The following is a 1,153,433-nucleotide window of genomic DNA, read 5'->3' as shown; positions in this document are numbered from 1 at the left end:
ACCAATTTATTAATTGGTGTCCATATGAGAAAAGTAGGTCAACACTGTAGTTGGCTTTCTCAGTTCAAATTCTAGCCCTTGGTGGAACAATAGGGAGCTTGAGGGAAAAAAAGATTTCTGGTTCCTAAGTTATGACAGAAAAAAAGTAAAAAAAAGGAAGGTGTCCAATCAAGCTAATGTGTTGGTTAACCACTAATATTCTAGAGAGTTATTGCAAAACATGTAATAAAACTTGGAAATCAAGTTTTATATACAAAGATTATTGCATTATTTATACTATATTTTATTCAGCAAAATGTATTGGGAAATCAATACCAGATTTTTAAAAAAGGTAATAGGATGTGAATAACAAACTATTAATTGAATTGTTATTTAGAACACATTTGAGTTGAAAACAAAGAGGGATTTATGCCATCTGATTGCTTGCAACCCTGCACTTGATACTGATGAGGTGTAACTATTATTTTCCTCTAAATTATGAATAATTCTTGAGGTTTGAGTTTCCCAACATATCATAGCTCTCATGACCTGAGGTGAATAGTGTAGGTTCACTTCTAATGTAATTGCATGTGTCTGATCATTTGAACTCCCATAAACTTCAGCCCGTTGGGCTCCTATCTCCAGTTTTAATATGTGAGGGCACCAATATTGGCTTTTCTGACCAAAGGAAGGTGTAATAAAACAACCTTCATTTCAAGAAGTAGTTAATGAGTATCTACTATGTGCAAGTCATTGTGTAAGACACTGGAGAAACAAAGATGAAAAACAAAGCTGTTCTTGTCCTCCAGCAGCTTTCAGTATAATGACAAAATAGAGAGACAAGTAAGTATGAGTAAGGTAGAGTGTAAAGAAAAAGAACAAAGAGGAAAAACTAAAGTTTTACAGGAAAATTTGAGGAGGAAATAAAGATTTTAAACTGGGGAATAAGGACATAGTAGCAAATGAGTAGGGCTTCAAAAAAAATAATAGTAGCAGGCAGAGATGAGTACACTCAACCATAAGGAATGAGGGCAAAGGGACAGAGAATGGATGGCCTGCAAAAATTTGCAATTAGGAGAGCCAGAGAAGACAGCAAAACAGACACCCAAACAGTTTGACTGAAACATATATGAAAGGGAGCAATTGGAAATTAAGTCAGAAATATAGTATGGAGTCAGAATATGACGGGCCCTAATACAAGGATAATGAATTGCATTTCATCTTCCAGGTGATGGTGAGTCATAGATTATTTTAAAATAGGGCAACAACTTGACTGGATGTGTATTAAGAACACTATTGTCAGTTGTGTGAATGGTGGATTCAATGGGAGAAAATAGGGTAAGAGAGGACAGTTTGGAAGTTCTTAAAATGGTCTCTGCAATTAGTAACCAAGAGTTGAATTGCAGTTGACTGGTGGCAGTGTGAATAGAAAGGGAAGACCTGATGTAACTTATTAAGAAACATAATGAATAAGAATAATCAAATATTTGCAAGTGAGTTGATGGTAAGGCATGTGAAAGATGACTCTATAGTTTTGAACCTAGATGACGTGGTACCAATAACAAAAATAAAAGCAGTCAAAGGAGGAACAAATTTTAAATGGAAATTCATAATTATTTCAACCTCAGACATGCTGAGTTTGAAGTAGCAGTGGGAAATTCAGTTGAGTTTCAGTAGTCTGCCAGGTTATACCAAATGGGTCTCTGAACTAGAACTCATGTGGATATATAGAATGAATAATAGATTTGTAGTCGGGAGAACTGAGTTTGAATTCCAGCACTGCAATTTAATATGCATTTGATCCTGGACTTTTTATTCTCATTTTTAAAGGAGAGTGATGTCAAAGTCGAATATAAAAGAATCTCTACAGTCACAAATTGACTGAAAAACACAAATTAACATTATTTATATTGTGTTTTTAAATTTTTACTTTATTAAATGTTTCCTAATTAACTTTTATTCTGGTTCTGGAAGCACTCTCAAGTGTTTTGGGTCAGATGCAGGCAGCACGCAGGATAACTGTAGACTAGACTATCTCTAGGATCTATTGTACTCCCAAGAAAGAAAAATACCTAGGAATTTGGGAGCTATATGATAATTGAAGTTAATGAAGCAGTGAGTATTGAAACCAATGTGAATGAATGACATCACCAAGAGGCAAAATGTACAGAGAAAATCAATGAACTAAGGACAAAGTCTTCAAGGATACCAATGATTGGAGAATAAAGGGGGGAAATGATCCAGAGAAGAATGAGACGGGCAGAAGGAAGACTAGGAGAAAATAATATTACACAGGAATGTAATTAGAATAATGGCTAAAACACTGAATTTGAAGACACAATGAAATGTGTTCAAATTCTGCCTCCAGCATTTAATAACTGTGGAACTCTGGATATTGCTTAGTCTCCCTTGGGTCACTTCCTTTGTCTGTAAAATGACTGATTCATCCTCAATTATTCCCAATATTCTTTCCAGCTGTAATATATGATGTTATCCTAAGTCCTAAGTAGAAGAGGGATATCAAGAACTAAAGATTGTTCAAATGGTCTCAAATACTACAGAGAGATCAATAAGAATTCAGGCTGATGAAATATCATTCGATGAGAAGTTGAGAGTATACAGTGGGACTCAGGTTCATTTAAGGGTTAGTAATAAAACCAAGTCTCAAGGAATTAAAGAGTGAGTGATAAGGAAATGGAAGCCATAAGTGTATGCTGCTCTTTCTAGTACTTCCACTGAAAGAGAACGAGAGAGAAAAAGGATAATAGCTTGAGAGGTAGTAGAGACAGAGCAATATATTTTAGAAGCAGTCATAGATGACTGTGTTTATAGGCAAGGTAGTAGAGGCTGCTGGTGTGTGCGTGTGTGCGTGTGTGTGTGTGTGTGTGTGTGTGTGTGTGTGTGTGAATTGGGGTTGTGAGTGGAGAATACCAGTGAAACAAGTTTTTTTTTTTTTTTTTACAGAAGATAGGAGGAAGTTGAACCAAGGTTCCAAATGGCAAAATTAACCTTATCCCAAAGGAATACCACCTTTTTGTTGGAGACCAGATGGAGGGTGAAGAGAAATAACTAAAAATAGATTTCTCTTGAGTTATAGAGAGGGCAAAGTTCTTGAGGGATGGAGGGACAAGCTCATGGAATTTTCTGAGAAAGGTAAACGTGTGGCCCCAGTTCAGGACTTGAGGAGAGAAGAAAAGATTTGTAATAAGTCTCCATGAGAAGTGTGAAAGAGTCAGAAATAAAAGGAACATCTCACTCCAACTCCTAAAGCCTCCTAGGCAGGTCTAACTATATGGGGTAATTACTCAGGTGTGTAACCACAGTCACGCTTCTGCCTATACATTAGTCCAGAGAAGGACTGAGAGGCGTTGTTACACTATGCTCTGCTGCAAACATGTAGCTAGGTTACAGTAAGGTATATTGCTGCACTTAGGAGTTTTGAAAGAATTAATGCACCTCATTCTGTGGTCTGTGGCTTCAGTCCCTGGGAGAATCTGCTTTCATCTAATTAGCATTTCTCTTTTAAAATGACCATGGGATAAAATTAACAACAAAGAGAACCACATCATGGAAATGAATAGAAATATATGTTTAAGAATAAGCAACCTCATTTTTAATAATATTTTTAAAAGAGAAAGTCCTGAGGGAAAGAGGAACAGTTAGGAAGGAAGGAAATAAACATTTATTAAATACCTACTATGTGTCAGCCACAGGGCAAAATGCTTTGCAAGTATAATTTCATTTGATCCTCATAACAGCCTCAGAAGGGAGGTGATATTATGATTCCTAATCTGAGGCAATCCAGACCTTAGAGAAGTTCAGTGATTTTTCCAGGGTGACACAGTTAGCTATTAAGAGTCTTGGGTTAGATTTAAACTTTGATCTTTTTAACTCTAGGTCCAACCTTCTCTCCACTGCCCTACTTACTCATCCCTCCCTTCAGTGCTCCAATCTAGCTTAAGACTGTGGGCAAGAATAGGAGTGGTGGTGGTTCATTTTGCCAAACCAGGGGAAAGCATGAATGTAAAATGGATAACAGTGAAGTAGGATGTCTCAGTCTTGGACTTTTCTGAGGTACCTTAAAATGATTTGCATACTATAGTTATACCCAGTAGTTAGATGATTTAACAATGTAAGAGTGTAAGACTTCATCTACTCCTTGAAACACAAACTTGACTTGCATAGTATGCCTTTTTTAGCTTTTTTTAATTTGTTTTAGACTAAATATGTCTCAGTAATGACTTAAGGGAAGTGTGATGCAAAAGAAATTAGATAATGTATAAGAAGGTGCTTTGTGAATATAAAATCTAAAGCACTAAGTATTGGCAAAGCTCATATGACATTGTCCTTTTTTTGTAATCACATGAGAAAATCCCATCATTATATCACTGACTACTGGTATAAGGCCTGTCATTCAGTGATGCCCTGACATGCAAATTGAGCCATCAGTCACAATGCAAATAAATACTTGAGTCCTAGAAGCATAAACTTCTGGGATTCATTCTGTCCACTGCAGCTGCATTTCTTACTTCATATGTGCAACCATTTTCTCTATGGAACTGCCTTCTAAAATGATATTCCATCTAACATCATTATTACCCAGAGTATATATGAGGTAGATATACTGCTGTTCATAGGTAATTGATAACATATATATGTATTTCCAATACTGAGGGAAAAAATTCATTTTCACTCTTCAAAATAATCTTTCTTGGTGGCCCAGATATGAGATATGGAGAGGAGAGGGGAAATACATTTCAAAGTCAAATCTATTTCACTGGTACATCTCACAAGCCTGCAAAGGCCCTACAAAACCCATGGGACCTCAGAAAGGGGAACCGTGTGGCCTCAGAAATGATATCACATCCTTTCTAGGGAACTACAGATATCAGGCAATATACAGAGCCTTAGAACTGGCAGTAGATGAAGGCAGTACTAGAGAGGACAGGCTTCCTTGAAGTGAGCCAGAAATTGTAAGGATCAAAGTTGGAAGTAGTGAAGCATTAGTGATCTGGGGACAAAAGTATTCCTAGGCCAGGCCTTCTAAAACTTAAAAAAAAGCAACTTGCTTAAAAATGATGAGTTCCTCAACCAAACTTTTGGACAATATTAGGTTTGAGACAAGAGGTGGGGAACCTACATCCTTGAGGTCACATGTAGCCCTCCAAGTCCTCAAGTGCATCCCTTTGATTGAATCTAAACTTCACAGAACAAATTCCCTTAGTAAAAGGATTTGTTCCATAAAATTTCGGCTCTGTCAAAAGGCTGTACCCAAGAAACTAGAAGGCCACATGTAGCCTCCAGGCTGCAGATACTCCACCCCTGTTTTAGACCAAAAAGAAGAAACCTAAAACCAAACAGTAGAGAAATAAATACCTCTTCCTTTCTTCAAAGACTAGGTATAGATCAAATTCTATTATTTCTAGGAGAAAAAGTATTCTGAGTTGGGCCAATAAATGACAAAAAGGCCATTTTTTTCTTGAGATATCATGATTGAACATGATCCACATAAACCCAGAGGTATGCTACTGGACAATGGGTTAATTTTATGCCCTATAATTATAGACTACACACACATACACACACACACACACATACATGCACATATGGATTCATATATTTCAAAGGCTTATTGATCTCATCATTGAGGATCATCTTTTCACTAATAACCACTGCTATTCTCCAACATATCAATGCCTCTCTATTCTCTGTGACTTTTCCATGTCAATCAGTCAATGAATAAATATTAATTAACTACCAGTCCCATTCTAAGCAATTAAAACATCACCCCTATCTCTAAAAAAAAAAAAAAAAAAAGGATAGTCCCAGCTCTCAAGGAGTTTGGAGAAGGAAAGTGTTTGGGAGAAAGATTACGAATTAAGTTTTTGAATTTTTGAGTTAAGAATGTCTCCTTCTAGTTTGAGATGCCTAATAGGCAGTTGGAGGAGTGAGTCTGGAGGTTAATTGGAGAAGTAGATTTTGAGAATCATTAGTAACAAAATGGTAAAAAAAAAAAACTATAGGGACTGATGAGATCAACAATTGAAATAGTATAGTGAGATGAGAAGATAACCCAAATCACCCACCTTTAACCCACATGACTTTAACAAAAATCTAATATTAGAGACTGAGAGCGGTCAGACAGATGGGAGGAGAAGCAGGAGTTATGTCACAGAAACCTAGAAGAAAGAGAGTATCAAAGAGAAAAGACTGATGAGCAATTTCAGAGGCTAAGAATGAAGACTTGGAAAAGAAAGTCATTAGTTTGGCAATTACGTGATCACTGATATCTTTGGAGAGAGTTATTTTGGTTGAATCATGAGGTTATAAACCAGACTGCAGCAAGTTAAAATGAGAGTGGGGAGGGGGGAGAGTGGAGGTAGCTCTATAAATAGCCTTCTCAAGGAGTTCTGCCACAAAAGGGAGAACAGATGTTGGTTAATAGCTAAAGGAAATGCATGAATCAAGTTGTAGGTTTCTTTGTGTTTATTTAGTTTTTTTGCGTGAAGAAGACATGGGCATGTTCATAGGCAGTGGGGAAGCAGCCAGTAGATAGGGAAAGAATGAAGATAAGTGAGAGAGTGGGAATGATAGATGGGACAATCTCACTGGAGAAGACAGGATGGAATGAAATGACTTGTACACATCCTATAAATCCAGCATAGAGTAATCACATAACATATTTAGGCCCTTCCTCCAAGTCTTTTTACATGGTATAGAGAACAATGGAGCATACCGGCTGTCCATAGTTTTATTCTGTAATTTTGCTACATGATTAACCCATTTTTCTTTGTATCACAAGACCATATGGATCACACTAAGTATATGCAAGAGAGATCTATATTAGAACTGACAGAATTTTGAGGAATTTGCAGGTTCTATTTTCACACTATCTGGGGGAAAAAGATGAACACTGAGCACAAAAATCCAAGGAAAAACATTCAATCTTTTCATTAAGAAAAAAGGCAAAGAAAAAAATACCTACCTATATGCCTCCTTCCCCTTCTTTATGAGATTAATCTATATATTACTTCAGAGAAAAATTGATGAAGCTGTGTAATGAGAATCCTTATGGCCTTCACAGATGATCTTTTCTAGAAAGAGTCAGAAAACTACCAGACCTGATTTTATGTGGATTATGATCTAAAAATTATTTTTTTTTACTTTAAAATAAAGTTCAGTTATATTTAAAAATATATAAAATATGCATAGGTTAAGGATACAAAAGCAAGGTCAGACAAGATTTGGCCCCAAAGCCTTATTTTGGGGATGCTTCTCTTTTTTTTTAAATTTATTTATTTTAAGTTTTCAACATTCATTACCACAAAATTTTGCGTTCAAATTACCTGTTCACTCTTAACTCTTTCCAATTCCTTTAGCAGCTGTTCCTTCTCAGTAAACTCCATCAGTAGTTAAGTATTCATGACTGAGAGAAATAATTATTGCTAACCAGTGGTTTGAGGAAGATCCAGAGTTCCCCCTTTTCCTACAGTCATCATTCCAAAGATCAGTCTCTTTTTTAAATAATTAATTAATTTATTTATTTTGAGTTTTTAACATTTATTTCCACGAAATTTTGAGTTCCAAATTTTCTCCCTTTCTCTCCCCTCCCCCACCCCAAAATGTCTTGCATTCTGATTGCCCTTTCCACCAATGTGCCCTCACTACTAACACCCCTCCCACCCCTAATCCCCATCTTCTCTCTTATCCTGTAGGGCAAGAAAAATTTCTCTACCCCATTACCTGTATTTCTTATTTCCCAGTTGTAAACAAAAACAATTCTCAGCATTTGTTTCTAAACCTTTGAGTTCCAACTTCTCTTCCCCACCCATCCCCACTACAAAGGGACGCAATTCAATATAGGCTATATGTGTGTAGTTTCGCAAATGATTTTCACAATAGTCATGTTGCATAAGACTATATTTCCCTCCATCCTATCTTGCCCCCCATTTCTTCTATTCTCTCTTTTGACCTTGTCCCTCCTCAGGAGTGTTTACTTCAAATTCCTTGCTCCTCCCATTTCCCTCCCTTCCATCATTTCCCCAGCCATGCTAATCCCCTTCTCCCCTACTTTCCTGTAACATAAGATGAGAGAGAGAGAGAGAGAGAGAGAGAGAGATACAGAGAATGTGTGTGTGTGTGTGTGTGTGTGTGTGTGTGTGTGTAATCCTACCAATTACCCAGATACTGAGAAAAATTTCAAGAGTTACAAATATTATATTTCCGTGTAGGAATGTAAAGAATTCACCTTTAGTAAACCCCTTATGATTTCTCTTTCCTGTTTACCTTTTCATGCCTTTCTTGTTTCTTGTGTTTGAAAGTCAAATTTTCTATTCAGCTCGGATCTTTTCATCAAGAATTCTTGAAAGTTCTCTATTTCATTGAAAGACCATTTTTCCTCTGAAGCATTATACTCAGTTTTGTTGAGTAGGTGATTCTTGGTTTTGATCCTAGTTCCTTTGACTTCTGGAATATCATATGCCATGCCCTTCGATTCCCTTAATGTATAAGCTGCTAGATCTTTTGTTATCCTGATTTTATTTCTACAATACTCAAATTATTTCTTTCTAGTGGCTTGCAATATTTTTTCTTTGACCTGGGAGTTCTGGAATTTGGCTACAATGTTCCTAGGAGTTTCTATTTTTGGATCTCTTTCAGGAGGTGATTGGTGGATTCTTTCAATATTTATTTTTCCCTCTGGTTTTAGAATATCAAGGCAGTTTTCCTTGATAATTTCATGAAAGATGATGTCTAGGCTCTTTTTTTGATCATGGCTTTCAGGTAGTCCCATAATTTTTAAATTGTCTCTCCTGGATCTATTTTCCAGGTCAATTGTTTTTCCAATGAGATATTTTACATTATCTTCCATTTTGTCATTCTTTTGGTTTTGTTTTGTAATTTCTTAGTTTCTCATAAAGCCATTAGCTTTCATCTATTCCATTCCAATTTTTAAAGAATTGTTTTCTTTAGTGAAGTTTTGAACCACCTTTTCCATTTGGTTAATTCTGTTTGTAAAGCATTCTTCTCCTCATTGGCTTTTTGGACCTCTTTTACCAATTGAGTTATCCTATTTTTAAAGGTGTTATTTTCTTCAGCATATTTTTGAATCTCCTTTAGCAAGCACTTTTCATGATTTTCTTGCATTGCTCTCATTTTTCTTCCGAATTTTTCCTCCACTTCTCCTACTTGATTTTCAAAATCCTTTTTGATCTCTTCCATGGCCTGAAACCATTGCATATTTATTTTGGATGTTTGGAATAAAGAAGCCTTGACTTTTATGTTTTCCCCTGGTGGTAAGCATTGTTCTTCCTCATCTGAAATGATAGGAGAAAATACCTGTTCACCAAGAAATTAATCTTCTATAGTCTTATTTTTTTTCCCCCATTTTTGGGCATTTTCCCAACTAGTTACTTGACGTTTTGGTCCTTTGTCAAGAGTAGGGTATACTCTGGGGATGTGTAAGATCTCAGTTCCTCCAAGGTGGCACAATTAAGGGAGAGGAGTTTACTCCCTGGCCCAGCTGGCAGCTGATATTCAGATCAGCTGCTCAGTTCCCCCAGGGCCTTTAGGGGGAGGACTAGGCTGCCACTCAGGGCTAAGATTCAGATCAGTAGCTCAATTCCCCCATGGGCTTTAAGCTGAGGCCTCCACCAATGGATGCTGGCTGCTACCTGCAGTAGCTTTCATAGCTGCTGCCTGCTGCCACCACTACTGCTGCCTCTGCTGCTGCCTGGGGTTGGGCCTAGGGGGTGACCCTGCTTTTTTCTTGCTCAGTGGAAAAAGCCCTTTCACTGACCTTTGAAGCTGCCTTTGGTGCCTGTGGGTTGAGGGGTCTGGGAAACTCTGCTCCTGCTGGGGATTCTGCCCCAGGACCTGCTCAGGTCCTGCTCCTGTGGGTGCTGTGTGGCCAAGGCTTGGCTGCGCTCCACTCAGTGTCCAGTGAGACAGACCTTTCCCATTGTTCTTCCAGGTTACCCTGGACTGGAAATCTCCTTCACTCCATTGTTCTGTGGCTTCTGCTGCTCTAGAATTTGTTGAAAATCATTGTTTACAGATATTTTATGGGCTGTGGAGGAAGAGCTAGGGTATGTCTTTCTACTTTCTAGAGTGTATCTTTCTATTCCACCATCTTGGCTCCATCTGGGGACCCATTTTCTATAGAAAAATGTATTTCTATAAAGTCACAATGAACAAAAAGTATCTACTAAGTGTTTAATAAATGTTTATTGAATAGACTCTAATCAAATATTGAATGCCATAAAAGAAATTTCTGGTGCTTTAGCATTTGTTTACCAGAATTGAGAAATACCCTTCATAGCCCTGAAGAGTGAATTTTCACTTTCTGTCAAGAATAGGTTTCAAGATGAACATGGCACATTAGGTCCTCTTGTAAATTATTTCCCATAAATATTAGCAAGATTCAGTCAAACTCTGAAAAACAACATGTGATTACCATCTTGCAAAGGGACTTTGTGGCCGCTAGGGGCCTGTGCCTGTAGTCAATCAGTAACCAAATGTTTACTGGGTGCCTGTGACCCTCTGTTGTCTGTACTGAATGTTTTAGGAGATAAAAGTATAGTCCTACACTTAAAAAATTTATAATACAATTTTTCATACAAGAGTCAAATATTAGAAAGGATCCCCATGTGATAAACAATACAGCATTAGGCACTACTTATTGTGTTACCATGCTACACTTGGTACCTTGCAAAAGCTCATTACCTGCATGACTAAGATGGTACCTTAGTTGATCTTTCTATTGTGTTTTCTTACTTTTAATACATCCTTCACAGATATGTCAAAGACCTCTTCCTATAATTATATTACTTCTCCTCTGCCTATTCATCAGATTCTTATCTATAGTTGTTCTTTTCCCCTTGCCAGAGGGGTCAGCATTGTTTCAGAAATGTAATGTCCAGGTATTAGAGGCACGCTAACTAGCTGCAAGGGTTAGTCATTCAGATAATTAGAGATCCATGGGAGTTAATGAGTTCCTAAATGAAAAATGGAAAAGAAGAATAGGAGAAGCAGAAGATGAAATAATATCCCTTGGTGAGTTGAATCTATCAATCATTAAAGCTTGAAGGTCAATCAATAAATTAATCCCCTTCACCTTTCTTTCCATCCCCCCTACCTGGAAGAACTTAGACAGAATGAAGGAATTAAAGATTTGAATAGGAGGGAAGTAGCTAGGGCATCATTTATTACTTGGGAAAGGGTGGCACTTTAAGAAACAGCAAATAATATGGAGTAGAAGGTTGTGAGTAGCAAAAGGGCAGCATGAAGATACTAAATTCATGGAAGTCAAGTTTTTAAAAAGGGAGGGGGGAATAAAAACAGGAATGAGAGGACTCACTAAGACAAATTTTCCCTAATCTGAAATTTTACTCCAGGCCCTAATGGCAGCAAATGGCAGTGTGCTACTTAAAACCAACTTTGTTGATCATTTTTAGTATAATATAGGATGATATCATCATATATGAGAAAAAGTATTGGAATGAGAGTTTGGATGGCTGATTTCTATTCTCCGTTTTGCTACTGTCTCATTGGCAAATTGATTAACCTCTTTGAATCCCTCCTATTTAAAATGAGATAAGAAAACTAGATAATTTCTAATATTTCTCCCAGCTCCAATTGTATGTAATATATTTGAAGTTCTTACATAAATTTTACTATGGAAGGGAAGCTTAGGCAGGAGACAATATGATTACAAGAAAATAAGGATAGAACAAGATAAATCCCTATTTACATTGATTCAATTAATCAGTCACCAAATATCTATAGATCACGAATCACTGTGGATACAAAATAAGTGTTAAGTTCTTTCTCCCTTTAAAAATTTATGTTGTATTATTCTATACAGATTTGGCATTTATTTACTTTTATACACATTATATCATGTCCCTAAAAAGTTTAAGCTCTTTGGTGGCAGAGAATGTTAGTTTTAGTCAAGAGATTTGTGCTTCATAGGTAGTCAATGAGAATTTATCCAATTGACTTGAGATGAATCAAGAATAGGTCTTGTTCTCAAGTTTACGGTATAGATTAGGAGACAAGGGTTCTTGTGAGAAGTAATTCGGGACCAAATTATCACAAAACTATTTTATGTTAACAATAAAGACAATAGGAATTCAGAGAAAAGAAACAACTGTGATTTGGAGGTATCATGGAAGATTTTTCAAAGATTTTGTCTGGACCTTGAAAGATGAGTATGACATAGGCAGTAAAGAGAGAGGGAAACCTTTCCTGGCAGTGGGAGCAGTGAGAATGTGTATAGGGGGAATTGTCATAGAAATTTAGACTTAAAGGGATAGAAGATCTAATCTTAAAGGAATAGAAAAATCTAATATGGTCAGCACAGAAGACTATCGACAATTATCCTCTAATGGCTTATCCATCTAGTGATACAATAAAAAGGCCACCTTGAGGTTAGTGATAATCACATTCTTTAGGTTACTTTCTACTCCTACTGGTACTATTACTACTACTACCTCTACTACTACTTCTACTTCTACTACTACTACTACTACTACTACTACTACTACTACTACTACTACTACTACTACTACTACTACTACACAATTTACCTCCCTAGTCTGCCTCTGACCCCCACTGGTTGTGTGACCTTAAGAAATAATCTTTCAATTCCCAAGGGAGGTCTCTTAAGACTACATGTTGAAAAGAAGCTGCCAACATGGTTTGGTAAGAGGAAGTTATGGTCTCCCTCCATTTTTGAAATCATGACTCTTTTAACTAGATAGATAGATAGAGATATATTTACTATATATATACAGACATGTATACATATATATATATATAGACAGACACACATATGTATGTATACATATGGGTGTATAATTGGAATACAGAAGTTAACTGCAGAAGAGGATACGCATACACATAAAAGGATATAACATCTTGCAATTGCTAGAAATAGGATAAGAAAGAAAGATCAAAGATGCCATCAGTTATTCCATAGAGATTCATTGATCACCATTTGATTAGGCATGGGCAGCAATAAATTGATTCTTGACTACCCCACCCCCCCAATTCCACAGATTTTCTTTTCAGACTTTAAGAGCTTATATAGACCACTATACTGGTTATATAGTGCAATGGTAAGGGAATTTGAAGACCTTCCCTGCCCCTTAATAAGCCCATGTGACCTGCTTAGAGCTGTGGCCCAGCCAACAGCCTGAGTCACAAGGAACTGATGATTGGAGGAGCTTGCCAAACAGGCAGAGCAGGAAGGGTGGAGCAGGAAGAGAGAATGAGGCAGAGCTGAGGAGAAGCAGCTAGCCTGAGTGAGAGAGAGTGGAATTTTGTCTAGGGGAGCTTGTTTGTGGGGAGAATGGAGGGAAGGCTTGGGGATGGTAGTGCTCCCTTTATTAGTAATGTGTATAAACTTTGTTGTTACCATGGTGAAATTGACTTTCTGGTATCTGAATAAATATTTTGGTTTCCTTTTTGAAGAGGAGAGTTTAAATATTGTGAATTTACCCTGGAAATACATATGCATATTCATAGTGACTGCTGTGGGTATCACATTGGTGTTACATATAGGTAGAATCAAATCAATTCAGCATATATTTTTTCATCATTTAACTTTTAAAATGACAGACAAATTTTCCCTTCCAGGCTTTTGGTCATTCCATAAGGGAAGGTTAATATATAAATGCATGTTTGTATCATGATCATAGAGAAGAATCAAAGTTGTGTTAAAAGTTTACTAATAGTGTGCCTTTTGTATCTGCTACCATCCACTGGAAACTAAAACTTATTCATTATGGTAGGGCTAGTCTGATCAAGAGCCTGCAATAAAACTGGAATTTATTGGTGAAGACAATCACTTTTATATTGGTATGTCTTGAAAAAAAGCACTAAGAAACATGAATATTTTTAAGAAGCACAGACTGCTGTAAAAGGAAAGCTCTCTGTGTATTCTGGTTACATTGACTGTACCAGTTGAATGCAATGGTCTTCATCTCCTCTATAGCATTTTAATCATGCACTGTTATTTATGAAAGAGTATAGCAATAGTGTTCTGTCAGGCAGTCATATTTTCCATTACTCCAGCTCCTCTTGGCCATTTTATGATCATCTGTGAAATCAACTGTGTCTGAGAGAAAGTTGTCGGCAGTAGTAAATTTATTTATTGAAAAGTGGAAGCAAGCCTTTCTTTATGAGAAGAAGGATGAGAACATAAAAGGGATCAATTCAGAGGGAAAAAATACGCTAGCCAGTAGGAATTTTTTCACCCAACAAAAATCAACCCTCTCTTTCCTTCAATTTTGTAGACTTATAAAAATAAAATCTACAGTTATTCACTCAGCAATAGTGATGCGTTTGACAGAGTAACTAGTCTGCACCCTCTCTCTGTCTTATGTCTTCTAGTAAGAAGAAAAAGCAGAGTGTACATAAATAAAACCCATAAGATTCAGGATTGTTAAAGAAATCCTGAATTAGTGGAATGGTGCCTAGCTTTTTCCATCTCTGTTCTCAGATTTATATCCAGTCCTGTAACAATACATATTTTTAAATGAGTAAAGACAAAGATCAGAATTTAGCTTTAGCTTCTGGATAATATCATAAAGTAACAGCTGGCAGAGACCCTAGAAGTCACACAATCCTACTCCAACATTTTACAGACCAAGAAATGGAGGCGCAGAGAGGTGAGCCTACTGGTACAAGGTCATATAGATAACAAATGACAGCACACGGTATCCAATTCAAGTCTTCTAAATGCAAATATCATACTCTTAGATTCAATCATTTAGGTATCATAACTACTTTTAAGTTGTCTAATTTGTGCTTTTTTTTAAGTCTTCAAGTTTTCATTAGTATTCATTTATGGAAATTAGCCATAAGGTTACATATTCAATTCTGTTTTAATGCTATATTAACTCAGTCCTAAATTGAATTCATATATAATCAATCCTTAGATATTTATCTGCTGATGTATGTGAAATAGTTTACATAATAATGAAAGTTGATATTTATAAGTGCTTTCTTGTTCAGAAAGCACATTACATATATTATCTCACTTGATCTTTCAAACAATCTCTAAGGGAGGTAGTACAAATAGCATTATTCCTGTTTTATTTGACTTTATTGATGGGGAAAATTGAGTCGAAGATTTTGTGACTCCCTCAAGATAACAGAGCACCAGGATGGGGATACAAATCTAAACTCTTTAACTCCAAATCCAGTGGTTTTTCCAGCATGCTGCCTTTTGCACATATCCACTGACCTATGTCCACTAAAAATTGATTAGCTAGTCAGTAGTGCCTTTGTCTTCATTTTATTGCTCCACTAAAAATTGTGGTTATGAAGACTAACGAGACAATGAATGCTGGCAGTATAGCCTACTGAATAGGTCTTTCTGGCTTTGAAGCTAACTCCCTGGGTTGAGGTTCTTCCTCTTACATATTGGCTATGGAACAAGGGCCAAGTCACTTAACCTCTCACTTCTCTAGGCAACTGTCAAAAATATTAGTTGGAAAGAAGTTGCTGACCTACATTGGTTTTTCAACATCCGGGAATTCTTTATATCAATGGAAAGAGAAGTCTAGTCCTCATCCTTTTCCCTAAGAACATTTTTTATCTCTTGTTCAAAAGGCTAAATGATTTTGTAAAATCATTCAGCCATGGCGTACACAATAGGTTTTAAAGTAATCAAGATTTATCAAAGGAATCTTAATTTTTGTTGTTGCATTTAAGAACATAGTGATTTAGCTTGAAGTTTTCTATGTGTGTTTTCTTTTCCCTCCAGGAGTCCTAATATAAAACTCTATTGAGATACAGATGACTCTGGGTCCTCAAAGATATTATCAGTAGGGCATATAAACCTTGGGAACCATGAATTTTCAGCAGACTTTGCATATGCAAAGGTTACTGGCAGTGTGTCTGAAATCAAAGGATAACCTTGGATTGATATGTAAAGTCTCACCACCAGCAGATTAGTATCTGTAACCAAAGCAAATCATGATAGCAATAAAAATATACAATGGCCCTTGAACCCACAGATCCCCTGTTCTTTTGGCAGTCATGATGGTAGTGAAAGAAACATGGGACCCAGATTTCCAAGAATCACATGATCCTAAGACTACTTATAATATTAAGTATTGGTTCAATAAAGAAAAAAGTACCCTTTGGGAAAACTGGCATTCTTGCCAGTGATGCAAAAAGATAAAATGAATTTGGAAGATATGGTTTTATCATGTTTTTTAATACGACAGGAAACATCATGGAATACTTGGTTTGCATCACAGAATGCACAATGACCACACACGGAGTCAATTATATTAAATACCTATGTAGATTGTTATATAATATAATGCGCACATACATATACATATATATTTTTTACAGAAGAAAAGTAAATATGATGTATAAGAAAAGCACTAGGCTTGGTCAGAAGATCTGAGTTCAGATCTTGTCTATTACTTGTGTAACCTGAGATGAGTCACTTCAGTTTCTTGATCTCAGTTTCATCATCTATAAAATAAACTGGTTGCACTAGGTGATCTCTGATGTTGCTTCTACCTCTAAACCCCATGGTTCTATAATTTAGATGTTATATCTAAATAGCTTCTCAATACCTTGTAATTTATATTAATCTAAACTTTCAACAGGGCAGGTGGGTAGAATAGTGGATAGAGAGCAGGGCCTGGAGTTAGGAAGACTCATTTTCCTGAGCTCAAATCTAGCCTCAAACACTTACTAGCTGTCTTACTCCGGACAAGTCTCTTAACCCTATTTGCTTCATTTTCCTCATTTCTTAATTGAACTAGAGAAAGAACTGGCAAACCACTCCAGTATCTTTGCCATGAAAAATCCCAAATGGGATCACAAAAAACTGAAAACAACTGAACAACAATAACCATCAACACTCCGTGACTTCAAGAAGAAAGCAAGCGCAAGGGACTATTCTGAAAATTATGTTTTGAAATCTTATTTGGGATCAAGAAATGAAAAGAGCCAAAGGCTTACAGACTACACAGACTCAAGAGTTGATGTTTTCTCACAAGAATGCAGAAAGAAGGTGTTAAATATTGTGAACATCAAACAGAAACTTAAAACAAATGCACTTTTTTTGAACAGGACTGACTGATTACAGACATAGGAGGCATTTCAGAATTAGCTATCTGTGTACAGTCAGACTGATTAGAACAAAGACTTGGCTCTCAAAAATCAGGGGGATAAAAAGACATTGCCTGAGATTAGAGTAGAGAAAAATAAACCCTTAAAGGTTTTCTATCAGCAAGAAGTCTCATGCATATATTAAAAGAGTACAAGATTCTTTGATAAATGCAACCACAGAGAAAATTCTGCTCAATGACCCTTTGATCAAGAAAGGCATAAAACAATTCATTTAAATTCAACAAACATTTATTTTTGAAAAAATGAGTATGTGCCAGTACTGTGCTAGGTGCCAGGGATACCAAGATAAAAATGAAAAATATAATTGATCACAAAAAAATTATATTCTATTGGGATGATGTACATGGGTAATTAAATACAAAACATACAAAGGAAACAAAAACAATTTATAAAGTAGGGGGAATACTAACAATTGGGGAAAGAGGTGAAAGCACAGGTAAAGGAGGTGGGCCTTGTCCTTACTGTTGAATGCTGTGTAAGGGTTTTTAAGAGGGAGACATTAGGTGGAAAGGAACATAGGAAGTAACGTAGATGATAGCTAATCAAGTAATCAAGTGAATCAATTTTGCTAAAACAGAGTTTAGTTTTTTTGGAGGGGGTGATGATATATCTTGAATCATAAATTGAAATCAAAGAGTGAAAGTATATAAATACAAAAATGGGGGGCAGATTTTATTTTATGCTAGAGGCAATAGGGAGTAAGTAAAACCTTTTGACCAGTGGAGTGACATAATGGAACTTATACTTTCAGAAATATCAATTTAGCAATTATGTGGATGAAAAGTTAAGGAAGGAGAGTCTAGAGAAGGGAATTCAAGGATTAAAGGATGGTGAGGAGCTGAATAGGAAAATTGCCTAATCAGTTTCACGAATCTATTTATTTTAACAGAAGGGGAAGGAAAGAAAATGAGCATGTATGCAGCACCTACTAGCCTTTTTTAGAAATATCTCTGAGCCTAATAACAATCTTGTGCCATAGATATTATTATCCTCATTTTATAGATGAGGAAACGGAGACTTAGAGACATTAAGGTACTTGCCCAAGAGTGACTTACTCACTATTAAGAATCTGAGGCAAGATTTTAATTCATATCTTGCAGACTCTAAGCCAAACATTCTATATGCGATGCCTCCAACAGAATAAACAGAAAATGACTATCTCCATTGATAGCTTTTTCAGAGCATAAAAATACTCTGATTGAAATTTGGTGCTTAGTGGCTGTCCCAGGATGAATCGGTTGATTTTAACACTCTTGGAGACCTCCTAAATGGTGGGTTCCAGTTACTGGGACTGTCCCCAAGATGATTTGGTTGACTGGTACTCCAAACAGCTAGAAATACATTCAAGTATATTTGAGTGTCTATCTAAATGAATCGGATAATACTTAAAGATTATACCTAAGAAGGTGTTCCTCATGTTGCACTTAGTAAACGAAAAAACTATGTAATAGTGGAGCTGAGCAAAATACGTTTTTCCTTATATTTTGTAAACAATCACATTTTACAATGACCAACTTGCTATTATCCGATACTTGACAAAGTCTACACTAAATCCCTCCACTTCTTTTGTCATTTGCATCTAAACCCTCCACAATCTTGTTTCTGACCTCATTAAATTGAAACTGTCCTCTCCAAAATTGCCAATTATCTCTTCATTGTCAAATCTATGGCCCTTTTCTCAATCCCCAACCTTTTTAACCACTTCTTGATCCTTTGACACTATTCATCACCATCTCCTTCTACGTACTGTTCCCTCTCTAGGTATTTGAGACACTTTTGATTCTCCACAACCTGTCTGTCCATCGCTTCTTAGTCTCCTTTGATGGATGATCATTTAAGTCATTCCCATTAACCATTGATAGTCCTGCAAGACTCTGTCCTGGATCCTCCTTTCTCCTTTATTTGGCTTTGAAAGTCCTTAATTATATTTTCCTTTCCTGCTTTTCTAGTCTTATATATTTTTCCTCTCTATAACTTGACTCTTTTCCAAGGGAGACTTTAATTCTTGCTGAGGGGAAGCAGGAAACCAGGGTCATAAGTTTGGCCACTGTACTCAGAAAGAATAAGAAACCAGACTAGAATTACATCTTATATGTTCCCTTTTTGCAGAAGTGGACTGCTATGAGTGTATGATATTACAGACATAGCTTACATGTTTATTATATTTGATGAACTGCTTTTTCTCCCTCAATTTTTGTTGTTACTTGTTGCAAAGAATATTTCACTAGGTAGGGGAAGCAGGGAAATCAGAAACAAAAGCAGTGTAAGCACACACTATACCTTTTTATGTATGTATGTGTATGCATATATACCTATATATACACATAATCTGTATCTATAGATAGGTAGATAGATACAGATTAGGTATGTATATTTGTACATACGTATTGTGTTTTTTCTAACATTAATTTTCATGCATTTATTTTTTTTCTTACCCTATTTCCTGCTTTCTTTCCCTCCACGCCATTTAGAAGCTGCATAGAGCAAAAGAAAGCAGGAAATAGAGTAAGAAAATAATGAAATTTATCCCTGGTCTCTACCATTTCTCAGCCAGATGTCCTTAAGCAATTAAGTTGACTAACTCTTGAACTCTTTCCCTAATTCTAAAATGGAGTTAACATTGATTGCATTATCTATTTTGCTGTGTCATTCTAAAGAAAGCACTTCGCAATGTGAAGTACTTTAAAATATGACCCGGTATTTCCTGATGTTAATAGCTATTTAGTGATTTGTGGGTGCCCTCTTCTAGACAGTGTGGAGATACTTAGAAAGTAGAAAATTGAAGCTCCAACAATAAAGATTTAAAATAGTAGAAGTAGAGGAAGTAATAACATTATTCATCTGTATCTGATTTCAAACTCACAAAAACTTTGTGAAGAAGGTAGGCCAGGTATTCAATTCAGGGGAGGGAGGCATTGTGGTAGATCAGAAAGATTGCAGACCCTGAAATCAAGCAACAAGGGTCAGATCCCACCTCTGATGCTTACTGCCTGTGTGACTTTGGACAGGTCATTTAACCTCCCTTGGCCTCAATTTCTTCATCTGTAAAATGATGGAGTGGACTAGATGGCCTTTGATGTGCCTTCAAACTGTAGATCTCTGATCTTTTATTCATTATTTCAATATTTATTAAGCACTTTAAGTGTGCAGAACACTGTGTTGAAAAAGGAGAAAGAATCTGCAACTCAATAGAACTTACAGGTTGTATAGTATTATTTATAAATGTATAAAATCAGACCCACATGGATTATTGGAATTTTACCAGGTCACAGGCTGAACAAATATTTGAATCCTAGACCACTATTTCCCCCCTACAACATGTTGCATCAATTATCAATACATTAAAGTGACAACAAATTAAAATGTATGTGTATACATACATACATATTTGTGTATATATACATGCATATATGCTTTTACATATGTGAATTTACATTGTACTAGACCTGTAATTTCATCAGTCTATAAAACTCCTAGTAAAGAAATGTCCTCTATTAATAAACATTTGTCTATACTTTTCAATTTACAATCTTAGAGAGTTTTCTGAAGCCATTAAGATGTTAAATGACTTGCCCAAGGTCATATAGCTGGTATAAGTCAAGAAGCAGGACTTGGAACCAGAATCTCCTAACTTGGAGAGCAACTTTCTATCCAATACACCAGTTATGTGTAACATATCTATCTATATCTATATTTTATATGCATAATGAATATGACCATGTGCATGAAAGAAAGGGACAGGAAAACCTGTGCAGAAATATAGTTTTAAGTATAAAGCAGAACGAGGGCTATAAAATGAAACAGATAATTTGAAACATGGAAAAGCTTGAATAATGAGAAAAAATTATAGAAAGACCAGAGGAAGAAAATTCTCTGCATAATATCTCAGATATTACTTAAATTAGTATTTCTATTTCATAAATATAATTTTAAACATGGGTGTGAATGAATTAATTTTCTAGTGAGAAAATATGTCATGTGTATTTAAGTATACTGTGGTATTCAGCTCAAAGATGTTTGGGGTGCTTCATTTCACTGGTCCACAGGGTTTACCAACTATAAAAATATTAATAAGAATATAAACTCTTCCTGAAAATAAGGGCACAGCTAGGAAGTGCTATTTCCTGCTGGGCAGCTGTCAACCGCATAAATGTGCAAAATTGATAGTCATAAAGTAGAAGTGATTTTTCTTATTCTTTTTTATCATTATATAAGTAATAGATCCTTAAGTATTTATCTTCAACAATAATAATTCAATCTGAGGGTGGCACTATCCAAGAAAAAACTGTTTTGTTGTATACTTGTAGACTGTTATACCAGATATTTTCAATTGAAAGCATTCAACCATTATCTGTGAATTGGTTGGTTTACCTCCAGGATGATACTGTCAGGTGATTTTTCTAATAGCAAAACTCCAACAAAGTCTTACTGTATAGGGTAGTAGACCTGGATTATGTAAAACCTGAGTTCAAATCCTACCTCAGATACTTAGTGGCTGTATGACCCAGGGTAAGTTTCTAAACATGTCTGTGCCTTACTTAACTCACAAAATGAGGCAGTTGGACTCAAAAACTGACCAGAGTCTCTTCTAGCTCTAAGTCTGTGATCTGGGCAGCTAGGTGGTGCAGTGGATAGAGCACCAGTGAAGGAGTCAGGAGGACTGAGTTCAAATCTCACCTAAGACACATGACACTCTCTAGCTGTGTGACATTGGGCAAGTCACTTAACCCCAACTGCCTCATCCTGGGTCATCTCCAGTCATTCTGATGAATATCTGGTCACCGGATTCAGATGGCTCTGGAGGAGAAGTGAGGCTGGTGACCTGAACAGCCCTTCCTCACTCAGAACAAAGTCAAGTGCAAGTCATGTCATCATTTCTCTGATGGCACGGTCTTCATCGGCAACAAAGGATGAACACACTCCCAAGTCTGTGATTCTGTTACCAGAGTGAACTGAATAGATCATAGAATAACAAAGTCCTAGTGTTGAGGTCTTTTAGTTCAACCTTTATTTGATGTGAGTCTCTTCTCTGCTGCCTTCTTATAAAGAGCACTATGGCTTTTGCTCTAATACCCCCAGTGATAGAATACTTGGTACTAATTCCATTTTGGTTAGCTTCTCATTTTTAGGTTATAGTTTATTATTTTGGCCTTAACCTGCCTCTTTACCGTGCTCATCCAGTGGATTTGGTTCTGCCCTTTAGATAGGCACAAAATAAATCTGAAGCATCTTTAGTAAAACAGATCTTTAGATATATGATAACAGGTATTATTGTCCCTCTGTCTTCTCCTTATGAACAAACAATTCTGTTAGTCAAGTCAGTAAGCATTATTGAGCAGTTACTATGCACTAGCTATTGTACTAAGTCCTGGAGATACAGATGTAAGCAAAAAAGAAGGGGATAGTCCCTGTACTCAAGGAGTTTTCAGCTTTCATAAAAGAAAGCCGAGAAGTGGAGTAGATGCAAGAAGATACTCTTGTAGGGGACATGATGGGGTAAATGCAGAGAGTCAGGAATAGAACATGTAATGACATGAAGATATGCCTGCCTTGGGCACCTTCCTTAAAATGAAAGTTCTAGGCAGAACAGAGCAATTTGAGGAAGGAGAAGGGGCACACAGGAGCAGAGAGACCTTTCAGGTGGGAAGGCTACTGCTGTTTAGGGTTGAATGTCCTAAAAGTCAGGTGTGAAGACTCAACAGGAATGAAAGCCACAAAATAGTCTTGTCATTTCCATTGCCCTTCCTCTGGATACGCTGAAATCTCCTAAAATGTGCTTAGAAATACAAATAAATGCCAGATGTGATCTGATTAGTCTAGAATAGGATTATCTCCTCCTTTGTTCTAGATCTTATATCAAGAGAGGTTAAGATCACCTAGAGCTTTAGACATTCCACAGTGTTAATTTATTTTTTGCCACAGACCATTTAGCGATCAGGTCTCCAAATCTTATCTAGCAGCACAGGTACCAAAGTTCCTGTTATCCCTCAATAGTTTCTCTCAGCTTGATTTCTTGACACATGCTTCATCAAAGGGGTAGTTTACAATTTTTTTGTCTGTTCTCTTGCCCCATGAAAACCTCACACTACCCTCTATGCAGATGTTTTTAAAGGTTTTACAACAAAACAAAACATGTAAATTATGGGGAATAGCAACAGCATGAATAAGGCAGCAAGATTTAACTAATACAGAGTTCAGAAAATTAGGATTCAAGTCTCTCTGCCTTCAAAATGTACTGGCTGCTATGTCTCTGGGCAAGTTGTTCAACCTTTTAGCGTCCCAAGCAAGTCCCCAAGAATAACTATGATGAAGAGTAAATGTCAATATATAATGATAGAGGAAGTTTCTAAACTGGGAGCCATCTATACCAATGGATGTCCCATCAATAAAAGCAAAGAAACAGACAAATAGACATTCAAATGAATTCAATATACATTTATTAAGCATCTACTAAGTGTCAGGCACTGTGCTAAACACACAAAAGGCACAAAAAGAGAAGCTGGAAAGAAGGGGTGAGAGAATGAAACTTTATAAGTTTTTAGATTTGTGTTGTTAATCTGTTGCTACCCAGAAAATATGTGAAGAAATACCCATTAACATGACTTCACTATTCATTGTTGTCCTAATTCATTGTTTTCAGATTCATTCAATTCATTTCTATTTGACCTCTGTGTCTTAAAAAGCTCTAGGTTTCTAGCCATCATATTTAGTTTGATAAGTTTACCTCAATGCTTATAGAATGTGTTCTCACAGAGATACTGTTCGATTTGGAAACAACAAAATTATCACAGATATCCATTCTCTTTAAAATCTTACTTCAGCCTCCACCATTAGGTTCTTTCCTTGGTATTCAGGTCTTTTCGGAGCTTACAATTCCTTTCCCAAATCTAAAGAAACTATAGCTATCTATTTTTTCCCCTAACTTTCTAGACCAGAAAGGCCTACAAATTTATTTTCTTCAGTTTCATGTCTGTTGGGGAAACATAATGTCTTAAACATTCTCCTCCAATCTAATTTATCTTCACTTTCTTTTTTGATTACCCAAAACAAATGTATAAAGTGGATCTAATAGCTGGGCTCTGATTTCTTGGCAAAAATTTGTTGCTTGATCTATTATTCTAGACTGAAATTTAAACTATTATCTCTGGATCTAATGAAAACTTGGACCAGGGTTGTGTTGGAAAATATTTAACAACTGAGAGGGGAATATGTATACTCACACTTTTAAATGAAGTCTATGTAATTAACATTTTCTCAATCACTTTAAGTCCTGGAAATCAACAAAATGATAAGTCCTGATTTGTAGGATTTGCCAATTTCCCAATGTGTAAGCACTCACATTGAAAATTTAACAGTTGTCTCAAGAGCTAGTATGAAATGTCTTTAGTGTGTTCCTGGCCAGAATCATTCAAATTATACTTCCACTATCTTCTTTTCTGACTTTAAATTAATGTGCTTCCTGTGATTCAATTTATTTCTACCCTGAGAAATTCTTGTAACTTGTGTTTCAGTAGATCTTCCACAGCATATATGTACTGGGCGGCTTTGTCTAGCTAGGTCTTTTATATGGTACCAGCACCATGCTCAAATTATCCCTCCTTCTCACTATAACACAGCCCACTTCCTCTTCCAAGTATCCACTTCTGTGATCCTATTCCACTTCCTATTTCATGGGTCCCTATGTCATGAGTCATCCTTGGAAACAGACTACAACCTACTTCTACACACCGTACATCTTGCATTTCTCTTTCAAGCAGCCCACAGTACTGATTCGTCAGAAATTATGACCCATATGATCTACATGATCCACAATATCAAACTTTGAAGTATTTCCCATTGTTCTACAAGTTCTATATCTAATCTAATTTTAATGGGTCAGTGTGATGTAAGGGATAGAATGTTGGATTTTTAAATAGGGTAAATGTGGCTACAAATTTGCCTGTGTCACTTCCTAGCTTTATGACCATGGATAAATCATTTAGCCTCTTTGATATTCAGTTTCCTCTTCTATAAAATGAAGACAAATGAGAAAGAAAGGATTCTTTATTATATGTTTGCCACAGTTATTGTGAGGATCCAATGAGGTGGTTAATATACATGGAATATTTTGCAAATTTATACCCAGAGCTGATTTCTTTACCTCAGTTAAACTTTGAAAGAAAATAGAAAGAGTCCATGTTGATGCGGCTTTCCTTGTCCCATTTTTTAAAATATTAATTGCTTGAATAGGTCAAACTGAAGATATAATCAAAAACAATTTTCCCCTTCATCTTTAGTGTTTCTTTTACATTTGGTGATATTTTCAATGCTTGCTCCAGTGGGAGAAGGAGGATTTTGGAAAGTGACTGTGACCAGAAGGAGAGTATCCATAGCATTTATTCTCCTTCCTATAGAGATAATACCCCTACAGATTGTTGGCAGTTTTTTTTTTTCTGGTAGTTTCATTCATTCTCAGTTGAATCACCAGAATTGATTACTAATTAATATTTTGGGGGGAAGGGAAGGGTAAGGAGCAGGTAGGGAGGGACACTGGGACCTCCCTATTTCACCAAGGGCTGGAAGTATAGGCACTGCTTATGGTTCCAGTTCTGATACTGATTGGCAAGGAAGCTTTAATCTGCTCCATGTTTCCAACATGAATCAGTTCACCCCTTCTAGCATAGCTTGATGCCCCTAGGTTAATGGGTTGACCATTGTGCCAGAATTAGTATGGACACCCTATCAGCTTTAGTTGTACTTCAACACAACTGAAACACAAGTGATTCACCAGCCTCAGCCTCAACAGCTTTAAGAACAACAGGCATGCACCACTAAGCCAGACTTAGTGAACATCCATTCTTCACCATGCCTTCAATATATACTCTAAGGAATCTAGCACACCACCTGTTTGCTGGCATCACATCAAGGTGAAGCTACCTCTTTACTGACCAGGAGGGAATAAAGAACTCCTATAATGCATCACTTCATTCTGAGGATGATAACTTCTTTACACATGCATATACACATATACACTCTAGGAGGAGAAAATGAGGCTGGTGACCTTGTCACAGCCCTCCCTCACTCAAAACAAAGTCAAGTGCAAGTCATGTCATCATTTCTCTGATGTCATGGTCTTCGAAAATGAAGGATGAACACAACCTGTGAGTAGACCGAGCTGCCTGAGTGGTGACCCAGCTAGTTGGGTAACTTTCTGTCTCCCTCTCCTCTTCCTTTGGGGTTTCTTGACTAGGTGTCTTTCCTTCCTTCCTTCCTTCCTTCCTTCCTTCCTTCCTTCCTTCCTTCCTTCCTTCCTTCCTTCCTTCCTTCCTTCCTTCCTTCCATCCTTGTCTTTCCCAGAACCTTAAACCCAGTGCATTCTGAAGTCCACATGTTTGACAATAGTAGGTCCCTGTCCAAGCTCCACTTAATGGCTGGCTTAGAGTGATTATCAGTAGTAACAGTTTCTGTTTCCCTCCGAGTTTGATTTACTTATTTTTTTTCTCTTTTTCTCATTAAAAGGAGCATTCCCTGACCACTTCTTTATAGGCCTATCCACTCACTGGGCATTACCTCCCCCTAAGTGAGTAAGAGAAAAGGCCTAAAGGTCTCCCATTGCATTCTGGACCATCTCCAGTCATCCTGATGAATATCTGGTCACTGGATTCAGATGGCTCTGAAGGAGAAGTGAGGCTGGTGACCTTGCACAGCCCTCCCTCACTCAAAACAAAGTCAAGTGCAAGTCATGTCATTATTTCTCTGATGGCAAGGTCTTCTTCGAAAACGAAGGATGAACACAACAACGACACACACTCACAAACACACCCTGATACTTATGCATCTTTTTATGATTCAGTGGAATGTCAGATACTCCCTCAGAAGATCAAGATTTCCTCTCTATCCTTCATATGTCAGTCAACAAATACTTATTGCATAAGTACTACATGGCAAGCATAGTATGTCCACTGTGTACAGTAACTCAGTTTCCTTTCCTTACCTTCTTCCACATCATAGTTTTTTTTTTTCATTCTTTAGCCTGTTATCATACTCTTTATACATCTTTGCCTTCAAATTTTTTGAAATTCTTTTTGAGTTGATTTCTTATGGTCTGGTAAAGCTTTTGTCATCTTCCCTGATAAGGTAGGGCATCGATAGGTATGTTTTGCACCATTTTAACTACTTTTTAACCAGAAAATCCATTCTCCTTGTCACAAAGATTTCCTCTGACTGAAACATAAAGGTCAGAGAGGTAGCTCATTTTTTTTTATGCCTCCTTTTAAGAAGTGGGTTTATGGTTAATATGCTAAACCGCTTCTCTCAGAAACTCTAGCTCCTAACCGTCATTGAATATTTCTGGTTCTCCTGGTTGTTGGGCTCTGGAGGATGCCACTTTTCTAAAGACCAAAAATCTTTTCATTCACTTTCTTCTCCAAGTATCTCATCCTATCACAGGCTAAGTGGCCCAGGTGTGGGCAATGAAATGCCAAACAGAAACAAATAGGAGCTTGGGCAATTTGGAGGAAAAGAAAAAAAAAAGCCTGATTCAGATACTCAAAAGTCATTTACCTCTTTGCTCTTGGACCTACCTGCAGTCATTGTAGGGCTTCAAAGAAAAAATTAAGGGCTTAGGCTGAAAGGCTGTCATATCTAGAATATGTACTACCAGGAGCTATAAATATAGATTTGTATGTGTATAGGTGTGAGAGGTCAAGTCTGGTGGAATGGAGCAAGGTTGTGCCTGATCTTCATAATCCAACTAGAAATGAATGAATGCATATAAGCATATAGAATAGTTTAATCCGTGTGGCTACAATAGTTTACCCTGAAAAAGAAGTTTTCCATTTTATTTTTTTTGCAAAATATTCTGCACAATTATTTAATGTAATAGATATGTTTGATTTCTTTTTTATTTTATCGTCTTAAGGCCTGTGTTATACAGGACGGAGAGTCTAACTTGAAGTTACGAAGAACTGGTTTGGGTTATGGATTACAATACCTCCTGGCTAAGTGACTTTAGGCATATCACGCAACTTTTGGTGTGTCACAGATAACTCTCAAGACGATATTATTGATAGGTGATTAGCCCTAATGATTAGCCATACTTTATGATGCCTATTTAAATGAAATCACAGGTCCAAATAAAAACTTAAAAATGAAAATCTATGCATAAGTCAAACTGTCACCTGGTTAATCTACCATCTGGATTAGTGAAGAGGGGGTTTTCAACCTGGGATTTCATCCATGTAGGGAACTCTCAGTGAGGAAATTCCCTTTACCAATGTAGATCAACAATCTTCTATAACATGTGATGTTCAACAATTCTAATGCATCGTGCAGAAATAGAAAGTTAATATAAATGAAAATACTGAGCAGACAGTGCTCCACATTACCTGGGTAGCTACTTGTCGACAGGACCCTAGAGAAGTATCATGGCAGGAAAAAATGCTTATCTTGGAATATACTGCTGTGATTAGTGACTTCAGATGGATCTCTGGGCTATACTTTCCTTGTCCTGAGACAGTTTAGTAATCTGCCATGCAGGAGATTTTCAAATTAATGTGACCCAAAGAGAAGTCTGAGAGGTATGGGTTATTTTGGAAACATGTCCAGAAATCCCAATAGTCTTATTAACCTCATTTGGAAACAGTCAGTCTCTTAAATTATAGAAATCTCACACCATTATAAAATATAGGCCAAAGAGTTTGTATGCATATTCCATCACCACTTCTTTGGGCCCTAGGATAAGTTAGAATTTTCTCTAGCTTCTACACAATCATTCGCATATAAAGAGATTACTTTAATTTTTGACAGGATAAAGTAACCAAATATTTCAATTAACAAAGACTATCAAACTCTGTCTACATGGGGCAAACTCTAGGTACCATATCACAGAACAACTATTTGGCAGAAGGAAATGTGAATGTTGAAGCACAGGGCATTAAGAAACTTAAGAGGGCAAATTCAACAGCCCTTCTTCTGTCAACTAAATCATAATTCCATAATACTTCACATTTCTATAACCTTTTAAGGTCTGGAAAATGTTTTCCTCACAATGACACAGTGAGTTAAGGAGGACAAGTATTATCCCTGTTTTACAGATGATCATTCAAATTCAAGTATTTTTACTTCAAATCCAGCCTACTCACTACTACCCCAGGGTATCCTGGAATGGTATTTGGAGATCATTTAGTTTGACTAGATGGTATAGTGCATAAAGCGCTGGGCTTGGGATCAGGGACACCTGAGCTCAAAGCCAACCTCAAACACTTGCTACCTGTATAACCCTTGGTAAATGACTTAACTTCTGTTTCCTCACCTGTAAAATTGGGATCATAATAACTCTTGCTTCCCAGGGTTATTGTATATATCAAATGAGATAATATTTGTTAATTGGCTACCACAGTGCCCGATATATAGTACATACTTAACAAATACTTGTTTCATGCCTTCCTTCTTTCCCTGTATCTCTGCCCCCTTTTTTTTTCTGATCAGAAAGTAAGTCAAGTAACTTCCCCCAATTCACATAGCTTATAAGTAGCAGAACTGAAATCTCAAATCTAGATAGTTGGACTGCTAATACCCTGAGAGCAACCCGATAGGGACTAAGCGAATGAACGGGTAGGTGGGGCTTACGCTGACTTTGGGGCTTTAATATTTAGAATGTTGAATCATATTAGTTGTCTGTGTAACCCAATCTGCCTGAGCTCTTATTGATCCACCATCAATCAATGGAGCTTAATCTATTTGCATTAATAACTGGGTCAGATATGAAATGGGAAGGTAAAATCCTTACTTTGAGTCCCTCCTGCTTCTCAATGTTTGATCACTTTCACCTTGTGTGATTGAGCATATTTTAGAATGTGGTTTGAGAAAGGAGATTGAAGTGGAAAGGCCCCCAGGCTCTGAACCTCTGCTCTCAACTGAAAACTTCTCATAAGGAAGTTTGTCAAGTTTAGTTTTGGCAAGTTTCTAGCAGGTCAAACTTCTCCCCTGAAGAAAAGATATGAGCATTTTGCCAGCTACATTTGAAGGCTTTGGGTAATTTTCTGTGGTAGCAATGAAACTTTAGGTTGGGGCTAGCTCTCTGTATGGGTTAGACACTTGGTCATCTAAATGGTAGGATTTGAAGGGTTTTCAGATACCTACCTCACAGATTATCATATCCCCTACATTCCAGCTATCCCAGTGATTTTTCTGGTTAAGTCATTTTCTTTAGGAGAACAGAGAATGTCACACTAACCTATTAAAATTTAGTTAATAAATGACTTTGTTGCTGGAGTTGCAATTGCATTAGTTCCATGAATAGTAGAGAGTTGTCTGGGGCACTCATACCTTGTTATTTGTCCAGGATGACAGGCCTGAATAAGTCACAGGGAGAATTTAAACCTAGATTTTCTTAATTTCTGTCTTCTTGGCTTTCTACCCACTACCCCATCCTTCATTTGGCATGTATACAGTGCTTTTAACTTTGTGAAACTCTTGGGCTATATTATCTCATTTGAATTTCAAAACAACTCTCTTATTACATTCATTTAATGGGTTATTAAACAGACTCATAAAGGTTAAATGACTCGACCATGATCACACTACTAGGAAATGTCAAAAACAGCATTTGGAACCAGATCTTCCTAATTAGAACTCCAGGTTTCTGTCCCTTATGCTTCTCTACCATTCTTATTAATTACGTCTGTATGGAACAGTTCATCAGATTGTCATGCAATATATACACATTTTCATAGAAGCTGGAAAACCATCAAAGCAAAGAGAATGCCTAGCAGGAAGCAGGCTCTGATAGGATACTTCAGTAAGGGATGTTGGGCAGCCAGGGAAAGAAATACAAGTGTTGATATCACAGGATAAAAGGTAAACTGGACAGAGAACACTGAACTCATATAGACAAAGAGGTTCTCAAGCATTTTTCGTTTCTGAACCTCTTAACTGTCTTAAAAATTGAAGAATGCAGTCACCTTTTGTTTATATGGTTTCTATCTATCAATATTTACTATATCAAAAATGGAAATTTCTCAGCATTTTAATGAAAATAGTTTTGACCTTATGGAAACACTGAAAAGATGTTGCAGCCCTCTGGGGTGCCAGATCATACTCCTAGGTCCTCTGATTCAGGCCAAGACTTTCACTTTAAAAAGAAGAAAATTGAAGCCATGAAAGGTTAAGTGGCTTATTAGGGTCTTTTAGTTAGTAAGCTTCAGAGTTGGGATTCTTACATTATTTTCTTTTTCCTATCAGATTGCCTAAAGGAGAGAGGAAGTGGGATAATATAGCACCAAAAGTAAATGCTTATTGTGCACCCTTTAGATTAGCTAATAGAATGTCCCACATTAGGAAATATAATGAAATGTGCAGCACAATTGAGGGGGCAGGACAAAGTCTGAAGATGTGGGTTCAAATGTTGACTGTGTTCCTTATTTTCACTTGGGAATTTGTCACCTATAAAATGAAGAATGTTAATGGCTAGATGATTTCTAAGGTCCTGGTCCTATGAAAAGATCAATGTAAGAAAGTAATTTGATTGGGGACCTAGTGTGATAGAAGCAATGAAAGGTATGGTGGATGCATTTTTGTTGAACTCTTGTAACGGACAGAGTAAGATTCTTATATTTTAAGCATTTTTATGAGTATGCTAAAGGTACAGCAGGGATAACTTAGGCAACATATGCTGTGGTAATTATTTCTTCTGTTTGCTAATCCGAGATTGGCTCTTTTATTGGTGGACTTTTACATGGTCATTTTAGTAATTTTTTAATTATCAAGAAATAATTTTCTCTGTTCCCCATTCCTCCCACCCCAATAAAAAACTGAAAAGAAAAAAAAACCCTCATATTAAATATGCATTGTCCAACACAACAAATTCCCACAGTAGCATGTCCAAAAATGTGTGTCTCATTCTGCATGTTGTCTGTTACATCTGGTGGGAAGTGGGTTACTTATCTTTAACTGGCTTGTCTTTAGTTCTCTGGAAGGGTGGTTTGTCATTTCCCAGATCAAAGTCTTGAAGTTATTCTAAGATATTTCTTTTTAAGCATAGTGGATCAGTGGAATAGATTAGGTACAAAAGACAGTAGTAAATGAATTATAGTAATCTACTATTTGATCAACTCCTAGACTCCAACTTCTGGAATAAGAACTCACTATTTGATAAAAGAAGAAAAAGCTGCTGAGGTCAAAATGGATACATAGTTTAGACATAAAGGCTCATATACCATAAGCAAATTTAGAGAGCAAGAAACAGTTTATCTCTCAGATATATGGAGAAGGGAAGGATTTATGACTAGAGGAGATAGAGAACATTATGAAATGCAAAATAGATAATTTTGATTACATAAAATTAAAAAGTTTTTGTACAAATAACACCAATGTAACCAAGATTAGAAGGAAAACAGAAAGAGGGAATTAATTTTTAAAGTAAGTATTTCTGATAAGGCATCATTTCTTAAATATATACAGAACTAAGTCAAATTTATAAAAATACAAGTCATTCCTCAGTTTTCAGTTAAGGAAATTATGACTGTTTGTAGTCATATGAAAAAAGTGCTCTAAATCACTATTGATAAGAGAAATGCAAATGAAAACAGCTCCAAGGTACTACCTTATATCTATCACACTGACTAATATTACAAAAAACGGAAAATGAGAAATGAGAAGATATGGGAAAATTGGAACACTAATGTGTGTTGGTGAGGTTGTGAACTGATTCAGCAATGATCCAAGACAATTCCAAAAGACCCATGATGGAAAATGCTATCGACATCCAGAGAAAGAACTAAGGAGTCTGAATACAGATTGAAACATACTGTTTTCACTTTTTTTTTGTTTTTTGTGGTTTTTCCCTTTTCTTTTGTTTCTTTTTTCACAACATGACAAATGTGGAAGTATGTTTCCACCTTTGCACATGTATAATCTATATGAGATTGCCATCTTTGAGGAGGGGGAATTGAAAGGAAGGAGGGAGAAGAATTTTAAACTCAATATATTATTAAAAAAAGAATGTTAAACTATATTTATGCTTACATGGAAAAAATACTATTTATCAAAAACGTTTGTATTTTTAATATTATAATAACTGTTTAAATTCTTCTCCTGATTTTTAATGCTTCACTGTTCATGTATTCCTAGAGTTCTTCCCACTTTCTTCAGCCACTATTTTTATTCTCATTTTTATGGCTTATTAATATTCCATTGCATTCATATGTCATGATTTGTTTAGCCATTTTCCAGTTTTACAATAAGCACATTCCTTTGTTTCCGGGTTGTTGCTGGTTTTAGATTTTGTTTTTGTTTGTTTGTGACCAGGAAAAGAAGTTTTATAAATATTTCTGTACATATGGTTTCTTTTCCTATTTCCTTGATCTCTTTTGGGCATCTTTCTAATAGTGACATCAATGGGTCAAAGAGTTTGAACTGTGGGATGTTATTTTTTTTTAATTTTTAACATAACATCAAATTGCTTTCCAGAGTGGCAACACCAATTTAAAGTTCTGCCTACAGTGCAATAGTGTGCCTCTTTTCCTGTAAACCTTCCTACTCTAAAATATATAATTTCAAGTATCTAGTCTCTTGTCTTCCATCAGCAAGACAAAATTTAACTGAGAAAGTCCCTGTGAATTGAATTACTAAATTATTGTCTGAGTATTATTCTCTTTAGTATGACCTAAACCATAAAAATTTAGTTTGATTCTGATTGATACAGCCTGTTTTACCTTTCGTATATCTCTCATCCTCTTTGTAGCTTAGTTTTAGATTAGAATGAGTGAATTGCACTATATTATATTTAACATCCCCTCATGTCATAATTTATATGATGATACCAGGTTCTCTGTTAGGGCAGCTATGTGCCCTAGTGGATAATAAGCTGGACCTAGAGTCAGAAAGGCTCATCTTTGTGAGTTCAAATCTGTCCTCAGACATTTACTAGCTGTGTGACCCTGGGTAAGTCACTTAACACTCTCTTCCTCAGTTACTCCTCTATAAAATAAGCTGGAGAAGGAAATGGCAAATCATTCTAGTATCTTTCCCAGGAAAACTCCAAATGAGGTCATGTAGAGTCAGATACACCACCACCATCACCACTATCAGCAACAATCTCTCCATTGCCTTCTGAATTGTCCATACTCTTCAGCCAAGAATTCACACACTGTAGTTCAAAACCAGGCAGGAGTGGTAGAAAACACAAAGGATTTAGAGCTGATTCTAAATTAATGATTTAGAATCAATTCTATGTGCTACAATCCTACTTTTCTCATGTTATTGTGGACTATTTCCCTACATGTATAGAGTATTTCAGTCAAACTTGTCTACTTTTCTTTCTTTCAAGCAAATTTATAGAGTTCATCATTTTGCCTTTACTCACAGTTTCAGTATGACTCCCCTGTGCAGACTTCCCTGCTCCTTTCAGCCAGAAGCAACCTTTAATTTCCAGGAAATGTCATGTCATGTTGTAGGCACCTTAGCTATACATTTATTATGTCCTTTCTTGCGAGATTATGACCTCCTTAAGGAGAGTGATTTCCCATAGGAGTAGCAACTATTACCTGTGGCTCCAAGAAACTATGCCATGCTCAGTGGCTACACACTGGGAAAACCTTTGCAGACAGGGTAACCCAGTTTAAGGGTAACCACCAGGCCTTAAACTTATTGGTGAGTTAGAGTATGTCTACCCCAAGCATATGAAGGCTTCCCTTACAGAACAGGCAGATGAGCACAATTTGTTCCAAGGGCTATGGTTGTGGCTGAAGCAGTCAATGTGGAGTACTTAGAGCTTGGTCAGGCAGTGAAGACACCAATGTCATCACTGCCTCCCAGACTATTGCCTGTCATCTTGACTTTTGTCTCATCAGCTTTGGTGATTCCAGAAGAGAAAATGGCTCTCTGACAACTTTGTGCAACTCTGTCTCACTTAAATCCAATTTACGCAAGAATCAAGACATCATCCTAAGATGTCACTGGTCCTTTTTGAAAATGAAAAAACACAAAAAGTGTGGTGCTTTGGTACACTCCCTACTTCAATATCTATGATTTCATCAGTGTATGAAATGTAGCAATGTATACACCCTTCATTGCCATCAAACACCGATAATCTAAACTTTCTATACCTAAGCAGTTTCAGTCTGTGTTCCCTTGCTGCAGGTACTCTTTTTTAAAAAAAAAAAAATTTTTCCCCAGATACATATAAAAACAATTTTAACATTCATTTTTAAAAATTTTTGAGTTCCTCATTTTCTTTCTCTCTCCCTCTCCTCCACCTCTATGAGACAGTATGCTATTTGATATAGATTATACATGTTCAATCATGCGAAACATATTACCATTTTTGCGTTCATCCTTCATTGCCAAAGAAGACCGTGCCATCAGAGAAATGATGACATGACTTGCACTTGACTTTGTTTTGAGAGAGGGAGAGTTGTGCAGGTCACCAGCCTCACTTCTCCTTCAGAGTTATCTGAATCCAATGACCAGATATTCATTAGGATGACTGGAGATGACCCAGCATGCACTAGGAGACCTTGGGCCCTTTAGGCCAAGGTCTTTGCAGGTACTCAGGGTGAGGTAACACCCATTAATTGAATAGGCTTGTTTAAGAAGTAGCCTGGTCATGGCCTCTTTAATGAGTCCAAGAAAAAAGGAAGACATCAGATTGGGAGGGAAGCAGCAACAGTTACCGTTGATAATCACTTTGAAGCCAGGAGGGTTGAGAAGAGCCCTTAGTCAGGCGCACATTGGTGTCCCAGCTTCAGAGTGCTGTAAATTTAAGGTTTTCGGAAAGTAGTTACATTGGGAAAGAAGACACAGACCCAAAGAGGAAAAACATGAAAAAAAAAAATACAGAAGGTGAAAAATAGTATGCATTGATCTGCACTCAGACTCTATCGGTTCTTTCTCTGTAGGTGAATAGCATTTTTCATTAGGAGTCCTTTGGATCATTGCATTGCGGAGAATAGCCAAGTCATTCCCAGCTGATCATTTTGCAGCATTGCTGTTACTTTGCACAATGTTGTCCTGGTTCTGTTCACTTTACTTTTGCATCAGTTCATATAAACCTTTCCCGATTTTTCTGAAATCCTCCTGCTCATTTCTTATAACATGATAGTATTCCATCACAATCATCTACCACAACTTGTTCAGTAATTCCCAATTGTTGGGCATCCCCTCAATTTCCAGAACTTTGCAGTGTGAGTTCTCTCATTAATGATTCATATCACAACACAACACACCTTCACAAATCTTGCTCATGTTCTTCCATTAATCTTAAACAGGTAGGCCCACTCACTATGCTGAAGTCCAACTTACATTGTTTTGATATTTCTTGGAATGTGTGAGCCTTCCTTCAGTTATACCTTGCTCTTGCTACACAACAGACTTCTTTTCTGACGACTTGTTTCTCCAATCATTTCCTAGGCACTGCTCTTTCTTTCCAATACTTCATTTATATGTTGTAGCCCATTCATCCACACTACAAACATTTCTATATCTCTTTGTGTAATATTCAACTTGAATTATTCAGAGATGGCAATATACCTTGGCTCATAGTCATGAAATTTTGAAAAAAATATATTGTAAAGATGTTGAAAGTTTTGTGTAAGGGAGAAGTTTGAGGATTTCAAAGACATTGTAGTATTTCATTCAAAGAACCGTGGGATTTCTCCTAAATTATCTAAGCCACTCTCCTCTTCTTCAATTTGGGACTTGGTTTATTGTTCATTTGTAACATCTGTTAAGATATATGTATGATGTTAGAATTCTAGGTGGTATTTGTTCAACTGCATATCACAACCCAAGCAATAAATATCCTCTCTGTTCACACATATGTTTTTGTATGTATAAAAATGTATATAGTTAGACCAAAAATTTTGAATAATTATGGATTTCAGTAATGAACTTTTTAATATCATAGGGTTTGATACAGTCGGCATACTATTACTCTGAAAAGTAAGACAAGACACCCTGCTGGCATTGGTGATATAAAGGGAGAAATAATATGGATCCTACCCTCAAGGAATCTGCATGCTAGTAAGGGGGTAGGCCATTTCTATTGCCACTTGGGTCACCCCAAATTTTGATTCTTCAGAAGTGATGGTGTTCCATGTGTCACTATCTGTAGGTAATTTGTTTTTCGCTTGACCTCTGTGGCATCCTGTAACACATCAATAAATAACTTCCTGTTGGATGACTCTTTGGATATGATTACTTGAAGCTTGCTGAGCTAGGTTCTCTTTGTTGTTATTTTTCTAAAGAAAGATATATGATTTTGATAAATGCTTAAGAAATATTTTGTTAAAAGAGAGCCTCCTTTTTATCCATACTCTACCACAATTCTCCATAAATCATCTGTTAAAAGCATTGGAGGCCTTCTACTACGTCTTCCAGGTTTTCAGTGAAACTTTCTGGCTCATGGTATTTTGCTAGCTTACTCTTTTCCAGTAATATATTTCCACAAAAAACTCTCTCTTAATATTCATGTTAAATATAATGTCTAGCTTACCCAGATTTTGGTTCCATCTTGCTTCTGTGACTTACAATTTCTATTTCATACTCAGTTTCTACTTCCTTTTCCTATCTCTGTTGCCATCTTGATGCGATTGAGTCTTTTCTCCAGTACAACTTTCTCCAGTACAACTCATGGACTTTAAAATGTTATCCCTTCACATGGGAAATACTGTTCCTTCTCAGACTGGCCAGAAATTGCTTTAATAGTAGCATTAGTAGTCCATTTAGAAAATTGAAGTTTATCCTTAGCCAACCTCTCTTACACAGGAAAAATTATTGAATAAATAAAGTTACAGCTTTTTCATGTCATTTGAGTTACAGATAAAATTGAAATAGATAATGTTTATAGCAATACAAATTAACCTACTAATTTGCATTATGATTAAAATACTAAAGCATGCAATTGTTTTATATTCGAAATTTTGAGTGGCACTGTGTCCAGGTAGATACAGAGCCAGACTTGGAGCCAAGAAAACATAGGATCAAGTAGGACCTTTGACATATGCTAGCTCTTTGCCCCTGGAAAAGTCATTTAATCTCTCAATTCCATAAGCTACTATCAAAAATTATAATTTGCAGAGAAGTAAGTGACATGCATTGATGGAGGGAAATTCCTTTCAAAGGGGATAATTATACCAATGAAATCATAGTCTGAATTTGATTAATTGATTTTAGAATATATAACTCTAATAGATCCATTCTTATCAAGAAGCATACTATCTGGATAGAACAACAACATAAAAACTTAAGTTTTCTTTTTTTAGAAGTTATATTTCCCCCTTCTTAGGAAAATAAATCTTTCATTCCCAAAAAGGAAGCAATAAAATATAAGTAATTATAATGAGTATAATTTCTCTAGAAGTATGATACTTATAGGAAGTTAATGTGAACAACAGTAATCATATTTGATGTAGGAATAAATGAAAAATTTTTAAGTGTAAAGATATTTATTTGGGGAAGTAAAAACAAATCTTCATAAACTGATATTGCTTTAAGAGGAAATTAATTCAAAATTGAGTGGTTAGTCATTATTATATGGGGTAAAATTATAATGCTGCTTTAGAGTTTATAAAAATTTTGCATTTTCTGCATGTAAGCAACTTAAAATTGTTGATGGAGCATGATTTATAAACAGTTGTATAAAAAATACTAAACAGAAATCGAAAGAGAAATTATATAAACTTTTAAAAAGTAAATAAAAGATGAACAAATAATTTTTATCCATGTGCATTTATCTACTATGGGGCAGTAAGTTTTATTACCTTACTTTCAGGAATTACCTCTGAATCACTTTACTCATAAGGCTAATGGAATAAGGAGGAAATAGACAACCAGTAAAATGTCATGGCAAGTTAAATTCCAGGCAGAACCACAAGGTGCTTCTAATTTCTTTTGAATCTCCATTTGTATCCAGCTAGTGTACTTCTCAGAGATATAATGGAGGAGATGGAGGTGGAGGAATGGTGTTTATTCCTTCAAATCAGTAAGAGGATCATGAATGACAAATGAGATGCAGATTGCAAGGACCTGTCTGATTCAACCTAGTTTGAGAGCCATGTATTTTCCATACATAGAACTCAAATTAAAGATGTAGCTAAAAATATTTTCACCATAGGCTAAAAGCAGTAAAGAGGCAAGGGGAAGCAGCAACAGGGGGCATGTGCCTTCAGAGAGAGGAAGGAGGATAGTTCACAGTCTAGTCTGACCAAGAATACAGTCATGTTCTAAAGTGTGATAGTGAACCAAATATTAAATGCCTATTGGATGTAATATGCTGGAGACTCAAAGACAAAAATGAAGTAGCCTTCTAACTTCAAGGAGATTACATTCAATTAATAGAGACAGAATCTGAATATCTAAGTATATTCAGAATGTACATGTTAACTTTGGGAGAGAAGGCATACAATGCTAGAGTGTGATCACGAAAGCCTTTATATGAAGGTACTACTTGAGCTGAGGACTGGAAATCAGAAATTCAGAGATGAGAAGGGAGTGTATCATACTCACAGGGAGGAGGGAATGTTTAGCGCCTATTTCTATGCAAAGTCACAGAGAGAGCATTAGATAGAATGTTCTAGATGTGATGACCAACAAGGACTCTAGTTTGCTTTTCATACAGAGTGTAGGTAAGAGAATAATATATAATAAGACTACAAAGATTGTTTGGAGCCAGGTTGTAAGGACTTTAAATGCCAAACAGAAGAATTTATATTTAACAGTTAGTTGACCTGACACTACTTTCCTCCCATCTTCCACGTATTTGGGGGAGAAAACTGTAGTGAGAGTAATTTTCAAAGTTAGGCTCTGTGAGTGACAGCCCTTTACAGGCACCTATTTCCTCTCATACAAGTGTTGCAGCAAGGGTAGACAAGATGTTCTTCAAATCAAACTAAATTTATAGGCCACCCAGGGCCTTTTGGAATAGCTGAAAGAAAAGAACGTCATGGGTGCAAAGAATGGGCCCCGTCCTCTCAAGGATTTTAATAGCTTAGAACTAAGAGCTTTTCATTCCTTGTTAGAAATAACTCTGATTCAGACATATTGTCAATGACTATACTTCTAGAAGCATTTATTCATTGTTTTTGCCAAAAGCCTTCTGTTGCATTTATATGTATCATAATAGCAAAAAGTATTTTCAAGAAAGCCAGACACCTCTTCCAAATGAAATGTTAGTCATTGGTCTTGTGCCTGTGTCTGTCAGCCTGCAGTGTTTAAAATTCATTGATTATGGGTGTTTAAGCAAAGTTAAGTGTTGTATTTACATAGCCAAATATTTACAAAGTCCAGCTGGGTGGAATTGGCCAGGCTTATCCAGCACTTTTAGCCACTAAACAATTACAGGGTACAGAACCTAGGTCAAAAAGAGGAACAGAAAGAGAAACTACTCAAATGGATTGGAATATCTGAAAGTGTAGTTTGGTAGCTATTTCCAAAGCCAGAATGATCTGGGTTCTGCATCTCTCATACTACCTATGTGACCCAGGGAGTAACTGCAACTTTAGGTAATTCCCTAAGACATGAAGTTGCAAACAGAGCAGTTTGTAGATGTCACCTACAAGGTAGGCAGCTAGATGGCACTGAGCCTGGAGTAAGGAAGATCTGAGTTTAAAATCAGTTTCACTGGCTTACTTGCTGTGTGACCCTGGGCAAGTCAGTTTCCTCATCTGTAAAATGGGGATAATAATAGCACTTAACTCTCAGGGTTATTTTGAGAATCAAATGAATAATAGATTAAAGGACTTAATACAATGCATAGCACATTGTAAGTGCTAGAAAATGTTATCGATTATCTTAAGTTGGAGTTTCTTCTACCAATGAAATCACATTGGTCTGGTCTCTATCTTTAATGCAAAAAAATTAGTTTGGGGGCAGCTTAACAAATACCATAACAAATACCTGACTCTACCACATCTTTCATTTCCAAAAAAAACTTCAGAACTGACATAAGGACAGCATTATTATAATGAAGGAGGACACCACACTCTGATCATGTCTCTTTCAGAAGATTCTATTTTCTATCCACCTTGTAAAAATACTGCTTCTTATTTACATAGGCACTTTGATCATCCCTATTTTACAGGATGCCAAAATTGAGGATGACTCACAACCATTGAAGGCCTCACTCAAGGTCACATGGCTAATCAGTGACTGCTGTGCCAAGCCCAGTCTCCTGACTCCAAATCCACTGTTCTTTCTCAGAGGTCCCACAACTTTGTAGGCTTTTTGAAATATAAAACAAAATTGACTGTAGCTGAGAAAGAATAGCTCACATCTGGGCAACTAGTCTGCCCAAGAAAATGAAAAAAAGAAAACCATCTCAATCTGAAAATCTCTCTCAAGGAGCAAGTATCTAATTAATTTAATAATTATATACCATGGGATTCTTATGATTTTGTGGGGGAATGGGAGTAGATCTTCAATTCTGATTTTCTGATAAGAAAATTTCATCCCTCTCATGTGTATAGGTTCTGTACTTTATTTTCTTAGAAAGCTGCCTAGGGCATCAGTATTTTGCTGTTACAGTCAATAAGGGTTAAGTCAGTATTTCAACCCACCCCTATTATGCCTCCAACAATAATATTTTATATTACTGTTGTGGTTGTTCTTATTATTCTAAAAACATTTAATATAGTCTCCTGCTTATGCTTTGGAGGACAACAACATATTGTTTCTGTTTTCTCCGTAAAGTCACTTTTATCATAAAACACTTATAGGTCACTCACAGGAAGCTTATACTTTTGGAACTGTTAGACTTCATGTGTTCCAAATGATTGAATATTCACCTTGATCTGCCTTTCCATGATAAGGTCAAATTTAATGGATGTGATAAGGACATACTATTTTGTAGCCTATTATATTTCATTAACTTTGAATCTGTCTTATTGGTGAATTCCAACTCATCAGGAACTTTCCTGTTCAGGGACTACAACTACATATCATATGCAACACTATTCTGAAACAAATCAAGTCCAGAGTTTAATATGGTCCAAGATATAGGTTAAGAAAAAACAGCCTAAAGTGCACAAAAGTAATAATCAACAAAAACCAGGGCAAGATAGGAGAATCAACATTTTGATCCACTTTTACCATAGATTTAGAGCTCCAAGAAATCTTAAGATCACCTAATCAATTACCTCATTTTACAGATGAGGTCAAAAAGATTAAATAACTTATGAAGGTCAGCTAATATCAAAAAGGCCAACCTCAAAGAGCTTTCTATTCACCACCCTGCTTCCTCTACAGATAATTTTTAATCATTCCCACATGCATCATTGATGATTTTAGGGACAGATTTAAAAACATATTTCACGAAAAACATATGAATGTGAAATTTAGTGATAAAACTCCCTCCATCAATTCTTAGAAATAGAATATATTTTTAATTCTAAGAAATATTTATGCTTGAAAATAAAGTGAGGTTTTATTCAGCAGTGTTGTATTAAACTGGTTTTCAATATGACAATACATTTTTGATTTAAAAAACTTTTCTGACCTTTATAACTATAAATCCCAAATCAGAGTAGAAACTTTCTGATCATGCCTTACACATAAACCCACCCTCACCACATCTGCATATGTATAGTTCTTTATGTTTCAGAAGGCTCCTCAGATATTTTCTTTCATTTACTAATAAATCATAAAGATGATATATCTAAAAATGGAGAAGGCTTCAAGAGCCATCTAGCCCAACCCACTCATTTTGCAGGTAAGAAAACTGAGGCTTGAGAACATTAGGTGACTTGTGTAAGGCTACACAGGTTACAAGTGTCAGATTGAAGATTTGAATCCAACTTCCCTGTCTCCCGAGCTGGTGCACTTTCCACTCACAATAACCCTGAGAAGCAGGTCATATACAAATCATTATTTTTATATTTTAGATAAGAAACTGTTACTTAGAATAGCATTGCCTTGTCCATGGTTGCACAGCTAGTAACAATTATTGAAAGGCCACCACAAGCTTCTCTCAGTCCAGCATTCAATAGCCTGAAACTTGTGACTTCTACCTCGCTTAATCCTCAGAGAGATCTTGGTAACTGTCATGAACTTATATCCTATTTGTGAAATGGTCCCCATGTAAGAAGGAAAGTTCCGTGAGTGTGTATGTGGAGGAAATCTTACCTATTGTGCATCAAATGTGATAATATATGCAAAGCACCTTAAAGCTGATAAATGCTAGCTATTATGTTCCCCAATATTCTTGACACATAAAGAGTATTTGATAGTTTTAAAAAATAAAATCAAAGTAGATTATATTTGCAAGATGGTATAGATGTTTGTCGAGTTTATATGAAATCTCTTTACAGTTTTCTTGATTGTTTTCAGCAACAAAAATGATCATTTGCATGGACTTGGAGATATTAAATATTCAGTTTGAAAATTGTAAAGATTTAACTTTGTATCACAAATGTCAGATTCTTTCTAGTAACATATCAGCAGAAGGATATTTACATTGACTAAGGAACAGTAAATAGGAATCTATTTCATCAGTGTCCTTTCTGCTATTTTTGTTGACAGTTGAAGGTATTTATGTGTTTTCAGCATTGTGACTCAATATGTGATGCATTGTGAAAGAAATTGTATTCCTGTGTTGCTATGGCAGTAACTGAATTGTCACAAATCAAACCATCTGACTTCTCGGAAAGAGCAAGTATGAGGAGCAGATGGTTGTGAGGGAGCAAATCTCTGATAATTAGTAAGAGACCTTTTATATAAGTCTTTCTAATTAGAGGACTTATCTCTAAATAACTGTATAAAGGACCACTTGAATTTATAGAAATCTCTTATTCGGAGACAGAAAAGATGTTTGCAAACCTTTCCTGCCCAACATGACTCATCTTAGGGTACAGTGAAGGGGAAGCAGGGCAGGGGGGGAATGAAGTTACTAGCTCAGGCTTGAAAGGTTACCATAATGTCAATTATAAAGATATGTATAAGCACTCTTCGAAAGAACTGCAAACTATTAATAACAATATGAAACCTTGCTCAAGATCACTAATAAGAGAAGTGTAAGTTAAAACATTTCTGAGATTTCACCTCAGACTTAGCAAATTGACAAAGATGACATGTGATGGAAGTGCTTTAAAGGCCAAGCTGGGAAATCTGTATTTTATCCTAGACATTCCACGGAACAACTGATGTTTCTTTGAACCCAGAGGGAAATTACATAGTCAGACTTTTGCATTAGGAAGATTATTTTGGCAGTTGTGAAGAGGATGGATTGGAGAGAGGCGAGGCCGGAAGTCTTAAATTCAAGTCCCTGACTATTGAAATGGTTTAATCAAGAGGATTTGAAGTCATGAATTAGAGTGGGTGAAAAAAAGTGGAAGGACTGGAGAGATATGGAGGACAAGACTAAAATTGATTGAATATCGTGTGAAGGGTAGAAAGAATAGTTGAGGCTGCCCTCCTGAGTTAATGAAACTGCATAACTTCAAGGATAATAATGGTATCCTTAATAAAATAGGGAAAGTCTGGAGACAAAAAAATGAATTAATAAGGAAAAATAATGAGTCCTGATTCGTCTCTGAGAAAAAGTGAATAAGTCCACAAGAGTAGTAGAATTGTTGTAGTAGTCTGTACTATTATAAACCAGTAGATAAAAGAGGGTCCTTTTGTTCAAGAAAGCAGTTGCCTCTGTCTCAGGCAATTACCAAGAGATCTCTCTAGTTTTTCAACAAGGGACCAATGCTCCAAGGAGAGGTGTCTCCCAGATGCCTCTAACACACACCTCTAAAGTCATCAAGGTGACTAGGGAACTCATTAATTTGAAGAAGGATTCTCTGATGACAGATCCCCTGCTTTTTACTCTATAGGGGGGGGGGGGGGGAACAGTGTTCAGCTTCTAGGTTCAAATTTTAGTCCTGCCGTTTCCTGTATACAACGTTATCTAGGCAACTTGACCTCTTTGGGCCTCAGTTTTCTTACCTGAAAAAGGAGGATTTTGAACTAGATATTCGGTAGATATTTGAACTAGATAAGTTTCCTGCCAACTCTGACACTAATATTCTAATAATTTTGAGATATTTCAATATTTCCACATATCTCATCCATATAGGCACTTTTTCCAATGATAGTTTGTAACTAATCTAGACCTTCTTATCTTAGACTTTTTCCTATATTCTTTCGTTAAGTCCTCCATAGATTTTATACCAAACAGGAGGAGAGCCTTCTGCTGGAGTTCCTAACACTATGCGGATACCAATGCAGAAAACAGGCTGTGTTTCTCTTATGTATTGATCTGGTACATGACCAACCTGCTTTCTTGTTAAGTCATATATCTCCTCTAAGATTTAGAGATGGGAAAGCCTGACTTCAAAGCCTGCTTCTGAACCTACATATAGGATGCTGGAAAAATCACTTAACTTCTTTGTCTCAGACTCTCTTCTTATCTGTAAGAGTGACTTAGATTACATAGTCTCTAAGGACTCTTCATCTCCATATGTATGATCCTGTGATCATTTCCATCACAGTATATAAGGAAAAACCCTATGGACAAGATAGAATTTTACATAGATCTTGAGAATAGTTAGGATTAGGTTTCAATGGAAATGGGAAAGAAGGCATTCCAGATATGCAAAATGAGCTAAGTAAATGCACAGAGGAGAAGGCATCAGACACGTATAGTAGGATAGATAATATTGGAAATGTAGGTTAGTAACAAATGATGGTGCTAAGTTTAGTCTTTATGAACTAGTAACTAAGGGGACATTGAAGGATTTAGGATAGAAATTTGATATAATGAGATCTGGGCACAGGGAATATAAGTCTGATAGTGTCATGGGAAGTTAAATAATATAGATGGTGTTGAGACTAAGTGCGTTAGGTCAATGTATTTTACTTTGAATGGAATCTTTTTTTTTTAATGCAAGAGAAAAGTTACTAACATATTTTAAAGTATTTCTTTCAATTACATGTAAAAACAAAACAATTTTAATATTCTTTTTTTTTTAATTTTGAGTTCCAAACTCTCTCCCTTATTCCCTCATTGAGAAGGTGAGCAATTTTATATAGGTTATACATATACACTCCTGCAAAACAGATTTCCATTTAGTAATGTTTTAAAACAGAAAAAGTAAAAATTATATGCTTCAATCTGTATTCAGACTCCATTAGTTCTTTCTCTGGAAGTGTATAGCATTTTTCATCGTAAATCTTTTGGATCTTTGTATTCGATTTTTGTCTTAGATCGTTGTATTCCTAAGAATAGTTAAGTCATCCACAGTTGATTGTCATACAGTATTGTTGGTACTATGTACATTGTTTTCTTGGTTCTTTTCAATTCACTTTGCATCAATTCATGCAAATCTTTCCTGCTTTTTCTGAAAGCAACCTGTTCTTCATTTCTTATAGCACGTTAGTATCCCATAACAAACATATACCACAACTTGTTGAGCCATTCCCTAATTGATGGGCATCCCCTCAACTTCCAATTCTTTGCCATCACAAAAAGAGCTGCTATAAATATCGTTGTATTTAGAGGTTCTTTTCCTTTTGTGTGTGTGTGTGTGTGTGTGTGTGTGTATGTTTTATCTTTTGGGGATATAGACCTAGTACTAGTATTGCTGGGTTAAAGGGTATATACACAGTTTTATAGTCCTTTGAGCATGGTTGCATATTGCTCTCCAGAATTCTGTGTCCCAATTTTTCCCACATTCCCTCCAGCATTTGTTATTTGCCTTTTATATTATATTAACTAAAGCAATTGGTATGAGGTAGTACCTCAGAGTTTTAATTTGCATTGTGATTTAGAACAATTTTTCATCTGAAAACTGCCTATTCATATTCTTTGACCATTTATCAATTGATGTTGGTTTGTCTTTCTATAAATTTGATATAGTTCTCTACATATTTGAGAAATGAGTTTTTTTTCAGAGAAACTTGCTATGACATTTTGTTCACAGTTATGATTATTAACTGTGCTTTTTCCTCCATTTTATTTCCCCTGTTTATCTCTCTGTTTTCCTCTCAGTTTGCCTCTTTCTCTTTCCCCCTCCCTCTTTTAAGTCTTCCTTTACTCAAAAGTGGTTACCTGTGACCACCTCTTCCAATCTTCCCTCCCTTCTATCAGTTTCACATCCCTGTTTTATCCCCTTCCTCTCTGACTTCCCTGTAGTGTAAGCTAGATCTCTATACTGAACTGAGTATGCATGTTATTCCTTCTTGGGGCAAATTCTGATTATAGAATGATTCAAATGTTGACTTCCACCCATCCCATCTTCCTGCTCACTGTAAAAGCCCTTTCATATGAAACAATTTACCCCATTCTACCTTTCCCTTACCTTTTCTTCCAGTGTATCCCTCTTTTTCACCCCTTTAATTTAATTTAATTTTTGATATCATCCCATCATAGTCAACTCAAAGCCCTGGTTTCTTTCTATGTGTACTCCTTCTAACTGCCCTAATAATGATAATGGTCTTGGGAGTTACAAGTATAATCTGCCAATGTAGGAATGTAAACAGTTTAACTTTATTGAGTCTCTTATGGTTTTTCTTTTTTTGTTTACTTTGCTATACTCTTCTTGAGTCTCGTATTTGAAAGTCAGATTTTCTGTTCAGTTCTGATCTTTTCATCGGGAATGCTTAAAAGTCTACTATTAAATATTCACTATTTTCCCCTGAAGAATTATGCTCAGCTTTGTTGGATAGGCAATTTTAAGTTTTATTACTAGTTCCTTTGCCCTCCTGCATATCACATTCCACGATCTCTGATCAGCTAATGTAGAAACGGCTAAGTCTTGTGTGATATTGACTGTGGCTTCAGGATATTTGAATTGTTTCTTTTGGGCCACTTGCAGTTTTTCTCCTTGAACTGGGAGGTTTGAAATTTGGCTAGAATGTTTCTGAGAGTTTTCATTGGGGGATCTCTTTCAGGAGGTGATCAGTGGGTTCTTTCAATTTCTATTTTCCCTCTGGTTCTTGGCTATCAGGGCAGTACTACTTGATAATTTCTTGAAAGATGATGTGGGTTTTTTTTGCTCATGACTTTCAGGTAATTTAGTAATTCTTAAATTATCTCCTCTGGATCTATTTTCCAGGTAGTTATTTTTCTAATGAGACATTTCACTTTTTCTTCTATTTTTTCATTCTTTTAATTTTGTTTTATTGTTCTTTATGTCTCATGAAATCATTAGCTTCTACTTGTCCTTAAGACTAGCTGATGTCCCATGGCCTGCACTGGACTGTACTCCACTCTCACCCCAGTAAGACAGACCTTTTCTGACAACCTTCTAAGTTATCTTGGACTAGAAAACAGTTCATTCAATCCAATCCAGAATGCGTGTTGATCCATTATTTTAAAGTTGCTTGCTGAGGAATTTGGGAGAGCTCAGGTTAGTCTCAGTCCCTGAGTCTACTAAGTACCAGTATTTTATTTTAACTTGACCTCAAATTCTTGTTGGAAGGCAGAATTATTTCTAGTATTGCCTTTTTCAATACATCTTACTGATTTTTATACTCATGTAATAGCAATTGAGTGATTGCTGAGCTGGTAAACTGGCATACCTGTCAGTCCCTTTATTGTACTACCTCCAAAATGTGTGTCTGTGTGTGTGTGGGGCGGGGGGAGGTTTCTCCAGGATATTCACTTCCTGTTTGGACTTGTTGCCTCTCTGCATCTTCTTTTCTCGGGAGTAGCTTCCTTTCAAACCAGAGTTAGAGGCAAAAGGGTTTATTAGCAGTTCATGAGGCACCCCAGCTAGAGAACACAACTTTGCAGACTTGCTTTGATCCCAGGAGAACCCAAAAGATAGTATTCCTTATGCTCTGGCAAGTTGTTAAAAATCGTCAATAATATTCACTGTCTTTGCATATAATCCCTCAGCTAGTGAATTCTGGTAACAAAGCAATTTAGCTTCCTTTCTTTCCAGGTTTCCCAATTGCCTTCCTTAAAGCTATATCCTACTCTTGCTCCACACAATTGAACAATTAATCATGGTTTTAAAGTATTGGAATTAAGGCTAACAGACATAAAACTTCCAAGAGTCTGTAGCTTAGTCCTTCATTAAGCAAGAAACGACAAGGTTGCTTTCTCTCCCCTTTCCCCTCTCCCTCTCCCTCTCCCTCCCCCTCTCTCTCTCCCTCCCTTTCATGTACAGAAAGTGAAATGGTAACAGCTTTGTATTGTGGGCAGGAATTAAGCCCCTCAGTTTACTGACAGACACACATAGCCTCTGCTTGATAATTATCTAGCTTCAGCATCTTGGCTGTGATCTGGCTGCCGGGTTCCTGGCCCTTGTCTTTATTTGGTCCTCTATAATCTCTGCAAGTATATACTCTTACAACTGACATTCTATTTAGCAAGTCTACACTCCAAGTTAAGGTTCCTCCTTCACTGGGAAACTCAGTCACCTTCTCTCAAATCACTTAGTGAGCCCAAAGCAAGTGCAGATTTGCTTGTATCTTCTCCATCTTGCATTTGTCCCACTCTCAGTAGTCTCTGGGAAAGGGGGTACATTGGTAAAAGTCAAACCAACAGGTGCCAGCTATACAGTATGTTCCATGACAACACATAGAATCAGTAAGTATACATCAGAATGCCATGTGACAATTCTCTCACAGAGATTAAGTAAAAAGACTGCATGTTTATTCAATCTGTCTAAAGCATTTTAAGTAATCCGTTAAAGTAAATTTATGACCTTATTCTGGTGGTTCCAAGAGGGTTGGAATACCAGAGAAAATTTAAAGGATCAGATATCAATAATTTCAATTTGGTCTAGTTATCTCAAAATCACCTTCAAGCAAGTAGAAATCCTGTTGTTTCTCAACCTCAAATCTAAAACAGTCAGCCAAATCCATCAAGTTCTGTCTATGGACTAGGACATTACTCTGTTCCAGGAATTATTGAACTTCATTTTTGTTATGAACCCCTATGTTTGTCTGGTTAAGTCGATGCCTTCTCATAATAACGTTTTTAAATGAATAAAGTAAAATGCATGAAAGAAATATACAAAAGAAATCAGTTAGGAAAAAAATGCAATTATTTGTTTTTACCATCCAAGCCCATGGACCCACTTAAATTCTCCTCTGTCTCCTGGTTAAGAACTCTTGCACAAATTCTTTTTTCTTGGAGACATCATAAAAGAGATCTCTTACTGACACAACAATAAAAATTAGTATTTGTATCCTGCTTTAATATGCTTTATGCACATTAGGTCATTTGAGTCTCACAACAACATTGTGAGGTAAACCTTCCAGGTATCATCATCCCCATTTTACAAAGGAGAAAACTGAGGTTTAAAAAAGCTAAGTGATTTGTTCATGGCTATACAGCTCTTAGTGGAAGACTCTGGATTCAAACTCTTTTGGAATCCAATTCAGAACTTTCTCCACTTCATCATGCATCAGCAAACCGAAATGAGGAGTGAGGGAAGTTTTCCCATGACCAGCATGAATCTAATGGTACCTACTCTAATAGGGAGTGTGGATTAATTCTATTGTCATTTTCCATACTGAAAAAGACACCACCACCTTTTATTTCAGCAACATTTTAAATCTACTGTTATCAGCATTACTCAGTATCTTAAATGCTTCTGTATTTCCTAAATCCAAAACACTCCTAAATCCAGAAGGTTTTCTAACGTGAAAATGCTGTTTTACACCTCAACTATTTATTTTTTTTCAACAATGTTGTATGGTGTTATTACCACATATGCAGGCAGTAATGCATGATTTCAAACAATGTAATAAATCTATATAATGCTATGAGATTAATGAAGGAGAACTGTGAGTCTATCCATGAAGCAATGAGGAGGAAGGGTTCTTTTCTAAAGCAACATATTTAACCAAAGCAAAAGCCTGCAGAAGGAGCTGCAGCTAATATCAGATCAAGTAAGTTGTGACTATAGCCTACAAGATAATTTTCTTTTACTTAGGTTGAGAAAGAAAATTTTGGTTAAATATTATTCCGACTGCATGTACATATCTTGATGACATCAACTGCACTGTCTTTGAGCACAAAACCATCACTATCATTAACAGAACTGGAAGTAGATCTGTTTTATTAGGTACAATATTGCTCCAGTATCTTCAAGTGGGAACATCTGTAAGCATACCCAAGTGCTGGAGGTACATGGAGTTGTTGTGCATTGCCTGGGGCATGAGGAGAATTTTCAGATAGGTTTGTTAGCTTGCCTGTTTTCACTAATGGTGAATTTTTTAATGTATACTGTAGGTTCTATTCTACAGAATCTGAGCATAACATGTGGAATTACAAGTTAAGACTTCTAAATGTCATCAGTGCCCAACTGGTCTAAATCATAATGGAAAAAGAATCCCCACCTGATCAGTAGTCATCTAGCCTGCTTGAAGACATCTAAGGAGATTATAAAATAATATGATATAATGTTAGATTAGAGTTAATGTAATTAGAATTAATTAGAATTAAAATCTTCCTTGCCCATTAATAGACCTCAGATATCTTTTGCTCATTTCTATAATCCCCCTTACTTCACAGACAAGGAAACTGAGACTCAGAATGGTTAAGTGCCTTGCCCAGTATTGTACAACTGGTGTCTGAGGCAGGATCTGAATCCAAGTCCTCTTGACTCCAAGTCTAGAACTTTACCAACTACATGCATGAAGACTCTCACCAAAAGTACTAGTGGCCAACATGTGAAAACTTTTCCAACCCCTTTTAATTCAAATGCCTTTTTCCCATTAATTTCCTATTTATTATATAGCTTGTTTTGTATATATTGTTTGCATATTTTCTCTTCTATTAGATTGTTAGCTCCTTTAGCCCAGTAAGTGTTTTTTGCTTCTTTTTGTATACTCAACACTTAGCACAGTACCCAGCATGTAGGAGGAGGTTAATGAATGTGCATTGAGTGATTGGGGTATTATCAATTATAAGTACTTTAAGATTTGCAAAGTACTTTGCATTGGTTTTATCATTTGATTTCATTCTCATGACAAACATGTAAGGAAGTGCTATCATCTCCATTTCACAGACGAGGAAACTGAGAAAAGTAAAGTGATTTGTTCAGAATCATAAATGTATTTTTCTGAGATTGAATTTCATGCCCTATAAATTGAGCCAGCCAAGTGGAATTCAGTATCTTTTGAAATCACCTGTTCCACTCAATGGTAGGTTTAATTGGTAGGAAGTTTTTTCCTCATAGTAAGCATTAAAATCCTTTGAAATTTCTGCCCTTTATTCCTGATTATGCACAGTGGTGCCAAGGAGAAGTTTAAACCTTATTCCATGTCTTAGCATTTTGCACACTTGAAGACAATTGTCACGACACTGTTGAGTTTTCTCCTCTTCAACTTACGCATATGATGATCAAAGTCTGTGTCTACATGGGATGAATAGGAGAGAGAATCAAAAGGATTTTTTTTAAAGCCCTGGATTTGATGTTAAAGGTATTTGGTTCAAATCCCAGCCTTGGTACTTCCTACTTTTATAACTTTGGGGGGAAATCATTTAAACTCCCTGGGACTTTGTATCTTTGTCTGTAAAATGAGAGGATTAGCCTATATAGCCTCTAAGGTCTTTTCTTACAGACCTAAATTTGTGGTCCTATGATCCCTTCTGTATCTGGGAAGGCGTGTTAATACATCATACCAAATGTAAAGCAGGAAATTAATGCCACTGTGTAAAAGGTTGGAGTAGATGACTTGTAAAGTTCCTTTCAGCTCCAACTTCCATGATTCTCTAAGAAGTGAATAACAAAATCTTTTCACAATTAGGTAAAAGACGGGCCAAAAAAATAGATATCTATAAGGCTGGCAGTGATCCAGGAAGAGAAGAGGTTAAACATTTACCAATACCTTTAGAAAACAAATTGTATATAGAATATTTTCTTATACTTAAATAATGTAATAGCTAGTGCTAATAGCAGTCAAGTTTTTTTTGTTTGTTTGTTTTTTTATTTATTTAACTTTTAACATTTATTTTCACAAAATTTTGGGTTACAAATTTTCTCCCCTTTTATCCCCTCCCCCCCCAAACCCAAGCATTCTAATTGCCCCTGTGACCAATCTGCTCTCTCTTCTATCCTCCCTCTCTGCCCTTGTCTCCGTCTTCTCTTTTGTCCTGTAGGGCCAGATAGCTTTCTTTACCCCTTTACCTGTATTTCTTATTTCCTAGTGGTAAGAACATTACAGTTGATCTTAACACTTTGAGTTCCAACTTCTTTACCTCCCTCCCTTTGGAAGACAAGCAATGCAATATAGGCCAAATCTGTGTAGTTTTGCAAATGATTTCCATACTAGTTGTGTTGTATAGGACTAACTATATTTCCCTCCATCCTATCCTGTCCCCCATTACTTCTATTCTCTTTTGATCCTATCCCTCCCCATGAGTGTCGACCTCAAATTGCATTCTCCTCCCCATGCCCTCCCCTCTACCCTCCCCCCGACCCTGCTTGTGCCCTTGTCCCCCACTCTCCTGTATTATGAGATAGTTTTTCCTATCAAAATGAGTGTGCATTTTGTTCTTTCTTTTAGTGGAATGTGATGAGAGTAGACCTCATGTTTTTCTCTTGCCTCCCCTCTTTATCCCTCCACTAATAAGTCTTTTGCTTGCCTCTTTTATGAGAGATAATTTGCCCCATTCAATTTTTCCCTTTCTCCTCCCAATATTTCTCTCTCACTGCTTGATTTCATTTTTTTTTTAAGATATGATCCCATCCTCTTCAATTCACTCTGTGCACTCTGTCTCTATGTATGTGTACATGTGTGCATGTGTGTGTGTGTGTACTCCCACCCAGTACCCAGATACTGAAATGTTTCAAGAGTTACAAATATTGTCTTTCCATGTAGGAATGTAAACAGTTCAACTTTAGTAAGTCCCTTATGACTTCTCTTTGCTGTTCACCTTTTCATGGTTCTCTTCATTCTTGTGTTTGAAAGTCAAATTTTCTTTTCAGCTCTGGTCTTTTCATCAAGAAAATTTGAAAATCCTCTATTTCATTGAAAGACCATTTTTTCTCCTGAAGTATTATACTCAGTTTTGCTGGGTAGGTGATTCTTGGTTTTAGTCCTATTTCCTTTGACTTCTGGAATATCCTATTCCATTCCCTTTGATCCCTTAATGTAGAGGGTGCTAGATCTTGTGTTATCCTGATTGTATTTCCACAATATTTGAATTGTTTCTTTCTAGCTGCTTGCAATATTTTCTCTTTCACCTGGGAATTCTGGAATTTGGCCACAATGTTCCTAGGAGTTTCTCTTTTTGGATCTCTTTCAGGCAGTGTTCTGTGGATTCCTTGAATATTTATTTTGCCCTCTGGTTCTAGAATCTCAAGGCAGTTTTCCTTGATAATTTCATGGAAGATGATGTCTAGGCTCTTCTTTTGATCGTGGTTTTCAGGTAGTCCCAGAATTTTTACATTGTCTCTCCTGAATCTATTTTCCAGGTCAGTTGTTTTTCCAATAAGATATTTCACATTATCTTCCATTTTTCCAATCTTCTCGCTGTGTTCTGTGATATCTGTCTTTCTCACAAAGTCCTTAGCGTCCATCTGTGCCATTCTAGTTTTGAAAGAACTATTTTCTTCAGTGAGCTTTTGAATCTCCTTTTCCATTTGACTAATTCTGCTTTTGAAAGCATTCTTCTCCTCATTGGCTTTCTGAACCTCTTTTGCCAATTGAGTTAGGCTAGTTTTCAAGGTGTTAATTTCTTCAACATTTTTTTGGTTCTCCTTTAGCAGGACGCTGATCTGCTTTTCATGCTTCTCTTTCATCCTTCTTATTTCTCTTCCCAGTTTTTCCTCCACCTCTCTAACTTGATTTTCAAAATTCTTTTTGAGCTCTTCCATGGCCTGAGCCTATTGAGTGGGCTGGGACACAGAATCCATGATTTCTGTGTCTTTGCCTGATGGTAAGCATTGTTCTTCCTCATCAGAAAGGAAGGGAGGAAATGTGTGTTCTCCAAGAAAGTAGCCTTCAATAGTTTTATTTCTTTTCCTTTTTCTGGGCATTCTCCCCAGCCAGTGACTTGACCTCTGAATATTCTCCTCAAACCCACCTCGCCTCCTGGTCCTCCCAGCCAGGTTTGGGGACTGAGATTCAAATGCTGCTTCCCGCCTTAGGGCTTTTGGCAGGGGGGGGGGGGCGGGGGGGGGGGGGTGCTGGGCTGCTATTCAGTGTGAGAATTAAGTTCAGGTGGTCAGGGCAGGGCCGACTCTCTGGCTCAGTTCCCTCAGGGGGTTTATGTACAGACCTTCCACAATGGATCCAGTCTCCCGCCCGCTTGGGGAGCCCCTGTCTGCAGCTGCCTCTCAGCTTCTATCTCCCGGGGGGTCCCGAGCCATGGGGGCACCCCACTCCCCTCTCGACCCGCCAAAGAGACTCTCTCACCGACCCCCGTCACTTGTGGGTGGAGGGGCTTGTGCGGCCGCTGGAGATCCCGTCCCTGAAGCCTGCTCGGGTCTGTTTCTCTTGGTGCTGTGGCCGCAGCAGGTCTGGGCTGGGCTGGGCTCCGCGTCTGCAGAACGACGAACCTTTTGCGAGAGGTTTGCAGGTCCCTCTGTGGGTGGAGGGACCAGCGTGGCCGCTGGAGATCCCGTCCCCATAGCCCGCTCGGATCTTTTCCTCACAGTGTCACGGCCGCTGCAGGGCTGCCCTCTGCTCCCAGTCCCGGCGCCCAGTCTGCAGCGCGAAGGACCCCCCGCGAGAGGTTTGCAGGTCTCTCGGGAACAGAAATCTCCCTCGCTCCAATATTCCGTGGCCTCTGGGTGCAGAATTCACCATGAGTTGGTCCCCTCTAGCCGTTCTGTGGGTTGTGGGTTCGGAGCTATGTGTATGTGCGTCTTTCTACTCCACCATCTTGGCTCCACCCAGTCAAGTTTTAATGTTCCTTACTTTGGAAACAGCATTTTCCACGGAAAACATAGGCCAAAGGAGTATTCTGTTGGTTCTTCTAGAAAATAAGACTCAGCTAAATACAAGAGTCTACTAGGTAGACCACAATGATAATACGATTCACTCGGTGGCCTAGGATTCATCACTTTACTCGGAGGATACAAATATAGGTCTGATGATCATAGAATCACAGATTTAAAAGCTATAAGGGACCACAGAAATAATCTAGTCTAACTCTGTATAATGTTAATGTAAAGTTAAAGCTCTTTGCTGCACATTAATAGACCTCAGGTGGAGCCCATTAAGAGGACCTTGATTAGGGAAGAATTGTTTTGTAGGAAGGTTCACACCTTTTTTAATTTCTAATGAGGCACTGGTTCTCAAGGGTCTTGATTCCCTCTGGCTCTGAAAACTGTATATATACTCTGAGGTGAGGTTTGGCTTTGGGGCTTGCTCATTGGAAGTGTTTCTTTAGCCAGATAAGACTCTGGGGAGCCACTAAGGAAACCCTACTGCCCCAGCTTTGAAAACCCAGATGTTGCTGCTTTGTTCTCTGCTAATGATGTACATATGTAATGGTCAGACAAGTTGGATCTGTCTGTTGATCTGTGATGTATGTATTGCTTATGGTCAGACAGTGGGAAGTCCTATCTGTTGGTTTTTCTGTTTATAATTTCTGTTTGTATTTTTTCTGAACTTCAGGGTGCTGACTTTTTCCACTGAACTAAGTGAATGATATATGTGCTTGATTAAAGTTTTAGAAAAGCAGATCTAAGAACCTGTAAAGCAAACCCTCCTGTTACAACCTATTGTGCTATAAATGAGTAAACTTAGTCCCAGGAAAAATAATTGATTTCCCTACAGAATAGCTATCACCTACATAGTATCAAAGGGGGAATTTGAACCCACATCTTTTTAATCTAGACCTGGTGCTTTTTCCACTAAAATATACTGTGCTCCCATGTTTATATATATATATATATATATATATATATATATATATATATATATAGCCCCATTGTTAGAAGAGTAAATGTGAACCACAGCCAGGAGGAGAATAGAGTTTTTTGAGAAAATCAATATGGAAAAGTTGTTTGCTCATTTAGGAAAGAAAGAAAAATGAAGCTAATAAAAGACTAGTGAACTCCAGAAGGATTTTTGCATATGCAAATTACCCATCTTTATTACTTTTGTATAGAGGATTGGAAACATCACCTTAAATAAAAAATTAAAACAAAAAAAAAAGCCCTCTGACATCTTAAAATCATTAGCCTATCACTTTTGAACCTGAAATCATTTTACAAAGGGCAGTGGAAGAGAGAGAAGGAAGTGGCACATTGCCTTAGGGACGGTATCCAACATTTTTCTTGTTTTAGACAAATAAACATCATAGTAGCACAATGAAAAGACCTCACTGTTCTTGCCCAATGGACCTTATACTTTAGTGGCATTTTCTCTGAAATTTTCTAAATAAAGGAACTAAACGAAGCAAACAAGTAGTAATTAAAGGAATACTCATTAGTGTGATTATGAGTAACATTCTTATTATTTTTGACTCATCCTTCTTTTTTCTGTATCCCTTCCCCCACCTCCTATTTAGTATCTCCACCCTCCTCTTGCCTACACACAATCTGTGATTTATCCTTCAAACATGACTAGTTGAGAAATGCTTGCTTCAGGGGAGGTTTGTGTGTACAATGCATTTTCCATCTTTTTGAATTATATTGACTTCTTTGAACTTATAAGGGATGGTTTTCTATAAAGACAAAATCCCATATTTGTTGATGCATGATAAAGCAAAAGGAAGTTTCTATCTTGTTAAATTGAGGTTAAAGACTTATTTCTAAGATTTAAAAGGGTTGAGATTTTAAAGAAATTTCTCTTTTGATAATACAACTAGCATAGTTTTAAAACTGTAATGTGTTAAGAAAGTTTTGATGTGAGATTTTTAACATGATACCTTCCAGGCACATAAGTGGATTCATGTTTCCTATCTTCTCAAAGGTAATCTATGAGCTTCCATAGACTTCAAAGGAATTTTTCCATTTTCAAAGCTCTACAAAACTAAAGGAAGGGAGGTGGGGAGGATGGGGGTGGAAGGTATTTGAAATGTCCTATTTCTCATAAACATGTTTTACTATTTGTTTGAGAATAGCTTGTTAGATCAAGCTTGTAAAAATGATATATAGCACGAAATCTGCTAATATTGACAGGAGCATCACTGAGTATGCATTGAACACTTATTGGGTACAAGAGATTTTATAAATAAACCCCATGTTTATTTGATCAATCATCAAATATTTATTAAATATCTACCATGTGTCAGGTACTATGTTATTTACTAGAATATAAATAGAAAGAATTAAACTATCACTACTCACAATGGCCTCACATTCTAATGGAAGAAAAATCATTTGTATGAAATATATATATATATACATATATATATATATGTATGTATACACACATATATATAGTATAGCATAAATACAAAGTGAATAAATACAAATATGTAGAAAATTGTTAAATACAAATTAGTTTTGGAAGAAAGGCTTTTGGAAGAAAACTTTGAAGGAACAGGGATGGCTTCCCATAGTTGGTATCTGAGCTACATTCTGAAGGGTCTCTGGTTTTGTTGAAGTCCCAAATAATGCCCTGCCTTTTTCAAGAAGCCTTTCCCAATCTTCTTTAATTCTAGGGTCTTTATAAATTATTTCCTATTTATCCTGTTTATAGGATATTTGCATATGCTTTTTTATGTGTCATCTCCCCTATTAAATTTTGAAATCCTTGAGAGTAGAGATGATCTTTTTCCTCTCTTTGTGTCCCCAGCCCTGGAACACAGTAAGCATTTAATAAATATTAACTGATTGACTGAGAGAGGAGAATTTAGGAAGGCAGATTGTTCAGAAGTATTAAACACAGCAGATAGTAAAGAAGGAAGAGAAGCAAGAAAAGATGGTCAGACTAGGCAATTAAAATGTTTTTGGTGATTGTAGAGATAGAAGTTTCATCTGTATGATTAACAGAAGCTAGACGGCAAAGGAATGAAGAAAAGGAGAAGTGGAAGCCATCAGTATAGACAGATTTTCAAAGAGTTAGGGTAATAAATGGAGGCAAGATTTTAACACAATAATATAAAACAAGATTTTTTTTAAACATGGGGAAATTAAGCAATAGAAAAAGAACCAGTTGAACAGAAAAAAAGTTGAAGATTGAAAAGAAAGAGGAGATTATTACAGATGCAATATGATGGAGATGTGAGACAATGATTTCAGGGGCCCACTTGGATAGGTCTTGGCAAGGAGAGGGGCCGTATCTTCAAGAGAGATTGAGGAAAAGGAGGAAAGAGTAAGAGAATGGCAAGTTTGGATAATGGAACCTAGAAGAAGGGGAGGGGAGCTCATATTGTGGTCTCAGTTGGAACAGTAAGTAAAATGCAAGGTCTGTAGATGAGAGAAATCAGGGAGTGAGAACTGCTGGGAGATTCAGAAGACAAGAACAGGTTTGTAAAAGCTTTTCTGGTAAGTGATATAGTGTGAATTGATCAGGGAGGAATAAGAGGATTGATTTCCTATAACAAAGGCCCAGTTGAAGTAGGATAACAACATTCTAACGTACCCAGTCAGCCTGGTTCTGAGGCTTCCTCCAGCTGCGTTTAGTGGGTCTTGGGTAGGAACAGAAAAGGTAGATGATGCAAAGGGTACAAAGGTGCAGTGTGGCAAGAGAAAAACAGTAATATGATATAAATATGGGGTAACTTGGTTTAAGAATAGAGGGAAGAACATAGGTGAAATGACAACTATTGGTTTTGAGGTTGGAGAGGATGGAGAGTAAAATCAGAGAAGGGGTAAAAGTCTGAGCAAGTACTGAGGAGTAGAAAGATCTAAGGTATTGTTGAGAGCAATAAATTGTCTTGGGCATGGTAAATATCAGGGAAAGATGCAAGTCTGTGACCAGATAGGGAAATGTCAGTTCTAATCAGGTAAATTGAACATTTATGAATAATAATGTGTTATAATGTATGACAATTCCTATGTGTACCTAAAAGTGGAGTGAAAAAAGCAGACTGAGATTTAGCAAAGCTAAGAAATTAGAAATTTAAAGAGTTTAAGGGAGCATTTGATTGAATGTAAAAGTCTCCTAATATAAAAACTGAAGTTGGGGAACAGAAGGCAGTGAGCTAGGTAATTGAGAAAGGACTGACAATGGCTTGTGGTTCATTATAATGTAGGTGCCATAAATCAGACTGGGTGGACTATTTTGGGTGGTCTTAAAAAGAGGAAAGCATATTAAATGAAGGAGGCTCAGGGACAATCTGAAAATTACAGTGGAGAGAAAGTGTGTTGGGGGGAAGGGGTAGGAGAAAAGATACACTCAATAATAAAGAGGAAATCAAGGGTGAAGTGTCAGAAGGGAGCTAGGTCTAATGGTAGGAAAATTGCTACAAGGGTCCAGGATCCAGAAGAAAAGATAATTTTATTCATTATGGAACAGGAATTCCAGAGGGCAAAATCGAAGGGATGAGCAGAATTGGAGTGGAAAATTGAAAGCACTGAGTAGGATTTAGAAGATTCAAATAGTGTTGAAAGGGATAGAAACTGTTGGTAGCCTTCAGTTTCCTATTTCTCCTCAATGGCCAGTAATCCTAAGCATAGCAATAGTGAGGGGGGAAAAAACAAAATAAAACATGAGAAGCTGTAGGGGAAGTCATCAGTGGCAGATGAGTAGAAAAGTTCAGAGTTTCCAGGGAGTGTCACAGAGGGAGTTGGGCTAAGCTTTGGTCTCTTTTCACCTAGGTTTTCTGGTAGTGAGTGGGGCAGAAGAAGCTTCAGAATAGTGGTCTGTGGTTAGGACTACCTTCGTGTGACCTAAATTTGTGGCTAGGTTTGTGTTTCTCTTGAGACAGCTGGGCGTGAATGATCCTACAGCTCTTTGGAAATGACTGATGGAGAAGGAGAACAGTGAAAGTGAAGAATATTTAATTTCTTTGAAATATAAAATTAATGCAGTACCATGATTAGTGTTAACTGTGAGCTAAATGAGTTTTACAGTATGTTTGAATAATAGTAATAACACGAAAATATTTTACCCCATTTTTTCCCCTGATTTCTCATCATCTTAAAGTCCAGGACTGTCAAAAATGAATGTATTTTTTAAAATCTACAAAATAATTTATTATACAATCATTAAAAACCAGCAATTCAGATTTTTAAAAACTCAATACAGTAATATCCTACTGACTGCCAGTTGTCTACATTTGCAATTATTATATAACATGCAGGGGTCAACAAATTAATTAATTAGGCTCTTCTTGCTTATTTCATTAACAAACATAAAAAAACTAGGTTAAAAATAATGCCAACATTCATTATTCTTGTTTTTTCAAGTGCAACTTATGTAAATGCTAGCAGATTATTTTGAGAATCATATAAAATCAGTTCATTGAGAACAGGTGTCTTCTGCTCAGGGCTGAAAGATGCCATTTTGAGTAAAAGCAGCTTACATGGATGTTTCTGTCCTAGTTTAGACTGAGGAAATAGCTTTATGCAATGATTATACTTGCCTAATGAATCTTAACCTTCATGGTCTCTGAATTCTCTCATTAGTAATAATATAGCCTGGGTAGATCCATTGCAGTTGAGATCCTATGGATATCACTTATTAGTTATTTCCTATTAATATTTCTGAGACATAAAATTGACATCAATACAAAATATTTCAGTCAGATTTATTGCACGCTGCTTAAAATATTGATATTGTTTCAGTTTCACTCTTCATAACCCTGTTTCAGGTTTTCTTGACAAAGACACTGGAACGCTTTACCATTTCCTTCTCCAGCTCATTTTACAGATAAGGAAACTGAGGTAAGCAAGGTTAACTGTGTTGCCCAGGGTCACACAGCTAATAAGTGTCTGAGGCCAGTTTTGAACTCAGGAAGATGAGTCGTCCTGATTCAGTGCTCTATCTACTATGCCACCTAGGGGCCGTACTTAAAATATACTTTTCATGAAATGGCAATATTTAGCTAATTTTTATTTATTTATTATGTTAGAAGAAAATTTTCACTAAAATTCAAATCCAATGTCTCATTGTAGTATGGAAGTGACCTTGGAATACTGAAGGATAGTGCTGTTGAACATTAGATCTGTCAGGCTTTGTCAAAACAGAACTAATCAAGAAGCATCGTTTATTAAACACTTCCTATGTTCTAGACACCATGTACAGCATAAATGATACAAAGAAAGGCAAAAATAGTTCCTGCATTTAAATAGTTTTTATTCTAATAGGAAAGATAACATTCAAATAAAGTACATAAAAGACACATATGTGAAAAGTAAGAGATTGAAAAGCTCTAGCACCTTTCTGATAAGGAAATGATTTCACAGAGGGGGCTAAACAGTTTGTTGACTAGGACCCAGTCTAATGAGGTATTAATTAACTTATATACAGCCTATTAAGATTTATGAAATATTGTATTTCCTTACAATGATCCAGCAAAATAGGTGGTAGAGTAAGCATTGTTATCTTCATTTTATAGGTGAGAACTTGAGATTCAGAGATGTTCAATAGTTTCTGTCAAGGTAACGAAACTAGAAAGTGGTAGAGTTGAACGCAGACCATAAAAGTAGTGCTTCTGTTCTACATGATAATTGGCGAATAAGCGATACTTTGGGGATTAGAAGTGGACCCAAAATTTGAAGACAATCTACTAAGGCAAAAAAAGTAATTTCAATCTAAACTGGTCATAGCAAAGAAATAAAACTTTTAAATCTGGAATTACATTTCTTAAAAGGCTGACATTTTTAAGTGGTAACGTTTGAGGTCTTGAAGGAATTGGTTAGGAGCTATACAAAGGAAGTAAGTCAGTTAAGACACAACAAGCTTATTATGTGCCAGGGTCTGTACTAAGCTCTAGTTCAAGCAGAAGAAGAAAAATCAAGACTGTATCTGCCTTCAAGAAATTTACATTCTAATTGGAGATAATACCACATATAACATGTAGCTGAAACACAGTAGGAGACAGATGTGGTAGGTGAAGGGGTAGGCTAGATAGAGGCCTTCACCAAAATGGATTGTCTGGAAAGAACTTGTCAATAGGAGAAGCCACCCACAGGGATGGTATCAGAGAGTAGTTGAGGTATGGTTCATTCCATTTGGGGGAAGGGTCCCAAAGCAACCATCTTTCATTCTCTAGACTTAGCCAACATGTCTCACTTACCTCCTGACCCTATATTTATTCTATCTTTGTGCTTCTAATCATTAGTGACTGAAAGAAATTCATTAGAGTCTCTTTTCAGATATAAAATATAATATAAAATACTAATTTAGCTACATCATGAAATGTATGAATTTCAGGAATTGATGAAAATGGATCAATTAAGTGGGGAATCATACAAGAAGTTATCCTAGAAAAATAAATCTAAAAATAAGGACTGTCTTTCCAAAAGATACACTACTACCCTACTGAAGATTAACTAGAATCCAAAATTAATTATTTCACAGAAGTTCATAAAACACATCACTGAAGAAAGATGCATGAAATAGACTCCTGTGGTGTTATATATGACTTCTGTTTCTAAAGGAAATATTGAGAGTCAGCTAGTCAATAAGCCTTTGTTAAGCTCCTACTATGTGCCAGGCACTGTTTTAAAATACAAGGAAAATCAAAAGACAGTTCCTGCACCCAACGTGTAAGCAGAAACATTTATAAACACATCACCAGCGTCAACATGTAAACTGATATAAACAAATAAACTATATCCAAGATAAATAGGAGATAATCAACAAAGGGAAAGAAGTAGAATTGAAAGAGATTAGGAAAGAATTCCTTCAAAACAATGCTGTCAAACTCAGACAAAAGCAGGCACCGCTACACTGTACAGTCATCCTTTGCACTTTGCTGTTTTCCCCATCATGATTCTCCCCATTACCAATTCAATATATAATGGGTCAGCATAAGAAATTAAATGGGAGTTTTGGGGGAGTTTTGCTGAAACTTCAGATGGCATGCAAAGGTCAGTAGATGACACAGAAAAGCTTTAGAATCTCAGAAATGCATAAAACATATGTTTAGTCTTGTGTAATACAGCCCACGACCAAATACATAACCTCAAATTTACAATAAGGTACTGTAAACACCCCATAAAAGAAAAAGAAAAAAATTCAGACAACTTCTCTAGTACAAAGGGAGGGCCAAAACTTTTTACAAGGATTTTCCCAGACCATGAGTGTGCTGCAACCCTAACCCCAATGATGTGGAAGGGATATCTTTATAGGAAAATCCCTGCAGAGCACATATTTACCTTTGTTGTTCTTCAGTTGTGTTTGAATCTTTGTGACACCATGGATCATTGTATACCAATACGGTCCACTGAGTTTTCTTGGCAACAATAATGGAGTGATTTGCCATTTTCTTCTTCAGTGGATTAAGGCAAACAAAGGTTAAGTAACTTGTTCAGGGTCACGAAGCTAGAAAATATCTAGAGCTGAATTTGAACTTAGATCTTCTTTAGTACAGGTCCAATGTTGTGTTAACTGAGCCGTCTGGCTGCCTCTATATTGACTTAGAAAACCATATTTTAACATTATCCTCTGTTCTAATGTATTTTTGCACATTTAATAAATAGTTTCCAATTACATTTTAATCCAGTGCAGTCCCATTCAGGAATGGATTGAAGAGTATCTGAAGGGGGAAAGGGGTTATAAGCTGACTGCAAAAGGGGCAAGATGTAAGTTATAAGGGCTTTAAATGTCAAACAGAGGATTTTACATTTGATCTTTGAGGTAATGGGAGTCACTGGAATTGACTGAGTATGGAGCTAATATGGTTGAACCAGAATTTTACAAAAATCACTTTTTGTGGTTGAATCAGAAGGAGCTGGAATGGGGAGAGATGTGTCATGCAAACTACTGGCAAAAAAAGTTGCATAGCAAAGAAAGATTGAAGAAAAACTTAATTCTGGTCCTGGCTCTAGACAAGTCTTAAACATCACCTAGACCAAAATTCTCAATTTATTTCTTAGGAAATTGAGACCCAAAGATGCTGGACAATTTTTCTGAGGTTACATAGCTAGTTGGATGCAAATCTAAAACAAAGATCTCTTCAGTTCTTTCCTAGCGCTGTTTCCTTTACATACAATGTTATCCTTCCATATTTTGAAAATTCAGAGGTTGGGCATTGTGGCAGACATTATTAGGAAGTAATTGCAAAATAACTGTGAAAAGTAAAGATGGATGACTAGAGGAAGTAGCTGAATACACAGAAAAAGTAATCAGAGCCAAGTAGAAAGAGGAACAATTTTTGACAGATGAACAGTAGACGACAAAATGAGACTTAGCTTGGTTGAAGCAAACTAAAGGATGATGTGTGTATTCAGCACAATGTTGTCTTTTCTTTCTCACTTGAAAGGGCTGTAAAATGCGACTCTCACAATCAAATCATCTTTTGCTCAGAATCTTACAAGGAAAATAGTTTAGGTAGCTTATAGTTTTAGATTTTATGGGTTTGATATTGAATATCTTGTAATTTTCATTTAACGTAGGCATGGGAGGTTTCAGGAGAGGATGGCAAGCATTGTAAATTCTCTGGAGCAAGTCACAGATGGAATGGTGAAACGATGTAACAGCAGAGTAGATGTCAAGGTGGGATAGGTTAGGTCAAATGAGAGATATTAACTCACAATAAGTACCACTGAGGGAGATGCTGAACTGAGGGTCCTATGATACTGGACTTGACCTACAATGACACTTGATTCCCACAGTGCCTAAAACAATAGAAGTACCTTGACGGTCATGCCAAAGAATATCACTTGATGTTATTTAACTTAGAGATGCTCTGGAAAGTCCAATCCAAAAAACCCTGAGAAAGAGAATAGTTTGCAAAAAATCTTTCCCCATCTTCTTTCCCACCCCCTTCTAAGGGCCTTCCTTCTGAGATTTAAATTCCATGTGTTCGTACGTATATGTACACATACATATATGTATATACATATGTGTATGTACGTATATGTATGCATGGGGAAAGAGAGAGAGTTTGTGTTCTGTCTCCTCCATTAGAATGTTAGCATCTCAAGCACAGCAGTCATGTTTTTGTTTTTCTTTGTATCCCCAAGGCTTAGCACAGAGTCTGGAACATGGTAAGTGTTTAATACATTACTATTGACTGACTGGTGTTAACTTCCTAGGTGTGTCTACCCTTACAGGACTACCCCAAAATTGATACAAGTCTCTCAAAAGCTATTTCAGAAGAGTCAACCTGCTGAAAAAAGTCCTGGAACATGAGAGACAGTGGGATGTTTAGTATTGATCCTCTTTCCTAAGATTTCTGTACCTGTAAAGATAGATACTTACTAGCTATGTGGTCCTAGGTAAGTAACTTCACCTTGTTTGACTCAATTTCCTCATATGCAAAATCAGGTGGAAAAGAAAATGGCAAAGTATTCCAGTAACTCTGCCAAGAAAATCCCAAATAGGGCCACAGAATCAGACATGACTGAAATTACTGAACAGCAATGAAGATAGATAATGGCCTGGAGACATCTTCTGCTGGGGCTAATAATAAAATATTTATTCTAAATTTCTATATCTGCCCTATGGAAGTTCCAGAAATCATACTTTGCCCCCCATCCAACAAATGATATTATGTCTCATCTCACAATTCAATGATTAATTAACATTGAAAATGGGGAATGTGACCATTGCTGCCTATGGTATGAGGAAATTTGGGATAGTGTCCATAAGGAAAGAGTCCATTAGCAAATTCATTAAATAAGGTCATGTTTACATGTCTATCATGAATTATAATCACCTGTTGGTTTAAGTGGAGGTCTCTTTAGTTTATTACAGTCATTACTGCCTGTCACTAAGAGATAATGGCCTAAATTTCACAAGCTCATGTGAACTTATAGTTAGGGTTCCAATTTCAATGAATATGTTTAATAGAATTACAATTCTCAGGAAGACATAGGACATTACTTAAACTAATAAAGTATTATGGTACACCATAGAACTTTAAAAGGGATTGTATAATTAATAGATTTGTTAGTAATTGTTCTCTGTTTACCCCCACTAGCCAATTCATACACACTACATATACATCATTTTCTGAGTATGTTTCAAGCCAAAATCAAGAGATATATAAGAAACAAAATAATGAAATGAAAAAGCTACCTTCAGAGAATTGATTCTACTTCACTAAAAATCTCTTTTGGTTATCAGATCAATAGTTAATACTCTACCTTGAACCTAAGGCAATCACTAAAAATTACATTATAACATTTTCCAAGTGACTTAAGAACAGAGACTGAAAAAGGAAATCTTATGTAAATTCACTAGATGACTTCTTCAATATTTCATCGATGATCTTATTAGTGTCCTGGATAATAGATTAGTTAGAATCATATACTTGGAATCAGAAGATCCGGGTTCAAATCATGCCTCTGATGCTTTCACACTTGAACTTTAAAATCTCGTTTTCTTCATCTGTAAAAGGGGAGTTAGATGCCATGATCTCCAAGATGTATTACAACCCTATATCTATGATCTTATGATCTTATGCATTCATGGTTTCTAATTCCTTATAACTGCTACTTATATTCTCATATCATTTTGGGGGCCCTTCCCAACATGTTAGCATCCTAGGTCTCATAACATAATGTGGGTGCCAGTATGACAGTATAGCTCTCAATATGCTTATTCCATGAAACACAATTCATCATTATGTGCTGCACATTATTTGTACTCAACACACACATTTATGTTGCTCCTCATATGATCATGATTTTTATTCTTTGTAAATTAAAATATTCCATTGCTATGAAACAGAATATTGTATATGTAAGTGTATGTGTATACATATATGTGTATTTATGTTATTCATTCTCCCCAGTGCAAATCACTGTACTCTCATCTTCATATTTACTTATGAGCCTTGCTGTATCCTTATACAGTATTTTTTCCCAAAATGTTATTGACCAAAGAGTACAATGTGCCACCTATTTAACAACATGCCATGGTATAGGCAATAGGAATCATTTTTGTTTGAATTTTTATTTGATTGTTTAAAAAGTGCAAAATTCTTATGAATGAACAAGAGATAATATTGCATAAAACTGGCAATGTGTGATAGGGGAAGAGAAAGCTTAAAGAGGAAAATATAGGCAATCAAAAAAAAATGTTTATCAAGAAAAGTAGTTTTTTAAATATGTAAGGTGAGATGACCAAGTAACCTATGTCCTCATATTTCTTTTTTTTTCCTTTGGGCACGTGATATGATCTAACTCTAATAACTCTTTTAGTTATCTCTTTAAGAAGAACCTGAGAAGCAACTTTGCATTTGCCTGACATTAAAAAAAATTTTTTTCAGCTTTTTTGTAATCAGTACAGATATGATTCAGTTGCTATAGTGGGTTGTAAATAAGCTGATCAATCAACAAATTTTCATATTTAAAAATACTAGTTAAATTAAGTTGAACTAGTTAAATTAATATGGATAGACAAACTAAAAACTGATTGTTAGCACTGTTTCTCTTTTCTGACATGATCACTGAAGTAAAGTTAAATATAACCATACAACCAAACTTTAAAATGTATTCTATGACCACAGTATAAAAATACAAATTATATAATCTAAAATGTTTAAATTTTTTCAAATACCTTGCTTTTAGGAGTGGGAGGAGTTTATTCAAAAATCCTATTCTTTAATATCTAGAAATTAAACAGATGATCTGAAGTTTTTAATATAATTGTGAAAATCCATATTGATTAGCCCTTCAATCTCATCGTCTTTATAGCCATCATGGAGTTTTGTTCATATTACTTAGCCAACAGTATCTTCACTGTTCATCAAATTTCAAGCAATGTATTGTATGGCAAATACACATTCCACAGAGTAATGAAAAATGGCATTTGACTCCCTTGTTCTACAACAGTGGCATAACATCAAAGACCACCTCGTAAAAATCTTCAGTAGAAAAGTAACTTAAAGATAATAAGATTTTATGAACTTACTCATAAATCTATAGTGCCATAAAAATAAGATAAATTCCTTCATCATAGATTTCTATTCAATTTAAAATATTTCCACATGAATTTCTGTCAGAGAAAGAACAATCTGTTCTAGTATTTCAATTTGTATGGGCACTTAGTTTTTCAAAATATAAACACAATATATGAAAGATGTGTGTATACATATGTATGTTTGTGTGTGTAATATATCTCATATATTACACATAAATGAAATTTTGCAAATTTAAAATAAATATACTTCAAGAGTTTTATCTCTGATATCTGGAAATATTAATAAGCATTGGAAAAGGTATTGAGTAAGTGACATATTACTGGGTAGTTAAGAAAAATGTCTATTAGGTAAGAAGGAAAAGTAAACTACTTTTATCAGGTAGTACATGACTGTAAAATCTTGTTAAGGTTCCTGTTTAAATATTTTCAACTTTATTTTGCATTGGGTAGATTGATGACTGTTCAACAACTTAACTTTCATTCAAAATAATGGCAATTCTTTTCATAGGAATTGCATTGAGTGCAGTTGGATCAGCTGATCCTTCACAAAGAAATTATTTCCTAGATTAGGTGTTCCATGCTCGAATTCCACCGAACTAATTCCCTGTAGCATAAACATGATTGGGACTGTCCAATTTCACAATTGTCTTAATTGCCTGAATTTTAGAAATATTTTGAAAATCTCTTAGCTTTTTATGTATTAATATATTCAAAAATAATCAGTGGCAAGTTATATTCATTCTTTTTTCTTCCCCTTAACAATTACTGATATCTTTTTCATATATCCAGAACATTCATCCCTATGACTTGAACAACGTTCATTAATCTAGAATGAGCACAGCTTAGTAAACCCTGTTACATTTTTTAAAAAAGTAGTCACTACTATGTGTTTGATTACAGGGAAAAATCACTGGGAGGCAACTAGCGGTCACTTTACTTGACTACTCTTAAAAGAAGTAGTTGGGAATGATATATGAGAAAGGTAACCACATTTCAGAGACTGAATCATTCTAGGTCTGGATAATGAGAGATACCTAAAAATTAATGCTCTCACAAACAAAATGATTTGTTCAATATTTCACCTCACTTCTTGAAAGCTTTCTTTTCTTAGATTCAAAAGTATACATTTTAGAGTTGGAAGAAATATCTTGGACGTAGAGCCACAACCGATAATGTGTGTTCCATATTTCTGGGGCAACTAGGTGACACAGTGAATAAAGTGCTGTGCCTGGAGTCAGGAAGATTCACCTTTGTAAATTCAAGTCTGGCCTCAGACACTTACTACAGAGTAAGTCACTTAACCCTGTTTGCTTTAGTTTCCTCATCTGTAAAATAATCTGGAAAAGAAAATGGCAAACCACTCCAGTATCTTCGCCAAGAAAAGTCCACATGGGGTTGTGAAGAGTCAAACGTGATTGAAACAACTGAACAGTAATAGCCATGTTTCTAGAATTGTGTTTGTTCACTGAAAGCACTCCACATCATCAGTTATAAAAAGCAAGTTCAACATAGATTATCAAATGGAGGTAGCCAGTTCTATAATCTATCAGCAGACAAGAATTTGGAACATAATAGAAGCATAATCCATCTGGATTCCCGGTGGTAGTGGTGGTGATGGTGGTAGTAGTAGTACTGACTTCCTCTAAGTCTCAACTAAAATCTTACTTTCTAAAGGAAGTCTTCCCCTAATTTCAGTGTCTTCCCTCCGTTAAACGAATATGTATGTGCGTATGTAGATGTATATATATACATATATATACATATATATGTATATATACACATACATGTATGCATACATATATATGTATACATATGCATGTATATGTATATATGTGTATATACATATATGCATACAAACATATGTGTGTATATGTGTATATATAAATATATATACATAAATCCATACGTATGTGTTTATATACACATACATTTCTTTATATGTATTGGTTTGTATGTCGTCTCTCCCACTAGATCATAAGCTCCTTGAGGTAACAGACTGTTTTTGCCTCTTTTTGTATCTCTAGAACTTACCACAAAACCTGGCCCATAAAAGGCACTTGATAAATGTTTATTGATTGATTGATAGAAGTAATTGTAGTAGTCATCATCATTGTTGTTAATGTAGTAGTAGTAGTAGTGGTGGTGGTGGTGGTGGTGGTGGTGGTGGTGGTGGTGGTGGTGGTAGTAGTAGTAGTAGTAATAGAAGTAGTGGTAGTAGTAAGTTTAACCCCCAAACCATAGATATTGACTGCTTTGATTTTGGGTTCCTTTAATTCTCACCATCTAACCTAAGCATGGTACCAATTAGTGATAAAATAAATAATAGACAAACAAATAAATAAAGTCACCTATGGGAAAAAGTACCAAAAAAAAGGGGAAATGTCTGAATCGTTCTAGTTCTGAATAATGATAAGTTACTCGAAAATTAATGCTCCTAAAAGCAATTTTTTTTTAATATTTCACCTCACTGCTTGAGAGCTACTTTATTTTCTTAGATTCAGTAATTGACATTTTAGAGTTGTAAAGCTCACCTTGGGGGAAGCCCTAACTAGTAATTTTTGTTCCTGGGCCCAGCACAAAGTGCATTCAGAGGAAGCCACATAAACCTGCTCTCAAGTCAACTTTTTAGGACAAATTTGGTTGAGTTTAACTTAGAAGGATCCCAGGGAATGAGAACCTATGGTCAGAGAAATCCCATCAAGGATATTGTCCTGTTTGGAGGAGAATAAGACAGGGATGTGAAGATTTTGTTGTTGGAGAAGGGAAGGAGTTGAGTCAGGAGGAGCTGGGCCAGGAATATGACAACCAATAGAGGCAGGAAGAATCAGGGCAGGGACTCTCCTTTGGTATATTCCAGTCTTTCAGTTCTCTTCTTTAATATGCTACCTACAGTTGAACAGAGTAAGAGTAGAAGGGATATCTGGCCATATGATCATTTTGTATTTTAATTTTTGTTGTTGATTTAATTCAATTATTTCTCCAATGCTAGTGGACTTCAAGTCCTGTCAGTGTCTTCTGACTACACTCTGGGACAAAGCTCCAGTGACATTGCCTTTTACTTAAACCTCTAATCTGAAGTTTAGCTAGCAACAAATGAAAAATAGAAGTTGGGCTAGATAAATCTCTTCAATCATGGTCATATTCAATTATTGAAAGCTTCAACATTATAGGTAGGAGAGGGTGGTGGATTTCATTACATAGTATTATATATTGTGTATATTATAAATGTTTATATATATACACACATACATATATACACACAGATATCTATATTCACTTACATAAACATGCAATGTGTTTTATATTATCTGTTCATGTGTGTATATATATATACATATATACACACAGATATATAATAAGCATAGGTAATATTTTTTATTATATGTGGTATATACCATTTTGAAAAATAATTTTAAAAGAAAAACAGTGAAATTATTCCTCAGTCAGTGCATATTCAAAGGCATACTACAGTTTAGATTATCCAAAGCAAAGCTTAAGTATTATGTGACTTGTTTAGGTATGTGCTATAATAAAAAAAAAAAACTCATTTTAATATAAGCTTAGTTGAAAATAAAGTCCCATTTGCTGCACTTACTTTCTTTACCCTATCTACTTGGCCACATGAAACTTAGGTGCCTGTATAGACAGGATAATAGCTAATCCTCTTTAATGTTTAGCATTAGTTAATCCTTTCTGGTACTTATCCTATTAACATTTTTTTTCTCCTGTATTTAAATGTCAGTGCAAAGCACTCAAATTACTTGCATTTATTTCTATCCTTTTGAGAAGTACCTCCAGAAATTTCTGATTACATATATGCATTTACCCAAGTCAGTAATCATTTTCAAATGCTTAGGCTACATTAATGATGTAACTCAGGAGACTTTTATATTAGTCATTTATATTTACCACTTGGTACCTGAAATATGCAACTTGCATATAATGCATTTTTCCTAACTGGATTTTTTAAATCCTTGTGTGATGTATTTAAGTTGATCAAAAATTTTGCCCAAGTTTTCCCTAAAACCCAAGGCTCTGATAATTTATTTAGCAATGCTAAAAATTCTCATAATTTTTAACACATATTACTTATGTTAAAAGATCAAGATGACAGAAAGTTTCCAAGTGTCCGTTGACACATCATTACCTCCTAGATGCTTGGGATCAAGAGTTTAATAGTACTGTAATAGCCATTCCCTCCACAACACTACCCAAATTCAGCTAGAATAAAGGTCTAGATAAAGAAAAGCAGTGAGGCAGATGTAATCAGCAGCTGGCTAGCATAAGTTACTTTGAGGGCAAGATTGGTTGATTGGCTTTCCCCTTAAGAGAGGGCATACCCAGTAATAAGTAAATACATAACATTCTCAAAGAATCTGGATATGCCATTGAAATGCATTATGAAATGAATGAGTCTAGTTTATGAAATATAATAGCAATTAATGTGAATTCCTGCCTTTGTATGCCATAATTTATCCATACTAGTAGAAGGTAGGAGTAGGAAAATTCTTGGGAGTTTTAATAGATTGCCAGGTCAATATGAGTAGTAATGTGACATGGAAGACTTTCTGAAAAAAGCTAATGCAGGTAAACAGATGTGAAAGGCATACTTTCCAGAATAAGAAAGGTACAGATTCTCTCAATTCTTCCCTGGTCATGCTCTATCTAGAATGTTGCCTAGTTTCAGAACTCACATTAAGGAAGAGCATTGACTAATTGCAGTGTATTCAAAGAGTTATCAAAATATTGTGGTGAGATTATGTGAAGGGCTGATTAGACTAGCTTACTTGATGTCCAATGTGTGGATTGACTCACCATTTATCAATAACATTGTAGTGTGAATTCCTGCTCAGGTGTAAATCTGACTTGATTGTCTTTAAGGTACCTTGCAACATTGATATTCCATGGTCCTGTACCAAAATATCACCTAATATCAATAATGAAAGCTAAATTCAAAACAAAAAAAAAAACCAATCTGTCTAATATCTAAACAACAAAGTAAGGAAAGACTAATCATCTAATTCTAATTTTTGTAGAATCAACATATCAATATTTTTCCTGGGAAGATAATTTTTGTTGCCCTAAAACTCTCCCCCTCCCACTCTCACCACTATCCATAATAGAAATTGGTTAAGGATCCCTGGACTAAGTCATAGCACTAATGCGATATTCACAGTGCCTATGGTGACCATGAGTATCCCAGCACAATTTTGAATCATGAAATACAACAAACTCCTCACATGGAAGACAGAAACAAAACATTTATTCAGATACCAGAAAAGCAAATCCCAACACCAGAAAGTCAAATTGAATATAGTAACAAAAATCTAAACCTAATAACAATGCAGAGGATAACACTATCCCCAAGCTTTCCCACAAACCAGCTCATTTAAACAAAATCACAAACAAGCTTTCTCACTTATATTAGCCAACTGCCTGCTTGCCTGCATCCCTTCTAGTTCTAACTGTTCACTAACTTTTCCTCAGCTCTGCTCTAGCTCTGCTTCCTATTCCACCTTTCCTGCTCCCTCCATTCAGCAAGCTCCCCCCACCATATGCTCCATGTGACTCTAACTTCCACATGACCCAGGCAGGTCACATATGCCTGTTAATGAATGAGAAAGATCTTCCCATTGATATATGGTCAATTTTATTTTTATTTTTTGCCACAAATACTCAGAGACTAGATTTGCTATTTTATTCTCTCATCAATTTTGCTGGTATGTATTATTTCTGATGATTTTTAGGAAGAGCTTATTTGTAAAGTCTCAGATTTTTGTTTTTATATCATATTTAGAAATAAAATAATCCTTGTTAAATCAACAAACATTTATTAAATGTATTCCATGTGTCAGGCACTATGCTAGGCACTTAAGATACAATGAAAGGTAGAAAATATTCACTATTCTGAAGGAGCTCATCATCTTTTGGGAGAAACAACATGCAAACAACTATATACGATCTAGAGATAGGGTAAATTATCCAGAGAGGTATGGCACTAGAATTGAGGGGGATTGGGAAAGGGGGGTTGGAGAAGTTGGTGGGCTTTTCTGAGAGAAATAGGGTGATAGGGAGTTGATATGGTCATATCTGTGTTTGAATAAGATCAATTTGATACCAAATAGTAAATGGATGAGAATTGAGTGGGGGTGGAGGGAAGAGGGAAGACCATTTTGAGGCAAGAAACCAACCAGAAGTCTATTTCACTAGTCATGGAATTAGGTGGTGATGGCACACACTAGGTTTGTGGCAGTGTCAGGGAAGAGAAGAGGGAATAAATCAGAAATATTACAAAAGTAAAAACAATAGAATTTGGCAACAGATTTAATATATGAGGGTGGAGTCAGTGTGAAAGAGGAGTGTAGTATGACAACTAGGTTGTAAGCCTGAATGGCTGGAAGAATGTTGGTTCCCTCAATAACAGCAGGAAAATTAGAAAGAAAGGAAAGCAAGATAGTGAATTCTGTTTGGGATACAAATTTAAGATATCTCTGAGACATCTTGTTAGAGGTAACTAAAAGATAGTTGGAAACTTAATTCTGCAAGTCAAGACAAGTATTAAGACTGGACAAATATATCTTAGAATCATCTAAATAGAGATAATTGGCTATATGGGAGTTGATGAGATCACCGAGTGAAATAATATAGAAGGAAAAGAAGAAAAATAAGGAAGAGGCATCTAAGATAACTCACAAAATGACAGAGTGAAACATATTTCCATCTCAAGACAACCTGGAAGACCAACAAGAAGGATCTATTACATTGAACTCAGAGCAGAGTATAGCCCAGCCTGGGCTGCACCAGCACAGACCAGACTGGAGCAAGCCTTAGGGCACTGGCAGCTATTGTGGTTTCCAGATTTCTAAACCCCAAAACACCAAAGACAGCTTCACAGGTCAATGAGAAAGCGCACTCACCTGGGTGAGAGGGGAGTGTGGTCTGGCCCCACCCCAGCCCTAGGGTGACAGCACCTACTGTCACAGCAGCAGCAGCTTCCAGAGCTCTCAACATACAGATGGTAGGGGAATCAAATAGCATATCTGGGTCTCAGTCCTGAGTGGTGGTCCTGGAGTGAGGAGGAGCGCTGGTGTGGTAGAGCTGGTGATGACTGTGGAGAGGGAATCCTAATCGTAGTTCCAAGGCAGATAAGAGCATTTGTGGTTGCTCACAGACCAGAGAGCAGGCCTTTCCCTTGACCACATCACTTTGGAGAAACTGAGAACGTATAGGTCCCTAGAGATATCTCTGAAAACAACTGCAGAAACCACTGAGACCTGGGGTAGTATACCCTCCACTTGACAAAGAGTTCAAAAGTCAAGTAATTGGCTGGGAAAATGTCCAAAAAGGGGGAAAAGTAAGACTATAGAAGGTTATTTTTTGGGTGAAAAGGTATTTTCTTTCTTTTTTTCAAATGAGGAAGAGAGCAAGAGAGCATGGTCAGGGCTTCCACATCCAAAGCCTCCCGAAAAAAATGTGAAATGGTCTCAGGCCATGGAAGAGCCCAAAAGGGTTTTTGGAAATCAAATAAGAGAATTAGAGGAAGAATTGGGAAGAGAAAGGAGAGTGATGCAAGAAAAATCATGAAAAAAATAAGTCAACAGCTTGCTAAAGGAGATTCAAAAAATGCTGAAGAAAATGACACCTTTAAAAATAGATTAACCAAATTTGCAAAAGAGGGTCAAAAAGTCAATGAGGAGAAGACTGACTTAAAAATCAGAATTGGCCAAATGGAAGCTAATGATGAGAAATCAAGAAATTATAAAACAAAACCAAAAGAATGAAAAAATAGAAAACAATGTGAAATATCCCATTGGAAAACCAATTGACCTGGAAAAAAATAGATTCAGGAGAGATAATTTTAAAATTATTGGTCTACATGAAAACCATGATCAAAAAAGAACCTAGAAATCATCTTTCAAGAAATTATCAAGGGAAACTGCCCTGACATTCTAGAAGCAGAGGGAAAATAGAAATGGAAGGAATTCACTGATCACCTCCTGAAAGAGACCCCAAAAGGAAAACTCTGAGGAATATTGTAGCCAATTTCAGAGTTCCCAGGTCAAGGAGAACATATTACAAGCAGCCAGCAAGAAACAATTTAACTATTGTGGAAATACAATCAGGTTAATGTAGGATTTAGCAGCTTCTACACTAAGGAATCGAAAGAACTTGGGATATGATATTCCAGAGGTCAAAGTAGGTAGGATTAAAGCCATGAATCACCTACCCATCAAACTGAGTATAATACCTCAGGGAAAAAATGGAATTTCAATGAAACAGAGAACTTGCAAGCATTCTTGTTGAAAAGACCAGAGCTGAATAGAAAATTTGATTTTCAAATATAAGAATCAAGAGAAATAAGACAAGGCGAACAGTAAAGAGAAGTCATAAGAGACTCATTAAAATTCAGCTGTTTATATTCCTAAATGGAAAGATGTTATATAAATAACTCATGAGACCTTTCTCAGTAGTAGAGTAGTTTGAGAGAATGTGTGTTTGCATACATATATATGTATACACACATATATACATATATACATGTAGGTATGTATGTGTATGTGTGCTTATATATGTGTGTGTGTATATGTCTATGTATATATATATATATATATATATACATATATATATATATATATATATATATATATATATATATATATATATACACATATATATGTGTGTGTGTTTATCTCTATGGACAGAGGGCAGAAGGTGAGCTGAATATGAAGGGAGAATTACTAAAAAATCAAATTTACTGTTGAGAGGAATGTAGTTGGAGAAAGAAAGTGAGGAGTTACAAAGTAGCATATAATCTCACATAAAAGAGGCAAGAAAGAGCTTATATTATGGAGGGGAAGAGGGGGTGACATGAAAGCGAATAAGTGAGACTTACTCTCATGGGATTTGGCTTAAGGAGGGAATGACACACACTTAATTTGATATGGAAATCTATTTTACACTGCAGGAAGGCAGGGAAGTATGGGAAAGAGAATAGGAGAGGGAAGATAATAGAAGGGATGGCAAATTGGGGAAAGGGATAATCAGAAGGAAGCACTACTCGGGGGGGCAGGTCAAGGGAGAGAACGGAATAAATGGAGGGCAGGGCAGGATAGAGGGAAATGTGGTTAGTCTTTCACAACATGACTGTTATGGAAGTATTTTGCATGGCTACACATGTATGACCTATATTGAATTGCTTGCTTTCTCAATGAAGGCAGATGTGGAGGTTCAAAGGGAGAGAATATAGAACTTAAAACTTTAAAAATGAATGTAAAAAAATGTTTTTGCTTTCAACCTGGAAATAAGATGTACAGGCAACAGGATATAAAAATGTATTTTGCCCTGTAGAAAAATAGAGGGGAGATAGATGGGAGAAGGAGAGGAGGATTATAGAAGGGAGGACAGACTGGAGGAAGGAGTGGATGGGTTATATGCTGTCCTGGGGTGGGAGTGGGTAGAGATGGGAAGAAAATTTGGAATTCATATTCTTGTGGAAATGAATGCTGAATATTGAAAAATAAATAAATTATATTTTATTAAAAGTATGAGACCAACATCTATAACCGTTCCAGCTTGGGAGAATGAGCCATTTGAGTTTCAGTTATTTATGCCTAAAACCAATCACAAGTCAGGTCAGAGGTGTAGTGAGAGGGAAAGATAAAACCTTTTCTTCTGTCTGGTTTTCTCCCCACTAGAGTTTCTTTTTATTGTGCACAGGAAAGAATTTCCATATATTTATCTAACAGATTCAAAAAAGAAAGAGAAAGCTTTTTTTCATACCCTTGCTTCTCCCCCCAAAAAAACTCTTTGAAAAGTGTGTAATAAAATTAATGCCTCATTAATTCCAATTTAGAAAGGATTATATGACATGAGTTTGGCAATTAAGATGTCCCACAAGTGTTTATAGATTGAACACAATTGAAATAATGAAATTATATCACATATTAAGTATTTTGAAACCTTAAAGTGCTATTATTAAGGTTGTATTTCACAAGGCTATAATTGCCACTTTTAAAAAACAAAGAAACTTTCCTTAAAAATCATAAATTCTTTTCTATTCCAAATGGCTTTCTATCTTGGTCAACTACTTTATCTGGCTTCACAGATTACAAATGGTATGTGTCTAAAATTCCACAGATGAGTGAACTGAACCTGCTTCATCTGGTACATTAACCACTGCCATACCTAGCAACTGTTGCTATGTAGGATAAAGTTTTCTAAAGCTATGTTCTAGAGGGTGGTAGGACTGTATGCATATCTTAGCTATGGAACTTGAATTGAGGAGAATAATAAAAATATAGATTTAAAGCTAGAAGGGACTTTAAAGATCATCCAGTCCAACAGCTATCCATCTTCTCCCCCTCCTCAGAAATTTATTTCCATGGAAGTATAGTGACTAGGCTAAGGTCACAAACACATATTCATAAATTCCTCTGTAAACTTGTTAGTACCTAGTTAGAGTTTGAGGAGGAGTAGGTCTGATCAGGTCTAGATATATTGATATGTCCTAAATGTGGTATTGTTAATAATTTTGGAAAGTGATTTTCATACAGCCTCTGAAATATGTATCCATCCTCTCTCAAGTTCATTAGTTTAAAAAATTCCAAGATTTCTTCTCTACTTACAGAAAGGATAGAGACCACAAACCTCATAGTTCTCCAATAGCCTATGTGGAGGGTTTCAGTACAGAATATATCCTCCTCAATTGGAGCTTGGAGGAGGAAAGCAGTAACAAAAGTTAAAGGTTCTCCTAAAGATTTTTCCAAGCACTTTTTTCTAATCTATTTTACAATCCTTAAACTTATGAAAATCATTACTCTACTGTGATTGGTTTTTCATGAAAATATTTTTGATAGGTAATTCTAATAAAGTGACATTTGAAAGTTATTAAACTATAGATTGTCTAAGTAAATGCCCAGAGGCTTATGAATACTTAAAAATGTCGTTAATGGTGAGGATCTAGAATCTAGGACTGTATGATTACACAATTAAAAAAAATCCTTGAAGCAAATACAATTTGATTTTGCTTCTTTTATCTGTTTTAGTAACAGAATATAAACTCCATGAGGGCAGAAGCTTCTTTAATTGGTATTTTCTCCCCTTTTGTATCCCTTGCAATCATCACTGTACCTGGCACATAGTTAGGTGTTTAATAAACATTTATTTAATTGAATAAATCTAAGATGCAGCAGATAGCTGGGCAGTCAACTCTTACTATTTGTAGGAATCATTCCTTTGAAATGTGTTTTTCACATAATGCCACTGACATAATTTTGTTTTTCACATTAATATGCCTTCTGAAATATTAAAAAGTCTTCAATGAATTTTTTTCACTTATATAAAATTCTAGGGAAAAATTATTTGGAGATACAAGAGAATCTTTTGCTTTTCAATTATTTTTAGCTTTCTGTTGAAATGGTCCTCAACAATATTATCCTTTCATTATCAATTGATAGTTAGTCCATTGGACTTGTCTGTTTAACAGTTGTCATGTTTGATTTCTCTTGAAAAAATCAAGTAGCAAACTTTCTTTATATCTGAAGTTTCATAATTAGATAATATTGTTCTCCCATGGAATGATTGGTCCAGAAAGACATTGTAATTTATAATTTTAAAATTGTTACAGTATCTAAATTTAAATTTAAGTTTCTCTTATCCTTACTTTGATGACTCATGTTCAACAGTTCTTATCAGAAATTAAACTTTAGATATAACATTATGGCTGTCAAGAGAACCAGCCTTAACAAAGAACATGATTGTTTTTCTGATTCTATGCCAATATTGAATTAGAAGTGACATCCTGGAAAGACAGTATGAAATTTCCATCAAGCTGAAATCATACAAAAATTTACATGATCAAATTATTCATGATATAATAATACTTTTTTCAAATATATTGCTATTAGTATTGCTATCATTCCATAGTATAATATTGCAGTATATCTATCTATCTATCTATCTATCTATCTATCTATCTATCTATCTATCTATCTATCTATCTAGATAGATAGATATAGTGTTCCGATCATAATCTGTTAAGAGTCAATTGAGTGTAATAAACTCAGTCTTTTCTGGAGTGTGATCTTCTTGACATACATCTCACAGATGACATTTTTTATCCTTATCCTATGTGATTCTTCATTTATGTGGCAGCCTACTTACACATCAACTGATCTCAATTTTATTTCTTTAGTTCTATAACTTTCACTCTATAATTCCATAAGTCATGCAGCATTATCTGAAAACATTTGCAAAACAGAGTTTTGTTTTAAGGAGAAACATGGAATCATGAGGACTACACAAGTTCCCCAAGGTAATCCAATCCCTTTTTCCTCCTCTTCAACTCTAATTCCAGCTCATCATTCATTTATAGTCTAAGACATATGTATTGATGCATCAGCTCTTTAGTTTATTGACGTAATTGCATATTATACTATGGGCAATTGACATTCTTTTACTTTGTTTTTAATCTGTGGGTAATTAGACTAAACTCAGTTGAGTGATTATGAATTCAATTTAAGACGCTCCATAATATTACAGGGCTTGATGTATACCCAGTGGATTAGGAGTTGAACATTTATGGAATTCCTCTTCCATTTTACTCTATATTCTACATTCGAGGGGGCAGAAACCTTTGACAATAAGAGGGATAGAAACTGAATAGTGACCAGAGCTGTGATTCCATTGATAAGGAGAACTAGGTGATAAAATTCCCTCTATTAATGCAGATCGGCACCTTCTCTGCATCTTGTAATCCTAAAGAAGCATCTAGAACACTCAAAAGATTGTGACTCACCAAGATTCGCACAGCCAGCGTTGGGAATTGAACTCAGGTCTTGGTGGCTTTGAGGCAAAATTTCATCCTATAGACTCTAGTGGAACAGTTCCTCTTCTCACACAGCAAGCATTCTTATGTAGGTAAACAAAGATGAGTAGTGGCTAAGGAGGGACACTTGCCTCTGGAAAGTTTCATGGACGGTGAGTGATGTTACTGGAGTAGACTGGCATCTTCTATTGAATAGTGGTAGTGTTATTTTTATTTTTGGTTTATGGCTACAGAACAAGGGGTGAAGACAGAAAGGAAAACATAGACTTGGTTTAAGGAAGTTAATGGGGAGGTGGAGGAGATGTGAAGGAGGTAATTGAAGAGGAGAGAGTGAATTGTCTCTTGAAATAACATTCTGGATCATGGTTTATACTATTCAAAGGAATGCCAATATTAATGAGAACACAGATCCTTTGAAATATGAAAATAACTTCATGTATCCTTAGGAATATGGTAGACTAAAGATGTTGGAAATTTTTCGTTGTTGACATTGTTTTATTGGTGGTGGTAGCATTCCCTTTATTTGTTCTTCATTTAAAAATGTAAATAATGAACAGATGCCATCTTAAGCCTGCACAAATTTAAAATAAACAAAAGTTTTAATATTCAAAATTGTAGAATTTAACTGGAAAGATAGCAGTAATAAATTTCAAATTATTTTGGCTATCAAATGAAATATTGTATATAATGAAACCTTATATATTTGAACTAACTGGGGGAAAAACAATTGGAATTATTGAGAGTGGTAGTTTTTTTTTTTTAAATGGTAGTTTTTTAATGCGCCAGTTTTTTTTTAAAGAAATCCATTGATTTATTGACTTCAAGAGTCAACATTCTTATGATATCTTAAGCTTCTGATTCTAAATGTAATATTATTTCCATTCTACCCCATTATGTCCTTTGACTTTCAAAGTTATTAAATACCTTTAAGATTCAAGCAAATTGTTTTCTCCAACTTCAAATCCTTTGGCTTTAGCTACACTTATTTTCATGCAAATTCATTTACTTAAATCTTGTCTTTTAAGTAGACTAAACATGTCCTTTTCTCATTATTTATTTGTCCAGCAAACCCCTTTCTGCTGATTAGTTCAAAGCAAACTCAAGCTTAGATCAGGTAGAATGATCATGAAAACATAACTAGTAGAATTCTCATTGAAAATGTTTTGGAGCATTAAAGAAAGTATCCCATAGATTCCCAAATTGTCTTTGTTTTGATGAAATGAAATATTTTACCAAAACTATTTAAATTTAAAGAGGGTTGTGGGATGGAAGAGTCTTGAACAAAACATAATATTAAGGAGCAATCCGGTGCTCCCCTTCCTATAGAAGCTGCAATGTATTTGTTCCTCCAGTTCACCAGTGTGAGACTTTATTACCTCAAGTGTGTTTGTCAGCAATTGCTAATAAAAGAGAGAGCAAAGCACTTGACAAATTAAGGACTACCAAGCGGTACGTAACAGAGACATTTCTGATAGCAGTTATTGACTGTTCTGGGGAATGACTACCTGAAGACAAGTCAATAGGTCATCTCATAATTTGCCACCTTATTTTAAGTATTTGCTATAGCAGGGGAGAAATTCATTCTCTCATATTCTCTCATATTCTCTCTCTCTCTCTCTCTCTCTCTGTCTCTCTCACACACACGCACACACACATGGCCCTCTTGCCTATCCTTACAATTTTAACATTTTTTTTCCCTGAACTGTCATTCATACTTTCTCTGCCAGTAGATTTTTGCATAAACTTGGTAGGAAGTTTTCTAGAAAAAGAAATGGAGCACTATGATAAGATTTTTTAAAAAATAACTTGTGATAAGATTTTTTTTAATCCTATGATATGATAAATCAATGAAGTGGGCTTTTTGTTCAAATTAGTACTAAAATTTACCATCTCCTATATAAATTTCTGTGATATCACAAATTTGGATGTGCCTCAAACAATATCCAAAAGAATTGTTTAAAAATGATTGGAATAGACACTCATAATCTACCAATTATAGTATAATACTTATCTAAAATTGAGCTAGGTCAAAGGGCAGAGATCAAGAAATGACTGGGGATACCAACCAAAGTATAGGTGTGAAGTTTCTTTGATCCTCTGGGATTCAGTCAAGCTCTTCTAAAGCCTGTGATCATATTTTAATGAAGCCTGAATACAAGATAGAGACAAGTGGGTTCTGAAGACTTGGGATAAGAGTACAGGAGAAAATACCTCTTGGTCATTTGTCAACTACTCTCCAAGGAGAAAATTTTGTAGCTAAATTTCTGTTCTCCCTTTCCATCTTTCTACCTTAATCATGAATCTTTCTTGCTTCCCTGAATCATTAAACTACATAGAGAACAATTTAGTATCCAAATTGGAAAGGACCAAAAGAAACATTGAATTTTATTCTTCATCTTGTAGATGAAGAATTTGTGATGTTATGATGCAGTATCATATAATATCCTTAGGAACACATAAGATTTTTATTGGGCCTGAGGAGAACAAACCAGATATGTGTTTGTAGCTGGCAGAGAAAAGAAACCATTATGTTTTTTCTTACTTAGAAAATCTTTAAGTAGCTGCTAGCTACAACAGAAAGCAAATCTTTACCAGGACAAAAAAAGCATTTGGAAACAATACCCATGTTGGAAATGATCCACCTTGAAAGAACATCAGATGTCATTGTCACACATCTAGCCTTGACTTCAAATCAAGAAAGGATGGGAAAAGAATGTCAATAATTTGCATTAATATAAGTCTATATATTTATTTATTTATTCAGCTGTTAAGGGGAGATGAGAAAATTATTTTATTCTACTATAGATCAAGCCACTTCTGGGGAGAGGAGGAATCTTTAGAAGATGCTCAGCTGATAGAATCTTTAAAAATAAAGTCTAATGAACCAACTTGCATATGAGATGTGGCCCCTATGAATCTTATCTCCATTTTACCCATGAGGAAAATTTTTTCCTGATTTCTCTTTGTAGAGTCCAAGTCTCTCTTCTATTAGGGGAACCTATTACCTTAATATCAAGTTTTCACACACCTGATTGGCTTAACTCACAGTTCCTCAGAATTCCCAAGCACAAGGGATCTTCCAACTTCAGCTGCCATAGTAGCAGGAATTATAGGCATACATGTGCCACTCTGCTTGGCCAACAAACCCATTTCTTTAGGCAGCCACTTCCACTGCTTGAGAAATAAAAATGAAATGATCAACCAACACTTTCCATACCAGCTGAATGCTGGACATTGCTTTAGCCATCACAGAGCCAAAGAGCAAAAATGGACATAATTCCTGTTCTCAAGAAGCTCATGTTCTTTTTTTTTTTTAATTTTTATTTTATGGAATAAAACAAGCATCTCCCTAACATAGTACAATAAAAAAGATGATCACATATGCATAATTTGCCATTTTATTCAAATATACAACAAATTATTATGGAAATTTCTTTTTTTACTTCCTTCCCCTCCCTGTCTTAGAGAAGGTTACCATTAGTACCATCAGACACAAATAAGTGTGTGTGTGTAGGTTTAAATTATTTATACATACTTCTATTTGTCAGTTCTTTGTCTGGATGCAGATAAAAATCTTTATTCACATGTCCTTTATAATTCATTTGGGTATGTATAATAGTCAAATTAACTTATCCTCTCAAAGTTGTTTTAAAACAGTATTGCTGTTACTGTATACAATGTTCTCTTGCTTCTGCTCATTTCACTCATTGTTACTTCATGCAGGTCTTTCCATGCTTTTCCTAAAATCATTGAGCTCATCATTTCTTATAGCACAGTAGTATTCCATCATAAGAGTTCATGTTCATTTAGAGGACATTGTGTATCAGAAGAAAGAAGTCTTAAAATCAGAAAAATTGTACTTGAGTACAACATCTGGCACATACACTTAATAGCTCTATGACTATGGGCAAGCCATTTTACCTCAGTCTCATAATTTGCAAAATGGGGATAATAATGCTTCTATTACCTACCTCACTGGGTTGTTTTAGGAAAGTATTTAAAGTTATGTTTGATTATTTAGTATGGAATAAAACCTATACTCTACCCAATATGAATTTATTGCCTTGAAAGTTTGTATGGGAGCTATATGCCCCTTTTATTCACATTTGTGGAAACACTTGATACAATGCTTACCTATATTTGGAGATTTTCCCAGAGCAATCTCTGGATGGGGGCATTGAACCAAAGACAAATTACATTCCTGGGTCAGGCCCAAGATTGGACAGAGTCTATGTAGGCTGAGAGTTTTGTTGCACTGTTGGTCCCTCCCTGAAAATATTTTGTATTTATTTATCTGTGTGCATCTGTTTCCTTCAGATAGAATATAAATTTTTTTTCAGGTCAGGCACTATTGTAGGTGTTTAATGGGGAACAACAGGAAGACTAGCTTTTTTTAAAGGCAGTCCCCAAGATTAAGCAAGTAGAAATAGTAAAAGGAAGATTGTTTTTAACAAAAAGGCAACAATTATCTTTGAAAAGGAGATTCTTAGCGGAATAAGACTTTGAATGTGGACAGATATAAAGCTCCTCAAACCATCTTTTCAATTAAGTGACTAGTGGGGTACAATAGCTGTCAGTCATGAGTAAAATACCCAGTTGAAATGGAAAAATAATTTACCAAAAGCAAAAAAATAAAAACACAATATTAACTTCAAGGCTGGGATAAGTAACTCCAGGATAGAACATTATTTAAATATAATTATTGAGATATTAACATGTCCAACCCAAAAGGACCACTTAATAGGAGAAAGGGAATATATGTGATATTGTTTTCCATTTACATAAAAATTTGGTTGAGAACTCAGAGAATTAGGGACATTCTAAAAATTAGTAGTGAAGCAGAAGAGGGAAAGATGTAAGGAATATGAGGAAAAAGAAATGAGTTATTTCAGAGAAGTCTTGTTGAATGGATCACAGATTCTTGGCAGGAATGGGCCAGAGAAAGACCCTAAGGAGATGGCATGTTAAATGAAATGGGTTGATGAGGGTACTTTGGCAGCTGAAGTACTCAGATGATTTGGAAATAGAGCAGTTGTTGGAAAGTGGGAGTCCAATTGGAAGGTCATGCCAATACTATGTGAAAGATGTAATCCTGCATTTGAGGAAAAAGGGCTATGATGATGTGAAGAAAATAGGAGAGTGCTGAAGTAATAAATCAGTGCAAGTGAATCCTTTCTTGTCTTAGTTTTTAAAGGCAGCTAATCAAAATTAGACAAACACAAGGAGTTAAAAGAAGAATTGATGGCTGATGCCTAAATAAGAATGATCTTTTTAACAAAAGGGAAATGATTCTTAAAAAAAGAAGATTCTTAGCAGGGTCAGGCTTTCAATATGGATAGATAGAGCTGGTAATCTTCCAAATATATCTCTAATTGTTTTTAATTTAGTATCTAGTTGAGTAGATACTGTCAGTCATGATTAGAATGTATAGTTGGAATGAAAGAATCACAATTTATCAAAAATGCAAAAACCTAATATTAACTTCAAGGCTATAATAAGTGGAAGCAAGGAAAAGATAAGAATGGCAGAACAGTGGATAGAAAATGTTATCCAACAAATATTACAAATAAAATCTTTATATTCCTACTTGTTATTCAGTTGGGTTCTCTAGATTAGTGGTCCTCAAAGTGGGAGTAGTGCCCTTATAATGGATAAAAGATGTTTCTCTTGGAGTCATTCAGCAACCAGAAGATGAATCACTTCTCTCTCTTCTTGTAGTTAAAAAGATTTCACCAAAACTGTAGCAGCCCTTTTCCTATTATTGTGCAATAGTTCCCACTCCACTCACACCTAGAAGAAGCTTTGAGTGGCTATGCAAATATCTCCCTTTTTCTGAGCATCAGCTCCTCAGGCACCTGTAGTTATGGTGCAAGTGTATTTGGGGAATACCCTACACTAGGGTTGGGGAGCCTGCAGCCTCAAAGCCACATGTGGCCCTCTAGGTCCTCAAGTGTAGCCCTTTGACTGAATCTAGGCTTCACAGAACAAATCCTCTTAATAAAAGGATTTGTTATATAAAACTCGGACTCAGTCAAAAGACTCAAGGACTCAGGTTCTCCACTCCTGCCCTACACTCTGTGGACTTATAGCCTAAGATCACCAGGTAGAAAAGCATGTAAAAGCCCTATCTTACTCCCACTCCATTTCTTTTTAATTTTGGTAGGATAAAGTGAGCTGTACAAGAACTGTCGATAATGAGTTGAGATCTGCATTCCAGATCTCATTCATTATTTTTCATTCCAAACATCTTCTTCTTCTAATCTTCCTGATTTCTATCAAGGTCACCACCACATTCTACTTTTCCATCTTTTCAAATTCCTCATCATTCTTGATATAAGGACTCAACTAAAACTGTTCTTTTCAAAGTTACCAGTAATGTGAAATATTTTCACTCCTCATCCTTCTTGAACTCTTTGCAGCTCTTAACACTTCTAACCACCCTCTCCTTCTCCTGGATAGTTTTTCTCTTTTCTCTAGTTTGCTGAAAGCTATGTAAATGTGTAACTTATAAAAAATATTTTTATCTGTTTACGTAAGACTTTTCTCATACTTAAATTTTAAATCTGATTAAAGACAACTGTGTACTTAAAGGTCTTTCAAACAGAATTTTCTGCTCATTTAAAATCTGAATGAAATATGTCATTGAATTTTGAATCTATTTGTTAAAGTATAAAAATGTAACATCTCCCAATTAGTTCTCAATAGCATTTTATTGATATCAAGGAAGATAGAAATTTACTAGCAGAATTTCTGCAAAACGTTTTGCATGATCATGGATGAGTATCATGATTTACTAGGTGCAGACAATGATGAATTTCTTCCTTGTGCATATCAGTATCTTGGTGGGCTCTCTCTTTTCAATTATCACAGTCATGAAGACTAAGTATTAAATTAAAGTGAACTTAAATCCAGGTATTCTGATTGTCCAAATACCAGAAATTTCCTTATTGGGTTGACTTGGGATATATTCAATATCTTCCCAACTTCCTCAACAATGCTCCACCCAAAGCCTTCTTTGATAAATGGTAGATTTTGCAGCTCACTCCACTTCACATCTACACTCTGCTTGGTCTCAACTCCATGGAATAAGATAGCCCTGGTTCTGGGTTCCCTCTGGTTCCCTCACCTTCTTTCCTGCTTCCTCCTGTGTTGTATTCCTCCATTAGATTGTAAACTCCCTGAGGGCAAAGCCTGTTGCATCACCAGTGCTTAGCACTGTGCCTGACACTTTGTAGGTGCTTAATAAATGGTTATTGAATTGAATTGTAAATCTAGCTAGCCTCTAGGATCTTATCTCTTAAAGAAATTTGCTTCTTGAGAGCAGACTCTTTCATTTTCTTGTCATTGACTGCTGAATTAAATTAAACTTTTATTTGCAGTTATTTTTATAAAACAACATGAAAGCAATGAATTAAGATTCAACAACATATGAACACAGTCAGTCAGTTTGCATTTATTAAGTGCCTACTATGTGCCAGGAACAGTGCTAAGTACTGGGAATAAAGAGAAAGGCAAAAGATATTTCTTGTTCTCATTATACCTCACAGTGTCATGGGAGACAGAAAATGCAGCTAACTACAAGTAAGCTATACATGGTATAAATGGAAAATTATTAAAAGAGGGAAGACACTAGAATTAAGGGGATCAGGAAAGGATTTAGTTGAGATTTAAAGGACCCTAGGAAGCAGAGATGAGTAGGGAAAGCTTTACAAATTGTTCCATGATCATTTCTATGATGGAAAGCTTTATAATGGAGAAGTCCAAATAGATTCTTTGCTTGTGTCCTGGGAAGAATGCAGACTTAATTTTTCACCAAGAAAAATCATGCAGCAATCAGAAAATTCTAAGGGGTCTCTGAACAAGTATAAAATTGGTTACATTTTTTGTGCCTTATTACTAGGTCATTTTCCTCAAAGTGGAGAGAATTACTATCAGGTGCTAGATATTATACAATGCAAGTAAAGAAATCCTTAAGATTTTGCTCCTGGAATACTTTCAAAAAAAGAAACAAGATTTCTCTTTAGAAGGATCTTCTCTGTCAGCTCATACATGTGGATGGATGGTTTTTATGAGCAACAATCACAAAGCAGAGAAGAGCTGATCAAGCAATTCCTAGAGTTTCCAATATCCTGAAGCTGAATATATGACTTATTGATTGTTATGAAGAGTGGTTTATTTCCTCTGGAGACCTTTGGGCCAGGGCCATAAATACAAAACAAAAAATTATTCAATCCAAACTTTAATTTCCCACACAATGGAGGAAAAATATATGAAGTAACAAGATCAGAGACTAATTTTTCAAGAGATTGTTCAAATCAGGAAGAAGATGGAAGCTATTTAATTTGTAGCATCTTACTCCTGTTTCTTGACATGTAAAGACTTGGAAACTATAAAGGGATGATCTATTCCCTTGTCCTACTCTCACTGCCTAGATTGAGGTGGTGCAGAAACATACTAGAAAATAAAGATTTCTCCTTGAATAACAGCTAAACATTGAATGTCTTTCAGGTCATTTCCCGGAAAGTCAAGAGTGTTATGGACATTAAGAATTCTTCTCCTGAACTGAATTTAATTTTATACATTGATTCTTTGACAAAACTCAAAATTAGATCCAGATGTTAGGACACTTTATAAAGAACTTTTCCAGTGACTCCATTTGAAAACTCTTCTGCCAGAATCTCTGCTCCAGATGCATTTTTTGAGAGGCTATCAAATTAGTTGAGGTAGATTTGTTTTTCAAATTATATTCATCTTACAAAGAACCTGACAACTATATCATCCTTATTATTTAAGCTACTAAACTTGAAACTAGTTCTAAATTTAAAACAGACAAACTCATTTTTTTCTTTAAGAGGCGAATAAAACTTCCAGGATATATGAATAAAAGCAGACTTTGCAAGAAGGTTATAAATATGTAAGTTGGTCAACCAGCAGGGTTACAGAGACAGTATTGGGGTCATTCTGAAAACAGATGGTATCCAGAGGGATTCTAGATTTGAAACGGAAATAACCCTTGAAGGGGGTTAGATGGCCTTATTTTGATCCTGAATATCTCATTACTTGTTGAGATTATTTTTCTTAAGTAAAAGAAAACGTTTAAATTTTTTAGTCTGTCCTACTGTAACATTTAGTCATATAGTTAGTCATAGTCTAACAATGCAAATCATTCTTCCATTTGATACATTTGTCAAGGAGTTAAACTTTTGTCTAAGTGTGCATCATAAATTCATTTAGTTAGAGTTGAAATGTAAAAATGTGAAACGTCTATTTATAACACTTTAGAGCATTCTTTTTGTCCTGTTGCAGAAGTAAAATATTACTTTGACCAGTAAGAAAAGGCTGTGAAAAAATGTACTTTTTTAAGGTTGGTTATTTTTTCTTCCCTTAGAAATTTAAAAAATATGTGAAATACATAAAATCACAAAGTTTGGCTTCTGGTTTAAACTTGTCATTTATGATTAGCCATCAAATTCAGTTAATATTTTTTTTATTGCCACTAATTACGTATTTCCCCTTATTTCTAAGAGTTTTGTCTTATGAAGGTTCACAACATTGTATTCACATCCCAGTAATCAGTAATCCACTGATATTTTGCAATATCCCATTTATATTACCAAGTAGGAAAAAAAATTAACTTGAAAAATCATGACCTCTCCACTCATACAATCACCACTCATACAATCTGTATTTCAGATCTTTATCACTTCTCTCCTAGATCATTGTAATCACTTTCTAATTGTACTCCTTACCTTAAGTTTCTTTATCAATATAACCCACCTTTCACATAATGAAAAAAGTAATTTTTCCTAACGCATAATTCTGACCATCTTACCCCTTGCTGTGTAACCCACTCTCAGTAGACCACAATGGCTCCCTATTACTCCCAGAATCATGCATAAAGTCCTCTGATAGTTGAAACTCTTCCTAACCTGGCCCTTTTGTATGGTCTCCTATTTGTTTTTCACATTCAGTATTCCATCTACAATCTATACTTGTACTGGCTACCCCCATGCCTAGAATAATGTTCTCCCTTCTAGCCTAGTCTTTTTTTTTTTTTGTCAGCAGTGTCTTGTGTACATGTTAAGAACATGCACAATCTTTTAGAAAATAATCTCTTAGCAAATATAATACTGTTTAGTAAACTTCTGATTATTAATTTCAAGGGAGGGATATAATAGGGACATATAAAAAACACCTTGCACAAAGGCCATAAAAATATTTATTGTTGGATATGTTCTTTCCAAAGATGTTTTAAATTATTATAAAAAAAAATCTTGTGTTACTCCAAATGGATGGGTCTCACATAGATAGTTAGGTTCAGATTCATATTTACAGGTAATTTTGTGCTAATTATATAAAATCTGAGAATATGGCAAAACATCCTTAATCAAAGTTTTAATTAATCAAGAGTTTAGCCTAGCAGTCTACATAGGGAAAAACTCAATGGACAGAAATGCTTATTGTCCAAATTATGACATACAATTCGATGTCCATTGAGTTAGTGTATCAGTACATACAAGGCAGCTGGGTAATGCAGTAGAGAGAGAGCCAGACCTGGATTCAGGAAGACTCACCTTCCTGAGTTCAAGTCTAGCCTAAAACACTTACTAGCTATGTTACTCTAAACAAGTCATTTAATTCTGTTTACCTCAGTTTCCTCATCTGTAAAATGGGCTTAAGAATAAAATGGCAAATCACTCTAGTATCCTTGCCAAGAAAACCAAAATGAGCTCATGAAGAATCAAATAGAGTTGAACAACCTATAGGTTATCCTGTATGTGAGTTTTAAAGTAACTACCCCCAAGACTTTTAGAAAAACCTCTTTATTTTATTAGTAGACCCTGCAGACAGATAATGAGTTGGACTGAGATTTTAAAAGGGAAGAGAATAGGTTAGATTCTGTTTGAGAAACTGTACAATGTTTTTGTTTTGTTTTAAAACAACCTGAAGCTACTATTCAGTATGTAGACAAGTCGTGTTTTCTTAGACATGCTCTATGGTTGTAAATCTTGAAAAAACAGAAACTCTGAGAATTAAATCTGTGAGTAACCCAAAGGGCAATGGAAAGATGTTTAATGGCTACAAGTAAGCTGTAGAATATTTCATGGAAGATGGCCCATGCTCAAGAAGGCACAACACTGTGAGGCTTATGTATGTCAGAAAAGGTTAGGGGTCTGGGGGCCAGGTCTAAAGGGTGGTGCTGCAAAGACAAAAATGAAACAGCTGAACTCCCTTGATGAGATTATACTTTACTGGGAGGGAATAGTGTATACGCATAAATTAATTAGGGAGGAGGAAGAAATAGCAGGTGTGGGGGAATCAGAAAAGGCCTCATCTAGGAAGTGGTAGTTGAACCGAACTTTGAAGGAACCTAAGTGATTCGAAGAGTCAGAAGTAAGCAGGAGGTCCCTTCTATTGGGGTCAGGTTGCGCAAAGAAACATATATGGGAGATGGCATGCCCAGCATAAGGAATAAATGGCATGTTGGCCAGTTTGACTGAAATGTATCATTCATGAGGAAGATTAATGTGCAGTAAGCCTGGAAAAGTATGCTAGAAATAAATGGTTAAGGGATTCAAAAGTATGTCGGAGGGAAAATGGTGTGGGCATATATTCAATTCTAGAACCTTTAGGAAACATACGAGATTTTTGTTTGTTTTCTAAATAGAGGAGAGTGATGTGATTCAGCTTGTGCTTTACGTGTATCACTTTTACTACTATGTGGAGCATGGATGGAAAGAGGGAAAATTTGGAGACTAATGTGATACTCCAGATAAGAGTGATGGGAATATGACTTAGAGTGGTGGCTTTGTGAAAAGAGATGAGAAGAAAGTTGTGGGAGATGAGGTAAAGATAGATTTCACAAGACCTGGCTACTTATTAGCTATGACTGGTGAAGGACAGTGAAGAGATCAGGATGACCCTGAGGCTGAAAGCTAGGGTGATCAGGAAGATAATGATGAAGATGAAAGAGAAAATGTTCTCCTTGTTTGACAATGTTGAATTTGAAATTTCTGTGGTGCATCCACTCTGAAATATCTACTAGTTAGTTGGTGATGCAGAACAGGAGTTTAATAGACATTCTAAGGATAGCCATATAAAACTGCAAGTCATTTGCCTTGAGATGATAATGAGATTTTGGGGAGCTACAAAGGGCAGAGACTATAGGCTTGCATGGTCATGTGTCCTCAGTTTTAGGGAGGGACATGGTTCTGGCAAAGGAGACCGAGAAACAATAGACAGAAAGGGGGTTCAACACAAGGACATGGACCTCTAAATCATCCAGGATGGGAAGACATAAATGGGTAGTGACCTGTGTCATGGGAGGAAGTTCAGATGTTTTGATAAATGAATTTAGGATGTAAGTATAACAAACATAATACGTTTGAAGATAGATTAAGCAAGAAATCATATTACTCTTTTAGGTAAATTTATTCAGGATTTTTATATCAAATGAGAATCATGGGTTAACGATTTGATCTGATTTTAGTTTGACCCTGTCTGTATGAGTTTGTTCTGGTGTGACTCTAAATTCTTAGTAGCCTATGAAAACTTGGAGAGACTACATGAGAGAGTGGAAAGAGACAGACCTGATCTTGAAGGAAGACCTGGGTTCAATTTCTACCTTTAATGTATACTATCTTTTACATGAATAAATGAACTACCCTCTCAATATAGTAAGAAATAGCTAACATTTATAATGTACTTTTTACTAAGCACTTTGCTAAGCACATTCCAATTACTATGTTATTTGATCCCCACAACTTTGAGAGATAGGTGCTGTTATTATCCCCTTTTCTCAGATGGGAATACTAAGGCAAACAAGTGAAACAAGCAGTAAGTGATTTGCTAAGGGTCATGCAGGTAATAACTATTTGAGGTTGGATTTGATCTCTGTCCTTTCTGACTCCAGATCCCATGCTCTATCCATTACATGCCCCAGCTGCCTCTATTTCAGAAAAGTCTCCAAAACTGTAAGAGTCAGTCATAGTTCCGTTTCAGTGGCAAGAGATGTGATCCAGCTAACCCAACCTCTTCTTTGTTTCTTACATATAGTGCTCTGTCTCTAATTTCTGTGCCTTTATAGAGGCCTGCTCCTTAACCCATCTGGAATACATTCCCCCTCATGTTCACCTCATAGGATCTGCATTCTTTCAAAATACAGTTCCAGTGTCATCTTTTACATGAAGCCTTTCTCACTTACGCCAACTGCGAGTGTCATCCCTTCCTGACCATCTTGTATTTATTCTCTTTATATGTATTCTACATCTGCTTATACATACACTTGCTGTCTACTCCAATGGGATCATAAACTCTAGGCGAGCTATTGTTTCATTCTTGACATTTCTATCCCCAGTGTATGAAACATAGGTATTTAATAGATATACATTGATTGATTCTATAGATATACCCAGGGAGATGTCTGCTTTTTGAGTAAAAATGAATGGGGTTGGGGGGGATATTCAGATATTCAGAAAATTTCCCTTCATGCCCTGGAAGTCTGAGTCACTTTCATTTTCTCATACTTCAGTAGATACAATAGATAAAAGAGCAAAATGTATTTTAAAGTTGATATGATCTTATTGATGAAACTCCTGGAATGACCCCCCTGCATACTCAAACACATTAAAAGAATAAAAAAAAATCAAGACTGACATATACCTCTTTAAACCATACACTGCAGCTTGTGCATCATGGGTCAGTGAAAGTTCTAATTCATGTTGGTTCATCCCATATGCAGCAAATAGAGCAACACAGCTTCCTCATTCAAGGTGGGTAATAATTTATGCTATGAAAGTTGAAAGGAATGTTGCCTTCAGTTATTTACTGCTGTAAGTGAGGGCCAGTTCATAAACAGTTTGTGGGGGCTGGTAAATTGGTTATGCATTCTTATAAGGTTGATTTATACAACTAAAAAAATAGCCAAATGAATGGGGTTGGGTAATACATTTTAAATCGCGAGCTGAATATAAGCTTTAAAGGACTAGGGGAGAAAAAGACTAAAGTTATAGAATTTTAGAGCTGGAGGAGACAGAGGATTTTTCATTGACACCTCATTAAGTTCCCTGAGGCATAACATGATTAGATGGGTGAAGCTGATTCTCTATCTTGATTATCAGGGAGAGCCAACTGTCATAAGGAAACATGTTTCCCCTCCACTAGGCTGCCCTTAAGTGGCCTGGAGCACCTAGAGGCTGCTCCATCTGCCATGAGCAGTGATTCTCCCAGTCAACTCTACAGCCATGCTCAGCCCACAGGCAGAAACAAGACATGGTTGGCTGTGAGACAGGATATAGCCCTGCTGTTCCTCTTCCTAACCTGCTCAGTGGCTTCAGGCCTTCTCCTCAGAGCTAAAATATTTCACAGTTGCAACAGCCGGCATGTGCATGAAAGAATTCTACTCAAAGCATACTCAGGGTCAGAAGCACATCTCCTGAAAATGAGAATAAAGCAGGTAAGAAACATCAGTAAATTCGATGCATTCAAGAGATGAGGAAAGTAAGACCCCGAGAGGTAAATTTTGTGCAGGTAGAAGGTTTTAGAGTTCAAAGCAAGGTCTTCTGAGTATAAAATCCAGTATTCTAGGGCCTCCCCTCATATCCATATAAAACAGCAAAAGGTAATGTGTGTGTGTGGGGCGGGGGACATCCTTCTCAGCATACTTAATCCTGGGTAAAAAAGAAAAAATAAAAAGCTGAGTTAGAGGGGACACATACCTTAGAATCATAAATTCTGAACTGCAAGGGACCTTAGAAATGATCCAGTAAACTCCTTCATTTAATAACTGATTAACCTAAGGCATATGTCTATGTGTTTGTCCTTCCTTGCCGAAGAAGACCATGCCATCAGAGAAATAATGACTTGCATTTGACTTTGTTTTGAGTGAGGGAGGGCTGTGCAGGTCACCAGCCTCACTTCTCCTCCAGAGCCATCTGAATCCAATGACCAGATATTCATCAGGATGACTGGAGATGACCCAGGATGAGGCAATTGGGGTTAAGTGACTTACCTAAGGTTATATAAGTGATAAGTAGCAAAGGTAGAATTGAACCCAGGTCCTCTGGGAAGAACTTTGCATCCCTTGCTTCCCACTGCCACTGTTTTCCTCTTGTCTTTTAATTCAGATGTCTTGAGGGATCATCTTCAGCCTCTGTCCCCATCTTTTTCAGCTTCATTCAGGAAAACAGCAATAGTACTATAAAGTTACCATTTTTTTTAGTAGGTGAGAAAGGAGAGAAAAGAAATGTTTATTACTTTTAAAAATAATATTAATTTGAAGAAAATAGCATTTTCATAGACTTTTTTTTTGGCAAAACACTAAGTGTGATATCTTATTTGATCCTCACAACAACCCTTTGAGAGAGGAGCTATCATTATCCCTATTTTACAATAGAAAAACTGAGGCTTCGAGAGGTTAAGTGACTTGCCCATGGTCATAAAGCTATAACTGAGGATATTTGAGCTCAGATTTCATTGACTCTAGGCACAATACTTTATCCACTCTGCCCCCTAGTCTACAGTAGCAAAACCAACAGCAGTGATAGAGGAGAGAGGGACTCATCTCATTGACAGAATCCCATTAATTTTCTATCTCACAACTGTCCTCCTTTCACCTGCCTGTGCCATGGACACACACAGACGCATGAAATCACTTTGCCTGCGTGGTAGGAAAGAAGGGCGATAGAAGCTTTCAAGATCTCTACCGATTCTCAAGTTCTGTTCTCACGTTATTTATTCTATGCTGTCTCTGTGCCATTCTATGGTAAACCACAAACCTGAGTGTGAGCCCCCTTACCCTGTAGTCAGAATAAAACAATGCAGGTAACTAAGCATAAGACAGACCACAAAGAGTCAGCAAGTCCGGGACGATATTTTACTTAGGATCAAAAGTGTATGAAAAGAGACTGTGCTCAGCAAGATTGTACAAGGTCAATCTGTACTTGACAGGCTAGGATCTGACAGAGAGCGCTGCAGGTGGCCTATGCATCCCTCCATGCTGAGGTTTAGTCCTTGAATAGTTGATCAGTTCTGTAGTTGGAGGAAGGGACACAGAGTGAAGAGCCTGCACCTCATCAAGCAGCCAGTTCCAAGAGAATTATGAATAAGGAGCCTCAAAGTTGACACAGAGTTGTGGAAATGTTTGTGAGTCCAGATGTCTGGGAAATAGCAGAAATCTTTCGATGCAAAGAGAAGTTAACACATCCTTGCCAAAGGCAAACTGAGATAGTAATAGTGTGTCTATGTTAAGTTTTTGAGGAAATTAGTAAACAAGAAGTGGGGAAAATCAAAGAGTTTCCAGAAGGACCTAGATTTCATTGAAAGACTCTCTGAGAGGAGATCTTGGAGGCAGCTCTGAGAATTTTTCTCTCCTTACAGTCTCCTTGTCATTGTCCCTAAACTAGTTTCTTCCTTCTCCAACCAGTCCCTCTCACAGTTACCAAAATAATCTTTCTGAGGAAAAAGTTTAGTGATGTTATCAGTTGCTCAACAATTAGTAACTCCTAATTGCTTCTAGAACATGGGAAAAGTTTCTTGGCCCACTATTTCAGACCCTTCCTAAACAGCCTCCAATTTTGCTTTCCAACTTCCCTTCAGGCTGCTTCCATTAATGAAAACTCCAATTCAGCCAAAGTGGATATTCTGTCAGTCTCCCATCTCTATTATACACATAATGTATTTGTTCTTCATTCCTGTCTTTCACAATTATCTTCCCTCAAAGTTTAACTCATAGGGAATGTTTTATGTCATATTTTCCCCCATCCCCCAAGCCAAATTTGTCCTTTACATCCTCAAATTTGTCTAAAGCATTTTGGGAAGGAGGGAGGGAATGCCTCCCCTCTGACCCTATAAATTCATGTTGTCTATTTTTATTCATTATGTTTCATCATTTTCCCACTGAAGAGACAATATGTTTCTTCAAACAGGGACTATGTCACTTGGTATTTTCTATGTGCCATTATAGGCAGCGAGGTGTCATTATGGATAGAGTGCTGGAGCTGGAGAAAGGAGACCCAAGTTGATATTTTAAACTCAGACACTAACCGTGTGATCTTGAGCAAATCACTTAACTTCTGTTTGCCTCAGTCTTCTCAGATGTAAAATGGAGATGAAACAGCACCTCTGTCTCAGAGTTGTGAGGATCACATGAGGTAACATTTGTAACAGGCATGGTACAATGTCTATTATTCTTTGCTTTCAACCCTTAGCAGAAAACCTTATACATGGTAGAAGCCTTCTCCTCCTTCTGCCTCTGTTACTGTGTGCCTCTGTATGTCTGTCTCTCTGTCTCTCTCCCCTTTACTCTCTCCTCTCCTCCTGATAAGTTTAAGTCTTCAAAGCATGGCTGTTACTTCCTCTCAGGGTACTGCAGGTTAACGCTAAGGGATAGAGGGTTTATTTTTTAAAACCCATAGCTTAAGAGTTATTACCTTTATACTTCCCATCATGATTATAGGTAGATTATCAATTACTCATCTAGACTTAATTAGCTTTCAGAAGAAAATATTTACTAAGGCAGTACATTAGGAACAGTTGATACAAAAAGGCTTCTCAATTTCTGTAACTTGTACTTGTACAAGTGCATATGGAGGCAAGGGAAAAGTTGGGTCAAACAGGGATTCTCGTTGCTAGAAGAGATTTTTTTCTCCCTCTCCAGGGTGTTCAACTAGTTCACTCTTAGTAAGTTGGAGCTTCTTCCTGGGTTAACCATATTGCCACAAATCTTTGTCCAGTCTGTTCTAGGCTCTTAATGCAAGCACTACCACCAGCCTTTGCTGTCCCAAGGGACAATGCTGGTACTCCAGTGCTTTGAATTTTTGCAAGGATCCCTTCCAGCCAGTGAAGGGAAACAGGGAAAGAAAGAAGGAAAGCAGGGTGGAAACCAAAGTACCCTTTCACTTCCCAAGCAGCGCTGATGTGGCCTTAGCTGGAAGACTTTGTCTTAATTTGCTATGTACTAAACTGTCATTTCATGCCAGATGTTTGTAGAACTGATCTTCTATTTTTGTAGATGCTTCAGAGGGTATGGCTAAGATTTCTCAGCCAATACAAGTACTCTTCCTTTCAGTATCACTACATTGAAAGACTATCATTTAAGGACATTTTGTATTTAATATAAAGTTTTTGATTGATTGAGACTTGTTCAAATAGTAGGGCATCTTATAACATACTTTAAGTGGGATGGAATGTTATGATTAATCTGTTACCTCAGGCTCAAGCCTGGTATTTGTGCGCTGTGCCCAAGGTTGAAAAGGGAGAAATCATTGTTTTCTAACTTTTAGCTTCAAGAGAAGACATATGTGGCTCATCTAGACTTTTTTTTAGAGGTCCCAGAAGGAAAGGAAAGAGTCTAGGAAGGAGGATTAGCTAAGTGGTACAGTGGATAGAGCATTGGCCCTAGAAATCAGGAGGATATAGTTCACATGTGGCCTCAGACACTTGATGATAGCTGTGGCACCCCAGGACAAGTCACTTAATCCCAACTACCTCACAAAAAGAGTCTGGAGAGGAGCTGACATGTAGAGTAGCGGCTTAACTATTTTAGTTAATTTTCCTCTGAAAGCCATCATACTGAGGTTGATGATGCTATATCAGTGTCGTCCTAGCAGAAAGATATGGATCTGCATCTTAAGCAGCCTTCCAAATACAGTGCTTCTATTTAAAATAATACAGATAAAAGTCTCAGGTTTCCAATATGTAGTAATATTCTACTTCTTATGATCCAATGTGGAAACTAGCAGTTTTCTCAATGACTTAGGAAATAATCATTAAAGTTTTCTACACTTTTTGACGTTAACACCATACTGAGTCAGGCAGTGCCTTCCTGTCCCTGGAAATTTTGTTTAGAGGTCTGGAATACGTCATCCACCTGATCTAGAACCAAAAGGTCAGTTTGGAGGAAGAATATGGCAACCTGTGTGAATATTTAATTAATTAACTAAAAACTTTTTCTCCTACGCTGGTGCATCCATTACATTTCACTATTCCAAATGACAGGAGTTTTTGTTGTTCTGTTTAATCTCTGTCATTCTTTCATGACAGATTTGGGCATAAAATTAAACAGAAGTATCCAACAACAGCAGACACTTTTAATGCCTAAGGACCTTCAAGGCTGGCAGAAGGAAGGCTAGTTTGTGTTTCTCCTTTCCAGAATTGATTTGTCTTTTCTGAACTAGGACTCAGAGCATGGGAACCTGAGCTATTTATCTCCCTCCTGTATTCTTCTTCCATTTGAGAGTCTGAACCCATTTGAATCAGCAGGATTAATAGGACAATCTTAACTCACTCCACTATTCTTTAGAGCCTCCCCACTATCCTATAGGGAGATGATGAGGAATGGCAACCATGAAAGTGCTGTTTATTTCTGACTCAGGATATACCTCTAGGAATTTTCTAGGCAAAGGAAAAATATCTTCATCTCAGTGGTGGTGGAGTCAGAAATAGGGGAGAGCAGTAGAGGGGGGGGAGAAAGAAAGGAATTATGCAAATGTTGGCACTTAGGTTGCCTCAGGAAGCTTTAATAAGCAATAAAGTAAAAGTGTAAGTGTTCCCTCAGCATTTTCTGAACAATTTTTTGCTTATTTGTCCAGGATCCAAATTTCTAATTGTATGTGTTTATAAGTTTATAGATGTTAATCCAGAAAGAATTTCAGATGCCATCTAGTTCAACCCCTTCTTTTATTAGGGCATATAGAGACTTGATTTGTTTAGTAACTTGTGACAAAATAAAGTTGCAAAGCTGGGATTTGAACTCAGGTCTCCTGGCACTAAATGGAGCATTCTTTCCACGGAGCTGCGCTCTCATTGCAACAGTTGTGCAAAGACCACTCTTTGATGTTAGACAATTTCGCAGTAACTCCTAGAGAAATGTTGTTTCATCTGGAAATATTGCATAACCTGGAGCAGTGTTTTACAAATCATTCGAATGAGTTTCAAAGAAGTATTCTCCCCCAAATACTGATTTTCCAAAGAATGGGATCTAGTCTAATGTATTTTAAGTTGTACTTTGAACTTAAAACAAATCCAGTACTTCCATAAAATTATAACCTTGCTCCACATTTTTCTTCTTTCTCTATGTGCCTTTAAAAGCACTCTAAAAGTATACCAGCTGAGTTAGTAATAGAATGCTGTTTTCTTCTGTTTGAAAATACAATCCAGGGATATTAAATGAGCAAGGGAGTTCTGTTTAACATTACAGATGGGAGAAGCTCAATTCATTTTGAGTTCAGAAACTGCAGACAATTTGGGCTTCCATTTTACCTGAGGCATTTCAGGGGAGGGAAGGAAAGCTAGGGAGAAATTTTCTGATGCAAATGGAGTTTTAAAAAAAGCAAATAGTTTGTGACCACATTCAGTACTAAAACCTGAACAATTCAAATGCTGACAAGATATCCCAGAGAGGTACACCCTGCCTATGATTTTGACCTATTTTCTTAGTTTGAAAGTTTGAAACCCAGTCTGGTTATTTGTAATTTTTGAATATTTGTGATGGGCATTGCCTACATTTGCATATTCTCATTTGCATGTTTTTATGTGCACAGTAGAATTTGGTTCTTTTTAAAAAAAACTGTTATGCCTATTTTCCTGCCTTCCAGAATTTTCTAAATGTCAAAAGTCATAAACTTATGCTGCAAAAAAAAAAAAAAAATTAAAATCAAAACTGTGCAATCCTAGGGCAAGAATATTGAAGTGCTCTGGGATAAGATTTGTCTTAATTACCTCTGAGCCTTTCCTATTTTCAACCTACAGCTCTAGTCTTCTGGAGATAGGCAGCTATTTGCTGCTTTTTCTTCTCTGTTTCTAATCTTTCCATCTATTTCCTGTAATTTTTCTCTGTTAAAGCTATAGAAATGGAGTTTCTCCTTTGAACTAGTACCTCCTAAATCATATTTAGAAAAATAAAGAAAAGTAGCTAATAAAATGGAAGATACTTTCTTCTTGCATTATTTTTAATGCTGCTCTTTCTATGGCCTTACTGTAATATAGATTTGTACTATATTATGCAACTAAGCAACTTTGCCTATGAGAGAGAAGTCTAAATGAAGTGAAGAATTAGGGCAGATGGTGTAGTTAAGTAATTTAGAGAACTTATCCAAACCCTTAAGATAAAGCAAAGTGGGTTGCTTGGCTTGAATTATCCAATTCGGTCTTCTACAGCTGTCAGATTCATGGCATAATTGTTCAGCTCTCCAAGATTTGTTGCCTTTGTAGACACAGTGCTGAGACTGCATCTTTACCTTCAAATCTGCATTTTTGTTAGGTTATAGTTAGTCAAACATTGTTTCTTGTTTCATTGGGCGTGATTCTTTCCTCCCTCTAATATCAGCTCATTTTTCAACAGTTGTGTAATATTGGAAAGCTTGAATAATTAAATTAACCTTAGATAAGTCTTCCTGTCTTTCCCCCCTTTCTTCTGTCTTCCCTAGGGGCAGCTAGGTGGTGCAGTGGATAGAGCACCAGTGCAGGAGTCAGGAGGACTTGAGTTCAAATCTCACCTCAGACACTTGACACTCACTAGCTGGGTGACCTTGAGAAAGTCACTTAGTCCCAATTGCCTCATCCTGGGTCATCTCCAGTCATCCTGATGAATATCTGGTCACTGGATTTGGATGACTCTGGAGGAGAAGTGAGACTGGTGACCTACACAGCCCTCCCTCACTCAAAACATAGTGCAAGTCATGTCATCATTTCTCTGGTGGCATGGTCTTCTTCAGCACGAAGGACAAACACACAATCTTCTGTAAAGGGGTGGAAATTGGAAGTTGAGCTTCAAATGACAAAATCCACAAGCAGTTCTTTTCACCAAGATGCCAGTGTTTTGTGCTACACCTTCCAGAAGTTTTCCCCTTTCAGAAGCTCCACAGAGACGAATGGCAGACACCCAGGATACAGCTCTATTAGCCACCCAGGTGAGGATAAATATGTCACACTATATTCCTTCACAGTGTTCATTTTTCAGTCACACACTCAGCTGGCAGAGTACGGGTATTTGAATTATAATGTTTCAGTTTAGGCTAGTGTCCACAATTTAGGGCCCTAGAATAGAATTGTTTTTCACTCCTTGTTCAAAGCCTCTATTCGGCAGTGTAGACAAGCCTTCAGAACCAAAATTGCAAAAGTGTCTGGGCAATCTTATTCAATTCCTTTCCCCATTGGTACTCACATGTTGCCTGACCTAGTTTACTGATATTGTGAAAAAGGGAAAAAATATGTTGAGAATACTTTCACATCTTGAAAGGGACAGTTCCAAACAGATATTGTACACATACAAACAAACCAAAAAAAAGGGGGGGGGGGGAAGAAGATAAAATAAATGAGGAGCTTAGGCCAAGTGTGGAAAATAATACATTCTTTAGTTTTCTGAGGCTGCAGCACAAAAATAAATAACGGCACTCTTAAAAATATCAAGGGCTCCTAAGCTATAAAGATAATATACAGTGTATGGGGGGCACTGAGGCGATTCAGTGGCTGTCAGAGCAGCATTCCATTCTGACTCCTGAATGAATCAGCTAATGCCCTAAAAGCTAAAATTGAATCATCCTTTCCTTAGCATATATACAAATGTAATTACTTGCAATGTTGACCTCAACGCTTTCTTGGAGTCATGGATGCTCCATGTTAACTCAATGTTATATAAAAATGCACCTTCTCTTTACATTACCTTGTCAATTATGAAATATGTTGTGCTCTATTGTTCCCTTAGTAATTAATTAGATTAAATCTTTCAGGTCACCAAATTTAAGTCCTGCCCACCTAATTTTCTTATCTTGATCTTTAATATTCTGTGCAACACTTTTTTTCCATATAAAAATGTATGTTGTGCTCTTGTAGATTTGCAATCTATAATAATGAGAAATGTACTAAAATTATGTTAGTCTTTAACAAAATTACATTCTTTGACTGTATTAAGCAATAAAAGACCACTGTTTCTATAAGGTCATCCCAAATTGACTAATACCCATTTTAAAAAGAAAATGAACAATTACTAATAATCACATGGGTCTAATTGCAAATAGGCAAATTAAGAGTCTATCATATGATATAATTAAAGAGGGGATGTTAAGAGCCCACCTGGGTAACTATTATTGCAATTATGAGTTGACACCTTTATACCTTCTAATTATGTGGAATGGAGGGCACAATTACTTCACCCCCCCCCTCCCAAAATAATCTTAGTGCCAGCCAGAACAGTAAGTCTGTGTGAAAATGGGTAACAATGAATTCTGTGAATGGATTGAGAAGGTAATATTTTTGATTTTACTATAATCAGATCTCTTTGACTTTTTGAAATTTTGGTGAGGTGAATCTTCACTGGTCTTCAGAAATGTTATTAAACTCAAAATTCAGAATATATAATATTGCCTCCAACCTTTAGGTGGTTCCAATGTCAAGATATAGTGGTAGTAGTTAGAAAGAATATATTAACATTTAACTTGGCTATAGGAAAGTAACTATCTAGTCTCAAAAGTTGCTCCTGATTATTGAATATTCTTTCTTCAATCTTTTCTAGCAAAGCACTTTCCTTAGAGGGTTGCTGTGAGGATCAAATAAGATAATGTGGTTTGCAAATAAGGCTTTACAAACTTTAAAGAGCTATTTAAATTCTAGATACCTTTATCATCTTTAAGACCTTTATGGTTGCTCCAGCGAAATTTTCCCTCTATGTTTCTCCTTCTCCTTTCTCTTTTCATCTATCCTTCTTTCCTTTTGCTCTTCCCCTTTCCATAAAGAGAGTCCCCTTTAATTCTTCCTAGACATTAAGATTTCAAATCCTTTAAAAGCAAATAGCATGTATTAATTTCTGTTCTCCACTAAGTATTCCATACCTTCCATCCTATCTTATAAGATATGTTTGAGTGTCTTTTTTCATCATAAGTGTTCTCTAACTTGTCAATATTTTTTCTTAAAATGAGCTCCATAAATGTCCTTACCAATAGAGAGTACCACTAATCATCACTTTGTATGATCTGGATTTTATGCAGTTTAGAATTACACTATTTTTTTTTTTTTTTGCTGACAGAATCATATTCCTGATTGTCGTTAAACCTGATTTCAAGTAAAATCTCCTAAGACTTGTGCACATGAATCTAGCCATATTTCCTAATCCTGTTTAGGAAATTGATTTTTTAAAAATCTAAATGCAGTACTTAGCATTTTAACATTGTTATAATTAATTACTTCAGACTTAGATCAGAAGATGACTAGTTCAATATTTTTAAAATCTATTTTTTCATCCAACTAAAATTCTTACATTTATGCATTCTATGCCTTCATCCAAAGAACTGAAATAAATATTTCATAAAAAAGGGATACTGTATGTTATGTAGAGTATGATGTGTCAGTGGATAAAAGACAAAGGTTTGGGATGCTGGATTTCAACAAAGGAACTGGCTTTTAAACCTGACCCAGGCACTTGGAACGTATGTGACACAAGACTAATAATTCATCTACTGTATACCCCAGTTTTCTCATCTTTAAAATTAAAAGGTTGTTTGAAGAAATAGATAAAGGAGGAGTCCTACTAAATTCCTTTTGTTACACAAATATGATTGGAATATCTAAGCCAGGAAGAGTAACAAAGAGAAAGAAAGAAAGATCAATTTCTTCAATGAATATGAATATAAAAGTTTTAAGTAAAATAGTAGCAAGATTACAGCCACGTGGACAAAATAATATCAAAATTCATTTGGAAAAACAAAAGGTCCAGAATATCAAAGGGACTAATGAAAAGAAATGCTTGGGAAGGTGGCCTAGCGCTACCAGACCTCAAACTGTACTATAAAGCAGCAATTATCAAAACCACTTGGTATTGGCTAAGAAACAGAGAGGTAGACAAGTGGAATAGACTTGGCACTCAAGATGCAGTAGGCAAGGAATATAGCAACCTTCTGTTTGATAAACCCAAGGACCCCAGCTTCTGGGATAAGAACTCATTGTTTGACAAAAATTGCTGGGAAAACTGGATAACAGTGTGGCGGAACTTAGGCATAGACCCATACCTGACACCGTACACAAGAATAAAGTCCAAATGGGTACATGATTTAGGTATAAAGATTGATACCATGAATAAACTGGAGAAGCAAGGAATAGTGTATTTATCAGATCTATGGAGAAGGGAAGAATTCTTTACTAAAGGAGAGATAGAATGCATTATGAAATGCAAAATGGATAACTTTGATTACATTAAACTGAGAAGTTTTTGCACAACCAAACCCAATGCAACCAAAATCCGGAGGGATGTAGTAAATTGGGAAAGAATTTTTACAGCTAAGCTCAGGGATAAAGGCCTCATTTCTAGAATATATAGAGAACTGATCCAAATGTATAATCATACAAGTCATTCCCCAATTGATAAATGGTCAAAGGATATGAACAGGCAATTTTCAGAGGAAGAAATTAAAGCTATCTATAATCATATGAAAAAATGCTCTAAATCACTATTGGTTAGAGAGATGCAAATCAAAACAACTCTGAGGTACCACATCACACCTATAAGATTGGCAAACATGACAGAACAAGAAAATGATAAATGCTGGAGAGGATGTGGGAAAGTTGGAACATTGTTGGATTCATTGTTGCTGGAGCTGCGAGCGCATCCAACCATTCTGGAGAGCAATTTGGAACTATGCCCAAAGGGCTACAAAAATGTGCATACCCTTTGACCCAGCAATATCGCTACTAGGACTATATCCCCAGGAGATCATAGAAATGGGAAGGGGTCCCACATGTACAAAAATATTTATAGCAGCACTCTATGTAGTTGCCAAAAACTGGAAGTCAAGGGGATGTCCATCAATTGGGGAATGGCTGAATAAATTATGGTATATGAATGTAATGGAGTACTATTGTGCCATAAGAAATGATGAACAAGAAGACTTCGGAGAGGCCTGCAAGGACTTATATGACCTGATGCTGAGTGAAAGGAGCAGAACCAGGAGAACTTTATGCACAGCAACAACCACAGTGTGTGAGTTTTTTCTGGTAGACTTAGATTTTTGTAATAACACAAGAACTTCTTACCAAAAAAAAAAAAAAAATCCCAATGGAGGATCTCAAGGCAAAATGCCTGCCACACTCAGAGAGAGAAATATGGAAGTCACTCACATATCGTAGCAGATCATGTTTGTGTATGTGTATGTGTTTGTGTATCATGTTCTGATTTGTTATACGATTTCTTTCATTTATCTTAGTCTGACTACATAGCATAACTATAGTGAAAATATACTCAATAGGAAAGTATATGTAGAATCTATACAGAATTGTATGCAGTCGTGGGGAGGGAGGGGGGTAGTGCGGAGTAGGTGGGGAGGGATAAAATCGCAATTGTATGGCAGTGATTGTTAAACATTACAAAATAAAAAAAAAAAAAAGATTACAGCCACGTATCACCAAGACCAAACACTTTGATCAGGTAAGGTTTATACTAGGAATGCAGGGTTGTTAAATTTTAGGAGAGCTATCAGCATGATGGACCATATTAATAAAAAAAAAAACATGTCAATATTTCATGTCAATAAATGGAGAAAAAGTTTTCCTCAAAATATAATACCCATTCTTCTTTTAAAAAAAGCTAGAAATCATATAAATCAATGTAGTCTTTCTTATAATAAGTTGTTGTTCAGCCATGTCCAACTCTCTTCTTGAAACTGTATGGGGTTTTCTTGCCAAAGATGGACTCCAGCCTCATTGAATAGAGCACTGGACATGGAGTCAGGATAGACCTGAGTTCAATTCTGACTTCAGACACTAACTAGCTGTATGACCTTAAGCAAATCACTAAACCTAAGTTTTCCTCAATGCACTGGTGAAGGAAATGGCAAACCATTCCACCATCTTTGCCAAGAAAACCTCATACAGTATTAAGAAATTATTATTTAACAAAATTCATCTAGAAGAACAAAAGCCAAGGATATCAAGGGAATTGATTTTAAAATGTGTAAAAAATATCCTAGCTATTCCAGATCTCAAACCATTTTACAAAGAGGTAATTATCAAATCAATTGGTACTGGCTCAGAAATAGAGTAGTTGATCAGTGGAATAGATGTGGTACATAATACACAGTAATGAATGACCATAGCAACCTGGTTTTTGATATGGTCATTCAAACTTTTGGAATAAGAAGTTATCAATTGACAAAAATTTCTGGGAAAATTGAAAAATGGTTTGGCAGAAAGCAGGGATAGATCACCATTTCATACCATGTACCAAGAGAAAATCATAATGGACAAATGATTTAGATATAAAGAGTGATTTCATAAGTAAATTAAGGAAACATGGAAAAAAATACCTGCTTGATTTATGAATAAGGGAAGAGTTTATGACCAAAAGAGAATTATGGGAATTAAAATAGATAATTTAATTCCATGAAATTATAAAACTTTTGTATAAACAAAACTAATGCAACCACAATTAGAAGAAAAACTGGAAAATTAGAAAGAATTTACAGAAAGTTTCTCTGGTAAATATTTCATTTTTCAAATATACAAGGAACAGAGCTAAAGTTATAGAAAAAAACCCAGTTATTTCCCAGTTTATAAATGGACAAATGATATGAACAAGCAGTTTTTAAAAAAAAAATCAAAAGTATTAATAGTCACATGAAAAAATATTCTAAATCACTATAGATTAGAGAAATGCAAAAAACTCTTTGATACCACCTCACATACATCAGATTAGTTAACATGAAAGAAAAGGAAAATGACAAATACTGGAGGGATATGGAAAAATTGGGACATTAATGCATTTTTGGTAGAGTTGTGAACTAGTCCAACCACTCTGGAGAATAGTTTGAAACTATGCCCAAAGGGCTTTAAAACTTTAACTCAGCAATACTATTATGAGGTCTGTATTTCAAAAATATTTTTAAAAAAGAAAAGGACTTATATCTACAACAAAAAATATTTGTAGTATGTCTTTTTCTGGTGGCAAAGATTGGAAATTGAGGTAACACCAATCCATTGGGGAATGGCTGAACAAGTTGTGGCATTTTATTGTGAAGGAATATTACTGTACTTGGAAATGGTGAACAGAAGGATTTCAGAAAAAAATGTAATACTCATATGAATTCATGGAAAGTAAAGTAAGCAGAACTAGGAGAACATTGTGCACATCAACAGTAATACTATAGGGATGAGCAGGTGTTAAAATCATGGCTACTCTAATCCAGAAAATGATCCAAGATGACTGGGGAAAAAAATAAGGAAAAATGCTACCCACATCCAGAAAGAGAACTGATGAACTCTGAAAATTGAAGCATACTTTTTTAAACTTTCTTTTTATTGTTTATTTTACTTGTATTTTCTCTTGCAAAATGGTTAATAGTGAAATATGTTTTACATGACTTCACATGTATAATTGGCATCAAATTGCCTACCTCTTCAAGGAAGGGAGAAGTAGGGAGAGTGTTTGGAAATAAAAAAAAAAATTAATGGTTGTTTAAATTCTTTTTCATGGAAATAAAAAATAAAACAAATCAAATATTTTTAAATTAAAAAATTTGGACTAAATTACTACTGAAGTTCCTTAGATGTGTAAAAGATCCTAAATTTATGGATAAAATATGTGCTGGAGCCAGCTCATAGTGCTCAGAAGTCAATTGTTAAATTTTTAGAGTGAGCATTTATTGTGTGGAAAATTGCCAAATATTATAAACCAATGGTTTATTTAGTTTTGTTAATTGTCTAGATCAGAGGTAGGGAACCTGTAGATTTGTTCTGTGAAGTTTGGATTCAGTCAAAGGTCCACATTTGAGGACCTAGAGGGCCACCTGTGGTCTTGAAGCCATAGGTTGCCCATCCCTGGTAGACTTGAGAAAGTGATGTAGAATGTTAATAATGCAGATTAAAATTAGAAGTATGGAGGAAAGAGTGCTGGTCCAACTAGCTTTCCTTGTGAGGACCGGAGGCAAGATATCTGGATTATCAAGCACTACAGGGGGTCAAGAGTGCATGTACAGTCTTTTCTGTAAAGGGAGGAGCCAATATGGTGAAGTAGTATCAGGGATATGCTTGAGCTCTCCCAAAATGACAGAGTAAAAGAGATTTCTGGCCCAAGACCATCTGGAAGGCCAATAGAAAGGAGCTATTGCACTGGGCTCAGAGTAGAGTGCAAACCAATGTGGGCTATGCCGAACCCAAACAGGATTGGAGTAGGTCACAGGGTACTGAATCACTGGCATTTTGCTGACTTCTCAACCCACAAATGCCAAAGACAGCTTCAAAGATCAGTGGGAAAGCTATCTCACCTGGGTGAGAGAGGAACGTGCTTCAGTCCCATGGTAGTGGCAAATTCTGCTGCAGCAGCAAGTGCTTCTGGAGCTCCAGGCCTACAGATGGCAGGGAAATCTAGCAGGTGATCTGGGTCTCAGTCCTGGAGTGAGGAGGAGCACTGGCATGGCAGAGCTGGAGGTGGCTGTGGAGAGAGAATTGTGCTCGCAGTTCCAGAGCAGAAAAGAATCCTTGTGGCTGCTCACAGACTAGAGTGCAGGTGAGGAGAGGAGTAAAAACCTCTTCTTTGATCACACAACTTTGAAAGAACAGAGAATTTAAAGGTCCCTAGAAATATCTTTGAAAATAGTTGCACAAAACTCATGAAACTTGAGGCAGGACACCTTTCACTTGCCAAAAACCTCAAAAGTCAAGTAACTAACTGGGAAAATGACCAAAAGGGGAAAAATAAGACTACAGAAGTTTACTTTCTTGGTGAAAAGTTATTTTCTTGTATCATTGGGGATGAGAAAGATCAAAGCATACAACAGGAGAAACATAGCAAAGTCAAGACTCCTGTATCCAAAGCCTCCAAGAAAAATATGAAATGGTTTCAGGTCATTGAAGAGTTCAAAAAGGATTTTGAAAATCAAGTAAGAGAATTAGAGGAAAAATTGGGAAGAAGACATGAGAGTGACACAAGAAAATCTCTAAAAACAAGCCAATAGCTTGCTAAAGGAGACACAAAAAATACTGAAGAAAATAACAACTATAAAAATAGACTAACTTAAATGGCAAAAGAGATCCAAAAAGCCAATGAGAAGAATGCCTTAAGAAGCAGAAATGGACAAATGGAAAAGGAGGTCCAAAAGATCACTGAAGAAAATAATTCCTTAACATTTTTCTTTAAAAATTCATCTACCTGAAAACCGTAATTAAAAAAAAGAGACTAGATATCTTTCAAGAAATTATCAAGGAAATTCTAGAATCAGAGGGTAAAATGGAAATGGAAAGAATTCATCAGTCACCTCCTGAAAGAGCTTTCAAAAGGTACACTCCTAGGAATATTTTAGCAAATTCCAGAGTTCCCAGGTCAAGGAAAAAATGTTTCAAACAACCAGAAAGAGACAATTCAAGTACTCTGGAAACACAATCAGGATAACACAAGATTTAGCAACTCCTACACTGAGGGATCAGAGGATTTGGAATATGATGTTCCAGAGGTCAAAGGTGGTAGGATTAAAACCAAGAATTACCTACTCAGAAAAACTGAGTAAAATATTTCAGGAAAAATGGAATTTCAATTAAATAGAGGACTTCCAAGCAGTCTTGTTGAAAAGACCAGAGCTGAATAGAAAATTTGACTTTCAAATACAAGAATCAAGAGAAGCATGAAAAGGTAAATGGGAAAAAGAAGCTATAAAGAAACTCATTAAAGTTCAACAGCATACATTCCTGTAAGGAAAGATGATATCTGTATTAGGGTAGTTAGAGGGAATATATATAAACACACACACACATACACATATATATATACACATACATATATGTGTATATGTGTATATATGTGTGTGTATTTATATGTGTATATATGTATGTGCATATTACATACATGAATATACATATGTGTATATTTGTATATGTATATATGCATATATACATGTACATGTGTGTGTCTGTGTGTGTTTGTGTATGTAGACAGAGGTCACAGGTTGAGCTCAATATTAACAGAGGATATTTAAAGAGTAAAATTAAGTGTTGAAAGCAATGTACAGGGAAAAAGAAAAGGGAAATGTAGAATGTTGTAAATCATCTCATATAAAAGAGGCAAGAAAGAGCTTTTACAATGGAGTGAAAGAAGGGGAAGGTGAGAGGAAATAAGAAAGTCTTGAGTCTTACACTCATCCAGTTTGGGTTAAGGAGGGAGCAGCACACATTCAATTGGGTATGGAAATCTGTCTTACCCTGCAGAAAGGTAGAGGGGAAAGGGAAGGGAGAGAGGGAGGATCATAGAAGGGACAGCAGAATGGGGGAAGGTGTAATCAGAAGAAAATACTATTGTGGGGGAACAGGTCAAGGGAGAGAATGGAATAAATGGTGGGCAGGACAGGAGAGAGGGTAATGTGCTCAGTCTTTCACAATATGACTGTTATGAAAGTGTTTTGCATGGCTACATATGTATGAACTATATCGAATTGCTTGCTTTTTCAATGAGGGTGGGTATGGAGGGAGGAAGGGAGAAAATGTGCAACTCATAGTTTTAAAAATAAATGTTAAAAATAGTTTTTGCATGCAATTGGAGAATAAGATGTACAGTCATCTTGCCCTACAGGAAAATAGAGGGAAGAGACATGGGAGAATGGGGAGATGATAAAAGAGAAGATAGATTGGAGGAAAGGGTGATGGAGATGCACGTTGTCCTGGGGTGTGGTAAGAGGAGAGATGTGCAGAAAATTTGGAATTCAAAATCTTATGGAAGTGAATATTGAAAACTGAAAAAAAATTATAGAATCAAAAATAAAAGTATACAGTGAATACTGTTTTGGATGGGGTTAGCGAAATCATTAGATATTTTCCTGTATCATGCTGGATGAAAGAGACCTTTTAAGTCATTTAGTCCATCTTTCATCATTTTATAGAAGATGAAACTGAAGCTTAGAGTGGCTTGGTAAACTACCATTGGTAAATAATAAAACTATGGTTCAAATCCTGGTGTCCTTTGAATCCAGATCCTGTAGTAGGGCACTAGAAATAACCTCCTTTAGTTTGATGTCCATCCATTACTCTAAATACCTTCGAATCTTCCACTATTTCTGAAACTATCTAATTCTAGTGTCATCCAGCCCATATTTTACAATTTCATTTAAGAAGCTGTGGTCAAAGACTTTGTAAAAGGTGAGGGAGTCTGATATATTTTAATGTACAATTATAATACTTTTTCTCCAAGGTTTCCAGTTTTTTTCCATTGCATTCAGTCCCCAGAGATGATAATCCTGTGTAGTAGAAAAAGACATTAACTTGGATGGAGTTAAAAGGTTTGTGTTCACATCCTCAATTTGCTTCTTAATACCTTTTTTTCTTTAGACATTCAATTTTTCTCATGTTCCTTTTCGTCCATTCGGAAATTGGCAATAATAGATGGTGATACTTTTTCTGTGTACTGTTGAGAACTATTGGAAGGATCAAATAAAATAATGTAAACTTTTGCTAAAAAGGTCACAGATATTTCAGCTACAAACCAAACTGGATTAACCAGATTCTAGCTCCTCTCATCCTAAAATTAGGAGAAAAGCATAGTCGTAGTAGTTGTAGTTGTAATGTCGTTAGCACATTTTAAGGTCTGCAAATGATTCACAAATATGATCTCATTTGATCTTCATAACTACACTAGGATATGGGTGTCATTTTTATTCCCATTTTGCTTATAAGAAAATTGAGGCATACACAGGTTAAGTCATCTGCCCAGAGTCCAAAGCTGCCAAGTATCTGAAGCTCAGGTCTTCCTGATACCAAGCCCAGCTCTCTCTGTAACCACAATGCTACTTACCCATGAGGACACTGATAGCCTGGAGAGATTCTTGCATCTCCTAAGTGTAATAGGGAAACATGGAAGTATGCCGCCCTAATAGTTAGATTCATAGCAGTTATTAATGGGAAAAGACAAAATCCCTGAGATACAGAGACATGAATTATTTTTGCAATTACATCTAGGACCACATATATCAGGACTGAGATTCCTTCTGCTCCCCTGCTGGAAAGAAGACTGTGATCACCTCCAGGCTTGAATTGTGTGTATAGAGTTATGCCTGATTTTACATGATCATTGTGGGCATGGCAATATGGGAGAAAAAACCCTGAGAGTTATGTTCAGGCCATTACTCTCCAAATACCATAATTGTAAATATTTTTTTAAAACAAAATTTGAATTGGATGCGAAAAAAGTTGAAGGAAACTTTATAAATATGAAACTGAAATTTGGTCCATGTCACTCTCTTCACATAGAAAAGAAAAATAAACTGCAATTTTTTCTTTCTTTTACTCACAAGAGCAAATAGGGATGAATTTTAATAGTTCCTTTGAAGATAGTAACTATAATTTTCTATAAAATTTTTGCCATGGATGTTACTTACACTTCAAATAGATTGGACAGATGAGAAATACTAGTTTCTTTCTAGAATATAGAAGAATTCATAACAGACCCGAAATTAAAAGTCAAACCTTTCATTTCTTCACAAGGAAGTTTCTTATGGAATGAGATAAGCATGCAGGTAATATATAAGAAAATAATGGACCATCCACTTTCAGACAGTGAGTTAACGTTTAGAGAAATGATTATGGTCTTCCATAGCATTAAAGCTCACTCAGACTCAGATAAGGCTGGTAGAATAAGATGTCAGCTCATTGACTGTTAATGCTTCCCATGTAGATAAGAGCAAATATTTTAAATGCCAAAAGGAAAGTAGCTGGACACAGATTCTTTCACAGATGTTTCTATAATTACACCTCTTGAATTACATGTAAGAAGAAGTGATATAGAAACAAATGCTTCACCAAATTGCACAATTATTTTACTTGGTTTTATAAATTAAGAAAATCAAATTCATTGGGTTGAGGCAGAAGACAAATTCTCTACCAAATGAAAATATGAATATTCTTGTAAATGTTTACAAATTTGAAAATGAAAATTCTTGTAAGTTAGGAGCACATCAGATAGAGAACTGGACCTGGAGTCAGGAAGACCTGAGTTCATACCCAATGTAGCCTCAAACATTTACTAACAATGTGGTACTAAGTTAATGTCTGCCTCACTTTTCTCATCCTTAAAATGGGAACAATAAAAACACCTACCTTCCAGAGTTGTTGCAAAGGGGAGAAAGGAAGGGAATAAACATTTGTAAATGCCTATTATATTCAAAGCACCATGTAGCACTTTTTACACTTGATTATCATCTCACTTTGATTCTTACAACAACTTTGGGAGGTAGGTGCTCCCATTTTATAATTGAGGAGCTAAGACATGCATTAAGTGACTTGCAAAGGATCACTCTGCTAATAAGTGTCTGAGGGTAGATTTGAATCCAGGTTTTCCTGACTATAGACCCAAGCCAATGATTGAATCCAAGATAATATTTGTAAATCACCTTATAAACCTAAATGCTAACTAACATTATGACTATTATCAATGAAATTACAGGTATAATTTTCATGTCTTTATTTTAGAAAGGACATTAATATTCAAGCAATTGAGACATAGATGTCAACCAGGTTGGTGAAGAGGTATCAGGCTCCCACCACAGATCAGTTGAAAGAACTCAGGATGTCTGGTCTATAGAAGAGAAAGAATATGGTCAGGGAAGAGTGATGGTAACTCTCTTCAAGTCATACGAAAAAGGGAAGGGAATTCTACTTGTATGCCTCAGGAACACAGAATTAAGATCAATGTGCAGAAGTTGCAGAGAGATTGATTTAGGCTACAAAGGGGGGAATGGATAACTTCTTAATATATAATGTTCTTAAGAAATGAAGTGGGTTATATTGGAAATTGAAGGATTCATACTCATTCGGAATTTTTAAGCAAAGCATATGTTGAAATGTTATAGAAGAAATTCTTGATCAAACATGAATTGGAAAAGATAGCTTATACGATTCCTTCTAATTCTGAGATTCTATGATTTTGTGGTAATGAAAATATGGGTTAATTAATTAAAGAAAAATAATCAAACTGTTACTTTTGATTTCCTGAATATGTTTTTTGTTTCATTGTCTTGGGGAGGCAAGGGGAATATTTTCATTTGTTTTCCATTATGTGGTAACAGCATTAAAACATTTTTAGTCCAAATTATCAGAAAAAGAAAAGATCTTAGCAGACAACTTCATAAAGAAAAGTTCCCATCAATGCACTACTTAGCAGAGCAGTAGCTAGTGGGCCAATCAAGGCTCTGTCCTAAGCGACCAACCTCCAACCTTGGGTGGACCAACTCATGCCTTAAGACACAGAGGCACTAATATTCTCATTTAAACCTGTGACATTATCCTTTGTATCTTGCTACCACAGTAGTTAGTTCCTATGATTTACATTCTCTCTCCTATTCTCCTCCAATAATTCCTTCTAGGGTACTACGGTGTTGGAAGGACTCCATTTTCTGAAAGATAGACTATTTCCTCTTCTGAGGCCAGCGTACCTAAGTTACACAGTCTCATGAGTCTCCCTCAACCTACAGCTTGATTTACCTCAGGCAAAAGGATTCCTTGCTATTATTTTGCTTATGAGACCATCAAATATGAAGACCAGAGGTTAGAACAGACTGACCACTATAAATCTTTAGAGAGAGATATTCGGCATGTCTCCACGATGTTAGTGTGAAAGATGAGTTATCTGCTGTCAACGCAGAAGAGAGAGATGACTTTCAGTCTGTCCTTACTCTTATGTGGCTTCAGTCTTACTGCTCCAAAAAAGGGACTTGATAAGACATTTTTTGAGGGACAGTTATAAATTATGTAAGAGTGGTGATTTGAGGGTTTCCATAACAGGGCGTGGGAGGAATAGAGTTCTGAATTTTTATAGCCTTCCAGACAGTGTTTGCTGTTTTGGGGATCATATAGCATGACCAAAAGATTTTTCTTTGCTCAAAATTTTGTTAATAACTTCTCAGCATGTAATTAATTGTCCTTACCAGCTACCAAGAAATAGAGCTAGCTATATGAGCACTAAGGTGCTAAGATTTGACATGGTTAGGTATTTATATTTCTCTCTTGTAACTTTTAAATGATATCAAGGTAGGGTTTTTATGTGTTTTTAAAAATGAAATCTTGCATTATTTTGTTCATAATGCATTTTAATTCCAGTTTTAGTATTTTAAATAAAAATGTAAATGGAGAAGATATTAAGGTTCACAGGTGGCTCCACAGCATGAGCGCTAACTGCTTTTTGTAATAATGTTTACTAGACATTAAGTATTATGGCCCAACATTTTGCAGAGGCATGGCTAATAAGCATACCCACACAACATAAAATGCTCATACAGAAACTGCTCCAAAGATATCTTGGAACCCTAAAGAAGCAAAACGTACAAAATGAAACTAAACGTTGATGAACAATCACATGGAACATGCTTCTTTTCATCACTTCCTCCATCTTTTAGAATAGAATCTGCACTTTTTATTTGTGTAACTATTTATTTATTCCCAAACCTGACTTCATCAGCGAAGGGATGCTGAATGATCCTGATGCTGAAACATCCTCCATTGAAACAGATTGGAAACTTATCTGTAACTTAGAGTACTACTTAGATAATTGCCCGAGTATTGAAAGAAGAAGCATATTGGCCATCATCACACTATTTTATGTGTCAGAGGCAGAACTCACTCCCTGATGAATGTGCTTTCTACTTAAGTCATTCTACTTCTTTAAGTCAATCCTAAATAGTGCTAATTATTAAAACACAAGAAGAGACTAGTAAATCTCTCCTTTTTTCTCCCATGGTATTATTAAAAAAAATTATCAGAGAAGCAACATAGGGTCTCAAATTTGGAAGTGATGCTAGATATCACCTATTGCAACTCCCTTGCAATAAAGTGATCACACAACTTTTACATGAAAGTATCCAGTAATAGAGAACTTGCTATATCAGTCTTTTTCTTTTTTTTCACACTATTCACTATCCATTGTAGAAGACATTTAGTGCGTTGTACAGAAATCTGGGAAGGTTACCTGCATAGGTATTTTTCTAGGGCAGAGTTTCTATAACATAAGAAATACTAAGAGGGCTAAGTATTTGGGGGTATTTCTTGTGGTCTTACATTGTCTCTGGACAAGTCATGAGCTGTTACTGGGTACAAAGCAAAAAAAGCATGGCAATCAATCTGCTGGAAGGATTCACAGTCTCCCCCCTCAATGAGATTATATGAACTTGGAGGGATACAAGAAATGAATAAGGTTCTGATGATAAGAATTTCATTTGATCATTAATATTACATCAGAGACATCATGTTATCCTTAAACCTTATGGGGTTGAAAATAAAATGCCGTTAAAACCCTGACCCTTTTTCACAGTCATTTATTAAAACTGGCCCAGCAAGTTGAAAGAACTCTTTGATCTCTTATCTCCTCTGGCAATACTATTCCCTCCCCTACATACTCCATACTATAAACAAGGAGAAAAAAGGGTGCTAAGTTAAGGCACTGCAAGAACTGCATTGATAACAAGATATTTCTTTGAAAAACTATATGGATGGATGAATGGGTGAATAGATAGATGGATAGACAGAAAATGGAAAATGACAGAGAGAGGAAGGAAGATGACAGATAGATAGATAGATAGATAGATAGATAGATAGATAGATAGATAGATAGATAGTCGATAGATTGACTGATTCCTAGAAATGAGGTAAAGTTCAGTCCAGTTCTCTGGCCTATAAATTTCTCTTTTGATGAAGTTTTAGGTAAAAAAGAAATCTGCTATATCACAATGACCTTGCTAAAACTATGATGGATTCCTTCCACTTGAAATATAGTCTTCATGGTAAATGTTTCTCTAGTCTTGTGGGATATTGGACTAGGAATCAAAAGGTAAAAGCGTGCAACTAAACAGCTCTGAGACTTTGGGGAAGTTATTTACTTTTCACCTCCATGAACCTTAGTTATTACTTCAGTTCTAAAACAGAAAATGAAATTTCATGATTTTTAAGGTCACTTTCAGTACATATATTCTATGATTTCAATTGTTTTTCAATTTAAATGACCTATAGGCAAGGATAGTGACTTCTTGTACATTGTACTCAAGAGGATAGGAGAAACAAAGAGAAGTGGAAATCAGTAGCAAATAAGCAAAACATTGATTGATTCTATATGTAGTCCTCTGGTTCTCTTCCTGTACCTGACTTGTCAAACAATCCATGCGACCTTATTCCAATCCTTTAGATACTTAGACATAAAGAGGTATTGAATTATCTTTAGTTTTGACAAAATCAACATAGTGATATGTGTATAACATGTAATGATTATATATATGTCATATTCACATGCATTTGTAAGTGTATATATATAAGCATTTATTTAACACAAAAATTAGATTATATTGTATTATATATATATATATATACATATATATATTCCAGAATAAAATTAAAGCTTATCCTTTTAATTCTACATTTCCCAAGTTGATTCAATTAAATTTGTAAACTCAATGCTGCATTAACTTTTACTTTAACTAATTCTTACCTCTTCTTCCCATTTGTATTTAAGAACCTTTTGGTGTTCAGATTCTAACCCTATTAAGCAAATCACTTTCATTAAAACTACTTCCTTGAATTGGATTATTTAAAATATGGTAGTTTCTCTTTTCCTACTAAATATTTGATAAACATTATCTTGAGCCAATTAACACATTGATCATTTCAATGTTTATTAAAACCCTCTTAATGACTTTTAAAGAAGAAGCATAGTTGTGTTTACAAACATTATGTAGTGCATTAATCTAGGACATCATGCAGAGAGAAAAAAACATTGAAGGCATAATTCATTGGTTGTGGGCAACAAAGTTTCATTTGCAGCATAGTGAAATAACCCAAGAATGTTGTTATAAATATAATAACAATTTTCTGGTAGAGAAGGCAAGACAGCTTAGGGAATTGGTAAGGAGTTATGGGTGAAATTCTCAAAGGGTGGTACAGAGGACCATATCAAAGGGCCTGAGGCACTGGACTGAGGTAAGCAGCTATAACTGATTTAGCAAGTAATAATGCAGAACACTAGAGGGGAAAGAAAAGACGAAGGGAAATCACATTTTTCCCAACTTGAAAGTCGTATTACATTTTGAGTGAAGAGCCAGGTATATCATTCTGGCTAATGTGCAGTTGTTGCGTGTCTTTTTCACTTTAAAAGCTATTATTTGAGCTATTAATATAGTGGTGTCAGTTGGAATATTGTCACTCAAAGGGTTAATCTACACAAATTAGATAGAAATCCAATGCTTTGTAAGAACAAAGCAAAATCCCTTGCTTTGTTTTTGAAGTAGTTTTTTTTTTTCTCCTGTTTATTCCCTTATCACTAAGTAGCACATTTTCTCTAAATGGCTGATTATGTAGTAAATCTATCAGTACATCAGAGAAATGAAATGAAGTCCATTCCCAAAATATTTCCATCCTAGAAAAGTTTATCGAGGGATATTTGAGGTAACAAAAATATCAGGCTATGAGTGATGAAGCTGAGAACATGACTGCTCATTCTCTCAAAATACTGATTGCAATATGATTGAGAGAAAAATTCAGGGTCTGTTTCTCCCATTCTCTGGCTTATATCATGAAGAGTTTCTTACCTTCAGATTAAAATATCAAATTCTCTATTTTTATAGTGGCTAGTAGAAGAGAATGCTAACCAGGATCTCAACAATGAAAGGGAAAAGAAAGATAGCATGGTGCTAACAGTTTTCAAAATAGTGTAGTACTACTTCAGCATCAGATATGTTAAGTTGAATCCATCTTACCATTAGAGCAGAAATTCTCCTTCCCCAGTAAAATATCTCTGTAGAAAATAACAGATCCTAGAATTTGATCTCATGATTGTAATGGTGGGTAAAGGTGATGGTCACACAGAGAGCTCCATATTTTCTGGAACTTTCTGGATGGATGTTTTAAAGTATGATGACTTCTTTTAATTACCTTGGAATCTCTTTTCTGTCTATGGTAGGGGCTGTAATTAGGGGATGAATGCTGTTCTCCTTTCAGGATATGGGTGAGTATACTTGCATAGGCACCCAGAGTGGTATCCACTATGTGTGTGCGTGTGTGTGTGTGTGTGTGTTCATATTTTCTTGCATTAAGTGGAGATTGAGCAGAGAAGACCATTCCTCTGGTCCCAATATCCTTTGCTTTGTCTTTGAAGTAGTTATTTTTTCTCCTGTTTATTCCTTTATCACCAAGTAGCACATTTTCTCTAAATGACTGATTATGTAATAAATCTATCAGCACATCAGAGAAATGAAATTAGGTCCATTCACAAAATATTTGTAACCTAGAAAAGTTTATCAAGAGATACTTCAGGTAACAAAAATATCAGGCTATGAGTGATGAAGCTGAGACCATGGTTTCTTATTCTCTCAGTATTTGTCTCTGTGAAAGAAGGAAAAAATAAATACTTCTTGAGTTGATTTGAGTTTAAATTAATTGCATTGAACTAAACTGAGAGTTGTTCCTATCTGACTTCTGGAGTTCTGAAGTTTTATGAAAGCTGTTAAGTCACGTCTCATAAAGATCAGTTTCTGAGCCTGGTTCATAGGATGACAATAGCAAAATACTTTCCCAATTTTGGGCTTATATGACGAAAGAATCCCATTGCTGACATAAACTGCTGCTACTCCATTAGATTTCCTGATTATTGATATAGGATTGAATTTCCTTTAGCATTTTAATTGGTTGGAAGAAAGATATTATCTATTTCCTGCATTTCCAAATCTTCTTTCGGGGATCTTCTAATGCCACAATTGATTGTGGTATAGTTGTGGGGGGGGGGAGGGGGAAGAAATAAAGGCTGTCTGGCTCATCTCATGGACTCAGTCTGTAAAATATTCTTATCCGTTCACTCCCCCTGACGAAAGGAAGCATCTCCATTAAAGTAGTCATTAGTGTAGCTAACAACAAGAGGAAAGGAAAAGATGCCATTAATTTGTTACATGGCATGAATTTATGCGTATTTGACAAACTTTAATATATAGGCAAAATAAAAAGGTTAATAGTCATAATTGTCTTGAGGATTAGGATATCCATAAAATCCAAGGGAATTTTAAACAACTTTAGTACAACATATATTGAGGTGTTGCATTTATAAGATGGATAAGAAGGAAAAGACAGAGGTCCTATTAACTGCTTATATTGTGCGGTCACAGTTGCCATACAAATTTGTAAACAAATATAAATACAGTCACAGAATTGCATTTAGGACAGATGCCCAAGTGGACTCTACCTATACTATGGTAGGTTCTTTAGGAGTTCCGATTCCTCAAATCCTGAATTTGATGATTGTTACAAAGACCACTAGATCCAATTTTATGACTCTTCATTTTAGCCTACTATATCCTTATTTCAAGTTAGGAATCAGGGAAGGTACAAAACAAAAACTCTTCTTTCTGTAGTTTTAGAGGAAATGTATTCTTATATTTCCATGGCAGAGAGGAAAGAGAGGAAAAATTTACAGCAACTAATTTTGAATAAATTATAAATATTATATAAATTATGCATAATTATATTACTTATTAAAATTAATCTCAGAAATTCCTCAGGCAGCTTCCAAGTAGGGTCTACCCCAATCATGTAAAAGGAGGCCAGCATCAAATGAAGTATATTTGGGGGCAAATAAGAAGCAAATTTTAATAAGGCAGTAACAACATACCCTGAGCCTATCTATCCTCAGGTTCACTGCCATATTTTCACTGTCATTGTAATTTTGAAAGATGCTACAAAGAATTAGTAGAATTTTGCCTAGCCAGGCAAACATAGTTTAGGGCAACCAGATTTTCTGAACATATGGACAAATCTGCTCCAAACTACTATTTCCATACTTTGCAAACCTAATGAAATAATCCCTTGATTATACTGATATGAGCTTTCATGACATGAAAATAGGATACAAAATCTTGCTCTTGAGATTAGAATTCTTCAGCTCCAGACATTTTTTTTTAAGTTTTAGGATTCAAAACTTTTTATATCATCTTAGCTTGTATAATATAGTACTGGACTTGGTGTCAAAATAATGTTTGACTCTTATTTCAGACTATGACATGGGGCAAGTGCCTTGACCTCAGCTTCCTATTCTGTAAAATGGAGATAATAATAGGAATTCACAGGGTTGTAAAGATTTAAAAGGGGGTAAAATATTGGAAGCATTTTGGAAAATTTAAAGGACTATATAAATATTAGCTTTTAATATTAAACTTTATTTTTTGAAATTTATTTTATTGCTGCAATACAATATCAATTTTGAGACATTTTAAGAAATAGTTAATAAACAATTTCACCTACCTGATCTCAGTGATGAGTATTCAGTACTATTGGGATTGCCTATAAGTAAAGAATATGTATTTTGACAACTTCAATTCATTTCAATTTCCAATTCATTCCAGTTTCATTCCAGTACATCCCTTACTTCTATAACTAAACAATGCATGTGTCAAATGGAAGAAATTCTACTCTTCAGTCAAATGAATATACTAAATGTCTACATGTTAAGGTACTGACAATCGTCACCATGATCATTATACTAATGAAGTATAAGTGCAATCCTAACTACCGCCTGAAAACCAAATCAAACATGCTATTGGGTGGGTAAAGGGCGAAGAGGGAACTGTAAACTAAGAATATGACTACAGAAAGATTTACAAGAGAATTTTCTCTGTCCAGTGATGTCTAGAGTAGCTGTCAAAGGCTGGCATAGGCCTTGAAACAATGTCCACTTCTGCTCTGCCATCCTGGCCAGTGTGATGTTAGTATTCTTATGAATATAAAAATTGATGAGGTGGCCGAGAACAATAAGCCAGCCCAACTCATAATCATCGTGATGATCTGCTTTGCACAGACGATCTAGTAGAGTAAGTGGTGCTCCTTTGTGTTCTGCTATCACAGGAAGATGAGATCATCGTAAGAAATTTTAAAAAAAAAGCATTCCACCTCCTGGAAATGCTTCAGTGCAGATGGGGATAGTCATTAAAGCAAGCGAACCACAAGTGCACATGCAGACTAAATATATGAATGATTATATTTTGTGCCAGTTCAATAACATGACAAAATTAGAAACATCTTACCAACTACAGGCAAGGTATTTATATTGCTTTTTGTCCATGAGGCAGACAGTGGCACAGTGAGTAGAGCAGCAGGCCTGGAGCCAGGAAGACCTGACTTCAAATTCAGCCCCAGAGACTTACCGGTTATGATACGCTGGGCAAGTCACTTAACTGTTGTCTATCCTAATTTTCTCACGAGTGAAATAAGGATAAAAACACCTACTTCACAAGGTTATTTTGAGAATCAGATGAGATCATATTTATAAAGCACTTAGAATAATGCTTCTCAAGTAATAGATGCTATATTAGTCTTTTGGCTGCCTCACACACCTTCCACGATAGCCATAGGTATCATTTAAATTATATATATATATATGTGTATATATATATATGTATGTATATATATATGTATATATATATACATACATATACATATTATATATATAAAATTTGATTGACATCATACTGTCCTAAAATTCAGGGTATTCAGAAGGATAATGTAATTTCTCAGCTCATATTTGATGAAATAAATACAGGAATGGAGGAGGAGTTATGGTCATCTGGAGAGGAAAAAGCTGAAGAACCTGAATATGTTGAACGTTTACTTGACAAAACTCCCAAAGTGCTAAGAAATTATAAAATGTATGGTAAGAATAATGATGTATCTTGAAAGAAATGGAAAAGGAGATGGCCATGCTTAGTCTGTAATTTAAGAATATCCTTTTTGAGTTCAACAGCAAAAAACACAACTAATAGCTTTCTATACCAAAACAAAGTAATTTTAAAAATCTAATTATATGTTTCAACCATCACTAACATATTCTTCTGTGAATTCTTAAAGAGAGTGTAAAAACAATTTAGGACCTAAATATAAAAATATGTGCTGCAGTAATTATCACAGTAAAGGTCAACATAGGCAAGGTAGAATTATCTAGGAATATTCTTAAGGTTATGAGGTAGTATTTATGAAGAGCTTAGCAGAGTGACTGTAACATGGTAGGCTTTATATAAATGTTAGTCATCTTGTTATTATTAATAGAGTTATATATGAAATAACAATATGGCAGCTGTTGCTTGTGAAAACCATTGAGGACCTCAGGAAAAACACTGGTAAACCCATCGGTATCTAATTAATGTGAACAGTAGAATATTCAAACACTATATAAGCTAATCAACACAAAAACAACAAAAAGGATAAAATTTAAAACATGAATGTGTGTGCATCTGTGTGTATGTATATATGTATGGATAGATATGTGTATATAAATGTGTGTGTGTGTGTAATTTTTGATATCATTATTTCACAAAAGAAATGAAAATCCAAAAAGTAAAGTGAGAGGAGTCAGGGTAGCATAAAGAACAAAATACATCATTTGAATTCCATCCAAAACCAATTGGTAGAATCTCAAGAATAAAACAAATAATAATAAAGGAGCTTGAGAATCTCTTCAAAGGGAGAAAGATGTTAGAAAGTTGCGGTCATATATATGGCAGAAAAAGCTCAACACAACAAAACTCCAAGTGGGCTCAAACATAAAACAGAAAACATACTTGTCATGAGCATAACGAATGACAAAAGAATTACATCAAGGGAGGTAACTGAAAGGCTGTAAAACTGGATGGTGACAAGTAGGAATTAGATCCATAATGGTTGGCTCAATACTTTAGCATAGTGTATAAATTGCTAGAAGTATAAATTACCAGCCTTTTTATGTAAGCCTGATTCTTTCTTACCTAAAGAAAGGTATATTTATTATCAAAAGATAAGGTCCTCATTTTCCTAAATGTAGATCAATTATGTTTATATACTTCAACATATATATATGGTATACATTTATACATATATATTGTATATATTTTGTATATATGCAAAAAAACTTGTTTTATTGCCCCAAAATTCTATAAACACAAGAAAAGCTGTTATTGGCTTAATATGAAGAAGTATGTGCCCAAAATTCCCAGAGATATAAAGAATAACTTATTATTATTTCAGTTATATTCAAACAAGCCACCTGAATACCACTGTTATTGATTATCAGTAAGCCTTTGACTCATTACTTTTCTCAGGGCTTAGTATCATAGTGCAAAGACATAAAATAGAGAAACATGGTGGCAATACTAGAGGATTTGATGTGCACATGGACTACTGTTCTCTATATAAAGTATGTCACCAACACATTAATGTCAAGAATATTTTATATTGAATGTTGCATTTCCATGAGTGAGACTTTAAACCACTATGGTTTTTATTAACTTTAAATATGTCATCATCTCTTCTAATAGAACTAAGCTGTATCTTTCAGTTCAAAGAGGGGGACATATCAAAACACTGTGTTAATCCCTAGATGTACATGAATAAAATAAAGTTATATTTTTTTCTACTGAAAAGCACATTTAAACATCTGCTTCATCTTCTGGAGAGAATCATTAATAAAGGTAAAAGTAGATTTAATGGATGAAAGCAATACTTATATAAATATTTAACAGAAGTCCATCACAAATTGAGTAGAGGCTGTATATGTTTTGGAATCCAGAAGTCAAGGCTGCACTTAGTGAAAAACATATTTTAAAAAAATTAACACTGATAAATTCTAGTACTAAGCTATCTTTTAGGCATAGTAAAATTAATTACATGAATCTCAATGATATTTTTAAAAAAATTAAATGTTAGTGAAATATGGACATTATCCTTCCTCTAAAGCAGTATTAGAAATATTAAAACTTCCTCTGCAAAAAGGAGGAAGAATATTGAAATTAGAACATATGATAGATTAAAAACTCATACATGTAGCACATAATTTGGAGAATTCTGAGCTACTATCCCAAGTCCCACTCAAACTAATATATTGAACACCTAGAAATAAGCTACACTTTTCCTTCAAAGCTTTTAAGGTGCCCCTAAGAAATTGAGTATTGTTTTTCTAGTAAAATATAGTTGACAACAACCACCAAAGTGTTTTTTTTTTCTACCATGATTTTCAGTTGAAATATACTTATTTGGAGTGAAAGTAGCTTTTGAGAAGTCATACTTGTAAAAGTGGTACAAATAGGGACAGTGGGTTCAAGCTCACAGAGCTCACAAAGGAGTAACTGACATAAAAGTAACAGCTCCTAGCAGCTAGAAGTCTGCTTCTTCCCTGTGTGAAGTATAGAAGTTTCTTCTAAAGATATTATAGGTTCTTTGTGGATCTGTGAGGAGAGCTCCACATCTGCATACAGTCTGTCTATTAAGAGGGCATCCTGACTAATGAACAGAGGCACCAATTTAGTGAAAGTCATTAACTATTTAACTTATCCTTAAGTATTTCTAAAAATTGCCACCCCATGATTTACTTACACTAATGAGTAACCATTACTAACGTGAAAATCATATGTGCTTTGAGTATAACACATATATATTCATGTATGTACACAATATGTATATATTCATATAAATACTGTATATTTTATGTTTTGCATGTTTTATTTGTTACAACATAATGCTATATTCTTAATCTATTACTTTAATATCCCTTAAACTACTATATTTGATTGTTAGGAATTCCTGATCTCATGACTATATAATAGAATATAATTTACTTGAAATGATGACTTGTGTTATCTTTTTACCTTCAGTGTTGATTACAGATCTCATCACATTAGTAGGCAATTAATAAATTCTTATTAAGTTCTTAACATTAATTTGGATTGGCAGTTTAGATTATAACATTTTGTGTTAAACTCTGCTAAAGGGAATACCTAAAAGAATCCAAGTCAACTTCCATAATATTTACAAGTGGGGAAAATTACTTGAGTTCAGAAAGAGGAACCACCTCTTCAAAACTGAGACATGCCTGTAGTCTTAGTTTATTTCTATAGGCCTCTTCTGTCCTATGTAAACTCTTTAAAATGGATTAACTGGACAAATTAACCAGGAATCTAATCAAATTATGTATGCAAATTTAGATAGGAAAAATACAAGAAAAAAAATAAGGTCATAGAAAAACAATGTAATGAAATAAGAAACAATCTTTAAAAAATTAATGTGTAAGTAATGAACAAAGTATTGAAAAAATAGGACTTGGAATTAGCAAATTTTAACAAGTTATATTTTATTCTCTTAGTATAGAACAAAAACCAGCAATATAAAACAAAAAAGAAAAGAAACACAGATACCAAAAAAACCTTGTTTCAAAAGGCAAGTCATAAGCAATATGTCTTCCTACTAAGAAAGAATCAGATGACATTAGATTTTGTTTTGTGTTTTTTTATGTTATTTCATATTAAATTTTGAGCTGCTACATGCATTCATAATCACAATGAAGAATGAGATGAGGATATGAACATCAGATGTATCGAAAGCAAAAACGCCAGTGAGTTTTGTCTAAGGTTCTGCTGTGATAGGTATCCGAAATGTAACTGAAAGAGAGTGCCTGAAGTTTTGCCCAAGGATAAAGAAATATTGAGGATTATGCATTCATATTTGTATTCATTCATTTGTCCTGCTTCAAGAGGTAGAAACAAATGAGCTTACCCCCTGTTGAACAAGCACAAATGAATAGGAAGCTATCATATGGAAGTTTCCTTCCTGTGCTTACCCCATCTAAACAATTTCACCCTAGTTGAGCTCTTTCCTGGGCTTGCCTTATTCCTCTCTCGTCTTTGTAGGTATCCTCCTTTTATCAGGTGTGTGTGTGCGTGTGTGTGTGTGTGTGTATAGAAACACACACACACATATATATACATATATACACAGACACACGTATATACATATATGTATGTGATATCTGATGTTCTCACTTCTATTGTCCTCCCTCTCTACTTTGTATTTAACTATCTTATGTCAATTTTGTATCTGTTCTGTATATAGTTACTTTGTATACACATGCTCACACACATCTCCCCAAAGAGAATTCAAGTTCCTTGAGAACCACTCCTATTTCATACTTTTTTCTTTTTATTCCCGTTGTCTAGCACAATGGTTTGCACGTAGTAAATGTTTAATATTTGTTGATTGATTAACCTTTAGTACAATATTTTTCAGGGCCTGAGTTTTTTCTTCTATAAAATGAGAAATCGGAATTAGGTGATCTCTAAAATCTCTTGCAGCTCTAAATCTCTTCATAGCACAGTGCTTGGCGCATAGAAGGAACTAAATAAATATTTGTTGGATTGGTACTCTCCACTTAAAAGGATATTTTAAATATAAAAATGTGTGCATATATGTTTTTAGGTGTGCATATGTAATCTCCTCCTCCTCCCAAAAAGCACACATGGACATGGCTGTCCCTATGCACAATTGTGAAGTAGAAAACATTTGTTTTTTGTCACTCTCAGGCTTTCTATTGTGTCAAGCTGTTATCTCTCCCTGGAGGACCAGTTGTACTGGCAGAGACTTCTTGTTAAGTGCTTCTTTTTCACAGTAATTTCAGGGCATTCTGGGCAGGCCCAACTTTCAGTGAGAAAGTATTATCCATTTTCTAAGCATAGGGATCCTCTGAATGTAATGAAATCAGGAATATGCCCTTGATACATAGGACTCAGAGTAGGGTGTTGATGGGATATATCAGTGCCATGAAGGGAGAAATCTCATTTTCTTAGGAACAGCTCTTTCAGATGTACTGTCTATGTCCTGATTTAATGTATACCATCAAGGAGAGAAAATATATAAGATCACCATGAAAATAGGCAGCACCTTTTAGGAAATCCCCCTGCCCTTCTATTTTCTCTCATCTCAATATAATCACTGAAGAAAAAACTTCTAGCACAATACTTTCTTTCCAAATCTTAATACTTATGTAAACATTTTTTTCTGAATCAACCTTTTTATATCATTTAAAATTCTAAGTTGGTTATAAATAATTTTAGATTGTCACAGTGTAAAGTTAACAAATGTTGGAATATGATTTTACTTAACCATTCTATAAGTTAAAGAAAAAACAGTTTTTATGTGTATCCTACAGTAAAAGAATTACAAACCTCCTCTTAATTTGAGTAACACAGAGGAAGAAGTGAGAATCACACAATGGAGGATGAATTGTAAAAAAGCAAATCAACAGAAATTATTTACAGTAAATTTCAGATTCTTCACAATGTCTATAGAAAGGGGTATTTTTGCTAATGGTTTATTCCGGTTATTTATCACAACAATATGTGCTACATATGCATTACCAACTTTCAAAGAATTGTAATACAGTAATATCCAGTTTTAATTATTTAAAAGATTTATTATTCTAGATAAGCAGTCATTGAAGCTATTTCAATATAGAAAAGATTGCTCCATTCATCAGGAAAATAAAGCATCACTACTCAGTCTGTCATTTAAGACTCTCCACAGTCTAGTTCTAGTCTATCTTTCAAGTACAATTAGAAATACTAAATGATTAGCTTTTTCCAGTCTCAATCTATACTGTCTTTTCTAGTGTATTTATATATGCTTCCATTACTTTCCCTTTAAATCTCTGCCTATCAAAATCCTTTCCTTCCTTCAGGTCTAGGTCACTTATCACTTCTTCTCTAAAGCCCTCCATGGTCCTCTTAGCTAAAAAAAAATTTTTCCATTCCCCAATTTTTTATAAAACTTTGTCTGTGACTCTTATTTGCCCTTGTGACAGTCTTCTTAGAATCTTATATCCTTGCTACACATTTCTTTTTCAGAGGCTATATTATTGAAAATCTTTGTATCTTGAAAAGAGGTGGTTAATCTATGTCCACTGAGTTAAAATGTTAGATTGGATTAAATTGGATTGGATAAACTCTGATAACCTTTTTTTAATCTAAGCCTGTGATAATGAGGCTATATCCATCCTATATTGTGACTGTATAATGGAAAAGTTTCCCACTAAAATACACGAATTTATCTTATAGTTACTTTAAAAATATTAATGATTTGGGCCCATGCCCCCAAACTGTGCTAGCATGAGAGGCCCCCAGAATGAGTCATGGGATTTGAACTGAGTACTGTCAACTTATTTGATTCCACCAGTGTCTTTGCCCACCTTCCCAACAAATCTCCAGGATTTTCAGACTGCAGACTATATCTGACTTTGTACTTCACTCCCAAGAATGTTTAAGCCACTACATTCCTAGGTATCTCTTTTTTTAACTCAGCATGGGAGAGCTTTTTTTATTTCTACCATCACAGAAATTGCATAAATGTAAAGAGCTCACAGATGTGTGTGAAGACTTTCAGGAAATATAAAATACTCAAAGAACTCATCACACTCACAACACTTCCCTCTCCCCTAGAAATGAAGACCCTTTGTGGTACTACAAAACAAATATTTTTTGATCATCTGGGCCTCGTGCTATCTTAGGCAACTGAAAGCAGTTATCATGGACAGTCTATCAAATATCTTTCTGATATTCATATTCAAGCTGTCATTTAAAATGAGCTCAATGCATTTCCATTGTAATGAGAATTGCTACTTATTCAGTTCTCTTTTAGGACCTGGTTACATCTGTGAATATAAGTAGCTACCCACAAATGAACAAAAATAAAAACAATAGCTTTGAAGTCAAAATAACTTGCTTCAGATTCTAGCTCTGCTACTTGTTATTTTATCAGTGACCTTGGCCAAGTTATTTGGGCTCTGTGAGACTCAGTTTCTATTTCTATAAAAGACAAGTGTTGAATGGATATTTTCTAAATTTCCTAACAATTTTAAATCTATCATCCTATGGGGAAAACTGGTATTACAATTTATGTCCTTATTAATAGGATCACACGATATATATTCTCTCTTTGAAGAGCTATAAATACTGCTACAATTGGAGCCAACCGTGGCGGAAGATATGTAGCATGTGTTCACTTAAAGTCAGGTTGCAATACACAGCCTATTTAACTATTGAAGATAGCTGACAACCTGGCATGATGACAGTACTGAATTTGGAATCAGGAGAGTCCTTCCACAGACACATATCATTAATACAATCACAGGCAGATGATCTAATCTACCATAGCTTCCATTCCTTCATTTGTAAATGTTGAACAATGCTTGCCAAATCCACCTTATTGGATTGTTTTAAGAAAAAGTTGCATAAAAGTGAATTGTTATTATCATAAATATCTTAAAACTTCTTTGTTACTATTATTAAAGTGGAAGACACATGGTAATGTAAAATATATTACATTTCTAGAGGCAAGTTTAGTAAGTATTTGTAAAGGAAAAAGGAGACCAGAGTCAGGATGGCAGAGTAGAGGATTCATCTAACCTCTTCCAACATCTCTATCTCAACCACTTTAAAATAAGACCTCAGATCGAATTCTGGAGTGGCAGAGCCAATGAAAGGTCAGGATTAAACAGTTTTTTCCAGTGTTCAACAACTTAGATGGTTAGAAGGAAAGGTCTGTGTCAGTAGGAGCTGGCAAGGAACATACTTAGCAATAACTGTAAGCAATGGAGGCATCAGGAGATGGCAGCCACAGGTTTGGGAGATCTCAGTTTAGGGAAAGTAAAGAAATCTGGCAACTGTTAAGAAAGAGACGACAGGATATCCCTGTGCTATCACTGGGCACAGGATATGACACTGTTGGGCAACTCCATTATCTGCACCCATCTCTAGGTTGCAACTCCCAGGTTGAGAAATGTGCTTGCAGTCACAAGGAACAGAGGTCCTGAGAAATAGTATTATTTTTTTTTAATCACTAGGAGTCAGGAAACCTGAGGAACAATAAGTCTTGCTGACCCAAGGGAGAAAGGTCCTTAGGAGTAATATCCATTGTTACTACAAGGGGTAAAAGGCCCTTCCTGGATAACAACAAGAGTGCAGACTACGAGAGCAATGACCACACCTCTCCATAGATCAAGGGACCAAAACCTTGGAAGAACCCAAAACTTACAAACTTCTACAATATAGAGAAAAAACCTGAAGCATGGGAGAGTATCCACCACAGGAAGAGAGTCTAACTATAACACAAAGTTCAAAGTCAAGGAAAAAATAGAAAATGAAATAACAACAAAAAAAGAACTTGGTCATAAAAAGCTACTGTGGTGATATAGAAGATTAATACACAAACTCAGAAGACAGTGATGTCCAAGTACCTACAAATAAAGAGTTAAAGTAAATTTGGATTGGACACAAGTCCAACAAGAACTCTTGGAAGAGCTAAAAATTATTTTTAAAAGCAAATAAAAGTGGTAGAGAAAAAAACTGGGAAAAAATAAATGAGAATGATATGAGAAAATTATGAAAAGGCAATTAACAGCTTGAAAAAATAGGCACAAAAATTAGTGAAGAATTTGAACATTACTGTAGAACCTTACAAAGTGAGAGAATTAGCCAAATGATGGAAAAGGTATAAAAAAAATTGATGGAAATAACTTTTTAAAAAGCAAAATTGGGGGGGGGGCAGATTCCAAAGTCTCTCAGTATGGGGCTAGAGTCCAGAGGAACTGAGTGAGAGAGCAGTGCAGGGCTCATAGCAAGAGCTGCAGGCATTCCTGGGGTGACCAGCCCACAGACTGAATGTTTGAAAGTCACCTACTTGAACTTCTGGGAGCCAAGATGGTAAACTGTAAGTACTCTCACCCTCCCCTTGTTGACCTCAGAAAATCCCAGAGAATACTGCCCCAGGAAAAATTCTGGAATAGCGGAGCCAACATTCTTTCTGCTTGGGAGGCTAGAGAGACTGATAGGAAGGATTCCTCTTGCTGTGGCCAAAGGGGACCAGTGCAGGACCAGAGATGTCCCAGCTAGCACCACTTCAGTTGACCAGTAGAAAAGCTTGAGTCTAAAGGGTGTGAAGATGGTAAGCCCCAATACTAGACCCCCAGGTGTGCTTTAGCAAAGCCAAGGGAATTGGGCAGACATCAGCATGAATGGGCTTCACCAGTCCTTGAACCTGCCTGTGCTCTGGCACAGACCTAGGGAATGTGGAGACTTCCTCTGGCCAGACCACCGTTCCCCTTCACATCACACCAGGATCTTCAGTGCAACTATGGGGAAACTCAGAAAGATTTCTCCTGGTCTCAGCCTTGGCACACAAACCAGCTCAACTCTAGGTAAGCTGCAGCATTATATAGCACCCAGCTGAAAGAATCAGTGTCTACAACACACAGAACCAGAAACCAGACCTCAAACTCCCAGCATAAAAAACATGGAACAGAGCTATCTGTGCCCCAGAAGCAGAGATCCACTTTAAAGGAAAAAGCAAGAAACAAATCAGAAAGGGAAAAGGGAAGATCAAAGTAAGAATTAAGAAGAGGACAGGACTGACAATATACCCAAATCTGAAACCTCAAAAGGGAATACAAAGGGGTCTCAAGCCCAAAAATCATTTTTGGAAGAGCTAAAGAAGAATTTTAAAAGTTAAATTAGAGAGGTAAAAGAACAGTTGTCCAATGATTTAAAAAAATATGGTGACAAAGTGGAAAAAAGAATTTATTGCATAGAACAGCTCCTTAAAAAGAAGGAAAATTGGCCAAATTGATAAGGAGGTACAAAACTTGAGTGGGAAAAGTAGACAAATGGAAAAGGAAGTACAAATGCTAACTAAAGAAAGCAATTCTTTAAAAATTAGAATGGACCAAGTATAATATAATGAATCTACACGGCATCAAGAATTAGTCAAGCAAAATCTAAAAAGTGAGAAAAATAGAAGAAAATTTATAACACCTCATTGGAAAAACAACTGACCTGGAAAACAGATCCAGGAGAGAAAATCTAAAAATTATTGGTCTACCAGAAAGCCATGAAAAAAAAAAAGACTGGAGAATATCTTCCAAGAAATCATCAACGAAAACTGCTCTGAGGTCCTACATCAAGAGGGTAAAATAATCATTAAAAGAATCAACTGATCACCTCCTGAAAGAGTCCTAATTTGAAAATTTCAGGGAATATTGTTGCCAGATTCTAGAACTATCAGGTCAAGGAGAAAATACTGCAAGAAGCCAAAAAGAAACAATTCAAACATCAAGGAAGTGCAGTCAGGATCACACAAGACCTTGCAACTTCTACATAAAAATTGAAATTAAGAAAAATATTAAACTAATAAATAAAACTAAGAACTAGTTTTATGAAAATAACAAAATTGCAACACGAGTTAAAAAGAAAGAAGAAAATCAAATTACCAGTATCAAAAATAAAAATGGTGAATTCACCACAAAAGAAGAGGAAATTAGAACAATAGCTAGAAATTACTTTGCCCAACTGTATGCCCATAAATTTGACAATCTTAGTGTATTGGATGAATATTTACAAAAATATATAATGCCCAGATTAACAGAAGAGGAAGTAAAATTCTTAAATTACCCCTGCCCAGAAAAAAAAAAATTGAATAAGTCATCAATGAATTCCCCAGAAAAAAATCTCCAGGACCAGATGGATTTACAAGTGAATTTTATCAAACATTTCAAGAACAGTTCATTCCAGTACCATACAGACTATTTGGGAAAATTGGCAAGGGAGTCTTACCAAATTCTTTTAATTAAACAAATATGGTGCTGATACCTAAACCAGAAAATCCAAAAGAGAGAAAGAAAATTATCAACCAACTTGCCTAAGGAATGTAAATGCAAATGCTTTGAATAAGATATTAGCAAAAAGATTACAGCAATTTATGATGAGAATAAGACCCTTTGATAAGGTAGAATTTATAGCAGGAATATAGGGCTGGTTCAATATTAGGAAAACTTATCAGCATAATTGATCACATCAACAAAGAAACTAACATAAATCATATGATGATCTCAATAGATGCAGAAAAAGATTTTTAAAAAATATAATGTTCATTCCTATTGAAAACATTGGAGAGAATAGGAATAAATGGTTTCTTCCTCAAGATAATAAGTAGTAGCTACCTAAAACTATCAGCAAGCATTATATGTAATGGGGGGTAAGCTAGATGCATTTCCAGTAAGGTAAGGGGTGAAATAAGGATGTCAATTATAACCAATGTTATTTAATATGGTACTAGAAATGTTAGCTTTAGCAATAAGAGAAGAAAAAGAAATTGAAGGAATTAGAATAGACCAAGAAGAAACTAACTTATCACAATGTGCAGACATTGCAATGATATACTTAGAGAATCCTAGAGAGAATCAAATAAATCTACTTAAAATAACACAAATTTGGCAAAGCTGCAGGATACAAAATAAAACTCACGTATATCATCTGCATTTCTATATATTACTAACAAAGCCCAACAACAAGAGACAGAAAGAGCAATCCCATTTAAAGTTACTGAAGATACTATAAAATATTTGGGAATCTATCTGCCAAAAGAAACTCAGGGATTATATGAATACAATTATAAAATGTTTTTCACACTAATAAAGTCAGATTTTTAATAATTAGAAAAACATCAGTTGCTCTTGGATAGGTTGAGCTAATATAATAAAAATAACAATTCTATGTCAATTAATTTACTTATTTAGTGCCATACCAATTAAACTACCAAAAAAATATTTTCTAGAGCTAGAAAATATAATATCAAAATTCAGCTGAAAGAACATAAGGTCCAGAAAATCAAGGGAATCAATGAAGGAAAACCCTGCAGAAGGTGGCCTAGCCATACCAGATCTGGAATTGTATTATAAAGCAGCAATCATCAAAGCCACTTGGTACTGGCTAAGAAATATAGGGGTAGATGAATGGAATAGACTTGGTACACAAGACACAGTAGTCAATGATTATAGCAGTCTACTGTTTGACAGATCCAAGGACCACAGCATCTGGGATAAGAACTCACTGTTTGCAAAAATTGCTGGGAAATCTGGAAAATATTGTGACAGAAACTGGGCATAGGCCAATGCCTAACACCATACACAAGAATAAATTACAAATGGGTACATGATCTAAGTGTAAAGACTGATATTATAAACAAAAGAGACGCAAGGAATAGTTTATTTGTCAGATTTATGAAGAATGGAGGCATTTACGACCAAGCGAGAGATAGAGAGCATTATGAAATAAAAAATGGATAATTTTGATTACATTAAATTGAAAAGTTTTTTTCACAAACAAAGTCATTGCAACCAAGATTAGGAGGGGGGCATAAAACTGGGTAAGAACCTTTACAACTAGTGTCTGTGATAAAGCCCTCATTTCTAAAATATGTTGAGAACTGAGTCAAATTTATAGGAATATACATCATTCCCCAATTGATAGTCAAAGGATATGACCAGGCAGTTTTCAGAGGAAGACATTAAAGCTATCTATAGTCACATGAAAAACATGCTCTAAATCAGTATGGATTAGAGAGAGGCAAATCAAAACCACTCTGAGGTAGTATACCACATCTATATTTCAGAAGGAAAAGGAGCTAGCGTTATAATCAAAAATAACCTACGAGCAAAATGGAGTGTAATCCTTCAAGGCAGGGAGGGGATGGATGTTTGATGAAACAGAGAATATTCAAGCATTCTTGATGAAAATACCAGGAATAAAAAAATGACTTTCAAATATAAGACTCAAGCATAATAAGATAAACATGAAAGAGAAATAACAAAAGATGCTAAGGTTAAACTTTTTATATTCTTTTGTTGGAGGGTGAGACATGTAACTCCTAAGAACACTATTTTGTCAGTTATTAGGACTCTACATAGACAGAAGGCAATAATAAAAATACAAAATATGATTTTATCAATAAATGCAGAAATACTTTTTCAGGAGGCACAACACCCATTCCCATTAAAACACTAGAAAGCATGGAAATCAATGGAACCTTTCTTAAAATAATAAGTAATATCTACCTGAAATCAAGAGCAAACATTATCTATAATGATAAAAAGTCAGAGCTCTTCCTAGTAAGATCAGGGGTGAAGCAAGCATGTCCATTTTCATTACTATTATTCAATATTATATTACAAGTATCCAAACAATAAGACAAGAAAAATAAATTGAAACAATAAAAATATAAAATGAAGATAATGGTGTACTTACAGAATCCTAGAGAATCAACCAAAAAATCTAGGTGAAACAATTAACAACTTTTGCTAAATTCCAGGACATAAAATAAGTCCGCTTATATCAGCAGTACTTCTATATGTTAACAACAAAATTCAACAGAGATAGTAGGAGAAATTCCATTTGAAATAAACGCAGATATCATAAAATATTTGGGAGTCTATCTACCATGCCAAACCAAGGGACTATATGAATATAATTATATAAGACAAATAAAGACGAATTTAAACAGAGAAATGGTCATTACTCATGACTTGGCTGAGCCAATATAATATAAATGAGAATTCTACTTAATTTAACTTACCTATTCAGTGCCATACAAAGCAAACTACCAAAAACTTATTGCATAGAACTAGAAAAAAAATAATAAGATTCACCTGGAGAGGAATAAAAAGGTACAGTATATCAAGGGAATCAATAAATAATATGAAGGAAGGTAGCCTAGCTGTCAGATTTCAAACTATATTACAAAGCAGGAGTCATTAAAACAATCTGGAACTGGCTAAAAATGGAGTGACAGATCATTTAAATTGATCAGGTACGTAATATACAGTAAGAAGTGATTATATAGTAATCTGCCATTTACACATCTGAAAGGTGCAAACTTTTGTGTAGGAATTCAACATTTGAGAAAGATTGCTAGGAAAACTGGGAAGCAGGTTGACAGAAACATATACTAAAATAATTTCAAAATGGGTAAATGATTTAGACATAAGTGATAATATCATAAGTTAATTATGACAGCACAGAAAAATGTTCCTCTCAGATTTATGGACAAAGGAAGAGTTTTTGACTGAAGAGATGGAGATGGTCATGGGAAGAAAAATAAATAAGATCCCATAAAATTTAAAAAGCTTTTGAAGAAACAAAATCAACTTTCCCAAAATTATAAAGGAAAAACTGGAAAAAATTACACTAAATTTCCCTTATAAAGGACTCATTTCTAAAATATATAGGAAACTAAGATAATTTATATAAGAGCCATTCCCCAGTTAGTACCTGGTCAATGCATATGAATAGACATTTTTCAGAAGAAGTCAAAGCTATTCGAAGGCATATGAAAATATTCTCTAAATCACTATTGATTAGAGAAATGAAAATTTAAAAGTACTTTGAAATACCCACTCACACATATCAGATTGGGTAATATGGAAGAAAGGGAAAATGATAAATGCTATAGGCTATATGGAAAAATAGGCTATATGGAAAAATTCACTTTTGGTGGAGTTGTGAACTGATCTAACCCTGGAGAACAACTTGGAACTCTGCTCAATGGACTATTCAAATGTGCTTACCCTTTGACCCAACACTACTACTACTTGGTCTGTATCTAAAATAAACTGGAAAGGGTGTGTGTGTGTGTGTATATACATATATATGTGTGTATGTATATATACACATATATGTAAACACACATGTAGACATAGGCATATGCATAGCTGTAGATGTATGTGTGCATGTACAGTTAGACAAATGTCTGTATATGCACATATGTAGTATGTTTCTGTGTGTATTTGTGGGGGAGGTATTTGTTAGTTCTTTTTGTGGTGGAAATGAATTGGAAAGTTAGGGTCTGCTCATTAGTTGGGGAATAAATTATGGTATATGATTATAATGGAATGCTGTCATGCTATGAGAAATTATTGTTTCAGAAAAATGTGGGAAACCTTATATGAACTGATGCAAAGTTAATGGAACAGAAGCAGGAGAACATAGTATACAATAACAGCAGTATTCTACGGATGGTCAGCTATGAGAAACTTAGCAACTTTGATCATTATAATGACCTAAGACATTTTCCAAAAAAACATGATGAAAAATGCCACCCATCTCCAGATGGAACAATGATGGACTCTGAATGAAGATTGAAGCATTTTTTTTATTGCTTTAAGTTTCTTGGTTTTGTTCTTTGGACTTTGGTTGGGACATGGCTAATATGGAAATATATTTGCATGATTTCAAACATACAATTATTTTCATATTGCTTGAACTCTTGAAGAATGGAAGAGGAAGGAGAGAGGGAAACAATTTGGAACTATTTTTAAATGACTGCTAAAAATGAATAAAAATTTTAAAATATGAGTATTTGTAAAAAGAGAAAAAGAGAGAAAATGATTTCACCAAACTTATCTTTACATAGAATACAAGATTCAAATTATTTATAGCCTTACAAAGTATTGGGAAAGGGAGAGAATCAAAGTATATTATGAGCAGGTATTATGCTAAACACTTTACAAGCATATTTCATTCGATCCTCAAAATAACCCTGTCAAATTAGTGTTATGTGATTGGGCCATATAATGAAGGAGGAAGTATCAACTCTTCTACAAAAGAATCCTTACAGTCAAGAAAGCTTTCCCCCACTCCCATTTCTATGACAACCTTACTACATAGCATTTATAGATGTATTGGGATTGTTTTCACTTGAGAGAGTAAACCTTTATAACTTGTTTGTGACTTGGACTTAGGCTAAATTACAAGGTTTTCCCATTACTTGTGGAATAGTTTTATATTCTACCAGTGCTTGGTCACTTCAAGTCCATTCTGCACTGGACCTGCTCAAAAATAACTTCATTAGTCCTGACCCTATACTAAATAGTGAAGAGGAACATGCCTTTGCATTAAAGAATTAAAGATTAAAACCTGTCAGTACAAACTAACTTTAAAAAACAGAACCAAGCCAATCCAGGTCATGCAAAGGTACCAAATGCAAGTGTTGATACAAGATGACCTTTCACTAGATTTCTTGAAAAGAAATTCTCTGGACCGACTGCAAATGTAAAGGAATGCTGTCTTTTCATCATAACATGTAATTATTAAGACAAAATACACCATGAACATTTTAAACCCTGACATTATCTTTGACTTTGAAAGCCTAGAGATTTGATTTTAATCTTATTCTAACCTCAGTGTTATTTTAAAGATATCTTTCAAATGTTCTCTTCCTTTACTCTTTAATTCTGTTCCCCTCAAAAAGCATATGTTTCCTTGCAAAGTTGCTAAAAGGACCCTTGCCCAACCCAGATAATAAATCAAACTATGTTATGGTTTTTGTGGGTTTCGGACAAATGATGATAAAAGTATGCTTTGTGTCTTAAAATATTTATGAAATTGTAAGTTTTAAAAATAGCTCCTAATAGTTGGACCATTTGACCTTATGCACCTGTCCTCCCCATCTCAGAATAAAAAATTTTGGTAATGTCTCAAAAGCTTAGTAGTTTAGGACAATTGGAGATTTTCTTGATTAACCTTAATTATTATAACCACGCTCCTATTCCCAACTATTTTTACTCTCAGTTATCAGTTTGTTTTGCTTTGTTTTTTAATTGGTTCTCATCAGTTCTCTATTTGAATCTGTATTTACCCACATATACTCATATTCACTCGTTGCAGAATTCAAACCATATTTTCTCCCTTTTTTCTGTTATACTACATAAAATCCAAGTCAACATAGCTTATTGAATGGAAGTCTAGCTTCTGAGTCAGGAATACTTGAGTTCTCTGATACAAGCTGTGACTTTGGGAACCTTATTTAATCTCTCTGTTCCCAAGGTAACTCCTTAAAATATAATTTACAGATTGTTTGTACAGAAGGAGTTGTACTTGCTCTTGGCAGAAGGAGTTTCCTCACAGGGAACTCTCTCAACCTGTGAAATGACAAAACTGAACTTCTCCAAACCCTAAAAAGTCAAGTAAGTCAGTTTTCTTTTCTTTCATCAAAAGATACTACCTAAGATTCTTTTTTTTTGACATCTGAAGAGCAATTTTTAAAATAAAATTTTGCTTGTATCATTATCTAACTTCCTCTTCTTTTCTTTATTCTACCTCCTCTCAGAAAGCCATCACCTAAAAGTTATTTCTTAAAGAAAAAAGAGCAGGGATTTGAGCCAAGATGGTGCTATAAAAGTGGGGACTTGCTTTTAAAATGACTGTAAACAAATTCTAGAGCTATGGAACCCCCACAAAATGATGGAGTCAAACAGATAACCAGCCCAAGACAGCCTGGAAGGTCAATAGGAAGGGTCTATCACAATAGGCTAGGAGCAGAGTGCAGTCCAATGTGGGCTATGCTGGCACAGATGGAGCCAGGGCAGGGCTCAGAGGCTGAATCACTGGCAGCTGTGGTGGTTTCCATACTTTTTGACTCACAAATGCCAAAGACAGAATAGAAGGTCAGTGGGAAAACTCTGTCTGACCTGGGTGAGAGAAGAGTGTAGTCTGACCCCAACCCCAGGGTGGCAAAGGTGGTAGCAGCAGCAGTAGCAATGATGATAGCTCTTTCTGGTGCTTCTGGCCCACAGACAGTACAGGAATCGAGTGACTGATCAGAAGGCAATTGCAGGGATCTCTTTGCTGGCACTGAGGCAGGATTCTCTTGCTTTGCCTATGCTTGGATCTGGGTCACAGTACTGGGTGGTGGTCCTGGGACAAGGAGGAGCACTGATGTAGCATAGCTTGTGGCTGCAGTGGAGAGGGAATCCTTCTCACAATTCCAAGAGAAAAAAGAGTGCTTGTGGTCACTCACAGATGAGAGCACAGGCCAGAAAAGGAGGAAACACCTCTCCTTAGATCATACCACATTGGAGGGGCAGCTAGATGGTGCAGTGGATACAGCACTGGTGCAGGAGTCAAAAGGACCTAAGTTCAAATCTCACCTCAGACACTTGACACCCACTAGCTGTGTGACCTTGGCAAGTCAATTAACCCCAATTGCCTCATCCTGGGTCATCTCCAGTCATTCTGATTAATATTGGATTACTGCATTCAGATGACTGTGGAGGAGAAGTAAGGCTAGTAACCTGCACAGGTTAAAAGTCCTTCACTCAAAACAAAGTCAAGTGCAAGTCATGTCATCATTTCTCTGATGGAGTGGTCTCCTTTGGCAACGAAGGATGAGCACACACCACCTTGGAAGAACTGAAAAATTATAGGCCCCTAGAAGTATCTCTGAAAATAGATGCACAAAACCCCTGAAATTTGGGACAGGAAACCCTACACACTAGAAGCATCTTAATTTGGTGATAAAAAAGACCAAAACATATAACCAGAAGAAGATAGCAAAGTCAAAGCTCCATCCAAAGCCTCCAAGAAAAATATCAATTGGTCTCAGGCCATGGAAGAGCTCAAAAAGGATTTTGAAAATCAAGTAAGAGAAGTAGAAGATAAATTGGGAAGAGAAATGAGAGCCATGCAAGAAAATCATGAAAAACATGTCAACAGATTGCTAAAGGAGACCCCATTCTGAGGAGAATAACACCCTAAAAGTAGACTAACCCACATGGCAAAAGAGGTCCAAAAATACAATGATGAGAAGAATGCCTTTTAAGGTCAAATGGAAAAGGAAGTGCAAAATCTCACTGAAGAAAATGATTCCTTCAAAATTAAAATGGAGGAAGTGGAAGCTAATGAATTTATGAGAAATCAAGAGTTTATGAAACAGAAACAAAAGAATGAAAAAATAGAAGACAGCATGAAATATCTAAATGGAAAAATCACTTCCCTGGAAAATATATCCAAGAGAGGCAACCTAAAAATTATTGGACTACCTGAAAGCCATGATCAAAAAAAGCCTAGACATCATCTTTAAAGAAAATATCAAGGAAAACTGCCCTGATATTCTAGAACCAGAGGGGAAAGTAGAAATCGAAAGAGATCCCAAAAGGAAAACTCTTAGGAGTATTGTTTCCAGGTCAACAATATTCAAAAGTTTCCAGGTCAAGAAGGTATTGCAAGCAGCCAGAAAAAAACAATTCAAGAATTATGGATATACCATCAGGATAACACAAGATCTAGCAACTTCTGCATTACAGAATCAAAGACCTTGGAATATGACATTCCAGAATCAAAGGAGCTAGGATTAAAATCAAGAATCATCTACACAGCAAAACTGAGTTCAGGGGAAAAACTGGAATTTCAAAGAAATGGAGGACTTTCAAGCATTTTTGCTGAAAAGACCAAAGCTGAATAGAAAATTTGTCTTTCAAATTTAAGACTCAAGAAAAGAATGAAAAGGTAAATAGGAAAGAGAAATGATATAGGGGAATTATTAAAGTTGAACTCTTTACATTCCTACATGGAAAGGTGATGTTTGTAACTCATGAGATCGTTCTCAGTATCAGGGTTATTGGAGGAAATATGCACATGTAAACATACACATACATATACATACACATATATATATATATATACATACATATTGTACTACTTTCTAGTTTTCCCAGAAGTTTTTATTAAATAGGTAGTAAATTTCTAGTTAATATATATTCTGAGGGATTTAAATGCTGTAATGAGTTCTCTTTTTCTGATTCTTCCTTTTCTAATCTTTTCCATTTTTCTATACTATTTTTAACTAGTACCAAATGGTACTGAGAGCTACTGCTTCATAATATAATTTGAGGTGTGGAAGTTATATTCCTCCTTCATTGCAGCCTTTTTTTTTTCACTAGTTTCTTGAGCATTCTCATCTTAGATCTCTCTAAATGAATTTTGTTACTATTTACCACAAAGTCACTTAAAGAATTGATTTTATACTCCTTTGCTCTCAGTGGAATTCGATGGGTGAAGACTGTGCTTTGCCTTTGGGGCAACTAGGTGGTGCAGTGCATAGAGCACCAGTGCAGGAGTCAGGAGGACCTGAGTTCAAATCTCACTTCAGACACTTGACACTCACTAGCTGTGTGACCTTGGGCAAGTCACTTAATCCCGACTGCCTCATCCTGGGTCATCTCCAGTCATCCTGATGAATATCTGGTCACTGGATTCAGATGGCTCTGGAGGTGAAGTGAGGCTGGTGACCTGCACAGCCCTCCCTCACTCAAAATAAAGTCAAGTGCAAGTCATATCATCATTTCTCTGATGGCAACTAAGGATGAACACACACTTTGTCTTTGAATGAACTTGAGCAGTGACTTTCCAACTTTACTAGCTCCAATATGACAAAGTCCTAAGGTGTTAATTTTTTCACTGATACTTTTCAGTAGCTTCTGTCACTAAACCATTCAGAAAGGACTTAATGGAAACACATTATCAATATGAATTCAACTTCATTAGAAGTTTTAAAAAGCAAGTAATGGCATTTCCATCATTTAAAAAATATGTTTATTTAATGAAACAAAATAACATGAAAACAAACTTTTCAGTGTTTTGTTATGCATTATATCTATTTCTACCATGTTATCAGGTAAGTCCATTTCTGATGAAATTCATTTTATTCTCAGATTCTTGATGCAGTTTGGCTTCTATAATGATTCCAAATTGTTTATTTGGCGGATGGGGGGGAGAACACATACCATATGTGTGTGTGTGTATATATATATATATATATATACATTCATGTATTATATGTTGTATTTCAGATATGTGCATGCGTATGTGGATAGGCAGATTCTTCATATTTGGCAGTTTTCCCACACCTATGACTGTTTAAAGCATAGATTTTTAATATTAGAGTTCAAATTGTCACAGTTGTATCCCCAGCTGAAATACAGCATATCATCTTTTTAAGATTATTTATTTTAATTTTAATTAATTTTATTTTTTTCCAATGTGGAAATATATTAGAACTCAAATACAGCAATGCATTCCCTGTCCTTCTTTCCTTCCCTCATACTAGATTAGAGACTTCTTGAGGGCCCAAATTAATCTTTCTATGCCCCTTAGTGCCTAACTAGCATAGATTCTTATAACAAATGATTGTAATTAAATTTTATCTTACTCCTGTTTTCTAAATAGATGCCTTTTCAACCTTTCTCTGTGAATTTGTCTATATACTTCCATTGAAAGAAATGGAGATTATGTCTATTTTTCTCAGATCTCACTGCTGCCAAAGAGAGTGACTTATCTTTTGATCTAATTTAACTTCATCATCATCCTGAAAACAATTTCCACAATGACTACAATGTCACTTTTCTTACTATACTAGTTACTTAAAATTAGACAAATATTACTCTAAATATATAAACCAGGTTCTAATAAAACAAAAGGAAAACATTCCAATGTAAATAAGTACAGGGATAAAAATTACAAAATTAAAATCATCTTTCTCATATCCCTGTATGACTTACTAACCATTTCCCTTTCAAAGTCTAAGCTAACAAATGTTTAAAAACATCAGCTTTCAAGAGAGTATATTTTGTTCGTTTTGATTATTTCCCTTAATGAAGTGAAAGTAACTCATATCCACGATGAGTCTGATATGTGTTTAGTACTTATACAATGATATTTTTTTTTGGAAATTTTCTGTTGAGTGTGTCTCATCCTGAAGTAGGTAATGGAACCTCTTTCCTTGGATATGTCACTTCATAAATATAATAGCAGCCTTAGGCTTTAGCTGTAGCTACAGGACATCAAATCATATAGTTGGAAAATAAAGATTTCATTCACTCAGTAGACTTTTTTTTAACATCATAGCAAGTAAATAGTTTCACTAATATTTTCAAAGCACTGAACAATTGCGTTTCTATTGTATAAATGTAAAGCTGATGTCTAGAGGCAGACTTTTTATATTTTTCACTTGCCTTAACATTTTTTATAGTAGCATAATAGGATGAATGGGCATGAATGCTCTTCCTGCTGCTTGTTTTGTGAAAGGAATTTGCCCTGAAGTACTTCATAGAAAGCCTTCTCTTTTATTTTCCTAACAATGCTCCTGAATTATAATTGTTATTGTTGAATGACCTAGATTTAATTTAGGATGGATACACTGGACTTTATGTGTGGTTTGTTTTAAATTTATTTATTGCCCTTTAGAAACATACAGTTTCAAATATTTTGAATCTAAAGCACTCCATTTCTGAGTGTGTTTAATAAATACAAATTGTAAATCAAAAGTTGTTATCAAAGGAATGCTAAGAAGAGAAGGAAATATTACCAGTTACTAAAAACAATATTTGATTTATCAAAGATTCACCATAACTAGTTTTTCATAAATAATATCCAGAAAATCTAATGCATCCAGCTCTGCCTGGAAAGATCAATAAGTAAATATTTGGCACTATGATTGCATTTTACTCTGATTTTCCTTGCCAAATATAGCCTCATCTGTATCTAGGATAGGTTTACTTTATTTATAATAAGAAGCATTCTCTTGCTCCCTTATGTCACTCAGTTTCTGTTTCATTCTCTTATTTTTTCTTTACCAAATGTCACCTTAAGACTGTCACATGATATCAGAATAATTGGTTGAAAGCTGTAATGGGAAGTCATATGACTTTATTTACAAAGGCATGACAATTTGCTCACGTAAAAAGAAAAATGGCTCTTCTCTAATTGCTTTTCCCATACATGAATGAATTAGTTTCTAATTTGGGCATCAAAGACACATCAGTTTACAAATATCCTAAAGTTAAGTTCAAATAAACAAAATTAACAGTATTGTGCATTTCTTGACTTTTTACCCAATTGATGCACACACACACACATACACACACACACACACACACACATGCACACACACACACACACACACACTATATACCAAAAATGTAGGGAAAATTATCAAAATAAGTTTACCAAATTATCCTACCTTAAAGTTTTCCAAAATATTCTATTCTAACACCTTGTTTCTTTCCACTATTTATGCCCCATTAAAGAAAAAAATGCTAAACTTTTAATTGTTTTTTCAAACCATTTTAAGAAAATAAATTTTATGGGTCATTAGAAACTAGTTTGCATTGAAATGGGTAGGTGCAATCCACTTGTAAATAAATAATGATGCCCAAGTGCCTAGATGAGGTTTTATAACAACCTAGAAAACCTATTTTGCTTACTCCCAATGGTTATGTTTCTGAAAATGAGTCTTAGATTACATATATCAGCTTTGACTAGAAGCCTTAGACTTCTGTCTAATTTTTTTTCCAAAGTAGCCAGTGCATCAGTTTATATAATGAATACCTTGCAATTTTCATAAAGGAAAAAAATAACTCCTGTCATGCCACAAAATAAATTTTTACTGCTAGTAAGTCCACTTTAGAGTTTTTCTGAAGGCATGGAAGTCATTTGTATGGTGACCAATCTATCCATATGGAAATTGACATGGCTCTTCACAAACCTGCAATTTATTTCTTCCTCAGGGAAGATACACAAAGCTAGTCCAAGCAGGCTAAATTGTGATCTTTTAGCATAATTATCATTACTTTTTTATGAGAAAACAAGCAGAACTAGGTAATTAGTTTTAAATCTTTCACCAACACAAATATCGTTATAAGTCTGGCACAAAACAGACCTCATTCACTTAAGATTATAGTGTAGTTGGATCATTATTTTTGACATTCAGCAGTCAACATCCAGCTTCACCACTGAAGATGCTTTTCTCAGGAGCTAAATACTTGAAAATAACAATTGTGCTATCAGAGACTTCATGAATAACACATGAAGTGCGAATTTACATTTTTCATTAGTAAAGCTGACTGTTTTCTTCTAAATCATGTTGTTTATTTGGGTAAATAATACAAAGACCTGGTTTCTTCTCAGTTTCTGTAAAATTGGAAAGGTCCCAAGATTAACTCATTATTTGCCAAAAGATCCAGGATTTTAAAGATTCAGTTTTCTTTTCCAAAGTAAAGTTTCTAAAGTCAATAAATTTATTTCAGTATATGATTATGCTTGTTGGAGCTGACTACACAAATGTCCCATTGATGAATGACCTCTGCCTCTAATGTAACACTTGTGGGCTTGGCCAATTAGTAGCCACTACAAAGTATTTTTTTTAATGCTGCCTTCAAGCTGTGCATATAGTTGGAGACAGGCATGAATATTTATGAGGACAAGATGAACAAATAGAAAAGAATATCACAATACTTCAATATTAATATACAACTTTAAGATTGCTTTTCAGGTCATTAGATGGCTCACATTTCTGCCCTCAGAAATTATCACAAATGACTTTGTATAGCTTGCCAGAACAAAACACTCTACTGTGGCTATTTTTTTTTTAGTTTTGTCATTCTGTTTATATGTGTATATATACACACATATATATGTATATGTATTTATACATATATATACACATATATAAGATATATATGCATGTATGTATATATACACACGTATACATGTATATTGTACATATACACCCATATATTTATATATATGTATATATGTATACACAAATATGGAAGTACTTCCCTTCTCATATTGAAAAACAATGCAAAAGCATAGCAATCAAATGTGTGGGTTTTTTTTTGTTTTTTTGTTTTTGGTGCTGCTCTATAGCTAAAAGACTAGAAGAATTTTCTAGTTTCTCTATCCCTTACAAAACTTGGTTTTCTTTCTTTTAGACTTTCCCCACTTTTTTAAAATCTCACCTGAGGTTTGGGTATCAGAGTAGATTCTTGATTGAAAGATTCTCTTCTTACATGAGGAAGATAGAGTTTTTATTGTTCAAAATATTCCAAGATCATTCTCTATCACTGTCAAGAAGAATCTTAATCCAGCTACTCCAACTTATTCATTTTCCATATGTAGAAATGAAGTCCTAGAGAATTGATTTGTTCAATAATTTCATTGAAATCTTTTGTTCAAATGATTTGTTTGTATCTCACAGATAGTAAGTAGAAGGCTCAGATTTTGAACCCAGATAGGCTAAAACTATGGCCCTTTCCCACTACCCTATGCTACTTCCTTGTGACAAATGCTTTTTTTCTTGCTACAACAATATATTTAAAGTATTTCTGTAGGAAGACATTTCAATAAAATTATTTCTTCCTTCCTTCCTTTTCCCTTCTTTTATTCCTTTCTTTCATCCTTTCTACCTTCTTTACTTGCCTTCTTCCCTCACTCCCATCTTTCTGTCTTGTTTTATCCTTCTACCTCCTCCTTTCTTCCTTTCTTTATTCCTTCCTCTTTTTTTCCCTTTCTTTCTTTTTATCATATCTCATCTCAGATTATAAATAAAAGCCAGTATTCATTTTACTGTAATTATAAGTTAGGCGTCACCCCCACAAATATATATTACCCAGTGTTTTCACTCTGTGCAACTCCTCTCCCATTGTGCTGCTCTCTCAACCTGCCTTTCAAGATGTTCCTTTGTTATCCTATCTTAAAAGCTAATGATTATTGCTCATATTTCTATTACACTAAGGTTAATAAAACTAGTGATATAGGCAATAAAACTATTACTGCATCTCATTTTTCAAAAGATGAAAAGTGAGATTTAGAGATGTGGAGTGACTTGTCCAGCATCAAACAGCTTATAAATTTCAGAACCTGGAAACATTCACTTCTTTCTCAGCCCCAAGCTCAGATTTCCATCAACCGTAATGCACTGCCTCACTGCTATCTGAGGTCCAAATATATGATGTTTAGCTTGGAAAAGACAAGACTTTGGGGAAAAATGGAAGACAGTTTCTTTCATGGAGAAGAGATAAAATTATTAAATTTGCTTTACTTAGCCCTGGAGGCAGGAGCTGAAGGGTAGGGTAGGGACCTGAACCTTGAAAGAAGTATAGAGTGCATGGAGGAGAACAAGGGAGGATAAAGCTAAAAAGGCATTTTGTGGCCATACTATGAAGATACTTCAGTACAAAGCTAATGGGTTCAGACACTATTCTTAATCAGAAAGGCAAATAGTCAAATGTATTAAAGGTGGGGAATATGACATGTCCAGGGCTCTGCATTAGGAAGATTCTTGTAACTATAGTGTGATGAATTTCTTGGAGAAGGAAGCAACTGAAAGAAGAGGAACCAATTAAGAGGCTGTTAACAATATTCACAGGATAATGGACTCATAAATTTAGAGATTAATGAGACATTATTATCCATTATCCAAAGATGAAGTCCGTAGAGGTAGGGTGATTTTCCTAAGGTGTCACACAGGTAGTAAGTAGCACAGCCAGAATTTGAGTATAGCTCTGTCTACTGCATGATGCTGGTCAAGCAAGAGGAGAGGAGAGCCTGAATAAGAATGATGACCATGAGAATTTGCTTTAGCGTAGTCAGTCACTCTTGAGAAAGAAAGAACAGGCATGAGAGATTGTTAAGTTTTCAGTTAGTTAGCCAGGATTGTGATTTCAACTTCGACAAACCTGTACACATCATGTACACACGCCTAAGTGCTAGGGCTACAAAGACAAAAATGAAATTTCTGCCATCAAGGATCCAAGTAAGTCTACTGCAAGGATGACTCAACACTTATGCAGATAAGGAAAGGCAAATTATGAACAAATAGTTTAGAAGAGACAGAAGTGATTTGCACTGAGGTAAGGGCACTAAAAATTAAGGTCATTGGCAAAGGTATCATAGAGGAGATCATACCTGAACTAAGCCTTGAATGGTGCTACAATGTGTGTGCGTTCATCCTTTGTTGCTGTAGAAGACCATGCCATCAGAAAAATAATGACATGACTTGCATGTGACTTTGTTTTGAGTGAGGGAGGGCTGTGCAGGTCACCAGCCTCACTTTCTCCTCCTGAGCCATCTGGATCCAGTGACCAGATATTCATCAGGATGACTGGAGATGACCCAGGATGAGGCAATTGGGGTTAAGTGGCTTGCCCAAGGTCACACAGCTAGTGAGTGTCAAGTGTCTCAGGTGAGATTTGAACTCAGGTCCTCCTGACTCCTTCACTGGTGCTCTATCCACTGTACCACCTAGTTGCTACAGATGCCAAGAGGAAGGAGTGAAGGAGTGGAGTACAAGGCCAGTTTGTGAAGGGGTTTGGGAGTAGGGAGGAGAATTTGGAGGAGAGTCTTTACAAAGGCACAGCAATAGGAAATGTAATATGTACCAAGAATGTCAACTAGATAAGGTAGGCTGAAATGTAGAGTATGAAAGGGAGAAATGGGAAATGTCCAGAAAGGCAGGCAGACTTTCTATAAAGGAATTTAAATACCAGACTGGTATCAGAGTAAAATGCTAATTTTTGAGTGTGGGTTATTGTTTAATTGATGTCTTACTTTAAAAAAAATACAGAAACTACATTTTTAAAGATTTGTTTATTTAATAGACATGAGACTATTCAAAATATAATTAGGTCAGATAATAGCAGATTTTTATTTTAACAAAATGAATTAACTCACACTTTTCCTGGAGGTATAAGATCAATAGTTCATATCTTGTACTCACTCCATCACTAACTTCAATGGCTGGTGCATTAAACTCCAAGTGAACTGTTTGTGGACTTTCTTAATAAAATGTCATGTAAGTTTTCAATTGTCTTTGATCTTCAATAGTTGTTCAGGTTTTTCAAAGCTAAACTAGACTCTAAATGGGCTTCAGATTGTATATTAGGAAAAAATAGTGTCTTGATACATCTCTTACTGCTTTATGGACAAAATATAACTTCATATATTTAAGCACAAGGAAGCTCTTGTGGACACTTAGTTATATGGAATACAGAATATTAATCCAAACTTCATTTATCACTTTCTCTATCAAGTTTTATATTTTACTTAACATTTTATTTAAAATATTTACATTCTATAATTATTATAGTCCCCTTTATCAAAATTTGAAAATAACCCAATTTTCTTTGTTGATGCTTTAATGCTAATGATAGCCAGAATAAATAAAAAACACGATGATCATTGCATGTGTGCTTTTCTATAGATTTTTTCTTTTTAATTAAACATTACACAACTTGATTCATATAGAAAAATAAACAGATAAAATAATTGACTTTTTCATAGATCGCGTTAACGGTTTAATTTACATGTTGATGATGAAGCTGGGAAAATTCTTCGAAGTTAAATTTGATTAAGGCAGAAGGTGCCTTAGAATAAGCAGATATCTGAAACTGGAGAATTTACTCTTTTTGTTAATTGTGTTAATGAACTACACTGATGAGTTTTGTTTAGTACAAAAAACCCCATGACCTTTGGATTTAATTTAAAGTAGACCACTTATTATAACCACATCCTTTTGCTCCATTTCTTAAAATTCAAGAAAATCAAGCACAACACTTAAGCCCATTAAAAGGATAATGAAATGATTAAAAGACATAGGCACTTGTTAAAGTGACAATGATGAATAACATTTGTAGTGTTTCAGAGGGAATTGGAAATGTAAAAGCTCTGTGACTTTAGTTCAAGTCAAGTTGATCATTATTGATCATCTGGTAATTGCCCAGGATTATGTTAGTCATTATGAATGATGCTCAGGAAGTATAAACCAGGATACCTGTCTTCAGCAGACTTGCAATCTCATTAGGCATAAATTCACACACATAGCATATACATGAGATTTATATAATCAACAGCAGTACAAATTATTATACTGAAAGATTCCAAAAAAGATCTTGATGACACTGTCAGGAAAATTCTGCCAATCCATTTTGGAGGCAGAGGTTTCATTTGTAGCTGATTTGATGTGTAGATAATGAAAAGGTGAGTTTTTATCAAGTATCTAGGATGATCCTCAAAATATATTAGACAGCTGGGGGTCACAGTGCCCAGAGTCCTGGGTCTGGAATCAGAAAAATCTAAGTATAGATGTAACCTCAGGCATTCTTTATATGACCCAGGACAAGTCACTTAACCCCTGCCTCAATATCCTCATCTGTAAAATAAGGATAATAATAGCTCCTCCCTAACGGAATCAAATAAGGTGATAATTTTAAAGTGATCAGCATAGAACAAAGTAGGCAATTTACAAATGTTAGCTTTCCATCTTTTTTCTTCTCCTTTATTATGATAATTAGTTGTTGGTAGATCAATACATTATCTATTCCATTTTCAAGTCCATCTTTTGTCATTTTTCCAGATTCATCTTGAAATAATCTTGGAATTATGTCATTTACTTAGGATTTACAACCAAACTTTCTTAATAAATGGCCAACCTTTTTGTGCATTGCTTTCCAAAGTTTATGAAGAAGGTTTTGAATGATCTATTTTGCTATGATGTTTTATGAATGAATTTGTGTCTTTCTAATTTGACATTTCCCTTGGTTTCCATATCTTTGCACTTGGCAAAGAGATCAAGGATATGGCAGTATCCAGACTAATCAATATCTTTAGTTATTTGCCATTTGTTTCAGACTCAATAGAAGAAAATAGCATTTAAATTGGTCAGATTGGAGCAAATTTAGTAATATCAATCCTTTTTGTATTTTTTTATTTTTTTTGTAATTTAGTATTCATTTTCACCTTTACTCAACCAATTTGCAATTTGGTTACACATGAACTGCTTATTTGAAATCATTCCTTTTTTTCCAGTAGAACAGTCTTAGCCAATTTCTTTTTTATGGTGTTTATGTTTCTTGTTTTTCAATTCTCTTTTAGAAAAAATGTATTCATGACATTCAAACATGGATTTTGAATATTCTACAAATTCTTAGCTTCTTTCATCTCATAATTTTGCACCAGATTTTTTAATATAATTTTACTCTCTTCCCTTGCACCCACCTTTGCACTGTAATCAGGTTATGTTTTGGCTTACTTTCTTTATTTTTTCATCATCTGCAATAGATTTCAGCATGTAATGGGCCATTCATTATCTCCATTATGGTCCTTGTTTCTTTACTTCTACCCCTCATGAGTATTTCAAGATTAAGTAGCACTATATCAAATGATATGATGATTCTTACTGTCATTGAGTACAAAATAAAACTTTCTGACAAATCCTTTATTTGGCTCTTCAAGAACAACTTATAGACTACTCTTCTCTTTAACTGCCAGTTGTTTTTTTTTTTTAATTTCTCCTGGAATACTTTATCAGGAGAATGTTGGTTTGTGTGAAATTAAACCTTTCATTCTTCATTTTGTTTCTCCCATAGTTAAATTTTGACAATTGTCTAAAAACTTTGATTCTTACCATCTTTTCTCCTCTTTTCTGCTATATGACCATAAATTGGGGAATGGCTGAACAACTTGCAGTTTATGAATATAATAGAATACTCATACTGTAAGAAATGAGGAGTCAAATGGCTTCAGAAAAAAATAGGAAGACATAGGAATTTATGCAAAGTGAAGTCAGAAGAACCAGGAGAACATTATATACAGTAAAAACAATGTTGTATAAATGACTTGGCTACTGTACAATGATCTCAGACAATTCCAAAGGACTCATGATGAAAAAATGCTATCCACCTCCAGAGACAGAACTGGTGAATTGAGTGCAAAGTGAAGTATAACTTTCTTGCTTTCTTTATTTTGTGTGTGTGTGATATGGTTAATATGGAAATGTTTTGCATGGTTTCACATGTAAAATCGGTATCATTTTGTTTTTCTTCTTAGTAGGTGGGTAAAAGGTAGGGCGGAGGGAAAGAATTTGGAACTCCAAATTTAAAAAAGAAAAGAACATTAAAATAAATACATGCTATTTTAAAAGGATACCATCAATAATAAAGTTCTATACAGATGTAATGTTCTATAATTATAGTACATGAGAGGAAACTAATTAGCACATTTTTGGAACAAACATCCCCCCAAAACAATCTATATCAAGGGTAACTCCCTAAAGCGTAGGGTCCCTTAAGTGCTATCTGTAGCCATTCAAAAATCAGGTTAGCAATCCTTACAGATGGAAAAGGCCTGCAGTCCAGACTATGACATGACATAAAGTTAAATAGGAAACGATTGAATTTTTCCATTACACCTCTTGAACAGGCACTGCAGATGGATAGACTCAGGTTCAAAAAGAGAATAAGAAAGGGGTCTGAATTGCATTTGGGAAATTTCACAATTTAAATAATGCAACCTATTTCCTGACACAAATATCCCCCAAAATGATGACAATAAACAATAATAACAGTAACATCGTAGAACTTCAAGCATTTGCAAAGCATTTCACATATGTTATCCATTTGTCCTCAATGAAAATCCTGAGAGTATGTGCAATCTTTATCCCTGTTTTACAGATGAAAAAACTGAGATAGACAGTGAGGAAGGTAGTTGCCTAGGCCTTTACTCCTTTTTCTAGTATCTGAGGTAGGTTCAAATTTAGCTGTTCCCTCCTCCATGCGTTGAATCACTCTGCTGCCTAGTGATATATTCTTTTAATAATGATATGTGACTGCAAATAGCGGAACATTGTGATCTCAGTATAATCAAAACTGCTGCTAGCCTAAATAACCTTGGAAAGATACAAGGTCGATATGAGTAGGCTGTAGCATATTGCCAACAATGTGTAAAAAGTGGTATCCAAGTAATTATCAAGGAAACGTATGATTAGAAAATCAGGCTGGTTATCATGTAATGACACTGAAAGAAAATAACAGATGTGTATCTCTGTTTTCAAATCCCTAGTTTCCTCCAAAACTCGGTTCAAATGTCACCTCCTACAGGAGGCCTTTCCTAATACCCCAAGGCAGTAGTGCCACTTCCAAGTTAATATGTTTATTTATCTATTTGTGGCTATGTAGTCTTTCTAGACAAAATGAAAGTTTATGAGAAAGAGATTATTTTATGTTTGTCTTCAAATCATCTTTGCCTTACACATAGTAGGTAATAATAAAGGCTTCTTGACTGATGGAAGAACAGCCCAATTATACTGAAAGTGAAAAAAAAATCAATAACTAGAGGTGCTTTGCCTGGGTCCTTCTATAGAAGATTTATGAAAGGATATAGCTAAGAATATTAATGATTGAGAAGGTGTGAATGATGATTGGGATCTGTGCCAGGGGAAGGAGTGCCCATGTTGATGAGATCACATGATCAGTCAAGGTATTGATATAAGAAGAATATAGTTATCTTAGGGAATTTTTCACGGATGTGGTTAAGGCAAATCATATATGAAGATAATACCATCACTTTTAACAACAGAAAAAACAGATTTGAGTGAGCTGTTTTCTACACAATTGCAGATAAACCATGATGACAGACTACACTTTCCAAATGTATTGGTTTTAATCATTGAAATGGCTCCAAAAATTGTTTTAGCATGTTTCCTTGTGATAAATTATGTGAACACAGTCATTGCTATTTCTTCCAGCTACTTTTACTTAATAACTTCTTGTAATTAAAATCTTCAAGGAAACAGGAAATCCAACATAAAATTCATAGAAAAGGGAGTACAAAAGAAAGCTAGACTAGTGGAAAATTAGAAAATTGAGTCATTGTTTTAATTTACTCTTTTATTGTTTTATGAAAATATTAGAACAAAAATGAAAAAAATGACCTACATGACTGGAAAGGTAGGATTTTTTTTGAAGTTTCTGAATTTGATAATCACAAGAAATACTAATACTATGAATTTTATGAACTATAAACTTGAAAGAGACCTTAAAAATTCCTAAGGTTCTATTGATCAACACCCAAACTAATTCCGATGGATAATAATCTAACATGTTTATAAATATTGGAGATAGCCTCACTCTCAAGAGAGAAATGTATAAGGTAGAGTACATTGACAACATCTGATTGAAGAAAAATGATTAAAAATAAAATTACCTTTTGCTTTTAAAGAAAGTAAAACCACACCATATAAAATAAATAAACTTTTCATTTGGAACTTTGACTCTGAATCACATAGTGTAAAAATACAGAATGAATTTTTCATTTGTCTCATGATACTCATTTTCATTGTTCATAGCTAATTCATGTGCCTAAATTTCAATAGCTATATGTACTCAGTAAAGAAGAAAATATACATGAAAGGGCATCCAAAACCATTTGAAATGTCAACCCATGGTAAAGACAGTTGTTGGCAATGCAAGTGGTAAATTACTTATGAGAGTCAATAAATCAATGACACAAATTAGAAAGTATTTGGAATTCATCTTGACTTTGAGAACTTGGTTCTGATAAGCTACAACTTCCCCAAAAATCAAAGAATGATAACAAAATAAATTCCCACTTCAGCAAAATTGTTTTTATTATGTTGATCTCCCTTATTTGCGCATATCTCCTCACCACTACCATATTTCTAGTTCTATGAGAACAAAGATCCCAATTTTATTATAGTCTTTGTTTTACAAAAGGCATAAAATTCAGAATAGGTATAAATATAAGTTGAACAAATCTGAACCAGAATGAATTATAACAGCATGATGTGGCAGAAGGAGTATTTGTTAGATTTGATAACCGTAACTGTCCCATACTAGGTGCTAGATGTTGAACAAGACATTTCAATGTCTTTTGGCATCATTTTCCTCAACCACAAAAATCCAAGTTGTTTATGTCTAATGGTCCTCATTTTAACAATTTATGAATCTATAATTCTGATTATTCTGAATGACCTTGCAGCATGTGTTCCAGAGACTCAAGTTCTCTTTTTTTCTAGTATAATTTAGGTACAGATAAGAAAAAATAATGCGCACTACTTCCTTTTGTGCATCATCACCTCCCTTTCCAAAGCAAATATTTGTACTGCTTAGCTCTCGCACAAACTTCACCTCATCAAGATTTAGATCAAATATGTCATGTTGAGATATCCTCATGGATTAAAGCTTCCACAACTTCTATATATGCACTCAAAGTAACACTGCTTCTGATTGAGGACAAAGTATTTCATTGCACAGAAGAGTGCAAAAAAAAATTTAAAAATAGTAACCCATAAACAACTGCCTTCTCTCTCTGATGAGACTTGCTTTTCCTCAAAGAAAAATACCTCTGAATCATGTGTGGTTTGCAATCACTTCAGAAAGGTATCAATCTGAAACTGTTAGATAATCCCTTCACATTCAAGCCAGTCCCAATGTTTCCTTAGGGATAGCTAGAGGATATAATTTTATGGTATTACCCAAAGGAATTGGGCTCCCCCAAAAGATAACTGAACCGGGGTGGCTAGAAAAGTAATGACCCTCGCCTCAAATTTGTACTGACCAAGCAACTGATAATGGTCGTAGAGGACAATGTACAATCCTCCTACTCGCTTATAGTATACATTGGAAGATAGTTGATTTTCCCGCTCTGGGGGCTATTTGAACCAGTCAAGAGACTGGCACTCCATAAAGACCCTCCCTACTCTCACTAGAAGGCTAGGTCCCTAAATGATTTAAGAATTCAATAATTTTTAGGAAACTTTCCCTCTCCTATCTATCTGGCTAGCTAGCTAGCTATCACCTTGAGACCACATGTGGCCCTCTACATCCTCAAGTGCAGCCCTTTGAATCCAAACTTCACAGAACAAATTCTTTTGACTAGGGATTGGTCCAGGTCTAGCAACTACCCTTTCTGGATGTAACAGTGGGAATTACCATCAACTCTCTGAAAGGAGGTTGTGTGTATGTAGAGACCTTGCCTCTAAGAACTCAGGATTTAGATCCAATCTTAAATTTGTACTTTATTCTTTCCAGTCAACAGGTGGTGACTCTGCAATTAACCTCCGCTGCCAGCCTTTTGTAAATTCAATACAAGAAGATGCTATAACCCACAGTGTGTATGGTAATAGTGTGGTAATCAGCTGTTCTCAATTTATCCATACTAGCTTAAGGAAATGTTCATATCTTCATTGAATTATTACAAGATATATCCTAGAGTCTCCCGTGCCTCTAAAGTTGTATGGGCATGTGTTTTTATATGAGACAGTCACAGAGACATAGATGGGGAGGGGAATCATTGCAAATTACTTAGATATGGTCATGGAGGTCTGAGATCTCATCAAAACCATCTAAAACTTGGCCATGTCCTCCCATGAGTCTCCCACAAGAATTCCACTATATATACTAAAGATCTTGCTTTGGGTCTTTTGATACTGTTTTAGGTAGCATTCAGTGTATCATAGACTTTTTTCCCCATTGGTTATGTTGTGAATTTGTTAAGTGACTAGCCTTCTTTTATTTTGGTTCTAGATTCTCTAATTACATCACAAATTCTACCCTTTAGTGAAAGTGGAAATGGGGAAAATAGTTTTAATACTCATGGTCTATGCTCCCAATACAGTTGAACATATGTGCACACAAATTTTCCCTGCTATTCAGTTTTACTTAAACTTGTTTGAGGCTGTACTGTGTTAACAGAAGATGACAGCTGATCATTTACAGAAAAGTTAATCTGTAGCTGACCACATCTACAGAAATGGAGTTAATTTCCTCTTCAGGGTATTTGATGAATTCTGTAACTCAACAAGCTAAATTGATAGCGACTATTTTTGTTAGGTAACTTCACACACATATACACACACACACACACACACACACACACACACACGTCCCATCTCCACCCTCCCCACCAACATCTCATCTCATCCCCATTAGGAGAAACTTAAGAAATTCCCTTTTAGTTTGTCAAAGTAAGAGTTTTATTTTTGTTGAATCATTTTAGAAAGCATCTTCATTTTCTTGGTTGGGTTTTTTAAGAGCTGAGCCATCTGTTACTCATTAATTCTAATAATTTATGCTGAGTTATGCATATGTGTTTCAGAAGCCTGTAGCAAAATTGTAGCCCTGAACAAGGTAGGCTTGGCCAACACTTAACACCACTTAATGAGTAACCTCTGGTTTCCCAGGGGAATAAGCCTTTCTCATTGTCCAAATTGTCATACTCTCAACACTTCTCTGTTGTCAGCCTCATCCCATTGATGAAATTGACCATTGCTCTAATACCTTGTCATCTGATTTCTTAAATCTTAACAGAAAATGAATCATGAGGATAATTCCATGAGAAATAAAAAAAACAATAAAATTTTGTATATCATTAAAGGTAACATTTATAAATTCATAAAATTTCAACACTGAGGACAGGCAGTATACTTTAGACATTTATTAGAATGAGAGAAATGATGTGGGGGGGGAAGTGAGAAATGTAACAAAAAATAATAGATGGCTAAAGAAAAATTTCATAATTATTTTTTGAGGAAGAAAAACAGAATATGTTTTTTTAAACTCCCACATTTTACAAATAGAAAATTTTGACTAAGGCAAGATGTTTTTGCTCATCTAATTGAAAAGTCTTTTTTAACATAAAACTTTGTAGTTGTCTGTTATAAACAAACATCAAAGGTTTGAGATCAAGTCTATGTTAATGCAATCAGTAAATACTTAATAATTTTAATATCAGGACCATAGATTTAAAGATGGAAGTTAGAGGCTATGTAATACAAATTCACTAATTTTATGTTTGAGAATACTGAGGTTCAGGGGAGTTAAATGACTTATTTAAAGTTAGGTAAAGGTTGAGTCAATGGTCTTATGATTTCATAGGCATAGAGAATGACCAATGAGGAAACATGCTTGGTTTAGGAACGATACCCTAGTCTCTCCCTCCATGTACATTAAGCTAACTTTTCCTTAAAAGGTATTGAGGCATTTCTTGAGCTTAGACTATTGACATTGCTTCCTCATCACCTACATATAAAGCAGCCATAAGGAACCATATCTGATATTTGGTTGCTGAATTGGCATGGGAACTCAATGCAGATGAGTCTTCAACTCAAGGGGCTCTAAATATCTAACCTTGCTGAATATTCTCCTTCTATGGCTAAGTAAATCTCCTTTTTGCTAACTGTTGAATAACCTACAGCTGTTTTATTTTGTTCCAGTATTGAATATGAACCAACAGGCCACTAGCCTGAGTCAGACCCAGGCCAGAACAATCCTCTACCAGTGCAGTTTTGCAACATCTGTGACTTTAGAGAGTTGCCTGGAACATTGAGAGGTTAAATGATTTACTCAGGGTTACATAATCAGTATATTGGTGTAGTTCAAGATAAAATATTGACTGGAAAGGCTTGAAAATTTGGTTTGGATGATGTATGATCCAGTTAGATGGATCATTGCCAGGTGAATTTACTGTTTATTTCATACCGACACATAGTACTCGGGTCAACTTTCCCTGGCACAATTTCCTCATTGGTTCTATTATTTTCCTTTCTTCATGTGATAGATCACATCATTTAGTTTCTTATTAATTTCTTATTAGTTTTTAATGTCCATTTGAGGCTCCATTGATTCTTGCTACATTTCCACCATCCAAATAATTCTTTGCTTAGCTCCAAAATGAAAGCCACTCTTTGTTGAGAAGATATATACTGATTGTACTGAGCTGGGGCTAGCAACCTTCTGATCCACAGATTTCTCTAGAATTACACTTCAATGCATGTATTTATTCACTAATGTGGGTACACATACAGTAGTAGCACATATCATAATTGGTCACTGTTTCCCATTCTGTTTGATTTTTGTCTTTTTCCTTCTATATATTCCCTTGAGAGTTCAAATTACTGGAGAGTATCTTCTAGGTCTCAGGTTATTGTCTTGGTACCAGCATAGCATGTAATCTGTTTACCTATTGTCCTTTACTGTAGCTTCGTAACCAGCCCACCTCCTTTTCCACTCATACAGCTCCTCAATGCTAGATTTTATGTCGCTTTTTATATATAATTGATCATTACTGATGAATTTGTTTATGTCCACCATCAACCTCTTCTCTGCCTCTAGGATTACTCAAAATTTTGAATTGACACAGACTGTTGTATTCCATGGTTCATTGCTACAAAGAATAATATTGTTCCATGACCTATAAGGCTTTGTTTCAGTTAGAAGCTCAGTCATTCAAAGTACTATATAATTTTCCTCATGCAGTTCAGCAGAATTATTTTCCTCCTGTTCTTTGGTTATTTTTACATAATCAATATTGGGAATGGGAACAGCACATTTGCCAAGAAACTTAATTTGGACAAAATAGGTTTTATGGAATTCACCAGCAAGGAATTCTTACCTGAAAAGGCAAAGACTTCCCACATGAACCATACAGAAGGCTTATATGTTTCAAGGAGTGAGGAACAGAGTATGGGATGGGGCAAATGTTGACTGGTTATGGTCTCTCTTGCTGGGACTTGAGGCTGATCTGGTGCATTAACCTTTCTATGCAGTTTTTGGGAGTTTCTGCACAACAGGATACTTTAGGGCTTAAGCTATTTCTCAGAACATAGGGATATCATATCATGTCTTTATTTGGACTACTTGTACTGCAAGCACTAATAGAATACAGACATATATGTGAGCAAAATGGAGTGATTCTCAATATGGAGTAGCCCTGAATCCACAACCTCACAAACCCATTCTGTCATCAGATCTTATCATATTTATCTTAAAGCATTATCTTTCATATACATTCCCATCCCATTCAGCCACCACCTTCATAGAGTCCTGCGTCAATTCTAACCAGCACTATCATAATTGAATTCTCATTAGTTTCTCTGCATCAAGTATTTTCCCACTCTAATCTATCCTCCACTAGGCAAAGTGATTTTCTCAAAGATCAAGCATGACCATGTCATTTCCCAACTCCAAAAATTCCACTGGTTCCTTGTTACTTCCAAGATAAAATATAAAAAGATATGTTTGCTATACAAAACCCTTCATATACTGACATTTTTTTTATTTTTCCAGTATTCTTACCTATTATTTTCTGACATGCATGCTAAAATCCACCTTTACTGGAATACTTGTCCTTCCTCATATATGACACTCCATCTCCCAGCTTTGTACTTTTGCACTGGTTTTCTCCATAGCCTGAATGCTGCCCCTCACCATCTCAGACTTTTGATTGCCTTGGCTTACTTCAAGACTGTTCTAAAATGCCCCTTTCAAGAGGACTTTACCCGATACCACAACATTTCTCTAATGCTCAGAGATTACCTTCGGTCCACCACGAATATTTACAGGCTTGTCTTTGCAGTAAAATGTGAGTTCCTTAGGGTAAGTACAAGTTTTTATTTTTTGTTTCTACTTTCTTTATATTCCCAGCATTTTTCACAGTGTCTTACATGTAATAATTTTTAGTGCTTTCTAACTGATTAGCTATTCAATTTTGGGCTCAATTATCATTATAGAAAGTGCAAAATTATAACTAGTATAGGCCATAAAAACTTTGGTCCAGGTTACCAACATCTGAGGAAGCAATTTAATCCCCCCAGGTAATTACCATGATTAAGAATGTCACTTCTCCATAGATGTCAGAGATGGTATGACTGCCAGTATATAAGTAAAAATTACCGACAACAAATATGGAGAGTAAGTCTGCCACTACACTCCATACCCTCCCCGAGCCAATGCCTGTGAAGAGGAAAAAGAACAGACCTTCCCTAGGTCAATCCTAGCCCAGGCTAGTATTGTCACATTATTTTTTCTTGATCTGCTGTGGTTGCTAATTCAAATGAATCCCACTGAGATGATAGCCAAGCTTCATTAGTTATGAGGATCCCCAACATGTGAAATCTACAGAAATAGTGGCAGGATTATCAGGGATAGTAACAAGCATCTAACATGGAGTTGCTGATAATCTGTCTCCCTCTCCTCTCTCCCTCAAATGTATTTTCCCAATTGCTATATTCCCAGTTAAACTGCTGTGTGTGTATACACACACACATACACATATATATATGTATATATATGTATGTGTATGTATATTTGTGTATGTATATATATGTATATATATATATATATATACATATACTGACAAAAAAGCTTAGTAAACTAGACATCTAATAAAAATCACATTCTGGACAATATATCTTCTTTATCTACTTAGATCTTCCTATATAACTTGCTAAGTCAAATCATTTTTGAGGAATTGGAATTACATTTGGAAATCCAATACTAATGCTTGTGATATCTTTTTAACTTTTGAATTTGTCAAATAAAAGTATTGGCATATCCAACACATACACGTAGGGTCCTCTCCTCATTTTTAAGCATCTATTTACTACATACATTCAAATAACAACTTAACTGAATGTTGGACTGTCTGCTAGTACATTGTATCTTAACCTGATTGATAAAAGCAAATGTGAATAAAATGATGAGGAAAAGTATGTCTTCTATGTCTCAGTTCAAATACACATTTTCCTTCTCTTGACCTCATTATAAAATTGCCCCCTTTTAAAGCCCCCTTTTATTAGTAAATAGTCAGTTGGAGCACTATAATATGATGATGTATTGTGGTAACTTATAGACCAGAGCACAGGCAAGGAGGGTATGAAACATACCTCTCCTTAGAACATACTACCTTGGAAGAACTGAAAACTTTTATAGGTCCCTAGAAATACCTGAAAACTGCACAAAATATATGAAACTTGAGAAAGTACTCCATCCACCCTGGAAGCAGAGCCCCAATTTAGCAAAGAGTTAAAAGTTAAGAAATAGGCTAGAAAAAGTAGCAAACAACAGAAAAAATCTGACTATAGAAAGTTACTTTGGTGACAAGTAAGACCAAAATACACACTCAGAAGAAAACAAAGTCAAAGGTTCTAGAAAACCTGAGAAGAAAAATATGAATTGGCCTCTGGAAAAGGAAGAATTTTAAAAAGTTATTTTAAGTATCAAGAAGAGGAGTAGAGGAAAAATTGGGAAGACAAATGAGAGCCTTGCAAGAGAATCATGGAAAAGAGTCAGCATTTTAGTAAAGGAGGCACAAAAAAATTGAAGAAAAACCTTAAAAAAACAGATTAAACCAAACGTTAAAAGATGAACAAAAAACCAATGAGGAAAAGAATGCCTTGAAAAGCAAAATTGGTCAAATGGAAAATGATAAACAAAAATTAACTCAACTATGTAGTTATTCAAAACAGATTTCCATTTTAATAATGTTTTAAAAGAAAACATAGATCAATTGTTTTTAAAATTGAAAAATAAAGTAAAAAAAACATGAATGCTATGATCTGTATTCAGATTTCAACAGTTCCTTCTCCTGAGTTGGACAGCATTTTTCATCACAAGTCCTTCAGACTTGTCTTAGATCATTGTATTACTGAGAGTAGCTAAGTCAGCCACAGTTAGTTGATTATCTTAAAGCATTGCTGTCACTGCTAACAATTTTCTCCTAGTTCCGCTCATTATACTTTGCATAAGTTCATGTAAGGCTTTCCAGCTTTTTCTTATAACACAATAGTATCCCATTGCAATCATATACAAGTTGTTCAGCCATTCCCCAATTGATGAATGTCTCCACAATTTCCAGTCTCTAGCCACCAGAAAAGAACTGTGATGAATATTGTTTTGCATAACTACACATGTCACCTACATCAAATAGCTTGCGTTCTCAATGATGAGGGTGCAGAAGAGGGAGAGAGTTTGGAGCTCAATTTTAAAATGTTGAAAATTGTTTTTACATATAATTGAGGGAAAACAAAACAGTAAATAAGGGGAAATGTGGGGATAGTGCTAGATAACCTCTCTGTGCCCTTTTAATTCTGAATAAATGAGCTTATGTTCAATTTTATTTTATTAATAAATTTAATCACTTTTACATGATTAGATTTTCTTCTGAATACCTTCCTTTTCTCTTCTCAGAGTACCATAACTTATAGCAAAGAATTTTAAAAATAAGGGCAAAAATAGTTCAACAGAATCAATCATCAAAAAAATTGTGAAATTATATTGAGTAATCATACTCTGAAATCTTAACCTCTGCAAAGGATCAAGGAGAGGTGTCTTCTCATATTTCCTTTTTGAAGGCAGTCTTGAAAATTTGCAACTGTCAGTTGTGATTGTGGTTGTTACTGTACATTGCTGTGGTAATGCATGTTAATATATCTCTCCTAATTGGAATGGCATAATTTTAAATGTTCAGGTCATGCATTCATTTTTATTTTATTATTGAATAATATGTTATATATTTAATTTCTTTAAGACTGCTTTCCACTTTTATCAACAGTTCTAATCAAGTAGAGATTTACTTGTCTAAATAATTTAAGTTTTCAAGGCTTTTTTTTCAGGTCACTGAGTTTGATTATTTGATTATGCTTACCTTATCTGTTCTATTAATATGTTTTTCTCTTTAAAAAAACTAATTGCAAATACATTTGATGATTGCTACTCCACAATATAGTTTAAGATCAAGAAGTAGTATTCTCCCTTCATTCGTACCTATTTTCATTATTTCCCTTGTTCTAGATCTTTTGTACTACCAAATGCATTTTGTCCATATTGTACTCAACTCTATAATATTGGTTTTATTTTTCAGTAAAGGTGTCAATTAGCTTTGATAGTATGGCCATTTTTTACTATACTTACATGGTCCAGCTATGAGCTTTGACTTTTCCTCTAACTATTTAAGTTGGTCTTTATTGTTTAAGAAACATTTTGTAACTTAATCTTTACAAGTTCTCCATGTACTTCACTACTTTGTCTTCCAAGGATTTTATACATTTTGTGGTTATTTTTTATGGTACCTCTTTTCTCATTGCCTCCTGGAATTTTTATTATCACAACATTCTTCTGATGTTTGTGGATTTATTATGTAGCTCTCAACTTTGATTTCTCAAAATTTTCTATGTAAACCACCATGTCATCACTAAATAGTATTAGTTTTCTTTGTCCATATTTATTTCTCTAATTTAATTTTCTTGTGAGGAAAAGGAGGATTCTTTATTTTATCTTTATACTTATTGGGAAAGCTTCTGGTTTATCCCCATTCTATATGTCTTGTTTTCGATTTTAGATAGATACTTTGTATTTAAAATACTTACATTTATACTTTATGGAATTTTACTCAAAAGCATTTCTTGAATCTATTTGGAAAAAGCATGTGATTTCCCGGAGGAGGTTTATTTATTTTTAGTGTGATTCATTATGTTAATTGTTTTCCTAATGTTGAATTCTTTTTTCCACCTTGATAAAATCCAATCTACAATAATGAATGATTTTTGGAAAAAAATAGTTTTCACATTTTGCCAGGATTTAATTTCAAATGTTTGAATAGATGTTCCTTAATGATATTGAGCTATAATTCATTTTTTTCTTTTTTTTTACTGATTTAAAAATTCTTTCTACATATTAGTACTATATTTGTTTCAGTAAAAGTATTTAATAGACCTCTTTCTTAATATTAATCTGTTCTTTAGAGTATTAATTTTACACATTTAATATAATTCTTCTGCAAATCAATTTGGACTCCCATCTTCTGTCCTCCATTTTTTTGTATTTCTTTTACAATGTGTTCTGTTTCCTTTTACGCAGCTTTTTATGATTTATATTTTTTTCTCCTTAGATCTAATGTTTGTTTGTTTTTTTACCTATAACTGTGCTCCTTGGTTTTCCAGCTCTGATAAGTGAACTTTCACTTCATCTGGCCTGACAGTATTCCTTCATTTGACATTTCTGCTATGTCAAATTACCATAATACCTACACTTTAATCAACATAATTATCTCTTTCATAAACTTAGAGTCTACTTCTGGGTCAGCATGCTTTGAAAGAAAAGATTTAGATTTCTTTTGCTGGGAAACAGGCCTCCATACTACTTCATATTGTTTCCCTGCCATTCTCTCATGCACATATCTCTACCCCTTTTTCCACACTTTCTAGAATTCCTTAATGCGCTATATTCTACCAGTAAAATGTAAGCTTCTATAAGGTATGTACTGCCTTGCTTGCATTTTTGGTCCCTACTAATTTCCATAGTGCCTAAATGTTATCATAATGAACGTTTTACATATCTTTTTAATCAAATAGTATAAATTTTGACCATCTTTCTTAATTTTTTCAAAGAACCAGATTTCACTATTATCTGTTTTTTTAAAAAAATTTGTCCACAATTTGTACATTTTCCTCGTATTTTCAAGTTTTTTTCATTGTGAACAATGCAGATTTATTCCCTAACTTTCTAATATTTTCAACATACATTCAGCTCATTAATCATCTTTTTTTTTTTTATTTTGGTAATATGCTTTTAGAGATAGAATTTTTTCTCCATTAGTTGCTTTAGCTGTATACAAGAAATTTGGTATGTCATTCCATTATTATCATAGTCTTTTACATAATTATTTGTCAGTTCTATAATTCATGCTTTGACCATTTCATGATTCAAGAATCCCTCATTAGACTTATAGTCATGTCATTTTCTTTTGTTTTTGCTTCCTAAATTGATTGATATTTGTATTGATCTGTATGGAATATGGTCAGTATTTCTGCCTCTCTATATGATATTTGTTAGCAATTTCTATGTGCTCTAATATGTGATCAATTTTTCAAATGTGTCTTGATATTCTAGGTGGTGGAATTCAGAAGTCTTCATTAATCTTCAGTTTTAAATTCTCTAAAAGAGTTATTCAAGTCTTTATGTCTCCTTTTATTTTTCTTACATTTAGATTTGTCTAAATCTGAAAGAAGAAGATTAACGTTTCCTGCTTTTATTGTGTTACTATATTTCTTTTTATAAATCAGTAATTTTTTTCTGTAATGAATTTAGATTTCATGATACTTTGGGAATTCAAGTTTGGTATTGATTCTATTTTTTTCTGTTTTACCTAACATAATATAACTTATTTTTGATTATTTATATGGTGATATTTTGTCTTTGTTTTAATAATGTTTGCATCTTTCTTTTCTTTTGAGTTTGTGTCTTAAGTTTCTGTCCCTGGCATCATCAGAGCTATTTATGGTGGGAGTCTTTTTTTCCCCTCATGCTTGCTGCCTACTTCCTAACTTCATACTTTGTTAGGACCATGCTATATTCACTTCTTCAAAAAAAAGTCTAGGTTGAGCTTTTGTCCTTTCGTATCCTTCAGTGGCTTTTTTAAAGTATTGATCATTATATTATTCCAGGATCCCAAGGAGAATTAAAACTGGGGACCTACAAGTTTCTAGTGATATTATCTAAATGGGATTTTGGGTTGTCCAGTGCCCTCCTTCTAAAATAATATGACCTGAATTTCAAGTCTTAGCAATATATCTGCAAGCTTTCACCTGTCTGGAGTTTCAGTAGACTGCTAGAAGATTCAAACGCTATTGGCTAACTGGAAAGGTTTAGAGTGATAGTCTAGAATTCGTAGTCTAGTCTCCAGTCTAGAATTCCTGCCCTATTTATTTTTCTCCTGGATTCTGACTAGGCTTAAAACTGGAACTGAGACTCTGCCCAGTCTCTGGGATCAGAGACACACGGATACTACTTGCATCTGAACTTGTTCATTATTTAGTACAAATTACTTCCTTTACCTGCCCTGAATCTGTGAAGTGAAACTGGATGCTGAACAACAAAACTGTCAATTGCAACATATTTCTGCGTGCTTCACAAGGTTATGACCCCCTGGTATTGATCTGTAACCTCTTCCTTTCCTAATGGAATATACTTGGTCCTCTGGAATACTCTATATGGTATGCTATTGGCTAAATCCAATCTCTAGTATCCAAAGAATTCTCTTTTTGTCTCCCTTTTCTGATATGGATTGGTCAATGCTGTATTTTTTCCCCTGGGTTTCCCAATCACTACTCTGGTTCATTTTATAGATTTTTGTGGAGGAGTTGCACTGAGGAGCTTGGTGGTGTTCTTTCCTGCTATCTTGGCCCTGCCTCATTCATCCATTTTTATTTTTAAAGAAGACTATCTTCCCTGAGAGCCTGGGGAATAGAGAGGCAGTCTTTGAGGCAGAATAGAGGGACAGAAGGGGATCAACTGGTCCTTTACACACAAACTCCATATATGCTAAAAAGTGATATTGTCAGTCCTTTGCCATTTTTACCAATAAGGACTAGCTCGAATTTTCTGAGAAAAATTAAGAGCACTTTAAAAATGCATCTTAGGTATAATGATTATAATACTCAATTGTAATGATTCTAATTTATATGTTACTAATATTTTTTCAAAGTTGACTAAAACACATTGTCAACAACTTACATGGAAAATAAATGACAAAAATCATAATTGAGTACTTGCATAGTCTGAATTTGGCGTATAACAAACAGGCAGGTAGTTCAGTGATACTAAAAACCTAAAAGTCTTAATGAGAAAGCAGGGACAAGAATGAAATGAAAGTTTCATCAAAATACAGAAGCATATTAATTAAATAATTAAACTCCTTGCATTGATGGACAGAGTAGTAGACCGGGAGTCAGAAACACCTGAGTCCAAATAAAGCCTCTGACATATACTAGTTGGGCGACCTTGGGCAAGTCACTTGCCCTTTGCCTCAGTTTCCTCAGCTATAAAGTGGGGATAATTATAGCACCCAACTAAGAAGGTTGCTGTGAGGATCAAATGAGATAATATTGGTAAAATGCTTAGCACAGTACCTGACACATAGTAGGTGCTATATAAATTATGATGGTGATGCTCAGCAGTATACATTGATTCCCAGAACAAGACTTTGTTTCCAAAATAATACAAAAACAATGAAACAAAAATTCAAGGTTTTGAAAAATGAGAAAAATCAGTTACCCCAGTTACTTTTTATGTGGAAAGGGAAAAATGCTAATTGAAATATTTACTTTGCAATATGTTGAGCTAGAATTACATTAGTATAACCTTCTTGACTTTCATTGATGCTGAGAGCAGAAGAGATGTTCCAGTTGTAGTGTCTTATAAACTCTACCACAGCATACCACCACACTCAAGTCACATTAAAAGTGACACTTGACTTCAGGTTAAAGATACAGATATGGTTTTCCATTCATTAATGCCCTAGAAATAGCTGCAGTTCCATAGACAGTCAGACCCAGAGTCTCTGAGAGTAATGAGGTGTTTTGCACACAGATTCATGCTAGAATGACAAAGAAAAGTCAGGTTATAGAGTGGAACATCAAAACCACTCCCCATCAGTGTCAAGCTTAGAAGATTGTTCTAAAATACTGATTATGACTGCATATTTAGTGGAAATACAACTGAAAGAACCGGTCTGACTCATCTATCCATCTTCTATTTCATGTTCCTGCAGTAAATGTCATCCTGTCATGGGATAATCTTTGCCATCACTTTATGAGTTCTTTCACATTATATGAGTGCACATTCATGATTTTGGGGAGAGGATAGCTCAGTTAATATAATTTTTCTGGTTATTTTGGACACCATGGGACCAAGTTTGCAGAGTATAAGTTCACTCTAATTGTGTTTAGGCAATCAGTCTTATATACTCTATATTTTCCATTGCTCCAGAAATTTATTCTTTAACAATTGTCTTGATTTCATTGAATTCAATACAATCATCCTAATAATTTTTGGTTATATTTTTCCACTTCCCAAGTCTTATTTGAAGTGATTTGAATATGAATCTGTCCGGTTAAACTCATTCACTCTCTCTGTCTCTTTCTGTCTCTACGTCTCTCCACATTTCTATCTCTCTCTCTTTGCCTCTGTGTGTCTCTGTGTCTGTCACACACGTACACACACACACACACACACACACACACACACACACACACAAAACCCATGTAGCTAATTCCCTAAAATTCTTTCAGATTAATGTTCTGAAAACTGAGGGTTTGAAGATTCAAGCGAAATCATTTGTCAATTTGGATTTCACAAATTACCTAAAGGCTGTTGTATTAGAGTTTATCTTGCTTTTTGCTTGTCCTATACCTGCATGTTTACTTGGGCTAGTCATTTTCATAAGAGCCAACTTAAATCCAACAATGTCCAATTTAAACCTATTCTCTTTGGTCTTCTCAATGAGAAACAGGAAATAGCTATTTACTCTCCATGTAATCACTGCTTCAGAGAACTGGATGAATTTATTCTTATACCCTTAATTTTCTCTCTTCTGGGCTAAATAAACCCAGCTCTATTTCCCAAATCATTAAGTATTTCAGTTGAGTATTCAGCATCTTTTTTTTCCCCAGTTACAATATCTGAGATTAAGAAAAGTATTATGATAATGCCATGAAGTGGGAGGATCTCCTCTAAGTCTCTTTATGGCAAATTCCATGTAACTGCACCAAGCCCTATTTAGATTATATTGTCGTTGGTATCACTTTTAGACGATGTTTGAACTACATCGTTCTTAAACTACAAAAACTAAACTACTTAATTTTTTAGATTGACTTACATTTTACTAACAGTTCACTGTAATGCAATGATTTTTTGTTATTATTCTCTTAAGCAAATCATTCTCATCTAGCTTAGATATGATGTATTCTTCTTCTGTAAGTTTGTAGATCATCCTAGTCTGATGTGGCGTCATGAAAGGTGATAACACTGACTTTTCAAAATTTACTCTAGCCAAACACAGACACTGGGATGTTCTACCAGATGGAAAAGACAGTGATATGGGAGAGTTATCAAACTGTGTCTCAGGTTTTTACAACATTCAGTCAGTCAGTCAGAAAAGTAATTATTGAACAGAATACACAAACATGTACTCTGGGATACTTACCTTTTTTTGCATGTCATAAACCATTTTTGTTGTCTATGGACCCATTCCTAGAATAAAGTTTTAAAGGTATAAAACAAAGTGAAGATGATTACAAAGTAAAAGAATTATACTGAAATGCAATTATCAAAAAAAATTGTAGAAATTCTTGGCCCCTAGTTTAAAAATCCTCAACTTGTTAATTTATCTTGCTTTTGTCATTGAAAAGCTGTGAAACACATAACATTTTAAGAATCAAACTTTATTTTCTAGAAGCTTATAATCTTAAACATCTATGGGGATGACTTCAAATTGATTTTGCTTTTTTACTGTTGTTCAGTCATGTCCAACCCTTCAAGGCTCCATGGACCATATTGTTCATGCCTTTTCTTGGCAAAGATATTGGAGTGGTTTGCCATTTCCTTCTCCAATGGATTAAGTCAAAAAGAAGTTAAGTGACTTGCCCAGTGTCACACAGCTAGTAAGTGTCTGATGCCAGATTTGAACTCAAGTTTTCCTGACTCCTTGCCTCTATCCTGACTTTATCCCCTGAGTCATCTAGCAGCCACTTTTTTTCTGAAGCTTAACACCCATATGAACATGAAATTGGTTCTTCAAATCAGTAATCAGTGATTAGAATTGTGGTACATATGGAAGTTGCACCATAGGTAAAGAGCCAAGCAGATAAACTCTTTGTGATTAGGAATTATTTCTTTCTATTTAATTCTTAGCATGTGTTAAAGTTCCTAGTTCATAGCTATGTTTTGTTGTCATTTTTTCAGTCATGTGTGACTCTCCATGACCCAATTTGGGGTTTTCTTGGCAAAGATGCTGGAATGGTTTGCCATTTCCTTCTCCAGCTCATTTTTACAGAGACCAGGAGGGTTAAGTATCTTACCCAGGGTCACACAACTTTACATAGATGACTTTTCTGACTCCAGGACCAGTACTCTATCCACTGTGCCATCTAGTTGCCCACTGGTAAATAGCAAGCACTTGATAAATGATTGTTTATAAGTGAGTCTTCTCCAAAAACATTATCATTTGACCTGTCTATGAATATGATCTGAAAGTAGGTTTCAGGCCAGAATTATTTAAATTGTATGTCTACGTCTGGTCATATAATTCTTCTTCTCAAAAATCTTTAGTGACTTTCCAATGAGACACACACACACACACACACACACACACACACACACACACACAGATACAGATACACTCTGATGCTGAACTACTCTCAATCCTCCAAACATAATCTTGTTCTTTCAGGCCTTTGTTTTACTCAGGCTTTTGCTTACATTATACCCCATTACTTCTATGCTATCCTTCTTTGCCTATTAAATTAGTTATCAGTCTATTAAAGGGTAACTCAAATCCTACCTTTTCCATGAAGCCTTCCCTGATTTCTCCTGTCGTCAATGACCTTGGACATCACGTAAAACTTTGGTCTGCATTTTTTAATGAATTTGTCACATAATATGTAAATATATATTTGTAGCTGCATCTTTTCTTCATAAAGCTTTAATTCTAGGGGTTCAGGGAATATACCTTAGCAAAATTATATATCTCTCCTGTGGCCTTAATATATTTTTTGAATAAAAGTGTAGAACAACTATTCCCTCAACTTTCTCCTTTGCTTCTCATCTTTATATAAGCATAGACATGAACCATTAATATACCAGACTTAGGAAGTAACCCAATAGGATTTATCTCATTAGGATAGCTAGGTGGCACAATGAACAAAGGACTTTACCTAGAGTCCGAAAAACCTAAATTCAAATTAGCCCCTGATTCTTTTTTTTTTTTTAAGAAGAGGAGATCCAGTTACATTATTTTTGGATTATTGTATTATACTTTTGATGACAACAAATTGTTCACCACCAAAGAAGCCCATTTGTCTAGGCACTGATAGTTCCCTTTTATATTTTTAGATAATTATACATATATACATTTTATGTTACAGGGCTGTGAATCATGGTGATGGAGGATACTAGTTGGATTACCAGAACATGAGTCAGTTCAAAAGAACAAAACCCCATAGTGACTTAATTGTTAGCTATATCATGGTCATGTACTCACGTCTGAAGTTTTCTTTTTCCAGTAAGGTTTCTTATTTTTTTCTAGAAACCAGCTTTTCCTACTTTCTTTTATGTCATTTTTACTAATGATGATCAAGCTAAGAGTATATATCTTGTGATATTGATAACGCCCTCAGTCAAGTTCATAGACTCAGACATAGATATAGACATAGATATAGATACAGATACAAATATGCCTATGACATATATGTATGTGTGTGCATATGTGAATGTACACACATGTATATTTGTATGTATGTATGTATACATATAAACAAAAACATATACTTGTGTAAGTATACATTTATATAATAAGCATGTATAATATATTTATTAATATATCATATATTCCCATATATGTGTTTATATATTTAAAAATATATATATGTATATATACCTTAAATATATACTATATATATACGTACATATACCTTAAATATATACTATATATATACGTACATACACTGTCTTTTCTGTGTTTGTTTATACGGTATTTGGTTTTTTGAACTGATTCCTATACTGGTGATTCAACCACTGTCCTCCTCATGCATGTTATGCATGCATGTGTATGTATGTTTATATATTTACATGTATATGCACACAGACATATGTGTGTATTCCGTAATGATTCTATGTAATCCTTTTAGAATGCCCTCCAAATACTCAGGCTTCATTGTGGTACATTCTGCTTATTCCCTAGGGTTATTAAAAATAAACAAACAGATCCAAATGCTGTCCACAAGGAGATGGGTTGCATAGCTGAGGTAGCAGTCTTTATGACCACAACGCATTCCATATGGTTAACAGAACTTACCATGAATCCCACCCAGCAAAGGTCTAAGTCCCACGATGTGGCTACATGCCTGAGGAAGCTAGTATACAGGGCCCCCAACATTTATAACAACTAGTGAGGAGACTACTGATTGTCATCTGTTTGTGTATTTTAAAAAACTTTGTCGAATAAACAACATTTTTACATTATTGACTCAGCTTCCAAGCACGACCACAGATAACTGAACTAATTGAATTTGATATTTTTATAGTTCTTTGACTTCTTTGATATAGGCATTCTATTGAGTGATGCAGAACACAGCCACCTCAAACTTCACATTTTGCCTCATTCTGGTCCATATTCTCCCTTCCTTCCCCATAAATTCTGTAAAGATAACTTAGCCAATGGGCTGAACACCTATTTCTTTTAGTATCTCAGTCATCTCTATACCACGTTGCCTGTCTGTCTACTCTCTGTCATTCTCCTTATAAAAACACCTTCCCCACTTTTTTTCATTAGTAAGTTTATTTTTAATTTTTATGCCATTTTTACATTCAATTCTTCCTTAATAACATAGTGCCACTTGAACATACTCACTACTCATCCTTTTAAATCCTTGTGATGATTTCATTTGACTTTCTTTTGAAAGAAAGATACCCCATTGTATTAGACTACTACATTGATCAATTAATTATTGGGTTCTAATAAGAGGTACAAAAAGTGGATGATAGTAGTGATAATTATAATAAAAATTAAAGTTGTGTTTTTTAAATGTATCACAGTACCATTTCCCTCAAGTGTACCCTTCTGGATATCATAGAGAGATCATGGGATTTAAAACTGAATGGAATCTTAGGAAATCTAATCTCAGTATTTCTTTGGATAGGCCCAGAAAGAGGATATGATTCTTGTAAGTAGTAAGATCTAGAGCTGGATTTGAATCAAAGGCTTTTTACCATGTAATTTTGGAAAATCATTAGAATTTCATCCATTCTGATGGAAATAACCTACTCGTAGAAAATTATGTTTGTCCAATTCATTTTTCATGTAATGGCCTTGACAAAGTCATTTTGACTTTCTCATGTGTCAAACTAACCTGAATTTCAAATCTACTAAAAATGGAATGTGCCTAGCTATGCTCCTTGTGAAACAACATTTTTTTAAAAAGGTTCATTCCACATTTAGACCAGAACAGAAACAGTAGCAATATCAAAATGGCCCTTTTCACCCAATGTACTGCTCTCAACTCTTGGGATGGCATACTGTTAGTTTCTCATCCTCATTTTACTAACCTGACTTTATACAATCTGCATACTTACTAACCTTATTTTGTACATTAATAGGCCTTTTTTTATCCTTAAGGTATTTTACTATTTTCCTTTTTCTACTAAAAATGCCAGTCATTTTCTATGATTCCACTTCTTATTTCCAGACTATTATTTCTTCCTTTAATAGTCATTTGAGATAAACTGCCAAGTATCTTTGAAGGTACAAACAGCATCATCTGGTTTACTTTTACAAATACATAATGTTAGCTTCCAAAAAAGTGTTCTGTCACATTGCATTTGCGGTGTGTGTGTGTGTGTGTGTGTGTGTGTGTGTGTGTGTGTGTGTGTGTGTGTGTGTGTGTGTGTGTGTGCTCTAAATTCTGATAGGACTTTTCATTTTTGTTTGTTTTCTTGCTTATACAGGAGTGTTTCCTTCTTAATAATGGCCACACTTACTTATATAAAACATGCATATATAGCTTTTGTTTTTTTTTTTAATTTAAGGAAAGATTACATAACAAAATGATAGGTCATCACTACAATTCATGATTATGAAGAAATAAAAAAGTATTTCTTAAGTGCTTATTATATCCTAAGAATTATATAAATTGAGAAAGAGAAAGTCCCTACTCTTAAGAAACTCACATTTTATTTGAAAGAGACCAAACATAAAAGAAAATTCAGCTTTAAGGTAAATTGAAGGGCCTACAGGCTAATTAAGGGGACAGATGGCAACATACCAGTAGGTCAGATGATAGCACCTAGCTAGCTTCTGGATGGCCCAGAGACAGTGTAGATGGTAAAGCCTAGACAAAGTTACAGTGTGGTGGAAGCACAAATGGTATCTAACCAGAAAGAGTCGGAGTGTGATTGTGATTTTGTTCAAGCCATGTGATCAGTCCAACAGTCCAGATGGATTAACATTTCTGCACGTATGCCATTTTTGTTTCATAATGATCATTTTCTTTCTTCAGTCTCATCAAACTTTCTTCTAGAAATGTATTCTTTGTGTCCTTCTATGCTGGATGGGATATTGTCATGACTATGTTTCTTCTTTTCTTTCCCCCCTAGAAATAGAAATAGGGAAACAAGCAATTGCTATCTCTCTTTTTATATTCATTTCTGTTCATTCTTCCACCTACCCTTCCTACCCAACCATTCTGCTTGGAGGTATGAAGCCTGTTAAGCCTTGTTTTAAATAAGCCCAGCAGAAGTCATCTAATCTATTCCTGTTTACAGGATTGCTTGTGTATTTTATAAAAGTATTTTAAGATCCTTACTTTCAATTTGTGGAAATCATTTTTTATTAGTTTGAGTGTTTGTACTTAGCTAGAAACTTTCCCCTAAACTCATGTTCTTGCAATGCTTAGTGTTCTCTCTCTCTCTCTCTCTCTCTCTCTCTCTCTCTCTCTCTCTCTCTCTCTCTCTCTCTCTCTCTCTCTCTCTCTCTCATAAATGATTACTAGTTACTTGTTAGTTATTTGTACCTTCAAATTCTTTCTTAGGGCAGTATTTTTTTTTTAATCTGGAGAACAAGAGCATGACTTCTAAAGGGTATTCATTATAAAGAGAATTTTTGTATCTTACATCTGTGATAGAGTGAGTCCATGGAACCACCTTCTATCTCCACAGAGTCATTCTCATATCCTGTTTTTTTGCTGATTGGCATGAGCAATCAAAAGATCCTGGTTGGTCCCTGAATCCCCAGGTTCAGTCCTTATTACACAAAGATTTTCAGTTTCCTTTTTGCTCACATAGATCTATATTTAGAGGGATATTTTAGTTCATTGTATTATTACTTTTAAAACTTTTCTTTTTTCTTTATTGTATTTTGTTTGTAAATACCTTTTAAATTTGGTCAGAAATGGTTAAATTTGATATCATCAATATGTAGCTAATTAAGATCACAAGAACTTACATAAAAGCCAAGGTGACTGTTACAGTATTTACATTTCCTCTCTATTTGGCATTTAGCTTCAACCTAGATTTGTGGACATATTATCACAGATTTAACACTCTTTTCTCTCTCATCTTTTGGTGCTTTTAAATTTTACATACATGTCCATAGAGATTATTGGTTTGAAAATGGGTTATTATTTTTTTAAAATGAAAGCAAAACTAAATGCAAAAATAGGCATAGCTTATTTTATATAAATTTTTCTGATACAGACCAAAACCCAACAAACTTTCAGTCCTATATTACAGTTATATATTAGGAGGTACAATCAATGATTGATTCTAAATTCTTGAGAAGTCAATTTTTGGCATTTGATTTTTTTCAACCTATTACATGTGATTTTCTCTCTCAAATTAATGTATACTTTGATGTATATCATAATATTTAACAGACTGGACAGGTTTACTTAATCTGTTTTTAAACATTACCCTTTTTTTTCAACCTACCAAAATTCCTTGGCATAATTTTTCTGGTTTCCATAGAATGCAGATTGGGAAATTCTGAAATAGTCTTTTGCTTCCCTCCTTTAATGTTGATTTAATGTTACATAATGATATAATGTTCATGATAATAATGTTCACTGGCTTTTCTTTAGAACAATAAAAGTGAAACATAAATGGCAAAAAAGTTAATTGCTTACTTTGCATACTAATTTACAAGTTGGGTGGTTCCAGATGCTACATGAAAATAAAAAAAACCCAAGATTATGGTAACCATATTTTTCAGAATCAAAAATCATAGCAAAATATATGTATTTTACAAAACTTTGAAAGTCCATGTATTACTCTTAAATTTGGAATTGTTCTAGAAAATCTATGACCTAAAGTTACTCTCTGAGTGTTCTGTTCCGGTCTCCTCAGAGGAGTAAAAATGCATTTAAGAACAGAAAGTGAGACCTGAGGTAAGGCTATAAGTCCGTAGTGCATAGAGACACCTAAAACAGAAATGTAAAATAGGCTGACTAACAGAAGTAGGAACACAGGGTCTAAAGAACTCATGAAACCTAAGCACCTCCTGGCAATTATCAGGAGAAACAGATAGTCTCAATAAAAAAAGCACAGAGAAGGGAGAAGAAAAGGGGTATCTCCTCTGCACTTTATACTTTTGGTTCAGGTGTTGTAAAATAAGTAATGAAAAGTAAGCTAAGCGTAAAGGAATAAGAAATGGTGGCCTGAAAGTTCAAGATCCAAGACCAACAAGACATCATGAGGAGAAAATAAGAATGTAAGGACATAAGAGAAAAAGACTATTTTCTGTCTTTTATATTAACTTCATATTCTTTGAACTCTATTCTGAATAAAAGTAAATGGGGATCCAAGTTACTTTAAGGGTATTTGGGTGTAGTTACAGGTATTTGACTATAATAAACTATTCCATATCATAATTTGACACTTTTCAATTAAACAAAATTCTTTTAAAAATATTAACTAAGTACAAGAGAATATGCTCTGTATTAAGGATTCAAACATAAGTAAAAGAGATATTACTCTTCCCTGGGGATTTTAAAAGTTGGCGTTGTACCTGCCTTCATGTAGTTTTTTATCTTGTAGGTGGAATGAGACATATACACAAAAAACTATAACATAATTTGGAATGTGATTGGAAGAAAGTAAAAGAGAATGTCCAGAGAAACTCCAAAATAGAAGGATCACTTCTAGCTGAGATCATTAGAGAAGTCTTTATAGAAGAACATGGCACCAGAAATGGACTCAGGGAAAGGAGGTTTTTCAGTCAAGGGAAAAAGTTAGACGAATCCATTCCCAGTTTTGCGACCATATTTTCTGAATCAAAGATCACAATAGTAATGTCTCATTAAAAGGTACACTTTTCTTTCTATCCTAGATGTCCAGACTGTCCCAGAAAATTCAGACTGTATTATCATTTTAGAGGTGGAGGAGGCTATGTAAAATTGAGCTAAATGAGAAAGGCACAGAAAGTTTGTCTCAGTATAGCTTCAGGGCAAAATGAATCTAGAAAAGTAGCTGGAAAACATATTGTTGGGGGGGGGGGGGGCTTTAACCTTGCCCTGTGGTTAATAAGTACCCAATGAATCAATCAGGTGTTTATTAAGTGCCAAGCATATGCCAGGCACTATGCAAGGAGGATAAAAAGACAAAAGTGATACAATGTCCTCAAGGAGTGTACATTCTAACAAGAATGACAACATGCACATAATGGTTACTATATCTTCTTTTAATATCCCTTTTGTTTGTATGGCTAAACATACTTCTTTAATTTGGTTATGTGTTTTTGTACACATTATGTATTATATATGTAAATACATGACATAGGTTTATAGGGCCATGTATAACATATTATATATCTGTGTGTGTGTGTGTACATATATTGTTGGCTGCTTGTGTGCATTCTTCATTTTCTAAGAGGATCATGACATCAGAGAAATGATAACATGACTTACACTTGACTTTGTTTTGAGTAAGGGAGGGCTGTGTGGGTCACCAGCCTCACTTCTTCTCCTGAGCCATCTGGATCCAATGACCAGATATTCATCAGGATGACTGGAGACAGCCCAGGATGCGATGAGAGATATTGGCCTTTAGGCTAAGGCCTTTTCAGGTACTTACTTAAAGTGAGCTAAAAATGCCCATTCAGTGAATAGGCCTTTTTAAAAAGTAGTCAGGGGGATGACCTCTTTAATAGAAAAAAAAAAAAAAAACAATAAATAGGTATATCACGCTGGGAGGGGCAGGAGTTGTTTTTAGAAGAGAAGCTGTTACTATTGAAGATAAAAGATAACCTTGGAAACTCCTGGGGTGCCTGTGTAGAAAAGGCCCCATGAAGAAGAAAACATTTGAGGCAAGTCAAAGGAAATAGCAGACACAATGAAGATGCAGCTCTGCAGGAAAGTGAATTCCAGACATGAGAAACTTTCAGTACCAAGACCTAGAGATAGGATTTGGAGTGTCATGTATGAAGAACAATAAGTGAGCCATTATGTCTGCATGGTACAAAGGTACAATTGAACCAAGTTGCAAAGAGCTTCAAATGCTGAACTATGTTTTATATTTGATCCTGGAAGGTGTAGTGCCAACACAATATTCACAGCTCCGGTAGCATCCATGAATATGTTGGCATAGTTCTGAATCAGAAAATACAAGAGACTCTCCACATGGAAGACAGAACCAAAACATTTATTCAGACACCAGCAAACCAAAGCAACATAGTAACAAAACATCTATACAATAACGGTGCACAGGACACTACCATCCCTCAGCCTTCCTTCTGTTAAACTTCACACAAATCTGGTCCATTAAACAAAATCAAAAACAAACTCTTTCACTCACCCGAGTTGCCTGCTTTCTGTCCTTCTCAGCTCTGACTAGTCTGACAAATTTCTTGTCAGCTCTATTCCGGCTCCACCCCTTCCTGTTCCACCTATTCAGCAGCTTCCTCCTACCACATGTGACTTAGGCTTCCATGTGATTAAAGCAGGTCACAAGAGCCTATTAATGGTTGGAAAAGATCTTCAACTTAAGCAAAAAAAATAGATTTATAATAGAGAAGGTAACAGAAAAGCAATGGAATTTATTGAGTGGCTGAAAGACATAATCAAACCCATGCTTTAGGAATATCAATTTGATGGTAGTTTGGAGGATGGATTGGAATGGAAGGAACTGAGGCAGAGAGACAAATGAGGAAGTTATTGAAAAAGTATGGGTGAAAAATGTTGAGGGTCTGAAGGATGAGGGCTACATGAACAAAGAAAAGGGAGTCCAGATGAGGAATTATGTAGGGAGAGAAACAGCAAAATTTGTTGACTGTTTGAATATATGAAATGAATAAGACTGAAGAGTTAATGATGACAAAGGGATTATAAATCTTTTTGAACAAAGGAATGACAGCGAGACCTACTCATTAGCAAGACTACTTTTGCAGCAGACTCTATAATGAATTAGAGGAAATGAAAATTGAGTTACTTAGAAGGGTCATATCTCTGGCATTTGGCACTACCTTAGACTACCAAGGTTAGCATCCTAGACTATTTTAATAATATATTATAACTACACTTTTATAATAGACTCATAACTAGTCTCAGTTGCAAACACTCCCTTATCCAATTCATGCCTCACTAAACAAATTTTCTTAAATGAATAAGTGAATCTCACAGAAGTCAATTGTCCAAATTGGTTTGAATAAAAAGTATGCATAAGAATAGTTCAAGGACTTTTACTTGAGCACATTCAGTAATTTTTTCTTCTTTGAAATAATACTGGTCACGTTTTAATTGTCTTTCTATTGAACAATTAATATTTGAACCTCCAGTTATTTTTGAGATGATACCTGATTCTTCTCAATACTCAGCAACTCCCTAATTAGTAAGCCAATGTATATTTTTCAGGGGAAAATGATCTTTGAGATAATACAAAAAAATAATTCAGAAGACCTGTTGTTCATTATGGTTACTTGGCTTTTAGACAGAACTGCTACAGTAATATCAATGGAAATCATTATAAAGTATCATCATCAATAAGGAATCAAAAATTTAATAAGGAAATAGTTTATTTAGCATAGTAAGGTTTATAAGTACTTTCCTAGAAGCTTCCCAAGAAGTGGATAGTGTCAATATTATTATCCTTATTTTCTAGATGAGAAAACTGAATTGCAGAGAAATGAAATAACTTGTCTTTAGTTGACTAGATGGAAGGTTCATGAATCACTTGCATTTGATCTCCAAATCTGTAGAGGCTAGTATAAGATACTTGCAGTGCCCAGGAAGACAATCAAACTGCATTTAGTCTATACTTATGTCTATAATCAGAATCATTCATAGGGTGTAATTGCAGTTTATGTCAAATAGGCAGTAGATGATTGGATCAAAACCCCATGTAGACCACTGTTGGAGTAAATATGCTATTAGTGGTGGTATTGTTGATAACGATAAATATAATTTGGAATTTAAAAAAAAAGTCTTCTCCGCTGTTCAAAGCATCCTAAAAATATTTCATTATGCCATGCTATACTGCTGTGTGGAATGAGTTGAATATGCAGCAAGTGTTATAATAAATAGCTATTGAGGGGGCTATTCAGATAATAGAAGAACACAGTACATGTAGTTAAATGGGAATGAGGAAATAAATAGTTTTGCCTGATTTTACAGGCTTTGAAAAATGTTATACTAGCTCTACTAAACCTGAAGCCATATGAAAAAGCTGTGAGTCCTTAAAACAGCAGATCGTTAAAATTGCTGCTACCAGCGAGAATATCCATACTGAATCTTGGCTCTCACCCATGCATTTGAGTCATGGGAAGACTCCTCAAGTTTTATCTATCTTTATTGTCACTAGTCAGATTTCTAAGGAGGTTAGGGAAAACTTACCTCTGCTCAACAGTGCAATCTTCTCAGAAAAGAAACAAACAACCTTTCTCAGAGAGTTGGGAAATGATTGCATCCTTCACTTAATTTTCTCCCAAATGATTTTGCAATCATTGTAAACTATTGCAACGCTGAAATAACCTTATTATCTAATTATTTCACCAATATTTTTCTGGATATTGCTTAAAGCAAGACAACTAGGTTTTGTAATGGATAGAGTAAGGGACTTGGAGTCAGGAAGGCCCAAATTCAAAAGCATTCTTAAATACTTTTTTTTACTGTGTTACCTTGTCACCTTTTAACCTCTGTCTACCTCAGTTTCCTCATCTGTAAACTGGGGTAGTAATAGCAACTACCTCTCAGGTTTGTTGGGGGGATAAAATGAGATCATATTTTTATGTCACTTTTCAAACCTTGAAGTACTACATACATGCCAATTTACATTATAAATTTTCTCTTGTACTATTCTGAATACTGTAACTTTTTTAAAATGTCCTCAGCACGTAGCTATTACAGATCTTATAAAGTTGAAATCATCCTTATCTATTTTCTTATCTAGGAAAAATAATCACAGTGCCTTTAGCCTGTCTTTGTTTCATTTATTGTGTTGTCCCTTAGTTCCTTAAGATATATGACCTTCCATTTAGATGCTCAGAAAAAATGGGTAAAAAAAATGTAAAAAAAGATAAATACAGGCTTGAACTAAAGAAAACCTTCCTTAGCAGTTGGAGATCTGCTTAAGCACAATGGGCTGATCTGGGAGAAGTGAATTTCTCCTTGATGGAAATCTTTAAGTAAAAGTTAGATGTTAAGTTGTTGGTACTTTATTAGGGGATTGGTGTTTAGTTACAGGATGGACTAGATTATCTCTGAGGTCCATGCCAAATATGAGAACCTATGTTCCAAATGGATGTCATTCAGATGAATCATTCAACAAACAGATTATAAAACAGGCTGCCAAAGCCTCGATAAGAAATTTCTATTCCTACTCCTGAAAAGCAATGGATGATGACGTTGTTTTCCTTTTCTTCCACCAAATGATTTAGAGGTCAGATTGTTGTTTCTAATATGTAGTATATTAACTTGTAAATTACAAAGACTGTAAGCTATTTAATGGCTTTAGTGGAGTACAACCTCAACTATGCAAAAGATACCAAGTAAGTTAGTGAACTCACTGTTAAGAAATAAGGAAGTAATATTCTCACTGTTCTCTGATTGGGTCAGACCATATTTGGAGTAGCATATTCATTGCAGGGCAGCATAGCTTAAGAAGTACATTGAAAAGATTGAATTTATCAAGGGGAGAACAAACAGGATGGTGAAAGAACTACAGTTAATTCTGAATGAGGATCACTTGAGATAACTGAGGAAATCTTGTCTAAATAAGAGAATTGAAGGGAGGGGGAGGTATTAGATGTATTCAAGTATTTGAAAAGTTGTAATGTGAAAGGAGAATTAGACTTGTCCTGCTTAGTTCCAAACACAACTAGGAGCAATGGGGAAAAGTTACAAAATGCCAATTTGGTCTTTAAGACAAGAAAAAAAAAATCAACTGTTATAGCTGTCCAAAAGTAGGATGGTCTGCCTCTGGAGTTAGTTGGTTTCTCCTTTTTGTAAATCTCAAGAGAAGAATAGATGAACCCTGGCTGACCAAGTTTATAAGGAGAATGCTTGTAATTGGGCCGACCCACTTGAGGGCCTGTTTGGGGCACAAGGAGCAGGCAATGAGAATTCAGATATTCTGACTGGTGCTTATCTACCACAGAGTCCAGTCTATGCCCCAATGGAAGTTTAGAGGGGAAATTATGAGCTAGGAAAGGAGGACCACCAGTGCTTCCCTAGGGCTAGCAAACCAGGATGGACCGCAGAGGATTATTCTTCCTTGAAAATTCAATATTCCAACCAAACTGTTTACTGCTAGTTATTCTGTAAACTAGATGTTTCATCACCATACACACACACACACACACACACACACACACACACAATTTGTGTTCATGTGTTTTCCTATAATAGAATTTAAAGTTCTTAAGGGCAGAAAAATTTTTATTTTTGTCCTTGTAGACATGGTGCTTAGCATAGAACCTTGGCAATGTGGGTGTTTAACAAATGTTGAATTGAATTGAGATAAAATATGGGAAATGATGGGTAGCAGATGTATATCATTTCTGAATCACTGATTGTTTCTTCAGATAACTAACAGGGTATAGAAAATATGCAGCTTGGCTTGTGCTTTATAGGCACTACATCACCTCCCACTTCCACTGATAAATAAGGTCATCAAAATGTAGCTACTGCATCCTCTCAACTCTGTAACTTTAGCTCTGAGATGCTGGGGAGTTGCTCTTTAAATGCTGGATCTTATGGAAAAATATTGACATTCAAACTGTAATATATTGGGTGAAGAGGATTGCAAAATGGTACAAACATTCTTAAGAACTAAATTCTTTGAATCATGAAACTGATCATTTCTTTGAACTCGGTGATTCCATTACTAGGACTCAAAAACATAAAAAGGACACAATTATGCAAAAATATCCATCACTGCTCTTTTTGCAATAGCAAAACATATATAAATAAATAACTTATATGTACCACAATTGGAGAATGGCCTCATGAATTATTGTCTAATAATGTAATGGAATATTATGATGCCATAAAAACAATAAATACAAGAAAATGTTGAAAGAATTATATGAGATGAAGCATTGTGAAATCAGCATGAACAGACTGCCTGGTGACTAGAAAGAAAGGAAAGAAAGTGGAAGGGAAAGGGAAAAGACAATAGAAAGTTTAAGAGAATGGAAATGGGGAATTGACAACAGAGAAGAAAGAGGAAGAAAAGGAAGAGATTTTTCAAAATTATTGTATTTTTTTAAAGAGTCAAAGGAATCAGAAATTTGGATAGTCTAGATGGAGAAAACAGGATAAAAAATATTTTCTTTACATGTCTTGTTTGTTAATTCCTTTGGTTCTGTTTTAATAAGGCCAAGATTTAAGAGTAAAATTTTGTCTCCAATTTAAATATTTATTAGTTTGCTTTTGTTGAAGATATTAATTTGATGTTAACGTTATTTTTAGGATGTGTTTTTATTTCAGGGCTATGCTTGGGTCATTAAAAGTATCCTATAATTTTCTTCATTCTACCCACTGTATTCTCTTCTTCCCATTAAATTTTGATTCCTGTTCTTCACCTCTGCAATGTCTGTCCAAGCTGATGGACCACTTCGATAGATTATCTGTCTTGTTGAATATCATAACCTGGAAAAATAAATAGGATAATCATCCAGTTGGTTTCTCCTGGGTAGATAATCAGCAAGAAATAGAGTGGCTGTAGCCTTCACTTAAGAGGTTCTTCAACATTCCAAAACCTTATGTGGTCATTAATAGGAATGTATGTAGAACGTAAGCATTTATTTGAAACCCCTCTTCCATTTGGACCCTTCATGGCACCTCTTCTACGATACCAGTAAATATCTTGAGCAAACAATTTTGTTTCTTAATTCACTTCACATAAACAGTCAAAGGACACTTGAATAAAATTCTCTCTATTGCAACTTTTTATGAAATCATATGATTTTCATATATACTTGGTAGACATTTTGTTGGAAGAGAGATTTCATGGCAGCATTTTTCAATGGAAAATAAAATACTTTAAGAAATAAACAATAACCATAGTGGGATCTCACTTTGAATAATTCCAATTTGCTTCCCGAAAAAGACTGGTCAGAGTGAACAAGAGTATATGTTTCATCCTCTGTTCCTACCCCAAACTCTTTACACACACACACACACACACACACACACACACACACATACAAGCACACACGCACACGCACACACACAGAGACAGAGACAGAGAGAAAATATCTCACAGCTATTTCCTCAGTTCAAAGGTGAAAGATCATCACCTTCTAGAAGGGTGGTAAGAGGTTTCAAGGAAGAGATGACATTTGAAATGGGTCTTAAAGGACAGATTAAATTTCAACAGGTGAGGTTGAAGGCAATCTATATATAGTGAATGATATCATCACAAGTGTGAGAGACAAGAAAGTACAGATGGGTAATTGTGAGTAGAATAGTTTGGATAGTAAAGAATATAGTGTGACACTAGGCTAGAAAGGTAAGGTGCCAGGGAATGCCAAGCTAAGGAGTTGGATGAAGATGATGATTACAATAGGACTGATTGCAAAGTATTATAAAATAATGATTTTATGGTTTTTATATACTCCAATTTATACCTTCCAGTACCTTTCTCATTCCAAATATTCACCTTCACTCTTCCACCGTAGAGAATTATTGAGATCACTTTTTTGTTAGGCAGAGGATTTGTATCAGATGGTTTAATATTCAAAGTCTTTTTTTACTTTTTTTGAATGCTTAAATTTTCATTATTTTTCTTGTACTACATAAAAGAAAAATTCAGCGATTTAAGGAAAAAAGCATTAATAATTACATAAAGTTGGCATCAAAAAGAATAAAGAAAAAGTGGTATGACTAAAATTAAATTTAAAAATCCATTGTGAAAGGGAAGGTTTCCAATTGCGTAAAATATGCAAACATATTGTTTAAAAATCACAAAATGGAGATCAAAAACAATGGCAATTCATCAAAAATGACATGTTAAATTAGATAAAGGCAAAAAAGAATTTGGTTAAATATAACTTTTCTTCCATTCATTTTGCTGAAAATCCAGCTAAATTCATTTAAAATGTTCTACTTTCTGTCCCATAGATTCATCTGTCCTCTAACATCATTTCCATTTTTAATTCGTGCTTCCATAAATTCCATTAATTTACTCGTGGATTTTATGTAAAAGATCATTTACCCGCACCTTTAAATAAATCTGCATCTTTTCCTCCTAACCTTGCCACTTCCATTCACTCTCTTCTCTCTCACTAACTCAAAACTTGCTTTATGGTTTCTTTAGAAAATTTCATTTCTAACTAATATTAGCTGGACAAAAGTCCTACTCCAATTTTGCTTCATGGTGTATATTGCTGTAGAAGCATATATCCTAAACCCTCCCACCATGCAGTGTAGGCTACTTTTTTCCTTAAAAGGTTTTGAAACATTTTTCAAAACCTGCATGGATGAAGGCTAAGATTGTTGATGCCAGTTTATTATCACCTGGTTACAAAGGAGCCATGAGGAGGTAAAGAATCACTGAGATGATTAGATGATGGATGACCATAAGAGACTGACTTAGCTGAATACACTAATGAATCAACTCAGCACCTATCCTTTCTAGCTATCTTTTTCTGCTATGCCAGAATAATTGTGCTTTTGTTAAATGTTGAAGGACTGAGAAATGTCTCATTTTGTTGCAATATTGAATCTAGCTACCAAAAAGCTGGTCAAACAGGTCCAACCCAAAAGAGGATGAAAGTCACCCTATATTTGTGTAGGTTGTACTAGTAGATTTCAAGAGTACTTTTACTTATAGTACGTAGTATAGGAATTTACAAGCTTAAAAAGTGTTGAATAGGGATACAGTGATGAACTGAGTACCCTCAGCGCTAAAGATAGAAAAGCTTATCATCAGAAAGCTGCGCAGCAGGTAATGACTTTTTCCCAGTCATAAATAAAAATATAGATTATCTAAAAAAATAGAAAGTACAAAATCCATAACAATTATAATCATAGCCACACTGCTGAAATCTTTGATCTTGATCCTATTAAAATAAATAAATTAGTAAAAATGATCATGGGAAAGAATACATTTTCAACAGTGACCATCAATATGCATTCTATATATTTCTAGGGTTTTGTGTGAAATCTACATTTCTTTAGAATCTTTCCTCATCACCACTATAAGTGGAAGTCAAATTGCTTCTGTTTTAATGAATATAAAATAGTCAGTCATCATTTTGAGTCATTTCTACATGAGTTGCGTCTGTGACATTCAGACTGTCACCTTGTTTAAACACAGATAACAAATGATGTTAAAACAGAGTTATGAGAAGACAGGAGATATTTGATGCAATAAAGTAAACTCTAACATTTCTGATTCAAATAAACTTTTACTGCTGAAGAAATAAGATAGGGATAAATGAACATATATTAACAGATTGTCACCATTTCTTAAGGAAGTTTAGCTGATTTCAATTGATCACCACAACAAGGAGATCAATATTGGAATAAAAAAAGAAAAAAAAACACCTCGGGCAGGAAGGGCAATACCACTTTACAATATGAACCCATTTGTAAATTTCTATGAAGGAAGATTGTGGAAGATTATACAAAGCATGACTTCACAAAGTAAGCAGGAGTGGAGGAGACCAGGGAAGGTTTACATAAAATTGTTGAGAAAGCTGTCTGACAATATCAGAAAGACGGTCTTGACTCACAGAGTCTTGCCTAGTTCTCAATGACATTTTCTAGGGAAAATAGTACAACTCAGTCAAAATCACTTCCTTATTGTGGTAACTAAGTCAAACAATAGAATTTTATTTTAAAAAAAATAAGATTCCTTCACTCCTTTCTTAGCTCTACTCCTGACTCTCTACAATCCTCCTCCACTTACTAGCTGCCTTCTTACTCTGGAAAATTGTCAGCCCTTGTAGTCCCCTCTCCTAACTGGTGAGTTCTTCCCAGAGTCTCCATTTTGAAGAAATTCACAGACAACTAAGTTCACTCCTTCATTCCTATCCTGACTGCGCTTGCATAAGTATGCCTAAGTTTATGCACACCTTTCCTCTTCATAATATAAACTTCTTGAGGTGAAGGTCTCTCTTTTTGCCTTAGATGTGTTATCCCAGTACTCAGCACAGTGCCTGGCAAGAAGTAAGTGTTAAATAAGTTAACTTGATTTAACTTTGTTGACTTCTACTCAATTTTCCATCTCTGATATCTCAGGACAAAATGTGTAGAGACAGCCTGCAATAAATGACCCTTGATGATTCTCAAAGACTCTCAATAAGCTTCATTTTTCATTTTAAAACATCTTTATATATTTCTCTTTTATACACTGTTGAAATTGATCTTTCCATACTTTTGATTTTTATAATAATAGCTAACTTTTATATAATGATTACTATGTGCCAGTCACTGTGCCAAGCATTTCAAAATTACTACATTATTTGATTCTGACAATCAGCCTGGCATGTAGGTGTTTTTATTATCCCCATTTTACAATTGAGGAACCTGTGACAGAGGTTAAGTGAGGCAAACAGAGAGTAAGCGCCTTGCTCGGAATCATACTGCTAGCAAATATCTGAGGTCAGATTTCAGCTCAGGTTTTCCTGACTCCAGTTCCAGCATTCTTATCCTCTGCAGCACCTGTTCACCTCACAATTATAAAAATTGTCTAGATATGGTGTGTACAGGTATATTAGTGCTTTGTGGCATATTCACCTAATAGTCTTCTACTCACAGTATTTACTAGATCTCTTAATTTTCTAGTAGTTATTTTCCCCAAGGATTTAATATACTGCTATCTTTAATATGCATAGGCATAAATCCTACTCATTAATTCTATTTAATTTTTAGTTTCATTTTTTGTTACTGAGTATTTCATCAGCCAAATTGTTAATCTCATTGCTTCAATACCACTAACCATAAACACCTTTGACATATGAACTTTCCTCACATTTTTGCCTTTCTACAATTATTATATTAATCATTATCCTATAGTGGTTGTAATATTTTATTTACATGGTCCCTTACCAGAAATCACTTGACTTCATTTTAAACCTCTAGCCTAAGAGTTTTCAGCAGTGATATATACATGTGTGTATATGCATGTGACTTTTTAGATTCTGTTTTAATTTTCATACTTCATGTACTGATATATATATATATATATATATATATATAGAGAGAGAGAGAGAGAGAGAGAGAGAGAGAGAGAGAGAGAGATGTTAATTTTATTGAAAAGTCCAATTAGCTATAGTAACCTAACCTTGTCTAATTGGTATACTAGAAATTTGGTAAATAACATTTCTTTATGTTAAAACTTTTAACCTATGTCCAAGTCAACCAAAAAACGTTTAGTCAAATTTAAACACAGGAGATTACAACTTCATGTACAGAGAGAATATCTATTCCAAAACCAGCCTCTTACTATAATAGTTTGTTCAAGTTCCCCTGAATTGTATGAAAGCTCTTGGGCTTTGTTGGTTAAAACATTTGCCTTATAATTTCACATGGAACTAATATGAATTATTTTCTTCTATGTCAATATTATATCTTGATTATTCTTTTTTAATATTTTTAATTGTCAACTACCTTGCAGGAAGGTTGTGGGAAGAGAGAAGAAAAGCAAAATCCTTTCAAGAAATTAGCACAGCCTTTAAGCTAGACATATTATAATTTTTGACAAACATTCATACCTTTCAATTAAATTGTTTGACATATTGTTGGACAAAATATCTTATAATAGTTTCCTTTATTTCTTCTCCATTTAAAATTTTTTAATCCTTGAAATTTGTTTTTTTGTCTTTCTTCATTTTAATCAAACTGTTTACTTGTCTATTTTATTACTTTGTTTTTTAAAAGTCTTTTCTCTGAGCTTCAAGTTCAATTTGCTTATAATTAATTCTTTCTTGAATTTATCCTCATTCTTATTCCTACTTTTATGCTTTCCTTGTTCCCTTATCTTTCCCTGTTGAGTTGAAGGTGTTGGTATATTAACTTTGATTGTGTGTATGCATGTATGTGTGCATGTATGTGTGTGTATGTATGCATGTGTGTGACTGTGAAAGTTGCATGCACTATTCTTCATTATTGTAGCAGGGAAATAATGCATTCTCAGTATTTTTTTTTTATTTTTTTCCCAAAAGAAAGACTGGGAAAAATCATAAGCAACATTATTATTTATCACCTATGTGAATTAGCTGAGATATTTCTTTAGTCACATTGATTTTCATTATATTTTATATTCATGGTCTTGATGCAAAAGACTGGATTTATTGATCAAAAATACTTTCAGAGTAATCATTTTGTTGTTATTAATACAATTCTCCATCATACTTCCTAGTTGTGTAGCAATAAGAAAATTAGGTAACATCTTCAGATTTAGTTTTCTGATTTGTAAAATGGAATAATTCCTGTAATACTTAATTTACAGCGTTATTGAGAAATTCAAATGTGATTATACATAGAAATTCCTTTGAAAACTTCAAAATGCTGCATATCAGTTATTATCATCAGTATTTGTATTATTGTTATTATTTCTACTTACTTCAATATTTTTAGCTTCTATACTTTCACTAATGGTAGGTTATCCTTCAGTATAGACTGATGCCCTTGCACATATAACATATAGCCTAAAGCTTCACCTCCCTCTAGTCAGCCTCTCTAAATTTGGCTAGACCGATCTTATTGTTCACTGTCATTTTCCCCTCAACCTGTAATCTCCATGTGTGTCAGGACGATTTTTTATTTAAGCATTTTACTTCATCCATTATCTCTAGCATAGCCCTCTACACAGAAAAGTGCTGCATACAGAAGAGACTTAAGGTTAAGTAGAACAGACTTGACCATGGACAGAGGGTGACTTTTATTATATCAAATCAGATTTGTGGAATTAGTATTTCATGATATTTCTTATCTTATTTTGAGTTCTTACTTCAACATATTAGTGATCTATGACTTCATCAGATACTTTCTTGATCAATATAGATGTCAAATACTCCATAAATTAAAAGATGGTTAAATGCATCATTGTACCCTAACAATCACAGCAGAGCCATGACAATCTGATGGATGGTCTTTTGATTCAGATAAGTACAATTTGATTGTCTTTTGATTCAGATAAGTCGTTCTTAACTGCTGTGAATAAATTCATCCTCACATTCTGTTGGTTCTTTCCCACAAGACAAATAGCTAAGAACTGAACAATTAATTTCTGGTTGAACCATTTTCTCATTGAAAACTGAAATAATTCCTTATTACATAATCTGATCTCAGTCCAACTCTAACTGAAATGGCCGGATCAGGTACTCTAATGATCTTAATGATTTAGTTGAATCAGTCTGTGATATGATTCTATCAACTCAGTGACAGAAATGCTACATATCCATCCTTGTGATGAGTCAGTTTCCTTTCAAAGATTGAGTAATTGGCATTGGGCCATGTAGGATATAATATACACTCTTTGTGAAGTGCTGTATTCCCTTAAAAAGCTAAACCATGACATTTTACTTTGTGGGTGCCTATATCTATGCTGCACATAAGAAAGTTCCTGCTGCTCAACACAGCTTATTCACATTCAACTCTATAAAATGGTGTTTTGATTCTGAGGTTCACCATGAACCAAAACAAATGCATCAGATCACTTGACTCTGTCACTGTAGTAGGATTGAAAACCACCACTTGTGAAATATAATCATGAATCCCATTGTAATCATTAAAACAACACAATCTCCACAAATAGTTCTCTTTCATGCTCATATTTATTTTTTTTCAGAATAGCATTTTATTGATGCAAAACATGACAGTCAAGCTTAGAAAGAATGTAACTTAATTGCTTAAAATGTAAAAAGGAAATTGAGAAGAAATCAAAGTGTTGTGTGGAAGGACATATCAAGTAGGGATGCAAATAGAACCAGTGAATGAATTACATTAAGCCAAGTATCTAGTTGAAAAATTGATTTGATTAATACTGTATTCATGTATATTTTGTAATCTGACAGGCATCAAAATACAGTGTGAAAAGCTATTGAAATTCTCAATTACATAATATCTAGTGTGAATAAACAACTAAGACTAAGCATGCCAAGCAGGAACTATGACATGATAAATAATTAAAATTAATAATTAGCTTTGTCTTGTGCTATTTGTGGCTTTCCATTGCTGATTAATTTAAAAAGTTTTTACTTATACAAATTCCATTTATGAACAACAGGATGCAGAGAAATTGATAATGTGCCCTATTCGTAGAATGCAGTCACAATTAAACTTTTCCATGTCCTTTTCTTATATCATTAGGCATTGGCTACAAATAGAGCAGCAGAAGTCTTGATCATAATATTCTGTCAAAACAATCAACTATCATTTCATTCAGACAGGAAGAAATAGATACACTCTGCAGTGGGAATAATTCTTGCTTAGAAACAACGAAGAATGTCCTTTACAGTGGTAATTCAGTAGGTTAACCTTCCCCAATAGATTGTCCTAAATTGCTTAGTTCAAGTTGGTCAATAAGTTATCTGGCTAACTGCCATCATCACATCCAATGTCCTCTTCAGATTGTAGGCATTATCACAGGAGGGAGGTGTAGCTGGAAAGGAACACAACCTGCACTAGAAGGCTGTCTCCCTCCTACTTCCTCCTTGCTCACTTAGCTTCATTATCAGGACCCTTGCATGCCCAGCTCCAGCTTTTATTTCCTCCACCCCATAACTGTAAGATATCTGGAAGAGAAAAAGATGATCAGTTTCTTTTATTTTACAAATAAAATGGGAATCCCTGAGAAAAGTAAACCATAATGATCCTCCCATAGCAAAGATCATCCAGCCTTTACTAGCCCAGAAGGGAGCTCATGTTGTACATTATAATTCTGCCTGCTTTCTATCCACCTCATCTTCTCTCTTCTCTTCTGAGTCTTCCCCAAACCTTAACCCACCTCCCTCCCAATATTATTGTTTTTTTTCCTTAATTTCAGTATGACCAGATGTAAAGCATAAAGAAAACTAAGAAATCTTCCCATTAATTTCAATTCAGTATAAATTAGATTTTCCTCCTACTTTGTAAGTAAAATTGATGAAATCATATTGGAGACATTAAACTTACTCAATATAACAATATAGGCTAAGTCCTACATAGACAGCATGCTTACCTTCTCCTCTAGGTGTAAATCTCACCTAAGTTTTGTATAATGTAGACACTAGAGAAAATACAGTGACTTGTTTTCAACCTCATTCTCTCAATTGGAATGTCTATGGGAAATAAAGAGTTATATGCTATATCAGGAAGGAATGCATTTACATTCTTTCATTTCTCAAATGGGTTTCTCTTTTTGAAATGGAGTTTCCTAACTTAAAGTAGGTAATTACACACTCCATTAAACAAGTAATTAACAGATTACAATTTGGAGGGAAAAAAACTTAAAATGAGCAGTTCGGATGCTGAACATGAAGCATACTGTTATAATTAGCATAATAACTTTCAAATAGATTCACAAGTCCACAATAAAAATTTAAAAAAACTTTTTATTCCATAGAGATCATCTGATCATCTACAACAAATAGCATTCTACAAATCAAATCCCAATATCATTTTAAGAAATGAGTGTGAAATTATTCTAAAACAAAATAATAGATGAGACCAATGAAAACAATGGCTAATATCATAAGGAACTTTTGACTCCCATGAGTCATTTTTTTTTTTTAAATGAGGGAAATGTCTTTCAGAACTAATTCCCTAAAGCAAATGTCCAGTGTTGGCAAACTCAGTAAATGTATTTAAATTGATAAACTCCAATTATAAAAATGCATCCTAGGGACTTTTAGTTTCTTCATATGATCAAAATGTGTGTCCCCAATGTAAAATTAATTCAAAGAAAACCTGGACAGGCAATCTATTTCTCTGTTCTTCCCTCATCCAGGAATCTATGATTTTAATTTCATAATCACCTTTCTGGGCTATATCCAACACTAATCCATCAACAATTTCAAATTCTAGGCAAACATGACAATCCATGAATTCCTTGTCTTCATTGTTACCCCTCACACTTTTGAGCCTTTGCACATGACAATCTCTTTGCTTCACTTAGTGAAGTATTCTCTGTCCTTCAATTCCTAGTTCAGCAGTTACCTCCTCACTGAAACCTTTCCAGATTCTTCTCTCTGGAACTGAATTTTTTGAATCTCATTTTTTGTTTGCTAGATCATAAAGTCCTTATGATCAGTGACTTTGTCTTCATTGTTTTTTGTTGTTTTGGTTTTATACTCAGCATCTATAGTCAGTAATTGAATGGAATTCATTTTGTCTAATTACATTAACACCGATGAAACTGGCGACTGTACAATTAAGAATACTTCTTACTTCAAGGATCTTGTGATTTCATTAGTGAAGATTCTCCCTCCACCAATGAAGTTTTCAAAACACACATGACCAAGCAATTTTCATGCTTTCTTTAGGACTAAAATAAACAAACAAAACTTCAGCAATCTACCAACCTTCTGATGATAAGCCTCTCTAAACTAACTTAGTCTGGAGCTCAGAGACAGACACAAAACCCATCAATGACCTGTATACAAAACTTTTCCATTGTTGTATGTAAGACCTGCTGGAATTTGCCTCCTCCTCAAAAAGTAGTCTAGCAGTGTATATTTTTAAACATCTGCTACATGGCAGACACTGTACTGAGGACCGAAGATACAAATGAAGGCAAAAGACAGTCTCTTCTTTCAAGGACCTCACAGTCTAATAATGCAGAAGAATCAGTGGTGTTATCTCTGCCTTACACCCTACATGTGAATGCACCCTAGGGCTCTTTTTGTCCTAGGGCCCTTTCTTTTCTCGTTCTACACTATCTTCACATATATTCCATGATCAGGCATCAGAATCTCTACTAGAGAATACTTAGGACAAAATCTCGCACTGAAATAATACTGTTATCTGGAAATTTTTACCCCCAATACCCTTGGAACAATAATTGGTGCCCTCAGTCATGAAAAGTGTAGAGCGTAATGATTATCAGTATCTTAAATCTTAGCGATAAATAAACAAATCTATATTGAATTCCTGTTATAGTCCCAATAGAATGCAAGTTTTCTAGAGGGAGGCCTTTCTCACTTTTGTACTTGTAGTCATAATATCTACCATGATGGTTGCCTTTTAGTAGATACATTAAACTAAATAAATTCATGATTAATTGATAAAATATGATACAGTAGAAGATATGCCCAAATAAGAATCAGTAATCTTCTATTTATCACTTTTTTCTCTGAATACAGATAATGTCTTCCATCTTTTTAGGTCCCTTGCAGTTAATTTGGGTATTTATAATAGTCAAAATGATTTAGTTGCTCAAATTTGTTTTAGTTGAGTGATAAGATTACCAAGTCAAGAGTTTGGAAAGTAAAAGATTTTGAGAAGTGAGAGAGGAAATGGAGACAAGTAATGTTTTTTCTAGGCATTTGGTCATGAAATAAAAGGAAATAATAGTATATGTAAAAGGGGAGGAATAAGGTTTCTTTTGCTCCTGCTAAAAATTTCTTGACTAAACAGAAACAGAATATCAAATTTATTTTTAAAACAATTTTGCTTTTACTGTATACAGTGTTCTCTTGGGAAAGGAATAGCAAGTTGTACATAATAGATTTACAGTTTCATGTGCAACCATCTTTTTAAAATGATCCTGTGTTGTAGAAACACTTGTTTTGTTTCATCAATTTAAAATAAAATAAATTAAATTAAAAAAAATTTAGAAGTCTTGAAGTTTAGCTTATCAGAGTTTTTGTTTTGTTTTGTTTTGTTTTGTTTTGTTTTGTTTTGCCAGCTCTGAGACTTTGGATAAGTCAATTAACTTCTCTTAGTCTCAGTTTCCTTATGTGTAAAATTGACATAAGACCTATTATTATCTATCTTACAAAATAATTATGAGGCTCAAATGAACTAATTTATGTTATTTTGCAAACCTTAAAGCACCCTTTGTATTAGCCATCCTTTGTATGATTAAGAATTACTTTCTTTTTTCTTTCTTCTTTTCTTTCTTCTTCCTTCCTTCCTCCTTCCTTTCTTTCTTTTTTTCTTTCTTTCTTCTTTCACAATACCTTAAACCCAGTTCACTCTGAAGCTCATAAATTGGACCACAATGGATCCCTGCCCAAGCTTCACTGAATGTCTGTATTTTGAAGCCCTCCTGGCTTAGAGTGAATGTCAGTGGTAACTGTTTCTCTTTGGAACAGCAACTCTGAGGGTCATCCCTTCCCAACTTGAGTTTTTTTTTCTTTTTTCCAATTAAAGGGGTTATCCTTTGATTCACTTCTAAAAGGGGCCTATTCACAGAATGGGTGTTACTTCACTCTAAGTGAGAACCTGAAAAGTCCTTAGTCTCAAAGGGTCAGGGTCTCCCATTTCATCCTGGGCCATCTCCAGTCATCCTGATGAATATCTGGCCACTGGACCCAGATGGCTCTGGAGGAGAATGTGAAGCTGGTGACCTTGCACAGCCCTTCCTCACTCAAATTAGTCAACTGAAAGTCATGGCATCATTTCCCTGATGTCATGGTCCTCTTTGAAAATGAAGGACAAACACAACAATTCATATGACATAGTGAATGGATAGAAAGTCAGACACAAAACCAGGAAAACCAGAGTTCAAATCCCACCTCAGACACATTGGCTGAATGATCCTGGCAAAATCTTCAGTGTTCTAGTGTTCTTGGAAATTATAAGGTACAGAGAAGGTGCTGGTACACATTGAAAACAAGGCTTTCTCACCAGAGAGTTAGCTATGTCACTGAAAGTAAAGGCCTAGTTTCCATGCCAATTCAACCTTCACCAAGTAAGTGACTCCTGGAAGGAAAATTACGAAAGTTTAATCATGTATTTTGAAAATCTCTAGATGGTTTCATTTCATCGTTAGTTTCTTATTCCATTATTAGACTATAGGATACTGGAGCATTTTCCCACATAAACACTGTCTGACTCAGCACATAAAATCGTGTACTGCACATGCTTGTCATTTAATAAATATTTGTTGTGTTATGCTATATTTGTTGTCTAAAACCAGAAACCAAGAGCTGCTTTCAGAGAATGAGGAAATTTTATCACTCCGGGAAGGGCAAGAGACAAAGATATGAACCAAGCTTGCTGTCACATTTGCCCTAGTAATAGAAGTAAGTACCTGCATAGGTGTCTGCTGCTCTACGTAAATGGAAAGGGGTTATTACATCCTATATAGTTTGATACCTACCCTCCAAATGTCCCACAGTCTCATCCATTTGCTAAATACTATCACAAATTATGTACAGAAGATAAATCAAGTAAATTTACAACTTACCGAAGTTAGTCTTGGTGCTTTTATTTTGGTTTGGAAATGTGTAATAAATTAGGCAAAACCTCACTGCTTTCAAGCCTCAGGGCACATGAACCAGTATTAGCAGCTCTCCAGCAATTTCATGGATAGATGCTTGCCTGTACCATAAAACTGGATGTACTCAACTACAGCCATTCCATCGTAGCCTTAAGGGGCACCCTGTTTAGGAATTTGCAAAATCCTTCATTACTAAAAGTATACTACAAGAACTCTAACAGAACAGTTTTCTCAAAAATCCAGGGTTATTTCAAATTTTATGATCATGAGTCTTTGCAAATGTCACCCCAGAAAAGAATTCTTTTTGAAAATCTAAGCGTACCTTTGCTGAAGATATTGATATAAAATACATACTGATTACTCTGGGGGAGTCCTGGTTCAAAAAATAAAAATTCTATAACTGAAAAAATTTCTTTGCATAAGAGATTTCAGCTCTGATAAGAATCACAACCTTCAATCATACAAGCACACTTTCCTTGTTTTAGTCCTTTTCAGTTGTGTCTGACTCTACCATAGCCTCATTTGGAGTGTTTTTGCTAAATATACTGTAGTGGTTTCCCTTTTCCTTCTCCAGCTCATTTTACAGATGAGTAAAGGCAAGGCAAATATGACTTGCCCAGAGTCACACAACTAATGAGTGTGTGAGGCCAGATTTGAATTCACTAGGACAAGTCTTCCCATTTCCAGACCCGGTACTCTACCCACTGCACTACCTACTTGCCCACAAACATAGGTACAGGAGAGAAAAAGACCAACATGAGATCAGAATACTCTACCACAGGTTCACACCTCAGATGACTATAGCGTTAACTACTTAGAATGCAGGTACTGGTCTGATCAGACATAGTAGGATACACTGAAATTTCACTTTATCATGATGATGCCATTTTGGTCCTCTTTGAAGAAGAAGGACAATAACCAACTTAGAATGCAAATGGAAAAACCATTGGGTAAAGTGGTTTTGGGTGGAAAGGCCTAGTGGACCTTAGGGTAATCCCTACAAAAAAGAAAGGAGCACCACCTATGTTATCTCCATACACATTTCAGTCTTCTAATCAAATGTCTCTACCCATTTACTAACTTCTCATCTTCCACATTAGTAATATCTCAGTTAGAAGGCTATGCAATTAAGAAACTTTTAACAATCAGCAAAATATCATTTGCATATGGGAGCATCTGAAGGACTTCACCTTTTATAAGAAATCCCTTTTTCGCTGTGCTATCTTTCTTTCAGAATAGTGAAAAATACTTTATTAAACACATGCCTTCTTGTTTTATGTTTCATTTGATAATATTAATCAAAGTATCATTAACTTTATCTCTACAGTTACATCTTTGAAGGCACGTTATATAATTTTGTCTTAATGTTTGGGAGATACTGTTGGGGAAAAAAAAGCATCAAGAGCGATATTTTGCTCTACCAAACCTAATGCTTTTATATAGTGAAGAAATAGGAAGCAAAGCAGAATCTGGTATTCTCTACATTGAGTCAATTGTGTGACTGCATGCTCTGTTATAGAATAATATTTCTGAAAATTGATTTAGTCCTTTCTCAAACTTTCATCAAATTGCCAAGTCTTACTAGATTATTGTCAAAAAATGATCACATATGAGAAAGTAGGCATATAATTTGGTAATTATTGATATTCTGCTTTTTTTAGTTAATATATTTTTAACACGAGAAAAAAAAACATTCCTCCCCCTTTTCATATACTATTATTCCTTTTTATTTCATGAACACATGCCTAGAAAAATATTACTCATCTCCATTTCCTCTCTCACTTCTCAACATCTTTCATTTTTCCAAACTCTTGGGTTGGTGACCTCATCACTCAACTAAAACGTCTCTCTCCAATATTAACAATTATATTTAAATTACTAAATCTGATGGCTTTTTCTCAGTTGTGATCCATCTTGGCCTCTCTGCAGCAGCTGACACTATTGAGCATCCCCTCCTCTTGGGCACATTCTGTTTCTCAGGTTTTCAAAGCACTCCTTACTCATGGCTCCCACCCTACCTTTCAGTTATTTCTTCTCAACATCTTTTGCTTTGTCTTTATGCAAGGAACTGAGAGCTCTACTCTGGGTGCTCTTTTCTTCTTCATTTTTACTCTTTCTCCTCATGACTACTAAATGATAATTGTTTCTCTTTTACCCAGGAAACCTGAGGGTCTTCCCCTCCTGATTTATTTTTTTTTTCTTTTCTTGATTAAAGGGGCCATCCCTTCAGCCTATTCGTTGAATGGGTGTATCTCACTCAAAGTGAGAATGTGATAGGACCTTAGGCAAAAAGGGTCAGAACCTCCCATTGCATCCTGGGCCATCTCCAGTCATCCTGATGAATATCAGGTCATTGGACACAGATGGCTCAGAAGAAGAAGTAAAGTTGGTGATCTTGCACAGCCCTCCCTCACTCAAATCAAAGTCAGCTGAAAGTCATGTCATCATCTTTATGTCATGGTCTTTTTCAAGAACAAAAGACAAACACAACAACCTGACTTCATCATTTTTCATAGGTAACATCATTTCTATGATTCTTAGATCTTTATATCTAATTCCAGAACCTCAGTTTTAAAAGTAGGCCCAGGTCAGTCATGTCTTCATTTGTCTCCAGACTGCACTTCTGATTCTCCCAGATTTTCTCTATATGCCCCACATTCAAGGAATTTTTATATCTCTCATTTTCTGCTTTCATTTGTATTCCCAGCACTTAAAAAGGACTTGGCATGTGTCAAGGCTTAATAAATTCTTGTTGACTTGCTGACTTCTGGTCTTTCTGATGAGTAACAAGCTAAATTGTTAAATGTGAACTAATATGACTAGGACAGAATTCATTGTCTTTCATTTAAAATGCGTCACTATTCCTAGCTTTTTTTTTTCATTTAAGGGCACCAATATTCTTCACGTTACCCAGATTTTATAACTTACAGTGATTCTTAAATATCCTCTTTCCTTCTCTCATATCCTATACATTTTCAAACCTAGATCATTCTACCTCTTCATTTCTCAATCTATCCCCTTCTATCTGGTAATGTTAGGATCTTGATTCAGTGAATCATTGCCCTTTCCCTAATTGATTACAGTGGCCTCCTAATTGATCTTTCCACCACTAGTCTCAACCCTTTCTAATCTATTCTTCAAACAGCTGACAAGATGATATTCCTAAAGTGTAAGTCTTACTGTGTTACCATCCTACTCAAAACCTTCCAGTGACTCCATATTACTTCTAGGATAAAATACAAGCTACTTTACTTAGCCTTTAAAGCCCTTGACAGTTTGGCCCTTACCTACCTTTCTAGACTTATTGCATGCTAGTCTCCTTTGTATACCCAGTTCTATCTAGTCAAACTGGCTTACTTGCTTTTATTTACCGAAAACATTCTATATCCCATTTCAGTGCCTTTGTAAAAGTTCCGCTCAATTCCTGGAATTTAATATTCCCCCTTTCCTTCCACTTCATAGAATCCATAGTTCCTTTTGGCCTCAAGTCAAAGGCCACCCCCTACAAAGGAGCTCATTGTAACCCACTAAAATGCTGGTTTACACACATACACACACACACACACACACACACACACACACACACACACACACACCATCCCATTACCTTTAAGGAATCATTTTACACTTATTTTGCATATATTTGCATTTGAATACCTGCATATATTTATTTCTACCATTTATATATGTTCTTCCCCTTACAGAGTTCCCTCTACACCCAATAATAGAATGCACATTCCTTTAAGACTGTTTTATTTTTGTCTTTGTATCTTCAGTGTGTGGATAGTGCCTGGCACATAGTACAATAGGTGTGGAAGGAGAGTTCATTCACAAGTCTATTTTCAAGTAAAATGATTCAACATCTTTACACAACTTTTTAGAGATCTATCAGGTAACAAGTAGCAGGATATTTCCATCCTCTGTGTAATGCTTAGTAAGAGGTGCTAACAAACTGAATGTGGGGATAGAAAGGAGCAGCTATCTAATTTTAGTGGTCAAAGCTATTTAATCTATTTTAGGTAAATTTATTTTTATACATTTTAATGGTCCTTGAATTTCTTGTTGAGTTCCAGTCCTGAGCTTGGGTCACTGAACTGGTCTGAGAAAGGCATAACCCAGAACATGAGGCATTCCGTAAACAAATGAATGAACTTTCCTTTGCTTCCAGTCTGTAGTCCACAGGTATTCCATTAAACAATTGGAAAAAACAAATAAGTAATTAGCTAGTAAACTTTAACATATGCTCATTGTGGCTCAAATCAACCTTGCTAGTCTAACGTCACCCTTCTGCTTTATGTTTCTACTAAAATGGACTATTATTAGTTCTTTTAACTTAATATTCCATCTCTCCCTTCTGTATATTTATACAAACTCCTGTCCAGCTCCATACCTGGAATATACTCCTTTCTTATATGTGCTTTTGATCATTATCTTTTCTCAAGGCTCTACTTCAGCACTACCTATCTATAGTGTTCCCTGGTTCCCCCCATTTGAATAGGTGTATTCTTCCTCCTCAGCTTATTTTGTATTACACTTATCGATGTATATGCTATCTTGTCACAATAGAAGGAAAGCTCCATGGGGGAAGAAGCTATCTTGGTTTTGACATTCTTTTTATCTCCAATAGAATATTGTCTCACATATAGGGACTCAACTTGTCACTGTGAGTAGAAATTGCAAGAGTAGCCTCTGAACATGTTTCAGTAGATTATAAAATTGTGGGTTTGGCATTGGGAGGTACCTGACAAGCCATATAGTGCAATCCTCTCATTGTTGAGAGGAGGAAATTGAGACTCCGAGAGTGTTAGTGACTTGCCTGCTGTTACATAACCAGAGTCTAGAAATCTGTCCACTATGCCATGCCTCCTCCAAATCAGAACAAATGAGAAAGTGATTCTGAGGAGCAAACAAATGCAAGGTTGATAGAAACCAAGAGGAAATAAAGAAACAAGAGAAAAATGGGAAAAAACATGGAAACGGTTTTTGCATTCAGAGTAATAACGTGAAAGCATGACAGGTTTGAGGCATATTAGATTAATGCAGATATTTAGGAGTAAGCATTTTTGACTGTTTGCATAGATCCCATAGCTTCCTAATGGATTGCTATCCTGCTGGCTCTGGGGTCAGACACCTAATCACTTGTCCTTTTTTATATCCTTTACTATTTGATCCAGAAGATGAGCTGTGATCCTAAATTTTTGTCAGACATATGAATGAAAACTGAAGACTCAGTTATCTAATTGATGCCAGACACAGACATTTAGAAATTTCCATATAATTGCTTGCATTTTTCATGATGGACATAACCGTAGATTCAAATAGATTTGAACTCAGTGAGAACTAACTCTTCCCTTTTCACTTGTGTCTTTATATAAAGTAGTTCAAGCATTTTAAGATCATTGGGCTCATTATTTCTTATAACACAGTAGTATTCTATGACAATCACACACCACAACTTGTTCAATCATTCTTTGATTAATAGGCTTCCCTGCAATTTCAAGTTCTTTGCCACACAAAAAGAACTGCTATAAATATTTTAGAACATATAGGTTCCTTTGATTTTTCCCTAATCATCTTTGGAAATAGACCTAGTAATGGTATTGTTGGGAAATAAAAATAGATATTGAATACAAATGTTTCCAGTACTTTAGTTACTAACTTTCAATTTAGTGGGTGTATTTTGAATTCAATTTCTGTGTGTTACCAGGCACCCTAAATTTGACAGTTCTGTTTGTCTGGTTTTGTTTTGTTTTGTTCATTTTGCTGAGACCTGTAAAGTCACCAGCATAAGGAGTTCCCAGCAAGGAAGTTCTCTTACCAAGATTGACTGACATATGACAATAAACCTAGACCTGAAAGAAATCAAGGGGCTCTCTATCTCAATCCTAATCCATGCCAGAGGCCCTCTATTCCACATATCTCATTTTACAGATGAAAATTAAATAACTAAGTATAAGATTAAGTAAATAAAAGTAACAGAGAGGTTAAGTAATTTTCCCAGGGTAACAGTTAATAAATGTTAGAGGCAGGACTTGAATTCAGTTCTTCCTGACTCGAAGTCCAACATGCTTTCCACTATGCTCACTCTCTATGTCTTTCTTCAGGAAATTAAAACAATAAGAACAAAAACACCTTGTTACTTTCTTGACCCAAGATCTCATTTTAGAAAAGAAAAAGTAGAAACCACAAAAGAGGCAGCTTTCCTGGCACAAATCCGGAAAGGAAAGAAATTTAAAATAGCATGCATGTGAACATCCCAACAGATACAAAAATAATGCAGTTGTGGCTGATGAAGAAACCAGTTACCTCCAGATCCAAGGATTTGGGGAGACTTACAATGAATGTGGATTTTATTGTCCTGTTCTAACTCTTTTAAATGGCATGGAAGGTTGCATGTTCTGGGCACCATTCCCAGAAGTAGAGCATTCTTCTCCAAAAATTCACAGATGTACTTCTGGGAATGAGGTGGCAGCCCTGGCAATGCTAATGAGCTGCCGATGTGATATCGTTCCTGGAAGCCCTGCTTTCAGGATAAGTTACTTCCAAGAAAAAATGCCAAATTGCTGCTGTGCAGAATACACTAGATATTTTTAAAACTCAGATGAATGCAGTGTGGGTGGGAAAAATAAGTGTGTGGATGCTTGGAGCATTCACCATCAAACACAATAAAATAGGTGTCAGGGTAGCTTTAGTGACTGAGAGACTAAAGACTCTGAGGCATCACACATGTAAAAATTAAGAAGCTACTTAATCGTTTCTATCAGATGAATTATTTTTCTTTTCTTTGCAAGATAATACAACACTGTAAAAGTTACCTTTTTTTTCAAAAACCCTGTTACAAATAACACTGACATTCTTATGTTCTTTGGCATATCTTGCTTTTAATCTAGACTCACAGAGTATTTCTCTTGAAATCCCCTAGCCTAATCCCATAATCTTAGTATCAATGGAACTGAGACCCAGAAAAATTAAAAGAATTCCTCAATGTAACATAACTAATTAGTGGCAGATTAAGCAGCAGAATCTATGATTCTGAATTTCCAAGTCCATTGTGTTTCCCTCTCAGAGCACTAAGAAGAAACAAGTGGGGTTTTTCCTCAGGCCACCAAAACTTAGAGGATTTTTTAAAATCATGCAATGGTTTTAAAATCTGGGAAATTTTAAAATGTGTTTTAATTACATTTGAGAAACACTTTCATTTGTTCAGTAGCATAGAAACAAATCAGAAAGAAAAAAACTACTAAGTGCAGCAATCATATGGTCTTTCCCAGAACGCTTTCCTATGTTCTAGCAATATAACCAGGTGATTTCCATGCCCCACCTTCTGTATGTTCCTTCCTGGGTGGAACCTTCTCTAGCAACAACCTAAGATCCCAAGGTCTCTTAACTGGGAAGAATTTATTGGCATGTCTTACTCATGTTGGTCAGGGTCAGGGTCTCTCCTCCTGAGATTGATTTTAGGATATATTCTGTGCTCTTACTTCAGTCACTTACATTTCTGATTACGTGTCTCTTTCTAGTACAGATTTTGCACATTTATAATCTCATTTCAGACTTACAATTCAGAGGAGCAGGGCGGGAGAAGGTATTATGATCTCTATGTTACAGATGATGAAACTCAACCCCTGGAGGACTAAACCCCTAATCTAAAATCACTTAGGCAATTATGATACATTGAGACTCACGCGCCTAACCAACACCACATATTTATAGTTCTAAACAGTAACATATATATATATATGCATGTGTATATATATACATATATATGCATGTGGGTACACATATTATATTATATATAATAAACATATATGTTCATGTATATGTGTATATACATATATGTGTCCAAACAGTATGACAATCCAATATTTAACCTTTTTTATAGATCAATTTTATTTTTTCTTGTACCTAACTTAGATTCTGTGTTCTCAGATCCTGAGGTGTTTTTACCACCACCCCTACCTCCAAATTATTTTTTCAACTTAGTTATTAATACTATACTAATTTAATGAGTTGAATGAGAAAACAAGAAGGATATGTTGTATTGTGAAATGATTTTTCCTGACCCAAAGTTTATGAATTTGGAATACAAAATTGATTGTATTTTCCATCAATGGAACCATCTACGAGGGAAACAATTCTTATTCATATCCTACTTATTGTGCCACAATCCACCTCGTAGTTCTTTCTGTGGTGACAACTAGAATCCCTCAATGTCTCTATGAAAAATCTGTATGTGATCTCTCTCTTTTTTTAAGAAATTTTCACATAGTTCTTGCCAAAATGAGACTTTACTCAAGAGGCAAAGAAATGGACATGAACAAAGGTCAGTTTCTGCTGCCTTGACCCAAGCAGTTATTTAGATACTGGTCTCTTTTTCTCTAGCTTTGCAATCTTTAAAAATTTATTCCACAAAATTTGTTGAGTAATAAGCCTACTCAGTGTAAAACTTCAGTGATGATTGTTTCCGTGGTGATATAGTACAGGAGAAGTATTACTGGCTCTGCTTTCAGAATCCCTGAGAGCAAATTCCCCATTTGATGCTATACTGCCTGTGTGACCTTGGGTAAGTCATTTAACCTCACTAAATGTCAGTTTCCTCATTTGTAAAATGAGAAGGTAGAACTAGATGAGCTCTGAGATCTTTTCAAGCTCTACCTCTTGATTTAAAGAAATGTATTTTTTCTACTCTACCGTATCTAAAAGCCATAAACATACACGGATGCATGTGGAGGCAATAAAATCTTTTAGGAGAACACTTCATCCATACGGGCACTCAAGGTCTAGAGGGAGTAAATAGTGGAAACGGAACATGTTTTTCTTCTACTTCTGATTCAATAGAGTTCTGACCCACCTCTATTATCAACTTCTTAAAAAGATGGTGGAGTCCCCAAGATTTCATCCATTGATCTTCTAACTTTTCCTGGAATCTTTTTTAATGATCTTAAAAGACTTTGCCTTTAATGTTGATTCACTAGTGTAGTAGAACGCCTAATGAAATAGTGTAGGAAGCACTTTAGAAATCATTTCTCAGGCTTAGCTTACTATACCCGAGAAAGAAATTTCTTTGAGTGCCACTTTGGCTGGCAGAGTATGTTAGAGCTTGACAGAGTGTTTATTTTACCCACTGATCTGTCATGTTACTGAAATGTATCAGGGTCATGCCCGCCCAGGAAGATCGCATTCCTTTACATGATTTTATTTGGCAGGCTTATTGTTCCCTGCATTTGTAGGTTGCAGTCATCCAAATATAATGATTTAAGAAAGAAAAAAGATTTCAAATATTGATTTCTACACTAGAATCTCACTTCTGTCCCAGAATAGCAAAAGGCTTATTTAGATATTTTGACTGCATTATTCTTTTTGCCACTGAAAAACAGGGTTTTTTGTTTATTTGTTTTGTTTTTTACCTCTCTAAAGCAGGCCAACAATATTCTCATTATGAGAATTGTCAGAAATGACAGATTATTTTTCCCCTTTTTAGAAACGGAAAGTTTTGAAACTACAGGTCATTTTGCAGATAAATGTCAAAAATTCTCATTCATTGTATGATCATGGATTTATAGTTTCACATAGAAGGTGTTTATAAATTAACTTATTTATTTTTAGGTTTCAACATTCACTTCTATAGTTTTAAATTTTCTCTGCCTCTCTCTCCTTGCCCCTCTTCAAGATGGCACTCAATCTGATATAAGCTCTACAAATACATTCTTGTTAAACATATTTTCACATTAGTCATGTTGCATAGAAGAATTAGAATGAATAGGAGGAACCATGAGAAAGAAAAAACAAAACTAAACAAGAGAGAAAGAAAGCAAATAGTATGCTTTGATATGCAATCAGACTCCATGTTTCTTTCTGTGGATTTGGATGGCATTTTCTATCATGAGTCTTTTGGAGTTATTTAGGGTCATTGCATTGCTGAGAAGAGCTGTCTATCTCTTTTCAGCTTCTGCACATAAGTTCTTTCTATCAAAGTCAATCACTGCACAAGGTGGCTGTTACTGTGTAATGTTCTCCTGGTTCTGCTGATGTCACTCAGCAGCAGTTCATTTAAGTCATTCTAGGTTTTTCTTTAGGCCACTTGCTCGTCATTTCTTATAGTACAATAGTATTCAGTCACATTCATATACCACAACTTGTTCATTCCCCAGTTGGTGGGCATCCCCTCAATTTCCAGTTCTTGACCACCACAAAAAGAGCTCATATAAACATTTTTGTACATGTGGGTCCTTTTTTCTATTTTTGTGATCTTTTGCAGATATAGCCCTAGAAGTGGTATTGTTGGGTCAAAGAATATGCGTATTTTTGTAGTCCTTTGTGCATAGTTCCAAATTGTTCTCCAAAATGATTTTATCAGTTCACAACTCCACCAACAATGAATTAGTGTTTCCATTTTCCTATATCTTCTCCAGCATTTATAGTTTTCCTGTTTTGTCATGTTATCCAATCTGATGGGTATGATGTGGTACCTAAGAAGTTTTTTTTTTTAATTTGCATTTCTGTAATCAATAGTGATCGAGAGCATTTTTTTCATATGACTATGGATAGCTTTAATCCTTTCTTCTGAAGACTCTGTTCCTGTCTGAGGAATGATTCATATTCTTATAAATTTGACTCAGTTTTGTATGTTTTTAGAAATGAGGCCTTTATCAGAGCTACTGCTTCCCTTCTAATCTTTGTTGCTACATTAGCTTTGCTTATGCAAAAATTTTTCAATTTAATGTAATCAAAATTATCGATTTTGCATTTCATAATCTTCTCTATTTCTTGTTTGAACATAAAAATTTCAGAAGGTGGTTAATAAATATTTGTTGATTCAGGGATTGTGAAAACCATCCCCTCCAACTTTTCTATGGACTAGAAAATAAGTGACTTACGAAAAGGCACAAAAGTTGATAGACTTTGAACTTCAAATTTTGAACTTCAAATCCAACATTTTTTTCTGTTCCATCAATTTACTTTCTTAAAAGTCTAACCCTAAAAAACTGGAATACAACAAAATAAGACCAGAAAAAGTGATTAAGGATGAATTCAGACTACTTCTGACAAGTCAGTTAAATGAAAGATTCCAAAGTCTCATATCTTTGTCTTCATATGACAAAACAACCATTTGTAGGATTTATCTTTGAATTGACCACTTTGCCTGAATCATTGACCCGGTATTATGGAATCTTATAGATATGCTTCAATGAATCAGTCAATGAAAGACAAAGTATTTATTAAACAGTACAATACTGGGCTCTGTGCAAAGTGCTGCATATAAAATATAAGTCTAGGAAATAGTGTCTTTGAAATTACAACAAAGATGAGTGGAATGATAAGGGAGTTTGCTCATATGTTCTTTATAGAGGCAATAATAGTACTGATTCTCTTACAGGTAAGGAGCAGGATATATAAAATGGTCAAGGTGAAGAAGTTTGACCCTGGAGTCTTCAAAGCTAAGAGGCTTAGTTTCTCCTAGTCCTATTCTCTGGAGAAAGGTAGAGCAGTAATGGGGAGAAGATGGAGGGGAGGTAGGAAGGATAGCTAGTATTTTAAAGTGGTTTAAGTGGTTTAAAAGAACTTTATAAATATTATCTCACTTTATCCTCAAGACAACTTTGAGAGGTAGGTATTATTATTATCCACATTTGATAGTTGAGGAATTTGATGAGAGATTAAATAACTTGTCCAGTGTTACATAGCTAGTGAATGAATAAGACTTGATTTGAACTGATGTCTTCCTGATTCCAGGTGTAGCACCCTACACTCTTCACCACCTAGCTATGAATTATTAATAAAGGTCAAAATAATTTATACAAAATTACATTACAGAACTATAAGATTTTGGATTTAAAAAAAAAAAAAGGAATTTCAGAGATCATCACGCCCAAACCATATCAAAACAATAATTCCTTCTGTAGAGTAGCTAACAAATGGTCATATGGCTTCTTTTTAAAAAACCTCCAGAGAAGGGGCCTGTGCTACATTCCAATGTAGCCCATCATGTATTTGTACCTCATTAGTTGTCAGATGACTAAGTGGTGCACGGAATAGTGCACAGAGATGGTAACCAGGAAGGCTCAGTTTCCTGAATTCAAATCTGACCTCAGGCAGTCACTAGCTGTGTGACTCTGAGTAAGTTACTTAACCCTGTTTGCCTCCATTTTCTCATCCAGAGAAGGAAACAGCAAACCACTCAAATATCTTTGCCAATAAAACTCCAGATGGGGACATGGGGAGTCATACATAACTGAAACAACTCGACAACAAATTGTCAGGAGTTGACTCCTTATGTCAAGCCTAATTATATCTCTTTTCAGCTTCTACACATAACTCCTTTCTCTGGGACCAGGCAGAACACATTCAATCCTGCCCTTCACATATTTGAAGACTGAAATCATGTCCCCAGTAACTGAGATTTGTTCCCCTTTACACTTGCCCAATTTAGTAACCTCTATTCCAGATTAAACTTTGCCAGTTGCCTCAAAAATTTCTTGAAGAAATTGATCATTAATTATCCTGTTCATCAGTCTCTGAACAAATGTCAAGTACTCCTACAAATGAGGACCCTATTTGGATATAGTATTCAATACCTAGTCTTAACAAGATGCACAGCAAAACTATCACCTTTCTCATTCAGTAGACTTTTCTCTTTCAATGTCATTAGTGATTTTTACTTTCATGCTAACCATTTTTTTTTAGTATTCTTGTCCTATAACTATGAGGATCACATGAAAGTCATAATGTAAGAGAATTGACATTTTACTAGAGTTTTCTATCTTCAATAAGGTAAGGCTCAATAAAAGGCAAAAATATTTGAAGAAAAACACCACATATGTTTTAGTGAGAAACATTTAAGCTTGTTTCCAATCATTTTTTCACTAAAAATAAAAAAAAAAATCAGTTTAGACTAAATTTTAAATAATAACCAAACCAAATACCTATGCTTTCTAAAATATAGAACCATACTAAAGATCTTCAGAATGGTAGTCAAATCTCATTATGTCTCTAAGACTAGAATTTGTCACAACTATTACATGTGAACTCAAGCTATTTCACCCAAATTATTACAATATTAGATCAGAAGGTAGGATCGACACTAACACTGAATCAGAAGACAGGAATGAACTGTAACAGTTATTTATAGAAACATACATACATACATACACAAAATATCTGATTCAACATTAAAGAATAAATTATACTTAGAATCAGAATTGGGATATGAATTCAGTTCTTTAAAAAAGCTCAGTTTTTTTAACAAAAATAATGGTAAATAGTTTGATATTGCAATCCCTTTGTTGCTTTCCCCTAGATGCAATTGTTCTGAACACACTACACACATCCAGCTACTAATTTTCCAACCCAAGAAATACATTTACAATTTAAATACTGACTTGTGATACCAAAAACTGAATCAACCATTCCATCCTTAATAGCTTTTAGAAAGATAACATACATTTTAACTGTCCCAAACTCACAGAAAGTGAATGAACTTTAAATATTTTATCAAAGCATAGAGGGGCTATTGGTTGGACAAAGTATGGAAATTCACATCTTAGGCTAATGTCCCAAAAGATCTTTATAAAATATCCTGAATACAATTCCCTGAGACATTTTTTAAACCAGGAAATTAGCATATTTTTTTTTAAAATTAGAAATACTTATTGACAATATTCTGAATTATTCTGACATACTTCATAACAATTTCTTGTTCTTTTATTTAAATATATGTATACATATATATATATATATATATATATATATATATATATATATATATTTCCCTCTGAAGAAATGCATTCAGCTATATTATAATTAACTTGCTGCCAAAATGCATTATATATCATCAGATGCTTACCAGGCCCAAGGTACTCAAAGAATGACAGTACTATTGTTAAGTGTTCGATCAGGTCAAAGCTCTGGCAACTTTAATTAGAGTTATTGTCAGGACACTGCTTAACGTTCATAACAATAGACTTTGTCATATGTCAGCTCTTATGCCTTTCCTTTTGGCCTTACGGGAGGGGTGAGAGATGACTCAAAACATCCTTAGTCTACATTTCAGAACTGGTAAAGCATAACACTAGGAAAATCAGAAGTGTGACTGGACTTTAAAAAAGAAATTAACTATCTCTGGGCAATCTGACCTATGAGCTCTGAAAATATTAAAATTCACTAAGTCATTTTTAACTATTAAACCAGTAATTATAGATATTAGGATCTTAAACCATGAAAACTTAGAGATAAATATTTTTCAAACCCTTTTTCTACTTCATGGTAAAAGGAATTTGGGAAATAAATACAAGTTACTGTAAAGATGATGAGTTTCTTTTTAGAAACACGCTCATAGTAAACATGTCATTTTAAATGGCTTCATAAATAAACTATTTTCTGATTCAAATACCATCCCATCTTCAAGTAAATAAGTTTCAAAGCTGTAGGACTAGACTGAGTCTAGCTTTTCTTTGGATAATAAACTTATTTTAACTGGAAAAATCACAGGAATTTCTCTATTGTTTCCAGACACTTTCAGCTGCTAACTGTTGAATATGTGTGCAATTACTGTCATTGTATTGTGGAGATTTTTTCTCTTTTTTTTTCTTTCTTTATTTTATTATTCCTTTTACTGTTTTAAGAAAAAAGATAAAATCTGTACAGGAAAATTTCCCTCACATAAGCAAATATGATCACTTAATTCTCTCCTACTGAATGTTATTTAGATGTGAAGAATATTCATTAGCAACCTAAGTACTAATTTATTGATTTTTATTTTGTTTTGTTTCCTTAGAAATATATTCCTCTTCCTTTAAGGGACCATTCTGGGTTATCTATTCAATTTCAGAGCAAAGGCACATGGAGCTTAAGATAATAAAATTGGTAATTACTATTCTTTTCTATCACACTGATCCAAGAATATTCTGCTGTTGTGCCTGTATTTAGTAAACTAGATCTAGCTTCTAGGGTATATGGTACTTTCACAGTATTGTATAAATTAGGGAAAGATTATCCAGGTGTAGGGAAACAAACCCTGACCACCCAGGGCTGGGAGTATGGAACAACACAGGTCCAATGCAAAGTTAGAAAGCATATAATTTCCCTCTGATGCCCTCTTGTGGAGGCACCTGGGTATTGTTGACAGTGTTAAATCCCTAGAGATACTTCCTAGTTTCTATTGCCCACCCCCACTATTTTTTCCCTTCCCCTTAGCTTCGTGTTTTGACCTACTTGTACCTTCCCTGGTCCATTTCTACCACTCACCATTTTACATTGGCTCTGAGTATCAGATTAAATAATATAGGAAGCTCTTGGAAAAAAATTTTTTTTATTTTTTTTTTCATTTTAAATGTATTTAACTTTTAACATTCATTTTCACAAAATTTTGGGTACTCTTGGAAAATTTTAAAGCAATAGTTACAGTGAATTCATGTGATTGTATATTCAGCATGAAGGAATTTTCAAGAAAAGATTAGAGAGTGGAGTTTATGGGAAACACCTTGGTTCCTGCCATTCATCATCCTGGAAATCTTAAAAAGGAGCGAGCGTCTCTTACACATGGCAGAGACGGAACTTTTTAAGGGAAGGGAAAGGAAGGGGAGGGAAGCTGCCACATCACTCATTACCACCCCACTCCAGATAAAGATATGGAGAATTGCAGTACCACCCTTTCCAATCTCCAGTTCACTAAACAGAATATTCTTTAATAAAACTTATTTAGGGGCAAAAAAAAAATGTGTCTATGTTTTTTTTTTCCTTTTCTCTATTCATAGGACAAATATTGGATTTCCATATCATTACTAATTTGGAGAGGTATTTGTCACCAAATATAGAAATAGAAATGGATAGGAGAAAATGATTGATTCTTCAGTAATCATCTCAAAATCACTAAGGGAACCTTCATTCAAATTACTGCAGTGAGTGACATTAATTTAGGTTTGTCTACTTCAATATGAAGTAAAAGCATGAGTTCAATTGCTACCTGCCTGACCTTGGATATGCCATTGTACTTCTCTGACTTTCACCTACCTCATTTGTTAAATCAGGAATCTACAATCCATTCCAATTTTAATCCTATGATCCTATAAGGAAATACACAACTTTTTTAAGTGGATCATTAAGATTTTTAAACATTAGTAATAAGGAAAATGGACAAGGTACAAAAACAAAAGCCAGAATAATAAAAAATTCTTTAAAAACCTAAATGTAAAAGTAAACCTTCATTTTTATATAACTGTAGATGGTTCTGGTGGAATTTACCTCAACACTTCTCTTGTTCCTACATTTATTGATCTCTTATTTCTTGGGAAGCAGTGCCTCAAATCTTTTGTCACTCTTTGATTTGAAAGGACTAGGGTTCTTGAGTTTGTGCCATGGTGACCTAATAGCTACAGGTCTGTACGTAGAGTCAGTAAGAAAGACCTCAGGTTGAACCCTACTAATCATGAGATTTTGGGCAAAGCATTTAACCTCTGCATCTCAGTTTCCTTGTATAGAAAATGAGGGATTTGGACTTTGGGGCCTCTAATGTTCTATCTAAATCTATGGTCCTATAATATCAGTACTGTGGTTCAGTAGGTGATGATCAGGTAGGACTTGGGAAGACAAAGGTTCAGAGACTAGAGGACATCAAGAAAAACATGAGGGTTACAGAGGGAATTCTTGATAAGTTATGGATGGGTTGAAATGACGTCTGAGGTCCTTTTCACCTCTAAGATTTAATAATACTGTGGGTCTGTCCACCCAAATAGGGCCAGGTACCTGGGATATCCAAAAATTGGATGCTCAGAGGATTGGGACAATTTACTGGATTGTCAGTCGGGTATAACAGCAGCAGTAGAAGGTGTAAGCGGTAAAATCCAACACTAGGCTTCCTTCCCTGCTGCTATAGGTTCTTGAGTTCTCATGATGTTCTCTATTGAAACTTGAACCCAAGAAGAATTTTTGTTCCCTTCCATTAAAGTGGTATTGGAGGTGGTTCTAACCCCAGCACTGTCTTAGTATATGTTGATGTTGGGGTGAAAAGGGGTACTCAATGGTAATTGAAAAGTTAACAAAACAAGTTTTTTTTTTTCCCTCCTAATAAAGCAGATGTGTGCTACAAAGCTAAGAGATTTAACTTCTCTGAACATATCTCCCCTCTCCCCACCCTACCCTAATGTTGCCTTCATATGAAAACGTCTGGTCATTAGAACAGGATATGGTGAAAGACACACTGACTCGTGTGGTCTTCAAGATCCTATCAAGTTTGAGGGGCCTATTAGGAATTTTTATGCCCTTAGGTGAACATGAATCACCTGGGAATTGTAGGTAAGCCAGGGCAAGTAAGGTATGGGGAACAGTTTAATATCCTTTTAGGAGATAAAGAGGAGGGACCTGGACTTAGCCCTCTGTTGGGACCAGGGAGAAAGAAGATGCAGCAAGAGAAGCTTAAAGCAATCTCATTCTAGATTACAGACTACTTTGTCTTCTTTTAGGGAAAACTAATCCTGTTGGAGAAATGAAAGATGTGGGGGCTGAGCCTACTCCATGTTGGAATCATCAGATCATAGCATCTGGAGCTGGAGGATCCCTTAGAGTGCATCAGGCCAATGCTCTCATTTTATAGATGAGGGAACCTATGTCCAAATAGGTGTGGCTTGTCCAAGATCAAACAAGTAAAGAAAAAAAATCAAACGAGTTTGGAATTTGTGTCCTTTGAACTCTTCCCAGTGCCACACTTTGGCATGGAGCTGATGTACATATTTCCTCTGTTCTCTGAGCATATCTCAAAGGCTTTGACAATAGAGCATGTATTCTTTTTTTTCCCCTACATTTTATTAGTGGTGGAACATGGAATGATTTTTTCACTTCAGCTCCTTCACAGCCAAACCAGGAGGCAGGGACTGTTTAATTTTCTCTGCCTTCTCTTTGTCTGTGATGACCAGTGTGTACAGGTACCTGCTAGAACGAACCTTAAACTTCACATTGTCCTTGTTTTGCTTGATCTTGACAGATTTGACATCTTTTCTCCTGGCTGTGGGCAGGAAGTCTTTTATTTCCTTGACTTTTGGGGGCATGGCAGTGGCAGCTGGACAAGGGGCAGCGTGTGACCATAGAGGTCATGCAACTGCCAAGGGGCCAAGGAAGACAGAAAAGCTAGAGCACATATTCTTGCACACATTATCAGGAGAAAAAGTTTTGAACATACCTTTGATGATGGATTGTGTGTTTGCCATCTGAGGACTAGTCTAGTTAGACAAGAAGAACTTCCTACTCTATTAGCCACAGGCTGAGGAATTCTTTAGTTAGAACAACTGTCCAAAATCATTCACTCTGTTAGAGAGGAGTTGTGATCTATGCTGGGCAAGGGGAGAACTTACACTAATGAAATCACAAATCCTTGAAATTTTGAAGCATGAGTAAATGATTTGAAAGGTTGCCTCTCCCAGGGGAGATGTGTGTTTTGCTACAAAGCCTGAAAACATGGAATTTTAAGGGAATTACATCTAGTCCAGATTCCCAATCAAAGTTTTTAGCTAAAGGAGTGAAGCTGCCATCTTTGGGTAGGTAAAGGAAATTTTTAAGAGGCAGAGAGCCTGCCTATTGTGCCAAAATTCACACCAGAAAAGCCACTAACTAGTCATATAATCTTAGTCGAGTCACAAATCAGCAAAAGTCCAAAACACTATAACATAAATATCCCATGAAAGATGCATCAGTTAGAAAATCTTGACCCATTATTGGTGATACCTAGTCAGCCAATTCTGGTTCACCTAATACATTATTTCTATTGAGCCCATTGGGAGGGGGGGAAGTAGGGGAGTACATTTTCTTTAATAAATAAAGATGAATTTCAGCATTTCAGAACCTAATGTCATTAGGGAGTTTTCAAGTGAGCAGTGAAACATTCTCAAAGAATAGGGAAAATATAAAGCTTGAAAATGCAAATTAAACTAAATTTCTCCACTATCATAAGGAACTCCTATAATTGCAATGGAATGGATCTATTTGGAAGGTCCTACCTTCTCTTATTCTTTTAAGGATGTTAGTGACAACAGTTCTTAGCCATGGAAACAATGAAAAAAAGAATCAAAAAAGAGTCTTTTTCTCAGTGAAGCACACCAGAGCAGACATTCACTCCCCTTCTGAGGCATGTTAAATTGAGTGCTTTGGTTCCCAGCATGATGTCCAAAAGCTTTCATAGTTTTCTGTGGGCACATTTATGTTAGCAGCAAAAGACGACAGCCTCTCCAGCAGCTCATCTTTTCAAAGTAATTTACTTTCTATTCTCTACTGTCTACACTTGCTATGCATCTTTCTATGGGGCAATTCAGACATTTATTGATATTTCCCTTTTCCCCTTAGTCCCATTCCTAATACTATTCCCATTTTCTCAAATTCCTAAAGTTGGTAAGGAAGGGGGAAGTCACAGGGGTTGGGGGAATAAATATGCTTTCTCCACTAAAATCATGACATGGGAAAAGTTTACCATGCTCCATCTCCTGATTATATAAATTGGGATACACTCTCGGTCCCAACTGCCCAACCCCACAAACTAAAATCGCAGATAACAGAATCCTGACAATTTTCCAGCCATCAGCAGGTTCAGTTTTCATTCTGTTCCCCGAGGGAAAAAAAAAAAAAGTTACAACTATATTAGCATAATGTAACTTAGCAAATGATTAACTCAATGGGTTAATTTACAATATCTCCCTAACTTTGTGTCTTAGAATGCTAGTTTTTGGTAAATATTATACTATTATAGACAAGCTTCACACTTAGGTGTTTCTTTGTTTCAGTTTGTGATATATTAAGAAAGTAGACATAGCTTAAGACACTGAAATTTTCCAATAAAAACATAAAAGCATACAAGGACAAAGAACCTATTTCAATTATTTCCAGTTATTTACTGTTTGTTCTCATTCAGAAAAGAAGGTATTCAGATATATACTTCTACCCTGTGTTTTCAGTTTTAAAAACCAGGTAGTTAGAGTTACATAGATACGTTATCATTTTTCTACAGAGGGACAAAATTGGAGTTGATTGACAAATAAAACAAAAAGTGAGCTCAACATTATCTGCTGTGTTTTTTCCCTACTGCATATAGGACATACAAATTGACATATTAGATTTATACATTTATGGTTAGAAGGGATCTTAAGGACCATTTCAGTCCAAGCCCATGCCCAATATAGGAATTTTCTCCATAAGATTTCTAACAAATTGTGTTCCAAACCCTACTTAACTTTCAAGTAGGGTCTGCTTTTTAATTTATGGAACTGATTTTTACCAGCCTCCCTATTGCAATCTTATAGTGGTCCACCATAAATAATTCAAATGATTTTTGTCACTATGGGTACTCTGCCCATGGAGACAGATCACATGTCCTCCATGATTTAGTTACATCTGATGAATTGCTATTGGCCCTTTCTCCATAACACAGAAATCATCACCTGGTAACCAACTTTCTTTTGATGAACCTTTCCAAATTTATCTGTCCTGGTACTCAGATGACAGAAATACTGACTACCACTCAATCCATATTTACTCTCAGTTTTATAAAAACTGCCATTACTTTATAAGAACTCAGGTCTACTTACTTCCATGTGATGAAGAGGCATTGGAATATAAGAGTCTAATAATAAAACTGAAGTTGTTTTGATATTGATGCATTGACTCAAAAAGGAACTTTGTGGCTCCTTATGGCCTCCAGGATCAAATATAAAACCCTCTGTTTAGCCTTCTATAACATGGCCCTGTTTACCTTCCCATTCTCTTTAGGCATTATACACACTTTACCCCACATACTCTATCACCCAGTGACACTGGCATCCCTGCTGTTCCACAGACTAGAGGACTTTCTCCCAACTGTGGGCATTTCCACTTGACATATTCTCTACCCTGCTTGGAACTCTGATTTTCCTCGTCTCCACCACTTAACTTCCTTGGCTTCCTTCAATACTCAGCTAAAATCCCACTTTCTTTAAGAAATCCTTAGAGCACTGGTCTTGGAGTCAGGTGGATCTGAATTCAAATCCAGCCTCAGACACTTGACACTTATTAGCTGTGTGACCTTGGGCAAGGCAATTAACTCAGATTGCCTCACCTCCTCCCTACAAAGAAAAAAAAAGTCTTTCCCAAACTCTTGAGACACTTACCCAGCATTTAAAAGTGAAAACCAAAAGGTTAAGACAAATAAATAGGACAGGTTTAAAAGTGGTATTTAAATATTAATATATAAGGGTGGAGCTATAGTGATTCCCTCAACTTGCTTAAAAGTAATCACCTTCCTTAGGTAAAGAAATTTTGATTAAATCATTCAGGATTGCTATGAGCCAGGTATCTTCTAGGAATAATTAATAGCAAAGTAGGATAAGAACAACTAATCCCTTGGGCAAAGAATTGATTTCAAAGAGTAAAGACATCACATAAAAAAAAGGAAGAAAAAGTAGAGGAAAAAGAAAACTAAGTGATAGTAATTTAAATACAAGTTGATGTAGTAATCCATTAAAATGAAAACAAAAAACACTTTTGGATAGAAACGTATCTAATCATTTACTTGTGTTTCCTGCTTAATGTCTCTCTCAAAGATCCTTTTTGGCTCAAACCACCACCACCCTGGTTCAAGCCTTCCCTACTTCTTGGTTTGAATATCGTGATACCCTCCAAATTGGTCTTTCCTCTAACCACTCATATTTTGTATATAGCCACCAAAATTACTTTCCTAAAGCACAACTTTGACTAAGTCACTCCCTGTCCGCATTCTGTAACTCCTGATACTTCCAGGATAAAATATATCCTTTCCTGTTTCATATTTAAAGCTCTCCAGAATCTGATCCTTGCCTCCCTTTACAGCCTTATTTCATTTTACTTTCCTCCATTCATTCTTCAGTCTAGCAAGCTGGGCTCATTGCTTTATACATATAGCCCTCCATCTCCAGTCTCCTTGTCTCTACCCTAAATATCCTCTAATCCTAATCTTCTAATCTAAACCTAACAAGGTTGCCTTGTAGTTTTTTATATATCTGTGTGCATGTGTTCATTCTCATATATTTACATATATGTACATCCCTGGAAAATACAAGGCTGTGTGCTTGCTCCTATACTTTTTAGCATGACATTTTCAACCATGTCGTCAAATGCTTTCAATAAGGATGACCACGGCATCAAAGTCAGGTACAGCACTGATGGTAAAGTCTTCAATTTGAAAAGGCCAAGACCAAAGTAGAGGGAGTGTTGGTGCATGATTTTCTGTTTGCAGATGATTGTGCACTCAGTGCAGCCTCTGAAATCAAGATATAACAAAGTATGGATCGATTCCCTACTATTGGTGCTAATTTTGCCTAACAATTAACACCAAGAAAACACAGGTGCTCCATCAACCACCACCGCACCATTCATATGTGGAACCATGGGTTACACAGCAAATGGAGAAGTTTGAATGCTGTGGACATATGTATACACATATATAAGCAACATACATGTCATAAAGGTATGTATAATATATGTATTGTATGTAGAATCACCCATTAGATTATAAGTACCTCAAAGGTATAGAATGTGTCCATTCTCTTTTGCACCCAGTCCACTGAGAAGCACACAAGGGGCATTTAATGAGTGATAGCTGCTGATGATGATGGCAATAATAACTCTACTGGTAGCAGGTATTTATATAGCATTTTAAAATTTGGAAAATACATATATTATTCTCACAATAACCTAATAAACTCATTACCATAGATACTATTATCTGTATCTTATAAATGAGAAAACTAAGGCTGAGAAAAGTTAACCACTTGTCTATTATCAGAAAACTAATAAGTATGTGTTTCGTTTGATCATTTTTCAGTCATGTCTGATTCTTCATGACTTATTTAGAGTTTTTTTGGCAAAGATTTTGGAGTGGTTTGCCATTTCCTTCTCCAGATAATTTTACAGATGAGGAAAGTGAGGAAAAGAGGGTTAAAGTATCTTGCCCAAAGTCATACATCTAGCATCTGAAGCCAGATTTGAACTCAAGAAGAAGAATCTGCCCAGTTTAGAGCCCAGTGCTCTATCTACTGCTCCACCTAGCTGTATAGGAGGCAAGAGGTATTTCTAGGTCTTTCTGCTTCCCACTCTAAAATTCTGTATCAGTGAGCTGTCCCTAAGAATATTGTTTGGGGTTGAATTTAGGAATAAATCAAAACATTTTGATAACTGTCACATCTGTCTGTCCTTGTGTTGCAATATGGATGTAGAAGATTTTGCTGCATTTTTCTTTTCTAATCCTTCCCAGTGTCAAGATTTATCATTCTTAATGAACTAAGAAAACATAAAGCAATTATGATTATGGATTATTATATATCATAATCACTATATTATGATGATGCATAATAATTAATATTAATACCAACCCACATTTATTTAGCACTTTCATGCTTACAAAGTGTTTTACAAATATTATGTAACTTAGCCTCACAACAATAATGGGGGGGTAGATTCTATCATTATTTCCATTTTAGAGATGTGGAAAATGAGAGTGAGAGAAGTTGAGGGTCTTGCTCAGGCTCAATCAAATAACAGGAGGCAGGTGTGAACCCAGGTGTCCCTGACTCAAGATCCAACCTCCTTTCAATAAACCAACTAACTACACTAGGAATAGAAGTCTAAAGGGATGATTAAATTCATAAATTTTAAGTAGTGATGTCACTAAAAAAAACTTCACCTAAATCTACCCAAGTAGTATCCCCAATAATACAAAAACATCACTCTAAACAGTGAATTGTTCAGGAATAAATCTACAATTAATTATTTTCATTACTCTTAAAGGTCACCTTATGATTAAGCTAGTTCTTAATGAACTAAACACTTTCCCACAATCTGTTACAGTATTAGCATGTTCCACTCTAAGAGATGCTATTATTGGTATTCTGTTGAAGAAGCTACGGATCAAGTAATTTAGCCATAGCTAAATTTGAACTAGCATGAGTACTCCTGGCTCCCTGGTAATGACCCTGAAGCAGTTGGGCTGCCCTTTAGAATTATCTGCATGAAATCAACAGGGAGTCACAATGACCCCACCACTGAAGAAAGCCCCTGCAGATTTTAAAATAGAAATCTCAGTTTCATCAGGGTAGGCTCAGCCATCAATGAGTTCAGAGAACTGACAGTTATCAGTTTCCTTACTTCCTATACAATATTTCACATTTTAATTTAAGGATAATTTTGTAGATGTTTCTTTCCCTGCTAATTAGATGGTGCCAGTGCTATTTTAGGATAAGTAGCAGTCAGAAGTATAGGAGCTTTGTTAATGTTTTTAGTAAAGAGACAGTTTTCAGCACCATAAAATAAGAGAGAAAAGAAATCTGTCATGGCATGTTTTTAGCTCTCTTGATTAGAAGTCAGATTGCTTTCCTTCTTTACTGCATTGGTAGTACCACTCATTGGACCTGGCAGTGATGTCCTTATCACAAACTGATTCTTGGAGTAGGAGCAATAAGCCAGATGATGGGCCAATTTTTGAACAATAAGTTGGGTTTTCTGGCATTTCTTGAACAGATTTGAATCTACTGCCACTTTTTCTGCTGTTGCTCTTGGGCATCATACACAGAATACAAAGTTGTGCCATCTGAGGTTCTATGGATACAACATTACTTTGGAATGAAATAGCCTGCTTGAAACAAATTCATCATGGGCGTGAGTAATGGTTATTATGGAATAAATAGTATTGAGCTATGTTTAAGAAGAGATGAGAAAATGGGACACTGTGAGACATTGGGACCTCATTCGAGAAGCAGTTCACATTGAGAGACACTTGGCAACCCATGCCTAAAAAATCAAGTCTGTGAATGAGATGGACTTCATTTTTCAGTTGCTATTATGTGCCAACAAAACAAAATTAAAAAAACACAAACAAAACACTCAACCAAACCAAGTATGTGTAATCTGGGTAGGTGGGTGATCATTTTAGTCAAGAATTATTATATTAAAACAAAGATTTGAAAGGACCCTATAATGCAGAGAGAAATTGTTCTTCTTCCTACACAATTATTTTCATGTAGTCAATCTAGTATCTATAATATGTGATGCTATTTCTGTAATCATCCTTCAGGTAAAAATCAAATGTGCTTCATGAACCCCATGTAATCTTAATATTCCATTTCATGTTTCTTCAGTTGTTTTCATGCAGCAAAATCAGAATTTAGAAGAAATTGGGATAGGTTTCCAATGGACAGAAAATACATTCAATCAGCTAGAAGCATTTCGCACTTTCAGGGACAGAAATTTTATTGATGTTTGTTTCTCAGACTATAAAGCTCATTTGTTAGGGTTGTTTTTGTTTTCATTAATAGAATTTCAGTTATAATTCTGAGTATACCACATTATGTTAGAATAATGATTCATTTAGGCAGAAGGCCATAATTCTGTTGCACTCTGAACAAGTTTACATAGTTGATCAGATACCAAAGGCAGGCTTGGATCAATGAAATATTTATATTTGTCTGAACAAAAGCACATTGTTATTCAAAACCCCCTGTGATGCCCCCCATCTTCCCCAAATCACTTGAAAATATGTTACTATGTAACTGATGAAAGAAATGAATATTATTATTTGCTCAGATGCCAGTTAATGGTTTGTAATATTTAGTTATAATTGATGGGAGAAAGAGGAAAGCAAGCCCTGCCTTCCTTTATCCACATTCTTTTTCATTATTCCCCCCATTCCTTTCCCCTTCTACCTCCCCTGCTGGCTAAGATGGATCTCTATCACTAACTAACGTGTGTGTGTGTTTGTGTGTGTGTGTGTGTGTGTGTGTATTTCCTCTTTGAATCAATTTAGATATGAGTGAGGTTCAAAAATTGCCCACCCCACTCTTCACCACCATTTCTCCTTCCATTGTAGAAGATCTTTCTTGCCTATTTCTTTTTTTTTTCCCATTTGTCATTTCCGTTCCCCCTCTTTCCAGGGTATCACTCTTTCTCACCTCCATTTTTTTTACATCATCCCAACATAATAACTTCAGTCCCATGCCATCATTCTGTGGATTATGCTAACTTTCCTTAGATTATAAAGTTTTTAGAAGTTACAATGATCATCTTTCCCTAGAGAAATGTAAACTGTTTAACTTTATTGAGTCCCTCATGACTTGTCTTTCCTATTTATCTTTTTATACTTCTTCTGAGTCTTTTATTTGAAAATCAAATTTTTTTTATTCAGCTCTGGTCTTTTCATGAGTACTTGAAAGTCTTCTATTTCATTAATGTATATTTTTACCATTGAAGGATTATACTCGGTTTTGCTGGGAAGTTTATTCTTGTTTGAAATTCCAGTTTCTTTGCCTTCCAGATCATATTCCAAGACTTACACTACTTTAATATGGTAGCAATTAAATCTCATGTGATCCTGATTGTGGTATTTAAATGGTTTCTTTCTAGCTGTTTGAAATAATTTTTTTCTCATTTGGGAGGTCTGGAATGTAGCTATAATATCCCTAGGAATTGTCATTTGGGGATATCTTTTAGGTAGTAATAGGTGAATTCTTTCTATTTCTATTTAACCCTCTGATTCTAGGAAAATGTCTTGATAATTTCTTGAAATATGATGTCTAGGCTCTTTCTTTGATCATGGCTTTCAGGAAGTTTAATAATTCTTAAAATTTCCCTTCTCAGTCTATTTTGTTAGTCATTGTTTTTCTAATGAGGTCTTTCACATTTTCTTCTATTTTTTTTTTAATTCTTTTGATTTTATTTTGTTTCCAGATGTCTCGTGGAGTCAGTAGCTTTTACTCAACCAATTCTAATTTTTAAGGAATTATTTCTTGTACCTCATTTTCCATTTGGCTCATTCTGCTTGATATAGATGGTTTGTTTTTTTTTTCATCAGTGAATTTTCATAACTCTTTGCTTATGTGGCCAATTCTGTTTTTTACAGTGTTACTTTCTTCAGTAATTTTTGTCCCTTTTTAAAAAACAAGCTGTTAGGTGTCCTTTCATAATTTTCTTCCTTGCTATCATTTAACTAACTTTTCCTCTATCACTCTTATTTGATTTTGAAAAGTATTTTGTTAGATCATAAGAGTTTTTGTTGAACTCATCTCCAATTCACATTTTTTCTTTGATACTTTGCTCATAGCAGTTTTGATATCATTGTCTTCTTCTGAGTTTGTGTCTTGATTTTCCTTGTCATCTTAGTAGCTTTTTGTGGTCAGGTTCTATTTTTTGTTTGTTTGTTTTATTTTTCCATGCTGTTTCTTGATTTTGAACTTTCTGTTAAAGTTGGACTCTGTTCCCAGCATTGGGAAGAGGAGAAGCACTTTCTTAAGGTTCAGGCTTTTTTTCCTTACTGCTGTTTTCAGAACTGGTTCTCAGGGTATGGAAGTTTTTGGTACTTCTGAAGTGGTATAATCTGGGGAGAGTTATGGTCACTACTCTCCTGGTCTGCACTCTGGTTTTTATTTGGAAGGACATCTTCTCCTTTGGGATTGGAAATGATATTTTTCCTTAGGGTCCCTGATCCTTTGTGAACAAGTGACACAGGGCTCCCACTCCCTCTTGACCAAAAGTGCTTTTCTCCACCTTTGATCTATGTCCTCAAAGTGGGTGTAGATAATAGAGATGCCAAACAGTCTCTGATCCTGTGTCCAGTGCTAACACAGGAGTCTTCTGAAATTCTTTCCTGAATAGTTTCCAGTTTCCCTTCCCATCACTGCCTTGAGAACTCCCAAAGTTGTTGTTGCTTCTAAGAATATCACCTATTCCCATCTCTTGTGGTTCATCCACATGGGCTTAGAGCCACTCTCTACCTCTGAGTCACTCACACATCTCTCTTTCTGACCTCCTAATTTTTTTAGATTGTAGGAAGATTTTATTCCGACCTTTTGCTGTCTCTTCCACTCCAGAATTCTATTTGAGTATTATTTTAAAGTTGTTTGGAAGAGAATTTGGGAAGCAGTCAGCTAAGTATTTTTTTACTCTGCTATCTTGGCTCAATCTCCAGAAGTCCTCAATTCATATGATTTTAATCAATGTCTAGCCATCTTCTCCCCAAGAAGAGAAAGAAATACCTAGCAGAAGTTTCCCAAGACTTGTGATCTTGATGACTACCTGCACAGGAGACAAACTTTTCAGCTCCCCACATAACTACTTCAACAAAAAATATGAACTTAACATCGGGAAAAATAAGGATCAGAAAATCTAATGACAGATAAGAATAAATGATTGCTTCTAAGCAGAGGTCAACCAAAGGTTGACTTATGGAGAATAGGAAATTAGAAGCCCCTGGCAGCATAACCAGCAACAACCTAGCATAGTCTCCAAATATGACCATGGTTAGCCAAGGAAGGCTTGGTATCCTGAGGAAGCAAATGGAGGGTTCTCCTGAGAAAGGCTGAAGACAATCATAAAATCCTAGGGTGGGGACTTGGTAGCAACCATACCCTTGTAGGTCAGGAGCAGGACAGCCCAGGATCAGGGGCTTTTGCTCCTTCACATTATGTTTTGAGATGACAGAGATGGCCCTGAAAATCCAACATTCTGAAACTCAAAAATTCTGAGGGACCTAACCCCAGGAGTTGGAAGTAAGTGCAAGAATCCAGGCAACTAATAGTGAGATCCTTCAAGGTACAATGCCTAAACCATAGCAGGAAACAAAGTCTGCCATGGCATAATAGTCTGTCTCAAAACTAAAGTTAGAGAGATGAGTAAATGAAAGAAAACCCCGATCAGTATTTTCTTTAACAATCTCGAAATATCCCAAAAGAAGAGCTACTTCTGTAACAACTGGAAATAATGAGTCAAAGAGGAAAAGCAATGCATTTTTCAAAAACAAAGTATATGAACACCTAGACAAAAGTGAAGGTTTTGCTCTTCTGTTTTGTTTTTTGTTTGTTTGTTTGTTTGTTTTTTAATAAAAGCTCTTGAGGAAAGAATTGGAAGAAAAAGAAATATCTGAGAGGACTCTGTTCCATACTGTCTTTTCCAGAAGATTTCACCATCCATCTACTCTTTGAATTACTTTCAATCTCTTCCCATCCATTAGTTTCTTCTCTAATGCCTGCAAAAGCTTTCATTTATTTCTCATTTTCAAAAATCCTCATTTGATCTATTCATTTCACTAGCCATCATCCAATATCTCTCCTCCCTTTCCTGGTTGAACTCCTAGAGAAGGTCATCTATAATTGATACCTCTGCTACCTTTCTTCTCACTCTCTTCTGCTACTCATCAGTTCATACTTGGACTATTACAAGAGTGTACTCATTATTCTCCCTGCCTGAAATTCTAGTCCATTCCAGTCCAACCTCTATTAAAATGTCAAACTGAACTTCCAAAAATTTAGATCTTTGCCACCATCTTGCTCAATCCACTCCATTGGCTCCTTTTTACCTCCAGAATCAATTGTAAACTCCTCTGTTTGACTTTTAAAGACCTTCATAACCTGAACCCTCCTTGCCTTTCCATTCTCCTTATACCTTACACCTTATTCCCCTTCTTATACTGTATAATCTAGTAACATTGGGTTTTCTTGCTCCTACTCTCATAAGACATTGACTGCAAAAATTTTTGCTACCTGTTATCTACTGTTCCTTGGTCAAGGAATTGTTAAGGAAATTATGACATGAGGATATAATGAAATATCATTGTAATATAAATGGGAGGAAAGAATAGGAAGAATCAGAGAAGCTTGGGAAGATGCATGTGAACGGATGCAAAATGAATAAAAACATTAAACATGACTAAAATAAATAGAAAGAACAACAACAACAAAAATGAATGCTGTGAAATTTTCAAGACCAAACTTGGCATCAGGGAAGAAATGAGAAAAAGGGACATTTCTCCTTTTTTTGCAGAGTTACAGAACAACATGTATATAATATTGTTCACATTGCTCATACTGCTAGGCTCAATTGATGTGTTGATTAGCTTTGCTTAATTGCTTTATATCCCCCTCTTTTTTTCCCTTATTACAAAGGGAGAATAATATGATAATGAAGGCTAAAAAGAGAAAATATATCAAGAATTTTTTGAAAATATATTCATTCCAAAGTACCTATAACAAAATGTATCTCCCCTCTCTCAGAGGAAAGGTAGGGGATTCTTTTTAAGAGGCCTGTCATTTCTTCATTGTGTCAGTCTTCTGAAGGACTTTCTATGCCAATACAAAGCTTCACCTCTTCTGCAAATTATAGTCATGTAAAGTAACTTGGGGTACTGAGAGATTAAGCAACTTACCTAGAGTGACATAATTAACTATGTAGAAAATAGGGACTTGAAGCCAATCCTGCTGACTCCAAGGCCAGCTCGGAATCCACTACTATAGGGTATCTCTCAAAGACATAGTGTATGCATTCTTACATAAGATCAGTTTATTTATTTATATTTCTATTTTACTTAATTGTTTTTGTTTGTTTTAAGGGATAATTCAATGTGAAGAGCAGGGGGCAATAGGGCTGTATTTCTAGAAATTAATCATCATATAAATCAATATATTGATAACTAATTTTCCAATAAAAATGATCATCACATTTCCCTGTGATTATGATTTTCACTTTTTTTAATAATAGCTACTATTTATAACACTTTAATATTTACAGGCTACTTTATATATACTATCTCATTTGATCCTGCTAATAGGACCTTTGCATTAGGTTCTATTATTATGCACATTTTGAAGATGAAGAAACTCAAGCTGAGAGAATTCAAATGACTTGCCCAACATTATCCAGGTAGGAAGTGTCTGAAAGAGAATTTAAAATCAACTCTTTCTGACTCCCAGTTGAGTGGTCTATCATACTATACCCCCTATCTGTGACATCAGGACACATATGTTAATTTATGTAGTTGTAATGTTAATGTAAGGTTAATGGAGGGGTGAGGGAGGAAGAGTTAAAGACCTTCCCTGCCCATTGATAGGCCTCAATATCTTTTATTCACTTCTCATGAGGCATTGGTTCAGTGGGTCATGCCCTCCAGCTCTAAAAAAGTGTACATATATTCTGAGGTGAGGTTTTACTTTGGGACTAACTCATTGGAAGCATCTGTTTGACTAGATGAGACTCTGGGTAGCTGCTAAGGAGCACCCCCACTTTGAAAAAACAGATGCTAGTACTTCTGTCTGGTAACTATGTATATATGTATTCCTCTGTTGATCTGTGATAATATCTATTGCTTATGGACAGACAATTGGAAACCTGTCTGTTGGCCTTTATTTCTCTGCTTTTATTTTCTCTCTTGGTATATTATTGAATAAAGTGATTGTTGACCCCTCAAAAGTTGCTTTCCTTTTAGAAAAGCATATCTAAGAACCTGTACAGCAGACCCTCCTATGTATGCCAGGGTCCTTGCTGTTACAGTAGGGCTATGAGCAACAGATATGAAATGAGAAGATATTTGGTTCCAATCACAGTCTTGCCTAGGATGTGTGGCCTGAGCAAGTCACTCATTTAACTTTTATGCCTCTGTTTTCCCATGTGCCAAAATGAAGTGAAAGTATTAAACACAACTGATGCCATCAAGAAGTGTACAATCTAGTTGTGTACACTTAGTGTCAAAAATAGAAATTAAAAATAGAAATGATAAAAATCAAACTATAGAAAACATTTTATGTAGAAAAAAAAAGGATTTGAAATAATGTTTAGCATATCACCTTTGGTATTATGACTCCTTTGAAAAATATGTAGTGAACTGATTAAATGACCCAGGTCTTTCTTTAAAAATCAATCTAAATATCAGTTCTGCCTAGTGACATATTCTCCTTCACTAATTTGTCTGTCTTATGACATTATGGTTATAAATGATATGAGAAAATCATAGGCTAACAAAGACATATATTTACCTTGGAGTCATACCCTTATGTCAAAATTTCAGTCAACAAGGTTGTGACCTCAATTCTCAACCTCATGTTAGTGGCCCAAGAGTACTCATAATTAGTCCAGTTCTGCCTATGGAGTTACTGTTATTAAACCTATATACAAATAAAGCTCTCATAGCCATAATAAATGGTAAATCAACTATTAAAGAGGAAGGAGAGGTAAATCATATAGTAAATGTGAAGTTTGTAATGACAAAGCACTCCAGTATCTTTGCAAAGAAAATCACAAAATAGGGTTGCAAAGAGCCAGACACAACTGAAACCCCTGAACTACAATGACATCAGACATCCAACAGAAGAAATGATTATATCCAAGTGCATTTTAGCCTATAGGACTTCTAAATCATTCTAAATCCTAAGATTTTTTTGGAGGAGGGGTAGGCAGGTAGATAGAGCCCTGGGCTTGGAGTCAAGAAGACTCATCTTTTGGTGCTCCAGTTTGGCCTCAGACACTATCAGTGTTACCCTGGGCAACTCACTTAATCCTGTTAACCTCAGTTTACTTATCTGTAAAATGAGTTAGGGAAAGAAACAGCAAACCACTGCAGTATCTTTGCCAAGAAAACCCAAAAATGGGGTCACACAGATACGTGAGTGAACAGCAAGAACAAAGCATAAAAAGTGTAAAACCCAAAATACCTTATAAAAATAATACTTTGTCCAACTTTTGTGAACATAGAGAATTTAATTATCTGCTTATACCCTCATAGCCAAATGGTAGGTGAATTTCTTATTTAACACCAGGAGTAGACTTTAAGAATACCTCAAAAGACCAAATAAATTTTTGTATCAGAAACAAAAATGTTTTAGGGTTTCTGGGTCAGGTGAGGTCAACAAAGCTCTTATTAATAGTGTGAGAGGCACTATTGCTAAAATGCTAAGAACTCAAAGAAATGTAAATAAATAATTAAATCGTTTCTGCTCTTAAGGAACTCACATTTTAATAAAGAGATGAATGCAAATAACTATATAGAAAAATGTATTAGAGACTGGAGATAATCTCAGAGGGAAAGCTAACAGAGAATTAACAAAGCCAGATTTTTTTTTTAACTTGAATGACCTGAATTCTCTTTTCTCCTTATGTCAGCCTATCACAAAATGAAGGGAAAAATCAGCAGTTATTTGATTAATAGGAGTTGCAAGAACGATCAGTATAAATATTTATCATCCTAAAGTGACTTTCTCTTCTTGACCAGAATTAAATGAATTGACTTTCTACATAGTGTAAATTGATCTAGTTATGACATCTCCTCTTAAATCCCTACAACAGAGTCATATTCTAAGCCAAACCATGTAGTCCTAGGCCTAATATTAAGTGATTTTAGCAATTTCTTTCTTTTTTTTTTTTAAAGGCAATTGAAATTGTGACTTGCCCAGAGTCACGAAGCTATTAAGTATCTGGGGCCAGATTTTAATTCAGGTCCGCCTGAATCTAGAGCTACTGCACCCACCTAACTGCCCCAATTTTAAAAACATCTAAAGAATTTATGTTTCTAGAATCTGCAGAAAACTATTTTAAAGTCCTACTTGTCTGCAAGGTTCAGTGAAAATTTCTTTGTTCCATAATGATGAGATAAGATTATCCATCTTAAATCTGAAGAACCAGAGATACAATGAAGTTTAGAAATCATACATTAAGATAGTGACGTAGAGAGGCGTTTGTAATTTTGACAACTTTGTCGTATCCTGTATCACTCTTCTAGGTGAACCTTCATTGTCTGCACTACAGAGAAGACCAGGATATAGTCTCTTCTTCACTAACTTGCTGTATGTATTTGAATCATTTCACTATTCATATATTTTACTGATATTTACTTGCAGTTCATTGTGAGCTTTTATAGGTAGGAATTTATGATTTACAGTATGTACTATGGTACCATAATGGTTTTATTATTCAGGGACAGTTATAGTAATAAAACTCCAATAAGACCTCACCTTGAGAGTCACACACTATTTTGGGGAGTTTTTTATCACATTTCCTGTGATTTCGGCCACAGACACAATTCCCCTGCAGAACAGAGTTCTGAGGGTTTTCAGGTCCCATTGGATGACGTGATACAATTCCCCTTCTCCCGCTGCTGGATGTAATGGTTTCGGGAACCAGATCTGAACATCAGAGGTTATTTTTGTTGAATGTCAGAGACTAGCCCATGTGTCCAGTCACAGTGAGAAATCCCTTTACAGTGAAGATATGCCTTATCCCAATGACATTTCAGGAAATGAAATTCAAATTTTCTGGCAGCCAGCTGTACTTTTTTGGGAGACGGCTTCTTCCAAATATTCTTGCATCACATAAGAAAGGTCAACTGTGGATGAAAGGGGAGAGGCATCATTTATCATACTTCTCTCTCTGATAATCCACTAATGGTTAACATAATCAAGAGGGTTTCACTCTGACTCATTGTCCTCTGCTTGGTTTTCAATGTTTCAATGCTAAGTTACCCTTAATAATCACAAAGATAAATCTCTGTGAAATAGACCATATTGATCTTCTTTCTTTTTAGTATTCTTTTTCATATGCTGTGTAAATACATTTCATACAAATACAAAGAAATTGAGAAGAGACCCTTTCTTCATGGAAGCTAGGAACATTTCTAAGCCAATCTGTCTAATATTTACCTCTTGAAAGCTAAAGGTATATAAGCGTTAAATAATAAGCATGGCTCCTACATGAAAAAAAACCCAGAGGAAAAACATGTATCTTTGATATTGCACAACATTTTGCATAAACTAGGCAGCATTGAAGTCATCATACGACTTGGATCTGTTTTTTGTAACTATAAGCTATATAACAAAACATTTTTTCCTTTAACCACTTTTAGCAAAATTCCACTTCATGATACACAATATGGCATATGCCTGCTATTTGCCAGGTGCTGGACTAAGTTCTAGGTATAGGAAAAACACACTAAGTCCCTGACCTCAAGAGTCTTACATTTTGCATTTACCCTACACATGATAAGTATAAACCTAGTAACTAGAAGAGGAGAGAGAGAGATAGTGCACTGACATCTAGGGGAATTAGGAAAGGTATCCCAAAGTAGATGACATCCAGGTTAGCCTAAAAGGAAGCTAAGAATTCAAAGAAGCACAGGAAATGAGGGGGTACATTTCAGGCTTTGTGATAAACTCTTACAAAATTATAAGAAAAGGAATATGGAATATTAACTTGGGAAACAGCAAACAGTTTGGAGGAAATGTATAGCACATGAATAGAAAAAAATGTGAAATATGAAGGGCTATAGGTGTGACATTAAAATCTTTATATTTTAAGCTAGAGGCAGCAATTGACCTACATTCAAAGAGGAGGTAGTCAAGGGGAGTTCTTATATAAACTTATATATCATATACTTCATCAGAATAACTCATATTAGAGCAGGAATTCAATTACATCCCAATAGTATTGAGATGAAATTGGAAAAGGAAAACAAATAGGATGAAAAAAGGGGAAGAGGGAATGTGACTTTTTCTACAACAAAATATTTTCTACATCAGTGACTAGGAAGGCATCATAATTATTCTCTAACATCATAGTCCCTAATAAGTCAAATGAAGAAATGAAAGTACCACTAAAACTAGAGAAAGATGACTTTATCCACATATACATGGGGAATATCTGGTAGACTGCATGGCTGGCATTTGGGTGAGGCTTGAGGACTGATGCAAAGAAGACCTTAATTTGTAATGATATGTTGGTCCTAGTCAATGTGACCAAAGTGACCTTGGTCTTGGAAGGAACAGGTACAATCAACCGAAGGCTCTCCCCTTTGTGGTTAGAACAAATGCTGGGATTTTGATGCCTTCCTCTGCATAGAACTATTTGGAAGAATATCCACACCCATCTATGTTATAATATGTTTTCTACTGAACAAAACAACCAGATTGGATACACTTCACAAACAGAAGATATTGGAGAGTAGTCCATTGCCAATCTGGACATTGGGCTAGGATGCCATATAGGGGGCAATTTTTCTGCAAAGTTCTATAAAATGTCCAAGATTTGACATCATTCTTCTTATGAGGGTCCCAGGGAAGGACAGGTTTTAACAGATAAACTAAGGAGTACTGAATGAGTGGCAGTATGGAGAGAGCATCAGTATCTACTCAGATCACAGAATAAGTCATGCTCATGATGTCTATGTCCTTTTAGATATTTTGTTGTAAATAGACTTTTGCCACGATGAAGAATTAGTGACTGAGCTGAAAGTATTGTCAGATGTTCTATGGCTCTCATCTTCTTGTTACTGGTCCTGCTTATTATACTGCCCTATATCAAGAGAACTGCTGTGAAGTATAAAGATTTGACATCACCTATCATGTAGAGTTATTGTCCAATCATTGAGGTCTTTCAGTCTTTCTGGTATCATTATATTCCATATGCTTGATCATTCTTTCAAGGGGTTGTTAAATGTTTTGATTGTGTTTTGTTCTTGCAGTCTTTTGGTTTAGTGTTTTCCGACCCCTCCCCTCCTATATATATTATACATTGCTTAACAAAAGTTATAAATTCATATAAATAGTATAAGATGTATGGTTCAGCTAATTATTTCCCTAAAAGGCAAAGAAGCTGTCCCCAAGATATGACTGGCTCATAGAGCTAAGGTCTATGCTTTTCCTATATTTGTGTAGCTTTCTGTTGGTCTCTGGCCATATAGACTGCAAAGATTTGGCATCACCAAATGCATTAAAAGGTCACCTAAAGGTCAAAAAGGCCCACCCAAATGGTTACCTAAATGCCTAAAAAGGCCCACCCATATGGAGTAAGAAGCTTTAAGACTTGGCACATGTCTAGAGGCTGGGAAAGACATTATACCCTGCCCTGCTGAACAGAGAATATAAGATTTTGTTGTGATTAATGTTTGTTAATTTTAATAAAGCATTTCACTTGGCAGAGCAAAATGCAGCCTCAGTGCCTTTCTTCCAACACTGTCTCCCATGCATATGTTAAACTTATATTAGATTCCTTGATAAATAAATGTAAGAATAGATCCATAAATGTTGCAGTAGATAAATTGTTTAATGATCCTCTGCATAGTGCTATCAAGAAAAGCAGAAAGAAACAAGACATATGCTTTCCATATATCTTGGCCACTGTCATAGAGGATTTCTTATGTATAGTCCAAATGGAAGAGTAATTGCCTGTAGATGATGAGGTCTTCAAGATGTTCCTGTTTAGGGATACTATTTTACTAATTACATCAAGCCTCAAAACATTGCAGATCCTCCTAAATTATAACCATGACCTTTCAAAAGAGTTTAGCTCAATAGTCCACACAAATGGATTAAGAATTCCTGCTGTCCATACTAAGATCTGACATTGGATGGACAGTCTTCAGTATATTAGTACTTTCATCTTACACAGATGCTAAAATAATCAACTGATTCAAGAATTGAAAAGATGTGATGAAGAGAAGCATGCTGAACTGCATTTAGAAAATGTATGGCAGTGCCAGTAGCCTCAAACTTATACTTAAAGCATAAACATCTTTTGAATTCTAATATTTTTCTGGCAATGCATGTTGGCTCTGGATCATGGAATACCACAATCTCTAAAGAATTCGAATTGAAAGTCTCCAAAAGGCAATGAAAAGATATACTAAGACTACAGCAGCTTACCAAGAACAAAGCTCATGGAAATGGTGTAAAAATTATTATAAAGAAGATGAACAACTAGAAAAAGAAATCAGTCATATAGTGAGAGCAGAGAATAACAGCCACACAGGCCATGTGCTCTACTGGCTCACATTTGATGTAAAAAGACCTAGAGCTAAGCCTCCAGCATGTTTGGTGGAAACTCTGTGGAGTATTTCTGGAAGGACATCAATAAGAATCACAAGGGATAAGAAGCTGTGGATGAGTTGTGATCTGCATCACGTGGATCAGAAGGGTATTTACATCAAGACTTCACAGATTCACTGAAGTGTTTAAGAAATATTCATTCCGAAGGGTGCTCTCACTGTATATGTTTCTGTCTCTGTCCCTCTCTTTATCTCTCTGTCTTTGTCTGTCTGTCTGTCTGTATGTCTGTCTGTCTGTCTGTCTGTCTCTCTCTCTCTCTCTCTCTCTCTCTCTCTCTCTCTCTCTCTCTCTCCCCCCCACAACATACAATGAATATTTAAAATCACTGAAAGTTTGATTAAAAAGACTCGTTCAAAGAAATGAGGCGATAAGAGGAGATTAGGTAGAATTTGCATAAGAAAACAAAACTGAGATATTTTCTTCAGGGTCATTAAAATAATCTCAATACAGTTTTGATAAGTGAAAAATATGGCAGAGTAGATAAAACTATAGAATATGAAAAATCTCGAGGTACAAGACAAATGCACTGAACAAAAAGAGTTAAGATAGTAAGTATTTTATAAGCCAGCAAGAAGAGCTTCGGTGGGACATGGAGTCCGGAAACCTGCCTTCAAATACTAGCTCTGTCAGGTAGCTCATGTAAGTAACCAGGAGATCAAGATCAAGTCACTTCAGCTCCCTTGGGCCCCAGTGTCTTCATCTGAAAAATGAAATCATTGGACTAGATATTCTCAAGGGTCACTCCTAGCCAGGGATATTCTGATAAATGTTAACAACTAGCTGTCCAAAAGGGAGAGGCAAGGAAGAGTATGCAGGACACACTCTAAAACTGAATCTGCATTATTAGCATTTTTCCCTTCACTTTCTTGAACCTAGACAACAGGAAACAACAAAGCAAATAAATAAATCTATCTCTACCTTATAGTACTTAGCAAATTCTGAGGTGTAAAAGATCATACTAAAAATTTAACAGTTGGCTCTTGTGACCAATTTGTGAGCATTTGGAGTTGCCTTCAGCAAACCCCTGCATGTAGCCCTGAAATGATCATATGATCTTCCTAAGAATTTCAGAAGGTGTAGCTCCTTGGTTCTCAGACTTTTGCCCCCTCCTAGCATAGTACTTTTTGCTTCAGGAACCATGGCACACTGAACATTAAAGTTGAGCTAGAAAAACATACCATGACTCTCATATATTGTTTTCATTCAGTGAGGGCAGCCATTTTTGGTGAGTTCTTTAGGAGATAAATCTGTAACATATTAGTACATATTCCAATAGGAAAGCTTTGTTTATTTTGCAAAAAAACAACTATATTCACCATCTTACTTGAGTTAAATTGGCAAAGTCCAGGGTGGGGAAACACCCTATACCATGTAGGTCTTTGTGAGTGGCCCAGAACATCACTGAGAGGTGAAGAGACTTATTTAGGATAAAATAGTGACAATTCAACAGATGCAGCACTTGAACTCAGATCACTCTGGTTGCAGGATCAGCTCCCTACTCCCTATACCATGATTTTTTTTTTTGTAATTTTGTAATGTAGTCTCAGGTGCCACTGCTATGTGGACTCTTTTCTTTTCCTCTCTGATAGCTAGTGGTAGATTTGAAAAACTCTAGAGAGTACTCTTCCAACCTACTACTTTAACTAGGACTGAGCATTCTCCTCTATTCCCCCTCCTTTTTCATTCTCCTTTTATTTTCCCTTTTTCTCTTTCTCTAGAGACAAGTAGAAGAAACAATTATCCTCCTTTTCTCCCAGAGTGCCACTGGTGATTACAACTGTAGCATATATTCTCTTCTCTGGCTCCCTGTCCCAGAGAGGGAAGGCACTAGCAATAGAGAGATCAGAAAAAACTTTGTGTATAATGTGGTATTTGAATTCCATTTGAAGGGAGAGGAGTTCTATAAAGAGGGTACTGAGGAGAAAGTGCTGCATTCCAGGTATAGGGGAGGGTCAGTTCAAAAGCATAGAGATAGAAGGAATGCTTTGTGTGAGTAAAAGGAGGAAAAAAGCAACAACACAATTTGGTTGGATTTTAGAATTCAGGGAGAGGAGTAATGTGTAATGAATTTGGAAAATTTCTTTGAAGCCAGGATGTGAAGGAACAAACATTTATTAGGCACCTATTATTTGCCAGGCATTATCCTAGGTGCTTTCTAAGACCTTTAAAAGCCAAAAAAAGAGGTTTACCTACGATCATAGAGGTCACAGCAAATGCCTGGGGTTCATTTTGTAGAATAATATCATGATCAAGTTTACATATCAAGGAGATCACTTTGGCAGTGGTGCGGAGAACTGATTGGACTGGAGTCAGTCAGGAAGACTATTTAGAACATCATTATAATAATCTAGATGAGAGGATGAAGGTCTTACCTAAGGTGGTGGCTGAGAGAGTAGTGAAAAAGGATTTGAAGTGAGAGATGTAGTGGAGATAGAAAGTGAGAATAAACAACTGACCTGATACGTTATGTTTGTCCTTCATTCTCGAAGAGGACCATGACATCAAAATGATGACATGACTTGCAGTTGACTTTGATTTGAGGGAGGGAGAGCTGTGCAACATCACCAACCTCACTTTCTTCGTGGAGTCAGTGAGAATGAGGAGTCAAGAATAACACCTACTTGATTAAACTGGATTAGTAGAGGAATGATGATGCCTTCAGCAGAACTTAGGGACATTTGGAAGAGGACTGGATGAGAGAAGGAAGACAATGAGTTCTGTTGTATACATATTGAATTTGAGATGTCTCCAGGATATCCATTTGAAAAAATCCAGTTGGCAATTGATAATGCAAGACTGAAGTACAGGTAACAGTTCTGGGCTAGATAGATAGATAGATAGATAGATAGATAGATAGATAGATAGATAGATAGATAGATAGATAGATATCTAGCCCAGAACTGGTGTGTGTGTGTGTGTGTGTGTGTGTGTGTGTATGTGTGTATAATATTTATATATAATTGGGAATCACTCTTTGAGATCACCAAGAGAGAACAAGTCAAGAGAAAGAAATTGGTACAGAACAGAGCTTTGGGGAGCACTCACAGTTAGGAGTAGAGAATGGTACTTTTATGTCTCCAGAGAATCCATATTCCCTCAAATTCAGACAATATAAAAGGAACTGGCTATGAAATTATGGGAAAATTGCTAATAGAAAGTAGATGGTGTTTCCTCTGAACATGTAGGCATAGCTGTATAGATGGAAGAAACAGATATGTTTGTGATATAAAATAATTTATGTAATAATTATTATATCAAAAAGAATTCATGTACTCCCTAAAATGCTTAACTTTTTGTGGGAAACAATATAAGCATCAAGAGATAATCTAATGTAAAAGGAATGGTATGTGATTTTTGTGTCAAATGTATTTTGTGCCAAATAAGATATTTGTAAATATATTTTGTGAAATATATTCATAGAAATAGAATTGAAGACTGAAAGGGACCTTGCAGAATATCTACTCCAATTCCATCGTTTTGAACCAGCTAATTTAAAGTACTATTATAATTATGGGTCTTCATAGAATAGCTCTTGTTTATTTTATATGACTGATAATAAAATGTATCGGGCAAAATGATGTGCCACTCTGAGGAAAAAAGACCGTATCCAAGGAACACTATATATGATGAAAGTAAATTCATCATACACCCTCCAGGAAACTGGAGGGTGTATAATCCTTCAACCTTTGGATGAATCATAATCTTCTAACTTTAAAATGAATTTGAGATATTTTCCTAAAGTAAGAATTTCTAATCAATTCATGAAAATTTTGATGATATTTTATTTAACATTTAAGCTCTAATTAGGTAGAGGGGAAAAACAAAGCCATTCTTGTGAAGTTGATTATTAAAAATAATAATTTTGATTTATTAAGGACAAAAAACATGGTTTCTTTTCAATGTCTTTAGCCACCATTTTTGTTTAAACTTAAGAATGGCATATTCCTCATAACCATTTGAAAAAGATAAGTACAGTAATATAGAAACAATGACTATGAATGTATTGCACAATTTTATTACAATTTGGTCTTTGTGACCAATAGTGCTCATTAATTTCCTCTTGAGTTTTTCAAAAATAGAGACTGCAAGCTGCAAAGTGCAGTAAACAGTGTGCCAGGATCCCATTGTCTGGGTGCTTGAGACATCAAAAAAAAAAACCAAAGAAATTTATGTAGAATGAAATGAACAAATCAGAGGTGAAGTTCCTTCGTTCAAAAAAGAGAGAGTGAAAGAGAGAGAGAGCACTTTGAGGCAATTGTCTGAATAATTAAGGTTTTCCATTTTTAAAGACTTTGGGTTACAGAAACATTGGCATGTTATGTTAAATAGACAGTCATTTGAGAGGAGTACAATCATTTCGCTTGACTTTCTGTAATCAGAACGAAGATTTTTCAGATATGTGCCTTTTGGAGGCTGCTAGGAACAAGTTAAGACCAAAGCAGACAAAATCACATTATTGTCATTTGGTATGCATACATCCTATGGGAACCCATAGGCTGGGAACCCATTAACACAGTTTATAACTGTACATCCCAATGGTACTTCAATTAAGTGAGTAGGAATAAAGCTGGGTGACATGACACACATCTAAAATGTGTTACTGGAAATTGGTTTTCAGCCAGATTTGATGTTTCAATGGATAAGCCACTTATGTTCATTTCAAATAGTGGTTTATGTTATGTTATTTTATGTCCAAGTATAGAGAGATTAAGAGTAGAATTACAAAAGTCTAGAACAGATCCTCCATAGACTTTTTCAAGTTATGTAAATTTTATCAGAAACATATTTTTCATATATGTCTTGTAATAATGTATCTACATGCACTTCTATTTCTTAAGTAGAAACCTATGAAAATTGGGTTTTTTAGTCTATATCGTAGATAAAATGAGATATTCTTTGTGATGTGCTTTGACATATTAAGAGCCCTAGCTATTATCATGATTACTATATAGACATTAATTTTATTGGAATTGGGCTCAGTCATTTGCTTCAGCATTGTAATATAGCTTACATATCTCAAAAATATTTAAAATTTGACTAAATAAGTCAGTTGCTTACTTTTTAAATTCTTTGTGGCAAGTTATAAATTGAAGAAAAAAATTCCTTTTACCCAGTTTGTTTATAATTATAAATATATAGGAGTCTCAAAATTTGAAGGGAACTTGGATTAAAGCTCTTCCAACCTCTCAAGTATATGAATCTCCTTTCCACTAACTCCTAGAAGTGGCCATGTAGCTCTTGCTTAAAAAGCTCCTTAATAAGGACTTCTGTGATTAGGTTCAGTATTACAGCTTTGCAAAATTTGGGTTGTTAATTCTTTTTTATATTAAACAAAAATGTATTTTCCTTCAATCTCTAGCCATTTGTGGATTCTACCTTAAGGGGATATGTAGAATAAGCCCTTTGAAATGTTCAAAATTGCTCTTATGTCTTCTTTAGGTCTTCTATGTCACAGCTATTTTTTTACACAGTTGAAAATTATCATTTTCCTCTCAAAGTTATTATGACTTCAAATATTGTGACTCTTGAGTCTGACCAAAAACATAATTTGAATGCTCAAGGACATATGGTTAAAAGAAGACAGAAATGAAGTTAGGACTTTTTCCAATTTTGTGAATAACTTTCTGATGACTAAGGAAATTTCTATCATTCTGCTCCTACTCTCTTCTGGGAGATATTTCTATCCTAAGTACATACCAACATACTAGAAAGGGACTGAATTTGACTCCCTTCTGAAGAATAAGAGAAATAGCCATTATCAATTTTTTTTTCTATTCAGTAACATGTATTGGAAGACAAATAAAACAAAATAAAATAAATCTTGGCAATGCCATTAAAACCAAACCTTACAAGGAACTCAGAAGAAGCCACTTACATGTTTATCCATTTCCAGAAAAAGTAAGTTTTATTGATGTTTGCTTTTTTGCACCAATACTGTTTCATATCCCTTCATCCTATAGTGCTCCCTTATGATGAAATAAATCTCCCAAAAAGAAATCTAATTCAGTGACTGTATCAGACAATGTATACAAAATTCTGTCATACTAGTCCCCTTTCAGTAGTGGAAGAGGAAGTGTCCATGATCTGCTTTCTAAAATCAAGATTTTTTTTCTCTCCATTACTTAAAGTTCCTTGTACTGATGAAGCAACTTGTTACATGTAAATCATTTCACAAACAACTTAACCTCTTTAACAAATTTGTTTATGATTGATCTCAATGGAATGCTTTAAACTGAGCTACTGGAACCAGCAGTAAATTGGGAACATCACTATGAATGGTATGATCGTTGTCAGAAGTACAGAGATTTATCAGTGACCAGAGTTGTTATTTCAGTTGGCTTCTTATTTCTCTTTTATCTCCCAAAAAGCTCATCAATGATGGTCTTTCAATAAATCAAATGTTCAACAAATAGAATTTGTTGAAAACAATTAAAAGTATTACTGCCAATAACATCAGTATTCACTTACTCTATATGTAGACTTGCTCATCAATAAATGACACTGTTCATTAAAAAATATTATATTAAATGTTGATATAGTAGAGAAGAAATTTGAGGAATGATAGAGATGTTCTAATTCAATTGTCACATTTTACAAATGAAGAAATTAAAGCCCCGAAATGTTAGGTACAAAGTTAATTAGTAGCTGAGCCTGGCCTTGAGACTGGGTCTCCTGACTTTGAATAAAATTCTTTTTCTTCTACATGCCTTCATTTTACAGAAACAAACACTGCCCGAAGTTCCAAGGGAGATCAGAATCTTACTTCTTCCAGTAGAAGTCTTTACAAAGACAACACTAGATAGCCCAGAGCTAAGATAAACCCTTCCAAATGGATACCAATATAAATAAACTACATCACATTCCATTAACTCACAAAGACAAGTTGATTAAGTTAGAAAGTGACTGACTCAACTTATAAACATTTAAAATCATTTGAAAACAGATGTTTTATTTATTTTGTTCCATTGAAGTTATTTGTGAGATTAGATTTTACTTCAAGTTAAACCTGGCAAACGGCAGTGCTTGTAATAGCCTCACATCCTGGTATTTTGCAGTGAATCCTTTCTGTTGCTATCAATCATACCAGAGTTTTATGTCTCTAGGCTGGTGGGCATGAAAGCTGGACCAAGGTTATACCAAGCATCATCTATATTGTTTTACATCTAGAAATGGAGATAATAATTGGATAAAATCTCCCCTGGCAAAGACACATCACTGTTTTAATCACTGTCTACTATTCTCCTCTTTCTTATTTCTACCACTAGTCAAATATCCTCTTTAGAAAAAGCATTAACTTCAGCAGATTGTCATTTCTTCTTTCAAGCTTTCTGATCTTTAGAAGTGTAGTCAAAATTGCTTCTGCATCATTAGATATGCCATTCAATTCAGTAACCATTTATTAAGTACCTACTATGTGCCACGAACTACGTAGGAGAGGTGCTAGGTGTACAAAGTTAAATAAATGGATACACACACATATATACACATACAATACACACACTATCCTCTAGAGATAGATACGAAATAGAAATATATATGTGTATAAATCTCCTCCACTCTCACCTACTGATCCTATACAACCACCTACTCCCACAATGCAGGACTGAGTTACAGGAGAACACTAACCACTAAGGGGAGTCAGGAAAAGCTTCAAATAGGAAGTAGTACCTGAGATGAGTACTGAAAGAAGTAATGGATTCCAAAAGGTGAGCAGAGTGAACATTTCAGCTATAATGAAATCTTTTCCAAAGGCAAAATTGGGAGAGGAACTGTTGAAGGCATCTATTGGGATGGCCAAAAGACACTAAAGGAAAGGGTTAAAATGAAGGATTATACAGTTTTTAGCATCCCACATTTCATAGCATGATACATATATATATATATTTATATATAAAACTGACTACAACATATCCCATAGAAATGATTACATCGTGAATTAATAAAAATGATTTGTTAGTCTGTTCTTTTTTGCAGAGACAGCTGTGGAATTAAGATTAAAATCCTAAAGACTGAGGTTCAAATTCTAACTTTGACATATATCAGCTATGTAAACAGCAGGAAATTCCTGAATTTTTGTGCACTTCTAACAACTTAATATAAATCATCTATTCGCGAAGGGAGTGGCTATAGCAATTGAAGAAAGATAAAAAATCATGAAGAAAATAGAAATGAATTCAAAAATCAAATAAGAGAGAATGAGGAAAAATTAGAACAAAAAATCAAAGCAATCCAAGAAAATTATGAAAACAGTTAATTTATTGGAGATACAAAACCTTAAGGAAGAAAATACCTCTGAAAATTAGAATTAGTTAAGTAGAATTGAATGATGTTACAAGACGCCAAGACATTATAAATTTAGAAAAAAATAGAAGAGAATAGGAAACATCTCATTAGAAAAGCAACTGATCTGGAGAGCAGATCAAAGAGAAACAACACAAGAATTGCTGGACTACCTTAATGTTACTATGTAAAAAAAATCTGAATATATTATGCTAATGCTACTGCATATCCATCCAGTATTTCAAATATTTTGCTTAAAAGAGGAAAACTGAACACTAGCATATCTTGAATTATAATGATCTTCTATATGATTTTTAACTTTGCAGATTTATTTATTTCCTAAGAATGATCCAGACCAGTTTCGACACATGCACACACACCACACTCACACACACACACACACACACAAATTAAAAACATCCAGTAAGAATCTGGTTTCTATTAATTAATAGATAAGTAAAAAACACGGAGAATTCATTGCAGATCAGAGGGGTATGAGGTGGATAAATTATCCCCAGCACTTTACTATATTTTTCAGTAAAACTCATGGCACATTTATATTATTTATGTTATCCCACACTTAGACTCACTCAATTAAAATATAAAGTTATGGAAAGTAAAGAATATCGCTTAATTTCCTCTCAAAGTTCCATTGATGATCAACTGATAATTAAGTAGCTAATAAACATATTTTAGGAGTGTCCAAAAACAAGGACATCTCATCTTTATATAGCACTTTAGAGTTTTTTAAGTACCTTCCTCAAAAATACCTCCATAAAGTAGGTAAGTATAACTACCCTTTTATTGTGCAGATGAGAAAACGAAGTTTCAGAAGGGTCACAAAGCTGTCAAATCATTGAGCCAGGATTCTAAATCATGTCTTTTAACTCCACTGTTCTTTTTGCCACAACCCCTAGCTCTGATGAATATTTACAAGCACATGATAGTCCTGGGCAGTGCTGGGGGGAAAAAGAAAGAAAAAGTTGCTATATATTCCAAAGCAGAAATTTTTCTTTTCAAGTATTTATGCAAAATGCTCTAGTTTTTCCTAAATATCTATGGATTGCTTTAAACTTTAAGCAACAGATGCCTTGGCTACATTACTTATTGGTAAGCATTTAAAAAGGAAAAAACCATGTTGAATTTTGAATTTGTTTTAAGGAGTTTCCATACAGAACTCTAAAGATAAATCCTAGCAACTAGGGCCAGAAAGGACTTTTGACCTCAGTCCAAACCCCTTTATTTTATGGTAAGGAAACTAAGGACCAGAGAACTTATGTGACTCTTCATGTCTTGTGTCAGGTGAACAGACCAGGACTTTGTCATCTTTCTTTAAGATCCCTTTAAAATTCCTGTAAAATTGACACAACACACAGACCCAGAGGAAAAAAGGAACACATGTACATGTACACACACACACACACACACACACACACACACACACACACCTTTTGTTTTTAATTTTTTTGACTTAAGCTCTGACTTAATTATTCCTTAGCAAAACTCCTTGACTCTGTTACAGAAAGTACCTCTGGGCCTTCCTTAAGTATTATGAAAGGGATTAATTTGAAAGCTAGGCTCAGAACTCCTTTTCACAGAAGCTATTATCTACCTTCAAGAATATTTGTTTTAAGAGAACCGGTGACATTATATGGCTCCCAATCATTGTAAGAATCCAGTCTCCAAAGAGATTGCTTTTTTGTTAATCAAAAACCAATGAGAGGCTCAAGAAGAGAATAAGCAGGCTAAAACATATTACGAAGAAGAATTTGTGAAGCGAATTAAAGTGTATTATATGTGAAAATGAAGACAGGTTGACATATGGTGGGAGTCAAGGAACAGACAACCATGTGCTCCACTGGTTTCCTCATATTGTCAAGAGAAATCAAGGAGTGCCCCACTTAATTTGGGTGATCCTTCTGTAGTAAATTCACTGAAGACATGGACACAGAATCTGAGTCTTGGCTGAGCTGTTCTTTGGGTCTTATAAGCAATACACACCTGGAGATCACCACCCCTTGGGAACACTGGAATGTTGAGCATTCCTAGGCAGATAATGAAATGTTCTGAGACAATTCTGTTTCCTTCTTTTATTATAAAATATTCAGGGGATCTCACAAACCCTCCCTTTTGATTATTAAATTTGGGAAAATGTTATATTGACTTTACTCCCATGCAAAAACCTTGTCATGTGAAATTTCCTTGAATTGAATAGATATTATAAGCTAGCTCACAATATAAGCAAACTGTTTTGTGTGTGTGTGTGTGTGTGCATGTATGTGTATGTGTTTCACAAAGACATGAAATCTGTGGGGATAAAAAAAGTAAAAGAATACATACATAAAATTAAAAGAACAACATTCAAAATGATAGCTCTTGGGTATTTAGGGTGGATATTTATTAACTTTTCAAATGACAAGTAAAGAGTTGTTGTGTCTTGTTTTGTTTTTTCCCATATCCTCAATCTTTTGACATATAATGGCAAAATAAATGGAAAACACCACTAATATTCAGAAAGAAGACTGTCCTGGAATATTCTTCCTTCCTGCCTCTCTGTCAGGATTTTAATATCAGTCTCCCAAGGTTCAGGAGGGTCCCGTTTTAATAAAAGTAAGGACATGTAAAGGTTTTATAAATAAAACCAAGCCATTCTGCCTTCAGTCAGCCTTGCCGCTGTTCTGCTACACCTTCCCTTCTCCTTCCTCTACTAATCATGTTATTCCCTTTTATTTTCCTGAACCACAACATCACAACACACTAATGGATCAGGCTTATTTCCTTCCATGTTATGCCTAATACTGCATAAGTGTTTGTTTACAAAGGCAGTTGCCTTAAAATAGAACAGAGGAAGGAGAAAGAGCAAAAGACCAATTCTATTATCTAGAATCATTAGGGGTTAGATTTATTGGCACAGAAAGTAGGATATTGCTGACAACAGCTTTGGTGAAGCCAGATCTGTTTAGCCTAGTGCTTGAGGGGGTCTGGTATGCGTGTGACAAGGAATGAGAAGATGCTATTTGATTTGCAGCTATTACCTGACTTAAAAGACAATGTGTAGACCCATAAATAAAGACAAATCATTATTACAGTGAAGCAATAGGACAGAACTGTTAAAAAGGGAAGGCTCAGATTTCAGCTGGCTCTAAGATTAAGGAACATATAACAAACAGTGTTTTGAATAAATTATTTTTACTGGCAGGCCTTCTGTTCCATAAACATAATGGCTTTAAATGACTTTTAGCTTAAGGTGAAGTTGTTTTATGTCACTTTTCATATATTTATTGTTAAAAAGCTAAGTCAAATTGATGACTACTTTTTCCAAGAAAAAAGGACTTCTAGATTTAATGTTTCCTTTTAGACAGATCATTGAAAAAAATTACATAGAAATCAGCAGTGAAGAATGTGTATAGCTAGATGAGACAAAGGTAGAAAGATAGTATCCATGATTATATACACATATATATGTATGTATATACATATGTGTGTACCTAAATACATGCATGTGCATATGTACAGATTAAGATGGGACACCAAGCATATATTATTCTTAACTAAAGTCAACTTCTCATTTTTTAAATACATTGTAATATAAAGGATGGTTTATTTAAAAGATCTGAAAATCACAGAAGCAATGAAAAAAGTTTTAGGAAGATAATATAGCTCACGGTGAGATACAAGTTCAGAACTGAGTTCCAAATAAGAGAATTGCAGAACTAGAAGGCAGCATGAAAATTATCTGTTTCAACTTCCTCTTTTTAAAAATGTGTAAAATGAAGCCCTGAGAAATGATAAATACATAGATATAGCAGGCCTTTATTAAGTACCTATTATGTGCCAGACACTGGGATAAAAACACTAGGGATACAAATACAAATACATTAGAACCTAAGGGGAAATAAAAAGAGGCACATACATGGAGGCAAGAAAAGATTGCATTCTACTTATCAAGGATGCCTAAAGAGGTGGAGTCCTAGGATAATTAATGGAGATAACGGAAGCTGTATTTTTATGGAGAGACAGGCCTAATAATGATATCGAGACTCAAAAAGTACGTACAGCTCATCAGCTTTGGGGGCACAGTTTCAAACTACTTTCCAGAATGCCTGTACCCATTAGCATTGTGATCTATCAATCTTATCTTCTGAACTCTTTGAAATCAGTCTCCCAAATTCTTGATATACTAGTGAATACTAACTCAATGCACTGCCTATCTAATTCCATGCTATATTTTAGGCAATGGGCATTCTCCATCCATTTCATTAGTCCTGTATATTCAATGCAATATAGACATGCTAAGTGCCTTTTATGGGCAAGGCACTCTCCTAGGTGTAATAGATGTGAATAATCACACACAAGCAGTGTCCTTTCCCTCAAAAAAGCTTACATTCACCCAGGGGATGCAACATATAATCAAATTAATAAATGCAAAACAGTTTGAGACTGGAGAAAATAGTAACATTTAGGGAGAACAGGGAAGACTTTCCATCATAAAGGATAATACTCTAACTGTACTAATTATCAGAAGTGAAAAGGGAATGGACTTCAGGAATATACAAAGACAAAGAGTTGTGAGGTTATTATATTGTAATGGTCATTAATTTTTATTGCTAATGTCCTAAAATAATCTGCAAATTAAATAATCAGAATAACATCACCCACATAAAAGAAATCCTTCTTCATTTTCTGTAAGAAATTCCTTTATTACTGGAACTTCCTCCTGGGCATTTTCCCTAACAGAGGCAAGCACCTATGATAAGCTGTGTTCATCTTTTATAACCCACTTCATATTTCTAGAATATTGTCAAATACTTCACCATTTTTGCAGACTCATTTTTCCTTCCATGACTCTTTGTTCTTCCTGCTACTTATTCCCAAATTCATTTATATTCTGAATCAGTGTTGCCTTTTTCTACCACTTCTTTTCGAAGTGATCCAAAGCTTGCTGGCTGGAGTTTCTGGGCTCTTTTTGCCTTTTCCTTGTGGCAATTACTTTATATCAGTTCAACTTCTTTATGAAATGTTGATAATCAAAGTCAGTGTCATCTGTCTTTCTCTGGCTTTATTAGCTTCTTGTTTGAATAGGTCAAGTTGGAGTTCATAGTGTTTCCTCATCTTGATCTTTTTCTTTTAGTTCGAAATTGACCTTTTTTCTAATTAAGTTGATGGACTAGGTCTACTTAGCTGATTCAGAAACAGCTCTCACAACAGTAACCAGTCTTCAAGAAGAATAGGGATGCCATCCTTTCTTTAACTATAAAGTTCTTATTTCTTCTTATTTAACTAATAACAAAAACATAAATGTTGATATGTTTCAGATTCTATAGTAGCTTGTCAACAGCTTTGTTATAGTAAATAAGTTATCCATTGTAAAGATCAAGAGTTGAAATTGAGGTTGCAGGATGGTATTAGAATTTTTTGATTTTTAGTACTGTCCTCATTTTCATCATTCTCCATCATCAAAGAAAGAAAAGGGAACAATTGCATTTTGTTTCATGGTTGAAGTACTTCAGCCATTTTAAAAATATTCTATGGCATCTTAATGGATTTATAGGTAGCCCTCTTTTTAACAGTAAGGCAGCATGGTAAAAAGACCTTGACCTGAAGTCATGGCACCAGAGTTCAAATCCTGAAAGGGGTGATGGTTGATTTTCCTTTAGCTTAATAACTCTGTAGCTTTGAGTTAGTCACTAAACTTCTTGAAGACTTCATTCTTTTATCTTTAAAATGAGAAAGATGATAATATCTACACTTCCTATATCTCATGGAATAGATTGTGAAAGAGCCTAGTTAAATTCAAAGCATTACGTAAACGTGGTTAATACTATTTGACAGTCCTGAATAGTTCAAAAGGCACTAGCTTTTTTGTTATATTTTGTTTTCCCATTTGTCATCTTTGGAGATTTATTCGCTTACATGATTACGGCAGATTCCAGCACTTTCAGAAAATTAAGTCATTTCTAAAGTCACAACAAATACTAAGATAGTATAACAGGCAGACTGCATTTAAATTTTGTTCTTTTACTGTACAAAACCCTTTATATCTTATTATACTCCTGTTGGCTTTGACTAAGAATTTTAATTTTAATTTAAATCTATAACCATTTATATATTATTTTATTTAAAAATGCTTGTGTCTACATGCATACATAAATTTTATGAAGATATATTTTAAAGGGATTCTTCTATGATGAACATGAACATCAATAACTAGATTTGGTAGTAAATGGCACTAAATTGAGAATACTGTTGTGCTTTGTTTCTTTGTACTCATGGACTCAGTGATTATTATCACTAGATGATTTATAGAAGGTGTCTTCCTTATCGTTTTCCTCTGTATTTTTTTCCTATTCAAGGTGATTCCTAAATGCTATAATGCACAACCAAAGAGAACAACTTTGCTGTAATTTTGCTATAGAAAATCAAATTTTCTTATTTCTATGTCTCTTAGAAGACCTATTTCTAAAATTTCCCTAGTAAATAGATAGATAGAACTGAGAAGGGGCTTTAAAAATACTTTAATCCAAGCTCCTAACTTTAAAAAGTAACATTTCATTTTGATAACATAGTGATATCCTGACAATCACCTGAACAATCCCGCTTCCAAGGTACTTTCCTCAAAAACATCTAGCTAAGCATATTGTAACATTTCCTTTGCCTTTGACACTATGGTGCTAAACTAACTATTGTTTTCACCAGTTGTGCTGTCTCTCCATGTTTACTTTATTATCACTGTTTTTGATAGCGATCATAAGATGAAATGATGTTATACCAAAGTAATTTTTTCCCACAATATCAATACATCAAATAGATAAAGAAAAACAATTTGAATACTATGACTAACACTTTCCGGAGAATCGTTCAATCAACATTAATACATGCTTACTTTATGCCAGGCACCGTACTAGGCACTAGTGATTCAAAAAGGAAACAGGACTTGCCCTCAAGGAACTTACATTCCATTGTGGAAGGCAATATATACCCATAAAAATATATATAGCATAAAGTAAAGGTGAGTTTTGAGGGGGACACCTACATCAATATTATCCCTGAGAAAGCCAGGAAAATGCGTGCTCAGCCATACTCTTCTAAGGATCTAGGTAAATTGTCAGGTTTTTTTTTTTTTTTTTTTTGCTTTTTGTTTTTAATCTATTCCTCTGGCCCAATCTCCAGAAGGTGATGTTTACAAAAAGGTGGCCAGTTCCTAGTTTTGTAGAATATCTTCACTGCCTCATGAGAGTCTGGGGGATAAGCAATTACTGGCTGCAACTGCGAGTTTGCCTCAATTCAAACACACAATCATTTTCACTCAGATTCACAGTTTTCAAGATGGAAATATAGAATGAATTTGAAACATGTATATTCTTTGTGACTTCCCTTCTGAGATCTATACCTGCATCTCCAGTGGTCTCCACAACATCTCTCGCTTGTCCCAAAGGCACCCCAAACTTGACCTACCCAAAACCTAAGCTTGTTCTTGACTTCCTGGGTTCTCCTTCTGGCAACTCCATTCATCTAGTCCCCCATGTTCATAGAGTAGAAATTAGCACTTACTTTCCCCTTTCCTCAGCTCTCAAGTTGAATCACTTACCAGATCCTGATGGTATATTATGTTATATCATATTGAATCACTTAGCAATCCCTGATTCATCACTTCAATACCATTTACAATAGAATCCTCCTTTATATTCACATCACCCCTGAACAGCATAAATTCTTATTCATATTCCCCTTCAAAATTTTCATTTTACACATGAGGAAAATTAGCACCAGAATAGTAAAATTATTCTCCAAAGACTACAAAAGTAACTGGAAGCCAAATATTGGAGACTGGAACCAAAGTCTCAGTCCTTATTCTTATCTTTATGAAATAACACATCTGATCTTTTTTCTTTGATTCCTGTATAAAACCTTCACTACAGTTTAATAAATGCACATAACCATTATTAAAATAAGAGGGAAATTCAGAGGCTCAGTAGCAAAAAAAAAAATATCTTTAAGAACAGATCTGTTAACATATCTAAAAGATTATTTAGCCAGAAGACTACATATAAGAGACTGGAAAGTCAAACGCTGTCTATAGTAGAATATGTTGAAGTTCAAAGCAAGAACTTAAAGAAAAAAAATTCCCAGATTTCAATATATTAGAGATATTTCTGTTACCTCACAGTTTTCACAATGAATTGCCCTCCAAAGATTTGCCTATCAGTTATAGCTTGAGTTTGGGGGATTTTAAAACAAACTGTAATGATGTGATGGAAAGAATATTAAATGCTTGAGCTCCTTTAGAGAGCAACTGATACAATTGTTTGTTTTTGTTTTGTTGTTTTTGCCTTCCTTTGTATTCCCACCCAGCACTTACAGTGGCTGGCATGGAGAAGAAGATTAATAAATGTTAAATGCTTGCTGACTTGTAATCAGAGAACCTAGATTTGAAGAGAAAATAACTAGCTCTGTGTCTTTAAGCAAGTTGCTTCACTTCTATGTCCTCAGTTTCCTCACCTATAAAACAGAGGGGCTAAAGCAGATGACCTCTATGGTCCCTTCCAGCTCTGAATCGAAAATTCTATAGGAAAGTATATAAGTTAATTTCACAACATACATGGTAACTGCAGACCTTTCAAGATTAAGAAATAATAGATTTTAATTTCACTGTTTTGGAAAAACTCAGCCCCCATATCCAAGGCCATGTTTACCTCTTGTTATATACTTTAAGAAATAAGTTGCAGGGGGGGGGGGGGGAAGAAAATTCATCACCCTATCTACTGTCTCTCAAATAATAAGGGAAATAAAACCAAATCCTCTGATCCTTCCACCAGCCACATTTATTAAATGGTGTTGAATTACAAGGAGTATGAATTGAAAACATATTTCTGAAAGATTAAGTTTGAATTGCCCTTTCCAAACACAAATAACTAATATGCTAGAGTCAGATGCCAGTGTAACAGTAAAAGCTGCAGCATTGTGGGGTCTGAAGAAAAAAGATTTGACTCCTGGAGGGCTTCTCCATGATGGTGGTGTTAAACTAATATTGACATTTAACAGAGACTACTAGGAAGCTGAAAAGGACCATTCTCTGAAGCTGTCCTAATAGATGAAGGTTAAGTTTCTGAATTCTTTGATGCTGGAATACATATTGAATAATGATTATGAAAAGATCACTTGATGATAAAAATGATCTGATCCAAAATGCTACCCAGGTTTAATAAAAGACAGCATTCTAATTTCCTTTATTTGATCTCTTCTTCAAGCATGCTGAATTCATTTTGTAAGGTCTAGGACCTCTAACTGGTGTGGGCAATCATTTTTCTATAAAGTACCCACTGGTACAGAAGAGGAACTAAAAAAATCAATTTAATTTACTTTCTTTGATTTCCTTCTTAGAGAGAGAATATATATATATATACATATATATATATATACATATATATATATATGTATATATATATATATGTGTGTGTGTATATGTATTGATTTCCATATGAACCACAAACCATACAAGAAAAGATGGATTTAAAAACATGCTTGTGTATTTATTTGTTAGAATTGAAAGATATTTATTTTATATTCCTATGCTTATAGAGATTTATATAAAGTAGGAAAGAAAGAAAATTAATATCTAACATAAACCAAAACAAATTCTCACTTCCTCTTTAATTAATCATTACAAAAGACCACGGTCTCCCATTGCATCCTGGGCCATCTCCAGTCACCTTGATGAATACCTGTCCACTGGACCCAGATGGCTCTGGAGGAGAAAGTGAGTCTGGTGACCTTGCACAGCCCTCCCTCAGTCAAATCCAAGTCAAGTGCAAGTCATGTCCTCATCTTGATGTCATGGTCCTCTTTGAGAATGAAGAACAAACATGACAACAATAACAAAAGTATTGTAGTGGAATAGAAAAATTATAAGTCTCAGTATCAGTAGACATGGATTCAGGTCCTGCCACCTACCATCTAGTTAGCTGTGAGACTCTAAGCACTGCTAGTATTAGATTTCTTCTGGTGAAAAATAAAAGGGTTTACTGCTAATATATCTTCTAACCTTAATATTTTATAGAACCTACAAATCAGCTAGAGAAGTATCATAAATAAATGAAAATCTATAATTTACTTCAGCATTAAGACCAGTAGGGCAACATCATGTAGTGAATGAAGTGCTAAACCTGGAGTGAAAAAGACATGAAACTTCTTAAAAGATAATCTGTGTGAATTTGACAAATCAGTTAAACCTTGTATGCCTAGTCAGTTTCCTAGGACTTATCTCTTGGACCATAAAAGTGTTCTGATCTATTGGCTGAGTACATTTCCACAATGGGATTTTTCTCAATGCTAATTAAATCATTAACAGTTTGAGTATTAACATAGAACAAGTTTAAAGGCAGGGGGACACATTCCACTGAAGGACTACAGGTTTCTGTGCCTATCCCTCATGTTTCACAAAATCAATGGGCATTCCATAATAATTTTTAATTTGACATGTCTCCAACAGAGCTCATTTTGTTTTCCTCTAAACCCTCCTCTCCTAACTTCCTTATTTCTATTTTGGGCAATACAATCTTTTAATCATCCATGTTGAAACAGTGACCAAAGAGGAAACTAATGTAGTAGTTCAGAAGAAAGTGATCAGTGCTTCTACTGCTGTTGTGGCTGTAGGAGTAAATGGAAGGGCATAGAAGTGAGAGATATTTTAGAAACAGAAATAATGAGATTTGACCACTGAGCAGACTGCGTTTGAATGTGAAGTAAGAGAAATATGAAGGCAACAAGATGACAAAAACTTACATATAGAACTCTAAGGTCTGCAAAGGGCTCTACATGTATTGTCTCATTTGATATTCACAACAGTACCATGCAATAGATGACACTGTTTGTGCACTTAGGATATTAGAAACCTGGAAGTGACCTCAATAGTAATAGGGGAGTTTAGAAGAGAGTTGATTTTTTTGTTTGTTTTTTGAGATGGGGGTAAAGAATGAAATGAGATCAGTGAGAAAGATCCCATCCATGCTTTCTCTTTCTGTAGGACTCACTCTGTAGCTCATAAAAGAAAAAGAAGGGAAGTCTAGTTACTCACCAGTAGCTCTTGTGGGGCATGGAGCCTACTATTTATAAAGCACCTAATTTATAAGGCACCTACTATTTATAAAGCCCTGAAATGTTATAGGAACAGGGAATATACATGCACTGCATAGCCACTACTATGGCCACCCTCATTCAAAAGAAAGAAAGCTTGGATCATGCACATGTAGGGAAGAGTGTAAGAATGTTGGGGAATAAGGGTAGATGTCTTAGAGACAAGGCTCATGATCAGTTGGTCATTGGTTTCTTGTGGTAAGTCATATCCTCCTAGAGGTCTATGGCTTCCACTTTAGAAAGCACTAGACTAGCTTATTATAATATCCTCCTAATTTGTCTCTAAAGATGCAATTCCTCAGCTCTCTAATCCATCTTCCAAAGTATTATCAAATTTGTATTCCTAAAGCGCTACTTTGACCATGCCACTTCCCTATTCAATAAGCTTCTGCCATGTTCTTGTTGCCTCAAGGATAAAATACTAATTTCTGTTTGGTCTGTAAAGTTCTTCACAATTTGGCTCCAATCTATTGTTCCCACTAATTACACTCCCCTGACACATTGTACATTATGACCAAACTGGTGTGCTTGCTTATGCCCATAGGGAACTTTCCATCTCCAGTTTCTGTACCTTTGTGCAGACCTGCTTTCCTCATTAAATATATTTCTTGGAAACCCCTTATACCTTTAAAGCTTAGATAAATTGACATCATATCCAAAAGGCCTTTCCTTATTCCCCCTGTTGTTTAAGTGAATATTCTTTTCAACCCTGGAAACTGCATTGTATGAATTTGTTTCTATTTTATATTTACTGATCTATATACATTTGGGCCCCACCGCCATGCAAGCTCGTTGAGGGAAGGGACTATTTTGTTTTGATCTCTGCATTCCCATTTTCCAGAAACTCCTTGACTATGACTTAAATTATCGTCACCAGATTTTTTTTTTTGTTAGTCAACAAGTCAATGAAGGTTTATTAAGTACTTACTACGTGCCAGACAGAATGTTAAATACTAGGGATACAAAGAAAACCAAAAATACATTCCTAGCCATCAAAGAGCTCATTTTCTAATGGTTGGAACAATCTATAAGTTAGATACAGGATAAATTGGAGGGAATTTCAAATGGAAGACATCAGTGGTAGAAAGGGCCAGGGATGAGAGCAGTTCATGTATGAGGACAACTAATGAAAAATCATAGAATTACAAAATAGAATATTGCACATGATGAACAGCAAGAAGGTCAGCGATGTTCAAGTCCAATAGGTAAATTTATCCAAAGAATAGATTATTTTTTTCCCTACTGAATTTCTGTTGGAAATGAGAATATCTAAGAGAATGAATTTGCATCTGTCACTTGAATCAGGGTGTTCTTAAAGATGATTACTACTGAAACTACAATATTCATTAATTAGTTTGCTATTCTCTGTAAGACATAGATATAAAATCTATAGGGATATTTAAAGGAAAAATAGCCTATAATGGTGTCTTACAAATTTCAAACTTTAATCTTCTTGTTTGCAAATCTTTATGAACAATTTTGAGTTTTAAACATAGAAGTTTTTCCTGAGATGCATTCTTTCAGACAATGTTTACTGAGTGCTTCAGTTTGATAACAGAACTACTAACGTGCAAACTCAGTATTCACTATGTAACTTTCCAGTTTTGGCCTCAAATCTGTATATAATAACTTTCATTGAATTTACTAGGATACAGTGTCATTTTTGCTTCATTCTGATTGTGAAGACTGCTTCACTGGCATCTGTTTCCCTAGGTAAACAGAAGAGCTCAGCCTATTGAAATAGCCTTCTGATTAGTTTCCCTTTCTCAAGTCTCTCCCCACTCTAGTCCATCTTCTACTCACTCAGATGACTAAATAATTTTCCTAAAAAACAGATCTTCCTATATCAACTCCTATTTAGTAAACTCCATTGACTCCCCATTTCCTAAAATAAAATAGAAAAATTCCTCTGTTTGATTTTTAATGATCTTTATAACCTGGTGAGTTAGGGGTATGTCCCCTGGCATGTGAAGACTTCCTCCAATGGCCATGAAGGCAGCTAAAGCAGGCACTGTGGAGCACTTAGAGTTTGGTTCAATATCAGAGACACCAAGGTCATTCACTGCATCCTCTGAAACTCCCTCTCATTTACACTTTATATAGCTTGTATATGCATAGGTGATTGCATGTTATCTCTCTAATTAGCAAGTGAGCTACTAAAGTGCAGGGACCATACTGTTGCTTTTCTTTGTATCCACAGATCTTTGTACAATGGCTAACAAACAGTAGGAATTTAACAAATGCTTATTGATTGTTGACAAGCAAAATACAAAAATAACAAAAAGGAAAGAAAAGTGATTCCTGAAAAGTAAATCTTAGAAAAACAAAACCTAACAAAAACAGAAATAGAAGTTAAAAGAAAAAAGCAATCAAAAAAGAAAAGCCAATATAATCTGATCATAATTTATGGCAAGAAATAGCAATGAAATTTTTTTTAAAAGGATTAATAGGAATACTAAAACTAATATCTAAGAAATAAATATAGTACATCTAGAAGAGCTTTCATGATAGTTTAGAAACTCAATAAGATTAATAAAGACATAGGGTTGTGGATCACGGAGATCATAAAGGATAAAAGACACTTATAACTAAATAAAATTTAAAATATTTTGCATGATTGACATGAATGTGGAGAGAAAAAAATCTATAAAATATAAAGATATTTGCAGCATGTCTTATATTTAACAAAAGTTAGAAATCCAAAAATATGAAGAATTGACAAGTTTATAACGAGCAAATACCCTTCAATCAATAAAAGATCAAAAAATAAGAGAAGTTTTTGAAAGAAAGTGATTGTATATTCATTGAAAAATAGTTGAAAACTATTGTTAGATTAATTCAATGTAATATTATTGTAAGGCAAGAAACAAGAATATTAAGATTCAGAGAAGCCAGGAAAGACAACATGAAATGAAAAGCAGAACCAAGAAAATGACATGAATACAGCCATGTAAAAAGAGCATCATTAAAAGACATTTAAAGTCAGATTGATGAATAATTGTAGTCTCTGAGAGTAGATAATAAAATAGATATCATTCTTCTCACTATAGAAGTAGAGGACTATGGATATGAAATGTAGCAGATAGCCTTAGAATGGTTCCTTTGTCAGTTGAATTTACTTAACTATTTTTCTTTGTAACAAGGGAGTAGATCAGTGATGGTAGGAAAATAAATCAGCAAAAGAACATTAATGTAAAAACTCATCAAGGTCACTTAAAATGCAGAGAAAAGACTAACTACTACCTTGTCTACTACTTTTTACTTTTTCTTTAGACTTCTTCAATTTAAGATTGTAACTTTTTTCCAGTCCATTTAATGTTCCTTTTAAACTATTCATTAACCTCCTGCTAATGCACTGTCCTTGTCTTGATGCAGTTCCTACGTTTATATTAGTTATTACTGTTATAAAATGTGATATTCTCAAAAAGGCACTTTTTTCAGGAATAGCTAACTTTATCCTACTTTAGTTCTAAAGTCCCTGTGGTTAGATTTCAAGGATTGACTTGGGTTGCTCTAGACAAACATAAACACCAAAATTTAGCCATTTGAATGGACTTTGTCCAAAATCATTACTATGCATTTTTCTCTTAATGATTTGAAAAATTTACAAATTATTAGCAGAAAGACAGGAAACTGAGTTGAGAATGATAAAGATGTTTTTCTCTAAATGATCAATTTCTAGTGGCCCAAATAATTCATAATTGGCCAAAACATGTTTCTTAACAAATTGTAAGATTGAGTTTCAATGTTGTATGAGTTTCAAAATTGAACACTTGTTGTAAGCTACCTATTTAGAGAACTACATATCTTAGAGGTTGCCTACTACCATTGTATGAAAAGATTTAAAATTCAAATTTAACATTTACAGTTAAATTTGACAACATGTTATCAGATGAGGTAACACATGAAAAGTGCTCTGAAAACTTTAAGAGGTACATATGTTAATTATTATTGTTATTATCATCATTATTATGTCATGAACATCCTTTCCCATTTCTAAACTACTTATTTGGCATTTAACTTTTTTATATTTAGCCTATTTTCCCTATTAGACTGTATGCCCCTTAGGTACAGAGAGTAATATATTTTACCTCTTTACATTCTTAACACTTTTCAAATGACCTACACACATTAGGCATACAACAAAGAGGAAGGTAGTAGTCCTGGATTCACAAATTCTTACTGGCAAGTCTCTTAATCTCTCTGAACCTCAGTTTCTTTATCCATAAAACAGGGATGACAAAACTTGTTAGGCCCATCTCACTCAGTTGTTGTGAAAAAAGCCTTTGTAGATGCTAAGTTTATATAGAAATGTGAGGGATGTTGATGATAAGAATGAAGATGCTAATGCGATGTTTGACTCAGAGCTTTTGAGTCTAAATTAAGTCTTCCTTATTCAATTCTCTTCTAACTGATAAGCTTATTGCCCTCCTTTTTTTGGATATGACAGAAGAAAAAAATGTCAAAAATACAGTAGCTTTTGTCAAGGACTTCAGAAAAAGGAAAGAGATCTCTCCAATAGTATCTCTGAAAACTTCACTGCTTAAGCAGTCAAAGAACAACTGCCCTTTACCCAAAGGACCTTTTTTGTCTTATTTTTCCCCAGGAGGTAAATATTTAGTTCACAGGAAACTATTTATCTTGAGACCGCTTAGAGAGGAAAAAGCATTACCTCACAGCATGCAGATCAAGCACACCACCTTCATGGTCTTTAATAACGTTGGGCCAAGTTTGTTCCAGATAGCATTGAGTCGTCTCTAGCACAAGATATATTTCAGAAAAACAATGGAAAGAAAATCTTGTTTAGGAGGAAAGCATTAAGGGAGTTTCTCCAAAGACCTAATAGCTTAAAGAGATTTATCAATTAGTCAGGGCTACTTTCAGTAGGTCAGTAAGTGAAAGACAATAATTCACCTTTTATTGAAGTGCTATCTCCTGACTCAAGTGTGTCAGCAGGTAGGAATTAAAGAGACACAGGTGGTCAAATCTAAGGAAGTTTCATTTTGAGTTGTGAAGTGATTAAAGACATTAAAGTCAGCTATCCACGGTAGATTCACTTTAGCATTGCCTTAGGCACATTGATATGAGGAAATCAGAAAATATTTAAGATTTGGTTTCTTATTTGTTTGGTTGGATTTTTCCCATGGAATGTTTTAACACTTGAGGTACTGAATCATTGAAAAAAAATCTGGAAAACTGGAAGAAGTGCCTCTGTAGTAATCAGTCCTGGAAGATGAGGCATGAGGAGGAAAGACAATTTCACGATAGTGCATCTCTTAATAGAATCAAATGGGGGAATGAAAGAAATGATTATTAATAGCCAATTGATATTGTCTTTGTGAAGGATAGGACTGATGATGAGATTGTGTTAATATGCTCCTCAATTTTGGGCAGGATCTTACCTGTGCTTTCCCACTCACCAAAGAAGTGAAACAAGGCTGTACATTTGTTCCCATGCTTTTTAGAATGATGCTTTCAATCATGTTGTCAAATGCCTTCAATGAGTACAGACATGGCATCAAAGTCACCTACTACACTGAGGATAAATTTTTCAACTTGAAAAGGCTACAAGCCAAGACCAAAATGGAGGGAATGTTGGTGCATGATTTTCTGTTTGCAGATGGTTGTGCGCTCAATGTAGTCTCTGAAGCTAAAATGCATGGATCAGTTCTCCACTGCTTGTGCTAATTTTGAGCTAACAACACCAAGAAAACACAGGTGCTCCATCAGCCACCACCATACCATCTATATGTGGAACCATCAGTTACAGCAAATGGAGAAGGTTTAAGTGTTGTGGATACGTTTGCTTACCTTGGTAGAATACCTTCCAGGGATATACACATTGATAATGAACTTGACACATGCATTGCCAGAGCTAGCTCAGTGCTTGGGTATTAGACTGACTACCAAGCTGAAGATCTACAGAGTCGTTGCACTGGTCTCATTGCTGTAAGCCTGTGAAACCTGTACAGTCTATCAGTGCCATGCCAGGAAACTGTCTTAGGAAGATTCTGAAGATCACCTGGCAGGATAAGGTGCCAGACACTGAGGTCCTTTCTCAGACTAAACTACCAAGCATTCAAACTCTACTGCAGAGAATGCAACTCTAATGGGCTGGCCACACTGTTCAAATGCCAAATATATACTTGCCTAAAAAACTATTTTACAGAGAATACACACATGGCCAGCATTCACATGGTGGTCAGAAGAAGAGATGCAAGGGCACTCTCCAGGTTTTACCATAGAACTTTGAAACTGATTGTGGGAAACACTGGAACAGGACTGCTCAGCATGGTGCGCTCACCTCAGAGAAGCTGCCATGCACCATGAGCAAAGTGCAACTGAAGTAGCTCAAAAGACAGTTGAGATGAGCAAATTTGGAGTATCCACCCCAAATGTGCACATGGACTATTTTTGCCTCACCTGTGGTAGAACATTCCACACTTGTATTGGTCTGATCAGCCACAGTCGGACGCACTGTAGCTTGACTCTAGCATAGTGAGGTCATTTTGATCCACTTCCAGAAGGAAGGACAACAACCAACCAGTTCTGATTAAAGGGTAGAGAGAATCTAGTGTAGGTAAATTCCAGTCTATTACTACGTAAGTGGTCTGTTTGGGGGTAGATCTCTTTGTCTGGATTGCTCCAAAGGCAGAGTGGTCTAGGCAGAGATGAATCTCTGTCCAAGACATAGGTTCCCAAAGTGGGTGATACCACCCCTTTGAGGGGCACTGGGGCATCAGGAGTTGGGGGTGGCAGTAGCCTCAGGTGTAATGGCAGGCATTGAATAAAAATAAGGGAGTAGTAGAAACATAAGTAAAGAAAAGAAAAAAATTTTGAAAGACCAGTTTATACATGTTTCATCTGTTGTGTAACAGAGTTAAAGTTGTAGTGATTACATTATTTTTCAAATAAATACACAATGTAAGTTATAACTGATCAGCATATCCAAAAGGTCTTAACAAGCAAGTGTTGGCAGATGAGCATGTAATGATTTATTTATAATATAATACCATATAATTAAATGATGCAATATTTCACTATCATTCAATGCTCCCAACTCCCAAGCAGGAAAAAACCCACAAATTTACAATAAATTATTAAATTTAAGATGCATTCTTTTAAATAGATTTATAAATGTTATATTTTTTTGAAATGATGCAATTTTTTTTTTTTATAAAACATTAAGGTGTTAAAGAAAGGAGATTTTAAGGGAGGCACTGAGTAATTTTTTTTTAAAAGGAGTGGTAGACCAAATAAGTTTGTGAACCTGTCTCCAAGAGTGAGATGATCAGAGTCAAGTCCTTCAGTTCCTAATTAGAATAAACTTACTTCTCATTATAATATTCATTCTCTCATTAATGGATGACCAATCAGAATTGATTTCCACTTGTCAGGAATACCTACTTTTCCAAAGGTATTTAAACTCTCAGAGGTTCCTAAGGTTTCATTTTGGGTTATGAGGGGGGTACTGACCTCTTTTTATTGATTATTTGCTAGCTATGATTAATAAATTGATTATTGACTGCCCAGAAATTATTTTTTTAGACATTTCATTCATCACAATAAAATTCATCACAATAAAATTTTAGCATTCCTTTTGGAGGAGGAAAAAACTTTCTGGGAAGCCAATGTGTCTCTCATTCTTGTAGTTAGCATATCCATAAGTCACAGCCACTTTTCAAATATACTTTTATCAATTTGATGTAAATCTATCTCCTGCTAGGAATTTTCACTGACTGAATTTCATGCCTATAATACTTGCCTTCCTTAACTTCAATTACTGGCTTCTCTGGCTTCCTTCATGTCCCAGGTGAAATCCTATCTAATAGGAGAAGCTTTTCTGATTTCTCCTGATCCTAGAGCTTTCCCTATTGATTATTTCCAATTTATCCTTTATGTTGCTTGTTTATACATATTTACATATTGTCTCCCACATTAGATTAATAGATTTTCAAAAGCAGGGACTTTCTTTTTGCCTTTCTTTGTATCCCCACTACTTAACCCAGTGCACTTCAATAAATAGTAAATATCAGGCACTTAAGCGCCACTAAACAGTAAGCACTTGATAAATGTCTACTGCCTTTCTAAAGTACAATGGTATCATTGGTACCTGGCAAAAAGAGTTAGACCCAGAAACTCTTGTAATAGTTATCTGAGTCTGTGTCATATCTTTTTTCATTTTATGCATTCTTATTAATTGGAAAAAAACTAACTCTCTGTCTCTCTCTGCCTCTCCTTCTGTGTGCATACCTATCTCTGTCTTTCTCATGTACACACAAATGCATACACACACACGCATACACATGTACACACAAATAAATACCAAAAATGATGATCTGGTCCATTTTTGGTTGGGAGGTTTTTCATTTGTTTTAATCTTCAATATTTTGTTGATCCTTAGTCATTTTTAATCCCAGCGGTCTTCAGAAATGCCTTCTCAGTGGTCCTCTGGAAATGCTAACCTATTCTTCTTTACCTTTCAAAGGTTAGGTAGATCCAATTAAAACCACACCCAACCCCCATCCCCTTATCTGTTCAAAACAAAACAAAACAAAAATTAAGAGGGCTAATAATTAGCACAGCCAGGATTTGAAACCAGCTCTTCTGAATCCAAATTGAACATTTTTTCCATTGCACCACATCCTCACAGATGAATGACTTAGATGAACATATTTAAAGATTTTCAGTCAAGAAATGAATGGAAGGACAAAGAAACTGGCCAGACAATTGCATGACAGATCCCAACTAAGGTAGTCTTTGTGTCTCATAAAATAATGTGCAATATCTCTGGTACCCAAATGAAGCTTCCTTGTTGCATGGCAAGTGAGGTTGCGTGTCCTGTTTTAGCACTAGAACTGATATAGAGCCATTGCAACTGTAACGTGTAGTGAAACCAATAAACTCTAGTCTGCCACCCCAGCAGTGTAATTGTAATGATACAAAAGGCCTGATCACAGCACCCTGCACTATAGACGGCTAAACTGCCAGAAGAGAGGAAGCATAACGCTTCTAAACTTTTTTCCCCTATAATACCTTGTACAATACATTATGCAATGTAGACTATAAAGAATAGTTTGCTGAATGAATGAATAAATGAATGAACAATTGAGTGAATTAATGAAAGAATGAACTTTTATGAGAATGATTCTGCTACTGATTGAACAGATAAAGATTGGTTTCTAGGCTTTTCTAAGTTAATATTTAGTTCCAGTATAGTAAATTAAAAGATTTTAGCGCATATTTGAAGCAGAAGGGAAACTGCTGGGGATGGAAGCTCAATTCCAGGTGGACAGTCTCGGGCGGGTAAAGGTGGGAACTTCTAAATCTTAGAGTTCTCACGAGGCCCCCCCAGGAAACGACTGGGAACCGAGGTGAACCGAGCTATCTCGTGTATTTCCGCCTCTTCCCGTGAGAAACGTGATGGGAGAGAGCTCTCCCCGCCTTCGAGATTGTCCCGGATCTGGGCACACTATTGTTATCTAACAGCACGGTATTCAGATGCAAACTATGCTGCTGGAGAGTTTAAGTAGGATCAGAAAAGCCTGAAAGTTCTCTTGGGCGGAGGGGCGCGGAGCGGTGAGGACAACAAGGCTCCGCTTTTCCTCTCTCTTCTCTCCCCTCCCCCTCTCTCCCCACTTATACTTCTACTTCCAATCTCTTATTGTAAGGTCTTTGCCTCCTTGGGAGATTCTTCGCTCCCTCCTAAGGAAGAATTCCCCTGCACTTGTAACTAGACCCTGAAATAAAGCTCAACCCTTGTTCGACTCTGGAACGTCCTTTCTCTCATACGAGCATCCGGTTTGGCCAACCGAAGACCTCGGGATAGAGGTAAGGGAAGACTCGGGTAGCCCTCAGGCCTCTAGGCCTGGCAGGAAACAGCTTTTTAAGAAAAGCATCCCTAAATTAAGCACCAGACAAAGATCCACAACCTTAGAAAAGTGGAGATGTGTCACTTCCTTTCCAGTCTCCCTTTGGAGCTCATAAAGTCAAAAACTATCTTATTCCCAAACAGGTTATAAAATATAGCTTTATATGGAAATGAAATTAATTTAGCAGATAGTACACTACCATTTAAAGACTATTAAGAAAAGTAAGCCAATTATTGATCTCTGGAAATCAGAAGCAGAAATTAAATGCTCAGATAGCAAGAAGAGTGCTCTGTGATTAATATCAATATTTATAATAACATATTCATATGAATCACTGTTTTGTTTCACAAAAAAATTCATGCTATTCCTGCTGATGAACAATTAAAAGAGCTCTGGCATACTTAGGTGAAGGTGTAAAAAAACATATTTAAAGGGCTTGAAATTCACACTAGAGATTTATACATCCCTTGGCAATAGCAACATTGTGTACTCTGATATTCAAGTTATAGTGACAACTATGATTTGCTCTAACAGGAAGAAAGCACATTAGATGTGTGGAGATGCAGAAATTGACTTGAAATCAATTTACCTTTTTTCCTCTCCTAATGAATAATTTTCTCCTTCCTTTCCCCCACTTCTTCAGTATATAATTGAACATATAGTACCATTAATATGGTCCTTGCTGTTCTGGTTAAATATGAGTAAACATATGGGATAAGCTTCAAACTCATGTTTTCCTTGGTTTTGAAGAAAGAATCCTTCTGTCTCTGTGCCTTCAACAGTGACTATCCTCTGTGCCTGGAATGGTATTTCTCTTTTCTCATTCTCCTCTCTTCCACCCCTTAGAGTTCTTGGTTTCCTTTGATACTTGGTTTCCTATGAAAAAAAGAAAAAAAGAAAACATTTGGTTAACCAACCTGTATTCCTAAGATTCTTATCATTGTTGGAAACTGATCACTCTGTGCAAGAGAGCAGATTGACAAGATCTTAGGAAAAGAAAGATCTGGCTTCCAATGTATGAAGAAAAGACACCTGTTTCCTCTCTTAATATCTCCAAAAGGTGAGAGACTCAGAGGAAGCCAATAGGTAGAGAAGCCAGGACTTCACTCATGTTCCCTTTGTCCATCTTCCAATATTGGAGACTCCAGGAAATTTTCCCTTTGGATAAGATCTGGTACTTGCTCTTTCAATTGAACCTAGAGAGTTTGCTCTCAATAGGAGAACTCATTCACTCTGTGTATTATCTGGCATATTTTCACCTGTATCTCTTCTCTGATTTCTGTTTACTGTCAGCTTGGAAAAAATGATAAATTTGCTATTTGATACATGTATTTGTTGTGGAACTGGCATTTGGGAAAGGAGTAAAGTCTTGAATATATCAATTGGAGTATTTCTTCTTCATTTAAGATACAAAGTTCAAAAGCTCAACTTGGGCTTGAAAATTATCTCCCCTAGACTAACAATATTTTGAGAGGAAATAAATCCTAGCCTGGTAATCTTTCTCTGAGAATAAAATTGCCAACATCTGTTCCCAGGTTCTTGCTTCTCCTCCTGGCAACAATCAAAGATACTCTTGAAGAAAAGATGAAAATCCAGAGATAGTAAATTTTGTTGCATATCACAGAAAGACAGATCCATGTTGACAAGCATAACCTACATGGGTAAAGAATATTGCACTCACACATGCATTTGTGAAGTGCTTTGCAAACCTTAAACTGTTATACAAATGTGAGCTATCGTTGCTATTGTTTTATTTTTTAATTGTTGTCATTATGAATCAGTTCATATAAAATTTCCTCTGTAACAGTATGAGCTATTTAAGGATGGGGACAATTTGTTTTTTCTCTTTGTATTAAAAGTTCTTAACCCAGGGCCTGGCTGAAAATAGAGGTTTAATAAATACTAGTTGGTTGAATGGATAAATATTTGAAAATTTTAACATATAATTATACTCAAATAAAAATGGGGAAATTAGCATTCAAAGGCGTTTTAAAAAGTTATGCAAGTCTACCCAGCTAACAAATAAGTAAGCTGGGATTTGAACTTGGGTCTTCTTACTCTTTGCACTATGCCATCTGACCTCTTTGATAACATCCTATTTGATACAGTCTGACTAGCTAAATGTCTAATGGTTGTTCTGTCCCCAGCCACTCAAATTAATTAGCCATGTTATACTACAGAACAGCTGGGGGAGAGGGGGACAGGGGAGGAGAAGGAGGCGTAGATGTGTACTGGTCATCCCAGTTAATTAGTCAGAGAAACAGAGAATTGCTTGTTAATAATAATAAAAGAAAGAGGCAACAGAGCATACAGATAGCTAGTTCGCTTTGGAGCCAGGAAAACCTGAGTTGAAGTTCCACTTTTGACATATGGTGGCTTTGTAAGCCTTGGCAAGTTATTTAACCCCATCTGTGTTCTGGGCAATGAAGAATATAAGTTATAGAGAAAGTGGCAACCTACACTGATAAAAGAAGTTTCCACATATAGGCATTCCCAATACAAATAAATCACAGATTCAACCCCTGTTCTAGTAATCAAATAAACTGAGTGAAGTTTTAAAATCATATAGCATGGGTTTCCAGGCCATATCTATTGTCAATCTACCTTTTTAGCCTTGTTTCCTCCTCATACTCTACACTCTAGCCAAATCAGAGTATTCTATCCCTAGAACATTTTGTCCTCTTTGCCTACTTAACTCTTTTGACCCTTTGAAGCCTTTTTACTATGTCATGTTCTCCATGAGGTATTTTCTAATCACCCTGTCAGTTATAGTTTTTTCCTCCAGGACCTTACATATTACTTTGTGTAACAACTTTGGTAATGGGGTTGGCTGGCCACAAAAACCCAGGGATTTGTAGTTATTACCAATTTGGGAAGAAAAGAAAGTAACTGGAGATCAAACCTTGGCTGGGAAAGGCTTTCAGCTGCAGGATAAATAAAGAGTTTTAAGGGACTGTCAAGGAAAATGAAAAGAGATGATGGTAGAGGCATAATCATCCCATGGCGGCAACATAAGCATAGCATCCACCAGTGTCTGCCACACATACAGTTCCATTCTTCATGACCATGCAAAATAAACTGTCTCTAATGAGCAAAGCTTGAACATTGCTGACTATGTGTCTTTATCATGGGTACTGTCTCCAGTAGAAGGAGTGCTGAAATCAAACTAGTCAGAGGAATGGGCACCCTTTCTTACTTCTACTTAATTGTATTTTTTAGATTCTAATAATAATAGCTAGCAATTTATATAATGCCTACCATGTGCCAAGCACTATGCTAGACACTTTACAAATATCATTTTATTTGATCCGCACACCTCTGGAAGGCAGATGTTATTACTTTTTCCATCTTGCTTCTCACTGTCCATTTTACAGTTTAGGAACCGAGACAAACAGAAATTTGCCTGGCATCACATTGCTATTCAGTGTCTGATGCCATTTCTGAACTCAGGTCTTCCTGATTCCAGGTCTAATGATCTATTGACTGTGCCAATCAATTAATCAATAAACATTTATTTTATTAAGTTCCAGGCACTCTGCTTAGTACCAGAGATAATGTCAAAAAATGGAGACAAAAACAGTCTTTAAGGACCTTACAATCTAATTAGGGGAGAAAGATAGATAGATGATAGGTGGATAGATAGAGAGATAGATGGAGAGGTAGATAAATAATATATATATATATATAGAGAGAGAGAGAGAGGTGTGTATATCTGTATAAAAGCCAGTTATATACAGAATAAATGGGAAATGATTAACATGGACAGGGTGGTTTCTATTTGTCCTTCATTCTCAAAGAGGACCATGACATGCAAGTGAATGGGATTTAAGTGAGGGAGGGTTGGGCAGTCACCAGCCTTACTTTCACCTCCAGAGCCATTTGATTCTTGTGGCCAGATATCGATCAGTACACCTGGAGATGGGACAGTATGTGTGTGTGTGTGTGTGTGTGTGTGTGTGTGTGTGTGTGTGTGTGTGTGTGTGTGTGTGTTAATCCTGTTGCCAAAGAAGACCATACCATCAGAGAAATAATGACATGACTTGCACTTGACTTTGTTTTGAGTGAGGGAGGGCTGTGCAGGTCACTAGCTTCACTCCAGAGTCATTTGAATCCAGTGACCAGATATTCATCAGGATGACTGGAGATGACCCAAGATGAGGCATTTGGGGTTAAGTGACTTTCCCAAGGACACACAGCTAGTGATTGTCAAGTGTCTGAGGTGAGATTTGAACTCAGGTCCTCCTGACTCCTTCACGGGTGCTCTATCCACTGCACCACCTAGCTTCCCCTACTGGGACAGTATGTAGTGTAGTAGTGATCCTACTATAATTGGTCTACTATGCTTAACTCTGATGAACTTTAGTCTACTTTTTTCAACATGAATAGGACAATTGCTTTCAAAATAGAATAAACAGATCTACATTGTCTTATACAGTGAAGTATGAGCTAAAAAAATTGACAAGTCTATCCCCTCTGCATGTCTGGGATATCATTTAATTTTCCACACAATGTATTTCTTTCTTCTTCTTTGAATGCAACCCTTTCTATATTTTCTATCAAGTTTCCTGAAATCATAACAGTGAGAGAGCCAAGTATTGTTTTCTTCCCTCCTCACTCTCATTGAATTTAGTCCTTGAATTTCCTGAGTTGTACTAATCAAAGAAATTACTCCTTCAGTTTGAGCAACAGATCAATCTCAGTGAATGATTCAGTTTGTTCTAAGTCACCACATGAAACATACTGATGGGAAATGATTTTCTAATCATCAGCAGCAAAAGAGGGGTTTCTCTGACTCATCCTCAGTTCACAAGGTGGAGTTTTCCATTTACTCATTCTTTTATATGTGACTATATTGGAAACTCATTTTCCCGTAATGTGATATAAACTTGACTTACTAGGAAGTGAATATTTTCACTCCAACAACACTGCAATCTCATTTGTCTGCCTAGCCTCACTAATCTCATTGTAATCATGTTACTTATCTTTTAATTTCTTTGGAGGCAGATGTACATCAGAAGTAGCATTCATTTGGGAATTTCATAGGTAAAATTGATTTTTATCATATTTAAATGTTTCAGTGCTGGACTTGGGTTATCAAGCATGCAATTCTAAACCACCCTAGGGGTGAGACTTCTAGGAAAAAAAACATGGATGGGAAGAAATTTAATGGGGAGATACTACTAGTGTCTCATTATTCTAAAATATTTCATCATTTATAATGAAGGTCTACTAATTTCATTCTCTACTGCTTCTATCACCGCAAATATGGGCAAATATCAAAAATATTTTGTTTCACTGTTGGAGAATTGTACAAGTACTTATGCTTATAATAGAAAATAACCTTTTTATTAATTAGGCTTGTTTATACTTTTATTGGGAAGGGTGACATTTATTTAAGGAAAACTCTCTACTGTGAAATTATTCTGTAAACATATTGATAAGATTCATAGGACTGTATGAACTGTAAGAGATCTCAGAAGCCATCTCATGCTGCTCCTTCATTTTACAGATGAAGAAACTGAGTCCCAATAAAGTTACATTAACTTGTCAAGATCACACAAGTAAGAACAACAATAATAATATTTACATTTGTTCCTCACAAAAATATTGTACGCTATGTACTGTTTTAGAGATTTTTCTAACATAAGTGTTATTTTTATCTCCATTTTACAAATTAAGAAACTGAGTCTAAGCTATTCAATAATGTTTCTAAGACCGCACAGGTAGTTCAAAGCAGAAATGGAATTTTAATCCAGATCTTCTGACTTCAAAGCTAGTGTTCTTTCTAGTTTGCTACATTGTTTCCTGAAGACCTGCCTTAGGAAATAGAAAGGGTATATATAAAGTCATAGATTTACATCCAAAGAAAGAACTGATAAATAAAAGTATGTGTAGCATAATCTTGCATATGCACATATAATAAACACATACACACACACAAACACACACACACACACACTCCTATTTGTGTCTAATAGTACCCATCCCTAAGTCAAGGGAGAAAGAAAAAAGAGGTAAAAAAAGAAATTTACATAACTTTATTACAAATTTAAAAGGAATAGTAAGTTGTAAATAACAGATTTGCAGTTTCATGTGTGATCATCTTTTTAATTATATTATGGAAATGCTTGCTTTATTCCATAAATTTAAAATAAAATAATTGTGAAACCTAATTAAATTAATTAATACATTTAAAGCTAGAAGGGCCTCCAGAGACCAACTAGTCTTAAGTATTTGATTTTTCTGATGGGGAAAGTAAGAACAATAGCATTTAAATGACTTATTTAACATCTCTTGGTAGCAAATGGCAAAAGCAGAATTAGAACCCAGACCCCCTGACATTGTTTTGACCCAAAAGTCGCTGTTTCCTTTTCTGTTTTCCATTGCCTCCTTAGTATCTTGCTAGGAAGTACAAATGGTGTAAAGTATTATGAACTGAATTCAAGTATACCCTCTCTAATTTCAGTGATTATAGAAATTAGTATATTGATTATATTATTAGTGATAATAAAACACTGAGACCGCAGTTAAAAATGAACTAATACTTCTAGTTGATAACAAAAATATAAAGATAATATTAATGATTTTATTATATTAATGGTTCCCTATTTAGAAACTTCAGCCTAAATTCATAAATAATAACAGTACTTGACTTTGACTTTACTTTTTTTTTCCTATATCATTCCAGGAATAAGTAAAATGCTGTCATGTTATGAAGGTTATCAGAGGAGGACAGGATTGGGGGGCAGAAATTATTGTCTTTTTCTTTTTTTTCCTGGATGTTTTTTTTTTTTAACTTGAAGTCAGAAAGACCTGAGTTCAAAATTGGCCTGTTACATGCACTGTTTGACCCTGAGCAAATTATTTAACCTTTCTATGTCTCAGCTTTTGCATCTATAAAATGAGAATAATAGCACCCACTCCCTAAGGTTGACATGAGAACAAAATATGCTATTTTTATTGCCTATATGAAATAAGTACAAGGTTTTTGGTTTTACTTTGTGTTACTCTATTGGGGAGCAGAAGACGCAAGCAATTTGGTAGAGCAGGATAAGTCTGGGGAAGAAGATGGCACTTGAGTTGGCCTTTGAAGAAAGCTAGGATTCTAACTAGGGATTATTGTCCAGGATCACTGACAGAAAGTTTCATTTCTGTGTCAAAATTAGGACAAATGTCCTAAAAATGAAAGTGCTGACAACATGGAATGTGCTGTCTTTAAGAGACAGTCTTGCCAACAATTGGATATCTTCAAACTAAGCCTCACTGATCCTATGTTGTTTGGCCTAGATAACTTGAGATTTCTTCCAATCGCTCTACTCTGCTCTGTCCTTACGGAACTTGTATATTTTTTTTCAAATATATTTTCTCTTCTATGTCATTTCTGGAATCATATGACAGAATGAGAGCCTCTAGAAACAGAGAAATAAATTTCTTATTTTACTGTCCTAGTAGGGAAGGTAAATTCTAAGAGAAAGTAACATAATTCCTGGAAATGCTTTCCTAAGGATCACAGAATTGAGTGTATATACACTAACAATTTTTTTATGATGTCAAAAGGATGTTCTCTAAATCTTCATATAATCGCTCAGAAAACAAAGGGTATTTTTGGAGCCCGCCATGTCCCTACAAAGAATCAGCTAAGCATGGGTTGGGATCTGGAGCAGAATCTTAAAGGGTGTATAGATGAATGCTGTGTACTAGTGGGCTGTCCTTATAGTCAGGAAGACTTAGATTCAAATATCATCTCTGATGTATATTGTTACATGATCCTGGGCAAGTCCTGTAACTCTCCTATTGACCTGGGCAACTTTCAGAACTATAATTTGATCACAAATTTTAGCCTGCATTGGCAATAGGAATTCCATCAAGCAGGATTTCCAAACACTAATGAAACAGGAGGCTAGATGGCTAAGTGAATAAAGCACTCAGCCATGAGTCTGGAAGACCTTAGTTTAAATCCTGCTTCAGACACTTATTAGCTGAACCCAAATCATTGGAGATGGAATCAGGAAAGCACTCCCGTATCTTTGCCAAGAAAACCCCATGGACAGTATGGTCCACTGGGTAACAGAGAGTTGGATCCAACTAAATGACTGAAAAACGACAACAGTGAAATGTCATTGGTCTATTCCCTAAGCCTATCCCTTATAAGAACCATTTAGTAAGGATCTATCTCCCTTCTCCAGAACCACCCCCTCCAAGACTCCAACAGAGACTCAATCCTAGATAAACTGTCACACTCTAATTTCATTCTCCTGATTGGTAACTGACTTTGCTAGGTTCATTATTTCAGGAAAGCCCCAACTGTGCCTCATTCCTTCCACTCTAGTCAATTCTCCTGGACATTTGCCTGCCTGTCATAGGGATATCATGTCTTCCCTCTTCCCAGCCCCCATATCCAGATCTGGAAGCATGAACAAAGATCAAATGTACTCTTCCGCTTCCTTCAGGGCACCCCAAGCACCATTCTTAAAAATGTCCATTTCTAAAATGCACCTCCCTGGCCACCATTCCTCATGTGTACTGTCTCCCTCACTGGAAAAAGAGAAGGGGTGATCTTTACTTTTGCATTTATATTCCCCAGTCCTCAGTACAATACTTGGTACTTGGTAAGTGTTCAATAAATGCTTGTGGCTTTGTCTTTTTCTTTTTTTTCATTTTGTGCAAAGCAGAGAAATTATGATAGAGATACAAAATTTGGATAAAATATGGCCTCCTTCAGGGATTCTTAACCTGAGGTCCATAGATTTTTTTTTAATATTTCAATTTGATTGATTTCTTTCATAACCTTATATATTTTGTTTTATGTATATAAACGCATTATTATGAGAGAAGTCCATAGGCTTTAGCAGACTGCCAGAGGGGACCATAAAAGAAAAGTTTAAGAACTCTGGTCTAGTTTATTTTATTTCTAAGTCTTAGTAGTGGTAAGTATTGGGTAATTTTAAAATCCACAAAATTCACCGGACAGTAAAACTCCCAAATGAATTAGAAAAAAAAAAGTGAACATTCATTTAAAAATGGAATATTTTAAACCCAGATAGAGAAATGACAAAAACACCCCTGGAACAAATACTTTTTCTGTATTTACTTCATGACCCAACTGGATGCACAAATATGTTAAGGTTATTGTATGCTTCTTACTTCTACCATGCCTGCCAGCTACATCCAATTTATTTACTGTGGGAGAAAGGAATCAAAAATCGTGGTAACTGAAAATCTGAAACTAAGGAATAGTTTATTTAGACACGGATTTACTGTAGAACCTTAGGTGTCACAGGTAACACCATTCTCATATACAGCCTTTTCCTGCACCACTTGGTCCCTATGTTATTGGACAATTTCTGAATTCATCTAACCAAAGTTGAGATATTATCTAATCTCTATCAACACTGGTTTGGGGTGATATTTCAGGTCTGGGAGTATTGAAACCTTTGCCTCAAGTCCCCTTTCAATGTACTTTTAACTACTAACTCAGTCACTTAATAAATACTTAATATTAGGAGCCCACCACATACCAGGCACTGTGACAAATTCTAGGTATACAAAGAAATGCAAGAAAGTCTTGGCCCTCAAGTGCTCCCAGTGTAATGCAGGAGACAACATGCAAACAATGCTGTATAAGCTAGTCATATACAAGATTAATAAGAAATAATCAACAGAGGAAAGATACTAGACTTAAAGGGAACTGGGGGAGGTCTTCTCATAGAAGGTGGGATTTTGCCCAGGACTTGAAGGATGCCAGGGAAGCCAGGAGGTAGATATTGGAAGGGAAAGCATTTCAGACATGAGGGAGAATAATTAAACCAGTTGGACAAATAGAATCTTCAGAAAAAGTCATCTAATGCAAACAGGTAGAAGGTGATGTTAACTTGAATAGCCACATTCCCCTTCAGCCAGGAGTCTCCCAGGAAGGACCACTTTGAGTGTCCCTCTGTCTCTACATCACAGTGTAGACTGCAGCATTCATTGCAAGGTCTTTATACAGGAGTGTTGTAGCTTCCCCTCTACTTGGAAATGGGACATCATTGTTTGCCATTGTCTTGCCTCCTTCCCCCTCCATCACACAGTGTGTGCCTCTGTGTGTCTGAATGTATAGCTCCGTTGTTGTAGATAACTCTAGTAAGTTACAGACTCCATTTGGCAACTGATTGGCAAAGCATAGAGTTAGACAGCTGCTTGGGACACTGATAGTCTAAATAGCTTACTCAGGATCTGTAAAGCTAGTCATGGCAACACACCTGAGGACTGCTGCTGTGAATTATTTTAAGTGTCTAATCACATAGTAGAATGAGCTCTCTATTCAACAGGAAACTAACCACTGTCCAATAAAGTAAAGCATAACGTTGACAGCAACATCCTTAAGCAAAATATATCATCTAATACATATATGTATCACTTAACACTCGGTATGTCATATGACTCGTAGCATATGTCATTGAATTCCCAAAGGCAGGGGATCCCAGGCCAGGGTATTCCCTAATGAAGCATACTTTAAGAGGTAGCAGAAATTACACCATTCATCCCTAGGTTGCTGTAAGAACAATCTCCTGAACAGTACATAGTGTCCAAGTAAAGTTCTCTATCATTTTGATTCAAGGCTGACTTCCAAACCCCATGGCTCCTCTTCCATGGGATGACCACTCCCAGCTCTTGCCTGGGTTCACATGGAGGCCGCTCTCTGCTCCTGCTCCTTATCTCAGCTCGTGGGGACTGTTCCCCTCCAAACTCTTCCTGATAGCAGACTCCAGGGGCTCCTGCCCATAGCTTCTGTTTCTAAGAAAACAAACCTTAATGTGACTAGAACTATATTTATACACATTACCATGCCATCATCTCAATTTACTCATAAAGACCAACAGACGGGACTTTTTCTGTCCGAGGAATTAACACAGATCAACAGACAGGGCTCCCGACATTACAAACATTCTTTCTCTTAGGCCTCCCCACAAGCCTGCTCATGCTTGCTTCTCTCTCTCAGTTCTACTTCTGACTGTTTTACTCTCTCTCCAAGCAATTCAATATACATACTGTTTACAATAAAAGATTCATGACTGATTCAATCAAAGGCATTTGATTGGCTAAAACTCAATCCAGAAAGGCAGCAAAAAAATCCTACTTCACTTGCTGTTACAGCATCACACATCTAGTTTATGTCAAAGGTCTTTCTGTTACTATCCAGGCTCTCTCATATACACCAAACTGTCATTCAGTTGTGTGCATGTGTTTGTGCATTGCATCTTAAGTATTTGCATGTGTTTGTGTGTATGAGTATAAATATACCCATACCTATGTGTATAGGAGGCAGTGGATAGATTGTTGGACTTAGAGTAAATTCCAATGTAGCCTCAGACAGTTACTAGCCATGTGACTCTAGGTAAATCATTTAACTTCTCCTGACCTCAGTTTCCTCAACTATAAAGTGGGAACAATAATAGATAGCATCTACCTAGCATAGTTGTTATGAGGATTAAGTGAAATAATATTTATAAAAGGCTTAGAACAGTTGTCATTCATTCTTTGTACTCATAGAGGAACAATGACACCACAATGTTGGAGTCAAGGTACAATGTTTTTGACTGTGGCTGATCAGTCCAATACAAGATCAGAAGTCTCTACCACTGGTTGGGCACAAATAGAAGGTTTGAATATTTGGGAAGGAGATGTCTCTAAGACTGGTGTATCTCAGGTTTCCTTTGTGGTTCTGAGATGCTGCTTTGCTCATGGAACACAGCAACTTCTCTAACGTTGGGTGGGCATGTGCCAGTATCTCCCTCGTCTCAAGAGTAATAATAAAGTTCTTTAGAGAGACCTTGAAAATGTCCTTATGTTGTTTCCTCTGACTTCCCTGTGAATGCTTGCCTTGTGTGAGTGTCTTTTAGGTAAAGGTAAGTTAGACATTTGAATAACATGACCAGCTCTCAGAGTTGAACTCTGAAGTAGAGTTTGAAAGCTTGGCAGCTCAGCTGGAAAAAGGACCTCAGTGTCCAGTAATTTATTTTGCCAAGTGATCTTCAGAATCTTCCTAAGACAATACAAATGGAAGAGACCCAGTTTCCTGGCATGGGGCTGGTACTGTCTAGCTAAACATTTGCATTCAACAAACTGGTGCACCCAAGGCAAGACAACTCTCAGTAGACTGGGAGTCAACAGATTAGAGCACTTTTCCCTGTGTAAACAGTTTATTGCTTAACACAGTATCTGAAACATGGTAAGTGCTATGTAAATACTACCTATTATTATTATCATATAGTTTATAATATATGGATATATACCTATCTCAATATTATATAAATGATATGTAGCATGTATCTGCATATGTAATATACATATGTATATTTTTCATTCATATATATATATATATATATATATACAATTTTTTAAAAATTTTAGAAATCCCCCTATTTCCAAGTTTTTTTTTGTGAAAAGATAATAATTGGAAGAAAGCCTAAAGTTTTTCTAGGGCAGATTTTATCTTCTGGGCAGAGCTGACATATAGCACCCAAAGTACAGGAATACCACTTTGGCTTTCTGTTTACATTCATGACTGTTGCCAGGAGGATCAATCAGTTGAAACAAAAGTTTCTCACATTTAAGGTCATTGAATATTGTTATCTCTAAACATGCTTTAAAAAAAAAGCCTCCAAATAGGAACAAAAATATTCTTTGCTGGGAGCATGAAGGCTGCCTGAGAAAACAAACTCCCATTACCCTCCTCTGTGGTATTCTTGCTAAAGGGTTTTTCATAATGGGCCATCTTCAGTAGTATTCTTTTCTAGTAGCAGAAGGATTTTTTCTTTGTAAGAATGGTTTATCAACTGTCCCCCTTACCAGTCACTGGCAGTGAGGAGAAGGCAAAAACAAAACATTTTATTCTTATTTTTCCTCTTTAAAAAGTTAATTCTTTTGATATTTGTTCAGCATTTTTTCCCCAGTATTCTCTGCCTAGCACACTATGTGTGGCAGGGAATAAGGAGAGAAGGTGAACAATGTCAGGGAAAAGGGGAGACGAAGAGATACAGTCTCTGCCCTTAAAGGGCTATAAGTTGCTTGGTGTTCTTGACTCCCAAGGTGTCAAAGTCAGTTTCCTCCATCAGTTTCTTCTTCTTTCATCTTGATTTGCTATGAAATGTGACAAACTTACAGCTCCAAGGAATCTTTTGCCTTTTGCCAGCAGTACATATTTCTGCTTATCACACCAATGGAACAGAAATGATGGAGAATATTTTTTTTTATTTCTTCAGCCTATCATATTCTATGTTCCTTCTTCAAAAAGTTCACAGATTGTAGCACTATATGTAGATATGCATGTGTGTCCAATAAAGCTGACAATTTCCTGACATGCTTCTGGAGCTCCTTTTATCTTATTCCACAAGGCTCTCCCCTAGACCCTTTTCTCTTCTCCTTCTATATTATTTCACTTGGTGACTTCATCAACTCCCGTGGATTAAATTATCATTTCTCTGCTAATGATTCTCATATCTTACTTATCTGACTAAGCCTTAACTTCTCTGCTGACTTCCAGTCTTGCAACTCCAACTTCCTTTTGGTCATCTTAATATAGAAATCCTGTAGGTATCTTGAACTCAACATATCAAAAACTGAACTTATTTTCCCCTTAGACTCTTCCCCTTCTAAACTTCCCTATTACTTTTAGGGCATCATTAGCTTCCCTGTACCTCAAGTTCATAACCTAGGCATCATCCTCAACTCCTATCTTTCACTACTTCCCCTTGCCCCTACTTATCCAATGTGTTGCAGAGAGCTATCAGTTTCACCTTTGCAATATCTCTCACATAGGATCCTTCCTCTCTTCTGATACTGCCACCACCTTCAGGCCTTTATCTTCTCGCTTCTGGACAATTGCAAATTAATTGCATTAGGAAACCCCAGATGAAATCTTCAGAGTTCAGAATTAAGGAAAAGCGTTGCTTTGAATCTCAGAAAACATGAAATGGGAATGAATTATACTAATATTATTTTAGTCACTAATGAGCAAATATTTGAACAACTTTATTTGCAGCCTGGATGAGCGCCAACAGAAAGCACTGTGGATAAAAAGAGATGAAATCCCTCAGCTTATTCAAAACTATGATTTCCCTAACTTCTGGGTCTTGCAAGTTACTTCTGAAAGATTATTGAATAAGCCAAAAAACGACATTCTGAAGCCAGAAACCTATGGCATTTTATGCCAAAACATGAACATCTGAGAAGAATTCGATTTGGATGTAGATTTATTGGAGTCTATTTTTAACTAGAGAAAGAAATATGGCATCAGAAAAGGAATTTACACTGTATAAGTGTCTTCAGAAATAAAATCTTTCGTTCAAGATTTTTCTGAAAAAACACACAGGTGCTGTGACTGAGGAGTAAGACCTTCTCCCCACAATGCACAGGTTTTTCTTTGTTCCTATTTTCTTGGAGATCAGCTTATAACAAAACCATGAACCAAAAAAATTTTTTTTAGTCAACAAAATTAATTTTCCTTTCTCCCGAATAAGATATTTAAGAAAATGCTTAAAAGTTAATTCAATCCAATTCAACAAACACTGGCTAAACAAACACTACTAAAAAACCAAAATGAAATATTCTCTGCCCTGAGGGAGGTTCTACTCCAGGGGCTGAGTGAGTGAAACTATATGTTTAGTTATTTGTTTAAATTTCTATTTCTATACACATAGATAAGGAAAAAAACAATACAGAAAGTAAGAAAATGCCAAGCTTTTTAAGGGAAAGTAAGGGCACTAATCACTCACTTATTTCTACACAAGAGGAAAACAAAGGAAACTAACATCAGGAATCCAAAGTTTAAAGCAACAAGAACAACAACATAGGTCATGTTTGTTTGTTTCATTATACTGGAGAAACAAAATGGAGCAAATACAGCGGTTACAACAAAGGCAGGCTAAATCAACCTTTTCCTCTTAACATCAACTAAATTTTATTTCTCTGCTGTTTCAACAGCAAACTTCAGACTTTTAGATCCTGTAAGCTTTCCTAAAAGACTTGCTGATGTGTAGTAAAAATATTTTAGTGTGAAAAGACTACTCCCCAGTGTACTTGTTTGCAAACTGCTGAATTTCAAGAAAACTCTAACTATGTTCTAAGGACTATTTTTGATAGTGTAGATCTGGTGCTGAAATGTTTCTCTAAAGAATCAACACTTTTTTTTTTTCCTTTTTTTCTTTTCTTCTTCTTTTCCTTTTTTTCTCACACACCAAACCAGACACAGAAGAGGCTTGGGTGGCATTTTATTTTTGGTACAGTGATTTGTTAATTTTGAAACCAGACCTTTCTTTTTCATGGTTATAAAACAATAAAAAGCAGTCAAGTGAAATGCAAATTAATATCATATTCAGATAGTCTCTTTAACAATTAACTCAGTTGCCAAAAATATAGAGCAAAGCTTTAACACTGTTATTAATTATATTTTCCGTGCCAGAAACAGGGTTTCCATTACCTCAAAATTATAAAGAATTGTTTTATTTCATCCAGAAATTTCTGTATAATTTAATTACTGTTTGTTTCTGATTTCTCCTCACCCATTTTATTTCAAATAAAACATGAGGCAACTAAGCGAATACTATTCTTAATGGTTCTGTTGAGATCAACTACATAATGGAGTCAATATAATTATTGTTTGAGTCTACGTAAAATAAGGCTAAAATTAATTTACCGAAGACTTTAATTTATTTTTCTTAGATGAAATTTTTATGTACTTGGATTAATTAGGAAATACATTATATAGCTCAGTCCATCAAAGTCCTCCAGCATGGAGTGGAGGTAACCCAGAGTTCTTAAAGGTTAGGCATGAAGCATAACCAGAAAGGGACCTGGGTGATAAAATAGATAGAACCTCAGCTTGAGGAAGAAAGACAAATTAAAATGCTGCTCCAGATATACCGTACTATGTGACTTTGGACAGCTCATGGAAACTACTCACTAAAGCAAGCAACATTGCAGTGTACATAGAGGAAATTAGTATACTCCCTCTCCCTCCAGTCTCCAAACAGATAAATTGATTTGCCCATAGACATTTAGAGCCCAATACCTCACCACAGAATAATTTCCTTTGTAATTAATTTCATATTGTATATAATTCAGATAACGTTTTTTTTCCTTTAATGGAACAAAGCAAGACATGATAAGGTTGCGAATTTGGACAGCTGGGTAGCAGAGTGGATAGAGTAGTGGGTTTGGAATCTTCATGAGTTCCAATTCATCCTAAAACACTAGCTTTGTGACCCTGGCCAGGTCACTTAACCCTATTTGCCTTAGTTTCCTCCTCTATAAAAATGAGCTGGACAAACTACTCCAATATATTTACCAATAAAATCTATTGTACCAAGGAAAGTCATGGAAAAAGTGCTTCATTAACTATATAGATAATGTCAGAGTTAGGCATTTGGTTTGTCTCCCATGTATTCTGAGTACATAAACTGGGATGAACTAAACCTTTGAAAAATCTGAAGGGTTTTTTTTTCAGATTGTCCAATCTGAAGGCTTATGGAAACATGAAAACATTCTAAGAGCATTTTACTTGGCCAAGTACTGTCCTGAATCCATGATCCATCCTTCCTGGAATTCCATCTGGGTAACGAATGTGAGGACATGGTAACCTAGATGTTTCCTCAAAACGTTAGGATCCCTCAATATCTCTTTATGCAACAGAAGTGAATAAGGAAATAGTGCCATAAGGCATCTGAATGATGTGAAATGTGGAACAGAAGATGGAGCTCTCTGAATGACTGCAGATTTGCTTTTATTTTCACTGAAATTTGAGGCAAGAGAGGTAAGGTGAAAGAGAGTTGTAAGATGATTGAGGAATGATGAAAACATTTCAAAAACTACTGTGGTGAATGGGACAATGAATCAATTACGGAAGTGTGAAAGAATTGCTTTGCCATAGTGAGTGTCCAGTTGAATTTATGTAACATAAATTTATAGTGGACATAGCATTGTTTCATGATTTTCTTCAGCATCTTTGAGAAGCATATGAGTAGGAGCAAAGGAAAGGGATGCTGGGAGTGATCAAAGGCTGGAATTTGGAAGGGCTTAATCTTCTATAGGATAAAGGGGCAAAGGGAAATAAGAGGATGGTATAGGATTGAATTTTTTGTCCAGGAGGTCAGAAAAGGGGAGAGGGGCAAAAGTGTAGACAATGCAAAAATAATGGCCTGGAAAAAGTCAAGAGACTGGAGGTAATGTTGAGGAAAAACATATAGGTTTTGGAATTGTAAAGCAGAGGGAGATGGGGGAAGAGTCTCCTCTTTGTGATCACATAATGAAATTTCAGAGTTCACTTGTGAGTAAATGATGGCAAAAACAAAAGTATGTCCATCTTTGTGTGTAGCTAGGGTAGTTGAAGGAGTGAGTAGGTCATGGGAAATGAATATGTTGAGGAACTGAGAGTTTAATGTATTTGAGGGAGTATCAATATATATGTTGAAACATCTTAATATGATAGCATGAGTTGAGAAGGAAAGAAAAACTAGGAACCAGGCACTGAATTCAATGAGGAAGAGAGAGAGTTCCCTAGATATCTGTAGATAATAGCTATCAGATTCTCTGGGTGATCAATATTCATTGAATATACTTCAAAGGAGGAGAGGTTACTGATTGATGATAGTGGAATGAGCTTCTGAAAGTGGAAAAGGGGAGGAAAGAATAATCCAACTTCTCTACCATGACTCATTGATAAATGAGGGAAAGTGCATCTATTGCCAGAAAGCGTGGCCAGGGAAACTGTGTTATGAAGAGGGAATCAGGTCTCACTGAGTATAATAAGATAGAAGGAACAAGAAGGAAAAATATTTAAAATGAAATCTAGTTTGTTGTCTATAGAGCAAGCTATGCAGAGAGCACAATGGAAAGATTGGGTAGCTTCAGAATGGTAAGTTGGGGGTAGACTGTCTCAGTTGAGGAGGATAGTAATAAGGAAGGTCAGTGGAGAATGGAGAATGGGATTTGAATCATGGCAATTTGGCAATTCAGTATCACTGGGATGGGCTAGTGTGACTGGGAAGAATTATGGTAATCATTGAATAATGAATCCAGGGAGATTATCATTGTCCATTGAAGTTCATCCTAAGGTGGAGTTGTCCCAGAGCATCAGGCAGTTGTGTAGTGTAAGTAGGCTTAAGGGGAACTGCATAGAGAGTGCTGGAATGGAAGAAAGGCAGATACTGGTGACTACAGATGGTGCCTGCCTGGAACTTGGCAGAAGAACAAGGCAAGTCTGTAGAATTATGATTGTTTGGAGTTCAATAGGAAGCCCCAGGTGAGGTATGGAACTTTAATGTATGAGTATCATTTCTATCACTGGACCATTGTTGTGAGAAAAGAGAAAGAGAACTCTTGATCATGGAAAGAATCTAGGTGTACTGGCCAAATGGTAGCAGGTTCATAGAGGATGGCTAAAGAAGAAAAGGTTTTATAATTATTTATATTTAATTACAATTACACATATTATATGTATATATAATTATATGCAATACATATATAATTATCTATAATATAATAATTATATTATATATTTATTTATTATAATTAATTACATTAATTGATTAATGGAAATCTCTCTTCTGACACTATTATTAACCTTAATGGTAGAGTTGGCATGTGGAAAGAGAATAATAATAATGAAACTTCTTCCCAATGAGCCTGTTCTAAGGTGGAATGGGCTGCCTCATGAAACATTGGCATCCCCATCATCATAGGAGAGCATTCAGTGGAAACTGGAGAATTCTTTTCAGAAATTTATAGAGCTAATTCGGGTATTGGTTGGACTGACTGTCCTTTAAGGTAACTTCCAATTCTAAAATTCAGCTTAATATTGAAACTTAAGATCACACCATCACAGATTAAAAGATGGAGGAGACCTCATGGCCATGTATTCCAAGTGCTTAGTTTTATAGAGGGAAGAACTAGAGCCCAGGATGGCTGGCAAGTGAACATAAGGTCTACAGTGGTAGTGCTCTGAAGTTACTCTCCAAGCCCCTAATCATACTTTCACACTAGTTCTCCAGAACACAGCTATTATGTCCACCCTTGGGGATTTTAGGGGACTTGTAAGGGTCAGAGGTTGTTTTCTAATTCTATCACTGACTCTCATTCTCCCCACCTCAGTGTGTTTCTTCCCATGATTATCAGTTGGTATCACTCAGCTATGCTTAATTAACTTTTAGAAAATAGAATTTGCAAAGATGGTAAGTAAGAACTATGAGTACAAAATATCTCTTAAAAGTGAAATGGATGGACCGAGACAAGCACAGGAAAGAGTCAATTGAGAATTTGGGAGTGTCTTTATTAGCTGGCGGCTGTCCTCAGAGGAGGCAGCCCTGAACAAAGGTGTGTCTGCCTTTTAAGCATCTCAGCACTTCCTGGTGCAGCCTTGAGGTTCCAATAGCACACATTTTTCACAGAACATTTTTGACAGGGGTTCCTAGGTGCTGCTAGGCAAGGAGGCACAACAGAGAGGGGAGCCCAAGCAGCTGCCAGGCAAAGGGGTACAACAAAGAAGGGAGCCCAAGCAGCTGCCAGGCAAAGGGGTACAACAGAGAGTGACTGCTACAACAGAGAGTGGGGCTCCTAGGCACTGCTAGGCAAGGGGGCACAACACAGAGTGACTGGGCCTAACCCTGCTTGGAAACTCAACAGACATTTCTCAACCCAGGGGCTCTGGGGGTGGGGGGGCATAATGTCCACTTCAAAAAGATTGAAAGACAACATTCTCTTGTTAGTACATAGAATCTAGGGAAAAGTGGGCTGAACCTTCAGGATAACATGTGGCAAAGGAATAACTGAATCATCGCTCCTGGTTTTCTTCTCTTTGTGGGATGCTCATGAAATTCCTCTCAGTCATCGTATAATTTCTCTGTTGATCTTGTAGAGACTTGAAACTCCTCCTTGTGTGCAGTCCTCATGCAAACAAAAGACATCAGGCTGGGAAGGAAACAGCAACAGTTACTGTTGATAATTGCTACAAAGTCAAGTGCAAGTCATGTCATCATTTCTCTGATGACAAGGTCTTCTCCAGCAACAAAGGATGAGCACAACCCTGTGAGAGACTCAGCTGGCTGAATGGGGACCCAGCTAGCTGGGTAACTCAGCTTCTCCTCTCCTGTCTGTTTCCAAAGGAAGGTAAATTTGAATGGTCAAAGATGCCCTGCTGACTTGGACGGGCTAGTCTCCCTCTCCTCTTCTCCCCTCCATTCTCCTCTCCTTCCCTCCCCTTCCCTTTCCTCTCCTCTCCTCCTCTCCCCTTACCTTCTCTTCCCTTCCCTGAACCTTGAGCCTGTTGAACTCTAAAGCTCAGACACCATGGGACCCCTGCACCTTGCCTAAATCCTCCTGGCTTCAGAGTGGTTATCAACTGTTGCTATTCCCTCCCATCCGGATCTCTTTCTTTTCTTTGCCTCATTAAAGGGGCCATGCCCTAACTATTTCTTAAACAGGTCTGTTCAAGGTGTGAGTGTTACCTCATCCTAAATGAGTACCTGCATAGACTTTGGCCTAAAGGGGCCAAGGTCTCCCAGTGCATCCTGGGTCATCTCCAGTTATCCTGAGGAATATCAGGTCTCTGGATTCAGATGGTTCTGGAGGGGAAGTGAGGCTGGTGACCTGCACAGCCCTCCCTCACTCAAAAGAAAGTCACAGGCAAGTCATGTCATCATTTCTCTGATGGCATGGTCTCCTTTGGCAACGAAGGATGAACACAACAACGCTCATGCAGACACTAAGTTCGCTGCATCTGGGAGGACTAGGATGCCAATGGGAATTACAAAAACCTTCTCACCCTCTCAGAGTCAACTTTAGTCTGGAAAAAGTTGGGAATGAGTTGAGGCATCTCCTTCCCCTCTCTCCCAACAAAATGATTCTTTCTCAGGGGTTTTACTGGAGAGTTTTGACCCCCTCAATTTCCAGATAGTCAAATTTCTGATTCTAAATTAGATCCTTGCCTTTGTACAAGGTCCTTAAGGCATGGCCAAGTCCTTAATCTAAACAAACTTCTTGGCTCAAAAATACCTGTGATTGATCAGTTGCTTCAACAGAGATTACCAGGTCTTCTTCACACCTTTGACTGATTCAGTCAAGAAAATTCTTACTTAAGAATACAAGGGTTAAGTGGGGTGGGGTGTTTAATTGATTGAATCAATTAAGCTCCATCCTCACACTTAGATAAATGAATCCCCAAAGAGTTCTTTGAGATCACTTTAGTCCAACCCTGTCAATTTCTCATTCTGATGAGGAAACTGAAAACTAAAGAAGTGAAATGACTTTTCGATCATGACACATGACTACTGACAAAAGTCTTGAGCTCTCTTGACCAACTTCTGATATCACTTTTTGCCTGAGTATATTTTCAGATATATTCTTTGTACAGCTAGACCTACATTATGCTTTAGATTTTTAGAATGCCATCTCTATGGTCTTCTCAGGTAGACCTGCCAGATGGCAGATACCTCCAAAATAGTCTAACTCAGTTCCTTTACTGCTTCTGGTCACATAGGGTGACATATGACAGTGGCTGGAAATTTATTCCAGATAGTCCCTAAAGGAACACATTAAGTATTCATAGGATCCAATATTCACACATTATTAACAAAGGAAAAAAACAGAAAAGGGGTGAAGGGATTAGAGCAAGGTTATCATCAACATAAATCTTCAGCAAACTTCTGACATATACAGCACAGTAACTATATCAATACCTCACCACCTTCTTTCTACTTTAAACTGCTCTCTTTGGGAGTATTTTGTTAATGAAGTGTTTGCAAGTGTAATTTAAGGAACTATGAGAATATGTTCAGTGAGAAAAAATTAACTAAGCCTTAAGTTAAAATAAGTTCCAAAATTGAATTCTGAGACAACATGGTATATAGTGGAAAGAATGTGAGATTTAGAGTGACCAACGACAAGTAATCTAACTTCCTTCAGCCTCAGTTTCATCTTCTGTAATATTATTAAAATAATGTACAGGTAGTTGAATGGAGAGAATGGAGGGCATAGAATGAAGGAGTTCTTCAAATCCCACTGCAAACAATAAATGTGTTATCTTGAGTCTAGTGTGACCTTCAATTCCCTTCCAACTCTAAAGCAACAGTCTCTAAATCAATGATTCAGTGATGCTGTTTGCTCTACCTTCCAATACATTTATGAAGAGCAAATGAGATTATGTCTACAAAAGTCCCATATAAATGTCTGAATAATGCTTAAATGCTTACTATTATTAATTTTTTCAAGTGTTCCTCCAGAGTGACTAAAATGGAATTTAAGTAAATTCTCCCACCCCCACCAAATTCAATATTTGTGGCAGTAGAAATATTTATTTTTGTCTTCTGTCTGGGCTCTCTCTTTCTGTTTATGTCATAGGTACCAACAATGGAATCAGCAGGTCTCTAGCACCCACCCCACCTCCACTGAAAATCTTTTGAGAAGTAATGAGAAGTTCTGGTTAGGTTTCATAAGCCATCCCAGCTGTTCTGGAGAAAGTCAGAAGGTGGAGAAAGAAAGACAGATCCATGCAGTGCCTCTTGGAATTCCAGGACTTAGGCTGGTACTAATATAAGCAAGAGGAACACTACCTAGGCAGTTAAGTAGGGAGAGGGCACACAGGACTAATCTGCCCTAAACTGACCGAGAGGAGTAAACAGAGATTACTTTGAGAGGTTCGACTTCCCCTAGGAGCTGAAAAAGACCATTTGTGTGAAGGGTAGAACTGTGGAACTGGGAATAAAAGCAAATAAACATTCAAACAAAAAAGTTTCTAAAAGTCAAGTAGCTTTCTCTTCTAGAGGTATGAAAGAGCTATAACCCTGTTAGCTATGGTGTCAGAAAAAAATCCTCCAGAAGCCAGGTGCTCCATCACTGGTCTTCTGGAAAGGAGATAACAAGTACTATCTTTTGGAAAAGAGCTGAATTGCCAGGAGTATGACAGGATAGATAAATGATATCATCAGAGAGAGGACCAGCAGGAGTTAGAGAGGGCAGCTATTACACTGAGGGCAAGAGGATACAGAACTTCTGAAGGAAGTGGAGGAAACCTACATAACGGCAACATGTGGTAAAATGGTGGGGAGGAGAGACAGAAGAAATACTGGCCAAATAGAAATGGATCACAAAGAACCTTAGAGCAGATGCCCTAATGTGTACAAGTGAATCCCAGCTTTTGCCTTGCTGTGACACTAAATCTAAGACATACCATGAGTCAGGGAGATAGTAGAGGTCTCCATATGAGCATGGCCTACTAGGGTTTCTTGACTTACATATGAGACATTGAAAAGTCCTTTTATTTATAAATAATAATGCTACATTTTTAATTTTAGGATCCAAAATAAGATATAGATGTAGATATAGATATTTCTGAATCCCATGTAAGTTGGATATTCTCAAAGAACACGTGGTCTTTTTGTATGAGATAAGAGAGCTTCTCATGGAAAGGTTACATGGTCTGCCCTCTCCTGTGACAATAAATTTTTTCTTAGAATGAGTTCCCTACTTAATTAAATGAGCATTTATAAGTACTAACTTCTAGCCAAAAATTCTCCTGACTTTAGACAAGGTATTTAAACATAAGCCAAGCTTTCAGGTCAAGAAAGCAATTCATATGGGAATTTTTGAAAGTGACTGACAAATTGTTCTTTAATACCTTGATGCCCTCCTAGCAGTCTCTAAATGTATAAGGAACTCTGTCCAGTGGGCCAGGTGCTGTGTGAATTTATCTGTCTTTTTTGATCATGACTTATGCAAGTAAAATATTTGTAAAATGCCTAATTTCCCCCAATCTTCCATACCCATTTCTCCTCTTCAGAATCCATTCTTTTCCTTTTTTTCCCTTTGCCTTCTTCCTTGCTACCTTGCTCCCCAGTTTGAATCCCTTTTTGAGAAAGGCCATTGTGGCTCCCACAGTGTACTATGTGATTGTTTTTAGGAAGTCTTTGGATGGGGATTTGAGAAGTAGAGTCTGGACTATGGCTTTACTGTACTATTGGTCTGACTGATAATAAATTCTGGTCCTTCTTATTTCCTGTTTTCCTTTACTCTTGGAATAGCTCTGGCTGGTAGCCAGACTCTACATTCCTTAACTTTCATGGCTCCAGTCAGGCCCCAGGACAGCTGGCTGACTGGCATAACCCCCTCAGGAACAAGGGCATTCCTCCTCTTTGAAGGGTTTAACTGTCATTACCCAAGCATACCACACTTCCTGAGAGCTCTTCATGCCTCTCATGGTTTTTCTATGCCTCTGAGCCTGAGTCATACTTTAGCCATCAGGGCTATTGTTCTTAACCACTTGGTAAGCCAATAGTGCCACATGACTTTAGCAAAGTATTTTTTATGCAGTAAACGCTGTTGAAGAAACACATTGTAGATACATTAAGATGAATCAGAGATCATTTTTATTGCAACATCTAAATCTAATAATGTACTTCCTGGCATTTACTAACTTCTTTCTAATATAATTTCCAGGGCCTGCCTATTATAAAGTACCTCTTCATTAGTATTTGTTTTCACTGGCTATTGCTTAGTTATATCAACACATCAAGTGGCACATTTTCCTTCCTTAACTTTTATTTCAAAACAAAGAAAAAGTCCTAAAGGTATCTCATTTTTGTTACTATGATCTGTTTTCAGAACACTGCTGTTTCGCTAATTAAGCACAAACTCCTGGCATTTGTGTGTGGAATATACCATAAGAGTACTAACGGTTTCTATTGAGTTGATCTCTGTCATATATTTAGAGCATATAAATGGAAATTGATTTTATTAGAGATGCATGCTTGGTTGTGTCAGCACTTTCCTTAGAAGTTCCTCCTTTCAAAGGTTTGTAACTTGGTTATATAAAATGGCTCTACAGCAAAAATTTAGCAAAGCTAGAACAAAGGCAATTTAGAAATCAAATTTAAAAGATAAATATGTTCAGTCACTTGTAAAATCAGAGAGGTTCATTCCTTTGGAAAGGAGAAGAAATAAAGCCACTGACTAATAAAACTGTACCTGGGCACAAAAAAAAGAGGAGATATTTGTCTAAACTATCTCTCTGCTTTCCTTCTCCTCCATCTAATCTATCCAGGAGACTGCTGCCGAAATAATCTTCCTTTTCATGAATAGATCTGGTCGTTTCATTTTGCTACTCACCCCTCTGCCTACCATTCAAAGTTAAAGTCTCTTGTCTGATATTCAGGACACTCTATAATCTGATGACTTCTGCCCTACTGTATCTCGTATAATTTTCTCTGCTACAAGCATTCATTCTCTAGCAAAATTGGATTTTTCTTTGTTACCTGAATATACTTGTTACTTCCTGCCTCCATGATACTACATTCAGTATTCATTAGGACTTAAATACCATCCTTTGCCTCTTCATTTCATAAATCCCTACCCAACCTTTAAAACCTAATTTAAATGTACCTTTTCTCCCAGACATTTTAAGCCATGCTATTTCCACTCAAACCATCACCTTCACTCCCTCCACATAAGAAAATTTGATTCTGCCCCTTGGAACCTCCTTGAGTTTTTTTAAGGTAGTTTTGGCATTATCTAGCTTGGTTCCAGGCCTCCATAGCACTTCTAGTCATGTCACCTGCTGGTATGTATTCCTACCCATTCCCACTCCTTTCCAGCTAACTTTTATATATTGTCTTGTCTTTTCCTATTTGAATATAAGCTCTGATACATAATAAGTGCTTAATAAGTGTGCTCTCTCTCTCTCTCTCTCTCTCTCTCTCTCTCTCTCTCTCTCTCTCTCTCTCTTTCTCTCTCTCTCTCTCTCATCCAAGAAGCCCTGTCTCATTTTAATTCTCAGTAATGATATAATCTTTTGTTTTGTGCCTCTCTGATACATTTATCATATATTATTTATGTGTGTAATGAGAGACATAGGGGATAGAGAGCCAACGTCCAAGTCAGGAAGATTTGAGTTACATTCTCCTTCTGACATCTTCTGGCTTTGTGACTCTGGACAGATATGTCTTAGTGCTCCTAGGCAACTCTCCAAGAAGACAAATGGCCAAGTAGTTGCTGGTAGGCAATGGGAGGTGTTCCCTATATTAAAGAAATCACAAGTCCAGTCAATTCCCCCCATCTGATTAGATAGAGATTGAGAGAAGAGGGAATAATGTATATACCTTACTCCCTTACTAGATACTAAGCTTTCTGAAGGATGGTAATATGTCCAGTATCATTCCTATTGTCTAGCGCTAGACTCTAGACATGCTTAGTTACATCTCCAATTTCATACATGTGTAAATTGAAACCCATATGTGTATTAGCATTCTTTGTTTCTTGTCCATATTATCCCACAAATTGTCCACATAAACTCTATTCAACATGATATTGGCCTTCTAAATCTCTTGACTTTGATTGGATACCATGGAATACGAACACATGGGTTGTCCACCAATTTTCTCTCCCTTTCACTATGTGACCCTACATTTTTAATCACATATTTTCCTAATAGTGTGCTTTATACTATGTGTCTTACACAGTTCTTCACTGGTAATATAAGAAAGCTGCCTCAAGCATACAATGTATTTTTCTGATGATTCTTCAGAGATAGTATAATTCCATAGTCTGCAGATAGCTAGATAGCAAACAGAAGAATGTCGACAGGAAAAAGATGGAACTTTGTCTCTGTAGTAGGTGTGGGGTTCAAAGATGCTGTACAGACCTTCCCAAAGGCTATGGAATCCAATTTTTTCCTATTAGGTTTTATGAGACCAGTTCATTTTCCATCTGCATTACCTGAGGAAGACATATAGATTAATAAACTAGCTCTAGAATTTGTCCCATCAATTATATATATATATATATAGATATAAAATACTTCCTTCAACATCCTTTTCTGATCATAAGCTTGCTGACTTTTTTACATCTGTTCTCAATAATAAAACGTTGTTAGAAACATAATACAGGCTACTTACATCTACATTTAACTTGCCTTTATTTTGCTTGCAATTTTGATTCTTCTGAGATTATGATTATCTATCTGTCATTTCCATATAGCATATCTGAGAGAATATTCTCAATTATATTCAATTTAATAAATAACACATTAAAAGCTTATTGTGCTCAAATCACCATACTAGAGATTGCCAATACAATGACACAAAATAAAATGTAAGGATCTTACATTTTACTGGGGAGAAAGCATGTGTATACAAATGAATGATTGTTAATTGTATTAAGAAAAATGTAAACTCTGTTGAGACTTTAATGAGTATCTAATATCTAGCTTGTATGGAAAAATTAATCTAATTACATGTGAAATTCTAGGTGAATTATAAACTTTAAACAGTGATGTGAAAGTTTTTCCATCACTAATAATATCCAAAAGCAAATTAAAACAATTCTAAAGTTTCATCTTACATGCAGCAAATAACAAAGATAACAAAAATAACAAGGGATAGAAATAGTCAGTGTTAATGGAGCTGTGAAAATATAGGCATATTCACACATTGATGGTGGAGCTCTGAATTGGCCCAACCATTCTCTTTAGCAATTGGGAGTTATGATTAAAAATTGACTCAAATGTCTCTACTTAAATATTCTTATTACTAGGCATAGATCAACAGGCCATCAAAAAAAGAATGAAAATTCCTATATATACAAAGATATTTGTAACAATGCAATTAAGAGATATACCCACTGATTGGGTCATGCCTGGAAAACTTGTGAATTAATTTAAGGGAATAAAATTTCTGTACTTGTAAAAATGTTAACCACAAATAATGCATATAAGCATAGGCAAACTTAATTCTGAAAGAATCAAGAAGAACAAGGGAAACAAAATATACATCTATAATATTAATTGAGAATAGCAATATGGAATGTTACATGATTGTACCAACCAAGCTTAGCCTCAGAGAGCAGTTGAGGGAATGTTTCCCTTGCTTCAACAGGTAAGAAAAGGACTACGATTGTAGGATATTCCATACACTGGCAGACATGTTTGTTGTGTTGGCTAATCTTGCTGATTTCCTTTTTGTTTCTCTTTACTTTAAAATTTTTGAGAAATTAGATAACTTGATAGGTAGGTGAAGGAAGAGAGATATTCACAAACAATTGAAAGTAAAAACAAAATATGGCAAAAGCCATTTGGTATATAGATATATCTAAGTAGTGGAGTAATATAAAGAAATTGCAAGGACAGCAAAAATGCTAATAGATGACAGGAACAGAATAGGTTTTATTATTTAGAAATTCTTGCATGAGCTGATTTTTGAAGGAAAGTAAGTACTTACTCTAAGAGGGAGAGATGAGTGCTTTCCAAGTAAGGGAGACCAGTTGTACAAAGGCATAGAAACGGAAAGTGAAATACCATGTACAGGGAAGATTTAGCAGGCTGCTTTGATTGGAACAGAAAGTGTATCAAGGGGATTAATAGACATCATATGTAGACTGTTCCAAAGATTAAAGGAGCAGAATTTACAAATTGTATCATATATTAATCCAAAATTATATCCCGGCAATATGTGCTAAATCAGAGGGAGTCATGTAGGCTTCGCTGTCAGGGTCTATGATGGGTAAACCTCAAATAAGTTCCAGACAACCTCAGTAAGACTAGCAGAACACCAAATGTTACTGATAACTTTGAGATGCCCTGGATATGTTAACTTTAAAGTTTTCCTGGCAACTTAAAGTTGAGTAAGATATGTTAATGAACTAATCCAATGGTGGCATTGGTAAAAGTTGTTCTGTTCCCCCAAAAAAGACCCTATAAAAAGGAGACCTTAAATTCTTGCCCTACTGAAAACTCTCCTAGCTTAATCTGAGTCCATGTTGCTCAGGGCTCCCAAGTCTAATCCTTGGTTAGAGTGTTTTGCTGTGCCATTCTCCCTCCCCATCCTCTTCCCAAAACAGCCTGCCTTCCTTTACCTGTCCCCATTCCATCTGTTTCTGTTCCTCTTTCAATACTTGTCTCTGTAATTTGTGTGCTTGTTCATCCCTGCACGCACTGAGCCTTATTAAAGTGTAATTTCATACTCACTCCCTATTGACATCATGGTCTTCACCTGCAAGAACTGGGAATGCTTGGTCCATTTCATAATTTCATAAATCAATTATCAATTCACTGAGGATTTGGTATTTTATCCTAGAGCAATAAGGAGACATTCAAGATTTTTGAATATGGGATTGATACAGTCAGATGTGTATTTTAAATGATTTCAGTCTGATAGACATAAGGAAGGTGGAATGGAGAGGGAAGAAGACTTGCTGGAATGGTACTAGAATCACCCGGACATGAGGTGATGAGGTTCTAAAGAAGGTTAAAAACTGTGTTAAGCAAGGGATGAATACTACAGATGCTACTGGGGTAGGAGCCACAAAACTTGTCAATTGATTCAATAGTGAGACTTAGGGGAAGGAAATAACTACATGTTTGGGGGCAAGGCATGGAGCTGCTTTGGCTCACTTTATTCAATTTTAAACATAGTTGGTTGTCTATCCTCATATCATAGCCAAGATATATGTAAAGATTTACTAACTCAATGGGCTGCCCATCCAACTGCATGTTATAATCTAGGAAAATGTCATTTTTCTTCCATTTATATTGGTGTCTTTATTTTATTTTCTGTGAGAATTACGAAGCTAAACGTTTGTGAGGGTTCTTGAATCTGATTGCGGAGGAGAGGTAGTTTGGGAGAATTTGATGCAATTAGCATAATTTCATCACTAAAAAGGTACACTTAGAGGAACACATCATCTATACAAAATCCATCATTATTTTGGAATTTGCCCAAGGCATTTTTTTCCAAGACAGTGATGAGAACCTGCATTGCGATTTTATTTCTCTGCTTTGTGCTTACCTTAAGGCTAATTATCAGAGGATCGTTGAACAAAGTGTTTTCTCCCTTAAAAAATCTTACATTCTTTTACATATAATTGAGTATTCTTTTTTAATGATGCATTTTATTGGTATATTTTATTTTACATAGCATACATTTCTCCTGTGTGAGCTTTAATATTTAGATTCTATGCCTATTTTGAATTTATTGTGGAATATTGACCTAATTTTGGTCAAGTTTTCACAGTACTTATTAAATGGTAATTCTTTCATAGATAATTTATGTTTTCAGATAAGTTGAACACTGGATTATGGAATTTAATTATTTCTGATTCTTATCTAGTCTGTTTCATTGATCTAGTTTCTATTTTTAAGTAGTATAACAAAAATTTGAAGAATATTAAAACTGGTAGGTTGGAATAATAATAAAAAAAAATGCTATGAACCAGGTGCTTTGGGCAATTCTGAGCAACACTGTTAAGTTAAGAGAACGTCATGAATTTGGTTGATGGGTGGCAGCAACCTGCATGAGAAAAGGTGAAACAAGATGATTGTGTAGTCCTCAAAAGGAAACAAAATTGTATAGAAATGAGAGGATAATAATGGTCTGGAAATGGCATTGGAAAGCAAGGAGTTTGACTGCCTTTTCCATTGGCATGATGATTCAGGCAGTATGAGAATAAAACTCCAATGGGATAAGTTTGCAGGTGATATGATGTTCTTAGAAACTTAGCCAGATATTGTGTTAATATGAGAAAACTATCTTTTTTATGAAAAGGTAGAAATAAAGGGGGGTTAGAACTCAAAGAGAAACAAAGTTGCCAGTGGACATGAGATAGTTTATGCAAATAAGTTTAGGAATAATTCTTTGAGATAAAAATTGCCTCCCAATTATGTAACATGGTAATAATGTTATTCAGGAAAATCATAAACATTGAAGCCTAAATTTTCAACAAGCTTACATTAGTCTTTCTTTCCTGTGTGAGCCACTAATTGCTCCTGTAATCAAAAAATTGCACTTTTAAGAGGCTAATGAGTTGCACCTGTCATTGTACACCTGCAATTTTTGTGCTCTCCCAAAATGAAGAGGCATCATTTGGGCCACATTACCTAACCTTTAGGGTTAGTGAATTGCATTTATTTTCTTTAAAACTTGTGAAAATATCTATGAGATTTCTCCTGGATAAAATATGCTGTAAGGAATTTTTATTAAAGACAGTGACCCCTTCTATGAAGGTCAAAAAGATTTCAAGAAGTAAAAGGAGTCTTAGCAGTACCCAATGGACCACCAAGAAAGGAATGCTGTGTTGGAGCATGGGCTGAGCATAGCAAACTGTCGTTTTGCTATATCCCTCAGCTCCTATCTTTATCTTTCTTTCCTGAATCTTCTGCCCCTCTATTATCCTAGTCATACATCTCAATATTGTTTCTGTCTGAATTCTCCTGTGTACTGACCCTATCAATCACATTCTTAACCATACAACGTGTAATAATTCCCTATTTTGTGCTAAGCATCATGCAAAGCAAGATTGAAAATAAAAGACAAAGAAATGAAAGATGGCAGAAATCCAGGACTTCAACCTCTACTACATCACTAACTCTCCTCATCTCCATTTTCTACTATAGCCTCTTAACTTGGCTATATTTTCACTTATCTTTACTCTTCAATCTAGTAACGTTGCTTCCTTGATACTCCTCCAACATGACAGTCCATCTATGACATCAGGCATTTTCACAGGCTGTACCCTGTGTCTGGAACTATCTTCCCACATCATTTCTGCCTCCTGCATTTCTTGCTTCTTTCAAAGCACAGCTGATTTCCCACCTTCTATAAGACACTTTATCCTTCCTCCTTAATCAGTGTCATTGCTTTGAGATTATCTCCAATTTATCCTATGTAGAAATTGTTTCTCCCCAATTTCTTCATGTTATCTCTCCCATTAGACTATGAATTCCTAGAGACTAAACCCTTCTCTCCGTTGCTTTCTTTGTATGCACAGTGCTTAGTGTAGTACTGACACATAGTAGGTCTTTAATAAATGCTCATTGATGACTTTTTAAGGTTTAGCTCCTGTCCTTGGAAATTAGTAAATTGAGTATTTCTAGCTTTTGGACATGACTCTTGCCCTCCACCCATCCTCTCTTCCTTGTCTAGCCAAAACTGGGACACGACAGTATGTCTTTAATGAGTCTGTAACAAATAGGTGAAGTTAATTGTCCCAAAGAAAGTTTACGAATCATATCAGAGCAATAAATAAATCTGGGAATTTAGACACAAGAAGATTAAGATAAAAAGTTTTTCCATACTTTATAAAATAGTATCACCTCGATTATTCATATTTTGTTACAAGTTCTACTTTTGATGTTCTATAGAAAGTTCATGTTTTTGAGACCAATTAACATGTTTTAAGTACAAAGAAAATGGTCAAAATAACTTTAGAGACTAATGCTTAGACAGTCCTTGGGCAGTTATGTTTTTCCCCTTTGCCTGGAAATGCTAAAGATCAGCCCCTGGTAATTTGAAATGAAGTCAAAGTGATGAACCATTTAACCTAAGATGAAAATTAATGGTTGGAAATGAATTACCTCCCTAAATATTTAATTACATAAAGATATAAAAGTCAGTGGCCAGGATCAAAAGCAATCCTTTAACATTATTTCACCTATCCTTTTTCTTTCTGATTCACTCATAACATTTTTAAGAAATATTTTGAAGTTGCTAACAAAAAAATAAAAGCATATGCAGTTTCCGCTCAAGTTAATACCTGACATGTCATCAGCACCGAACAGAGTAGATCACGAGTTTGTCTGAAAACGCAATTTGTTTAGAGACAATGGAATGAAGGTCTCTTTTGTTATCTCTTGGTAAAGAACAAGGTTGACCAACCATGTTGTCAAAGGGAGAGTTGAAGAAAAACAACAAATATAACAACAGCATAGTTTTTTCCCCTAAAATGTGTGTGTATATATATATATATGTATGTATATGTATATTATATATATATTTAAAATTTTCTCATAGAAAAGCAACATATTCTTAGCATATCAAACCATTAAGAAAATATAACTTAGTTTATAAAGTGGGAGATAGGCTTTCCTGATCACCCAGGTATGATTCAAAATTTGGGATAAGAATTAAAAATTCCTGTCATTTCCACTGTATCAAAATGATTAGGCACAGATGGCCTAAGGGCTACTCCTTTAGTCTCAGTATGAAAGGGAATTAGTTCCTCAGTGGGGAAAGACTGTGATTTAGGAATAGATTATCATCCTCATTTACTCAGTTGCCAGTGTTCCTGAAAGCTGACAGGAACATGGGGGAAGCCAACAAAGAAAACAGATTTCCTGTTCACTGAATTTCTCCTCAGGTTCTGAGGAATGCTTCAGAGGGTGGCAGGAGTCGGGGCCACATGAGCTGGGGCTTAGGAGTAAGAAGAGATATGAAATCCAATATAAACTTTCCTGACTAGTGTTCATTAAACATGTGGGAAGCATGGTTCTCCCACAGACACAGCTGCTGTACTTTTGAGGGTAACTCAGATTTCTCAGGTCATAGGACTCTAGTAAATTTTCAACAAACAGGTCCATTAAATAGGCATAGGGGGTCAGGGGCAGGGGGCATGGGTCAATTGTTTTTTTCCCCATCTTGTAACAATGAAATATATTTTCAAATCTTGAAATCAATTATGAATTTTCTCCTGGAAATCAGCTGGTTTCTTCCTCATGAATTTAATGGAGAATTTTCACAGTCTTCAGACTCTGCCTATCCTCTGCTTCTAAGAGTAGTTTCTTTACAAATATGTATTGGTGGAAAATGCAAAGGAAGCAATTTGGCAATTATCATATTCTAATTATCTAACTGAAATCCCTGTGAATCAATTATAATTTTGTCTTGGTAACAGAACAGTATTTTTAGGAGGTGGGGGAAAGAAAGCATATAGAACTATTCAGAATTTGACTCTAGAAATTAAGATAAAGGGGAATGTAAAATTAGGAACAGCAGGTTGATTTTAAAATTTTCAAAATAAAATTAATCATTACATGAGGAATAATTTAATATACAATAAATATATGTGACCTAGAAGAATTAAGTGAAATAATAACAATAACTAACACATAGCATTAAGGAATCGAAAGGGTTTTAAATATTACTGCATTCACTCCTCACTATAAATCTATAAAACTGGTGCCATTACTCCCATTTCAGAGCTGAGAAAATAGGTTGAGAAAGGTTAAGGGCCTTGCCAAATAATTCATCCATTAAGTGTCCAAGGCAAGATCTGAACTCATGTCTTCCTGATTCCAAGTCCAGCTGTCTCTCCACCATGCCATCAAGGCCATGAATGGTGTGACATTCACAAATAAATTAGAGAAAAAAATAGAAGTAGATCTATAAATAAAACAACAACATTGAAATACTGTTTTTGTTTGAATTTCTAGAAATGACACACCCTTATGTGCATCCCCATGCTTTAATTGCCACTCCTTGGCTGATCTGCAGTAGAATGTTATAATTTTGGTATTCTTGTTATACAGCTTTTACCATTGTAAATATCAGTAGAACTGTTTTCACCTACCATTTTTATTTCTACTCCACAATTAATGCTAATCACTGTTATTATGCTAATCTATGGCATATACAGTATACAAGAAATAACAAGTCCCATTCTAGAGTAAACAGCCAAAACGAGACACAGTAGACACAAATACTTGAATAGCAAACAATATGAATTAGGTCACATGCTGAATAAATAGCAAACTGATTTAATTTCTTATGAATAGTCAGAACGACACTGAACCCTGAATTTTCTTTGTAACAGATCATGCTACAGAATTAAATCTCTTGCAGTTGTGTTTTCACATCAATCTGTCCTCTACTGTGAACCACTGACAAAGGATCCTATGGATCTGGAGGATGAGTCATTGTGCTCTGAGAAAGAGCTGTAACGCTGTACAGCCTCACTTGGGTGAATCAGAAATGTTTTTTTCTACAGCTCCCCAGTCCCAACCTGGTGATGCATCTCATGGGTTATTCTCTGAAAATCAAGCTGGTCAGTAAGGAGCCCTTTTCTTGTGTATCTCTTAGAGCTGGAAATGCATCAAAGATGGCAGCTTCTTAAGTTCCCAGCATAAGAATATTTATCCTTAACCAAGTGTAATCAAAGGACACTGGATGGTACATAAAGGAGAAAGGCCTATTTCTTTTCTCTTCTTTGGGAACATCCTGTAAAAACAAACAAACAAACAAAAAGAGAAACAACAAAAAAACAAACTTGAAGGGTGCTTCTTATTCCCTTTTACTCTCAGTAATTAATAGGAAATTTTCCCTAGTTTTCATTTTCTTCATCCTCTTTGAAGCACTAGATGCTGTTGACCATCCTCTCCTACTGTGTACAATCTATTCTGTTGGCATCTCTTAGCTATAGAATCATCATAGTCTCCCGATTCTCCTATTTATACAAAAATCACTTTCCCTGGTTCCTCATTCTCTTTCGTGTTATTGCTTCCCACAACTGCGTCATTGCTTCTCTTAGAACTTAGGCCAACAGTAAGAAATTGTATTTGACATTGAAAAGAATTTTACATTTATCTTGTTGGACTTTCACATATTCATTTTTTTATTAGACAGTCACATCCTTATACAATGGATTATTATCTTCATTTTAAACATTATGTAAAACAGGGTATAGCAGTGAGCACCCTGGCATACACAGGAGGGCCTGCTGTACTGGTTCTTAGATCTGCGTTTCTAAAATGAAGGCAACTTTTGTGGCATCAACAATCTACTTTAATCAAGGACACATATCATTCACTTAGTTCAGAGGAAAAAGTCAGTACCCTGAACTTCAGAGAAAATAAAGTACAAACAGAAAGACCAACAGACAGGGCTTCCAACTGTCTGACCACAGAGAGAAAACACCAACATATGGGCTTTCAAAACCAGGGGGCTCCTTAGCAGCCACCCACAGTCTCATCTGACACACCAATCTTCTTCCAAAAAATAAGCCCCAAAGTAAAACCTCACCTCAGAGAGAGAGAGAGAGAGAGAGAGAGAGAGAGAGAGAGAGAGAGAGTGTGTGTGTGTGTGTGTGTGTGTGTGTGTGTGTGTGTGTGTGTGTGTATTTTTTTTCAGAGCTGGAGGGCAAGACCCTCATAACCCAGTGCCTCATTAGAAATTAACAAAAGGTATCTGAGGCCTGTTAATGGGCAGGGAAGATCTTTAACTCTTCCCCGGCCAACCATTAACCTTACATTAACATTACACAGGATCAAAAGAGTTGAGACTTGTCCTTGGAAGCACAGTTAGTATATATTTGTTCATCTGACTCCAAGTTCAGAGTTCTTTCCACTACCATAATGCTAAAGAAGGAGAGGTATGGAAATAATATAATGGGTGGGGCTTGTTTATTTTTTTTAAAGGGGTTAATGAATATTGAGAAAGGCAGGAATAAAGTTACCTCTGTGTCTATGGCTAGAAAACAAATCTAGAGGCTATTCCCTCAGTCTCACCCTCAGATAAAAATTGCAGTTTCCATAGTCTGAAAGCAGGAGAAGAAAATGACATAGATTCTTGGCAAATGACAGGTCAGTACCTCAAAACTTCTGGCACTTGGGATCTCACCCTTCTTGGCCTCTTTCCCAAGCTGCCCATTGTTATTACCTTTGTCACATTTTCTGGTTAAGAGATATGAAAGCAGCTTCACATTTGCATTTGCATTATGCAAAAATAATATATTTCATTGTTCAGGTGTAGTACTTATTAAATCAAGTGCCTAGTTAACTGGCATATCTACATTTCATTCTGTCTATAGCAAGAACCTTTTCTGTATATATATGCAGATGTGCATATGTAAATATACACATATATATTACTGCCTTCAAGTGATACAGAAATTCTTAGATAAGATATAAAAATAAGTGTAAGTCTTGACTAAAATGATCTGTGCATCAATCATATTTTAAACATTTGGATTGATGAACTCCATGAAAAATTTCAACACTGAATTTTTCAGTTCCATGTGGACATACAACATTACATGGAATTTGGGGCTTGTTTTGGTGCCTAAATCCAAAAATCATATCTCCTTATGTTCTGACTGCTGTTATCTCTTACAAAATTAGCTGAAGTTTGGTGATAAAACTGTGTGCATGTTTCAGATGTGCATATGTACACCCATAAATACATGCACATCAAAGATAGTGAGACTCTGAGATAATTTCAAAACGGAATTGAAAAATAATTCTTTCGAAAAATATCTTCCAGCCAGTTTACATAGCAACAGGATCTGGAAGCCTCTGCCAGGTCATCTCAGTGTACTTAGCAAATATTGGTTGATGGGACTTCTTCCAGTCCAAGCTGAAAACCGATCCAAGCCAATTCAGGACTGCTATATGTGGCCATGAGGCTGCTTGTTAACAATAAACATCAAAGGTAGGCTAAACTCATGTTATCCATAGCTTAATTCCTTTAGTTCTATGAGAGAGGGCAGTCTAGGGAAGAGGGAAGAGGACATAGAAGATACCGTACGTAGACAGAAAATGATGCATATTTTTAAGATAATGGTCCAAATCTCTGATTTTGCTGCCTGTCAGAATGCATTGAGAGCTGAGTTTGCAGTTATTTAAACCTGTGATAATCAGTTATTATCATAATTAGTCAGTTATGCTAAGCACTTGTGTTGTTACGGTTGCGTTTGTCCTTTGTTTTCACTCTAGGAAAACAAAGAAAGACAAAAACATGGTCCCTACCCTCAAGAAGTTCACCTTTTAATAGGGGAGCCAGTATACAAACAGGTATGTGCATAAACAGAAGAAAGGTAATCTTAGAAGGGCAGCTAGGTGGTAGTATGGATACAGTGCTGGACCTGGAATCAGGAAGACTCATCTTCATGAGTTCAAATCTGGCCTGAGACACTTATTAGCTGTGTGACCTTTGGCAAATCACTTAACCTTGTTTGCCTTAGTTTTCTCATCTGTAAAAATGAGCTAGAGAAGAAAATGGAAAACCAAGAACACCCCAACTAAGGACACAAAGAGGTGGATACCACTGAAAAATGACTGAACAAAATCTTAGAAAGAGAGCACTGGCAGTGGGCTTAGGAGTGGGGTAGCTGTTGAATGCAAGGTCTCCTGTAAAAGGTGGAATTTTAGCTGGGTCTTGAAAGAACTCATAGAAGCTAATAAGTGGGAAGGTGAAAAAACATTCTAGGCATGGGGACCAGCCAGTGAAAAGCAGTCACAGTGTCCTGTGAGAAGTCTCATAGGAGTGAAAAGAAATATAATATGAAAGGAATTTAGTAAAAAGAAGGCCTGTGTCACTGGTACATGGAGAAGAGTTGTTAGCAAGATAACAGGGAGCCTTGTTGTGAGATCTTTAAAAAGTGAGAAGATTTTGTATTTGACGCTGGAAGAAAATAGTGAGTCTCTGAGGTTTACTTAGTAGGACTCTCAATTAAATAATGAGATCTGTTTGAGGAGAATGCTGGATGTTTTCCTCCTTTACTTTCAGAAAATACTTATTCAATTTGATTCTGCAAGAATTTATAAAGTGCTTGCTTTATATAGACCTCTCCAGATATTGACCATGATGTCAAATTGAGAATACCTAAAGTCTCTGCCCTCATGGGATGGGATATTATACAGATACAAATGTCTAAAATTGAAAATAATACATCATATATATATATGAGGTTATCAATTAAATACTATCTGATTTATGAATATGGAGGTTATTTGCAATAAGAAGGTACAGGGAAGACCATAGAGAAGAGATAAGCTTTGAACTGAGTCTGTGAAATTATCTAAGAAACATGGAATTATTTAATACATTAAGTTAATACATTTTTAAAGGACAGACCTGTGATTTCATTGATGTAAGGAACTCCCAAGTGAAGAAATTCCCCCTGATAATACAGTTTCTCCTGATGTACACTTTATGGTCTTAGAGAATTGACTCAAGTACTAAAATGTTAAGTGACTTCCCAGCACCACACAGCTAATGTGTTAGAGGCAATCGTGATCTCCCTGACTTTGGGTCCAGCTCTAACCATAGTACCACACCACATCTCCATGCATGTTTAATACAAAATGAGAAGGAATTAAAGAATATAAGTCATGGATGCATTTGAGTATCTTGGCAGACTGAGACTAAGCTTTCTGAGGTCAGAGTCTTTCATTTTAAAACAGTTACCAGAATGATTTTCCTTCCACTTTTTTTCATGCTTGATTGTATATTACAAATAGAGTTGAGAGGTATCAGGTTTTATTCCTCAGATGTCAGAGAAACATGTTCTTATCAACTAACATATCTAGCCCCCATTATTGGAATTATATAATCAGTGGCTATATTTTTTTTTTCTTTGCAACTGATAAGATGGCAACTTCCTAAGATTCCAAAACAACCAAAAAAAAAAAAGATAACAGGAAATAAATTCATATAGCATATAAAATACCTGTTGTCAAATCTCTTTCCTAGAGGATTGCAGTTAAGCTTAGTGGTAGTGTAAAAGTTATGTGACTCCTAGGCCAGTTCTGCATGTTTAGAACCTGTCCTGGTTTCAGAGGATCACAGGGCCTGAATGTGGATCAGAAAACAAAGCCCAGGTTAACAAAAAATGCATGGAACAGACTTTTGACTCCCTTTCCTAGAGGTTCAGTAGTCAAGGCCACATACACACACACACACACGCACACACGATACAAAATTCCTTGAAAGATGTAATTACCAATATAATTTTCCTCAACTCTCTGATTAGTAAATAACAAATAATATATTTTATTCAAAGTAGTTTTTCTAAAGTTTTTGCCAATATTGGTATCCAATACTAATTCTAAATTTAAAAGGGTACCATGGTGAGATTCTCTTGATGGTCCTATATAGGGTTAATATTGTGTTTATTGCATTAAGCCATAGAACTCTATTTCTATCTTTCTCTCTCCACACTTTTTTTTCCTTTTAAGACAAGATAATGTAGAATAGCAGTGGTAAGAGCCAAAGTGGATCCTAGGGAAGGACATATTTTTCCCCAATTTCCTGCTAATACAGGACTGCTTGGCTGCGCAGGTATACAAGAGCTAGTTCTAATCCTTATAACCCAAGAAGAAAGTTACCAAATCCTGAGCCCACTATCCTGACACTATAGAGAGACCCTTTCAGTATGAGATATAGGACCTGTAGAGAAGGGATCCTCAACCTCAGCTTCTGGAGGAAGTTTCTGAACCATTGCCTTCTGCATAGAATAATCATTGATCCTGAAATCCAGCATTCTACAAACATGAGGGGAATTACTGGGTTTCACCAACTTCTTAGAGAGAGAAAAGAATCATATAGAGGGACCCACCCCTGGAGGAATACCAATGGAGCTTAAACCATTATTTAATGGACTTTGGCTGGGCTAGTACTATGAATTATTTGATCAGTGCAAATTCAATAGAAAGGGGCTTGCCTATTTAGCAACGCCAGGGATTTTGCCTTTAAGATAGGGATAAAGGAGACCAGTACAAGCCCTTAGGGCAATACAGTTATAGGCCAGTATGGTAGACAGAGCACTGGGCCTTGAGGCAGGGAAATGCAACCTTTTGAAATCATCATGTCCCCACTTCAAAATAAGGGTCTTGATTTTTACCTGTAGTATCCATCCCTCAGGGTTGCTGTTAGACTTAAATAAGATAAAATATATAATTTAATTTGCACCATTGGAGCATAATACAAATAAGAGCTATTGTTATATATAAGCACACCTAATGTCATGCCACTTAAGACTAATGACTTGAGAGACTGTGTGATACTGAGGAGACCCATTTAGTCTGGTCCTGATCATAATGCCCATATCTTCTATATTAGACCAAATAGAGACTCTATTTATTCACAAAAAATTGGTTTATACAAAATTTGTTTGACCTATGAATTGTAGGAGGCAGGTAGGTGCTGTAGTAGACAGAGTACTGGACCTCTTACAGTCAGGGTAGATCTGACTGAGTTCAAATATGATCTTTGACTCTTACTAGCCATATGACACTGGGCAATTCTCTTAAACTCTGCCTCAGTTTATTCAGCTATAAAATGAGGATCACAATAGTGCCTACTTCACAGAATTGAATGTGAGTTTCAAAAGAGGTAATGATTGTGAAACACTTAGCACAGCATCTAGCACACCACAGGTGTTTAATAGGTGCTTATTTTCTTCTATTCCCTATAATCAGGATGTAGTTCTTGAAGCAAAGAAATGAGGATTGCAAGAATGTTATGTTTTCTGTTTCCTTCCAACTGGAGTCAGTCATCAGGATAGACCCATATTGCAGGATATATCTATGGCAAGTCTATGGTATGAAAATCAGGCAGTTGATTAGAATTTATTAAGTGGCTACTTTCTGCCAGGTCCTATGCCAAGTCCTAAGGATACAAAGAAAGACAAAAAAAAAAAGTCATAAGAATGTAGCAGAGTTTCACTGTTTGCAGAGCCAGATTTATCGTCAGAGTCCAAATCATTAGGGGATAAGTAGGAGTCTGGAGAATTAAGGAGCCTAGAGAAACCTGAGACTTACCACCAGAGTGGAGAAATAATTATGATAGTTTCTGGGATACTATGACTGTGTATTTTCTGTGGGGAGAAATAAAGATTTCACTATGAGAGAGAGAGAGAAAGAGAGAGAGAGACAGAGAGAGAGAGAGAGAGAGAGAGAGAGAGAGAGAGAGAGAGAGAGAGACAGAGAGACAGAGAGACAGAGAGACAGAGAGACAAAGAGAGAGAGAGAGAGAGGAAGAGGGAGGGAGGGAGGAAGGAAGGAAGGAAGGAGGGAAGGAAGGAAGGAGGGAAGGAAGGAAGGAAGGAAGGAAGGAAGGAAGGAAGGAAGGAAGGAAGGAAGGAAGGAAGGAAGGAAGGAAGGAAGGAAGGGAAGAAAGCTTGAGTGCTTATAAGGGATCTAGAGTCCTGTTTATCCAAATCAGAAGGTACCTAGATGTGGCCTCTATTCTGACATTGTCAAGGGATGTTTTAAAATGGAAGCAATATAAACCAAAGATAAGATTTTAGATGGTAGCTTCTAACACTGGACTCAGTTCATATAGGTACAGAGCTGAGCGCCGGGCTATGGGTTATACATATATTTCTTGTTTACTTCTTTGCATAAATATTTCCCCCAGGAGAATATAAACTCCTTGAGGACAGAGAATGTTTCATTTTTGCTTCAGTATTTTCAGTGACTCATTAAGTACATTGCAATAGTGGGTACTTAATATATGATTACTGGATTGAATGAAATTAAATTCATAAATAAAATCCCTGATCCATCTCTAAAAAGACTTTGACCTAACTATCCACACCAGAAAAATGAAATGAATGAATACTGTCCAGATTATGATACTGAATTTCAAAACATAGTACTAGTGCATTAGTGTATGTATCTTGAACAGATATGGTAGACAGACTGTGAATTGGGTCTAAAGTTGAAAAAGCTAAATTAAGAAGGTTATTTATTTAGAAAATTATTCAGTATTTTTGGAAAAAAATACACATTTTCCTTAAAACTAAGGTCCATAGACTTGACATAAATATTCTTCTGAAGTTACCATAATAGTTAGGAATGATAGCACATATCATTGACCCTAAAGAATTAACACTTGGGGGTCACCCAAAGGACAACAGAGTGGCATATGATGGGCATGAGTAAGCTGCAGTATAACCATCAAAGGACTAAAAGGGAAAAGTGGTACCAAAAATAGCGTTAGATAAGTGAATGACCAGAGAAGGAAATGGGTCTGTCATGTAGTGAGAGAAAGGGATAACTAATACTCCATCGGTAAAATCATTGGCAAGACATAGAAAAGAAAGTCCTAGGGACGTTTTGAGGAGCCCCTGGAGAAGGCTTATTGTAAGGTAGGGACAAAAATATTACCCAGGATGAAATCTGACTGGGCTACAGTCACCATCATGGTAGAGAGTATCCACTCAAATTAGATCATCAAGCCATGGGATTATCCAATTTAGAAATTAATTGGAATAGCCTTTTAATATGTGTAAGGAGCCTCTCTAGAGTCCCCATAGGTGATTGCAGTAGACTCTTCAGGATAGAGAGATTTTTTTTTCCAAAAAGACTGTTGGAATTCTCTTTAGAAAGCAGCAGAAAAGTCTTAAATGAAGCTAGACAAATAGAAAGATAAGACAGAGAAGCACAGACTTAACCAAAGAGTGAGAAAAATGGCCACAGAGCTAGGGGCTTCTTTTTGGCATTAAGTCTTGGCTTCCTGTCCTTTATGTGGTACTGGAGAGAAAGGCCTTATTTCCTCTCCACCTGTGGAGGACCAGGTGGAATGGCTCAATTCACTCCTAGTAAGGTTTTATAACCCTTCCTGCCTTCTGCTCTCAGACTGAATTCAACATGCCTTCTCTTTACATAGTCTGGGTACTCAAGGAAATATAGCAGTATGGGTGAGGCTAGGAATCAGCAGAGGACTGGCAAAAGAGAGGACCTTATTTGGAGAAAGGGCAGAATTAGGGGTGAGTTAGTGATACTAATACTTTAAAAAGGAAGTAAGGAGAAAAAAAATACTGGTGAATCATTAAAAATAAAGTGTATATAAAGAAATAGTGTTGAGATTAATATATTTAACGTAAACTATTTTTAAAAGACTGTAGTAGAAAAAAGTTATTATTAAAAAAAAAATAGATGCTAATTCACTGCCAAAATGGTGATAGGTATCTCTAAATTTAGCTAGGCCATTCCTTAGAAGGCAGGTATATTATTTTTCAAAGGACCACAAGAGGAAATTCCACCTGTGAAGTCATAATGAAACAGTAACTTGTTCATATACATAGTACCTCTAATGATCTTTCTTGATAGTGAAGGTGGGTTTCCTGCTTCTAAGAAGGTCATGATAATCTGGAATGAAAGTGCCTTAGAGAGACTAAGGAGCATAACATTCTGTAGCTGGTTCCAGTTGGCTAACCACATGGGAAAGAATAGGTTCTTTGATATGCCGGTGAGGCTTTAAAAGGACCTGTCAGCCTTGGCCTATGTACTTTTGATCATTTTTCCAGCTGTGCCCTTTGAGGATGTTAATGGCTTCTTTGCTCACATCTTTTGAGAAGAGAAAATACTATAAGAGGAGAGGCCTTGGGAACTTTTCCCCTCTAGGGCCATGAGAAATGAGCTACAGTCCTAGGCCACTGAAGGAAAGTGGAGTCTCCAACCTTGTAGATTTCAAAAAGTGTTAATATGCTCTGGTGTCTTGAAGTTCCAGAGTCTAGTGAGAAAGGAGTGACATTTTGGAGTAACTTCTATCACTCCAGACCAGTGGTAGTTAACATGAGAACTCATCCAATAGCAATGTCAGCTTTGGGTGTAGACTTGGTAAATCCAGTTCTGTGTAGGGAATGAGCTTATTTGAACCTCCTTTACCTCTGGTCCAAGACTAAGGTGGAAGGGGAGAGCAGTTCCCCAACACATTGGGGCAATTTTTAAAAAATCATCTATACATTGGAAGTCAGTATACCTTTGTAAATACTAATTGATTTTAAGTAGTCAAATAGAACTGGGGCCCAGGTTTATAGGTTCAATATTATGTTGTAATTATTCTAACTTTTCTTTCTGTGAAATAAGTGTTTTTAATGAGTTAATGAACTTGGTTGGCTGATGTGTTGAATGGAACTAACATGGATGAAGGATCAACAGCTATAGTGCACAGTAGTAGGAGAGTAGCCACACACTTGGCTCACTTCTAGACCCTGATTGAGTTAATTGCAGTAATCACAATCTTAGAAGCCATTGAATGCCACTGTGGGTCAAAAAAAGATTAAGAAACCAGAAGAGAGATAAAGAGCCTAGAGTTAGAGAGGGGCATGAGGCATATATTATTTTTTTAAAAAGCTAGAAGGGACCTTACATATCATCCTATTTCAACTCTTCAATTTACAGATGAGAAAACTGATGTGATAAGTAAGAGTATAGTATAGGAAAACATAACCCATGAGAATGAAAACAGAAAGATAAATAACAGTAAAGAAGACAGCTAGAAATACAATTCCAAATGAATGATCTCTAGGGGAGAAGCCAGGCTTTGAATGGCTTGATTGATAGGAGCCAGAGTGCTGTGAGGGAGCGAGCCAGAAATATTTCATTGGGTGGAAGGAAGGTACAGGGAAAAAAAGAAAAGAAAAGGAAACAAACAACAACAACAACAACAAACCAAGTAGGATTCCTAGGGCAAGAGAAGCAAAGGATCAGGATATTTGAGGATGACAAAGATATCAAACATAATCCAGGACCATAAGATAAATTCATAGTTGCCAAGTTGTAAGTTAGCTAAGAGGTCATCTAGTCTTAATTGCCTGAGGAGATAATTATTTATCTAAGTAATTGTTAGATGTGGAATTTGAAGAGTACATGCCCTTTCTATCACACACAATAGTGCCTTCACTTTAAATCCAAAGACATGGACTTGGGGGATGGGAAACAGGGCAAGAAAGAACTTGACTCCTCAAGCTGAGAAGAAGATATCAAAGGAAATATCTGATATAGGCCTGAAAGGTCGAAGTATAATAGCTATCCAGAAGAAACCTGAGACTATCTCCATAAACTGTGAAGTAAAGTACAGTGAAAAGAGAATGGTCTTGAAAGGGCTTTTTTGATATTTTACTTTGGGCTTCTGTCTACAGAGAATGCAGAGCTCTCTAATTATTAAATACCTTGAAATGTTTCTGAATAAAAAAATAATGAGTCTTCTGACATATTTTAGCTGTGTATTAGTCTTTATTCCAAGATTTCCTCACATTTCAAATCTAGTACACTAGAAAAACTTAGTTGTGCATTTAGACTCTATGTGTATGTTGGACTTCAGGGAACGCAGTGAAGAAATAAAAAATTATGGCTATAGGATCTAGAAAAAGTGGTAGCTGAGCTATTCGGTGAGTCACTCTGTAAGCATTTATTAAGCACTGCTATGTTCCCGATACACTGATAGCTAGATGGTTCATAAAGATTTATTAAAAAAAAAAGACTTCCTGCCTTCCTAGGGTTTATATTCTATTGAAGTTGAACAGCATACTTAAAACGTGTGTAATATAAATGCAGAGTAGTTTCAGAGAGGCACTAACAGCTGTGGGGATCAAGAATAGCCTTGTGTAGGGGGTGGAACTTGATCTGAGCTTTGAAGGAAGTTATGGATTAAAAGAGGCAGAGGTGATAAGTGAGTACATTCCAGGCCTGGGGGACAACCTATGCAAAGACATGGAGACAGGAGATGGAATGTTGTGTACAGGGAACTGAAAATGGATCTACATGGCTATAAAGAAGAACATATCAAAAGGCATCAAGGCCAGACAGTTAGACTGGAACAAGAATATGAAAAACTTTAAATAGCAAACAGAAGAGGCGGTTTGGAGCCTCTGGAACTTCTTAAGAGAAGGAGTGACTTGGTCATACCAGTTATTTAAGACTATCTATTTGGGAGGTTTGCAGAGGATGGGTTAGAGAAGAAACACTAGAGCTAAGGAGATCAATTAGGAGACTACTGTAATCCTAAAGGAGACAGGGAATAAGGACCTAAAGTAGGGCAGTGGGTATTTAATTGGAAAGACAGAAGAGATAGAAGAAATATAGAGAGAAATATGGATGTCAGGGTAAATATTTAACAGAATGTACAGCAGTCCCTATTTCTAAGTTTAATCTGCATCATGGACATTTTCTCCATCACTTTCGTAAGTCTTGATAGTCAACAAAACAATAAACCAAGTCCTGATTTGTGATTGCTTATTTCTGGAATGTAAAGACCCAGATTGGAAATTTAACAATGGGCTCTTGTCAGTCAATTGACCTGGTTTCAGCCTACTGATGGATAGAACTGACAACACTTGGCAAATATCTCGATGTTTGAGGAGAGAGAAAAGCTTTCTCTGTGATGGAAAAAATGACTTACACTTTTCTCTTGGGTGCTAGAAGTAGAAAGAAAGCTCATCATTTAGGAAAGCTAAATTGGGCTGCTGTGTTCCATTACGATTTACACATAAGTGCGTACTATGTGTAGTGTAATATGAGAAATATTCGGCAGTGAGAGACTTCTCTAGCTGGGTGAAAATAATGGAATCACAACAGGGTATGGTAGGAAAACTCAGAATTAATACAGAAATTCTTTTCCTTTGTCATATTAGTACACAGAATCAAACTTTGCAAATTCCATGGTTTGACTTCGTTAGTTTCATATACTTCATTGGATTTGAGAAGTTTAGGTGGGAATACTCTGGGCATATATTATAGCTATGTGTAAAATTATCCTAATCTCTTCAAATTTATTTTTATAAGATTTTTCCCATTCCTGTATTTAATGAAGAGGGAATAAAACCATTTCCCCTTCCCCCTTCTTGGGGGAAAAAATTCTCGAGCAACATAGTTGGAATAGCTAATTAAAATGCTTATGCATCTTGCCTAATTAAAAATAGTTATTCAAAAGAACAAGACAGCAAATATATCTATATATAGATAACTCCAGACAAAGAGCCTGGAAACTAGGAGTGGTAGAGCAGCTCAGCTCTCTGGGTTCAAGTCCTTCTACCCACTGCATTTTCACAGCAAACAGATTGTTTCAAACCATCCCAATCAGGCTTTAATAATTTCTCCAATGGTGACACAGCTAGAAGGCAAAGAATCTACATCAAGCTGCTTGAAAGTTTTCATCACTGAGTATTATGCCCACAGCCCAGAATGTGTTAGTCATTAAGGGACTGGAAGAAGTCTGTTTTTCTTGAGTAGATTTGAAGCATCTCTTGAATGGGAAATGGGCCCAAAGAGAAATCTGGGACATTCTGTAGTATCTCAAATGTCTGAGATGACAGGAGCTACCACTGAAAAAAAGTAGGAGCCATTTGTACAAAAATCCAAAATGCATCATGACATAAGGATCCAAGATATGATACAACAGTCCTTGACAGTTGAATGAAGAAAGTGGGAGGACAGAATTTTGAGTAGAAATGCCAAAAGACCAGGGCTTTGTTTTGAGGACACTGGAAAGCCTTCACTTAGTTGCCTTTCTTGAAACATAGATTTTCCTCATGCTTTAATGGAAAATAGAGAAAAAACTATTAGCATTCAGAATGGTATGTTCACTGTCTTTACAGGACCCTCAATAATCTGAGGGACTAAGGAGACTGATTACAGTTCTTAAACTTGTTGACTTTGGGTGACAAGTTCTACTCTTTTAGAACAAACAAAAAAATTAGAAATCTGCATTTAACAATGGTAATGCTCAGGGGAAAAAAGCTAGGCTGATGAAATAGATATATAAATGCTTTATTGCTCCAATAGTTCAAAATTGCTCAGAAAGTTCACATGCACAATTTAGGGGTTTCTACTATGAAAGAAGTAAAATGAAAGGATATGCAATGATATTGTAAAAAGAAATAAAAACAAATAGAGAATTATGTTCCCAATAAATATTTCAGCAAAGATGGGATACTTATAACCCAGGCATCTCTAACTAGACCATCTTGAAAGTGAACCTGGTTAATCCAAGAGGTAGGTAGTTTAGGTCATCCCTTTCTCCTTAGCACAGTAGGCATTTCAGATCTGAAGATTTACTTTGAGTAGCTAAGATAGGAAATGTGATATATTGGATTGGGTCTAATCTTTACAGTCAAGAAGACCTGTCTTTAAGTTCTGCCTCTGATACATACTAGTTTTGAATCATGGGTGTCCCTTAACATTGTATGCCTCTGAGATGTCATAAAAATGAAACTGACTAAATCTTAATAGACAGAATTATTTTCTGTCCTAGTTACAGGCACAGCAATCATTTTACAATCACATATCTGAATTTACTTAGATTGCTGACAGGTTAGAAGAAAAGTCAAATACTAAATCAGGGGTAGGGATAAGTATAAAAAGACAATACATATGATTGCAATAACTAAAATCCCATTTAATTGAACAGCCAATCAACTTGGAAAATAGAGAATGGATAAAAGTGAAGATACTGCTTCTACATGTATACATGAAACAAAAGGATTCTGCGTAGTCTTGGATATAGGATCCTTTGGCAATTAGAGTTACTGGAGTAGAGAGAAGGGCAATCTCACCTGAGGAGTGAGAAAGTAAAATCTAACTCATGACTTGAGCAAGCTTAACCAAAAATATGGTCCAAATTGATTTTTAAGCTTTGTTCAAACCCTGAAGTTGGGCAGTTCAAGTTGATTTCAAGATTTGGTTGTTTTTTGTTCTGTTTTATTTTTTGCAGATCCTGCAGATAGCAATAACTAAAAATTCTGTTACACAAGACAAATACTACAATCTCTGCTTAGGGGCAAGCAGCTAAAAAGAATCTTCAATTTTTGAAGATTCACTTAAATGAGGAGTGTGAGAGAACTGTTGGCTATATCAGAAAATCATAATAATAGGGAACATAGCACTTAAATTTTGCAAAGAGCTTTAGATAAATAATCTAATGTTATCTATACAATGACTCTATGATACTGATGTCATTTTTATCCCCATTTTAAAGATTTGGAAGCTGGGGTTGAGAAGTTATATAACTTGTCCAGTAACATACATGTAGCTAGTTAACTAAGGCAACATTCAAAGTCAGGTTTTCCTAACTCCAAGTCTAGCACCATGTTCTCCACAATATCAAGCCCCATAAGGCCAAAAACCAAACAAATACAAACCTCTTCTGCAGGATGCTGTGAAGGAAGAAGGTTCATGTTTTAATTATTCTTGCTAAATGACAAGCTCTGTTGTTTCTACCTGCAGAAAGATTACAAGGGTATCTTGTACCCTCTAAATATCAGTACCCTGAAGAAAGACTCCAGTCATCCCATCCTAGTTATGACTCTGATATGAAATAAGTTAAAAAAAATGCAGGAAATAAGTTCTGGAAATCTGTAGATCAGGTGTAGAATAAAGATCTAAGTCTTTGAGAGAAGTTAGTTGTTGATTGTATATTATTTGCATGATGAAATCCATTTTTCATAAAGGATTACTTTTTGTGCCAACCCCAACCTGTCTTGAATGGCGTCATTGTTCTGAGTCAGATCTGCTATGCCATGTCTCAGATGCTGCATACTGCTTCAGGAAATATCATCATCTTGCAAGAGATGACAATCAAAAGTTGTATAAGGGAGACATCAGCTGAGGGTACAGGGTCATTTTCAAGCCATGATTCATGAGATTTATAGGAGATTGAGAAAGCAAAACTAAATATCATTTGATGAGAAAATAAACCAAAAAGGAATTTGCTGAAGTCAATCATTCCAGGAGAATACATACATGAAACAAGAAAGAGTTCAATAACAAGTGATGAAATGGAACGTCAGTTGGTATTTCTTTCATTATCTGTTCTCATCCTGGTTGGGAATATCACTGACACATTTGAGTTTCATCACCTAAATACCCTAGGCAACGGCTCTTTAGAGAACGAAGTAAGGAAGACTGACCAAAGACATAAAGAAGAAATCTGTACTGGAGGCAATACCATTTTTAAGGACTGCAGGAATTGATAAGTCAATGAATCTCAAGGAATGAAAGATTCCAAAAGAATAGAAAATATTGTAGTCTCGTCTTTATATCTCTCTGCTCTTTCTAAAGGAAGACAGCAGCAATTACTGACATATATATATCTGATTTTTCACTTCTATAAAACCCTTTTTGAGAATGATCTATCCATTTATTAAGTGTATCAATGAAAACATGAGGAGGGAAAAAGTAGGCTTTCATGGATGATTTTCAATACCAGGCCATATTTTTATGTTCATTCAGATGAATTACTAGAAAATATAAGACCCTTCAGTGTTTATTGCTTATTGATTTAAAAAAAAAAAACAATTGGTCTCAGAAAAATAAATTTGTCTTTGAAGGCTCTCCAGCAACATTTCTGCCAGGCATATGCTAAAATTATATAATATAGAATGACAGATGGACCTCTGGAGATAACTTTGTTCAATTATCTGCTGTGTAATGAGATCAAGTGAGGTGTACAACAAGGAGATTTAAACTCACCTTAGGTGCTTGGCATTGTCATGGAAAAAGTCTGGCAGAGATTCCAGACAAAAGAAGAATTCCCTTTCAATGGCACAATTCTCCAAATATTCTAATTTTCAGACTCACTAAAGTAATTGTATTGATCTCTAGAGCACTTCAAGTGCTCAATGAAATTTACTAGAGCACTAAATAGATGGGTCTAGCTATCCATACAAGAAATAAATAAAATGAATGAAGATGCCTATTGCCCATTTTAGCAATGTTGACGTCTTTAGTATAAATAGGATTTTTCCAGATAGGTTGGAAACATATACAGAATAAAACCAATAGAGAGCTGGATAGTCATACTGGTCCTGAAGATTTATTAAAAGAATTAGAGGAAGACCTCCAATTTATTTCATGGAGGTTATAGAAATACATAGACAAAAATCACATAGTCAAGAAAAGGCTGCTATGTGCATTGGGGGAAGTGATGGAAATTTTGATCCAAGAATGGAAAATGAGGAGCTAGTAAGGGCTGCACTGCCAAACTTCTTCCATGTGTGATACTTTGAAGAATGCTGGATCTGTTAAAAAAAACAAACAAAAAAAAGGACCTAAGCTGGAATTCTGATTCTGCCTTTTACTATCTGGATGACCTTGGTCATAATACTTAACTTTGCTGGGCCCCCATTTTCCTTTCTGTAAAATGAGGAGATTGGATGAAATAATCATTAAAGTCCCTTCTAGTTTCAGACCTATGATCCTAACTGCAGTTTCAGGCTCAACTTTCCCATGCCCAAAATTTGTTATTGCTTCCCACTGTCATGTGATCTTAAGATTTTTCTGGAAAGGATAAAAAAAAAATAAAACATCCAAAAAAATTGAGCCCACAGTTCACTTTGACCCTTGAAACTTCACCTAGACTAAAGGATTAAAAAAAAAAAATCCACAAGCCATTTATATTATTGTATATTATTCTCAACTTTGAATTTAGTGCTATAGTAACATCTGTAAACAAGTGGAAAGTTTTAGCAAAAGCTAAAATCCACAAAAGTCAGAATGTCTTAAGCCAAAGAAATATTCTGCCTATACTTCAACCAGAATTATTTGCAGACCCTGTCAACTTTTATATTTCAGGTATTTGTGTACCCCAAATCACCTGGGCCATGCTTTATAAATGGATCTTTACTAAACTGCCACTTGAATTATTAAGAATACTAAATTTCTGAAATATTGCTACTGAAAGTGATGGCAATCAAATTAGGATCTTTTGCTTTTTGTTTTACTGAAAGTGCCTCTGATTTAATAATGTGATTAAAGAAGATCTTTCCCACCCATTGATGGGCCTGCCCATTATGAGAAGCTTGATTAGAGGAACTGTTTTGTAGGAGGGTGCCAAGTACCTTTTGTTTTTTGTACTGAGGCACTGGGTCAGAGGGTTATGCCCTCTGGCTCTAAAAAGTGTATAAATACTCTGAGAATGAGGTTTTACTTTGGGGCTTAGTTTTTGTAAGAAGGTTTGAGTTGAAAACAGAGATGTCAGAGATGCTTTTCACTCTGGTAGCTATGGTCAGACAGTTGGACTGTCGAATTCTGGTAGAGGAAGCCATGTCTGTTGATCTGTTGAATTCTCTGTATTTTCTTTGATGTTCAAGGTGCTGACTCCACTGAACTAACTAAATGATATATGTACTAGGTTAAAGGAATGATACGTGTGATTGAATAAAGTGATTATTAATTCCTCAAAAGTTGCCTTTCCTTTTATGAATACAGATCTAAGAACCTGTGATAGCAGGTCCCCCTCTGTATGTTTGGGATGCTTACTGATACACTGAATTTCCAGAGATTTTAAAGTGGTATTCAACCAGATTTTTAGGGCCTACCTTCCACATATATAAAGGGAGGAAACAATCATTAACACACTGCCTCCTGCACTACTACACTACACTAGGCACTATGCTAAGCACTTTACACAGTATTGTCATTTGATTCTCACAACTACCCTATGAGTGTTGAGGTCAGGGAACCACAATGTTGAGGTTTGGGCTGCTCAGGACCTCAGGACACCAACAAGCCAAATCCTCAAATGAATTTGACTCAAGCCTTCATTCAGCAAAACTGAAACAAACTTTATTAAAGATTTGCCATATTGGGCTCACTCTTAAGAAGCCTAACCATTTGTGACACTTGTATTGACAAGTGGTCCAGATAGAATCTCAGCTATACAGAATCAGAGCTGGACTGAATGAGCACCTTCATGGAGGTGAGATGGAACTTATATACAGAAAACTGTGGGAAGGATCTGGGATGGTCTAGTAGCCTAGGAGAAGGTGTCTAATGAGGATCTTGATGGGACTAGGGTAACTAATGGACCTAATCAAGGGTGGGAAACAGCTGGAGGCAATTGGGAGTTATCAGACCAAGGAGGGCCAGGTTGGGTTAAGGGTAACAGGTTTGAGTATGAAAAGCGAGATTAAATGGGAGGATTCAAGGAGAGTTCAATGAGATTCCCTGAGAATGTACCCCATCATGAATAGCTGGATGTGAATTCTTACTAACAACTAAGAAGAATTTCTAAGAATCAGGGCAGAATGGAGCCTTGGAGATTAAAAATGTTAACATTTGTATGTTCAAATTTTCTAGAAGGTACATAAGCTTCAGGGAATGCTGCTTCAGGTAACTTATGGCAGCATTCCATTTTAATTCAGAGAACAAAATAGAAACAGTTGTCAAGGAAATGTTCATCTAATCCTGCAACAATGAAATCCATGTGGATGTATGCTTAATGTACCTATTTTATTTAGATACAGTAAATGGCAATGTAAGATCTTTGGATATATATTAGTAAACATAATGAATAAACAATATTTATTATTTCACAAATATTTACTGAGCGTTTACTGTGTATAAGGCTAGTACCTTCTTTCTGAGATGATTTTGCATTTACACTATATCTCTTCTATGTATATATATTTAAAAACTTAATGTCTCACCCATTAAGCGTAAGCAGGGCAGGGACTATTTTTTTGCCTTAATCCGGTGTTTCACCCAGTGACACCTGGTATGTAGTAAGGCTTGATATATGCTTATTGACTGACTGATTGACTAAGCACTTCAGGGCACTTGAATGGTTTTTGGATACCTCACTTTGATAAGATAAATTGTACAGTTTCCTTTTCCTGATACGCAAAATAGTTGTGATAGCAAACTGAGAGCAGGGACTGCTTCTTTCTTTTCTTTTCTTTTTTTTGTATCCCTAGTACTTACCACAGAGTTTACCATACAGTAGATGCTTAATAAATTGATTAATTGATTCCTATAATCAAACTTTTCTTGTAAATTCCCTTACCTGTAGGTGCTCTGCCCAAAGTAATTTAAATTTTGATCCTGAATCCTCGCAAGATATTTTTGGGTTCATGGGATAAATGTTTTTCTTAAGGACCTTGCCTTAAACCCAAATTATTCTTGTTCTCATTGATTGGTCAACAAGGTCCCAGATCATGCCCCATTTAGTCACTGTTAGGGCATTGATTAGCTCAGAGTGAATGTAAATAGCAATTGTTTCTGTTTTGGCCAGAAGCCCTGAGGGTCTTCCAATCCCATATTTGTTTATTTATTTTTTTGACTAAGTGAAAGAAGGCATTCTTTGCCTCTTTCCTTCCCTAACCTTAATTGGGGCAGCTAGGTGGTGCAGTGGATAGAACACCAGCGCAGAAGTCAGGAGGACCTGAGTTCAAATCTTACCTCAGACACTTGACACTCACTAGCTATGTGACTTTGGGCATGTCGCTTAACCCCAGTTGCCTCATCCTGGGTCATCTCCAGTCATCCTGATGAATATCTGGTCACTGGATTCAGATGGCTCTGGAGGAGAAGTGAGGCTGGTGACCTGCACAGCCCTCCCTCACTCAAAACAAAGTCAAGTGCAAGTCATGTCATCATTTCTCTGATGGCATGATCTTGTTAGGCAAGGAAGGACTAACACACACCTAACCTTAATTACTGAATGGGGGTTGCCTCAGTCAAAAGAGACCTGTTTAACACCTTAGTTTATAAAGGTCAAGGTCTCCTACTGCATCCAGGGCTATCTCCAGTCCTCCAGATCTCTATCTGGGCACTGAACCCAGATGACTCCAGAGGAGAAAGTGAAGCTAATAAATTTGCAAAGGCCTCCCTCACTTAAATCCCATTCATTAAGTACAAGCAACAACTACAGGGACTGAACAACTGCAACAAATGCATGAATCTCTTCCTTGGTATAGAAAGGAGAAGGCCTGTACATTTTGGTGGGTGAAAACAGTCATCCTCAGTTCTGAGAGCTGGTCCAGCTGTGACTCACCTAGACAGCCCTCAGTACATAACACAGAAAGGAGAAAACGTGTACAGCATTCTCTTAGATCATTTTTGGAAATACCCTCATTGGTCTAAGTCAATAAGCAACTCTTCGAAACTGAACTTCATAACTCTGCTATTAGAATAAATTAAGAGATTCATGGAGAGGAGAAAAGATGCACACAGAGATTGAGAAACAGAGACAGATGCTTAGAGACAATGTCAGGAAGATGCTTTTTTAAGGAATTTGGCTCTGACAGCCATATTTCTAAAAGAAGAGAAACTGTTTCATGTAGATATTCTATTGATGAGAAAGGTAGGCCAGTTTTAGTTGAGTAATTAACATTGTAATATGACTATAATGGTGTATCCCACACAGAAATCATACGTTCTTATTGGAAATTAGAGGACATGGCATTACTGGAACACTCTCAGAAATTCCCTAGTAGGCAACCTCATTTTCTCATATCACTCAGCTTGATGTCTCTTATTATGACTCCTATGCATAGTCAAACTTATATTTTGGTTATTTTTGTAAATGTATCCTTTCTCTACTGAATTATAAGTTCCCTTAGGAATGGACTGTAGTTTCTTCACATTCATATACTTGATTTTATCATTATTTTCATAGGCTAGAATAATGCTTTGTACCACAGCATGGGATTTCATAAATGTTTGTTATATTGAATTCAATATTATTGCCAAAGTATTCAGGTGATTAACAGGCATTTATTGAGGACCTACAAGGTTTCAGACACTCTGCTGGTTGTTGGGGATATAGATAAAAAAGTCAGATAGTGCTGCCTTTGAGAAGCTAACCTGTTTCATTGATAGGCAAATAACCACAACCACATCAAAACCGTATTTTCCCTTTACTCAGCATGGAATTATATATGTAGTAGGAACAAAATACTTCTTTTTCATAATGTTTTCACTTTAATATTGGCTGGAGTTTTATTTTTTTCAAATGCCTTTTGATTCACCTTGATAAAGATCTCATATCTTCTGTGATCACTAGAAAAATGTTCGTATCCTCCTGAACTTTAACAAATGGAAAAATAAAAAGGAAAACATTTTCCTTTCATTGTGGTCTTGGAGTTTCCATTGACTCAAAGGATTTCTTTATGAAAAAGAGATAATAGCTTTATGAATTAAGTGGTAAATAGCTCTGAATGTCCTTGGATCACAGTGCTCAATAAGTAGCATTTAGTTTGCTAGACCCAGTCATATCAACTGGTTTTTATTTTGTAAAAAGAGAAAAATCAGAGGGAAAAAATTACTTAGGCAAAATTAAGATCTCCGCACTTGAATTTTGACATTAAAGATGACTCATTTCATTGAAATTGTCATCTCAATTGCAATATGCAAATACCTAGTAAAGTCAATGAGGTTTCAACTGGTATGTGTAGGAAATTGATATGAAATTGACTCCAGGATAGCATTTTATGCAAAGCTACAACCTTTTTTAATCTTTGTGTGCTTGCAAGTATGTGAAGTGATTAGTCCGTTTAAGAGACTCGTTGCCTGGGAAAAAAAATCATTGCTGAAAAGTGCCTAGACTTCTTTTCTTTCGTCACCTTAAAATATGAAACCCCTGGTCTTTAAAGAGATTCCTTCACAACATAAACCTTACTCATAAAACTAATTGACCCCAGTTCAGTACTTAAATAAGATGGACAGTCTCACTATCCCAGAAAGAGATGAAAAAATATATCCTTTGTCTGTACAAGAAATGCATATCAGGGCATGCATTGTTAGATTATAATCTCCTCTGTTAGACTGGAAGTGTTAAAGAGGTAAAAATTTAGTACAATGATTTGCACATGCAATCAACAGAAATTCATTAAATAAATACTTACTGACTGTGATAGTGGTGAAGTCACTTAATAATAAATTCATCATTGGCCATTCATCTCTGTAATTCTAAGCAATCACAAACTACTATCTCTTTTTTCTTCTTACTCTTCACCAAGTCACATTGTTTCTATTTTCAAAATGTTTTATCTTCACCTTCTATCCAGTCATTTATCCAGGGAGTCTTATTATATGACTGCTGTCAGACTCCTATTCCATCCATTCATTCACTCATTCATACTTCCATGAAAAACATGATCTCTTTATAACTACTAAGAAGAGAATATGTTTTAATTTTTTTTTTGTATATCCACTATGAAGTGTCTCCCTGTGTATGCCTTGTTTAAGGAAAAAATTGTACACATATAATTAGTTGCCTGCTGATTAAGGAAAACTGTGGATGCAGATGCACAGTATCAATTATTAACACCCACATATTTCTCTAAAGTTTGCAAAGTACATAATATATTGAGTATATAACCTTTGAAACTTCTAACAACCTCATAAGATTGGTACTAGAGATATAATTATTTCCATAACAGAGATAAGAAAACTGAGGAGGTTGAGTCATTTGTCCAAGGCCAAAGGAGGGGGATTCAAATATAGGTATTTCTAACTCTAAGTCCAACATACTATGGCTCATTAAACATTGATGGAAAAGTATGTAAAACAAAATAAAGTGCTAAAAAAAGTACTAGAATATTTGGGAAAAAAGCTGGGAGGTGGCAGAGTAGTGGAAAAGGAACGGTGGGGACAGTTATGGTATAAAAGTGAGAAGAGAGAACAATGAATTCAGTTTTAGATAAAAGCAAGATATTTGTACAGTAATGTTGAGCAGTAGATGGAGAGAGGAGATTGGAAGTTGGAAGATACTAATCCTAGAAATATAGATTTCCATCATTTGTGTAGAGATAATTGCTGAATATGTGAAAGTATGAAGAATTTTGAGGAAGGCAGCTGTACAGGGAAAAAAATGGAAGTCCTGGGGTGAATATTAGAGAAGCCCCACATTTAAGAGAAGGAAAGAGGCAAAATTTTTATAACAGAATCATAGAATGTCAAAGTTAAAGATACCTAATTAATAAACCTTCCCTAAAGTTGAGACTTAGAGAGATGGAGTGACTTTCCAAGGGTCACATCCAGGAAGCTGAAGAACCAAGATATTCACCCTTGTCTTTTGAATTCAAGTGAGTGCACTTTTCAACTAACCAAGTTTTCCCACTCCTCCCACAGTCTAGATGCCAATTTTAAAATAGATTCAATAATGAAAACTGTAATTGCTGTCAGCATGATCTGAAGATAAAGCTAATAGCGAAGTAAGCAAATAGACTTCTCATTTGCCATTTGCTACTTTGCCCCTTTTCTAACTCAAGGTACTTGGTCTATGTTAATGACATTCTCCTAATGCCTGAGGGTCTACTCTCCTTAAACCATCACAGACACAGTCTGGTACAGTGCAGAGAATTCTGGATTTAGAAACAGAAAAATGTGAATTTAAACTCTGGCTCTGCTAGTTATTTCCTGTATGAATGCAAATGTCACTTAACCCTTTTTGGCCCAAGTTTCTTCATCTGTAAAAAGAGAGGGGATGCATTAGATGATTACTAAAGTCTCCTTCTTACTGTATTTCTATGTTTCTATCATCTCAAAATTACCCACTAAGTCTAAATCCTGTGAACTGATGTTTCATATTGGCATGTATTGCCTCCTTCTTCTGCGGTAGTTCAGTCGTTCCAGTTGTGTCTGACTCTTCTTGACCCCATTTGGGGTTTTTTTGGTTCATTTTACAAATGAGGAAATTTAGGCAAACAGGATTAAGTGATTTCCCAGGGTCACACAGTTAGGACATGTCTCAGGTCAGATCTGAACTCTGGAAAATGTCTTCCTGACCTTAGGCATGGCACTACTACCTGTGCCATTGTCTAAGGGCATTTAAGTAGAGGACAAAAACTTTTAAGGCAATGAAAGATTTCCTCATTTTGGAATTTCAGGCATTCTTAGGCACATTAATAGTCTTCCCTGAATCTTTGATGTATAATAAGTTGTGTACTCTCTCTCCATGAATACAAACATATATACATATATATACAAACCTACACACATATGTGTATATACATGTCTGTATGTGTTTACATACATGCATACATGTATATATGTATATGACTATCTCTGCCTAGCCACTTTAGGGAAATTCTATTTCTTATTATAACCTATATTGTCATGAAGTGAGTGAGGAAAGTAAGGGTTCAGAAACAGATCCTAGTATATCTCTTGTGCAGACATCTGATTAATTTTCAGATTTGATCTGATGGAGGCCTTAGAGATTTACAAGTTAGGGAAAACATTTGAAAAACTAGGCTGACACTGAACATCTTAAAGAGGCCATATCCAATAGGCCTTTACCTAGCACACTTGAAGAAAGTTGAGAAGCTAAGAAAAAGTGACCCCACATCTCTAAAGAGGTGTCTTTTTTTGAGATGGACTCTCTTCTGATTTTCACCCTAGCTTGAAAACACAAGAACACAGCATTGAATAGATCAAAGGTGAGCTTGAAACCGACAGGAGATTTTCCTTTTGTGTACACAGACAACCTTAAAAAGAAGTGGCCTAGTAGGGGTGGGAAAAGTGAACTTTTCCCACCTGATTTCTCTAGACAGACACTTTTAAATTGTGTAGGAAGAATGTTTCTACTGAGATCCCTTTGGAACAGAACCTGTGGGAGAATTGGCTCCAACTGAGTGGGAGGTGAAGTGACCGTGGTCTTGAAATTTGTTAGTTCAGCCAAAACTCTGTAATGGGAAGTCTATTTCAGAATTCATCTATGGTGTATGGCTCAAGTTCAGTCTTACAAATAATGTTTTATATCTATTAGTGAAACTATAAAAGAATGACAACTCTTCTGTTGTCCACTACATTCCTTACGTCCTTCTATTTTTCATTTTCTCTCTCTTCTCATTCCTGTTCTCTTTACCTTCCTTTTCATTTGTTTCTTCCTCTTTTCCCTTTTCCTTTTCATCTTTTTTCTTCTTTTCTTAATTCCTTTTATTCTTTTTTCCCTCCTACTTTTGCCTTTTCTTTTTCTTCTTCCTTCTCATCCTTCTCTTCTGATCTTTACTGTCCCTGTTCTCAGTGAATTGCTAACCTTAGAGGTATATTCCCACATGTCAACCAAAGCAGCCCCTGCCTCTTGGTCGAAGCTGTAGCGGATTAGGGTAGAGAGAAGATCATTTCTCTACCTGTGCCAATGCCAGTATAACAGTCTGTCTTACACTGATAGTCAAGTGAGAGGATTTCTCCAAAGATTACTGCCTTTAAACCTGTGGATAACAACATACTGGCTGTGCAACCCAAACAAATCCAAAATGGAGAGGTAAATCAAATCACCTAATGTTCTTCTATTTGTTTTCTTCCCATAAAAGACATGGAGAAAATGAAAGTGGCATCCATAGGACTCCATGCAATTTTTTGAAGTCACCAGGCAATATCTTTCATATTCTTATTTATATCCTGATAATTGATATAACTGAAGCATATCTAAAGTTTTACCAAAAGATGAATGACTGGAGGCTGTCAGTTTTGACAAAGACTATATTGCTTATTCCACACCTCCTTTCTTTCCCAATAATACCCACTGCCTTGAAGCAGGTTTCATGATAACAGAAGGATTCTAAATTGCCTTTCTTCCCTTTAAAACATTCCTGGACTGACGGAAGCTTCTGCTGGAAGCTTTTCCTCCTCCAATTATTCTCCTATAGAGTTTGCTCAGTGAGAGCACTGATAATTCCTTGGACTAGTCAAAGATTTTTGAAATAACTGCTTTGATAAATTTAACTTTTAGAGTTTCTTTAATTCAGAGTAGCTCTATATAGGACAAAGTAAAGAGGCAGGCTGACTCCTATCAGATAATTTATGTTGTTGACGGTAGAGACAGTCATACTGGATTATGCAGCCTTCTTTTTCCCCTCCCAACCACATCCCTCAAATCCATCTCAAAACAGGATTTTGGAGATTTTATATTTTGCGTAAATCGATGAAATTAAATAATCCCCCTCTCCTATGTCATGTGCGGTCATGGCCCAAATTTCTTTCCTGAAAACATTGACATTGCTTCTTATCCTATGGTATCAGGTGTTAGCAGTGCTATTGTTAGCTGACCAGTACTATTATTTATCATTTATACTATACTTTTATGTCATTTGTATTAACAGCATTATCTAAGAAGACTTAGCAAAACCATGCTGTTTTTATAGCCATGTGTACTGTAGTGCTTAGTGGTCGAATAGTTTCAATGGACATGTTTTCAAGCGGAATATTATTATAGCACCTTGTGCCAGGCACTGTGCTAAACTAACTCGGAGATGACACTCAGACTTCCTTAAGATGTTATTGCCGTAAAAATGCACCATAAAGTAAAATTATATTTAAAGCCTTTCATATGCCTCTTTAAAACAGTTATTCATTTTGCTACCTGTGTGATAGGACTTTATCTGTACATTTTTTGAGTGAGTTTGTGCTCTAAATTAACTTAAGACTCAGTGAGGATGATGGTAGTCTTGACGCCATGTGGGAGTGAGTTACAGGGACCCAGACAGGAGTATTTGATAAATATCCCCTTCTCTAGTTTCCTCTTCACTTAGACTGTCTTACCAAGAAAAGCACAGTCTATATGGCATCTAACCTTGTAGTTCCTGCAAGATGGTGAAGCTAAGTAGTTTATGTGCATATGGAGCACTGGAAATTGCCCCCAAAGCAGAACTCACTGGCACTCAGCTCACTTTGCTGGTATAAATTAGTTGATTTTTTCCTTTCATTTTATATTGTTTTAGTGTCCTGTTTCATGCTCAAATGGGTCTTAGCATTAGAAAGTGACTATTCATCTATTTTAAATAACTCCTGGAGAAAGAAGTAACTGAGAGTTGCCTATGTCTTTGCTCATTGCCTTTAAGTTTAAAATTAAACTAATCCAGTTACTCATTGTCTTCCAATTTCTATAATATAAATCTATTTCAACTGACAGTTATATTTTTTTTATAATCTCCTCATAAAGCTCCAATAAAAAAATTTACTCAAGCTACTGTCTAAAGATATAAAATGTTCCTGTTTCCCTGCATAGGAAGAATATTCGCATCAAGTCACTAATAATTTTAACAGATCTAGGTTGCCACAGAGACATCAAACTGGTTTATGTAAAGAAGAGGGATAGATTTTTATTTTAACCATTCTCTTGACTTCAATATTTGTTTTGACATTCTAAAGGATATTTTGTTGAAAAAATAATAAAAAAGAATAGTAATAATGCCCTTATAGCTCAGGTCCTGGTAAAGTTCTTTGACATTGCTTTGGTGCACTTAGGACACTTTTCTCCACTTGCACTTTGTAAACATGCCCATCTGTTTAAACATATTTTAAAGAGGTATATATGCTCCCAGCTAATGTGAGCTCACTGAGGGAAAGGTAGTTTTTTTAAATTGCATGCCTAGAACCTAACCCAGGGACTGACACATAGTAGGTACCTAATAAGTTCTTAAGGGATTGAATTTGTATCATGGCAAATTTTATCAGAAAATTATAAAACTGAAGATGCCAAATACACTGTTACTTTTTGTGTTACTTCTTCCAATAGCATTATGGGCAGTTTACACATTTATGAGCTATTAAGCATTTTCTACGTATTCCCACAGGAGGCTCAATAAAGACACAAAATTACTTCTGTATGGGCCACACATATTAAATTTAGTCACTGAATAAAAATTTACATTTTACTACAAAGCAACAGATAAAAATGCAGTCAAGGTTAAGGGACAGCATAAATTGTTGTTCTCTTTTTTTTAAGTATATGTTCACATCTCTCACCACTTGCTACAGCTAAAAAAAACATTTTATTTTGTCTTAATTACCTTCTTGGGTGCCTTTTATAAACAAGTATTAAAGATAAGGATAAAAGGGAAAAAAAACACATAAGGTCAGTCCTGATTTATTACATTTCCTATAAGCATGAAAGTGAGATTGCAAGTGTTTATTAAAATAAAGTTAACTGAGTTGTATAGCTTGTGGTGGTTGGATAGCTCACCGAAAGGTCTACTAGGAAAAGTCAGTATAGGTTGGAAATAACAGAGCGAAGTACTTTTTCCCCCTTAATGGCAAAGGTGGCAAACTGCTTTAGGATACAGAGATGAAAAGTTATAATTAGAGAGGGAGGGGGAACACAATTAACTATTTGCACTCAGTTGATTTCTTCATGGAAAGCAAATAGGTGAAAATAAGCTCATTGTGAAAACTAAGCAAAGTTGGTGATTGAATAAATATTTCATCTATTTGGGAAATTTTGATGGACAGTTCTGATAATGCATTCCAACCAGTTGGTGTTTTATATTGGCTGAATTGGCTAATTATACTCATAGCTTATCAAATCTTTTATTTTTGCGGGATGATATTGGCTAGAGTTCAGCAAGAAGCAAGCTGAACTGTAATGCTTCTTAAGTTTTCAATTAGATATCAGAAATGCTGCAACAGTTGGATATCTACTGTATTACCATCAGGGAGAATCAGTACAAAGTCAAGTGCGATAATTAGCTGATGAACTTGAGCAGCAGAGATAGCCAATCTGCATAATTCAACCACCTCAAAAATTACTCTCGGGGCAGATCATGTTAGTTAGTCTCTCTTTGCCCCTGAAAAATTAGCTAAAATACTTTGACGGGTATACTTAACAAGGTGAAATTTTAAAAGTTGGTGGAAATGAAAATGTACATGTTATTTGTAGATTTAATTAAATCTAGGATTTTTCCCTTAAAATCATGTCCTTACCATGGTGAGGCAGATCTAAATCATATCTGCATAATAAATTGGGTAGTGATAAGCCAGCATTACTAAGAGTTAACGAAATTCTCTCAGTGATAACAAATAAGAGAATGACCAAAATTGATTTTCCATTATTTTAGGGAGATCATGACTTTCTTCTCTAATCTTCAAATTACAATTTCCAAGCTCATTGCTCACCGCTCTACATGCATATTGTATGTCTATGCTTTGAATATTGATCTCTTATGTTTTCCTGTTTGTCTTTATAAAAATTTGTAGCTAGTAGAGGGAGTCCACTCTTCAAATTTTGCATAGGATGACAATTAAGATTTTGAGGAATGAAATAAATCTCTTAAATAGTCAGTTTCTCACCTTTAAGAATTTTTTTTAATTGACTGAGTCATATTAAAAGTCATTTTACCATGTAGGAAAATTTGAAGAATGTGCTATCAACTTCCTCATAACATCTTACTATGTTTTATTATCTTTACTACTACTACCACCACCACCACCTTTGAGGATACATAATCTTTCTTTCAATGCCATTATAGCTTGAGTGCTATTTCTCTAGAATATTTGATATTTAGTCCATCTGTGATCCTTTGAAGTCCCACCTAAAATGGAGAGACAATGGCAAGTGAAACCCTTAGCTACAGAAACATGGGTTTTTTTTAATGTTTCTTTAGCACTGATGTGTGAGTTCTAACATTATTCTCTGCTTCTTAAATGTGAAAAAAAAATTCTACCAGTCTACTAATATTTTTTTTTGGATAGCATTTCTATTCCTTGAACATAATGGAAAAAAATAGACAAATCAGTATAAATAAAAGTAGGAAATTAAGAGGAGGAAGCGAGTGAGACACAGGGAAGACAAGAACATATTAACGCCTACCAATAACTCAGTGAAATAGGATAACCATGAGTGTTGAGTATGAGAACTGGTAAAAATAAGTAAAACTAAACCATAAAGAGAAAAATAAGACTAGTATACAGCAGAAGAAAATAATTTTTCAAAAAGACCGGCTTCCAAAGCAGTAGGAAAGTTGATTAGAGAAAGGGAGGCAAGGTATTTAAGTAAAGATAAATGTCTATTTGATACAGTTTACCTAGTATTTCTTTACCTGATTCTGACTTTTTTTTTAAGGCACCATTGACTTTTTTCCTCCTCTGCCATTATTTTGGAGTATGAGTAAATTAGTTTAACAGAATCAAATATCTGCTTACAATTTTTTGTCTCAAATTTAAAAATACTTTAAAGTATTCAGAACAAAAATAATATGGCTAATAGTATTTTGATTACCAGCACTTTAATTTGAGATTTAGAGCAGGTCAGGAAACTATTCTAGAATATTTGATGAAAATAATCCAAATTTCATTCCCTAATAAAGCAAAGCAATGTAATGGTTATATGCAGTGCTACTGAAATGAACGATTACTGGGGCAGCATCTTTTTTTTAAACTATATTTGAATTAAGCCCAGATCAAACCATTCTGCATCAAACTGTCATTCTAATTCATTCACTTCTTTTCCAATCCAAACTGAATTACCTGTCAAATAGAGAAGTAGACTTACAATAGGAAAACCATTTGAACATGTTATATTTTAATTTGCAGAGACAAAAATGACAAGCAATTTATTTACATAAAACTGTACAAAAGCAAATTAAATTATGTAAAATATTTCATAAATAGAGTTGGACTAGCGTTTAATACATTTTGCATGTTTAGCATAGTTGCGTGCATAGTGACTCATAATAAACGATGATAAATTGTTCTCCGCTTCACTATCAACATCCAAGTTGCAGAACAATAGTCAATGATTATTAATATTACAAACAGAGCGTACCACACTGAATGCAAGTGCTTTAAAATTTAGGAAAAGTTGTCTGAAAGTGTACCCCAGGGAGGGGGAAAATGATGCATTCTTCCAGATGTTTTATACCTTTGCCAGGGACATAACTGAAATGCTTCACTACTTTCAAGTCCATTTTCTCTTCTCCTTTTCTTAAGGACACACTGTATATTTATCATTGATACTATGTAAGTAGAACTATTTTATTCAGATTTCCCATGATTGTTTTAAGATAGCTGCCCATTTTAAGGCAGTTTCTTGGGGTGTCTGTGCAGATGTGTGTGTGCATGTTTTCCTATAGAACATCTTCCTAGGGTAACCTTTCAGCCAGACATCTTCAGTTCCATTTTAGTTCCTTTCCACATAAAAATAATGCCTCCCCTGTTTTTAGAAACTCAGGCAGCAGGCCAGTCAGAAACTATACTGAATAAATATATTGTTACTGGAGATCCAGAATGAATATCAGATTTTTGATTGAAGTTACAGACGTTAATACATATATAAAGTTATATAATTATGCATCAATCTATAAACGTGTCCTAATGTAAAATGCATGCAAAGTTCATTTGGGTTTCCTGTGCACAGAAAATAACTGATTTATATACTGTACAACCAAAATGGAATGATAGTTGAAAACAACATTAACAAAAAGCTGAAATCATTTACTTTGTAAAACGGACTGAACACACATGGCAAATGCCAACTTGGGTAACTATTGCAATATATGCTATAGCTCCCGTTTGTATCTCTTGCACAGCCCATACCTATGCCACAAGCTTGTTTTAATAATGAAAGATATTTAAGACTGGGCCATTATCTGAGTTTGGCAGAAGGCAGATTCTTTTTAATATATCATTTATCATTTCTCAGAAAATAAACATGGATAAATATACTGGTTCAAAAAAGTTGGGAATAGCCCATTACCCCTCAGTGTCCAAACCCAACCACCACGTTAACTGTAACGACAGGTAGAAAAGGCACAATTGCATATTTTGCATTCACTCTTTTAATTTATTTTTTTGTTTATTTTTGTTTTTTTAAAAAGCACTCTATATGTGGAGTGGCACCAGATTTAGCCTATTTAAAATTAAAAAAAAAATACAAACACAAAATATATTTCTGTGTCATGCCAGTTCATAATAGTAATAAACATGTTATGATGGCTAGTTCTACTTGAATTGCTGTGAATACTTACAGTACACTTAATTTTATTCTTTCACACCCATTTTAGTTCTAAGGAGAATCTCACAAGTTAGATGACTTAATGACATGACCAATTTTGATATGGTGCAAACATCAGTGAGTGACTGCTGATCCAATTAATCTGAAGGTCCAGTGTGACCCATATATTAGCTTTGTAGACAAAAGGGTTTAAAGACATATCGAAACAAGCTATCTAGTGGTTTCCAAGTGTCTCTTCCAAGAAAGAAAAATCCTATTGAAGCAAAAAAAAAAAAAAAAGTTTTGAACATCTGTGTTATGCAATTGAGTATTCTGTTGAAACGTGCAAGAAAAATATGTATACATTATTACATAAGTATCTTTAGAAGCATTTTTCTTAATAGGTACTTACAGATTATACAAGGCAGTACTGCTTTAATGCAGTTTCCTATCAAAGTACTAGAACTTCATCTTTCCATAAGGTAAATAATAATCAAACATAAAAATGTTCAATTATTAATATTTTAGTCTTATTTTTCCCTCCAGTCCAAGTCCCCATTCATCATAACTACTATACACAAACTAACACTGAAACAAAAACCTTAATGCTGGAAAGAGCAAAATGGAATGGCCCTAAGTACCCTCCCTCTCCCCTTCCCTCCCCACCCCTTCCGCACGACCCAAAAGAGGAGAAGTAGTTTTCAGAGAGAAACATTGTGATGACTTGTACTGAACTATCAACTGTTATTCCAGGCTGCTTAACTTTATAGTCTAAGTAGTTCCACAAAGCAAGAAACTAGCCAAAACTACATTGTGACTACAATTTATTATAGAGCCAAGTAGCCTAGGCATTCCTTTACACCAGGCTCTAACCATTCAGAGATTTGAATGTTTGCTCCTGTCTCATGTTATTTCCCATTTTGCTGATTGTCAATTTCATTTGAATGTCCCAGCTCCATTTTAAACTGTTCAAAATTTTCATCTACAGAGCAGCTGTCTCAAATTCCGCACTGTTACTTTTTATTGCATACAAAAACCTGTATCTGTTCTAACTTTCTTTCAGATGTGCATCCTGTGGGAAATGTCACAGCCCAGAGCTTATTTCTTTCATGTTCAGTTTGGAATGCTTTGTGACTTATTCTTGAGTTGCTGTGTAAGTATCGTATCACTGCTAAAGTCAATCAGACTACTTGTCACCTTCTTCAAATGCTATGAGTCTTGACATTCTATACCGCGCAGGACTCAGGTTTAATGCACTTTTGTTTCAAGGATATTGGCACTGGATCATTGACCAAAGCAATTGATAATCTGTAATGTGAGTGGTAAGTCCAGTAAGCATACCCTGGATTCTGGGGGGAGGGGGAGGAGGGGTAGAGAGATGACATTGGACTTAACTTGCAAGATGCTTATGCCAATGTATCATCTTTCTTTACTTCCATCCTCCCCTGACCCATTATCCATAATTTCTATGACTTTGAAAAATGTAATCTTCCCTGATAATATTACCCAGAACTGGCACAGGACCTGCATTGCCTCTTATCAGTGTATCAGCAAATACACTGACAAATTCCTTTTGAGGGTGTCAACTAAAATTCATTTAAAAAATTGTTTTCTGGACTAAGTGACTTGCCTGTTATGCAAAATGAAATATGTTTGTATGTATGCATATAGCTTTTTGTGGGTGTGATGGAGTTCTAAGTCAAGACCAAAAATATTTTGTAATTCCCCTGATCTGTGTATGATCTTTGGCCTTTTAATGACTGAAATTGTCCCAGATAGGTGCTAATGTTGGTCTTGTCCGAAGAAAATGTAAGTTCAACAGGTAATCGTTAGTATGATGCATGTGATGTTAATCTGTTTATGCAAACTGTAATTAATTATGCATATAGAGAGAACATCCTGTCTATGAATGGAATTGACCTCAGAGTTAATTATTTTATAGGGAAATATGCCATGTTTTGGACTGTAGTCTCAGGCTGAAAGTTATTTTTCTGTTACCAGCCTCGGATGAGAATTTTAAAGCTGTGGTCTTCAGAAAGTGCTTAGTAATGGTTAGATTTTTCTAATAACTGTATCTAGAATTTGGAGAATTTTTAGGTAGATTGTTCTAATGGGGATCAGCCATGTTCTGATGGTATTATTTGAAGTATGCTTTTTTCTGACCTGTTGTCATTCTCAACAGATCAGATGGCAGTCAAATCAAATCAAAATGGTTAAAGTCATGCTTCAGCATTTGGGATAAAGACAGTATGCTGTGTTCTGCTAATAGGGCTTATTACCATGAAATAAACTCGCAACCATCAATTTAGGGGGGAAAAATCAGCGAGGGGATTAGACATGCAAGTAACAACAATGGTTTCTACATTGTACATCATCATCAGGCAGATAGTTTTAATTAAGTGCCTGATTTGGAGGCAGAAGTGGCAGGCCAAGCTTTGTCTCTTTGGTAGCCCCCTCTTTCATTTATTTTTTTGAGTTAAATTGTTTTTTTTTTTTTTTTTTTAAGGTTTGCCTCTTTTTCTTTCTCATACATGAAAGAACCTTGTTGTTGCTTCAGATAGCCTACAGGTAAACTTCTCTTCTAGTTAGAGTATTGACAGGAGATGGCTTGTATTCCCCTGTCTTCGTCAGGGGAATATCCTCTGGATTGGCTTCCTCGTTTTTGCTGAAACTAGCTGCACTGAAGGTCTCATAGGATGAGGTCAACTTTTTGTTAAGGAGGTTTCTGTTGCGGTCACCCATGAGAGAGGCTTCTCCATTGGCCAGCTTTTCCTGGCTGCCTCGTTCATCAACGGGCATGAATGTGGAGAGTTTTGGCTGGCTTTTCTGCTTCCTTTCAGGTGAAGTGCGGACCGGCATCCAGCAGGAGTCTGAGTGACCATATTCATCACACTCTCGGGTGCACTTCCCTGTCAGGGCTACATCTGGCAGAGGCCTTGAATCTGAAATCAGAGGAGAAAGTCTTTAAGAATGGATATCACCTTTCATACCTTCTTCTACTGTCTCAAAAAATAAATCATAAATTTCCTCCTACCAATCCCTTTTCTTGCCCCCCCCCCCCACCAAAGCATCTTTTTTCCCATTGCCCTAAACAAAGATTTTTTTTTTTTGCTGGGGATTCTAATATATCATTCTCTCTACATAGTGACATATAGAATCCCCAGCTGAAAATATATTTATATTCTACATATGATATACAAATATAGGTTTTGCATTAACATTGCATGTTTTACTAAGGAATAATGAGGCAAAGTGTTCATTTCAAAATCATATGGCAACAGGTAATATAGTAATAGAGCAGTGTGGATGTACCCACATATTGGATAATGATAGCTATCCAATATATTTCTGCATTTCCTTTTACATAGAAAAACAACCACAAAATCTAAACAGAATAGAAATACGCTGTGATTTGTATCATTTATCCCAGAGAGAGAAAAAGAACACTTTTAGCCAATCTGATCTCTTAATCCATAATGCCTAATAGATGGAATTTGTGAAAATGCAAAGCCTTATATTTAAAAACTTTTCAGTGCATCAGGGTAATTCGTAAGTGGCATTTAAATGGATACCACTTCATGTAACCAGAATTATAAATGAAAAAATGCAAGTAAAGAATGGACAAAAGCATGAAAAGCTTTTTTTTTTTCCATTTTCAGATGATCTAATATGTATGTGATGTAGGAAAAATCTCCCTGTGTGTTCACCTCAAAAAAAAAAATGATTGCCAAAGTGTTTGCTAAATGGACAACTTACATGAATGTGGTGTGTTGTACCAATGCAGTCATGTTTCTGACCCTTTTGGTGTTGTAGCATGCAAGTGTAATTAATTGAATAAGCTTGCTATTTGCACCATGATGGAATGAGAAATGAATGCTAATTCTATATATGGAAGTGAACCCTTCCTAATCAGCACAAATACATGTGATATAAATTTATTGAGAAAAATGACTTCAAGTTTTCTCAGTGTTAATATTTACATCTATTTTGTGCTGCTGCTTTTTTATGAACTTACTATGCTGCAAAAGAGGGGGGAACACCTCTGAGTAGCATTTAATATATTTTATAGTTTAGTTTATATCTAAACAAAAGAACATAATGTGTCTGAGCTCCATTTTATATCATACTATATCATTTTATTATATGGCTTGGGGATTACATAATCTAGACTCTCAGCCAAATTTTGATTCAAAGAATATGTTCACAAGGGTTGAAATCAATAATGTTTGCATATACACAACTGTTAGCAGCATTGGATTGTTTTGTGAATTCTTCATGATAAATCTAGATTATACGCCATGCTGTTTTCTCTATAATCTATTATTATATGACTGTTTTGCTTTTTATGTGCATTAAATTTATTCTGTTTTATCTACTGAAATTTCCTAAATTTAGTCACACCAATCACCCCTATCATTTTTTTCCTTCCTTTGTGATCTATTAGACAATGAAAACATTGACATTTGTCAGCCCATCAAGTCCTGAACCACTGTAGCCTGGGAATGTGGAGAATTAGTTGACAAAGTTCCCCTGTTCATCACAGGAAACATTGTAATGATTGTTCTCTCATTCTCAAAGGTAAGATGGAAAAAAACAATCATTTAGTACTGTCATACATGCTACTATTTGATATTTAAATATGTAAATACTCTTAATTTTGCCCAAATTGACAAATCATTTTCTAATTCCTAATTTATAAAAAAATTATCTGATTTAATTCCATTTTTGCATTTTTTTAATCACAAGACTAACAGTCATTTTAATCAATAAACTTAACTAATCTAACTTTCATAACATATATAAGGTACATGTATAATCTCTATGTTCTTTTAAAATATATCTAAGAACATTGAAATTCTTTTAAAAGGTCTCTTTAGATTCAAAATTTTTACTCAGATAATTTATCTCCTCTGTAATTTTCCTTTTACCTTCACCCCATTAATAACATTTTTTCTGACAGTGCACTAATATTCTAGAAAGTCTATGATCCTATATTTCCAAATTGATTCTTTTTGTCAAATTATCTGTTTTAATACATTGCATAAGTGAACCATAACTGTTGTACAGTCATTCCTTTAAGTTTATTTAAACTTATGCATTTAGTGTTAAACTCAAGTTTATCATAGATTCAATTAGCTGTACAGGAGACTGGTTTTCAGATTGGAATTTTCAGTTTGGAATACCTTACACTATGTTTTCCTTTGTTATGCTATACAATTAGGCATGGTTAGCAGAATTATATTAATACACTGAAAACTCATCTTACATTTTGTTTAACTTATGCACCTAAACTACTTACTGCTCACAAGTAATTAAATCTATTTTCATTGATTCAAGTTACAAATTGAAACACTACTGAGATGCACTGACCTTCTTTCCCTTGGTCTTTTCATAACACAACCTGGCTAGCTTCCAGTTGGGATTGATTTCTACTTTGCCCATTTAACTAAAAGGGACTTTTCCTCAGAGCTACCACCTATAGTGTACTACATCTCTATCCAAGATGCATGATTTTTCATGAAGAATGTCTGTCATTTCCAAAATCAAATACTTTAGTAGTGTAACAAACAAGAAGCTGACAAGCCTAATTGTCTAAGATATACTGCATTTTTTGTCATCAAATTCAGTAAAAAAAAAAAATATCAAGAAAGTCTGCAAAAGATTTATTACAAGTAATCGCCTCTTCCAGATTTGGATGACTGTTCAGATAATAGGGTAAAGAAATTATGAAAATGTAGGCAACATGGTATGAAACCTTGCCAAAATTCATGCCTATGTTTATTATCTCTCACTCTGGAGAAATTTGTTCTGATATTAAACCTCAATCCTTCTTACAAATATTGTCTATTATTTGCTCCTCATTTGAAATTGAAAACAGCTGATCACCTCCTTCCAAAATACTTTGACCAGAACACTAAAAACAGAGTAATAGTCAATTTCAAAAAAACAATAGGAGTCCATATTGACTTATTTCATAAGAAAAAGTGATGGATTTCTTCCTCAATCATAACACTTTTGAATGAAGACCACAGAGGACCTATAAAGTATTTGGTTATGGCATTATGTTTCCTCAAGACTAATGTCATGTGATATGAGCTGATACTTTGGTCGCCTTCACAGATTAACTGTTATTAACTGAGTTGCCAATGGCATTAACATTTTAGAAACATCTTTAAGATTGAGATAAGGAAGAGGGTCAAAGAATCATGAAAATGATAAGTTCTATGGCCTCACAGAGATTGCTATGAGTATTCAGAAAGCAAATGATTGCATTGTATAACTATCTAATGGAGTTAGGAAAATCTATTTTGTGTTGCTAATTGAAAAACTTCACATCCCCAAGTCTCTCAGCTGTTCAACTTTGTCTGGAATGCACTGATAGCATGACAGAGAACATCCCCTTTTTATACATGATTAAACTGGCATTTACTGTTCTTTTTAAACTGGCCTTTGATTTCATTGGTTTGGAGAGCTATTGTTTACTCATTTCTTTTCTTAATGCATATAAGTACTTTATCTGTCACTGATTAGTCTTTGAGAGTTGCCTAGGGGTACTGGGGTTTTAAGTCTTTTTTTTTCCCAGGGTCACAAAGCCAATATGTGTCAGAGATGAGAAGTAAATCATCTCTGCTATGGAAAACTCCTTCAGTTACTGAAAATTACTCTAAAATGATAACTGAGGGATAAAGCACATTTTAATACCATGTGATATTTCTTACATGAATCTGAAATATTATATATTTCACATATTATTTAAATACTTCAAGATCCTATGATTTCATCAGTGTTATATATTCCCTTCAATAATAAATATTGCAATGCATCTATATATTAGGAGGTTGTCTCTTACTATGCCTAAAAATATTAATGACCTAGAGGCCAGGCTCCTGATAATGAGCTTTTCCAAACTTAGCATGGCTATTCTCAGGTGATAGAAATATTGTCTTTCACAGGTTCTATACTTGAAATCCTTTAAGCATATTAGACCTTTTGGAGCTTGTTTACCACTGGTATAACCTTAAAGAAACCATAATGATCCAAATAGCCTTTGGAAGATTCACCCACCTCCAAAACAAAATATTCTATCAATTATATACAAATATTTCAAGGTCATGGTTCATTATCTCAGATCCTGGGATTACAGAGTTGTAAGGATATTCAGATTTCAGTTGATCTAATCCAACTTGGATGTATTATGAGATTTTTTCCACAGCCTCTCTGATAAATGGTCATCCGACCTTCACTTAAAGAACTCTAATGAGAGGGAGATACTATGTTCCAAGATTACCTTCATCATTTTGGGACAGTTCTGAAGCTTAGAAAGTTCTTTCTTGGACTTTGATCTGCCTTTGCTTCTCTGCTGCTTATTCCCCAAATTTTTAGACCTGTCCTCTGGGTCAAACAAGATATATCTAATCATTCTTATGTAGCATAGCTCTTCCAATATTTAAAGACAGTTTCAAGCTCTGATAATCCAGAACCCCCACCCCTAGCCCTCATTTATTTAACTAATTCTTAGACGGATTGTAAAGTTTTCCTTCATCCTTACTCCAACCAGATGCCACGTCCGATTAATTATAGCTCTCTCACGCTTCTTGCCTCTGATATTTTTTCTCAATATATAGTTACCATTACAGTTTAGGTACTCTTCACCAACCACAAGGACTATTGCTATTGTCCCCTTAATAATGTTCCCTGTTTTTAGTCGTTTCCTTCCTAAATTTATCCTTCAGACAGCTGCCAAAATTTACTTTCTAATATACAGGTCTGATTGTCTTTCTAAGAGTTGCTGCCTCAGTCGTATTTGATCAGCTTACCAGTGTTTTATGATAAAAGAAAGCTCCCTACTTCTTCTAGAACAAGACACATGTTGAATAATCTGTCATCTAGGGATTTCTACAAGATCTCCAATTTATTTTCCCCACCTTATTTCTGTTTGATTATCATTGGGGCCATCAGTATTTCATACACCCACATCTGGCTTTTTTCAGTTCTATGATCTCATCCTCCACTCCTCTATCACTATATTCAGGCAACTTCTGTGATTGAAATTCACTCTTTCTTTCATTTCTTCTTGGAGGAAACCCTTCAAGGCTCAAGTCAGGAACTCAGCTATTCTCTCCTCCGCAAAGTTCTTCCCTCACCTTCAAATTTTCTTAGCTCATATGGTCTTGACCTTTGCTGTGCCTTTGTCCCATTCACATTTGTGTACATGGCAAACTGACACTATAGAAGCTTCTGGAGGACAGAGACTATGATTTTTCTTTTCCTTTCCTTTCCTTTCTTTTTATTCCTAGTGTCTAAAAATATTTTCTATATTCTCGATGGTTAACATTAAAAAAAAAAATGAATCCTGAATACTACACTGAACACTCCTAGCCCGGGTATTAAATACTACATATTCATCTTTTCCTCATCCTGAGACTTTAGTTTCTTCTAAACATGGCTATTAATGCTAACCTTACCAAGGAGATTAAAGTAAGTTTTTTAAAAATATAAATCACTAAATAATAAACATAAAAATTAACTTGTGAAGAAAAGAGTTTTAAAAGCTAAATCATCATAATCCAGCCAAAAACCAAAGAAAGAGCGCTTTCAAAAAGAAACTTCTGAGATGTATAGAGGCTTTATTAAGGGATTTTTCGGAAATTCAAGATGATGGCTACTCTAGAAACACTTCGGAAATTTCCATCCTGTCCTTGCAGTATTTCACCAAGTTACACCCTGTAGTGCTTGAGTTCAGCCTGACATGCCAAGACGCTATTAAAATGCTTAAACATGTTTGAAAGCATCAGCAACTTCTTTCCTTGTACCTTAGGCAAAACACAGTTCAACAGCAATTGAATGTATCTCATGAAGCATTTACTGCCCTGAGGCTGGGGCCACTGTCATTCTGAATGTGGCATTATCTTATACTGTAGAGACAGGGCATGCCATGTCTCAAGGAGTCTTCCTGAATAAAGTCAAACATAGATCTACTTTTTGGCACATGAAAACTGCATGATAGTACAAAAATATATATGTACTGCTTTGGAAGAAGCATTTTATAAATATAACTCAGGTGACTTCCTCTTCTTGTCTCCATTTCCTCCTCCCTCCTGAAAATTTAGGCACCAGGTAGATGAAGTACTGCATAGTCCATGCTGGGCTGCAGGAAACTGGAGGAGAGGGTGGCAATATGAGAGAAGGGACATGACAGACTGTTTAAATATTATTTTGGAATGGCTACAAAATCCGGAATTTGATTTTAGTAGTTACATCACTGATATATGTCATTACTAATAGAACACATCTCCAGGTTTCACAGTCATTCCCAGGAATGAACCCAATGTCATGAATGACTCAAGATGTATCTCAAGGTCTTGCCTAGAGTTTCAGTCTCTCCTCCTTCTAACACCTTCTCAAGTAGTAAGAAAATGAAGGATACAGGTTGGGTAAGTACCATAGTGTGTTAAGGACCCAATTGCTTTATCTGCAATGATAAGCGAGTGGAAAGGGATGATCTCTAATTTTTTTTTCCATATCTAAGAAGTCTATGAATATTTCAAGTTACTGTTAAGTTACACATACTATTCTTTTTATTATTGGTATTTAAGTGTTCTTTATTAAAATGTCCTAGATGTATTCTAAAATTGTGATAATGTAGTCATACTTGTTCCATTCAGCATAGTTACAATGAATTCTGAGAATTTTTTAAAAAATCAACATTTTGATGAAATTGATATCATTAATATTTTGTCTCATACGATGTTATAATTCCTAACTCATCTATGGTTTCACTCCTAACACAGAGAGCCACCCTTTTGTGATTAAGATGGTTTTATGAGCGTTTCTGTGTTTAGACAAAAAAACAAACTCATCATTGTGAAGTTCACCTGATAACAAGCCTCTTCCAACTTAGCTGATTATCAGTGGTCCTTCCTTGGGTCCATATTTTGTGCAGGGGAATGACATGCTCATATCTGTGTTTTAGGGATATCAATTTGACAGCTGCATGAATGATGGATTGGAGAAGGGACAAACTAGATACCAGGAAACCCATTAGGATTCTTTTTCAGTAGTCCAAGTGAGAGTGGGTGCCTAAATTTCCAGTAGTTGTGGTAAGAGTAGAAATAAGAGGAAGAATGTGAGAGGTTTATTTTTGGACTTCCTGTCAATAAGACTTGGTAACTGATTGTAAGGATGGCAGAGTAGAGTGAAAGAATTGACTCCTGGTTTGCAAATGTGATTGAGTATAAATATATTGTGATTGAGTATCAAAATAAGTAAGTATTAGGGATGTGTTTCTTGGAAAGTATAAGGTATAATTAAAGTTTATAATTAATAATAACAAAAGTATAGAATAATTAGGTTTACATATAAATCACTTTTAGAAAAGGTGATTGCAAGCAAGAAGAAAAAAGAGTTCTATAATTCATATTGTACTAACTATCCATCAATATTAAATTAGCATTGGATAATGCATTTATTCAACATGTATAGAGTGTAAGGAGTATATTAAAAAATGTTTCTATTCATGGCAATAGAATTGCCTTCATTCTACTAGAATGTCTTTCAAGATAGCATTTTAAGTTTAAATTTTATATGTGCTTTTTAAACATTATCTGAGCCTTATATTAGCTCTCTAATGCAGGATGTGTGATTTTATCTCTTTATGAAATTCTTCTAAGCAGTTTATCAACTTTTTGTGACTTAAATTCTCAGAAATCGGCTAGGATATTAATAGGTTAAATGATTTACCTTAAATTTCACACAATGCCAGAAGGGCGACTTTAACTCAAGTCTTGCCACCTCTAAATGCTAGTTCTACTGTGGCAACTAGGTGGCAAAGTGGATAGAGCATTGGACTTCGAATCAGGAAGACTCATCTTCATGAGTTCCAATTTGTTTTCAGACACAATTTGATGTATGACTCTGGACATGTTACTGAACCCTGTTTGCCTTAGTTTCCCATCTGTAAAATAAGCTGGAGAAAGAAATGGTGAACTACTTCAGTATCTCTACCAAGAAAATTCTAAATGTCATGAAGAGTCAGACACAAAACTGAACAACATTAACAACAGTCACTATACCAAATTGTCCATGTTGTAAGGATGGATGCTAGGGACATTTCTACCAAAACTGATAGAATATGGAAAACACCTGAATATGAAAACACTCCTCGTCTCTCCTATTCTAACTTCATAAATATGCTTCAACCAAACTGAAGACTGGTGAAAATAATTCCATATTATTGGAACGTCTATTCAAACTTGAGAACTAAACAAGATCAAAATGACCAACTGATAAATATTTACCTCTGAGGCAATTATCTGAAGAAAAAAACATACTGAGATGACATGAAAAGAAGATGTGAATGCTGGGCCAACTCATATCTTTAGCATAGGAAAAGATGTGCTTTAAGATTCAGAACTGGAAGGTGCCTGACATGCCAAAGAGTTAAAGAGTTGAATAGGATCTTTGGGATTATCTATGTTAATCCCTCATTCTATAGGTAATAGAATAAGAACCAGGAAGGTTCAGTGATGTGACTAAGGTTATGCAGGTAATATATGGCAGAGTTTGGAATTGAACTCATGTCTTCTGACCCCAAATCCATTGTTCTATCTACTATAATAGTCTAAGTCATCTTCTTCGGCTATGATGCCACCCTCTTCTAAACATCTGCTATTTTCTCTTCATAAATCAGAAGAATGAACTCTCGGTTATTTCTACATATTAAGTTGCTAAGATTCTAGTGGCCAAGATTTGCCTGATTGGATCCCTGGAACTCCTGAGAAGTATTTCTTTAGCAGGCATCTGAGTCTTTCGAAGTGTTCATAAGCTTGTGGTGTTCTCTCAAACCCAGACCAGCCAAACCTACTCTTCCACTATGTCACCTTACATATCTTATTCCTACTATACTTAACAGAATGTCCATTACATAGGGGATGCTCAAAACATCTGGTATAAATGATTTTAATTATTCAATTAATATAAAAATAATACCTGCCTTACATATTCAAAGGCTTATTGGGAGGGAAAATGGAGACTATACATATGAAAATTCATTCAAAAATACAAAGTTTTAATATAAAATATTGAAAAATTATTCCCAATGTCTGTCACAGGCAATGGGGAGAATAGTGTTCTACACATTTATAGAGTTATGCTATATTATACTAATATCAGGACAAAATTACAAAATTTTCCTATGCTGTGCTTTTATTGTTTATGGATACTATAGTTGAGGGGATATTATTTGAACTGTAGCACAACTGAAAATATATATGAGATATAACTATAATGTAATATGACCAATATATTATGATAATAACAATAGCTATCACTTATTTAGTGCTTTTGATGTGCCAGGCACTATACTAATTGTTTTACAATTATTTTCTCATTTGACACTCCCAATTACCCTGGTATGTGAGTGCTATTATTATCCCCATTTTACAGATGAAAAAAGTGAGGCAAAGAAAAATTAAGCGATGTGCCTAGGGTCATAGAGTTAGTAAGTATCTGAGGCTGAATCTGAACTGCTATCTCCCTGACTCCAGACCTGGCCCTCTACCTATTGAGCCACCTAACTGCCATTAATTAAATAATTGATTGATTAATTAACATTTTAAATATTCCCTGATTTTATATCCAGATACTTGATCATATTTCAAAATATTCTTTTTAAGACACTCTAATAATAACTTGCATTTGTATAGCACTCTGATTTCCAAAGCACTTTTCTTACAATAGTTCCCTGAAGGAACTGAGGCCTAGAGAGGAACAAGGACTTGCCCAGAGGTCTTACAGTAAGGGTCACAGACAGGCCAGAAACCCAGATCTCCCTGCTCCAAATCCAGGGCTCCTTCCATTATGTTACATTGCATGTGATCCAATAACGTCAGCAATTTTCAAGAAATTCTGCTACTCTGCTTCTGGACCAAATTACAGATTTATTTTGCAACAAAACTTCAAAAAAAGTCAAGAAAATTGGCCTATCTCCTCCTCATAAGCTATATTTTAATGAGAGTTTACAAAAGCTCCATTTATTTGTGGAAGAATGAATGCAAGAAGTGAGGTTTGAATTTGCATTTAAGGGAACAGCTGAAAGTTGGAAAGATTTTATAAGACTTGAAACATTGAAACGAATGCTTTGTGCCTGTCAGAATGCTGCCTCCCTCCTGCCAGGAAGTAGTTCACTGAATGCTGAAGGTAAGCACATGTTTATTTACTGGCAATTGCCGTTACCACAGAGAGAGTCATCATTAACCTTGTCCCTCTTCTTCCTCTCTTGTGCTTGCTCCAGGTGACAGACTTCATATTAGTGTGATATATACTACCCCCACCACCTCTTATCCATTGATCAGATGAAGTATGGTAAAAACTACTGAATTAGATCCTCCTAAACTTATCCATTCAATTTAAGTCTCTAAAGTCACCATTCCATCCTCCACATGGCTGCCAAAGTAATTTCCCAAACATGCATGGCTCCCCTTCTTAAAAATCTCATGGTCCCCTATTACTTCTACGATGAAATGTAACCTCTTCAGCCTGGCATTTAATACTTCTGCTGGAATATAGTTCACTTACACATTCTATGGCCCAACCCTGCTGGCCTTCTAATTCTTCTTCTCTTTTAGGACATTTCATTTCCTGTCTCCATCCCTAGTTCCCTTTGAGATTCAATACCTTTTACAGGAGCTCTTTCCAGATACACCATCCGCTAAAGTCTTCCCCATCAAATCACCTTGTATGTATTTTCAATAAACCTACATGTGTATGTGCTATGCCCCCTGATGCACTTTTATTTTTACATCTAGTCTAGTGTTAGGAACATAATAGATACTTAGTAAATGCTGATTATTGATTGATTTATCCAAGAATATTAAAAGTGGAAGAGAATTTAGATATTATCTAGCCCAGTTCACTCATTTTGCAGACGAGGAAATTAAGGTTTGATAATAGTGAATTACATGGTTCATAAAGTTAGAGTAGGGGTCATATCTTCCCAGAGGACAAATTCTATGGCTCTTGAATATGTAAAGCACTATTAACCTTACACGTTAACCCTTCCATCTGTGTCATCTTCCCTATTAGAATGTGAGCTGCTTAACTGTCTTATTTTGGGTTTTTTTTTTTTGCATGTAGTAAGTACTTAATAAACACTTCATGATTTCATTCATTTGAAGAAATACATGCCTTTATTTTTGTAACTTTACCCTGATTTTGGGGAAGTAGTAAGATAGGATTTCCGTGGTCATAGATAACACAGCTCTGACAAAACTGTACAGTAGATGAAGAAAGTATTTGAAATTCCTTACACTACCCTATCTCTGTCCACTTTCTTCTCCCTTTCTGCCTGTCCAGTAAACTATCTATCCAAGTACTGATTTCAAAAGTGATTATATGATGCAAAAATAAATATTTCGGGCTGGAAGGGAAATTTAGGATCATCCAAACCAGTCCCCTCATTTAGCAGATGAAGAAACTTAGGTTTACCAAAGTTGACTGACTTGCCCTAATTCATACACAGTGTAGGTGGGTGGATTTATGGTCATCTTACTCGAATCCCTCTAGCACTCACTCTACATGGAGCCATGCAGATTTTTAAAGAGTGTCAGTAGGATAACAGACACTCCTCACTCAGGTTAGTATGTGAATTTTAATAACAAGTTTTCAATAGAGAATGCTTCATTACAAAAAAGTGGGAATTTAAAGGTACTGCCTCTAAAACATATATTTTGATGGACAGAATCCAATGTCACTCACGTCAAAACACTTAGATGGCTGCTTGCTTACATATGAAACTGTATTTTTCATATTGCATACAAAAGACACATGATTCTTTATTTCTATTAATATCATCTGTTACTTCATCAAGGCATCCATTGAGATGATCTTGGGTTCTTGAAAGTTGGGCCAACAGAGTACAAGCTCTGGCAGATCCTATTTAATTGGAAAGGATTCAAGCATATGCTCACTGATGGATGTCTATTGTCTCAGAAATAGCCTAATTAAGTTTGGAAAGGTTCAGAACCAGGTTGGCCCCATGGTGACAAATTTTTTGGCTGCAGTTATTCTCAAAGACCATCTACTAAATTATTAAGGAAAGCCAATCTGCACTGGTAAAGGGATTTTTTGCAGTGACAAGATTACTGATCTTTAAAATATGATTTTTAAAATGTATACAACACTTAAGGGTATCAACTATATTCATCTGTCAAATGAAAATAGTTCCTTTCACTTTAAATCATTTGCATTGTCTGTAGTAATCTAGATGCTAACCTTTTGTTCTTGTTAAAATGAATTTCAGATAACTAAAATGGTCTAAAAGTGACAGGCATATTATAATTACTAATGCCAGGAGGCCCACTATAAAAACGGTTTCCTAGCTTGAGACATTTAAATCCCTAGATTTCAGTTTTGTAGAATTAGGTGTAATTGTTATGAGCCTCTTTGTAATCTAGTTAAATCCTTTGATAGTTTTTGATTTATTTCTATCAGGAAAATGGTGACAGACCTTTGGAAAATGAAGGACTTCATGTGACTTCTTTAAGTCATAGACATTAACATGGAGGACATAGTTAAACTGTCTAATTGCACTGCTGGTCTAGTGCTCGAATATTAATCTGTCACAATGTCAAATTATATAGGTTTAGATTTTTTAGTAAAACGTGTTCATGCTTAACAAACTCTAGGCTTAAACAATTCATGGTGCAATTAGACTGTCATCATTCCTAGGGATGACTTAAGAAACGAATGAATCAGAGCTTAACAGTCAACATAATTTCATAGATAATCGTGGCAAAATTATGGGACTTCAGCAGCTTGAGCAGAGTGCGGTGAGCCTAGCAGACAGTGACTATCAACTATTCATCCCAGCCATCTGCCATGCATACTCTTTATTTAAGTCTTTCATGCCAGCACTTTCAGTATTGACTTTGCCAGCCGTCGGTATTGCCTAGGAAAACAAGTTTCTTGGTATAAACAGATTTTTCCCATGTGTTCAATGAATTACCCTTACCATCTATTCTGGAATACTTCAGCAACTAATACTCTTTGGAGTTAACTACAGTGATTTCTTGTGGAGATATGAGAATTTTATATTTTAATGAACCTTCAATCTCATTTGGTGTGAGTATTCTCTCCAACAAGGCAGACTGCACTCCCAGGAATCATGGCTATTTTTATGCACTTAGAAAATACAATGGCCTTAGTATCAACACTGTGGTCATGGGCAGTAACAGCTTGTACATCAACCATTACAGGCATTATATATTCTAGGATATACACCTATCATCTTCCTTCTCAAAGTACTACATCGTGGCCAATGAGGATACTCCATGTCCCAGTATCCTGCCTTGTCATTCACTGTCCCCCATATCTGGGCAATGCTCTCTTTCCTCGCCTCTACCTTCTGGCTTCCTTCAAGACTCAGCACTACTCTAGCCTTCTGTGATAGGCTTTTCCAAGTCCTCTCTCCCCAACACCCTTTTAGTTTTCCTCTGAGATTATTTTCCATTAACATTGTATATATTTTATATTTATAATAAGGTTTGTGTGTTATCACTCTCCTTAGAATATTCAAGTGCATAGAACCACGTTTCTGTCTTTCTTTGGATCCTCAGCACTTAACAAATATATGTTGTTCATTGGCCTCAAATATCTTAGCAGCCTCCCTGACCCCCTTTTCTGTAAATCTGTGATAATGCCATAAGATCTGAAGCAGACCACAAAGGACTGAGGTCATCCATTTTGTAATCTTTTAAAATCTGTTTTATGGATCACTATGGCCTTAAAAGGTGTCATACAGTGGTCAACATTCCAGTAATAAACCTCCTGGCATTTCAGATGCTTCTCAGAAAGCAAAAACAAGTCTTTTCATTGGACCTGTTCTTAAAGGCTTTCTAATTTGATAGAACAAACAGGTACTTATGATCCCTGGGGACAGTCCTTAATTACCCAGAACTACCTTTATTTCATGAGGTATTAGAGTAGAATCTCTCTGTCTCAGTTTCTTAAATTGTAAAATGAGGATACTGATGATCTTTAAGATTTCAGTTCTAATCCAATGATCCTGTAGTTAGTTTAACAATGAAAATCATCATGTATTTCTGTGTTTCAATAGCTTATAGTCCTATGATACACTGGTAAAAAAACAAAAAAAACAAAAAACTAGTTAGGGAGTTTGATAAATAAAAGATATAAAAACAATAAAACTTCCCTAAAGAGATAATCCATATTTCCCATTTTGGACATGTCTTCAGGAGCTAATAGTTCTCCTGGAATTGTTTAATTATATGTAGTAGAGACACAGTTAGAAATTGTATTCTGGGAGGCTCAACAGTTTGAAGGCATGAATGGACCAACACTTTCGGATTAATGTCACTTTCACAACAACAGGACGGGTACAAGTAGTAGTGCTAAACTTACCTGCCCTCAAATGCTCTCAGATATTACTTCTCATTTTTTAGGCTGCTGAAACATTGATCCTATAGTTCAACTTAAGAACACCATAGCTAGTGCCTCTGTCACTTGAGCTGTCACTCTGGGCTAAGGACTTCCTTCTCACTAATCTAAAATAAAGACACAGTACCAATTACTATGTGGGTGTAAAACCTCAAACTTCTGCTATGACTAAAGCCATATTCCGTACCTAAAAAAAGTTTCATCTTCATTACATAACTATTTTTAATTCTGCATGGCAGGAAGGAGCCTCAATTAGAAGGATTTGGAAGACAATCTATCCTCAAAGAAACCATAGTATCCTGTGTGGGTCATCTGAACAGAATGAAAGACCACAAGATACCACTTGCTGAACCGAACGAGAGCACTGGTTACATATATTCAAAGAATATATTAACAGAATATCCATGTACACTCAATCCTTGTGAACTAACCAACTACCACCAGACATAATTGTAGCACAAAACAGTATAAATCGAACTGACTAAGGGAGAATGGAAAAAAAAAATCAGCTCTCCAAAATGTAAAAGATCAATTGCCTTATTAAAAAAACACTCTAAATCACTAATAAAAAAGAAAACTAATGTAAACATCTTTCGCTTTTCACCTATTCTTCAAACTACCAATTATGATAAAAATAATTAATACTAGAAAAATTGTGGAAAGAAAGGAAAACTAAATAATATAGTCTGTCAAGCTTTGAATTGATCCAATCATTCTGAAAAAAAAATGGAGGAATTTTGTAAAGATCCCAATGATCTGACCACAACACAAATAATGTCTATGAAAGTATCATAGATAACAAAATATATATTCATAGTAACTCTTTTTGTTCAAGCAAAAAAACAAAAACAAAAACAAAAAGCAAATCCCCAATCCATGCCATGAGGAAAGACTCAACAAATGCATTTAATATTTAATATTACAGTACAGAAAGGAAATTCAAATGTGCGAATCTCAGAGAAGCATGTGGTATGATGTAGATGAGTTGTCTGTGATGTAAAGTGAAAAAAAGAACCAAGGAACCTGTATAAAAATTCCTACTATCATGTAAATGCAAACGTATCTAAAAAGAGACAAATTCAGATTAGCTACAATGGAAAATTGGTGTCTCAAAGAACAAAGGATATAGCACATATCTATCCTCCCAGCAGAGAGATGGGAGACTATAGAGAGGAAATGCAGCACAGAATGTCAAGCTTACTTGGTCTGTTATACATATTTTTTTTTCTTTGTTACAATAGAAGGTTTGGCATGTGTGTGTTTGGATATGAATGGGGGAATGATCTAATGTTTTTATAGATTTTAAAGGGAAGGTGAAAGATTTTGAGTCACAATACCTGACTTCTAGTCTCAGATCCAGTATTTCCTAGCTTTGTGAATATGACCAAGTCACTAAATCTCAGTTTTGTAATATGTATTAATGGAGATAAGAATTCTGCCTTTCATAGCAGGTATGAACTATACAAAAATATTGCCAAAATGTAAGTTTTTATCATTGATGATTTATTGTGAGGGTATTTAACTAAAGACTGTAACAAACATAAGGAGCAGGAGGGAAGTACTCTTTAGAATCTGGAAGAATTTGAATATACATAGGTCTAAAAAGAATTTAGAGTTAGAATTATCTAATGTAGCTGTCCACACTAATGAATTCGCTGGGCAGTAGCCAAATGTGTAAGACATCTTGAACTATACAGAGGCAACCCATCAAGTTAAATATAATTTCTAATAGATAATACGGCCTCTAGTGGCACAGTAGATAGAGCACTGAGGCTGAAGTCAAGAAGACTCATCTTCTTGCATTCAAATCTGGCCTCAAACCCTTCCTCAGTATGTGACTCCGGGCAGGTCACATAACCATTCTGCCTCAGTTTCTGATCTATAAGGGAGCTGGAGAAGGAAATGGCAAGTCACTCCAGTATCTCTCCCAAGAAAATCCCAAATGGGGTAACAAAGAGTCAGACTCGAATGAAAATGAGCGAATGACAACCACAAAAAAACCATAATGTATACATAGAGGAAGCTGTAGGTTTTATACAAAGGATGATATTCAAAGAAGATTCATATGGTGGGACAGTGTTATGTCTAGTACTAAGTTAACATAAAATATGTGTTTAATAAAGCTATTATCTCTACTTGTACAAGTTTGATTATAATAAATCATAAATGCCAGAAAAAGGATATTTTATGGAAACCATATAGAAAACAAAGAATTATAACAATCTAACATATGGTAGATTTTATGAATAATTTCTAGAAAACAAAATTAAATTGTAACATTGTAGGGAATATTATTGTACTTAGGATATAAATTGTACAATATAATCTAATACGTAATATACATGTGTACACATGTGTATATGCATATGTGTAAATGTATGCATGTATATACACACATATTTTCAGGGTACTAGATTTTTGGGAGAAAAACAAACAAATGCCATCTATATTGGTGGAGAAAATTTTTTCATTAGTAGTTGATTAGATATGAAACCACAGACCTGGTGATACTTAACACATCCATATACAGAATCTATATATTCTAAAATTCACAGGTATATTATGTATATATGCACATAAATAAGTATAATGTGCAAAGAAGTTACTAATCTACCCTGGTTTCCTATGCTGATTTTATTCGTGTGGGGAACCAATACAGATTGGCAACTCATCTGAAACTTACAGTCTTAGAGATTTATGAGAAACCCTGAAAGTTTATGGGAATTGCTCATAACTCCATAAGTAATAAGCATCATTTGGAAGACTTGAACTCAGATTATCATGACTCCAAGAAAAGGCTCTATCCACTACATCATACTACCTGTCCCTGAAATATATAACCATAAAAATGTGTTTAACTGAGGAAAAATGTAAGAGCTATCATATCATAGCTAACAGGAAGAAGGTAAAGTCATTCATTCCATATGGCATGTCTATATAAAATAATGTTTTTGTAAGATTACGCTGTCTTAAAAATTTTAGCTCATCAAAGTTAAATACAATATAAAATCATTTTAATTTATAGGTATATGACAATAAAGAAAATGGCATAAACAATAATTAATACTCTGTCATCTTTGTAATTAAATATAATTTTATTACCCCCAAAGGAACATATTTTATGTAATTACTGTTTTTCATGGTTGAAAAAAATCCATCTTTAAAGTGACTCCTGCTTAAAAACCAAATCATTCTTTTCTTTGGGGATATGAAAATAGGATGAAATTAGTATGGACTGATTAGCATCAGTCTCTTCACAACAAGAGAATTTCTGGCCTCTTTCTGTGGTGGACTTTGCAAGTATGCCAGCACTCTTGTTGTTTTAACTTACAGGACTTAGTCAAGTCTAAGTGATCTAGAACAAAAAATGTGGAATCACAGTTATTGTGTATTAAATTACCTTCAAATGGATATGGGGGGGAGTTAAGGAACGTAGCCATTCTAAGCATGCTAACTATTCTCCAAATAATATAGGACTCAAGTGCAGAAGTAAGAGAATTTGAAGGGGAAAACAAATACCTTGAGATGATTTGTCTTTTAAAGTAACCGTCAAGGAGAATTTGCCTGTCTGAACAAAAGCTGCCAATGACTTAAGGGATTCATTTACCCTTTAGGATGCAGTAAGATGTGTCATTTTACTATTAAAAATGTTGTCCAGTTAAAATTAGGTCTAATTATCTATCCATGATATACTTATGTGTCTCTCAAGAATGACTGAGGGAATCAGTGTGATTAGATATATTTAGGATTGGAGTCAGGTCTGGGACTTAGAAATAAGATGAACTGAAAAGTCTGACTAGTTATACATTATTCATGAACTTAGTAAAACCCAGTAAAGAATTCAATTATAAGCACCCCAACTGTTCAATTTCAGAAATAATTCTGCTTCTGTAAGTCAAACCTCCACTCAAAATAATGATTTACATATAATAATGATCCTATACGAAGATTTCCAATCACAATTAATGATTCAAACCGCAAAGCTCCTAATTGGCAAAAAAGAAGAATTATGATTTTTCACTTATACAACAATAGCTACAATTTTATAAATAACTAAAAATTCTCTACATATTTTTTATTATAAAATGGGAACTATTGACAGTAGCTAGTATTGTCAAATGGACTTAGATTTGTTTTCATACAAGTTAAACTAGTTTCATGTTGGAGAAAATAGTCTATAGCCTGTGTGTTATTATCTAACAAAACATACATAGTTTCTTCCTGAAAGACATCATGAAATGTTCTGGTTGGTTACCATAATTTGTTATTTACAAAAAAAAAAAAAAATAGAAAGGACCATTGTTGAATAAAATCTCCACTAGTATTCATTTGATTATTCTACAGGAAAAACTCAGGACACAGATACATACAAACATACATGTGTATAGGTATACATACATACATATATACATACATACAATTAAAAGGTGGGAGTTGGTGCTGAAATGTGGCAAATGACCACATTTGTAAAGTCTTTCATTTATAACTGAATAAATCTCTTTAATAAAGTCATTCTGAACTAACTTCAGCAAATATTTCTTCCAGTAATTATAAAGCAGGTGCATCAGTCCTTGGCCATTCCTCCTTTAACCAGTCAAACAAATCTTTTCTTAGTTAACCATTTTTTCTGGTCTTTCTCTTGCCTTATTCTTTAAAGACCCAGAAATGGGGAGAATTCTGTCATTTTGCATAGACCTCCTGACTTCCTCCTACTAAGGTTTACTTTTTAAAAAATCCATTCATTTTTATTGGAATTACCTGAGTGTGAGTATACATTCCTTCTTTAGGCTTACAATCCAAACAAAACAAAACTAAAAAACCTCAGGTCCACTTTATTGTCTAAGAATTAAATTTGTTAATATTTTGGCTCTGTTAATATGGCGCAACACTGGTTGCCACAAACAACCTATTATAACAAATCATATGATGATATGAAAAGAGGTAGAAAGCATTTATTGCGTCCATTTCCCAGAAAGGTAAAAATAGAAACAGAGCGACTAAGTCATTTGTGAAAGACACGGAGTGAGAAAGTGCATGAAGCAGCATGAGCTGGTCCTTCTGACCTTCTGTTAACTATTCATTCTCTCATGCTTGATTACCTTACAATAAACAGGTGGAAATTGCCTCACATGCGTTTAAAAAAAAAGAAAGAAAAGTCAAATAGTAAAAGATAATGAGTCTTTCACGTTGATTTATGCCCTGTGGAAGAATTTATTTTTGTCATTAACTTTTTTATTGATTTTCAGCTGTGTCATAAGGATTATAGTGTGTGGATTAATTACAAACATCAGCTTTCAATGGTTACAGACTTATGACAGATTAATCTGGGTTAGATCCATTAGAAACTGAATGTTACATATAACATTCTTCCTTTTCAACGTGTATGGGCAGGCTTGAGTATAAAGGCTAATCCATAAAAAATGACTCTAAAGGATATTAGCACACAGTGAATGAAAAATAACGGAGAATGACCAAATCTATCAATCATTTCCTATCATGAATAAAGAAAAGATATAAAAAAGCCAAGAAGATGAATCTGCAAATGGAATATGGTAGAAAAGGTACTAAACAAATGGAGGCAAAGCAAGAAATAGAAAACTGAATTGAGGAAAAATGCGGATTAATGAGTAGAACCTATGCATGATGCATTATTATTATTGGCATCTATTTTAAATAAAGAAGTTCATGATTTGATTTGAAAATTTTCAAAAGCAGATAGAAATGAACATTATATACTATAAATTATGTCTCAATTAAATGGTAAATAAGAATATTTTGATTTCTGAATTATACTATTTCAGCATATGTCCCTCTCTCTCATCCCCACTGTTTTACTTTGATTCAGTCTCTTGTCTGCTGCCTGATTTTATACTGCCTACAAATAAGTTCATGCTTCCTGTTCTTAAAAAAAAAAAACACCAAAAAGAAACCTCACTTCATCCTTTCAGCCCCAATAACTATCATCATTATATGTCTTATACCTTTTCTCACTAAACGTTTTGAAAAGACCGTCTACAATAGGTGCCTCCAAATCCCCTTCTCTTCCTTTATTCTTAATTCTCTACAATCTGGCTTCTTACCTCATCATTTGACCAGAAGAAGTCTCTCCAAAGTTACCAATGATCACTTGCCAAATCCAATAGCCTTTTCTCAATCTTCTTCCTCCTTGACCTCTTTACAGCCTTTGGCACTGTCCGTTATCTTCTTGATAATTAGGTTTTTGAGGCACTTCTTTCTTTTGGTTCTCCTCTGGCCTATCTGACCACTCCTATCTCCTTTACTGAATCTTCATGCTAGTTACACCTACTAACCAGGAGAGTTCCTTAGAATTTTATCCTGGACCCTCTTCTCTTCTAAACTACATCACTTGGTGATCTCATCAGCTGCAATGGATTTAATTATCTTTTCTATGCCAGTTATTCTCAAATATATTGTATTTATCTTACCCTAACCTCTCGGCTATCTTCATTCTCACATCTCCAACTGGATTTCTTGTAGATATCTTAAACTCCACATATCCAAAACTTAATTCCTTATCGTTTCTTCCAAACCCTTCCCCTTTGCAAACTTCCCTATTATTGTCAAAAGTACCACTATCCTCTTGGTCTGCCCTCCCTCAATTTATCATCTTCAACTTCTTATTCTTTCTCAATTCTCTTTCTCATCTGTTGCCAAGTAAGTTAGCTGGGAATAGTTTTATCTTTAAATTCTACATTTAAAAACAAAACAAAATTTAAAAAACAACCACTATTCCATATTCACATAACTGTGAAATTACAAAAACCAGAATGATTCATGACCTACAATAGATATTTAGAGCATATTAAATGTAGTGCCAAATTGAAAATGTTTTCCAAATTGAATCTAACTTTTATAAAGAGAACAGAAATATCATTATCATATATAATATCTCAATTTGAGTTGCCATACTAAATAGCCAGGGGAGAAGATTTTTTTTTTGGTCTAGAAACTTTGATTTGGAATCATCTATAAAACAGGAAATGAAGCATCAAGACATTAATCAGCTCAGTTGAACACATACACAAAGAAACAACACTTGGACCTTAGTGGGCTATGGGAGATGTACAACCACTTATTTACTTGAGTTGTCTGCAATTAATTGTCTCAGTTCCCATAATTTCTTTGAGTTTAAGCCTACACAAAATAAAGTAATCTGGCTATGTGTCATAAGGCATGGTCTCATCTGTGTTAGAATATCTTTGTTTTGTTGAATAGTAACAATTTATTGAACAATAAATATCCAATAGAAAGATGAACTTTGTTTGAAGATAACAATCCTGCCCTGATCAAACACTGTTTAACCTCTCTCATGCTCTTTTTAACTTTTACCTATATTTGTTTATGTTTAACTCTTATTAATATATAGACTTTTTAAAAGTAGGATCTATGTAATTTTTCACCTTTGCATTCCTTTTCCCCAATACCATGCCTCATGTTTATATATTATATGTTATATTATATATGCTTAAGAAGTATTTAATGATTGTTGAATGAATAAATGTATGAGTGCAGTAAAACTTTCAACCCTCTGTAATACATTCTTCTCATTGTCCTGACTATTGTCTCAGATGTGGCTTTGGGGTACTGACTTTATTTACTCTCCTTAATATTTGTTCAAGCACCATATATTTCCAGTGTCTTTAAAGGAACCAGATGAAATAGAGTTTTGAGCATTGCTTCCACTCTTGGTTTGATTTAGGCCTTATGGGAGCACCTGGAACTTAGCCCAGGTAATTAGGTTTACTGATGGTTTACTCAAGAGGGCCTCTACACTACCCTCCATCTATCTATTCTCTATGGAATTACGTGATCAAATACAATATAATATCGGACTTCTATATTACACAGTTCACTTAAAATTGTGCTCTGAATATTCAATTATTCAAGATTCTAAAATTGGTTTCTTCTTTTTTTTCACATCCAATCCTGTGTAACTTTTTTTCATGTCTTCCTTCAGTTCACCATAGGCTGAACATCCAACAAAAATATTCATCCAACATACTTTGAACTTTCCTCAATTTTTCCTAACATTATTAAGGATACCAGAAGCATACACGGGCTGATCATTTGCTATCTATTTCTCTTGCCAAATGACCAACCTGTCCTTTTTGATCATATATTTCTTTGATGACATCAATTTCTCCAGCTCTTCATAGTTCCTTATTTAAAGGAAACATAAAGAAGCATTCATGAAAACTAGCTTTGGGAAAAGAAGTATAGCCGGTATTCATATCGATAAGGTAGTTTTTGTGAATGCTTCTCTATGTTTCCTTTTAAATCTAGTATTCAAGAGGAAGTCTTTGGGATTCATTATTGTCCTTTGCCTCTTTATTTCATCCCATACTGACCAAAAATAAAACCTAAGGTCAAGGTTTCTGTCAGGCAGTTATAAATGATCAAGAACTGCATGTCTTTTTAGACACCCTATGCACCACCAATCACTTCTGAAGAAATCTGGTTCTAGACCTAATTCTCCTAAAATGTGTACAGCTGTTAGTCAAGATGCTTAAACTTTTTGCCTCACATCTGTTACCTATAAATGGATATAATAAGATGCAACTCAATTCAAGGAAATTGGATGTTAGGAACAGAGTTGTAACCAGTACAAGGTAACCACAGCTTTGTCCCAGGGTACTGACATGGTGAGTGAAACTTTTTAATACTGGATGCATTTTTGCTGCTTTCATGCTGCATCTAATCAAGGACTGGTGAGATGAACCACTCTTAAGGTAAGCTGGGTTTTTTGTCCTACACTGCCTCTATCCTAAGCACCACTACTTCCTCAGATCATGGTGGCCTTCCCACATATTTCTTGACACATAGTAAACCCAGGATCATAATGATGCTAGTATATGCCAGTTTCAAGGTTTAACAGGGTCTCTGATCTTCACTTCTCTCTTTGCTCTAGATTCTAGAATTATGAAGTTACAGCCATAGTTGGGAGAATAACATTAAACACTTTTAGAAACCAGTATAAAAATGAGGGATACACTATAGGGCAAAACTCTAGCAATGGGAAATTCTCCAAGAGGCATAAATTACATTGATCTATGTATTAATAAATACATGTCAGTCAAAAGACTGTCTCAGGCAAAAGACGTGTGCAAGTTAAAGTAAATGCCTTATCTAATTTACACCCATGAAATAGAATGCGGCACTACGAACTCTAGGGAGACACAGGATTGGACAATCACAGTTCTGGTCGTGACAGAGTGGTACAATTAAAAGAACTCTGACCTTGGAGTCACAGGACTTGACTTTGAACCCCATTCATATAATTCATTCTATGATCTTGGCAAGCTGTTTCATTTCACTGGTCCTGAATTTCTTATTTTTAAAATGAGAAAATTTTACAGTCTCTAGCAGATCTCATGTTCTATGACTCTTAGTTTATAAAGCCTTCAAGATTTTTCTTTGCTCCTAGGTCAGACCCAGAATCCCATGAGTTCCACATCTCTTACTAACTAGCTCTGTGATTTGTCAGGTCACTTTAATTCAGTTTCTTCAACTTAAAAATGATGTTAGACAAAATGCCTCTAAGTTTCCTTCTCTTTCTCAATTTCTATGATTCTGATTTTATGACCAGTTCTTCAAGAATTATTCTGGTCGTATATCATACCTAGAATCACATACAATTCATATAAAAACTGGTTCGTCTAATCTGGGGAACTTTCTGTCCTCGAGTCTCACATCTCCAAATGCAAACTGAACACATCCAACTGGATATCCCATATACATCATCATCTTTGAGCCTAACACCTCCTCTCTTCCTAACTTCCTTATTACTCTTGATGGTAAAAACCATCCTCTCAGTCACTCAGCCTTACAACCCAAGTGTTATCTCTGAATCCTTACTCTCTCTTACTTCATATCCAATTTTTGGCACATCTTATCAATTTTACTTTTGCAGTCCTCTTTGTATACATGCCCTTCTCTTCTCTGACATTGCCCCTACCCTGATGTAGTCCCTTTTCATCTCACACCTTGACTCTGAAATGATTGGCCTCATTGTCTCAAGTTTCTCCCTATTCCACTTAGCTGCTGAAGTGATCATCTTAAATCTAACCATGTCACCTTTCCCTACCCCCCCAAACACCCAACTAATGCCAGTGGCTCTCTATCTATTGAATCTGTTCATAATTTGGTCCCTTAACTACCTTCCTAGTCTTTTTACAAATATCCCATCAACTCTGGCCTCTTTGACTCAACTGTATGTATGAGTCCCTCCAGTCCCTCCAGTCTGTAATACTTTCCCTCTTCCTTCTCCACCTCATGGCTTCATTCAAGCCTCAGGCAAAATTCCACTTTCTTCAAGAAGTATTTTCCAGTCCTCAATGTTAATGTCTTTCTTCTGAGAATATCCGTCATTAATCTTGTTTTTGGCCTGTTGTATACAGTTGTTTGGATATTGTATCTACCATTAGATAGTGAGTTAATTGAGGACAGAGACTATTTCTACATATATTTGCATCCCTAATAGCACAGTTCTTAGCACATAGTAGGTACTTCATAAATGCTTGTTGACTTGAGGATGGCAGAAATATGGAAAGATGCATCTTCTAGTACGATGCTTTCCTGCAAGTTTGAATAAATTGAAACCTATAAGAGGGCTCTAAAACTATCCTTTTCTTAAACGTAAGAATGAGAAGTTCAGATTCTCTAATGCTCATATTTTTTGGAGAGGGAAAAAGCTCTTGCATTTACTATGGCAGTCACTAGATAGTAAAGACATATAGAAAGACATTAAAAACTAAGAAAATTAATATTGATCCTCTATCATTTTCTTATTGATCCTATTTATAAGAAATTGATTTTGTCTTGTAACTGCTTAAGTCATGGTTCTTTTGTCTCTGAACTTAGTTTAGAGTTCAAGTGGCCTGTCATGGCTTAAATTTTAAAAATCCATCTGTTCTTGCCTCAAGGAATTTTGCTAACCTTGGGAAATGTGTGTAAACAAAAAGGGAGTGTGACCTGATTTCTTTATACCATCAAGTTACCCTTGGTCTGCTTTCCAAAGGTCTGAGCCACTATCTTACACCTGGACTCAAAGAACACTTCCTACTTTCATGAGAAAACAAAGGGGTGGAGGTGGAGGGAAGTTGTGGCTAGGCCCCATTACCAAACTTCCAAACAATCATGTTGTCCCCTGAACCTCAGTAATCAATTGTGTTGTTTTTCATCCAATGGTATCATCAACTCTATTCTATCCTTTGTTCTATATTCCCCAAAACCTATATGAGGTGAACTGTCCTTTTGCTTAGGACCTTTGGCATTAATGGAGGTTGCTTGGAAATCTGCCTCAGCCTACCCTTTTGTTAAAACTCAATTATGATAAATGCCATCTGGACAAAAGTGGTATGATACTCTAGGTTTTCCCATTTATTTACCATGAAACTGAAAAATAAAAAATTTAATAGTGATTGTAATAGCAGACGATACAATATGGCAGCATGTATATTTTATGCTAATCCATTGTATTAGGACCAATGATTTTTGCTAACATACTTTAAAACCTGTTTCATCCTCTTAACTACAAAGAACAGGAAGGGAAATCATTGTTAGATGAAGTGTACTTTTCAGAGAAAACAAATTCACTATTTATTAGTATATATAGCTTTAGATAATTATTATTTTGTGATCTTCCTCATAGGAACATTTAGGAAGGGAAAAAAAAATTGAGTTTTTTTTTTTAGGATTATTGAAAGGATTCATATACCACACATTAGAGAAACTTGTAAAAATCATCTAGGGAGCCAAAGCAAATATTTTAAGAAGAAGGTGCTGCATGAAAACAACACTGACCACTCATACTATGGGATTCTTAAATTGTTATTTCATTATTAATATGCAATTAATTGTGTTCCATCTCCTGATGTGTAACTCAGAGGAAACAAATTATCTAGTGGAAAACCAGAAGATTTCTAATGGCCTTATCTCAAGTCATTAGGTGTATTCAAAAGTGGCTGTGGGCTCTAAGTTCAATACCTGCAATTTCCTTGAAAATGTAAACTACATGCAATGACTTCCTCTGCCTTATGTGGCGTTAATCTGGGGCTATATTTGAGTGTGGCTAGATTCTTTTTTAACTGTGTGTATATTTCTAGCTGGTGAAAATGGGGGAGGGAAAGAAAGAGGTCAGAATTGACAGCAACACTGAATCAGCGCATCTCATGCCAATGAAGTAATGAAAACCAGCACTGTTCTTACAAGGCAATAATGAATATAAATGGACAAAAGACATTGAATAGCTAGCTACTGGGAAGAAAAGAATGAGGCATCCAGTTCAAGAAAGAACCTTTTTCTGCTATCACAGATAGCTTTGTGAACTGGCTAAATTAGGAAGGCCTGTAACAATTTCATGCTTTAAGGGAAAATTTTGAAAGACAGCTCTGACATTTTTAGGGACTCAGGTTTAATAAAAGGAGAGTTGCTTGTTCTTGTAGTTTAATGGGAGATTTACAGGGAGGTATTTTAATTATATATGTGTTATCTCTGGATTATTTGATCGTATACCTCTGATGTAGTAAGGGTTTTGTTTTTGGTATATGAGTTTAACTAAGGACCTCAAAACTCAAGGTGATCTTGTTTGGGGAAGCAAAAATAAAGGATATTTGGATATGGCATGTTAAAACATTTATAGTTTAAAAATACTTTTAGGAAAATTTACTTTAGTATGAGGGTGATTTAACAGAAGTGATCTTATGGGGTAAGGTTCTTTGAATTAAGTGTTTGGTTAATTTCTCTGATGTTACATTATGCATATATATATATATTTATACTTATGTATAATACGTGCATCTACACATATATGAAATTTGATTAGGTGCACTGAGTTAGAGGCATGTCATTATTAGCAATTTGATAAATTTAGCTATATCTACTTCTGCACAATGGAAATCATGGCTAAAGAAAGGGATAAATAAAAGAAAGCTTTTTTTTTGCTTTTGACAATCATGTGCTAAGAACACTTACATTTAAAAGTAATTGGTGGAAATTCTGTACCAGTTATGTGACAGCAGATTAAAAGGATTTCTGCCTGTCACTAAGAGCTATTCCATGGATTGGTATACTGTACATTGCCATCTGTTCAAAACTCAATAGACAAAATCCTGTTCTATTTCTGAAAATGTTTTGACTATAATAGTATATCTTGCTAAAATAAAAAAGTCTTTGGAATCTTCAGAAGTCATTACCAAAATTTAAATAAACTCTAACTTTTAATATGAAGTATATAGTTACTTGTGCTTTGGTTTCCACGTTAATCTATATAAAACCAATACTTTTATTTTCTTTATATTCCAAAAATATAAATATGACATCACTTAAACTTTAACATCAGCATCATAAACTCCTACTTAACTAAAATAATCAGAAAAGGGATAATCCAATATTCTCCTTAACTTTTGTTATACATATAATACATGCAATCGCTACATGAAAATAATTAGAATAATGTAAAATATATTTAACTTTTTAAATAGATTACAAGCATGTTTTAATCTATACCATGAATGAGTCTATTGATAGCATGCAAAAGTTTAGAATTTCTTTATTTTTTCATTGTACTTGGCATTTGTAGGTCTGCTTTAGTAAAGGAATATAGTAGACTTCACTAGTTCCTTCATAATGATCTTAATTAAAAAACAATTTTAAAGAGTTTTATATAACTAGGTTGTTTTAAAAAAAAAGCTGTTTTTTTTCTCAAAAGAATAATGATAAATGAAAGCCATCCAGCATAATCCGTCTCTTGATCTAACCTTTTAGTCCAATTCCAGGATCCTCAGTTATATTAGACATACACACACACACACACACACACACACACACACACGCATGCACACACATGCATGTAATTAAGTACAAAACAAAAGGTCAGTTATATTAGTAAATAGCAACCTTGCTTATAAAGTTAGGTCTGATTAATTTTAAAATAGCAATAATAATAACAGGAGGGAAAATTAAGGAAAACTTTAACAGGAAATCAGATTTAATCTAAACAGGATCTAGGCAATTATAATGAAATTCATGTAGTGTTTTTAATAGCAATCCTAGACAGTAAACCTATTATCTCAAATAGTATAATTACCTCCTTTATACTAAAATATTCTCTACTGTTTTCAAAAGGAACTGCAGAGAAGCCAATTCTCTGTACTTATGTGAAGCCTGGTATCTGTAATAACCATAGGTCAGTTTATTTCAAGACAATATTCCAAGTGCCTACGTTGTCAAAATACCTGCATTACAATTCTCTCCTAGTTTCTGTTTTTATTAGGAGGCTCTCCTCAACAGGAAAAAAATTCCAGAGGGAATTGGGAAAGTTTATTTTTACGATTATAAACAACAAAAGGTCCTTGCTTCCTGTATATGATATTTCAATTTTATTCTAAAATCTTATGCATTAAAAAAAATGTATTGCTAATTACTGGCACTGAAAACTGTTACGCATTATGAAACTGCATTGACACGAAAACTTCTTAAATGTCTACCAGACCTGCTAAGTGTAATTTTGACTGTTTAACAGTTTCTAAGAAAAATATAAATCATTTATTGGAAATAGGTAACATATCTACTTTAGGAAAAACTTTGAGTTGCATAGAAAAGATTTATATGATAGGCTTTACCTTCACAATCAGAATCCATCATTCTGAGGAGAAAAATGGCTTCTGAGATTTTCAGCCAAACATTCAGTGGGCCCTGCCATTGGCACCACCTCTCTTACCACATACAAGCCATCAATTTCTATCTTTCCTCCCTTTCACAACCAAACTCTGAGAAAATGCAGTTATACTAGTAGCCTCAAGTGCTTCACCTCCCACTCCTTGATTCTGTGGCATATGTATTGCAATCCCACCTCTTCACTGAAGCTGCTTTTTCTAACATTACCAAGGCTTTCTCAATTGTTAAATCTGACTTCTCCACCCCCTCACCTCCAGTTTTCATACCCTTGATCTTTCTGTTCCCTTTGATAATGAGGACCATTCCCCTTCTGGATATACTCTCTTGTAGCTCAGCTTTCAGGACATTGCTATCTCCCTGTTCTCTTCCTACATGTCTGAATGCTCCTCAGTTTCCTTTGCTGGATCATCATCCATGTACTGCCTCCTATGCATGAGTATAAGCCAAGGCTTTGAACTGGGCCTCTTCTCTCATGATTTCTCTCATGAAAGGCAGCTGCTACAATTAATGGAAAACTCATCAACTCTCAATGTGTCAAAAATCATCTCCAAGCAATGACTTCCAAATCAATAAGCAAGCTTTAATCTCTCTCCAGAACCACTATCATGAATTAATTGTCTACTTTATATTTCCATCTGGATGTCATATAGGCATCTAAGTAATAACATGGCCAATCAAAGCAGTCTTCCCAATATCCCTATTTCTTTTGAGAGAACCATCTTTTATTTCAGTCATTCAGTGTCAAAACTGAAAATGTCACTCACCCTACAGCTTATACTATTCAATCAGTTATCATATCTTGCAAATTCTGAATCTATAGTAGATTAACTGTAGGTCTATTTTAGTTTATAATATTACATGAGGTTTAAACATACAAACTAACATCATGGCTCCTGAAAAAGGTAGGCAAGATAGAAAGGGGGATTAAGGAATATTAATGTGAGGACCATCTTATCTATCAAGACACAGAAAAAAAAAAACACACTCATACACAGTTTGGGCAATTAATTCTTTTTGAGCAGAGCTTGTAAATTGTTATAATAAACATCAATTAACTGATTCTGCCAAACATTAGAGCTTACCTTCATGCCCAAAATTTACTATGCATCTCTTTTTTCATATACATTGAACTAACTTTTCATTGAACATGTTCAGTCCCCCAGCAGAATGACCTACTGAATACAGAAGCCTATTTGGTTTTTGGCTTTGTATCACTGACAGTCAGCATAATTCAAGACATAGACTAAGCATTTAATGAAGATTTATTAATTAATCAGACTGTATGAAGTGATGTAAAGCGAAATCATAGAACTATAAATATAGTCTACATTCTAGAGTTGAAAGTAGAAGGGAGGAAGGGAAATAGGGAGAAAGGAAAAGAGGGAGGGTGGGAAAGAGGAAGGAAGGAGGGAGGGAGGGAAGGAAGGAAGGAAGGAAGGAGGGAGGGAAGGAAGGAAGGAGGGAGGGAAGGAGGAAGAGAGGGAGGGGAGGAAGGAAGGGAGGAAGAGAGGGAGGGGAGGAAGGAAGGAAGGAAGGAAGGAGGGAAGAAAGGAAGGAAGGAAGGGAGGGAGGGAAGACGCCAAAACTAGAGGTCAGAGAATTTCAGGGATAGAACAGCAACCTCATTTTTGCTTATTTCTTTTCATGAATTCATGTGGTACCACATTGTCAAATACCATCAGGATTTTTAAAAACTTAACTCTTGCTTTTTTTTTTTTTTTTTTGATGCTTTTTTGATTTCTTTTTTGTTGGTGGTTACCAAGTCTACCATAAAAACTAACATATATGCTTTTTCGATTACTTTTTGTTGGTGGTTACTAAGTTTATGATAAAAAATAACATTTATAGTTTGATACAGTGTGACCCAGCTCATTTCACAAATGAGAAAATTGAAGCTAAGAGCTGAGGAATAATTTGCATAATTTTTTAGAGATTATAAATAAAACTGATATTCAAACACTGAACCTCCACAAATATAATGCTATTTCTAATTAAATTCCAAATCCTCAAAAGTGAATTTTAGATATTCAACAGGAATGGCATCTAAACTTATTTACTAAAATTGAATAATTTACACACATCCATATAATTTGAGGCAAAACATTCAAAAAAAAATATTCAGTGTATTACTGAAAATAATTAATTCCTTAAATCTTAGTTTATGCTCCAAATAACAATATATGCTTGTCTATAATGTGAGGTCAACTTAGAATCTTAAATTTACAGAGTTAAATATAGTTTTTCCTATAATAAAAGAAAACTATAGATATCACTATTACTCAATCTGATAAAGAAAACAGCAAATTCAACATACTATACAGACCTGTAATCACATAAAATCTAATGAAGACTCCATTCAGAACGTGGTCTTGGGAGAAAGCAAAATCTAAAATCTGCCTATAATTTTTTAACTTCAAAATAAAGTTATAGAGTTGACTCTTAGAAACTGCCAATCAACTTTTGACTCTTTGTACCTTAAGATGTGTTCTATGAACTCCATAAACTCCTATTTCAAAATAATCATTCTCCTTTAATAAAGTCTAATATGGTAAATAAGAGCTGACAACTGTTTTCAAGTCTGCCAACTTGATCAGTAAGGCTCATCATTTTATTCCTCGGTGCACTTCAAGTTTGCTGGCTTCCGTAACTGTACAAATGAAACCTTTGCACATTTCCTATTTTTAAAGGTGATGAGTGAGCAAATATAGACTGCTAGTCATCCAAATGTCTCAAGTTGTACATCAGTCAACTGATTGACTTCATGGAGGAAATGACAATGAGTTGGGTTTTAAAGACTAGATGAGAATTCAGTAGAAAGACAAAGATGATATATAATAAAGAACAGTATAAGGAAAGACACAAAGATGGAAATAATTTTTGTTCAATATTTTGATTTCATATGGTTAATTTTTGATCCTAATATTATTTTTAAAAGAATAGTAAAATAACAAAAGATTCTCTAAGAATCAAAGTTGCTGGGAAGTTACTATAGCAGGTAGATAGAATTTCTTACAAGGTCCTAGTCTCCTAAAAATAAAAAAAAATTAAAAAAACCATTCTATTGCTTCTCTTTCCATGATATTTTAATGTATGAAGATATTTAAAAATCCATGTATAGGTGTCTCATAACCATTTTTCTTGGTAAATTTTCTTTCAGATATATTTTTTTGAAATCTATGCATACAAAATGGAATAAGGAAATCTACTAGACTTGCATTATTTTTAAAAATCAAGCTAGTAGACTATTGTGCTCTGAATGACGATAAAATTATTGAAAATAATATTTAATTGAAATGAAGTTTAAAAAAGTACATTCCCACTTTTAGAATATAATAGAATGTCTCTCATCAGTGTGTGACATTCATTGACATTAGCACAAAAAGTAAATAAAATTATATTAAATCAACAAAAACTGAAGAACCTCAGAGATCTTAATTTCCAATATTTTTCTAAAACAAACCACTAGCACAGTAAGCTGCTATGATTGTACTTAAGAACTGATGTAAAATTTCATTCAGAAACAGTCAAAAAGAAGTTATCACTGTTCTGAGAAGCAATATGGTACAGTGGAGTAGAGAGGGTTATAGACTTATGTCTGTAATAGAGAAGAGAAAGGAATAAGCATTTTACAGTGTCTACTGTAAGCCAGGCATTTTGCCAAGTGCTTTTAAAAATATTTCATTTGATCCTCGTAACAACTCTGAATAGAGGATACTATTATTATCCTCACTTAACAGCTGAGGAACTGAGACCAAAAAAGAGATTAAATGACTTGTCCCCTCTGAGGCTGGATTGGAACTCAGGATTCCTTGACTCCGGGTCAAGCATTCTATCCATAGAGCCACCAGGTATATCAGTAATAGGAAAATTGTGTTCCTGAAATACAGCTAGTTCTTTGATCATGGTCAAGTTGTTTGCTTCTTTGACCATCTGTATCTTAAGGTGTAAAAGCAATAAAATACCTCCCTCATGGGGTTGTTGTGAGACTCCAGTAAGATAATACATATAACATGCTCCACAAAGCTTGAAGAGCTCTAAAATGTCAAAGGGGCAATTGTAAAAATTAGGGTTATAATTAGAGTGGGGCAACCTGGGCTTTGGCAACAGGGTGCCAAATTTAGAGGGCACTGGCAAAACTTGCAGGCTTTCATCAGTACAGAAATAATATAGTGTAGTACCCTGTTAGCAAAATTAATTTGTTGAATTGGGAAGATATCTGTTTACAAGTTGAGGTCAGTTCTTTACCTGTGTCATGTGTACCTTTTCCACATTTCATTTTTGTTTTACCATCAGTATCTCAAGTTCTTTATCTGCTTCTATAAGTCAGCCTTCACTACCCTTCTCATATCCATTGAAGGTGCCCTTATCCCTTTGGTCTCTGGGATGAATTATGGTCATGGCCCCAGTTACAAAAATAAATAAATATTCATCACATTAAAAAGATGGATACTCTCACAGGAACGGTAGAAACCACTGAAGCCAAGCATATAAACCCTAAAAGAAAAGTCCATGGGGAGCAGCCATTCAAATAGTGGTATTTTTCTCACCAAGCATTCTGAGAGCCACGCCTTTGAACCTGAATTGAATTCTTCAGTTAGTAGCTTATTTGTTGTTTAGGTGTTCAGTTTTGTCTCACTCTCCATGACCTTATGGACCACAGCATGCCAATACTATCCATGAGGTTTTCTTGGCAAAGATACTGTAGTGGTTTGCCATTTCCTTTTGCAGTGGATTAAGGCAAACAGAAGTTAAGTGACTCTCCCAGGGTCACACGACTAGTAAGTGTCTGAGGGCAGCTCCAAACTCAAGCCTTCCTAACTCCAGGCCCAGTGCTTTATCCAGTGTGCCACCTACTTGTGTCATTACTAAAGATAAAAGGTATTTTGCCCCCATCACACATAAAGGAGATTACATATTGTTTCCTCTATCTCTTAAGCAATAGAGAGTGTAATATTTCTTGTATAATGCTATCTATAGACTGTCAGTATACAGTTACTTGTATTTAGTTAAATTAGTCTTTTAGAAGCCTTTATGACCACAATATATATACTAAGAATTAGCTCAGTCGTGTAGTACAACCATTTTAGTTGTTCGTGAAGTTAATGTGCATAGTGGATAGGGCATTGGACCTGGAGAATTGGGAAAACGTGAGTTCAAATACAGCCTCTGAAACTTACTGCCTGGGGGACTCCGGGCAAGCCAATTAACCTCTCTCTACCTCAGTTTCATCATTTGTAAAATAAGAATAATATTATCTTCCTTCCACGGTTATTGTTGGGATAAAATACGATAATATTTGTAAACAGCTTTAATAACCTTAAAATATTATATAACATTTTAATTATATATTTGTTTCCCTAAAAAATGTTAAAACACAAGTTATCTACCATTAGATTATAAGCTCTTGGAGGGTCGAGGCTGATTTTGCCTTTCTTTGTGTCTTCAGCACTTAGCGCAATGCCTAGTGCTTAATAATGCTGCTTATAATTACTTGACAACTAAAATCGGCTGAAGCTGTACCACCAAATAAAGAATATTTTTGTTTTTCAACAGGTACAATTTCCCAAAAGTCAATTAAATGCTTTAAATAATACTGGATCAAAGGTAATAGTTGGGAGGGAAATACTATTTTTCCCTAATTCCACAGTTCCTGACCCAGAAGAACATTCTATTGACAAATCTCATCACTTGAATGGATGAATGTTTTTATGTTTCAAAACCAAAAAAGTATTGCTATTATCATGTGTACTAGATAAGCAAATAAGAGGGCCTATTTTTGTCAACCAGCATAATTTAGTGAGGGAAAAGTATACTAATTTAGAATACTTTTCGTTCTAGTCCTAAGACTGCCACTAACTAGTTCTGTGACCTTGGTCCAATCATTTCACATTCCTGGATCTCGATTTTCTCATCTATATAGAATGAATGGGTTGGAATAGATACTTTTGAGGTCTCTTCTGTCAATAAAGTTCTATGATTCTAAGGGTAAACATTGTATCTCTACATTCCTTCCATATCTTTGGTCTCTAAGTTACATTGCTCTAAAGATTTTATATACTTGCTATTTAATGGACCTTTAACTATTCACCACTCTTTCCTCCTACGGTAGGTCCTCTCCTCCCAGAAAAAAAGATGAAAAGAAAATATGAAATGTACTTCATCATCATCTAACGAGCAAATCATATTATACATTTCATATGGCCTACTCATTACTTGGATTTTTCAGATGCCTACCTTCAAAAGGCATGTGGAACAAAGAGATTTAACAGATATGCACACTCATTGCTTCAAGGATAACAAATCAAAAAAGATATAGATAGAGTGACATTCTATGGATTCAAAAAGCAGCCCTACAGAAGAATTAGAGGATGATATCTTAGACTTGAAAAAAGTAAATTAATCAATAAAAGGCAGGAGGATTTTATATGCAAAATGCACAGAACTCTGCCTAAAAAGTTAATATTTTCTTGTTGTCATTTCAGGTTTATCTGATCCTTTGTAACTCCATTTTTATTGTGACAAAGATACTGGAGTAGTTTGCTATTTCCTTCTCCAGCTCAATTTACAAATAAGGAAACTGAGGCAAATAAAGTTAAGTGACTTGCCCAGGATCACAAAGCTAGTGTCAGAGGTCAGATTTGAACTCAAAGGTATGAGTCTTCCTGACCAATATCACTGGCACTATATCTTCCTGTGTCATCTATATATAGTTTCTTCACCTGTAAAATGAGCAAGACATGGAAATTGCAAACCCTGCTAGTATCTTTGCTAAGAAAAACCCTCAAATGGGATGAGGATGAGTTAGATACAATTGAAAACCAGTGAACAACAATATCTGATTGGAGAGATGGAGAGTGGAGCACTAAATTCCCCCCAAAGACTTCTTTTTTTTCTGTTTTTTGTTTATTTTTGGACCTTTTGTTTACTTTTTGGGGTTTTTTTGGGGGGGGAAGGGCAGTCAGGTGGCTTAGTGGATAGAGTGCTGGATTCAGAAGGACCTGAGTTCAAAAAGCTAATATACCCTAAAAATAAAATAGAGTCAAGAAGACTAGATAATTCACAGATGAGAGACCCATAATATACAGCGGGAAAGTAGACTATTTGGGGATACATTCATATTCCATTGCAGGACATGACTGAGGTGAACTATGTGGTGAAGTATTTCCCTTGATGTCACCGTAAAAAACACAATGAGTTATGCTGGATGAGCAATGGATTGGACAAAATATGTTGATTCTTCTGTTTTTAGCACGTTATTGAAGCATGTTCCTTTGAAGTTATGTACACTATCCTGCTACCAGGATAAAACACACTTTTATTGCCATACTTTTTCTGCACTTCCAATTTTGAATGTTAGGTTTTCTTATGAAAACAAAAAAGTACCGATATACCAAATAATATAAAAAATATATCCTTTGTTTCAATTTCTAATTAGAACTAAATATCCTTCTTCTTAAACTGATATGGATGTTTAGGCAACATTGGTCTTTTTCCACATTATTTCCCTGACATCTATACGAGAGAAATGTACACTTGCCTTTGGTTAATTTTTGAATCATACATAGAAAAATATATAAAATATATATTCTCTATTAGGATGGCTGGACCAGCTAGGTGGTGCAGTGCCGATGGTCAGGAAGATTCCTCTTCCTGAGTTCAAATCTGGCCACTTAAGCTGTATGACCCTGGGCAAGTCACTTAACCCTATTTGCTTCAGTTTCTTCTTTTGTAAAATGAAATGGAGAAGGAAATGGCAAACCACTCCAGTATCTTTGCCAAGAAAACCCCAAATGGGGTCACGAAGAGTCATACATGTCTGAAAAACTAAACAGCAAACTAAACTGACTGTTCTTATGAGTTGAAAAGATAATAACATCTTCCAAGATGCACATTCTAATAATTAAACAATGCTCTTTTCTAGCTTGACATAAAATTTCCAGTTTTATGTCCCTACAAAGATGATGAAAGGAATAATGCCAGTTTCTGAATAATTTAAGACAAAATATTTAAACCAATTACCCTGATGTCTAGATATTTCACAAGAAAACATATGCATATGTGTTTTGCCCCTTTGGTTTAATTTTGTTTTGCTTCATTTAAAATATCCCAATATTTGTTTTAATTCTCTACTTTTTCTATACAGACATTGTCATTTTATTGCTAAATAAAAGTCTACCATCAGGATCATTAAGTCTAAGTGTAACATTACAATTCGAATGGCACATCTTCAAGCTAAACACATTTCCTTTTATTTCTTAAATAAGACCAACTCATATCATGATATAAAATGGCTTTGCTCCCCACCTAGCCCAGCTTTCCTACTACATTTTTTGCATTCATGTCAAACTTCCCTTTAGGTTGGCATACTCTGTATTTGAGCTGGCACTAATCGATCAGTACGCTCCTACGTCAGCTGTTCAAGCAGCAGCTAACCAGGCAGCCACAACAAACACAAATCTGGCAGCTCCTAACGTGTGCCCCTGCCTGTTATTCCATGGCTGTTTGCAAGGACTTTATATGTAGACCACGTAGCTCTTAGAAAGCTCAGTGCTCAGATTTTAAACAGAAAGCTTATTAGGCACAGAAGTCCTACAAATTAAATCATAATAAGGAGCTGCTCAAAATAGTTTAGGAAGACAGTGCATGGAAATGCATTTTTATACACAAAATCTAATGTTTTCTTAGAAGGGAACATTGGTGTGGCAAATGATAACAGTCTGGAGAGAAGCCCTGAGCATTACATCAATTCAGTGCTGTATCAATTACTTACAGTAGTAGTACTAAGCTTGTCTCCTCTTAATTTAATTCTTAGATATTTTCCCTTGAGTTTTCTAAAAGACAGTGGGACACAATTTCCTTTTTCATCCTCAATAAGCACACTTAATAAAAATGCAATGAAGTTCACTCAGGTTTATTTGAATGCATCTGCCTAAAATCTCTTATTAAATCAAAAATTATATTTGTTCAAATGGGGGAAGGGAAAAAAAATCAATCCTCACTGGATCTAGTATTTATGTCATCACAGATACAGAATCTGACTTGAAGTTAGGAAAGTCTTTGTTCAGTCTGTCTTTGACAAATACTGAATGTGTCATGTAGCTTCTTGATGTCCTGGCCACCCCAGTACTACAAATCTGGCTCTAGGCAGGAAGATTCTGTAGAAGGAGGTTCCTACACTGATGAAACTACAACCTGGAACAAATATATGTATGTGTGTATGTGTGTATATACGTATGTATCATATGCAAACATGTAGCCATGTAAATATGCATTTACATATATACACCAAAACTTCAGTACTACTATCCCTTTCATTAAAGTTTTATATTTCCACTCTTACTGTGCAATAAAGACTTTTTATCTTACAAATTGTCAATGAAAAGATGACTGATTAATGGAGAGTAAATTCATCAAGCAAAATGGAAATTTGGCATTGACTTCTGAGTTGGAAAAACCCAATTATGCTTTTGAATAAGGCAATAAAATGTATGTACTGTGTTTATACATATATATATAATATATTCTTTGTGTTGGTGTGTATGTGTAAATGTGTGTGTGTACATGTGTATGATACACATAGAAGGAATGTTTATTTCCTACACCGATGAAATCACAGGTTTAAAACAAATAAAAAGATAGTCAATAAATTTATTTTAATTACCAACTATGTGCCAGACATTGTATTAAGTTCTGGGGATACAAAAACTGTTCCTGTTCTAAAGGGGGAGACAATGCACAAATAGCTAGGTCAAACAAGCTGAATGCAAGATAAATTGTAGCTAATCAACAAAGGGAAGGAAAAAAGAATTAAGAGAGTTTGGGAAAGGCTTCCTGTAGAAGGTAGAATTTAGCTGGGACTTGAAGGAAACCAGGAGGTGGAGATGAGGAGGGAGACATGGGAGATGCAGAGAGAAAGTGTCTAGATTTTGGGGGAGGGGAGAAATGTCTTTCTCAAGGAATACCCAGGAGGACAATATCACCCCATCACAGAGGACTTGACCAAAGGGTGGGGTGTAAGGTACAAAAAGACCACACTGGTTAGGGGAGGTCAGGTTATAAAGTGCTTTGAATAGCAAAAAAGAGGATTTTCTAATTTTATAATTAGTCCTAGAGGTGATAGCAAGTCACTGAAATTTAAGAAGTATTTTATTCAATCTGACATGGTCAGATCCAAGCTTTAAGATGATTACTTCCACAGTTGAGTGGAACATGGACTGGGGTGCAGAGAGACCTGTTGTAAGAAGAACAACAAACAATTTTTTTCAATAGTCTAGGCATAAGGTGATGAGGGCCTACACCAGGATGGTGGGCAGTATAAGAGGAGAGAAGGCAGTCCATGTGACAAATATCAAAAGGTAAACTTAACAAGTCTTGGCAATAAATTCAAGACAGGGCATGAGTAGTTAAACATGACACGTAGGTTGCAAGCCTAGATAAGTAGGATGATGATGGTACCTTCAAGAGTAATGGAGGAATTTAGAAAAGGGAAGGGTTTGGGGAAAAGTTAAGATAATGAGTTTATTTTCAGACAATACACATTTAAGATGTATACAGAAAACACAATTCAAGATGTCCTTGAGGACATCTGGAGGTGAGGGATTAGATGTCAACAGAAAGGATATGGCTAGGTATGAGAATTATGAGTCTAGAGATGATTACTGAGTCCACGGGAGCTGATGAGATCACCAAGTGAAGTCATATAAAGGGAAAAGAGAGCTCAGGACCGAGCCCTGTGGGACCATCCACACTTCAAACTCATGACTTGGATGAGATCCAGCAAAGGAGACTGGGAAGGAATGATGGTTGAATGCCAAACTTCAGTTTGACTCAAGGCATTTATTGTTCATTAACCAGTCACTTTATACAGAGAAATTTTGTAAACTGGTCAGGAACACTGAGAATAGAATTATAAAATTATAAATAAAGGGTTAGTAGCTAATGTCTAAGTGTGGAGACTTAGGTCATGAATATTTAGGCTCATGCTTAATGTTGAAGTAGTCAATTAATTCTTTTGAGTCTCAATATTTTCATGTATATAATGAACACAGTATCTTATGGGGATATGACATTAAAATCAAATGAAATTATTTTTATGAAAATATTTTAAATTATTCAGAAGCAGCACTGATATTCATGAGTAATTTTTTTTAATATTCCTGTATACTTTTCTTTTGCACTGAATAGAATTCTATTCTGTATCCCTAAGAATTTCTATAATATTTACTAATAATAGAAGTCTCAACTGTTCTCAAATTTTAAGGAAAATAAATGTTTATGGATATAACTCATTGCACTTGAATTCAAGTGAACAATTGGATAAACATTTGTTTAGTATTAACTAGATGCCAGGTGCCAAACTGGGTTATATGTAACCAAATAAATATCAAGACAATTCTGGCCTGACTTTTAAGGAGCTTTCATTTTACTGGCAATTAAGCAATTTTCACAAAAAGTACAAAATAAGCTAAGGTAATTTCAAGAGAAAGGATATACTAATTACCGGGACCATCAGCAAATACTCCAGTGGGGTAGTATATGAGTTGTACACTGAAGGAGGTTGGAGAACCTACAAGGTAGGGGTGAAGTAGCAGCTCATCCCAGACATAGTTGACCACTCAAGTAAAGGCCTTAAGGTGGAATAGGGACAGCTGTGTATAGGAAATCAGCATCAGACCATTTTGACTAAAATGGAGATTATGAAGTGGAATAACGTGAAATAAATTTGCAAAGGTCAATGAGAGCCAAATTATGAAGATCTTTAATTGCCAGACTAGGAAATTAGTATTTTATCCTTTAAGTAACATATATATTTACTAAAGTTTTTTTTTTTTTAAGTAGGGAGAGAAGACATAACCTGATGTGTGTTTCAAAAATATCAATTTGGAAACTGTTAGGAGTGAATTTTCAGTTACAAACTTTTATCAACAGTTTTATCAATTTGATCAATGATCAGTTAAGAGATTCTTACTCTACCAAGTCAAGATGACTCTCTGTCATTTCTGTGTGTGTGTGTGTGTGTGTGTGTGTGTGTTGTTTTCACAGGTCTGTTTTACTACTTAATTCCTAAAATGAATCTGCCTTATTATATAAATAATGGTGCTCTCATTAAAGTCGCCCCTTCCAGTTCAGTTTCCAGCATGGCCACAGAAAAGTTGGCCTAAACAAGCATTCCATTTCTTTACTTGGCTTATACTTCTACCAGATGACATTATCACTGTGGTCCCATAATGCTGCTTTAGAATGGGGATGTTACTACTAGATACAGTTATCATTTCAAAGTCAGTTGTACTTGGAGTTGGCCAGATATAGTAATTCCCTCTTAACATAAGTGAACTTGTTATTGCTGGATTCTTGGTTTCCTATTCAATTGTGAATAATTCCCTGTTACTGATAGATAAGAAACTTTAAAAAGGCTTGATGAATGCTTCACATGAGTGCTATTTAAGTCACTGGAGTAAAAGAGATATTACATCTTTCATACAAAAATGTATTAATTTGTAAAAAAAAAAATGACCCTATCTCTTCATTTTAAAAAATTGACTATTTGACTGCAGTAGAGTAAGGATGCAAGCTACACTTTGGACCAGAGCAAAGGGCAAGGCCTTGTAACTGATTCTGTTAAACAAATATTTAAATACCTGCTTTTTTCAAGTCACTGGAGACACAAAAATAATCACAGTAGACACTTAATATTTTCATATAGCAGGCAGTCAATAAACTTTGTTGGATTAATGATGCAGTTACATAATATCCTCTAGTTCTGAATCATGTTACCTATTTGGGGGGAAAAAAAGATTTTTCCAGAGATCAATGAGCAAGTCACTTAAGCTTTTGGACCCTAGGTCTCCTCACATAAAAAATGAAGTATTGGCACTCTATAATCTCTAAGTATTTGGTAGAGTAATCTCTCTGGTCCTACAACATTTTGCATACAGGGTGATTTTTACACTTAAAATTACAAACCAAGAGATGCTTAAACTTTATTGAAAAATGAACGTACTGTATCTGTTTGATATTCCCAATTCCTGATTGTTATTATTGTCAGTCCTGTATGACTCTTCTTGACCCCATTTGGAATTTTCTTGGCAACAACACTGGAGTGGTTTGCCATTTCCTTCTCCAGCTCATTTTACAGATGAGAAAGCAGAGGAAAATGGGGTTAAGTGCCTTGCTCAAGGTCACTTAGCTAGTAAGTGTCTGAGGCCAGATTGAACTCATCTTCCTTACTCTAGACCCAGTACTTTATTCATTGTACCACCTAGCTGCCTAATTTCTGATTAGAATTCCCTAATGATAAACTCTGGGAAGGTAACTAATTATAAAAGATGTAGAAAATAGTGAGGAGTATGAAACACACTAGACCTTTCTCCTCTGTAGGGCTAAACAATGCCTAAGTATAACAAGTTTTTGAAGAAAAAATATTTTAAATGCTACTTTAGATATATCAGTTCAAAACCTCGCACAAAATTAAATACATATGATGAATTTTACGGAGTGTTTAATGCATGTAAAATTTCCTTTGACAATTCAAACTTAAACTCACTTTAATTCTCATAAATCTTTCAGGAGTATAATTGACTTCACATTTTTTCTATGCAGCTAATACATTACTTTCATTTCTATCTGAATTTTCATACAAATGAGAATTAGAAATGAAAAAGTAAATTAATGCTACCTGATAGTCAACAGTGAAGGAGCTTGGGAAAACCCAATGTATTCTTTCTTGTGGAGTCTTTTGTCTAGGTTTTTGGTGATTTAGAATATGATTCATTACAACAAACATAGCAAATGGGGTAAAATTAATTTCACTGTTGCAAATATTCTGATAGAAATCAGCACAGAGGAAGCAACTAGGTAGAAATTAACAGTTTTTCTCCAGAGATTATGAAACCAATTTTCTACTTGCCAGAAAACATAACTAAATGCATGTGCAGTAACCATCTAGATAAAAGAAGGTAAGGATGATTTTCTGCATTCTCAAACACAGTCTGTAGCCTTGTATTTCCTAAATTCTATGTTCTACGTGTATTTTTCCCATTGATTTTCTTCTTTCGCTGAAACCCTGAAAATTAGGAAAGAGAACCTCCTGTCTAAGGCTGGTATTGAGACTGATAGGACTATATTCCTTGCAATCTAACTGTAGAGATGTTAAATAAGCAGGGGGTATATATACATATACCACAAATATATAATATTTATAAAATATATACATATAGAATTTGCCACACCTTAGGAGATTTGCATTACTTACATGGCAATAATATTGTGATTTCTATATATAAGCATATATAGAAGGATAGACTGATAAATTTAAACTTTAAAAAGTTACTTTTCTTGTAATCAACCCTGAGCTTAATAGTACAAACAGTATTATTCCCATTTTACAGATAAAGAAGTTCAAGCTTATATAAGTAGAAATAAGCATTTATAAAGCATCTATGTGCTAAGCACATCACAAATTTCTCATTTGGTACCCACAATAAGCCTGAGAGGTAAGTGCTATTGTTACCCCCATTTTGCAGTTGAGGAAACTGAGGTAGATAGATCTTACTGAAGTAACATTTGAACTCAGGTCTTCCTGACTCCAAGTCTAGCACACTAACCACTGAGCCACTTTGCTGCCTCCTTTGGTGATTTGACCAAAATCACTCATCCAATAAGGTGGAGAGTGAGGATTTGGATCCAAGTCTTCTGATGCTAGAGTTTTGTTTTTTTTCTTCTAATGCATAAATGGGAGGAAATAAACAATGACACAGAGGTCAGAAACTGCAAGATGTATTCTGAGTATTATATATACATATATGCAATATATGCAGTTGTGTGCATGCAGCTTATACTCTAAATATGATACATAAATACATACAAATATGTGTATGTTCTGTGAGCTCTTTGATGGAAGAGAGCTGTTTCTTAAACTACTTTGAATACTCCGAGTCCATGGCAAAATGCCTTGCGCATAGTAATTGCTTAACAAATGTTTGCTTATTGATTTCCTGATTGATGATGGAGGATATGGTTTGTCAGCTGGATTCTCCATTTCTGCTGCCCAAGCAATCGACTGTAAAAGGCTGAATCAGGTGGACAAAAGCCAGGAGTTAGTCCTTCCTTATCCCACTTTCAGAACATGAGACAGAGAGAACCCAAAGGCAAAGCACTCCAGTGTAGCAGTGCCACTCAGCATCCATGTTCAGGAAAACCATCTCTTTCTCTACATATCCGAGTGTGTAAATTAAACCCTATTATCTCCATCTGCCTTGAATTACTCGAAGCATGTAGGTGCTATTTGAGCTACTTCTTCTTTAAACACAGAAACAACAGAGTGGCTGATAATGTATTGGGTTTGGGAGGAGCTGGGTCCGAATTCCAGCTGCTCTTTTTCTTTGTGTATGCTTGGGCAAGTCATTTACCTTCTTTTTGCCTCCATTTACTCATTTTAAAAACAAATAGTTTGATCCAGATATCCTCCATTCTGGCCTGAAATCTATGGTGTTCCATTATCCCTTGCTAAGACAACGAAAACCTCTTGCTACTTTCTTTTTTAGCTATCAGATGCAAATCATATCAAGGATCCGTATAAGGATGGTGTTGCATTTATAGAAAAGAGTACCTTATTGCAGTGTCAATGGCTTGTGGTAGTTTTTTAAAATGGTTTGATCAACATGTGCCAGAAATAAGTTTCCTGAACACATTCTGGTTGAATCTATCCTATTCTAGACAATCTTGGATTAAATCATAACATTCATGAAAATTCCCTAAAGGCTGACAAAGCTGTACTAAATGTGGAAGAAAACTGGCCCACCTCTGTCTATTACTCACCTGGGGAATGCACAACTAACACTGGACATTTTGGTGGGAGTCGCTGTGTAGTGGCTGGCCTACACTGAACCATGTAGGGACAAATGTTATGTTCCCCTTACAGGAATCTGCAACAGCTGAAGCTTCATTATAAGTAAAGGGACTGTTCACCTTTCCACAGAAAGGTCTAAGGGTTTGTAAATACTGCAAAGCTTACCTAGACTAAGTATCCTTCCACCAGATACTCCAGAGCCTCAACTTCTGTCATTAAAAATTTATTTAAAATAGCTATCTCTGCTTTTAAAATCCAAATGTTCCCAGAAGGATGTCATATTAATTTACTAACACATTCACATGAATTAGTTTCTTAGATCACTCTCTCCCCAAACTGGAAGGGTCAGGGAAGAGCCTTGGTGGCCATGTTTGCAGGTGAGGGAGAAAAAAATTGAAGAAAGACACATTTCACCATGTAGCCTAAGGCTGGTTCCTAATTCAGATCACTAAATTATATAATTTGTTTTAAAAATAGCCTCAGAGAAGGGAATCTGGTATATCTCTTGCAGTTGCAGAGACAAATACCATAGAAACTGTGGCTTTACAAGATAAAGGTTAATGTACATTAAATATTTTGGAATTAGAAGTTAGGTTTTTAAATATTGAAGGGTTTTCTGTCTCTCCTTTTACTTTCAAACTTTTCCTTTCTTTTTTCCTCCTCCTCCTCCTCCTCCTCCTCCTCCTCCTCCTCCTCCTCCTCCTCCTCCTCCTTCTTTGCTTAAAACACATTTTAAAACTCTATGTGTTCATATCTACACTGACCAAGGAGACAACCCAAGATGTGGTCCATGCTCTGATACGTACTGGCTTTGTTATTGGGTCAGCTTGTAAATCAATCAGTCCACAAGCATTTATTTAGTGTTTCATATGTGCAAGGCAATGTACTAAGCCCCCAAAACTATGAACCTCAGCCTCCTCATGTGAAAAATGAGTGGACCATGTTATCACTAGTGACCTTTCCTAGTTAGCTACTATTATATACTCCATAGGAAGATAATTCGTTTTTTTCTATTAGAAACAAATTTTGCTTGATACTGGTATAATCCACTTATCTAAAAATATGGAAACATTAAAAGAGTATTTCAAACCTCTTGACAAGAAACTATTGGAAGAAATTATAAACTTAGTATAGAACTTAAGGCTGAACTGTTTACTGAAAGTGTACGATGAGGGCTTATTTGTGGGGGGGGGCTTGTTTGTTTTCTGTCTTATTTTTCTCAGAGATTTCATTACTTGTTTTGTTTTTTTAACATCTCAAAAGGGAATAAGGAGCATATAATTTGAACACCTAGATCAATCTCCTCTTCTCATTGACAAATGACTGATATTTCAGAACGAAATATATCTGCCCATCTGCAACCTAATTAGTAATTATGTTTTGCTTAGGGGAAACATCTCTTTTTTTTTGGCTCATATATCAGCTTCTGCCCTGAAGCATGAATTTTATGATGCCCAAACACTTAAACTTTTGTGGCTATGAAATTATCTGTTTCTTTTTAAGGTGTTGCCATTGTCTTTGCCTCAGAATCCCAAGGGAGTAAATTCCACAGGTTGATTACATGGTATACAAAGCAATCCTCTAGATGCTAACCTGCAATTTGAGGATGTCTGTTTATCCCACTATTTTGGGACAAGGTGAAAAAGATACTACTTTTCTATGTCCTTTTATTTACTTTAATTACATCCTAATTTTTCTCTCTCCCATTTTTTGCTAGTGTATCTGTACATAGAAGAGCTAGTGGAAATAATGTCAAAAGTACAGAGAGGCTACTTTTAAGGAGTTTTCGAGCAAATGTGGCAATTGTTATTTTTATTCTTCCCCAAATATTCAGGATTGGAATTCCACTTTATTTGCACATGATATTATTCAGAATATCTTTAGTTTACTAAGGTATCATAAGTCATAGAATTTAAGTATATGGATTTTTATGCCATCCAAAGATGGATATGACAAATAAATGTTATCTTCCTTTATTTAGCACTCTACCATCATGATTTTGTTCCCTAAGAGTCTTAAATTTGAGGCAAATCCTAGGTTTCTTCTAGGACAATTGTTCTTTTCAGTTTAGGTATTTCCAATTACCTTACATCTTTGTTGCCTAGATGATAGTAGGTCAGGGATAGAGTTGAGGCTGCCTCAGGCATGTATCATAGTATCTTTAATTTGGAAAGAAACTGAGAAATCAACTAGTCCAGCTCATTCATTTACAGAAAAACAAACTGGGATTGTGCAAGGTAATACAAGTCAGGATTAGTGGGAGCATGAAAATTTTGGCCTATATCTCTTTTCCCTGTAGCATACTGACAATAAAAAAGAAATTACAATGAAAGATATTACAATAAATTGTGGTAAACCATTTTCGCAAGGATTGTAGAATCAAAGGATGGTGGATATTGAGTTGGAAAGGACCTTAGAGACACTGAGTCCAGCCTTCTTAATTTATGGTCAAGAGAGGTGAGACTCACAGAACTTAAATTACCTGCCCAGAAAAACATAACTATTATATGTCTAAGATGGGATTTGAACCCAGATTCAAATCTGACTCCAAATCCAGAGCTCTAAACAAGCAAGAAAGTAGTTAAATACCATTAGGAACTTTAAATCAGATCAAAGTGAACAGGAACCCTTCTCAATAGTAAATGGTATATTGGACATTTAATTCAATCTTCTCTTGTTTCTTCACAGGAAGTGTCAGGTTTATCTTCAATCCTATCTTGGCAGGAATCTATCCACAGCTTTTTCTTGACTTAGCTCTTTCCTAGCCTAATCTTGACTGCACTCTTCATGAGATTAGTTTTTGTCACTAACACCCTTTATTTAACTTAGATAAAGTTCCCCTCTCTGCCCTTTCTATCATATGGTCACAAGGACTGAAAATTGTCATTCTTGTGACATTTAAAGTACGTCATTTGTTTCCTACAAAGTGGAGAAGCCTTCAGAATAAAAAAAGGTGTGTAAGTATCACACACACACACACACACACACACACACACACACACACACACACACACACACAGAGTAGTTACATAATAGTTACTGCTACCCATAGGAGCCACCCATTATAGATGCTTAATAAATGCTTGTTGAATGTAAATAAAGCGTACTCTTAATTTGCTGGAGAACCTTCACACAAAACACAGAAAAGTTTCCTAAAACATATATTTCGTAATCCTGTTTTTCATTTTACAGATATTCTTTTGCTATAATGATCCCTAGTCTTTCTACAATCCCCCACATCCTGGGGCCTTGCCTTTTCAAATGGCTATAAAAGGATAACTGATGTTGGCTCTAATTTAGATGAAAATTAGGCAACAAAAAAGACATACTGTAATTTGCTGTTGTGGATCCCATTCTATCACAAACCTTCACATGTTTCAACATTTAACCCATGGTCCAGATGGAAATTTAGTTTTATTTTATAAAAGGAGCCTTCAGCTATTGATCTTATTTTTTCTTTTTTCTTTATTCTACAAACTAGAGAAAAGGCAGGATATTTATATTTAATGTTCTCTCTAGTTCAGCTTTCTGCTGTTAGGTTCTGTGATCTATGGTTGGATGATGCTTACGGATTTGCTGCTGAGTGTCAGGAATACTGTTTCCTGTTATCTCCCTAGAGAAAGATTATATTCTTAAGAATAAAAGGGGAAAAAAGTGTTTTTCCCTCATGGAAAAATAAATGTATTCATCATTCCTACTTTTCAGGTATCTCATTGTTAAAAAAAAAAAAGATATAGGAAAAAGAAAGAAAGTAAAGAAAGACAAACAATTGAGTCACTGATTTGTCCTTGTTCATTTTGTCCGAAGGGATTCCTTTGATTAGTTCGTGACTCACCCTTTAACACTGAGTTTTTGAAGACAATTTTATACAACCACATTTTTCATGTGAATAAAATGTCACTAGTCTGAGTATTCCAGATGTAGAGAGCTTAACTCCTTCCTGACCAAAAGAAGAGGACTGTGAGAGAAATCAATGGACTTCAAAGTATCTGTGATCTCTGTGGTATAGATATCCCACCAATGATGTATATCTTAATGTGTTCCTATCCATTTGTTGTCCATTTTCTGCCATTGCATTGTCACAGAACCTACCCAATGTCAAGTCTCTTCTCATTTTCTTAACTTTGATAGAAACCAATTAAGTACAAGGCCCATCATTACTTTATATGACTGGACCATCATATTTTTCTGACATTATATCTTTGAGAGAGGCAACATACCACGGTGGCCTTTGAGTCAAAAAGACCTGTCTTCATGTCTTGCCTCCAATGCTCATGCTATCTGTACAATATTGGCAAGTTTACTACTTCACCATAGAGAGTGCAACAGGAAATTCCTTCAAATAGAGAAACTACAGTTAGAGATGAGTTGCCACTGCAGTGATGAAAAGAATTTGCATATTGGGGTACCTCACACTGATGACAACATTTGTTTGATGGCAGATTTGGAGACAAAGTCTTTAGGGGCATCCTTTAAAGTACACCACTTCTGCTGTACAATTTCTCATTTGTAATTTGTTATAGCCATAATCCTTCATGAAATCCTATCAAATGTTCCTTGATGTTATAGTTATCCTGGGTTCTTGGGGGACTATCATTCTGAGAAGATTCTAAGCATGGCTCTCGTAACCTAAATTGTTGGCTTTCTGTGAAAAAACCTGACTAAAGCATAGCGAAGCTCATCACCAGTAGGCTGACTACATGGTAATAATTTACAGAAAAATGTCAAATTAACCAGTATTTATTAAATGCTTACTATATGCCAGATACTGTGCAAGGCATTAGGGATGCAAACGAAGCAGTTCCTGAGTGGGGGCTCAAGTCTAATGATGTAGACAAAAAAGGTGATGGAGAGTGGTAGAAAGGGGATGAAATACATAAAGAATTTAAGAGTTCTTAGATTATATAAACTTGAACTTGACTATTAGCACTTTAAATGTTTGATCCTTGTCCAAATGCTGAACATGTTACTGAGGCAACCAGGTGTTAAGTTGGATAGAGCGCTGGGCTTGGAGTCTTGAAGGCCTACGTTCAAATCCAGTCTTAATTACTAGTTGTTTGATACTGGGCAAGTCCTTTAATCTGTCTGCCTCATTTTCCTCCTGTAAAATGAGGATAATAATAGTCCCTATTTTCCCAGGATTACAGTAAAGATCAAATGAAGTAATATTTGTCAATCACTTTGTAAACCTTACAATGTTATATAAAAGATAGCCATATTATTCATTTTTATTATCATCAGACCTTATCATGACATAAGAATCTCATGAGAATCTCACTATAAACCAAACCACAGGAAACAAGAAAGTCTGCAGCTAAATTGAAGGATGGTTCTCTTTGGAAAGACAAATAAAGCAATTGACAGTTTATTTTGTACCAAAAGGTAATAAGAATAACAGTTTATGGAACATTTGATATATCTTACTGTATGCTCATGATAACTATTTGCAAAAAGGTCATTATGAAAATAATCATAACATAAATCAACATCAGCAGCAAAGGAGGAAGAAGAGGCAGAGAAATTCTTCAGTGAACTTGACAAGACTTTCCACATTAAATCAAATTGTTCTTGGATATTCTGTGACTTCCATGCAAAGGTGAAAATGGTGAAAAAGATACTAGAAAACATAGATCAGGAAAAAAGAAATCAGAGAAGCCAAAGACTTACAGACCTCACAGGGACCTCACATATGATAAATTTCTTCAAGAATCAAATTAAAGTGTTGTTAGATATCGTGATTTCCAAGTAACAAGGTATGCAAAATAATGAAACTGGTGCTATTTTAACAGATAGGAAATGAGCTATTACTGATGTAATTGTAATTCCTGGATAAATTGTCTGTGTGCAATCAGATACTGAGTTGATAGAATGAAGTTATCTAAGTTACTATAAAGTAGAAGAAATAAAAAATTAAGAAAAACACATGAAATTTAAATTTTACATGGGGATGAAAATGAAAAAAAAAGCTCTCCATCCTAACCAATTAAAAGGGAATATTTATAATGAAAAATGGGTAATGTATAGATGAAAGAACAAAGACTATAATAATTTTATGCATAAGTTTAACTGATATAAGCTAATTACCATAATAAGGTGTTTATAGGAATCACAAAAGTGTCATGGTCAGCAAAAACTGACTTACTTGCCAAGGAAACAGAAGTGATAACCAAGGCAATGCTGTTTTATTATATATTTTATTGGAGCAGCTAGGTGGCACAGTGGATAGAGTACGGAACTGGAATCAGGAAAATTCCTCTTTCTGAGTTGAAATCTGGCTTCTGACACTTCCTAGCTGTGTGAACCTGGCAAAGTTATTTAACCCTGTTTGCCCTGGTTTCCTCATTTGTAAAATGAGCTGGAGAAGGAAACGGCATGCCACATCAGTGTCTTTGCCAAGAAAACCTCAGATGGGGTCACAAAAAGTCAAACATGACTGAAAATGACTGAACAACAACAATAGCCACAAAAATACATTTTATTGCATTTACATACTTGTAAAATGTTACGGAAAAAGATCACGGGAAATTGAGGATAATATCATCTCACAATTCACTAGCAGTAGAGGGAAATAACAGCTTAAAGAAAGCTTGGCAAGTGACTCAACTAAGCAAATTCATCCAAGAGTATTTATAGATGAAAATAGAACTGAAAATAAAAGAAATATGGAACAGACTGAAAAGGTTATTTTGATAATTTTTTTCACCATCAAGTATAATAGAGATGACACAACTGAACTCTAACATTGCAGATCCAAATGTGCTTTTAGATGAGGTCCAACAAAAAACAACTGTAGCTGGATTAGAAAAAATGTGCAAAAAGAAGAGCCACGCTGGAGGCAACGCAATCACAAAACGCACTAAGAGAGATTCATTAGGAAAGCTTTGCTAGGGATCTGAAGAAGATACCTAAGGAATGGAAAATATATGGGGGTATAATTATAACTCAAAGTAAGAAACTAACAACCAATGCCTACTTTCCCATCTATATACATTTATGAGCATCATCTATACTCATATTGAAGGCATCCTTGCTGAGGTATTAGCAGGAAGAGGTTTACTCTTGCTGTGCTTACTGTTGATTAGAAGTGTAGCAGGGGACTGAATTGGTGAATTTCTTACGGACTTAGTCATGTATGCTTTAACTACCTGGGGCAAGGGTGAGGGGATCCATGTGCTCTGATCCCTTGTTAAAGGGCATAAATGACCAGAGGCTCCTGGCTGGTTGTTGGGTTCTTTGGATCAAATTGTAGCAAGATTATGCCAAAGAGAGTAGTGACTGGGCCAAGAAGAACCACATACACTATAGGCTCTGTTGCTGTTTATTCTTTATTCTCTAAGAGAATCGATAGCATTATAGGCATGAGGTATTGACTTGTGCATGAGTTCCATTTGAACTGGATTTGAGTGAGGCAGAGCTGCACAGAGTCATCAACCTCACTCTTTCCTTCAAAGTCATTGGAGTCCAGTGGCATAGCAAAGCTCAAGATGACTGGTGATGGCCCATAAACCATGAGGAATGAGGAGAGATAGCTTCTCTTTCAAGGAAGCCTCTGATGGGACAGAGAAGAAGGCCAGCTTTCTCTTGGACTTCTAGGCAGGTAGATAAAGGTATTTTTTCAACTCCTCTTCCTCAGCAGCAGATAGAGTAGCTACATGTAAATGATCACAATAACATGTACCTCCCCAGAAGACGCTGAGACTAGATCTCAAGTCCTTCAAAGACTCTTTTGTTTTGTGTTTGGCACAGCTTGAGCACAAGCCAAGAAATGCCTAAGTGAAAGATATTTCCAGCCATGGCAACCATGTCAAGACTCTGGAGTCACTGAACTGAGTTATGTCTCCCCAATGGGCGGTGCTTTCTGAAACTATACTTCTGTGGGAGGTAAACATGATCACACCAGAAGATTTAGCTATGTGTGCCTAGTTAGCCAAAAGATTTAGATTTGTAGTCAGTGAAATCTAAAAGGAAAGTCAAATACATTCAGCATTCTCTCAAGTTTCTTGGGAGTTTTACCTAACTTCCAAAGTTGGTGGTTTATAGGTTATATTTTAAGGATATATGTATTGTGTGTGTTTGTGCATGTGCATGTGTGTGTATAAATATGAATAGATAGGGTAGTGTCTTCTGCCCTTTAAGCAATTTATTTTCTATGGCAGGAATGGATAGCTATCTCATATCTGATTACAACTAGTAAGTTCCTTGGGTAACTTTTCTTGAAAGTACCCTTTTATTCTTTTTTCTTGGACATCTTGGACACGAGCCACACCTTTAAGAGATCTGATATTATATCACAATGATTCTGAGAGTGTGAGGAAAAGAAACAAAAAAGCATGTGTCCCTCCTCTTATAGAGTTCAGTCTCCATGTGACCTTAATGTAACTGTAGAGATGTGCCCCTTTTCTGGGAAGAGGCCCCAGTGTGGGCTGAGGGTGCCACTTAAAAACAACTAAACCCAGTATATAAAGAGCCGGCTTAAGAGTCAGGAAGACATGGGTTCAAGTTTTGCTGACTTTCAAGAGTGGCTGTGTGACCTTGGGGACAAATTATATAACATTTCAGTGGTCGAGGTCAGAAGTGTCAAGAACACATTGTCACCCATAATATTCCAGAGAGAAGCCAGATTAAAATGTAACTGGTAAATAGAATAAAACATACATAATATTAATATGTGGTTTTCCAAGTCAGTATGTGGCCCACAGAGATCCTTATGTCCACTTTAGTGGCCTCTATATCTATTTAAGTTTGACCCTACTTCTCTAGGCCACTCACTAAGACTATAAGTTGCAGAGAAAGTACCAACCAGCATTAGTAGAGGCAGGGAGTTTCCTACTGGTAAAATTCCAGGTCCAGAAAAATAAAATTTGATTCAGGGTAGCAAAATGTTGCCTTAAATAATCCCTTCTACAAAATTTTTCCCTGAAAGTATGTAACACAGATTTCCTTGTTCAACAATCTTCTGATCATAGACATCAGGCAAGGCATAAAACAGGGAGATAGCTGCTTAGCATAGAAGTTTGCCTCAGAGCTGAAGGAAAGTCAGTTTAATTTCAAGTAGAAGAGGGATTCCACATGGATGGTAAGGTCCTCTCAATGGCCCTCTTTGTTGATTACGACATAATGTTTCTACCAATCCCTGGAACATTGTTGAGTTTTGGGAAAGAGATCCTTAACAATTCAAAAGAGTTTAAACTGTCTCCTTAAAAGTAAGTGGATGACGATGGCATGATGGATGTTATCAAGTTTGTCCACCAGTGTATGTGTGTATACATAAGACCTTTGCCTTGTCACTGGACTCCAATGACTCTGGAAGGGAGAGTGAGGCTGATGACTGGGCAGCTCTGCCTCACTCATATGACATAAGCACGTATGTATGTATATTTGGGAAAAGTGGTATGCATTAACAAGTGTGGCTCATAATTAAACAGAAAGAGAAGAATGGGTGAGACAGCTTTCAGGAAATTATAAAGCTCTTTCTTTTATAATTAGCCGTACCTACTCTCTGAAACAAATGTCCATCTTTTTAATATCAATATTCTACCTGTGTGCTGATTAGCCAAGATGCATGAGATACTACAGTCTCTGCAGAATTTATCCAACATATCCCTCAGAGAGCGATGAAGGTGAAGAGATTTGATAAATGTAGAATGAGTGGAACATATAATAAAACTGGGATAAAGATTATCTACAGGAAACTGTGTATATTCGTCCTTTGTTGCCTAAGAAGACTATGCCATCAGAGAAATGATGACATGACTTGCACTTGACTTTGTTTTGAGTGAGGGAGGGCTGTGAAGGTCACCAGCCTCACTTCTCCTCCAGCGCCATATGAATCCAATGACTAGATATTCATCAGGATGACTGGAGATGACCCGGGATGAGGCAATTGGGGTTAAGTGACTTGCCCAAGGTCACACAGTTAGTGAGTCAAGTGTCTAAGGTGAGATTTGAACACAGGTCCTCCTAACTCTTGCACTGGTGCTCTATCCACTGCACCACTTAGCTTTACAGGAAACTATTTGAACAGGAAAGGAAAACAGACTGGTCCCATGTAAAATGAGGCAAAAATAAGTGAACAGAGAAGCAATTGAGAAAACCTCCCCGTATAATAAGAAATAACGCATAGACCCCACTCTCCAGCAGTGAACTTTTGAGAGGTCATAGCCAAGAGTTGCAGAGGATGGGCGGATATGGATGGGTTCTGATTGCATCTTTGGAGGGAACACCCAAAATGATGAGATCATACATTCATCTGAGATAAATTCATCAACCATTTGTAATGGACCAGGAAGTGTGAACTGGGGTACAAATATAAGTAGGCAACTCCCTAATTTGAAGGAGTTTGTATTCTAATGGGTAAAATACAACACACAAAGAGCTTGTGGAACATGGGGAAGGAAGAGGGAATAAGAAGTTATTAAACACCCACTATATGCCAGGTGCCACACCAAGCTCTTCACAAATATTACCTTATTCAGTTCTCACAAGAACCCTAAGAGAAAAGGGATAGTATTATCCCTATTTTGCAGTCAAGGAAACTGAGGCAGAGAGACTTGTCCATAAGACCGTTAAGTATCATAGGTTAGATTTGAACTCAGCTTTTCCTGATTCCAGGTCCAGCATTCTATCTATTGTACCACCTAGCTGCCTTGCTGGAGGAAGGAGAGTATGGTGAGGAGAATGCTCAGAAGTGGGCTTGGGTTCTAGCATGGATAAGGTAAAAGCCCACCTACTAGATTCAGGGTAAGAAGGAGAAGGGGCCAAAAAACCCTGCAGGAAGAAGATGAGCATGAACAAGATGGCCAGAGAGCAGACTGTTTGGTTAGGTAGGAAGTGAAGAGACGGCCAATAAATGAACAGAAATAGAAAAAAAAGTTGATCAATCATAGAAATTAATTTGGAGATTTAGAAATGTCATGAAGCAATGGATAGTCTCAAAGCCAAGAAGATTTGAATTCAGGGCCTCTGACATGTTTTGATTTTGAATCTAGGTACTCTGAGTACCCCAGGAAATACTCTAAGACCATAAATGGCTGAGAAGGTGCTAATCTGTATTGGCAGAGGGTGCTTCTTCATTTGCAATTACCTCTACCATTGAAATTATGAATCAGATTTTTTAAAAAGTCAAAGCTTGAGGATTATTGCAATAATCTAGCCATACAGTGCTGAACGCATGTAATTTTATAATAGAAGTGGTAATAAAGAAAGGGAAAGAAACCAAAGATATTACAAAGAGATGTTCCACAGGCCTTAATGACTGAATGCATTATGTGGAGGGGGAGAAGGGAAGAAGGAATCATTAACTATTTGTAATATCAACAGTGCTTAAGTAGTGCTGATACCAAGAGAAGTTTAGGTTTGGGGGAAATCTTCAAAACAAGTTATTTAAATTCCCCAGTGTCTAGAGATGTGTTTCACACCACCTATAACTATTTCCACAACCTCCAGTCAGCTGACAGGTCTGTGGGGAGCAGTCACAGTTCTCTTGCTACACAGAGGAAACCTAGGTTCACACAGCATCACACTTCCCAACCCCATCCTGAGACTTGCTCAGAGATGTATGTTTTTAAGAATTAAATAGAATTAGAAACCAGTTCTATAACTTGTCTTCTTCCTGAGTTTATACATTTAAAAAAAGACAGTAAGATAAGGATAGCAATGCCTTTTTTGACTATCAATCAGGTCAAGAGGTTAGCCAACATGCTCAAAGTTTTAAGTGTGGTCCCTGCCACCTGCCTGGAAGTGAGCATATCTTTCCAGGCTACTTGAACTCACTTACAGGTCTCTCCCTGCCCTCCCCCCCACCCCATCATTAGAGCTAGAGGATGTGTGAGATATTTTTAGCTTTCATAAAGCTCTTGTGTTCTTGGGTTATAAAGCAATTCCTTATAATTTTAAATAAGAGAGCATCCTTTCTGATATTCAAGTATCATTACCAAGTATTACTATCCCTGGGAATTCAGGATGCAGCCCTGGCAGCTTATCACTGGAAAATGGACTCTGTAAATATTTTATTTTGGGACATCAGTGGATGAGGCAAACCCTCTATGGAGTTTTGAGACAGCCCAGCTCAGACAACATTCCTGCTTTAGTAGCTAAAGAAAGATATATACATCCTTATTTTTTTTCCTATAGAAATCACTTAGTGACATCTTTTCTAGCCCCAGTTTAAAAAAAAAAACAACAGGAAAAGGAAAAGAAAAATGGTGGATTCTCTTACACATTTTTACTTCATGGCTGCTGAATATAACGAAATGTCAGCTTCAGAGAAATATAGAACTGTGTACATGCTTCCATCAGTATCTTGGGAATAGGAAAAAGGCCACACCTGGCAGCTTATATTCTGGGCTAAAGATACCTTCCCTGTGTTTGTTAGTCTCTGTAACATCCTAGAAGCACTGGGTACATCACAGATGCTAAGAAAGGAAAGCCTATGCTTCTGTTAAACCTGACACCACACATGAAAGCTTGCTTTTAAAACACTACTATCAGGTGATTATAATGGGACTTTCATTCTGGTAAATTTATATGCCAGCTGTTCACTAGAACATAATACAGTATTCCTTTGGGGAAGCACCAAATTAGATTGATTTGCCTTTATAATTTAATTCTTAGGTGAGTAGGTAGAAAAGGAAGATTATGACACTTTCCACAACTAATTCTACACATTCAGATAATAAAAGTAAATGCATTTTTTCCTTTCTTGAGATATGTATATATGTATACATAAATATGGTTGTATGGACATATACATGTATATATGTGCTAAACGTATAGACTATCTAAATATGTGCATGTACACATATGCATGCATGTGTGTATAAACACGCATATTAGGCAAATATATATATATGTTGTGAGTGCCTAGGTAGGTACACATACATACACATATATGTTTGTTTTCCAATGCAAATAGAAAAAGAAATTTCACTAGGGCATGAGAGAGGAACTTTAGGATTTGATTTGTAATTTCATCAAAGTAGGAGTTCTGTCAACTAATACAGATCACAGTCCTTCTACATGGCTTTTATCATTTGTTGTACCTCCCCCTACACCCCCAAAAAATCAGCCTGTTGGCCAATGGTTGAAGGATGGATCCTTCCAAACGTAGCCATACGTTTCTCATAAAATAGACATCTGGTCACTCTTTTACCAGGCTGTTTTTGATGCCTTGTCAACTTGGCATATCCTGCCAGATCTCATAATTCCTAAGCACAACTTCTGAGTACTTGGAAACCCCTTCAAATTAGAAAGGGGGCACTGTGGTTGAAACCTAGGGGGAGAAATTTTATCTTTATTAATAAGTGTTCAGCACACATTATTCAAGACACTTTTCAGAATGTAGAATTAGAGTTTGAATGAATTCATATATGAAGCTGGAGAAGGTTGGGGGAAGATTACGGAAACAACCAGAATAGAAAGTGTAGTACTTCAGATTGCATCTAATTATAATTTCACAATTCCACTATTAGAAGTACTCCTAATTTTTCATTTCCTTTAATCATGAAAGCATTTAGCAACACACTTTACATACTTTAATTGCATACATCAATATTCTCTTTCACTTCCATATATTTCTAAGTTTTGTAACTTCTTTTCAGTTAGGTGGTAACTCCATTTATCAGTGCTATATAAGGAGTAAGAACTGGATATGGGACCAGAGTGGGGGATGTGGAATTACTCATATTTGTACTTTGGATGTCAGTAAATTCTCCTAGGGCAGCTAGATGGTTCAGTGGATAGAGCACCAGTGCAGGAATTAGGAGAACCTATATTCAAATCTCACCTCAGACACTTCATACTCACTAGCTATATAAACTTGGACAAGTCACTTAACTCCAATTGCCTCATCCTGGGTCATCTCCAGTCATCCTGATGAATATCTAGTCACTGGATTCAGATGGTTCTGGAGGAGAAGTGAGGCTGGTGACCTTCACAGTCCTCCTTCACTCAAAACAAAGTCAAGTGCAAGTCATGTCATTATTTCTCTGATGGCACAGTCTTCTTCAGCAACGAAGGACGAACACAAACAAATTCTCCTTGAAGCACTTGTCCTAAGATTAATTAAATGGATATCATATCTGTACTTTGGATATCAGAAAGTTCTCTTTATCGTCCTTGTCCTAATATTAATTAAATGGATATAACCACACATGAAATGTATGTGTGCATATCTACACATACACACAATGTGCTGCATATTAATAAAACAATTTTCTTGATTAAACTGTACATAAAATCTAATTTGGTCCTTGTGTAGTAGTATGCTTTTCCTTACCTTAGATTACAATATTTAGTATCAGAATTATCACTTTTTGCATATGATTCTTATATCAATATATCTGATCCTAATCTCCATCCTGAGTTATATACAACAAATAATCAAGAACTTTAATCAATAGCTGTCTTTTGTACTTTTTGAACTGAATGTCCTATTATAATTTTTCTCCCAAATCTTCTTTCTTCTTAACTCTCTTATTATTGTTGCGGACATAGCTAATGTTCCAACCATCCAAGCCTGAAACCTTGGTGTCATCCTTAACTCCTCACTTCGTTTTGTCCCACATATCTAAATCCATTGCCGTATCCTGAAATTCCTAACCTCATAACATCTTTTAGATAGATCCCCTTTGCTCCAGTCACACCCCCACCACTCTCATCATGTCTCTTCCGGACTATTGCAATAATCTTCTAATTGTTTTCTCTTTCTTATAGCATCACACACATCAATCTCTCTCCATTCAGTGATCTTTCTAAAGCAGAGGCATGACCATGAGCTCTAGTTGCTCCCCTTTCAGCTCTAGGACCAAATAAAAACTCTTCTCTTTGTCATTGATACCTTTTCACAATGTGGCCCCTTCCTAAACTTCCAGTCTTCTTAGACTTTTCTCCTTCCCATTCACTCTATGATCCAGTTATTCTGGCCTATTTGATATTCCTCCTCCCCATCTCTCTTTTCTGTACCTTTTCATTGGTTGTCACCCATTCCTGGAATCTTCTCCCTCAACTTGATATCTTAGTTTGTGGGACTTCCTTCAAGAATCAGTTCAAATTTTACTTTTTACAAAAGGCCTGCTCCTCTCTTGCCTCCCAATTCCCTCAATAATTGTTATCAGATTAATTTCCAACCACTCTGTCTAGTAAATTCTATATATCTAATTTCCATGTTGCTTTCCCACAGTGTAAGCTGCTCCAAGGCAGGGCATATTTTTTCCCTTACTTTTTTCCCCTTAGTGCTCAGCACTACTGCCTGGTCCATCATAAATGTTTAATAAATGCTTTTTGACTGACTTAGGGTGGTGTAGGTTGGATCTTGATTTGAGAATACTGGGAACAAGTAAAAATAATTCATTAATATATGCAGTAGCAATGGCAGCCATTTATACAGTGTTTTAAGATTTGTAAAGCACCTTCTTTGCAATGACATTTGCCCTTATTTAACCATTTTACTGATAAGGAAATAGTGGCATTGAGAGGATTGTGACTTCCTTCTGATTTTGCAAGTAGTTCTTTGGGGTAGAATTCAAACCTACCAGTTATTGACGGTTTCCTGTGGTCTGTGATAAAGGTATGACACATTCTGCCCATGAGCTGAGCATATGGCCAGAAACTCCTAAGTACAGTTCAAATTACATTTGAATATAATTGGGAATTATTTAACTAAATAAATGGAAATAAAATAAAACACAGATAACATTACATTTTAAAACTAAGTCAATTTACAGCCTGCAGGGATCCTCCAGTATAGATTAGTGACCTCTGTTTCCATTTAGTTTGATGTCACTACTCTAAGACAAGAATTAATTTTTAAAAGGAAAAAAAAAGTAGTGATGTTTATCAAGGATGTATACTTCAGAGAAGACTGCAACTTCCATTATCCCATAAAGTACATACTCTTCTTTAGAGATATCTTCATGATATTCTTTATAAGGATCCAAAATAACGAAAGGGTAAATTTGCTTTTTAGTTGTGGAAACATCCTAATTATATATTAATACATAATGGAAAGAATACTAGCTCTGGAGTCAAATGACCTGGGTTCGAATTTGACCAAACACTTACTACCTATGTAACTCTGGGTAAGTCATCTGACCTTCTAGGGCCTCAACTTTCCTCATCTATAATAGAAGCTGCTTGGATTGGCTTACCTCTGAGGCCTCTTCTAGTTCTAAATCTAAGATCTCATGATGCAATTTAGATATATGGAAGTTACTAGACAGAGTGGTTGGAAATTAATCTGATAACAATTATTGATGGAATTGGGAGGAAAGAGAGGAATAGGCCTTTTGCAAAAAGTAAGATTTGAACTGATGTTGCAATACTACTATATGTAGCAATAGAATAATTGGAAAATTACTGGATTAGTTTTTGCATTCTCATTTTTGTTGCTCATCAGGTATTCTCTCAGTCCTGTTATCTCTATTGGGCATGATAGATTTGATTAAAAACTAACTTGTCTATGAATATTAAATCCATGTTTGCATGCCAATACAATGGTCTGCTGCCCTGGCATTTAGCCACTAAAAAAGGAGAAGCTGGGAATGTGAGGGTTGTGTGTATACATAAGAACTAAGTCAGGTGTTCCTTAATCACATCTTTGGGGGTAATTATTAGGTCTAATTACATTTGATAAGCAGTTCTCAAATCTAACTAAGGTATCTCCCTCCCTTCAAAATAAAATTAGCTCAATCAACTCCACACCATTGTGTAGAAGCTAAAATGCTGAGTTCATTAAGACAGAAGAGTTTTAAATATCTTACTTCACTATGAAACTCTAAGAGTGGATGACTCTTTGGATATGATGTCAGTTTTCCATCAGTTGCAATTACTTTGCAAAGAAAGAAGGTAGAAATGTCATTAAGAAGAATTATACAGAAAAGGGAAATGAGAGGTTTCAGAGAACTTTTCTGTAAAGCACCTTCAAATAGTAATTTTTAAAAATACCTAAATCTGTCATTTGTCTACATTTGACCTTAACATTTCCATATTATGTTCATAAGTAGAATGATGTAGAGCACACAGTATTGTGGGGGAAAATAAAACTGTATGTTTCACATCTTTCTGCATATTACATATAGTCTAAAACAACATCTATTAGTATACAGAATTCAAGTTATAATATCATGTAAAATTGCGCATACACAATACCAAAATAAGTACAAGAACCATTTCATAGCATTTTGTATTTTGGTAAAAATTGGACAAACACATTAATTACTTTTTCTAAAATATTGAGGTGGTCTTTAAAATACAGGTTTATTCTTCTGTGTTCATTTAGTACAAGTTCCTCTAGCTGAAATGGATTTAATTATGTTCTGTGCAAACCAGAATGGGATTTTTATGTTTTTGTATTATGAAAAACCAGTGATAGAAATATTCTAATTAATCATGGTGAGTTATCTATATCCTCATCAATAAAATAAAATGGATATCAGTGTGTTGTGAGCATTTTCAGGGTGAGAGTGATGAATGATCTGGAACTCATTTATCTAAAGCAAACAAGTGGAGTTCTTGGATGCTTTCGGAATGAGTCAGTGCTATGAGATAACAAGGCTAAAACAGTTCAAACTGTAATGTGAGTGTACCTTATTAGGAAGCAAAGAAAGCATACCTACTTGGTAAGATAACTAATTTTCTGGGTTATCACATACTTTATATCATGTAAGGCATGAAAACCATCATGGCATTAAAAGGCTAAAGGTTTTATTGAAAAAGACTTGAAATGCTTTTAAAAATAGTTTCTTAATCCTTGGGAAACATTAACTGGATAAATAGGCTCAAAGAATCATAGTTCTATAGCTTTATAGCTAAAAGAACTTAGAAGTCTTGTAATTCAAGGTCTCATCTTAGAGATGATGAAACTGGGATCCATAGAAATGTGACTTGTCCAAAATAAACCTATGTGGCAAGGATCAGGAGTGAAATTTGAACCTAGGACCATGAACTTCAGAGCCATTGATTTTTCTACTATAACAAGATTGAAAAGGAAATTGTTGTTGTATATGTGTATATGTCATTTTTTTGTTTTGTTGTTTTTAACAAATAAACCACAGAAAATCAGTGAAAGGCATAGGTAAAGAGGAGAATTATCTGGCTGTCCCTATTTTGCTCCTACTTCAAATTGATTCTATCCCTAAGACATTCTCTTATTAATAGCAGACATTGAATTCTGGGGGCCATTATATTATAAAATTTTTTGGATCTGAATGCCTTTAAAATGTTAACAGTTCTAAATCTGCATTGTGATGGGACTATTATAATGAAAGGAAAGAAATAGACATTTATGATATTTGCTATATGCCAACCATTGTGCTAAGCTAAGTTAAGTAATACTATGATCCTCATTTTATAGTTGAGAAATATAAGACTGACCAAAGTCAAATGAAGTCATTTGTACTTGCTCAAGGTTACACAAATTGTAAATGTCTGAGGTTGGATTTGCATTCAGGTCTTCTGGATTTCAGACACAGCAAGTAAGGCACTTTGATCCAACCTAGCTACCCCAAGGCATTTAGAAGTAATTTTATACAGTGGTTAGAGATCTGAATCTTAAGAACAGGAAGACTGAGTTCAAGAAGTATAAGCAACCAGATGGCACAGTGGATAGGGCACTGGATCTGAAATAAGAAAGACTCGATTTCAAATTCTACCTCAGAAATGGCTTAATTTTCTATTCTTGGTCAAGTTAAAGCTGTCACAGCTTTTCCATCTATAAAATGGGACTCATTTATAATAACACCTAGAAAGCTGTTTAGAGGTTCGAATGAGATAATATGGAACATACTTTGAAGACCTTCAGGTACTAAATAAATACTGTAATAAGTATTATAATAAATCCTGCCTTTGATATTTTATGTGAATAGTAAACTTCTCAGTGATCTATACAATTTTTCAAGATTAGAGTGGTGTATTGAGAGCTCTGGGCCTACAGTCAGGAATGCCTGACTTCAAATCCGACCTCAGACACTTATTAGCTGAGGCAAGTCATCTAGTCTCTATTTGCCCCAGTTTCCTCTGTAAAATGGGGATAATAATTATACCTGTCTCCCAGAGTTTTTATGAGGATCAAATGACATAATAGTTATAAAGTGCTAAGCATACTTCCTGGAACATAGTAGATGCTATGTAAATTGGTAGTCATCAATATCATCATTATTAAAATTATTTATGAATTACCAATCTGTATGATAAAACACTTTCTCTACCGAGAAAGTGTTCTTATGAAGAGCTCCCCACGCATGAAATCACACAGCTCCAGACTCTTTCTCCTTTTCTAACCCTCTCTCCCCTACCAGTAGAAAAAAAATGACTCTTATTTATAAAATAAAAGAGATAGCAACTGTGTAAGAATTCATTATCATCTGCTTATTCCAATAATCTTATCAAGTCAGCAAAAACCATATTTTCATCGTACATATGATACAGAAATGACTGTTCAAATCAGGACAGAACATTTGGTAAATGTATAAATTATGAATGAATGCATGAAAATATATACATACATAAACATAAATATATGCATATATGCATATGCCTCTGTGTGTTTGTGTGTGTGTGTGTGTGTGTGTGTGTCTCTTCTCAAAAGGTAAGGCCTATTTTAGAAAGTAACTTAGTTTTGCATTGGCTTATTTCATCTGATGGCTTAGAGATGGCTATGATGAAATTAGTTAATACATAACTGCATGAATTTCCTCTTCTTAAAACCGTAATTATGTATGCAGATGCAGGAGGGAGGAAGGGGGTGAGAGAGGGAGGGGGAAAAAGAGAGAGAGAGAGAGAGAGAAAGAGAGAGAGAGAGAGAAACAGAGAGAGAGAGACAGAGACAGAGACAGAGACAGAGAGACAGAGAGAGAGAAACAGAGAGAGACAGAGAAAGACAGATTTCACTTTTGTAGTAACTATACAAAGTGAAACTTCAAAACTTTGTTCATCAGATACATGAACCAGCTTTCAATTTTCTCTTCCTACGCAGAAATGATCAAGCATTCTTGATATCACACAGTTATTGCAGCAGAACACCAATGCTGTTCATCCTCAGAATGGACCAAAGCAAACCACTCCTGATAACAAGTTTCTAGCAAGTTCCTGATAGGACAACTGGATAGCCACTCCAAATTAATATTCTAAGGAGTCAAAGCTAATTTCTTTCTAGTTATGCGGCTGTGGGCAGTGAAAGTGTGGGCAGGAGAAGCCTTAATTGGCACTACAACTGTTGTGCTTTATTTTCTGAGGTTAAAAGATATATTCACTCAACAAATACTTATTAAAATGTGACTATGCCCAAGGAAGAGTACCTTGATGAGTATGATTTCTATGCTCTGGAAAATGTATCATCTATGGGAATACTGTGACACTTTCACTAAAAAAAAATATCCCTATAAATATACAATATTTTTCCATAGACATTAAGTATGTCTTATTAAAATAGGTTGTCCCTCCAATATTAGATTCTCATGTCCTCTTCTGATATTTGTGATTAAATAAAATTGATCCCCTCAGTTTTACATTCTTTTTCTCCACTATTATAGTTGTTCCCAATCTATTTATCTCAATATTTCTTTGATCAACTATAAAACTAACTATGGGTTCTGGGTAGCACATCAGTATCTGTATCCCTGGACACCAAAAATAGGGAGTGACCACTAAGTAAGATGAAAACTAATTCAGTAGATACAATATTTTTCCATGAAGAAAAATAATGCTGATGGTAATAAACAAACCATATTCATAATTTTCCTGGGGACAAGAATGGCCTGTGCTTAACCAAACCCTAATGAAAAATCACCTCATAGAATACCACATGGTCACAATTCCTATGACCTTTATAAGTCATTGAGTTGCTATGAGGCACAATGTACTTTTGGAGAGTGAAAATAGGGAGACTGAAAATAGATGTCATATGCCTCAACATATTTTGGTCCTTTCACAACTAGTTGTTGACATTGATTTGGAAATTTTTTGTACAGGGTGAATATATGCCTTCAGTTTATTTACTACTACTGATACACAGCATGCCATGTAATTAATCATGCTCCAGACTACCAATCAACTGGTCTGTTTCCCACAAGGCAGTGAACAGTTATTTGCCTCTCTCGCTTGGTGTTTTAGCAACCCTATTGTGATTCTGTTTCCAGAAAGACTTCTGTCCCTGCTGTTTGGGGAAATGTATCTAGAATGTCTTGATCCAAGCATTTCATATTCAACAGATGGTATTTTTGGCTGTATAGTTACTCTGGTTTCTCTAAGCATAACTCAATGTTTCATATTGCTTGCTTTCTGCCAATCATTTCTTAGCCTACAAGTGAAATTTGATCAAATGTATATTATAGTTTTTGCTTTTTCTCTGATCTCTCTGGATTATTGAGAGTATAGCACATAATCTGAAGGTAACAAACATACAATTGTATATTTCCTACCAAAATTAAGGCAGTTTATTAAGGAGTCTATGTGTGTGTGTATATATACCTATACATACATATACATACCCACATGTTTATCCATACTGGTAGATCCATCACTCTCTCTTTTTCTCTTTCTCTGTCCACATACATGCATACACACACACACACACACATTTGGTCTATTTTTTATCTCTATATCCGTCTGTCTGTCTGTCTATCTATCTATCTTCCTAGCTAGTTAGTTAGGCGAGATTTGTGATTTCATCAGTGTAACAAATACCTAGTATGGGAAACTCTCTCCACCAAAGCAGATCAACAATCTATCTGTAGCCTATAATCTTAGAGAACTGCCTGTGACACTGAAATTTTAAGTAACTTGGCTGAGATTACATAGCTAATATGAGTCAGAGACACAATAATACATTTTGAAATGCTGCCTCTCATGCATGCATGTGTGTTTATGATTATATGAATATAGATAGATAGATAGATAGATAGATAGATAGATAGATAGATAGATAGATAGATAGATAGATAGATAGATATTGGGATTCATGTATTCCATAGTTGTTAATTTTCTATAGATATATCTTTTCTTTAAGTATTATACTGTATGTTTACATATGTATGCATTCATTCATATCATATCCATACACACTTTTAGACCAAGAATGATGCTTATTAAACATGAAAGTTGTATTTAGTATAATACCTTATTGCCCTTTTTTCTCAGTCCATAAATAGCAATTGTAAAGAGAAAAGGGATCTCTTTTTATTGAAAATTAAAACCTGTGAATACCAACATAAAAGAAAAAAATCTGAGACCCTTTGAAATAGGGTAGGTCAAGGATTAAGCTTCTTCAGTAATTCTAATCTCATTATCCTAAAATCAATAACAGTTCTATTCTTATGCTTTCTTCACAGGTGTGGACATTAAAAAGACAAATGGAAACAAGGAAGTAATATGGTTATTGTGAGTGGAAACTCAAATCTCATTCATTTTTCTGGCATAATAAACAATTCTGTACTTCACTACTGAACTATAAAACCATATACTGTACACACACTAACATATAAATATATATTCATAAAATGTATATTGTGTATATGTGTGCATGTATAGATACTACACTGGATTAAATGATGGGGATTTCTAAATGGTAGAACTTTCTACTTTTCCTTCAATTTGAACACTGCACTTCCCAACATTCTTTATAAGACTACCTTCCTTTAAACCACCAAATGTCCCCTCATCCTATATGACATGATTATCTGTAGATACAAATTTATTAGGTAAAGAGGAATGATGAGAAAGAAAATATCTCTATATATGTCCAAGAGAGCATTTACACTTGAGTTTAGTAGCTGCCATGCTGTGATGCCAAGCGATCTTTGACATCTGCCTCTTGTTGAGTTACAGCTCCTAATAGAAATGGGCTTACTCTTGTTTAGATGGGGTTGTGAAATTTTATTTAATTACAATTCTTACTCCACTGGACAATAAAATACAACAGCTACAATCATATGTAATTTCATGTCTCAACCTAGAAGAGCAAACCAATTATAGTAGCCATGGTACGTGTTTGTCCTCCTTAAGTCTTCCATTGCAATCTGTCTATTGTCATCATTAGAGAATAATTTCAAACTCCTTTAAAATGTCTTTCCCTGAAGACAATATATGTGTGTGCAACTGCTAAAACACAGTTACATCAGAAATAGGATTATTGTCTTTATATTTTATATCAGAACTGATTCCTGGAAAACCATGAAAGCAAAGTCATTTTAGGATAAATATCATAGCTAAAATTAATCCACATACAATAACAAAATGTATTAGACTGAGTCATATTCACACATATAGAGTATCCAGATGATATCAGGTTTAAATTTATGATCTTAGTTTTTCCCATGTATTTCAAATCAATTTCAGGATATAACTTTTAAAATATACATTTATGTTCACCACTACATGGAAAAAATATTGGTTCAAGTCTAGTCTCTGGAATATATATGGTAACCCACAGTAAATCACTTAAATTCTTAGTGTCTAATTAACTGTCAAACTTTTAAGTTAAAGATGAATTGCTGATCCACAATTTTTTCTGACTTTGTTCTTTGTTTTCAAAGAAGACCAAGACATCAGAGAAATGATGACATGACTTGCACTTGACTTTGTTTTGAGTAAGGGAGGACTGTGAAAGGTCATCAGCCTCATTTTCTCCTCCTGAGCCATCTGGATCCAGTGACCAGATACTCATCAGGATGACTGGAGATGGCCTAGGATGCAATGGAAGACCTTGGCCTTTTTTGGCTAAGCCCTATTCAGGTACTCAGAGTGAGGTGATGGCCATTCAGTGAATAGGCCTCTTTAAGAAGTAATCAGGGAATGGCCCTTTTAAGAAGCAAAAGAAAAAAATATAAGTAAATGAGGAAGGGAGGGAAAGAGCAATAGTTACTATTGATAATCACTCTTAAACCAGGAGGGTCCAGAAAATAGATCAACAATGGTGTAGTGAGGGAACCTCCACCAGGGAGTTCCTTAAACTAATGAATCACAGGTCTGAATGAATACACACAAATCCACACACACACATAAACCCACATGGATATATGAAAGAATGCATGCAAGGACATGTATACTTGTGCACATACCTGAATACACACACACCTACAATATGTATGTGATATTTTATAATGAATTTGATACAGTCAAAATCTTATCAAACCTTTCTCTTTGACAAAGCTTTGAGCTCATGTTCAAAGATTCTTTTTTTCTGCTATTCAGAACTGGAGATGGAACATATTGAAGACAGGTTAGACTGCTGTTAGAGACTCTACAGTCTCTTTCCTTAATCCTGCTGGAACTTTTACAGCATCATGGGATGTCTCCTTTGATGTCAAGATTAAGAATGTAATCTTCTAAAATTTGGCCCATGCACAATAAAAGCTGAAGTTATGTGGGTTTTTTATTTTTAAATGTATGTTAACATGATGTACCTACATCACTTTTGGTTCCAAAGTAAAATAATTGCTTCAGGGTCAAAAGCAATAGTTACTTATCCATTCCTAAATGTTAAGAAGTAATTTTTCCTTTCTATTCTACATTGAAAAAAATGTAGAAATACTCTTAAGGGGGATCCTAATTACATACTATGAAAACTATAGAATTATTTATAAAATAATAATTTTACATTAAATACATACTTTTAATTGTTAATATATACTCATGAAAATTTTTGAACTAAATAGTCATTGAGGTCTCCTGTAGAAATTAAAGTGTGTTATTCACTAATGCAAATCTAAAGTTATCCACATCATAATTATTTTTTTTTCTTTTCATTGCCTTTGCATAGACTTCCCAACACTTTTCTTCAACCCCATTCTCTATCTCTATGGGTTCCTAGTATCGGTACCCACTGGTGAAGCTTAAAAAAATTTTAGTGACAATATAGGAGGAAAACAGAGGCTCCCACCACTGACTCAAACCTTATTGACTCAGGTAACTTTTGAGATTTCTACTCAAATACATCCTACAGATAATATACCTGTAAACATTCTGAAAGATAAAACAAGGTTGTATTGTTAATAGCCAGTTATTCTGATGGAAATTATACTTATATAAACCTGCATTTCTATCTAATCAAATATGAAAATGAACAAATTACTTCCAGTAAAGAAAGGTTTTTGAACTGTGTACCCAAAGTGAGCATTTGTCTGGACAATCCAGCTTTTCTCATACAATTACACTTAGAATTTTTATTAGAAGAGCTAATCTGTTAGGAACTCAGAAAATGTAAAAGAATGATATAATTGTTTTAATGAATGACAAAGTCTATACACTGTGTGTTCTTATATTGTGTGTAATTCTGAACAGTAGACACAGCTCTTACTTGGTAAATGAGCATCATATGAGGACCTTGAGAAGCATGACATTTTATTACTTATGACTAATTTCTGATTCTTCTGAGACTGATGAGACAGTTCAGTATCCTACTAAGAGATTTTGAACAGTGCTATATAACACTAAATTAATTTATGAAGACAGATGGAAGGACCTTGCATAAGTAGTATATAAATTATTCTAGTTTAGGACTCTAGCCTGAATCATTTTTAGAAAGAAAAAAAATCTTTTGTTTCTTTTCATAGACTTAAAAGCAAGTCAATCTTTATCTGACAGGCACAGATGTTGAATTCATTGAACTGACTCACAGAAGTTTGTCAAAATGAGTTCCAAGTCCTTTATAATTGAGATGAAATATATATTTATACCTACATATGTGTGAGTATTTATGTATACACCCATATAGGTATAATTATATTACATATATATTATATCTGTGTCCATCATCATCTGTATCGATAATGCATATTTGCTTATTGTTAATAAAATTTTGCTTCTTAATGGGAAGATCTTCCCCACCCATTAATGGGAGCTTGATTAGGGAAGATTTGTAGGAAGGCCCACACCTTTTGCTAATTTTCTAATAAAGCACCATTTCTCAAGAGTTATGATACCCTCAGGCTCTGAAAAATGTGTAAGTACTCTGAGGTGAGGTTTTACTTTGGGACTTACTGATTGGAAGTGTTTTGTTAGACCAGATGAGACTCTGGACAGCTGCTAAGGAGCCCCCTGGCTTTGAAAACCCAGCTGTTGTTGTTTCTCTCTCTGGTAACTATATATGTATGTACTGCTTATGTCAGGCAGCTGGAAGCACTGCCTGTTGATTTGTATTTCTCTGTATTTTCTCTGAAGTTCAAGGTGTTTGATTTTTTCCCCTGAACTAAGTGAATGATATACGTGCTTGATTAAAGTGATTGTTGACCCCTCAAAAATTGCTTTCCATTTAGAAAAGCAGGTCTAAGAACCTGTACAGCAGGCTTTCCTGTGTATGTCAGGTGGCTTCCTGTTACATCCTGGCATGTGTATATATGGAACTACCCAAAAATATATTTAAATGCAAAAACCAGAAAGGTATAGTATATGAATCTGGTTTAATATATCCCTATCACTGCTTTTACTCAGCTTCTCACTAATAATATGCCTCCTTCATGACTCATATTTCTATCTTTCCCAATAGTATAATATTGCTTTAGGTTTTCTTATTTTTTTTAAAAAGCCATGCAAAGGATATTACTTTCTATTTCCAAGAAATAAGACCAAAAAAAAAAAGAAAGCCTGTTAATAAACTTAATAAAAATAAATTTAATTCTCTTGGACAAAAAACCTATAAAAATTACATTATAAATAAAAAATAATGGTTAATATAATAAAATAATGAATATGTAATTGTGAATAAATAATAATGAATAATAATGAAGGAAAAATCAGAAATATACAGTTGCAACAACATAAATATTAGCAAAACTGTTAGCAAAAGGTTTAAGCAAGAGAACTATTAGCAGACACTATAATAAGCTATTTGCCTCAGTTTCTTCATTTGTAAAATAGTAACATCTCTCAGAATTGTTTTGAGAATCAAACGACATAATTGTAAAACACTTAGCACACTACCTGACAGAAAATAAAGACTATATAAATGTTAGCTGCTAGCTGCCATATACTATCTATTTAGTTATTAATTAAATCTCAAGAAACAGAGTTAGATGTTTATTGGGTGATAATTCGAAATTAGCTGTATAAGAAATACTAAGAGGTGAAGATGGCTGGTTGAACAGTTTGGTGGAATCAAGGTTAATTGTCTATATCTCAAGAATTGTGATCAATAAACTGATGTTAAGTTGAAGAGAGGTCTATGGTGAAGTCCATCAAACTTCTTTCAATGTATCAATGAAGTTGAAACTGACAACATAAAATGTTGGCTGACAGATTCAGGAATCCAAAAGTGTGAGGCAGTCAAGTACAAGACTAAATTTTGTGAGATGACAATAAATTTGATTAAATCTAAGGGCCTGTATTTGGGTTAAAAAAATAAACAAACAATTGCTCATCTATGGGATGGAAAGAGTCATAATCAGCCAATTTTTCATGTGAAATCATTTTGGATTTTTAGTGTACTAGCAACTCAGTAGAGATCAATGTTGTGATGCAGAAAACAATGAAGTTAGTATAACGTACAGAATGAAGGAATGGATAGTTTTTTTCCTACTTTGGTCTGGTCAAAACTCTCATGGAGTAAGGTGTTCAAGTTATAAGCATTCAACATGATAAAGGGCAATGAAGAGTTAGGTTGTCACCAGAGAATGTTAAATAAAATAGTGAAGAATTATGGAAACCATGCTATGTAGGGACATATAGAGGGAAGGGGACCTTCAGTCTGAGAAGACATAGGAGGCAAGGAGAATTCTCTTCAACTATTTTGAGTACTAAATTTATGTTCCAGGTACCCACTGGACTAGACAATGTCAGAGATCACTTCAACCCTTGATGCTGTGGAATTGCATAGATAATTATAATTCCTTATTATCTATTGATTATAACATAAGGCAATATTTTATAAAGAAATGTAATTTTAAGAAATAAAGACTGAAGTGTCTTCAATCACTGGTTAATTTAATTTTATGCAGAATGAAGAATCTGAGAGGGTATGTTTAGGGTGTAGCTAAAATATGCTACAAACTTTAATATTTTTAATTTTAAAGCAGGCATTTACTCTGTAATTCTCTAGTTTGAGGGCAATTTTTTAATAATAGAGATTCCTTGTCGACTTTGTCTCTACACTTTTATTTCCCAAAGTAATTTCTATTACTCATTTAATGCAAAATGCCATCTGTATACATTTGTTCAAATTTGTCATAAGGTTGCTCTTTCTCTGTATTACTTCATGGCTCCAGTCCCTAAATGGCATCTGCTAAATCTTAACTATTAAGAAATATATGAACCAGTATGGAGAGCAATTTGGAACTATGCCAAAAGGCTATAAAATGCATACCCTTTGACCGAGAAATATGACTTCTAGGTCTGCATCCCAAAGAGATCATAAAAATGGAAAAAGGACCCACATGTACAAAAATATTTATAGCAGTTCTTTATGTGGTGGTCAAGAAATGCCAATTGAGGGACCACCCATCAATTGGGGAATAGCTGAGGAAGTTGTGGTATATGAATGTAATGGAATACTATTGTGCTGTAAGAAATGATGAGCAGGCGGACTTCAGAAAAACCTGGAAAGATCAATATGAACTGATGCTGAATGAAGTGAGCAGAACCAGGAGAACACTATACACAATCAGAGCAACACTGTGATATGACTAACTTTGATAGACTTGGTTCTCTCAGCAATGCAAGGATCTAAGACAACTCCAAAAGATTCATCATGGAAAATGCTGTCCACATCCAGAGAAAGAACTTTGGATTAAAGCATACTTTGCTCTTTTTGTTCTTGTTTTATTTAGTTTCTTCTTTCTCGTGATCCTCCTGTTGGTTCTAATTCTAATTTACAACCTGACTATTGTGAAGATGTGTTTAATATGAATGGATATGTAGAACCTATATCAGATTGCATGCTGTTTTGGGGAGGGGGAGAAAATTTAAAACTCAAAACTTATGGAAGTGAATGTTGAAAATTTAAAAATAAATAAATAAGAAATGTGTGAATGATGGGGTACAAGCTCTGGGAACCCCCTTGAACACTCCTCAAATCTTCCCATATTACCTGGCATTTTTCTTGAGGCCATAAGCCTTTCTTTACCTCTTCATCCAATTGCCTTTGGTTGCTTCCCACCCTTGATCCCATCAAAACCCCATTCTCTGGGTTCTGATTACTAGTCATCCCAGTCCTATCAAGATCCTCCTTAGACTTTTCCTCAAGACCCTCCTTAAACCCCTCCTCCAGTCACCCTGGAACTACTCACATTCTTTCTGTACGTAAGGTCTTCCTTGTCTCCAAGAAGGTGCTCAGATTCAATCTGGCTCATTGTCAATACAAGCATCACAAATGCTTATGATGGGATACAAACTCTGGCAACCTCCTTGAACTCTCCTTCAATCTTCCCACTTAATCTGGCTTTTCAGACCCAAATCTCCTCCATGGTCCATTATCTCCAATTGCCTCCAGCAGTTTCCCACCCTGGATCACATCAGAATCAATCTGGCTCAAATTCCATCCAGGTCAGATTCTGGTTAGGCTTCTTAAGAGTCAACCCAGTATGGCAAATCTTTAATAAACTTTGTTTTTCTTTGACTATAAGAAGGCTTGGGTCAAATTTATTCAGGCAGTGTCAGTATTTTGGGGTCCCAAGCACCCCAAACCTCAACATTATGGTTCCCTGACCTTAACACAGGCTCCAGAAAAGTCTACCCAATATGGCAAATCTTTAATAAACTTTGTTTTTCTTTGACTATAAGAAGGCTTGGGTCAAATTTATTCAGGCAGTGTCAGTAATTTGGGGTCCCAAGCACCCCAAACCTCAACATTATGGTTCCCTGACCTTAACACTTAGGTTCCAGAAGAGTCTACCCAATATGGTGAATCTTGAATAAACTTTGTTTTTCTTTAGCTGAAAGAAGGCTTGAGTAGAATATATTTGGGCAGGACTAGGCATGTTAGTATTTTGGGGTTCTGAGTATCCCTAAATCTCAACATGAGGGCTTTATATAAAGCCTTTCTGGCTTTCCTTCTTTTTTCCTTTTACCTCTATAATTATTTTCTTGTCAACATCCTCTTTTTAAAGTACTAGACTACTCAACAAGTTCTAAGAAAGAAATTCAGAGTACATTGTTAAGTTTGCTAATAACCTATCACATGGATTTCCATTGCCTCCCCCCACATACAACTTATTTGGGCATTTCAGTCTTAATAGTTGAGTTGGTGAGGAAGTTTCACATGTATTTACTTTTTCCACCATAACAATTAATCTATCAGTTTAAAGAAATCTACTTACTAAGGCAGCATAAGGTAAGGATTTGTCAATTTAAGAATCATGATTAAAGGAAATATTTGCAAAGCATTTAGCACAGTACTTGACACATAGTAGCTGCTTAATAAATGAGTCTTTCCTCGCTTCCTCCTTACTAAAGACAATTAAATAAAGAAAAACAAGGAAGCCAAATTCAGTTCAGAACTTCAGAACTAAAGTCTGGTGGACAAAAAGAGTCTTTTTTCAGTATCTTTTGAAGATGTACTGTATTTTGAAGATGCCTTGGAGGGAGAAAGGGAGGAAAAGAGAGAGGGAGGGAAGGGGAGGAGGAGGGAAAAAGGGAGAAGGAAAGGGGGGTGGAGAGAAAGAGAAAGAGAGAGAGAGAGAGACAGAGAGAGAGAGAGAGAGAGAGAGAGAGAGAGATTATGGATATTATGGTCTAAGATTATCAAACTTCAAGTAACCCAAAGGACAATAACAGTTACTAGTAGGATATTCAAAGACTGCAGGATTTATGTAAAACCTGATTAAGAAATGGTAAAAAATAAAATAAAATAAAATATAAAAGAACCAGACTATTTCCAGAATAGATGTAAACAGTTAGACAATACAAGGGTAGACAACCCAAGGGCTACATTGGCACCATTAAAATACTAAAAGAATCAAAAGAAAACATACAATATGTTTAGTGGGTGTTGGTTGCATAATTTAAAGATAGCCATGGACTAGAAGCACAAGATAAAAGAAGGGTTGGAATTTGTGTAGATGAAGAGAAAAATTATTCTGACAAAAATAAAAGAGCCATCTATATGTAAGTTTAAGAATAAGAAGGTAGTAAAGAATTCAAGGAAAACATTTTGAAATCATTCACACACCACTTAGGAGCACACAGCTTCAGTAAGTTAATTCCCCCCAGTGTAAAACAAGGGAGCTGGACTAGATGGCCCCTAAGTCTTTTCTTAGATTCCACACTTTGAACAGTGAAGGTAGGTCTTAGATTAAACCTCTATTCGATGATCCCATTTGGTGATACCACTAAATTTAGATAATTTAGTGATACAGAGGAGATTCATATAATACCACTTAAATACGCTTTAGGAAATAATGAGAGTCAAGTAGGCAGGTCAACGAAATACTGAAATGAATACGGGATTTGGGGAGGGGCTCCCTGCCCCTCTGCCCTGGACTGTACAATGGAATAATGATGTGCCTAGATATGGTTGAATTAACCTATCCCCACCCTTTTGCTTTTCTGTCCCTGGTGACCTTATCTCCCTGCCCAGGGAAAACTTTCCTCTGTAAGAATCCCTAGCTTTCCCTGGCTGGGGGCATCTCCCTCTACTTTGTGGGGCTGCCTTGCTTAAGGGGTGAGGGAGCCTGCTTGGTGTGTTGTGTGTGTTATCCAGAATAACTGGCTTTACTGGATTTAGAGACAGCCTGAGTGGATTCTTTCTAGATGATCCCACCACACATACACCTTGCCCTCTAACATTTTGGGCTGCCCCTCAACCTCAACAATATCACTAAATTTGCTTAAAGTAGAAAAAGGATAGCCAGCACACAGCAGAGAGAGCAGCAGCCTGCCTTTGAGGGTAGGTTAAGCAATGCTTCTCATAAACACTCAATGTGTGACTCTAGGCAAATCACTTAACCTCGGGCACAACTATCTCAAACATTTATTCACAAACTATTTCTTCACTATGAGTTGTCTACATCAATTGGAGGGGAAAAAAGGGGGAGATGGTAACAAAAAAAATGAAGTGGATCAACGGTGATAAGTTTTATGAGAAAACTTAAGGTAAAGAATATTTGCTGAATTACTTACTATTCTATTTGTATAGACAGCACAAATTAATACTTTTTTTCTTTCCATATACATTTATCTGAATATCATCTTGTTATTTTTCTCAACTCTCCTCTGATAAGAGAAAATGGTATCAAATTGTGAAACAATATAAAATAGCAAACAACTCTCTATGAATCTTAGATGGCCATAGGTAAGCTCTGGTTTCCTCTAATAATAAATTCTTCTATTAACAGCCTAGTCCTAAAGACTCCCTCTAGGAAAATGTGTAGGGATTTCAATTTACTGAGGATTGCCTCTGCCTTTATGACCTTAAAGGTAAAAGGTGAAATGATGTTCAGTGAATATCTCTGAAATATAATTAGTTAAATAATTAAATTAAGTCATGGTGTGACAATTAAATCAAGTCTTAGTGGTGATGTAGGAAAAATAATAACTGAGAAATAAACACATTAAAACTCAATTTATAGTTATCCTATCCTTGCATTCATATGTTTATCATAGGCATTCATAGATGTAACAGTGAACATAAATCCTTATTTTCCACAGTATGACCATGTTCACTAAAGAGCAGGAGTTTGAATGTGTAGTAATATTTACCTCATCTGAAATTTGTGAGAATAACAAAGTAGCATAAATATGAAAGCGAAATTATTGAATTAAGCCATAAGAATTTAATAAATACTTACTGTGTTTCAAGTACTGTGTGTATATGCATACACACAAACATGTATCTGTACATCTAAAATATTATAGGTAAATATATTAATATAAATAGCTCTATAGATATTGATTATCTAACTATATAGATTACTGTGCAGCATGCATTAAAACAATTTAATATCTTAATGTCATACTTATTCATATATAATATATGATAATATAAATGTCACAATATAAATGTATGGCCATTCATATACATTGTAAATACGCATTCATATATGCTATGTGATGGCACTCAAAATAGAATCTTTTGCTGTTTTTGTTTTAGTATAACCAAGTGCCTCTGACTGAATCTTGCCTTTGTCAATCAAGAGTCTTTACAAGGAGTAAAGTAGAGAAACAAGAGCTTCTTTAACTAGAAACAGTATATGTATTTGTATTGTTAACTATTTTAATGTGATTAAAGATCTTCCCCACCCATTAATGGGCCTGCCCATTAAAGGGAGTTTGATTAGGGAAGATTTGTGGGAAGGGCCAAGCCTTTTGTTAATGAGGCACTGGTTCTCAAGGGTTATGATTCCCTCTGATTCTAAAAAAGGTATTTTTCACTTTAGGGGCTTAGTTTTTGGTAAGAGGGTTTGAGTGCCAGATGAGGACTCTGGAAAGCTGCTAAGGCTTTGGGAACCCAGATTCTGTGCTTCCCTCTCTGGTAATGATGGTCAGACAGCTGTATCTGTCTGTTGAATTATGGTCAGGCAGAGGAAGTCTTGGCTGTTGATTATTTTGGAGCTTACCGACTGGAAGTGTTTGTTTGGCCAGATGAAGACTCTGGGAAGTCATTAAGGAGCCCCCGGGTTTGAGAACCCAGATGTTACTGCTTCCCTCTCTGGTGATGATATCAGGCAGTTGGGGTCCAATTGTCTGTTGAATTCATTCAGAGGAAGTCATGTCTGTTGATCTTTTGAATTCTCTGTATTTTCTTTGAAGTTCAATGTGCTGACTCCCTGAACTAACTGAATGATATATATACTTGGTTAAAGGAATGATACATGTGCTTGATTAAAGTGATGGTTAACCCCTGGAAAGTTGCCTTTCCTTTTATGAATGCAGATCTAAGAATCTGTGATAACAGGTCCCTCCCTTGTATGTTGAGGTGCCTACTAATACAGTATACATGTTAATGTACATATGTTTGTGTGTTAAATAGTACATGCAAGCCAGTGTTTGGCATTAGAATAATTATTCTTCATATGACCCTATGCAAATTATTATCAGTGCCCTAAACAGTTCTCTCGGATAAAGGCAAAAAGAGTTGCTTTTCTGGTAGCATAGAGAGCTGCCTCACTTTTCAGAGCTCACATTATATGCATATGCACGTAGAAAGATCCATACTATGTAATTATATAATTATTTCACTTTCATTCCTCCTTAACACCAAGGTTGAGAAAATTAAAGCAAAATGTACTTAGTTTGTCTTTCCATAGTCCTGAAATTTTCACTACCATCTGATTAAAAATCCTTCCATGGTAAATGAGCCTAAAGATACACACACTGACTTAGATGAGAAAACATCAACATAAGACTAAATGGTTAAAATAGTAGTTGCATATTATCTCAATTTCTTATTTAAATTTCAGAAGGAAGGCAGAAAAAAAGAAAAGTTGCTATCTTTACAGTTCTCTTCAAAACATTTCTGACTGAAAGATCCTTTTTAACAGCATGATAAATACTTTTCTGCTCTTTTCACATACTAATAAGCAATAAAAGCCAATTGAGGAATCTATGAAAAATAATCCTTTTGAGGAATACTGTTCCCACAAGAGGTTAATACCTGAGAACTGGATACAGGATTAATTAACATAATTTAACACATATCTAGAGAATAACAAAACAAATATATAAACAATTATTTCATGAATTGTCTTAACATGAAAGTCAAAATTCACAGCCCCTTAATGACTATTCCATCAGAACCATATATACAATTTATAATTTTACCCCAGCCATGTTTCACTGCATTTTATACCAAATGCTGAAATAATAATGGCTCATCACAATTTATCACAAAGAAGTCAGAACTTCATTTCAATTAAGCCTAAAAAAAAGCAATTTTTTTTCTCTAATGGGAATAAAAACATGTAAACTGAATAATACTGGCATGTCATAATCCATCTGGCCTTAAATTATATTCCTTAAGAAATGCAAATGTTCCCATAGGGTTAAAAACATTGATTTGAATATGCATATCCACATTCACACCTACACTTGCTAAAATGAGATTTAAAAGAATCTGTTACATCCTGTCTAATTTAAAGTCCTCCTTGACTTCTGTTTTGTTATTGATAGGGAATATAGAAGCTAATAACAGATCAAATTATTACTAAAAGAAAGAGATGGTAAAAATGATTGGGAAATGTAAAAAAAAAGGATGATACTGCATTTAATGTAACAGAAAACATGAAATGCCTTTGCATTATATAATTTGAAAGAAGAGAATGCAGATATAGACATAACAGGATATGCACAAATCTATCCATGTTCTGATGAATAGTTATGTGGGTGACCAGCAAGTCCTAGACTTCTCTTTTGTGAACAGGCTTAGAGGAATAAGGAGATGAAGAAATTTCAGTGTGTAATCTACAATTATATACCACATCTTCAGGTGCAAGAGCCATGTGGTTTACTAAAAATTCTTTTGTTCAATATTCATTTAACAGAAGTTCTCATCTATGCAGTTTAAGCTCAGAAAATATATAATCTATTAAAATGGTGAATTCACTCACTTAGCAAAATTATTTATTAAAGTAACTTGAACTGGTCCCTCATTTAAACATTTCCTGTTTGTGATTTAAAAGTATGTAGCTATTTTGGGGTTTTTAAACTCTCAATCCTACCCCCACATTACAATGCTCTACCAAAATGCATGTATGTAGTAAGATGTCTTAGAAAGAGGAAACCTTAGTACTCATCATATCTCTGGCATTTAATAGCTATATGACTTTGTGCAGGGCAGCTAGGCAGCATAATGGATGGAGAGTGCCAGTTCTGGAATCAGGAAGACTCATCTTTCTGAGTTCAAATCTGGTTTCAGATACTTACTAGTTGTGTGACTCTGGGCAAGTCACTTAGCCCTATTTGCTTCAGTTTCCTCATCTGTAAAATGAACTGGAGAAGGAAATGGCAAACCACTCCAGTATCTCTGCCAAGAAACCTCAAATGGGGTCACAAAGAGTCAGACACAATTGAAAAATGACTGAAGATTTTGGGCAAATCACTTCAGTACTTTGGGTTTCATCATCTATGAAATGAGAGCATTGGATAAGATATAGTTTTTTAGACTTTATCAAAGGGGTTTCCAATTTTTTTTATAATTTCCTCACAGTTTTTAATATACTTAAATGAGTGGAAGGGTATTTTCACTGTACTCACTGAGGACCTAGGGATGGGCCTAAGGGCTACACGTAAGTTGCAAAGAGGAGGATTATATTGTTAATATAATGGGAAGATTTTTCCCATACATTAATAGGCATATGTGGCCTGCTTAAGTCATATGGTAGCCTGAGTCATATGAGTCTAAGTCACATGGAGCATGAAGAGGTAGCGCAGGAGGGAGTGGAGTAGGAAGTATGGAGCAGAGCTGAGAGGAAGTGACAGAGAAGAGAAGAGGCAGAGCTGGGAAAGAGAGAGGAAACAAGCAGCTAGCTGTGAGTGAGAGAGAGCAATTTTGCTTGAGGAAGCTGGTTTGTGGGAAGGCCTGATAATGTGTATAGACTTCTTGATTACTATGATGGATTTGGCATTTTGGTGTTTGAATGTTCTGGTTCTGTCTTCAATGAAGAGAGTCTGTTATATCTTGAGATTCAAACCTGGAAATGTGCTGTCATATTCATAGCTGCTGCTGTGGGTATCACCATGGTGACATAAGGATGTAGCAGACTTCTGGGGATCTCCTTGATGGAAACACTAACAAGCTGACTAGTTCTAAACCAGTTGATTTCCAAATCACTTCCAGCTCTAAAATTCTAGAATTTCTTGTAATTTCCTGAGAGTAATGAACATTCTAGCTGGGCTAGAGTGACTTGTCTATTTATACATCATATGTCTTCCCAACTGGTTTTCCCTAAATCTTCTCATATCATGTTTTTAATCTTCTTCAAACACCTGTTTGTGGCTTACCTTCTTAGGAATCTGTACTTGTTTAAATATACTTGACTCTGGACATACCTCTACTCTGTGGCCTTTGAGTAAGCTCATTTTTTTCAGCAATTATTTATACATCCCTCTTCTGTCTCTGTGTGTATGTGTCATTCTCTCATATTTAATATCTCCTCAATAAGCTCTTTTCATTGCAGTCTATACATGTAATCCAAGGTATGGATCGATTCTCTGTTGCCTGTGCTAATTTTGGCATGACAATTAACACCAAGGAAACACAAGCGCTCCATCAGCTACCACCACACCATCTGTAGGTTGGTGGAAGCATAGCTTACAGCAAATGGAGAAGTTTGGAATGCTGTGGATAAGTTCACTTGCCTTGGTAGTATACTTTCTGGGGATGTACACATTGATAATATGGTTGACACATTCATTGTCAGAGCTAGCTCAGTGTTTAGGAGGCTCCAAAGGAAAGTATGAGAGAGAAGGAATATTAGACCAACTACCAAACTGAAGATCTACAGAGCCATTGTGTTGACCTCATTGTTGCATGCCTGTGAAACATGGGCAGTCTGCCAGCGCCATGCCAGGAAACTGAATTCCTTTCATTTGAACTGTCTTAAGAATATTCTGGGGGGGCGGAGCCAAGATGGCGGAGTGAAAGCAACGACTCACCTAAGCTCCTGGAAAAACTCCTCTGGATATATCTGGGGGGAGAGTCTGACCAGACTTTGGAGGTGTAAAATCCAGTGGGTGACGGACTTTGACGGATTCGGAGCCCAGGCTGGACCGGAGGGTCCACGGGAGGGATCTGTTCCGCGGGGGTAAGACCCCGGCGCACAGCGCAGCGTGGTCAGTGCGGCAGGGCTGAGGGGACCAGAGGACCCCGAGAGTGGCGGGCGAGACCAGTGGAGCAGGAGATAAGCCAGGCCGAGCCGGTGAGAGCCGCTGAGTGCCAGACATCAGCGCAGCAGTCCTTGAAATCTTCAGCCTGAAGACGGACTTCGGTGGGTCACTACTTGAACTTCCAGGAACTGGGATGGCAGAGTGATCAGTAAGTGCTCTCTCCTCCCCCCTGATGACCCTGAGGGAACCATAAAATTCTTCCCCAGATTAATCCTGGATCAGCGGGAACAGCAGAAGGGGGCGGGTGGTCTCATAACACCAGAGGCTGGAAAAGTGGCAAAGGGGGATTCTTCCTACTGTGGTGGAGGCGATCTGGAGGGACAGACGACCCAGGGCAGAGAAAATTCATACTGAGACCCAGGCAAGCCTCAGAGCTGGGAGACGAGCCCCAGGAGGGGCGGGAACACGCATTAGCCTCTAGGCGTGCCCCAGCCCTCCAGGGGAAAAGGGAAGACAATAGGGAAGCTGGGATTACCATCCCCTGACCTTGCCTTTGCCTCAAGTCAGCTGAGGAGATAGCCTGAGACCAGACCACACCTCCCACACACCTAACAAGCTAACCCCAGGGTTGATCGGGGAAACAAAAAACAAAAGCCTGCTTTTAGCCTAGACACACATCAGCTCAACTTAAAGATCTGTACCTTCTGACTGAAAGAACCAAAAGCTACAACACTCAGCCAACATCATGAATCGGAAAAAGCAGACGAAAAGTAAAAAAACCATAGAATCTTTCTATGGGGATAAGGACCAAAACACAAACACCAAAGAGGTTAGAGCTGAGACTGTACTTCCATCTGAAACCTCAGATGGGACTATGAATTTCTCGCAAGCACAACTAGATTACCTGGAACGTCTGAAGAAGGATATAAAAGAAAAACTGGCCAATGATTTTAAAACTATAAAAAAAGAATTCACTGATGAGAACATCACCCTGAAAAAGAAAATTGAAGAAATGGAAAAGGAAGTTCAAAAATTAACTGGAGAGAATAATTCCCTAAAAGGAAGAGCTAATCAAATGGAAAAGGAAACCCAAAACCTAACTGGGAAAATTGGTCGAATGGAAAAAGAAGTACAAAAATTAAATGGAGAAAATAGCTCCTTAAAGGGAAAAATTGGTCAGATGGAAAAGGAGATGGAAAAGCTAACTGAAGAAAACACTACGATGAAGATTAGAATTGGGCAAGTAGAAACTAATGACTCAATGAGGCAACAAGAATCAGTCAAACAAAATCTAAAGAATGAAAAGATAGAAGAAAATGTAAAATATTTAATTGGAAAAACAACTGACCTGGAAAACAGATCCAGGAGAGAAAATCTAAGAATTATTGGCCTGCCAGAAACCCATGATGAAGAAAAGAGTCTGGACAATATCTTCCAGGAAATCATCAAGGAAAACTGTCCAGAAGTACTAGACTCAGAGGGCAAAATAGTCATCGAAAGAATCCACCGTTCCCCTCCCGAAATGGATCCCAAACTCAAAACCCCAAGAAATATAGTTGCCAAATTCCAGAGCTATCAAGTGAAGGAGAAAATACTACAAGCAGCCAGAAAGAAACAATTCAAATATCAAGGACACACAGTCAGGATCACACAGGACCTTGCAGCTTCTACATTAAAAGATCGAAAGAATTGGAACCCAATATTCCGTAAGGCAAAGGAGTTGGGACTTCAACCAAGGATCAACTACCCAGCAAAGTTCAGCATAACATTTCAGGCAAGGAGAAAGTCATTCAACGAAATAAGGGATTTCCAGAGCTTCCTGACCAAAACACCAGAACTCAATAGACAATTTGATCTTCAAATGCAGGTCTCCAGAGAATCATAAAAAGGTAAACAGAGGGGAAAAAACAAAAACAAAAACTTGCTACTCAATTAGGGCAAACTGTTTACCTCCCTATAAGGGAAGATGATACCTGTTAATCTTGAGAACTGTGCAGCTATTATGATAAAAGGGATATATGTAGAGGGAACGGGCATAAAGTAAATGATGTCATGTCAAAAATATGATTTAAGTACGAGAAGGGAATGTAATAGGAGGTGTGGAAAGGGGGAAGCAGAAAATGGCAAATTATATCACAGGAAGAAGTACAAAACTATAGTAGAGGGAAGGAGGGGAGGGAGATGAGCATTGTTTGAGAGGTACTCTCATCTGATTTGTTCAAAGGAGGGAACAATAATCTTAAGTAGATAAGCCTAACTAGCTCTATAGGTAGTAGGAGGGGAAGGGGGAAGAAAGGGGAGGGTGGCTAAAAGGGAGGAAAGAAGCAATAAGAGTAAAGGGGACTAAAAGGGAGGGGGGCTAAAAGAAGGAGGGGAAGGCTGCAGGAGGAGGGGGAGAAAAGTGAATACTATTGAGGAGGGGAAGGGAGACGGGAGAGCTAAAAGCACAAATGGTGGGAAAGAGGTTGGAGGGAAATACACAGATTGTAATCATCACTGTGAATGTGAATGGAATGAACTCTCCCATAAAATGGAGACGGATAGCAGAATGGATTAAAAGCCATAATCCAACAATATGCTGCTTACAAGAAACACATTTGAAACGGGGGGATACACATAGGATAAAGGTCAAAGGATGGACCAGAATATATTGTGCTTCAGCTCATGTAAGAAAGGCAGCAGTAGCAATCCTAATCTCAGACAAAGCAAAAGCAGAAATAGATCTAATCAAAAGGGATAAGGATGGAAACTATATCCTGCTAAAAGGCACCATAGACAATGAAGCAATATCATTACTAAACATATATGCTCCAAGTGGTATAGCATCCAGATTCTTAGAGGAGAGGTTGGGGGAGTTGAAGGAAGAAATTGATAGCAAAACTATACTAGTGGGGGACCTCAACCTCCCCCTCTCTGAACTCGATAAATCCAACCTCAAAATAAACAAGAAAGAGGTTAAGGAGGTAAATAAAACTCTGGATAAGGTAGATATGATAGATCTTTGGAGAAAATTAAATGGGAATAGAAAGGAATATACCTTTTTCTCAGCGGTACATGGAACATTTACAAAAATTGACCATGTACTAGGACATAAAAATCTCACAATCCAGTGCAGAAAGGTAGAGATAATCAATGCATCCTTTTCAGATCATAATGCATTAAAAATTACATGTAATAAAAGGCCATGGAAAGAGAAACCAAAAATCAATTGGAAACTAAATAATCTAATTCTAAAGAAGGGCTGGGTTAAAGAAGAAATCATAGAAACAATCAACAATTTCATTCGAGAGAATGACAATAGTGAGACAACATACCAAAACTTATGGGATACGGCAAAAGCAGTTATTAGGGGAAGTTTTATATCTCTGAATGCTTACATAAATAAAATAGAGAAAGAGGAGATCAATGACTTAGGCTTGCAGTTGAAAAAGCTAGAAAAAGAACAAATTGAAAATCCCCAAGTAAATACCAAATTAGAAATACTGAAAACCAAAGGAGAGATTAATAAAATTGAAATTAAGAAAACTATTGAATTAATAAATAAAACCAATAGTTGGTTTTATGAAAAAACTAATAAAATTGATAAACCTTTGGTCAATCTGATTAAAAAAAAGAAAGAAGAAAACCAAATTACTAATATTAAAAATGAAAGGGGTGAACTCACCTCCAATGAGGAGGAAATTAAAACAATAATTAGAAACTACTTTGCCCAACTTTATGCCCACAAATTCGATAATCTAAATGAGATGGATGAATATTTTAAAAAATACAAATTGCCCAGATTAACAGAAGAGGAAGTTGATTACTTAAACAACCCCATCTCAGAAAAAGAAATTGAACAAGCCATCAATGAACTCCCTAGGAAAAAATCTCCAGGGCCAGATGGATTCACAAGTGAATTCTATCAAACATTTAAAGAACAGTTAATTCCAATACTACATACACTATTCTTGAAAATTGGGGAAGAAGGAGTCCTCCCAAATTCTTTCTATGATACAAATATGGTTTTGATACCCAAACCAGGAAGAGACAAAACAGAGAAAGAAAATTATAGACCAATTTCCCTAATGAATATAGATGCAAAAATTTTAAATAAGATTCTAGCAAAACAAATACAGCATCTTATCACGAGATTAATACATTATGATCAGGTAGGATTCATACCAGGACTACAGGGCTGGTTCAATATTAGGAAAACTATTAGCATTATCGATCACATCAACAACAAAGCTAACAAAAATCACATGATTATATCAATAGATGCAGAAAAAGCTTTTGACAAAATACAACATCCATTCCTACTAAAAACATTGGAGAATGTAGGAATAAAGGGAACTTTCCATAAAATAATAAGCAGTATCTATCTAAAACCTTCAGCAAGCATTATATGCAATGGGGATAAGCTAGATGCATTCCCAATAAGATCAGGGGTGAAACAAGGTTGTCCATTATCACCACTATTATTTAATATGGTACTAGAAATGTTAGCTGTAGCAATTAGACAAGATAAAGATATCCAAGGAATTAAAATAGCCAAAGAAGAAACTAAGTTATCACTCTTTGCAGATGATATGATGATTTACCTAGAGAATCCCAGAGATTCAAGTAAAAAATTACTAGAATTAATAAACAACTTTGGCAAAGTTGCAGGGTACAAAATAAACCCACACAAATCTTCTGCATTCCTATATATTAGCAACAAAGTCCAACAGCAAGAGATAGAAAGAGAAATCCCATTTAAAGTTAGGGTAGACAGTATAAAATACTTAGGAGTCTACCTGCCAAAACAAACCCAGGGATTATATGAACGCAATTACAAGACACTTTTTGCACAAATAAAGTCAGACTTAAGTAAGTGGAAAAACATTAGTTGCTCATGGGTAGGCCGGGCTAATATAATAAAAATGACAATTCTACCCAAATTAATATACTTATTTAGTGCCATACCAATTAAACTATCAGACAATTACTTTCTAGAGCTGGACAAAATAATATCAAAATTCATTTGGAAAAACAAAAGGTCCAGAATATCAAAGGGACTAATGAAAAGAAATGCTTGGGAAGGTGGCCTAGCGCTACCAGACCTCAGACTGTACTATAAAGCAGCAATTATCAAAACCACTTGGTATTGGCTAAGAAACAGAGAGGTAGACAAGTGGAATAGACTTGGCACTCAAGATGCAGTAGGCAAGGAATATAGCAACCTTCTGTTTGATAAACCCAAGGACCCCAGCTTCTGGGATAAGAACTCATTGTTTGACAAAAATTGCTGGGAAAACTGGATAACAGTGTGGCGGAAATTAGGCATAGACCCATACCTGACACCGTACACAAGAATAAAGTCCAAATGGGTACATGATTTAGGTATAAAGATTGATACCATGAATAAACTGGAGAAGCAAGGAATAGTGTATTTATCAGATCTATGGAGAAGGGAAGAATTCTTTACTAAAGGAGAGATAGAATGCATTATGAAATGCAAAATGGATAACTTTGATTACATTAAACTGAGAAGTTTTTGCACAACCAAACCCAATGCAACCAAAATCCGGAGGGATGTAGTAAATTGGGAAAGAATTTTTACAGCTAAGCTCGGGGATAAAGGCCTCATTTCTAGAATATATAGAGAACTGATCCAAATGTACAATCATACAAGTCATTCCCCAATTGATAAATGGTCAAAGGATATGAACAGGCAATTTTCAGAGGAAGAAATTAAAGCTATCTATAATCATATGAAAAAATGCTCTAAATCACTATTGGTTAGAGAGATGCAAATCAAAACAACTCTGAGGTACCATATCATACCTATAAGATTGGCAAACATGACAGAACAAGAAAATGATAAATGCTGGAGAGGATGTGGGAAAGTTGGAACACTAATTCATTGTTGGTGGAGCTGCGAGCGCATCCAACCATTCTGGAGAGCAATTTGGAACTATGCCCAAAGGGCTACAAAAATGTGCATACCCTTTGACCCAGCAATATCGCTACTAGGACTATATCCCCAAGAGATCATAAAAATGGGAAAGGGTCCCACATGTACAAAAATATTTATAGCAGCACTCTATGTAGTTGCCAAAAACTGGAAGTCAAGGGGATGTCCATCAATTGGGGAATGGCTGAATAAATTATGGTATATGAATGTAATGGAGTACTATTGTGCCATAAGAAATGATGAACAAGAAGACTTCAGAGAGGCCTGGAAAGACTCATATGACCTGATGCTGAGTGAAAGGAGCAGAACCAGGAGAAGTTTATGCACAGCAACAACCACAGTGTGTGAGAGTTTTTTCTGGTAGACTTAGATTTTTGTAATAACACAAGAACTTCTTACCAAAAAAAAAAAAAATCCCAATGGAGGATCTCAAGGCAAAATGCCTGCCACACTCAGAGAGAGAAATATGGAAGTCACTCACATATTGTAGCAGATCATGTTTGTGTATGTGTATGTGTTTGTGTATCATGTTCTGATTTGTTATACGATTTCTTTCATTTATCTTAGTCTGACTACATAGCATGACTATAGTGAAAATATACTCAATAGGAAAGTATATGTAGAATCTATACAGAATTGTATGCAGTCGTGGGGAGGGAGGGGGGGAGTGGGGGGTAGGTGGGGTGGATAAAATCACAATTGTATGGCAGTGACTGTTAAACATTACAAAATAAAAAAAAAAAAAAAAAAGAATATTCTGAGCATCACCCAGCAGGATAAGGTATCAGACTCTGAGAGCCCTACTTAAACTCAACTGCCAAGCATTCAAACTATGCTTCAGAGACTTCAACTCTGATGGGCTGGCCATGCTGTTCAAATGCAAAATGTACACTTGCCAAAAAGACTATTTCATGGAGAATTTGCATGGGGCAAGTGATCATATGGTGGTCAGAAAAAGTGATGCAAGGACACTCTCAAGGTTTCTCTCAAGAACATTGAAACTGATTGTGTGAAATGGGATACACTGGCACAGGACTGCTCAGCATGGCACACCCACATCAGAGAAGATGCTGTGTTCTCTGAGCAAAGCAGAATTGAGACAGCACAAAGTAAATGCAGGATGTGCAAATTTAGAGTATCCACCCCAAATGTTCACACAGATTATCTGTACCCAATCTATGGTGGAGCATTCCAAGCTCATATTTGTCTGATCAGCCAGTCTGACACACTGAAACTTGACTTTATCATAATGATGCCATTTTGGTCTTCTTCGAGAATGAAGGACAACAACCATACATGTAATATAGATGTGGCCTATCTTACAAAATAAAAACAAAATTTCCCCATATACCGTTAACCAAATAACAAATTTCACATTCCCTCTGGTATTATCCATCTGTTGGTCTTTTACTCCTCTCTGGGCTGAAATAATTTGTATTAGCACCAAGAGAGAGCTAGACCAATGGAATGATTGAGTGAGGACTTAATAACTGATCGCTATTATTTTATTGTTGGCTTAAAAGGAACAATCTCTCATCTTTTGTAGTTTGTAGAAGATAGAAAGTGATCAGGTCATATCATAATTATAAGAGTTAGAAATGATCAGATTGGATAGATATGGTTGAGTTATTCTATAACAGCTGACAGTAGTTATAACCATACTTCTGCATAAGGATTTTTGCATAGAATCAGTTAGTAACAGGCCAAAGGAAAAATGCTTTCTGTTGTACACCAACTTGAACTCCAGCCTACGTAAAATTCAAGACAAATTATCTTAAAGCTTTTCTGGCATTCTTATAGCATCATCAGCCAGCATCATGCCCAAACTGTCCAAAGTAACAACTTCTAATTTTATCCAGAACAACCAGTATTGTTTAAAATTGGATGCTGAATCAGTAATTAGAACTTATTTTAAGACTGTACTTTTGCCCTATGACAAAAACAGTAATGTCCTTCACAAAACAACACTCATTTCATTTATCACCATTCATTCAACAAACAATCCTTTGATAAGATATAGTCCCTATCTTCATGGACACAATCACAAATAACTGTAGCATGCAGTATTATACACAGCTTGTGCTTTTGAGACTTGAAAAAAATTAAAAGTGCTACATTAGATGTGAGAGGAAAATTTATTATTGATCAGGGAGATTCAGAGAAGGCTCCCTAAGCATAGTGGTATGAATCTTATTTCACTTAATTTTTTTTATTTTATGCAAAATATTAAAATGTGAATTTTTAGCACCTGTTTGTTAAAATTGTAGATAGATTCTTTAAATGACTCCAATGAAGCTAGAAAGATGAGGCACATTCACTGATAAAGTACACTTGCTAATTAGTCCTTTGAGGTACTCTTAAATTCTGCTCCTTCTAGTAGGAAAAGAAAATTAACTTTATTCCAAAATAACAAACAAAGCAAATGGGATAGTAAAATGAGTCATAGCTTAATAGCTTTGGTAAAAGAAGTTATTTATGCTCTCATCTGAAAGAAATTACAAATAAGAAAAGATATTGTATTTAGTAGCTCCTTCAAAAATACATGAGTGAAAATGCCCTAAAGATTGAACTCTCTTACTAACTAAGGGAAGGTGATGTGGTGTAGTAGATAAAGGGCTGGACTTACAGTCAGAAAGACCTGGGTTCCAGGTCTGCCTTTGACGTAAATTAATCGTATGACCATGGCCAACTCACTTAATCTCATAATATTCTAGGCAACTCCTTAAGACTGCAAGTTATAAGCAAGTAGTAGATATTCGTCTGTAGAAGCACTTATCACACTGGGAGTTGCCACCCTGATAAAATTGGAATTTAAGGACAAAAAAGAAATTAAGTAAGAAATGATGTTTGACCAGCTGTAACAAGTCTTCTTTAAATTAGAGATTCTTGTGCCATTGAACTATCACAAAGAAAGAATAGTTTCTCTTTAAATTACAGAGATAAGATCTGAAAGACATGGCATTATAATGGTAAATGGTGGGTTGGGAGGGAATAAGCATTTATTAAGTACCTACCATGATCTAGGCACTGTGCTAAGCACTTTTCAAATATCTCATTTGATCCTCACCATAACCTTGGGAGTTAGGTACTATTATGATCCCCAATTTACAGGGAGAAAAATGAGGCAGACAGAGGTTAAGTGACTTTCCCAGAGTGACATGATCAGTAAATACATGAGGTCAGATATGAGCTCAGGTCTTCTTGACTCCCTGTCCAGCACTTTGTCCACCGAACCATCTAGCTGTCTCTAGAAAAAAATATACATGTCAAAAGGGGATCAACTCTGCCAGCTGGGAAACCTATGTTGTCCGTGACAAACCCAATAAAGTAAGCTATCTCTAAAGAATTCTCACATTCTTTCCTCACTAATTATCAACCAATGGCAATTGAGTCCATAGAACCATGATTTCCTTGAATCTCTAAATTCCTGCCTATATTTTCTATGGCATTAATGCTGTCATCCCAGAGGGATCCTTTACTCAAGGATGTCCTTCATGAGTCTTTTAACTGGTAAGTGGCCACCAATAAATGACCCAAATATTTGGCATCATAGAATCGGTCTTCTCTTAGTGATAATAATTGATTTCCCTTTATGTGTACACACATTTCATCAGCTTGTTAGAAATGGCCCAGATATACTTGTAGAAATTCAGCCTGATAATATACCACTGAAATACTCTTTCAGAAAGATGGTAGAGCTTCCATTCTTGGCTGAATAACTTCCCCATGGTGAATTAACATGGTATACTTGGTAATTTTGTGTTCCTCCACCAAGGAAGTATTTCTTTTTCCTTAAAGAATCTATTAAAGACTGCTCTACCTGTGAATAGGCCCTGAATTACCTTTGCTTCTGTCAAAGCCCATTTATCAACTTGACAGTTCAAGTCTCTAAAAGCAAATAAGGGCATGAAAGGCCCCTGAACTCTTGCCTTGACAGAATTAAGCTCCTTTTTCACAAAAAAAAAGCAGCTTAGAGACAGTTGTAGTATTTCATAGAAACTCAGATAAACATTACATAACTTCCTTTATTTGGTTGTGCTTTTAAATTTAAGTTTAGAATATTTCTCCAATGCCACATTAACCAATACTTACATGCCTTTTTCACTGTGGATTCCAGGCATTTGGTTTTAAAGGCTCCCTTAAACTATCCATGTTTTCTCAAGCAGAAGTTTTAAATGTACAGTCATTTTTTTTCTTAGCATATTAGTGATTTTCCTCCTGATAACTCTTTTTACAGTACCTTATATGCCCAACAGTGTTTCCTTTAGTGCAGTTATGAAATGTTTTGAACACTGTCTACAATCAGATTAGTTTTAAATAGAACTAAAGTGTAAAATATTAGTCAGTCTACTAATGTAACCCACATATTTATAGAACTGTTTGCTTGAGCAAATGTATACATTTAAACATTCAACATCTTGACACAAATGTCTGTTTTATAAACCAGTGTCTTTGAATCACATCTGTAACTTAAACAATTCCCTATTACTAATGGAGCAGAACATTCTACTGTGTCTTTCACATTTAAACAGAAAGGCAGTCTGGGCATTGGATTTTGCAGGACCAAGGGGTGCTACAAATAATTCCACGAACAATCTGAAAAACCTTCCAACATCCTATTTTCACCTAGATACTTAAAGGCATTTTGTTTAAAAGCGACTGCTATCTTAACATTACTCAGCGATTGGAATAGGTAGGTGGCCAATCCATGAATAACCCTAATAGCCAAATGAACACAAAAGGAAACATTGTTTTTTGTTCAGTTTGGAGTGGTTTGACATTTACTTCTCCAGCTCATTTTACAGATGAAGAAACTGAGGCAAACAGGTTTATGTGACTTGCCAGGGTCATACTTCTAGTAAATGTCTGAGGCTGGATTTGAACTCACAAAGATGAGTCTTCCTGATTCCAGACCCAGCACTCTATCCACTGATCTTGACTAAACCTAAGCAACCTCAGCCTTAAACAAATACATACATACTGTATTTTTTTTTTTTATGGGGGGATAAGCGAAATATTCACTTTGGTCTTTTGGTCCTTTTAATTTAAGATGACTTTATAAAGCATATTGAAGAAGATATTTTTATACCAATCATCAAGTAATGGAATAGATAGCTGCATGATTAATCTCATTTTATCCTTAATGCAACCAAAATACTTGGACCACTAATGATCTGTCTTGTTATTTCCATCTCCCACGCTACATAATGAAAAACTGCAGAGATGCCATGTGTCTTATTTCTAAGCTGCTCTGATGGCTGACAAGAGAAAACGCTAGAACGGGGTTACAACTGAGATTGCCAATCAATTTAATTATAGTTTTCTTAGGAAACTTATGAAAATAAAGCATAATACGTTCTAGATGAAAGTCTACAGTGAAGTTGGTGGGTCACCAAAGAAGCATATGAAGACTTGTGGTCTATGTAAAGTACTTTTGGGGGAAAATAATGAAAAATAATAAAGCCACATATCTTCTCAGGATTTCATTGTGAGAAACCTTTTCTCACCTTTTTACTTCACTTCCTCACATTTCCATACTTGAAAGTCTTGTTATGAAATGAAAGATTTTCATTATTGTTCCTTCTATGCTATTTATCTAGGGGCTGGAGAAAGAAGGAATCAGTCATTAGACATCCACTTTTAATGAAAGATGTGCAGTTTTTATTTATTTTCATATTTTAATTCAGTATTTCTTGTGGTCAATAAAATATATCAATTCCTTCTTTCTAATATTTTTATTGAATAGAATTTCTGGGCTATAAAACTCATGAGTAACCAAGTTCTCTATCATTGAATGCACTTCAAGTTCTCTGACAGGACAAAGTAGTGTGTTAAGAGAGGCTAAGTTTTAAGGTGATATGGAACCTAATCACAACTTCAGTAGGCTCATTGTAGCATAGGAATGAATCAAGAAGGGTTCTTAGACCAGAATGAAGCTCTACCTTGGGCTCCTACTGATATGAAACTAAAACAATAAGTATTGTTACTTCTGCTGCCAAAAATTGTACTGGAGCTCATTTCTGGGTCAGTACTTGTCCAAAGAGCTCTGTGCCACATAAAATGTCATCACTCTCTATATTTTATAAAATAAACAGAAATGCCCTTATGTGCTTGGGTGTGCATGTAGGTTGAAAATAATCTAAAAGTCTTATCTTGATTTTAGCAATCATTTATTTAATGTATCCTATTATTATTCAAAACTCCCCAGATTTGAAAAAATGTCCTAGTATTATTTAATTTTTTAAGCTGTTGTTAATTAAGAGCATTTAAATGCGTTTTGACTAATGAGGTCACTTTTCCTGGTACCTCAAAACTTTTAAGTCCAAGTCAGAGAAGTTGAATAAGCCATATTTAAAAACAAAGTTCATTCTCAGAATTATATGTCTTAAGTCTGTGCTACAAATAGTAACATGGCTAGTACAATTATGGTTTATGAGTCACAAAGCCTGCTCTAGACCCTGATCATCCTATTTATACTCTTTGCCCTCGATTCACTTTTCGGCTGTTTCTTCCCTGTAACTCAACAGTAACCTCTGGGTTGCCAGAAGACAGGTTTTGGGGAGAGAGTCTTCGTGTCATACTGAAGTTCTCACTAGTGTTCAGTGATCACATACAGGTAGGTGACAGCTAAGTGTGAGGCTAAGTCAGCCTAGATAATTGGATCATAGAGCAAAATATAACCACAGCCATTTATGCAACAACAGAAGAATACACTTCACAAGAAAAGTATCATGTGAGTACTCTAAGTGTTGAAATGTCCCTGGTGCTAGAGGACAGTGGCCCTAGTCAACCCTGAAGGTCATGTGCTGTCCCCACCCACTGAGCTTCCCATCACTCTTAGGCCATACTTTTTGCTGTATATGAATTTTAGCGAACAGCTAGCTGAATGCCAAATAATCTCTCTGTATTTTCTCCAGTTGTTGCCTGAGCTAATAGGATCAAAGAGAAGAGAAGAAGCCAGGAATAATGGAGTGTTTTACCAATGAAAGCCAGCAACATCAAAATAATGGCTGTGTATGTAAAAAAAAAGTCAGCAGTACCAAGCATCTGGCTTTTAGGAATTTATCTGAAGGTCAGTGAGGGCAAAGACCCTTAGAGAGAGACAGAGAGACAGAGAGACAGATAGACAGACAGAGACAGAGAGACAAAGACACAGAGACAGAGAGAGACAGAGAGAATTTCCTAGTATTACCAGGAATGGAGAGCCTGGCACAAAGTAATTGCTTAAGAAATGCCTCTAAGTTGAAAGTCAACATCTGTTTTCTTGAATTACGAACTTAAAAGTTTATGCTCACATCTTGTTTTAGAACAGATTCTCTTAAAGGTAAAAAACTTCTCTTATATGAAATGTCCCATGGTCACCTAGCACAAAGTCATGTATATTTGTTGTATGTTTTGGAGTAACAGAAAATAGAATATTGAGTTCCAAAATTATTTCCCTTAGGTTAATATCTTTAATGTCTTTTCTTTGCTAGAAGATAGATCTATATGTGTTTAGATAACCTATATACTGTAAAATAATTTAGATCAGAAACAACTTCTATTACACTAGTGGGATCAAACTCAGATAGAAACAGGGGCCACTAAACTATATATTCAGATCCTTGTAGGCCGCATATATATTAACATTATCTATGTTTTACTGTATTTTTATTTGTTTTGTCATATATTTCTCAAATACATTTTAGTCTGGTTTGGACAAGAGTGTTGTGGGTCATTGGCCACTTGTTTGGTACATCACTATTAAATATACATTGTTGTGTTGTTGCTATGTTTGTCCTTTGTTGGTGAAGAAGACTATGCTATCAGAGAAATGATGACATGACTTGCACTTGACTTTGTTTTGATTGAGGAAGGGCTGTGCAGGTCACCAGCCTCACTTCTCCTCCAGAGCCATCTGAATCCAGTGACCAGATATTCATCAGGATGACTGGAGATGACCCAGGATGCACCGGGAGACCCTGACCCCTTTAGGCCAAGGTCCATCATTTCTCTGATGGCATGGTCTTCTTTGGCAACAAAGGACGAACACAACAACTGTGAGTAGACACAGCTACCTGAATGGGGACCCAGGTAGCTAAGTAACTCAGCTCCTCCTTTCCTGCCTGTCTGCCCCTCCAATTCCTTCTCCTCTCCAAAGGAAGGCAAATTTGGATGGCCAAAAGATGCCCAGTTAATATGGGTTTTACTGGCTCTATCCCAAGTCAGAAACCTTTGAATTCAACTGCTACTCTAGACAGTAGCTATGTGACCATGGGCAAGTCATTTCAGTTCTCTAGACTTCACTTTTCTGTAAAATGAGCATAACAGTAGAACCTACCCAACAGAGTCGTTATAAGGATCAAATGAGATTATAGATAGAGACAGATACACACACACACAAACATACACAATAATTTTATAAACCTTAAAGTGTTAATAAACAAACGGCAACTATCACCATCATCGCTACCATCATTCTCTTGGACTCATGGCCATCTGTAAAATAAGGGGATTAGAATAAGCGATTTTTCATGTCTCTCCTTATGACTTAAAATGATTTCATCCATGAAATGAAAATGTCCATGGAGGTGAGGAGAAGACCACTTCTATGTGCCAGGCACTGTGCTAAGAGGCTTGGGCAAATATTACCTCATTGGATTCTCACAGCAATCCAAGAGGCAGTGCTACTATTATCCCCATTTTATGGATAAGAAAACTGAGGTAAATAGAGATTAAGTAACTTGTCCAGGGTTGTACAGCTTGTAATTGTCTGAGGTCACATTCCTGATTCCAGGTCCAACACTTTATCCTTTGGAGCAATTTGTGTTCAAATGCCCCTTTCAATATTTCCTCCTACATCCCACTTCTCAATCCCAGTCTTCTTTCAATGCTTACCTTAGGTACTATTTCCTCTATGAAAATTTCCCTACTAAAATTCTGTGCTTCCTCAAATGATCTTGTATTTTCCTATTTGTGTACTTAATTATATATGTTCAGCAGGAGCAACCATTATTTCATTTTTGTTTTTATGCCATTCAGATGCAGTCAATAAATTTTTTTTTAATTCAGTTGAGTGGTTGAAATGCTGTTTGATCATGAGCTTTTCCTTTTTTACTAGGAAAATTAAGGACGTAATTGAACTTCTATAAAATATTCAATCTACTTTGCTCTGCATGCTCCATATGGACAATCCAGATAGACCTGTATCTCTTTGATGAACTACCTTGCTTACATTCATGAGGGGAAGATGTCAATCAGACACAATTTTAATTTAAACACGTTAAAATCAGACTACTAGTGATGAAAATATGAAATTTCATGCCTTTACGATGAGCACAATGAGTAAAACAAGTGATCAATTCTAACAGTGCTTGGCTTGAAGTACTTGGGCTAGAATAAAGTTGTTTTCTTTTTTTTTTTTGGTTTTGCTTTTATTTTTTTAATGAGAAATCTCAAAAATAATTTCTTTTTGGTAAGTGATCATTAGTAATCTTAAGTCAGAGCCAATATTTCTGAGGATTTTGAATGGCTTTTAATGCTTTTCTACATTTGGACAATATACACAGACCATTTTGTGTGCCCTTTTCATTGACAGACTAGGTCATGCACATTTATTTTGCTTCACAGTTTGAACTGAAATTTTGAAACTGCTTCCTACAATAATTTTCCCCCTCTAATTCAAGAAACATGTGAAGACATATGCCCAAGTGCCTTTAGTTCTTCAAAGTCCTGAACTGGAAAATTTGTATCATTTAGAATAAGGTGAGTTGCCTACAAATACCTATAATGGTATAATATAATATATAGTAATACATTATATAAAATATACATATCATATAATATAACATATTTTAATAATATTATACATATATATAACGGCAGAGAGAGACCAATATAATCACTGTTCTCTCCTTCCTTCCTTTCCTCCCTCTCTCCTTTTCTCCTTCTTTTCATCACCAAAGGTCTTCTGCATGACCACTGCACAGTACTATTTTTTACCCTATTCCAGGAGCAGAGGACCTCTCTGATTAATGTTCCATCTTAATATAAATCTACAATTCATTGAGGAATTATTATTATTAGTAATAATAATAAATTATTTAGCACTTTAAAAATTGCAAAGTGTACATATATCTCATTTTATTCTCACAACAACTTTGAGAGGTAGGTACTATTATTAGCTTTATTTTCTAGATGAAGAAACTGAAATAGATTGGTTAAGTGACTCACCCAGGATTACACAGTTAGTAAATGTGCAAGCAAGTGTAATAATTCCTCAATTCAAAAAAAAATCACATTTTTACTTATTTGGAATTGGTCTAGCCTTGCATTGACTTGGATTGACTTGAATTTTAGACCCTTAGCAATATGTAAGGGAAGGGATGCTGGGAACAGAAGGAAAATGGCCTGGATCTCAGATGCATTTAATTCAAATTCTCTTTTCTGATGTACATACAGGCTTAGCACTAAGCACTATGATTAAGGCACAATTCATTTCACTGCACAGGATTGTTCTTCTAAATGCTATATGACTAGCAGCTAAGCAGACTAGACTGGAGCTGACACACAGAGCTTACATTATCGCAAATACTCAAGAGAAAAGGTGAGTAGTCAAGGGTCTAGTTTATTTATGTTCCCAGCTTAAAATAATACACAGTGTTTACTTGGTGTCTTTTACGATGGTCCTCTTACTGCTACCTTACCTATTTCCCTAAGCTAAGTAAGATGGGAAAATTATCATTCAAATTTTACAAATGACAATCTAAAGTAGAGGGATTTAAATGACTTTCTCAATCTCAACGTAGCTCAGTTTCAGAGCTATTAAGAAAAAAGACTCAATTATAATAGATTTCAGTTGGATAAGATCCTCTTTGAATCCTTCTAGTTCATAAAATGTTTAATATTTTCATCTAAAGTAAAATTCAGGCCTGACCAATGAATGTTATTTTCATCCATATCATTTCAATCCTAAATATGTATGTTTTTATAAGGAATAGCCAAAAATATTCATTCATTCATGGGCATTGATTACATCCCTACTCTGTGTCAGGAAGCTATGTGGCACTGTAACTGGAATCACAAAAACTTCAGTTCAAACATAGCCTCAGACACTTACTAATTGTGTAATCCTGGGCAAGTCACTTAACCAATCTACTTCAGTTTCTTCATCTAGAAAATAAAGCTAATAATAGTACCTACCTCCCAAAGTAGTTGTGAGAATAAAATGAGATATTTGTACACTTTGCAATTTTTAAAGTGCTAAATAATTTATTATTATTACTACTAATAATAATAATTTGCCAGGCTCTGAACTAAGCTGGTTGTTGTGCTTTTTGAAGAGGGCCAAAATGACATCACTATGTTAGAGTCAAGTTCCAGTATGTGTGACTGTGGCTGATCGGACCAAGATGAGCCTGGAATACTCTATCACAGGCTGTGCACAAATAGTCTATGTGAACATCAGGGGTGGATTCTCTAAATTTGTACGTCTTGTGCTTGTTTTGAGCTACTTCAATTTTACTTTGCTTTTCCAAAATAGCACCTTCTTTGACAAGGGCATGTCTTGCTGGGAAGTCCTGTGCCAGTGTCTCCCATGTCACACAATCAAATACAAAATTCTTTGGTGAGTCCTTGAGAATGTCTTTGTATCATGTCTTCTGAACAGCATGTGAATGCTTGCCTTGTACGAATTTTCCATAAAGTAGTCTTTGAGACAACTGTATATTTGGCATGAGAAAAATGTGGCCAGTCCATTGGAGTTGCCCTCTCTGAAGTACAGCCTGAATGCTTGGCAATTTAGTGTGAGAAAGGACCTGACTGTTCAGTACCTTGGCCTTTCAGGAGATATTCAGAATCCTCCTAAGCCAATTCAAATGGAAGAGATTCAGTTTTTGGCATGGCACTGGGATACTGTCCAGGTTTCACAGACATACAACAAAAAGGTCAGCACAATGGCTCTGTAGACCTTCAGTCTGGTAGTCAGTCTAATACTTCTTCTCTCCCACACTTTTCTTCAGAGCCTCCCAAACACTAAGCTAGCTCTGGCAATGTGTGTATCAGTCTTACTATTGGTGCATACATCCCTGAAAATTACACTGCCAAGGTAAGTGAACTTCTCCACAATATTCAAAATTTCTCCATTTGCTGTAACTGATGGTCCCAAGTATGGAAAGTGTGGTGGTGGCTGGTACAGCAGCTGTGCTTTCTCAGTGTTAATTGTTCAGCCAAAATTGGTACAAGCAGCAAAGAACTGATCCATACTTGGTTGCATCTCAGCTTCAGAGGTTTCACTGAGTGCACAATCATCTGCAAACAAAAAATCATATACCAACTCTCCCTGCAGCTCTACTCCTCATAGTCTTTCCAAGTTGAATACTTTACTATCAATATGGTAGCTGACCTTGATGCCATGTTCATCCCCCTTGAAGGTACTAAGCAATAGAGGTACAAATACAACAAGAAATTAGTCCCTTTCCTCCAGTAGTTCACAGTAGATTCTACCAGGGGGAGTGAGTACAATCAAATACTAATAATTTCAAGGGGGTGGAGATTCAAGAGACGCCTCCTGTAGGAGGGGGACCTTAAGTTAATCCTTGAGAAATGCTAGGGATTCTCAGAGGCAAAATTGAAAAAGGATTGTATGGCCAGCATGGTAAGCACTCTATGAAAAAGCATTGAATGACCAAGGGAGAAACATCTAATATACCATACTAAATGAAAAAGAAATATGGAAATGTTGTTACTTGAATTTTTTTTAAGAAAGATCCAGTATTTCTCCTCATGTTAGGTAATTCCAATGTGGGCAGATTACTTAGGTATTTGTTTATATATATAAATATATCATGTGTATTGCATATTCATATATATATATATTTAATTAGCATTCCTACATCATCCACATATGTAGCTTTTACATGTGATTTATGGTGTAATTAATTATAGATCCATGTTATCTGCTCTAATGGATTCTAAATTTCTCAAGGGCATCATCCACATAACAGTTACACTTCTTTAATTCCCCTTTACCCATCACCCAACAAACTCCTGAGCACAGACGAGGTGCTCAAAATTATTGTCTTGTATGAATAAATAGATTTTAATCATTTTTCCATGGGCCCTTAATCCCCTATTTTGCAGTGGTTCTGAACAAGTGAGCATATGATAAGTTGTATTCTGAAATGCATTCTAGCTTCACTTTAGTCATTTCATTTAAAAAGTCTTGCAATCCCTGTTAACGCTCCGGAACTCTGAATATTGTTCTCTTTGACAGCTTAGTAACCTTGGATCTTATGATAAAAAAAATCACTTGTCTTCTTCATTTCCTTTAAGCAAATTTGAAACACTTTTTTTCTTCTTATCAGAAGTCACAAAGTGGTGCTTCATATTCATCTAAACTACAAAATAAGACATTAGGCTTCATGAGACATACACGCACAAACACAAAATTACGTTTTGTATGGCCCTGCAGCGTTCTGACAAAATGGCCCCTGAAAATAATATGAAGAAAAGAGGGTGAGGAGAGGATCATGAATGTAGAAGGAAATTGTTTTTATTGATTTTCATTGGCAGGTTAGCTCATAACATGAGGACTAAATTTATAAAAAGCAGCTGTTGATTCCTTGCAGAGACAGGTTGCCTTCAGAGCTCATACAATGTTTGCCTCTCACATCCTTTTGATGATTAAGTTTTATGTTGTAATACATTTGGTCCAAATGATAGAGAATTTTTTTTTAATTAAGAAAACTGATATTTTAAATAAGCAAGAAAATTAATATTAGAAATATCTTTACACTATGATCTCAGAATCTACATTGATACCCTTATATATAATTTTATTTCTTTGCCTTTTGGATTCTCTGTTGTTAGAACAGTAATAATTTGATGTGAAAACACAGTGATTGCAAACAATATTCTCCATGCAATGAGTACTACTAAACTGTACTGCAATAGTTTTGTTGGATTTACTCCAATTTCGAAAAGAGCTGTTGGAAATTATGCATTTATAAAAGATGACTATCATTCTGTCAGTGGTTACTGTTTTTCAGATAATTTAACTCTACAGAAACCAAATTCTTAGGCACAATCTTTAGGATAATAAATGAATTTAACAGCAAGAGCCACATGAGAAATTGAAACAATTTATAATAGAAAATAAGAATCATTTATTTGAAAGTTAAACAGTACACAATTTTACTGTACCTCTCCCTTGTGCAAATATCTGTTTGCTTACTGACACATTATATAAATGTAATCATAATCTTTATTCTTTTTCAAAGAAAGAAAATGAGAAGAGAAGGGAAACTGTTACTCTGGAAAATCCCAGATTCAATAGACATAGACATTATCTACATATACAATCATTTTTAACTTTTTAGGCTGTAATGACTAATCAATTCTGATTAAAATATGGTCAGTTCATTCAAAGGATCTGTCACTTCAATAAAATGATCAGTTAAATGACAGTTGAGCTGAATGCTTCACTCTTTATCTACATCCCTTTTGTATTCAGGTAACTAGATATAGTCAAATTACTTGAGCTAAAAGAGGTAAAAGTAAATGAATTCTGGACATATTAAACCAGATTAACCCAAGGACTATGCAACCTCTGAGCTGCATTAACTCCTCTTTGTTATCAGTTACAGCACTAGCATACATACCTAAAGGGCTAAAAAACAAATAGTACCCAAAGGTGAAGTACTTAAAGAATCATATTTGCTTTGCTTAAACCATAGTAAACACCTGTGGGGTTTTTTTTTGGTGGGGGGGGGGGGGGGAAGAATATCTAAAGGTGTATGAGCACAGTTCTAGGCACATTGTTGACACTTAACAAATGATTATTTACTAATTTACTAATAATCTCAAGAAAAATAAATTAGGTTGAGGTTATCCCTTTGATTTACAATATGTTACTCTTTATGGAAATAACATATGGTCAATTCTCTAGAAAGAAAAGAAATAAATTTTTTGATATTGCATCATCACATGAAAATACAAATAATAATATGAGATAAGTCTGATGCAATATTGACACAGACCATCTAGGCTACATTAACACAAGCCATTTTTTAAAATTAAAATGAGTAGTAAGATTTTGGAAGTGATAACATGAATATTTAAATTGAGGGGATATAAAAAATTCCTTCATATTAGGTGATCAATAATCTAGATAAGTTTATGGTTGTTTGTCAAAAGAATATTATGGAAATGTATTAAGTGTAGAAGGACAAAAACACAAGTTTCCTGTGCATAGATTATATGCCTACATTTTATATTCACACAGACATGTACAAATATGCACATATACACAGAGAGAATAAAGTACTTTTCTTTCTAGATTATATACGTACAATAAATCAGCATTTTTATATGATTATTGCTAAACTAAGAAAATGATCATAAGGAACTTAGTTCAATAATTAAACACAGAAGCCACCCAGTGCAACCATCTCATTTTACATAGGAGAAAATGAATGCCCTCCCAAGTGAAGTGATTATTACTAAGATCATTTAGGTAGGAAGTATGAAAAAGCAGGTTCATATAAGAAATCTGAAACTACTTTTCAGGTAACATGAGCTTGTCTGTTTCTCAGAGAGATGAGATCAAAGAATGATTGTACTGTGATATAACTTGATTCCAAAAGAATATATACATATATACATATATATGTGTATATATGTATATGTATATGCATATACATGGATTCAAAAATGCAGCAAAAATAAATTACAAAAGGCTATGAGGAAAACAAAAAGACTTTGGCCTAAGTGCAACAATAAATCAGGTAAACTAGTCTACCAAGAGACTTTACTGAAATGTTTGCTCACAATGGGCCTTCTAAACCACATGGAAATACTCAAGACAAAAGCATGTAGTAGCGCCAAGTAGGAACTGGAAAGGTTTAAGTTTATAAGGCAAATCTGTTTTTTGAAAAGTAAATTAATAAAAAAAACTCAAAAAAACCAAATAAAACAAAATCAACATCATTGTTTCGTCATGTCTGACATTTGTGACCCCATTTAGGGTTTTCTTGGCAAAAATACTGGAGTGGCTTGTCTTTTCCTTCTTCAGCTCATTTTACACTTGAAAAGACCGAAGCAAACAGGATGAAGTGACTTGTCCAGGGTTTACACAGCTAGCAAATGTCTGAGTAAGTTCATAAACAGGCCTTTCTGTTTCCAGCCCCAGTGCTCTATTCACTTTGCCACCTAGTTGCTCCCCCAAATCTACAGTCCTAAGAGACTCTTAAAGAGAGAGTTACCAACTATTTGGAAATATTTGGGAAATAATTCATTCCAATAGAAAAAAATGAAAAGTAACTTTTCCTCAATCTCTAAAAGACACAGAAGGACAAAAAGTATCTGTTACACCCTTTCCTAATTTTACATATTAACAAGGGGAAAATGCAGTTATTTCCGCAAAGTGTAATACATTGCAAATCTAAGTGATAATCTTAACTGTACGTTTTACCCAAGAGTTAGTTAACAAAAATAAATAAATAAATAAACAAAAAAAACAATCACTGTCTTTAGGGTAAAGGGAAAACTAAGGCACATAACAAAATGATTGATTATCTTCACTATGAAAGAAATGATCTCCAGGGAACCTTTTGGCTGATCTAAAACCAAGGATGTCCAGTTATGATCTTAGAGCATGCAGAAATGTACAAAGGCTGCATACATATAATGCAATTAACATTTTAAAAAAATAAAGCACACCAAAATCAACTAGTTTCTGGATGTGAAAAACTTTTGAAAGAACTAATAGAAGATTGTTTAAGTGGATAATGAAAATTAATGGTAACAAAAAAAAACAACCTGAGATAAAGTGATTTTGCAACTGCCAATCCTAAGATCACTTAAGGAAATGGGAAAATATTTTAAAATATATTATCTCAGTGTTGGAATCTGTTATAATTTGAGATGCTTCAAAACAGAAGATACCATTAACAATTCAAGAGTGTGCTGGTAAACGTTTAACAATGGACTTTCTGATAAAAGCATGATATATTTTTAAGTTTAATTTGCATTATGAACATCTTCTCCATTACTTTCTTAAATCTAGACAATCAACAAAACAAAATAATAAATCAAGCCCTGCTTTCTAGCACTTGCTGATTTCTGACTTGTCAATGCTCACGTTGAATGTTTGCCAAATTACCTGCTCTTGTGAGTTGGTTAGAGATGACTGACTCCAGCACATCCCTGAATTTTAACCCCCAAAACAAAAGTTCCAGAAACAAGTTTAACGGTTAAGGGAAAGCACAGAAAGTCAGGCTAAAGACCATCCTGTATGAAAGGAAAATTTCAACCTATGAGAAAACTGAAATATATCCCAATATACAATAGTTCTCTCTCTAGATAGGAAAAAAATCTTTTGATTTTGTATCTTATTAAAAAACTTACAGGTAGAACAAGATTTTGCCCCCAATATAATTGGCAATAGTTTTCAGATCTGTGAGATCTGTGGTCACTCAAATAATCGTGTTAACCCACAGGATCATATTTCAGCCTGTTGCTGGTCTTTGAATTTCTCTACTTGGCATTGCTTAGTCAATTATCTCCTCTTTCAGATGACTGTATATGAGGAGGTTCTTCCTCAATGACTACCATTATCTGAAACACATTTTTCCATGTGGTGAAGTATTTGATTCACACTAGCTGAAATGAAAGACTTTCCCATAATTAATTTTCTCATTCAGTAGGCAAAAAAAATTTCAGCCCCCCCCCCCCCCCCCAATTAAAGATGTTTTAGCTCTTTAAGTCTGCCAATATAAATTTACTGTTACTAGGAAGGGTTTGGGTTTTTTTTGTTTGTTTGTTTTAAAGGAAGTAGATGAGATCAGAATAACACATTGAATGTGGTGTGGGGCTTGTATTTTGTTTATATCGCTGACCTTTGATCTATACATATTATATACGAGAAAATTCCTACTTTGAGTAGAGTCAAAAAAATCACAATGCTCAACATTTCCTTTGTGGGAAATAACCTCACTCACATTATTGAGTAACTCCATGTGACTATTAGGACAAAAAAGAAGAACCTCTGTGGATGACACAGTAGATATAAATAAGCTGAGTTACTGAATTGCTTTAGTCAAGAGGACCACAAACTTGATGGTCAAAGAACCTGAGTTCAAATACCAGTTCTGCTACTTGCTGTATGTCTGACCTAAGCAAGCTTACTTGGCTGCTCTGTCCCACGTTTACTTCATTTGTAGAAAGGGAGATTTTCCTGAAAATGATCTCTAAGGATGCTTTGGGTACTGAATCATTGATTTTATGATCATGAATATTACCATTTATCTAAGACTGAAAAAAAGTGAAGTACGAGGTGCTGAGATTTCTTATTCTAGAGCAGTGACGTCAAGCTCAAATAGAAATGGGGACCACTAAACCCTAGATAAAGATCATTGGGGCCACCTATTGACTTAGAAAACTATATATTAACATTAGCTATGTTCTGTTATATTTTTTTTTATTTTGTTAAATATTCCTAAATTACATTTTACTTTGGTTCCCCGGGGGAACTGCTGCAGGCCGTTTGATACTCTGTACTAGAGGTCTGCACTCAGAGGCTGGAGAACTACTTGTTGATTGTATTGCTTTTTTTTAGATATATGTTGGTCTAGATGGCTTCACAGACCACTTTCAATTTTGAGAAACTATGATTCTTATAAAAGGGTAGTGCAATAACACAAGTTGTTAACTTGGAGGCTGAAATTTAAATAAGATAAGCCAATAATCCTGTTATTACAACAAAGTAGATGTGACCATTGCATCATATGTTAGGGGGATCAATGGATTCATGCTTGTACCATGTTGAGGAGTGTTGGAAGTGAATGAGTGAACAAAGGAATGGATGTATAGCCCTCTATAATATTCAATATATTATTTTAAACTTTTTTAATGTTCCCTTTTATCACCCTTTTCCAGTTTCTTTCTTGATTTAGTTTTCTTGTCAATGACTGTCATTGTTTTGCTTTGATAGCTAAATTCAATGACAGCTATTAGATTTCTGTGGTGCTAACTGGCATGTGACCTTTTCCTTTAGCCTTATCAGCTGAGCACATTGCAGTGCTGACTGTGCAAAGCAGATTATATTCCCTCATAGTCATCAATGTACAAAAACTTCTGTATGTCTCTCTTAAAGATGATAAAATTAACTCCTGCAGCTCTAGAGTGTTTCCAATGGAATTCTCCTTTTGAAACGAGGTTATGTTGTGCATCAAGTGTATGTCCAGCCTTCTAAGATGGGAGACCTTCATGTTGTTATTGTTTTGTTTGCATCTTTAGTTTGTCTTGGAGATGAAAAGCACAAGAAGTTGCACTTTTGAAATATTTTAAGAGCACAGTTAAGATTGGTGATAAAAAGGAGACTGAGAGTTTCATTAGAAAAAAACCCACATATTTAATGTTCCCCAAATGAGTTATGGGTGAAAACATAACAAGAAAAATCACTCATAGTAAGGGAATAAAAAGTCTTCTCCATAATAGATTATTATCCATATGGATAATTAAGCCCTAATGGATAGTGAGTTTGACTTTAAGTCAGTTAGACCTGAGTTCAAATCGTGCCTCAGACACTTATTAGCTATGGAGTTTCAGGCAAATCTCATCTTCTTCCAACCTCAATTTCCTCATCTGTAAAATGGAGATAATAATAGCCCCTATCTCTAGAGGATAGTTGTAAGGATCAAATGAATAATAATACATAAAGCATTTTGTAAACCTTAGAATACTATTTAAATAATAGATGTTATGACTTTTTTATTACAATTATCTTGAGATTAATAAAATGCCTTCTTCACATCAAATCTTATGAACAGGCAGAAAAAGCCTTATGTTCCACTTATAAAAGTGAAGATGATGAAGTTCATGGAGGTATAAAACAGGGAACTGAGTCTAGGTTTCCTCACTTCAAGTCTGGTGCTCTTTGTGCTATAACACGCTGTGTTATCTTGGAATATCTCAGCAAGTTGTTATAACAGAAGATCTTACTCTTTATGAAATATTTACCAAGTAAAGGGAAGATGTGGCATTGTTTCCCCCTCTTATGGGACAGCTACATTGTACAGTGGGCAGAGTGCTGGGTCTAGAGTCAGGGAGACTTATCTTCATGAGTTCAAATCTGGCCTTAGATACTTACTAGGTTTGTGATCCTGAGCAAGTCACTTAACCCTGATTACCTCAGTTTTCTCATCTGTAAAATGAACTGCAGAAAGAAAGGGCAAACTGCTCTTGTATCTTTGCCAAGAAAAATAAAAATGGGGTCACTAAGAGTCAGACAGGACTGAAAAACAACAACTCTCTTACAGACTCCTATAACCTGACAATCTACAAGGCAATAGAATTGGTGGTCATTGATTGCTAACCCATTAGCTATAGACTGTTTTATCCATTTGTAATGTATGCTTCTAAGACTTTTCACTGAGTCTCAATTTAAAGAAACATCACTCAGCATTTCAAAGGTTTTGCCAGGCTCACAAAGATAAGAACTGTGTTACTAGTTCCAGTGACTGCCCTTTCTATTGGCAGATTATATGACTGACTTCATGACATTAGCTACCAAATAATTAAGGAAGTACCTCCAGAAATTTTTTTAAATTTAATCCGTAATACTATGAAAATACCATTGATGATTTAATTAAAAATACTCTGCAGCATTTAATCGCTCTTCAAAGATGATAATTATTTACTTCAAAATAAGCACAATACTAGACTCTAATATGCTGCACAACTGTAATTATTGTATTTTGAAAGAATTAAATATTCAAAAGCAAAAGTAAAGAAGACAAGATAACATGTTACAACTAAGGATCTCTTATACTACCAAAAACTGCATTATTTTTATAATAAAATAAAAATGAAATAAACTAATGGGTGAAATGAGATAAAATGAATTGAGATTCAATTTTACTAGAAATCACTGATCCTATAAAGTAAAGGATGCCAACAATGGAAAATGTTTTTCAAGGTTAAAAATGCTGAATGTCAAAATAGCAAATATAAGTCTGTTACTTCTGAAAAGAGAGAGTGCTTCCTTGTTTGATCATTGAGACATCTAAGAGAGAAATAAAAGCACAGACAATAGACATGGCCTACTAAAAAAATGTCATTTGAGAGGAAATAATTTAACAAGAAAATATTTTATGAAACAAGATACAATAACTAAAATTATGGCAACCAAGTTAAAACGATAGGATAAAAATTCTGAAATAGAAAAAGTAATTCAGATTGAAGAAGAAATACAGAGAGTCAAAACTGCAATGGACAATGTAATTTAAATCAAGTAGAAAAGATGGGAAAAAAATTAAAAGGTTCATCTATAAAACTATGGAAACTGAGGCTGAACCGCAAAAAAAAATAATCTTGGTACCTAAATCATCTGTGGGTTGTCTATAACTTCATAGTAAGGAAATAAAGATAGTTTTCTCAATATTCCTTTGTTATTTTTGCTTTGTTTCTTTTTTTAGAATAACATTTTATTGATTTATTTTATATCCCTTACATTCTCCAGTAATATGATTCTCCCCTTAAGTCACCTAAATATCCCAGTTTAACCATTCTCACCCCTATTGATTTGGAATCATGACAATTTCCATGAAATAAGATCAATAAAAGTACTTGGTTCCAATCAGATGATTTTACCTAGGGTGAAAATCATAAAAATAAGTCTCAAAAGTTGTGCCAAACTGGGCAAGTCAAACAAAGATTTAAAAACAAAAATGTTAGAGCTTCACATGTTTTGCTTGATTTGAATTACAAGTCTTTGGTCCATATGCCTGGCTAAACAAATAAGCCTATATTTATAATTAGTATAACAAAGAACAAATAAAATGAAATCAGGAGTTAGAATATTCTCCATACTAACCGCTTCATCAGGAAATTTTTCTGTCACATTTCTGCCACTACTATCTGAGAGACACTAAGCCTTAGTTTCCTCCTCTGTAAAATGGAGATTATAACATGTGCATTATTTGAGAAAGTTGTCATGAAGATTAAAGAAAGTTATACAATATATCTTGTGGAGCGGTATGGCCTTGGACACAGGAAACCATATTTTCAAATCCCCTTTCTGGCAGATTCTGGCTTATATGATCCCAGGCAAGTCTCTCAACTTCTCAGGTCCCCATGAAACTTCTAAAACTAAGTTCCAGAAAAAGGAGCAATCCTCCTGAGCAGCTATACACACCTATTATATTACATGGATCTAGTACATCATGGCCATTATAGACGAGGAAATTGAGGCTGGAATATTTATTTTATTTGACCAGAATCAAATGTATGAGTGGGGAGAAAAAGAAAGCAAAGTCTGGTCTCCAGAGCCTAAATCTAGAGCTAAATCTTTTCTTTCCATGTACTACACAGCCTTTTTATCTCATATTTGTAAATGTAAAAATACTTCCAAAATTTTGATTGATGTACTTACATTTGGTTACATCATGGGAACTTCACTAAATAATGTCAACCTATACTATTTTTATAATAAAATTTGGCTCTCTGGCACACCAAGATAGTGATTCTAGACAGCAGAATTTTCCATATCACAGAATAAACCATTTTTAGGTGCTCAGAGATTTATACCATTCCCTTGTCCTCAATGTTTATTTCATGATTCAACTAAAAGATCCTTTTTCTAAACTGTTTTTTTTTTCAGTCTGAAATTCACTATTTTCTAACAAAATGGCTGGGTTAACCCCGGGTAAACCTGATGTTTCAAAGTGATCCTCCACTGAAGGGATGAGGGGGAAAGTTAAAAGCAGCTCAAAAGAAAAAAAAAATCTATTAATACATTCATTAGTTTCTATTCTAAGGATCAAGTGATAATATGACAAGTTTGAAATGCCTAGGAAAATGACCTTTTCCAAGGACCAACGATTTTATTTTACCTTAGCTGTATAAACAAATAAAATTCCTCAGTGTGATTGTTAAAGCCTGCCACAAACTTTTCCCAACCTACCTCACGTCACTCACTCCACTTGCCAGGTGTTTTATTGTAGCCAAAGTGAACTGTTTGTCAGCCCATCTCTCATCCAACCACTAGGCATTCACACAAGCAGTTCCCATACCTCAAATGTACTCTGTCTTCACCTAAGCCTTTCAGAATTTTTATCTTCCTTCAACACTTAGCTCAGGTGCTTCTTTCTCCCTGATACCTTGACCTATCAGTGCTCTTTTCTCAAAAGTCCTTAAGTTTTTTTGTCTCATTTTCCCTTCACTGAATCAAAATAAAATACTTTGATCTGCAGTATAAACGTTCAGTGCATACAACATGCAGAGAAACGAACTGTCCAATATTCTAGATATCTTCACATCCCCCTCATAGTTCTCATCTTTCTTCAAGATTCATTTCAAGGACCATTTTCCACTTGAATCCTTTCTTGATCCATGCTATTGCTATTTCCTCCATCCAACTCCTTTTTTTAAAATTCTTTTTATATCAGCATGATCATGAGGGAAAGTACTGGCTCTAGAGTTGGAGGATCTGGGTTCAAATTCTGCTTCTGATACATGTCCTTGGGAAAATCAATTAACTTTCATGTGACTAGTTTCCTCATCTCAATAAAGTGAGGATTCGACTAGATGACCCCTGATGTCTCTCAGTTCCAGAGGTAGACTCTCTGCACTGATTGCCTAAAATATAAACTACTTGAGGGTAGAGATGATTCCATCCTTTGTATCTTGATGTGTACTGCCCAGCATGGTTTGTCACCTAAGTAGGATTTAATGAATGCTTCTTCATTGATAATCCCCATACATTATTCAAGTGATATGCCATTGCTGCTAACATCTTTAATATTTGACTGGTGATTTCAATGGTCATTTTTCTCCTTCCACCTTCCTTTATTTTTGAAAGTCATCTTTATTGTATCTACAAGTGTCCAAGCAAATACATTCTTCTCAGACCTATGATATCCTTGGTTAAGAGCCCAATATTCCTATATTTTAAGTTCTGATCCATAAATCTAGATTATGTTCGTTAGCACTCTCTTCTCAGCCAAGCGCTGTGTTCCCAAATCTACTTTTCTGAAGCCCCTGAATTTAATAGCAATAATGAAAAAATAATAGCAAACTGCTGCAGGCCCAGGACTCTATCCAGGGTCTCACTTAGCTGTCTCCAGGCTGCAGCTTTCTTAATTATTACTAATAATTTTTTTCACCAAATATGTGGCTTTGGAAGAGAGTTGCAAAGCACAGTTTAATAGAATCTTTCTTAGGTAAGTTCCTGTCCTCGAGCATGGTACTCAATATGTTGTTTAAATTGAAAACAAGTTTTTGAGGTAAAAAAAAGAAATCTATTGACAACCCTATGTGGGAATCATACTACTATCCACTCCCTACTTTGGACCCTGTGGTGACTGTTGCAAATATTTCTTCTCTTCATAATCTCCCAACCTTACTCCCAATCCCCACATCCTGATAATTCCCTGAAAATATTGAAGTCATCTGGCAGAACTTACCTTAACTTTTCTTTCTAGCCCTCAGAATTTCTTATTATTATCAACTATTCACTAATCCTTCCCAGACTAGTGCCTATAATAGAAGAACAATCCTTTCACCTTTCTAAAGCCAAGTAAGTCTCCAAGATGTGTTTCAGGCATTGTGACTCCAAACTAGCTTTTAGCCTCATTATTCCTTTTCATACTGTATCTCTTGACATCTTCAGTTTAATTCGCAGAACAACACAGATATGGCTTAGCCTTGACATTTATCCTTCAGCCATCACTATGACTGGGCATTACTCTTCAGGTCTGTAGGAACTGCTATGTACCAGGTACATTCCTCAGGAAGAAACCCATTGTCCTGGTTGTTCATGTTAGAGTGACAAGATTGTCTTGATATTCTGCAGTGGGGAATTCCTAACCACTATAATATGTTTCTTCTTCTCATGACCAATCCTGGATAAGTTCCCTCCAGGAAGAATGAATGAATTCTCATAATCATTCTGTGGAGCAAATAAAATTGTATTCTTCTCAAAAGATCATCAGATTATGATTCTATCTCCTATTGGACAAGCCTAGTGCCTGTGGTCCTTCCCTTCCTTCTCAGTGTCATGACATCTGCCTCTTTTGGAGTTGTTTTTTTTTCCTTTTTAACTCAAAATATTTCTACCATCCTTTCAAAAAACAGCTTATGTTCTCTGATAACCCAGAGACCTATATCCTGTACATAAGTAGTGGTTATTTGAAAACATACAAATACAGGACAATCAATGTAGTTTATGTGTGTTGGGGTCTTGCTCACCATCTTCCTGATCTCGAGTTTATGCCCAAATCTTGGAATCTGCTTGTCTGCCCCTCATCTCAGGTACTCTCTCCTCCTCTGCGGAGATGACTACAGCCTCAGATTTTTATCATTCATATAGGGAAGCTTTGGGTTTTGCTACTGTTTCTTGAATATTCAAATGACTACATGAGAAGTCACTAATTCCTGGTGAACATAATCCTAGGGTCCTGAAAGCACAAGCAGTGACAGCCCCTAGCCTTACTACCCACTGTCCTCATGCATTTACAAATGCAGGCAACAGACTTTGTGTCCAGTCATTCTTCTTAACACACTCTTTCTGACATATAACACACGGATTCACTATCACATTTTGGGATGAAATGCATTTAACAATGTCTGGGAAGAGCACCTTTCCCTGTAGGATCTAATGAAGGATGTTTTAAATTGAAAATGAATGGATAGAGAGGAAAGAAAATATCCCATAAGAGCCACCAGATTAGATATTATGGAGGCTAGCAGGCTTGAGACAGGAAAAATAAAGAGCAGCCATTGTAGAACGGTGGAAAGTCACAGGATATAATAACTAAAAAGAGAGCTAATGACTCTCACCCTCTGATACCAACCTCTAATCAATATATAAACTCAACCACTTAGATGACAATGCTCCATTTTCTGTACAGGTGAACTTCCCTATACTCTAGATACACTCAATTCATCACAAATACCTAAGGGCCAGATTTCCCTCTCCTGAGTCAAATATGCTCCTTTGCTGGTGTCAATCAATAAAGCACATTGACCTTCTTTAAATAGCTGTGGAATTTGCCTCCTCAAATTATCTTGCACAGCTGTCTTCTTTTCAATTCATACTTCCTCAGAGCCTAATGTCTTGAACTTCTCCCTGCTTTATAATCGCTAAAACTTAAATGCTTAGCTCTCTGTTTTTCTTGCTTCTAACCACTGGCTACCTTTGTCTACAAATTTAGCAATGCCACTGCACTCCAAGGGAGCCTGCATGCAACACATGCACGCATGCGTGTGTGTGCACATATATGTATATATGCACAAAGATACAGATGCATTGCTTAGGCAAGGTCATACAGCTAGTAAATAGCAGGGATTTGGATTCAAATGCTAAAATCATTTTATTTTTGCCAAGGTCTTTAGTATATGCTTGTAGAGAAAGTGATTTACTTATAATAAGACCACAGTAATAGGCTTCCAAGCACTGAATGCTAGAATAGTTGCGAGTATGAAGACAGTCTTGTGGGCTTGCATGGTAAAGGAAAGCTTAGAAAGGTTGGCTGCACTTGAGCTGGGCTTTGAGACTTTAAAGAGTGGGTGAAATTCAGACAGTTCCAAGAAACTGGGGTGGGGCTTTCCAGGTTAGTCTAACACAGATATAGAAATTGGATTGTAAGAAGGAGACTTTTTTTCCTTTTAAAGAGGGAAAAACATGCTCAAAGTATCATTTTAGGAAGATTACTCTGATGTGTAGGAGGAATTGGACAGGGAAGAGACTAGAGACAAGGAAATCCATTAAGAACCTTGGAATTATCCTAAAATTAGAATGGGCAAAGAAACCACGAGTGTGTTTTCAGCTTTCATAAACATATTATCCCATTTTGACATTATATGTAACCCTGGGCAGCTCGGTGACACAATGCATGGAGTGCCAGCCCTGGAGTCAAAAAGACTCATCTTCCTGAGTTTAAACTTGACCTCACACGCTTACTAACTGTGTGACTCTGGGCAAGTCGCTTAACCCCGTTTGCCTCAGTTAAGGAAATGGCAAACCAGTCCAGTATCTTTGCCAAGAAAACTTCAAATGAGGTCATGCAGAGTCAGACTGAAACAACTAAACAACAAGAACACAGAAACCTCCACTGAATATTTCTTATTACTTCCCTTCCGGGACTTGACTTTATGGGGATGGGAGGATATCTGGCTTGACCATAAAAGGAATACAATTGCTATTTGATTTCTTAAAAGACAAAAAAAAGGTGAAGTACTGCCAAATAAAATACGTATTTCTCTTTCCAAAGGAAAAAAAAATTGGTAACAGCATAGTATTGAGATATATTGAAAACAACAGAGAAAAAAAGACAACACACATTATGTGCAAACAGCAAAAAATTGAATATAATATTTCAGAAAAATCCTTATTCTGATGAAAAAGGTATAAATATTTTAACTTCATGTGTTCCTCTCCTCAATATATTTCAAAATAGATTCTATGACTCCAGAGATCCTTGAGAGATGTGAAAAGCATTCAAAGTGGCATCTTACACAAGTGACTCCTGTACCACACATAATCCATACAGTCAGAGCTGCTGGCATCACCACAAGCCAGCCATCTTCAACAGAGTTTTCAGTGTGTCCCAAACAGACATCCATTCTTTCATAATCAAATATACACATCTTTCAGACTCCCTCATGTTTGTTATGATTTGTTACTACTGTTCACTCGCATTTTTATTCTTTAAGATGCCATTTTTTTCCTTAAATAAGCAGGGTGAATTGAAGCCATCCAGGTGGCTACCATAGATGACTAACACCCATAGACTGTAGAAGAAGCAAGCCACCTTTTCATCATTTTCTAGATAAAATAACCTTTGACTTGGTTTTTACTAAAACTAGAAAATACAAAACAACATTTATCAGCTGCATTATGAATTTCAAGTCAGAGTTCATGAACTCCTGATGTTCTGCAAAACAATTGGAAAGGAGCTATGCTCCAGAGATGATGATGATGATGATGATGATGATGATAAAGATGATGTTCAAACTTTTCTTAGGTCACAAACATGACAAGATCAGGGTTGTCAAATGTCTCATTTGAACATCCTTTGAAAATCAAATTCTAATATTTTCAGTACAGTACTTGAATAATTGTTTTCTATATCCAGAATTTCTGAATGCCTTTGTAGGTATTGTAATTAGCTTCTAAAGCCCTACTTAGGACAGAAACTAAATGGTCAGTCACCACCCTAAGGCAAACAATGAAATACATGATATGTATAAAAAGGATACAGCATATGGCCAACAACAAGTTACATACATGAATGTACTATCAAAGGGATTTTATAAATGGAGTGGATTCACCATGTAGTATGATTTCCTTTTGGGGGGGATGGCCTCCATTACATTAGGTGGAATCCCTAGTATAGACAGACATGATTAAATGAAAAAAAGTTGCCCAGGTTGAAAATATATCTGTGCCGTGGAGAGATCGCTTATTTCTATGGGAATCACAGATTTACTAAAGTATTGAAAAAGTATTTAATGCTTTCTAAAATTATTTATCAAAAGTACAATTTAGGACAAAGTATATCATTTTAAAAATCTAACCTGAAAAAAGTAGAACTATTTATTTGAAAAATAAATACAGTATAATTTCACTAATATTCCAGGAGAGCAAGGGTTATTTTTTAAGACACAGGATATTTCCAAAAAAGAGACTGGTCACAGGGCTTTTGATTGGTCCATTGTATTATACATTTTAATCAAATGTTTGTTCTTTGTTTCAAAGCCATTTGAAAAGTATCTTTTTAAAAAATGTCTGTTTTAATTCCTTTATTTTACAGATGATGAAAATGAGAACCAGTGAGATACAGCAATTTACTGGAGTCACAGAGCTAGTCATCAACAAAGCAGAAGTTAGAAATGGATCTCCTGACTCCTAATCTATTATGCTTTCTACTCGTTCTACATTGCCTCTCTTGACTGATTTTAATCACATAATATTACTATACCTGAAACATGAAATTATGAGAAAAGAATAAAAGATCTGTGAGATACATCCATTTACTCATTCATTCATCAGGCATTATTACACAAACATACACAGTTGCAATTCACAAACCACAACACAATAGTACAAGCATTTGCACACAATATGCCTTATTTTCAGGCTAATAGAAAGAAAAGGTCAAGGGTAAAGGCTTTCCCCAGTGCTCCTATGTAGTACCTTCTTTTGCACTGGCAAAGAAGACAGAGTTTGTGTTGTTTTTAAATTATCATAAATGTTTTCTCACTAAGATTTAGTAAACATATTAGCAGTCTACACTGAAGTTCTCTTGCTTGCTGTGCTTACTAATAATGCCCAGGAACTTAATTAGTAAACTAGGGCATGAATGTTAAAGCATGGGTCCTTGCTTAGGAACTGCGGTAAGACAAAATATCCACTGGGATATTGCTGTTTCTTGCACTTCTATTAAACACTAAAGTACATTTCACCCTTCCTCTCCCCAAATAAAACTGTCAATGCTGAATTCTGATTCTGGGGGAAAAGAAATCCTAGTAATTTACACGATTTTTTTCTAGCACTGCCTCTATGTGCACATATAAACAATACAAGACAGAACATTATTCTTTTTTCCTGCTAAAATACTATTGTTCTCAACTCAGAACCCCCAAAAGAATCTAAATATTTAAAGGGGTCACATTGAGTGTAGCTGTTTAATGAACCAGATATTTTTCTGGTACTGGATAATAGCTTGTCTGCAGGGTGTCTTCCTGGTTTCTACCTCCTGGAGTTTAACCTTGAGGCCACTGCAGACCAAGAGGCCTTCTAGAAGGAATATGATGTGAGGAGTTATGCCACCTTGTGCTGCTCAGATTCCTTCTGAGAAGGAGATAACTAATCATTCTATGCTTTGGACCCTCCTTCCGTTCCTGTGCCTGCCTCATTGCTCTTGGCTTGACCAAAAGAGTTGTTCCTGATATCTGCAGTTTGCCTTACCACATCTCCCAGGCAAGCTTCCCCCTAGCCACTGCTTTATGTCTGCTTCTGTAATGTGCAGTTCTGAATTTCTAAGTTACATGCTGACAAGATGTGAAAAGGGGGCTTTTGAGCCAACAGTCTTGGCTGATCAATATTTGAATGACTTGAAATCTTTCAAATGACCTTGCCCTAAAAGCTACCTCCATCAGCATTTCAGCTTGAGTGCACTGAATCATAATTATTTCTGAGTTGAGGAAGAAAGAAAATTCACTTTTAAATGTGTTCATGGTTTGCTTCTTCTATATCCTTTCAATTTTACTTGAATCAGAATTATTGTTGCTTCTGAGTCTATCCTCTCTTAAACCCTACTCTGTTGTTTTTTTCCTTAAGGTATTGAGAGAATATTTTGTTAGGTTAACATTCTGTTTGAATGTTCTTGCTATGTTATTGGGAAGAACAACTTCCTTTACATTTGGCCTATGTATATTTCCCGTATTTTGTTGATCAATAACTACACCACAACTGGAGGAGTTAAATTATCTGCTTCTTCCTCCCCTCCCCCTTGTTTTCTGTTATATGCTGCCTAGTTGGGATACTTTCCTCTGAATGAGGGATTGTCTGGCATATGGAACCATTGTAAAGTGCTTGAAGTGAAAGCTTAATGCTTCTGACCACTTTTCGTTGAATTCAACTTTCACTCCATATAAAGTCAACCAGATGGAATTAAGACGTCTGTCTTTGCATAACTGAATAAGAAGTCGGCAAAGTAATTCCTGCTAATCACAGCAAATTAGTCTTGGAACCTACTGACATGGAAAGATTCACACTGGCACCAAGCCTAAGGACTAGTAGTGAATCTTGTATTGTGTTTCAGAAAGTGCTTTTATTTATATCCATGAGTAATCTGGGATCTTAAAGAAGGAGTGGTTGCAATCTTTCCTGATGATGGGGCTGAGACAGAAAATGCTAGCATATAATTGGGATCTCTAAAATAATTGGGTGCTTTTCTTCTTAGACACTGGAGTGAGAAAGATAGGGGGAGCCAAGGTGGGAAAAAAGACAATACTTTTAACTACAAATGGACAAATGGCCCACACTAATCTCAACAGACTTGAAGTTTCTTAATCACGTCTTTATATCATACCATTTAGTACATAATTATTTATTACCTTGCATCGGTGCCTTGTAATTTTTTTTGTCTATATTCTACACTATCCAGACAATTGTGGGGCACTGTTACTGTTTAATATATATTTGATTTGACATGAGCCTTGTAAAAAGCATATAACTCTGCCCCATCACAAAAAAAATAGATTTGTACACCTAATAAAATTTATCTAATGATGCAGAGTAGACTGATCTTCTAATTTGCCCTTCTAAAAATAAAACATAAGCTGCGTATCTGAATTTAAAGATGTCTTAAAATTGCAAAATATACAAAAACAAATAAATCTCAAGGCAATAAACATTGGAATGCAAAGGAATAGCTGAAGTATTTGGCTTCATAATACTAAAAAAATCCTCTACCTTGATGGTATTCTTGTGAAACTACAGAAGTAGAATCAGACCCTCAAATGTAGAAATTAGGAACTTCTAAAGAAGTTCATTTGATTATGTCATTATATATTCACCAAAATTACATGACAGCAAAAGAGAAGAAAAATAACAGCAATCCCTGTGAATGATTCCATTTCCAAACCATTTCACCAGCTGTAATTCTCATCTTAAATTTTGGATTGTGCCCCCTTTCAATGATCCTGGGCTCTGAGAGGTGAGTTTTCTTAGTTCCAAGGGTGGAGAACCTGCAACATCGAGGCCACGTGTCCTTCTAGGTCCTTAGGTGCAGCCTTTTAACTGACTCTGAATTCTACAGAACAAATTCTTTTATTAAGAGGTTTTGTTCTGTGAAGGGCCACAAAATGCCACACTTGAGGACCTAGAGAACCACATGTGGACCTCAAGGGTATAGGTTCTCTACCCCTGGGCTTTCATTTCACTTCCTACTCTCTCCCCCATTTTCAGTTACCTTTTATGAGTTGACTTCCATCTACGAGAATATAAGTACCTTCCAAGCAAGACTGTAATGCCTGCTTGTATTTGTGTCCCAAGTGCGTATAGTAAATGCTTAATACTCTCTGTATATTATCCATCTCTCTATCTTTTGGCAGTTGGTTGACTCAGATACAATTACACATGGTCAATTGTCTTTAAACATAACATTTATTTAAAAAGTAGACCAAAGCTAATATTTTGTGTATATATTGTATATACTTCAAAGATTGTACCTAAAAATGGCCTCTATTCCTGTGTACACATTTTAAAATTCAAGAGCAAATTGTTGTTATTTCAAAATTTGCCCTCACTTGAAGATGGGTTTTCAAATGAGCAAATCACAAAGGACAAAAAAAAGGCAGTGAAGTGGCAAGCGCATTCCTTGAGGACCTCACTAATTCATCTTAACACATATTGCTACCAGTTGGACATCTGTTCTAGAAAAACTAGAGAGCAGAAGAGAGTTTTAACCTTTTTAACATTAGGCTTATCTTTCAAAAAATGCAGCACATTTCAACATTTTATGTGTAATCTTGAATGAAACTGAATCTAAAGCATTGTTGGCATCATCATCAAAACTTATTAACATCACTGTGTGCGAAGAGTTCTACTATACATATTTTTGTTATTATCTCATTGCATCAGTTGTTAAATAAATACCTCATTTTAGCTTAGAAGTATTTGATACTGTAGCATGACCCCCTTACTTCTGGGTATTCTTTCTTCTCTTGATTTCAGAGATATCATGTATTCCTGTAACTCATTTCTTTAACTACTCTTTTTCCATCGCCTCTTTCTATTTTATATTCTATATATTCTATATTCTCTCTATATATGTAGAATATATATTTATATATTATTTTATGTATATACATATATACATGTATACGATAAATACATACATAACATATTTTATGTATATATATATACAATTTACATATATATTCTATATATTTTATATTTATATTCTTAAGCCAGCACTAGGGGATGGGACAGAGGTAATATACAAGGTTCTGTCCTTATCTCTCTCTCCCTTTCTCTAGATACATTTTTTTTTAAATTCACATAGTTTTATCTATCATTATCTACACAGACATCTTCTAAAACTGTATCTAGTCTTGGTTTATTGAGCTCTTGATGCATAGCCCCCACAGCCTACGGAACATTTCTGTATAGGTAATGCATTAGGATTTGAAAATCAGCATGTCCAAAGCCATTTCAATATCTTCCCTATCAATCCTGACTGCGTCCTTTTGGCTTCACCATTACCATCAATGCCAACATCATCCCCTTATTCTCTCAGTTTTGAAACTTTAAAGTTGTAATTGATTCTTCCACACTCCCTCATCTCTCATAATTCCAGTACAATTACCCTAGCACTTTCCCTTAATTACCACCTACCTGGGCTTTCTAATACCTTCCAATCTTCAATCTGTTCTCTCACTAATCCATACTTAACAATGCTGCCAAGCTAGTCATATTTTGCACTTAACTGGTCATGCCACTCTTGTGCTCAAAAATCTTCAGTAACTCCTTATTGCCTACCAAAGTAAGGTTACAGCTCTTCAGCTCAGCATTCAAGGCTATACAATGTGGTGCCACATTACCTTCTAGTCTGAGATCACAGGACTCTTTCCACTTCACTTCATGTTCCGGTCAAGCTACATTGTTTCATTCACACCATACTTAGTCTTCCGGGCACTAACGCTTTTGTTTCCTTCATTCTCTGAGGCTAGTGAGCTCACATACTGCTGTTATCTCTACCTATTCAATTTCTACCCATCTTTTATGTCCCAATGAATCTATCTTTTTTACAAAATCTTTCTTTACAGATATCCCCCATCGTCAATGACCACATTTGAAAACATATACACGTAGCTCCCAAAAGTAATCCATTTTCATTTTCATGTACACAGTAAGACATTGTGGTATAATACAGTACTGGACTTGAAGTCAGGGAGACCTGTGTTCAAATATTTCCCATGACCTTAAGCTACTCATCTAGCCTTCATGCTTCTCAATCTACTTCTACTTCCAAAGACTTCCCCATTAAGTCATAGACATGTGGTAGGATTTCTCTTTATGTGTACATATACATTATTTTAAAAATAATTTTGTATCACATCCCATACTAGGCTTTAGGTGCATATGAGGTAGGGGCTGCAGCTTTTCTATATTTTGTATTATTACCCACCCTCCGTCTAACTCAGTTATCTTCCTCAACAGTATATATTTAATAAATGATTACTGAATGGTGGTATCTTAAAATTTTATGTCTATTTACAAACCAAACTGAAATTCTCTTCATATTGTATAAGTCTGGGTGGTGCTGTGGATAGAGTACCTGCCCTGAAGTCAGAAATCTGACCTCAGACACTTGACACTAGCTGTGTGACCCTGGGCAAGCCACTTAACACTGACTGCCTTGCCCTGCCCCCCAAAAAAGTATTGTATAATTCTATATATACCAACCATCCTTCACCCAATCAGCATTTTTGCAGCAGGGGCAAAAAAATGAATATAGTATTTTAGAAAATGTTCATGCAAACTAAAGTTTAATACAAAATGTCTTTACACATTCAAAAGACTTTTTACGATTTTTATAAAAAAAGTAAACATCGTTAATATCACAATTACACTAATAAAACATTTTGGATGTAGATCTGCATTTATATAATTCTATCACATATGTTACAACTAAGTCACAAAAGGTAGCTTAGTATAGGAGTCTTAAGTAGAAAGTATTAGGCTTTTCTTTTTCTAGGCTAAACTCTACCACTCACTGGCAGTTAAACATCTGACAAGTTGCTAAATATCTCTGAGTCTGTTTCCTCATCTGTAAAACATGGGAGGTTGGATTAGATCAATGAAATCTAAGATTCTTCTAACTCTATAGTTCTATGAGTCTATTGCCCCATATCTTTATTACTAAAATAGTCACTGTCCATCTTTGCTTTTTTTGGAGCCACTTTGGTGGCTCATAAATCACAATCCTGCACACTAGCAATACAGTAAGCCTGAAAGGTAACTCCTTCTCTCCAGCAGAATTCAGTTTCAGTTTTATGGACACAGACAACAGGAGAAGCATTATTTTAAGTAAGCTGATGGCATCGGCAGTTTACTTCATTTCCTAAAGGAAATAGAAAGTCAGCGTCAAGGAAAGAATGCAGCCAAAGAGCCTATTGCAGTGTAGAAATTTTAGTCAGCACATGGAATTGCCTTCATCACGCAAAAAATTAGATTAAATTAAATTGACCTATATTTGAACTTTGTACTAGGGACAGTGGAGCCAAAACTGGAGCATCTAATTATTCTTCTTTTGTATGTACCTACTAACATCTTGCTGATGAGATGATCTTCAAAAGTACAAAGACATCCATTACCTTACTGATTCTTGTGGCTTCTACTCATCTATATCACCCTGCATCATGGCTGGTTTATGTTTTTCACTAGATTTTTTTCACAACCACCACTTCCCCTTACTTTCTTGACTTCCCCACCATCCGAGATTTCTTTGCTTATGTTGGAGGGAGAGCAAAGATGAAAGAATGTAGAGGAGACCAGCATCACTCCTTTTCTCAACAGCTATATGATCTGGTACACCTGAAATTTCGCTTTCATTTGCCTTTTAGTTGGTCCATCTGAGAAAAATAATAATAGTGGCATCTTCCTCCCTGGCTTGGATCTTGATTCCAATGCCGTATCTCTTATTCCTTCTTAGTCTTTCTATGGCATTCTGTCCTAGGATATAATTCCTGTCCAGTTTATGCCTATTCCCCTTTCTGGTTTGGCCCTAGCTACTGCTAGCATGGCTGCACACTGAATGCCCTGCCTTTACTTTAGCTCCTACTTCTCATCTTTTTTGTATTTCAGCATGCTGAATCAATGCATACACCTTGTCTATTTAGGATGAGTCTTGAGAATATATGTTTTTCTTTTCCTTAATTAGAATCTCTAAAAGTACATGACATAAAGCATTATTTATCACTTGTCTACCCCTCCTACCATTAGTGATTAGCTAAGGTCATTTTGTTATTAAAGTAAAAAATTCCTACCTTTGACCCCTCTAAGGAAAAATGAACTAGCAATCCTTGCCAAATAGCTCTAGCATGAATTAGTTCCAGTAATTCGGGTAGGTAAATACTTGCCCAATAGCAGAAATTTCTCTGCTACAAGTAATGGGACGCATGCATTTTGAAAGGGTGGCTGTCTTAGCTACTGGCATCAAAGAGGAGTGTACTGAGTAATTCCGAAAGGCAGCTGCTACTGCATTCTAAAGTAGCATGACAGCATGGAGGTTGTATATAATGAAGGCTTCATGGTGTACTTGGAAATCAATTTTTAGTAAAAATAAAATTGAAAGGGCATCAACAGAATAAGAAAAACAATTAGTAGTTGAGAGTGCCCTCTTGAGGAAGTCCTGGAAACCTGAAACCAGGTACGTACCTTTAAGTTTTTCAAGTACATAAAACCAAAATAAGACATTTACATTTCCAGTATAATCATGCAAATGTTAGTTTCCCTAATTTTTACAAAGGTTTGAACTATCAGAGTGGGTGGAGGAGAGGTAAATGCAAAAATTGTTCAGTCTGTTCAATTAAACTCTTCTTCCCTAGAAAACTGTTTTTCTCCACATCAGAGTGGTTGTATATATAGCGGAAACAAATGTTGGGCTTTCATTCCCATTGTTCTGAAGAAGAGATTCTATGAATATGATATAAAAGGAGATGATGCTGGATACTACCGACAATGTAATTTACTAACATGCTTGCCATAGATTAATATCCATGAATTAATATCCATATTCCAGGACTATAACAAAAAGTGGAAGTATAATGAAAAATGAGCTAAAAGATTTAGAATACTGAACATCCATGGTTTAGTCAACCACTTTTTGCATGACCCAGATGCAATTCTTATTTCCCTTCTACCTTTTTCTTCTTCTCCTTTTTTTCAGAATGTAATGATCAGGCTATGTATCTAGTTCATGTGAAATTCCTGATTTCTGCCTGGAATCTCTATGTTCCTTGATGAAATAAGACGCAGCCCCCACAAAGCACAAGTGAGCTTTGAACACATCCATCCAAATCTCCATCACTTTTAATGCATTGAAATACAAACATATATCAAAGACTTTGAGAGTAGACTGGGCAGAGTAGAAAGAGGTCAAAGGGAGGTCAAGTTCTTTCCTGAAGTTAGAAATTCCTTTTAGGAAAAAAAGGACTCAAAATTAAAGAAACAACAGAAAAACAAATTAAAACTATAACCCTCAAATATATTTTGTTTCTTGAAGTCATTTTAAATCCCATATGTCTCGTCCAATTCTCATTTTTTTTTTTTACAGATGAGGTAACTAAGACCCAGAGTCCCCACACATGCCAATAGCAGCATTAAGTGAAACATTAGACGTAGACAAACTATGATTAGAAGAATCTATTGAATAATCTTTGGTCCCATCTACAGGGTGAAGACTTTTGACGTTTTGTTTTTTTCTTCTATTTAACCAGAGGTCACCACAGCACTTTGTACATTGTTGACAATTAATTGTTGTTGAATTGAATAGAATGAATTATAATAATGATTGTAGAACTATTGGGGGAATCATAGAGACCCTCTGTCCTGGACAAAGCCTTGTGCTTCATGGGTAACAAGAGGGCTCTCCCTGAGAGGCAACTTTGTATGGTTAATGTAAATAAAATATTAGTCTCAGAGTCAGGAAGACCTGACTCCAAATTTGTGTCTAGGGCATCAATAAACAAACATTTACCAAGTGCCTGCTATGTAAGGCTGGGAATACAAAAACAGGTAAAAGACGGACCCTGCCCTCAAGGAGCTCACAATCTGATAGAGAGACAACAAGCAAACATTACGTACAAACAAGCTATATAAATCGAATATCTGTCCACCTACCTACCTATCTATCTATCTGATAAACTGGAAAAAATTATCAGAGAGAAGGTACTAGACTTCAGAGGAATTCAGAAAGGCTTTCAGAAAATGATGTGATTTTAGCTGAGACTTACAGGAAGCCAAGAAAGGAAGTAGGTAGAGATGAGGAGGAAAAGCATGGAGAAAGCCAGAGAAAATTCCAGGAGCTGGGAGATGGAGTATCTCGTTTAGGGAACAGAAAGAGGCCAAAGTCACTGATCAAAGAGTAAGTGACATGGAGTAAGTTGGAAGAAAACTGGAAAAGTAGGAGGGGGATAGGTTATGAAGGGCTTTGAACACAGAGGATTTCATATTTGATCCTGGAGGCAACAGGCATCCACTGGAGTTTAGTGATTATTGAGGTGGTATGTTTGGACCTGTATTTTGGAAAAATCATTTTAATGACTGAATGGAAAATGGATTAGAGTGGGGAGAGATGTGAGGCAAGCAGATTTGCTAGCAGGCTATTCTAATAGCCTAGCTGTGAGGTGATGAGGGCTTGTACTATAGTGGTAGCAGTGTTAGAGGAGAGAAGGGGGTATAAGAACACTCAAGAAATGCTGCAGATGTGAAATCACCTGGCCTTGGCAAAAGATTAGATGTGGAGAGGTGAGAGATAGTGAGGAAATGAGGGTGGCTTCTAGACTGTGAGCCTGAGACACAGAGAATGGTGATTCCCTCACAATAATAGGAACGGAAGGGGTGAGACTTTAGGGCAGAAGATAATGAGTTCTGTTTTGGACATACTAAGTTTAAGATGTCTACTGAACAAGTTTGAGATGTCTGAAAGTTAGTTGGAGATGTGAGACTGGAAATCAGCAGAGAGTCTGGGGCAGGTTAGGTCGATTTGAGAATCATCACCATAGAGATAAAATTAAATCCATCGGATCTGATGTGTAGAAAGTGAAATAGTGTAGAAAGAGAAGAAAAGAGGGCCCCTTGTAGGACACTTAATGTTACAGGGTGTGATTTATATGAGATTGATAAACAACGATCAGAAAGGGAGAGAACCACTAGAAAGTGGTGTCCCAAAAAGCTAAAGAGAAGACAGTATGAAGGGGAAAAAGATGATTGATTAACAGTGCCAAGGCTACAGAGTGGTCAAGGAGAATGAGGACTGAGAAAAGGCCACTGGAGCTGGCTAACTAAGAGACTGAAAGCAATTTCAATGGAATGATAAAGTTGGGAAGTGGAAGCTGAATAGCTCTGTGACCAAGGGCAAGGCATGTCACTTCTCTGAGCCTTTGCGGGTTCATCTATAAAATAGGAATAGTAATGCCTTGAGTATTTACTAAAAAAGGAACATGTTTATATTTAAATGGGATAACATGCAAATTACCTGAAAAATTTAAAGTGCTATATAAACATTAATTATCATGCTTAAGACTTTCTTCCTAACATGAAGAGAACTGTTTCCAACGCAGAGTTAGACCATCCCACTTTCTTCTGGACAAGGTGACTGGGTGGTCCTTTCTATTCTTTTCACTATATACTGGTGCCAGAATTCCCTGCTATCACCCTTCTCCAATTTTATGCTTTTGTTTCCTCTAACCCATAAAAATCCTAGGCCAGATGCCCAAGGGAGACAAAAGAAGTATCAGTAACAGAAAAACTTTGTGAATGGAAACTGCAGCTTTGCAGTCATACCTACAAAGAAATAGACTTTGGGCAGATGGCAACTACATAATACCTAGAAATGAAGGTTCCCTAGAGCAAGGTGCTTTTGAAGAAGAATGTTCAGAGTTGTTCTCCACTGCAAACCCTGGCTTCCATGGTCCCTTGATGCATAAAGGTAGCCTTTTTCAACTTCTGAGATTCTGTAACACAGCTCTGTAAGGAGCAATCAGAAGACTCAGATCACAGTTGGCAATCATACAGCACAATGGAAGATCCCGAAAAGAAATAATTGCAAATAAACTAAAGGACGATAGAAAGGTGCATGTTGGGTATAAGTATTCTACAGTTTGTTTCTTATGATAATCTGCATGTAAAAAGTGGTATAACTCACACTTTCAGCTATATAATTGGAAAAGTAGGTGTGTAGGTCATATAGCAAAAAAGTGGAGAAAAGAGACAGACAGATATTCTGAACAATACATGATTTCTCCAAGGTATTAAAAGAATTGATGGAAGGCATCTAGTATGTATGTGTGTGTATGTATGTAAATATACAGCATATATATGTTTTATATATACACAATATACCTATATGTATATATATATTTACATATATATGCATATTTCTATATGCACACATGCTTATACATATTCACGCATATAGTAGGGAGGGTATGCCATCCATGGGTGACTTATGCAAGGACATTGACAAGAAATCCAAAAGATAAACTGATATTCTTAGGATCTTAGTTTTGCAGACAAAAGGAACCTTGGAGTCAGTTTAGATCAACTCTTTCATTTTACAAGTGAGGAAGGTGAGGCCTCACAATGTTAAGGGGCAGAGGCAGAACTGAGGAGTTGTGATCTACACCAAGAAATCACAGAACAACTTGAAGAAGGTGGCATCAGAGATGTGCTTTAGAACCAGGGTTTTTACACTACAACACTAAGAAAAGGATACATTCCAGATAAAATCTTGGAGACACCAAAATGGATGATACAATGGGTTTTCAGAAAACAGCTAAAAGGGCATACAAACTAGAATGGAGAAGGTATAAAAGGGGAGAAATGCGAACTAAGACTAGAAAGTTACATATCACAGAGGAAAGGCAAGGCAAGGCAGCACTTGTTATGTGCTTACTCTGTGCCAGGCTAAGGGAGACTGAACAGCAGTAATGGTGATTATTATTAATCTCAGAGAGTTTTATAGAAGTAAATGCCAATGGCTATTTTTCCTTAGTATTTTGTCTTTTTTTTTACCACATACCGGTTTCTTTGCTACCAGCCCTCCTTCAAGTCTATGCTTTTGTTTCCTCCAACCCATAAAAAATCCTAGCCCAGATACCCAAAGGAGGGAGGAGAAGGAACTGAAATATACAGATAAGCCAAGAGGAATGATGATTAAATCTTCCCACCCTAAGTCTAAAATAGTCACGACAGAGAGCAGAGCACAGGAATGACAAAAATAGGTCATGGCATTACTAATGCTAGATACAGATACCCTAACCTAAACACCAAGGAGGATTAGCTGTACATGGCCACACACGTCAAATTTATGAGTTGTTAACAGAAAAATAGGATTCAATTTACAGATTTTTTGCTTCACAGACAATCTTTAGGGGACAAATCACTGGCATAAATCAAAGGATCCCTGTACATGAACTGGTAATGGCTTGATACAGGATTGCAGCACTATTAATCAAAACTTCCAGAGCCTCTATGCCCAATAATATGCCTGTAAGATCCATTAATTCAACATGCACACATCAAAGGGAGATTAGATACTTTTGTTTGGAACCAGGATGTGGTCAGCCTTCATAACAAGAATAACTGACCCTCTCCTGTTATTCTAATTAATCATTTTGTGATTAGCAAGGGAAAATTCTGTCAGGTGGTGTCATCCTCCTGTCTCACCTAATCATCTGGAGGAGAAAAAAAAGATGAAAAAAAAAAAGACAAATAGCCTTGCTGTCCTGAGAGTATAAGTGATCATGGTTGGTTTTAAATGAAAGTCAAGTGCAGTATGACTGTTCACACCTGATTGGCACATTGGTTCCCTATAATAAGTGTTACTCTGATGATCATGAAAACTGGGATTTGGTCTCATCATATTCCGGATGTACTTAATTTTTAATTCATTTTCTTACTACCATTGTTACTGTTCACTCCCATTTGCAAACTATTCTCTTGTAGGTTCAAATTCCATGATTGGGCAGCCAATTTCTTTTCTATTTATCTATTATTTATTCATTTATTCATTACTCAGAATTATGTTTCGGTTAAACACAGTAAAACATGTAACATTTTCATTTTTAAAACAACTAAAAATCTCAACTTGGCATTTCTACATGTTCTGAAACATGACTGAGCATACTGATTAGGCGCAGAATTGCCTAAATAAACAAGTAACTTTAAGAGAGGGAAAATGACCTGCCTGCCCACAAGACAATAAAAACCGAACAGATGATTCATTTAAGGACTGTGACATTTCTTGAGAGACCATTAGGATGGTTTCTTCACTTGTACTCTGTTTTAAATCTTTGGATTCTACACTGCACAGGCTTGTATGGGTTACAACACTCCAGAGACTACGGTTTGATTTTCACTTGTCAAGTTAGAAAGTGTTACCACGATAATTAGCGGTAAAGGGATTTTGACATACTAAACAGGGAGTATGCTCTTTAAATTGTTCCAAAATGATAATGGAGTGAAGAAAAATAAATACCATGCTAAGATTAAGTTACTGTTGAGCAAAGAAACTGTTCACTCACTCATGAATCTAACAAACATTATTATTAAGCATTCATAAATTGCTTGCTATGTTCACACTCATATTCTAAGCACTGTGGATCCAAAGACAAAAATATGGCACAGGAAGCTTACATTCTAAATTCCTCCCTATTGTGGGCTAAACTGTGGATGATCTACAAAGAATAAAAAGACATTTTCTCTACCCTAGCTTGTAGTATCATAGAAGTTAGAGCTGAAAAGAATCTTAGAGATAATGTAGTCCAACCTCTTCGTTTTATAGGGCAGGTAACTGAAGCTAAGAAATGATACTTGTCCAAGGTGACAAAGTTTTAGGGAAATAATTCAAACCCAGAATTTGCTCTTTATAAGTTTAACATGTTTTCTTTTATATGTTGACTGTCTGCCACTACTAGAGGAGTTAAGATTTATAAGCAATATGTAATCATTTACATTTCAAAATAGATTCTAAACATATGAGATGCAAACAAGATGCGGATAGAATCTCTTGGAGGGATCTATTACTCCTGGCTGGGAGGCTTGGAGAAAAATATATGGAAAGAGTAATCTAGGTCTAATGAATGTATGGCTGTGGAGATAAGTAAACCTCAACTATATTTTGAGGAGAAAAGCAGCAAAAAAAATCAAATAAACAAATCTAAACATAATTAGATAGCATAAATGATTTAGTAAATGTCTTTCCATGGAGAGCGAGAAAATGGAAAATGAAATAAAATTCCTAACTTCTACTTAAAACCACATGGAGCAGAACTTCATATTAAGAATTGAATGAAAGTATAAAAGTCATTAGAGCTTTTGTATTTTGAATGGTTTAATATGTAGAAAAAACATGTAATTACCACTATATTTAACATGAGAAGTGTTTTTAAATATACATGAAAAGACAAAAAGATGGCCCATTTTAGAAAGAACCATATTCCAAATTTAAAACATTACAATATCCATAGTATAAGTAATAAAAACTTTGACAGTGTTTGTGCATATCTCTTTCCTTTTGAGAAACTCCTTTTATCACCTTCTATCTTACAAATAAACATTCTAGTCCTAAGTAAGAATATTTATATTTACTTGTCTCTTCCATCTTTTTCATATCTACAGAAATGTAGAACATTGATCATGTATTTTGCTAATTTGGCCACAAAACGCAGAACGAAATTTTAGAACAATTGTTTCACATAGACTATTAGATAGTTCTAATTCTGGAGAATGACTGAAAAAGTGATTAATAGCAAGCTATTAAATAAATTATTGAATGAACAAATCTTGACTTCATTCTAGCTAGGTAGACCCAGTCTAAAGTACAAGAATCATTTTTTTGATTTATGATAGATGTGCTTGGCATAGCCATGTGAAACCAATTATCATTTATTAAAACATACTTTAAAGGAGGGTAGAATTAAATCACTGAACACTGTCAAGGTTTTAAAGTGGTCAGTTTTAGACTGAAAGTCAAGTAAAGCTCATTTGGATTTCTTCTCTTCTTTGGCTTCAAGCTAAACAATAAAGTATGCTCCTGAAAGCTGATGGTAGACGCATGAAATTATGAAAAGTGAAGCGAGAAGAATCAAGAGGATGTCCTATATGGTAATAGCAACGTTATCTGAAGAATAATCGTGAGCAACCAAGGGATTCTGAATACTACAAATACTCAAATGAACTACAAAGCACCTAGCAAGGAAGATGATATCCACCTCCAGAAAAAAAAATGCATACAAGTACACATAGTATGGTTTAATATATAGTTATAAATCTGTGTCAAATGGTGGCCTGCTATAATGCAGGTTAGGGAGGAAGGGAGACAGGAACTTAAAATATAACAAAAAAGAACTAAATAAAAATTTTTAAAAGGATATGACTGTGACCAAAAACAAAACAATCAGATTTTTTTTTTTAAAGCTAAAGGTCTTTGCTATGTAGAATCAACACTAATTTCTTCCATCACGTACTGACTTAGGGAAAAAGTGTACTGTTCATAAAGAAGCACTCTTTGCATTAGAATGAGAGACACAGTAAAGTTTTCACTGCTATTTAATTAGACTGACACAGATTTTTTCTCATTTATTTTGAATAACTGCGAGAACTTCTTAGCACGGTATAAGCACCAACAGCAAAAATGACAGCAGAATTTGGATTCAAGATGCAGCCCCAGATGATGAGAGCATGGGGAAAACCACCTTCCATCAATGCTAACCTTATAGCAGCACAAATGGCACCAGAGAAACTGGTGGGAAAGACGAATGACCTTGGATACAGAGAATACATCTTCTATCCACTTCTATCTATATGGAATCATGTACACTCAATGTAAAATGAGTATAAAACTGTCTTCTGAAGATATGTGAGTCACAGAGGCAATGGAGAAAGCATGCTGGATTTCAAGTTATTCAAGAGACTTTGACTCAAAGCTTTTTTCACATTTCATTAGACTTTCACTGATTTCCATTTAAAAATTCACCAAAGATTTAATAAGCAACGACTGTGTACAAAATATTATGTTGGTTTGTAGGGGAAATATGGAGTTGGATGTAATCTTGGATCAAACATTCTAATAGAGAAATATAATGTATTGGCAAGTAATTCTTATAAAATTAATAAATAAGAACATGAGTTTCAGTATGGTGTAGTGGATGAAGAGCTAGTTTCAATGCCAGGAATAACTGGGCTCAGGCCCCGCCTCTGATGCATACAAGCTGTGTGGCCTTGGGCAAGTTGCTTAACTTCTCAGAGTCCCAGGAAATTCTGTACAACTTCAGCTGCAGAGAAGGTGCTCATGTGCACTAGCTTTCCTCCTTAGAAATTCCCTGACCAGTGTAAGGGAAATGCAAACAAAACACCATGCTGTATACCATGTCTCAAGAAGAGAGAGAGCCTTACCTTCCTTGTGTGTAAAATGGACATCATAAGAATGATTCATAGGATTATTATGAATATCAAATGAGGTGAAGTCGTGGAGGTATTTCACAATCAAAAAGCAATAGATAACCATTATATACACCTATTTGGTGTTTGTATAGAAACGTGTATACATAAATATATTACTTTTGTATCTAAGTACTGATCACCTAAACTCTTAGAAAGATGTAAAGGCCCAAGTCTAAAGTTGGAAAACACAAAGGGCAACACTAATTTAATAATACTAAGTAGGCTGTCTTGATAAACCATTTTCTCTTTCTATGACCCACTTTCCCCATAAATAAAAAGAATGAGGCAGAAGGAACATCATGGTATGTAAAGTAAGCTATCTATGGAATCAAGAAGACCAGGGAAGATGGGAAGATGAAAAGAAAGAAAAAAGGAGGAAGGAAAGAGGGAAGGAAGAAAGAGGAAAAAAGATTTTTTTAAAATAATTTAAATATTATGTCAGTTATCTTCTCTGAAAAAGTTAAATTCTCATTGATATTTTGTTATGTTATTGAAGATAAAATCTACTATAATCTCTCAAGTTTAAAAATGATAATTTCTTAATTTTCATGTTAATGAATATATATATAGAATAAAAAATGTCAGTACCAAGAAAGCTATTGCAGTAACTCATAAAGCAATAAAAATACTAATAAAGCATACTGACAAATACAAAAATATTCATAATACTTTTTAGAATTTCCATCTTGGTATGTTTTAATGCATATAATAAAGCATATAACCAGATTTTAAATAAAAGGAAATGCATATTATTCCAGATAACATGTTCCTTGCTTGAGAAAAATCACAAGCCCATAGTCCACTTGCAACACTTACAAACATTTCATGAAACCTGCCAAAAACCACTTATCACTATCATGAACATGCTACAACTCTGCCAAAAATAATTATACATCAACATTTTACAATTATTTAAACGCCGTCTGAAGCCTTCAACACTCTCCAAGAACTTGGGGTGGGGAGAAGACACAACCCTTTGAAATGATAAACTAATGAACTGTCTAATATTTTCCTCTATTAAATGATTATCTGATGTCAGATATTTGTTATTAAATTGTACCTTAATGATACAGAAGCATAATGACTTCAGGAATCATATTGCAATATAAGATTTTCATAAAAACACATCGCCTGATCTTAAATATAGTACATGATATCAACTATGGTGGAAAGAAGTGATAGGGAGAGGTAGGTGGAAGAGTAGCTAGAACACTGGGCGTGCAATCAGAAAGAATTATCGTGAGTTCAAATCCGGCCTCACATACTCACTATGTGACCCTCAGCAAGTCATTTAACCCTGTTGCCCTCCAGTTTCCTCATCTGTAAAAATGAGCTGGAAAAGGAAATGGCAAACCACTCCAGTGTCTTTGCCAAGACAACCTCAAGTGGGGTCACAAATAACCAGACTGAAAAAATGACAGAAAAGAGAGAGAACAATAACGAACATGAACACACACTGGGAAATATGGACATTTCCTGAAATCCTATTCAGCCAATGGTGTAAAAATGAAATGAGCATTCCCTTGTTGGAAAGAGTATATCCCACCACATAAAACTTGGCTTCCCAAGCTAATGCCTCTATGATAGCAACAAAAGTGACCTGAATTCCATTTTTCAATTTGGATATGGATTTACAATCTTTAAAAAAGAAGAAAAAACAAGAAAAGCTGTTTGTGTCTCTGTTTCATTTTTAAAAAAAGAAAAAGAAGAAGATACGATCACCAGCATCACTGGGGAGTAATTAATTAAGGTGTAAACGTTTGAGGACCTGGGGATGAAAGGTAACAGGTGCAAATTACCATTTGAAAGCATGATTCATGTCACCACAGCTAACTGCTGACTCGGGAGGCTTAAATCAACCACATCTGAAGTTCTATTATTTTTTTTAAATGCTGACAGTGAATCCACACTTTATAGCATAGTACACAGATCAGATATGATCTCTGCCCTCTGGGCTTACCATTTCAGTTTAACAGATGGCATGATTACAAAATGAATGCACTCTCAATGGATAGGGAAATGAAGACAGCTTTTATTTTTATTTTTTTACATAGGACTAAAAGTTTAAGAAAAAATATTTCCAGAAAGAGAAACAGAATGAAAGACATAAGATGTAGATAATGGCAATTTCTAAATTAAGATCTTTGCCTGGATTTAGGGCAAGTGACTAAACATCTGGGTTTTAGCTTTCCTATCTGAACCACTAAAGTAAGTGTCAAGTCTACTAATACAAAGAATTTTGAAAGTGAAACATCTAAATGATTAACTTCACACAGAGCTAGATTCTTGAGGACATCAGAATATTATCATGAAAAGAGTTATCACACACTAAAGTAAACACTAAGGAAAAGTAATGCTCATCGTACAATAGATGGACTAGCCAGGGTATTTGTTTGGAAGAAAGTAGAAATGGGTAGAAACTCAATGCAGATAAAATGGTAGTTTGTGAAAAAATATGAAATTGATATTATCACTCATGGTGAGAGAAAACTGTCAACATTTGAAGATTTTTTTTAAAAATTTGATTTCCAGTGGGAGAATGAGAATGGTGTTAACAGAAATTACTAACTCTAGATGTTTTTCATAATAATAATAATAATGATGATGATGATAAATATGAAGGAGAAGTAGGAAAAATGATTGCCACCTCTGAATGGATGACTGATTGAAATGGATGAGTGTCTTAGAGAAACCAAAGATGATCAAGTTATGACACTGTAGCCCCCAAATAATTAAGATGTGGAGTAAGATTGCGTTGTAATAATAAAGAAAAAAAGGAAAGATCCAAAAAAATGTGTTGGAGAATGAATTTTAAGGTTCAAAATAATAAATGAGAAGAAAAATGAAGAAGCTGACAAGCATCCAAATTGAAAGCTGAGAGAGAGTAACATTGTTGATCACTGTTGGATTTTTAACTTGAGTTTGATATGATACTTATGCATTTATTTAGAGTTATATTCTTGATAAGTTACATGCAGTATGAGACAACTGGAAATAAGTTGGGATGGAAGTTGTAAAGCTGAATATTACATATTCACCTGAAACTGTAAAATGAGATTCTAACAGGGAGAGGAAATAGCAGTGATAAAATAAAGAACAATACTCAGGCAAAATCAAAACCATACTTATTGCATTTCATAAAAGAAAGTATTCCAGAAATAAATATTATTGTGGTGACTTGTAGGAGAGTGTACTGGAATCAGCTTTGGATGCAGTTAGTGGACCTAAGTAAAAACCTTGGCTCTGCTACTATGGGATTTTGAACAAACTTCGTCATCACTCTAGGTTTAGGTTTCTCATTTGTAGAATGCCTGCACAAGATGATTTCCTTTAAACTCTAATTATATCATCCTATGATCCCAAGTTCTATGAGAAAAAGGTAACAAGAATTTGAAGATAATTTGAAGAAAGTGAAGATAAAAATCTTGCATTTTTATCTTCCAAATCTGACTTAAGTAAATCTTGAGTGGGGCCTATACTTGATAGCACTTTTTGATCTATATTTATATATTCTTCTTTTCAAAGGTATCATACTCCAAGGGTGTGGTCTTTTTGGGTGTAGCCTATATTTAGACTATTAGTTTCAAATACTACAAATCAACTCAATGTAACCATTTTCTTAAATTGTGAAGATGATCTATTACCAGTTAGAACATTTCCTTTAAATATGAGTGCAATTGAAGAGAAAGTTGATAGTGAGATACTAGGGGCAGAAGGTAAAGGCTAATTAGTTGAGAAGCTTTCACAACTGAAGGTAATAAATGATACTGTGTTGCGTTGTGAGTCCAAGTAGTTCAGACTTATAAAGAATGTTAGAGGCCATTTAGTCCAAAGGTTGGATCCTCTGCATATCATCCCTGATGAGAGGATATTTAGGGATTGGGAATTCATCACTTTCATGGTGAACTATCTTCTACTTTGGGTCAGGTCAAATTATTAGTTTGTTTTTTTTTTTTTTTTCTATTTGTGGACCTCCAAACTTTCTCTATTCAACTTTCACCAATTATTCTTTGTTGTGAACTTTAATGCCAAGCAGAATAAGTCTAATTATTCTTCATCCACATGCCATCTTTTAGATGCTTTAATACAGCTTCCTCCTTCCCCATAAACCTTCTCTCCTCCAAGCTAACTACTCCAGATCTTTTCACCTGTTCCTCATATAACATGATTTCAAATCCCTTCACTATACTAGTAGCCTTCCTTTTGGGGCAGGTAGGTGGTGCAGTGGATAGAGCACCAGTGCAGGAGTCAGGAGGACCTGAGTTCAAATCTCACCTCAGACGCTTGACACTCACTAGCTGTGTGACCTTGGGCAAGTCACATAACCCCAATTGCCTCATCCTGAGTCATCTCCAATCATCCTGATGAATATCTGGTCACTGGATTCAGACGGAGGAGAAGTGAGGCTGGTGACCTGCACAGCCCTCCCTCACTTAAAACAAAGTTAAGTGCAAGTCATGGCATTATTTCTCGGATGGTATGGTCTTCTTTGGCAACGAAGAACAAACACAGCCTTCCTTTAGAGGCACTCCAACTTCTCAACATCCTTCTTAACATATACTTCCCAGAAATGAAGACTTCAGATGCAATCTAACCCATTTTGAAAGTAGAGCATAACCTCACTTGTATTGTATGTTATGCATATGCTAGTATGCTAACTGGCTTGTTAGTCAGGTCACACTCATATTATTGACTCATATTAAGCTTTTAACATGCTGAAAAACACAGATCCTTTCCCACTAACTTTTATGTAGCTATACCTCCCCAGGTTGAACTGGTATAATTGATTTTTTGGTACCTAAGTTTAGGACTTTACATTTCTCTGAATTAAATTCATTTTATTAGACTTGGAGCATCATGCTAGTCTATGGAAATATTTTTGAATATGGTCTCATAAATCACTAGATTAGCTTTCCTTCTCAGATTTGTGTCACCTACAAATTTTTAAAAAATCCCATCAATGTCTGCATCTATTAGGTAGTTTAGAACCCTAAGGAGAATCCCAAAGCACTGTACCAGAGTCATTCCTTCAGGGTGACATATTTGTCATTCTTTGACTATTCAATCAGTACTGATTCCACCTAACCATGGATTTACTGAATAATATGTCAGAGCTCAGGTATATTATGTTTATAACATGACTTTAATCCATTAATCTAGCAATCTGGTCCAAATATTTTTTAAAAAAGGAATTGTGGTTAATCTGTAATCAATTGTTTTTGATGAATTCATAGAGCTCAAGGTGTTCAATGTTTTCCTTCATCCTTTTAGTAAAAAGATTTAAATTTTTGAAAGGAACTAGGGTCAAACTCACTAACATTTTTTAGAGTCTACTGCTTCCTACCATTTTGAAAACTGGGGCCAGGTTTTGTTTTTTGTTTTCAATCTTCACACACAGTATCCTTTTACAAATCTCCTTGATTTTTCAAAAAAATAACTATACTGGATTAGCAGTCATTTCCACCAGTTCATTCAGAATCATGGATATAGTTGCTGTTGACCTACTGAATTGTAGCAAGAATTGTAACCTTATAATCATTTCCCTCAGCTGATAGAGATTCCAATACAATATTAAGAAATATTTGTCTTCTATCCTTTGCAGAAAATAAGTCTCCTTTCCAAGGAGGAAGAAAAACACTAGGAGCTAAACATGTTTTCTTTTCTTTCTTTGTCCCCACTTATTCCAATCCATTTAACTGGATAAGCAGAGACTGATTAAGTATACGTAGGGAAGGAAAGAAAGCAGGGAAAAGCTAATGATTGACAGTGCCAAGATTAGAGATTATACAAGGTGGTAAAAGATAACTTTATGTTAGTTTTGTAATAGAATAGAAAACTTTTAATTCCTTATGAGGGAAAAGTGTCTATGTAGACAGGGATAGATGATAATAGGCTGCACAAAATGAAAGAGCTATTTTATAATTTTTTTTCAACCTTCTTGATAAAGTTAAGGCTATCCTATGACTTTTGTCCTCTGAAGGCAGAAGTGAAAGTCTGAGGGAAATGATATGGCACAGAAATACTAAGAACAGAATTATAGGCTTTCAGAAGTTTTACTTTGTGGTAACATATGACCGTATTTCCCTATTTATTGAAATTCTGTCTATTGGTTTAGTAAGGTTAAATCACCAAAAGTATTATTTCTACCCAGAAAATTTTTGAGTAACCAAGATGAAAATCTCAAATGCAACTTTCCGTTTTTATCAGGATGCAACATAAGAATTAACCTTGAGAAACTCAATTCCAGTATCTCAGATAAAAGTGCATGAATCCATAATAAGGTATCTATTTAGTTCCCTATTAACTAGATTTAAAAAAATAAACTTCATTTGAGTTCTAATTATTCCAAATGTTTTAAAGAAACAAAGGAAATATATGAAATATATGTTCACAGAATTAAAGTTGCAATTTTCCATAAAATTGTCTAACTTCACATTTTCAGAAAGATATCTTAAATATATGTGCATATATCTTGAGCTTTGTATATCACTCTTTATATATAAGTATGTGCTGTATATATGTATGTGTATGTGTGTATGTTTACTTTTCTTTTTTTAACACTTAAAAGTGAAAGGAAAAGAGAATGAAAATTGGCCTATATATATATAAATCTTTACATGTGTTAATTTATCAAATTTGAAACAAAGTTTTAATAGCAATGCTCATCTTCCTATTATTCTGCCTAACATATTATATTTTCAAGTGACATCATTTTAATGTTTAAAAGTGAGTTTTAAAACCTTTAAATATTTATATAAAATAACTTTGAAAAAAGGAGTACCTACATATAACAATATATTTTTCTCCCAATTAGCTCATTACTTCTTTTTACCCTCTCCCTCTTGTTTCTTTTCTTTTCTAGCCCAGACTGCAATGGCTGGGGTTGCTCACAGCCCAGTCCTTCTCTGATCTCCATGGGAGCTGTGACCTTTTTGACTCTATTTTTGACCTGATTGAGTTTGTCTCTCCTTGGGTAATCTGGATCTTCCTATCCTCTATCATCCCCCCGCATCATATCAATATCAAATTTAGAACAGACATCCAATCGATGTAGCCCACTGACTCTCAGAACTCCTGACCTCAAGAGATCCATCAGCTTCAACTTCCTCAGTACCTGAGATTATGGCCATGCACCACTGTATGCAGTTCACTTTCTTTAACCTACATATTCAAACAGTACTAAGGAATATGTGCCACAAGAGGACCATGTTTATTTCCATGTCAGCTTTAATTTACCAAAACATTTAGTCACATAATTATATATGGGACATTTAAGGAAGGTGTATCCTATTACATAGAATTTCTTTGATCTTGCTTGATTATTTACCATAACCTGACATATATAGGCACAATTATAAACAAATAACATGATTATGTATGATATATCCAAGCATTCTTAAATGCAGATTGTAAATTACATACCTAACTATGCTTTTTAGTTTGAGTGTTTTGGGAGGTGACCAATAAAACTAGCTATTCCAGTTCTTGTATCATATACAGGTTTGGTGCAATCAAAATTCTAGCACATAATAACACAGTAACAGTAATTAAATATTTAATGGGGAAATAGTTGTACAGGAGATAATGAAAGGCTTAAATAGAATAACAGTAGTTATCTTGAGGAAACAATCATCTGTTATTTGGCAATGGATTTGAAAATGTTGGGAGATAAGAAGGAATCTTTCTTCTTAGTTATCCCTTCCCTGCTAAGTTCTTAATGCCAAGAGGCAGCAATATGTTTCTATCTCATTTATGTTCTTATGTTATCCTACCTATGGGAAACTTCTCTGTTAGAGGCAGAACTTTTCAGGGTTTCATTCTTATTCCTTTTTTCTCGAATACCTATACACCATCTCTCTCTTCAATATTTTGCTCATGCTCATGTCTTTAGTTGTCATTTCTACATAAATGACTTAAATTTATGCCTCGAAATATTCTCTGTTTTTAGCTCTGCATTTCCCAAGTTTCTGCAATATTAAAATCAATAAATAACCTAAATAGAACCATTTATCTTTCTTTGGGCCTTTTATTTTTTCCATCCTCTACTTTCAGGATCTTGTGGAATGAAAATGCTGACTCCATAGAAGATTTCCTTTGGGGAACTAAAAGGTCTCAATCTCTCTACTATGACATGGTTATGTTACTGCTATACCTGTCGAGATAGGCAGTGAAAAGTAATCTCTGCTTAAACCAGAAAATAAGTACTAATTTCTTCACTTTACCCTCCTTATTTTATATACCCATATTTGTAGTATTTATATCCAATGGTTTCACTTGGCAAGGGCTGGTAGAGAGCTCTCTTGGTAGTATAAATGCCTACTCTTTTGCTGCTTCTAATTTTTTTTTGGGGGGGGGGAGGGTGCTAGGCAATTGAGGTTAAGGGATTTGTCCAGGGCCACACAGCTAGTAAAGGTAATGTCTGAGGTAGGATGTGAGCTCAGGTCCTCTTGACTCCATGACTGGTGTTCTATCCACTGCAATATCTAGCTACCCCTGACTCTTCTAATTTTGCTCATCACGAATACTAGAATAAAATATAAATTACTAGGCATAGGCTAAATGAGATTTGTGTGACGCTATACCTAAGAAAAATTCTTTCCTTTCCCATTATGTCTAGTCCATGTCACAATATGACACAGAGTATTAGCAATAACTGCTTAGCTTGTCTATCTGCCACCAATATCCTCCACCTTGAAACAGTAATGTTGCTCTACCAATCTTCTTCACAGTGCCCAATCATGACAGCCTCTCTGCCCTGAAATTTTAAATAGCTCCCCTACTGAGTAGCAGATGAAGTTCAAATTCCTTAACATGGCATAAAAAACATGACCCCTTTTTTGGACCCACAGTTTAGTGCCTGGATATGAGAAGGATAGGAGAATGAATAAATACTATAATAAATGTAATACTCTAACATGATTACTGAAGAGAAAAACTCTTAACCCTCAAACTCCTGGTTTTATTCCAGACACATAAAGATCAAAGAATGATTAATATTCATAAATTTAAATAATGGCAAAAATAAACTCAATTCATACTTTGTTCTCTAAACAGGAAAGTAAATCATTACTTTTGAATTCCGTAATGTACTTGTGGTCTCCTTCAGTTGTAGATAAAGTTCATTACTAAACAAATTAGCTTTTCAATTACTGCCACTAAGCTGTAAGTAATTAGAATTCATTCAAACTTTCAAAGTCATTTTTTAAAAAGTTGTTCTTTTCCAAGTGCCAAACATTTTCAATGGGAAGAAATTATGTTGTTCATTATTAAAAAAAAAAAATCAAAAACCCCAAAAAACTCCATGTGCCTTGAATCTCTGCTTTTAGATGCATAATTTAGAAATTGGTTATCACAACAAAAATCATTCCTTTTTTTTTTCTTTTGGTCTGTGTGTCTGGTTGGTCTTTTGCTGTTTTTTCTATTGAAAACCCTTATAATACTGTAGGAAGTAGATCTTGTCCTTGGATTATTTGTTTTGTTGTTGGGGGTTTTTCGCTTTGTTTTGTTTTAAGAAAGAATTAAGCCCCAGTTCCAGCTTAAGTGGTGTGTGTGAGTTGCATGTCATTCAAATAAATGAAATTGTGACCAAATTATACATGACTTTTGGTTTAAAAAAAGTCCATCATGTGAGTACTTCAGTCTTCAACCCTATTTTACTCAAAGAACATGGGACATGTAATGTATATGAATGATTGCGGGCAAATCACAGAATCATGCACAGAAATTAGATAGCTATGTGTTTGTGGATTCAAAATGGAGGCTTATGTAAGCAACCTTCCTTTGGGCCAAGGGATCTACAGAGAAATGTCAGTTTTAGCTTCAAGAAAATGTCCCAGATAATGAGTATGTCTCCCCCTCTTCTCCCCACTTTCTCCTAAATTTCTGAATTTGGCAAAAAAAAAAATAGATATTTATGAAGGACAAGTAATTTTAATAATGTCTTTTCTAGCCCAGCCAGGAATGTTTGAATGGGTTCAAATTTTCAGCTGTGCTAATTACTGCCTATGTGACCATAGCTGAGTCCCTCCTCTTCTTCGGGCCATTATTCCCTTATCTATAAAATGAAGAGATCTGAATAGATACTATTTAAAGTCCTATCCAGCTCTAAATATAATACCATATGGCACATGATTCCACTCAGTCCTATATCTGGTGGTCCAGTGTCTCCTTTATTTAGGGACTAACCCTATTTCTCATCTAGGATCAAGATCATTCTTCATGCAGGATTCAGGAAACAATAGCTTTTGAATGGCTCTTAAAGATGAAAAAGTGGGCAGAGAGGCAGTCTCCTCAAAAACCTTGTAAGTTGTTAATACTGCATCACCCAAAATGCTTTAATTCTAGAATAAGAACGTGGAGCCTGGCATAGTTCATAGGCAGTTGTAGCATTTACATCATAGAACATTGTTATTCAGTTTTTTCAGTTGTGTTCAACTCTTCTGGACCCTATTTGGGGTTTTTTGGTATAGATAATAGAGTGGTTTGCCATTTCCTTCTGCAGCTCATTTTATAAAGAAACTTAGGCAAATAAGGTTAAATGACATAAGGGTCACACAATTACTAAGTGTCTGAGGCCACATGTCAACTTAAGTCTTCCTGACTTCAGGTCCAGGGTTCCATCCATTTCACCATCTAGTTGCCTTATCATATAATAGAGTCTTCTCTCTCTTTTTTTTTTAATCCCCATATTAAGTAGGTATGGACAAATCATATGAATTCTAATCTTTGTATCTTCCTCAGCACTTCTCCTTGAATAACTATTACCACTGGAACAATCTGGCCAAAATGTCCAATCAATAGTTTCATCTTCTTCTAACTTTCACCTATTTCCTATTGAAGAAAAAATATAATCCTCTGATATTTCAGTAGTACAGAAAAAGAAACTAGATTTAATAATAGATAACACTTCTATGAGCAGAGGGAATGAGAACAAAATGGGTAGCAATAAGAAATTTTGATTAATGGAGTGGAACTGGGAAGGCTCTGGTCAGATGCCCAGAATCTTTTCAGTCAAGTAAGAAGGTTAAGTTACCTACTTTAAGTAAGATATCTTTGGGCATCTAGGGAAGACATGAAAATACTCAGAAAAAAAATTTTTAAGAATAAGGTGGGGAATATATAAAGGGAAGAAGAGAAAGAATGTTGATTAGCACCAAAATCTTAACCTTGATAGCCAGGACCCAGGGAGGAACCAAGAAATTTTTAAGTGGAACATATCCAGAAATCTTCACATTGAGAATGTGGTATAAGGAAAGAAAGGGAATCTAGAGCAGTGAATGGCAGAAGATGTTCAAGTGCCTGACCATGGCAAACATTAAGTCTAGTATGAGTGGAGAAGTGTGAAGGTGGGTAGCAGCTTGAGGTATTAGAAAGTTCTGGATTTTAGAAGTAGGTCAGTTTTAAGCAATAGTGAAGTCTAAAAAGTGACCATGAATATGGATTGCTCAAGTGAGGTGGAGCAGACCACTGGATTTTTCAATAGTTTAAGGTTTTTTTGTTTTAGTGGTCAGGATATTCGAAGAGTTATCATTATTAATGTTTTAGTGATGATTGCAACCCAATGGTTTAGAGAGGAAGGCTGTGGACCATGTTCCAAAGTCACTGAGAAAACTAGGTGAATGAAGTAGATGTGTGTAGGGGACAGCAAAATCAATGAAAAGAGGGTGGTTGTTACAAATGGATTATATATGCAGGTGTAATAAATTAATTCATAATTAAACAAAAGTGAGATGATAGGAAATAGCTATGCTATAAAAGGAAACCACAACACCTCAGAAATATTGCTACTTTTAAAAATCTACACATAGTAACGGACCTTACAAACAAAATAAAATTGTAAAAAATAGTAAAGCTACTGATAAGGGAGGTCTTGAGTTAAAAGTCACTTGTTATACAAATGTAAGCGATTGTCATTATAGTTCATTTTTAAGGGGCTAAAAGATGTTTGAACATATCCCTTTGTCAGCACTTGTCCTTTTTTCCAAAGAGATAAGAAAGAAAAGGCTGCATCTCATTAAACCACCTCTAGAAATTATTAACACCTGTGCCAAATTACAACATTTCTGCCACCAATTTAATTAGCCGTTCAGAAGCCAGGCAGTCATCAAAGTAAATGAAATCCACAAGAGGCTGTCTCGGTTTGGGATCCTACCACTGGGACACTTCACATGGGGGACACAAGAATTTGTTCAATTTTCTATGCATCTGTTCAGGCTCTGACATGTTACCATTGTATGGGAATAAGTCCTGCTCATTTCTTTCTACAAGAATGGCATATGACAAATGGTAAATTATTTTCCTTTGCAAAGCATTCTATATTAAATATGCAGTCTTTAAAAGCCAGAAATTCAGGATAAGTCAATGCTTCTTTTAATACCAAGTATTGTAGGTTCTACATGTCCAATATCTTTTGACTTACTTATTCCTTCCCCCCGTAAAACTATATTTTAATAGACCTTTCACTTTTTTCCCCCAACTAAAGTCCAGTACCCTATGCTGTATGTAGACCTGTAATGATGTGTTAAGGTTTTATTTATCATGGATTCTTATTAAACTTGCCAATCGAACTCCTTATATATCAGTCACTGTGTCAGTCAGCAAGCATTTATTAAATATTTACCATGGGCCAAGCACTGTGCTAAGTGCTGGAAATACAAAGAAAAACAAAAAACACTGCATCCACCCCCAACGAGCTCACATGCTAATGGGTGTGACAATATGTCAATAACTATACAGATGCAAGATAGATGACAAAGTATATAAAAGGGAATCTCCTGAAGGAGGTACTAACACAGCAAAGTGGGAGAGGGGGATGAGCCTTCAGTAAATATCAATATAATAGATTCATACAGATTTCACAAGATTTTAGAGCCAGCAGGAATTTCAGGACATCTCTCTCACTTTACCCATGACAGAAAACTGAGGCTTCTTAAAGGGGAAGTGATGTGCCTAATTTCACATCTCAGGGTTTTGGCAGAGTCAAAGCAGAAATGGATTACACCATACTACCCCTCCTTTGTTTTCATAACATCCAGTTATGAAATAATAAAGAGCTGGAAAACACCACCATTCTTGATCCCCCCTCCCTGCCTAAAAAGAAAAGTAGGTAGTAACACACATAATTCAAAATAACTTTCCATTTAGGATGGAATATTGTGTCTTTTCTTTATTTAAATTTACCCCAAAAATAGTTTTAAAGGGACTTCCCTTTAGAAATTATATAAGATTCATATAATGATCACAATTTTCAAGAAATCTCATTATAATACTTAATAACTGATCTGCCTAATGTTTATTATCTAATAAATTAATTCCACAGGACATATAACTTTTATTCTTAAATTGAATAAAATTAAAAATAGCAAAAAGAAAGTTAAGGAATAAGCCAAACATTAAAATTAGGTTTGCTATGACAATGAATCTTTCTACTGGGCATTTAAATGGTGCCTGCCACCGTAACTACTGTTTTCATTTGACATGAACATTTGTTAGTGATATTTTTTCTTAGCAAAAAATTATTTTATCATGTTTACTAGTGAGTATTGTATCAAAAGATTCAATAACTCAGAGGAAAAAAAACACACATCAAGGAATTTCCTTGTCACACCACCATAAAACTTATTTATGATAAAGTCCCAAGAAAGACAGACCCAACTGGCATAGGAAAAACAAACAAACAAAAAAAAGAATACTAAGGGGAATTGATTTCAAGTTTACAACAGACTTAAGACAGAGCCAGTATTTGGAAAGCTCAAGTCAAAAGGGATCCATGGTATCAGTATAAATTATCTGGACTTCCATGTTAGTGAGAATTAAAACTGTGCCCAGGGAATCCAGGGCAGACTATTCTGTTAATATGATTAGATAGACAAATTAAACAACACAGTGTTTGAGGATTGGTGTCTAATTCAATCAGTAAACATTTGCTAAGTGCCTACCATGTGGCAGGCATTGTGCTAAACAATAGGGATACAAAAAGAAACAAAAGACAGTACCTCATCTTAAAGATTTTACAATCTAATATGGAACTTAAAATTTAATGATGATAGTCTAAGGGGACATAGGGGCATGTCTTAACAGTCAACTCATTCTGGCAGATTCATTTTTGTTATTTCAGCCTCCTTTGCTATTATCTTTTGGGCAATAATATCATGTGATTAATAGTAATAATAACCCATATTTATGTGGTGTTTCATCAGTTACAAAGCACTACACTCTAAACAATCTTATGAGATAGATAATGCAAGCTTTATTATCTGTTTTTCACAAATTATAATACTGAGGTTCAAAAAAGGCTCAGGGATTTGTTCATAGTCACAGGACTTACCAATGTCGAATGAGACTCCTTCAAGCTCAAAGCCCAGAGCCCTATTTTATACTGCTCCCTCTTTCGAAAGTCTATTGATTATAGTTACTTGTCTGATGCCAAAATGAGAATGATTAGGTTAAATATAAAATACAGAAATTATGTCTTGAAATAGTCATTTAAATGAACCAACACGGAGTAGCAAAAATCCAGTACCATTTCCATATTTGCCAAGGTGCAAAGAGAAAATAGAGTATTTAATTAGGAAAACTTTTTTCCCCTTAAAGTAATTTACTATAAGAAACCGATTTTGGGGAAAAAAGGTCACAGTTGTCAAGCATAAATTCATGCTAACCCCCAAATATCTGATGATTGGAATTTCCCAGAAACAAGAGAGGAAGTCTGGTAAAGGCACCCCAGAATTCATGTTAAATTACTTGAAACATGTTAACTAAGTACAACTGTGTGAGCAAATGTACAATTATCGGTTATGTAGCATATTAGTATCCTAGATCAATGATGCAGACATTGCGTGAGTGTGTTTACAGATTTAGTATAGGATAGTAGGGTCTACACAAAACAGGGTTTGTTTGTTTTTTTCTTTCTTCTAATCTATATTATTTGACAACTTTGGAAAAGTGTCACTGATTTTTAATGAAAACAACTCTTGTCAACTCTGATGGCATCTATCTTCTCCTATCTCCCATGTGTGGGTGTTCCTCAGATAACTATTGTGGGATCTCTTTTCTTTTCTACATTATCTTCTTTGACTTCTCCATGGACTTCCATAGATTCACTTTCAACATCTTTGTAGATGACTTCCAAATCTATGTATGGCCCTATATTCTCTAGAAGATGTCCATGAGTGTGGACCAGGGAGGAGACATATTTAAGATATGTCTGGTAAAAAAAAGATAGCCAAGTTTGAATCAACAAAATAGTGAGAAAACTGAAGCAAGATAGGTCTAGAAAAGCTAAAAAATTAACTTAAAAGGTTTTCAAAATGTGTGCAATACAATGAAAAGAGAAGCAATTGGGAACTCATATTCTATTTCCTTTCTCTCTCTCTCTTCCTAATAAACTGATAGAACAAATAATATACACTTTGCTTTTACATCTCAACAGTGAGCCCCTGACCTTTGAAATCTTGCATCCAAATTTAGCATTCTATTGAAACATTATTATCAAGGGTCACTAAAACCAATGTTCTTTAATCAATATTGTTTTTGATATTTCTGTGGCTTTTGACCAACCATTCCGTCTGGATTCTCTTGTGTTCCTTGGCTTCCATCACCTTGTCCTCTCTTAGATCTTGTTACCTGTATAACTGTCCCGTCCTTTGTCAACTCTTCTTTGATGGCATCTATCTTCTCCTATCTCCCATGTGTGGGTGTTCCCCAGATAACTATTCTGAGATCTCTTTTCTTTTCTACATTATCTTCTTTGACTTGCCCATGGACTTCCATAGATTCACTTTCAACATCTTTGTAGATGACTTCCAAATCTACATATTTAGCCCTAATCTATTCGTCCCAAACCCTTGTCTCTACTTTAGTCTCTCTAAACCCTCTATCTTATTGCTAACTAGGTATCTTCACCTAGATGGTTTGCTCAATTCAAATTCAACAAGTTGTCAATACAAATTATCCTCCCAATTTTCTTACTTCTATTGAAGCCATCATTCTTCTTCAAGTTATCCAATCTCAAAAACTCAAGTCATTTTTAACTCTTCTCCCTCTTTGATCACCTCCCCCATGTCCAAACAACTGTTAAATCCTATGGATTCTACCTTCATAATGTTTCTTCTATAGTCACACTACAACAACCACACTTTTAGAACCATATCATCACTTGACTGAACAATTACAATAACTGCCTAACTTGTCACCTGTCTGTATAGTCTGCCTGTCTCTATCTTCTCTGCAATCCAACTTTCAAGCAAATAGTAAAATAATCTTCCTAAAAAAAGGTCCAACAATGCCATTACCCTACTCAAAAGCCTTTAGCAATTTCTTTTTTATTGTCTATAGGGAGGAAAATGTACACACTCCTTAACCTACTAAAGCCCTTCAAAATTTGGGAAAGCATCTCTCCAGTCTTATTTTATATTACTTCCCCTTTGAGATTCTATATTCTAGACAAACTAGATTATTGGCTGTTTACCCAACTCAACATGCTACTACTTACCATTCTGTGTTGACAAAATTCAGTCCCCATGCCCAGAATGCACAATTTTTGCCTTCCACAGGAAGTTTGAAGACTTAGCTAAGGAGCTAATTTTTCCTGAATTTTTTCAACTAAAAATGCTGACCACTCTCTTTTACTGTCCCAAAGTTACTTGTTTCATTTGCCTTTTTTCCTGCTTCATTCTTTATATTATTATAGAAATAATATCAAGATATACACACTGTGTGTGTATATGTTTGTGTGTTTTGTGTATAGTATATCTGTGTGCAAATGTTTATATCATATCCTCCTTGCCCATTAGATTTTGGAATTTTGAAGGCATGAACTCCCTAGTATTTGTATTTTCATCCCTAAAGAGAAGGCACCTAATGATTATGTGTTGTTGGGTTTTTTTAAGTTCAACTAAAATGGATTTCAAAAGTCAAAATGAACTTTTCTTTCAACTTCCACCTATCAGACATCTCCAGTGCTCAGAAATCCCTAAGCTTGAGGTCCTTTTATAATAGCAGCTTTAGACTATGAGAAATAGTACAACATCAAAATTTCTGGTTAATTGGTGGTAAAATATTTAAGCTGAACACTCTTGAAATGATTATAATTTTCTACAGAATTTGGATTCCTTCCAAATCTTAATAAAACTACATTAAGAAACAAGTCACTATCCTAACACTGTTTATACACTAATAGTCATTTATTTTATCATTCGATGGTTGAAAATTAAGGGAAGAATGTTTCATAAGATGTTAAATACAAAATGAGCCTACAAGTAAGTCAGTCTCAGAAAACACTGTGACAACTTAAGTTAACTTTATTCTTCTCCTGAATATTACTGGAAAAGAATAAAATATGGAATCACAAATTTCATTCCACTGACCAAGATGCAGACGAATGCCACCACTGTCATTAGACAGAATTACAATTGTTTCAAAAGGAAGAATTTTGTTGAATTATTCTTTGAATAACTGACCTTGAAATTAACAAAAATTAAACAATTTTTTTAAATGTAAAATTTCCTATTTGATTTTCTTTTAAAATAATTGTGCACTGGCCTGATGTCCTCTATTAAGCCCCAAGGAATAAATTTTATGACGTAGAACATGAACTGAAAAATCAATGGTATTTATTTAACTCTTCTGTGAAAAGAGTTCTCTTTCTACACAGAAGCATGGTTTATCCTAACTTTTGTCCTCTACTTTTCACCAGCGAGAAGTGTTAGTGCTGCCAAACCTGCGTTGTCTCCACCTTTAGGCCTTTAGTCTCCTTTTCTATCCTAACTTCTCTCCACTTCTCTCAAATGTCTAATGCTTCTCATTATCAACCATACCTCATTATGTTCTCTAACCTGGGTTTATTCCCTTGTATGTTTCCTTGGTTCATCTTGCAAAGTTTACCATACTGTTGTTGTTGTTGTTTTTTTTTTTTATTAGCATTTTCTCTTCACTGGCTCCTGTATTTTAATTATATTTTTTGAAAATTTTCATGCATTAATTAAGGTTTCAAACACTATATTAATCTCAATATTCACTAGTTGCTCTTGTTTCTGTTGTAATAATTAATTATAATTGTGTTAATAAATTGTAAAATCAATAATATCAAAGAATTATCTTGGAGTCATCACCTTTACTAAACAATTCCTGAAAATGGGGCCCCTTATAGCATATTCTTAGATGCTTCACCTGTCTTTCCTCTAAAACCTGACTCAGAAAAGTTAACTTTTTAGCAAATATTTATTAATAATGGCTAGCATTCACATAGTAACTTACTTTGGAAAGTCCTATTTCAAATATTATTAATTCGTGTTCTCTCATTTGACTCATTTATCATACACCTACTATATACTGGGCACAGCCAGGTTACCTCCTGGCCATCGATTCAGATTGGTAGGCATTCACCTTGTCTTTGTCCTGCTTCAGGCTCTCCATCCCAATGTCCCAGAATTCCCATGCCAAATTAAGGAGCATGTGCCTCATTCCTCTACCAACTCTTTTTCTGAGATCAGATATAAAGTGAACACAACCATATGGAGGGTGGTTCTTGACCTTTACAGTGAACCTTAATTTTTCTTCAGTAGTGAAACATTTGAGAATATTGTTATTTAATTTATGAATAATAAATCTCAACACTGTCAACTTTAGGACTGAAGTCCTTCTTTAAAGGAGTAGGTGCCTTCTGTAACTTTACAAAGTAGTCAGACACAAACTTTTAAATCAGGACTCTGTTATACCAAAAAACATTTGAGTTTGTAAAATATTTAACGAGGAGAAATCATTAAATGTGACTCCTAATAAAAGCTGTTTCAGGGAACATCTGCTGCTACCTGAAACCAAAAGGCTTATAATTATTAACCATTAAAAGAATATTAGAAGTTCAGACAAAAAAATTAGAGATTATACCTTGAAATGTAAGATTTTTTTAGCTCACACTTATGTTACATAGAGATAAAAAGAGGAGGCTTAGAATTTATAATTCAAAGAACACGTTTGGTGTAAGAAGCAAAGCTCTGGACTCTGAGTTAGGTTACCTGGGTTCTAGTTCCTGTTCTACTGCTACCTTGTGGTGTGAGTTTCAAAAGGGTATTTCATCTCTCTTGCCCTCAGCAGCTTCATGTGTTTAAAAAAAGGTAGGTGAGGGAGGAAAGGAGGGGAAGGAAAGGCCTTGAAATGGATGATTTTTAAAGTCCAATACAACTCTAAAATTCTCTGATTGAATGTAATTTCTGAATATAGAAGAGTCCTCAGAAACAATAGCTTTCAATAGTAAATAAGAAAATAATGATATTACCCAATTAATTCTTCATCTTATATGATCATATAAACTGCTATCAGCTACTTTTAATCTTAGGATAACTCACAAATGGTTCCATTTAATGGGAAAGGTAGGAAACATCTATTAACTTTAGTGAATTTTTGACCATTCTGTACAATATGTATTTAATTATAAATAGAATCCCTTATGGTCACACAGGAACACTTGGGAAAAATAATTAAAAACCAAGAGGTAATGGAGGCTAACAATCTGGAGCATGTTCATTAAGAGTACAGGGATCCTGTTCTTGTATCTCAAGTTTGTGTGTGGCTTGGAATTCTGACCACTTGCAGCCCATTGGAGGGAGTGCAAACAGCTGATTGTCATAAACTGAAATGTGTAATTGAAGGTAAAAGTCTCTGTACTAGCCCATAAATTCACACATAGTATACTACCACTTCCAAACTTTAGCTCTCTACAAATTTCTCTCTCTCTCTCACTCTCTCTCTCTGTCTCTCTCTGTCTCTCTCTGTCTCTCTCTCTCTGTCTCTCTCTCTCTGTCTCTCTCTCTCTCTCTCTCCTGTATCTATAAAGAGATGGTTGATACATATATATCATGATATATAAACAAAATGAGTGTACATTTATCGAGAAAAATTTCATATATATTTAAATAATATATAGATATATAAATATAACTGTAACATTCAATTCTTTAATGATAATCCAAACATGGTAAACTTCTGCTTTTTTTTTCTTAATACCATTCAGAATTTCCACTGAAGTATGATCCCACATCACCCTTTTTAGATACGTTAAAAATATGATTCAAAAGATACCAACCTTTCATTGCGTTTCAGCAGTCAGGGTTAAAAAAATGTTGAAATGGACCTTCTATGAATCTTTTTTCCCATGAATATGAACTAGAAATCAGAATAATTCCTATTTGAATTTCATGTTTCAGACCTGCCCTCCTCTAGCAAATGGCCAGTGTTAATGGCAAATACTAAAGCCTGTACCTGGATTAGATTTTTTCTTAGACCAGTCACAGTTTTGCTGATTTGCTGTCAGATAAGGAATCAACAGCTTCAAAATTATGTCAGTTCAGCTTCTGAATCTCCATTGTACCTCTGTAGGACTTTGACATATTTACTCTAAGTTGGGGGACAGGCAGGGTATCATCTGAGGAGTGATTAAAGGTACTGAAGTTACTGGGTTTTGTAATCACTGTGAGGTCTTTGGAGTGTTGCTGATCTAACCATGATTGTGAAGTGACTCTCAGCACTCAGAAATTATTGGGGGAGGGAGAAGATAATTGACAGCAACCTTGAAAGATCATCCAAACAAATGCCTCTGTACCTCCCAGGGAGTTGTGAAAGCATTGTGATGAAAGACAGATTATTCACAAAGGTTCAGAAACTGTCCGAAGTGAGGTCAGATCTGTTGAGACTGCCTTCATTGATTGTTTTGGCAGTTTTAACAATAATTATTATATCAGTAATAAAACTGAAGTAGAGCTGTATATATAAAATTTGTCTACTGCTTTTAGTTTCCATGGAAAGTACTGAATAATAGGTATATGTTTATAGGATATTTTGTTTTCTTCTGTAGGAATTGTATCTTGGAGAAATAAAATGAACACCCCAATCACAGTTACCTGATTTTTTTTTTTTTAAACAAAGATTTATTTTTTAAAGTGGGGATAAAGTGAAGAATGTCTTTTGGTGATCCATCTAAGAACTTCCCAATAATAAACAAATCCACCAGTAAAACACTTTGATAAACCCTGAAAGCTTGGAATTCCTGTCCTCCTTCTCTCATCTCTACCCCCATCCCTACCTCTAGGTACATTCTCAGTTTTGGAGGTAGGAAATAATTCTTAGAGTATCGACCATAGCAGTCAAATAAACTGTATGTGAATGAACAGTGGAATTAATACCACCTTAGTCATGGAGTGCATGATGAGGGGAAGCAAGCAGATAGGGTATAGGACCTAGAGTCCCAACAAATATCGGTCAGTCTTACTGTGACACTTTTAAAATCTAAGTAATTTGAACTGATATTTAGAAAGTTCCAACTGGAAAAATATAATCTCATTTTTATTTGCTTTTAAACAATTACGGAGATTTACAGGATTACAAAGACTTTTATAAGCATTATTGTTGTTCAGTTGTGGCCAATTCCAGGATCCCATCTGAAGTTTTCTTGGGAAAGATACTGGTTTGCCATTTCCTTGTCCAGATCACTTTACAGATGAGGAAACTGAGGCAAACAGAGTTAAATGACTTGCCCAGGGTCAAACAGCCAGTAAATATATGAAGTCAGATTTTAACTCAGGGAGATAAGTCTTCCTGACTCCAGGACCATCACTCAATTCACTCTACCACTTAGCTGCTCCAGCTAGCATTATTATTTTAATTTTATATTTGAGAATAGCTGGGACTCCAAGTTACTAAAAGACTGGCCCAGGATCACACACTTGCTGATGTCTTGTCAAAGTCAGGTGTCTTAACTCTTTCCAGTACGGCTTGATGCCTTTCTCAGTAGGGGCATATGTGTTATAGTTTGAGGATGCAAAAGTGTCATACTGACTAGTCAAAATAAAAAAAAAAAGTGAAGTAGCTAGAAACTGAGTCCTGAGTTTTTATGGTATGCCTGGAACCTGAAAAGTATTCAGCTGGGTATAAATAGAGAAATAAGAGAAAGGTAATGTCCAAAAGGGGAAATTCAGATGTGGGGGAGGGCCTAATAGAGCATGTATCACTTTGCATGTGGATCTGAGTTAAAAAACCTTTGTAACATTATCCATATTCGCTCAATGTTGGCTTCCTGTTAGAAATGCTTCCTAAGTCATATGAGTGTGCCTTTTATTTATTTAATTTCTCTGAACATAAATGCAAAACACACAATTGATGATAGATAAAATAATGTTTTAGAACTTTTAGTTTCCAGTATCACCTCAAACAATAAGCAGATCATTCTTCAGCTACTTCAGCAAGTTATTATTTCCAAATTTTTACAAATTTCCAACCTGGCAGTTTTAAATATATATATATATATTATATATAATATATATAAATATAAATGTAGCACTTTAATGTAGCAAAGCTTAGTAGAGAACTGTGATTCATTAGAGTAGTAGTACAGAAGATTAAGAGTGCTAGGCTTGGAGGCAGGAAGAACCAAGTTCAAGTTTGACTTTGAACACTTACTAGCTGTGTGACCCTGGGCAAGTCACTTAACATTGTTTGTCTCAGTTTCCTCACCTGTAAAGTGAACTGGAGAAGGAAATGGCAACCAATCCAGCATCTTTGCCAAGAAAACCCCAATGAGGGTCACAAAGAGTCAGACATGACTGAAACGGATGAATAACAACAGGGCGCTGAAGGTTGGAAAAGTCCTCTACCTTTGGTATCTCACTGAGAAGAGTTAATGATTTGCCCACAGTCATTCAGCTACTAAGAATCAGAGGCATTATTTAAAGGAAGTTTTTCTGACCCTAACTCCAGTAGTATTTCCATTACATTAGAACGTCTCTCAAATAACAAGTTTTAGGACTACTAAACAGGCAAATTCGTATTTTAGTTCTAATTACCATGAATACAAAATAGTTTTAGGTACTGAAATATCTAAATTTTCAGTACTACTACTCCATAAAAGTCCTATTTTTTCCAAAAGAGATTAGTTTAATCTAACATTTCTAAATTGAAAACCAGACTTGAGAATTTCTTTAATTTGAAGTGACTGGACGGGAAGAAGCAACCACATTAACATACAACATTACTAAAATAGTCCACCTGCATTCTGAAACTCCAAGTTTTTAAAGTATGCAGATGAGAGAGTTTTTATAGGTGACACATTTATATCATGTTTGGTAACAAAATTACATAATGATGAAAACATTTCCAAACATCTGTTTTTAAAATACTCTTTCTATATTTAATAAACAATAGAGAATTTGTTCAGAGTATGTTTTTTTTTTTTGTTATTGTTATTGTTTCGTAGCAGTTAGTTCTAAGTGATGTCTCTCTGAGTGGAAGATAGAGGAAAGGGATATACCTGTATTGAGAAATATAGACAATAAAAATAGAATATATCAATAATTTGTTTTAAAAGAAAAGTAGTTGCTTTTCACTCACTGTTAAAGCATCACCTTTAAATCAAAGAATTGAATTAAATGTGTGTATGCTTTTGAAAGGATCTGTTAGGTGGCATAACTAGCACTGATAGACACTTATCACAGAAAAAGTCATCATACTCAACTCTTATCTTTTTTGTAGAAAAGAAATGTGCTATTCATCTTCAAGTGAAATACTGCTTTTAAGCATATTGCCCCAAGACAACCTGTGAACTTCTCTGTTGTTCAAAAGATTTTCATGGTCACTCACCTTTTAATTACACTGACCAGACGCACTTGCACAGTGATTGCATGCTAGAGTGAGTCACTAAACATTTCACTTTAAAAAAATATCTTTGTGGGAAAGGGCAGACATGTAAATAAGCATTATTAATAGGCTACTCAACTAATTTGATAAATGTAGCTTATTAAGGATCTGAATTTCAATACAGAAAATTATTTCCCTCCCACCAAAAGCAAAACCATTGCATCCATGGGGACCTTGGGGGAAGGGAGTGTTTATCCTGCAGGTATATGTTTGGTAACAAAATCAGAGCTTGGGAATTATGGAAGTCCTGCACATAACTGGGAATTATGGTAATCACTCAAAGTAGAAACAGCAAGGAACACCTGGTACAGAAAGGGAGAGGTTTATAGTTCATATCACACGTAAGGTCAGCAACAGGCAGGATTGAATGTGTGCGTGTGTGCGTGTGTGCGTGTGTGCGTGTGTGTGTGTGTGTGCGTGTGTGTGTGTGTGTGTGTGAATATTGGGGAATAACTGGTGAAGGGAGTTGGTGGAGGGGTTTTTTTATTTGAGATATACCCTGTAGCTGACTATCCTGTGTAGGGTGAAACCTGACCAGTCTTCTGACTCAATATCTCTATATACGTATGGATCATTTTGTATATCCCAGTTAGGAGACCCATTTCTATTGAAGTCTCAAAGACCTTATGTGGAATCTTGCCTCAGACACTTACTATTATGTGACCTAAGGAAAGTCACTTTAACTTCTTTGAGACACATTTTCTTCATCTTAAAAAAAAAAATAATAAAACCTACAAGGTTATTGTGAGGATCAAATGACATAATGCAAGTAAAATGCTTGGCAAACTTTTAAAGTGTGGTATAAATATGAAGGGAAGAGGAAGCTGATGATGGCGACAACTTGATACTGATTTTTCTTAAAGTTACTCATATCATGTTACTTCATCACTTAGAATATTGCATAGAAATGAAGTGCTTTTCACCATATATGGTCACTATGGTCCCAGTGTTAAAAGAAATGCTAAGACAAACTTTATACCAAAAGTTTTGCTTGACCCAATGGAATATTTTAGGTATAACTTTGGATAAATTATTTAGATTATTTCCTCTATTTTCCTTTTTATTTTAAATGACTAGATGCAAACCTAAAAGCAATTAAAGTAAAAATTTCACAAACAAGTCTTCTACTTCATAACCAAAAATGAAAGTTCTCATTCCCTGATGTGCCTATTAAATAAAATTGATCTTCTCATACACAAATCAGTCTCAATTTATTATTCATATTGAAAGTTTTTCCATTAATAAAACAGTAAAAATTCCAGTGTTTCAAAAGTAAATTCTTAGTTTTTTAAAGTTATTTTACATTTTTTAAACAAATCTAACTCAGAGTATTGTATGTATAAAAGAGTTTTCAGTCCTCAATTCATTCTCATACCCAATATTCCTGGATATGGAAATATTACATTTCTAATTAAAGCCAGAGTAGTGAGTTACACAGGGACTCAAATATGGCTGTGTGTATGTGTGTGTGTGTTTGTGTGTGTGTGTGTGTGTGTGTTACCTTGAGATCATAAAAGAAATTATAAGCATTGCCTATTAAGAGAATTAGCTTTAAAACACATAGACATTTAGAAAACATCTCATTATACTTTTAAAATAATGAGCTAAATTTTCTGGATCAGAATCCTGGACCTGAGTATCTTAACTATTTTAACATTATGGCTCATGTTGCATGAGCCACCACATTCTCAACTCATTCTATTGCTAGAAGCTTGAATATCCTGGTAACCTTACAATATGAGCATGGATTACAAATAAATGAATGGGCATGTGATTACAATTAATAGAACAGAACTGAAATTAGATTTCAATATATTCAAGCTTTGACAACTGTATCTTCCTACAGATGTTTTCCATCACTCATTAGGGTTTTAAAAGATGTTTTTGTATAAATGTTTACTATTTTCATGAATGAGGACAGGGTATTGTATGGCCCCCTTCTTGATCTTACCATCTATCTATTAGATAGGGATATCTGATCACAATAAAATGAATAAAGCACCTTAGATATCATCACCCCAGTCTTTGCACTATAGCTTGTGTGAAGTTACATTATACAACTATCATAGACTGGATGTTTCATTATGTAGTGCAGACTAGAATGCAGAATCTCCAGACATTATTTATTTGCACGATAAAGCTACTAATACTTTGCTTAGTTTATGCATTCTGATTTCCTCACAGCAAAAGACAGGGGCAAGAGGTGGAAGACCTTACTTTATGAAGAGATGATACAAAAACTGAACAAATCATGAACTTCTTTCTAATTTGCAAGTCAGGGCAACAATCTACATATATTCAGGCATATGAAAGATGGGAAAGAAGCTCATTTATATCATGGCAAGCAGGATTTTCCAGAAGAAGAAGAAAAAAGAAATTCTCATACTGAAAATGTATTTCTGACATCTGATGGACAATCTTCCTCTGGTACCATTTGAGCAAATTATCTCTCCCCAAAGAAACCATTTTGCATTACAATTTTTACAGCTTTCTGAATATCATTAGGAAATCCCAGAATTAAATTTGCTCTCATTTAGGATTTTTTTTTTTAGGCAGAAAATCTTGTTAGAGATAAAAATCAGCATTGAATGGCAGAAGAAATGTAACTGAAACTCTTTCTCCCCCTATTGAATACCTGCTGGGTTAAAGACAAGCCTTTTACAATACAAAAGCTCATAGAAATGACTCCTTTTAAAATACTTTAAGTTATTAGTTTTTAGGTACAGAAAAGAGCTTCATCTAACATTCAGAATAACAGCCAAATAAATGTCTTTACTAAGTGTCTCAATTGAGTTTCTAATTCTCCAGTAAAATACCCATGCACTGATTTCAATCTTTAGTAGCAGCATTCCAAGCATTCTTTGTAGCATTGCTTTTTTAGCTCCATGTGTTCTTTTAGCTAAAATTTCATCTTATCATTCAAAGAGGCCACTGCCTACTTTCATGCAACAACGATTCTGCATAAGCTCAACATTTTTATTTTCATCCTGTAATGAGTATTACAGAATTATTTTCTTTTAATTTACTATCCTCCTTAATAATAAAATGTACAAATAGCATTATTTCATGTCCTTAAAATGAGCTTTGTTATAGATTTTGCTCAAACAAGGTATTAACTCATTCCTGGAATAATTAGTTATAAATTATAGCCTGGATTTTAAATCCAGGTGGGGAGATAAGGAAGAATGTCTTCACCTAGGAGAGGTTACAATATAAATGTCACTGGAATACAATGAAATTTTTTTGTGACATGAATATATTTGTGTATATTTAAATAATCTTATATACTTTACTAATGAATTACAAAATGGTAAAAATTATTCATTCCATTTTCCTGAACGGGTCTTTTTCTTGCAATAGGACTCTGGGAACTGTAAAAACTTACAATAAGCATCTGAATTATCTATAAAGCATAAATGAAATGAACTAGGTATATGCAATTTTAATTTCTGTCTCCCAGAGGAAGAGCTATGTTTTACAAAATAATTTTTTTAAACAAATAGATATTCATGAAACATACCAAAGTGCTTCTTTATATCTGCAGTTATTTTCTACTGCACTGTCCATTCTTTTCTGCTGTAAATTTCCCAGGAGAGATAAAGTAAGAAATGGACTAAGAGCCACTAGAAACCACAATGTTTCCCCTACTTCTCCCCCTGAAAAAATTGGTAACCTTTTCTACAAGCTTGATCACTGTCCTTAAATAATGGTTGCTTTCCTAGAGGCATCCAATTTGCAGAAATGCATTATAGATGTCAGTGGTCAGTACCATAATTGAAGTATCTCTATCTGATAAAATATAGACTCTACATTTCTCCATTATCTTAAACAGCTGTTATCCAGTTCAACATAGCTATGATAAAATGGTATATATTTAAGAACCTATCACTTAATAGCATCCAAGGTGCCAGTTCTCACTATACTTATCAGCTTTACCCAGTAATAATGGATTTTACCGTAGATAAGCTTTTTGGTGTTGAGTTCTAAGAAGACGGGGGTAAGGATGAGATATAGAGAGAAGAGAAAGGGGAGAGGGGAGGAGGGGAAAGAAAAGAGAGAACAAAAAAGAGAGAGACTCAGAGGGAAAAAGAGGGAGAGACACAGACAGACATACAAAGCCAGGGGAACCAGAAGGCAGAGGTGAACAAGAGCATTCCAGGCAATTAAATACCAAATGGAGGTTTTTATATTGGATCCTGGAAGTAATATTTGATTTTACTGAGGCTAAACATGCTCAGACCTACACTTAAGGAAGATCAAATTGGCTGCTGAATGGATGGTAGACTGCAGTTCTAGGATATTTACTCATTATTCTTAAAAGAAACTGATTTTAGGCTTTTCAAGATACATTACAAAGTTCCTTCTTCCTCTTGCAAAGATGGCAAGTCAAGAAAATGACATTTCTCTCTAGAATAGCCAATGAGAAGCTTAACTAGTGCCAGCAGGTCAAACATGAATACAGTTCTCAGTTTGATTTAAAAATGTAATTCTTGGTCTCCTTTATTCATGCTCTCAGAGAAATGATTTGTTATTTACAAATTGATTTTTTATTAAAACTTAAAGGGTGTTTTGCTTGTAATCGGCTTCATAGTGCTAATTCCTTACAACTCCACCTGAATGCCTGCAGAGTCCATATATGTTCAAGTTACTATCTAAATAGATATGTTATTAAAATAATTCCCCCAAAAGTAGGGTATTGTAAGGGAAAAGTCTCCCTTTGGGCTAATTAGAACATCAGAAGATCATGGGAAAAAAGAACTGGATTAACGTGTACATACTAACCAGATTTTTAGTAGTTCAGTAAATAAATACAAATTTCCCTTATATTAGTTCTTAATAATATAATATTGTAGTGGTATAAATTAAAATAGTTTAAGAATACATTAACCATTTGATTATTTTTGTAAGCAGAAGTGGACCATAAATATTTGAATCACGTTGACTCATTTGGAATGTGGCAGTAATGTAATATTTAAAATGGAAAGGTAAATGGAGAAAAGCAGTAAATTAAATTTTATTATTCTTTGATCATTTCAAACACGGCAAATAAAGTATCAACTATTCCTCTAGGGGTTATTACCTCATCATTTTTTTTCCTCCTGCAGAATGCTGTAATCATGCTGATTTAACATATGGGAAGTTAAGGCCATATCTTTAATTAGAAAGAAAGGGCACTGTTAAAAGTGTCTCTTCTTAAGTCCTAACTAAAGGCACTGTTTTTCTTAGTTACTTAGAGTTCTGGAAATGAGCCAAAATATCCTAACTCAACTATCCATCTTGAAATTAGCAACCAGACTGAGTTCCAAGAATAGTCCATAATTCAAGTGACATGCTGAATGAAAAAGCAATTCAATATGCTTTCTTCTGAGAATAAGACACACACACACACACACACACACACACACACACATCCTCCTAATGTATAGCATAATACTGTTATCTACCATCTTCCTGGTTAATTTCTTAGGTACATATCTATTTCCATATATCCTTTACCCCTTTCCCCTACACACACACACACACACACACACACACACACACACACACACACACACTATTTAGATGCTCTTTACAATACAACATACTATTTTCCATTCAATTGGACTCATTATGAACCATCCCTATAGTCATATTGAAAAGACTGAGAAGAGTAGGATGAAATCAAATGCAGAAAAGTATAGAATGATATCAAGCTTGATTTTCCTTAGCAATCCAAAAAGAGGAGAGAAAATCTAGGTTAGATAAAGGGAGAAACAGTTTCCCAATTATGAGCAGATTTAATGTCAGAGATGGATCTTACTCCAATGTTACACTATAGTATGGAGGTAACTAGGGTTGCTTCCAGGGTCTTCCAAGATCAGGCCAGCACATAGAGTTCAAGTTCTTACAGCTACTGTGAAACTGCAAAGGTCCTTGAAGACCACCTACTATTTTTTTTTTATAAGTTAATTTAAGTTTTCAACATTCACTTCCAAAATTTTCAATTTTCTCCCTCGCTCTTTCCTCCCCTCTCCCCAAGATGGCATGCAACCTGATATAGGCTCTATCCATACATTCTTATTAAACATTTTCAAATTAGTTACATTGTATATAGAAGAATTACAACCAATGGGAGGAACCATGAAAAAGAAAGAAACAAAACAAAAGAAAATAGTCTGCTTCCATCTGCATTCAGACTCTCTGGATGTGGATGGCATTTTCTATCATGAGTTTTTTGGAATTGTTTTAGGTCCTTATATTGATGAGAAGAGCTAAGTCTAACAAAGTCAGTCATGGCACACTGTGGCTGTTACTGAGTACAGTGTTCTCCTGGTTCTGTACACTTAACTCAGCATCACTTCATATAAGTCTTTCCAGATCACCTACTATTTAGAACAACAACATTGTTATCTGCACTGGTTGGAAAATGTACTTACCCTGCTTGGAAAACAGATTCTTGAGCATTAAAATGTGAATCAATACATCACTCAGCCATATCTGATTATATATTATAATTATATTATAATGTTAATTATAATACATATTATATATTTATGTATAATATATTATGCATAATATATCATAAATTAATTAATTATAATTATATTATATGTTCATGTTCATTTTAACACCACAACCTTGGGAGGTAGGGAGCAAGTGACTTGAGTAAGGTGACCCTAAGGGGAAGCAAAGTAGGATCTTTTGGTGTTTTTGTTTTAGTATAATCATATGCCTCTGATTGAATCTTGCCTTTATCACCTAAGAGTCTTTACTAGGAGTAAAGTACAGAAACAAGAGTTTCTTTAACTAGAAACAGTACATGTATTATATTGTTAATGTGATTAAAGATCTTCCCTACCCATTAATGGGCATGCCATTAAAAGGAGTTTGATTAGGGAAAATTTGTAGGAAGGCCCAGCCTTTTGTTAATGAGGCACTGGTTCTCAAGGGTTGAAATGCCCTCTGGCTCTAAAAAAGATATAAATACTCTGAGAGTGAAGTTTTACTTGGGGGCTTAGTTTTTGGAAAAAGGTCTGTGTGCCAGATGAGACTCTGGGAAGCCTCCAAGCTCCCTGCTCCTCCCCAGTTTTGAAAATCCAGATGTTGGTGTTTCCCTCTCTGGTAAAGATGTATGCATGTTAGTGGTCAGGCAGTTTGGAAGTGTTGTCTGTTGATTTTTGATTTCACTGAAATTTTGATTTTGATTTTCTCTGATATCTGTGCTTGATTAAAGTGATTGTTAACCCCTCAAAAGTTGCCTTTCCTTTTGGAGAAGCAGATCAAAGAACCTGTGTTAGCAGGACCCCCTGGGTATGTTGGAGTGCTTACTGATAAGAGTGACACAGCTAATGTCTAAGGCAGATTTGAACTCAGTACGTTTTGACTCCAAGTCTAGTAGTGCATCAACTAGCAGTAACAATCAGGTCAAGCTACATTCAAAACTCTCTCTCTTACCTATCTTACTGATGCTTGAAGTTGAACAAGTACAGAATCATATCTTTGGTTTGGGCCAATTAGGAGCTATTAAAATTAACTTATATGAGAGAGCCTATCTACAATCCTGAAATCAATATCTTTGCAAGGAATTTACATATATGTACATACACATATTTTTTATATTATAGATAGTAATTTTATAAAATTTCGTATAATATTTATAAGTCATGAAAGCAAAGAGGGGAGAAAGTGGAGGACTGGGTAGAATAAAACAAGTCAGGTTTCTGACATTTTCTCTGGTCCTAATTGTTGTCAACACCCCTGAAAGGCTAAGGATGAGTTGACTAGATAGACACTTCCTTCCTACTATTAGATATTCTGTCCCATACAAAACAAGGTATGATCTAGTGAGGTCAAGAAAAAGAAGTGTTAGAGAGAGTACTTAAAAGGAATTTATGGAAACTTTACTTTGTGGCATTCAGAATATTTCTAAGATGCTTTTAATGTGAATTAGCTAAATATCCATGTTCTGAGCTCTGTAGTTTTAGAAATGGAAATTATATCTATGCACAATCCTGGGGTGGGACGGAAAAGTACTCATTTGATTACAGGGTCAAACTTTCTTCTAACATGCTATAATTATATTGATTTAACATATGTTGAATTAAGAAAATACCTTTAATTTGGTGAAAAATAAGTTTTAGCTAGGTTACAGTTAATTTTTTTTTTTTTATAAACTGCTCATACAAGACATTTACCTAGTTTTGCACAAGCTTGAATAAGGTTATTTTAAGTCACATGACAGTTTAGTTTACAATCTTATTTTGACTGCTGCCTTTTTTGAATAAAATGTCACTTTGATTTCTTCTGAAAGTGAAATGAAAAGGGAAAAGAGAAAAGAAACCACAAGAAAGGCAAATGAATTGGACCCCCAGGAAGTCCAGACACAAGTCTGCCTAAAGCCTTTTTAAGTTTGGAGTTCTTTGTCATTCTCAAGTCTCCTAACTTGAAATGGAGAGCCATGTACAGAAGGAGGGTGAATATCCAGGGAGGGGGGATTATTTAGGACTCTTTCAAGTACAGTTTTCAAAGTCATGGTCACTTCAAAACTTCAATGAGGATTTCTTCAGTTTTCAGAATATTTTCTTAGTAAATAAGAGGGCTCCAATAAGTACGAAGTTTATATGACAAAGTATTTTTTTTTTAATTTTACAAGAATGAGAATAAGCTAGAATCTGCAATTTTAGCTCGTAATGTATTGTTGTGGTTCATCATTCTCTTTCACTTGTGTCTGAGTCATGAACTCTTTGGAAATTTTCTTGGTCAAGATACTAGAGTGCTTTGCCATTTCCTTTTTCAGTTCATTTTACAGATGAGGAAACTGAGTCAAACAGAGTTAACTGTCTTGCCCAGAGTCACACAGGTAGTAAGTCTGAGATCAGATTTGAACATGGGAACATAGGAAAGGGAATGTTTCTGACTCTCTAGAGTAAGGCACTTTATCCACTATTCCATGTAGCTGCCACCACTGTTCTTAACATCTCACCATTCCCATCACACCCCTATATGTACTTATGATCCAGAAATTATAAACAAAAAGTTTTATCTAAACTTACTAAAATATTCAACTTTAGACCAAGGTCAAGAACACTAACAAAAAATGACAATCTTCTTTCACCCCCCTTTTCATATGGAAAAGTGACCCTTTACCTTGCCACCACGTGAGAAAATTAAACATTCCTTTCTTTCTTCTCCATCAGATCGCCCCCCCCCCCCCATCATCCCCACTTGCTGCCTAATTTTAAATTTCTTTTTGTCTACTAGTGCTTGCTGTCCTGCAGCCTACAAACAATCCCAGGTCTTACCCCCTCCTCAAAAAAAAACAAAACTCACTTGATTGCTCATTCTCACTAAGTATGGTCCTATATCCCTCCAACACCTGCCACTGTTCCTCCCTTCTTAACTCTCTACTTTGGCTTTCTAGCATCATTAAATTGAAACAAGTCTTAAAAGTTATCAAAAGCTATCCCTTACTTGAGAAATTTAATGGCCTTTCTCCATCCTCATCCTTCTTGACCTCTCTGCAGCCTTTGGCCTGGTCAATCACAGTCTCTTCTCTATAGGTTTCTGTGACACTGCTTTTTCCTGGTTCTCCTTCAATCTGTCTGACTACTGTTTCTTAGTCTTCATTGCTGGGTTGTTATCCAGATCTTACCTGCTAACTAAGAGGTTATCTCCAATGACTGTCCTAAACCTTCTTTAACTCTCCCTCTGTATTATTTTGTTTTGGTGATCTCATAAACTCCTATGGATTCAACTGTCATTTCTATGCAGATGATTCTCAGGCTCTGTTTGTCCAGTAATAACCACCTTCTCAACCTCCACTCTCACATATCCAACTGCCTATTGGACATCTTGAACTGCAAGTACTGTTGACACATCATACTCACCATGTTCAGAAGTTATCTCATTATATCACTTTCACAAACTCTTCTTTTCCAAACTTTCCAATTACTGTCAAGGACACTACCATGTTCCCAGTCACCTAAGCTCTCAGTCTAGTTGTCAAGCTTGACTCCTCACTTTTTTTTTAACCTACCATAATCAGTCAGTTACCGATTCCTGTGATTTCTACCTGCATAACACTTCTTATATGTACTGGCTTTCTTCTTTGGCACTGTCAGCACCCTGATGAAGACTAGTATCCCCTGACTCCTGGATGATTACAATAGCCTTCTGGTTATTCTCCCTCAATCAGATCTCTCTCTATTCTAGTTAATTCTCCACTCTGTTTTCAAACTGATACTCCTAAAGTGTAATTCCGACCATGTCAGCCCTTGGATTCAATAAATTCCAGTGACTTGTCTATTAACTTTCATGATCAAATGTAAAGTCATTTGCTTGGCTTTTAAAGAGCTTCATAACCTGATCTCTTTCTGCCTTTCAGTGTTCCCATACCTTACTCCCCTACACAGACTCTGAAATCCACTGGCAATTGGGCACCTTGTTTTCCCTAAGACACACAGGCAAGAAGAGCAAATTTAAACAGTCAAGCCCACCAAGTATTTCATGCTGAATTGGTGTGAGGTCTAAAACTACTGAGAATAATCTAATTTTAATAGAATAACTTAGTATTTTTAATTCCTCTCAATCACATATCATAAAACACAATTTTTCTCTTGCTTTGACTACTATAAATTAAGGCACATTGAATCAAAATATTAGCTCTACGGCTATAACACAAGAACTTTTCTCCTGACCTGTTCTACCTATTGAAACCCTACATATTTTGCAAGGTTCAGATAAAATCTTATGTCCAGCATGCTCTGATCATTCCACAAAGTAGTAATCTCTAATTTGTAGTATGATAAACTCATGCATGTAATATATATATATACACATACATACATATCCACATACATACATATGTATGCATATATATATAAAACACATACATACATACATTCTTATTTATATTATGCAATGCATCTCAGAAGCTCTACTGCATTTTTAAACTTAAAGCTGCACTAAGACTTTTCAAATACCCTATCTGCATGCACACAGAATCATGAGAATTAGAATGGGAATATCTCAGTTAACTTTTCATTTTACAGATGAGGAACTAAGTGAAGCTTATGGAATGTAACGAACTTGGGAAAGTCACACAGATAGCATGTGTCAGAGATAGTATTTGAAGCCAAGTGCTTTGATTCAAACCCAGCCTACTTCTCCAATGTTCATGGACTGGCCTATTTCAGTACCTCCTACAAACTCTGTAAGACGAGGGGCCGTTTCTACTGTTTGTAATCTGGCCCTACTACTCAAAAGACTCTACAGTATATAGTAGCTACCTAATAAATATTAGTTGAAAGAAAATACATGTATTAACAATGATGATGATAAGGGTGATAAGTAGCTGATATGAATACCATATTTTCAGGCAAAGGCTCTTAACCTGGGGGTTCATAAACTTACTTTTGGATATTTTGTTAAATATGTCAATACATTGTTTTCCTTTTAATCCCATGTATTTTATTTTATGCATTTAGACATGCTTCTGAGAAAGGATCCATAGGTTTCACAAAAGTGACAAGGTGTCCATGGTATGTATAGACACATACAGACATACACATATTCACACACGCATGCATGCATGTACACACACAAGTTAAGAACCTTAACCTGAAGGTTTATAATATGTTCCAATTACTTCATGTGATCATCATCATAAACCTATGAGTTAAATATACCAGATATATTTATTCCTATTTTGCAGTTCTGTAAACAGAGGCTCAGAAACGTTAAATGACTTGCCCAAGATTATGCAACTAGTAAATGTTGAAAGTCAGGCTCAGATTCAAGTCCCTCTTGACTACAAGCCCAGCTCTGTAATGATAAATGTGACACTATTTGGCAATGAATGCTATGAAATGTAGAAAGATGCCAACATTCACAATGCTCTCTTGACTTACATATTGCTGGGATGGGATGGAGGCCCACTGTCTGGCTACATTCAAGGTTTTCAATGGGAAATATATCAAACAGTATAAATAGAGGTAGGAACTGGACCTCTGATTTCACTGATCATATGGAGGAAACTCCCTATACCAGTTCAAGTTGGCATCTTCCCTTTGATTTTTAGTCCTAGAGAGTTGTCTAGAGCACTGAGAGTTTAAGGAACTTGTCCAGGGTCACAGCTAGTATTTTCCAGGAGTTGGTGACTTCAAGGTCAACTCTCTATCCCCTTAGTATCACCATCTTTAACTTCAAATAAGTAGTGTAGGTGAATTAGCTGAGAACTACATACTTTCAGGGAGGATGAATTTCAAAGAAAGATAAGGAAGAATTGGTAGTCTCCAACTGGGATTAATAGAAAGGATGAAGGAATGAAAGTAAAGTAATAGAAGGGACGGATTAAGTAAGCAAGATAAAAAATATTTTATTATGGGGAATTTTATCTTTTTTTACATGCTAATGAGAAAGTCCTCATAAAATATTATGTAACTAAAGGAAAATGGAACATGCAAAGTGAAAAGAGTGAGGTGGAACCTTTGTGTAGGCAGTATTTAAAGTATACAGGGCGCCCCCAAAATCTTAGTGTAATTTTAAGTTTTAATTAATGTCACAATATGTGTCATACATGCATGTTCCAATTTATAAAATGCAGGGCATCCCTAACGTCTTAGTATAGCCCAAGAATCAACAGAGAACTAGGCTCCTATAAATTCTCCATGGCAGATTCACCCAATGGACTGTTAACCCTCCCACGGATATTTTGATATTTCATATTACCAATGAAGCACAAGTCCAACTATTGATCATTCCTTGCTCTTATTATGTGACTGGACCATTTTATTTTCTAGCCATTATCTTTTCTGACCCCTTATTCCATTTCTCCTGTATGAGCATCCAATGGTATTTTGCTACAACTTAATCACTCTCTGTCTATTGCTGACACAACTATTTTTAGAGGAGTTTCTGCTATTTCTCTGAGCCAAGATAGTGCTTTCTACTAGATGTGACTTTTGTCAGTTCTAAAGGGAACCATAAAGTTCAGAAATCAGTACCTATGAGTGATGATCTGCCATCTGCCTTAGTGACTTCTATGTTCCTAGGCATATTTCTAGTTCGTTAAAATTTGTCAGCTATACCAGTCAATGTCTTTTCAAGGCAGTCAGAGACACAAGGGTGCTGCCATCTTCATTCAATGTATAAGGAAACGATAAATGAAAGTATTTCTTCCTAATCTTAGAGTCAGTCACTCTCAAGTTGTGGATTAGGTCATCTTCTCACTCAACTACTTGATCCAGCTAAACGAATTATCATACATCTACCTTTCCTGTGCTAGGTCTGCTTCATATTTAGTAGGTAGCATCATGGATGGGATTTATTAATCTCCTCATGTACAGAGGCAGGATGACTCTGGGCTGAGTCATTTTTCTAACTGGTATATTCCATAAGGATTCTTTTAAGTATGAGTTTTGAGTTAGAGCTACCTTGCTCACTAAATTTTGGTCGATGAAACTTTTTTTCTGCACATCTGGATTTCATTTGGAATTGAATTTGGGCAAAGGCCATGACTAAATGGATCACTGACTAGGCCAGGTGATCTATTCTTTGCAGTGCCTGAGCCATCCAAATGATTAAACATAAAATATTTATCTTTAAAGCATCAAGCCTAAAAGATGAGCTGGATCCTTTATGATCCTTTGGATTATTATTGATAAATCTAGTCACTCTTAAAAGCATGACTTGGGGCTAGAAATAAAAGCCCCATTCCAACTCATTCTCTTTGATCTATAAAATGGTCATGGCAATGAATGTTCAATAAATTGGTACTAAGTAGACAGAAGAGGGTAAGAGAGGATCAAGTATCTGAAAATCCAACAATGCAAATACAATAATGTAGTTATTTACTAAGGGAAAAATATGTCATGACAATTTTTTCCTCACTTGAATCTGACTTCCCACATGATAAATGGCATATGAATGAATGAATGGAAGAAGCATTTATTAAGTACTTACTATGTACAAACACTGTTCTGGAGTTACAAAAAAAAATAAGAACTGCTTATTCTCAAGGAGCTCATAAATCTAATTGTGGGAACAATATATATGGAAGCCCTCAACTTCAAGTCAGATGGAAAAGTCCCATGGTCCATAGAGTGCAGTGACAACACAGATAAGGATACCTCATCTTTAATGCAATTTCCTTGGACTAAATCATATCATTTCTGATATAGAACTATCAGAGAATGCTAAGAACTTTCTTTTCTGGGTGTTGAATATCAGTGGCTATAGCTCAGGCCCAACCAGGTGCCAGGCTGCATCGCCATAAGGGTTGCTTCCCATGGTAATGACTCTGGGTGCTGGGCACTGGGCTGGAAACATTGCTATTTCAAAGACTCTTGGGTTCAGGACTGTCTCCATGAGGGTCTGAGAGGAGATGGTATTAAACATGGAAGTGGTGATTTGATTTCTTTAGCCTGTGCCTTCTCTCCCTTAGCACGCCTTGCTACTTTAAGTAGGCTAGCTTGGCAATGCATGGCTAGGAGTTGGTGAGCACTGTTAGTCCCTTCTCTATAGGAGAAACCATTGGATAATAGCTATGAGAATTGGGCTAGAAGCAAGACCAATAGCCTGTAGGGTACCTCCTTTGCCAGGGCTCTCATGCCTCTCTGCCTGTTGGTAGCAACTGTTCAATAGTTGCTTCTACTGGTGGTGAAGATGGGTCCTTTCTCCACAAACCATTTTGAACCCAGTTTTTCCTTCATTCTCTGATCTATTTAGGAAACAAAATAGGGTGGAATAAATCAAAAGAGGGATTGTCAGGGACATGAGGATATAAAAGACCATAAGGGAACATGAAGGAAAAAGATTTTTTTTGTTTGTTTTATTTAGGTTTTTTTTTTCCTTGCATAGAGAGTAAAATGGCTTGGTTTTGCACACATAAATTCTAGTTTCTCTTAGGCCACTACTAGGTAGTATTAACCACTATTAGGCAATATATGCCTAGAGATAAGAGAGCTTCATAAAGGGGATGAGATGACAAACTGGTGGTGACGCAACTGGCAGTGATCTGCAAATCAAAACTTTTCTAAATTCTCCCCATTCTTTAGGGATTTATTCAAGACTCAACTTTTCTTCAAAGTCTTTACTGTATTAGTTCTCTTAACTCTGACTTTCTACATTAATGCCTAAACCCACATTTTGACACTGAATCATACCTAGCTGGCATTGCATAGTTGTCTGAAGAAATGGATGATTTTCCCTTGGTCCTTCAGAATAGGGATAATTATCTATGATTTCTTTGTATTCTCCAAAGTATCCAAACACATATGAGCACATAGTAGGGGTGTAATTAATATTTATTGAATTAACCAATGTTCCCCAAGTCCTAATTTTTAATATACAATAAAAGCTGACTGCTCAGTTGGCAATCTGGCAACAGTGGTTGCCAGTCAATTCTCACAGATAGAAGGGATAAAGGATAAACTTAGTCCTCTGTGGATTAGTAATATACATTAACTTACTTTCCTAAGTTGTAAAAGGACCTCTGAGGGTGAATGAGGGATATTTTGGCCTTGAAATCCAAAGTGCAGATGCTTAAATTTTGCAGAAAAAAAGAAGAAATCAATTTCATTTTATGCTACTTTAAACAAAAGATCAGACTTGGTATATTTTAAAAGCAATGCTTCTGTGCTCTCAGTAATAAGGTTTGTAACTATTACAGTAAATTGTAATTTCTGTATAAATTACCTAGAATTTCACTTAAGCAATCAGATGGGTTGTAGGCTGCTTTCTGGTTATGTTTTCTCTAGATCAAAAAGTTACCTAGTGGCTGAGCATCTAACTTTTAGTGGTCACTTGAGTATATGTTCACTTTGAGTATATAGTTGCAAAGTCTGCAAAGATGTCTGTATAAATAATGCATCTAAAGAAAAGTTCATGAAACCTGGGGGACATAGGACAAAGATTGCAAACAAACATAAATAAAATCTGTGTTTAAACAACAAGATACGGTGGAATGAGTACTATGCTTGCAGTCGAGAGACCTGGGTCCAATCCTTAATTCCCACATTCATTTGCTTTGTGCTACCTATAAGAGCTTAAGCAAGCCACTTCACATCTAAGCCTCAGTTCCTCAAAACCCAGAGAGAAGGCACTTTGTGGTCTATAAAGGACTATATAGAAAATGATGCTGAATTCTATCGCCCATAGAACAAATGTGTCATCTCTCTTCTTACCCCCACCACTCAGAATGCCTTGTGGGAGAATATTGTCCTATATTTGTTTTCATTTAAGTTGGATTGGTACCTTTGCCTTTTACACTCCTGTAATTTACCAACATAATTTCCCAAACTCTTAACATCCCCTGGCAGCCTTCCTTATAACAAAGAAAAGCAAATAAAACAATAGATAGGAGAGGGATATGTGTTTCATCATCTGCCCTCTGGAACCTAGATTGGTCACTGAATTTCATCTGAGATGCCTTCTTAATGCTGTTTTAATTTAGATTACTGTAGTCATAGCTTAGACTGTTCATTTATCACGCTTCCTTTAAAGGAAGATTATACCATAGAAATGTTAAGTTTAGTATAAACTAATTTACACACAGTTAAAGTTGATGCTAATTAAAAATATAAATTACTTTTCTTCTGACCTCAAGGAGAGTGGCACAGGCTGGCATGCAACACTGCTAGTGATCTCAGCAGGAGATTCATGATTATAAATGGAGCACTGTTTCACATATTATAGCAATGCATATGTCAAAACATTTGGGGATGTAGCCATAGACAAGAATGATATTACAGACACAAGCATAGCTCTCTTCCTCAATTTTTTCTATTAAATTAAGAAGAGATTAAATCAAAGAATAATTATTTCAACCCAAAATTCCAGCAAGTGCTTTATTAATTACTAGAAGAATAATTTTACTAAATGACATATTCTGTTACAGTGAAAGATAATTATGGATACAAATGGAGCATTCTTGCATAGTCTTGCATTTTCTTTGGTTCTGTTTGTTTTGTTGGGTTTTTTCCTACCTTATCTTTCTTATTAGAAATAATTCCATTGCTGTGATGCCTACCACCACAATCAAACACACCTATACAAGACTGCTCAAAATACTACTTTCACTTCTGGCTAGTTTATTTATGTCTTTTATGGCTATAGGTACATGGAGAATTGAAACATATTCAATATCATACTGGGACTGCAATGCTAGCAAATGGTATTGAATCATGCACAGTGCTTTGAATTACAACAATGAGCCTGATTTGAAACGGTGAACCATTGCAGTACATGTAAAAATGCTTATGGCTGTTGAATGATGACCATTTTTACCTTCTTCATAGACCTGCCAATAAATTTTTGTGGAATTCATGCTCCCTTTTTTTGCCTACAGCTTTTTAATGACTATTACTATATTTTCTCTGTGTTATTATTAAAATATGTATATACATAAGCATATTTATGAATTTGGATTTCAGAAAATATGCTTGATTGGCAGAACTTAGAAGCTGAAATGGTAGTTTATTTATATCAGCAAAATGGTTTGAGCTATATGGAAAGTTGTATGGTATTGTACTGATCCAATATGTATGATTATTTTTTTCCAGGCCTGCATGATTAGATTAAGTGCAAAAGTTTCAGAGAACACATGCTTTGGTTTACTGTGAAAAAGTTTAGACTTGAATGGAATATATGTAAAGAACATGCACATTGTATTTATCTTTGAATTTACAGTAAATAACATCTTCCCCTCACAAAATGTAAACACATCATTCATTTGCCTTCACTTCTGTAACTACTCCTCTCATGTAATCAATATCTGTCTAACTCTTTACTTTACTTTATGTTTTAATGTCTTTGTTAGTGGGAGTACTAGTTAAATTTCTTTTAAAATGTAAATCTATGCTAGGATATGATTTGAAACAGAGTCTAAACTAATCACTTTTCCCCATTTGATAGGATTACTAAATAGGGAAAAAATTATAGACAGGGCTTACCTGATTTCAGAAGAAAACATTATATAATGCCTCACTGCTAATCTTACGGGAAAGACACAGAGATATGGAGTAGATATTAAGACAGTTAGATAAATTCAGAATAGGTTAAATGTACTGACCCAAAGTGTATAGTTCAACGTAGACCTGGAAAGTGATCTCCAGTGGGATGCTTATGAACTTTTACTGGGTCATGTGCTATTTAGGATTTTCACAAATGACTTGGTTACATACATAGATGGCATCCTGATCAGATATACACATGAGACAAAGCTAGGGATAGCTCACATAGATGAGAGAATTAGAGGTAGGTAGGTAGGTAGATAGATAGACAGATAGACAGAGAGACAGAGAGACAGACAGACAGACAGACAGATAGATTGATAGATAGATAGATAGATAGATAGATAGATAGATAGATAGATAGATAGATAGATAGATGATAGATAGATAGATAGATAGATAGATAGATAGATAGATAGATAGATAGATTGATAGACAGACAGAGAAAGACAGACAGACAGACAGGAATCAGGCTAAAATATTGGGAGCAAATCTAATTAGATGAAAAGATGACATTTAAGGGAAATAAATGCAAAATCATACTAGAGTTCCAAAGATCAACTTCACTGGTAAAAGTTTGGGAAGGCTTGGCTAAGCTTCAGATGAAAAAGACAGGGGATTTTGTGAAGCTCAGCATGAATGAATGGCATTCTACAGTAGCAAAGAAAATTAATAACATATTAGGTTGCATTAGAGAAGCATGATATCCAGGAAAAGAGACTGTACTCTGTCTTATCAATCCTAAACTGGAAGACTGTTTTCAATTCTGGGCATCACATTTTAGAAAGGGCATTAATAAGCTAAGAAGTGTCCAGAGGACAGCAAGTAGGATGGTGAAAAGCTGTTAAAGGGATTGAGGATGCTCTGGACAATAGGAAATTTAGAAATAGAAGACATGATAGCTGTCTACCAATATTCGAAGCTTGGCATATGCCCTTAGAGGGCATAGACCATACAAATATGTATGGGAGATAGGGAAAAGTGGAAGGGAGTATAGTTTCAAAGAAGCAATATAGACTTGATGTAAGGAAAATTTTTCAAACAATCAGGGATAATTAAAAGTTGAATAGCTTGCCCAGGGATGTGAAGGCTAAATGAAAGTTAATCAGATATTTTGAAGAGGGAGTTAGAAAGGAGGTGAGTTTGTATGGGTAAGATGATATGGCTTTTTAATTCCCTTTTAATTCTGAAATTTTGTAGTTTTGTGGTTACTGTCCACAAATACACTATTTTAATGGAAATATACATTTGTGTCCATCCGTGTATTTTAAACCATGTTCCTGTTAAACATGTATATTTTTCTGTATGAGCTTATAAACCCAATGAAAATGTGCATATGTATCAAATACATCATCCTTCATGTACATCAGTATTTGCTTATATACCTATATTGATCATGTCTAAATCATCGATCACATGTATATATAATATTTTGCTGCTCTTAAAGTATATTCCTTATCACAACCCTAAAAGGAAAAGCAAGTATTTTTAATCCTGATTTCAGCTGATAAGGAAACTGAGGCTTGGAAAGGTTCAATGAGTTTCCTAAAGTGGTGGAGTTAAAATTCAAAGCCAGGCCTTCTGGAGGCAAGATCAGGGATCTCTGCATCACAGAATACTGCTTCCAACATCTATGTATGCTCATAGATGTATCCATGTATATTTACATATATTGCTCTTATTTGATCATAGATCTTAGAACGTAAATCTAAGATCATAGATCTTGGATATTGCATCCTCTGAGTCCTTCCCTTTACATACCTGAGAAACGAGGACCTGAGAGGTCAAAAGTTATACCCAATGAATGCCACAGAGGTAGTGAGTTAAAATAGCCAAAATCTGAATCCAATTCTTCTGCCTTGCATTTCAATGCCCTTGACCACACAAGATTTTATACAAATACTTTTCACATTTCAAAGTGCTTTATAAGTATTAGCTACTACCATGATTATTCCTTATACCACAAACTGTTAAAATAGGAGCCATCACTTAGCACTTTAACATTTGTAAAGTGTGTGTATAAAATATGGTATAGAAAATGATGGCTGGCTATCTATTATTACAAAATGATAAGAGTGACAAGAATTTATATAACACTTTAAGATCTGCATAGCATTTTACAAATATTATTTCATTTCATCACAAAAAATCTGGGAGGCATAGGCTATTAGGAAATCATTTTACAAATGAAGACACCCCAGACAAAGAGGGATTAGTGACTTGCTCAAGGTCACACAGCTATTAAGCCACATTTGAACTCAGATCCAATTCACTGTGCCACTTAGCTGCCATGTAAGAAGTATTTAGTGAAACATTTAACACTAGGACAACACATCCTTAGTGCAATAATGGATCACAGATCTAAGTTTAGTCTAGAGTTGGTAGAGATCTGGAAACATTGTGAACTAGTTTTTAACTTTGAAAAACACAATCATTTTCATTATTTTATAGTCATACACAATTGGGTCCCCAGATGATACACTCAGCTTGGTACCTCCTTTGCTCACTTGCTTCCAAAGGACTCTGGGCTACTTCCAGATATCAAATACATCCTCAAAGGATTATTATCATTATCACTTTTACTGCAGAAGTTATTCAAAAGAAAATCCTACAAGATCTAGAATCTAGAAAAAAACTCGTTTCAAACATGCTTTGTGTAATGATATTGGAATAACTATGAAACTTCTCAAGATGTCTCCTTTGAAGTGGAAGAGATTCATTTGGATGTGTAAGTTCTGCTATATTCATTTAAGAATATGCCACATGATAGTAACAGTTCTTATCTTCATACATGATGATCTTAATTTTCAATACAGATTTTGCACCAGAAGTAGGACTACCATTTATGTTCCTCCCATGAGCAAATAGTTCTTTTTCTTGAAAACAAACACCTAATTCAGAATGTACCATTTTTCTTGTTTAAAAAGCAAGCAGTAACATAATTAGATTTGGCTCGTCTACACTAAATAATCAACCGTGAAAAGAGAAACAAAACATTTTGGCTCATGGGACTCTCTGAAGCTCAAACGTCCATACCAATAAAGGAGAAGTGCAAGTCACCCTGTTGACTCAACTGTAGCTGTGCAATGTATAAAGGCTACTCTCCCTCCAGGCTGTTTTGCAGGTTCATTGCATTTCCCTCTCCCACGACCCCCAGTGAAGGCTAGACATACTAGTTATGTATTATGACCAATTAATCTCACTCAGATCTTGGGTTTTAAGTTTTTTTCTTAACTGCATATAAGCAAGGGCAGAATACTTACGAGCTTTAATTCTGACTGGAGACTCAACTCCTCATATTGATTTATGTTTTTCTTCACCCCCATGAAACAAACTCAAAGAGATTAGGAGGAATTGTAGAGGAAGGCAGCAGAATTTAGAACATGAAGAAAGATGAGCATAATTCAGGACCATAGGTCTAAGAAATTCTTTGTTGGAGAATGATGAAAAATATGATAAATACCCTCCAAACTATGGGATCCAGAGATAAAGAGGCAGCATTAGACTAGGAGCAAGTGCATGCATATGTAAATAAGATACAAATATATACTTGAAAAACCTAAAAAATGTTAATTTATTCAAAATGGTGGGTGTTTCAAAAAGAGAGAGCCATCCCTGCTCTATGGATCACAAGTTACGTGAACTACGACAAGTTACTTGATCTCTTTGGGTCTCAGGTCTTAATCTGTAAAAATAAGGGGGTTGGTTTAGCTAAACGATATCTGAAGTCACCTCTAGCTCTAAATCCATGGTCTTATGACCTATTTAGCAGTTACATCTACTTACCTTATCATATAAATTTAACATCATGAAGAAGGAAAATTTTACTGATTTCCACAATTATTTTGTAAAAATTGTGCCCACTTCTTTCTTTTCAGTTGTCAAATCTACTCCAGGTGGGACTGTGAAATTTTTGTAGCAAGTTCTAGAGCATATAATTTAGTTCAATAAAGTTATTATACTACATGCAGCTGTATATTACCACATGAATGGGCACATGTGTGATAGAATTTTTGTATAACATTTTATAATACAAAAATTGAGATTGTATAGGCATAGAAAAAAATTTATTACAAACATCAACATGTGCATATCTCTAGGGTTATACACATTGTGCCATTTTTTGTGAGGAAAAAAAATTCTGTCATTTAATATTCAGTATTAACACAAATGTTTTTCTCAGAATTACAATCTAAATTAGGTGCTTTAAAATGCATCAATACATCATTAACTTCTTGCTTTAACATATTAGATCTATAAAAGAATCAATTCCGTCTAACAATGGTGAGAGAACCTAATCACTCTCTAAATTTACTTTTAATTAGCATCATCTGCATTAATTGGCATAGCTGATAGCAAAACATTACAGTATGTTGATATTATATTAGAAATGTAATATATCTTGAGCTCCAGGGCCTCTCTAGAAAGGACCTGTTACTTTGTGTGTGGTCCCATATTAAGTACATATGCTGACGCAGTGTCCAACATTCTTTTCAGGAAAATTTAAAAGGTGGTGTAATTTAATTTTATTAGTTAAAAAAAAAAGTTAATTGGTGCACCTGAGCCCTATTTTTCTACTAAGTGATTTGTGTTTTGGAGATTTAGCCATCTCTTCAAGTCAAGTTTTTTAGTAGGTTATAGGAAGAATTGATATGAAGAACCTAGCAATTTGGAAAGTAGGACAAAGCTCTGCTGCTTATGTATAAAAGAGAGTTATACATAATATTTGTGCCTCAAAGAAGTGATGTGAGGGAAAAACTTTGTGAACCTCAAATCCCTGCAGTAATGTGAGGTTTTCTTATGGGACATAAGTCCTGGATTGGATCCCAACTCTTTTGATCTGGCCTTTGACAAGACCAGAGACAGATATGATTTCTCTTGGCCTGGTCTCCATGTCTTGCCATAGGCCTTTAGGGGATTTATTCTAGCCTAAGGTCTACTTCTTATAAGCTCTGATGTTTGGCTATGGAGAGCCATGTCCAGTGGGATGATAAAGCAGTGAAACATTTTTTAAAAAGTATTTCAGAAAATGTATGTATCCCAATATATAAATTTATCCCTCAAAGCAGTCACCTTGGAAGGCTATATACTTATTCCAATATCCCTGCCATTGCTAGAGATAGTTTTGGAACTTTCTGTTATAACTTGCTTTAAAACTATACTTATTATATCATAAGCACATGTTGTCAAGTCCTATCTAAGCAACTTAATCACAAACCACATTCAATAAATGTTTGATCAATATTTACTAAGGACCCACTAATATATAGTACAGTGTGTCAGGAATGTAAGATAAAGTTGAAATATAACTTGGCCCCAGATGATTTTGGGTTATTTTCAAAATTTTCATCTACATTCAAAAGGAGGAAAATTTACATCACTAAAAGTATTCAAAAATATGCCTCAGCTTCTTAAAGCAATTCCAAAAAAAAATTTCCAAACACTTTTTACAAGTAACGGAAGCATTTCTAGTAATACCACTTTAAAGACTGTGGTAGAAAAAAAAAAAAAAAAAACCTGATTTTGGAATCCAAGGACCTTTTTTTGAATTCCTTCTCTACTGCTTTAAATGACATTGAGAAATTCACTTAACATGTCTCTAATTTAGTTTCCTAATCCATGAAATGAAGGAGGCAGACTAAATGGCCTTTAAAGTTCCTTCCAAATTTCAGTCCTATTTATCTTTTACCTTCTCCCTTAATAATATATCTCATCTAAACTTCCTTCTAGCTGTTGATGGTGTCACCATACTTTCACAACTTTTCTGTCTTCTTCAACTCATCTTCCCTATCCTCCACCCCTATTTTTAAAATCTTGTCTTTCTTTTTTAATGTCCCCAATATCTTTTCCATATTTCCCATTCTCTCCATTCACCCTGCTATCACCAAATTCAGGTCCTTCCATCCTTCTTGTTTAGGCTGCTATAGTACTATGCAAATTAGTTTCATACTTCCAGGTTTTTCCCTTCAGTAATCTTTCCTCTGTCTGCATAGTTGTCAAAATCATCTGCCCACTTAGTGGTATGCCAGTGCCTAGCACATAGTAGGTGTTTAATAAATAGTTATTACCTTCCCCTCCCTTTCTCCTACCCAGAACACAGCTCTGACCACAATATTGTATTGTTCAGGAAGAAGACCCTTCCACTGACTCTGGGATAAAATGTATTTTTTTTTTTTTAAATTTAGAGCCTTTCAGATTCTAACAACCAGAATGGAGAAAGTGCTTGAACCCATGTCATATGAGGAAAGAGCAGGATGAAGGAAGAAGAAATGTTTATTTTGGAACAGAAGAGACTCAGGGGAACATGACATTACTCTCCAACTAATTAAAGCATTATCCTTTGGAAAAAAGGAATTAGCTTTATTCTGTACGCCCCCAGAGAACAGAAGCAGAAGCAGTGGGTGAAAGTTGCAAAAAGGACAGTCTATACTTGATGTCATGAAAAACTTACTATTAATTAAAACTGTTTCAAAAGTAGAGTGGGCTGCCACTGGGGATAGTGGCTTCTTCCACAGTAGAGGCATTGAAACAAAAATTAGATGAAAACTTTCTGAATATATTATAATGAGGATTTCTCTTGGGTTTGGGTTAGGGCTTCCTCTTGGGTATAGTTACTGAAGTCAATGCCACCTCTAAAATTTACAATACCATTCTTTAGAGACTGCAAAATTATGTGCTGAACTGAATATACACGACTTTCCCCAATGTTTTAAAAGACATATTAAAATATGAAAACTTTTGAAGATAGAAAAAACAGGGTTCCCCCTTTCTTTTCTTGGAATTGGTTCAGAATATTTTTTCTTTATTCAAAGTCTGCTGGATTTAACTTGCTGGAATCACATTGTTATAAACAATAACATTTAGAGCCAAACCACTATATTATTTTTCAGCAGACTGTCTATGGAGTATCCCCAAAGAAAGTTTCTAAGCCTTGTAAGCAATGTCAGAATCCAGAGTAAAGAGTACTGTGTTTTGAGACAGCCAGCCTATGCTTGATTCCCACACGTTCAATGGGAAGTTACTCAACCTGTGTAGGTTTTATATGAAAGTCTGTAAATTAGAGGATCAGATCAAGTGACTTCTAAAATTCCTATCAGATCTAAGCTTTATCCTTCTTTGTATTTATGACCCTTGATACTCATGCTAACAGGGAAAAGAGCACTAGTTTCAGCCTGCAGCTAAAAAATGAAATTTCAGATGGCCTCATTTGTGTCTAGTTATTTTCTTTTGTGTCCAACCCTCAATGACTCAGTTGGGGTGTTCTTGGCAAAGATACTAGACTGGTTTGCTATTTCCTTTTCCAGCTCATTTTGCAGAAAGGAAAACTGAGGAGAACAGGGTTAAGTCACTTGTCCAAGGGGTCACATAGCTAGTGTGTGTTGTTAGATGTGTCAGATGTTAATTCAGCAACATGAGTCTTCCTAACTCTAGGCCCAGCACTCTATGTATGGCACTACTTAGCTATCTCTGGGAGATAGGTGATATAAAACCAAAATATATCAACAACAATTTCTTTTAAAAATGTGTTTCCATTTGATACTATATTATGAAGTATTTTCCAAAGAAAATATTTCCTTTTATAAGTAAATATACTTGGATATTGCTTCTTGATCCAAATATATGTTAAAGTTTATATGTACTCAAGAGAAAGAGGAAAGAAAAGTGCAAAAATAACCTGGATGATTCAAGAGAAATGTTGCCCTGAATTGATACAGGATCAGCTTCTGCTATATCAGTCAACTTAATGAAGTAAATATCTATTTTTGTGTCATTGAAAACACCCTTTCAAATGAGTTAGCCAGATTGTCCACCAATTGGATTTTTCCTATTCTCATGATCACTTGCAAATCCCCAAGGGCATATAAGAAAAACTGAATCCTTGAAAAAAAATTGTTGGTCAAGTTGATTGTGCACTGGCACAATGCTATTCAAACCAAAGTAGACAAAATATTCATGTTACAAGAAATGTGTTGAGAATGTAATTTTTCAAGCTGATAACTTACTGAAGGTTTCCTGATAGAGGGTTGGAAGGATGGATATGAAGAGACAGCCAATTCTAGGGCCAAGGCACTTGAGAAACAGTTCACAAGTGAACAGTTCTCAGATGAAGTCATGGAAATGGGAGATGATGGAACATGAAGGAAGGGTGAGTTTTGTTCAGTTTGAATGGAACCTAAAGTGTTTGAAAGGTATGTATCATAAGTGTAAAAGTTCACTGGTTACTGAAAGTTTTTTAGATTAGGAATGATGTAATTAGTGGTGAATTAGGAAACCTATCCAGGCAATAGAATGAAGGAGTGATTAAAGAGAGGATAGACTAGACACAGGAGAATCGGTTAAAAGGCCATTAAAACAGTCTAGTTAAGAAGAGATTAGAGTTAGGACTAAATATGCCTTAGAGCCTAATAATATCATCCAATACTATACTAAGACTTTTTTATCTATTAAATGTATAATGTATGACTTAAGCTTATAAGATTTCCCCAATAGATTAGTCAGAAGTGAATATTTTCATAAACAAATTTGATTTTATTAAAGAAATATATAATTAAAATGGATATTTTACTGATATTTAAAGAACTGCTTTCAGAAATCACTAAGTTTATTTTACCTGTGGCAATCAGTACCCAATGAGATAATTTGTCGTTGTATTATATTTCATTTCTGTGATAATTAGTATGAAATGGGTAATTGAGGCAAAAAGCTTTGCAAGCCTAAAAGTACAGTGTGAGTATCAACTATCATTTTAAATCAGCCAATCAACATTTATTATGTGCCGATTATATACCAAGCACTGGGAACATAATGACAAAAATAAAAGGCTTTTTTTTCTCAAAGAGTTCACATTCTATCACTAGAAACAAAATGCACGTATTTATTTTCCCCCTTCTGTATACTTTCTCATTTCTCAAGCTCTCCATCCAATTAGAGATAGATAAATAGAGGATAGAAATATATAGATATACATAATACGGACACACACATATGCACATTACATATACATACATATGTATGTATACCCACACCTATTGGCAGGAGGCCAATGGGAAGTACATACATTTATATAGACACATATATGTCTATAAAATTCTGTAGAATGGGGGTGGAGCACTAAAAGCTTGGTACTTAAATTAAGCATGGAAGGAAGTCAAGAATTCTGAGAGGCAGAGATGAGGAGACACTTTTTGAAACACTGAGTACATATGCTGAGGCATGGAGAAGGCAGATAAAACTATGTCAGTAGTTTAGGTTAGAAGTGCTAAAGATCTGAACTTGGGTAGTTATAATATGAAAGAAAGATTTTGTGGAGGTAAAATTGAATGCCATCTTCTTATTCCCCCCCACAAAAAGTAGCTGCCTTGTAGATCGAAAGATAAAACACAAACCCTTGATGGCCACCCTTTATAACCTGACTCCTGCCTACCTTTCCAGACATTCCAAATCACTCACCTACACATAGTAAATGTTCTGGACAAAGTGACCTAACTGCTGGCTGGTCGTAACCCTGTACTTCTTTCTCCCACTCTTCTTCCTATGCTTAGGCTCTCCCATAGATGTGGAACACCTTCTTTTCTCACTGAGAATTCTTTTATTATCCCACAAGTTTCTCCTAGTTATCATTGTTCTTAACCTTCCTCATATTATCTGGTATATACTTCTCTGTGCAAATGGAACATGCCCCCAATAGAATGTAAAGTCCCTGAGGGCAGAAGCTTTCTTTTGTTTTTGTTTTCTTTTAGATCCAAGGGTTCAGCACAGTACCTGAATTTAATTTCATTTTACCCAGTGAATGTTGTAAATGAATGGTTTTCCTAAGTCTTCTGTAAGGAATTTTAATTACTAAAATATATGAAACAATTTGAAAGGAGATACTGATTAAGATATAAAATGGATTTAATTTAGGAGAATAAGCAATTGCCTTCAATGGTTCTTTCAAAGGGATTTAAAAGGATACCTTTTATGTTTAAATGTACAGTAGCTGAACACTTCTACAAGTTACTATTTCTAAACTTCTCATATTGAAGATAGATTAATTAAGCCTGATATTTTTATAAACATTGAAAATACACTGTCTAGCACCAATTGTACTTTTCATATGTTTTTGGTGAAACTCTATCAATCCAGTATTTCAAAAGAATAAAATATATGTTATATATACAGCATTATTTATCACAATGTCTGCTTTTCTCCAAGTGGTCTTTAGGAATTCTCTTCTCAATTTATTGAATAATAGATCCCAAGACAGGACCCAATTACAATAGTTCTTAAAATACCAAAGCTTCTTGGGGATTCTTATTAGAAGGAACTATAGGGTTTTTTATCTTTACTGAGGAATCCCATTTTCACATACAGGGAGTTTAATTCTGTCCCAGCCTGTATGAATGCTTTTTGTCAATAAATTTTCTACCTGGGAGAGAGAGTCCAAAAGATTTCCAAAAATAATAATTTTTTTTTTGAGTAATGGGGGTATCCAATGTAATATTAAGCAGGGTGGTAGAAAACCCATTGGATTTAGTCAGAGTATCTGGCTTTGAATACTAATGCTGCTGATGACTAACTGGGAGACCTGGAGCAAGTCACTTAACTTGCTTGGGTTTGAGTTTCCTAATGTGTTAAATGAAGACTGGATGATCTAAAAAATCCCCAATATAAACCTTGTGATCTTTCCTTGTATGACTCTTGGCATCTGTCATGAAATGAAAATCATATTTATTTCAGTCTAGCAGTAACAGCTAATTTCATTAAATATTATATTATTATGGGTTTTATAAGTGAAATATCTTTTTTTAAGAAATATTTTATTTGACCCATCCTTCTGTATACAAACGTATGTAGTCAGAGCAATAAATAGAATATGGGACTCGAAATAAGGAAGACCTGAGTTCAAATTCTTCCTGAGACATCTATTAGCTATGTCACCCTGGGCAAGTCATTTAACCTTGTGGTGCCTCAATTTCCTCATTTATGAAATGGGGGAAATGATAATACCTATTCATAGGTATGCTGTGAGGATCCCGTGAGTTAACATATGTATACATAATACAACATAATATTATATGATGTGAATCTTAAAGCACAACATAAATGTTAGCTATTATTACTACTGTTATATTTTAAAGGCTATATTTACCCAGGAACAAACAAATGGAAAAAGTGGAAAACAATGTGGATGAGTCAAGCTAATTCTGTTATCCTATACTGAGATAACATAAACCAAAATATCTTTTTCTGAACTGTCTATATCAAAGAACTTCATATTAATAAAAATAATTATTTTATGTTGTTAAGAGTGTGCTTTCAATTTTTTCCAAAGGTCCAGAGGGACCTCAATGAGCTACTCTCAGGATTTTTTCCATATTGATTTGGTCAATATTCATAAAACCTCTTGGGAGGAGAGGAAAGCCTGAAATCTTGTCATCAAATATGATTATCTGTCAGAACCATGATACTATAACCAAAGCATTTATGGTACAGAAATCTGTAGAGGGAGTACCCATTTTCAGCTGGGATAAAGGAAGGTCAGTGAAGTCTTCATGGAGGAGACAGGACCTGATTTAAGCAGCGAAGGAAAGAAGACACCTCAAAGGATATCCAACTTCTTAAAAGAAACATCCAATCTAGATTTGCTTTATAGCCTAGGAAAAGACACTGGATGACAGATGATAGGATAAGAACAACTGATGGAGGGTTAGTTTGTTTGGTTGTAACCTATGATCTCTGAGAATGGGGGCACAAGGTAATCTAGAAAGCTAGACTGGAGCCTGACTAGGCAGAGCATTGACCACAGGATCCACAGTTCATACTTATGTAGTACGCAACAGGAAACCTGGGAAAACTGTTCAGTAAAGAATCAATCTGATCAATAGTGAGTCAGGAAACTGAGCTGGGCAACTGTGGGAAGAACTGGTTGTAGAGATTAAGCTAGATGGAAAAAAATCACATTTTAATGAATGTTATGATGAAATGAAATGATGAAATATTATAATGAAATATCACAAATGCTATAATGTAATTAATTTTAAACACGTGAACTATCTGAATACATACCAAGACATGTTCCATGGTTTTGAAAAGGTATTTTGAAGTAACAGAGCTTATTGAAATAGAGGAAAGAAAGCAGTTTTTCCTCCTCTCTACTTGTAATGGTGTCAGTGTTCTTTGTTCAAAGTCAATAAATCCTATCCTTGACAATGAATTACGTTTATACACACATTCTCCTTTGTCAGTAATTTGGCCACGTAGGAGGCATTCCAGAGAATTCCAAAATATTAAAGAAGCTTCCCCTAATTAGAAAGACCTAATGAAAATGTGTAATTTAACTATTTTATGATATCATCTGAGTGGTAACCTTTGACAGTCAAAAGACAAAAGGCTTACTTGTTCATTTTAGCATAGGTATAAACTTATGCTCAGATGCCTCATAGTGACATGCAGGTGGCCCTGGGTTCTTGCAGATTATATCAGGTTACTTTATACACTGGGAAATTCTACTAACTCGTGTATGTGCCAGAAGCTGGGCTTTAAATTCATTGTCTGATGACCAACTTAGGTAAGTTTGTAGAACTCATCACTAGGCTTATAGAATGATCACCTGAATCTTTCTGAAGTTTTTGAACAGGATTATTTCTAGATTCTTGGAAAGATTAAATTAAAAGGAATTTGAGAAGTTATTTAGTGCAACCCATGGCTAACCAAGTATCTACTTGATAACATCTCAGACAAGTGATCATATAGCTTTTGCTTGAAGACCTGTAATGAAGAGGAACTCACAACCTCCCAAAGGCTAAGTTACAGAGAGCAGTTGCTGGAGGTAGTGCCAAGAATTTAAAAATTGCAAATCTTTGAAATACTGAAGCAGGAAAAGTGAAGAGGATTAAGGAGAAAGAAAAAAGTGGGGATAAATACAACAATTCTGGTTGCAGTAAGCAGGAAAGGAAGAAAAATATATATTTCTTCTTCAATATCATGTGTCTCTAATTTCAACACTGAATGAAAAATACAGATCTTCTAAAATGTACAAATACATCACCCTAAACCTCTCCTGTTGATGAGTCTCTGGGGACATAGGCAAACTGGTCCTCCTGCCAAATATATTGTTCATTACCAAGCCCATATTTCTGTCTTATATTTTAAAAAATGCATATTCTTTGTAAGTTTAAGAATTTTGCTAAAATTCAGCTCTGAATAGATTTGGAAAAAAAACATCACATGCTATGTCTTTAGAAGTTCTGCTTTAAAATACAGTATATTGTCTTAAAGAATGGTAATTTTTTTCTTAGTTCTCTATAAATATATGTATATATGAACATGTATGTACACATATATGACTTATACACACATGACATATACATAATTTGAAAACCTTTGTACTTTTCATATATACATGCACAAACATGTATATATGAATGTTTTTTATCTCTCTCCAGACCTGTTTTTAGTCTTGAGATGGGTTGTATAGCATAACTGAAAGAATATTGGCTTTTAAGTCAAAAAATCAAGGTTAGAATCCCAGTTCTGCTCAGGACTTCCTATGTAGCTAAGTGTAGGCCTCTTAATCTCAATGTGTCTCATGTTCCTAACTTGTAAAATGAGCTACCCTGACTGAATGCAAGGGACTTACCTAATGATCTTGAGTCACCTTCAATTCGAGAATCTGTATTCTAATTATTCCTCAAATTGCATTCGCTAATTTTTCAAAGTTGTATTGAATACTGAACATATTTTACATATTTTAGGCTGAAGACTAGCATGATTTTTTTTTCTTTTTTACCTACCCTAACAACATCCTCAGAATTCTGGGTCAAATTTTGGGGAGAAAAGAAAGAAAAATATACTTTCTTCTTTTTATCTGCATCTAAGTGGCTGTTTATTCATATCACAACAAAACTAACACATGATTTATCAGGGTTCACAGTTTCTACTCAGAGCCATAGAACTGAAATAGCTAGAGTGTTGCAGGTGAGAACTGAGGTACATTACAGCATCTGTTACCATGCCTAGCTCAATGCTAATGGATTTACAAATTATATTTTTTTATAAAAGTTTTTTTTAAAAAATACAGAATTTGTAAGATAAATTTATATGTACTTTATTCTGTAAGCAGCTGTCAAAATCACATTCCTGATATTCTTGGTCTGATGACTCACCTGCTCAAAAATTTTCACTGCTTTCCTACTGCTTCTAGGATTAAAAACAATTTTCTAGCCCAACATGTCAAGACAAGACTTCTATGGGAGGAAGCCATCAGTTCCTTTTTGCCAAACAAGACTACTAGCAATTACCTAAACTTAACATCTTGAATCTACTAACTCTTTACTCCATACCCCATGACCAGAATGAAATTATTTCTGCCTTTCAGGTTCCTTTTCTTTCTAAGTTTAGTCTACTAGCTATTTCCTTCATAAAGTTTTTCCTAATCAACCCAGGTGAAAGTGTCGTTTCCATCCTCAGGTTTTTCTAGAGCATTTTGTGTGAATCTCTTTTCTCTCAAAATATCCATCCATTTATCCATATAGATACCATCTTCCTTCTTCCTATGCCCCCAGTAAAAGGAAAACCCCTTGTTGGCAAAGGTTTTGCCTTTTTAAACAATTCTTAGTATTTCTGGTGCCCAACACATAGTAGGCACTTAAATGTTGGTATTTCTTGAATATATATTTGGAATGATACAAAATAAAAATAACCAGGTGATGGCATTAATATTAATAGAATGTTTTAGCACCTGAGTTCCTCAAGATGCAACTAAAATAGCTATCTTCCCTCAAAAACCTTACAAATTTTCCTAGCTTTCCCAAATTTGTCAAAGAAACCTTTAGGTTTTCAGTTAACTTAGCTTCACAACCTCCAGATTCCTTTCTCCCTCCACATCTACCAGCAAAGTATTCTCTCAATAGTATTTTTATTTCATAGTTCATTTTTTGCACATTTAATTCTCTCCAACTTGGTGGAACTGCAAGCACTAACTATTCTAATGACTTTCCAACAAATAAACACAATAAAATACTTAAGCTTCAATATGGATACAATCACCCCTTAATTCTATTGTTTTCATGGAAATAAAAGGTAAAGAACAATGTGTCATCTGTAGGTTCCTCAATATCATGGTACCTCTGTTTTGATAGAAATGAGATTGTCTTTCAGAGGGCACAGGGTTCAGAGATGTATAGGTGACAGAAGTCTCAATAGGGTGTTCTGCCTGATGGCTAGTGTAAGACATTAGAGCACAAGACAGAACGCAGATAATCAATCTGTTAGATAAGCCCATTTTTTAAAGCATCAGTCACTGCTTCCTTCTTTTTCCTTCTCTGCAAGAGTCAGGTAAGTCACCCAAGGTTGCTAAAGTATGGAATCTAAGGCAATAACCATTGTCCAGGTAGAGCCCCTGTAGAGAAACTACAACTGAAGACTTTTTATAGTCATATATTGTGGAACTTTCTACAGAGCATATTACCTATTACAGCATTTCAATGAGACATTAACCGCGTTGTCAGCTAATCTACCCCATTAAAATGTGAATTAGTTGAAGAGGGCACTTCATTTTTGCCTTTGTGTATGTTCCCAATACTTCAGCATAGTATATGGCACAAAGTAAGCATTTAAATAAATGCTTGTTGATTGATTTTTCTATGCCTCAGTTTCCTCATTTACCACAAGAGGGAACTGGCCTAAATAATGTCTAAATTCCTCCTCTGCTATTTTATTATCCTATGAACTTTTTAAATAATTGAATCCGGATGTAGAGTCCACTATTGTTTAAGTGTTTTGTGAAAAGTTAGACCACAGTTAAAACCAGAAGTCTGATGAATCTTTGGGTGGAATGCCTCTGCAATTGGCGTGGTACATAAATTAGGCAAAGAGAAATCAGCTGAAGCCATGGAAGCTATCCACCCTATTGTTCTAGAAATTTCCATCATCTCACCTGACTGGGCCCCCCACTTATCATACACATGACCCCCTTTGGAACTGAAGAAGCTATTTCATGTTTTTTTGTCTTTCCCACTGAACAGTTCTTTCTGTGTAATGAGGAGTAATGAATGAAAAAAAGACACCATTGCGCTTTGGGTCTAAATGGTTAACACTTATTTTAACAAAGGTCAAGGAAGTAAGAAGCAAAAGGATTGTGAGCTAACACTCTAGAAATTTCCAAATTATCACTGGTCTTACATACTTAAGTTTAAATAGGTTTCCAAAAGAACTGTAGTATGATGGCCAATTTCACCCTTCACTTTTTACTGCAAAATCTAAATTGGGAGTGTTGAATGGCTTCCACTTTAACTTTAAAATAGAAAGTGAGAATTAAAATGGTTGGAAAGCCTATAAACTTCTACTGAAAAGCCAGCAAGTTGCACAGGATAAAACCACATCTCTTTTTTTTTACTGTGTAGAGACTGCTTCAGTCCCTTTCCATCCTACCCAGAAGTTATGTTTTGGAGGTGTGGTCTGCTTACACTTTTACCTCAGTTTAAGTGGAATTTATATCTTCAAGTGAAAATTAAATCTAACAACTGAACACAGTCAACTAGGCTATTATGGGGGACTTGTCAACTAGCTCTTGAAATTTAACCAACATTTTTCAAACTGTCTTGCTTCAAGACTCATTACAACACTTCAGAGATGGCTAATGTGGACAAAGTTTAGATTGGAGATAAGAAGAACTTTAAGACTGAGCAGCTGCTTGAAATAGGAAACATCTGGACTGAAGGATCTAGCAGAAAGTCAAGCAAACACGGATAGTTGACAAAGAAAACAGAGATGTTTTTTCAGTGTCTAGTCCATGCCTGCATAACCTGTGGCCTGCCAAAGGATTTTTGGAGGCCCACAAAACTTGTAGAGGATGTTTTCCTCTACATTTTTCATGGGCTGCCCAAAATCCTTTGGTGCGCCCGTGGGCCATAAGCAGCCATCTAGTCACAGGTTTTGCAGGCCTGTTCTAGTCTCTAGTGTCTCTTTCTTAAAAAGGGAAAGGGAAAAAGGGAGGAAAGAAATTAGCAGTGCCTTCATTCCTTCTCCAATCTCTTCAGTTATTTACATAATAGGTTAATGATTATTATTTAAACCAATTATGAAGAAAAATGTGGTCATGATACTGATAATTGCCTAAGTGACTTAATAAAAGAGCAGCATTTCCAAAATAGAAGTTGGGGAAAGATGACAATTTAGATTGTCAGCCTACTAGAAACAAATGGTTTCTAACTATGTTCCATACAATGTCTATCATGGTGTTTCATAAATGGTTTCAATTTTTCTGATTATAATCATTAGCATCATTATTATTAATAAGGCTAATGGCATTAATGTACATAATGGAACTTGCTTTTGTAGCAATAATTATCTTTGTTTATGTATATAGGTGATTTGCCCCAGTCTATTTAATGTTCCCTTATCTGGGCTTTGCTTTGGGTGTACCTAGCATCTTTCTTGAGCATTATACTGTAATTAAACAAATTAGCATGCAACAGCTTGATATAACTATTAGAAGAGTTTATTTCTGCCTTTAAAGAACGATGATTTGGAGGAGGTGGCAGCCAGAAAGAGAAACTCAGCATCTTTTCCTTCCCCTTCACGCATGGTTGCTAGAGCTGAGGAAACTTCTTAGGAGGTAGTGGAGGAGGAGAATTCTCTTCTCTCATGGTTGTCTGTCATGTTTATGAAACTGCTCTGGTTATAATGTCTATCTCCCTATTTTTCTCATGTTATTTCTGATCATTTTCTTTTGCTGGCTACATAATCTGAGAGCTTTATAAGAGAAAGGAGAGGCCTTTCAAAGCTTGATCTTACTTTAATCACTTTAATTATATCAAACTTGATAGAATTATATTAAAATTATAAATAGAATCACCCAACCAGCCGTTCAGTGTTTAACCATATTCTAATTACTTTTTTTATGGTCTGTCAGCCAATTTAGTCTCCACATGGAAGCATTCTAAACCAGACAACCTCTTCTTGGTTTTTTTAAACATGTTTTTTCCATGAAAGATAGATAAGAACTCTTTTTTATTAAACATCAGGTATATTAATTCTGCCACACCAAGATTTCGGGCAAATATATCAATAATTCAGCATACATCTCTTTCCCTCTCCTCCAGTCAATACTTTTCTCTCTCTCCACAAACTGTCCATCCCTCTCAACCCTCCCCCACAATCACACCCTCTTTACCTGAAGTCAAAAGGCAGTCAAAAATTTATTTTAAAATATAAATCATGGAAAACAGTTCTGCTCATTCAATCATTAGACACCCCTTTGTTGAGCACACTGAGATTGGCTGGAAATTCCCAGCTCCTTTCATTAGTTCTAGAAAACCCCCATGTCTTGATCTTAAATCAGAGCTGGCCATTATTTCATGGAATCTAATTGGGCCTGTACAAGTAGTATACAGTTTTTCAGTACCTGCAGCTCCTGGGCCCAGTGTGATACCTGCAAAAGGTTAATGAGCATGCAGACTTTCAGGCATATTGCAAAATACTCCACACACAACACTTCATTGATAAAACACACCAAGGACATGCACAGCTGCAGGCCCACTATAGCTGGTAGCTAATTTTGTGGCTATACAGAACATCTTACAGCTTATATACATATACATATACGTGTGTGTATATATAGGTATATATATACACACACATATATGTATATTTTATACATAATTTTAAATCTAAAGAAATCAAAGGACAATTTTCAGAAATGAAAAGGAAAAAATCTGTTGAAAAACTTTAGATACAACTATCTTAGTTACATTTGTTTCTAGATGCATATATCATTCCAGGTGTCATTAGAAATAGCCTATGCTTCATACTGAAATGATTAATCACAAATAAATTTGCTCTTTCTTATAAAAAAGAGTTAACTTGCTTCTGTCAGTCAGCTAACTGATCTGCTTCTGATGTTCAAAAAGGAATGAAATCGTAATTTCAAGACCTTGGCCTATTTGAAATAAATACATTTTTTCCTAAAACTAAATCATCTGAAATAAACATTTAAGCTGTGGTATTAATTCATGAACCAGAAATCTCTAGTCTGCTTAAAAATATACTTTTATATAAATCAAAAAAAACTTCAAGTATTGCAAACATCTATGTTTTTCTACCTTCCTAAAAAATCCTTGCCTAAAGACAATAATATTCACTGTATTATGGGTAGCATCAACATACATGCATCAATACTACCATCATTATAGAGAGCCTGCAGGTAAACAGAGTTCTTCCATTCCCAGTTCCATTGCTTTATAATCTCTTGATATTTTAGAATAGCTTTTTCCCAACTTTCAACACTAATACAGGGATCAAATTAGCATTAGTGGTTCGTGTTGCAAAGTTCAATTCTGGTTGCCAGTAAATCAAAATTTAACACAACAATTAAAATCCAGGTAAGATTTAGATTGATTTGTAGTCTTAAAATGTCTAACTAGGCCTTGACAAATCAAATATTAAATGAATCACAGATATAAAAGACCTCTTTGGGAAAAAAAATCAAGGCCAGCTACTATATGCTAATGAAATATGAATATTAGAAAAGGGATGGAATATGACAGTGCATATGGAAAATGTTAGGTTTCTCGTTTTCTGGGGATCTGCTAAAATTTCATTCAAATTACCCTGTTTAAAACTATTTATAGCTAAGAATTGATAGGTGAGAAATATCTTTAAAATTGTGTATTTATGAATGTTGAGCAATTTAAGGGAAAACAGTGTCTTTGATAAATTTTCAAATACTTACTACTGAAATAATAAATTATTGAACAATATTGACAAAATAATGTGACCTCTATAAAATTCATTCTGCATTTCCTATGACATGTTATTGCCATGCAATTCCATCTAACAGAATGATTTCTTTTAATGTTATTCCTTCATGTGAGGAAGTGTGTTGCCAAATTGGGGGAAAAACAATTTACAGTAATGGGCATTTATTGACAATTTTAATTTGCATATTTTAAAAGAGAGTCATGTGCTTCTGTATTCATGTCTGGGTTTAAAAACAGAGCAAAACAGAACACTAGTAGGAATTCAAGACTCTACATAAAATCAGCCACTTACTGATATAATGACTACAATATTTAATGTAATTAAATAATTCAACTGGGGGTCATTTGTTTTCTCTACTCCAAATATAATTTAGTGTATATGAGAAATATAGAAATAACATTTCTATATTTTTGTACATCTTGGTTTGTATATATTTTTATTATTATTTGAATTCAAACTAATATCTTTTAAATTAATATATAATCCCAGGGTATTCCTCTACCCTTAGATATTTCTAAATATAATAACAGTTATTTGAGTTTAATGTTATTGTTTGCCTCATACTGGTAGGCTATAAAGTGAAAATAAAATTCCGTTCATTAGCTATCAGTCATATTATTACTAGACTAGACTGAAGAATAACTACTTGATACAAGTTCAATGCCTAGTGACCAATTTCCCCAAAAGTTCTTGTTATCAACAACTCCTCATTTTAATGCTAAATGGCTAATGAAACTGAGTGGAGCTAATTTGATTTATGTATTTGGAAGCACTGTTAGGATTAGGTTAGGGAAGTACTCATTATGCAGTAGAAATGAGTATGGGGAGACATGGAAAAGAAAGATACAGGCAGGGAAAGAAATTTTAATTTGGTGTCTACTTCCCCAGCCAGTCCTGGCTCTGTACCTCAGGGATAAAAGGAGCAAATGTCCTTGAATTTTGGGATGCTGAATACAAAGTAAATTGTCAATGGGAAAATCATTGTGAAACTTTATAAATAGTCTTCTTGTCTTTGATTATTGTTTTGTGAAGAGTTGCTTTTTCTGAGGAGAGGGTGAGAGAAAGCATAGTTTATGTCTACTCAAAGGCATAAGATTTATGGCATTAGGTTTATGTTCTCTGGTATAAAGCCATAATCTATTGTGGGTAAGTCAAAGAAGACTACAGGTACTTTTTTTTCCCCAAAAAACTTAAAGTTCTCTTGACTTATAGCACTTGAGATCATCAGTTTTTATTCAGATGTTAATTCAAAAGAAGTTACTCATACATTTCCCAGATCCTTTTTAGATCTATATACACTAGACATCTGAAGAGATTCTGAATTTGAATTTGAGTTCTATGAAAAACACCTTTGTCATTGTTCAACCATTTCTTCTTCAAGATGGAATTATGGACTGATTGATTCTGTAGTAACTAGAAGGTAATCTATCAATCTTACTGACATTTTGCTTTGCAAATGAATTAACTACATTATCAATTGATTGACTGACTTAATAGATCATTATAACCATCTACTATTTTTATTTCAATGATCTATGAACTTATCAGAGTGAGGACTCTCTTCACTGATCCAAAACGTCCTCTCTTGGTCATTTTTGAAAATAACTATAAGTTTAAAAAAACAAAAACACCAACCTATACCAACCTGGTGGTAAGTTCCTTTGAATTTAGACTGGTGCTCAAACAATACACATAGATCTCATCACTCATTCATTCTTGAGGTTTTTCTAACTGGGTTAGACCTGCCAGTATTTTCCCACTTACGTGCATTGCTTTCCAGAATGCAAGCAACTCTGTTGCTGATGAGGCAACAACTATATTTGACACAATGATAAAGATAAATGAATAAAATGAAAAAGAAATAAAATAATCCTGGTAGCTATAAAACCATCTTCATAGATAGCGTTAGCAATTCTATATATGGCACAATTTAATGAAATACTAATTAAATTATGTGAATGAGGATCTTAGCATTCTTTTGGTGTTAGGTTTTACAAATGAAGAAACTAAGACCCAAACATGATGGAGTGTCTTGGCCAGGAATATCCAGATAGGAAGTGACAAAGCCAGGATGTGGACCTAACAATTGTGGCTACAAATCCACTGCCATTTTCTTTGTACCAAATAAACTCTGAAAGTGGTTTTAGCTATTTCAGTGGCTAATAAGAAATAGATTCCTCTCCAGTTTTTGAAGACATGAATCAAAGTGCCACTATGGCATTCAAGATGAAGAGAAAAATAAAATCAATGTCTATCATATGGGGAGGGGGGTAACGTCTTTCTTAAGAAGAACTTTTTTTTTAGTCAATAAAGTCACATCCAACTTGAAAGGAAAAGCTAAGAAAGATTAAGTTTAGGCAAAGAGGAAAAGGGAGGTTTTAAGCAAAGTTCTAAAATATTAGGGTATACTTGTCTCCAGAAGGCAACATCTCAGAATGACCAAAAGGAATTAAAATTCCCGATATTTGAGGAGACTATGGGTAGAGAAAGATCAAACAATTCCCATAGAAAGTAATTACAGCCAAGTGGCAGGGGTGAGTTGTTTTCTAAACCAACAAGGAGACTTCTCACTCCATAGAGTTCCAAAGGCATTTTGGAAGTGACAAAATTGTTGGACTTGATAAGAATGGTTCTTGAAAAAAAAGTAGGATTATTGCATCACAGAAGATATCATGGTCTTTCTCTTACAAGTATCTATCCAAAAAAAGTATGATGTTAATTGCAAAAAAAAGAAAAGAAAAGCAAATGCTGCAAAGAAAAATTTCAAACTTTATTTTGAGCACCCTTCAGTTGAGCTTTGAATTCTGAAGTCATTGCATTCACCTGAACAAGGATGAAAAGCATTTAAATTAATTCATAAGAAATCAATGTTTGGAAATGATTAGGACTGGACCTATGTTTCTAATGACATTGAGAACCGCTAGATGATGAAAGTATTTCTACCAAAATAAATTCACACATTTTCTGCAATTCATGGTTTTAGAGAGTTGCCTACCACACTGAGAAGTTATGTGACTTGCCTCAGGTCACATATCTAGTGCATATCAAAAACAGGACTTGATCCCAGATGTGTTTGGATCTTGGAACTCTATCCACTATGTTATGATGCCTCTCCTAAGTAAAAGGAATGTTTCTGATAAACTTTCAATTATATCATTATCATTTTTCATGTGTGGATTTTAGTATTACATTAAAAAAATCTCATTGTCTTCCTTTTGCCTCCCTGCCTGTCAAGTTAGGAAGAGCAAAAGAAAGAGATAAAAATGAAGGATAAAAGTTAAATGAAAAGGAGAGTAACCAAAGGAAGAGTGAGAAATATAGTCAGAGAGGAGGAAAAGGAATGCATGTAGAGGGAAAGGGAGAAATCACAAGGGAAAGTAAGAAATGAGGAAGTGGCTGAAGGGGAAAGAAAGAAGAGATAAGTGACAAGTGCAGAAGAAAAACGAACAAGAAGAAGAGAAAATACAGAAAAGGGGAAAAGTAGAGAGACTAAAAGTGAAAAGATAAATGGGAAAAAAGTATAAGGGAAAGAAGAAAAGAGGGAGGGAACAATATCTTAATAAGGAAGAAATGGCAGAAAAAAGGAAGAAGGTAAGGATGGAAAATAAAAAGTCAAGTACTGAAGAGAAATTTGAGAGAAAAAGGAGAATAAATTGTAGTTAAGAATGATCAATGTCTAATTTCAGTATCATTACAAATTTTATATATATATGACATATATATATATATATATATATATAAATGATTTAAGGATTAAATGTAGGAATAAAGAAATGATAAGATGGCCTAAGAATAGCAACCCAATCCTATCATTTTTTGGGAGAAGTTACAGGATGAGGTGATGACTAGCCCAACGATAATCAGTCTTAAATTTATATCTGTGATTAGATGTTCCCACTCCATAGAGTTAGAAGCTTTTAGAGTACTATGAAAAATCCTTCTTTGATATCCAGTTTTTGCTCAGTAACTCATTAAAATCATTTATTAATGTCCTTTTCTTTTTTAAGCTCCTTTCACTCCTTTATAACATACAAGTAGAGTCAAGTCAAACAAATCAATGCAACAGTCATAGCTGAAAATGTCCACTTGATTCTCTACTCCCAGTTGCCCACCCTTCTGTCTAGAGGCAGGAGGCAGACTGTATACCATCTGTCATCATATTTGTTTATTTGATTGATCCATTTCAAAGCGTTTGAATATTATTGCATTCATCTTTTTTAAAAAATGTTCTTCAGATTCTGTGTACTTAACTACTTAATAACTTTCTTCCCTTAACATCACTCACTATCATTTGCCATTTTGATTTATATATCAAAAGGGAATGGTTTCATTAAATGATGGATAACAGTGAAATAAAGCTAAAAACCCTTTGGCTTGGGGGAGGGCAGTAAGAGAAGACGGCCATGAAAAGTATAGATTACATGAGCATTGTAGATAAAAGTGGTTGCATCCCACTCCCACACCTTACCCAAACTCATGTATAGAGGTAAATGAAAATGACAAAATTCCATTCCTTGACATATACTTGTGAATTTAACATTTATTTCTAATTTATAAATTTTGTTCTGTTTTGCTTTGCATCTGTTTGTTGTGAACAAAGAACTTAATGTTTATTCCCAATACTGCTGTCTTCAGGTTCAATTGTTCCTCCAAATGAGACTGTCGTCTCGGGTCAAAAGCTTACGACTGTTTTGAGTCATATGTGCAAATCTTGATGCATGGCAGGGCTCTGATATTACACAAGACTCTAAAGTCAGTTTTACAAAGTTTCAGGTAACTACATTATAGTCTCTATTAAAGTGGTAAAGAAAGAGAAAAAAGCTATTACATGAAATTCAAAACAAATCAGAAAGGTTTTACTCCATCCACGATGGTCACTATTTAATCAGAATGATGTCTCAGTGTCTCATTAGGTCAAATCAAAGAATAATACTTCCGACCTGTTTAGTACATACTTCTCATGTGAAAGTCACCAACTACAAGTATTTGTCTAAATAAATGAAAGTGATTTCTAGAAGTTCCTAAAGGGATCTCAAAGTGAAATCAAAATGAATATGTACTGATAGTTGAGGCTCAATCCTGACTTCATAGAATTTAAGGTTGAGATTACAGAATTTAAGCTGGTAAACAAGTGAAAATATCTTTTAAAAATAGATGAAGGCTATAGGCAGAACCCCTTTACTTTGAAAATATAAGCTTTCTCTCTTTGACTGAGGTTAATTAAAGAGACTTGGGGATCTTGGGTTTGCCCTAAATGACAGTTGTAGAGCAGAGTGTTTGGGGAATTTTTATTGGCACTTGTGTTAGCTATGGCTGAATATAATTTTCTTTCTTAGATGTGGGTTTTATAAGAACTTAACATTCTTTTGCAATCTCCTACTTGGAATACTCCATGAACCATGGAGATATCTTTGCAAAGTCACCTGTATATTCAGTCGACACCAAACGTAGCAATCTAACTACTGTACTTACTGGATTGAAGCAGAAGGAACACACAGTATGAGTTCCTTGAACTATTCATTGGAATATAATTTTCTCCTGGGTACAATTCAAGGTATTGAGTTTTATGTCATATTCACTTGGGGATGTGGTTAAATTTAATATTAGCTCTCAAAGAATCTTAAAGATGGTAAGGTATATCTCGTCCAAAATCCTCATTTTACAAATGAGAAAGCTGAGCCTTCAGGCAGGTAAAGGGCACAATTCAAGGTCACATAGGTAATTCATGGCAATAATAGGACTAAAAGCCATGTCTTCCGAGTGTCAATCCAACTATTTCTATTCTGCTACAGGATACAACATTGTCTTGCAGGGGTGATATGTTCAAGGACAGAACTCAAATCGCGTGGCCATTTCTTTTCTAGCCCATCATGCTAATGAACATGCAATTCTACTGCCATAGATTTCTAGACATATATGAGAAAGAAATGAAGGTAGGGCATTATCCCCAAAGGGACATATATCAATAAAATGTTCTGTCTTCTATAATTAGACGCAGTTTGAGTTTACTGACCCTTTCCAATAAAACTGTCACCTAAAGACATTAAACTGAGGTGACTATTAATTTGTTGTTTTGTTATTGACTAACATATAGACACTGAGTAATAAAGAAGTTTAACTGGGTCCTTACTTAAAAATTGAACACATTTATTTATGGCAAGATGATCAGCAACAGATACAGAGCAGCCTTGATGAAACTGAATCTATTACTTAATACAATGTGCCTGGCACATAGTGGGCACTTAAGAAATGCTTGTTGACTATATATATCTTGACTATATATCCTGATAAAGCATTAAAGAGTTAGATATGGACAATAATTTACAGATGATCTACTACAACCTCATTTTACACACGAGGGTTTGATTGTAACTTGCTCAAGGTCACACAGATAGTAAATGGGACAGCCAGGTTGGAACCCAGGTTCTTCTGATTTCAAATCCAATGTTCTTTCAACTATACTATTCCATGAAACTAGTATAAGCAAAAGAAAATGGCATTTAGTGTGAAATACTTTTAAGTTACATCAATACATAGTTTCTTCAACTCAGTGGTTTGGGTCATTATGACAGTACTTTGTATCCACAGACAAACGGAAATACTCCGTTACAATGCTATTATTAGTATTTATAATAGCTCTACCGTGTTTGATAAATGAAGCCACATTAATTAGTTTCAGGATCTTATTCACGCTATGGCATATCCACTAGCACTTTTGAATATGCAATTAAAATAATTCAAAATGTCACTTACGTTGCTATTCCACATGGAATGCATACTGATTATGGCTGTTTGATTTTTATTAGACCATTCACATTTATAAACAAAATTATATTAATTTTGAGGGGTTAGGAAATTTGCCCCCAAAGCCAGCCTCAATAACATTCCATGTAAAAAAAAAGTATAATTTGTTACACGAACCCACACAAAATAGCCATGCTACTCTGAGTATAGAACTGCCCTTTTTATTTTTTTTAGCATCTAACTACAGAAGGTCTATCGACTGGTAATTTTCCATTGCTTACATCTTAGAAAAGAGGAAGGGGGATGCATTAGATCAAAATTACTAGTAAAGCCAAAAAAAATATTATTTGGAGTTTTATAATTAAAGTAATTCCATAGTACAATCTAAACTTCTTAAAAAAGTCATTTTTATCTTTTTATTAAAAATCTCAGTATTTTTTTGGGGGGCGGGAGATTCAGACTTGTGATTTTATTCATTTAGAGAACTCTCAGTATGGTAACTTCCTAAATTGATGTAGATCAATAACTTACTATAACAATTTTAGAGCATGATCTGGAGACCTTAAGAGGTTATCAACCTTGCCAGCGATTGCACAGCCAGTATACCTCAGAGGGAGGACTTGAACCCAGGCTTTGCGGACTTCATAGCAGGACCTATATTCCATATTGCTCAGTTTACAAGAGTCACAAAAAGATTCACTAAATCATGAGGCAAATGCAATCTCTTTTTCAATCACTTTGCCAATATAAGTCTAACTTGACTTCCTGGTTAGATACAGCTAGGGACAAAAGTAAACCTAGAGCATCTGCTCACACAGATGCTCCCTGATCCTGCAATCAGGGGGGCAAGGATAAGACTGCTTTTATGGAAGTGAAGGCATATTGTGCACGGCCTGCCACAAACAGCAAAGAAAGAAAATACCAAGTGCCTCTCTGAGCACAAGTACAATTTCTTGGAGAGTGCATTGCATTATTTATCTAAGTGCTGTTATGGGTGGTATTTCTCTTCTCCCAACTCATTAACTCTGGAAGGTGATGACTTTCTCCCCAAGCTTTACAGGTAAATTTTATGTTCTTAACTCAACACACTTATGCTTTCTCTGCCTGGTAAAATGCACTGTGGAAGAAACTACATTATTTAATTTAGGTAAGGTCAATAAGGCCTAGACTGAATGACTTCTGAGTTCTCACCTTGCTTTAACAATCCTTGCTTTAACTGGTGGTAAAAATAATATATTTACTACTTTTTGTATAAAAAATTCAATAAGAAAAAGAAAAGGTAAGGGAAAAAAAGAAAAGGCAAAATGTGAAGCAATTTCGGATGAAAGAAAAACAGGCCTTACTAAGTTAGGTTCAAGAAAGTTTCCAGTTCATGTTCTCCATAGCCTTGGAAACCTACATTAGAATTGAGGTTTAACATTTACTAGCAGTAACAGCATGGATATAACACCTATCTCTCAGTCTGTTACTTCATTAAGTGGACATAGAAATGCTTATGCCATTAGAAGAAAAATATTTCATGTACATAGAATACTATATAAATAAAACCTGTTTTTATTAACTGATCCTCAATTCCAAATTACTTATATTAAACAGAGATAATTCCTCATATGTTTGTAAAGTTGAGACTGAACTGATTTCCATAGAATTATGGAGAAAGGTCTAGGTTTGAACTCACTAACCTATCCTTCATGTTGTATGGAGAGAAGTGAAAAGTGGGGTAGACACTAGTTGTGTCACTCTGGGCAGGGTGCTTAACCTTGATTGCCTAGGGTAAAAAAGTGGGGCAGAAAAAAAAAATAGAAGTATAAATTGGTAGAAGAGGGTAGAATGGACAGCCTGGAATGGTTTGTACTTCCTCAGAAAAGGAAAGTTAGAATTCAATTTAATAGATCAGGAACTAGAAAACTTTCCATCAATATTTCCTTTTCCATTTCTCCTACTCTTGGCTTTCCCCACCTTGGCCAATCATTAGAAGAAATAGGCTGAAACAAACAAACAAAAAAATCACTGATGCTGTAGATGATGAAAGACAAGAGCCTTGACCATATATGGAAAGGGAAATGAGTAAATGTAGCAATGAAAATTGAAAATCTAAATGATATGAAATGCCAAGCATGTTCCTATCAGATAGACTCTGGCAACAGAGTATTTCAAGAAAAGGAAAAAAGGTTAAAAGGAAAGATTGAAATAAGGCTTTGTTGTTGTTCTTGGACCCCATATGATATGACACAAACTGATATACTCTATTAATTTAAAAAGGGATGTTTCACAAGCTTGTATTTTATTCAGTGATTGAGAGCAGGGTTTATTGTTGTCTAAAACTTGATTCGATTTCTAATAAAAATTTTTCCTCAACCTTGGCCTGTAAGACTGAAGATAGTCTAATGTAAGACAGTAACATTATGAAAAATTGTGAGGTGGCTGTGTAATGTAGATCAAAGAGCAGTTTCATCCATCAAATTCATTTCCCTTGCAACTAAATCTGACATAAATCTACGTGTCCAAAAAAGAAATGTATTTCCTTATAATAACCTACTGTCAATAAACTTAATATAGCCTTCAAATGAAGCTGCAAATTCAAAGAATTTTTCAATGAATATCTTAGTAATCTTTAAATTAATCTTTAATGATTGCATTAAGACCCAATGATGACATTATTAAGATTATATAAATAAGGAAAATGAATATTGGAAACAATTTAATTTGCCTTAAGCATAAAGAGCTAAGTATTAAATGTGAAGATATTCAGTGTTCCACATAATATATTTTATCTTTCTTTCTCCAAATCATTAAACTGAAAGCAAGGGTAAATACATTTGCCTGTTGAGTGCTTCTCCCCCACCCCCACCCCACAAAATTACATCCATTTTAAGAATGTTACTCTTTGAGGATATAATAACTTGTTAGGAAAAGAGATAGCAAATGAGTTTGATGACGGGTTTTCCCATTTTGAAAATTAAGGCATCAAATTCCTGGGTGAGAGAGAGAGATCTACATTCTACCCTTATATTTGTAGTTCTGGTTTCTTTCCTACAGAATTCATAAAATAAACGGCTTATGCTATAGCTAGGCATAATTCTTGATGTTTATGTAGGGTAGGAGTTTATAGTTGTCAGAATCTGTGGTTGCCTCTATTAAATAGTGTTAAACATCCAAGGAAGTGGTGCACTCTCATTGACTGTGCCAGCTGAGTTTTCTCTTCAGGAAAAATTTTTTTAAATGTTTTCTTAATCTCATCAACTTAGTTACAACTACTGTAATGACCTATTAGTGGAGGATTGTTACGGCTGTGTATGTACATTGTTATTGAAAAGTTCTCCAGTTGGACAGCATATGGGAGGCATGCTGTGCCTAATTCTCCTTTCCATATTTGGAAGTGCATCTCCTTTCAGAGAAGATAATGAGGACTTTGCTATCATGCGCACCCTTATGTAGGAAGTATCTTTACTCAGCCACAGACGTGTATCTTCTTTCTAGGGAAGGAGTCATATGCTCTCCAAAGACATTGGATGTATAATGAGGTCTACTAGGCCAAAGAAAGGAATGAGGCTCTAGGGGCATGACTGCTCTAAAAGGCTGGCATCACAATTCTTTGTTCTAGCAGCAATGGCTCAACAGGCTCCCTGGTTAGGGAAAAGACATTCCTTTTCTAGGAGGTCATATATGCCACCAGTTAGAGGAGAGAAACAATCATGGTGGCATGGTAGCCTAATTCTCCAGGGTGCCCAGGAAGGTCATCATCTAAAAAATCTGACCCAAGTCATATCGTGTGGTGTGTGTGTGTGTGTGTGTGTGTGTGTGTGTGTGTGTGTATGGTTGTGTATGTACAAACACACACATATGTTTCAGTGGTTTATTTTATAGTATTAGAGGCGGTATTTTTGTGCACATTCCTACAAAAATAAACACAAAAAGATATGGTCCCTGTCCTCAAGGAACTTGAAGAGACATTACATAAATGCATATTCAAAAGATCTACAATACTAAGCAACAAAACAAAAATGGAATAAATGATACAATAGGAGTTCTATGATGGGAGAGATCACTTATGTGTTCAGGAAGAGTTTCAGATGATGGGAGTGGTTTGAACTGTGCAGTATCACAATCTAGGTAGAAATTAAAACAATTCAAAACCTTACCACTAAACAAATCCACAGACAGAACTTCTCACACTTCAGATGGGTATGGGGTGGTGTATAGTATAGTATAGTAGAAGATGTGGGAAGATACTCATCGCATGCTCCAATTGGATGCTTTTGTATCATGTAGCATGAAGGCAAGCTGGAAGATTGTTGCAAAGAGAAATGGATCCCCACACCCCAAACATATCTACCACTACTTTCTTCCTCCAATGTTGGTGCCTTAAGACAAAGCCCTGATTGCCCTACCCTAGCTATGGTTCTGCCTTTTCTGTACTTTAATAATAAAGCAATAGCATGCACCTGAAATGAATCTCACTGATTGAACCTTAATTGGGTCATGAGGAATGTAGAAAATCCTTTTGTCTTGAAAGATTTTAATATGCTGAAATCTTTACAAGTGTATTTGATAAGCATAACATGATCTGCTGTCACACAGTTTACATTAAAGACCTTTCTGGCAAAAATGACATCATCATTCAAATACTGAAATTCTCTGGTTTACACATGTTCATGATGTTACCCCATGCATACTAATGGAGAACAGCTTGAAAAGTAACAAAAGAATTCCACTACGATTTATCATGGATTATATATATTTTTTTCTATCAGAGTCATTCTGCGATTGTGGCTAACTGATGTATTCTTCTGTACTGATACATATAGCATGGATCACCTCAATGTCATAATCCTCATGTTCTCTTATTTCGCAGAAGATACAAAATGACCAGTCAAGTAATCAGCTTCACTTTCTGACCCAGTTAAAATATTCATAACAACACTGTTCTTTTCAGTCTATCCAGTGATCTGCCAGTTTCCCCACTGACATACACAAAAAAGATGTTTATTTATTTTCTGCAAACAGCAAAGGAGTATGTATGTGTACCAAAATACTGGATGTGTGAGTGTGGGTGGGGGTGGCAGAACAGATCTATGATTTCGCTGTTATAGGACATTCCAAAGGGAACTCTCTGCCTAGGTAGCACGCGTTCTGTAACTTCTAGTCTTGACAAGCTACTGGAGACACTAAGAGGTTAATAAATGACTTGCCTGGTTCACATAGCCAGTTTGGACTATAGATGGGACTTGAAACCAGGGCTTCCCAACAAACACTGAAGCTAGTTCTTATCCACTTTGCCTCCTTCATCCAAGTATATTACTCTAAAATAGTGTAACTAATGAGGCAGGAAAAGACTTATCCATATAATTTTAGAGCTAGATGGAACCTTAGAAATGAGCAAGTGAAACCCTGGTTACAATGATGAGAAAACTGAAGCTCAGAGAGTTGAAATGACTTTTTTGAACACAACTAGTTAATGGCAGATCCAAGACTAGAGGCCATGCCACTTTACAACCAAGCCCTTCACATTGAATGACACCATGTCAGAACTGCCTCAACTAATAGAAAGCCACAGTTTTTCAATTCTTACTTTATTGTGACTTTTGTTATATTTAAGATTTTAATTACTTTTCAATATCATAAAAACTTATAAAACCAAATTGATATTAAATGATACACTGTACTCAAATATTAAAAGAAACATATCTAAATACTAAGTAGGTTCTAAAAAAAACCCCAAGCATCTCTTTTTTAATCTTTGAATGAAGATAAGATAAACATGCCTTTATTTAAGTTAAAATGTCTAGTGTAATCATCTTCAAAATACAGCTAAAATAGTCTTATAAAGCTCAGGATCCATGATTAAAACTATCTTTTAGTTGCCAACTGTTTTTGTTATTTTCTTTTGGATATGGAAGGATGAAACCATAGATTTCAGAGGGAAGAAACAATTTCTCTAGGGCTTGGAATATTAGGAGTGGCCTGGTTGGGCACCCAGCTGCAGGCAGCCAGGTAAAGCAATTCAACTGCATTATCAATATTCCTAGGCCAGCATGGAGCTTCTTGTAACCATACACTGCGGTGATGTGACTACATCACTTCTTCTGGGATGAAGATCGCTAACTCCCACCAGCAGCTTTGGTGAGGCTCAGTTATTTTGCAGTCATGTCCAACTCTTTGTGCCTTTGGGGTTTCCTTGGCAAAGATACTGGAGTGGTTTGCCATTTCCTTTTCCAGCTCATTTTTACAGATGAGGAAACTGAGATAAATAGGATTAGGTGATTGGTCATAGTCTGACAGTTAGTAAGTGTCAGAGGCCAGGTGTGATCTAAGAAAGATGAATCTTCCTGATTCTAGGCCCAGCACTCTATCCACAGTTGCCCTACCCAACGGAGTAGGAGTGCTAGTAATGAAATGGACAGGCCACTAACTAATGGTGATGTTTGAATGTGGAATTTCTAGTTTTTAAGAGAAAAAAATTAAATGAAACCAAAACAAAACAAACATAAAAACTGACCTAAGAGTCAAAAGACCCAGGTTGAAGTTTTGGCTTTCCCTTTCAGATTCACATTTTTTTTTCATATATAAAATAGAGAGATTAACATGAACTCTTACAAGTAAATTAAAAAAAAAATACTTTGTAAGTTCAAAAGCACTATACACATGCCACCATGTGTCAACTATTTTCACAACTCCCTCCCCACAACTGCCACCAGCTTTCAAACCCCAAAACAAATCCAATACAAAGTTTTGTTTCTGATTCTTAATAGTTTCCTAAAGAAAAAAAAAAATCTTTTATGTGTCTTTCAATGAATGATAATTTTTTCCCTTTTGGTGAGTTGTGTGAGTGTGAGCCACTAAGGACCACATCTAACCCCTGAGAAAGTTGTAGGTCAGTTAATCCAAGGTGTAAGACCCTCACATAACTTTAAAACAAAAGTGCTATGAATAATAGGAAGGTGTATTTATTTACTGATGGCTCTAGGCCTATCAGTCCCTTGGCTTGCTGGGTAATTTTCCTATGCTAGTGCCCGAAGTCTTAAAACGGCCTCTAGCAATTCTTGCATGTTGCAATCTCATAGCCTATTTAACTGGCTTTCTCCCTAACAACTCCTGGCTCTGGCTGTTTTGTGCTCCCTTTTCTCCCCTCCCCACCCAGCACTTTACTCTGCCTCTTAAAAGAGTAGAAAGTGAAAATTAAAACATGACCACTCAGGGAAGCACTCCTCTTCTGCGTGGTTGGAGTTAGCCATCTTCACCCCCAGGTGATACTCTGTTTATAAATCTCTGCCTTTCTGGAGCTTGAGATTTGCATTACCAACTCAGGGCACTGATGTCACTTCTTTGTCTCCAAAGGAGCAGGCTGTCCTTGCAAAGACTTCATTTTTTCTGTCCTCAGTGAGAAGGATGCTAGGTTTGCCTACAATGGTGTAGCATCAGTACCGCCAACCAGCACTGATGCTGAAGGATGAAGACAGTCCCACAGGCTGGTGTCCGAGACAAAAAGAGCCCACCTAAGCTAGAGAGCCTGGAGAAGAAGGGGTTCCTAACCAGCCCTCTGTGACAGACTTCTTCTGGAACACCATAGAGTAAGGCTTCTTAATCTTTTGTGTCACTCACTCTGTCAGTTGAGTGGAGCACTTCTCAAAATAATGCTTTTATATATGTACAATGGAATATGTATGATTACAAAAGAAATCAATTATACTGAAATGCAGTTGTCAATTTTTTTTTTTTAAAGCCACAGGGTCCTGGTTAAGAATCTTGCACTGGTATAGCACTGAGTAGAGATGAGGGGAGGGGAGAATGTTAGATATTGGGGCCAAAAGTTTGGAAAGTACATTTACCTACAAACTAAGGAATTTCAGGGAAAATGTGGTGAAAAGATTTGGTAAAAGAGACAAAGATCAGATGACCATGATGTGTCAGATTCTGCACCAGCAATCAGATTCTCGGTTTCTAAGTCAAGCTCCATCACTAGCTGTGTGACTTTGCACATAATTGCAAGATAAGAAACAAGCTGATCTCTAAATTCCACTCTGGTTTTATGACAGTTTTAAAGTAAATTTCTATGAATGAATAATTGCTTATTTGTCAACAACAAAAATCCAATGACTACCAAGGGAAATAGATAAAAGCTAGCTTTACAGAAGTCAGGGGATTTTTTAATGGGATTTTTATCAAATTAGCAGACAAAAATCTATTTAAATTGGGACTGAGCATTTAAAAAAAATACTGGCATGAAGAATGTATGATTTTAATACATTAAAAGCAAAACATTACGGGAAAAATGTGTACTTAGTGAATACATTGAGCAAGAAGTACTGAGTTTCCAGGAGATTTGATGATTTTGTTCTACTTTATTATATTTTTTAAAGAAAATAAGGTATGTTCTTTTATGGTATTTGACAAGCAACAGTGGCATTACTCATTTTTTCATTTAAAATTACTTGTCTTTTAATAACTAGTGAGTATCAAATAAGAGGTATAATAATACCTCTTTAAAGGTATTAATAAGTTTTTCCTAGCATTCTTTTCACTGACATTTAGGCTCTTGATAGGGAAAGAAAAGGGAAGAGGAAAAGCTCTGGGGGATACTCCACATTAATTTATTGGATTTACACATGCAGAATTAGCATGTTAGGTAAAGTATATTCACTTCATGCTTTGGATGGTTTAACCAGGAAATTCCCAACTGATTCACAATTATAAATAGTAGCATTCTGAGTTTATAGGAATTTTTTTTTTCAAAGTAAGAGGGAAGAAACGCTAAGGAGGAGGGCAGGGGTAAGTTTGGAGGTTTGGAGGACAAAATAAAAATTCAGCAGGGGGGCTGTGAGCCCAAGATCAAAGCACTGCTTTTCCTCTTTGATGTTTCTATCCCTGAATTAGAACCCTACTGTAGAGGATCAGCCTTAAAGTTAAGAGAGGAGAGAGCAGGTAAATGTAGCTCGTTTTTTTTAAATGTATTCCAAGACCCAAGGGCACTTTGTATTGTAACATTCAGAAGTGATCAATTGATCACTAAGTTACTCCTGGGATACAAAATCCATTCAATACTGAAAAGGATATAAGTTAGGGAATAACAAAAATTTGCATTTATTCCATAAAATAGTTTGCTAGAAGAAAATGCTTGAAGAAACCCAACTTGATTTTAAAAATCATTTGGAAAGATTTTCTTCAAAAATAGGACAATATAAACAAGAAAAGATACGACCATTTAGCTTCTGTATTTTTAACTTTTGATAACATTCCCAAGATCAGTCAGGGGATGCCAACTCCACTGCTCCTTTTATTAGTGATAACATTCTTTTATAATGATACCTGCGTGTGAAGGAGAGGCCTTTATTGCATTAAGAACAACTGAGAAAATCATTTGAAGGGGGGAAACAAAACCCTGACCTTTTCCTTTGAACTCCCCAGAATTCTTAATGTTCAGCCCAAGAATGTTTCTCAGGTCTGTAACATTAATGACTGCCCATTAGGTGGCTGAAGTAAAGACAGGCAATATTAAAGGAAACTCCAACACTTTCAAGGCCTATTTTTTTTTTTCTTTTGACACCTCCAAAGAGGAGACTGAAGGGAAGAATTTAGCAGAGGATTAGTAAATTACTACTCTTCCTCTCTCTGTGGGTGGTCTGACCCAAAAATCTGCCCAACTGAGAACTCCAGAGTCAGACAAATACATAGCAGAAAACTAAAGAACAGCTGTGAGTGTGGCTCTGATAATTAATTTTCAGTACTGGCTACAACAAATGTGTTTAACTTAGGTGGTGAGGGGTGCAAAAATTGAGTTAAAAATAAAACCCAATTGAATATTCTACTTTTCTCTTTTCATGTTTTTTTTTTTGGGGGGAGGAATAGGAGTAAGGAGAGGAAATGCTAGAGCTAATTCAAGGTATCATAGGGTCATATTTTTAGCCCTGGAAAGGGCCACTTCTCCTTTCCAAGTTCTCCCTTCCTTAATGTAGCTCCATTCCAGCATTTAGAACTGAAATACAGCCAGGCTTTTGAGGTGACTGGGTGGAGTTAGTTACTCTTTCTATAAGAGATCAGAAAATAACTCCTCACCTTCTTAAATTCTCTTGGCAACCCAAAATACTCTTCTTAATTATAAGAAATTAGCTGGAAGGAGATTAGTCTTTTCTCCAAATAGTCCACACCCAAATGCCACTTTTAGTCAGGCCACACCTCAGGATCACTTCATTATCGTTAGAGAGAAAGATGGTAGAGTAACAGGTGAGACATGCTCCTTATTATCTAATTTAGTTAAAGATCTGGGGGTTAGTTATGAAAGAAGCGTTCATGACTAAAGAAGCTTTCACAGGTAGCTGATAAAATAGCATGTCCTTGTAGAGTTTCCTTGTCCTCTCCCACAAATAATAGAGCATTATACCCTATACTCTAAGAGACATGCCAGATATATACTCAGCTAAAGCAAACAAGAGGCAGAAATTGTAGTAATCAGATTTCATTTATTTAGATTTGCATGCATAATGTGAATTAGGGAGCAGAAAAATGAAACCTGTAGCTCTTTGCTTTCAAATCCTATTTTTGAACAGGGTAGAAGAAAAAGGTACACCTGGAAGTGAAGGAATCTGACAAAATGTCTACCTCCCAACCCTGTTCTGCTCATCTCTCTTTCCACTGTTTAATTCACTGATCATTAGACAAGACCCAAGTTTTCTAGGGGGGGGGAGAGGGAGGGGAGAACAACACTAATTTAAAAACCCAGCAGAAAACTATTTTTTTCCAGGGAGATTTAGTGTTTATTGCTAGAAAAAAAAAATAGGAAGCTCACATTTGGGACTTTTTTTTTTTTTTAACGGAAGATGAAATTTAGAAGTTTGAAATAAATTGCCTCACTTACCCACTGGCTGGGGGCTGGAATGAAATGGAATTGGATTGTAAATTCAAAGATAAAGCTCTTGGGGAAGGCAACCCCTTTGTTCATAAAAGTCCTGTAACTAGATTACCTTTCCAATATTTCTGAGTCATTTTAACTACTAAATCCCATTTTCTATTGTAGAGTTGAGCAGGTACATTCTGTCTCCTTATCAAGTGTTTTCCTCCTAAATATGATCTACAAGGATCTTTTTATGGACATAGGAATTTTTCCTTTTTTTTTTTGCTTCTCAAGGATGTATTCTACTATCATAGAACAGGTCTCTCAGTCTCTCAGTCCACAATTGTTCTTCCTTCCAATCCACCCTAGACATTGTCGCTGAATTGATATGTCCCATAAACAGAATCCAGTGATGGAATCAGCTCTCTCATGTGGTAAAATAGCTTCTTTCTTCTGCCTAGAGGATATTATTCAAGGTTATCAACAATCTGGTTTCCAATTCCCTATCCAGACTTATCTCAGTGAAAGTGTACTGTTCCAACAAGGTTGGTTTCCTGGTTTTTCTTCCAAACACCAAGTTCATTTCTGACTCCAAACCTTTTCTGGACGCTACATTCACAATCCTCTATACATCATCAGTTTCTTCTCCTCTGAAATCATCTAAGTCTTATCAGGATCCTGTCAAGATAACGGCCAATGCTCACTTTACCCGTGATTACTTTTCTAACCAATTTAGTCTACACTTACCTTGAATATTTCTGAACTACTCTAGCAGTTACTGCATGTTCTGAAGTACTGATGCTATTTAACATTTCTTTATAGAGAGGCAGTGTATGACAGTAAAGTGCAACTTTCTATTATTACTTAGGTAGGTACATTTGTATTTTTAACTCACTAAGATTATGAATTTCTAGATTTCAGTGAAGAGATCTGAAACTTCTGAATACTCTCCAAAGCCTTGGAGACAGAATTCTCTCTGTATGGTACATATTTAATAAACATCAACTAAATTGATATGTAAAGGTGAGACCTGCACAAGATTTGGTAATTTTGCTCAATGAAAGCAGCAAAGATGGAGGGTGGAGCCAAGATGGAGGAGAAAAGGTAATGACTTGCCTGAGCTATCCCCCAAAAGCCCTCTGACCACCTTTAAATAATGTCATAAGACAATTCCTGAAGAAATAGAACCCACAAAAGGATAAGGTGAAATAATTTAACAGTCAAAGACAATTCAGAAGGTCAGCAGGAAAGGTCTGTCACACCTAGGTGAGAAAGGAGCATAGTCCAGTGCAGGCTGCACTAGCACAGCTCTAATCCCAGGAAACCAGGAGTGGGCCTTGGAAGCCAGTGAATCAGCAACAGCAGCAGCAGCTGCTTCAGGAGCTCTCATTCCACAGACAGTAAGGGGTTGAAAATCTGATCAGAATGAGATTAGAGGGGATCTCTTTGCTAGCACTGAGGCAGGACTCTGTTGCTCATACTCGAATCTGGGTCACAGTCCTGGGTGGCAGTCCCAGGCCAGGAGGAGTACTAGCATAGCAGAGCTTGCAATCACAGTGGAGGGGGGACCCTCCTCACAGGTCCAGGGTAGAAAAGAGTACTTGTGGTCACTCACAGTCCAGAGCACACACCAGGAGAGTAGTAAACACCTCTCCTTAGATCATACCACCCTGGGAAAACTGAAAACTTACAGGTCCCTAGAAGTGTTTCTGAAAATAAATAAACAAAACCCCTGAAGCTTGGAACAGTGTGCCCTGCACCCCAAAAGCAGAGTCCTACTTTAAAAAATAGTTAAAAATCAAGATATAGGCTGGGAAAATGAGTGTAGAGAAAAAAATTATGACCATAGAAAGTTACTGTGGTGACAAGAATATCAAAATACACATTCAGAAGAAGATTAAAAAAAGTCAAAGCTCCTACATCCAAAGTCTTTGAGACAAATATGAATTGGTCTCAGGCTATGGAAGAGCTTAGAAAGGTTTTTGAAAATCAAGTAAGAGAAGTAGAGGAAAAATTAGCGAGAAAAATGAGAGTGATATGATAAAATCATGAAAAACAAGTCAGCAGCTTTGGTAAAGGGTACACCAAAAAATACTGAAAAAAATAATACCTTAAAAGACAGACTATGTCAAGTGGTAAAAAGGGGTACAAAAAGCCAATGAGCAAAAGAATGCATTGAAAAGCAAATGGAAAAGGAGGTATGGAAGTTCACTGATGGGAAAACATAAGGAATTTAATAAAGTTAAAATCTTTATATTCCTTCATGGGAAGATGATACTTGTAATTCGTAAGAACTTTCTCATTATTAGAGCAGTTAAAAGGAATATATATAGACAGAAGGCACAAGTTTGAGTTGAATATGAAGGGATGATATCTAAAAGATAAAATTAAGGGATAAGAAAGAAGAATGCACTGGGAGAAAGGGAAAGGGAGAAGTAGAATGGGGTAAATTATGTCACAGAAAGAAGGCAAGAAAAAGCTTTTATAGTGGATGGGAAGAAGCAGATTGGGGAGTAAGTGAACCTTATTCTCATCGGAATTGGCTGAAAGAGGGAATAACATATACCCTCACTTGGGTATAGAAATCTATCTTACAGAAATATAAGAGGAGAAGGGAATAAGAGAAGTGGGTGGCTATAGAAGGAAGGGCAGATTGGGGAAGGTGGTAGTCAGAAGCAAAATAATTTTGAGGAAGGACAGGATGAAAGGAGAGAGAAAATACAGTAAACTGGAGGTGGGGGCCACAGATAGAATGGAGGGAAACACAGTTAGCAACAATAACTGCGAAAAAGAAAACTGAAGCAAGTTTCTGATAAAGATCTCATTTCCCAAATGAGAATTGAATCAAATTTATAAAAATAAGAACTATCACCCAATTGATAAATGATCAAAAGATATGAAGTTTTCAGATGAAGTAATAAAAGCTATCTATATATATGAAAAAATGTTCTCATTATTGATTAGAGAAATGCAAATTAAAACAGTTCTTAGATTCTATTTTATACCTATTTGATTGGCTATTAGGACAGAAAATGAAAATGGCCAATGTTGGAAGGATGTGGGGAAAATGAGACATTAATGCACTCTTGGAGGAGTTGGGAACTGATTCAAGTATTCTATAGAGCAACTGGAACTGTCCCCAAAGTGGTATAACCAATACTACTACTAGGTCAGTATTCCAAAAGAGATTAAAAAAAAGGCAAAGGACCTAAATGTACAAAAATATGTATAGCAACTCTTTTCTGGTGGCAAAGAATTGGAGATTGAGGGTATGCCCATCATTTGGAGAATAACTGAACAATTGTGCTATGTGATTGTGATGAAATACTACTATGCTATAAGAAATGATGAGCAAGATGGTCTCAGAAAAGCCTGGAAATACTTACATGAACTGATGCAAAGTGAAATGTGTTATGTACAAAGAAACAGGAATGTTGTAAGACGATCAGCTGTGAGTGACTTAGCTATTTTCAGTAATACTGATACAAAAAATAAAAAAAACCAAACCTCTTAAAGACTTATGATGAAAAATGCTGTCCATTCCCAGAGAAAGAACTGATGGTATCCTAATATGGATTTTTACTTTATTTTTCTTGAGTTTTTTTTTGGAGGGGAGGTGTGTTTTCCTTCATGTCAAGACTAATATGGAATTATATTTTGCATGATTACACAATGTATAACTTATATCACCTATATCTAATTGCTTGCTCTTTCAGTGGGGGGTGAAGTGAGGAGAGAAAAGAAGGGAGAGATTTTGGAACTCAGTTTTAAAAACAAATGTTAACAAATTGTTTTTACGTGTAATTGGGGAAAAATAAAATGATAAATAAATTTTTAAAAGGGGGGCAAGACAAAGATGAATGTAAAAGTTGCACATAAAACACTAAGAAAGCAATCTGCAGAGAAAATATTCTTATCCAGGACAAAAATTGATAGACTGCATTGTTTTTTTGCTGCTCATTTGAATGAATCCAACAAGAGAGATTTAAAGTTCAAAACTGGGGAATGCTGAGTCCCCACACTATTTTTTCATTATTGGGCAAATGTTCATTGACTGGGAAAGACCTAGTTTGTTTAGACGAGGATTTGGTAAATGTATTTACCCATATACTGGTTGATTATCAAAAGTTAGAGTGAGTTTTTTTAACAAGCGGACCCATTCCTGAACCAGGAAGGCTGATCTAATAAAAGACCTCCTGGACTATTGGAAGAGAAGCTGTGCCTTTCTGAACTCTCATCTGCTGTCTGGAAGAATCTGTTGGTGAAAGAGGTTATAGATGTCTGCACAGTTACCTGAGGTAGGAGACATGGAAAACCCTCAGAAGTCATACAAGGGAGTAGACATGGAAAGGCTTCTACAAATCCCAGGCTGAGCATCTTTGCCCTTTCTGTAATGGTGCAGCATTATCACAGCAGCAAAGAGACAGGCCATAAGAGGGATGAATTAGCTCAGAGGGAAGCAGCAAGGCCTAGCCAGAAGCCGAAAAGTTCAGCTGGTCCAGGAAAGGAACAGCCCAGATCTATAACTGCAGAGTAGCCTGGCCTCATAGTACAGTAATGTGATCCAGCCCAGCAGCAGCATAGCCTAGGATAGCAAGATGAAGAACCTAGCCCAGTAATTGAGTCTAATCATGGCAGCGAAAATCCCATGCCAGTTAGTGAATTTTGCCTGGACAGTTAGTCCCCAAGAAAGGGAAAGGATGTTAAGGACCACAGTTCTAGTCATGATTTGTCTTGACCGTGTATTTCTTATACTCCACTCCTATGATATTTTAACTTTGTGTCCACTCTTTTTTATGGACACTCTATACATTTGGGATAGTATGCTCCTGATTAATATTATGTAATTATATTTCTTATTCTGACTTTTTGAGTAAATCCCTTTGTTATGAGATAATTACGAAAGGATCGTGGCATCACAGATTTAGAGCTACAAGTGATCTTAAAAGTCAGTGAGTCTAACACCTTCATTGTACAGATGAAGAAATAGAGACAGAGATTAAGTAACTCGTCCTGAGTTGTACAGCTAGTAAGTGTCTGAGGCACCATTTGAATTCAGGTCTTATGACCACAAGTCTAACATTCAATCTGTTGTGTCATCTAGCTGCTACATTGTACCAAGTAGCTATCAACTGAGCAGATTTATTAATGGGAAGCCCACTGGTAGAAAGTGTAGTTCCCCACAGGGTTAATACCCCTAGAATCCTGAGAGCTGGATCTGGTGGTCCAATTTACTAACATGCAACACTGTAGGCACATAATAAATTTTTATTAATTGATTGATGGCTGCAAGTTGGGTGAATAAGCCCAGAAAGAGTGGTGGAACATTACAAATGTATGAACCTTTTACACCACATAAGGAAGGAGTGGAGGAGTAAAAGGCATGTCTGAGGACTAGTGTATTTTCCCATGTCTGTGTATACATCATATAAATCTGCCTATGGATTGTGCAGAGGGGTAAACCTAAAAGTACTCAGTAAATTATATGTTGTATTTGGAATGTGAGACTTTGGACATGGAAACTTAGGGATGAAGCTGATAATTATGTAAGGAAAATAAAGTATGCACAGTACAGATGAAAAGTCTTCAACAGCTTTGGTGAATAAAGTTAAGCAAATAATTAAAACTGAGGAGAGGTATTATGATAGCCACGATAATTAACATCATAGTTAGTTGTATCTTAATTGGGATGTTGCCTTAGTGTCCCTGTATTAGAAACAAGAAACAAAGAATTTCAGAATTGGAAGAAACCTTAGAAATAACCAAGTCCAATTCCCTCGGTGTATATATGATGAAACTGACCACTTTTTAAATAGCTCTACAATTTTCACTTCATATTGATAGGTTAATTTAAATAGATTTGTGTTCCCAATAATAGACATGTGTGTATGTATACATGTATATATGTGTGTATCATGTATACAAATGCATCTTATGTGTATGCAAGATAATTTGGATGAACAAATAATCACAAAAAGTACTGTTAAAAAAAAAAAGCTTAAATATTAAGACCCAAATATAGATTTTTATTTCCATTATAAGAACCTAAATATTTATGGACAAGACCTATTTTATATAATGAAACAATGCAATCACTTTTGGGGGGAGGTGTTTTAAGAAGTGATATCACTAAATTCTTCTTTTGTAAAGGACCCTACACAATATCTATTAATGATAAGTTAAATAGGGATGGCCCTGATAATGCTGAATTATTAAAATCTGCTTTATAGTTGGCCACCTCAATTACTGATCATTTTCTATGTTATATACCAATGATCAATATCGCAATTACTAGCATTTTATGAAAAAAAGTTGAAAACTTAAAATAAGCCCGTTTAAGTACATTAGAATGCTCTATAAATCTGGTCTTGGCATTAGCATTTAAACTGTTGCCTCTTGAGTTCCATTTTAACCACTGCCACAAAATAAGATTTTGAAGTGACTGGAATAGCTCTCCATATATTTTAGTAAAGTAAACCTCCTGCCTGTAAAGCCATGACCAACTCAGTAGTAATACTGTCTTCCTTATATCATGTACACATTCTTTGTGAAATTTACTAGGCCATCATCAGCTACCCAATATTTTTTTTTTCTTAAAGAGCTACTGTCAAGTCCCAAAGCTCACCTTAAGTCATGTATATGGTGTGTTTTTAAGTGAAGTAAAATTTAAGAATAAATAGTTGACACTGACATTCCACCCTCTCTAGTGAATTTGCATATGGAACCAATCAATGCCTGGTACATTATCTCTACACAATAGGGCAAATAGCCCCTGAGTTCTAGAGATGTAAGCTGCTTGTGAGAGCTGTTGTTAGAGAAGTAAATCCAGGGCTTATATGTGTTACAATCACAATAATGAAACTGAAAATAACCTTAAAAGATGTCAGAATTCAGGTTAAATCTGGTTAACGATGTTTGCTCCAAATAATTAGTAATAAAACACACATCTCTCTACTAAGTGGAAAAGTAAAAGACTGTAGGTACAGAATGTTGTGAATGTGCCTATTTGGTTTTGCTTAACTGATTTTCTTTGTAATAAGAAAGGGTTTTATTTGCAGAGAGGAATTATTAGAAAATAATTGCAGTATAAAAACTAAAGTTATGAATAAAACTTAAAAAAATTAAAGGTAAGTAAAAGGTAGTGCTGTTATGTAAAGAGTAGGGGGTGTGTGTGTGTGTGTGTGTGTGTGTGTGTGTGTGTGTGTGTGTGTGTGTGTGTGTGTGTGTATACCAAGTATAAAATGTGTGCTAAATTCATCAGATGCTTATGGGAAAGACCTATTTCATTTTAAGCTGTGCATTCAATAGCCTTTGAACATTTAGCTTCATTTCTAGAATTTATTTTGTGAATCAATAAATCACTTAACTATTTTCCACATCTCAAAACATTAGTTAACAAAGAGGGAAAAGACAGGCAGAGTAGATAATCATGCACAGAAATTGAACAGTAGTTTACTACCCTGAAATATTAATCTCTAATTATGTCCCTCATAAGTCAATTATCTCACAAATAAGAGCTGGCACTGACCTCCCTGACGGTATACAGGTGCATCAGTGTATTAAGGACTCTGCTCATGAAGTCACAAAGAATGTCAAATGGTTCTTGTTGATATCTGTACACTGTCTCTCCGTTGTAGTCACTAATGTAAAGGTGGAAGACATCAAAAATCACCTAGGGCAGCTATTCCATTTAACAGAATATAGCCCAACAAGATTAATGCCTGGTCTAAGAATGAATAGGAAATAACCAAAAATTCTAAGACTTGAACCTGAGTCTTCTGACTCCACATCCAGTGTACTTTATCAATATGCCCTTACTTCATCTTCCTCTGCATTAAGATCCTAATGGAGAGGGTCTATTAAGAGCTCCTCAAATCCCAGTCAGTCACTGCTTGCACACAGTGTATGTTAGTAGCTATTGTTGTTATTGAGTCATGTCAGACTCTATACGCATGACCCCAATGGAGATTTCTTGTCAAAGATACTGGAATGGTTTGCCATTTTCTTTTCCAGTGTGCCCCCCTTTTACAGATGAGGAAGTGAGGCAAATAGGGGTGAAGTGATTTCTCCAGGGTCACACAGCTAACACATGTCTGAAGTCAATTTTTAATTCAGATCTTGCTGACTCCAGACCCAGTGTTCTATCCACTCTATCAGCTAGCTGCCCCTTAAATGTATACTGCATGGAATTTGTGGATATGGTAAATAGATAAAACAGAAGGTACAGGTTTGGATTCATTTATTTGTTCATTCCTCCATGCAGTAAAGTTAGTAAGCAACATGAATAACATACTATACTCAAGTTCCACTTCCCCACTGGAAGAAATAGCTCTTTCTTGGGAGCTCCAAAAATGCCTTGTGGTCCCCCTATTTTTTCTACAGTAATTCTAACTGTAATTTATTGGATCCTAGAATGTGGAGCCAGATAAGGAATTTTGGACATCATCTAGTCTAAGCCCTATCAGAAGTTATTTTTATATGTTTTACATCTCTACAAAAGCATAAACTGAATTTAGTCAGGGAAAATGTTTTATTCCTCTTTCTTTTACCTCACCACTTAACAATCCAACCTTTCGTTGCAAGCAAATATCTGCTGAATGAATGAATGACCTTAGTAGTTAGGTGAAACAACCCTGATTATGGTCAGTTAGGAAAAAATGTCCAGCACGTGCTTTGAGCTTGTTTGCTGAAATTAATAATTTTAATTTTGTTGCCAATATTTTCAGAATAATTGCAGTACTGGTACAAGACTGTATGTGCAATATTTCCAATACAATGTGGCTACTTTAGAGCCTGAATGACACAGTAAATAGAGGGCTGGCCTCAGAATTAAGGATACTTGTATTCTAGTCTTGACTCTGACTCCTCTTCTCTGGGTTATCCTGGCAAAGTCATGTAATCTCTTAGCCCAGGTAACTGTCTAAGACAACAGGCTGCACAGGAGTGTTAGTGGAGGGCATTTCCTCATTCACAGTACCCTATACAAACGAAATAGCAGATTAGAACTAAAATGAAGTGTGGCCACATTTCCTTTCAGTCATCAATGTGAATACTCAGGCTGTTGCTTTAGAACGTTGGACCTGGAGTCACAAAGATCTGTGTTCAAATTCAGACACAAAGTAGTTGTCTAACCTTTCTGGACCCCATTTTCCTCATCTGAAAATTAGGGGACCATATTTAATGACTTTCAAGGTATTACCTAGATCTATGTCTTTGTCATTATTATCTTTAACCCAATAATCATATGAAGTTTCCTCTAGCCCTGGAAAATGCATATATATGAATTAAGAAGAATAGACTCTCAGGATCACAAAATATTGGAATCAGTAAGGAACTCAGAAGTCTTTTGTTTCAGTCTCTTACACAATTTACTAAACATTCCCTCCTATTTTGAATCATGTGATAGGTAGAAAGCAGAGCTGGGGATGTTTTGAGAACCACAGCCCTTGTATCCCTGTTTATCCTTTTCAAACACAAAGCAAATTTTGATGAAATTTCTTTGAAGTTTCAGGGCCATTTTAGTTATGTATTCAGATTCAATATATGATTGATTGCTTATACAAATCAGAGAGAGAGACAGAATATGGAGTGTGTTACTGTAAGTACCAACAGGAATTAAGCTAAATCAATTCATAATTAGCATATAAATGGTTTCAATAATGGTTTTCATCTCAGCTAGTTCCCCTACCCCATCCCCTCTCTGTAGTAACTTTAGATCTCTGACATAGGAGGGGCAGTTCTACAATCAGAGTGAAAGGTTGAGCAATTAATGACCTGGTGACTTTGGATGCATCTAACTAATTCAAGGCACAAATTATCTGCTTTCACTGGATAAGTAAAAACTATTTTGTTCTTGACCATGTAAAGTCTAGCCTCAAAGATACCTCCCCTGATATGTTAACTATTTAAAGAATTTGTGGAAAAGCATAGGAGAAAATACCTGGACGTAGTTTTCTTCTTTCTCATTTTGAAACATAAGGCTGGATGGCACATTTAAATATGCTTGGGTGAACATATCGGAATAGCATTGTTATTCTACTCTAGATGGATATTACATATATATAATATATTTAAATGTTCCATTCACATGAATATCTGGAGGATAATATATATATATATTATATATATATATGATGTCTAGGGTAGAATAAAAATTAAGATGTGTGTGTACGTATACACAGAGAAAATATTTTTGGAGAAGAGGAGAAATCTGAAAACAAAAGCAGAGGTTTTGTGGAAATTAACATTTGCAGGTTTGTGAGCATCTCTCTAGAGCTATGGTGTCAAAGTCAAATAAAAATGGAAGGCCGTATGATGACTTACTTTTAAAATAAAATTTAATCTATGTTTAATTGTATTTTTGTTTATTTCCTTAAAATAGTTCCCAGTTACATTTAAATCTGTTTTGGGCCAGGAATCAAGGGTTTGATACCTTTTCTCTAAAGCTTAGTTCTGATGAGACTGAGGATCCCTAAGCATGCAGGAGAGATTTGCTAGCTTTGGTGGTCAGAGATGCCACACAAATTCTGGGTCAGGTGCTTGGGTCAATGAGTAAAAAAAAAAAAGGATCTCCACTTCTTTACTGCCAATGGCATTGCTTCCTATTTCACTTCAAAGACATGTTCTCAAGCACAGTATTGTCTTGATCCTTATTGTTGTGACTTCAGTTCAAGATCTACCTCTGCTCCACTTTCAGGGTCTTAAACTCTGGATATCCTTTTTAATGGAAAACATCCCGTCTTTTTATCACCTTCACTATTACTGAATGGACATTTCATCAATTCACAATCTTGCCCCCTATCCTTTCCGTATTTTTCAAGATCATGAACCCCATCCTTGCTTCAATTTCATCCCTAACTAGCCCACATGCCAAGAATATCCATCTCTCCCCCTGCTATTGATTTCTTACCTCTTGACTTTTTGAGGAATGTGGCTCACCAGTCTTCAAGCTTTTGTAAATCAATCCAATGTTTTGTTTTGTTTGTGACCCTATTTTGTTCCTCTAAACGCTCTCTTAGAAATATTTGATCCCATAGCTTCAAATATAACTTTGGTGTGAATGACTCCAAAAATACTATTTCAAGACCTATTTTTCTTCCAAGTCTTTGACCTGCATTTACAATTGCTTGCTGGATGTCACCATCTAAACAACTCACTGGAAACACAAAGATATCATATACAAAAGCAACACATAATATTCTTCCCCAAATTTGTTCCTTTTCCTGTTTTTCTATTTTTATTACCAGTTTGACACTCCATCCCCCATCCCCAGTTAAAGAGGTTTGAAACTTCAGTGCCTTCTTTCAATTTTTGCTCACTCTTGGCCTTTAAATGTAATCACTGACTCTTGTAGATTACACTTGCTGAAATACATTCCCTTCTTTTGCATTCCTACTGACCCTCATTATCTCTTATCTGGATTCCTTCCATAGCCTCCTATCTGATTTTCCTGCTCTAAGCTATCCTACATACCGCTGCCAAAATAAGCTTGCTAAATCCCAGCTCTGATCCTGTTACTCTACTCATCAAAATTCTTTGATAGTTCCTTATTGACTCCAGAACAAAGTGGGAACTCATCTACATGAGAATTAAATATGGCTACAACCTACATTGCAAATGATCTTCTATTACTGTCTTTCATGCACTCTGTGCTCCAGGCAAACTAGATTATTCCTGGAAAATGTCCCTAGGTTCCCTATCTTGGTTACATTGCTCATACTATTACCCCAATCAGCAATAGTTAATTAAATTAAATTCAATAAACCTTCATTAAGTTCCTGTTCTGTGCTGGGGAGTGTGCTAAGTGATGGAGATACCAAAATCAAAGTGACAGTTTCTGTCCTTCCTGCCCCGCACCACTTGAAGATGAGGTTCAGTTAGTCAATTCTTGTTCATCTGTCAAGGGCCAGCTCTCTAAAACCATTGTTTATTGCTGTGTTATGAGAAGAAGCATGGCACAGTGGAGAGAGAACACACCTTGAAGCCAGAAAGACTTCAGTTCAACATCCACTTCTGACATATACTGGCTGTATGATCTTGGGAAAGTCACTAACCATCTCTGTGTTCTAGTCAAATCTCTGAGATGATCAAATTGCAGAGAAGGTATCAGACTGTATTGGTAGAGGGCCTTATCTCACCCAGAGTTTCTTCTGCCAATGAAATCACTGAACTATACCCCATCCTTTCCTTTTTTACAGATTGTATTGAAACTACTTTAGTAAATGTTTTATATCTACACATAGATGGTAAAATCTTTGAGGCCAAACATCCTCTCTCTCTTATCTCAATATCACTCTCACAGCTGAGCATCTAGCCTTTTCAATGATAATTAGCCCCTCAAATTACGTTAGATTGAATTGTAAAAATAATGAGGAACATTGGGTATAATATTTACTAAATTACAGATTTACTAAATTAAGATTTTATTTTGTTGGATTTACTGAATATAATCAAAATATTATTTCTATTGTTTTCAGTTTGTACATGGTCACCATTTTTACTCCACAGAAGTCTTAGAAACAGTTTAAAGCATTTTGAAGTAGAGAGGTTGAAGGTAGAAAAAAATCCAATTCAAATTGACAACCCATTATTAATTTCCTACTCTGTGCCAAGCACTGTGTTGGATAGTGAAGGAGAGACAAAGTTTTGGTAAGACATGTTCCCTACCCTCATAGAGCTTACAAAGTAACTCTCTGCAAATCAAAGTAGTATGTGAAGCTGGAAAGTGAAGATTTTGGTCATGAGATACTCAGGACTTCTTGAAGGTCTTATCTGAATTGAGATTTAAAGAATGGGTAGAGAGACTCTTCTTTGAGTAGATTAATATCAACTATATGGTATAACTGACAGCGAATCCCAGAAGAAATTGCATATAGTCCAACTTTAGAAATTTTCATTTGCTTGCTCTTAAGTTTTTTTTATTTAGGATTAGCCTCAAAAGTGCATTCTGAAATTACAATTCAAGCAAACAGAACCTTGAACAGAAAAATCAATTGTGTTTATGACTTATTGATCTCTTTTTTGCAGTGGCAGCAGCATTGTTTTTCCTTTATTGTTTATTCCTTTATCCTTAGTCTTGATGCCTATTATGAACTTAAATGTGATGGCAAAAATTATTAAACCTTTAACATTAATGGGATTTTAAAAGGATATTTTTGTCATATCTGATTATGAAATGTCATTAAAAATCCAACAGTATTTTAATGGGAAGATGACTATGTAGAAGCTAAATATAGACTCTTGCCCCTGTTCCACAATTATTAGTTGAATGACTTTAGACAAGTCACTTGAGATTTCTGAGGCTCACTTTCCTCACCTATAAAATGGCAGAGCAAACGCTGCCTGGTCCATGTGGTAGTTTTGAGGATACTATGAGTTAATGAATGGGAAAGGATTATGGGACATAAAGCATGGCATAAATAGAATGGTCAATTAAGTAGACAGTCTTGGAGTTAAGAGGGATCTGAGAGGTAGGGCACATTAAACTTCCTTACTTTGATTCAGAGTCACATATCCAATTAATGACAGAGATTTGACAAGAATTCAAGTCTTCTGATTCCTGTTCCACTGTTCTTCCCACTCAAACCAGGATGCCCATTAAAGAAGTATGGCATACACTGGCTACTTCTTTGGGTAAGTCACTTTTCAGAATCCTAACCAAATTTCTAAGACTGTACATAGGGGCAGAATATATATATATATATGCATATATATATATATGTATGTATGTATGTATGTATGTATGTATGTATGTATGTATGTATCTGACCTGAACATCAATTATAGGACAGGAAGTATGTTGTGTAATCCTAATCCAGTAAAAGCACTTGGGCACATATGACTCAAAGTTCAATTTACTGTATCATCACAGAAACTGTGTAGTTCTTGCTTTGCAGATAATTTATGCTGATTGGAGAACAGTGCTTTGCAATTACTTAGAGAGCTTTTATGTACTTCTGAACACTGACTTGGTGGCTCTCTAGTCCTCAGTGAAAACTCGCTGATTCTGGATAGTTTTTCTTTTGGAAAAGCAAATGAAGTCTAACACTGACATCAATGCCTAGAAACATCAGTGCAGGTTTCTCTAAGGCCACATTCTCCACTTAAATCATCTTTTTCACAATGGAAATTAAAACATCTCTCTTTTACAGATAAGAAGCAGCCTAGGTGCTTTCAGTCCACTGATTAGTTCTTTACAGAAATGTCCAAAAATCTAGAAGTCATTTGAAGATTTTCTCTGTAATCCGATTACTACTATTAGAATACTTGCCAAGATATTTTCTTTCCTTTAAAAAAGGCATTGCAAATTTTTGAAGATTTTTTTTGGAGGATGTGGATAAATGCATGTCAATGCGTGGTAATGGAAGGATAAAATGTTTAACATGTTTAACATGATTATCCCAAAATTTATAGGGTTTTTTTCTTTAAGTTTTATTGTAAAATGAGGAAAAACCTTAATTTGCATAGGAAAATTCAGAAGAATAAACATCCCTTATGTGAGAGGTGCCTAGAATGCTGAAAACTCTGTGCTATGCAATAGTGGTGAGCTATGATTCAGTACCTTATCATAAGACTGAAAGACAGAATGGCTTCAGGAAAAATAGAGGTCTGATAAGATATTCCAGTCATATACTATTAAAAAATGGATGTTTGGGCTAACATTTGTTCATGTTCTCTTTTTGCCCTTTAAGTTTGAATAGAAAATTAAACTCCATATGTTTTTAAAGGATTAGCCAATGATTTAAAAAGATGTCCATCCCACATTTCCAAAATCATAACAAATTGTTCTACAAATTCATAAACATGTGGAGTTTGGTTAGTCCATAATAATTTTATTTTATTTTTTTAAATCTTTTTTTTTTTCATTTCTTTAAGGTAATGCACCCACACAAAGCAGGAAATGAATAATTAGTGTGACACACAAAGATGTTCTGGAGTTAGACAACCTGGCTTCAAATTCTCCATCTGATGACTACTAGCTGAGTAACTTTGGCCAAATTATTCTCTAGAGGCCTTAATATCCCCATCTGTAAAATGAAGGGGCTGGATTAGTAAAGGTCTCTGAGGTATTTTCCAGCTTTAGATCTATGACAGCAAGATGTGGAACCTAGAATATTTTACAAATTTCTTTTTTGCTAACATTCATTTTATAAGATAAAGGTAAATGAACTCATTTTATTTTTTAAAAACAAATAAAGTATAAATAGAAGTAGTAAAAGCTACATCATAACATATACTGAGTCAGTACACAACTGTGGAAAGAGTGATAGCTCTGGTGTCAGAAGACAAAAATTTGAAACCTCCAACAGCCTCTTGATACCTATGGACAAATAACATAGCTTCTAAGGACCTTCATTTCCTTACATGTAAAATGAAGGGATAATGACTAGCTTCTACAATCCCTTTCAGCTTGAGATCTATGCTCTTAAAGATACCACTGACTTTATAATTAAATCAAAATAAGCTAATTTTGCTTTCTGCATTGTCTGTAGATATTAGCCATTACAATTTAAAGAAACTCATTTTCTGTTCCTCTTATTTCCTTTGGAAGGAAATGTCTCATTCCTGGAAATCCAGAATTACATAGGCAAGAATACTTTAAAATGTCCTTAGGCTCACTTAAAAATGGCATGAAAGTTAATAAGGCCTCTGCAGGTTGATCAATTTCAATGGTCTGAAATACAAGCTGCCCCATCCCAATAATACGTATTCAGTGCTGCTGTGCCTTTTGCAGTCAATCTTGATGTACAAGCATTTGCAAAAGTAGACTCCTGCTTTTTTTTTCCTGCATACCTTAGGAAGATTGGAGAAGGGGGTACTCTCAAGATTTTCATATTCAAAGATATAAAAAATTGAATGCAATACTTCCCCCAAAATAAACATAAACCCACTGTTGAAAGAACATTATACCCAATAGAATTTCTCTACAGCACATTATATAGTCTTGAATGAGATGTTCTCCAAAGAAAATGAACTCAGTTTCAAAGCATAATCAACTCTATTCCATTATTACCATTACATAATATGCAGGCAACATAGTGTTAATAAAAAAATGAATCTCTCTGTCTCCCCTCAACCTTCATTTTCTCCTTCTTCCTCTCACTTTCCAGGAATGCATTTATTTCAAATGGATCTAGGAAAAAGATTTATTCTAAATAAGAATAGAGAGAGAGATACATCTATATATTTGTATATGCTTGTGTATTTTCTGAAAATGGAGATTGTAAATTTTTGTCTAATATTTCAGGAAAACCATCCTCAAACAATTCATTGATGTCAAAACAAGACCTACAGTGACCTAAAGGATCACTTACTATCTCCAATGATCTGACATATCTACTTTTTACAGTGAAATGAAAACTTTAATGCTTTCCACATTTTTCCTAGACCTAAAAATTAATTTAGAAATGAGAAAAAGGTGCAGCTCACTTCTTTTTCTTCTTTCTCCTATCTCTCTCAGATTTGGCAGGCATCATAAATTTTAAAATGTGCAGCAGAGACAATCTTTATACTGTTAAAAAACAGCGTGCCCAATTTTAACAGCTTAGAAAAGAAAAAAAAAAGGCCTAGGAAATATGAACAGTACATTAAAGCCTACAAGCCTAGCAACACAGAGAGTACACACAAAGCTTGGAGCTTAGTAGGTCCTCAAGAAATAGTAGCTGGTGTAGATATTAATTGACTGACATTATTATTTGAAGCTTAAGGAAAACTGTTACATAGTTCTTTACTGTTAGAAGAAAATAATTAAAGAGACTATAAATATAACAACATAATTACTAAATATGAAAGTAGTTTTATTCACAGGAAAACAGTACTTGCTGATTTTAACAAAGAAAATGAAATCTCTAATGATTTCTAGCCTCACAGCATTAGCTTAGTCAACATCTGGCAGAATGTTCTACTTTGAGGAGTCTTAGTACTGACTGACTAGACATTGGCCAAATGCCAGAGGAAACCATGAGTCATTTGCCATCACATCACTATGCTCATGGTTATGTCAGTAGAATTTTCTTTATCACTAAGTCCTGTGCTTCAATGCTGCAACTACTGTGTTACTTGTAAGGAAGCCTTCTTCCTCTGATAGGTGATTAGTGCACATTTTAAATGCAAATGGTAGGTGGGGCAAGACCTCTAATTAAAAGCACTCTTACTGGGAATAATTACAGTTCCAGTCACAAAAAAACTTGGCATGCAGGTTTGTTATCCTCATAGTCAGAACCCTTCCCGAGTTGCTTTCACCCCAATAGACACAGTGGACAATCTACCAAAATAAGCGCTTATACAAATGCCTGGACTATTATTCTGAAATAATGATCTTATTTCAACATCAGAATTTGAGACACAAAAATCAGACCCCTACTTCACTGTCATAAGAATTAATAACCACATACATGTGACCAGAAGAAATTACTCTAAGTATGACGATACTTGGAGCAAGGTATCAGAGAGGTGGATAAGCCATGGACAATGGCCACAGAGAAATCAGTCAGCCTCCAGTTGGGAGCACAGTAGGTCTTCCAGAAAGATTAGCTGATGTGGCAAAATGAGAAACTTCCTGAGAGGCACTGTTAGTATTAAAGGAGTTGTTGAATGGAGCAGGCTATGCAAAACAACAGGGAATCTTTATCCTTGTGGAATAAAGAGTAGCCTACTGACCACATATCAATCTGCTTAGTAGAAATACTATGTGCAAAAAACAATTACCAAAAGCACTGTCTTTGCTGGGAAAGTCACGGATAAACAAGGTCTCAGCAAAGATGGTAGGTTTAAGATTTTAAAAATATTTAAGAATATTAAAAGGCTTGATAACAAATGAAAAGGCCAAGATTTGTAATGGAACATTCCAACACTTAAGCACCCATGACTGCCTGATATCTTTCTACATAGGCAGCCAGTGTTCAATACATGTTATGTTTCAGGGACAAATTAATCGATATCAAAAATATTCCAGTAAAAGAATATCTGAACAAAAGCACGTTTTAAATGCTGCTCATTGGAAAGAATAATGACTCTGGAATCAGTGTACCTGGGTTAAAATCCTGTCACTTACTACTTGCATCAGTGCAGGCTAATAATCTTACCTCCCTGAGTCTCAATTTTTTCAACTGTAAAATGACAGAGCTAGGCTTCTAATGCCCTTCCAGCATTAAATCCGTGATCTTGTTATTCTAGAAGTCCATATTAGGTAACTAGTTTCTCTTCCTGTTATTAGAGAGACAATTCAGTCTCCTGCATTTATATGAGGAACAACTTCCAATAGAATGTAAACTTCTTAAGAGCAAGAACATTTCAGTTAAAAAAAGAATGATAAAACCAATAATAACTCATCATATCTCTCTTCCACTGATCCTAGTGAGAAATCATTGGTTTTGTCCTTTTGATTCTGTTATACTATTACAAACCAAACGACCTTAACAGAAGGTGTCTATATCAACAAGAAAAAATGCCTGCTTACTATCTTGAATAACTGAGATAAACCAACAGGTCCTATGGAAACTCAAGGGGTAGAAAATTAGATTTTTTTTTTTTTTTTGAGAGAGTATGAGAGAGTGAATGGACTTAATATTCTGGTCTATAAAACTTTACTCTGCTCCAGTGTTATTTTATCCCTGGCTTTTAAATCATATTCTTTTTTTTTTTTTTTTTTTTTGCCCCTAGTCTTTATAGCTAGATGATATGCACTCGTAAACACTTAGAGCTGAGAGGAACCCTAGAGATCATCTAATTTAACCCTCTGGTTTTATGGATAAGGAAATTTTGATTAAATGAGTTTCCTAAGGTCGTACAACAAGTTAGTGATAAAGTGAAGACTTCTGTCTCCAGTCAATATCCTTTCCAGTATATCACATCTCCAGAAACAATCAAGTTCTTTTTTCCGTAAAGTTCAGTGTGTCCTATAACTTCCTTCTCACTTAAGAAAATCATTATTCACAATAGCTCTATGAATTCAGTCAGGATAATTTAATTTGCTTAAAAGAAAAAGAACTTAGAAAGGGATAGTGAAAAGAAAGCATTACATTTGAAATCTGAATATTTAATACCCACATGTCCTTGAGACAGTTACCTGAATTCTCTGAGTTTAAATTTTCAAATCCATAAAATTCTAAAGCTAGGCTACAAGAAAGCTCCAAATTTAACCATTGATTCTAAGGAGCAAAAACCAATGGAAGTGGTCTTAGTCAAAATTCTCATATGAAAGAAAGTTCTGATACTAATCTTCTGGCCCCGCCCATACATACTTCCTACTCAGGAATCCTACTCAGTGGGTCCCTATTACCTCCAGAATTAAATATAAAATTTTCTGTTTGGCACTTAAAGTTCTTCACAAACCTGCCCTTCCTACATGTCTATTATCCTTCACTCCACCCACATTGTGATCCAGTTATCCTGGCGTACTTGACATTGCTGGCATGTGACATTCCATCAGCCATCTGCATCCCTTTGCACTGGATGTATCACATACTTGGAAAGCTCCTCTCCATCCATCCTTCTACCTCTTGGGTTTCCCCAGTTTCCATAAGAACTCAATTAAAACCCCACGTTCTACAGAAGATTTTTTTTCTTTGCCCCCACCCTCAACTACAAGAAATTTTTCCTCTGAGATTATTTTCCTTTACCTCTGAATATATTTTATATGAACCTACACACTTTTATGATGTCTCAAAAGCAGGTGAGCTCCTTGCAGGAAGAGACTGCTTTTACCTTTCTCTGTATCCCTTGGATTAACCACATAACATGCACTGATAAGAAATCTGGTTGTCTAAAAGCATCAGTCCACCAGCTACCTTGCCCTCTTTAGAAACATGATGCTATCTATCATGGATAACCTCCATAACAGTCTTTTTCACCATTCTTCCAATTTGGCAACTCATTTTCCATCTCCTTCTGCCACATATATTGCCCATTTAAAGTTTTATTTTAAAAGTTTCAAACATTTTTAATGTTTTTTGAAAATCCTCTACTTCCTCTACATTGGAATTTGGCTCATCCTATTCGTCTTTTGTATAAACAATGTGCTCTGTTTAAGAGATATGATTCTGGTTCAAAGGGAACTGTATCATCATAATCATCTTTTTATTCATCTTTATTTCTTATATTTTTTTCTTCTTCATTTTCTTCGATCATTTTTACATGTGCAAATATAGCAGTATCTTATTGGCTACTGGTTACTGACAGGAGATAATACCAAAGCACAGATTGACTAAATGGCCCACAGAGAACATTGGGTCACAAATGTCAGTACAAGAGGCAAGGACTATTGTTGATAAGCTTCTGATTCCTAGGATAAAACCAGCAAATGTGGAATATTTCTTTTTGTTAGAAACTTAAAAAATAAAGAAATCTTAAAAGAAAAATTCCAGAAGGAAGTGATAAACAAAGGGGGAAAACCTTTCTTAAATGAAGGCACGCATACTATAATTACTGGAAAATATGAAAGCTAAAAAGCAATTTATATGGGTTAAGCATCTGAGTGATTCATTATCAATACGTAAAACTGCTCAGGTTCCATGGTGACAGGTACTAAAGAAAGCCACAGACACCTAAAAATTAGTGTAATGCTGCCAGGCCTATTCAGGGCAATTAAAAAGTATATGTTGCTAATATTCTTGCAGCTACCAGAAATATGAATAAATGTTTGGTTGAAAAGTGACTTTATAGCATTTTAAAAAGATAGCAACTACTTTAATATGCATGTCTATGCAGACACGCATACACTAAAGTTACACAGGAAGTAAAGTTATTCTCAAAGAACTGAACTTTTAAAAAATTTCCAAGCACATATAACTTAATCAATAAGAAAGAAAAACATCTCTACATTTTGAATGTGGGATCACTGAGAATTGAGTTTCATATTAATTACTAATGGTGCTATATATCACACACCTCATGCCAAGCACTTTAAACTCTATAGGTCTTTATCATAAATCCTTGGCTAAGGCAAAGAAACTTCATATTGCTAAAGTGTATCCATTTATGTTAGTGTCCTGTTTGATTTAGGAGCAAAATTATAAAGCTCAGACATTTTCACCCTCTAATCTCATAAATAAGCTCTTCTTGTAAGAAGGCATAAGTACAAACTCCAAAGTCACTGAGATGCCTGAATTCTGATATTAATTTTAGGGCTAGGTCATGTTTTCTTTTCCCTTTAAACCTGAAGGAATTTAGTGTAGTTCATTACATTACAGGATTTGTCATATCAAATGGTATTTTGTGACTAGATACAGATCCGAATCCACCTGGACTTTCTTATCATGTGTGATATTTATCCATTCTCCTAAAGATCCTCCAGACACTGAAGGCTTTCCCCAAGAGTCATTTATATGGTAAAAGTATCACTGCTCACTCTTAATAAGAAGCAGCCAGATTTTCCAAACATAAATTTCTTTGATGAAGCCCCATATGCAATTTTTTTTCGTAGATTAACATTAGAAATATGCTGTAGCTTACTTGCATGCAATATGTATCTCTTCACTGCCCTTTGGTCACCCACAATTTTGATTCTTCAGGGATTATGGTATTCTAAAATTCACTATCATGGAGCATTCCCAGGAGAAAATCTCTTGTTAAAAGATATGGGTTTTTTTGCCTCATTATTTTTGCACAAGGAAGCATCTTGAAAGCTACCCTTCCTCCTTCTATTCAGGAAGATAACTCTTTCTTCTACTCAGTTGTTGGCCCAAATTATTCACAAGAGAAATCAACAAGAAAAAAAGTGAGGTTGAGGGAAAAGAATAAAGAATGTGTCCTACAGATGTTAGCTAACGTAAAAAACAATTCACAGTAAAAAGCCTGAAAGAGACTATAAACAGCCATATCCAGAAAATATTTCACCTCCTCGTCAACCAAAATGACATGGCAGCCAAATGTAAAGCCAGTTGCAAGGCTGAATAATGACTCATTTGTAAAACACCATCAAGGATGATGTAAGAAGATCACAACCTCATTATTTCTTAAAAACAATAAAAAAGAAGTGGTAAGACAACTACTATGTACAGAAAGCTTGACCTGAGACCCAAGTGAACTATATGAACATTCATCAAACTCTGCCACTAAAATGGAAGATGATCTATTCAAGGTCCAAATGAAAGAATGAATTCCTATAGATGGTGAGGGACTCCATATATTCCTCTTTGATCATAATATTGTGTTGATTACAGCAAGCCACAAAATATCACAGGACCTCCTCAGTAATAACCATGATTATTGCAAAGATTACTAACCTAACAGTACATAGTAGAAAAACTAAATTATTCAAAACTGCCACTGTCCAGATTACTGCTGGCATGAGTTGCTGGTCCATTGAGTTAACACTCCATGAACATATCTAGGCATTATTGATGGATAATAAATTGGCGCAGAATAGAATAGATGGTTCAGGATTTACCTAAAATATCTGAATATAAGTTATCTACCCTTGCTTTTCCTAGGTTTGGGACTTAGATTATCTTAATATTCATTTTAATAATTATGTACAAAACACAGTGTTATTCATTCAAAGAAAAATATTTTAGGTTTTATGTCAAAATCTAAAGCTAATGAAATTTAGTTTGGTCTTCAGAAATCATTTTTCTTAGAAGCCAAATAAATATAGCTCATTGAGAGATGATTGTCTGTCCTTGAGTATATTTCACTATATAAATAATACAGTGATAGATTTACAAATGGAAGGGGCCATAGAAATTATTTTCTTCAGTCCTTTCATTCTCCTTTCACAGATGAAGAAACAGAGACTCAAAATAGTGAAATTACTTGCCCAACTTTACACAGTTACATGAGTGTCAGAGTCCAAATGTGAACTCAGATCTAAATTCAATCATCTTTCCCTTATGCCACAGAAATTTTACATTTTTAAATAATAATTTGTTTTTGTTTTTGGAAGCTGTTAAAAACATCCCGAAATTCAACAAATTAATTTCATCTTTTTGTTGTTTTTTGTTGCTGTTGAAACTCATTCTACTGAACCAGGTGGAATGACTCCTCCTAATGAGTTATGATTAGGACCTGTTAAGGGTATCTTACAAAAAAGAATATAAATGTTATTCTCATGACATAGGTATTTTATTAGAAATTGAGAGACAGATTGGGGAGGGAAAAATATCCCTTTAAATAGATACACCAGTCTCTCTTTTTTTTTCACCATAGCCATTACAATAACCTCTGTCTGACATGCAATGGTTTTCCTCAATATTTCATCAGTATGGAATTCCTTCCTAATTACAAATATTTTGAAAACCTCACTAAGGCAACATAGAGAATTCTAAATAACTTTTAGATGGTTTAATCAGCATGAAAGCACTGTAACTAGGAAACACAACCAAAATTCAATCAGAGATGTGATTACCATCCTTGAGAGCAAGAATTCTTAACCTTTTTTTGTATCATGGTCCTTTTCAGGAGTCTGGTGAAGTTTATGGGTCTCTCTGAAGAATGTTTCAAATGCACAAAATAAAATGCATTGAATTCGAAAGGAAACCAAGGTCAGAGAGGCCAATTTGTCTACCTATATTCCTTGGTAGAGGAAAGGAACAATGAAGCTGGGACCTAGACCAAATAGTCTGACATTGGATGCAGCTGGTACGTGTTTGGGAGAGTGAGGGGATTCGGGAAGGGAAAAACAAAACAAGCCCTTTGTGTCCAATGTCTGCTGCAAGTGATCTTCCAGGATTTCTCCCTTCCAACTCAAGAAAAGGCACGAGCAACAAGCAACCCACAAAGCACAGGGAAAGGACAAATCAGCAGCAATACAAAAGTGTATCCTCTAAGACATTAACAGCAGAAGCAGAGCCCTGGCTATCTCTGACCATAGTTAGAAATCTGCTATCTGGCATGGTACCATACCATCATAGCATCATAACATCAAAACACCCAAAGATTTGAAAAGAATTTAGGCCCCCCCAAATTCCAGTCTGATGTAATCATCAGGCCAGTCCCTGAAAACCAGTTACATGATCGAAATCACCAACCTCACCCCTCCTCAGCCTTTTAGTCCTTATCACTCTGTCAGGCTGGATCTGTTTTCTTTGCAAATATCTCTTACTGTCTTCACAAACTATCTCTAAATGAGGGGCCAGAGCATTTTTTTAAACCTGTGCCTGAGCACAGCATGCCTTTTATCTTGGTTAGGGTTGCACAGATCCCAATTTTCACCCTCATCATTTACTCTTCTCTATCTAGTTGTACTAACACTACAAGCCTGTTCAAGAAGTCCTTATCTGAAATGGTAGATTTCAATGAAGTTTACCATAAATCAAATTTCTCATATGTAAACCTGATTTTCTCAGTGATTGCTATCAGTAACTTATTGCTCTCTTCCATGAAAAGAGGGGGTGGGGGTACAGAGGAAGAAAAATGCCTAAAGGTATAATGAAAACACGTCTAAGATTGAAGAAAATCTTTAAAAATCATACATTTTAAATAGAGGAAAATAACTTTAAAATATGTAGGGCTTGCCAAAATATTAATGCTGTTTGTTGCTGTATCAAAAATAGAAATAGCAGAGCAAATAAAAGCCCCCAAATTCTGCCAACATGATCTCTTGCCTCATTTTACCTCTTGCATTGTGCCCACTATGAAAACAGCAATTTCTAAAGCTTTAGGAGCTTCATCCCTACATCAATCTCCTACCATTCCAGGCAGCTAGCTGGTATAGCAGATTTGTGCTCAGGAAGACCAGAAGTGGCGTATTTGGGACATTTCACCCAGCTAATCCTTTCACTAAATCTCACTCAGCTTCACTTTTCTCATCTATAAAACCAAAGACACTAATATCACCTACTGTACAGGGATATTTCAAGGACCAGAAAAAGTGACCAGTGTAAAGTATTTTCTGTTATGTAAGTGTTTTAATTAATAATGTTAACTTTACATCATACATATGTACGTATGTGTATATTTATTACATCCTCCATATTACTTACATGTACTGATTTCTCTCTTATTAACGTATTTTTAGTCGGAGGAAAGCTATCTAATAACAGCTAGAATTTACACAGTGCTTTAAGATTTACAAGGCATTTGACACGTTACATGTTATCTCATTTAATGTCCAAACCAGCCCTATCTATTCTTTGGATAAAGAAACTGAGGCTCAGTTAACTCAAGTTAACTGACTTGTGCAAGGTCACACAGTTAGATAAGTATCTGGGGCAGGAGTTGAACTCACAAGATGACGTAAAATTCAAAAAAGGCAGTGTTTTGTAGGAGTTGTATTACATAAATGGAAATTTATTTGTATGTATTAGTAAAAATATTTTTTATTTAAGTGATGGCTAGAGTCCATACCATGGACTATTAAGATGTTAATAATAATGTTGGTTCATATGATGGGTAAAAGCAAATCACAAACTTCACAAGAATTATGACTCTATCTATATGAAGTTGAAAGTTTATATTTAAAATGATCACTTTCACCATTATAGAAATTTTTGTTAAAGTATACACATTGCATTTGAACATTGATTAATCTCAAAAGGCTTCTTAATAAAATTTTCAATATTATCAATTATCATTAGCTCCTTAATTTTCTACTTCATCCATTCTGTAGTGTAAAAACAATGCCAATATACTTGATGATTCTGCAAGGATCAAACATGTTAATGAGTTTGATAATTAATTTATAAACATAGGCATTGTATCTCTCCAAGGAAAAACATCAGAAAGTAGAATCTTTGAGCTAAGGGCAGCCTTAGGGATTATTTTGGCCAAACCTCCTCATTTTATATACAAAGAAATACCCAGAAAAAGGAAGTGGTTTACCCATGGTAACAGAGGATACCAGTAGCAGAGCTCTGACTAGAATGAATATAGCAAAAGATAATGGTAGCATATTCAGGACAAACATAATCAAGAAGAAAGATATTCTTGATTGGTTCAAGAATGTGGTTTTTAATTTTCTCATGAATTTAATAAACTAACACAATGAGCTCATAAGCTGAAATGATTTTGTTTCAGAGATTGGTTCTCTGTTTAAAAATCTATATCTAGATATAAGCACATATTATAAATATAATATTTACATGTGTATACAAACACACATGTTCATATCTAGATCTATCTATCTATCAATGCTTCCAAGCTTATAGACAAAGAGCTTTTTTTGGAAAGAGCAAATACTTGGGACACGTTATTATGATTTGCAATGTTTTCTTGTTACAAAATGAGAGACCTTTATTAAAATAGGTTCATAATGTATTGATCAGTATGAGGCACATTTACAGATAGAAGTCTTGCTTAGAGTCAGGGGAAAGGCACAGGGTATTAAAAGTGTTTTCTCCCAGCTAATTAATTAAATTTCCACAAATCTAGAAAAGACTATATATTCAATCTCAGAAATCACTGGAAGATGGTGCTTAGTCTTTAATATGTTGCTATAACTGCTCATAAAAACAAGAGACATTGCTAGACGTTTGGCGTTAATGAAAGAGCTTACATTCATAGTGATTTCACTCTCATGAAGGCAAATCAAGTCCCCACAATTCAATGTACTTTTCATAACTCAATTTCTAAGTTTCATTATGCAAGCTCCTACATTTATAAAATATTATTTCTTTTGCAGGTATGACATGTCATATCTGCTAATAATCAGACAGCAAATTGGGTCCTTTTCCCTCTGTCTCTATTTCTCTTTAATTTTTAAAGAAATACTTATGTACTATTTGCTGTCAAGGTTTCATCAAACTTATTACCAAGTTTGTGACCTTGAATTGATCAAGGTCTTTCATCTATTCTAAATGAATTCAGTTGAATGTCACTGTTGGAAAAGTACTCCCCCATATATGGAGCTTGGAAAGATAAATCAGTATACTATATATTGCATTCTTCCCTTTCATTTTTATTTTATATCATTATTTATCATTTTATACCATTTTATCATTTCTAAAACTTCTCACACACAGATGAGTACCTGCATACACAGATTATACACACTACAATTCTAGGTCACACTAATCTACAGTTTTAGGCTCAACCTCTTACCTACTAAAATGTAGTAATTAAAGGCAGATTTTCTGGACTCCTCAGCTTTTAGGCATATCTCAAATGAACTCTGCTTATTAGAATGTACCTATGAGATCACACATTTATGCTTCTACCTCAGAAGCAGATTTCATCCAATTTCTGGAAGGCAAAATTTTGCCCCATCCTTCATCTAGCATTGTAAATTTATTTAACCATCATTTATTAAGTACTTATCACATGGAAGGCACTAGAGATATAAAAAAAATGAAACAGGTTTGCCCTCAAGAAGCTTAAATATCTCATCAGCTTTAGTCTCAATGTCATTTTAGATTTGTGGACTCTGTCTTCTTAGATCCAACTGCTAGCGTCTAAATTTGTCAGAGCGGAATCTAACTGTATTTTTATAAATAATCTATACTGCCACCTGGCAAAGGTATGGTTATCAGAACTGGCTCTGTCCTAGTTTTCATCCTGATCTAGGTCCTCATGTAATCATATTTCTCTTCATAACTCTCTTCTGATGTAATTTATCCTGAGGAATTTCAAAACAACAATAACAAAAAAAAAGACGAGAAAAAGAGAAATATTCGAGAAAAAGTATGGGAAGGAAGTATGCATTAATTTATGTAAACAAATTCTAAGCAATTTCAGTTCCTCTTAACCTCTTCCCACTTGTGAGAGAGTTTTGGATGATTAAAGGATTCGCCGACTTACATTATGGGTGTGCGTCTGTGTGTGTGGGAGGGGGAGTATGAGTGTGTGGGTGGGTGTTTAAAAGCTATTTTCCTACAAACTGTATTTTTGTTTCTAATGTTTTATTTGTACATAGATTCTTGGATTCTTCAGTGCCTGTGTTTTTCCCAAGATGTGTTTTCTTCAATTTTACATTCACTTTTGAATTTTATTCATTTTTATAAGTTTCTTTATGTTTCCTTTTTATTTGAGGTTTATGTTCCATTTTGTTCTCTAATAGTTTTGAGCCTCTTTTCTTTTTTCCTTATTTTTTAAGAATCTGGTCTAATTTTTATAGATTTTATGTCCCTTTCTCTATTTCTTGAAATATTTCTTCTCAATGACTCAAATTTCTATAATCATTCGATATTTTGTTTTCTTTTTTCTCAATTATAAATCTAAGTATTTTCTGTATTTCCCCTCCATTTTCCTCCTTACAAAGTGAAGTTTCCTTTTCTTATTCTAAAACTATTTATTTTCTTTTTCCTGGTTATTAGTGGTCACAGTTTTTGGAAAGCCAACTAAATAAAATTTTCTTCTATAATCTCTTCTTTCTTCCTTTTTTCTGTTCCTTCCATTCTTTCTTTTTACTTCTTTCTTTTCTTTTCTTCTTTCCTTCCACTTGTTTTTTAACTTACCTGTAATTTTATTCTAATAAATGCCTCCCTATGAAGAACCTCCCCCCCCCCCCCATGAAAGTAGGTTAGCTCTACATTTTGTAGTCTTTAAAATTTGCAGGGTGATAATGAAAAATTAAGTGACTTCCCCCCCTCATCCAATAGCCAACGCAGAACTTTAATCCAAGTCTTCCTAATTTTGAGGGAGTTCTCTAGCCATTTATCCACTGTTCCACTTTTACCCCAACTCTTATGAAACTAAAGAGAACCATCTGTAAAAAAACAAAAACAAACAAACAAACAAACAAAAACCAAAGAAATCTTCTAATAGCCATAAACCAAGGAAGAGAAAAAGTAGTTAAAGGTGAAAAATAAAGCCAGGTTTGACACATAGCTGGAAAATTCATACTTTGTTTTTCAAATAATGATTTTAAATGTTTATCCAATCACATCTGAGAACACTGTTTCTCTCAATTAATATTAAAACCCTTTGCAAGAGTTGGTTCCTATATATTTTATTAAAAGTCAGTGAAAGTTGGTATACATTCAACCAGTTTGCTTTTATTAATTAAATCAGCAATTCTTAATAGGTATACCATTTTCTCCTGTGTAAAAGCTTCTAATCCATACTCCCTCCCCTGTGCAGGCACTGAACATGGGTATTTATTGAATTATTTTTGAAAATATATTTAACAATAGGTCTACATATACACACATACACACACAACACATGCATGCACTCTTATGGCTAAAGATCTATCTAGAAGTATTAAATAAACCCATATAGTTAACAAAAGTGCAGTTCAAGGTCTGACGTGCCACAACAAGAAATGGGGGAAATTCTTTCCAATACTCAAAAGTAATGTGGCAGAGGAGGCTGGAAGAAATGGTGGGTGTTTCCTTGGGATGACTGTATTGGTTTTATTAGCTTGTGTTGGATGAAGATTTAGGGTGTGAAGGACAGTGTCTCAGTGATGAAACCCTGGAGGTAGTTCTTCACTAGTCAATACCACCCGTGACCCACCCCCTGGGGTGGTAGAAACCAGTTCTAAAGAAAGTTTATGACTCACATCTAAATGGCAGCTGCTTAAGGTCTGCCAGATATGACCAAACTGCTAAAGCAACATGTTTTCCTGACCATCCAAATAAGAGTGAACTTTCAAAAATCAAGGAATACATTTACATAATCATTTCTACTATCCAAAATATAATCACTGAACGTATATTTGAATTTTTAAATGTTTGACTTTATTAAATGCCATAATAGTTACTAAAAAAAGCAATTGTTTACTGATCACAGATTTGAACTTAAAGTAGTCCTTTCAGAAATATTAGTTAAGATTCTAGTAAAGTGTATTAAAATTATCTTTTACTTCTTAATGAGTCACACCTCTTTTACTTTAGCAGATTCTGATTTTCAACAGAATGAAGTCCAACATCCTTATCTAAGCCTCTTTGAAATGATTCCAGCATCTTTCCTAACTTATGCAACACTGCTCAGATGATCTACAGTTCACTACCACATTAGATTACTCAATATCCCCCACTCTTTTTGAGTTCTGTTCTGAATCCAAGCATTACTTATGAAATACCTCATGCCTAGGATGGACTTTCTGGCCAAATTTCTTCCCTGTCTCTGACTATGGAAGATCTCTTCCCTTTAAAAAGTCATCTCATCCATAAAACTGCCCATTATTTCTTCAATTGGTAATAATCATTCTTTCCTTGAATTTTTCCCTGAACTCTATAAGTACTAAGTCTAAATTCTCTTAACTTTTTTCTTTCTATTATAGTTATCCATTTACGGATCTTATTTTCTTCAGTTTTTAAGGTTGAGGCTTAGGTCAAATTCCATTTTTTTTCTCCTGACTCCTAGTACTATGCCTGGTATTGTATGTGGTTATAGATAAATATTCAATTAATGTTAAATGGAATTCTGAAGAGATGCCCAAAGGCAATGTGGCCTTAATATATAAAATAGATAAATGTATTTTGAAATATTATGAAATCATTAGCCCTATATAGTATAATGTGATAAAACTTAAGTAGGACTATGAACTTGACTACACCTAACAGGTAGGTTATGAATATCTATTGGCATTTAAAAGTCATTCAAATCATGACCCATTAATATGAAGACATATCTTTCTGCCTCATTTTTTCCTCTTCTCTCCCATATATTTTTGAATTGACATAGTTTCCTTCTCTGCATTTTAAATTATTGTAAACTATTTACAGGAAAATAATTGAAAATTGCTCTGTGAATTTCATAATGTATCATATTCATTTCACTATACTGGCATGTGAGATTTTATATATATATATATATCATATTATATAGGTCATATATGTAACACTGAGATATATCAGTTTATCATTCAGCCCTGTGTCACTGGCAAAGTAAAATACAAACTGTGAGAGTCAGGCTGCTCTTGGAGAAGTCCGAAGAGGGGCAGCGGCACTTCTACATGAAAACCACCATACCTTCTGATTAATGGAGAGGCCTTAACAGCGCCCTTCTTCCATGCGTCTTGCCATGAGGAAAGGGGAGGAGGGGAAAGGTGGTGATGGCAGCAACACCTGGGGAAGGGAGATGGGGAAATATGTAAAGGGAAAATCAGTAGGCCCTAAAATGGTGTCTGTAGACCTTGCCAATAAAACTAATCAAACAAATAAAAAACTCAAAAGGTTTAAACGCTAGAGATGTTCCTTAAGTTAACCCAAACCATAATATAAAAAATGAAAGAAAAACCCTGAAAGAAAATGATGCTTGAAAGACACTAATTTGTGATCCCTGGCAACAACAGTCAAACTCTCAAGAACTGCAAGGTAGGAACATTGCAGAAAAACACACAGAAGAGTTTTCAATATAAAATCAACTCCATTATTTGCCTTCTAATTGGTGAAAGATATCTGGGTGTAAGCAGATATAATCTCCCTGGACTTGGAATCAGGAAGCCTGGACCTGACACTTACTAGTTGTGTGGGCCTGGACAAGTCACTTAAACACTGAGTCCAAGTTTCTTTATCAATCAGATCAGGATGAGAATTTTTGCATGAGCTATCTCATAGGCTCATTATGAGGAACGCAATTTGGAAACCTTAAGGTACTATGAAAATACAATCGGATAGTATTAATGAGGGAATTTTCTCATCCATGAGTGCTGTACACCAATAATATCACAGGTTCACTCCACATCTATTAATTTTATCTTTGTGAGCTACTTAGTGAAATGTTTTAGATGTTAGATACATAGGCATACATGATTATGCTTGCAATGAAAAGATGAATAAAAAGGTATTGACAGTAGAAAACATATACAGTTTGGAAAGGGGACCTCAGGCTGTGCAATCTCATCTTTTGTGTAGTCTTTGACACACTCCTTACTCTTAGGTATTATCTCTGATTGGAGGAACATGATCCACTTTTTGTCCAGGCAATAGTATTACTTAAGGACAGTAGATAACAAATGAGCAACAAGGACCTGTTTAAGACACTCTTATAACTTATGCTGAAGCCTGATTGATAATAACTGTTAATATTATAATAGTAATATTATGTTCATTCTTGGCTCTGCCTGATCTGTTGCCACATGAAGGTGCTGAGCTTGGCTGAATCGGTCTTGGTGTTTGCACAATTTCAAAAAATCTTTCAGTATATGGAAAAAAAAAATTCAAGAAAAAAATATGCAGTGAGATCTCTTTAGAATTCCTAGGTTAAGGCGACAAAACAATCACGTAATAAATTTTTGGGCTGTTTTTCTTTTCTCGATGTAGTAAATACACTTTAAGAAGTAAGCTCTAAATAAAATTAATAGGGACTATTTTGTTTTCTGTAGTTGTCATTGTTATGATGGTGATGGTGATATATCTGTAGTACCCAAAGCATAAAAGGTGCTTAATAAATGTTTGTTGTTATAATTTAACTCATTCTACTCAATCTAAATAATATTGACTAGGTTCTCCTATATCTAGCAGAGCTAAGAGGGAACATAAGGAACGAAAAGTTTAAATTATGAGATGCAATGAGAGTACTATTGGGGATAGAACAATTGTCTTCCTGTAAAAGTATTTAAGGTAATTTTATATTGATTAGACACATGCCACATATAGAGATATAAATCACCAAGCAAAAACCCTTTAAACATATTTTCTGATTATAATAATTAAGTTTTCATCTTAGAATAGAAAACTTGAAACTTGTAATGCTATCAAAGTTCTAGATAAAATGTGATGTAAAAGTAAAAATATCCTAGGAATAGTATTTATCTCTGAAAGTATTTAAATTATAATTATGTTTGATGACAGTGAACAGAAAATTTTATCTTTGTGAGCTATTTAATTACTGCAATGTTTTGTATGTTAGAACTTTTTAAACAGGGATACATGAACATGTTTAGCAAGGAAGATGGATGAAAAAGAATTGACAATAAAAGATATATACCTTTCTTTTATATATATATATGTATATACATATATACATATATATATGTGTGTGGAGAGAGAGAGAGAGAGAGAGAGAGAGAGAGAGAGAGAGAGAGAGAGAGAGAGAGAGAGAGAGAGAGAGAGAGAGAGAGACTTTGCTGCTGATTTCTAGTGAAAATGTTATGACATTGGACTTTTTTCCAGAATCAGAGACATGGTAAATACGTGACTACATTCCAGCTTCTGAAGGTGGTTCTGCTCTTTAATCCATATGTTTGGGTAAGAAGTAATCACAATGATCTTTGTTGGTTTTGGGCACCAAATTCTTTTTGACCTATTCTTAATCTTGTTTGGAGAAGGCATCTCAGACTTTGCAATTTCATAAGGTCTCCAGGCTTTGACACACTACTTTACCCTTAGCTATTATCTCTGTTTGGAAGAACATGACCCAACTTATGTCTAGGCAATCAGGTTAGTCATCCCTGGAGTTGAGAAATTCTGTAAATAATGACTTATCATAGGAGATTAGTATCAAAAAGTTTTTTAGAGTTGCCCCATATTAAAACATGTTTAGACAGAGGTACCTGTTAAAATTATACAGAACTTGACGTATTAAACCCAGTTTTTGTCTGACATGAATGAATAGAAATATTTGGTGATATTTGCTATACTTATTCTTGACTTATTCATTGTAATATTATTTTTTTCAACTCAATAAAACATATGCCTTGGAATCAGCTTCTGCAGTAGATGCTAACAGCAATGGCAGAGAAACTGGACTGAACTTCAAAACTGAGTAGTATCAAAGGTTTTTTAGAAATAGATATTTTTGAAGTTTGAAAAGAGAATTAGTTGCTGCTTAATATTATAAGAGAATAAAATGCTTCAATTGCCAAGGTGCTGAAAAATTACCTTCTGAACTGAATCAAGCATCATTCTCATACAAAAAATTATTCTTCATCTTCAAATTGGGGATTTTAGTATCAACACCTATTTTACAGAGCTATCTTGAGTATCAAATGAGATAATGTATGTAAAACTAATGTAATGGTCATTCAAATTTTTATTATTGGAGCATTTTGATGGGAAGGGTCCTCCAAAGGGACTTCATCTTTTTTTAGATATAATTTCATGCAGTAGAAATATTTTCTAATGACACTATGCATACAGTTTAATTATATGCATACATAGAATATATAGTTAAAATGTGTGGACATGCACATGCATCATATATATAAATATAAAATACATATGCACATATGTACTATAAATGAATTAATGATATGTAGCTCTAATTGTATAAATCTAAATATATAAATTTATGGCAAGTTGATGTGAATGTATATGCATATCCATATTCGTGTAACTGAATTGTGTAACACAACTATACAAACACAGGGTTATTTATGTAAATGCATCCATGCGTATATATACTTACATAATTTTTCCTTGTTTACTATTATCAAGTTTCTAATTCCATTTGTCTATTCAAAAAAAATTTAATAGATCAAAAGTAATAATGTTGAGCTCTGATAAAAAAATTCATTTTAATACTACTTCCCAAGTACCAGACAGAAATTTGCAGAAAAGAATGCAGTCCTTAAATGATATTGCCAAAGAAGAATGCAATCCTTTGCTTCTGAAGAGCTTGGTGGCTAATTGTGTGGAGACAAAACTAAAACATAAGTACAAAGGACATAGTTAAGTTCTATGGGACAAACATTATAAGTGCATGAGAAATTAAAGGAAAAACAAAGATTAATAATCATGGGTTGACAAGTCTTACAAGAAGTATTGAAGGGGGAAGTGAGTTGCCTGGTCTCATTAGTTCTGAGTATGTCAGGGAGAATTAGGTTGAAAAGTGAGAATAGGTTTTGCCTTAGTGAAAGGCTAGAAAATGGAGGTCCATAGTTTGGGTAAATCAGGTAATAAATAAGCTCTCCAGGTTTTGATGATCAAAGTGGTGTTTTTAAATGAGTCTAGCAGCAGTGTGTATTTGTGTGTGTGTTTGTGTGCCTGTGTCTCTGTGTTTGTTTGTGTTTGCGTGATGTTTTGAAATGAGGAGGGTCTGGAATTTGCCAACCAGGATAGTGGCTATGATAGTAATCTGGCTGTGAGGTGATAAGTACTGGACCAGGTTAATGTCAGTGAAAGCAAAGATGAAGCACTAATCTAAAAGGCATTCACAGGAAGGAATGACAGGACAGGTCATATCCAGGGATTAGTAGGTCAAGTGTTATCTCCTTTGTATATGGGGCTGCACAGTTAACTACGTGAGTGAGGAAGGAAGCTTAGTTTCTCTTTAAGACCTAGGTACGCCAAGATGTGATTTTAGCCAGTAGACACAGAGCAATAAAATGTAAAGGAAATGTGTTTAATCATTAAACTGTTAAGTCCACAAATGAACAAAAACTTTAAAATTAGACTAAAATTTTTTAATAAAATGAAAAAATAATCATATTTCATATATACAAATAATAATAAAGGGTATACCATATGATGAACTGACCACAATAGATTCTTGAGGTTGTTTTATATGTGTGTCTTTTTGTCACTGCTATAAAAGATGTATATATGGAGGCTATACTGAGGTATTTCCTATTTTATTGGGATTTAGTTTGCATAATTCACAGTTCATTACTTTAAAAATTATTTAAAGTCATCAATTGTAAGAAAATATTTTCTCAATGAAGAAATCAGAAAAAAATACAAATCATTTATTGTGTAAACGTTTAATCTGCTACTTAACTTGTTTTAATTGGATTTGCCAAATAAATAATTTAAGATGTTAAATTTATGACATTTTATAGGAGCTTCTTAAAAGATATTTCAGCATCACTATAGAAAAATAGAAAATATCCTTTTCCATTTATTTAACTTAAGATGTTCACTTATTATAATTAATGCTGCATTTTTATTTTAATCATGTTCACTATGGTAATTACACACTGTTGTTATATAATTATCTGTAGTTGTTGCAGTTCTTTCATGCCATGTGACAATATTAAGAAATATTAAAGTTTTTTTCTTTTAAAATAGTTTGGAGATATGGAACATTTAAGAGATATGGAACATTTTCCTCCTTAATTTGCCTAAAATAATTTTGATATTTAAAAAAGGAATAAAGATTAGATAATTATTTTATTAATATATGGAACTCTCAAGCAAGGAAACACCTTCTACCAGTGTAGATCATCACCATGTCTGGAACTTGGAAACCTTGAGAGTTACCTAGAACAATGAGACAGTAATTGTCTTACACAGCGTGACATAATCAGTATATCTCAGAGTCTGATCTTGAACCTAGGCCTTCCTGGCTTTAAAGTCAGTTCTCTATCCATTACTCCACATTACATCCTATTCAACGTGTGTGTATGTGTATGTGCACACACACATATGCATGTATGCATGCATGTACAAAAAGAATTCAAACTGAGATTCTACATGGACATTTTCCATTAATAGCTTTAGCACCAAGAGTCACATAGATCTTTAAAATAATTAGTCCTCTACTAAAAGTCCTACTTACTCTTTAATGCACTGAGTGAATGGTTTGCTTATTCTTTTCACTGAAAAGTATTTTATTTTATTTCTATCATGATTTCTAAATTACTTCCTCTTAAGAATGAAGTGTTTTCTATTATATAAAAGTGGGAAGTAGAGAGTTGAGGGTCAAAATTGTGTGCGTGTGTGCGTGCTTGTGTGTGTGTGTATCCTCCCCCCCCAAAAAACTATTGCATTATGATTTCTATGCCCTATAATAAAGGTTATAAAAATCTAGAGTATTCCTGGTAGCAGATCAGAATAGCACAGCCTATTTGAAAATAAAATGTCATGGATATTTATGCAGTACAATTTTTTTCCAGGTTGAAGGGCTTATTTTTGTTGTTTTTGTTTTGCTTTTGGCTTAATTGGAGCAAACACATCAATGCGAGGGGCAAAGCCAGACACTGGCTTTCCAGGTGTATGAGCTTAAGGGGAAAAAAATGGAAATGTATTTTGTTCTCCATGAAAAAAATGAGAAAAAAAAGCAAAAGTCATTTCCCTAAGTGTGAAAATTTTCACTAACCTTTTCTAACGAGAATAGAATCTTTTTCTATCTTCAGCTACTCCTGCAATTTTAGATAATAAAGGGAACTCTGCCTTTTGAGGTGACGAAAATGAAACCTTTAATCAAATACTATCTGTGTCTTCTAATTTCCAAACAGACCTCTATGATGTCTCCAAACTGGATCTATGCTTCAGGGTTATTTATAAATGTCAGCATGTGAAGAAATAACAATAAAGACATGGTATACATTGTGTATTTTTTTGCATATTGCATAATTCAAGCTGCTACCTTTCAAAAGCTGACCTAGTGATCCTAAAAATTCTTAGTGGTCATCAGAGGAACTATTTCTTAGCCTTCAAAGCAAAATATTTCTGCTCATATTCCATAGTTCTCATTATGGATATGAGAGAAAAGTGTTTAGCAGACATTCAGAAGTCAGGAGTGTGTTTGATACCAAAATTCTATAAAGCTCTGGCTTAGCTTCCTGAAAATTTTATCTTATGCATAGAAGTAATAAGTCTGAGATTTTAGTGCTTACCTCACAATAGTCTAAGTTTATTCAACAGGGAGATTCTCCTGAGTTAAGAGAACACTTGTTAATGTGGAGAAAATGGCTAGTCACTCCTACAATCAAGAAGATGCTACATTGTTGAATGAAGGTACACAGAGTATCTGAGTTAAGGATCAGCTTGAAAAGGGCTCTAACAATGGACCACAGAGCTCTGTCTTTAACCCTGTCTTAACTGTATTTTTATCAAATTGCGTGAGGATATAGAAGGCACTTTTTTCATCTCTTTTTGAAGATGACATCATCTGAGGATAGATACCTAATAGGAGAGAATCAAGACTCAATAGGATAGAATGGTGGCCTAAAACACTTAATGTAATAAGCCACATTTACGTAGGTATAATATTCAGAACAAGGAAAATAATAATCTAAATATTCTCTTCAATTGTCAGAACACATATGGAATATTTTATTTAGCCCCAAGGAATGCAGTTTAAAGAAGGCACCAAAAAATAAATAAAAGAAAAAAGAGAAGAAAAAGAAAACACCATAGGTGCATCTTGAGGAAAGTGATCCAAATTCTGAAGGATATCAATATGATACTTCATGGAAAATAATGGAAGGAAAAGAACTTGGATTCTTTCCCTTAGGAAAAAAGAGACTTCTAAAAATTTTTCGAAAATTAGAAGAGCTGTCTTTTAGAAGACAAATTGGCCAATCCATGTAGTTCTACTGGCCTAGCACTGGTGGGTCAATATTAAGAGGTAGATTTTCTTTCAAAATCAGGTAAAACTTTAATTACAACCAGTCAAGCATAGAAAGGGATGCCTCATTAGACGGTGAGTTCTCCATCAGTGGAAGTGTTCAAGTTAAGATTATATGACCATTTGTCAAGGTTGTTTTAGATAAATTTTTTGCATGGACTTAGAGATTTGAATAGGTGATCTCTAACTTTCCTTCTGATATTATGATTCATTAACCTGGCACTTTGGATGTGTAGTATCCTTCAAAATCAGGCAATCACTTCATGTGCCCTGCACTTTCTTCTCCAACAAACTAACTATAGGTGGACTTATCATGCTTTTAATTCTCATTTTTCAGTCAAATATCAAATAGTAAGAAAATGGTTTACCCAAGGTCATATATTTGGTTATGACCTATAGTTTATGGCTATATAAATTCAAATAATTATAGATATGTTAAGCAAATCCTCTCTTAGAATCAGTATAGCACAGAAAACTGATCTGAAATCATTACAACAGCTTACCTTCTTTTACCCTGACTTTCTATACTGCCAAGAACGGAAAATTTCCAGCTCTGAACTTTATTATTTCCAAAGACTTATAGCTAAAATCTATTCCTCTGACAGTTTTTAAAGGACCTTCTGCTATTTAAAGATGTGAGACTAACTGTTAAAAGACAGATTCAACTGGTAAATCACTTTTCATAATTCCATTTGTTTAGTAGAAATTCAGAAGTCAGGAGAGTGTTTCATACTAAAATTTGGGAACCTCTCCGCTGCCTATTCTAGAGAGACCAGCCCAAATCCTAGAGTTTTTTTTTTTTAATTGGATACATTAATGAACCCTTATCCTCACATCTCCTTGGAGTGTCTCTGACTTTGTTTTCCTTCTTATAATCTCAAGGCACTTCCTTCTTATCCTCCCATGCCTAACAACAGTTGTCAATTGTCATTCAACTTAAACTCCTTAAGTGCAGGATATTATAAGGGTCTTCTCCTCCTACTAGAGACTTGGAAGTGTTCTTTTGTTAAATCTGTTTCACCTCTGTTTAAAAATAACAGAAGAATAGCAAACCCTTTTTTATCCTATCAGAATGAAAGTGCAAATAAAATGGCCTATTTCCTTTACAAAGGAGAAATAACTGTAGTGTGTTATTTGTAATTTAAAAGCTCCTGAAAAGGCTATTCATAGAAGGCTGTGGATGGAAGGACAGTAAAACAGTCTGTTCATTACATCCTTTCTTTAAAGACTATTTTAACAGTGAACTCAGTTTATCTGTTTTTATTTATAAAATATGAGCTAGGCAGTATCTTTAATACGCCTCAAGCAGAATTGTTTCCAGAAACAAGGGCTAGATTTTTCTTGTGGGTCTTGTTCTTGAGTTTTAGATATTCATTCATGGAATAACAAACAGAACACAGCAAATCTTCAGTTAGAAATCAGCTAAGAGGTTAAAGCATCTGCTTAAGACTTCATAATCTAAGATATGTGTACCTACTGAAAGCCAACTGAGCATCTTCAAATCCTCCTATATGGGGCAGATATGTATTATGTATATACATACCTATGTATACATACATATAGTATTATACATCATATGTATATATGCATGATATTTTATTTTAAGCCTAAACTATGGCATTCTTAAGAAACCTGACAGATGATAAAACTGCATGAGGGTGGTGCATGTGTGTGTTTTCATAATGAAGTGAAATTGCTAATTTCTTTTATTTTAGTCACTGACTAGATTGGGGAAATCGAATCAGATTTAACCAACAGCATATGGAGCTGCTAATGAAACTGAAGAACCTGTTCAATCTTCTTCACATTTTTGCTCTTTTTCATGTGTCTACAAAAGTCAAATCCCATGGTGACTCCAAAACTCATTTGTCAAAATAATATACCCATTATTCTGAAAACTGAGATAGAAAGATTGAAACTGAACAGCTTTCTTTGAAATACGGCACTGCTCAGTTTCTGACATAGCTCACAGGTTTCATGTGCTTCCCCCAAAAAAAATTTCCAGTGAAAGAAAGAGCATTTTCATTAAAACCTCATTTGTTAGTCTGTTAGGGACTGTTTAAATGTACAATTTCTAGGTATAATAGAAAAGGAAAGAAATGAGTAGTATCATAGCATCCTAAACTACTTCAAAGATACCAATGGACAAGAGATTCCAACAAGCTCCAAATGTTTGACAAAAGAAAAAAAAATAGCAGGAAAACACATTCAGAGGAACTTGATAGAATTCTTGATGACCTTGCTGCCTCAATTCTGTGAGTTTTGGAATCAGTCAAGATCATTTTCTTCCCATACAGTGTCATATATCTGATTTCTAAGTGTTGGTTTTGCCAGTAATCAGCTTTGGCTACACACTTTTGGAACCATTGGTTTTTGTTGTTTTGTTTTTAAGTTAAATCACCTTCACTGGCCATGCCTTGCTTCAATTCCTTTTTCCTATGGCTCAGGCAAGAATGTATGAAAGTATCTTCGAAAGCCTCAAAAGAATATCACTCCTCCACTTACCACACTTGCTCAGGAGTGGACTCCAGGAGTAATACAAATTAAAAACAAGTCAGGTTTGCTTTTTTTAAAGGATTACAACTTCTCTTGTAAATGGTAGACTCCTACAACACTTTTTTAAAGTCACAAAAAACCAATAGATTGTATCATGCCAAATTTGGGCATTTAAAAAATTACAAGGGAGTGTTTCATGTCATTGATGTTTTATAACTTTGTTATTTTCTTCTCTTCCATCCCACTTACCTCACCACAAGAACTTAGTAGTATCTGATCAACTAATTAATCAACAAATATTTATTTGCAACTGCTGTGCGCCAGGTACTGTATCATATATAGAGGACACAAAGACAAATAAATGAAACCATCCCTGACCTCAAGAAATTTACACTTTCTTACAAAAGGAATGCCCACATGTGAATATATGCAAAATAAATACTATTCATAATCTGTGGCCAAATTAGATTCAGAGCTGCTAACAGTTATACTTAGAATATAGGGACAGACCAATATGGAGCCAATTAATTTATTCCAACAACCCTAGAACTCTCTGAGATGTTTGAAAACATTTTCAGAGAAACTGCATACTCAACATAAATGGTTTTTCAAAAATCATTTCTAACCATTGCACATACTGTCAGACATGGTGGCTGAGTTGCTTAGTTTTACTGAACTACTTTTTTCCTTTCTTTTTTCACTCCAGTACACTGAATGTTTCCTGTAGTGGGGGATGGAGGAAGAGGAGGATATATTTGGAAATTAAGCTAGTGTAAAAACAAACGATCACAAAAATCTTTAAAATAGATTACCAAATTATGTCAGAATCTTATTTAAACCCCAAATGTTAGTTATTTTATTGTCTTGCCAAGCGCATAAACAATATATCTTGGGTTCACCTAGCAGGTAAGGGTAGCTCAGACGGTGGGACTAAAATAAATCATAAAAGTGGGAAACTGTGACTCTTGTGTGGTAACATACAGGAAAAAGTCTTATTGACATACCATATTTCTCCACCATAAACTAACCTATGATTCCAAAGATTGAGCCAAGCATGATAAGAAAATTTTAAGATACACCCTTATAGATACAATTATAACAGTAATCTGCTTGTAAGGGGTGCTACTGGAATGTTCTCTGTTGTACATATTCTATAGCTATGTGTGAAGTTACGTCCAATAAGTCCGAAATTAACAAATCATCAATTATATAACTTTCCTTCTTACATTTGCATTAAGTCCTTTATGAATCAGTGTTCTTAGGCATTCAAGTGACATGGTCCAATATATACAGGGGAAGAAAAGGAAGTGATGATGGAATTTCGGGAGAGAGAAGAAAATGAGTGTAAGTGGTTAGTGTGGTGGAAAGAATATGCAGAAAGTAGTAAGAAAGGAAGACGCTTCTTTTGGTAGTGTATAGTAAAATAACTTCATTGGGGGCCTGCTAAATTATGACTTTCTGTAACAGAGAATTTGGTATGTCAGGTCCTAGTTATGCTGCACTCAAAGTGTTTTCTTGCCAGTGGTACCAAAGGTCTTTATTCTAATATTATGAAAATCAAGCAAAGAAAAACTCTCTTGTAGCAAAAAATAGAGTGGAAAAATATAATATGCAACAAAACTAAAATGATTATTGCACATGCACACTACATTTGCAGTAGATTATCTCCTCGAGAGCTTGACTCACCAACTCTATCAGCATATTACTATTTTGGCTTGATTTTCATCTGAAAATCTGTCTTTTATTAGCATTCCTAGTGCAATGAACCCTAAAAGACTTGGGAACTATAATTTTTTTTTTAAATGCTTCCCCAGCAAGGAAAAACAGAGTTTGAGGTGGAAAAGATATTTTGGAAATAATGAAGTTTCCATCCAAGAAAAAAGGATTTTCAAAAGTCCTACAGTTTTAGCATTCATCTGCATTTATTTCTTTAGAGCTTGACAATAAACTCATTTGTAAAAGAGTTGAGTCCAAGTCTTTCATTTTATGAAAAGGAGCAGGCTTACAGAAAGGGAATCAGAAAAAAGATATTTTTGATTAATGAAGTTAAAGATTCTATTGCTAAAATCTTGATGTCACGTTTCTGCTCAGAATATCTAATAATTAATGTTAAACTATATTATAAGACATTTACATGATTTATGAGTTTAATATATATGTACTTTATAATTGTTCAGTAGTTTTTCAGTCATGTCTGACTCTTTGTGACCCCATTTGGGATTTTCTTGGCAGAGACACTAGAGTGATTTGCTATTTCCTTCTCCAGCTCATTTTATAGATTAAACAGGATTAAGTGACTTGCCTAGGGTCACACAAATGCCAAGTGTCTGAGTCCAGATCTGAATTCAGGTTTTCATGACTCCAGACCTGGCACTGTATTCGCTGTGCCACCTAGCTGCCCATATTTTAAAATATATGCTTTAATGTGTAAATCATTTCAATATCACCACAATACAAACTCAAATGCAGTAGATACTGTGAAACTCTCATGCTTGAAAGCAGAAGACTGGCATTTAAGGGTCCACTTGTAACAAACCCTGTTAAGACTTTGTACCTTGAATTTTTGAGATATGTTCTAACTTGTATTGCTCAAGGTGGTAGGGACAGGGTGTGCATTTTTTTTTTTCAGTGCTTCTGATGCATCCTTATGCCTTACTCATTAATTTTAGCAAAACACAGCATACCATAGCATATACTATCCAAAAACCAATCATCGTGCATGTTGATGCATGAGAAATAACCTGTGTTCCAAATTCTGTGGGATACATGTTGGGTACAAGGAAGTCTTTCACAAAATTAAGCTGAGTGGCTAGCCAAATAAGTCAAAGATGAAACATTACAGGTATTACCTATAATTCTCTGAAATCACTGGAAGCACCCTGTATGGAAGGAATATGTGACTAGGTAACATGTTATAATCAAACTATGCTCAAACTGTGAAAAATAAAATGAGCCCATGGGGTCGAGTAGTTGCCAAAATTTAATTCCACCAAAGAAGTATTGAATCTGTCTGGAATTACAGTATGCTTTTTAAAAACTTGTCATAGAATTAGCATTATAGAAGCATGTTAAAAATGGCACAGAAGACTTTAAAGTAGAAGAATGTACTCTTTAGTAGAAATTCTCTCCTGGTAGCACTATATCTCAGGCCATATAGTTTTTATAAGGTAATCTCTGTAGGCAGCTGAATTTTGTCATGTCCGTTTTACAAAGGTGTAAAAGGGACCCAGTGACAATAAGAGATTCATCCTGTTTATAATACATAACTCAGAGACAGATCCAGGAGGAGAGCTCACAGGTGTTGTATTCCTAAACCATTTGTTAGCTCACCCAGCAGCTCTATTTCTTTGCAAAATTAGTCCATATATTTTACCCTCATTAAAAAGAAAAATATACCATTATATCAATCTCAATAGATAAAAATATGAGACATGCTTATCAAGCAATGACCATTTTAACATTACCATGCTGGAAAACAACGTTGGTAATTCTACAGTATTCCACTGAAGTTCTATGCCAATGCCTTTGGCAATGAGGTGACCCTACATTTCTGAAGACAATGCCAGGGGAGTACAAGCTCTGGCAGGTCCAAGTTAGAAAGGCTTTGAGTATAACCCAGTAATGAATTATGTAGCTTTTGTTGCAGGGACAGCCTAACTAAGCTTTCAGAGAAAAACTCCTGCCGGCTCAGCTGCAGAATTATTTTTTTTTTGGGGGGGGAGGGGACACAGTAGCTTTTATAATCTATTTATAGGGGGTTGCCTTATGGGTCAGAATCACTGTCCTTTCTTGAAATTTTGAAATGTTAAATAACATTACAATTCTTTTATGGGACGCCCTAAGTAACAAGCAGTTTGAAAGTCCTTAGAGTCAGAAAATTCCAGTATCTAGACTGACCTCTGACAAATGATGGTTGTGCACCCTTGGGCAATTCACTTATAACTATAACATATGTAACATGTAACATATAATGGTTGTTCCCCACACAGTAAACATTGGGAGCAAATGAACCAACTACATCAGTGAAAAGAGTACACATACCAGTTCTCCCACCAATGAAGTCACAGGTCTGTATCCCCAACCCCTAAAAGCAGGGCTATGATGTGTTAATACTCATCTCAACTAAACCACAGATCCCTAAAGTAAGGCATGTTAGTCATGCCAGCCATGGGATGCTCTAAATGCTTACTCCAAAGGTGAATAAGTTAGTAGTCAACTTTTAAAGGCTCTTAAGGTCACTGTTTCCTGACTAGTTAGTCAATGATGGCTAATAAAGAAATCTTACTTTTTTTTTACTTTGAAAGTTCTAGAAGGTAATATGATCATACATGCTTAGATGAACTTGTCCGTGCTGGTGAGCCCAACATTCTTGTTTAAACCTGTCTTGTTTTTAAACATATCTAAACTGAATGTCAACCCTAAAAGACCTTTCAGAGTTTCTTATTTTTAAGGATTACTGAATAAATTCAGTTATTTTGAACAGTTGATAAATATAATCAAAATAAACTGAAAAAATACAGGAAGGAGAAAACAGCATGAAAGATTTATACAGAAATATTTTCCCAGAGTTGAGAAATAAAAAAAAAATTTATAACTACATTTGAGAGTTTTTTTAATGTTTTATCCTTATTGTTTTAAGCCTAGAGTACATAAGGGATGAAAAGCAATGATACAGTTTCTTCATCTAACACAGACATCAGTGAATCCATTTATAAAGTGGTATTGATAGAACAAACAATTGCTGTGTTTTGATATTTTTTGTAAAAAAATGCAGTGTGGGAAGTTGGAATATCAGAGTTTGGAGATAAATTTATTTTATTTTTAAATATTTCCACAGAATGGAAGATAACTTTGAAATTATAAAGTGTGCTATTTCCATATCTATTAAGCATTCAGGCTACAGATTTATTTGAGGGAATTGTGCTTTGTGGGGGATTTTTTGGTGGGGGAAGGTGATTAAGGAAGAAATTGCTATTTCCACCAAATTCACGGGGACTGTGGGGCTATATTCTTATGAGCTTATTTTCCTCTGAACAAGTGTTTCCTCCCTCTAAGATGAATTTTTTTTTATATCTTGTCAGAGTGAGGCGACATTTTTTAAACCAATAATGAAGTGCCAATGTTATGCATGTATATTAGATTTATCAATCAGGACTTGAATTATAGATCTTGGGCTATGTTATTTTTCAAAGTTTCATACTGTTGATTTCTGTGTAATCAGAGAATACTAAAAGAAACCCTAGTAGAAGATGAAGGCTGTTGTGAATGACTATTTAGTGCTTTCACTTCTGACATTATGTTAAATTTTATGTTGGTCACATTTGTGTGGGGCTCTTTTATGGTAAAATGCAACGAAATGATAAGATGATGCATTACACAGAAGCACAAAGACATATGCCTGGTGCGCACTCATGCATAACTCACAGGAAAATATATTTTGTAATGGGAATTCCATGCCTGCCCTCATCTGACAATGTCCAATCTTACTGAAATACAGGACACAAATAGAAGATGGAAATAAGAGACTGTGTTCAGAGCTGTTCATCTGGTAAAACAACACAATGGTTTTAGATAGATATTAGAATACAGTACAAAATTTGATTTATTGATATATGATCTCATATAGTATTCTTCGTTATAACATATCTTAATTCTGTGCTGAAGAGTATCACTGCTTTGCAGGTAATATAAAGCAAAACAGACACTTGAATGCGTTTCTAAATAGACCCTGTTCTCATCCTTTCAAACCCCCCCCCCCCTTTCATTGAGAAAAGCCCCACAAAGTATATTCTTATTTAAGAAGGAGGGGGAGAGGAGGACACCAGAGATAACAGAGAGTAATCTACAGAGACACTTTGACTTTGAATTCCTAACCTAGCACTTGTGCAGTCACCTATTCTCTCTAGATGTCAGCTAACTTGTCTGCAAAAGGAAGGGGTTGGAATAAAGAATCTTGAAATGCCTTTGTACCTCTAATCTTATGATCCTATGGCCAACAAGAGCATGAGGGCACTTGGTAGGGAGGCTGCCTCATCCATACAAGGGAACTCAAAGGAGGAGCATAGCCAACAGTATGTCATCTTTTTGTACTATACCAAGCTCGCAGAAGCAGATTATTCAACTCTCAGAGCAAACATTTCCGACAATCAGCATAAGCATAAATTGAGACCTAATTTATTGTTTCGTTGATCTGCTAGGCTGAAGAAAATGACTGAATATTGTAGATGTGTGTCGTGCATACATCACTTGGGGGGATTTTTTCTTTGAGAGTTGCAAAACTTTTAGTAGCACAATATTGGGTGTAGAGGAAGAAAAAAGCTAATCCCAGTGTGGCAGCTTCCTATTTTAACAAATTATTCTTGCTAACTAATTGCTAAATCAGTATGATGAAGTGATTTGGAGAGCTGACCTCTCAGTCAGGAAAACAAACAAATAAACAACTGGTTCCAATGGAGCCTCTGATACTAGTTGTGTGACTTTTAAGTACCCCCAACAGCAACTACTCCCAAAGACCTTGGGTTAATCAACTGTTGCCAATATGAATTAGCAGCAGTTTTTCATAATCAGGAGTTTCCAGAACCAACAAAACCATAGTTTTGAAAGAAAAAAAGACTAGGGGCTAATTTGTGTTCTTTCTAATCTACTTACTGGCAGCACCTTCTATGAAAATGTACTCCTCTAAAAAAAAGAAAATTAATATTTTAGGAAAGAATTCAGCAATGGGTCAGGAGACTGCTATTGTTTAATAAGGCCCAATATTGTATTTCATACTTACATCCTTTCCCCAAAACTGTAGTAATCTGCTGTCACTGTATCATCTCAGTTTTATCCTCCCCTCCCTCTTCTATTTTCAATGAGATCTGCATTAGTTGTAAGCAGAGGAACAATGTAAGGCAGAAATGTCCTTTAGACTTTAAACAGCACAACATTTTTTGAAAAATGCTTCATGTGTATTCTCAGTTGTGGACAAATAAAATTTTATGCAGAAGCCTAGCCAATAAATTAGAAATTTAACCTTATGAGGTTACATTTATCATGTTTCAATTTCCCTGGGTGATTTGCCCTTTGGGTATTACATTCCTAGGAAAGAACTCAGAATACATTTCTATTTACTTATGCTCCTGAATTCTCTGAGAACCAACCACATGCCAAAATTTAAATTAAGGGATGTACATGCCTAATATTTTTTAAGTTGAAAGGTGAGAGTGTAAGACACATCAAAATTTATTCCTGATCATAAGATTTCATATCCTTGGTTACTTTCTCATTCAAAATATTTTCTATTCTATAAGGAGTTTCCTAGAACTTTATTTTTTACTGTCATGATTTTTTTTTTTTTTAAGAAAGACACATATTTTGCAGAAAGACACACCAAGGCAACTGGTAGGAAGGTAACAGTTCCCTTGGTTTCTGACTTTCTTTGATTGATAAAAGTTGAGCAGAATATGCAAAGCACAAAGAGCTTCTGAAATCTTCCTCCTTAATAAGGATGCTTCTGTCTGACCTGCAGGACTGTGTAGAGGAAACAGTAATTCAAGAATTCCTCTGAGCAAAAAAATCCTGAATAAACAGCTACTTGATTACCATTATAAAAAGGAAATATGGAACCCGTGCAACTGACCTGTTTGGTTTTGTATTGCATTGTTTCAGACTTTCATGGATTCAACTTCTTTTGCAGCAATTATTGTATATCAGACACACTTTTTTCAAAATATAGCTTGCTAAAATTTGATATGGCCTTTAATTAGTATGTATATAATACACGTGTTACACATACACACACATAATTACTAGCATTTATACAGTGCTTTAAAATTTGCAAAGACTATAAGTACTAGCTCACTTTATCCTTACAACAACCCTGGGACATAGGTGCTATTATTATCCTTATTTTAGAAATGAGGAAACTGAGGCAATGACTTGCTGCCAAAGGTTACACAGCTAATAAGTGTCTGAGGTGAGGGCTGAATCTCGTCTTTCTTGACTCAGTACTCTATTGCACTATACATATATTTCATCTTTACGACACTGCCTAAACACACTTCCTTCTCGCCTCTGATATTGTCACCACTATGGAAAAGGTCCTCATTACCTCACCTGGACTATTGTAATAGCTTACTGGTGGATCTGCCTGCCTCAAGTCTCTCCCCACTCCAATTCATCCCCTATTCACCAGGAAAATAATTTTCCTAAAGTGCAGGTCTGACCATGTCATCCCCCTCAACCCTCAATAAACTCCAGTGGCTCCCTATGGCTGCCAGGATCAAATATGAAATCTTCTATCTGGTATTCAAAGACTTTATAACCTCGCACCTTCTTGCCTTTCTGACTTTCTACTCTATATGTACTCTCATCCAGTGACACTGGTCTCCTTGCCATTCCACTAACAAAATACTCTTGGCTCCAGTTTGCTTTCTCTGGCTGCTCCCCATGCCTAGACTGCTCTCCTTCCTTCACTCTGATTACTGGCTTCCCTGGTTTCTTCAAGTCCCAAGTAAACTCTCATCTTCTACAGGAAGCCTTTCCAAACCTCTCTTAATTCTAGTGCCTTCCCTCTCTTATTTCTTGTATATGTCATAGATAGCCTGTTTGTGTATAATGTCTCCCCCAGTATATTTTGGGCACCTTCACAGCAGGGACCTGTGTTTTGCTGAATTTTTGACTCCCCAGCACACAGCACAGTTTCTGACATATAACAGGTGCCTGATAAATGTTCACTGACTGACACATATATGAGGTAGTATACAGTTCCCCCAACCCTCCAAAACATATGCTAATAGAATTGAATATCTCAATAATATACTTTGCTGTGGAGTGAAATTTGAAGTAGGTTTGTTTACTAGAGTAGCAAACAGACTGCTCGTCAGTAAGAAAATGAGTACTGTAGTATGAGCTTTTCTGTCTCACACCCAGGAAAAAGCATGATAGTAAGGCTCCAGTGAATGTATTCACTGAATAAATTATGCCAATTCCACACATCTCTGGATCCTCTAAACCCATTATATTACATTTTTAAGGAATATGTTTCATCTATTCATATTGGAGAAGGAAATGGTAAACCACTCCAGTATCTTTGATAAGAAAACCCCAAATGGGGTCACAGAGTCAGATATGACAGAAACAAATGAACAATATTCATACAGTTACCAAATATTCAGAAAATATTCAATCTATGTCTTATTCCTATTTTTTCTTGTTTTTATCGTTCTTGAGAAAATAAATTGATAAGATGGATTTCAAGTGTTTAGAACATTTCTGGCCTATTTAGTCCCATCAGATTCCCTTTAGTTTGTGATGTCTGTATATCAATAGTGATGCTTCTAATATGTGAATATATGCTGGGGATGGAAGCTCAATTCCAGGTGGACAGTCTCGGGCGGGTAAAGGTGGGAACTTCTAAATCTTAGAGTTCTCATGAGACTCCCCAGGAAACAACTGGGAATCGAGGTGAACCGAGCTATCTCCTGTATTTCCGCCTCTTCCCGTGAGAGACGTGATGGGAGAGAGCTCTCCCCGCCCTCGAGATTGCCCCGGTTCTGGGCACACTATTGTTATCTAACAGCACGGTATTCAGATGCAAACTATGCTGCTGGAGAGTTTAAGTAGGATCAGAAAAGCCTGAAAGTTCTCTTGGGCGGAGGGGCGCAGAGCGGACAGGACAACAAGGCTCAGCTTTTCCTCTCTCCTCTCTCCCCTCCCCCTCTCTCCCCATTTATACTTCTATTTCCAATCTCTTATTGTAAGATCTTTGCCTCCTTGGGAGATTCTTCGCTCCCTCCTAAGGAAGAATTCCCCTGCACTTGTAACTAGACCCTGAAATAAAGCTCAACCCTTGTTCGACTCTGGAACGTCCTTTCTCTCATACGAGCATCCGGTTTGGCCAACCGAAGACCTCGGGAGGTGAGGTAAGAAGACTCGGGTAGCCCTCAGGCCTCTAGGCCTGGCAAATATATGTTATGAAAATGTGGATAACAAATACACTTTATCTCCAATTCAGGGATTGACGTGATATTTCCAAGTCTTTCCTAACTCCATGGAACAACACAAAAATGACAACAATCTCACCATTATCAGTATTAATATGATCTGATGCAATTTTTCAATGTTGTTCCTTTTGTAGACCAGGAAGTATTCTAAAAGCTGTGGATATAGAGGAAGAGAGGAAACATATTCTGCCTTCAATAAGCTTACTATCTATCAGTGAAAACAATGTGTATATATATATATATATATATATATGTATATATATATGTATGTATGTATATATACATATATATGTAAAATCAAAATATTTAGAAATTCTACACAAATTAATTCAAAAGGACATAGAAAACTGGGAGATTAGAAAAAGTGTTATATAGGAAGTAGCTCAAGCTGAGCTTTGAAGGCAATGAGAAGAAAGAGCATCACATATATTGGAATAGGGATGTTCAAAGTCAAAAAGAAGGAATATTAATCAAATGTTACAAAGAACAACAAATAGACCTTTTGGGCTTAAATGAAGAGATTGTTAAGGATGGTAATATCTAACAAGCCTGGAATATTGGTTGATCTATACTGAAAAGGGTTTTAAAAGCCAAACAAGTTTGTTGGTATTTTATTCTAGAGACAATAAGCAATCATTGTGCTCTATTGACAAAAGGGCACATGTCATATTCCTGGTCCCTTTCTCGTTTAAAATATTTTAAATCATATAAAGAGTTTCATAGAACAAGTCCTGTGCTTTTAAGAACTTTGATTTGCCAGGTATATGAAGGATGAGTTAGGAAAGGGAGAGACTGAGGTAAAGAGACAATTTCTAAGGGTATTCCAATACTCCAGGTGAGAGGTGGTGAGGACTCAAAGAAGAGTTATTGTCACAAGAACAGAGAGAATGGAACAGATGCAAGAGTTGTTTTGGAAGTGGAATTGACAAGTTTTGACAACTAATTGAATATGGAGGATGTGAAAGAGGGAAGAGCTGTGATGATTAATAGGTTTCAATCCTGTGTAACTACAAGCTCAAAGGAAATTGGGAAATTAAAAAGAAGAGGTAGAGAAGACCATGAATTCTTCTTTGGATAGGGTGAACTTTAGATGCCCACTGGATATCTACTGGAAAGATCCAATATTTAACTGTAAAAGACTTAGCTACTCTGACCAAAATCAAGATCCAACACAATTCCAAAGGATCCATAGTAAAAAAGATATCCACCTCCAGAGAAAACTGATGAATTCTGAATGCCATTTATAGCATGCCTTTTTTCATATAAAAATTGTTCTAGTTTTACTTTTTGTCTGTGTTTTCCTTCTGCATGACTTCACATGTATAATCGATACCAAATTGTTTGCTTTCATAAATTAGGAGGCAGGAGGAAGGAAATGAACTTAGAAGGCATTTTTTAAAAAAATGTTAAATAAATAACATGTGTTAAATAATTACATGTAATTGGGAAATATTTAATGAAATAAAAGCACATTTTTTAAAAAGAGAAAAATTAAATTTAATATTTATGAAGTGATCTTAATAAATATTTTATGATAAACTATATATTTTCCCAGTTGCTGAATTTACAAGTCTTTGTCAAGAAAAATCACTCACATAATGCTGCACCATTAAGGAAATTAGAATATGTGTAATGAAAGCAAAGAGTTGACACAAAATAAATTTAAATTTGCTGCATGCATTTTTTAAATGTCTTTGAATTTGATCTTCATGGAAATATATTTGTAGAAAAACACTCATTTTTCTTTGTCATAATAAAGGGCTTCTATTCTCTTACTCAAGTGGCCAGGAACAGTATTTTTTTTTAAAGTGAAGTACTTAATATTTATTAAAAACTGAATTTTATTATTTTATATAATAAAAATAATATATAATGAAAATCAACCAACCAGCATTTATTAAATGATTACTGTATTCTAAATACAATGCTAAGGCCTGAGGTGGTTTGTTGTTTTTGGTTTTTAAAAGAAAGCAATCCCAGCCCTCAATGAGTTTAAATTCTAATGGTGGGTAATAACCAAATATAAAGATACATCAACATATATAATACAGATCCAGAGTAGAGAGAAGATAACTTATAGTAAATAAGAGCTGAAAGAAAAGAAAATAGAGGACACATAGCAAAACATACACTTAATCTGCCATAGGGCAAGCTTAAGTCAGATTAAAGGAAGAACTAAAATAGAAAGTTATAGACTATATTTTTCTCTAGGATTCTATCAAAATAGGGCAGCAGCCATTAATTAGGGGGGAGGTGTTTGTGCCACAGTTGGAAAAACATAATTGAGAGCATCCAAGATTTTTCTATGAGCCTATAGAAATATGTGAATAAAATGAGAGAGAGAGAGAGAGAGAGAGAGAGAGAGAGAGAGAGAGAGAGAGAGACAGACAGACAGACAGACAGACAGACAGACAGACAGAGACAGAGAAAGACAGAGACATGGAGACATGGAATGAGTAATGGGAGAGGCTAATAGACTGGAGAGTAGAAAAACAATTAAAGACAAGTGGGACCTAAGAGAGTTACTCTATGGCTTTCTTCCATATGCTTCTTTCAAAAATTGAAAGGGGGCAGAAACACCCATCATATGTCTAAGTTTGAAAAGTAAAAGAATAAAAAAATTATTTCCCATTTTAACAGGATAAAGAATAAACAAAAGGAACTAAGTAATCAAGTTAGAATTCTTGCCCTTCATACATTAAAGGAGCTTAAGAAATGCACACATGAAAACCACTATGTCCACGAAAAATTGATAACACTAATTTAATAGCTACTTGAACAGGGGTCTTGGATAAAATCCAGACATACACTGCAAAAGAAAGCCATATGGGTTTGATTTCTGAAAAGAGGATAAAAAGAGTCTGTGGTTAAAATAGACAAGGGCTAAGAATTGGTTTTAGATCTTCATTATAATAGAATATAGAGATGAACTAAAAGACTCAATGTTGTCCAGGAAACTAGAAGTTCTCAAAATTGACCACTTAAAGAACTGGTGAAGGCTGAATATAATTGAGTGTGCTGAATAGTCTACCATAGGGAAGTCAGGAGCAGGGGAAACATTCAAGAAGAAACTGCACTGTCTAAAAATAAAAGCTGCTTACTGTTGCCCATTCAAAGACAACATTTTAAACATGTACCTATACCTAAAATTAAAGTTTAGCAATTAGTAATGACAAATTGATGTAAATTCCAAATTCAAATATTTTCAAGCAGATTCTAGATTGAAACTAATGTAAAATATCTGGATAATTCAGGTCAAAGTTGGATCTTAATCAGAATTATCTGAATAATTTGGGGTTATTTTTGACAAAGACACTGGGATGGTTTGCCATTTCTTTCTCCAGATCATTTTACACATGAAGAAACTGAGACAAATGAGGTTAAATGATTTGCCCAGGGTCACAGATGTAGTAACTATCTGTGGAAAGATTTGAACTAAGGAAGATGGAGTCTTCCTGATTCTGGGACTGGCACCCTATCAACAGTGCCATTCAGCTGCCCCTTACACAGATTACCTTGGATTTTATAGGAATTCCAAACACTTAAGATTTATTACTGTGGTCTTTAGGAAATATGAATGCTAAGCTCCATGATACAAAAAAGAACTGTGGGGCAGCTAGGTGGCACAGTGAATAGAGCCCTGGCTCTGGAATTAGGAGGGCCTGAGTTCAGATGCTTGATGTTTACTAGCTGTGTGTCCTTGGGCAAGCCACTTAACCCTAATTTGCTTGCCTTTCCCCCCTCCAAGAAGCAAAACAAAAGCAAAACAAAACTGTTTCTTCATGTAAATCTTTTCTTAGACTACAACACAGTATAGGGAATCACAATATCCAATATTAACAGACCTTTACAATTCCTAGTTATGTAAGGGCAAGTTCCTTAAGGTCTCTGAAACTTGGCTGCTTCATCTGCACAACTGTGGCAAATACCACCTGTGTTATTTCATAGGATTTTATGAGGTTTTTAATGAAATAACGTATGTATAGTACTTGACAAAGCTTAAAGTATTATAGAAGTTTCAACAACAGATAAAGAAAAAAAAGAGGTGAAAGGCATCCTTTTAAGCACTTCCTTCTATGGTTATGTCCATGTCAATGTCAAAAGCCTTCCATATACTTCCATATTCTGGATTACTATGTATATAAAAGCAAACTGCAATTAGGTATTTCTTGCACTATTAAATTAGTGTTTATTCCCTGTGTAAAGGCAGTTTTGTTATTTTTAGTTGCAAAAGACATAGTAATATGTAAAATTTACACTTCTGTTACAATGGCATGCATCTAAGAAATAACAGATAAAATCTAGTCAATAATGCCAATTTACTTGTATTAATTGAGTTGATCCAACTACAGCTTGATTCAGTTTTCGTTTCAGATATCCACATTATTTCCTATTATAATAATGAAAAGTAAAGAGCTGATTTCTAATCAGCTAGAGAGTATATTGTACTTTTGCAAGTTATCCCACATCACTTATGCATAGTGTCCTTTGTTTTTTTCCCATAATACTTGACAGTAGGTCAAGAAAGAAAAAAATAAATTTAAACATTTAAAAAATGTTGAATTTACTACTACAAAAGAATCTCAATAGCATGTGTATGGTGATGGGGAAAGGCCATCAATATTATTTCTTTGCTTTCTAAATATTCAAAGAGGTTTTACAGTTGATTTACTAAATTAAATTTTCTTCTCTGCTACCACACTGATATTTCAGGAATTCAAAGATACTTCTCATTCATTTGTTTGAATGGCTTTGAAGGTGAACTAAGAGAAAGCAGTCATATCCTGGCAAATCTCCAAGATCAGGAACACAACTCTAGATTAGTAGGATTAACTCTAGGCAGAGAATTTTTGCTGTGATCTTTTAATTGTCCAGATTCTTTCTTACACTGGCAGAGTTCACTAGTGAGCTCTTTCTTATTCCACAAGTATATAGATAAGTTTAAAAGTTCTATTATTAAGATGTAAAATTACCTGCAATGTCTTAACAGGGCACCAGAGTCCAATAAAATGCCACATAAAACATTGTCACAACTTCCTAATTAGAAACAATCAGCCAATAAGCACTACTGTGTGCTAAGTATACATTAACTTACACACTGGGAAAATTTTCTCTGATCTCAACAAAGACAATGGAAAGAGCAACACAGAAGGTACATACTTTAAAATAGAAGTACAGGAATGTCAGATTTTCAAAAGCTGAGTACTCTAACTCTTCAGTTTTATCTCCTTCAAAAAAAAAAAATTCCATCAGCTAGCCACAGACCTCACGTGAACATATCAAAGCCAAACTGAATGGTTTTTGTGTTTACTTGTTAGTGAAATTCCATTTAAATATGATACGTAGGAAACATGCTAACTTCATATGACTTGGGCATATATCTTCATTCCCTTTTACTGAGTAATTGCAAACAGGCTTTCTTATATAATAGGAATGAGAAATCATGGAGCTTATAAGTTAAATCACAGTCTAAAAACTGTGATTCTCTATTTTTTTCTTTTTTTTACTGCTCCATCACTATCAATGTATGAACAAAAAGGGCTGTGTTGTATTTTTATTTGTCTCAAGTGACTTTCAAGATAACTCTGGAATGCCAACTCTCATCTCAGTGCTTCAATTAGGCATCAAGATAGGATAAATATTCTTGTATGAGGATGACATCATGCTAATTGTATGAAGTCCAAGAATACTACAGAGCCTTGGACTGTGGTCATCCTGTTCATCATCATCGCCATCATCTTCAGAACTAGCATTTATAATAGTTCTCAAAGGTTCACAAAGCATTTTACATACATTAACTCCCATCTCATCTACTCTCTAAGGATTGTGTCATTATTATTCCCATTTTATAGATAAGAAAACTGAGGTTGAGAGAGAGAGGTTATATGAGGATCTCATGGCTACAAAGTTGGACAGAATTTGAACTCAGAAACTTCTAACCCTGAGTACAGGACATAAATCACTGTCAGCTAGCTGTCATACTGCATTAAAACATGCGATATAGTTATAACCATTCAAAAGTTTGACATAGTCATTCACACAAGACACAACAGTCTCTAAAGAACTGGAAACGAGCATCATAATGGAGTGGTGCATGGTGAGTGCAAGCAGGCTTTAATATATAACAAAGAACAGTCAAAAAGGAACAGGAAGAAAATATAAATAGTATAATGGCAAATAAAGATGGGTTGGACATATGACAAGGGCAAGAGATAGTAAGTAGACAGCCCGAGAGAAAGCTCCCACAAACCAAGTGTTTTTTTTTTTCCATTTATGGAACACTAATGGGAAGACATGGGTGAGAGAAGCAAAAGACACCCAGACATGGATGGATTGTGATTTTTATCAAGGGAAGGAACATCTAAACTGATGAGATCATGGCGCCATTTCAGAATGTGAATAATGAAAAGTCAAACACTGATAACATAGCAATATTATATGAAATCAAATAATATGTAGTGGATCCATTTTGTCTAAGAAACAAAGCTTCCAAATAGTTTTAACAAAAGATCTATACTTTTAAAACTGGAAAAAAGATGAGCCAAGAAACTAAACATCAAACATCTTAGAAAAATGATAAAAGAGAATGGAAAGGAAGGAGAGAAGGAGTAGATGATTAAAATAAATTTTCAATCAACACAAAAAACACAGGGTAGCATCATGAAGAAAAATCCTGTCAAACTAATCTAATCTACTCTTTGCCAAGAAGGCAGGAATGGACCTGGTGTATCAGAGCAAGGGAATATGGGTAATGCTGCTTGGCCTCAAAAGGCTATTTTGGGGTTTTACTGAGCTGAAAAATATTGTCCACGGTAACCTTGGGGAGGACACCCAAAGAGCTGGAGGCAAGGTGTAGTGAGGGATCAAGAAAAACATAAAGTGCTATTTAGAAGAATTTCATAGGGGATTCAGGGTTAACATTTTAAGATTTGTGTTAATTATTTCTATAAAAGCCTGACAGCAGTGTTTTGTATGTAATATAAGTAGTATGTAGAACTTTTTTTTATACCACAGAGAGTATAGCGGTGATGCTTTTCTGTAAAGAGCTGGCCAGATTTAAGAGTCAAAACACAATCAAAGGGTACAGGACACAAACCAGGACATGAGAAATATGTACAGCGTGCGGATTAAGCAAAAATTCAGGGTGTCATTATTTCTAAGCAAAATAGGTGGTTGAACATGAAACAATTAATCTAGGAAGTATACAAAATCAATAGTTTACTGGTAGGCAGAAGAATAATTTTCCAATGTTACTTTCAGATCTGATATTAACTACATACTTCCTTCAAACATCACAACGTTTTGGACAAATAATTTACTCATAAAGGCCTAAAGTAAAAGTGAGAAGTCTAAATCTAAAGTAGAATTCAAAATGGCAATGTACACTGTATATGTACATGAGTAATACTTTTAAATAAGGCCAATGGCTTTAGGGACACTAGTAGAAATGCTAACTGCTCATAATTTCTAATTTTTTGCTATATGTTAATAATTCACATTCTCAAAGGGAAATGAATAGTTACAGTATAACTCGTGATATCTCAAACTAAATAAATTATGATTCCATCTTAAATAATTTATTGTCACACATATATGTACATATATATGTATATATGTATGTATGTATGTATGTATGTATGTATGTATGCATGTATATACACATATTCATTCTTTGGTTCTCAGTTCTCAGTTAGAACTTTGCTTTAGTCCCTCAAGGAATGTGGTAAAGATTGTCAACACTGTGGAAATGAGGGGGCCCATCACTGTAGCTGACTCTTGGTTGTTACTTGTCTGAAGCCATGACAGGTGACTTAGAACCATTTTCCACATCGTGGTCTCTCATTGTTTAGCTGATAATATCTTTTCATCCGTGGTTATCTTGAGTCTGGTTTGTATTTGAATATATGTAATTAGGCACTTACATGTTGTCTTCCCAACAGAATCTAAGTTCTTTGAGGCCAAGAACTACACCACTTTTGTCCTAATACTCCAACCTCTGAGCCCAGTACCTGGAATACAGTAAATACTTAATAAATTCTTGTGACTGATTCATCCCAATCTCTCTCTGGATTAGAAATACACAGGGACTTTGTAAAAGTAAGAAGTCTATATTCCTTATGCCCAGGTGTAAGTTGCTAGTCACTTCATATTTTTTTATTTACATAAATAAGTTATCTTGCATTTGGAATACTGACACCTAAGGTAGAAAAAATGGGCCCCAAATTAAAGGAAGATTATAATTTACCTCCAAAAAATGTCACCTTGAAAACATGTAACATCTTTTGTTTAATTTTAAGATATTATGATTATGACACGTAGGATTTTGTGGGAGATAATGTAGGCATGTATATGAATTGGGGGATAATCCTTGTGTACACATTTCATGTCTCTCATATTAGATTACAAGATCCTTGAAGGCAGTGGTTGGGTCTTTTGGCTCACCTCAGAATTTATCAGAGTGCTTTTATAAAAAGTAGAAGGTGCTTAATAAAAAGATTGCCAGTTTGTTTAGTGAATAAAATTAAGGAAACGGTAGCAAATAGCTTGTTCAACATTCAGCACACATTTAGACAACAATCAGCCCTTTCAGCGGAGGCAGTCAGAGAAACAGGCTTGGATACTGAAATCATCTCCATTCAGAAGACATGTCCTTAGAATCCCTTGCTACCCTTCTTCCCCTATACATATCAATGAATTCATCAAGACCAATAATATTTAAATTACCAAGTTAACAATAACTTTGAAAAATAATGAAGAAAATGGGTCAAATTTAAAGCAACTACATGGCAGAGTAATCCTCAGTGGCCTAAAAAGGACACCAATGTGGACATAAGAATCAGGTTCCATTGATCGTGAAGTGCACGGAGTTTATAGTTTATAAGAAAAATGTCAGGTCCTTTTCCTTATGTATATTCCCTTGCTTAGCAATCTGATCAACTCTCTTATTTCCAATTATTGCACAGTGTAGATAACTCCCAAATCTACATCTCCATCATCACCAAATGTACAAAAGCACCTCAAACTCAACATGTACAAAGAAGAACTCATTATTGTCCTCCAAAATCTGGACCTCTGCCTAACATCCCTGTTTCTACTGATGGCAAGCGAATGCTCCCCAATGTTGCCCAGGTTAATAAACTTGGACTCATTTTTCTCCCTCGCTCCACATATAATCAATTCTCAAAAGCTGTAGATTTTATCCTCACAGTATACTTTGCCCTTTGTCCTCTTCTCACACCTTCCACTGCAATCACCTTTGTTCAGGCACTCATCTTCTCTAATCTAGACCATTGTAATTGCCTCCTAACTGGCTTTCCTGATCTACTCCAATCTCTGTACAATCCATACTGGTATAGGACTCTTCTAAATGTTCATGCTGATAATGTCACTCAAAGCTTTCCTTCTACCCATCTCCATTGTCCTCTGGTGAAAATAAACAATCCTTCCTCAGATTTCTCAGAGTATTTCATCATGGACCTCTGACTTAACTTACTTATCCCACTGTCATATATTTAAATACACATTTATGACTTTCCCCCCAGCCCCGTATGAAACAATAAGCTACTTGAAGTCAAGTATGATTCAGTCCTTGTCTGTGAATCTCTAGTACATAATCTAGTGCCTTGCACAAAGCAGTCACTCAACAAATGTTTGTGGACTGAATGATGACAACCTAGAAGCAATAATAATTTCATTGTAATAGGAATGGTGGAACTAAGTATGTGGAATGCAAAATAAATATAACCCAAGACTGACTATAGAACTACGATTATTTCCTTAAAACTAAAAACAATGAGACTTAAGTTTTTTATAAATATTAATGTGTAAAGACATGAATTCACACAAAACAAAAAGTGAATGAAGAGGCACTAAAATTAATTAAAATGTTGCAATGGCTCACTTTCTGACATCATTTAAATTATTTGGAGAAACCTGCCTTAAGTAGAAAGTCATGATTAAAAACAATGAAGACCTAAAAAGCTAGCTATTTTAGCAAGAGAAATCAGACACATCATCCATGTCTGTGTTAAATGTCACTGAAATCACTCTGCTTTGATTTTGTAAATATGCTACTGTCTATTTTGGATAGCAAGGATTCAATATCCTTGATTTCTTTGGGGATATTATTAGCAAAAAAATACACCCAACAAATGGAAATGTGTTCTGTTTCTTATCTTTTTCATCCTTTACCTAGAAAACATCTACTAAGTCCAAGATGCAGATGAGGATGGATGGAATAGGTATAAATATTTAGAAGGTGTTTAAAGGACAGTTACTATTTTGACCTAGCACTTACTCTATGTGCAGGGCATTGTTTATGCAATATAATTTAGTGGAGTTCCTAAAAGACTCAATCTGCCCTAATATATTTTCTGTTAGTGTTCTGACCTCTCCTTCAACTTGGACAGAAGTTTCCATCATTCATTGGGATCAAATCACAAATTTATCATCTGCATAGATGCTATTAGAAAGAAGAAAAGGGTCTTAAGTTTCCTTTAGCCTAGCCACATTAATTCATCAGTCTGGCTTATTCTCACCATGGAAGATACAGAGAGCCTAGAATTATAGAGAAGAGATACAACAAGGATAAATATCGATTCAGTGGAAAGTACAGAATGAAAGGGCTAGAAATAATCTTAGACACCAAACCTCTAATTAAATAAAGAAACCAAAGTTCAGGTAGGGGGAGTATTTCTTTAGTATCAAATAGCAAAGAACTGGTACCCAGGTATTCTGACTCCCACTGCAATTCTCCTCAGATTTAACATATTATCACCAACCAGAGTATGAACACTAGCGTTGGGTGCATGTCTAAGGTAAGGGACAGACATGATCACAGGGATGGAGGAAGAGTGCAGGCCTTCAAAACTGTGATACCACCAGAGAAGGATTGAAAGAGAAAGGAAGAAGGATGTTAAATGTGTTACTAAACTGATAGGCAATTTAGTCTTTTAGTTTGATACTTTCCCTGTGCAAAGCCATCTAACCTTAATTATGCACTGGGATTTTCTGCCTTCTTTCAACTGAGATCTGTTTCACCTTACGTATCTCTTGATGTTACATTTTCATATTCACGTTACAAGCAATCATGTTACATTTCTCTTGTCATCCTCTACCATCAAAGATAAATGGAATACAAGAACATTCCAACGTAAGCTCTTTGAGGACAGGAACTGCTTTGTTTTTGTTCCCTTTCACCTAGCAGAGGGTCTGATAAGGTGCATGACTGATAAGGAATGCTTATTGAATTAATTCATTATTCTGCACTTAATATCCATATGACATGTAACATGGTATATAGTTTATTTTAAAAGAACTGAACCTACTAGTCTAATTTCTGCATCTCCTTGAATTCTGCTAAATGAGAAGCTGCAAAAGAAGACCTCTGATTTCTGATTGTGCTTCATTATTTATTCCCTTCACCTTTCTAAGATTCTAGGTACTATCTCTCATCATACTGTGCCATTATAATCACTTATGCTACTGTGCTATAAATTATCTTTTCAAATTTTAAAATGAAAATAAAACCAAAGCAATTAGTTATAATGGCATTGTTTCACACAGGTTGGAATGAAATGGTAAATATTTGAAGTAATACCAATTAGGAACAAGGACAGCATCCAAAATGGTCTTTTCATGGAAAATCCAAATGGAAATCCAATACAAATCCTGATTAAAACCTAACCAAGCAAGACACTCCAGATTACCTGGATTCCAATTAAATATGACAAATGAATACTTGACAGGTTTCAGTTCCAATTCTATTTATGTCAGAATGATCCATTAATATGGAAGATGAAATTACCAGAATTTCAGCAATTCAATTGTACTTTATAACTAGACAAGTAATCTGAAAACTTGGACCTAGCAAAACTCTCCCTCAAATGTCAACTGCTCCATTTAGAGAAACTGAAGTGCATCACTTCTCCTTCTGTCATTACCTACAGAACATTTCTAAAATGGATTTCTGCAAGGCAGATGACAAGCCACTATGTAAATCCAGAATTTCAAAAGCAACAGCGAAATTTCAAGGCCAGAAGGATCACTTTCATAATGAAAGCCCCCGCTTTTGTCAGGATTCAAAATAAAGTGATTGTGCCTTTTTGGTTTTTAATAAACAGTTGAGAGTGTCCCCTGGGAAGCATTTCAGATTAAATATTTCACCTAATGATGCTTTCACCTGTTACTTATTCTATGGCATTCTTTCTAAAGCATAACATACATGAGGCACATAGTTATGTTTAGGTGACTAATTTTTTTCTTCTTTTTTAAGAAGTTGAATATTCACACATGAACTAAAAACTGTCAAATTAACTTGAAGATGATTTAGATTATAATAGTGAAGAGGCTAAATCTGTCTACTAATGAAACAAAATGTTTTCAAAGAAAGAAAATAACATAAATGAATATTTTGCCATTTATAGATTTCTCAGTGGATTAAGAAAATCTTTATGTTCAAAGAAAGCTATTGGCGAGGATTAAAATTTTATTTCAGACTCATAAAGTGTGTATAAATGCTGCCTTCCTCTAAATATGCTATATATGTGATACAGTTTTCCACAGGAACCTTATCACTGTCCAGATGATTGCCAATATAACTACACAGTCACCCACATTTCAATTTAAAATTAAAACCTCTTAAAATCTATCAAGTGTGGCTCCTAAGGCCTCTTCAACTTAAAAAACACCAACATAACAAACTCCTTCTGCCCATATAAGTACACACTATCATACACACAGATAAGCATGCCTTCGTAGCCATAAGGCAAAATGCCAATTTGAACCCTGAGGAATTAAACAACATGGATCATCAATCATTAGATCCAAGATCAGACCTACTCAGCCAAACAATAATGGTGAATGCTGTCAAGGTAATTATCTAATGAAATTAACTTTAATAATAATTTCACTCTTGGTCAGTTATTTCATTCTATACTATGATGCCCAATTTCAAAGTTGCTATATAAAATATATCAATTTTTTTATTTCTAATGTATTTCTTAATTTGCATATTTTGGCTACAGAAAACAGTATACTTTTTAAAGGACAGTTTTATTTCAATTTGGGGACGGAATAGGAAAGGACAATCACTAAGTATTAAGCCAATTACTGAACTCATCTAAAGCCAACTTGTGATTTTGTAGTATCATGAAAATACCTGACATTCTCCTTTCTCCTACACGCAAACACACGTTTCTATCTATATGTATATATACATATGGATATATGTATATATACATACATTTGTAATAATTACAAAGATAATCAAAATTTCAGCATTCCACAGACTAACAAAAACTTACTATTTTGGACATACACTAAAAGTAACATTTATGGCCTGAAAATAAATCTATTATGTGTCCTGGAGAATTTTTTAAATGTTATAAATTTCTACATGATTTCTTTTTCATTCTAAGCCCTAAAAGAAACTTTCACTAAATATTTACTCTTTATTTTCTAATGTAAAAAAATATGTGAATCCAACACTTCACAATAATATGAGGATAAAAGGGTGTTTCTTTCCTTTCTATATAAATTAGAATATTGCATTAAAGTGGCAAACTCTAATAGGATTGTCATAATAAAATATAAACCTTGTTCTCCTCCTCTGACTCTTTTAGCACCTAATTGAAGCCAAATATAATTTCTGAAAACATTTTTATTAGTCCCTGGGAAAAATGAGAGTTGAGCAAGGTGTTTTCATTGCCATTTTCTTTCAGTAAGACTGGACATTTGCGATTGAAGAAATAGTTGCATGACAAAAATGAATAGTAGAAAACGAGTACATGAGGCCTTGATCAGTTTCTGTTAAAAAGAATTGTGCCTGGATTGTTTCCTCCATATTGGCTGCTTCCCTGACATTTTTATAAGCAAATTTACTGTTTCAGAGGAATAGTTTTAAGATAACGGAACAATTTCAGTTGATTTTATTTGTTGAGTTATGATCCCTTATTTGGTATTCCTGCTTTTTAGCAAACCTTATCATTATAAAATAAAATAGTTTTAGTTTAAGCTATTTTATTTTAGTTTTAGACTGACCTTTCCACAAGTCTACTTATTATGGCTCTCTAGCGTGATTATGTGTGTGAATGTTGTGTTTGTCCCTACCATTTTCCATATGCTCTGCCTCACCAACACTGCCATCCGGCGTAGTCCTCTCATAGTTGTCCTCTGGGAGTGGAAGGGCACCCAGTCTTGGCCCTGATGAACTCTTACTGCTTGGTGTTTCTGACTCCTCCAGCCCGCTGTCATAGCAACTCTGCAATGACCCCTGATGGGGGTCCTGAGGCTGACTCACAACAGAAAACGTCACTCTACGAAATGGCTGCAAGAGAAGAGATTCTGAATGTCACTAAATGTGAAGGTTTTGAAATAAATGATTTTAAAACATGAATTAAGTACAGTAATGCCTACAACTTACTAATTAAATAAAAAATATTAAATGTTTTAAAACATTTCATAAATTAGGTGTTATCTTTTGAAATGGATGCATAGAAGTCTCTTTCAGAAAAAGAACATACTATGCAACGGCAATATGAGATAAAAGCACACAAAAAATCTTGATTGATACAAGAACAATTTCATACTTGATCATTTTAGAAGCTTTCACTTCTGATATAACTATAACATATAAATTCTCTATAAAAATTAATGCCTGTGATTTTGGAAGTCAACAAGTCCAGTCAACATGCATTTATTAGCTATCCATTATGTGTCAGGCATTCTACTAAGAACCAGGGATACAAAGAAAGGCAAAAACAAAACAAATAAACAAAATGGTCACTGCTTTCAAAGAGCTCACAGTCTAATGGAAGCTGGTGGGAATAAAATTACTGCATAATAAAAAAGGCTAATTTTTAAAACACTTCTGACAGAAACAAATTGTCCACGGTTGGCTGTGTTTACGTCTCACAAACTATCAAGGCTTTACTAATGGTACAATTGATAGCAATTTTGTGACAATGCATTAAAATACTGATCATTATAGACTGATGTTTACTCTAATATTAAACGTAACAGTGTGCATATAATTTTGATCCTAGATTTTAAAAAATGAAAAGATAAGCTGGTCATAGGGCATGAGTGAGGACATTCACTTGCCAGTCCTAAGACTACGCTAGAATCCACGCACTATCGAAGTATTCTGAGCTTAAATTGGAACTGTTCCTTAACTATAGGCTCAGGACTCATAGTATCATCTAGTTGTCAACTGTTGGTAATCAATGGCTAAAAAGAATTCTTGAGCATGGAAATGCCATGATCATATCTACATCTTATTACATATTTTTACATATTTTGGTACTATTACTAAAGATGGATTGGATAGGTCAAAGATGAGAAGAAAAAACTAACTATACTAGAGAAAAGAAAAGAATTAGGTAATGTGAAGGATCAATGCTCAGGGTGAATGAGATAATGAGTGATGATGGTGATAAATTGGATCTTCATTTTCTTTGGTTTTCCCTTCCAAGGAAAATGCCCTTGTGTTGGAAAGTTCCTAAAAAAATAGTTAATAGGTACTTGGAATCTGATATAAATATGGAGATAATAAAAAGCACCCAGCTACCTTTGGTGATTTCAAGTTACTAAGCCAAAGGATTGAAAGACTGGTGATCATGATTATTGAGCCTCCATCAGTAATCTCTGAAAGATCATAGAAAACATGCAAAAGGTGCCATAGGCTTAGGAAAGGGCAAATATTTTCTCAAAAGGAACAAGAACAACCCACAGATGAGAATGGAATCTGCATTTTACAGGTCAACGAACTTGGCTTTTATTTCTGGTAGTAATTTAGAATATATTATACAAAGGATAGTTAGTTGAAAAGGAAGTGGTGATCATAAAGAGTTATCACAGCCTCATCAAGCACAAACTATGCCAGATTAATTCCATTTCATTTTTTGATGGGGGACCAGATCATTGGTGAGGGGTGTGAGGGTTGAGAGTGTTGCAGTTAAAATTTACCACTTCACTGAGATTCCTGTATAATCGCTATGCACAGACACAGGATAGATAATAATATAATTCAGTGGATCTGGAATTTGGATATAAATCGCAAAATACTCATTAACAGTACAATATTAAAACTGCAAGAACATCTTGAAGTAAAAAGAAAAGAAATTACTCTAGGAAAAGTCAAAAAAGTCAATGAACTTCACAATGCCCAGCATAATTCTCTGCATATAGAACTTACATTCTTAATTTGAACTTCATGGAAGAGAAATTGCAGAGAGTTAGACAGAGCTACTGATTTTAAGGCAGAATAGCAAAAATCATGGAAGAAGAGATGGAATATATTTTAAAAATTTATATTCATCAACTTATTATTTAGCCTGTTCCAAATAATTTTTAAAAGATTCTGTTGTCCCTAATTCAGGAAAAAAATATTCAATACAAACTAAGAAATCCTTAAAAAATCTCACACACATACACACACACAACACACACAACGAAATACACATATAAGAATAGCCCACAGGACAAATGGATAATTCACTATGAAATATAAATAGATACAATTTAGCTTTATGTTAATAGATGGTTTTCATAGATTGAGAGCTCACATGCTAAAAGTATAAGGTTTCTTAATGGAAAGTATCCAGTCATTGCATAATTTTTCTAAAGACATAATTAGGGATTATAAATTTTTTAGGATTGATTTATATTTGATAAATAATCATACACTACTCAAGGCATTAGGCAAAATTTAAAGTCTGCATTAAAACATGGCACCTACCTTTATGGAACTTAGCATAAGGCAATGGCACATACATAGATAACTATAATGCAGGTAAAACACTTTTGAGAAATGAAAGTACTTTGTGAAATTGAAGGGTGGGTGAATAACTACTAATTAGGAGATTGGAAGGAAGCTTCATAAGGAAGGGAATTTTAGTTATGTTAAAAGAATGAGTAGGGATATCATAGGTGAAGAGGACAAGGGGGGGAAAAGTCACAGAGATGGAGAAGAGAAAGATGAGAGAGACACACAGAGAAAGACAGAGATAGAGACAAAGAGAATAGTTTAGTTTGCCTAGAGTGTAGAGTGAATCGCAGGGAGCAGCATGACAACTTGTCAATCTATGATCAGATCACAGATTCTGAACTGGACAGAACATTAGAGGTCCACCCCTCTTATTTTACAAATGAGGAAACTGACAAAGAGTTAAGTTCTTCGCCTATGGCCACATAGCTAACAAATGTCTGAGATAAGATTTGAACACAGATCTTCCTGACTTCAAGAACATTCCTTTATCTACTCTACCTTACTCCTATGACCCTATTACATATTTATAGATAAAAAACATAGGGTGGTACCAGATTGTGGAAGGCCTTGAACGCAAGTCAAGGGAACTTGAACTTTATTCAGTGGATAATGGAACATGATTGAAGACTTTTGGGTGATACAACCTAATCCAGGGATGAGAATAATTATTCTAGTAGCTTAAAGGAAAGACTGGAAAGGAAATAAAGTCAAAATATTAGGGGACAATAGTCTATAGAAATGTGAATTAGGATGTACATTTGGTTAGTGATAGCGGAAATTAAAGAAATACATGTAAGAGATTGTGGAGGTCAAATGAACAGGTTTTGGTAAATTACTAAGTTTGAGAGATGAGGGAAGAATAATAGTTGTAAGATAAAACTAAACTTCTACACACACATGAATGGGGACGCCAGTGGTAGAAATAGACCATTTAGCATGTTCACACTAGAATACAGAATATTGATTTTTTAAAGCAGTATTCCTATTTGCAAACACATATTCATTTACACTTTTATTTTACCTAAGTATGCTTTTATTTTAAAGCAAATTCTGTATATGAATGATATGTATATTCAAAGACAAAAGTAGATTATTTAATACAGCGGTTCATGAAAAATTCAACTGCTGGGGATGGAAGCTCAATTCCATGTGGACAGTCTCGGGCAGGTAAAGGTGGGAACTTCTAAATCTTAGAGTTCTCATGAGGCCCCCCATATAACACCAGGGAATCGAGGAGTGAGACAGAGCAATCTTGTGTATTTCCGCCTCTTCCCGTGAGAAACGTGATGGGAGGAGCATCCCCCTCGAGACTGTCTCGGATCTGGGCACACCTATTGTTATCTAACAGGCATGGTATTCAGGTGCAAACTATGCGGCTGGAGAGCTTAATTATGGTCAGGAAAGCCTGAAGGTGCTCTTAGCTCGGGAGGGGTCGTTACAGGACAGAAGGCTCCGTTTTTCCTCTCTTCGCTCTCCCCTCCCCCTCTCTCCCCACTTACACTTCTGCTTCCAATCTCTTATTATAAGATCTTTGCCTCCTTGGGAGATTCCTCGCTCCCTCCTAAGGAAGAATTCCCCCTGCACTTGTAACCAGGACCCTGAATAAAAGCTTAACCCTTGTTCGACTCCGGAAAGTCTCTTCTCTCATACGTTTATCCGGTTTGGCCAACCGAAGACCTGCGATAGAGGTAAGGTAAGACTCGGGTAGCCCTCAGGCCTCTAGGCCTGGCATTCAACTATCTTCTATACTCTCAAATTGCAATATTATATTAGAGAGATCCATTACAATAGCAGCATTGTACCACTGACTCATGGGCTGAATACCAGTGGCAAAATATCATCCTTTCATCTGGACTATAATACTAAGCAACAAATCAGGCAGCATACCAATCTAAAATTTGAGGAAAAAGGAACATTTAGGAAACATGATACAAAATAATTCAACACAAATTTTTCCAACTAGAAATATAATGGATATATTAAACATACTTTTATGGTTATGCAACATAAGCCATGATGTTAATTTCATATTATTTATATTTGCCAGTAGATGCTGACTGAAGACTAAAAGGGAAATAGATTGTGTGTGTGTGTATATGTGCGTGTGTGTGCGCGCACTCCTGTGTGAGTAAACAAGTGATTGACACCACATCTATTTCTATTATTACACTTCATAGATTTAGTAACCTAAGAAGTAGGAGAGAATGAAGAAAAGGAGGTAGAAAAGCATCACTTCTCAGTGTCAGGCACAACCCAATACCATTTAAAGCAGTCAGTATTCAGGAAAGTTTGGAATTAGAATCTATGGAGATTGTGGTGCATTTTGAGATTGAGGAACTGAGAATGGCCACTGTCCCATTCCAATAATCTCCAGGATATGTTATGTGACTTGTTATGTCAAAGGCTACTTCTCATTCTTTGTTCTTAAAATAACTTTCCTAAAGAAAATGATAAAGTGCTTGGGAAATATTCCACTACTCTTTTATTAGCAGGGATGAAAGTTTTGAAGAAATTATTGAAAATGATGGAAATTATTATCCAGAAAGGTCACCAGAAATTCTGTTTTTTTTTCCTCAGAAAGGAAAAACTCATCAGGGGAGCTGTTTCCTCCCTCCTGAGGAGGAAAGTATGACCTAGATACAGACATTACATAGTTAACCTGGAGTAGTGCTATCCTCCCAGAAAACATCCATTCAATCATTCTTTCAAAACATGTTTTTAAGCACCTCCTATAGCTAGGTATTTTGCTAGGTACTAGCGATACAAGGAATACAATGAAATCCTTTTCCATCTTTAAAGGTAATTCTATCCCTTGGGAGAAGAGGATATATTCAGAAAAATAAAATACGTTCAAAGCAATTATCTGGGCAGTGGAGAGAAGCACTAGAACAGGCAGAATCAGGTAGGCCTCAATTAAGACATGGTACTTGAGGTGTGTCTGGACGTCAGCAAGGCATTTAACGAGGCAGAGGTGAAAACAAGGAGTGGCTCAGGCATCAAAGGCACAGACATGTATCTGAGAAATGGAAGATGGGGTGCAAAAACCTTATTAAAATTTCATGGTTTCATATATTCCATTGAAAGGAGACTCAGAAGTGATTTAGGTTGACCCCTTCACTTACCGCTGCCCACTTCCACTGATATATTTGAGAACAAATGTTAAGGTTAAGGGAAATATAGAAGGTATCAAAAGTGGCTTTGAAGAACCAGGGGGGAAAGCAAAGGACTTGGAGATGCCAGGGATTTCATCTTCTTCTCACTGAATGTCTTGACTTTGTAAGTAAAATTGGGCTATGCAAAGTGAACAGTTGATTAGATAGTATTTAAGAGAATCTATTTTTTTTTTCCCACTATCAGACAGTGAATTATTGGTAGAGGACAGAATGAATCCCATAAAGACCATGAATGATCACTGCTTGTAGGGTTAGTAGATTTGGTATCAGACAATGTAACTTTAACTCCTGGCTTTACCATTTACCATTTATCAGCAAGCATTTTAACCTAAGTTTCCTCATTTATAAAATGAATGATGTTCCTGACTGATGACCCTTCCAACTCTAAAATGAAGGCCAAATAACACTATAGGAAGAATGTATGTGAAAGTAAACTCTAAACTAACCAAAATTTTCAAATTGATCTTTGAAGGAAATAAAGAAAAATAGTTTGTTTTTTTTTAAATCAAGTTCATATCCTTGAAAACTATAGACATAACTTTTAAAAAATGGAAGAAGTGGTCAATAATTTCCAGGAAGAAATCACAGAGGAAAGGGTCAAGAATAATAACATCATCTTTATATACACATAAAAAGGAGAAACAATAAAAGATCTAATAATGTCAATAACAAGAGATGAATACAGTTCTATAGAGTCCAGTCCTGTTCAACATTGTGACCACCATCTACTTATGGAAGGAAAGGAATAGGATGATAGCTAGAAGGAGTATCGTAGCCAAACCAATGTCTTTGTGTTTGTGGAACGGAACAAGGCAGAAGAAGAGGTTAAAGATACTTCAGGGAGAGGAAATAATTGAAGGAAACCAGTCATAGAGGTGAAAGGGGAATAAGGAGGTGAAAAAAGGTTAGGTGGGCTGTTACAGAAAGAAAAGAATGAAATTCAGGGTGACAAAAAGAGAGAGACAGACAAGATGAACTAAACTTGTAGAATGAGATTTTTGATAAGAATGATGTCAAAACAAACAAAAAGGAAAATTCTATTCTAAGCAGCAACCACATAGATTTTCTACATGACCTCGTATATGCCTGTTGACCTCTTATTTCAGTGCCTTAGGCTGCTCATCTGTAAAATGGAGATGATAATATCTATTCCTTACTAACAGAAATACTCTGAGAACTAATGAGATAGTTTATAAAAACAGCCGTAAGCTCCCTCAAAGATATATACTATAAGAGGCATTACTCCTCAGGCCAAAGCTATATAACTACTTTCCATTATATTTTAGGAGTGTTTTTCAAAAATTTATGGTGGTTCAGTGATTCATGAAGCTTCAGTAAATAGTACTGTAAATCATAATGCAGTTGTGAGACCCAGTTTGGATTTTAATTTCCAAAGTTTACACTATATTATAAATATACGTTTTCACCCAGCCTTATGATCTTATCAGTACTGAGAACTGCAGGTGAGCAAACTCTCTCTACTAATACAGATCAGAGAAGGTAAATGTCATTTATACAGTGTCACATAACTAATGTGTGTCAGTGGCAGGGTTTTAATGCAGTATTCCTGACTCTAAGGCTAGTCCTCTATTGATGATGTTACAATCCCTTTCATGCTAGTTTACCTGAATTCTAATGATACTTGTCTTGAATTAGTTTCTTAAAATAAATTACATTATATCCTGAGTTCACATCTGTCCTCAAATACTTCCTAGCTGTATGACCCTGGGCAAATCACTTAGAGCTTTTTGTCTCAGTTTCCTCATCTATAAAAACAGCTGGAGAAGGAAATGGCAAACCACTCCAGTATCTTTGCCAAGAAAACCCCAAAGAGGGTCATGAAGACTTGAACAAAACTAAACAACAAAAATGTGCTAAGTACTAAGGATACAAAGAACATGCTTCCTGCTCTCAACAAGCTCACTTTTTGATGAGGAAAACAGCATGAAAACGACAATGTTAGTAAAAGATGAAAATAGAAAGTAATCTCAGAGGTAAAACACTCAGTGGAAGGAGGGGATCACCTAGAAAGGCCTTTTGTAGAAAGTCAGGTTTGAGTGGAGTCTAGAAGGATCCCAGGAAAGCTAGCAGGTGGAGATGAGGAGGGAGAGCATTACAGACAGGCATAGAGAGCAGCCAACCCAAAGGCATGGATGGAATCGGGAAGGACAATGTCATGTGTAAGAAACATGTCCCCAGAACAGTTAGGTTGAAGAGGGAAATCAAGAATAAGAATACTGGAAGGAGCCTCACTGTAAAGGGCTTTAAATACCAAAAAGAGGGTTTTGTATTTGATTTTGGAGGAAATAAGGAGGCAAAGAAGTAGACTGAGTGTGGGGAGAGGCCAAAATGGTATCCCTTGGTTCTCAGGTGGCATTTAAAAATCTTAATTAGATTTTTGTGATCAATAGGTATTTTATTGCCTAATAATTATGAACCTAAAAAAAAAAAAAAAGAAGTTCCTGTTGTTCTGTATGGATGAGGTACAATGTTCCCCCCACTGGAAGCACTGACAAGAAGCTACTGTTCTAAAACCAGTTAGACTTGGTTTGATGATGGAACAATTCATTTAAAACTCCTGCCTACGACTATGTCTGACAAGGGATGAAGCCCCATTGCTCCTCTATGTGGATATCCTTATTTCCAGTTGACAAGAGTGGCAAATATACTTGCTGAGTGGATGTTTATTGGTTGATTTAACATGTCAAATAATCAATCAATAAAAAACAAGACACAAAACCAAAAATAAAACAATCCCTGACACCAAGGGAACTGACATTCTAATGGTGGTAACCATAAGAATGCATACAAATATACACAGAATAAACACAAAGTAAATATAGTTTATTTATAAATATAGTTTAGAGAGGGTGGAAACAGTTGAGGAATAAGACTCTCCATGGAGACAGTAGTGCTTTCGTTTCATCTTGAAGCTAGTGATTGCTTGAAAAGGTAGAGGTGAGAAAAGTATGGAGATGGGTAATGGATTTGTGTATGAGGAATAACGAGGAGGTCATTTTGTCTAGACTGTAACCCAATGAGGCTAGAAAGATAGTTTGGGCCAGGTTATGAGGTGCTACAAAAAAGTAGTTCATATTTTATCCTAGAGGTAATGTGAAAGCAATGGATTTTATTGAGTGGCAGAGCAACATGGTCAAATTTACCCTTAAGGAAAAATCATTTTGGCAGATTTATGGAGGATAGATTGAGGTATGGAAAGACTGGAGGGGCAAGGTGGAAGTTAGGAGGCCACTCCAATAGTTTATGTAAGAGATGATGTAATGATTGAAGTGAGTAGGTGAGTAACAAGGAGGTGTATGTGAGATGGTGTACAAGTAGAAATGGCAAGCTTTGGTCATTGTCTGGATCTGAGGAAAAGTGAGGAGTAAGGGATAATCCTAAAGTTGATAACCTAGGGCATAGTGGTATTCTCAAGAGAAATAAAGATTTGGAAGAAGAATGGGTTGAGGGAAGATAATGAGTTCTGCTTTATATATGTTAAATTTGAGCTGTCTATAGGATGTTGTGTTCAAAGAGTCCAAGAGGCAATTAGCGATGAGGTCTAGAGATAGACTAAGGGTTGTCGACTAATTGATTCTTTGGTCTTAATGAAAAAAATTTCAGTAGCTTTCCTCTTTATAGCAAGGATTTACTCAACATGTTTTTCTTCACATCAGCCTTCTATCCCTATCTTTCTAATTAACTCCTCCTCTGCAACAAAGATGTACAATTAAACAATAAAAACCCTGATCAAATAACCCCACCTTACAGTGAAAACATCATTCTGCTCTGATCTTCCTTCTTTATCATGAAAAAAGAAGTCTGTCTCACTATCATGATTCATGATCCTTCTCTAGGACTAACATTATTTATATAGTTACTCAATATTCAAGGGGTTTTTAGTCAACCTTTCATCGTCATTATTATAACCGTGTATATTGTTCTTTTTCCTTATTTCTTTCTACATGAGTTCATATAAACCTTTCCAAGTTTCTCTTTCTCATATTTGTCTTCTTGTGCTGCATAATAGCATTCTACATTCACACACCAGAAGGTTTTTTTCCCCAAACATTTCCCCCATTGATGGGCACCCACCTTGTTTACAATTCTTGCAACCACAAAGAGTATTTATACGAATGTTCCGATATGAGGTGGGCCTTTTTTTCTTTGACTTCTTAAAGTAATTTGTCATAGGATAATTATTTAGAATATATATGATTATAGGCATATGTATATACACATATACATCTGCATATTTTTTCCTAAGACCTCAATTTGACCACCATAGGGTAAAATCATCTAACTGACCATAATCATAAAACACTGTATTTGTCAGATAAATCAGACCATGATATAGCAAGTATTTCTCTATCATTCAAGGACATTTCCCCCTGAAATAACAGTAACAATTAATTACTATGCTATTGTTTTGATACTTTGATGATCTATAATTACCCCTTTCATGCTAACTTATTCTAGGCAACTCTTCTATTTTCCCTCAAAATCTTCCATAGAATATGTAAAGAGCTTAATATATCAGTTCTTTCCCTTATTCTTATTATATCTCAAGGGTAACAAGACAACTTGGATTGTCTGTTTTCTTACTATTCTCATTGTACAGTTGACCCCCAAATCCCTATACTATGGTGTTACCATTAGAAATACTTGGGCAGGCATAAAAGTTATTAACTGCATGTACCAACATATAAGAAACACCTGTTCTTCATACCTAGCCATAGTTAGATTTGGGACTCAAGTTATTGTTACTTCTTTTAATTATAATGACTTTTGGTCATTTCTATTACAGACACAATAAAAGACTTTTTTTTTTCCAAAAAGGGATACTTTTGCCCACTTGTGCATTAAGGAATAGCTATCAGACTATGAAATAAGATAATACATGTAATGCACTTGGCAGGGAAATTGAATACAAAGAAAGTCACTATATTTCATAACTTCAGATCCTTAAGAGGTATCTCTATCTGATAAAACAGCACAGCCAATGGAATTTGCAAATCAAACAAAATTCATGATATGAATGTTTCTCTGAGCAGTAAAAAAGTGATTGTGAAAGTAAAATGCTCTAAAGCATGCAGGTCATTAAAAAAAATAAAACAACATTATTTCCACTGCTAATAAGGAGTGTCCAAGAGAAAATACTTTTAAAAAGAGATAGCAATCTCTATATCTCACCCCAAAAGCAATGTACCTAGAAAGCTACAGTATAGTAGCTTCTAGAAAGAACATGGGAAAGGAAGCCCTGCTTTGATCCCCTTTCATCCAACATATACATAAGAGATAAAGTCCACATGGGCAAAGTGTAGTAGAGATTTGAAGCAATTATCCAAATCATATCATTTTAATGATTTTTTTAAAAGTTGAAACTAAGCACTTTTGGTTAAATGATAAGGTAATGCAAGCACAGAGATGAATCTTTAGTACACATGGGACTTTTGACAATAATGTTCCCGCTTTTCCATTCTCAATTACAATCTAATTGTTTAGTTAATATCAGGGACTAAAATGAACAATGATCATGTGAAATGCTCAGGTATATCTTACAGATCTTGCTTGTCTTCAAATCCGAGTCAGCTAAATCTCTCCAACTTTTAAAGTACCAGAATACAAGACACTTTTATTTTCTTTTGTTTTGTCCTTTGAGAAGAGTACTATTCAGAATTCAGGACCATCATATTACAGATTATTTACAATAAATGAGAGAAAAAAGCATTGGTAGGGAAGTGAGGGTACATTCTTTTCACAATCCATTTCTATGAGCCAATGACAATGCCTTTATGGGGATTTTATTTACTCAAGGATGAGGCCCAAGGGATGCCATATATCGGAAAGAACCTCAGGTTAAATCTCTTTCCTTATTGAATGCTGCTCTGTGTCTTACAGACAACTTTATTGGGAACTTCAAATGCCTACCTCCCCTTTTAACTTCAATAGTTTCTTCATAAATCATCTCCTTATCTGAAACACATACAGCTGTGTCGACCTTATCTCTTTCTTTTGAATGGTCTGAAAACCTTTTTGCCATTCACTTAGTTATGTCCATTAAACAGATTTGGAATGATTCTCTTTTTCAGTCATAAAATACTTAACAGCATCTTGTTTGGAAGAATCATGGAGTAAGACCTGGTAGTGTTGTAATTGTCCCTTTATCTTTCTTTTAAGAGAGAAACCTTTTGTTTAGATTGTGTAAATTAATGAGCCAAGCATTCTCCTAATCTGAAAATACTCTCTACCAGGGCCAGTGATGGTTCAACAAATAATTATTCTTCTGGAAGTAGAAAGCCCAAATCACTCCTTAAGAGACCTCAAATACAATTAGGTCCTATTTTTAAGCATTTTAGAAATCTACAACTTCTACTCAAAGCTCATTTCAAGACCAAGACAAATGTTAAGGGCTTTTCCTTTTTGTGAATTTGGTAGATATGGGCCAGAGCTTGCAGTACACTCTGCACAAAGTAGTGGTTCTTTAATAAATATGTATTGTACTATTTTAAAAAAAGAGAAAACATTGAAGAGGTAGGAGGAATCAATCAGAGCTTTGGATGAAACCATTTATTAGGGAAACAGGACATAAAATGCTTATCTTCTCTGGAAGATATTGGAAGATATTCTCTGGATATATTGGATGTAATGCCGTATATAGCACAGTACTGCTTAACACAGGCACCATATCATCTTGGTATGTAAGTAATCTTTTCCTTTTGGTACCTGATCTTGCAAGAGACTTTTAGAATTCCAAGGGTATAGTTCTGGGTTGTTGTTGTTTTTTTTTTTTTTTTTTTTTACTAAATATATAGCCGATTATAACAAAAAAATAAATTTCAGAAAGTAAATTTATGGTAACAAATATTATAGAAACTTCTACATCCTAAAAGTATGGTTTGGACTTCTATACCCAATCAAGTCACAAATATTAGAGATTTTTTAAAAGTCATATGGATAACAAAGAAGCAGGCATATAGAAGTCAAAATAGGGGAAATGTAAGAAATTTTAGGAACAAAGATGTTTAAGTCCAGGATCCTTAATCTGGGAAACCGAGACTTGTTTTTTAAAAACATTTTGATAACCACATTTTGATATTTTTCCCTTTGCATTATAATATATTTTTATGCATTCAAAAACATTATTCTGAGGTGGGATCTAGAAGCTTCACCAGAGTGCCAAGAGTTCATTTAAAAATTGTTAAGAACTTCTAAGTTCTAGAAGTCTTGACATTTCCAATAATTTTTAAAATCATTATTAACTGAAAGTGCTTCTTGCATTTGCTTGCCCACAAGTATTTGATATTATTTGAAGTTAGGCTAATTTAAATGTGTGATCTTATTATATAAGCCTATGGTTTAAAACTATATTGAAACAGCAAGATGTTATAGTAAATAGAGGTGAGCCTGGAGTTGGAAACACTCAAGTTCAAATCCATCCTCAGAGACTTACTAGCTGTATGACTCTGGGCAAGTTATTTAATATGAATGACCTGGTTTCCTAAACTTTAAAATGTGGATAATAAAAGCATCTAATTCTTAGAATTGTTGTCAAGATAAAATGAAATAATATTTGCAAAATGTTTTGCAAATCTTAGAAGCACTCCACAAATGCTAGCTAGCTATGTATTATACACTATACTGTCAACTCACTTTCATTTAGGCTTTCATCATTCAGTTTATTAAATATACAGTTGTTTTGCTCCTCTCCCCCCTTACTAGACATTATGTGGTCAGGCTATTACTGTTCATTATATTCCCACAAGACAGTCACCTGAGGAAGAGAAAGTAGTTGAAACTCCAAAATTGTTTACCATATCATTTAGTTTTTTGCTAGGAATTCCTGGGAAGGCATGGTAAGGAAATGGTTAATAATACTGTCTAAAATGGAGTTTATGGTTTTTCTGTAGATGTCAATTATCCATGATTTTCCCATTTTCCAGAATCACGCATAACTAAGAATTGTATACAGTTTATCAGTCCAGGAAGGAAGTATTATTATCCCTACTTTGGAGCTAGAGAAACGGGCAGATGGCATGATTCTCACTTCCTTCTGCAGAGATTCTACCAACTTTGGAAGGAACTTTGCCAGCCAAAGATATAGAAGAGGCTGATAAAGTGATAAAGATTTGGGATCTAATTCCTGAAAACCCCTTTGCTCAGTGTCACCTTGTTATTCAGGTTCACATTTTCTTCCTCTTAATATCAATATGCTAGCTTCCTAGTTATCTATAAAATTTATTTTTTTTTTTAAAAAGAAAAAACCTCCAGTTCTATTATTGGTGGTTTAATTGGAATACTCTTTTCTTTGCAGAAATAAAAGCCCAGAATCTGGCCCTAGAATTTCTTAGGATATAACAATTCCCACAATATTTATACAATAAATTTAGTTTTCGAAATTCATTTCTTTGTTATACAGGCCTTACTAGCCAACAGAGAGGGAGTGGAACATGGATAATCTTTCTGCTTATTTTTTCCCCAGCTTTCAACAAGGAGGGAGTTCCTAAAGACTGCAGGAAACAAAGATTGAAACTGTTATTTTGTGGCTGCAGAAATAAACTAAAGGTTAAGGGGAGGGACAAGTTGGCATCCTTCATTCCAAAACTCCTTCCTCAAACTTTATGGCACAGAAAGAGAGAAATAGAATCTGGAGTGTTCTAAACGTTGGGTGGAGATGGCACTGCCCATAATACTAAATGACATATTTCAGGGCTTGGCAAAGGGGATAGATAAGCAAAGAAGAGGAAATGCTAGAAGAGGTGTTGTGGCAATAATGACAATTGTTAACAGGGACTCTTCCTATTTAGTCTTGTCAAAAAAATGGCATTAAATAATTTGAGTCTTCAAAAATGATAAGGTGCCATCCTCCCTAAGAATTTTACTGTCTTAGCAAGAAAATGAAATTCCTGGGGGAAATGGCAAATATATTACTTTTTTTCAAATGCTATTTCATATAATTAGGCCTAAGTGATAGGTACATAACTTAAAGTCATCTTACCATTTTTAATTTTAAAGAAAATTAAAGATATTTTTATTAGAAAATTGGAAAATTTGAAGACCTACTTATCAGACATATCCATTCAGATTTTCTACAGTGCTTTTGCGTTTTTCGTACTTATTTTACCCCTGCTCTATATTATCTATACACAAGCACATGCATTAAATGCAGGATTTGCTCAATATTCATACCATTATTGACCATACTGAATCCTTTAGAATCCATGAGTAATCTCCTCAGCTTCTTCCTACCCTGGTAACTCCACATATATGCCTCTCTTTTTTTTGTTTCTCTTACTAATTTTTTTTAATCCACAGATTATATGATGTGACCTTTTTTGCCCATCTCTTGTAGTACATTTCCTCAATTTCACTTAAGAAGATCCAAAAGCATAAGAAAGTATCATCAACAGTGATGGAGGTGCATTAAGGCAAAGCTTCAGCTCATCTCCTCTATGATCTGTTCAGTGACCTTCCATTGTATTTGCCTTCTTCACAAGCAATATGGAAATTCTAACTGATAGCGCCCTTCTATCGTATCTGGCACATTGACTTTTGATGAATGCGTATTAATTCATATATCCACTAAAGTCTTATTCTGAGGTCTCATGTATGTGGATGTGACCACCTTCTCAAAATGGACAAGCACAAACTACAGCAGGTCCTATCAACCAGAAAGATTTTGAATACAGACCCAGCAGTGGCTTTAAGTACAGACACATTTACACAAGATGTTCCAAAAGTCTTAGGGCAATTTTCAGCTATAAAAGCTTAAATATGTGTGTGTACATGCACACACATATATATGTATATATACACCTATGATTTACTCAAAAACTGAAACAGAATTACAATTGAAAACTTGGATACATTTTAACTTTGGTATTTTAAGATATTTAAAACTGTCCTAAGACTTTCAGGATACTCTGGATGCATGTATTTATCTTCTATCTGTCATCTGTCTATCTATTTATCTATCCATCTATCATCTGTGTCTACATATGTATATACACACACATATATATGTATATATATATATATATGTATGTATAAAACCAATTGTTCAAGTACCAGTATAGCTAAATAGCTAAACAAAGACACTGTTTATGGAGTATCAAAATTTTCAAATGCAACTATATTTCAGTTTTTAACTAAATCATATGCTTATATACACACACACATATATGCATACCTCCATTTCTCCATAAAATATATATATATATGTATTGTATATATGTATCTCTACATATGTATACATAATATAATCTTTTGTCTAAGGACTAATATAAAGTTAAGAGGAAAACTGAAGGATCACAGTTTTCCATTGACACTGTATTTCAATTAACTAAATTATATTTGTGATTATCTGACATTTAGAATGAATGGAACATATAGAACCTTCCTATAGCATAAATCATTGTTGGACCAGATTAGATTGTAAAAGAATATTTGCTGTCGTAAGGTAAGAAAATGTGTTTGATGAAACATGCTATTTAAAATGGTAATTATGTGAATCATGTTTTGCTATTCAATTTTTTGCTAGTTGATTTCTTGTCTCCCCAAATATACTGCAAGTTTTTTGAGGGTAGGGGTTGTGCTACACCCTTCTACAAACCATGATTGCTATGTAGATGGTAATTAACAATCTCTCTTGCTTTGATTTGCTCTAATGTCAAGCTGATTTCACAGGGATCTGAAGAGCTGGGTTCTAGTCTCTGTCCATCCCCCTATCCCCCAGTTAATTTAGTAATATGAAGAGTGGGTTGGGCTAGAAACTTTTGAAGTTTCCTTTAAGTTCTAAAAATCCACATTTATATTTAGTCAATCAATAAACATTTTTAAGTGCCTATTGTGTAGCAAGCACTGTGCTAAATGCATTTGACATTGTGCAGTCATATGTGGCACAGTGGATAGAACATCGGACCCAGAATCAAGCAGACCTGAATTTAAATTCTTCCATAGACAACTGCTAGCTGTGAAACACTGGGCAAGTCCTTTGTGCTTTTCATCCTTAATTTCCTTAGCTGTAAAATGGGAATGAAAATAGAACCTACTTTATAAGGTTGTTACGAGGACCAAGATGATATATGCTGTTTAAAGCACAGTATTTACATAACTCATAGATGGAAGATATAAGGTACTCAAAATTATTATCTGGCTTTTACTCTTCCACATACAAGTTATAAAATCTACTGATCTGAATCTGAATCTGAATCAGATCTATAAAGGTAATTAGAGGTCATTTAATCCAGCTCTCTCATTTTACAGAGTGACTAACCTAAGACCACATAGGTAGAAAATATGAGTTCATTAAATAAAATTTTCATATTTAACTATTGTCATTTGATACTTATCTCCTAAACTGTATAATAAACTCCTGGAAGCCAGAAGTTGTCTTATGCTTTTGTGTAAGAACTAGGCTTATATTTAGAAATATTCAAAACAAATAAATAAATCATTAAACTAACGAAAGATTTTTCAGAAGTCTGTAAAGATCATCAGAAGAAGCAGAAACTGCTAACCTTGAAGGCTCTGAAAATGAGAGATTAGATAATGCTCCATGTGGCAATGTTCATTGAATCGTTCATTCAAGAAGTATTTGTTACAGCTCACAATGTGCCAGGCATTAGGATAGAAAATAGAAATAAAAAAATACAAATGAAGGAACTCCTACCTATAAGGAGTTTAGACTCTGCTGGGGAGAAAACAATATGAATATAGATAAGTAAATAAAATATATACAAAATAGATACAAAGTAACGGAGAAAAGCACTGGCTAGCTAGACCTTGAGTAGGAGACAGTACTTGAGAAGTACTCCGAGGAGACATGATTTTATGTAAAGCTGAAGGAGTGTATTCTAGGTAAAGAAGACAAGCTAACAGGAGACTGAATGTTGTGATGTATGAGAAAATATTTGGGTAAAGCATACAATGTGCAAAAGAGATGACAATAAGATGACAATAACAGAGATGATAAAATAGTAAGATGATAAGAATAGAATTTATCACTTTAAGGTTTGCAAAGCACTCTATTAATATCTACAGTATATGTAGTATATTTAAAAATATATAGTAGGATATTTTAAAAGTATATTCAAAAATATTATTTATAATAATATTATTTATAATTATTTATAAATTTTTATAAATAAGTATTTATAACAATCCTTGGAAGTAAGTTAGTCAGCTAACTTTTATTAAGTGCCTACTATGTTCAAGTGTTATTGCTATCCTCATGAGATAAAGATGAGGAAATAGAGGCAAACACAGGTTCAGTGACTTGCCTAGTATCGCATAGTTAGTGAGCATCTGTGGCAATGTCAGATGTCAGATCTTCCTGACTAAAGGTGCAATACATCAATCTAACTGTAGGACAATGTGTAGTAAACACGTAAAGGTAAGCTGGAAATAAATTGAAAAGAGCTTTAAATGTCAAATACAGGAGGTTGCATTTTACTCAAAAAGAAATTGGGAGCCACTGGAAAAGTGAGCTGGCAACATTTCAGGAATAACAATTTGGCAGCTGTGTGGAGGAGGAATTGAAGAAGGGAGAGACTTGAGGCAGGAAAACCAATTAGAAGGCTATTATAATAGCCCAGGAGCAAGGCAGTACGGGACTGAGTTAGGGTAGAAGCTTTGTGAGTCTAGAGAAAAATACATTTATAAAACGTGGCAGAAGAACCAACAATATTCAGGGACTGATTGAACATGGGAGAAGTGCTGAAGATGATGCTGAGATTGCAAACGACAGTGACTAAAGTAATATGGTCAATGTATTTCCTTCACTTTGTTCTTCCTTTTGCTACTTTTCTAAAAATAAATGTCAAACACCATAGAGGACACCCAATTCTTCACACATAATAATGGTCTTTTGGTTGGTATTAATAATATTGATAGTTTCCTCTATTTCAAGTCTCTGCATGCATCTCATAAACTGGCTAAAATGAAGGGATAAAAAGTTTAAAGCTTAGCAGCTTGAAGCTCCATTTATAACAAAAATTTACAGTAGAATTAATTAGTAAATGTATAACCATTTTCTGAATAAATTATACGCTTTTAAATTAAATTTTCCAAGCATAATTGTAGAAGTAAATCAACTACACGTATTACATTTATATGTCTCCAAAGTACAGTGATTTGAGCAATGCTTTAAAAAATTGTGTATGTATGTATGTATGTATGTATGTGTGTATGTATGTATGTATGTATGTATGTATGTGTGTATGTATGTATGTATGTATGTATGTATGTGTGTATGTATGTATGTGTGTATGTATGTATGTATGTATGTATCCCCAAGAGTTGCCATCATGTTTTTTTTCCTGATAGGAAAAAAGAATTAATAAGAAAAATTGTTTGGTTCTTTTCTTCCACTCCCTTCCCCATCCCACTGTGACTTCAAAATATCCAGAAATTTTACATATCTATCTGGGTCCTTGGTGGCAACAGCAAGAGGGTGCTAACACCAGGAAGTGAAGGGTGTGAATAGAACGGCAAAGACTGGCAAGGCTGGCAGGAAGAAGAGTGAAAGCATGCTGCACCCTTCCAGGAGGACTCACTCCCCTGGGGGCTCTGTAAATTCTGCAGGGAGTCATTTCCCATAGTTAGATGAGAAGGGTGGAAAAGAAGATTCAAATCAAATAAATGGTAAGAAAGACATTCCCAAATCAATTGAACCCAAGAAGGCTTTATTAAGCAGTGGCTGGGTGCTACCACTGTGCTAATAACCTATTTGTGTCGATTCCAAGGAGTTAGCTCTGTTGAGAGAAGCATGGATTAATCATATATAAAGCACCACCAGAACTCATGGGGCCGAAGAGAAGCAAAGGGAATCTTTTGCATGGTGATAGTCATCAGTCTCAGCTCATGTCCTGCTTTGCATTGCTGCTTCACCCTCCTAGAAAGCTCTATAAGTAGCTGAATGCACTCAGTAAACCCATGTGCTAAATTACACAGTCAGAGCTGCTTTGCTGCAGTCTGCAAGAACAGCCCAGAGGAACAGAGCAGGGCACCAATAGGGCTGCATCTCTTTTTGACTCTTGAACCAATGACACATATTATAAAATGTTAAAGCTGGAAAAGACCTCAAAGATCATCTAGTTCAACCTTAGGGTGAGGGAGGCAATATGTTAAACCAGGGGTGGGGAACCTGCGACCTCGAAGCCACACTTGGCCCTCTAGGTCCTCAAGTGCAGCCCTTTAACTGAATCCACTCCTCTTGAAACTGCAATCCCTACTCACAATCCTAACCATTTTCACAAATGACACTGTGTCTAACCAGTCTAATTCTCCCATAGTAATTATAAATGAAATAAGAATGAATAGGATGAAGTAGATGCCCTTAAAGTTTGTAAAAAATTCAATTTCAGACTTCCATCTCAATTCTGTCTGCTGTACCATTAAATGGTGAGCTCCTTGAAGGCAGGGATTGTCTTTTATCTCTTTTTGTATCCCCAGTACTCAGCACAGTGCATGGAACATAATAAATAGGCTCTTAATAAATACTTACTAACTGACTAATTCAACCAAGCTATAAATACACCACTACTTTGAATAACCTATAATTTTGTGTCCCTTCCCCACACACCAAAAAAAGGTAGTCTTCATAGGCAACTTCAGAGTTCTTGTATTAACAGACTACTCTTCTGTCTGCTAGATCCGCCTTCTCTTTTTCATCTACTTTCTACTTCCCCATCTACTACTCTACTTGGTGATCTCATCAGCTCTCATGGAGTTATTTAACTGTTTTCTCTATTCTGATGATTGTCAAGTCTAACTATCCCATCCCAAATTCTCTGTTGAGCTGCAATCTCCAACTGCCTTTCAGACATTCAGAAGTACGCATTCCAGTAGACGTCTTAAACTCATTATGTCCAACACAGAACTCATCATCTCTCCCACCAAATACTCCCCTGCTTCTACTTGCCTTATTACTATAGAGAGACTCTCAAAAGTAATGATCTCTTCACTATCTTTCACCCCTCCCCCACATTTAATATGTTGCCAAAGCCGGTCTATTTCATCTTGGCAAGTATTTCTTGGAATATGTCCTCTCCTCTCCTCTGATGCTGCCACCAGTTTAGTGTATCTCTCATCCCCTTGCACCTGCACTACTGTAATATCTGCTGATGTGTCTGCCTGCCTCAAGTCTCTCCCCACTCCAATCCATTCTCCATTCAACCACCAAAGCAATTTTCCTGAAGTGCATATTCTATCATGTCATCCTCCTACTCAATAAATTCCAGTGACTCACTAATGTTTCTAGGATCAAATATAAAATGCTCTCTTTCACTGTCAAAGTTCTTCATGACCTTGCCCACACCATTCCCAGAGCAAAACACTTTTATCTGTCCCTGTCTCTCTGCTCTGGGCATCTTTTCTGGCTGTTCCTCATGCTGGAAATATTCTCCCTCCTCCACTCAGACTAGTAGTGTCCCTGGCTTCCTTTAAGTTCACATTAAAATACTTTGTTTTCCTGTAAGCCTTCCTCAGCTCCTCTTAATTTGAGAACTTCATCTCTGTTTATTATTTCCTGTTTATCTTGTGTATAGCTTATTCTGAACATATTCTTTTACAAGTTGTCTCCCCCTTACATTGTAAAGCTCCTTGAGGAGGCTTTTGCTTCATTTTGTGTCCTGTAACTCCAGCGCTTAAAAGAATGCCTGGAATATAATAGATGATTAATAAATGTTGATTGACTGGTAGGATTATTGAGTATGTTTTATAGGATTCTCTGTGACAGGGTTCCTAAGTACTTTTAAGTATATAATGATTATTTTGAATTTGATTCTCCCCTTTGGTCCAAATAAGAGAAATATTCTAGGTATGAAAGGGCAACAGTTTTCTTCTTACTTCTTTCTGAGTTTTTTTATTCCTCCCTACGTCCCAAGGCTCATCCTTCAATGTGTCAAGGATCCATGATTTTAACACCAATGGAAATTGCAAATCCTTTCACACATTAGCAATCATAGCTAATAATTATCCAGTGCTTTAAGGTGTGCAAAGCACTTTGCACATATTAATCAATTAGATCACAGAATCATGGAATTACAGCAGGAGAAGCTCTTAGAATTCATCTAATCCCAATTTCTTATTTTTTCAGATGAGAAAACTAAAATGAAACAAAGCTAAGTCCAAGGTCACACACAGCCCTTGTGAATTACAATGGACAAAGCTATTCATCACCTATTCATCAACACCTCCAGCATCCTGAACATAGCGAGGTAGATAGCTGGTTAAGGAGCATATAAGCCTTTTGAGTCTAACAGAACCTGCTAGAACTTGCACTGGTATAGCCTTCAGGAGTCCAGCTGCCTCTAAACTACATTGAAGCACTCAGATAGGTCTTTAGCAGAGGATAATATTTAACACAAAGAAAATTAGGTGGTTTTCCTAATGGAATATAGTTTGGCTATTTGAATACTAGTTAGTATGTGCTATTATTTATAACTTCCTTTATAGAAAAAATAATAATAAATGATGGAAATATGCAACATTAGCATTATTTGTCCAATATCTGGTCTCCTTGTAGTAGGGTTAGCCAGGAGAAGGAAGACTGGTGTAAAGTCACTTGAAGATCAAAAGCTAAGTGGTGGTAAAAATCCACCCTTTCTCATCAGCATAAACAAATTAACACTATTACTCCAGATTTATTGCCAAAGACTGCATTAGGCATTGGGGAGAAGAAAGGTTTGGTCTCTCTTCTCCAGTTTTTCCTTTCTTCAAATATTAAAATATTTAAGAAAAATTTGAGAAGGTTGAGATCTTTGTTCAATTCCTTAAACTTTTCTGGGAAAGGCAGGAGATACAGCCCATATATAAATGATGTTGCAAGCACCAAAGGGCTTCAATTCCCATTCAGAAATTCTGCTGTTTCACCTTAGAATTCAGAATTATGGATCAATTTCCTGGAGCTAAATTTCAAATATTAATTTGGGAAATCAAATTATCATATTTGTCTCCACATGTTATAGACAAACAGAACCTCACACAGCCTCAGTATTGGAGGAGGTCATTTTGTCCAACATAGGCCTGACCAAAAATTCACTTTATGATTATAATGATTTTATATATATACATATATATATGATTATAATCTACCATTCTCATTGAGATGTTGTCAAAAGATCTATTTGAAAATTATTATTATCTCATTTGCATAAAATATATATGTATTTTAATACATTTATAGAATTTATTTAATTTATATAAATATATTTTATTTATATATTGTATATTATATAATATAATTTATAATATATTATGTAATATGATACATATTATATTATAATATATTATGTAATAATATAATTTATTTAAATATATATTTTAAAATATATATTAGGCTTCTCTAGACTTAAACAAAATATGATATTTGGGGATATAAAGAATAAAAGTGAGAAATCAGACAACAGCACTTTGTTCTGCTAAGTTTTCTGCATGTGCTTAAAATTCATAATTTTTAAAGCTTCTGGAACCAATGAGTAAAAAGAAATCTTTTTATTCCCTATGTTAATTTATGTCTCTTAAAACTCAAGTCTCTCATCCTTTTTTTTTATCCAATTCTATGCACCTTGCCATTTTCTGCAAATACCCCCCCTCCTTTTTAGAAGCTCTCTATAGCTTGAGAATTTATGAATACCTCTTGGCACCTGAAATACACTAACTCTAGTACCAACCATCCACAAAACCACTGCTACTTATATCTGTTCCCTTGCCCATATTGCAGATTTTCCAATTATTGAAAAATAGGAATTCCGTTCATAATAATGCTTCATATGGAAAAAAGCACAATAAAATATAAAAATTTAGCATTTTTGCTACTTTTTTTTCTTCCTTCCTATCTTCTCACCTTCCCTCTTTGGCTCAGATTGGACTTGCTGCGCTTACTCACAGTATGGTCCCAGTCTAGTCAACATGGGGGTTTTCATCTATTCTGTTTCTATCCTGGGATGATTTCCCTAAGCTTAGGCAACCAGGTGTTTCTTCATCATTGCCCTGCCTCCCCATCCCCGACCATGTTAACAAAGAGTACAGACACCCAATTACTTTAGCCCACTGAGCCTCCCAGTCTCAAAAGATCAACCAACCTCAGCTTCCCCAGTATGCTTCACCATATCCACTTATATATGTTATTTAATAATAATAACAAAAATTAAAACAATAACACTAATAATAGGTATCATTTATCTGTACTTACTAGGTGTCAGGCACTGTGTTAAGTCCTTTACAATCATTATCTCATTTGATTCTCACAACAATCCTGGAAAGTAGGGGTTATTATTGTCCTTATTTTACAAATAAAAAAATTGAGGAAAACAAATGCTAAATGACTTGCCATCAGGTGCCCATACAAATTTATCTGTCCTTAGACTTGTTTGTAGGTCCTGTTTTAATAAAAAGTAACATGAACTAAGTAGATTATTGCTTACACTAATATATGACTGTCCTTTCCAAAAAACACCATACTTCAAACCATGTAAAATGCTATGTATTTTTGTTTGGCTTTTAAGAAATGAGGGTAATGTTTGCATTTCAACTTGAAGGGAGAAAAATTTGGGGTGGGAACCTGTTAGCTCCTCTTAAATTCTGCCTACTTTATTTATTTTAACTACTTGTATATCTGTCTCTGATGCTTCAGAATTGGTGTAATTCTGAGAAGCCAGGAAGTTCTCAATAAATGTTAAATAATTTAAATAATAATTAAATAATTTAAATAATAATTTTTAAAGTACCAACTTACATTAAGGTAAAAAAATGAGGGAGGGTCTTAAGAGATATGTTTAAATGACATACCTTAGACATAAAATCACAACCTTCATCTATTTCATAAACACATCTTTGCTCTTCTCATGGATCAGTAAGTCCCTGAGATATTATGAATAGTTTGAAAAAGGCAAACAAACAAGATTTTAAAGCTGTAACATACCTTAAAGATCAGTGACTGCCACTGTCACTCTGTTCTTGCTCCCAAACTCTATTTTATAGATGAGAAAACTGAGATCCAGAGAGCTTGTGACATAGAGGTTCATTAAAATTTCTCTTATTTCTGTTTCTTGAAATCAATTTGCAGATATTCAAGTTTCAATAAAAAACATTTTAAAATATTTTAAATTATCTTTCTTCTTAAGATCATTCAGCCCATTTATTTCCCCAAGGCTACAATTATGATTAGAAAGTAGGAGCATCTTAAACAAAATGAATGTACTCTGATCTTAACACATTAAGTTACTTTTGCAATTTTCTGATTGGATCTCTACAACGAATGCACTTTTCAGGAGAAAGTGGCATTCTTTTCAGAATGCTACCGGGTTGTATCTTTAAAGAAGAAAAATTGTCATTGATAGAGAAGTGCTAGCTCATTATACTAAGATGTCAAGGCCTTTCCCATTCTTTTATGATTATTTTAATTTGAAGAACTCTTGCTAAAGAGACATATAATTTCATTAATTTGGACACTTTGAATGTGGTTTTAGAATAGATTGGAATTCAAAATAGTTCTTCACTTAAATATAGAGTTAATACTCATCAGGTCCCTTGGTTTTTCTACTAAAAAGTAAATAGAACCACTTACATTGGAGTTCAATATTGGTTGATAAGATTTCTTTTGAATTAATAAACTTAAATTTTAATTATTTCAATTCAAATGACTACATGTATTATCTTTTCTCCTCCTACTCATTAATCATCAGAAAGAATATTTACATGATTCTAGACAGACTTAGGTTACTTAGATATTATCTCTCCTACAGTTTGCAACAAATAAAAATAATTGTCCTACTTCTTACAGATTCAAAAGCATTTGCAAAATACGGTTTCACAGTATTAAATTACCTATATTAGTAAATTGTTTTTATGTAATAATAAAAATAATTATACTATCATTTCTCAGTGAGGCACATCTGTTTCTGGAGAATTATACATCCTTTCCTAAGTAAATCTCACAACTAAATAAATGCTGCATCACCTAGGATTCTATCATGTCTATGATAACTGAAGATGAATTAACTAGAATTTTATATAGGTACAAGATTATAGTCAATAATGCAAAAATTCATCAATGAAAACTCCACTAATTCAGAATTTGCAAATAAATCATGTACTAGCAGAGCTGACTACCTAAATTCTCTTTCTACTCCAATCATTCTCCACTTATTCGCTAAAGAGATATTCCTAAAACATAGTCTGACTTCATCATCCATATACTCAATATTCTGTGGCTCCTTATTACCTCCAGGATCAAAAAGAAAATTCCTGACTTTTATAACCTGACCCCTGCCTACCTTTCCACTCCATTTCACATTCATCCACTCTACGTACTAGCGATACCAACCTTCTGATTGTTCCTTACTCAGGAAACTCTACATCCAAATTCTGTGCCTTTTCTTTGGTTGTCCACTTTTCTCCCTAAGCCTCTCCCCCAAGCCTGGAAAGCTCTTCCTTCTCACCTTTTGCACGTTTCAAGCTTCCTTAATTTCCTTCCAGGCTCAATTCAAATACTGTTTTTGGAGGGGGCTCTTTCCTCCCCTCCTCACCCTCAGAAATTATCTTTTTTCATAAATAACTTGTATGTGTATTAATTGTTTATATCTTGTCTCCTAAATCAAGTCCTGAAGTCCTTGAAGGTAACTATTTTTTTTGTTTTCTATATCCTCAATGCTTGGTACACGTATCTGGAACATAGCAAGAGAAATGATAGTTGATTGCCTTGTTGATTACAAGACAATTTGCTAAGACAATCTATAATGGGAACAAGAATGTATGGATGAGTGAGGACTCTGGAATAAAAAAGAAGTGTATCAGTAGCTAAAAGATCACTTTGGGAATATCTGTGTATCTATAGTAAGGACTGCACTCATTAAACATGGTATCCACTTGTTAAGTTAAGTATTGTGAGAATTATGCTTAGTAACTCTGTTAACCATTAGTGTGAGTGATTTTTAGATGGTAGAAAATTTAATATTGCATGTCTTAATTCTATAATTCAGAACGGTCACTAAATAGATTAGTCTTCTCCTAGTAAGTCTGATCTACAAATGTATAAGGTAGCATGTTTTAGTCGACAGTGAATTCTTGGATATGGAGCCAAGCAACCTGACATAATCGATAGAGAGAGTTAGTCTAAAAGCAAGTTCAGGCCCTGCCTCTGAAGCACACTTGCTGTATAATCCTGGGAAAGTCACTTAATCTCTTAATGTTCTAGGCAAGAGATGTTAGACATGTGCCTTGTGGCCAGATGCAGCCCACAAAACTCCTGAGTGTAGCATGAACCAGATTGAATGTAAGTAGGGAATATTTAATAAAGTAAAGATATAATCCAACATAATGTTAATATGTGATTTTTGAAGTCAATACGCAGCTTACAGGGATCCTTCTATCTGGTTGTGGCCCCTGTTTCTATTTGAGTTTGATACTACCGTTCTAGGCAACTATCAAGGGCTATCCTTAGTAGAAAGGGACTGATCCTCATTGATAGCATGAATTTCCTCACCTAGATATGCCCTATACTAACAAAATCACAGGTCCAATCCCTCTGCCTCTTATGCACAAGTATTCGATAGAAATGAAACTTTCCCTTCCCTCAAGAAACTTACATTCTACTTAGGACTCTTAAAATGTGATTGTTACTACTCTTTTATGAAGTCACCTGACCTCTTATAAAACAGATAAACAATATCAACCCAGTTGTTCTTCAAATGATGAGGACTGGGCAATATAATTCAAGTATGAGAAAGCCATTAATAAAAGATTGTTTAAGAATACACAACTGACTGGAAAGTCAGCACAACAAACAAAACATTTAAATAAAGCAAGCCATTAAATTGGTCGAGAAGCTAAAACAGTACTCAAATCAGAAAATGCAAATGAACAAAAATAGAATGGATTTTTTAAAAAGTCAACAAAGAACAGTTTATATTTTGTTTAGTATTCAATTTAATAAGAATTTAGTGACTTCTCAGTCTTATAAGGATAAAATAGAAATGAAATGCTTGTCTACGCATACAGAATTTATTACCTAAAATACGATCTGAAATAAACAGAATTGAATTTTGCCAGTCATTTATGCAAAGGGAAGGAGAAAAATAGAGCTGAGAAAGTCACTGCTGGAATCATCAGGAGCATGTTATCAGATAGAGGAAGAAGTAATGACCTATGAAGCTTCTTTTCTCCTTTGGAGTAAAAATCATTCTTTCTTCTAAGATTAGAAAAAACTCCTTGAATACTCTTGCCATTAAACTATAATGTTCTATGTAAAGTGTATTAGATGAACTGGAAAAATAAAGCATTGATGGAGTTTTGAATTATCACTGCTTCATTTTTACATCTCTCCACCATGTGTGTTCGTTCACTTCCAATGAGTTTGATGAAGCTGAGAATCTCTCACTTAATAGAAAGTTTCAGTCTTCATGAGATTGGCCCTTGAATCATAGGATCTAGGTTCGAAAATCTACCTTGGATACTGTCTGCGTGACCTTGAATAATGCAGTTACTCTTCCTGGGTCTCTCTTTATCGTAAAATGATGGGATTTGCGCAAATGAATTCTTTGGTCTCTTGAAAATCTAGAATTACATTCACCACTCTGACTTTCTCCAAAGGCAACTGGGCTTTATTCCAAGACAGAAATTTAGAGACTGCTAACAACAATTGTTAATAATGCTTTGTATTCCACCAGGTAGAAACAACTGAGCTTAGCACCTAGTTAGCAATAATCATAATAATTATTTTTTAAAATCCACAAAGATCCTTTCGATAAGGTTTATACTGAGATGGCATGTCACTAAAAACCTTTGGAGTTACATTGCTTCCATTCTAAAGGCATCTGGTGGTTTGGTAGAGTGCTGCTGGGCCTGGATACAGAAAGACCTGAATTCAAATTTGAGCTCAGATACTTCCCAAATATATATGACCTTGGACAAATCACTTTAACCTCTGTTTGCTTCAGTTTCCTCAACTGTAAAATTATCTACCTTGTAGGGTTGTTGAGAGGATCAAATGAGATAATATTGGTAAACAGCACAGTGCCTAGCACGTAGAAGACACTATAAAAATGCTTCTTCCACCCCTACCCCCAAGTAATATTGTGAAAAAAGGAAGCTATGTGATCAGTCAGTATTAGAGATTAGAGATATTAGCTGCCATTTGTTTGAGAATATTGAAAAAGATAACTGGTAAGTGATGCTGAGGAGAATGAATTGGAATGGACTTGAAGTTACTGGAAAGTCATCACATCTCAGAGTCACCCTCTTGCACCCCAAAAGGGAGATACAGCCTTCTTCAAGGGACCTTACCCTTCAGTACTAGTGAGAGCTAGTAGAGGGACCCTAAGAGTCTTAAATTGGCTACATATTTACTTCACTTTCATAGAGTTTTAGCATAATGCTTTTTCTTTCTAATCAGGTCTCCTAGAAATATATTTCAGTTGTCTTAAATCCTTGAAAACTTCATACTCTGCTTAAACTAGCTAAAAGCCTACCTGCATGACCAGATCACATCACACAGATGTTTTTTTTTTCTTCCACATTTGTAATTTCATTAGTATAAAGGGCTCAGACTTGAGATAACTCCCTCTACCAAAGCAGATTAGAAGCTGTTCTGCATTTGTTGAGTCTTAGAGAGTTCCCTAGGACACTTACTTGTCCAAGGTCACATGAGCAGTATGTATCAGAGGTGGGCTTGAACCTAGAGCATTTACTATGACATACTGTCTCTATAAAAATGGTTGAACGGTGAGGAAAAGGAGGTGATACTGAACCAGTTCTCTTTCAGTAAGTTACTTCATCTTTGAAAACCACTGAAACTCCTTTAGGCCATTTCATATCTGTGGATAGTTAGAAGATGCTCAAATAACTCACTAAAAAGGTAAAAAATTCCATCAATCACCTAGTTGGTTCTATAGACTTATTGAAGAAAGTATTCTTAGAGATCATCTATTCAGAGGAGCATAGATTTGAAGTTACTAGAAGAATCCTAAGGGTCACTAGAAGAACAAGGAATCATAGACTTGGAGCTAGAAGGGATCTCAGAAGACTCTTCATTTCACAATCACTTCATTTTACAGATAAGGAAATAGAGAACATTAAAAGGGTCTCCCAAGGTCATCCGTGTAATACGTGACAGGATCTAGATCAGGACATAGATCCTTCATCTCCAATTCCAATACTCTTTTCACTGCAACTAAGAGCATACTGTTTGTTTGTTTTTTTCATGGAAATGACACTTTGCAATAAAAGTGTCCATTTGTCTTGATATAATCTAGATGTGGTCCAAATAGCCTCAAAGCAAAAGACAGTTGTCAAAGTCCCCCAGTTTCCTCAAGGAATTGACTATAACCAGACACAGATTTAGTTGGTTGAATTTAGTAGCTTAAATATTGTCAGTAAATAATTCTCAGAAAACAGACATGACCAATATTGATTCTGGAGAAAAAAGCTATTAGTAAGTAACTACACTCCTCTCTCTCCAAAAGTAGTCTCTAAAATCTTACAAGAAATCAGACTTCCACTCAAGGAACAATCTCACCCAGTACCCAGGGCACTGTATGCTGTACTTAGTTATATAAAATTCAGTGTTTCTCCAAAAAAAAGAGAAAATAACTTTGGTTTTAACTCAGAATCAGGCTGAATTATTTTAAGACACACTGAAAAAGAAAAAAAAAAAGACTGAATTCAAATTATGAAACTAGATGCTATTGGTGAAGATTAGGATGCTTTCATTTTAAAAATGAATCAACACTTTCAATTCATCTAGTAAATTATCCCTTCTCATTCTTTGACTAAGTAACTCAAAAGAGTTAATGTGACTCCAAAATGTGATCAATTTTCTCCCTTATAAATGGTGGGATGGGCATGATTGTTTACTATTTCATGAGATTAAACTATCTTGGAAACTCAATTAACCATTTTAATGAATAGTGAAGCTCTAATGGATGATCCAAAATGACAGTTGCTGATTAGAGTGTTCTCATTCATTTAAAAGGGGGTAGGGAAGGTAAGAAAAAGGACAGAGTAACTCTCAGGGAATGCTTCTGGGACTACCCAATGCTCTCAAAAATAATAATAATGATAATACAGCCCACCACCTTAACTTGATGCCTACAATTTAAGAAGAGAAAAAGAATTTTCTTTTAAGAGTATCTCTGGATTCCACTGAAATTCTGCTAAAATCCTGCTCATAATTTTGCTTACAATAATTTCCAATGTAATATTTGATAATTTGAAGATTTAGAAAGAAGGCAATCACCTGTCTAATAACATAATGTTGGCTATTGTGCCTTTCATATCAATCACTTTATCTCAAATATCTTCCTTCTGGGAAATTCATCAGACTGTCATTTCCCTCCCTTTGACCTTGAAAATTGTTGAGCTGTACTGGCGCTTTGAACTTGACAAATGTGCATTAAGGTTTATGAACTAGTCTTAAAAGTTTCTCAAATCTGTTCAGGAACAAAGTTGATAATGTGTTTATGGACAAAATGCCCATAAACATTTGAATGACAGCAATTGTTGTTGAGTACTTTATGATGAAGGAAATATAACATATGATGAACTATGATACAGCTCTATCCTTTAGCAGACACATAAAACAAAGTGCATCATCAATCATGTGTTATCCAGGATATTCGTTAGGCATCCAATCAAAACTAAGCTATATTAGGGTGGTAGGATATTTGTCCGTTATCTTATATTCAGAATTCCCAAACAGATTAAAAGAACATGAGCTGAATTCAGTTGAAAACACAGTTATGCACAGCATACAAATTACCAACAACTACCTTTGAAGGCATGTTTCTCCAGGGAACTTACATAAATACTCGTCACTAGAAATTTATATTCTAGAGTCTCTTATCACTCTCCAAGAAGGTCTCTTCTGATAGTACCTTAAATCACTAATGGCAGAATAAAATCCTAGATATGTAATGCAACTGCTTAAAGGTTTAACAAAGGCTATATATTTTCTCTACAGTCATATATGTGAATCTTTTTATATAGTTGTCACAGGAAACCACTTTGTAATTTACACCTTATTTTAAGTTCCTTTGTATATTTCAATAGCTAAACACAATCATATAAAGTCCAAGATATGGATATCTTGATCTAGCAATTTTTTTCTTTTTAATAATCTGTTGAACAAAAAAAAAATTTCTGAAGTTTTGACAGTACAAGTATAAACAAGTAATACAATCCATGACCTCAAAAAATAAACATACTAATAGTAGGAGGTGAAACGATTTAAAAAGCAGTGACTATGGAGGAGTGCTTTGAAGAAAGAAGTCAGAAAAAAATGGTAATTGGAATACTAGGACAATTTATTGAGATAACTTTGCCAGGAAAAGCAGTATGGGTTGTTTACTCTTCTTAGAGGTGAAAAGCAGAGAAAGGAAGATAATGGCTCTGCCCTCTGGCATGATGTTTGAGAAATGGTTTGTTTGACCTGAGACTGGGTAAGAGAAAGGGAAATGCTGGCTGATCAGAGCTCAGGGTCATAAGAACATGACCTTTGGACCCAGACAGAGGTAGAAAGTGGACATTTTTTAATATTCAAGGAAAACAACCACATTATAAAATTAGAATAAAGTGGACGTTATTCTTTAGATGCAATAGGTTATTATTGTTCATTCTTCCTTCTCGAAGAGGTCCAATGACATCAGCAGGGTTATGTCTTGACTTGGAAGTGAACTGGATTTAAGTGAGGCAGGTCTGCATAGTCATCAGCCTCAGTCTCTCCTCCATAATCATCAGAGTTTAGTGGCAAAACATAGGTCAAGATGACTGGTGATTGCCCTGGATGCCGTAGGAGCCCTTCGCCTTTGTAAGCTGAAGTCTTTCCTAGGTTTTGGTTTGTTTGAGGCAATGCCCATTCAGTAGTTAAAGGCTAGATAAGAACTGAGGCAAAAAGATGACCTAGTTTACCTTTATAAAAGATTCAGTCTGGGAGGGGAAGACCCTCAGAGTATGTCATAAATTGATTAAGTTTATTATATCAGACTTTTGTCATATGTAATTCAAGAGAACGGGGGCAGTTTGTATCAGTGATTAGTACTTTTGGAAGCAGGAAGATAGAGGTTCAAATTTCATCTCTGATACTTACTGTGTGATCATAGGGTAAGTCATTAACCTCTCGGTTCTTCATGAAACCGCCTATTACTCATTTATGCAGTCACAGAAGTGTTGCCATGTTATAGCCTACTGATGGAGGAAATTTTCACATCTTAAGTAACTAGCATTTTAAAGGGAATAGGTCCTTCAAAATATCATGTACTTTTAGGGACATGATTTGGATTTCTATGTGTATAGAAAAAATCTGCAAGTTTTAGTTCTGCCACTTATTAGCTTTGTTATCTTGAACAAGCAATTTAATCTTCTTTTATCCTAGCATCCACATTAAGATAAGAAGAATGATACTATTTGTATTACCTACCTCATAGGACTTTAGGTCAAAAAATACTTTGTAAAATGTAAAATGCTACATGAATATGAGCCAATATTATTAATGAGGCATGTTATCGTTATTAAAAATTGGATTCAAGTGTCAGTTCTGACATGTTAGGCTGTATGACCTAGAAAGGTAATTTACTGAAATACTACTGTCCTGTCAAGAAATGATGAACAGGCTGCTTTTGGGAAAACATGGAAAGATTTGCATGAAAAAATGTAGAATGAAATCAGCAGAACCAAGAAAGCTCTGTATACAGTAAGAGAAATATTGTCTGAAAAGTAACTGTGAATGACTAAGCTATTCTGAACAGTACAGTCATTCGCATCAACTAAAGGACTTAGGAAAGAAAATGCTATCCACCTCCAGAGAAAAACTGATACAGAGACATATGTATTGTATGGTTCCATATGTGTGTGTATGTATGTATATATGTATGTATCAAATCCTGGCCTTCTCTAATGAGGGTTTGGGAGGAAAGGAGGGAGACAATTTAGAACTCAAAAGATAACCTCAAAAAATGTTGTTTTTAACCAATTTAACCATGTAACCAACCAGAGACCTCAGAACATTTACTAAGACTATGAATTACAGATGACATAGTGACATATATAGGTAGAGTGAGTTTCCTTACTGGAAATTCTCAATACCAATAAAGTCTTAAGTCTCAATCCTACCCCCAACTCCAGGGAGAAGAAGTTCTAAGGGAAACAAGAAGACCCATTCCTTGATAGTTTCTAACTGCATTTCTTGCTAAACCAGCATTATTCTAGAATGCAGTGCACAAGTTTTGAGAGGCCTTCAATAGACACAGAGCCTGTCTCAGAGTCAGGGCAGCCTCTTTTATTCATGTCTGCATCAAACTCATAACGTATGACCCTGATCAAGTCACTTGTTAGAGTTTCTGACAGTTCTGTGTAACAATGGAGGAAGTTTTTACCCGGGCATTGTTTACCCCTGCACTGATGAAACTGTAGATCTAAATCAAAATAATAACAGTAATAGAAGAAAAGGAAAGGAAAAAATAATTGTTTTAACCAAAACTTTGCTCACTTTTAAAGTTATCTAACCTGGATCTTAGTTTCTTCATCTATAAAACTGCAACAGAAGATCTCTAAAGTCACAATTTTAAATCATAGAATCCAATGAGTCAGTTTTGATTCTTTATAGTATAATATGTGTTATGTACAATTAGCATGGAAAACAGACTCTATTCTGAAAATATCTGCAAGCCTTGGACACAATCATCAATAAACTCTTTTCAGATCTCAGGTCCACCTTAAACGAGGTTCACCTGCTTTGAAGAAGTTTCAACCTTCAGTCATCCTCAAACCCCCTTAACATTTCAGTGTGATTCTCTTACACTCTCCCCCCCCCACACACATATCAGTTGGAAACCTTGGCCCAACCCTAAATTCTTGTGTGTGTCTACCCCCTAGTCCAGGTGTGGCACAAATACTGGGAAATTCTGAGTCATCACAGCCCTTCACTCTTACTTGGGAGCAAAAGATCTCCTATCCACCTAAATATTAAGAGGCAGACAACAAAACTCATTCATAGTCCATGACAACTATAACTGATTATCAACACAGAGTGATTCTTTAGTTATACAGCACATATGTAAAGCCCTTTCTTTTTCTGGCGGGAGATTTCTATCAAACACCAATGGCAAAGGGAAATCTTTTCTTTTTCCATAAAGATGTAATAGGTTGTGAAAAGCTCCTGAAGTGATTAGGATCTCTTAAGAAAATGAATGAAATATAATGAGAGAGAAGACTCTTGAAATTTAGAACTTGTCTAAAACAAGGGTGAGGAACCTATGGTCTCGAGGCCACATAGGACCTGCTAGGTCCTTGGGTACATCCTTATGACTGAGTCCAAATTTTACAGAACAAATCCTTTTATTAAGGGGATTTGTTCTGTGAAGTTTGGATTCAATCATGGGACCATACTTGAGGGCCTACAGGGCCACATGTGGCCTCAAGGCTGCAGATTCCTTACCCCTGGTCTAAAGCAACTGATGAAGTCAATCAAATCAACAAACAAGTATCTCCTGTAGTTCAAGTACTGTCCTAGGTTCTAGGGTACAAAGATAAAACTTAATTAGTCCTTGCCCTCCAGGATCTTATAATCTATGCAGGGCAGACAACATGTATATAAGTAGGTATAAATAAAATAAAACAGATCACTGAGGGAGAGCAGTGCTAACAGGTGGAGGCTTCAGGAAAGGCTTTTCATTAAAAAAGTGGCATAAAAGAGTTCTGAAAGAAACTAAGGCTTTGGGCAGCTGGAGGTGGGGAAAGGGTATATTTCAGGGATGTGGTACAATCAGTGAAAATGTACAGAGACAGCAACGAGAGTGCTGGATGTGAAACATTAAGACTACCTCACTAGAGTATAGGATATGTGAAAGAGAAGTAATGCATAAGGTGAGAAAGGTAAGTTGGAGCCAGGTTCTGAAGAACTTTAAACATTAGATGAGTTGATATTTGAGCTAAGATATAATGAGTTACTTGAGTTTATAGAGAAGTTAAGTGAAATATTCAGGTCTGAATTTCATAAAAATCACTCTGGCAGTTCTGTGGAGGATAGATTAGAGCAGGGAGAGACTTCTGTAGAGAGGTCAATCAAAAAACTCTTATGACAAGCCAGGTGAGATATGGGGCAATAAGTCCTAAGCTAGGGTGGTGACTAAGTGAAAATGGAGAGAAGGGGATAGATCATGCAGATGTGAAGGTAACAGGGATAAGAAACAGATCTGTGATCTCATTGGTCTATGGAGCTCCTTCTACCAATGCAAGTTGGCATATTCTCTGCAACTTGTAATCTTAGAGAGGTCCCCTGAGCACTGAGGGGTTGGTTAATTGAGTTGTCTAGGGTCACATCCAATATGTCATAAGCAGGATCTGAACCCAAGTCTTCTTGGCCTTGAAACTATCTCTCCACCTACCATATTATGCTGCATAGGTACTAACAAGTTTTGGCAACTGATTGGAACTGAATGAAGAAATATGAACCCTGGCAATGTGAAAAATGATGTTGCCCTCAGCAGACATGAGAAAATTTGAAAGGGGTGGGTTTTGAGGGAAAGAAAATTAATTCTGTTTTGGACATGTCTGAGTCTGAGATGTCTCTGGTGATTCAGTTCAAAATGTCTGTGAGGCAGTTGATGACACAGCACAAGAACTCAGGAGAAAGATTTAAGGCTTAATATATAGATTTGGGATATAGCTACACATAGATGATCATTAAATCCATGTGATAGAGAATATAGAGAGAAAAGAAGGCTTGAGATAGAATCTTGGGAGTTGGTTGGTTGGTTGTTGTCCTTCGTTTTCAAAGATTAAAATGACATCACCATGATAAAGTGAAGTTTCAGTGTGTCTGACTGTGGCTGATCAGACTAATACAAGCTCAAATGCTCTACCACAGGTTGGGTACAGATAGTCCATATGAATTTTTGGGATGGATACTCCAAATTTGTGGATCCTACGTTTACTTTGTGCTGTCTCAATTCTGCTCTGCTTGTAGAGCACAGCACCCTTTTTGATGTGGGCATGCCATGCTGAGGGGTCCTGTGCCAGTGTCTCCCATGTTGCAATCAAATCCAAAGTTCTTGAGAGAGACCTTGACAGTGTCCTTGTATTGCTTCTTCTGACCCCCACGTGATCACCTACCTCATGTGAGTTCTCCATAAAATAGTCTTTTGGGCAAGTGCATATTTTGCATTCAAACAACATGACCAGCCCATTGGAGTTACACTCAATGAAGCATAGTTTGAATGCTTTTCAGTTCAGCTTGAGCAAGGACTTCAGTGTCTGGTACTTATCCTGCCAGGTGATCCTCAGAATCTTCCTAAGACAGTTCAAATGGAAGCAATTCAGTTTCCTTGCATGGCACCGTCCATGTTTCACAGGCATACAACAATGAGGTCAGCACAACGGCTCTGTAGACATTCAGTTTGGAAGTCAGTCTAATACCTCTTCTCTCTCAAACTTTTCTTTGGAGTCTCCCAAACACTGAGCTAGCTCTGGCAATGCATGCATCAACCTCATTGTCAATGTGCACATCCCTGGAAAGTACACTACCAAGGCAAATGAATTTAAGATGTGGGTGTGGCATATGTAGCAAAGGAAAGAGGAGAAATGAGAAATTAAAATTGGGAAAACCCAAAACAGAGACAGTATCCAAGAGGAGACATTGGCCTACAGCATCATCCTGCAGAAAGGTGGAAAAGAATGAGAACTGAGAAATGGTCACCAGGTACTGAGTTAAAAAATGGAATACTTAGCCATTTTCAGCAATGCAAAGACTTACAATTCCAAAGGACTCATGATGGTAAATGCCATCCACATCCAGAGAAAGAACTATGGAATCAGAATGCAGAGTGAAGTAGACTATTTTCTTTTATCATTTGGTTGTGTTTTGTTTTGTTATGTTTTCTCTCCTGGTTTCTCAGATTTGTTATGATTCTTCTAGGCAATGTGACTAATGTGAAAGTGAGTTTAATAGGAATATATGTGTAGAGCCATATCAGATTGCATGTTGTCTTGGGGAGGAGGAGAAAATTAAAACTTATGGAAGTGAATGCTGAAAACTAGAAATAAATAAATTAATACACTATATAAAAAAAGAACATGTTGTGGTACCTGGAAAAGAAAAATAAAATACCCAGAAAACAGAATTAGGAATCATAGAAATTTAGAAGTAGAAGGCGCCTCACAGAATATCCAGGGGATATTCTGTATCTTCCACATACAGAAACTTCAACCCTGAGAGATTAAAAAATAGCAGAACAGAGCTCCAAAACATTTTGCAAAATGTATTACTGTATCCACTACAATCCACTATCCCTTCCCACCTCCAACAAGGACATCATAAAAGGACAAAAGGAATCAAAGAACACACACACACACACACACACACACACACATACACACATAAACACAAATTGAAACTATATCCACATAACATATCTTGTCATTCCTTCCTTCAAGACCAAGTTCAAGTTCCAATTGTTTAATGAGCCTTTTTGAGGAGCTATTATGTACAGGGTATGGGCTAGTAGCTACACTTACAAAAACAAAGAAGTCACTCTGTTCATGGAGTTTGTACACTCCTGAATAGTGCTGCCCAACGTTGGCAGTCCTTAGGGACATCACTTTACCTCTTTTAGAGCACCAGTGCAGGAGTCAGGAGGACCTGAGTTCAGATCTCACCTCAGACACTTGACACTCACTAGCTGTGTGACCTTGGGCACACCAGCCTCACTTAACCCCAACTGCCTCATCTGGGGTCATCTCCAGTTATCCTGATGAATATCTGGTCACTGGATTCAGATGACTTTGAGGGGAAGTGAGGCTGGTGACCTGCACAGCACTCCCTCACTCAAAACAAAGTCAAGTTCAAGTCATGTCATTATTTCTCTGATGGCATGGTCTTCTTCGGCAAGGAAGGAAGAAAGAACACACACACACACACACACACACACACACACACACTTTACCTCCTTTAACGCATACTGTTGTGACCAAACACTTGGGTTTAGTATATATTACTTTACATTGCTATTGCGTATGCTCTTTGTCCATAACTATACTCAAAGCCTCTGGAGAACAAAAACCACATATTGTAGTAGGAATACTCAGAATTGTTCATATTGCATTTGCCCTAAACATAGTGGGCCCTTAATGAATGTTTGTTGTGGTTGATAGTTTGTGCTTCAATTTCAACAAGCATTTACTAAACACCTATTGTGCAGCAGTTGTCATGCCTATATACTAGGTATTCAAGGCAAAGAAAATAAAAAATACTACTTTATCCCCTCAAGGAGCTCACATTTTACCTAGAAGAAACAACTTGTACACAGATAAGCAAATTCTCTTTTTTAATGCAAATTATTCTTGAAGACGATGGCTGCGGGGACACTATCTACTGGGGAAATTCGGAAAGATCCCTCATAAGAACTGGTAGTTGAGCTAAAAATGTTCCTCCTCATTAAACATTTATTGAGACTCAAGGCATTAAGACCCACTAGATACTGAATAGAATCTACAGGACTTCCAAGAGGAAGAAAAGTTAAATCAAAAGATAAGCCAAGAAGAGGTAATATAATCTTTGTTAGGGTCTAACGTTCCTAGAGAGTTGTTTAAGTACTAGGAGAATGGAGATCAATTAATGTTACTTGAAGATGGTGAACCCATCATTAACAAGCTGAGCAAATTGATACAGTAATTAAAGTTTATGTGCCTTTGGGTTTTGCTCTATAAATGTGGAGGTAGAAATACCTTCTGGGTAAGTATCTCCAGGACACTGAATAATTTAAGCAAAAGTCTGTGTAATCATTTAAAGAAATGGTGGAATTAGCAAGTTTTATCAATATATGGAAAGTATTATTGTTCCAAGACAGAAGGCAATGGGCAGGATCCGATCTAGCTTGTCACTAGGATCATGGTGGCATACTCTACCATTTGACAATTTTTTCCAGACAATTCAAGTTACTAGAATGTGAACAAAAGGTTAAGAGAAAAGATGAAGGAATAGGAAAAGGTGAAGCCTTGGAAATATGGGCAAAGAACACTAAAAACATATAGAAGCAGAAACAAAATGATTTTGTTACTACCTCATTAAGTTACAGAGTGTGTATACATTATAAAATAAATATACATATATACATACACATATATGTTATATATGTACATATTCATTTAAAAAGTTTTACATAAGAGTTTTTATATAATCCTCTTGTTCTCTGTATACTGAAATATTGATGCTCACTAATATATAAGTTCATAAGAAAATAAGAAAATTCAATTTTTAAAACTGACATAGCTAGCTAGAAATGTGTTCTTCAGAAAGATTATTCTTGCACACTCTCTTTAGCATACAAATAAAGTTTACTGAGTCCCTATTCCACAAATAGTAGTGTAGTCATCAATATGTCAACAACTTTTATAAGCTATACAATTAACTTTATTTACCTTTTCCTCCTAGCTATTAAAGAGACTTAAAGTTGTCCTTTCTTCTTTCTTAAGACTTCCAGGCATTACTGAAACTATGCCAAATATATGAATAGGATGTTTATTCATTTTACCAGACAGAAAAAAATGTTTTTATCTGCAACTGGATGAAATACAAGATTCAATTCTATTCAACAGTCATATATTTTGCATCTATTATATGCAAGGGATAGTGTTTAGTGCTAAATAGATAAGTAGATAAAAGATGACACAATCCTTGTGTAAAAGGGATCTTTCACACTCTCCAAACCCAATTAATGGAATTAATTAAAATTTTCTTTGCCCTGATAACCTTTTTGAGGAACCAAAGGTAGAAACTAGGTAAGAATAACATAGTTGGGAAGGAACAAAGTACGTTGAAACATTGGATGAATTCAGATGATGAAACGTATTAGAATTGGTTTGAAGAACTAGACGCACCTCTGGACAAATGTCCATCAGACAATCGAACAGTTATTTGGATATGACCGTTCTAGTAACTCTTCCTGAGTAAAGCTTCAAGGGTACTTTGAGCAGCCATATTCTTGTGACAGTGACTAGAAAGAAGCAGTGGAAGAAATAAGCCTAGAAACAGGCCATCTCCATTCTTCCATCTCCAAAGGCCATTTCATTTTAGAGGAGAGACCAGTAACAAACAATGCATCTAACCAGGAGCTAGAGAAGGCAAATAGCATACCAAAGAAAGGAAATTTCATAGAATATGACCTCATCAGAACACACACACACACACACACACACACACACACACACACACACTCTCATGCATGCACACAGAGCAATAGCAGCAGCAGCAGCTTTTAGACTCTATAAAACCATAGACTTAGTCCAAACAGGAGCTAAGAACTATTCCTTTGTCATATGTGTTTTCTAAGCTTTAGCCCACTTTGCCCTGGTCTTTGGCTCTACCTAACTCTGGCTTGTAATCAATGGGGAGCATGTCTGATTGGGATATTGTGAGGGATGGTACTAGAAAACAGCCCCTAACCCATAAGGATTAACCCTGGTAACGTGAGAGGAGAAGTTAACCATCCACTGGGAACTCAAAAGTATTATTGCAATGAGGGTTGAAAAGCAGTCCTGGATGGAGTGCTATGTTTGAATTCAATGAGCTTGAAGATCACTAGGGAGGGAAGGATGTAACAATCCATATTAAGTATAAGATATGATTAAGTGTAAAAAAGATTAAGGAAACATAGAAATTATTCTATGAAAACATAAGAATTACAAGACTGAACCTGAGAAAGACCTTTAGAGATGATCCAACATTTAACTTACAGTTAAGGAATCTTGAGCCAAAAAATAGAGAAACGACTTGCTGAAAGCCACGGAGGGGAAAAAAAAAAAAAGAAAAACAAAACAAAACAGTGGGAAGCAAGACTCAGAACCAAGGCCTGCAACTTCAGATATGGGGTTTGGGTTTTGTTTTGTTTTGTTTTCCATTGCAATACACCATTTTGTGTAAGAAATGGTAACTGAACCAAGCTTTGAAGGAAAGAAAAGGATTACAACAGATGGAGATGAGGTGGAATTCAATTTCCAGCATAGAGGATAATGGAAGGAAATGAATGAAAGAAGAGATAAAAACAGGTCAAGGTCAGAGAACAATAAGTAGTCTAGTTCAGAGAACTCAATATTACTGAGTAGAGTAGGGGATGTGGAGTCAGAAAGAACTGAATTTAAATTCAACCTCAGACACTTCCTAGCTGTGTGATCCTGAGCATGTTACTTAATTTCTGTTAGCCTTAGCTTTCTTATCAATAAAAAGGGGGAGGTTATTATAATCCAAGATATTTGTAACATGTTTTGAAAATCTTAAAGCACTACACAGCTATTATTATCCACTCTCATCTCTATAGAGGCAGTATGATGGCTTGAGGTAGTGCGAGGTAGTGGGACCTGTATCCATGCCCTGACTCTGCCACTTACTTGCTATGTAATTCTAGGAAAGTTGATTTCTCTGAGCATCAGTTTTCTCATCTATAAAAATAAGGATATTCACATTTGCATGAACTTCTTTACAGGGATCCTGTGTATTAAGTCCTCTGTAAATTTTAAAATGCCATATAAATGTGAGATGCCTTCATCATCTCTCATCAGGACACTTTGGTTGCCACATGGCCATCTGGCCAGTTATATTATTCAGTATGGCATCCATTGAATATCTGTTGCTTTCACATAACAAATATTTGCATCTGAGCTACGTCCAAATTCAAATATAAAGAATGAAAATCCCATCAGTTTAGAACAAACCACAATCTCTATGACACTAATTCAGAAAAATACCCCACATATAAACAGGAAATCTCTTTCTAAAGTCACTGACAGGAACTGAATTTTTGTTATTCCCAACTCCAGTGATGACCTATCCACTCTGCCAAACTTCTCTTTAATCCATATCTATTCCTTGCTGTATCCCCTAGTCCTTGGCTCCTATAGGTAAAAGATACAATAAGGAATCAGTTTGGAAAAGAGGGACAAATGAAGTAACTTCAGAAACTGGAAGAAGTAGTCATTTTTAAAAACAGATGAAAATAAGATCACAAAAGAGGAAAAGACAGAGCTAGAGGGTTTTTGTTCAGTTTTACTTTTAGGGATCTGAGCAAATGGCCTAAGTTAGGGAGATTATACACTTGTTAATTACTAAAGAATCTTGTTAGATATCAGGTATAATTTCCTTCAAACTGTCCTTTCTGTGTACTGGTTTCAAAACTGTTAACGCAATTGCTGTTGTGCTATCAAACTAAATTCAGAGAATTAGATATGTATGTATGTATGTATGTATTTTCATTATGCTGTCATTATATTGTCCCTCTATCCCCTCATGGATTCTTTTAACTTCTTCTCCAAAGAACCCCAAAGTTGCATAATGGATTTTGCTGCCGTTTTATCCCGTTATCATTATCAATAACCTACATAAGCCATCTAAGTAAACAGTATTCAGTCTTCTAATTGAATGTTTTGCTTCAACCTGTTAAATCATTGATCGTTAAGGCTTCCTGGAAATTGTATTTGGTCAGGATGGTATGTAATTTACCAATTTACCAATACAATTTACCAATACAATTTTGTATGGCATTTATTTAAGGATTTCTAATTTGCCATTTATCCTATTGAAAATTGGAACAAATACAAATATAAACATCTGGCTGGCAACTGTGCTATGAATATGTAAAATTAACACTCACACAGTCCCTTCAATACTTCATTTCATAATGGAAATGAATGCTTTGCTATTTATGTGGTCACAGTTCCTGCCAGCCAGCACAATCCAAATGAGAGGTGAAAGCAAAGAGTATATCACAGCGATATTACAACTATGTTTTGTATGGACAAGGCATCCACACAAAGGACCCAATTCTATGTTCTCGAGAATTCACTCTTGTGAATAGCAAATCTTTCAGGAGAGGTCATATAGCCTAAGAGTTGGTATGTTCATTTGATCACTGTCTTGGAATTTGAAGGATTATGTTTTTCGAATGTTTCTATTACCCTACATATTCCAGAATATACGCGACTTTACAGTAACCCATATAATTTCCTGGAGGACAAGTATGACAATGTCTTATACATCTTTGTTACTGCCCCTTGCCACCACATACATACACAGAATGAAAGAAAGCTTATTATATGTTTAATCATAAATGAGCTCTTTCTTACTGCCTTCAACAATTCTTTACTTATTGTTTCATCTGTCATACCAAATACCCCTCCTTATTTATTTTTATTTCAAACTTGACTCTCCTGAAAGAGATTCATCTTTCCCTTCACACTAAATTTATTTAATATTTTTTTTTACTCTCTAATTATTGTGACCCTTTTTTATAGGGGGTGAATCCTTCCTGATCTTTGACTTTAAAATATATTTCAATTTACAAAATGGTATTTACTGGCATATAGTTTGGTATATCATAGAATGTACCTTAGAGGAGGGAAGGAGGAAGAAGGATGAAAAAAAGAGGGAGGGAGGAGGAAGAAAGAAGAAAAGGATGAAGGGTAAGGAGGAGATCAACGAAGCATGTAAAGAATAAACTCAGGAGAGATCAGAGTAGATTAAGGGAACAACACAGATAAGTTAGACAGCTTTGGAGCTACACTTAGGCACTAAATAGAGCATACACTTTAAAAACTATACAAGATATTTTCAGTGCATTTTCAGTTTCTTTACATATATAAAAATGTCCATGTTTATTGCTATTTGTCAGATTAAAAAATTTTAAACTGAACAAAAATAGATATAAACTTAAAAACTTATTCAAATAAAAACAATATAGTGATAAGGAGAAGAAAAAATATCAAGTACAGGGGGAAAATCTTAGTGTCAAAAATCTTAGATAAAAGCCTGACAGAAAAGATATCACAGATTTGGCAAAACCTGTTCCCCACTATCGATGTAAAGAAAGAAACGAACAGTTTTCAAAAGAAATGTAAGTTGTCAATGACCTTATCAAAGGAAAGCTATGTAGATCACTAGAAATAAGACAAAAGCACAAATTTTAAAATTCCAAGGTTTGTCTTTATATCAATCTAATTAGCAAAAAGAAAAAAATGGAAATACCATTAGAAAAGCTGTGGGAAGACATATACACTAACACATTGCTTGACTGAGCTACAGATTTGTCCAACTGTTCTGGAGAAGAATTTTCAATTATATTAAGAATGAGAGTAAATTAATTTTGTCTTTTGATCCAGTGATACCACTACTGGCCATGCTCCCCAAGCAGATGGAAGACAGAAAGTTCCCATACATACAAAAATATTCATATTGTCACTTTTTAGTGTCACACTGTTATCTATTGCAGCCTGTTCATACTCACCCTGTGCTTCTCCATTGCTCTCTGTATTATAACTAACTTTTCAGTTCTTCAGAGAATATTATGTTCCATGTCTGGCAGTCATACAATAATAACCATGAAATATTATGGATATTTGTTTCCAGGAGAAGTTTGACATCATGAAAAGAGCTTTCATTTTCCTGAAGGCAATTCAAACTGCTCTGTTTAATTCTGGGTTACAGAAAAGACTATTCTTTAAATGTATAGACTTCATGATTTTCATTTTCCCATAAAATATCCTCTATTTAAGATACACATCAGCAGTACTCTCATCTCCTATTGTTCCCTATAAAACACCTGGAAGGACTTAAGAATTTCATTGCAACTCTGTACACTATTCCTACCGAAAAACATCAAATATGTAGTTTAAAATAATATAAAGTCAAAAAAAAAAAGATAAGCAGATCCTATTCCTTTCATGGCTATATGCAGGGTGTGTATTCTCAACCAAGCAAGGTATGGAAGCAATTTACAAAATATAAAAGAAATAACTCTGCAAGAAACTGAAAATATTCTGCAAAAAAAGAAAATAAATGCATCTAGGATAAGAAATGAAGTTATCAGATGGGGGAAAGGCTTTGTATCAGATTTCTCAGATAAGGGCCAAGTATCCAAGATAGATAGATAACTAACAGATTATATATGCATACGTGCACATTTGTATGTGTGCATATATATGTGTGTATACATTTATACATGTGTATGTAGCTATTAATATGTAAGTATACAGGATATTCTAAAAGTCTTACTGTAGCTTTAGGCTATTAAAGTTAAAAACTGCACTAAGGATATTAGGCTACTCTGTACTGCATGTGTGTACATACACATACATATGCCATTACCTAATAGATTAGTAGACAAAGTATATGAACAAGCAATTGTGTAGCCTATGAGAGAATATTTCAAATCAAAAACAGTAAGAGAAATTCAAATTCAAATAATCCTGATTTTTCACCTCACATTCTGCAAATTGGCAAAGATGACAAAAGACAGAAATAGACAATGTTGAAGGGATTGTGGGAAGATAAGCACACAGTTGAATTGTGAGGAGTGCTGTGAATCAGCACAACCATTTTAGAAAGCAACTGGAACTACACAAAGTGACTAAAATGTCTAAATCCTTAAATCCGAAGATTAAACTGTAAGGTTTATACTCCAGTGACGCCAGTGATAAGAACAAAGTTCTCGAAAACATTAAAAAACAGCAGCACTATTTCTGATACAAATAATTATTTTTAAAATGTAGATGCCCAAAGGTTGAGGCATGACTAAAGAAACTGAATGTTGCAAAATTATAGAGAAAAAGCATAACCCTAAAGCCCCAAAGAGCTATCAGAAGAAACCCTCACCCCACTTAGAAAGCTGCATATGTTTTCAGACTTTTCTGAAATACTGATTTGTTTTGTTGATTTTTTTTCTCCTTTCTCTTATTTTTTAAATTATTTCTTAGATAGGATGGATTTCTGAAAGTGAAAGGCGTGAATACTGGAAAAGTTAGCAATCATCATAACCACAGTAGTTAACATTTTTACAGTTTTTTAAGGATGGCCAAGTGCTTTATAAATACCATTTCATTTGATCCACACAACAACCCCACAGAATTGGAAGCTATAAATATTCCCATTTTACAGATGAAGAAACTGAGGCAGGCAAAGGTAAGTGAATTGCTCAGGGTGTCACAACTAGTAAGAATCTGAGGCTGGATTTAAAGTCAGGTCTTCCTGACTCCAGGTTTATTTCCCTATCCACTATGCCACCTAGCTACTACATAAATCTCATAATCTAACAAGCCAAAGACACCAGCAAAATTGATTTTAAAAATAAACATAAAAAGAATTGAAAACATAATAGAAAGGGCATAGTAGGAAAAAGAATTTTTCTTTAAAAGAAAGGTAAACTATATCCTGCATTAGGGGTGAGGAATCTGAGGCCTTGAGGCCGCATGTGGTCCTCTAGGTCAGCCCTTTGACTGAATCCAATCCATGAAGTTTGGATTCAGTCAAAGGGTTGCACTTGAGGACCTAGAGTACCCTAATGCGGCTTCAAGTCCTCAGGTTCCCCCTACACCATCCAAAACAAACGTATAAAATCATTTCTTTCCCCCATTCCTTTCCTTCTGTCCCCATACTGGGGAAAAAAGAAGAAAATGGAAGAGAATGGGAAGGAGCAGGAAACTGGCTAAGGGAAAGAGCTACTTATTAAAATTATTATTGGCTGACTGCCTGGTTTCTTTTAGATCCATATCATTTTTTTAACCACAAGCATGGATGCCCTAGGCATTGCTTTCTTTGATAGCTACAACTTCCTTTCCTTCCCTCTCATCTCTTTCACTAATCAATACACAATGCTGCTGCCGGAATAATTTCCTTTTCATAAAACTCATATCATTTCATGACACTTTTTCACATCTCTTTCCTAATTATTTTCTGCTTCTGACACTCAATCCTGAGTTCTTGTTCCCCTGAACAGACTTTCATACTCTTTAGATTTGGTTCAACTTCTTGTGTTCACAATTGGTCTTCACTTTTTTCCCCTTATTCCTGTCACCCATCCAATAATGCATGCATCAGCCAAGCCTCCCCTTTTTATCCTTCAATATACAAAATACATATGTGTGTAAATATATATATGCATATATACAAATGATATGATATATACATAATATGATGATATTTGCATGTAGATATCATCATATAACAAATTTACTAGTTCCAGGATTCAATTCTTTTAACTCTCTATTGAAAATGTCCTTCATAATGCTATCAAGCTATGGTCCATTATTGTTACTAAGCTTCTCTGGATAAAAATTAAAGTAAAAATAAAATAAAACTCAGAAATTTCCTGGCATATTACAATTTCAGTAAATTGTGCATATCATAGTGAGTGAGTTCATTTCCTTCCCAGAGAGAAATGGAATATCAATGCTGGCTTTCTAAGACTTCTGGTGACTAATAATCATTCTAGATCAGGGGTTCTCAGACCTCTCAACCTCTTCTCCAAATAATGTTTTTTTAAAAATTGAAAGAAATGCTAAATTTTAGTTTTAAGTTAGAGAAAATATTGTTCTGTCGAAGTTCACAGTCTTCCTGAAATCTATCCAGTACCCTAAGTTCATAAGTTCTGTGCTAGATATACTTTGAACAAACCACTCCAGTACATTTGCCAAGTCCTTTCCACATATAGAAGCATGGCATCATAAAGAGTGAGCCCTGGAATGAGGAAGATCTGGGATCAAATCATATCTTTAATGTTTATGAGATAAAAAGTTTCAGACAATTCACTTCACTCTTCTGAAAGTAGCAACTATAATTCATACTTCTTAGAGTTATTGTGAAATAATATATGTAAAATATCTCACAAACTTTAAAAGTGCCATATAAATATAGGTGAAATTATTATTAGACATTATATACTATTTCTTAAAACAAACTTAAGAAAAAGTATGATTTAGAACAGTTACTTGATTTTTCACATCCTATGTATCTGATTGGACAACTAGATGGTGTAGTGGTGTAGGCTGGAGTCAAGAAGTCTCATCCCCAGGAGTTCAAATCTGGCCTCAGGCACTTCCTATTTGTATAATCCTAGTCACTTAACTCTCTTTGCTCAGTCTTCCTCGGTTTCTATGACAAACCACTCTAGTACTTTTCCAAGAAAAACTCCAAATCAGGTCATGAAGTATCAGACACAGCTGAAAACAGCTGTATGACAATGAGTATATCTGATTCCTAAAATACATATCTATTTTATATACAATGTATTTAGCATGTTTCCTGCAGCATTATCTATGAATAATGTCTACTGTGATCTACTCCTTTATATATTTGATCGTTAAGACATTACAGAAATTTTGAAAAAGGCAAAACTTGAAATAATACTCTAGAATTACCTTTCCTTGAATGTTATACTGTGTATGTGTGTGTTGGGGGGAGCGAGGTGGAGAGAGAATTTGAACTATGATATCACATGACCAATTTGTTAACTGTAGTTTCCACAAGGGGCAGCATAGTCACTTGGGAATACGAGTGACATAATCAGAAAGAAAACAAACCCTCTCTGGAGAGTGACTCTCCTCACTGGTTTGCACCAAGCCCTTAAAGCACTGCCTCAACCTCGTAAAACCAATCATCAGCTCTCTTCACATACCAGCATACAATGTTCAGGGGTCCCCCTGGAATTTACAGAGTAGTGCCTAGAACAACACTATGCCCATAGTGCATTCTCAAAAATGGAAGAAATTCATGAAACTTTACACGTGGAGCAGCTATACAGGACTGGGATAAGACTGGTTTGTGCTCTTTAGAACAAGAAGCTTAATGACCTTAGAAATCTAAAGTTCAGGAAATTGTGTCAACAAATATTTATTAAATGACTGCTGTGCCAGACATCATATTAATTATCTTAGCTTCCTCTTTCCTGCCGCTAATGTATATGTAATGTAAGGATGTAAAACTTAAAAGTATAAAACAACAAGAGAAAAATATATAACAGTGGCAAAAACTCTAAGTGACTATTGGATCTCAAAAATGTCAGGTACAATAAAGGATTTTCCAGACAATAAAGAAATCCAGTCCAAAGTACTTTCTGCTACACTATTGTTCTTCCTTGTACTTTTTTCTTAAAATTTCTCCTCTGACTACCTTAAGTGGTCTTCTACGAAACACCGAAGTTAGTGGCAAATAGAAGAGAGGAATGGGCATTCTAGGTGAGGAAAACAACAGGAATGATGATATGGATTTAGAAGACCTTTCAATGAATGAACCAAGGAAAAGTGATAAAGGACTTTATGGCTTTGAGGGTGGAGGAATGGGAAAATGATGCCACTGGTAGAGATAAGAAAGATGTCAAAGGAGCTGGTCTTAGTGAACATGACAACCATTGTTAAGAGTCCATTTGTAGTCACAAAAAAATCAAATGTTGGAAAGGTGACTCGTAGATATAAAAGACTTTCATCTAAAATGACCAAGAAATTTACTGGACATTATAATTATGAAGAGTGCTTTATAATTCTTGGCTCTTTCCTTTAAAAGAGCAAATAAATATCTAATAACAGAGAAAACTAAGTTTCTTGCTGACTTTTGCTTTGCCAGCATTCCATGTCATTCATATTTTCTTCATATGCTAAATTTAAATGTGCATCATATTTTATTAGACATGAATATGTAGCAAAGGCACCAATGAAGTCAACATGTAACACCAACCTACATTTATTTTTCCTTATTTCCTTCCTCCTTAAAGAGGAGAGAAAACAACTTTGTTGTCACATTTTAGGAAGGATTTCAAATTACTCTACCAAGTGAGTTTTGAATTAAGAGATTGACAGTACAGTCAGGTGCAACATTTTGTAGCATATTTGCTTTCTATACTATTTCTTATTAATCCTCACTTTTTAATTATTTATTCACTTCATTTTATTTATGTCAAAACAACTCTTTTGCTTATACGTAAAGGAATACTGTCTAGAAAAGAAACAGATGACAAGAAGTTTCATTTAACTTCAGGGAAAAGCTAGTCACTTTGATAAATATATATTTAAAAAATGCCAAGCTAAGTTTCTTTTAATGGCAGAGATATCCCCTTGAAACTACACCCTACCAATACACAAGAAAATTTTTCATATTACATTCCATTTTTCTTTTGCCTCATATTACAAGATGAAAGATACATATATTCCAAGAAGATTGTGGTTGAAAGAGTATAGAGTTTAAAAAAATAAAGGTTCCTATTGCCTTTCTACCATGCTGACAGTGAAGCGAGGCAGATAGAAACTCAATGTTCATCATAATAGAGCTGAAAAATCAATACATTAAATTATTTTATTTGCGAACTTTAGGTAACACAAATTAATCCTTTGATGTAGTGGAACTGTTAGGATTGAAAAGAATGAAAAAAGATTTAAGTGCATATTCTCAATCCAATGAGATATATTTTTAAAAATGCTTATCACAGTTTCTTGGACATAGTAGATACTTCATAGATGCTCAGTCCCTTTCTCCCCTCTTTATTATGTGCTATACTATGTGATACAAGCTAAATGCCTTCCATAGTAATCACTTGATTTGATTATCCAGAACTTCGATGAGCTATTTCAGACCTCCATCGATTCTCTGGTGTCTCCTGTAGATGTCAAGATTACCCTAGTTTCTCAAATATAAATGCTAACAGAACAGAAGGACTTACAATGTCTTTCTCAGCTAACCCTAAAATGACTGTGTGCCTCTCACCTAAGGAACATCCTAGCTGAATTTGACCAGCCTTATCTCCAGAGGAATAGACACTAAGGAGTTCACATTACTTGGCCACAGCAAGTAATGAAGACTGTCCATTCCAGCTTTAGTAAAAGGAGTAACCAAATCAGTGAAGCCACAGAGAATTTTTTTTTTTATCGGGGGAGAAAGTATGAAAGAAGTCCTGAAGGATTCTTGCCAACCTTTTGCCAGAAATAGAGAGCTGAGTGATGTCACTCTATTTGCCACAATTAGCTTTCTTACCTAGATTTTTATATGCATACAATACAACTGTCAGGAGAGTAGTAAAAAAAAAATCAATACTCTATCATCTGGGAGATTTAAAGATAGAATATGCTACCCATGAACCAGCAAACCATAGACAAAAACTAAAGGTCCATAAAGTATGAGTTCCAATCTTCTATGGAACCTGAATATACTACAGACATGATGCCAGCATCACTAATGAGGCTATTTAAAACTCAATGTATTATAAGATCACTAATAATGATGTCCTGGAGCACAGCTAGTATACTGGCACTCAAGCCATGTTTGCTATAAAACAGATGCCACTGGACATGAAAGGAAAATATGTAACAATGGGATATCTGAGCAGCTGTTGTATAATGAGATGAACCAAGAAAACAGTAAGGGAGTCAGAAGGAAAACAGCAATAACTTGCAGGAACTCTGAAGGACAATGTCTACTGATGAATCATAGCTATGGATTTCTGGGGGATGAAAGTAGTAAATAGGCTAGTCTGGTGCATTACAGTCATATCAAATGTCTTCACTGAAGCAAAGACAAATCAGACAGGCTGTGTGACTCCATCAAAGATAGGTTCAATGACAAGTCAGTGGGAAAAATATGGAAAAGGCTGCTGGTCAAGTATTTTCTTTTTCCAGCCACAATTAAGAAAATGGATTGTGAGTTCCTTGAAGGCAAGGGCAGTCTTTTGCCTCTTTTCGTATTCTTAGAGCTTAGCATAGTGTCTGGCACATAGAAGATGACTGACATAAACAACATTCTCTGTCAGTAGAGTCTTTTTTCATCAGGACACAACAGAAGCTATGTGAATGGGGATTTGGAAGAACCTGGACCTACTCTGACCAATGAAAATTAGAGGCAGTATGCATAGCATGTTCCCTCTTTTGGTAGAGAAGGGGAGAGAGAAACCAAACAAGCTCTCTACCTAAATTTCTTCTGAGCGTCCACAGCCCAAAATGTTATTCCTCTCCATCAACTGATTTTTGACAATATATCTCTTAACATTGACAGTCAACTTATTCCTTTCCTGAAACCTTAATAAATTTACAGCAATCTCAGCCAGACATTGGCTCACTCTAATATGATCAATGCAAAATGCTGCCACCTTACCACTGCTGGTACTCAGCTGGCTGTCTCTTTGTGTTTTTTAACAAGGAAGCGCTGTCGGAAGGAATTCAAGATGAACACATTGTTTTACATCACTGACCAAAAAAAATGGCGGCAAGTCCCTTGTCTTTCTTTTGATTTAGTACATTCTTATTTTCCATCATTCCTGTACAAAACTCTTCAGCAGGTGTGGAATTGGTTCTGGAGATAAAAACTTATTAAAGTTTTAAAAAAGAGTGAAATTCAAACTGTAAAACCAAAAGTGAAGGACTACAGACAAAAGCGTCTGTCACCCAGCAACTGTGGAGAAACTTCACAACCTTCTTTTAGAATCTGACAGTTTTACATTGGAGATAGCAAAAAAGAAAGAGGAGATTTTTCCATTGAGTTATAACAGGAAGTGATAATTAAAAATTGTAGTAGCCTTACATTTACATGTCACCTTATAACACATTTCTCCAAAAACCAAATGAGGTGGATAATATAAAGGCATTTCTGTTTTACAGATAAAGAAATTGAGGCTCACAGGGACAATGGGATTTGCTGGAAGTTACAGAATAAGTGGCCAGGATTTAAATAAAGTCTTCCTAAGGTTATAAAATACAGCGATGAGTCAATAGCAATATTTTCTATCACTTTGGTAAGTTCCTCTATATTTCCTGCAAAAAAAAAACTGAGTTCTTTCTTTGAAAGTCGACCATTTAGCTATATACAAATTTAAGAGTGTTCAGAAGACCAAGATCATTTGTTAGAATGAACCACTCCATGCAGGCATGCACATGGAACATAAAATGAACAATAAAGGGAATCACATTTCAAATTGTAAAAATAATTTATATCAGTATCATAGATTATGTAGTCCAACCCTTCCACTTTACAAATGGGGAAGGTAAAGCCCAGCCAAGTCTTAAGACTTGTCAAACATTGCATAGCTTAGAAAAGAGTTCCCTTAATACCAAATTAACAGTTCTTTTTACTGACCTGCCAACACCCCACCACAACCCTCACCCCCAAAATAAGCAATATCAAACTACTGAAACTGCTTGATGGGTTATGAAAGGTGAGAAATATTTAATAATGAATCTTCAAAAATATTGTTTTCAGATATCATCTGTTTACAGAGCATGATTTTTTCCCTTAAAGTCAGAACATGTTATCTGACAGCACTCTTAAAAAGTAGTGAAAAATAATGAATTTTACATGTCACATAATGATGGATAATAACTATTAATAATAACTAATATGGCTTCAAATTTAAGCTCTTTTAAGGAAAGCATTTAGCGACATGTCCTCATAGGAACACCACCTTGATTGACAGATCTAAATTTTAACATACATTAAAAATACCAGGCAATTTTTAAGCTGCTTGCCTAATCTAGAACTATATATTAATTCTACAAAATGAAAATTTCATCTCTGGCAAAAATCAAACACCTCTGCTGAACAGTCATACAATCAGACTGAAATATAGTTACTATTTTCCCTTCAGGTGATTCATCCACATGACAAGACCATATAGGCACATTCCACATCACTCTTCCCCTGGGTCTGTCTTCTCCTTGCAAGAACACAGTATGAACAGTCAATCATTTACGGCTTATTGCACAACTATTGTGTCCACTGTGCTGCCTGGAAGCAATATGCACTTCTGATTACTTTTCTCCTATGGCATGCTCCCTCCTCTCAGTACTTTTCTGACACTCCTCTCCTGGTTCTCTTCCCTATCTGGCTGCTTCTTACCTTGCCCTTTTACCAGATCATCACCCATGCCCCACCTTCTAACAGTGGATGCACCCCAAGTCTCTGCTCTGTGCCCTTTTATCCTCTCTCCCTATACCCTCTTACTTGATGACCTCATTATGTCCTATGAGTTCAAGTATCATCTCTATGTAGATGATTCCCAGATCTGTATTTCTAGACTATCTCAATCTCCTTAGCTCTGGTACAGTATTACTACGACCCTTGGATATTTCCAACTCAGTGACAAGTAGGCATCTTAAAGTCAACATCTTAAAGTCAACAAAGTTCAAATAGAATTCATTATTTTTCCCCAAAGATAAATTCTTCTCTCTGTCTAAAATCCCTATATTAGAGGGGGGAGGAGCCAAGATGGCGGAGCAGAAAGATACATGTATGCTAGCTCCGAACCCACAGCCCATAAAACACCTGTAAAAAAGAACTCCCAACAAATTCTAGAGCAGCAGAAGCCACAGAACAATGGAGGGGAGGAGATTTCTGTTCCAGAGAGACCTGAAAAACATGTGAAAGGTCTGTTGTGCCCCGGATTTAGAGCAGAGCCCAGCCCTGCCTTGGCTGGGTGGTGCAGAGAGGAGCAGATCCAAGCAAGCTTCAGGGATGGAATCTCCAGCAGCGCTCACAGGTCCCTCTACCCACAAGCAATAAAGGTCAGTGAGAGTCTTTTTGGCTGGCTGAGAGGGGAGCGGAGTGTCCCCATAAGTCAGGCCCCCTTGGGAGGCAGCAGCAGAGGCAGCAGCAGACAAGGGCTCCCAAAGCAGGCAGGAGCTCAAATCCATTGTTGAAGGTCTCAGCATAAACCCACTGAGGGAACTGAGCCTTGTGAGGTGGCCCTGCCCCCACCTGAGCACCTGAACTTAATCTCACACTGAACAGCAGCCCCACCCCCACCAAAAGCCCTGAGGCTGGGAAGCAGCATTTGAATCTTAGCCCCCAAGCTCTGGCTGGGAAGATCTGGAGGCGTGGTGGGTGTGGAAAGGACACTCAGAAGTCAAGTAACTGGCTGGGAAAATGCCCAGAAAAGGGAAAAAAAATAAGACCATAGAAGGTTACTTTCTTGGTGAACAGATATCTTCTCCCATCCTTTCAGATAAGGAAGAACAATGCTTACCATCAGGGAAAGACACAGAAATCAAGGCTTCTGTATACCAAACATCCAAAATAAATATTCAATGGGCTCAAGCCATGGAAGAGCTCAAAAAGGATTTTCAAAATCAAGTTAGAGAGGTGGAGGAAAAACTGGGAAGAGAAATGAGAGAGATGCAAGAAAAGCATGAAAAGCAGATCAACACCTTGCTGAAGGAGACCCAAAAAAATGCTGAAGAAAATAACACCTTGAAAAACAGGCTAACTCAATTGGCAAAAGAGGTTCAAAAAGCCAATGAAGAGAAGAATGCTTTAAAAAGCAGAATTAGCCAAATGGAAAAGGAGGTTCAAAAGCTCACTGAAGAAAATAGCTCTTTCAAAATTAGAACGGAACAGATAGAGGCTAATGACTTTATGAGAAACCAAGAAATCACAAAACAAAACCAAAATAATGAAAAAATGGAAGACAATGTGAAATATCTCATTGGAAAAACAACTGACCGGGAAAATAGATTCAGGAGAGACAATTTAAAAATTATGGGACTACCTGAAAGCCATGATCCAAAAAAAAAGACCCTAGACATCATCATTCATGAAATTATCAAGGAAAACTGCCCTGATATTCTAGAACCAGAGGGCAAAATAAGCATTCAAGGAATCCACAGATAACTGCCTGAAAGAGATCCAAAAAGAGAAACTCCTAGGAACATTGTGGCCAAATTCCAGAGTTCCCAGATCAAGGAGAAAATATTGCAAGCAGCTAGAAAGAAACAATTCAAGTGTTTTGGGAATACAATCAGGATAACACAAGATCTAACAGCTTCTACATTAAGGGATCGAAGAGAATGGAATATGATATTCCAGAAGTCAAAGGAAGTAGGACTAAAACCAAGAATAACCTACCCAGCAAAACTGAGTATAATACTTCAGGGGAAAAAATGGTCTTTCAATGAAATAGAGGACTTTCAAGCATTCTTGATGAAAAGACCAGAGTTGAAAAGAAAATTTGACCTTCAAACACAAGAATTAAGAGAAGCATGAAAAGGTAAACAGCAAAGAGAAGTCATAAGGGACTTACTAAAGTTGAACTGTTTACATTCCTACATGGAAAGACAATATTTGCAAGTCTTGAAACTTTTCAGTTTTTGGGTAGTTGGTGGGATCACACACACACACACACACACACACACACACACAGCACAGAGTGAATTGAATAGTATGGGATCATATCTTAAAAAAATGAAATTAAGCAGTGAGAGAGAAATATATTGGGAGGAGAAAGGGAGAAATGGAATGGGGCAAATTATCTCTCATAAAAGAGGCAAGCAAAAGACTTTTTAGTGGAGGGAAAAAGAGGGGAGGGGAGAGAAAAACATGAAGTTTACTCTCATCACATTCCACTAAAGGAAGGAATAAAATGCACACTCATTTTGGTATGAAAACCTATCTTTCAATACAGGAAAGTGGGGGAGAAGGGGACAAGCAGGGTGGGGGGGATGATGGAAGGGAGGGCAGTGGGAAGAGGGAGCAATTTAAAGTCAACACTCTTGGGGAGGGACAGCATCAAAAGAGAGAATAGAAGCAATGGGGGGGGCAGGACAGGATGGAGGGAATTATAGTTAGTCTTACACAACACACCTATTATGGAAGTCATTTGCAAAACTACACAGATATGGCCTATATTGAATTGCTTGCCTTCCCAAAGGGAATGGGTGGGGAGGGAGGGATGAAGAAAAGTTGGAACTCAAAGTTTTAGGAACAACTCTCGAGTACTGTTCTTGCCACTAGGAAATAAGAAATACAGGTAATGGGGTACAGAAAGTTATCTGGCCCTACAGGACAAAAGAGAAGATGGGGACAAGGGAAGTCAGGGATGATAGAAGAGAGGGCAGATTGGTGATAGCGGCAATCAGAATGCTTGGTGTTTTGGGGTGGGGGGAGGGGACAAATGGGGAGAAAATGTGGAGCCCAAAATTTTGTAAAAATGAATGTTAAAAGTTAAATAAATTAATTTAAAAAAAAGAAAAGAAAGAAAAAAGAAAAGAAAAGAAAGTCCCTATATTTTTCAAGGGCACAACCACTCTTCCAGACACTCAGGTAAGCAATGTCAGAGCCTTCAAAGACTCTTTATTCTTCTGTACCTTCTGTATATACAAATATCTGGAATGGATATCAAGAGTAAGATATGAGCCCAGATCCTCCAGAGTCTGAGAATGGCTTTCTACATACTATGCCATGCTTCCTCTAAATCAAAGTATAACTAAAACATATTTAATATAACTACAGTGATAATTCAGTAACTGGTTTTTAACTTTTATTTCTATTAACTGTGAAGATATTTTAAGGCCACAGGAGATCAAACATATTGTCGCAACAAAAGAACTATGACCACTCTGAGATTTCCGTGTTGGGGGAAATAATGAATTTAATCTCTGAGCCAAGATTTAATTCAACCACAGATTAAAGTTATCATAGTAAAGTATCAATGGTATTATCTAATATTATTATTATTGTTCAATAGTTTAAGTCCTGTCTGACTTTGTGATTCATATGGAGTTTTCTTGGCAAAGAGATTGGAGTGGTTTGCCATTTCTTTCTTTAGCTCCTCTTACAAATGAAGAAACTGAGGCAAACAGGGTTAGGTAACTTGCTCAAAGTCAAATAGCTAGTAAGTGTCTGAGGCTAGACTCGAACTCATGAAGATGAGTCTTCCTGATTCCAAGTCTAGTGCTCTATCCACTGTGCCACCTAGCTGCCCCATGACAATGAATATCAAGCATAATTTATGATATGAAAAAGCCGGAACCAAACAGGCAATTCTTAGAGAGTGGCTAAACAAACTATAGTAAATGAATAAAATGTAGTATTTTTCCCCATTAGGAATGACTATATAAAATTCAGTGAAACAGGAAGACATATGAAATGTTGTAGGATAAAGAAATCAACTAGTGGCCCATCAGATAGAGCACTGGACCTGGAGTCAGGAAGACCTGAGCTCAAATATAGCCTCAGACGCTTCCTACCTGTATGACCTGGACAAGTCACTTAACCTCTGATTGCCTGAAAGAAAAGATAAACCACTACATTCACTGGAAAAGGAAATGGCAAAGCACTCCAATTATCTTTGCCTAGTAAACTCCAAATGGGGTCACTGAGGGTCAGACATGACTGAAAGGAATTAAAAAAAAAAAAAAAACCAAGTCAGAAGAGTACCACGACTTAAATAACGTAAACATACTGAGCAAAGCTCTAGTAAAATACAATAGTCAGTATCGAAAAATATATATATATATTTAAATCACATAGCCTGGATTTCTATTAGCAATTAGCAAACTCTCTCTCAGGATATAAATGCAAATAAAGAGGGATTTTAGCGGGTGTTTGCTGCAACTACCCAAATTTATTACTATATTTTAAATATATATATATATATATATATATATATATATTTAAAAATTATGGTTAGGAAATATAATTACAAAGTTCATCTGTTTGAGAAAAAATTATTTTTGCTCTATATTAGATCCCAAAGAAAAAATAGATTTGGGTAGAACACACTCGAATAGGCTTACGCCCAAATTTCAATAATATAAAAGGGTTAGTCAACAGGCAATTTTTAAGTGTTCACTACATACTAGATACTTTACTAAGACATAGGGACACACACAAAAAAGGCAAAAATGCCGTCTCTACCCTCAGAAAGCTCACATTCTAACTTGGGAAATAACATGAAAACAGCTATTTACCTGCAAGATATATACAGTATAAATGGAGGCAGTTTTTGAGGGAAAACACTATGGACATTGGCTCAGTTCCTTAACACCAGGGTTATAAAGGTGTTATACCAAATGAATGACTTGGCATTATCCACTCTTTGGTTTCTGAGTCTCCAGTTGCATCTGTCACTTCAGATAATTGACAGTTGCCTGTTCCGTAGTAAAAAGCTACCCTTCTTAGTCTTGAGTTTACAAGTAGTGACAAGGACAGAATGACTAGCCAAACTCGCCTTAGGCACTAGAAAGAAAAATCAGCTTTGTTTCTCTTTCAGAAACTCTTTTCTCCCTCTGATATCCATAAATTATGCAACATTCCTTTGGCAATTCCTCTGAAACAAGAAAGGATTTTGTGTCTACAATTACCAAAAGCTGCTTAGCATGCTTGTTTGTATGTGCAGTTTCTACACAAATGTTTCTATTAGAGTGCCAAGAAAAAATAGCTGGAAATTTGTTACACATGCTTAGAGAATTTACATGTAAGGGATATGAAGTTGGGTCTAAAAATTTTGAGAGGAAAAGTACCATCTTCTTACTCCTGTCAGGTAAATATTCTGGTTACAGCTCACTGAATTTTGCCTGGATCCCCTCAGTTTAATCTGCCTCCTGAAAAATTTGTGTTTCATCAGATGTCTCCATCTTGAGTCACTTTGTCAAACTCATCTCTTCTGACTGGATTCTGTTCATCTTTTCCAGAGTTAGGAAGAAAGGAATGGACTGTGAATCTTAAAATTTGAGGTCTAAAACTAGCTTTTCTATTAACAGATGTATGGCCTTGCTCAAGTCTTTGCTATGGACTCAGAAAACTTGGATTTCAATGCCAACTCCACACTAAATACTTACTATGTTCCAGGAACTGTACTAAGCATCAGGGATACAAAGGCAAAACATAATCCTTATTCTCTAAGAGTTCATATTCTAGTAGGTAATTTAATAGACAACAGGAAACAATGAATAAACAAGATATATAATACAGCAGAACTGGGAGATAATCTCAGAGGGAAATATTATGTGCGACCTTAGGCAAAACAGTGAATTTCCTAGTCTCTGTTTCTTAATATTTAAAATTGGGATTGATATTTGCATTTTTCCTACCTCAGTTGATCACTGGAAAGGTCAAATAAGATTGCATATGTAATATAATGGGCAGCTAGGTGGGGCAGTGGATAAAGGGCTGGAGCTGGAGTCAGAAAGATTCTTCTTAAATCAAATGTAGCCTCTTAGTTTCCTCATCTGTAAAATGAGCTAGAGCAGGAAACAGCAAATCATTCCAGTATCCAAGAAAATCCAAAATGGCGTCACAGAGTCAGGTATGACTGAAACCACAGAACAATAAAGTGGAAGAAAATATGTAAACTTTAAAGTCATATGTTTATAAGAAGCAGACTCTCTCTCTGCTCCTAGTTCCCTAGTTTAGTCATGGTGCCCACCTCACTTCCTAGAGTTCTAGGGATATCCTTGGAGGTTTGGAAGTATCCTTTCTAACACCATCAGCTTGGTCACCCATTCCACTTTTAGTCACCAGTGACTAGCATCTCAGTCATAGTTAACCAATGAACATTGATTAGCTTTTACAAAGGTATATTTACTTAATTCTACATGAGGTCTAAAGTCTCTCTGAGGCATTATTACATCATCACAACTCTCCCTGGCAACATGGTGGATGTGTTGAAAGAGATTTACCAACAACAACACTATGTTCTCTGGCCTGAAGTCTCCTCATAAATAAAATTGGGGGGTGGGTAGACTAGATAATCTTTAAGGTCTCTTCCTTCTCTACAATTTTATGGCATGTTAAGTTAGTCATGATGGGATTACTCACAATTTATAAATACATCCTACACATCACTGTCACATTCATCATCCTTATGCACAAAACTAGTCATATCTCTGCTCTGTTCAAAATGACTCCCTACTACCCACTAAATAAAGTCCAAACTTGTCAGCCTGTTATTCAAGGTTTTCTTCAATCTAGTGCTACTGACTTTTTCAAAGTCTTATCTCATATTATTCCCTAAAACCTATTACTGTTCTTTAAACAAATAAGTCTGTTTCTAGTGGGTCCACATGACCAACAGCTTCCCAAAGCCATTCCTTTGTTCGCAATTTTTTTTCCCATGTCTGGTTTTCTCTTCCCTTACTACAACTCCTCCTATTGCAGTCCTGTTGAGCAATCCAGACTCAGTTAAAATGGTGCCCCTTCAAAGAGGCTTTCCCTGATTCCTGCAGTTAGAAGTAATTTTGCCCTCCCATAAGCTCTCAACGAACCTTGTTCACTGCTGTTTTATTTGTGTGTGTCTTATCTCTGTGACTAGATTGTAAGCACCCCAGGGACTACGAATGGGTATTATTTACTTTCTATCTCTCTTAAGATCTAGCACAGGGCACTGAGCACAGGAGATGATGAATAAGTGTAGCCACTCACCCTGACATAGATGACTCATCTTAGAGGTCACATGTTTGAGGTTTGAGAAAAAAAAAAAACAGCCGAGATGGAAGAGTTGGTAGAAAAGAAATCACATAAAAAGAGAAAGAAGGGAAAAGAAAAAAAAAAGACTAGCTTGAAATATAAGGCCGATGTAAAGGTTCACAACATCAGTGAGAAATATAAGAGAGACAGATGGTATGCTGTAAATGATAGTTGTTTAAAAACTGATGGCATGATGTCATTTCATTAAGATCATACCATAATAGTATGCCTACCTTCATGTTTATATGAGTATGAAAATACAAATCTATACTCCTAAACTTAGCCCTGTCACATTCAATGGCTTATGTCAATAACTTTTTGGAGATGTATTCCTAAATGATTTTATAAAGGCAACTGGAAAAGTGTCTCATGTCACTGAAAGAAATGGAGAAACGTAGGTTGATAATAATAGTGAAGTGGATTTCTGACTACAATGGTGAAATCATCACACTCGAAAAAAAGGTCTTGTCAATCAATCAAAAAGCAACTGTTACATGTTTATGTGCCAGGTAATGTGTTGGGCACTGGGGATACAAAGACAAGCATAAATGCAGTGAGTGCTCTCAAAGACCTCACATTCTTACAGGGAGATGAGAAAATAATTTTACATACAAGTATATGTAGTGTCATTGGAAAGAAATCTCAAAAAGAAGTTACGGAGTAAGGCATGCAGTTGTACCAGCAAAGCCCTGGGATTCCAGTTGAGCCTTAAAGGAAGCCAGGAAAACCAGGAGGAAGAACATCTCTGACACGGAAGATGGACAAGGAAAACAGATGGAGTAAGAAATGAAGAATCATGTGCAAGGGATAGCAAGAAAGAAGGCTAGTGCCCTCTGATCATAGAGTATGGGGAGGCTGTGAGCCTGGTATGGTGTCATTCCGCAACAGAAGAGGCAAGAATTTGAATGGAATGAAAATGAGTTATGTTTTGCCCTTGTTGAGTTTGAAATGAGTTCAAATGTCTATGAGACATTCAGTTTGAGATATCTAAGATATAGTTGATAAAGTGAGATTGGAACTCAGCAGCAAAGGTAGGGCTGGATATAGATATGGAATCATCTATGCAGAGATGATTTGATCCCATCCTGATACATGTGGATTCTCCAAGAAGGCCAGTATGGGGAGAGAAGAGAAGAAGGTTCAGTCGGGATGCTTTTGGGGACACCCACAGTCAGTTGGCATGACCTGGATAAAGATCCAACAAAAGAGACAGAGGAGTGGTCAAACAGATGAAACAGGAGAGAGTAGTATCATAAAAACTTAGAGAGGAGGGAAAATCTAGCAAAAGAGGGTAATTTACAGTGCCAAAGGCTTCAGACAAGTTAAATATTTGAAGACTGAGAAAAGGTCATTAGATACTGGCAAATATAATATCATTGGTGATGCACTGAAAATTATAAATTACTTAGAAAAGAACTCCCTATCTAATATGAACCACTGGGAAAACTAGAAAGTAGCTAGCAGAAGTTAGGCTTAGACCAATATCTTACACTATATTCTATAATAAATCAGAAATGGTTTGATAACCTGAATATTAAAGATCATATTGTAAAAATACATTTAAAAAGAAATAGATCAAATACCTTTGACAGCTATGGGTAGAGGATGGATTCCTAAAACAAGGGATAAAGGCAATTACAAAATATAAAGCAGATAATTCTGCTTACACAAAATTAAAAAAACAAAACCCTGCACAAACAAATTAATGCATGTGGGGTAAGAAGGAGGCAGCCAAAGGGAGGGAAAATGTGCCAACTTTTCTTGTATCAAATTTTGGAGTAAGAGTTTAGTATGTAATAGATGCCAGAGATAACTAATAGATATGTCTAAGACCAAAAAGGATTCCTCAATAGATAAGCTGTTAAAAATATGTACAAAGGATTCTTCAAATAAGAATTATAAATTATTAGTTACCACGTAAAAGAATGTTCCAAATCACCAATAATGAAAAATACAATCAAAACAGCCCTGAAGTTTTATCTCACAACCAGTAAACTGACAAAGATGAAAAAAGACTAAAATAATCAGTGTTAGAAGGCTTATAAAAAGACATGCACACTATGAATTGGTATAACTATTATGGCAAGCAGTCTAGAATTATGCAAATAAAATGGCTGACATGTCCATGCCTTTTGATCCAGAGATTCCACTGCAAGGTAGACATTCCAAGAAAGTCACTGATTAAAAAAAGATCCTCATATTCACCAAAATATTTATTAAATACTTTTATAGTGGCAAAGAATTAGAAACAAAGTCAATGCCCATTATTTGAGGAATGGCTAAACAAAATGTATGTTACATTAATATAATGGAATATTACTAGGCTGTACTGTGTATATAAAGGATGGAAAGACTTACATGAACTGATGCAAGTTAGTAGAAGTGAGAAAACAAATATGATAGCTATTTAGTGTAAATGGGAAAAACTACCACAAAACAATCAAAAACGAATCTGCAAAATTAACAAGAAGAAGCATGGCCCTAAAGAAGAGGTATAAAAAAAACAACTACCTCCTGCTTTTTTGCTAGGATGTGAAATATTGTACATATCTCATATTGTTTTTGATGTGTTTATCGGTTTTGATTTTTTTTTCCTCTTCCTTTTTTTCCCCTTCTTCTTTTACCTCAAAAACATAATATGTTGAATGGGATGATTCCATAGAAAGGAGGAGGGTATGGGAGAAATACAGGTCATGTAAGAATGAACGCTATCAATAAAAATTTATTTTACAAAAAGAGATATTTAGTAACGAGAGAGGCATTTCAGTTCAGTAGAACATAGAAGGTTTACAAATGAGAGGAAAGAAAATAGAAGCCTTCCATCTAGGCAGCTTTTTCAAGGGGTTTAGTCACAAAGGGGAAGAAACATATGGAAAGATAGTTATCAAGGATGGTTGGGATCAATTGAGATTTGGTTGTTGCTGGTTTTGAAGGATTAGGAGACACGTGGTTGTTTTTGTAGGAAGCAGGAAAAGAACGAATAGGTAAAATTGTTTCCACAAAATTGGGGGAAAAAGAATGAACTAAGATGAAAGTATTATATTAGGAGCCAAACAACATGAGGGGTAGAGAGCCTGGATTTCAAAGGCAGTCTGAAATAAAAGGGAAATGTCAAGTCCCATATTTTAGTTCTCCCTTCTGTGTTCTCCACATTCCAGATAGCCTAGACTACTTGCATTCAATAGCACATACTATATGGGTTCCTGTTATCAATGCCTTTATTACATTTATTTCTTATTCCTGAGTGATGCTCATTCCAATACATCCCCATAATTTCCACCATCAGCGATCATGGCCAAATGGTCTTTGAAAAGAGAGGACTTGGAAAATTCCTATGATGTCAGACAAAATTTTCAGGGTGACAGGAAAGTTCTGCACCATTACCCACTTGTAGAAAGCAAAAAATACACATTATCCCAGGGCACCACATGTTAAAGTCCAAATGACTTCAATGGCAGGCCAGTCTCTGGGCTCATTGTGAGTAAAACATGCTTGAAATTACAAGTGGAATCCTTTCACTGGTAAAATTCAATCTATCACATAGCCAGCCCTTTCAGAACTGTTTGTATGAGTGCGTTAGAGACTTTTTAAACAAAAATTTCTTTTAGCATTTGTCATTCAAGTACAACAAATAAACCTTCAACTTGGGGCACTATATTCTTATGCTCAAAATTTTGTTAAGCACAATTCAGTCTCTAAAACTAACACTAGGGCAGATTTAGATATTTCTTTGAAATCTAGGTTCATTAACAACAGCACATCAGAAATACAAACATTATTTCAACTGAAATGCTAGGTCATACAAAGTCACTCTACCCACTTTTAAGGAAAAATATATTGATAAATCAGAATGAAGATGAGTAACTTTTCCACATGACTCGGTTCCCCTCTGCTGGATATATGCCTGGGAGGTTCTAATCAGCCAGAGCATACTGAGGTCTTAGAGAAAGAGAATGCCAGCGGGTTTGATTGTTGTGGGGTAGAGGGAACAAGGTTGAAGGAAGAAATGTAAAGGGAGATAATGGTGTCTCAAGTTGGACAAGAGTTGTGTCTATGACATCTGCTGAGGGAAACCCTATTCTTTCCAGCATGCTTCTGAGCCAGAGGGCATCAAACTAAAATTCACTGAATAGTCCTTCTTCTCCTTGCTTTTAGCCAATGGCTATGAGCATTCCCAGAATACATTTAAACAGGTGTCCCTGTCAGGGACACTGGCAGGAATTATTACTTTCTCATGCCCTCAGTCTCCCACAAGTCAACTGTCCTGCCATCCTTCATGGGATAACATCTAGTAAACATATGCCTGTATATAACTTCCAGGTATACATGGAGCTAATAAATTTAGCTAGGAACAGTGAAATGCTAATGTAGACTAAGGTCTTGGTTTCAATCTAGAATGAATTAATTTGACTTTGTTGCATCATTAACATAGATTATAGTTTTTTGTAATAGGATAAACAAGATAATGAAGGAATGTAGAGATCAAGGCCTAAAGGCATCATTTTAGGAAACTGAGAATGTTTATCAAGAAGAAGAAAAATTTCAGAAGAGATATGAAATTTGTCTTTGAGTAACTGAGAGACAGCCTTATGGAGGAGAGATGTAATTTGTCCTGCTTGACCCCAGAAGTCAAAAACTAGGAATGAACTGGAGGTAGATATAAAGAATACATCCCTAACAATTACAATTATCCAAAAGTAAGATGGGCTGTTTTGCAATATAGCAAGTCTTCTGGGAAGTCTAATAGTATAGGCTAACCAATTACTCACTGGGTGTACTGTCAAAGAGATTCTTGCTTATCAAAGTATTAGAATAGACAGCTTCCAAGGTCACTTTTACTCCTGAAATTCTGTGGTTTTCTGACTAAAGTCTGAACTGTGACAGCTATCCTTATCAGCCATCTTTCAAAAGCACACCACTGAGACAAAAGAGAAAACATAGATGTAGGTGGATCAGATAAAAAGTTACTGAAGTTAGGAGCAGGCCTCATGTTGGTACACTTAGCTTAGGTCCAACATTTGGACAAAATGTGGCATATGGAGACTATAGTTAAGAAAAGAAGGTTTAATTAGTCCTAACATAGCAAGGATATACATCAAGGATACATCACTTAGTTTCTATAGAAAACTGCTCCCTCATTCCCTCTCCAAATGGAATAATTTGTCTTGTCAACAGGGCAGGTGTGAAAACTTGTGTGGTCTTAAGTTATCCACCAAGTTAGAAGAGTCCATCAACATAGCAAAAGGTTAGCAGAAAGCTGTATCAAGGGAGGTGGGAACCAATCAAGGTCTCAAAAACAGCTTTGCCACCTTTTGGGAAAAACTATCCATCAGAAAGTAGGGAGGGAATTTATTGTGGGTCTAACCTACATTAAGAAGAAAGAAGGCGGGAAGTATGAGGAAATCCCTGACAGACACTTGTCTTCTAACAGTTACATGACAGTGTGGAATGTTGGTAAGAGCACCGCATTTGGAGACAAAAGATAGTAACCCAAAGCCTAAAATTTAGCCTTTCTTTGGGCCTCAGTTTATACCCCTATCTCATTTTATAGTGAAAGGGTTAGATCAGACTATCTATTAATTCACTTTCAGAACATAATCCTACAAAATAAAAACCAATGGGGTTGATCTGATAATAGCTCCCCACACCAGAATTTAATTTCATTACTTTACGGTCTCATTTAAGACCACGCAGGCTAAATGTTGTTGGAAAAAAATCCAAGGGATTGTTCAAATTTTTAATTGTGGTAGGATACTAATGAATAAAACTGTTTGAAATAAGACACATATTATATGAATTTAGAAGTGATATTGGTACACACTTTTATAATAATAGTTTTTGGCAAGGGTAGATTTAACATGTAAATCTTATTAGGTAAGGGTAATGTATTAGACTCAAAGAATAATAGCTTTTCCCCAAATATCTGTAAAGTCATCCCCCTCCAATACTTTTTTTCATTTGGCAAATAGCAGTGTTAGCCAGTGTTTGAAGAATGGCCACTCTGGGCAGGCACACGATTATAAACTGAGAGAGGCAAGCTTCAACTGGGGGCCAAGTTCAGACAGAGAAGATATCTCGGGGTGGGAAAAAAATTCCAGGAGGAGAAGCCGAGCATCTGAATCATTTCAGTAATTCCAGAATGACACAATACTAATTCTGCTGTGAGATTTTACAATTATGGCAATGAGGAAGAGACAGGCATTTGTATTGGATCTCCCTTTGCCTCTTTGCCCCACCATTTTCTTACTTTAATATTGACAAGTGATTATTTTTTTTATACATGAATAGTGTGATCATTTTTTTTCTATCTTGAATGCCATGAGATTTTCAAACAAAACCAAGCTCTCTAATCACATTTTAATCTATATTCATTAATGTCTCTCTGCTTCTCTTTCTCATTACAGAACTCCAGAGCCTCCCTGGACGCTGGAGCACAAAATCATCTAAGTGTGAATCCTTTCCTGTTCCATTATGACCCACAGAACTCCCACATTCTTTCTAGAAGTAGATAATTCCTTCAGCACCTCTTCTCTACTTGTTCAGAGTTCAATGCATCAGCTGTTGCCTTTCCAAATGTATGATTTTTTTGATTCATCTTTCATACAGTGGTAACTCACAATTGGTTCTAATAGACTCTTTTGGCAGTGAAAGGAGAGCCCACTACCACTCAAGGGTACTCAGTCGTTTTTTAGATTGCTTTTTTCTTTACATCAAGTCAAATGAAGTCTTTCGGAACCTGAAACCTATTACTCCTTGTCATATTCTCTTAGGCCAAATATCCAAATTCTCCTTCCTTTTCTACATATAAGCCTTTAAAAATACTGAAGACAACTACAACATCCCCTTTATATCTTTTTTCTCTTGCCTAATGATCTCCAGCTCCTTCAAATGATCCCCACACATGATACCAAGAGCCTTTTCCATCCTGAAGTTCATTGAAAAAACAATCCAAATCCTTGCCAGCTCATTGAAATCCATGTTATAAAATGGCACTCCAAATTGAATACAAGCCTATAGAAGTGATCTACTTATAGCTCATCTCAGAAGTTAACTACTATAACCTCCTTAGTCATGGATACTCTACACTTTTTGTTACTTTCCTAGTTGTCATATCATAACATCAACCTATATTGAGCTTATATTACACTAAAAATGTCTCATATTTCACAATAAGTTTATGCTTATGCACCCTCCTGCATTATGTTGTAGAAAACTGCTTGCATTTAGTGTTCAACCTTTGATCACCTCAATCATTATTCCTATGACACAATACAGTAAGATCTCCTTCAACAAACTCCAACATTTCCATGGATATAAAATCATGGCCCTCTACCACTCTTTGCAATTACATGCTTAGGGAAGTATCTGTTTTATGCATATCCTTTAGTAAATATAATTTCCCAACCCATAAAAGATGAATAATAGAAAGAAATATTTTTACAACACTGGACCTTTAAAGTGCCTTGGGCTTTTGGACTGTACTTTCTTCCAAATATCTTGATAACTAACATGAATAAGGAAGCCAAGTTAGATAGTAGAAAAGGTGCTAGATTTGGAATTACAGGAACTGAGTTCAAATTTTGGCTCAACCAGCTCATAAATAGGCTGCAGTATTATAACTTGAAAGATAGATATTAAATATCTTAGGTGAAATATGCCCAGTGCCCATATTTGTGAAGTGAGATTATGTATTTAGAGATGAAAGGGACTCTATAAATCAAGTAGCCCCCTAACTGAAAAATGGTCAAAAGATATGAACAGGCAGGTTTCAAAAGAATCAAAGCTATCAATGACCATATGAAATATAGAAAAATATAAATGAAAATAACTGAGGTATTTATATCGATTAGATTGGCTTACATGGCAGAAAAGGAAAATAACAAAATACTGGACAGGATGTGAAAAAATAGGTATACTAATGCACTGATGATGGAGTTGGTAACCGGTCTAACCATTCTGGAGAACAATTTGGAACAAATGCCCAAAACACTAAGAAATTGTGCATACCTATTCACCCTGCTATACCACTACTAAGTCTGTTACCCAAAGAAATTAAAAATAAAGGAAAAGGACATATATATGTGTGTGTGTATATATATATATATATATATATATATATATATATATATATATATATATATATATATATATATATACACATATACATATGTATATATATATATATATATGTGTGTGTGTGTATGTATGCATGTATGTATGTATTTGTGTGCTCATAAATAATTAGAAACTGAAAGGATGACCATCAGTTAGGGAATGATTAAATAAACTGTGGTATGAGACATTGATGGAATACTACCATGCTATAAGAAATGATGAGCAAATGGTTTCAGATAAACCTATGAAGACATATGTATGAACTAATACAAAGTGAAGTAAACAGAACCAGCAGAACACTGTACAGAACAGTGATACCAATATTGTAATGATAATCAACTATGAAGAACTTAGCTATTCTGATCAATGTAATGATCCAGGGCAGTGTACACACACACACACACACACACACACACACACACACACACACACATATATATATGTATATGTATGTACGCACACATATGCATAAAAATAAAGTATATATGTGTGTGTACATACATATGGGTGAAGTCAAATACTCCAATCCCTTTTTAAAAAAATGAGGAAAACAAGATTCAAGGAAGAAAAATGACTTGCTATAGGTCACCTAGAGAGAAACAAAACCAGGAAATGAACCCAAATTCTGAATCTAATTATGTTACCACACAAAGAATCAGTATAAATATTTTTATACATATGCATACTTTCTCTTTTTCTTTCATTTCTTTGGGAAATACACTTAACAGTGGTATAGCAAGTTGAATGGGTAAGCACAACTTTATAGGCTTTTGGGCACAGTTGCAAACTTTTATTCAAAGTGGTTAGACCAGTTCACAGCTCCACCAGGCAAGAATTAGTATACCTGAAAGTAATGTCTGAAAGTAAAATAAACATCCATTTCTAGAATATCGTGATGAAACAGCACCTGATAAGACTGGGGGAATTAAGGGCAATGATTTTTTAAGCTAATTTTACAAAGAAACAAATAAAAGGCAAAGGTTGTTTCCCAACACTATTAGCAGATAATATGAGGAAGAGAAACTATATATATGCTCAAGGGATAGTAACCCAGTATTAGGAAACCAGTAAACAGTTAATTAGTGTTCCTTGCAAATACAATAGCTTTGCTATGACTGCCTAATAAGATACCACTTCCATAAAACAGATACACCAACTATATTGTTCTCACTTCAATAAATTCAATGCATCAAATATTTCTTAAGCACCTATTATGTATAAGGCACTCTATCATAGTCTATAGGAAACATAAAGATTAAAAAAAAAGGTCTTACCATCATTGATCGTACAAAAGCAGAGCCAAAAATACCATAAGGAAGAATAAGAAGAGTGCATTAGAAGTACCAAATGCTACCTAGATGAGGGGAAATTTCATAGAAACATATAATACTAGTAGTAGAGACAACTTCAGAGATGACCTAGCTCAATGCCTTCATTTTGCAGCTGAGGCATCAATATATTTATTTACCTAAGGTGGTAATATTTTCCTTTAGCTTATTAAGGAAGATGGAATGAAATTGAAAAAGGATCTATTATTATCTTTATTTTGGACTTGGGAATGTTAGGAACAGATTCAGTAAAACAATTTTGATTTCACAAACTTTGTAGTCTAATTTGAATTTAAACAAACCAATTAAATCAGTCCAAGTATAGAAAGGAGTTTGATATACCGGACTTAGAAATCTAGAAAGGCAGACATGTGTAAGATAAAAGGAAGGCAGAGAAAGCTTTCTGACATTTCTTAATATCTTCAAGAGAATACCTTGCATGGGGTTCCTGAAATGGAGACTGATGAAGTGATAAGATTTAGTTCTCTACCATTAGCACACTATATGATTGTGAGCAAATCACAAATGCTTGCGTCTCAGTCTCTTGAAGAAAAACTTTAAAAAAGATCCAATTAGATGATTTCTAAAGTCCCTTTCAGCTCTAAAAAATCTTTTGTTCTATAATTCCATGGTCTAGGAAATACTAGAAAGAGAAAGCCATGATACTGAATAATAAAAAAAAAAAAATAAGGGGAAAATATTAGCAGTCAACCAGTAACTTCAATTCAGCAACTCCTTGTAACTTTGTCAAGAATCTTGGCTGGATCTACTTGTAGACAGTAATCGATTGAAATAACAAATAAAAAGTTGACATAAAGAGAAAGAGGCGACAAAGTGAGATGGAAAGCATGCTAGATTAAGAGGACATGAATTTGAATTCCATTCCATGTGTCTTCTGTCCACATGATCTTGATCAAGTTTTGCCTCTTGGAGGCTGAGATTCATCTACTGTAAAGTGAGAAATTTGGAATAGGTTATCTGTAAAATCCCCTCCAACTAAAAGTCTATAAGAGATTATCTAGGTGCCACCAACTCAAGAAATCTACTCGATACTATCATTTACCTCCTGCTCATCAAACTCTGGCCTATTTGGAGCATCTCTCCATTGGTAACTCTCTGCCATTAGGGCAAGGGCTGTTTGTCATTTTGTTTTTGTAATCCTAGCACCTAGCATAATGCCTTGAACATGAGAGATGTTTAACAAATATCTGTTATACTGGAATGGATTAAGGAATTATTTTCTCTTATATTGAGTTCTAAAATCAAGAGGTAATCATTTTTCTGTGTCATGATAAACGATAATGTTTATGAATTGATGAAAACAGTAGTCTAGAAAAGTTAGATTTTCACAGTAAAAAAATGATCTAAGATACTGAAATTAGGTTTTAAAATTCTATCTATGTAATAAAAGACATTCATAAAACATGCCCCCAAAAGAGAAACCAAAGTCAAAAGTGCTGATATTTCCATGAGACTGAAGTACAAAAAGGAAAAAAAAAAAAGTTATGTTTTGACAGTAGGTTGAGAAGTTTTCATTCAATCCTCACCATTAACCTTGTTTTCTAATTTCCATATGAATGATATTAACCTCTCTAGCTCAATCTCCACATTGACTCACCATCATCCATCTTCTCAAAGAGGTAAAATGCCTGAAAAACTGGAATAACTTAAGCTTTTTAAGAAAGACATTTAAAAAATTAGCTGCCATAGAGCTTACTAAGTTTAACATTTGTGTATGATTAGTAACAAAATACTTTAAGAATTCCTTTCTAGAAAAATAGAACTTAGGAGGCTCCTTTTTTTAAAAATATGAAGGGTGGGGTGTTTTGGTTTTGTGATTTTTTTAAAACTAACCACTATTGTAATTTCAGTAAGCTACATTTAAACTTGTGCATCTACTGTCTACTTATATGCTATTATGCACACAATTCATATGCATAGATAGAACGGCCTAAAGCATTTGTACGTGAATCAGGGTATACCACAGGCTTGCAAAATAACTTTCCTAAGAGGAAAATTTTTAATTAAGCAAAGGATAGAATGGATCATAGAAGATAAAATGGACAATTTTCAATGCATAAAATTCAAAAGCTTTTTCATAAACAAAAAATCAATGCAATTAGAATTGAAGGGGAAAAGTTAACATGAAAAAACATCTTTGCAGCAAATACCTCTAATAAAGCTCTGATACGCAAGAAATAGAGGGAATTGATAGAAATATAAAAGTACATGAACTCTTCCCCCATGTTAATGAAACATTTTAAAAATACGCAGGAGGGGGCAGAAGACAGTGCATAATGAAGCACAGACAAGCAGGAAGTTTTGTATCTACTGTATTATCTTTAACATACAGTATTTAATATGTGTAACAGAAGACTACAATTTCATGTGCTATCTTTGATGTTCCCCACATATAGTGAAATGTCTGTGTTGATGTTTAAATAATAGTTATTATGGGTGTGTAAACAAAATAACTGTCATCTACTTCTAAAATCTCCAATTCTAATTACAAAAATAACTAACACTGATAAAATACTTTAAACTTTTCAAAGTACTTTAAATATGTGAATTCAGCTCATCCTCACAACAACTAATTTGATAGCTACTACAATTGTCTGTTTTAAAGATGAGAAAACTGAGGCTAATCCAAGTTAGGTAACTTGCCAGGGTGACACATGTAGTGTCTGAGGCAGGATTTCAATTCAAGTCTTAAAGACTCCTAGTTCAAGGATCTACTCATTACAATACCTAACAGTCTTCATGATGAAATGCACAAATTCCGAATATTAATTATTCCATGCCCACTTAGAAAGAGGTCCATAGTAGAAGAATTCAAGGAATCTGTTTGGCCCTGTGCTGGCTACCATTTTTGTCAATTGTATCAATAAAGTTATAGAAGGGGAAAATCACCAAATTTGCAAATAAAGCAAAACTGAAAGAGATTACTAACCAACTGGACAAGAGAGTGAACTGAGCCCTACAGAGATTTAAGTGACTTGTCTAAGTTCATGCGAGTTGTTAGCAAGAAAGCTAAAATTTTAATCTGGGGCCTCCAATACCAAATGCCATATTCTTTGTACTGCATCGGTGTGATATAGCCTCCAAAAATATTTAATGAGATTTTATGTTTTGTTAAAAGAGGAATAATTTATGAGAATAAGGAAGAAATAATCATGCTGTACTCAACCTTGCTGAATTTCATGTTCACATCTGGATACCACATTTCAGGAAGAAAAATGATCAGAGAAAGTATTTAAAGATGGTAGGGGGATGGTGAAGGGCCTCAGGTTCATGGAATATCAATCAACATTTATTAAGTGCCTACTATGTGCCTGAAACTCTACTGTGAGTATCAATTACAGGAAACATGAAGGTTTAGCCTGAAGAAGATAAGTTTGGGAGGGATATAATAGCTGTCTTCAAACATTTAAAGGGATGGCCTACGGAAGAAGGAATTGACTTATTCCATTTGACACCAAAGGTTAAAGTAAGGAGCAATGAGCGTGTTTCAAAAAAAAAACAATTTAGTAGGGAAACATCGGCTGTACTTTACTGCTCCAGGGGTCTATGACACACAAAAGGTTGAAAGCACCGAGCAAGCAGATCTCTGACTTCTAAACGCAACTCATGTCTCACAATTCTGAACAAACTTTGTAAAAGTCTTCTAAAAGTGCTTATTTCCCATCTTTTTGTTGATGTGAGAACCAGTCTGGATGCACTAAACATAGGATCAGAAGGGAGCTTAGGTTATATTTAAAAACAGCAAACCTCCACACTGCAGCTTCTAAAAATGTTTTCATCCTGTGAGAGATAGAGAGGTGGATTCAGGAAAACAAAATCAAGAGGGTTAAGTCTTCACTTAATGCTTAAATAAAATTACTTGTCACAGCATTCAGCCGGTGATTACCAAGACTGTGTCCCCAACATTAACCATGCTGACAGCTCCGACATTTTACTGATGGCAATGGCTGCCCAGCAGATTACAGCACAATGTAGATTTAATCTTTCCAATGTCTTGATAGTCTTAAATGAAAGATTCTGAAGTTTCATGGTTCTGACCTACTCAGGGTGAAGGAGGGGATAATAAATTACCTGTGCCCTAGTGCTTTAACAAGAAAGGTAGCAGGATTATAATATCCCTGAGTTTACTCTGATGCATAACTAAATTTACCAACATAATCCTTGTGCTGCAGAGCACAGGCTCATCCTATTTGGGGGATTTAAGGCAATTAAAATCCATTGATGTTTAGTCCCACTCTATGCCAACACAGTCGTGTCAGAGCAGCAGGTGGCAGAGGAGCCAAAATCCAAAAAGGACTCATTTACCTGATGATTAAAGAGGTCTCCAAATCAAAGTGATCTCTCACCAGGGAGGGAGAAGCAGGCTGCTTCACAGGAGAGCCAAAGCGTTAGTCACTGTCTTGCCAAAGGGGTTACTTAGTCTTCTTCCCTGAAGGGACTGGGCAAAGTGGACATTTTTTTAAAGGATGAGTATGCAACAGTTATAAGCAGCATATGGTACCAGAGGAAATAAATGAGTCTATGTAAAAGGTTTTCTTCAGATCATGACAAATCAAAAATCTTTAGAAAGTATTATAAGTACAATACACTTTGATTTCTACTGTACTTAGACGGAGCAAATATGACTAACTTAGAATTTCCGTTATCCAGAAATATTGCTTCATATGCATAGACACCTAAGCAGTGTAATAATAGCTGGAATTTCTATAGCCCTTTAAGAATTGCAACACATTTTACATCTATTCTATCATTCAGTCTTCGCAGAAATCCTGTAAAGATAGGTTTAGCAGTTAGAATTCTTCCTATTTTATAGATGAGTCCATTAAACGTGTGAGAGGTTGTAATTCACATCCTGTAACCCTATCCTGATCAGCAGCCTCAGAAAAAGGCAAACGATAGAATTTTCTGGCTTTTCTTAATAATATTGAACTTCTAGACTCAAGAAGATATTTGCTCTCTACTCTCAACCAGATCCTTTTAAGACAGGCAGACACACACCTGAAAGACCTAGAAAGGCTACTTAGTAGTGCAATTATGCTACTGATCACAGAGTAGCCAAAAACTTTCCTGATAAATGTGAAGATCTTGGTATACCATGGGGCATTGGTACTTAACCTGAAGTACAAGTATAGGAGGTCAATGAACTTGGATGAGAAAACACACACACACACACACACACACACACACACACACACACACACACACACACACACACACACTCCTATCACCTACAAAAAGTCAGGAGAGGTTTTTCACTTTTTTGCCATTTTTTTGACAGCTCAGTTTTCCCATTTTGAGGCTGGGGTGGGGGAGAGAATTAGATTTTTTTCTTATTTTTGTTACAAGTTGGAATCAAGTTTGAATTTTATTCTGAAGTGTCAGAGTCTGGATATTAACAATGATTTTCCTTTTAAATTTCCATTCTCTGCCAAAATGCACCATGAAAAAAATGATGCTTTCAATTCTGCACAGAATTGCTATTTACCATTATCACATTTCCTTTTACCGTGAAATGTTAATTATTTTACAGCAGGGTTACATGGTTGATTTAAATTTACAGTTGCTTTTAAATTTGATTAATCTAGTCTCTTAGGAGCCCATTCTTCCACAGCTACACACAGTAAGAAAAGATATCTTAAAATACCATGGGTTTTTCCCCTAAATATTTTTCTGCTTCATTTTATAATTTAGATACTTTGATATATTCTGATAATTTAGAGTTAGAAGGAAACTTTGGATCTAAAGCACTGGGGTTGAGGTGGACGTTAGTCACAAAAGGACATATTATTGAAGAAAAATAAAACACATAAATTTTAAGACCTTCCCTTTTCAAGTAACTCTATCTTTAAAATAACATGGTAGAATTCCTATTACCCCATTAAGCACAGGGGAGCAGTACAGCCTGTGAAGAAGAAGGTGCATTCTCTACCTAGCGCATTAGCCTCCAGAGAACGAACTACCTGCCATCAGCAGCCCAACACAACTGCCTGTAGCTGAGTTTGATTATGTTGCTATAAAATTAGTATGTCAAAACTCTAGCTAGGAGCAAATCTCAGACACTCTCAGACCTCTGTTTTCAGCTCCGTTCCCTAAACCTCAACCTTCATTTTTCTTTTGTGCTTTTCAACAGTATGCACAGGTCAAATGGTCCTTTGAAAAGTTGGTCTGGTTTGCATCTGACAGAGATAGAAGAAGGGAAATGGCTCCACATACCCATGTTAGAGGAAAGGCACCAAGGGATTCATAACTGTTAGACAGATACAGCAAACTCACTTCCCTCCACTTGCTGAAGACTGAATCAAGGCAATTTAAAAAAACAAAGAGTCCCAAGATCCTCAGGTTTGAAAGAGACCTCTAAGACCATCAATGTCAGAGGCTGTCTGATATGGAAAGTTGCCCAACCTCTCCACATCTTAGCTTCCCCCATCTTCAAAATCTGGTTGGTGATTTTACCTGGATTATCCATTCTACAATATGGCTCAATAAGATAAAATACGTAAAGGAATGTTCAACATTCAAGCACTGTAGAAATGATAGCTATTGCTACACCAGGGAAGGAATCATACTTAACCTCATATTATTTAGACTGTTCATAAGTGATGACATAATTCTTAGCCAACTCAGTGCAATAGCTGAAAAGAATGTCCAAATCTATCTTGTTAACCCAAATATATGCTGTGCTTTCCCTCAGGCTATGGTTTGTCCAAAAACCTGGATAGCCTATGATTAGTATGAGGTAGGTAGGTGATGTAGTGGATGGAACACAAGACCTCCTTGAATCAAGGAAGACTTGAGCTTAAAATTTGGCCTCAGATTCTTACTAGCTAGTCACTTAACCTCAGTCTATCTTGATTTCCTCATCTGTAAAATGGGGATAATATAGTAAAAATCACCTAACCCACAGGATTGTTATGAAGATAAAATAAGATATTATTTGTTGTTATTATAAAACCTATTCATGCATTTTATATATGAAATGCACATTTATTTAAATATAAAGATATGTATATCTATTACAGATAATATACATTATATATGGTATAAACATGAATACATATATTTGTATTGAATTTCTATAGTATTTTAGTAATAAAATAGATTTAATTTTAGAAATGTGGTCCATATTTGGGGATAACCTTCCTTCACACCAATGTGGTACATCTGTTAAATGCTAACTCAATTCTTCAAACACCTTCCAGAAATTTCCGTTAAAATATCCCACTATTACCTCAAAAAACTGTGTCTTCTTGAGTAAAAAAAAAAAATAATCTTAATAACAATTTGTCAGTGAAAAACAAGGAAAGGTGCATTTTCACATAATTGTTTCACCTAGTTCAGAAAGTTCCTTGATGCATTCTGGTTTGAGGCCAGAGGCTAGGAAAATTCATTTCTGCCACTCTTTCTCAAAGAACATCAAAATAGTATACATATAAAGGGTAGCTAGAGATCTCTATCCCCCTCTATTATTTCCAAGCAAAAGTTTAGCCGATAGAGGGCTAGAAGTTAGGAGTTCAAATACTGCCTAAGGTACTAATCAGCTTTGTGACCATGGGCAAGTTAACTTTGTATTTCTCAGTCTAATTTTCCATTTGCAAATGGACTCAGTGGCTTCTAAGACTCCTTTCAGGTACAAAGCCATGATCCTATGCAGCTTTTAAAAAGCTGCCTTGTAACACAGTACCTGACCTATGAGGTCATTGGAATCCTACACACATTCCTTAGAGCCCAGAGATGTCCAACAGACTACCTGAAACACTCCAGGCCCAAACTAAATTAAAATGAAATTAGGAGAATTTTAACAGAATTAATAGAGAAATAATAGAACTGGGAAAATATTGATATCTAATTTTCTTAGTCAATATGGGGCCTGCAGAGATCTTTATATCAATTTAGAGGGCCCTCATTTCTACTTAACACTGCTGCTGTCATTCAGGACAGAAATATTTTGGTGGTACCTACTGGGTTGGAAACAAAGTATTAGGAAGGAAATAAACTTAGCTAAATATATCTCCTGGGCCCTGATTTTTCAATTATAAATAACTAAACTTTTCTAGCTGTCATTTTCTGAAACACCTTCTGTTAAGGTGGGAAAATACAGGTCTCAGTACCCTGGAGATTCTGTTTTGCACCTCTCTAATGCAATTATCAGGTATTATTGTGTATTAGAGTTATACGTGTGACTATGGACAAATCACTTATTCTCAGTGTTTCAGTAAACTCTCTAAAACTATAATCATAGACCAATTATCCCAACTCCATCAGTGAAGTCAGCTACTGCCTTGAAAGTTACGCGCTGATTCCGGATGAAAAGGAATGAAAAATACCATCTATGTATGCATCATTTCCTGCTACAGGAGGGCAGAACCTGTGGTTTCTTTATATCCCTTAGGTCTAACATAGTGTCTTTGCACACAGTAGGTGTTTGATCACTGTTTGTCCAACTGCTTTGGATTGTACTCAATAGTAGATCGATGTTTTTGTTGGGGGGGGGAGCAAATTAATCTATCTCTATACCCCAGTATTTGACATTTTAATAAGATGGTTAAGTTCTAACTTTTAGTCAAACTATATTTTATTTCAAAGATGGAAAAGAAATGTAGACCATCATACTTAGCTGAAATTAAAAACTGGAGAGTTAAAATTAAGACTATGATGTTGGTCGTTTTTCAAAGTACCTATGCTTTTGTTTTTGTTTTTTCCATATTCTGGAAGTCGGTGGCAAAGAGATCACACATCTTACACCATGTCACAAAAGACTGTTGTTATGAGAAAGGTTACTCAACAGAGAAATCTTTTTTATTAGGAAATGTTTTATTTGGTGACCAAGTGTTTTTTTTGCTCTGGCAATACACTTGAAATTTAAAAAGGCTCAGAAAGTATTAGGATTATAGTTGATTAGATAAAGCATATATTCTCCTCTACCAAAGCTCAGGTGCACCTGATGTCTTGGACACTTCTCCTACATCTGGAAAAATTACTTTGCCACCTGTTTTATTCCCTTTCCTTTTCACTATGATTTTATCCTTCATATTTTGACAATTGTTAACACACAGTTATCTCTTCTTTATAAACTAAAATGAAGGAGCTTTTATGTCTACTGAAGAAATTCCATAGCTTTGTGGCTTCCCCTGGAATGCTGCTTTCTATTTTATACAAACCTCTTGAATTTTTTAAGACATTCAAATGGCCCTAAAGATACTCAGTACACCAGCCAATAATAAAGATGATTACATCACCCCTTCTCTTTGGATAGGAAAAAAAAAGTGCTATTTTTAGGAGATTTGTGGATATGAACAAAACATAATATAACACGGAGCCTTAAGTAGCAGTTTACACAAATTCCATCTCTAACTTACAGTGTGTGTTTTAAACTCGTTGATCTACAAAACTACTCCTCTACATTATAGCTAAGCTTATAATACTAATTAGGGATCCATTGTTACTATCTTTTTTCTCGTTTGGCCACACATATTGTTGTTATAAATCACCACTATTTAACATCATTTCAAAACATTCATGGAAGCAGGTGTCTTGTTGAAGTTGCTGTCATTGTATTGGGGATGGATTTCTCCTGTTAAATGCTTTTCTGATCAGAGCATTTGTCCATTGATGCATAAACATTCCTCCCTGCTCCCAACTAAGCTGGAACTACATTGACGAAATCACAGATCCAGTGAAGTGGATTAGGCAGTTAGATAGTGGGGTGGTAGACAGCTGAACTTGGAGTCAAGAAGAGATGGAATCCTCCCTCAGGACCGTCATACCTTCAGAGACAGGTAAGCATGAACATGGTGTTCAATACTGACTTTGAGTATTCTTAGGGAGCCAGAAGAATAATGATGGATCCAGAGGGCAAGGGACAATTCAAAAAGACTGTGTAGGGTTTTCCATGCTCAGAATAGAGAAAAGATGAATTTGAGAGACAAGACTTATTAACAGATATGCAAGTGCTTGCTACTGAAGAGGCTCCACTTATATGGCTGCAAGAGGTCTTTAAGTGTGGTAGAACTGGGTGGGATTCAAATGAAAGAGAGATCAAGAGTGACAGCTGAACTAGAATGACATGAACACTTGGAACTAGAGGTGGAGTTAGGAAACAGGATGGCCAAGGAATGAAAATGCAAGTTACCTAATCCATGTTTTGGTAGAGTTAAAATGACTGAAAATGAAAAGAACACATATGCCAGTATCCTGACTGATTAATAAAGGTATTACACTTTGTGCCTTAAGCTTTCATTGTACTATATAGAAAGATTGTTTGTGTATTTTTAAATGACTCTCTATTTTCTGCTCAAATGCCCACAGTGCAAGGAAGGGGTGTCATAGGAGGCATCATGAATGCCAAAGACCCAATCACTGAATGACATCTTCACTCTGGATAGGATGAAAATCACAAAAGAAATTAAAAGCAACCTAAGCAAGTAGCAAATAGAAAAGGCCAATGTATAGGAAGGTTGTTGTTTTTTTTTTTTTTTTCTGAGTCTGTTTTGTTACAGCAATATATAAATGACAAAACTGTAAGCTCTTCAATTGTTACAAATTACCTATAACTAATTCAAAACAATGGCTTCTTGAAATTCAACAAATCAACCACCATTTCATAAGTACCTGTACTGTGCAATATGAATATAAAGAACATATGGTATGTGTCCTTAAGGAGCTTAAACTTCAATAGGGGAGGATAAAATAGGTACACCGTTAATGAAAATATTAACGTGAAACATCCATAGGAGATCACTGAGTTATGACATAACTGAAAGCACCCCGGTTTCAATTGGAACTTTAAAAATGGGAAAGTCAGCCAGTTTAGTCCATGAAGTACCTAACAGGGATTTTCTCTAAAAATTTCACCTTCAGTAGTCTCCCCATCTCCCTACCTAACTACCTACCCTCAAGCCATAAATGCTTAAAAAGAAGATGTCTTTAATAAAGAAAATATATCCTCAAGGATATTATCATTTCAATTGCATATTTTGGTCATTGGTTATAAACACTGATAAGCTGTTGCCATGAAACATCTCAAAATCAATAAAGAAAATGTTAGGAGAAGGAAGTTGTAAATGGAAATGCTAAGAGATTCATAACTAGACTTGTCTAGAATGCCACTCTTGGAATACAGACCGAGCTTCACATTCATCTCAGCATTGTTATGAGAAGGACTTCTAAACCAGGGTACTTATTTCCAATTGTGCTGACAGTCAGTAGCTATGCTTATGCCAGAATAATAAAATCAAGCGTAAAGACATTCATTTAGGCTTGTAGCCCTGAGAGCATCTAGGGAAATAAAATAACAAAGAAAAGAGGAAAGAACACACTGAAGAATTCACCAAGCCCTTTAAAAACATGGCAAGATGATGAAGCTAATGAAGACAATGGAGATGATGGCGAAAGAAGAAAAAAGGAGGAGGAGAAGAAGTCAAATTTATATACTGTTTTAAGGTCTACAAGTTCATGCTATTCTGTGTGACAGACAGACATAACAATTGTATATTAGCAAGCTTGCAAGGAAATGTCCTTGATAATCTTTGCATTTTTACTTTCATACTGTATTTTATTATGACGTCATTCTGTATCCACATTCTACAGTGTAGAAAACCAAAAATAACTTTTGAATTGCGTCTGACTTTAAACTAGCATTGCATAAAGTATACCTCCTAGCAAAAATTTCAGGCTTTTGATGCTTTAATAAAACATAGCTTATGCCTTTTTTTTGTTGGGGGAGAGAATGTTATTATGAAGGTGTAGTTATGTATGTGTGTATGTGCATGTATGTATGTATTTAACAAGCCCAGGGTCAAAATCAATCGTTACACAATGGATAATTTGCATATTTTCTAGTAGGGAAGGCATTATTACTTATTAAAAAAAATATCAGGTTATGCCAATTCACTACATGCGGATATAGATAGACATAGATCTATCTCAGTGTATGTGTGTGTGTTGTGTGTATGCATATAGGATGAAGAATTCAAGGTTGTGTTGTTATTTTCCTCCTAAAAAGTTGTTTTACCTTGAATGACCAAGTCCTACAGCCCAAAGCCACATAAGGGCTAGAGATGTAGATAGGGGTGAGTTCTTTGAAATGGAGGAACACTAACTAAGACAGGGAGGGAAAATAAAAGACAGAAAGATACAATAGATTAAGGGTAATTTTCAGTATAATAAAGGTAACTCTTTAAAATACAATTAGAGTTATCTTGCAATTTATTTATGAAACTGCTTTGCATTATTTAAAATTCATCATAAGAGAAACTTTGAAATACTATTTTGAGCAAATGGCATGTACTAGCTTCCTTCCTTTCTTAAGAAATATTCCTTTCTCTGGTTTACATCAATCATATTTACTGGAAAATTACAAGTGTATCTGTTAGATTAAAAAAACCATTTATTTTCACTCCATGCTATTCAAATTTGTATTGTGCTTTCTTCTTATGTGATGTAAAATAAACATTTTGGCAAAAAATAAATGTGTCCCTGTGGGTATAACAGTTCCTCTGTGGGACAGCTGCATAAGCCCTTTAAAGACATTTCAGCCCAGTGTTTACTCTGAAACCTTCTGCTCTGTGGCACCAGGAGATGTTTGCAGGAGAACCTGGTTTCCTCAGTTCCAAATCCAGGAAACTAAAAAGAACTCCTCTTCCTCTCACTCATGCCTCTGAATTCCATGCCATAACAAGTATGAATAAAACTACCGAAGTCATCCATAGAAGTGCAGATCACAACTAAAACTGATGACTTCTAGCACCCTACTTCATCTTTTAAAATCCTTATTTTCAGCATTTTGCCTCTAAATCAGCAATTCAGGCAGAGAAGACAAGTTCGCATTTGGGGCAAAGAAAACAATATGGTTGTACACGTTTCTTTTCTGTAGATCCAGACTGTGTCATTGCAATTAGAAAGTGGTATTCATATTAATTGGTCTTCATAATTTCAAATCCTCCACTTCTGCTGTCATTTAATTGGCAACAGCTCTTACAAAAATTAAATGAAAAGAATGGAGAATTTCAAATGAAGCATTTTACCTATTCAGTACTAAGTAAATTAACTCTCTGTTTCACAGGATTCATGTATTATTAGAGTTAGTCAGCACTTGCCACTGTGACTTTCTCTCACCCATTTGTTTTAAGTTCTTTGCACACTATAATCTTGTCCCATAATAAACTTGTACATTAATTAGATGTGTCACAAGGGTGGATTGATTTTAGTGAAAGAACAATAACTCCCACACCACAAATTATACTGAAAGAAAGCCTTCCAAAACAGGTTTCCTACATAATTTTCAAGTTACCGTTCCCTGTCAAAATAAACACCTTGTACTAACAAGCATTGAGGTTGTGGAAGACAATAATTCTATCGAACAAAGGATCTGAAAACATTTTAGCTCCTTATTTAAAAAGAAAAAAAGTTAGTTAATGGTTTTCACCTTTTGAGGCCACTGAGTAATAAAATCTTCACATTAAGTAGATCACATTTTCCCTTAGATAAATTAATAGCACAGTTAAAGAACCATATACTCACTACCACTGCTACATGGGAATCAATTAAGTGTTTAAACTCTTTACCTGCATTTTCATGGTAAAGTAACAGCCATCGTCAACTGGAGATTTTGGATGGAGGGAAAAAAGAAGAAAATTACAAAAATTCAGTTCTAAGATTTCCCCGTCCTTCCTAACCCCTGAATGAACCAAACATATGATGACAGGAGAACTGGAGAAATAATAAACAAGCAAGATATCTCTACAACAGATCAACCTTGTATAAATTTAACAATTTTGTTTCTACACACACACAGACACACACAGATGCACAGATGCACACACACACACACACACACACACACACACACACACACACACACCATACCAGGAAATATTGCAAAGCTAAAAGCCTACGTAGTCAGTCCCACCTCATTTAAATCCAAACTAGAATAATTAGACCTACTCAAATTAATTCATTACATTTTTAAAATTGTACCCCTTGCAATAATCCCTTCAGGGAACAACTTCGAAACATGCGCTAAACATAGTTCATACTCAGTGGCATTGATTCTGAGATATAAACTCTCCTTTTCCAGCTAACAAAGCCTCAATGAATAAGAAAAGTATTATAAAAACAAATTTGTTGTTATTGTTGTTTAATTGTTTCGGATGTGCCTGCCTCTACGTGACACCTTTGGGGTTTTTTTGGCAAAGATAACTGGAGTGGTTTGCCATTTCCTTCTTCAATAAAAACAAATATTCCATAAGAAATGAGTTACATTAGAAACACACATGTAAAGGACTCTCCATGTCTTCATTTCATGTCAAAACACAGGGTTGGTCTTCATCTCCTCTGTGGTCCCAGTCAGCTCTAAATTCTGTGAGCTACAAAAATCTTCCAACAATCCTAACAAGCCCCCTGACTAATTTTTTCAAGTAAAATGTATTGAAAAGTAGGTGCATATCTATTCATGATGACAGGTAAGGCAATAATGTGAAATTCCAAGAACAACATCCTGAGTATCTCTCTTGATTGGTCCCAAAATTGCAATTTTACAATGAGATGCGAAATTATTTAATAAGAAAGTAAGACCATTAAGCAGGGAATTCTTGTCAAATTCTGTGCTTTTCACAGCAGATTGTTAGTGCTTAGTAAATATTTATTAAGTTAATAAGAGCTAATCTCCCTTATGACATTTTTCTATTTCTCACAATGGTCAGAGATAATACTATGAGAATCAAGAACATGTGAACAGTACAGAAGGGAGTAACGACCTCAGTGCAGGGCATATGTGTGTACAGGCTGACTGGGTGTTTCTGAGGTTCACACATTCCCATCTTTCCAGTAGAGAAAATCCCTAGACAGTGCAGCAGGACAAGCCCATAATAGTTCAGGTCATTTCTAATAGGAAATAGAATTCGACTGTCAAGGTCATTTTCTTCTCTCCCAGGATACTGTGACTTCTTTTCCTTCAGAGATTCACCAGAAAATCATCATTGTGGATACTTTCTTCAGGTTTAGAAGGGATTTAAAATGCCTAGGCACATGTGAAATAAGCTCTGTTGCTAGGAGAAAGGACCAATGTAAACTTTTTTTTTATGGATTCTTGCACTGGTAAGAAGAGGTCAATCTAATCCTGATGAAAAGATAAATTGCAGTCCCAGCCCAAATATCTAACATAAATCTCTAAAGAACTGTATCTGGAGAGTACACCAAACTCATTCTCCAGGCTATGAATCAAAAAAAAAATATCTCAGATAGATGTTTCTCTTCCATGTCTTTTGGGAAAGACATCAGACAGACTGTGAAATGAAGAGGCTGGATGGTAAGTAGACACAGATTTTGGAAGTATAACACCTAAGAGGACAAACCAAAGGACCATGAGCATGCATAGCCCCAGGTAGGAGGGGAGGGAAAGGTAGGCACTTAGAAAGGAGGGATTTAGGTAACTGGGGGCTTATGTCTAGAAAAAAAGCTTCAAAGCAGGAGAAGATAATTCATTGTATTTATCCTGGGCAAACTCTCATTCTATACTCTAGAAAAGGAAAGACACTATGATACATAAGGGTATTTCTTCTCCTGGCCACCACACCACTTTGAGCACTTTTTTCTGTAGGAGATAAGAAGAGACCCTAGGCAAAATTGAGGAATAGGTAAAATCTGCCTCCTACACTCCAGCCTGTCTTCCCCCTCACAGGTACCAGGCTCCTTAGTTCTTTCTACTGGTTTCTCTCCATCAAAACCTGTAATCTTTATTGCAAAGATGACAACATCTTAAAGTATTGCCCCTTCTAGTGGAATTTGCTTTTTAATAGGGATGATGTTTTGAGACAAGAAAAGAAACTTGTATATAATCATATACACACACACACGTACATACACACACAAACACACACACATATCTTCCTGGCACCTTTGAAATCATACCACGCAGCTCTCTGTGGATAACCTGGACCTGTCTCTGGTTACACTACAGAAAGAGATCTAATGCTAGGTTCAAATGGTCCCTAGTTTGACCTCATGTGACATTTTTCATGTTGTTCTGTGCCTACTGAGATGATGTAAACCTTTAGTCTTTACCACATGCAAACATAAAAACTGAGCCTATTGAGGAGAGAGGGTAATCAAGTGGAGATTCCTATCTATCTATATGCAGTGCTTAGAGATGGACCTGTTTCACAGAAGACAGCACAAAGATGTAGTGGTAGAGAAATTGCTTTCTCAGAATACCCTTCTGGACAGCAATACTTTGGGTACATTAAGCTCAAACGATCACATCACATTTTGCACTGCAAAATAAAATGTTATTTTTAACTGAAAAGAAAAGATGAGTGAAACAGCATGGAGCAAATGCAGCAAAGAAACTTGTTTATATTTCTTTTTAAATGAGGATTTTTAAATGACTTCCGGGCCATTTAAAATCAAACTTAAAGCAGAACTTAGTAATGATGGTGAAATTTGAGAAATTTGTTCCTCCTCTATGCCCTATAAAAAGAATATTCAGAGACTCGATGTAGAACTGGATGGAACCTCAAGGCCCATCTAGTCAAGCCCCTTCCTTTTAAGGATGAGGAAATTGACAGCTAGACAGACTGAGTGACTTTGCCAAGGTTACATGTAAGTGTCAGAAGCACTACCGGAAGCCCCAGAGATGGTGATACTCTTTTTCACTGTTACAAGAAAGTAAATTGGGAAGCTACAAATAAAATGACATTGTTTTCATTATCTTCTTGCATACATGTATTTTTGTCTGGGATTGGTGTGATTATTTCTTACTCTTTTGTGTGCATAATGGACTCATTTGGCTCTGTGGTAGAACCTCTGGACCCCTTTTCTAAATAATATTTATAAAAGCAGAAAATAAAATATATAGGGTTGCATAGGAAAACAATTATACTCAAATACAACTGCATATATCTATTTAACGTGCGTGCATACATGCATGTGCATAAACATGCATATATATATCATCAATATGGAGAATATGATGGATTTCAGGTTAAAAATCACTGGTATAGTGAAAACAATAACTGATAAATTCACATTTATTTCCATCTTCAACTATATTTCTTTGTTACTAGCATGTGATGTTTGTAGTATACTTATTCTCTCCCATTGCTAAATCATAGATAGATTTAGTCTAATGAAACCATTATGAAAACAACTGTTGTTGAAATCCTACAGTTTCCTGGGACAAAGATATATATGTGTATATACATATAGATACCTAAATTCTCATTTTAAAATGTAACGTAAAAAAAATACATATTGCCAAAAGGTTGGTTTGTTACACCTTTTAATGGTTTCCTGAGAAGAATACAGAAGTTCTTGTTCTGGCAAAGAAAAAAAAAGCCAAAGAAGTTAGATTAGAACTACTGCTAATCCTTTTACAGCTAGAAATTGGCTTGACACATCCTGTTACTCTTAAGAAAACAGAAGAGTTCTGTGATCTACATGCAGATGGCTGGGTCTACAGCAGGAGGCTTTTGTGATGACTCTGGTTTACTTTCCTGTTTTGCCACCTCTGAAAATGACTCTAAAAAATTCTGCTTCCCAATTGTGGAAAAGGGGTGATCATGCTACTTGTAAGGGTTTTTGTTGTTCTTGTTATGTTTTGTTTTGACTTTTTCCTTTTTCTTAAGGGTTTAGAAATTGTGGAGACATCCAGTTTCTTCTCATTATCACCCATCCATGCATGCACTGGCAGAGAATTCCTTTCCTTTTTAATATTTTTGTTTATTTGTTTTATTTGTAAAGTGTCCCACAACAATTGAAAGATTAGGCTGTGAGGTCAGGGTAGGAGGAAAGAGAGAATGAATTCCTGTACAAACCACATAAAGGAAAGAATGAGACCAGCCACTTAAGGAAGCAAGTTTAAAATTACAGCACTGGCACTGAGCTAAAATGTTCTTGCCAAGCTCAAGTAGAAAAGAGGAGAGGGAGAGATGGAGAGAGAAGGGCAGGGGGGAGCAGAAGAAGAAGGAAGGAAGGAAAGAAGGAAGGAAGGAGAGAAGGAAGGAGACAGATTTAGGCAGGGGTATAACAAAATACAACAACAAAAAATGTATGAAAGGAAAGGAAAAAGGGAGCAGGTTGAAAGGGAAACATAAGAGAGGAAGTAGAGAGGGGATGGAGGGAAGGGAAAGAGGAAGAAAAGGAGAGGGAGCAAAAGGAGAGGGAGAGACAAGGGGAAGAGGGCTGGAATGCTTAGACAGAAGTTTTGTACCTCATTTTTCTGCTTGTCTGACTAGTACTTCTGATAGAGGTATGGATTATTTTCTGTTTAAAATAAAAGCTATAATCATGATACTAATTTATCTTGTGAACACTGAAAAATCACATCTTTGAACAACTTCCACTAGTACTTTTTTCTATTTTATATAAAAAATGTGTGCCCCCCCCCAACCCATCAACATTCTGTTATAACTCCAACACTGATCATTTGCTTAGCTAATCACAAAACCCTCTGTCAACAACAGAAGCCTAAGGGCTTTGGCAATGTAAAAAGTATTGGCATTTCTCTGATGTGTATTCAAAATCTATATTACAATTCTTAATTCAGTGTGCATGAGTCAGCAATAGATATACTGTATCTTTAAAAAGATATGAAGCTTTCCAGTCAAGCCTTTTAAGGCTTTACAAATAACATTTCAAGAGAGTTGAATGTGTGGACTAAGGTAGCAGATGGCTTTTAATACAATACTGCTCTTGGATTCTTTGATATGATTACTTTTGCTTTTTTATGGGATTCTTTCTTGGCATGTTTTGATGACATTGGGGCCTAATGGACTCAAGTTAGGCAAGGGAGTTGAGCACCCTTTCATCCTAAAGACGGGCACTTGGCACTGGGTGACCCTGGGCATCCTGTTAAGTTTCCCTATTCATAACCAGTATACCATAAAATGAAAATTATACTGATTTACCTCAGTATGTACTGGCTAATTAGTGGTTCCCTCAATTTAGAAAGAAACAATTCCAATATCTAATAACTATTAATAATACTTGGTGCATTTGAAAATGCAACTCCCCCTTTCCTAGAGTGTACATCCCTTATGTCTACTTCCATCACCATTGGCAATTCTTCTCTTCCTCCAAAGCCCAGTTTAGGCACTGTCTCCTCCGTGAAGATTTGTCTGTTCCTACATGGTATTCCTTTCTTCTTGAAGCTCTCCTTCCATATCCCTTTGCTGTCCTTTCTATATTCAATCATATTTTAATTTCCACTATAATTATTTGTGTACATGTATCTCTCTCTGTCTCTCTCTCTCTGTCTCTCTGTCTCTCTCTCTCTGTCTCTCTCTCTCTCTCTCTCTCTCTCTCTCTCTCTGTCTCTCTCTCTCTCTCTTTCTCTCTCTCTCCTCCTTGAAGGCAGAGAATGTAATTTTGTATATTTCAAGCACTTTATACATACCATCTAAATAGCTTCCTAACTGGACTCTATGGCCCATCTTCATATAGCTGCCAAAATCTTTCTGAAACATAAGACTGTCCTGCTTGACAACCTTCAGTGTCTTCCTATGGCTTCTAAAACAAAATGAAATTCCTGCAACTCTGCCTTTTCAAGCCTTCACTATCTGGCTGCAGAGCAAACTGATTTACTTCATTCTCTGACTCTTGGTTTCAGCCAACTTGCCCCTCCCCAACTTCATTTCACCCAGAACTCAGCACTCCATCCTTCCCTCACTTCTCCTGCTTTGCACAGGCCTCTAATGAACTTCTTTCTCACTGTCACTCTTTCAATCTTTGCCTTCTAAGGCTAAGCTCACATTTTCTCTCCTATCAAGAAATGTTTCGTTAACCCTTTAGTTATTAAAGCTTTCTCCCTGCTCCCAATACTTCTAAAATTTACAAACATGGGACATGAGAGTTTTTAATTCTTTAAAAATAACATTTTTAATTCAAGCAGTCCATAGTGATAGTTATTAATTTAAAGGTATTAAAGATGGCATGGGGGGTGGTGGAGGTTGATGTCACTGGAATAGCAACTGTAAACTCACTGCCAAATCCTGCATAGAGAATTGATTGCTGAGTTTTCCTTTGTGACTATTATTATTGGTTTTGTCAGTGACTTAAAATTTTAAGTCCCCCTTCCCAATCCTTAATAGTGATCTGGTAAATAAAAAAATGTAATAACATATTCAGTACTGTATAAGACTTTTGGTGAGATGCTATGTAGTACACATTATAAAGACCAGGGCTCCACATCATTGGAACCATAGAAGTGGTATTGTTGAAAATTCAGTTAATCATTCAGCATTTAGAGGGTGATTTTTGTCCATTTGCTTTTTGTAAACCTGTATTGAGTTCCTGATAGGTCATTTCCACAAGGGTAAATTCATTTTCTAACGACATTAATTTCATTTTGTTTTTCCTTAAAGCAGAAAAGAAAACTCATTTGGGGAGGAGAAATATAATTGAGCAGTGTAATCACATAAAAATTGAACTGTCTTAATATTGTTACAATAACAATGCAACATAAAAACTGACTTATTTTATATCACCCAAATGCTAAGAGGAAGAAAAGAAATTCTTTTATTTTTAGACACACTCTCCTCACACCCAACTAATTCCTGACACCTAGAAGTCTCAATTGCTTTAAGGGTGAGTATTTCTTAATTTCTTGTCTTTAATTTCTTTCAGAAAGACCCTCAAACAACAGTAGAACACTAATGTATGACCCAGACTTTTAAGAACTTACTTGCAAATGAAAAATTAGGCCAAATGGAGCATCCAGGAATTCTCCACACAATGAAAGCTGACTATTTTCTTCTTCTTCAATCCTTACTACATGAAGAAGATTATTGATTCACAGGCCAGATAATTTTAAAACTGGAGGAATTCTTGCAGATTATCAATGCCAATTTGGAACAGAGCTGGACAACAATGTATCAAAATCTAGTGAGATTATAAAATTATGTTGTTTTAAAAATAATTTGAAGTTCCTATTCTATTGAGTGGAGGAAGAAAGGAAAAATTTTCTTCCAGAAAATCTCTTAAGTGGGTCAAATTTCTCATAATCTTGCTCCTGAAACTGTCTGGATTTGAAAGTAGAATTAGGTGAAATCTCTAAGATGAAGTCTCTGATAAAAATGACATAAGATACTGGGTGTTGGGGGAAGGCAGAGTAGAACTAGCCTGAGGACTTTTAGTTACTAAGATTACACATATTCTCTCATTTCCTGTGACCTGCTTTATTTTGATCTAGCTTTTTTTTTTTCACATCATCTTCCCCCGGCCTTTTTAGATATCTATTATTTAGATATATACACATATTCATATGTGGGTACATGTATATGTGTATAACTATGTGTGTATGTATGTATCTATACACACACATATATGGAGAGAGAGAGAGAGAAAGAGAGAGAGAGAGAGCTCAAAGTACACAAAGAAAGATGGAAAAGTAAATATAATACGTATACTTATCCTTAGCTAAAATCAGAAGTAATTACCTTTCAAGTGCTATTTAAACCTGTGGAAAAGAATTCTTTAAAGTCTTTTGCTTACTACAAAAGGGGTTAAATTAATCACCCTGTCCTCTGCATGCCTGTATCATCTTAGAATTGTCCAATATCCAGTCAGTTGGTGCAATTCCTGTGACTGGAAGATGAAGAGGTTTTTTGTTTATTCCTGAGAGCCAATGGAGAAGAGGTACTTACCATTTTAGTAATAGTTATTTCAATGAGTTTTCAACAGATCTAAATCAAGATTTTTGGGCCTTTTAAAAATCATGGATTAGAACCCTAAAGGACCTTAGAGTCCATGAAGTCTGACCCCATCATTTTACAGATGACGCAGTTGAGGCACATGGAGAAGGTAAGTGAAACCATTAGCACCTAAATCAGGATTTCAACTCAGTCATGTTTCCAGATCCAACACCTGATTTACCTCATAGCATCTATTCTTCATAGCATCTATTCTTTATAGTACAAATTATACACATACAGTTGCAGAACTGTAGACCTAGAAGGTTTCTAAACCAGCCCAAATGCCCTCATTTTATAAACGAAGAAACTAACTTAGAAAGCAAGAACCCAGGTCTTTAGATTCACTCACCAGGGTTCTTGAGCTCAAGGCTTCTTAAACTTTTTCCACCTGAGACCCCCCTCAGCCCTTCTTAAACTATGGGTCGCAACCCCATATGGGTCTGTAGCCTCCAGTTTAAAAAACAGATGAAGAGCTTCTTACATCGAAAAACCCACTAGGTTGTGCATGTCATTTCATCTGTGTTGCCCTGACACATGCATCAGAATCTACTTTCCTATTCTTAATGTGCTTTATAAAGAGAGGAATCAAGCACTTCTTACCCAGTTCAGTACAATGTACTTAGAGTGTTAGCTTTAGCTACAATCAACTCCAGGAAGCCCACAAATCAGTCACTAACATTAAACAGTGAGCATTTGGGGGCTTTGTGAAAAGTTACAACAATAAAAAGGCAAATTAATTGATTTGACTTTGCTAGTAGTGTTTAAAATATGTAGTTAAAGCAGTATAACCTGGACATAATATAGACTAGCTATGTTCAAACTATTTACTTCCATTTTCTGAATCCGTGCGCTTGGGATTCATTTCTAATCATGGTTTATATCTGAATTTATTAGTCATAAAACTCTAGAGTTTAAAACTAGAAAGACTGTGGGCATCTGAGTTCACAGGGTCATAAATCTAAACCTGGAAGATACAGCTAGTGTTGAGGTTCATTGTTAAGTGACCCATTTCACTGCTATTTGAATGTTTTTAATAGTTAGAATTTGGTATCTCAAAATGAGCTGAAATCTGCGTTTCTGACAAATACTGTTAGTTATCATTAATGATACAACTCAAATGTATTTTTGTTTCAGTAAATAATATCAAAATGTACTATCATTAAATTTATCAACTTACTTGTTTCCAAGATGCCAGTGGTCATATACTCCAAAATAATGACATTCCCATTTTTCATTAAAAGAAAAGTATATTTTCATTTTCTCTTCAGTGCTTAACATATATAACGACCTCTGCTGTGTAGGCCCAGACAAAAATCATGTAGAGAAAATACTGGACTTCTCTGATTAGAAAGAGTTCCTTAAAATTCAACAAACATTAAGGATACATTAATGTGATAACAGCTGAAATTTAAGGTTTACAAAGCATACATATGTACATATATAATATGTATATGTTTATATTATATATAGAGAGGAAACTCTCTAAGGAAATCTCAACCATTCAGAAGGGTACCACTGACTTAGGATGGACTCTGCCTTCCATCATGGTGGACAAATTTGATTTACTGATTTTCTATTGTGCTGTGGTAGGGAAGCATTCCAGGACAGATTGAGGCACTTAATCAGTTCAGGCCCAAGGCTCCAAAAGGAGGAAAGGTAGAAAAGAATAGGAGAGAATACAGAAGAATATTAATCCTAAAGGAAGAAGGGATATAGTGGTGTAGAAACTTCACACATTGATGCAGATTGGTAATTCTTTTGTAATTAAGACTGGTAGAAAGATGCCCGAAGTAAGGAGAGATTAAGCGTCTTTCTCTGTCATATAACTGAGGCAGTATCAGAACCTAGTTCTTTCTGACTTCAAGGAAGTATTCTATTCAATATACAATATAGCATTCCTGTTATAATTAGTTATTACTGTAAAGGAGGAGATGGGCAGCTGATAGAAGTATTAAAAGACAAATGAAAATTTAAAACATGTAAACGTTATCTTATAGTTCCCCTCAGCAGCATTTAGGGTTAGCATGACAGAGCACCTCCTTTACGTATTGGTCATCTTGAATTTGACTGGTTCCTGAGATCAGACTACATTCTGAAGAAAGTAAGTGACTGTGAAAACAAAGCCCTAGAAGAGTGGGGTTGGGAAGGGTCAAGAACAAGAAACATGTTAGTGGTTCATTTTACACTTGCAAATGGAAGATTTTAGTTGAACTCCTAAGGTTCCTCTAGTTACAAACAGGCAATCTTAACGCAGAGTCTACCACATCGCAAGTTTTAAATAACTACTTCAACCAGTTAACCAATCACCATTTACACATACACACACACACACACACACACACACACACACATACACAGCATTTATCACACAATTTGAAGCACTGAGTATTCAAAAACATAAATGAGATAATCCCTGACCTCAAGGATCTTATATTCTATCACAGAACACACATGTATGCATTTGCAAGTGCATACAACTCATATGTATGCCTAAATACAAAAAATAAATCCAAGGTAATTTGGTAAAGGAGGACATTAGTGATACGCACTGATTTCAAAATAACAGAAACAGGAAAAGTATTTATCAAATAAGGAAGAGAAAATTATACAAAAATTTTATTTGTAAGAAAATATAGATAGCATAAGATAGTAAAGAATACCTAGGTTCTAAGAAGACAGATGTTACATTCATATTATTGTTATTATGGACATTACCATTCATTCCTTTGAATTCTGTTTTTCACCAACTGACTTTGGCCAAAAAAGACTGAAATATTCTTTTCCACGCATTATCACAAAACTTAGCCATCAACTTAAAATTTTCCCAAACTCTTCTCAGCTGAGTTTCTTCTATGCTATGTGACCTCGGTAAATCCAAATCACCACCAACAGTACCAATAAAAATTAACTAGCACACTAGATTCTTGGTATTGTCATAAAACAAACTGGTTGCAAATTATGAGCTTGAAAAAGATGGCTTTCATTAGTTGACAAGGTCAGCACAAGTAACAGTTCTTTCCCAACGTTCCCATTTCTTTCTAAATTCAGAGTGAACAAAATATGTATTATATGCTGCAGCAAATATAGACAACCAATTATAAAATAGTACTTATTATCATTTGAGTTTAACGTTAATTAGGGCTTCACTTCTCTTCTGATAATACAATCATGTATCTGGTTCATTAATTTATTTCATGTAACTTACTTTAGTCTGTATTTAATATGGGCCTATACCTGCATGCTGATTTTCTATACTTTTAAAGCACTTTCATATACACTATTTAAGATGAGCCTCATGGCACCCCTTGTGAAGTAGGCAAAGAAGATATTACATCTAATTCACAAATGAAGAAACCAAGGCACATTGTCACTTCCCCAAAGCCACCCAGTGAGTGCATGACAGAGCACTTATGAAAACCCATTGTACTCTGACTTAAATTCCTATGCTTTTGACAGTAGATAAGGCTGTCTTTTTACTATTCATCAATATAAAATTTCTCCCTTGCTCCTATTTTCTTTCATTTGACCCTTTCCATTGATTAACTTTGATCTTTCCGTTTTCCTCTCAGTCTCTGGCCTAGATTCAAATATATCCTATATTTAAATACTATACTTATCTCTGCCTCTTACATTTACCTGTACATCTCACACAATTCCTTTAGTAATTGTATTGCGAACTTGCTTACCTTAAAACAATCCTTAAATCTAACAATTAAATTACTAAAAATCAAAGCAGTAGAGAAAGACCAGTAAAAGAAAAGACTGTACTGTGGAACTTCACAAAGCTCTCTAAGAAAATATGAAATAAATCTAACCAGTAAATAATAAATATGCTACCAAGAAGCAAGCTTCCTTAGAAATATGATATGAAGGGAACAAAGCCAATTTTTGTCCTCATGATCACACATTTTGGCAGAATTGGAGGAATTGTAAAATCATTTCTATTCACTTCTCAGAGACTTGGAAAAAAACAAAGATAACATCTTTACAAAAGATTGTTAAATACTGTAAAAGAAAACAGAGTAGCACATTTTTTTCATATCCCTACAACTCCAAATTTCAAAATGATTTCTAAAGTTTGAAAAAGAGTTTCTGAAAAACTTCATGAAAAAGTGAAAAAGATTATATTCATATCTCTATAGATATCCTACGTATATACAGTTTTATACAAATTCAGCTACTACATTTTTAGAATTTTATAGAGCTTTGTTTGGCAGGGGGATTGTTTCTGGTTGTATATGCATAATTAAAGAAAATTGAAGACTCAGGCAAGAGTTGGTTCTTGTTGACATAGAAGACTAAGGTATACACAATTGTGTGGAACTCTCTGAAATACAATCCCACCCTCAAAAAGCACATACACAAGTTATGACCCCATTGTGGGGTTCAAATAAAGATTCAATCATAAAACTCTATCATTTGCATGGAAATAGGAATATCCCCATCTGTTTTTGAAACACCAATTTTCTAAACAGAAGATGTCATTCTCTCAAATTGGGGCAAATATTTCTAAAGCAATATTCAACAATGGACCATTTTCTTACCATCTCACAACTGACTGAAAGATGTAGAGAATATAAGAACCTACTGTGTTTACAATTCATTGATTATGAAAGATCATTCCTGTTCATGGAAAAAAAAATGCCTCCTTATATCTGCAGACCCTGAACTCTTTCAAGTAGACCACGTGTACTCTGATTCAACACTGAAGGATTTTGTGCTTTGAAATAAAAATCATCCCATTAATGGACAAAGAACCAAGAAGAGTTACTGACTCAATTTTTCCTCTCTTAAAGGTGGAGAGAAGGATTCTTTCTCTAGGGAGAGAAGAGCTCCTTTCTATACCCTGGCCACCATAGAGGTTACTCACACATGTCCAGCCTTCTTTAAGACTCATGCTCATAGCAGCCTCTCTTTCAGAGAAAAGGAAAGAGTCAATGAAAGTGCTAGCCTGGGATATGTCAGTACCCTCAGTTCACACTCTATGCATGTCTATACCTGCTACACATCTATGTTTCTGAGAATTAGCTGTTTGATCTTGCACAAGTCACTGGTCATCAGTTTCCTCACTAGTAAAAGGAAAGGAGTAACCTAAGTAAGATCCTTTTCAATTTTATATCTTTGAATGGCACTCAAAAATAGAGTCTCAGGGATAGGATGCTAGAGAACAGTAGCTTCTGTGGCAGATTTGTTCACAATATATAAGGTAGGCCAGAATATTTTGAAATCACTTTGGCAGATCAAGATCCATCAGAAAAGAGTGTACAAACACAGAAAATAATCATAATAGTTTTGTATTGATCATTACATCACCTGCCTCTGTTCAATATCTAGCTGGGCACTAAAGTTAACAGAAGTTTTTGTTTTGCTGGTCTCTCATTGTTTTAGTAAGTCTCACTACTCTAAACCAAATAAGGACAGAGAGAGCATACATTAGTAAAGTGCTGGGTATGTGAATGAAAGCATAGCATCCCAAATGAAACAGAAATGAGGTTCCACTATTCTCTGTCATGATCACAACACATTGTGCAATACAGTATTCAATTTTGTACAACTCATTTTCCCAAGAATTCTAAAACAGAATCACATAATCATAGAATTATAACGGAGCTCAGTGTTGTTCTAGTCCAAAATATAAATTCAAAAGAAATCCCACTAAAGCATACCACACAAATGTTCATTTGGGCTCTGCTTGAAAATCCTAAATAAGCAGAAATCTACCAAGGCATCCCATTCCAGTTGTGCGTACTTCCAGTTACCAGCAATTATTCCCTGATGTCAATCCTTAATTGGCTTTTTGATAATATTTACCCATTGCTCCTGATACTCACCTCTGGGGTCAAACAGAAAAAAAATCCTACTTTCACATGACAGCACTTAAAATGTTTGAAGAGAGCTCTCATATTCCTGAGTCTTCTTTTCTCCAGCCTAAACATACTCAATTCCTTTAACCAATCCATGGATGTTATGAACTCAAAGCCTTTCAGCATTCTGGCTGTCATACTAGAACCCACAGTTGGAGAACCTGAGGCCTCAAGGCAACACATGTCTCTATAGGTCCTCGGGTGCAGCCCTTTGACTGAATCCAAACTTCACAGAACAAATTTTTATTCTGTAAAACCCGAACTCAGTCAAAAGGCTGCATCTGAGGACCTAAAATGCCACATGTAGCTTCAACGCCACAGATTCCCCACCCCTGTGAGTCTGGACTCAAGTTTATATCCAGAATTGAACACAATTCTCCTGATGTAGTCTGGCCAAGGCAGAGTCCAGTGGGGTTATGACCTTTTTATTCCTAGAAGCTGTGTGTCTCAATGCTGCTCAAGATCACATTAGCTTTTTTTGGCTGCCTTATCGCACTATTGATTCATATTGATTTTTCAACCCATTAAAACCTCCAGATATATTTCAGACAAACTGCTGCATTACCGTGCCTCCACCATCTTACACTTGTGACATCAAATATCTGAACCAAGTATATAATTTTACATGTTTCTCTGTTAAAATTTTACCTTATTAGGACTTGGTGCTCCATTCTGTCAAAATCTTTTTGGATACTGGCCTGGTGTGTTCACCATCCCACTAGCTTAAATTCAATTGCAAGAAATCTCACTTGATTTTAATCTAATGAAATTGGTGCAACATCTGGGAGCATCCTTTACCATTCCTACACTTGGAAATGACCTGAGTTTGTAAACTGTATTCCCTGAAAGCACTGCTTTCTATTAGCTGGCTTTACAGGTTTCCCTGAAAGAAATTGAGGTCATGACAGATGTGTTTAATTTGTGTCGTCTTCATTACCTTTAGAGTTTGCTCCCACAACCAAGCACTGGAGTGTAGGGGCAAGAAAAACACCGCAGCAATTAAAGAGTCAAATGATCCTAACTTAGAGATACATGATGGGGGTTTTTGTTCATTTGCTCTTTTTTCCATTTTAGAGTATGGTATGCTACTTGCAATTAGGAGCATCTCTTACCTAGGGGTTTGTGAAATCCATCCCAATCAGTAAGATACCGGAGTCCCTAGTTTCTCTTTTCCCCTTCCTCTCACACAGCTCTAACCCAAGTGAACTGCTAAAAAATCACTGGAGCTGTCACAAAGCTAGCAGAACAGCATACTATAAGCAATAATATACCAATAATTGTTATCCTCTCTTACATGGGAGAATGCCAAAGATGCCTGGTCGTCCCAAAGGCAAAAAGAAAAAAAATCCTTCAGGAACTTAAATTTAGACATCCTCTCAACTTCCATGTAGAAGGTGAGATGTGGGTGGATATGTGAGATAAAATTCTTCCACAGGAATAAGTCATCAGAGCTATTATTGCATTGTTATAGAATGTGCCCTTTCTAGCAGGAGCCCATTTTCATTCACTTAGAACTTTCAAGAATTGTTTTGTTCTACCTAGTGATGTTGAGCTCAGCTCCAAGTATGATTGCATTTGTGTGTTTTTCTAAAACTTATACAAACTTCACTTAGTCATTCCTGAGTTAATAAGTACTTTTTTAATTGAATGTGACCTTTTTTGGTTGCCAGAAGTGACTGATGATTAATGCACCAACCATAATATGTGGCTAGAAGTCAGTGGAAGTTCAAAGACTCAAAAAGTAAAAATGAAATATTCAGGCATAAGCCCCTTAACATTCATCTATAATAGTGGGATTTCTGTGGCATTTATTAGGGCTAAGGGCACTCAGTTAGCTGAGCATAAGAAAGCAGTTATATCAGAAGACTGAAATTTGTTTAATTTTTTTTTAAAATTGGGAAATATGGCTTAGCTTGCACTTTCTGTAAATGGATACACTGCTAGAAAGGTTTTACTTGAGAGGAATTCTCAGTCTTAGTAGTGCATTTTCCATTCTGAGTATCAGCTGGCACTTAACGGCATGGGAAGAAGGATATATTGGGCAGAGTTCTCAGGACTGACTCTTGAAAAATATACTATTTTATACTATTTTATAAAATGCTCTTGTGACAGAAGAGAATGTATTTAATAAGCCTGATGACACTGCTATGTTAAATATAGGGGCTAGAGTGTTGGAGAACATAAACATCATGTTCTAATAACAATAATAAATATTTTAAGGTTTTCAAAGCACTTTCCATGTTATATTATTTGATCCTCACATTGATGGTGTGAGGTAATACTATTATCATCATCCCTATTTTATAGATAAGGACTTGGGTTGGTAGGTTAAGTGAAATGCCCAAGATTGCACTGAATGTACATATCTGAGGATTTGACATCAGGTCTTTCAGACTCTAGGTCCAGTGCATTTCCAGCCACTAAGCCACCTAGCTGCCTAAATGTGGGAAAGACAAGGTAAAATGCTTAGGCAAAGCATGTTGAAAGTTTTGAAGGATAAACACCAGGCAAAAATAAAAGTAAAAAAAAATCGTAGGGAAAATGAGTGAAAGGTAAGGAATGTATATCTGAAGTGCAAAGAGGATCATAAACCAAATATAAGTTATTAAAATATTAAATAGCTATTAAAAGAAGCAAAAGACAAAATTTTTTAATCAGGAATATCACCTAATGGATATCATATATAATCTTCTCACTCTAATCAGAACTGATTTGATATTTGATTTTTATTGCATCCACTATAGGGTGAGTCTACAAATTTAAGCAAAACAAAGAAAAACTTAAATGGAATCTTGAAAAGGGGAGTGGAAAAATAGGCTAATCACTGGGAAATGGACATATGTGAGTGAAAGACTTGGATCAGTTCAGTGAGCCAATAAACATTTATTAAGTATGCCTACTATGTTCTTCCAGGCATTATGATAAGCATTGGAGATACAAAAGAAAAAAAGACATTCCCTGTTCTGAAAGAGCTCACAGTCCAATGGGGGAAGACAATAAGCAAACAAACATGTAGGCACAAGCTATATCCAGGATAAAGAGCAAAGAATTAAGAGAGGGATGGCACTAGAATTTAGAGGGGCTAGGAATGACTTCTTGTAGAAGATGGAATTTTGTGTTTGAAGAATTGGAATTGCAACAAGAAAGATGGAGATAACCCTGAATAACTTCAGCATAATTAGATTATGAGACTTTGAAATATTTAAAACAAGGCTAAAGAGATTCTTATTTTATTTATTAATTATTTTAGAATAAAAGACTTTGGGAAGACTTTGGGCCTCATTGAAAGCCAAGGAAGTGGATAGATGTCCTCTCAAAGTCCCTCCAGAAGTAGGATTTTAGGTTTTTAATATAATTATTCTTAATGCTGGAAAACAGGAAAGAGAGGACACATAAATGAAGAAAACAGGTCCTAACTATACTGAGGAAATGAGAGTCAGACACGGAAGGAAAGAAAAAGAGGCGTGAAAGATGACAAAAAGGAACTAAAATAAGGAAAACATGTTATTTTATTTTTATACTTCAAGTCCAAAATAATAAAATAAGGGGAAAAAAATCTGTAAATGTGTGACTAAACCCATCAGAACACTAGGAGTTCAAAAAAAAAACAAAGCACATTTTTCCTATTATACCCAACAGTAACTGCGAAAGTACTTTTGATTGACAGTCACATGATCAGGTGTATAGACTATGAGATGTGAATAATCTATTTTTTTAACTAACCTTGACTTTTGCACACACTGATAAGTTTCAGTTCTGCAGAACTCATAATGTTGGAATATACTTTTATGCTGATGTGATATACAATTTTCAAGGTATTCATATTTAATTTATATTATGTGCTTTGAGGTTGCTTAGCTGAATTGAAATTTGACATGGGATTCATTTTTAGAACTACTGTAAATAAGGTTCCATTTTTAAAAGCATGTAGTATGAAAGAGACTAAATAAGACAATAAATCCATAGAATTGATTCGATGGATCAAACCAAACCCTAGCAAACATAAACAACTTACCTAACAACACACATCTAGTTAATTAAAAGAGAATCCAGTCTTCCTACTGCCCAGTCCATTACTGTTTTCACAATACCAAGGCTATCTCTGAAGAAAAATGAAAGATGATGAATAAGGAAAAAGCAACTGAAAGACATCCACAGAACCAGATCGGTTTCTGATTGGCTGGACATGTTAAAAAAAATGGTTTAGTGGCTTGTTTACTTTGCTTTTCAATAAATAACATAGAGTCAATGGAGCAACTGTCGCGTCATTAAGTACGCAAGCATTAAAAGAAGTCAGTATACTAGTATATCATGGACACACTTCTGTTTTTCTCTATATTTTGGAGGAAAATGTGTCGAATAAAAAAGATGAAAGTTTATACATTCCAATGGCTAAATTTCAAAAGTCCTGCAAATTATTCTGTTTATTTCTAAAAGGTAATGAAATGCTGAAGTTGAAATGTACTCATTCTATTCTCTTTTAAGCTTTTTTTTCCCCTTAAAAATGAGATATGTTTTAAATCAGGAAATCCATAGTAATACAGTTATCATTTATGTCAAGGCTATTCAAAATGTTTGTTTTTTTTTTAAACTCAGTACTTCTAAGAGTTATTTTACATTTACTATTTAGTTATTCTTCTCATCTGCCTCATGTGGTATGGGACTATCCTATAGTCTATCAACTTTATCCACTGTTAATAATCCACCAGCCATTTACTCCTAGAGGCAAAAATTCAGATTTATTAACTCCTGTCGATGCTGACATTCTCCAGATTTTTCTATTCTTTCCTCATCAACATTTAGATATAGGACAAATGCAAGAAATCTTTCTTATGTTTTCTCATGAAGAATCTCTTTGCTTCCCTATCAAATTCATTATAATAATTTCAGGGATGATTGATCTAATTAGAGAAAATGGAGGATCAAACTCAATCAAAAATAGATAATATAATGGTCATAAGGTCCTATATCAGTGTTGTGTCAGAAAAAGAACATAAACTCACAAGATTCATGTTATTTTACAATCATATTATCATCAACATTTTCAGTCGTGTCCAACTTGGAAAAGACAGTGGAATGGTTTGCCATTTCCTTCCTGTAAAAGCGAGCACCCAACATACATAGGAGGGCCTGTTCGTAGATCTGCTTTTCTAAAAGGAAAGGCAGCTTCTGAGGGGTCAACAATCACTTTAATCAAGCCCATGTATTATTCACTTAGTTCAGGGGGAAAAGTCGGTACCCTGAACTTCAGAGAAAATACAGAGAAATCAAAATCAACAGACAGTGCTTCCAGCTGCCTGACATAAGCAATACATACATCACAAATCAACAGACAGATAACTGTTTCATCATACAGATGTAGTTACCAGAGAGAGAAGCACCAACATCTGGGTTTTCAAAAGCAGCCAGAGGGCTGTTTAGCAGCTTCCCAGAGTCTCATTGGGCACGCAAACCTTCTTCCAAAAACTAAGCCCCAAAGTCAAACCTTATTTCAGAGTAGTTATACATTTTTCAGAGCCAGAGGGCTTCACAACCCTTGAGAATCAATACCTCTTTAACAAAAGGTGTGGACCTTCCTACAAATCTTTCCAGGCCCGTTAATGGGTGGGGAAGATGTTTAATTACATTATTCAATCAGAGGCATTTGATTATACTAAAATAAAAAATACATTATCAATAATACACTTCTCTAGCTCATTTTGCAGATGAGGAACTGAGACTTACCTGGTAAGTATCTGAGGCTAAATTTGAACTCTGAAAGAAGAGTCTTCCTGATTTCAGGCCAAGCACTCTTAACACTCTGGGCCTACCTACTTCTCATCAACATTTGCAAGCATTAATTAAGTGCTTACTCTGAACTAAGCTCTGGGTCAATCACAAGGGATACAAAGAAAGGCAAAAACAGATCATGCCATCAAGGAGATTACCTTGTAATAAAGGAGAAAACATGCACACAACTACATACATTTCTACGTTATATACATTTTATACACACAAACACACAGCTTACAAATGGCAAATTTCCATGATTTTGTTCCTTTGGCTCCTCCTGCTACTGATGAAGATTGTGGTCTTTCTCTGAATTACCAGATAGTCTTCAAGACTTATTATGGCTGAAAAATTCATCACTCTCTGGCCCAAGTGGTGATAAACCTATCCCAAGTTTAACTAGGCTAAGCCATAGACAATAAACTTATAGTCTCCCATTAGGCCATACTTGAAGCATTTTCAATTGGGTCATTCAATTTGATTTGACAAGTGCTATATGTCAAGCACTGTGCTAGGCACTGGGGACACAAAAGCAGCTGGTAATGGAGCCAGAAGACGCTGAGTTCAAATTTTGCATCAGACATTTATTAGCCATATAAACCCGGGCAATTCATTTAACCTCTGTTTGCCTCAATTTCCTCATCTGTAAAATGGGGATGATAATAGTAGCACCTACCTCCTAGAATTGTTCTAAGGATTAAATGAGATAATAATTGCATAGTACCTGGCACACAGTAGGCAACATATAAATGTTCATTATCATCATCAACATCACCACAAACACAAAATCCCTATCCTCAAGTAGATTGTATTGCACTAAAAAAATTTTTCTAAAAGCCCACATTAACTCCATACCATAGTGTTCCTACTATAGGTCTCTCCCTTACCCTTTGGGTAATCTTTAAATCTTAGTAGAATGTGGCATTTGCGTAACTGGTAACCATACAATAACATTGAATGAATACTATTGTTAACCATTTGGTTAAGATATAAAATTGCAATTCCCAAGAGCATTTAGGCTTTTTAGGAGGACACTGATGATAAAGACAATAAAACTGATATTTATGATAAGCTGCCAAAATTCCCTCTGAAGTATATAATATAAAATGCCAGGTGAGTATGAGTATTCAGGGAGGACGAGTATTTCTGGCATGAAGGCTGTTCATCCATCTTTGGAGCCACCCAGCTCTCACCTGTGATTATAGCATGTCCACCAGCTACACCCAGGTAAGACTTTCTCAGCAAATGGGCAAAACCAAGCTGAAGGTAACAGACCCCAACTGTGAGTTAGGGGAGTATCTACCTCAAGCATGTGAAGGCTTTCCCAGTAGAAAAGGTGAACATTTTGCTTAAACAGGCCATGAAGGCAGCTAAGAGATGTGCTATGGAGCACTTACAGTTTGGTCAGACATCGAAAATGCCAGATTAATCCACTGCATCCAGAGTATCACCAGTCATTTTGTTCTCATATCTTGTTACTGGGCTCCAATGACTCTGAAAGAGTGAGGCTGACAACTTTGTACAACTCTGCCTCATTTAAATTCAATTTAGAGACATCTCCCTCCTGAATGGTCATACAGATGATTTGTGTCTGACCTGCGGTAGAGCATTCTGAGCTCATATTGGTTTGATCAGCCATAGCTGAACGTACTGTACGTTCACCTGACATTGTGATATTGTTTTATATCATTTTGGTCCTCTTCAAGCATGAAGGACAAAAAACAAAAATAAAAATAATTGTTCACGTTTACAAAATTCACCTTCATTTTGGTACTTACATGGGGGTGAGGAGTTAAGAGGAATTAAGAGCAATAACCTAAAAGAGCTCATAGGGCATATTTGCCATTAACATCTATAAAATATAGTCAAATGACTAAGTGTGAATGAGTCAGAAATATATTGATTAAATGTCCCTTAAAACCCATATAAATCTGAAAAATTAAGGGGAAGAGTCCTGGCCAATGATACCTCAGGTTTTATGCATTCCCACTCTCTCTGAAATGGAGATGCTCAGTGGATGTAGAGCATTATGGTTTCATACACACAGATGAGTGAATTCTGAAACTAAAGTAAACAGAGATTTTAAAAAATCTTTTTTTTTAATCCTTTAACAAATGTTTTTCATATATTACTGTTGTTGTTTAGTGACTATGTCAGGCTCTTGGGATTTTCTTAACAAAGACACTGGAGTGGTTTGCCATTTCCTTCTCTAGGTCATTTTACAGATGAACAAACTGTGGCAAACAGGGTTAAGTGACTTGCCCAGGATCACACAACTAACATCCCAGCTCATATGGGAACTCAGATCCTCTTAACTCCAGAGCCAGTAATCTATCTACTGTGTCACTTAGAAAGTATGGTGACCTCTTGCACAACTAGCCAGACGATGCTAGTGAGTGGATCATGATCTTTAAATACTTCTGTGTTCATAGGAAAAAGCACTTGGAGCTAAGGGCATAGGGGGATCAGAAACCACCTTCCCCTAAAAAAGAGAATTTGGCAGATTTGGTGATTCAGGGATTCTCCCCAGCTCTGATAAGGCCACAAAATCATACTAGCATCACATGTACTGAAAGCCTTAATACCTTAATATCAACTTAATGCTGAAAACTTTGATTAAAAAAAGGGTGCTGCAGTTCTCTATGTGACCAACTTTCAGCACAAAACATGGAGCAGACATGAAAGGGATACCTTTAATTTCATCAACTGTCTTTAAAATTGGAGGTCAGAAGCATGTTAATTTATTCTGGGCTTCATAATCCACCATCTAGATATATGAAATAGCAAATTCAAATTCTACCCTAGACAGTAATCACACATCTTAACTCCTTCCAGGACTTACGTGGAATAGGGCTTGAAGATATATTTTTATTTTTTAAAATGTGTTCTTGTTTTTTGTTATTTAGGGTGGATGAAGGTTACTAGGAGCAGGCAGAGAAGCAAAGTGTGAATGAAGCAAAAATCTGGATACGGGAGTATCTTGAAGCCTCAGTGTTTAACCTGGAGACAAGAAGGCTTCAGGGTAATTTGGTAGCTGTCTTCAGGTATTTGAAAAGCTGTCATGTGAAAAGGAAATAATCAACTTTCTACATGGCCCCAGTGGGCAGAACTAGGAACAAGGTGTGAAAATTTCAGGGAGGCAAATTTAGCCTTGAGGTAAGAAAAACTTCCTAAATATGAGAGCTGTCCAAAAGTAGAATGGGCAGCCTTGGGATCTTGTAGCTTCTTCGTCACTAGAAGCCATCAAGCAAAGGTAGAATCAACCACTTATCAGACTTGTTGAAGAGAGGGCTTTTGTCTTCTAACTGAAGTATATGCAGTGAGAGTTGCATTTCAAAATTGAAATTCTGAGCATCTAAAATATATGCAAACTCTTAATTAGTCACATTAATGAAAAGGGATTTGCATGATCAGAAATATCTAATATTTAGAAGGTTTAAAACATAATATGGAGAAAACAATTTCAGTTCCTAATTGTATTTCCATAAGGCTAATATTAAAATGAGTCTGTACTTGTGTAGCCTACACCTTTTTGGAAGTGAGAGATCATCTAGAAATATGGAAAGTGGCATTCCAAAGCCAAATTGAGAATATAGCATAATCTACACAGAGATAATCATTCTTGTGAGACTTTTTAGAAAGCTACCCTTCTAATTTTTATGGCAAGCTTCAAGTGTTTAAGGAAATAAAGCTTTAATAACTCCAAACTGCACTACGACCTTTGGGACACTGTATTTTATTTAGAGACTTTACATGATAATGATAAGTACCCTGTTTTGTTATGTTATGTATTTATTATTATGCATTTATTATTTTATTATTACATATTATTTATGTAATAATTACATATTATTAATATGTATGTATTATGTATTTATTATTTTATTGTTGAGCATTCCTGGATGAGTTTATACGCTGATGAGTAGCATTAAGAAAGAAAAGTCTTTTCAGGCTTCTGTTTCAGAGGGATAGGATGTTATCTACAATAGTCCCAGGCATTATGTCCTGCTAGGACCTGGACACCATCCAAGAGCCTAATCAAATTCTCCATTTGGAGAAGCTAGTTGGTTCAGAAGTCATGAATTAGCTCAAGAGGACGGAGGATTACTGGTGACTTTTATTATTTTTTTTGAGTATTTAATTTTCTTGTTGTTGTAGAAGAATGTTGTTCAGAAATCATTCCAATATTAGTTTGTCCTTAAAGTATGGAAACTGCAATACTAATTATGTGCATTCTGTTTGCTATATCAATATAAATATGCCATTTCCTCGGGAACTCCAAAGACAGAAGTCTCATAATGATGCCAACTTTCACTAGCCTAGTCTCAATCTACTACTCTGTGTATTTATGGTTTTGCAATCAAATTGAGTTTAACCTCAAGTTTAAAATCACTAAAACTACCATTACTGTAGTCACAGAGGACTTGGCACCTGAGGACTTCCTTTGACATCTACAATCAGGTCCAAAAGCCAATCAGCTAGTAGGTCATCTATGGATAAGGGATTTGGAAAAGAACTTCTGGTACAGTTCAAAAAGAACAGTAACAAGAGGCCTTTTCTGAGCTGAGTCAAGTCAGAAGCCAAGAAAAACACACTGGGAGAAGTTTCCACATTCACAAAAGTTGGATTAGAAACTCCTCTAAGGTATTGGCAGTTTCCCCATTCTATTCATCTTTGATCCCAAAGTCAGTCAATGCTTGACTTAGTTTAACCTACAATTTTAGAATTCTAAAACAGGAGGAAAAAAACCTCGTAAAATTGTAACAGTATCATGTGATAAGCTGGAGCTTTTTCAGAGACTTAAGCACTTGAATTATCTTCAACAACCTTGTCAAACTCTCCCTAATAAGACTTGACCCTTCTGTTTTCTCAATCACCTGAGTCCTTTTGTACTTTCAATCGTCAGACTATAACCTATTTAAGGGCAAAAAATAGACCATGACACCAAAGTAGCTGTTTAGCAGGGAGAAGCAAAAACAATAGGAGTGATATTGTGACATGTTTCTTCTCCTTCTCTCCTCTACAGCTTGCTGACAATCTCCTGTAAATGAAGCATGTGGCTTTGATGAAACAGGTCCTCACATTTTAATGTGGCATTGATCTACGTTAGGATTCCTGATAGTTTATGAACAAAATATGGGAGAAACAGGAGAGGGCAGGGGAAGGAGTAATAAGTACATACTAGAGAAAGAAATCCCATAAGGGTTTGATTTAGAAAGTTTAAAAATTCTACAAATAGAATTAAAAATTACAGCAATAGAGAAATGGAATAAAGTAAGTTGGGCCTTCAGCCAATTTGGCAGGTTTTCAAATCCCACACAGAAACATTCTATTACTTGTAAATTATATTCCTTGTTCATCATTCACAAAATAATTAAGAAAAACAGAAGTGATGGGGGAAAGGAACTGGTAATACAATATGAAAAATGAAAACTAATATTTTTAGAGAAAAATGCTTTTTAGAGTCTTGGTATGGCTTACTAAAAATATTTCAAAGAAAAACTTTGCATCTCTATTCCTCAGGAAGTTTGTTAAAGATGTCCATCTAAAGTTTCCTGGGAAGTCATTAAAATAAGCCCAGTTCCAAGGATGTGGTAGTACTCTGTCACAATGACCATTAATTGGAACAGACATAGCAAACAACAGTTTCATACTCAAGCTCCTCAGACATAAAGATGGCACAAAGTGGTGATATTAAGCTATAGCAAAGAAAAGTTAAAACCGGAGGAATTCTCAGGAGGAGGAGTTGAAAAAGGAATGTGCATGAGGAGTAACAGAAATCTCATTTTAATTACCTGATTATTAGCCAGAGAAGTATCAAGGGAGGGTCTGCCTCCACTATGAATAATAATTTTAAGAAACTTTCCACCAAACTTCCCACCTTTTCCAGATTATAGGTTCTCATTCCAAATCTAGGAACATGACAGAACTACTTCTACTACGGAAGCTGAGAAAGAAATCTTCAACATAAATTTCAGACTATAACAGCAAAATGAAAAAAAAATGGGAATTTCCTGTCATGGGGGGGTGCTTTTCATTCTGCATATATACCCCTGGTGTGTGTGCATGTGTATGTGTGTGTGTGTGTGTGTGTGTGTGCTCAGTTATCTTATAAGTGTTTATTTTCTAAAATCCAAATACCTCAACTCTAGCTGCTATGATCAATCCAGTCAGAAATGGAAATTCCCCTAATGTGATTTCAAGGAGTCTTTATCACATTCTGTTCCTTGAAAGGAATCTCTTCCAACAGTTATCGTTATCAAAGACTCAATGCACCAAGGTAGCATCATATTTAAATTTGCAGGGATTGTATTGTAATCTCAGCAGTATGTGACCGTCAACAAGAAGGTGGCATAATGGACTATAATCTTTCTGCACAGAGTAAGGACAGGTCTAGCAGAAAATGTTTAATTCTGGGTGATGGCTCCTGCAGAGTCTGTAAAGGGCACATACTAATAAGGAGCTGCAGCAAGGCCCTGGTGACGGCATGCTCCCTGCAAACAGCCAGCTCAGCAGAAATGCGGCAGCTAATAGAACCATTACTGCCGCATGTCAAGCTATGAAAAATACCAAAGGACAGAGGCATCACAGTGAAAGGGGTGGGCGGAGGAGGAGAAGGAGGGAGAAGGGGGGGAGAAACACCAGTGCATATGGACTGGGGCTAGGAAATCTCTACCGGCAGACAACTGTTAGGTTAACAAATGTTATCAAATCTATGAATAAAAATGTGCCAAGAAGCTTGCTAAGACAAATAGCAATTTCCCCTTTTTAATTCATTGTAAATACTACCTAGTAACCACAGCATGTGCAGCACTCATTCTCCCTCTGAGGCTCACTTCTTTTAATGGATGCCTTGTGTTGTCATCTGTGGACACAGACATACTCCAAGGTTGGGTTCGATCCTTCCATTTTAAAATGTCTCTTTGCACTTCCATGCAAAATGCAAAGCCCAGAAAACGAAGGAAGCCATAATGCAAAGGGGGAAATCCAGCCACTTTTTAAAGGGAATTAATTCTTTATTCTCTGGCTAAAGGCTTCTGTTACCACCAGAAAAGTGAGGGTCGACCTGGCTCATTCAAGAACTGGGAGCCTGTCCAGGAATACCAGGAGTCCAAAGAATCTCCTTTGCAGATTTATGCTACGTTCTCTCACACTTCTCCCAGTTGCATACATAGCACAAGGGCAGCACTTTTTGTACAATGGTTACAAAGAACCGCTGCTGTTTAAAAGCCCTGCCTGTACAAGGAAACTTCTCACCGGAAAATATAAATATTTTAAGGAAGTAAAAACACAGAGTGACTAGCAGGAGAGTTTCATAAAAATGCACAAAGCATCCCTGTAGGAATGCAAAGCAGCTATTTTCAGTGTAGAGCAGGATTTATCAGCCAGAAGAACAACACACCAACACACACACACACACACACCACTATTCTGTCATTTTTTCATGCCATACTGTTATGCTATGCTAGGTTGTTCCATGCTGTATATTACAATAAAGGCTATTCCTGAACGCAGGGTATGGCATTTGAAACATATACTTTGACTTGCCTTGCAAAGATTTAACAAAGGACAATCACTTAAATTCATTCACTATTTTAAGTTAAAAATTGAAGCTAACCAGTACTGTCTCTCTCTGCAAAGTAAATGTGTAACTTAGTGCTCTATGCTGTATGATAACAGGGGAAAGAGTATTCATGATTCTGTAGTAAGAGGATCTTGGCTTGTGTCTTGCTTCCAATGCTTTCTATGAGATGCTGGGTAAGGTACTTATTCTCCATAGGCCTCTGTTACCTCAGCTAGAAAACAATGAGATTGGATTAGAGAGTCTCTGATGTTCCATGCTGCTGGAGGGCTATGATTCACATTGATTGATGTGATAGCACTCCCATGGGCTTGTTTTTAAGGAGTTTGGGGGGAACAAATGAAATCTATGTATAGAGGTACATATTCCTAGGGCAATTAGATACAGTGCTCCTTACTTTTGAAGCAGGCAACCTTTTTCAACAACGGCTGCTAAAATACTGTGTGATTCTAATTTAACTCAATTTGTCTATTTCTTAATTTAACTGTTAATAAAAATTGAACACTGTGGAAGAGAACTCCAAAGGTTGTGAAGAACGCCTCCAGGATACACGTTTTATCCTTCCCACTCTTATATTTTCACACATCGATATGCAAAAGTTATTTAATGGAATAGTCCTATACTGTGAAGCTATGTGTGAAAAGGAAGATTTGGGTTGCCCCTTGTTTGTTTGGCTCGTTTGAGTTTTGTTTCTCTGGCTGTTGTTTAATCCTCATTTAAAAAAAAATAAATTGAAATTCACCTATCTTGAGAATAGCAGTATTACAAGCAAATCACTGCCTCTTCATGAACAGAGAACATTTATCACTATCACAATGGAAATCTAACACCTCACGGTGAAACCACATTCCTGAAGCTTAGGAAGAAAACCACATTTCCTGAGAGAGGAATGTTTCCATATTATATTAATAAAATTGTCTAGAGTCAATGTAAACCTACTTCTAGAACTTATAATGAGAGGATAGGATTAGTTCAGGAAAGTAAATTCACTCTTGAATAAGACAGAACTATTCAGATAGCCTTGTACCTAGAGCCAGAAGGAATAACTTCTTGAATCCTCCTACACTGTACCTCAATCCTGTCTATATCAGTCTCAATAGAGTATTAACCATTGTATTCCTTGGACAGTATATTCTTGTCTAATGCATACCCTTCCCAGCATGTGCCACTGTGAAAAAAAGCCAAGGTGCTGGGTTACCTCCAGAAAGGGTAAAGGAAAAATATATAACTAAAAATTAATAATAACCCAAAACTCATGCTTTGACCAGTAGGGGTGGTGGTGCCCTTCAAAAGAGCTGATAAAAATAGCTCTGAGCACAAAGTTATCAAGGAAAAAACTATAGCTGTGTATGTCAAGAGATTGATTGGCTTATGAGGCCACAGCTGTAGGGGAAAATACATTTAGAACCATCAACACCTTCACAATACCAGCCTTAATATATACCCTTAAAAGTAGAAAAATGAATGACAATATATTTAGAAAGTATCCAAATAAGAATTCATATGATACTAACAAAACATAGGCCCTATCACCTGAAAGCCACATAGAGGGAGAACTGATAGATATTCTTAGATCACAATGGAAACAGATGGAAACTCTTAAAGAAATATTTCTGTAACAAACATCTCTGCCAGAGCAAAACCCAACTCTGATTATAAGAACACACCACTGGTATTATCAAATGAACTCAGAAGAGGTTTACCTTTGGGAAAAACCTATCACATTTCTAAGATCCAAAAGCGTAGTCATCAAAAGGCCTTCATAATCAACATATACACAAATGCAATCAATGATATTAACAACTAATTGTCACCGAATAGATGATTGAGTCAAGGAGATGTATCTACAGAAATTGTAGAGTTTATAATAATTTTACAGTATGAAGCCACTGCCACCTAAAATAGGAGAAAAGTTCAACTTTAAGGATTCTGAACTTAGTGATTGGTTTAGATTTTGTAAAGTACCAGTAGAATCTGTGCTACAAATAACAAGAGGCTGTTAAAATTTAGCAACTGTTTAATACAGAACCAATTGACTAGAATTTAATACCAGAAAGATTCCAAGTGTAGAATTACACAATAGGAACTTCCTAGTCTTCACAAACTAATAGACAGCAAATCCTACATTTTCATGTCACAAATATCAAAGTATCTTTGAAAATTAATCTAATATAAAATTGCCCACAATCTTTCCCATATCATACTGATCTCCCCCAAATTTTAGGAACCATGTTTTTTAATAAATGTTACCATATCAAGAGGCATAATCTCCAGGCTCTGTGGGATAAATGGGTCTCAAATTATAGAGATGCAGGGTAAGAAATCAAAATTGTTTAGAATTACAAAGAAGTACATATTACCTAAATCATCTTGTCCATCATTAGTGCTCCCAAAGATGTATTCTTGAAGTCCACAGATTAATCTACATCTGAACACTTTCATTCAATCTTTAAAAAGTCATTTTTATCCACCTGTGTAATGATGTCAAATATTATACATGAAAAAAATATCCAGTAGGATAGTGATTTGTCCTGTGACTATTTCTATCTGAATACACAGGCAGCTAAGTGCTACACAGAGTACTAGATGACTTGTACTCATGAAGAGCTGACTGAAAGCCTAACTCAGGCCCTTATTCTCTGTGTCAACTGGCCTCTTAACCCCTTTGGGCCTTGATGTGTTAATATATAATAGGAGGTGGTTGGGTTTGATAGCCTCAAGAGTCTATGATCCTATGATATATGATTTTATGAATATACTGATGAGAAGAATGGGCAGTAATGATATTTCTCAAGATGTTCTTCACTACTCTCAATTTTATTATCATAGAAACATAGAATTTTAGAAATGAAAGGCCCTGAGCAGCCATTTTCCCAACAAATACACCACAAACAATCTTTATTACACCATACATATCAAGCGATCATCAAGATTCTGCTAGAAGACCTCCAGTAAGAGGAAACCACTAACGACATTTCATTTTTACATAATGATAAGTGTTAAGATCAATTTGCCTAGTGGCCTTTGTCTGGCCCTTGAGAGCAATCAGAATGAGCCAAGCCTTCCCCTGCATGAAAGCTATTCAAGTGCATGGATATATCACCTAGCCCACTCCATCCAGTCTTCTTTTCACCAGACTAAACAAATTAAATGCCTTCACATGTGATTGACTCAGGACCCTTTACTAATCTGAATGGAGTCTTCCTCATTTTTCTTATTTTGTCACTTAATAATGTGCCTTCTTTAAGGCAGTTATTTGGTATGGAGCAGGGTAAATTACTACTCTGGAATCTACAGATCTTCAAGGGATTTCTGGAAAGATTTTGGGCTGGGGAGTGTTTATGAACTTGGATGGGAAACTATTTATTTCAAAACAACTGACTTACCATTATAATCCTATGTATGTTATTTTACTCATTTAAAAACATTATTCTAGAAGAGGTTCAGAGGATTCTCTTGACTGCCAAAGGAATCGATGATAATCAAAAAAAAAATGTTATAAACACTTGTTATAGAGGAATAGAGAGCTGTACTTGAAGTCAGAAAACTTTCAGTTTTTCTCAGAGGCTCACTAGTTGTGTGATACTGAGTAAATCACTTAATATCTCTCAGCCCCAGTTTCCTCAGCTACTAAATGGGGGTAATAATGGTACTTCTCTTATAAGGTTGATGTGAAGATCAAAAGACAAAATTTGCAAGGCATTTCACAAACTTTAAAATAATAGCTAAGTCTTGGATATTATTCCATTACTACTGTAAGTTATTACTATTATTATCACTACTAAAATCTGGTACCCAGTACAGGTGGCTCTGCTTTTTAGATGTGGCATGATCACATCCTATGCAGCCCAAGATGATTTTCACTAAATCACGTTCTTGACTGTTATTAGACTTGCAGTTCACTACAGCTGCCAAAAGCAACAAAAAAAGAAAATAAGGTTAGCCTGGGAAAACATATTCTTGTCATCTCAGCTCTTTGTGGGCATCGCTTCCTTTTCTAGATATTAACTAGTCACCATCTTAATAATATATTCTGGAATTTGTCCAGGAATGAAAGTAAAGTTCACTGATCTATAGTTTGAAGATTACTTTCCTATAAAAAAATGAGTCATCTGCCCTTCCCCAGGCCTGAAGTACCTTTCCCAACCACAACTGTACTTCAAATACAACTCAGTGCCCCAGAAATCATTTGACTTTTTCTCTACCCTAAAAATGTAGCTCTTCTCAGCCAGTTCACGTTCATTCAAGGACAGTTTTCTCTCTTACTACCTCTTGTTTATTTTAGGTAGCAACTCTCTAATTAGGTATTTTTTGTTCAAAACATCATCCTCCTTGAGAGAAACAGCAATCATTAATCAGTTCTATTTTGTCTTTACCTTCAGTCATCATTGTCCCAGCCACTCCGAGCTGTGGTCCTATATATTTTTCCATCCTCCACTTTTTTCCATTATAGCTTTAAAAAAACATGAATTTTTGTTGTCCTTAGCATTCCTCTTCAGCCTCAGCTATTTCTGAGCTTTAGAACTCCTGATGCTATTTTTACAGTATGATTCCATACTTTTGATTTCATCCTTTGTTACCTCTGTCTTTTCTTTCAACTTCTGGGCATCTTTAAAAAATCTGAATTGGTGAGTGAGTCTTTTATGAAGCCACATCATTGTCTTTATAGGACTGTCATGTGTAAATCCCTAATAGGGTTTTATGATAATATTGCATGTGTCATATATGGATACTACATGTAATATCCATATATGTATTTTAAGGTTTAAAAGCATTTCACACACATCTCATTCAGTCATTGCAATAATTCTATGAAGGTAATACAGGCATTATTATCCCTATTTGACTGATAAGGAAGTGGAGTCTCAAAGAGGTAAAGTGATTTGCTGGTGGTCACATAGCTACTGAGTAATAAAGACATGTTTCTGAACCAAGTCTTGCTAATTCCAAATCTAGTACACTATCAGTACGCTGTCACTCCAGGTAGCCTCTCTCTATAATGGGATCAAACAGTTGAACTGTAGTTAACAGTACACATCATATGATTAATTATACAAATACAGAATGGTCTTCAATAAAGCCCACCTATAAGTCCTGCTCTGGTTTTCTACTGTGCAACTGCCAATTTCCAGAAGGAAAAAAAAAGATGAGCAGACCACATTAAATACAATCAAAGAACAATATTCACATTGAAGTTTCTGTCTTTCTACTTGGTCACCTCTCAGTCAGGAAACTAACATTTTAAACTTTTCTTATTACTAATAAGAATGCCACTTTAATATAGCATTTTAAGCTCTTTCCTCACAACAGCTTGTGTGATATGGGTTACAAGTATTCATAAGTGAGAAAAATGATGCTCAGACAGGGTCAGTAACTTCACCAGGGTCACTGAAATAACAAGGGGGTAAACTAGGACTCTAACTCACCCCTTTCAACTCCAACTAGAGATCTTTCCACAGCACTGTTATATACTGATAAACTGTGTGCTCTAATAGTTCAAGAAATAGAGTTGTATATGACAAAACAGGAAAATGATAAATGTTGGAGAAGATGTGGGAAAATTGAGACACTAATGCATTGCTGATGGAGATGTAAACTGATCCAAAAATTCTGGAAAGCAATTTGAACTATGCCCAAAGGGCTATAAAATTGTGTATACCCTTTGACCCAGCAATACCACTTCTAGGTCTGTGTCCCAAAGAGATCACACAAATGGTGTACAAAAATATTTATAGCAGCTCTTTTTTGTGGTGGCCAAAAAGTGAAAATTGAGGGGATGCCCATTAATTGAAAAATGGCTGAACAAGTTGTGGTATATGAAGGTAATTGAATACTATTGTGCTATAAAAATAATGAGCAGGCCGACTTCAGAATAACTTGGAAAGACTTATATGAACAGATGCTGACACAGGAGAACATTGGACACTGTAACAGCCACATTGTTCGATGACTAACTTTGACAGACTTAGCTCTTCTCAGAAATACAAGGATTTAACACAAAAGACTCATGAACTCCAAAAGACTCATGAAAGAAAATGTTATCCACATCCAGACAAAGAACTTTGGAGTCTGAATGCAAATGGAAGCTTACCATTTGCTCTCTTTTTTTGTTGTTTTATTTTGTTTCTTCCTTCTCATGGTTCCTCTCTTTTTTTCTAATTTTTCTTTACAACATGACTAACATGTAAATATGTTTAACATGAATGTATATGAAGAGCCTGTATCAGATTGCACACCATCTTGGGGGAGGAGAAAATATAACACTCAAAATCTTATGGAAATGCATGCTGAAAACTAAAAATTAATTAATTAAAAGAAACAGAGTTGGAATAGGTGCCATACGTTTGAATCCTGCCTCCAGATAGTGATGGTGTGATCACAGCCAAGTCATTTAAAATCTCATCTCTATAACAGGGATATTGATAAGAAACAACCCACCTGACAAAGCTGTTGGGAAGAAAGCCTTGAACTGCCCTTAAAACACTGTACAAATCAATATGAGTCACTGAGAAGAGTCCACTGACTAAGGCTTTCGATTCTTGAACTTCACTCATTCAAGAAATTGGTGTTACTGACTTCAGAATGGTTTTGCTTTCTCATCAGTTACCATACTGTTCTTTCTTGCTGTGAAAGAATGTTTCCAGTCTGAAAGAAGCAAATTTCCAAGTGGACTCAGGCATTATTTGCAGTCTTTGGATCATTTGCTATTTGTATTAATGTACCACGGGCTGCTAAACAATATAGCGGATAGAGTGCTGGGCATGGAATCAGGAAGACTCATCTTCCAGCCTTCAGATCTGGCCTCTGACATTAGCTGGGTGACCCTGGTCAAGTCATTTAACACTGTTCTTCATCTGTAAAATGATCTGGAAGAAGGAAATGGCAAACCACTCCAAGCAAACCCCAAATGAGGTCACAAAGACTGAACAGAGTCACAGCAACAATGTTGATCTAATCAAATATGCAGTCTATGGAAAAGAAACATGTACTCTTAGGAAAATTGTAAGAGATATGCTCTTTTAAAGGCTATGTTAAATATATATGTATATATATGTATACACATATATATACATATATATTTTAAAAGTCAGATTGCTTGTGCCACCTTCCCAAATACTCTTGAGAGTTGTCAGTAGAACTTATTCCCATTAAGAATATCCTAGGCTAATATGTGAAAAACAAAAATAACTCAAGTGTGCACTGACCTACTAGAGTTCCTTTTCAAAGATGCCTAACTCATTCACAGAAATGTATTTTATTTTATTATGCCTTTTGCATACTAAGTTCTGTTTTCAGAAGGTCCAAGTTTCTGTGGTGCCATTTGGTTTCTAGAAGTAAATTATGTCACACCATTCAACCACCTAAAGTTATTTTAAAGCTTTTCTACAATCTGGCTCCAACCTACATTTTAAGGCTTATTTTACATCGTGCTCTCCCCTTTGTGCTCTGTTGTTGTTCATGTTTTCAGTTGTGTCTGACTCTTTGACAGCCCATTTAGGGTCTTCTTGATTATATAATCCTGCTAAAAATATCTACATGAAATTGTTCATACACAGAAAATGAATGAGGGAATAAATGACTGAATGAGTGAAATAAGCATTAAGAATTCACTTGGTGCCAAGCACTATGCTAAGTTTTGGGAATACATTACAAAAGCAAACAAACAAACAAACAAAAAAAAACAAATGGTTCCTGGTCTCAAGAAACTTGTTCTCTAATAGAGGTTGACAAGACATACAGAGGAGTGGTACCCAAGGTGGGTTATCTCGGTTTGAAAGGTTACAAGAGTTGTGCGTGGAATCATAGGGTGAGTACACTGACAAACTGTATTCCAATGAACTGAAGAGTAAATTTCCTTGTGGTTCCAGAACTAGAAAAGGCAGATGAATCTCAGGGTATCTACCTAACTGAGTGGTGGCTAGTAAAAGAGAGGACTGAGTAGTGCTTTATGGCTGGAGCCAGGACTCGATGTTATAGGCAGCTGAGGCAGTCACACATCATTCCATTTCCACCCCCAAACTTTTGTGCAGACCATTCAAATATCCAAAAGACTCCCTCCTCACTTCCACCTTGCTTTCCTTAAAGCTCAGCTCAAATGACTACTTCTGACTCAAAGACTTTCATGATTCTACCTTTCTATCTCATTCATTCTCAATTACTTCTCTTCCAGAACTCAGTCAAAAAGTCTTTATTAAACACTTACTACATTCCAAGCACTAGAGACACAAAGGAAAGAAAAAACAAAAATAAAAATAGTCCCAGTTCTCAAGGAGATCACTCTAATGAGGAAGACAATATGCAAACACTAGAAACGATGAAATGGGAACAAACAACAAAGGGAAGGCACTAGCATTAAGGGGGATCCAGAAATTACTTTTCATACATTTTCTATTAATCTGTTTACGTACAAGGGCTTTCCCCAAGAAAACGTAAGCTCATTGAGGAGAAGGAATGTTCTACTTTTGTCTTTCTATCATACCTAACATGGTATCTTATCAAGGACACTTTGTAGTAATTTAATAAATGCTAGTTGAATGAATAAATAGATAAAGGAGAGGAAAAAGCTAAACCTGACTTCCAATTTGAAATTCTGATTGTAAAGCTATTGTCAAATGTTAGAAGCATCGGAGATATAAATATTTTAGATGTTCTGAATGTTTTTGTTTGTTTTTTGTGTTGCTATAAAGCTTCAAGTTTCCACAAAGCACCTTTAGAGGTTCTTTAAAAGAAATCATGATCACATTGGATATGTTTGGTTAATGTATATTCCATTACCACTAAGCCTCACCCAAACCTGGCATTTGCATTTGGGACTAAATAAAAGAACCTGGAAAGGGAGTCTGAGTTTGTTCAATTTGGGAGATTCTTTTCCCAAGATTATGTTTTTTAAAGAAGAGACGCTTTCTGTCAGGTCTAAATATTGCCTTTCAATCACTGTTAATTTCCCTTCTTGAAGTTCTGAATGTCAAAAGTCATCTGAGCAGTGTTCACCAAATAAATGATCTCATATCCAACCCAAAGTTAATTATATGAAGAACTATCATAACATAACACCCCCGTCAATTTAATGGCAGGGGCAGACAATTTGAAGATGAATCATTTAACATGTCCTTAGCAAAACGGCAAAGAAGTCTATTTTTACTTTATCTATTCAATTTCCCCTAACAATGTAAAATTCTTGTACAAGCACAGAGCCATCTGCACTTAATTAATCACACAATCCACCCAAACATGATCAGATCCCCAGAGAACTCAAAAAAATACACTGCTAAATACAGTCTTCAAGTTGTGCTTTTAAATCAAAGCAGTTCTCTACTAGGTTGGAGAAACATTAGGCCAAGTGACATCTTTAATGTTAGGACAGCTATAGAAAACAGGAATTTCTTCATTAACATTGTCCCTCCTCTACTCCTCTAACCACACTAAAGGAAAATATTTTCCAGTGAAGCTCTGGGTTTGTGTGGGTAATTTCTATGATTATTTGCCAAATCAACATCTCCCCACTCCCCACGCCCGCCCCCATGTTAGGAAATCTTGGCCTTTCTCCTAGAGTGTACAGGGCAGGTTGCCTTGACAGAAGGCTCAATACACTCTAGCTCAGTACTGTCAAGGTTGAGTCAATTTGTACTTTCTAAATCTTTATAACTCAGATTGTGCCTCTCTCCATCTCCTTTCAGATTGGAAGGGGAAAATCTTGAACCATCAGGACCAAGAATAAGATAGTGATGACAGTTACAAGGAGCTCTTAGGAGTTCTAAGCGGAGTTTACAGGTTTCATTCGTAAGCTCTTCTCCCTGTCTGAGACCCTTTGGTCCAATGAACAAAGGTAGGTGCTATGGGTTTTCTCCACCACTGATAATTGCTATGACTCTTGGGTAGATTTCCTAGGGGTCAAGTAGTATCCCTCACCTTCTTTGTGACCAAACAAGAGATAGAGAACATTATGAAATGCAAACTGGATAATTTTTTTTGCATTAAGAAAAAAAGTTTTTGCACAAACAAAGCCAATGCAACCAGCATTACAAGGAAAGCAGAAAACTGGGAAACAATTTTTATAGCCAGTAGGTCTTATAAAGGCCTTATTTCTAAGAGAACTGAGTCACATTTCTAAGAATACAAGTCATTCTCCAATTGATAAATGGTCAAAGGATATGAACAGACAGTTTTCAGAAAAGAAATTAAAGCTATCAATAGTCATGTGAAAAAATACTCACAATTGCTAGTGTTTTTTTCATCTGACAGTTGCCTATGCCAATAAGGTTACAAGCTCAGTTTCTCTTCCTCAATAATTCTAGAAACCTCATTATGAAGTGTGCCTAATAGTTCATCTTTGTACAGAGTGTCATGGGGTATGAGGCATGTTCCTCATAACAGCCTCAGTAGGTAATACTGATATCCCTCCCCCTATTCCATAGATAAGGAAGCTAAGACCAGAAAACTTTCTGATAATCTCAGCATATTTGCCTTACAAAAGCTTTCTTAAGTTCTAAAAAAGTGGCAGAGCTAGATAAGACTGGAACTGTCCTCCTGGGTCAACATCCAAGTCTCTTCCTACTCAACCACAGATTTTCAAGTAGCAGCTCCACTTCAAAACTGGAGAAACTGAAACCTCAAAGGGTTAATTGAATTCACTAGGCTTCAACATATTTGGTAGGATATTGTAAAACACCTGTCACCAGATGTAGTTTATAACAACTTAAAATAACCTAAACTCTGATCTCTCTTTCAAGTAGCACACATCTGCAAATGTGGGACTTCAAACATGATCAGCATACATGAAATGGAGGGGAAAAGCCCCCAAACTCAATGTGGCTGAGGAAAATAACTTCACTTACAAGTTTAATGGCATTCCTAATCTATTTTTTTCCTGACTTGTCTTTCTCCCTTTTGTCTTATTTCCCCTTATCTATTAAATGAAAGTTGCTCACAAATGAGTCATGGTGCTATAAAGAACAATTAAATTCGAAAGTCATATTTCTTCATTTTTCTTTTCATTTGTAAGATTTGTTTTTGTTTTATTTTTCCTTTTCTGGCTTGTTTTTGGGAGGCAATCAGGGTTAGGTGGACTTGTCCAGGGTCAAACAGCTAGTAAGTGTCTGAGCCTGGATTTCAGGACCTGATCCTCCTGACACCAAGGTTGAGACTGCATCTGATGGTAATGTAGCCAGAGGTTCCACATCTGCAATAGGAGAACACAAGGGGAAAACTCTAAGAATTCTCCCTCTGCCTTTATTTCTACCTAAATTCTAAGATGTCCAGCTTCAGTTGACAGGGAAATTTAGCCTCCAAAATACTTACTCAATCTTTATAAAGTTTGACAAAAATGTTTTTCTTATTGTGTTTTTAGGGGAGCAAGTATCTCAATGCCCAGAACAGAAAACTCAACTTTCCTCTCCCATGGGAAAAAAACTCACTGTTTAAAACCAGTCTCACAAAAATCATTAAAACTTCATAGTAATAAATGTAAATTCTATTGCAAAATAAAGTTCAGTTCTATTGCAAGATAAAGTATAATACAGAGTTAATTTTTAAGTAATGATTAGAGAGGAAATTCCTTGCTTACATGTTTTAAAAGGTCGTTGTCAAAACTTGACACATGAAAATGTGTTTCAAATTGCACCTTTTACATTTAAATTCCTCTTTAAATGTTTCCTTACAAAACCAATCACTGCAGGAGAGTACTTCAGGATTTTTAGTAGCAAAAACATATTTTGAAACCTTACTTGTCCAGAGCAACGTTTTATGGAAACTTGAGAGAGAGACTGACACTTTGAAAGTGTTTCTTTAAAATGTTTTTGACATGCATTTGATTATATTTAATTGATGATTTTTGTTGAACTTTTCTGTAATATTCTGAAATAATTATTTAAGATGAAGAAAAAACCAAAAATGATTGACATACAAAATGTGGTACTATAATGTGTTTTTCTTTTACCCTACATACTAAACCTTCCCTTTACTGATGCCCTAGGGGTTGTTCACTGTGAAAGTGTCTTATGGGTAAGAATTACTTCCAATTCAACATTTTAGAGGAAAAATTCTTTCAGATTTGGTCCAGGACCATATACTAAATTCATTTCTATCACAAACAACATTACAGTGAATTTTTACTGCTTACAGATCCGGCTCTAATATTTCCTATGTAACCTTAGGCAAACTATTGTACAGTACAGCTCTGGTCCTTAATTTTACTTTCTATGAAATGAAGAGGTTCAATTCCATGATCTCTAAGGTCTCTTCCAGTGCTAAAGTTCCAATATATTCCAACAGGTTTCACATTAAATATAATGATCTCTCTCTTAAAGTTTTATACAGGTTTGGTCCAATGAACAAAGGTAGGTGCTATGGGTTTTCTCCACCACTGATAATTGCTATGACTCTTGGGTAGATTTCCTAGGGGTCAAGTAGTATCCCTCACCTTCTTTGTGACCAAACAAGAGATAGAGAACATGGGACATGTAGGTGGCCCTAGGAGCCTGAAAATTATTACAGAGCATTTTGAGTTCTGCCAGATCATATCCACTTTGGAAAGGAAGAACCCAGAATAGAACTGGGGGGCAGAGGGCAATGTGGGGAAGCTGACTGAGATTGCTGATACTACTTGAAGTCCTTCGCAGCTAGAAACAACAGAACTTAACACATAGCTAGAAAGAATAATTACTTTAAATAGCAAACTACCAGATAAGGCTACAGTAAATTCTTCCCTATGTCTAATACTGCTCTCTGCTTCATGTGTTGAACTGAGGATAAATTTTTCACTACTTGCTGTTGATACAAAACTTTCTGATTTTGGTTCTGAACTAGTAACTAATTGAGTTTCTATCCTAAAAGGCAGAGCCCAGCTACTGTTGGAAAAGTTCATTATTAGACACAACAATTCATCAAAGTCACCTATTAATGCATAATAATAATACATTGTGACCTACATCAGTAGAAATATTTATGTATTAGTAAACATTATTGCCCAATTGTCTTCTGATGCCAATAAACGCAATTAATCAATAAGCATTTGTTAGGTACCACTGTGTCACGGACACTTTCCTAGATTCTAGGGATACAAAGTCAAAAATGAAATATATTCCTGGCCTCAAGGAGTTTATGCTCTATTAGAAAACATATTCTTAAGTCCAAAATTTAAGTTTTTTCCATTATATTTTTATGCCTGTTGGTTGTTCCATGATTTTTTTAATGTATGGCCAATGGAAGATAGACCAACTTGGTATACCTTCACAGAATGTCCAAATTTGGGCATTTTACTTGTTTTCCCTCCTGCCTAGAACTTTTCCTTCTTATTTCCTCACTTCCTTCAAATCTCAACTAAAATTCTCTCTTTTCCAACAAGTCTTCCTGGAGCTCTTTAGATGCCTTCCTCAGTAGATTATTTCCAATTTATCTTGTATATATCTTCTTTGTACATAGATATTTACATGCTGTCTCCCCTTCAGATTGTGTGTTTCAGCTTTAACCTTTTTTTTGTATTCCCAACATTTAGCACAGTGCCTGGGACACAGTAGGTACCTAATAAATGCTCGTTGATTGGTGGATGAATTGAAAAGCTATTGTTACGTTGATTAAAAAAAAAATGCATGTGACAGAATTATCAGTTAGCAACCCCTTAATTTAGTAAGAGCCTGATAAGTTTAAACTTATTTAAAGGCCATCTCATGTCCCACTTTCTCAGTGAGGCCTTTCCAGGAAGACAGTTACTCCAATCTTATTTTCCTTGCTCTGAACTAATTACCTACAAAATGCAATTTATCACTGAAATTGTCTTTAAATAAAATCATAGTATCCAAGGTTTTGAAAAACTTGAAACCTTCCACCCTGAAGGAGGAATTCCCTTTGTAGCAGCCATGACCTCATGAAGTTATTGATTAAATTTTCTGGCAACAATGTTTATTAAAAATTTTTTCTCATACTGAGCTCAAATTGTTTCCCTGTAACTTCTACCTATTGGTCCAAATCCTGCCATCTGAAGCTACACAGAGTAAATATAAATGTGTAATTAGTCAACATAGAAATTGCCCTGAGAAGGAGGCTGATTTTATAGAAGAGCATAATGATTTCAAACAAAATTCCAGTATCTACAAAAGGAAATATTCTTTTTTAGTTAGAAGCCAGGATAGGTGGAAAATGTCATCATGCAGCCATTTATAGAGCAGAAAGGGTGTAATAGAGTCAGTATTGCATTTCACATAGGGGAAAAATATACTGAAGAAAAAATGAACTAAAGCAAATTGTAATTAAATGAAGTAGTAATGGGAACTCACATAGTGAAAGATTTTTCGATGGATGTGGTGGAGAACAAAAACTGAGGGAAAATTTTAAAAGATGTGATCAAATACATTTTTCAAAACAAATTAGCTTCAGTATTTGGTTTTCTTCTCCTCAATAATGCCAGTGGATACATAGTTCTCTCAAAATATCTAAACTAAAGTTGGGTTGACTATTGTATTTCCATTAAATATATGTATGTATATTAAAATGTGTATCAGTAAAGTATTTTTGTATACAAATAGGAAAAATAAATTTAAATATGGGGTTTGAATTTTAAACCTTATGACTTAATAAACTAGAACTAGTACAAAGCGGAGCTATCTTTCTACTCCCTAAAACCAGGCCACATAGACTCCATTATCAACTTTCTCACCTATATCCATCTCCCCTTTTCCCTTCCAGCCTTGAAACTGATCCCTTCCCCTGCCTCCCATCTCAACCTACACCAAACAAAACCAAGAATTTCCACTATAACCTGACCCTTAGACCCACACTCTTTTTCCCAATGGAAAGGAGCTGTCCCCTCCAGATTCCCTGATGATGAGAACAGCCACTCTAAAACATCCAAAGTTCTTCTTCACCTTGTCATCTGCTGCACCATTTCCAGATCTTCGCATCACTGCTTCATCTGAACCTTCCTCCATGTGTTGTATCACTCAATTAAAGTGCAAAGATTAAATTAATTAAAGATTAAAAAATTAAAGAGCAAAAACTGTCTTCTTTTTCTGTATGCCTCCACAGCCCATAGTGCCTAATAAGCCCATAAATGCTTTTTCATTTCATTTAATCAATAATAGAGATATATGTATATGCATATATACATTTGACATTAATATATCGATAAGTCATAAGTATTAAGTAAATGTGATTGCTGGTTGATGGCATGGCTTACAGAAATTATTCTCACTGGCATGTAGTAATATCTAATGTTTTAAGTATTAAATACAAATTAATCTAGAAAAAAAATTATTGGTGATTGTTCCATTGACCTGGACCCTAACTCATAGATTTTTGCTTATTTATACAAAAGATATTCTTTCAGTTCAATTCAGTAAACATTTAAGTGCCTATGGTGTGCCAGGCACAGTGCTAAGTCCTAGGGGTACAAAAAGAGGCAAAAGTGAATCCTTGCCCTCAATCTAATGGGGGAGACAACCTGCAAACAAATATAAACAGAGCAAGCTACATAAAGGATAAACAGAGAATAAAGAGGGAAAGCACTAGAACTAAGAAGATTTAAGGAAACCTTCCAGTAGATGGTAGAATTTTCGTTAGGACTGAAAGGAATCCAGGGAGTGGCATGAGGGAAAGTATAGGAGGGAAGGCATTCCAGGTATGGGGGGACAGCCAGAGAAAATACCTGGAGTGACTTGTTTGTGGAACAGTCAGGAGGCCAGTGTCCCTGGATAAAGAATATATGTTGGGGGTGGGGAGTAAGGCATATGAAAACTGTAAAGGCAGGAGGGAGAAAGACTATGAATTATGTGCAAATCTAACCCCTTGGAGATGAAAGGTGATATATACTATGTATATATAGTATATACTATATATGCTATATTTTAAAGTTCATCTGTCTCTTTTCCTAGCAAAACTATTTAATGGAAATACCATAAATATTTCTACCCCCATTTTACAGATGAGAAAACTGAGGTTCAGAGGGTGTGAAGTGGTTTGTCTAGGATAACACAGCTAGTGAATGGAAAAGCTGGGCCTCAAACCTGGACCTGTCATTAAGACCCATTCTATTTCTGCTATACCACATTATTTTCATTAAAATAACATATATTTGTATAGTTACAAAGTACCTTAGACAATTTAATCATAAGAACCCAGTGATGTACATGGCATGTGGACTATTATTCCCATTTTTGAGATGAAAAAACAGAGACTCAGCTAACTCAAAAGTCTTTTCCATGATTATGTAGCTAATAAATGTTAAAGAAGGAATTCAGCCTTAGGTCTTCTGGCTCCAATTTGCTCTTGTTAAAAATGCCTTTCAAAGAAAAAAGTTCAATACCAGTAAGAAGCACTGAAGCTTAAACTTCCAAGGCAGAAGTCAGATTACTGGATTTGGAGCAAGAGAATTCGAGTTCAAGTCCTGGCTCAGCTATTCACCAGCTATGTGATCAAATTACTTAACCTCCTTGGGCCTCAGTTTCCTCATCTATAAAATGAACAGCTTGGACTACATGTTCTTTAAGAAGGCTTCTAACTACGGTATAGCTCTATGCTCATGATATAATCTTCTGTGACAAACAGAAGGTCAAGACCAGGGTGGAGAACCTGTAGCCCCAAGGCCACAGGTTACCCTCTAGATCCTCACTGTTTGAGTGAATCCAGACTTCACAGAACAAATGCCCTTAATAAAAGGATTTGTTTTGCAAAATTTGGACTCTGTGAAAAGGCGGTACCCATCTAGACTCTAGACGGATGAAAGACAATATAGGCAGACCAACCAACCGAATAAGTAACAAATACAAGTGGGGTCAACCTTGAAAGATAACTGATGGATGGCTTTATCTCTCTCTAAAGTCTAAGAGAGAAAACTATTATGTATAATCTCTCTTCTGCTTTGACGTTGTCTCTTTTAAGACTGTTCTGTCCTTCTATCCTACTCCCCACTACACACACCCCCACTCCCCCCACATGTTATGATCACAGATCTTTTACCTCCCCATCAGAAAGAGTGTATGTGTGTGTGCATGTGCGTGTGTGTGTCATCCTTCGACTGTAAGAATTATTAATGCATCACATGAAGGGAAAAAACCATTTTCCCACAACTCTCTCATCAGTGGAATATATTTGTGAAAGGGCAAGCCAGTAAGTGCTCTCCTCCATACCAAACCATGTCCTTCATGAATACTCCTGGGAAGCCCATTCAATCTTCATAATGTTTCAAGTTATGTCACTACTGCATTTTCAGTCATTTTCTAATTAAAGATTTAATTATATTTACAACAATTAGAGAATTTAATATGTGCATGTTTGCTCAGTTTGAGAAATAAGTAAATCAGCTTGCCTATTATTTAGTACAGTACTTTATGAATTAAATATAAACTGGTAAATAGATTTAATGTTTTTTCTTACATGAAATTAGATAGATAGTGCTTTCTTTTCATTACCTGAATTTTAAAAGTGTGGCCAAAAAGATAATATTAATTGCTGAGAGTGCAGAGGCTATATTTGAGGTAAGCTAAAGTTTGATCCAGTTTACCAAGCCCTCTAAATGCCACAGACAGTAAAGTGTGTTAAATTAGATGGGTACTTAGATGGCTTTCTAGGCAACAAAAATACTTGGCAACATTAATCCATGAAAGACTCATCTTGTACACTGTTGTAGAAAACAAAGCAAGTCCAGACACAAGCATCATCTTTTCTCATAAAACTGTTTCTCAAAATATAGATTCTGATAAAGATAACCTGCAGAATAAGACGAAGGGGATCTCAGACTTAAATCTGAGTTAACAGAACACACTGCAGTTCCTCTCAAGGAATCAAAATAATAATTTTGAGTTGATTAGAATCACTGACTATTGTTCAGTTGTTTCAATTGCATCCAATTCTTTGTGACCTCATTTGGAGTTTTCTTTGCAAAGATACTAAAGTGATTTGTCATTTCCTTCTCGTTTATTTTACAGATGAAGAAACTGAGGCAAATGGGGTGAAGTGGTTAAGGCTTAAGCCCAGGGCCGTACAAGCTAGTGAGTGTCTTGAGGCCAGATTTGAACTGAAAAAGATGAGTCTCCCTGACTCTAGGCCTGGCATCCTATCCACAGTGCCACCTAGTTGTTGCTGCTATTTGATTGCATAGGAACAATCCTGAAAAATGCCTCCATTTAATCAAGGAGCAAACTGAGGGCTCTGGAAGTCAAATTACTTGAGAAAAGTAATCTAGCCAGTTAATGGCAAAGAGACAGGTATGATCCAAAGCTTCATATCGCTATTCTATATGCCTGTCGTGCTGGAAACTAACAACTACTTTAGCCTTCTAAAATACACATTCATTCTTTATGTTAGTACCAGAACATATCTTTGTCACAGGATCATATAGCTCTAGAGCTAGAAGGGATCTTAAGCGACTTGCCCAGGGACACACAAACCTTGGGGACAGAAATACCCAGATCCATGTTACATCTCTTACGGGTGACAGCGGCATGACTGTGGAAAAATCATTTAATTTTTCAGTGCTCTGGGAAACTCTCTAATACTTTCAATTGCAGAGGAAGCGGTGACTTGCATTGACAGAGGTAATTTCCTCATGTGTTAGTCTCCGGTGTCAATGAAATTACAGATTGAATACCAATTCCTACTTACTATCATGAAATGTATGGTTAATGGATTAATGGTTATTGGTTAAAGGAAGCAGTAATCATAAAAAATAAAGAGGTCATCAAGAAAATATCATGTCAAAGAATGATGCAAGTTCAAATTACCTGATCTCTACATTACAATCCCCCTTATTCTACTCTTATGGAAAAATATCAAATGATAATATTTGAAAAGTGCTTTGCAAACCATTAAGTATTGTGTAACTGCCAGCTATTTATTATTATTATATGGAAAGATTTAGATTGGGTACTATAATTTGATAAGATTCAGAAATGATTGATTAGCTAGACTGAAAGAACACTCACCAGAGGTTCAAGATCAAAGAAGGTTTTTTTTGTACTATTTAACATCTTTATCAATGCCTAAAACCCACATCTGGGAGGGGTGACTATCACGTGGAGAGCCCTGAGGCAAGATTTAAAAAAAAAATTAAAAAAACCCAAATCTCTTAAGATGAAACTTAATAGGAATAAATGCAAAGTTCTTCACTTGGGTTTTTAAAAATCAACCTTATTGGTACAAGATGGGAAAGTAAGGACTAGATATAAATTTGATTTAAAAAAAAAAGATCTAAGGATTTTAAGCTCAAAATAAGTCAAGAGTGATATGGGAACCAAAAAAGCTACAGCCACCTTAGCTTCCATTGAGACATAATATCCAAGAATAAAATGAAGGTGATAAGTGATACTCTGCCTTTGTCAAACATCATACACAGAATAATATTTGTGTCTAGGTGTCACATTTTAGAAAAAAATCGCTAAGATGAAGATTGTCTAGAAGAGAACAACAAAGATAGTGAAGTATCTCAAGTTCCTTGCCTATGAGGCTCAAAAGGAGGTAGAGAATTTAGCCTGAGGAAAAGACAACTCAAGTTGGACATGATAGTTGTCTTAGGTTATCTGAGGGGCTGCCAGGAAGATGAGGAGTTATTCTACTTGGCTCAATATGGTAGAAGTAGAACCAATGGCTGAAATTGTTGCAAAGAGGCAAATTTGGGCTTCGTGAAAGGAAAAATGACCTAAAAATCAGAAGTATCCCAAAGTGGAATAGGCTGTACTAGGAAATAATTGTTCCCCTCTCACAGATGACCATTTTTTTGGAGAGAATGTACCTGTGCAGTACATTCCAGTTCTGTGGGAGACTGTGAGGACAGAGAAAGGGAAAAAAGAATGGGAAATATCTTGATTTTACCCTACAAATCTCCTAAGTTCTTCAATAGTAACATGTCCATTTTTCAACTCTGAATTTTATTTTAGAGGGCCCATAGAGTTAATAGGCTCACCAGATGGATATTTTACTTGCTTTAAAACTGGATCATACATCGTAACAATTAGTCATTGATGAAGACCCCAAATCAGGAGGTTTTTCATCATTCAATTCCCAGATAAAATATTTTTGCATCATATGTGAAAAAATAAAACTAGAAACACTTATGAGAGCAACATATGCTTTGACAGTTTTCTAATTATTTGTAAGAGACACAGTCCTCCCATAACAGCCTGGAACCTTTCACGTGGCACGTTCCCACTCTGAAGCACACACAAGGTTACTAGAAATTAGTGAGCCTGTAATAATGCAATTTGTTTTCATTTCATTCTGCTGGTTGGAGCATCAAGTTCTGTTTATTTATTTATTTTCCAGCAACAAGAGGTAACCATTCTACATAGAAAAGAAAAGCAGAGGGAGTATGTTGACTTGAAAACTTAATTTATGCAGAAGCAGCATAGAAAACTAGATTCCACACATCTTCATGAAAATAAGAGAGGATGGAAGCCAGATGGAAATCAGCCAGATATTTCTTTTAGGAACTGTGCCTGAACTAGCCTGAAGAAAGGAATCTAAAGGAGCCTCTGAGGAGGTTTTCTTAAAGGAATTTTTGGGTTTCCGATGCTGATAAAGAGGCAGAAAACATTTCCTATTGAGGTAGCTTCAACTTTCCTGTAAATCAAAGAAAAGGAAACAAAGATTTTTTTAGGTCAAGAATTCACTGAAAAATGTCTCCCATGATAGTCAGGAGTCACAAGTGCTCTTCCCACACCTCAATGCCAAGTTCTGGTTTGATTTAATTCATAGGGAGTGGGAAGTGTTTGGGCTCAGTCACAACGACTGTTACTGGGATTTCATCTATTCATTTAATTGCTTTTCTCCTCACAGATTTGTGCTACTGTCCCCTTCCCACCAGGCACCAAGACAGAAGGCTGTTTACACGGCCACCTCTTTACCTCTTTCACTTCTCTCTGGCACTCCGACTAAGAAAACAAAAATGCTTGTCTACAGCTAACTCAGAGACAGAGGAAGAGCACCTAGTGTATATTACTCAATGGACATATGTGTGCGTATATGTTTCTCAAAAGCCTTAGTGTAGACATACACAGTCTCTCTGTCTCTCTCTGTCTCTCTTTCTGTCTCTCTCTCTCTCTCTCTCTCACATGCACACGCACACGCACACGCACACGCACACGCACACCCTGTTGCTCCATGGACAACTACTGAGAGTAGAAAAAATTAATTCACATTTATATAGTGTTTTAAGGCTTACAAATGATGCTGGATACTGGTTGGTAGATAGATAGATAGATAGATAGATAGATAGATAGATAGATAGATAGGTAGATAGATAGATAGATAGACAGATAGACAGACAGACAGAGACAGAGAGATAGAGATAGATGTATATGTATATGCATATGTATACACATATATGTGTATACATATATACATATGTGTGTGAGTATATATGCATATATGTGTTTTTGTGTGTGCACATAGCATATATGTGTAAACATATATTATGTGTATATATATAAATATGCATGTACATATACATATACATGATGCATCACGAGACAAAGCAAATGGCATACTACATTCCCTCAATGAAAGTTATATCTATTTGAAAAAGATTCACTCATCAAACTGGTTAAAAATAAATACTGCTCAGATTACAACATGCAATTTGATGAGAAACCCCTTGAGATTGTATATCAATAGACAATATACAGTATACATACTATATACTATAGTATACATATATAGTATATATTTATACATATATACATTCATTATATTTATGATAAATGCCATATATGAACAATATACTAGGTCTAGAATTGAATAGGACAAGATAAATTTGAATCATATAAATATCTGGATAACATTGCAGATGTTTCAATGAGTCCAAGTTATCACTGCCATCAATAAAAATTCTGCTTTTTAATACCACCACTCTGCTAGTAATATTGTATTAGGTGTTAGTCACAGAAATCTACAGTCTCAAAAGAATAAAAATGCCAGGTGATCTAAAGAGAAATGGAAATAAGCATGGTCAAGCAACCAATCAGGCTGCAGTATTTTAATTAGGATGATTTGTATTAGAGAGAAACAGCAAAAAAGGCATTATCAAGATGGGTATGTCCAGAGAGGAAGGCGATCCAAACTCAAAACAATGCAGCAAGAATGAAGGCTAAGAGATTCATTGTTCAGTCATTTTCGGTCATGTCTAACTCTTCATGACCCCATTTGGGGTTTTCTTGACAAAGTTTGTCATTTCTTTCTCCAGCTCATTTTACAAACAAGGAAACTGAGACAGACAGGGTTAAGTAACTTCCCCAGGGTCACAGAACTAATAAGTGATAAGAATAAATTCACATTAAGCAACTAGTGTGTGCCAGTCACTGCAACACAGAAAACAGCCTTGGAGCTACACTGGTCTGTTTAAAATAAACCAGCAAAAAAAATAAATAAACCAGCCAAAGGTCTCCTGCACACTGGGTAGATTTTCAATGGAAGATTTACAAACCACATAAGATGAAAGGAGTATGTAGGACTGCGATTTGTACTAACTGAGGAAGTATCTCGTCAATGAGGTTATATATCTGTCAGTTTTAATGGAAATTGTTTCTTCTACTTCCCAAGTCCTAAGATATTCCTATTGGCTATTCAATTTAGCATCCTTCAAATAAATCTCCCTCACTAAAGGTCAAATGGTATAGTGGAAAGAGGACTGAACCTGGAGTGAGGTAAGACTGAAGTTCAAAACCTATCTCCATTGTCTTCTACTAGTGTGACAATGGAGAAGACACAACCTCTCAGAGCCCTGGGAAATGTGTCAAGACTTATCTACTAAGTTACAGATGGGTCATATAGTAACAAACATAAATCCCCAAACCTTTTATTTGGTTTTTTACTTACATTAGTAAGACAACGGGTCATTTCTGTCAGCTAGATCTTGAAATATACACATTATATTCATTTCTCAATCCAATAAGGTTAAGAAAACAATGTGGAACATGACTTTTTTTCTACTTGCATTCTTCAAGCAAGTACGTTTTCAGAGACCAAATGTATCATCTTGCAGTTAGTTGAAGCAATCAAGGCTAAGGAGTTCAATGACCACAAACAGTGATTAAAGGATAACAATAATGACAGTCTAATTAATTGGCAGATATAAAAGAGGTTCCTTCCTTTTTACAGCTTAGTCTGTGGTCAAATTGCACAAAAGGATTGTTTGTGATTCCCTTGCAACCAATACTGATGCAGAGACTTCTAAAATTATGATGTGATTATACGCCATAAAGTATATACAGGTAAATATGTTATTAGCTACACAAATCAAGATTCCATCCATAGGAATAGCTTGTGAAAGTTTTATATTCATAAATATGCAATTAAAATGCCCAGGACTTGGAACAATAAAATAATTATGTGTAAAGTGAGAAAATATTTAATGTATTGAAATATTTAAAATATTTAATTCCAATGAGCTTAACAATGGAATAACCGATTAAAGATCCTTCAGTAATTTCCCCCAAGTAGATTTCTGCCCATTCCATTCAGCTTTTCAATCTTTTCTTTCTATTCAATTCAAAAGCACTTATTCTTTCATGGCAATGCTTCTCCAAAGTTAAAAGCAGTCCATTAACTCCATGATAAAACCAATATTCCTGCTATCCTTTACTTAAGACCTCATTTGAATTTACAGATATACACAGGTGGATAGACTGAAAGATGGATGGATGGATAATTTCTACCTCCATAAAATCTCTGCTTTCAGTTTCCTTTCTATTCAAATCCCAGGTATTTCCACATCTTACCTGCACTACTGCAATTATCTCCTAACTGGTCACCTTGTCATAAGTTTCTCCCCTCCCCAAACCATCTTTGACACGGTTGCTAAAGTCGCATTCCTAAAACACACTTCTAACCAAGTCACTTCTTTATCCAAAAATCTTCAGTGTCTCTCTGTTGACTATAATTTTTTAAAAAGTCCTTTACTTGGCAGGAAAAGCCCTTCATGATCTCGCTCTTAGAGCACATCATTTCCTTTCATTCACTCTATGGTCCTGCCAAACTGATCTCTTTGTTTGTCCTTACACATAACCCATCTCTTACCTCTGGGCTTCTGCACAGAATTTCCTCCTGTTAATAATACAGTTCATCTTCACCTGTCTCTTAAAATCCTCAACTTCCTGAAGTTCTGGTCAAGTTCCCTCCACCCCCTAAAAAATCTTGTACTGACTATATATTGCTTTTACTTATAACATGTTTCCCTTAACCGAATCTAAGCTTTTAGAAGGTAGGAACCATTCTCTTTTTGTCTCTGCATACTTAGACATGGAGCATGGTGCCTAGAAAAAAACAGGAGCTTAATAAATGCCTGATGGCTTACATGATTTCCTCAGCTGCATTCTCAAGGGTAGGAGGGTAATATATGGGAGGCAGCAGTTCGATTTGCATAGGAAGCATGGTGGAAAGCTGGAGATGAAATCACTCAGATGCCAGGCTTTCATGGTGAATATCTCTTTCATTTTCCTTATAGCACTTTTAAAAAAATCCCGTCCTGGCTTTTATTACATTCAACCGTGTATTATACTGATCTTGTGTACATCTTCCTCCCATATTGGACTGGAAGCTTAGATTTTTTTTTAAGGCATCTAAGGTAAATAGTAAATAGCTTGCTGGATTTGGATTCAGGAAGACCTGTGTTGTATCACGTCTTAGACTAGCATTGTCCCTTTGGATAAGTCATTTAACCTTTAGCAGGCTTAGTTTCCTGATTTGTATGAAAAGCAAATATGTACAAAGTAAGATGTTAATGTGAGTTACTTTTATTTTTCATTTTTTTGCGCACTCAATACCTAGCTAAATGCCTTATACACAGCATTATATGTATATATATATATATATATATATATATATATATATACACACACACACACACACACACACACACATAGTTTTAGCAATACACACACACACACACATAACCTTGATTAGACCTTGAGGTGGCCTCAGTCACTTGTCCCTAGATTCAGGTTTCCAATAGTTACACCAGGAAAGATACAGGCAACTGCAAAATTTCTATTACTGAAGTGACAGTCTAGAGTCTGTTATCTCCTTTCCTATCTTACAAATTGATCTTGGCCACCTAGAAAGAAACCTGGGGATCCTCATTACTGCATCTTTTGTGTAAATCCCTAAATAAGCAGCTTTCTGATTTCTTCCCTCTGGATCCCAGCCTGGCTCTTCATGCTAGCCAAAGTCTCACATAATCCCTCCTAGTTTCACATAATCCTTTCACACTTCCTAGTCATTCTCCCATCTTACTCCCCATATAATATTATGTCTACACCTAGATGTCAGAAAGGGTTGTTTCTCAGTGTATATACAGAAAGTCCCCAATGACATGATCAAACCTGTAAAACAGAGTTTAATTGGGAATCACCATACAGAAAAACTGGGAACAAAGAGACCAGTTATGAAGTCATTCAATAATTCAGGAAAGATCCTAGAATCACAGATCCAGAGTTTGAAGGGACAGATAAGAAAACTCAGCCCTACTGAGGTTCAGTAACTTCCCCAAGTTTTTGAGGGTATTACATATTAAGGATTAATAGAAACTGAACTGGGATGGAAAGAATACAGAAGAGTGAACAAATTCAAGAGAAGAAGTCAAGACAGAATTCACAAAATTCTGCAAGTGTTTGTGCTAAGAAGAGAGAGTTCAAGAAATGATCAAGGTTTCATTTGAGTGAAAAACAATGAGTTTATCATCTTTATCAGCTAATCTTTTTATTACAACAGTAAGCTACATGAATGAACACTGGTGTTCCAACACTGCACTTTTCAAACATGATCTCCTTTGGTTTTCCCCAAATACGCTGAATAACTCCCCATTTTTCATTAAGTATTCAAGTCATCATGACCACTGCCCATGAATTCTGACACAATTGCCCCAGTCCACCATAGTCTCTCTTCTCTGAGCCCCTGCTACCCTAGAGTAATTACTACATTGTTAAAAATTTTAATGATTTTTGTCTCTTTTATGTGTAGTTATTTCTCATGAGTTAGACTATAAGTTCCTCAAGGGCAGATATCATGTGCCCTACTTCACTGCACCTCCATCACTGCTCAGTGTAGTGCCAGATACAAAGCAAAGGCTCTATAAGTACCTACTGATCGGTAGATTGAATTAAGAGTTATAAAATTCTTCAATATTTAAATGAATCTGTGATATGAATATTCCCTCCAAAGATTCAGACTGTGAGCTCTTCATGACTTTCTGTCCTGTGCAACTATCACTGGCCTCCCAAGTTCACTACAGTCCAGTGGGCTAGAGGAGCTGCCTCCCTCACATTGTGCATAACCTTAGCAGTCATCCAATACAACCTCATTTTAAAAATGAGGCAACTGAGGACAGAAAGATAAAGTAAGCTGTCTAAGGCCATATGGGTAATAAATGACAGAGCTGAAAATTTAAACCAGATTTTCTGACTCTAAATCTAACATTTTTCTAGAAATCTATGGTTACACATGATAACCTCCCTAGTTGAACTAATTTCAGCTCTGAGATTCTATGATTCTTTAACCAATCAATCAGATTGTCAGAATTCCTTTCATTTAATAGTCCCAAGTCCAATTCCCTCCTTACTTTAAAATAACTTTTAACTGATGTGTGTGTGTGTATATGTGTGTGTGTGTGTGTGTGTGTGTGTGTGTAGGAAATGACTTAACTATGCAGATTTTTATTTGCATTCTGATCCATCTGTCAAAATGCCTACCAACCCTAAAATGTGCCATTTAAATTGAATGAATGAGAGTCTGACAAGGGTAAAAGACCAGCAAAAGACTTAAACAGACTCTCCCTCATTAGTTTTTACACAACAGTGACTTCAGAAGGCTATGAATACACAGAAGTATGAATAATAAAACATCTGTGAATTACAAAATGATGCAGAGTTAAGTTCCAAATGGTATCCATACATTAACCCCTGATACAGACTGGATCACATTTAATTTTTAAAAGGAGCTAAGCATAATGGTACTTTTGACAGTCCTCTGAAGACCAACTACTCTATACAAACTGCACATTCCTCAAGGGAAACTAACAATCATTATACAATGATCAAAGTGCAAAATATCCTAACTTCCAGTAGAAATCTGAGGGTTTTAGCCAATGACTTTAAAGAATCTTATTTCTTCCCATGTTTTGAACTACTCAACCTATCAAAACACTATTTTCAGAGGAGAAAAATAATTTGAGATGGATTTCTGTCTTTCTTGTCCCAATATTTTTAGGACCACTATGACTATTATTTATCTTGTTATGTAAAGGCAAAGTCAACCTATTGGCAGATGGCTGTCCCTAGTTGATCAGAATATTGCATTCATCGACAACTGTACACAATCAGAATGGAATCCTGCACTGATTTTTTTAAAAAAAAAGCATTTCAATGAACTTTATAATTAGGAGATATATTTTTACTCTTGATCCTACTCAAAGGCCTTCTTCATTTGTTAACACAAAAACTGTCTTCCTTTGTAAGTAATCGCAATGTAACAGTAAAATACTCAGTCACAAAATATACCCAAAAATACAATTACCCTAGTATACATTTTCTGTCTGTTACTGAATGATCAGTGCATCATTTTTGAGTCCTTTATCCACTGATCTGAAGCCATAGAGAAGTTAAAATGAAATTCCTTTAAGATTGTGTGCATATATTTGTATATTTAATTCTTATTGCTATGCATTTAATTTACAAACACATTTTTTTTTCTGGCAAAAAAAACTCTACTGTACAAATTTCAGTAATGTTCATAAAATTCTTCCTCTGACTTCAGGATATAGATACCTTTTACCAAAGTATTTACACATTTTTGAGAACAATTAAAATATTGGTGCACAATAAATACCTGCCAATGAAAGAACCCCTCAACTCTCAACTCTTATTTTCCCCCTTTATACTAGTTATTGGAAATAGCAATGCTTTTGCTTAGATGATAACATAAATCTTACTGGTAATTACATGATGCAAAAAACATATACAATATACTACTGGAAATTATATTCCACAGTAAATAATAATGCACATGAGCTGCATTGTTAAAGGGAAACTCCTTGAAGGGGAGAAGGTTCCCCATATGAACCAAATCACATGCCTGATTAAAAACTATACATGTTTTCTTTAAATGTTTTTGCAACTTCTACTTAGTAACCAGTACTTTATAAACCTTTGAATTTCCTGTATTTCACTATTTTTCCTGTGTTCATGAATTCAACAGATGTCTACTAACAATGCTATTTAATCTGATTATCCATTTCAGATGAAAACAATTCATAACTAAATCCATCGCTAAACCTCAGGTACATATCCAGTCACAATCCAAGCATAACTCAGGACTGATCCTCCAGTTTACCACATGGATTGTATTTCTTTCTACCATTAAAAATAGATTACTGAAAGACTAAAGCTCTTTATTTTTGCAAGTTTACCTGTATTCATTAGAAATAAAATCTTCTTTAAAATAAGACTGATTAGAAAGCAGCCCAGAGAGCCATTCTGGAACTTCTCAAGCGCATATCCATACATTTTGACTGAATATTTATCAAAGGATTTTTCATAAAATACTCAGTAATAAACTGATCTACTTTACAAGCATCTGGATTTCTCTGGGCATCATGATTCACAATCCCCCAACCCTCTCCTTTTTCATTAAAGTTTGCAGTCAGGTTTCATTCTTTTTCAAGATTAAGTAGTACTATACAACCCTTAACAGGTATATTTTTAAGTAGTGTGGATTTTTTGTTTGCTTGTTTTTTATATACCTATAGTAAGACAACCTATATGAAATTTCACCAGGAATTTAGAATCATGTAGGCAAGCTTTCTGCTTTTTTTAAAGAAGGCACAATTCCAAAGTCTAATTTTTTCATGACCCAGCATACAAGGGAGCCCACATTGCTGCAATTAAGACTTAATGGAAAGATTTTTGTTTACAAGAAAGAAGAGCAAAAAGTTGGGGGGGGGGGGAGAGGCTCATTTTAGCTGAGTTCTCAGTCTCAGAATTTGGTTAAGTTCTCTCTCTCTGTTTCCAGTAGTATGTATATTTCTTGAGAACAAGAACTGTTTCATATGGTTTTTTTGTATATCTAACAGAAAGACTCTTGCTCACAGTTTTCTCAAAAATGATTATAGAATACTTGAGGTGTAAGATTTTGCAGTGAGGTCCATGTCTCATGAATTTCAACTCCCTAAATTTCCTAGCCTTCTGAGCATAAGATTAATCCTTGCAAGTAGGCGTCACCTCTATTATGTTTACCATATTGACTGGGTCACTGAACTTGGCTTGACTTTGACGAAGTAAATTAGATTATTATCCTTTTAGAAATACTCTCAAAAAATTAAAGCAAAATTAGATTTGAGGTTAGCCCTCAGTTAAATCTAACTGGTCATAATGACACATTCCTTGAGAATTGAAACTAATAGGCATTTTACTGCAATAATTAAATATTCTGTTGGGACTTTCAGATTTACAGAAATTTGTTCCAGCAAAACCTAAGAACTAAAATCATGAAAAAAGAAGCTGAATATCCTTACATTTTACAATGATAACTACCATTTCAAATAGCAAGATTAAGATGTTACTCTTCCTAACTCCAGGTCAGTGCTCTATTAGTACCACCTAACTACCCCCTAATATTTTTATCTGATCTGTGAATTATAAGCAAAGAGGTACTTTCTAACATGCAATTCTTGCTTGATAAGTCTTAAACAGCTTCCTCTAGCTTTATTAAGTGCACAGAACCATAAACAAAAGAGGTCATTTTATTCATTTGGAGTTTCTATTATCTTACTTATATCTTATACATTTAGAATCAAACAGCTCAATTTTTAGAAACAGAAGGGACCACAAAGATTATCTTGTTCAAGTCACTCATCTTATAGATGAAGAAAATCGATATAACAATTTATATAAATATGTATATATATATATATGTAATTATAATTATACTTATAGTTATATAATTCGTCAGCAACGACGAACCCTGGGGCCTTCGGTTTTGGTTTAAGAATCTTTTAATTCTTACTGTGTTGCTTCTAGAAGAGTTCTTCCTAGGTTTCCTTTTTTTTTTCCACCTTAAAAATGCTTTCTACCTTCTTATTTAAAATGTGTTAATCACATTCTCAAAACCAGCAAAAAAAATGGTCATACTTTACTCTCCAGTATGTTTCAAAACAGAAACCTTTAAATAAAATACAAACATTTCATAAAGGGGTAAACTTTTTATTTAAAATCTTCATATATTACTCACATAAAAATAATACAATAGAACCATACAGATCTTGTAGGTTGATAAATTATTTTAATAGCATAAATTTAAAAATATCCCTGTAGTACCGTAGGTAGGAATTCCAATTTAAGTTGATTACCACATGGAGAGGAGACAAAAATTCAGCTCTGGGCATAATAGACAAAATAACCAAAATTAATGCACAATAGCAATGGAATACTATAGTTTCGGTATGAATAATTATGGCACATGATGACTACAGAAAAGTCAATCAATTTTTAACAATTCCATATGACATTGCATTAACAGAAATACTTGAAGTCAGAAATAGAAACACAATATTCTTTTAGTTGAGGTAATAAAAAAATCTCCCTCAGAATACAGACATTTTCACCAGCCCTTTGTGTCAGGTGTCAGAGCAATAATACACATCTTTTGACATTTACTACCAATATCCTGGTGAATTACAATATCCATGCTGTGATAGCATATTGACATTTCAACTACTTTTTTTTATTCTCTGCAGACTAATCTTTTTTTTATCAAATCACCCTAATTTCTTCCAGGCTCTGGTTTTCTTCTAATTTAAATGGCTTGAGTGTTTCATTTTTAAACAATGAATATGTGAAATTGCCATTCATTTTAGAAACACTCCACTTTTATGGGTTACAATAAAAATGGTATGAATGAAACAACCAGCTAGCCAGTTTACTTCATTCTCTTTCCACTGGAGGTAACAAATCAAGGTACAAATACTCAAAGTTCAAATCATATATTTTCTTTTACCTACACACCAAAAAAAGTAGGATTTATGTCTGTACAGTATTTTTATCTGATCTGGGAATTGTAATGCAAAGAGGTGCTTTCTAACATGCAATTCTTGCTTGATAAATTTTAAACAACTTCCTCTACCTATATTAAGTGCATAGAACCACAAACAAAAAAGGCCATTTTATTCATTTGGAGTTTCTATCACCATATTCATATAATATGAATTTATCATATCATATGAAATATATGCATATTCATATGTGTATATATTGTATCTACATACCTGTACATACAATATGTATCATAGTTACTCACCCTAATGCAAATATGAGGCAGGCCCTAGGGAAGTGGTAGCCCTCACCCTATCTTCCTGCTGCTTCACGCAAATCACTTTTCTTCATACACATACATAAACATATGTATTTACGTGCATGTGTGTATATCCACATAGTAAGGAAATTTCCTAGAAAATATGTGGAGTTGGTATTCTATTTAACTTAGGGTTATATGACCACTATCATATATTAGGATTTATGTTATACATATCCACGGTCTACTTTGAAACCCCAGTGAACTGTTTCAACAAGATTCTAGTTGACTAAGTCCTCTTTAACTCCAGAATGATTTCTGTAGTGACTTTTCTTGGCTTGTGAAATTTCCTTTAGTGACTTCTCAGGCAGGGATGAGATAGTCTGATTTTCTCAGATTTTAGTGCTGAGGTATAGAAATAGGTCTTTGTTGGTCTAGCACAAGTTCAGGTGGTTTGTCCTGAATTACATCCACTTAGCAGAAGCAGTGCAAATGAAATGATGTCCAAACTCCTCTCCAAGTTTTTAAATAGCTAGAATAACATGATTCCTTTCAAAAATACATACTCCTAAGGATGATAGTGTGTGGTTCTTTCCTCTTGTGATTGTTGATAAGTTTGCAAAACCCTTCTCACATCCCATCTACTTTTCTTTTTTTTTCCAGTGTTGGCAGTTTCAGACTTTTTAATATGGTGCAACGTATAATTTGATTCTTTCTGTAGGTTTTTTAAAAAGAATGCAGTATGTTTGGTTTATTTTCATCCAAAATCAGCTTCTTTCTAATCATCTACTGTGGCTTTGCCTCTTGGGAATCGGTTTCTTTATAGAGAAGTCAAGTTCACGCCTATTGTGATCCAACACATATTAGAGTTGGAACTTCGCAAACATTTCACTTACGAGCACATACATTCATATTACACGATTCCTCAATGTGGCCAGAGGGTTGCGTGGTCTGCACTGAATCCACCTACAAAAAATACAAAAATATATGTCTGCTTTACCGGGATGTGAGCAGGGTTTTGCTATCCTACCTCAAAATTTGGGACAGCACATTGTGGAAGAAAGTAATGCTTATTTTTTTTAAGTTCATGAAATAGTCAATAACCTATTTTTTAAAGTCACATAGGAACAACAGTTCTCATTGCACAAAACAACCCTGGGACAAATAAAATCAATGAGCAGAATTTATAATGTGGTCAATCTCATAAGCAAGAATGCAGGAAAAGTGCTACTACCTTAGCCTGCTAGTAATGGCATGGATCAAGAAACAATGAACTATTAAAAGTTCTAAATTAGAAGCAGATGGTAAATATTATATCTAACAAGACTTCCTGAATGTCATTCCCTAGAGCTTAACTTACACACCTTTAAAAATAAGGAAAATCGATTTGAAGGTAAATTGTCAACCTTAGGTTGGTCCCTCAATTCAAGATAATGACAAAGTAATGTAACTTAGTAACTATGAGGAATTACGTATATCATGGAATCACAAACATTTTTAAAAATCATATTCACAGATGGTAATGTGTTCAATTCATTGATTGGTAAATCATCTACAAAAGACCAAGTTTTCCCTGACCAAAGATAATCTTATGGCCTGTGAAGGACATCACCATAAAGTTCTTCAAGTCTGTGAGTCTTCTTGGGTTGCCTTGTGAGGATTTCAATGATATTCTCTCCTTTGTGCAAATAGGAGTCAAACAACATTTGCATTTCTATTGGCTCTCTTACCAAAAATTAAAAATGGTTCTCCAACACAGGTGAGATCTTGATGGACAAGAGCAATTTTTTGCTAATTTACAGGCACACCTGATATCAGATATCTATGTCTAGCTGTGTGTATACACACACACACACACACACACACACACACACACACACACACACAAGGTTGAGAGGAACAATACTTAACAAGTAATTTGTATTTTGTGTTTACATGATGCAATATTATTCTAAATAATGTTTCTCCCCCAAGAATCAAAATTTGATATGCATTAAAAAATAAGAAACAGAACTATACAAATAAAATCTTTGACTCTATTTTGAAATAAAAGATAAAAATATTAACTGATTAATCAACAAACATTTATTAAGTGTTTACAATGGATTAGAGACACTGTACTAGGTACTACAGATATAAATTTAAAAAAAATAAAAGCTCTGAAGATGTTTACATTCCATGGACAAAATAACATGACATAAGTATATTCAGAATAAGTATTATTGCATGAATAAAGTTGTTTATTTATTGTCTCCTCTGTTAGATTGTAAGTTCCTTGAGGGCCAGGACGATTGTCTTTTTTATCCCCAAAGCTTGGCACAGTGGTTGGCGTACAGTAGGCACTAAACTTCATTGATGTGTTGACAGAAGAAATACAAGGGAATTAGAGAAGGGCACTAGCTATGGTCATCAAGAATAGGTCTACATAGAAGCCGGTGATGAAACTGTATCTTGAAGGACAAGATTCAAAGAAAACAAGGTAACATGGGAATGCATTCTTGGCATGGGCTACAGTTAGTTCAAAGGCAAGGAGAAGATAGAAGGTCATGTCCAAACAACAGAAAAAAGGTGTTTATCAGATCTAAATTAGAGTGCCTGAAGGGTAGAATCCATCTAAGAAGAGAACTTGGGCCATGGAGCCCCCAAACAGGAATTTCGGCTTGATCCTAGGGCCAATAAGGGTTTAATGAATGGGATAACAGTCAGATCTGAGCTTAAGAGGAATAGCTTTGAGAGTGTTATGGAGAAAGGACTGGAGTTAGGAAAGACTCAAGGGAGGAGAGCAATCAGAATGTTCTTATATTAATCCAGGAGAGAGGTGACAAGAGCCTGAACTAAGGTGACAACTGTCTAAACAGAAAGACAAGGGGCTAGATACTGGAGACCCTGGGGAGACCAAAAGAGAAGAATATACAGGGTAAGGGAAAGTGAGGAGACAAATCAATGCCAAGGTTACCAACATAGATATAATGTTAATATATCCTTAATGTAATAGGGATATTCATAAAGGAGAAAGACAGAGGAAGGGGGCAAGGAAGGAGAAGGAAGAATGAGTTCTGTTTTGGACTTGCAGAGTTTCAGGACACCCAATTTGAAATAAATTTTATATATATAAATGTACATATATATATATGCACATATATATGTACACACATGTGCGCACACACACACACACACACACACACGGTTGATTTTTGTTCCTTAGTTCTTGAAGAAGACCAACAGAACATCACTATTCTGGGGTCAATATGTAGTGTGTCTGACTGTGGCTCAGACTAATATAAATTCAGAAGGCTCTACCACAGCTTGGTCACAAATAGCACACATGAATATTTTGAAGTGAAGATGTCTCTAAATTCATACATCTCACTTTTTTTGAGCTACTGCAATTCTGCTTTGCTCATAGAGTAAAATCGGGTTGGTAATAAAGGCCTAAAGTTCAGGAGAGGGACTCAGGCTGAATACAGATCTATGGGTCATATGCAAAGAAACCTTTTTCACTAGATTGCCTTAATCATTTCTTAAAGAAACGTGCTATAAGAAAATGTGATTAATTTTAAGTGCCTATTGAATAAAGAGTAATCTCAAGAAAAGTTATTAATCCTTTTGAATTAAAAGCATATTAAACATTAATTGTATAAAGCTATCCAATTTGAAACATTCTTTTTTTAAAAAAAGCCATTTTTATAAATGTGAAAAAAATTCAAAAAGTTTAGTAGGATTCCTTATCCCTTTTTAATTTATTTATGGCCCTCAAAGGTATTTTTCTCTATTAACATGCAAGTACACATTTAATAAAAATAATATTAGACAGTTATATAGTTCAGGATTTTAAAAGTTATGACTACATCACCTCATTTGATCTTTATAACAACCATGTGATAGAGATCGTCAACTTGAATTCTATATATGTATCAATTAGAGGTTGAGAGATATTAAGTGAACTGCCTGTGTTCAAACAGTTAACCATTCAGGAGCACAATTCAAACCTACATCTTCTATTATTTCAAATCCAACACTTTTATACCATACTGACTCTCATTTACAGAATTCTTTATAAGCTGACTTTATTAGACTGGATTTCTAATTAAGTTTCAGATAGCTTAGCATATTTTTATTCATCCTAGACAAAACAAGGACAAAAAGTAATCATTCTATTTCTAAATACATAACATACAGGAGAAACCTAAACCTTTTGAGAAATATCTTTTTTAGGAAAGCACAAAAACATCTTCTTGCTGTTCATCCTTCACTCTCAAAGAGAACCGATGACATCTTGACTTGAGTATGAATTAGATACTGAGCAGGGCAGATCTGTGCAGTCACCAGCCTCTGTCTCTCTCCTCTAGTCATCAAAATCCACTGGCAAGACAAAAGGTCCAAATGACTAGCAATGGCCCAGCAAGCGTCAAAGGCTGCGCATTTCCTCCTTATTTATGTGCATGGCTATTTACAGACTTTGGATATTACTGGATATCACATATTATTTCACATTTAATTTTAATACTTTAAACTTCATTAGGTTTGAAAATATTTTTATTGTTCACATGATAGTAAATTAATTTCAACTTTTAGATTGACTATATTCTTAGTTATATTTATCAATTACTTTCTTCCCATAATCTTATTTCCTCACTACATTTTGGGTTTTTATTTTTTTTCTTTAAATCTTTCCTTGAACTATTTCTTGTTATGCTGAACTAGAATGAGTCTTATATTCAACACACAGAATCACACATAGTATTTCTTATATAGCAATTTCATCTTTGGAAGGAAGGATGACAGAATTTCCATCACCTTGTTTCATAAAATCAATATAAGTAACTTTGAAAAAGTCATGTAAAAACAGATTTTGAAACTATTTTAATTCTCAATATATGGTAATACTTCTCATTTAACTAGAAAAAAATATGCCCATTACCAGAAAAGCAATATACTGAATACATATGTATGTATATATAGTACAACTACCACCTCTTCTACCATATACACTCTTTTATAACCCTAAAAATAAACCTATGACCAATATATTTTAGAGAGTAAATGTTCTATGATGGTCTTTTATAGGCCCAAAGGTCACAATCTGACCACTCTCTACCCTGTTCTATGTCATGACCTGTCACAGAATGCCAAGATAGATTATTTTTCAGCCCCATGAGAATGTTAAAAGTAACCACCACCACCAAAGGTATGAAGTCAGTCCATCCCTTACAGAATGCTGATGAAGAGGCTACTTTCTGTGGGTTGACTCTTTGCATGAGTAAAAGTAGAATTGTACGCAACTAAATATTTGGCAGTATTCCTTTGAAATCACTATTTCTGAAATGGCTACACAAGAAAATTCCTCATTCCTGTTTTCTTTGGTTCTAGGGAGAAAGACTGGTGATTCCAACTATTTATTGAGTCCAATTCTTCTGTAACTAGACATAGCTTTTAAAAATCTTCATCCTTTAAACTTTTCATCTCAGTTTCCTCCATTATTGTGGAAACAAGATCCACATACATAGCTTATTATATGAATTATCTCACTTGACTGTTCAAATATGGACTTAGGTTCAATTCCAGCCACTGACACTGAAAGGGAACGTTTGACCTTTGGGGAGTCAAATAACATCTCCAAAGCCTTGGTTTCTTTTCTGTAATATGAAGATAATAGCACCTACCCTACAAAGCGTATTTTAACAAAGAGCTTGTTCATTTTTCAACATTTTCACAAGATTTTAATAAAAATAAAAGCACACACTTATATAGCTCCTCAACGTTCACAAGGCAATTTTTTGTATAACAACGCAAGAGACATATAGCCCCATTTTACAGATGAGGAAGCTGAAGGTCAAAAAGGTTAGGTAAATTGCTTTGGAGCACACATTAGTAAACATCAGACACCAACCTCAGTAGCTTCTTCCACACCACACTACTCGTACTTGTATTCAAATAAAATTGAATTGACCTTTAAATTGAAAACAGAGATTCTGTTTGAGTTGAGCAAACATTTCAAACACGTGAAATGTTTGAAAACAATGAAAAGGAAAAGATTATTGTATAGTTCTGATGTGGAAACAAAAGTGCTCTAAGGGTTAATATGAAGGGTTGCTTTTTCAGTATGATGAGCTTGAGGGTTTCCTAAAGTCTCCCTCCCTTATCGTGAAATACCATAAAACTTCCCTCTTATCCTGGACCATAAAATTCCTTGTCTCCCCCCGATCCTGGGTCATAAAATTTCCTGTCTCCCTTATCTTGTGTCATCCATCTTCCTCATCCTGTCCCTAAATCTCCAACCCCCATCAGAAACCCTAAAAATTACATCATCATCCCATAGGCTGTGGAGCTGTCTATATAAGTCTTTCTTAAATCTCAGGTCCGTGTGCTTTTGTGTCGATAAAGTTCCCAGTGGTTACAGAGAAGGTATAAGGGAATTCTTTCACATCTGAACCAGCTCTCCCAACTGGGACCTCAACAGTTCATTGTTTAAACTTATTCCTGAATGCTAAAAACAAAACAGAATAGTCAGCAGCTAGCCATTTAGAGGTTAGTCTGATGATAAACATTTTCATCTTTGTTACATTGCAAAAGGAGAATTTGACTACATAGTAAAAAACAGACAATTATTATATGCTTTGATAAACAAATCCATTATTTAAGTGTAGGAATACACCACATTCAGCTTTATATCATGAATTACAAAAGAAAAAAAGTAATTTGAACAAAGCTTGACAGCTATTCCTGATTTTAAGGTGAGTGATGAAAATGATCTATGTCTGATTTTTACCAAACCATGTAAGGGAGTGACTGCTAAATAATCTATACATATAAGGCTAAGCACAGATGTGCAATGCCACTAGCACTTAGTTTCCTCTTCAGAAATGAAGTTCTTCAAGGTCATGGGACAGTTATTAAGCTGTCCATACAAGAGAGGATGTCAAAAAAAGACATCAAACTCCATTGAGCAGTATTTTTTTCCTTGACTTTAGGACAGAGTTGTTTCTTAATTACTAATCAAAATACCTTGCTAGATATTCTGGGAAATGTAGAGAAGTGGAAGACCCCATCTGGGTATGTAAGAACTGACATTCTAGGTGGGGAAAAGGTAGATATTTTATAAAAAAAAAAAAAGATAATTAATGATAAGGAAGTAAATCTTACATCACAAATGAGATGTAACCTTTCAAATATCTTAAAAGGTCAGAGGAAAGAGAACCTAGAGTTGCCTGAACTGGGAAAGGGTGGTACTCAAGATGGGCTTTAAAGGTTTAGCAGAATTTAGGTAAGCAGAGATGAAGGGTAGGGTATTTCAAGCAGGTGGGGGTGGGGAGAAGTTTGCAAATAAGTGCAGAAGGAAATGCACAGGCATTTGCAAAGGCCAAGTAGAGGAAAAAAAAGCTTGGAAGATGAATGGTACTAGGCCCTACATTTTCTCTAGCATTTTTACCTGAACCTTAATTTTGTAACAGTATCCAATGTTAGAAATTTGTAGTCAGACTTTTGAAATGACAATTAGACATATTGCTCATGTCCAAAAATTAATATTTAATCTATTTATAAATATTTTGCTACTTTGGAACAACATGGCTAAAGGAGCTAAATCATGAGTGTCAAGATATGCAGTACTGTATAACCATCCACATTTTTCTTAATGTTACTTTTATAGCTTTGCTAAATTAGAGTGAATCTGTATAGAAGATGAAGCCAAATGCACCATTATGCCCTCCCAAAGTGAAAAAGCATTTGAATGGATCACAGTACTAAAATTATAATACCTTTTTTTTTCTTTTGGCCAGCGTTGTAATTGGAATGGAAAAGAGTCCAGAATTAATCCATTCTCATCCTTAAAATCCATAATAAGGACATAAAATGTTACAAACTCAACCCATACTCACTATATTCTTCAGTCTGCAATCTTGGTCTTCTTGGAGAATAAAAAGTAATATTGGCCAGTATTCATGTGCCAAAGAAATAAGATGTCTGAGAGAAACAGGGACTACATGTTAATGAGGAGATGATGTGAATAACAAGCACTGGTGTCCTGAAATGCCACTGAAATTGCAGTCATCTGCCTCAAGAATTTTGAGTTTCTCTGGAGTATGAAAGAGAGAAATGGAAAATCAAAGAATTTCTAGGTGACAGATAAAGCCACTATTGACTTGATCCACCAGGAACTTGACACAGTCAATGTCAAAAGAAACTGTGACTCTGAAAGACTGAACTAAGAAAATGTAAGATCGGGCAACATGACCGATTTGGGGTTTCCACTTTCCTTGCTACATTTTTAAAATCATAGTCTCACAATGGGAAGGAGCCTCATTGCCTGTTCTAATCCCATCTATCTTTAAACAAGAATTCCATCTACAGTAGTCTCCATGTCAATATTTCTCAAATCAATATATCCAGCCTTTAGTCTCTTCCTTGAACTTCTGTCCTCCATCATCATTTGTCTATAGGAAATTCCAAATTCGATGTCCCAGAGACATCTGAAACTCAACACATCCAAAACAAAACTCACTTTCTCCCCTAAATCCCAGCCTCCATTCTAGCCCTTCCAACCTTTGCCTTTTCAAAAATATCCTTGTTCTTGTTAAAAAGCACCAGCATTCTTGAAATCTTCCAACTTCATAATCTTGGCCTTATTCTAGAATCCTCACTCTCCCTCACCCTACATATCCAATTAGTTGCTAAATCTTGCTGTTTTTACCTTTTCCTGTTTATAGTGGATTATTGGAGACAGCTAGGTGGTGCAGTATAGAGAGAATGGATCTGAAGTCAGGAAGACCCGAGTTCCAAATCCCATGGTCTTCAGCAAATTGGTGTCTATTTATTTCATTTGCCTCATCTGTAAAATTAATAACAGCATTTCCTTCCCAGAGTTGTTATGAGGATCAAAGGGCATAACATCTGTAAAGCATTTCATACAATGCCAACACATATTATGGACTACATAAATGCTTATTTCCTTCACTCTCCCCTCCCTACCTTTTCCTGTTGGAATGTAAGCTCCCTTTAGGCATAGATTCTTTCATTCATTGTACTTGGTTCCTAGTACAATGCCTGGCACTATAGGAGGCACTAAAAGTTTGTTGAATAATACATCATTACTGATAAACAATCATCCACACTGCAGTTAAAGTGAACAGAGCCCAGGACTGGAGCCAGGAAGACTCAAGTTCAAATGGGGCCTCAAATGGGTCCTGTGTGACAATGGGAAATCACTTCACCCTGCCTTCCTCAGTTTCTTCATCTAAAAAATGAGCTGGAGAAGGAAATGGCAAACCACTCCAGTACCTTTGCCAAGAAAAATGGAGGGGGAGTGTTCGCAAATAATCGGATAGGATAGAACAATGACGATAATAATGGAAACCTACTACTTCCCAAGGTAGCCCATTCCACTCTTGGTCACCTTGCAGTTTTTGGAAGTATTTGCTTCTGTCAAGCCTAAATCTGCCGCTTTCTGCAATTTCTGCCAATTGTTCCCAGTTCTGTCCTCTGAAACCAAGCACATCTTAGTTTAATCTGTTATTCATATGGCAATCCTACACTTGCTTGTAGAAATGGATAAAGTTTCCAGGTATCATGATTCCAAAAATATGCAGAAAAGCAACAACTCTCACTGCCCAAGCCATTTCTGGTCATTCTCAACAAGCAATTTAAGGCAGTATTTCACAATATGCTAATTGGTAAAGATTAGTGTAATTTACTCAATATAGTTTATTTTAATCTATGTTTTTAAGATCCCAAGGGACTGCTGGAAAACTAGGGGTTTTCAATGAAATTACTGACTTAAATATTTCATAAATTTGTTTATATATTTTTGATGGTGAGTAAAATTTTAACTATGTAGAATAAATACAGAAACATTTAAGAAATGGAAGACACCTTTGATATCTGGTCATACCTCTTCATTTTATAGATGAGCAAACTGAGACCTAGAGAAAGGACAAATGTTTACGGCCTCCCATTTCAGTGCACTTCTCATTTAAATCAGAGCGTGACATCTCAAGGGAGTAGTGGAGTTGAGTGTGCAGTGACTAAAACCAAATAACAAATTTATCTTGTCCCTGAAGATCCCAGCTGTGTAGCCCAGCTGTGGAGTGCAAAGTCAGAGTGTGAAAAGTCTACTTAGTGCTCTTAATTCATGACAGTACTTACAATCATGTTTCTGCAATCTCCAAAAAGAGCTCAAAATCAAGAAAATGTATGTGTATATATGTAAATGTATATTCTATGTAATATATATTAATAGAATATGTCAGATGCAAGAATAGTTTCCTCAGAAATTAAAATTTTTCAGCCATATCTTTTGAAACTTTTATCTGAAACAAATTTTATTCTTTACATGAGATTTTAAATGGCGCCTCTTGGTTCTGCTTTTAAATAAGTTGCAAGTTTTGAAGTACTTCATCAAAAACCAATATGGAGTTTCTTAAGAAGGATTATTTGCTTTTCCTTTGTCTTATAAAGCACAGTGTGATGTATTGGTTTAATTAAAGTCGACCAAATTATCATAAGGATTTTATGTGCTGCAAATAATTGGCTTTTTGTTCTCCACTTACTTTTTGTTAATGGAAGCAGAACATTTTTAATGATACTGAATATAAGATATAGAAGAATACAAGCAAAAAGGAAAAAAATGCAGTGGCTAATAAAGTGACCTTTGTCATACTGGATATGAAATACAATTAAACCTGTACTAGTATGAGGAAAATAAGTTGATGCTTTCTGATAGCGAAGAGAACAACTGAAGCAGTGGCTAGTGGCCAAACCACACCACAAATTCCACAGTACCTATAAACGACAACAATATTCGTTGGAAAAGCTGAAGGGTTCCAGAAGAGTTATATAAATACATTAGATCATTACACTGGTGACAATGAAGGGGAAATCAGTCTTTTTGTACATTCATTAGGGAGTATACATTCACATAATTCTGTGTGTAGTATAAAATTCCAGAAAGAAGTGCACAAGTGAAGAGAAAATTAATAAAATGGAGTATTATATGAAAGGTTTTTTTTATTCTTAGAGCATGAACATCACTTTAGTCTTGTCAAAGATGATTTGGAGAAATTACATCTAAAGTACGTAATTATTTAAATGATGCTGCCAGCCCTATAGAGACACATTTGAAAATGAGAATAAAACAGAGGTCCAAAATTTGGCTGATTGTTTGTTAGAGCTTGAAAGTCACAAGGAATCAGTGGTTTCCTTGCAAAGACAGATCACAAAGTAAAACTTGAGGATTTGACAGAGTGGAAAACACTTTTCTAACAATAATTTGTGTGGTTTTTTTAAGAACTATTATAAACAATATTACTATTATTTATAGTTATTATTATACAATTATTATTTATTATTAGTTATATTTATTATTAATATAATTTATTTTTATTTATTATTAACAATATTACTATTATTTATAAGAACTACTATTATAGTTTTTTAAGAACTATTTTTAAGAACTATTTTAAGAACATATTACAGATATGCAAGGACAAAGAAAAAATACATTTTCATATATACATGTTACATATGTATATGCACACACATATATATCTAATACATATTGAGAGAGCAAGCTCAGAGTGCTTGCAAAATTCTATGGTTTTTCTTTTAATGTTTTCACCCCTTCAAATATGACAGATGTCTTCAAGTAGTGGGGTCCAGATTCCAGATTTCTTATCTAGTCCTCTCTTCCCTCGCAAAAGTTAGGCTTTGCCATATTTACTCAGCCATATATTTGCACACTCACTGGTAATATTCTTCAGGATACTGGCAGTTTTTATTAAAAAAAAGATAAGGGCAAATTTTTTTTAATGTTATTATGCTGTACATTGTAATCGTCTTTGATTTGATTCTTTTTTCCATTTTTGGAAAATATTTTGAAAAAAAATTGATCAGGCTTTTAAAAATTATTTCTATTTCAAAACAACTGAAATGTACACTCAAGGACATGATCACCTGTAATTTTAAGCTCACCCGGTTCCCCTAGTTCTCTAAGATGCTATAGTGCTGTGAATGCTTCCTAAGATCTGAAAATGCATTCAATTGATAATTAAGCCAAGAAAATTGTGTTCTCTCAAAAAATATTTTGCATTTATTAAGACAAATTTCTCTTTGGTGCAAAGAAAACACTTTGAAGAAAATGGTTCCTCATTGAACACACACACACACACACATTTTAAACAGATATACTTGATTTACTCAATTTGTTTTGAGCCAAAGAGTGAAAAGGAATCTTTGACAAAACTGTCATCTTTAAAATACGGTGATATTTCATTTTCCCCTTCTGCACTATTTAGATTGCCTGGAACTAAAATGCTTCCAGCAGCTCCTCTGTCCAATTTTTCAAAGCTGTCACTTTCTAACAAATCTGCTTAAGCAAAATACTTATGTTGTTAGAAAACAGAGCAAATATATATTGCAAAATACATTTTCTACTCCTTTGCAGGTCAGAGTCTCATTCAAGTGCATGAAATAAGAAGAACACGTGGAAATAAATTAAAAGTTGACTATGATAGATTGGGTTAAGTCAATGAATCCAGTGCCCCTATGATTAGTTTCCAAAGATACAGTTGGACTTAGTTCTGTAGACTTTTCCACATGATAATCATACAATCAAAATGTTATTTTCAATGCATTTACTAAAGGTCGTTAAATTGAAAAAGAATACCTCAGTAGCAAAAGGGGACAATGAAGGATAATCATTATTATACTTCTTCAAGCTATGTCTATACTACATATTGCACTGTATTGTCAACATTTGATGGACTATCCAGGAACACAAAATTGCCAAAGCATTGCATGTGTTGAATTTTGGTCCTAATTCACAATCTGTGAATAGTGTCTGAATGTAAGGATGCTCAAACACAAAATGTAAAAGAATCTAAGTATGAAGGTAACAGACTACAAATCCTTGGATAACACTAACCAGATTCTACAAGTAAAAAGGAACATGTTTTTGGAAAATCTGGAACATTATTAAAATTTTCATCAGACTGAATTAAATTTCTAAACTTTACTCATAAACAATTCGCAAACAGAGGGTATACTTCTGGGCTTCTGTAAACATTACCCATGGATTCTACCTGTTTTTCAAACCAGTTGGCACTTTTTATTCTTTGCATGCATAATTAATTACACAGAGTCTGCTTTAAATTAATCTTCCAAAGTTTGCACACTAGAAATTATCTAAGCCGTAACAATTACTTTCACTGCTTTAAAAAGCCAGTCATGTTTCACAAAAAGCCAGACCTACTTATAGTGTACAATCTGAAACCCAGTTTTCTTCTGGACCATTAACACCAGATCTTTCACCCTTTAACACTATAAAAATCAGTATGCTGGAATGTCATGGTTCTCTTATGGACCACAAAGTCTTCATACACACTTATTAAATGAAGATTTTTATATTACTTCAGAGAAGAAGCATATCAAGATAAAATTAGTTTGAGGGTGGCTTTACAAGCCAGAAAAGACTTTACTCAAATAAACATTTAAAGACAGACCTCACCCCTTTTGGGGGGAGGGAGTGTGAGAATAAATTTCATCAATGTTTAGATCATGCTGTGGAAACCCCTTCACCAATGAAGATTAAGAAATCGTCTCTGACTTCTAGTCTTAGGGATTTGTGGAGTTGGAGAGAGACACAGAGAGTTTATGCATGGATTAGGGATCAGACCCTTGATTCCACTGGAATACACTCAAGGGAAGAAACTCCCTCTCCTAATGCAGCTCATCTTATTTGCAATTTATAGTCAGAGTTGTGTGAGCAATAAGAGGTTAATGACTTGCCCAGAGCCATACAGTCTTCGTTAAAATACATTAACTAGAGAAAAGCATGCCAAAATTATTTTGTTGGCATATTTTTAAGCACCAGATTAAAAAAAAAGCAAACATATTTTGCTTTTCTATCTATTTCTAAAAACAACTGAAGTGAGACAGTATTCATGAGGAATAAAAATTAAATAGGGAAAAAAGTTATTTCATATATCCAGGTCAATATCTGTAAGTTTGAGCTACTTCATTCAGGTTGTTTTATTTTAAGATAATATATGCACAGTGCTTTTCAAACCTCAAAGTTCTATATTAATGCTAGCTCTTATCATTAGTCCATTTGGTAAAAATCACTGTCAAGAATCTAAATGACAATTTATGGAACACATCTATTTTACATTGCATTTACCTGAACTGTTTCTAAGAATTGGAAGAAATTTCAGCAATTCTTATATATATCAAAAGCTTTGGTCTTCTTCACAGTACTTTTTTATCATTTTAAATTCTATACCACAGAAACACATGGTCATGTAAGATAGGTGAGCCTTCAAGGGGTGTATGTTGAAATTCAGAGGACCTGTGTACTTAAGCAACAATTTCCTTAACCTGGTAAAGGATAGGAATGGACCACATATCTACAGTCTCTTCAGACTTAGTTTCTTAGTCTTTGTAACCATGAATTGAGCTTTAGTGTATCGTTAGGGAACTAGCCTAAAGAGGCCAAGGACATGAGTTTTGTCCCTGGATATGCCAATTATCTTTAGTTTGTTATAAGGTCACTGATTATACTCTGAATCCTAGCCAATGGGCAAATACTTCCATTCGGAAAGAGGCCAAGCAAGAGGGTATTCAGAGATGATCTTCGGAATAACACTCAGGAAGAATAGTTAAAGTAATTCAAGTCAGTTGACCTGAGTATGCTGAAGTAGCAGATAAAAAGGAAGGATACTGAGAGAGGACTTAAAATGATTCATGTGTTATGAATGGGATTGATCTAGTTTCTGTTCCCACATGGAACATCATAAAAGCAAATTGGTTTATTTTAACAGGGAAGATTCAGTGTTAGGGAAAAAAAAAATCTCATTTTAAGGGTTATGACTCCCTCAATGCCATGGTCAAACTAACTGCTAGAATAGACAAAAGGTCTGCTTAAATATGGCATTTTTAATGTTCTCGTATCACTGGGATGACTATCTAAGGTTTTGGGGGATATAGAAATAAGGGGAATGAGCAGCAGACCTGCAAAAACCTCTTATGAGGAAAGGAGAAGGAAAATTAGCTTCATTGGCAGTGAAACAGAATAACAGAAAAACTCATAATGTAATCCCACCATCTCCTGGACCTTACAAACTCAACCATGATTCTCTGACAACTTCATAGACATGAATTCTAGAATCATTTACTAAAGGGAATGCAGTCAGGCAGCTCAATGATACTGGATAGCAGCCCAGAATGCAAGCCTTTTTGACAATGAAGAAAGACAGTTGTGTTTCCCCACATTCTTACTGCAGCAAATCATTTTTCGGAGATGTCAAGCTGTTCAACGGTAGCCAATTCTGTGAAGTTAAGGCTAAATTGTGTATGTTTATTCTTTACTTTTATTTTCTGACCAAGAAAACTTTAGATCAAGAGGTATAGTTATAGATAAGAGGCATATGCATTCACACCCCAGTACTACAAATGGATCAAATAGCATATAATTCCCATGTGGGGCACTCAAGTTAGCTTTGCTCTTGACAAAAGGTTAGATTTTAATGGGAAAGAAGTCTGTTATGAGGCACCCTACTCTATGAAGAATCATCTTTTGTCTTATTTTCACTGTAAAATGCTAACATAAAACTAGAGTGCTATAACCCTATCAGATTCCATACCTGAAAAGCAGTTAGAGAAAACAATCTGACATCTCAACATTGTCTTAAAATGTACGATACACTAAATGTCTCTCTGTCCTTACCACTCTCTTTCTTTCCCCATCCACCTCCATAGTTTATAATCCATTAGGGAGAGAAAAACACACATTTTTTTGACCACAAAGTTCTCTAAAAATATATATCCTTCATGCTTGAAATTGACTAGTGACTACCAGAGAAAGAACCTTAAATTGTTTAACCTTTCAATTAGTAGGCATGGACTCATCATGATCTATCCACATTCACTTTTCCAAAAAGCTTGCCAGGGTGAAGGTCATAGTCTGTAGCGATGAAACCTATAATTTTGGCCTCATCAGGAGATTCCTCTAATCAGAGAGTAAGACTATTTAAGAAGTTAACAGATTATAATAAGGACCTTCCTTTGACACTATTAAAGAACAGGGAAAATTCCCTTTACCAATCTTCTCTCTAAGGAACAAGATGGCAGAAACCCACAACAGGTCAGGGGACATTCTAAGACCTCCATGAGGAACCCAAAGAACTCAATTAGGTCTTTAGAAAGCACACCCAATACTCCAGACCCAACTTTCAGGAGAAAAATCAGACATCAGGGAGCTCACTTCCATTCATCAGGAAGTTATTCCAAATAAGAATCTTTTCAAGTTGGCATTCTATCCTTTGCAGAGCAAAGCTGTTCCCAGTAACCCTTCAAAGGGCAGAATTTGTCAGCAGCAGATTGAGTTCCATGAGGGAAGTTTTAAAACATTTTGAAAAACAGATATATTGTAATGACAAAATAATTCTACTATCTGGGGCACACAGATAATTATTTCTGATGTCCAAGTATATGTGTTACATTCAGTGGGTCTCAGCTCTTCCTGTTATCATTATTTTGCCAGCTCTGCCTGGTCCCTGCATTGAAGCTCTTCTAGGAAAATCTTCTTTGTTTTCCATGATTCTGACTGCCCAATGCCCTTGTGTATGCTCCATCCCTGCCATATTCCAAAAATCTCCCTCCCTATTTCCCCACATCCCTACTCATCTGAGGCTGAGCTCCTCAGTACTAACAACCTCCTGGACAACAATGGTAATAGCTGTGGTAACTGTGTTACCTTTACATAGCAATTTGGGTTTACAAAACTGTTTTCACACAACTCTTCAGCAAGATAGATTTTCAAGTCTTCGCATCTCTTTTCTAGATAGGGAAACTGGAGCTCTGATCATTTACATGATTTGCCCAGTATCACAAGAAGGAGACCTAAGACCTATGCCCAGGTCTTTTCATTTTAAAATCATGCCTTTTTCCTCTTCCTCCATCAGCCTAGAAAATTCTTATACCTGTTGCAGCTGGGGCCAACTAATTCCTTCCACCTGTCCTCCACAGTGAATGTAAAAAATGCAAAGAATGCTACCACAATCTTTTCCCTCTCCTTCTCCCTCCCTCTCCCCTTCCCAGTACTCTATTTAATATGTCACTACTAATAAAGTTAATGGTGTGGGTTTTTTTTTCTTCTTTTAAAGTTAATTTACTCATTAAGTTTATTTCAGGCCTTAAAATGGGGTGCTCTCTGAGCAGTTATTGCACATCCCTAGATATGAAAACCTGGACTCAGTTTGCACCTCAGATTCTTACTGGACCCTGAGCATGTCACATAACATCTCTGAACCTCAGTTTCCTCTGTGTGAGCATCAAATGAAATAATATAGGTAAAGCATTTACAAATCTTAATATTCTTTGTAAATGTCAGTCATTAATTTTGTGCTTCGATTTAACAAAACATTTGTAAAACCCTCCAGTGTTTGCATCAGCCAATCAAAAATGTTAAATCACAAATCTTTTGAATTTTGGTAAGATCAGCACACATCTTCTAGGTTCCTTGAAAAGCAAGGTCCAAGAGAACAGGAAATAAAATTAAATGTTCATCACTTGGGAAATGGCTAAACAAATCTTATTAGATGTATGTAATCAATATTAACTGCACTATAAGAAATAATGAATATGAAGAGCTCAGAGAAGTATGGGAAGTTTTATATGAACTGATCATAATAAGCAGAACAATGAAAGTAAAATACATGACCACAACATGGAAAAGAGGGGGAAAAGTGAATGCTTTAATTATAGTGACTGGCACAGGTGGAGGGGTAGGGAGTGTATGGTAATACTGCACAGATTTTCCATGGGGGAGGAGGGGTTGCTGAGCTACTTTATTTATCTCCTTTTAAAAAATCTTTTGTTACTGGGATAGCTCAATGGTAGAGTCTGGGAAGGACAGATTTAGAAATACAGGGGATATGAAAACAAGATTTCAATAAAAGTGTTATTTTTAAAACAAAAAAAAAACACAATAAATGATTCCTGAGTTTATTAATGGAGACAGTATAAAACTCTTTTCTCCTAGAGTGCTAACTAATAATGTCTAGTTGTTAGCAATGATTTCCTTTTGAAATTACTTTTCATTACCATGTATACATTTTCTAGTATTAGAGCCATTGTACTGTGAAAAGAAAACCAGCCTCAAACTCAAGAAGACTTTGATTCACTTGCCAGCTATACAATCTTAAGCATATCACTTAACCTCTCTGGTCCCCCAGGCAACTCTCACAGAATAGGATTTGCTGAGAAAGTAGCCATGTAGGTTAGCAGAAGGAGTTTAATTATCAGGATTTCACTACACCAATGAAATCCCAGATGCCATATCATCCCCATACTTTTTAGTGACTCACTTGGGTACATCTTACATCCTGTCAGTAGAATGTAAACTCCTTGAGAGAAGTGACTTATTTTTGTCTTGTTTATTCCCTGAACTTAGCACTCTACCTAGCACAAATGGCCTATGTTTTCTTGGTATGTATAACATTTTTGGTCATGGAAATGCTGATGAATAACTGCTATATACATGTAGTTGGCTGGTGGATTTCTATATTATGTGAGCAACCATCACAAAATGGTGTAGTCATGAAACTGAGGGAACATGTTCACCTTGAGTGAATGAGAATGGGAAAACCCATTCTCTGTCTAATTTCACTCTGATGGGAAAGGAGCCTGGCACAGCAAGCATATACAACTTTGACCACATCAGATCTCCCATAGGATTGAGTTCTAGAAGGCATCACACAGATGAGGCCCAAACCTATCATTTTGCTGTTGAGAAACTAAGTTCCATAAAGGATAAGTAAATTGTCCAAGACCACACAAGTACTAAGTTGCAGATCCAAGATTGAAAACAGAGTCCCCTGACTATGTCTCCCAGTCTTTCCACTAGACAGCACTACCTAATTTCTGTACTTGTAGCTCCCCTCTGGAGCCTGATGTCTACTAGCACCAAGCAACTAAGTCAGAATTAGACAGCTATGTTTTTAAACTTGCATAGTTTCTCTAATAATAAAACTTGAGTTCCAGGCTAGTTGGGTTTTTTTTTAAGAAAAATATTAAAACCAAACAGATAATCAAAGTTTTCTGAATTCAGACCCAAAAGTCTTCTTTCAAACTTTTTCAGTAATGTCACTGGCCTCATGGAAACTGAAAGAAATTCTTTAACTTCACTTTGCCTCAGCTTCCTAATTTGCAAAATTGTAATCCTGTACTTAATTACATAAATTTACTAAAGCCTAGCACAACTTCAGAACCACATCTCTGAATCCCTAACAGTATAACTTACTATGGTGCCTTGCACATAGTAGGTCCTCAATAAATATTGGTTAATTGAATGAATCCATACCAATACTTTCCAGTGAATAGACAGGGGTTCAAAACCATTACTGAGCCTCATAGTTATATTTGTGGTCCATATTTTTTTTTCCATTCTCCCTAGTCTCCACTAATAACCACACTCATCTCTGATGATGAGAAACTTAAGTTATTCTCCTTTACTGCTAAAGGAACAGGAACTCATAATCCATTCCAAATGGCATTCCCCCATAATGAAGGAAATCTGCCAAAGTACATGAAAGTAATAATGATTTGATCCCTGAATGAACAAAGAATCTGATGGGATATTTCAACCGTGGAGAAAGAGAACTTAGTACATGAGACATATCTGTAGGATCTACTTTTAGAACAGACACTGCTTGTTTGAAAACAGAGCATGAAGTGATGTTAATCTCTAAGTAGAGGAAGCTGCTTGTGGCCATATAATCAAAGCATGGTGTACTTGAATCATCTGCCCTTTCTGTGTTTCAACTCAGCATACCCACTGAGTCTGATCCTGTGAGCCTTTCTGTGTATATCACTCTTAATAAATTCGATGGGTATTCTGTAACTACAAAACCTGTGGGATTGGATACTTCAGGATAAATGTTCATTGCATAATCAGGAATATAGCTGGAAATGCCAATTAAGGGAGCAGAGCACTGGGAATCAAAATTCAGATGTGGAGGAAGCATACCATGGCTAAAAATATCACCTATATCACCTATCCCCTGACTTCGCTGAATGTTTCACAAAATATTATTAATCATAACCACCTAAAAACATCCCTGCTAAACAGACCAGGTAGCTGAAAATTGACCTCTTATCTCAAGAGAACAGTTATATAAGGGAAAAAAGGCTGAATAGAAAATATTTTCTGGCATACTCCAATTCCTTCATTGTCTAAGTAAAACTTAAGCAAAGAAAAAATATTTTGCCATGGAATAACTTTAAAATGGATTAGGATTCTTAACATTATGTGAACAAACATTTAAACAAACTTTCATTTCAATTATATGTTATATTCAGGAAATGATTTAATCTCTGGGTTTGCTACCCAGAAATAACTGCTAATAGCTCAAGGGTAGAGGAATAGATTGAGAAGAAAGTTTCATCCTGAGTCACACCATGGGGAAGGGATTCTGAGGGCCATATTGAGACTTATCAGGCAAATGTATGCATGCCAACAGAACAGGAAAAAACCATGCAAGAACATCAACACAGATGGGGACCTCGATAGCTGACTTGCAGGAAACCATGCGGAGTGACAGCTCTGTGGTAGGTATCTCTACACCTGACCTGGCAGCCAGGCCTAAAGGCAAAGAGCTGAGGCCAAGTCAGGAGAGTCCATAGGCAGATGTGACTCTACATATGAGCTCGCATGTTAGAAAATTCTAGTGCCCAGGAGCCTTCTTCTCTAGATGTTTCACCAGCTAATGATTAGAGAAAAGGGCATGGCTTTGAAGCACATTACTATTTATGGTAAACTTGTTAGAACTAAGTCCTACTACAATTTTCATGATAGCATTCTATTTTTATAAGCAATAATCACTGGGATTAAGTGTTTTTAAATGTTACAAAATTAGAGATAAAAACTTTCACAGATCTATGATGTACTCAATTGTTCATTTATCCAAAATAATGCTCTGAACAAAGAAATTTATTGGGACACATTACCACCTAATTCCAAGGTATTAGTATTCTCAGCACATTTTGTTACTTTATAACATATTTTAAGGTATTTGTAAAATACATCTGTGACTACCTAGTCTTTACAAAATTACCTTTAATTAAAGCAGCAGAAAAGACTTCTAATTGTCTAAGAACGATTATTCCAGGGGAAAAAAAGGAATTCAAAGTAAAAGATAAGCCATAATTTTAGGGAAGAAAACATACAGTTTAAAATTAAAAAAAAAACAACTAATATATACAGGAAAAAGAAGGTCATGATTAATAAAATCTGAGAACTCGTATTTGGGAAATCTTTTCCTTTTGTGTGCAAACCCATGCTCCACAGGTTTCACTCAGCTGTACTGTTTATTAAACAACAGAATTTCTAAAAGGCAGGGAATTAATTGTTCCACATTCAGCCCAACTGTTCACTTTCTAATCACAGGTCCTCTGCAAATGGGTCTCCCTGGGGATCAATGGCCCTGCACAGAAGAGGCAAAAAATGTTGCTACCGAATAGCCATGGATTGCACAGCTGTAGGTGTATACCTGAACTCAACCTTGCTACAACTGGTGCCTAAAAACCACTTGTTTTTACAATTAATTACCACTCCGAGGCAACCGCAAATACCATCTAAGCAACAAGCAAAATTAAAGCCTTTAGTTGTGATAGGAAAGGAGTCAGAATAGTTATATAGCTGGGTAAATGAAAGAACAAGATGAGATTGATAAAACCCTAAAGATAAAACTCTTCAGATGGATATTTTTTATGGCATCGTCACTGGTTTAGTGGCAGCTATACGCTTACTATTTGGCCAAGAACATTTTATCTCAAAAGTAAAGAATTTCATAGTGCAGCGCCCCCCAATCATTAGAGCTCAGGGTGTTCAAGTGGTTAGCTGCAGCAGCCATTGACAGTACCCAAACTATTCTTGTTTAAAGCAGTAAGGGGATATCGCATTCAATTGATAGGACAAAAGAAATGGATGGTCAGGAGGAGAGTTAAAAATGAAACTGGAACCTGGCCAGATTCTTTAGTCGTTTCAGTTCACTGAAGAATGAAAAGTCTCCTACTGGTGTTGGTTCCAAAGGATTTGCATTACCTAGAAGTTCAAGTTGGAGAATTAGGTTTTATCCAAAGTTCCTAAGTTTGCCGTTTGGTATTAGAGCATGAGTACTATATATCTTGACTTGCAACTTAAATTATGGCCATTTGACTTAATGCAGAAAAAGTATTTTTCAGGATTTTGTTAAATTGGCAAAAAATACTGTAGACATGTAACCTAAACTGAATGAAAATTTTCAGCAGAGTTCAAGGTTTGAGGTTGGGAGGCAGGGGAGTTGGATTGGGGTTTTGTTTTTTTTTTTTTCTTTTTTTTTTAACAAGCAGAAAAATCACAGCTCCAGTTATTATACATTTTTACCCCTTTTAAGAGGTATGCTTTGAAATTTTCAAGCAGATATATGCAATATTTGTGATAAACCTGGCACCCAATAAGCACTCTAGCGCCAGGGTGCTGGGAAGTTAGCTGCTCAGAACTTTTTCACAGAGGAAGGGGACTGGCCCTGACTCATTACCACCACTTCCTGAGGCACCTAGCAACTTTTCCCTAGGGGATCACCCAATTAAGTGCTAATAACCCAGTTTTTCTTTAGCTTGTGAGGTTGGATTAGATCATAGTTTAAGGGGGGGTATGACATCAGACAACTAATTCTCACCTGAAAACATATTGAACAGGGCATATATCTTCAGGAAATATTTTTTCTCTTTCCTTTTAACAAATCCATATGTCGCTACTGTATCATTAACTGTGAAACCATGCTGAGCTCAGCTGTTTAGGGAACAGCTTCTTGCAAGACTTCAGTGACCACATAATACTACTTGGGGAATTCTTAATGGCTAAATTATTTACAGCCCGCCTCTAATTTTAAAACTTGACATTACATTTGTTAAAAACGGGTAAGGAAGCAAATTTGTCCAAACTGTCTTGTGGCTGAATGAAAGTATTCAGCAAACATTTTAGAACCATGACAGATTCAGTTCAGGAACCTCTAATATATGAGATCATTTTAAAAGTCGTCATAAACCCATATTCCTTCCCAATTTTAAATTTAAAAAATCTATTTTAACTTAGCTCTTACATACGATGTCTCTAAAGTCTTAGTGCATCGTTAAATTATTAAGGCTTAAGACTAAACCTAAGACTTTAAAAAATGACTACATTTAAATATATATTTTACACATATATACATACACAAATATGCACATGTGTGTTTATATGTATATGTGTATATACATGTATGTGTGTATACACACACAGAGATAGTGGCAGGAGGCAGTATCACACAGTAAAAAAGGTCCTGATTTGGAATCTGAGGATCTGAAGACCCAGATAAAACCCTAGGTTTATTTCCCTTATATGAGTAAGTCACTTCATATCTTCAGGTGTCAGTTACCTTTCTTTAAAATAATGGATTTGGACTAGATAATCTCTAGGCTACATTCTTTGTCTAAATCATCCAGTGAATTCAAACCCTCAATAAGATGGTTGATTAAAAAAAAGAAACATGATCAACAGTGTGTAATTATGTTATATTCAGGTACAATTTAAAGAGAATCATGAGGAAAAGGGGTGGGGTGCCAATGTTACAGGGAGGTAACAGTAATACCAAGGAAAAGTTAAGCTCTCCTAATTTATAAATGGAAGCAATGATTTATCATTTACTGTAAACCTCTATGAAAGGGATCTTCCAGGTTCTAGATTTCAGACTGCTGCTACAATCCTCCAACGAGCAGAGAATGATAATGAAACCTCCACTTGACTCTCATGTGACAATACCCAAATTTGAAGAGACTAGAAACTTGAGCCATCATGACATACACATGTTAGTGCACTTGTCAATTAGAAAGAAAATCCCCAGTCAGTGCAGCAGTGTCATGTAAGCACATCACATCAGAGAACCAAGATGTCAAATCACTTTGCAATTTAATTCTGAATGACAATCCCTGGCAAAGATAATCCCTTGGTCACATATCTCAGACTCTAGAGCCCCTCAATACTAAAATAATCCTGGATGTAACTGTAATCCTGATTTACTAATACTGATACCTAGTTTGCACTATTAAAATAATAAGAGTATTTATAAGATAATAAAATAATAGATATTATTGCTATTAATTATAATAAAATAATGAGAGGGCTCTTTGAGTATTTGAATGCTTTCTCTTCGTGCTTCAGGACTTTCCCCAGAGAATCATTGCCTTGACGTCTCTCCCCAGCCCACCTGCGTTGCTTAACAGGCGTCACTGTTCCCATCGAAATCTCTGGAGAGCAAGGAGTTCTTCCCCCCAATTATAAATATGCAACATAGTTAATTAGCCCACCCTTTTTATTACTCAGTCCTAATCAAAAGATGTAGTAAACCACTAACAAAGAAAGGATGTGAAAAAGACATTATTTAACTAAGCTGAATTTCTAAAGTGACAATTACCTTAAATATACCAAAACCAAGGTTATGGAAAGCCCCCCCACCCCTTTAGTACCTACTGAAGAGTAATGATATTAGCAGATAATCAAGTCTTACTCTATTAAAACAGAGTTCATAGTTAACCGAAAACAAACATTAAAAGCCCCACTCATCTTCTTCAAATGTCTGAATTACGTGGAACCTCACGTTGATTATAAACAACCTTCAATACATTTGAAATCCCTGTGTGTGATTCTAAATCAAGATATACATATATACACATGAATCTGTGACAGTTAGATTATCTGTAACAATCACAGATCTTGTGTGCATGTGTCCTCCCTCCATGGTACACATCGTAGCCTTGGGATAATCATGATGAAGTAGACAACGCATTGCGTTTGGGATAAGAGAAACTATATTTAAATCCTAGCTCTGACAAAGTCACACTGTCATTTGGTTCTTTGGACAAGCCACTTAACCTCTCTCTGCCTCAATTTCCTTCACTATAAAATGAAGGGGTTAGTCTAGATCAGGGGTGGGGAACCTGTGGTCTTGAGGCCACATGTGGTCTTCTAGGTCCTCAAGTGTGGCTCTTTGGCTAAATCCAAATTTCACACAACAAATCACCTTAACAAAAGGTTTAGGTCTAGATGAACTCTAAACTTCCTTCCAATTATCAGTCTATTAACCTGTGCATCCCTCCCACACCACCCCCATGTACACATTAAGCTATGTACTTCTTTCCATTGTTGATCAACATTTAACAACCATCTCTCAAGAAAAAAAAGAGGAAGATATGCATGGCACACCTTTAAGTTTCATCTGCATTAACATTTTCTATATCACTTTTTTTTTGTCTAGACAAACAGCAAAACAATCAATCCCTGATGTGTGGCATTTACCAATTTCTGAGGTGAAAATGTTCACAATGACAATTTAACAATCAGATCTCCAAATGGTTTGGGCTAGCTCCAGTACATCCCTAATTCTTTCCCATATCTTTCTATAAAATGCAAATACTCCACAGTTAATAGGATCAGAGATTTAAAGCTAGAAGAGAACTCAAAGGTCACCATCACAAAATGACAGAATCACACCAACCCTAGCTGTTGTCTAGTCCAATTTGTACCCTTAAAGAACGTTCCCCCTACCCCAACTACAATGTACCTGAAAAGTAGTCATCCAGTGCTTTCTGGAAGACCTCCAATGAGGAGGAACCATCACCACATGAGAGATCATCCTACTATTGAGTAGCTCTAATGGGTTAGACATTTTTCCTGACATTAAATTTGCATCTTCATAGCTGCCACCCATTGTTCCTGGATGTTTTCTGGTACCAATGCAAGGAATCAAAATCTTCAAAACAAGAAAACGTGTCAAATAATTTAAGAAACATATCAAATGCCACCTTCCCTCACCCTTATCTTCACTTCTTCAAGCTAGGTTTACTCATTTCCTTCAAATGACCCCTATATAACATAGCCTCAACATTCATTATCCTAGTTGCCTTTCTGAGTTAACTTTCCAGCTAATAAATGTCTTTCTTAAACTGTGGTGCCCAAGAGCAGGATATAATACTCCAAGTATTACTCCAGGTAATACTCCAGAGTACAATGAGACTACCATCTCCTCATTTCAGAAATTATACCTCTCAGGAAGTCCAAGATCGCATGTGCTTTTTTTTTTTTTTTTGACAATTTGAGTCACAGCATTGATTTATATTGAACTTCCCGTACACTGACTGAGACTACCAGCTCTTTTTCAGATAAACTTGTATTGGTGAAGTTAAAATTTTGAACTCAAGTGTAAGACTTTGCATTTATCTCTACTAAATTTCACTCTATTGAGATTCAATGCATGGGTATTGCTGCGCAATATTTTGGTTGTTGTTGGATCTTATGCCATCATCCATTGAGTCAGCTATCCCTCCAAGTTTTGGAGAACCAACACATGAGATATGCATGCCATCTAGATTTTTATTAAAGTCACTAGTAAAAATGTTAAGTAGTTCTCCATTGGAGAACTCCCACCAAGCTGACATTGATTATTAATGATCAAACTCCTCATTTTATGGATGAAGAAACTAAAACCCAGATGAGTTAAGTGAATTGCTCAAGGTCACACAAGTTGCAAGCAGGTCCTTTGACTTCAAAGTTATTTCTGTTTCCACCCCAATAATCATCTCTGATTTGTACATGTCAATATCCATGTGCATAATACAAAGCAATTAAAAATAATCCCCTTTCTTTCCTTTCTCTTGAAGACTCACATTCTAACTAATACTGGAAACAAATGACTATCCCTTCCATGCACTCAGTAGCCTCCTAGAGAGGTTTCAAAAAAAATTTTCATGCTGACTATATAACTAGAGGTCAAAAGCCATCAAGGTCAAATATTTGATAATATCAAAGAAGCACATACACATATCTATCTGAATTTCATTCTTAAAGGCACATGCATTTCTAAAAATAATTTGACAAAAATCTTAACTCAGATTTCCAAACTTAAGATATTCCCATAAAATACATCATCTCTGACAATTGTAAGTAAAGACTTTTGCCTCCTAATCTCCTAGGGACTTGCTCTCAATAATGAAGTGAGAGTGACATATGACATTCAGCATCATTTTATGGCAAGTGTCATCAGCCCCTTATAGTACATTTGAGAAATTCCAGAAGAGAAGATTGTAAAGCACCAAAATCAAGAATCAGTACTTAAATTCACATAGAGTTCCTTAGCATAACTCTAGATTGAAGTGTTGTAAATAACTTCATTTTATGAATAATTTAAGATGTTTTACAAGTTACCTTATTTTAGGTACATTTAAAAAAATGAGTATAGTTGATCTGAATGGAAAGTTGCTAGATATATTCCTGAATTCCTAAACATAATTTTTAACCTGATTTGATCTTTGATTAATGATTCACAGTCATCATTATAAATCCCAATCATTTTATGGGACATATAGCAATATCTTTTGGTGGTGCTAAAATGGTAACCATTTTTTCCTAACAAAATATCAAGATAAATGATTTGACTAGGGATTTTTTTCTAATGCACAAATTCAATTATGTGAAAAGTGATAGAAAATAAAAGGCATTCTAGAAATAAAAACTAAACAATTAAAGGTAGGATGGTTTAGACAGTAAAAATCCAATCTCTGACAAACACAAACTGTTTCACTTGTCCTCTCATTGAGACCTAGACAGTTCTCTAAAACTTTAAGATACAGATGAGTTGATGACCTACATGGCAGAAAACGTTACCACACCAGAATTTGCTTACAGCGATAAAATCACTGCATTTGATATATGTATGTATGCATAGACGTATACATATATGTATATGTATACTCATTTAATAATATACAGAGATGAAATAAATAACATTTATATAGTGCTTACTACATACCAGGCACCAAGTTTAGCATTTTCCCAATATCATCTCATTTGATCCTCGGGAATTAGGGAGTTATTATTATCCTCATTTTACAGATGAGGAAAATGAGGCAAATAAAGTTTAAGTGACTTGCCCAGGACCACATAGATAGGAAAGTCTGAAGCCAAGTTTGAACTCAGGTCTATACAATATTTACAATATATTTAACAAATGACCTTTATTTAAAATGGTTCCAATTGTGCATTGATTTGACTCATGCTTTCTACTAAATTTGCTGTAATTTTGGAATTTTCTGAAATGTTTCAGGGATTTAATACGATAGAATATTTAAAGCCAGGTCATGTGCTTGCAATACCTAACTGTAATGTGGAGGGCTGCTTACCCCTGTACTGAGTGGCCTGAGCCAGCTTTGCTTTTTGAGTTTGGAGATTTTCTGTCTCTTCTCTTACTTGTCAGGTTGTCAGCTGACACTTCTTACTGTTATCAGCAGAGCTATACACTGTCTCCTTTCTAATTTCCTACTTTTAATTTGTTGTGAGCTGGGAAACCAGATATACAACCTTGTTAGAACTGAGTCTAGAATAAAAATAGTCTCTGAGGCTATCCTCTATGCATTAAACACATGCATTTCAGTGCATTGGCTTCATGATACCGTTTTGTTCCCCCCAACAGGGGAACTTTGTTTGCTTCCAGGTTTTCAGTTGATTTCTAGATCACTGAGGTTGCACAATAAATTGCCCTGAGATGTGTGAGGTGCTACTATGATCATATGAAGGTCTCTTTAAAAACGTAAGCTCTGCCTTTTTACTAAAAACAAAAGGGAAGCTTCCAAACTGCTAGTAAATTACCAGAAAAAATTATTTTTTTCCTCTTCCCCAAGTGGCAGCATTAGAATATTGAGACCTATTTCATCACCAGCAAAAAGGGATTTAAGAAATCATGGGATAAAAAACAAAACTGATCCTGACATCCCAGGCTAACGAACTGCTCTGGGACTGTATTTCCTACTTCTGACTAGACGGGTATACCCAGGAGAGAACAGCTGTACTCAGTGTAATAACGTGATTTACCAACTTGTTTGTTAATGCACCCTCAACTCACAGAATCACAGAAGTTTGAAGCTGGAAGAGATCTCAGAAATCACCTACCCCAATGTCCTCATGTTACAGATGGGCAATCTGAGGACCAGAGAGGTCACCAAGTATCCCCAGGCACATACACCTATTTAACGGCAGAGTTGGACTTCAAAGCCAGGTCTAGCCGAGTACTTTTCCCACTGTCTTATGTTTCCTGTGTTTGTATGGTCCCATAAAAAAATAATGAATATTCAGTGGTTCCTACAGTGACTCTTTTGCTTCTATAGGATGGCAAATCTAGAGTTGGATAAAGGACCGCCAAGGGTGCAGAACCTGTGGTCTTAAGGTCATGTGTGGTTCCCCAAGTTCCCCACTGCTGATCTAAGCTAACCATCATTTCAGAGTAGAGGCCAACGAGGCAGTAATTTGCTCAAGTCACGCTGGGAGTGAATGGCAGTTGCAGCATTTGAAACTGGACCCTCTGACATCAGAAGCTGCTGAGATTTCCCACATACTACTCTGTAGGTTGCATAAACGTGGAACGAGTGTAACTGAGTATGCCAGACACACTTGACTTATATTCTTTGCATCTGCAAGGTGTGCAGCTGATTTTGTATTTTATCAATCCTTATGGAGACCTTGAGGTCTAAAATAACTTAGCATGTAGTAACTGTGTATTGATGCAAAAAACAAAGAGAAATCAATTTATCTACTCTGACCAGCACACCTAATCCCTAACACTATCAGTTTGCATGAATATTCAAATTAAATTAAAAAATGCATATCTTGGATTGTAAAAACCAAATAGAATTTTAAAAATATTTTGGAGTCTATCCTTCCTCCCATTTGTGTGACTACTTACTGACCATGTATAGATTCATTCTAATGATAAACAAATTCTATGGTTAACTGTTATACAAAGGAAAAATGGGAAAAACATTTTTTACAGCTCTGGTTTCTATTTGTGAGTCCATATTTTATAACAGAGCTTCTAAATTGTCTAGGTCTAATATATTATGACTCTATTATAAAAATAGAGACTGTGGTACAGTGGATCTGTCAGCAAGAAGAACTCTAAGACATACTGGTTTTGTGACCTTACATGAGTTCCTTTACCTTTCAATGCCCTAGGTATCTTTTAAGTTGCAGAGAATGTGCCAATGTGATAGAGGAAGTTGAGGGAGTTTACTATACCAGTGAAAATGATGGGTCCAGTTTCTAGCCTATGCCCGTAAAACAATCAAAGATAAAATGAATACAAATCTATTTTTTTTTCCTTTTAAATGTTTGTGCTGTTTTGGAATGTGCTCTGTGAACAAACTATTTCAATTTATTTTTTTAAATTAATTTTCCAATGTACTTCTTTCACAAAAAGCAAAAGATTTACTTCTTAACTGAGTTAAAAATAAAACGAACAGAGATATATTGTCCTAAGTACAAACTGAAAGCCAAAAAATGTAAATAACTTTTAAAATGGCCCTCTTCCAAGAAAGGAAAATCGTGTGGCTGGAACTCAGACTTGAAGAAACCAAGCAGGCAATTCTCACTGTCTTGTTCACAAGTTCTGTCAGGTTATTTCATCAGGAAATAAGTGAAAAAAGTAAAAAAAAAAAAAAAAAAGGTAGTATGGCTGATGGAATGTTTTAGTGTTCTCTTTTGCTTTGTAGGGGGAAAAAGGGAGGGTGAAGATAATTTTAGAAATATTAGACTTTCCTTGAAAAATCTCATTACCTTTGTAAAGCTAAAGTATTTTCATGATGAATAAGTTTTTGTCTTTATCCATCTTTTCTTTCAGTTGAGGGGGAAAGTTACTCAGGGAGATATGCATTATATGGGACAAAGATTATTTATAGGCACAGGCAGATCACCCCTTTTATTGCAGTAATATCCTTATTCTACACCAACCCACGTGTTTCAATTTTCAAATCTCTGAAAATATGTGAGTGCATGATATAGAGGATAGAGAGAGCTGGCATTGAAGGCAGAAATATTTGGGTTGAAATGTTGGCTAAGCTGGCTATGTGACCCTGGGCAATTTCTCTTAACCTCTCCATGTCCTAAGCTACTCTCTAACACTATAAATTTTAGATAAGGAGTTGACCTAAAGTGGTAGAGTGAATTTCCTCTTCTGGGTTCTCTCTATACCAGATGAAATCACACATCTAATTCCGATGAAAATAAGAGAAAATCATGAAGTTCATTTTTTGTAAAAGTTTCAAAAGGCCATTTACAATCCATGAGTTTGTATATGGCAGGTATAATAAGGTTGTTAGTTCAGTGCCCCTAGATTAAATCGCTTCAAGATTACATTTATTTTTGGAGGAAAAAAACCCTCAAAATCAACTGGTATAGTTTTAAAGCCTCACTAGTTTATTTTCAGCATATGTTTCTGTAATTATAAAAATGGGAAGCAGGAACAAAATTTAATATTTTTATCTCAATGATATCCTGTTCAGTTTTCTCCTCTCTTGATAGGTTGACTTACCACAGGTTTCTAAATGGTCATTCTCTCTCCTTCCTATTTCTCTAAAAAATATTCATATCTGTTTCTGCCAAGCAGCAACTGGAATGAAGTTGGCTTTTAATTAGTCTTTTTGTCTTTACTTGGGGAATTCTCAACTGACAATCCATCCCATCTAAAGAAACCAAAAAGCCCTCGCTGCATATTGGAAGAGAATCTAACGCTAACAAAGATGATGTGATTGCAACAAGTAATTAGGACAGAGAAGAATGTTTTCTGTACCTACCAGTATAGAAGAGTGCTGAAACCTTCCCTGTGGCAACCTCACAAGTTGCTCCCAGAGGGATAAAAAACTGATCTGTCTTTCTGAATGTGCTTGCCTGAGAGCACTGATAGTTATCCAGAAGGGCATCTCTTTTAATTAAGTAGAATCAGTAAATCAATAATTACTAGTAAAACAGACTCCCTTTTCTTCAGCCTTAAACAATACATAAAGCAGAAATGACCAAAACCTAGCTCTCAGGCAGTCCAGTTGCTAGCCAATGCCATTCGTATTTCCAAATGATACAGTTTGTGGGTGAGTTCCTTTTTTAACACAACTGTCCTGTCATCACACTACCACAGATGTGGCTGAGTTTTAATCAGTGTTGGGTGCACCAGTTAATCCTCTAATTTCCACCCCTACCCTTCAAAGAAGTGAGCAAGAGTGAAAAAGGCAGCTAGGTGATTCTGTGGACAGAGTACTGGACTTGAAGTCAGGGAGACCTGAGTTCAAATGTTGTCTCAGACACTTACTAGCTGTATCACTGTATCTCAGCTTCACTTTCGCTGTCTGTACAATGGGGATATTAATAGTACCTTTCTAGTTGAAGTACAAGAACCCCTGTGGAATAAACAGGAGGCAGCCTGTACCAGGAAAGTCAAATCAATAGCGCCACCTGGACCACCATTTCTCTTCAGAGCCCCCCATGTGGATAGACCAAGACCCCGAAGCCATGAACCTTGGGAATAGCAATGCTTTCAGCTCATTGCTTGCATCCTTGGAAGCAACTCCTGTGGAGATGCAACTTGGCAACTGCTCCTCAAGGTGCTACAGCCATAGATCATAAAGATCCAGAAAAGAAACTTTCTGAGGTTGAACAATTTGACAGTGCAAAGAAATAGACCTAAATTTTTTTCAGTGAAAATGACATTAAAGAAGCAGCATTTCCATCTGCTTTGCCTTGAGGACCATGGTACTTCAACAGCTGCCTTGCAGCAGAAACTTTCCATATGTCTTGTCTCCACCATTAGAAGGTGATCTCCTTGAGAGCCCAGATAGTCTGACTTTTCTGTTTGTACCCTCAGCACAATGCTTTGCACCTAGTAAGCATTTAAGAAATGTGGGTTTTGGTTTGGTTTGGTTTTTTTAACTGATACTTCACAAGGTTATTATTGTGAACATTCAAAATAGGAAAGTGATTTGCAAACATTAAATCGCTGTATAACTCATAACTCATTATTAAAAAATGATCCCTGCCCTCTAGCTATGAATTCACAGCAGCTGCTTCAAACAGCAGTATAAAGACAAATGTTTCACATTCAACAAATTCGGACACTAGTCTCCTCAAGTTGGTCCAGACTTTTCTTTTACAAACAGTTGGTTGGGGGGAGGGTCATATCCAGGGCTCTAGCCCAAGTTAACTGATCTTTGTTCAATTTCCATGAAAATTTAAAAAATGCAAGTGTATGGTGGGTGATTTCATGTACTAGACTATGATTAATACTTATGACTAATATGTTTCTAAGACAAATGCTTTATAATAAAGTTGTGGGCAACTAGCTGAAAACTTTAAATGCCATTTTCAAAAAAATAGGTATAATGTGATTCTCAATTGCTCATCTACTTTTTAAACCATGTTTGAAAAAACTAATGGGAAAAGTTGCATAAGATTTTTGGTTGATTTAAGATGTTTAAATTAGCAAATGGAATTAAGTAACACTAAGATTTCTAAAAATTACATCTGCATGCCATATTCACAGAGAAAAGTCCTTTTCAGTGTTTTATTACATACTCTCCTAGATGGTATTATATTGTGACCTTCATTTTTTTTATTTTTTTACCCTCTGAGAAGTACCTTGAGCTTGACAAGATTTATTGTTTCCAGACTAATAGTTCCTATCTTGCCTGTGAATTTCATTCATATTAAAAGCTCACAATTTAGAGCCCTTAATTCATAACTTTTATAAGCATAAAACACCTCAGACCCCAAACAATTTGAAATAAATCAATATACCATATTTTCCACAAAAGAAAAGAAAGAGTGAAGCGATACATTTCTTGTTGTATTACTGGGGATACTGGGCTATCTGATACTGAGCTGCCTCCCTCTGCCATTTGATTAGTGACTTAAAAAGGTTGTGCAGGCTGCTTGATAGGAAAGTAAATTCATGTAGCAAGTCCTAATGAGCCATATTAAAGGCTAATGGTAGTCCCCACCTTATGCATCCACAGGCTAAGCATTGCTAATCGTATTGATCAAATCTCAGAAGTCTGAACAGGTAATAAGGGTACTGATCTATTTCAGGAGAATTTTAATCTCGGTTAATAGAGACTTCAGAATATTGTTCTATTTCTCTGTCTACCTATACACATATATAATTGTTAATATATGTCTATGTATTACATATACTGATATTTACATATTATATATATTTATAATTGCTATGTTGTGTTTTTATACCACTTTCATTTGCAAATATATATCCCCCTCCCCCTATCCTGATTGCCATCCATTATATCAACAAATAAAATTTTAAAAGAGGAAAAAAAATCAATTCAACAAAATTAAGCAGTATATTAATCAAATCTGACACTGTATGTAATATTATAAACTCATAGTACTCCACTTTTGCAAAGAAGGATGTAGAGCTGGAAGTAATCATTATTATATTAACCTGGTAGATTGATAGGCAGGGGAACAGATAGATAACATGCTGAACTTGGAGTTAGGAAGATCTGTGTGTGAATCCTACCTCAAGTCTTAGGTATTTATAGTTTTATAACCGTAAGTCACTTAACTTGGCCTCAGTTCACTTTTCTAGAAAATGGAGACAATCGTGTCACCTGAATTGCAGGGATACCGTGAGGATGAAATCAGTTAATATTTATAAATTGTTTTGTAAATCTTAAAGGACTCTATAAATGTAAACCATAATTGTTATCAGCACCAGCCTAAAATTTAGATGGAAATTTATTAATTTTGTTGTCATTGCTATTAACAAAAAATTGATAGAAAAATATTTCTATCAATTAAAAGCTGTACTTATCAAAGTTCGTTCATTTTGCTAACTTCACCTTAATTGAGTTACTATTAATGAAACAGACAAGTTGGGATAACTTATCTTTCCTTCACACATGACACTGAGAAAAAAAAACAAAAATATAAGTTGTGCCTGGAGTAAAGATGTATTCAAAGCATTGTAAAAGATTAAGAGGAATTTTTTGGCCTTGTCTTTTTGTCTTATCCATTATAATTCATAACAACTTAAAAATTTCACCAAAGCATGGTATTGAGGTTGATGGTAATGTATCTGCTGACTCAGGGCACTTTGAAATCTTGCCCTGGCATTAGCAGGTCTGTACTAATTATTTCCAGAATTCAGACTTTTTTAACCCTTTCAGAATTTCCCAAAACCCAAGTTATCTAATCTAATTACAACTTGTGGCCAATAACATTTTAGAGCAGTTACTCTAATGGCTTCTTTAATTACTCTTTGGGGATTTATTATTATTTTGCTTTTAACTGCCCATAGTGGTATGCGCTCTATAATATGCTTTCTTACATAATTTTCTTCTTTATTTCATTAAGAGTTTTACTCTGAAACAGAAAGGCTAGAGACCTAAGGGACTTGTGTGGCAAGATTGAATATGGAAGCATCTGGGTTATGATCTGCTACGAACATCAACTTTAATTAATCAATGAGATCCTCACCCTTATTTACTGAAGAAGAGTGACTCAGCTAGGGTTCCACAGCAATCAATCAAAAAGTTAATTACAATCTGTATTGTATAACATTTCTTCCTTCCGACAGCAATTTCTTACCATTTGTTGCAAAAGGCTCTTTTAGGACATATGTTTGAGAGAAAGAAATAGGTAAGATAGAGTGATTGAAGGGTGATTTCTATATTTAGGATTTAAATTCAAGGGAAGATGAGGCATATGTTACAACTCCATTTCCCTGCTACAATCAAATCACTTGATTATAGGTGCACAGAAGGATTAAAATTCTGTATCTTCAGTCCAGGGGAAATTGGAAAGGGGGAAAAACTAGAAGTAAAGGGAAAGAATGCTAGGAATTCAGGAGTAGAAAGCTAAGGTCAGAGCAGATAGGCCCCTCCTCTCCCCTGCCCCAAATTACAAACATTCCACTTCTCATTTAATTTAACCTATTTCCCCAACAAGGACAAAACAGATTCCCTTCAGTTGTCCCTAATGAGAAAAAACTTGTAATAAAGAAAAAGTACTAACTCAGATCAAGGGAGGCAGGAGGAGGGAAAAGCAACTGGTTAGAGAAAATTTATGTATACCTAATGGACAGTTCTGACTCAGGTAAGTCCCCTGTTAAAGTCTGGTGTAGGAATGAAATGAAATGCTCAACAATCAATGAAACGTTTCCTTAGTCATAGCAGAGAAAGGATAGTTGATTATGATACTATCACACTTAGTTTGGGATATACAAGGCCCCCTAATCTCCATATGAAAACTCATCTGGTGAGCTGGGCAGAGGAATGAGGAATTCCCTAGTCTTGGGACAGCAGTCAAATCTGAAAGGCCAAGATAACACTTGGGGAGGGCTTACTGGGATAAAGGGAAGCACAGCTTGAGCCTTAGCTTCCAAAGCCAATCAAGTCCAGAAGGGCAGCTCTGGTGTGTTTCAGTGAAGACAAAAGACAGAAAGGAATGAAGGGAGGGAGGAAATTAAGGAAGGAAGGAAGGAAGGAAGGAAGGAAGGAAGGAAGGAAGGAAGGAAGGAAGGAAGGAAGGAAGGAACGAAGTCCAACCCTGGCATAATTTCTACAACAGAATAAAATTACTTAAAAATTCTTGATTTTCTTCTCAAAATGTATGTGTGCACATAGGAACATGCAAAGGAAAATTATTTTTACTGTAAGAAAGTTGTATATACAACATGGAGATTTACTGAAATTCTATTAGAAACCCAATAAAACAAAAATACTAATTTTTTCAACTTGTCCATATTTACTTGAGATGTATAATTAAAAAGTCCTCTTAAATAAAAAGCAGTTTAAAGTATCTGTGTACAGAATATCAAGCTTAATAAAGTCCACAACTAATTTCAAAATTGAATCATATTAATAATAAGCTACTACATTCATTAAACCATTTACCAAGCATGGACGTTTCCAATCTGGAAAAAAAAAAAAGATATATTTTCCCATGTTTGAGCATTTAGAGGCTTTTTATGGATCTGAAACAGAAGGAAGAGAGGCTCTTATTCTCAAAATATTTGAGAGCCTTGATTCTCTAGAGTACTCTAATCAGAGCAGCCCAGCAAAGAACTTGTCATAAGTGGTATCATTTTCTAACACCAAAATGCCTCAGTGATGTCTTTGCTAAATTAAGCTTATACAGGAATTATGGAATACAAGCCTGAAATGAGATTCTGAACAATTTTAATGTGACATTTTGCCCTTTCCGTACCACACACATGTGTATGTTTGTGTGTGTGTGTGTGTGTGTGTGTGTGTGTGTGTGTGTGTGCTGGGGGTGAAGAACAGCTTTTAAAAATTAAGTCTACAGAGACTTGCAATAGTAAAAGTCCAGTAAGATAGAATCCTTTTTTCCACATCTCAAAAATATCACCCCATGTAACTCTCTCTCTTTCTTTCTCCATACATATGAATTAATATTATCTTAATACTAGTCTCCAAGAAATTTTACATATATTATCTTATTTGGTCCTCACAATAAGCTTGTGGAGAAGGAAGGAGAAGTAATTTCTCCCTTTACAAATAAGGAAATTAGGACTTAGAATGTTTTTGCGACTTCTCAAAGTTACATGCTAGTGAATTCTCGCAGAGCTAGAACTTAAGTCTGTAAAAACACATTTCTGAATTCTCCCCTTCCAAAGTAAATTCTTCCATTTTCCAAATATTTTTCTTGACTCATTTGCCTTCATAAAACTACCCAGATACATATTCCCTCAAGCTTTCCCTAAGCTACTAATGTGAGACATTGCTTTAAAGCTGTTAGTCCTTTCAGAAAAAAATTTTTAGAGGGACCTGAAATGCCTTAACTCACAACAGCAGACACTATGGAACAGTTGGCCAGGTTTTAGGCACTAACGGAAGATATTTTGCAACTGATGAGCTTTGTGACATCCTTCAAATCACACTGGGAAAGCAGGTGCCTATTCTGCTGACTTGTAGGGCAAACCCTTTGAGGGCATCAGATAGTTTTCAGTTAGTTCATCAGGTCTTGCCACATATATCTCAAACTCTTAAAAGTCACCTATTGTATGTCATTATGTGTATCACCCGACTGTATGGTTTCATCTTTCATCTAGAGCTCTTGAATAATCTGACCCTGCTTTAAGTAAAGCAGTACTAACATAGTAGGGGCAGCAAGGTGGTTCAGTGGATAGAACACCAGTGCAGGAGTCAGGAGGACCTGAGTTCAAATCTCACCTCTGACACGACACTCATTTGCTGTGTGACCTTGGGCAAGTCACTTAACCCCAATTGCTTCATCCTGGGTCATCTCCAGTCATCCTGATGAATATCTGGTCACTGGATTCAGAGGGCTCTGGAGGAGAAATGAGGCTGGTGACCTGCACAGCCATCCCTCACTCAAAACAAAGTCAAGTGTAACTCATGTCATTATTTCTCTGATGGCATGTCTTCTTTGGCAATGAAGGACAAATACACACACTAACATAATATGAAGAAGGTGAGTTTCTTTCTTGTTCTTTTTTCTTTTAAGTATATATATTAAACTAAGAAGATACCATTTTCCACTCAACGTAGACACTTAGCTGTTACGGAATGAACCTACTAGTAAAATGAGATTTCTTATCATTAGTTTATCTAACGATTCCTTTCTGCTGTGAGGAACCTACAGTGAGGTCCAGATATGGACATTTTAAAACTGACAGTAGTGCACTAAACATGCACGCAAGTACACAAATGAAGTCTATTCTGATGCCTTCTGGTTACTTCTGTCTCCAAGGATTATCCAAAAAAGTCATCAGTTAATAAATATTTATTAAGCATCTACTATGTGCCAGTCACTGTACGAGGTGCTGAAGAAACAAAGGAAAGGTAAAAAAAAAAAAAAACATTCAAAGAATTCAGATATTTTAATTGGGACTTGAAGGAAGCCTGGTAATCCAGGAAGCAGAGGTGAAGAAGGAGAGAGTTCTAGGCTTGGAGACAGACAGTGAAAATGCCCAGATTTGGGAGACAGAATTTATTGTTGGCCTCTTGACTGCAATATGTGTGTGTGTGTGTGTGTGTGTGTGTGTGTGTGTGTGTGTGTGTGCCACACATGTGCACAGGGGAGGGGAAATGGTGTAAAGGATAAAAAATCTTGGAAGTGTGGGAGGTGGTCAGGTTACAAGGGGTTTTGAACACCAAAGAAGATTTTTATATTCCATACTGGAAGTGATAGGGAGCCACTAGAATTTATTGAGTAAGCAGGTAATGTGGTAGAAAGATCACTTCGTCAGCTGAGTAGAAAATGGCCTGGGTGAAGAGATAGACACGTGGCTGATGACACCTCACTGGGAGGATCAAATATAAAAAAAAAAAGTGCCTAAACTTTGGAAACAGTTAAGCACTACCTAAACGTTAGATGTCGTTATTATCTATTGTCATATTACTTCACACTAAAGAGGATCTCTGGCCTGCTAATTTACAATCTCTAGAATATGTTACAAGCATATTTTGTTGGCATTTGGACTCCTATTCATAGACAGGACATTCAGAATATTCTTTTTCAAAGACTCCCTACCAGATTCATGGCAGAAAAATGAAATATCTCTAGGTATCTGATTGCCTTTTGATCACTTTTTTAGTTGTTAGGAGAGATAATGTATTTGAGAGACTGAGTTGATCTTGTTTTCTAAGATTACATAAAAAATTGAAACTATCTGAACTCATTCATACGACAAGAGACAAAGCAATCACAGTTAAAATTATATAAGGGCAGGTGTGGGGAGTAGAAATCATAGACATAAAAGGGAAATGTCTATATTAGGTACTTAATATACACTTGATTTTATTTTTATGTGAATCATTTTCTCCAAAATCATCATATGGCATATTCCAGTCTGCTTTTTACAATTTCACCTTTGGTTGTCTGTCTCCAGAGTAAATATTTCTTTCAGTCAGGTAGCAAATCCACCATCCATGTACTGTAAAGTAGCTACTCTTGTTTTAAAGTGAGCTTTTCTTTTCCTTTTCATGTTGTAGCCTGTCTACCTGTAGGTAACCAGTAAGATTATTAGGAGCAAACAGTGTGTCCACTATTTTATTTGTGTCTCCTTACAAACTTAGTAGGCACTCGATACATGCTGCAAGGTGGCTGGTTATATCCTATTGTATGGGCAGCTAATGATCACATTAGGCACATTTTCCCCCAGATTTGTCCATATAATTTGGAATTGTGTCAACTGGACTAATCAGATTAATATTCAGATGTATTTCAGGGACAGTGAAAGTTATACATCATTCTTACCAACTCTATCAGATCATAAACCAAACAAGCCCTGGATTGTGAATATTCTGTAATGATTCAGAGCAAATGCCAGTCCACTTTTCTGCTGTTTGTCCAGAAAATAGTTTAGTATTTGGATACTGTTCCCAGTTTGGTTAGACCCTAACCAAATATATGGCTGTTTTGTTGTTCTTCAGAGCTTCAAAGAAGCATAAGAAATTTGGAATATCAGCAATATACTTGAATATCAGCAATTAACATTAAAATAATAGTTTCAGACTTTACTGAAACACCCATATTTAAATAAATAAAAATAAATTATTTTGGAAAAACATAAAAATATATTAAAGTCTCCATTATAACATCATTCTAAGAGTCATATATTTTTTGTGGCTCACAATATTGAATATACATTTGATTATACAATATTTGAAATATTCATCAGATCAAAAGAATGTTTAGATCTAGAAGGCATCATAGAGATCATATAATAAAAATTAATTATTTTATAGATGTAACTGACATCCAAGAGAGGTTGTATGATCCAAGATTACATAGTTGAGTGATTGCACTAGGACCAGAACCTATCATATTGAACAAGAATTTTAAGATCTCCTTAAGATCTAAGATTAGTTCAAGAGCCATTTTGTTTTGTTTTGTTTTGTTTTAGAAAGAAGACATGGTATATATACGTCTGGAGAGGGGAGGCTATGTGGGGAAGAAAGAATCACAAAAGGGAAGTAAGGAAGTTCCCAAAGACAAACTTGGCTTACTCCATACTTTTGACAGAGACCATCCCAGGGCTTGGGAAATTTTATACATTCAGATATGATGAGGATCAAGTCTATGAAAAAATTTTTAAACTGCACAAATATTACAACATGTATTCAGGTGACTATCATCTCCTTGTAAGTCATGTTCCCAGGAACTAATATGTTTATCCAAATGCTGCCTCCATTGCTCAAAATAATTTTTGAGCTGCTTTCAGGAAATTGCCTTCAGAGCTAGATATAGATACTTTTAATCTTACAGTGAGTGATGGCAAAATTCTGTCCCCAAGAACGGATTTGCTTTGGGGAAATGGCCAAAAGTAAACTAGCTCTCATAGCCACTGCATATTTAAAGAAAAAGACTTTAAAAACACTTGCAAGATCCAAAATATATTCCATTCTCAGCCTCGTAAGATCACTTAGTTGGATGATGTTTTCTTGGTTATATCAGTCATGTTATGCTTTTAGTAATAGAGACAGCATATGACAAAATTTGAAAGATGGCATAACAGAGAGCCAACCTCACAGTCTGAAAGGACAGTGTGGGTTCAAGTTCGGTCTCTGATACACACTGACTTGGTAACCCTGGGCAAGTCACTTAACCTCTCAATAACGGGAAGCACCTTTCTTAGACTATTTGTTGTAAAAGTGCATTAGAAGAAAGAATTTCCTGCCTTGTAATTCCCTATGCTAATGAAATCATAAGAAAAAAAAAAGATGGCCAATTAAAAATAAAAATAAAAATGATGGGAAGAGGATATTTTAGAAGTACAACAGAAGGATTTCCAGACTCCACCTATACCCCCCAGACTTTAATTTGCTTGTGGCTACACCCTTCAAGGGATCTGGGGAAAACAGTGTTCTCCAAGTGTGTTCAACTCCTGCTTTTTCCCCAGTCCAACTGAAAGAACGAAGCCTGAAAACCATTCAGTTGTTGCTTGACTGGTCTGTGCCCACTGACATCTGATTCCCACTGAGAGACTGAAAAAACTAAAGCTGTTTGGCGGGAAAAATGAAGAGTGTTCAGTGCAAAAGCTTTCAGAATGTCACTGGGGATGGGCAAGTGCCCAACCTCTGGTTATCATGAACTAACACTACCCTTCTGAGGATCAACAAAGATAAAGAAGGCTGAGATCTCAGCTCTCAAAATGACTGCCAGATAGAAAGTTTCAACTTTGTTAGTCGTTATGTTTGAAAAGAAATCTTCCCCATAGCAGAATCCTAGGAGGCACTTCATATTCATCAATTTTTGAAAATGGCATTCCAGAAGTCGAGCATCTAACCAATGTTTCTATACCCAACAGGCAGATTCATTTCTGGAAAATGTACATGAAGAAAGAAATAGTGTCTGAGAGAAAAATGCTTTAAGGCTCTCAGTTCTATTTTATACGTTTCTTGGGGGAGGGGGAATATTTATTTCTATTCCACTTTTTTTTTTTTTTGCTCCATTCCTAATCGAAGATGTTTCAGAAACCTCCAACTAGAAGCTTAGAGAAAAAAATGCAGTCAATCATGAAAGCACAAAAGGGATAGCTTTCTTACCGATATTCCCTTGTGTCATTGTGGAGTATTGCTTTGATGAAAAAAAGCAAAATATTTTCTTACTGTGTCTCCCCAAATATACTTTTCAATTATTTAATAAAAGCACAGCAAGCAATCATTGTTCTTGAATGATTAAAAAAAAAAGTGATGTGTGTGTGTGAATTTAAATAAAACTACTAGGTTTATTTGTTCAGATTTTTCTTTTTCCTTCTTAAACTGGGTCTCTGTAGAATTGGATCACCATTTTTTCTTTCTTCAACAAGATTTTTCTGCTTTTACTAAGAGTGATAATATAATAACAGTTTCAATTTTCCTCCACGAATGAATGAATGCAAGCAATATTATGTGGCAGCACAACGCCACTATTTCTGGTAACATTCTTATCTCCCTACCAAACCCCATTCTAATACCTGACATCCTTTAAAAAAACAACTGTTTTTCTTAAGATGATAAAATAGCAATGAGAGCAAACATTTATAAAGCAATTCATTTTTAAAGTATTCCCCCAGCATTCTTATAATGTAGAAAGAATTCACCTACCCATTTTGAAGATAGGAAATTAAGGTTCAGATAAGTTGAGAAATTTGCCAATAGTCAAAGAGGATAGGTCAATTTCCAGTATATACCATTTCCTATCATTGAAATCTTGCATGTAGTTTTTGGATAAGGAGGATTTTTTTTTTTAATTTCTACTTTCACATTTAACATGAAATAACTCTACGTGATTGAATAGGAAGATACAGAAAATGAGTAAGAAAAGGAGTGACTTGTTCAACATTACCAAGCAAGAAAAACATAAAGTTAGGGTAAGAGTCCTATTCTTTGCCTCAAAGAACTGAATTCCACTGTGTAATCAAAAATACCCTATCTGAAGACGCTGAGTTTATAGAGTTTGGATTGCGATTCCTTTTCATAGTGGTATATATTGCGATTCCTTTTTCTGCTTATAGAGAAAATTATAATGAATTTTCCTTTCAGCACTGGTATTGACCAAAATTAAAGTGAGATCAATAATTAAGATATGGCTGTAGTATTGGAATGCTTATAAATGCATCACAAGTCAACTCAGACCACAAGATGTACAATAAATGTATACTGTAAATAAACAAAATTATGACATATTTACTATTTTTCTCTTATTTACATCTCCTACTCACTCTTCTAGTTTTGTAGCACATTATACCAATGTGTTCCCTGAAATGTATAATTGTTTAAAAATACAAATATATAATATATCTGTATATGTACATATTATATGTTTATATACCATGTGCATCAGCCAACCTGTACATAGTATGGTCTAATCATCCTTCACAATGCACCCATGCTGTCCTATTAACTTTAATAGAAGTTGAATGGGAACATGATGTATTATAAATCTCTCAAGAGTGTGCTTAGACCTGATTTTAGAAAGCAGTATTATGTACAATATTAAAAAATCATAAACATGCAATAAAAGTGACAAAGTTGTTGTGAGTTCTTCATCACAGGGGCTTTAGACCATTGCTCAGACTGAAGAGAGCTGGAATGTAATGACAAATACCTGTGTCACCAGATTTCATTGCCACAGTGCTCTAGCTGTCATTCCCTTAGTTTAACAGGGATATAATGAAAAAAAAATTCACAATTAATAGATAATAATACCGAAGTATACATAACTGCGCGTGTTTTTACTACCTATTTACTGTTAGCTCAGGCTGGATATTCATACAATTTATTATGGGTGACAGGCAAAAACTCCCACTTGTGTTAAGGAATAATGAAACTTCTCACAAGGTTTTCATGTCATATGTTTTGTGAGTAATAGATTACAGATCCTAGAAGAGTTTTCTCTAGGTCCCTGCAAGATAATGTCCTCAGCTGCATGATACATCTTATCTCTTCCATTTTCCCTTTCCCATCATTAAATTCAGTTAAAGCAAACAACTGACAGCAATGATTTCATAGATGAAGCTGAATTTGAAGAGATCTTCTGAATTGGCTTTCTACCCTGCCTCAGATTGAATGTATAATTGTTCAGGCATCAATTTGCTTGGCTTGTGTTGACCTAGATAATTTTGGATTTGTTTATAAGATTGAAATGCCACTCAATATTAAAAGTAACTCAAAAGAACTTGCCGTCTTACCTAAAATTTAGGGTATAAGTCAATATTTGTCCAACAAAGGAATTACGGGACAACATAAAAGAGGTAAATAGAAGCACAACATGGGACTTTGGCAGGCATGACAATAATCAAAACAAGGCAAAGGAATGAGAAAAGTAGTTCCTTCCATTTACTGGGTTCTCTCTCTACAATCCTTCCTACCTATCTGGAGAATAGAAGGAGAGAGCCTAAACATTTGGGAGAGAAACAATTGGACACTTGAGATCTTATTAACATTTAGGTGCTTTTAAGAGGGGGAAAACAAGATTGAGAATTTCTAGTTTTAATTGCTTAAAAACATTTCAATTCCAGCAATATTTCCCGCAGCATATTTACCTGAGAATTTAAGGTTTTGTTTTATTTTTCTGAAAGTAAAAACTGGAGTCATAATGAAATATCTAGTACTATGAGTTATGCCTAGTGGGCACTCCTATTTGTTTAAATTAATTGAAGATATTATTTTTTTAAATTAATCAGTGCATTATAGCGTGTATTTCTATAATTGTAAAACTAATCCATAATGAAATCTACCCTTGTGTCAAGCTAAGATGTACTGCCTTTGGCAAAAATAGTATGATTAACAGCAATTAATCGAAGACAAGAGGGTAGCTTCAGATCTTTTCTCATACCAGTTAATCTGAATCCTAGTAGATTGTAAACCAATGTCTCTCATTGAAATGTTTATTTAGCTACAGATAACTTGATTAGATGGGATGATAATTTTTAATGCCAAACTTTATGAAAGTATGTATTAATTTATTGAAGACTGTCGAGTTATGAAATGAAACAGAATAAGTTACATGAAAAGCTTTTATGGGAAAATCATTTTCATTTAGTTTTTTTTTTAATTTGTGAATTCTAAAAGGATATCTTTTTTACTGTCAATTACTGTAAAACCATCAAAAAGTATGAATTCCTAGTTCTTAATACTAAATCTTTCAAATCCTTGGACTCATTTCTTTTATTTTTTTTTCTTTGATAACAGATGGATTTTCTTTTATCCTTAGTAATTTGCATCAATAGTGGATCATGAAGTCTTACAAATACATAAAGCTTTTTAGAAACATTTGATGGACTAGAGCTTTAGCCAACCCCTTTATATTTCTGTGGCATTAATTCTCTCCGAAGGTTACCATTTAATTTGTAGAGTTCAGACACTTTATATACTTAATGATTAATAGTGTTTTTTTTTAAGCCTCTGTATCTAGCACTTGAAATTACAGTGAAAGTATCCGGAATTGTATAATTTGTGCTAACAATTGTAAAATGTTATCACTTTATTTTCCCATATCTACATAATAAAGAGAATAAAATAGAATCCATGCCCCCTTGAATACCACAAGTCAAAATGTATTTTACAGTGTTCTATCAAAAAAAAAAAGGCCAGTTTTAAAACCTACTAATTACAACAAATTCTGATTTTCATCTTTTTTCTAGTAGAAAAATAAGGTAACATTTCTTAGCATATACTTCTTAATTAAGGAATAAGAGATTCTATAAATATGAGATTCATAGAAATAACTAAAAATTTAAAATGTTTTCCCTGTTTTAAATACATGTTATGTTCACTGAGCCATATGTTCCTAAATATAACGGCCACTCTATATAAAAACCTATTAAAATTCCATTTACAAATTGCAAAATTCTAAAAGATAAATTAAAGCATATTCCATAATGCCTCTTTTAAATTTTAGTAATTAAAATATTAAATTCCTCTATAAGAAACTTTTTAATTAATTCACAGTCACAACAATCACATCTCTAAATATGTCATATGTGCCTTTATTATTAATATTTAAGTATCTGATTGATTCATTAAAATATAGCTGCCTGAAAAAGTTTATCTGATTTCCCCCTGTTTTATCTATTAAAATATTTCTGCACAAGATGGGCAGGCATGGGTGACTGGCAATCAAGATTGATCAAAAATGTTCCTAAGTCAATGAAATAATGAATCTATTAAAATCCCCAGTAGTTTACAAATAGATGTGATGCTCTGTAGGTGAATATAACCAAATGAATAAAAACAAAAAAATACAAAAGATGAAATAATACAGTTAGACTGTAGCCAAAGATATCTTCTATTGGAAATGAAACATTTCCTGGTATGCTAATATCCATGCATTAATTTTAATGAATATTAAGTAGTATGGTGTAAGACCTTACTATTTAAAAAATTTAACAATTTAACTTCAAGTGTATAGTGAAGAGACTAAAAAGAGCAAAAGAGCTGAATATTTAAGCCCTTTAACAAGCAAAGCTGATTTGATTGTGCATGAACTGGTGTGGGAAAGAGGATTCAGACTGAGAGCCCAGAGACCATCGATCCACATAGGCTGTTTCTGCCACAGTATCTTGAAATCCATTCATATTTCTTTGCAGTTGTGAAAATAATTGTCTTTAATGATATTGTAACATCATTTTTATGACTGAAATACTGTAATTTTTAATGCAGCTGTTAATGTTTAAAAAACAAAGAATTAGTAATGAAGTACTGGAATTGAAATAAGGTCTGAGTTGAAGCATTAGTTTTACAACAAAAGCCATGTTCCAATCTAGATACCAGAAATAGTAGATTCTGTTTTTTAAATATTATTATTCTTAACATTTTCATATAGAATTTTTTAGTGTTTTAAAAAAATGTCATTTCAAGGTTGTAAAAGATTTTTATTGGGATAGGGAAAAGACAATTAAACATTTTAAACATAAGATCTCTCTGAATACTGAAAATCATGGAAAGCACTCAGTAATGTCTTTGTAATTACATATCCAAAACTAGCTAGTCTTTTAAATTGGTAAAAAAGCTTCCATGTATTTTATACCCTAATATATTTTCACAAAATTTTGTCATTTTTAAAAATAAAACACTTTTCCCTCAGTCTTAATAATGTGTCAGCACATGCAGCCTTATAGGAAGTCTCCCTGGTGAGGAAATTATTATTTTTTTTAAATGGAAAGTGTATTCTCATGAACATGCAGTTTATGTGTAATGATAAATTCTGAGAAGGGATGACTATATACACAAGTGAGTTGTTGCTAAAGCCACAGGATGATGCTATAATGAATCTGCTGAGAATACTTGAGTGGGATATTACAGACGTGCACCCAGTGAATACACAATAGGAAAGATACAACCATAATTCCCATACTATTCTGACCATCAAAAGTAAATCTTCATGTTGGAAGAAAGAAGGTGTGGTTGAGAAATGAGGCTCTGTTTCCTAAAGAGAGAGGGAAGAAAGGATATTTTAGGTAAAGAAGTGAGAACAGTGCAAAGACTAGAAAGCATCCCCTTTTTTCAAATTCCAAATGCCTTGAGTTCTTCTCTAGGAAGAAGAAACTAGGAAGGGTAAAGAAGGAAAATGGTTGTTGAATTCAAGTTGATCAAACACTCAGTTCTTGCTAAGCACATTTTCAGAGATGTGACTTCCTACTCTTGATTAAAGTGAATTAATGACCATAGAAGGAAAAGGAATACACATTTGATAGCACCTACTATGAACCAGGCACTGTGTAAGTGTTGATCATTGCAGTAACCTTTCAAAATAGGTGCTGTTATTATCCCCATTTTACAGTTGAGGAAACTGAGGTGAACAGAGGTTAAGTGACATGCCCAAAGTCACACGGCTGATAAGTGTCTGAGACTGAACTCAGGTCTTCCTTATTCTAGGCTCAGAGGTATAATCCCTGCACCGCTAAACTGCCATAGCATATATACGAAAGTAACCATATGTATTTCAAATAAAGAATGATTCCGGATATTAAAAAGAGTACACACTTTAAATTTGAATTTCATTTCAGTGGGTTATAGTGAACAGCTCTAGCCTCAGAGAAGACTTGGCTTTATGTCTGCCTCTTGACACAGACCAGCTGGCTGTGTGTTCCAGAGCAAGCAGCTTAACCTTTCAGTGCCCCAAAGCAACTCTGAGGTGTAGAGCTGTGGCAGATTTGCATTGGGAGAAGGAGTTTCCTGATGAAATCACAAGTCCAGTTAAAAATAAACAAAGAAACAAAAACCTTTGGTTTAAGACCACTGCTGATTTTAAGAAAATACAAATTAGCTGGGCTAGATCAGGTAGAAATACAAAAAATAAGGATTAGGAGTGAAAGAAAGTCAAAGAAGGAAGTCTGAGGATCTCTGAACTGGGGACACTGGGAAACTAAGAATTGAGAGAAGAGAGAGAGGGGTGCAAAAGCAAAAAGTAAACAAGGCAGGGGTAGAACTAGTAGCATCATTCTTTAAAAAAAAGTCTTATTTTTTTTTTTGCAGAATTTAAATATATATATATATATATATATATATATATATATATATATATATATATATATATATATATATATATATATATATATATATATAGTTCCAAAGCAGTGGCTGAAAAAAGTGGGATCTGAGATCTCTAGGGGTGCCCTAAACTTTTTCAGTGAGTCTGCAAAGTCAAAGCTATTTTCATAATACTGCAGTGCTTTAATTTCTATTATGTTAAATATCAATAGATATAGCCCACAGAAACAAAAACTGTTAGGGAGAGAAGGTTCTCAATAATTGGTAAGAGCATAAAGAGATCCTGAGACCAAAAAGTTTGAAAACACTGTTTTAAAGAGCCAAAGAAATGCCCCAGGTTAGTATTCTATTCTGAGAATGGCACAGATAAGTTTTTGTGCAAAATTGCTTTCTTTAAGTCCCAACTAAAATCCTCCTTTCTACAGGAAGTCTTCTCCAAACCCTCTTAACTCCAGTGCCTTTCCTGTATTAATTATTTGTTATTTATCTCCTATCTAGCTTGCTTTGTATTTGCTTGCATGTTGTCTCCCCCATTAGACGGTAAGATCCTTGAAAGCAACGACTGTCTTTTGACCCTTTTCGTATCCCGAGGATTTGGCACAGTGCCTTGCACATAGTTGGCACTTAATAAATGTTTATTGACATTTATTTTTGGCTGCTTAGCACACTGTTGACTGATAATAAGTTTGCAGTACACTAAAACACTAAGATCTTTTTCAAATGAACTGTTGTGACCTTGTAAAACTGAGGTCTGCATTATTTTACACTTAGCCCTATTAAATTTTCTTACTGGATTCAGCTTCAAAATACCAACTTCTCAAGATTTTTTGATTCTATTTTATTCAGCATATTAATAGTAATATGCCCTTTGCAAATATGTGTACGATTTATTCATTTAAGTCATTGATAAAAATGTCAAATTGCACAAAATCAAGCCCAGCCCTCTGACACAATTCATTAGAGACCTCCCTCAAAGTAGACACCAATCATTCCTCCTCTTTAGGATAACTCATTCAAGCAATTCTAAAGCCACCTAATCCTAATAATATTATCTGTCCTATATTTATCTATAAAAATAATGAGAAACTTTGTCAATTGTTTGCTACAATTGAGGTCAACTCTACTTCAAAGTATTTCCTTATTTACTAGTCTAGTAACCTGTCAAAAAAGAAACAATATTTATCTAAAAAGTTAGATTCTTGAAACCAGTCTCATTCTATATGACAACTACCTCATCTTTTTTGGGTATTCACGACTCAAAACTTTAAGAATACATTTGGGAATTTTGCCAGGAATCTAAGTCAAAATCATTTGCCTGTAATTTTCAGAATCTACCCTCATTCCTTTTTTTGGAAACTGACATGACACTTCTTCCTTTATCCAAAGTCTGTCAAAGAACACTGACAGAGGCCTAACAATTGCATCAGCCCATTCTCTTGGTCCCCCCAGGATATAATTCGTCTATGTCTAGTGACTTGAACTCATCCTGACCAGCTTCCTGTTTTTATACTATCTTCCTAATTCCCTCTGGTTTCAATTCTCTATTAATGCTCTTGGTTCTATCTTTTCTAGCTCAAATGTCAACATTCTTGACAAACAAAACAGAAATAAAACAAGCATCTCTGCCTTCTCCCCCAAGGTCATTATCTGACCTATCAACCCCTAAACAATGATCCTATCCTTCTTCTGGTTCTTTTTTCTTCAACATAGCTTAAGTCTTCTTTGTCATCTTTAACTTCTTGTTAGCTTAAGCTCATTCTGACAATATTATAACACTCTGCAGTACTTTTATATTCATTCTCTACTACTAATCTTTAATTCCACCTTTTTTCTTTTAAAATGTGAAACTGTCTATGATTTCCTGGTTCATCCACCTTAGTTTCTTTAGACAATCCTCCCTCCTTCCTCCACCTCCCACCTTTCCTCTGCATTAGAAGCATGTCACTCTGTGACTTCAGGATTTCATTATTGAAAGCTCTCCCAGTCCTTCTGGGTTATTTCCCTTGTAGGATTTTAGTCCATGGAATGCTTCCTATTCTTTCTTCATACTCATTAAAATCTGTTCTACCAAAATCCAATATGCACATCAACCTATATATACCCTGATTCCCTCTCTTCATCACAAAATAGAATATGGAATGTTCACCTCTCCCCATAGTTTCCATAACTTTTGGCAGCTCTTAAACCTAGGTCTCTTAGAAGTCATCTCTAATTCAATGAAAACAATTTATTAAAGCATAAGTTCACTATGTTTTAGGCCTAGCCAGAAAAGGAGAAGAAAAAGACAAGAAAAAAACTGCATTTATCTCTCAGGGACAACTTGATCATTTACTTTAACATATAGGAATGGGAATGTGATTGGATAGAAAGAAGGATACTATATATGGAGAAAATTCAAATCGAAGGAAATTAAAATACTGAGTATTATATCTGAATGTTAATAAAACATGTTATAATCACGAAGTACTCATTTCAAAATCATCTCATCCTGGTAACAATGTTGTATCATAATACCTCCTTTAGTTTTAAGTTGAGAGTTCTTTTAGGTAATATCTTTAAAGGAATAGGAAAACTATAAAACTAATTTATGGTTGAATGAACAGTGGACTACTTACTGTAGAGAATATCTGCTTATGAAGATTGATGAGAGGGTAAAGGGGTCTCAAAGCTTAAAGCAGGTAGGTTGCAAAAAATACAGTGCATTCCTATTTTTGGAGTACACAGTAGATACTGACTTTATCTAAGATGTTACCACCAACAAGTTGGTATAGGGAAATATAATAGATTTAAGAGTAATCTCAATGAATTCCTGGATAGAGTAGAGCTTTGGCCAGTCATTTCATTGATAGAGGGGATTTATTAATGAGGAACTTCCTTTAACAAAGCAGGCCAACAAGGATAATTTATAGTCTAGAGCAGAGTTGGGGAACCCTGTAGCTTCAAGGCCACATGTAGCCCTCTAGGTCTTCAAGTGCAATTGGGCTTCAAGGCCACAGGTTCCACATCCCTGGTCTAGAGAATTGCTTATATAGCTGAGGGGTTAAGGATTTGCTCCTGGTAACAGAGCCTGTATGTGTCAGAGGCAAAACCTCGAAAACAAGTCTTCCTTACTGAAGCAAGCTCCCTATCCACCACAGTAAGCATTCTCTTACTCATGAATCACACACTTAGAAAACCACACAATTAGATAGAAATCTAAATTAATATAAGGCATTATAGTTTTCACAGTAATTCCACTAGGCTGATAAGCCATTTTTTTAGATGAGGAAACACAAATGAGGAGGTAAAGTGACCCAAAGAAAGGAAACTGTCATAGTCAAAAACAAAATCCAGGTCTTGCGACCCTGATGAGGGGTCCATAAATGATATTACAAGACCTCCCACTGGTGAATTATAGAGAGATAGGCAGTTAAATGTGTTAAGGGTCTATTTCTAATGTGTGCAAATAATATGGAAAACAACTAGCATACTCAGAACATACAGATTAAACATTTAATGAAAGGCAGAACAAAAGTTTCTAGTTTGGAATTTTGAGAATATGACTGTGTTCAGTTTCAAACATTTTTTCCTCTCTTTTCACCTTGGGTGTTTTCTGCACAGTTACTCTGCAAAAAAATTTGGGGGATTCAATGATTTACTATGTTCTGACCTTTAGCTTTTCATAAAGAATTTAGGGTAATTATATAAGTCCACATATTTTATAAACATATGAGATATATAGTCTGTTTAAACTGTACATGAAAATGTATTTATAGTTGCAGATCACATACAGTAATTTAAATCCTGGGATACCAGAAGAAATTTAGATGATAAGAAATAAAAGATAATATGTGGAAAGAGAGAAGCAGAAATGGGGAAGGGGAATCACTGCAACATTAAAATATACATGGGGCAGATAAGAGGACTAGATTATGGTTGAGGTAACGGTGGATTTGTTAACACAAGAGAATCCACATCTCAAAAACTTTTTCTCTTCCCATCCCAGCAATTCGAGTTGTATTTGGAATAACATGTTCTCTTTTGAGATGCATATCTAGCTTAAGCTTTATTCACATATAACTGTGAAGTGCCTTAATTAGGTAATAAATTAATTGTTGACATGGCAATAGACCTGTAGCCCTAAGATGCTCATGACAAATCTTTGGGTGTCTAAAGACAGCAGAAAAGCTCCAGGCAGGAGTTGACAGGAAATCAAAAGAGGAGTGGTAGGGTGGCTAAGACAAATTTTATCTACCTTGCAGCCTTGCTTAGAGCTCTTGACCATTATCCCTGAATGCTGCAGAACATCATTGTCCTGACTTTTCTGATGCCCCAATTAAACTTTCAGGATGAATTTGAAAAACAGCAAACTCTCATCTTTGTTTCAAACTTTGTTTCAAACTCTCCAGCTCAGCTGCCGATTTATAGTTTGAAATTTTATCCTTGGTTTCCAAATCTCTTATATTTTTCCTGTAGGGGAAAAAAATGGAACTAGGAAGCAAAAGAAAAACAAGCAGAGAAGATGGGCATAATCTAGTCCTCTTAACTGCTTTGTAAGAAATTATCATAAAGCTATATGTAAGGAGCTTAGAACTCAGTTAAAAAGAGTCATCTTGAATAGAAATATTTAAAACAAGGACACATGAATCTGCATTGCCAATAGTTTCCACAATGTATTATTCTATGTCATTTTCAGATAATTTCAATCCTCCAAAATACATAAAACTCAAATGTCTACAGTTTATCATAGCACACCTCAAAACACTTACGAAGAACTCATACTATGGACTAAGCACTCTGCCTCTACATTGACAGAGGCATCCTCAAAGGAACTTTTCAAAACAAAATTTGTTTTTACAATAGCCCAGGTAAATGAAGGAAGGCTAGTTTTCTCTGCAGAGAATTACAGTTACATATGTAGAATCACAGAGAGTATATTCTCCACAAGAGTCTTATTTCTCCAGAAGCAAACACTTTCTAAATGACTGGAAAGGTCAGCTAAAGAAAGGTGCTTAGAGATCCACACTACTTTTGATCCCTAAGGGCAAAAGCTCTTCAGGGCTTTTAAAACTGAATCAACACGTTCAAACATCAAAACTAACCAGCCTAAGAGAAGAATTCTTTTCTTTAGGTCCTCTAATTGTCAGTTTCCTCAACAGCAACTTGACAGACAATAACAATATTTACCTACCCCTCAGATCTGTGAGGAACTTTGCAAATTGCCATCTACCCTTTAAGAGGGAAGTGCTATTATTATGAACTATTATCATGAGCTGCAGGACCCAAGTCCTGTTAAGGGACTAAAGAAGACTAGAGAAAAAAAAAAACAATTTTGATTTTCTCCTTTACCATCTGCTTTCTCACTATTCTAGCAGTGAGAAGCATCTGAGGAAGTGCTAAACATTGGTAAAAATCCCCCCAAATCTTTTAGTTGGTAAAATAAGCCAAGTTTCTTTAAAAGTAATTCCTCCTCTCCCTACAACTACACCCACACCCTCCCCCCCACACTCCCATCCACACTATGTACTATTGTTTAATTAGAATTCTTGAAAAGAACTTCCTAATCTTATCTAGAGCAATATTATTTTTCTTTTTTTTTAATTGCTTTAGCTTGCTAGGAGTATTTCATGTGAAGAATTTCACTAGGCAATTTTCATGGGGAATTTCATAAATACTTTTGAATTTGAGGTATTTTCATAAGATTAGCTAAATTTTTGTTTCTGAATCCAATTACTTTATTTTTGACCGTCTCTAAATTGCACTGTCTTCACTATGCAGCAGAAATCTGTTCCAAATACAAGGAAGTAACAGAAAATGTACATTACAACTTTCCATGAAACATGAAAGTTTCTGTGATTTTTTTTTTAAAGGTTCTGTGATTTAGAATATTTTGAAATCCCTTTTATGGACTGTTCCCCTAGAAAGTTTTTATAAAACTAAATCATTATGTATGGAAAAAAAAAACAAAACAGACTAACAAAAACAACCACCACCAAAACTGAAACAAAACATTTTCAATGATTTACAGACCCTTGAAAGGACCCTCTAAGGGTCCTTCATTTTAGTCATATCCTCACATTTTACAGATAAGGACACCGAGGGTCATAGAGAATAAGTGACTTTTTTAAAAATAATAGAGCTAATTAGAAGCAGAGTTTAACTTCAAGACAGGTCTTCAAACTCCACATTCAATATTCTATCACTCTGTTTATCAAGAAATAATTTCTTTAAATTTCATTAATTCAATGCCCAAGTTTCATTAACATAATATCCAAGCAAAATAATAATCTTCTATAGAAATACTTAAAGCCCACAAAACTGAAATTCAAGCCCATTTCTTGGTTTTCTGGTCCCCTGTGTAGTTGAAAAACAACTCTTTATTAATCTTTTAAATACCTGTCAAACTGTTTTGTGGTCTTCTCTTCAACTGATTAATTCTTTAACCTTTCCTCATAAATAATATCTCAAAACTATGGTCCTTTTCATTCCTACTACATCATTGCTTCTTTGTCAGAACTCCCTATGATTCCTTCACATTCTTCAGAAATAATTATAGTGCAGAACTGAAATCATTCGGTCCAGCTAGTTAGAACACCATGCTAATGAAGCTCTATGGTCATGGGTTTGATCTCTATGAGACTGCACCCTCCTCCAGGGTTACTTATTGCTTTTGCCAGTCATCTGTCACCAAAAGGGTACCACTTGTTGGTCACTTAGGAAACTGCGTGAAATCATTTGGATCAATCAATGGAAGTCTGCTCCATTACTGGAAAAATAACTCCATGTGCATTTCCTATCGATGGTAGAATGTTTCACATTTAGATCTAAAGTAAAGCATATATACTCACCTTTATATAATCACAAGGATTATCTTATGGAGCTCTGATGATAAAAAATATTATATAGAACAAAAGATGCTATTGAAATAGCAACTTTATCATAGGAAAAAATATGAAAATGTATATTCCCTATGTCTGTTCAGATAAATGACAGAATCTTCCTACATTGATGAAGTGTGTTCAGCTCCCTGCTGGTATGCTACAAGCCCTAAGGCTATTTTTTTCTGATATATTTACACACAATCAGGTTATGTTCAGTTCATGAAATTAGTGCGCATGCTCTCCATCCAATATTAGCCACTAATAAACTCGTAGGCAGCAATTTCATTGAGGTTAAACCCTCAGGAATAACAGTCATGTTTTTTCCAATGATATCAATAATTACTCCTTGATATTTTTCTTCCCAAACTACCCCACAGATATTGCATATTGATTTCTCCCTTACTAATTGTAGGATCCTGGGAAAATTTCTAACATCCTCTCAGTATTGTCATTCTCATCTATAAAATGAGATAGTTGAAGTTCCTTCTAGCTCTGGCACTGGATCTGTGTCTAACAGTACAATAGTCTGGAATGCATTTTCTCCATTGTTTTGGTGATGATATACTACACTGTAGAATCAGAGGTCTTATGTGTCCTGCTCATTTTCTCTCTACTACCAAGAAAATATGCAATTGTCTAAAACTGAATAAATTAAGACTCTCTTACTTTTCTACATACTTCTCTTTTCCCAGAGTACATCAAGACATATCCTATTGCATCTAGGAAAGAGACTATCACATTTTACCTAAGCGTGCCATTTGATCATATGGCGATAGGGAGATAGGTAAAGAGAAGAGGCAAATGAAGATTTTTTGAAACGGTTTTCTTTTCTGTCTCTCACTTGCACCTGAACAAATTCTCCATCTTTTGTACTCAATACTACCAAAAACAGTATTGTGGTATAAAGTGCACCATTCAGAAGAGTACTGGAGTCAGAAGATACCAGAACATGAAAATGTATATTTTGTTGCCTCTTAGTAGCTCACTCCATTCACTGTTCTAATACTGAACTGAGTATTCATTGATTGATTTAAAATGGTATTTTGGCCATAAGGTCACAAATAAATATTTCAAAGGCTCAGCTTCAGCAACATCTATAGCAAACAAACATTTGAATAATGAAGTAGTTTACATATTATAATAGTAACCTATGAATACTCTTAAAAAGCAAACACGAAAAATCGAGAAGCTTCTAGAAGTACTCCCAACTGAAATACACTAAGTTTTCCCAAATAATCACACGGAAAAACTTTTTTAAAAACTGCAACTTTGGTTTTGGACAATGTTTCCAAAACTTAAGGAGAGAAATGTGTTTTCTGAGATGGACAAAGAAGAGATGATTCTTGGTATATAAGTACATATAGATATGTTCAAGGTTCAGATGTGGCCAGACAATTTCTAAATATCTTCCTAAAAGTAGTGTGCATGTGTGTTCACTTGTAGTGTGCATGCCTAAGAGAAAAGTGATTTTTCTAGCTTACTTTTATAGAAGAGCTTATATAATGAAAAGCTAGTGCACTTGTTTTCTCTTGATCTCGTTTAGAAAATGTCAAATAATAAATGGGATTTCTGTTTTTATTGAGTCATTTTTAAAAAGATGAACTGATCAACTATTCCTACATGGCAAAGAAGTCTTTGTATGAATCTGCCCCACAAAGGCAACAGAGCTTATTTTAGTATGATCTAGGCACAGTCATATGATTGTTGTCTAAATATATTTGTATTTATGTTATTTTACAAGTTTATTTGTTATTACAATTATATTCCTTCCTTCGATGATAATAACAAAAAATCTTAAAAATAAAACAAATAAGAATTAAAGGAACAAGTAGTGATTGGCTGACACCCCACGGCCAAGTGCAGGCTCCACCAGGTTTCAGAGTAGCAAGGTCATCACAGTATGGTACAAATAGAACGTCATTTTAGAGTGGAATTCAGCCAAACACCGTAATGTATGGATGTGGATGAATCTGAAAGAAGGAAAATAAGATTTATGCAGGTAGAATATGTTGAAAACATGCTTTTCCTAATTTAAATATGCCAAATGGAATACTGTGGCTAAGATATCATCAGGCTAAAATTTTTCTTTTCATTTGCAAATTATGTGTTTATAAAATAATAAATGTAAGCGAGAAAAAGTTAACTGTTAGGCAGATACTATTTGGAAGCTTTAACAAGTTTCCATGTTTGTATACAGCCCTAAAGTTCAATACAAACACCACTAAATTCTTGAAAATAAACCTTTACTTTGCTTTTAATACATTAATTCACCAGAAGTGATAATTACGATTAGTTCTAGTGGTTTCAGCTTAATTCTTCTTGGAATGTTTCTTCTCCGACAACACATGCTAAATAAAGCGTCATGTAATGTAGCACAACACAACATCTTAAAAAAGCTTTAAAAAATAGCTTCCCACAAAAATATATGGAGGTTAGCTTATTTCGTATGGATTAGCCTCAATAAAAAGAGAATCATTGTTTATATTTTTCTAGATCAGTTTTACGTGGCTTAAAGATAAACATAGTAAACTTAGAAGTAACAAAAATATATATTAATTATTACGCTATGGGTCATAAATAAACACAATATTTACTTCATCCTCAAGAGTTCTAAATCACAATGAAAGTTGATTCTTTTAGTGAGGCATAGAATTTGGAGTAGAGATTTAACAATTTGTCAGTTTAATAATTCATATGCTACTAGTGCATGTGTTTAACATTTAACTTCCTAGAATAATCTGAAAAATGTCTAAGTGGTTGGAGGTGTATTATGAAAGTCAATAAAATTTATACTATATGAATATTCTTTAAAATTTTTGTCAAAAAATCATATAGGAGAAACTTGAGTTTCTGATCAGTGAGCTCACTGACCAGACTGATATAAAGTTAAAAGAAGTTTAAGTGAGCTGAGGTACCAAAACATATAAACAACAATCATATATATACATTCTATCATAACGGAAGAGGGATCAAAGATTAGCCAAGCCATTATTGTTTAATGCTAATGACAAGACTGGTTAATTATCTTGAGATTGCATTCTTTTTTTAAACCAAAATAACTCTCGAATATTACTCTACATGAAACGATGAATGACCAAAGAAAATACATCATTACTTAATTTAAAATGTCACCTAAAAAAAGAGAAATTATATTTTCTTCTACTGATAAGAGCAGGTTATTGTCAGAATTTAAAGAAAGGCTTTTATTGTGTGTGATTCTATAATATGGCCTGCAGAGCATGATATTAAGTTAAAATAGTCTAAGTATCAATAGACATATGCATTTATATTAATAAATAACACAAACTTATAGAATGTTCTAAGAATTTATTTTCTACAGGTTGTATGCTATGGTGGTAAGAATACTACATTTAGAGCTAGTGGGCTGTCTCACTGAGTTGTTTGACCTTGAACACAACAGTCTCTATGGGTCTTTGTTACCTCATCTGTAAAAGGTGGGTGTTATACAAGATGACCTCCAGCTTTTCTTCAAGTAATAAGATATTATCATCCTCATCTTTCTAGGCACAAAAGTTATGCAGATGACTACTTTATCTGTCATTTAGAAATACTATTTAATGACAAGTCAGTACATTTACCATATTTTGATATATAAAATTTTTCATCTAAGAACGATGTTTAACAGTGTGTCTTCCAGAAAGATCTATTTTGATATATATGCATATGCACATATATATGCATATGTACATATATGTAACTGATTTGTCTTCTACTATAAATTTTCCTTAAAGTCACAATGATGGAGAGGAAATATGCTGTTTCTTATCAGTTGCATAGTTTAGTAAAACTACAAATCTACTTTATTTCCAAACCATCTTCCAAACTCTTTAGCCTGCCATATAAATTAATCAGGCATGAAAAATGATTTTCAGATATTTTAACCCAAATTTTATCAGCTCATTATAGACAGAATCCATATGTGACCTTTTTATATCCTTAGACACTTACAGGTTATTTTATTCAGGAGAAAGAATTTGACTGGCAATGGCCTGAATTTTATCAGGTATCAGTTTCTGATATATTATATCATATCAAATGTCAGAAAAATCTAACCCTATGAATTTCAATTATGTTTTAATTGGGTTAATAGTAATAACCAATAAGAAACATGTTGGAGAATTCACATTTTTCAAAAGTTAAACTGCAGAATTGGGGTGACCCCTACACTTAAACATGAATGCTGCAGTCAAACTCGGATTATGTCATAGGCACAAAGGAGTACAGTTAGTACCAGAGATTATTTACGTAAAGCTCAGCAGCATAGCAGCAAAGGATCCATCTGCTTCCATAATTTCAGTTATCATTTATTATTTCAACTCTCTTTTGTATTTAATGAACTATATAGAATATGTTGAGTAGCATTTGATTAAGCGAAGAACACATTACAAAGACAATTCAATAGTCAGTTATTCAAAATAAAATTGGTACTAAAGTTACTCTAAGATAATTTTGGTATTTCAAGATCAGTTTACCAATTGATTTTTAAAACTAGTATTTAATCCAGTATTCCTTTTATATTCTTATCCAAATAATAGAGTGGCAAGAACCCCATAAGCACACTAGATAGGATAACATTTTGCCTGCATAATGCAATTTGTTTTCCAAATATCACTGGGAAAGGCAAACAGAATCAAAGGAAAACACATAAAAACAAATAAAAGTCACAGGTAAATATTAACTAGACCCATGTATTTCTATTTAATCTCATGTACAATGACCATCTTCTTTTGGGAAACCTAAAAATCACAGGATGGTGGTGTTGTTTTACAGGTTTAAAGAATTAAAGACAGTTCATTTAAAGTTCTGGTCCAAAAGCAAAACATGGTAACAACCACCAAGGCCACAAGTTCTACAAAGCACACTGTGTGTGAAGTGGAAAGGTGAACACTCATTTGAATAATGCAGTAAAATCCTGCATTGCCCTCAATTATCTGTGTAATTTAGATTAAGGGCTGGGACATTTACCTGAATTACCCAAATAATGGTACTGTGAAGACCTGTACTAAATAGCCAGTTTTTCTAAGGAGTCAATTGTTGAAATGTCTCACTCTCCACTCCACATATCAGTGTGAAAATAGATCCCAGCCAGAAAAACTGTAGAAGTTGTTTGAATTTCTCAGCATCTGTAAAAAAAACAAAAAGTGGAATACTCTATTGCCCCACCACATAGCTATCCCTCCTAACAACGTAACTATAAGCAAAAACTTTTTCACTATTTTTCAGGATTTCATAGTGTTAATAGAAGTTTCTTTTGCAATTATCTGAAGACAAAAAGCTATGAAGAGAAAGCAAATTCTGTTAATGCATCTAATTGATATACATAGTTATTCACTAAAGCTACAGATAAAAGTAAAGTTCACAGGTTAGATGAAATTCTAGAATCTGAATTAGCCCATACCAAAAATAGTTAACATATCAAAGTTTTAATCTAAATTCTAAATGAATGTCAGAAAAAGAACACAGTTATAAACAATCTTTTCTTTCTATGATTTTAATAAAAGCATATTTTAGTATTTCTGATAAAGCTTTGGCCTTAGTTTATAAATATAAAAATCAACCCCAGAAATTCAACAAACATTTCTTGAGTATATGTTATGTGAAAAGCACTATGTTAGATGCTGAGGAGGCCACAAAGATGAAAATCATCTAAATGAAATTCCAATCCGAATCAAAACCAAAAAAAAAAAAGAGCATGTACATTATGACCGATATCTACACCAGAAGCAGCCTTGTAAACAGAATCCATATCTCTTTATAACAATATTATAGATATGAGGTATCAGTTACTAATGATAATCATGGGGATTGATACCTCATGATTCTTGAGGGCATCTATGTACATGATTTTAAAAATTTTGCATAGATTTTAAATATCTCATGATATGCATATTTTCTTCAGATCCTTTTGGCAACTTTCATGATACATTTCATTTGCAGCAAGTTTTTTCCTGTTTGATGTCTTTGCTCAGTTAAGATACTAACACCATCATTATTTCATTTCTAAGTGGATCAATTTACCTTTTAAACAGGATGCCAAAAGTCCTGATCTCAGCTGCTTTAAAATATGCAAATATATAGAAGCAACCTTATTTGAAAAACTAAATGCCTATCAACTGTATGAACAGTTTTCGTGAGATGTGCATAAATCTGGCACCATCTATACCCTCTCATAAGCATAAAATTACACAAATGCCACTTAGGGACAGTATTATCAGTACCTACAGAAGCTGCAGGACAGAAAGAGTTAATCTGGGGGAAGTTCTCCTTACCATGCTGCTTTTTTCACTTTATGTTGCTATTGCAATTTTCTAGGGAAGTACTGGATGCCATTAATTTACATGCATGGTTTTACCAGTGGTATCTAAATACTGTCAAGTGCATGGCACTATTTATTTTGACTGAACTATTTCTTAGCTGCAACTGAGTCATGAAACAAGTCTGTTTTTCAAAATAACAAAACAAAACAAAAAAATACTTGAGACAAAATATTTAAACAGTTGATAGAGAGGTTATGACCACTTGCCACACGCCTGCCACTGCATTAAACTTCAAGACTAAAAGAAAATGTCAAGTTCAAGTGTAAAAACGATACTAATTTAAAGATACTTAAAAAAAAAATCAAGTAGACTTTTATGGTTCCGTTCATGGGTTTCTTTGACTGATTCATTGAAAAACATAATGATTTTATTTCCTTCTGCAAAGAGAACCCACAAACTGCTACATGTACAAAATATTTTCTAGTAAGACAGTGTTAATAATTTAGCAAGCAAAACACAATCAATATCTCTTTTGTACAGTACCTTTAAGGACGTCTATAACAATACATGAACATGTATATTAGAAACCTCCATGGCTAACATCTAACACACCACCAATACTTGTAAAAGAAAGGTAGAATTTATAATTTAAACTTTGAATGTGCATCTTGAGATTAATTCTCTTATTATGAGGTACTTAGTCTATTATTAGCATAGGTTGCTACAGCTAGAATAATAATTCTTCCAAAAGGTATAGCTCAGTGAGGCAATACTGGTAAAGTTCAATTTCATGTTTCTTGAAGTTGCTATAGATTTTGTATTGTTTCCACAATTCACCAATAGAAAGCTGTGTCAAATACTCCACTTACACTCTCAATACATCATAATGCACACCAAAAAAAAATGCTAGCAAACAGGACAACTATCGCAAAAGTATTTATGGCTTAGCTGAACTAATAAATGGCTCATACAAGCCAACAATACTTTTAATCTTTCAATATTGAATACAGACATTGCAAATACTGGTTGCATATTATCAGTTTAATTTTTGTAGGTACTAAAGCATTTTTAAGTCATTCTGTACCATATTTGCATACAAATAAATGACAAAGAAAGCATTTTTTTTTTCAAAGCAGTCAGAATTTCAAAGTCCTGGACTTGGTACTACATTTGCATGAATCAGTATCCACTTATCCATGAAATCTTACATACAGTATAATTCAGTTAAAACTTTTAGAGTGTCCAATTTTCAGAGATTACAGGAAAAACAAAAGTTTTTCTAATAGGAGGCAGCTTTCCACCCAAGACTAAGGTAAACACTCTCAGGTCAAAGGTTGCCATACACACACACACACACACACACACACACACACACATACACACACACAGGGGCTGTTATGATCAAGATGAATAAAAAAACTTTCATTTGTAAAATGAGGGCCAAAATATTGCTTGTTTTCACTGTTCCTTTAATGACTATCAAATTCATTTGTAACTTTCAAAAAAATCTGATAACACACTGAATTAATGTTCTTCTTAATGAATAGTGCTGCAATTAAACCCAAGTTCCTTTTATAAAGCAACATTTTTTTTAAAAATCTAAATCTAAGGAACACAACAGAAGGTGAACAATTTCAAAGTTAACATCTTTTAATGGAAATATATTAATGTATCTTACCTGTTTGCTGTACTTGTTATTGGTTTGACAGCTGTACTCAGAACAATGATCTGATCCGATGGAAATGTTGTCTCCTGCTCCCACAAAAGTGTTAGCTGGTGGTAGATCTTGTACGGCCTGGTGTTTTTTTCCAGCAGTTGGTGACTGGGGATGAAGTTGGACAGTAGGCAGTGGAGAACTGGATTTGTAATGCCTTGCGAGGTCAGGACTTCCTGGACCTCCATTGACTGACCGGTATCGTCCCATGCTAGGGCTATCTGAGAGCTTTTCATTGACACTATCATACCTTTGTCCATTTGGTTTAGAAGCCTCTACTGTTACAATGCTGCTGTAGAGAGGTTGCTTTGATTTTTTATTTTTCTTGTCCTTTTTAGGCTTTTTAGATTTGTCATGCTGCTGGGGTGTAAAAAAGTCCTCATGATCTTTTTTACCTGCCTCATATCCATTTTTATTTTTGGACCTGCAGTACCTTGCCATTACTACAATCAAGATAATCAGGATGACTGTCATGATCCCAGCAACAACCCCTATTACAATACTCAGTCTCTGTTTGCTAATTTCATAAGTAGGGTCACCAGCAATATCTTGAGTTAATGGGGTGTGCAAACTTCGGGTTATTTGGGAGTCGACCACGGTAGCATTTGAAACACTTTCGTTGACAAAGACGTGTACCAAAGTTGTGGTGGATTGTGAAGGCTGTCCACTGTCATTGACTTGTACTACTAAACGATGCAAGCCATAATGTTTCTGGGCCAGCTTCCCCACTAAGGACACAACCCCACTAGTGGCATCAATTTCAAACAACTTGAAGGGATTTCCTCCCACAATACTATAGTTAAGATCTGCATTTACACCAGTGTCACTGTCTGTTGCCAGCACTGTGGCCACCACTGTTCTTACATTACTTGAAGGTGGCAGTAAAGTGTAAGAGATGTTGTTAGGAAAGGTAACAGTGGGGGCATTGTCATTTTCATCCATCACAAAAAGAGATACAGTGGCTGTGGCCGACCTTGGAGGATCTCCTCCATCTACTGCCTTCACTTTGAAGGTGTATGTAGTCTGATGCTCCCGGTCAAAAGCTGTAGTAGAGTAAATTGTTCCTGTGTCATTTTCAATGGAGAAAATGTTACTGTCCTCTTCAATGTACAAGCTCATTTCTGCATTTCGCCCTTTGTCAGCATCCATTACAGTGACCATCCCTACTGGGCTATTGGGCTGCAAATTTTCTTTCACATAAAAAGTAAAAACATCCTGCATAAACTTAGGATCATTGTCATTCTTATCAGCCACCTGCACTATCACAGTGGTGCTGCCCTGGAGGACTGGAATGCCTTTGTCTTTGGCAGTTACTTTAAACTCATACCTATCATTCTGCTCCCGGTCCAGCACAGTATTTACTAGGATATCCCCAGAGTCCGGATCAATCGCAAATATCCCCACTACGGAGGAGTCCAGGGAGTATGCGATCTCCGCATTCTTACCACTGTCAGCGTCTGTGGCCACTACTGTGGCCACCCTCTCCCCAGGAATGTTGTTCTCAGGGAAATAGACCTCCACCACCGACTGGTCAAATACTGGGGGATTGTCATTGGTGTCTCCGACCTTCACCACTAGGGAATTGTTACTGGAAAGACTCGGGCTGCCCGAGTCCACCGCCACTATGACAACATTGTATTCCCGGGTGCTCTCGTAGTCCAGGGGGGCTGAAGTATGTAGGAAGTACTTTTTCTTGTTTTGGTCACCCTCCGTGTCGCTGGCCGGCTTAAGCTGGAAGGGCACATCCCCCACCACGGTGCAGGTGACCACCCCGTTTTCCCCTTGGTCTCTATCCGACACCTGCACCAGGGCTATGGGGGTGTCTACCAAAACGTCTTCGGCCACGTTGGCCACCCCGTCCTTAAGCGGGATGCGCCCGATTTTGCGGATCTCGATGGACGGCACGTTGTCGTTCTCGTCTTTGATATTGAGCACCACGGTAGCCTTGTCGGTCTTCGGGGGCTGCCCCCGATCCCGGGCCATGACCGTGAAGCGTAGCTGGTTCACCTCCTCTCGGTCGATGCGGTGCAGGACACTAAGCCAGCCTGTAGTTTCGTCCAGCCTGAGCAACCGCCTGACGTTCTCGGTGGCGGCCCCGAAGACATATTCGATCTGACCATTCACTCCCACGTCCAGGTCGGCTGCGCGAAGCTGCAGTATCGGGGTGCCGGGGGTGCTGTTCTCAGCCAGATCAGCCTCGTACACGCTCTTCTCGAAGCGGGGGCTGTTGTCGTTCACGTCGGTGATCAGCACCCGCAGGATGGCTTGAGAGGAGCGCGGAGGGTCGCCTCCGTCCCGCACCCTCAGGGTCAGTTCGTACGAGTCCCGCTGCTCCCGGTCCAGCGCCCCCTTGACGATCAGCTGCGGCTGTTTCTCACCATCCGGAGTGTCAGCCACCTGCAACTCGAACACCGTGCTCCGGGCCCCGTTGCCCGAGGCGCTGCTGCCCCCGCCGCCCTCGGACGCCTCCAGTCGCCGCTTGGAGCTGCCCGGGCCACCGCTGCCCCCGCCGCCACCCCCGGGGTAGGGGGCGCTCTCGATCGCCCCTCCGCGACGACTTTCTCCGCCGCCACCCCCGCCGCCCCCGCCGCCCCCAGGCTCCTGAAGCAGCTCATAGCGCTCGATGCCATTACGGCCGAAGTCGCGGTCGGTAGCGGTAGGGAGGAGATAGAGGGTTCCCACCGGCCGGTTCTCCTCCACTGTGAGAGTGAGGACCGGAGAGGGGAAGGTAGGGGTGTTGTCGTTAATGTCCAGCACGATGACCCGGCCCTCAAAAAGGTCCACCCAGCTCTGAGAGGGGCCGATCACCGAGACCTCGAAGTCCAGGAAGCACTCATTCTCGTCGAAGATCATCTGACACTGGGGGAGCTTTTCGCGGTCGATGCGGCGCTCGCTGGTGCTCAGCTCCCCGGTGATGTTGTCGATCTTAAGGTACTCGGAGCCCGACTCCAGACTGAAAGTCACCTCTCCGGAACCGGTCACGATGCCCAGGTCTGAAGCCACGTTCCCGATGCGGACATCCGCGGGTCCTTCCTCAGCCAACCGGTATCTCAGGAGCTGCTTGGCGGCGGCTAGGGTGACCGAGACCGGCAGGAGGAAACAGCATAGGCACCAGCAGCACCAGCCGCGCACCAAGCCCATAGTCCGCATTTTGAGCATCTTCTCCTGCTGCTGCTGCTACTGCTCCTTATAACAAAACACCCCTCTTTCGTCTCCCCCCCACCCCGGGTCCCTACCGCCTACCCTCCCCCTAATTCTCTCTCCTCTCCGGGAAAGAAAAGGCGAGAGGGAGGGGAGAGGGGAAAAAGAACAACGTGTAGAGTCTGGTGGGTGATCAATTATAAATCCTTTTTTCTTCTTCTTTCGAAAGTTATCGTTTTATAATTCATGCAATGGATGATAATCACCCGGGGAGGGATGGCAAATTCCCCCTCCCCTCGTTTCAGTAGAAATACTTACAGTTCACGGGACAATGTGCTGGCTGTCTTTACCCCCTCCCCAAAGATTCGCCCCAATAGATTGGGATGAATTTCCCTCTTCCTGTCTCTGGTCTTCTTTCTGATTTAACTGTAATCACTTTGGCAGTCTCGTAATAAAACGAAGAACATATACAGTGCGATTTTGCAGCCCTCCCACCCCCACCCCAGTCCCCTCCCGGATCGCTGCTTCTGCTACTCGAGTTTAGTACAATTCACGCTCTCGCTGAAGCCGCTTACTACAAAAAGCATTTGCTTTTTCTCTTTGTACACAGGAAAATGTTAATCGCTTCATTCAGAAGGGTCTGTGTCCTGCAATAAGCAAGTCTCAACTCCGAATCCTTTTAGCAATATGGGAAAAGAGAGAATTAAAAATCCCCAATCATATCCGTGGTTGAACAGTTCATAGTAGACCACCTTGCATTACAGCACAGTCCGCAGAAAATTCCCTCTGGTTAGAAGAAAAGCAGCCAAATCCATCTTCAGAGATCGTCTAAATATTCAATTCTTTCTCCGGGGAGGTTTGATTTTTTTTTTCCCTTAACAACTCTGCGCAAGGTCATTAGTCACAAAGCAACCATACAAAACTGCAGAAGCCGTTTGCCCTGGATTTGCAAAGGCTGAAGAAATGCACACAGCACAGTCCCCAAGTTTGTTTTTGCATCCGCAGTTTCTGTGCCTTACCTGCATTTGCTCTGCATGTGTTATAGCAATGTGGATCTGCAGCACTGTGAGCGATTCACAAATGAGATTGCAGTCTCTGCTCTCTCTCTGCTCTCTCTCTCTCTCTCTCTCTCTCTCTCTCTCTCTCTCTCTCTCTCTCTCTCTCTCTCTCCTTCTCCTCCTCCTTTTCTTCTTGCTCCTCCTCCCTCTTCTTCCTCTTTCCTTTTTTTTCCCTCTCCCACTCTTTCCCTCTCCTTCCTTACTGTCCCAATGCGGGTAACTAGATATGAACTTGAGCCTCTCGGTTCAAAGGTGAGCAACAAGGCTGTGTCCAGAGACGATTATTGGCCTCTTGTTAATATCCCAGCACTCCAACGCTATGTAACTGGATCCCCCACGTGAATTAACAAAGATTAGGAATTGCATCCGTGGTTGAGAAGAAAGGCAAAGACGACGAGGGGGAGTAAGCTGCCAAGAAAAAAAAAAATACAGGGTCCAGTTTGCCAAGGAGGGGGAAAAAGTGTCGGTCCGCGGTTTCCTATGAATTGCACCTCTGTGGTAGGTGATTTCTGCAACTGTATGGTCCCGCTTTTCTGTCTTTCAGAAGTCTGGTTCCGGCGCTCTCACAGAAAAGCTGCTTGTGGCTTTAAAATGTTGAATGGCAACTGAGAAGCTCCCGCTCAGAATAAGCCGTAAACCAGCAAGTTTGCTCGAAGTGGTGGGAGCTGCTGGAACCTCGCTCTTACAGGCTCTTCCCTGACGCAGCAGCAGCAGCAGCAGCAATAGAGCTGCCTGTATATACACAGAGAGAGGGAGGGAAGAGAGGACGAGCCAACCGCTGCACTCTAGAAAGAACAGTCTTACCCTTTGCCTCTGTCTCTGCTGCTGCTTATAGTGCTGTAAGTGGAGTATCTGCAGATCACAAAACACCAGCCAGTCGTCCTAAAGCCAAGCCATATCACACTACAATGAGTCTTGCCAACCCGTCATCTCCGCAGTGACTTTTCTCCCCAACCTAGACTGGTAAATTTCCTCCTTCCACTGACAAATGTGGAGTGTGTGTGTGTGTGTGTGTGTGTGTGTGTGTGCGCGCGCTCGCGCGTGTATGTGTGTGGGCGTGTGTATTTAATGAAACCTATTTCATTGCTCCTTTCCCTTTTTCTCCTTCCCTCTTTCTCTCCCACTTCCCTCTCCTGTTTTTGAGCTAATTCCCTTGGAAGTGTCTCCATTTAGGGAATCATCCTGTGGCAAGTGTATCATGACTGGTGGTCCAGAGACCAGGCACGCTCCCACTCTGCTGATCTAGTGTTCTAAGGAACCATGATAAGCTGCAGTGGTGTGTGTGTGAGAGAGACAGACCCTCAAACTCTGACGATAGGCAGAGGGAGGAGGGATCCTTTTTGGGGAGGGCAGACTTTTAGAGTTTCCAGTTTGGGGGATTTGGGGGGAAGGGTCATCAACCTTTATTTTCTTTATGTGGCATTCGGGGCATTTTGCATGCCTGGCGGGAGGCGGGGGTGGGGGTGCGCTCAGTGTTATACTTCGGGTGTATTTCTGAGACACAAACACATGTTGTAAGTCAGGAAGCTGCAGCCTTTAGCAGTGGGCAAAATGTAGCTTCACCTCTATGGATGAAAGGAAAATAAACTTTAATGGCAACTTTTGTCTGTCTAGTGTCCCTGGTTCGCCTTCTCCTTCTTTTGACTTTGTGTCACTTAATCGCCCACGGTATTTGCATAGCTAGGCTTGCCCAGCTTCCAAAAGACACCCACCCCGGTCCCCAGCGGCACCACTCCTCCCCTCTACGGTTGGATGGTAGTGTCTGCACCTTCTCCTTCCCATTCATTTCAGTAGCCAGGAAGGAGCGGATAAAGTGGGAGGGGGAGGAGCATCGGGGAGAGGTCAAGAAACGGGACTATAACGTAAACCACCTCACGGGAGAGAGGCGAGAAGGCAGGGAGGGGTGAGAATGAATCTTACACCACCTTTCTCCACTATACAGTGTTCGAGTCTTCTTGTAAAGGAAATTTAAAAGCTTAAGAAAAATCCGTCCAGAGTGTGCACTCTGGCTTTACGAGATGTGTGTGGTGAAGCAGAAGGATTTAAACAAGAAAAACACCCATAAAGTATAGAGCAGATGTGGCGCGCTGTTGTTTGGGCGGGAGCGACGGGAGAGCAGTGATGGGGAGAGGGGGCGGAAGAGAGATTTCCACTACTTTCCCTTTGGGGACCACAGAGAAGCACAGAGGATGTGGGAGTGCGTGTGTAGTGTGTGCCGGGGACCGACAGAGTATTCCCCACTCCGATAAAGCTGGAGACTCCGGCGGAGGCGACGGCTGCTGTGGCTGCCGCGGCTTCTTCTCACTGGCTGGGGAGAGCAGGCTGGGGGCAGAAACTCCTCCTCCTTCCCCGCCACTAAGGAGACTCTTCGCTTTATATATGCAGCATCAGCTAGAAAAGCCCGGCGCGCAGACTCACTGGGTACCGCCGCAGTCCCGAAACCGAGGGGGCGGTGGGCGGCTGGCTGCAAGGGGGGAGGGTGGGGAGGAGAGACAAGGGGAGAGGAGAGTTGTCTGGGTTCCGTAGCACCTTCTCAGCCGTTTAAGTGGGATATATGCCAAACCCCCATTATATTTGCCAAGGAATTCGAATTTATCAGAATCCCACCCCCTGAGTCCTAGGCGGGAGGAGGGAAGCGTTCTGGATTCGGTGGCTAAGAGCCAGTACATTCCGATACCGAAATATGGTGCAGTGCACTCCTCAGTCTATTCCTCTCGGCGATTTAAACACACACACACACACACACACACACACACACACACACATCACATCACCTCACACCACACCACACCACACCACACACGCCCCTTACAAACTTCTTGCTGTCACACCGAGGTGACGCTTTTAACCGCCTCTTCTCCAGATAATCAACTTTAACAGGATTCAGTAGGACTCCAGACAATTGCACGCCACACGTCCCCACCTTAGGGGCACTCCCTTCTTTTTTCACACGGGACTTAAACACCCTTAGACAGAAGCTTGGGTTTTAAAAAGGAGGAAAGGCGGAGAATGATTCGGGATAGGGAGGCGTTTTCTCCTGTCCGCAACCAACGTCTTCCCCGACTGCTAGTGAATGCAGTGTCCTTCACAGTGGGTTGGTTTCTTCTTTCAGAGCGGGAGATGTAATCACTGGTTCACCCTCCCCGCTACGATCGCCCCTAACCAACACCGCTGCCACTCTGCCAAGCCAGCGTGGGAAATGGGGCTGACGTGCCCAGCATGGGGAACAACCGGGGCCAGGGGGCGGGGGCCTGAGCGTCCTTGCCTCGCTTTCTTTGCTTTCCTTTCCTCTCCCGTCCTTCCTCCTTCCCCCTTTTGTCCCCATCGTCCCCCGACTCGCCACACCACTTGAGAAGGTTGGGCTGTGAAGAAGTTAGTCTTTGCCTTGTGCCAGAGCCAAGAGATTCCTTAGGGATTTGTGGAGGGAGGCAGGCAGGCAGACGGAATGAGGAGGGTAGGTGAGAGGAAGCCCCCTTCCTCACTCACCCTTCTACCAGATTCCCACTGCCCCTCCGGCCCCTCGGCTAAACCACCTCTGCACACACCAGCTCTTGCTTGCCCGCCCGCCAGTGCAGGAGCTGGATGGAGGAGAGCTTCTTTCTCCACCCCCGCTCCATTTCCGCAGCTGTATTCGTGCCCCTGTCACAAGTGTCCAGCAATTTCATTAAAAGGAACTGCGGGACTTAATACCCTTCGGTAGCCGACCTTACGCGGAGAACATGATATCCGGTTCCCTCCCACCTACAGCCCTCTCCTGCCTCAGACTTGGGGCTACATTTATCTTCTGAACCCGAGAGGAAAGGGTTCAGAAGGAAATGGGATCGAAAGTGTAACCGGCTGCAATAAATTAGAGCCTGATGCTGCCGCTGCTTTGGCGGGCAGAACTAAAGGGAGAAAACGAGATCTGTGTCCTGAGCCGCACATTGATCAGTGACTGGGTGTCACCTGCTATTTGGAATGAAACGGCACTTGCCAATAATTCCTTCTGTTCTTTTATTAAAGATTTCCCCTCCCCCATTTTAGAGGAAAAAAGTTTTGGTGTTTTTTTCTTTTGTAGTAATTGATTAAAACATGAAACCGCCTTAATATGTACATTTTACAAAATGTTTGGTTATCTGCATTCTTTCACTGTCTAATTTCCTGCTTTAAACTCAGTATATAGCTGATTGTTTTAAAACCACCCCCACCCCCACCGCATACCCGGGGCCCCCGGAATCATCCAATGACTTAACGCAGTTTGTTTGGCAGTTAAGAAATTTCGGTGACTGAACTGGAAAACAGCATAGTGTCCGCGATGTAGCCTCATCTCCAGGAAAAGAAAAGGAGTTGTGGGGAGGAAACAATTCATGGTCTGGAATACAGAGAAGTAGGTGCTGAAGACACGATGGGCTTTCACTTATAATCGACTTTGTATTCACAATAAGACAAGGAAAAGGTTAAATACGGTAAACATGATAGCCAGTTCTGGAAAGAAATATAAAGCAGGTTGACAGAAAGAGAGAAACTAACTCAAGAACTCCACCAAGGGACAAACAGATGAAATGACACCGTAACATCTCCAAATCTATTGACCTTTCATCTTTTTGAAAGGTTCCTGCTAATTTTCCTTGCAAGTTTTTTTCTTATTCAATTGTTTTGCTCAACAATTTCACCCACATTTGACATCCTGAACCCCCTATGCAACCTCTCAATACCTATCTATAGACGTAGCCCGTTTGTTTAATGTGTTGTTTTGAAGAGTAAATATAATGGAACATACAGTAGCTATTTTACTATAGCAGATATTATTCTGATCTTAGAAGAGACTGCTGGTATCTTTCATTGCCTTGAAACTATGCTCGTAGTGTAATGGGGAAGAGTAGACTGTAGTGGCTAAATTATTCATTGCAATAACAGCCTTTTTGATGGACCTTAAAACTCAGCAGTTTAAATAAGGAAACCACAGATTTCCTTTTAAGAAGGTAGTAACTGCTTGCATCAGTAGTTATTTAATTGGGTCCTAGCCAAGAAACAGAACCAGTTACCTTGTTTAAATCATGAAATCATTTTATACATGGGTACATGCTGAAATGTATCAATACAGAAAAGGCATAAGTTAAGAGCTAGAATTGTACTTAGTAGCTACTGAGTAATGATAGGAAAAATTATGAAGATTTAAAAAAACATTCTCATGATAAAATGGGAACTTGCCTCTCTAAAGTAGTTTTAGAAAATTTTTCCATCCAAGGATCACTTCATAATCTCCCTGAATTACAGATGTGTGCAAAATGCTTTGAGTTTAAAATTCAGGGGTAGACATGACCTCCTTTGCTTATGCTTTAGTAATCTGTCAATCTTTTTTTTTTCTTTTCATATTGGAACCATCTGAAGATAGAAACATCACTAAATATGATATGCATGTAAAGACATAATTAGAGTTATGTAATAGTTGAAAAGTCATTTACTTTTCTTACAGGCCTGTAAAGAGCACTGGCATTTTTAAAACTTCCTTTATTTTTCTTTGCTTTAAAAATGTATTAGTATCTGTGTATATTCTCAAATATAAACATTGTAAAGGGAGTAAAAAACTTGAAGAATGAAGGTGAGTTGTGTGAAAGGGGCTTTTGAGACGACCAAGCAGTTTATTTCCTTCCTTAGAAGTAGCTACTTAGAGCTAGTAAGATTCCTGGAGCCATTCCTTTTGCCACCTAGGGGGTAATCTGATGTGCCCCCTTTCTACCTCAAGCATAGACTGGAGGACTTTGGCATTTCTTTTCTTACAGTGCAAAAACATGTCAAGTAGTGCTATGGATGATGACCTCTATGTTAGAAAAAAAAATTTAAGATTTAAAAAATCTCATCATAATATTTTTTTTTTTTTTTTACAGATAGCAAGAATGTTTCAAACTATCAATTAATTTACATTTTGTTTTCCTGTCCTATAGTGGGATCAATATGATTCTTACTATATAACTTTATTTTGTTGTTAGAATTACATATGATATTAAAACTGATTCCAATGGAAGATATAATGATAATTTTTTTAAATGATTGCAAAAATTATTTTCAGAAATAAAACCAGAGAACTGATGGAGGACAATGTACAGCCTTCTAGCATCCCCAGAGATTATTTTCTAACCTCCACCTCCCCATGGAATTCTTCAGAGAAAAACGATTGCACAACTTATACTGTTAAAAAAAAAATCATTGTAGTGAAAAGATCCTTAATATAGGGTCCATGAATTTGCTTTTAAGAATATCTGAATAGCTACATTTCAGTAGAATGTGTTGGTTTCCTTTGTAATTTTATGTGGTTTATTTTATGCATTGAAAAACATTATTCTGAGAAGAGGGTCTATATAATTCAACAGAATTTGCAAGGTATCTATGACATACAACAGTTTAACAACCCCTTTTCTAGAGTCTTCCTTTGTGTTATTTATTTCCTCTTTTCCCTTTAGGAATTGCTTCCCCAAACTTTTCCTGTTTTATTGTCCTTCTAAAGATCCTCTTATACATTCTCTGTATTTAACTTTTTGTGCTCAATACTGAATATCCTTCCACCCATGTTCTACTCATTTCACAGGTCCCATAAAACTATAAACACCTATGGCACACAGTATGTCTATTTTCTGAGGATCAACCAAGCTAAGTGATAGATTTTTCAGCCATGTAATCTTTGAAGATGATATACTCATTCATAGGAAACTGTGATCTGCATTGGTATAGGGAATACCTATTCTGATTAAATCACAGATCTTTAAAGTAAGCATACTGAATATGATATTTAAATAAAATATTGACCAATGCTTATTGCATTCACAAAAAATTGCTCAATTATATTATGAGTTCCTTGAAGGGCAAGGACTGTCTTTTGCCTCTTTTTGTATATTCAGTATTTAGCACAGGGCCTGCCATATAGTAGAGGTGTAATAAATGTTTATTGTCTGAATCTTACATGCAATAAATTCTCATATTAACCTTACTTTTGTATATTTTACTTGAACATTTATATAAGACAGATCTATTTTTTGCTGTTGTCCACTGTGACCTTTCCTCTCCTTTCCTACAACATTTAAGAGAAACTAATGATGTGGTTTCTTATTTTGTTTTGATCTTTTCACCAGTATTTTGAATTATACTGAACTTACCACTATCAAATTTATTTTTCTAGAGATAACTTCCAGGGTCAAGTGAGTCAGTTGCTCCAGGGAGTATTTTGGAAGGAAAGTACAAAAGAAACTGCTGAAATTCTCTCTATTCCTAGACAGATTGATTAAGTTTGTACATCGCAGTCATGATTTTATAAATGAGACATTACCTATATTGGAATATACTGTTAGGCTTGAGAATGTATGCATGTCAACTCCACTTCTTAGTTCCCTTACGGGAACTCCTAAACCATTTGTTAGGTGGATGATGGCCATCCTAACTGAAGGAAGCAGTGAATTCCATTTAAATCTACTCACCACCTCTAGCTTTTCAGGATCATTTGCAATTCTGATTGTCCCCCCCAAAGAAGTAAGTCATCTTATTCAACTTGATGTCTTTGGAAAATTTTCTAGTCCATCATCCAAACCAATGGTGTCAAATTCAAATAGAAACAGATCCCTGTAGGTGAAAATTAATTTAGAAAACCACAAATTAACAGTATCTATGTCATATTATATTTTAATTTATTTTGCAAAACATTTGCCAGTTGCATTTTAATCTGGTTAGACCTTATTGGGGAGTTTTGCCAGCTAGGAGTTTGACACCTCTGATCCAAACTCCAAAAATTTAATTTATTCCAAAAAATTCTGAAATGATATCATCTCTAGATCCAGTCCCAAGAAAACTTTATTTAGCCTTAGACTGACAAGGAAATATTAATAACTTCTCCTCCCCAATGAAGCCCTGGTTAATTTAGCCCCAAAATAGAATGATGCAAGCTCACTTCCCCCCTGGTTTCTTGAAATGTCACAAAGGACTGAATTGAATAACTTACTAAAACCTAAGATGAATGTTTCACCTATTGCTTTCTTCTCTTCTACCAGTCCTGTTATATAGCCATAGTAGGAAATATAGCTACCTTGGCAAGATGTGTTGATTTATTCATCCATTCAATAGAAATTTATTAAAGGTACACTGACACTGTACTAAGTGAAGAAGGTGAACACAAAGACATCATCTTAAGTTACAATATAGCAGAGGATGGAAAACACTTACAGATAATTATAACTCTAGGTAGAATATGATAAGAATGCAGCAGTATGAAATAAAGCTACAGTGAGATTTTAGAAAGCCTCGAATGCCAGACTAAGACTTAGTAATGACCAATTATCAGGATATAATTAATGAAGAGTTAAATATATATATATATATAATGACATCAGACAAATGTTTTCCAATCCATCTAAAATAAAGGAAATATTTTTATCTACTTGTTTCATATTCCAGATGCATTTAAAATATACATACATGGTGAGAGATGAAAGAACAACTGGAATGTTGAACACACTATATGGTAAATTTTATATTAGAATCAGAAAAAAAACTAAAGTAACAGCTCCCCCCTTTTAAATTTTTCTTATGTAAAAGAAGCCTTTTTGTTTTTAGCATATTGTTTTATTAACAAATAAAAATTTTGTTTTTAACCTATGCCCAAAGGTCCTTTCAGGACAACTCTACATTAGTAGAACTCCGTGACATAGAGTTGACTCAAGGCTCTCAAGGGCTTTGTTATTAGAATACAAGTTCTGATTGGACTTGCAATGTTGAAGAGGCTTCAAGTGCTGATCTAATGGTCTTTGTGAAGTAGTCATGAGCTTCATTAAAGGAAAGAGTTCCCATTATGATAAAATCATGGATTTTTGAAGTATTCAAGTACTAAAATATTCAAAGACTCTAAACTGCTATATCCTCTCCTATAGCCAACATCAGCTACTTTCTTTAAGAGACAGTGATTTTCCATTTTCCTTAAAGTGGAAAGTATTCTCTTGGACTAATTTAGATACCCAGAGAGTATCTAAAGGGTCATAAAAAAACAAAGAAGGTTCCCAAAGTTCTGAAAATTATGTACAATAATAAAATAAATTAACATCACAGAAGACCTAAACTACATATATATATACATATATAAATTACTGAATACATTAGTCCCAGGAACAATATTTCTATTGGATATTGGCTTAGAAGCGCTTATGGTACAATGTAAACTCTTACAAGATTGGGACAATTTAATTTATATCTTCATATCTTTGGGAGCTATAATAGCACCTGGCACACATTAAGAATTCAATAAATGTCCCTTGAATTGAATTGTTGAACTCAGATCCTACTAGAGATTGTTCATAAACATTCTCTAAGTTTTTTGTTTCTCAGCATCTATGTTGTTGTTTTCAGTAGCAGAGGCAATTAAATCTTTTTTAATAATCAAAATAAAATCTCAGTTTTTATGTTCTTCATCAATAAATTAAACTTTAGAATGTTTATTTAAGAGACAATGTAAGACTTAAGTCACTTCAAAAACACATGGGAAAGAAACTAGTGTATAATGGAAAAGAGTATGGAGAATATTGTAATACTGCTTTACAGATATGGTGAGAACAATATCCTAATCCTTTTCCCCATGCTAGGTAGGCTAGTTTTTCCTTAAAAGGTATTGAAACCATCCTTGAGACTTGATTAGCTCAGGGAACTAAAGGCTCAGGCTGTTGACATCACTTTCTGGTGGCCTGAGTATGAAACAATCTGAGTATGGTAGTGTCGGTCCTGTAATCCTTACTACCTGGATGCTGAGGTGGGTGCTTTGCTTGAGCTCCAAGGTTCTGAGCTGCTGTAGGACTAAAGCTGAACAGATTTCCCACCTAAATCCCAAACCAATGTGGTCAGTGCCTGGGAATGGAGCCAAGGGGAATGGGGGAGGGGGCAATGGGAGACCTGAATAGGGTCAAAGCAGCCCAGATCAAAATAGGAACTGGTCAAAGGTTCTTTATAGATCAGAAATAGGACTGAGTAGCCTCTCCTGTACTTCCAGTCTGAGCATAATAAGGAGATCCAGTCTCAAAAAACCAGCCAAGATGATCTCTAGGTACTCTGTCTGATGTTTGGCTGTGGACAAAAATGGCCAAATCAGTAAAGGGAGCATCACTCAGCTCAATCAACTCAAAGTGTCCTCAGTGCCTAAATTTGTTGAAGATTAGTTTCCTGCTATGGCTATGAAACCTATCTTTTATTAACTGTTGAATGACCTATGAGTACCTTGTATGTACCAGTATAAAATCTAAATTACCAGGGGACTGGCTTGAAACAGACCTAATCCATGACAATACAGCACCTATCTGAGCATATCATAACAGTTAGATGACATAGCAGATAGAGTTTTGGACCTGAAGTCAAAAGAAAATGAGCTCAAATTCTGACACAGTTATGTGACATGGACAAATTATTTCATCACTCTCAGCCTCACTTCATCTATAAAATGGATAACGATAGCATTCATCTCCTAGAGATTTGGAGGGATAGAAAGAGAATAAGTGTAAAGCCTTTATAGACCTTCAAGAGCTATGTAATACTAGCTACTACTACTACTACTGCTACTACTGCTCCTACTACTATTCCTACTTCTACTCCTCCTCCTCTTCCTACTACCTCTACTACCACTACCTCGTCAATTGCACTTCGAGTGATAATACCTAAGCCCTAGTGAGCAACAATTTTCATCATAACATGGAATGCATGACAGAGTTTACACTAATTTTTCTAAACATTAGCAACTAAATCTGTGCTTCAATTCAACTGGTCAAGAATTTATGAAATGCCCACGTGCAACATGTTATGCCAAGTATTAAGGGTATAAGGACAAAAATGAAACAATCTGTTTTTGGTACTCCCGTTGGAGTTGGGAAAGGGACAATATATTTAAACAGGTAAATGAATACAAAGCATACACAAAATAATTTGGAAGGGAAAACACTAATATATCTGGGGGCATACCTTATCTACATACTTTGTACATGGTTCCCCAAGAAAAGCTCTTCCATGCTCAATGTACCCTGTAGGTCTATATCTGCTCTAAAAACATATCTCATAATCCCTTATTTTTATTAGTCAGCCAGAGGATACAATTCAAAACAAAATGATTTAATGAAATATCAAAGTAAGAAAAGTAATGAAAACTTTTATCACAAATCTAGGATGCATTCTCCCACAAAAATGTGCACCATCAATGGTGACTGTACATACATAGGGAACATACATGAAGAGGGACACACATGTGGATAGGATGCCAACATGGAGGCACACACATGTATAAAGGGAAGATGTAACCAGAATAACACACATATTGGAGAGCAATTCAAAGCAAAGTAGGATAGCTGCCAATATCTTTAGATGCTCCCATAACATCGCTTTTATTATACCTGTTCCCTGTGGTTTCTTGTGGTTGAATAGTCGTTGCCAAGTGTATGTTTGTGGCATATGGTTTATGCCAGGTTTTATTCCTTGCTGGTCTTGAATGGTATGCAGCTCGATGGTACTCTGCCAGTCATGTGGTCACGGCTGGTGGCTAGTCACCACAACACCATAGAACTCCTTTCTCCTTCTACCTTTTGGTTTCTGCTGAACTCTTCAGCTAAGGTAATACTTCATTCCTATGGTAGGAACTGCCAACTGCCTTTTAGTTTACAGTCCAGAGGCAATACTCTACAATTCTTTTATGAAATCAAAGCCTTAGCACATCCAGTCATCAGATTAGGGAAAAAACCCTTAGTGATGTTTCTTCCCAAAAGATTTATATCCGTTTCAGAGCCCTTGGCAGTGTTTCCTCTTCAAAAAGAGATCCCTTCTCCCAGAATCCACGCTCTTTCAAGCACAGAAATAGAACCCTGCTAAAACTTAGTGCTTGTAAACTTTAAATTTATTTTTTTAACCCCTTCATTCTGCTTACTAAGGGCAGAGTCTCTCTCAGATAATTCCATATGACTCAAGGCTAGAAATACCTTGCAGCTCTCTGTTTAATGTCCAGTTCCTAAACCATGCCCAGTGAGCTCAGTCTAGAGATTACCCTTCCAACAAACTTTCAAAGGCCCTGTAAATCTGAGATCCCCAACTTCAATATCCTTTCATTTTTCCATGAAAATGAATGGGAGTGAAGATGTTGTAAGGCAAATCAACAAAACCCATATCCAGGGAACAAAGACTATTTTGTTCTTGCAAGTCTATGTCCCTGACTCGTTATGTATATGTGCTCTGGAAAAATCAAGATTTTAGTCTGTTAAGCCATTAACACATAGGGATCCAAAAAGGCCTCTTCTATAACATAGCACTTATACTGAGACTTTTGGGGAGTTAGAGCTTCCAAGAGATGTAACTGAGGAGGAAAGGCATTCTAGGCATAGGACATAGTCAGTGTAAAGTATGGAGATGGGAAATAAAAGGTTTTGTGATGGGGAACAGTAAATAGGCCAGTTTACCTGAGATATTTATTGATTTTTTAAAATATAATTTTATTTCTTCCTATACCGTGTGAACTTGGACTAGTCATTTGACTTCTCTGTACCTTTGGCAATTTCCTAGAATTTTACAAAGACCTGTACAGGTTGTGATCTGTGCTGGTGAAAGGAATTCCCATATTGGGAGTTTTCAATGCAAAGAAATTCTCATATTTTTCCTTTAGTCATACATTTGTCTGACTCTACCACCAACCTTTTGTGTAACTTTGGACAGCTCACCACATCTTGATATTTTCCTTTCTTCATCCAGAAAAATGGAGAGGCTGGGCTAAACAATCACTAATGCTCTTCCTAGCTCTAAAATCCTAGGATTTTTAATCAGACTTCAGGATGGTTTACGTTTGTGAACTCCTTGAGAACAGGGACTATTTTTTTTTTTTTTTTGCTTTCCTTTGGATCTTCTGTGCTTAGTATAAATGCTGGCATGCAGTAGGTAACTAATAAATGATTGTTGACTTGAATTATCTTGAGAAGTCTATGAACAGAATAACTGTAATCTTAAAGGTAAAATTCTGGATTACATATCTTATTATACATTCATTTTTATCAGCTAAAAACAAATGCCTTGTGTGACTTTAATGAATATTAAATTTAATCCCCAAGTGGTTAGAAGGAAACATTTAATCAAAAAAAAATTCATTTCTAAAGGCAAAAGGAAAAGGGCGTACCACTATTTTGGGAGGGGAAGGAATGATGTGTATATATATATATATATATATATATATGTATACATATATATATACATATATATATATATACACATATATACATAAAATCTTATATATAGCAGCCTTGCTCTATCATTCTTTTAGCCTTGCAACAGAAGGAATCTTGCAGTTGGCTTCTGATACTTTTATTAAGACATTTTCTTGAATGAAATCTAAGACAAGCCTTGAATGTGATTACGTTCTACAGAGGAATCATAGGTTGTTTTATGTTCAGCAAACTGAATTCAGTAAAATTTATATAAAGTTTTGTACTTTTCAGTTTTTTCATATAAAACCATAATTTAAATTAGATCACCCAACAATTGTGACATTTATATGTACATGTATATCATATATATGTGTATATCACAAATATACATATGTTTATATGTGTATATCATTTATATGTGTGTATATGTATATATATGTGTGTATATATAAATGTGCATATATGTGTATATATATATATATGTGTGTATGTGTGTGTGTTACGTATTACTTTTCTTTTTTTTTACAGATAAAGACGATGATACACAATGAGGCAAGGTAACTTGTCTGAAGTCACAAAATTGGTGAGGGAAAGAGCCAGAAGCCAAATCCTGGTTATTCTACTTTTCTGATACATCTCACTATCTTCCCTAATAATAAATGATGGCTCACTTCAGGTATTGAACAATAAACATCTCTCACTCTTCTCACTTAGTGAACACCTCACCTAGTATCAATAATAGTTAGTGTTTATAGAGCACCTACTGTGTGCTGGGCTCTATGTTAAGCTCTTTACAAATATTACCTGATTTGATCCTTAAAACAATCCAAGGAGGCAAGTACTATTATTGTTCTCATTATACAGTTGAGGAAACTGAAGCAAGGGGATGTTAACTGACTTTTCCAGGGTAATACAACTAGTAAGTGTTTGAAGCTGGACTAAATTCAGACTCCAATTCCACTGAAATAGTTGCCTATTTCCATACTACCACTCACTTCAGAATAATTTTCTTTTGAATTTTATCCAATTGCTTTTAGTTCAGAGGCATCAAAAAGACCTTATAATGAGGTATTTACCTACTAAGTTCAATTACGCAAACATCAACAGATATTTTGGAACAATGAAAGTTTCCTTAAGGCAGGGACTGTTTGACTTTTGTGTCTGCCTAGTGCCTACAAGAGGCAGCTAGGTGGTGCAGTGGATAGAGCACAGGACCTACAGTCAGTAAGATTTATCTTGTTGAGTTAAAATCTGACTTAGTTACTTTCTAGCTGTGTGACCCTGGGCAAGTCACTCAACTTCTATTTGCCTCTGTTCCTCATCTGTAAAATGGGAATGCACTGGAGAAGGAAATGATAAACTACTCCAGTATCTTTGCAAAGAAAACGTCCATGGGGTCACATAGAGTCATACCTAACTCAACAACAATGCCTAGAATGGTATGTGGAATAGAGTAGGTGCCTAATACATATTTATTGATTGATTAGATTTCATCTTAACATTTAGAACTGAGCTAGGGATTTTGCCAAATTCAAAAAGTAATGTTTACATACAGATGAGTTCTGCCCCCTTCAAAGTAGTCACTTTGGGAGGACAGTCCTCATTACAGTGAAACTGACATTGTGCAAAGCATTTATAGAATTATTTTCAGAGTCTGAAGCATATTATTTAAGACATTCTTAAGGAAAGATGAAGAGCTTTTATCTTTTGAGTTCAATTTTTGATTCTTGGAACAGTCAGGTGTTACTTAGAGCTGAGACCAGAAGGTAAATTGGGTTATATAGTTAGGCAATAATGTTTGTAGTGAGAAAGGAAATATCATGAAAAAGGAGAATGTACTTCTTATTCCTTCCCCTCCAAGTACCCTTGCCTTCAGTCATTTCATCTTTTTTCCAGTTTGTTGGACAAGATTCCAACTCTCAGCTACGTGCATTTTCACTGGCTACCTCTAGGATTTGAATTTTCTCCCTTCTCTTCCTTCCCTTTCCTCAAGCCGGTAACACCAATGTGATTTCCACAGCAGACACTATGGATATGCTTGTATATTTCCAGGATAAAGTTGCAAAATATAAACTTTTCCTCAAAGATGAAACCAGAATATTTATTCAGATACCAGATGTTACAGGCATTGGGCAGACACAAAAGCTAATACACATTACCAATAGAGGGAGGACCACCATTCCCAAGCCTTTTCTCCCTCAAGTCTCCCCACAAACAAACTCCCTTAGGCAAAATTCCACCCTTTCTCACTCAGGCTAGCTGCTCTGCTTCAGCTTTGCCTCATTCTCTCTTCCTGATTCACCCTTTCTGCTCCATCCTCAGCAAGTTCCTCCCACCATGGGTATCAGTGACTCAAGTTGTGGGTTTGGCCAAAGCTCAAAGCAGGTCACATGGGCTTATTAAGGGACAGGGAAGATCTTCAAATTCCCTTACCATTACAAAATTTTAGCTCAAATGCCACCTTCACAAGAAGCCTTTCCCAGTCTTCCTAAACATTAGTATCTTCCCTGGAGAGTACTTCCAATTTATCTCTCTCCTTTGTATATGTGTTTACACACACACACACACACACACACATAGTCATTTTGTATGTAGTCATTTGCATATTGCCTCTCTCTCATTAGATAGTGAGCTCCTTGACAAGGACAGTTTTTGCTTTTTTTTTTTTGTTATTGGCAGAGCTTAACACTTGTCTGACACATAGGTGCTTAATAAATATTGAGTGATATGTTGACTCAGCTTAAATGACTTGTCATCATTTGGCTCTGAAGCAGAATTTCAAAAGGCATCTATGAAATAAATAAATGCTTTTTTTCAGTCATTTTTTTTTTCTTGAGGTGAAAACTTTGACTAGAAACTCTCATTTAAATGTATATATTCCAGAATGCTAATTGGAAAATCACTCTCATTACATCACACTTTCTGGAAGATATCACCTACATTATCTCATTTGTGCCTTACAAAAGTCTGACTTAGATAGTTGCTTGTATTCGATATCCTAAGGCTCCCCTCTAGATGGGGTAGGCTAATTTTCCTTAAAAAGTACTGCAATTGACTGAGATTTAATTGAGTCAGAAGATCAAGGCTTGTGATCTGTCACCTGTGTATCATCATAACCACAGCAAGAGGGGCTGACAGTCTTAACTTGGGCTTTGGTCTATAGACCAGCAACATGATCAACCGTATCAGAATAAAGCTGTTACCATTAGATTATGAACTCCTTGAGGGCAGGGATTGTCTTTTGACTCTTTTTATTTATTTTTATTTTTGTATCCCTAGTGCTTATCATAGCAACTGGCATATAGTAGGTGCTTAATTAATATTTAGGAAGTTATTGGCCAATTGAATCAACTATATGAACAGCAAATGTCATTTTCCTTCTCTAAACGTCTTTTCCTGATATGGCTCAGTAATCTTCCTTTAGTTTCCTGTTAGATGGACTTCAAGCATCTTTCAGCATTTTTTGTTATCTTAGAATCAAGACACCTATATGTTCAGTGCAGCTTGAATTACAATAATATGGCATTATCTTCCCTACTATATGGATAAAGAAGATGAAATTCAGAGGGCTAAAATTATTTGGCCATGGTCACTTTTGACTCAACATGGTCCACATAAAGGTTAAGAAGTGAGATTTGAACCCAGGTCTTTCGGACTCCAACTCTATCCACTATATCACATTGCCTCTCTTTTAGGGAGTATTAAATAAATAAATAAATGTGTGTGTGTGTGTGTGTGTGTGTGTGTGTGTGTGGATGTGTATACACACATACATACACTCTATCATCTATCTATCATCTATCTATCTATCTATCTATCTATCTATCTATCTATCTATCTATCTATCTATCTATCTATCTATCCATCCATCCCAACAGTATAGAATCAGAGAAAAATCTCAAGGCAGCACACAAGGAAATACAAAATAAAATGTCAACTACAAACATGTGAGCTGCAACCTGTTAATTGACATTTTTGATGTTAATTTATTGCATAACATTGGATAACAGTATCTGATGGAGACTGTAAATGAAAGAGTAGATCTAATTTTACAGAATCACTTGCCTATACTTCTTCCTAGAGAGGGGAGGGATGGACTGAGGAATCTGATTTCACTTCCAGGCACTGGGGACAAAAACAAACAATCTTTGACATAAAGGAGTTTCCATTCAATTTAGGGAAACAACACACACATAAAAGTAAATACAATGCTAAGTGAATACAAGGTAATATGGAGAAAGGCAGTAGTAGAGTGGGATATCAGGAACCGTTTCATGTAGCCATTGGTACTTAAGCCAAGGTTGGAGGAGAGCCAGGAATTCAAAGAAGCAGAGGTAGGGAGAGAGTGTACCTCAAGAGTGGTATAGCCTCTGTAAAGGCTCAGAGACAGAAAACTGCATGTCATGTTGAAAGAACAGTAAGTAAGCCAGTTTGGCCGTATCCAAGGATACACAAAGAAAGTAATATGAGATGATCCTGAAAAAGTTGGGCTGCAGCCACATTGTAAAGAGTAACCGTAGATTATATGAGCTTGGCTTAGAAGAACTGGTCATCTGTAAGTATATCAATGCCTAAAAATACAACACTTCCTTTGTTATGACCTTTACTGCTTCTACACTGACATTTTTATGATTACATATATATGTATAAATATACATACATATATATATATATGTACGTATGTTTATGGAGGAAACAATTTCAAGTTGATGAGGATGTAACTGTCCCATAGCATGAAGAGTATAAGATTTTCTTATTCTCTTGGCTTATAGCCACTAACCAGGAAACTTATGGGAATATATACATATATGTGTGCGTGGTGATGCCACAGCCCCACAACTCCCACTCACAGACTCCTCACTTGCTAGCCTGCAGTTACAAAAATTAAGCGCATCAACTTATTTTGAAATTGAACTCGCAACAGAACACTTGGAAAATAAAGCCACTTTTCAATTACCAAAGAGTTAAACTGTCTTAGCTAATTACAGTTATGATTAGGTTGGTTCCTTCCCCGCTGGTCCCATCAGGCGCTACCTCTCGGCATCTCCCAAGGTGTCAGGCTTGGGTCCTACTTGTATATTCTCCTGCAGTTTCACACAGTTCCCACCAGGTGTCATCAAGTATCTCTCTCCATCATACCTCCTTCTTGCATACCTTCATAGCTTCTCTCTGGTGACATCAGATGTTCTCCCTCCAAATTATATCTGTTCTTGCGGTTCTGGGCAGCTCCCACAAGGAGGTATAATCTGTTCTCCCACGTGACTCCCCTGGTCATTCTGAATAGCCATCTAGCAGGCAGCTCCAGACTCAGATTTTGCTCTCAGGCATAGCCAAACTCCTAAAGAAAAGTGTTTTTGGCCTTTGGGCAAAATTTCATCCTGTGCAGACAAGTCTCCGGAGTTTTCCCTGCCTGTCAAGGGATATACTGTTTCCCTTGCATCTAGTGATGTTATGGTACAGCAGGATCCTCCTTCTATATTATTCCTCTTGTCAGCTACTCCTGATGAACTCAAGCCATACATACAAAACAAACCAATCAACCAACCCAAAAACCCCAACAATTTTCCCAAAGAGAAAGACCTCATTCTCTTACATCTTTAAGAGTCCCCATACTTCAAATCTAGGCTCAGCTAGAAGGATTGCAAATATTGATGTCCTTTCTCCATCGGACCTCTGGGAGAAGTGGCTGTCTTGGGGGGGAACATTCCCTAATTGGTTTTGAAGCTATAAAGGCACCATAATTTCTCCCTAATTATCCCTCTTAAGTTCTCAAAGAATGTCTCTGAGGTAAATGAGTAGGATTTTTCAAATCATCCTAGGCTGTTACCAGCTGCGCCCAGAGTGGAGATTAGTGGGGGAAACTACATTTCTCTCTTTTTCCAGCCTGCAGTTCTGTAGAGAACATTACTCACTGGTAGGGGGAGGGAGAGGGGAGGAACTTGTGCCAGGCTGCAAGTATTAATTCCCCTAGCACAGTGCATTATACTAATTGTATGCTTCATAAATGTTTATTCAATGAATGAGTGAATGAATGAGAAGCCAGTAAATAATTTAAGAAATGGCATAATATAATTTTTAATCTGAATGAAAAATAATTTCCTCTTTACTTTCAATAGGTATTGATTAAAAAACTATTTCTGACATTTTTAGGTGCTGATAAAACTTTAACAGTCATCACTTCTTGCCTTTAGGAGATCATACAGGAATGTTTTACATTTCTATAACTCTCAACTTTTCTTAATACTCTGACTTCTCTAATCTCATTTTATCTTTACAGTAATCCTGTGAAGTAGGCAGGGCAGGTATATTTATTATCTACACTGGACAGAGTAGGAAACTGAAGTGTAGATAGGTTAAAGGAATTGCCTATAGCCACCATGAGCTCAGGCCCTCATTAGCTCTTGCCTGGACTCTTGGAATATCCTCCTAATTGGGCTCCCGGTTTCTGGTTTCCCTTTTCCCTCAAATCTGTCTCCTACAAAGCAGCCACGTTACTATACCTAAAGCATATCTCTGACAATGCCACTTCCCTGCTTAAGAATTTTACTGCTAGGCAGGGACAAGGTGGAGGAGAGAAGCCAGGAAGCTCCCTGAGCTCTCCTCAGGTTTCCTCAGAAACAACATTAAATCAAGCATTTAAATGGATTCTGGAGCAACAGAACCCACAAAAAGATGGAGTAAAACACTTTTCCAGACTAAGATAATTTAGAAGGCCTTCAGGAAAGGTGTGTCTCACTTGGGTAAAAGGGGACTGTAGCCCAGTGCAGACGCTCTTTGGGCAAGTATAACAGCAAGCACCCTATCATGCCCAGGATGAACCGCTAGCACAGGTTCTTTGATCTACTTTTTTAAAAGGAAAGCAACTTCTGAGGGGTCAACAATCTTCTTTAATCACATATACTAACAGAGAAAATACAAGCAGAGAAATAAAGACCAACAGACAGGGCTTCTAACAGTCTGACCATAAGCAATACATACATCACAGATCAAAAGATGGCTCCAACTGTCTGACCATTACATAAAAGCAGAGTTACCAGATAGAGAAGCACCAACATCTGGGTTTTCAAAACCGGGGGGCTCCTTAATGGCTGCCCAGAATCTCATCTGGCACACCAACCTTCTTCCAAAGAGTGAGACCTAAAGCAAAATGCCAACTCAGAGTATATATATCTATATCTATATCTATCTATCTATCTATCTATCTATCTATCTATCTATCTATCTATCTATCTGTCTGTCTCTTTTAAAAATGAAATAAGAGAAGAAGAAAAATTGGGAAAAGAAATGAGAGGTCTTAAGGAGAATTATGAAAAAAGAATCAAAAGCTTGGAGAAGGAAACACAAAAATTGAATGAGGAAAGCAACTTCTGAAAACAGGATTGGGCAGACGTTTACTGCTTTCAGGATAAAATATAAATGCCTCTGTTTGGCATTTAAAGCCCTTCATGATTTGCCTCCAACTTATCTTTCCAGACTCATTTCATACTATTTCCCTTTTCAAACTAGCCCATTTGTTGTGTTTCTGCACACAGCTTTGTAACTCCTAATTCCATGCTTTCAAAGAGGTTTTCCCTCATGCCTTGAATGCTTTCCCTCCTCATTTACACATCTCAGAAACCCTACCTTCCCTTAAGAATTAATTTACGTGATACCTCTTACAAAAGCTTATCCCAATCCTGAATTCCTCTAGTTAGTACTTGATCTCCAGACCTTAATTCAGTTAATAATTATTGCAAATGTGGTGATTATAATTATTATTGCATACTTTCATATTTATTGCCATTTGATTCAATAAACATTTATGAAACAAATAAGTATTTACTACATGTGTACCATGTGACAGACACTGTGCTAGATCCTGAGAATATAGACGCAAATTAAATAGTTCCTGGCCTCAAGGATTTTGTTCCTGGCTCTCAATTAGGTCTTGGTGTCACAGATAAAACTGCTATTTCCTGAAAGCAAAGAACATATATTATTTCCCTCTAGTAAAGCTCTTTCTTGATCAAAGGAAAGTGTGTAAAAATCTTTGCAAACTTTAAAACATGAAATATGTTAGTTACTGTTATTATTATCGAAGTCAAGGACTATTTTTCTTTTTTGTCTTTCTATCTCCATGTGCTGAGAGGCAACTGGCACAGTGCATAAAGAATCCTCAGTGAGGAACACCCCTTTCCTCTCCACCCCTTCTCTAGGTCAGCTCTCACTGGTGGCACTGTGTGACCCTAGGTAAGTCACTTAGCCTCTTAGTGGTCCCCAGGCAGCTTTCTAAATTGAACTGCAATTGCAATTATGCATTGGTAAAGGAATTTCTTTATCTGCAGCTCTTATACTAATGAAATCATAAGTATTGTTATAAGAAATCCCCAAGGCCAGCCACAGAATTTTTCCAATAAGTAGGCTTTAACAAATGCTTCTTGAATTACCAAAGCTCACACAATTTAGTCACCTCAGTGGTAGACATAAGAAGCCTCTAGACTTTTCACATTTTCACTTAGATTTTTTAGCATCTGTTATACTAAAATAAGATACAACACAAACAATTTCAGATAAAAGCAGATAGAATTATAAGGAAATGTTGAATGCATGTATAAATTTAATAAATCCAAATCTGACAAATATTTATTAATTGCCTACTACTTATCAAGCTAGGTATTGGAATTTATATCTTTCTAGACGAAGTCAAAACATTTACAGTAATTTATATTCTAGTGGGAGAAAATGTATACAGACAAGTAAATGTAAATATCTATTGTCTGTTATGCATACATACATACATATATGTATATATGTATATGTATATATGTATATGCATATATATGTATGTACATATATACATATATATATATATTTAGATATAGATATCCCCTTATTGGTTAGAAAGCTGATAGGAAGTACAGTTTTTAATCAACTAAAAAGAGAAAATGAAATAATATGGAAAGCAGAGTGAAGATGTAAAAAGGGGGTGGTGATAGGGGAGGAGTCAGACTAAGGTCTGTTATTTAATATTTAATGACTAGCTCTCCAGGAAAAAAAAGTACGCAGGACATGGTTTAAGTATTGTCAGCTTTACGCAGTTTTTTTAAAAATCACTTTCTGAAGTCTAGTTGTGTGTTCCTGGGCGAATCACCTAACCTCTCTCAGTCTCAGTTTCTTCAGCTGTAAAATGGGCATAATAATTGCACCTGAGGATAATTATCACACTTTCTTTTATTGTTGTGAGGCTCAAACAACATAATATTTGTAAAGCATTTGGCACGGTGTTTGGTAACTAAAAAGGGCTTAATTCACATTCATTATCTTCTCTATTATAATTTTAAAAAATTCAATTCAACTAGTATTTATTAAATGCTTGCTATGTGTAGGGCACCATGCTAGATATTGGGAAAAGTAATAAAAAAGAAATGAAAAACAGTTTCTCCCTCAAGGAACTTACAGTTTACTAGAGTAATACAAATATAAAATATAAATCTATAAATATAAACCAGGTAATACAAAGTAATTTTGCTAAATGATTTTATATTCCTCTACTAGACTATAAACTCCATGAAGACAGGGAATATGTCTCAGGTACATTCTTTTTCTCTACAAGTTTTTTGCTCTATACTCTACACACAGTCAATATTTGTTGAATTGAACCAAATTGTCTAGAATTGAACAGCCAGGTAAATACTATGCTAATCTAGACATATTTTTATATGACATTTAAAAATAAATAGAAGTCAATTTATTTTTATAAACTATTAATATTTTGCTTGATCTATTCATGGTATGGCAGGGCCTGCTACATTAAGCCAGATTAAATTCCAGTGGAAAGTGTCATATCAGGAAGGCTAGACTATCTGCTAACATAGTTCCTTTCTTTCTTTAAAAAAAATATTTATTTTAAGTTTTCAACTTATAAGATTTTGAGTTGTAAATTTTCTCCCCCTTCCTCCAATATCCGCTCTCCAGGCTAATAAAGGTTACACATGTATAGTCATATTAAACATTTCCACATTGATCATGTTGTAAAGAAGCATTAGAATCAAAGGGAAAACCACAAGAAAGAAGAAACAAAAAAAAAAGAGAGAGAAAATGATCTGTTTCAATCTGGTTTCAGATTTCAAGTTCTTTGTCTTTATGTCAATAGCATTTTCTGTCATGAGTCTTCTGGAATTGTTTTAGATCCTTATATTGCTGAGAAAAGTTAAGTCTATCAAAGTTGGTCATCATACAATGTTACTGTTTTTGTGTACAATATTCTCCTGGTTCTGCTCACTTCACACAGCATCAGTTTATATAAGTCTTTCCAGGTTTTTCTGAAGTTAGTCTGCTCATCATTTCTTATGGAATAATGGTATTCCATTGCATTCATATACCACAACTTCTTCAGCCATTCCCCAATTGATGGGCATCTCCTCATTTTCCAATTCTTGGCCATCACAAAAAGAGCTGCTATAAATCTTTTTGTAAGTGTGGGTCCCTTCCACATTTTTTGGTTATCCCTTTGGGATACAGACCTAGAAGTGGTATTGCTGGGTCAAAGGGTCACAGAAGGGCAGTTTTATAACCCTTTGGACATAGCTCCAAATTGCTATACAGAATAGTTGGATCAGTTCACAGTTCCACCCACAATGCATTAGTGTGCCAATTTTCCCACATCTTCTTCAACATTTATCATTTTCCTGTTTTATCACATTAGCCAGTCTGATAGGTGTGATGTGGTACCTCACAACTGTTTAATTTGCGTTTCTCTAATCAATAGTGATTTAGAGCATTTTTTCATATAATTATATATAACCTTAATTTCTTGGTCTGAAAACTGTCTGTTCATATCTTTTGGTCATTTATCATTTGGGGCATGACTTATATCCTTATATATTTGATTCAGTTTTCTACATATTTTAGAAATGAGTCCTTTATCAGAGACATTGGGTGTAAAAATTGTTTTCCAGCTTTCTGTTTCCCTTCTAATCTCGGTTGTATTGACTTCGTTTGCACCAAACTTTTTAATTTTATGTAATCAAAGTTATCCATTTTGCATTTCATTATGTTTTCTATCTCTTTTTTGGTCAGAAATTCTTCCCTTCTCCTTAGATCTGGCAGGTAAAATACTTCTTGCTCTCTTAATTTACATATAGTCTCACTCTTTATATCTAAATCATGCACCTATTTTGACCTTATCTTGGTATATGGTATAGGATGTTGGTCTATGCCTAGTTCCTACCATGCTATTTTCAAGTTTTCTCAACAGTTTTTGCTGAATAATGAATTCTTATTCCAGAAGTTGGAATCTTTAAGTTCATCAAAAAAGTAAATTACTATAGTTATTGACTACTGTGTCTTGTGTATCTAACCTATTCCACTGATCCACCATTCTTTTTCTTAGCCAGCATCAAGTAGTTTTGATGGTTGCTGCTTTATAATACAGTTTTAGATCTGGTATAGTTAGGCTACCTTCTCTTACATTTCTTTTTCATTAGTTCCCTTGATATTCTGGACCTTTTGTTCTTCCAGATGAATTTTGTTATTATTTTTTCTAATTCTATATAATTTTTTTGGTAGTTTGATTGGTATGGAACTAAATAAAGAAATTAATTTAGGTAGAACTGTCATTTTTATTATATTAGCTCAGCCTACCCATGAGCAACTGATATTTTCCCAGTTATTTAGATATGACTTTATTTCTGTGAAAAGTGTTTTATAATTGTCTTCATATAGTTCTTGGGTTTGTCTTGACAACTAGACTCCCAAATATTTTATGTTGTCTACAGTTACTTTAAATGGAACTTCTCTTTCTGTGTCTTGCTGCTGGGCTTTGTTCATAATATATAGAAATGCCTATGATTCGTGTGGCTTTATTTTACATCCTACAACTTTGCTAAAATTGTAAATTTTTTCAAGTAGTTTTTTAGTTGATTCTCTAGGATTCTCTAAGTAAACATCATATCATCTGCAAAGTATGATAGCTTTGGTTCTTTATTGCATAGTCTATTCCTTCAATTTCTTTTTCTTCTATTATTGTTAAAGCTTATGTTTCTAGAAAAAATATTGAATAACAATGATGACAATGGGCATCCTTGTTTCACCTCGATCTTATTAGAAGTGCTTCTAGCTTATCCACATTGCATATAATGTTTACTTATGGTTTCAGATAGATTCTGCTTATCATTTTAAGGAAATCTTCATGGATTCCTGTGCTATCTAGTGTTTTTAATAGGAATGAGTACTGTATTTTGTCAAAAGCTTTTTCTCCATCTATTGAAATAATCATTTGATTTCTGTCAACTTTGTTATTGGCATGGTCAATTATGTTGATAGTTTTCCTAATATTGAACCAGCCCTGCATTCCTGGTATAAATCTCACCTGGCCACAGTATATTATCCTCATGACAATCTTCTGTAATCTCTTTGCTAATATTTTATTTTTTTTATTTTTAACACAGTTTATAACAGATAAAGCAATTCAAACTTTTGGTCAGGTGACACATCTTTTTAAAGCATTTACAATATGGACCACAAAAGAATTTTTTTTTTAAACATAAGCCAGTTGGGACACAGATAATATTTATGTTGTTAACTTCACAAGCTCTTGATCTAATTGTCTCCACAGTATTACTAAGAAAAAATGGACCCTAACAATGTTGTTGGTCTAAAGTCCTGTGCCTAATAACTTAATTTTAGACAGTCTCGGATGTTCCTCTACTCATAATCTATAATTGAATAAATCTGGTATTAAGCTTACAAACCTTTTGACTATAGGAAATTGCCACCAAGAGTAGCGACATTGCAGGGAAACAATATCTCCCCAACTTCATGTCTATTCCAGGCAGGAGTAGATTGTCCACTTGCATTCAGTCAGGTTTAAAGTCTGCCAGGTGTCAGTGGGGAAATTGAGTCCAGAGAATCCCACCTCAGCCCATGCTGAACAGTTGCTCTCCCACTCTTCCCTTGAGATCACCTATGAAGTTCATACCAGCATTTCATGAGCATACTGGCATCATGTAATGGAGGCTTGGATCACCCTTCTTGCTTCCCATACCTAAAGTTAGAATCAGAAGAACAGTCACTTAATGGTCCCATAGCATCTACAACTGGCAAGTTCCTATAACCAGGTTTAAAATATGATTATGGTTTCACTTTGGCTAAGGAACATCTTTTAGGCAAGTCTTAAGTGGCTTACATGTCTTTCTACACATATTCTAGTTCCTGATTAAATGGCAATCATAAAATCAAATTTACCATTAAAACCTTGACTTTTCCATCAATGCCAAATTTTATCAGAAGTTACCATCCTCTTGGAAAGTTAGACTGAAATTCTTTTCTCCAAACTAAAGATGTCATTGACTTATTCTCAGTAATTAATTCAGTCTATTGTTTTAATACTAATTGCTTTTGCCTCACTTTGTAACATGACCAATTTTTCTCCCCATCGCCCCCCTCCCCCTGCTTCCTAATACCTTGCATTCTGGTTGCTCCTTCCCTCAATGAACCCTCCCCTCCATCACACCCCACCGCTGTCCTATCCCCATCTTCTCTCTTTTCTTGCAGGGCAAGATAAATTTCCATACCCCTATCCCTATAATTCTTCTTTCCCGATTATATGTAGTAAAAATTCTCAACATTCATTTCTACTACTTTGAATTCCAACTTCTCTCCTTCCTCCCCTTCCTCCCCAGCCCCACTAAGAACGGAAGCAACTCAATACAGACTAAACATGTGTTGTTTTGCAAAAGACTTCCATGATAATCATGTTGTATAATACTAATTATATTGCCCTCTGACCTGCCCTATCCCCCTTATTTTTCCCCCACAACTGACCTTGTCCCTTCTCAAAAATGTTTATTTCTAGTGACTCCCTTCTCCCATTTGCCCTCCCTTCTAACATTCCCTTTGCTCCACTTGTTGCCTCCTCTCCTACTTTCCTGTGGTGTGATATAAATTTTCCTATCAAATTTATTGAGCATGTTATTCCTTCATTCAGCCACATGTGGGGAGAGTAGCTTTATTCCCCCCCTCCCCTTCTCCCTTATCTCCTCTATTGAATAAGATTTTTCTTATCTCTTTTATGAGTTATAGCCTGCCCTGTTTCATTACTCTCTTTCTCACCCCTTAATTTTTATTTTATTTTATTTTATTTATTTTTTTATGTGTGTGTATGTGGATATCATCTCTTCTGATATAACACACCCTGTACTCTCTATCTATCTATCTATGTATGTGAGTGTGTGTGTACAATCTCTCCAACTATCCAAATACTGAGAAAAGATTCAAGAGTTGAAAGTATTTTCTTTCCATGTAGTAATGTAAACAGTTCAGCTTTAGAGTCTTTTATGGTTTTTCTTTTTTTCTTTTTTTTCCCCTGTTTACCTTTTCATGCTTCTCTTGATTCTTGTCTTGGGAAGTCACATTTTTAAATACAGATCTGGTCTTTTCCTCAACATGAAATCTTCAAATTTGTCTCTATCACTGAATGTCCATTTTTTCCCTTGAAATATTATATTCAGATATGCTGGGTAGGTGATTCTTGGCTTCAATCCCAGTTCCTTTGACTTCTGAAATATCCTACTCCAAGCCCTTCGATCCCTTAATGTTGAAGCTGCCAGATCCTGTGTTATCCTGATTGTATTTCTACAGTACTCAGATTGTTTCTTTCTAGCTGCTTGCAGTATTTTCTCCTTGATCTGGGAACTCTGAAATTTGGCCACAGTATTCCTAGGAGTTTCTCTGTTCGGGTTTCTTTCTGGAGGTGATTGATGAATTTTTTCAATATGCATTTTGCCCTCTGATTCTATAACATCAGGGAAGTTTTCCTTGATAATTTCATGGAAGATAATGTCTAGGCTCTTTTTTTGACCATGGCTTTCAGGTAGTCCAATAACTTTTAAATTATTTCTCCTGGATCTATTTTCCAGGTCAGTTGTTTTTCCAATGAGTTCTTTCACCTCATCTTTTATTTTTTTAAAATTTTAGGTTTTGTTTACTAACTTCTTGATTTAACTCATAGTCATTCTTTTCCCTGGACTCAATTCTCTCTTTCAATGAATTATTTTGTTCAGTGAGCTTTTGAATCTTCCCCTCCATTTGGCTAATTCTGCTTTTTAAAACCTCCTTCTCCTCGTTGGCTTTTTGGACCTCTTTTTCCAATTGATTTAGCCTCTTTTTAAAGCTGCTATTTTCCTGAGCCTTTTTTTGGTTCTCCTTTAGTAAGCTGCTAACTTGTTTTTTAAGGTCTTCTATTTCCTGAGCCAAGTTTAAGTCCCCTTTGGGGGGAGGGCCCTTGACTTCCTCTGACAGTATGCCTTGTTTTTCCTCATCCAAAGGGATGGGGTGAGACACCCATTCCCCAAGAAAGTAACCTTCTATTGTCTTATTTTTTCCCCACTTTTCCGGGCATTTTCCCAGCCAGTTACTTGACTTCTGAGTTTCCTCTCCACACCCACCTTGCCTCTAGATCTGCCCAGCCAGCTCTTGGGGGCTGAGATTCAAATGCTGCTTCCCAGTCTCAGGGCTTTCAGCAGGCGCAGGGCTGCTATTCAGTGTGAGATTAAGTTGAGGTGCTCAGGTGGGGGCAAGGCCACCACACAGGGCTCAGTTCCCTCAGGGGGTTTACTTAGAGACCTTCGACAATGGATCTGGGCTCCTGCCTGCTTTGGGAGCCCTTGTCTGCTGCTGCCTCCACTGCTGCCTCCTGAGGGGACCTGAGTCATGGGGACACCCCGTTCCCCTCTTGGGAGCCGAAAAGACCCTCTCACTGACCTTTGGCACCTGTGGGTGGAGGGACCTGTGCTGCTGCTGGAGATTCTGTCCCTGAAGCCTACTCAGATCTGCTTCTCTCCATGCTGGGCTCTGCCTCTAGGTCTAGTGCACGACAGACCTTTGGTATCGGTTTTTCAGGTCTCTCTGGAACAGAAATCTCCTCTGCTCTATTGTTCTGTGGCTTCTGCTGCTCCAGAATTTGTTGGGAGTTCTTCTTTACATGTATTTTATGGGCTGTGGGTTAGGAGCTAGCATATGTGTGTCTTTCTACTCCACCATCTTGGCTCCTCCCCCTCCTAATATTTTATTGAAAGGTTTTGCATTAATATTCATTATGAAAATTGGTCTATAATTTTCTTTCTCTGTTTTGACTTTTCCCAGTTTTGGTATGAGCATCATATTTGCATCACAGAAAGAATTTGGTAGAACTCCTTCTTTGCCTATTTTTTCCAAATAGTTTATGTAGTTTCTATAAAGCAAAATGGAATATTAAAATGGATAGCAGTTAAACTAAGTACATCTTGGGGCAGTATAGTCCAGTGGGAAGAGCACTGGTTACCCAAAGAGCTACTAAACTGTGTACCCTTTGACCCAGACATCCCATTTCTAGACATATATCCCAAATAGGTAAAAAATAAAGGGAAAGGATACATACATAGAAAAATATTAATATCAATGGTTTACAATGTAGCAAAGAATTGGAAACCAAGTAGTGCCCATCAATTGGAAATGACTGACCAAATTATGATATATAAATGTAATGGAATATCATTGTGTTCTAAGAAATGATGAAAATTATAGATTCAGAGAAACCAGTGAAGACCTGTATGAATTTACAAAGAGTAAAGTCAGTACTACCTGGATTTGTAGAATTGCTATTAATTTATATTACTTATAATTTATTAAAATTAATAGTTTCCTTCAACTCTAACATAATGAGTTTAGACTAGATGGTGTCTAAGCTCCCTCCCATCCCTAGATGTATGATCTCCACTTTTGCTAACCTGAATAATCTGTCATATGGAATTAACAACAAAAATAGAATGTAAAAAATAATGATAAATAATTTAAACACACACTCATCAGTTCTGTTGTTCAATGGATCTTTTCTGTAGAGCTGTGAAGATTCCAAATATAAATAAATGTATACTATGCCAAATGTAATGGATTGAAGGTAATGAGTTTTTTCATAATGTTATATTCTGAAAGTGAGTGCATTATTGAATATATGACCACCAAAGTTTAAACTTTTTTAATGGAAGCAGTGAGCAGGAAGGCCCAATATAGTCCTGGAAAAAGCTTAGCTTTAAGTCCTGCCTCTGACTGTATTTATGATGCATTTTTGCTTATTGTTGATATAATTTTTCTTCTTAATGGGAAGATCTTCCCTACCCATTAATGGGCCTGGACATTATAGGAAGCTTGATTAGGGGAGGCCCACATCTTTTGTTAATTTTCTAATGAGGCACTAGTTCTCAAGGGTTGTGATACCCTCTGGCTCTGAAAAATGTATAAGTGCTCTGAAGTGAAGTTTTACTTTGGGGCTTACTTTTGAAAGAAGGTTTGTGCCCCAGATGAGACTCTGGAAAGCTCCTAGGAACCCCCACCCCCACTCCTCGATTTTGAAAACCCAGATGTTGGTGCTTCTGTCTGGTAAATATATATGTATGGTCAAGCAATTGCATCTGTCTGTTGATCTGTGATGTATGTGTTTTTTATGTCAGGAAGCTGGAAGTGCTGTTTGTTGATCTTTATTTCTCTGTATTTTCTCTGAAATTCAAGGTGCTGATTTTTTCACCTGAACCAAGTGAATGATACAGGTGCTTGATTAAAGTGATTGTTTGACCCTTAAAAGTTGCTTTTCCTTTTAGAAAACCAGATCTAAGAACCTGTGATAGCAGGTCCTCCTGTGTATGTTTGGGTCCTTATTGTTATACTGACCCATGTGAGACCATGGGCAAGTCACTTAATCTCTTAGAATCAACTCTCTGAGACTATAAGTTACAGAATAGTGAATGGTATATGTCGGTGAAGGGAGTTTACACATCAAATTTGCTCATGTCTATTGAGTCACAGTTTAAAAGTCCAAAATAAAATGTTCAGTTATTAAACAGATTCTATTTAGATGCAGTTGTGAGTGGTGTCAGTGGTAATGATGAAAGATACATGTGCATCATTCCTGAGGCTAAGCACTCTGTGTTTACTTATTTATTTTATCCTGAACAAAATAACTGACCCTTTCAAGCAATTGAGTAGAAATTGTTTTCCTTGAAGTTATGAGAGATTACCCACAGTAGTTATATCACTATAATAAGCTCTAAAGGATAAATATGTAGTAAAAATCATTAAAAATTAACAATAGCAACACATTTAAGCAGTTGTAAAGGGAGAAATACCATTTCTGTAGTGACAAGAATGTAAGACAAATTATACCAGCTCTTCCCTTCTTTCCCGAGTCATACAATAAATACTTATTAAACACCCTCTATTGTCTCTTTGAGATCTGTGGAAGTCTTAAGCCAGTTTTCATGACATAGACACTACCTGCCAGGGGCATGAAAAGAGGTGAAATCAATTCAGTCACCTTGACAGCTCGGAGTAAGGTTTAGAGAGTTTTCTCTTAATGGGGAACAAGTCAAAAAGAAAAAGGTATAGACAAACTTAGATTCTTTTGTGGGATGGCTAGATTTCACAGTGGGCCTAATAAAAAAGCTAAAATAAATTAAATCACCCCCTTAGGCATGAACAGTCAATCAATAAACATTTATTAAGAACCTACTATGATAGCAGCTCTCTTTGTGGTGGCCAAAAACTGGAAACCAAGGCGATGTCCATCAACTGAGGAATGGCTGAACAAGTTATGGTATACGAATGTAATAAAATACTATTGTACTATAATAAATGATGAACAGGAAGACATCAGGAAAGACTTATATGAACTGATGCTGAGTGAAAGGAGCAGAACCAGGAGAACTTTGTACACAGCAACAATCATAGTGAGGAATTTTTTTGGTAGACTTAGTCCTTCATAGCAAAGCAAGGATCTAAAAAAATTCCCAGTGGACTTCTAGGCAAAATGCCTTTCACATCCAGAGAAAGAATTATGGAATTGGATCGCAGAATGAAGCAGACTATTTACTTTTGTATTGTTTTGTTTTGTTTTATGATTTCTCCCATTCATTTTAATTCTTCTGTTCACCATGACTAGGGAGAAAATGTATTTCACAGTAATGGATGTGTAGAACCTATATAAGATGGCACGCCATCTCAGGGAGGGAGTGGGGAGAGAGGGTAAAAATCTAAGATATATGGAAGTGACGGTAGAGCACTGAAAACAAATAAAATAATTTAAAAAAAAAGAACCTACTATGTTCCAAGTACTGGATATTGGCCTTTATAGTCTTCCAAAAGCATTTCCCTCCGCCATGAAGAAGCAGACAGCACAAGGAATGATAATCAATGAGAGCAACAGCCTGATGAGAATCAGCTGATGGTTGTTCAGGCAGCAAAAAAGATTGTTGTCAAGACGTGTAACTTTAGCTGATGATGGCTTTGGAGGTGAAATGAGATGATGGCGGTCAACCTCATTCCATTGCCAAAGCTTTTGTGGAAGGCTTTAAAGATTGGAGCTGAGAAGCATCAAGGCACTATTGATTGCTGGGAGATTATAGAACTGAGAGATGTTTCAGCCATGAAGAAACCCTGCTTTCCCTAGGGCCTTTTAGGAAGTGGTTCTTTCCCTAAGGTAGGGGAATTTATAGGCAAATATACAATTTATACAGGCTTAGGGGATGTTTTGTTCTGAAATTTGTTTTCTTGGACCTATAATTTTTGTTTTGTTTGGTTTTTTATCGATGTGACCAAGACTTGTTGATAACATACTGGGGGTGTTATGTAGTAAAGTTCCCAGATTTTCTGGGTGGTGGCAATGAATCAAAGATATGTCAAGTCCCTCCAAATCTGCCAAGGATTGTCACGTGATAATCCCTGACACAAGTGTTTGTGCAACACTTGAGAATACTTTTACTGCTCTATTTGACTGTTATTCATTGTGCCATTTGGTACTGATTAAATGCTTTGGAATTTGACTTGATAGCAGCAGCCTGGGTTGTTGGTTCAGAATGTAGTAGATGGATGGTAAAGCTCTTTTTGTTCAGTTAAGGTTGCCCAAAACACCTAACAATGAATCCAGAGAAGCAAGTTATTCCAGAACCACAAAGGACCCATATTACATACAGTTTGAAGATTTATAGTGTGCTATATTCACAACAATCCTTTGAGTTAAATAATACACATATGATCATTCCTATTTTACTGTCGAGCAAACTGTGGCTAGCAAACATTTTATGTGGCTGATATCAGAGCTGTTATTGAAACTTGAGTCTCTGGACTCCTGATCCAGTGCTCTGAAAGTAAATGATCTAGATACAGACATTTACATAGAAGATAGAAGATAACATATGAGAGTAATGGTAACAGTAAAAGAAGTCATCAAGGAAAGGATAATAGATAGGAGGACAGGAATCAAAAATAGGAGTAAAAGATGGATTGATCTTATGGAAAGGATGAGACATGATGGGGAACAGCTAGTGTGCAATGATGCCTTCGCAATATCAAGAGAAAGAGAAAAAGAGTTCCAGTAAGTTGACTGGACACTCTGTGGCAAACTTAATAAAGGATATGGCTAAAAGTCTCACAGGATTGTCAAGCATGGATCCGTCATGATCTGCAAGAAAAAGGGGATTTTGGGAGGAAGTTTTCAAATTGATTTGATCATGGATTAATTTGAGTATTTTTAATTTTAGTTGAGTCTACACATTATTCTATCAACTTTCATGAATAGAACATTATGCAAATTGTACCAGCTCTTCCTCTCTTTTACCAGACGTACAATAAGTAACAATAAGAATGAATGCAAATAAAGTATTGCACAAATACAATATATGCAATCAAAAACAAATATAAAAATTCAAGGAGGAATGTGATGGAAGTAACATTTATGGTGTTTTCCCTGATGCATCTTCTTTTCCCCCAACTGGCATTATAGGGAAGCCCAGGCCCCTTCTTCTTATGTAATCCTTAGAGTAGTTTTCCCTACAAGGAAACAATGTTCTTGGAATCTGGTTGACCCCAGCTTCTAACTAAAGACATAAAAATTTCCAACCTTAGTTCAGTTGGGATTGTTTAGCTTTGGAGGATTTTTGATGGCTACGTGAGTGACCATGTCCTTCACTATATCATGCTTTATTTAACAGACACAGTTCCATTTGGAGATGCACGAACCTTTATAAAGAGAAGCTAAGTACCACTGGAGCTTATCACGTCTTTGATATGTTTGGGCAAATAAACTTCTTTTTGCTCACTGTTCAATGACTCTCCAGTGCCTCATTCTATCCCAGCTTGAACCAGACCTATGAATGTGCTGGTGTTATAGCCAGAGGATTTTAATTTTTCACATGTACTTATAATCTACAGTTTACTGTAACTGTATACACACACACACGCATATATATATATATATATATATATATATATATATATATATATATATATATATATATATATATATGAAATGTATAATTAACTTATAATTTAAGTCAAATTCCTGCCTCACTAAGGGGAATGGGATGATTGAGTGCTCACTCAATTCAATAGATATTTATTAAATATCTACTACGAATCAATTTCTGTGTTAGGAATACTAGGGATTGAGGAAAAGAATCTTCTTAGGAAAAGAAGACAGGACCAGGTCAAGAGCTGGAAGAAGAAACAATGCCACATCAGATCAAGTTAGCATAAACACTTGTGTCAAGGATTGTCACATAACAAAAGAGGTATTGGCAGATTTGGAAGCCCTTGTCATATCATTGACTCATTGTCATCATCCAGAAAATCTGGAAACTTCTCTACATGACATCCCCAGTGTGTTGTCAATAATTCTTCTTGGTCACAAAGATGAAACAGAACAAAACCAAAATTATAGGTCAAAGGAAACAAATATAACTCATAAAAGTTTGCAGAAAATCTTCCCCTAAACCTGTGTAACTTCAGTCATTTATATATGGTCATATATTTAGAACTGGGAAAGACCATATAGGCCATCTAAGTCAACCCCCTCATTTTACAGATGGGAAACTAAGGTCCAAGAAAGCTAAATTATTTGCCCAAGGTCACACAAGCAGTAAGCAGTAGAGATAGAATTCATATCCAGGTCCTCTAACTTCAAATCTAGAGCCCTTTTTACTTTACCATGCCTTCTCCCCACATCAATTCACCTTCATTCTTCACTTCATTGCATCTATTAAATAAATGACACTGAGAACTCGTTTTCAACATTTTCTAGCATGTTCAAATCACAACATATCTAGTCGAACATCTTCTAGTAAAATAAAGAAGTAGTGTGGCTTAATTAAAGTCAATTGGACCTATATTCAATAGACCTAGATTTGACTTCTTTCTCTATCACTTTCTAATTAGATGTGAATTTGGAAGTCTTGGACATTTTTTGAGCCTCACTTGCTTTATTTATAACATGAAAATAGTGCCATTTCTACTATCTACATCACAGGACTGTTAAGAAAGCAATGTTTTCTAAACTGAATAGTACTGCATTGATGTGAGCTACTATCATGTGTAAAAGTAAGTAAAAGATATAGCAGATCCTCAATGATAATCCACTTAGAAACTTTTTTTGCAGGTCTTAAAAGTTAGGTATTTAAAAAAGGATTGTTACATTATATGTTTTATTTGGAAAAGAGTGTATTTTAGGAAGAATTTCAATATTTTTATTCCCACAGTCTGATTACCAATAATCAGTTTACTGAACATTCAAAATATTCTCCCTAAAATCAATAAGTAACACAGGGATCCTATTTCAATATTACACAGAATAAAGAAAAAAACAATAAATATTTTTAGCTTTGGGATTTATGGACTTTCTACTGAGTTTTTCAGTTTGGGATTTCTGTTTTGACCACTGAGGTATAACAGGCTAATTGGTGGTCATCACCATGAGAATCCATTCTAGGAATCTACCTTATTTTGTTCCCTCCACTGCCATTGTCATTTTAAAAATGGCACAGTGGCAGAATGATTTTCTATGATTATGAAATATTGTCTAAATATGGACATTGCTAATATTACCACATAATCTTATCATTATATTATAATTTATGATCATCTGCCTGATGGTCCATTCTGTTGGAAATCTATTGATTCTAAAACAGAATGCCCATATATGATCATTTACAGGGGAAAATTTCCTTAGAATTTGGTGTCATTGTGATAGGATACTTATGTCTTTCTTTCCTCTAGGAGCAGTAAAATAGCATGATCATGTAAGCTATTGTGTATGGGAGGAGTGGTAGTGTTATTTGCTGAGAAAAAGACCAAAATTGAAGAAATAAAAGATAAAGATTAGAGTAAAGCAGGGGTTCTTAACATTTTTTTGCATCATGAACCCCTTTATCAGTCTGGTGAAGTTATGAACCCTTTCTCAGAATGTTTGTAAATACATGAAATATATATACATGTACATATATACATACATATACATATATGTGTGTCTATCTATCTATCCATCTATCCATCTATCTATCTATCCATCTATCTATCTATCATCTATCTATATTTAAATTCATGAATCCTGGATTAGAAAACCCCTGTAGTGAAGGAATTCAGCATAGGACAAAATATTCACAAATTTTCATTCAAATCAGTACAAAATAGTAGTACGAAACTTAGACGCAAACCATCTTAACCTAGTAAACATGCTGTGCAGTCTATCACATAATGAAATGATAAAATGGAAAAATAATGAAATAATATTTTTTAAAAAGATGAGAGCTATTGTTTCTATAGCTACTGCTGAAGAATTCAGACTTTCCCGCTGCCAAGAATACAGAGATTTTACTGACCCTGCTATTGCTATCCCTAGTGGGTTACCAACCTTTGCACCCTAAATAAGGCAGCCTCTTAGCTTCCCACCTGTTTTGATTGAAAGGTCTTACATTGCTGTATCCTCCCCCTAAATCTTGACCTTCAGCTTCCTATGGGCAGAAAAACAAGAGTTCCTTCATGTTCCATTTCTTCCCCTCACTCTACATATACAAAGTGAGAATTCCCCAATTCGTTAAAACTGAAGAGTTCCCCACTCTCCACTATCACTATGCCAAAAGTCACTCCTCAGAAATTTGAGCAAAGTTGGGACACTCCTGGTCCACTACAGTAACTTGAACTTTTGAAAGGTTTTTGAAAGGATTTCCCTTTCTACTATTATTATCTCTGAAGATAAAAGTTAACAGAAAAAATAAAAAATAAAACAAATTGTGAGATATGTGAACCAAAGCTAGAATGCCTTCAAAAATGCAATTTGAAGCCTCAGTGGATGGCATGAAGGATTTTTTTTTTTGGATTTTGGACCAGAGTTATAATTTCACCACAGTGAGGAAATTTCCTCTACTATTGAAGGCTTGAACTTGAAATAGGTAGAACAATTATTAAAACTGCATATATCAGATGAGAATACTTAAGCTCAAAGAGAACGCTTTCCTTGCCCAGGGTTCCAAAGTCTCAGCTCTAGTAGCCTCTACTCTTCTCACTCCTCAATTTTTTGCAATTTGATTTCATAACTGAATGGAAACTGCTCTCCTCAAAGTTACTAGTAATCTCTGCACTACAAAAGCTGATGGTCTTCTTGAGCTTATCTACTGCTTTTGACACTATGGACCACCTTTCTCTCCTCTTGGATCTCCTGAAGTTCTCAGAGCTTCTGTGACAACACTCCTCCAGTGTGCCTTTCCATTCTGTCTGGATGCTTCTTCTTAATCTCCTTTGAGGGCCCAACATCCATATCACTGTAAGGGTTCCTCAAAGTTCTCTCCTGACTTTTTTCTTTTTCTACACCCCTCTCTCCATCACTTTCTCTTTTCAAAGGTATAAACTGTGACTTTTGTGCAAATGACTCCCAGATATAGTCAATCCTATTCTCTCTCCTGAGTTACAGTCCCACACCAACACCTACCTCTTGAACATTTAAAACTGAATTTGCAACTTTTCACCCTTCCTCACCCTCATGTATTCAAATAAGTTGCCAAATTTTGCCATTTCTACCTCCAGAAAGTCTTATTCATTTTCTGAATAATTATATCCATGCATGTTATTTTCCTAGATGGAATGTAAGTTCTTTGAGCATATGGATTATTATCCTTTTACCTTTGTCCTCCTGTTGGTCAACAATGTACCTGACAAATGTTAGATGCTTAATAAATGCTTATTTATTAACTGAACCTCTCACAGTTACTGAAAAATACAATAATTTGTTGAAAAATCACAGATTCTCCTTCAGTAAATTAGGGCAGGAGAAAGGTTGACAGTTATTTTGGTTTCAACTTTATTGCTTATATCATCGAGATGAGCAATAAATGACAGGAAACCCCAGCACCATCTGTGCCCTCTTCTCTAATCTTCTCTCCACCTTCCCACCAAATCCCTGCTCTAACTAGAATTCATGAGGCATCTAGAAGAGGGAAGACCCACTTCTTGGGTATCTACCCTCTTCCTTCCCTTTATCCTCATCCTCAGACAGTCAGATTCCATGAGATAGAAGAGTTGTTGCGGTTCATTCTTCATTCTTGAAGAAAACCAATGACACCACAAGGGTGGTGTCATGATGTGTTAATGAATTGAATTTAAGTGAGGCAGACCTGAACAAATTATCAACCTCACTCACTCCTCCAGAGTCATCCAAGTTGAGTGGCAAGACAAGACTCAAGATGACTGGTGATGACTTGAGATAGAAGAGTATTATTATGATTGTTCGCTCTACCAGTGTAAGATGAGAGTTAGTAATCAAATTCTCCTCATGAGATGGAGAACCAATAGCCCTTATCACTGGTTCACCCATTGCATCATGAGATCTTTACTACCTGTTCTACTTCTAAGCCCTCAAGACCCCTGAATTCAGTTATCTAATATACTTAAGCACTCTAAGGACCCCTGGACCTTATTCTTTATTCTGCTGCTATACCATTAGAACTTCCAGACCTTACCAGGCACCCTACAACTGAACTCTATTTGATGTGTTATCTCCTCTGTTTAGAATATAAGTTACTTGAGAGCAGAGAGATAGTCTCTTTTACTACTTGTGTCTCCAGCACTTAACACAATGCTGAATACTTAAACATAAACAATGAGTAGATGCTCATTCATTCATTCATCCACTCATTCAGTCAAATCATTTATCCATTCATTCAGTCCATTCACAGGTACTAGGGAAGCAGCCTTCAGGACAGCAGGTTTTAGAAGGAAAGAGAATTGGAGTTAGTAGGAAAGATTTTTTTTAACCAAAACAATTCTGTATTAGTCTGAGGTGTGGCTCCATTAAACCCAGTCTAGATAGAAAAAAACAAATTGTTGAGAGTCACTTAATCTTCCATGGAGTCAGTTTCCTCTGAAAATAAGGAGGTTAGAATAGATGACCTTTGAAATACTTTCTAGCCCAATGTCTGTGACTTTATAAGATAATTGTTTTTCAACTGTCAAGTCAGTTTTTCAGAAAAAAATAGAAAATTAACTTCATCTTGAAGGATTATAAACTACTAAGCTCACTGATAGAGTCTAACTGTAAGGCAAATTTAAAATATATTCATAAATTGACTTTGGGGATGATAAATATTTTGGATTGTACACAGAACTGCTTTTATCCAAAAGAATATTCAGTTGGACTTTACGTAGATAATAATACCATTAATGTCATTAAAGATAAATGTGGTCCTTTTTCTCTCCTGAAGGGACTAAAAGGTGGGGTGGGAAAATAACATTTACAATTTTGATTAACTATAAATTATATAGATTAACTCCTGTGAGTTTTTAAATGTAAGGATATTGGACATATTTTACTAGAGAGGTTGCACACTTTCTTTCTTAGGGACTGTGTGTAAAGAGAGCAGGAATACTTCTGTTCTAGTATATTGACTAGTCATATGTGGACTCATTGCTCTAACAGGAGAGCATTCCCTGTTTCCCTTCTTGTCTTTTCTTGTGATTGGGAGTCCTTGTTATGTTGCGTGGAGGTTCACCTGTAAGCACTGGCTGTCATGATGTCCAGGTATACATGTTAAGGCACAAGAATAGACCATTATTAGGTTTTTGAAGAGGCGAAAATAGTCATGGGATTGTCAGCAGTGGGGAAAGCCCAAAGACAAACTTTGCCTATTACATTGCTTTGCTCAGTGAAAGCCCTGCTAAGGCAACAGTCTTTGGGGGAAAAGCTGACTATAACTTGACAGTGACCATGTTACCAATGGAGAGGACCTGCTAGAATTTCTGAAAGAGTATTGAGACCTCAGATTGTTCTGTAGTCATCTGAGGACCAAAGGTAGCAAACAAAATAAATGGATATACTTGTTATTAAGATGTGACCAAATCATAACAAAATACATTGATACTTTAATAGGATTTTGACCTAGAAGGGAACCTTGAGGGTATACATTCAAAGCCCTTATTTTACAATGAAGGAAACTGAGGTGCAGAAAGATGAATTAACTTGGCCAATGTCACAGAACTGGTAAGTTGCAAAGGTAGGTTTTGAATCAAGGTCCTCAGGTTTTAAGTACGGTGGTTTTTTCCTACTGTGCCATACAACCTTCATCATCCAGGCAATTTTCTACTTGAATGAGAGTAGATACAGATTCAATTCCATAAAATATATAATAGGACCAAAGAGGCCAACATTGGTACTCTAACACAGGACCTGGCACACAGTGTTTAATAAATGCTTTATCTGTCTGTTATTCTTCATTGAGGATATTATTTTCATTAAAAATTTTTTATATGATTCTCTGTATTCTTTCCTGTGATTAATAATTTATGGAAAGTCCTTTGGGGGTAATGGCCATCAGGAATCCTTTATACTGATGGAGAACAGCAAACTCCTTATTCCTGTACTTATTTAGTTAGCTGCTGATCATTACACTTATTCATTCCCATTTGCGCTTAAGAAAGTGACTTGTACATACTAGGCAAACGTTTGTTAAATTGAAATGAATTAAATTGAGTTTCAACAAGTTAGCTGAAAGCAGGAGAGTTTCTTGGCATGAGACCTCTAAATCCTGGATCAGATAGAACATAGCACAGACATAAGAGAAGGAAAGCACATTCTCTAAAGGAGCTTGGTGATATTTATCATAATCTTTCTGTTAAAAATTTCTTTATCAAATTATTCGTTATTCATTTTGAACTTTAATATAAATATTTAGTACAAAAATACAAAGAAAAGAATATTTCTATGTACACAATACAACATAAAAGATTCAACATAAACCATGATTTTCCATTTTGCACTGTTTATTTTTGAAAAAACTATGTAATAAATGCTACACATTGTTTTCAAAGCCACCCTTCTTTTCTGTGCCTCCTTCTAAGTTTTATATATATAGTCCTCTCTTGTGTACTTTTTATCTCTTTTCTCCCTCCCTCCTTCCCCCACTCTAAAGAAGGCAGCCTTAGACACAAATATGTATGTATACTATAGATACTTTTATTATCAGTCCTTTCTCTGGATATGTATAGCATCTTCCTTCATGGATCTTTTGTGGTTGATTTGATTATATATAATACTCAAAATGACTTAGTCATTCAAAATTGTGCTTAGAACAATATTGCTTTTACTGTGTACAAAATTTTTGTAATTCTACTGATTTCACTCTTCATTATTTAATGCTTTTCTAAAATCAAGCAACTTATTACTTTTATGGCATAGTAGTCTTCCATCATGATCATATACCATAACTTGTTTAACCATTCCACAATTTTGCATCCCAGCAATTTCCAGTTCTTAGCCACCAGAAAGAGAGCTATTATAAATATTTTTAGAACATATAGGTTCTTCTCCTTTTTCCCTAATCATCTTGGAAAACAGACCTAATAGAAGTATTACTGAGTCAAAGTATATATGCAGTTTTATAACTCTTTTTGGCATAATTCCAGATTGCTCTCCAAAATGATTGGATCAATTCACAGTTCTACCACCAATGAATTAGTGTCTTGATTTCTCCACATCCCCTTCAACATTTATTGCTTTTTCCTTCTATTATTTTAGTAAGTCTGATAGGTGTAAGATGATATCTCAACGTTGTTTCAATATGCATTTCTCTAATCAATTGTGATTTAGAGCAGTTTAATATGACTATAATTTTGATTTCTTCATTGGAAAACTCCCTGTTCATATACTTTAACCATTTATCAGTTGGAGAATGACTTGTATTCCTGTACATTTGGTAAAGTTATATTTGACATATGAGATAAATCTGAGAAACTGTCTATGAAAATTTTCTCCCAATTTTGTTTTTCTTCTAATCTTGTCTACACTGGTTTTATTTGTACAAAATCTTTTTAGTTTAATTCAATCAAAACTATCCATTTTATACCTTACAGTGCTGTCTCTTATTTATTCATATATTGTTCCCCTACCCATAAACCTGATAGGTAATATGTTCTATGTTCTAATTTGCTTACAATGTTTCCCTTTATATTTAGGTCATGTATTCATTTTGACCTTATCTTGGTAGATGGTATAAGATATTGATGTATGCTCAGTTTCTGCCAGACTGCTCTCTGGTTTTCCCAACAATTTTTACCAATTCTTATCCCCAAAACCAAAATCTTTACATTTGTCAAACGCAAGGTTATTATAATCATTTGTTATTGTATATTGTATATCTACTCTATTCCACTGATCTACTTTTCTGTTTCTTAGCCAGTACCAGGTAGTTTTGATAATTACTGCCTTAAAGTATAGTTTATGATCTGGTGCTACTAAACCTCCTTCTTTTACATTTTTTTCATTAATTCCCTTGATATTCTTGACCTTTTATTCTTCCAAATGAACTTTGTTATTATTTTTCTAGCTCCGTTAAAATACATGCACACGCACACACACACACACACACACACACGCACACACACACATATATATGTAATTTAACTGTGATGGCATTGAATAAATAGATTAGTATAGGTAAAATTGTCATTTTTAATTATATCAATTACCTATCCATGAATGATGAATATTTCCCCAATTATTTAAATCTGACTTTATTGGTATAAAAAGTATTCTATAATTATGTTCATGTATTTCCTGGGTTTGTTTTGTATTTTATACTCAAGTATTTTATACTACATACATATGGGTATATCTCTTACTATCTCCTTGCAGGATTTTGTTGGTAAGATATAGAAATATTCATGGTTTATTTTATATCCTGTTACTTTGCTAAAATTATAAATTATTTCTACTAATTTTTTAGTTGAGTCTTTAAGATTTTCCAAGCATGCCATCATATCATCTCCAAAAAAGAGATAGTTTTATTACCTCATTGCCCATTCTAATTGCTTCAATTTCTTTTTCTTCTCTTACTATTATTGCTCATATTTCTAATACAATAGTGAATAATACTGGTAGCAATGGACATCCTTTTTTTCAATTCTGATCTTATTGGGAAGGTTTATAGCTTATCCCAATTATAAATAAGACTTGCTGATGATTTTAGGTAGATGTTTCTTTTCATTTTAAGGAGGAAAAAACTCCTTTCTACCTATGTTTTCAAATCTTTTTAATGAGAATGAGTATTATATTTTATCAAAACTTTTTTCTGCATTTATTGTTATAAACATATGATTTTTGTTAAAGTATTTCTGCATTTCTGCTAAAAATCCCATTTTGTCACACTATAGAATCTTTGTAATATATTGTTGTAGTTTCCTAGCTAATATTTTATTTAGAATTTTTGCATCCATATTCATTAATGAAATGGATATATCATTTTCTTTCTCACTTCTTGCTTTTTCTGGTTTAGGTGTCAGTACCATATTTGCTTCTTAAAAAGAGTTTGGCAGAAGGTGTTCTATGCCTATTATTCCAAATATTTTATTTAATGTTGGAATTAGTTGATAGAATTTACCTGTAAATCCACCTGTTGTGATGTTTTTTCCTTTTTTATGACTTGTTCAATGTCTTTTTCTGAAATAGATTTATTTAGATATTCTATTTCCTCTTCTGTTAATCTAGGCAGTTTGTAAATATTCTTTTATTTCACTTAAGTTGTTAAATTAATTTGCATATAATTGGGCAAAATAACTCCTTATAATTGCTTTGATTTCATCTTCATTAGTAGTATTTGCTTTTCATCTTTAATATTAAAGATTTGGTTTCCTTTCCTCTTTCTAAAAACCATATTAACCAATGGTTTGTCTGTGGTTTTCTTCATAAAACTAACTTCTAAATTATATGTTAACTCAATGGTTTTATCACATCTGGTTTTATTAATCTCACCTTTAATTTTTAAGATTTCCAATTTGGTGTTTAATTGGGGATTTTTAATTTGTTCTTTTTCTAGTTTTTTTAATTGAACACCTAATTCATCAATCTGCTCTTTATCTGTTTTATTGATATAAGCATTTGGTGATTTTTTTTGTCTAATAACTTCCTTTGCTGCATCCCATAGATTTTGACATGTCACATTACTGTTATTCTCCTTAATGAAATTAAATTTTATTGCGTTATGATCTGAAAAAAATATGTTTAATATTTCTCCTTTGCTGTATTTAACTATAAATTTGTATGCCCTAATATGTGGTCACTTTTTATAAGGATACCATATACTATTGAGAAAAAGATGGATTCCTTTCTATTCCTTTTCAATTCTCTCCAGATATCTATCATTGCTAGTTTATTGAAGATTCTATTCATCTCCTTAATTTCTTATTTGTTTATTTATTTTGGTCAGATTTATCTAATTCTGAGAGGGGAAGGCTAAAGTCCTCCACTATTATAGTATTTCTATTTCTACCTATAATTCATTTAATATTTCCTGTACAAATTTAGATGCTATAGTGTTTGGTGCAAATAGGCTTAGTATTAATATTCGTTCATTTTTTGTGTTATCTTTTATCATGATATGGTTTCCCTATTTATCACTTTTAAGTAAATTTATTTTTAGCTTTAACTTTGTCTGAGATCATGATTGCTACCCCTGTTTTTTTTTTCCACCTCAGCTGAAGCACAATAAATTCTGTTCCAGCCCTTTACTTTAACTATGCATATCTCTCATTTTTAAATGTATGTTTTATAAGTAACTTATTGTTGGATTCTGATTTTTAATCCATTCTGCTATCTGTTTCCATTTTATAGGTGAATTTATCCCATCCACATACCAAGTTCTAATTACTACTCGTGTATTTCCCTCCACCCTATTTTTCTTCTCTATTATCCTCATTCTCTTTTTTACCCAATCACTCCTTGTGTATCTGATTTACTTCTAACCACTACCTCCCTAATCTTTACTCTTTTAAAGAATCTTTCCCTTATCCTCTCTTCTTACCCTTCTAGTCCTTGATCTACGCAACCTTCTAAATATCCCTCCCTTATTTTCTTTCCTCATCTTCCTACTTCTTAGTCTATACAACCTTCCATAAGTACCTCCCTCATCCCATCCTTTTGGTTCCTTATTTCTTTATAAATTTAGAAGACTTTTATAGCCTTCCATATATATATATATGTGTTATATATATGTATTACATATATACATACATGTATGTACATATATGTATATATACATATATGTGTGTCATTCCCTTTTTAACCCAATTCTGATGAGAATAAGATCCAGTACTACCAGCCCTCCACCCTCATCTGCTTCCACTGTAATTGCTTTCATTCACATGTCATTTGTATGAGATAATCACTCCGTTTTACTTTTCCCTACCCAACTTAATTTTTTAGAATCATTCCATCATGCTCAACTTAACCTCAATCCTTCTGTTTGCTTTTTCAGTTTACCCAAATAATAACTTTCTTAAGAGTACAGATAACATTTTCCCATATAAGAAGTAAACAATTTGACCTTATTGAGTTCCTTATAAATGATCTACAATATGTTTTTACATGTTTCTCCTGGATCTTATATGTCAGATTTTCCATTGAGTTCTGATTTTTTTGTCACAAATACCTGAATGTCTATCAGTTCATTATTCTTTTTTTTTTTCATTCAGGATTATACCCAGCTTTGCTTGGTTATAAATCTATCTCCTTTGCTCTCCAAATCAACTTTTGATCTTTTAATGTAGAAGCGTCTATATCTAGTGTTATGCTGACTACAGTTCCACAGTATTTAAATTAATTTTTTTCCCTTCATTGCTTGTAGTATTTTCTCCTTAACTTAGGAGTTTCAAAATTTGGCTATGATGTTACTGTGAATTTTCATCTTGAAATCTCTTTCAAGTGGTGATCAATGAAGTTTTTTCTATTTTTGTGTTATCCTTTTGTTCTAGATCTTCAGGACAGTTTTCTTTTATTATTTCTTGTAATGTTGTATCTAGACTCTTTAAAAAATACAATAACCTAATTTTCAGATTGTCCAGTTATTCTTATATTGTCTCTCCTTAATTAGTTGTCTAGATCAGTGGTTTTTCTAATGAGAGGTTTCATGTTCTCTTCTATTTTTTCATTCTTTTGATTTTATTTTTATTATTTTTGGTGTCTTATAATGTCATTACCTTCCTCTTTCCCAATTCTAGTTTATAAGGAGGTACTTTTTTCCCTTAAATTTTTGTTTCTCTTTTCCAGTTGGTTGACTTTCTTCTCATAATTTTCTTCATTCTCTTGAGTTGCTTTTATTTTTTCCCCTAATTTTTCCTCAACTTCTCTTTGATTTTTAAAGGTTCTTTTGAAGCTCTTCCAAGAGCTTTTGGGTTTCTGACCATATGACATTTTTCTCTGAAATAGGAGTAACTTTTTAAACTTCACTATCTTTTGAGTATGAACTCAGATTTTCTTTATCCCCATAGTAACTGTCTATGGTTGGGTTCTTTCTCCATTTTACTTATTCATTATTATTATTATTTAACTTTTAGCTACTTATTATGCTATTCAGGTTCTAGTCCCAATGGGTGAAGGATGTTGCCTCCGGCTTCAAGTTTTTTGTACTGCTGTTTTCTGAGCTCTGTCTAGGAGGTGACCACCCCTGGGACTTGGCTAGGTTCCCCAGCCTTGTGGTCACTGCAAATGTTCTTGGTCCCTGTGTCCCTATCCGCACTGCAAACTTCAGTTCACCTCTCTGCCCTCGAATGAAATCAGGAACTCTGCTCTCCTTCAAGTGCCCACAACCAACAATCTAGCCCCTCTGTTTCTGCACTTACTGGGTGTGTGCTTTTTCTTCCTTTCCCACTGCCTAACCCAGGACCATGGTTAATCACCACAATTGGGCCTGGTGTCCTGTGACAGTGAAACATCTTTTGCTTTTCCCCTACTCAGCTGTCTGACCCCCACACAATTAGTGAGATGAAAGTTCTTGTAGTCTAGGTTGCTGCTCAACCTAGTTGCCCACTGGGTTTGTTGTTTATTGATTCAGTGGAGTCTACTTGTAGGTATTTGTACTTTAATTGAACCAAACTTCCATCCCTGGAGGGTGGGTCTTTCCTAAGGTTCTTCCAAATTGTCTTGGCAGGACAACTGCTTTACCCTGACTTTTTAATTATTTTGGCCACTCAAAGTTCATTTTAAAGCAATATTTTATTTTTGAGGGAAAATTTTGGAGAGTCCAGTGTTTCCCGTCTCATTCTGCCATCTTATCTGAATTCTCTCCATTATAATCTTAAAAAAAAGATGAAGTTTGGGGATAAATTTTATTACATCAGAAAAATACTATACCTATATTTTGGGTTTATCTTTAAAAATGAGTTTTAGTGAGGTCTTTTGTTTCTTACATATTCATAATTATCCCTTCTATCCCTCCACCTCCCATTCCTCCACCTGAGAACCATCCCATGTAATAAATAGTATTTTTGTGCCACTTTTAAATAGATTTTATTCTCCACGACAGGAATTGCATTTCCACTTGTTTACAGTATGGGGGAAGTGCAATATTTTTCACTTTTCTCCCTCTTCACACATTCAAGGAGTCAGAATGCCCAGATTTACACTGTAGCTTAAATGTTACTTTTAAACTGCCACTGCCTTGGTTACAAATTTGAGTCCTTCAATGTTTGGAAAGCTGTGTGGATTGCTCTTTCTTCTGCTATGTTCAGCAGACCTCTTTGATCATGGGTCCAGAAGAAGCATCTCCAGATGGGGCTGCTCTGCCCCCCCGCAACCTACCAAACATGCCTCCTGGCATGCCCCCTGACCTCTGGTACAGCTTGGTAATGATGGGGTTGTAGACCTTCTCCAACTCTTTCTGCTGATTCTCAAATTCTTCCTTCTTAGCAGTCTGGTTTTTATCCAGCCAGTTGATTATTTCTTTACATTTGTCAAGGATCTTCTGTTTGTCTTCATCACCAATTTTGCCTTGCAGTTTTTCATCCTCCACTGTAGCCTTCATGTTGAAAACATAAGATTCAAGAGAATTCTTGGAAGACACCTTGTCTCTCTGCTTCTCATGCCCAGCTTTATATTTTTCAACCTCCTGGACCATATGCTCAATGTCTTCCTTGCTCAGATGTCCTTTATCCTTGGTGATGGTGATCTTGTTTTCTTTGCCTGTGCTCTTATCCACAGCAGAAACACTGAAGATGCCATTTGTATCAATGTCAAATGTTACTTCAATCTGAGGAGCACCCCTGGGTGCTGGGGGAGGGACTTCTTGTGAGCTCAAATTAGCCAAGCACGTTGTTATCCTTTGTTATTGCTTTCTCACATTCATAAACCTGAATAAACACACCAAGCTAGTTGTCTGAAAAGGGGATAAAATGGTCTGTGTCTGCTTGGTGGGGATGGTGGTATTACGTTTGATCAGAGCAGTCAAACTCCACCAGCAGTTTCAATTCCAAGGGAAAGAGGAGTGACATCCAACAGCAGCAAGTCCTGCACATTCTCATATTTATCCCGACAAAATGGCAGCCTGGACAGCTGCACCATAAACAACGGCCTCATCACAATTGATACTCTTGTTGAGCTCCTTGCCACTGAAGTCTTGAAGAAGCTTCTGGATCTGGGGGATTTGAGTGGAACCACCCACCAGGACGATGTCATGAGTCTGTGATGTATCTAGCTTGGCTTCTCTTAAGGCCTGTTCCACAGGGTCCAGTGTGTCACAGAAGACATCAGCATTCGGCTCCTTGAAATAGGCTCTGGTGCTTGATATATAGAAGTTGCTACCTTTATAGAGGGAGTCACTCTCAGCACTGGCCTGGGTACTGGAAGAAAGGGTATGCTTTGCATGTTCACAAGCAGTGTGAAGACAGTGAACAGCCATCTTGTTCTCCCTGATGTCCTTCTTGTGCTTTCGCTTCAACTTGCCAATGAAATGGCTGACCATTTGGCTGTCAAGTCCTCCCTACCCAAGGGGATGTTCCCAGCTGTGGACCTGACCTCAAAGATACCATCTTCAATGGTAAGAATGAAAACTTCAAAAGTACCACTTCCAGTGTTCAAAGATAAACACATTTCTTTTGGTACTAACAATTTTGTCCAAGCCATAAGCAATAGCAGCAGCAGTTGGCTCATTGATGATTCAGTGCACATTGAGACTAGCGATGGTTCCAGCATCTTTAGTGGCCTGACTTTGGGAACTGTTGAAATAGGCTGGTACTGTGACCACAGCTTTTGTGACAGTCTTCCCAAGGCAAACTTCAGCAATTTCTTTTATCTTGGTCAAAACCATAGAAGATACTTCTGGACAAAAAGTTTTGGTCTCCCCTTTTTACTTCACTTGGACCTTAGGCTTGCCTGCATCATTCACAACTATAAAAGACAAATGCTTCATGTCTGACTGTACAATTGCCTCATCAAATCTGCAACCTTAGTATCAAAAACTATGTTGGTGGGGTTCACTGCAACTTGATTCTTTGCAGCATCACTGAGTAAGTATTCTGTGTTGGTGAAGGCTACATAGTTTGGAGTGGTCCTGTTTCCTTGGATATTAGCAATGATCTCCACTTTTGCATGTTGAAAGACTCCCACACAGGAGTAAGTGGTACCAAGATCAATGCCAGCTGTGGGTCCCTTCAACATGGTTGCTAGGGAGTCGGGGGCTCATAGCTGACCTCCGTGGGGAAAGAAGGGCTACTGCTGCCCTGAGTGTTTTTAGAAAGAATAAAACACACGACACAACTGATATTTAAAAAGTCTCTGATGTGTTGACTCCCTACCTCCTCAAAGGGGTGGGTTTGCAATGTCTTCTCACATCTCTTCATTTGAGTCATCTTTGATATTTATAATTTTGTTTTATTCACTTTGGATTTTCTTGGTAAATATTTGTTCCTTCCATTCAGTTTGCTGTAGTTCTCATGCTTACTGTTCTCTTGACTCTACTTACTTTGCTCTGAATCAGTTGAGTATATTTTCTTTTTTACAAGAATATATTATCTTTTCTTCCAATTACCCCTCTCCCTACATGAGCTGAATAATTTTAAAAGCCCTCATAATTAAAAATATTCCTAATTTAGCACAATAAATTCCCACACTGACCATATTTAAAGATTCACATCTCATTCTACATTTAAGCCTTCTCTGTCAGGATATGGATGATGTGTATCATGTAGACCTCTGGTCTTGCAGTTTATTGCCTTGATGAGAGTTCTAAACTCTTTCAGAGTTGTTATCTATACAGTTGTCATTGTATAAAACATCATCTTACTTCTGATCCCTCTCATCTGCATGAGTTAATAGAGATTTTCCCAGTTTCCCTGAAGACTTAATTTCATTATTCCTGCATCATAATATTCCATTATATCCATATGTCTAAATTTGTTTAGCCATTCTCAAAGAGGTAGGCATCTCTGGAGTTTCCAGTTTGGGGCTATTAAGAGAAACTTGAAATATTTTTGTACCTATAGCTTCTTTTCCTCCTTTGATTTGTTTGGGGTATAGCCTAGTAGGTGTTGCTGGGACTATTTTAGAACATCTTCTATTTGAATGTAATACAAGATCATAAGGGTGGGAATAAAAGTAGGAACTTGTTAGTAAGAATTTGGATTAAGGAAAGCAGGGAAGTCAGTGTATTAGTAGGAGTTGAGAAGATTAACATTATGGTAGCGAGAGAGAGAAATAGGAGAATCTGATATACCATACATTGGTTGGGGGAGTGTGGAGGTGGTCATTTTAATAAGGATGGAACAAGCAGTTGGAAAGGAAGTTGAGATCAGCTTTGAGGTGGAGGTCAGTTGGAAGAACTCCCCAAAAGCACCAGTAACAACTGAGAATTAGGGTGTCGGGAGAATTAAAGTTCAGCCCAGGAATGCGATCTTCTTTCCCTCTCATTTTTCTGAAATGAGGTATGGAAAAGTTAATATTATACTAATAATTCAATAGCTAATTATTAATTTGTGATCCACTTTCCCCTTTTTATTTAAGTTAAAACTCTACTCCTAAAGAGGTCAGCTAATCCCTGAAGGACATGGCTGAGTGATGGTTTTCGGTGCAACTCTCAAGGCACTTGCTTGTTAACTAGGTGGGCAGGACAGTTTCCTACTTTGTATGGATTTATCTATTTTATGTAGATTTGATACTAGATTTTTTTCTTCAGAGAAGAAATGACCATGTAGAAAATATATATATGTATATATATATAATGTATAATAGTGTTTCTTTATGTGTTTGTACATTTGTATATTTGCAAACTGAATGTGTGTGTGTGTGTGTGTGTGTGTGTGAGAGAGAGAGAGAGAGAGAGAGAGAGAGAGAGAGAGAGAGAGAGAGAGAGAGAGAGAGAGAGAGAGAGAGAGAGAGAAAGAGAGACAGAGAAAGTTGGAGAAGGGTAAGAGTAGCATTTATTCATCTATTTACCTGCCAGTTTACAGTGCAGTCAGAAAACGTATAAAGTTTAAATAGTTCTTAGAAGAATGCATGGATCCAAAAGCAATAATGACATTTAACCAGGACTCATAAAACAAATAGCACATACATACTACACTTCAAAACAAGTACATAAACATAGAAGACTAAAGAAGAGACATGAAGAGAAAGAGAAATTATAATGATCCTTATTAAAAAGGACACTTTCTAAAAGGATTAATGTTTCCTCTCAAAATTCTCTGTTAGCATTCATATTTAGAAGTTAACACTTAAGAGAGATGGTTGGGGAGGGAGGAGATTGGAACACGAGAGGGGAAAAAAAATTCACCCCTAACTTAGCTGACTGGTCCTGCTGGGACGCTGTAGAATTTAGCATTTGTAGGGGGAAAAGGAGAGTGGTTTGGAACTTAAAAACAAAATCAGAGCTATTGTGTGCAAAGCAACAGTTGTTATTCTTTACGAAAATTGGCATCAGAAAAAATACATACTGTGCACAATTAAAGCTGTGTGAAAAACGTTATTGCTTCCATTGAATTTATGCTGGGACCAAGGAAGCCAGGAGAGTATCAGAAACATTTAAATACCTTGTTTCATACCACATACTGCCACTTAAAATAGAAGCCCTTTAACCAATTTTTGTTTCTGATTTGTAGGCATTGTTAATCGATTACTCAAATTGTTCCCCAAATGAAGCTATTTTGATTCACATTGAGATGCTCTGATGTGGGAAGACTGCTGCGTATCCCCTCCAAATTCTTTTGACTGATTACAGAAAACAGGTTCTTAGTATTAAAAATGTAAATCACTGTATGTTCAAATATAGTTCTGTTGTGTTTGCTGCTCATTGTGTGCCATGAATTGAAGCATGCATGATTAGAATGTAAGTGACATTGCCAAGTCACTGAGGCCAACTACTAGGTCACACATCATTGCATACAGCCCTTAGCATCATTCCTTTACTGGACTCAAGAAAGATTTCTGAATTTGATTTTTTTTTTAACAATCATGAAAAGATTTTACTAAACAAAATGCATAGCAAAGATAATCACAACATTGGTCTACTCATAAACTTGGGACACACTCTCTCACCGAAACACACCATGTCCATGGGGAGGAGCAAATATGAACTTATAGAAACTTAGCAGGGAGACACACAAGTAGGGCAACCTATATGCTCAGTGCAACTCAGTTTTGTGAAATGCAAGCCTTAATATCCTCGATCTTCTTAAGGAACAGTGTACACCTCAAGTCACCTCCAGTTTGGAACCACTTCTCTGTTCGCTGTTCCACATGAACTATTTCTTGGCTGTGCTGTAAGGTTGCAGTATACTCATTTAAGCAAAAGCAATTTCCTTAAGCCCAGAACTAACAGAGCTGTTCCCATCTGCTTTCTTGGCTGGTCTCAGAAAGATTTTCTTCTTTCAAACTCTAGGTGCTTAAAATAAAAAGGGCAAGGCAGACAAACCCTTCCTTTTTCCCAGCCAGCTTTAAGCAATAGAAGATTCTTCTTCATCCAATCAGCTCCAAGCAACTAATACAAAGATTATTTCTCCATTCAGTTCATCAGTTCAAGGTTGGGGGGTTGGGCAGGGGGAGAATGCAGGGTCTAGGTTCCTCTCCAGCTCTTAGTTTGGTGCTTTCCTCTAAACCATCTAGTCTGCTGGACTGGGCTCCTTTTGGGCAGAGGAACTTGATCTGAGTCTGAAGCCAGAATCATATTTGACAAAATATATTTTGCCTCTGTTATTTACAAAAAAGGGAATTTCACATAAATGGAAAGCAAAAAGCTTAAGGATCCATGAAAAATGATATGCATTTAAAAATTTCTTTTTTTTAATTAATTAAATTTATTTATTTAACTTTTAACATTCATTTTCACAAAATTTTGGGTTACAAATTTTCTCCCCTTTTATCCCCCCCCCGCCCCAAACACCAAGCATTCTAATTACCCCTATGACCAATCTGCTCTCTCTTCTATCATCCCTCTCTGCCCTTGTCTCCATCTTCTGTTTTGTCCTGTAGGGCCATATAGCTTTCTATACCCCTTTAACTGTATTTCTTATTTTCTAGTGGCAAGAACATTACTCGACAGTTGATCCTAACACTTTGAGTTCCAACTTCTTTACCTCCCTCCCTCTCCACCCCTTCCCTTTGGAAGGCAAGCAATTCAATATAGGCAAAATCTGTGTAGTTTTGCAAGTGACTTCCGTAATAGTTGTGTTGTATAGGACTAACTATATTTCCCTCTATCCTATCCTGTCCCCCATTACTTCTATTCTCTTTTGATCCTATCCCTCCCCATGAGTGTCGACCTCGAATTGCCTCTCCTCCCCATGCCCTCCCTTCTATCATCCCCCCCACCCTGCTTATCCCCTTATCCCCCACTTTCCTGTATTGTAAGATAGGTTTTCCTACCCAAATGAGTGTGCATTTTATTCTTTCCTTTAGTGGAATGTGATGAGAGTAGACTTCATGTTTTTCTCTCACCTCCCCTCATTATCCCTCCACTGATGAGTCTTTTGCTTGCCTCTTTTATGAGAGATAATTTGCTCCATTCAATTTCTCCCTTTCTCCTTCCAATATATTTCTCTCTCACTGCTTGATTTCATTTTTTTTTAAGATATGATCCCATCCTCTTCAATTCACTCTGTCTCTATGTATGTGTGCGTGTGTGCATGTGTGTGTGTGTAATCCCACCCAGTACCCAGATACTGAAATGTTTCAAGAGTTACAAATATTGTCTTTCCATGTAGGAATATAAACAGTTCAGCTTTAGTAAGTCCCTTATGATTTCTCTTTGCTGTTCACCTTTTCATGGTTCTCTTCATTCTTGTGTTTGAAAGTCAAATTTTCTTTTCAGCTCTGGTCTTTTCATCAAGAATACTTGAAAATCCTCTATTTCATTGAAAGATCAATTTTTCCCCTGAAGTATTATACTCAGTTTTGCTGGGTAGGTGATTCTTGGTTTTAGTCCTAGTTCCTTGGACTTCTGGAATACCCTATTCCATGCCCTTCGATCCCTTAATGTAGAGGCTGCTAGATCTTGTGTTATCCTGATTGTATTTCCACAATACTTGAATTGTTTCTTTCTAGCTGCTTGCAATATTTTCTCCTTGACCTGGGAACTCTGGAATTTGGCCACAATGTTCCTAGGAGTTTCTCTTTTTGGATCTCTTTCAGGCGGTGTTCTGTGGATTCCTTGAATATTTATTTTGCCCTCTGGTTCTAGAATCTCAGGGCAGTTTTCCTTGATAATTTCATGAAAGATGATGTCTAGGCTCTTCTTTTGATCATGGCTTTCAGGTAGTCCCATAATTTTTAAATTGTCTCTCCTGGATCTATTTTCCAGGTCAGTTGTTTTTCCAATGAGATATTTCACATTATCTTCCATTTTTCCATTCTTCTGTCTTTGTTCTGTGATTTCTTGGTTTCTCATAAAGTCATTAGCCTCCATCTGTGCCATTTTAATTTTGAAAGAACTATTTTCTTCAGTGAGCTTTTGAATCTCCTTTTCCATTTGGCCAATTCTGCTTTTGAAAGCATTCTTCTCCTCATTGGCTTTTTGAACCTCTTTTGCCAATTGAGTTAGGCTAGTTTTCAAGGTGTTATTTTCTTCAACATTTTTTTGGGTCTCCTTTAGCAGGGAACTGATCTGCTGTGTTCTTGCTTTGACTTCATGTCTCTCATTTCTCTTCCCAGCTTTTCCTCTACCTCTCTAACTTGATTTTCAAAATTCTTTTTGAGCTCTTCCATGGCCTGAGCCCATTGGGTGGGCTGGGACACAGAAGCCTTGATTTCTTTGTCTTTGCCTGATGGTAAGCATTGTTCTTCCTCATCAGAAAGGAAGGGAGGAAATGCCTGTTCTCCAAGAAAGTAGCCTTCTATAGTCTTATTTCTTTTCCCTTTTCTGGGCATTTTCCCAGCCAGTGACTTGACCTCTGAATATTCTCCTCACACCCCCATCGCCTCCTGATCCTCCCAGCCAAAGTTTGGGGTCTGAGATTCAAATGCTGCTTCCAGCCTTAGGGCTTTTGGTGGGGGCAGGGCTGCTATTCAGTGTGAGATTAAGGTCAGGTGGTCAGGTCGGGGCAGGGCCGTGTCTCAGGCTCAGTTCCCTCAGGGGGTTTATGCAAAGACCTTCCACAATGGATCCAGGCTCCCACCCACTTGGGGAGCCCTGCTCTGCAGCCGCCTCTCAGCTTCTACCTCCCAGGGGGGCCTGAATTATGGGGGCACCCCACTACCCTCTCAACCCGCCAAAGAGACTCTCTCATCGACCCCCGTCATCTGTGGGTGGAGGGACTTGTGCAGCCGCTGGAGATCCCGTCCCTGAAGTCTGCTCGGATCTGTATCTCTCGGTGCCGCGGCCGCTGCCACAGCAGGTCTGGGCTGGGCTTCCCGTCTGCAGCGCGATGGACCTTTTGCGAGAGGTTTGCAGGTCCCTCTGTGGGTGGAGGAACCCCCGTGGCCACTGGAGATCCCATCCCTGAAGCCTGCTTGGATCTTTTCCTCTCAGTGCTGGGGCCGCGGCAGGGCTGCACTCAGCTCCCAGTCCCGGCGCCCAGTCCGCAGCGCCAAAGACCCCCCGCGAGAGGTTTGCAGGTCTCTCCGGAACAGAAATCTCCGTGGCCTCTGGGTGCAGAATTCGCCGTGAGTTATTTCCCTGTAGCCGTTCTATGGGTTGTGGGTTCAGAGCTATGTGTATGTGCGTCTTTCTACTCTGCCATCTTGGCTCTGGAGCGCATTTAAAAATTTGATTGAAATATAAATTAGGAGTTCTGAAAAAGAATAAGTGAGTGCTCCTAGGGGCTCTCCATGTTGCTTATACATCAACTTGTTAACTATTGCCTAGTTATTGAAGGATATAGATGCCTGTAGAAATATCTTGGCCCCCTCTTCTCTTGAGCAATTTTGCTTATGTCTTTTTCTTTCAGGAAGCCTTGCAGAGCCAGCTATGGAGACCCACCTCATGATATAAAACTTGTGTGTTATCTACTCTGCCCCCAGGAAGAATTTCTCAATGGAAGCAAAAAAAGATTTCCAGGGTATTTTTTGCTCCTTCAATAAAAAAAAGAAACAAAACCAAAAAACCCCACTAATAACAACGAATAACTCTGTATAGGTGTTTAAGGTTTCCAAAGTGCTTTACATATGTTAACGTACTTTATCTTCCCAGTAGATGAAGTAGGCGCTATTGTTATCCCCATTTTATAACAGTGCCTAGCACATAATAAGCACTAATAAATGTCTATTTCCTGTTTGCTACAAAAAAATTCTTGTATCAAGAAGTAGATAGGCTGAATTGATTTCTGAGATTTGAAAATTCTATTCTAAATGTGCCTTCCAAAATGCTCATAGAAAAACCCTACATTAGGGATTTGTAACCTTGAAATTTTTGAAACTTATATCTTGCTTTAGGATGAAGAATTACAGTTTTGGGGGAGTTAAATATCTTATTTTTTTGTTGTTGCATCTTGATTGTTAAGCAATAGAGCTTACTTTAAATGGATTTTTAACTATGTTCTCTGATCAAACAAACACCATTTCTAAAAGCAAACTCTTGATTTATTTTTTCATTGAAAGACTGTTCTCAAATATCTTCTTCCTGAGTTAGAAGAGAGATAATAGAAACATCCCTGGCTTTCAGGTAAGAACAATCTTTCTATCATGACCTTTCTTCAGTTGAGTTGCTCTCCTATTAACAAGTGTATTGAAATTAGTAAGAGGAGCTTGCTTAGGGGGTTTAATTTCTCTTCTTAACTTCTGCCCTTTTAGAACTTTTAAAGATATTTTGAAGTCTTATATTTTCTTCTTCATTTTCAAGGTGTGGTAAAACGGTAAATTATGCAAAGTTCATCTTCAAGGTCAACAGAAAGCTTCTTGGTTTACTAAAATTATCATTATTATTTTGTTCTCAAAACAAACCAAAATAAACCTTCAAGTACAGCAAACTTCCCTCTTAAAGGCTAAAATGTCTTTTTAATTTGTAGAGCAAAAATGTCAACTTTAAAAGAATATCTACACATGTTTAAAACAGTGTAACTTGTAGGTCAAGAACATCGTTTAGCTTCAACAAGAAGCCATTTATATTACTTAAATCAGTTTTCACAGATTAAAATAAACATTGACATATAATCCATGTTCTGAGAAAAGAACTCTTCTTGTGTTATATTGGAACACCTAAAGCTCCACTACCAGCATCACATGTGAATTCGACTTTTTGATTGGTTTGTCCAAATTGAACTCTTCAGGAAATAACTTTAAATATCAATCACCTTATGAATATTTAAATTTAAGAAATGTCAAATTAAACGGTTGCTCCTCTTGTTTAACTTAAGAGTCCTTGAGAAATATCAGAGAAAATGAGATCATACTTGGTGCCAATTTCAAACTGTTTTAAAAGGTTGATCTTTGCTAGTATTACAAAATATTCTAGGGAAAATGGCGAGAGCTAAATTTTAGTTTGTGGTTTATTCAGAAAAGAATGCTCGATTTGAAAATCTTTTATAGCTCAGCTGAAATTTTGTTATAAAGATATAAATATAAAATAATAAAATAAAAATAAAGAAAATGAACACTGCTTTTCATTATATATATGCATGTGTATATGTATATTATGTGCATGTCTGTAAATGTAAATTAAAGCTTGGTTCAGTGGAAAGAGGGATCAATGTGAAGTGGAAGGAACTCTGAATTTGGCATTAGAGAAACTCAGTTTGAGTCCTGGTTCTCCTTACTAGTTCTGTAACTCCAGGTAAGTCATTTCCCTCTCTGGGTCTTGGTTATCCCATCTGTAAAATGAGTGTGCTGGACTAGACAATTTTTAAGGTCCTTTCTGTTTCTGAGTTCTATGACATTCAAAAGTATTCATAAGAGTGTTCATTGAAGTATTCATTCAAGAGTGTTCATAAGAATGGATTTAGAATAGAAATGACATTTTATTACAATCCACATTTTTGTTCTGTTTGGCTGTCTTGTTGTATTTCATGTTGCTTTTTTTGTCAGATATTATTTGTGATTATTTTAAAAATTCTATTCATTTGGGAATAAAATTCATATAAAATATAAGCATTGGAGGTCCCCTGACTGAAATCTGGTTTAAAAATAGATGTTAAGGAAATTAGTGGGTCATTTTTTGTTTTTAAAAAGGAAACAAAAAAAATGGTCTCCTAAGCATTCCTTTACATATCAAATTCTCTTATTGCACTTAAAATGAGATTTTTAAAAAAAATAAGATCATCAATACAAAGCTTTTTGGTTGCTGTAAAGTAAAATGCCTTTAGTAAAAAAGTGAAAGGTATTACCTGAAATACCACATTTCTTTGAAAATGGTCCCATTTTCTCTTCACAAATTCAGAGAAAAAAAAAAAAAACTCATTTAGTGCTATTCAGATCCCTTAAGATTATGAGCCTTGAATTGAAATAAGTCAAACAAAACAACCTCTTCCACAGTGGGAACCAGTTCTTTTGCCTTTCTATACCTACCTGTTCCAATTTTTTTTTATTTCAATATATCAAGGATCTTTTATTTCTTTTAAGTGTGGGTATTCCTCTCACCAGAGCAAACCACAGTCCCAAGGGCAGAGAACCCATAGCATATGGTCGTCTAGGTCCTCAAGTATTACTAAATCCAAGCTTTAATAAAAGAATTTGTTCTATAAAACTTGGATTCAGTCAAAAGACCATACCCAAGGACCTAGAAGGCCACAGGTTCCTCACCCCTGCTTGATTATACCTTTGTAGACAGTCAAAAGAGTCAAAGGTTGATAAAAAGAATCACTACCTACTGGTCAATGCCTTCAAATGTCTCTGGTAAATCTGGCTTTCAGATTTTAGAACTTTTAAAGTTCTTGGTTTCAGGGAACAAATTCCAAGTGTGGCCATAATTGTACTAATGTACAATTGTACTACATAATGGTACTCTACATAGGTTTGGAGCAACAAGAATCACCTCTATATATTTAAAGGTCCTTCTTAAAATCTCTACCGCCATGTAAATATGTTAATCTAACAAGTCATTTGCTTTATTTTTCCTGCTAAATATCAATTCAGAAGTAACTTAACTTATCCTTGAATTGATATTTCATTTGCTTTGAGTGATTCCATGTTTCCTCTAATTTTGGTGGGCTGAACTGACTTACTTGCAAAAAGGGTATCTTTTAGTTTCATTCAATAAGTGCCTACACTAAGTACAGAACTCTATATTCTGAAATGGTTTTATACGATTCTGTCCTCTGAGGCAGAGGAATCCTTAATATGGAGGCTGCTGATCTAGAGGAACCTCAGCAAATGCTTATCAGCAGTGTGTGCCACCAGGTAGCCAGGCTATAGCTAAATAGCACTGTTTCCAAAATGTTCAGGTTATTTTTGGCAGCAAAGACTCAGGCTGATCATTGTTTGCTTCTTTCAAGCATATGTTTACAGTTTAATGAAGTCATCTGAGGGGGGTAGGTAGGCCAGGAGCAAACATTTATTAAGTGCACACTTTGTGCCCTGAACTGGGCCAAACTTTAAGGGTACAAATATAAGCAAAAAGCCAATACTCTGCCCTCAAGAAGCTTACTTCTGATAGGGAAAGACAACATATAGATGGGAACTGAAAAAGAGAAGATACCCACTGTGAGGACTGGGAAGGAGTAGTGGCAAGATCCAAAAAGTCAATATTATAGCCCTGACAGGAATGAAGGAATAAAGCATCATCTTCCTGAGCCTGTCTCCAAAATGCTGGACCCTGAAAGGAACTTAACAATGGGAGAAGGTGGGAATAGTTGAAGGAGATTCCTGGGTAAGGAGGAAGCTGAGTTATGATGGTCAAGTCCAGGGAGTTAGAGGACAGCTGGAAAGGGAATTTGAAAACATTTTTTTGAACACTGGCCTTTGAAATAGACAAAACAGAATTTGTTGAATACCAGATGTTGACAACAGAAGTAAAAAGATAAACATCTTTCCTTGTCTACTAATCTCCCTGAAGAGTTTGCAAGTGGATGTAAATATTGCATTTTAACAGTATTCTTCTCCAAACCTAAATCAGATGCCAATAACACATTTTATTACAGCTCTCAGAGGAGACAAAGGAAGGCCACTATCTGGGGTATTCCAGAGCTAAGAAAAGTTTTTATGATATTGTCTTGATTTTGTTCACTATCTCTGCAGAAATCTATGTTTCAAAATAATGGTGCTATTAATAGTGTCCACTCTGAAACTAACTGGAATTTGTGGGATGGGTTTTAGAGTCAGGGTGGATAATTTTTGGTGTAGGAGCCCTGTAATTATTTTATAGCTTGCGTATCTCAAGGAAGGGTAGAAGCAGAATTCATAGCAGCCTCCCATTTGTCTTTAATAGAGAAATAAATCTGATATTGCTGTTGGCACTCTTTAATGATAGTAATATAAATTCTGTAGTTACTTTCAGCAGCAGTGAACAGATTAAAATTTAAATATGTGAAGTTTACTTATGCTACTTTGTCATCTGAGAGTTAGGATGTGAACTATGCTATGGAATCTGTGTCTAGTACTGGACCAACTTTTTCACATTTTGGCAGATCTATCTAGACCTTTATAACCTTCCTGAGAAGCCTATTGAAAGGTACTTGACAAAAAAATTGCCCTCACAGGTTCAGCAGAGGGAAAAAAGCTGCTGCTTCTTGCTTGACAAGGCTGAAACATTCTTAGTTTAGTTACTACTGAACAACCTCATTAATTCAGGTGTCTGGATATGAGGTATGGAAAGGTTAAAGTTTACTCATCTCAAAGCAAACCTTTTCATCATAGGGAGTGCAAATTAATAGTTCTAGGGAGATTGCAGGAGGCATGAGTCCTTTTAAATCACTTAAGAGAACAACTATTTTCATAAATCCCTAAAATATGGCATGCATGTCTATGCAAATAATAGATAACCTCATTTCAATTCTTATCTTTTCAAACCAAGAACGCTAACAGATTCCTACTAGGCAATACTTTTGTAGGTTTTAGTTGGATTATTGAATGCACTAAGAAAGTAATAAAATCACATTGGAATGAAATAACCAAGACTCTCCAATGCAAATTTATGATAGGTAATTTTTTTTTTGATAATGAAAAATTTTGCTTTGTGATAGTTCATTATCATGTCATGAACTCAAGGTAGGAGCACCAAGTCCCTGATTTTGGAGAAGGAATGGATGTTGAATTTTGTTGTCATGAGGCAATCATACAATCACACCAAACATTTTTAAAGTACTTCCTATGTGTCAGACTCTATGCTAGATAATGAGGATACAAAAACAGAAGGCAAATAGTTCTTGCCTTCAAGAAACTTATATTCAGTGAGTGAGACAACCTGGTGGCAGATTGGTGTGTGCAGAGGGAGAAGGGGACAGAGATAGTTCTGAGGCAGAAGGTGGTACTTAAGTTGTGTTTTGAAGGCAACCAAAGATTTCAAACAACAGAGGGGACTAAGTAATACATTCCAGGCATGGGAGCAACACAAATTCTCTCCAAAGGCTCCGGGAAAGAAGATAGAGATAGCAAGAAGTCTAATTTGTCTGGACCATGGTGGAGAGAAAGAGAGGTAACGTAATAAGACGGCAAGGCTAGGATGGGGAAACTTTTAAATACCAAAAAAAGGAAAATTCTTTGAAGATAGTTAATCTTAGAGGCAATTAGGAACCACTGGAGTTCATTGAGCAAAGAGGTGAATGACATAGTCAGGTCTGTTGTACTTCAGGAAAATCTTTTGAGCAGCTGTGTGGAGGGTGGTTTGGAGAGGAGAGAAACATGAAGAAGAAAGATCATTTTTTTCAATGAGACTTTCACAATGATTTTTTAAATTAGTTTTTTTCTCTCCAGAACATAAGGAGAGGCTTCATGGTGTGGTATAGGGTACAGAATATTGTCCTTGGAGTTCAGATGACCTGGATTAAAATCCTGCTTCGCATACCACTAGTGAGACATTGGGCAATGCATTCAATTTCTGTATGTTCAAGAGAACTCTAGCTTAAAAACAAGTTGTTGATTTGCCTAGTGGAGAGACTCAGAGACTTATAAACAATTGGAAATTCTTTACGCTGATAAAATCACAGATCTGAACTAAAAAAAAAAAATCCCACAAGATACAAAAACATTTGCTCCAAAGAAAACTCCATCCTTCACTGCTTCTGCATGAGGTGATGAGGCAAATTTCCCAACCCTCATGTGAATCCAGGGAGTGCTTCACTTAGAGGGTTTATGATAATCAAGCTGCTCTATTATAAAATTGCATATATCTAGGGGCAGATATGTCAAATGCATTTTGTAAGTCAAACCTCCTAAAGTTGCAGAGCTTCCCCACTGCAGCCACAGTTAAAATGCTTGTTAAAGCCCCTCAGAAATCCTCTTAATTCTATGGTTTATTATACTTGCTTCTCATCTTATTAGTCAGCTCATATATTTGAATAGTATTCTTAGTGGCCTGTGAATCTTTGAAACTCAAAGCTTCAATGAGCACACAGAGCAGACATTATTAAAACCCATCTTTGACAAAGAGCAAGCTACTGCAACAAAAACATTCTGCTAATGGAGAACAAACTGACAAGTCAGAAGTCTTTCTCTAGCCACCAAGCTTCATTAAATCAAGGGTAATAGCAAAGTCTTATGCCTGACAATTTGCATCTCTTATATTTAACTTTTTTCTGCACCATCTACTGCTACGATTTTATAGTTATCTGATTTTCTGTTAAATGAAAAACAAAAGTGAATGTCTACTGCCTAGATCCAAAGATCAGGCATTATGTTCCTTTATAATACAAATTTTGAGGTATCAACATTTTTCAGCCTGGTTAAGCTCTTTGTCACACAATGGAACAGTAAGATATAGCCTCCCCTTATGACTTGAGTTATGGTGTAGCATGTTTCCAGTGCAATGCCTCTCGGGGAGAAAAAAACATACACACTTCCATAGAGTTTGGGCTGAATTGTACAAGACTACATTTAAAGTTAAAAGTTTATAAAAATTTAAATGTTTTAAAGTCACTGCTTTTTGAAGACTTAAAAGCCTTCATACATTTATGAACAAATAAATTCGTCATATGTTGATTTTTTTACATTTAAAGGTATTTACAAACACACAACATTTATCAAATGTTAATGACAAGAATGTTTGGGGATAAAATTCATAGACCGATCATTATGAAGAAAAAGTAACTTAACTTTTCAGTGATATTTTTTAATTTTTCCATTATCTTATCAGGGAGATTAGAGCTTTGGCCTAAAGCCTAATGAAAAAAAGGAAACACATTATAGTTTTTAATGAGAAAGAAAATATTTCAATATGTACCTGAAATCGAAGCTATACTTTGGAGAATCTCTCATTAATTTGTTGTTCTACTGAATAATGTTGTTATATCCTAACTGCCTAAATAAAGATTTCAACTTATGTCTGGAGATTAAAGGGAGGGAAGAAGGTATTTCGTTGTTGCTGTGGTTGCTTTTTGCTTTGGTATTGAAGATTTAAAGCCTAGAAGACATTTATGAATAAACAAATGCGTATTAATCAGATTTACCAGTAAAGGAGGATCAGAGGACCATAGAAACTTATAGACCTAGAAGCAAATTATCTGAAGAGTTCAAAGCCTATGGAAATGGGTTAAAGTTGAACTCATTGTTTGTCTAGGCAATGTCTACCCACTTCTGCTCATCCAGTATGTTACTTTCTCTGTCTCATTTACTGATGGCCAGTATCTTTAATAAGATTCCTGTTTTGGGCCTTCACTGGGATGCTGTACAAATCTTCCTGTGCTCAATTCTTCCTTGCATGTAAGGAATGGCCATTTTCCAAGATAAAAGGGCAGCGAATTTAATCCTATATCTGGAGCCTGTGGATTCCACTGGAGTACGATTTAGTACATTAGTGCTCTGGGGCATGAAATGGTTCTCCAGTGGCCCACAGGACTTAATGGTCCTCAGAGCAGCCAATGATTTCACAAAAGGAAGAAAACAAAGCCCCAGAGAAGAATTGAGTCCTTGATCCTCAGAAGGAAAACAAATTTATTTTTCCCTACCTGTCACATCATGGATTTAACATTTGCTTCTTCAGTTACATTTGATAGCATTTGCATACATTTTAGAGACTGCAGATGGGTTTTTGTGTTGTTACCAAGAATGCAGTGGTCCAGAGGAGGTCACTCTGGGAATAACTGAAGTCTTAGACTTGAAGCTTTGTGGATTTTATGACTTTTAAATCACAGCTTTATTATTTATTACAGTAGATATTTTTTCCTGTTATAAACATATGTGCTCTTGACCCAGTTAAAAACTAACCACCCACTAGTGAAAAAAGACTGGTAGCACAAAGACTGTAGTGCTTGTGAAAACTGTTTCCTGAGAAAACAATTTGTTACTGAATTTTAAGTTAGTAAATATATTAATACTATTATTATTTGCATGTTCAATTTCTTTTGCCAAATTTAGAACTATCTGCAGTCTTAAAAATATAATTATAAAACATTTTTAGATGTTTTTTACTGTACTAAGTGATAATTCAGTGGTCCCAGAGGGTGAATTATATTCCCCCTTAATCCAAATGCTGATCTATAAAGACTTAACAGCCTCTGGAAGAAAATGGGCCCAGGCTTCTATTGATGAGAATCTTTCAACAGATTTGTAAAGCAATGAAATTTTGGGTGAGGCAAGAAGAGTTCTGTACTATTGTCATCCTATTTTGTTGTATAGAATGATTTAGCATCTGTTATTATTTTATGTCAGCATGTCTGGGTACATCTGACTAGTCAAGAAAAAGAGAAATATGGAAATCTTGGTCATGCACCCTGCTATATAATCCCCTGCTCCAAAGAGAAACAATGAAAAATTGTTTTTGTTTAATATTATCTAAATAATTCAAAATCTAATATATTAGCACCAAGATAAATACCCACTTATTCATGAATAATTTCTGTAGTTCCTCCTTTGTGCAAGGAATAGTGTTAAGTATGGTTTAATACATAAGAATAAATAAAATATGGTCCTTGACTTCGAGAGAGTTACAGTCTAATAAGGGAGATAGGCATGTACACAAATAACTATTAAAACAGGCCATTGACAAATGCAAAAACTGCTGTAGGAGTTTTGAGAAGAGATAATTTATCTCTGGAGTGATCAGAAATGGATTCCTGGAGGAGACATTTGATTTGAGCCTGGAAAGGTAGATAGCATTTAGATAGCTGGAGATGGAAAGAAGGGATTTAAGTTCTGGTGAAATGTAAATTAATTAAAAGGAAGGAACTGTTTTTTGTTGTTGTTTTGGTTTCCATTTTGTCTTTTTATGCCTTGCACATAAGAGAGCCATGCAAACTAACAAATGCTTTCTGGATTGGGAGGGGGAAAAGGCATTTTCAGCTGAGGAGGTGGTGAAAATTTACACAAGGAAAAGCAGAGGGTATGTTTAAGAAAAACCAAATACAGTTATCTCTTCTACATTGCATGGGGAGGGAGGGATAATGGTCTAGGACCCCCACAATCAGCAAAATTTGAATAAATTATTTTTGGCCCTCCCTTCATACCATAGAAAAAGTCTGAATTTTTTCTTTTTATTTTATGAGATGTTAACAGTACCTTTTTTTGGGTAAAATTTGAGCTGATATTATGTGTTTTGTGTAATTCTGAATTTCTAATCATCTTCTGCCCTTTGTGTGTCACCTACAGTTTCTGAAAAATTCTCTCAAAATTACCATATAATTTCTTATGGTGACTGGTGATATATTGAAACCATGGTAGGGAAAGTCTTAATGTAGAAAGGATCACTGTAGTCTGTTCTGATGGATAAAAAAAGCCTAGCGTGAGATAAGATAAGAAACGTAGGTTCAGGATTAGATCGCAAAAGACTTTGAGTGAAGGCTAAAAAAGTGAGACTTTACCATCCAGGCAGTGGAAAATCATTAAAGGATTTTCTTGAGGAAAGTGACATAGGAATTTTGCTTGGGGATATCAATATGGAAGTTATGTGCTGGAACAGTTAAAGAAGGAGACATAACTAATTGGGTTTTCTGTCTTGGGCATGAGGTAGGATTAAAACCTTCAGTTGGGGTGAGAGGGCAGAGTCTCTAGGACACTGGAGTGAAAAGGAGAGGAGCTTACCTGTGGATTATTTGGTAGTTTCCAATCTAATTCAGTCTGATGAAATAATCGCTTAAATCCATGCACAGTGAAAGGTGCTGTGTTAGGTGCTTGAGATGAATAAGCAGCCAAAGTAAAAATAGTCCTTGTCCTCGAAAAGTTTATGTTCTGGGTGTAGAAGTTTAGGAGGAATGATAATACGTTCGATTTTGGATATATTGAATTTAAGATGCTAATGGAATATACAGTTGGAAATTCCCAAGGACTATTGGTGATGCACTGGACTACAGCTCATGAGAAAGATCAGGGCTGGATGTATAGATTTAAGAGTCACCTGCAAAAGAAAAATATTGAGGCTATAAGAGATGAGATAAGTAAAAGGAAGAGAGAGAAAAGCAGAACATTGTGGGATGCCCACACAAGGCAAGGGACATGAATGATGAATTGAAGAAAGGCATAGTGGTCAGACAGATAAGACAAGAACCAGAAGACATGTCAGGATAGACATGTCATAATAACTGTTGAAAGAGAGAGTACACAGGATGAAAAGGTGATTAATAGTGTCAAAAACTGCAAAGAGGTCAAGAACAATTAGTACTGGGAAAAAGCTGTCTGATTTAGAAATGAATAGTTGTTCAACCTGAGGTTGAGTTCAATTGAGTGGTGAGATCAGAAGCAAGGAATTAATTAAGAAGCATTAGCTAGTGGGGTGCCTAGGTGGTTGGAGCTATGGATGCTAGTAAGCACTATGAATTTATGGCTCTAAACTCATCAGACCCCAGTGGAGGGGTTAGGCTGTGGGTGAACCTTATTTATGGAATGTGCATAAAATACCAATATCCTATCCCTTTGTATCCCCCTCCATAGCTTCTTCTCACAGGCCTGTAGGACCAATTTGGTGTCTTTGAAATGTGATCACATTTGGGGTTTTGCAGAGCTGATCAGTTCTGATTACAGCTTTGACAGGAGAAGAAAGAGACGAGCAGCAAATTCAGTGAAGAAGCTATTGTTATATTACAGAAAAGGAAAGGTAATGAGATTCTGGACTAAATAGAAGGAATGGAAAAGTGGGAATGGTTATAGGGACTGTAAGCTCCAGGAGAACTCTGTATGTGTAGTACCCCCTTGGGGATGTATGGGGAAGACCCCTTCCCCCTACCCATTTCCAAGATGGCACAGGTATCTTCTATTTCCTAATATCTGTAAGAAATTTTTAAATTAGTGACTGAACCAGAATTTTATGTATATACTTTGAGCTAATCCTTTCCCACCAGTCCTCTCTTTCCTCCTTGGCTATTACAACGTTGATATTGATATTACAATGCTTGTCTGGCCTGTGGAAGGCCAGTTGGAGATAGGATGCTCTTTCCCTTACCAGGCCAGTCCATGAGTGAATGGTTTCCTAGGCAAACTTGTGTCTAGAATAGGGCTGCCTCCTGTGTTACTTCAGTACATGACGCTCTGAGAACTCAAAAGGTATCTGGCATCTTCTCCCTTTCAAAGATCCCAGGTAGTATAGAATAAGTCACAACAATGGTCAGGGTGGCAATAGCAAGGTGACAGTGGGAGAAATGACAGCAGACTGACCGAAAGGAAAAGACTTGCTTACAGAGAGAGAGAAAAAAAACCAACATTTTAAAGAAAAGAGCATGCTTGGTGCTGATGAGGCTAAGTAAAAAGTAAGATAGCTACTAAGCAGCTCCATTGCAAATGTTGTGGTTGCATATTGGCTTCTCAAATGTTTGTAATCATTCTATGATTCTTTATGGCTCAGCATTCCCTTTCTGTATGAGAATAAAGCTGTGTGCACCATATCTGCTAAATGTTTGGACACTCAGCATCTTTAACCTTCTCACCCCTCTTTCACTGAGAAAGATTCCTTCGGATAGTGACATCAAACTCAAATAGAACTGGGGCCAACAAAAGACACAATAAGGATCCTTGTTGCCACATATTAACTTAGAAAACCACATATTAACATTATCTATATTTGTTTGTATTTTTATTTATTATGTTAAATATTTCCTAAGTTAATTTTAATCTGTTTTGGCCACTACTTGGGGCTGATGTAATCAACACCTTTGCCTTATAGAAGTTTTGCTCAGGAATCCAAGGTGATAGTGGAACTGGAGCATCAGAGAGTCGAGATTTTCTCACTGAAGAGACAGACAGTCAGGGCAAAATTTCAACCTACCATGCTGCTATCTATATTTGTATTATCACTTCCTCCAGGGTCTATTTACCTGAGTCCGAGGGCTCTGTGCACCAAAAGCAATTGATAAAAACCTAGTGGAATGAAAATGAAATAAGATAAGATGTTGTGGAGGAACTCAAGGTAAACTTCTTAATTATAAGGATATTAATGAATAATTTTTTATATAAAGATTATGATTTTTAAAGGCTTATATTGAAGGTCTTAATTATAATTTATTCTGCATCAGGTGTAACTCCTGTCTCAAAGCTCATTGGTAAAGGTCTCTCTTCTTATTGGTGAAGATGAATGATGTGGTGTGTCTGAGGGGAGCAGTAGAATTAATGAGAGTGAAAGAGCTTGAAGCCTCTTTCAGGCTTCTAGCTTCCAAGTACTTCCCATGTTTCTGTCTTCCTTTTCTTCCATCCCCAAAAGGGAAGATGGAAGAAGTCAACCTTTCTTCACATTGCTGAAAGAAAAGACTGAGAGGAGCTGAGAGGAGCTGAGAGGAGCTGGAAATCATCAAATCCCTATCCCCATTTTGCTATACTAGAGACTTCAGAAAACTCTCAGTTGTGATGAGTTGTCTCACTCTAAATGGAAGAGATCCTTCCGTCTGTTTTGTGTAGTATATATTCTATATATTCCTTCTCATTTCTGTATTGCTATTGTTTTGGATAAATGAATTTCTTTGCCATTTGCTATGTGCATTCATTAGGGAACTGGTATTTGGTGGGAAAGGGGTCAAGCCTTATATAGAGAGCTTGGGTCTAGGGATGTCTATTTTGTCTCCCATTGACCCCTATGCTACATGGGTCTTGGTTATCTGTAGAACTCTATCTATAAGGATTATTATAAATTTATAGATATTTTGTCTTGTAAGCTGTTGAAAACTTTTTTTAAAAGATATATTTTGTCTTTCTTTTGGACAAATTATTTCAAATTACCCTAAGCAGTAGGTGAAGTATGTGAAAAGCTGGCTGATACAATAATATGCTCTATATTCTCTATGGTTAGGTATTAATGTTAGCAAATCTCAATATTATACTAGTTTAACTGAATTTTATTGTGCAATATTTTCCGAGGTGGTATAATTACGTACCAGTTATAGTGAATTTTCAATTTTTAATTAAAACTTAGACTAATTCATAGCTCCAATTACTTTTCATTTGAAAGATACTATTTTTCTTTGACAAAGCATTTTTAATGAGCCGCTATAAATTATTTCTCATTTACCTCTAAGATATTTGTTTTCTATCTCTAATTATAATGACCAGCAACAAACTGAAGTTCCTTTTAATTTACAAGAATAACTTATTGGCAGAATTTGTACCACTTTTGTTAAGCTAGTGTCAGTATTTCTAACACAACTCTATTCATAAATTTTACATTTCTATTCAAAGAGGTGTTATAGCTAGACAAAACTTTTTTAAGCAATTAAATTGCAATTATCAGTTGTGAGTCACACAAGTATAAATGTTTATTTATATAATGTTACACACATTTGCACATAGAAACACACATGTGTGTATGGTTATACACACATGCATATAAATGTACATACACATACATTGGATATGTATATGTATGTGTGTGTGTGTGTGTTGAATGTGGGTTCCACAATATGTAATTCATAGTTTATTAAAAATCATACAAAACAGCCTTACTACTGTACAACCTATAATTAATTGCTAAAAGTAAGACAAACTATTTATATTCCATTACCTGAGAAATAAATTCATGTTGGAGGGCACAACATTTTAAAAGCACCAAGGGATCTGTTTTCAAGATGTCTAAAAAGGAGAATATTCTAAAAGTATGAAAAAGATCCAAGATGGCACCATTGTCAAAAACAAAGTGATGGAGAAGATATCCACAAATACTGATCCATGTGCCTAGTTTCTCATTTCTTTAAAAATCTTTTTGAAAATGCTTATTTTCATATTAAGAATATACTTGTAGGCTCTTATGGGAAAGGCAAGTGATGGAAAGTATATATTTTTTTTCTCAGCTAAAAGAATGGACTGAAGGATCCTGGGACACAGGAGCTGTGTTAAATGAGATGGCCTAGGGACCTTTTGAACTCTGAGGAGGGGAGTCTAGGGGTGTGGATGCTCACTAGTGGTGAATCAGTTATAAAGGAAGGGCACAACTAGATGGAAATGAATATAGTCACGAGCAGTTGTAGCCTTGTCAGGTTCACTGACCCACTTAAGGAAACCACTGGCTGGACAGAATTTTGCTGTTTTCCTGATTCTGCCTGCTTCACTGCTATTGGGACCTAATGAATTTAATCACTCTCCACTTCTCCCTTTGTTCCTGCTCATGAGGGAGTTTCCTATTCTTTTTAAGCCTTATTTATTTACTCTCTGTACTTTTAATAGGTTTTGCCTCCAGTTGAGGATAAAATGATTTTTATTACATTCTGACTATTTTCTTTAAAGGAATAGACTACAAAGGTGGGAAACAAAGGACAAAAGGGTGTCCTGAGGTCAGTGGCCTTAGACTTACTTGAAAACCCATACTGAAGCTTTCATTTACTCTGTGGAGACAGAAAGAGGGGATTCAACATGATAAAACAATAAGGATGCAGATGGTGGTCAAGATCCAAGTTTCTATAGCCTTTCACATCTTCACATTCACAAAAATGACTAATAATATAATGTGATAATATAAGGGTATAACTTGATTCTTCTATTTCTAATGTTATTGAAAATCATTATTTAAAGACGCAAACAAGGTCACTTTAATACTTATATTGACATTAAGTAAAATTTAATATGAAATGTCACAATGGGGTTAACCTTGTTCAGTGGTCCTGTAAGCATCAACATCAAGCAAGGCAGAAAATAAATAAATAAATGAACAAACGAATGAATGAATGAACAAATGTGTGTATACACATACAACTAAGCAAATGAATGAATAAATGAACAAAATAATTGGATAAACAAACAAACACACAAATAGATAAATACATGAGAGAGAGGCAGAGTCAGATAGACAAGCTCACCAAAGGTGACCTAATGTCATGGAGATCCTAAGCAAATTCCAAATAAAAGAGAGCTTCCTTATCTATGTATATATGTTATGCATTCTCATGTTCTCATGCTTGTGAATGTCATTGTTTTGGTAGTAGAATAGTGACATTGTTAGAATTAGTGTTGGTTTTATATTTTGTTTAGATATCTTGAAAAATTATATCAATCCTTAATATTTGTGTGCACATATATTTATACACACACACTCTCTCTCACACACACACACACACATACACACACACACACACACACACACACACACACACACACACACACACACACACACCCTTCCTTGTAAACTCACTAACTGCATCAACTTGACCACTGGTTTATTTCCAAGCTCAATATTTTTCTAGTTATTAATAATCCTTTTATATTGTGAAATTCATTTCAATTCAATAAACATTTATTAAGCAGTTATTATGTTCTAGGCACTGCATGAACTACTGGCAATAAGAAGATATAAGATACTGATCCTACCCCCCAAATCTACCGGGAGAGATAAGACATAAAAATGCATGAATATAATATAAATTAGAATATAATAGGTGCAGAAGAGAGCCTCGAACAGAATTCATTCAGACATGCGTTTCTTTGAGTAGTTCTCAAAGTGTAGTCTGGGGAATCTTTTCTGAGGGTCTATGAGGTCAAAACTATTTTCATAATAATACTAAGATATTTTCATTTCTAGTACACAAAATATCAATGGATATTACCCCCTCCCATAAACAAATGCTCTTTGGGAGTGCTCAGTAATTCTTTCGATTGTAAAGGGATCTTCAGACCAAAACGTTTGAAAACCTCTTCAATAAATATGTCATTAATTATTCTTATATTTAATTTATCTTTGAAGAAATTTTGGTTAAAATACATAGGAGTAGCTTGTGATTGTAGCATCATTTTGTTTCCTGGGAGTCTTTGTCCTGTCGCTCACAGTTATAGTTATTGACTCTCTCAGTTTTAAAAATACTGGGAATAATATCTTTCCCCAAATACTTCCACCATCTCTTCATTGTGCTTCCAAATTCCTTAGCTTTCTTCTTTACCTTAGAGGTAAAGATCAAAACACCAATTCCCTTGTGAGAAGGTAGTGCCTCGTCTAAAATTAGTCTTTGCTGAGAATTGCTTTTGAAAGAGGGCACAAGTCTCAGGAAGAGCATAACGTCAGTTACAGTGGTTGGAGGGAGTAGAGAAGTGTCCAGAAAAGGATAATTGAGAACACCTAAAGAAAGCTTTGCCTACAATTTAACCTAGTGCCCAGTATTTTGTGAAGAATACACATTCATGCTTTCTTCCAGGTCCATGAGTAGGGACATCAAAAACAGTGAAAAAAAAAGGTGTGACAGACATTTCCTACTGACCTTCTAAGTTGTCTTTGGCATTTGTGGGTTGAGAAGTCTGAAAACTGCCACAGCTGCCAGTGATTCAGTCCTCTGAGGCCTCTGCTTTCTTTGCCATGTGGCCTTTGCTGGACTGAGCTCCTCTCCCAGCTCAGTACAACAGATCTTTCTTGCTGACCTTCAAGATTGTCTTGGGCTGGAAATTTGTTTCACTCTGTCTTTTTGTAGGTTCTGCTGCTCCAGAATTTGTTTGGAGTCATTTTTTATGGGTATTTGGAAGATTTTGAGGGAGTGCTCTGGTGAGTGCCTGCTTTTACTCCACCATCTTGTTTCCACCTCCTACCCCCTGTCTGTTACTTCTTGAGAGATAAAAATAAAAGTCAAACTCAGTCCAATTGACCGATGTCAAGTATACACCTCTGATTAGGCAGCCAGTAGGTCCATAGTTATGTTTAGAGACTGAGTTTGCTTTTTAAGCTATTGATTGATAGCTTAATCCATTAATATTCCTTCAATCATATTTATTTTATTCTTACTACATGCAAGATGAGTCACATTGTTAGTGTGATGAACCAGATCTTTATAGGGGCAAGAATTGGTCAATGAATTGGCATAATGAGTCAGCCATGCTTTGTTCTTGCTGTCTACATGTAACCTTAATTTTGCAGTGATAACTATTTTCACTTCTGTACTTCAGGGATACATGATTTCTTCAGAGTGACAACTTCTTTCACTGATGCAGTGCACAACCTGGGTTGGTGCTTGGAAAACAGACATACAGTGTTATGGGGTCCATAATTAAAACCTTTCTAGCCGGGTAGAACCTACTGAAGTGTGCTCATTGTTGGTATATCTTTTGAGAGCTGAGAGTCACTTCCACATCATCATGATGCCCTGAAAAAGGACTTTATCATATGGGGGAAATGAACATACTTTTTTTGCCACTATTGCTATTGTAAATGAAAATGATAATAAAACCGTGAGATGAGATTTGGCCAGGTTACAGTTTGCCCCAGTAGAGTGAACACTTTCAGATATAGGATCACAGCTTTATTGAAAGTAAATTTTGAAAATGACACGCATGGCTTTATGAAGCTTTATGAATTTTTGCAAATTAAATAAGCTTTATTGGTGATATAAGAAGTAGTGGTAAACATTTTTTCAGCCTCATAACATCTATTCTAAGTGTGCATAATAGAACTTTGCTTATATCTGTGGCAAATTATGTAACAAATCTATAGGAAGGTACAAAAGCAGGAGCTCATGTACCCTGGATGCTTAAAAAATTTCAACAGGTTAGCAACTCTAGGTCTCAGCTAGAATGATGATGATACACATTATATTCCTCATAATTATGCAGGGGTTATTTTCTCTAGCAGAGTGGCAATTGCTGACATTTGTATTGAAAAAAGAACATTACATCATTAAACTAGGCTGTGCTTGAAGTGAAAGCACAAAAGTGCAGGGTTTTGTTGTGGTTTGTTTTCTTTGGGAGAAATGAAGAAGTGAAGTGGTCTATTCATAGACATCCATTGAAGCAAGCAACTGCTTCTGGGTTACACTAAAAATAATACATAAAATAAATATAAATAAATGATAAATGATATATCATCTTAAAGGTGATCCCGCTATACACATCTACATGTTCAAAAACCATTTTGGTTTTGAACCATTTTGAATCTTTTGGTTAATCCAGTTGTGTAAGCTGGGTTTGACTCAGACCAATCTGGTAGGTAAGGAAGGTTCAAATTGTAATGAAATCAGACCCTTATAGGCCATTTAATGATTGGCAATAGGAGTTTTACTTAGCTGTAGGATGGAAAGGATTCTAACCACAGATGCAGCATTGGTTCAGGTAGATGTAGACTGATTAGTCTCCATGCAAAAATGTACTTGGTCAGAAGCATATAGTGAGTTCTACAGCAGTAGAATATCAACCAAGCTAAGTTACAATAACTCTTCATGGCCTGCTCTTTTTTATATCCTTATGCAATAGGGAAGCCCGATCAAAGGCTAAAGTCGTAGGTTTTTGAACCAATAAAATCTTGGACAGCCTTTAACGGACAAAACAAAACTCTAATGTAGACCTCATATCAGTAGTAGGCCACTGATTGATAGCTCTCCTACCATACCAAATCTAACCATAGAATGTTAGAAGTATGCCTAAGAGTGAACTTAGACATCATCTAATCCACCTCCATTGTGTTAAAGTGAGAAAACTATTGCCTGGATCAGTACAATTTGTCGAAAGCCACACTGCTAGTAAGTGACAGCATCAGGATTAGTGTCTAGGTCTTTCTGAATCTCATTTTAATGTTCTTTACGTTACCATCAATATGTGCTTTTATTACTGTAAGGAATCTGATCATTTGCTTTGAAGGAATGTATAAAGAAATCACACCAATAACTAGGAACATCACAGGGTAGAGTAAATTAGGGCAATCACCTTGAGTTCTAGAGTTTGAAGTCCTTGGATATGGTTGTCAGTTAAATAGTGAGTAAGTGAGCTAGTCTGAGATAAGAATTTGGGGCTCTCACAGTAGGAGCTGAAATGGACATGGGATGACCTACAAATATACCTTTTCCCAAAAGGTAGAATTGCTTCTTTCCTCTACCAAAGAAACCCACTCAGCCTGCCACTTTGTTACATTTGACAAGAAAACACCAAAGGGGATCACAAAGAATCAGACATGACTGAAACTACTGAACAACAACTCTCTCCTGGTTCTCCTCCTTTCTCTCTGACTCTTCCTTTTCAGACTCTTTTACTAGTTCTTTTTCCATGTGTTTCCTCTAATCACGAGTATCTTCCAAGAATCTATCTTTTGTCCCTTTCTCTTTTCACTCTACTGTCTTGCTTAGGGTTTCATGATAATATCTATCTAGATGATTCCCACACTTACCTATTCAGCCCTTGTCTCTCTGCTGAGATACATTCTTACTTATTCAACTAACTTTTGCACATCTTAATCTAGGTCATCACGTCTTAAACTCAATATGTCTAAAACAGAACTCATTATATGTCCCACAAATCCTTCTTTTCTTTTCAATTTCCCTGTTATTGTTGAAGGAAATGTCACCAGTTCAGTCACCTTAGGCCCACAAACTCTTTTTCTCCCTTGACTCCTTACTCTCATCCTTACACACGAGTAGATGCCAAATTTTGCTGTGTCTGCTTTTACAAGATCTCTCCTATGCTTTCCTAGGGTATATGCTTTTCTTGGGGCACAGAGGTGTCGAGGGAAGACTAATACCTCTGGTATGAGGGCTGCTGAGCTCTTTTAGGCATGCTTTCCACTTTTGGTGTCCATCTGATCCACCTGTGTGACTCTCACCTGTGACTCCAAGAAGCTATATGACTATACAGTAGCTACATCCTGTTAAACTGTTTCAGCAGTTGGGCTATACCACATTGAAGGTAACCAAGGGATCTCCAACCTGTCAGTGAGGTAGGTGGGTATCTACCCCAAGTATGTGAAGGCTTCCTCTGGAAGAATGAACAGGTGAGAAAAAATTGTTTCAATGGTCATGAAGGTGGCTGAAGCAGGCTATGTGGAGCACTTAGAGCTTGGTTAGACATTGAAGACACTAAGGTCATCCATTGCATCCTGAGCTATCACCAATTGTCTTGACTTTTATTTTGCCACTGGACTTTGATGACTCCAGAAGAGAGAGTGAGGCTGATGACTTTGTGTAACTCTGCCTTACTTAAATCCAATTTATGTGCAAATCAAAAGACATAGCTGCTCCCATTTCACCATTTTTACATACCTCAAAATCCTATGGTAACAAGTAAGTGGCAATGTAGCAGGTACAGATACACTGGGAGCTGTAGTCCTAACCCTGCAGACAAATGGTGCAGACCATAAGGCTGTCTTTTTACTGTCCTGAAGCAGCAGTGAGGTTAGGCAGCCTCCAAGGTGTTTGAGCAGTCTTTTTATAGGACTTCACTGCTCACCTCCTAGCATGAGGAAGGGGCTAGAAAGGGTGCCCTAAAAACTGTCTGCTGCACTCACCCCTGCCTGCTTAGTGTGGCAGGCAGAGATCGCACTCTGACATTGAAACAGACAGAAAAAAAGTACAAAAACTTTTGCAAAGAGGATTCCATTCACCATTCATAGACAGAATATGCACTCCCTTATAGACAAAAAGAAATCCAGTGAACAGTTCTTGTTGTGAGAGAACTCAGTGGGTATCACATTTAAATAGTAGCCCTGAGTGAAACGACTGGCAAATGAAGGACAGTTTACTGACATCAGAGCTGAATGCACATTTTTCTGAAGTTGCTGCAGTGATGGGAAGTGCTATGAACCTGGAAAAGGTTTTTGTAATGAAAATTAATCTAGTCAACAAGCTCGTATACCTAGCAAAAGGAGAGAATGATAGACTCATGACAATTTGATTGCCACTTGAAGGAAAGCACCATGCCACCATCATTAGGGCATATGCTTTCATCATCAGGAATCCTGATGAGATCAAAGACAAAATTTATGAAGACCTAGAAACAATCTAAAGTGCTTTTATGATACCTGAAGGTTATTTATGGGCCAAAGACCTATAGTCATCTCAACTACTCAGCCCTGATGGAATCACATTGATTGGTGATAAAAGGATGAATCTGAAGAGAAGGGCTGAGTACTTCCATAGCATTATGTCATAGCTGATAGATTGTCATCAATCAATGCTGAAATTATTGAACATATGCCTCAGGTTGAAGTCAGTTTCTCTCTACCTGAACTGTCAACCGAAGAAGAGATTTTGAATGTCATTAGGTTACTCTTATGTGGCAAAACATTTGGTGCTGGTTCTATTTCAGCTGAGATTTACAAGGCAGGGGTCCATTGCTCATCCAAAAGCTCATTGAAATGTTCTTTATGGCAAGAAGAGGTCTAGGATACCTCCACTGCCCATCTTTATAAAGGAAAGGTAAATAAGTTGTCCTGTGATAATCACAGAGGGATCTCTCTCTTAGTCTGTGAGAGCAAGATTCTTGCCAGAATCCTCCCTTAACAGGCTGATCCTTCACATCAAAAACCTGAGAACCAGTGTGGCTTCAGAAAGGGCCAAGGCACAAATGATATGGTGTTTGCTGCCTGGAAACTCTAAGAGAAATGCCAGGAGTAGAACAGAGGTCTGTACACAATATACATTGATCTTGACCAAGACCTTTGATATTGCCAGTCCATGAGAGTTTGTGGAAAATTGTGGCAAAATTTGGTTGCTTGAAGTTCATCAGTATTGTAAGTCTGTTTCACAATGGCATGTTTGCATGGATTCTGGATAATGGATGATTCTCTTGCACTTTGTCAGTTACAAATGGAGTAAAGCAGAGCTATATGCTTGTTCCCATGCTTTTTTTTTTTAGCATTATATTATCAGCAGTGCTGTTGAACACCTTCAGCAAGGACAAAAACTACATCAAGGTCAATTTCTGCACTGATGGCAATAAGCCAAGGCTAAAGTAGAGGGAGAATTGGTGAGAAACTTTTTGTTCACAGATGATTGTGCACTCAGTTGAGCCTCTAAGGCTGAGATGCATCAAAATATGAGGCAATAAAGAAAACAGAGGTTCTTCACCATCCAGCACCACACCATCCGTATGTGGAACCATCAGTTATAGTAAATGGAGAAAGTTTCAATGCTACAGATAAGTTTACTTACCTTGGCAGTATACTTTCCAGGGATGTACACATAGATGATGAGGTTTATGCACACATTACCAGAGCTAACTCAGTGTTTTAGAAGGCTCTGAGGGAAAGTGTGAGAGACAAGAGGTATTATGCTGTCTTACCAAACTGAAGATCTATAAAGTCACTGTGCTGGCCTCATTGTCATATGCCTGTGAAACCTGGACGGTCTATCAGTGCCATGCCAGGAAACAGAATCACTTTCTTTGAATTATCTTTGGAAGATTCTGAAGATCACTTGGCAAGATAAGATATTGGACGCTGAGGCTCTTTCTTGAGTCAAACTGCCAAATATTTAAACTCTACAACAGAAAGTGCAACACCCACATTGTGTAAATGCCAAATGTATGTTTGCCTAGAAGACTATTTTATGGAGAACTCACATAAGGCAAATGATCACGTAGAGGTCAAAAGAAATAATACAAAGACACTCTCAAGGTCTCTCTGAAGAACTCTGGAGAAGATTGTGAGACATGGGAAGCAGTAACACAGGACCATCCAGCACGGTGTGCTAATATCAAAGAAAGTCCTGTGCTTTATGACAAAAACAATTGTGGCAACTGAAAAGAAACATGAGGTGCACAGATTTAGAGCCATCTTCACTCTAAATGTTCATAAAGACTATTTGTGCTTGACCTGTGGTGGAACCTTCTGAGTTCTTGCATTGGTCTGATCAGTCACAGTCAGACACACTATACCTTGACCCCAACATAGTGATGCCATTTTAGTCCTCTTTGAGAACAGAGGACAGCAACCAATCTATGCCTTCCTAATCTTTCTACATAAATAGCCACAAACCTAGTTTAGGGTCTCACTGCCACTAGTCTGGACTATGACAATAACCTTTTAGTTGATCTTTCATTCTTAAGAATCTATTTTCCACTCCAATCTGTCTTGTGTTCACCTGCAATGGAAAATTTCCTAAGTAGAGATAGGATCATGATGTCCCGTTCATGATTATCTCCAGGATAGAAATATAAAGTCCTCTGTCTGGTATTTAAACCTCCTTATAACTTGGCCCCTTCCTGTAGCCTTTTTATTCTTTATTGCCCTCTACATACTTGGAGATCCAGCTAATGTGACATTTTTGCGATTCCTTGAACAAGAGACTAAATCTCCCCTCCTTGTGTATTTACCCCTTTTTTTTTTTTTTAATGCCTGGAATGCATAGCCACCTTACTTTCACTTCTCTGTTTCCCTGGCTTCCTTCAATGCTTAGCTCCAACTCTACTTTCATAGGAGGCCTTGCCTGGTTTCCAAGCTACTAATGCCTTCCTTTTTCAGGTTCTCTTCATGTAGTCAGTCTCTCTCTATCTTGCATATAATTAGATAGCTACATGTTGTCTTCCCTACTTGAATGCATTCTTCTTGGTGAGCTCCTTGAGAGCAAGGGCTGCCTTTTGTATTTTCTGGTATACCTAGCACTTTGCATGGTGCCTGAGTGACTGAGCCCATGTGTCTGTTATTTTTTGCATCCCTGGAACTTAGTAATCTGGCACATAATAAACATTTAATTATTAATTGATTATTAATCAACTGACTGAACGTAGCCTTCTGTCTTCAAATTCCCATGCTAATTAAGATTATGGTCATATACAGTTTATGTAATATTAAGTTGTGAATTGTCAGTGTGTAATATATTGTATTCCAATCTCTTTTTGCTATGCTTATTTATTTTCTTTTCAGATCTTTATTTCCTGTCTGTGGAAGATAGAAAATTTTTTTTTATTTTTATCAGTTTTTTTCTCACAGGATGGTGTGGTGTCAGGAGCACCAATTTGGATCCATACGTCTTGGGTACCAGTCCTAGATTCAGCCCTTACTAGGTGTGTGAGTCTGGGCAAGGTGCTAAACTGGTAAGAATATTGATTATTTTTGTCATAAAAGTGGGGATCATGATATGTAGGTGTACATTACCTACCTTACTGAGTTGTTGGATCAAATGAGAAAATGTGTGAGAAGGGTAAAACTACTACACACATGAAAGTGATGATGATGATGATGATGATGATGAAGATTAATTGGAGGAGAAATATGCACAATTTCCATAAAAAATGTTCAACAAGCTATCTGGAGAGAATTAAATGCAATTCCCTAGAGCATCAAGGGCATGAGCTGTTTTGAACACAGGTAAATGATTTTGGCTTCTCTGTGAACTTTGTTTTCTTTTTCTGGAATTGGTGTGTCAGTAATAACTGATCTCCTAATACTACCATAAGGAATAAAGAATGCTTCAAAAGAAAAAACCATACACACACAAATGCTATAGCCTGGTAAATGGTGTTAACAATGACCATATTGCCATACACATGCACATATGCACACACCCACATTACATTTATATGCAAGATTTCGTGGAATTTAGTCCTTACAACAGTCCCTAAAAAACATTCACCAAGTAACAAATTTGAGGTTTAAGGCAACTCTGGAAGACAGAAAACGAGTGTGGATAGGGATTAATTTGTTCAAGAAAAAAAACTGAAGAAACAAGTAGCTCATGAATAAAACACTCTAACATCACAGTATGTCTATAGATAAGAATTTTTATTTAATAAGACTTCACAGTTCATATAGCTGCAAACCTTATAGTTTTAGATTTTTCTCCTTTAAATCTAATTGCCTTATCCTTTGATTAAATGCAGACTGCATTTAATATTCACATATAGCTCCATCTAGGGGCAGCTAGGTGGTGCAGTGGATAGAGCACCAGTGCAAGAGTCAAGAGGACCTGAGTTCGAATCTCACCTCAGACACTTGACACTCACTAGCTGTGTGACATTGGGCAAGTCATTTAACCCCAGTTGCCTTGTCCTGGGTCATCTCCAGTCATCCTGATGAATATCTGGTCACTGTTTTCAGATGGTGCTGGAGGAGAAGTGAGGCTGATGACCTGCACAGCCCTCCTTCACTCAAAGCAAAGTCAAGTATAAGTCATGTCATTATTTCTCTGATGGCATAGTCTTCTTCGGCAACAAAGGATGAACACACATAGCTCCATCTCATCCATTGTACTTCTGTCCCATTTTTAAAATTAATTTATTTTCATTTTGTTTTGCAATGCAGTAGTCTTCATTTTAGAGAAGCAAAATGAACCAGAAACTGAGATGGAGGAGAGTGGTTTCAATAGAGAGAAAATGAGGTTGAAGCCACAAGGGCAGAGGTCAAGTCAAATTCTCCCAGGATTTAAACTGCTGGAATTAAATTTCTCATGGCTTGAATGAGTTATGAACAACAAGAGTTCATGAAAGCATGACTATAAGTACTATATAACTTTCTGGAATTCTAACTTTCTCAATCTTTTCCTCAAAAAAAAAATGTCCTCACAGTTATAGGTTAAAATGTATTGCAGAAGGGGGAAGTAGAAGGTTTTTTGCGTTCATTCTTCATTTTAGAAGAGGTTCATGTCATTGAGAAATGATGACATGACTTGCACTTGACTGTTTAGAGTAAGTGAAGTCTGTGCAGATCATCAGCCTCACTTCTCCTCCAGAACCATCTGAATCCAGTGACCAGATATTCATCAGGATGACTGGAGAGAGCCCAGGATTCAGTGGGAGACCTTGGCCTTTTTTGACTAAGGCCTATTCAGGTAGTCACTTAGAATGAGGTGACTCCCATTCAGTGAATAAGCCTCTTAAAGAAGTAATCAGGGAATGGCCCCTTTAATGAGCAAAAGAAAAAAAAAAAAACATAATTATATCAAGCTGGGAGGGAAAGAGCAACAGTTACTATTGATAATCATTCTTAAGTCATTGGGTCCAGAAAATAGCCATTGAGTGAAGTTTGGACAGGGACTTATTGTTGTACAATCTATCAGATTCAAGAAGAAGGAAACTAGCTGCTGGTCTTAATCCAGGCATAAAGTGATGAGTATAAGGATAGTGGCTATAGATATGGAGAATTCAAATCAATATTATGAAATTGCATAGTTTCAAGGTACCTACCAATTCTCTGGATAACACAGCCAACAAAGACTCATCCAGGCTCTGCTTGAAATCCAAAAGAGAAGAGGAGAATACTATCTTCCAAGACAACTCATTCTATTTCTGAACAACTATGAATATTAGGATTCCTTTCCTTACATCAAGGCCAATCCATTTTTTCTTCATCTTCTACTTAGTGTTCCAAGTTTTTCCCTCTGGAGTATGGTAGAACAAGTCTATTTTCTCTTTTCTATATATGTCATGTACTTGAAAACAGCCAACCTGTCCCAACAAGTGTTCTTTTTAGTAAGGTAAGTATCCTCAATTATTTAATGCAGTGTAGTCTTCATCCCATATACCTTTCCTCCCCACATTCCTGGTTGTTCTTTTCAGGACACACTCTTGCTTGTCTATATCCTTCCTAAAGTGCAGTATATAGAACTGAATTAAACATCTCCAATGTCATCTGAACAGGGAAAAAATATAGTGCCACATATGATAGTGTTATTAGATATTATTCTGTCATCTATTATATTAACTCTGCCTCTGAGGTTCAGACCATCTGCAAATTTTATAAGTATTCCTTATTTATGCTTGCTATAGCTTCATCCCAACAAAACTGAACCCATAACAGATTTCTGGTGTATTGTCCTAAAGATTTATCTATTACATTGACCCATTGAGGTCTATTTCTTGCACTTTGTCAATTGACAATCTCTGGTTCATCTTATATTATCACTGATCCTACATCTCTTTATCTTATCTGCAAGAAGAGGATAAGAAATTGTATCAAGGACTTTGTTTAATTAAATTCAATAGATATTTATTAAATATACACTATCTTCAAAGTATTATATTATGCACTGGGAATAAAAGAATGAAATGAAACTCAGCCTCCTCTCATTGCTTTTACCATTCAAGAAGGGTGGAGCACTGATAAAACCACCAATGATACAAGGTTGGGTGTATCAAGTTTAATTTAAATAAATTCAATAAATTCAAATGAATCAAATTTCCAGAAAAAAATACTATGGAAATTTGAGGAAGGAAAGATCACTTTCAGGTAAGAGGAGCAGAGAACACTTTTACAAGGGGGTAATACCTGACTTGGACCTTGAATAAAGGAAGGAAATTTAATGAATGGAGATGAAGCAAGAGGAGCCCATTTCATTTAGAAGGGATGGCATAAGGAAAGGCATAAAGATAGGAGAAGGCAGGAAAGGCATGGCAAGTGAGAAGTCCAGTTTGGCAGATATAGAGTATATGAAGAGAATAGTGTGAACTGAAGATAGAAATGTGGAATTAATCAAAGAACCATAAATATGGAGGCGGAAGTATACTTGAGGGTATGTAGTCTAACATTATTTTTATAGATGGAAACCCAAGTTGGAACACATTTACGGAAGGCCTTGAATGTCAGGATAAGCTACAATTTACATTTAACAAACATTTACCGAACTGAGCAGAATAGTGACTTGAACAATGTAATACATCAGGAAGATGACTTTGACCACAGAGTAAAAGATGGATTGGTTTAGATGTATACAATCCTGTAAATATTAAATGGACAAGAAGAAGTGAATTATGGGGGATAGAAGATGAGGCACATGATGGAACTTTTGCGGGCAACAAAAAATCTAGGAGAAAGGTCTGGTTTTGGAAACCTTAACAAATTCTAGAATAAGTGAAATTAAAGGAAGACAGCCAAGTGGCTTGTCAACAGGTATATACAACTGAATACCAGTCATGATTTTATAACATTCATTTAGCACCAATTATGTGCAAGGCAGATGCCGCCTAATACAGAAAAGAGATGGCTATATTAGTTTCTTTCAAAGTGCAATTTGTTGCAAAATTTTCCTGTCATAACAATTAATTCATTCTTTCTATATATAGTTTGCAGCATATAAAAGAAAATATCGGTCTTTGAACAGGAGTCTTTAAAATATTCATGTCTTCTTCCATCACAGCTAGTACCGTAAGCAAACAGGTATTTAGTTACAGGATGCATACATAAATATATTGTAAATAACCTAACTTTGAGAGAGTTCATATTGTTAGTGAATAGTGCTTTCAGCTCTTTTGAAGGAAATAGGGAGGAGCATCTTAACCCAGATTCACCATACAATCAAAAGCATTAATAGAATACATAGTATTCATAAAGTTGTACATTTTTGAAGTGTTTCCTAAGCCTGAAGAAACTAAAGCTTAAGAAATATCCATATAAAAGGAGATAGTACCCATTTTCATCAATGATACGAAATAAGATTATGTTTAAATGAGATCAATTTGATACGTTCAAATGAGTCAGATTTCCAGAAACGAATACCATCAACAAAGATTTCGTGGGAGCCTACAATGGGCCAAGTTCTGTAACTAACAGAAAGGAAATACTTGAGAAGGCATACAAACATGAAATCATATCATTTACTTAGACTTGACAATTTGTGTGGTTGTTCTTGAAAGGCCAGGAGTTCTTGGTCAGTCTCTGTATTTGTATCTTAGAGTGAATGAATGTGGGAGATCCTTGTTGTGTAGCTAGTAACCTGAGGCTTTCAATAAAGAAAAATATTCAAGGAGCTTTGCTTTTCCCCACCCATCCCTTCTGTACCTATCCCTGTCTCTGCCTCCAATATATATATATATATATATGAGGCAGTATGTTATAGGCATTAGAGTCAGGAATAGTTAAGTGTCCTGCCCCTGACTACACTGATTATAGACCATGGCCTAACTTCTTAGGTCCTCAGGTGACACTATGAATGTAAACATTAGTATAAAAAGTTTATTAGGAACACCAGATACCAAAGAAATAATAGTCTGTTTGGAGGTGTAGCAAGGAAAATATACAAATATATGCACACATATGCATATACATATATACACACATGTGTATATGTGCACATTATCTATAGGTGTATACATTATATATGTGTGCGTATGTGTGTGTATGTGTACATACACACATTCATATGTAAAATGAAGCAATTGGATTAGACTCAATGATCTCTTCCAACTCCAGTAGCCCATGAGACCATGAGATAACGAATGTATAAGACAGTGCATAATTAAGGGTAAAATTCTGTGTTATACATTGTACATTTTTGTAAGAGTTTAGAAAAGGAGGAAAATCTATAATGACACAAGTACTCAGGGAAGTTTTTATGGAGGAAATGGAAGTTGAACTAGACCTAGAAAGAAGGATGGGGTAGCATTTGGGTATGTAGAGGACTGATGGGAGAAGATTTTAGTCTAGTACAACAACACAAGTAAATACAAAAGTGGGAACTCAAGACAATGAAGAAGTTGTTCTGACAGGACTGGAGGATTTCTATTGGGAAAGGCAATAACATTGGCTAGTCAGAGCAGGGCCTTATCGTAGAGGATTTTAGCTTTCTTCTATGTGGATGACATTGTAGTATACCAACCCTAAAACATAACAAAACTTTATTAATAAAATTCATGGTTATTCAATGTTTTCCTAATGCTTAAAGGATGCTTCTTCTTTACATTATGATATACAGTTAGACATTGAGTTCGTGGGTTTTGGACACTGTGCCAGGCCCAGAATTGAAGAAGTAGAAGACAGTGAGATGGAGTAAATTTGAGAAATTGTACACCAGTCTCAGTAACCTAAGGATTTTACTCCCCATCCCCACCCCAACTTATCTTTTTAACATTTGGAATAAAATTTGGGGGTCATCCAAAAGTTGATTCAGAGACATTGATGGTGGACATAAGTAGGCTTTAGCAATGAGGAATTTCTTGTATTATATATATATATATATATATATATATATATATATATATATATATATATATATATATATATACACACACACACACACAAAAGATGCATCAACTGCCTGGTTATAAAGCAAGAAGAAATAATAAACTGATAGCCCATGTACATATGCTTTATTTGTAACCTCATAACGGTAAAGGTTGAAGGGGAAGGGCCCTGGTACGTTTTGGGGAGGCTCCTGCAGAGGATCTGTGGGAAGACATGAATGAGAGCCTCAGAAGTTCAGAAGACTGGGATGGATTATGATCTGCATCACAGGAGACACTGACTTTGATTGATGAACTCATGTGGTCACTGAAATATTTAAGTACACACGAGGAGGAACAGAAATGAGTTCTCATTTTTATATCTAGGCTTTCACAAATGTTGTTATCCTTGCATGGAACACCCTCCCATTAATCCTCTGTCTTTGCAGTTGAATATATTGCATTTTATAGTAAAAGAGGGGTGCTACAGAGCTTCATCAGGCCAAGGAGAAGCATGGTGAAAGTATCGTAACTTTAAGGAGAATAAATTACGGTAATATACTGGACTCATGGTAGATCTGATACTGGCAATGAAAACATTTCCTTCACCCAAGTGTAGAATGATCAGGGCTTGGAATCCAGTTGCACCATTTAGAATGAAGAAAGTGAGAAAGAACCTATCGTACGCAACAGGCCTTTCCCAGTCCCTCTACCCACTTCCACCTTCTGCAACTACCCTCTACAGTAGATGTCCCTTCTGATATGACTTTCAATCTATTCTGTATGTATCTTGTTTATACCAACTTACTCATACATTGTCCACTTAGAGGGCAGGGGGAGAACATTTTTTGCCTCTCTTTTATCCTATGTATTCAGTTGTTTCAGTTGTGTACAACTCTTTGTAATCCCATTTGGGGTTTTCTTGGTAAAAATACTAGAGTGGTTTGCCATTTCCTTCTCTAGATCATCGTACATATGAGCAAACTGAGGCAAACAGGGTTAAGTGACTTGCCCAGGGTCACACAGCTACTGAAATGTCCAAGGCCATATTTGAACTCATGAAGAAGAACTCAGGCCCAGTAGTTTATTCACTGTTCACCTAGTGTGGCACCTGCCACAAAATAAGCACTGAATAAATGGTTGCTGTGGACTTGAGTTGAACCAATGGGGAAAAAGTCAAAGAAATAAGATTTAGAGCTGATTGGATTTATCCAAAGGTGAAGAATGTGTTTATATAATGCCAAATATCCTTAAGCATGAAGAAAAATCTAGCCAATCACAGACACATTTCCAAATATCTGGATGTTTGGGATTGGGCAAATAAAAAGTAGGATGGTTAAGCAACTGGATTTTAATCCAGATACCTGAACTTTTTTACTCACAACTAGAGTTTGAATACATATGTCATTATTCCTTCTCTTCCATTCCACATGGCACTGTGGTTATAGGTTTAACACATCCTACAATATAATGAAATGGATCTTCCAATATCTTTAAGGGTATATTCAAGGAGCTCAAGCTAAGAAATTTTACTTGCCAAAGTTATTGTGAATATACACACATCACTACACAACATTCATTCTGAGTACATTTAAAGCATTTTTTTGGGACATTTCCCAACTTGATTTTAGCAGTCAATAGGCAGGGAAATGAAATTTGTCCTATTGTTTGGCAGCTACCTGTTTCAGAAATAGTACTAAATGGCAGTCTTTTAGCTCATGAGGAAAATTTTTCCTCCAAGAAATAGTGCATTGCAAAGATGGTAAGAAATTATTTGAGTAGCTCACAATGACTGACATGGTTCAATTTGATAAATCACATTTAATATGGATGTGCAGTTTTTAAGATCAGCATCAGAAAAATGACAATATTATAATGCTCTTCTGACCTTTCTTACAAGCTAATCTAAGTAAATGAATGGTGACTACAAACAAACCTTCCTTTTGCATCATTATCCAGTACAGTGGAAGCTGCTTTGCTTGTATGTGTATCCCAAGCACTTATTTGACACACAGAAATTGTTTGTTAAATTCTTTTTGCTTTGTTTTCCAGCTTTTGATCTATATTCATAGATGAGAGAGATGGAGACAGAGACAGTGAAAGAAACAGAAAAAGAAAGACATATCTATAATGCTATATGTAGAATTATGTCTGTGTCTCTGGGACTGCCTGTGTATCTCTTCAAAAAGACAGAGATAGATACATTGATAGATATATAGATTGGGGGCGAGAGAAAGAGAGAGAGGGAAAAAGAAAGGGAGGGAGGGAAAAAGAGAGAGAGAGGGAGGGAGGGAAGGAGGGAGAGAGAGAGAGAGAGAGAGAGAGAGAGAGAGAGAGAGAGAGAGAGAGAGAGAGAGAGAGAGAGAGAGAGACAGAGAGAGAGAGAGAGAGAAAGAGAGAGAGAGAGAGAGTTCTGTGTGCACAGTAGCTATATCAATAGTCTCAAAGTCTGAAGGTCCTAGGTTCAGATCTAGCTTCTGATATGTTCTAATTGTTGATGCAGAGCAAGTTAACCTCCAGATTATTTTCTAGGTAGTTCTTTAAGACTATAAGCTTCAGAAAAGATACTTCTCTGCAATGGAGTATCCTCTCATCTGTAAGTTTCCTATACTAGTAAAATCACAGTTCTATTATTTATCCTTATTTGTGGATACACAACAAAAGTTGTGGCACGTGCATCTTGAAAATGATTTTTTAAAAAACTCATATTAACAAGATGGACAACCCAGGATTTCTAGCTTAGGATTTTCCTTAGAAAAATGTATATAAAAGAGAAAGATTCTACAAAGCAATAGGACATCATTATCACTGTCATCATCATTTTAATCAATTACTATTTATTAAAAACACACAAGGTTAGTAGTGCTGAATTAAATATAACTAATCTGCAAAAATTCTGATAGAATAATCACAATAGAGTTTTAAAAAATGAAAACCACTGTGTGACCCCAGGGAGATTAAAATAGAGTTGTTTATTCAAAAATATAAGTTGATAGTTTAACTCTTTCAGACCACAAGGGGACTATTAATTACCTTCAAATTCACTGTACTGAAATGGTGCCCTAACTGAAGGAGTTAACACAGTTTTCAAAACTACTCACCATCAGACACTAGCCTGGGTGTTGTAAAATCTAACTTAATATTTGCCACCAATTAAATTTTCCTATAAATAGAGTTGACATTCTTGCTTTTAGAAAAAAATCAGTCTTTTCTCCCCTTCTTTGTTTTGCTTTTGGTAAATTTCTGCTTTCCAGAAGGAAATGCTACCCTCTCCCCAACAAAAGGACTGAGATTTGAAAGAAAGAAGTCAAAATGACAATCTCAGTACACAAAAATACACACACAATCAGATTCAGTAACATATTTGTTTACTTCAACATAGAAAGGAAATATATTTTCTCAGTGCTAACTGCTGAGTTCTTATTTTAAAATGAAAATTAAAACCCACAAAAGAAGTCCAAACACTACATATAGTCCAGAGCTTTAATCAGTATGTGGGGCAATGGGTTGGAATTGAAAGTATGGTGTTAGTTCTTACCTTTACCTGTGCACAGAAAAGTATAGCAAGTGTGCTGTTGAAAGATACTAAACATAGTGCTGTTCACATTGTATACAGGTCTGCCTGTCTCTCCATGGGGAATATGCATTATATTGTATATAAGGTGGTACATATGTTTGTACATAAATCAGTATTTGAAAATTGAAGTACAGTATCAATTCACATTGGCTGTTTGCTAAAAAGATGCTGTAGAATAGTATTTCATTAACGCAAAGGCAATGTGAATAATCCTTTTATATACCTAATTTAAGAGTAAATGTGGCTTCCTTTGTCCAACATGGTGATGCACAGCAAGGTCATACCACCCTGGATGCCAGGCACCCAGCAGGAGCTAGATGAGATGGCGAAGGGCAAGCAGGAGCTGGTGAAACTCCAACAGCAAAAGTGACTGTAGGAACTGAAAACTTAAGGAAGCCAAAGGACTCTTCAGTAAATCTGCAGTTACTTCAGGCATTCATTGTATTGGCTGGAGTTCAGGACCAGAAAATTGAAAGAAAAAAAAGAGAAAGCAGGCAGTGGTACAGAAAGTGACATCTCCAGACTTTCACAGTCAGGAGAATGAACCTAGTCTTGAGGACAAAGAGGATCTGGATGGAATTGTGCAGGGGATGATGAGAAGAGCCATACAAGGAAGACTAAAAATTGACATGGGACTGATCTGTAACTAACCAAATCCCAAGAGGCAATTTTTAGAATAGTCATTAGTACAGAAACCTTACACAAACCCTCATAAAGATTCACAAAACATCCCACCACTGAGTGGTCATTAACATCTGCACTCCCAGATACAGAGCCTGCATCAAGGAAGGGTGAAAGAGAATCTTTCTCTACAACCTCACCAGACCATTTACCTCTTGTCATTTTTTGTAACTGAGCTGGAAAAAGACCAAAGCATGGTGCAATCCTTGGTTGCCCACTTTTTGCATTCTTCCATTCTTGGTATTGAGCACTTCCCAACACTGACTGCTCTGACACTGGCCACATGAAATTCATTCATCATACCCACTGATTATTTTTTTTTTAAATTTGGAAACCAGCCCCACACTGAATTTTGTCATATGGAGCCTGTAAATCTCAGGCATTTCTGTATTCTGCTTTATGCTTGTTTAGTGTTACCATCTTGTTTTCCATTGAGGGGTTTATTATAATGTAGTTTCATGGCTTATAGGGGAAAAAAGTCAATGTGATATAATGGATAAAAAAGTAGCCCTAATCTGGAAGATCTTGGTTCAGATTCTTCCACTGACATCTACTGGCTATGGGATCTGGGAGAACTCACTTAGCCTCAGTGTTCTTGGCTGCTCTCTTTATTACAGAGCAGGTTCTAATAGCCATTGGTAAAGGAAGTCTTCTAATTTGGGAGTTTGCTATGCAAGAGAGATATCAGGTCTGGTCCCTATCTTTGTTTCCAGATTGCTTTAAACAGCATGTACTCTGAATTATGTGATGACTAAAGACTGACATGATTATGAAGAACCAGTCATTTCGCTGTTGACTTGTGCTTTTTAAAAAATTTCCTGAAGAGCCAAAATATAGCACAAATGTTTGGGAAATCTTTAACAACCTTCTTACAAGAACAAGGTGTTAGTGTGTGTACGTGTGTCTGTGTGTGTGTGTATGTGTGTGTGTGTTTCCCCAATACAAATCAGAACTCTCAAAACAGATAAATTAAGGGGGTTATTAGCTGCATTTCAGAACAATGCACCCACGAGTTACTGAAAATAGTGAGCTTTCCTAGTGTATTTAAATATCAATAATTTATAAAGGCTCTATTTACACACATATATTTAAGAATGTCTGTTTCTTAAAATGAGCTATAACTGTAATTAACAGGTGTCTCTACCCCACGTTTTACTTGAGTTGCAGCAGAGATGCAGAAGTGCCTTCATAAATCAAAAGCTGGCCATAGAAAGGGATTAGTTAGCTGGATGGCCTTTCTCTTCCCAAACTTTCTATTTCAAAGACCACTTCAGTGGTTCCATTGACCCTGTGAGGCATTTTCCCTACTCACTTCCACTTGCCTTCTATACAAGCCCCCAAATTCACACTTGTGTGTAGTCCCCTTTGGAATATTTGATTAACTGATATTTTACATCAGCAATGAAGAAGAAGGAGAGATTGGATGCTTGGAGGGAGGTAGGAGTATGATTAGAACAAGAGCTTTTCTCATCCTCTAGAGTAAAGAAAGAATGGAGGGGAAGAAGTAATAAGATAAAAAAACAAACAAAAAAACTACTACATTCTCCCCATTTTAGGCTAGCTTATTTCTAGGCATTAAATTCCATCAGATTAAATATAGTTGTGCCTTCACATCGTGACTTTTCCCATCACAGTTGCAGTATATCGTGGGTTGGCATAAGAAATTAAATAGAATTTTTAGGGAGTTTTACGGAAGCCACAGAAGACATGTGAAAACTAGCAGACGACACAGAAAAACTTTAGAAACTCAGAAATGCAGTATTGTATAACATCAACATATTTTATCTTTTAACACCATAACAATTCACATTTCTTTCCCGATATGAAAGGGGGCCAAAAATTTTTCGTGAATTTCCCGGATCATAGGGACCCTGCACCCTCGCATCCCTAACTCCCCATGATGTGGAAAGGATGACCGTATTTTTTAATTTTTATCTTTCTTTAAACTGCATAATGACCGTTAGGTAATGCAATGGATAGAGTCATTTTCCTGAGTTCAAATCTGCCCTCAGACACTTATCAGCTGTATGACGCTTTGCAAATCACTTAACCCTTTCTGCCTCAGGTCCTCATCTGTAAAAAGGAGTGGACAAGGACATGGCAAACCACTCCAGTATTTTTCCCAGCAAAACCTCAAATGGACATGACTGAATAATAACTGAAGTGATAACTAGCTAACTAACAAAATTTTGCCAGATGCTAGAACTTTTACCTACTATTCTGGAACTGTTTCTGGATTCCTTTCTTGGAAAACTTTCCTTATGTTACCTGAACCACAGTTTGAAAACAGTTGTTCCATATTCTGCACCTTTTTAAGCAAATGTACATCAATTTCTTCTTTAAAATGTTCTAAGCCCACCAGTCTCTAGTTATAATCTCAGAGGATTTGACTAAGGCTATTAGGCTTAATAATGGTGTGGACTCCGGGCATAGTCAGATCCTGAGGTTACAATTTTTGTCCCTTTATGATAAATTACAGGGCACTGTTAAATTCTTTTGGTATACAATAATTGTTTTTATTTTGTATTAAATAAATGAGCCATAGACTTTAATGATCACCTCCATGAAAATGATCCCAATTTTTACAGCAATAATTTATGGTTTTATAGCATTTCAAGGTTCACAAAGCTTTTCTACATATATTATCTTATTTTATCTTCACAATAACTCCATGAGGTAGTTTCTATTATTATCCTTATTTTATAAAAGTAAAAAATAACTTTCCCAGTGTCTGCTCTTTCCCCAACTTCCTTTCTTGGTTTCTGTCTATCAACTTTCCACAAGTGTTCCCAAAAACTTGAATTTTGTCTCACCACAAAGAGACTAGGGGCTAATTAGACATAAGAACAAATGGAAATTAAGGGGAGAGACCTAACCTTCTGCCTAATGTTAGGAATTTTCCTAATGGGAGTTCAGAACAACTGTGATTATATCTCTAACTTTTCATTTGATATAAATTCGTTACAGAAGAGGAAGGAACCACAGAGACCTAAGAGTCAATTTGCTTTTTTTTTTTTTTTTGTAATTGTCTTAAAACATTTTAAACAAACTAATTGTTGTAACAGGGTGATACACACATACATAATTTAATGCTAAATTACATGGTAGACTCTATGTGTTGTAGTTCAAAGGACAGTTAGTTCAGTGAAAGACCAGAATAGTCAGGGATGGCTTCATGGACCAGTCTGAAAAGCTTCTTCCACAGAAGTGGGAAGGCCCTTCAAAAGCATGTATTTAAAACCAAGAGTTACCATGATATGTAATGAAAAAAATTAGAAATTTTCCCAATAAGTTCAGGTGTAAAGCAAGGATATATTCCCCGTGTCTGCTATTATTTGACTGGCTATTATAAATAGCAACTCTAGTATTAAGAGGAAAAAATATTGAGATTGAGAAAAAGTGAATAGGAGGCAGAATTAACTTGTAGAATACATGATAGCTTTAAAAAAACCTTATAAATTATTGAAGAATTAGTGAACAGAGATAATTAATAGTTTTATCTAAGAAGCAGGTTATCAGATTAATGTACAAAGACCATGATAATTTCTTTGGCCAGGAACTAGCTGCCAACAAAGGCATAGGTTCAGCACATGGGGTAAGTTGTTAATAAATCAGGAAAGCCCGAAGGGGTTCTACTAAGGTTACTTACAATTCTTTTCAGAAGGACATGTCTTCTTACATGGAGAGGAACCCTTTGAGCCCTGGTAAGAGCATGACATTGATATGATTCAGGATTAGTGGGGGACTGACATATAGAGAAAGATCTGGGAATAGCAGGATAAAAATATAATACATATTATACTATATTATAAAATACAATATATTGTATTGTATTATAAAATATAACAGATGATATTAATTTGTGTTTTTTATGAATCAAATTGCAGCTGCAGGGATCCATTTCTATTTGAGTTTGACATCAATGGCCTAAAGCACTAAGAGACTAAGTGACTTGACCAGGGTCACATAGCCAGGACGTGTCAGAGTCAGGACTTGAATCTACTTTTTCTTAGTTGCAAGGGTAGCTCTCTACTCACTATATCACATAGCTTCTTAGCATTGGTTATATATAGTTCAATACAATTAGTATTCTATGGGAAATGTACAAGTTGTGGCACTTCCTCAACAGTAAGGAGAGGGAGTTAAACTTGATTCCCTGAGGACTGTACTCCCTTTCATGGCCTATATGAAATCATAAAGACCTTCATCTTATAGCTGAGCTCACTATTAGTGGTCCACAGTCAATCAGGACAGGGAAAATCAGCTCAAAGCTATATTTACTTCCCCTATCAGAACATTTGTAGTGGAAATACTAGCCTCTCAACCATGCTTTATTGTGATAGAGGTACCACTTCTTTCATGGCATAAATAACCTCTACCTTCTGTGGTGGGAATCACAATGTTTTTGGGCCCTTGGGACCTTAGGACATCTACAACTTTAGAGAGCAATGGTTCTGTAAAGCCAGGAATGAATGTTGAATTTATGTTGGTTAGGACCATTTTCTTTATCTGGTCATATTCTTTTTGGCACATGTCAGAATACAGGTCTGTGGACTGTCCATTCTCGAAACTGAGCCTCATATCTCTAATCTTGATGTTTTTCAAGAGTATTCCAAGCCAAAAGTGACAATTTATGGATAGAACAACTGATCTTACTGTTAGTAAATCTACTATTGGCAAATTCAGTGTGTCTGGTAGCCATCTCTCTCTCCTGCCTGGTTTTTGCATTCACTCTTCCAACATCCTCTGGTACTTTCTTCTGGATTGACTAGAAGAGTTTTGAGAGGCTGCAGTACAAAGCTGGAGAGCTTCCGTCCCTCCTGTTGTGAGGCAGTTAAGAATTTCACATAGATGTACTCTGGACTCTCTATGCCCCCTACAAACATGCTAATACTGGGATCTCAAGGCCTTAGATCTTCAAGGGGCATTTGAAGGATGAGTAGAATATGGATAGTATAGAGAGCAAAAAGCATCCTAGGCAAAGGGAAGGCCATGATCAAAGGGGCTAAGATACTTTGGTATATTACTGGTGCTTTTAAACACTCAGTAGCTCTTTAAGATAATTAAGAGACATGGACAGATGTGAATGTCTCATCTTGTAAGCATATTTGTGACAAGAACCGTGAAGTAAACAGGGAATGCTAATTGGATAGCACCTGTCTCTGATAAGATGAATGGGCAGATTTTAGTATGTGAATAGCTTTGTGCAACTCCACAGTTCCTGAGACTCTGCTGTGAGTCTGCATTTGCAGAGTTTTCAGCTCCTAACATGTCTTGTTCTGTCAGAAATTTCCAGTTGCTACTCAGCCTGCCTGTCCTGTGCTGTAGTCTCTCTATGCAAAGAAGTGACATGATACAGTGAAAAGGAAAGGAAAGAACATACAGGCTAGTGGAAGGAGAATATATAGAGTTGGAAAACATTTGGGAAGTTACTGCAGAACTTTTCCTCTGGTTTCTTCTGTCCCTGAGAAAAGAAAAAATAAAAATACCTTCCACTTGAGCAGCTGGGTCTACCTTAGGACTCTAGATCAGTTGGAGTAAAATTCAGTTCAACTAAATAAACATTTCTTAGGTATCTACATATATAAGGCACTGATAAAAAACGAAGGGGTCACTCCCAATTCCCTAAAAGAGCTACATTTTAGTGGAGGGCCATAATGTGTGTACGGTTGTATAAAGTAAATTGAGGAAGGGGCCACCTTCTTTGAGGAAGGATGCCAATAACTGAGAGGCAGAGGTGAGGAAGGAGTGCTTAGAGGTGGGAGAAAGAGGGTCAAATTCAGGTTACAGACAAATGACCTAAAGGAAGAAGTGATTTTCCAGCTTTCTTAATAGTGATGATCACAAAACCTATGATTGATATAAATAAGCAGATAGGTGTCCCAGTAGATAGATTGTGAAATACGATGTCAGGGACATCTGAATTTGTATCTTTCTCCGAAACTTCTTTAGCTGTGTGATTCTGTACAAGTCATTTCCTGCTCTCAGACTCAGTTTCTTTATCTGTGAAATGGAGAAGATAAAAATAGACCCATTAAATAATATACCCTCATAGAGTTACAGGCATCAAATGAGATAAAATGTTTAAATTGCTTTCCAGACCTTAAAATACTATATAAATGCTAGCTGTTATTATTGTGAACATACGTAGCTACTTTATAAGAAGATTTATATTCAAAGAACATTTTTTTTTTAAAAAAAGGTTTTCAACATTTTTTTTTAAATCCCATGACAGTAGCATGACTTGAAGACAAGGACAATAGGAGAAACTGTAAATCTAACAAAATTTTCAAAATCGTATAATCAGTGAATTGCGTATTTGAATAAATATTGAAGTCCAGGGTAAACCCCCAGAATTTTTCCTTTACGACTTCTGTGAAGGACTGTATAATGCTAGTTCTGAAACTAGAAGAAACCTCAGCGGCCATCTAGTCTAACCCCCAATCATTTCACAGATGAGAACACTGAGGCTCAACAACTTGGCCAAAGTACACAGAGGGTATAAACAGTCTAAACTTGGGCTATATATGGAGAATTCATAGAGAAGCAGTATCCCTTCCTTCATAATTCAGTGCAAATTGAAGGCTGAAGTTCAAATAAACTTCCCTTTGTCTTCTGTATGCCCTGGGCCTCCAGGTTGTACTAAAAGCAGACTTAACTGCATTGCATTCTGCCTTCATCCTTTAGATGTAGTGCTAAATGGCATTTTGAAAAGAGTATATAATGAATGCATTCAGACAGTGCAGCTGTTTTTTGTCTGTTTTCCAAACACATAATGTGCTAATTTGGAAAAAAACCAACAACAGCTGCAAATGCATGTCAACAGCAAGGTCTTCAAGGGAAGGCCTTAATAGGTTTTGTTAATCAGTTGTGAACCAGGTGTGAATAAATAATTAACACACTTGATGGTAGAGCCTTGTTATCACTTTTGCTTTACTTAAAACTTTGGATAGCCTTTCCTTTTGAAGTTCAGAGTTTACGTGTAAAATTTAGAAAGAAAAAATATTTAATGGAGAACTATTTTTTAATAAACAAAACAAGATTTTAAAATTAACTTATCTTTGTCAAACAATGGAAACTTTAAATAATTTAGGCCCCATTTTAGTCTGTCTAGTGGGAAAAAAATATCTCGAGCTGTACAATATTTCAATACTTCAAAGATCTGTGATCTCATCTTTCTGTGTATTGTCTCCACTTATGTAGGCAGAAAGGGGAAAAAGTGCTGTTTCTGGATTCCCAGGACTTGAGTGCAAATCCTACCTTTGTTACTTAGTACTTCTGTGATGTTGGGCAGGACCCTTAACTTTTCTACACTTTATTTTCTTTTTCTGCAAAAGGAGGGGATTGGTGTAGATGATCTCTAAGAATGTTTCCAGCTTAAATGTATGATCCTATGATTCTTCTGTGCCATATTTATATGGGATCTATAAATGGATCTTTGTGAGAAGTGCAGATCTTGGATTCCTTAGATATAACCTTTGAGAATCCAGGCTTAGTTTGCCAATGAGGAGCCATCAGAGGTTAAGAGAAAGTAGGCTAATATCCTATTTGGAAACAAATATTTAAAGATGAAAACAAATGTTTCAAGTTACTAGAATTCATCTTGTAATCTATATTTAATTATTTACTTTGTGATTTTTATTATATTTTCCTCTTCCATATGGGAAAATAAAACTTCAAGGTGGAAAGTATCTCTCAGAGAATAAGTATGAAACTGATTAAATTCTTTACTTGTGGTTTTTAGTACTGTTTAAAATTTCAGCAGTATTTTTTTAAATGTCAACTGTGTGGTGAATGTAGAAGCAGCATAAAACATGGGAAGGTAAGTGATGCAGTGGATAGACTGCTGGACCTGGAGTCAAAAAGTCCTGAGTTCAAATATGACCTCTGAAATGTACTAGTCCTATGACCTTGGGCAAGTGTTTTTATCTTTATGATAACCCTGGAAGGAAAGTGCTATCCTTATCCTCATTTTAGAGATGGGGAAAATTGAGGATAAAATGAGTGATTTGTAACATACTTTACAAATATCAGGGCATTACACAAATGCTAGCCAGCTAGCTCTCTGCCCTTAAAGAACTTACAATTTAGCTCGAGACAAGACTGACACATAAAATAGCAATGTGAAACACAACACGGAGAAATATACATATGGTAATAGAAGGAATATTGGACAAGAAGTTAGAAAACCTGAGTTCTAGTTCCAACGCTATTGTTAACTTGTGATGACATCTTTAACAAGCATGAAGATGAAGAAAAAGCCATTAGGATGCAAAACTGATTAATTGATTAACCAGCTGCTAAAGAATTGAGAAGTGGTTATACCAAGTATGAGTATGAAGAAAATCTCTTAATTCCTCTCACTGAATAGATTTGTCAATGAGGTTTCTAATACTGAAGGAACTGGTGCCAAGGGTAAGTTCAGTCCAGCTTTCAGCTACCTTTCACCACAGTTATCAGCTTCTATCTGCAGGGTCTCAGAACTATGCAAAATCCCTTGACTCAGGCAGTCAGAATAGTAGAAAGTCTGCCCTGAGGAGAACTCATATCCACCTAAAATGTGTGTTCATCCTTTGTTGCTGAAGAAGACCATGCCATCAGAGAAATAATGACATGACTTGCATTTGACTTTGTTTTGAGTGAGGGAGGGCTGTGCAGGTCACCAGCCTCACTTCTCCTTCAGAGCCATCTGAATCCAGTGACCAGATATTCATCAGGATGACTGGAGATGACCCAGGATGAAGCAATTGGGGTTAAGTGACTTGACCAAGGTCACACAGCTAGTGAGTGTCAAGTGTCTGAGGTAAGATTTGAACTCATGTCCTCCTGACTCCTGCACTGGTGCTCTATCCACTGCACCACCTAGCTGCCCCCATCTAGAATAGTGAAGAGATGTTCAAGGAAACTTCCTCTGTCTCCAGGAATTCAGAGATGAGGAGAGTAGCGTTTGTTCCACATGCAGTGGATGTGCCTCATCCTTTATGGACTTGAGATGCTGGTGCTGAGCTGGTGCTGATTCATTCTATTGTAGACCATTCAAACTTTAATTTTATTTACTTAACCATAAGCCTTGTCAGAACTACATGCATTACCACTACTCTATTGCCTAGAATTTTTGAATTCCTCTTGCAGATCATAACTTCCTAGCCTTGTCTTGTTTCCTCTGCTTCCCTCCTCCTGGACTTAAATTTTGTCTTCACTTGGATATCCAGTCCTTTTCCCCTTCCTTCTTCTCCAAGTTTATCACCCACAGCTCTTTTCTCTGATCCCAGTTAGTGTGCATGGTTGGAAAAGTGAGATCATCAGGAGGTTCATATATTCAGTTTAACAAAGACAGATGATTCTTGTCTTGATTTTCATTGTCCACCTCTGAGATAACCTGACATATTGCACTTTTTTATTTTGTTTTGTGTTTCTTTTGCTTTGTTTTTTGCAAAATTCTAAGTGTCAATTTCCTTTAGGATTCCAGGCATGCAGTTTTCTTTCCTTTCACTATGCCAAATCTTACTACAGGAGCAAACATCTTATAAACAAAACATTAAGATTTGAACAAAATTGAATTTCTTTACCTTCACAGGCTTCTGAGATCCTCCTAGTGAGAGACCAGCACTAAACATCACTGTGTTTCTGGGAAATATGATTGAAGGTGGGTAAAACAGAATCCTAAGTTAGGATATAAAATGCTTTATAATGAGATTTTACTGTATTAAACACCTGGTGGATGCAAGCTCAAATTAAATCATCTCTTCTGAACTTGATTCATCTCATGAAGAAACTCTTTTTTTAACTTGAAAATAAACTCATCAACCATAATAGTGCTAAAGAGGAACTAAAGTGAGGTGATACCTCCTTCAAGAAAGGCCACATTATCATCTCTTCCTAATTAAGCAGGCCACATCCAATCTCCTTATTCATCTCCATAAATTAACCCTGGGAAAGCCATTTCATGGGTTTTGCGTCAAAGTTGGTTTCACTTTTATTTCTGCCCTCTCTTCTTCTCTTCAGATATAAGAAGCAGATGCTGGGCAAGATATTGCTTTCTGTTGCATTTTCACCTAAGTTATTTACATAGTATGGTTTGTGGGCTCCTTTCAGTGGATTGAAACAATGCTGAAACATTTATTAAACACATTATGTCCCTGACATCATGCTAAGAAAGTAATAAAGACACAGATATGGGCAAGAGAGGTTCTGACTTCAAGGATTTTGTATTATAATAGAAGGCAACATATTGAGGAGAGCTAAAAGCAAGGGGCAGAGTATTGGTTTGGAAATGCCAGGGAAGGGTCATAGATGCCTGCAAGTTAAGAACAAAGCTCACCTGTCAAAGTCCAGGGTTTCAGTGTAGGCTGCAGTAAGAGGTAAACAAGGAATAAGGAGGATGTTCAGATTAATTATTTTTGATCATCCTGGGGTTTGCTCAGCAGAAAAAGGGAAAATATAAAACATTATCATGAGATCAACTTTTTCATGTAACTATTGATGGCCAGATGTGGTGGAACATGTCTGAAATCTCTGCTACTGTGAGACTGAGACCTGTGGTTTAATTAGGCTCGAGGGTTCTGGGCTACAACAGGGCAAAAGCCTTTATGATCAATCCTGTGCCAAGAAGGTACACCTCCAGGATCTTGGGACCACCAGGTTGTGATCGGGGGTGAACTGGGCCAGACCAGGAATGGAGCAGGTCAAAGCTCCTGTGCTACTCCATAGTGGAATCAGCTCAGCAGTGATTACAGAACTTTCAACCAGCACCAGAGAGAAAGACCCAGTCTCAAAATAATAATAACAACCCCAACAATAACAAAAAGAAAAACATATACACATACACACAAAAAATTACTGATAGGGGAATCTTGCATTTTCCATTTACATTCTGGATTATCTGAAGGAAAGAACAGAGAGGTAAAGTTTCAACTTTAAAGTACCATAATACTATTGATTCTAACTATGCTACTTTTAAGAAGTCTATGGTCTGGCCTTTATTTTATTTTTAAGTTACTGTGGATTTTCAGGTCACTTTCCAAACAGTGCCAAAGAAAATGTCTAGACAACTCAACGAAGAAAAATGACAAAAACCAAAACCTCGCAAACTGTCCAAATTCAAGTCACTTGAGGCTGCATGAATTTTTAGTCACATCAATTTTGTAAAATATGTAATTTTGCTTAATAAGAATGAGGACATATGAGTAGAATTTCCTTGTTTTTCAAGATTTTAGTCACATAGTCCTGAAGATAGAACTCATGGAAGGGTTGAGATTTAAGTAGCTATTAGGGAATATTGAAAGAGCCATCTTGGCACTGTGGAGAATCCCAGGTCTGGACCAAAAAAGACATTAAATAGAAAATAAACAATGAAAGTGCTCAATTCAAGGCTTCCAGAAACTCCAGAAATAAGAACCGTGTATATTTTAAAAATAGTTCTCTGAAACAAATCAGAATGATGTTCTTCTAAATGGCACACATTATTTATGGAATCATTTATAATCAGAAATGTTGCATATTCACTTATATCAATTATGTTAAATAGATTTCTGATATTTAATGACTAAGTCCTTCCCTGGCATCTTTAGAAGTCACTATAAAATAATTCAATAGCAATTCATCTTTCTAGTTGTTTTCTGAAACATCCTTGACTATTTAGTATTGTTATGAACACAGTGTCGTATATCACTTTTACACCTTTGACAGCAAATTATAGTCATTAAGCAAATAGATTTGCATTTAGATTTTGTGCTAATTCCCTGCCAGAATGATCTGACTACAGAAGAATTATTCAAAGGAATTATGCTTATTGATACAACACAAGTAACTCAAGACTGAGAAAAACCTTTTATAATTTAAGTATAAAGACATGTGATTACTTGGAAAATGTATACAACTTCCTTTCTTCTATTTAGCACTGCTTATTTGTTATTAAAATAAAGCAAGCTTGGGTTAAGTTGGTTAGGCAACTAGAATAGTGTCCTTAAATCCTAAATAGCCTTTTAGCTTAGGGGTATGAGTCAAATTTGTGCCTATTTCAATTGCTCTTGTTGTCTGGAAAGAAACTAATATAGAAATTCACAAATGACAAAACAGAGTAGAAGATTTTTTATAGCTTCCAGGAAAAAAAAAATCCACTGTAATTGTGATTGTAATATGGCATGATGATAATAGATTTATGTTCAGGACACTCAGTGACTGACTGATATTTTTTTCCAAATTCTCCAAGATTGGGGTAAGGATAAGCTTGAAGGAAGCACTGTGGTGAAACCTCTAAAGGATTAAGAGACAGAAGGCCCTGGGTTCTAGGCTCTGCTTTATTACATAATAGCTTTATGACCTTTGACAAGGCACCTAATCTCACTAAATCTTTGTTTTCTCATTTATAAGATGGAGGGAATAATGCCAGGCTTTCTAGCCTCATAAGGCTGTTAGGACTTAACGACATTCTATATATGAATATGTTTTGTAAACTTCAAAATATTATATAAATTCAAGGTGATTGTGATTCATTCTACCTTCAATCAGTAGGGCACTTTATGCTTTGCCTACTATGCTCAAAATTTGGGCACAGTGCTCAAACAAAGCACAGTACTTTGAGCTTTGTTTGATTTGCCTCTAGAAATGGGTTTTGTTTTGGTGGAACTATTCACCATGTGTGGTGAAATTATTCACCGTATGTGTTCCATAGGGTCTACCATTTTCTTGCATAATCTACTTTGATTGCTAAGTCTGGACTCTTTTCAATAATTTCTGATAGCAATGACCTGTTTTCATCTTCCAAATTCCTTGCTTTCACAAACAAGAGGTAGTAAGTAGAGACCTTGTGTGGAAATACTCAGTATCATTCTTTCTATGTAGCAGAGTATGAGACTTTTCTTAGCTCTGACTCCCCCAGTGGTGACTCATTGTCTAGATGTATGTGGATATGTGGTTTTACCAATCATAACTTAGCTCTATGCCCCCATCTGCTGGCTATCCTCATATAGTTTATCTGAATGAACGCCAGTCATGTGACTTTGACATAATGCTCTTTATTTCCTCCATCAAAACAGATATACATTCCAGAATGCTGCAGATAGATCAATAATTAAATGAAAAATACTTAAGCACTTGAGGATATAGTGCATGATTATCAACAATAAATCATTCATCGACTGAGTGACTACAAGTCACTCTCTTAAACCCCAGAAGTCCCCTTAAATATGAGATCAATAAGCATTTAGCCATTCCAGGCAATAGATAGTTTGAGTATTCAATAAACCAGGTGTAACAACAGTTCTCATTCTTGGTTCAATCTATACTTCTCATAAGTTCTCAGATGGTTTAATTCACACTTCTCATCATAGGCAGAAATATTAGATCATGGCTTATGGCATAGAAGCGTAGAATGTGGGCTTCAGTGTTAAATGGAAGTCATGAAGGTTAGTGTCTCTCCTTATTTCAACTGCCTGCTTGCTGGTGGGGATCTCTGAACTTATGTGGTCATAGCTAACATGTTATGGAGGAGAGTGAGAAGATTTGGACTTCCCATAGCCTTGCATCCCTTTTGCTTTGACCTAGACCATCCCTGTCTGTTGTATCTGAGTCCTGTCACTTCCTCTCTCACTCTTAAGCCCAAAGCCTCCTGGAAGAGTGAGGAGACACTTCATTTATGGGTGACTGTATCAGGAATAGCCTTCTGAGGAAAGTGTCACTTGATATGAACACTGAGAAGAACTAGACCTTCTAAGACATAAGTAGACAAAGTATTCCAGGCAAGTTCAAAGGCATAGAGGCAGGAAATGGAACATCATAAAAAAGGAGTAGAAAGCAGGCAAGGAGATGTTTCTTCATGGAAACTGACTAGTATGCTTTAATTAAAAAAAAAAATAACCAGCCTTGAAGTTAGAGTAATTTGGGTTATTTTGGAAATTTTATTCAGAACCACTAAGTGCTGAAGATATTATTTATTCATTATGTGATATGGAACTTTTGGCACTAGTAAAATATGAGAAAATAACCCAGAAACCAAACAAGAAAGCCCATTCACAATTATATTTTGGAGGAACAGGTCTATCTGAAAATAAAATTCTTTGCTGAGTTTGAAAGCACCAGCCATAAAGACAATTCTCAAATCTGTATCACCAGCCTTGGCTTCATTTCTTTTGGATGGTTCAGAACTATCTCTACCTTTTGCATATGTCTAACTGAAAAAATTATTGTTACCTCAACCTTTGTTGACTTCTTCCATAAATATTATCTTCCTGCCTCAAATTTCACTACCACAATTCTGTCTCTCAGTTCTGCAACTAGAAAGTTCAGTTTACAATTTAGTCTTGCTTCATAATTCCCCAAATCCAGCAACTTGCTAGACTGAGCCACTAACTTCTTAAAGGCATCACTAAAAGGTACCAGTTCTTTTCATAATAAATTTCTTGTGAAGCCACAGTACTCTCATACCTAAACTACTATGATCACCTTCCTGGGGGTTGCCTAGTCATGTATTTACCACCACAGACTATTCTACCTGTATCAGCCCAATCATTTGTAACATCTACTATTTCAACCATGACTTCTTTAATCAATTAGATTTAATTTCTGTCAATTATTCCCAGTATTCTTTTGTTTTCTTATTTTCCTTTAGTCACCAATCTGCATTCTCAATCCCAGTTTACCTATTTTTACCAATTCAATTGTTCAACATGCAATTATTTAGCATTTGGAAACTATTCATTAAGCACCTTTTATATACAGGGGACTGTGAACCCTGTGTAAATATATATGTAAATGTGTAAATAGAAAAAAATGATACAGTTCTTGTCCTCCAGTTGCTTAGGTTCTGTCCTAGGCCCTCTTCTTTTCTCCCTCTATACTATTTCACTTGGTGATCCTATCAGTTCACATGAATTCAAATATCATCTCTTTGCAGTTATAAAACTGAGATTTACTTATCCAGGCATAACCTCTTAAAGTGACCTTTAACTTCTTACCTCCAACTGCCTATTAAACATCTCAGAGTAGATGATCTGCAGACATCTTGAACTCAATATAGCCTAAATGGAACTAATTATCTTTCACCCCAAACCCTTTCCTCTTCCTAACTTATCTATTGGGATGGAGATTATTTTTCACTATCATTCTCCATCTCCAATCATTTGCCAATCCCTGTTGCTTATATCTTTCCAATATCTCTCATATGTGTGTGTGAGTGTGTGTGTATGTGTGTGTGTGTGTGTGTGTGTGTGTGTGTGTGTGTATATCTATCTATATCTATACCTATATCTATCTCTCTACTCTCTCCTCTAACATCTCCACTAGCCTGGTTCAGGTTCTCATCACCTCATGCTTGAACTATTGCTGTAGCCTACTGGTTGGTCTCCCTCCCTCAAGTTATCTCCCTACTCCAATCCATCTTCCACTCAATATTCAAACTGATCTAGCCCCTTCCTACCTTTCTAGTCTCCTTACACCTTACACTGAGAATAACTGATGGACTTCAAGTCCATTGGTGAGTTAGAGGGGTGTCTACCTGAAGCATGTGAAGACTTACCTTGGTAGAATGGGTAGATGAGAACAAATTGCTTCAATGTCCATGAAGACAACTGAAGCAGGTGCTCTGGAGTGCTTAGAGCTTGATCAGACATTGAAGATTCCAAAGTTATCCACTGAATCCCTGTCCATAGTCAGTCATCTTGACTTTTGTTTTGCCAATGGACTTTGATCACTTGGGAAGAGAGAGTGAAGCTGATGACTTGGTGCAATTCTGTCTCACTTAAATCCAATTCACACAAGTCAAGACATCATTGATCACTGGTCCTCTTCAAAAATGAAGGATAGACACCACCACCACCTTATACTCTTGATATACTTGTAATGAAGTAACACTGGTCTCTTTTCTGTTCCTTGCACTAACCCTACTCCATCTTCTGACTCTTGGTTTTTTCACTGGCTAATACCCATGCCTAGAGCTCTCTCCTTTCTTATTTCTGTCTCCTAGTTTCCCTGGTTGCTTTCAAGTTTTAGCTAAAATCCCACCTTCCATAACAAACCTTTTGCCAGTGCCATCCCTCTATTGATCATTTCCAAATTGCCCTGTATATATCTTGTTGTACTTAGTTGTTTGCATGCTGTCTTCTCTATTAGACTTCAAGTTCCTCGAAAATAGGAATTGCCTTTTGTCTTTCTTCATAGTCTCAGAACTTAGCACAATGTCTGGTACATAGTGCTTGATAAGTGGTAGTTGACTGACATTCTTTTGCCAATGGTAGGATCTGGTAGATTCTGACATGAATATACATAAGCATGAAACAAGGTAGGTGGTGATAGGGACATAGTAGAGAATCTCGCAAAGTACTCTAAGGAGGAAAAAATAATCGCAGCTGAGGAAATCAAGGAAAGCTTTAGAGAAGAGGTAATACTTGAATTGGGCCTTGAAGGAAGATTCTGCAGAGAAGAAAAAGAATTGTAGTCATGGAAGGCAGCTCAAGGAAACCAACATATAACTATATAAAAAATATTATCTTCCAATGTGTTTTAAAGCTCAAGAAATAAAAATTTTAAAAGCCATTTGAAGAAATGAGCCCAGAAGGATTTGAGAGTTGCTCAGATGGCTAAAGGGCAATCTTTGGAATTCCACTGAAAGTAATTTTTAAACATATTATACATTACAAAGTGAGGGCTTGGGAGAAGGGAAAGAGTGGTGGGTAGGCAAGAACAATATACAAAATATGATTGCCAGTAAAACTCTCTCCTCATGTAGACACATCCATGAACAAAGATAGAAGAGGTATATGTGTTTCTCACATTTCTGGGGAGTCAGGATATACTTCTATATTAACTATATGTTCTAGTGGGAATATGAAATGTTGTAGAACAACTACTGAGAATACAGTAACCGCTTCCCATCTCAGATTTCAGAGTGACATCAGAGTCACAGTGAAGGCGACAATTAGCACATCAATGACAAACTCTACACTTTACGGGAAAGACTGGAGTGATTTTGACTTCAGGGAATTAAGAGGGAGAATTGAAGTGGAAAACGATGAGACTTTTGGAATAGGTGAGTATAGTAAAACAAAAGTAATATTCAACAGTATGGGATAGCAGTTGAAGTTGCAAGGAAAAGCTATATTTGATCCAGGATGAAATAAGGAGACATTAGAATTGACAAAGGGTTTTCTGGATCTTCTTTTACTTTCTGTGACTACATGTGATAGTTATAGTGAGGGACAAAGATACTGCCCTGGAGTACAGATAGCACAACTCTATCAAAATGGTAGAATGATCATGAACACATAGAAAACAAATCAAATGTTGGGAGATAATGAAATGATTGAGCTTCGGGGAAGGAAAAGAAAGAAAGAAAAAAATCAAACAAAGGAACGAAGAGATAATAAAGTATACTCATCATAACTGGAAAGTAACTACAATTCCTGAATTAGAATTTATAAATGAACCCAACCATTTCATAGAAAAGTACCCATATACAGCCTTTCTTTTAACACACTAATTCCAGGTACAATTGGTTTTAAAGAAAATGCAATTCTCCCACTCCTTCAAAGAATAATTTATAATTTGCCTCATGTGGGTAAGTGCTCTATTTCTAAGAGTCTTGTTTTTCTTTTCTTCCTCCTTTTTTTTTTTTTATTTTTGCACAGCTCATCATAGTATCAGTCCCATTATCTATTGATGTTCAGATTTCTTTCTTCTTGAAGGTTAGGTATTATATCCTAATGAATCCCTCTTTAAGTTGTGTATTTCTGTTCACTCATGGAAATTCATGTTCAATAAAGGAGTTCTACAAAAAAAAAAGTTTATTTCACTCAAGAGGCAATTTGCTTTTTCCTCTAATTTCCTTTGATTTCTTTGATTGCTATTTCTAACTACTGAAGACTTTTGTATCAGAGTAGAACTTCATTACATTGATGCTACTGCTTCTTGCAGTGTTCATGACATTGTTAAATGTTGCCATGGAGATGAGTGTGCTAAAACAAATTCCACACTGACTTTGATGTAATATTAGCCATGTATGGACTAGAGTTCTTCACATTTTAAAATTGTTTAGTAATTAGGAGAGTTGGAATAAAAGTCCAAATTGTAAAGAGGTCAATAGATTTATGTTTCAAATAAAGAGAGTTTGGCTCCCCCCTCATCTTCATTAGAAGAAATTTTAACAAGTTTTAAATATATGGATCATTTTATTACCCATTAAAGGAATAATTTTGTACTCTTGACACTTGAAAGTATTTGATCTCTTGGAGAGTTACATATAGAATCAAATAGATTGACAAAGTATCAAAGTACCTGCCATTCTACAAAATCCATATTCTTGATGGTATCCAATCTGTGGCTTTTTAGAAAATTGAATGCAGCTAAAGGGAGATAAGTTACCATGTACTGAGAATCAAAGAGGGCAACGGAGTGTAATGGGTATTATATCTCTCATATTTTGATAAGTTTCAGAAATCTTGTATGTACAAATTCATTTATTCATTCAAAAAAACCTTACTAAGTCCCTAACATAAGCTTTCAATTGTGCTAGGTACTGGGAAGGCAAAGTAAAAACAAAAAAATTCCAATCCTCAAAGAGCTTCCATTTTATTGGAAGGAAGTGCATTAATACAAATAAAAAAACATTACGTCTCTTGCTTCTAACAGGAAAGACTGAAAATTAATAATGAGATGTATGTGGCATTGGGACTTTCCAGACTCAAGTCTAGGATTATACTGTATTTGATGTGGTGCCTTCCATGGACATTGTCTTGGAAATATGTGTGTCACACTTTCCATCCCCTAGCTGGTACAGTTTGGAAGCCAGTTCACATGAATTATTACTGCCTTGGAGCTGTGAATGGCAGCCACTTCTGGGATATTGGTAATGCTAAGAGGGAGAAATAACATAGAAAGAAAACCAAACAGGAGAAAACGGATATCTTTGTTCTTACTTTCTCTTTCTAAACTATCCTAGATTACTGTTTTCATTGTCACCTAGATCTTTTGTATTTGTTGTTGCTTTTAGAATAGAGGAAACAAATAAAAATAAAATATGGCTTCTGATCAGTATATTTCTTGGAAAAGAAAAACCAACAATAGCAAATTAAAGTATAATTAAATGAAAATGTGAACCCTTTGAGGAGGACTCCCTTTTACAGATAGAACACAAAAGAGGTGAATCCTAGGGGCCTTAGCCAATCAAATTATTAATTATGTCTGGAAGATGCCATTAATCTTCTCAATGGAATTATCAATTGACTCTCCCTGCAGTCTCCATAGGGACAGATAATCAATCTCAAATAAAGGCTTACCCTCTATAACTTCACGAGTTTGATAAGAGAACCTCCTTAATCAATCCCTCTACATTAGTATAGCAGAAGTATGCCAAAGTATTTCTATTTAAAAACTGATAGTAACAGCAACATTAACATGCCTCTAATGTACTTTCATGTACATAATCTCATTTGATCCTCACAACAACTTTAATAGTCAGGTGGGGGCAGTTATTGTATGAAGAAACTTAGGCTAAGAGATATTGGGTGACTTAATGAAGGTTAAATAGTGATACTGAAATGCTGGGATATAGACTTACCCATGTCTTTTTATCTCAAATCCAATACTCTTCCCATTATAAAATTTAATTCATCAAACATTAAGTGTCTAATGTGTGCAGAATACTATATGAGTGTAGATGCAAAGTTTCTATAAGTGCTCCTTTTCCTCATGTAGTTTATAGTCTAGTAGAAAACATAAAAGCATATTAGAGTTAGGTGCCAATAAATTACTTTTAGAGTTTTTTGGTGAGGGCCAGGAGGTCCAGATTGATTGAGAAGATATAGAGAAAACTTGAAGGAGAAGGTAATATAAGGACCAAGGCATAATAAACAATGTGGACAAAGCACAGGATATATTTGAGGGACAGAAAATAGTCCGGTTTAGACTGTCTATTAGAACTAGCGTAAGGCTGGAAAGGTAGAGTTAGACAAGAAGTTGAAAGTCTTAAACACCAAGCAAAGGATCATAGATGTAGAGGGAAAAGTGTCCTTAAAAGTGATCTAGTCCTGACACTGTATGCAAGAATAAAGTTTAAATGAATATGTGATCTAAATATAAAGACTGATATTATAAACAAATTAAGGGAGCAAGGAACAGTGTATTTGTCAGATTTATGGAGAATGGAGAAATTTATGACCAAATGAGATAGAAAATATTATGAACTACAAAATGAAGAATTTTGATTACATTAAATTAAAAAGTTTTTGCACAAGCAAACCCAATGCAACCAAGATTAGGAGGGAAGCAGAAAATGGGAGAGAAGTTTTACAACTAGTGTCTGTGACAAAGGCCTCATTTCTAAAATATATAGAGAACTGAGTCAAATGTATAACTATACAAGTCATTCCCCAATTGATAAATGGTCAAAAGATATGAATAGACAGTTTTCAGGGGAAGAAATCAAAACTATCTATAGTCATATGAAGAGTGCTATAAGTCACTACTGATTAGAGAGATGCAAATCAAAACATCTCTGAGATACCACATCACACCTGTCTAATGTGACACACACACACATCACACACAAATAAAGTGACAAAATAGGAAGATGAAAAATGTTGGCAAAGATGCGAGAGAGTTGGAACACTAATGCATTGTTGGTGGAGCTGTGAGCTGATCCAACCATTCCAGAGAGCAATTTGGAACTATGCCCAAAGGGCTACAAAAACGTGCATACCCTTTGACCCAGCTATATCGCTTCTAGAACTGTATCCCAAAGAGATCATAAAAATGGGAAAGGGTCCCACACGTGCAAAAATATTTATAGCAGCTTTCTTTGTGGTGGTCAAGAACTGGAAATTGAGGGGATGCCCATCAATTTGGGTATGGCTGAACAAGTTGGGGTATATGAATGTAATGAAATATTATTGTGACATAAGAAATGATGAACAGAAGACTACAGAGAGGCCTGGAAGGACTTACATGAACTGATACTGAGTGGAAAGAGCAGAACTAGGAGAACACTATACATGGCAACAACCATAATGTGCAAGGAATTTTTCTGGTAGACTTAGCCCTTCACAACAATGCAAAGACCTAAAATATTCCCAATTTCCTCTTGAGGCAAAGTGCCAGTCACTTCCAGAGAAAGAACTATGGAATTGGATTGCAGAATGAAGTAGAATATTTTCTTTTGCATTGTGTTTGTTTTGGTTTTTTTCCTCATAGTTTCTCCCATTCATCTTAATTCTTCTATGCAACATGATCAATGTGAAAATGTGTTTAATTAAAAAGAAATTGTGGTTTGGTTCAGATCACTCATTTTACAGTTGAGAATAATGAAGCCAAGAGACGTTAAATCATTTCTTTGAGGTCATATAGGGAGTAAACAGCTGAGTTAGGATCTGAAGCTAGGTCATCAAATAAGTTAATATTTGTAAAGCACTTAGTACAGTGCCTGGTACATAATAGGCACTTAATACAGCTTGCTCTGTTCCCTTTCTCATCTGACCCCAATTCAAATTCTTTCATTTTTTTCCCCATATCAGCTTTGTTTGTATGGAAGTTAGGAACCTCTGAAAATTTTTGAGCACTATCATGACTATGGCTATGCAATAGCAAAATTTGTCTTGAGGCAGTATGAAGGATAAATGGAAGGAGAAAGCAATGGTAGAAAGAAAGACTTCTAAAGAAGCTACTACAATAGTTTAATTAGGCTATAATGAAAGGTAGTAGTGATGTTGGGAGCAAAGAAATAAAGAATCCGAAAAACACGATGGCAATAGCAACAATACTACGCAGGTAGATAGATAGATACATGATAGATAGATAGATGATAGATAGATAGTTACATCTGTGAGAGGTGGAGGATAACACCAAGGTTTAGAACATGAGAATGAGTGAATAGTGGCACCATTAACAGAAATGGGAAGAAGAATAAGTTTCAAGAGAAATGTAGCATTCCCAGTTTGGGGCATGTTGACTTTTAGATGGAAAGGAATGCTTGTTGAGTAGAACTGAATTGAAAACTTCCATACACCTTTGAGGATGTGATTCTGAAGCTTGAAAGAGAGGTAAGAGCAAGCAACATAGATTTTGAAATCATCTGCTTAAAGAGGGGAGCTAAAACTGTGAGACTGAGTGAGAATATCAAGAAAAAATCAGAGAGACAAATAAATCTAAATATGATAGCCTGAATAGGATATGTCTCTAGAAATGAGCCATTCAATGCTTGCATCAAAAAACTTACCAGGCAAGTTGGTTAATCTCACTCTGACTCAGTTTACTCATTTACAAAATAAGAAGGTTGGATGGACTTGATGAGCTCCAAGATCCTTTCTAGTTCTGCACCTATGATTCTTTCTGATTTTATGCCCTTAACGTAAAAATAGTCAAAAGTTTGTTTGAGAATGTAAGTTTAGGGTCTAAAGAACATAGCACCACTATTCTGAGACCTCCTATTTGTTTACTCTATTTTACCATGTGACAAACTATCAAGTCTGTGTTGCAGGGTTCTATTATATCAAATTCTTTATAGTTAGCATTATTTACAGTGGAATAGGCTGGACCTCCCCTTCCCTCGAAGCTTTCAAGAAAAATCTGGAATGCCACTTGAGTATACTAGGGAGGGTATTTTTTTTACCAGTGTGGGCTGTAATAGATGGCCTCTGAGGTTTCATAGTACTCTGAAATTTCATGATCCAATCCTCAAAATTATTCCATGTGTATATATATAAGTTTATATAACAAAGCATAAAATCATCCTATAGGATAACCACTGCACCCCCCTACAAACCTGTATAACAACAATAAATTATCCATTTAAAGTAAAATTCTGTTGACGTTACATCTTGTTGATCAAATGGAAAGCTAGAACTATTCATTTGGAACAAAGGGTAGATTTTAAAAGGAAGTCTAATTTAGATAGGCAATTTCCTTCCTGGATTTTCCCTCCCTTCTGTTATTTATGTTTTAGTACATACAAGATGTCTATTGCTTGTACGCCTCTGGGCACTGTTAAAAATAATCAAGACGATATTAACAATTGATCTTCCACATCTAACTCAGGATAAAAGCCAAACTAAATCAATGCTGTTACTATTATAGAACACTTTTCTGTAATTTACTTTTAGAGTAATTTACTGTTTGTATATAAGCATGTGTGCACATGCCTTTATGTGAATGAATACTCTATCCACAAGGGTATCTTTAACTTGCCGTAACACATTTCTGCAAAAATATCATCTGAAGATGTATTATTTCACATGCCCTAGGGCACTATAATTTTGGACCAACTAAAAATAATTAATTTCTATAAATTTCCAAGTCAAGGGAAATGACTCCACAGGTGGTACGACCATTTTTTCACTGTTTGTATAAAATTTATAGAAAGCATGTGTAAGGAAATCTCTCACAATCAGCCAGAATCTTCCAGTCAAACATTATTTCCTGTGAATAAATTTGTCCCTACAAGAGAGATTGGATCATATAGAACTGAAAATGTACTTATCAAATTTACAGGAGTTGGGCTCAATGACTATGCAACATGGCGCACCCTGTGAAACACTGGCTTCCATTAAGATTGTTTCTGGAGAATTTCATGAAACAAATCTTTTGGCTGCATGTCCAATTGGGCCCATTGGTCTATTGTAAACTGGTCATTTGGTAAAGGGCATTAACTCCTTTTTGTCACAAGAATATTACCAGTAAATATGTCAATAATAGACTATTATCAGTCTAGAAGGATTATTTCCCCTCCCAAGATGCCTAAACTAATCCTTGGAAGATATTTATGCATTAGAGTAGCCTGACTTGGAAGGATGCAACAGTTAGAGCTAGAACTAACCACCATCTAATGCAAAGATAGCTACAATAGAAATAAAGGGACTTGTATCCTTTTTTCCCAATTCCATGACAAAAGCTATACATATCATTTGATCTATATTTTACTTTGTATAGATAATATCAACCCTATAGCATTATTGTGAGAATAAAATGCTGCAAAAGGTGCCAAAATACTTTGAAAAACTTTAAAAATGATAAACAAATACAAGGAATAGATATCTATTATAAATACTTACTGATTATACTGTAGAGGCAGCTCTGAGGTATAGTGACAGAATACTAAGCCTAGAATCAAGAAGATCTGAATTCAAGTCTGGGCTCAGATATTTACTAGTTTTGTGACCCTCAGCAAATAACTTAACCTTAACCTCCTCATCCATAAAACCAGAATGATAATAACACCTACCTCTCAGAGTTGTGAGGATGAAAGGAGGTAACATTTGTAAAACCATCATCACAGTTTGATACATTAATAAACACCTGCCTTCTTGCTTCCTTCATTGTTTCCTTCTTTGCTTGCTTACTTACTTCCTAGTAAATGACCATAAACCCAAAGATCCAAGTTTTTGGGGCAAGAACTCACTATTTGACAAAAATTACTGGGAATATTGGAATGCAATTTCAATAATCTAGGCATAGACATCCATCTCACATCATTTACCAAAGTAAGGTCAAAATGGATACTTAATTTGGATATAAAAAAAGCAAAGGCAGGCAACCTGGCAGTACCAGATTTCAAACTATATTACAAAATGGTAATCATCAAAAACGTATGATACTCGATAAGAAATAGAGAGGTTGACGAGTGGAGTAGATGAGGTGTATATAATGCACAGAAGTTAATAAACATAGTAATCTACTATTTGATAAACCCAAAGATCAAAGTTTTGGATCTTTGGGCAAAAATTTTGGGTCTTTGGGCCAAGCACTCACTATTCAATAAAAATTGCTGGGAAAACTGTACATCAGTTAGGTATAAATTAGGCATAGAAATTAGTAGCACATCATATATCAAGATAAGGTATATCTTATGTCTTAGACATAAAAGGTGGTATGTGGAAACTGTGGAAATTGTGGAAATATGGGAAAATTACCTGTCAGATATATGGATAAGGGAAGAAATTATGATTAAATAAGAGATAGAAAATAGCTTTGGAGATAAATAGATAATTTTGATTATATGAAATTAAAAAGCCAAAATTAGAAAGAAAACAGGAAACTGGGAAAAAATTTTACAGCAGATTTCTCAGATAAAGGCTTCATTTCTCAAATGTATAGGGTACCGAGCCAAACGTATATGATAAGAGCTGCTTCCCAGGTGATAAATGGTCAAAGAAAAAGAGTAAGGAGTTTTCAGAAGAAATCAAAGCTTTCAATAGTCATATGAAAAGTGTTCTAAATCATTATTGATTAGAGAAATGAAATATAACTCTGAGGTACCACTACACACTTACCAGATTGACTACCATGACAGGAAGGAAAAAAAATACAAACGTTGAAGGAGATGTGGAAAAATTGAGACACTAATGCACTGTTGGTGGAGTTGTGAATGATTCAACCATCCTGGGGAACAATTTGAAACTATGCCCAAAGAAGTAAAAAACCATGCATACCATTTGCAATACCACTACCAGGTCTGTATCCCAAAGACATCAAAGAAAAAGGAAAAGAATATATATCAACAAAAGATTTATAGGAGGTCTTTTTGTGGTGGTAAAGAATTAGACATCGAGGGGATGCTCATTAATTGGAAAATGGCTGAACAAGTTGTGGTTAATCATTATGATGGAATACTATTGTGTTGCCAAAACACCCAAACAAACAAAGTTTGGGGAAAGGAGTGCTTTTTTATTTTGAAAAAAATGAATTTCATTTTGGAAATCTTTAGTGTGAGATACCTGGGAGAGAAGCAATAGGAAACATCTAGTAGGCAGTTGGCAATATGGGAATAAAATACAGGAGATGAAATTTGATCTGAATTATAGATCTGAGATCCAGCTACAATGACAAAAATTAAACTCTACCCTTCCAGATGGGTGGATTATGCATTGTAATTATAACATCATAAAGTTAGCAAGGTCAAATATGGTCTCTAGCCACTCTTACGACTCTGATATAGCTATAAAATTATTGAATCAGTTGTTGCTACTGCGTCAATTGCAAAAACAGGTATACAATTTGTCACATCTGCTTAAGAAAGACTCAGTTCAAGGGAACTATACTCATAGGGGTTATGGTGGTGAATGATATATATAAATAAAGTAACAGAAAAGTGAAGGTCTGGTGTTATCTTCATTAGAATCCAATAACCAATTTGGTTTCTTCCTCCTTAGATACTTAATAATGTCTCTTGGGAAATCAGGGTCAGTGGCACTTTCTTTTTGTTTTTTTTTTTTAAGTTCAGTCCTATCATCAATGGAAGGGATACTTAAACAAGTTTGGGAAGACAGAAAATAGCCAGGTGGAGGGAGGGAACAAGGGGATGACTTCAATTTAAACCCAAATTGATCAGGCTACTGATATTCAATTCAGAGAAAGGAAGTAGTTCTTGAGGGAGCATGTGATATATGATTAATATGAGGAGTCACAGCTACAGAAAAACTTATGTTTACCTAAAATGAAAAGTTTTCAACACATAGAACTTTTAAAAACTCACCAAGATATAATAGTTGAGTTTTCTTTTACCTAGATTCATTGGGAATAAATACTTTTCAACTAATTCTGCCAGAAACCATCTTATGGAGAAAATAACAACAGAGAAGTGAACTCTTAAGTTCTTCATTTCCCTAAAATTGAGCTTAATGAACCAGTATAATTGTTTTCCTCAAAAACCCTGTTAGGTAACTTTTCTTTTACAAATGACATGAAGGTGGGAGTTCCTCAGTCCTATACCTTTAGAAATCAACATCTCAGAGTAATTTTAAAATGAGTCTCCACATGCCAATACAGAAGAAAATCAAACAGATTTTCTAGACTGCTCAGAGAAAAAAAGGTTCTGCTTAAATTACCTGGATGAGGTTAAATTATTGGGCCAGACTTATCCAAATAATTACCTGAATTCTTCCAAAATTATCTCTAGAAATAAAATTGGCTGTGGATCTAGAACTGTGAAGCTTAAACTTTTTAAGCATCCTGCATCTTTCTTATTTTAAAAGTTATGTTATGTCTTCCTATTTTCCAAAGTTCAAATGTTTTGCAATACGTACTGTTTAAAAAACAAAAATGCCCAATTAAAGTGTTTTTTTTTTTTAAAGATCATTTTTGAAAACCCCACAGCTACCCACTGAAATAACTGAAGACAGTTTGGAGAACTGAAAATCAGTCACTACAGCTGCTGGGGATGGAAGCTCAATTCCATGTGGACAGTCTCGGGTGGGTAAAGGTGGGAACTTCTAAATCTTAGAGTTCTCACGAGGCCCCCCAGGAAATGGCTGGGAATCGAGGTGAACCGAGCTATCTCGTGTATTTCCACCTCTTTCCGTGAGAAACGTGATGGGAGAGAGCTCTTCCCGCCCTCGAGATTGTCCCGGATCTGGGCACACCTATTGTTATCTAACAGGCACGGTATTCAGGTGCAAACTATGCTGCTGGAGAGCTTAATTAGGATCAGGAAAGCCTGAAAGCACTCTTAGCTCAGGAGGGGCCCTGATGGACAGAAGGCCTTTCCTCCCTTTCCCTCTCTTAGCTCTTCCCTCCCCCTCTCTCCCCACTTACACTTCTGCTTCCAATCTCTTATTGTAAGATCTTTGCCTCCTTGGGAGATTCCTCGCTCCCTCCTAAGGAAGAATTCCCCTGCACTTGTAACCAGAACCCTGAATAAAAGCTTAACCCTTGTTCGACTCTGGGAGGTCTCTTCTCTCATACGACTATCCGGTTTGGCCAGCCGAAGACCTGTGAGAGGTAAGGTAAGAAGACTCGGGTAGCTCTCAGGCCTCTAGGCCTGCCATACAGCATTGTTTATACTCCTAAAGCAAAGATCTTACCACGCCACCCCTCCTATCCTTGCCTCTACCTACTTCCTCCTACAACCTAGCCCATTTAATGATCTCCAGTGATTCCCTATTTGGTATTTCAAAGTATTCACAACCAACCCCATTTCTACCTCTTCTGTCTTCATATATTCTACTCTCCTCACTCTGTGTTAAATCCATACAGACCTACTGCTGTTCTGTACACGTATACCATCTCCCATCTTTGTTCCCTTGCACTGGCTGTTCTTCCATTTCTTACGTGTACTTCCTTCTCATGTTCTCCTTTTGGAATCTTTGGTTCTTCAAGACTGAGTTCAAGAGCCACTTTCTTCTATGAAGTCTTTCCTGGTTCTTCTTGCTCCATCTACTCCAGGGCATTCCCCCAGCTACTTACCATGTATTTTGTCTATATTCACGCATATGCATGTTATTTTCCCCATTAGACTGTAGTTTTTGGAGGAAAGGGACTGTTTCACTTTTATCTTTGTAATATAGGACTTATCATTAGTGCCTTACACATGGTATAAGCTTGATAAGTATTTCTTGATTGATTTATTTTTTTCCTTTTGATATTTGGTTACATGTCCCTATGTACAATATGTAATGTTAATTGAATTCATTAAAATAGCACAATCTATAGAGAATTCATGTTTGTTTGCAGTTGAAAATGGATCATTAGAAATGATTACATTTCCATATTTAACTATAGATTTCCCTTTTTCCATCCCTTTCCCCTTTTAGAATTATGTCACATTGACGCCTTCTGTCTTTATATCATGGTAATTTCTAAAGAAAAACATTCCAGATGAAACCTTCCTTTGTGACAAAGAAAAACAATTATGTCACAAAGTCCATTATGCTGGAAGAAAAGAAGTGTTATTGATTTGACTGGTTTTTTAAATACTCAAAGTTTAGCTTCTTAAGTAATCTCTTCCTTTACATTGTTATAATCTTTTGCATATATTATTCTTTTGAGTCTGATTACTTCACTTTATATAAGTTCATGCAAAGTTTCCTACATTTCTCTGAATTCTTTACATTTGTCATTTCCCATTGCATGATACTCCATTATTTCCGTATACCAGAGATTGTTCGGCTCTTCCCCAATAGAAAGGAAACCATTTTCTTTCTCTCTCTGTCTCTCTGTTTCTGTCTCTGTATCTCTGTCTCTGTCTCTGTCTCTGTCTCTGTCTCTGTCTCTCTCTCTCTCTCTCTCTTTCTCTGCTATATATATCTTGGAGTTCGTCGCACTTTTTTTCTGTCTTTCACCTCTCTGGGGTCTTTGCCCAGTCTTGAGACTGCTGAGGGAAAAGGTTTAAACAGTCTGGTAACTTTTTACAAAACACACTTGAAGTATGTATTATAGTTACCTGATTATAAATTGCTTATGCTACATTCAGCATCATTTACCACACAGTGTAAAACTCTAGGACCTTTCATGGAGTGATCACCGCCTCATTCCAGTAACTGTAATTAGGAGTGAATAACTTTCAGAAATGTCATTTATTGGCTTACTTCAAATAAATTTGGATGACAAAACTTAGTTTATGGCTTGGTAGAATGAATGCTAGGACACAGAACTAGGTTTTGTTGTTGTTTAGTTATCAGTTGTGTCCGACTCTTCATGACTCATGGACCATACTGTTTTCTTGGTAAGGGTACTGGAGTGGTTTGCCATTTCCTTCTCTAGTGGATTAAGGCAAACAGGGATTAAACAACTTGCCCAAGGTTACAAGGCTAGTAATGATCTGAATTCAGGTCTTCTAGACTCTAAGCCCAGAGGGGTATTCACTGAGCTACTTCTTTGACTCCCAGGCACACAGAGGTTAAGTGACTTTCCCAAGGTCAAGGTGGGGTTTCTGAGGCTAGATCTGAACTTAGGTCTTTCTGACTGACTCCAGGCCCGGCACTTTATCCACTGAACCATCTAATTGCCCCCGGAGCTAGGATATATAACAGCTCAAATATTGATCTTTTTATACTTTTTATCATTTGGACCTTGTTCTTTACTCATTTTAGTCTTGTCTAACTCTTTATGATCTCATTTGGGCTTTTTTTGTCAAAGATATTGGAATGATTTGCCATTTCCTTCTCCAGCTCATTTTACAGATGAGGAAACTGAGGTAAATAGGGTTAAGTGACTTGCTCAGGGTTACCCAGCTATTAAGTGTCTGAAGTGAAATTTGAACTCAGGAAAATGAGTTTATCTGACTCCCGGCCCAGCACTCTGTGCACTCTGTGACTTTGCTGTTGTAATATAGAGGTTACAGTTTATTTATATTATGATTTTTATAAAGGAATCACTCTACAAACTAGAAAGCCTCTTAGACGGTGCTTACATAATGACTTTATACCTATGAGTCATCTTTTCTACAGTTACATCCTATTGTGTGTAGTAGGCAAATTAATTCAACAAACATTTATTAAGATAAATGGTTCCTGTACTTCTCTATTGTACAGTAGATAAAAGCATCTTGGATTTTAATGGAGGTAATGTGATAGAGCAGAAGGATTGCTTGATTTGTTGCCAGAGGGAAAAAAAAAACCCATCAAATTCTCACTCTGTTAGTGTCCATTTAACCTCTCTGTGCCTCAGTTTTCTCAACTGTAAAAATAAAAACTTGCACTAGATTATTTCAAAGGTGCCTTTCAGCTCTAAATACATGATTTCACGTATTGTAGTAAATATGGTGACAGCCGAATCTTTCCAAACACTTCCTTAAGAACATAGACACAACCAAATAACATATGGAGGTTGTAGGATCCTCACATAATAGAGTAAGATCCAGAGAGGACCTTAGCGGTCAACTAGCTCAACCCCTAATTTTACAGATAAGAAAACTGAAGTCCAACAGAGGTTAAGTGACTTGCCAAGCTAACATAGGGCCTACACAGCAGAGTCAAAATTGGTATGCATATTCTCTGATACCAAGTCAAACGTTCTTTCCACTGCATTTCATGGCTTCTATTTGTAATAAAAAATTATAGAGCAAATGAGTTTAATGGCATTCATCCTCTGTGCAAATTCTTAGACCCTGTCCATTCTCTTACTTTCAGTATGCACTGAGAAGGTCAGGGAATGAGGGAAGTGTGAACTCCCAAGATCTTACCACCCTCTCCACCTGAGAACCATAGCGTAAGGCAGTCGTACTTTGGTAAATGAGAAGAAAGATGATGTGTGGCCTGAGCTTTATTCTTTGTTATTTTTTGTCATGTCTATTGTAAGCAAGCTAGAAATTTAGAGGATCTAAGAACTTCTGTAATAAGTGAATAGGTTAAACCTCAATTTTTAGGCTTTAAAAGATGGAGAGTAACTGGGGAAACCTCATAGTAATGTTGGTACTTGTCAGGTAGAAGACCAAATTGAATAAAGAAAATTTGAATTAAAAAATAATTGTAAAAAATTTAGTTTTATTACCTTCAAATTTATAATTTAAGCTATTTTTAAGGCCATTATAAGTGCTTGGTCAATAGTATGGAAAACAGTCCCCAAACTGAGGAATGTAAATAAGTATTCCAGCCTCTTGCTAATTTATAGAGAAAGGGCTAGTTAGTAATCAAAACAATCCTCCTCTTTTGACTGTGCTGTATGCAGCAAGAGCTGCCTTGATAGGGAATTTTGGAAAGAAAATATATTTTGCAGATTTTTTATCTCAAAATAGGCACATCTTATATATTTTAGATGCAAATGAAATACCCTTTGACAAAATGCTATTGATTGTGACATTTTCTGCCCCAACAGGTATCCTTTTTTGAAAATACAGGGAAAATGATGAACAAGGATTTTGACCTTGCCAATGGTACATTTTCCATCTCCCAAAAGGCATTGCTTACATTCCCACAAAAAGGGAAGGATGGAGCCTCATGTGTAATGAGTGATTCAAATGTAATAGAGTGTGAGATGTGAAAAGTAAAATTCACATGCTTTAATGAGTAAATGTGTGAGGTTCAGTGATATGAGCTTGGTTAAATTCCATCTTTGCTATAGAACTGAGTCATTTCAAAAGTTCTTCAAATTAAAATATTTCAAACTGGGTCAGATTTGTAGCCTCACTAGTTATGTAAAACATACAGACAAAAATCATGCACCTATATTCATGTGCAAGCTTAAAGGATTTGGAAAAAACCACAATATTATATGCTTAGAGGTGTGCTAAGCACTGAGGATTTTTAAAAAAAACCTTATAATTATGCAGGTGTATACAAATTACATGCCAAACAGATACACATAACCTTAGAGGGGAAGTCTCTAGTAGCTGCAGGGTTTGGAAAAGGCCTCCTGCACAAGGTAGCATTTGAGTCAGGAAGTGACGAACTCCCAGCAGGTCAATACAACTGGCCTGAAGCATGTAAGACTGGAAATACAGGAGTCCAGGTTGTTAATAACTTTAAATAGCCAACAAATCAGCTTATGTTTGATCACAGAGATAATAGGAATTTATTTAGTGGGGTGGGGGTTGTGGGGAGGGAAAATGTTATGGTCAGAAGAACTGCACTTTAGGAAAATCAATTTGACAAATGAATGGGAAATGAATTGGAGAGACCTGAGAGAGGGATCCCAATTAGAAGATTATTGTGATAGTTCAGATGAGTGGAGTCAAACTCAGATAGAAATGGATGCCCCTAAACTGTACATAAATGTCACTGTAGGCTGCATATTGATATGGAAAACCTCATATTAACATTATATATGTTTTATTATAGTTTTATTTATTTTGTTAAATATTTTCCAGTTACATTTTAAACTAGATTAGACCACACTTGGATTATTGTGAGCTGTGTGTGGACTATAGGGTATGTCTTGGATACTTCTGGAGTAGATGAGAGATGGTGATGACTTGAAATAGGGCAGTGGGCTGTATATATGAGTGGAGAAAAGAGCATGTGTGTAAGAGATGTTGTGGCATAGAAAGAAAAAAATTGGCAACTGATTGGATATGTGGTGAGGGAGAGTAAGGAGTCAAGAATGACACTGAATTGGTGAAACTGCATGACTAGAAGGGTGGTTGTATCTTTGATAGAAACAGGGATGCTTGGAAGAGGACAATTGATAACGGACAGAATTGTCTTAGTATATCTTTTCAGCTTCTGATTCATAATCCGAAGGAGAAGTTGACCGCTGAGAATCAAATGCTATATTGTACATAAGGGCAGAGGTTGCGTTGTCCAATCATCATTACCAGGAGAATCTCTACTAATGGCTCATCTCTCCCACATACTTTCCATGTCAAAATAATCTATCATTATCTTCCAGTGACCATTGTCTCCCTGTGAGATCCTCTTTGATCCTTGATACTCTCTGGATTGTTTGAGCTTCTGTACTCTACCTTACTGATGATATCTCTAATTCTGCTTTTGCCCTCACCAGTCATACCAAACAGTTAAGCATCTTTACCATTCACCCTACGTAATTTTCCTGTCTTTATCTCTTATTTTATAACTTCTGTTCAGTGTTGTTTTTATTTTTCTATGTTGTCTCTTATCAGAGGTCAGGCACATAGGGCTATATTTTAAATATTGGTCTGGGAGGGGCAATCATAGTAGCATGTTCCATCCAAGAGAGCCTAAAAAGCTAGTGGCCCTCTCATTGGACAATTCATCCTGGCAGTGTTCCATCTTCAGAATTCTTGCCTAGTTTCACTATGGTTTTACCATCAGTCTCTGATTTTTCTCTTTCAACTATTGTACTTGACTTAGTCATCTTTTCTTAGTACCTTGCTGCAGGATGAATGAACTTGGGCTCTGGTATTGGACTGTGTTCATTATCTTTGTCCAGTTTAATATGATGTCTTGGTTTTGGGCCAGATTTCCCTGCCTGTTTGCAGTAATGACTTCTATTGGCAAACTTGGCTGTCCTGTGAGTCTGGTATTATCCCAGATCCCCACACAACTTTCCACTAACAGAACTTGGCTGCTTCCTGCTTTGTAGTTTCCATGGCAGTTTTAGGCCATGTTAACCTTGTGCTTACTTATTCCATATAACAGGACTTGTCTTATGTACATTTTTCTTATCCTGTAAAACTCAACTTACATTCAATATCTATTCCGAGTATTTCCTGCATTAATATAGAAGCTTAGAATGACCTGTACATTTTCCCTTACATTTGATTATGTACATATGTTTTGAGTATATATATACGAATACTCACTGGATATGTGTTTTTCCCTTCCTATTTCTTGCCTTTATGTCTAAACTTTGTAAATTTCTGTAGAAGCAAGAAAAGTTTCATTCCCATAAATATTGGTTGATAAATGCTAAAATTTCCACCTAATTTCCCTTAAATGTTAAAATTGAGTGAGAGTAATACCAACTCTTATCAGGATGTTATAAATATAGATTTACATGCAAAGACAATAACAGTGTAACTCACTCTTACCTGACGAAGGTTAAATATTCTTCATCTGTGTAGGAAACTGATTTTAATGAAAAGATAATCACAGTGTTCTTTCCTAGTAATTAGTTTCATAATGTCACTGATATGATTATGATATCACAGAAAGGATACTTATTTCAGGTAGCAAAAGAATGAGAATCAATTAAGATATTAAGAAAGACCATTTTAACGAAATATTTTTAGAAATGTGCAAAAAATGAAACAGCCAGCAGTTTTCTGCTTCATCACTCCTCTCTCTGTCTCTATCTCTCCTTATTTTCCTTTTCTTCTTATTAGACTTTCTTTTGAAACTAGAATAAGCCACCTTTTTTCCTCTCTCTGACCTGACTGAAAACATTGAAAAGGAGAGAAAACAGCATTTAGGTGTCAAACCATTTAAAAATGTTTTTACTTAAATTTCAGATACTGTCTTCATTACGAAAAGTTTACTTAAGTCTTTGATGAGAAAGCTCCCTCTGCTAATTTCAATTAGCAATGGCTCTGCAACTTAGAGTCTGCTAGAGTCACATAGAATGTAGTGTCAGAGGAAAGACAAATTCAGATCTTCCTGCCTCCCATACTACCTCCATTCATTAAGCTGTCATTTGAGAACAGGAGTTTTAATCCTGGAATTTGTGGACTTGGATTTTTAAAAATACTTTTATTTAAATAAATAAACAAACAAATTTATTTCCTTTGTAGTAAGTAGCAAAACAAGATTCAAACCCAGATCTTCAGCCTTCATATCCAGTATTCTTTCCACTGGAGCTTGCCCATTGGATGATAAATTTTCTTGGTCAGATTTTAACAAAATATCTACCAAGGCAGAGATTCTTAACCTTTCTTGTCTCATGAACACCTAGGTTGGTCTGGTGAGTTTATGAAACTGTTCTCAGAATAACATTTTTAAATACATAAAATGAGACACAAGATTTCAAAGGAATGTATTTTGAAATATAGTTACTAAAATTTTTAAACAGCTACTGCGATGAAATAAGTTCATAGATTCAAGGTTAAGAAGCTTTGTTGGTGATAAATAGGTTATATCTTTCACTGACAGAGGAGGTGCCTAAGCCGACTGCATCAGGAATGTTCCCAAATACTGAAATATCAGAGTTCTAAATCTATTGTGTATCCTAAGACATTGACACTTCTTTAAACTTTTGGAAATTTTAGTTCTTTCAGGAGGAGTAGGCAGGGGACAGTTCTAGTCTTGGGGTCCCTGCAAGGAATTCTGATTAAAAAAAAGATACTGCTAATCCCTCAGAGCAGGTCACTTCTAAGTCTCTCTGTAGGCTGTAATTATTCCAGAAAGCTTATCAGGAATTCTGAGAAAAGGAGCTCATCCTATTTTTTTTTTAAATCAAGTTTAATTTATAACTTTTCCCAATATTCCTTATGCACAGAAGGGGCTACTATCTATTAGCTTTAGCAATAAAGCTGACTTCTTAAATAAGGTGGAGTGAGGTTAGTATATTGGTGAGGTTAGAAATTTCTACTCTAGTAATTGCATACTTTCTCAACCTAGACACTCTAGGAAAGATATTGGAAAGTATGGGTGCTGCTTAGGGGAGAAAAGCAATTAGAGGAAGAGAGAGAAAAGGCAGGTTTATGATATCATAGTAATATAACCTTGCCAAGGGAATTCAGAACAGTTTAACCAGCCAATCCAGAGTCATCTATAGGGGGAGGGGTTCAGGCCTGGCATTAGTCCTTTATTCCAAATGACTGTATAAATTGCCTTGAAATCACTGGTTAATTAGACAGTTTTCTGCCTAGGCCTAGAGCTGTAGTCCTCATACTACATAATTAATGATGCTTTCTTCAAAGTATGGGTGATAATCTACTGATTGAATGCTCCGGTTTCATTATGTTACTAAATAAAATGAAACAATAATTAGAACAACGTGCCTGGTAAGAAAGACCCATATCATTATGTATTTGAAAGTAGGGAAGCAGAAGAATTAATCAAATGAAATGTTAAATGATTACAGATAATTAGAGTCATATGGAGAAGTTCAGTTTTCTTGTAATCAGACTTGCATGAAGGTGTGATATCCCTTTTAGCTGTTCCTTATTAAGTCTCCTTGGATATCACTGATCTTAAACAAGCCATGTTGGGAAAAGCACCATTCTTTTTACATGACAGGAGTGAAATGAAAGGAATTCTCTTGCAGGTTACTCTTGGGATCCGTTGCTGGCACATTCTGGGGCCTCACAGGAGAACCCAGCAAGTCAATCAATATGGAAAGCAATAGGCCATTTTATTTGGTGCCTTTAAGGGAAGGTCATTTAGCATTGTGGGAGATATTCAAAATACCTCAGAGAGGCAAGAAGTGAAAATAAGGGGAGCAGGCAAGGGAGTACTACTAAATGTTTAACAATCCTCTCTCAGAGTAGGGGTGTGAGGGTGGGGCTGTGTGTGTGTGTGTGTGTGTGTGTGTGTGTGTGTGTGTGAATGAATGTATTCATGATACACTTTTAAGTGTAATCCATTTTATTATCATTTTCTTCAACATTTTTAAAAATCCAGTCATCAAAACAATAAATTAAGTCCTTATTTGTAGTGTTTGCTGATTTCAGAGTTATAAATGCTCATATTGAAAATGTAACAATTGGCTCTCTTGGGCTTCTCCAGCACACCACCATGGGAAACAGGTATTTTATATGGAAGAGATGTAAACGAAGATGTTTTCAGAAAGTCTTAGGCAAGGTGGTCTCTGGGCCACAGGGGAAAGAAGAAAGTTCACTATGGTATTTTCTGAAATTGTTCTCGAAACTTATTGTTCTTTGCACGTTATTGTACAGAGTGCACTTAATGGGTAGGACATCTCAACCCATTACCATTCCACGTGTCAGGATACTCAGGAAACATGAAAAGTGCTGGGTATTTTATTGGAAAGGAGGAAAGAGTCTTCTCTTACTATTACTATATCTGAGATCATAGGTACAGAACTACCATAGAAACTTCCAGGCATGGAAGTTTCTGTGTGTGCACGTGTGTGTGTGTGTGTGTACATGTACAGATGTGTTTGTGTATGTGTGCATGTGTGTATCTAAAAAAAAAGATGCTGGGCAGAAAGGAGAGAGCACCAAGTGGAAAGAAAGATAAGCATGGCTGAGCAGGTCCAGAGAACCCTCTCTCCTGTCCTCACCTCCTTATAAAGCAATTCAAAAGCTTTTCTAGGCTACAATAGTTAGTAATACTTGGCATGTTCCAGAGAGGAAATCACCACAGATAAAAACCTGTGGGTCCCATTTCCTGTGAGGAAAAACTCTATTAACCTCCTCCATACCTCCTGACTTCTCTTTTCAGAGATACGATCATACATTCATGTCAGGAGGTGATCTATGGACTCTTTCTATTAGTACTCTGTTTTCTATATTCAGAAATTCTGGGCAGTTTTCTTTTATTGTTCCATATCTTGTAGTATCTACATTTTTTTTTTCTTTTTGACTTATCACATTCTTTCGGGAGCCCTATAAATTTTAAGTTATTTCTATACTTCCTATCTTTGAGATCATTATATTTTTCTTTCATGGAAATCATGCTTTCTTTTAATACTATTGCCTTTTGCTTCTCTTTCAGATTGCCCTTCACTTCCATGAATTTACATTTCCAGTTTCCAATCCCAAGAAGACAATTTCCAATTATTCTCTTTTTTGTTTCTTTGGTGAGAGGGCACAGTGGATAGACTCAGAAAGACCTAAATTCAAATCTGCTCTCAGACACTTACTATTTGTATGACCCTGAGAAAATAACTTAATCTCTATTTGCCTCAGTTTCTTCAACTGCAAAATGGGGATAATAGTAGCACATACTTCCCAGATCAACATTGTGAATTACTTAGCACGATGCCTGGCACATAGAAACCTTTATATACATGTTGGCTATTATTACTGTTCTGCTAATTGCTTCTGATATGCAGGCCATATATCTTGCCTTCACAATTCTAATTTCTATTTTAAACCATCTGGGAACATTCTACTGTGGTTCCATACTCTCTCTGTAATTCACAGGGTCCTCTGCTTCATTAGCAATTCATTTTCCTTTGTTTTGTAATGCTTATTCAGAGACTCCCAAACTTTTTTTTTTTACTTGATCTAAAAGCTATATTTCCTTCTATTAGTAACATATTCTCTTTTGATTTATGTTTATATTCCAGGTCTTTAAGTTTTCTTCCTCCTAAGATCATTGGTAATTTTCTTCCTTCCCTCCACCACCATTTTATTTTCTCCTATTGCTCACTTTCTACTGGGAAAAGATCTTAAAGGTTCTCTGCTTCCTCCCATGCTGGGCAATACACAGTTCATCAGTCTTGGTATTTGACCCAAGTGACTTTTGGGAGGATAAAATTGCCCCCAGTCTCATGTAACAGCAAGCACTCTGACACATGCAGGATGACCTGCTAGCAGAGATTCTTAGATCTGCTTTTCTAAAAGGAAAGCAACTTTTGAGGAGTCGACAATTTTCTTTAATTACATTCATCAACAGAGAAAATACAAGTAGAGAAATAAAGACCAACAGGGTTTCTAACTGTCTGACCATAAGCAACACATACAATATGGATCAACAGACACATCCAGCTATCTGACCATTACATACATACATAGTTAGACACGAGAGAGAAGCACCAGCATCTGGCTTTTCAAAGCTGGAGAGGTCCAGAGTCTCATCTGGCACAGGAAACTTCTTCCAAGTCCTCACAGCAAAACTTCACCTCAGAGTATATATACACTTTTCAGAGCTGGAAGACATCAAGACCCTTGTGACCCAGTGTCTTATTAACAATTAACAAAATGTATGGGCCTTCCTACAAAACAAGTCTCCCCTAACCAAGCTTCCCTTAATGGGCAAGGTCTATTAATGGGCAGGGAAGATCTTAAACTTCTGACAAAACAAGACTCAAGCAACTCTCATTAACATTACACTTAGGTATATGGCGGGTGGTTCAATAAGTATTTACTATTTACCATGCATGAAACACTGTTTGGCACTGAGAGGTATGCAAAATAAATGCTCAATACAATTAAAATATCAGAGTTGGAAGGAATTTCAGAAGTCATTTAGTTCATCCTCTATTTCATTCATATGTTCCCTAGAACATGACTGAAAAGTCACTGTTATGATTGACAACTTCTAGTGATGGAACACATGTTCCTCTGTGGCTCTTAATCTATCTAGTTGGAGAGTTTTTTTTAAAAAAAAAAGCAATTTTGCATTAGTACTTAGGTGCCAAAATGAATTCTGAAGACAAAAACTGGTATCCATTCACTTATTCATTGGTTGACTCAACAAGCTATACACCAGGTACTATATGTTATATCCTGCAAACACAGACACAAAAATCAAATATGTTCTTCCTTCAAGGAACTTACATTATATTGGGTAGAAATAACGTGAGTATTTAAGTTAAAGTAAAATAAACACAAAATAAATTCATAGGCGTTGGGTGGGGGAATGTCCTAACAACTAGGGGGTTTCAAGAACTATAGGCAGAAAGAACAGCTGAGTGATGTCTCTTGTAGCAGATAGAATGTGATTGGACTTCCTGTGGACTCAGAAAATTCAACATTTCTCCTGCAAACCTCATTCCTTTTTCTTTCCCCAAGCCTTTAGTGGATGAAAATTACAATAAAAGGTAGAAACCAAAGTAGAACATGGCATCAGGGCATGAAATGGAATGTGAATTATGTATCTTTTCCGCAATTTACCCCTTGACCTGAGGATACAATGTTGAATATTTGAATGAAAAGGGAGAAAATCAATCTAGATGCTTAAAACTTTTCATGTGTTTGAAAATGTGTAGCAGTCTTAGAAATGACTACTTCACTAACAACAAGATGATTAAATGTCAAGGAAATTATCTTGAAAAGAAAAATAGTAGATATTTTATTCCATTTAAAAGAACCATGGCCTTTGGAGAACAGTACTCTCTTTTGTAAGGGAGCTAATTTTGGGCAAAATGGTTATTCCAACTTCAGGACTCTGTTAATAGCAGGAATTTAATCAATAATTTAGTTGAGTATGATATTGGAGAGAAATTCTAAGGTAAGGAAAGTCAAATGACTTCTTTGTTAGTTATTAACATCCACTTTCCCAGACTCCATGAGAGTGGTTCATCTATACTTCAAAGGTCAATACGCTAGTCTACCAACAGTGAATAAGGAGCCTTTGTAGGGGATTCCCAAACAGACATAGTAATTCTTAACCTCTTATCATAGCAGATTTTTAGTTGCTTATATGTGAATAATGATCTACTAATAAAATTATGATAAACATTGTATCTCTCCAGGTTTATCTAATCCTAGGGATTTATCTGAAACATATAGAGGTGAAGTGATTTATCCATGGTCATTTCCCAAATATCAGAAAAGACTGAATTGAATTGAATTGAATCTAGCTAGGTTTGCTCCAAAATAAATTAGCTGATAGACATTTAAGAAGAGTTTAATATGAGCCAAGCACTATACTAAATGCTGGAGGTTGAAATAAGAAAAAAGAAAGACAGACCCTACCTTCAAGGGAAAGAAAATACATAAATGGCAGCTTATAGGAGGGGTAGGGGGGAGTGTATGTAAGAAAGTACTTGCTGTGAGATATCATGTTTGTGGAGGTGAAACCAAACACCCACCAGCTGGTGGGACATAACAAGTGGGCTAGAAATTCCGAGCACTCTATGAAGGGAGGCTTTGGAAATTATTTTTCATTCTGTCTTCTAGCTCTCCAATCAGAGAAGAGAGGCAACTGAGGGACCTGGAGGAGGTGTTGAGTACTAAAGCAATCTCCAAGATGATGAGATTTTTGGAGATGAGTTTAAACTGGGAGAAGCATGATATTTATGGAATCAAAACCAAACAGAGCAGCTAGTGGAAAATGAACACCAATTCCCACATTGAATCCACCAGATCAGATACCTCTACTTAGCTGCTTTTATTACTTTTTATTTTTATTTAAAATTTTATTTTATTTTTATTTAACAAAACTCTATGTTCTTTCTATATCCCCCCATTACTTCTCATTAGAAGAGAAAAAGAAAAAGAAAAGCCCTTAAAAAATGCATTTTTAAGCAAGACAAACTCCTGTATATCCATGTCCAAAAATGTACAGCTTATTCTGCTTTCTAAATCCATCACCTCTCTGTGAGGAGCTGAGTAGCAAGCTTTCTCTTTCTGCATTATTTTATAACATTTATATCTTGGATTTATACTATGTATAAGACATTGTACAAGACTCTATAAGGGGATATACTAAATTAAAAAAAAAAACTTGTCTGTCCTCAAAAAAACTTGTGATCTAGAAAACATTTATATGTAAAACAATAGCAGTTAGCATATGAGAAGTACAAATGACTTATAGGTTGTTGGAAACTCAAGCACTCAATTACAAAGTCCTCCACCTGCCCTAGGCTCCTTGGTATTTCCCTGTATAACCTCTACATTTCCAGATGAACTATTAGAGTCCCAGATGCCTTGCCAATCTGATGTTGAACATCTGAAACTGCTCAGCCTCTCAACCTACACATGCTCAATTATTTGGTGGGCGAATGGACATTGGGACAAGCATTCCTTACTTTTTTTTTTTTTTTTCTCTCTCCCTTTGCACAACTCCTCCACAATTGCTCACGGACTGACTTGTTATTCCTATTGCACTGCTGAGATAACTAGTGGTCAAGAATGCATTTTTCTGCTTTTTCTCCCTTGTCTTTGCCCCCACTGTCAATTGTCTTTAGCCTGAATATCCCATGGACTCCTTGCTTTTTGACCCCTCAACAATTCTAGTTTTAACAGGACCACTCTTCCTTTCTTATTTCCCCAGGTTTCCCTGGCAGAAGGAGAGAGGGCATGCAGTCCCATAAAAGTGTGCACTTCTGTCTTCTTCTGTACATTTACTGTGCATCTTGATATTTTTAAAAGGAAATATGTGTTTAAAGCATAAGAGAGAGAATAAAAATTGAATTATAGATTAAGATTTGAAAATGATCCATATGGAGATGGTAGCTGAAACTATAGTAGTGGATGAGTTTGCCAAGGGAAATAATATTTTGAGAAGAAAGAATTGATTGAAAGGGAGCCAGTGAAAGAAATTCAGAGGGGCAGAAAGATAACTAGAAACTCATTCTTAGTGAATTTGTCCCTATCTTCAATACACTCACAGGGTCTCTTCTTTAACCCTTGTTTTAAATGCTTATTTGTACAACTCTCTTTGGCTTCTACTTGTTTCAGTGTATTTTTTTTTTCTGACTTTCTAATGGCAGCTCTCCTTTCCTATGGGACAGTCTTCTTTCTTGTTTGGGGTCTGAAGCTGTCTTTTCCCATAGAGTCCATAACAGTTTTCAAGTCAGATTCTATGGTTTTGCCCTTTTCTTCTTGATTAAAGTTGGTCCATTCCCCTACCTTGCTGCTTGTGGATATCCTACAAAATGTTTGTATTCATTCCCAGCCTACACTTGACCTATACCTTACAAATTTCTTTTTGTGGCCATGGTCTGCTTCTCTATGTCAGAAGATAATAGATTTAGATTTGGAAAGGATTGTGGAAGTCATCTAGCCCAGCTCCCACATTTGATAGTTGAGCAAACTAAGGGAGATTAAGACTTCTAAAGGTCACAGTGGAAGATCTGGATTTCAAACTGTGATGGCAAGCAAAGTAGGATCTTTTGCTGTTTTTGTTTTAGTATCAAGTGCCTCTGATTGAATCTTGCCTTTATCAACCAAGAGTCTTTACTAGGAGTAAAGTACAGAAACAAGAATTTCTTTAACTAGAAACAGTTTATGTATTTGTATTGTTAATTATTTTAATGTGATTAAAGATCTTCCCCACCCATTAATGAGCCTGGAAAGATTTGTAGGAAGGCCCATACCTTTTGTTAATGAGTCACTAGTTCTAAGGGTTGTGATGCCTTCTGGCTCTAAAAAAATATATAAATACTCTGAGGGTGAGGTTTTAGCTTGGGGTTTACTGACTGGAAGTGTTTGTTTGGCCAGATGAGACTCTGGAAAGCTTCTAAGGAGCACTGGGGTTTGAAAACCCAGATGTTAGTGCTTTCCTCTCTGGTAACTGTGGTCAGACAGTTGGATCTGTCTGTTGATCTATGATATATATATTACTTATGTCAGACATTTGGAAGCATGTCTGCTGATTGATTTCTCTGTATTTTCTCTGAAGTTCAGAGTGCCATCTTTTTCCCCTGAACTAAGTGAATGATATGTGTGCTTGATTAAAGTGATTGCTGACCCTTCAAAAGTTGCCTTTCCTTTTAGAAAAGCAGATCTAAGAACCTGTGATAGCAGGCCCCCCGTGTATGTCAGGGTGCTTACTGTTACACAAACCCAGGTTACCTGACTCAAAATCCAGAAATTTTTTCCCATTGTATTATGGGCCACATCTCCACAATTCCCTATCCTAGGGCTGTCAGGCTATTGGGCTTTCTTTTCCCTGACTAATCTCCCTTATTGATCCTGAATCAGTGTGCTAATGACAGAAGAACCTGACAAAGACCTTTTCAGCCCCACTCCTCAGAGATCAGTAGGGAAACAAAGTTTGGTACTAGAATCTGGCTCTATATCTTTCTAAACTCCTCACTGAGAGTCTGGAGACACTTCCCCATTCTTCCAAACTTCTCATAGCTTAGTGGAACTATATAAAGGAAACAGTGAAAGAGCCCTGCTTTCTAAGGTATTACTAGTGTTCTCAGACATATTCTCACTCTGCTCCACGTATTCTGAAGTCCTCAGTCCCCAGGTAACTTCCTGAGCATATTTTTAATTCTCATGTAATCATTTAAGGCTCAGATATTTTGTATGGAGATATAATTAGAAATTCTTTCACCTGGAGCAAAATGGTCGACATGGGTTGGCATAGATGGCGCCTGCAGTGATGATAGTGAAGACAATATGACCATGAGTCCAGGGAGTGGTTTGCTCATGTTTCCATGGAGGGTGGGCAAGGAAGGCCTTGGGAGAAAGATGGCAGAGTTGTTCATGAACATCATCTTACAATCCAGCTACTTTCCTGATTGTCTCTAATATAAACCAAGACTATTACTGGTTCCTTTGCTCATATTACTTGCTAATTCTCTCCACAAATCTGAATCTTATCCATCCTTCATGGCTGACCTAAAATCTCATCTTCTCCATGATATCTTTCATGATGATTCAAATTCTGTTCAATTTTTTTCCTTTTATCTAGTATTCAAATGAATTACTTAGTTACTTTTAGAAAGTGCATACGTTTTGACTACCCAGATATCAACTCATCATTTCTGTGACTCCCTCAGACCAAAAATGCCTTCTCTACTCACCGTTAAATATGTTGTTTCTCTCTATTCGAATGTAAACTTCTTGATAATAGGGATTTTTTTTTTTGATATTTATATCTTTAGTGGTTAGTACAGCGCCTGGCATACAGTAAGTACTTAAACGCTTTAAAGACACTTATTTGTTCTTTCAAACTACTTTACAAATTATAATTAATTATACTTAATACCCTCTGTTATAATACTTTTAAAAAATCTTTTAATTTTTTCCTTAGTTGTTTCATGTATGTATTATTATCTTCAAAAAGATTTTGTAATTTCTTTAAGGGTAGAGACCATATTTTCTATTTCTCTTTTTTAATCTCCAAAGTGTGTATGTAGGTAGGGCTAAAATGTATATACTATGAGTGTTTTGTGGGAGGCTATGACAATCTGTGGTAGAGACAAGGATGGTGGTAGAAGTAGCAGTAGAGGGAAGGCAAAGGTATGAAGAGAATGTGATATGTACCTGGCCATGATGTTCACAATTTTGGCATCCCATTTGAACCATAATGAGAGCTGCATTGTGACTTTAATGGGCATATGATTCCAAGTCTGCCATACTGAGACTGGAGGACAAGTGATTAAGTAGAACAATTTTGGACCTTAACTTAAACTTTCTATCAATTCCTTTAGTTTGAACTGAATGTCCTTCCATTATATTGATAACAAAGGGGTATTAAAAAGGATGATTAGAGCTCAGAAGCATGGAAAATGACATTCATAGGTGTATGAGTCCACAGAATATACTACCTGATACTGTTCCCTGTTCACTTTGCTATACTGTTTTAATGATACATCCTTTGATTTTGAACTTATGTGTTATTTGACAAGATCTGGTATAGGGTTGGGGCTCAAGGCAAGGTTTCTGAAGAGATACTTTTTTTATTTCCCTTCCCCTGCGTTCCCTTCTCTTCTCATATTCTCTCCCTGCACATTCTCATTTTTAGAGAAAGTTTAGAAACTTCCAAAGGTCACTCTGAACTTGGATGCAGCTAAAAGGGGTGCTAGACTAGATAACTTGGGTTACTAATTTTCCCAAAAGAGAAGGTAAAAAACTTGCTAAACTTACTAGCCATCTTCCCAGGCCTCTGTCTACACTTAGAGCAGCTAGACTTTGAAAAGAAAACTGCCAAGGTAGTGACCTTGCTCCTTGCTGAGACACACTGGATATGCAACATTTAAGTATTATTAGATGTGCTTTTTTAGGTGAGACTTTATATAGCCACATCTATGAGCTCCAGTGGAGAAGGGAATGAGGGGAAGCAATTCTCTACCCTGTACACCAGATACACACAGCACTTAGTGGTGCTGTGTGCTTTAAAAATGATTCATTCTCTACTGAACAGCTTATGGTAGTCTGATGGGCAAAAATGGGCTCCTCATCTTAAAATGGAATTTTATTTTCTATAGCATCTTTCAATCTAACTCTCAAATTAAGCCAAAGTATAGTTGATGTTAACATTTCCAAAGTGACACAAATCACTGTTCTTAAAAATACATATATGTTAACATTTAATTTTAATTTTAATTGGTACTAAGAAGCAAAACTGTACATTTTTGCAAGCTTAGGAGTTAGGGCTGACTCGAACATCATCTTAAACAAATGTGATCTTTTTTTTAAGAACTGAAGATCCAGCCACCCTAATAAAGGATAGAAGGGTTATTTTATAAATGTAAAGTAATATGAATAATGATGTGCTGTGGGACCAAATGAGGCACATTATACCACAAATGAGCAAATTATCTATAGGACCTGGTGAAAGGTGGCAATTTCAGAGCAGCCAAATGCATGCACTTGTACCTTTTTGATTCACCTTTTTGAAAGAGAAAATATATTTCGCTGGGAACTTTTTCTCACAAATAAATGGAAAATGACTGCCACACTACTTTTCTGGGTTAAATTAAGACTCTCTCCCCTGCTTTCCCCCCTGCAACCCTTCTTATTCCTTTACTCATCACTATAGCCTTGAACATTTTGAAGCTTGTCTAGCTATTCTTAAATGCCTCTTGTTTGCTTATCTTTTCTTCTGGGAGGCCTAGTATCTTCCTTATAGTATTGCATTTTTGAAATCAAGTTGAGTATTCTTTAATGTATAACTTATAGCCTCCTCTTCTTTCTTTCCCCCTCTCCCACATCCCTCCTTAGGGATTAGACTGAGGTAACGGTCACACATTAGATTTTATTTTGTTTTGAGGTTAATTCTTTGCTTTAACTGGTCATTCTTTCCTTTCACTCCACATACAAACATAGGTATCTCCTAGTCTAAAAACAAAACAAAACAAAAACTAGAACTAAAATAAAATTCTATTGTGTGAATTTTTTCCATCTGCTACTCTGTCTCTACCTTTCCTTATAGTTTCAAACTTTTAGAAAGAATAATTTATACTCACTGTTTCATCATCCAATCACTTCTATTACCTTTAGAAATGTGACTTCCAGTTCATCATTATTCTGAAATAGCTTCCCTGAAGGTCACCAATTCAATGGATAAACCTAATGTTCTTTCCTTAGACCTCATCTTTCTTGATCACTGTGTATTATTCATCACTGATGACTTCATCTTCCTTGTTGAAACTCTGTACTTCTTAAAACTCTGTCCTCCTTTGGCTTCTAAGACCCTGAACATTTCTAGCTCTCCTGCATCTGAGTTTCTTTACTGACTCAGTTACCATCATATTTTTCTTCTCAAAATATTATTTCCTTTGGTGATTTCATCCACTATTGTAGTTTCAATTACCATATCTTTAAGGATCATTTCCAAATTTTACTTTATATTTCCATTTTCATTCTCTCTCCTTTGTTTTAGATACAGATTTTCTTTTAAAAACATTTTTCTTTTCAATTTTATTTTTAGGTCAAAATTGTCTCCCTCCTACCTCTACCCAACTCCTACTTAAAAAGCAAGAAAAGGGGGAGTGATGGAGAAAAGATGTCAGAGAAAAGGCAGTGACTTCTCTGAGTTCTCCCCAAAACCCCTCCAAACACCAATTCCTGAAGCAGGAGACCCTACAAAAGGATGGGATGAAATAATTTTCCAGTCAAAGACAACTTAGAAGGTCAGCAGGAAAGGTCTGTTGCATCTGGGTGACAGTGGAGCAGTCTAGCACAGGTCTCACCAGCTTCGACTGGGTTCCAGCAAACTGAGAGCAAGCCTTGGGAGCCTCTGAGTCAGTAGCAGGAGCAGCTGTTTCCAGAGCTCTCAGCTCACAGATAGTAAGAGTTGAATAACTGGTCAGAAGGAGATTAGAGGGGTCTCTTTGCTGGCACTGGGCTCAGAACTCTGTTGCTTTACTTATATTCAGATCTGGTCAAAGCCCTGTGCAGCAGAGCCAGGGTGGGGAGGAGCATTAGCACCCTAAAGCTTGTGGCCACAGTGGCAAAAGGACTCTTGACACAGTTTCAGGACAGAAAAGAGTACTTGTAGTTGCTCACAGATGAGAGTACAAGCCAGAAGAGTAGTAAACAAACATCTCCTTAGATCATACCACCTTGAAAGAACTGAGAAATTAAGTCCCTAGAAATATCTCTGAAAACAGCTGAACAAAACCACTGAAGCTTGGGACAGTATACTCTCCACACTGGAAGCAGAGTACTACTTTAACAAGGGGTTAAAAGTCAAATAATAGAGTGGGAAAATGAGCAAACAATTAAATAAAAACTCTGACTACAGAAAGTTACTATGGTGACAAGGAAAATGAAAACACATACTCAGAAGAAGGCAATAAAGTCAAAGTTCCTACCTCTAAAGCCTCCAAGAAAAATATGAATTGGACTCAGGTCATGGAAGAGTTCATAAGAATTTCGAAAATCAAGGAAGAGAGGTAGAGGAAAAATTGGGAAGAGAAATGAGAGCTATGCAAGAACATCATGAAAAACAAGTTAATAGCCTGGGAAAGGAGGCACAAAAAATATTGAGGAAAAATAACTTTAAAACAGATTAGGGGGTGGAGCCAAGATGGCGAAGTAGAAAGACACACATATACATAGCTCCGAACCCACAACCCATACAACATCTGTATAAAGTAACTCACGGCGAATTCTGGAGCAGTGAGGCCACAGAACAGTGAAGAGAAGGAGATTTCTGTTCCAGAGGGACCTGCAAACCTCTCGCAAAAGGTCTGCCACGCTGCAGATGCGGAGCCCAGCCCAGACCTGCCACGGCCGTGGCACCGAGAGGAACACATCCAAGCAGGCTTCAGGGACGGGATCTCCAGCAGCAGCACAAGTCCCTCCAACCACAGGTGACGGGGGTCATTGAGAGGGTCCCTTTGGCGGGTCGAGAGGGGAGTGGGGTGCCCCAATAACTCAGGCCCCCTCGAGAGGCAGAAGCTGAGAGGCAGCGGCAGACCAGGGCTCCCCAAGCAGGCAGGAGCCTGGATCCATTGTTGAAGGTCTGTGCATAAACCCCCTGAGGGAACTGAGCCTGAGAGGCGGCCCTGCCCCGACCTGACTACCTGAACTTAATCTCACACTGAATAGCAGCACTGCCCCCGCCAAAAGCCCTGAGGCTGGAAGCAGCATTTGAATCTCAGACCCCAAACTTTGGCTGGGAGGATCAGGAGGCGAGGTGGGTGTGAGGAGAATATTCAGAGGTCAAGTCACTGGCTGGGAAAATGCCCAGAAAAGGGAAAAGAAATAAGACTATAGAAGGTTACTTTCTTGGTGAACAGGCATTTCCTCCCTTCCTTTCTGATGAGGAAGAACAATGCTTACCATCAGGCAAAGACACAGAAGTCAAGGCTTCTGTGTACCAGCCCACCCAATGGGCTCAGGCCATGGAAAAGCTCAAAAAGAATTTTGAAAATCAAGTTATAGAGGTGGAGGAAAAGCTGGGAACAGAAATGAGAGACATGAAGTAAAAGCATGAACAGTAGGTCAGCACCCTGCTAAAGGAGACCCAAAAAAATGCTGAAGAAAATAACACCTTGAAAAATAGGTTAACTGAATTGGCAAAAGAGGTTCAAGAAGCCAATGAGGAAAAGAATGCTTTCAAAAGCAGAATTAGCCAAATGGAAAAGGAGATTCAAAAGCTCACTGAAGAAAATAGTTCTTTCAAAATTAGAATGGAACAGATGGAGGCTAATGACTTTATGAGAAACCAAGAAATCACAAAACAAAACCAAAAGAATGAAAAAATGGAAGACAATGTGAAATATCTCATTGGAAAAACAACTGACTTGGAAAAATAGATCCAGGAGAGACAATGTAAAAATTCTGGGACTACCTGAAAGCCATGATCAAAAAAAGAGCCTAGACATCATCTTTCATGAAATTATCAAGGAAAACTGCCCTGAGATTCTAGAACCAGAGGGCAAAATAAATATTCAAGGAATCCACAGAACACCGCCTGAAAGAGATCCAAAAAGAGAAACTCCTAGGAACATTGTGGCCAAATTCCAGAGTTCCCAGGTCAAGGAGAAAATATTGCAAGCAGCTAGAAAGAAACAATTCAAGTATTGTGGAAATACAATCAGGATAACACAAGATCTAACAGCTTCTACATTAAGGGATCGAAGGGCATGGAATAGGATATTCTAAAAGTCAAAGGAACTAGGACTAAAACCAAGAATCACCTTCCCAGCAAAATTGAGTATAATACTTCAGGGGAAAAATTGGTCTTTCAATGAAATAGAGGATTTTCAAGCATTCTTGATGAAAAGACCAGAGCTGAAAAGAAAATTTGACTTTTAAACACAAGAATGAAGAGAACCATGAAAAGGTGAACAGCAAAGAGAAGCCATAAGGGACTTGCTAAAAAAGTTGAACTGTTTACATTCTTACATGGAAAGACAATATTTGTAACTCTTGAAACTTTTCAATATCTGGGTACTGGGTGGGATTACACACATACACATGCACACACGCACACACACATAGAGACAGAGTGCACAGAGTGAATTGAAGAGGATGGGATCATATCTTAAAAAAATGAAATCAAGGAGTGAGAGAGAAATATATTGGGAGGAGAAAGGGAGAAATGGAATGGGGTAAAATATCTCTCATAAAAGAGGCAAGCAAAAGACTCATTAGTGGAGGGATAAAGAGGGGAGGTGAGAGAAAAACATGAAGTCTACTCTCATCACATTCCACTAAAGGAAAGAATAAAATGCACACTCATTTTGGTAAGAAAACCTATCTCACAATACAGGAAAGTGGGGGATAAGGGGACAAGCAGGGTGGGGGGGATGATAGAAGGGAGGGCATGGGGAGGAGAGGCAATTTGAGGTCGACACTCATGGGGAGGGATAGGATCAAAAGAGAATAGAAGTAATGGGGGACAGGATAGGATGGAGGGAAATATAGTTAGTCTTATACAACACAACTATTACGGAAGTCATTTGCAAAACTACACAAATTTGGCCTATATTGAATTGCTTGCCTTCCAAAGGGAAGGGGTGGAGAGGGAGGGAGGTAAAGAAGTTGGAACTCAAAGTGTTAGGATCAACTGTCGAGTAATGTTCTTGCCACTAGAAAATAAGAAATACAGGTAAAGGGGTATAGAAAGTTATCTGGCCCTACAGGACAAAAGAGAAGATGGAGAAAAGGGCAGAGAGGGATGATAGAAGAGAGAGCAGATTGGTGATAGGGGCAATTAGAATGCTTGGTGTTTGGGGTGGGGAGGGGATAAAAGGGGAGAAAATTTGTTACCCAAAATTTTGTTAAAATGAATGTTAAAAGTTAAATAAATAAATTAAAACAAAAAACAAAAAACAAATTAGGCTAAATGGCAAAAGGGGTCCAAAAAGCAAATAAAGAGAAGAATGCCTTAAAAACAGAATTGGCCAAACGGAAAAGAGGAACACACATTCACTGAAGAAAAAAAAAAAACGTTTTAAAAAGTAGAATTGACCAAATGTAAAAGAAGGTATGAAAGCTCACTAAAAAATGGAATTCCTTAAAAATCAGAATGGAACAAATGAAAGCCAATGACTTTATGAGAAATCAAGAAACAAGAAAAAAGATCAAAAGAATTAAAAAAATAGAAGACAACGTGAAATATCTCACTGGGAAAACAACTGATCTGGAAAAGAGATCCAGGAGAAATAATAAGCCATGATAAAAAAGAAGGTCTAGACATCATCTTTCAAGAAATTATTAAGGAAAACTGCCCTGATATTCTAGAACCAGAGGGTCAAGTAGACATCACCTCCTGAAAGAGATCCAAAAATGAAAATTCCCAATAATATTATAGCTAAATTCCCAGCTCCCAAATCAAGGAGAAAATATTCTAAGCAGCCAGAAAAAACAATTTAAGTATGGTGGAGTCACAGGGTAACACAAGATTCAGCAGCTTCTATCTTAAAGGATCAGGGGGCTTGGAATAAGCTTTTCTGGAGGGCAAAAGATCAAGGATTACAACCACAGAAAAACTGAATATACTTCATGAGGAAGAAAATGGATATTCAATGAGAGGACTTTAAAGCATTTTTGATGAAAAGACCCAAACTGAATAGAAAATTTGACTTTCAAATACAAGACTCAAGTGAAACATAAAAGAGTAAACAGGAAAGTGAAATTGTAAATAAATTAATAAGGTAAATTGTTTGCATTCCTACATGGAAAGGTGATACTGGTAACTCATAAGAACTTTCATATTATTAGAGCAGTTAGTAGGAATAAATATTGATATGTGTTAGTTGAACATGATAGGATGATATATAAAAAATAAAATTAGGGGATGAAAAAGAGGAATGCACTGGTAGAAGGGAAAGGGAGAGGTAGAATGGGGTAGATTATCTCACATAAAAGAGGCAAGAAAAGGTTTTATATTGGAGGGGAAAAAAGGGAGGAAGAGGGGGAGTGAGTGAACTATCATCAGAATTATCTCAAAGAGGGAATAATACACACTCAATCGAATATAGAAACCTATCTTACCCTACAGGAAAGTAGGAGGTGAAGGGGATAAGAGAAGGGGATGGTGAGAGAAGAAAGGCTTATTGGAGGAAGAGGGTAGCCAGAAGCAAACCACTTTTGAGGAGGGACAGAGTGAAAGGAGAGAGAGAACAGAATAAACAGGGGAAGAAATAGAATGAAGGGGAAATATAGTTAGCAACAGTAATTACAAAAAAAATTTGGATCAGGTTTCTGTGACAAAAGTTTCACTTCTCAAACATGTAGAGAACTGAGTTAAATTTTTAAAAATAAGAGCCATTCTTCAATTGATAAATGATCAAAAGATATGAACATTTTTCAGATGAAGTAATCAAAACTATTGCCATATAAAAAATTCTCTAACTCACTATTGATTGGAGAAATGCAAATTAAAATAATTCTGAAGTACTACCTCATTTCTATTAGATTGTCTAATAGGAGAGACAAGGTAAATAAACAATGTTGGAGGAAATGTTGGAAAAATGAGACAATGCACTGTTGGTGGAGTTGTGGACTGATTCAACCATTCTGTAGAGCACTTTGGAACTATGTCCAAAGGGTTATAAAAACATGCATATTCTTTGACCTAGTAATGCAGTTACTATGTCTGTATCCCAAAAGAGATAAAAAACAAAAAGGAAAAGGACCTATATGTACAAAAATATTCATAGCAGTCCCTTTCTGGTGGCAAACAATTGGAAATTGAGGGTATGCTCATCAGTTGGGGAATGATTGAACAAATTGTGATATGTGATTGTGATAGACTAATATTGTGCTATAAGAAATGATGAGCAAGATAGTCTCAGAAAAACCTGGAAAGACTTACATGAGCTGATTCAAAGTGAAATGTACTGTGCACAAATTAACAACAATCCTCTGTGAATGACTTAGCTATTCTCAGCAATGCAATGGTCCAAGAAAACTCTGAAGGACTTCTGATGAAAAGTGCCATCCATTCCCAGAGAAAGAACTGATATTGTCTGAATGTAGATTGAAGAATGCTTTTTTACTCTATTTTTCTTGAGTTTTTTTTTGTCTATGTTCTCTTTCACAACATGACTAAAAAAAAATGTTTTGTATGATTACACACGTATAACCTGTATATGATTGCTTGCCTTCTCAAAGTGGGAATAGTGGGAGAGAAAGGAGAGAATTTGGAACTCAAAGTTTTAAAAATAAATGTTAAAAATTGTTTTTACATGTTAACTGGGGGAAAATAAAATACTGAATAAGTTTTCAAAATTTCCAATGGCTCATTTCTAACTGAAGAGGAAACAATTTCAAAACCCCAGCTACTCCTGTCATATAATGCCACCAATATTAGTACCTTGTACATATATATTGAGTGTTAAAATAATAAACTGTTAAACAAAACAAAACAAAAAACCCAAACTGCTAAAAGCATATATAATCAGGTGAAACACATTTCTGCCTCGATCATGTCAAAAATAAACCAATATACAAAACCACCAATATTAGCTTTAATCTGCAATGGCTTGCTTGTCGCTCTGTTCCCAGATTCTCTTTTCATTGTAAACGTTTTGGGATGAGTATCTACTTAGTTAACCTAGTCCTCAGCAAGGAGATATACCCTATTGGCAGGGTTGCACTTGAAGCTTCTGCATTATTGAAGAAATTGTCAGTTTGTGTTCCACAGTGACAGCTTTCAAGAATCCAGGGTCACTTCTAGTTCATGATGAGGTGTCTGAATCGGACTTTGTGGAGATCAAAATTGAATTGAGATGAATGGAAGAGCATTTGTGTTCAAAAATCATTTTTATGAATAAGCAATCAAGAAAGCATGGCTAATGTAGCAGCTGATTTGAAATAGAACTAGATATTTTAGTGGATTTTAAGTTCAGGATAAAGCAACAGTATGTATGCAATATTGCAGCCAAAAAACAATTCCTGCCATTTTAGTCTTAGTAGAAGCATATTTTTCCAGGATTGGGAGGTGACAATCCCATTTTATTGTATCCTAGTCAGGGCACAGTTGGAGTATTGTTTTCAGCTTTATGTGCCATTTTTAAAAGATCTTTATTAAGAATGATGATTTTTCAATTTTTATATGGTCAAACAATATGAACAGAAAATTTCCAAAGTAAGAAATCCAGCCTTCTAACAGTCATGTAAAAATGCTCCATGTTATTCATAACTAAATATGTATAAATTCAAGTAACTCTAAAGTTCCACTTTAAACTCATAAGATTCACCAAAAAGACTTTAAAAAAAGAGGAAAATGACAGACATGGAAGGGACTGGTAAAACAGGGAATTCATGCACTCTTAGCGGAACTGTGATTTTGTCTAACCATTCTGGAAAACAATTTAGAACTAACTATGCCTCAAAATCATTAAACTCTTTTGACCCAGAAATATCCTGATTGGGGCTATACCCAAAGAAATCAAAGAAATAGAAAAGGACCGATACGTACAAACATATTTGTAGTAGTTTGTTTTTTTTTTGGTGGGACAGAACTGGGGAACTCAGCTCATCAGCTGAGTGAATAGCTGAACAAATTATGGCACATTAACATAACAGAATATTATTGTGCCGAGAGAAATGATGAAAAAATGAAGTAAAAAATCTGGGAAAAATGATTTGAACTGATATAGAATGAAGTGATCAGAATCAGGAAAGCAATTCCTGGTGTAATGACAACATTGTAAAGACATCGATAAAAGCTTAAATAATTTTTATTAATGCAATGACCAGCCTTGATTCTAGAGGACCAGTGATGAAGCCTGTTACCCACCTTCTGACAGAGAAGTGATGGACTCAAGCAACATAATGAGACACATTTTTAGCATAACCATTGCAGGAATTGTTTTGCTTGACTATGCATATCTGTTACATGTTTTACTACTCTTTTTATTGAGTAATGTGGGAGGAGAGGGGGAAGAAAGAAAGGAAATAAATGCTTGCTGACAAATAATTTTTTTTTAAAGTAATGAGCCTATAGACCTTGTTATGTGGAAACTGGTTGAAGTAACTGAGGATACTTATACTAGAGGAGAGAAAATTTATGGGAAAGTATTTGATTGAAGAGTTATTTTTTTTTCTTTTGAAATGTAGAAAGGGGATTAGATTTGTTTTGCCTTGCTTCAGAGAGGAGAACCAAGAACAATGCAATGCAATGCAATGGCAAAGAAACAAATTCAGGCTTGATATAAAGGAAAACTTTCTGACAGTTAAACCAGATAGAATCAAAGAATCCTAGACTTTGTGGCCATCTTGTCCAACTCTGATATTAAAGGCATCCCCAAAACTTCTCTCCAAGGTGACTCATTTCAGTTGGGGACAGCTTTTATGGTTAAGGTAGTTTTTACTTGAATCAAGTCTAATGGTGTCTCTGCCATATTTACTCTTTGATTCTGGTTCTGCCTTTTGGAGCCAAACTCTGCCACGTGACAGCCCTTCAGTTACTTGATGATAGCACTACCATGTTCTCTCCATGTCTTCTGTCTAGGATAAAAGTGCCTATCTCCTTCATTCCTCTGGTCATTCTCAAATTTAAGAATGTTTTTTAAACTGTGGCATCTAGAACTAAATGCAGTACTTCAATTAAATTCTGATGAGGGAGAATACAGAATGACTAACACCTTCCTTATCCTGGAAGTAATGCCTCTCCCAGTGGCTCCCACCAGCTTTTTTCATTTGTCATATTCTACTGACTCATACTGATCTAACACTATACTGAAACTCTCAGATCTTTTAAAGAAAAGTGCTCTCTAATTACGCCTTTCCCAACTTGTACTTAGGAATTGGTTTTGGTGCTCAAATGTAGGCTTTTATATTTATCATTACTGAATTTTACTTTAATTGATTTAATGCAGTGCTTTGCTGTTGAGGTTCTTCTGGATGATTCTGGATCCTAGATCCACTACTCTAAGATTCTGTAAATCTTTCAAAAGGGCTGCCAAGAACAGATAAACTTGAATGCAAGGGAGTGCAAAGTCCATGAGGAGCTGCCCAGGTTTATGTTCCACGGAAAGAGGAAGTGAGGTGGAATATTCAGTACCTGGAAAGCACTTAATGGTTGTTGACTTCTGAGTGGGAGGAATTTTAAAGTAGAAAAAGTGCTAAAGATTAATTTTTCTATGTCACTTTTTTCTCCTAAGAGTTCATCTTACTGGAAGAATTTGTAAATTTTTTAAAGGCTGAAGGACAATTTCAAGATATTCTTTCTGCTTAAGTTTTCTGAAAATGTGTAATTTTGAAATAAAATGGATATAATGGTTTCAGAACACGAGTGAGAGAAAAATAAACAGACCAACCCATTCTAGCTTAGCAAGAGAAGGAAGTTGTTTTCTGAAGTTCTTAGGACAGTTTCATCAAGGACAATGATCTGTGTCATTGAAAACCGAAGACGCTGAAGAATATAATAAAAGAGTACCTTTGAAGGACTCCTCAGGTCAGGGAATATGCCTCCCATAAGATTTATCTTCCGTTGTGAGAGCGTCTATTTCAGGAAAAAAACCAAAATCAAAACTATTTTCATGTGAGAGTGTGTGTATGTGTGTACATACATGTGTTTGTGTGTCCAAGTATATTTCAAAGGTTCTGAGTCAAGGTATACATTTGAATAGCATTACTGGAGTATTCATTACCTTGACTCTATTATACTATTATAATTCTTACTTTAGTTTATGATATTCACTGAAATATGAATGAAATATTAGAGTTCTATAAAATTCTTTTTTTAAAAAATACAAATCCCTTCATTTCCACTGGCAACATAAGCCTAGGTGAAAAATATAATGCAATGACATTTGGAAGAGACTGTTTTTTCTTGGTGACTGATTCTTGAATTTCTTTATATATTTTACCTTAGATGAATATGGTGACCGTATAAAGTTGTAACCAGCACTGTCATCATTAGACTCTAATTCAGTGAAAAAGTCTTATTTGGGCTTGTCAGTCTTCAAGGTTCCCTAATATTGTTGATGAAAAAAAAATCAACAAATATTTTTTTCCAATTGTATCATCATCAAAATATCTATCTTTTATACTGATATAATACTAGTTGAAATTTCCATATATTCATAGTTGCACACATTTATCTCATTTGAGCCTTATTGCAGCTCAGTAAGGTAGGTATTACAGAATTATTATTCCCATTTTACATTTGGGCGAATTGTGGCCCATTGAGTAAGAGACTGGCCATGGCCACATAGCCATTCAGCATCAGATTGGTATTTTAATCTTGGTCTTCCAACCTACAGGCTTATCATTCTAAGTCTCATAGCATGACTATAAATATTCTCTGTATTATTATTATTATAACTAGTTAACAAGCATTTATTAAATGTCTGCTCTGGGCCAGACACTGAGAAAATTTCTAGAAAGACAAAGAAAGGAAAAAAGTCCTATTCTTAAGAACCCAACACTCTACAAACCTAACTAAAGACTTTTTCTTTTATCTTGAGATTATTCTAAGTACCTTTACAGATGAACATTAGATGGTGATTTTTATTTACTTTTCATTTTTCACTTTTAGCTATGGTACCTGATGAAATAGACAAAAGTACAGCCTGCCCCTCCATCTTAAGTAGTTTCTCTCTACTTCTAGAGTGATAGTGATGTGGTAGCAAAAAGTGGAGCAGAGAATGCTAGTCATAAGGTTCTATGATTACCTATAAAAATTAATTTAATCTTTAGTACTCTCAATTTGTGATCTTAGTGTCTAACACCTAAAGACTTATTATGTTGGAAGAGGAATTCAACTTAATTTGCTTGGGCTAGCTGAAGTAAGCTACAGGAAGATGGATTTTAGCTCAATAAAAGGGGGAAAAAAGCCTTCTTAACCATTAGAGCTACCTAGAAGTGTAAAGACTGACTCCTGAAAAAGTGACCTCACTATTATAGAGGTCTTCAATTAGAGAATGCAGAACTATCTTCAGGGATGTTATATAGAAGATTTTCCCTTGTTAAATTACTTTCAAATAGCACTTTCCGCAATTTTGATGCTTTAAATAAAATGCCTGAATTTATTTTCATACTTTTAGTAGCATTCCCCAAATCAAAATTTTTCTTGAAAAAATCCTAAATTCAAACTTCAATTCATAATGGACCTGGATTAAAACAAACACCCAAAAAACTATTATATCACTTATGTCATCATAGAATAAATATTCTTCATCACAGACACTTCCCAATGGGCCAAATAAAATAAATGAGAATTATTTTGTAAGATAAATTCCAAGGAGGAATGTATTGAGGAACAACATTTGTACATAAAGCATACAGAGTATATCAGAGCCTGGAGATTTATTTTACCCTTTTGTGTGAGATAGCACAGTATTTTAATTGACTTGCACATAAAAAGTAATTAATAAATCCTTACTTATCCTCACAAAACTGAGCACAGCCCATTCAATGAATTTAACAGTTTAAAAATGCTAATTGTGTGCAGAGTACTTTTTGAATGCTTGAGGAGACAGAAGATTGTCTGTGAGAAAGGACAATGCTGGATTTCTACCCCCTCCTGTCGATAGTCCACAGAAAGAATTTTATGCCTTGCTGAGTATTTCTCTTTGTCCTCTTTGCCTCTTTATCTTACTTTATTTCTTTTCTTTTCTTCTTTCATTTCTTCTCTTTATCAGTAAAAGATCTACTTTTTGATTCCATCAGTCTTTCATGATTGACCTTTTACTTGCAATATTCATTGCCTTCATGGATTTGTTTACCTTTCATAATAGAATCCTCAAACTCAACACCTATTATTTGCCTGACCAACACCTTAGGATTGCCTCTCTGAAAGATTCATCAAGCTCATTTTGTCTGCTACATTTTTATATCCAATAATACAAAGAGTTAACTTTTCATCCCTGAGCTATTTATGGTAAGATGCGATATACAACACTGGCTGGACAGAATCCTAAGATTCAAAGCCCATGGGCAAAGATTCTGGTGATAGAAATGGCTAATTAAGATTTACTTTGATTGGGATGCTACTGATGAGTCTTTGGAATAAAACAAACATTTCAGCAGTAGGGAGCTTTTGGCCTTTTGATGTCAATTTAAACCTTCAATATGTAATTGGGAGAATTAATAGAAATGTGAAACAGGTAACCTATCAACTGCTTGTGATCATGAGACATCAATCAATAGAGCAATATTTTTGATTTTATAATATGTTCTATAAGTATAGTAAGAGAATTTTGTGGGGTATGGAGTCAAAAGGGCAAAGTAAAAGCAGAGACTTCCTTGAGCTCTCCTCAAAACCTGTCCAAATACTTACAAAAATGACTCTAAACAAATTCTAGGGAAGCAGAACCGCCCCCTCCCCCCAAATGGCAGAGTGAAATAAATTTCCAGCCCAAGACAACCTGGAAGGTCAATAGAAAAAGTCTGTTGCATCAGGCTGGGAGAGGAGCACCGACCAGAGCTCATCACACCAGCACAGACTGGTGCCCCCAGCAAACCTGGAGCAAGCCTCAAGGGACTGAATCACTGGCAGCTCTTATCGTTTCCAAACTTCTCAGTCTACAAACGCCAAAGACAACTTAGGTCAGTAGGAAAGGTCTTTGGGACCTGGGTGAGAGAGGAGCATGATCTGGCCCCAGCCCTGGGGCATCTGTGGTGGCAGCAGCAGCAGCTGTTTTCAGAGCTCTTGGCACACATATAGTGGGAGGATCAAGCAACTGATCAAAGGGGGATTACAGGAATCTCTTTGCTAGTGCTGAGGCAGAATTCTCTTGCTTTGCCCTTCTTGGATCTGGGTCACAGTCCTTGGTGATGATCCTGGGGTGAGGAGGAGCACTAACTGCATGACAGAGCTTGTGGCTGTGGTAGAGAGAGAATCCTCCTCACAGTTCCAAGGCAGAAAAGAGTGCTTGTGGTACCTCCCAGATCAGAGCACAGGCCAGAAGAAGAGTAAATACTCTCCCTTGATCACATCACCTTGGAAGAACTCAAAACTTACAGGTCCCTAGAAGTATTTCTGAAAACAGCTGAACAAAACTACTGAAGCTTGGGATGGTACATCCACCATACTCCACATCCTCCATCCTCCACACAGAAGCAGAGTCCTACCTTAACAATGAGTTAAAGTCAAATAATTAGCTGGGAAAAAGAGTAAACAGAAGAAAAAAATTAGATGATAGAATCTTACTTTGGTGACAAGGGAGATCTGAACATAAAACCAGAAGACAAAAAAATCAAAGCTCCTACATCCAAAGCCTTCAAGAAAAAATATGAGGCCATAGAGGAGCTCAAAAAGGATTTTAAAAATCAAGTAAGAGAAGGTAGAGGAAAAATTGAAGAGAAATGAGAACGATGCAAGAAAATCATGAAAAAGGAGTCAACAACTTGTTAAAGGAGACCCCCAAAATGCTGAAGAAAATAACACCTTAAAAATAGACTAATCCAAAAGGCAAAAGAAATCCAAAAAGCCAATGAGGACAAGAATGCCTTACAAAGTAGAAATTGGCCAAATGAAAAAGGAAGTCCAAAAATCTCACTGAAGAAAAAAATTCCTTAAAAATTAGAATGGAGCAAATGGAAGCTAATGACTTTATGAGAAATCAAGAAATTATAAAACAAAACTAAAAGAATGAAAAAAATAGAAGACAATGTGAAATATCTCATTGGAAATACTATTGACCTGGAAAATAGAACCAGAATAGATAGTTCAAAAAATATTGGACCATCAGAAAGCTATGATCAAAAAACAGCCCAGACATAGTTTTTCAAGAAATTATCAAGAAAAATTGCCCTGATATTCTAGAACCAGAGGGTAAAATAGACTTGGAAAGAATCCACTGATCACCTCCTAAAAAGAATCAAAAGGAAAACTTCTAGGAACTCTATCCAAATTCCAGAGTTTCCAGGTCAAGGAGCAAATATTGCAAGTAGCCAGAAAGAAACAATTCAAGTATTGTGGAAACACAATCAGGATAACACAAGATTTAGCAACTTCTACGTTAAGGGATTAAAGGGCTTAGAATATGATATTCTGGAGGTCAAAGGATCTAGGACTAAAACGAAGACTCACCTCCCCAGCAAAACTGAGTAAAATCCTTTGGAGAGAAGATGGATATTCAATAAAATAGAAGACTTTCAAGCATTCTTGATGAAAAGACCAGAGCTGAATAGAAAAGTTGACTTTCAAATATAAGACTCAAGACAAGCAGGAAAAGGTAAACAGGAAAGAGAAATCATAAAAGGGACTTATTAAAGTTGAACTGTTTACAATCCCATGTGGAAAGATGATATTTGTGATTCATGAGAGAACTTTCTCAGTACTAGGATAGATGGAGAGACTACATACACATACATACATACATACACACACACACACACACACATACAGAGTAATGGCATCTAAAAAATAAAATTAAGGGATGAGAGAGAGGAGTGTACTGGGAGAAGGAGAAAGGGAGAATTAGAGTGGAGTAAATTATCTCACATAAAAGAGGCAAAGAAAAGCTTTTACAGTGGAATGGAAATGGAGGTAGGGGAAGGGGAAAGAGTGAACCTTACTTTCATTGGATTTGACTTAAGGAGGGAATAACATATACACTCAGTTGGGTATGGAAATCTATCTTACCCTAAAAAAAAGTAGGGGGGAAGAGAATAAGAAAGGGGGATAATAGAAGGGATGGTAAATGGAGGAAGGGGCAACCAGAAACAAATACTTTTGAGGAAGAGCAGGATTAGAGGAGAGAAAATAATAAATAGGGTGTGATAGGAGGGAGAGAAATATAATCTTTTCCAACATGACTATTATGGAAATGTTTTGTATGACTACACATGTATAACCTATATCAATTTGCTCACCTTCTCAATGAGGGTGGGTGGGGAGGGAGGAAGGGAGGAAGAAAATGGAGAAATCAAAGTTTTAAAAATGAATGATAAAATTGTTTTTACATGCAACTGAGAAATAAGATATACAGACAATGGGGTATAGAGATATATCTTGTCCTACAGGAAAATAGAAGGGAAGAGGATAAGAGGATGGGGGGGCATGATAGAATGAAGGGCAGATTGGGGAAAGAGGTAATCAGAATGCATGCCCACGTGGGGTGGGGGGAGCAGAGAGATGGGGAGAAAATTTGGAATTCAAACTGTGGAAGTGAGTGTTGAAAACTAAAAATAAATAAATTAATAATAAAAAGTATAAATTCAGAACTGGAAAAAATACTTGAAGAGGAAAGTGTTGCTTTGCTTTTGGCTGTGAAGTAGACTGACTATAGTACAGAATCTAGGATGGGGAGAGAAAGGAGGTACTGTCACTTCTACTCTTGAAATGATGTATTGTTTCTTTTTGTATTAACATAAGAAATAAAGTTGGGAATTATTTTTTGAGAGAATTTTGTAGTTCTTCCTCTCTGCCTTCCAGGTGTGTACTCAGACTATATTGTCCTCTTGTCCCTGATACACTTCTACCCAGTGTTGCCCTCATGCCCTCCCTATCAAAACCCACTCACTAAAAGGTATCTGAATTTCTTCTTGCACTAAAATATTATTGATTGGTCACTCCCATCTACCATTAAACAGCAATATTTTTAATCTAATAATAAAGCCTTAAGATTGAAATGATTAGGCAATTATAGGCACTTATTAATAATATTACTCTGTGATGGAATTTGGGGTACAAGTTACTCCCCTGTTAAAGCTAGCAAATATTTTGAGAGATTAATAGATCTCTGTTAAATGAATGGAAATAATTCTGCTTGAGAGAAGGAATGAGAAATGTAATGACTTGTAACCACATCAATGTTTTGGAAAATAACTGGTTTAATAATAAAACAAATAACTTAGTAAAAAAAAACTTCATTAAAGTGAATATCTAAGTCTCAACAGTAACTGTAAAGAGTCCAGCCTGAAAGGTAGCATGGTGATAGACATGGCTTCTGAATTAGGAAGACTAGGTTTAAGTCTCACCTTTAACACATACTGGCTGTGTTACTGAAGACAATTCTCTTTACCTCTCAGTGCCCCAGACAACCCTTTAAGACTATATGATACAAAGCAGGTGCTAATAGGCATAGCAGAAGTTCATATGAATGAAATCACAGATCCAGTTTATAAAATAAACAAAACAAAACACCCATCCTCAAATAAAACAATCGAAAAACAACTTCTTGCTCACTGCTGCTCTATCTCAAGAAGAGATCTTGAACAGCTTAAGAGGACAGATGAAATCTTGTGTATCCTTAGTTCTTTCTTACTTCTTCCAGGAAGGATAGATCATGGATTTTTTCAGTCTTAATTTTCCTTTTGGTTAGAGTCCCTATAGCTTGCCCCTTTTGGTCACAATATCAGCCCTTCTGTATTCCCCACCTCAATGCCAGATGTGAGGGTAATGGAAGAAGGAATGATGTCCTTTTATAAGAGACAAGCCACTTGTGTGTTAACCCCATTAACAGCTTCCACCTCAATTCATGCACATAATTTCCTGCCACCTACTTCTCTGAGACCTATTACTGAGGCTAGAACTGAACAGAGGATGCCAGGAAGGGTTTTGTGCATGTGTCCCTCATTCTCTAAAACTTGAAAGTAACAAGATGTCAATCAGAATTTATATTGCCAAAGGTCACTCAATAGGCAGTCTCCTAACAGAAATCAGCAGCTCCTTCTTTTCAAAAGCACAAAAAGTGATGTTCTGGGAGTCCAGGAGAATGAGATTCTTTTTCTTCTGCCACTAAACTCTGGCAAATTAATTTACCTCTTTGGGATTCAACTCCTTCATCAGAAAATGCTAGGGCTGGACCAAATGATTTCTATGGCCCCTTCTAATTCTGACACTCTATGACTTTATGACCTGTGCTGTTTCATAGCTGAACAGCATTTGTATAAGCCAAGGTAAATGACTCCTACTCACTGCCAAGTGTGGCAGCCAAGAATTGTCGTAGTCATCTCTAAGAAGTTACTGCTTTTTTCCCCTTTGTTAGGAACAATTGTGGAAACAATCAATGACAAATTAAACCACTCTTCCAAGAAGTGGTTTCATGACTCAGGTATAGTACTACCATATTAGCTGATTTAATACATCATAGGACAAATGGTGAATATACAACTTCCTCAAGGCTTTAGTTGCCCTCAGAAGAGTGACAAGGTTCTGCTGTTTAATTGGGATTAAGACTTCTTCAGACTTGGTTTTCAAATATAGGTGGCATCTATGTCAAAAAGAATTCACTGAATATATATCATTTATTGGGTTGTAAAAATTACTTACATTGTTTTGATATCACCTGCTTTCTTTTTAAAAATCTTTTGCCAATTTTATTTTCACTCCCTCCCCCACCAATTGAAAAGGAAAGAAATAGATACTGATTATTTACATATTGTTGTTAATTGTTTTGACTAGTTTTTTTTTTTATTTGACTGTCTAAGGTTATCTAAGCAAATGATCAGATCATCTCAAAAAATAAGTGATAGTTTTGTTTCCTCACTGCCTATGGTTATTCCTTTAATTTCTTTCTTTGTCTTATAGATGCCATTTCTAGTACCTCTCCATTGTGCTCTTTGTGACAGTCATTTTTAAGTCTCTTGAGGCTGTTGTATCTTAGGTCTCAAAGCCAATACAACAATATTTATCAAATGTTGATATTTAATCTTAGCTACTGTTTCTGAGAGAAGTTTTAGGTCTCTAGTTCTCTCAAGGCACTCTAGCTCACTTCCTTTGTCCTGGTTATTGTAGGACCTAATTCACGGTCCATTTATATTATCTCACTCAAATACACATTGCTGGAGTTCCATAGGTTGTCTATCTAACTCTGCATCATAATATGGACAAAACACATTAGGTGCCCATTACTTCTGCTTTAGCACTCATTCCCTCCTTTCTGCTATGAACCAGATCTACAGAAATAGTTTCTCTGTTACATCCTTTCCCTTTGTAGTATGACTTCTTTTTTCTAGTTCCTGCTTAGTTTGTAGGCATTATGAGATTCAGAACTTGGCCATCAAAGGTTTTTAAGATTTTTTTTTTAACTACAGGTTAAATAAATTCATAGACACTTAGAATTTTAGAACTAGAAATGACTTTATTTATTTATTTTGTAAATGGGAAAATTGAGTGACTTGCTCAAGATTATATATCTAGTTAATGCTAGCAATGGTCCAGCTCCTACAGATAAGCAAATTACTCTTATGAGAGAGTAGTTTAGTAGTGCATGTGAAGTAGATGGTCACCCACTGCATCTCGGGCTCTCATCAGTCATCTTGACTTTTGTCTTTCTATTAAACTTGGTGACTCTGGAGGAGAAAGTGAGGCTGATGACTTTGCACAGTTCTGCCCTAACCATGTCCAATTCATGTGCAAGTCAAGATGTCACCCTCATAATGTCATTGGTCCTCCTCAAGAACAAAGGACAAACAATAACCAATTAGGCACCTAGATGTACATTAACTAAAAGGACAACATTGCTATATGGTTCATTATATGATGCAACCTTATACCTACAAAGAAATCAATTATTTTCTATAAATATCTTCTAGATATGATTTAATTACATTATTATTGAGTAATTATTAATATCTTCTTTGAAAGAAATTTTTAAAGAGATTATAGAGTCAAAGATCTTATTTTCCAGCCCATTTGCATTTCCCTCTATCTTACCCCTTGACTTTTCAGGGAAATCTTTAAATTTCTGTTTTGTTGTTTCAGTCTTGGAGAGAATACTATATTTTAGGATGGGATAGTTTAAGTGAGGAAGGATTATTTTAGAATTTCTAATCAATTATCTCAGGAAACCATATATATATGTATATATATATATATATATACATATATACACACATAAATATATGCATGCATACACATGTATATGTTTAGATAGATTTAGATATGTTGATGTGTATCTATAGAGATAGATAGACACATACAAATATAATTATTGATGCCCAGCAGGTGTGAAACGAGCTCCCAGCAAAAGCGGTGCCAATATGATGATTTTTGACATCCCTTTTCAATGCTATGACCTCCCTCAGATATTTGATTTTTCACTTGCACTCTGAATATATTTCTCCTCCTCCCCCTCTTACTCAGACAACCACCCATAACAAAGAGTTAAAAGGAAAAAAAAAAGAAGCAAAACTAGCTGTATATATAGTGTTCCATACTCATAGTCTCTGTCTCTGCAAATAAGGGAGGGAGGTATAATGCTATGTATGACTTTTGAACAAATTTAAATGTAAAACCTAGCAGAGAAGAAATATCAGCACATGGGACCTCATGAAGTACAACCAATCCCTTCTCTAAAGATTCTGAATATAACCATGATAGCTTAATTGGGCTATTTTGAATAAGGTCACTGTAGCTGTATAACCTTTTGCTTTGCTAAATTCTGTGGCCAGAGGTTCTGCCACATCTAGGGGCCAAGGTTTTGCAAATTTGTGCCATTGGACATGAGGAAAGATCAGGTGAAAGTAGTGACAGAATTAACTTAAATTCATTAAATAGCTTCCATTTCCTGAAGAAGATGCTCACACAGCTTGTCCTACTGAGAGGGAGTTGGGCTCATCTGTACTTTTGAAAGAAGGTACTTTATTATTATGTAATAATGCATATTATGTGAAAGTAGATTTTCATTCAATCTCATTATCTTGATAGAATTTGAATATTTCAAGTAATATAGATAGTCCAATTTAGTGAACTTTTTTTTTAACTTTTAATATAATTGACAGAAGGCTTTCAAGAGGAAAATTTTGGTATGAAAATTGCTATAACCTAATGAGACTATGGAGTTTTGTCTCATGGAGGAGAGAGAAGGCACACACATGCACACACAGAGACACACACACACACATTCAGAATGAAGGACTGAAAATGACTTATATTTTGATTTATTTCAAGTTGCCCCAGCAAAGTATAATATTGTGTCATCACTGTATTTCTTTAACTCATACAATAGGCTGAAATAATTTTAAATTCTAATTAACAATGATTTAACAAAATGAAACTGGCATATGCCTCATGAATAGTAGTTTTCACTTTGAAATAATGTCTCTTTGTAGCATTAATAAACCCCAGTATATTTACAAAATGGCATTGGCTAGATCTTTGACAGCAATTTTAATCTCAATCAGAATCATCTTCTCTCTACTTTAATTGACTTGATTAAAGCAGTACATCTTAATCATTTGCATATTTATCTAGCTTGCTTCAGATTTTTCAAATGTATGTGAAATTTATATATCAGTAAGTCAAAATTATTGCTGCAAAAACTGGCATTCATCTCAGGGAACAACTTTATATGAAGACAAAATATTTTTGAATATTTTGAAAGGTGAGTTCACTTCCATGATAGTTCATGAAATAGAGGTACTGCAAAGATGTAGCAATCACCACCATGTTTTAGCTTATGACACATATGTTCTATACAAACCCATGTCTCTGAATTTATGTACCTCTCAAAGTATAGGAAAACAAGGAATACAAATGAGTTTTTCCACCACAGACATACAGGACAGGGAATTTGGTAAAAATGATGTCCATAGTCCTTCATGAACAAAGGATTTCTCTCAATAAATGTCTTCTTTCATTGACAGAAAAAGAGACTGTAAGTTCCGAATACTACATTGACTATGAATTTGCTTATTCTACCTATCGTTTCTTCTTGTGTTTGTACTTTCAAAGCATAGATAACATCTAAAAAGTGCTCCTAGATGACTATTTTGTTGTTGTTGTTGAAGACCATTGGTTCTTAATGCAAGGATTTCTCTGAGGGCTGACAGTATAAACTTAATGGCATCTTCCTGGTTTCTAATAAAATAAGTGAGAGTGAGAGAGAAAGAAATACACTTCTAAGTATACCTGTGCTTAATAGATGAACACTTTTTAGGGGGATAAAAATTCCAATTCCTGTGAGGGATATGAGCCTATATGATAGGATGATTGAATGGGGGAAGTGATGGACAGGGAGAATTAAGGCAGTGAAATGTTGAAAATGAAAACTGATTATTAGATGGAGCAATGCAGTTTTTGAGAATGAGTAAAGGCAGCACTGTGTGTGTTCATCCTTTGTTGCCAAAGAAGACCATGCCATCAGAGAAATGATGACGTGACTTGCACTTGACTTTGTTTTGAGTGAGAGAGGGCTGTGCAGGTCACCAGCCTCACTTCTCCAGCGCCATCTGAATCCGGTGACCAGATATTCATCAGGATGCCTGGAGATGACCCAGGATGAAGCAATTGGGGTTAAGTGACTTGCCCAAGGTCACACAACTGGTGAGTGTCAAGTGTCTGAGGTGAGATTTAAACTCAGGTCCTCCTGACTCCTGCACTGGTGCTCTATCCTCTGTACCACTTAGCTGCCCTAAAGGCAACACTAGGGATTTTACCAATGGATTCAACTTGGAAAGACCTTTCTGGACTGAAGTAACAGGATAAAACATTCTGGCTAGTAAAAGTGTTGAATCACTTTGACCTGGTAGAATTATTATCTGAGGTAAGTCAAGTTGGGTGCTCCAAGGGATGAGAAGATTGACTAGATACACTCTCCACCCTGCCCTGAGGTCAAGCCACAAAGGGTACAATTTGGGATACAGATATTTTGCTTATGCTTTCTCTTTTCCTACTCTGAGTCTGGCAGAGTGCTGTTTCCAAATTACTCTGGGGCAGGAAAATTAAACTCTACTACCCATTTGGGCACATGGCTTAAACCACTCTTTAATGTATTTTTAAATTAATTTCTGTTTCTGGGAAATGTTAACACTACTTCATTATTATTCCTTTCTTGAATTAGCACACTTAATAATTGAATACCTAAATGTGACTTAATCCACTCTAGCCCAAACCAACTCAACAAACACTAATTATCTGTCCTCTCTATGTGCAAGTCAACATGCTAGGCAGTGGGATTAGAGAGATAAAAGGAAAAATGTTTCTCTCCTCAAGAAACTTCAAATCTACTAGAGAGATATGATATGCAAGAAGAGTAGTGGCTAAGGGGATTAGAAATGGCTTCTTGTAGGAGGTGTCAAATGAGCTCATCCATAAAGAGAAATCAAGAATTCTAAGAGGCAGAATTTAGGAGGAAAGGCATTACACATAAAAGGTTTTAAGGGCAGAAATGGAATGATGAATTCAGAGAACATTAAGTAAATCAGTATGTTTTGAAAGTAGAGTGTGTAGAGGAGAATAAGGAGCTATAGCACCTTGGGAAGAAAGGGAAATCCATATTGTAAAGAACCTTTAGGTGCTAAACTGAGAAGTTTGCATTTTAATCAAGAATCAATTGAGAAGTACCAAAGATTTTTGAACAGGGACGTGATGTGCTCAGACTTAACCTTTAGTAAAGTCACTTAGACAGCTATATGGAGGATGGGTTGGAGAGCAAGAACATGGAACATCTAGTCCATTATGAAACTTGCAATAATCTACTCCAGGAGTGATGATTATCTGAAATAGAGGTGTCAGTATGTAAGGGAGAAGAAGGATGCAACATAAGTTATGGAGGTAGAATCAATAAGATGTGACAACTGGCTGGATATTGGGAAGTGGAACCAAAGGAAATAGAAGAACTGAGGATTGTTATAAGGTTGGAAATTCATATGATTGGAAGGCCAGTGGTGCCCTGGACAGAGAGAAGTATGGCAAAGAATTGGTTTTTGTGAGGAAAATAATGAGTTTATTCTTGACATGTTGTTTGAGATCTTTACAGGACATCCATTTGGAGATATTTAGTAGGCAATCAGTGATGCGGGCATTTGAACTCAGGAGAAAAATTAGGGTTCAATATGTAAATTTGGCATTTATCATTTACATCATTACTGCTGCGTACAAATGCTTAATATGTTTGATGGTCAATTGAACTGATGGAAGTTGATGAGATCATCAAGAAAGGTAATTACTGTTATTTATCCTTCATTCTCAAAGAGGATCAATGCATCATGAGGATGATGTCTTGAATTGTGAGTGGACTGAAGTGAGGCAGAACTGTCCAAAATCATCAGCTTTACTTTGTCCTCCAGAGCCATCTGAGTCCAGTGGTAAGACATAAGTCAAGATGACAGGCAATGGCCCAGGATGCAGTGGATGACCTTGGTGTCTTCAATGTCTTACCAACCTCTAAGGTCTTTGCAGTGCCTCCTTCATTTTGAGGTCAAAGAAATTGAGGTTAAGGGTAGTTGTGTCTTGACCAGGTCACACAGTTAAGAGTCAGAGGCAGGATTTGAATTGGAGTGATCCTGACTCCAACACCAGCTTAAGATCCATTGCACTAGCAGGCCATGGAAGTATAATTAGCCACCTCAGGATTTGGGGCCGAGAAATATTAAAATACTTTACTCAGGGTCACCAGATAGTTAGAAGTAGAACCAAGAATATAACTTAGATCCTTGTCTAATGTTCTTTCTTTTCTTTTAACCACATCATACCATGGCATGTGTAAATAAGCATGTAGTGACCCATAATACCAACCCATGTCACATGAACAACAAAATCTTATACACTAGTAATGGTTTATGAGGGCAAAAGATGTATTCTTTGTAAAAAGGGGAAAAATGACCTCCTTTTCCCTGACTTGACTCCTCATGTCCTATGAATAGGGTGAGGTGGCAAAGCATAAAGAGATGCTACCTCATAGATTTCATCTTGTACTTTGCTCCCTCAGGGCCTGTAGTTGTCTTTTTTGTAACAAGTGAAACCAGTTGTTTTCAGGTCTCTTAGTATTTCAAGGGAATTAATATTTTAATTGTCGTCTGTTCTTTTTCAAGGAGGACTATGACATCAAGAGGTGAAGTCTTGAGCTGTGTGTGAATTGGATTTAAGTGATGCAGAACTAAAAGTCATCAATCTCATTCTTTCTTCCAGAGACATCAAAGTCCAATGGCAATACAAAAGTTAAGATGACTGGCTATGACCCAGATGCAGTGGATGAACTTGGCATCTTTGATGTCTGGCCAAACTCTAAGCACTCCATAATGCCTGCTTCAGCCACCTGCAATTTGTTCTCATCCACCTATTCCACCAGGAGAAGACTTCACATGCTTGGGGCAGACATTCCCTAATTATTGACAGATGTGAATTCTGGTGGCTACTTTCAACCTGATATAGCTGTTTTGCCAAGATGGTTTTATTGGGTGGATGAGAAATCCTGAAAAGTCCATGGACTCACATCAGAGGTGCTAGTCCTCCTTGAACATCCCATACACTCCAATATTTTAATTAGGTGCAGATCAAACTGCTAAATTGAATCCCTGCATTTAGGTCTCTGGTTTGAATAAAATCCAAATGAAAAATGACAAGAAATAATGGGCATCTCCAGATAAGACAGTTCTATAAAATGAAGATTTACTCTGGTCCTCAGTAACTAGAGAGAATGCTGTTTCACCTATACCATTCTTTCACGTGGCCTTGGGGGTGTCTATAAAGGAAATAGATCTTATTGTGAATTAATGGTTAGCCAAATGCAGCAATTAATAGAATGTCAAGAGATTGTTTACTTTGTATTAAAAATCTTTCCTGAGACTGGCATTATGGAAACATTTTCTCCATATTCAATCTTACCTTAACCTAACTTAACCTGCATCCTATTTTCCAATTATAAGTAGGATCAAGAGAGCTACCTTGAGTGTGTACAGTCTATTTCTCTAGTGAGTGGTTGAGATAGTCAAAAGAACTGACTGAGAAGTAATTGTTCCTTGCAGGAATGAAGCTTGCTAACCACAGTATCCTTAGTGAATAGTAAGGCACTTTCATTCAGACATTCTTTTTTATTTCCATGACTCTCGGGGTAAATGAAGGTGGCTGTTACAAGTCATCAAGATCAGTCCAATGCAATAGTGTGAACAGACTGTCTTCAGCATTTCACCATATCTTTCCTCATTTGAAGATCCCTTTTCATTCTAAAGAACATCAGACTTCTTATGTAGGCCCTGGATGCTCAAGGACTTGCCACTGTGACACTCTACTCAGCATATTGTTAGTAAGTATAAAACATTCCATGTTCTAGACCAACCCTAACCCTTTTCCCAACTCTGCTTCTATCAGAACAAGTATGTTTGTTTCCCTTTTCCTCAGGGCATGGAACAGTGGAAAGAAAATTAGTTTGTAGCTCAGAAGACCTGTATACCAGTCTTTCCTCTGGTGTTATCAAGTTGTGCAATTTTGGGCACTTTACTTACCCTCTGCTTGCGTCAGGGGCAATAACAGTACCTACTTCTCAAAGTTGATGTGAGGAGAAAATGAAGTAATATTTGTAAAAAGTGCTTAGCACAGTGTCTAGAACTTAGTACGTGCTCTACATATAGTGCATTCTTTGCCTTGCTTTGCTTTGCCTTTCTCTTTGTTTTCCCTTTCCCTCAGAGATCCTGGGACAGACAAGCCAGGCAGGTTAAGAACCAAGTGGGAGCCGGTCTTTGAGGGCAGAGCACAGGCAGCTGCCCCTGGAACCTTAGGGCACTTGTAGCACTTCCACCTGAGCTCTTCAGTATCACCCAAGCCCAGCTCAAGCCTTCTCTCAACCATGGCTGTTTGCTTAAAATCCAGCTCAAAAGGGAGCAGCCTCAGGGCATTCTATTCTGGGTAGTTCTAGTTCAGCAATCTAAAAAATAGGACCTTAGGCTCAGCCATCCCAATAGGCCTCCAACATACACTAGGGAAAGAGTTTCAGGGTGATACGAGTAGGATCCAGCAGATTTGCTTAGTCTCCAACTAGCCCTTAGCCTAGTTCCGCTGCCCTGGTCCTGGACAGGTCTTGTCAACACCATTCAGTTGTGGTGTTGAAGAAAGGTACAGGTCTTTCTATAGGCAAACTTGGATTAGTCAGGAAAGAAATGAAAAAATACTTAGGTTTGAGAGATGCCCAAGGGATAACTATCTTGAAGAGTATAGTGACCTTTTAGTAAATCAGTATAAATCCTCAGAAAGAGAGAATAGAAAAAAACCCTGGCCAAAGAAATGAAGTTGAAGGGGAAAGGAATAAACGTTTATATAGTGCTTACTATATTCCAAGCACTGCGCTAAATGTTTTTATATAACTTTTATCCCATTTGATATGGAGGAAAGGAAACAGAAGCTACAGAATGGAGCTAAGTAGGAAAGAAAGGCTAGAAAATTGACACTTTAGAACAGATCAGAAAATTTCACTCAAAAATTGAATGAACTGAATGTTCTGAAAATTAGAATGGGTCAGACAGGGAAAAAAAATGAATCAACTATATAACAAGAAATATAAATATATTTATGAAGTATATTTATATGTTCATAAATATAAAGAAATATGAGGAATACTCCCCAAGCAAGATGTATCAGCTCCCAACTCCAAACTTTTTCCATGGCTGTCTCTGATGCCTTTTCAATCAGCTTCCTATCTTACCTAGATTCCTTTATGTCTCAACTAATGTCCCACATTCTGCAATAAGCCTTTCCTTGTTCTCTTTTATCTTATTGCCCTTCCTCTGATACTACCCCCAATTTATCTTTTATAAGTCTTGTTTGTACTTAGCTATTTTAGCTTGTTTGCTCTTAGACATCTTATGATGTCTACCATATTGGCTTATTAGCTTTTTAAAAGCAGTAACTGTTTACAGCTTTGCTTTCTTTTTTCTCTTGTATCTCTAGAAATTAGCACAGTGCCTGGCATTGAGCAGGTACTTAATAAATGGTAATTGACTATCATGTCTCTACATCATGTCCTATATGACTTTCATACCACCTCGCAGGCATTGCAATAGCTTCCTAAGGGATTTTTCTTTTGTCTCCTCCACACTCCAATTCGTTATTGATATAACTACTAAATTTACCTTCCTTATGTACAGATCTTCTGCTCAGAAATCTTCTGTGATACCCCTATTGTTTAGTTCAGACTCTTTTTCCTGACATTTGAGGTCCTGTACCATATGACACCACCTTATTTTCACAATCTTGTTTAATACCACTTCCCTCCACAGTTTCCTTCCATGTCAGCCAAATTGGACTATTCTCTGCCTCTCTGAGAAGGTGATCTGTGCTTTCCCAGCTTTATGTCCTTCAGCTCTATTTCAGAATTTCATTTTCTTCTTAGTTGCCTCTTGAGTTCTTGTTCATTTTTTAGAGTCCAACTCAAATTTCACTTCTTCCACAGTGTCTTTCATCTTTGCATTTTTGATGAACTAATCCTTATTTGTTAGTCAATAAAGACCTTATTTCTTGTGTCCCGCATAGCATTTTATTTTGTGTTCAGAAAGGAATGTGTTGATTTACAATCTACTTACACATAAACTGTCTCTTTGCTGATCTTTAAGTATAATAATCTCTACTGAAAACTATTATCAAAATGGATTGGGAAGAGTGGGAAATCCTCGCATAATGAAAGGCTTATGGTGCCATTGTATTCTTTCAATATTTATTGAAGAACCATAATATATAAAACAATATAGTCTTGGACCTATGGAAGAAAGACATAGGAAAATAATAATAATAGTGACATCATTTATATATTGCTTTGAGCATTTACATATGGCTATAAGATTTGTACAGTACTTGGTGTGAAATCATCTGGTCCTCACAATGACCCTTTGAGGTGGGTGGAATTATTATCCTCATTTAAAAAATGAAGAATTTAAGGCTGAGAGAAACTGAGAGACTTGCTCAGGGTCACACAACTCGTAAGTGTATGAGTCAGTATTTGAACTCCGTTCTTTCTCACTCCAAGTCCCACAGTCTGTCCACTAAATCACCTTTCTGTCTCTGAATAAGGCTTTGTGCTTGACGTTATGGAACTTAGAGTCCAGCTGGAGAGATGGTCTTTTGTATATTTGCCTCAGTGGCATATACAGGCTTGCTTCAATAGAATGAACACTTCTTGAAAGCAAGGAATGACATGAATGTCTTGTTTTCCTTTGTGACCCCAGGAGCTCACACAATGCCTTGTCCATAGTGGTGCTTAACAAATGTTTGTTGAATTATAATTATTGCTAATCTGTGTATCTGTCTTGTTCTCTCACTATATTACAAACAAGGAGACAGACTGTGATTTATCTAAATCTCGTATGTTCTCCAGTGTCTAGTAATATATCTCTATAAGCAAAGGGAAGTATTTATTGAATGACTGAAAAAGGAACTAAGTGACACATTGGATAGAACTGAACCTGGAGCCAGAAGATCTGAATTCAAATTCGGCCTTAGCCACTTACCAGCTGTGGGACGTTGGGCAAATCACTTAACCTTTGAACTCCTCAGTTTTCTTATGAACAAAATGAAAATAATAATGATACCAACCTCCCAAAGTTGTGAAGATAAAATATAATTAATTCTTCACACTTTAGAGTGCTACATAATTAGGAAGCTGGATAATGGTAGTAGTAGAAATAGTAGCAACAGCAGTAGTGGTAGTGGTTGTGGTAGTAGGAGTATTTTCTGCTAAAGAAATAACACAATTCTACTTGAAATAAATAATATTTAGGAACCATAAAGATCTGACTTTTATCTTTGCATTTTTGATGAACTAATCCTTATTTGAAACTCAATTAGAGTTGGCTTCTTTTACTAACAGACATCCTCTAGTGAAAAGTATAGTAAGATTCTAGAGCAGTATGGATATTTGTATAGTTAAAAGGCATGGAAAAATAAAACCAGCTCTACATTGTATTGCCCATCCCCTCTTTTTTTGAAAAACATTGGCAGGATCCCTCTAAGATCTCTGCAATCAGTAATTGTTTGGGGAATTTGCCGGTAGTTCTCAATATCAATTGTTGCTTTAATCTGGCTCAAACCATGAATTATTTCCCAGGTTTCCGCAGCCTCTAAATTATTGTTCCATTAAGGTCGTAAAGTTAATCCCTTGAACATACTTTTACAACCACTAAATACGCTGTCCTCTGCATCGTTCAGGGCATTACCAAAAGCACTTGGTATCCATGCCTCCGCAGAGGAGATATTTCATCACTATAGAGCAATAGGCCTTTAACACTTTTGGAAACTGTTTAAAAACAAAGGAAACATGCCATCTATAAACAAAAAGCGTCGCATATGATCCTTCTGATATAGTGTTTTATGACTTATGGTCCTTCCAAACAAGCCCAGTATTACCATAGGTTAAAAATTGTTCCTTTCAAAACTGAATTTGAATGAACATGGTGCTGTGGGTCACACTTAGCTCCGGTTTTATTTTTATGCTTTGCTATTGTGCTGCATTATATTCTTTATTTGATTTTTGGGAAAATGTATTTTGATGGCAGCAACTTCATCAAAATCTAGATGAACTATGAAATTTTAATGGGGATGTACTCTCTGCCTGCATTAATGTCCCATTTATGTTCATAGGTATGGTGTATCAATTTGCATACAGTTCTTAGCAATTGTAGTTTTGTGGCATTCATTGAGGGAGAAGTCGTAAAAAAAAGGGACTGCTGACAAGTTTCATATCCCTGATGGGATTTCATTGGCATAGGACTTGAATGCAGAAACGTGAAAGTGGGGAAAACAAGTAAATAAATGCCAATGCTTTTTTGCCAATAATAATAATAGATTTGTGTGACCAGGAGTAAGTGACTTAAACTCTCTGTGCTCTAGAGATGACCTTCTAAAACTCTAAGATCCTAGAGTGTAACAGTGGAAGGAGTTTCTATTCAGTGAATTCCTTTAACCAACGAAATCACAGCACCTCTGTCCCCATCTTTCAATACCCCTTCCTGCCAATACCTAATTTACCAAAGATATCTATAATTATACTAAAGTGAAATGGATGAAATTTTTTTTTAAAGAATCTGATTTAGAGTGAGAAGAACCTCTTGAACCATCTAGTCCAACCTCTATTTAGTTAGCATTGTCTGAGGCCCAAGGAGGTTAATGAACTTTCCCTTGCTACTTACTACTGTATGGCCTTGTTCATACTGTATAACTTTTCTGGGCCTCAGTTTCCTCATTTGTAAAATGAGAAATGAGATCGTCTCTAAGATCCCCTCCAGTGCTAAGTCCTATAAGTGAATAATCTTGGACCAAGAATGGGAAAAGGTGAAGAAAGTTTCTGAGCCTACATACAGTGCTCCCTTTGTGAAGATACTCTAGGCCTTGACTGACCCACAGATATATATCCAGTAGGGTTTAGATTCACCACTTGAATATTGGTCTTTCTAATTTCACATTCAGCTTTCTGCCTACAAAGCTTTGATTAGTAAGATAAATAAAGAAGATAATGGTCAATTATATGCACAGGGAATAGGATGGCTATACCTGGAGTTAAGAAGATCATATCTGGTTTCAGACACTTACCAGCTTTATGACCCTGAGCAAGTTACTCAATCTTGTTTTGCCTCAGTTTCTTAATATATAAAATGGGGATAATAATAGCACCTACCTTGAAGGATTATTGTGTTGTACTTAGCCTAGTGCATGGCACATGATAGGTAACAGAATAATGGTAGATGTTATTATAATTATTAATAATAGTAAGGAAAAATTGTTATAGTCTTTCTGATGAGTGTGGTCTTTGTTCATTATTCCACATTCTGTAATCCTTTGACTGACTTCTTTCCCATGCACTATAATAACTCATATCTGGATAATGATTTTAATTTCTTCTAATTTTTTTTTGGCAAGGCAATTGGAGTTAAGTGACTTGCCCAGGGTCACACAGCCTGTAATTGGCAAGTGTCTGAGGCTGAATTTGAACTCAGGTTCTCCTGACTCTAGGGCTTGTGCTTTAACCACTGTGCCACCTACCTGCTCTCTGGATAATGATTTAAACTTCAAAAAGAACTTTTGTCCAGACTTCCCCGAGATCATATTTATTCCAGTACTGTCTACACTATAAACAGCAAGAGCCCTCATGTTATCCTTGACTGCTCAAGGTACTTCCACATTTTGATGAATCCCCCATGGACTTGTCCTTAGCAGGCAGTTCTAGTGGCCTGTGGTGACTAGAGCCAGTGTGGTATGGTGGAAAGAGCAGCAGAATCAGAATCATACAGCCTGGGTTTGACCCATCTGTTCTAACTGTGTGACCTTTGCCAAGTCAATTCATCACAAAACTTCAGTTTCTATGTTTGTAAAACAAGGAGAATAAAACCCGCATCTCCTCCTTCACAGAAACATTGTGAGAAAAGTTCTTTGTGAGTTGTGAGGAGTTGTATAAATATGGGTGAACATGTTAAGGCTTACAGTGCTGATGAACCTGTACTTGTCCTCTTGTTCAACCATCCAACCTTTTTTCTTCTGTGCCTGACTCTGTAGGGTTTTTCTAGGTATCTAGCTATCTTATTTTGCTAAATTTAAAAGGTCTAAGATATCTGTGTCTGGTAATGGTTTAATGGAATTACCCCTTCCACATAAGATTTATATTTCAACCTGCAGTCTTTGGTGCCTTTGGCATCTTGCCAGTAGGCTTTATAACTGGAGTTTCTATGGTTCTTTGGGGGAAGCAAGCTAGACTGACTACTGGTTAGCAACCTAACTCTGCCAGGGAGAATGAAGGCAAAAGATGAACGGAACAGTGAATAATGTGGGAATTTCTTCCATCATGGTTAAGCCAGGAGGAGGAGATTTAGTGAGAAACCCCAGGGGTGGAGAACCAGCAACCTAGGTCGTCAAGTGCGGCTGTTTGACTGAATCCAAACAAGACACTTGGGGACTTAGAGGGCCACATGTGGCCTCAGGGCTTCAGGTTCCCCACTCCTGTCTTGGAGAAAATAACTTGGATAAAATCATGATTTGCTCTCTGCCTCTCCTTCCTTCTCACTCCCACTGCCCAATCCAACACTCACTATTCAAGCAGAGAAAGTGGGTATTATTGTCACCCTCCCTGGCACTTAAAGCAAACTGTCTCTGACCTTTTTTGTGTGGCTACAGAGAAACACAGTCATTAGAAACTGCCTTTTCCCTTGTAACCATATGCACAAGTTGGTTTGCCTGAGAGAAGGGCAGCAGAGCTATAAATCTGACATTGAAACTATTTCTTAAAAGTGTTTTATGACTTAATAGGATCCCTTATCCCTGTCATATTTCTGTATCACAGCAAAATCACTGAAGAGCTCAGGATTTTCAGAAAACATCACCATGACATAGGATGCCCTAATTAGCTTGGCAGCTGGTAAATAGGTTTTAGGGAGTGGAAGTTACAATCTCCTGGAGGCAGCCAGCCAGTCTGACAACTGACAGGGTGGCAACACAGCTCTTCCAGGTGGAATAGGAGCAAAGAATGGAGTAGAGAAAACTCAAATGGCTGTTGACTACTTGACTCTTTGCTTAGTCCAGAGTAAAGAAGCTAGATTGAAGTTCTAGCCTTAATGTCATGAAAATGCTACAGGTCTGGAGAGTCTGAATGGCCACAGATCGTATGCCTATCTCCTGAGAACCAGCCACCTTAAATAAAGGAGGCACAAAATGCTTGGCAAAGTTGAAAAAAATGAGCATAATTCTTTGCACATAACAGGCCCTGAACAAATGCTTGTTGAATGAAAGTTTTATGGTACATTGAAATGGGAAGAGAGCAAGCTAGAGAATTAGAAGGTACACTAAGAATGCAGTCAATTTTTTTAAAGTATATTTTTCAAAGAAAACTGAGATGCTTTGGTATAGCTATTTTATATCCCTAGACACTTGTATCATTTGATTTTGTAGAACAGAAAGTTGTTTAAAACAACATAGAATAACAAAAATAAAATTATAGACCTGAATTATGACAAGCAAACATTCCTAGCCTGGGATACTTGAGATTCTATAACTCAATGATTAGCATTTTCTTTTAGAAGGGAAGTGAGAGAGAGACAGAGACAAAGCCTGAGAGAGGCAGAGAGAGACACAGAAAAAGACAGAGACAGACTGAGAGAAGCAGAGAGAGAGAGAGAGAGAGAGAGAGAGAGAGAGAGAGAGAGAGAGAGAGGAGAGTGTGCATTCTGACCATGAATTAAGGTCTAGCTACAAATTCATTATTCTGAAAAAAAACATAAATAAAATATTATTTAGATCATGGAATAGACTGATTTGAGGTAATTTGTCATTGGGGGGGATAAAGAGACAATTTAGAAGCATCCTATGTCTAGGGTATCAAGATTTAAAATTACTGAAAATATTAAGGGTAGTAGCAAGCTGACACTACAGACCATAATGTCTGAAGGAGATATCCACATATTTGAAATTATTAGTAAATTGAAAGTAAAGTGAATGATTAAACAAATGGTTCTTAGAATGGGTGGGGAATTTTTGACCAGGAGAATGTAAAATATAGCAGCTAATGGAAAATAACTTGCATTTCTTTGACTTGAGAAATTTTCTTATAATCTACTTTGTCATCCATATATATATAAGGGAGGGATATTCAAAGATTTGGATCTCATTTTTATGAAGATGACCCTTGACTACTCTTGAGCTCAAGTAGACTGAATTGAGGGGTATAGAGAAACAAATCAAGGCCTACATTCACCTTTGGAGGTATGAGTGGTATTCTTCGCACCCTTCGTAGGAACATGATTTTTATTCGAACTCTGATTTGGTGATGTTTACATTTCATATTCTTAGAATCATAGAGTGCTAGATTTTGTGAGGTAGTAGATAGAGTGCTGGAGTCAGGAAGACCTGAGTTCCAATTTCTCCATCAGACACTTATTAGCTGTTTGATCCAGTCAAGTCATTCAACCTCTCTCAATCTGTTTCCTCTCTCATCTGTAAAAAGAGGATAATAATGGCATTAAGTTCACAGGCTTGTCATGAGGTTCAAGTCAAGTGAAATATTGAATCAAACAGTGTTTATTAAGTACCTACTATGTAGGTACAGTCACTGTGCTAGGGTTACAAAAGGGGCAAAAGACAGTCCCTGCTCTCAAGGAGATCACAATCAAATGGGGGAATTTACAATCAAAGCTGTACAGAGTGCTATATAAATGTTAATCATTGCTGAATCTATCATCTATCAAGACAGAACTTTCTGGTACCCAAATTGTGAATTATCAAAAGAAAAGCTACATTTTAGATGGACAAGTAGATGATGCAGTGGACATGGCTCAAGTTTGGAGTCAGGAAGACTCATCTTGCTCAGTACAAATCCAGCCTCAGATACTTACTAGCTGTGTGACCCTGGGTGAGTCATTTAACCCTGTTTGCCTCAGTTTCCTCATCTGTAAAATGATCTGGAGAAGGAACTGGAAAACCACTCCAGTATCTTTGCCAAGAAAACCCCAGATGAGGTCATGAAGAATCAAACACAACTGAACAACAAACATTTTGGATCTTGCGAGAACTGACTAACACCAGAGGGATTTCTTGTGAGAATACCTATCTACAGGCAGTTGGGAAAAATTCAACAGAAGCTATACTTACAAAAGCAGGTCAATTTAAGTGCAAAGTTATGGAGACCTTGGCCATAAACTATAGGTCTCCCTCTTATGAAAGAACTTGGAGAGGTTAAAAATATACTGCAGTGACAATTCAAGCTTGCCAAACTCCAAGTTTAAGCTTCCTCTTGCTTCAGGCAGGAATTTAATACAATTCAATTAAAAAATCATCTATTCAGTGCCTACAGTAGATAACAGTCCTTTTAGGCCATTTTCCCCATAACTTTCCCTGGTCCTTTAAAGACCATGTAGTTATTATTGCAAAGAATTAGGACAGTAATTATGGAATCTGTAAATAGTGAGTACAATCACAGTATCATAGCATTCATGTACAGAATTGTTTCTTTGTACATGTAGAAAAGACATTTGCCTACATTACATAATTTGAGGAACTTATATCCAAGTTACATGCTTTGAATGACTTGCTGTAGTACGTCACAGACACAGGTTAGGCATGCCTTTATATAAAGCTAGTGCTGGCCCTGTTAAAGCAAATAATCCACAAATACTTCATTTATCTGAAAATCACTTATTTAGAAATCTTTATCTATAGAGAAAAATAACTGAGAATGATGAAGAAACAAATAGGAAACGTGCCAAGTAATATTGTTATATGCCACAAGCTTATATATTGTAACTATCAGAAAGTCACTGTAGACCTTCCTGAAAGCCCAATTACTCTTATTCTAGAAACATTTCTAAAACAAGTTATTGTTATGACTTCTTAATAGCCATCATTTACTAAGCCTCTACTGGGTAAAAATGGCCATTCCAGTCATTTGGGAAAACATGAAGAGGTTTGCACAGCTCTTTTTCATCTTTGGGAGATGCTGGTGCCCTTGACAGTAATAGTGAAATTTGGGAAGGGAAAAGGGTTTACAGGAGTGAAAAACCTGAGACCTCAAGGCCACATGTGACCTTTTATGTCCTTGGGTGTGGCCTTTTGATTGAATTCAAGTTTTACAGAGCAAATCCTTTTACTAAGGGGATTTTTTTGGTGAAGTTTGGATTCATTCAGAGGGCCACACTTGAGGACCTAGAGGGCCATATGTGGTTTCAAGGCTGCAGGTTTCCCACCCCTGGTTTGGGAGTAAAGAAAATGACTTCTGAATATTTAGGGTGTCCTTCATTATATATCATTCAAGGAAGGGTGATATACTAATAGAGAATTCCGGTTGGAAGGAACCTCAGATGTCTTCTAGTCCAACCAGTACCTAAAAAAGAGTATTCAATCTAGCCTTCCTGAGAAGTGATCATCCAGCCTTTGCTTGAAGACTAGAGAAGGTCATTCTATATCTGAGTAACTAATTGTTAAGAAGTTTTCTAGGCCACAATCCCTATCCTTTTGGCTAAAAGGTTGAAAGTGGTAGACCCTTTGAGCCACTAGGGCTCCAGCTGACAGCTCTAAGTCTTTCACCAATATGGTAAGCCCCTGGGATTGGGGTGCCAGCAATCAGCCTAATGAGGAATAAATCTGTCCAAGTCAAAAAGAGAGCAGGTCAAAGCTTCCATGTCAATCAGTAGTGGGATCAGCCAATATATTTCCAGCCTGGGGATGATAGGGATACTAAGTCTTAAAAAAAAAAAAAAAATTATACAAAACCTAAATCTTATCTCTTTTCAACTCAAACCTATTGTTTCTAATTTTTCCACCTGTGGTTAAGCAGGAAAAGGCTTCTTCTGCTTAGTAGCCCTTAAAATATTTGAAGTTAGTTGCCATGTGTCTCTTAGTCTTTTTTAGGTTTAACAGTAGTTCTTAAAAAAAAAAACCACGAAACAATCCTCATATAACACTAGAGTATTATTAACTATTGACACTTTAACAGGATCAGGTAGACAAAAACATTTATTAGGTGCTTACTTGGTGGCAAGCATTACAGTTTACCAAACTATATACATCTGAAAGGAATGTTTTCCACTGAATGTGATATTTAGTGGAATAAGTGTCATTAGGGACACAAGCCATTGATAGAATAATGGTGCTTGGTGTCTAGAAATGATGGGGAGAAGAAAAAAAGACAGGAGAGAGTAAAGCATACTTAATCCTTGCTGTTTCACTGCTTCACCTAGGGGTCTTGGGTACCCATACTGTATTGCAACAAATGTCTATGAGCATGATGTAGTTAAGGAAAAAAAAAGAAAAAAAAGAAAGACCAAACTCCAAGTCAGAAGACCTACATTATAGTACCAAGTCTGTTGTTAGCTAGCAGTGTGTCTCTGGACAGGTCATTTGACTTTTATGAATCTCAATTCCTTCATTTGTTACATGGGAATAATAATAAATACTCTACTCTGTTCATAGAGTTGTTTTAAGGATCACATGAGAGAATGTAATACATGTAGCTTCCATAAAGTAGCATACAAATGTGAGCCATAATTATTATGCATGGGACTTTGCAGTCATATTCAAATATTCAAACATACAAACAGAGATAGACTCAGAAGTAGCATCTTCGAATACACAGAATGACAGGTAATATACAAAAAATAAGACCGTTAATATTTAAAAGGCACCTGTACTACAAAACCTTTCCAGTCACTCAAAAATTAATCCTCTTAGGCTTGAAATGCTTGACTTCAGTCCAAAGGTAGAATTTCTTTTAGAGCATCCAAGTTTAATCAGTTCAACAATTTTTGAAAACGTGAAAAATACACACTTTCCTCCACTTCAAACAACTCAGCCTGCTGTTTCTGCACTCTGTCAGCTCAAAATCAGTTGAAAGAAAAAAAACCTTAAGCTTTGTATGATCACAGACTTCTGAGAAGAATGCTTCTACACAAGGAAGTTTTAAAAGTAGGAGGAAAATATTTCTAGTTATTTACAGTGAATTTGGCATATTTTGGTACGAGGCTGCAAAAATAGGCACAGAAATACTTAGCTGGGTATGCATTTCATAAGGCATGTTTTATATGTAATAAGGCCAGGGGTGATCCTGAAAGATACATGGCCCAGGGGCAAATCACACTGAGTATCTCTGTAGCCTAATTCCCCAACATTGTTATATAAGTCAAATGAAATTAAATGGCTGTCAAGGGAAATTGTAGGGGAGAAGGAGGTAACAAAGATCACTTCTGCTTGACAGTGACTTGGGGACTGATTTGATACACACATTAAATTTTTGTGCATTTTTTGTTTTATATATTGAACAGAGCTGTTATTTCCATTGTCTTTCCTTTCCAAGCCACTGATCAAATAATAAGACTAATTTGCCATATCCTAGATTTGGCTGTATGTAGGTAGGAAGAATTTATTAAGTGGCTACTATATGTTACAAATATAATCTCATTTGAGCCTTACAACACCCTTGGGTGGTGGGTGCCTTTATCATCTCCATTTTGCAGATGAGGAAATTGAGGCACACAGAAGTTAAGTGACTTGTCTGGGGCACTCAGCCAGTAAGTATCTGAGGATGGATTGAATTCAAGTGTTCTTTATTTCAGTTCCAGTTCCCTAGGTCAAGCAAACCTAGGTTCAGATCCTACTTTTAAAACATTTTGGTTATGTGAAACTTGGAATGTCATTTAACCTATCAGGGCACTGGTTTAAACTTATAAACTTTCAGAGAAGGCTCTGCTGCATTGGTGGAAGGTATGAGTGTGTGTATATGTGCGTGTGTGTGTGCATACGTGTGTGTGCATGCATGTGTGTTTGTAGCCTCTGAGTTCTCTGTATCAGTTATATCATTGTCCAGTGCCTTTCCTTAAATAAGGAAGCCCTGCAGAAATTTGGGTAATATAGAGATCTTCATCTAGAATTCAAGAACCTTAATTCTAAGACTATTCCCATTGCTAACAAAGGGTGTCACTTCAATCAAGTCATGTTGGCTTCCCGTTTCCTCTTCTGTAAAATCAGTGTTCATTTAGATTGTGGGGTCCCTTCCAGTTCTAAAATCCTATGACTAAGAATCTCTTGCCATGATCTTTCTTACTTGCCTCACAAAGTCATTTCTCCATTTATCTGTGAGAATTGTGTTCATCTGTGCCTTTTCACTGCTAGTGCCCTATGCCCTTCAATGCCCTCCTTCCTTCTCTCTGTCTCCTGGCTTCCTTGTGTTCATCCTTCATTGCTGAAGAAGACCATGCTGTCAGAGAAATGATGACATGACTTGCACTTGACTTTGTTTTGAGTGAGGGAGGGCTGTGCAGGTCACTAGCCTCACCCCTCCTCCAAAGCCATCTGAATCCAGTGACCAGATATAACTCAGGATGACTGGAGATGACCCAGGATGCACTAGGAGGCCTTGGGCCCTTTAGGCCAAGGTCTTTGCAAGTACTCACTTAGGGTAAGGCAATGCCCATACATTGAATAGGCCTATTTAAGAAGTAGCCAGGGCATGGCCCCTTTAATGAGGTCAAGAAAAAGAAAGCCATCAGGCTGGGTGGGAACCAGCAACCATTACTATTGATAATCACTGTAAAGCTTGGAGAGTCCAGAGGAGCCCTTAGGCAGGTGCCCATTGGAGTCTCAGTTTCAGAGTGCAGGGGAAGGGAGGGGTTGAGGGGGAGGGGAGAGGAAGGAAGGAGAAGAGGAGGGGAGGGGAGAGGGTAAAAGGAAAAAGGGTCAGGTCCCCATTCAGCCAGATGCATTTACTCTGACTTCCTATCCTATCTCTGCAAGAGTTCTCTACCAGTCCCATCAATGCTAACTCTTTCCCCTTGAGAGAGTCTTCGATTTACTTTGTATAAAACTTATACATAGTTTATTGAATGTTGTCTCCCGCATTAGAATATAAACTCCTTAAAGTCAGAGATTCTTTTTTGTTTTTCTTTGTATCCCCAAACACTGATACATACTAATCAATAAGTGCTAATTGACTGTTGATAATTTGTTCTGGACAAAATCATTGTGGAAGAATACACTCTTGGATTTTTTCCTTATAAAACTATGGGAGGGGAAGGTCTTAAATCCTATAACTGTCCTAAATCTGTCTTTAGTCAGTCACTCCTGGTCAATGATTATTTATAAAGTACAGTGTATGATGAACAGAATTCAACTAGGAATTTAAAATAACATGAAATGGAATGGAGATTATGATAGAAGTGTTTCAAGGAGATGATTATCAATATTATTGCAAGTTACAGCAAATCCAAGAACAAAGAAGAATCTGATGAGCAACTCAGTGGTTACTTTTAAGGGTGTAGTTTCATGAAAAGTAGAAGCCCCAGTATGGGGATATTAAGTGAGAAAATGGAAACAGTCGGAATAGGACATGTTTGCAAGAAGCCTGACTGAAAAGTAAAAGAGAAAAAGAACAGTACCTAATAGGGGTAACAGAGTTGGAGAAAAGTGTGTAAATTGATATTTTGAGGGGAAGTTCCCAATGCAGAGTGAAATATATTGAAATATTGAAAGAAATCCTGAAATAAGTAGTCTAAGATAATGAATAGATCAAAACCATGTGCTAGAATAAATAGTGTAGGCTCAGCAACAAATTATGTATAAAAATTAATGCTAAGTAATTATCTCACCAATGCCCATCCATCATGCGCTGAAGAAAGAATATTAGGGTGTCCACATATATTCAGTATCAACCAAGCTCACCAGTGTAATGGGTGCATTTTGACCTGAGAAAGCAAGTTTGAGTCCGGATTAGAAAAATTCAATGAAGCAATAATCTTACTTTGTATACTGATTTTCATCTTTTTTTTCCTCCTGAGAATTTTTCTATATGCCATGTCTCTGTATTAAAAATTGGAAAAACAGACTAGAGCCCAAGTTTCCTAACACTCAGATGTCTATTAAATCAAAGATTGAGTTAGCTATTTCCATTTGGAGGAAGTGTGGTCCAGTGAAAAGAACACTGATTGTATTTGAATCCTAAACATTTCCCTTATTTTTTTGACCCCAGGCAAATCACTTAAGTTCTCTCAGAGTCAATTTTCACATTGATAAAAATTTGTATTATCATAGCACCTACCTCTCATGGTTGTCATGAGGAATAAATGTAGTGACATTTGTAAAGCATTCTGGAAACCTTTAAGTGTTATAAAAAATGATAGCTATTGTTATTCTTATTATTATTTTGGAGGGCGGAAGGCAAGGCAATTGGGGTTAAAGTGTCAAGTGTCTGAGGCTGGATTTGAACTCAGGTCCTCCTAACTCCAGGGCCAGTGCATTCTGGCTTCTCCTAGCAATTGTTATTATTGTTTAGTAGTTAGGTATAGAACCCCAAATTCAAATAACTGGGAAGAATCCTTCTAGTCTAAACCTTCTAAAAGATACCTGACAACTAATGGGTCAGCTAACTTTTCCTTAAAACTTGGAATGAGGACCTACATTATAGCTCCCACTGGACTTTTCTTTCTTTTCTTTTTTTAAAATATTGTCTATTTTTTTCTCAATTATATGTAAACAAAATTTTTTCTTTAAATATTCATTATTTTAAAAACTTGAGTTGCAAATTCTCTCTCCCCTCCTTTCCCTCTCCCTTCCTTGAGAAGGTAAGCAATTTGATACAGACTATACATGGGCAGTCAAGCAAAACACTTCCACATTAACCATGTTATAAAAGAAAACACAATCCACCCTCCACTGCAAGAATAAAAGGGAAGTTTAAAAAAAGTATTCTTCAATGTTCATCCAGACTCCTTAAATTCTTTCCCTAGAGGTGGATGTCATTTTTCATCTAAGTCCTACAGAATTGTCTCGGACCATTGGACTGCTGAATATAGCTAAGTCATTCACAGTTGATCATTGCACAACATGGCTATTGTATACAATGTTTTCCTGGTTCTTCTCATTTCACTTTTTATCAGTTGATGTAAGTTTTCTCAGGTTTTTCTGAAAACATTCTGATTGTCATTTCTTAAACCACAATAGTATTCCAACACAATCATATGCCACGACTTATTCAGTCATTCCCCAATTGATGTACATCTCCTCAATTTTCAATTTTTGCTTCCACAAAAAAAAATGTCATAAATATATTTTGTACATATAGTTTATTTTCCTTTACCTTTTATCTTTTTTGGGATATAGAGTTAATAATGGTATTGCTGAGTCAAAGGGTATGTATGCACATTTTTATAGCTCTTTGGGCATGGTTCCACATTGCTCTCTAGAATGTTAGATTAGTTCACAACTCTACCAACAATGAATTAGTGTCCCTATTTGTAATTTTCTTTTTCTGTCATATTAGCCCAATGGGATAGATGTGAATATTGTTTTAATTTGCATTTCCCTAATCAATAGTGATTTGAAGTATTTCTTTTCATATGACTATGGATAGCTTGAATTTCTTCTCCTAAAAACTACCTGTTGCTATCCTTTGACCATTTATCAATTGGGAAATGACTTGTAATCTTATAAATTTGACTCAAGTTCAGTTCTCTATATATTGGAGAAAGGAGGCCTTTCTCAGAGAGGCTTGCTGTAAATTTTCCACAGAGTTGCCTGCTTGCCTTCTAATCTTGGCTGCCTTGGTTTTGTTTGTGTAAACCCTTTTTAATTTGATGTAATCAAAATTATCCATTTTATATCTATAATGCTATCTCTTGTTTGGTCATAATTCTTTTCTTATCCATAAATCTGACAATTAAAATATTCCATACTCCCCTAGTTTTCTTGTGATATCAACCTTTGTGCTTAAATCACGTACTCATTTTGATCTTATCTTGATATAGTATGTGAGATGCCAAACTGTTTTCCAATTTTTCCAACAATCTTTGCCAAATATCAATTTTTTGTCCCCAAAACTTGGATATTTGGGTTTACCTGACAAAGCAAAACCAAAACCAAAAACTAGATCCTGATCTTGGGAGCATGTCTCATTATCTTTCTCCCTTTGTGCTTAACACAGTGTGTTACAATACAAAAAGCATTTAATAAATTTTAATAACATTTGTTGTTCATAATTAAGTTTACAATATAATTTACTAAATTCATTACTTACAAAGTCTCTGTGAGGTACGTAGTTTGAATATTGTTATTCTCATTTTACAGATGGGGAAACTGAACCTAAAAAACTTTGGTGACATGTACAGAGTCAAGTGGCTTAGTTCCAAACTGTAATTTTTATTGAAATCTTATGACTTCAAGTTCAATGTTCTTTCCAATAACAAAATGAATTAATTCTCCACTCCAACTAGAATTTATGCATATTGTCTCTTGAACATACCTTATACATTCCCCATACCACATCTTTCCCCTCCTGGTTTCCTTTCTTGTGTCCTTTTTTCTCCTCTCTTCCTAGTCTAACCTTTTCTTTAAGAATCAGTCATATACCTCCTCCACAAAAACCTTCCCATTCACTAGGATCCTTCTGTGGTTTAAAACTGTTATCAGCCTCTATCATATGCCTGTGTTGTAGAGGAAGTATGGCATAATAGAAGACTAGTCTTTCAGTCAGAAAGTTCAATATTCAGTTCTTCCCTCTGATATACAGTAGCATGAACAGGAGCAAGTCACTTAATTTCTGAGTCTCTTATAATTCTCTAAGACTATTTTCATATTTACATGACTTTACTTGTATAATCAATACGATGTTACTTGCCTTCTCAAGGGATGGGAAGGAAGGGCAGAATTTGAAGCTCAAGATTTAAAAAAAATCATTAATTGGGAAATATTTGACAAAAAAAATAAAAATATACATTTAGAAAGACAATTTCCACACTAAAATTCCCTCTTTTTATATAACCATGGCTCCTCACACAAAAACAGTATTGCCTTTTTATAAAAACAGGTTTCAAGTATACACACATATATGTATGTTTACGTATATAGACACATACATATGTATGTTTGTGTGTATACATGCACACATGTGTATATCATCTTCTCAATTAATCTCCTTGAAGCCAAGGACCATATGTTCTTTCCTTATGTGAAGAGCACCTAACACATTGCCTTGTACTTGATAGACTGTCAATAAATGTGTATTAACTGCTTATCATAAATACAAAAATCTTCCAAATAAATTCACCTTTCCTTTACTTAAATGTGTTCTTGTTTTCTTCTTTTGTTCCTTAACTTTATGGCTAATTAGAGATAAACTGAAAGAGAGTCAGTAGACAACAAACTACAAACCATTGATCTGATGTTTGAGGTTCTTCTATATACAACAATACTGAGTTCCAAAGAAATAAGACCTAGTCCCAGGCCTTTAGAGGCTAAGATTGTGAACAAACAAAAATAGTGACAACAGCAGACAAAACAAAATACATATAGAATTAACCTCAAAGTACAATGAATCCTAATAACTTCAGAAGAGTCACAACTCAATGCTACATTTGTTCAAAGGAGGTCCATGGCAGCAAGGGTAAAAATAGTCATTGTGAGTCGTGGAGATGATGGTGATGGAGGAATTGGCCTTTGAGCTGGAGCTTGAAGACCTAGTTGGATTTCAAAGGGTGTGGATTCCCATGTCCTCCCAGGAGGAATGCCTAGGGATGAGTGTAAACAAAAAACAGACATGAAGATGTTTAGGAAAACTAGCATGTCAAGGCAGTAATATATTTGTTGCCTTGCTTCTTTATCTTCCAACAAATCTATAGGCTTCATTTTTACTCAGATCACAAAGTGTAAGGGTCTCTCATTTCATGATGCTTACAACAATATCACCTATTTAAATAATGATAATTGGTGATGGAGCTGGAAAAGTAAATATACTCCATGAATGAAATGACTGCAATAAATAGAAATTTTGCATCACGTTTCCCTTCTGCTCTTTTTGTACAGTTTCAGCTCCCACATATATGCATAACAGGCCAGGCAATGGGACAATGAGCCAATTAACCCCAGACGCATTACGCTGTAGTAAAGAAGGTTGGGGGTGTTCCTTTATTGAAGCAAAAGAGAGAAATACTAGAGGGATATTAGAGGGTAATGACTCTTTTTAAGTGTAAAATATACTCTAATAGGGTGCACTGAGCCACTGACAGCTCCAGTGAAGAGTCTTTATCCTTTCAAATGCAAATATCTTCAAGATTTTCAGAGTAAGTCAGGTTCTCAGCACATGGATTGTTAAACCAAGTCATTCTTCGAAGTGGAATAATCTAATTGCACACTTGGGACATTACATATTTATATAGATAATGGGTGTGATTCAAGCAGTTTCCAATTGAAGTTAATGGCAGTTCCCTCTGTTGATAAGGGAATCTGGATACATATGGCATATTTTCTAGTGGAAAGAGCATGGGGCTAAAAGTCAAGAAAGTCTGACCTCTACCACTTATTAGCTGGATTAATTCTAGCAAGCCAGTTCATTTCTCTGAGTCTCCCTTTTTGCATCTACAAAACTAATTTGTTGGGAAGAACAAATAGGTGAAAGTATTTTGTCATTGAAAAAGACCATATACATGCCACCTTACTTTCATTCCTTTGTTCATTCATTCACTTATTTGTTTTTTAGACATGTGTTTCCTGGTAGTCACAAAGGATGGACAGTCTTTCCATTTGGACTCTTTGGGCTAAGATCACACATAGATGTACTTTTAGCTTGATTTTTTCTTTGGAATTCTTTTAAGACATTGCTTATAGGTGTAATATGTATGCATGTTTGTTTGTATAACTTGTCTTCCTAACTGTACTGAGATTTCTTAAATACTGAGTACCACTTCTTTTGCTTCTTTTCTGTGGTCAACAGCCTCTAGTATAGGAGAGAATATTTTGTCATAATTTAATTTGTGTTATCATGCCAAGTGAATCAGGTGTGAAGCAGCTAAATGGCACCGTGGATAAAGAGCTGGGACTGGATTCAGAGGTGAGTTCATGTCTGACCTCTGACACTACCCGTGGGATCCTGGACAAGTCATTTAACTATTTTTTGCCTCAGTTTCCTCAACTGTAAAATGAGGACAATAATCGCACCTAACTCTCAAGGTTAGTGTGAGGATCAAATGAGATAATATTTGTAAAGCATTTAGGACAGGGCCTGGCACATAGGAGGTGCTCAAGAAATGCTTATTCTCTCCTCTTCCCTTCTTTTCTCCTCCCACTCGTACAGTGACCAAACCTGCTTGGCCAAAAGCTGCAGCACATTTAGTGAAATCCCTGCAAAGAATTTATAGCACACATGGACAAGATGAACGGATGAGGAGGGGAAAACTGGGTTGTGGTCTATAACATTAGAAAAGGTACTCACACTAATAAGATGGCAGGACCACCAAAGTGTCAAATTATCATTTTTTTTAAAAATCAAAGATGTCCCACAAAATCTGGGACATATAATCATAATAATTATTGATCTTCCTCCATAACCTTGCTATAGCTGCCATTGTTTGAAGAAGTCCAATGGCTCCCTATTCCATTTGAGGGAAAGCAGATGGATGGTGCATCCATTTTATACCCAAGTTTCACTATTGCTATGGAGAAGGATTATATATTCCAAAAAATTCACAACTCACACTTGCCTGTAGTCAACAACCTCCTTCTTTCCCTCTAAACACAATACAGCAAGATCTCATAAAACTTCTTGATGTCCATTGAGACCTGTGATAGCACAGGATAAGTCTATGTTGTATGAGCCTTCTTGGGCAATGGAGGAAGGAGGAAAGGAGGAATCTATATTAATGTCTTTGAATTTGAAAAGATTGCCAAATATTTTGCCATTTATATCCTTATTTCTTCACACTTTTCCACCTAGAATACAGAGGTGTGATTCCATTGCTTAAGTTTAATAAAATGTAGCAGCGATTTAGGCCTGCCTAGTAAAGAATATGTTTGAAGCTCCATCTTTGAAAACTCTTAAAGGATATTTCATTCTAATAATAGGAAGTTTACTTTTTCCTGCGGCAGCTGATTTCACTCTTAGAAAACTGAATCGTTGGAAATCTCTAGTTAGTGCAAAGTGAAAATTATGGACAATCGTACTCATGACAGTTCAAAGCAGATAAGGTCCATATTTAGTAAGATCATATTCTTTTAAGTAGCATAATGTAATAGTAATAGCTTTATTTTTTAACTCAATCCCACCACTTTCAAGTGCTTTCTGAAAGAAAAAGCCTACGATTATAAAATATGTACTATCTTTTCTTCTTGTAAGGAAAGCATGATGTTTCTGATAAATTGGGCAATCATGTCATCTTATCTTTACTGTGTGTTAGTCTTTTCTTCTATGCTCTTTATTAGCATTTTATTTCTCCAGGCTTCTCCAGCTTACAGTAATAATTGGTGCCTCAAATCCTTTTAAAAAGCTTCATGAAAGAGGCTTCCCTGAATAATACCATGTGAAACACAGAAATTGGCCTCAACTTTAATGCTGATATTTCTAACCTGAAAATGTAAATTCAAAAGTGTTCTCAATAAGAGATGAAAATCTAAATCTGATAGTTTAAATTACAAATATTTTATATTTTCAAAATAGAGATACCAGACCAATATAGTGAATCTGTGGAACGTGGATCTTTCCAAAGTACTCATACATAGTATAAGTCCCAGGAACCATTCTTGAGGAGTCCACATTCTAGTCAAGAAATCTCTCTTTCTCTCTCTCTCTCTCTCTCTCTCTCTCTCTCTCTCTCTCTCTCTCTCTCTCTCTCTCCTCTCTCTCTCTCTCTCTTTCTCACACACACATGCACACACACACACACACACACACACACACTCACAAAGCAATTAACAAATTTAAATATTGCTCAGAGGTGACATGGAGTATTGGAAAAGAACACATATAGAAAATTATTGACCTGGATTTTAATCCCAACTCTGCCAACTTTAAGGCTCATTTTACTCACATTAAAAATGGAGTTAACGATACATTTCCTACTAATGTGAAAGAATTGTTGTGAAGAACAAATTAGATAATGCCTATGAAAATGTTATAAAGACTATAAAGTGCTATAAAAATACAAGGTACTATTAAATAAATTGTAATTGCTATTCCTACCTATTCATTGCATCCTGCTGCTTCTTCAGGGACTGGTTTCATTAGTGATCTTGCCTTCAAAAATGTTGACAGAGAAGATTCTGGGAAGGTGGTGGAGTAGGTCAAAAAATTCCAAGCTCTCAACAGCTTCTGGGACCAAAGAGATAAAATAGCACTTTAAAGTGAACAAAGTGCAGGTAAAAATAAGTGAAAATAAGGGCACAACAGGGATCTTTCTGGGACAATTTGAGAAGTTCAGAAGAAAAATCTCAGGACTAGGTTTGGTCCTTGTGAAGAGTAAACACTAGGGTCTCCTTTAACAACTAGTGTCAAGCCCTGGGGTTAGTTGGTTTAAGAGGCTGCCTCAGCCCTAGCCACGGGAACTTTCCCCCCTGGAATAGTGAGAGGAGTTGGGCTTCTGAGCCCGGGGAAGATCGAGGGAAATTTTTCTGACCAGGAACACCAGACCCAGCTGGGCTGCAAGGAGCACCAGCACAAGCCCAGTGAGTGCAGAAGCAGTGGGGCAGGGAAGCTGCTGGCTGTGGGTACTTAAGGGAAGCTGGAGGTTTGGTTTTGGTTCCAGGCTGGAGGAGAGAACTGAGACACCATCCTTCATACCCCAGAGTTAGAGGTGATTACACAGATTAAGCTACTACCACACACACACAAAATATGCATAAGCAAAGGGGAAAGAATCCAACCACAGAATGGTATTATAGGAATAGAGAAGAATGGGGTTCACCTTCAGAGGAGGATAGTTTAGTAAAGAAACCCCCAAAGAGTAACATGAAATGGTCACCTGCCCAAAAAGAATTCATAGAAGATCTTAAAAAAGACTTTAAAAATTAGTGATAGAGATGGAGGAAAAACTAAAAGAGAGAATAATCCAAGAAAAATAAGAAGATTATGAAAGGAAAGTCAGCCAATTAGAGAAGGAGATACAGAATCTTAAGGAAGAAAATGACACGTCGCAAGTTAGAGTTGGGCAAAATGAAGCCAGTGGAATTGTAAGAGATCAAGAAATAATTAAATAAATATGAACAATATGGAAGAGAAAGTGCAATAATTTATAAGAAAAACAACAGATGTGACAAATAAATCAAGAAGAGAAAACATAAAAATAATCAGACTAACTGAAAGTTATGATCAAAAAAAGAATCTTGATATAATAATATAAGAAATAATTAAAGAAAGTTGTCCTGAAGTATTAGAACAAGGGGGGAAAGTAGAAATAGAAAAAATCCATCCATCACCACTTACAAGAGACACTATGAGAAAAGTTCATAGGAATATCATAATCAAAATCTGAAATCACCTGCTCAAGGATAAAATATTAAAAGTAACAAGAATAAAACAATTTAAATATGATGGTGCCGTAATTAAAGTCACAGAAGACGTAGCAGGGGAGACATTAAAGTACCACAGGTCTTAGAGCACTATATATATCGAAGAGCAAAAGAAATAGCTTCTGACTGAAAATATCATACCCAGAAAAGTTAAACATAATCTTAAATGAAAGGGAAAAGGACATTTGATCAACTGTCAGACTTTCAAAACTTTGTTAAAAAATGCAACCTGAACTTAATAGAAGATTTGACAAGAACCAAGAGAAATATAAGGTACATATGAAAGACTGATTATAGAGGGTTCAATAAGGACAGACTGTTTACTTTTTATATGTGTGAAATGTATTATTAATTAATTATTGACAACTGGGTAGCTCATAAGAAAGATTGGGGTAAACCTGAGTATGTTATGAATTTAAAAAGCACTTAGGAATAGCTAAAAAGAGTAATTATTTTATACAAATGAGTTATAAGAGGAAGAACTGATACAGAGGAATTAGATGGGAAGGAGGGTTGGTAGTTCTGGTAATCTATTTTCATCAGGAATGGGTTTAAAAGGGAACAATACATATATATTTAGAAGAGTATAAAAGTCATCTAAATTCAGCAGAAATAAAACAATAGGGGGAGAGGGAGAGGGGAGAGGACAAGGGAGGGATCTTTAGAACGGTGGGTGAGGAAATAGGTAAAAGGGGATGCAGAAGGGTGTTTAGATTAATGGGAATGGGAGGATAGGGGAGAAATCCTTGGAGTATGAAAGTAATAGGAAGGCAAGGTAGCAAGCAGAAGCAAAGTAGAAGAGACTGGAGGGATAGGAAGCAAGAGACATGCACAAACATAAAAATAAAGATTAGGAGTAGAATTTGGGAAAGTGTATGTCTATATATGTATGCGTATATGTATATGTCTATAGCTATAGAGAAACATATTCAAACTTAATTGTAGCCTTGCAGGAGAGGTGGGGAGGGAAAAGGGAAAAAAAACAAAGCAAAAAAGTGCACAGCAGAGAGAACAAAAGACAACTTATAAGGAAGCAAAGAAAAACTGGACAGTTTTCAACACAATGTGTATTACTTATCATATAGGCTTTCTTGAAATAAAAATTTATTGTTACATATTTTGAACCCTCTCTTATGTTCTCCGATGTTCATGACATGCTTTTTTTTTCTTCTTTCTTACTTTATATTTAAGTTTGTGATATGTTTTTGTTTCTTTTCTCTATTCCGTATTTATGTTCTGGTGTTAGTCTAAAATAAAATATAAGAAAAAAAATAAAAACAATAAAAAGCTTAAAAAAATGTTGACAGTTTCTTAGATGAGAAAATAATATTAAGCCCTTTAGCCCTTGCCTATTTTAGTCAAAGAAAAATGTAAGAAAGACCTGGGGATCTCAGGTTGGATTTTCACATTTGCAAAAGTGGTTTCATGTCTTCACTATGAACTTATGAGACTCTGCTGTCGTGGATGAAGTAAAGAAATTCTATTTAGAACTATATAAAGACTACTAGCAAGAATCATTCTGTGAAAGCTTCCAATCAAGCCTAATTCCTTTTGGCACTATCTCATGAACAATGAAAAACATTCCTAGATGAACCAGAGAGGTAATAAACAAGATAGAGAAAAACCAAGAACATAGGTGACGTAATCCTCTTCCTTTTTCTGTTCCTTTTCCTCTCCCTCTGTCTCCCCATTTTCTTCTCCTTCTCTGTTTCTCAATTATGGGAGGGGGCAGAGCCAGTAGGTTTCTGGTCTCAGTTATCTTCTCAAATCAGTCCAAAACTATAGCAGGGAACATGACTTAGTAAGGGATAGTATTCTAGTCTGGGACTGCTGTGAGGATTAGGGCCTGATCAAGCACATGCCTTGGTGCAGCCTCTCAGTATAGAACTTCAATAGAATAAGAGCCCAGAAAGATGGCCCATGTCATGTATGAGCCATGTATCTACATAGTGAGATATATTTTGGCATGGATTGATATCTGGAATTTTGCTTACATTTAAGAAGAGTAAGAGAAAGCCCCAAAAGCCTGGCTGGAGGAAAGCAGACTAAGATCAGGACCACTATATCTGGGCAATCTCTTCTATCTCCAAGTGATATACTGCATTAGATTTATAGCTCTCTACCTTCCTGTGAATTTATTTTGTCTATGAGTACAATACTCTAGTGTTCAGAATGAATGCGTAGTCTTTCAAAACTCTAAAGTGGGAAAGGTAGTCATTTCTCATGAAATTCTGCTTACAATAAAGAACAACATGAATTACTCGTAATCTCTTCTTCAAATAGAAACTAGAAAAAGTTATAATGATTAGAATATAATAAAGAATATACAAGATTAAATGAGTTCTTCAGATGAGAGTGAGACAGTATTTAGGGCTTCAGGTATTTGTAACAACAAAACCCCTGGAGTAACCCAGGAGCATCTGCTGTATAGGTTCTTAGATCTACTTTTCTAAAAGGAAAGCAACTTTTGAGGGGTCAACAATTTACTTTAATCAAGGACATATATCATTCACTTAACTCACGGAAAAAGTCAGCACCCTGAACATCAGAGAAAATACAGAGAAATAAAAATCAACAGACAGGGCCTCCAATTGTCTGATCATAAGCAATACATGCATAGTTACCAGAAAGAGAAACACCAACATCTGGGTTTTCAAAGCCAGAGTGTTCCTTAGCAGCTTCTCAGAGTCTCATTTGGCCAAATACACATTTCTGATGAGTAAGCCCAAAGTAAAACCTCACCTCAGAGTGTGTGTGTGTATACATACATATATATATATATGTATGTATACACACAGACACACACACACACACACACACACACACACACATATATACTTTTCAGAGCTAGACAGCATTGTAACCCTTGAGAATCAGTTCCTCATTAGAAATTAACACAAGGTGTGGGCCTTTCTATAAAACAAATCTCCCCTAATCAATCTTCCCTTAGTGGGTAGGCCCATTAATAGATGGGAAAGATCTTTAACTCTCATAATTACCATTATAGTACTAAAAGTCAAGGATAAGGATCTAGTTTCCACTATATATCTACTGCCCCAGGGCTTCAAAGTTTCAAATTTCTGTACCTTGCCTCTCTTTCAATGTTTCCTGAGTTCTTTCAAAGTATGCTTCTGGGAGGCCTCAGGCAACCCATCCCAGGCTTTGGAAGAAGTAGAAGTATATATAGATGAGAAGACATGGATGGATTGTGATTTTTAGTAGTGGTGGAAGCACACATATTCATGAGATCATGAATCTATTCAAGTATCAATGTATAATGCTAATAGCTCTTCCTCCATTGTCCATCCAAATTCTACCCCTCTCCTTCAGAGACCTGTCCAAGTTCCAATGCTTTTATGAAGATTTCCCTAAGTAACCTAGCCTACTCAGATCATCTTATTTACATGAATAGCATAGATTTTGTGTCCATATAACTTCTGGGAATCATGTCCTGAACATTAATTTGCCATTTCCTCAAATACAACTTCCTGTAGAATGAGAGGATGTAATATTTGATTGAGATGAGTATATAATCCTTTGCATGACATACAGAATCAACTAAAATATTTAAAAAATAGTCCCATGAAGGGTTTAGAAATTAAGAAACAAATAACAGTGCATGTGAGAAAATTAAGGAACACTGCTTGTACATTTTGAGATCAACTTCATGGTGGGCAACTTCCATGCTTTCCCATGGAGGGTCTATTGGTGCCACTATCAGGATCTTATTGGTGTCATTGTCAAAGACAAGAATTATTATTTCAGCATGTGGTAAGATATCACAGGAAGACCTTACCTCGTTTTGATAATTTACTGGTCAGATATAGTGATTTTTATCTTTCAGTCACAAGTTGTTCTTTCTTTTTAACCACATCATTTCTCTCTGCTTGCATTTTTTCCTTTATGTGGCATACTTCATCATTACTCTTCAGGTACCCTGGTTTTGTAGATTAGTAAATATTTTGATGTTGGGATTGGAAGCTCAATTCCGTGTGGACAGTCTCGGGCGGGTAAAGGTGGGAGCTTCTAAATCTTAGCGCTCTCACGAGACCCCCCCAGGAAACAGCAGGGAATCGAGGTGAACCGAGCTATCTCGAGTAATTCTGCCTCTTCCCGTGAGAAACGTGATGGGAGAGAGATCTCCCCGCCCTCGAGATTGTCCCGGATCTGGGCACACCTAGTTACCTAACAGCACGATATTCAGATGCAAACTATGCGGCTGAAGGTTAAGTAGGATTGATGAAGCCTGAAAGCTCTCTTAGCACGTGAGGAGCCAAGAGGACAGTAGGCTCCGCTTCTCTTCTTTCCTCTCTCCCCTCCCCCTCTCTCCCCGCTTGTACTTCTACTTCCAATCCCTTAAGATCTTAGCCTCCTTAGGAAATCTCCCCCTCTTCCTCCTAAGGAAGACCTCCCCCTGCACTTGTAACAGAGACCCTGAAATAAAGCTCAACCCTTGTTCGACTCTGAAACGTCCTTTCTCTCATATGAGCATCCGGTTTTGGCCAACCGAAGACCTCGGAGGTGAGGTAAGAAGAACTCGTTTAGCCCACACAGGCCTCTAGGTCTGGCAGTTGGCTCCCCAACAGAGGACTGGGAGCGCAGATAATCCTGGGTGCTTTGGGAACACCCGGAAGGGGCTGTGAAAGAAGCGAGTCCTGAATCCTAGATTCGGAAGGAGAGAACGAGTGAGAGAAGTTTCCCACACCCATGGGAAAAGGGCAGAGATGGGGAATCTATTGCCAGTAATAAAGCCAGAGGAACAGGAGGTCTGGGCTGAGAAACTTCACAGGGAATGCAGGAAGGCGGGGGTCACAATAGAGTTAGATGACCTCCGAGAATTTTGTAAAAGGATTTGAAAAGTTTCTCCTTGGCTCAAGCAGGCAGGAATATCAAGAGAAAAATGGGGAGCGGTCGGAGAGCAAATGACTGCTTATGAGCAACAATACCCTGGGGAGCTGGAGGATTTAGATTTCCGGATATATGGTGTAATTAAGATTCTTAAGGAAGGGCCGGAGAGGCCAGGGCGGGGAGATCTCTCTCCCATCACGTTTCTCACAGGAAGAGGCGGAATTACTCGAGATAGCTCGGTTCACCTCGATTCCCTGCCGTTTCCTGGGGGGGTCTCGTGAGAGCTCTAAGATTTAGAAGCTCCCACCTTTACCCCTCCGAGACTGTCCACACGGAATTGAGCTTCCAATCCCAACAATTTTATGAATGAGGAGTTGGCACCAGTGTAAACTTCCACTATATCTTTATTAAGCAGTAGGCTATCTGTACTATGAGTAGCAGTTGTCTTATAGATCAGGGATTACTATAGACAGGAATTGGGAGAGAAGGAGAACAAAACAAAATTAAAAACAAAAAAAAAACACCTTTCCAACTAACTATTTTCTAAGTAATATAACAGGATTAACTTAGTCTTTCACATACATAGAATAAGAAATCACATGTGATTCAAAGGGTAAGCTTGTTTATGATGCCAACTTTAAGAGAAAACTAATTGACCCCAAATGATATATCCATATAGTTTCTAGGACCAATTTTTCATACAAATAAACACAATATTAGTGGGTAAAGAAGACATATACATAGTTAATATGTATGAAAAGACAGGTATTTATGGAACATGTATGGTCAGGGCAGTCATGGAAGGACCTATACATAGGGTACACATGTAGCCGGGATGCATGTATGGAAACACAACTCATGTCTCAAGCACTAGAGGAACTTCTTTGTCTTCCAGGGATAACACTGTGCTGCTCTCCTAGATAGTATTCTTCTAGACAAGCAGTAGGTAATATAATAGACAGAATGCTGAAGTAGGAGTAAGGAAGATGTAAGTTCAAATTTTCCCTCACTTATTAGCTGTATGACCTGGCTAAGTCACTTAAACTTTTTTAGCCTCAGGTTCCTCAGCTATAAAATGGAAACACTGGCACTTACCTCATAGGGTTGTTGGAAAGACCAAATGACATAACACATGTACACTTTAAAGTGCTGTATGAATGCTAACTATTATTGTCATTGCCATCATCAGGTGGCTAACACCCCATTGGGACAGAAAGTATGGCTATGATATACCCACAGTTGTAGAGCTCTTCTCTGTTTCCAGGTTCTGGCTTCTATAGTCTTTGGTGGTATCTCTTAAGAATTTCTCTCTCTCATGAGAACATGCCCTCATGCTTAAAAAAAATCCTTTTAAGTAAAATAGGTGTCTACACTTCACAACAGTTTTAGCAAGAGAACTAGGGAAGAGATTTGGAGTAACAGGCTTTCTTGTCTTTTTTTTTTTTTTTTTCTTGAGTGACCTCTCTTTCACTCTCTCTTTTTTTTCCTTCTAGAGTTTTGGCTAGAAGAGCTCTCATCTTCATATTTTGATGTGGGCTACAAGCTCAGTGGAACTTCCCAAATACTAATGCCCTTAAACACCTTTCCATGGTATTGGACTTCCTGTTTCCTGGGCTTAGTGTCTCCCTAGATCATCTCATACTAATTCATGGTGTGTATTTCATACATATTCTGATTTTCATTTCTGAAGGCTAGATTATACCCAACCTTTATCCACATAAAGATTATCTACCTAATAAAATAAGCAGCTTTGGGGATCAGAGTTCCCTAGTTGTTGTTTTTCCTTTCTAAACTCCTTCCACTCTGCTATGCAGACAAATGAGTGGAGGAAAGGAACAGAAACGAGACTAAACCTAAGGGACAAAACTATTATCTTGCCTACCTGCCCAGTCACCTTCCTGCCCTTTCCTATGTGTTTACAGCCAGTAAAAGCTGAAAGGGGCATTGAGCCTACTTCTACATTTTAACCAACTATTTGCATTTACTTTCCAATACAGTGCAGTGTTAGATATCTTTGTTTAGCATATGTCCAGCTACCCTAATGGGATAGTAAGCAAGGGACATATTTTATACATCTAGTGCCTTCTACTATACCCTAAACATGGTAGCCACTCAAATTCTTGTGGCTGCTTTTATATATTAGTCTTCTACCACTTACATTGCAAGCTCCCTGTCTAACGTGTCTTCTGTATTCCCCCAGAGTAGCTAATGGTACAGAATATCCAATAAGCTTCCAGTAAATGCTGGTAGACTGACTGATGGTGCTAGGGGGAGAGAGAGAGAGGCTTTCAGGCATAATGGAATCAGGCAGATCTCCATTCAAGTCCTTCCAACACGCTAGCTTTGTGACATAGGGAAGCCACTTCCCCTCTCTACTGAGAGGCTGAAGGAGGCTTTCAGTTTCCGTGTCCTGTAGGCAATTTTTTAATATACAGACAACTTACAGACAGGTGTCAATGTAGGGAATATCCACATAGAATGTTCCCTATAGTGATGAAATCACAGGTGTGGGAGAAAAAAATAGATTAAATGTATTTATGTGAGTTTTTCCTCTCCAAAAGCTTTTATAACAATGGTGAACTGGGCTATTCCCAAACAAGCAGATATTCCCTATAGATCAATTAGCATATTAATGATCAGCGCAGATTGGCACATAGTTTGTTACACAGCAGTACAGCCTTAGGATGATTATCATAAGCATCACGATGCACGATTGAGTAGACTGACTGTGATGCAGTCCTTTTATTTTGGACATATAAGCTAACTGGAGAAACATATGATCGTTTTGCATGGATTTTAATATATTATTCTTCTTATTACTATAATAAATCAGAGAAGGCTTCTTTACCACATTTTATTCAATGGCTAGAAAGTGAGTCATGAATTTTTTATTTTTTTCTTGAAAAAATATGAACTAGAAAATTTTTAACAAGCGTGAATATTTCCATACACCAATAAGGAAGAAAATGGGACTCTCCATGAAATAATCTAATACATACAGTTTTTCTCTCTATAACGTACATTAAATTTAACATGGCAGTACAAATATTGCTTTGCTTCTGGGTCTCCTTTGTATTTTTAAAAAAATTTTCATTGACACTTTGGTTTTTCTTCCCTTCCTTTTTTCCTCTATTACTATCCCTAAACCCTTTTCTCTCTCCCCTTTTAAACATATAATCAAATAAAACAAATTTGTGTTATGATGATTATATCTGGAAATGTACATCTCATCTTGTGCCTCCAGTCCTATGCTACTCCATTAAAAGATAGGAAAAATGCCTCACCATCAGCCTTCAGTAGTTATGATTGATCATTGCATTAAGTACATTTTTTAAATGCTTCAAAGATGTTTTCCTTTACAATATTATGGTCGTTGTGTAAAAGTTCTCCAGGTTTTTCTGTTCTTCTTTTCATTGCATTCTGAATCAGTTCCTACATAATTTTATCACTCTGATCCTTGTATAACACTCTGTGGCTTTGACCAGGGAATGACAATAGGAATGAAGAAATATGTAGCTGGTGGTGAGGGAAGCTTCAGTAAAGACCAGGAGGGCAAGGATGATATTTTTCCTTCCTGAGGCTGCCTGATAAGTCTGCTCCATAGACTCTGGAATAGACTAGCTGAGGTCAGACACAAAGATCCCTTGACAGTAACAGGGCAGTTGACCTTCAAAAGTTCCAGATTAGACGGACTTCTGAATTTCATAATTTAAGGCTTACCTAAGATTCTGACTTCAAGGCTTCTGTGTCTTCATCTTAAGACTAATTCTACTAGAGTAGAAGCACCAATTGTGGAAATTGTGTCATTCAAACTTCTTTTCCCCCTCAAAGGAGAACTTGAACTCTGCATTTCGTAGAACTCTTCGGTGTGGATTGATCCCACGTCTGAGGACTTCCAGAGAATATCAAACTCATAGCTGCTCTTTGCTGTTCAGTTGCTTTTCAGTAATGTCTGACTTCTTGTGATCCTTTTTGGGGATTTTCTGGGTAAGATACTGGAGTGGTTTGCCATTTCCTTCTCCAGCTGATTTTACAGATGAAGAAACTGAGGCAAACAAAGTTAAGAGACTTGCTTAGGGTCACAGAGCTAGTAAATATCTGAGGTCATATATGAACTCAGGTCTTTTCAACTACAGGCCCCTTGCTCTATCCACTGTGCCACCTAGCTGTCCCCTTAGCTACTCAGTAGATGTTTTACTACGCATGGCTGTTTTTTTGTTAATATGCATTGTTTCAATGCTTTCACTGTTCCCATGCTGAGTCGATGTTACATACACTGTTCTGAACAGTCTGTTTGGAGATTTTATGATCATATGATAAGATCGCATGACTAGGGTACACTACAAATAATAACAAATCCAGGGTGAAGGTAGAATGGTATTGAAGAGATGATCTCTGATTTGGCAAATCCACATGTCCATACACTCTTAAATAATGAATGAGTCAGAACTGCCCTATAGAGAGAGGTCATTAACTCTACCAGAAGCGTGGAGAGCTCGTGACTTAGCACTTCTGTCCAGCAAGTGGCAGTACAAACTTCTAAGGTTGAGACTGAACTAAGTCAGGTTCTATTTTGCTGAATTAGAAGATGGAAGAAGTAGCAATCCGTGTGTGATTAAGACTTTATTACCCAGTATTTAATAAATAATATCATCTTAACCTTGGTTGGAGGCTGAAGGAGGCTATCAGTATATGTGAATGTGCAATGAGCATTATTTATACCAATGAAATTTCATAAGGCCTTAGATTATTCAGCTTGCTAGAAAGGCCTTAATTGTCATTACAATGACTACCAATTAAGTATATATATATATATATATATATATATATATATATATATATATATATATATATATATATATATATACATAATATATAAAATTGTATATATACTGCTTAAAATCATCTGCATTTAAAAAAAAAAATCTCTCATGTCATAGATTCTAACGTTAGGGGAAAAAAATGAAAGAGATTACAAATTTCCAGGAGCAAAATAATATAAATCCAATTCTTAGCTTGAAAGCTGTTATTAGAATAGGGCCAATTTGTTACATGTTAAAGGTATGAAAAGCAAGAACGTAGATTGCCTATATGTATGCAAACAAAGTTATGGCATATTGTAACATAACAATGGGAGAGAGGTGAGGTCACCATGAATAAATGACCCAGACACCATGGGTGGATATGCAGAACTGACTTTCTTGGAAACACAGTAGGGATATAAGAGATATGCTCTTAGGAAATGAGAATTGAAATGGTATTTAAGATCGGGCAACATTCCCAACCAAGATTCCCAGCAGCTAGTCTTGCCTATCTATTGCCTGTGAAGCAAGGAATAAACTATTGTCTTTCTCAGGAACTGCTCCTGATATAGAGAGACAGGAAATTCAGCTGACAGGCCTGCTCTGGTGTCCCTAGTTCTATTTTCTGATAGTTTTGTAGTTGTTTTAAATTTCAAAGAACCCTAGGAATTAACTTTTCAGTAACTTCCAAGTCATATAATATGCTGAGTAAATGTAATGAATTTATACTATCCTTGACTTAACAAAATTAATCATAGGGATGCAAGTAAAAAGCTACTCTAGAAGTACTCCTAACTACTTCCACTTTTAAAATACCAACAGCTCTTCAACTGATCCAACCATTATGGAGAGCAATTGGAACTATGTCCAAGGGACTGTAAAATGTGCATATACTTTGTCACTTGCCCAGGAAGATACAGCTGTTAAATGTCTGACGTAGGATTTGAACTCAGGAAGACACTCAAGGCCTAGCATTCTATCAACCATGCCACATATCTGCCTCTTATTGAATATGCCATTTCCTTTCCCAGCAGTCTAAAGTTTTATTATATAATGTTAGGAACAGGGACCATGCTTTTCAAATAGTAGGCTCTTGTTCTATTGGGAGGAAACATGGTACAGTAGCATACATGCTGTAGCGTCAGAGAACCTGGGTTCAAACCATGCCTCTGAGGCTAACTTCTTAAAACCTTGATGAAACCACCTAACCAATTTGTATCTCAGTTTCCTTATGAAATGAGGGGGTAGATGGACTCTAGGGTTCTGTCTAGTTCTTCTTACATTTGACATTTGTTTGTGCCCCTCAGTTTTGGTCTTCACATCAACTCTGTGAGTTAGGTAGAATAAATAATAGCCCCATGTTAAATCAAAGGTAATGAAGACTTAGAGATGCTAAGATCACTTTTGAACACAGGTTCTGGATTTTTCTACTCCATCCACATCACGCTGAACAAATGCACTCTTTGAATTGCTGCATTAGTGAGATCCTAAAGGAAAACAGCTTTTACCTTTATAAGTACATGCACCATTTACAGGCACTATAACAGAAATATATTGTACCTTTCAAATAGACCTTAATAACACCAAAGGGGAATGGAACAATTTGTCCATAATGTTGCTTGTCACATTCTACGGAGTTTTAAAATACTTTTGGAGAACATTTATAACTTTATGAAATTCTTTTGAACTGACAAGAAAGATCCATTTACTGAGTACATAATTATCAATGCTTGTGTCAAAGAACTCTCAGGCTTGGGATTCTTCATTATAAATACTGGAAAGTCAGCATTTGTGATCTCTAACAGACTTTCCTCCATTTGTGATTAAGGTGGAGTCTTATTCTGCTGAATAGTAATACAGATAAAAGCAACTTAAGCCTTGTAAGGCTGTTGTTTGCAAACAATAACAAGAAATGCTATCTAATAATCAATTGATACTGATGCTAATAAGGTTTTGACTAGAGAAAAATAGCCGGCATTCTCATAGCATTTTAAGGTTTACAAAACACTTTACACAGATTATCTTATTTGATCCTCGCAGCAACCTTGTGAGATAGGTACCATAGGCTTTAATATTGTAGTTTTACAGAAAAGGAAACTGATTTGAAGAGGTAGATTGTCTTGTTGGGGTTGCAGTTTGTAATTATTAGAATACAGATGAAAAAACTTATTTTTCTTGAATCAAAACTGAACATTCTTCACTGGCTATGAAACAAACTGACAAACAAACAACCCTGAACAAAGAAAACTTATGAGTAACATATATCTATAGCTAGAGGATACCTTAATGTTCATCTGTCTAGTCCAATCACCTTTTTTACAAATAAAGAAACAGAGGCTCAGAGAATTTAACTATTGTGTCTATGGTCATGTTGATAGCAAGTTGGAAAGCCCTCATTTAAACATAGCTCTTCTGACTCCAAATCTAGTTCTGTTGTTGTGTTTTTCTGGTATACAATCCATCATTACAGATACTAAGTATAATAAAACAAAAAGATATCACTGTTTAAAACCCGTTCAGATACGAAAGTGAGAACCTGATAATCTGTCATTTTCTTGCAAGGATTTTTCTCTCTTGCCTTGCTTTTCTTACCTTTGTTCTGATATTTTCAGATTTCTTGTCATTTGCAAAACCATGTAGAATAAGGGATGATGGTGGTAAAGGTGGTAGTGAATAAGCCCTAGCAACTGTTTTCAACTGCATTATCCCCCACCATGACTCTTGGTACCTTTGTTCCACAGATGAAAATAGAAAGGGGAATGGGAGAAGAGAAAGGAAAAAGTATTTATTAAGCATCACTACATGTTAAGCACTTTATACATATTTCATTTGATCCTTAAAACAGCCTTTTGAGATAGGTGCTTTTGTCATTCACATTGTACAGTTAAGGAAACTGAGGAAACAGAGGTTAAGGGAATTCTAATGTGTGTGTTCAATAGTTTTTCAGTTGTGTCCAACATGATGACCTCATTTTGCGTTTTCTTGGCAACGACACTGGAATGGTCTGTCATTGTCTTCTTTATCTCATCTTACAAATGAGGAAACTGAAGCAAGCAGAATTCAGTGACTTGCCCAGGGTCACACAGCTAGGAAGTGTCTGAGGTTGGATTTGAACTCAGATCTTTACTCCAAGCCCAGAACTCTTTCAATGGTACCACCTAGCTGTCTAAGCCTTTCCAGACACATGATATTTTAGAATGGAATAGCAGAAAGAATAATGGGCTTAGAGTCAGGAAAGATCTGAAAGATCTATTAGCCTAGGCAAGTCACTTAATCTCTCTGAGGGTGATTCCTCTTCTACAAAAATGTGCTAATAATAACTTTTATTATTGTAAATGCTTTGCCTGCAGGAAAGTACCATGTACTTGACATCCATTATTATGTTTTTAATGCTTGCAAGGAAGGAGAGATATGCAAATTCTCTGGTAGCCCATTCTAGAGCTTTGTAATTTCCACGTTAAGAGAATTCTCAATCAGTTACTATCCAAGCTCTACACAGGACACTTTCAATTCAATGTTTTCTTTTCACCAGAGGAAAACAGCTGCTTTCTATTTTCTGTAGGATAAACTCAATTATTTAAGACCACAGAAGGAAGCAATAGCATAGAGAATCCATAGTACTGGTTGACTTTCAATTTCCTTTTTTGGCCTTGGAATACAAATATTATATGTGTAGATTTTTTTTCTCTTTTCAATGGAGAGTTACATTCTTAATTATGTTTTGCTTAAGTGAATACTTAAATTAGTTTGTACATATAACCAGATAATAAAGGGCCAGATGGCCCAGGAATATGTTGGATGGAAGTTGGAAAGTTAGTTTCAGATTTAACAATTACTTCACGTAATTCACAAAGTGCATTATCTTTAGATAGACATAGAAGGTTTTTTTCTTCTCAAGTACAAATGTCTTGAGCACATGGCATCTTAATACAGAATTCCATAACATTAAAACAAAATAAATGCGGGTGATTCCCAAGAATATTTGAATGAATTCTGTCCACTGAAAGATCATGAAATTCAAAATAATGATATAAAAGCTGATATTTATGTAGCACCCTCAGGTTTGCAAAGGGCTTAGCATGAAATCTCATCTAAACTTCCCAGTAGCCCTGGGAAGGTGTTATTTTATTTTATTTTTCCATTTTATAGATGAGGAAAAAAGTTAAGAGACTTATTTGCCTCTGATAGCATAGATAATAGCAGAGAGAATGAGCAGTAAGCTTCCTGACTCTTGAGCCCATTTTTTCCGTTGTATCATTTATGATTTTGTTCATTGTATCCACTTTTTTTGAGGACTGTCAAAGAAAGGGGGACTTTTCAGTTTCAAGCCATTTTTGTCAGTTGTTACAAATTCAGAATTTTATCATTGTATGACTTTTATTTTTTTAACATGAGAAACTGTCATTTCTGACAGAAAAAATGTCACTTTAAAAATTTTCCCCAAATCAATTACAATAGAACGCTTTATTTTCTGATTGTCACAGATATATCCTTAGGCTTCCTGTTTAAAGGGAAAACATAAAATCTACTCCCATGGAGCCAAAGAGGGATATTCCTTCTTAGAATTCGATGCATTTTTAGTGGCTCTGGACATATTAATATCACTATACAAATCATTCAATGACTCAGTAGCTCAAAAAGGTGTCAGCCTATTTACTTTTAGGACAAATTTGGGAAATTTGTCTATAGATATTAGTGAATGGCAGTGGCTCAGTTGCTTGAATTGGAAAAATAGTTGATCAGTAGATCTAGAAAATAATGTCCCAGGATTTTTTATGTTCTAAGTTTATACAAATTCTTTCCTCAAGCATAAATATTATCATACCCATTTTATAGATGGACAAACTGAGGCATTGTACCTTGTCCCAATTCAAAGTCTATAAGCGTCTGAACTGGAATTGAGAGGCCCTTTTTTCCCCTGCAATGCCAATACTCCTTTTCCAATCTAACATATCACATCACTTATTGACAAAATAAGACTCTTGTATTGGAAAGAAAGAAGATTGAAGGAAAATTTTATTGATTCTGGGGTTAAATGACTTTAGATTATTGCATAGTTTGAAGATAACAAGTCAACCTCATTTTATTATTTTTTTAAAAGTGCCAATGCATTAATAGTGTTGTAAAATGAACAAAATATTAAAATATTTAAAATATTTAAAATATTAAAAATACTCCAGAAAATAGATAACACAGACATCATTATTCCCATTTTGCAGACAAATAAAAGTGAAACTCAGATAGTGAAGATGCTTATTGAAGGTCTGTTATGAATTGGAAGAACTGTGATGCTAATTCCTGTTTTTCTGACTCCAAGTCCAAGGGGATTTTTAACTTGCTTCCTGTGCTCAGAATATTTAATTGACTAATACTTTAAAACCCCAGATAATCTCCAAATAGCTACAGTCAGGATGAAAGATAAAATGGTGCCAATTCATGTGGCTACTGAGGATTGCTTCATGATCAGTTGAGACTGATACCAACAGATTTCTTGGCCTTGGTCCTATGGGAATGAATTCATTCTACTATGCCATAAGAATTCCTTAAATCCACTAAATTAGAATGGGGATAGGGAATCATGCCATTTTTGCAGATGGGGAAGCTCAGGCACAAAAGGAATGAGACAGTTGCTCAGATTCCCCACTGCTCGCCATGTTGGTCCCACCGTAACAACCATCTAAGGTTGACTGATTTCAAATCTCAGCTCTGCTATTTATTGTCCATTTGACTTTGGGTAAGTCAGCTTTCCTAATTTATAAAATGAAGAAGTTGAACTGAATGATCTCTACATTCCCTTCCAGGTGTTCATCCTATTGCTTTTCATCAGATTTCTTAGTTTTCTGTTGGTAATTTTCAAAAGTATATTATATGCTTGTCTTGCTCTCTTGTCTTCAAATTCTATTTAATTGAACATAATCCTTAAAGAAATTTCTGGTCCCCATTTCTGCTCACACAATTCCTATTGTTTTCTACCGTACTGCTCAACACCAAAAAGCAGAGTAGTATGTAGTGTAGAGGACCAGACTTGGGGCTAGGAATACCTAGGTAGACACCTGGATTCTAGTATATATTAGTTGTGTGCTTCCAGGAAAATCACTTAATTCCCAGTGCTCTGTACAATTTTCTAGTTTGAGTTACTCAGAAGTTATACTTGTACCCAGCTCTGACTTCAAGAGGCTGGCCTTCATTAGCCAGCCTTGTTTCACTGAGGGCTACTATATGGATGTCATAGTTTTTGAATTCTCTGAAACAAGAGCTTTTTATCATTCAGGTCCTCTGGATTTTGTGTTGTCCATAAGCACTCACACATTCCATGTATCTATGGTGAGTAGAATCATTTTAGCAAAAGCTTCTGTACACTTTCTGTGTGTGTGTGTGTGTGTGTGTGTGTGTGTGTGTGTGTGTATGTATGTTTTGATTAGAGGGTGGAATCCCTACTTGCCATGGTAAGCAGGCAAGGGCTTAGAAAAGCTGACCATTTTGGAGGCATCGCTTCTAGCTCCTTCCTCATGCCAGCTGCTTTAAAAAGGTTGCTCAGACACCCAAGGGATTGCTGAGTCCCACTACTTCAGTCCAGTGAGATGACCCTATGTCCTGGGCTGCCTGTGTGCAGAGTTGTGACTACAGCTGCCAGGGTGGCTTTGTCTACTACCACAGGACTTTGAAGTAAGTAAAACAGTAACAGCAAAATAGGAAATAATAAAATAGTTCAATAGTAAAATAATAAAATAGTAAAGTATGAAAGAGTGAAATAGTATTGGTAATATCTTTTGACTTGTGTGTAAATTGTATTTAAATGGGGCACAGTTGAGCAAGTCATCAGTTTCACTCTCTTTCATGTCATGGCAGTCCAATGGTAAGAAGGCTATGACTTGGGATGTTGTGGATGACCTTGGTGTCTTCAATGTCTGACCAAGATCTAAGCACTCCATAGCACCAGGTTCCACTGCATTCATGGCTCGTTAGAACAAAGTATTCACATCTACCTATTCCATCTATGAAGTCTTCATATGCTTGGGATAGACGTCCCCCCTCCCCCAATCACCAGAGGGTTTGAGATCTGTCAATTACTCTCAACTAAACCCTCTGGTTTAGTTCATCTGTTGAGATGGTTGTACCAATGTGTGGCTGCTGTGCATGCTAGAGTTTCTTGGAGTCACAAGGTCCAAGAGAACTGGGTGGCAGATAGACACCAAAAGTGGATACATAGCCTTGAAAAAGGTTCAGCAACCCTTAGAGCAGAGATGTTCCTCTTTCTTGGACACCCCATGTACCACCCTACTGTAGGCCCTTATCACTTCACACTTGGACCAATGGAACAACCTCCTGGTGGACCTGCCTGCCACATCTTTTCCACTCTATTCTATCCAGCCACCAAAGTGATTTTCCTAAAGCGCAAGTCCAGCCATGTCATCCTTCCCCTGTCCACCTCTACCCCACCCCACTCAATAAACTCAAAGGGTTTCTTATTGCCTCTAAAATCAAATGTGAAATCCCTCTGGTGTTCAAAGCCCTTCATAACTCAATCTACCTTCCATCTTTCCAGATACTTTGTAATTCAGTGACTCTGGCCTTGATCTTCCTCAAAGGAGACATCCTATCTTTCAGCTCAGAACATTTTTCTCTCCTTGTCCTTCATGCCTCATTCCTCCTCATTTTCACTTACTGACTTCTGAAGTTTCCTTCAAGTCTCAACTAAAATCCCATCTTCTTTTCATGTATTCATTAGTTTTTCTTCTCCCCCATTAGATTGTGAGTTCCTTGGAAGGCAGGGATGTTCTTTTGCTTCTTTTAGTTTTCTCAGCACTTAGCATAGTACCTGGCACACAAGGCATGTTTGGTGTTTGTTGACTGACTGACTGCCCTAACCTACTGATGATAATTTGGATCCATTGTGCTATGGTTTAGGACTAAGCTAGGTCAGTCTAGTGATACAATAAAGTAATTCTGTACAACAAAATTCCACAAAATCAAGTTTATTAGCAAGGGATTAAAAGAAACACAATTTCAAAGTTAAAGAGATACAGAATGCTTCTCCCCCCATCCATCTCTACAAATAGAAGTCCAAGAACCCAGGACAGCAACACGGTAGGAAGCTGGAACTAAGAAATGAATTCCAAAGCAATCCACTATCACATTTCCCCCATGTAATTTCTGGTACACTTGATGCACACAAAAAGTCAAAGATCTTCTCACTCTTTAAAGAACCAGTCTAGTTCATTTGCCACTACAGCAACAATCCAGTATGTAGACTTACAAAGAAAAGTGAAAAAAGTGAAGGAAGAATGAGAAAGCGGGGTGAAAGGAAGGCATAAGGGATTGCTTGCTCTCAAATGGAACTATGTTCTTATCCATGCATAGGCCTGATAGACCAGTTGCTCCTACCCAACTCTTGTCCTCAGCACCTCAATTCAAAATCAGCATGATCCAACACACAATTTGACAAACCAATTAGGGCTGAAGTGATGATGAATAATTCTTTCAGATTGATATCCTACTTATGAAGAGTAGAGAACCATTAGATGCTAGAATAAACTTTTCCTGATAATTTCCATGTCTGTAACATATCACTGGGATAAAAAATAATAATGGTGTGTACGTTATGTTACTTGTTCCAGAATCATAAATCATATCACTTCATAGTTGGAAGGTATTTCAGAGACCACCTAGTCCAACTGGTACATGACTAGAAATACAACTTATAACAATATGAAAAATGATCATCTAACCTTTAATTAAAGACCATAAATATGGAGGACTCTATTACCTAATACTGGAAAAACCCAGTGCTCCTTTGGGAAGCCCTAAAATGAAATATTTTGTTTTGTTTTTCCCCCTTGCATTGAGCCTAATTCTGTATCTCTGAACTTTGCACCCACTGGTTCTAGATCTGCTCTCTTGGTCTATGCAGAACAAATTGAATTTATTTCCACAAGATAATCATTCAAAAACTCAAAAATAGCTCTGACTTTCCCTGTCTCTCCAAAATACCCATTGTATCCATTCTTTTCTCTTTATTCATAAAGTTCCAAGCCTATTTGACATCTTAATTACTTCTCTTTTGGATTATTGAAATTGTGTCCTGATTGGTCTTTGTGCTTTCCAGATCCCTTCCCTGCCTTCACTCTACATAGATGCTAAAACATTCTTCCAAAGCCCAGTTCTGATCATGCCATGTACTCACCAACAAATAATCAGCGATTCTTTAGTTCCTCTAGTGTAAAAATCAGATTCCTCAGCTCAGAGGGGAGACATCTTCATAACTGGGTTCCCACATACACCTTTATGTACTTTTTTTTTTTTAACCATTTCTATCTCTTGGCCACTTTCTCTTCCAACCAAACTGGAGTACTTATCATTACCTAGCGCATTTCTCACATACATCTAAAGAGGCAAATCTTGTCATGTAGATGAAAAGTTAGAACAAAATGTTCTTTTCATATTGTCTAGAGGTAAGACCAGAGCTTCCCTTAGGAATCATAGAATCAAAAGCACATCAAAGGCAAGAAATTGTCTCATAAAAACTCTTTACCCTGATCTACAAATAGTCTAGGAAGGACAACAGTCTGTTCTGAAGTATAGTCTCAAAGTGAGCCAACCTTTTCTCCTGAGCCATATTTAACACTTGTGAACCATGAGTAAAATATGAATCAGAGATGTTCCTGCTTTTCCCCCACCCACTAGCCATGGGGACCTAAAGTGAAAATTACAGTGGTTATAAAAGAAGAGAAGAAAAATTGCTTTCAAATCAGAAATTCTGTTTGTGACTACTATTGACAAAAAAGACATTTTCCTCTCTCAAATGTGTCTGCTTTGTATAAGATGAGGTGAACACTTTGAAAAAGTCATTTCATATTCCTGTGCCTTGGTTTTCCTCACATGTGGAACAAAGGGTTTAAATCCCAGTTCTAACACCTAATATGTCCAAAAATAAGCACAAATAACCCCAGAGAAAACAAGTCTTTATGTGGGTACTATGTCTCTCCACTGACATTTTAAGTTGCATGAATTATGACCAGCCTTAGTTTTAATTGACTAGCTACTTTAAGAGATTTCGTTATTCATCCCTAAGAGAAATTACTGAATTTTTGAAGATTAAATTGTTATTTTATCCACAAAATTGAAAAGCATTAGAGTGGGAGGAGAGTTGGATTCAGAGGAAGGAGAGTCCAACCTGGGAAAAGAGACTAATTAGTCAAATTCTAATAGTTGGACTTTTTAAATTATCCTTTGGAATACATTATTTAGTAGTAGATATCATGACCTTTCCCAGATGGTGCTTAAAAATTGAATTTAGCAAAAAAAAATTAAGACATTTTATTGTTCATTAATAGAGGGAATAGATTTAGCATTTTGTTAATTAGGGAATTGTTATTTATGTTTAAAGAGTAGCTGATAACTTTAGAGAGGCATTTTAGAGATCGATTACTAATTTGTTTGGAAAAATATAAAAGGAAGCATCTAGTTTTTTGGTAAAGAAAGCATGCTGTAGAAAAATGACAGCATATGAACAAGTTGCTCTGTATTACAGGCTGAATATAAATCTTAAAGTTTTAAATATGCATATTTTCTGCTTTAATTCTAGGAAAGATCCTAAACCTCGTTCTTCTCCACTTCTATATTTACCAAAAAAAAAAAAAAGAAAGAAAGAAATTTAAAAAAGAATAAAATAATATCACTGTGTCTTACAGAGGCATTGTAGAGAAGGACTAATTAAAAATTTTAAAGCATTTGGAAGCCATGAAGAGGTTAATAATATATTGAAATCCCAATTCTGATGATGAGGTATTATGTGTATTTAATTGCTTTTTTTGTGGAAAAGATGTTTCCTTTTAATTTGTCCTCTATTTAAAAAATATGTTTACTATGTTCATCATTCTTATAAATGGGGTAGTAATTAAAATCATTTTAGTAAATGCTACCCCCATTAAAAGATAGAACACCTTGAATCAATTGAAAAGAAATCAGGTGCAATTTTATTTTTTTTCCCCCAGAGATTCGTTTGAATAGGAACTTGCATGAAATTACTGGCCTAGACGTATTTCCTCTTCTTCTGATGACAGCCTATCCAGATCACCTTTAAATTCCCAAATCAACCTACTGATGATTTTATTAAGGCAAGATATTCTATCAAGAAAAGGTAGATTGATATCTTTTAGAAGGACTATTAAAGACATTGAAGACAAGAGGAAAAAAAAAAAAGTCAGCCCTATTCAAAATATTCCTTTTCACTATATTCATTATGCATGAAATTATTCCAACAGTTTACGCAGTGCAAATCTAGGGCTATTTTAAGTGCACATGAAATACACAAGACTTAATTATCTGGACTGATCATTGCCTCAAATTTTCCATCCAGACATGTTTAGAAAAAAATTAAATGTCTGGTTCTGATTGAAATGTCAACCATTCCACTTGCTAAGTGCAGTCATGGCTGTTTTTGTTGTCTTTTTTTGTATTCTCTCTTTATTTAGTGCTTCATAGAGATATAAAATGGAAGTATTTCATAATTTTATAGAGGAAGAAACTCAAATTACTGCTACTTAGCTAGACTGTGTGCTGAAAGAAAAAACTGCACATTATATCTCATAATGCAATCTACATGCCACAAAAAGCTGTCCTGTTCTCTGTACGTGACATTTTGTCACCAAACTAGAGCTTTCCCTTGCATTCCTTCCCCCACCATGTTCTCCCTTCTACAACCTTTAGCTTCCTTCGGATCATAGCTCACATGCCACTGCTAACATAAGATCCTTCCTGATCCTTCCATTAGTTAGTGTTCTCCTAATCTCACTTCATGAAATTACTCTATGTGATTTGTATACAGCTAGGTCTTAATTAGAGGGAATTCCACAAAATGTTTGCATTATTCAAATTTGCATATTTTCATTGGACTGGGACCAATTCCATACTTTGCATAATTATTACTTCAACTAGTGCACATTCAAATACATGCAAAACACTTTAGGGGATTTTTTGTTCACACTAATAGAGACTTGGCTATATATCTATCTACCATGCATGCTCTTTTGTCCTAGTAAGCTCCTTCAAGGCAGGGACATTTTTTGGTCTTTATACTGCACATAGTAGATGCTTGATAAATGGTTGGCAAATTATACAAAGTATAAAGACCATAACAAATAAGGAAAACCAATTTTATGATTATTATAAACTTAAAGATAGAAATTCACCATGCTTTGAATCATATGGATTTTGGGTAAAATAAAGAATGAAAACATTGTCTTATCACATAATCATTTGTACCTCTGCAATTAATTGAGTGAATTTTCTTGTGCTTATTTGTGTGATAGGTGGTGTGTGATAAATGCACCAAATTATGGTGCTGCCCAAGCCATATCTATCCACACCTGGTTTGCTCTAGTGTTCCCTGAAAGTAAGCTGTCATTTAATTATTTAATTAATTAACCAGCAAGCAACATGAAATCTGTCTATAGATAGAGCTTGACTCCAGTCCTCAATGAAAAGGGGAGAGAGAATTCTCTCAGACAAGGTCTTTTAAATCCTTCTTCAGGAGATCCCTTCATTCTACCTTGGAAAATTTTATCAATCTTGATTGCCTTCTCTAGATCAAAAGTGTCTAACACAAGACCTGCAGGCAGCAAGCCATTCTCAACGCTGCTGAAAGTCGCTGTAAACGGATTAAGATAGAATTGGGAAATATTTAGTAAAATAAATAAAAATATCATAAAGATTAATAACATTACATTTTTAAACTAAGTCGATAAGCTGCTTGCAGGAATCCTTATGTATGTATTAGAGGCCCGTGTTTCTATTTGAGTTCGACACCATTGCTCTAAATAGATTCAAAATTTAATTTAGAGGAAAAGAAAAGGGAACATGACACTGAATTATGAGAATTGTGTGAGATCTCTATATAGTTCCACCCTCCATCACAAGCCTGGAAAATTCAGTGCAATCAGGCCAATCGTTTATATTTCTTACTATTCCATAGATAATTCATAATGCATTCATACACATTTTTATTACATAATGAACATGGATAAGGTATTGGTTAAGATGTGGGATGTTTAAGCCCAAACACCTCTCCCTCTCTTCCCATTCTTCTGATCCTTTTTGGAAGTAGAAAAATTTCCTCCCAAGTGTTTCCTGCTTTTCCTGGTCAGTGAGGGGAACTCAAGTATTTTGAATTTATTGGAGGAAAGAATATGCTCCTCATCTAGTCTCTCTAGTCGAGGTGTCCCAAAATCCAGTTCTGAAGCAGAGATGATATCTGATCTGATTTGTCTTAGTAGCATGGCTCCCTGTGGCCCCAGAAGGTAGCATGCATCTTTCACATTGTTTTGGTCACAGTAGGTAGATGGATGCTCAGGCTATGGCTTAAGTGGTAATCATGTCCTAAGATGTTAAGCAGAGTGTCCTATAGCTCTCTGGATGAAATGGCCCCCATGTGTGTGTGCGCATGTGTGTGTGTTTGTATCTCAAAACACAGCAAGAACAAGAGCAAAATATTTGGAAATGTGTGCCTGTATACCATTCTTGTCTCTCCCATAACTTACTGATCTCCTTCCTTTAGTCTGTTTCTGAGAGACAATAGAAGCTTCTGCCACACTGTAATCATTTATCTTAATCCAAGTCTGCTACAACTTGCCCCCCTCACTATTACTATATGACCTTATTATTCCCAGTCATAGATTAACCACACCCTAAATCATCCTGGGTTCTGCACCCCAACCTCAGCATCTCAGGCACTTCTCCCAAGGTAGCATAGATGGAACTCAAAAAATGTCTAATTCTTTTTAGTGATATAAGACCAAGAGTAATGAATAACTTCTCAACAATACTTCAGATGGGGTCATATGAAAGCAGAGTACAATACGACTGTCATCACCCAAGTCCTGGATGCTAGAGTTCTTTTAATGCTGCATAAAACCATGTTAGCTTTCAAAAGTGTCACGTTACACTGCTGATTCATTTTGAGCTGAATCCTCTAAGATTTTATTTAAACTGCTATCTATCCATACTTCATTTCATACTCTTAAAGACACACTTTGAAATCCAAGTGGGAGCCTGTATTTATCCCAATTAAATTTCATTTGGCTAGATTCAGTCTCTTATAGTATTGACATTTTTGGATCTTGATTGTCATCCAATGAGTCAATTAGCTATATCTCTGAATTTTGTGTCATCTGTAAATTTGATAAACATGCCATCTATATTTTTATCCAACTTACTTATTTTTTAAAAGTTAAATATCACAGAACCAACACAGATTGATCCCTGAGGCCCTGTGTTAGAGAACTTTGTCTAATATGAGTTTTTCTTTTGACGGGAGGGGTGAGTCGGGATAAGGAAAGGTTGATCTAGAGTCATGATTTCACTGGTATAGGAAACTATTGGTATAGAAATTCCTTCCACCAGTACAGGAACAACTGAACTGGATTTGTTTTGTTTGGCCATAGAGTGAGAGAATCAGGAGCAAGAGACAGAAGAAGAAAAGAAGCAAACTTAGGCTTAAGGAGGACTTTCCCAAAAATTAGTGTTGTACAAAAGTGGAATGTGTTACCTCAAGAGATGTGAGTTCAACATCCTTGTAGGTCTTCAGTGAAGCAGAGAATGAATGACTGCTTGTCAAAACTGTTACAATTAGGATTCTTTTCAGGAATAGGATGGATTATAAAGCTGTTGACACCTCTTCCAGCTTTCAAATTATGTGATTTGAAAAATGACTAGACCCAAAAGTAAAGTCATTAGTGGGTCAGTGTCAACTTGGGTATGGACTGACTCCAATTTGACAATGAACCATTAATAACTACTCCTTTTGTCTGGACATTTGATCAGTACTAAATTTGTTGCTTTGAATTTTGTCACATGCCTTATTTGTCTTCATAAACTAGAATATTGCACTTTTCTCCCCTCCACTTCTTCTATTAGGGAGTTCCTCCTTGGAACTCTTACTTTGAGGAGACTCAGCCTGGAATTACTGAATGTCTCTTCCAGCTCTTCCCTTACCCCTTTTTCTATTAATAATGTTTTCCCCAGTTATATGTCATGAAAATTTTAAGCATTCATTTTTACAAGATTTTGAGATCCAAATTTTTCTGCCTCCTCCCCTTCTGAAAATGATAGGGGATTTGATATAGGTTATTCATGTGCTATCATGTAAAACATTGACAGTCACAATTATGAAAGAAGAAACAGATCAAAAGGAAAAAAATCATGAAAAATAATAAAGTAAATGAAAAAAAGTATGTTTTACTCTGCATTCAGAGTCCATAAATTCTTTATCTAGATGTGGATAGCATTTTCCTTCATGAGTCCTTTGTACTTGTCTTGGATCATTGCGTTACTGAGGAGAGCTGAATCATTCATAGCTGATCATCACACAGTGTTGCTGATATTATGTACAATGTTTTCCTGGTTCTGCTCATTTTACTTTGCATTAGTTTGCACAAGACATCCCAGGTTTTTCTGAAATTCCCCTGTTCATCATCTTTTATTGCACAATAGTTGTATTCATATACCATAGCTTGTCCAGCCATTCCCCAATTCATGGGCTTCCCCTCGATTTCCAATATTTTGCCACCACAAAAAGGGCTGCCATAAATATCTTTGCACATGTCAATCCCTCTTCTCCTTTTTGTGACTACTTTGGGATATTAATCTGGTAGTGGTATTGGTTGGTTTGATTGTCCTTTAGGCATAGTTCCAAATTGCTCTCCAGAATATTTGGGCCAAAATAGTTCACAATTCCCCCAAAGTACATTAGTGTTCCAATTTTCCGACATCCCCTCGATCCTTTATCAGTTTATTTTTTTTCATTTATCATTTATTTTTTTTGTCTTATTAGCCAATCTGACAGAGTTGTTTTAATTTGCATTTCTCTAATCAAAAGTAATGTAGCATAATTCTTCATATGGCTATAAAGAACTTTGATTTCTTCATCTGAGAATTGCCCATTTATCAATTGAGGAATGGCTTGTAGTCTTATAGATTTAACTCAGTTCTCTATATATTTGAGAAATGAGGACTTTATCAGAGAGAGTTGCTGTAATGATTGTTTTCCAGCTTTCTGCTTTCCTTCTAATCTTGGTTCCATTGGTTTTATTTGTGCAAAAGCTTCTTAATTTAAATATAATCAAAGTTACCTATTTTACATTTCATAATGCTCTCTAACTCTTGTTTGGTCATGAGCATGTAACATTTAAATTCTCCTTTAAGAATTTAGATGCTATCCCACTTGGCACATCTCTCTTTAGTATTGATATTGCTTCATTGCCTGTGGTACCTTTTAGCAAGATCTAGTTTTCTTCCTTATCTCTTTTAATTAGGTCTATTTTTGCTTTTGCTTTGTCTAAGATTAGGATTGCTACCCCTGCTTTTTTTCTTCAATTGAAGCATAATAAATTCTGCTCCAGTCCCTTAACTTTACTCTGTGTATGTCTCTCTGTGTCATGTGTGTTTCTTGTAAACCACATACTGTAGGATTCTGGCTTTTGATCCACTCTGCTATCTATTTCCATTTTATGGGAGAGTTAATCCCATTCCTATTCACAGTTTTGACTACTAACTTTATATTTTCCCCCATCCTATTTTTCCTCCTGAATGTCCTCTCTCTCCTTTTACCCTTTCCCTCCTAATCAGCGTTTTGCTTCACTTTGCCACCTTCCTTGATCTGCCCTCTCTTCTGTCTGCCCCCTTATCCTCCCCTTTACTTAATCTCCTCCATTCCTACTTTGAAGGGTAAGATAGATTTCTATATTCAACTAATTGTGTATATTTGAGTCAATATTGATGTAAGGTTTAAGTGATGTCTGTTGCCCACTGTCCTATCTTTCCCTCTACTGTAATAGGCTTTTGATGGCTCTTCTTATGAAATTATTTATCCTATTCTACCTCTCTCTTCCTTCAGCACCCAGTGTCTCATCCCATAATTATTTTTTATGTCATTCCCTCAATTTCACTTTCTACCTGTATCTTTGTATTTATGTATATTCCTTTTAGCTAGCTATTAGTAGCACAGTTTTTAAAAATTAGAAGTATCATCTTCTCCATGTAGGGATATAAACAATTCAGCTCCATTGAATCCCTTATGTTTTCTTTCACCTTTTTAGATTTCTCTTGGGTCTTGATATTAGAGATCAAAATTTTTGTTCACTTCTGGTCTTCTTAGGAAAACTTGAAATCCTTCTATTTCACTGATTGGCCTTATTTTTCCCTTGAAGTATTATGTTTATTTTTGATGGGTGGGTCATTCTTGATTGCAGTTATAGCTCCTGTGCCTTCTGGAATATCCTGTTCCATGTCTTCTGATCTTTTAATGTTGCAGCTGTGAAGTCCTGTGTAATCCAGATTGTGGCTCTCTGATACTTGAATTGTTTCTTTCTAACTACTTGCGGTACTTTTTCCTTGACCTGATAGTTCAGAAATTTGGGAATAATGTTCCTTGGAGTTTTTATTTTGGGACCTCTTTCCTAAGATGATTGATGGATTCTTTCAATGTCTATTTTGCCCTCTGGTTCTAGATTATCAGGGCAGTTTTCCTAGATAATTTTTCTTTAAAGATGTTGTCTAGATCCTCCTTTTGATTACGATTTTCAGGTAGTTCAACGATTCTGACATTGTCTTCCTATTATTTTCTTATTTTTCACTAAGAACTTCTTTGATACATACATAGAATGCTTTCTCTAACATTTTATAGGTATGACAGAGCCACTACACTGGTTTCTAGGTAGTGAAGTTCTGAGTTTCTTTTTCATTTATTAATTTGATTACTCATCCATTTATCTATCGGTGTATGTGTTCATTCCTTTTTTTGGAGGAGTAGTAGAATGGTGGTAACTGAAAATTTGTGATCTTTTAGACATTTTCTTTATGGCCTGCCACTCCCAATATCCTTTCCTCTTGAGGCATTTTGAAAATTTGTCTCTGGGTGCTTTTAAATTTGTCATACCAGAGACAACTAGGTAGTGTAATGAAATAGAGCATGGACCTGGAGTTCAAATCCAACCTCAGACACTTGACACTTACTAGCTGTATGACCTTGGGTGAGTCACTTAACCCCAATTGCCTTGTCTTTCCCTCTCAAAAAAACTAAAATTGTCTTACCTAATGTAGTTTCTCACATTCAGTCTCCCTGATTTCTTCTTCTTAAGCACCATTATCACCATTTTGCATAGCTGTAGCCAAAGATTTGATAATGAATTTCTCATGCTTTCACTGGTCTTCAGATGGCACACAATCTTGAGTCTCAATTTCCTCATTTGTTAAATAAGGCTTGAACTATATGTCCTTTAATTTTTTTTCCGTCCTACTTTATATTTATCTTCCGTGATCCCACAAAGGTATCCAAGTAGGACTTTATTGGAGACTTGAAGTTTTATGTGAATTTTGTAGAACTTTTATCAGGAAATTGAGTACCTTCAAACATGTAACAGTGATTTAAAAAATAACTTATCTGTATATGAGGCTTTATTTAGCTTGGAAAAAAAATGTTTGACTTTAGGAGATCTAGGTGTAAATCCCAGTTCTGACAATTGCTTATTTTGCCATGGACAAGCCATTTAATCTTCTTGAAGCTGTTACTTCATATGTAAAATGGGGATAATATACGAATTACAAAACTCTAATAATTTTTGTTCCTGGGACAAGCAGAGAAGTTAGAGGGATGGACCTCATCAGGGTTGCTTTCCAAAAGGTGGCAGCCTATCCTGAATTACCATAAAGTTTTTTCATTGTTTCAAGTGAGGTGAAAAGAAGATACTTCTGGAGTAAATGGGGCTGGTCATGCAAATATAGAATGGTGAGGGAGCTCTGAGCATAGCTTGAATATGTTATAGGGACATGTGGTTTTTCAACCACTGAAGAAAGAAGGCAAATTCATGAGGACAAAGTTATTACTTTTACTGGGTGTAGGAACTGAAGGGGGCAAGAAGCATGTCCCAGGGTGGTGTTCCTTACTCTTCTAAAATTCTTTCCCTAGGCCAAAGCCTTAATGGACATATCATACTTACGACACTCCTACCCCAGTGTTAGGAGGAAAGAAGTTTACAAAATTGCTTCATGCATGTGAGTTTCCAAAATTATAAGGAAGGTACTTTACATATACTATCTTATTCGATCATTACTATGACCCTGGGAGGTAGTAGAACTGCAACTGCCTCTGCTTTATAGATCAGAAACTGGTTTGGAGAGATCAAGCAAATAATTTGTTAGAATCCAGTTGAGAAAGTTGACAACAGAATTCAGATCTTCCTATTCTAAGTCTAGTCCTTTTCAATGATAGATGACGCTTCCAACTTCCTTCAGCAGGAAAATGGAACAATGATCTCTTCAGCACACTTTCCTCCATCTTTGCTTTGAGGATCAGATTGGATAAATGAACAGATGTGGTTGATATCATTCGGGACATCTGTAGGTCTCTATTCACAGAGTTCTTATGTCATTTATGCTGAACAGGCACATTTTCCTATAGGCCTTATATAGCATTCCCCCTTACATGTATAGATTTAACAAAAGTACTTCTGATTTAACTAAGGTATTATGGTTCTAATTCAGCTTCTGTGTTTTGAAGCAGGACACCTAGTTTTTGGCCCAAACAGTGAATTCAGTGCAAAACAAATAACTTATTGTATATGTGGTGTAGTACATTTAAGAGATCTGTATGAAATTCTTATTAGCCTAGGTACACCAAAAACCCTCTGAAGGGAAGCTCTCCTTTGCCATGGATGAAGTATAGACAAGCCAAAGGAAGATATAAAATAATTTCCATTCCCCCTGTCTCATTCTTCTCTAAACTTAAAATAGATTAAGAAGCCTTTGATTATGGGAGATTGTAGCGTGGGATAGAACTAAATATTCCAAGTACTAACGACATATGATAGAACCAAAGATCTTAACAAATCCCACCAGAAAGTCAGATTTTATTTTTCTTTTGAGTAGGAATGAAGAGAAAGAAAAATGTATTCCTTACAGATGACTTGAAGAGATAAGAATCTAGTACCTATTAACTTATAGCTAACAGGGTAGCATAATGTAAAAACATGCTGGGTCTAGAATTAGGAAAAATAAATCCTATTTTTCTTCCCAAAGCCACTTTAAAAAATAACATGAAAATAATTTCAATAGCATCTTTTTCTCAGGGTTATTGTGAGGAATAATTATATATATTTATATATGTGTATATATATATATGTGTGTGTGTGCGTGTGTGTGTGTGTATATATAAATGTACAATGCTATATACAATATATCTTCTTTAATCATAGTGAGAAACAAAATGTTTTGAATTTAGGGTACTTAGTCAGCCACATAAATAAGGTCAGAATGGGGTGGTTTTCCTGATTTGACATTTTCCTTGTTATTTTAACCTTTTCTTCCAAATATACTATTTGGGACTCTAAGTCTGGTTGATAAAGTTCTTGCAAAATCATTACTGGAAAGAAAAAGAAACTGCTGCCCAACTATCACAAGCATATCTGAGTTAACTCCTACCAATTCAATTCAATAAATATTGATTTCAAATCTACTTACTGTGCTGTGGGTGAGGGGATAAGGAAAGAGAGGTCCTTGACCTCAAAGAGATTACATTCTCCTGGGGTGTGATGAAATGTGCACACACTGACACACAATATATACAAATTTAAACGAAATGATTTCAAGAAATAGAGGTTACTAATAACTGGGGTCAGGAAGGGTGTGCTTGTCTACACTGGCTTGTATAATCCCTTTAAAAATATTAAATCTATGGAAGTAACTCTAGACTACGGCAAACAGAGCTCAGTTTTGTGACCAATTCATCCATTTGCCAAACTATCACTTTTACACAAATTTCATGATCAAATTTTTCAAGTTTTGTCTTTTTTTCTAATTTTATTGTAATTTTAGTTATCTTGGTTAACATTTAACTATTCTATTTGCAAAGAAAAGTTCATATTATTATGGACTGATCAATTGCATCATTTCTCCCTCTAATGAAAAACTTTTAATCCATAGGTATGGCTCCATATGTAATTTCCTATGGAATATATGCACCAAATAACTGATCAAGCCACTGTATTTTATAAATATTTGAAAATTGTGCTGTATGTGTTGTTTTCATTAATTAATTGCATATATCTTAGCAAAAGAACTACGCACCTCCTTTCTGCTCAAGAATTCCCTTTTTGTGATCCAGTAAAAGGTTGTTTGTTGTATCTAATTGAAGGATACAGCATTCAAGCTGTGTTTAGGTGATACATGATTTTTTCACCCCTGCTGACAAGCACATTGGTTGCTGTGTAATTCTTTAAATTGATTCAATCAAACTCATGCTGTTTATACTTTTAATTGATTGAATTAAAACAGCATTTTAAACATTTAATCATTTCATTAGACAAGGGTCTATTTGCTCCTTGTAAGCCCAATCCAACATGGAATAGTTGTTTTTTTTAAGTTGTGAAGTCCTTAGATTTAGGTTGGGGAGTGAGGGGCACTGTGAGTCAATTTATTTTACTGCATGGTGAAACTGGAGCTGTATTTCTTTCCATTTCTTCTCACTTCTGAAAAAGCAAGTTGCATTTTGGTATTTTGGTAATGTCTGCAAACATTACACATATGGCACATTTTATGGAGTGTTCACTTGGAATATTGGCTTTGGGTTTTGTTTTCCTTGATTTTCACCAAGTTGTTCTCCACCATATCTCCTTTTCTCTGGTTCCTGAATTTCATCATATGAGCATATCCCTTTAACATATATTAGTACACTTATTCCTGGTGCTATCCCCAAACTCACCTTTCCCCCCTTTCTCTATTCAAAACCACCCAAGAACAGTCTTCCAATCATGGGTGGCAGGCCATTAAATCTCAGGAAAAAATAATGAAGTTATATTTTTCTCCTTGTATTTATGTCTTTAAGCTAAAATAATTGTTCCTCATGTTTTGTGATTTTGTATGTAGACATTTGTGGCCATGAGTTTTAATATGCCTTCTTTCCCTTGCTTTTATAGTGTTTCTGGCAATCCTATAGCTGTTCTTCCTATATGTTAGGAATATTATTTACTATTGGTAGGAATACACAGACATTTTTCTGAGGAATCTGAGCCCAAGAAGCCCAAGAATACCAATTCCTCCTGTAAAAGTAGACCCACTTCCAGAAGTCCATTTGGAGAAGGGGCCCATCAACTCTCTCACCTCCACCCTCAACTGCCAACCATTTGCCACCAGCCTAGCAGAAGTAGCAAATCAGAGGAAGAATTAAGAAGTAATATATACCAGGCAGATAATACCTACTCAAACTTACCTCCCCTCAGACTATAGAAGAGAACTAGGAACTTAAGCCAGTCCCGAAGCACTGGGAACACTAGTGTTCCCCATGCAATTTTCTGTTTCTAGCATTTGCGGCTATCATTAAGGAAAGCAACCCTTGTGGAGAAGGAGTCGGCCAGTCCCACTACTACCAACTCTAATGACCAATCAACTGCCACCAAAAGGGAAATAAGCTCCAGAGTCCTTAGAACAGCAGAATCCCCCAGATCACCAGAACTACTTCCTACCTGAATCCTCCAGTAATAGCCTAGAACAGCAATCCTTGCAGAGGAGTGACCTCCTAACTTTCCTTGCAGAGCAGTGACCTCCTAATTTTCCTTGCTGAAGAATGACCTCCTAACTTTCTTTGCAGGAGCTTTAACCTCTATCTCCTGAGCAGCCACAGCTACATTTAATGACCTGGAGAAAAAAGGTGTTTTTTGTTTTTTTTTTTAACCACTAAAGTACTTAGCACCATCAAGTGAATCAACCTCAGAACCATTTTGTTAATGGAAATGACATTAAAGAAAATACATTACTATATGGATTGTGCCTATATCCTAAAGACTACCTGGCCTTTCCACCTGACTTTCAACAGAGAGTTCCTGTGTTTTGTCTCTACCCTTCAAACGTTAGCTCTTTTACAACAGGTGCTTTGTTGCCTTTCTCTTTATATTTCTAGATCTTATCCCACTGCTTTACACATAGTATGCATGGACTGAGTGTTTTTATGGTGATTCATTTATTCTCAAAATTGTTTTATGTTTTTTTTTTTCAAGATGTTAGGAAAATATATTTTTACTCTACCAAACAAAATGTGCTTCCTTCCTGTCTAGGAGGCCATCAAGCCTACATTTTAAGCCATGATTCAAAAAAAATATCCCAGTCTTCTTCCCAGATACTGTTGTCTCATCCAGCTGCTAATCTCCCCAATTTGTACCTCTCTTTTGATCCCTTTCCATGGATGAAAATGATTTAAAACCAAATGAACATCCCTGCCTGTTCTAGGAGTCTCACTTTCTTACTAAAAACAACATTCTTTTTTAAAGTTTTGTGTGTGCTTGTGTGTGTATGTGTTCAACATGAAAACCAGAATGGATAGTTGATGTTAGAGACTCATGTAATTGTGGTTTCAGAGCTCTCCTCAGTCATATCTAGCTTGTTCCTCTGCTTTCTGCTATTACAGAGAATAGCAGGCTGGCACATGATTAATTAAGGGACTAAGGCCTTGTGATACACTATTGGTCACCAGATGGAGCTCCAACTACCTGACTGTCCGCTCTCCCACACTTCACCCCCACTACTTTAATTTTTTTTCCTATTCTATGTGACTGTGCCCCCAGGATTACTGATAATTTAATGATATGAACTGAGTGTTATATGCCCAACAAATCCCCAAAAGTAGGATTCTCTCTTATTTCTATTTCTCAAGCCCAGGTTGGTTTCCTCCATCCTCCTTCATAACCCTTCACTGGCAAAGGCAATGAGGCTAATTAAAAAGAAACAAAGGCAATTAGTATAGAGACACAAAATATAAAATGGATCCATTGCAGCTTTAATGGATTTCTTTTCCCCTATACACATCCTCTTAGTTGGTAGTGGAAGAAAAAAAAAGGAAAGAATTAGGTAAGTTTTAGAACATGTGGATATTTCCTCAGCAAGCCAATTGAAGGGATAGGAGATGGTGAAAGCACTGGAGTTGGGTTACATTTGAATTTGCCATAGTAACTATATTTTATGACATAACACTCTTGGCTTGCTGGGTCAAACCCAAATCTAGATGTGCCCCTGCTTTTTCCCTAAGTAAGTCTGTGCTAGAACAAGGGGAGTTGGGGAGGGATGAGGGCCATGGATAGTTGTTGAAGAGAGATTCTCAGGTCTTACCTCATTTTGGCCCCTCTCTGGTGCAATGGCACTGCTTTAGAGACTGCATGGAAAACCCAAAATAAGATTGAGGCTGGAATCTCTCTGTCTCTCTGTCTGTCTCTGTCTCTGTCTCTCTCTGTCTCTCTGTCTCTGTCTCTCTGTCTCTCTGTCTCTCTCTCTCTCTCTCTCTCTCTCTCTCTCTCTCTCTCTCTCTCTCTCTCTCTCTCTCTCTCTCTCTCTCCCCTCTTTCCAAACCCATGAAGTAGGATGTCTCTTTGAGAGTATAAGGAAATGGAAACCTGAAGATTTTGGGGAAAAATATTCCTGCACACATTTTTTAGTTTACTCAGGTCTTGCTGATCTTTCACCATATTCACTTTGGAGATGTCCTGGCAAAGTCTGAATTCATTCAGTATGTATTATTATTGATTTCCTGAATAATGAAGAGCTGCTCTTTGAGCTTTTTTGCTTTCTTTTCTAAGAGGGATATCAGCCTGTGAATACTTGGTCGTAGCAGAAACAAAACAAGATCCATTATAGACAGCTCATGGAAAAATGCAAAAAACTCTATACCTTCTGGAACCAAAACCTTAGTTCATCGCCTCATGATGTACCTTTACATTATCTAGACTGATCTTCAGAAAATTATGTTAACAAATGGTATGTACTTGCACAACAGATATGCAGTTTTTCTCTGAGGTTATATTTGAAGCTTTTCTACTTTGGTAATGTTTTCCAGGGCTTGAGGTTCACTAGCATAGCTAAGCATTCAACTTTTAATATTGTGATAATTTAAGAAAGTAAATCCACATATATAGTTTTCATCAATTAAGTCTAAAAGTTACACTCAGGAGTAATCTATTGACATAGTGGTGTTTTTTTTTTTTTTTTTTGTAGGGAGGGGTGTGTATCCTTTAAAACTTTCCCATTATTTATTTCTAATTACTTCAACAGTCTGCTACTGCCTAAAGGTGGAGTAACCCATAGTACAGATCTTTTTCATCCTCAGGGATCTGACCATGGAGATGAAACCTAACTATATCATGTTTAGAACTACATCTAGAAGGGAACTCAAAGGCTATCTAGTTCACACTCTTCATTACAGAGATGAGAAAATTGAAGGCCAAGGAAGTAACTGATCCACAGATAGGAAATATCAGAGGCGAAATTTGAATGTAGGTTTTACAACCCTGGACGCTGTGGTAATCTGAGGAGCCATGCATTCTCAGAAAATGAATCACATATGTAAAAAGAATATTAAATTCTTTATTCCTTATACGTATATTGAGGAAGCAAAAATGTATTTTATGATTGCCTATTAGACCACATTGGACTGGGAGTTCTTGCTTGAACTGGCATGTGTCACCAAAAATCTACAGCAGGCTGTAGGAGGTGGCAAGAGTACAGGAGACTTGAGAGCAAAGCCTTAGCAATGGGAAAAATGTTGGGAAAAAATGCCTATTTTATTTATTTATTTTTGACTATATGCATTGTACATAAATATGATGTCATTTTGCTAACTCCGAACTAATGTTCAATTTCTAATTATCTATTGGGCTACATAAGAAAATCATAATTATGTAATGGTGGAATGATATTTTATTTGAATTCTAATACTTTTCATAATAAAAGCAATAAAACAACTGATAGAGTAGCTTTTGCATCAGAAATAAGACATAGAAACTCCCCAGAAGAAACTGAGGTTTTGTTTTGTTTGCTTGGTTTTATTATTATTATTATTATTATTATTATTATTATTATTATTATTTTTGTTTCACAAAATTAGAAATACATAAAGCTGGGAAATGCCACTGTCTAAGTTCCAATTGTTAGTTTACCTTGGCCACCTGAAAATTCCTGGATTTATTCCCAAACGTGTTGTCCCATTTCTGAGACAGGATTCAGGAATGCATACTATAGATTAACATTCTGGGTCTTGAAGTCAACATGAAAGCAACACAAATGGTGACATTCTTACCAGTTCATTGATATTTTCTGGCAGAAATCTATTGGAAAAAGTCTGACAAATCTGAAATTTGTATTTTTTTGTGACATAAAACAAATACAATTTTCAGAAATGGAGTAAAAATGTTTTCTAAATCTCAGGTCAGGAGGAAAAACACTATGAACCATCACTGGTTTAAGAAATGAGTTGCCATGACTACTTGAAACAGCTCTTAAGGTGATTTTTTTTATTTAACTTATTTTTAGAAATTGAGTTGCCCTAACAACAGTCTCCACTTTGAAGTATACCAGCTAGATTAATGAATTTGTTTTTTTGTTTTCAGAATGCATCTTGCCTCTTCTTTTTGTTGGAGATAAAATGACATGGGGTAGAGTTTAAATGGAATTAGAATAGACCCCAATATCCCCTACTTTTAAGATCCAACAGCAAATAACATGTTCAGTACACTGTGTTCCATTCTCTGAAGAGTATACATATATATATATATATAATATAGATAAAATTATCATTATTGTAAAAGGAATACTTTTGAATGATAATTAAGTTATTATATGATACGTGGAGGACAAACATTACAAGTATTCTTTGGTATAAGCCTAACAAACTTTCACTTTTCTCTTTATATACTTTCCCCAAAATCTCTAGCAAGATACGAATTTATACTTACTTCTCTGCAAAATAAAAACATTTCTTTTTTCAGTTTATTTACTTTTTTTTCTTTCAAAAGTGAGGTAGACTTTACCAAAAAAGATGAAAAGAAAGTGGTAAACATATCTTTCCACTTAAACTTGGATAGAAATTAATATCTTTGAGAAGTTGTACAGTTTTACAAATTTTGATTATGGGATGTTCTCACATGCATTTACTTTCTAAAGTTTTTAAACAATAATTTCAAATAAATTAATATTTAGCAAGATGATTTTTGGTGGTCATTCTATCAATGAAAATAACAACCATCCCCAAAACGCAATACTTTTATAATAGCCCTCACATTTTCATGGATTAGATCCACTTTAAAAGATTATTTCCAGAACTAAGTAGATAAACAAGATGATACTTTTTTTTTTTCTGTAAGGAAGTTATCTCCCTGGGTCAAGGATAAGAAACTGAACCAAAGCATGTGTGACTAAGACAAAGTAAAACAACAATGCTTTAATAGTTTTTAAAGCTCCAAAACTGGAAGGAAATCAGTTTCCCAAATTGAAGAGGTTGGACTATATGTTCTCTTGGGTCCCTTTCAACTCTACATATATGACCTCTGCTCAGGAATGGAGAAATCTTATTATCTGTGAATATTATTTACAAAGTTTTCACTCTAAGCTCTTTCCTTGATCACTGTTTTCATCCGATGTTCACCTCAAAACAGCCAAAAATTGGCTTCAGCAATGTTCAATATATTTATCAACTCTAATTAACCTTGGATATATATTTTCCCCTACCCCTGCCTTTGTAATGGAACCAATTAATGCCAGTCAAGCTATTTCTTTTGACACAGCCATGCCTGCTAAGATTCACATGGAATGAAGGGAGAAAGGAGGTCCAGTAGCCTAATGACAGACATTTATTCATTCAAAGAGGTGTTTTGTAAAACCTATTCATGCCCAAGAGTTTGTGTTTTAGTGCTATTGGCCAGAACAGAGCAAACTGTTTAAAAATACAAAGGATTAATATGAGAAATTTGGGAGAAATTGAGGAAAATTTAAAGAGTAACATCATCCATGTCTAGAATCTACTGGCTTCTGTCAGTGAAGGCTAAATGGGAAGAAATGGGATTGTGGAGGATGAAGAATTCAAGGAAAAAATGATGGTAGGTGGAAGAAATGGTGAGAAACAAACTGTCAGATGCATAAGTGGATGGGTCATGTTGGTACAATAGGCAGAAAATTTAAAAAAAATTCAAGATGTCTACAGAAGGGTAACCAAATAGGTTAGGAACTAAAATACACCACAAGAAGAATTGAGGATGTTTAACCTATAGAAACAGGGAAAATGATGACTGTCTTCTTGCATTTGAAGGTTTGCCATATAGAGGAGGCAGAAGACTTTGTCCTATTTGATCTCAGAGGGTCTAACAGCTAATAATAACTAATAATTATATAATACTCATTTATATGTCAGGTACCTTGCTAAGAACTTTCCAATTATTATCTCCTTTGATACTCATGATGACCCTTGGAAGTAGTTGCTATTACTACCCCCATTTTGCTGATGAAGAAACTGAGACAAAAAGAGTGAAATAACTTGCCCAGGGTCATCCAGCTAGAAAACAACTGAGACTAGATTTAAATTCAAGTCTTCCTTACTCCAGGTCTGGCATCCCTAGCCATTGTATCAGTTAGCTGCAAGGAAGAAACTCGAAAGAGACAAATTGAGTCCTGATGTCAGGACTTTTCCTCTAATGCTTGATTAGAGCTATCCAAAAGTAGAGTGAATCGCCTTGGGTGGTGGTTGTATCTCTCTTACTAGGTGTCTTCAAGCAGAGCATTAGTTAGGGATGTTTTAGAGGGGATTCCTGTCAGGTATGGATTAGATTATGTTTCTACTGAGGTCTTTCTCAGTTCTAAATGCTGCGATTCTGTGAATATTATAGACAGTTCTAGATCAAACTCAGTATTTGAAGAGGGTTCTCCCATTGACTTAGAGGATAATACTTACAAAAAAAATGAAAATGAGTTAATTAATGGAAGACAACATTATACATTAACTTACTCAATACTTAATATAAAATAATCTTATCTACAATATTCATTATCCCTTTCAGTTAAATAATTCCTTGACTCAAGCACGAGATGACCATATTTTGAAAATATATACCCTTTTATACTGAAATATACAAAGAATAAGAAACATTTTACAAAGTGCTTTCATTATAACCTTATGAAATAAATACACAATGCAGGTATTATTTTCATCTTTCAGATGAAAAGAACATTTAATTAAACTCGAGAAATATTTATCAAATACTTCTTATGGTTAGGACACTGTTCTACTTGCTACAGAACCAATGACAAAACTAAAACTGTCACTGCTTTTGAGGAGCCTACATTCTTCTGGGAATATCAAGTACAACCACAGATGAGTACAATACAGTTAAGAAAGTGAAACTGTAAGACTCAAAGGAGAAATTGGGCAAAGTGGTTAGCACTGTTTGGGAAAGGCATTAGCAGTTGCAGGTAGGGGCAATGAAGGTTTCAAAAGGGAAATGGCATCTGTGCCTTATGAGGCTTAAAGGAAGATAAGGATTCTTTTTTTTGTTTTAATTTATGAAATAAAGCAATTGTTTTCATAATAGCACAATAGAAAAGATAATTGTACATGAAACTGCAAATCTACTATGTACAACTTGCCATTCCTTTCAAATATACAGTAAAATTATCATATATTTTTCTTTCTTTTTTTCTTTCCTCCCCCACCTCTGCCCTGCCCCACAGGTAGTTACCACTAGATACAAATAGATTTAGGTCTATCTATCTATCTATCTATCTATCTATCTATCTATCTATCTATCTATCTATCTATCTATCTATCTGTCTGTCTGTCTGTCTGTCTGTCTGTCTGTTTGTCTGTCTGTCTGTCTGTCTATCAATCTATCTATCTCTCTAGTGTGTGTGTGTAAAATTATTCTACACATACTTCTATTAATCAGTTCTTTTTCTGGGTGTAGATATCATCTTTCTTCATGTGTTCTTTATTGTTATTTTTGGTATTTATAATAAACAAAAATAAATTATTCTCTCAAAGTCATTCTTAAAACAATATTGCTGTTACTGTATACAATGCTCTCTTCATTCTGTTCTTTCATTCATAATTATTTTGTGCAAGTCTTTCCACATTTTCTAAAATCATTGAGCTCATCGTATCTTTGAGCACAGTAGTATTCCATCACAATCATTTGCCACAACTTGTTTAGCCATTCTCCAACTGATATGTTTCCCTGCAATTTCCAGTTCCTTGTCACCACAAAGAGAGCTGCTATGAACATTTTAAAACACATAGGTTCTTTTTCTTTTTCCCTGGTTATCTTTGGACATGGACCAAGTAGAGGTATTGTTGATTCAAAGGGCATAAGTAGGTTAATAAATCTTTGGGAATGATTCCAGATTGCTCTCCAAAATGGCTGGATTGTTTTACAATTCCACCAACATGAATTCTTATCTCAAATTTTCTACATCCTCTCCAACATTTGTCGCTTTCCCTTTCTATCATTTTAGCCAATCCGGTATAATGAGTTAGAGATTTTTTTATATGACTATAAAAATTCTGAAAAGTAAATATAAGGAGGGAGTGAATGCTAGGAGTAGACTTGACGACTTGAATGAATGTGTGGATTTCAGAGATGGAAATAACCCACAGTTCAGTTCAGGAATACAAAGTTTATCAGTGGATAGAGCATCAGTGCAGGATTCAGGAGGACCTGAGTTCAAATCTCACCTCAGACACTTGACATTCATTAGCTGTGTGACCTTGGGCAAATCACTTAACCCCAGTTGCCTCATCCTGGGTCATCTGCAGTCATCCTGATGAATATCTAGTCATTGCATTCAGATGGCTCTGGAGGAGAAGTGAGGCTGGTGACCTTCACAGCCCTCCCTCACTGAAAACAAAGTCAAGTGCAAGTCATGTCATTATTTCTCTGATGGCATGATCTTCTTCGGCAACAAAGGACACACACACACACACACACACACACACACACAAAGTTTATATGTGGAAGAATTATGAAATAAGGTCAGAAAAGGACAGTGGGTCTGACTGTGGAAGGTCTTCAACCTTGGGCTGATGAATTTGTATTTTCTCATTGAGAAATAGGGAGCTTATAAAAAGATTTCAAACAAGGGAGTAAAATAATCACATTTATGGTTTAGAATATTATCTCAACAGCTATGTAGCAGATGAATTGGAAAGTGATGAGAATTTTGCGTTAAACACAATTAGAAGTTTTCACTGATAATCAAGAAGAGGAGTATGGAAGGTCAAAATTAGAGTGGTAGTTATATGGTGGTGGAATAATGAGACACACAAGAGAAAATTGTGGAGGTGAAATGATCGGAATGTAGTGTTTTTATATTTTTGAAGGTTGGGGAAGGTTGATGAGGTAAATTAAAGGGTCAAATATGAATCTGAAATTGTGAACATGATTGAATTTTCTGGTAATATGGTAGCAAATTGTGGTATTGAGATTCCAATTCAGGTCTTCTGGGTGCAAAGTCAGTGCTCTTTTGTACATCACTATGCTACACCACAACTAATCATAATCATAGTAATATTTACATAAAGCTTAAAGGCCATCAAGACATTTTTTCTTTTACAATCACCTTGAGTGATATATGGGTAGTGGTATTTGAACATCTTGTATTTTGTTGAATGGTTTAAACTATATTGCTTCTACAGTAATTAGATATAAAAGGGCAAAGAAATAGAATTTACTCACAGATGCTTTATTTTAGTCATCTTAACATGGAAACAATGTCCTAATAGCTGCACAATGGTGGATTTTGATACCAAAGCATGTTACTGTAGGGTAGAAGAATGGCACAGTGGATCAAGGACCTCACTTGGAATTAGGAAGACTCCTCTTCGTGAGTTCATATCCAGCATCAGACACTTACTGGCTTTGGGCAAGTAACTTAACTCTTTTTGTCCCAGGTTCTCCATCTATAAAGTAAGCTGGAAAAGGAAATAAAAAACTGCTCCAGTATCCTTGTCAACAAAATCCCAGTTGGGGTCCTGAAGAGTCAGACAACAATGAAAAAATGACTCAAACAACAACTCAAACATTGTGGAATAGAAGAGTGTATAATATAATGGAGAGAACACAGGCTCTGGAGTTAGAAGTCCTGACAACTGCTTTGGATCTGTGTGTCTGAACAAGGTAGATAACTATTCAGGATCTCAATTTTCTCATTTGCAAAATGAGTGGTCAGGATAAAATGATTTCTAAGGGCTTTTTCAGGTCTAAATAGATGATCATATGATTTCATTAAGTATTCTAATAGTGAAACAGATAATTCTGTTGGGGAGCATGGATTACTAGCTTGAATACCTGAGGCCTCTGTTGGGGGAAAGTGCCTAATTCTTCTAGGGTACCTTGAAAGAAAATTTTATATGCAACATCATTTTGCAAAATATTTCCATGTTTTTTTTTTCTTGGACCAAACTAAAAAATCAATTTGCCACTTGATCACAAAATCACTGATTCTTAATATCTCAAGCAATTAACCAAGTCAAAACTATTCACAGGTCAGTGATTGTGGTATTACCAATAAATTCTTTCTGACCACAGTTATATTACTTAAGCATAGCATATTTATTAAATTTAATAAAGCAGTTCTGGTTTAATAGCCAAGGAAACAGATTTCCTATCTGTCAAGAGATTTGAAGCAGAGAAGGCTAAAAAGCTGAATTTTGAAGTAGACTTTCAGAACAAACCTTTTTCCTGCTATGAAATAGATACCTTCCCTCTGCAATTTGAAAGAAAAAGTGAATACTTTGATTAAAAAGTTACTCTAGATTTTTGAAAAATATAAGCTAATCAAAATCATAAAATTTAAGGAATATATAATTTTGAAATTTTAATTCAGCTGAATTGGTTATGGACATTAATCAACAAAGCCAGCAAAAAAGTTAGCCGAACTTGAGCCATACCTTTGTACTTTTCTGAGAACCCTTGTGCACCGTCTTTGTTGGGGCATGGACTCTGGGGCAACTTCAGAGTCCCATTCATATTGAAGTCCCCAAAAAGTGATTGACAACTTCTCCCTCCAAAGTTCAAGGGGTAGAGGTGGAGCTAAGATGATGGGAGTAAAAGTAGGCACACAGCTTGAGCTCTCCCACAAACCCCTCCAAATACTTGTAAAAAATGACTCTAAACTAATTCCAAAGCAGCAGAATCCACAAAATGACAGAGTGAAACAAATTTCCAGCCCGAGACAACTTGGAAGGTTGACAGGAAAGGTCTGTTGCATTTGGCTGGGAGAGGAGCACAGTCCAGTGTAGACCTTGTAGGCATGGACAGGCCCTAGAAAAACTGGAGCAGGCCTCAGGGGATTGAATCACTGGCAGTTGTGAGCTTTTAAGACTTCTCAATCCAAAGATGCCAAAGACAACTTAGAAGGTCAGTAGGAAAGGTCTGTTGGGGCTCGAGTGAGAGGGGAGCATGGTCCATCCCAGCCCCAGGGTAGAGGCAGAGGTAGTGGCAATGCCTGCTTCCAGAGCTCTAGACATTCAGATGTTGGGGGGATCAAGCATCTGATCAGAGGGGAATTGCAATCTTTTTGGTGGTGCTGAGGCAGGATTCTCTTACTTTGCCCTGCTTGGATCTGGGTCACAGTCCTGGGTGGGAATCTTGGGGCAAGAAACAGTACTGGCATAGCAGAGCTTGTGGCTGCAGTGGAGAGGGAATCCTCTTCCTAGTTTAAAGGCAGAAAAGAATGCTTGTGATCACTTCCAGACCAGAGCACAGGCAAGAAGAGGAATAAACATTTCTCATTTGATCATACCACTTTGGAAGAAATGAAAATTTACAGGTCCCTAGAAGTATCTCTGAAAGCAGCTGCACAAAAGCCCTGAAGCTTGGGACAGTACACCCTTCACTCTGGAAGTAGAGTCCCACCTTAACAAAGAGTTAAAATTCAAGTAATTTACTGGGAAAATGAACAAACAATGCAAAAAAAAATAGATTATAGAATCTTACTTTGGTGACAAAGAAGATCAAAACATACAACCAGAAGACAAGAAAGTCAAAGCTTCTACATTCAAAGCCTCTAAGAAAAATATGTATTGATGTTAGGCCAAGGAAGAGATCAAAAAGGATTCTGAAAATCAAGTAAGAAAAATGGAGCAAAGTTCAAGGGGTAGCCTTGAAGGTTTAGGGTTGATTTCTAATACCATTGCTTATTAGACCCCATCTGTATGCTTGAAAATTAATTGATATCAATTACTCAGCCAGAGTTAATTATCTTTTAGAAATGAATTTTTACTAAGGTAGTAGCATAAGAACAGCTGGCACAAAAACATTTCCCAGAAAGACTGGGATATATTCTCCCACATATACAAAGGCAGTTAAGGGGTACAGTGGGTAGAGAAGATAGAGTAACATGTGAAGAATCAGGAAAACCTAAGTTGAAATCTAGCCTCAGATAACTGAAAGCTGAGTCATTCTAGGAATGTCATTTAACCTTTGGTTACCCCAGTTTCCTCATCTATAAAATGAGGACAAAAATAGCACTTACCTTCCAGAGTTGTTATGAGGATATAATAACTGAAAAGTACTTAGCACAGTGCCTGATGTATCATAAGTGCTATATAAATGTTACTTATTGTTATTATTATATGTAGAATCCAAGGGAAAGTGAACTTGAGCTTAGAGTTCTGTCCTATGTGTAAATGTCTGTTGGATTTAGAGTTTGCTCAATCAAAGTAGGGAGAGTAGGGGATTTGTTTATATTTTGAGGGGTCTTGGGGAGTTATGATATTGAATTTATATTCTGAAATTTTCTTCCTCCTCTGCAGTGATCTCTGATTTCTGTCTCTGATTGAAATATACACTGATTGGAAGCATGTTGAAGCATTAGACAATTTCACTCTGATTCCTAGTTATACCTATTATTAGCTGTCAACTTGCCTCTCTGAATCACAGCTTCCTCATTTTGGTATAATACAATTTGTACTAACTATCTCACACTGCTATAAAGAACAAAAATGAGATCACAAATTAAAGTGCTTTAAAAATGTTTCATTTTTTTTTTTTTTTTGGAGCATAGTGTTCAGATCTGGACACTGTATTTTAAGAAAGATGTTTATAAGGTAGAGAATGTACAAAAGAGAGCAACCAGGTTGATTAAAGGTTTGTAAATGGAGATTTTTAGTTAAGAGAAAACTTGGGGGAGGGAGCATGATAACTGTCTTCAAGTTATATGCAGTGCTGTCATCCAGTAAATGGATTACAATTATTCTTCCTGGCCCCAAAGGGTAGATCTAGATCAATGGGTAGAAGGTGAAAAAGGGGCAAACATAGGTTAGTGGAAAGGAAAAAAATTAATCATAAGAGCTTTCTCAAAGTAGAATGAGCTGTCACAGGAGATACTGGGTTTCATTCTCACAAATGGCCTTCAAACAAAGGTTGGCTGATACTTGTTAAATATATGGGGCAAAGAGGGGAAGATGGGGATGGATTCATTTCCAGGCATTGGCTGGACTAGATAACTTTTAAGATGCCTTCCAATCCTGACTTCCATGATTCTTCACAATAAATATAAATGAAATAAAAGGGAATGGGATGATTCAATTTGCATAACTTCAAAATTACTAAAGACTAAATTCTGAATAATAACTTTTCATCCACAATAGTATAAATTCAAAGAATTCTACAACAATTTCAAGAGGAAAATAAATCAAGGAAATATACATAGATAAATATCATCAAGGTTCATGCTGGGTTAATTTTGTTTCATCATTGCTCTTATTCTAAAAAAAAGGGGGAAGAAAAAATCACTCTTAAATCAGGCCAAAGAAAGAAGAATGACCACTGTCCTTAGTAATAGGGACAATGAAAAAGACTAATTCTCTTGAGTGTGTATGTAATTTTGAAGTGACAGAGTTATAGGCACTTAGCCAAGTCAGAATGACAACGAGAAGGTCAATATTTCTTGATACAGCTATGTCAACAACTAAAGCTGACTTATTAGCTAGGAATCTCATGCTACAAAGAAAAAATGCTTGAAATAAAGAAGGGAAGGTCAATGTAGTATATCAGAGCGATGTTTGCCTAGTATTATCAGATTTTTTAGGACAATCTTAGAAATCTAGACTTTAAAAAAAAAAAAAAGAAATAGATGTTAACAGGAAGCATAATACTGCTGGCCAGAAACAGGCTTACCGATTAGTAATGCCCCAATGGCTACAATAAACAAACCAGCTTATTTCAAGTCTGTAACAATTGGGGAAGGTCTTGTGGTCCAATAGGCATTCAAGCTTTGCAGGATGACAGGATTTAAGACAGACAGGGGAATTGCTATAATAAAGCCCCATCATTTGGCATACAATAAAAGTAAACATGAAGACACTTCATTAGAAATTCAAGACTCTCAATCTGTGCACAGAAGAGAGAAAAACCTTACCCAGGAATTGACTGCTTGCTCCTACTGGGAATCAAAACAGGAAACATAAACAAATAATAATGGAAACGTCCATAAAGGAAGTAGCAGTAGTGAGAATAATGTGATTTGAAAAAGGAAAAAAAATTCAAATAAATACCACAAGCCAACCTTAGTAGATGACAGTAAGTAAATGTACAACTTTTTAAAGTGCAAAATGTAAAGATGTTACATTCGCTTCATATATTTTGTGAATAATAATAATAGCTCTTCATAAGTTTTAACTAAGTGTGACTATGGACATTTTAAGGGGGAAGCTGAAACACTTTCAGGGACATGAAGATCACGTACCCAAACACAAACCTAAATAAATATATATTGAAAGTTTTGAGATAGTGCATTAAGAAGAAACCTGGGCAAAAGCAAAGATCCAAGAGATTCAATTGATCTTATTCAGTGGGCTGTCTCAAGAACAAGCAAACATTATGTCCAGGTCCCTGCTGTATGCACAACTTTTGTCAAATTGTATAGCCTGGACTTTACAATCTGGATCTATTCAGTTATGCTCTTTAATATACAATCTCAGTTGTCCTTTGACCATGGGGAAAAAGTTATTACTCACCTGTGTCTATATAAGAGTAATAAAATTTCATGGAAGAATAAATCAGTCTCTTTGGGCATTACTTCTTAGCTGAGTTATACTGTTTCATTTCACAGTTTTGCAGAGAGATTTCTAATTGGTCTTTTTATTCATGAACTCAACTACCCTCATTACAGGCTTATAACCAAACATTGTCACCCAACGTATGCCCAATGATGACTTACTTTTAGCTTGGCACATAGTAAGTACTTAATAAATGCTTATCCATTCAGTCATTTATTTATAAAACACTATGCTTACACAGTGCTTTAGTTTACATATAGCTTCTGCTATTTCTCATCATGTATACATTATACATTATTAATTCCATTTACAGACAAGGAAACTGAGGCAACTGGAGGTTAGGTAGCTCACTTAAAGTTGTATGATAAGTGGTCTAGCTCTGACAGCTAATTTAAACAAAGGCTCTCAAAAAGTCATGAAATAGGCATGATAATGCTTGGAGAGCTTAAACGTTGGGTGATCAATTTAACCTAGAAAAAACACTGAGTTACAAAACTCACAGTTGTTCACAAATATGTCTATCATGGGTGGTTGTAAGCTTCCCATCATTACGGGCAAATGAGTAAAAGGTGGACTATTGAATGATGAGGGTGGGAGTTATTGAAAGGAATTCTTTCATAGGTCATGGAGTTATGTTACACATCCTGTATATTTTTGCACTTAGATCCTAGGTATAGCCACATCATCAAGTAATACTTACCTGATAGTAGTCTAATGTGACAGAGATAAATATTTGAAACAGAAGCATCAGTTATTTTAGGTGAAAAATCACGAGTAACCGAGGTGGCACAGTGGATAGAATATTGAATTTGGAATCAAGATTGAATTGAAACCCAGCCTCAGATATTTAGTAACTTGTGACGCTGGGTAAGTCATTAATATCTTTCTGCTTCAGTTCCTATATCTGTAAAATGGAGATAACAGTGGTAACTACTTTCAAGGGTTGTGATGAAAATAAAATGAGGTATTTCTAAAACAGCTTGCAAGCTTTAAAACACTGTATATTATAATTATTAGATTACTATATTACACTACCATATATATTATGATGAGTATTAACATTATTATTATTTACTAAACCTGACAGATGAAAGGGGTTGTAGAGACATATATGTGATAAACATATTGTAAGTCTTTAGGGGCTGTTTTCTTTTTTTTCATCCTTGCATCCCAAACTGTATAAACGGCCAGACAGCTGGGGGAGGGTTGAATGGGAGGGGGAGAGTGGGCCAGATTGCCTTTTGGAAATTGTGAAACTTGTTCAGTGACCCCAAACTTGTCTCGGAAACAAAGAATAGTCTTTTTAATACCAGCATTCTACTGGTTTGGCCATATGGCAATGAGACAGGGAGAACAGTTATAGGAAAACTTGAAATTGAGTATTAAACAGAAATAAAATGGAAAGGCTTATGGTAGCTATAAGCAGGATGCAATATATAACAAATGACCAACTCTACCTCCCCCCAAAAAATACCATGAGCAAAACATGTCATTAGGGAAATTTACTTTCTCAGCCTATTACTTGACTTTTAGCTATTAAGGTCGGGTTCTGCTTCCAGGGTGGAAGGTCCACTGTTCCAAGCTTCAGGAGTTCTGTGCAGCTGTTTTCAGTTTCTAGGGTCCTGTAAATTTTTAGTTCTTCCAGGTTGGTATGATCTAAGGAGAGCTGTTTTCTACTCTCCTGGCCTGTGCTCTGGTCTTTGAGGGACCACAAGCACTCTTTTCTGCCCTGGAACTATGAGGAGGGTCCCCCCATCTACTGCTGCTCCAAGCTGTGCTATGCAAGTGTTCCTCCTTGCCCTGGGACTGCCACTCAGGACTGGCAAAATAATAGAGTCCTGCCTCAGTGTTAACAAAAAGATCCCTGTAATCTCCTTCTGACCTGTTGCTTAACCTTCTTACCGTCTGTGGGCTGAGAGCTCCAAAAGCAGGGGCTGCTGCTGCCCCTGCTGCCAATTCAGTCACTCCCAAGACCTGCTCCTGTTTTTCTGTGGCTGGGACTGTGCTGGTGCAGCCTATGCTGGACTGCACTTTACTCTCACCCTGGTGCAACAGACTTTTCTTTCCCACTTTCCAAGTTGACTTTGGTGTCTGTGGGCTGAGAGATGTGGGAATAACTACTGTGGATAGTGATTTTGCCGCCCCAATGCCTGCTCTGAGTTTGCTGGGACTGAGTCTGCTCTGGCATGGCCTGTCCTGGACTGAGTTATTCTCTCAGCCTGGAGCAACAGACCTTTCCTACTGATCTTCCCAGTTGTCTTGGGCTGGAAATTTGTTTCACTCCAACTTTTTGTGGGTTCTGCTGCTCTAGAATTTTAGAGTCATTTTTTAATAGGTATTTGGAGGAGAGCTCAGGTGAGTCCCTGCCTTCACTCTGCCATCTTGGCTGTAACCTCCATTAAGGAAATTTATGATATGAACAAAAGATATATTGGCAACCTGTTGAGGGTGATAACTTTACTGGTCTCTAACACTAATAGTCTAGTGTTCTTTCCACCTTTTGTAGGGGGTAGGGGTAGGGATTCTGGATCCATGAAGTTCCTCCATGGATATAGGTCAGATACTCAATTACTTAAGAGTCCTTGAAGTAGTGACAGATTAAGTGACCTTCCCATGGTCACTAGCTAATATATATCAGAGACAGAACTTGAACTCAGGCCTTCCTGACTCCCTGGTTGACCCTCTGTCCACATTGCCTTCCTCCCTTTGTACCTCTTTTTCCATTGTAGCACAGTGTAATCATCAGTACTGTCACTTATAAGTTATAGGTCATGAAAACAATCAAATAGCATGGACAAAAGGCGCCATGCAGTAAATATCATGATGTATACGTTCTTTATCTTGACACAAGTTGTGTCTATGGAATAAGGCTGAATGGGGTAAAGAATTGGCATCACTTATTCCATCTAGTCTTCTTGCATCTGTCACATCTAAATACATCTACCATATGCAGCAAGCCTGAAATTTCTAGGTGGTGTGCATCACATGAATAGGATAGACTAATAGTTTTACCTAATTTTTAGTGAACTTACAAATCTCGACAACAAAACAAGAAAGTTAGAAAGAGTGGGTAGTTTTCATCTGCTGCTGTGAATCCATTTGGAGCTGAAATTGACATAAAAAAATGGAAGTATCAATTTCTATCACGTGTGCAGATAGATGTATTAACACTGCAGAGACTGTACCTGCCAGGTTTCGACACATCATGACTCTAGAGATTGGTGGCAGCAGATCAGAATGATGGAATTTGTGAGGTTTTACAGTTTTGCTTTATATAAGAAATGTATTGAATGTTTGTTCAATTGAATCTAATTGTTTAGAAAAGACCCAAGATAGAGTTGGATTATTTTGAGCAGGAAGTAGAGGATGTTATTCAGATGAAATCACACATTTAAATCTTTTCATTAGAACTTGAGCAGTGTTGATATATAGAATCCAAATGCATAAAATAACAACACCTGAGTTTTCATCAATGAGATTGACAGAAGTAACAAGGAGGCAAAGTCCAGACAGTATAGGCCTGCTTTCAATATCCAACATTGTAGCTACAGGCTAAATCCTATTACTTTGAACTCCATGGGTTAGCCAAAGTTTTCATTGTTGTGGAATTTTATTGTGAAAGATAGACCGCTAGAAACCACTTTCCCATCCCACAAGGTTTAGAACCTGTAAGACAGGGCAGGTGTCCAGCTTTTCTTTTCTCTGCTAAAGTTACCCTGAAGATAGTAAATAAATACTATTCTCAACACAGTAGGGAAAAGAGAGAAATAAACACCCAAAGCCAAAACAATAACTTTAAAGAATACGCCATTTTACATAGATGCTTCCTTTTCAGGGCAGCTAGGTGGAACAGTGGATAGAGCACGGGGCTTAGAATTAGGAAAACTCATCTTCATGAGTTCAAATCTGACTTATTAGCTGTATCACCTTGGACAAGTCACTAGCCTTTTGTTTTAAGCCCAGTTCCTCATCTATAAAATGAGCTGGAGAAGAAAATGCCCAGAGAACCCCAAAATGGGGTCACAAAGTCTAAATGACTCAACAATATCTCCTTTTTCTCTCTCTACCACATTTCAATAGATTGTAAGCTTCTAGGACTGTGGAATGTTTTGGCTTTGCACCCCTAGTATGTACCATGGTGCTTTACATGTAAATACACACTTAAATGATATTTGATTCAAATAGATTTGAATTTCTGTGCTTCATTAATTCTGGATGACACCTTTCTGTTGAGAGAGGAGAGACAGAAGAGTTCATTCTCTGAGTTCTCTTCAAACTTAAAGTTTCTTTAGGTGCTTCTGGCTTCCAACTTCTAAAGGAAAGAAAGAGAAGGTCAATCTCTTATCAGGTTACTGAAGGAAATTGGTCTAGAGAGGATATGGGAGGAACTGAAAGTCTCCATAATACACCTATTCCTAGCTTGCTAGACAAGAGACTTCAGGAAACTTCCACTTAGGTGAAACATAAAATCTCTCTTAGTTGTACTGAGTTAGCTCACTTCCAGTGGGAGAGCTCCTTAACTCTTTATTGCTGGTACCTAATCTCTTATGTATGCTTTCTCCGATTTCTGTTCCACTATGATTTGGATAAAAGGGCGTCTTTCTAAATATTAAATGCATTCATTGTGAAACTTGTATTTGGGAAAAAGTTAAGCCTTTAATATAGAGCTTGGGGTATTCCTTTCCCCTCACTAATGAAGAACTATAAGAAATCTATTTGAACCTGATCTCATCTCCTAGAGTAATAATATTTATGGGAACAGATAGATATATTTCTATCTTTCTACCTCATATCTTTAGGGAGAGTTGAGTGACTTGTGACTGTAACTTCCTCCTACCCCTTCTGGCAGGGATTACAATTTTCCTTGGAGAAGAATAAGCTAGATTCTATTCTGCCTCCCTTCAAGCCATACAAAGTCACCTCCATATTACATGTGGGAGACAGCCCTTGTACACCTAACAGCTTCTTCACACCTGATTACACGGGCAAATATGTGATTTTTTTTTTTGGTGGGGGTTTGTAGACCGTTTAAGATGAGTCTGACTCCAGAGCCCACTTAGTTCGGGTTCAGTGTTGGGATAAAATGAGTCACTAAGTGTATCACTGATAATTAGTAATAGAGGGGTTTACTTAGCCCTGTTATAGTAAGAATATTCAGTAAGAATAGAACACCATGGGGCAGAGCCAAGATGGCAGAGCAGAAAGACAGACCTGCTCTAGCTCTCCTCCAATAACCCATAAAATGCCTTTAAAAATGACTCTAAACAAATACTAGAGCAACAGAAGCCACAAAATGACAGTGAAAGAGATTTCCAGCCCAAGGCAGCCTGAAAGGGAAACAGGAAAGATCTATCGAACCAGGCTCAGAGCAGGGTGCAGCCTAGCCTGGGCAACAAAGCAAGGGCAGGATTAGAGCAGGCTTCAGGGCTCAGAATCACTGATAGCAGCTGCAGTTCCCAGATTTCTCAACCTACAAATGCCAAGTACAACTTCAAAGGTCAGTGAGAAAGCTCTTTTACTCAGGTGAGAGTGGAGTGCAGTCTTTCCCTAACCCTGGCCCCCGGGTGCAGCGGCTTCCACTTTTGGAGCCTTTGGCCTAAAGACCCTAGGGGAATCGAGCAGCCAATCTGAGACTTAGTCCTGAGTGGAGGTCCTGGGGTGAGGAGGAGCACTGGAGTGGTGGAGCTGGTGGGAGCCCTGGAGAGGGAATCCTACTCACAGTTCCAGGGCAGAAAAGAGTACTTATGGTTTCGCCCAGACCACAGCAAAGGCCAGGATAGGAGTAAACTCCTCTCCCTTGTGTGTGCCACCTTGGAGGTACTGAGAACTTACAGTTCCCTAGATGATACCCTCCACTTGACAAAGGACTCAAAAGTCAAGCAATTGACTGGGAAAATGCACCCAAAAGGGGGAAATACAAGACTATGGAAGGTTACTTTGTTAGTGAAAAGGTTTTTTCTTTCATCCTTTAGGATAAGGAAGAATAAAATATGACATCAAATGAAGACATCAAAATCAAGGCTTATACATCTAAAACATCCAAAAAAATATACAATGGTCTCAGGCCATGAAAGAGCTCAAAAAGGATTTTGAAAATCAAGTAAGAGAGGTGGAGGAAAAATTGGGGAAAAAAAATGACAGCAATGTAAGAAAATCAAGAAAAGTGAGTCAACAGCTTGGTAAAGGAGACCCAAAAATATGCTGAAGAAAATAACACTTTTAAAAACACTAGCTCAAATGACAAAAGAGATCCAAAAAGTCAATGAGGAAAAGAATAGTTTAAAAAGCAGAATTAGCCAAATGGAAAAGGAGGTTCAAAAGCTCACTGAACAAAATAGTTCTTTAAAATTTAGAATGGGGGAGATGGAAGCTAATGACTTTATGAGAAACCAAGAAATTATAAAACAAAACCAAAAGAATGAAAAAAATAGAAGACAATGTAAAATATTTCATTGGAAAAATACTTGACCTGGAAAATAGATCCAGGAGAGATAACTTAAAAACTATTGGTTTGCCTGAAAACCATGATCAAAAAAGAGCTTAGACATCATCTTCCAAGAAATTATCAAGGAAAACTACCCTGATATTCTAGAACCAAAGAGTAAAATAGAATTGGAAAGAATTCACTGATCACCTCCTGAAAGAGATCTCAAAAGGAAAACTCCTAGGAATATTATAGCCAAATTCCAAGGTTCCCAGGTCAAGGAGGAAATATTACAAACAGCCAGAAAGAAACAATTCAGCTACTGTGGAAATACAGTCAAGATAACACAGGATTTAGCAACTTCTACACTAAGAGATCAAAGGGCTTGGAAGAGGATATTCCAGAGGTCAAAGGAAATAGGACTAAAACTAAGAATCACCTACTCAGCATTTTATGCTGAGTATAATTTTTCGGAGGAAAAAATGGAATTTCCGTGAAATAGAGGCCTTCCAAGCATTCTTATTGAAAAGATCAGAGCTGAATAGAAAATTTGTCTTTCAAATACAAGAATCAAGAGATACATGGAAACGTAAACAGGAAAGGAAAGCATTAAGGAACTCATTAAAGTTGAACTGTTTACATTCCTACATGGAAGGATGTTATTTGTAACTCATGAGACCTTTTTCAGTATTAGGCTAGTTAGAGGAAAAAAAAAATATATATATATATATGTGTGTGTGTGTGTGTGTGTGTGTGTGTGTGTGTGTGTGTGTGTGTGTGTGTGTGTGTAAGGGTATGTATGTATGTGTATATTATATATATGTATATATATATATATGTACATATATATATATACAGATGTGTATATATACTTGTGTGTATGTGCATATGTATGTGTATATATGTATGTATGTATGTATATATACATAGAAAGAAGGCACAGAATGAGCTGAATATGAGGGGAGAATACCTAAAAAAATAAAATTTACTGTTGAATGGAATGTAGTAGGAGTAAAAGAAAGGGAGAGGTAGAATGTAGCAAATCATCTAACATACAAGAGGAAAGAAAGAGCTTTTACAATGGAGGGGAAGAGGAGGGAGATGAAAGGAAATATGTGAGCCTTGCTTTCACAGGATTTGGTTTAAGGAGGGAATAACACACACTCACTTGGATATAGAAATCTATTTTACCTTGTAGGAAGGCAAGGGGGAAGGAGATAGGAGAGGGAAGATAATAGAAGGGACAGCAAATTGGGGAAGGGGATAATCAGAAGCAAACACAATTGTGGGAGGACAGGTCAAGGGAGAGAATGGAATAAATGAAGGACAGGATAGGACAGAGTGAAATGTGGTTGGTCTTTTAAAACATAAATTTTATGGAAGTGCTTTGCATTGCTACACATGTACGACCAATATTGAATTGCTTGTTTTCTCAATGAGGGTGGGTAAGGATGGAGGGAGAGAATATGGAACTCAAAGCTTTAAGAATGAAAGTTAAAAATTATTTTAACATGCAACTGGAAATTAAGCTATACAAGCAATGGAACACAGAAACCAGTTTGGACCTACAGAAAAACAGATGGGAAGGGGGATGAAAGAAGAGTGGGTAATAGAAGGGAGGATAGGCTGGAGGAAGGGGTGGATGTGGGGCATGCTCTCCTGGGGTAGGGGCTGGGGAGACACGGGGAGAAAATTTTGAATTCAAATTCTTGGGGAAGTGAATGTTAAGAACTGAAAAATAAATACTTTATTTATTAAAAAAAAAAATAGAACACCATTTAGATTCTACACACACTACTCAGGTCTAGTCAGAAGGAAAAATTATGGTTAGATATCCAGTAGTTAGAAGAGTCTCACCTCGCATGAATGTAACCTTTGGTGCCCATAGATGATCAACAAACCACATCAATAAAACCAGAGGTCATACGGATATCTTCTCCTCTTCTCCTGAACTAATCAAGTCTGGCTTTCTAGCTTTTTTCAAAGCCAAGTTGGAGGGAGCTCCCTAATAGATATGGTCCCACAGGTTAACACAGGCTTTTCTGGTGAGACATGTGAGGTTTCAAAAAGTGATCAAGTTTCTCCTCCTCCTTACCTCTGCTTCCCTAGCTTTCCTCATAGCATCTCATCACCTGTTCAACACCTGTAACTGGATTTTGCAGTCATCTCAAATTTCATGTGTCCAAAACAGAATTTCTTATCCCTCCTCTCAAACTGATCATCCCTCTAAACCTATTCTCTTTTCTATTTAGGGTACCACTATCCTTCAGTTCATCTAGTTCCATAAACTTGGCTCCATCCTCAACTCCTTACTCCTCCCCATTCCCCATACCTGATCAGTTACCAAGATCTATCTACTTTACCTCCATAGTGCCTCTCACTTTTGCCACCTTCTCTTCCCTGAACGTCAATACCTGAGATCAGTGATGTCATCTTTCATCTGGAATATAAACAATTGGGTTTCTCTTCTATAAGTCGTCCCCCTCTCCAGTCCATTTTTCTAGACTGCCATGAAATTGGTATTTCTAAAATACAAGATTGGTGTGACCATGCCACTCCCTTGGCTGTTGGCCAACTTGGCTGTTGGCTGCCAAACTCCTCTATTTTGTGTTTATAGCCCTTCACAATCTGGGTTTGAATAGTCTTCCTAAACTGATTTTACTTGACTCTCCTTGGTCTATTCATTGAATACATGCATCTCACTCAAAGTGAGAATCTGATATGACCTTGTTCTAAAATGGTTAAGATAGTACATTGCAGTCTGGGCCATCTCCAGTCTTTCTGATGAATATCTGTCCACTGGATCCAGATGGCTCTGGAGGAGAAAATGAGGCTGGTGACCTGCACAGCCCTCCCTAGCTCAAACCAAAGGCAACTGCAAGTCATGTCATCATCTTGGTGTCATGGTCCTCTTCAAGAATGGAGGACAAATACAACACAACTTTCAGATCTAAGTTAAAACCTTACCCTCTTTAAGAAGATTTTTCTGTCTCCCTTAATGCCAGTTTCTTCCCCCTGTAATCAATTCCCAAGATAAAAATCATCAGTCCATAAGTATTTATTGAGTGCCTACTAGTGCCAGGAACCATGCTAAACATTACAAATAAAAAGACATGCAAATTCAAATAAAATGAAGCAGTTCCTGCTCTCAAGGAGTGTATATTCTACTAGGAGAAACAATGCACTTGCAAGTACATACAAAATATGTTTAAAATCAATACAAGGTAACTTTTTTAGTAGCTGAGTAGGGGCAGGGATTAGGTAAGACCTCATGCAATAGGTAGCATATGAGGCAGCTAAACTATGAACAGATTCTAAGATGTAGAGGTGAGGAGGCAATGAATTAGGGCATCAACCATGGCTTGTCCAAAGGCACAGAGACAGGAGACAGAATGTTATATAAAAAGAACAACAATAAATTCCTTTTGGCTAGAGTTTAGAGAAAATGGTGGCAGTTATATATGTGATAAGCCTGAAAAGGTAGACTAGAGTTGGCTTGTAAAGGACTTTAAATGCCCAAAAGAGGACTGTGTTTGATCCAAGCAGCAAGAGGGCGACAGTAGAGTTTATTGAGCAGGACAACGACATGATCAAATCTATACTTTTGGAAAATCACTCTGTCAGCTATGTAGACAGTGGATTGTAGAAGGCATTGACTGGAGGAAAGGAGAACAAGTAAGTTGGAGTTGACTATAATAGTTCAGGCAAGAAGTGATGAGGGCCTGAATTAAGGTGTTATCAGTAGGAGTAGAGAGCTGCAAGACATGGTGAAGTAAAACTGAGAAGATTCAGCAACCAAATGGATATGTGGAGTGAGGGAGAGCAAGGAGGTGAGCATGATTCTGAAGTCAAGACCCTTCAGGTGACTGAGAAGGTGATGGTATATTCAACAGAAATAAGGTAGTTAGGAAAAGGAATAGGATTTTGGTGGGGATGTAATGAATTATATTTTGGACTTATTGAGTTTGATATATCTATTGAATACTCAGTTGGAAATGTCTAATTGTCATTTGATAATATAGAATTGGATCTCAGAAAAGATACCAATGCTAGCTATAGGGATCCAAGGGCTATCTGCATAGATAATTAATTGAGCTCACAGGATCAGATGGTGTCACCATGGGAGAGAGTGTTCACACAGAAGAAAAGAGGGGCCCCAGGATAGATTCTTTTTGGGGGACACACCTATAGTTTGGGAATAGGATAAATATGGTGATCCAGCAAAGGAGACAGGAGGAGCGGTCAGAGAAGCAGGAGAAAATGAAGATAGAAGAGTGTCATGGGTTCATGAGAGGGCAGAACATATGGGACAGAGCATGGTTAACAGTATCAGATGTTTTAGAGGGGTCAAGAAAGATGAGGCTTGAGGAGAAAATTAGTTTGGCAAATAAGAGATCATTGGTAACACTGAAGAGAAAAGTTTCATTTGAATGATGAAGATAGAATTCAGATTAGAAGGGATTGAAAAATGAGACAGCAGCTAAGAAGTAAAGGAAAAGAATGCATATGCCTTCCGTATACCCCTACCCTATAAATGTGATAGAAAAAGGAAGGAGAAATATGGGATCATAGTATGAAGAGATAGTAGAGTCAAGTAGAGGAATTTTAAGGACAAGGAAGACCTAGGTGTGTTTGTAGGCAGCAGGATACTAGTCAGTAGATAAGAAAGGATTAGGGATTAGAGAAAGGGGATAGGGATGATTATAGGGGTAATCTGTTTTAGAGAAGACAGAAAGGGAGGGGAGTTGTGCAGCAAGCCAGGCACTGTACTGGGTATTTTACAAATATCTCATCTGATCCTTTTAACAGCCTTGTGAGGTAGGTGCTATAAATACTCTAGTTTTACAGTTGAAGAAACTGAGGAAGATATAGGATAAGTGATTTGCCTGCGGTCACACAGCTAGTAAGGGTTTGAACTCATGTATCTCTTTTTGAGACCCACTGAGCCACCTTGAACTAGAAAAGTATTACTTATCAAGACCGTTTAACAAGGGAGACCCCTTGTGTACTTTCCCCCCCTCATATATTTAAAAATATTTTATTGATACCTTTTATCATGTTTTTCATTACCTAGATAATCCTTTACCCCTATCTCCAATAGATGTCTTCCCATGTAATGACTAACTATGGTTAAGCAATCAAATTGGTTATGCTTAAGAATGCACATCTCAGTTTGTACCACAAACCATCATCTCTCTGCAAAGAGCTGAATCCAGGTCTTGACTCTAGCCCAATGTGCTATTTTTTTCAGAAGTGTCAAACATGCAGCCTCAATGTCCCAAGTATGGATCAAATCAGATTAAAATGTAATTGGGAAATATTTAACAAAACAAAGAAAGATGCAATTAAATATCGATAATATTACATTAAAATTAAGCCAATATGTGGCCCAGAGATCGTTATGTATGGATTAGTGCCTCCAGTTTCAGTTTGAATTTGATATCTCTACACTGTGCCACATTGCTTGTCAAATACAGTCCCAAGACAGTGCATTCTGATTTTGAATTTTTCAACATAACCTTATATGCTATATCTTTGTAAAATCTTATTTACCAGTCATCTACCTTACTGAGGTGAAAAATGTTTTAAGAATGTTTATTCAGTTAAAAAAAATAGCCTCTAAAACAAATCACTATGGCATAATGTACAATTCCTCAAAAGCATCCATCTCCATGAAAGAGAAAAAAAGAAAGACTCTAACCTGTGGCCATGGATCTAATTTCTGACCTTTGTTTATATATATGACCTGGTTTGTCTTTTCCATATTTACTTTTCAAAATATTACAATTTATGATTGTTATGTCTGTCTCTCAGGGAGACTTGTAGTCCATTAAGATATGCTTTGCACATAGCAGGCATTCATTGATTGGTTTCCTGCTAGTGTTGGAAAGCTTAAAAAAGTTTCTTTTTATTTCTTCTATTTTGTCTTCATTTACCGATGGTGCAGCACAATCATGAGTTGAAACCAGTCTGAACCACCAGAGCCAAGACTCTTGACTGGGGATCCAGTCTTACATGAAGTTTTCTTCACCCACTCTAATAAAGGCACACACCTCAGGGCTCTTGGGGTAGGAGTTCACACCTATTGATTCTTGTTGCCAGTTTTTTCTTGCCCTCTTGGATACTCTCTGTATTCCACCTCTTTTCCTAAATGCACTATTTTGTTACTAGGTGTAACTACCAATGAGAAAACTTCCTTTACCAGTGAAGATAGGTAACTATTCTTAAATTTATGTTCTTGGAGATTTTCCAGAGGTCCTGGAAGATTAAGTGACTTGCTCAAGAACATACAATTAGTATGTGTGAGTGATCTCTAACAACACTATGTCCTTGGCTTGATTGATGGCTCATAGTCCCAGAATTTTTCATGTCTGATCATGAATTAATAACTAATTAATGAAATGGAGTAGGCATGTCTGGTTCTTTAAGTGCTCTCTGGGAAAAATCACAATAGCAGTGGCAGAGGGTATAGCAGAAAAAAAAAGATGGAATGTACAGAGACAAGTGGTAGAACAGACAATGTGGGGACAGGTATAGATAAAATGGTGAAGAAAGGCAAGCAACATTGGGAAGGGGATGGAGAGGGGATGAATCACTTATATAACCACAGATTGGAGTTAGGAGCACTTGAGCAGTATCTCCTTAGGAGAGGGAAGGGTGCTCAGGAGGCAGGAATTTGAGGTCTCATTTTCACAAGATTTTTCTTTTGGGGAGAAGGGATTCTTATCCATATCATGTTGTCATGCCAAGATGGATGCCATCTGTCTCAGAGTTGTCAGTAAAACTTTAAAGTTAACATCTCTATGACATCTCAGAGTTATTAGTAATATTTGGTATTCTGCTCATCTTATTGTAGATGTTCGGAACTTATTTGAAATTTACATATCACAGGACCAAAAAGACACTTGATAGCAAAGCCTAGATGACTTCCCTTGATTATTGCTTTGCAAATTTTGCCCCTTTGGTCATTGAGACAGTTTCTACATGACTTCTAGTTTTCCTCCTTGCAATCTTCCTGCTACTAATACTACTTTATATTAGCTACCTATTAACTTACTATGTTGCATACAATAGATAAGATATAGTTTTACATAGGTTGCAAGGAAATTCTCTATAGAAAAGAATTCTAAACCACAAATGTTTTGCATTATTTTTGTCAATAGAACAATCTCTTTAAGAAAAGAGTAGGAATTATTTTGAAAACCAAATCGTTTCAGTAAGTTGGAGGCAGTCTGACAAAATGAATAGAGCTGGACTCCAAATCAGAATGTACAGGTCCCAACTCTCACACACTGACAACTTTGAGATGATTTGGATATGTTAATGAACTAATCCTAACATGACATGGAGAGTACCCAAAAAATAAGGCATGCCTGCCTCATTTCATGAATTAGTTATTAATTCATGGCCAGACATGGGGCTACAAGCCATCAATCAATCCAAAGACCTAGTTTGTTATAGACCACTTTTTTGGTTCTAACAGTAGTTGCTGTAGACGAATTGAGCAGGTAATGCTTATATATTTTTCTCTTTTGACTGGTGAACAAGCAGTTGGATTCCCCACCTTTTGGTTTATGTCCTGTGTTCAGCTGGAGATGAAATGTTTAGTTCTAAAATGACTGAAGTACCATGGACCTGCTAGAAAGCTATTTGGAAAATAGCTTTACCTTTGCACTCTCTCTTGCTTTTAGTTCCTTAAATGTGTAGCTCATAAAAATGAGCCACTCAATCATTTACCTTGTTAAGCCATTCCATCATTCCTTCCAGATTTGCTCTAGCATCAGCTTAATGTAGGGTATCCTACTGACCAAGTGAAAGTCTACCCTCTCTCATTAAAATTATCTCTGATCAATACAAAGACATTAGTGACTGTGCAGTCCCACAAGCTTGGTGATATATCCCTACTTAAGAGCCTAGAGAGAAAGCCTCTAAATCATTTTCTCTTTACACCTTTTGAAGAAGCCAGACAAGAGATGAGTATCACTGATGTTCATCTTATCCAGATCTGACCTCTTATCTACTTGCTGGAGAGCTAAGTGCATTGCCTTCCAAAAAGTACTTTGATGTGATTAACATTTTTCTTTATGTACATTTTATAGTAGTGATATTACTGCCTACATATACACAATATGCACATATGTATACACAGACATGGACATATACATATATAAACACATATGCATGCATATACATACATATACATATGTACATATATATTTTTACTTAGTCAAACCTGAAAATAAAATGGATTACTTCTCCTTGAGGAACACTGAAATCTAAATCTTCCCTCTTTGACAGGAACAGATACCATTTTTTCTGCTAAAGATTTAATCAGAAGGCTGACGACCTTAAAATGTTATCTATGAATTATTAATAAAAGGGAATGATCTTCATCTGTTGGATCTGAAACTGAAAATGAGTCTCATTATTCTCAAATTAGAAGTAACAACAATTATGATGGTTCATAATTGGTGCTTTAATCTTACATTTTTATTGGACTTGACTTTTCACATGTTACTCCTTCCTCACAACAGACAAGATTATTGCCATCAGACAGAAGTGGATTCCTAGAAACAAAAGGTTACATGACTTAACCAGCTAGTAAAGGGCATGGTATTAAGCATGTTTTGGATATTGTGCTATCCTTTAATATGTCTGGAGGGCTAATGATGTTGCTGCCTGAGTTTTTAGCAAAAAGGAAAGAATGTTGGAGTGAGTGGTCTGTGTGAATGCTAAGGTATTACTTCAAAGAGCTTGGGCTAGCTCTTAACATGCTTAAATTAGTACCTCAAGAATACAGAGAAAATAAGAAATGAGAGAGGAAGGTCAGGGTGAAAGGATGCTTCAGGACAACATCTTAGAACACCGACACCCTGAACAAGAAGTAGTTCAATTCGCAATTCAATTCGCAAGAATCATTTTCAGGGAGAGAAGCCAGGGGGAGCCAGAATGAAAGCATTATATTTCAACTTAAGAACCAACGGCTACAAACACCAGGGGACCTGCTGCAGTCACAAGTAGGTGATGGGTTTGTCTTCCTGCCTAAGGTATTTAACAATTATATTTGTTATAACAGATGAAAATGGACTTGAGCAATTCTTTGATATATTGTCTTATTAAAGAAAATGCAGTATCCTAGACAGAATGGGACACACAATCCAAGAAGAAAACCAGAAAAAAAATTCTTCTGATGGACAGTGGTATTAAAACCAACATCAAGAGGTTGAAGATTAGATGAGAAAAATAGAAAAGAAAGTCAACAAAGAGAAACATACTTGTAGTGTCAAAGAATAGGTATAAGGTATATATCTATGAAAGATAAATCTAGATTAAAAAAATTTCCTCCCCTGTTTAGATTTTTTTGTAGAAAAAGCAGCATTATTTGTTCCACTGAAAAATAAGAGTGATCCTTGAGCAAGTTCTTGAGTTTTATGAATGACATAAGAACAAATGGATATATAGTGGTAGTTACAGTTTTCTGCTAAGGTATATAGAGCTGCATTGTTTTTGAGAACTGAAAGGACTAGCTAGAAGGCATGCTCCCATCCAGAAAAACAAGAATCTATGACTTTTTGCACATACCAGTCACTACTTGAATGTTCTTATTGATGGGAAAACAAATAGACCCAGAAGAAACCCATAATGCAATTCTAGTAACGTTGGGTGGATAAATAATGAATTTGAAGACAGTAAAAGAACATAAAGCTCTAATGCTTTTTGGACACAACTAAACTGTTATTGTCATTAATCTCCTTCCAACTGAAGCTCATAATCTTAGAAAAGAAGGTGAAAATTGGAAATGAAAATATAGCTATGCAAATAGTGTTGAAGAACAGAACTTAATGTTTTTAGTCTAAGGGTCACGTTAGCCAAATGATGACTTCCATCCCTTGCCAAGAGTGGGCACCTGAAAAAAAACAATACCAACCTCTTGTTTTGTGGGAGTTCTTTGAGCTTCTTTGAGCTCCATAAAAGTGCGTATGACAAGTTGTATCTGCCTATTACCCTCTCCCAATAATTAACAGATTTCTGAGGTCTCGTCTGTCGTTAAATATTATAATCCTCCATTATTGTTCTTATTAGTATCATTCCTTTTAATATTATGCTTCCCAGATTTATCTAGGCATTTCTTTCCTCATCAAAATTTAGTTGATCAGGTGGTGAGTTTCCTGCCAAACATTTTCTTCCCACTCTTTGGAAAATGTTGTCTTAGTCCATACCAGCCATTTAAGGGACTAACGGTTTTTCACAGAAGAAAGCAGACCTTTCAGCAATTGATCTTTATTATAACCACATTTTTAATACACATAAATGAATAAAGGACTAACTAGACACACAGGAAGCATAAGGAGGGGATCAAAGGGAGAGGATTTCACTTTCAAGGATAAGTCTGATTCACAATGACCACAAAGAAAAGCATACAAATAGATCACAGTCATGGGAGGGGAAGTATTTGTCTTTCAGCTAGCAGAGGGAAGTGATCATTTCTCTAGTGAGAGGGTCTTCAGGTTATTGCCAGATGTGCCAGCTCAATGACCTTGTGAAAACACTCTCTGACCCACCACCCAGGTTATGCTACGAGGATCTCTTCACTTTTCCTAGTTTGTTCTAGGAATGCTTATGGGACTCTGTTGCACATAACAGGGCTGCTTCACTATTTGGATAAGAATAAGGGATTTTTTTTTTTATGGAGAGATTAGTCTTATTTGGGTCTGTCTGATTTCCTGCCTCTGCTGATAATCAGAGGGAATGCCAGAGATTACTTCAGAAGCTGGACAATTCCACTATGAAAGATTCCAGAAAGCAGAGTGGGTTCCAGACAGGAAGAGAAATGCCTTGAGCAGAGACAGTTCGTTACACATATAGTATATAATAAATATTGTAGACAAGAAATTGGGTGGTGGAGTGGATAGGACACTAGACCTGGGGTGGGGAAGACCTGAATTCAATTCCTGCCCTAGACACTTACTAGCTCCATGACATGGCAAGTCACTTAATTTAAAAGTTTATCCAAGTTTCCTCATCTGTAAACTGGGAATTATAATATCCCATACTTCCAAAGATTGATGTGAGAATCAAACGAGACAATGTTTATAAAGTGTTCTACAAACCTTAGAGCACTATAAAAATGTCACCTGTTGTCATTACATCCTTATGGAAAGGAATCGAAAATAGAGACTGCCAAAGGAAGCTGTGGCTTCTCTATCATTAGACTTAAGGAAAAGAAACAAACCTTTTCCATGTATTAATTTTTAGAATTCTTTAAGCAGAAACTGGATGCCTAGATGAGCACTTGTGGATATTAGAGAGGGGTTTCCTAAATTTCAAAAAAGTCCAGAGAAAAGGCAGGAATGAAACAGAATTGCTGGCTTTAGGAGGTAGTACATATCCCTCATTTCTTTAATACACTTGCTTCTTAATGTCTCCTTCTTAAAATCTTTGCTTTCTTTCAAAGCTTCAAAGAAACTTTCAAAGTTCTAAATTTTGCATGAAGCTTTTCCTTAAAATCTCATAGACTAGGACTTTTTTCTATGTATGTAGATATTCATATCTACATACAAATAGGTATACATGCTGTGTCACCCTCCTGAAAGTAAGCTTCTTAAGGCAGTTTTCATTTTGGTCCTTATATCCTAGGACCTAGCACAGTTCTAGAATATTGTTAATAGAAGGTTCCTTGGAATTGCTTCAGGAGAGGCTAAATGATCATCTCTCCAGAGGCTGGAGAAGGAATTAGTACATTCTAATAGAAAACTGGATTAAGCTTAAAGAAAGATCTTTCCAGCTCTAAGATTCTCTCACGCTTTGATTTCTTCTTGTCTTTGTAAACTCTGATGCTGCAGGAACCTGAAGGAAGCCTAGCATAGAAATAGCTTGAATCTGTCTATTCTAAAAGCTTGTTGAGTAATATGGGGGGGGTTGGGGGGGAGAAACACTTCCTGATAAAAAAGATACTCCATAAAATGGAAACCTCAAAGAATGTAATACTCCAGAACATAACTGGGATATAGTTTCTGAGGTCTGATTTTCAGTCTTGAGAGAACAGAAATATGAAACAGCCAGCTTTAGTGCTTTCTTTTTCTTTTGGCATAAGCTGAAAATGATTAGAGTGATTTTTTTTAATAGTACAAGCATTGATGTAATAGAACTTGTACAGTACATGAGAGAAGTTCTTTCAGAAGCATGTTATTTTTTTTAAAAACCCACAGATGTTAGCTGTTTTCACATCAAAATAATGATGTTAGTCATGAGTTTCCTGGAAAAGCATTTTTAAAAGCTTTTGAGCAGATGAGATGGGAGATGTGTTCTTTAGAGCCAAATGAAAAGAGGCAGGTTTTCAGTAGAATATCATAAGAAGTAATTCTTTGGCAGTAGCCCTTGAACAGAAATTGTAAGTGGCAGCTGAAGATTTGGTTTTTTAAGAAACTGGCAGAGTTACATCTTAACTTATAAGCAGAGAAAAGCAGCAAAGGACTAAAAAGATCACTTAAGAGGTGAAAACCTCCATCCTCTGCTATCTCATCTTTCTTCCCTTGACTCTACCCAGCTCAACACTACCCCTTTCCCTTGCCTTCTTCTTTTGCTCTTCATAGAACTCGTGGTACTCTTGCTCAGATGCTATATGTGCCCATTCTCTGGGGTGGTGCTTGCTCCTTCTCCAGTCTCCCCTCTCTCCACCCCACCATCACTAACACACATACATACTAGGTCAGGAGGAGGAATTAATACACTTTTCCCATAGGCACAGTTTCTGTTCTACCACCTATAAATATTCCATTTCTGAAGACATCTTCTGGTCACAGCCTGAGTTTCCATTTCTCCTTATCTCTCTCTCTCTCTCTCTCTCTCTCTCTCTCTCTCTCTCTCTCTCTCTCTCTCTCTCTCTCTATATATATATATATATATATATACCTATTCTTCCAAATTCACTGTAGCTCTGATCCTTCCTTGATGCCTTAGTCTATAACTCCTGCTCTGCTTCCCCCTTTACCACTTGACAGTCTTGACCCTCAGTTATTCAATTCAGCAATACATTTTAGTAGAAGTAATAACAACAGCTGTAGTTGTCAACATTTACATAACATTTTAATTTTTTCAAATGCTTTAACTATATATAACAGATATAATTATATATATAATCTACATTTATGTGTGTACATGTATGTGTATAAATACATATATGTATACATGTGTGTATATGTATGTATATATGTGTGTGTATGTATGTGTATGTGTATATATACATATATATGTATATATATATACATACATATACATACACACACATATGGAAAGAGAGAGAGGGAGAGAGAGAGAATGGATACAAAAATAGATAGCCAGGAAAAAAGACCCAGAGTAACAGAGACAGATAAGAGACAGACAGTGAGAAGGAGAGAGAGAGAATTCTATCTCCAAAAGAAACTGTGATGCAATGGCATCTTCTTTAAATTTCAAGCAGTATAACTTGGATCCTTAAAATACACAGGAGATTATACATACACACCTGTATAAATACATGTGTGTACACACATATATACACACATGCTTGTATATACACACATGCATATACATACACACATGCATGCATACACACATGCATACATATATGCACATACATATATACACACATATGTGTATATGTATGTATGTATGTATATAACCTTGGTACAGCTAGTTCAAATTGGACCACAGCTTTCTGATCTGTAAAATGAAAGCGTTGGACTAAATGATCCGTAATTTAAGATGCCAACCAGGTTCAATATTCCATTATCCAGGTGGTGGTCTGAAATAGCGCCAAGACAAATGAGCAGGAAAGTAGAGAAGTGTAGATAGAAAAGAGAAGTATATAAAAATGTTGGAACAAAAATCTCTTCTCAAATTGGCATCCTTTGGTCATATTAAAAATGATAAGCAAAGCTAAGGAATTTGATTCTATTTTCATTTCCTCTCTGAACTCTTTTATGACACCGAAATAATTCTCTAATCTCTTTCTCTCTGTTTTAATTTCTTTATCTATGGAATGGAAACCATGTAGCGCATCATTGATATGTTTTTGCCATTCTAAGTAACTGAATGTTATTGTTGTACATATTTCATTTTTATGGAGTTCTCTGGGGCACTAAGAAGTTAAATGACTTCCACAAGGTGACACAGTCAGTATACAACAGGCAGGCATTGCACCATACCTTCTTGAGTTGAAGACCAGCTCTTTATGTACTATGTTAACAGTTCTCAAAGTGTTCTATGGTCAACCCATGGAGTTCTCAAGACGCTTTTAGGGATTTCATAAGGTCAAAACTAATCTCAGAATAATACTAAAATATTTCAATTTCTAATATTTTGGTAAATAGTAATAGATAAGACCCACATGAAGAAAATCTCTTTGGAAAGTTCTCCATAATTTTTCAGAATGTAAAGGGATCCTGGCCAAAAAGTCTCAGAACTACAGCATTATGTCATACTGCCACTCATAGCAGAGTATGAGTTTATTACTGTGTGTGTGTGTGTGTGTGTGTGTGTGTGTGTGTGTGTTCTTTCTATCCCACCCTTATAATTTCCACCTCCCTCCCCCCCCAAAAAATTACTTTCACTATTGTGGCAACCAGTTGCTAATACATACCTTCAGCTAGCTAACAGCTGATGCACATTTTTCTACCTTTTGTTTACTTCAGAACAGTCGACTTTCCCTTGATTCCAATCTGGCTTACCTTACTGTCTGAACTTAAGGACAAGGCAGGACGGAAAAGAAAGAGAACAAAAGAAGAAAGAATGAATGAAATAAAGAGAAGAAAAAGGCAGAAAGAACCTGAGCTACTTTTAAAAAAGCAACCAAAAAAGACATTCGAATGAAATACAAATTCTTGGTTGTTCCATAGTCACTGAAATACTTCATAAGTAAAATGATCAATTTTTCTATGTATTTTGACCTGGTTTTTGTTTTCCTGTGTGTGTGTATGTGGAAAGCTTCAATAATTAATATTTTAAATACCTCTAAATAAATAATTTTGCCTAGCTTAGCTAATTACTAGATTATTAAATACTTTTTTTCAATAAACTAAGATATTGTTAGTAAAAACAGTAACAACAAAAAACACAAGATAAGATGTCCATTCACTTAAAGGTGGTTCAGAATCATCTGTTTACTTTTAGGAAGGATTGTCAGTAAATCATTGTTTTAATAGATGCTTATTTTGGTGTTGAATCTCTTCCAATTTCTTAGTTCAGAGAGGACACATCACTTATTTTAGTTCTCCTTTCCACAAAACGAACATTTACTGATAAGTGGAGTAATATTTACTGTTTCATTTTGAACGTGTTTTGAGTAACACAATTCAGGATGGTTTAATTTTCATTAAACTGACATTTATTTCCCCCTTGAAAATCATTGGTTAGTCCCCTTTTCAAATAAAGGAGCACATAATAAAATATTCATAAAATCACTTTTTTTCTAAATCCAGATGCATACATATAGCTCTCTGAAAACAAAGGGGATGCCTGTTTTCCAACATAATTTTGAAGTTTCTCCCCTGGACCCACTTTCCCCTTATAAGTGCAAAGATATAAATATTGGTGTGTTTGAAAAGTATATAATTACTTTACGTCTTTATCCTCAGAGAAGCATAATGGTATAGTAGGTAAAGCTGGTCTAAAAACTATCACCAACTGTACTCAAGTCTCACCTCTGACCCAGTCTGGCTGTAAGGTAGACCCTGAACAAATGAGTTAATCTTGCAGTATTCTGGGCAAATTTCTAAAGGCTTCAAGTGGCAGAGAAGATGCTGACAACATTGGTAAAAGCAATTTCTTGGACTGGGAGTTCCCTAAAACAATGAGATCACAGGTTTAGTCTCAATTTCTGTATTCTCAACTATGGCTATTGAAGTTATAATTGCAGTGATTTTCATAGTTGACTTTTTGCCTATATTCATTGAAGGTACTGCTAAATGTGATAATCAAATTTTCCACAAAATGATGATGTTTGGGGGCACATGGTAAAATCAACTCTACCAATTTTTATTTGTCTCTCCAAAGCAATCCTTTCATCCATCTTTCTTTTGTCTTGCTTTTTTCTCCTAGAGTAATTTATCATCAGAATGTTCTATCGATGGATTTCAGTATTGTTTATTTTTTTCCAGTGGCATTGAATATCTAGTTGTTGGTCACTGTATAAAAATTTTATATTCAGAATACTTATGGTAGAGTACACAGACTATTAACATCCTTTGTTCCCATTTCTGCCACTCTTCCATTCTCATTTTAAGAACAGGTCAGGAAGGAACATGGCAGTCTGAGATCCAATTTTTATTTTCTTTCTTTAATGAGGGGCAATGGCCAAAGAATTTATACTTGTGATCCAACTAGTGATTAATGTCTGTACCTATGATATCTTCTACCAGTATAATTGTCATGGACTCTGACCCTGGGTGGTGGACCCATGATCAGAGCTCCTATAAAATGATACATATGTCCTGTTTATTTGTTGAAGGGCATGTACAAGCACAAGTCTGTGGTTGGTCCCTTGGTTTCTAGGACAGCATGGAACTCAGGGTAGAGTGAAGGAGAGGGAACATATGTCATAAGATTAAGTCTTGTATTTGAATGTCAGATTTTATATTTAGTTCTGCTTCTTTCATCAGGAATCCTTGAAAGTCCTCTATTTCATTAAATATCCATTTTTCCCCTAAATGGATTATACTCAGTTTTCCTAAATAACTTGTTCTTTGTTATCATCCCAGATCAGCTCTTTGCTTCTTCAATATGGTAGCTATTGAATATTGTGTGATCTGACCATGGCTGAAGGTACGTTTATCCTTAAAAGCTGTCCTCTAACACTTTTGTTAAAATTACACACACAAAATACAATGGCAGAGAACCCTGATTAAAAACACTGGTTATTAAGGTCAAGTAAAGCATAATACAAGAAGATAGATACTTGCCAAAGTTGTTTGCCATTTTCTTGGGAAATTTCTTGCACATAGTTCAAATGCAATAGTTTTGCTATAATACTGAAGTTCTTCACTTGCTACATATCAAAGAAGATAATATTTTTAAAGGTTCCTGTCATAGTGCTTAGCACATAGTAGGCATGTATAAATGATTTTTCCCAATCTCATTCCTTTGCTCCTTTGTGAGGTTGATATTGTACTGATCACATCAGGTTTCTGAGTATTGTAGGGCCTTCTCAATTTGATCACTATTTAAAAAATGATCATCCTAGTCATCCATATGGATAGGACATATTTCCCCTCCCCACCAGACAATGGTAAGCATTTGGATGACCAGTCCTTCAAATTAGTATATCATTGTATATTTATATTTATATAACAGAGCTTTGGCTTTGTCTCTTTCTTGGCACACGCACACACACACACACACACACTCATATGTATGTGTATATTTATGTCTGGGACAGACAGTGTAGAATGACAATGACTTATGACCAAGATTTAATATCAGGAAAAGACCAGACCAGATTACATGTATGAAACTGCAAAGTCCTTTCAATGCTATTAATATTTTCTCAGTAGACACAAAAAACCCTTTGAATTATAAATGTTCTCTCATGATGCTGTTTGTTTGCTAATAATGGATGAACAAAGCTGCAAGGACTCAAATTTCATGGGACTCAAAAGGGCAAATGAGATGTGGTCATATATGGATTGATAAATCATGGTTTGTGGGGAAAGTGCTGGACTTGGAGTCGGGAGAAATCAAGTTCGCAACCTTCTTACATTTCCTAATGTGTGACCAAGGAAACAATATCATCTCCAAAATGGAATACCCGTAAAGACCTCATCCTCTTCTTTTTGGACCATATGTAACCTATTCTCCTTGAAAGTGATGAATACTTTTGGCTAGTATTTGTCTCCTTGTGTTATGACAATAATCACTAGAGATTTATTGAATAATGTTATCTCTATGACTGCACTTACCAAGGAAACATATGCATTGAGGATTTCATGTTGGAGGAGAACCTCTTTGTCCTCCACACCTTTGAGTCAATGATAGCTTTCCAAGATATTTCCTCTTTCCTCACATTTTTCATAGGAGATCTCTTTAGAAATATAGAAATAATTTTCATACAGATTTTTAGAAAGATTAGGAAATAGGCTTGTGGGTCATTATAGGTGGTACAATGACGAGAGGGTTGGACTTTGAGTCAGGAAAAGAAAGTTAAAAATCCTATATATACTAGCAGAGTAAGCTTGTGTAAATCATTTAACATCATCAAGACTCAGTATCTTCACTAGTAAAATGGGGATAATATTGCCCAGATCACAGGGTTATTATGAGGATTAAGTGAGTCAACTTACATAAAGTGCTTTGCAAAGTCTCAAGGTATTATATAAATGTTAACTATTGTTCTTAATAATAATGATAATAATATTCTTTTAGTAGCGCTTATGTGTATATATACATATATGTATAAATGTATATGTATATATACATATATGTATTATACATATATGTATATATACATACAATGTGGCATTTAAAATATTTGAGAAACATAATTTAGTGGTAATTTAATAATTTTATAAATAATGCCAGCATTTTAGTAAAAGGATGGTCATTTGTCTGTCTTTTAGAATAAAGACAATCATTGCTATGGGCTCATGGTTTTTATGCCCTTACCCTTCAAAGAGTAGATGTTCCCCCAGGGTGGCAATCAACCCCGATTGCTTAACAATTAGATAATTCTCATTAGAGAATGAATATCACAGTGAGGGGCTGGACCTGAATTTTGATCATGTCATCCACTTCTAAGCTTCCCCCAGTCTTGAGCAATCTATTCAAAGAATTTATAACCCACCCACACTTGAGCAGAACACAATGGCTGCCCCCTCTGGGTGGGGTCTAGACAGAGGAGAATGTTCAAATGTAAAAGGAATGCTTGGTAAAAGGACTATTTTATGAAGAACTCACACAGGGGAGCACTCACATGGTGGTCACAAGAGGTGATACAAGGACACTCTCAAGGTCTCTCTTAAGAACTTTGCAACTGACTGTTTAACATGGGGGACAGTGACCACGGGACCTCTCAATATGGTATGCCTGCATTAGAGAAAGTGCTGTGATTTATGAGAAAGGGTCATTGAAATAGCCCAAAAGAAAGATAAGATGCACGAATTTAGAGAATCAATCCCAAGTGTTCAATGTACTGTTTCTGCCCAACCTGTGGTAGAACATTCTGAACTGATGTTGGTCTGATCAGCCACAGTCAGAGGCACTGTAAGTTTACTCTAGTATGGTGATGTCATTTTGGTCCCCTTTGGGAATGAAGACAACAACCAGATAGAGGAGAAAATTAGCTCAACCTTCAGAGACTGAGCTTTTAAAATCAGGACTTTGGAAAAAAAATGGGGAACTCTGAATTTCCCCAAATCATTGGTTATTAATAATATTTTCAACACAAGCACACAAATTAAAAAATGTGAGTACTAGCATCAACCTCCCAGATCACGGCACAACCTATACCTATCACTCTGTGCAATGAATGTTCATGTATTCCTGGAAACTTTCTATAGAGGGGTTGTGAAATTTCTTTCTATGGGGCTTAATCATGTCTGCACAGAGAATTACACATCAGACTTCTGTATCTAAAGAAATGAGTAATACAGATTTTTTTTTCAGAGATTGACAAGAGTTCATGTATGTGTTGCCACTTAAATCTTGTTGCTCTCCTACTAGAGTTAGAACACATACTGAATCCAAGCTTTAGGAACCAGATTTCTTTTCCCTACATCAGAGTCTAGGTTCCTGATATCACTGAGCTAAGTTACTCAAACTGTGAATTACAAGAAATTTACATGCCTCTAAATTTAATTTACTTATTTGAAAATTCATGTATTTTTATGTTCATGTTAAGTTCTAGAAAGTTTTTGCATCATCTAACAATAGAAAAACAAAGTGTGCAAATAATCCTGTGCTGAGAATTATAATAACCAGCACGTCTTTAAATTAAAATAAATAAATAAAATAAAATAAAATAAATAAAAGCATTGCAAATAAACTGGTGTAAAAAAAAGAGAAAGGAATCCTTTTCAGGGAGTCTATCCAATATTCTGCTGACCTGGCTACAAATTTCTTGATATTAAATTGATAGCAAATAAGGTAATCAGATACCAGTCAATTGCATTTCATGAACTGACCACATTTATTTTTTCCCATGACATATCTCTCTGATGCCACCCATTTTCTACTTGGCTTGAATAAGTCTTTTTGGGGACAACCAAACACTTGTTTCTCTGTTTTCCAAATAATAGACAGCACCTAAATTCCTGATTCATTTCTATGACAAAAGAGCTGAGATAAATATTGTTGTACATGTGGAATTACTAGGTCAAAAGTGTTCAAAGTTTAATAAGTTGAGAAGCAAATTTTCAATTGCTTTCTAGAACATGTGGACCAATTCACAGCCCCATAAATAATGAATTGGCATGCAGATGTTCCTACAGGCCTTATAACATTTATCATTTTCCTTTTTTGTCAATTTTGCCAACTCCAATGGTGTGAGGTAGATCATTAGTGTTACTTTAATTTTCATTTCTCTAATTATTAGTGATTTAGAGCATTTTTTTAAAAATGGTAATTGATAACTTGGATTTTTTTCTTTGAAAATAGCCATTTCATATAGATCATTTAACCATTGGGAAATGACTCTATTTTCCATGATTTTGAACCACTTCCTCATATATGCTGAAAACAATGCCCTTATCATATGAGCTTGCTGCAAAGATTATTTACATTCAGAATTACTGGAAGAATATTGATGTTAAAAAGACAGGCTTTTGTTCCCAAAAGGCAATCTAGTATATTCTCTTCCTTCTGGTTTAATTCTGGGCCAAGTTCATTTTCTAAAAGTGGTTAGTCCCTATCCAAGCTAAATGTACTCATACACCAGTTTTATGGATTGTCCAAAAAGAGCATACCACTCTCTGATTTTTTCCTTTTAATATCTTCCCCTCCCTGAGCTATCCTATAAAGTGATACTTCAATGTTTTAAAGACTATGTCACATGCTGCACAGATTTTCTCAGGATCTACTTGGCCAATTTGAGTTCAAATATCATTTTCTTAAGGGCCATTTAAAAAAAAAAAATCTTTGCATGTCATGGCCAGGGGAGGAGGAGAAGTAGATTTCTTTTGGAGGATTGTATAGTGCTTTTAAGGATCCAAAGTTACTCCCCACATGAATATCCATATTCAACATTGAATTTTCTTCTGGGGAATGCTGTATGGCTGTGAAACTTGGAACGCTACAATCTCTGAGGAATTAAAGTTATGGGTAACACAAAAGACAATGAAAAAATCTACAGTAGGAGTGAGCACGCAGCAGCATATTTCTAATGATGACCTATGTTTATGAAATAATTCCAAGGATACATATTATTGGGTAAAGATGTGGTATGAGTGAGAGGTAACAGCTGGACAGCCTAAGTTACACACTGATGCTCATAAAAAGCAAAAATATGAAAAAAGAGGTCTCCAATATGTGTAGTGGGGATTCTATGGGAAGAGCATGTATAAGAATGACAAAATAAGAATGGACACATGGGGCAAAATCTGCGCTGAAGGAAGCAGTATTCACATCAATTAAGCTCAAGTTCTATTTAATGAAAAACAGAAAATTTTTTTCTTTTATGCTATTTCAATTGTTGACTTGCTTTTTAAATGACAATTTTGTGGGCACCAAAGCCTCAGTCACAAGCTCTACAGTCTGCTTTAAATGTACAAGACACCTTTAGCTCTTTATCTCTTGGATATTTGGAAGTGGCAGGACTTACTTAGCTCAAGGAGAAGTATTTTGTCTGTAACATCTTCCTATCATCTCTATCATTTAACCTTTTCTTCTCCTAGGTTAATACAAAAAAAGGTGGAGCAAAACAGTATATATGATTGACTAGATGATCATATTAATAGTAAATAACTAGATTTTTTTTTTTTACTAAAGCTATCTTCTCAGTAGATTAAAAAAAAGTAGCTTTAGGTTTTTTTTAAAGCACTCAAATATTTTTGTACTTATAGAATCTTCCCAAACAGAGTAACCAATTACTCATTCATTTCATAGCAATGCAATTAGCTTCAGAAATGATCAAAGTGGGGGTAAAAGCTAGTCCTACATTAGATGACCCTGAAATCAGATTTGTGATCGCATGAATCATAGTGACTTTTCTTTGGTACTCCAGACTTGACTCTACGTTTACCTAAAGTATACCTCCATTTGAATGTCTCAACCGTGTCTGCAATCCAATGTACTCCAATATGCCCTTTCTATTTCCCTCTTTATCCTTTTGATTTCACAATTTCTTTTCAGTAGCGCCATGATATAGCTACTCTCCCATATTCAAGCGCCCTCCTTTTTTTTTTCTTTAACTCCTCCCTTTCCTTCATATCAAGACCTGTGGAATCTAGTCCTAGGACACTCATCACATCTATCCTTTCTATTTTTTCTATTACTCTCCTAGTTCATCTGCATTCATTGTTGTTATACTTTCCTATTAGATACTTTTTCTGTGTTCTTTCTAATTTCTCTTTAAGGGACGCCTTCCTAATAGATTATATTGCTTCACACCTTTGCTTGAATTTGACATCCTATTGCCTACAGAAAAAAAACAAAACAAAACAAAACATTTTGCCTGACATTCAATTTCCTACATAATCTTGACTACTCTCCCAGATTTATCTCACGTTACAGTTTGCCACAAACTCCAACCACTAAACAAACTAGTCTAATATCTGCTCCCAATATACCCTAAATTTCCCCACTTTGTTGATTTTGCTTACAAGGTTTCCTTTGCCTGAAAAATCTCCCTTTCTTTTCTTTGCATTATGGCTTAACTCAAATACCAACTCTTCCAGAGATTCCTTCCTGAGTTCCTTCCAGTGCATGACATTTCTACTTCCACTTCCATGGAAATCAGACAGACCAGTTATTTGACATTATGAAGTTCTAAAAACAGTTGTTGTATTTAGAGGGCAGGAGAAAGAAAAACATGCCTATGATTTCAATTATATAGGGAATGCCTGTATGAGGATATTCCTGCTAATATGGGTTGGTACACTCTCTGCAAATTAGAGATTTTCCTTGAGCGCTGAGAGGTTAAGTGCTGAGAGTCACACAGTCAGTAAGTATCTGAGGCAAGATTTCTTCTTTCTTCCTTTTTCTAACAGCTTTGTTAATAATGCAATTTTACTCCTTAGCCTATTTTGGAATGAAAAATCAATTTCTGTTCTTCTGATGATTAACTTCAATTTTGGTCTGAACTCCATTAGTGTGCCTCACTCACTGGGAGGTTCCTTTATGGAGGATGAGAAAGCAGGGAAGGGTTGCAATTTGCTCTGCTGGAGGTAGAGTACGTGCAACAAGAAGATTACAATATAAGACAAATGCTGAAGATTTTCATTCACGTGCTTTTAATTGTTTTGCCTTATGACACAATTAATAATATTAACTTGCCTTGCTTAACCGTAGATAAGAGATTCAAGAAACACGGATTGAGCACTTGCTATATGCTAAGCTCTACGCTTTATGATGGGGATATAAAGACAAAAGTTGGAGAGTTCCAGTGTCTTAAAATTCTGCTTAGTGGGAACAGTATGTAGACAGATAATTATAGACAAGAAATGTGAAGTAGCAGAAATTCTTTAATACTGGGCATGGGCAGGGGGGACAGAAGGGGCATAAGAAAAGGCTTCATGGAGGAATGGGCACTTGAGCTAACCAATGAGAAGAACTAGGGATTCTTGGAAGAAATATTGTGAGGCTAGGTGCTGAGGACAGCATAGAAAGTATAGTTGCATTTAAACATAAAGTTTTTTTATTACATATTTCTCTTTCCAGAGCCAACTCTGAAATACTTTCCTCTGTGTTGATAGTGGTTAACTTGGGATCTCTGAATTCTGAAAAGTTCTGTGAACAGACTTCAGAGGATCTGTGAACTTGAATGAGACAAATACATCTTTATTTTAATATAACTGATGTCTCTTGTAATCCTATGCATTTTACTTTATGCATTTAAAAACAAGATTCTGAAAAGGACTCCCCTGATTTCACCAGACTGGCAAGGGGTCCATGGTACATATACATAAGGGTAGTGACCCTTACTCCATATGTTCTTTTGATTATAGAGCCATGGCTACTATTGTCCACCTCTAACCTTCTCCCATTCCCTTAGTATTTTTTTTTTAATTATCAGTTTGTAAAGGACATAAGTTTAAAAAAAAAAAGATCTTTACTTATGCTAAGTTCCATCCTGAACTAAGAAATCCTGGAAGATATGCAAATAATATTTTCTTTTCTTTGCTGAGACTACATTTTTTTTTCTTTTTCAACTGATTCCAGTCTCTTAAGTGATAGTTTTCACAACAAATGTTACAAAGAGAAAACCACACCCTGCACTAGGAATCTGGAGAGCTGTTTTCTATTCCAAGTCAACTTCCTGTGTATATGAGCTTGGGAAAAATCACTTATCTTCTTTGTCCCTTTCCTCCTCTGTAAAGTGAGGGAGTGGATCAGATGATCTGCATAATTCCTTCCAGATAGAAACTTCTATGAAAACGATCTTGTTTGAATTACAACTTAGTGACTTTTCTGGGAAGGTGTTGGGGGGGGGTGGGGGTGGTACTTAATCTCTAAATAAATTCATGTGTCAAGATACAACCCTGGACTCTAGGGGCACTTTTATTTATTTATTTATTTTTTTGCAAATCTACTGCTGGACAAAGAGAATTGGCCTGAACATCTCTCCTTAAAAATAGCTTCTTTGAAACCTAGATCATTATTTTTGCTCTTTGAATCTCTCCTTTCTTTCTATATTTTCTTAGAAATGAGGTACTCAAAATTGAATGCAGTTTTCTAGGTGCAATACAATAAAATTGGATAGTGAGAAACTATTACCTTCCAGCTTCAAGACTTGATGTCTCTGGATGTGTAATCCAAACTCATAGAAGCTTTTTATATTGCTACATCACCTGGTAAAATATGTATATTATTCCAGGCACTATTATATCTTAGGTTTTTCACAGCATTTCTCTTCATACCAAAATATTTAATTTTTCTGATCATTTTCTTCTCAATAAATTAATTTACAGTGCTTGAGATGAATCTCATTTTGTGCATCCTGCCTTGCCAGTTTTTTCATGCTGACTCTTCCCTTGGCTATTTCCATGGTTCCAGCTTGCAATAATTATTAAAATTGTACTGGTGGGGCTCTCCATGATTTTACCCTCTCCCAAAACAACAACAGTGACAACAACAACTAAATCCAGAATTTTGCTATTTTATTTTTGGAGCTTGTCCTGTTTCAGTTAAAGTTTACTTTGAAGGGAGAAATATGACATTGTTGTTTATATTTCAAAGTGCAACGGTGGTAAAAATCAACTGAGCAGAGCAGTGTTCTTAGAGCAAATGGCTGGTTGTGCTGACATGCTTCCATGAGCTCAGCAACTCTCTTTAATTTTCTTGTGCAAACTGCTAAATAAATACAAGAAACAGCTTGAAATTATCTATGCATGATTGTCAAGTGAAGAGCCAAATAATTCATCTTTGCTTAGAAGAAATGCAAAAAAAAAGTACATTTTGCTCTGATCCTGTAGGTGGTGAACTCAAAGAGTTTAAAAACGTTAAATGAAATACGTTGTGATCACTTTCCAACTTTCTTGACCAAATCTTACTTGTTTTCTGGAGGGGTAATGAAAAACAAAGCAATAACCTTCATGTGAAAACGTAGACCATAACTTATTATGTCATTATAATCTCTGAATGTTCTAGCTTCTCTAATAAGCAATACGTAAATACGCTGTAATAACTCCTCAGAGAAAAAAATTCATAGAGCCCAAAGGGACCTTAAAGACTATCTCCCAGGTAACTTTCATCTACAAATGAAGCAACTTGACTCAGACCTTGAAGTGATTTACCCAGAGTGGGTCAGTAGGTAATAAGTACCAGAACTGGAATTTGAACGCAGATTTTCTGACTCCAAATTCATTCTATGAATCTTACCTTACTCTTCCTTCTCAAAATGGAAAATAAATGACTTTCACTATTAAAGTAAAAAACAAAATAGCAAATGAATAACTGACTACCCATTCCCTTATCCTATGTAATTCTATGGCTGATAGTATGGAAAGGAGGGGATCAAGGAAGTTTCTTAATTTAAATACATAATCAACATTTCCCTAGAATGATGTGATTTGTCAATAACAAAGCATGTCCCTTGTTTTATGAGTTAGTGAATAAGTTTCCAAGTGGATATAACTATTTAGAAAGAAAGATTATTGTAGGAGAAAATGAAGCATCTATCTTATTATCCCTATTATTTTCCAAATGATACCTACTATCTAGAGCCCTATTCATCCTTAAAGCACAGGTACTACATGTTTCCAAGACTATTTGCATAACCATAACGCACAGTGAACATGACCATTCAAATTAGAAACCAAAGATAGGAGAATAAATGGTTGGAGCAGCAGCTGGTCACTTTTATTCACTTTAACTTATTTCCTAAATTAAGAAAAATGAGTGGAGGTATATTTTTGTTGCCATTGATATTACTGGTGTTAAATAACATGAATTTAAAGTAGATCTTAAAGTGATAGAGTGTGGGTCTCAGCCCTTCTCCCCACAGATATAGTGAGAATAGCTTTTTTAAAAATAGTTAAGAATTTTCAATAAGGTTTTTTTGCCATTAAAATTTGGCTCATAGAGAAATATTTTGGGGATAAAAAATATACTGCTTACTGCAACTGACCATGAACACATTGGGATAATGATAATATATGACTGGAACCATTTCCATGCCATCAAGTCTTATCTTAGTGTAGGCCTGTGATTCCATTGCTCCAGGCAGTACCTACCAGTTTGCTCTAGGACAGTAGAAAGGACAGGGGCTTGCTTTTGGACATATAGCTATTATGGAGCAGGGAAAAGACTTAAAGTCAGGTCTTCATCATTCCAAAACCTTTCCTCTATCCAATATGCATATCACCCCTCTTTTCCTTTCTTCTGGTTGAAAAATTTGATTTTGAATATTTGCCTTATAATACTTTAACCATAGTCATTATAATTGTGTGCTGATTCAGAAAACAGATGGACAACAGATAAACTATTCTAGAGGAAAGAGAAATTAGAGGAAGGAAAAGCAAAGAGTAGGGGAAATATGTTTTCTTCTATAAATTCTCCTTTCTTCTGCTTCCTTATATACCATCAGTTTAGGTGAATCTACTGGAAAATCGTGGTGGTTCTCTTAATAGCCAACAATACTTCCTTCTCAACTTACTCCTTGACTCTTAATTGTTGGTTAAATTTGGGATCTTGTGTGGGATTGTTTGGAACTCACCAACTATTGAAGACTAGAGAGAGGGTACCTATATATAAAAACAGCCTACAGAGTTCCAAGCAAGCCAACTGTCTAGTGGTTTCACTAACACCATCCCTGGATCATATAGAGGTGTTATTCTCTTTTTTATAGGCCTGTTTCCAGTTTGTATGCTTTTTGGATTTTTTTTCTTCTTCACATTTTAAGCTTTTTCCTGGACAGATCTACTTGGGATGACTCCAAGTAATGACTGGTCTCTGCTTCTGTAACAATGGTTGTTCCCATTTGAGCTATGTAATGGCCATGAACCTTAAGTGCTGATTACCCTCTGAATTCACAATAGTGATGATCCCTGCTCTAGTCATTATATGGTCAAATATCAAAGAGCTAGAATACAATTAACTGAAATATTCAAGTATTGAGATATTGGTTTTCTCCAGCTCTCCATAAGAAACAGGCAAATGAAAGGGACAGGAAAACAAGCCAATAGTTAGAATTTCCTTTATTAAAAAAAATCAAGCTTTGAGGGGTAGAGCTAAGATGGTGGCATAGAAGCAGGGACCTGCTATAGCTCTCCTTACAAACTCCTCAAAAAAACCTGTAAAAAATGACTCTAAACAAATTTTATAGCAGCAGAAGCCACAGAATGACAGACAAGCAAATTTTTAGCCCAAGACAACTGGAAGGTCGATGGGAAGGGTCTATTGAACCAGTCTAGCAGTGGAGCACAATGGGTCATGCTGGCGAGGACCAAGCAGAAGTAAGATTTAGGGGACTGAATTGCTGGCATCTGCTGTGAATTCCTGATATCTGAATCCACAAATGGTAAAGATAGCTTCAAAGCTCAATGGGAGGGGTCTCTCGAGGCTGAGAGAGCATCATAGTCTGGCCCCAGCCCAAGTCCCAGGGAGGCTGCAGCCATGGCTGAATTGGAGGCTGCTTCTGAAGCCCTCCATTTAACAAAGCTCAAAAGTAAAGTAATTGGCTGGAAAAATGAGCAAACAGGGGAAAAAGAAATAGACTGTAGATTCTTACTTTCTCAGTGAAGAGGTATTTTCTTATGCCACTGAATATATGGCCAGAAGAAGACAACAAAGCCAAAGCTCCTGCATTCAAAGCTCTAAGAAAAATACGAATTGGTCTCAGACCATGGAAGAGCTCAAAAAGGATTTAGAAAATCAAGTAAAAGAAACAGAGGAAAAATTGGGAAGAGAAATGAGAGTGATGCAAGAAAATCATGAAAAAAGACTCAGCTTGCTAAAAGAAACCCCCCAGAAATACTGAAGAAAATAACAGCTTTCAAATTAGAGTAACCCAAATGGCAAAAGATGTCCAAAAAGCCAATGAGGATTCCTTGAAAAGCAGAATGTGCCAAATGGATAAAGCGGTCCAAAAGCTCACTAAAGAAGATAAATCTTTAAAAATTAGAATGGAGCAAATGGAAGCTAATGACCTTATGAGAATTCAAGAAATTATAAAAAATACCCAAAAGAATGAAAAAATAGAGCATAATGTGAAATATCTCATTGGAAAAGCAATTGACCTGGAAAGTGGATATAGGACAGATAAACTAAAAATTATTGGACTACCTGAAAGCCATGAAACACAAAAAGAGCCTAGACGTCACCTTTCAAGAAATTATTAAGGAAAACTGCCCTGATATTCTAGAATCAGAGGGTAAAATAGAAATGGAAAGAATCAACTGATCATCTCCTGAAAAAGATCCCAAAACAGAAACTCCTCAAAATATTGTAGCCAAATTCCAGAGTTCGTAGGTCAAGGAGAAAATATTACAAACAGCCATAAAGAAACAATTCAAGTATTGTGGAAAAACAATCAGGATAATACAGGATTTAACAGCTTCTACACTAAGGGATCAGAGGGCTTGAAATAGGATATTCCAGAAGTCAAAGGAGATAAGATTAAAATGAAGAATCACTTACCCAACAAAACTGAGTATGATACTTCAGGGGAAAAATGAAGCTTCAATGAAATAGAGGACTTCCAAGCATTCTTGTTCAAAAGACCTGAGTTGAATAGAAAATTTGACTTTCAAATACAAGACTCAAGAGAAGCGTGAAAAGGTAAACAAGAAAGAGAAACAAAAAGGGACTTATTAAAATTGAACTGCTTATATTCATGGAGAGATGATATTTATAACTCATGAGACCTTTCTCAGTATTAGGATATTTGGAAGGAATATATATATATATATATATATATATGTTTGTGCATGTATATGTATGTTTGTGTATGTATGTGTATGTATAGGTATGTGTCTGTGTATACACACACACATACATAGAGGGAGAGACAGAGACAGAGACAGAGACAGAGAGACAGAGAATGAGGAGAGAGCATAGGGTGAGCTGAATATGACAGGATGATATCTAAAAAAGAAAATTAAGGGTTGAGAGGAATGTACCAGGAGAAAGAGAACGGGAGAGGTAGAATGTATTAAACTATCTCATATAAAAGGGGCAAGAAAAAGCTTTTACAGTGGAGGGGAAGAAGGAGAAGGTAAGAGGGAATAAGTGAACCTTCCTTTCATTATATTTGACTTCATGAGGGAATAACATGCACACTCAATTGGGTATGGAAGTTTATCTTACCCTACAGTAAAGTAGGAGGAAAGGGGATAAGAGAGAGAATGGATAATCAGAAGGAAACACTTTGGTAGAGGAACAGAATAAATGGAGGACAGGACAGGATAGAGGGAAATATAGTTAGTCTTTCACAACATCACTGTTAAAGAGGTGTTTTGCATGACTACATATGTATAACCTTTATAGAATTGCTTGCTTTCTCAATGAGGGTGGGTGGAGAGGGGCAAATGGAGAGAATGTGGAACTCAAGGCTTTAAAAAAATGAATTTTAGAGGTTGCTTTTACATGCAACTAAGAAATAGGATATACAGGAAATGGGGTATGGAAATCTATCATGCCCTACAGGAAAATAGAAGGGAAAGGGAATAGGGTGATAGAAGGGAGGGCAGATTGGAGGAATGGGCAATTAGAATATACTCTGTCCTGGCGTGGGGGTAAAGGGGAGAAGGGGAGAAAATGTGAAATTCAAAATTTTGTGGAAGTGAATGTTAAAAACTGAAAATAAATAAATTTATAGGGGAAAAAAAGAAAAACACATCAAGCTTCTGTGAACACATGATTTCACCATAGCTTTTACTTCTACATCTGTAGGTTGTTACCAATGAGAATTACTATTCATAATGATAATCTTGAGAACTTAAAAGATTTTGAATCCTAGGGGAAAATTTCAATTATTTTCCTTATACTCTATTAGAACAAGAAAGTGAACAATTGTGAATTATTGCAATATTTCACTTTATTTTCTTCAGCCAACAAAGATTCATTAGCAGCAGACTATGTCAGGTGCCTTCAAAGTGCTAGGGATACAAAGAAAAGTAAATTAGACCTTGGGATGAAAGAGCTCACATTCCAATAGGGGAGTGAATATGTAAATAACTAGGCACATATAAGAGATATGCAGAGTAATTTCAGGGAGCAAGGCATCAACATCTAAGGGTTCAAAAAAAAGCTGCTTGAGGAAGTTAGGCTTTGATCTGTTTGTAGTAAGCAAAGAAAGCTGAGAAGTGGTGTTGAGGGTTGAGTGGAGAACAGCCATCAGTCACACAGTAGATAAACATTTATTAAATACTTGCTGCCAGACACTGTGCTAAGTGAGGATACAAAGAAAGGTTAAAAAGATAATTCCTGCCCTCAAGGAGCTCCAAATTTAATAGGACAGACAAAATGCAAGTAACTAGTATGAACAAGCTATTTACAGTATAAAAAGAAAATAATTAACAGAGGGAAGACATTAGTATTTAGGATTGGGAAAGGCTTCTTGTTAAAGATAGGATTTTAGCTAGGACTTGAAGAAAGGCAAGGAGGCCAGAAGGTGGAGGTAAAGAGAAAAAAAAAAAAACATTCCAGACATAGGAGAAAGCCAGAGAAAATGCTGGGATTGGAGAATTGGAGGGCTTTGTTCTCCAAGCAGCAAGGAGGTCAGTGTCACTGGTAAATGGTATAAGACTGGAAAGATGAGGTGATTTGAATGTAAAATAGAGGATTTTATATTTGACCCTGGAGCTGATAGGGAACCCTGGAGTTTACTGAGTGGGGAGAGGGCAGTTCACATATTAGGACTGGTTCTTTAATAGGGAGAGATTTGTGGCAGACAGATTATCAGCAGGCTATTGCAATAATTTGCTGGTCCAGGCATGAGGACTTAGAGGCTTGTGCTGGTGTGATGGTAGTATCAGAGGAGAGGAGGCACATTTGTGAGATCTTGAAAAGGTGAAATTGATAGACTTGGGTAATTGGATATAAAGGGTGAGAGAGAGGGTAAAGAATCAAGGATGACCCTAGTTTCCAACTTGGGGGACTGGGAGGATGGTGGTACCCATAGTAATAGGGAAGGTTGGAAGATTTTTTTGGGGAAAGATAATAAGTTCAGTTTTGGACATAATGAATATAAGATCCAGTTCAAGATATCCAACATGCAATGGAGAGGATAGAGATGAATAAGAATATCTGAGGAATTGTCATCACAAAACGATATTTGAATTCATGGAATTTGATGAGATTATCAAATGAAATAGTATAGAAAGAGAAGATATTCCAAGATAGAGCCCTGTGGGACACCCGCAGTTAGTTGGCTTGACCTAGATGTAAATACAGCAAGAGAAGACTAAGGACTTGTCGGATGGGTAGTAAGAGAACCAGAACTGAATAGTTTAAGAACTGGAAAAAAGAGATCATCAAGGGGAAAACGATAGTTGACAAGATCAAAGTCTGCAGAAAAGTCAAGAAGACTAAAGACTGAGAAAAGGCCATTGGCTTTGTCACCTAAGAGGTAATTGGTCACTTTGAGGAGATCAGAAGCCAGTCTACAGAGTTAAAAGAAGAGATTGAAAGGAGAGGAAGTATAGGCAAGTGCTGTAAATGGTCATCTCAAGGAGTTTAGCTATGAAAGAGAGTAGAAATATCAGAAGATAATTAGGATGGTAGGACCAAATAAAAGACTTGGGGTTCATTTAATTATTTTCTTTCAAATGAGGGAGAGGTAGGTGTGTTCATAGGCAGTAGGGATGAAATGAGTAGATTGTGAAATATTGAAAATTAAAGCCAGTAGGGAGGATGGTGGAATCACCAAAATCCTTTGCAAATGGGATATTTAAAGAATTAATATACTATCTAATATCTTTTTTCCGGAAATGCTTCAGCTATCTGCCTTCCTCTGGCTTATTCTTCCTTAGAAAGGTTGGGTGAAATGGGGAAAGAAGAGGCAAAGGTTATTCTCCCCATTTCACATCTAGAAATTCTGTGGCATAGAGAGTACAAAAGTGTTCTGTGGAATACATTATCTCTTCCTCACTGCAAATTACTGAAGAGATTAAAAGCAGACAGACCTTTAAATCTAATATTTATCCTCTGTCATTGCTATGGATATAAGGAAAAGAAAGACACAAGTATATGTTACAGAGAGAGAGAAAAAAAAAGGTCTCCAAATAGATTTTTAAACGCTCATCTGTGGGTGTTTAGACAACTGTATTTATCTACTTCCTACATTCTGCATATGGTCCAATTAATGCTACAGTGATTATTGACAGGAGGATATAATAGCTCAAAATGTGACATTTCAAAATAAAGTGTTTCATTCCTTTACTAAAATAAAAATCCATATACTATTCTGTTTATGCTAATGAAGTTTACCCAGTTATTTAGTTTGAGGACCTTGCTCAAATTCCCGATTGTGAACCACTCAGTCTCAGGCACCTCACCTTTCAAATGAATGAATTGAAGCTTTAAGATTCCAATTTTTAAGTTTCCATTGTGATCTCTCTCAGTCCCCTGATAAGCTTCTTCTTATTTGTAAAGTTCTATTTATAGCAGCTAGCCTTCTAAGTTCACTGCCTTTAGTTAGGCCTGATGCCTCCATTTCCTCAACTTCCACATGACTGAATCCATTCTGATCAGTTGAAGAAGGTTCAGAAAGATGGGAAGCAATTTTCCTGTGGTCACAGAGCTAATAGAGTGGTGCAGCTAGGAGTCAAGCCTCAGTCTTCTGACTCAAAACCTGATATTCTTTGCATTATACAATGTAAGTACAGTTGACTGATAATGACATGAGGGGGGGTTGTGAAGAAGTGAAATGTCACTCATTAAAAGTATTTAAGCTATATTTTTCAGGGATATCCAGTCTTGGAGAGGACAAACTAGATGGCATCTAGGCTATATTCTATTGATTCTATGGATTTATGAATATCTACTCCAAAGAGAGGAACAAGACTGGTTCTATTATTTAATTGGCATGGGGAACTATCAGGTAAGGAAATTCTATCTACCAATATAGGTATGACTATTCCTTCTTTGTAGTGTAGCGTGTCCTAGAGTGTTCTAGAGCACAAAGAGGTTAATTGACGTGCTTGGGGTCACATAGCCTGTATCAGACATAGGACTTGGTCTTTTGGGCTTCAAGACCAGCTCTTTATCTCACTCTGAGGATACATCATTAAAATGAAGAAATTTTAAATGAAGTAGGGAACGCTCAGCATTTATTTCATATGTATATGTTGCTTGCTATGTTAAAAGGAGTTGTTACTTCATCTTTTCTAGTATTTTCAATTGGGTAATTTCTTCTCTCAATACGGTCTCACCAAGTACTCTGGCAAGAAGCACCATGAATGTATATTTCACACACACAAGTCTGATAACTTAGTACGTGAGTATCTATCACTGTACTCTGTACTCTTTACTCTTTCAAGAAAGATTCATTGGAGATTTTAGACCAACTATAATCACAACCAAAGCTTTAGAAGTTTAGCTGTGATTATTTTCACATGCTCTTGGTTTGGCTGTTATAAAAAACAGTCTATATTGGTTTAGTAACAACAAGAATTTTGACTTGCTGCTGCATGAGGTGTGTGAACTTCATGTATAGATAAAACATTAAAAAATAGAAATAATAAACACTGGTATTTTTAATAAGCTTACAATATTATATGATGGATAAGCGAATTATGAAGTACTCATGATAGCTAATCACAAAAAACACTAAAAACTACTACTGAATTAAAACTGATTAGTACTAACATCATTGATTAATGTAATATTAATATTTTTAAATGTAATTAATAATGGTGATAATAACATTTCTATAATACCTACTATGTGCCGAGTGTTATGTTAAGCACTTTATAAATTTTTTTTCAGTTGATCCTCACAAAAACTCTGTAAAGTAGGTGCTGTTGTAATCCCCATTTTACAGTTGAAGAAACTGAGGGAAATAGTGGTTAAATAACTTGCCCAAGGTCATATAGCTAGTGTCTGAGGCTCAATTTGAACTCAGGTCTTTCTGACTTCCTGTGCTTTATTCCTTTTAAGACCTATATGCCTACATATATGTGTGTGTGTGTGTGTGTGTGTGTGTGTGTGTATCTGAAAAATGAGTTTCTTTCAAACTCTGAACCCAGGCTACTCAGAAAGTACCTTTTAATTTTGGACAATGCTGAGTTTCTTCAAAGTATTGCCTCTCAGGTATAAGAAATGGGCTGGCTGGTACCTCTGACTGGCATGTGTCTCCCCTAGTTTTAAAATTGATATTTTATAATATCAATAAACTCTACAATTAGATAACAGATGATGAAATCAAATCATACTCTAATGTCATTTAGTGATTGACTTACTGTCCCTTTTTTGCTAACAGCTCAATTTCTTCTGATGTAGCTAGAGGTCAATTACACTCAGTATCACTCTGTTTTCCCTTCAACCTAGATAATAACTTAATGAAATTCGCTGGTCTAGAGATATTTTTCTCAGTTACAATCAACCTGCAACTCAGAGTTCTCCCTACTCTTCTTGTTCTACATTTTATTCACAAACTCCTTCCAAATTGCAATCACGGTTACCTTGCCCAGTTCTGGCACTTTAAACTAGGAGATTTCTTTTAAGACAACAGTTACTGAATTTTTTGGTCTTGGTGTCCTTTCATTCTTAAAAATTGTTGTGAATTCTCCAAAAAAACTTTTGTTTATGTTACCTCTATCTATCAATACAACCTATTAGTATCATTATGAAAAGAGTTTTGATCTCATGGACCCTCTAAAATGGTCTCAGAGATGCCTAAGTTTTCTGGACCACACTTTAAGAATTGCTGTTCTAAGATTTGGGTCAGATGAGTAATACTTTGATACCATTCTTCTAAAATTAAGATGCTGATCTTCTGTGTTTGTATGAGAATCACCTTTCTAGTTCAAAAATTGGAAGTTGCATTCTAAATTCCTAGGATTTTCAGGGCCCCTATTCCTATTTTATGTTACGCAGTTTATAGATACAGTGCAAAACACAAACATAATTTTCAAATAAAACAAAATCTACACAAACTGGGAGTATTTAATATCACATAATTTCACGGCCTTATATTAAGGCTGTGGTATACTTGACATATGTCTAGTTGAAATCCAATTTGGTAAAAATTCATTAACTATAAAATATTTCCCAGACATTACACTTCATTAAGGATACAGAGACAAAATAAAAATAATATCCTGTCTAAAAGGACTTATATTTTACTACAAAGAAATAAATCATATTGTCCCTGCACTCCTCATGGATCATTATTTCTTCCTTAATCCAAAAGAGTTCAGTGTTGAGTTACTAGAGTTTGTTCCACATACCTTGTCTGCTCATAAATCTCTTCTTGCTGAATTCCTTTGAGAATACCTCTGAGGAAGCTATGGGCAAGCCAACCTATCTTGACCCAGAAAGTTCATTATGTTTAGGAGCTATAGGGCCTAGCTTTTTCTTTATTGTGTTAAAGTATACTGACTTCCACTTTCTGCTTCATCATACAGTTGTTGGAATTTTTTTTTAGCCAAGTGAGTAGGGGGCACATATTTCAATTCAACTCAAGAAGCAATTCTTAAGGGTTTAACTATATACAAGACACTGTGCTAGGAGATGAAGAAACAGATGGAATATAGTGGAGACCTTATCATCTACTAGGGATTAAGGTAGAGGTAGGAGAGCAGGCATATGAGGAAATTAATATACATTAGAATATAGTAAATGTAGAGGAGGGATTCCAATTGTTGTAAGACATTTGAGTAGGGTAAAATCACTTATAGCTTATGTCAGGAACAGTTTCTCCTCTTCAGAGAAGAAATGGTTTCAACAAGATGCTGGAGGAGAGGGACTGAAGCTCCAGCACAATCTCCTCTATACTAGGAGAGAAGCCAAAGAGATATAAATATTATATGGCAGAATTCCATTGACTCCCTCAAATACTGACAATGAGAGACAATAATCTTCCTTTCAAACAGTATGAAGTCTTTGTGTCTGGAACTAGGAAAAGGTCAAAAGCCTTGATCCCCTCATGTCTGTAGAAGAGATTTTGCTAAAGATCACTCATCCTTAAGAAACCTAAAATGAGTTGTAGTGTAATTGGTTTGCCCGTTGGGAAATTTAAGGTTTGGCATTGTCCATGGAATGAAATCAGTTGTAATGTTCACTCTCACTTGTATCCAACTGAGTCTCATTTCAACAATGTGTACTACAAGGCAAAATATATATTGCATGGCTTACTGTGCCCATTGCGTTAAAATGTGATGAAATTCTCTCATTTATATTTTCTCTTCAGGATAAGTAAAATTCATTCTTGATCACCAACATATGACTTACTTTCAGCCAAATTTTAACAGCTAAGTAGCTTTCCCCGATATCTAGCAAACTTCTAGGTCTCCTGCTTACAAAGCCTGAGAATTATGTGCTTAGAAAATATAGAAAAATGTAAAAGTAATGTATGTAAATCAGAATTATAAAAGTAAATTTAGTAAAAAAATATGATCATACAGTTTACTTCAGCAACATTCATAATTGTCTTTTGGATTCCTAACTCTTTGATTATTTACATAACTACTCTAATTCTATTAATATTGTATAAATTTAAATACATAAAAATTGTGTCTCATCATTGTTAGTATTGTCTCCAAGGTGTGGATAATGGCTCACCCAGGACTTGTCAGTTTATGAAATCCTGTGTATGTTCTACTGTAAATCACTCTTCTTCCCATCCATTTGCACATGATCATTCAGCAATATGGACCTTCACATACTGCTTGAAGGTAGGTGGGGCAATGGATACAGTGCTGGTCATGAAGCCAGAAAGACCTGAATTCAAATCTAGCCTCAGACACAGCTGTGTAATTTTACACCTCAGTTTCCCTGATGGTATAATTGTGGTAACAACGACACCAACCTCACAGGATTGTTGTGAGGATCAAATAAAATGGTATTTGTAAAGTGCTTAGCACAGTCCTTAGCACTTGGGCAGGGACCTATTGTGGTTCAATCTGTGAGGCTGAGAATGAACTGAGTTTAAGGTTTGGAGAAAGGAAGGAAGGAAGGAAGGAAGGAAGGAAGGAAGGAAGGAAGGAAGGAAGGAAGGAAGGAAGGAAGGAAGGAAGGAAGGAAGGAAAGAAGGAAGGAAAAAAAGAGAAATTTACTCAGTAAACCCCAAGTTAGATAGGGAGAGGGAGGAGGAGAAGGTGGGTCTACTAACAGGTTGTGTTTGCCCTTCATTTTCAAAGAGGACCATGACATCAGGAAATGAGGACATGATTTGCAGCTGACTTTTATTTGAGTGAGGGAGGGCTATGCAGGTCACCAGCCTCAATTCTTCCTCCAGATCCATCTGGATCCAGTGACCAGATATTCGTCAGGATGACTAGAGATGGCCCAGGATGCAATGGGAGAAACTTGCCCTTTGAGTGAATTTAGAGTGAATGTTAATGGTAACTGTTTCCCTTTAGAACAGCAACCCTGAAAGTCTTCTCCTCCCAGCTTGATTTTTTTTTTTTTTTCCAATTGAAGCGGCCATCCCTTGACTCATTTCTGAAAGAGGCAAGGCCTATTCACTGAATGGGCATTACCTCACTTTTAGTGAGTACCTGAAATTGCCTTAACCTAAAAGGGGTAAGGTCTCCCATTGCATAAAGCTCATTGAAGATCACCTGGGGTGTTCTGAAATGTAATGTGATTAGCATGCTGTTATCTTCAAATAAAAGAGGAAACTAGGTAGCTCAGATAGATTGCTGTGTGGTTTGAGTTCATAGATGGAAAAGAAAACAACAAACAGGGATATTATTGAATTGTGTCAGTTCTGCTCAACTCTGTAGGACCGTATTTGGGGTTCTCCTGGCAAAGACTGGCTCGCTGTTTCCTTCTCCTGCTCATTTAATAGATAAGGAAACTTAGCTGCCTCATATCAGCAATATGAGAATATAATTATGCACATATGTATACATGCAATTTGGATACAGTTAAATAAAATTTAAAGAAGTATGTGAATATGCGTATAGGTCCATTTCCTTCCATCTATTTACATAACTACCAACTCTTTCACTCTGTATTGTGGAGTTTATAAACATTCAGCTTGGGATGAAATGTCTTAAAGTCTTTATTTAAAAAGCTTGTTAAAGTTTATTTAAATAATATTTTTAAAGGTATATTCTGGTTTAATCTTGTATTCCCAGCTGAAAGTTCTGTAAAATAAGTCAGTTCACATAAAATAAGATCAGACTCCTATTTGTAAAAGTTGTGGCTTGCTAAGAACAATCTTAACTCTCTGAGAAGTGTTATCATATTTATATTTCAAGTAGCAGAAACCCCTGCAGCTAAACCTAGAGACTCTTTTTGGGAGAGAAAAATTTCTCTATTTTTTTGAGGGAGTGAAATTAATCACTTTGGATTGAAAAAAAAGTCAGTTTTAGTTTCATGGTTGATGAGAGAAATACTTACATGGTTGTACTCTCACTCTATCACCTTCAGCTTCCTGGATTAAAGACAAAAAAAAAAAGCAAAGAATCTTAGAGCTCACAGAGCTGATTAGGGATACTGGAAAGACAAATCTAGACCTTTCCCTTGTTAGCAGAAAGTAGTTCTACATTATATATTTGTGACAGATAGCAAAGTCACAGGAAACTGAGAAAAGCTGGCTCAAAGCTGTGCACCTAAGAATTCCATGGGAAGATCTGGATTTTTAGTTAGGAGAAGTGGTATGAAGTTTCAAAGGAATATTTTAATTGAGTTAAGTATGTAAGATTAAGTTTTGAATAAACAGTTATGTATTAAGTAAGGACCAAGGTGCCAAATTAGACTAAAATGTGTTACTTATTTCTTTAAGAATTTGTTCTGAGATAATTTGTTTTATTGCTTAAAGTTGCCATATTTTATTGGTTTGCTAAAGTATTATTTAAAAAAAAGAAAAGATCTGAAAAATCTGCCTAATTTCTTTCTTGGTTGTTTGCATAATGTGGTCATTATCAAACATTTTTCTATGGGGCTTAAGGTTCCAAGTACTTTCCTCATAACATCACTGTGAGGCAGGCAGTGCAAATTTTATTTCCATTTTGCAGATAAGAAAACTGAGGCTGAGAGTAGTTTAGGGACTTGCCCATTATCACATAGCTGGTGGACCTGGATCATTCTGACTCCCAAGCCATGTGCTTCCCAGTGTACTTACACAATCTATTCTCAGTATCATCTTGTGGCAACATACCAACATTACCATTTAAGTTTTTTTGGGGTGTGTGGGTGTATGTGATACACAAATGTCGTGAAAAAATAATGAGCAAAACTTATCTAATTTGACAGCAAGTATCATGCAACTCTTTTTTCCATTATAGGTCTTGGCACACATGACAAATATAGTATGTAAGCCAACTTTCACTGGTGCTTATCCTCACTGTAGCTCACTTCTTGGTGTTTCCATGAACTGCTACCATCTATGCTCTTTGCCTATTAGTACCTGTCCCTTATGTATTATCTTAGTCCTCATGACGATTGAATTAATTTCATTGTGTCGCCACCTCCAACCTTATTCATGAGCACCTATGGTTGATGTACAGTCATACCAAAACCCTGCTATCATAGCAAACGTAAAGAGAGTGAACGCTGCTTTAAAAAGTTGCCAACCATTTGCACAAGATCAGATATTCAGACTGATGGATCAGATATTGCAAGAATTTAATAAAGATGAAAATTCATTATGTTCAAGATAATGTACTCAATGGAATCAGAATATGGACCTATGTGCTTTAGAAAGACTGTCAACAAAAGGGTTTTCTGTTTAAATTTTAGTAAATCACAAAATTAAATTATACTTTGACTCTCATTCAATGAGGTTTCTGTTCGTCAGTCTTTATAACACTATAGAATCTCAAGGTTGGAAAGGCGTTAGGAGGCCAGCCAACCATCCAATGCTTGACCTGACCTATGCCTAAAATCTCTTCTATGGTAACTTTAATAAGCAGTCACTTGGCCTTTTCTTGATAACCCCTATGGAGAGGGAACCTGTCAAGTCAGTCTATCCATTATTTGGTTAGCCCTAGTAGCTAGTAATTCCCTTCCCTTCCCCTTTTGCTGCCCTTCCTCTTCTATTTCTTATTAGTATTCTATGGGGTTAAACTTGGAAACGTCCCCTTGCTTTAGGAAAAGAAAAGAAAGTAGAGTGTTGGTATTAAACTCAAATAGAAACAAGGGCCATTAAACCACAAATGAGGATCCCTGTGGATTAGAGAACTGACTTAGAAAAACTGAGTTGTAAAACCCTATATTAGTCTTGTGTTTTATTATATTGTAGATATATTTTATTTTTTTCCCAATTAAATTTTAATTTGGTTGGTGCCTGGGAGTTTTGTGAACCTTGTGCTTGACACCTCTGATGTAAGTGAGTTTGAATCACAATTTAGGCATTCAATTAACAACAACAAAATACTTTTAAGTTACAAAGTAGTTAATCACTCTTTCTGAGGCAAAAAAAAAAAGAGGGTCTTTTGGGTTCCATTGACTTTGCATTCTTGGTCTAATGGGTTTAGTTTTAGTAGGGGCTTTAGAGGCCATCAAGCTGAACCCTCTGACTTTATAGACAGGAAGGTGAGGATCAAGGTGGTTAAATGACTTGCCCAAGGTTGCCCAGAGAATAAATAGCAGGACTCTGGGTCAGAACAGCTTCTGACTCTATAACTAGTAGTCTTGGAAAAATCTAAATTGATCACATTATTTCATTTATTTTCTATAAAAGTGTTTTGGCTCTCTATTTTCTTGGCTTAGCAACTATTTTCTCTATGGGCATAATGACTGACCTGATGTGTCTGAAGGAGTGTTAGCCAATTCTCTTTATTTTTTAATCATATTTTCATTGGATGAGTCTTTTAAAATCATGGTCCCAAGTCTTAGTTTTATTTTGTTTTTGGTTGCAAAGTCCTGAATTTGTGAAAGATGCTGCACTTCAATGAATCTGGATTTAAAAAACTACAAAGTAATCCTTCTACTGATCTTGAACTGAGTTTATGTAAAAAGTGATTTATAATCCTGCTTACCTTAAGCAGCAACTCTTATAGGAGTTGATTCAATTTACACCCACAGGGAGCAATCGTATTTATAAAGGTCATCACCATGGCTAGAAATGGCCTTGTTCTCAACGTAACTGTTTGGGACACTCAGTAAGTTATGATTTTCTTAAAAGGTCTATTTGAAAATTTATATTCTTTAAGTGGGCATCAGAAAAAAAATAAAAAGAGCAAGTATTTATATGTGTAGGCTGTTAAGAACATTTTGAGAATTAGTGTAAATATTTCCATGTGACTATTTCAGGAATGAACAAAATGGGTGGAAAATGGGTGGAAAGTGGGTGTAACTTTGATCATTCTTATCCATTTTTTGAACAAAGGAAATTATGTAGGCTGATCCCATTGCAGGGAGAGGCAATAGGTTCTTTGGAGAAAAGCAGCTCTTGACTAGTCTTTTTTTTTTTTTTTTGTATTAATATATAACAAATTTTATCAAAAAACAAAACAAAACAAACAAAGCAACAGTTCATTAGATGTGTCTTTAAACTGGCAAAAGTAATTGCGGTATTTTCTGCATAAACACAAAGACAATTACTTGAGCCACTATGGTGAGAAAGGGTTTGCGATTTAAGAATTTTTGAAAGTTAAGCTTGTCAATTTAAAACTAAGCAAATTGAATTCTGATGTTGAAAAATAAGAACTCCCATTAAATGTATTTCAGTTTATGAGTAGGAGGATATACATAAATAGTGCAAAGATTTTTAAACGAATGTTTAGGCATGTTGATTTCATTGGATAGTAGGGATAGAATTTAGGAGAACAGAGGTGAAGGACATTTCTAGGTGGTATGGAGTGCAGGGTAACCCACAATGTACCCCACACTTTCCTAAAACAGTTTTCCATAGATGAAACCAAATCAAACTCCTTGAATATTATATATAATGACCTCCATTATAGAATTAAAACAACACAAAAGAGAAGCTAATACATTAAACTAAAGCTGACGAGTGGCCACTTGTCCTCAAAGACCAAATGATAAATATACCTTCTTTTTTTTGGTAGAGAAGTCGGGGACTTTTAGTACAGATTGTTGCATATGCCATCAAATATGGTTTCTATGTTAAATGGTTTCGGTGTTTTCCTTCCTATGCCTCTTTACATTTACTACAATGGGGCTACCCAATGGGAAATGATAAGGAATGTACTGGACTTTTTGTGATGTAAAACCAAGAGGCTTCTATTTAAATATCTTTCATTATGATAGTACCTAAAACAGTGTGTGTATTTATACACATACATATGTGTATACACAAATTGTATACATAAACAATATTGACAAATTATATGTAATCATATATGCAAATTATATTCATGTATTAAGATATGTGTAAATAATACATATATACATACACACAAGGCATTCTATATCTATTTCTATATGTCTATATCTTTATCTCTCTTCCTAGTTGTTTCTGCTCTTGGACATTATTTAGTAGGCAGCAGAGTAGAATCCCCACATATTTGGGGTTTGCAGAAGGTTAATGATACAGAATTTTTAAAGGGTCAAAACTGATAGCAACAGAATTGGAACTTGTACCTTTTGTTCTGTTAAGAAACTTTTCTGGAGCTTTACTACAATATTGAAAGATTAACTAACCCTGACACTGAATAATAGATAATTAAATTGAGGTCTAAGCCAGAAAAAATAAATACCTTAATTTTAATGCACAGAGGAAAATGTAGGGGACAGTCTTTGTGGTTGATGAAATGGAGTTGTGGGAATTGAAAACAATCCATTGGTTATGTATTGTAATTTTAAGAGCAGTTAAGTGAACATTTACCCTTTGATAATCTAAAAATCAATCAGTTGGTCCACATTACTAAGTGCCTACTACATGTCAAGTACTGTGATAGACAGGAGGCATCCAGAGACAAAAAGAAAAAAAAAGGAGTCTTTGAACTTAGGACCTTACATTCTACCTTGGAATATATTTACTGAAAAGTAAATGCAGCATCTACTCAAAATAAAAGCAGTTATCTTTTCCACATTTGGGTGATAGGGGTGTTGTGCACCACTCTCCCCAATATGGAAAATCCATGTAAAAATTTTTGGCCTTTTATTCATATCAGGGAGGAAAGCTTAATTATTATGATATTAAAAGATAAAATATGTTGATATTATATAGTACTATGATGTTTCTTATACATTTCTGAGTTTCTAAATATTTTTGTGTGTCATCCACTGGCCTTCATGTGTCATCTGAGGCTTTTGCAAACCTCCCCAAAATTCTCATTTAATTTCTTATGCCTATCTATGATATACTGAAACCACTATGGGAAAAGCTGTGAAGTGGAAGAAATAACTACAGAGATCATTGCTGAGATTACTAACAACTGAAATGCCAAGAAGGCTTCTTGGAAGAGGTAGTATTTGAGCTGAGGCTTGAAGGAACATAGGTGAGAAGGAAGAACATTCCAGACTGACATTCCAGTCTTTTCAAAGGTCCAGGGGCAGGAGATGGAATGTTGTATGTGGGAAACAGCAAGAGGGAAAGTTTGGCTAGAGCACTGAATTTGTGAGGGAGAGTAATGAATTGTCAGTCGCTGTAAAAACCAAACAGAAAAATGAATCATTTTCTTAAAGACAATGAATGGGAAACTTATGAAATTTCATGATCACAAGAGCAACATTGTTAGACTTATACTTTAGGAACGTACATTTGGCAGCTTAGCACAGGATGAGTTAAAGAGGGATGAGATGCAGAAAAATGAGTCAGGAGGCTTCTGTAATAGTCCAGAAAAAAAAAAAAAAAGAGGAGTGGGTGGGTATTAAGAGCCTGGTCTTCAGAAAGTGCAAATGGGTAGAAAGAAATAGATGGATGTGAGAAATACTGAAGAGTAAAATTTACAAAAATTGCAGAGGGATTGGATATATCACTAGATATGAGTAATAATGAAAAGTTGAAGATGACTACTCCATTGAGAAATTGGTTGAATAGAAGAATGGTGGTGTTTTGTACAGAAATGGATGATTATTTAAATGGATGGTTCAGTTTGTTGTTTTTGAGTTATTTTCAGTCACGTCCGACTCTTTGTGACCTCATTTTGGATTTTCTTGGACAAAGACGCTGGATTGGTTTGCCATTTCCTTTTCCATCTTATTTTATAGATGAGGAACTGAGGCAAATATGGTTAATTAACTTGCCCTGGCTCACACAGCTCATAAGTGCCTGAGGTCAGATTTGAACTCAGGAAGATGAGTCTTCTTAACTCCTGAGTGGATACTCTATCCACTATGCTACCTAGCTGTTCCAGGTTCAGTTTAGGAGAAAGAAAGTAAGTTCTATTCTGTACTTAATAAGTTTGAGATGACTATGTTAGAGCTTAGCACAGTGCTTTTTACATAGTAGGTGCTTAATAAATGCTTTATTACTCTGAAAAATCCAGGTAATGATAATAGTTTCCTTTTATATAGCATTTTAAGTTTCAAAAACACTGTATAAAAAACTCACTTTATTATGAATTTATATTTATTTCATTTATTCATATTTCATTTAATTCCTATTTATTCAGAAATATGGAGTGGTGAACAATGCCTAATGTTCAGAGAAGTCAAGAAGAAAGAGGATTGTGGAAAAGTCACAGGATTTCCTGATGAAGAGATAGTTAGCGGTGCTGGGGAACGGTGGATGAATGGCGGAATAGAAGCTAGATTCTAAGGCACTGAGAAGTGAGTAAAGTGAGTGAGAGGTAAGAGAGTAAAGACAAAGAGTATAGAGAAACCCCATCCATCATCCTTAACAATCTAGCTGTGAAAGAGAAGAGAGAGATAGAGCAATAGCTTGAGGGAGCAGCAGACTTAATTGAAGATTTTCTTTTAAAAAAAAATTACATGTGATGTATAGGTACATATATATTAGGATATTTACATTTCTATGTAGTAGAATGGAAGAGATAGAACATATTTGAAGACATCAGCAAATGAGTCATTGAAAATGGAAAGGTTGGAAATCGAGGAGAAATAAATGATAGTTGAAGAGGTAAATTGTGGTGGAAGCAGGAGTGGATGCAATCGTGGATAAAGGAGCATGGTTAGCCTCAATAAGAGAAAAGGTCATGTCAGTCTTGACACACCCTGGATCCACTAGTTCAATTTCCACCAATATTAATGACTTGAATCCCCTCAGGGTTCTAAGGGTAACCAAGTGAGATTAGTATTAGGTGCTCAAGCTCCCATTTCCCTCTATTTCCCACCATGATTATCAATCAATAATCATTTGGCTAGCCGGACTCCATTTGCTTTTAGATGTGGTATAGTGTGAATAGTTTGTAGTAGGCATCCACCCAAAAGTCTGTGACACATTCTCTCACTAGCACCTCCTTTAACTGAGCTGAGTTATTTATTTTCTATTCAATCAACTCCATCCTTACACACACATTTTTTCACACAAAATTCTCCCTACATCCCTGTAACTTAAATAATGTTAGCATCCCTATTTGACAAACAAGAAAACTAAGGAAGGTTTAAGAGATTAAGTGCTTTGCCTAAAGTTACAAAACTAATAAGTGTCAGAGCTGGACCACTCTAATGGTTTTTCTCTCTTTGTTTAGTCAATCTTATCTCCATGCCAATCTCTCTTTACCCCCACTTCCTGCCAAATGCTGTCACCTCAGGACTCATGAAGCATCCTCTGAGAGGGAAGACTAGCATTCTTTGGTCCCTGCCACTTGCATCACTTTTGCAGGCAATTATAGGAAACAGCTCTTTCAGTCATTTATCACAGCCTAAGCATTGATCAGAATGTCCCATTCTTCTCTTCCTGCCCCTAGATAAAAGAATACTTACCAGAAAAATACAGTAGGAACTTCTCAAAACAATAGATGAGAGTTCTTAGAGATAGTCCTGCAATAAGATTTCCATGATAAGCTTTTAAACGTCAAACCAAATCTAGATAAAATATTATGGTATTACAAATTTAATAATACAAAGTGTCTAATACATAACTGTTTTGGCAGCATATTTCCTTCAGATGTGGTGATGTCTAAACAGTGCTAGTTGTGACAATATATTTATTTTACCTCCCCACTCTAACTCCAGGTAAAATACTTCTCTTGTTATATCATCTCACTCTGATACCTAACATATTGAAATAATACTAATTTTCTTTTGATTTTCCCTTACTGTTTTAGAATTCTAATTGCATTTTAAGACTGTTAAGTTGTTCTTTATGTCATTCTGATAAAAACTAATAAATAATAATTTAAGAACTAATAGTGTTAATGCAAATTAATATTCTTTAAATTTTGAAAGCAAGATAATTTTTAGTGCAAATGTTCTTAATACAATGCAGAGGATTTCAAAAAAAGAAAAACTAAAAGATTTTTAAAATTCCTAACTAAGAAAAATGACATGGTTGATAACTTTTCATGTGCAGCTGTATAAACTATTCAGTTCTCACAATCAGCAAAGGCTACTTTTGCTTAATAATAAGTACTCTGCACAAAATTAAAAATCTGTCATTTTAGAAGATTAAGTAAAGCAACAACATGGAACAATCTTTAATAATTTCATGACAAGAGAATTGGTGTCTAGAAAGGCAATAAATGCGCTTATAATGTGATATGTAGATAACTTCCAAATGAAATGTGTGTTTGTGTATTTCAATACTTTACAAATTTTAACTTTAAGCATGCTGAAACTATAAAGGAAAAAGAAGCTAGTCATGACAATCTGAAAACTCTACCCTTACTGGATGATTCTAGCATAGATAAGTAAAGGATGTTTAAGTAAAAGAGCCAAAATAAAGAAGGATCAAAATACTATATTCAGACACTAGAGTAAATGAAGACACTTTACCATAATGTAAGTTGAAAACAATAAGATACAAACAATTAACAGAAGCCAAATGCTTTGTAATTGCAAAGCCCTTGGTTGGCCCCAGAGAAGAGATGATGACTTCCCTTTCTACATAGAGAACAAAAGGCTAAACGATGTTAGCGAATCTCTGCAAGGTTACCTATTGTTGTAACTGAGGCAGGACAGCTGGGGCCTCATTTCGACTTGTAAAATTTAGAGGAAGTTGACAATATTGTGTTGGATTGCAGTTCTTTCTCTTTTAAGCAGCAACCAATTTCACCTAAGATTATCTCTTCCCTGGCCATGCTCTGTTTTCAATGACTAGACCTTCATGATGGGGAATATTTCTCCCCAGAGCCTCCAGACTTGACCTTACATCCTTTCCCTGCCCAGTGCTCCTTTCTGCCTTTCTAGCATTGGCCACTTTTTTAGCCATTTGGAAACCTCCCCATGTTACCCATGGGTTGCCCCCACAGATGTTATAACACCAATTCCAGGGAACTTTTCATAATTCCATTTAGGTACCAATTTGTTGGTTTTATTGTTGTTCAGTTGTTTCAGTCATATACATCTTTTCCTGACCCCATCTGGAGTTTTCTTGGCAAAGATATTAGAGTGGTTTGCCATTTCCTTCTCCAGCTCATTTAACAGATGAGGAAACAGAGTTAGGTGACTTGCCCAGAGTCTCACAGCTAGCTAACGTCTGAACTGGATTTGAACTCAGATCTTCCTAACTCCACATCTGGCAGTCTATCCAATGAGGAACCTAGCTGCCCTAGGTACCGGTTTACCATTCATAAATTGAAAATGGCATTAACTGAAAAGGCACGCATATGCCTAGAAAATACCACTAAATAATTGCTTGATTTCTGTGATATGTGAACATTGAGACAATTTTTTAAGTGATTCTTTTTGAATTGCTTATTTCTGATCTGCCTTGATGCACGTAAGAGTCCCAAAACCCAATGATGGAAATGCTTAATTTCATGAAATGCCTAGGAAAGAAAAAAGTTATGTTACATTTGGCAACATGAAAAATTATGCCTGTGTGTCAGCATAGATCAATCTCTACTCCAAAAATGGAGACAGTAGTAGTAGACAGTACAACAGAAGGCAGGGAATATCAGACTTAAACAGCCTGAGGAGATGAAATTGAATTTGCCAATGAAAGCCTATGAGAATCTCAGTTGTTCAGGAAAAGAAAAGGAAAAAGAAATACTCATAATGTGAACTATAAATTCATAAAGATAGGTTTCTGAAGGAAGCAGTAACAGCTGTATATTTCAAGTCTTTTTGAAATTAGATATGGAAGTAAAGAAAGGGGAATGCTAAATATTGTGCTGTCTCTAAAATAAAGGGCAGAATAAACTTAAAAGGTCTGCCACATCCTCAATCTATTTCCCAAAGGTGCAAATGGGTTCTTACATTTTTTTCTTATATTTTCTTGTGAGTTATCTAGTTGGTTTTTGAGAATCCCAGAAAAGAAGCCTCCCATAATTCCTGCAAGAAACTGATAGCTTTTATTGTCAAGAGTTTACTGAAACAGATGGGAAGCAATGCCTCCTGGATCATTTCTCTAAGACGTGGTGTTATCTACTGGCTACAGGGCTAGCCAGGGGCAGAGTCCGTCAGTGGCAGAGTTATACATCCTATGGAGTAGTCCAGTGTTCTATACCAGAGGTGTCAAACTTGAGTCCTGTAGGGTCCAAAGGGACCCCAAACTCCCAAGTACCTGTGGAACTAAATTAAATATTTGGGAAATGTTTAATAAAATAAAGAAAAATATAAGACAACATAGGTATAAGGTTGAGTTTTGGTTTTCTTAGTTAATGTGCAGCCACACGGTTCCTCTTCTGTTCAAGTTTGACACCACTGTTCTTCACCATAAATACATATATGCATCAGTCAACTTCTTTAAATAACTTCAAGTTGGAACTAATCTTTGTTGTCTATGCGTCTGTTTTTCAATCAGTATTTTTCAGGCTTTGTTCGGTGGAATTTCTGCCTCAAATTCTTCCTTATCATTGGGCTGCAGCAGCAGACGCTTCATTCCTCCCCATTCCTCCCCATTCCTCCCCAAGAGGTGAATTCACGAAGGGAGGTCCAGTGAGTCAACTCCTTTCAGGTTCTCAGCAACTTCTCTGTGATTTATGACTCCTTATGGAGCTCTGCTTCTTAGTTTTCTCTATGAGAAGTTAAGTGACTTGCCCAGGGTCACAAAGACAATATATGCCAGACGGAGGACTTGAACCAAAATTTGTCTGACTCCAAGACTGGACATATTTTCATTTCATCATATCTTCCTATTATAAAGGGAGAAACTGAGATGTAGAACCATTCTTATGATCAAATATAAAATTGATTCTAGATTAATTTTTTTTTCTGTTTGATTGATACTTTATTGAGGACATTTTATTCTCTATTATGTTTCAGAATGACTTGTAGATGGAGTAGTCTGCCTCTTTCACACAGTGGCCATAATCTGGGGCAAGTCACTTGACCTTTTATTCCTGTAGACATATTTCTAAGACCATAATTTGTAGAGAATGTTCCAACATTCTAGCATTAGTAGAGATTCCTCCATTGAGAGTTTGCGATAGCAATGTTATGATACATAATTGATAATATAATCATTCCCTATTTTCTTCCCATTTTCAAGGATTTGTCACCCTTTCCTACCTGAGGCGTTACTTGATTTAATTCAACAAACATATATTTAATATTCATTGTGCACTGTGCTAGGTGAGTGTTAGCAGAGAAACAAAATTTAGCTAATATTTGATCCTTACCATTGTGATATTACAAATAAGGAGAAATGGGGCAGTTAGGTGGCATAGTCGATAGAGTGCCAGGCCTGGAGTCAGGAAGACTCCTTCTCCTGTGTTCAAATCTGACCTCCCACACTAACTAGCTATGTGATCCTGAGCAAGTCACTTTACCTTGTTTGCCTCAATCCCCCATCTGCAAAATGAGCTAGAGCAGGAATTGGCAAACCACTCTAATATCTTTGCCAAAAAAAAACCTCAAGCCCAAATGGGTTTATGAAGAGTCTGACATGACCAAAATGACTGAATAACAAAAAGGGAAAAAGGCATGTCACCAATTATGCTGATATCATATATGATTACTATCATATATTAATGACATATAGGTACATCAGAAAATACAAGAAAATGTACTATGTAAGAACTGAAGTGAAAATTCTTACCAACTTGGGATATTAGGCAAAGCTTAGCATAGGTGGTAGCTTTTGGGTTGAACTGCAAAGCATGGGTAGGAATCCATCATGTAAAGCAGGAAAAAGGGGACATTCAAGGTATATGGAATAAAGCAATACTACAGAATTGAGAAAATTGAAGGCATTTTTAGGGGATGAATTGTAGTTAGGACTCACATAAATTATTCAAGTCAACATTTTGTTTGATGAGTTACATTGCCATTGTCTATTCCTAAATGAAATAGATACGTTGTGTTTATAATGAAATCCCTCTTTGTTTCTGCTTCTTAAAATCTTTAGCTTCCTCTAAAATATGTCTCATAGTCCATGTCCTACAGGAGGTCTTTCTTGACCTTTCCTCTTCCCCATCCCCCTCCCCCCCCCAGTCCAACTTCTTAGCTTTCTCCCCTCTTGAAAAATACTTCCAATGTAATAATCTCTGTACATTTGCATCCTCTGTAAGAATGTAAGGTACACCAGGACAGGAACTTTTTTTGTTTTGTCTTTCTTTTCCAGGTGCCTCGCATAATATCTTGTATACATTAAGCACTTATGATTTGTTGAATTGAATTAATTAAATTTCCTCATTGGAATCACATAAAACTCTCTTCAAAACTTCTATAATTTAAAAATGTTTTTTATTTGTCTCAAAATCACAACTCATCTTCTTTCTAAGAACATAGAACAATCTCATACCTAGAATTTGAATAGCTCCAAATGAAGCTTTTGAATTAATCCTCTGTGAATCAGTAATTAGAGATGCTAAAACATAATTCATAGGCAGGCATTTGCTAGTTTTACCTGTTTGTCATACTTGGATGGCAAGCTGTCACTTGAATAGATCTATTTTATGTCATCTGTTGCTTGAGACTCTAGAAAGAGCCATTTCTTCCCTTATTGACATACTCCATCTCTTTCTGGGAACTTTCTGGAAGAATTAGCCGAAACTATCAGAAACAAATGGAAGAGCTTATTTTTCATAACGTGTGTGTGTGTGTGTGTGTGTGTGTGTGTGTGTCTGTGTGTCTGTGGTTTCCCCTTGTTCACTCCCTTCATATATTCAGGATTCTGAATAAGAGAATGAGCTGTGTTCTTCCAGTCTATACCTTTCCATATACAGAAACTGGGTCTAGATGAATAAAGTCTTCCTTCACCCTAGAGAACACTAATTTCTTGACTTCAGACATATTTGTGAGCTATTTTGTCTACATCGCCATGACTATCATTTTACTAGTGTTTGATGAGTTCCCTCAGTGTCCCCCCAAGTTCTATTACTCTTCAGAAACATCCTTCTTTTGAGTCATACAAAGTATATTCATTTGAAAAAATGAATATATTTTCCCTCAGCAAATGGTAACTTAATGAACATTCTTCTTTTCCTCTGTCTCCCTCCTCTTTCTTATTCTTAATTTTCTTCATTACCTCTTCCTCATTCCCCTTCTCCTCATTTTCCTCCTCTTTTCCTCCTTTTTCTCCTTCCTCTCATTCTCCTCTTTCTTCCTCTTCTTTTTTTCTCTTCTGCCCAGGTAAAGACAAATATATGTATTTATTATAATATATTTAACTGGAGTATTGCCAGTCTATCCCTATTCTCAGAGCATGCAGGCCAGACCTTCTTTATGTACATGCACACATACACACATGCACAACACACACATATATCTCGTTTCCCCCCACCACTTTTGACTAAGGAGGAGCAATATGATATACAGGGCAGAAAACTACCTGTCTTAGGATGAGGAAGACCTAGGTTCAAGTAGTCTTTGATTTAAGCTGACTTTTTTTTTGCCAGGGTCATGCCTTTTACAATGTCAATGTCTCCAGCCAAATCTCTAAGGCTGTAAATTACAGATGCCATGCTGATCTGCATTAGTTTAAGGCCTTTTACATGTGAGATTTCCCCACACTGATCAAATCACCTATCTGAGATAAAGCAAATTTTATACATTTTAATACAGTATAGAAGATATTACCACTCATTCAGTAAGTATTTATATTTCCAAGTAAATCAAGTATCTATACCACATTATGGATTTACTTTATTAAATAATTAGGGAAGTCATTATCTTTTGTAATTTAAGATGCCAGGTGCTCTCACAGATGTGGTTTTATAAGTAGTTACTTAAAATCCATTTATTTTACCATTTACTATTCTATTTTCCTCTTGTAGTTTACAATCTTCATCTTTTTAAGAATGTTTATTTCATTTTATGACATTATGGCACTATTCCTAGGTGATAATAATTTTTATGATTATCTCTATACCTATAATTGAAACAATGTGTATTCAATCTTTTGGTTCTTTAATTTTATGAAAGGCAAAATGAAAATATAAAGATATATCACTAGGTAAATAGAAAGATGATATGGAAATGAGAATGTCAAAAAAATTTCATTATTGAAATTTTAAACTGTCATCTAGGAAAGCATATAAAAAATTAAGATAAATGAGAGACTTAACACAGAGCAAAGAACACTATGTCAAAGTCTGACACTTGCATTCTAGGGTTGACTCTTTCACTAATTATTGGGCCCTTGATATGTTTAACTTGTCTGAGCCTCATTTTGAAGGCTAAACTAGGTGGTCAGCAACTTCATGACTGTCTTAAAATTATCCTATATCAAAGAATAATCTATTTGGAGATGAAGGGTTTAGGTCTGTGGTTTCTTTGGTAGTAGTAACTCCAAATGGAAGCCTTTCACAATGATGTACATCATTATCTCTTCTGCAATTTATCACCCTAGGGAGCTAACCTGGGACTCTGAGAGGTTAAGGGATTTGCCTATGGTCAGAGAGCTAATATATGCCATAGACAGGATTCAAAAGAAGGTTTTCCTGACTCTAAGGTTAGAACTCTATTGCCTATACAATACTTCTTCTTAAATTTTTTTGAGGGGATTGGTTGTAGCATAGCATTTACATAAATATATGGAAATATCAAGGAAAAGTGAAATTTTACAAACTATAAAAAGTTTCAGCTGCAAAGGGGGTCAGTCTTATTAGTTTCTGCCTTTCAAATATTCTCTCTCAAGGTATTTGCAAATATATATGCATACACAAATATTTGTATATATATGTATATGTGTATGTATGTACATATATATTTAGAGTTTTCCCCTTTAAGATAAAGAGCATTCTACTTGCCAATTCTCTTGATTCTAAACTTTGTGTTTTTTAATTATTTCTGCCATATACTATCTCCACTTAGCTTCCAAAGAGGATTTAAATGTTATTGCTTTCACATCCCTTCTTTGCCAGTTCTTTAAGATTTTAAATCTTTGACCCCGTTTGTCCACTGGCTGAAATCTGTAAGCTGATTCAAGATCATCTGAGGAGGAATAACTTTAAGCTTCGCTTTGTTTTCTGAATGAAAGTTAGGAACTGCAGAAAAGAGGCATCCAAAAACGTCTAAAAGTTGTTTTCAAATAAACACACTTGATTTTTCACACATATAACATCATGGTCATATAATCAATCTGGAACTTAGAATGAATGGAGGAGGGGAAAAAGTATTAGAATCTGAAATTCTGCTTTTGGGCAGAACAAATTCACTAGAGATGAGAAGCCTGAGAGTTGATCATTGAAGCCAATTAAATGAATTACTGTAAGAGCCCAGAAGATAACTCATGAGTGACATCTAATCTATCCTAATTTAATTGCACAAAAATGTAACGAGGCCATGTCAGTGTCTATCGTGCATCATGCGATTTGGATATTGAGCTGTATCCTGTGACAGAGACAGCTTGGAGAGCTAGCAGGGTTGTGAAGATCAGGGTGACTGTCTAATTCATTGTTTCCCATTATGAGCATTGGGAAGGAAGGATTCAGAGAGTTTGTTATTCCAGCAGCATGAGGAGGTGAGATATAGAGATGGTCTCTGACTAGGAGACTTGAAGCTATAAATTTTTACCCAAAGAATAAGTGCCAAAATCAAGTTGGCGAAATTTGCCAGAGGTTAAAATGATTTCATTTAAGGGAAAATAGGGACATGGATGAGGAGTTGGCTGATTCTAACTTGCTCATTTAGCAAATCTGAAAGAAGACATTCATCATTACACACATATGAGTGGTATTTAAAAAATGTATTAACAAAATAAGTAGTCAAAGCCTTGCATCTCTTTTTATCATTTTTAAATAATGTAAAACTTTAAAAGGATCCTTTGACCTGATGGAAGATAATGATAATAGAAGATCACTAATGGAGAATTCCTCTTATTTCATGGTTAGATATGCATTCATCTTTCCTGACAAGAAATATATAATTAATGTCTTAGCTTCTATAATGGAATTCTTAGGCTTCCTTCAACTATGTTGCAACAGTCTCATCAATTCCCTCCTATATTATTGTTTGGATGGGTTGAGACACTGTGACTTCTCTATTTACCTACCATAGAAAAATCAAAATGGATGTTTTGAAAAATAAGATATTATGACATGTTCTCTGATAGAAAAAAGAAAATTAGAAGAAAATCTCCTTATCTTGATTCCTACTAGTAAGACTGGCTTGTTCCTGATTGAAATGAACTATCCTATACCTACAATAGGTTACTAATACTTTTTTGATCTGTGAAGAATGGATAGTTCACACAAATAACAGGAAATGAATGGAAAACATTTCATTATTGTGATAATTAACATCACTATTCATCCTTATCTCTAATGGAAAAACCAATATGTTGTACATATTGTTCATAGGTCAGTAGCATCATCTTGATGTAGTAAAAATAAAATACCATTTGTAGTAGTAGTATATTTGTATTGTTACCTGCATTTTTAAACCATCACAGTAGTATATCTGTGTGTATATATTGGTATGTGTATGCGTATGTGTGTGTATTTGTGTGCATGTATGTGTATCGATAGTTAAAATTTTGAATGTCATAGAGTAGTCTTGGAATATATGCATTTCAGTAATGTGATTTGGATTTTTAAAAGTGATGGACTTAATTAAGGTTAGCTTGAAATGTCAGATCAGAAGCTTAGCAAAGGTCAATTCTGACAAATCTTGACTATATCAGATATAACACATTGCATTAAGCAGTCTTGTAGAGAAATTTAAAAAATTCTCAACCAGCTAAACCACATACTTTGAAAATTTTCTCCATATTTTGTATGGTGCCTAGTGATACAATTATTAATTGCAATCATCAATAGTAGTTGAAAAATCAAGTGGATCAAGAATGTCTATTGTCCAGACTTTGAGGTGTATTCAGATGGACAAGCTTAAGAGTTGTTTCATCATTAGATATCATCTAGGATGTTTGACAAAGGACAATTCTTTGGAACTAAATCCAATAAGCAGTGGAGGAGAATGGTTCACATTATTTTGGGGAAATTGGCAAATACTTTTAATGAGAATGAGTCTCCCTAAATCAAAACCCCATATTTTTCATACAAATATCTTTCCTGTGCTAAGGGGAGTAGTATAATAGTGTTATGGAATAGTATAATTTTAAAAGAATTAAAGTTGAGTAATGGAGAACCATATGGTGAACATGGTGGGTGTGAAGAGACTATAACATATTGCTGTAATGGCAAGCAAAACAAAGTAGGATCTTTTGCAGTTTTTGTTTTAGTACAATCAAGTGCCTCTGATTCAATCTTGCCCTTATCAACCAAGAGTCTTTACTAGGACTAAATTACAAAAACAAGAGTTTCTTTAACTAGAAACAGCATATATATATATATATATATATATGGTATTGTTATTTATTTTAATGTGGTTAAAGATCTTCCCCAACCATTAATAGGCCTGCCTGTTAAGGGAAGTTTGATTAAGGAAGATCTGTAGGAAAGGCCACACTTTTTGTTAAGTTTCTAATGAGGCACTAGTTGTCAAGGATTGTGATGCCCTCTGGCTCTAAAAGCAAATGTGTAAATACTCTGAGGGTGAGGTTTTAGATTGCTGCTTAGTTTTGGAAGAAGCTTTGTGTGCCAGGTGAGACTCTGGGATGCCACTGTAAGCAGCCTCCCAACTTTGAAAACCCAGATGTTGGTGCTTCCCTCTCTGGTGACTATGTATGTATGTAATGGTTGGACAGTTGGATCTGTCTGTTCATCTATGATGTATGCATTGCTTATGTCAGACAGTTGGAAGTATGTCTGTTAATCTTTGATTTCTCTGTATTTTCTTTGAAGTTCAAGGTGCTGACTTTTTCCCCTGAACTAAGTGAACAATACATGTGCTTGATTAAAGTGATTGCTGATCCCTTGAAAGCTGCTTTGCTTTTATAAATGCAGATCCAAGAACCTATGATAGAAGGCCTTCCTATGTATGTCAGGGTGCTTGCTGATACAATTACCCACTGAGAACTTCATAAACAAAACAAGTGTTCAAAATGTCATTGAGAGATGGGATGGGAAATGAAGGTGTGCTGGTCATGCGGTGAGAGCAAGCAGTAACTGATCTATAACCCAGGTAATCTGTGCTATGTACACAAAGTCAAGAGAAGTAGAGGAAGGTCTCTGTGTCTCTAGAGTGGCTGGTAAACCCTTTGTGGAGGATATATTGGAAGACATGTTGAGATGCAGTGGTTGTGATCTGAAAATTTTGAAGTATCTGTAACCAAACTAGGAATAAAGTATAATGAGCATTCATATATGGAGTGCTGATTGTGAAGTAAGCAGTACATAATCTAAATTTTGTTGGAGAATGGGGGAAGAGTGTAGATTAGAAAAAACAACAACTTTATTTTGAAGTTTAGTATTCTTTGTTGTGCTCTCTTAACTGTTGAGGGAGGAGCCAATTCTCTTGAGTTACTTTTTCTTTTTCCATTATTTCATGTTGTTACTTGACTACTCAGTCTTCTAATTTTCTACTGCCTTACCTAATCCACTTACCTATTATTGCTTCCTGCTTCCATTTTCTTTTCATTTATTACGTATACATTTTGAATATACACATATATTCACGTTATCCCCACTGATAGAATGAATGCTCTTTGAAGTCAGAAATTATTGCAATTTTATTTTTTTTGTGTACCTAGCAACTAGCAGAGTGCCTCTAAGAAGAAGGCACTAAATATATACTTGTTAGTTGATTATTTTTAATTATTTAATTGTAAAATATCTCTTAAATGTACTCCCTGAATTTTCCATCTGGGTGAAATTTAACTATTCAGTACAGAGTAGAAGTACCTGGCATCATTGGACCTTCTTTAAGATTTAAACTTTTACTTTCATATCCTAGTCATGCCACTTGGCAAGAAAGTCCCCTGACTGCAGATTTCACAGTTGGAAATAAAAACCATTAAGCTTCAGACAATTTTCCTCAGATTGCTTGTTCTCTGCCAGTCCATCAAGAGAATGAGCAATCCATCCCAGCAATGGCGAGCTGCTACCTTGATGAACTACTTAGAGGTATTATGAACTGCCTAAGAAGAAGGAAAACAAGTCCAAACTTGCCTGTGAATAATTTAATGGCTCACCCAATGTTAATATAGCAAAACATTTAATAAGGAATAGAATGAACATTGTGAGAAAGAAGATATTACTTACAAGAAATATTGAGAACATCCTTAAATAATAAATGATTTGTCTAAGATTTTAAAAAAATGCAATGCTTTTGGTGTTTAGGGATATATTAGAAAATGTATTAGGAGGTGGCCAAGCCAAAGGGGTGGGGGAAAGGTCATAAATCCTTAAACTATTCTGTAGCTTAGAAAGGCAACCCTTCCTAGAAAGTAAGCATAGTTATATAAGAAGGAGATCCATGAGGGGAAATAGTGAAAGGACAGGGTTTTGGTGGGTTTGTTTTTTTTTTTTTTTGCTTTTTCTAATAAAAACATAGAAATTTTCCTTAAGAGTAGATCTACATTTGTTTAGCTCAAGCTCCTATGTAGTAATAAACAGTTATGAATTTTAAAGATTTTGCTGCCCTTCAAAAGCCCAAGCATTTAAGGAATCTGTGAGAAAATGGATGTAGAAATAGGGGTTTGGGGTTTTGCCAAACCAAAATATTTGAAAACCAATGATGCGAAAATGATTCTGGGTTTACCCAGGATCCTCTTTGTGGGAATGTGTAATTATCTATGATTGAAATATGCCCTAAATAATACTTCTCATTGTGAAAAGTTCCAATTTGTTTATACTTGAAACAGATGGCTACCAATAACTGTTTTCCACTGCATTTCACATAATATATGAAACTTGTCTCTGACTAGTTTTTAATGCACCTGCAAGTTCACTGTAAGACAAAAAACGGAATCTTTGAAAAGACTTTTCAAATACTAGGAACTCATTATTACTGTTATCAATATTAATTAATATTTACCAGTTACTCATCATGTGAATGGCCAGATATAGGCACTAGACATATTTTCATGAAGAACTCACTGCAAAGCTATCTCTAAAGAAATTGTGAAATTTCAATTACATGTTCATTTAAAACAACAAGAATGACCACTATTTGTATGGCTAGTTGAATTTGTTTTTAATTCCATTATTAAGACAGTGTTTGGCTAATGAACTCTTTAAAAATGTCAGGTAATCTTTCTTCCTTTTGTTGTTCTAAATTCTTATAATATAGCCAGGTAATAACAACTTTGAACTCAGATGGTCTGGGCTCAAATCCTGGCTCTACTGTTATTGGTACCTGAGTGATATTATGTAGGTCATTTAACTTCTTTAGTTAGGCCTCAGTTTCCTCACCTGAAAAATGAGGGTGATCTGTAAGATCTACTCTACCTTTAACTCTTATGATCTTATCTTATGAAGATATAATGTAACAATACAGCTTTCTAGAAATTTATGAATGAAATAATTATATTCAAATTACTAGGAAATATTATTTCATCTAGATAGCCTTAGAGAGTACCTGTTTCACTTATTTTTAGTTTTTAATAACTGAAAAAAGAATCTCATGTTGTTCCCACTGCTGATACACTTTTTGACTCCTCTAAACATTTGTTACTGTTGAGTACCCCCTCTTCTTGATATACTGTCCCATGGGGACTTCTGTGATAAAGAAGTCTCATGGATCATCTATTACCTCTATGACTGTTCTTTTTTTGGTCTCTTCATATGCCTTCCACATCTTCACCACAGATATCCTCAAGGCCATCTGTCTTAAGTTCTCTTTTATTTTGTTCCTGCACTCTCATGAAAATCTCATCTTTCTTATGACTTCAGTTATCAATGCAGATGATTCCCCAAAATTTCAACCAGGATATCCTGCTGCATTTCATACTCAATATACCCCAAAAAGATTACTCATAATCCCTTTAAAACTCCTTTCAAAATACTACTTTTCCTCTTTTTTTCTATTTCTGTTAACAATATCACCATCTTTCAACTCATTCAACTCAACTCAATCATCAACTGTTACCTGAAAATTGTCTTTTTCTCATCTCCCTCTTTCAACCCATAGAACCAATTCATTTTCAAATACAACTTTTTCCCTTGGTTCAAGTAAAAATCTATCTTTCTGTAATGTGCCTTCTACCCATTAGTCCTAGTTACCTCTCCTGGAGTATAAAGAGCAATTTGAGATAGCATTCCATTCAAAATAACAGTATAACAAACTGAGAACTTATCTGTATCTTTAAGAATACAAAGGAGCAGACCAGCAAAGATGGTAGAGTAAGAGGAAGGAGGCTAGCTGAGTTCACCCCCACATCCCCCTAACCAAGTCAACAAATATCTAAAAAAGCACCAGACCAAGTAGTGCTCAGGAAATTTAAAGAGAAACCATAATAAATTTTTTTTCTGGCCTAAGATAATGAATTTTGTCCCTAGACAAGTGACTAGGACTGGAATTATGGAACAACTGCAGGCTAGAAGTGTAGTCACTCTGAAATTTCAGTCTTCTACCCAACTAACAGGGTCTGGAGTCAGTACCTGTCCATTGGAGCTCCACCTATAGGAGCTATATTGCCTAAATCCAATCAGGTTCCATAGTATTTAAAGTTTAGGTAGGTAGCTATCACATTCTGTCTGAGATTAGACTATGGAGAGCCTGCTGAGAATTTGCAGCTTCCTGGCTGAAGCTGCCCAGTAATCTAAGAATTTGTTATTTATCCTTCATTCTTAAAGAGAAGAATGACATCACAGAGTGATGTCTTGATTCCCTCATAAATTAGATTTAAGTGAGAGAGAATTATGCTAAATCATCAGCCCCATTCTCTCTTCCAGTATTCAAAGTCCAGTGGCAAGACAAAAATCATGATGACTGGCAATGGCCCCAGATGTAGTGGAGGACCTTGGCATCTTTAATGTCTGACCAATCTTTAAGCATTCCACAGTATCTGATTCAGTTGTCTTCATGGTCATTGTGACAAATCGTTCTCTTCTGGCAATTTTACTAGGGGAAGTCTACATATGCTTGGGGTAGACATCCCCCTAACTCACTGATGGGTTTGAAGCCTGTTGGTTTCTTTCAGCCTGTTTCAGTGTTTCGGTTGAGATGGTTTAACTGGGGTGTGGTCATGGCACATATTATAGCTTCTTGGAGCTATAGATGAGAAGTGCCAGGTAGACATCAAAGGTGAATAAGCAGCTGTAGCACCAATGTGATATTCATAGCACTTACAACTGTCATGAATAATCTGGTACAATTCTGAATCATGAAATACAGCAGGCTCTACACATTGGAGACAACCAAAACATTTATTCCGATACCAGAAAGTCAAATCCATCACAGCAACAAAAATCTATACACAATAACAATGCAGAGGACATCATCCCCAACCCTTCCCCCTGCTGAGCTTCTCACAAACTAATGCCCTTAAACAAAATCACAAACACACTCTTTCACTCTTTCATTCACATTAGCCAGCTGTCTGCTTGCCTATATCCTTCCTAGCTCTGATTTCTACCATAACCAAATTTCCTCTCATCTCTGCTCTAGCTCTGTGCCTTGCTGTTCCACCCTTTCTACTCCACCTCTTTCTGTTCCATAAGCTTAGACTCATGTGACACAGGCTTCCATATGACCCAGGCAGGTTACACAGGCCTGTTAATGAATGGGAAAGATCTTCACATTTAAATTATCATTACAGCAGCCCTGAAAAGGGCCTGGCAAACCCTAACACCAGAGATTCTAGTCCTCCTGGAATACCCCATGCAACACAATCAAAGAATAACTCAACGCTCAATATCAAGAGAATGTTGTTGAAAGGAAACTACATTATACTTAAAGAAGCCAAAGACAATAAATTTATGTCAGAACTTAACATATATGCAACAGGAAGGAAGAAATACAAAATAAAGCCATAATAGTGGGGGATGTCAGTATGCGCCTTTCACACCTAGAAACCCTAACCAAAAATAGCCAAGAAGAAAGCTAATGATCTACATCAAACATTAGCAAAATTAGATTTATTGGACCCTCTTCATCATTGAATGGGAATAGAAAGGCGTATACATGTGTGTATACCTTCATATACCTATATATTTGTCATCACACATATATCTATCCATGAAACAATAATCATAAACCAGTCAAAAATTTCATTAAGGATAATGGCAACAATGAGACAATGTATCAAAATCTGTGGGATGCAACCAAATTAAATCTTAAAGGAAAATTTATTTCTCTAAGCACTTTCATCAACAATAGCTAGAGAGACAGATCATGCAAATGAAAAACAAGCTAGAAAATCATCAAAATTTTAATACCCAGGTAAACAGTAAAATAGAAATTCTAAATGTAAAAGAGCAACAAGTGAAAGTCAAACTAACTATTCAATTAATGAATCAAACTAGAAACTAGTTTTATTTAATAAAATGAAGAATTATTTACTTTGGTTTTGTAAAAGAGGGAAAAAACAATTTCCACTATCAAAAGATATAAAGAAATAATTTGCAAAAATGAAGAAAGATAAACATAAACTATTTAAAATTGTTTTTTGTCCAAATACATGTCAAAGAATCTGACAACTAAAATGAAATGGATGAACACATGCACACACACACACACACACACACACACACACACACACACACTATCTAGGTTAACAGAATTAGATAGAGTGTTCAAATGACCCAATCTTAGAAAAACAAAAGAACAAAATTCAAATGAATTTCAAAATGAGGGAGAAGCCTGGAGCCAGATGGTTTTAAAAATAAATTCTATAAAATATTAAAGAATAATTAATTCTAATATTAGTCAAATTATTTGCAAAGATCACAAAGAAGAAATCTTCCTACATTCCTTCTAAATACATGTAATATCTTAATACCTAAACCAATGAGAATAAAAAGAGAGAGAATTCTATAAAGCACCATTCCTAATGAACATTGTGAATGAATGAACACAATAAGTTCAAATAAACTATTAGCAAAGAAACTTGTGTGTGTTCATCCTTTGTTGCTGAAGAAGACTGTGCCATCAGAGAAATGATGACACGACTTGCACTTGACTTTGTTTTGAGTGAGGGAGGGCTGTGCAGGTCACCAGACTCAGTTCTCCTCTAGAGCCATCTGAATCCAGTGACCAGATATTCATCAGGATGACTGGAGATGACCCAGGATGAGGCCATTGGGGTTAAGTGACTTGCCCAATGTCACACAGTTACTGAGTGTCAAGTGTGTGAGGTGAAATTTGAATTCAGGTCCTGCTGACTCCTGCACTGGTGCTCTATCCACTGCATCACCTAGCTGCCCCCTAGCAAAGAAACTACATAAACATCAAAAATAGTATACACTAATATCAGATTTGACTTATACTAGGAAAATTGTTTTACTTTAATATTAGGAAAATCATCACCATATTAGGTCACATTAAAAGCAAGAACAAAAATATGAACACATAAACATATACATAGAGAGGAGAAAGATGCAGAAAAGATCTCATGAATATATCTAACATCTATTTCTATTAAATGGACCTTTCCTAAATATGTTAAATATTATCTAACTAAAATTAAAAGCCAGTATTGTAAGTAATGAAGATAAACTAGATACACCTTGTAAAATCAGAAGTAAGGTAAGGATGCCTATTATCATGGACACCATATAACATGGTACTAAAAATGTAAGCTATAATAATAATAACAGAAAAAGAATTTGAAGGAATATGCAGAAAAGGAAACAAAATAATCCTTTTTTGCTGGAGATATGATGATTTACTTAGAAAACGTAAGAGAAATTCCTAACCTGGGGTGTACATTCTCTGAATTGCTCATTAGATAGATTTGAAAGAGCCATATTTGGTTAAAAAATACAATTTTATTTCAATATAATTAATTTCCTTTGTAAACTTACGTATTTTAGTTTATGTATTTAAAACATTACTTTGAGAAATGGGTCATAGGTTTCACTAGACTGCACAAAATGTCACATAAAACAATTAATAATGTTGCCTGCCTTAAAGAGTCAACTAAAAATTAAAGGAAGCATTTGATCATTTCATCAAAGTCAAAGGATAAAAATATATCCATTTAAAACATCTGTTTTTCTGAATTCTATGAATGGGAAAAAAAGGACAGAAAAAGAACTTCCATTAAAATAAAAAGAAAAATGTGTAAAATCCTTTAGAATCTCCCTATCAAGACAGAGAGGGCAGCTAGGTCGCACAGTGGATATATTGCCAAATCTAAAGTCAAAAAGACCTGAGTTTTATCCTGACATAAGACATTTACTAGCTGTTTGACCCTGGGCAAGTCACTTGACCCTCCTTACTTCAGTTTCTTCATCTGTAAAATGAATCGGAGAAAGAAACTGTGAAGCACTCTAATATCTTTGCCAAGAAAACCCCAAATGGGATCATGAAGAGCCAGATATAACTGAAATGACTGAATAAGAGTAATGACATCAAAATACACAGGAATTATGTGAATTCAACTGTGAAAATAATCATTATAGAAATAAAGGGAGATCTAAAAAATTAGAAAAATTTTCATTGGTCTTGTCTAGTTCAACTAAATGTAATGAAAGTTGTAATGCTACCTAAATTAACTATTCAAACAACCAAATGATTATGGAACTTCAAAAATAATAGTGAAGATCAACAATTTCAAGGAAAATAATGAGGAAAAAGTGGGAAGGAAGGAGGCTAAGCTGTGCTAAATTTCAAACTCTATTATAAAGCATCAATCACTTCAACAATTTGGTGCTCAATAACAAAGAGGTTGATCAGTGGAACAGGTTACTTAGACAATATGCAAAATCAAATTAATCTAGTAGCCTAGTTTAACAAACCCAAAGAATCCAACTACTAGAAGTCAGGATTTAATTGATAAAAACTGTTGAAAAAACGGGGGAACAATGTATCAGAAATTGGGTTTAGACCAATATTTCACTAAGATATATTACAAACAGATACACGAATGACCATATCATTAGCAAATTAGAGGATCAAAGAAGAAAGTATTTTCAGATCCTCTGATAGAATTAATGACCAGAAAACAGGGCAAAGAGGATCATAGAAGGTACAATGGACAATTCTGATAACATAAAATTTAGAAGTTTTTTCCACAAAGCCAATTCAGGGAAAGTTTGAAGGGAAATAGTTAAATGGGATAAAAATATTTCCAGTGATTCTCTCTGATAAAATCTAATTTCTAAGACATATAAGGAACTGATTCAAATTTATTAGACTAAGCGCTGTTCTCTAATAGATGAAATTGTCAGAGGGTATGAACAGACAGTTTGGAAGAGGAGAAATCTGTGTTCTAAATAATCATACTGAATATATTCCAAATCACTGTCACTAATAATTACAGAAATGAAAATTAAATAAAATTTGAGATTCGCTTTTATCCCAATCAGATTATCAAAGTAGGTAAAGAGAGAAAATGACAAATGTTGGCATGGCTTTGGGAAAACAAGCATATTAATACACTGTTGATAAAGCTGTGGATTCTTCCAATTATACTGGAAAGCAATATGGAACTTTTTTAAGCTAAAAAGTTACTAAAATGCATGCTCTTTTCTTCAATGATAGCATTACTGTACCTGTACCCTGAAATTTTTTCAAGGGGAGTGGTGGGGAAGGACCTTAAGCACACAAAATATTTATAGCTTCTCTTTTTGCAGTGATATACAGTTGGAAACTAAGATGGCTTTCATAACCTGGATAATTGTTAAGCAAATTATCATATGTGAATAGAATGTAATACTCTTGTATTGTAAAAAATAATGAGATGATTTTAAAGAAACCTAGGAAGACTTGCATGAATTGATGCAAAGTACAGTGAGCAGAACCAGAAGAATGACTTACACTATAACATCATGAAAATGAACAGCTTAGAAAAACTTAACCATGATCCCAGAGGACCAATGGTGAAGAATGCAACCCGAATCCCAACAGAGAGCTGTCAGGCTAAATACAGGAAATGACATATGCAATTTTGGATCTGGCAATTATGTGAATTAAGTTTTGCTTGGCAATGCATATTTCTTACAAGGATTTTGTTTTTCTTTTCTTTTTTTTTGTATGGGGGCAGATAGGAGGATGCACAAATACATGCTTGTAATTAAAATAAAATTTTAAAAAGAAGGAAAAGACATATGACTTGGTCCTGGAAGTCTAGGAATTTAAAAAATTTTGACAGCAGTGGTATTTTTGTTATTGTCATCTTTATCTTTAAGACCAAGATGTTGAGGAACAAGTACTAGATGTCTTAAATATCAGTCCATGCCTAATAGCTTGATTGTGATGCTAATGTAAATTCAATATTTTGGGGGATATGGGGGGATATTTTAGTCCTGAGAAAGTTGAGTTGCTGTGTGTCCATAATCACATGGGGAATAAGTGTTAGAGGAAGGACTTATACTCAACCCAGTCTTCCTTACTCTGAGACCCCCTATCTACTGTAACTGTTAACTCTCAAATTCAATTTTGCAAGTGGGAAATGCCAAGCAGTAGTCATGTTTTCATTATTCATAATTAACCTAGTTCCTGCACTCTCTTGGAGGACAAATTATTAAGAAGAATTTCATAAGGAAGAAATGAGAAGCAGGATAATATAGAAGAAAAAAACACTGTACTAATTACATAAACAAAACAGCAATAAAAACAAAACAAACAAAAAACCCCTTTTGTTTGAGCTCTGACTACACCATTTACTAGCCAATGATAAAACCTTTCTCAGTCTGTTTTTGCATTTGTGCATCAGGGATACAATTTTTTATCAGCTCTACCTTGCTTAAAGAGTTTTGAGGATCTAACAAGAACATGTTATAATATTTTGATTATTCATATTAAAATAGCCAAAACCATCACCACCACAAAAAAAAATAGGAAGCAAACAGAAAAAGTACTAATGTACAAAATTGATATCATCTGACCCTTGACCTTGGTGTATATTTATAATGTTACTAACAGTGACTATTATGTATATTTTGCTGAAGGAGGCAGTGGTGCTGTAAAATCTAACCACGGAAGACAATCTTTTCCATTTCTTCTAAGTGCACAAACGATCCTTGGGATTGCAGCTTTAGTTGAGGCAAACAATAGACCATTTTCTTTTTGGATTATCGTCCTCAGCACCTAGAAGAGGGTCTTCCATATAATAAGGACCTAATACATGATTTTTGATCCACTGAATTTTTTCTCCACTATCATTCAAAAGAGATACCTAATCAGATGGTCTGCTGTTGAAACTGAGGTTTCAGCTGCTAAAGTTTCTGGAGTTGAAGTTTCTTCTAACGGATAAATTTAGTTGCCTTGCTTCCCTAGAACTTTGCCATCAGTCACCTCACGTTATTGAAAAGAGCAGGCAGATTAAAAATTGGCTTTGTAAAGACTGTTTGCTGACAATAAGTTGTCTGTGTAGCCAGTTAATTTGCACTTTTGAATCAACTTGGTCAAAATGGCCTCTCTCAGGTTTTGCCTTTCACTATGACATTTCAAAGAATAGGAGAAACTTCAGAAGATATCAGGAAGAAAAGTAACCAATTAAAATTATCAGATACAAGCTGCATGTACAAATAATCCAAACAATATTATATTGAGGTTAATTTAATCCAATTATCTAAATACTTATAAAATTGGTCAAACTTCTTTGTTTCCATTGCTAAACAACTAAATGTTTTAAACATGGCCAAACTGGTTACTTTGATATAGAAACAGTTTTAAATTGATATTTATATATATTTTTTTCTCCTTGAGATTTGTTTTCTTAAACAAATTCTGACCTATGAATGAGGGGAGGTAATTTAGGTTATGATGCCACGTGTGTGGAACTGCTTTGAGCAGTGGCAGATTGGTCAGTGATGCTACTATATAATTGGACTTTTTATTGACATGTTTTAACTTACACAAGCTAAGCCTTGAGGCCCCCAAATGAGACATTGACGAACATTTCTGGTAAAAAGAGACATAAGAATCTTAGTCATTAGTAAGAGAAATATAGAGTCAGGTATTGTTCAGTGGTGGTTTATCATTAATGTGTGTCTTCATGTACCACAAGAGGAGGAAGTTGGGTTAATGAAATTCCAAGAGGCTACCCTCCAGCAATAGCACAACCGGGTCACACCAGGCTTTCATGAGTACCTGGCACACTTGATTGGATTTCTGTCTCTGATGTTAGAATCATGGAGATATCAGAGGCTGACTAGGAGGCCTACTGCTACAGTACAAGGGCACAGAAGTTTCCAAATGTGGAGAGTTATAAAAATGGTAGAAGCTGAAGGGTAGGTGTGAAGAGAAATTATGTCTAGAACAGAGGCATCACGTCCCACATGGGTTTTCTGGAGGTCAAAGAACTTCATTTCTTTCTCCCAAGCCAGAGGTTCTTATTAGAATATCAATTTCAAAGTATTGTTTTTATAAATTGAGGATATTAACTACCTTTACAATAAAATCTCTAACCATGTTTTCTTATATACTCTTTTCTTAAAAAAAAGAAAGAAAACCTCTTGGGATTATAATGAAGCCAAGGACAAATGCTGACATTTCAAGGTGGAATGATATTATTTTCTGAGATCTTGTCAACACTAATGTCTGATCTAAACATATCAGAAATCTTAACCCTTAAGTTTTAAAAGAAAGAAAAGCCACAAGGCTTAATAATAGTAAATATCCTTGGGGTAATTTGTTATCACAAATATTATAACTTCGTATCAGCCAAGTTTTCCTCATTTCTGTGCTTTATCTATAAATTCTCTTGAAAACAATGACATTCAAATGTTTTGGTTCCTTCTCTAAGGGGGAAAACCAAATTTTAAAAGCTTTAAGTAATATGAGTTAGAATTTCCCAGAAGATTAAATGGAAAAATATACAAGTTTAGCAAGCATAGTGGAAAAAAATTAGCTTCAATAAATAAATGAATGCTGTTTTGTTATTCTTTTCATGACAACTTTGCTTTAATGTATACCTTCCTCATGATAAAAATGCATCTTTATTGCTCCCATATTTCTAAGGCCCCTGTTTTCTAGTACCTTCTTTCCAAAAAAACTACCAGTTTGTTGGAAACAATAAATAATAATAAATAGTAATAATGATAATAACAGCTAGTTTTCACATAGCAGTTAAAATTTGCAAAGCTCTTTTCAGATATTATCTCATTCAGTCCTTACCATAGCTCAACAAGGTAGGTGGCATTATATTCCTTTTGCAGAAGAAGAAACTGACAGAGTTTATGTCACTTGCCTAGTAACACACAATGAATTAGTGTCTGGGACAGACTTTGAACTCAGGTCCTCTTGACTCTTAGTCTACCAGTCTATTGACTGAGTCATTCAGTTACCTGACAATTCTCTTCTTGTCTTTGTTGGAGGAACTTAGGATTGGAGAATTTTAGAACTATAAAGACTCTTAAAAATTGGAGCCTAAGTTTTCATTTTGTAGAAGAGGCTGATAGCTAGAGCACTATTTAATGTCAATTGTCCCAAATCACATAAGTAGGTATTGGGACTAGAACTGACTTCCAGTATAGCATCTTTCTGTAAGCACATTCCCCATCCTCACCCCATCCTGCCTTAAGAATTGCTCTTGAAGTACTTACTTCTGCTCTATCCAGAGAATATTTATTTTATCCTGAAGATAATGAGGAATAGCTCTTTGGGCAACTAGGTGGTGCAATGGATAGTGCTGGGTCTAAAGTCAACAAGACTCATCTCCCTGAGTTCAAATCTGATCTCAGACATTGTGTGACCCTGAACAAGTCACTTAACTCTGTTTGCCTCAGTTTCTCATCTGTAAAATGAGCTGAAGAAGGAAATGGCAAACCTCTTCAGTGTCTGCCATGAAAACCACAAATGGGGTCATGAAGAGTTGGACATGACTGAAATGACTAAAAAACAAAAAATCCCTTTCACATGTTAATTAAAGCATCAAAGGAAGTGGATGATGAACTGGAATGGGAAGTGACTTGTGGAGGGAAATCCAAGCATGATGTGATAAGGCCCTGCACCAGGGTAGTAACAGTGTCAGAGGTGACTATGGGGCAGATATGAAAGATTCTACTGTGTAAATGAAAGATACCATACTAATTTGTGGGTGGTAAAAAGGTCTTTTGCCCAAGGTAAGATGTAAGGAGAACCTTTAAGGAATTCATGGAAATTAGGAGATGGAGGAAAGAGAACATTCAAAACCTGGTATAACCAGTACAAAGGAATGAAATCATTATATAGTGTCATGTAGGAGGAACATCGAAGAGTCCAGTGTAGGTGGATTATAGAGTACATGGAGGGGTGTAAAGTGTAAGAAGACTAGAAAGGTAGTAATGTACTGGGTTTTGAATTGTTTTAAATGCCAGAGGATGTTATATTTTATCTTGAAGGCAATGAAGAATCACTTTGTTCGTTGCGCATGAAGAAATAGGAGAACGTTGATGACATGGTCCCACCTGTACTTTAGGAAAATCACTTGTGTAGCTGAATGGAGGAAGGATTAAAGCAGGACAAGACCTAAGGCAGGATGAGCAGTTAGAAGGCTTTGCAATTGTTCAGGCTAGAGTTGACTGTGTGAGTGGGATGCAGAAGAATTATACAAGAGATGTGAAGGTAGAAGTGGGCAGAGTAGAGAACTGATCAACTTTGTGGGATAAATGCAAGTGAAGTATCAAAGAAGTAACAAAGATCAAACCCTGTGAGCCAGGGTTATAAAGGGAATGATGATTATGTAGGAATCATAATCATGCCTCTAGCAACATGTGCCCTCCCCCTACCTGATCACAGCTTTTTCATGGGGGGAGGGGCTTGTTTGGCTCAATTGAAACTATGAGTTACGCCATGCAGGGTTACTCTAGTTGAATAGGTCAGAGTGGAGATAAAAGGTGATCCACTGAGAAGGAAATGGCTAGCCACTCCAATATCTTTGCAAGAAAACCCCATGGACAGTAGTAAAATGATAAAAGAGATGACTTTAGAAGATAAAACGTCAGATGAAAAGGTATCCAGTACGCTACTGGAGAAGGGTAGGGGACAACTACAAGTAACTCCGGAAAATGAAGCCACTAGACCAAAGTCAAAAGAAAACTCAGCCGTGGGTACATCTGGTGATGAAAGGAAAGTCCTGTTATTTTAGTAAAGAGCAATATTACAAAGGAATCAGGAAAGTGAGATCTATGAATCAAGGTAAGCTGTATGTGGTCAAACAGAAGGTGGAAGATTAAACATTGACATCTTTGGTGTCACTGAATTTAAGTGGACAGGAATGGGTGAATTTAATACATATACTACTGTGGACAAGAATCCCTTCAAAAAAATGGAGTAGGCCTTATGAGCAGTACTGAGGTATGATCTCAAAAATGATGGAATGATATCTGTTTGAATTGAAGGAAAACTGTTGAACATCACAATAATGCATGTCTATGCTTCAACCACTGATGCTGAAGAGGTCAAAGTTGGTTTGTTTTATGAAAACCTACAACATCTTCTAGAAATAACACCAAAAAAAGATGTCACATTCATCATAGGGGATTATAATGCTAAAGTAGGAAATCAAAAGATAAAAGAATAACAGGCAAGTTTGGCACTGGAGTACAAAATGAAGAAGGGGAGAGACAGAGTTTTGTCAAGATAACTCACTGGTCATAGCAAATACTCTTTTGCAAAACCAAAAGGCAATTCTATACATGAACATCACCAGATGGTCAATATAGAAATCAAATTTGTTATATAATTTGCAAGCAAAGATACAGAAGCTCTATACAGTTTGTTATAATAAGACCTGGAGTTTGCTGTATTTCTGATTATGAGACTTTTAAGGTCAAATTCAGCCTTAAATTGTAAAGAGTAGGGAAAAGTATCAGATTACACAAATATGACCCAAACATTACCCTTTATGAATATGAAGTCAAGATGATGAATAGATTTAAGTGATTAGATCTGGCAGACAAAGTACATGAAGAACTGTGGCCAAAGGTTTGCAGTATTGTACAGGCGGCAGCAATAAACAGACAAACGAATGAATAAATGAATAAACAAACAAACAAACAAGGAAAAAAATAAATAAATAGCAAGAAAATGATACTGATGTCTCATGAGCCTTTACAACTAGCTGAGGAAAGAAGGAAAGTTAAAACTAAAATAGAAAGGGAAAGAGAGCCAACTGAATGCAGAATTCTTGAGAATAACAAGAAGAGATGAGTTTTTTTTTTTTAAATGAGCACTGCAAAACAGAAAGCAAATAGAAGAAATCAATAGAATGGGAAAAACAAGAAACCACTTTAAGAAAATTATGGACTTGATAAAAAAAATGATAGGGACTTTACGGAAGCAGAAGAGATTAAGGGGAGGTTGCCAAAATTGATAAAAGAATTATACAAGACACAACTTAATATCACTGATAACCTTGATGGTGTGGTTATTGATCTAGAGCCAGACATCCTGGAGAATGAAGTCAAATGGGTCTTGGGAAGTATTAATTGTTAACAATAAGGATAATGGAAGTGATGAAATTCCAGCTAGGCTATTTAAAACCCCCCAAAATGATTCAATATGCCAACAAATTTGAAAAGCACAACAGTGGCCACTGCATTGGAAAAGATCAATTTATATCCCACTCCTAAACAAGCAGAATGCCAAAGAATGTTCAAATTATTGAACAATTGTTCTCATTTCACACACTAGCAAAGTTATGCTTAAGATTTCACAAGCTAGCCTTAAGCAACATGTGAACCAAGAATTACCAGAAGAGCAGACTTGGTTTTCAAAGAGGCAGTGGAACTAGAGACCAAATTGCTAACATGTATGGAGATTATGGAGATTATGGAGAAAGCAAGAGAGTTCCAGAAAAACAAACAAACAAACAAACACCCACTTCTGCTTCATTGACTACACTAAAGACTTGACGGTAGATCAAGACAAAATATGACAAGTCCTCAAAGAGATGAGTGTACCAGCTCATCTAACTTGTCTCCTGAGGAACCTGTATGTATTACACCTGAACATGGGAAAACTGATTGGTTTAAGATTGGAAAAGTAGTGTAACAATGTCACCTTATTTAACTTGCAAGCTGAATACATCATGTAAAATACCAAACTGTAAGAATGAAAAGCGAGAATTAAGGATGCTGGGAGAAATATCAACAGTCTCAGATATGTAGACAATACCACTCTTATGGCAGAAAGTGAAGAAGAATTATGAAGCTTCTTGATGAGGGTGAAAGGAGAGAGTGTAAAAGCTGGCTTGGAACTTAACATTAAAAAATAAACAAACAATGAGACTTTAGCAACTAAATTCCATCATTTCCTGGCCAATGGAGGGAGAAGTAAAGGAAGCAGAGTCAGATTTTATATCTTTGGGCTCAAACATCACTGTAGATGGTAACTGCAGCCATGAAATTAAAAGATTCTTTCTCCTTGGAAGGAAAGCAATGAAACAGTTGAACGGCTTACTGAAAAGCAGAGATATAATGTTGCCAACAAAGGTCTGCATATTTAAAGCTAAGGTTTTTTTTTCAGTGGTAATGTATGACTGTAAGAGTTGAACTATAAGGAGAAATGAGCACTGCAGGATCAACACTTGAATTGTTGACTTGAGAAGACTTTTGAGAATCCTCTGGACAGCAAGGAGATCAAATCAGTCCGTATTAAGCAAATTAATTTATGTTATTTATTGGAGGGTCAGATGCTGAAATTGAAACTTAAATACTTTGGTCATATAAAGAGAAGACAGAACTCATTGGAAAAGATTCTGATATTGGGAAAGATTGAAGGTAAAAGAAAAAAGGGATGTCAGAGGATGAGATGGATTGATAGTGTCATGGAAACAACAAATGTTGTTGTTGGACAGATTTCAAGAGATAGTGGAAGACAGAAGGGTCTGGTGTGTTCTGTTCCATGGGGTCGTGAAGAGTTGGACATGACCAAACAATTGAACAGCAACAGTATTTGAAAAGTTGGGAAGAGGGAAGGATTTCGGGGGAAAGCTTCCTTCCTGCCAGCTACATTGTAATTTATTCTATCTTACCTCAGGTGTGTAGTCTTATGCCTTTACGAGCCGTTGAGGCTAACCCAAGGCAGACATTTTGGGGAAGTGGATCTCCTTGAAAATTGTACAATAGTGATTCTAATACCCTCTTAAAGTTATAAGTATACCTAATAGATTGGAGTAAGCTTTTTGCAGTGGACTTTCTTTTCAGATGTGGATAGCATAGAACATTGTACTTGTAATTAGAAATTAGAAGTGGAATACTAAAAACTTATCACTAGCCATTTGAACTTGGACAACAAACATCACTTCCCTGGAACTCAGCCTCATCCAAAACTTGGGGATGTTAATGTTTACACTGTTTATGTTGTAAGCAGCTATTACCTGTAAATCATTTTATAAATGTAAAAATATAATGAAAATGTAGACCATTATTACAACAGCATTGTTGGTGGGTAAACTGGTACAAAAGATTGATAATGATACTTGCCCTACAGGTCAATACCTGAGAATTTAGCTACTGAAATTCTGCCCTACCTCAATATTGATGATAGGCAAGTTATTTGATCTCTCAGTACTCTAGGTGATTCTCTAAGACTATATAAGTTACAGATATGTTGCACATTATGAATTCCAGTTATTTCTCTGGATGTAGATAGTATCTGTCTTCATATGTCCTTTATGGTTAATTTGATTATTTATAATGGTTAAAATAACTTATTCACTTAAAATTGCTCTTAAAACAATATTGCTGTTACTGTATACAGTGTTCTCTGGAAGTATGTATAAAATAATTTTACACTCACACACTTATGTATGTACACACACCTATTTGCGTCTAATGGTAGCCATTTCTAGGGCAGGAGGAAGGAAAAATAAAGAAATTTACACGACAATTTTGTTACATATTTGAAAGGAATAGCAAATTGTACTTAGTAGATTTACAATTTTATATGCAATCATCTTTTTATTGTATTATGTTATGGGAATGCTTGCTTTATTTTGCAAATTAAAAATAAAAGGAGAAAAATTATGTCTACTTTTAGGTATGAGTTTTTACACTGGAAACTTCCCTGCATTGATGATCATCTCCTTGGTCAAATTTATGAACTATTACTTGCACTGAAGAGTTGAGTACTGAGAGTGGGTCTACTACACCTTCCCTTAGGGTTCTAGATTTGGTCATAAAGAATTGGGATGCACCTTTTTAATGTCATGGCCCCCAATCCGGTGTATTCTCTCCATACTAATTGCCAGTAATTCGCACCTTAGTATCATCTAACTAACAGCTAGTCTTTACAAAGGGGTATCTACTGAAACTATAGAGCAAGAAGCTAAGTAGAAACATTCTCTGTCCTGCCCTGTAACATCCAGGGACATAATTTCTATATCATCACAATTCCTATGGAAAATAGACTAAATTGGAAAGCAGTTAATGGAAAGTATTTGTCCCTCCTAAGTTCAATTGTGAATTCTGCATACCTGACAGACAAGTTGCCTTATCTTGGTTGTCACTGTGCTGTGCTGTGTCAAGCAGCCTTCTAGGGCATCTGTTGTCTTATTACTGGACCTCTGAACTGGACTTTCTGAAGCTCACAAGGTAATCACCTAATCCTTTCCATTTTTAATAGTCCACCTAAGTGGACCAAGTCCTAAGGCAGGAAAGAACAGACACAGTAAGTACAGAAATGACAGCAGGACCATGTGCTTATGGCTTCGTGTCAGGCTAGATGGGGAGAGTACATCAGTATCTCTCTCCCCAAACAACAAACATTTTACTGCAATCATTGACTCCTTATTTGTTTTTCTTTTTTTACCCCTCATTGACTTTCTATGTGATGTATCAACCAGGAAGAGAGAGTGGGGATTGCTTTGGAAAGTTAGTGCTTTTCTTTCCTTTTCTTCTTTCCTTCTTTCTTCTTTCAGCAATCAGGGTTAAGTGACTTGCCCAAGGTCACACAGCTAGTTAGCTTCAAGTGTCTGAGGTGGGATCTGAACTCGGGTACTCCTGACTCCAGGGCTGGTGCTTTATTTACTGCAGCACCTAGCTGCCCCAAGTTATTCTTTTTCAATGAATATCCAGTTCTAGCACAATAGCCAATTAGAAGTACATTTCTTCATCTTTTGGTTGGTAGTATAGGAAGAGTCTTAGCATACCTGTTTATACTCTTAAATGGAGAACAGAGCCCTTCCATTCCATGACATCAGAGGCTTCAAGAAGCATACATACCAAACATCCATGCTCCCAGAACTGAGTCCTCATTGGTCAATCTTCATTACATACAGATATAGTCTTATACTCCTGTAAAACATAAGCACCTTACTCCTCTCTCCATCTTAATCATGAACTTTGATTCAATAATTGCATTACTGGAATGGAAGAATAAGCATAGAGATTAGGCTTTTACGTTTATTACAATAGGAACCTTACAGGAGAGGGAGCACCCTCTATCAATGCATATAGGCACCTTTCCTCCATCTAGGGCTGCTTAGCTGCTTACAGTGCAGTCGCAGAACTAGTATGTATTACAAGCAGTACAGACAAACATATATCACATGTGCAAAATATCTATGTATATATAAAATTATATACATATATGCATATATATACATTGGAGAGAGACAGAGAAAAGCAAGAGAGAGTCTATGTCTTGGCCTCAAGTCAGAGATACCTGAATCTCAGCTCTGCCATTTCCTGGGATATATTGAACAAGTCCTTTAATTTCTATAGGCCTCAGTTTCCTTATCTGTAAAATAAGAGAATAGGATAAATGACCTCTTCCCGATTTGAATATATGATTTTATGACATATTCATCCTAATAAAATCATAAATCCATCAAAAAATGTTTAAGCTTATTTAAAGAGAGGTATTTTTTGGCTATGTTAGTGGTAAGAAAAGTAGGTTCAAAATTCAGGAATTGATCTTTGGCAATTGATATTCAATTAAGCACAAACAATCTTATCATGGTACGTTACATTACTATCTTGCATTACATCACTGCTCTCAAGAAAATGAATTGATGGTGTGATATAGTTCAGTATGATTAAAGTGTTGTTGCAGAAAATTATTTGTTGAAATGAAAGATAATATTTTAAACCTAAGGCCAAAACTATATTATGTCAAATTATCATTTTGGAGAAAAATAAACTTGTGGAGATTAAAATGGGCATTTCTTAAAGACATAATGACAGTTGCCTAACAAATTGCTTTACTGAAATTCTCTTTTTAGTAAGAGATTTTAGCCAAATGTGTTTGTTAGAAATTAATCAAGGTGGATGAAATGGAATGATCAGTTGCCCTATACTTTAGCAACTACCTTTATGCATGTTCTTTTCCTGATCAACAAACTGAAGGAGTTTGACCTAACCATCAATAGATAGAGTCATTTATAACAATGGAAAGTTTGCAGCATTTCTTCTGCTAAATTCCTCATCCTGGCCTGGTGGAGGCTTTGGGTTCTCCCAGTTTTGTTTATGGAGCACAAGGTAAGGAAGGTCCCACACCAATGGGAAGGTTTCAGATGTACAAAACCGAAAGACCAAAGCAAAAGACCCAACATTACTACAGGACAAACCTAATTAAACAAAGAAAGATTTGAATAGACATTCTCAAGACTATTTACTAGAGCATGGAAGGGTTACATCTGCATCAATAAATGGAATACTCCTACAAATGAAATCATAACTCCTTAAACAATCAATATATATCAACATTGTGGCTTTTTGGGACAGAAGGGTTTTTTTGGGGGTTGGGGGATTGTTTGAGAGGAGGGTCAGTGATTGGTCATTAGAGGCAGCTTAATACGATAGATATAGAATTGGTCTTGTAGCCAATCCAAGACTTAGATTCATTCCCTGTTTCTACACATAATAGGATTTTATGTATTCGGTATTTCAATATATTCTGCATTTCTGTAATTTATATACTGTATATATTCTGTAATTTAAATTTTGTAATAAGGTGAATATTGGTTAATGTCTCAGTGCTAGACACCATTCTCTAGATCTTTGAGCTGCTGATTTTCATTTGTGGAGGGAATTTGCACATTGAGAGTTCACTACATGAATGAAATTGATGAATTAGAAAAATAAAATCACTGGCCATATATTTCCCTGAGGGATAAACTTTCAGAGTCAGGAATTCAAGGAGAGTGTTTTTAGTGAAAATGTCCTTTAGCAATTCACATTTCCATTACAAAAATAGATTGGTTGGAGCTGGGTATATTATTGAACCTGAAACTTTCTGTCTCTATCTCCCTGTTTGCCTCCTAAGCACATACACACAAATACATAAACATATATATATGTATATATACACAATCTTTGTATATATTATATGTGTGTACCTAAAGAGAAAAACAGATAAATTTCTTTCCTCCCCCTTCCATTCTCTACTAACTCCAGCAATTGGAGTAGGATGGGATAGAAAATTTGAATTTCAAAGGCAAGAAGTTCCAAGAACTACCTTTTGGTTCTTCAGTAACTGGATCTTAAGAGGGTAGCCTTTCAATAGTGAAGCACCCAAATATCTCTGATCAGAGATATTTTAACTTTCAGAAGCAGTTATTGGTGCTAGACAGGGCTTGGCTTCAAAGCAATAGGACAGCTTTAGTAAGTAGTCTGAGCCTTAAGATAAATTTGAAGGCGAGGACCATTAGGTGGATACTTCAGTGAAGTTCATTATAGATCAGGTAGAAAATAAAAACAGAGAAGGAAGTTGAAAATTTTCTTTTTGAGCCATGGAACCAATGGAAATGCTTATCTTATGTAAAAGTTTTGATCAATAGCACAATTGACACTAACTGAAAGGAGGACAAAAATATCTTCCACTAAGTGTAGCCTCCAAAACTAGGTTATATGTGTAAATGTATGTGTGTATGCATATGTGTACATATATATAATCTATATCCATATCTGTATCTACATCTATGGCTATCTATCTATTTATCTATCTATCTATTTATCTATCTATCTATAACCTCTCCAGTATATTTCATATTCATTAGTCATTCAATAAGCATTTATTGAATTACTATGCATGCGGCATTGTGTATGGAATGGCCAAGAAACAATTTCTTTCCTTAAGGAACTTACCATCTAATATAGAAAATAAGACTTGAATCTAAATAACTCTAATAGGAAGGATGTGACCAGTCATCTGAAAATATAAATAATGCATTTGTAGCATTTTGGAGTTTTTAATGCCGTAGGAGTTCGGAAAGGACAAGATCATATCTGGCTATGTCAAAATGGAGGGAAGAAAGTAGGATCAAAGATACCTTTATGGAAAGAAGAAGATTTTAAAGATCTTGTAGACTGAGTAGGATCTCAAATGTCAGGGAGAAGTGGGGAAAGAAATTCCAGAGGAAAGAATGGCACAGACACAGATGAAGGGAAAAAGATGTGAATCTTATTCAGAGAAAGATATACATAACAATTTGGCTATAACATGGGGTGGACATAGGTATTATAACGTAAAGGAAAAGGAGAGTGACCCAGTGGAATGAGAGTTAGCCTTGAAGGCAGGAAGATCTGGTTGGGTTTAAGCTCTGTTTCTGTCACATACTGACTGTGTGACCCTGGACAAGTGTTTTAAACTCTCCTTGCCCCCAGGCACCACACTAAAATTATAACTTGCAGATGAGTTGAAACTACTAGTAGAGGTAGTTTCTTCAAAACAAGTTTCATATAAGGACAGATTACTATCTGGAGAACCATGTTGTAGAGCATCTTGAATACTAGATTTAGGAATTTGAACTAAGAGCCAATTGACTGCCAGTGAAGATTATTGAGTAGAGTAGTTAATGATCAGATTTAGAAAATTAGGATAATATTGTTTAGGATAGAATGAATGAGAGTTGATTGAATACAGGAAGACCAACAAAGGGACTGTTACATCTGAGATAGAGATCATGAAAAGCTTTTCGAGAATAGCAGTCATAATAGAAAGGTTGGCCTAAAAGCAGAGATGTTGAAGAGACAGAGTAAAAAGAGAATGGAATTGATTTATGGAAGAGCAAGAGGAAAATGTACAGTGTCTATAGTAAAGTGATCTTAACCACATCTTTAAAAAGGCTGCATGTTCATGCAGTTTTTTGCTAGAATACTGCATTAGTTGGATGAACATATGGTCTCCCTGTTGTAGGTATTCTCAAAAAGTTCAGATTGCAGCTCCTCTTTCCTTTGGGAGATAGATGATGCTCACTGGTCAGATTAACATCAAGTCAGATACTGGCTGATTAGTTTAGAGTTCAGGTTGTGTCAGGAGGCTGGAGTGCTAGAGAGCTCCAGTAGTAGAGCTTTTCTTGCTGAGTCATGGTCTTATTGTAGTTATATGAACAGCAAGAGAGAATGTGTGAGAAGAATGGAAGGTGATATGTGCATGCCTGTGTGCGTGTGTGCATGTGTGTGTGTGTGTAACAAAAATGTTGAACTTCGTGTGGATCAGTATGTGAAGCAAATAGAACATACACATGATCTCCAACAGACAGTAGAAATCAAGAAGTGTGACACAGGTGAAGCTGGGACATGCTAAGGGAGGCATTTGTATGGAGGTGATGGAAGCAGAACCTTGAGAATAATGCTAATTCAATAAAATAAATCCCCTATAGAAAAGAGAATACCTTTTGTCTTATCCTTATATCTTCAGCACAGAGAACAGCACCTTAAATTTTGTAGTCACTTAATAAATGTTTCTTTGATTTGATTCTTAGATTAATGAAAGTAACAGAATAGATTCAATTCGAGAGGTAGAAAGAGAATTAGGATGGTACCACGTCATCAGAAATTCAAGCAGGTAAGTTCATTGTCAGTAGGACCTATATAATTTTTCGTACTTGTATCCACAGGGTCTATACAGTGCCTGCCACATAGTGGGTGCTTAATATAAATGTGCCGGTTGATACACTTCTTGCTACAATGTATTTATTTGGCTCCTACTGTTTGCAAGACTTTATGTTAAGTGTAGGGGGACAAAGGAAGATTAAGATACAGTTCTAGTCCTTATGGAATTTCCAGATATACAACATGATGTGGGGGTGCTCTGAATTTAGTATAGTACCTGGTATACAGTGAACACTTAATAAGTGCTCGCTGACTGGCTAAACTTCTATAGTCTATGTTTTCTATACAACTAAATTTGATACTTAACCATAGTTCTTTTGTTTGGTTATTTATTTTAAATGGTCTCCCTGACTAGATTAAAAGCATTCCAAGGCAGCTGTGGTATATATGCTATTTTTGTAGGGATCCTATCACATAATTTTGCCAAGGGTACATGGTAAGCCCTGAAAGACTATTTCTAGAATGTAATAATTCAATTACCTGAGAAATGATCTTGAATCTAAAGTATAATGTTATCCATCCTTATTATTTCCCAACAAAACTCCATTTTAAATTGTATTAGTATCAGCTATGTTTTTCTCCCCATTGACTTGAAGTGGGAAAATAAATTTAAATGCTAGTAAAAATAATATAACATACAATAAGCAATGAAAGACATATGGCAGAAATTCACTCTTTTAAAGCCCAATATAAATGTCTAATACATTAGAACTCATTTTTTACCTCTCAGTAGTCTATTTTTCCTTGAAAACTAACCCCTTTGAATAAAACACCTACGCCTATCAAAACACTAGAAGGATATTGACAAATTGGATACGTGGAGAGGAACTGTGCAAATGATTAAAGGTTTGAGAAGACAGATTTATGAGGAAAGATTAAAATAAATGCATATGTTCAAATGATGACAAAAGACGGAAGCAGAAATATAATTCCCATCATGAATCTGAAAGCAGACTTCAGACGGAAGGCTCCTTTAGAATTGTGAATGTGATACACACTCAAATATATACACATAGGTACACATACACAAGTATGGATACATATATATTTAAACAAGAAAGCATTTATCTTAAATACAACAAAAAATTCCAAAGTAATATACTATCACATATAATAGTACCAATTGTAAACATAATTTTCTTTATCACTTTAACAGATTTTTTCAAAAAGTTGATAAAAGCATGAGGTAAAGATCAGTGTATTTTTTTTTTTTTTTGCTGAAACTAAGCCTTAAGTAACTGGTATGTGGCTTTTCTTGTTAATTTCTGCTATTCCAAGATAAAGTTTATTTCAATACAGCATTTGTATATACAGCATATATATTCTATAGAGCATCTATATATAGAAAGAGTATTTCTATATAGCATTTCTGTATGCTCTATTATATTTTCAATAACAACTATTAATAACATATTTATAGAGTTTTTTAAGCTTGACAAAGCATTTCTCTTAAAAGAATTTTATAAAATAGATAGTTGAAATATGAATAAAGCCATTTTACAATGAAGAAACTAAGTCCTGGAGAATTTAGAGTCCTGAACACAGATAAATCTTATGTGTATGACAGAGCCAGGGGTGGAGGGAGACTGGTGACTATATGGCTCTTTCCATATACCAAACAACTGAGGAGAAGTAATAAGTGACGTAAGTTTGTAAACTAAGTTTGGATTTGCATCTTAGCTATTAGTTTAAACTTAGTTCTTAACCAGCATATGTATCATCAATTAAAACTTTCTATCAGACAGTTGCAACTTTTAAAAAGAGTACACTTCTGTCTAAAATTAGATTCAATTATAACATTTATTTTAAAATATATTTTGAGTGTTACAAATGATTCATCCAATTCTTTTAAAGCCATAAGGTTCTTCTTTTTAAATTTTGTTTTCCTTTTATAAATGTATGCTAAAAGGCACATTAACAAAAAATAAAACATTTAATGGTTTATTTTAATTAAAATTCCTATTTTGAAATAATTGAATAAATGTGTGCTGTGTTTGTGTGTGCTTAAAATGCAAGATCTAAGTAATCTGAATAAGTAAAGTGAAAAAAACCTAACCTACTTTAATTCCTATTTCACATTCACTGTTAGGTGTTTTCAAAACTATTTTGTCATCATTATTTTAACCATTTAACTAGGGCCTGAAGGGGGAAAAAAAACCAACTGTTTTAAATTTGCAATGCACAAAGAAGTAGAAACCATTGTTGTGAATTTTACAAGTTTACAAATTGACTACTCAGCTGATTTTCATCAGAAACATATTTTCCCATCATACTTCTTCCATCTTGAACAGAGTAGTTTATATTAAATTTAATAAATATATAAATTTAATAATAACAATCATATTTCTATTTAAATGGACCAATGAATGAATAGTTCTAAGTTTCATCTGTTTTAAGTGAACATGGATTGTCTCAGTAGGCCAAACCATTCGATAAAATAATTTAAAGTACATTTTCCACAATTCTGTACATTACAAAATATGTAAAAATCAAGAGATATCCGAGTCTACCATTCTTTCTCCCATAAATATTTATCAAATGCTTTATATATGTAAAGTACTAAGGATAATACATAGCATAAGGGAAGATGATTCTTTTATTTTTATTTTTTTATTTAATAGTATTTTATTTTTTCAAATACATGTGAAGACAATTGTCAAAGTTAATTTTTTGAAAGATTGAGCTCTAAATTTTTCTCCCTTTCTCCTCCCTCTCCCCAAGATGTCAAGCAACCTGATTTAGGTTATACATATGTAATCATATAAAATATATTTCTATATTAGTCATTCTGTGAAAGAAGAAAACAGAACAAAAGGAAAAAAAAAAACATACACAATGTGAAAATAGTATACTTCAATCTGCATTCAGATCCCATCAGTTCTTTCTCTTGAGGTGGATAATGTTTTCCATGACTCTTTTGGAATGATCTTGGATCATTGCATTGCATTGCTGAGCTCAATTAATTACAGGTTGATCATTGTACAATATTATAGTTACTGTGTACAGTCTTGGCAAGATAGTTCTTAAATCTACTTATCTAGACTTAAGTTCTTTGATGACTTCAAACTCACATCTTCTTCTGCCTATTAAACATGTGAAACTGGATTTTCTGTAGTTTTTCTTTTTTTCCAATCAATGTATCTAATACTGAACTCATTATCCTTCCCCTACAACCTTCCCTCTTATTAACCTCCCTATTACTGTTGAGGGTAGGTACCAGCATCTTTCCTCTAACCTCCCCTCACAACCAAGATGTCATCCTGAATTCCTCATTCTTACTTGCCTTTCCCTCTGCCCCAGCCCCATCCAATTTGCTATCAAGGCCAGGTGATTTTTCCTTCTTATCATTTCTCATGTGTTCTCTTCTCTCCTCTAATAAGCCCTCATCATCTCATGTCTGGATCATTGTAATAGTCCTCTGATTGTTCTCTCTATCACAAGATTCTGCCTATTCTACTCCATCTTCCCCCCTACGGTCAGTTACCTTACTAAAGTTTAGAACTGACTATGTCAAACAGCTCTTTTCCCTGCCTCACCCCCACCGCTATTCCCTATTCTCCTTGAATTCTAATAGCTCCTCATCATCTGCAGATCAAATATAAAATCTTCTATTAAGTGTTCAAAGCCTTTCAGAGCCTGCTACCCCACCACCTTTCTAATTATTACTCCTTACATATGACCCATTGTTCTCTGCAATCCACTGACACCGTTCTCTTTGATCTTTTTTGTGGTTCTTGTTTAGTCATTTTCAGTCATGTCTGCATCTTTAAAACCCTACTTGGAGTTTTCTTGGCAAAGATACTGAAGTGGTTTGCTATGTCCCTTTCCAGCTCATTTTATAGATGAAGAAACTGAGGCAAACAAGGTTAAGTGATTGCCCACTGCTATTAAGAGTCTCAAGTCAGATTAGGACTCAGGAAGATGAATCTTTCCAACCCCAGGCCCATCACTCTGCCCTCTATGCCACTTTGCTGCCCTCTTTGCTCTTGCTTAAACAAAAAATTCCATCTCCCAACTTAGGGTCATTTTTACTGGCTGTCCTCAATGCCTGGAATGTTCTCCCACTTCATCTCTGCCTCTGTGCTTCCCTGGCTCCCTTTGAATATCAGCTAAAATCCTACCTTCTACAATAAGCCTTTCCTAATCCCTCCTCATTCTAACGCTTTCCCTCTGTTGATTAATTTCACTTTGTACCATATGTATCTTGTCCGTACATAGTTGTTTTCATGGTATCTCTCCAATTAGACTGAGAGGTCCTTGAAAGCAGGGGGTGTCTTTTGTCTTTCTATGTATCCTCACCATAAGCACAGTGACTGGTGTCATTAAGAGCTTAGTAAATGTCTACTAACTGTCTATTACATAAAACATAATTCACATTATCTTGGAATTTATGGGGGAGATGGCACTTACACAAATAACTATAAGAGAATTTAGTAATGGTAAGTGCAGAAGAAAGGGTATAAGTGCGTCAGGAGATCCAGAGGGGAGGAGATTGCTATGGTAGAAAGCTAAAAGAAGGATTCACTGAGGAGATAACCTTTGACCAGGCTTTGAAAGATGAAAGAATTTCCATTGAGAGGAATGGTAAGAAATTGCCAAACATAAGGATAAGTTTGAAAGTATAGGAACAGAAAAACATTAGACATGCACCTATAGAGGATGGCAAATAGTCTCGTTTGACACGTGTATAGTGCTTGTGAAGTGAAAATTATATACAGTAGTACAATAATTGCTATAAGGATTCAGAGAAGATCTTAATGATTGCAACAGCAACTGTGCTTTGGAACTTCATAAGGGAAGTGAACATGTACCCAAAAAGTCTGGAGATCCAGCCTATTCCTCCTTTATATTTTTATTCTGAGATTTACTATCTTTTTAATCTTGGACAAGTCATTTAACCTTTCTAGGCCTGTTTCTATAGCTATAAAACAAGGGGGTTGAACTAAATAGCCTCTAAAGTCCCTTAGAGATCTAAATTTATCATCCTATGACTTTATATAAAGTAATGTGCTCTATCACAAAGTACCTTAGATCTGGGTCAAGAGGCTTTCTGGAAATATGTGTCTTCCAAAATAGCCAAACCTTGTCAAAACTTTGCTTCTTGAGTTCCAGGGCCTCATCAATCCCATGCTTCAAATCCTTGCTGGAACAATAATCTTTGGGTAGAAGATGGAAATTCCCTGATACCTCAAATTGTATTTATCTTCCACAACACGCACTTAAACTATAATCTTTCTCTAGTCATATAAATTGGAGAGAACTGGGGTAATTCTACAGAAAATTCTATATGTCTGTTGGGGACTATTGGAAGAATTAATGAAACTTTGTAGGAGTATCAGACATGTTAATAAGTGCTGACAGGCATAGGTCTTTTTTACTTGTCAAGCAATCACAAAGACTACTTGGGTTTACTGGACAAACCCAAGAATGTGGGAGAGGGTGGAATTAGCAAGGGAAGAATATTAGGGCAGTATTTACCCCATGTATTGTTGTAGCAGGGGACACCTGCAAAGGTGAAGCAGTTCACCCTCCAGTCAAGCAAGATAATACCTGATACCTCTAAAGCACAATGGGGGAAGGATAGGGAAGAGATATAACCAGGAATGTCACCTTAGAGTCTCAGGAATGATGGTTTTTATCTTATGACAAGAAGAGATAGTACACAACTGCTTTGGGAGATAATTCTCCAAGGAACTGTTGTATTATATTAAACTTTTGTTAGGATTTCTGGGTTGATCTTTATTCCCTCTTTGGGGTAACTTGGATAGTTCTGGGATCAGGATAAATCAAGATTCAGGGAAACGCAGATGTTTTATAGGAGGGATAGAAGCCTGTTTAGATAGGTCTTCCTAGCTTTGAGATCAATATGCAACTATGGCATGCTATCTATAACACTATTTTGCGATTTAAATTAATATTCCCACCTTGGATTTATGTAGCATTATACTTACTAAAATGTATTCCACAAATTTTTAAAAGAATCTTGCTCAACACCTATATGCAAAGTATCCATTGTGTTTTCACATGTTTTATTTGTGGGTATCACCTTTTAATAATAAAATGAACAATAATAACTAACTATAATACTGATAGCTCACATTATTTCAATTTTACAATTTGCAGAATACTTACTTAATAAATTACTGTTTTGTACGTAACTTTTCTGCAAAATGCAAAACCTATGAAATTCAGACTTATAAATTACATTTTATTCATCTTGTTTTTATTCATGATAATAAGTTACCTCACTTTCTATTATCCATTTGGAGGGGTCATCTTTGATGTAAGTTTTCACCATAATTATTAATTTAATCTCCCTTCACGTGGCCATCACCTTAATTTACTCTTGGTGGCAAAGTAGATAGAATGCTGGACCTAGAGTTAGAAAGACTAGAGTTCAAATTTGGCTTCAGACATTTACTGGGTGTGTGACCCTGGCAAGTCATTTAACCGTTGTTTGCCTCAATTTCGTCAACTGTAAAATAGGGCTCAATCCTTCCTAGGATTGTTGTGCGGATCAAATAACATAACATTTGTAACATGCTTAACAGAGCTCCTGATACATAGTAGATACTTAGCAAATCCTAACCCTCCACCCTCTCTTCCTCCCTCCCTCACTCCCCTTCTTCAGCCCTCTGTTCCTTCCCCCTCTTTCCCT

General features: G+C 35.7%; 1 protein-coding gene and 2 pseudogenes across 7 annotated transcripts; all 3 read right to left on the bottom strand.

Moving 5' to 3' along the window:
* Positions 1 to 218,722: 218,722 nt before the first annotated feature.
* On the bottom strand, positions 218,723 to 218,947 carry LOC140510447 (large ribosomal subunit protein eL38 pseudogene; annotated as a pseudogene).
* Positions 218,948 to 333,097: 114,150 nt separating this feature from the next.
* Positions 333,098 to 827,931, bottom strand: PCDH7 (protocadherin 7). Of its 7 annotated transcripts, none has more exons than XM_072620430.1 (4): positions 822,099 to 827,931; positions 615,002 to 615,218; positions 581,147 to 581,242; positions 337,385 to 337,471 (listed from the first exon to the last, which is right to left on the bottom strand). In XM_072620430.1, the coding sequence occupies exons 1-3, from the start codon at positions 825,291 to 825,293 to the stop codon at positions 581,154 to 581,156; spliced, it is 3,501 nt and encodes a 1,166-aa protein (XP_072476531.1). In that variant the 5' UTR covers positions 825,294 to 827,931; the 3' UTR covers positions 337,385 to 337,471; positions 581,147 to 581,153. The 7 variants fall into 7 exon arrangements, with proteins under 7 accessions (XP_072476529.1, XP_072476530.1, XP_072476531.1 ...); XM_072620431.1 differs by having other exon boundaries at positions 615,026 to 615,218; XM_072620428.1 differs by lacking the exon at positions 581,147 to 581,242 and having other exon boundaries at positions 333,098 to 337,471.
* A 46,391-nt stretch (positions 827,932 to 874,322) lies between these two features.
* Positions 874,323 to 876,250, bottom strand: LOC140512074 (heat shock cognate 71 kDa protein-like; annotated as a pseudogene).
* Positions 876,251 to 1,153,433: the final 277,183 nt, after the last annotated feature.

This window comes from Notamacropus eugenii, chromosome 6 (assembly GCF_028372415.1).
Source record: "Notamacropus eugenii isolate mMacEug1 chromosome 6, mMacEug1.pri_v2, whole genome shotgun sequence".
Lineage (NCBI taxonomy): Eukaryota > Metazoa > Chordata > Mammalia > Diprotodontia > Macropodidae > Notamacropus > Notamacropus eugenii.
This window is presented reverse-complemented; position numbering and strand designations above follow the sequence as displayed.

Coding starts and splice junctions, on each gene's coding strand:
- PCDH7 (XM_072620428.1), bottom strand. CDS start 825,293: ATGCTCAAAATGCGGACTATGGGCTTGGTGCGCGGCTGGTGCTGCTGG. Junction 615,219..822,098: donor ATAACAAGTACAGCAAACAG/GTAAGATACATT, acceptor CTTCTCTTGCAG/CCATTTCGTAGAGTGACGTT. Junction 337,472..615,001: donor GGCAGAGCATATGGAAAATG/GTAGGGACAAAC, acceptor CTCTGATTTCAG/ATTCAAGGCCTCTGCCAGAT.